General features: G+C 43.0%; 2 protein-coding genes across 8 annotated transcripts; one reads left to right on the top strand and one right to left on the bottom strand.

The window, feature by feature from the left end:
• Positions 1–254,575: 254,575 nt before the first annotated feature.
• On the top strand, positions 254,576–907,056 carry GRIK1 (glutamate ionotropic receptor kainate type subunit 1). 6 transcript variants are annotated; one of them, XM_073617100.1, is made up of 18 exons: positions 254,583–255,202; positions 515,097–515,270; positions 520,114–520,371; positions 605,713–605,894; positions 643,198–643,251; positions 661,856–662,029; positions 681,274–681,417; positions 690,154–690,261; positions 730,378–730,422; positions 775,463–775,576; positions 788,139–788,342; positions 795,195–795,418; positions 816,932–817,050; positions 836,198–836,415; positions 843,059–843,284; positions 852,170–852,420; positions 855,290–855,451; positions 906,611–906,750. In XM_073617100.1, exons 1-17 carry the CDS (start codon positions 255,079–255,081, stop codon positions 855,437–855,439), a joined length of 2,769 nt encoding a protein of 922 aa, XP_073473201.1. In that variant the 5' UTR covers positions 254,583–255,078; the 3' UTR covers positions 855,440–855,451; positions 906,611–906,750. The 6 variants fall into 6 exon arrangements, 5 of the variants coding, with proteins under 5 accessions (XP_073473204.1, XP_073473201.1, XP_073473200.1 ...); XM_073617099.1 differs by lacking the exon at positions 855,290–855,451 and having other exon boundaries at positions 906,611–907,056; XM_073617102.1 differs by lacking the exon at positions 730,378–730,422.
• A 154,337-nt stretch (positions 907,057–1,061,393) lies between these two features.
• Positions 1,061,394–1,146,932, bottom strand: BACH1 (BTB domain and CNC homolog 1). Of its 2 annotated transcripts, none has more exons than XM_073617098.1 (5): positions 1,146,781–1,146,932; positions 1,093,812–1,094,096; positions 1,089,119–1,090,447; positions 1,084,656–1,084,862; positions 1,061,394–1,074,586 (listed from the first exon to the last, which is right to left on the bottom strand). In XM_073617098.1, exons 2-5 carry the CDS (start codon positions 1,094,049–1,094,051, stop codon positions 1,074,161–1,074,163), a joined length of 2,202 nt encoding a protein of 733 aa, XP_073473199.1. In that variant the 5' UTR covers positions 1,094,052–1,094,096; positions 1,146,781–1,146,932; the 3' UTR covers positions 1,061,394–1,074,160. The 2 variants fall into 2 exon arrangements, with proteins under 2 accessions (XP_073473199.1, XP_073473197.1); XM_073617096.1 differs by lacking the exon at positions 1,146,781–1,146,932 and adding an exon at positions 1,125,532–1,125,658.
• Positions 1,146,933–1,153,433: the final 6,501 nt, after the last annotated feature.

Here is a 1,153,433-nt window from a genome sequence, read left to right as displayed (position 1 = left end):
TTGTCCGGGGGTGGTTGGACTCCTGCCCCCCGCTGTAAAAAAAACGGAGTAGAGGCCCATGGAGAGGACATAAGTTCCATCCACAAACTGATGTCCTTATGATCCCAGAGCAGCGAGGTGCTGTATTGCCTTACTTTGATGAAACCACAGCCAAGCCGAGCCCCCATAAACCCCCTGGGCCTCGCTAATGGAATCCAGATAGCAAAAGAGTGGTGGAATCAGCCGATAACGACGCTTCTTCTCATTTTCTTTCTTGGACTCTTCCGGTTTCACTCTATCCAAGTTAAACTTTTCCGGGGGGAGCAACGTAAAGATCTCCACATACTCCCCCCGCCAAATCTTTTCCACCACCTCAGATTTGAGGTGCGCTCCCAAAGGACCCTGAAAACAGACATACACTTCGCATTTGGCCGAATCGACCAGGTGACCCGAGTCCGTACTTTTACTAGCTTCCTTCACAGAGTCTGCAGGGGCAGAGACACTCGACCCTGGAACCACTGTATCCCCTGGTGACACTACCGCCACTGACCCCTGACCAGGCACAGGCACCGGAGTCACTGCAACCTGGGTCACTGAACGACCCACATCTGGAATCCAAGCCGACACCGGCATAGAGCTCGCTGATGTGCCCGTATCACAGTGTTGAACCAAAGAATGCAGCCCGATCAAGAGGTTGTGTACGGCCACGGAATCACCCGTCGCGGCCGGCCCTAGGCCCACCGTCCGAGGTGGGGGAGGGGAAGAGGCCTCACCTACTATAGCTGAAGGGATACCAGGACCATCCCCGGGGGCCTGCCCACCCCTAGAACCCGACACAGGGGACACAGAAAGCTGTAAAGAAGGGACAAGATTAGACAAGGACTTACCAGTCCGACCAGGACGAGATCCCACAGCCGCCATTCTGGAATCCACTGCTGACGACCTCCACGGATTGACATCCTCTTCAGCACTGGACAGCTCCCCCTTAAAGTGGGAGGAATCTTGGCGACCATCCGCAGTCTGGACTGGCGATGATACGCCACCCGCAGAAGGCTCCGGCTGCTCGCTGTCTCTCCTGCGCCTCTGTCCCCCAGGACTAGTGTGCCCCGCCGTTGCTGTGTAGCTCCTCTTCACCCTCCCACTGGTGGGAGGGGCCCTTCTGCTCCAACCAGTAGTGGAGGCCCTCAGATCCCGACTGGACCCGAGTGTGATGGGGTCTCCGGTTGCGCCACCCGACTGGCCGTGACCCGCAGCGTGACTCCTCCCCCGCTGAGCATCCATTCCCGGCGCTATTCCCGCCAGGGATGGGGCCGCACTCTCACAGGTCCTCCTCCTCTCTGGGGATTCCTCCCAGCACCCGTGCAAGAGCCAGCCAGAGGGGGCTTGGCCAGCTGGTCTGGAGGGTCTGAGTCCAGGCTCCCTGCATGGCGCTGAGCTCGTGGAGACTGTGAGGGGCTGAATCGCTCCGGGGGTGTGCCCACCGAGCGTGTCTCACCTGTGGACCGGTTGAATTGGAGGCAGTTGTCCCCAGCATGGCTGCGATCTGGCTCTGCAGCCAATCGGTCCCCATGGAATCAGCCATCGAGCGGAGCTGTGCTGCCAGGTCCTGGGAATTGGACATCACGGAGCCGCAGATGAAGGGCACTTGCTCGGAATGTTTCTCCTCCTCGTGTGCTAACCGGATGTCAGGTTCCCCCTTACCTCCATCACTCCGGACTTCTGCAATCCCTCCCCCATGCAGGCTGCCTAATCCACTGCAGCCCCATGTTTCCTGACAACATATATTAAATCCCACTTGCCTGGCTTCCCTGTGCTCCTGTTCATGCTAGCCCTATGCTATTTTTTTTTTTGCTTCGGGCTATACTGACCAGTAAGGCTGCCCCTGCTGATTTGTGTCCACAGCCAAAGGCGCCTACAATGAACACATGAGCCACAGTACTGGATTACAGAACAATGGAAAAAGGTGGCCTGGTCAGATGAATTTAAGAATGGTTTGAGCTGTTGACTTGGCCTCCAAAATTTCCAGATCTCAGTCCAATTAAGCATCTGTGAGATGTACTGGAAAAACAGGTCTAAACCATGGAGGCCCCACCTCACAACTTACAGGACTTAAAGGATCTGCTACTGACAACTTGGTGCCATGTACCACAGCATGCCTTCAGAGGTCTAGTGGAGTCCATGCCTCAATGAGTTATGGTGGGGGGTGTTTTGGAAATTTCATAGATAGGCAACTCCTACCCCAAGAAAAATGTAGCCGGAAACTCCAGAACCCCATGAAAATCTTTATTTGCTAACTCCTATGCTCGTATTGATTAGTGATTCCAAATTAATAATAACTACTGCAGTAGGGAACAGACACAAAAAAGATACTCAGCATCTTTCCAATAAAAATGTTTGATGCAATTGACATTTTTTATACACATGATTAGGTAGGTATCACATTAATATTACAATTGTACTTTTATGGTAACAAGGGGCGTAACATAGGCAGGCTAAATTCTAATCAGGACTCGAAAGAATGCAAACATGTAATCAAAACATTATAAGTGCCAGGTTCACAATGAGGGTAGTGTGCACAACATAGGAAAACCATACAAAACAGAGTACAATTTTATACAGAATTTACCATTTCCTTAACTCACCTCTAATGTTATGGCTGATCGGTGTATATCAGGAGTCACCTTTTACATCAGAGTCTCCCCTTACAACAGACATTGACGTACATTGAGGATATGCCACTGTCCAGCATCTGTCACTGTTTTCTTTTTAGCTCTGGGATGAGCTGAAACAGAACCTGCGCGGTTCAGAAAATTCTTTTTGACCAGGGACATTTTCAGAAAGTAGTGGGTCTGTTTGCTAAAACATAAGGTTTTATTTACCATTGCACCTTTAAGACCCTCCCACTATTAGAACAATCTGCCTACAGCCACAATTCGAAGTGCTGCTTTGTTACTCAAAATAGTTTTTTGGTATGGGGGGGTACATAATGGTGCCCAACTTATTTTCTTGTACACAATGCCCCTGGTTCCGGACAATAGAAAATGGACACATTTATCCTTATCTGCCATTCTCAGTGAGAAATCTGCCAATTTAAGGCACATGTAACTGTACAGCAGTTCCAATATGGAGATAAGATAAGCCTGTGTAACAAACAAAAATGGCTGCCCCCATCTATGTAGATAATTAAAATCTTCACATACAGCAAAATAAAAACCCACTTAACTTGCTTTTTCCATGCAGGGTAAAACAACAGGTTAATTTAAATGTTAGCTGCTGGATCAAAAAAACTCTGCGAAAACTCTTGTCTAGATTGTCAAATGTGGCATGTTTCCAGATGCATGTGGTTTAGGGGGCGTGCCTAGGTCAGGAGATTTAGATTATTTACTAGAATTTGTGATACTGTTACATGGAGTAGTAAAAACTGTTCTCCCTACAGGTACAAAGTCAGTGAAAAAAAGATAATGCTGGGATGCATTCTAGAGGGAAAGAGTGAGGTTTTCAGGAACATATTTGGGTAATGCCTGAACAAACCCTTTAAGTAAGTCATCACAAGCATATACTGTATGTTTTTTAAAAAAAAATGATTATTTTTAAAGAGGAATTCCAGGTATGGATTTTTTATACATAGCTACGTTTGTAGGCAGGTGCAGGTAGCCTTCCCACCTGTAGAAGGCCTAGTGCCATTATTGCAAGGGGAGAAGGGGAGTGTCATAAGTAACTTGGTCCTTAGAGATTCCATACAGTGCCTTGTGAGGAGAAGGTAGTCTGATTAGACACTGAACTCTCAAGAGACTTTTTCCTCCCAATACAAGGTGCCTAAATCAGGCCCCACTTACACATTGGTCCAGCTTGGACCAGTGTAACTATGTATATACCATACCTGTGGGATTCCACTAGAACAGGCTTTCTTAACCTTTTAAATACAGAGGAACCATTGAAAAATATTCCAGTCTCAGGGAACCCCTGCTAAAAATGACTATATCTACAACTAATGATACATGAGTGTGATTGTTAGTGGGAAGAATGCTCCTTACACTTGTGGTCATTGGGAAGAATTAATCCCTTACAGATAGCTAAAAAGACCAATGGTGTCAATGAGAACTTTCCATGGAACCCTGGTTGAGAAACCTTGGTCTACAAGATGGTAGGCACTGCTACCTTAGTGATCTCCACTAGCTTCTGGATCCCACACTGAGCAGCTGCCCTGCTGCATTCTGAACACAGGAGGTCAGCCACTTGGCACAGGACCAAGACCAGGACCAGAGAATGATCCAAATGAAACTTGCAGTACATCAGTGCACCATTCAGAGGTGTAAAAGCATTATCAAACAGAAGAAAGGGTGCTGCTCACCAACCCAGTGCATTAGTATGTAGATAAATGTGGCCTCAGCTGGCATCACTCCAGACACATTCCCCTAACATGTTTCACCCCGCTCACTGGGGCTTGGTCACAGAGATCAGGACCAGAGAATGCTTTGGATTGGATGAGGTGAATAGGAGGGAGATGGACATTATGGGTTCCACCTCGTCCAGAGAAAGCTTTGCATTCATTTAGAAAATGCAAAGCATGCTCCCAATAGTGTCTTTACCAGTTGGCTGACCTTCTGTGTTCAGAATACAGCAGGGCAGCCACTCAGCGCAGGACCCAGAAGGAAGCAGAGATCACTGGAGTAGTGATGTCTACTTCAGTGATTTCCAGTTTCCAGCGGCATCGGTCAGGTATGGTATATACATAGTTGCATTGGCCCAAGCTGGACCAATGCAACTATGTAGAAAATATCCATACCTGGAATTCCTCTTTAAGAGATTTACGTTCACCTGCACATTACTAAACTGGTTTGTGTCCCATCCTGTCATAAAACCATTTTCTTTCTACCCTTCATATTTCTGGTGCTGCTTTTCATAATGATGCTGCTTCCAATGATAAATGAAATACGTTTTTCCCAGACGAGAGCTGTGAAGGGATCCATCACAACGGTATAAATTATCTTCAGTTTACAGACCTGGGAGATATTGAGCTGTTTATGTTCACAAGATTATGGAGTTTACCGCTCCTGATGTTTGTTGTTAACTGGTGGGGAAAAAATTACTTTAATAAAAGTAAAACAATTTGGTAATTCAAATCCCAGAGGCGTAATGAGGTTAAGAAGCCTTGGTTGATGGATGGGACCCGGGGATCTGATCACTGAATGGTAACTAAACCAAGTCGTGTCTTATCAGTTAGATTAGGATTCATGGGCTTTTGACTGTTTTATTTAGTTGAGTGACCTTTGAGTCAAAGAATGAATTCCCTCACGATGGCATAATCATTATTACTTTTCGTTTGTCATGGCAGAAGCCACGTAACAAATGTTCCTTTTAATCCAGAAACAGAAATGAGGCCTGCACAGTGGTACACAAAATCAATAGCGGTTCAACTTCACTCCCATCTGTTATGAAACGAAACTGCTATTGATCGATACGATTTTTCAGGTTTTAATTAGTAACCTTCTGGGAGAGCAGCAGCTGTGACCTTCCACCTCTGGAGCGAGCAAGAAGCTCACAAGTCACCCGTTGGCAGTTTCGGGAGTGTTGCTTGCTAAAAAAAATGAGCCAAATAAAATAATATTTATTAAGAAAATTGTATTTATAAACAAAAATTGCATAGAGATGCACATATGTGCATAAGTTCAGCCTAGTGGCTTGAATAAATGAATATTCTAGCCACTAAAATTCATTTACACTGGGTTTTTGTCAGCATAAATGGGCGTACTTTAAAGAGTTTTTTTTGGGGGGGGGGGGGCAAATAAAGAAAAAATAATATACAATTGCAACACAAGTCATACTGTAATTGAATGTTATTAAAAATTACCTTTCCTTTTCAATCTGCAGCTCTGTAATTTTCTGAAAATGCAATATGGCTACCTACCGATGTACACAGAATGTGCTTCCGGCATTGCTGCAGAGGTTGAATGGGTGGGGGGTCAGCCTGTCAGTGCTCAGACCATACACCGCACACTGCATTAAATTGGTCTGCATGGCTGTTGTCCCAGAAGGAAGCCTCTTCTAAAGATGATGCACAAGAAAGCCCGCAGTTTGCTGAAGACAAGCCGACTAAGGACATGGATTACTGGAACTATGTCCTGTGGTCTGATGAGACCAAGAAAAACTTATTTGGTTCAGATGGTGTCAAGTGTGTGTGGTGGCAACCAGGTGAGGAGTACAAAGACAAGTGTGTCTTGCCTACAGTCAAGCATGGTGGTGGGAGTGTCATGGTCTGGGGCTGCATGAGTGCTACCGGCACTGGGGAGCTACAGTTCATTGAGGGGACCATGAATGCCAACATGTACTGTGACATACTGAAGCAGAGCATGATCCCCTCCCTTCAGAGACTGGGCCGCAGGGCAGTTTTCCAACATAACAACCCCAACACACACCTCCAAGACGACCACTGCCTTGCTAAAGAAGCTGAGGGTAAAGGTGATGGACTGGCCAAGTATGTCTCCAGACCTAAACTCTATTGAGCATCTGTGGGGCATCCTCAAATGGAAGGTGGAGGAGCGCAAGGTCTCTAACATCCACCAGCTCCGTGATGTCGTCATGGAGGAGTGGAAGAGGACTCCAGTGGCAACCTGTGAAGCTCTGGTGAGCTCCATGCCCAAGTGGGTTAAGGCAGTGCTGGAAAATAATGGTGGTCACACAAAAGATTGACACTTTGAGCCTAATTTGGACATTTTCACTTAGGGGTGTACTCAATTTTGTTGCCACCGATTTAGACATTAATGGCTGTGTGTTGAGTTATTTTGAGGGGACAGCAAATTTACACTGTTATACAAGCTGTACACTCACTACTTTACATTGTAGCAAAGTGTCATTTCTTCAGTGTTGACACATGAAAAGATAGAATAAAATATTTATATATTAGAGCTGCACAATTCTGGCCAAAATGAGAATCACAATTTTTTTGCTTAGAATAAAAAGATCGCGCTTCTCGCAACGTAAAATCTTTCACATTGTACAAAAAATTGGGCTACCTTTACTAGTTCGTTTTTTTTTTTTTAATTGATTAAATTAATTTTTTCCAAAAAAATTGCATTTGAAAGACGGCTGCGCAAACATGTATATAATGTTTGGGGGTTCTAAGTAATTTTCTAGCAAAAAAAAAAAAATGATTATAACTAGAAACCAACAAATGTAAGAAAAAGGTTTAGTGTTTAAGTGGTTAAACTTTTTCACTGGTGGAAGGCTTCATTCACACGAGGCGAATCCACTCAGCGGAGTCCGCCAGCTCAGCAGGAGAGCTCTCCGTTGATCTCCGCTGAGCTGGCGGATGAAAGGTCCCTCTCTGCTCACTGAGCAGGGAGGGGCCTGTCAGAGCGCCGCTGATTCCTATGGAGGGATCAGACGAAAATGGACAGCATGTCCGTTTTCATCAGATCTCATCCGATCCAATCCACCAGGACAGATGCGAACGTATCGACATACGTCTGATTTTAGCAGATCGGAGCGGATCGGATGTCAGCGGACATGGTCACCGCTGACATCCGTCGCTCTATAGACCTGCATGGAGAGTCCATTCAGGTCTGCCTAAAAAACTGACAGGTGGACCTGAATGTTCCGTCCATGTGAAAGGGGCCTTACACACGAAGTCTATTCTTTTGACAAATTGTTGCAATGTTTAGACTTAGTTCCACTGCTGAAGAATGTTGTGATTCTTGGCAGACTGCCCGTTTTTTTTTTTTTCTTCCTTTTTTTTGACAGCTGTGGCTTCAGAAGAGCAGAGAGAATTCTTTGCATAGCAAGAATCGTGAAACACTTTTTTCAAGATCGCAACGGGGAAAAAAATTGAGATAACGATTCTTGACGATTAATCGTGCATCTCTAATATATATATATATATATATATATATATATATATATATATATATATATATATATATATATATACACACACATACATACATATTCACACATACATTATAATTAGACATGTGCACACAATATTTTGTTTCGGAATTTCGTTTTTGTCCGAAAAATACATTTATTTAGTTACTCCCGAAATTCGTTTTTATTTATTTTGTTTCGCTAAAAAATGCATTTGTCCGAAAATCCAAAATAATCAAGGTCGAATCTGTCATTGAAGGCTTATGGTGTCTGTCGAATGTTCTAAGAAGATTCGACAGAGCAGCTAAACTGTATGACGCTGCAATCGTACATTTCCGGTCGAATGTTCCGCCTACAAGCTATAGTAGAATTCTAATGTTGTATGACACTAGTGATAATTATATTTATTAATTATTATTACTAGTTAACCAACATTAGAATTCTTCTATAGCCTATGGGCAGAGCATTTGACCATAAATGTCCGCTCGCGGTGACTGCTTCGTTAAATCTTCATGTCGAATCTTTTCTCTCTATGTCGAATAATCTTGGACTAATAGAGCTAAGGTTAGGCACATTCGACCACAAGTTCGATGGACACAGATCACTATTGTCAGCGTCATGTCAAATCTTCTATCTTTATCGAACTGTGGTCGCAACGAAAATAAAGCATTTGTTTATGTCGGATCTTTCGGTTTTCGGATTCTGCACGTTCCTTATCGTTTGTTGAAACGATAACGAAAATAACCGAAATTCGGAAGAAAATACATTCGGATGAAAATGAATGCACATGTCAAATTATAATTACCCTTTTTCCCCTTTTTTAAAGGTGATCTCATTCCCTCTGTTCTCAGCTGCATAAGGAGCTTAGCGAGCTAGGGGTGGAAAAACAGCAGAACACTGATCTTCCTAGTGAATGGGTGTGCAGGGGGTGTCAGGACAAGTCAGATCATTGGAGAAGAGCAGACTGAGTTCATAGCACAGCTAGAAAAATGTGCTGCCGTGCCTAGTGTGGTCAGCTTTTTAGTAGGAAAACAGAGTCTGGCAGCAGGGCCGATCCTAGGGTCACAGACGCGTGGGTGCAGAAATATTTCTGGCGCCCCCACGTGGGCGCGGTCATCTTACCAACTCCTCCCCTTTACAAATGTTACTATGGCAACGACTCAAACACATAGATGCTCCCCTAAGAAGTCTTTGTTACCCTAGGATCCTCCCATGATCTTTTAACAATAAAGAAAATACAGGAAGAGCATACACTAATGAGACCTGGAGGGGAGTCTCTCTGATGCACACAGAGAGGGCTTCTGTTAGAGAGTCTGTTAGAAAGAGCCCCCAGACATAGTACAGGAGATGGTCAGAGACTGTAGACATGATACAAGAGATGGTCAGAGACTGCAATCATAGTACAGGAGATGGTCAGAGACAGCAGACATACTACAGGAGATGGTCAGAGACTGCAGACATAATACAAGAGATGGTCAGAGACTGCAGACATGATACAGGAGATGGTCAGAGACTGCAGACATGTTACAAGAGATGGTCAGAGAATGCGGACATATTACAGGAGATGGTCAGAGACTGCAGACATACTACAGGAGACGGTCAGAGACTGGACATATGATACAGGAAATGGTCAGAGTGCAGACATACTACAGGAGATGGTCAGAGACGGCAGACATAATACAGGAGATGATCAGAGACACCAGATATAATACAAAAGATGGCCAGAGACTGCAGACATAATACAAGAGATGGTCAGAGACGGCAGACATAATAAAAGAGATGGTCAGAGCCTGCAGACATAATACAGGAGATCGTCAGAGACTGCAGACATGATACAAGAGATGGTCAGAGACTGCAGACATGTTACAAGAGATGGTCAGAGACTGCAGACATAGTACAGGAGATGGTCACAGAATGCAGACATATTACAGGAGATGGTCAGAGACTGCATACATACTACAGGAGATGGTCAGAGACGGCACACATAATACAGAAGATGGTCAGAGACTGCAGACATAATACAAGAGATGGTCAGAGACTGCAGACATGTTACAAGAGATGGTCAGAGACTGCAGACATAGCACAGAAGATGGTCAGAGAATGCAAACATACTATAGGAGACGGTCAGAGACTGGAGATATAATACAGGAGATGGTCAGAGATTGCAGATATAGTAAACAAGATGGTCAGAGACTGCAGACCTGATACAGGAGATGATCAGAGACTGCAGACATAGTACAGGGGACGGTCAGAGACTGCAGACATAATACAAGAGATGGTCAAAGACGGCAGACATAATACAGGAGATGGTCAGAGACTGCAGACATGTTACAAGAGATGGTCAGAGACTGCAGTTCCTATGGACGTTAGTAGATAATGGCCGATCGGCCCTCTCACCTGACCCAGCAACAACGGTTCCTCTGATCAGGAGTCAGCTCACTCTGAATTGCCTATGGCGACTCCGCTGGGTAGCACCCAGATCTGTATTCTGGCAATGACTCCATTTCTTTCTCCGCCAGGGATGGCGCTAGGCTATGTGGCTTTCCCTCTGGTGGTGCAGGGCAGCAGGGTTCTGTCTCTGTTGGTGTTCCCTCAGCACTGTCCTCTCCCTCTGGAGTCCTGGGTGTACTTCCTGAAAGCTTTCCCGGGCTCCTGGCTCTCTCACTCTCCCATTCAGCTGAGCATGCTGTGTGGGCTGCAGTTTCTGTGTTACAGTGGGGCTGCCAGACCTCGGGACTACATGTCCCACAATCCTCTTCTTTGCTCCTTTTTTTTCTTCCCTGGCTGATATGAAGGCAGAGGAATAAACATAGTGCGCCCCTCACTAGTACAGCAGCGTGTGCGAAGAGGAGAGGGAGAGGAGAGGAAAGGGAGAGGGGTGTCACCCAGTGCTGTAAAACATGGTATCACCCCCTCCACCAAGTATAGTCGCCCCTCAGTACAGACCCCTCTCCACTAAGTATAGACTCCCCTCCATCAGTGCAGACCCCCCCACTAAGTATAAACCCCTCCCTCAGTACAGACCCCCCATCAGTATAGACCCCCCCAGGGCAAAACACCCCCCCTCTATCAGTATAGACCCCCCTCAGGACAAACCAACCCCACTTCCATTAGTACAGACCCCCCTCAGGACAAACCACCCCCCTCCATTAGTACAGAACCACCCCCCTCCATTAGTACAGACCCCCCAGAACAAACCAACCCCCCTACATTAGCACAGAACCACCCCCTCTCCATTAGTACAGACCCCCTTGAACAAACCAACCCTCTCCATTAGTACAGACCCCCCCTCAGGACAAACCACCCCCCTCCATTAGTATAGAACCACCCCCCTCCATTAGTACAGACCCCCCCCAAAACAAACCACCCCCTCCATTAGTACAGACCCCCCCGGGACAAACCAACCCTCTCCATTAGTACAGACCCCCTCCTCCATTAGTACAGACCCCCCAGAACAAACCACCCCCCCTCCATTAGTACAGACCCCCCTCCATTAGTACAGACCCCCCAGAACAAACCACCCCCCCATTAGTACAGACCCCCCCTCCATTAGTACAGCCCCCCAGGACAAACCACCCCCCCTACATTAGTACAGACCCCCCCAGGACAAACCCCCCTCCATTTGTAAAGACCCCCCAGAACAACCCCCCCTTCCATTAGTATAGACCCCCGACAAATCACCCCCACCCCTCCATTAAGCTAATTAAAAAACACCCGGGCGGCAGCTGGAGAGGAGAGGACAGTGTGCAGCTGCACCACCCGGGTGGAGAACAGAGCATGTAAGGCTTGGGCAGCAGGCGGGAGTTACACACAGGAGGAGGAGGAGAACTGGAACACATCGGGCACGGACCGCCCCCCCCCCAGTGACGTAACTGCGCGGCTGGTCTCTCTGCACACAGAGACACAGCCACTCTGATCTCCAGCTGTTTCCGCTCCCCTCCTCTGACAGGAGGGAGGGAGGATGGGCTTCAGCAAGAAACACGGCGGCGGTGACTGGCGGAGAGAGCCGCCTACAGACAAGGAGAGGAGGAGGAGGAGGGAGGGGAGCACTCTGGTGCTTCAGCGCCCACACCTCCTGCGCGCCCGGGTGCAGTGCACCCCGTGCACCCCGTCCAGGATCGGCCCTGTCTGGCAGGATCACTAGGTGATCACTATACAAAGAGAACAGGATTACTTTTATGTTATACAAGCACATGGTACAGCAGGTACATAATGTATCAAGAATATGAAATGTTGGGTTTACATATTCTTTAATGTGTGTGTGCATGTAGCCTAGCGTTGGAAATAACTGCATTTGGCCACTAGATGGTGCTAGTATCATCATAATTTTCTGTGATACCTAGCACCATCTATTGGCCAAATGCAGTATTTTCTATTTTAAATCATTTTAAAACATTCTTCCAGCAGAGGAAATAGTCGTATAACATTTGGGGGTTTTTTTGCCCCATACGTACAGAGAAAGTGTACATGCACTTTCACTAAAAGAATAGCTATGCAAGTTTGTTTTTCTAAAATACACCCCAAGGCAGATGTTATATTATAATGTATCTGTAAGATGCTGGAACTGTACGCTTAACTTTCTATGCACCACAGTGAGTGTACAGATGAAAAAATAGTAACCAGGTAAGTAAAAAACAGTTTTGTCAGAACAGACTTATAATATATTTTTTTTAGCAAAATACCCCAAATGATGGCATTTTTTTTCGGTTTACTTCCTCTTTAATCAGATATTTATATTCTATTGGTAAGTCTGTTATGATAAAGTTGAAGTACCGTGTGAACTTACAATCTGTAAATACAACTTTTCTGCATCTCCCTGTTCTTTATTTTCTTGCTATTCACTTTTTTTTTTGTCTTTTACAACTTTTATTTTCATTAAAATGTTTCAAGTAAAAGGATCCTGGAATTACGCTGCTCTGGGAGGGACCGAGAAGTTGTCAATGAACTCGGTTGTAGTATTGATTTCTCCCTCTGCTCTTTCTCTCTCCTTCCACTTCATTGGATTCTGACAGATGAGCTCTTCAGCTAGGAAAGGCAGAAAACAGGTGGAGAAGATATCTCTGAGGGGGTTACGTGTACAGATGGTCTCAAGCTTGACAACTAATATAGCAGCAAACTTTTTATCTAAAAAGGCTTAGACCCAGCAAGTATAAACCACAGACATCCAGAGGAGCCTGAACATACAGTGGCTGTACTAGGTTAATTATTATGGCAGAATGTCTAAATGCTCCGATTTGGCAATTTTTCTGGTTCGCCCTTTCCCCCTCTTAGATATTTCTATTGGCCAATGAAGCAACCCATCTTAGTGATGGACCAGTAAAAATGTTAGGGGGGGGCAGAGGATTTTATACTTGGGTGTCTGCACTGTTCATTATCCTCCCCATGTTTCCCAATTCTCACGCATTCCTACTGGCCAAATGAACCAGACCATCTTAGGACTTTATGCTTAAGTACCTTCACTTTTCATTACTCCACCATGCCCGAGTACCTAAATGTTCTGACTGGACCAGTTTTCTGGCTTGCCCTTCCAACCTCTCATACAAGCTATTGTCCAATGGCCAATGAAGTAGTCCATTAGCAATGGAGCAATAGAAATGTGTGGGGGGCAAGCACTTTTTATCTGATAGTATCTGCTTTTTTAAAACTGTCCTTCACCTTAACTTTAACTTTGCCCAGTTTCCTCCCTCTTTTATATTTATATTTTTTTATTTTTACGGATTTTTCCCCCAGTGCATGCACAAAGACAGGCTGTTATGGAAATTCTGAAACTGCCATGTTTGCAAATGCGCAGAAAATTTACCACGCGTGTGCAGATGTGCCAAAGAGCTCTGCCAGGACCCAGTGACAGAGCCCTCCAGCACATCTGTGCACGTTACAGAAATGTCATAATGGTGGCAACAGAGGGGGGGCAGATCCAAGTGAAAGTGGACCGAAGTTATTACAGGTTAACCATCAGACCACATTGGTACGTATTTATATATACACATATATTTTTGCAGATATATCATGCATCCTCTCCTGAGGAAGTGGAGAGTCCACGAAACGTGTAGAGCTTATTTGATGCCATTATACCGTACAGATACGTATTATTCCATTTAGACTATACTATGTATTATTCAATTTCTGCTACTTTTTGTTATGATATGGAGTACATATTGGCTTACATAGGGGGTTATTTACTAAAGGCAAATCCACTTTGCCCCACTTGAAATTGCACTGAAAGTGCACTTGGAAGTGCAGTCGCTGTAAATCTGAGGGGTAGATCTGAAATGAGGGGAAGCTCTGCTGATTTTATCATCCAATCATGTGCAAGCTAAAATGCTGTTTTTTATTTTCCTTGCATGTCCCCCTCGGATCTACAGCGACTGCACTTCCAAGTGCACTTTCAGTGCAATTTCAAGTGCACTTTGCATTTGTAGTTTTCACTTGTAGTGCAAAGTGGATTTGCCTTTCGTAAATACCCGCCTTTGTCTTACTATGTCATGTGCTATCATGCTCTCTCTGTATTTGTATATTACAAGATGTCATTTGGTGTTTACATTTTACAAGTAATATAAACGTATGTACATATTGCCATGTGTCATGCTGTTTGCAAATAAATATGTTTTTTATTAAGGTTCATGTCATGCGCCTAGAGCTGCACAATTCTGGCTAAAATGAGAATCACAATTTTTTTGTTTGGAATAAAGATCACGATTCTCTCACAATTCTCGTGGCGTAACATTATCTTTCACATTATACAAAAAAACGGGGCTAACTTTACTGTTTAGGTTTTTTTTATGAATCAAAGTGTATTTTTAAAAAAAAAAAATGAAATACCGCTGCACAAATACAGTGTGACATCAAATATTGCAACAATCGCCATTTTATTCTCTAGGGTCTCTGCTAATATATATATATATATATATATAAAATGTAATTTTCTAGCAAAAATATTGATTTTAACTTGTAAGCAACAAGTATCAGAAAAAGGTTTAGTCTTTAAGTGGTTAAACTGCCCTCATTTACAGACCAAAGCTCATTCCTTTGATCTAAAAGAACTAAATATTGCAATGTTTCTCTTTATCTCTGCCTAATAGATCATACACACGATCCGAAAATCAGATGAAAAATACCACTTTAGAAGTGATCGTACGATAATCGGATCGTTAGTACAGAGTTTTCAAGAGCCGATCATGACAGTTCATCTGATATTATCCGATCGGACAAGCATGACATTTTTTTTTTTATTCTGTCATAAGAAAATTTTCGTAACTTTAGTAACCTCTCCATTTTTGATATGCGACTAGTATGCAAGAAATAAAAAAAACGGACGATCTGTCGTACGATTTTTGGACCATGTGTACGGGCCATAAGTGATGTTGTGATAAACTTGGCAGACTGCCTATTTTTTTTTTTTACAGCTGTCAGTTGTGAGCAGAGAACTCTGCACTGAATCAAGGAAATGCTGTTTTAAGATCGTGAGGGGGGAGAAATCGCGATCTTGTTTCTTTAAAGATTAATCGTGCAGCTCTACATATAAAGTCCCATATAAAGTCCCGAACTTCTCTCCCTTTTTTATGTCTAGATTAGGGATGGAGGCGTATACTTTATATACACTTAAAGTCCCCAACCCCCCCTCTTTGCTATTATAGAGATCCAGATTATTGCAGACACCACCTGCAAACCAATTCTCTTTAAGATGATTACTTTTATATTTATCTAAAAAAAAATACACAAAAGGGAAAATAATCCAGCTTCAGATTACATTGGCCATCCCAAATACAATTTTCACATTTATTTTAATGTACTACAGTTTTTTTTTTTTATTTGATTTTTGAGGTGACTGTAGAAAACCCATCCCCACTGGAAGCAACTGAATGGTGAAGTGGCTTTGCCTTAAAGGATAACTAAAGGTTCGTTTAAAAAAACAAAACAAAAAAAACACATGTCATACGTACCTCTTCAGTGCAGTTAGTTTTGCACAGAGTGGCCCCGGTTCTCCTCTTCTGGGATCCCTCAGTGGCGCTCCTAGCTCCTCCTCTCCTCGAGTGCCCTGTTGGAGAGCCGCTCTCCCTCTGGGCACTCATGTGGGCGCGCTCCCGTGTCCTGCTACTGCATCTATTGACACAGACAGCACGACTCGGCCCTGCCCCTCGACTCCCGCATCATTGGATTTTATTGACAACAGAGGGAGTCAATGGCTGCGCTGCTATCAATCTATCCAATCAGGACTCAAGAAACCGGCTGGAGCTGGTGTGCTCGTCCTCTTTCGCTGGAAAGACCGGGTTCTGGTAAGTAAAATGGGGGCTCTGGGGTGCTGCTGCATCACAGGAGGTGTTCTACCTTGATTCATAGAATGCATTAAGGTGAAAAACCTTGAGGGTTTACAACCCCTTTAAATTAAGGAATTATTGAATACAGGAGAAATGTTCATTAAAATAGAATTGGCTCTTTTGTGATTGAATTTCCTTTGTACAGTCATTATTTTGTAAAGGTCAACTAACTAAAATGTAGAAAACACCATCTAATGAAGCATTATTCACATCTACACTGGTACCTTTAAGCACTTCAGGTGAGGTCTACTTATTCAGTGTGGCCCCTTCCGATTTTCTTATACACTTTTTTTTTTTTACAGGTCGGCAGTAGTGGCGGGCATCGTGATTGACTGTGGATTTACACTGGGGGACATTTATTTTTATTTTTTTAAATAAAGCACTTGTCAAAAACTGTTGTGTTTTTATTGACTTTTTTTTACACCTTTTTGGTGAAAGAGTAGGGGCACTATCTACCCCATACTCATTCACATGAGGGGGTGGGATCTGATAAGTCACCCCCAGCACCACCACAACCACAGGGCTAGGATTGTGGGGAAGAGGCCCCTGTCCTCATCAACTTCACCCCCACCCCAAAGCACCCCCCATGTTGAGGGTATGTGGCCTGGTATGGTTCAGAGGGAGGGGCTCACTTGTCCCCCCTTTCCTGGTCTGCCAGGCTGCATGCTCCCATAAGGGACTGGTATGGATTTTTGGGGGGGCCCTCCGCCTTAAATTTTGGTGTGGGGTTCCCCTTAAAATGTGTACAAGACTTAAAGGGCCTGGTATGGATGGGGGGGTGGAGCTTGCTGTTTTTTCTCAAATAATTGCCAACAGTTTTTTAGGAAAAGGGTTAAAAATAAAAATGGCTCAAAGTCGCACTGATATGGACACAGGCGCAACTTCAGTGCGATTTACATTACGGTCTGTGAGAGATAGATCACACTGAAGTCGTGAAAAAGTAACACATCAAAACGCACCACTTCAAGTCACAGCCATTAACACAGAGACAGAGCCATAGAAATATGATAAAGTGATACAAAATTAAACTGTTGCTTATGGACCATCAAACCTCCACAAGCAATATGTATTGTAGACAAGACTCAAAACTTGAAGTGAGTGAAAAAGTAAATAAAGAAGACAAAAAATGTGTGATACTAATTATTATTATTATAAAGGATTTACTAATGTATCAACCTATAAATAACAAGTGTCCAAAAGAAATACATTAGGAGCAACTTTGGGTGCAATTTGGAAATTGCATGCTGCACCTCAAGTTGCATCAGTTTGAATGGGGGCTAAATCCACTTTTGTTGAAGAATAAATTATACGCACACGTCTTTTGTTTACATACGTTAGCCAAGTGATCACATTGTCCTTGTGGCCTAGTGATCATCAATTAGTTGATAAACTAAATTATTATTATTTTCTTACTGTGAAAACACGTAATAATGATATTGTAGTAATAATAACAAAATACCAAAAGTGTAAAAAAAAAAACACTTAGGAGGAGCATTTACAACACATAAGTGCTGGGTCACACCAAAATGCAAAATGTTCTGTGCTTGTTTCCCATAACACAGGTGAATGTGCTGTCCTTACAATCTGCATGCAGGTGCTAATGATTTTTTAACAGCATCCAAAACACATCTTGAAAATGCATCTCGTTTGTATGCACCAAATCGCATGGTACCTCAGTACGATGTGGTTTGATACAGTGCATTCTGAGCAAGTAATGCTTTTTCCATTTTCTGTCCATTTTGCAACTCATTCAAATGAATGGGCGGCAAAACTGGACTGCACGGGAATGCACACATTTCAGTGTGAACCGGCCTTAAAGCCTTATAAACCACATTGAAGCTAAACTCCAGACAAACAACTAAATACATACATGAAATACATATATGGGAGTTGTTTTACATTCCAGTCTGGCAGGGATGAAGAACTGATTTCTCTCTGGTGCATCTGGTGCAGTTAAGTAGCAGTTACATGTCTCCTTCCCACCCCGACCATGTGACTGGACAGTGAAAACAGATGTAGAGGTCTGAGCTCTGCTGTACAGGGAATTAAGAAGTTTGATACCAGGTCACACTCTGGTACTTACACTGCTTTCATCTTTCCATCTATTAAATCTTCTGCCCTTGTTGTTTTATCTTTGGATAGTAACATTTTTTTTTCTGCCAGTAAATACCTTATACAGCCCACTTCCTGTTTCCTGTCTGGTCATTATCCTAGGGTTATGACATCATGCACAGCTCTCTCTCTCTCTTTCTCGTGCGAGTTCGCCCAGAAGGGAGAGGGGGTGAGTCTTTAGAGGGCCAATGAGGGCTGCAGAGCTGGAGGTGTGCCTCTGTGTGTCTGTGTAAATCAAGGAAGTGAACAGGCAGCAGCTTCAGCTGCCCACAGTTAAAATGGATGCAGCCAGACTTATTGAAGGGAGATTTCTGCAGCATATTTGGCAAGTACAGAATCACAGTATATATAAAATAATATGCAAAGTGGTTAGAGGGAAGCTTCAGAATGGCAAAGATGTTTTTATTACAAAGTATGTGAGCAGACTTCAGTTCCTCTTTAAGGATTATTAATCCTTAGAGCTGCCTTTATTTGTGTCTTTTATAGCTACCTGATGGTCAACATTAAACCACCTTAAAGTGGTAGTAAATACCTTGTGTTTTGTTTTACCTACATACTGTAAATATCTCCTAAACATGCACCGTTTAGAAGATATTTACTTGTGAAGCCGCTAGTGATTCTTAAAGAATGATATGCCTGTGATGTTCCTTCAGAGCACTGTGCCGCAAACAGTGACTCCCATGCATATGGGTTTGGGTGACTTCCTTGCACCTTGTCCATTCAAAGGCCTGGAGCCTGCAAACTAGGAAGGAAGACCTGGTGAAGATGGAAGCCCTATCAGTCGTGACAGCACGCCTCTGGAGGGCTTTCTTTTATGGTAAGTTTCATATAATATGCTAGTATGTGATGCATATTAGCACATTATAACATTGCCTTGCAGGAGGCCGCTTTAATATTGTCCTCCCTGTTGAGTATGATGTATTGTATATCACCAAAATGGCAAAAGTTTGTGGAAATTTTGGCAAAGCAAAATCTGTCACTTTCATTCATCTTACTGCTTGCTTACCTTTGAAAATCCCTACTTCTTTGTTATATCTATTCATTTAAACAGACCTTTAGATAGCATATTCCAATAGCATATGCTTCAACCAGAGGTCGTCTCCAATCCAAATAGATAGATCGACAAATACATCCGGGTCATCTGATTGTTTCATGATTTCGATTTTGAGAAGCTCGTTGTTGGTCACCTTGATCTGTCTGTTCAAATAAGCTGTTCAATTTGTAACAGAATTTTCCCCAGAGCTTAGTGAATGATGTGAAGTTCAGCTAAATTCCATCATCCAATTATGTGCAAGCAAAAAGACAAATTTTTAAAAAATATTCCTGGCATATGAATAATATAAGAGTAACTGTGCTATTGGATCAAAATACAATTGTGCCACTACTTAAGCAGAGTAATCAAATTAAAAAAGGTGAAAAATATAACAAATATACGTTTCACAGTAGTGCACTAATTAAAATCATAAAAAAATCTATTAAACAAAAAAATAAGTGTCCATAAAAAAATGTCCAAAAGAATATGACAATATTGCAACTCAGTGCAAAACATAAAGTCCAACTAAATGTGATGAAGTAGATATAAAAAACATCCACTGAAACACCAAGGTGATAAGTGCCAATTCCACTCCCTTAAGAATGAAGTTCACCGGCGTGATGACATGGCAACTATACTCTTACTCCGAGATGGTGACCCTGGGCGTGCGAACGATGCGATGGTGAGATCGCAGCATTGTGGAACCCAGCATGGATTGAGATTGTTCAATAGAAAGGCGATTTTGATAGTTTTATGATGTAAGTGCAATTCTTCTAAATAAACGGTTACCTTAAGGTGTTTTACACTATTGGAGGCTCTGTTTAGGCTTTTATCTCTACATAAGGAGATTGGTGTTATCATCCGGAGGAAGTTTGATGGTCTATAGAGGCTCTTCAATATAACATAAAAAGCTATTTTTTCCCGACACGAGAGTGAATGGCAGCTACATCTGGTGACCTTTATTCTTAAGGGAGTGGAATTGGCACTTATCACCTTGGTGGAGGATATTTGGTGTTTCAGCGGATGTTTTTTAACCTCCCTGACGGTATTCCCGAGTCTGGCTCGGGGTGGATTTTCAGCACCAAAAGCGGTAACCCCGAGCCACACTCGGGATCGCATCGCAGAATCCAGGTACAGCTTACTTACCTTGTCCCCAGGATCCTGCGATGTCCTCCTCGCTCTGTGTGCATACCGTCCTCCGCTAAATCTATCACAGAGCTGAGCTCCGTTCCCTGCGAGCGTTGCAACACACGGGGACGGAGAACGGCGCCAAATTCAAAAAGTAAAAAACACAGTATAGATACAGTATACTGTAATACTTACAGATTACATTACTGTATCAATTTATTTCACATCCCTTTTATCCCTAGTGGTCTGTCCAGTGCCCTGCATGCAGTTTTATATTATATATACTGTTCTTTCTGCCTGGAAACTGGAGATTGTCCATAGCAACCAAAACCGTCCCTTTACATCAAAAGTGGCTTTAGACCAGCTAGAAAACAGTGATAATAAATTAGAATCACTTGCAGAATTGAGCGATAGTGATTTGTGGGGAAATCCGTCACCAAACACTGAAAGTAATGACAGAGACTATTCTGCAACTGAGCAAATTTCTGTGTTTTTGATTTGATTACATTATTGAATAATTTTTATTATTATTATATTATTATTTGTGATAATTATTTATAGTTATTTATTATATTATGATTTATGATTTAGTGTTTCAAACTTTATCATACCCGGGATGTCTACTAGACTCTTGTTTGGACAGATTTAAGTGCGTTATTCCTAAGAATTACAGGTCTACATTATAGAATGCCAAATTTCCATGCAAAATAATTGTACCGCTTTCAAAAATCTGAAATAATCATACCGCCAGGGAGGTTAAACCTACTTCCTCACATTTATTGGAGTTGTAATATTGTCATATTCTTTATGGACATTTTTTTTGTTTATTGGATTTTTTGACACATTTTTGGGACCATTGTCATTTATACATGGATCAGTGCGATTTAAAATGCACTGATTACTGTGTAAATGACACTGGCAGTGAAGGGGTTAACCACTAGGGGGAGGGGAGGGGTTAAGTGTGTCCTAGGGGAGTGATTCTAACTGTAGGGGGATGGGCTAGCAGTGTCACTACGCTGATCTCTGCTCCCGATGGCAGGGAGCTGTGATCAGTGACACTTGTCACTAGGCAGAACGGGGAGATGCTGTGAGGCGATCGCGGGTATCCCCGCGGCGATCGAGTCCGCGGGACCCGCGACCCGACTCATGGAGCTCCCGGAGCTCCCGGTCGGTGCGCAATGGCACGGCGGGGAATTCAAATGGACGTACCTGTAAGTCCATTTGCCCAGCCGTGCCATTCTGCCGACGTACATCGGCGTGCGCCGGTCGGGAAATGGTTAATCAGTGCGCTACTTTGAAACATATATTTCTTATTGCCTGTTATATTTTTCACCTATTTTGTTTTGATTCCTGGCATACGATAAGGTATTCTTTGCAAAGTTGAAATTTCACCATATTCACTAAGCTCCGGTGAAAATTTACTTGCAAACTGCAACTTCGCTTGCAAACTGAACAGCCTATTTGCCCCTAACAAATCAACCCTCATGCATTTATACATTGGAGATATCAGTATATTTCAGCTGCAGCCATACAGAGCTCAGCTCTATGTACATAATAACAGCTACACCATCATAATGACACACTTAAGATCTCTGTTATAGTACTGCTTATAAAAATGATTTACCAGCATACACAATGTGCATTTCATTGGTCATTAATGGTCCTCTTTTCACACTGTGATCTCACTTGAAATTGATTTGCCCTACTTGGCTTTGATGCTTTTTTCTGTTTTGTTATGACTGAAGTCACAGAGCAGGAAATAGCAGTTAAGGGGAAAAAAATGACATTTCAGAATATTAGTTTAGAGGCTGTTAACAAAACAAGAACAATAGGAAGACAGCACCAAAAAATAGCATTTCTGCACATATTTCTGCCCATATACTGTACAAATCTACAGTATGTTTGTAGTGCTTACCTCTGAAATAGGTGGCGCTTTCTCAGGTCCCCTGTTCCCAGTGACTGTGACTCTGTAAGCATTGCCATCCTCTCTGACACACCTGAAGAGGGCATATGTATTGCATATTTATTGGTGAATAGAATGGGTCCTTCTGTTCTAGGCCTTGAGCTCCTTGGATGTCTCAACCACTCTGACTCACCTTGTTGGGTGGAGACCTGTATAGCGCCAGAAAATCCACTGTGGTAGTGCCTGATGCCCAGCAATGATCTTCAATAGAAACAAGCACCAAATCAAATGGTCAGAGATAACTTTATGTATTGCGAAAAAGGTCAATAGATATCCGGGTGAACATAAAAAATTTCGGACACAGTCTTAACATGGAATGACATGGAGTACCATTAGCAGAATATAAAATAGGGCTCTGTACTTTACCTCCAGATCAGCATAAACCGTAACAGCGATTCCAGCAGTACGGCAGTGAGCAATGAAGATATCTGAACTACTAATGAGTGAGACTATTCTGCTAACATGAATTATTGGTAGCTATGCCAGGCCCAAAACTGACTGGTTGGGCTTAGACCATAGAAAAATGACTAAATGCTCAAGAAGACTAATCTGTGTGTAATGAGTAACGGGGGGGGGGGTCTCTCATCGGCTACTATTGGGGCCCTTTAGGAACGTTGGTGCACTTGCTGAAAGTCCCCTTTGAAAGCCATCAGGCAGTAAAGAGGCAGTAAATACCAGCTGTTTTTGGTAAAGTCCTCAGTAACTGCACGCAGTTCAATATCCATGCAGCACAAAATCTTTGGGAGAGTTATAGTTCAATATTAATAAAAGGGAAGCTGGATTAAGTTATTTGTGGAAGGGTTCTGCTGTCTGAATACCCTGCTTTCAGTGGCTCTTGTGTGTACAAATGGAAAGGAATGTGGACTCACAACACTCTTACCAACCCCTGGGCACAGTGTTTTGAACTTTCAAGATGGGGGGGCCTCAGTTCTACTAGGTAGTAAACAAAGTCCAGCAGTCTGTAGCAGTGAACCTGGGTACATTCGGCTCTCTCCGTGGCAATGAAAAACGAGCTACGTGCAGGCAGGGCTGCCAGAAGTCCTGCTCTCCCGCTGGTTATTGGTTCCAAACCAAACCGTTTCAGCTCCATGAAGGCACGGTCCCATGGATGCGTCTGCCAAAACTCCTGTGGTGACAAATGAGTGGCTTTTCTAGAGTGATTCTACTTAAGTCCCCATTCACCTTCTCCTCTGCCCCAAAGCATACATGAATCTGTAGTTCAGAAACCCAGCTGTTCTTTTACATGGCTGCTGCTTAGGACTGCACTTTCCAAAGTTCCCAACGTTCTGTAGGGAAGTCTATGAGTTTCTTTGGCTTTGGTTCCCAGACTACTGACCTGGGGGAGAGTGATGCAACACACCTTTAGCATCTCAGCAAAAGAGAAATAGAATGAAAGCAGTATCTTGATCTCCTATTGCAGTAGTCCAGAGCCTACACATACATATATATATATATATATATATATATATATATACACACACACACACACAGTTGTGCTCAAATGTTTGCATACCCTGGCATAAATTGTAAAATGGCATTAATAATGAAAATATGACTAATCATGCCAACAAAAATGTCTTTTATTTAAGGACAGCAATCACATGAAGCTGATTATTATCACATAGTTTTGGATCCACATTTTGGATCTTTTTAAATCTTAATAACAAAAATCACCCAAATGGCCCTGATAAGAAGTTTACATACCCTGGAATGTTTGGCCTGGGTACAGACACAGAAGGTGGCATACACTGGTTAAAATGGCAATTAAAGGTTAATTTCCCACATTTGTGGCTTTTTAAATCACAACTAGTGTCTGTGTATACATAGTCAATGAGTTTGCTAGCTCTCACATGGATGCACTAAGCAGGATAGACACTACTAAGAAGTGGAAAATTTGGGGATCTCTTGATACCAAGCCAGGGTCAGGTAGATCATGAGAGATCTGTTTGGCCTGCAATTCTTCCATGAAGACCACTTCTGGCCAGACTTCTCTGGACAGTAGATGGGTGTACCTGGGTCCCACTGGTTTCCCCCATTTCTTTGCTGATGGTACTGCTTGACATCTTCAAACATCTAAGGAAAGTAAGAATGGTGTGTCGTTCATCTGCTGCATTAAGTTTCCTTGACAGACCACTGAGTCTTTGGTCCTCAGCATTGCCCATTTCTTTGTGCTCCATCAAAAGAGCTTAAATAGCACATCTTGAAGCCCCAGTCTGCTTTTAAATCTTTGCCTGGGAGATACCTTGCTGATCCAATATACCTATCTTGTGTCTTGTTGCTGTGCTCAGTTTTGTCAAGGTGTATGGCCGCCTGTGATGTGAAACTGTAGTGAGGTAAAGGAAGGTTCAGAGGAGCTTGGACAGCACAGATAGTAATTAGGCACTCCCAGAAGAGGAGAGGGGTACAACATGCAAGATGGAAAGGGGCTGTGCTAGGGATTTGATTCTCCCCATAGTCAAATTAGCTAGAAAGTTCAAAGACACATTGCAAGTCATTAAAAATCTTTTATGGATAGGAAAAATCGCTACAGTGAAACACTTAAGATACTTGAATTTCCTGTGTTTTTAACCAGCATTGGTTGGCGACCCAGCGTGATTACATCATGCTCTCCATTATATTAATAAAGAATTTTTGTATGTAAAATCAGTTATGCTACTTTATATATTAACACAGGTATACTGTAGACTTAGTAAACTCACACGATCACATACCCCACTTTGATCTATTCAGTAACGCCTTCTAACACCTGTAATTAATAGACCTGTACAGATATTGAAATTAATACTCCCATGTTTTTCAGGATGATCTCCTGCAAACCATACATCAACCAGAAGAGCCAATCTATCATTAGAACAACGCCTTTCACTATTAACGTGACAGCAGCGCTTACAGCTATAGCATGCAGCCCATCGTCTTGTCACCTTGTTCACTTGTGCACTTAACTGCAATTGATTTTTATTTTTATTTATAGAATGTAATTTACAAAATTTTGTGTTTATTTTGTAAATTAGCACCTTAGTACAGAACTTGACAGATAGCAGATAAAATACTAAAGCAATAGCGGAATTGTGTACATAGCATAGTTGCCAAGAGCCCTGGTTCCCAAGTTTTGAAAGTTTTTCTCTATAAAAGGTTCATCATGTTTTATTCCTAGTTTTCCAAATGGTTTTTGCTTTTAACATAAAGTAAAGCCAAATCACTACCCGCTTCTATGGGTTTTAACATCAATTAGCCAGTAAACATGAGCATAACATTTACCCCTTCTAACCATCACTGCTCTTATTTAAAGTGTTAAAGTTCATATTCCAGATGAAATTAAAAGGGGAACACCCTACAGCCACTGCATTCCTCCAACCTACCCCCCCCCACTATCTGGTCCCAATTATATTTACGTCTGTAGGGAATGAGCTGTCAGTGCCCATGCAGTCATTACAGCAGTCCGGGAATTGGAAATCCCTGCTCTTTTTCCTCTTCTTTTTGCAGAGCTTCCAGGATGGATCAGAGCAATTCGAATTGGTCACTGCTGGCACAGCACAGAGAATCACTCTGATCCATCCCAAAAGCTCTGCAGAAAGAAGGTGGGAGAAGATTGGGGATTTGAGTTGCCATGACTGCTACACCGACTGTGTGGGCACTGACAGCTCATTACCCATAGAGCTATGTACAATAGGTACAGGGGGATGGGAGGGTGAAATAAAATGCTAAAATAAATATTATCCAATAGTAAAACAACGTCTTATTTATTTCCCAGAAAATAGGAAAATGTTAACATGAAAATTCTAAAGGAAAATATTATAGAACATATAACAAAAGGACATTAAAGGTACTTATCGCAAGGCTGCCCTCTAGATATTGTCTCGTCAGCTGGGCTCAAAATGGTAACAGAGAGCCATGAGGCTCAAAGAAACATCAGGCAAGAGCCATGAGCAAAAAGGGACGATTTTCCTTCTGTGTGCACTTTCATTCAGACCCACTCGTAACCACACCCCACTAGCCTCCTGTCCAATGAGAAATTGCCAAGAGGCAGCCCTTTTAATATATTATATTTCTGTCCGTCCTGCTGTATTAGCCTCTAGGAGCAGTATGCGTCCATGGATCATTAGTATGTGACCTGGGTCATCTTCAGTCTTAGCTGGCCTTTTGATCTTCTGTAGTAGGACATTCATCAATCATCTTGTCAGCCATGGTCCTTTTTGAAGCTTGCTTGCAGAGTGCTAATCAAGGAATTCCATCTTATCACACCAGTTGGACAGGAGCCAAACTTTTGTTCTACAAAGCTTTGATGTGCAACTTGTTACATTCCAACATAGGCTACCTAGTGGTATCAATCAGGAAGTGAAACTCCAGAAATATATTAAACCATGTTGCCTTCCAACAGAGGGTGTAGGGCAGGGGTCTCCAAACTGCAGCCCTGGGGCCAGATGCAGCCCTTTGCTTGCCTTAATCCGACCCTTGGGGCACTATTCCATCCACAGACACCAGCCATGGGGCATCATTCTTGTTGCTGACACCAACAATGGGGCAATACTCCTAAAAACTGCCACCATCAAAATGGCACAGTTCCTTCCATTGACACCAATGGTGGGGCACAATTCTTACCATTGATATGAATGGTGGGGCACTAGTCCTCCAATGACACCAAAGATATGGTATTGTTTACATCCACTGGACACCTGGATATTTTCTACTCCCAAATGGCCATAGTCAGGCCCCCCTAAAGTCTGAATGACAGTAAATTGGCCCTTTGTTTAGAAAGTTTGGAGACCCTTGGTATAGAGTGTTAGTTAGCCTTGTAATTTTTTCTGAAAAGATGAACAAAACCTTTAAAGGCTTGTTATCTGCTAAAGGAATGTGATTTTGATTAACCTTTAACCTCCCTGGCGGTAATACCGAGTGTGGCTCGGGGTGAATTTTCATTAGCAAAAGCGGTAACCCCGAGCCACACTCGAGATCGCATCACAGGATCCAGGCAAAGTTACGTACCTTGTCCCCAGGAACCTGCGATGTCCTCCCGCTGTGTGTGCGAGCCATGTCTCCGCTCGATCTATCACAGTACCGGGCTCCATTCCCTGCGAGCGTGCGACGCACGGGGAAGAAGCCCGGCGCCAAATTCAAAAATTGAAAAGCACATAACACATACAGTAATGTAATCTGTAAGTGTACTGTATCAAATGATTTCACATCCCTTTTGCCCCTAGTGCTTTGTCCAGTGCCCTGCATGAAGTTTTATATTATATGTTTGTTCCTGGGGGAGACACTGAACCTCATACTACTATGGCCTGTTTAAATATACCTATATATACTGACTGTGGGCAGGTATAGGAGAGTTCGATATATCCAGTTTGGAAGGAATATATATCTGTCCATATGGATTATTGTTGAAACCCCTGTACTGAGGACTGAAAACAGGTGAAAGGGTGTTGTTTGTTCTACTCTTCTCCTCTCTATTACTCTCCCCCTTTAATTATCTGGATACTTACAGTGTATCTCCTTTCTCCCCCAGTGAACCATATGAGTTTATATTCATATCTCTTATATCTTTACACCATCAGCCCTAAACATAGTCGCTGGTATTAGCAAGAAACTGCCTCCTGCTTTACACGGTGATTCCTGGGTGATCATCTGAGAGCTCTCCATGTGGAGATATTTCTATGCTGACAAGTGAGACCTGTTCCTTCCAACTACCCCCAAGTGTGTCCTGACGAAGCAAAACAGCGAAACACGTTGACGCACAGGGGATCACTGCCATTTATTTGGTGTCAAGTCTCTTGTTTACACTAGATACTCATTACTATCATATGCCTATCGTATGTTTTTAATTCTTTTTTATTGACCTGTTTGATATGACTTATTGTTAATAAAATATATTTTTGTACTATATCATTGTCCATCTTGCCTGTAAAGTCCGAATTAGGGCCCTGTTGCCCTTTACCCTTTCTCTCTTCCAATCAAGTTTACACGGATGTGGCTTTAGGAGTGCTATTTCAATTTTTGCGGTATATTATATATACTGTTCTTTCTGCCTGGAAACTTGAGATTGTCCATGGCAACCAAAAAACGTCCCTTTACGTCCAAAGCTGTTTTAGACCAGCTGGAAAACAGCGTTAATAAGGTAGAATTACTTGTGGGGAAATTCCTCATCAAACACTGAAAGTAATGACAGCGACAATTCTGCAACTGAGCAAATTTTAGTGTTTTTGACTTGATTACATTATTGAATACATTTTATTATTATTATTATTATTATATTATTATTTGTTATAATTAGTTATTTCTTATCTTATAATTTATGATTTAGTGTTTCAAACTTTATCACACCCGGGATGTCTACTAGACTCTTGTTTAAGTGAGTTATACCTAAGAATTACAGGCCTACAATATAAAACGCCAAATTTCCATGCAAAACAATTGTACCGCTTTGAGCATCAAAAATCTGACATAATCAAACCGCCAGGGAGGTTAAAGTACATCTAACTGCTCCTATTTGACAATCCAGACAAGCACCTAATCCAGTTACTATGTAATGCCTTACAAAATAAACTAAATATCTCCTTTACTTTACCTTCTTTGATGGAGTCAAATCCTCCTTCATTTGCTTCTCACCTGCTCCCCCTCCCAGACACTGCAGTGGGAGGGTGTCGGCAACAGAGGCAGAGCTGCCAATCTAGACAGCAGTGGGGGGGACTAGGTGTTGTCAGGTGCTGATTGACAAGTCATGTCCCCTGGAACATCTTCTCATCCAACTGTAGTGAAAGCAGGCACAGCCTACATGATAGTGGTAAATCTTCTCTGAATTCAGGAGCAGTGCAGCATTGTTTTCACACTATCACTGGAAGATGCATTAGGTGGATTTCACTAGCAGAACCAATAGGTACTTGTGGAACTTTGCAGGGGAATACAAGAAATGTATAATTGAAGTAACCCTAAAAATACTCTTGTTCCTTTAAAGCATGATAAAGGGCATAGTGCAGTGTAATTTGTCCCTCTCTATGCTGTAAAATACCTGGTTGATCCTGCCTGTTCCTGTGTCCCCCTATGTGAACTGACTGCAGAAATCATGTCTGCTGATCCATGATACCATGGTCAGTTTACATGCCTCTGTCATCCTGCAGTCTCTCCCTCTCTCCTCCTCCCTCCCTGCCTGTCAGGTTGGTAGTCTGTGTGTGTGAGCCATCTCCTCCCTGCCCCTCCCCTCCCCATCCCTCCTGCTGCTATTTCGTTGTGGCTGTAAAGTCACTAATCACAAATCCTAGAATCCACTATATTACAGCAAAGTATACAATGCAGTTTCTCAGTTTTTAAAAAAATATGCAGCTAAATACCTTATTTTACAGCACCGCTATACAGTCATGTGACCACCAGGCTGACGTCAAAGGGGAATCTTAGCCCCTCCCTCTGTAGTCCTTGGATTAGGAAATCAGAGCGATGGGAGGTCACGTGACTGTACATCAGCTCTGTAAAATAGGGTATTTAGCTGCATAATTTTTTTTAAACACAGACACTGCACTGTATATTTTGCTGTAACAAAAGAGATTCCAGGATATGTGATCAGTGACTTTACAACCACTTTAAGTGCTGTGGCTAATATTTTTTTTTAGTGAAAGGCCATAGTTCTACTGTAGGCACTGTTGCAAATTAAATCAGACAAAAACACCAGGTGTTTTTATTTTTAGAATAAATGTAACATTTATTTCAGAGGATGGGGTTGACTTTTTCCTCAAGTTCTCTTCGACTTACCGCCTCTTTCCAGACTTTGATCTGTTCTGCACCCGCAGGCTGGGTTCGCACTGATGCGGCTTTGGGTCACAGCAGGGGGTCCAGTGCGTCCCTGCAACATTTATTTCAGAGGATGGGGTTGACTTTTCCCTGAAGTTCTCTTCGCCTTACTGCCTCTTTCCAGACTTTGATCGGTTTTGCACCATCAGGCTGGATTCACACTGATGCGGCTGCGGGTCAGGGGGTCCGGTGCATCCCTGTTCACCGATTCAGGTGCAAAAACTGAGCCAAAGACGCACAGGACCCTTTTCCAATGCGGACCGCAGACACCTCAAAGCTTTGTGAACCGGCTCCATTGAGAGTCGGTCACACTCTCCTGTCATGCAAATTGGATGCAGGGAAATCCGCATTCAATTTGCATAAGTGTGAGCCCAGCCTTAGTCTTTCTTCAGCCTTTGTCAACCTTGTAGTTGGTCATGGTGCCTAAGCAGTAATTGTAGTCCACCAAACTGATGCTTGTTGAACAAATTAACCACTTGACCACTGGGCACTTAAACCCCCTTAATACTGTAACCAGACCAATTTTCAGCTTTCGGTGCTCTCACATTTTGAATGACAATTACTCAGTCATGCAACACTGTACCTATATGAAATTTTTGTCCTTTTTTTCACACAAATAGAGCTTTCTTTTGGTGGTATTTAATCACCGCTGTTTTTTTTATTTTTTGCGCTATAAAAGAAAAGAGACTGAAAATTCGGTAAAAAAAGAATTTTTTCTTTGTTTTGGTTATAAAATTTAGCAAATTTGTAATTTTTCTTCATAGATTTTGGCCAAAATTTTTACTGCTACATATCTTTGGTAAAAATAAGTACAAATTGGTGTATATTATTTGGTCTTTGTGAAAGTTATAGAGTCCAAAAGCTATGGTGCCAATATCTGAAAATTGATCACACCTGAAGTACTGACGGCCTTTCTAATTTCTTGAGACCCTAACATGCCAGAAAAGTACAAATACCCCCCAAATGACCCCTTTTTGGAAAGATGACATTCCAAGGTATTTAGAAAGATGCATGATGAGTTTTTTGAAGTTGTAATTTTTTCCCACAAGTCTTTGCAAAATCCCGATTTTTTTTTTTTCACAAAATTGTCATATTAGCAGGTTATTTCTCACACACCGCATATGCATACCTCAAATTACACCCCAAAACACATTCTGCTATTACTCCCGAGTATGGCGATACCACATGTGTGAGACTTTTACACAGCGTGGCCACATACAGAGGCCCAACATGCAGGGGATCACCTTTAGGCGTTCTGGAGCACCCAGGCCATTTCTGACATTTCTCTCCTACATGTAAAAATCATCATTTATTTGCTAGAAAATTACATAGAACCCCAAGAAATTATATATGTTTCTTAGCAAAGACCCTAGAGAATACAATGGCGGGCGTTGTAACTTTTTATCTCGCACGGTATTTGCGCAGCAATTTTTCGAACGTGTTTTTTTTTTGGAAAAAAAACTGTTTTGTGCTTTAAAAAAAAAACAAAACAGTAAAGTTATCCCGATGTTTTTGCATAATGTGAAAGATGAAGTTATGCCGAGTAAATAGATACCTAACATGTCACCCTTCAAAATTGCACACGCTCATGGAATGGCTCCAAACTTCGCTACTTAAAAATCCCCATAGGCGATGCTTTAAAATTTTTTACTGGTTACATGTTTTGAGTTACAGAGGAGGTCTAGGGCCAAAATTATTGCTCTCGCTCTACCGATGGCAGCGATATCTCACATTTGTGGTTTGAACACCATTTTCATATGTTGGTGGGACTTACGTATGCATTCGCTTCTGCAAAAAAAAAAATCCTGGCTTCGATCGTAGCTGTGAGTCGGTAGAAGCACCAGAGGGTGGTGGGAGGGGGGGGACGTCCCCTCTCGCCTCCCGTAAGAACGATCAAACAGTGGAACAGCCACTACAATCATTCTTATGGCGTAGGGAATCGCTGGCTGAAAAAGCTGATATCTGAATGATGCCTGTAGCTGCAGGCATCATTCAGATATCCCCGCACAAAGTCAAGAACGTCGTATGACGGCGGGCGGGAAGTGGTTAAAACGCATTTTTTTTTTAACACAAAGTTGTCCATTTATGCAATATTTCTAACACATAGCATGTATATACCAAAAATGACACCCCAAAATAGATTCTCCTATTCCTACTGAGTACGGCGATATCACATACAGAGGCCAAGTAAAGCCAAGTATGGCTGAGCATGGAAGAGCATGGCAGAGTATGGCTGAGCATGGCAGAGTATGGCCAAGCATGGCTGGTATTGCCGGGTATTGCTGGGTATTGCGGGGTATTGCGGGGTATTGCAGGGTATTGCAGAGTATTGCAGAGTATTGCAGGGTATTGCTGGGTATTGCGGGGTATTGCGGGGTATTGCAGAGTATTGCAAAGTATTTCAGGGTATTGTTGGGTATTGCAGAGTATTGCAGAGTATTGCAGGGTATTGCAGGGTATTGCAGTGTATTGCAGGGTATTGCGGGGTATTGCAGAGTATTGCTGGGTATTGTAGGGTATTGCAGGGTATTGCTTGGTATTGCTGGGTATTGCGGGGTATTGCAGAGTATTGCTGGGTATTGCAGAGTATTGCAGAGTATTGCAGGGTATTGCGGGGTATTGCAGGGTATTGCGAGGTATTGCAGGGTATTGCGGAGTATTGCACAGTATTGCAGAGTATTGCACATGGTATTGCACAGGGTATTGCAGAGTATTGCACAGAGTATTGCAGGGTATTGCAGAGTATTGCAGGGTATTGCAGGGTATTGCAGTGTATTGCAGGGTATTGCGGGGTATTGCAGAGTATTGCTGGGTATTGTAGGGTATTGCAGGGTATTGCAGGGTATTGCTGGGTATTGCGGGGTATTGCAGAGTATTGCTGGGTATTGCAGGGTATTGCAGAGTATTGCAGGGTATTGCGGGGTATTGCAGGGTATTGCGAGGTATTGCAGGGTATTGCGGAGTATTGCACAGTATTGCAGAGTATTGCACATGGTATTGCACAGGGTATTGCACAGGGTATTGCAGAGTATTGCACAGAGTATTGCAGGGTATTGCAGAGTATTGCAGAGTATTGCGGGGTATTGCAGGGTATTGCGAGGTATTGCAAGGGTATTGCAGAGTATTGCACAGTATTGCAGAGTATTGCGCATAGTATTGCACAGGGTATTGCACAGGGTATTGCAGAGTATTGCACAGAGTATTGCAGGCTATTGCAGAGTATTGCAGAGTATTGCACAGAGTATTGCAGGCTATTGCAGAGTATTGCACAGAGTATTGCAGGGTATTGCAGAGTATTGCACAGGGAAATGCAGAGTATTGCACAGGGAATTGCAGAGTATTGCAGAGTAGTACAGGGTATTGCTGAGCATGGAGGGATGGCTGAGCATGGATGGATGGATGGATGTGACTGCACATGTCACAGAGCAGCGCTGTGGGCACTACACATCCAGCCCACAGTGCTGCTGCCATCTGATCCCTCCCCCTCTGTACCGTTTGGTTTGTTTACATGTGATTACTCCATCATTTGATGGATTGATCACATGGTAAACGGCCGCGATCCATGATGCGCCGGGTCCTCTGTACACGGCAGTCACAGATGTTCTCGGGTGCGCGCCCCAAGGGGCGCGCGAGAGCGGAATTCTGGGAGGACGTCACTGTACGCCCTCCCAGAGTTAAGAAACCGCCCTGTAGCCGTCATTCGGCTATGGGCCGGTTGTTAAGTGGTTAAACACTCTTTTATCTGGAATATTTGTTCTCATTTTCATTCAGCGGAACCAACAGGAGCACATTCTGTTAAGGCTGCCCACTTTACATAGTGGACCATGAACTTTTCCTCCTTACCTCAACTCTCTTTGGGAGAAAAACATGAAAATCCTAGGGAGGGACATGGCCCTACTTGGGCTTAACATGGCCTAGGAAAGATGGACCCTAAACATCATCCCTGACATCTTCTCAGCCAGTTTTCTTTGGGAACTCGAAAACAACTTTACACTATTGATGAGTCTGCTAAAATGATATCCTCAGAGGAGTGTTCCTTGTCTTTGATCCGTATACAGTTTACTCAATAAAGCTATCTTGATTTACAACCCTTCCCTCAAATCGTTATTTTTAAAGTAAAGCAAAAGGAATGTTCATTTGCTTTGCATCTGCAAATGTATTCCTATGGTCCTGATTACCATAATAACTGAGACAGCTTAGAACATATCAAAATGTTGAAATAGCAGCCACAACTTTGTATTGCTATTCTGCAATCAACTGGTGTCAGATTTGAAGAAAACGGAAAAAAGGAAATTGAGCAACAAAAGAGACACACAAAAGGCACAGAACATGGAGAAGTGATTTGGTTACGTCTTTAAAATTCCACAATATTCAGTTTTGCTATCTTGAAAAAGAGACATAATGAAAGCATGCTTCTACAATGTAACAAATTTCTGTTACATCTTTGCAAGTGCTATTAATGGAAGCTGAGGACTGGTTGTTCCCTAGCAGAATTCTGTAACTTCTTTTAGATTGGATAGTACATGCATTTGTTTATTAAAATAACAAGTCATTTCCCAGCCAATTTTGTAAAACCGAAGTCATAGGAGTTATAAAGACTGCTCTGAAATAATGATCATGCACACTAACCCCTCAATTCCCTCCACTCACACCCCATGTAAATTGGAAATCATCTACGTCAACTGCCCTCCAAAAATGGCAAAGAACTACAAAAAGATAAGACCTATGAAGAATGGTAATCACTCTCACTGCCTCCAGACAGATGACCAATCACAGTCATTGAATAGTCTTATACACATAATATGGGCTATGATGTAACCTGTTATATTACTGGAACCTGGCTGGTCCCAGAAAGCAAGGGTAACTTGCCACACATTTGTGGCAGTATTGAATTGTAAATCTTGTTAACTTACTGCACATCTTCGCTGACAAGTTGTACACTTGACGAGCACTTGAAGCACAAGTTCTAGTTGACACTTTTCCAATTTGTAGCAAATTTGCATGGCAAGTCTCTAGCAAGAGCGAAGTTGCAGTGGTGAGTCTAAAGCAAGAGCTCTGTAAGTCTATGTTGTAATATGTTGGTAGATTTATGTGGGATTTTATATTATTATTATATATATGTACACATACAGTACAAGATTGACCAGGCCAGATTTCAGTTGAAAATGGTTGAGTTGTCCGAGCCAACTCCATTACACATATCAAAGGGGACTTGTTGATCAAAGGGGAAGTGGCCAAACAAGATTTACTCCACATATCAAAGGGGACAAATAGTGACTCTGGGCTATGTTAATGTTAATATGCAAGAATGCAAATTAGGGCAGTTTATGACTGCAGCTGTTTACGGCTAGGGGTCATTGCCTGTCACTCTGAAAGACAGAAGCAGATCAAAGGCCTAATGGGAATGGCCAATCAAATTGCTCAGCCATTAAGTGTATAGGGAATATAACCTGGTGTTCAGTCTTTTCACTCTTTGTGGTTATGAAGGCACAGGTCTAGGAAACATGGGACTCTGAAGGCTAGTATTCATTGTCATATTTAGGGCTCTTTCACACGGACGATCCGTATGTCCATTTTTCATCCTTCCGTTTTCGGATGAAAAACGGACATACATTCATCCCTATGGAGCGTCGGATGTCAGCGGAGACATGTCTGCTGACATCCGACCCGCTCCGATCCGAAAAGTGTAACGGAGGAAAAACCTACTTTTCCATCCGTTTTCGGATCGGATCGGGTGACGACGGACACTACGGTCCGTCATCATCCGATCCCCCCATAGGGGAGAGCGGCGCTCTGACAGGTCCGCCGCGGAGCGATCCCCGCTGAGCAAGCGGGTGTTCACGGGGCGGATCATGACTGATCTGCCCCGTGTGAAAGAGCCCTTACTCTGTTGTATTTTGTCATCTGTTGCAAGACTTTGTTCTGTGTTGATAGTCAATAAAGTGCATCTCTCTGGAAGAATTGGGTTGCTGCGGAAGATTACTTACATCATCATTATAATAACTACTAATTAATTATCTACCCACTATACTATATCACTACAGTCTATAGCAAGAGCTCTGCAAGTCTACAGCACAAGCCCTGCAAGTCTACAACAGAGCTCTGCAAGTCTACAGCACGAGCCCTGCAAGTCTACAGCAAGAGCTCTGCAAGTCTACAGCGCGAGCCCTGCAAGTCTACAGCAAGAGCTCTGCAAGTCTACAGCATGAGCCCTGCAAGTCTACAGCACGAGCCCTGCAAGTCTACAGCACGAGCCCTGCAAGTCTACAGCAAGAGCCCTGCAACTTTACAGCAAGAGCTCTGCAAGTCTACAGCAAGAGCCCCACAGTTCTACAGCAAGAGCTCTGCAAGTCTACAACAAGAGCTCTGCAAGTCTACAGCACGAGCCCTGCAAGTCTACAGCACAAGCCCTGCAAGTCTACAGCATGAGCCCTGCAAGTCTACAGCATGAGCCCTGCAAGTTTACAGCAAGAGCTCTGCAAGTCTACAGCATGAGCCCTGCAAGTCTACAGCAAGAGCCCTGCAAGTCTACAGCAAGAGCCCCACAGGTCTACAGCAAGAGCTCCGCAAGTCTACAGCCAGAGCCCCGCAAGTCTACAGCCAGTCCGAGTCCGGCTCGGTTCACATATGAGCATGCGGCTCACAGCAGGGGTCCAGTGTGTGCTGGTTCACCGTTTCAGGTCCATTTTCAGGCCAAATTTTGGGCTGAATTCGCACCTGAAACGGACCAAAAGACGCACAGTGTTTTTCTGCAAAACGCATTGGACCTGCTGCGGAGATATGTGAACCGGCTCCATAGAGAGCCAGTCAAAATCTCCTGCTATTACGAATTGAATCCAATCTGCAATTGTGTGAAGCCAGCCTTATGCAAGTCTACAGCCAGAGTTATGCAAGTCTCCGTTTTTGGCAAGAAAAAAGAAGCAATTAGCGCAAATCTATAATCCCACAATCTGGTGATAGTGAACCCACTGCTATTAACCTAATACCTTACTGTACACATGTGAAATACATTCAATCCAACAATCATATATAATGATAAACCCTGTGTTATTGCATAAAATAATTAATCTATCATGCAAAAATTATTTGTTTCTATGGAACAACCCAAATAGCAAGTAATTGTGCTGCAAGTTTGAAAATGACTTGCTAAGCTATTGTTAGACTTGCCAGGCTTCACAAGTTTGTTGCATAATTGCAGCAATTCCACATTGCATGACTCCAGAGCAGCGACATGCAGTCAGGGGAGGCAGGTGAGGCAGGGCCATGAACATTAAAAAAAAAATCGAGCTTCAAGGGTCTTGGCTTGGCAACCTGGGGTCATAGAGACCCCAAATTTGGGGGGGTATGTAGCCTAAGTGCTACCACCACTGGTAACAATTTGGGGCTCCTACGACCTATGGTTCCAGAGATATGGGGCTCCTTGTGCAGCCTGTCAGAAACGAAATACAGAATGGCGACTTTAAATACAAGCTGACACACACTGTTTGCAGCAGACTGAGAGGTTGAGCTCACAGTGCCTCTCACTTCTTGTCAGAGGCACGGAGCTCAATAAACAGCTTGGAGTCTTGGACCAATGGTAAAGTACCATTGTTCCCAGATGTCCAATAAAAATGCAAATCTATCTATCTATCTATCTATCTATCTATCTATCTATCTATCTATCTATCTATCTATCTATCTATCTATCTATCTATCTATCTATCTATCTATCTATCTATCTATCTATCTATCTATCTATCTATCTATCTATCTATGAATTGTCACTATTCATTTATTCATTGCACACAAGCACACAATGAATAAATGAAAATAAACTGTAATAAATAATATTTATTTATTACAGTTTAAATCATAAGTTCTTTGGAGCACTTTATATATTGCACTTTGCACCATATATATCCTGGGGCCCTTTACTACTATCCCACAACGGGCTCTTTCACATGTTCTGCAGTGAGCTCCCTTCCTACTGTAGTGGGCCCCCCCCCAGGGTGGCAGAAAACAAGAGATATATGTCATCAGCATACCAAGAAAATATAAGGGTCCAAAGCAGTGGGAGAACTATCAGGGTTTCAAAGGTTGTCTTGCCACCGGGCCCTGGTGTTCTGCCACTGTGGGGTTCAACAGCCTCCTCTTGCTGTCCTGCCCCTGCTATTGACAGCGCTGGTCTGGCATCTCTTGGAATTTACAGGCTGGTTCTCCTGTCCTAAGGACGGGAGAAATCAGTCTGTTTTTTCAGTAACTGAGAGTCCTGGAGGAGTCCTTCCTGCAACTCGCTCTTCTCCCTGCCAATGAGGATGCAGGGGAAGGAGCAGATTGGGCGGCCGTGGTTGTGTGAGCGCTCGCATTATGCAGTGTCAGCAAGCAGAGGGAGGGGGAGGAGCCACCCGCAGGAGCTGACTGGGGACGCTCTCCCTCTCAATAGAGACTGTGTTACCCCAGTGGCAGCCTGAGCAAGATGTGGCGCATCCGCTACGAAGACATTGCCTTTTTGTAAAAAAAAAATGTTTTTTTTTATTTGGGGTGCACATGGTTGGGCACAGCATAATGTTGGGGGGGTCAGGGTGCCCTCTGGCCCCCCCTAGGGACGCCATTGCCCACAATCCCATGTTTTTCCCACACAGTTAAGAGGGAGAATGAGAATCTGCTGCCTGCTGAAAAGGTAGTGTTATATTCAAGCTAAATCATATATTTATATGCTATATGTGATAACATAATAATTTATTATTTATCTATTTACTGTGAAATTACTGGTTGGAAGTTATAACTTCAAACTTCAGTAATTTGTCTGTTAAGCCACCTGCTTGAGTACAGATTTAGAAAATATAGTAAATTACCCTAAAAGCAATATATAATAATTATTTGTATATTACTTATGGTAATTAACCCCTTGCCACCCAGGCCAATTCTGACACTTCTCTCCTACATGTAAAAATCATCATTTTTTTGCATAAAATTACTCAGAACCCCCAAACATTATATATATTGTTTTAGCAGACACCCTATGGAATAAAATGGTGGTCATTGCAACATTTTATGTCACACGGTATTTGCGCAGCAATTTTTTAAATAGCTTTTTTTGTGTGAAAGATGATATTACGCCGAGTAAATAGATACCTAACATGACACACTTTAACCACTTACGGACCGCCCGCCGTCATTATACGGCGGCTCTTTGAAGTGGAATATCATTGTTATGGCAGCAACTAGCTGCCATAACCCCGGTATCCTCTTCTTCAGCGGGTGGTCCGCTTTCAGATAAAAGTGGTCCCAGCGGCAGATTCGAAGTGAGATCACTTTCACCGGCGGAGCGAAAGGCCCCCCCCCTCCCTCCGCATTGCGGTGCCCTCTGCCGCTTATGTTTACATTCCTTGTAATAGGAATACAAGTGACACCATTTTTTTTAAAGAACAGTGTAAAAATAAAAAAGGTAAAATAAATAAGAAAAAAATTAAAATTTTAATGCGCCCCGCCCCGATGAGCTCGCGTGCAGAAGCGAACGCATACGTGATTAATGCCTGCATATGAAAATGGTGTTCAAACCACACATGTGAGGTATCACCGTGATCATTAGAGCAATAACTCTAGCCCTAGACCTCCTCTGCAACTCAAAAACTGCAACCTGTAGAACTTTTTAAACGTCGCCTATGGAGATTTTTAAGGGTAAAAGTTTGTCTCTATGTATACATTCCCTTTAGCTGGTGGTATTCTGCATTGTTAGTGTATTGCTGGGATTTGTAGTCCTCTATACAGTGGTGGAACTACCATTTTTTTTTGAGGTCTCTATTTCGCATAGCTCCCAACTGTCCCTGATTTCGAGGGACTGTCCCTGATATGGAGCAATGTCCCTCTGTCCCTCATTCCACCTCATTTGTTCCTCATTTTGGTCTGATCTATATAGTTCTATATAAAATGCACTTTTTATCTTTCAAAAAGTGTTTCCCAGTGCTAAACCTTTTATCCAAATTCTAAATTGGTGCATTTGTAAATTTTAAAAGCCAATATAAAGGAATAGTAGTGGTAAAAGCTCTTGTGGATTTAATGAACCTTTTGTTTTGGTGTGGCAGGGGGCGTGTTCTATGCCTACATACGTTTGCTAGTAGGTGTCCCATTATTCCCATCTCAAAATGTTGGGTGGTATGATTTCCATCTCTTGTTAAATACACACATTTTCTGCTAAATCTCAGCATATAAACAAGGAAAAAAAAAAACATTCCAAACTGTGTCACACCAATGGGATATTAGGTTAGACACTCCTTGATTTCCACCTGAACTCCATATCAGATCTCAGGATTACCACTCACCTCTGCACATCACACCTAAAGTGATTCTATGGCTGCCCCATAAAGAAAAACCTTTAAAGAAAAACCTTACACACAGCAGGGAGCACTGATGAAAATTCAGTCACAGTGACCCCCTGTGGTGGGATGACTATTACACAACATAACTGAACCAGAACTTGCAGCAGACTTACAGAATGTTTGCAAAGAAGGTTAATCTGGAGTCATGTAATGCAGACTTGCTGCAATCGTGCAACAAACTTGTGAATCCTGGCAAGTCTAGCAAATGCTTAGCAAGTCGTTTTGAAACTTGCAGGATAATTGCTTGTTATCTGGGATATTAGTGAAATTAGACATTTAAAATAAACTGCTAAACAGGGGGTTAAGTGGACCCCTAAAAAAATGTCCTCAGGGAAGGTACAGGCACCTGTTTGTCTCCCATGGGGGGGCACGTAGGTGGCACATAATTTCACTGGTGGCACCCTTCCTTCTTGAGCATCAATGGGGGTGCCAAGAGCCTGGTGTTCATCAGGGTTGAGTACTGGTGCCTTGGCTGGGGTATCTCACTCTCAGAAACCCACCAATGCCCAGGGGCATGTGAGTTGGTATCAACATTGCTGGGAGTTGCATGCTCACTGCCCCTTGCCATGTAGATACTGGCAAGTATGCCTGGACTGCCCAGCTAGTTCTTTATGGATGAAGGGGTGGGGGGTCATCCTGTATTTTTCTTCTTATGTAAAATTACCAAAACAAAAAAAAAAAGAGAAATGGTGAACCTATGGTGAAAGAAGAGGTTTAGCACTCCCCACAGACAATCATGGAAGTTTATTTTTGAAATATGATGAGTTGACATGTCAACCCTGGTGAATTGTAATTATAAATATATTCAGTAAAAGTAAATTCTTATAATTATTATACACAATTTATATAGCGCCAACAGTTTACGCAGCGCTTTACAATATAGAGGGGGGACGGTACAATTACAGTACAATTCAATACAGAAGGGACAGGAGGACCCTGCTCGTAGAGCTTACATTCTAAAGGGAGGGGATGGTGGTACAAAAGGTAATAGATGCGGGGAATGATTTGATGGGGTTGTTGGGTGGGTGTGGGATAGGCTTCCCTGAATAAGTGAGTTTTCAGGGATCTCCTAAAGGTGGACAGGTTAGGGGCTGATCGGATATACCAGGGCAGGGAGTTCCAAAGGATGGGAGAGGCTCTGGAGAAGTCCTGAAGATGAGCATCAGAGGAGGTAACAAGGGAGCTAGAGAGCAGGAGGTCCTGGGAGGAGCGGAGGGGGCGATTTAGGCGATATCTGCACATGAGGTTGGTGATGTAGCTGGGGGCGATGTTGTGGATGAACAAAAAAAATAAAAAAGACTAAGAGAATAAAGTTCTCTTAGGAGGGCCACAACAGAACACTATGGTTAGTACAAAACTGGCTTTATTAGTACAAAAAATACCACAGCAAACTAAATAAACAAAACTAAAAGCACAGATAAGTGACTGACATTGACTATTTAAAAATTGGACAATGTTGTCAAATTAGTTAAAAACATAGGTAGCCGCAGCTGCACATCCCACACACACCCTAATACATGCTAACATTCACTAGTATAGAAAAAAATAAATAAATATTGTTGAGCTATTAAGGGTTGAAAAATTGAAAAGGAAATTCCTAGTCAGCACAATTATATGTACATGAGCTCCTAGTGAGTAAGTTCATCCAATATGAGTCATATAGGTTGTGTATTGGTTAGCGGGTGGGTGACTTGAGTGTCCTGATCCGCTTTACATGAACATAACCATACAGCGGGGTCTTCTTGAAGTAAGAACACAGACCATCAGCATAGATAGGTAATCAGGCAATGTAGCAGATGTAACAAGCAGCTTGACTACAAATGTTCATAAATAGCGGATAAGAAGAGCAGAGGCAAACATGGCAATATGAAATTCAAATAGATGTCAATAGGGGGAGTGCTGTAATGAGTTTAGAACGCATCCATGGAGTAAATACTGAATAGGATGTGGATACTCTCACCAACTGTGTGGGATCCGTCATCCTCCTGCAGCGTGACTCTACCCGTGGAGATTTATGGCTAAGAGCACTGCTCCGCATTAGCCAGCGACAGTATTCGACCGGGAAATTCGACCAGAGAGGGCGTTCCCTCATAGGATGTTCGTTGCCTCCGTGTGTTTCGACGTGAGTCCGGAAAAAACACAGGCCGTCAGCTGTTTGTTCGGTGCTGACACTCGAGTCAAAAAGCGTGCGGTTCCCAGTGACGTGCTGACGTCACACTGCTGACGCGTTTCACCAGCCAATAGACGCTGGTTTCTTCAGAGCAGGGAGGAGTCGGGAAAGTAGGTTTAAATAGGCAGTTATAAGTGTAGTTCATAACATATACCACTAGATGTCATCCGAATCACCTCTCACTTCAAACATTCAGCAAAAATACTCAGAAAGTGTTGTGGATGGCCTTGTATGTTGTGGTTAGCATTTAGAATTTTACACGGTGGGGTAGGGGAAGCCAGTGAAGGGGTTGGCAGAGAGCGGCAGCAGTCACGGATCGATTAGTGCGGTGTATTAGTCTAGCAGCAGCAATCATAATATAATGAAGGGGGGATAGCCTGCTTAAGGGTAGGCCATTAAGGAGAGAGTTGCAGTAGTCAAGGCGGGAAATAAAGGTCCTTCTCCAAATACATAAACTTTTTCCATGCAAGAACAGATATTGCCAAATGTAAGGCAATAATGAACATGGAACAGTGCTTTATGAATTCACTTTAAATTCATGTGTCTAGTCCAATTTTATAATCAGATTTATTTAAGATATACAACATAGTGTTTTCATCTTCTTAAAGTGCATCACCCACTGTTCAACTACACTTCGCCTTAATTGTACATGTATCATTTCTTTTGATCTTTTTCTCTGATAAAGGTGGAATTTTCTGACCTCTAAAATGCATTGGATAAACATATGGAATATATTGGACTGTTTTAATCGAATAAACTTCAGTTTGGATTACTTTGGGGTATAGCACTTTATTGATGACCTCATGGCTGCAGTGCTTTCTGTGTCAATGACCCTGGATAAGTATTCAATATTTTCCTAATCTGTAGACAGAGGGTCAACATCGGTCAGGTAACTACCATTTTCAGAAGGAGATCAGCAATCACAGGGTCTGCATTTCTCCCAGTACAACATTCTTTAAACCTGAACGCCAGGCAAACGCAATGAAATACAACTAAATGAAATACAACTCCAGGCAAATAAACTACTCTGCTGTACAGGGGATTGTAAATGGGGATGTTGAGTCAATTCAGGTACTTACACTGCTTGTATTTAATAAAATATATACAACTGCTGTTAATAACGACAGGGGCATAACTACACATTATAGGGCCACATAGCTAAATATTGATGAGGTCCCCAGTTGCAAGGTCCATAAAGACAGGGATGAACGAGTATGGGGTGGAGGAACGTGACTGGCCTGCACTCAACTCGATCGAACACCTTTGGGATGAATTAAAGCGAAGATTGTGAGCCAGGCCTTTTCATTCACATCAGTGCCTGACTTCACAAATGCGCTTCTGGAAGAATGGTCAAACATTCCCATAGACACACTCCTAAACTTTGTGGACACCCTACCCGGAAGAGTTGAAGCTGTTATAGCTGCAAAGGATGGGCCAACCCGTAGAACCCTACGGACCAAGATGCCATTAAAGTTCATGTGCGTGTAAGGGCAGGCGTCCCAATACTTTTGGCAATAGAGTGTATATGTTACGCAATGCTGAAATAGTATCAGATTCAGTAGCAGCTGGTACTTATTATTTTGGGAGGGGGGGGCAGCAATCTAACACCAACAACTCCCCCCCCCTCCGTGCGTGAGATGGCCGGGAATGCAGTGATCGCAACCCCCACCCCCACCCCCAAGATGGACGAGAATACGGCGATCAAACCCCCCCCAGTGGGGGACGGGACGTTGGGGCATTATCTTTGTAGTCAGGAAGAATGAAGAGCTGGGCCATTGGTTCTCCTCTCGGGCGAACAGGAAGTGTGTCCTGAGACATGATTGGCCAGGGAGTTCCCTGAAACTGCTTCTTGATCGGGAGAAGAATCAGGAAGACAATAGCGAATATTAATTCGCTATTCTCACACAAGTGGGTGGGCTCACCTTTTTTGAAGCCAATTAGAGCCTCAGGCTGTAATGTATGTAGATTAGGGGGGCGGTGCCCATGCGCCCTGCTTTAGTGGCCGCCACTGATCAGATAAACATATAAAGTTGCAATAGTATCAGTAGTAGGCTCTAACTAAGCAGACAGGGATTGATTTAAAGTGATTGTAAAGTCTGGTTTTTTTTTTCAATAAAAATAACAAACCTATTAGGCCCCTTTCACACGATTGACCTGCTCAGATCTGTCTGTCCGTTTTTCAGGTGGATCCGAGCGGGCCACCCATTGACATCTACGGGCAGGCGGATGTCAGCGGAGATGTGTCCACTGACACCCTGCCATCCGATCTGACAAGATCCACTCAAATCAGACAGATGGTGATACGTTCACCATCCGTCCAGCGGATCATATCGGATTAAAATGGACAAGCTGTCCGTTTTCATCCGATCTCCCCATAGAGAAAAGCGGGGCTCTGACAGGTCTATTCCTGCACAGTGAGCGGAGAGGGACCTGTCATTTGCCTGCCCTAGCGTCCAGCGGATCCGCCCAGGTGAAAGGGGCCTTATCAGTGACGGTACGTCCATAAGGGCGCACAGGCACCGCCCCCTCTCTCCTGCCACCCCCTATTCAGGTGCCCTGCCCCCTGAATTACAGCGGAGGGGGGTGTTTTTGAAGCACCTGATTAGAGCCATAGGCTCTAATAAGCATCAAAAAAGGTGACCTGCGATCTCCATGCTGGGCGCTCACAGATCACTCAGCTGTGTTAGAAAAGCGAATGAATATTCACTTTCCTAACACTAAACCGCCTCTCTGCCAATCAGGTGCTCGGATCTGTTACCCGTCACCTGATTGGCTGAAACGATAGGCGCTGTGATTGGATGCCAGGCGTCCAATCATAGCAGAGGACAGGAAGAGAGAACGGGAGAAGACATCGAGGAGCTGTCCCACCGAGACAGGTAGGTGCAGATGGCGGGCTAGCCCGGGGCACACTGGCAGCATTTGATATGGCACAGTGGCTGCATTTGATGGGGCACAGTGGGAGCAAGTAATGGGCACAGTGGCAGCAATTGATGGGCACACTGGGAGCAATTGATGGGCACAGTGGTGGCAATTGATGGGCACAGTGGCGACAATAGATTGGCACAGTGGCTGCGTTTGATGGCATAATGGCTGCGTTTGATGGCACAGTGGCGGCAATTGATGGGCACAGTGGCTCCATTTGATGGGCACAGTGGGGCACAATTGATGGGCCAGTGGCGTTTGATGGCACAGTGGCTGCATTTGATGGCACAGTGGTTGCGTTTGATGGCACAGTGGCTGCGAATTATTGCACAGTGGTGGCAATTGATGGGCACAGTGGCTGCGTTTGATGGGCACAATGGCTGCAATTGATGGGCCAGTGGCATTTGATGGCACAGTGGCTGCATTTGATGGCACAGTGGCTGTGTTTGATGGCACAGTGGTGGCAATTGATGGGCGCAGTGGCTGCATTTGATGGCACAGTGGCTGCGATTGATGGCACAGTGGCTGCGATTAATGGTACAGCGAGGTTGAAATTGATGGGGTTTTTTTCAGAATTTTTCAGTTTGTTTGCGCCCCCCCTAAAAAAAATTCTGAGCACCAGCCACCACTGGGCCTTATACTTACCTGCTCTGTGCAGTGGATTTGCACAGGGCAGCCCAGATTCTCCTTTCTCGGGTGCCTCTTCGCTGCTCCTGGCCCTTCCCTCCTGTTGAGTGCCCCCACAGCAAGCAGCTTGCTATGGGGGCACCCGAGCCGAGTCACAGCCCCCTATGTCTATTCAGACACAGAGCTGTGGCCCAACCCCACCCCCTCTCTGTTCTGATTGGATGGCTGACTTTGATTGACAGCAATGGGAGCCAATGGCGCCACTGCTGTGTCTCAGCCAATCAGGAGGGCGAGTCTCTGGCGGCCAAGACACTCATGGGGCTCCAGTTAGTATTAGAGGGGCTGAGGGGTGCTGCTGCACACAGAAGGCGTTTTATTTTAATGCATAAAATGCATTCATATAAAAAACCTTCTGCCTTTACAACTCCTTTAACAGCCAAAAAATGACTGTGTTAGGAATTCAGTGGCTGGGCTGTAGTAGAAGCTCTGAGAGAAATACATGTGCACTGCAATACACTGCTAGGACATCTAAACAAATTCTTCTATTTGCAGATATAAAACAAAGGGGGTCTGTAACTAATGAAGATCCTGATCATTTCTAGACTTTGTGCCTTACCAACCTCCCTAATGGGGCCCCCTCCCACCACCAGGCCCCAGAGCAACCACCTGGCCTGCCATATCTATAATTACACCACTGATTAATGAATACAGAGCTGCATTCATTTGTGTCTTATAACAGCCTGGAGTCCAGATTTTAAATATTCCAAAAAAATAACTGCTGAAATACTTTCCATCTCACTTCTCCCAAAATTATCCCTGAACCTATTCTGCAAAGAGTTTGTGTCTGTACTGTGTATCTGTTCATAACCTTGTGTGGGAGGCTGTATAATGTTCTCCGATAATATGGAAATGTTATCGTTTGTACACCATTTGTAGCTAATTACAATTCAGTGTGAGTCAATTGAATTAATGCAGAGGTTTTCACAACATATTCTTGGCCTTGAGTTTAATACCTGTTTTAAAATTGAACACTATAATCTGGTTTCCCAATGGTGACTGTAATTTCATTATGCAAAGTATGTTTACACATACTAATTTTACTATAATGAGTTCCCTCTTCATGTTTTCAGTATGCAAATCGTGTGATTTCCCTCTGGTCAAAGCATTCTGATTACCGGAGGTCACAATCATACAGGGAGCTTTAAAAGCAACAACTGCTATTGCTTGGCTCTTTGGTTTAAAAGAGGAAAAAAAAGCAATAAAATTCAAAATGAGAAACAATTAAAGGCCATAGGCTCACCGTCACAGTATTGGTGCCCAGGAAAGTGGGCAAATAACGTGTTTTCATTTCACTCTGACTTTTCTTTTGTGCTTTATAGTCATGAAACTTTATTGTCATGAAACAGGTCAAACAAAGCATGTTGTCAAATATTTAGCTTGTAAGAGAATTGTTTTCATAACATAATCAAAGTTATGTACATTAAAGTGGATGTAAACCCTCACATATGCCCAGTGAAGTGAATAGACATGTGCGATTAGTTTCGTACGAAACAAAAATTCGTACGAATTTCCGTAAATTTGTACATTCAGGAGGATCCGAAATACGAATTGCTATGCTACGAATTTTGTATGAAATACGAAATTTTGTTTGTGAATTTCGGATCAAAATTCCTAAAGAACGTTCGTAATTGTTACGAAAAGTTAACGAACCTAAAAGTTAAAAACCCAGGAAGTCAGCACAGGGATGGTGGGAGCCCCTCATAATGATAAATTCATCATAACGAACATTTGTAATTGTTACGAAAAAGTTAAAGAACGTACGAAATTTCGGACACGAATCACGAAATACGAAATAATTCTAATACGAAACAGAACGGAGCGAAACAAAACTAATTTATTGACGGCGCACATGTCTAGAAGTGAACAGCCTCAGATGATACACAGAGATGAAACAAATCCTCCTGCGTAGGTTTTACCTGTTTATCTGCAGTCTTCTCCTCTCTACACCCCTTCAAAAGTGCAGATTGTGTTAAAAATCTTTCTACATCTGTCAGCAGCACAGAGAGGAGGGGGCGGAGTAACTACAGTTACAGTGTTAGAGCTGATTGGAGGAAAGAAACACACCCCCTCCACACAGCAGAAGAACGGTGTTGTAAATGGACAAGTTATATTCTGAGCCACACCCCCCCTTCCCTCCCTCACTCCTGACACAAATTTGATCTCATGTGTCTGGAAAACTTCTCAGAAGTGACTCATACTGATAACAGAGGAACGAAGCACCAGAGAGGAACAACACTTAGAGCTTTGGAAAGAGATAAGTAAACATTACAGATATATGTGCTTTGGTGCTTTGGTCAAATTCCATCACTCAGGTTTACAACCACTTTAAGGGTAGCAAATGGTCCCAAAAGACATCAAGGTCTCAAAAACAAGAGTCCACCTACCTATAAATGGACTGTGAGACCAGTGGCGGTGTGTCCATATTGGCGCAGGAGCACCACCCTCTCTCCAGCCAGCCCTCTAGCACCAATAGATAGATTCATGCATTGCATAAATCTATCTATGGCTGCCGCTGCCACCCCCCTATTCAGGCACCCGGCCCCTTTTTGGGCACCGGGCGCCTGAATGACAGTGGCAGGTTCTTTTTTTTGAAGCACCTGATTAGAGCCATAGGCACAGTTTAGGAGATATTTAGAGTGCATGAAGCCGATGATGTCATTGGCGCATGCGCTCTGAAGGTCAGGCTTACCATGCCGGACCTTCAGAACCAGTGCCGTAAAGGGCCCCCATAAAAACATGGATGAGCAAGTTTGGGGTGGATGAACTTGACTGGCCTGCACAGAGTCCTGACCTGAATTGACCTGAATTAGAGCGGAGATTGCGAGCCAGGCCTTCTCATCCAACATCAGTGCCTGACCTCACAAATGCGCTTCTGGAAGAATGGTCAAACATTCCCATAGACACACTCCTAAACCTTTTGGACAGCCTTCCCAGAAGAGTTGAAGCTGTTATAGCTGCGAAGGGTGGGCCAACTCAATAGTGAACCCTACAGGCTAAGACTAGGATGCCATTAAAGATCATGTGCGTGTAAAGGCAGGCGTCCCAATACTTTTGGGAATATAGTGTATTTTGAGTTAGTTCACATTTTCATGAAAAATTACCCTTTAATAATCCACAAACGTTGGTGTCCTTAATGGTGGCCTTCTTTTCTGTTCAGTGTATGAAAATGTTTGGCTGCTCCATTTGAGGTCCTGGCCATCCAATCCTTTGCTCAGGGGACAGAGAACATCCTGCTCGGTTATAGGTAGTTACTGTTGTGTTCATTCATCAGAGTGTTGTACAAATGTAGAACCAGAAGAATAGTCAGGATTTCAGCCAGGGCTTAGAAAACAAAGCAATAAACCAGAAAGTAAAATCGAAAAGAGCAACCAGGGTCAGAGTTGGAGTACAGACAGGAGTCAGCATAGGAGGCAATGATCATTAACAAGCCAAGTCACCACCCTACAGAACTCAGAAGTCAATTAACAAGCAAACTATAAAGACAAAAGCTCATTTTTAACCACTTCCAGTCCAGGCCAGTTCTAACGGGGCGTACACATGGTCAGACTTTTCGGCTACAAAAGTCCGACAGACGCCGACGGACCAAATTCGACGGACAATCCGATCGTGTGTGGGCTTCCCCAGACTTTCAGCGGACTTTTCCAGTCGCAAATCTGACAGACTTTAGATTTGGAACATGCTTCAAATCTTTACTTCGTAACTCTGCCGGACCCAGAAATCCACTCGTCTGTATGCTAGTCCGACGGACAAAAACCAACGCTAGGGCAGCTATTGGCTACTGGCTATCAACTTCCTTATTTTAGTCCGGTGTACGTCATCACGTACAAATCCGTCGGACTTTTGTGTGATCGTAAGTAGTTAAGTCCATTCGTTAGAAAGTCCGCCGCAAGTCCGCCAAAAGTCCGTTGAAAGTTTGTCGGACGGGCTGTCGGACTTTTGTAGCCGAAAAGTCCGACGGTGTGTACGCCCCATAAGATACCTCTCCTACATGTAAAAACATCATTTTGTTGCTAGAAAACTGCTTAGAACCAGTGGCAGCTGGTGCTCAAAATTTTTTGGAGGGGCGCAAACAAACTGAAAAATCTGTTATTAATGTAGGACTGTAAATAGCCATTTATCAGGTGATTATGTATCTTTACTGCTAGATAAAACTGTGCCCATCATATGCAGCCTCCCTTTGCCCATCAATTTCAGCCTCACTGTGCCCATGAATTGCAGCCTCACTGTGCCTGTCACAGTAGGCCAATCACATCCACATTTCAAGTAAAAGAGAATAAAACCACTTAACATAAGGTGTCCTCATCAGAGCCCCCTTTTACATCAGATGTCCCAAAGAGTCCCCCTTTACAGCAGGTGCCCCCCTTTACTTCAGGAGTCCCAATCAGAGCCCCCTTTACAACAGGTGTCCCAATCAGCATCCCCCTATACATCAGGTGTCCCCCTTTACAGTAGGTGTCCCAATAAGGGTCACCTCTTACAACAAGTGTACCCATCAGCATCCCCCTATAAATCAGGTGTCCCCATCAGAGCTCCCCTTTACACTAGATGTCATCATCAGAGTCCTCCTTTACATTACATGTCCCCATCAGAGCCCCCCTTTACAGCAGATGTCACCATCAGAGCCCCCCTTTACATTAGATGTACCCATCAGAGTTCTCCTTTACATTATCTGTCACCATCAGAGCCCCCCTTTACATTAGATGTCACCATCAGAGTCCTCCTTTACATCACATGTGACTATCAGAGCCCCCCTTTACAGCAGATGTCACCATCAGAGCCCCCCTTTACAGCAGATGTCCCCCACACCTCATACTCACGGCTCTCACACAAGTTGACTGTTATCCACCTTTGGACTGGCTGAGAAACCGGAAGTGAAGGCACAGGACCCGCCAATCACACACCACAGCATGGAACAAGGCTATAGAGGGAGTGTTCAGGGTGCAGAGCTCAGCGTCCCGAGGACTTTCTGAAGGCAGCCAATAGAGCTTCTTGTTTGCAATCACGTCATGCTTCCCTTAGCAGCTGTGTGTCCGGCGCCTTGCACACACTTAAAGGGCCTTTTTTTTTTCAGTGATTGCAGCACATCATGCTTCCCATCATAGGGGTGCGCAGCCTTTTGTATTAGGGTGTGCACCCCAAAGCTCAATCACACATGCGTATATATATATATACATATATTTATATATATATATATTTACACTATATTACTAAAAGTTTTGGGACGCCTGCCTTTACACGCACATGAACTTTAACGGCACCCCAGTCTTAGTCTGTAGGGTTCAATATTGAGTTGGCCCACCCTTTGCAGCTATAACAGCTGCAACTCTTCTGGGAAGACTGTCCACAAGGTTTAGGAGTGTGTCTATGGGAATGTTTGATCATTCTTCCAGAAGCGCATTTGTGAGGTCAGACACTAATGTTGGATGAGAAGGCCTGGCTCACAGTCTCCACTCTAAAGTGAAGGCCAGTCAGGTTCCTCAACCCCAAACTCATCCATGTCTTTATGGACCTTGCTTTGTGCACTGGTCCAAATCATTTGGTGGAGGGGGGGATTTTGATGTGGGGTTGTTTTTCAGGGGTTGGGCTTGGCCCCTTAGTTCCAGTGAAGAGAACTCTTCTCTCTCTCGCTGTAAGATCGCAAAGTATCGGAGTCGGGGATACACAGCGTGAGCTCCAGCTGCGTTCCACTCAAACTCTCGTTACCGGAAGTGATGTAGATGGCACCGCCTCAGACGACGTCCATGACGAAACACGTAAGGCAGAGCTACGCACACGCCCACTATGTCACTTCCAGTAACGAGAGTTTGAGTGGAACGCAGCTGGAGCGCACGCTGTGTATCCCCGGCTCCGATACTTTGCGATCTTACAGCAAGTGTTTGTTGTTTTTTGTTAGGACATCACCTAGGCTGTATGGATTTGTTTTTAATTTTTTTAAACTTTTGATAAACAATAATTTTTGGTACTACACCATGGGAGCCTATATCTCTTTTTCATGAGGAGCATATTAAAGTGTACCTGCAACTGCCTGGATATCAAGGGAGATCTAAGAGCCTGCAGACGCTGCAATTTGGAGGACCAATCATCTAAAGCCGATAAGGATTTGGATCTATATGTGAGCTACCCCTGTAGGGGTTAAAGGAGCTGGTGAGTGGGAATCCAAAAGGGGGAGCACAAAAGTCACCTGCTGAAATCTGTAGCACCATTCACACTGGAACTGTTAGTTTTTTGCCTTTGTTTTTTTTTTTGTACACTTTTTTGCACAATTCTCTGTGCACTTTGTATGTAACCTGCTAGTATTTTTTTTGGACATTTATAGAGCATTAATGCATGGACTGAATATTGCTCAAACACTATATATATATATATATATATATATATATATATATATATATATATATATATATATATATATATATATATATATATATATATATATATATATATATATATAGAATTATTCACTTATGACATATGGTTGGTCTAAATGTATTCACTGTTATTATCTACTTTTAGGTCTATAGCACCTGTTAGGGGAGGAGATCTCCCAATCACAATGTTGTGGACATTGCCATTTACCTATCTTTAGGTTTATACGCACCCGTTAGAGGAGGACACCTCCCAATTATTACTTATTCACTGTTGTGTTTATATTTAGTGTTTAATTTATCTGGTATTACCTACATTTGTAGTGGGGATGAATGTGGATTTACCCTTCATATTCCTGTACTAGGAGGTCTGGTCTCACATTGGCGTGTTTACATACTGCTACCCTCACACGCAGTTCACAGTGAAGGTTTAGCAGGTAATCACGCCACTGTGAATTTCTTTATCACATCATCTGATTTGTTACAGCAATATAAATAGAGACCTGATAGATCACTCTTCAGGCTATAGGTAGCGCCACTGACCCCTACTTCGGTTCTTCTTTTCTTTATATATACAAAATTCCCCTGATGGGAATTTTTTAGGGGAGGCTGCAACCTTAAATAACATAAAAAATGTATGTCCTAAGCGCGGAACTTTATTATTTTGTTTCAGGCAGCACTGATTGGCAGCACTGGTGGGCACTGATTGGTGGCATTGGTTGGCACTGATAGGCGGCAGTGATAGGCACTGATAGGCAACACTGATTGGCTGCACTGATGTGCACTAATAGGCAGTGCTGATGGAAACTGATTGGCACTGATAGGTGGCACTGATTGGAAGCACTGATTGGCACTGATGGGCGGCACTGATAGATTGCATTGGTTGGCACTGATTGGCACTGACAGGGAGCACTGATTGGCACTGACAGGTTGCACTGATAGGTGGCATTGGTTGGCACTGATAGGCACTAATATGTGTCATTGGTTGGCACTGACAGGTGGCACTGATTGGGTGCATTGGTTGGCACTAATCGGCACTGACAGGTGGCACTGATAGGTGGCATTGGTTGGCACTGACAGGTGGCACTGATTGGAACTGATAGGTGGCATTGGTTGGCACTGATATGTGGCATTTGTTGGCACTGATTGGCACTGACGAGTGGCACTGTTAGGTGGAATTCGTTGGCACTGACAGATGGCACTGATTGGTACTGATAGGTGGCATTGATTGGCACTGACATGTGGCACTGATAGGTGGCATTGGTTGGCACTGACAGGTGGCACTGATTGGTGGAATTTGTTGGCGCTGATTGGCACTGACAGGTTGCACTCATAGTTGGCATTGGTTGGCATTGATTGGCACTGATAGAGGAGAGGGGGAGATTTACATTGAGCAGATCGCCAGGCTTGTAAGAGCCACTAAGTGCGTTAAACTGTCATGTAATGTCACTGCTTGCAGAGACCAGCTGTCAAAACTTGGCGGTGTGTGCGTGACCAAACAGCTATCATACACCAGCCAACGGGATAGGGGTTGGTCCGTGTATGTGGCTCTGCCCCTTTCTATCAGCTATCAAACACCAACCAATGATTGGGCTGCTTAAGAAAGAGGCGGAGCCACATACACAGAGTGGCCCACCCAGCCCCTATCCCCTTGGCTTGTGTTTGATAGGCTAGCTGTTTGGTCCCACCCACCCCCGACATCACCGCCGAGTTTTGACAGCTAGTCTCTGCAAGCAGGGACATTACATGACCGTTTAACCCACTCAGTGGCTCTTAGCCTGGCAATATGCTCAATGTGAAAGCGCTATACACTCTCTTGCCGCATTTCACAGGAGAGCTCGGGAGACAGCCAGCATGCAGCTACACTAACAGGGGGTGATTAGGGTGTGCACAGGCACATCCGGCACACCGTGTGTGCACGCCTATGCTTCCCATACACCTGTGTGTCCGGCATCCTGCACACACTTAAAGGGCAGTATTTTTTTTTTATGATGAGTAGCTTTGGGGGGGGGGGAGGCACCCCTGCACCCCCTATGGGCCGTCACTGCTTAGAACCCCCAGACATTATATATTTTTTAAGCAAAGGCCCTAAGGAATAAAATGGTGGGTGTTGCATGTTTTTATGTCACACAATTTTTTTTTGCGCAGCAGTTTTCCAAACACAAATATTTTGGAAAATTTAGACTTTAATAAATTTGAATGCACAACAACACATAATAATACCCAACTGTCTGCTAAAATATAAAAGATAATGTTATGTCGAGTAAAAAGATACCAAATATGTCACACTTTATAATTGCGTCCACCCGTGAAATGGCGCCAAACTACACTACTTAAATATATCCATGGGCAACACTTTAAAAGCTTTTGCAGATTACCAGTTAAGAGTTACAGGAGGTCTATTCCTAGAATTATTGCTCTCATTTTGACGTTCGCGGTGATATCTCACATGTGTGGTGCAATCACTGTTTACATACAGTATGTATGTAGCAATGATATCTTGATCATTGCTGCAGCGATGGCTGAGATATCACCCTTCCTATCCAGTGACGTTCCAGTACATCGCTGGACAAGGAGATGTTAAACAGGGAATGTGAGAACAAGAAAATGCCCTCCTGGTATTTCACAAATGTCCTTATTTTTTGTATGAGTCATCTAAATCTAGAAGGAAAGGAGTGGGGCAAGTAGGATTTTTCCAGGTACCATCATAAGACATTACAACATTATTCATTTAAATCTATAAAGTTTATTTTACATGTAATCAACATTACACTTTAAAATTGTTGAGCATTACATGGTAAACTCCTCTAAGTGGTCATGACACCTAAATTGGGGGATCACTTAGAGTTGAGGATACCTCCAATCACCATATGAAATGAAATGGTCAAACTCTCAACATATTTCGCGGTTCCCCGCTTCTTCAGAAGAGCAAACAGGAAAACAGGAGGGCTATACACTTGAGGGCTGCGCTAGCAAGCAGAGAAGGCAGTAAGGTAAAAACATCCCTGGGTGAGCATGGGAGCATATCCAAGGGATCCCTACAAGTGCAAACTCAGCTAATTCCAATGTATAAGAATTTCATTCAAAGAAATCACATATGATGAATAGGCGGTGGGAACGATGGAACACTTCTGAATCTAAGAATATTAGAGAGTTGGATCCAACGTATTCACTCCCAGGAGGGTTAACAGCAAAGGACCACCGTTGTAGTATCCATAATGAATCAACTGGGTTCAAGATCCAATAAATAAAAATAGTAGTTGTGCCAAAACAATCTTAATCATCCCAGGGTAAATCCTGAGTGGAGAGGTTCAGCCACGTGCATCCACCGGTGGATGCACGTGGCTGAACCTCTCCACTCAGGATTTACCCTATGATGAATAAGATTGTTTTGGCACAACTACTGAGCTGAGCTTGCACTTGTAGAGATCCCATGCTTGCCCAGGGATGTTTTGACCTTGATGCCTTCTCCGCTTGCTGGCGCAGCCTTCAGGTGTATAGCCCTCCTGGTCTTATGTTTGCCCTACTGAAGAAGCAGGGAACCCCAAAAGATGTTGAGAGTTTGACCATTTTATTTCATATGGTGATTGGAGGTATCTTTAACTCTAAGTGATCCCCCAATTGAGGTGTCATGACCACTTAGTGGAATCTACCATATAATACTCAATGATTTTAAAGTTTAATGTTGATTACATGTAAAATAAACTTTATTGATTATAATTAATAATGTTGCAATTTCTTATAACGGTACCTGGAAAATCCTACTTGCCCCACTCCTTTCCTTCTAGATTTAAATATATATTTGGGATGTTGGTACCTTTATTTTTTCATTTATAGACATACCTGAGCAGTTATTCTACAACTTGTATGAATCATCCATGAGCATGTCAATGACACCCCCCCCCCCCCCCCGTTTCACCCAATCAGGTATCAGAGATCAGAACCTTGTTCTGGTTAGTGAACATAGGTGGCTCAGTTTCTTTATCTAACACCTGGCATTTAATTGGCAGCAAGAGGAGGTAGAGGAAGCTACCTAGAGCCATAGGCGTGCGCACAGGGTGTGTCAGGTGTGCCTGGGCACACCCTAATGATGCCTTCCTACACAGATTCCCCCCGATGCTTGGCTGCAGAGAAAGGGACTGGGGAATTTCTGTTCTCAATTAGTAAACGATGGTAAGTGCAGCGCAATATATATAATACAATAAAGAAAAGAAATAAGTCCAGTCCATATGAAAGAGATCACCCAGCAGAAGGCTCAAAAGGAATTTTGAGCCTTCTGCTGGGTGATCTCTTTCATTTGGTTGGAGTAGGGTCCTTCACAGCAGTACCAGGAGATACCATCATCCCTGGTGGGATACATGCGTGTCTGACCTCCTGTAACTAAGAGATCCATCTCTTCTGGTAAGCGCAATTTGGTTCATATGGTGGAGGATATCGTCACCCATTTTCACTTGGAGGGATTGGTTCACTCTTTGTCAGGAGGAATCTTGGCTTCCATCCTTCTTGGATTTAGCATTGTTTTACTCATATGGACTGGACTTATTTCTTTTCTTTATTTTATTATATATATTGCGCTGCACTTACCATCGGCACTGATGGGCATTGGTACGCGGCACTGATTGGCACTCATAGGTGGCACTGATGGGCATTAAGGGGCGACACTGATGGGCACTGATAGGCGACACTGGGCACTTTTGGGTGGCACTGATGGGCACTTATAGGCAGCACTGATGGGCACTGATAGGTGACACTGATGGGCATTCTTTGTGGGCACTGTGTGGCATCCCTGGTGGCCATGGTTGGCATACCTGGTGGTCATCAGTGGTGGCAATCCCTGGTGGTCCTGGTGGCATCCCTGGTGGTCCTATGTGGGCATCCTCGGGGGGGGGGCACTGCGCTCAATCAGCGCAGCCCCCCCGTCAGGAGAGCAGCCGATCAGCTCTCCTCTACTCGCGTCTATCAGGTGCGAGTGAGGAAAAGCCAATAAACGGCTTTCCTGTTTACATCGTGATCAGCTGTGATTGGACACGGCTGATCACGTGGTAAAGAGTCTCCATCAGAGACTCTTTACCTAGATCGGAGTTGCGGTGTGTCATGCTTATTTCTATTACAAGGGATGTTTACATTCCTTGTAATAGGAATAAAACTGTTTAAAAAAAAAAGGGACAGTGTAAAAATAAAAAATAAAAAGTAAAATAAATGAAAAAAATTAATTAATTAAAGTGCCCTGTCCCTCCGTGCTGCGCACAGAAGCAAACACATACATAAGGTGCATCCGCATATGTAAACGGTGTTCAAACCGCACATGTGAGGTATCACTGCAATCATTAGAGCGAGAGCAATAATTCTAGTGCAGGACCTCCTCTGTAACTCTAAAGTGTTAACCAGTAAAATTGTTTACAGCGTCACCTATGGAGATTTTTAAGCACCATAGTTTTTCGCCAATGTACGGGCATGCGCAATTTCAAAGCATGACATTTTTGCTCAGTGTAATATCTTTCACATTATATAAAAAAATTGGGCTAACTTTACTGTTTTTTTTTTTTTTTTTTTATCAAGTAAAGTGTATTTTTTCCCTAAAAAAATTGTGTTTGAAAAGACCCCTTCGCAAAATCAGTGTGATCTAAAATATTGCAATTTTATTCTCTGGGGTCTTTGCTAAAAAATATATAATGTTTGGGAGTTCTAAGTAATTTTCTAGTAAAAAATGCAAATTTTTTCTTGTAAACCATAAATGTTAGAAAAAGGCCTGGGACTTTAAGTGGTTAAGATGAGCAAACATGATTGTAGAGGGCACACCTAGAACATACATGAAGGTAGAAGGGGCAGCAGGTAAGTTTCTCCTGGCATGCCCTTCTGTCCGGGACATTGGAAGTTATGCAAATACAAACCTCAAACCTTTGCCAAAGAAGGTCTCAGATTAGTTTTTCTTCTTTTATGGCCATTTAATATCTAAAGGGCATCTTTCAGCAGTTTGATAATTTAACAGCCTATTTTTTTTTTTTTGTAGGGCATCATTACATGTAAATGTATCTCTATCCAGCCCTGTCACATATATCATAACAAGTCTAATGAAGAGCCTCAAACTTTGTAATTTCTCTCTGTTGAAGTCATCGATTTGAAGTTAGTTTTCCTATTTCCTTCTCTATGGAACTCTTTCTTCCAATAAAAATAATAACAGAGATAATAATTGCCGCATTTATAGTAAACAGCAGAGAAGTAATCATTATAGATCAAGGGAAGGAAAACAAGATACGGTACTGTATTAGCACCTCAGTCTGGAAAACATTTCCCGATCAATAGACGATGAGCCCTGGAGGGGGGAGAGAACAATTACTCCACCAGCTCTGCAGCAATCAAGAAATAAATGTAGCACTTTATGACTAATTAGAATTCAGTGGTTGTCGGGCAATTAAAGTGTGGAGGTTTTATAAGTGTAATTTTTTTTGGCTGCAGGTTTAATATCTATTATAAAATGGATATTAACTCCAAGCCTGAGAAGTGTAATTCAGTTTCCTAATGGTAACCATTATAATATTAAGTGGGATTTGTTTACCTGGGTTGTGTACCAATATATTTCTTACACTACGTGACTTAGCTTTTCCATCAGCATTGATGACTATGACTAGTAAAATTTTAATGAATTATTTCCCCTATTTAAAAGGAACTGTTTTCAGTTTACTTATTCATGCTTAGGAAAAAACACAAATGTACTAAATACGCCATAACGGTATGCATAGGTGTGCCTGGGCACACCCTAATCACCCCGTGCGGTGCCGATTCCCCCTGCTTCCTGGAGCCCCCCCCTGTCTCCCCCCTGCAGTGCTGCCAGCTTCCCTCCTCTCCTCTCCCACCGGCTGCTGCAGGGGATGTTTAACTTGTTCAGATCCGCGCTATAGCCGAATGACGGCTACAACGTGGATCTGCTTTGCCGGGAGTACGTCTATTGACGTCCTCCCCTTTAAAAGGTGGCCACGCCCCCCCTGAAAGGGGCACGTGGCGCGCGCTGTGTTCATCCGAGTTAACGAGACTCGGGTGAGCACAGATCCGAGTAAAGGGCCGATCCTGGCCCCTAACCACGTGATCAGCTGTCAGCCAATGACAGCTGATCACGTGATGTAAACAAAAGCTTGGTAATTGTTTTTTTTTTCTTCTCACACTGACAGCGTGAGAAGAAAAAAAGCCGATCGCCGGCATCTGTTTGAAGGTACCGAAGAGGAAGAGGCGAAGCTGCCTCATATGTGCCCACAAGTACCGCCTGCCAGTGCCACCTGCCAGTGCCACGAATCAGTGCCCACCAGTGCCCCCAATCAGTGCCCACAGTAGCAAGTGCCAGTAATAAGGGCCACCGATCAGTACCCACAAGTGCCACCCATCAATGCCCACCAGTGGTGCCAATCAGTGCCTCATCAGTGCCACCTAGCAGTGCTGCCTATCAATGTCACCTACCAGTGGCGATCAGTGCCCATCAAGGCCATCCATCAGTGCCCATCACTGCCACCCATCACTGCCCATCAGTGCCAGCTATCAGTGCCAGCTATCAGTGCCACCTATTAGTGCCCGTCAGTGCCACCTATCAATGCCCTTCAGTGCCGTCCATCAGTGCCACCTATCAGTGTCCACAAATGCCACCTCATCAGTGTCCACCAGTGCCGCCTATCAGTGCCCATCAGTGTAGCCTCATCAGCGTACATCAATGAAGGAGAAAAATTACCTGTTTGCAAAATTTATTAACAAAATATAAAACGGTTTTGTATTTTTATTTTTTTAAATCGGTCTTTTTTAATTTTTTTAACAAAAAATAAAAAGCCAGAGGTGATCAAATACCACCAAAAGAAAGCTCTATTTGTGGGAAAAAAAGATAAAAAACGTAATTTGGGTAGAGTGTTGTATGACTGCACAATTGTAGTTCAAAGAGTGACAGCACTAAAAGCTGAAAATTGGTCTGGACAGGAGGGGGGTTTAGGTGCCCAGTAAGCAAGTGGTTAAAGATGTAAAGTGGGAGATGGGGTCGGTAAATATTTAATTAACTGGCACCTTCCTTTTCTGAATGCCAGTACTGATCACTTCTGTGTTCATTCTTAACTGAAGCTTAGTAAACTATGTTTACTGTGCTTCTGTTTGTGAATGAACAGGAAGCCGCTCAGCATGGAGCAATTCACATTCATTTACTCTCCAGTGCAGCTGAGGCTGCAGAAAAAGGGACTGGGGAATCTCTGTCCTCAGTTTCTTTCTTAAAGGTGAGACATCAGGGGTCTGTGTAGACCCTTGATATTTCACCAAAGCTCCTCAACGGAGCTCATAAAAACCTTGTAAAGGGTAATTTTGTAAAACATTATTTAAAAAATAATATTGAAAAAAAAATAATAAAAAAATAATAAAGATAAAAAACTACTGACACGGTCCACTGTCCTACTGAGGCTGGTCACTGCTCTGCTGATATACACTCATGTGTGTTTGTACTCTGGGGTACACAATCTAATGCAATAAGCGGCGCACACCAATTACAATATGTACCTATGCATTTTGTTTTCATTGGCAATACAGATAAAAATGGTTTGCCCTATATCATGAGATCATCATGACACCCCCTCCCAAATATATTGGGAAATAGCTAACCCAACATGTGAGGGGCTTTTTAAGGCATCAGCACTATAAATGTTGAAACATTAACATTAAAAACTAAAACATAACATTTAATTGACAATTTCATATAAAAACATGTATAAAATATATGAATTACTTTAATTGTGGTGTGGAAAATCACAAATACATATAGTGGTTGCTTTACTAAAACTGAAGTGTGCAAAATCTCATGCAGCTGTACATAGGAACCAATCAGCTTCCATGTTTTGTTGTCAAAGCCTAAAATGAGACTAAAGTCTTGTTTTATTTTCTTTAAAAAATAACAAACATGTTATACTTACCTACTTTGTGTAATGGTTTTGCACAGAGCAGCCCAGATCGTCCTCTTCTCGGGTCCCTCGCGGCACTCCTGGCTCCTCCCTCCTGCCCCCACAGCAAGCTGCTTGCTATGGGGACACCTGAACCGAGCCGCTGCTCTGTGAGTCCATTCAGACATGGAGTCGTGGCCCGTCCCCTCTCTCTCCCAATTGGCTCACTGACTTTGATTGACAGCAGTGGGACCCCGCTGCTGTGTCTCAGCCAATCAGGAGGGAGAGTCTCCGCACTTTGGGTAACATCGCTGGATTGAGAGGGAGCTCAGGTAAGTATTAGGGGGGCTGAGGGGAGCTGCTGCACACAGAAGATTTTTTATCCTAATGTAAAGAATACATTAAGATAAAAAACCTTCTGCCTTTACAAGCCCTTTAACTGAACAAGCTGAAGTTAGAAACTGGTTGGCTACCATGCAGAGCTCACCTGTTTTAGCAAATCAACCCCATACTGTACAGTAATATACATACTGTAAATGTCTAGTATTCCTATACAGTTGCCTTTACAGTGAGGGAAAAAAGTATTTGATCCCCTGCTGATTTTGTATGTTTGCCCACTGACAAAGAAATGATCCGTCTATAATTTTACTGGTAGGTTTATTTTAACAGTGAGAGACAGAATAACAACGAAAAAACAACCCAAAAAGTTATAAATTGATTTGCATTTTAATGAGTGAAATACGTTTTTGACTCCTTCGGAAAACATGACTTAGTACTTGGTGGCAAAACCCTTGTTGGAAATCACAGAGGTCAGACGTTTCTTGTAGTTGGCCACCAGGTTTGCACACATCTCAGGAGGGATTTTGTCCCACTCCTCTTTGTAGATTCTATCCAAGTCATAAAGGTTTCGAGGCTGACCTTAGGTAACTTGAACCTTCAGCTCCCTCCACATATTTTCTATGGGATTAAGGTCTGGAGACTGGCTAGGCCACTCCAGGACCTTAATGTGCTTCTTCTTGAGCCACTCCTTTTTTGCCTTGGCCATGTGTTTTGCATCGTTGTCATGCTGGAATACCCATCCATGACCCAATGTCCTGGCTTAGGGAAGGAGGTTCTCACCCAAGATTTGATGGTACATGGCCCAGTCCATCGTCCCTTTGATGCAGTAAAGTTGTCCTGTACCCTTAGCAATAAAACACCCCCAAAGCATAATGTTTCCACCTCCATGTTTAACAGTGGGGATGGTATTCTTGGGGTCATAGGCAGCATTCCTCCTCCCCCAAACACGGTGAGTAGAGTTGATTCCAAAGAGCTCGATTTTGGTCTCATCTGACCCCAACACTTTCACCCAGTTCTCCTCTGAATTATTCAGATTTTCATTAGCAAACTTCAGATGGGCCTATACCTGTGCTTTCTTGAGCAGGGGGACCTTGCGGGCACTGCAGGATTTCAGTCCTTGACGTTGTAGTGTATCAATTATTTTCCTGGTGACTATGGTCCCAGCTGCCTTGAGATCATTGACAAGATTCTCTAGTGTAGTTCTGGGCTGATTCCTCACCAATCTCATGATCATTGAAACTCCACGAGGTCAGATCTTGCATGGAGCCCCAGACCAAGGGAAATTGACAGTTATTTTGTGTTTCTTCCATTTGCGAATAATCGCACCAACTGTTGTCACCCTCTCACCAGGCTGCTTGGCGATGGTCTTGTAGCCCATTCCAGCCTTGTGTAGGTCTACAATCTTGTCCCTGACATCCTTGGACAGCTCTTTGGTCTTGGCCATGGTGGAGAGATTGGAATTTGATTGATTGCTTCTGTGGACAGGTGACTTTTATACAAGTAACAAGCTGAGATTAGGAGCACTCCCTTTATAAGAGTGCTTAATCTCAACTGGTTACCTGTACAGAAGACACCTGGGAGACGCAAATCTTGCTGATTGATAGGGGATCAAATACTTATTCCACTCATTAAATGCAAATCTATTCATAACTTTTTTGAAATGTGTTTTTCTGGATATTTTTGTTGTTATCCTGTCTCTCACTGTTAAAATAAACCTACCATTAAAATTATAGACTGATCATTTCTTTGTCAGTGGGCAAAGGTACAAAATCAGCAGGGGATCAATTACTTTTTTTCCCTCACTGTATCATCCACCAGCTGGTGTCTACACTCATAAAGTGACAAGAAAAATATGTGAACCCCTTGGAATTAAAACGTTTGTTACCCCAACACTTAATTTTCCTGATATGTGGCTGCTGTATCATGTACTTGTATGAGAAAGTAGCCTGTTCTCTTTGTATTGCTTCCTTTGTGTGAAATCCCCTGATGATCCTGCCAGTCCCCCTGCTTTCCTATTAAAAACTGACCACACTAAGCAGGAGAACACAGCGTGGTCAGTTCTCTAGCTATGTTTGGAACTTAGTGTACTCTCCTCCAATGATCAGACTTGTCCTGACACCCCCCCGCTGTACAGCCATTAACTGGCAAGCACGGTGTGCTGCTTTTCCTCCCCCCAGCTCTTATGCAGCTTAGAACAGAGGGAATGTGATCACTTATAAAAAAAGTGAAACAAGGTATTTCAAATATTTTTTTCTATATCTATACAAAAATGTTTTGCCTTTCATTTCTGTTTAAAACTGAATAAGTTGTTTTACAAGATGATCGGTTACAATCACTTTAACTGGCTTTCTGCAGTAATTTGCCATAAAATGTGATTTGATCCTCATCTAAGCCACAACAATAGACAAACCCAATGTGCTTAAAGTGATAACACACAAATATATTTAAATATATATATATATATATATATATATATATATATATATATATATATATATATATGTCTTTATTGGACAGTCACAGTGCTGGAGGAAAAAGTAAGTGGACCCTTGGAGTTAATAGCTGATGAAACCTCCATTGGCAGCAATGATTTCAAACTAAAATTTTCGATAGTTCTAGATCTGCCCAACATTCAGAAGTAATATTTGACGATTCCTCTTTACAAAACTGCCTCAACTCAGACAAATGTGTAGGATGTCTGGTGTGAACAGCTGTCTTGAGGTCATTCCACAACATCTCTATGGAGTTCACATACTTTTTCTTGCTACTGTATATCCCAACAGATTTTTCTTGCAGAATGTACTGTACTGATAATTGATGGTAAGATGGTGGCAATTTTTGTGACACACTTCTCAGAACTCTTTCTGCTTTGTCAGACTGTCAGACAGTATGGGAAAATATACCCAGATGATCCACTTGAGCAAGTATAACACTGTGCCTAAGCACAAGGTCCTACAAGAGGACTCCAGGATATACAATAGGTTGGGAATGCTCTATCTCCAAAGTTGGACTAAGTCAAAAACTCCTGTTGAAGGTAAGACAAGTGTTCCCAGCCACAAATTGGGGCACAAATCTAACATCCGGCATGTTTAGCTATCTCTTGTTTTCAGTGGCACCGTTTAGCAAAACAGGCAATCTTAATCAGATTTCATGCTAAATGCCAGACAAGCTGCTGTAAATGGGAGACTGAACAGTAAAAGAGGAAACAGCAGACTGATGAGGCTATCTCTCTGTGCTCTCCTATTATCAGATAGCTTTTTGTCACCACATTTTGCTCCTATTTCTGCCTCTCCTTTTCCCACTCTGCTGAATGGGAGATTTACTTATCTATGTGACCCATTGGGGCGATTCCCTGACTTGGGCCTTCCCTGACATACAAGATGTGAGGGGTGCAGAAATGGCCAAAACAGGACAGCATAGACAGCAATGGAAACATTCTCAGACATCACAACATTTCCTTGAAAAAGTATTCACACCCCTTGAAATTTTCCACATTTTGTCATGTTACAACCAAAAACGTAAATGTATTTATTTGGAATTTATGTGATAGACCAACACAAAGTGGCACATAAATGTGAAGTGGAAGGAAAATGATAAATGGTTTTCAAAATGTTTTACAAATAAATATGTGAAAAGGGGGGGCGTTCTTGCTACTGTATATCCCAACAGAATTTTCTTGCAGAATGTACATGTACTGATAATTGATGGTGAGATGGTTTTATTACACACTTCTCAGAACTCTTTCTGCTTTGTCAGACAGTATGGGACAATATACCCACATGATCCACTTGAACAAGTATAACACTGTGCCTAAGCACAAGGTCCTACAAGAGGACTCCAGGATATACAATAGGTTGGGAATGCGCTACCTCCAAAGGCCAACGCAAAAGCGTGCATTTGTATTCAGCCCCCCTGAGTCAATACTTTGTAGAAACACCTTTCACTGCAATTACATCTGCAAGTCTTTTTGGGGATGTCTCTACCAGCTTTGTACATCTAGAGAGTGACATTTTTGCTCATTCTTCTTTTCAAAATAGTTCAAGCTCTGTCAGATTAGAAGAAGAATGTGTGTAAACAGTTTTCAAGTCTTGCCACAGATTCTCAATTGAATTTAGGTCTGGACTTTGAGTGGGTCATTCTAACACATGAATATGCTTTGATCTAAACCAGTGGTTCTCAACCTTCTAGTGCTGTGGCCCCTTGATAAAATTTCCCAAGTTGTGGGGACCCCTAACAGTAAAATTATTTTCGTAGCGTGGGTTGTCAGCATGCAAGGCAAGACACCCCTAACCCACTGACATTTAGCGCTCCCTGAGTCCCTTCCACTCATACAGTATTAAAACCCCTTATGGTACATTTTAGGATGTACCACTGTTTCTCTTTGTTCTCCTTTCTTTCCCTTTTATCTCTCTCTATGCTAATGTCTTGTTTTTCCCCATCCCTCTCTCTAACCATGTTTCACTTTCTCTCCCTTTTTCTTTGTTCCTTCCCCTCTTTTCCTCCCCCTTCCATGTAGACTTTATTTTTATTCCTTCTCTTACTCCTTGGTGGGGGGAGTTGGGATGAGTGGCAGTGCTCGGGGGAGTTTTGATCAGCCAACTTAGGTGCTCTTGATCAAGGTCATCTGCTGATCTGAGAACTTTAGTGGGAACTTTTAATGGCATCTATAATCACAGGTATTGTTACTCACTGTGTCTCCGGCTTCACTGTATCTCTGACTTTGTGGTGTCTCGTAGCAGTGACACCTATGCTGAAATCAGGAGATAGGGTCTCCTCCAGCCCCTCCCACTTCACATTCCTCACCAGTCAGCTGACCTCTAGTCTCTGCCCCTCAGCCATGCCGTGAACTAAATGGGCAGCTGCAAAGAGGCTGAGTGGGCGCGAGCTCCAGGAGCAGACCAGCTGGGCGCCTGCGAAAAGGTTGGGAGAGCAGCATGGGCTACAGGAACAGCCCAAGATTTGGTGACCCCTAGCAAATCATCATTCAACCCCCGAGGGGGTCCCGACCCCCAGGTTGAGAACCACTGATCTAAACCATTCTATAGTCTTTTGCAAACTCTAATGCCGCGTACACACGGTCGGACTTTCCGGCATACTTGGTCCGGCGGACCAGAGTGTGCCGGACAATCCGCCCGTGTGTGGGCGGCGGCGGACTTTTCCGGCGGACTTCTTCCCAAAAGCCCGCCGGACCTAGATTTTAAACATGTTTGAAATCTTTCCGTCGGACTCAGTTTCGGGCGGAAAGTCCGCTCGTGTGTGTGCTGGTCCGACGGAAAGCCCGCTCGTGTGTAGGCTGGTCCGACGGACCAAATACGACACGAGGGGATGGTATTGCATCTCGCGCTCGCTGCAATAGGAAAAACAAATCTTCCTATTGCGGCGAGCGCGGGGCATACCAGGCCCTTAGGTCTGGTATGGATTATAAAGGGGAACCCCGCTACGCCGAAAAAACGGCGTGGGGTCCCCCTAAAATCCACACCAGACCCCGATCCGAGCACGCAGCCTGGCCGGTCAGGAAAGGGGGTGGGGACGAGCGAGCGGCCCCCCCCCTCCTGAACCGTACCAGGCCGCATGCCCTCAACATGGGGGGTGGGTGCTTTGGGGGAGGGGGGCGCCCTGCGCCCCCCCCCCCCAAAGCACCTTGTCCCCATGTTGATGAGGACAAGGGCCTCTTCCCGACAACCCTGGCCGTTGGTTGTCGGGGTCTGCGGGCGGGGGCTTATCGGAATCTGGGAGCCCCCTTTAATAAGGGGGCCCCCAGATCCCGGCCCCCCACCCTATGTAAATGAGTATGGGGTACATGGTACCCCTACCCATTTACCTAGGAAAAAAGTGTAAGTAATAAAACACACTACACAGGTTTTTAAAATATTTTATTAAACAGCTCCGGGGGGGGGATCTTCCTCCGGCTTCGGGGGTCTTCTTCCGGCTTCGGGGGTCCCTCCGCTTCATCTTCTCCCGGCGTCCGGTTGGTTCTTCTCCGCTCTCCGGCCTCTTCTCCCGGTGTCGCAGGTCTTCAGCCGGCCCCTCCGCTCTCTTCATGTAGCTCTATTGCGAGCGGAGGTCCGGACTTCTTGGCTTCTTGGCTTCTTGGCTTCTCTTCTCTTCTCTTCCCCCAGATGTTGACACGACGCTCTCTCCGGCTGGACTGGTCTCTGAGGGCTGCGTTGTGACTTATATAGGCGGAGACCCCGCCCCCATATGATGTCACAGTCCCTGGGCATGCTGGGACTGTGACGTTTTAGGGGGCGTGGTCGACCACGCCCCCTAAAACGTCACAGTCCCAGCATGCCCAGGGACTGTGACATCATATGGGGGCGGGGTCTCCGCCTATATAAGTCACAACGCAGCCCTCAGAGACCAGTCCAGCCGGAGAGAGCGTCGTGTCAACATCTGGGGGAAGAGAAGAGAAGAGAAGCCAAGAAGCCAAGAAGCCAAGAAGTCCGGACCTCCGCTCGCAATAGAGCTACATGAAGAGAGCGGAGGGGCCGGCCGAAGACCTGCGACACCGGGAGAAGAGGCCGGAGAGCGGAGAAGAACCAACCGGACGCCGGGAGAAGATGAAGCGGAGGGACCCCCGAAGCCGGAAGAAGACCCCCGAAGCCGGAGGAAGATCCCCCCCCCGGAGCTGTTTAATAAAATATTTTAAAAACCTGTGTAGTGTGTTTTATTACTTACACTTTTTTCCTAGGTAAATGGGTAGGGGTACCATGTACCCCATACTCATTTACATAGGGTGGGGGGCCGGGATCTGGGGGCCCCCTTATTAAAGGGGGCTCCCAGATTCCGATAAGCCCCCGCCCGCAGACCCCGACAACCAACGGCCAGGGTTGTCGGGAAGAGGCCCTTGTCCTCATCAACATGGGGACAAGGTGCTTTGGGGGGGGGGCTCCCCCAAAGCACCCACCCCCCATGTTGAGGGCATGCGGCCTGGTACGGTTCAGGAGGGGGGGGGCCGCTCGCTCGTCCCCACCCCCTTTCCTGACCGGCCAGGCTGCGTGCTCGGATCGGGGTCTGGTATGGATTTTAGGGGGACCCCACGCCGTTTTTTCGGCGTAGCGGGGTTCCCCTTTATAATCCATACCAGACCTAAGGGCCTGGTATGCCCCGCGACGGGGCTAGCAAGGTGTCAATCTCGCCGATAAAAGCGGCAAGATTGACATCCTTCTCTAGTCCCGTCGCACCTGAGTCACGTTCAAAATGAACGGACTTGTCCGTGTGTGGGCAAGTCCGTTCATTCTGAAAGTCCGCCGGAACTCCGGCGAAAGTCCGTCGGAAAGACGGGCGGACTTAGCCCGCCGGAAAATCCCGGCGTGTGTGGGCAAGTCCGTTCGTTTTAAAGTCCGGCGCACCTGGCGGACAAAGTCCGTCGGAAAGTGTGCCGGACCAAGTAGGATAGAAAGTCCGCTCGTGTGTACGCGGCATAACAGGTTTTCTTCTAATATTTCCCTGTATTTGGCTCCATCCATCTTCCCATCAACTCTGACCAGCTTCCCTGTCCCTGCTGAAGAAAAGCATCCCGACAACATGATGCTGCCACCACCATGTTTCATGGTGGGGATGGTGCATTCAGAGTGATGTGCAGTGTTAGTTTTCCATCACAAATAGCATTTTCCTTTTAGGCCAAAAAGTTACATTTTTGTCTCATCTGACCAGAGCATCTTCTTCCACATGTTTGCTGTGTCCACATGGCTTCTTGCAAACTGCAAATGGGACTTCTGGTGGCTTTCTTTCAACAATGGCTTTCTTCTTGTCACTCTTCCATTAAGGTCAGATTTGTGGAGAGCACGACTAATAGTTGTCCTGTGGACAGATTCTCCCACCTGAGCTGTGGATCTCTGCAGCTCCTCCAGAGTGACCATGGACCTCTTGGCTGCTTCTCTGATTAATGCTTTCTTTGCCCGGACTGTCAGTTTAGGTGGACGGCCATGTCTTGGTAGGTTTGCAGTTGTGCCATACTCTTTCCATTTTCGGATGATGGATTGAACAGTGCTCCGTGAGATGTTCAAAGCTTGGGATATTTTTTTTTTATAACCTAATCCTGCTTTAAACTTCTCCACAACTTTATCACTGACTTGTCTGGTGTGTTCCTTGGCCTTCATGATGCTGTTTGTTCACTAAGGTTCTCTAACAAACCTCTGAGGGCTTCACAGAACAGCTGTATGTATACTGAGATTAAATTACACACAGGTAGACTCTGTTTACTAATTAGGTGACTTCTGAATGCAGTTGGTTCCACTAGATTTTAGTTAGGGGTATCAGAGTAAAGGGGGCTGAATACAAATGCACGCCACACTTTTCACATATTTATTTGTAAAAACATTTGCTACTTTGTGTTGGTCTGTCACAGTGGTTCTCAACTCCCGTCGTCAGGACCCACTAACAGATTTTAAGTATTCACTTGGGAGATGCAGACTAGAATACTGAAACCACTGAGCAGCAAATGATGTTTGCTCACTAAGGTTCTCTAACAAACCTCTGAGGGCTTCATAAAACATCTGTATTTATACTGAGATTAAATTACACACAGGTGGACTCTATTTACTAATTAGGTGACTTCAGAAGGCAATTGGTTCCACTAGATTTTAGTTAGGGGTATCAGAGTAAATACAAATGCACACTTTTTAGATACATTTGGAAAACCATTTATCATTTTTCTTCCACATCACAATTATATGTCACTTGTGTTGGTCTATCACATAAAATCCCAATAAAATACATTTACATTTTTTGCTGTAACATGATAAAATGTGGAAATTTTCAAGGGATATGAATACTTTTTCATGGCACTGTATTTTTCCTGCTTTCCCTGTTGGAGAGTTTTCCTATCAAGTCCTGAAAGTTTTGAAAGGAAACGAGGGGACATCTCACCGACAAGGACACATATGGTAATAAAAAGCCGATACAGATTTTAATGCCGCATACAGACGATTGGACATTCCGACAACAAAATCCTGGATTTATTTCCGACGGATGTTGGCTAAAACTTGTCTTTGCATACACACGGTCGCACAAATGTTGTCGGAAATTCCGAACGTCAAGAACGCGGTGACCTACAACACGTATGACGAGCCGAGAAAAATGAAGTTCAATAGCCAGTGCGGCTCTTCTGCTTGATTCCGAGCATGCGTGGAATTTTGTGCGTTGGAATTGTGTACACACAATCGGAATTTACGACAACGGATATTGTTGTCGGAAATTTTGAGAACCAGCTCTCAAATTTTGTTTGCCGGAAATTCCGCCAAAAAATGTCCGATGGAGCCTACACACGGTCGGAATTTCTGACAACAAGCTCACATCGAACATTTGTTGTCGGAAATTCCGACCGTGTGTACGCGGCATAACTCTTTCTCAATCTAAACAGAAGATGTGCACTGCTCAGGTGAGTATATTTGCTGTGGTCCTATTCAGGTTCGCTCCTCGCCTCGCCACAGTGTGTACTTGAAGAAAAGAAGAGTTATGGCCGCAGACCACTGCAGGACTTGATCCACACAAAAAAATATTTTATTTCTCCAATGTCAAGTAGACGGCACAAAGGACCAAGAGCTTGTTAGTCCTTTGTGCCGTCTACTTGACATTGGTGAAATAAAAGATTTTTTTGTTTGGATCAAGTCTTGCGGCTGGTGTGCAAACTTAACTCTTCTTTCTTTTCTCTATCTATCCAAAATGAAGTAAAACATTTTGGTTGGCGTTGGGCTTTAACTGACTCAAAGAGCACTTGTTTATTTTCTAATTTACTGAACTGCAGTTTGTTTCCCTCTTTGGGGATTTGTAACTAGTTCCTCTTAATATGTGACAATGTGACGCCGTAAAGCTCGTTCCTCCCACAGGACGGTGTAAGTGCAGGTAGCCAAGCTTTATTCATTGATAACATAGTACTTGCCAGGTTTTATTTATTTATTTATTTCCATATGGTTTTATTAATCAATAATCATTTAAAAACAAAAAGTCAAAAAAAAAAAAAAATGGAAATGGATTTCTATTGGATGAAATAAAATCCAAAAAGAGTAAAGCCTCGTACACGCAATCGGATTTTCTGCAGACAAAACCTCTGACTTTTGTCTGAAGGCGTGTGCCTGGATTTTGTCTTGCATACAAACAGAAAGGAATTGTCGGCCAACAATCACGAACGTAGTGACGTACTATGTGGTTTTTCAGCTCTTTAGCGCCACCCTTTGGGCTCCTTCTGCTAATTTCATGTTAGTAGAAGTTTAGTGAGTGTTGATTCGCGCTTTTCATTTTGTGCTTTTCAGTTCGTTTCTGAACGGCCATTCGTCAACCAGACATGTTGCGGAATCGAAGGCGATAACTTGTTATTTATTATTGGCCTTGGAGTTACTGCTTTGACCCAAGGCCAGTCCAGGAACAAAAGGACCAAAAATTGGTTGCTTTATTATTCGTGACCAATTATGTCATATGCCTTTGCTGCGGGAGCTCCAGAAGAATAATCCAGACGAAGTTCGGAATTATCTCCAGATGACGGACCCCTGCTTTCACCAACTCTTGGCATTGTTGACCCCCTATATCAAGAAGCAGGACACATGCATGAGGCTTTTATTTTATTTTTTGGTTGAACAATGATTTGATTTGGTATATTTTCTATATTTTTGGAGGCATAGAATGCACTTTTTGGTTAAGTTCTATTGGCAGATAGCATGTCTAATTTTATTTGTTTTCTTTTGTTAATGCACAATAAAAAAATTGTGGAGAATAATACTTGGCTATGTGTTTTACTTCAAATGACAGTTTGGGAGTAGGCAGTTACATTTTAAAAAATACAATGTAAAATTGACAAGAGACACCAACATAGTTGTATCTTTGATCTTGAAAACTACAGGATAATGGTGTTGTGGTTTTCAAAAGCCTTTGAAAATTTGTTTGCAATAACTCCATCAGTATCACCACCAAAGCAGCTTAATTATTATCCCATTAAAGAAGAAGAGAATTGTGCGCTGCTTTTCGAGATCGCATAATTTGCTACATCACGAATGTTAATTCTCCATTACAAACGCTAGTTTACAAGACCGACCACTTCTGCTTCTGAGCATGCGTGTTTGTACTTTGGACTTTTGTCCGACGGACTTGTGTACACACAATCGGAAAATCCGACAACACACATTTGTCCGCGGAAAATTTGAAAACCTGGCATCCAACATTTGTTGGCCCGAAAGTCCGACAACAATTGTCCGATGGAGCGTACACGCGGTCGGATTTTCCGCCAACAGGCTGTCATCGAATATTTCCCGTCGGAAAGTCAGATCCTGTGTACGTGGCTTAAAGAGGAGTTCCACCCAGGGGATCGGGTAAAAAACGTACACTTACCTGTCCCTGGGTCCAGCGATGCAGGGGATCGAAGCCCCGCTCTTCTCCCCCTCCGTTCAGCGGCACCGGCATTGCAACTGTGGGCGCCGGGCGCCACGCGCCGTGATTGGCCGCTCAGTCACCTGGGACCTGTATTGGGTACCAGATGATTGACGGCGGCGAGGGAGCAGAGCGGAGCCCTTCCTGTGCCGAGGGGGAAGTGATGTCACCAGCCCAGGCACTGGAAGGGGCAGACTATGAGGGACCCCCTAGCAACAGGCATTTAGAGGTAAGTTAAAAAAATATATATTCAAATGTTTTTTTTTGTTTTTTTTTAGGATTTTTCAAGTATTTTTGTTTTTTTGGGTGGAACCCCACTTTAAGAATCAATTATAGATTAATGTTTAATAACATTAATGGATTCTCATTTCTTTGGCCTTTTCCTTAGCATACTAGATGTATTTATATGTTTACCTATTTTTTTTTCTTTATTTTCTCTTCCTCAATTAAACAATAACTTAGATATGCTTCTGTATTGGTCAAATAGAAGGCATAGTCCAGACTGGGGAGAAGCATTGGGTTCAGTCCTGATCCGTGCTGGGACTGTATTTTACTTGTTCAGAGATTTAAGGTGAACGGCTGCCATGGGGAAGTCAAATATTTAGTAGCAGTATTACAGCCACTGCTAAATATGACCACATCCTGCTCAGACAAGTTGCTAGGGAGCCGGCGACCGAGACCAGCGTCCTAACAACCAGTGATGTATCCACGCCCAGGGCATTCAGCTGTCAGCCAGGGATTACAGCTAACAGTTGTATGTAAACAAAGGGATGGAGATGGTGGCTGATGTTAACCACTTCAGCTCCGGAAGGATTTACCCCCTTCCTGACCAGAGCACTTTTTGCACTGTGACGTTTTAACTGACAATTGAGCGGTCGTGCGACGTTGCACCCAAACAAAATTGACGTCCTTTTTTTCCCACAAATAGAGCTTTCTTTTGGTGGTATTTGATCACCTCTGTGGTTTTTATTTTTTGCGCTATAAACAAAAAAATTTTGAAAAAAAAGCAATATTTTTTACTTTTTGCTATAATAAATATCCCCAAAAAATATATAAAAGAAAAAAAATTTCTTCCAAGGTTTAGGCCGATACGTATTCTTCTACATATTTTTGGTAAAAAAAATTGCAATAAGTGTATATTGATTGGTTTGCGCAAAAGTTATAGCGTCTACAAAATAGGGGATAGATTTATGGCATTTTTATTATTAATTTTTTTTTATTAGTAATGGCGGTGCTCTGCAATTTTTATCGTGACTGCGACATTATAGCGGACACATCGGACACTTTTGACACTATTTTGGGACCATTGTCATTTATACAGCGATCAGTGCTATAAAAATGCACTGATTACTGTATAAATGACACTGGCAGGAAAGGGATTAAACACTAGGGGTCGATCAAGGGGTTAAGTGTGTCCTAGGGAGTGATTGTAACTGTGGGGGGGATTGCCTCACTAGAACATGACAGAGATCACTGCTCCCGATCTCAGGGAGCAGTAGATCTCTGTAATGTAGCTAGGCAGAACAGGGAAATGCCTTGTTTACATAGGCATCTCCCTGTTCTGCCTCTCCGTGACACGATCGCGGGTCCCCGGCGGACATCGAGTCTGCGGGACCCGCGGGCACGGAGTACGCGACGGGTGCGTGCGCGTCCACGATGCCACGATTTAAAGGGGACGTACCTGTACGCCCGTTTGCCCAGCCGTGCCATTGCGCCGATGTACATCATCGTGCGCTGGTTGGCATGTGGTTAAAAAAAATGATTGGAGAAGGACCCCCCTAAAATGTTTACCAGTCCCTATGCCCACCCTCCTGAACCATACCAGACCACATGCCCTAAATATGAAGAAGGTGGGTATATTACCAGGTGGGACCTCCCTGCAAAGCAGTTTGTCCCCATGGTAATGAGAACTAGGGTCTCTTTCCCGCAACACTGTTTTGATATGTTCTCTTATTCTCCCTTCTGTTTAGTGCTAGTCAGTACAGTTCTAGCTAAATCATATCTGCATTCACCTGCCTTCTTAGTTGTTTTTTAAGGTAAAACTTTTATTTTTTATTCAGACAATAAAGAAAAAACTATTTCCACAATGAGTGTACATATACACTCACCGGCCACTTTATTAGGTACACCTGTTTACTGTTTATGGTTTACTGCTTGGTAACACAAATTGCTAATCAGCCAATCACATGGCAGCAACTCAATGCATTTAGGCATCTAGACCTGGTGAAGACGACTTGCTGAAGTTCAAACCGAGCAACAGAATGGGGAAGAAAGGGGATTTAAGTGACTTTGAACATTGCATGGTTGTTGGTGCCAGACAGGCTGGTCTGAGTATTTCAAAAACTGCTGATCTGCTAGAATTTTCACGCACAACAATCTCTCGGGTTTATAGAGAATGGTCTGAAAAAGAGAAAATATTCAGTTGTGTGGAGGAAAATGCCTTATTGATGTCAAAAAGTCAGAGGAGAATGGGCAGAAATGGGCAATGGTTTGAAATGATAGAAAGGCAACAGTAACTGAAATAACCGCTCGTTACAACCAAGGTATGCAGAATACCATCTCTGAACGCACAACACATTGTACCTTGAAGCAGATGGGCTACAGTAGCAGAAGAACACACTGGGTGCCACTCTATCAGCTAAGAACAGGAAACTGAGGCTACAATTGGCACAGGCTCACCAAAATTGGACAATAGAAGATTGGAAAAACATTGCCTGGTCTGATGAGTCTCAATTTCAGCTGCGACATTCAGATGGTCGGGTCAGAATTTGGATTAAACAACATGAAAGCTTGGATCTATCCTGCCTTGTATCAATGGTTAAGGCTGGTGGTGATGTAATGGTGGGGGGGGGATATTTTCTTGGCACACTTTGGGCCCTTCAGTACCAATTGAGCATTGTTTAAACATCACGGCCTACATGAGTATTGTTGCTGACCATGTCCATCCCCTTCTGATGGCCAATTCCACCAAGAAAGTGTCACAAAACTCATATAATCGCAAACTGGTTTCTTGAACATGACAATGAGGTCACTGTACTGCAATGGCCTCCACAGTCACCAGATCACAATCCAATAGAGCACCTTTGGAATGTGGTGGAACGGGAGATCATGGATGTGCAGCTGACAAATCTGCAGCCACTGCGTTATGCTATCATGTCAATATGGACCAAAGTCTCTGAGGACAAATCGTTGTTTCCAACACCTTATTGAATCTATGCCACAAAGAATTAAGGCAATTTTGAAGGCAAAAGGGGGTCCAACCCAGTACTATAAGGTGTACCTAATAAAGTGGCTGGCAAGGGTATACAGTATATGACTCTATCATTCAATGCTTCCTCAGTTGACAGAGGCAATGACTGGACAAGTCATTATAGGAGAAGTAGGGCCAAAGCTCTTTTGGCCCTATTTCTCGGGTAGCCCACAGGAGTGCACTTTCGATGCTGGTCCAGGCATCTGGTAGGATCCCGACTTTAACGTTGAGATCCACCAAGATGCCTGGACCAGCAGCCAGCTCAGCCTCTCAGCAAGCAACTGACAGTCTGAGCCAGCCGCCCCTGCCCCCTGCACAGCCCGGCATTCCAGTGTGCCCTTGAGGGGTAGGGAAGAGAGCTGGTGATTGACAGTCACTTGCTCTCTGCTCACTGAAGACCAAGAACTGAGCGATCAGCAGTGTTTGATCATTCAGTTCTTGGTGTAGAGGTCAACGGAGGACAGATACAGATAAGGATGCTGCATATACCTAGACATAGGTGTGCGCAGCCTATTGCATTAGGGTGTGCACCTCAAAGCTCCAACACATATGCGTTTGACATATTTACCGGCCTCTTCCCTGCTTTCCATCCTGAAACAATGGGAGGAAGGGGGAGGAAGGGGGAGGAAGGGAGCACATGGGAGACCTAAGCAACAGAAGGAGGAGGATCAGGTAAATGAGGGGTGGCGGGGTTGGCATATATTAGTACCAATCCCCTATATTTTCCTCCTGTGGCAGCTGAATGTTGACAAAAGGGAGAGGAGAAGCCTACTTTCAGCTGCTGCAGGAGGAAAATACAGATCGGTTCCACTAAATTCCACCCCTGCCACTTCTCCTGTCCAGGTTCTGAGGTTCAGCAAGGAAGGGTTGTGGTTTACCTGTCACCTGCTCACCATTGACAGGTTGCCAACCCCAGGATTAGGGTGTGCCCAGGCACACCTGGCACACCCCTTGCGCACGCCTATGTACCTAGAGTATGAATGTTGTTTTTTTTTTTTGTTTTTTTTTTTTATTCACACAGTTTTATTTTTTTACGCTTCAGTAGACTGAATAAAACATCCTTCTATCCATCTATTTGTACAGTACTTATCTGAAGTAAGCCATGCTGGTTTCAAGGACCAATAACATACCAATATTGCTGACAAATACTGATTCATATTGTGAGACGAAGATTTTACACATCTCTCAAAAGCCATATGTATTCTTGAAATATGTTTTCCTTATAATCTGGTATTATAGCGGAAACTTTTTCTGTGTTTCAGCCCATTACGAATACCATCTGGTCTCATAAATCTTTTGTATCTCCCAGCATTGCTTTTAAATCCACAGAATGCATAAGGTTTCTATCGTGTAACATCATATGTACATTGCAGTTCTGCTACAGGCACCAAATAATATACGGATACATACTTTAAATGTCTGAGAAGAGTAAATGGAAATCATTATATATACATTGATTCCCACCTCCTCCCATGTCTCCTCTTTTGATTTGTAGTCTCTGTTTTTAGACTAAAGCCTCGTACACACGATCGGAATTTCCGACGGGAATTGTGTGATGACAGGCTGTTGGCGGAAAACCTGACTGCTTGTACGCTCCATCGGACAATTGTTGTCGGATTTTCCGCGGACAAATGTTGGATGGCAGGCTTTAAAATTTTCCGCGGACAAATGTCCGTTGTCGGAATTTCCGAGCGTGCGTACACAAGTCCGTCGGACAAAAGTCCGAGATACAAACACGCATGCTCGGAAGCAAGGACGAGCCAGAAGTGGTCGGTCTTGTAAACTAGCGCTCGTAATGGAGAATTGACATTCGTGATGTGGCAAATTATGAAATCTCCAAATGCAGCGCACAATTCTCTTCTTTAATGGGATAATAATGAAGAAGCTTTGCTGGTGATGGAGTTTTTAAAAACGAATTTTCAAAGGCTTTTTTTTTCTAATGATATCAAGAATAATATTATTATGCTTTTTTTTTTTTTTTTTTTTTTTTTAGGGTATCATAACAGCTACACTACATTGTCAAAAGTATTGGGACACCTCCCTTTACACGCACATGAACTTTAATGGCATCCCAGTCATCCCATCCCAGGAAAGTTCCAGTGCTAGCTGTCCCGGTGGCTACCATTCCCAGCCCCACCACTCCTGGCTACAGCTGCCCCTTTCCGCTGCTCCTACTACCACCATCCTCCAGACTGGCTCTGCACCCATCCCAGACTGCTGCATCTAAGTCCTCTCAGGCATGCCTCCCAGTCCTCCTGACGGTGTAAACACTCACCAGCCCTCTTGGCTGCCTCTGTGGAACTCCTAGAGACTTGCCCAGCAGTGTTCTTCCGCTGTCCTCTCTTGCTCCTCCTGTGCCTCCTGGTCGGGACACCTCTGTGGGTTGTAAGAGGGTCCCGTCTTCACCAGAGCCTAGGCCCAAGATCACCCCCCCTCAACTCCTCCTCCAGCCGGGGCTTACCCTGGGTGTTTAAGGAGGCCTGCCCCCTGCCAATCCATATTGGGGATTGGTCAGGGCTCCTCAAACACCCCAGGTGGCTCCACCTCCCCTCTCCACCTCTCTTTCCAGAAAGTAGCAGAATATTCTTGAAAGAAGTGGGAGGTCCTGGTGACACCACCTGTGAGTCAGCCAGCACTACTTGAGGTCACTCCCAACCCAGATCACCAAATACATCTAAGCCTGGAAATTTACCTACTCTTTACACTACTCTTCTAGCACACTAGAGGGTGCTATATTTATCGTACATTTTATATGTAAAGAGAGCTTAAAGGTAGTTTTCTTTACGTGTAAACATATTTATGCAAATGGCAATAGGGAAAAGTGTTCATAATATGTTACATTTTTTATTTTTTTATCCAATCACTTTTTTTTTCCACAGTCATTCTTTCTATTTTAAGGAGCTTTAATGTCTGATTACTATCAATCCATCAACAACCAACAGCATGACTAATGGACAAATGTATTTAAATTGCCACTTGGATGATTTACAGCACATCGGCTTGAACCATTAGCTCATGATGCTGCAAAAAATAATTCAGATGTGTATGCAGCGGCTAATTACATATATACATTTGTTATTCATCAAACACTGAGGAGCCCCCACACACATATCTAACAATCTATCTTCAGTAATATACTTTGTGCTCCACAGATTTCCATTCATCATGCTTATGTATTCTAACTGACACCATGGCAGTGTGGGGCTGCTTTCAAGTTCACCTTAGGCCCAATATACCCGCCCTTTACCATTCCAAGGAGGAACAACAAAATCCATGATTTGTAATATTAATCAATATTAATAATTGATAGTAAACTCTAAAATTAGTTTCCAGCATTATTTTAGCAAACTATGCTCACTTTCAGATCCTTGTTAAAACGTGGACAGAGCCATCAAAGGAGTATTTGACTTTGCTGAAGACTAGGGAAGAGCTTGGGTTTGGCCCAAACTCATGTTCCTCCAAACATAGAATTAAGATAAGATGGGGAAAACCTCAGCTGCAGCTGACTGGCCCAGAACTGACAGCTTACTTACGAGTCTCAAACATGGGTTAGGAGTGAACCCAAGCCAAACCCAAGCTCACCCTAATGATGACATAGGGCACCATTTATAAAGCAGCAGTATGGCCTTGAAGTAAAGTCCACTTTTTAACTTGTACATATAGGTAAGCCTATAATATGGCTTAGGTACAGTGAATATCTCCTAAACTTGCTCTGTTTAGGAGATATTTACATAGGATGCAGCCGGTGACGTCAACAGCGCATGTACTCTGAAGGGACGGCATACCTGCGCCGTACCTTCAGAGCTCGGTGTCACAGCCAGGGCTTCCGCGCTCATGTTCGGGAGTATATAGCTGTAGTCTGTGAACCCAAAAGGAAGACTGGGTGAAGATGGAAGCTTTAGAGTTTACTACTATTGCTTTAAAGCAGGGGTGTCAAACTGGCGGCCCTCCAGCTGTTGCAGAACTACAAGTCCCATCATGCCTCTGGCTGTGGAAGTCATGCTTGTAACGGTCAGCGTTGCAATGCCTTGTGGGACTTGTAGTTCTGCTACAGCTGGAGGGCCACCAGTCTGACACCTGTGCTTTAAAAGATAGATACACTTTCTTTTTTGCCCTTTTGCCCCTGATTTAACCGATCCCACCTTTCCCCTCCACAGATGTATATTTACTGAGATTGGGCATTGTTTACATCCAGTGCTGCAAGTCCTCTCTGTCCTGGTCACACCTGCCCATTACAGCCCTACAGACTTCTACGGGGCTGTTTTCCTTCATACAATACTGGTAGTCTCCAAAGATCATGGATTGGTTCTTTTATCTAAAGATGTGGAGAGGGATTAGATTCCCTGTCAGTTTTATTGCTGTCTGTGCTCCTGTTAGAGAGATTCACTGTCTCTAGCTACCATATTTACCATTGTCATTGAACATTGATTAAATCAAAATCCCAAATCTTGTGTTGTCCCCAGAACATGCATAGAGGGGAAATCTTCCAATGGGGACACATCTGCTTTTTTTTGTTTCACCTTTTCCTCCTCATCGATGTGGAAATGCCATTTAAAGAAAAAAACATTTTCATTCCATACCTTATATAAGACCAAGTGACGTCATTGCCGCGTCTCTGTGCTTCTTTATGCAGTGAAAGCAGATCATGGCAGGAGGTAGGTCCCAGCAGGGTGCTATACATAGCTTCCTGAAAACATCACAGCACTCTGCATCTCAGTTGTAGTGGGATGACTCTTGGAAGGAGTTATGCAAATTTTAAAAAGCCTTGATGGGTGGATATCAGTCTGGAGGAGTGGACATTCAGGGCTATATTAACATGCAGACCTCCATATGAAAAGCCCACATGTGATGTTGAGCCTCCATGACTGAAATAGAGAATAAAAAGGGGCAGACAAGGGACTGTAAGGTTGGGGAGAAAATTGCTAGATGATGCTAGACATCCTCCAGCCTGGAAACAAAGATCAAGTGTCGTACCTATTCTTATCAGCGCCCAGTAGGGGCGCTACGCCATAATTCTGACATTTGGTAAGAATGGCTGGCTGTATAGTATCCCTGCTGGAATGATAGGGGCTCTGAAGGCTAATACTGGTTGGAACAGAAACTGGGCCGCCCCAGGCAGTTGGGGCACAGGAGTAATTTCCCCTGGAATACTGGATGGGCCTAGTTCCTCCTGGTTTGAATGGGTCTACCTTGTGTGGCCAGGGACTGGGGAGGCAGAGAGTTCACAGTGTCTTTGCCCCTGGCACTGGTTGCCCCAGGGGTGCTCTTAGTAACACTTGGGTGTGGGACCCCACTGTGTGAATGGGCACAAGGTCACAGCACTAAATACTGTTTCTGCACTGTGCCTCTATGGTCAAGGCCTTTTGGCTAAGTCTGGGGCAATTATTGCTACCAGGCCTCAGGGCCTAGCCAGTGCACATTGCATGGCCACTATTTATTTATTTATATTTCCTCACGTTTTATCACTTTTCACTGGATGCAGGGTGAGCTCCTTGGGCCTATTCCCAAGTCTACGGGGGGGGGATGTGTGGCCATTAGGTTCTTTCCTCCCATGAACTGGGGGGTGTCTCTTAAACTTGTATTCGTTGGTTGGCTTCGGTTGACCAAGAGGAGAGGGGTACGCCAGGCCTTTTGGCTAGGTGGACCAAGTTCCAAACCTTGTCCCTGTCAGGAGCCTTGCACCCCGGGGGGTTCAGGGTAAAGTCCTACCCCTTCGGGGGTGGATAAAAGCACACCCTTTCTTTTTAAGCAGACTTTGGCTCACAGTGAGCAGTGAAATTTAGAAAAAGCAGCTGCCATTCTGTAAGTGCAGAGTGTCATGGACCAACCTTCTGTGAGGACATCAGCACGTGCACTGCAGGGAGAGGTGCTGGCACTGTATTATTGAAGGCCACTCAACTCCAGAGAAGATCCAAAGAGGAAGAAGACCCTATATGCTACATTAAGTGTCTGAAAACATGTGGAAATGAGAAAAAAAAATACAGCTGGGTGGACCTCTAGAGGGTGAGGGGGGCAACTGGAAGAAAGCTCAGAGTTGGGCTTTAAGCTGTACCTTGTACAGTCCAACCAGAAAAGTAGTGTTGGGTTTAAGTTTATCCTCTACTAATTTAGATCTGTATCATTTGTCAAGCTTTTACTGTATATCGTGCTATCTCCCACCTTTACAGCACTGCAGGAAGGTTAAAAAAGACCATTAGATACCGTAAATAATTTAAGAGTGACACTCAAGAGAAGAGTCACACATCAGTAAATTTACTGCTCAATAAATTGCCATAATTAAGTCAGTAAATCAAACAGAAATGGGTGATAATATGTATTATTAATAGGTAAGAGAGCATATATTATGGATCCAGCATATTAATCAAAGCCCATATATCATACTTGACTCAAAAGCAAAAACTCTTTCTTTACCCTGCAGGAGAATCAATCACGGTGGGACAACGAAGAAAACTTCAAGAAGATATTGTGAACTTTTCAACAACACAGCCGAGAACCGTTAGTAATACTTTTGTTTTTTCTCTAACAGTTACATTTTCAAGCTTTCAAGGGGTCTACCACTTCTTGGTCCAAGCAATACAAAGAAGAAGGCAGTACACCACCAAAAACTAAAAATAAAACTGTTAGCGCAAAAAAAAAAAAAAAAGAAAAAAGTATTATGGGTGTAGCGCTGGTAGATTTATGATCTACCATCTGATAGGTAAATTTAGTGAATTGCTCATTAGAGGAAGTTAGATTTGCCTCTGTTCCAGCTTGGCTGACGTTGCGTGTGCTTCCACACTGAGACGGTGGGTGTCGTTGTTACCCTTAGCTGGTGTTGGAAAGGCATTGTGTCGAAGCGTATGAGTGCTCCTCTGTCCCGGACACAACTCGGTGGAGGTGGTCCTCCGAGTTGAATTCTGGGAGAGGGTATTTATGGGACAGACGCCATGTTTAGGGGTTCGTTTTCAGCCACCTGCTGGCCCTCCTGGCCGACAGGTATGTGTTAGAATACCACCTCGTGGTCCTCCGTTCCGGAGGCCCGCGCCGCTGAGGTACGTGGGTGGGCCCAGAAGTCTGTCTGGGGCCTACCACAGCAGCCGGGGAATGGTCCTGAGCTGTCTGTCCAGAGTGAAGAAGCTGGACAACCGAGGAGATCCCAGGGGAGGACCCGTCATGGAAGGATCACGCAGAGTGCTGGTCTGGAGAGGGGCCTGGTCACTCGGTTGGAGGACGTATCCTGAAGTGGTCTTATTACATAGTACTGCCGGGTTGGCTTAGAGGTCCAAGTACTGTGTCTGACAATCACTGCTAACCGGTGCATCCTGTGGCAGAGGATCGTACGGGTTTATTCCAAGCAAGTCTGTGGCAGAGACTTTTGTTCGTGCTATGTACTGGCTGCTAGGCAAGTGAGAGAGGCCTATCCAGGCGAGTAAAGATCGTGTCCCACAAGGGGATCGCATTCAATTATAGTATTCAACTTTAAAGGACGTTCTAAAGAATCCTAAAGAAAGGTATTTGAGCTTCCCTACAGTTTCCCTCCTGCCTCTTTTCTGCTACTTCCTTCGTTACTTGGTTCAATAAAGCAATGAAAACGTACTAAAGTGTTGGTGCTTATATCGTCCAGAGGTAAACTCAATGAAACCCTAGACCCGGTGCCGGTGGAACAGAGGTATCGGGAGTGAAGGTAACAAGCCCGCTTAAACCAGCAGCTCCACCAAGAGTTATTGCTACATGGGCAATACTCAACTGTGTTGTTGCAAAGGCACTAATACAGTTACAATTACCTTAAGGGCTCGTTTACACTTGTGGCAGCTCTTGTCGCCTCACTGTAAAGTGATCCACTTTTTATAGGGCAGTTTAAACCTTGAACAGCCCAAATACCCATGCCCCAACTGTATGCAATGCAGGGTGGTTGCTGTGCAGCCCCATCTACATGAATGGGTTGCGCTCTTCAGTGGCAGTGCCTGCTGAACACAACAGGGGGTATAATTTGGGCTGCACTAGCAAAACAAAGCTTTGCAACCACAAAATACGTACAACAGCATCCAGCCGTTGTGTTAACCACTTATTTTTACCACCCCAGCTCTCAGAGTGAGTTTTTCACATACACTGGCTGGGAATTACACATTTTTTTTTCCATAGACTTTTCTGAGTATCTCATGTCTTTTTTTTTTTTATTTTTTTAAGTTGACATTTCTTTAAAAATTGTCTTTAAAGAAGCTTTTGAAATTAAACTTTAAATGAAATTCCATTGTAGCTGCCAACATTTCAAAATCATTTCCAGGAATTCCTGGCTCCCAAACCATTTTGCTTAAGCTACACTGTCAAAGAGGACTGCTCCCAACTAAAATCTTATTAGTACACATAGGATCTAAAAAACTAGAACAACTAAATGGGACTTTAAATGAGGACGCAAGGCAACCATCGCCATGCACCTCCATCCCCGGCAATTTGATAAATAGGAAAGGAAAGGGGTGGGACTTTAAATGAAGTTTGCATCCCTGGAGGTGACACGATGCAAATGAAAGTGGGCGATACTCAGATTATTATAGCTATGAACACACATAACATTGTAGAATCGGTATTAGGCAATCACTGATTTATTGTACATAGTTTACGGTAATAATGGTATTCACAAAGTAAAATAGTGACATAATAAGTTGACAGTTTAAACCCTAAATAAATCAGGTACATTAAAACATATACAATGTATACCAGTGAAAATAAAAGCATAGTAAATTGATATCAAGGTTGGTTCATACTATACATATGGTAAAAAGCAATTCACTTTCGTTGAAGCGTGTCTCCTTGGTAGGCAATATAACTGTGGTTATTGATACAGTCCATTTGGTAAAAAGAACAGTTAGTAGTGTAGTAAAATAGGAATAATAAGGCATCTATTGGCTCTACACGTTTCGTGGCGACTACCACTCTTCAGGAGCAAATATGGGGAAAATGTCTAGGTATAGAAACACATAATTAGTTTGTATAAAGTATAAATCAAATGAGTTATGTAGGGAGAGGAGAAAGGAAAAGAGGGGTACATTGTCCCCATTTACCACGACCACTTACAATAATGCCTATGAGACTGGGCACGGGTATGGAGGGCCGGAGTCCGGCAAACATCAGCCCCAACCCCTCTCATGAGGTGATTGGCGCTAGACGGGGCCGAGCGGGTCCCGCCCTTTGGTTTCTGGCGCCAATTCCTCCTCCCTTTGAGGCTGTTTTAGCGTGTCGTTGGTGGACACCAACCACCCAAGTGGAGTACTTATACTCCCTCAGGGTCAGTTAGTCTCCCTCAGGGCTTGGACTCCATCACCACGAGCAGAATAGGCCCACCTATGCACAGCTGGGACCTCGATACGACAGGCAGAACCTTCAGCAGGATGATCAATAAGAGCAGAAGCTATTCTGGCTGGGAACTCTCCTCCTGGGGAAGAACCTTGCTCGCTGGGGCTCCAAACTGGGCTCCACCACCATCTGGGCACACCTCCCCAGGGATTGGCTGGAGCTGCATAAATATTCAGGCTGCTTATTTCACCCTCCCACCTCCTATATTCTGGAAGTCTCCAGAAAATGGAAAAAAGGGAACCAATCAAAATTTGCAAAGCATTTGTGTCTAGATATGTAACATTATACATATTCATTTTATATTTATATATATATATATATATATATATATATATATATATATATATATATTTATTTATTTATTTTAAAATTTGTAATCACATAAACACTGTTCTCAGCTGCATGAGAGGGGGGGGTGGTAACTGCAAGGGGTGGGGGTGTCAGCAGGAGGCAGAAAAATATAAATACATTGATCTTCCCAGTGAAAAGCTGTGCAGGGGGCTGTGTCAGCTTAAGTCTTAGCCATTGAAGGACAGGTACAGCCAGAAAACTAACCATGCTGGGAAGGATGTGCCTCCATGCACGTTCAGTTCGCAAAAGGAAAGCAGGTTGACTGGCAGGATCACCAGTTATTTCACACAAAGGAAGAAATATAAAGAGAACAGGATACTTTTTTTTTAATTACAAGCACATGGTACAACAGACACATATCAGGAATGTGAAAGGTTGGGGTAACAAACACTTTAAGTTTCTCATGACCTACCATTGTGTAGTCCAGCATTGTATTTGTATGTGTTAGAAAGAGGTGGGTGAAAGAGGGGAATTTAGTGAAAAAAAAAGACTAAAAAGGTGTGTAAAAAGAATTTTATTTAACTATGCCCCTTTAATTCCCTCCCACTATTAGCGCAAATTAGGCACACCTACAATCTGGTGCGGTGCTTGGATCCATTTATAGTGCACTGCCACAAGTTAGGCTAAATTTCCTTTTTGGCTCTACAGTACTCAGTGAAGTAATGATTTGTTTTTGGTTTGGTCAGGTTTCCCTAAGCTTAATTACTCCTGCCTGCTTTTGGAAGAAGCTTCCAGCATAAAGAGTAGGAGTAGTTATCAGGCCAATCCCAGGGGGCACCCAGAAGGTGGCTAAGGGAGGTGATAAATGTTTGGGTGGCCTGCTAAGAATGTTCTTGTCCTGGGGTTGCTGCCTTTTGGATGCCCGGATGCCCGTCCGGAGTTGCTGTTTGGGCCTCAGCAGGTGTTAGGATGAGGGCCTGGAAAAGATGCGCTAAGAGGATTTTTGCTAGAGGGCACCATCTTGGAGTCTGGTCTGGAGAAGGAGGTTTGTCTCCCTCACTGAAGATTATCTCATGGAAGCTGGATGGCAGATAGCTGTCCTAGGACATTGTAAGACCCAGTTTTGGACTCCCAAGTATGCCTGTGCTAGAGGGAACTGCAAGAGGTTATTGGATGGACTGGGTCTGCACTTACAGAGACTTAAAATTAGTGGCCATTTCCTATTACCTCCAGTCTGTTCAGGAATATCCTGAACCCTTAAATCCCTTCATGTTCAAGTTTCTGCAAAAAGACATCCTCTAGACCTAGCCTCTGTGCTTGGAACTGTAATGCCCTGTACACACGGTCGGACATTGATCGGACATTCGGACAACAAAATCCATTGATTTTTTTCCGACGGATGTTGGCTCAAACTTGTCTTGCATACACACGGTCGCACAAAGTTGTCGGAAAATCCGATCGTTCTGAACGCGGTGATGTACAACACGTACGTCAGGACTATAAACGGGGCAGTAGCCAATAGCTTTCGTCTCTTAATTTATTCTGAGCATGCGTGGCACTTTGTGCGTCGGATTTGTGTACACACGATCGGAATTTCCGACAACGGATTTTGTTGTCGGAAAATTTTATAGCAAGCTCTCAAACTTTGTGTGTCGGAAATTCCGATGGAAAATGTGTGATGGAGCCTACACACGGTCAGAATTTCCGACAACAAGGTCCTATCACACATTTTCCGTCGGAAAATCCGACCGTGTGTACAGGGCATAACTGTGAGAGGCAGCCTCTGTACTAGCGAGGGAGACCTGGCCATCTTCTTAGCGGCCCCTCCGGGGGGTGAGCGCTACACATTACACCTGTCTTTGGGATGCAGCTGACAACTATGATTTCAATTTCTAGCACAGCTTTGTGTTCTAGTCATTTCTACATTTTGATCATAGCACTAGTTTAAACTAAGATTTCTCAGTAGGTGATATACAGCTGGGCTTAGGGAGGCAGATTTATTTGCAGGGCAGCAGGTTGACTCCAAGAAGGCTAGGCAGTTTTTTCACGTATTTGATGGGTCAGCTGGGACCCGCAAAACATATCAATTGCAATTGACTTGTGGGGGTTCCTTTAATTTGCCTACTTCGGTTATTAAAGCGGTTCTTTAACCTGAAAGCAATACAATTAAAAGTCAGCAGCTACAAAAACTATAGCTGCTGACTTTTAATAATGGGACACTTACCAACCCAGCCGCGGTGCTCCCTCTAGCTGGCTCTTTGACTGTCATTGTGTCCAGGCTCCGGCATTTTTACTTTAGGAAGCCAGCTGTGACCCCTTGTGCAGGCCCGGATTTACTCCCTTTGCCGCCCCAAGGCCGGGTCCTTCAATGCCGCCCCCCCCCCCCCCCCCCCCACACACACACACACCATTCTCGTCCTTTATTGATGACTGCTACAATAGATCAATTAAAAACATATCTCCATACACGAGAACACTGAAAACAACTGGCTTTAATTGTACTTCAGGGTAAGCGCGCGGGGTAACAATTTTTCGCGGGCAATTTTTCAGGGCAATTGCTGGTGTTAGTGCCTCAATCATCCCCGGCACCATGGTTGGTATGGTGTCAGGATGATTGAAGCACATTATTTCTATCATTACATTGTAATGTAAAATGAAATAGTTCAACTCACCATAATGCAGAATCATTGGGAGTCCTGAGAGTGTCACTTGCCACCATCGCTTGTCACTTGACACTATGCCTGCCACCAGATGGAGATGTCACTTGCCATGCTGCCACCACATGGGGATGTCACTTGCCACACTGCCTGGCTGCCACCAGATGGAGATGTCACTTGCCACGCTGCCTGCCACCAGATGGGGATGTCACTTGCCACGCTGCCACCAGATGGAGATGTCACTTGCCACGCTGCCACCAGATGGAGATGTCACTTGCCACTCTGCCTGCCACCAGATGGGGATGTCACTTGCCATGCTGCCACCAGATGGAGATGTCACTTGCCACCCTGCCACCAGATGGAGATGTCACTTGCCACACTGCCTGGCTGCCACCAGATGGGGATGTCACTTGCCACGCTGCCACCAGATGGGGATGTCACTTGACACACTGCCTGGCTGCCACCAGATGGAGATGTCACTTGCCACGCTGCCACCAGATGGAGATGTCACTTGCCACACTGCCTGGCTGCCACCAGATGGGGATGTCACTTGCCATGCTGCCACCAGATGGGGATGTCACTTGCCACGCTGCCACCAGATGGGGATGTCACTTGCCACGCTGCCACCAGATGGAGACGTCACTTGCCACACTGCCACCAGATGGAGATGTCACTTGCCACGCTGCCACCAGATGAGGATGTCACTTGCCACGCTGCCACCAGATGGAGACATCACTTGCCACGCTGCCACCAGATGGAGACGTCACTTGCCACGCTGCCACCAGATGTTGATGTCACTTGCCACACTGCCACCAGATGTTGATGTCACTTGCCACGCTGCCACCAGATGGGGATGTCACTTGCCATGCTGCCACCAGATGGAGACGTCACTTGCCGCGCTGCCACCAGATGTTGATGTCACTTGCCACGCTGCCACCAGATGTTGATGTCACTTGCCACACTGCCACCAGATGTTGATGTCACTTGCCACGCTGCCACCAGATGTTGATGTCACTTGCCATGCTGCCTCACTGCCACCAGATGAAGGAGGGCGGAACAGCGGTGCTGGCAATGAGAGATGTCATCTCTCTCCCCCCGCTGCCGCACCGCTGACATTACTTCTTAATCTTTTTCAAAAAGGCGCCGGGCGGCGAAATCACGCTACTGCGCATGCGCCGCCCGGCCGAGCGCATACGAGTTTTCCCGAGCGCGGCCGCTTCAGAACTGCGCATGCGCAGTAGTGGGCGGCTCGCGGCCATCTTTTCTAAGGGCACCGGTGCCCTTAATCAACTTTAACGAGCAGCCCGAAAGGGGGGGGCGGCCGCGAAGTCGCCGCAGGAGCGGCGCCGCCCCTGCACCACTGCCGCCCCGAGGCCTGGCCTCGGTGGCCTTATGGCAAATCCGGCCCTGCCCTTGTGGCTTCACAGCCAGCTTCTCACTGCGCATGCTCAAGCCGCTTTGCACTTTGGGAATGGTCCCACAGCTTTCTGGGACCTGTGATATGTCCCAGAAGGCTGCGGGGGAAGGAGTGGGGCAAAACATCTGCTCTGATCGCTGTGACGATCCAATCGGAAGTAGAATTGGGTACCTGTCAAGACCAGGTACCTGCTCCGCCCTAAAAAAAATTAAGTGCCAAAACCTAAAGGAGGGGAGGGGACGGAGGAAGCAGAAAAGTAGAACTTCCCATTTTGGGTGAAGTTTCACTTTAAATTACAGTAAGTTTAAATTGCATATGGCTTTTGCGCATCCTCTTGGATCTGAGAAGATTTTTTCATGTATACCTCATAAATCTTATCACTACAGTATGGATTTGATAAACAGTAGGAAGATTTGCATTATTACCTTTACTGCTTAATAATTTTCTGTAATTACACCTGTAAATCAAATGGAAGTTGGAGATATTACGTGTTATTGATAGGTAAGACTGCATTTAGTATGAAACTGGAATACTAATCAAAGTCCATACATCCTACTTGACTCAGAAGCAAAAATGTTGCTATCCTCTAGGATCAATCATGGTTGGATTAAAATCTCAAAGACATTGGTGAACTTTCTACAAACAGTGGCTTGCTTGTTTTTAAGGGATACATAACAATTTATAAAGGGATACATTAAAGGTTATACAGTGCCTTGAAAAAGTATTCATATCCTTGGCATTTTCCACATTTTGCCATGTTACAACCAAAATTGTAAATGTATTTTATTGGGATTTTATGTGATAGACCAACACAAAGTGGCACATCTTCCCATCAACTCTGACCAGCTTCCCTGTCCCAAAATGTGAAAAACTTCAAGGGGTAGAAATACTTTTTCAAGGCACGGTATATGCAACAATGCATTCTGTTTTTAGTTTTGGATAGTGACATTTGAAAACTCCATCAATTTATTTTTTGCTGTCTGTGTTTCTTCCTATTGATGGAACAGAGAGTGAGTAATCTCCACACATTGAGGGGAAGTTCCCTCTTAGAGAGTTGTTCCCAGAACAAGGGTCTCCATTGGAAGATTTTCCCTCTATTCCTGTTCTGGGGACAACTGTAGAATTTTGGTTTTCCCATCATTTTCTATTTAGGTGACAATAGCCTACAGGACAAGTAGAAAGGTCGAATTTCCCCTATGGGCACACAGCAATAAAAATGTGACAGGGGTTCTTATTCTTTCCTAGTCTAACCAAAACTATAAATAAAGTTTTGGCTATGCAAACACTTCAAACAGCATATTTTTCCTGGCGTTTTTAACAGATTTTAATTGGCTTTTTATCAGATAAGTACACATATATATGTGGGAACTGTTATACCTGCCAAAAGATGTGTAACTCTGTGCCACCATTCTTGTAGTCCAGACACCCATGACAGACAGCTCAGCCAGGTCCTCAAAGTCCTAAGGAGCAGCTTAGTAAAAAAAAAAAACATTACAAATAACAGAAAAATTCCCTCCACATTTAGCAGTTAGCCTGCATAAAAACAAATTGACCCTGTCCAACAATTCACATTAAATACAGAGGTTTTAGTTGCATACATTTGCAAGTATATGTGAAAGTCACAGTGCCTCGCCAAGGCTCCTCTGTATAGTGTGGTCCTAACTCTATAATTTTCAGAGTCTCCAAGTTGGAGTACATACAGTGCCTTGAAAAAGTATTCATATCGCTTTAAATTTTCCACATTTTGTCATGTTACAACCAAAAACGTAAATATATTTTTATTGGTATTTTATGTGATAGACCAACACAAAGTGGCACATAATTATGAAGTAGAAGGAAAATGATAAATGGTTTTCAAAATGTTTTACAAATAAATATGTGAAAAGTGTGGGGTGCATTTGTATTCAGCCCCCCTGAGTCAATACTTTGTAGAACCTCCTTTCACTGCAATTACAGCTGCAAGTCTTTTTGGGGATGTCTCTACCAGCTTAGCACATCTAGAGAGTGACAGTTTTGCCCATTCTTCTTTGCAAAATAGCTCAAGCTCTATCAGATTGGATGGAGAGCATCTGTGAACAGCAATCTTCAAGTCTTGCCACAGATTCTCAATTGGATTTAGGTCTGGACTTTGACTGGGCCTTCTAACATAACACTGGGGCTTCTAAACTATTCCATTGTAGCTCTGGCTGTATCTTTAGGGTCGTTGTCCTGCTGGAAGGTGAACCTCTGCCCCAGTCTCAAGTCTTTTGCAGACTCTAATGCCGCATACACACGTTCGAACTTTTCCACAACAAAGGTCCCACTGTCTTTTCGACAGACTTTCATCGGACTTTCTAAAGACCAGACTTGCCTACACACAATCACATCAAAGTCCGACGGATTCGTACGTGATGACGTACGACCGGACTAAAATAAAGAAGTTGATAGCCAGTAGCCAATAGCTGCCCTAGCGTCGGTTTATGTCCGTCCACAGACGAATGGATTTTTCGACTAGACTCAAGTCCGTCGGAAAGATTTGAAGCATGTTCCAAATGTAAAGTCCGTCAGATTTTCGACCGGAAAAGTCCGCTGCAGGTCCGATGAAGCCGACACATGATCGAATTGTCCGCCGGACTCGGTCCGTCGGACCAGTCCGGTCAAAAACTCAGCTCGTTTGTACTCGGCATAACAGGTTTTCTTCTAAGATTGCCCTGTATTTGACTCCATCCATCTTCCCATCAACTCTGACCAGCTTCCCCGTCCCTACTGAAGAAAAGCATCCCCACAACATGATGCTGTCCCCACCATGTTTCATGGTAGGGATGGTGTGTTCTGGGTGATGTTCAATGCTAGTTTTCCACCACACATAGCGTTTTGCTTTTAGGCCAAAAAGTTCAATTTTGGTCTCATCTGACCAGAGCACCTTCTTCCACATGTTTGCTGTGTCCCCCCCATGGCTTCTCTCTGCAAACGGGACTTCTAATGGCTTTCTTTCAACAATGGCCTTCTTATTGCCACCCTTTCATAAAGGCCAGATTTGTGGAGTGCACGACTAATAGTTGTCCTGTGGACAGATTCTCCCACCTGAGCTGTGGATCTCTGCAGCTCCTCCAGAGTTACCATGGGCCTCTTGGCTGCTCCTCTGATTAATGCTCTCCTTGCCCGGCCTGTCAGTTTAGGTGGACGGCCATGTCTTGGTAGGTTTGCAGTTGTGCCATATTTTTCCATTTTCAGATGATGGATTAAACAGTGCTTTGTGAGGTGTTCAAAGCTTGGGATTTTTTTTATAACCTAACCCTGCTTTAAACTTCTCCACAGCTTTATCCCTGACCTGTCTGGTGTGTTCATTGGCCTTCATGATGCTGTTTGTTTACTAAAGTTCTCTAACAATCCTCTGAGGGCTTCACAGGACAGCTGTATTTATACTGAGATTAAATTACACACAGGTGGACTCTATTTACTAATTAGGTGACTTTTGAAGGCAATTGGTTCCACTAGATTTTAGTTAGGGGTATCAGAGTAAAGGGGGCTGAATACAAATGCACGCCACACTTTCAGATATTTATTTGTAAAATAAAATTGAAAACCATTTATCATTTTCCTTCCACTTCACAATTATGTGCCACTTTGTGTTGGTCTATCACATAAAATCCCAATAAAATACATTTACGTTTTTAGTTGTAACATGACAAAATGTGGAAAACTTCAAGGGGGAAGAAAACTTTTTCAAGGCAATGTATAGCAGTAAATAATTTAAGAGCAGGTTTGCCTGCAGGGAGCCCATTCCTCCCTAAAGTGATAATGAACACACACTATTTAATTCACATTATCCCTTCTATTTATGTATGTGGATGATGGCACTGTAATTAATTTAATAAAAACAAAATCTAGTTTCTCATTTTTCCTAATCGATATACAGCTGTCACATGATCCAGATCTTTCCCAGCTGTCTGTAGGGAGACAGTGGCAGGAGGTGCTTTGAGTCCTCTGCTGCTGACCACATGTTCCATAAAATAAAAAATAAAAAAACAGCCTTTGGGATACAGAGTAAAAATAAATCATTAATATCAGTAAACTGTTTTAAATTGGCATACAAATATATATTTGAAAGCAAATCTTTATTATTTTTGACAATCACATGATTGGAGCTTACGTCTTAGAATAACAGGAGGGAGAAGACTCCATCAATCAAGATGCAATATCCCACCACTATTGTGTTTAGCTGGTTAGTGGGCATGGAGGTGGTGGGAAGGAGGGGCGTGTCATATACCACCGTGTATACACCCACATGTGTGACTCTATAGTCACATGGGCTGCTCAGATGTAATAGGGAGGAAATGCACAGCATAGAAACTCACTGAAAACTGAGAATGTGCCCTAGCTGCCAAAACTGCTCTACAAAATCCCTGAATGTATTGGAGACATGGACAGCAGGGGGAAATAGAGAACAGCAGGATCAACCAGATTTTTTGCAGAATACAGAAAACAAATCCCATAGTGACTGAGTGAGTATGAACAGCATGTAATACACCATTTACTGATCATTTTTAATATGCAGGTCTAATGACACTTTAAAGGCACAAGGACACAATATGGGGTTGATTTACTAAAGGTAAACAGACTGTGCACTTTGCAAAGTAAAGTTGCATTTTGCAAACGCAGTTGCACCAGAGCTTAGTAAATGAGGGAGAGCTCTGCTGACTTCCATCATCAATCGTGTGCAAGCAAAATGTATTTATTTTATTTTTTCCTTGCATTTGATTGGGTATTATTTGAATAGTGAAGCTTTACCTCATTTATTAAGCTCTGGAGCAAATGCACTTGCCTTTACTAAATCAACCGCATTGGATGCCCAGCAAGCGCACAATGGTGGCTGGAAGCATCCAATGTGTATAACCCTTACTTGAGTGCCTTACTACAAAGCAGTGTTGCCAACCGCCCGTGAATTTCAGCCCATTTTCGGGCTGCCCGTGAATGCCCGTTAGGGGCACCTTTGCCAATAAAAATGATGGCTGCGGGCTGACAGTGCTACTGTGCATGCGCTGTCCCGAAGCCTGCCAGGCTTGGGAAATCTCGCCTATTTTCGGCCAGGTGGGCGCATGCGCAGTGATGCGGCCCCATTGTTTGAATGGAAGATTCATCACCGCCGCCATCAGTAGCTCTCTCCTTTGAGTCCTCTCTGCTTCCTGTCTGGTATTGTGCTAGAGAGTGGATGTGTGCATCGCCCACAGGTGTGCCTGGCTCTGCTCATTGATTGGAGCAGCGGGGGCGGGAGGCTCAGATATGGGAGCTGAGGGCTGGACCACCGGGGGCACTGACAGGGGACAGCCCGTCACTGACTGCAACTTGGGTGAGTGTCTGTGTGAGAGAGTGAGGGAGCATCTGTTGGAGAGGAGAAGCTCCCTCATTAATATGTCCGCCCCGTGACCATCCTTACCTCACCACACTGTGCAGTCTCTCTGATATCTCCTGTATCTTGTCCACATGACCATCTCCTGTCCGCATGACCATCTCCTGTCCACATGACCATCTCCTGTCCGCATGATCATCTCCTGTCCACATGACCATCTCCTGTCCACATGACCATCTCCTGTCCGCATGATCATCTCCTGTCCACATGACCATCTCCTGTCCACATGACCATCTCCTGTCCGCATGATCATCTCCTGTCCACATGACCATCTCCTGTCCACATGACAATCAAAAAGGAAAGAGTACCCGCGCAATGAAATACGTGTTATAGAGATTAGAAAATGTTTGTTGGAACTGCTACCACTACCAATTACTTCCACTAGGTGGAGTGTAATGTTAAGAAAGGAAAAAAAGAGTAGATATGGCGCCGTTCCAAACCTGATGGATTCAGGTGTGTACTGCTCCCTTGAATGGGAGGAAGGAATTAAGGTGGGGAAGAGAAGTGGTGTAGGTAGTTCTTATTGAATGAGTGTCTTCTAGTCAAAACAAATGCACAGTAAAACTGTGTACATTAAATGTGAAGCCATGTTATAAACTCCTAAGTGTGAATCAGTGTCAAGCTGTTTACCTGACACAATAAAGGTGCAATGTGTAAGACACCAACTTGCTTCATAAATAAATAAATATGTAAAAATAAAGTGCAATAATTCCTAATCGTTACTATGCATGTACAATAACCATATAAACAATATATACAAAGTAAAATCAATAGTGCAAAATAAAGTGCTGGTGTGAATAAACAGGTGAACATCTGATTAATATATGCAATGGAGTTATAATGTGTCTGGTATATATCATTTATTATGTATTATTGAGTGATTATATTTATGTCGGGATACTTGGTTTTATTTTATTATATATATTTAAATTTATTGTATTTCATGTCAAGTTGATACAGGGTGTTTTGCATGTAACGTATGGTGAATTAACAATGGATACTAGTCCTAAAGGACAGTATTTATTCAATCCACGCTAATTCAGATTCAGATTTAGCAGTACACTTATAATGTATAAGCAAATTAACATCTGAAGGACTTTGGTCTGTATTATCACATCCAAAATGGCCGCCGGGATGTTTCTATGTTTGGGCTTCGGTCTTTATAGTCATACACAAAATGGCCGCCGGGATGTTTTCCATGTTTGGTCTTCGGTCTCTGTAGTCATACACAAAATGGCCGCCTGGACTGCGGATGGTCCGCAGACATCGTGGCTGTTCTGACAGACATGTCAACACCTCCCAAAGGAGGTACTAAAGGGCCAAAATACATTATTTATATCATTCATTTACAAATATCACCACAGTTTGTTTAATTATATTAAGCCCGCGAGTCCTTCACACCATGTTGCCCACACAGAGGCTTCGGTCTTCAAATCACATCCAAAATGGCCGACGGGAATTCGGTCTGCAATATCACTTACAAAATGGCGGCCACAATTACCAATACGTTATGCAAAACACCAAATCATTATAAAAAGGAACTGTAGCAGGCACTATGCACGCTCCAGGTGACGTCAGAGTGACGAAACGCGTAGGGCGGAGTCAGCATACGTCCTTGCATCACTTCCAGTTTCGGAGGCTTGTGTCAGCAATATAGGCTTTTTTTATCCTTACTGAATGTGAGTACCTTTTTAAGCGTTTGCACCAATAAACGAGTTTTCATACAGTATTACGCTATGTGGGCTCCCTCTTTCTCTTTTCATAATGGATTCTCCTCATAGTCTACATTAAGAACAGAGTTATCCTGCATTGCTACACAGTGGCATATACTGTGGATGTGTGAGACCCCAAGAGGGGGTGAAGGATCTGGTGAGTTCAATTATAAGAGCACGAATAAGGCACGCACCAAGTGTTTATTCATTGAAAAGTCCACCAGAGTCTAAACGGATCCCTTCACTGCCACAATAGCACATTATAACTCCATTGCATATATTAATCAGATGTTCACCTGTTTATTCGCACCAGCACTTTATTTTGCACTATTGATTTTACTTTGTATATATTGTTTATATGGTTATTGTACATGCATAGTAACGATTAGGAATTATTGCACTTTATTTTTACATATTTATTTATTTATGAAACAAGTTGGTGTCTTACACATTGCACCTTTATTGTGTCAGGTAAACAGCTTGACACTGATTCACACTTAGGAGTTTATAACATGGCTTCACATTTAATGTACACAGTTTTACTGTGCATTTGTTTTGACTAGAAGACACCCATTCAATAAGAACTACCTACACCATTTCTCTTCCCCACCTTAATTCCTTCCTCCCATTCAAGGGAGCAGCACACACCACATGACAATTGCCAGTTCGCATGACCATCTCCTGTCTGTATCCTGTCCACATGACTGTATCCTGTCCGCAGCCTCTAACCATCTCCTGTATCCTGTTCATATTCTCTGACCACCTGTGCTATGTCTATATCCTCTGACCACCTGTGCCATGCCCATATTCTCTGACCATGTCCTGTGCCATGTCTGTATCCCCTGACCATCCCTTGTACCATGTCTGCAGTCTCTGACCATCTCCTGTACCATGTCTGCAGTCTCTGACCATCTCCTATATCATGTCTGCAGTCTCTGACCATCTCCTGTACCATATCTGCAGTCTCTGACCATCTCCTGTACCATGTCTGCAGTCTCTGACCATCTCCTGTACCATGTCTGCAATCTCTGACAATCTCTTGTCTTTTATCATGTCTGCAAACTTTGACCATCTCATCTTTTATCATGTCTGAAGTCTCTGAGGGGGGAGCCTGTAGAGGAGTCAAGAGTGGGAGCGCCGCCAGATTGGGGACACGAGAGAAGTCAGATGTGTGTGGACTGTTAGAGGAGACTATAGGATAAAACCAGAGCCGCCAAGCTGCAGTTGCCTGACTGAGCCTTGCACGGTGCACCTGAGAGGAGGTCAGTCTGAGGAGGGGTCACTGATGTAAGGGGGGGGAGTGAACACAATAATGTAAGGGGGCACTGAAATAACGGTTCCCCCTTATATCAGTAACCCCTCCTTACCTTAGTTTATTCACTCTGAGGAAGGTAATCTCTGGTCACCGGAGTCCCCCCTTATTAGTGTTCCCAATGTTCCCCTTTACATCAGAGTCTGCAGGATTTCCTCTTATAGTGCAAGGGAGAACTCTGTGCACCCTGATGTAAAGGACAATGCAGCAGACCCTCCCTTACATCAGAGTTCCCCCTTAGATCATGATCTGTGGCAATGTCCTTTACATCAGGGTGCGCAGAGTTCTCCCTTGCACTATAAGGGGGAACTCTGTGCTGGCTGGGTTATATTAACCTGACCTTCATGTAAATAGAGAAATTCAGTTTTTGACTTTTTTTTTAACTTAAAACACATTGATAATAGCACTAGCTACATACTAATAGTTGCACAGTTTAGCACCAAAAACAGCCATTTTAGGTACTTTTTTGCAGTGACAGTAAAAAATTGGTTGCCAGTAAATTTCACTTGGGGGGGGTGGGGGGGGGGGTGGCAACACTGCTGCAAAGGCTAGTTATAGATGGGCCAAAAAACGTCAGCCTGTTAACTGGACAATGAAAGATTAGCAGCATGATAGATAAAGTCAGCACTCTGGTCACTTTGCACTCTCCTCATGTCTGCAGATTCCCTGCCAGCACATGTTCACTGCAGCTTAGCCTGATTGGCTCCTAGTGCTGTCCCTCCCTCTCCCAGTGCTTTTTTGTTGTCCAGAATACATAACTTTATTTTTTTATATCTGCCAGTAGTCTAGTTTTAAATAAAATTCTTTTTATGTCCATCAAAACTATAACACAAACAATATTTTTGTGCAAGCGTCAATTCCTTTACAATACTCAATAGACGATGCAGAATATACTGTTTGAACTTCATTTTTTCCATGCTTCCCTTTGAGGACAATATTATAAGTATGTTTCTCTGACTTTACAAAATTGCTAGAAGCAAAACTTTAAGCAAACTTTTTTATTTCTTGTGGGAAAGCTGTGAACACGGAAAATGCCATGGTCTATGGCTCTAAACTTTCTTGGGAAAACACAGAAGCATGTCAGTGCCTCCATCCCATTCATACATAATCTTCTGCTATAAGCAATGAGCCACCTGGGAATTACTGTACAATAAGTGACAGCTTGGTTCTACACACGGATTAAAAAGTACCCCATTGGATAATTAATTTTAATAGAAACGGTTCCAGGGGGTAAAACAGCCAATGGCAGTGAAGGTCAAAATCATTACGGATGCATTTTATTAATGCAATCCCCTCTGCTACGGAAGGAGAAGAGGAGAATGGGATAAATACTAGAAAAATGAACCTGATTTACTCCGAACAGACTCAACCTTGACAAGGTCGTATTCTATAAACTACTTCCATCAGATAAGCCAAGACTGGGGGAATGAAATGAAAAACATCAACGCACAAGTCAACTATATTATTTATTACCGAAATCATAAAGTGTAAATAAGGGTGTATCATTCATGACAGTAGCGGTTTGGTTATCTGAAGATGTAACCAGACAGGCTCGATAATGAAAGTTTTGCCTCAAATGAGAGCTCTGAGAAGACCACGAAACCTTGTTCTTTAAAGAGAACCTGTCACAATTGGGATTGCAATTTTCACAATTAAATGATTATAATTGTCCAGGCTTACAAAGATTTATATTTGCTCATTAATTAGCCATGAGTACTTATTAAGGATAACTGTGGAGGGGAGGATCAGAGCTGGGTGCCACCTTCCCCTTCCGAAGTTTGACAGCTGCTGCCCTTGCAACTCCTTGACTTCAGGTTGATAATATAAACTGTATCCTAGCTTCAGAGTTTGCATAACAATATCAAATTACAGCACTATGTTTGTTTCTATTGCCCTTAACCCCGGCAACACTGTAGGTAGATTTTTACATTCGGTGGGGCAGGAAGGGCTTCAGGATCACCTGACCACTGTGGTTGGCTGTCACAGTGGTCACTTATTCTAGAGCCAGTCCTGCCGACTCCCGATCATTACTACCCTGTTTCCCCTAAAATAAGACCTAGCGTGATTGTCGCTGATGGCTGCAATAAAAACCCTACCCCCCAAATAAGCCCTAGTTAAAGTCCTTGTAGCTGTCACTTATTGTACAGTAATTCCCAGGTGGCTCATTGCTTATAGCAGAAGATTATGTATGAATGGGATGGAGGCACTGACATGCTTCTGTGTTTTCCCAAGAAAGTTTAGAGCCATAGACCATGGCATTTTCCGTGTTCACAGCTTTCCCACAATTTCCCACTTATTTTCAGGGTAGGGCTTATTTTCGGGGAGGGTAGGGCTTATTTGGGGGGTAGGGCTTATATTGCAGCCATCACCGACAATCACGCTAGGTCTTATTTTCGGGGAAACAGGGTAGCATACCTCCCATCTTTTTGAGACGGGAACAAAGGACACCTATTAGCAAAAGTATGTAGGCATAGGACACACACACATCCTGCCGTGCCCCTTTAAAGGGACATTATACAAAAAACAAATGATTAATTAAACCCACAAGTGCGTTTTTTATATCGCTATTATTCCATTATATTGGCTTTTGAAATTTACTTATGCAGCAATTTAGAAATTGGATGAAAGGCTTAGCACTGGGAAAAACTTTTTTAAAGATAAAAAGTGCATTTTATATACAACTATATAGATCAGACCAAAATGAGGGACAAATGAGGAGGAATGAGGGACAGAAGGACTTTATTCCAAATCAGGGACAGTTGGAAGCTATGATTACTTGAGAATGGAAGCTGTCTAAGACAGCTTGGTCATTGTGCCAGGAGCGCAAAGTGGGCGCATTTCTAGCACAGAAACCTTGGCCATACATGGAGGTGTATGTGCAGCATGTGGGCATTAAAGCCCACCCGCTTTGCCATATATGAGTTACATGGACATCAAGAGGTCAAAGTATAATTTAAGGCAAAACATTGTTTTTAGTTTTAGATCACCATCAACATCACAAGTGCCTCCAGGGAGCATTGGAACAGTTGACAGGGCAGGAAGTTTACCCCACTGACTTTAATATCCTCAAACAAGGCTTCAGAATCAACATTATTTAAAGTATAACAAAAGGCAAAACTTTTTTTAGACTAGACTAGACCACCTTTCAGGTTTTTATTGCTAGCTGTGTCCCCGTCAGTGAGATATATCCCTCTATTTGTCCTGGTGACCATCAGAACAGAAAGTGAAAAGAAAATCCTAAATTGTGAGTGGTCACCAGAACATAGAGAGGACTTTTTGGGTGACCACCAAAAATTTCCTTCACTTTGAAGGAATTTCCTCTCTCTTCTGTTTGGCTATGAAGCAGGAAGTGAAGGGAACTCATTGCGACACAAATAGCAAAAAAAAAAAAAAAAAAATTGACAGGGGTTATAACCCTCCCTTACTTTATCCAAAATGAAAAAAAAATGTTTTGCCTCAGTTTTGCTTTAACCACTTGACCTCCGGAAGATTTACACCCTTCATGACCAGGCCATTTTTTGCTAAACGGCACTGCGCTACATTAACTAACAATTGCACGGTCATGCAACTCTGTACCCAAAAAAAAAAATTTGGGTCTTTTTTTTTCCCCACAAATGTAGCTTTCTTTTGGTGGTATTTGATCGCCACAGCGTTTTTTATTTTTTTGTGCTATAAACAAAGAAAATTGACAATTTTGAAAAAAAAAAAAAAAAAAACTATATTTTTTACTTACTGTTATTAAACATATACAATAGAAAATTGTAAAAAAACAAATGTCTTGAAAAATAGGTCAATATATATTCTGCTACATGGTCAGTGCTAAAAATATGCACTGTCACTGTACAGTACTAATGGCACTGGCTGAGAAGAGGTGAAACATCTAGGGCAATCAAAGGTTTAAATGTATTCCTAGCCAGTGTTTTGGTGTACTGTAGGAGGTGCTTTAACTAGGGGAAGTAATAGATGTTGTTCCCTACTTTGGGGGAAAAGAAAATCTCCTAACCGGAAGTATCAGATCACTTACTAGGTATATGATCTGGCGCAGCCTCCGTATATCTAGGTTATATGGTCGGCAAGTGGTTAATTATGGGGCTCTGGTGATACATACAACAGTAATAATGACATTCATAATTAACCACTTGCCGCCCACCATATAACAAAATGACGTCGGCAAAGTGGTTGTAATATCCTGACCGGACGTCATATGACGTCTTTTAAGATATCAAGCCGCTGCGCTCCCCCGGGGGCGCGCATTGTGGCAATTATTGTTGCAGCTTGTCAGTCTGACACACCACAACTACGATCTAGGTATCACGGCTGATCACGATGTAAACAGCAAGAGCTGTTGACCGACTTTGTGAGTTATCTATGGCAAACAGTGAGTTATCTATGACTTTTCCTCACTCGTGTCTGATAGACGCGAGTAGAGGAGAGCGGCTGCTCTCCTGACAGAGATTGTTTATCAGAGCAGCCCCCCCTCAGATGCCCGCCCAGGACCACCAGGATGCCGCCAGCATCACCACGGATGGCCACCACACTGGACCACCAGGTATGCCACCCTAGACCACCAGGGAAATGCCAATCCGTGCCCAGGCAGCTGCGAATCAGTGCCAAAGTAAAATGCCTGCCAGTGCCACCAGTGATGCCTATCAGTTAAATCTGTCAGTGCCAGTCATCAGTGCAGCCTATCAATGCCCAGAAGTGCCGTCTATCAGTGCCACCCATAAGTACCCATCAGTGCAGCCTATCAATGCCCAGAAGTGCCGTCTATCAGTGCCACCCATAAGTACCCATCAGTGCAGCCTATCAATGCCCAGAAGTGCCGTCTATCAGTGCCACCCATAAGTACCCATCAGTGCAGCCTTTAAGTGCCCATCAGTGTCGCCTATCAGTGCCCACCAGTGCCACCTATCAATGCCCATCAGTGCTGCCAATAAGTGCCCATCAGTGCCTCCTATCAGGGCCCATTGTCAGTGCCACCTCTTCAGTGCCACCTAATCGGTGCCGCCTTATCGGTGCAGCTTATCAGTGCCCATCAGTGAAGGAGAAAACTTACTTATTTACAAAATTTACAACAAAGAAAAACTTTTTTTTTCAAAATTTTTGGTCTTTTTTTATTCGTTTAGCAAAAAATAAAAACCGCAGAGGTGATCAAATACCACCAAAAGAAAGCTCTATTTGTGGGAACAAAATGATAATGATTTGGGTACAGTGTAGCATGACTGCGCAATTGTCATTTAAAAAGTGACAGAACTGAAAGCTGAAAATTAGGCCGGGCATGAAGGTGCGAAAGTGCCTGGTATTGAAGTGGTTAAAAGTGTAATTTGTTTTTTACCTGAGCTATAGGCTTAATTGTAGATTCTGAACAGGTTTGCTTCAAAATAACAAATTCAAAGAAAATTAAAAAATCTGATTTCATGGTTTCTGACACCACCATAGCCAAGACCAAAGAGCTGTCCAAGGATGTCGGGGACAAGATTGTAGACCTACACAAGGCTGGAATAGGCTACAAGACCATCGCCAAGCAGCGATCAGCAGGGGATCAAATACTTTTTTCCCTCACTGTAAGGGGACTCAAAGTGGAGAGTGTGGGGGATATGGCTGAACTATTAATTTCAGGTTGATTGCACTATTGTAATCTGTGCTACTGATCTGGAATGTGCAGATGAAGAAGCTGTTTTACAAAAATACTGTCAGGTTTTCTTACAGTAAATTGTTACAAGGCTACTCATGTGGACAATCCTTTATTCATGAAGGTGGGCCTAAGGCCAGGGGGATGTGAGTACAGCATAGCTGAGTCTCTCTCTTTTCAGGTGCGTGCATAACCTATTCCAGGAAGAAGAGGGAAGGTGCCCATGGCCAGCTTGGTGAGACAAAGCATCTTACAAGATGTTGGAGTTTTATCCTCAAATCCTGTAGAGAATCCAATTGAGGGCATACTGTATATACTTCTGTGTTCTACTTCCCTTAGTGGAATCTACATTGTAATGGCGCGTACACACGAGTGGACTTGCCAACGGGCTAAACTCCGTCGGCATTTCCGACGGAAAGATTTAGAACATGTTCTATATCTGAGTCTGTCAGAAATGCCGACAGAAAAAGTCCGATAGGGCATACACATAGTCGGAATGTCCGACCAAAAGCTCCCATCGGACTTTTTCTGTCGGGAAGTCCGGCCATGTGTACGCGGCATTATACAAAGAAAAGACCGTCAACAACAGTAGCTGAGCTGAAAAGTCAAGGTCAGTTCAGTCTGTTTTAGCTGTGCTGAAAGTGAAGGGGGCAGACCACCAAAGCCGCAGTGATTCAGGATATGGAAACGTACCCGCTCTGCCTGAAAAACAAAATCTGTTTTTAGTAGCTATCAAATATAGCTCACACTAATTTGAGCAAAACAAACCAAAACCTATTCTAGGAAAGTGAAATCAGGGTGTGAAATTTAAGCTCTCATCGCTACAAGGGCAGATGTAAGAAAAAAAAAATTATACTTCTGTTAGCTGTGCAATTATCCATGCTGTATGCAGCAGATCAGATTAATTTGCACATCAGCAGAATCTCTCCACAAAGCTCTTGATATGCAGAGATAGATACAGCACTTCAAATCAATTGAAACCATTGAATTTTTATCATAATTTCTACAGCACAACCCCAGGCTGTTTGCTTGCACAATATTTGACGTTAACTGCCTGGTTCACAGTCAATGCACCGGATATATTAAAGTGAATATATTTTCTGTTTTTTAATGAATAAAAAGAATGGGAAAAATTAAAGGAGAATGGCAAGCAAGTCATGGAACTCAGTAAAAAAATATAACTCCTATGAATCTGACACCTGTCCTGGCTCCGTCCCCAACTAGTGTTACCTTCTGTTCCTTGCCAGTTCTCCTGATTCTGCTGCCCATACCTGCTTCCTGTGGACCTCATCCCCATCCTTTCAATCCTGCTGCCCATACCTGCTTCCTATGTACCTGATCCCATTCCAAAATGTAGATATTTGCCAGCACACCATGGACCTTCAGAATAATGCCCCGTACACACGATCGGACATTGATCGCACATTTTGACAACAAAATCCATGGATTTTTTCCGACGGATGTTGTCTCAAACTTGTCTTGCATACACACGGTCACACAAAGTTGGTCAGAAATTGCGAACGTCAAGAACGCGGTGAGGTACAACACGTACGAGAAGCCGAGAAAAATGAAGTTCAATAGCCAGTGCGGCTCTTCTTCTGCTTGATTCCGAGCATGCGTGGAACTTTGTGCATCAGAATTTCCGACAACGGATTTTGTTGTCAGAAAATTTGAGAACCAGGTCTCAAATTTTGTGTGACGGAAAATCAGATGGAAAATGTCCGATGGAGCAAAAGCTCCCATCGAACATTTTCTATCGGAAAATCCGACCGTGTGTGCGGGGCAGATGTCTAAACATTTTTTCATGGAAGAATGATCATATCAAGAACAAGAAAGTGCAATGTTTTGGAGCCACGCCAGACTCCTTCGTTGGGCATGTGATCATCACATGACTGACGAAGGGGTCCTGCGTGGCTCCAAAATGTTGCACTTTGTTCTTGATGTGATTATTCTCCAATAAAAAAAATTGGACTTAATCTGAAGATCCATGGTGCGGGTAAATATCTATGCTTGACTGTGCATGTTCTAATTCCCAGCTGGAGGTTGCTGCAGCACCCATCATCTTAGAGCTCATTCCAGGAATGGGAATATGGAAGATTGATCCCAATTCGTGACCTACCTGCTATTCCATTACCACCTGTCTTACCCTGCTTCACCTGATTCCTCCTGCTACTTATATATAGCCTAGGTAGGTAGCTTTTTTTTATACAGTAGTTTAGGTATTTTGCATTTATTTATAGCTTAGGTAGTTTGTTAGTCAGTTAGGTAGTTTTCTTTTGTTCACACAAAACATATTTTTTTTATAGGTTGCTGGGTTTATGTTTTTTGTCACCTGTGTTCTGTTCCTAATAAACTTCACTTCTTCTTTTAGAACTTGTTCACACGGGCAGCCAGTGGGTGGAAAATCAAGCAGATGACCCCCGGTTTTACTGCCCCTTGACCTCCCACCTAAAAACAAAGACACGCAACCTCTTAGGACGAAAATTAAGCCCCCTGTCACATTCGGCGGGCAATACCACCATCAAACACGACCCATTAAAGTTAATGGGGCCGCCCGCACCACATCCACCCTGCAACCGTGTGCAATATGGCACAGTGGTTTGGCTTTTTTTGGGGTTACAACAAGCTGTAAAGAGGCGACATATTGCATATACTGCATGCTAAGAACTTTTGATTTAGTAGTTAGCTTCATCATTTGTTTTTGGTTATATGTAGCTCTCTTCAGCCAACCATTGTGTCCAAGATGGTTTCACATGAATTATAAGAAGAGAAATCAAGGGATTTTTTTTCTCCAATGAATTTGATTTTAAAAGATGGCTCTCGTGCGATAGGTGGGATGTGAGACATGTTTTAGTGACACATCAAAAGGGATTCTGAGGATGGGATTGCTTGAGATGGGTAACAAGAAAATTAGCCAACAAAGAAAAATAAAATCAATGTGGGGGGATTATGGGGATGAAAATGGAAGAGGGTTTAGTAGGTCCATTTGGTGGAGGGTGTTGGATTATTCACTTTGCTGCCTGCAGGGAAGTAAACTTTTTTAGGTTGTGCATAGGCGCTATTAGCTTAAAATAAATGTTCAACCATACTTGATCTACAGTAGATCAGCATCAATGTACAGCTGCAAGCTGCCATATTAGGTCCCCACCACAAATAAGATTTCACAAGTCTCACTGATGTGAAGCCCACATCCTTCTAAGTCCACACCTTGTCGTGCAACCTGGTATCTGATTCACCACCACTGTATAAAATTGTAGAAAATATGTGAATTGTCATTTCCATCCATCAGAGACAACAACTGACACGAGTCAGTAAAAAATAAAACCAATTCAGAGAGGGACACGTAAATCTTTATTGGCAATAAAGGTAATTGCAGGCATCTTTGGGTATCTTCTCTAAGCACTTTTATGTCTAAAATGGAGTCAGGTTCATGTTAATGATCTTCTGTTTAACTAACATTCATATCCACTTTTCAATGCATGTCAGACTATCTGGTCCCCGGTAGGAGCCATTCATTGCTATTTGTCTCTGTATTTATTACCCATGTGGCATTAAGGATGGTGAATTAATAAGACAGTCAATTCTCAACCTTTCCTGAAATGCCAGTCATATGATAATTGATAGTAGCAATCTCCCTTCGCCCATTGTTTGTCCAATTGCAGTCTCATACTATTTCAGCAGTAGCAAGGGCAGTGAGTAATAAGTATGTAAGTATATGCTATGCACAGTGTCTATTTATATGGCAGCTCCAGAATACAATTTAATAAGGAAAAGCAAGGATATAAAATAAAAGGCACTCATGCTATTGCTAACATCTCTGATACAGAATCATATACCGGTAATTTAAATTGAATATTATGCAGAGGTAGTGCCTTCTTCTCTTGTAATATGATCATCAAAAGGAAACCTCTGGAGGCAGATAGGATTAAGCTCTGCTTTAGAAGGGAAATTAGAGATTTCGATATAAGTTCAACTGTTTATATTTTTGGATCTGCTGAGCTTTTGGTACTAGGTCTGCATAGAAGGTAACCTCTGCTTGTGCTTGTTTTTATCATAGGCTATATTGGAATCCCCAGATTTGTGCCGTATGCCTTCTTTTGGTTTTTGGATGCATTCAAAAAGTGTGCCATATATTTTTTGGGACATTGAAGGAAAAAATGGCCATTTCTATCAGGTCTATCAGATGCAGTGACTGTTTGGTATCGCCACTGCACTCAGGCTTCCATGTGTGCCGACAATAGCCACCGGTGAAGACTCCTCCATCCACGCTGTTAGCATGGATGGGGGAATTAATTGATTTTCCCTCCTTATGCCCTCAGGCTGAACTAGAGAAAATTGAGCTATATATAATGGCCTTAGGATGTTGACTTGTGACTGAATCTCTCACTCCAGCACCACCTGGAGTCTCTAAACCACATATGCAATTACCAAATTCCTTTACACACACACACAAGCAAATCTTTTATAGTGCTCTCCATATGACAACGTATGGGCCTGCTGATAGGTCCTTCAGGTATTGGGCTTTACACTGTCTGACAAGGGTGGTGGGCATGCCTAATCTCCATTATTAGAACAAGAAGTACCTGCTGGACTCTTTAAAGAGGGTTTTAAATCTAATAACAGTTACTTGTAACCTCTCTGTTTTAGCAGTATAAAGTGCAGTGTGTGTGTTTCTTTAAAATTTAAAATTCATAAATACCTTTTTGCACAGCTCCTCTGTGCAGTCACATGATCTCCCTTTGCTCTCCTTCCTCTATCTAAGAAGAGCAGTGGGAGGGGCTGAGATTCCCCACTGATGTCAGCCAGCCAGCAGAGGGAGGTCATGTGACAGCACAGAGGAGCTGTGCAAAAAGATATTTAGGATTGTAATCTTAACATACTGTACTGAATATCTTGTTAAAACAAAGAGCATACAAGTAATTGTGTTATGTATTACTTTGGAATAGCGGCAGGAGGAGATGAGAGGGGTGGGGAGGAGATCGTCTCTCACACACAGACTAGGAAATGACAGGCAGGAAGGGAGGGGGAGGGGGAGAGAGAGAGACTGAGTACACACAGTGGGACGAAGGAGGCACGTATACTGACCACGGTATCGTGGATCAGCAGACGTGATGACTGTGGTTCACACACACAGGAGGACACATGAACAGGCAAGATCAACCTGGTATTTTAGATCAAAGAAAAGAACAAATTACACTGCAACAGCACTATGCGACTGATCATGCTTTAACCAATTGCCGACCGGGCCATAGCCGAAAGACGGCTACAGCGCGGTCAGCTTATTCTGGGTGGGCGTCTGTGGGACGTCCTCCCAGAATGTTGCTCTCGCGTGCCCCCTGGGTTGCGCTCCTGCAAACATCCGTGACCGCCGGGTCCGGAAGAAAAATGGCCGCTTGTAGCGGCTGTTTACCAGGTGATCGCTCCGTCAAATGACGGAGCGATCACTCGTAAACAAACCGGCATCATGTCATGACAGCACTGCTCTGTGCCCATACTGTGCAATACTCTGCAATAATGTAAATACTCTGCAATAATGTGCAATACTCTGCAATAATGTGCAATACTCTGCCAATACTCTGCCAATACTCTACAATACCCTGCAATACTCTGCAATACCTACTCTGCCAATACTCTGCCAATACTCTGTCAATACTCGCCAATATTCTGCAATAAATTTTAACAAAAACAAAGATTTTTTTTTTACCGAATTTTCAGTTTTTTTTTTTTTTATAGCGCAAAAAATAAAGAACCCAGCGGTGATTAAATACAACCAAAAGAAAGCTCTATTTGTAGGAAAAAAAGGAGAAAAATTTCATATGGGTACAGTGTTACATGCAGTGTTGCATGAGTAATTGTCATTTAAAATGTGAGAGCACAGAAAGCTGAAAATTGGTCTGGTCAGGAAGGGGGTTTAAGTGCCCGGTGGTCAAGTGGTAAAGGAACATGAGCTTTTTTGTAATTTTTTTTTTTTTTTTTAGGGTTACAACCACTTTAAGTGGTACTGGAATAGAAGATTTAACCAACAGAGGTATGGTATGTGGTGTAAGGGACAACCCTTTAAATTGTGGGTGCTAATTCTCCTCCTGGTGCTAGGGGTAAGGACCTTGGAAAAAGAGTTCCAAATTAAGAAGTTCTGTACTGTCACTGGTACTGTTGTGCTGTGCACAGTTGAGACGTCATGTGATATGTCTAATGCCCCGTGCACTCGATCGGAAATTCAGCCAGCAAAAGATTGAGAGCAGGTTCTCTATTTCCGAGGGAAAAAGTTCCTTTCGGAAATGACGATCGTCTGTAGCATTTCCGATGCGCAAAAATCCTACGCATGCTCGGAAACAATTCGACGCATGCTCGGAAGCATTGAACTTCATTTTCTCGGCTTGTCGTAGTGATGTACGTCACCGCGTTCTTGACAGTCGAAGGTTCAGAGAACTTTTGTGTGACCGTGTGTATGCAAGTCAAGCTTGAGCGGAGTTCCATCGGAAAAACCATCCAAGGTTTTTCCGTCGGAAAATCCTATCGTGTGTACGGGGCATTAATGTGAAAAAGACTCTGTGAAAATGTTCCTGTTGAACAAATTTTTAGTAAATGTTATTTCTTGCAAGGACTGGTCTCCCATTCTTTCTAAGAAGTTAATATTACAGCCAATACCTCAGGGATAGTGAAATTTAGCAGCTGGTTTAGAGTATGATTGCATGATGGTTTAGTATCAAAGGGTTCATCAGTGGTGGCGTCAGTGGCTATCTGAATCCCGTGTCTCATGGGCCTCAGAAGTTGAATGGGATTCCATTATGGACTAAACCTGGAACTACAAAATAGTGAGGCCTGTGTTGCTATGGCTATTTTAGTGATTTTTTATAGCATTAAAATGAAGTAACATTTTTAAGACCATGTATTGTTTAGAGTAGGATTACACCAATAATGCTTTTCTAAGACTGAGTACGAGTACTGATACCTTTTTTTAAGTACTCGTCGATACCGATTACTGATACTTTTTTTTAATGTCATGTGACAGTGCCACTAATATGCAGCTTTAATGGGCACTGATAGGTGGCACTGATGGGCATTGATGAGGCGTGGACTGTGTCAGTAGTTTTTTATTTTTGTTTTATTTTTTTTTACAATTTTATATTTTACAATTTTATTTATCTTTAATTTTTTTTTACAATTTATATATTTTTGTTATTATTTTTTTTTTTTTTTACAATGCTTTCTTTTTTTTGGTGGGGGGGGGGCAACCCCGCAACGATCATCTGTGAGGCTGCCCCCGCTATACTGAGGATGTCGGGTGTACTGGCCTCCTGCCAGGTATCGGGTCAAGCATCGGAGCATTTGCACAAGTACAAGAACTCATGCAAAGGTATCGGCACCGATACTAGTATATCAATCAACTGCTTGGACTCCATTAGATCATACTAGTATCTCAATCCACTGCTTGGACTCCATTAGATGATATCACTGTCACACCACCTGGAGTCAGGTGTGTCCAGGCACCATCTTCCCTTCTCCCCCGATATTCAGCTCCCTCTCCAGCTGGTGGCAAACAGACAGTTGCACTCTGCAAGTGCAGTTGCTCCAGGGCTTAGCAAAGGAGGTAAAGCTTTATTTTACAAAGAATACCCAATCACATGCAAAGAAAATAACAAAACAGCATTTTTTGCTTGTATATGATTGGATAATGAAAGTCAGCAAAGCTTCTGCTCATTTACTAAGCTCTGGAGCAACTGCTCTTGCAGAGTGTAACTTCACTTTGCAAAGTGCACAGTCTATTTGCCTTTAGTAAATCAACCCCTAAGTGACACTTTTTTTTGGGACCAGTGACACCAATACAGTGATCAATGCTAAAAAATGCACTGCACTTTACTAACTACACTGACAGGGAATGGGTTAACATCAGGGGCGATCAAAGGGTTAAATGTGTACACTGGGAGTGCTTTCCATATCTGTCAAAGGTGCTTAACAGAAACACAAGATCACTGCCTTTCCCTGTCATAGAGCGGTGATCTGCCTTGTTTACATTACCCTTTGATTGGCTCCCACTGTGTCCAATCCGCCCAGACCCGGAAGAGCAGAATCACAAACAGGTACTATACACGATTCTGCCTGTAGGAGCCGCCGCCCTGCAGTACATGTACGTGGGGCAGTCAGCAACAGGTTTAGTAACTGTTTAGTGTATGCCCATCACATACATTGTACACGCTTGTTTGCAAGGAGGATAGATAGCTCGTTCATTTTGTAGGCATATTTTATGATACTTTGTATGCAGTGAATTGTTTTTAACACAGTTGTATGTGCAGCATTTCTGTTTAATAAAGCATATTAATACAATGAAGAGGTTTCTATGTTTAAGGTTATTGCACAGAACCTTAAAAGAACAAAGTGTTTTTGTGATTCATAAACAGGCCTAGGGCCGAAGTAACATGGAACCTGAGTGTGAGCAAAGAGTTGATGGGCTGTAGTTGGAGTCTCAGTTTGCCGCCCCTCAAAAACTGTACCGTGGATCCTTGTCTGGGAACTGGCGGGACAACCATGACACTAGGGCCCCGCTAACTGGAATTTAAAAAAATCACATTGTTACACGAACTTATTAAGCTGGTGTCAGAGAATTCCTGTAAGATGTCTGGCACATTTTACAGGAATGTGCACACGCGTAGCATCTTCCATAGAATGATGACAAGGCGCGCACATGCGTGCAGGTGCACTCACAGTGCCTGTTGGCACCAGACAGCCTATTTAAGGATGCTTCTGCCTTTGCTCAGCTGCTACTTGTGTCCTGTATTCATCCTGATTGTTCCCTTGTTGCTGACCTGCCTTGCTTCTGACCTGATCTTGGCTTCTGCTTCTGACTTGTCGCCAGTTCCTGACCCCGGCTCTGTTCCTCACTTCGGCTCTGCTTATGGTTCGGTACCTTGCTGCCCACCCGTTAACAACCCTGGCTATTTCTGTGACCCATGACCACGCTTCTTTCTCTGATCCTGGTTCCACATCCTGTTTGAGTGCCTGCCTGGCTGTCTAAACCAGCTCTGCCCACTGCAGTGTGCTCCTGCCACATGTCTGCTGAGAGCTCTGACAAGCCATACTTTCAGGACCTGTGTACATGGACAACTGGAATGGTGCCGGCAAGGTGCTGTTCTCTGCAGTAATTAGGAATTGCACACTCCTAAAGGGAATAGGGGAGGAGGACTCATGGCATCATGCCAAGGTGAAAAACACACCTGTGGTGGGACAGGTGCTCCCAAGGAGGGGTACAAAAGCAGAGAAGGTGGAGTGACCAACTTTTTCTTCTTGCATGGTTTTCTACCTAAAAAAGACTGAAGGCGCCATGGGGTCATTAAGCTATTACATGTTTCAGAGCTTAAACAAAGGCTGAGGTAATCAACCAGATCTGTTCCTTTTAACGCAGCGACAGAGGGAATGAACTAGGACAATTACACTGTAAGAAATCCACGTCTCTCACAGTTGGATTTTCCACCAGCCAACACTTACAAAAGCCTTCTTCTATTTACACCACTGTACATAAAAAAGAATTTCAGTTTCCACAATAAAACTCTTGTTTGCTTTGCGGTAACAAAAAAAAAAAAAAAAACATCTTTTTATTTGTCAGCTTCTCCTCCATCTCCTGGCAGGTTACAATACATTATTGTTCCAGATGACGTATGTAAATTAAATCTATTGTTACCGAATTGTTTGAGAACTCCCAGAACAACGGGGAAATATCCACTATCGCCGGCTTGCAGAGGCACGCTACAAGCTTCGGGCTTCCAGGGCTCAAATATTACTTCTATTTCCAGGAGTGAAAGGAAGTAATTGGAACATACATGCTGACAAGAGCTTTAGTGCTGACTGTCGAGATGGTACACTGTGACACTTGACAAATAACGACTTGAATTTTCATTTCGTTTGGCGTGCCGCAGGTGCTGGGTCCATCTGACTTGTGTTCTATTGCATTATTTATATATTTTATTCATTTATACTATGCTGACACTTTTCCACCAAACTTTAGCAAAGAACTGTATACTATGTGAAGCCATCATATTCAAGTTTTCAGCAGACATAGTCGTAGGACATCGGGAAGGGCCCGCAGGCCCATGACTAATGATTTAGGCACCTTAGGATTCCTGCAGGACAGAAGGTACCGTGAGTCAAGGGAAGTCTGGGAACTTTTGTGCCTAAAGGACAAACACAACCAACTGGTTCTTTTATAGTAGGACACCTTCCTTTTGGCTAACGAATGTGCCCCACACAAAGGGGTCCATGTATAAAAAAATGGGAACTGCAAATATGTTAAACATGTACACCATCATCACAAATGTTAACATTTATTTGCTTAAAGTTGTACTAAAGTCTTTAAAAGAAAAGAAAAAAGCCATCCCTCCTGCAGGTTAATGCCATAACGTGCTAGTATGCACCGCATACTAGCACATTATGACAGACTTACCTTTTAAACAGAGCCCTCCAGCAGCATGCTGTCACCACTACAGGCACTTCTATCTTTGCCAGGTCCTCCTAGCAGGTCTGCGCTCTGAGGTTATTTGAAATGCGAGCCCACGATGACCTCACTCCCATGCAAGCGCATGGAGTCAGGATCGTCGCACGGTGCCAGGATTGTCGCACGGTGCCAGGATCATCGCACGGTGCCCTCTGCAATAACTGCGCCCTCAGTGTGCCCTGAATGCAGAGCACACCGCCCATGGAACCGTGATGTCACCAACTGCTGCTGCTGCTGTGAATATCTCCTACATGGCACAAGTTTAGAAAACATTCACTGTGCCTACAGGTTAGCTTTATCATAAGCTAACCTGTAGGTACAAGTGACAAATTGGAGTTTACTACCATTTTAATTTATTGCTTATTGGGCACTTATACCCCCTCCATGCCCAGGCCAATTTTCAGCTTTCAGCGCTGTCGCACTTTGAATGACAATTGTGCGGTCATGCAACATTGTACCCAAATTAAATTTTTATACTTTTTTTCACACAAATAGAACTTTCTTTTGGTGGTATTTAATCACCACTGGGTTTTTTATTTTTTGCTAAAGAAACAAAAAAAAAACAAAAACAAAATCCCCCCAAAAAAAGCATTTTTCATAGTTTGTTATAGAATTTTGCAAACAGGTTATTTTTCTCAATCACTGATGTGCACTGGTGAGGCTGCACTGATGGGCACTGATGAGGCAACACTGATGGGCACTGCTAGGTGGCGCTGATGGGCACTCATGAAGCTGCACTGATAGTCACTGATGAGGTGGCACTGATTGGCTCTGATAGGCTGCATTGATAGGTGGCACTGATGGGCACTGATAGGTTGCAATGATGGGCGCTGGGAGGCGCTGGTAGTTAGCACTGATAGGTGACACTGATGATGAGGAACTGATTGGCAGCACTGATGGGCACTGATAGGTGGCACTGTTTGGCACTGACTAGCAGCACTGGCAGGCACAGATTGACAGATGTCCCTGTAACAGAATCCGGTTACTAGCTTTCTTCTATTCTCACGCTGATTGTCGGGAGAAAAACAGCTGATAACCAGCTTCTGTTTCTGTTGTCAATGGCTGACAGCTGATCACGTGTTAAAGGGCCGCTGTGATTGGCCCTTTACCCTGTTCTGTGATCAGCGGAGTCTGAAGAACTTTACGATCACAGAGTGCACCGGTCGCATGCCGCAGGGGGTACGCCAGCAGCACGATCTAGGGAGGACCTCTATTGACTCCCTCCCGACACTGGAAGCCAGCACTGCAGCCATCTTTCAGCTATAGCGTGGTTAATTTGTTTGTTTTTTCCTAGGATCATGAGTGCCACCTAGTGGCAATAATGTGGTATTTTCCTGAAATACCTCAATCAAGAAAAATACTTTATTGCCACTAGATAGTTCTTATGAGTATAAGAAATGAACGTATTAAAGCAGTACTAAACTCTCCTTCCCTGCTCTGCACCATGTAAAGCATTCTGAAATTACTTACAAGTAGGTGTCTTTCTAAGTATCACAATCCATGCCACTTAGGAGATTTAGGCCAATTTTTGTTAAAATGAAGTCACTGGTGCATGTGCTTTTTGCTCCCAATTGACAGCATGCTTGGTATGTAGTTTATCTCTTCACAGAGGTGTTGTGCCTCTGTCATTAGCAATCCACTGCATTACATCCTCCAAGAGTGCTGGCCCATTAGTTTCTGCAGCACCCCATATGACTAAACACGTCACGGGGGTGTGAACTTTTCCGCTCAGTATTAGCACAGGGAGCGAGGAGGTCAGCAGAAGGACTTAGTTACTGCGCATGCACGAGATTACATCCCACACAGGAGAAAGGGCGGAAGTACAACGCTGTATGGAACCAATAGACAAGCGCAAATATGGCACCGGTTTTGGCCAGAACATGATCTGCAGAAATCAAGTAGAAAAAAAGTAAAATACATGCTATATAAATATGGATGAATGAATGTACTATATGAAACAGCAATTAACCCATCAAAGCAGCGCTATTTTCAGTCCTCAATGCTGACTGATAAAACAAAGTCTTTGTGAATGCAAGCAAAACACATGCAGGCAGGTAAATTCCAACAAAGGCACAGCGGTTGGAGCTCGGTCTGGATTCCCTTATATGAATAATAGTAGAGCATCTTTGAAAAAGTCTTCCTGACGAAACTAGTCAGAGCACAATACCATGGCAACCGTTATAACGTGAGGACGCAGTGTGCTTTTAGCCTGAAGCTTCAGACAGGAGAGGGAAGAAGTGCGGATCAGCTGTGCCTGGTTGACACGCAGTGCACTCCAAGCTTGTAGTTGTATACTAGTGGAATGAAGGACTGATCAGCTGTGAGTGTGTATCATCCATCCAGTCTGCAACCAGTACTCTTGTGCTTTGAGAGAAGCAGTTTGAGTTATCCACTATTACCAACCAACTGAAAGCTAGAAGGCTATCCTTTGTAAGGAACTGCGCCCACTGATTTTTACAGTGTATTTACTTTATTAGTTTTTTATTCTCTTATTTGTGACTTACAATAAATTATCAAGACGGTACAGGACTATTCGGGGTCTCTTTTTTACATGTGGACATTGTTGCTGTTATCTGATTATCAACCCTGGAGGACTTCGGGAGTAAACAGAGAGAGGATTTGATCCAAGGCTTGTTAACCTCTTGGCTCCGGTGAGTTTGAACCCCTACGGGGTGTGTGCAGCACAAGGTGTCCCAATAGATGGTGAAAGGTGCACTCATCAGATCTACTATTCATATAAGGGAATCTAGACCGAGCTCCAACCGCTGTGTCTTTGTTGGAATTTACCTGCCTGCATGTGTTTTGCTTGCATTCACAAAGACTTTGTTTTATCAGTCAGCATTGAGGACTGAAAATAGCGCTGCTTTGATGGGTTAATTGCTGTTTCATATAGTACATTCATTCATCCATATTTATATTTATATTTTTTTTATTAGGTGGCTGCTGAGAGATATCTCACTCAGAATATGGTGATATCAGGTTAAATCACTGCGGTTTATTACCATTATTATCTCCCATCTGTATATACCAAATATCCTTTAGCGCTGAGATAGGAGGATTGGAGTAGGGCTTATTGTCTCCTTTTTGTTTGTATAAAATACATGCTATGGCGATAAATAGTATTGAAGTTTGTGGGGAAATGTTCTTCATACAATTTCTAAAGGTTTTGCGCAGCTGAGTTTACTACCACTTTAAGCAAATTACCGTGAGGGTTATTGATGTCTGGGCGAATTAAGCAAACCCCAAAGACCCTCAAGTGATTGGTGGATATGCTGAAAGATGGGTGCTGCTGAACTTCAGAAAAAACAGCTAAATATACAGGTGAAATAATATATGGTAGTAAACGGGGGGCAGGGCAACGCCCTTTCTGTGTATTTGAATTACTTTTTTTGGGGGGGCATGTTTGGGCATGTGTAGCATGTTCTGTGTCCTTACTAGTTAAGATGGTTTCCTCTCCAGAATTTAGCAAATGCTAAAATATCAATTGCAGGTGGACTGACCATTTAGGCCAATGTTGTTTTTAGCCGTTGGTTTCCAGGTGGGTCTACAAGATGGTTTTCCATTTTGTACAAATGTGACATTGTTTCTGCTTCTAGGTGCCCTGTTCTGTTAGGTTCCTTGCACTCGGGGGTGTCTAGTTGTTGGCATTTTAGTGCACCTAGGAGGCACAGGTGCAGCGTCAAGCCCCACTGCCTGCAGCCTGTAACAGGCTAAAATACACTCTCCTGTCATTTTATTAGGTACACCTGTTAAATTGCTTGGGAACACAAATTTAAAATTTCAGCCAATCACACGGCAGCAACTCAATGCATTTACGCATCTAGACATGGTGAAGATGATTTGCTGAAGTTCAAACCGAGTATCAGAACAGAGAAGAAAGGGGATTTAAGTGACTTTGGGCGTGGCACGATTGTTGGTGCCAGACAGGCTGGTCTGAGTCTTTCAAAAACTGTTGATCTACTGGGATTTTCACACACAACCATCTCCCGGGTTTACAGAGAATGGTCCGAAAAAGAGAAAATATCCAGTGAGCGGAAGTTGTGTGGAGGAAAGTGCCTTGTTGATGTCAGAGGTCAGCGAAGAATGGGCAGACTGGTTCGAGATGATAGAAAGGCAACAGTAACTCAAATAACCACTCGTTACAACTAAGGTATGCAGAATACCATCTCTGAATGCACAACACATCGAACCTTGAAGCAGATGGGCTACAGCAGCAGAAGGCCACACCGGGGGCCACTCCTTTTAGCTAGGAATAGGAAACTGAGGCTACAGTTCACACAGGCTCACCAAAATTGCACAATAGAAGATTGAAAAAAATGTTGCGGATGAGTCTCCATTTCAGCTTTGACATTCAGATGGTAGGGTCAGAATTTGGTGTAAACAACATGAAAGCATGGATCCATCCTGCCTTGTATCAATGGTTCAGGCTGGTGGTGGTGGTGTAATGGTGTGGGGGAGATTTTTTTGGCACACTTTGGGCCCCTTGGTACCAATTGAGCATCGTTTAAATGTCATGGCCTACCTGATTATTAATGCTGACCATGTCCATCCCTTTATGACTACAGTGTCCCCATCTTCTGATGGCTCCTTCCAGCAGGATAATGCACCATGTCACAAAGCTCAAATCATTTCACCACTGGTTTCTTGAACATGACAATGAGGTCTCTGTACTCCAATGTCCTCCACAGTCACCAGATCTCAATCCAATAGAGCACCTTTGGAATTTAGTGGAACGGGAGATTCGCATCATGGATGTGCAGCCAACAAATCTGCAGCAACTGCGTGATGCAATTATGTCAATATGGACCAAAATCTCTAAAGAATGTTTCCAACACCTTGTTGAATTTATGCCAGGAGGAATTAAGGCAGTTCTGAAGGCAAAAGGAGGCCAACCCAGTACTAGCAAGGTGTACCTAATAAAGTGGCCAGTGAGTGTATGGTTTAGCTGGATGCAGGTGAACGCTGTATTATTATTATTATTATTATATTATTATTATATTATTATTATACAGGATTTATTTAATGCCAACAGTTTGTGCAGCGCTTTACAACATGAGGGCAGACAGTACAGTTATAATACAATTCAATATAGGAGGAATCAGAGGGCCCTACTCGTTCGAGCTTCTAATCTAGGAGAGCGATTTGTACTCATGTTTAGGGACCTAGGCATTCAAGGACAGATGCCTGGACCACAGATCTTCTGCATTCCAAGCATTAATTCTTGAACGCCCCATCTAGCTGCAGCATATTCCAGTCATAGACTTTGATAGGTTGCAGGCACTGGGGATGTACCTTACATCTGTAAATTTTGGGCACAATAAAATTCCAGGGTGCACGCTCAGCAACTAGATGCCTCCATGTGCATGGGGCTTATTCAGCATGAAAACGGAGAAGGAATTTGTATGAGAATAATGTCTGTAGACGAGTCTATCTGTGTTGAACTTTATTTATGTACAAAGCCTTTTATAATAACAAAAAGTCAGCTCATGGAAGTGTTAGAACAGATCAATATCATTGACTTTTCCAAGCACTACACTTGTAGAGAAACACAGCTGTTTCGGACCAAACCTGTAAGCCACGAGCGAATGTAAACTGGTTATCGGTGGCTTTTTCTGGTTGCACTGCAGGCCTAGGTATATGTTAAAGGGTATGTCAATACAATTTTATTTAATATATTCCATAACAGCCACACAGAATAAACAATCCACCTAGTAAAAGTTGCAGTGACAGCCTCACTGTACTGTACATAGCCTGGGCCGAGAGCAGAGTCGTGGGAGGGGCCCAGCAGGCTCCACCTACTACAGGCTGCCTACAGAAAACTACAGAAGGGGGCGGAGACAAGACCAGCCACCCTGCAGAAGGAGAGAGAGCAGCAGTGACCGGTCTTTATTACAGGAAGCTCCTGCACAGGGGTCACGTTTCACACTGGATTATTGCACAGATCTGTAAGAAATACACAAAGCACATCAAGATTCAAGTAATGTACACATGACTCTTATATTTAGACAACAATTGCTTATCCTAAAGATGGAGTTTAAGTCCATGCCTGCCATGTAATGCATAGGTGGAAGACTTTTACTATTACCTCTTACAGACATCACAGTACCCTCCACTACCCCCCAAGAAGGCCTTCATTTGCTTTTTTCTCCTGGAACACATGGCCATCCCTGTTCAGGCACCGTACAAGGTCACCATCTACTTCCTAGCTAAGATGTGTTGGGCCATACCTATGTGCAATGGAGCCCTATAGTAAAACCATTAAGGGGCCTCCCTGGCTCTCTAATTTCCATCTCAAAGGCAGTTCATATAGTGTTGCAGAAAACATCATTGCTTTTGTAGCAGTCATTTAGAGGTTTTATATACAGTATATATATATTTATGGTCGTGGCCCTAAGACCAAGACAAATGTGGATCACATAAACACGCAACAAGACTTACAACATAAATAGACCTGAGATGTGGCTATGGTCATCTGGTAGGTATGCCAAGAAAAGGGGGCATATCCAAGGTAAGTAATGGATGATTGAGGAGGAGAATGTACTAAGAAGTGCTGTAAAAGGGGGAATGGGAGGGGTATCGCGTACTGGAACCAACAAAGAGCAAGGGCGAGTGGTCAGTTTAAATACCCCCCGGGCTCTTCCCATAAATTCAGGCCACCATACTGGCCTTCTAATTTATGGTTGTGGCCCTAAGACCGAGACAAATGTGGATCACATAAACATGCGACAAGACTTACAACATAAATAGACCTGAGGTGTGGCTTTGGTCATCTGATAGGTATGCCAAGAAAAGGGGGCAAAAATAACCAGGTATAGAAGCATATCTTTATCTTAATCCATTGTTAGTTGAGACCAAGGTGGGATAGGAGTGGATGATGGGTCGGCACCGGGTTCCTGCTGGAAGAATGAGACAAAATTGAAGCAAGACAGTGCATGTGCTGCAGCATTGCACTTGCCAGGGATATGCTCACAGTAAATGTTAAATTGGTGATGTAGTGATAATTGCACCAGCCTGAACAGGAAGGACATGACAGGGAGCGACTTGGATCTACCCTTGTTAATGATGTCGGCCGTAGCCTGGTTGTCTGTGATGAAGAGCACTGTCTGACCTGTCTACGTGTGGCCCCAGATTTGAGCCGCTGCCACGATGGGGTATAGCTCAAACAATGACGAAGATTGAGCGAAACCAGGAATCAAGCAGATTTCTGGGGACCAGGGTCCAGCAAACCAGTGATGTCCAAAAATTGCAGAGAAGACTGTGGAGGCTGCAGCATCTGTGACTACCTGTGGCGACTGAGCTGATACTGAGGGAATAAACATCGATATACTGTTCCAGTTAGCGAGGTGCTCGTCCCACACAGCTAAGTCCGCTATTGCTGCTGGGTTTAGTCTAAGGACTTGGTCGGAGTCCTGCACTCAGGCAAGAAAGACCAACATGAGATGAACGACCGCCCCTGAGGAATAATCCTCATAGCGAAATTGAGCATCCCTATCAAGGACTGCAGCTGTCTTTTAGTACAGCTGCAGTCTTCTGCGACCGGGTAAAATCGTGAATGACTGACCTAACAAGGGCTATTTTGTCAGAAGGCAGGCTAGCCTGCATAGCATGCGTATCCAGGACGATGCTTTCTGGCTTTCCACATTGCTTTTTTAACTGTGATCACAATTTTATGTCATTATACGCTGGTTTTATGTAAATAAATACCCGATTTGCTTTTGATCTGCACCATCTGGAGCATTTTTTTCTCTTTATTCCCTCACCATGAATATGCTTATTCCATCCATCCGGTCATCATTGGCCCAAGGGCTGATTCCCCTGTGGTGATTCTATTGGAGAAGAGCTGACTCTCAATGATACCTGTGCCTGTTCCAGTCTCCTTGCTGACCATCTCAGGATACTTCAAGCTGTTCCTGTCCATGCCTGTTTGATCTAGTGTCGCTGACATCCAGATCCATAGGTTCCGGTAAGAGTACCCAGTTATTATTTCTCTTCTGTGATACCTGCTGTTAACATCACACCTGGTGTTCCTGACTCCCTAACGAAGATGTCTCCAACTTGATGTACACCTCTCTTTATTTGTGGTGTATACACCACTCTTTTTTCATTGACTCATTTTCGAATTACCACTCATTGGGACTTGTTTGCTTGTCAATCACATTTTGCATATGTATATTTATATGCTTCCTCATATTTTACATTTTGGTCTACCTAGCTGTTTTACACAGTTTTTATTAGCGCTACATTTTTACTCACGTATCCATGACGATGCCTAAGAAGGTGATGGAATGTGTCGGACCTTCCACTTTATGTTTGGCTATAGGCACATTGAGATTGTTGAAGACCACTCTTAGCTTGTCTAGATCTACCAGGGGTATGTCCGGCCATTCGTTGAGCAGAAAATTGGCGAGATAATGGATAACCCTCTGACATTGGGCCTGGTGTGACAGGATCCAAGTGAGGGATTGGGCGAAAACTTCAAACAGCCACAGGCTGCTTTTAGACCCAAAGATCAGCTTGGTGGCAAAATAATAGGAATCTCTCCACTTCATGCCGTGCCACCGCCAGAGGGATGGCTCAATAGGCAAGAGTTTGAACCCATCTGCAATATCCGCTTTGGATAGCCAGGCACCGGTGCCTATCTTAATTATGGCCTGGATGGCCAGATTAACTGATGCGTACTTGAGAGAAAATTCCTCGGACGGGATCAGGGAATTCAGACTTGGAATATGAGACAAATGAGATGCAGACAAGTCATAAACTAAGCAGAGTTTATTTGTGAACTTTCCCTTGACAAGCCCAATAGGGCTGACTCTCCAAATCTGGAAAGGTGACTGTGAGAAGGGGCCGATGACGAACCCCTTATCTAACTCTGTCTGTAGCAGGGTGTCTATGGCCCAAGCATCGGTAGCAGCTGACTGCAGGTTCTTGCACATGTGAGTGGAGTGGGGTAAGGTGATGAGGCTGGTGTGGAATCCTGTCGCAAAGCCGTGTAGCAGGAGCCTGGCCAGTGAAGGGGTGGGGTGTGTGGAGAAGTAAAACCCCAACCAAAGGACATCCACCCAGCTTAGTCAGGACTTGTTTAGCTGCTTTAGACGACAAGTGGTCTTTAGGTGTGCTTTGTGGCAATTGTACAGTAGCCGGCACTGGCTGAGGAAGCACCCGCCTTGGTTAAAGTTGTTGCATATGGTCGCGCCTCCAACTGAAAAGACTGGCCATCCCATCTTGTCTACCTGCTGCTGTTGTGGTGGACCTGGCAGGCCCTGACCGAAGCCGGAGGTGGAAGGGAAATTAAAGGGGCAGCTTGTGGCTGCCTTAGAGCACCAATTTGATGTGTGGGCGGAAGATTGGCAAATTGCACAGAGTGGGGAACGACGACAGGCAAAGTGACGACAAAACAGTTCCATGTCTGTGACGCTCCAGTCAGTGTAGATCTGGAACTTGGCAAGTCTCGCTGCTGCTTTGGCTGAAAACGACAGATGGTAGTCGTAAAAGGCAAAACCTCCATATTTGTAAGCAAGATCTGTCACTGCATGAAGATATAAGTCCAGCTCCTCCCTCTAGCTGGGGGTGGCTGAACAAAGGACATCTCTGAACATCCCGAAGGCCAGGGCGAACTCAGTGGCTGACAGCTTACAACTGAGCCTAGGGTCTTTCGAATTGACAACCACTGAGACGTCCCCCCAGGCGTATGATTTGTTGTCAGCTAAATTGTGGGCTGAGATGAGCAGGGATGCCAAATTGACATCTGCGCCCTCCAATATATCCTTCCTGATGGTGGCCAGGACAAGATGAGTGTTGAGGACGACAGGTGTAGGGCCTGGTGTACCTGCAAAAGGAGAAGCTGTCATCGGGACCATGACCATGTCAGGGAGGGCCGTGTGACTCTGGTCTGGATGTCCGAAACTGTTGCGGCTAAGGAGGAGACCAAAGAGTGCAATTGGGAAATGGACCTCGGAGATGGATTGCAGGGATGCCTGCTGGGTGCTGGGTTCAGCTGCAGCTGGAAGCGGGAAGAGGAGCCTGAAAAGCTCTGTCTTCCTGGCCATACCAAGAAAAGGAATATCCCTGCGTCACAGGTCAGCAATGAGTTTGGGAATGGTTCATTCCCTGAGGGACTGCACGCTGCCACACTCTGAGCCCATGGAGGGTGACAGAGAGGCAGGTGTGGAGTCCTCGCTGCCGGCCTGCGACATGGCTCCAGCTAGAAGACAAAATGCGGTGTTGCTCATGTTAAAAGGAGTCATAGCCGTAGGATAGAGAGCGGAATGGTAAAGAGAAAACACAAAAAGAAGGAAAAGGAGGAAAAGGAATATTAGGCATAGACAGAAGCAGTGTTCTGTTGTGGAAGAACTATGTAGAGTGAAAATTTAGAAAATTCAGAAAAGTGCGAAGAGACTGAGGTGGGCCAGGAGGTGACTGGCCAGATAACCGATAGCTCGGGTGCCTGTTTGTGGCGAGCACAAACCTGTAGACCGAATACCCAGGGCATACTGGGGCGAGAAGTTGAAGTCTGGTACAGCCTACGTAGGAATGTTGCGGTCTGTAGTGGGTGACGTATGCTCGGCCTACAAACACTTGCACTGCCAGCAAACCTAACGTTTAAGCGACCTTGTCTGCGAGGTGAAGGGTCGCCCTTCGAAAACAGAGTGTCATGTATAAACATATGTGACAGTAACTAAAGCCTGGAGAGCACGTCCAATGATGTATGTGAAGTAACGGTATAGTGAAAGGGTGCTGCAGAATGATGTGAACTACGAACTACGAGAAACCCGTGAACTACGCACCTGACTGACGCTCTAGTAGCGAGGTCCTAGATAGGATCGAAACTCCACTGGAAACACCTGCAGTAGGGGTGACATAAGTGCAACAAGATTCTTTACTCTTTCTTTTTTTTTCTTTTTTTTTTTTACTATCCCCCTGTATGCCACTAACCCTGGGGAAGATGCAATCATTGCGTTTTTTTTTTTTTAACCTGGGAAATAACATCCAACCTGATACAGGATGGAACCTGAACTCGACTGACCTGAGGGAGAAATGACAGACAGAAAATGAGTGGCTTGTATGAATGCCACTGGAGACGAGTGGCCGATTAAGTGCCACTAAAAATGAAGTGTGGCTGAGTGAGTGCCACTGAGATGTGTACTTGCAGCGATTGCAAAGAGTTTACATATGAGATGTGTGTTTCTAGCAATTGCAAGGAGTAATGCTGTGATGTGAGTTTGCAGCGATTGCAAGGAGTTATGCTGAGCTGTGTGTTTTGCAGTGTTTGCAAGGAGATATGCTGAGATGCATGTTTGCAGCAATTGCAAATGGGTTAATGCTGAGATGCATGTTTTCCATCGATTGCAAGGAGTTTATACTGAAATGCATGTTTGTAGTGATTGCAAGGAGTTATGTTGAGATGCGTATTTTGCAGCAATTGCAAGAAAGGTAACCTACTGATAGGCGAAAAGAAAAGGATAGCAGAAATTGTATGTGAACAAACTAATTGGGCCCCCGACTGGTTGTAATTGTGTCTTGTGAGTGCAAGCGATGCCTCTGACATGAATCGTTGTGCCGCTGATGCGACTGGACCCAAACGGAGTGTAGTAAGTGTGCAATAAACAGAACCGGTGTGAACCGGTGTGAGCCACGACCGATGCGAACCGTTGTTCTGCTGATGTGACTAGATTCGAATCGGATTGTGATGTGAACATATGTAAGTGTGAGACGAATCGGATAGTAGAAATGACATAAGTAACGAATCGTAGATTTTTGCTAGGAACCGCTACATATTGGTGAGCAGGATACCCATGATGGGAATCGTTGTGCCGCCGGTGCGACTAGGTTCAGATTGGACTGTGATGCATGTAGCTGCCAATGCAATCCGAATCAGTCAGTAGAAATGACATGAATAATGAATCGTAGGGTATGGTAAGAACTGCTATATATCGGTGAGTGGGATACGACCGGTGCGAACCGTTGTGCCGCCGAGGCAACTAGGCTCGAATCTAAGTGATGCGTATGGCATGAAAGTGATATGAATCAGTGAGTAAAATGACATAACAACAAATCATTTGTAGGGTACGAGAGTGAGCGGTATGAATCGGCGCGGGTTGTATCCGATGCGAACCGTTGTGCCGCTGACGCAACTAGGTTCGAATCGGTCTGTGGTAAGTGTGCAATGAATCCGATGCGAATCGGAGAAGAAAACAGTGAACGGGCCTGTAACTGGCCATGGGGTGCAGCTCTGAGCGAGACGCATTTAAAACAAATAATTCTGTAATTGGTACGTTAGCAAACTAACAACTGTGTACTGCAGACCTACAAACGATTCATAAGCTCTGTAGCGGAAAACCGAACAAACGGAATGGGGAACATAACGAGAACTAAAGCTGGTTGAACATGAAATGACAAGGGGGGTTACGAATCCTACCTGTGACAGTGAGCGAGACTTGATCGACAAACCACGAATAAGCAACCGCGACATTCTGTATTCGGAACAACAGACTCACGAACACGCAGTGAGCTGAAGAGCCAGCCTGGTGACATAACGAAATGCTCACTGGAACCGACAAAGAACAAGGGAGAGTGGTCAGCTTGAATACCCCCCAGGCTGCTCCCATAAAATTCGGGCCAGCACACTGGCCTTCTAATATATATATATATATATATATATATATATATATATATATATATATATATATATATATATATACATACACACACACACACACACAGTTCTGCTCATAAGTTTACATACCCTGGGGGAGTTTATGATTTATTGGCTATTTTTCAGAGAATATGAATATAACACAAAAACTTTTATTTCACTCATGGTTACTGTTTGGCTAAAGCCATTTATTATCAATCAACTGTGTTTACTCTTTTCATAATGGCAACAGAAACTACCCAAATTACCATGCTCAAAAGTTTAAATACCCCAATTCTTAATACCGTGTATTGCCCCCTTTAACATCAATGACAGCTTGAAGTCTTTTGTGGTATTTGTGGATGAGGCTCTTTATCTTCTCAGATGGTAAAGCTGCCCATTCCTCTTGGCAAAAAGCCTCCAGTTCCAGTAAATTCTTGGGCTGTCTTGCATGAACTGCACGTTTGAGATCTCCCCAGAGTGGCTCAATGATATTGAGGTCAGGAGACTGAGATGGCCACTCCATCTTCACTTCATTCTAGCCAATGACAGGTCGACTTGTCCTTGTGTTTTGGATCATTGTTATGTTGGAATGTCCAAGTACGTCCCATGCGCAGCTTCCGGGCTGATGAATGCAAATGTTCCTCCAGTATTTTTTGATAACATACTGCATTCATTTTGCCATCAATTTTGACCAAATTTCCTGTGCCTTTTTAGCTCACATATCCCCAAAACATCAACGATCGACCTCCGTGTTTCACAGTAGGAATGGTGTACCTTTCATCATAGGCCTTGTTGACTCCTCTCCAAATGTAGCGTTTATGGTTGTGGCCAAAAAGCTAAATTTTGGTCTCATCATGCCAAATAACTTTGTGCCAGAAGGTTTGAGGCTTGTCTCTCTGTGCTGTTTGGCGTATTGTAAGCGGGATACTTTGTGGCAGCCCATCTTTCTTCAAGTGCCTCCTTATTGTGTATCTTAAAACACCACATGTGTTCAGAGAGTCCTGTATTTCATCTGAAGTTATTTGTGGGTTTTTCTTTGCATCCCAAACTATTTTTCTGGCAGTTGTGGCTGAAATTTTAGTTGGTCTACCTGACCATGGTATGGTTTCAACAGAACCCCTCATTTTCCACTTCTTGATTAGAGTTTGAACACTGCAGAGTGGCATTCTCAATTCCTTGGATATCTTTTTATATCCCTTTCCTGTTTTATACAGTTCAACTACCTTTTCCCACAGATCCTTTGACAATTATTTTGCTTTCCCCATTACTCAGAATCCAGAAACATCAGTGCAGCACTGGATAAAAGATGCAAGGGTCTGTCAGGAGTCCAGAAACTCATTGACCTTTTATACACAAACACTAATTACAAGCAAACAGATCACAGGTGAGAATGGTTACCTTTAATAGCCATTCAAACTCCTTTGTGTCAACTTGTGTGCTTTTTATCAGGCCAAAATCACCAGGGTATGTAAACTTTTGATCAGGGTAATTTCGGTAGTTTCTGTTGCCTTTATGATTCAGGACCGGCTCACGCTGATATACGTCGGCACTTTGAAGAGGGGAATCGTTGTTATGGCAGCAGCTAGCTACCATAACCCCTGTATCCTCTTCTTCAATGAGCGCTCCAGCTTCTGATAAAAGTGGTCTCTGCGGCGGATTCGCCGGGAGATAACTTTTATTGGCGGCGGGGGGGCTCCCCTCCTGCCACTCTGTGGTGCCCTCCGCCGCTTTCCCAAGCCGCCGGTATCGGTGGAGGCGATTGGAACTTTCTCTGTGTTAGGTATGGAGACGAGTGAGGAGAAGATGGCCCCCACCCGTCTCCATACCATTGCAGAGCGGAAGTGATGTCAAAACGTCATTTCTGCCCATAGCTCTTAACCACTTCAATACCGGGCCATAGTCGTATGATGTCCGCAGATGGGATCTCCCATCCTGGGTGGGCGTCATATGAGGTCCTCGGCTTCTCGCCGCTCCTGCGGGCCCCCGGGGGCCCCCGGGGGCCCGCAGCGTGGCGATCGGGGATGAGGCATGTCCCTTGGACACAGCCCATTCCAGATCCGTGTAAAGAGCCAATAAGAAAATGGATTTTTACCACGTTAGTGGCTGTGTCCAATCACAGCCGGCCACATGCACTGTCCACGTGCACGGTGCCTGTGCGCGCCCCTAGGGGGCACACAGAGCACCGATCCGGGACGAGGCTTGTCACCCTGACACAGCCCAACCCCGATCGCGGTAAAGAGTCAATGAAATTGGCTCTTTACCACGTGACCGGCTGTGTCCAATCACAGCTGGTCACAGAATGTCAATAAACCGTGGTAACGAGATTGTGTGTGAGAAGGAGATTGCGGTAACAGCTCATTACTGCTTACAGTGCACACCAACACACACTGATTGCCCCCCCCCTAATAAAGACCTGTCACCAGCCATCAAAATACCTGTCACCAGTCATCAAAGTACCTGAGTACCTGTCACAGCCCACCTGAGTACCTGTCACAGCCCATCTGAGTACCCAAGTACCTGTCACAGCCCATCTGAGTACCTGTCACAGCCCATCTGAGTACCCAAGTACCTGTCACAGCCCATCTGAGTACCTGAGTACCTGTCACAGTAAATCTGAGTACCCGAATACCTGAGTACCTGTCACAGTCCATCTGAATACCTGTCACAGTCCATCTGAGTACCTGAGTACCTGTCACAGCCCATCTGAGTACCTGTCACAGTCCATCTGAGTAGCCAAGTACCTGAGTACCTGTCACAGTTCATCTGAGTAACCAAGTACTTGTCACAGTCCATCTGAGTACCTGTCACAGTCCATCTGAGTACCCAAGTACCTGTTACAGTTCATCTGAGTACCCGAGTACCCGAGTACCTGTCACAGCCCATCTGAGTACCTGTCACAGTCCATCTGAGTACCTTTCACTGAGTACCTGAGTACCTGTCACAGCCCATTTGAGTACCCGAGTACCTGTCACAGTCCATCTGACTACCCGAGTACCTGAGTACCTGTCACAGTTCATCTAAGTACCTGAGTACCTGTCACAGCCCACCTGAGTACCTGTCACAGCCCATCTGAGTATCTGGATACCTGTCACTGCCCTTCAGAGTACCCGTCACCACCCATCAGAGTACCCGAGTACCAGTCACAAGCCCATCAGAGTACCCAAGGACCTATCTGCAGCCCATCAGAGTACCTGTCACCAGCCCATCAGAGTAACCGAGTACCTGTCACCAGCCCATCAGAGTACCCGAGTACCTGTCTCCAGCCCATCAGAGTACCCGAGTACCTGTCTCCAGCCCATCAGAGTACCTGTCACTAACCCGTCAGTGTACCAGAGTACCTATCTGCAGCTCATCAGGTTACCCAAATACATGTCTCCAGCCCATCTGAGTACCCGAATACATGTCTCCAGCCCATCTGAGTACTTGAGTACCTATCTGCAGCCCATGCCTCATAGAATATATGTTGGGGTGTTTTCTTTCCAAAATGAGGTCATTTTGTGATTAATTACACTGTCCTGGTGCTCCAGGACCTTCAAAAGTGTGATAGGAAGGAATGAAATGAGATGTATAATTTATGCTCCTAGAACGCCTGAAGGTACTACTTCAATGTTGGACCTCTCTATGTTGCCAGACTGTATAAAAGTCTCACACATGTGGTATCGCCATACTCAGGACGAGTAGCAGAATATATTTTGGGGTGTAGTTTTTGCTATATACATGCTATTTGTTAGAAATATCTTAAAAATTGACAACTTTGTGTAAAAAAAATAAGTTTTAATTTTCTTTTCACGTTTTCTGAAGACTGGAAAAAAATTAACAGTTCAAAAGACTCATAATGCCTCAAAGAGTATACGTTGGGGTGTTTGCTTTTCAAAATTGGGACATTTTGTGGGTAATTCCATTGTCCTGGTGCTCCAGGGCTTTCAAAAATGTAATAGGTCGTTAGGAAACTAGAGGTGTAATTTATGCTCCTAGAACCCATGATGGTTCTCCCTGCATGTTGGACCTCTCTGTGTGGCCAGGCTATTTAAAAGACACACACATGCGGTATCGCCATACTCGGGAGGAGTAGCAGAATGTATTTTGGGGTGTAATTGGAAGTATGCATATGCTGCGTGTGAGTATTAAATTGTTATTATGACAATTTTGTGAAACAAAAATAAATTTCATTTTCCCAAGAACTGTGGGAAAAAAATTACAACTTCAAAAAACTCACCATGCCTCTTACTAAATACCCTGGAATGCCTACTTTTCAAAAAGAGGTCATTTGGGGGGTATTTGTACTGTTCTGACATTTTAGAGCCTCAAGAAATGAGATAGGCCGTCAGTACATTAATTCAATTTTCAATGATTTGCACCATAGCTTGTAGACTCTATAACTTTCACACAGACCAAATAATATACACTGATTTGGGATATTTTTACCAAAGATATGTAGCAGTATAAATTTTGGCCCAAATTTATGAACAAAAATTACTTATTTGCAAAAATTTATCATAGAAACGAAAAAAAAAGTGTTTTTTTTTTCACAATTTTTGCTCTTTTCTTACTTATGTCGCAAAAAATAAAAAACCCAGTGGTGATTAAATACCACCAAAATAAAGCTCTATTTGTATGAAAAAAATTATAAAAATTTTGTTTGGGTATAGTCTTGCATGATTGAGTAATTGGCATTCAAAATGTGAGAGCACTGAAAGCTGAAAATTGATCTGGGCAGGAAGGGTGTATAAGTGCGCTGTATTGATGTGGTTAACCATTTGCCGACCGGTGCACGCCGATATACGTCGGCACAATGGCAGCGGTGGGCGAATGGGCGTACCTGTACATCCCCTTTAATTGGCGAGGCTAGCGGGCACGCAGCGTGACCATGCCCGCAGGACCCGCGGGAACCGCGGACTTGATGTCCGCTGGTCTCCCGGCGATCGTGTCACAGAGGTGCAGAACAGGGAAGTGCCTATGTAAACAAGGCATTTCCCCATTCTGCCTTGTGACATGACAGGGATCTACTGCTCCCTGTCATCGGGAGCAGTGATTGTTGTCATATGAGTGGAAGCCCATCCTCCCCACAGTTAGAATCACTCCCTAGGACACACTTAACCCCTTGATCGCCCCCTAGTGTTTAACCCCTTCCCTGCCAGTGTCATTTACACAGTAATCAGTGCATTTAGCACTGATTGCTGTATAAATGACAATGGTCCCAAAATAGTGTCAAAAGTGTCCGATGTGTCCGCCATAATGTCGCAGTCACGATAAAAATCGCAGATTTACTAATTTACTAATAAAAAAAATGAATAATAAAAATGCCATAAAACTATCCCCTATTTTGTAGGCGCTATAACTTTTGCGCAAACCAATCAATATACGCTTATTGTGATTTTTTTTACCAAAAAGAGTGAATACATATCAGCCTAAACGGAGGAAAAAAATAGTTTTTTTAATTTTTTTATATATTTTTGGGGGATATTTATTATAGCAAAATGTAAAAAATATTGTTGCTCTTTTTTTGTTTATAGCGCAAAAAATAAAAACCACAGTGGTGATCAAATACCACCAAAAGAAAACTTTATTTGTGGGGAAAAAAGGACGTCAATTTTGTTTGGGTGCAATGTCGCATGACCGCGCAATTGTCAGTTAAAGCAACTCAGTCCCGAATCGCAAAAGGTGCTCTGGTCAGGAAGGGGGTAAAATCTTCCGGGGCTGAATCGTTTAAAGGGACATTTTTTTCATTTTTTTTTTTTTTTTTACTGCATTTTAGTGTAAATATGAGATCTGAGGTCTTTTTGACCCCAGATCTCATATTTAAGAGGTCCTGTCATTTCTGTTTACATTGGATGTTTACATTCCTTGTAATAGGAATAAAAGTGACACATTTTTAAAAAAAAAAGAACAGTGTAAAAATAAAAAATAAAAAGTAAAATAAATAAGGAAAGAAATAAAAGATTTTAAAGTGCCCCGTCCCGCCGAACTTGCTTGCCGAAGCGAACGCATTCGTGAGTAGCGCCTGCATAAGAAAACAGTGTTCAAACCACATATGTAAGGTATCGCTGCGATCGGTAGAGCGAGAGCAATAATTCTAGCCCTAGACCTCCTCTGCAACTCAAAACATGCAACCTGTAGGAACTTTTTAAACGTTGCCTATAGAGATTTTTAAGGGTAAATGTTTGTCGCCATCCCACGAGCGGGCGCAATTTTGAAGCGTGACATGTTGGGTATCAATTTACTCGGCGTAACATTATCTTTCACAATATAAACAAAAAATTGGGCTAACTTTACTTTTGTCTTATTTTTTAATGCAAAAAAGTGTTTTTTTCCAAAAAAAGTGCGCTTGTAAGACCGCTGCGCAAATACGGTGTGTGACAGAAAGTATTGCAATGACCGCCATATTATTCTCTAGGTTGTTAGAAAAAAAATATATAATGTTTGGGGGTTCTAAGTAATTTTCTAGCAAAAAAAACAGTTTTTAACCACTTAAGGACCGCCTAACGCCGATTTACGTCGGCAAAGCGGCACGGGCAGGCAAAATCACGTACATGTACGTGATTTGCCTTCCGCGGGTGGGGGGTCCGATCGGACCCCCCCCCGGTGCCCGAGGCGGTCCCGTTCTGTTCCCCGGCGATCCGAGATGAGGGGGAGGCCATCCGTTCGTGGCCCCCCCCTCGCGATCGCCGCCGGCCAATGGGAACATTCCTTTGCTGCTGTATGCTAAACAGCAGCAAAGGAAATGATGTCATCTCTCCTCGGCTCGGTAGTTTCCGTTCCAGCGCCGAGGGGAGAAGACATCAATGTAAGTGCACAACACACTACACACACAGTAGAACATGCCAGGCACACAAAACACCCCGATCGCCCCCCGATCCCCCCCCGATCACCCCCCCCCTGTCACAAACTGACACCAGCAGGTTTTTTTTTTTTTTTTCTGATTACTGCATAGTGTCAGTTTGTGACAGTTACAGTGTTGGGACAGTTAGTATTACCCCCCTTTAGGTCTAGGATACCCCCCTAACCCCCCCTAATAAAGTTTTAACCCCTTGATCACCCCCTGTCACCAGTGTCACTAAGCGATCATTTTTCTGATCGCTGTATTAGTGTCACTGGTGACGCTAGTTAGGGACGTAAATATTTAGGTTCACCGTCAGCGTTTTATAGCGTCAGGGACCCCCATATACTATCTAATAAATGTTTTAACCCCTTGATTGCCCCCTAGTTAACCCTTTCACCACTGATCACCGTATAAACGTTACGGTTGACGCTGGTTAGTTTGTTTATTTTTTATAGTGTCAGGGCACCCGCCGTTTATTACCGAATAAAGGTTTAGCCCCCTGATCGCCCGGCGGTGATATGCGTCGCCCCAGGCAGCGTCAGATTAGCGCCAGTACCGCTAACACCCACGCACGCAGCATACGCCTCCCTTAGTGGTATAGTATCTGTACGGATCAATATCTGATCCGATCAGATCTATACTAGCATCCCCAGCAGTTTAGGGTTCCCAAAAACGCAGTGTTAGCGGGATCAGCCCAGATACCTGCTAGCACCTGCGTTTTGCCCCTCCGCCCGGCCCACCCAAGTGCAGTATCGATCGATCGCTGTCACTTACAAAACACTAAACGCATAACTGCAGCGTTCGCAGAGTCAGGCCTGATCCCTGCGATCGCTAACAGTTTTTTTGGTAGCATTTTGGTGAACTGGCAAGCAAGCACCAGGCAGCGTCAGGTTAGCGCCAGTAGCGCTAACACCCACGCACGCACCGTACACCTCCCTTAGTGGTAAAGTATCTGATCGGATCAATATCTGATCCGATCAGATCTATACTAGCGTCCCCAGCAGTTTAGGGTTCCCAAAAACGCAGTGTTAGCAGGATCAGCCCAGATACCTGCTAGCACCTGCGTTTTGCCCCTCCGCCCGGCCCGGCCCACCCAAGTGCAGTATCGATCGATCACTGTCCCTTACAAAACACTAAACGCATAACTGCAGCGTTCGCAGAGTCAGGCCTGATCCCTGCGATCGCTAACAGTTTTTTTGGTAGCGTTTTGGTGAACTGGCAAGCACCAGCCCCAGGCAGCGTCAGGTTAGCGCCAGTACCGCTAACACCCACTCACGCAGCATACACCTCCCTTAGTGGTATAGTATCTGAACGGATCAATATCTGATCCGATCAGATCTATACTAGCGTCCCCAGCAGTTTAGGGTTCCCAAAAACGCAGTGTTAGCGGGATCAGCCCAGATACCTGCTAGCACCTGCGTTTTGCCCCTCCGCCCGGCCCAGCCCAGCCCACCCAAGTGCAGTATCGATCGATCACTGACACTTACAAAACACTAAACGCATAACTGCAGCGTTCGCAGAGTCAGGCCTTGATCCCTGCGATCGCTAACAGTTTTTTTGGTAGCGTTTTGGTGAACTGGCAAGCACCAGCGGCCTAGTACACCCCGGTCGTAGTCAAACCAGCGCTGCAGTAACACTTGGTGACGTGGTGAGTCCCATAAGTGCAGTTCAAGCTGGTGAGGTGGCAAGCACAAGTAGTGTCCCGCTGCCACCAAGAAGACAAACACAGGCCCGTCGTGCCCATAGTGCCCTTCCTGCTGCATTCGCCAATCCTAATTGGGAACCCACCGCTTCTTCAGCGCCCGTACTTCCCCCATTCACATCCCCAACCAAATGCAGTCGGCTGCATGAGAGGCATTTTCTTTATGTCCTCCCGAGTACCCCTACCCAACGAACCCCCAAAAAAGATGTTGTGTCTGCAGGAAGCGCGGATATAGGCGTGACACCCGCTATTATTGTCCCTCCTGTCTGACAATCCTGGTCTTTGCATTGGTGAATGTTTTGAACGCTACCATTCACTAGTTGAGTATTAGCGTAGGGTACAGCATTGCACAGACTAGGCACACTTTCACAGGGTCTCCCAAGATGCCATCGCATTTTGAGAGACCCGAACCTGGAACCGGTTACCGTTATAAAAGTTAGTTACAAAAAAAGTGTCAAAAAAAAAAATATATATATAAAATAAAAAAAAATAGTTGTCGTTTTATTGTTCTCTCTCTCTCTATTCTCTCTCTATTGTTCTGCTCTTTTTTACTGTATTCTATTCTGCAATGTTTTATTGTTATTATGTTTTATCATGTTTGCTTTTTCAGGTATGCAATTTTTTATACTTTACCGTTTACTGTGCTTTATTGTTAACCATTTTTTTGTCTTCAGGTACGCCATTCACGACTTTGAGTGGTTATACCAGAATGATGCCTGCAGATTTAGGTATCATCTTGGTATCATTCTTTTCAGCCAGCGGTCGGCTTTCATGTAAAAGCAATCCTAGCGGCTAATTAGCCTCTAGACTGCTTTTACAAGCCGTGGGAGGGAATGCCCCCCCACCGTCTTCCGTGTTTTTCTCTGGCTCTCCTGTCTCAACAGGGAACCTGAGAATGCAGCCGGTGATTCAGCCAGCTGACCATAGAGCTGATCAGAGACCAGAGTGGCTCCAAACATCTCTATGGCCTAAGAAACCGGAAGCTACGAGCATTTTATGACTTAGATTTCGCCGGATGTAAATAGCGCCATTGGGAAATTGGGGAAGCATTTTATCACACCGATCTTGGTGTGGTCAGATGCTTTGAGGGCAGAGGAGAGATCTAGGGTCTAATAGACCCCAATTTTTTCAAAAAAGAGTACCTGTCACTACCTATTGCTATCATAGGGGATATTTACATTCCCCGAGATAACAATAAAAATGATTAAAAAAAAAAAATATGAAAGGAACAGTTTAAAAATAAGATAAAAAAAGCAGAAAAATAATAAAGAAAAAAAAAAAAAAAAAAAAAAAAGCACCCCTGTCGCCCCCTGCTCTCGCGCTAAGGCGAACGCAATCGGCGGTCTGTCGTCAAACGTAAACAGCAATTACACCATGCATGTGAGGTATCGCCGCGAAGGTCAGATCGAGGGCAGTAATTTTTCCAGTAGACCTCCTCTGTAGATCTAAAGTGGTAACCTGTAAAGGCTTTTAAAGGCTTTTAAAAATGTATTTATTTTGTTGCCACTGCACGTTTGTGCGCAATTTTAAAGCATGTCATGTTTGGTATCCATGTACTCGGCCTAAGATCATCTTTTTTATTTCATCAAACATTTGGGCAATATAGTGTGTTTTAGTGCATTAAAATTTAAAAAAGTGTGTTTTTTCCCCAAAAAATGCGTTTGAAAAATCGCTGCGCAAATACTGTGTGAAAAAAAAAAATGAAACACCCACCATTTTAATCTGTAGGGCATTTGCTTTAAAAAAATATATAATGTTTGGGGGTTCAAAGTAATTTTTTTGCAAAAAAAAAATAACTTTTTCATGTAAACAATAAGTGTCAGAAAGGGCTTTGTCTTCAAGTGGTTAGAAGAGTGGGTGATGTGTGACATAAGCTTCTAAATGTTGTGCATAAAATGCCAGGACAGTTCAAAACCCCCCCAAATGACCCCATTTTGGAAAGTAGACACCCCAAGCTATTTGCTGAGAGGCATGTCGAGTCCATGGAATATTTTATATTGCGACACAAGTTGCGGGAAAGAGACACATTTTTTTTTTTTTTTTTGCACAAAGTTGTCACTAAATGATATATTGCTCAAACATGCCATGGAAATATGTGAAATTACACCCCAAAATACATTCTGCTGCTTCTCCTGAGTACGGGGATACCACATGTGTGAGACTTTTTGGGAGCCTAGCCACGTACGGGACCCCGAAAACCAAGCACCGCCTTCAGGCTTTCTAAGGGTGTGAATTTTTGATTTCACTCTTCACTGCCTATCACAGTTTCGGAGGCCATGGAAAGCCCAGGTGGCACAAAACCCCCCCAAATGACCCCATTTTGGAAAGTAGACACCCCAAGCTATTTGCTGAGAGGTATAGTGAGTATTTTGCAGACCTCACTTTTTGTCACAAAGTTTTGAAAATTGAAAAAAGAAAAAAAAAAATGTTTTTTCTTGTCTTTCTTCATTTTCAAAAACAAATGAGAGCTGCAAAATACTCACCATGCCTCTCAGCAAATAGCTTGGGGTGTCTACTTTCCAAAATGGGGTCATTTGGGGGGGTTTTGTGCCATCTTGGCATTCCATGGCCTCCGAAACTGTGATAGGCAGTGAAGAGTGAAATCAAAAATTTTCACCCTTAGAAATCCTGAAGGCGGTGATTGGATTTTGGGGCCCCGTACGCGGCTAGGCTCCCAAAAAGTCCCACACATGTGGTATCCCCATACTCAGGAGAAGCAGCTAAATGTATTTTGGGGTGCAATTCCACATATGCCCATGGCCTGTGTGAGCAATATATCATTTAGTGACAACTTTATGCAAAAAAAAAAAGTGTCACTTTCCCACAACTTGTGTCAAAATATAAAATATTCCATGGACTCAATATGCCTCTCAGCAAATAGCTTGGGGTGTCTACTTTCCAAAATGGGGTCATTTTGGGGGGTTTTGTGCCACCTGGGCATTCCATGGCCTCCGAAACTGTGATAGGTAGTGAGGAGTAAAATCAAAAATTTACACCCTTAGAAATCCTGAAGGCGGTGCTTGGATTTCGGGGCCCCGTACGCGGCTAGGCTCCCAAAAAGTCCCACACATGTGGTATCCCCATACTCAGGAGAAGCAGCTGAATGTATTTTGGGGTGCAATTCCACATAGGCCCATGGCCTGTGTGAGCAATATATCATTTAGTGACAACTTTTTGTAAATATTTTTTTTTTTTTTTTGTCATTATTCAATCACTTGGGACAAAAAAAATAAATATTCAATGGGTTCAACATGCCTCTCAGCAATTTCCTTGGGGTGTCTACTTTCCAAAATGGGGTCATTTGTGGGGGTTTTGTACTGCCCTGCCATTTTAGCACCTCAAGAAATGACATAGGCAGTCATAAACTAAAAGCTGTGTAAATTACAGAAAATGTACCCTAGTTTGTAGACGCTATAACTTTTGCGTAAACCAATAAATATACGCTTATTGACATTTTTTTTACCAAAGACATGTGGCCGAATACATTTTGGCCTAAATGTATGACTAAAATTTAGTTTATTGGATTTTTTTTATAACAAAAAGTAGAAAATATCTTTTTTTTTCAAAATTTTCGGTCTTTTTCCGTTTATAGCGCAAAAAATAAAAACCGCAGAGGTGATCAAATACCATCAAAAGAAAGCTCTATTTGTGGGAAGAAAAGGACGCAAATTTCGTTTGGGTACAGCATTGCATGACCGCGCAATTAGCAGTTAAAGCGACGCAGTGCCAAATTGGAAAAAGACCTCTGGTCCTTAGGCAGCATAATGGTCCGGGGCTCAAGTGGTTAACTTGTAAACACCAAATTTCAGAAAGAGGCTCGGCCCTTAAGTGGTTAAAAAAATAAAAACAGTTGATTGATAATAAATGGCTTCAGCCAAACACTAACCATGAGTGAAAGAAAAGTTTTTGTGTTATCATTCATATTCTTTGAAAAATGACAAAGAAATAATAAATTCTGCCAGGGTATGTAAACTTATGAGCACCCCTGTATATATATAAAAAAAACATTTTATTCAAAATTACCTGCCTTAACCGCTTACCGACCGTATACCTTACATATACGCTGCCTAGTATGTGATCCTGTACTTCCGGGCCTGGTGCGCGCATGCACACTGCTGGTGGCCCACTCCCTGAATATACAGTGGGAGCTGATCTGCGGGTACCTTGGACTCGATGTCCACTGGCACCCACCAATTATTAGGCAGAGAGCCAAAACGGCGTTAAACAAGTGCCTGTGTGGGAGGTAAGGAAGCACCTCCCATGCAGTACACAAGCACTGGTTAGGCACACATTAGTATCACAGTGTCATTAGTACAGTGATAGTGCATATTTTTTTAGCACAGATCACTATATTAGTGTCACTGGTCCTCAAAAAGTGTCAGTGTCTGATTTGTCCGCCGCAATATCTTATAAGTAAATATAAGTTGCTGATCACCGCCATTATTAGCAAAAAAAAAAAAAAAAAAAATATATATATATATATAAATATAACTTTTGCGCAAACCAATCAATATATACGCTTATTGGGATTTTTTTTTTTTTTTTTAGCACAAATATGTAGCAGAATATATACCTGTACAGTGGGGAAAATAATAATTTGATCCCCTGCAGATTTTGTAAGTTTGCCCACTTACAAAGAAATGATGGGGTCTATAATTGTTATAATAGGTGTATTCTAAATGATTAAATGAGACAGAATATCAACCAAAAATCCAGAAAAAAAACACATGATACAATTGTGATAAACTGAGTTGCAGTTCAGTGAGTAAAATAAGTATTTGATTCCCAAGCAAAACATGACTTGGTACTTGGTGGAGAAACCCTTGATGGCTATCACAGAGGTAAGACATTTCTTGTAGTTGGTTACCAGGTTTGCACACATCTCAGGAGGGATCTTGGTCAACTCTTCTTTACAGATCTTCTCTAAATCCTTAAGGTTTCTTGACTGTCGCTTGGCAACTCAAAGTTTCAGCTCTCTCCATCAATTTTCTTGTCAAAAATATTTTATTTAGTACAATAAAATATACAATACAGACATATTATGTAATGTATAATGGCAGGTACAATGTTGTTCAGGATTAAGTCATTTGGTAAGAGTACAAAACAATAGATAGATAGTTATATAACATCTGATGTATTGTCATCAAACTGTTAGAAGGTGATCACTAAAACGTGAAAACTTCCTGAACAAACAAGAGTTGGTCGGGTGACTGTAGGGTATAATACTGTAATCTGTAATTTGAGGAGCTTCAAAATCATAAAAGAGATTGAAAGAAAGAATAGAAAGAAGGAAATTGAAGAGCATAGAGAGGTCCATCAGGTTGATCTAAGAGTCACAGCAAGGTATGGTATGGTCAATGAAATTTCAAATCAACTACCACGGCATTAGGACTGAGTCGTTAAAAGATGGCAGTAGGTAATGTTTAATCCAAGGCTGCCATATTTTATGAAATTTGGGAACATTTTAGCGTGAATCATGGCATTGTTCATTCTTTGTTTTGTCTCAGCCAATGCCAAAAATGGAGCTTTCCAAGCTTTTGCCACTGTTTGTTTGTTAATCTGGATATACTGGCGAACTTGTTGAGGATGGGAAAGAAGTTAGGGCCTGTACCTTGGGGGGATGATAGAAACAATAAAATATCATCTGCGAATAAGCAGAGATTATGTTGATAATTGCCTAATTCAATTCCGGTAATAGTTGGATCTAATCTAAGATATTGAGCTAGAGGTTCTATTAAAAGGGCAAATAATAAAGGGGAAAGTAGGCAGCCCCGACGTGTGCCTTTTTCTATATTGAAATTTATTGATTTATAACCCGCATATTTTACGTAAGCTTGAGGATTATTTTAGAGTGGTATAGTGCTGCTATCCAATTAGTGAAGTGGGGGCCAAATCCCCAATTCTGGAGGGTGTGTTGTAAATAAGGCCAAGCTACTGAATCAAAGGCCTTTCTGATATCAAGGGAGAGGAAGCAAGAGGGAATGCAGCGTGTTTTGGCTATATGTGCCAAAAGGACAGCTCGGCGCACATTATCACTTGCTTACCTTGATCGCTATGTATCAGTTTGCCGATAATCGAATTTTAATATCTTGATTTAGAATAGAAATGGGGTGATCATTTGTGCAGGATGTATTATCCGAATGAGGCTTATGGATCATACAGATAATTGACATTAATGATTCTCATCTGAAGGAGTAACCAACTAGTAGAGTATTAAATGCATCTTCTAGGATAGGAGAGAGGGTCTCCAACAATGTTCGGTAATATAAGGCTGAGTAGCCGTCTGGGTCTGGCCTTTTGTTTAATTTTAGTCCTTTAATAGTTTTAGAAACATCTTCTGTTGTTATATGTTCTTTAAGTAGGCTTCTTTGGGTGTGTGTTAATACAGGAAGGTTTAACCACTTCCCGCCCGGCCTATAGCAGATTGACGGCTGGGCGGTGGTTCCGTTATCCTGACTGGGTGTCATATGACGTCCAGCAGGATAACATGCCGCCGCGAGCCCGCGGTCTGACAGACGCAAGTAGAGGAGAGCTGATCGGCGGCTCTCCTGGCAGGGGGGGGTCTGCGCTGATTGTTTATCAGCGCAGCCCCTCCTCAGATGACCACACTGGACCACCAGGGATCGCCACTAGGACCACCAAGGAAGGGGGCAACATGTGGATGGCCAGGTATGTACCCCATGGCCATCCACATGTGCCCAATGTGCCCAATCTGTGCCAATCAGTGCCCACAAATGGGCACTGATTGGCACCATTATATTGCAGTGATGCCCAGCAATGCCATCCTTAGGGGCATAAGTGCCACCAATCAGTGTCATCAGTGCCACCCATCAGTGTCCATTGGTGCCACCTGTCAGTACACATCCATGCCCATCAGTGCCCATCAGTGCCCATCCATGCTACCTATCAGTGCCACCCATAAGTATCCATCAGTGCCACCCATAAGTACCCATCAATGCCACCTACGAGTGTCCATCAGTGCCACCTATGAGTGCCCATCAGTGCCACCTATGAGTGCCCATCAGTGCCGCATACCTGTGCCACCTATCAGTGCCCATCAGTGCCACCTATCATTGCCCATCATCAGTGCCCGTCAGTGCCACCTCATTGGTGCCACCTCATCGGTGCCCATAAGTGCCGCCGTATCAGTGCCCGTCAGTGCAGCCATATCAGTACCCATCTTGAAGAAGAAAACGTACTTATTTACAAACATTTTTAACAGAAACAAAGAAAAACTTGTTTTTTTTCTAAATTTTCGGTCTTTTTGTATTTGTTGCGCAAAGAATAAAAACCGCAGAAGTGATTAAATACCACCAAAAGAAAGCTCTATTTGTGGGAACAAAATGATAAAAAAATTGTTTGAGTACAGTGTAGCATGACCGCGCAATTGTCATTCAAATTGCGACAGTGCTGAAAGCTGAAAATTGGCCTGGGCGGGAAGGTGTCTAAGTGCCTGGTATTGAAGTGGTTAATCTAGAAAAGAAGATGTCAGCTTCAGTATGGTTAAATTCTTTTGACGTTGAATATAACAAAGCTAAATGGGTACGGAATTTTTGAACAATTTTGAGAGGATTGCTAGTGTAAGTGTTATTAGATGATTTGAGTCGAATAGGTTTGATTTGTTTGTCAATGGACTTTAGAGCACATGCCAGGAAGGTGTTTGGTTTGTTAGATTTCATGTAGAAAGCGTGCTTCAATCCGCGTAGGGATTTGTCAGCGGAAATCATATTCCAGTCGGGCTTTTTCTAAATGTATTTTTGCCATTGGGGTAGGATTATTTTGGAAGGTTGCAAAGGCTTTATTAAATTCAGATTCTAATTTAAGTGCTAGAACTTTACGTTCACGTTTAATCAATGCAGTTTTTTGTTGAATTTCTCTGTGCAGCACAGGCTTGTGTGCTTCCCAAAGGGTAAGTGGGGAAATGTCCGGGTTGGAATTGTATGCTAAGTAATCTTTTAAGGCTTGTTCAATTTTTAGGCAATGGGATGGGTTTTTGAGTATAATGTCGGGGAGGTACCACGTTGGGTCATGGGCTTTAGGGATAGTGGAGGTTATAGTGGTATAGACTGCATTGTGATCTGACCAAGGAATAGGGATTATGCTTGATGCGAGTACTTCAGGTATCATACATGTAGTTAGGAATATGTGATCGATATGGGTGGAGGTAAAGTATATGGCAAGTATAGCTTCTTTTCATCAGATTACATTCTCTCCAAGAATCTACTAAATTGTATCGGGAGAGTAGTTGAAAGATGGATTGATTATTTGAATTACGAGAAGGAATATAGGGTGACTTATCAAGAAGCGGGAGGAGGACCTGGTTAGAGTCACCACCTATGATAATTGTTCCCATCTTATGGGCATACGTTACTTGTAATAGATGTGATAAGAAGGGTATTCGTTGTTTGTTCGGAGAGTAATATGAGACTACTGTAACCGCTGTGTCCATGATGTGACCAGTGAGAATTAGGGTCCTTAATTTCTGACTGAAGGGTGAATAGGTAGAACGGTGAAAAGCTATGAGGGTTCCTCTTTGTTTGGCATTAGCTGAGGCTGTAAAAACTTGTGGGTAAAAAGGGCTCATGTATTTAGGAGTGGAGCTCACTGTAAAGTGAGTTTTCTGTAGGCATAATATGTGTGCTTTCCGAGCCTGAAAGGAACGGAACGCTTTAGTTAGTTTCTGTGGAATATTGATTTCCTGGACATTCAGGGAAAGAATGTTTAAAGGTGCTATGGTATTTGATTAAAAAAATAGTACTCACCAATACCTGCTAATGCCTGGCTGGATGGATCAACCCGTGTGAACCTGAAGAAGGAGGAAGAGGAAAAGGAACCAGTACAGTTTGAAGCGTAGGAAAGACAGGAAAAACTGAAAATATGAGAGATAAGATTAATTGATATACAAAATGTCTTGTTATGAGATCTAAAGATTTCCCATAATGGGGGAAATAATCCACCATCAGGGGAGGTGGAGCCATCGTCAATTACTCACATATTATGAGCGGGCAATTGAGGAGGGGAGATTGGGGCAGACTAAACGTCCATGTGCAGGAGAAAAGCCCTAATAAAACTGCTGTAAGATGAATAATTACTAGGGCTGGGAAAATTAAAGATTAATTCCTCAATTAATCGTAAATTTTTTTGATCAATCAAAATTCTTTTGATTGGTACTCACCTCTCCGCCGGCTTCCGGGTCTTCAGGGAGTTCCGTCAGAGATCCGGTGACGTCACAGACATCAACGTCACCGGACTCCTCCCCCCTTCCCCAAGTGCCTCCGTCTGCTAACGAAGGGAAGGGGGGAGGAGTCTGGTGACGTCGATGTCCGTGAAATCATAAATTGAGGAACACAGATCCTAATGATTTGATTGATCTCACTGGTCAAAGTATTCAGATAAACAGATGTAAATCCTGGATTTGGCTGTGAAAATCAACATATCTGAGGGCTTTCCTGGCTGTAAGTCAGTTTGACGATGAACTGATATTGATTGGTTATCCAGCAATCAAGAAGCATTTATGATGAGGGCACTCTTTTTCCAAAGAGCTCACACTTTGCTGGCTCAGCAGGTGATGGATGTCTCTGGCTCTCCATCGGTCCCCCTGATGCACAACGGTGCTATTTAAATAGACTGTAGGGTGACGCCGTAGCCCTGCCCCGCTGAAGAAGTTCTGAGGAAGTTCTAAATGAACGTAACGCGTACGGGGGAGGAGCTACGCATGACATCAGCTAAAAGTAGTTGGATCTGTATGTGTGTTATAATTAATCAAAATTAGTCGATTCATTGATTTAAAAAAATCGATGAATCGAACACGAAAATTTTAATCAGTAACAGCCCTAATAATTACTAATAATATTACTAGGTATTAGATAATGCTAATCCTAGAACACTTTTAAAAAAAATAAATAAAAAAATAATAGTATATAAAAATAATTTAAGGCTTGTGTGACACCATTTTTTCCCCCCTAGGTCCAGTCGGACTAAAGAGGACTGAGGGGGGGGACTGTAGCCAACTATATGAGGGAAGGAAAAGAGGAAGGGGGGAGGGGGTTAGGTAGGGGAAAGAACAGGGAAGTATTTGAGAGATTATTTGTCTAGAAATGCAATGACCTTCTCAAATTAGCAACCTTTCGCTGGTATATTAATAAGGGAGCAATAAGATATCATATATAATATCCAGTTATAATTAACAATGTGAAGTATTTCTACAATTTGCATAGTACAGAAATAGGGCTTTTAGCATCTATGTGTTGTTAGATCATGGCTTCTTCTTTATCTTCAGTCTATGGCGTCTTTTTTATCTAGGGGGGGAGTCAAAGCGGCTTCTTTTATGTGAGTGAAGATGTTTTCTATTATTCTTTGAGGATTTGGTAGGATTTTGTGGAGAGGATGATGCTGATCTTCTGCGTGAGGTATTGGTATTGGGAGTGGCTTCCACTAGATGTAGATCTTGCAGAGTTTGCTGTAATTCTTCAGATGATCTAGATGTATTTGAAGCCTTGGTATGCAAAGCGAATGGAGAACAGAAACCCCCACTGGTAGATGATGTGATGACTTTGTAGTGCCAAAAGCTGGGGGTTCATTGCACGACGTTTGACTTATTGTGAGTTGGGAAAGATCAGCAAATAGTTGATATTTATATCCCTGAAAAGATAAATCATTTTTTTCCCTAGCTGCTGCCGGTAATTGTTCTTTTGTAAGGTAAAAATGGAATTTTGCGATTATATCGCGTGGTGGGCCCATCGTAAGGGTGCAATGAATTCTATCCATTTCTAATCATTCTATTGGTAAAGCAGGCTGGAGTTCCTGAAATAAGGCTGTTGTAGTAGATTGTAAATCAACTACTGACTCTGGTATGCCTCTAATGCGAAGGTTTGGAGCGTCTTGCTCTATTTTCATAATCTTCCAATCTAGATTGTAAGGTTAAATTTTCCTCCTTAAGATTTTCCAATTCAGCCATGTATTCTTGTGCAGAATTCTCTATCTCATCCACTATGAGCTCTAGCACCTCTGTATGGTTACCCTGCTCCTTTATTTTTTTTGTGAGGCTGTTTGTAATATGTTCAGATGTTTACCTCAGAGCTTTATGAAGCATTTTTTCAAATTGCCTTAATAAAGCTGGAGGAGCAGGAGAGTCTTGTGGAGAACCCTGTGTGAAGCTTAATTCTGAGTCTGACTCTCTTGGGGAGTCTGGCGGTTTAAGCTTTTGTTTAGGTGAGCACACTGAGGCGTTTGAGGAGGAAGGGACCGGCGCCATTTTAGCCGCGGCCCGCGCTTGTGCTTCCTTAATGGAGGCGCTTTTATTTTTGGTGCGGGTGCCTTCCAGCACCATCATTTTCGGTCCAAAGGATGCCTCCGGGTCCCGGGAGTTAGCCAGTGTATATCGGTGTGCCTGGGTCCGGCGGGTTCAAAGTGTGTGACAGCTTTTCTCCTCACACAGAGCGGAGCTCTAACAGTGCATGACCATTCTGTCAGAGTCCGCGCATGCGCCCTCTCTCCATCAATTTTCAATAGGATTAAGGTCTTCAGACTAGCTAGGCCACTCCATGACCTTAATGTGCTTCTTCTTGCTGTTCAGGGCACAGGACTCTGAAGGAACGGCATGGTATGCCATTCTTTCAGAGCCCATGCACTGGTGATGTAAACAGGAGATATTTACTGTACCTATAGGTAAGCCTTACCTATAGGTAAAAGTCATGCCTTTACATGCACATGAACTTTAATGGCATCCCAGTCTTGGTCTGTAGGGTTCAATATTGAGTTGGCCCATCCTTTGCAGCTATAACAGTTTCAACTCTTCTAGAAAGGCTGTCCACAAGGTTTAGGAGTGTGTCTATGTGAATGTTTGACCATTCATCCAGAAGTGAATTTGTGAGGCCTGGTTCACAGTCTCCAATCTAATTCATCCCAAAGCTGTCCTATTGGGTTGAGGTCAGGACTCTGTGTAGACCAGTCAAGTTCCTTCACCCCAAACGTGCTCATCCATGTCTTTACGAACCTTGTTTGTGCACTGATGCTCAGTCATGTTGGAACAGGAAGGGGCCATCCCCAAACTGTTCCCACACAGTTGGGAGCATGAAATTGTCTAAAATGTCTTTGTATGCTGACGCCCTAAGCGTTCCCTTCACTGGAACTAAGAGGCCAAGCCCAACCCCTGAAAAACAACCCCACACCATACTCCCCCCTCCACCAAATGATTTGGACCAGTGTACAAAGCAAAGTCCATAAAGACATGGATGAGCGAGTTTGGGGTGGAGGAACTTGACTGGCCTGCAGGCCAGGCCTTCTCGTCCATCAGTGCCTGACCTCACAAATACGCTTCTGGATGAATGGTCAAACATTCCCATAGACACACTCCTAAACCTTGTGGACAGCCTTCCCAGAAGAGTTGAAGCTGTTATAGCTGCAAAGAGTGGGCCAACTCGATTTTGAACCCTACGGAATAAGAATGGGATGCCATTAACGTTAATGTGCATGTAAAGGCAGACGTCCCAATAATTTTGGTAATATAGTGTATTCCCATATAGACCATTCCTTGAGCTCAACCCCTTTCTCACTAAGCACCACCATCTTCAGAAACAATAATCTGCATTTTAATGCTCCTTTATGTAATCTTTATATTCTGTACTGCACACAGAAAAACAGTAGAATAAGTACAATGAATGTGAGGCAACTTTTTAAACTTTCCTTTACCCAACTGTGTCTTATGCAGTCTTATGTAAAGAAGATTATCTAGAAGTGAAAAAGGAAGAAGAGATCACTGATCTATCAAGTGTAACAATGCTCACTGATGGAGGCTATTCAAATGTATGGAGATGATAATTATATGACTCTGCAACAAAATCCTGAGTTGTATGTAAAATAATCAGCCTAAATTATACTTAACATCCTGAGGAGTGCACATCTACAGAATACCCCATTGTATGGCTCCATTGTAATATAGCATTATTAACTGATGTTAAAGGAAACCTCCGGTTTTGTTAAAGTGACATTAAAATCTGCAAACTGTTTCACAATGCATTGCATAAATTGATGGTAGCACTGCGAATTAACTTTGGTTATAGTACTATTCATTGTTTAAAGTCTCTATCAAAAACTCTGTGTTGGCAAAAGAGTAAAGGGTTCGATCTTTTTTTTTTTTCTTTTTTGCTGCCTGAATAGATTTACTAAAGAAGTCCCCTTGACTTCCTGTACACACACAGGAAGTTTGTGCAATTTCCCTTAGTGGGGTCACATGCGCCAAGGAAAACTTGACATAGAATCTAACCCTTCCCTACTTTTTACAAATCTAAAAACTAAAATCAAAGTTTCCCTGGACCTAAGCTTTATGTAGCATAATTATGAATGATAACTTGCAAATCCTGTCCCGTAATGTTCCACCCAATCAATGAAACATCCCTACCTACTAGCTTTGTGATGGGTGGTCGAAATGTGTAGGTGAAGCCCTACAATCCAAGAAGTGCTAAAATAAGTAGGAAGGGGTTCAGCAGGGCTATGTAAATTTCAGAACTGGATGAACAGATATCCAAAAACCTTTGGCAGATAAACCAGTTACTAGATAGATATTTAATCTGTGAACTTAATTGTTTTCCTAGAGCACAGTTATAAACAATATTAGGTCACTAAAGCTGATGTTTAGGTATAAATTTTATTGCATAGTTACATCAATTTAGCTTGGACCGATATAAGTATCCATATATCATACCTGAGTGATCCCTGTGGAAGCTGCAGATCACACCCTTGTTTGATGTATGTTGCATTTAGACTCCACCAGTCCAGCGTACCTCTGCCACCTCACTCCCAGTGACAGAATGGGATCCGAGCACCTAGTGTGGACCTGATGCGTGCTCTCACTTAACTCCTCTTCTCTCCTATATCAAATGGCTAGGTACATGGGGTCCTTATATTGTGGATTTTGTCCTAGATACTTTTGGGGAACTGATCGCTAGGGAGGGAGCCAGAACACTGACCCCCTCACTACCGGAGGACCTATCATCTTCGCCAGGTACCACGCTTCATGATCGGCTGCTATACACTCAGTTCTTGGTTACCTTTGGAAACTGCTCTCCACTCCAACTCTTCTGCCAAGTTAACCGTTTGTAGTGGCCTTGCTTCACACCCCTTGTGTGCTTTACAGGCCCTGTTCTTCTGATTCTGAACTATCTAATGGCATGCTGCTGCCCCATGAGACACTGGCAGTCATCTTGGGCCAGGCAGGGCCTATTTAAGGCCCTGGCTCCCAGGTTTGGCACTTATTTGCAAATGAGTAGCATAGGGACAGGTACCCCATCTGTTAGGTGACAGAACTAGCGGCAAGGAAAGGTTCCAGACAAAAAGGGAAAGCGTAGGGTTCACAACTTCTCTGTACATCTTCCCGCTTGGGCACTAGACGGCCAGGCCACATTCTGCCCCTCCAAACTAGCACTGTCAGTTCGTCTGGAACCTGCTCTACATGCTGTTAGGACCCATGATTGTTTTTGGTTGGGTTGTCTTCACACAGAGTTTATTGTGAACTGTCTTTACATGACTTTAATACTAGTTCTTTATATCGCACTTAGACTGTGTGAGTTATTGCTGCTGCACCTCACCTACAAGTTCCAACCTGAATTGACTAAGCTGAGACTGCCTAGGCATACCTAAGTAGGTGTAGTCCATAATTGGTGTCCTCCAAAGCTGGCAGAATCTTCTCATGTTTCAGTATTCAGAGAGACTACATGGCACAGCAGCCCTCGTGCTCTCTTGTCTCTTGACTTGAGATGACATCTTTAGGCTTGGCCTCTCTCTTCTTCCCTTGCAGGCCTGAGCAGAGAATTTCCCCTTTTTATTTACAGCACAGGGAGGAGGGCAGAGCCTAGAAAAGCTGGGAAACTGCAGAGATAGGTTTAACTCTTCCCTAACATGAGAAGACTAATCTGGCTTGTTTACGCACAAAATCCTCCCTGTAGGCACCTGCCTACAAGATTTAATAAGGTGGAGATGGTGACGTCACCACCCCACCTCTGCACCTTGTCCAAACCAAAATGCCTTGTATTTATTGCCAAGCAATTGACCTCCTTTGCAGGGGCACTGGCTACAGTGGTGGCGGACTGACCATTGAGCTACTCGGGCACTGCCTGAGGGCCCTGGGCCACTAGGGGGCCCCATCAGGGTTGCCAGCCTCAGTAAAACCAGGGACAGTATGTATAAATCTGTGTTTTTTTTACATCTGTCTGTGTATACTGTGTGTACATGTATGTGTATACTGTGTGATTGTATACTGTGTGTGTTTATACTGTGTGGCCCCATAATCTCTGATTGCCTGGGTGCCCCATAATCTCCTATTGCCCGGGGGCCCCATGAGTTATCAGTCCGCCCCTGCTCCTTTGGCTACTATGCAGAAGGGAAAACACTGAATCCTGGACCTTAAACACTGCTAGTATCACTGTAGTAGCAGGTATGAAATATACATACTTACATTGCTCCAGAATGGACCAATATAAATTTCCAATAAAATTCATACCTGAACTTCAGCTTTAATACAAAGTGAGTGAGTGGTGCTTTTTTTAGCCTGTATATTATTTTCAGTTCTCCATCTTGTTCTGGTCTTATTTATCCCAAAACTAACAAAAAACTGTACAGCTTGGTTCAAGATAGACAAAAACCTAATCTCCTAGTCATATAATCAGCCAGCCAATTATTTGTAATGCATTCACATCTCTATTAGACATATATTGTATGGTTAGGCTGCTAGATATTTTGCTGATGAGTTAGTTGTCTTCAAGCTTGATTGCAAATGTGATAGGTTTCAGGAGTCATCCTGGCCTGCCAGCGGTCATGGCTTGTAACTCCTTTTCATCAAATGCTCCTTCAATTTATTCAGAATATCAGACTACCTCGCAGAAGGACAATTTGTTGTGATTTCTCTATCAGGGGATACAACTGCCAACCAGATCATTATCATAGTTCCCATGCTGAGCTAATGTGCTTGGTTTAAGCATTGTAATTATGTACATCCACCACTCCGTGATGTACAGTACAAAAGGGAAGGCATAATGAAAAGATCAAACTTTAGAAAGAGCCCCATGCAGGGTAACTCTGGATGTTTGTGATATCAATTAGTCATAAAGATGAAGTGAAGAGTGTCAGAGATTGCAATGTTGTAATGTTCACACAGTTACTTTGGTAAAGCTGCTATATTCTTTCTTGTTTTGTCATTAACGTGCAAATGCAAGCTTAGAAGGGGTTACATAATGTCAGCCCCAAGCGGAGTTCCACTCGTTTTTAAGTTTATTAAAAGTCAGCAGCTGCAAAAAGTGTAGCTGCTGACTTTTAATAAACAGACACTCACCTGTCCCACGTACCAGCGATGCGGTGTCCCGAACCCTGGCACCTCTCCATCTCCTCTCCACAGCGTCATCATTGCAAGAGTGGGCACCCAGCTTGTGTCTTGTGTCTTGCTTGGCCTTCTCAGTGGCCAAGCAATCTTCTGGGACCTGTGACGTGTCCCAGGAGATTGGAGGGAGGGAGAGAGGAGGAGTCGCCTAGGCGGCCGAGTGGAAGTGGGAGCTGGGTACCTGTCAAAACTAGGTACCCAGCTCCCCCCTTCCAAAAAAAAAAAAAAATTACATGCCAAATGTGGCATGTAAGGGGGCGAGGAGTGCTTAAGGCGGAAGTTGCACTTTTGGGTGGAACTCCACTTTAAAGTGAATCTGTTACCTTTCACATTTTGGGCAAAGCGACAATGTCTGTTTACAGCCCACCTCATGGATACTTACTGTATACTGACCTCGTCAGCAGGGCCAGGATAAGGGGGGGGGTGGAAGGGACAGAAGCCCCGGGCGCAACAAATTTCTAGTGGGGGGGCGCAGGTGAAGCCAACTCACAGTGCTGCCGGGTGCTGCTAAATATTGTTTCAGCCTGGCTAGACCAGTGTGACCACTTTCGTTACTGTACACTGTTGCAGTTAGAGCTGACTGTGTGCCAAGTGTGCTCCTGCATCAGCACGCTAGACACATTCCCTTCCCTGTCAGGCAGAGTGATCTCTGCCCGACAGATGCTCTCTAGTCCTGGCCTGGCGTGATGTCATTCAGATGCCAAGATTCGGTAGGTGGGATGGAAGATAGAGTGGTGCTAGTGGCGCTGCATGGAAAGGAACGGTGTGCAACGTGGTTCAAGTAAGGCATTGGCATCCTCCTTCCTAAGGCACATTTAAAATTGAATTATGCGTGGCTTTTCCTGGAATTGTTTTAAGGGGGATTAAACTCTTAAAACTCTTTCAAGGGGGATTAATTAACAATGCTATTAGTAATATGCAGCATAAAAGGGTTGATGTGCTGCCACTGGTCACTGATGCATTAATGACCAGTGGCAGTTAATTAACCCCTTTGTGCTTTTAGCTGTAGCATGAAGGGGTGGGGGGTAGGCATTTCTGCCCTGAGCATCGGATGACATTGTCCTGGCACTGTTCATCAGTGCTCCCCGTCTCTTCTTTTTCTGTTGTAGCCACCAACAAAATACCCAATGTCATTTGGTGTTAGAGCCCACAGTGATCTCTGATGTCACTCCCTCCTTCAAGGGACAGTGCTTGGACCTAGCAATTGGCCACTAGGCCCAAGCACTACTTCATCCTGGGCAGAGGCCTGCTCTTACCCTATTTACCTTATTTTGCACTAACAGCCACAGAAGAATAAAAAGCAGATGAGCGTTGTTTTAGTTGGCCACCAGCAATGGCCACACTGGCCCAGGGCACCTCCCCTTGTTCTCCTGACACAAGAACGTGATGGGGTACCACACACATTTGTTATGGAGAAAATCTGCCATTTCGGCTGTGTGACGGACTGCCTGGCACCCCGCTAGGGTGCCCCAGCCAAGGTTCAGCTTTCTCCACTCTGGAACCATGAACTTGTATTATAGCTGTATTATAGCTTGTATTATAGCTGAGAATTGCACTCAAGAACTAGACGACACTAGCTTAGGTGCAAACTAGAACTGACTTTATTGTAAACTCACACAGAATATATACCACATAAAAAACAGGTAAGAGCTTGATCACATTATCCTAAACAATGCAAACTGTAAACAGTAACATCATCAGCACATCTAAGGAACAGCCAACAGCTAACAGTAATCTAATTAACAGTAAGCTAATTAACAACTAGTCACCTGACCAAGCCTTGATTAGTCAGGTAGTCCACCCCCAGACAATACGGCACCAGTATTCAAGAAGACCCAGGGATGTCCAAATCTCATTAACCTCCATGGCGGTATTCCCAAGTCTGGCTCGGGGTGGAATTTCAGAACCAAAAGCGGTAACCCCGAGCCAGACTCGGGATCGCATCGCAGGATCCATGTAGAGGTTACTTACCTTGTCCCCTGGATCCTGCGATGTCTCCCCGCTGTGATCGGCAAGCTGCTGTGTCTCACTCGATTCACAGTGCCGAGCTCCGTTCCCTGCGAGCGTTGCGACGCACGGGGACGGAGTTCGGCGCCAAATTCAAAAAGTAAAAAACACAGTATAGATACAGTATACTGTAATACTTACAGATTACAGTACTGTATCAAATAATTACACATCCCCTTTGTCCCTAGTGGTTTGTCCAGTGTCCTGCATGCAGTTTTATATTATAAATACTGTTCTTTTCTGCCAGGAAACTGGAGATTGTCCATAGCAACCAAAAAATGTCAGTTTACGTCAAAAGTGCTTTTAGACCAGCTAGAAAACAGCGATAATAAATTATAATTACTTGCAGAATTGAGCGATAGTGATTTGTGGGGAAACCCGTCATCAAACACTGAAAGTAATGACAGCGACAATTCTTTTCAAGTTTCAGTGTTTTTGATTTGATTACATTATTGAATATTTTTTATTATTATTATATTATTATTTGTTATAATTATTTATATTTATTTATTATATTATAATTTATGATTTCGTTTTTCAAACTTTATCATACCCGGGATGTCTACTAGACTCTTGTTTGGACAGATTTAAGTGAGTTATTCCTAAGAATTACAGGCCTCCTGTTTGGTTCGCACCAGAACTTGCAAACAGACAAAAAATTTGGAAGAACACGCGAACACCATTAAAGTCTATGACACAAGAAAATATGAAAGGTCAAAAGTGCTCATTTTAAATGCTTATATGCAAGTTATTGCCATAAAAAGTGTTTGGGGACCTGGGTCCTGCTCCGGGGGACATGTATCAATGCAAAAAAAGTTTCAAAAACTGACGTTTTTTCAGGAGCAGTGATTTTAATAATGCTTAAAGTGAAACAATAAAAATGAAATATTTCTTTAAATATCATGCCTGGGGGGTGTCTATAGTATGCCTGTAAAGTAGCGCATTTTTCCCGTGTTTAGAACAGTACCACAGCAAAATGACATTTCTAAAGGAAAAAATGTAATTTAAAACTGATCGCAGCTGTAATGAATTGTTGGGGTTCGGCAATATAGATGAAAATCATTGAAAAAAAAAAATGACTTGGGTTCCCCCCAAAATCCATACCAGGCCCTTCAGGTCTGGTATTTATATTAAGGGGAACCCTGCGCCAATTTTTTTTTTAAAATGACGTAGGGGTCACACTAGAATCCATACCAGACCCTTCAGGTCTGGTACCAGGTCTGGTATGGATTTTAAGGGGGACCCTTCAGCAAAATTTTTTTTAAAAATGGCGTAGGGGTCCCCCCCAAAATCCATACCATACCCTTATCCGAGCATGTAACCTGGCAGGCCGCAAGAAAAGAAGGGGGGACGAGAGAGCCACCCCCTCCTGAACCATACCAGGCCACATGCCCTCAACATGGGAAGGATGCTTTGTTGTACCCCCCCGAAAGCTCATTGTCCCCATGTTGATAGTTGGATAAAACTATCATAGTGGCAAGAGTAAATGTAAAACTGATTCAATTATTAAAAAACAGAATATCCCCCCTTATGGGATAGTGGGATCCAGAGGATGGAGCCAGCCGGCCTGTGTTCTCCTGGGCAGGGGCCATCGTGTCAGCCAGCCTGTGTAGGTCCCTGCCGGCCTGTGTGTTATTCAGTGGCGGCATGTGTGTCAGCCTGGAAAAAAATGGCTGGCTCCATCCTCTGGATCCACACACCTTTTCCAGGATCAGTTCAGAGCACTGGGACCACAATCAGGACGTATCCCCCGACAACAGAGTAACTGCATACCCCATATTGACATACACCCATGCTTGTTTCTCACTACTGTCATGCGAGTAGCCATTTGGCTGATTATACTATCAATAAACCGTCATTTTAAACATATTGCACTTAGTGGGCGCCCCTTTTTGTTCTTTTACCTTGCTTTCCAGAGTCTGCTTCACTCTCAAGGGAGCTGCCATCATTGCTACTGTTTTACTGTTTTATGGACTTTTTGTTTTATACGGGGACTTTGCTCTTTTTTAGGCTGATCTACTTTATGTTAGATTATATTATATTTTATACATAGCCCTTTGTTTAACACGTTTTCTTTCATGTATTGTTATTAGTTCCATAACGCAGTGCTTGTACCGTCTTGACTTGATTCTTTCCTTTTTATGCAATATAAAGTGAGGCTGCATGTGACTTTTAAGCCAGCAGGTGGCCTATTGGCAGAGGCTCATCCCTTAGGCTAGGTTCACATTGATGCTGTTTCATTTTAATGGGCTGCTGTGCCTCCTGAAATGCAAGAAAAAGGTCCCTGCACCATTTCTGCAATCACAGCCTGCACAGAACTGCATGTGCAGTGTGGTTCCCAGTGCAGGTGCGATTTCCAGTGCCTGTGGAGTGCCATTAGTATTAATGGTAACCGCACGCATCCAGCACGTTTTTTCGCGTGGGTGGGTGCGGCTGCAAAAACAGGTGTGGACCCGCAGCAGGAAACATCTGCACTGATGTGAGCCTAGCTTTAGTCTCTGAATACATTGTATATTAACACGTTCCTTCATCAGAAGTCAATAAAACAAATTACTTCTGTTGAGTGAGGACTGTCACATGCTGATCGAAATTTGGCCGATCCCCGCTGAACTGATCAAATTTCAATCAGCATATGGCCAGCTTTAATCCAACATTTTAATTAGATAAAATGAGACAAAATGGTACTGCTTTCTCCTTAGCTAACCAATACCACTCTGATGGTAAAGGTATATGAATAATGCAAGTAAATAGGAACACATAGAGGTTGATTTACTAAAACTAGAGAGTGCAAAATCTGGTGCAGCTGTGCATGGTAGCCAATCAGCTTGTAACTTCAGCTTGTTCAATTAAGATTGGGCAATAAAACCTGGAAGCTGATTGGTTTCTTTGCAGAGCTGCACCAAATTATGCACGCTCAGTTTTAGTAAATCGACCCCATAGAACAGTCTAAATACATAAAAGATGAGTAAATAAATAAGTAAATTTAACGGGGATCTGCCAGTGTAAACAAGGAGGATGCCCGTTCTGACAGGGGACATGTCAGAGATCTACTGTTCCCAGTGATCGGGAAGAGTGATCTGTCATGTCCCAGTGAGTCCATCCCCCCCTACAGTTAGAACACACCCAGGGAACAAACTTAACCCCTTGATCGCCCCCTAGTGTTAACCCCTTCCCTGTCAGTGTCATTTTTACATTGATCAGTGTGCATTTTTATAGCACTGATCAATGTAATAATGCCACTGGTCCTCAAAAAGTGTCATTTGGGGTTAGATTTGTCCCCCGCAATGTCGCAGTTCGCTAAAAATTGCAGATCGCCGCCATTACTTGTAAAAACAATAAAAATAAATAAAAGTCCTTAAATCTATCCCAAAGTTTGTAGACGCGATAACTTTTGCTCAAACCAATCAATACTTGACCGGTTTCACCAATGTCACTCAATGGAATGTACTGATTGGGATGCTCCAGCCCAGGATCAGCCTCCCTGGCACTTCCCCCTCTATCCTTCCTGACTGTCACCTATCTACTCTTTTCTGGTGCCTGCACCTCTTTGTCTCCACCCGCCTCTGTGCTGGCCCCTGCCGGCACCTGCAGGGTACATTCCCGCCTCTCCTTTAGTATGGAGGGTCTTCTCAGTGCTGACAATTGCTTCCCTAGACTCAGAACCTGGGCTTCCAGGGAAACAATGTGCTTACATTTTGCACAGCAGTATTCGTCCACTTCTATCAGATAATCAAGGAACGCATACATGCCACAAGATGTACATCGAATCGCACCTCTACACCGGTTGGGCATTGCACCTACCAATTTCATGAGGATTGGGATTATACCCTGTCCAAATGACCTAACAACTACCTTCCTGACACTACTACTCAACAATATAATACACAGGTACTCAGGGCTTTTTTTCCTCAAACAATAGGTGCTGGAACTTAATCACGGCCCCACAAAATCCCTCCCCCTACACACACCCTCCAAATCACATCAAATAGTGGGTGTGTTCAGGCAAATTTCACGAAAACAGTAGGAGGGTCTTAAAGGGGCATTAAATACCAGGATTGAATTACATACAGAGTTCATGGGGGTTACACACAGAGTGCAGAGCTATCACTTGTAAACACAGAAACCAGACTTCTGTGTTTACAAGTGATTGTGGTGAGCAGGCACCAAAGGGTCTGAGCCAGAGGTGGTGGAACTGAGTTCCACCAAGTTCCCCCTTAAAAAAAGCCCTGCAGGTACTCAACAAAACAATACACAGGTACTTGCAGACCCACGGGCTTTCGCAAACCCACGTGCACTTGTAGACCACCTGCACTCGCAGACCACTCGCACTCGCAGACCATGTGCACTCGCAGATGACGCTGTACTGCACTGGTGACAGTATGTAAAAAAAAAAAAATGGGAAAAAAAAAAATTTATTTAATGTCTTAATTTTCCAAAAAAAGTGACAAACAATTACAACTTCTAAAAAAATTCCATGCCTCTTTCTAAGTACCCCAGACTGTCTACTTTCCAAAAAGGGGTCATTTGGGGGGTATTTGTACTGTCTTGGCATTCAAGAAATTCAAGGGCTTCAAGAAAAGATGAGGTTTTTTTTTCAAAATTTTTGGTCTTTTTTTATTTATATAGAAAAAAAAAAAAAAAAAACAGTAATGATCAAGTGCCACCAAAATAAATCTTTACTTGTGTGAAAAAAAATAATATAAATTTAATTTGCATACAGTGTGAGCACGCAATTGCCAGTTAAATTAGCTCCCCGTGCCTCTTATGCCGCGTACACACGAGCGGACTATTCAATCAGACTGGTCTGACGGACCGAGTCCGGCGGACAAATTGACTGTGTGTGGGCTTCATCGGACCTGCAGCGGACTTTTTTTCGGTCGAAAATCTGACAGACTTTAGATTTGGAACATGTTTCAAATCTTTCCGACGGACTCGAGTCCGGTCGAAAAGTCCGCTCGTCTGTATGCTAGTCCGATGGACGAAAACCGACGCTAGGGCAGCTATTGGCTACTGGCTATCAACTTCCTTATGTTAGTCCGGTCGTACGTCATCACGTACGAATCCGTCAGACTTTGGTGTGATCGTGTGTAGGCAAGTCCGTTTTGTCCGTCGGAAGTCCGCTGAAAGTCCGTCGGATAGACCGTCGGACCAGTCCGGTCGAAAAGTCCGCTCGTGTGTACGCATCATTACTAAATGCCTCAGACTAAATGCCTCTGACTTCCCAAAAGGGGGTCATTGGGGGGATATTTATACTGTCCTGCCATTTTGGGGTCTTAAGAAATGAGAGGCTGTCAGTACATCAGGATTGGATCAGTTTTCAAATCTATATACCATAGTTTGTAGACTTTATAACTTTCACACAAACCAATTAATTAACACTTATTGGGATTTTTTTGTTTTTATCAGACATGTAACAGAATACATTTTGGCCTAAATTTATGATGAAATTAGATTTTATTGGATATGTTTTATAACAGAAAGTAGAAAATATTGTGTTTTCTTTTTAAAAAATTACTGTGTTTTTTTGTTTAAATAGCAAAAAATAAAAACCCAGTGGTGATCAAATACCACCAAAAAAGCTGAAAAAATGATAAAAATGTAATTTGTGTACAGTAATGCATGACAGCGCAACTACCAGTTAAAGTAGCACAGTGCTGAAAAGCAAAAAATGCCCTGGTCATGAAGTGGGTTAAACCTTCCGGAGGTCAAGTGGTTAAAATAATAAATGATTGAGGCTCTATTTACACCTACATGAGTGTTTTTGCACCTGCGTTAATGCGTTAATTTGTTTTTATGCATTGATGCACATTGCATTCAGGCAGTCCATTCAGTTTGAATGGCTCCTTAACCAGCCTCAATGAACAAAAATAAACTTCCCTGCACTATTTTTGGCCAATGCATCATACCACAGCATATATTGCATTCAAATCTGTTTTATCAGCAAGTGTGTTTCTTTACACTGTATATGTTCATTGGGGTGCTATTCAGAAAGAATGACAATGTATTTTTGTTAATTTATTTATTACAGGTACTTATATAGCACCATCAATTTTATGCAACACTTCACATATATAGATATTGTACATTCACATCAATCCCTGCCCTCAAGGACTTACAATCTAAGTTCCCTAAGGCTGGCCATACATTATAAAACATTTTTGTACCATTTTAGATTTACCTAAACCATATAATATGAGGTCAAACCTAAACACTTTCAATGTGAATGCAATCAGGCAGGCCTTTGCACTATATTGTTGAAGGTAAAGCTAAAGGAAATTGAATAAGAAAAAATGTATGGCCAGCTTAACTCACATTCGTAGAGTATCTCACAAAAGTGAGTACACCCCTCACATTTTTGTAAATATACTCGAATATAAGTCGACCCGAATATAAGCCGAGGCACCTAATTTTACCACAAAAAACTGGGAAAACATATTGACTCGAGTATAAGCCGAGGGTGGGAAAATGCAGCAGCTACCGGTAAACAATGCCCATCTGCAGCCTCACTGTGCCCATCTGCAGCCTCACTGTGCCCAGTTGCAGTCACACTGTGCCCAGTTTTTTTTTTTTATTATTAAAACAGCGTGTGTCTTCCGCTGTGTAATGCATTCTGTTCAGTCGTCCATTGAAACAAAGCCCGCCCCGCCTCCTCCTCGTCCATGATAGGTGGAACACTGATACAGTTTCCCAGCATCGTATCAGTGTTCCTCTATCACGGACGGACGGGGAGGAGGCGGGGCGGGCTTTGTTTCAATGGACGGCTGAACAGAATGCATTACACAGCGGGAGACACACGCTGTTTTAGTAATAAAAGGTGTCTCCTGCTGTGTAATGCATTCTGTTCAGCCGTTCATTGAAACAAAGCCCGCCCCGCCTCCTCGTCCGTCCGTGATAGAGGAACACTGATACAATGCTGGGAAACTGTATCAGTGTTCCGCCTATCACAGAGGAGGAGGAGGTGGGGCGGGCTTTGTTTCAATGGACGGCTGAACAGAATGCATTACACAGCGGGAGACACACGCTGTTTTAGTAATACAAAGTACAGCTCACTCGAGTATAAGCCAAGGGGGAGTTTTTCAGCCTAAAAAATGGGCTGAAAAACTCGGCTTTTACTCGAGTATATACAGTATATCTTTTCATGCGACAACACTGAAGAAATGACACTTTGCTACAATGTAAAGTAGTGAGTGTACAGCTTGTATAACAGTGTAAATTTGCTGTCCCTTCAAAATAACTCAACACACAGCCATTGATGTCTAAGTCACTGGCAAGAAAAGTGAGTACACCCCTAAGTGAAAATGTCCAAAAAAAAAATTCCATTACCAGGCCCTTCAGGTTTGGTATAGATATTAAGGGGAACTCCACTCCAAAATTTTTTTAAAAATGGCGTGGGGTTCCCCCCAAAAATCCATACCAGACCCGAAGGGGAACTCTGCGCCAAAATTTTGTTAAAAATGGCGTGGGTTTCCCCCAAAAATCCACACCAGACCCTTATCCGAGCATGCAACCTGGCAGGCTGCAGGAAAAGGGGGGGGACGAGAGAGCGCCCCCCCTCCTGAACCATACCAGGCCACATGCCCTCAACATGGGGAGGATGTCCCCATGTTGATGGGGACAAGGGCCTCATCCCCACAACCCTTGCCCGGTGGTTGTGGGGGTCTGCGGGTGGGGGGCTTATCGGAATCTGGAAGCCCCCTTTAACAAAGGGGACACCCAGATCCCGGCCCCCCCCCCCGTGAATTGGTAAGGGATTCATTGTACCCCTACCATTTCACAAAAAGAAAGTGTCAAAATGTTAAAAAACCACAGGAGACAGCTTGGGACAAGTCCTTTATTAAAAATTAAAAAAATAAATAAAAAAGAGATTCCAGCGATGTAATCCAATAAATCCATGCTCCTACTCCAGCGATGTAATCTAATTCTCGATCTCCAGCGATGGATGATCTCCAGCGACTCCAGCGAGGAACATGCACAGGATCCTGCCTCCACCGGAGGCACCCAGCCAATGACACGGCGCAAGCTTGACAGCTCTTATGTAGCTGAGGGCAGGGCCACCCGTCACATGACCCCATCCCCCTCTGACAAGGGGAAATGTTGGGGTTTCCCAGTGACGTGTATGGGTGACCCCGTCCCCCTCTGATGCAACAGGAATCCTGTGTTGCATATTGAGGCGGGCATTCTGACACAAACTGACACTTTTGAATCTTTTAGGAAACCAGTGTCAGTAATACAGTGATCAGTGCTAAAAATGCACTCTCACTGTACTAAAGGCACTGGCTGGGAAGGGGTTAACATCAGGGGTGATCAAAGGGTTAACTGTGTGCCTAACCAGTGTTTTTGTGAACTGTGTGAGGTGCTTTTACCAGGGGAGGAGATGGAATTTACTTCCTACTTTGCAGGGACACAAACTCTATCCCTTCCTCCCTCTCAGAAGTAGGGATGGGCCGAACGGACCCCTGTTCAGTCCAAACCAAAACTTTTGAACACCGCGAACGTTCGGACCCAAATAATGAACCCCATTAAAGTCAATGGGACCCGAATGTCAAAAATCAAAAGTGCCCATTTTGAAGGCTTATATACAAGTAATTGGGCATACAATGGTTATAGGGGTCCGGGTTCTGCCCTGGGGGATATGCATTAATAAAAAAAAGTTTGTGAAAAACGTCATTTTTAAATGAGCATTTTTTTATTTTTAAAGTGAAAGCATAAAAATGAAAATATCCTTCCAATATAGTGCCTGGGAGGTCCCCTTAGTCTACCTGTAAAGTGGCAGATCTGTACCATCTGTGTCTAGAATCTGCTCCAGCAATAATTGCATTTATAAAGTAAAAAAAAAAATGAAATTTTCCCTGCAAGCTGCCTTTATTTTGCTCAACAACAGCTGGGGAGCCAGTGTGTATGATGAGGCCACAATGTAGTGCACTGGGAACCAGATTAGAGATTTTTTGGATACATTCTGGTGTCACTTTGACTTTGGATAGAAGTAACGGGTGCGTAAAAATTGGTCTTTGGGTGTCGGTGGCGCCTTCCCACCGTAATCCTATAGAGGTACTCTTGATGAAAGCAAGAATTGGCCTTGCTGTAAAAAATTGCAATGATATGCACCTGTCAAACAGGTGCAGAAAAACTACTCTTTGGGTGTCGGGGGCGGCCTGAGCCTGTCGTCGTGACATACTCGCACAGGTACTCGTTGATGGCCCTCTGCTGCATGTATAGCTGCTGCAGCATTGCCAAAGTTGAGTTCCACCTGGTGGGCATGTCACAAATCAGGCGGTTTATGGGCAGGTGGAATTCCCGCTGAATTTCAGCCAACTGAGCACTGGCTGTGTATGACCGCCTGAAATGGCTACATACTCTTCTGGCCAGCTTTAGCACATCTTGCAACCCTGGGTACGTATTTAGGTAACACCGCACCATCAAATTGAGGACAAGTGCCAGGCATGGCACATGTGTCAACTTTCCCTGTCTAAGGGCGGACAGGAGGTTTGACCCATTATTGCACACCACCATTCCTGGCTCCAGCTGGTGTGGTGTGAACCACCTCTAGGCCTGTCCCTGCAGAGCTGCAAGAATCTCTGCTCCGGTGTGGTTCCTGTCCCCTAAACACACCAGCTGAAGCACTGCATGGCACCTTTTAGCCTGATTCATGGAATAGCCCTTTGAACGCTGATGTGTACCTGATGTTCACAGGACAATTCTTCAGAGGAGGGCAGGGAGGTGGTGAAGGAGGAGTGGGTAGAGCTCACAGGTCTGGCATCATCACCACCAGCTGTATGGAGATGTGGGGGCACAACAAGCTGTAGCACCGAGCCCTGTCCTGCATTCTTTCGAGTTGCAAGCAGTGTTACCCAGTGTGCTGTGAACGAAATATATCGTCCCTGCCCATGCTTGCTGGACAACGTGTCAGCAGTAAGGTGGATTTTATGGTCTTATGATCGCAGAACATTCCCTTCCACGTGATGGTAGAGAGATGGAACGGCCTTATGTGAAAAGTAGTAGTGACTGGGAACCTGCCATTGTGGTACAGCACATTGTGCAAATTCACGGAAGGGGGAAGAATCCCCCAGGCTGAAAGGCAGAAGTTGAAGAGCCAACAGCTTTGACAAGCTTGCATTTAGACGCTGGGCATGTGGGTGGCAGGGACTGTATTTTTTCTTCCGCTGCAGCAGATGGGGCATAGAAATTTTCCGGCTACTGTCTACAGCTGGTGGTGCGCTGCTGGCAGATGTGCTGCTAGGACCTGGGACACCCTGTGCTATACCATCATCCCTGTCATTGGAGGCTGCTGAGAGGTAATGACTCGGTATAGCAGGGGCAGACTGAAGTGGGTAAGGAGGAGGAGAAGGAGGAGGAGGGACAGATTTGTGCCCCTTTTGTGTGGCTTTTAGATGCTCTTGCCAACGGGCCGAGTGGTTGGACGTTAAATGCCTTGTTAAGAATGTGGTACCCAAATGGCTGGTGTTTTTGCCACATTTGATGTGCCTGAAATAGTTTACAGATAGCAACAGTGCGATCTGCTGCAGATGTGCTGAAAAAGGCCCAGACAGCTGAGCTTTGGGGAGTGGGCTGGGAGATAACAGTTACAGAATGTGATGGAATAGGGTGGCTGCTCTCTACTCTTTCTTGATGTCGGCCTCCTTGGGGTTGTGCCCCCTCACCTTCAATTTCCTCCTCTGCTCTATCTGGTACCCAAGTCGCATCAGTGACCTCATCATCATCATCTCCATCTCCTCCATCTTCATCATCATAGTTACCACTGGAGACAACTTAGAAATACGCTGCGGGTGGGGGAACATGAATGCCAATTTGTTTACCAGTGTTCTCCCCTCTCTCTAGGCTCATGTTCCTGTCATCCTCAACCTCAGAACCAACATCTGAATCCAGTAATGGCTGGGCATCGTCAAGGAGCATGTGGCTGACGCTGTGGTCAAATAAATCAGCTGACTCCTCCATGGCTGATGTTGGGGCTATGGCAGGAATAGATGTGGACAAGAAGGCAGGTTTATCCACTCTGGCAACTGCAGGGGACTGCAAACTTGTCTCTGCTTGCGTGACAGAGGATGAGGAAAGTTTAGTAAGTCAGTCCCCCACAGGCAAACTCACTAAACAGAGGAAATGATGCGCTGCCTGAGGACTGACCACCATGCCCACTTTTGCCTGTGGACACATTTGTTGCTGGCCCCCTTACAGTGCAAGGGAACATCTGCCTCTCCTTGTTGTCGTCCCAGACACTATTGGGAGGGAGGGGGTGGTACTTTTAAGCAAATGTAAAGAAGAAGTGGAAATCTGTATGTAGATGCACTTTAATCAATGTAAAGTGGTGTTTGGTGCACTTTAATTTGAGTACTCACACTACACAGACACACTCCATGGATACACTATAATACACTGCAATATAATGTGCCAAACGTACAGTGACGCACAGAACTATATGGCATTAAACTTGCAGTAACGCACACAGAAGTAAATGGTGTTAAACTTGCAGTAACACACACAGAACTATATGGCGTTAAACTGGCAGTAATGCACAAAAACTTTATGGCGTTAAACTGGTAGTAATTCACACAGAAGTAAATAGCATTAAACTAGCAGTAATGCACAAAACTATATGGCGTTAAACTGGCAGTAACGCACACAAAACTATATGGCGTTAAACTGGCAGTAACGCACACAGAACTATATGGCGTTAAACTGGCAGTAACGCACACAGAAGTAAATGGCATTAAACTTGCAGTAAAGTACAAAACTATATGGTGTTAAACTGACAGTAATGCACACAAAACTATATGGCGTTAAACTGGCAGTAACGCACACAAAACTACATGGCATTAAAATGGCAGTAACGCACACAGAAGTAAATGGCGGTAAACTTGCAGTAATGCACAAAACTATATGGCATTAAACTGGCAGTAGCGCACACAGAACTATATGGCGTTAAACTGGCAGTAGCGCACACAGAACTATATGGCGTTTAACTGACAGTAATGCACACAGAACTATATGGCGTTAAACTGGCAGTAACGCACACAAAACTATATGGCGTTAAACTGTCAGTAACGCACACAGAAGTAAATGGCATTAAACTGGCAGTAACGCGATCAAATAGACGGTGTTCAACCGTCACTACACTGACGCTATCTGAACTGTCCCTACTCTATCTATACACTAATGTAAACATTACTGACACGGTCTCACTACACTACACTGAAACTATATGAGCTGTCCCTACTCTACACTAATGTATATATGAATCACACAGTCTCACTACACTACATTGAAACTATCTTAGCTGTCCCTACTGTAGCTGCACACTATGCAAAGCTGAATGATGGTCCTCCTCACTACACTCACACTATCCCTAGACTGACGCTAAACTAATATTCTACACTGACAATTGAAGCAAAATAGCACAGTATACCACACTAACTAACAGCACTGAACGGAGCCCTGCTCTATCTCTCTCCACGCCAAAATCACACTGAAAATGGCTTCCATTGAAAATACTTTTATACTGTGGGGAGGGAATGAGCCATGATTGGATAAAGTCATGATGACAGTATCCAATCATGACTCTGACAGTGCTCTGTGCCCTGATTGGCTGAAGCTTTCACTGCTTCAGCCAATCAGGGCTTGCAATGCACTATTTAGCACCGCAATGCATTGTGGTCGGTTCGGGGGGCCGAAAAAAGGTCGTACGTTTGTTTGGATGTTCTCCGAATGTCCGAACAATGAAAGTTCAGCCCGACTTTATGCTTGGGCCGAACCGTTCGCCCATCCCTAGTCAGAACTGAGATCTGCCTTGTTTATGTAGACAGATCGCAGTTCCGTGTCTCTGCCTTACGATCGGCGGGTGCCAGCGGATACCAGGTAACCCGGGACCTGCCGATCGACTTCTGGTGTGTGTAATCATATATACGTGATCTGGCGCACAGCTGCCACCTTGTAGCAGTAAAGCTGCTATAGGGCAGACAGAAAGCGGTTAACAAGCATCATTGGTTTGAAGGGACCCAACTCTTTATTGCCTCCACAGCAACAGAAGCTACAGCTATTATTAGGACAATGGTTCTCAACCAAAGGCTGTAGCCCACAGCTGGGCCATGGCTTTCCATCTCCCAGGCCTCCAGTCATTTTTAGGTTCCTTAACCTCCCACAGTACCTCACAGCTTCCATAGTGCCGTCCAAACTCCTAGAGTGGCCCACAGTGCCTCTCAAGCTGCTGCAGAGCCTCCAGCCCTTCACAGTGCCCCCCCCCCACCTCCAACAGCATCCCACAGCGCCCCCCAACCTCCCTAAGTGTTTCCCAGCCACTTCATCCCCTACAGTGCCACCAAGTCTGCTGCAGAATTCCCTAACTCACTCTACAACCTTCTCCTCCACAGTGCCACCCAGCCCCATTCAGAACCTTTCAATACATGTTTTGTATCCCCATACTTTTATTGAGTGAGTATAAGTTTTATTCTTAACTGTTGGAACATGGGATGTTTTTAAAGAATGAACTGGGTCATGGTCAAAAATAAGGTTAAAACCACTGCTCTAGGAGATTCAGTCACCTTTGGTTTGTTCAGAATCTTTCCTGGCTCCCTGCTAACCATAACATTAGTAACCTGTTTCCACTTTAATCCTCTCCTCCCATTCTCCATAGGCATATACTCTTTTGGGTTATCCATAGCTCACAGCCCCATCCAGGGTCTCATCCACACTTCCCTGATTCTCCATTCTCTATTTTACTATGTACTCCAAAGAGTGAGAATCTCTTGTTGGCCTATAATATAATAGTCATTGATGGACAGCAAAGCTGGAGAACCCAAGAGATATAACAAAGTCATCGAGCGGATTTAACCTGGCAGCATCTACCAGAACTGAAATGTTGGGATTATCTTCTGATGTGACTGACCTACCTGGCAAAATCCTTAAAATTATATGCCCTACCTCTTGTTTCTACCTTTTATATTGTAAGATGCTTGGACAGATCCCTCTCTCACCCGGTTCTGCTGATTTCATTATACCTTATTGATGTGCAGTATATGTTTCAGCAATAATTAAACGTGCCTGCCACTGGAAACCTTTCATTGTCATGAGAGATTATGGAATTCCTTAACCATTAAAATGAATAACTATAATAAAACACACACACATATGATGTATATACTGTAGATATATATATATATTTATAGATAAGGCTCTCATACTAATTCATGTGGTATCATGTGAAAGCAATCAAGACATATTACTGAACAATGGTTAATGTGACAATGATGAGTAGCGCTATAAACTAAGGCAGCTCGGGCCCTCTTCACCTCCTCCATCGGTTTTTATCTCTGGATGATGTCTGTGTATTTATTATCCCCCAATGTACACAGCAGAACAGGCTGCAGCTTTATAAATAATCGATAGTCATCATTGTACTGTGGCTCTGAGTAATAGACACAGATGACGGCTGGAAGATGGATGGGTAGTTATAGTGAAAAAAATAAAGCCCTATCTCTTGACTATCGGGCTGTTTTATGTGATTTGATAACTTAATAGGCAGCTGCCATAATATACATACTTTTCAATGAAGGGGAGGACTGCTATGCATGTTTTCACCTGTAAATGGGGGCACTTAGCTTTTTACAAGGCAGAGATGTCAACTGCTTCTTTCATATGGAGAAGAGTCTGCTCAGTTTTTCCATTCGCACACAAATGCGATGCAGTAATGCACAGGACAACACGCATTTTACCACACTGTACCGCAACACATCGTAAAGAATGGGACGTTGTGTAGTGTGTTGCAATAGCATTTATTTAGAATGGCAACCTAATGTGCAACTACAGTAGCCTGCAAGACAACCATGTGGAAGCCCACCACAAAACACATGGTGTGTGTTAAAAAGAAAGTACCAACGCACTATTCCGGTTATATACCGACTGGAACCATGTCAAATCATAACTAAAGAATGTCCGCAGCACTTCAAGGATCTCCAAAGTGGGTCCTAAGCTGTAATCAGCGATCACATCGTTACAGCAGATTGCAATGTTTCGGAACCACGCAGGACCCCTTCATCAGGCATGTGATGTCACATCTTCGATTAAAATCTATGGGCACAAGTCGGATTGAAGTAGTACAGGAACCTTTTCTAAAGTAGGAGCAACTTCAGTAGTGCTAATTAAGGCTCCATTCACACTTGTACAAACAAGGCCTGGGGAATGCCCAGGAAAAAATTCCAAGCCTACTTACCACTAGCTCGCAGACAACCAAATTAACCTGTCTAACAGTATGCATTAAAAACAGGGGTTTAGTCCGCACGCATTTGCAAACGCATGCGTAAGCCACAGAGCCTCGTCACGGCACCCTGATATCTGTGGTCCTAACACTAAAATATGAGTGTCCCCACAGTGGAGACACATGCATTCTGATGGATAAATGAGAGCAGGTGGACTGAAGGGCAGCCCATCCCTTCTTAAAGGTAACTTTGTATGACTCCAAAGTTGCGTCAACTTTGGAGTGCAACTTTGGTGCAACTTTGACGCAACTTTAACGCAACTTTGGATGGGTGCAACTTGAATATGACTTTGGCTTTGACCAGTGATAATGGACAACTATTGCATTGTATAACATTCAGGTACGACTTTCATGCAACTTCTGAGGGTTAACATTGAAGTCTATGGCCCTCAAGTTGCATGAAAGTCGGATCAAAGTAGCGCATGAAATACTTTGAAGTTTCTGCGTACAGTACCTTAAAAAAATATTTATACGCCTTGAAATTTTCCACATTTTGTCATGTTACAACTGTAGCAAGGTCCCAGGCCTCCTTTAGTCTAATGAGAACCTTCCCACTGTAATGGAAATTTGTAAGTTCTGTATATAATTGTATTCTATTTTATATGTATTACACACTGCCCTCACTGTGCACTGGGCACTAATAATTTTTTCAGTACATGTTTGCATTCTTTCGAGTCCTGATTAGAATTAGCATGCCTATGTAACGCCCCTTGTTACCATAAACGTACAATTGTAATATTAATGTGATACCTATGTAATCATGTGTATAAAATCCTTCAATTGCGTCATAATAAAGCAGAACAGTTATTTGGAAAGATGCTGAGCGTATCTTTTGTGTCTGTTCCCTACTGCAGTAGTTATTATTAATTTGGAACCACTAATCAATATGAGGATAGGAGTTGCCTATCTATAAAATTCCTGGTCAAGTGGCGAGCCAGCTAGGAGGGGTTCTGCAGGTGACCTTGAGAATCTGAAACGAGGAGCTTGAGACGATCCAGGAATTTCTGATAATCAGCTGGCTGAGGTAAGCCTTTTGCTTACATTTGATTTATCAGCCTTCCTTGATCAGTAAGGCATTTTCGGGACAAAGGGTACCTATTTTACTCCCCTTAATCGAACTGTATTGATTGGTGGTTATATGTTATGTTGTCACTGTCTACTGTCCATTGGAGTGTTATAGATAAGAAAGGGAAGAATAGTGCTGTTCACAGGTATATGTAGTACATCTGCTAGATAACGTAGTTTAGAAGCAAGAGGGTATAGGCACAAGTAGAGAAGACTGGGCATTAAATTAAGTAAGGGAATGAAGGATAAGAAACCCTCAAAAATGCCCAGCGCAAGAGGAGCGCTATATATGAACCGAAGGTGCGGTTCCACCTATACTGAGCCCCTAGATTAATGGTTAAAGTGGACAGGGATCCACATTGGGTAACTGGGTTACCACCAAAGTCTACAGGGTCTAAGAATCATGCAGAGTAAACAGCTAGAGAAGCAGCTATCTATGTGAGCAGGATGGATCAAGGGTGACAAATAACACAAGAAAGAAAGGGACATATTTTCATGTTAAGTTGTGGGATGAATTTGGGGTCAGGCACTACAACTAGTAAAGTCAAGAAAGCAGAAGTTAAGCAGGGAAATAATAAAAGAGTTAAAAGTACTGTAAGTGAGAGAATGATATGCATGTGTTGTGTACAAATGGGAGAAATGTAAGCAATTTTAGAGAGATATTCGTGTATGGGTGTGAATGCTGGAACCTTTATTTCTATCTCGTGTGTGTCATGTATGCATATGTGACCCCCTCCTTTGCACTCTCCTGGGATGAGAGGTCAGTGATAAGCTGGAAGGACACCATGCCAATTTCAGTTTTTTAGACAAAATGTGCCGGGTTAACGAATCTAATGATAAACAATGTGATCACAATTATTTTTTAATCTGTTTTCCAAACATGGTGAAATGAAGGTTACATTTAACCGTGTATTACACAATTTGAATACCTTTTGATAGTGGAAACAGTGCATTTAACAAAGGTAAATTAAGTAAAATTAAGTAATATGTCCCCCTTTAAGGAAATTTATCTGTGGATATATATTAGTGTGTGATATTGAAATTATCATTTGAGTATTAATTTCTAATATGAGTTTAACAATTTTATTAATATAGATATATTGAAACTGGTTTAGACAACCTTTGGTTGGAAATGAAATCCAAGTTATTGGGGAAAGTTGTAAAAATGGGATTAGTTTAGATTAAGATAACAATTTTGTAATTTTACATTTATACAATAAGCCCTTATTGAGAGAAAAAAGATTAAGATGAGGTTGTTATTTGGAATACAGCTGCCATAATATTTAACAAAGCCAAGATGGATGGGATACATAAGAACTTTTTCTATAAAAATGAAATTTTAAGGTCTGATAATAACTTGATGTGCGGTCCATGATGTGAGGGTAATAATAAATAAAATTTAAATATAACAGACCCATCACATCAAGTCCACACACGCTGTTTTGAAATCCAAAGCAGAATGTGTGGCTTGTGAAATGATGTGCCCTTTTCCTTGTAAGTGCAGTGGTATAAGCAGAGGAATATTTTGGATTTATGGACATCTCTGCATGACCGCAGGGTATTGTTACCATTTATTATAATATTGCCAGGAAAAAGTTGTCTTTTTGAAACATGAAACTGGAGTTCTTACACAAACAGCATGATAGAAAACAAGCCATTGTAATATATTTATGCTAGCTGGACCCAGTAATGAAGGGTTCACCCCGATATATCAGAGCTGTAGCTTTTATGCAAAGGTGCTATTAGACAAAGTTACAAACATTATTTTGGTCAAATATTACATTTTTAATGGTCCCACATTCTGTGCAGCAAATATACAGCTAACTAAATGTTTGTCTAATGAAAGGTTCCAAATATGAATTTGTTTTGTTTGTTTATGTACAAATCTAACAATGAAAAATGTGTACATTTGAATCCAGCCACCTTATTGCCTCTATTGGAGGAGGCTGGAGACAAAGGAAAACCACATATGTTAAACTGAAGATGTAGGAATAAGCTGCTGTGAGCCCAGTGAAGGACACACTCCCTGAAGACCCAGATATTTAATTTTTTGTAGATTTGATCCTGGTTTTATACTGAGGATGGCAATACCCATACTGAGTATGCAGTTTGTCACCCAGAAGGGTACTCTGTATTTAGAGTCATTGGATCCTTTTTCCCCAGCTCCAGAAGCAGAGCTCCATGTTTTAGCAAAGCCTGTGAGCTATAAAAAGAGTGTATATTTATATAGATAGTCGAGATATCAAGAGCTTTTGGTTCCATTTGAGGGGCCAGAAGTTTGTTTTTACTTCGGCAGGTAAACCAATCAAGCATGCTAAGTTAATTTGATTGGCTGTTTTCAGCCTTCCAGGTTCTTGCTGAGGTAGCCATACTAACTTTAAAACTCACACATGGAAGCAGACCATGTGACTAAGGATGCTGTATTACAGCCCCGGATACTTGATGGGTCTGTGCAACTCACAGATTCCACCCTAGTTCTGGCCCAGTATACCTGGGGTTATTAATTCAACTTTAAGGACCCCAGAACGAGAAGAACAAGTGGTCCACAGGGGGCAACTTCTTAAGAAATAGGACTTTGGAAAAGGTGATCATTTATATCTGCCAGCAGAGGCGGACTGATAACTCATGGGGCCCCCGGGCAATAGGAGATTATGGGGCCACACAGTATACACACACACAGTATACACACACACAGTATACAATCACACAGTATACACAGACAGATGTAAAAAAAACACAGATTTATACATACTGTCCCTGGTTTTACTGAGGCTGGCAACCCTGATGGGGCCCCCTAGTGGCCCAGGGCCCTCGGGCAGTGCCCGAGTGGCTCAATGGTCAGTCCGCCCCTGTCTGCCAGCCACTCTTTTCCCTCCAGCTTGACACATGGACCGTGTCATCAGTCACAAGCAGTTATGGCTGCCTTAGAAAAATGAGCGTGGGATAGAGCCAGGGTTCTCCACAGTTGTTTTTATAACATACCACTTCTTGTTTTACCTGTTACCATCGGTGTTACCAAAAGCTGAACATCCCTTCCAGAGATTACAAAAAGATACTGTATATCCAGATGCCCAAGTCAGGATCTTAGGAGTATGCATTTTGTCTGTATGGACATGTTTTCTGGATGTCTAGTGGCAAATGCTACTGCAAAGGCCACAGTAAAAAGTGTTATCAGAAGTAGTTTGTAAGTACAGAGTGCCAGAATCTACAGAGAGTAACAGAGGAAATCATTTTTATAGGAGAGTCCTTACTAGAAGTTCTGAGGTTTTATTTTTACACTCCCTAATGTCTACAATGTAGCGGACAAAGTAGAGTAAGAAACTAGAAAACTTTTGCCTGAATGTTTTCTTATATTTTATCAAGCCACTAAGGGGATGTTGGACTCTCTCCCTATGGGATTTGGTTTGGGAGTATGTTACTCACTTGCTTATATTTTGTCTCAGCAGCTGAAGTCCTCCATTCGGATCTCACAGAGAACGTTGCTGAACTTTTAAGGTTTTTGACAAAATCATTTATGTGTTTTCTCCCCAATTCCAGATCCTAAAAGTTTGGAAGGATCTAAAACTAAAGCCAGGTGACTTGTGGATTGTTAACAGACATTTATATATAAGGAAATGTTTGGAGACTCAATACAGCATCTATTTCATGTACAAGTTGTGCAAAACTTGAAGGAAAGGTCACCTGGATCCACACCAGACACTGCAAAAATGACTAAATTAAAGAAATCTCTGTGTTTGATTTGTTTCCCTCTTGTGATCAGTCTAGGGTACTTTTTGATTCAATTACTTTAATTGAAAGGGATATATATACATATATATATATATATATATATAATATATTTGAAAAGTAGTTTAGCCATGTTGAAGTCATATTTGTCTTTTGTATGTCACCCATTTTATGTAGAATTGTCTGTCTTTACATATTATGATAAGTCAGCTTGCCAACAATTAAGCTAGAAGGCCATTCTGGCCACAGGAGTGTACAACCAGTACTCTGTAAATATGTCTTATCAATCATTTGTTTTTCACAATGAAAAGTCATTTTGTAATGAAAAAGCTGCTCAGCTATTATTTTCTCCACAATGGAGTTTTTACCTCTTTGGCCAGGACTACCTCCACCTAAGCGTGTGGAGGTTCCAGGTTAAAGGTGATAGCAGGTATGGTTAGTGATCAAAATATTGATCAAAAGAGAGGAGACTGTAATGGAAATTTGTAAGTTCTGTATATAATTGTATTCTATTTTATATGTATTGCACACTGCCCTCACTGTGCACACGGCACTAATAATGTTTTCAGTACATGTTTGCATTCTTTCGAGTCCTGATTAGAATAAGCCTGCCTATGTAACGCCCCTTGTTACCATAAACGTACAATTGTAATATTAATGTGATACCTATGTAATCATGTGTATAAAAACCTTCAATTGAGTCATAATAAAGCAGAACAGTTATTTGGAAAGATGCTGAGCGTATCTTTTGTGTCTGTTCCCTACTGCAGTAGTTATTATTAATTTGGAACCACTAATAAATATGAGGATAGGAGTTGCCTATCTAAAAAATGTTCTGGTCACCACGAAATCCCGATGGAGCTGTAGCCAGTTGCTGCTGCGAGGATAACGCCTTTGCCCCACGTTGGGTGCCAAATGTAGCAAGGTCCCAGGCCTCCTTTCGTCTAATGGGAACCTCCAGAGCCAAGAGCTGCTGACATCCTTCCATATAGAGTGGGCTGTAAGGCATAGTGGGTGTAGTGCAAGGTATATTCATGGGCGTCAGACACTTCTTGAATGCAGATTTTATTTCTCTTGAACAGAACTTTGGGAGATAGGGTTTAGGGCCAGGACACCCTTAAGATAGTTACAATGTTATTTGGCAGACTCTGAGACTTCTACAGGTAGATAGCCATGCAGAGAAAGGCATCCAGCAAGACACCACATCTGCATGTGTAGGTATGCACTCTCTGCTATGGCAACAGTCTTAGAACAGTTCCTAACACAAGTTGTAACGAACTCCTTCACTTTCTTTACAATCACTTCCTGTAGGTTCTCAACCCACTGAGCTCCCAGTCTCTCTCACTAGACTTGCTGATTCACTGCCACCGAATCCCTTGAGCTCTTCCAATCTTCACTTAAGTATCTTCCTCAAGCGTCACCCCCGCTTTTCTGCTGGGCCCCTAGCTTAGCACTCCAGATATTTCTTAAGCTTCACCCCACTGGCCTGCTCGGTCCCTGGCTGGACACACAAGGCTGCTCTGCAAGCGTCACCTCCGCTGGCTGAGTCCCTGGATTGACACCTGCTGAAGTTTCCCAATTCTTCACCATCCCCGGTTGGTGAGAATACTTCTCCGGTACTTGCTTCAGCTACTCACTGTGATCCCTGGTATAAAGGTGGCTGATCCCCTAGTGGCAACAGCTTCTCCTCTACCTCCGACCACGACAGGTTCCCCGGCCGGCAGAACCGTCACTTTTGATTGGACTGTAAGCCGCAATCCCAACCCTATGCTGCTCTTATGCTTCTGGATAGGCCCTCAGACAGCCTAGCAGCCAGATGTGGCCAGGATAGGCCCAAACTCCGGCCTAGCAGCCCGGGCAATACAAACACACATCCACCCAGAAAGCCATCCAGGTGGCACAGAACACTGATCACCTAACTCAACCCAAATATATCGGTTCTCCCAGCAGGCCAAGAGATTTAGGAAAACCCCTGCCCATTGGCTGAGATACCTCATATACTCCTAATCTGTTCTTGCTTTGCCCTTGTCTTATCTAATGTCACCAGGTACCAGGCCACCTAGTGGCAGAAGAGAGAAGTGCAGCAATTCTAGACAGGGTGGAATCAATTGATCCCTAACAATGAGCCAAGGTAACTACACCTGGCAGGTAAATTTAGGAGCAACCCTGCCTAAACATCAGGGTGCTACACAAATAAAAATTTAACTGTATTTTATTGGGATTTTATGTGATAGACCAACACAAAGTGGCACATAATTGTGAAGTGAAAGGAAAATGATAAATGGTTTTCAATTTTTTTTACAAATAAATATCTGAAAAGTGTGACGTGCATTTGTATGTTACCCCTAACTAAAATCGAGTGGTACCAATTGCCTTCAGAAGTTACCTAATTATTAAATAGAGTTCACATGTGTGTAATTTAGTTTCAGTATAAGTACAGCTGTTCTGTGAAGCCCTTAGAGGTTTGTTAGAGAACCTTAGTAAATAAACAGCATAATGAAGGGCAAGGAACACACCAGACAGGTCAGGGTTAAAGTTGTGGAGAAGTTTAAAGTAGGGTTAGGGTATAAAAAAATATCTCAAGCTTTGAACATCTAGGAGCACTGTTCAATCCATCATCCGAAAATGGAAAGAGTATGGCACAACCGCAAACCTACCAAGACATGGCTTTCCACCTAAACTGACAGGCCGGGCAAGGAGAGCATTAATCAGAGAAGCAGCCAAGAGGCCCATGGTAACTCTGGAGCAGCTACAGAGATCCACAGCTCAGGTAGGAGAATCTGTCCACAGGACAACTATTAGTCGTGCACTCCACAAATCTGGCCTTTATGGAAGAGTGGCAAGAAGAAAGCCATTGTTGAAAGAAAGCCATAAGAAGTCCCGTTTGCAGGCTGCGAGAAGCCATGTGGGGACACAGCAAACATGTGGAAGAAGGTGCTCTAGTCAGATGAGACCAAAATTTTACTTTTTGGCCTTAAAGTAAAACGCTACATGTAGCGGAAAACTAACACTGCACATCACCCTGAACACACCATCCCCACCGTGAAACTCTGTGTTTGTATCAGCATCATGTTGTGGGGATGCTTTTCTTCAGCAGGGACAGAGAAGCTGGTCAGAGTTGATGGAAAGATGGATGGAACCAAATACAGGACAATCTTAGAAGAAAACCTGACTGGAGTGGAGGTTCATCTTCCAGCAGGACAACGCCCCTAAACATACAGCCAGAGCTACAATGGAATGGTTTAGATCAAAGCATATTCATGTGTTAGAATGGCCCTGTCAAAGTTCAGACCTGAATTAAATTGAGAATCTGTGGCAAGAATTGAAAATTGCTGTTCACAGAAGCTCTCCATCCAATCTGACAGAGCTTGAACTATTTTGCAAAGAATAATGGGCAAAAATTTCTCTCTCTAGATGTGCAAACCTGAGACATCCCCAAAAAGACTTGCAGATGTAATTGCAACAACAGGTGGTTCTACAAAGTATTGACTCCGGGGGGCTGAATACAAATGCACACCACACTTTTCACATATTTATGTGTAAAAAATTTTGAAAATCATTTATAATTTTATTTCTACTTCACAATTATGTGCAATTTTGTATTGGTCTACCACATAAAATCCCAATAAAATTCATTTATGTTTTTGGTTGTAACATGACAAAATGTGGAAAGGGGTGTGAATACTTTTTCAAGGCACGATATATGAAAGGTTATCATTGGAAAGCATGGGGAACGACTTGTCATGCAACTTTGATGTCCAAAGTTGCATGGTAAGTCGCACAAGTGTGAATGGAGCCTAAAGCCTCGTACACACAATCGGATTTTCGGCAGACAATGCGCCAGACTTTTGTCCGAAGGGTATGTCCCAGGAACTTGTCTTGCATACAAACGGTACACAATTGTCGGCCAACAAACACGAACATAGTGACGTACTACGTGGAATTTCAGCTCTTGAGCGCTACCCTTTAGACAACTTCTGCTAATGTCGTGTTTGGTGAGCATTGATGCCAAGCATGCGTGTTTGTACTTTGGACTTTTGTGTGACGGACTTGTGTACACATGATAGGAAAATCTGACAACAGACCGTTGTCCGCCGAAAATTTAATAGCCTGCCATCCAACATTTGTTGGTGGAAAGTTGGACAACAATTGTCTGATGGAGCGTACTAATGGACGATTTTAGGCAAAAAGTCTGTCATCACACAATTCCCTGCCGAAAATCCCATCGTGTGTACAAGGCCTAAGACAGCTCTGATTGATTAAATGGGATTTCACATGTCTCACAAGTCAGATACCAAGTCGCGGCAGTCCTATACCGAAGATTTATAGATGATTGCGTAATAATATGGAAAGGGGATGAAAGTAGCCTGATTGTATTCTTCGATAGGTAAATAATAACCAAAATAATATCAAATTAACCTATGAGATCAGTGATAAAAAGATACACTTTTTAGATCTAACAATAAGATTAGAGGAAAACTCCATAATCACAAAAACCTTTTTTAAAACAGTGGAGAGAAACAGCTACATCCCTGTGGATAGCTGTCATTATGACCCGTGGTTAATGAATATACCAAAAGGTCAAATGATACGCCTCAGGAGAAATTGTTCAGAAGACAGCACTTATTTGGAACAGGCAAACATATTGGGGAAAAGATTTGTAATGAAAGGTTACAATGAAGATTTTATAGAGAAGAAAATCAAGGAAGTACTCCAAATCCCAAGAAATACATTGATACAGGATAAAGACAAAAAAATCTCAAAATCCGGTACTATCCCTCTTATATTTAATTATAATACCCAACATAAAGAAGTTGAACGGATTATTACCAAGCATTGGCCCCTACTCAAGGCAGATAAACATCTGAATACTATATTACCGGATAAGCCTTTCATAGTTTACAGAAAGGCACCTACATTAAGGGACAAGATAGCTAAAAACATCACGGACCCCCCAAAAAGATCTACAGAATTATCCTTCTTTCAGGGAAAGGGATTCTTTCCCTGTAAAAGATGTTTCGTGTGTCAAAACACCAAGCTAGGAGGGCAGAAATGCACTAGTTTCGTATCAACCAGCACAAGTAAGGAGTATAAAATTCAAGATTTTATTTCTTGTAGGACAGAGGGAGTAGTTTATATGTTGCAGTGTTCGTGTTCTCTCCAATATATTGGGAGAACCAAACGTCCCATGTGGAAGAGATTAAGGGAACATATACAGAACATTAAAAGCGGGTTCCCAAAACACAGTGTGCCACGTCATTTTACCTCCCACCATAATAAAGACCCCACGTCACTTAAATTTTGGGCTATAGAAAGATACAAACCCCATTGGAGAGGAAGCAATAAAGTAAAGGAACTTAGTAAAAGTGAATCCAGATGGATTTATGAGATAGACACTTTTACCCCCAATGGCTTGAACATTGATTTTGATCTTAATTGTTTTATTTCTGATTTTTAATAATAATTTAGATTTTAATATTTTAATAATTTTAACCTTTTAAAAAAATACATTAATATTTAGATTCAATTGTACTGTGTGTAAAGATTATGGAAAGTTTACATATTACTGTATGTGTATACCGAAGCACCCTATAAGGTCCATATGGTAAATATTGCCACGCTGGAGCGCCTTTTTGTAACAGCAACAAAGATATATACATCAACCAGAATTTGCAATTTGTAATTAGAAAGGGAATATGGCTGAAGAATTAATGCAATATGCGTATTATGTAGTCATTTATTTATTTTTTTACCGGCCGCTCTAATATGTATAAGGAATCTATTTATATGTACGGGTAATACATAAGTAGCAGTATTCATTTATATTCATAGGAAGTAAGATTTTATGTATATTTATGAAATGAATTGTAACCATATATCTGACCACTAGAGGGAGTAAAATGTAATGCTGCATTGTATGTGGAGCGCTGCAGTATTGCAATTGAGGTTTATTTTAATTTTAATTCTAAATGTACCAAATAGGGTCTCATTATTCCAATGATAGTTATTTACATGGGGAATGAGTTGGTTTTAAATCTTAAATAATAAAGGAAGAAGCGCAGAATCAGTATGATGTTCTATTCACCACCAAAGTCGCTATGGCAACCGACACGCTATAAGTACGGAGCCCGACTGTCACATGGCTACCCTTGATAAAGTCACGTGACATGTGACGCAACGCGTCGGGCGGAGCCAAGTGACGTCATCCCTAGTGCTCGAGTGATACTCGTAGCTCGTGCGAGGAGGAGATTGCGGTGGTTGGCTGGCTGACTGCTCTATGCGCTAGCAATTGATACTAATACAAGTGAGTGTGCTTGATTTGTCTTACCAAGAAGATATAAAGTGAAAGGTTCACTGCGCAATGAATGTTTTTTTCTGTTTGTGTTTACAAACGTTTTTATTGCAGAATGATTTAACATCTGGGTGTACAAGCATAGTGGAAACAAGAAGTACATTGGCCGCCAAGCCTGTAACAGCTTAAAATTATATCCCACACAATGCAATCAACATTTCTCAAAACAGTACATAATGAACCCATTAAATCAGAAAAAAAAGAATACAGAAAGTAACAAGAAACCAAAAGAAAATAAAAAGAAACTTACAATTGTGACGTATGTGCAACCCTAGCATATTAAAAGTGCCATCAATCAACAAGGATGCTATATTCAACAACTGCTTGAACATAAAAGTTATGGAACATTTGAGGCACTCGTCAGATAGATTCTATCAAGTAAGACTATAATCAGACTTATTGTGTTTCGGCCGCTGGGACCAAAGGATCCCCTAGTCTGTCACTAAGCAGGTGGGCCGTCCAGATATTCCATTTACGGTCAAAAATGTGCATGGAGTCCAAGAGAGTATGATGTATTCTTTCCATAGTCCTAATGGACTTTGTACGCGAAATCACCTGCGACCAAGATACATGGGAACGTTTCCAGTTCATTGCTATTGCCCAATGAATTGCACTAAAAAGAGTGTGAATTAATTTCTGTAGGGGGAGGGGAACAGCTAAGAGCTACGCAAACAGCAGACACATTTGACAGGTCAAGGTAATCGATACTCCAGAGAGAAGTGTTATAAGAGATGTAGTTTTATGCCAAATGGCGTCTAAGGCCTTACAACTCCAGAATGTGTGTAACAGCGTACCCCTGTCCTGGCATCCTCTAAAGCATGTGCCAGGAACCAGAGGATACATTCTGTGGAGATGGTCTGGAGTGTAATACCATCTTGTGTGAAGTTTGAGTACCGTTTCCTTTATGGATATAGAGCGTGTACATTTGTGAATGTTATCTATCATATCCTGCCAGTCCTCAGCAGAGAACTCTTGGGCCATCTCAGCCTCCCATGCCTCCATTGCCATAGATTTTCGGGGGGAGTTGAAATCGTTAAGGTATCTATAAAGTATGGAGATGGTCCCCTTATCTCTCGAAGCCTCCCCGCATAGAGATTCAAATGAAGTCTTCGACAGTTCCACTCCGCCCGCAATAAGCGCCGAGTAAAAGTGTCGTATTTGCAAGTATTGGTGAAACTCGGATCGACCCAGAGCGTGGGTTTGCTGCAAGTGAGCGAAAGAACAAAAGGAGGCATCCTGCAACGTTTTTTTCTGTTTAATTGCATGAATAGAGTTTTAGCATCGGAGATGGATACCCAGTGGATTACCAGAGGGGACAGTGAGCTGATTTAAGGTGCAATCACAACACAGGCTGAATTCAGGAAGATAATCATTTTATAAAAGACTTCTTTGGTTTGTTTTAATTTTTTCGACACCAGCCTCTTAAGCTTCTATGAAGGAAGTGGACTTGACATCTTCGGCTTAGAACCACATAAATTGTCTCTACGGAATATATCTGCTTATATGTTTACAACAGTTTATTTAAGCATGTAATAGCAGCGTATTTAGCGCACTAATATTTTTATATATATTTCTTTTGGTTTTAGTGGTATCAGAGCACTACTTAGAGGTGCGGCTTTATACACAATCACAATATAATTTATTTTGCTGATGCGGAAGCGCACTATAGTGTAACACCATTACACAAAAATTTTTTTTTTTGATGCCCTTATTTTGTTTCTAATGATGCAGAAGTGCACTATAGTGTAACACCATTATACAATTTTTGATCACTTTTATTTTTTAATTACCACATTTATTTTGTATTACCATACAATTGGGAATCATCACTCTTATGCCCCGTACACACGGTCGGATTTTCCGATGGAAAATGTGTGATAGGACCTTGTTGTCGGAAATTCCAACCGTGTGTAGGCTCCATCACACATTTTCCATCGGATTTTCCGACACACAAAGTTTGAGAGCAGGATATAAAATTTTCCGACAACAAAATCCGTTGTCGGAAATTTTGATCGTGTGTACACAAATCCGACGGACAAAGTGCCACGCATGATCAGAATAAATAAAGAGATGAATGCTATTGGCTACTGCCCCGTTTATAGTCCCGACGTACGTGTTTTACGTCACCGCGTTTAGAACGATCGGATTTTCCGACAACTTTGTGTGACCGTGTGTATGCAAGACAAGTTTGAGCCAACATCAGTCGGAAAAATCCTAGGATTTTGTTGTCGGAATGTCCGAACAAAGTCCGACTGTGTGTACGGGGCATTAGTATTTTATCCAATTAGCGCTTTAGTTTATCATTCAATTACAAACCTGATAGAGACATCCCCAAAAAGACTTGCAGATGTAATTGCAACAACAGGTGGTTCTACAAAGTATTGACTCAGGGGGGCTGAATACAAATGCACACCACACTTTTCACATATTTATTTGTAAAAAGATTTGAAAATCATTTATCATTTTATTTCTACTTCACAATTATGTGCAATTTTGTATTGGTCTACCTCATAAAATCCCAATAAAATACATTTATGTTTTTGGTTGTAACATGACAAAATGTGGAAAATGTCAAGGGGTGTGAATACTTTTTCAAGGCACTATATATGAAAGGTTATCATTGGAAAGCATGGGGAACGACTTGTCATGCAAGTTGCATGGTAAGTTGCACAAGTGTGAATGGAGCCTAAAGTCTCGTACACACAATCGGATTTTCGGCAGATAATGCACCAGACTTTTGTCCGAAGGGTATGTCCCAGGAACTTGTCTAGCATACAAACGGTACACAATTGTCGGCCAACAAACACGAACATAGTGACGTACTACGTGGAATTTCAGCTCTTGAGCGCCACCCTTTAGGCAACTTCTGCTAATGCCATGTTTGGTGAGCATTGATTGCGTGTTTGTACTTTGGACTTTTGTGTGACGGACTTCTGTACACATGATACGAAAATCTGACAACAGACCGTTGTCCGCCGAAAATTTAATAGCCTGCCATCCAACATTTGTTGGTGGAAAGTTGGACAACAATTGTCTGATGGCGCGTACTAATGGTCAATTTTAGGCAAAAAGTCTGTCATCACACAATTCCCTGCTGAAAATCCGATCGTGTGTACAAGGCCTAAGACAGCTCTGATTGATTAAATGGGATTTCACATGTCACACGACTTGAGGTCTCACAAGTCGGATCCCAAGTCGTGGCAGTGTGAACCGAGCCTAATAATAGTTTAACTGATAATTACTTTATCATTCAATGCTGGACCCACCTGAAATCTATATAATTTTTTTTAGAAGCCAATAGAACTTACTTTTGGTGGTATTTAATAACTACTGTATTTTTTACTATATAAAGGGGAAAAAGACCAAAATTTAGCCCCAGATCACAACAATGTGGTGCGGGAAACGCTGTGATTTCTGTGCGTCTCCCACACCGCATCTAAATCGCACCGCCCTTGCAATTCGCAGTGGGTGTCAGTGCAATCTTAACAACACCCCAAACGAATCACAAATGCAGTGTGTTTGCCTGCACCAGATCGCATGGTACAAAACGACCATACAATACGGTTGCAGTGCCTTCCCAAAAATGCTGCAGGCACATCTTTGGTGCAGATTTGGTGCGATTTGAGCTATTCAAATTGAATGGCTCAAATCGCACCGCACTGAATCGCATGTGAATTGCACAGAAGTGAGGTGTGGTTTCTGTGAACAGAGTGTGAATCGAGGCTTAAAAAAAAAAATGCTTCCCTACATGCTATTATAAAACATATCAAATAAAAATGCCAACAGAATAGCCAAGGTGATCTCATTTTTTGCCACAATGTTTTGAAAATAAAGAAACATGCTGGTATTGAGGAGGTAAACAATGGAGCTTGGTAGTTGGGCACTAGATACAGTATTGTACATGTCATACACAAAGGGAGAAGGAGGTGAAGGGGTTAATATATAGGTCACATACAGTGGCAGGATGAGGGGTTAATGTGCAGTTTAAGAGAGGTGAAAGGTTTTAATATATAATTTATATAAATATACAGGTCACATTAGGAGATAGGCAGGAGATCATATAGGATAGGAGAGGAGGGGGGCAAAAGCGTTAAAACCATATTTGATCTGCTGCCATTGATCTATGCTGTGGTGTGGAGCTAATGACTAGTTCCTCTTTAATAACAGAGGAAGGGGAGGCCTTTCCAATGTAAACACTACGCTGTTTACATTTGTGATCACACCGGTCAAATGGTACAGAGCCACTCAGGCCGGCTCTGTACACCATGTCTGGGCCATTAACGGGCACACTGCATGCCCAAGTTTTGATTTCTGCAGTGCCGTTTATAAACAACACAGCAGAAATAATAATCCACCTCTTTGCTGTTTTTAGATGTACAACAGTACAGCCATGGCCAAAAGTTTTGAGAATTACACAAATATTAATTTTCACAAAATTTGCTTCTTCAGTGTTTTTAGATCTTTGTGTCAGATGTTACTATGGTATACTGAAGTATAATTACAAACATTTCATAAGTGTCAAAGGCTTTTATTGACAATTACATTAAGTTTATGCAAAGAGTCAGTATTTGCAGTGTTGGCCCTTCTTTTTCAAGACCTCTGCAATTCTCTCTGGCATGCAATCAACTTCTGGGCCACATCCTGACTGATGGCAGCCCATTCTTGCATAATCAATGCTTGGAGTTTGTCAGAATTTGTGGGGTTTTTTGTTCACCCACCTCTTGAGGATTGACCACAAGTTCTCAATGGGATTAAGATCTGGGGAGTTTCCTGGCCATGGACCCAAAATTTCGATGTTTTGTTCCCCAAGCCACCTAGTTATCACTTTTGCCTTATGGCAAGGTGCTCCATCATGCTGGAAAAGCCATTGTTCTTCACCAAATTGTTCTTGGAAGGTTGGGAGAATTTGCTCTCGGAGGATGTTTTTGTACCATTCTTTATTCATGGCTGTGTTCTTAGGCAAAATTATGAATGAGCCCATACCCTTGGCTGAGAAGCAACCCCACACATGAATGGTCTCAGGATGCTTTACTGTTGGCATGACACAGGACTGATGGTACATAGAGCTCATCTTTTCTCCTCCAGACAAGGTTTTTTCCAGATGCCAATTGGAAGGGGAATCATCAGAGAAAATGACTTTACCCCAGTCCTCAGCAGTCCAATCCCTGTACCTTTTGAAGAATATCAGACTGTCCGTGATGTTTTTTCTGGAGATAATGGGATTCTTTGTTGCCCTTCTTGACACCAGGCCATCCTCCAAAAGTCTTCTCCACTGTGCATGCAGATGCGCTCACACGTGCCTACTGCCATTTCTAAGTAAGCTCTGCACTGGTGGTACCCCAATCCTGCAGCTGAATCAACTGTAGGAGACAGTCACGGCGCTTGCTGGACTTTCTTGGGCGCCCTGAAGCCTTCTTTACAAATGCAGTGGAAATGTTTTTTATGGGATCAAGTTAATTTTCATGGAAAAGGAGGGATTTTTGCAATTAATTGCAATTCATCTGAACACTCTTCATAACATTCTGGAGTATATGGAAATTGCCATCATAAAAATGGAAGCAGCAGATTTTGTGAAAATTTATATTTGTGCCGCTCTCAAAACTTTTGGCCATGACTGTACTTTATTCCTACTTACTTCACAGGGCATGGGAAAAGGAAAGGGTCACTTTAAGTGAACACACAAAAGTAGCGTATATATATTACAATACTTTTCTGACTTTTACAATTTTAGGGTGATACAACAATTGTCTCTGATCAATTGTGCTTTGAGCTAGTAGATATATTTTAGACTGCAATTGCTGGATGGTAAATTACAGCTTGTATTGGAAACAATTTTCAAAAACAACCATCTGCAGAGATAGAATTTCCAAAAAACGTTGAGAATATCTCCCACTATTTCTAGTAGTTAGTAATTGATTTTTTCTGTTTACTTAAAATGTTACCATTGTCCTTTGTGTTTGTCAAGTTGTATACAAGACCCTCAATTTTGGAGTTATCAACATCTATGTAGCATAAGGCCTGAGTATATTGGACAGTCAATGCAGTGCCCAGCGGAACCACTTGGAATGTCTAACGGGCATTCTAGGGGTGTAAAGGTTATTCAGTATAATGTGTTGCCAGCCAGGTGCTGAGCTACAAGCCTACAACAATATGAAGAAGGAGACATTGGGGGTTATTTACGAAAGGCAAATCCACTTTGTACTACAAGTGCAAACTACAAGTGCAAAGTGCACTTGAAATTGCACTGAACGTGCACTTGGAAGTGCAGTCGCTGTAGATCCGAGGGGGACATGCAAGAAAAATAAAAAACAGCATTTTAGCTTGCACATGATTGGATGATAAAATCAGCAGAGCTTCCCCTCATTTCAGATCTACCCCTCAGATTTACAGCGACTGCACTTCCAAGTGCACTTTCAGTGCAATTTCAAGTGCACTTTGCACTTGTAGTTTGCACTTGTAGTGCATAGTGGATTTGCCTTTCGTAAATAACCCCCATTGCCTTCTCTCCCTCTACTGAGATACTAATGTTATACTGCACCATTCTTCTCTGCCCCGCAGGGGGAGTGCTAAACCCAGAGACTTGTATGCAGAGCAATGAGAATCCTGGGAGTTGTTTGACCAATTGACTCACTACACTACAAATCCCAATAGGCACTGTGCAGTAGGAGAAATGAGAGATGATTTTTAATAAACAGCCTGTGAAAGTTCTCTCACTTGGTGCTGAGGCAGTTAGAGAGAGAACACCTGTGTCTCAATATTCGCCTGCCAGCGGGAGATCATACATACGATGATTCGAGCCTGAGACTGAGAATGAGGACACACTGAGGGGGAGTAGCACAGCCCACATCACAGCACCTACACCTCTGCCACAGGAAGACTGCAGTGTCCACTCACCCTTTGCTTCCCACCACTGATCACCAGAAGCCTTCAGGAAGAGACCTATAGGACCCCCCTTCTGCAGCAAGAAGTCACCGCAGCATCCTGGGGACTGGCAAGAGGTCTATTCACCCATTGCTGAAACTGCTAGCTAGAGTTGCACCGATATTAGTATTTGGTATTGGTGCAGATACTGAGCATTTGCTCAAGTACTTGTACTCGGGAACTCGGGAAAATGCTCCGATGCTTGATCCGATACCTGGGCAGTCAGGGGTGATCAGTGTGGCGGTGGGGGCAGTTACAAGCACCGATCTCCCTTTATAGATTTCAATAAAGCAGCTGACAGCCGCTTCTCCTCCTCTCCCTCTCGTGGCTTTCAGCTTTTTTATTGAAATCTATACAGGGGGATTGGTGCTTGTAACTCCCCCCCATCGCCGCACCGGTCCCCCTCTGTGCTCCTGTCCCCCTCTGTGCTCCACTCTTGTCCCCCTCCATACTCGTCTCCTGTCCTCCTCTGTGCTCCTGTCCCCCTCCATGCTCCTATCCCCCTCCGTGCTCCGATCCTGTCCCCCTCTTTCCCCCTGTCCCCCTCAATGCTCCTATCCCCCTCCATGCTCTGATTCTGTCCCCCTCTGTGCTCCTGTCCCCCTCCATGCTCCTGTCCCCCTCCATGCTCCTATCCCCCTCCATGCTCCGATCCTGTCCCCCTCCATGCTCCGCTTCATTCCCCCTCCGTGCTCCGTTCCAGTCCCCCTCAGCGCTCCGCTCCGGTCCTCCTCCATGCTCTGGTCCCCCTCCGTGCTCCTCCGCCCCCTTTCTCCTCGACCTGTCAGGATGGAGAGCAGAGGAAGGAGCCGGTAAATATCTAATTTACCAGCTCCTTCCTTTTCCGAATGAACAGAGTCAGTGATCACTGACTTTGTCCATTCATAACTGAGCATTGTAAACTGTGTTTACGATGCTTCAGTTTATGAATCCAGAGAATCCTCTGTCTCCTGTTCATTCATCTCCAGTGTAGCTGAGGCTGTAGAGAAAGTGACTGGGGAATCTCTGTCCTTAGTCCCTTTCCCTGTCTCAAAAGGGAGATGTCAGGGGTCTGTTAAGATATCTCACCAAAGATCCCCAACAGGACTGATAAAAAATAAATAAATAAATAAAGAATTGTAATAAATAAATATTTAAAAGGTTAAGTTGTAAAAATATCAAAAAATAAAATAAAAAACAGACTGACACCGTCCACCCCCCGGCCACCCCCCACATAAAAAGAAAGCATTATACATTTTTTTTTTTTAAATTGTAATAAAAAATAAAATAAAAAAGTTGTAAAAAACAAAATTGTAAAAAAAAAAAATAAAAAACTACTGACAGAGTCCACGTGTCATCAGTGCTGCATATTAGTGTCACTGTCACATGATATTAAAAAAAAGTATCGGTAATCGGTACCGTCGAGTACTTGAAAAAAGTATCGGTACTTGTACTTGTTCTTAAAAAAGTGGTATCGGTGCAACCCTACTGCTAGCAGGGTCTGAGCCACTGACAATAAATAATCACAATCAATTCCCTCACCCATTCACTAAATCCTGCTAAAGGTTTAGTAACGAATTAAAATAAATTAAGGACTGACGCATCTAATCACCTATTCGGGTAGGATGTGCAACCAACTACATAAAAAAATTCTCAAGTGCGCTTTCCAAAGAACAATGAATACATATCCAATTATAGATAATTCATTTCAAAGGCAGACCTACAGGGGTCACAGGGGTCGCAGTTGCGACCCGACCCCATGCTGTAGGGGGCTCATATGGCCCCCCTGTATGCCTGAAAAGTAGGAGCAGAGTTGGTTGCAGCTACATATGGGACCAAGCTCCCCAATCCTCAGCCAAACAATAAACAAAAAGTGCATTAACAGCATAAAATCAACTAATTTCATGTGAAAAATAATACAAATAAAAAACAAAAGTGCATAACACAGCGTATAAAGTGCAAAAGTCCATATACAGTATAAAGTGCAAAAGATGAAAATCTGATTAAAGTGCAAAAAATAGTGCAAGAAATAATGCTCCGTTCATAATCCTCCACAGTCTTCTTTCCTAATGTGGAAAATTTTAATGTACACCACTACAAAAAAGGTGTTCCCAAAGCCTCTTCAACACAAATAGTTAACAGAGCTCCTTATCAGATATTCGGATCTCACAAAGAGATCACAAAATGCCTTGCTGCTCTGCAGCCAAATATGCCGCGATCCAAAGTGTGAGAACTCTCCGGACCCCTAAGTCAAATACTGTACACTCCAAGGAGGGGATTTAAATACAAGAGGAGGTCCACATAGTGTAGTATTTTACCAAATAAATTTATTAAAACAATAAAAATGCACTTACAGGATACATAATCTTAAACAGAGTGTAGTTCAAAACAGCCAGCATGTCCGAGCTACCACCCAGCTTGCAGAATAATGTCACATGTGAGGCCCCTCCCAGTGCGTTTCTCCATAACAAGTGTCGTCTGGGGAACTGAGACACATGCGGGGAGCCAATACATCAACTTATATACAACCCGGAAGGGGACATCGAGGCTCGGACTACCTGCGCTTAATATCTAATCACTAAAGGGCACAAGAAATATTATGTCCCATAGGCTAACCCATTACTAAGTAATTTATGTAACCCACATTAAAACTAATACAAATTTGCAAGATGTTAAGTAATACATTAATATTGGAACACCATCCCAAACAGACCATAACCTCTGACCAGTATATACACTTAATTGCAACCTTATCAAACTTAGTATAAAATATGGAATACCAATAATAATACCTATATATAAATTATAAATATATGAAAGATATAATCCATTCAAAAATGTAAAATCTTATCAAAAAAAATGTTTTATATGTATACAGAAAAGGAAAAAAAAATGTATGTACAGTACTGTATATACATGACTATATTACAACGGAAAGGGAAATAAGCTTAAAGAAAACCCGGCTGTTATTGATGTAACAATTAAAATCCCAATCAACATTTAACCCCCACGGGGAATAAGATTTCAGCTGATAAATCCATTGCGTTTCCTTTTGCGAAATGTTTCTCTTGATATTACTCCCCTCCAATGGGGCAAACAGTTATCAATACCGATAATACCAATATCGAAACATGATGGATCCTTATTATGATGAAGGGAAAAATGACGAGATAAATGATGTCCTTTAAAGCCCTTCCTAATGTTTGCTATATGTTCTCCAACTCGCCCACCTAATGTTCACGTGGTCCGTCCAACGCACTGCAAGCCACACGGACAAGAAAGGAGATAGACAACGCATTTGGTCACACAACTATAGAGCTTTAACTTATAGGTTTGGCATATTTTGGTGCAGCGATAGACATTCAATTGGGTGATTACTCCAGTCTAGTGATGAGCTTCAAGTTCGAGTCGAACAGCGAACAATTTGGGGTGTTTGCGGCAAATTAGTAAGCCGCGGAACACCCTTTAAAAGTCTATGGGAGAAATCAAAAGTGCTAATTTTAAAGGCTTATATGCATGGTATTGTCATAAAAAGTGTTTGGGGACCTGGGTCCTGCCCCAGGGGACATGGATCAATGCAAAAAAAAGTTTTAAAAACGGCCATTTTTTCGGGAGCAGTGATTTTAATAATGCTTAAAGTGAAACAATAAAAGTGTAATATTCCTTTAAATTTCGTACCTGGGGGGTGTCTGTGGTATGCCTGTAAAGGGGCGCATGTTTCCAGTGTTTAGAACAGTCTGACAGCAAAATGACATTTCAAAGGAAAAAAAGTCATTTAAAACTACTCGCAGCTTGCCAGTCCGACAATACACATAAAAGTTCATTGATAAAAACGGCATGGGATTTCCCCACAGGGAAACCCCGAACCAAAGTTTTTTTTAAAAATGGCATGGGGGGGTCCCCCTAAATTCCATACCAGGCCCTTCAGGTCTGGTATGGATATTAAGGGGAACTCCGGGCAAAATAAAAAAAAAAAATGGCGTGGGGTCCCCCTCAAAATCTATACCAGACCCTTATCCGAGCACTCAACCTGGCAGGCCGCAGGAAAAGAGGGGGGACGAGAGAGCGCTCCCCCTCCTGAACTTTACCAGGCCACATGCCCTCAACATTGGGAGGGTGCTTTGGGGTAGCATGGGGACAAGGGCCTCATGCCCACAACCCTTGCCCATTGCTGGTGGGGGTCTGCGGGTGGGGGGCTTATCGGAATCTGGAATAAGCCCCCCAGATCCCGCCCCCCCCCGTGTGAAATGGTAAGGGGGTACAAATGTACCCCTACCATTTCACAAAAAAAGTGTCAAAAATGTTAAAAATGACAAGAGACAGTTTTTGAAAATTCCTTTATTTAAGTGCTTCTTCTTTCCGTCTTCTATCTTCTTTCTTCTATCTTCTATCTTCCTTCGGTTTCTTCCTCCATCTTCTTCTTCCTCCGATCCTCTGCTTCTTGCTCCGGTGTTCTCGTCTGGCATCTTTCTCCGATCCTCTGCTTCTTCCCTTCTTCGTGCTTGGGCCGCTCCGCATCCATGATGGGAGGCTCCCGCTGTGTGACGCTTCTCGTCTTCTGACGATTCTTAAATAACGGAGGGCGGGGCCACCCGGTGACCCCGCCCCATCTGACGCATGGGCACTTGACGGGGACTTCCCTGTGGCATTCCCCGTGATGTCAGAGTGGGCGGGATCACCCGTTACATAACCTCTCAGGAAGTTCCATAGGAAGTAGAGAGGAGACGTTGCTGGAAGTGGCAGCAGAGGAGCAATTATTGACTGATCTATGTGAAGTGATCCTGGGACTACATCTTGTAAAGGGCTCCAAGTTGTCGCTAACTAGTTGTCCATGAAGGAGGTTGGTGGTTTTCTCAGCAGTGTCTCCTGCAGTACAGCCTCAGTGGTGCATATCTTTCTACTAAGCCTGTTTTGACCCCCCTGCGGTCGCAGGCTTTCCAGTAAGCCTCCATTACTTTATCACCAGGTGGTGGGCAGCACTAGCGGTGGAATACTGACCCTGGGTCTTGCATTGAATACCATACATTTTGGACTTTATTTCACTTTCACTTTGCCCACATGAATTAATTTTTCAACAATTTTTTATCATGTCCTTTCAACATTTATGAGTACTTAATTGAAATATATCAGTCGATTTGTTATTATTGATTTTCATTGGAAGCTATTCACTGTTGTTTGTCATTTGATTTATTGATTTATCACTTTTCACGATTTTTATGTCATATGTCCAGCGCTGCACTTTCCATTTTATGTCTATCTTCTGTGCCCTCATATCGGGGTTATAGTGTTCAGCAGCAGGACTCCCTTCACATCTCTATATATAATTTTTGCATACGCACTTAGCGCAATTCTTTTCTTTATTTTGAATATAAAGGTGTGGCTTAAATAGGAAGTTCATAAGAGTAGCAAGGAGTTTAAGGTTGCAGGTTCAGCTTCAGGTCCTGACACTCCCTCTTTTTGGTCTCAAAAACTACAGTATATATCACCTTTGTCAATTAAAATATGTACACTTCCAGTCCCGATTATATGTCTTGGCTCATATAGAGAGGACAGCTGACATAAGCTTTACGGTTCTCAGGTCACACAGCTGCCAAAGCCAAGAGGAAGAAAGGAGAGAATATCAGGGAGTTAAGAGAAGACACTATCCTTGTAAATATAACACTTTTGTGTCTCCCTGGCAGCAGAATTTGTCCTGTCACCTCTCCTGCTTTTTGTTTCTCTCTCCCTAATCTGTGTTCCCTCCACACAGTTTAACCCACACATTTAACCCTTTGATCGCCCCTGATGTTAACCCCTTCCCAACCAGTGTCATTAGTAGTGACAGTGCATATTTTTTTAGCACTGATCACTGTATTAGTGATCGTCGCTATTACTAGTAAAAAAACCAAACCAAAAAACTATCTATCTATCTATCTATCTATCTATCTATCTATCTATCTATCTATCTATCTATCTATCTATCTATCTATCTATCTATCTATCTATCTATCTATCTATCTATCTATCTATCTATCTATCTATCTAATCTATCTATCTATATATCTATCTAATCTATCTATCTATATATCTATCTATAGATAGATATATATCTATTGTGGGAGTGAGAGCCCCGGTCTTAGTGAAAATGTGTGTAAAATGGACACCGGACTCTCAAAGAAGCAATTTGAGAAGTTCCAGCAAAATATCGGCGAGCAGAGAAAACTATGCTTTAAGTTTTCTCTGGATTTTGTAAGTCTGGATTGGGGCTGGAAACTTGAAGACTTCAAAGAGCATTGGGAGGGATGGAGTCTTCAGTCATGTGTCCAGGTTTTCCAGAAGCTCTGCAGGTTGTGTGTGTGTCCAGATGCACACACTCGTTATAAGGCAGAGCTGAGCATAGCTCAGTGTGTGTGTGGGAAAGGAGTTGGAGCAGTTGCTGCAGACAGGAAGGAGGTGTGCTACCGTTTAAGAACCCAGGCAACATCCTTGAGACGGTACTCCGTGTGGGAGAGGTTTCAGGTCAGTGGACTAAGATAGTTGGGCCAGCTAAGAGAATCGGGGAGACCATAGCTGAGACAACTGGAAGAGAGAGTCTTGGGGACCAGAGGGGACCGTGAGTCTTGGAGGAGTGTGGAAGCCTGGAGTGTCAGGAGAGCCCCTTCCTAGAGGCCAGGAGTGGGCCTGTGCAGCAAGGAACTGCGCCCAAGGCTGAGCGAGCCTTAAGAGCCAGGTGGATTGGCATTTTTCTGTTGTTTTTGGGAGAAAAACCCCTGTATGGGAAACCAAACGCGTGTGTGAACTTTCATCTTTTTGTTACTTTCAATAAAAGTGGGCTACCACACCCTTAAACCTTAGTTCCTGTTGGCTGTGACCTCACTTAAAATGCAACTATCACTGAGCTAGACATCTCCCAATGTCACACTATATATATATATCCCATAGTTTGTAGATGCTATAACCAATCAATATACGCTTATTGGGATTTTACCAAAAATATGTAGCAGAATACAATACATATTGGCCTAAACTGATGAAGAAATTAGATTTTTTCCATTTTTTTATTGGATATGTTTTATAGCAGAAAGTAAAAAATATAGCTTTTTTTATTTCAAAATTGTTACTCTTTTTTTATTTCTAGAGCAAAAAATAAAAACTGCAGAGGTGATCAAATACCACCAAAAAAAAGTTCTATTTGTGGGAAAAAAAGGACATAAATTTTGTTTGGGTACAGCATCACATGACCACGCAATTGTCAGTTAAAGTAATGCAGTGCCGCATCGCAGTAAATGGCCTGATCATGAAGGGGGGGGGGTAAAGCTTCCGACGGTCAAGCGGTAAACAGCTTTAATTACAATAAGTATAAGTCTTCCTGAGCGAAAACCCCATTTATTGTTAGAATTTATTTTTTGAGAAACGTTTTCCATTCTGCTTTGAATTTCCTCACCCCTGCAGTGAAAAACGAATGTTGATTTCACCCCACTAACCATTAAAATTAAACAAACGTTCCGAAAACAAAAATGCTAATAGTTTATGACCAGCCAAAGTGGAAGACTGCAGAGATATCTTACATATGACTATGAACAGCCTACCGACGTCCCATAATCATCAGATATGCACCCTGACAGCGATAATGACTCTGGAGAACCTGGCCCTCGGCCACCATGTGAGCCTTCCCTTGTCATTACAGAATCTGGAAAACAAATAAAGACAACCTGAATTTATTAGAAAATATGACTCTAATTATTTCTGCAGAGTTTATTTACAGAAAAGTGATTACGCCAGCTGCCATCGGTAAAAAATAAAAAAAAAAATCCCCACGCAATTAAAAATGATGTTGTATATTGTTTCATTTCCCCGCAGTGTATGAGTTGTGTCGCAGCGCCGTGACTTCTTTCACCTGCTGTATTTCTATCTGAAGATCTCAATATGATCTTTACGAGTCCAAATAAAGTGTAACACCTTATCTCGTTTGTTCTGCAGAGCCGACACTCTCTGTAAATCTCAGTGACTTTTATAACTCTACAGGAACATTTTCTAAACTTGTTAAGTGAGAGCTGCACTACTTTCCTCCTTGTTTAAGACATTATTAGAGTCATTACAGAACAGCGGCGTACACACGGTCATGTACAAATGTAGAAATTGCTGGAATTAGATGGAGCCGAGTGTCACCAGCTAAAATACCGTAAAGATGTTGTTAAAAGAAAATCTATAGTATTTTCGAAATTTATATGAATGTAAACAGTTTACTGTAATTAAAGCCCAATTGCACTTTCAGTTTAAATTAGATAAATGCATTGCAGGTGCATCAACACAGAAAGTGGTCAAATTCTTATGCCGCGTACAGACGATCGGAATTTCCGACAACCAAAACGTAGATTTTTTTTCCAAAGGATGTTGTCTCAAACTTGTCTTGTATACACACGGTCACACAAATGTTGTCGGAAATTCCGAACGTCAAGAACGCGGTGACGTACCACACATACGATGAGCCGAGAAAAATGAAGTTCAATAGCCAGTGCGGCTCTTCTGCTTGATTCTGAGCATGCGTGGAATTTTGTGCGTCGGAATTGTGTACACACACTCGGAATCTTGTTGTCGGAAAATTTGAAAACCTGCTCTCAAACAGTTGTTGTCGGAAATTCCGACAGCAAATGTCCGATGGAGCCTACACACGGTCGGAATTTCCGACAACAAGCTCACATCTGACATTTGTTGTCGGAAATTCCGATCGTCTGTACACGGCATTAGGCTTTATGTCAATGCCAGGACAAGGTCATACAGAGCCCAAAACATGCCAAACTGCCCCCCCCCGAAGAAGTATGAGCATTAGGTTTCAGCAAAAATCCCCCATAAAAAAATTGTGCAGCGATCTGCATGCTTACCCCCTAAGCATAAATCCCCTCTCCTCCCAGTACAAATCCCCCCTTCCAGAACAAATCTTTGCATCCTCATCCCCCAAATCCAGCAGAAGTGCCCCCCCCCAAAAAAAAAATCACTTCTCCCAGCACAGGTCCTCTACCCCTCAAATCCCCCCTCCCAACACAAATCCCCCCAATCATCCTTACTAGCATTACCCCCCTCCCCCCTCTATCATATGATCTCTTCTAGCACAAACCCTCCAATTCCCCCCTTCTAGCACAAATCCTCCTCTCCTGTTCCCCCTCCAAAAACAAATCCCCCTAAATCACCACTCCTAACACATCCCCTAAATTCCCCCTTCTAGAACAATTCTTATCCCCTGCTGCCCCCAAATTCTCCCTCCCAACACAAATCTCCTCCTCCCCAATCTCTGTGCTGCACCCCCCCCCACCTGACATGATACCACAGTGCCCAGGGCAGCCGCCCCTCCTGCCCACCCCTTGTCCCGGCCCTGCTACATGTACACCCTGCCTTCATTTACTGTGGCCATGGAAAAATGCAAAGCCTGGCAAAATCTCTGAAAAAATCTCAATTTTTTTGCCTCGTTTTGCGTTTTCCCACAGCCGGCAGTCAAAACGTTCCTATCCTGAACGTGATATTTCCACATTCAGGAGAGGGAGGTTGAAGCTCACCCAACGGCGGCAGCTCCTAAACTCTGTTAAAAGCCTATGTGTACAAAAAAATGCTAAAAGCTCCTAAACTCAAGTTTAGGAGCTGCTAGTGTACATGAAGGCTTCTGTAGAGAAGGACTCTTGCTCCCTGTGTTGAAGCAGTGGTCTCCCTGCAGAGCTCTAATATACCCCTAGCTGAGTCAGTGCCAAAGCACTGGGCATTACTGATTACAGAGCCATGTCACTTAAATAAAAGGCTTTACTCTACCATTGTTCAAAGAAATTCTTGCAGTCAGCCATGACACCTCCTCCTGTGAAACATCTAAAAGATAAAAAATATATTTTTTAAAAAGTAGGCATGCTGTGTGAATTAGAATGTGAATGAGAACACAAAACAAATACATAGGGGTAGATTTACTAAAGGTAAATAGACTGTGCACTTTGCAAGGCGCAGTTGCACTCTGCAGGGGCAGTTGCTCCAGAGCTTAGTAAATGAGGTAAAGCTTCACTTTGCAATCATGTGCAAGGAAAATAAAAAAAAAAAAAAAAAAACAGCTTTTTTGCTTGCACGTGATTGGATGATGAAAGTCAGCACTTCTGCTCATTTACTAAGCTCTGGAGCAACTGCACTTTGAAAAGTGCACAGTCTATTTGCCTAGTAAATCAACCCCATAGTGGGGTTTTCTTAAATTGGACTGCAAAAGTGGAAATATTCTTTAAGGGAGACTATAACACCTAAAAGATATAATGTTCAGAACCAAAATGATCTGGGATCTTTAATTTAAAACCCCTTGGCACCGACCATACGCACATATGCGGCCTCGGCTTTAAGGGGTTATACCGGTTATCACCCCGGTACCGTTTTTTAAATCGGGCGGTCGGCTCTTTAGGGATAACAACCAATGCGGTTGTTATCCCGACGGAGCAGGAGGGGACAACCCCCCCCCTCCCGCCGCTCTTCCCGGACCTCCTATCCCACCGGAAGACTCAAGCCACGATGTGACACTTCTGCCGGCTAGAGTGAGACTGGAAGGAAGCCGGAAACGGCTTTGATCGAGTCTCCTATGTGTAAACACGGAAGCGATGTCACAACTTCACTTCCAGTTTACTCGGCTGCCAATGGCCAATGTGACCGCCGTGACCAATCACAACAGGTCACATGACAGTTAAACACAATGAATGGCTTCCTTTCATGCCATCCCTTGTGTACAAATGTGTGGCTAGCTGTGATTGGTCAAAACGATCACATGGTACAGACAATCACAACTCATCTGTACCATGTGATTAGTTTTGACCAACTACAGCTAATCAGAACAAAAAAAACCTGAATTATTTAGTTTAATTCAGTAAAATGCTTGCTTATAACAATGTAATTCACTGCTATAAGTAAAGTAAAGTAAACAAAATTTGTAAAAAAAAAATAATCCTGATCACTTCCCCAGAGTAGTACAATGTTACTATGGTAATATTATATTGCTGGTGGTGACAGTATGTTAAAAAAAAAAATTACAAAGAATTGAAACTTCAAAAAACCCGCCATGCCTCTTACTAAATACATTGGACTGTCTACTTTCCAAAAACTCATTGGAGGGGGGTATTTTTACTGTCCTGGCATTTTAGGGCCTCAAGAAATGAGATAGGCCGTCAGTGCCTTAGGACTGATCAACATTTTCAGAAATATCCCATAACTTTCCTACAGACTAAATAATATACACTGATTCTGGTTATTTTCACCGAAGAAATGTAACAGAATACATTTTGGGCTAAATTTATGAAGAACAATTATATATTTGCAAATATAAACAAAGAAAAACAAGGGTTTTTTTGTCAAAAATTTTCAGTCTTTTTTTGTTTATTTAGCAAAAATGAAAAACCCATTGGTGATTAATAACCACCAAAAGAAAGCTCTAATTGTGTGGACAAAATTATAAAAATTCAGCTTGGGTACAGTGTTGCATTACCGCGCAATTTGTCATTCTAAATGCGACAGCACCCAAAGCTGAAAATTGGCCTGGACAGGAAGGGGGTAAACATGCCCGCTATTGAAAAAAAAAAAAATTTACTACCACCTTAACACGTTTTATGTTAGGTATTCATTGTTATTCGTGTCCAGACTGGGTTATAGGAATGGGCTCGGGCGTGTTCGGGATCCTAGTCCCAACCCACCTGCTTGATCCTGCCAGGAAGCCGACACCGCAGCTGCACAGATTACCGGTGTACAGTGTCAGCTTCCTGGCCGGATCGGGCAGGTAGGTTGGAACTAGGATCCCGAACGTGCCCAGGCCCATCTCTACTGGGGAGTAATGATGGGCTCAGGCGTGTTCGAACCTGCCAGGAATCCGGCACTGCATGCGGCCAATCATAGGCAGCCTGTGTATGGGCAGCTGCAGGTCGGGAAATGCTTTACTGCCTATGATTGGCGGTGTGCAGTGACGACTTCCTGGCTAGTTTGATCCGCCCATCATTACTGGGGAAGCTCGCCCTCCCTATTTATCACAGTGATCATTGTCAAAATTGTACAAATATTATTGGAACAAGAATAGAGGGGGAATCATCTATGCCGATGAGAGCAGTCCTTCACTTTCAGGAAATTTTCTCTCACTTTAAGTTATGTCTTTGCATTATACAAGAATAGAAATGCTTTATATTGGTGGAACTGTTAAAAAAAAAAAAAAATCTGTGCACATAATAAAAATAAAAACTAAAAACTAAAAATGTATTGGGGAAAAAAAATTCTATACTAGATGGAGCAGTTACAATTCCCAACCCTTGATATGATCAGACACTCATTCACTTGCTAATTAATACAAATCGTCTGTTGAAAATGCAAATTACGTGGAGCATGCTCTCTCCATTCTAATTATGTACACAAGGGACAATGACCCGAGTTTTTTATCCATCCGGCGCAGGTTCTCAGCCATGCTGGTTATCTCTCTGTGGAGTAATTAAACACCTAGCACAGCTGTTTCCTGCAAGAGGTCTGCTGACACCCGCTCTGTGTACGACGTGTCCTTCACTTTGCTTTTCACTCTTTCTTCTGTATTTTTAGGTTCTAGATTTAGGGCAACCTCATCACTGAACTAAGTTTAAACTAACTAAAGCCTCCATGTGAAATTTAGGAAAAATGGTTTATTCAAGAAAAGCTCTGACATGTGCAGGTGATGATGTGCAAAGGGACGTGACCTTCGGCAACAATTTGTCTCTTTGCTGACTTGACTATATAGAAAACTGAGATCAACCTTACAACTCATTACTTATATACAAGTAGGGGTGATCAAGTTCAACTCGAACATCGAGTGCTCATTTGCTTGGAAAAAACCGAACATATGGGGTGTTTGAGGCATTATGGGGCGCCGCGGAGCGCCCCATAATCCACTGTGAGATCTCAGTGCATTGACGCCTGCTGATTGGCCAACGCATGCACCTGACCTGCATGCTTTGGCCAATCACAGCGCGATCTGCTGTGAGAGCCACAATTGGCCAAAGGCAGGGTGCCTTTGGCCAATCATGGTTCAGGGCACTTAGTCCAAGCCCTACACTATATAAGGCTGCTTACACAGCGGCAGTGTATAGTGTGATAATAACGTGGAGAGGAGAACTTGAGCTAGATTAGGCGGGTTAGTTAGTGGCGTGCAGGCAGTTTAATATATATACAGTATCTCACAAAAGTGAGTACACTCCTCTCATTTTTGTACATATTTTATTATATCTTTTCATGTGACAACACAGAGAAAATTGAGTACTGTCCGTGATACTTTTTTTATTTGCACTAACATACAATTTTTCAGGACAAGCTTTTGGGGTATGTCCCCTTCTTCAAGGTCCAAGTAGTACTCAAACCTTGAAGAAGGGGACATACCACGAAAGCTTGTCCTGAAAAATTGTATGTTAGTGCAAATAAAAAAAGTATCACGGACAGTACTCAATTTTCTCTGTCACAATTGCACTAATACGGCTACAATCAAATCAAGCATGTGACAACACTAAAGAAATGACACTTTGCTACAATGTAAAGTAGTGAGTGTACAGCTTGTATAACAGTGTAAATTTGCTGTCCCCTCAAAATAACTCAACACACAGGCATTAATTCTGTGATGTTGCCTCTCCTCCTGCTGACCCCCCTACTAAACTAAACCCCCGACCCCCCAAGCATGACCAATACCCAAGCCGCACCTCCTAGCCCTGCCATTGCCCAGCACCTTCCACCCAACCTCTTGACCTGCCCATTTCTTAGGAACCAACTTGTGCAACATCCACAGCAACCCCAAGTCATGTGGGCCCTGCACCTAGGTTCCCTTTTGTTCCAGGCCTGTTCTAAATCGCTGGCAACAAAAACGAGTACACGTCTAAATGAAAATGTCCAAATTTGGCCCAAAGTGTAAATATTTTGTGTAACCACTATCAGTGGCGGCTGGTGCTCAAAATTTTTGGGGGAGCGCAAACAAACTGAAAAATTCTGAAAAAAAATTCCATCAAACGCAGCCACTGTGCCCATCAAACGCAGCCACTGTGCCCATCAAACGCAGCCACTGTGCCCATCAAACGCAGCCACTGTGCCCATCAAACGCTCCCACTGTGCCATCAAACGCTCCCACTGTGCCATCAAATGCTCCCACTGTGCCATCAAATGCTCCCACTGTTCCATCAAATGCTGCCACTGTGCCATCAAATGCTCCCACTGTGCCCCATCAAATACAGCCACTGTGCCCATCTTATGAAGCCACTGTGCTCCATGAAATGCGGCCTCACTGTCCCATGAAATGCAGCCTTACTGTCCCATGAAATGCAGCCTCACTGTGTCCCATGAAATGCAGCCTCACTGTGTCCCATGAAATGCAGCCTCACTGTGTCCCATGAAATGCAGCCTCACTGTGTCCCATGAAATGCAGCCTGTGTCCCATCAAATGCAGCCTCACTGTCCCATCAAATGCAGCCTCACTGTCCCATCAAATGCAGCCTCACTGTCCCATCAAATGCAGCCTCACTGTCCCATCAAATGCAGCCTGTGTCCCATCAAATGCAGCCTCACTGTCCCATCAAATGTAGGCTGTGTCCCAGCAAACCACACCCCCCCCCGTTCTCCGCGGGAGTTCCGGACCAGCACTTACCTTGCTCTGGTGTCCTCTCCTCCTGTTGTGTTTCCTTCAGTGAGTCCGCTCCTCATACTTCCGGTTTTCTCTCTCTCGGGCACAATGGGAGAGAGAAAACCAGAAGTGACATCTAACTCGAATGTTAATCAAACCACCCGGCTGTGGTAATAGATACTACGGGCGCCAGGCGGAAGCTGCTCGGCACTACGGAATGCGGCGCAAAGGTGGGACAAAATCCCGCAAATGAAGCGCCATGTCTGCAATCTTGTGATTGAATAGCCGTGGCGCTTCCCATAGTGTACTGTGTCCGGCGCCCGAACACAGTGCACTTAAGGACCTTTTTTTCTATATATTTTTTTTAAACAGCTAGTTTTGAAAAAAAATCTATTTTTTTTATTTTTTGTGACTACCTGGTGGTGGTGGTGGTGGGGGGGGCGGTGCCCGTGCGGCCTCTATAGATGGGCCGCCACTGGCCACCATTATTTTCCAGCACTGGAGTCCTCCTCCATGACAACATCACGGAGCTGGTGAATGTTAGAGATTTCCACCTTCCGTTTTAGGTCACTCATGCAGCCCCTGACCATGACACTCCCACTACCATGCTTGACTGTAGGCAAGACACACTTGTCTTTGTACTCCTCACCTGGTTGCCGCCACACACGCTTGACACCATCTGAACCAAATAAGTTTATCTTGGTCTCATCAGACCACAGGACATGGTTCCAGTAATCCACGTCCTTAGTCTGCTTGTCTTTAGTAAACTGTTTGTGGGCTTTCTTGTGCATCATCTTTAGAAGAGGCTTCCTTCTGGGATGACAGCCATGCAGACCAATTTGATGCAGTGTGCGGTGTATGGTCTGAGCACTGACAGGCTGACCCCCCACCCCTTCAACCTCTGCAGCAATGCTGGCAGCACTCATACGTCTATTCCCCAAAGAAAACCTCTGAATATGACGCACGTGCACTCAACTTCTTTGGTCGACCATGGCGAGGCCTGTTCTGAGTGGAACCTGTCCTGTTACACCGCTGTATGGTCTTGGCCACCGTGCTGCAGCTCATTTTCAGGGTCTTGGCAATCTTCTTAAAGCCTAGGCCATCTTTATGTAAAGCAATAATTGTTTTTTTCAGATCCTTAAAGAGTTTTTTCAAACGCTTCTAAACGCATCCGTGGCTAAACGCAGCTAGATGTGGCTAAACGTGGCATGTAAACGCGGAAAAACGGACTTTTTTAATGTGGGATACTATCTGTCAAGTTAAATCGTTCAGGAGAGGTTGTAAAAACGTCTTGTGTACATTAAGCCTTAAGGATGGTCTTTTTTATGATAACTGGGATACTTTATACATAGAACCAGTGTGAGTTCTATCCTTTTAGTCTAGGTTCACGTCTATGCGGGCTGCGCTTGATGCATTTTTCAGGCTCGTTTTGTGGTGCGTTTTTTAACATTATTCTTTATCTCATTTTTGTTGCGTTTTTTATGCGTTTTGCATTTTTTTTCACTTTAATACATTGTGTATAGCTGGTTGCTATGGAGCAGGCTGGAAAGTCGGCCGCCCCGATCTAACAACTAGTGAGTCATCAGCTGTCAGCGGGTTTACCCGCTGAATGTGAACAAAAGGCGTGGGGTGCCCCCCCTTAATGCATACCAGGCCCTTTGTGTCTGGTATGGATTTTAAGGGGAAACCCAATGACATTTTTTTTTTTTTTTTAATTTCGTGGGTTCCCCCCAAAATCCATACCAGACCCTTATCCCAGCATGCAGCCCGGCAGGTTAGGAAAGGGAGGGGACTAGTGACCACTCCCCCTCCACTAAACCATACCAGGCTACATGCCCTCAACATGGGGGGTGCTCTGCCCCCCCACCCCAAAGCACCCTGTCCTCATGTTGCTGGGGACAAGGGACTCCTCCCCACAACCCTGGGCTGTTTTTGTGGGGGTCTGCGACCAGGGGGCTTATCGGAATCTAGCAGCCCCCTGTAACAAGGGGGACCCCAGATGTGAATGAGTATGGGGTATATAGTACCCCTACCCATTTACCAAAAATGTATAAACCATAAATAAAGAAAGTACACAAGTTTCTGGCAATTCCTTTATTTAAAAATAAAAAACAATGTCTCCACTATAGATCCGACGCCCATTGCCACCACCGGACCTGAAAAAAGAAAAACAAAAAAGCTCCGCTCCTGATAAACGCTCCCGTGATCAGCCTGGCCCGCCGTGTGACATTTCTTAATCAGCTATGGAGCGGGGCCACCTGGAGAGGTCACTTGGTGGCACCTCCCCCCTCTGATGTCGGTAGCCAAGTATGCACTAGTCAATGACATCACAGGGGGCGGTGCCACCGGGTGACATTGCCGGGTGGCCCCGCTCTATAGCTATTTAGTAAATGTCCCACGGTGGGCCAGGATCTACACTGTCAGGAGAGGATCTTTTTTGTTTTTTTTCTTTTTTTGGGTCCGGCGGTGGCGGTGGGCATTGGATCTACACTGAGGGACATCGTTTTTTATTTATTCAAATGGGAATGACCATAAATAGCATCGGCGATAATGTGAATCATTGCCGTAATACTTTTGCTATATACATTTTTTTTTTTTTTTTTTATTCAACTATGGCTATGCATTTATGTATTACTGCCCAAGAGTTTTCTTATACTGGAAGAATATTTCTTTCCTTATCCAAAATCATAACACATTTTGCGCTATTTCCAGAAATAATCGTATTCTATTTAGATGATACAGAAGTACAAAATTTTCATGAACATTACAGTTACTGGTAACAGCAGAAATAATTGCCCTTCTTTAACAGAAGAAAAAATATACAATTTCAGGAAGTTGATGGTTTCTGAAAGATATGATGAAATACAATGACTTCAAATAATACATTCAATTCCTTTATTAATATTTGTTAGATTATTAGGTTTATTGTCCTGAGGTGCAATGATAAATGTCAGTTTGCATTACACACGAATGTCAAAATTCAAACAATTTTAACCCTGTTTAGTGAGTTTAACCACTTCAGCCCTGGAAGGATTTGCCCCCTTCCTGACCATACCAAAACATCAATTGCAGCCTCACTGTGCCCCATAAAATGCAGCCACTGTGCCCCATAAAATGCAGCCACTGTGCCCCATATAATGCTGCCACTGTGCCCCATCAATTTCAGCCACTGTGCCCCATCAAATGCAGCCCCTGTGCCCCATCATATGCAGCCCCTGTGCCCATCATATGCAGCCCCTGTGCCCATCATATGCAGCCCCTGTGCCCATCATATGCAGCCCCTGTGCCCATCATATGCAGCCCCTGTGCCCATCATTAGCAGCCTCTGTGCCCATCATTAGCAGCCTCTGTGCCCATCATATTCAGCCTATGCCCATCATATGCAGTCTCTGTGCCCATCATATGCCTCCTCTGTGCCCATCATATGCAGCCTGTGTCCATCATACAGCCTCTGTGCCAATCATACAGCCTCCATGCCCATCATATGCAGCCTCTGTTCCCATCATATGCAGCCCCTGTGCTCATCATATGCCTACTCTGTGCCCATCATATGCAGCCTGTGCCCATCATACAGCCTCTGTGACAATCATACAGCCACAGCCTACCATGCCGATCATATGCAGCCTCTGTGCCCATCATACAGCCTCGGTGCCCATCATTTGCAGCCTCGGTGCCCATCATTTGCAGCCTCGGTGCCCATCATATGCAGCCTCTGTGCTCATCATATGCAGCCTCTGTGCCAATCATACAGCCACTGTTCCCATAAAATTCAGCCTCTGTGCCAACCATACAGCCACTGTGCCCATCATATGCAGCCTCTGTGCCAATCATACAGCCAATGTGCCCATCATATGCAGCCTCTGTGCCAATTATACAGCCCCTGTGCCCATCATATGCAGCCTGTGCCCAAATGTGCTGGGGGCATTTGGGGGGGGGGTCAGATATGTGCTGGGGGGACGCTTTGTGAGAGAAGAGGTCCAGTGCAAGGGGGAGGGGTGGGGGGTAGGATATGTGCTGGAGGGGTGCTTTGGGAAGGAAGAGAGATAGTGCTAGGAGGGGTTGTCAGATTTCAAATCCAATCCACACTTCTAGCATATCTTCCTCCTGCCAAAGCCCCTCCAGCACATATCCTCCTAACCCCTCGATCACTCCACATATTTTCTACCTTGTCTTCCTTTCCAGCCGCTCTCTCCCTCTCCCACCTCCATCTACAGCGCATAATAAAAACTTTCTACAGACCTGATATCAGCACATCCCTGCTCCCCCTTCTTCCTGTGTGTGTACAGAACTGAGAAGGAGGAGGAGGGGAGGAGCTTTGATACACTGACACTCTGCTCTGCTCTGCTGAACCAAGCTGCTGTCAGGGAGAGGGGAGACTTGTCACTCTCGGTGCAGTCCATGTGAATGATGTGTCCGGGTCTGGGGAAGAAGTAAACCTGAACACATCATTCAAAAAACGGACTGTCCGGGAGAAAACCGTACAGGTGGCAACCCTAACTTTTACCCAGTTCTCCTCTAAATCATTCAGATGTTCATTAGCAAACTTCAGACAGGCCTGTACATGTGCTTCTTGAGCAGGGGGTTCTTGCGGGAACTGAAGCATTTCAGTCCTTCACAGTGTAGTGTATTACCAATTGTTTTCTTGGTGACTATGGTCCCAGCTGCCTTGAGATCTTTGACAAGATTCTCCTATGTAGTTCTGGGCTGATCCCTCACCGTTCTCATGATCATTAAAACTCCACGCGGTGAGATCTTGCATGGAGCCCCAGACGAAATGACAGTTATTTTGTGTTTCTTCCATTTGCGAATAATCGCACCAACTGTTGTCACCCTCTCACCAAGCTGCTTAGCAATAGTCTTGTAGCCCAATTCAGCCTTGTGTAGGTCTACAACCTTGTCCCTGACATCCTTGGACAGCTCTTTGGTCTTGATCATGGTGGAGAGATTGGAATCTGATTGATTGCTTCTGTGGACAGGTGTCTTTTATACAGATAACAAGCTGAGATTAGGAGCACTCCCTTCTGTATAGAAGACACCTGGGAGCCAGGAATCTTGCTGATTGATAGGGGATCAAATAAGTATTTCACTCATTAAAATACAAATACATTTATTACTTTTTGGAAATTAATTTTTCTGGATATTTTTGTTGTTTTTCTGTCTCTCACTGTTAAAAAAATACTACCATTAAAATTATAGACTGATCATTTCTTTTCATTGGGCAAATGTACAAAATCAGCAGGGGATCAAATACTTTTTTCCTTTACTGTATATCATGCCTGATAATGACACAGCAACTGTTTGTTGATATACCCAGGTGTTTAATTAAAATTAAAGCTTAATTTGTACACTTCTTTTTTATGATGATATATTATACATTGTATAATGGAGCTGGAAAAGTCGATACCTGGATCTAAATAGCATATATATATTTTGACTAATACCAGGAATCAATGTGGTTGTTAGCCCAGCTGTGGGCAGGAAAACAAGTCCACTGATTAATATAGAAGTCAACACGCTGCCATACAATATTTAAAATTGCTGTGAAATTTTATGATACACTATAACAAACAATCAAAAGTGTAATGCTTTACACATGTTTTTAATGTCGCAATGTGCATCAAAAAGTCTGTTGCTGACCAATATACAGAAAAAAAAAAAAATACTCTCAACATTAACATCTTCCTGCCATAACTACTGTTGCTGTTCCTATGTATTTGGATGTTTTTGGGTGTTTCCACTAACTTTTGTGTTTCAGTTCCTTCATTTGGATTGCCTGTAATAACTACTAAAAATTGAAAGAGGAGCGCCTTTCTAAGGGACCACAGCAGGTGGACCCAGGAGCTCAGAGTGGAGATCTCACCAAGAAGGACCACAGCAGGTAGACACAAGAACTCAGAGCAGAGATCTCACTAGACCAAGGAAGACCAAGGAACTCACAGTGGAGATCTCACCAAGAAGGACCAAAGCAGGTGGACCCAGGAACTTAGAACGGAGATCTCACCAAGAGATTCCCCGAGACACTGAATAAACTGCCAGGTGGCCTAACCATCCTACTTCGATCTAAACCTGAAATATTGGTTTTCAGTGCAATGACCCCTCAAAGAACAGAAAATTAAGGGTAGTCGTAAACAGGACATATTCTAAATAGAACAAGGTTTGCAGTTTTGTTCCACAAGGATTAATCTTTTTATAACTGATCTGATGGATGGAATAATAATTAATGTAACAGTTTTTTTGCTGATGACACAAAATTATGAAGAATTAAAACTGGGCAGGAGAATAACACATCGCAACAAAATGGCAACATGGGCGGTTAAGTAGCAGATGAGATTTAATGTTGATAAATTTGAGGCTCTGTAACTAGTCTACGTTAATGGCATTGACCTCTGTATGCTGAATAGAAGATGGCTGGGAAAGACAAACCTATAGAAGGACTTGGCAATAATGATTAACGGTAAGCTAAACCTTGCTTGCTATCAAGCAGAAAATGTAATGGCAAATAAAATCTTGATATGTATAATAGAAGAGATATACATTAGAAGGTGTAACAATGACCTTATAAATCACCTGTAAAATTTACATGAAGTTTCAGGTACTGCAATGTAAGAAAGATGTTTTGAAAGGCTACAAATGTGGATACATACGCTAAGGCTGGCCATAGACGGCCTGAACATCAGGCAATTCTTCAGGAATTGGCTAAAATCAAAGCCATGGGTGGCCCTCAGAGATGAAACAATCTCGTAGATCCTGGTGCCTGGTCAGTTCTTAGTTCACAAACATCTGACACACAGATCAAAAAATATATTGTTAAATATTCTCCATGTGTTGCAGCCATCATAGCATGCAGTTAATGTGTACAAATGTGTTTATCCCAAACTAAAAAGTCTAAATTAAAAAATAACAAGAAATGGTAATAAGGGAAAAATGTAAAATTGCAAAAAGTTTATTGCTGCACACAACACTAAAAACAGGATGAATACCCCCAGATCAAAATCAGCACAACAGTGTAGTTAAAATAATGACCACGCTGTCTACCCCCTTTAAATGTCACCCATGGATCCATATGCTATACTTGTATATGGATCCATGTGTCACATTTACAGGGATTTGAGGGTGTCCATCCTGTTTTTATTATTACATAGTTACATAGTAGGTGAGGTTGAAAAAAGACACAAGTCCATCAAGTCCAACCTATGTGTGTGATTATATGTCAGTATTACATTATATATCCCTGTATGTTGCGGTCATTCAGGTGCTTATCTAATAGTTTCTTGAAGCTATCAATGCTCCCCGCTGAGACCACCGCCTGTGGAAGGGAATTCCACATCCTTGCCGCTCTTACAGTAAAGAACCCTCTACGTAGTCTAAGGTTAAACCTCTTTTCTTCTAATTTTAATGAGTGGCCACGAGTCTTGTTAAACTCTCTTCTGCGAAAAAGTTTTATCCCTATTGTGGGGTCACCAGTACGGTATTTGTAAATTGAAATCATATCCCCCTCTCAAGCGTCTCTTCTCCAGAGAGAATAAGTTCAGTGCTCGCAACCTTTCCTTATAACTAATGTGCTCCAGACCCTTTATTAGCTTTGTTGCCTTTCTCTGTACTCGCCCCATTTCCAGTGCATCCATTTCCAGTACATCCTTCCTGAGGACTGGTGCCCAGAACTGGACAGCATACTCCAGGTGCGGCCGGATCAGAGTCTTGTAGAGTGGGAGAATTATCGTTTTATCTCTGGAGTTGATCCCTTTTTAATGCATGTCAATATTCTGTTTGCTTTGTTAGCAGCAGCTTGGCATTGCATGCCATTGCTGAGCCTATCATCTACTAGGACCCCCAGGTCCTTTTCCATCCTAGTGTGCTTCAATAAATCCTATTGTTTGCTTCAATAAATGTTTTGTAATTTTGTATTTATCCCTTATTACCATTTCTTGTTATTTTTCTTATCCGACTCAGATCAGCCCCCTGCTACAACCCTATCACTTTGTGACTGGCTATACAGTTACAATGTTATCGTCTGAAGGGGATAAGAGACTGAGGAAATGCTTCCTACTACTTGCAGCAGACTGAAAATATCATTCACCTAGGTTGCAGCTGTCAGTCTAGGCATAATCATTTAAAATTGTACTAAAGTTTCATTTTTCTTTTCTTTAAAAATAACAAACATGTTATACTTACCTGCCCTGTGCAGTGGTTTTACACAGAGCAGTCCCGATCCTCCTCTTCTTGGGTCAAGTGCTCCTGGCCCCTCCTGCCAAGTGCCCCTACAGCAAGCAGCTTGCTATGGGGGCACCTGAGCCGAGCCACAGCTCCGTGTGTCCATTCAGACATGGAGCCGTGGTTTGGCCCCGCCCCCTCTCTCTCCTGATTGACCAACTGATTTGTATTGACAGCAGCGGGAGCCAATGGCACCGCTGCTGTGTCTCAGCCAGTCAGGAGGGAGAGTCCCGGATGGCCGAGGCACTCGTGCACATCACTGGATAGAGATGGGGCTCAGGTAAGTATTAAGGGGGCTGCACACAGAAGGTTATTTTATCTTAATGGATAGAATCCATTAAGATAAAAAACCTTCTGCCTTTACAACCACTTCAGACACTTCTGTCACGTTTTCCTGACACAAAGAGAAAAATGGTGACGGGGGGGGAGGATCTCCAGCTGATTGACAACCTCCGTTCTGTTCCTGTGTCAGCTCTCAGAGCTCTCCTCATTGATGTAACTTCAGATCTCCGCCCCCTGCTTTTCAGAGCTGAGAGATCCTGTGTAAATTCTGTACTTTGAATTGCTGTAGGGGAAAGAAGACTTTAGATAAACAGGTACAACTTATGTAGGAGGATTTGTTTCATCTCTGTGTATCACCTGAGACCAGTCACTTCACTGGGTATATGTAAGGGTTTACAACCACTTTAACTAGAGCCCACAGTCTGCTTTTTAGGCCCCTTTCACACATGGGGACCTTTCAGGTCCGCCTGTCAGGTTTTTAAGGTGGACCTGAAAGGACGCTCCATGCAGGTCTATGGAGCGACGGATGTCAGCGGTGACCATGTCCGCTGACATCCGATCCGCTCCGCTAAATTCAGACGGATGGAAACCCTATTTTCCATCCGCCTGGTCGCATCCGATCAGATGAAAACAGATACGTTTTCATCCGATTTCCCCATAGAGGAGAGCGGAGATCTGACAGGTCCGTCTTTGCATAGTGAGCAGAGACGGACCTGTCATCCACCGGCTCAGCGGAATCAATGGATTGGTCCCCCGCTGAGCAAACGGAGTCCGTCAAAATGGACATTCACATGTGAAAGGGGCCTAAATGATAAAAGGCCCAGCCTTATAAAAAAAAACTGTACTGTTGCCGTACATATGGTAGGAATTTATTCCTGCGGGAAATTTAATGATAGGTCCGATTTAAAATGTAAAATACCCTAGCACGGGGGATAACAATGGCAAAATCAATAATGATATGATAAAAAGGTTTGGATGATTTTCTCACAACTAATGGCAGCCAAAATGGTAATCACTGTGGATAGTATGGAAATCTGATCACCCCGGGCATTAATCTGAGAGACTGACATCTATCGGTTCAGAGCCCTCTGTATTGAATGTGATGTATAAAAATGGAAAACCCACATTAGAAAGACATGTGCTTTATGATTTGATGAAACACACTCATCCGTGTTTGTTATTCTCTTCTGTACTGCAGGCTGGAACCCCACAGAATCACCCATTGCTAGGAATCTGTTCTAATGTATCACAACAAGAAAAATGAGATTATTATGCATTTTATGTCACTCTCCAAAGCAGTTCTTTTGGCATAACGCGTTTGTTGTTTTTTCTTTTTTTGTATAGAATGTTTTTTTTTTTTTTTACAGACAGTTTCTAGAATAATTTTACATTCACTGAGACAACTGAATGCTTTGAGATTGACTGTTGCATTCAGGACTGATTTTTTTTTTTTTAGATAGATGTAAGATTCTTCCATTAGGCTTCCTTCACATGGGTAAATGCGTATTTTCTGCCTGAAACGCAGGTTCCTGCTGGTGGAATTAGCAGAACATCCATGAAAACACATGAACTTTAATTGCATCCCAGTCTTAAGCTGGCCATACACCATACAATTTTCTTATTCAATTTCCTTTGGATTTACCTTCAACTATGTAGTGCAAGGGCCTGCCTGATTGCATTCACATTGAAAGTTTTTAGGTTTGACCTTATATTATATGGTTTTGGTAAATCTAAAGGAAAGTTGTACAAGAAAATTGTATAATGTATGGCAAGCTTTAGTCCATAGGGTTCAATATTGAGTTGGCCCACCCTTTGCAGCTATAACAGCTTCAACTCTTCTGGGAAGGATGTCCACAAGGTTTAGGAGTGTGTCTATGGGAATGTTTGACCATTCTTCCAGAAGTATATTTGTGAGGTCAGGCTGATGAGATGTTGGATGAGAACGCCTGACAGTCTACGCTCTAATTCATCCCAAAGGTTTTCTATCGGGTTGAGGTCAGGCCAGTGAAGTTCCTCCACCCCAATCCATGTCTTTATAGACCTTGCTTTGTACACTGGTCCAAATCATTTGGTGGAGGGGGGATTATGGTGTGGGGTTGTTCTTTTTTAGAGGTTGGGCTTGGCCCCTTAGTTCCAGTGAAGGGAACTCTTAAGGTGTCAGCATACCAAGACATTTTGGAAAATTTCATGCTCTCAACTTTGTGAGAACAGTTTGGTAATGGCCCCTTCCTGTTCCAACATGACTGCGCACCACCGTGACAAGTGGTTAAGCTCCATTTAAGCATTTTTACATGGGGGAGGGGGCCCTGGTTTTTCTTTTCTTCTTTTTTTTTTTTAAGCGTATGGTCCTCTTAAAGTGATAGTAAAGGAAATTATTTTTTTTTTTAACAACAAACATGTTATACTCACCTGCTCTGTGCAATGGTTTTGCTCAGAGCAGCTCCAATCCTCTTCTTGCCGGGTCCTCCACCAGCGCTCCTGGCCCCCCCTCCCATGAATACCCCTACAGCAAGCTGCTTGCTATGGGGGCACTCGTGCATGCTCACTCCTGAGCTGGCTCTGTGTGTCCATGAGACACACATAGTGCAGCTCAGCCCTGCCCTCTGCTCCCTCCTCACTGGCTGTGATTGAAAGCAGTGGGGGGCCAATGGCTCCCGCTGCTGTCTCTGAGCCAATGAGAAGGGAGAGAGAGCAGAGAGAGCCTCTTGTGCACATCGCTGGTTGGAGATAGGGTTTGGGGGGAGGGGGCACTGAATGCAGAAGGCTTTTTACCTTCATGCATAGTATGCATGAAGGTAAAAAGTCTTCTGCCATAATTCCTGGTTCACACCAATGTGATTTGTCATGCAATTTGACAGTTCAAAATTGTAACTGTTCAAATCATTGCGACTTAAGTTGCAGCGACTTTACACAAGGTTCCTGCACTGCTTTTCTGCGATTTCATTGCAACTTGCATTGAATTCTGTTAAATTAAGTTCAAGTCGCAATGAAATCACACATCAAAATCGCACTGATCGGCGGCAGTGAAATTGCACTGAAGTAGCGAAATTTCAAAGCCGCACTGGTGTGAAACAGGGCTTAGAACCACTTTACCTTTTTGGGATTTCTCTATGTATTTCCATACCTCCCAACTTTCTGAGATGGGAACGAGGGACACCTATTAGTAAAAGTGTGTAGGCATAGGACACACCCCCTTAAAGGGGAATTGTACAAAAATATGATTGATTAAGCCAACAAGTGCTTTTTTTAACCATTTTTATATTGGCTTTTGAAATTCGCAAATGCAGCAATTTAGGAATCGAATGAAAGGTTTAGCACTGGGAAACACTTTTTAAAAGATAAAAAGTGCATTTTATATACATCTATATAGATCAGACCAAAATGAGGGACAATTGCAGAGGCGGCTTGTCCATAAGGGGCGCACGGGCGCCGCCCACCTAGTTTCTATGCGCCGGCCCCTAATCTCCATGCAGGGCGCCGGACACATAGAGTTCTATGATATTTTTAATATTTTTGTGAAGCACATGATTAAAGCTGGAGGCTCTAATTGGCTTCAAAAAGTTTGGGCATGAGGCGCAGAGTACTGCCCCCTGAGCCCACCCACTTGTGACATTAGTGAATCAATATTCGCTATTGTCCTCCTGCCTCTCCCCCCAGCCAATCAGGACAGGAAACGGGTCCTAAGACCGGATTAGCCAGGAGGAGAAGCAACCGGATTAGCCAGGAGGAGAAGCCAGGAAAGCCGCCCTCGACCTTGATGGAGTAAGTGCAGGGCTGGCGGGCTTACAAGCAGTTTGGCGAACGAGCGGGCGAGCAGGGCTGGCGGGCGGGCAGGGGGTGCAGGTGGTTTGTTTGCCGCCCCCCACAAAATGGAGCACCAACCGCCACTGGACGAATGAGGAGGGAAGAGGGACAGAGGAAAATTGTTCCTCTGTCACTCAAAATCAGGGAAAGTTGGACATGTATTTCTTGTAATTATAGATGCCATGCACATACTTGCTCCTTACACAGCCAAGCTGCACTTCCTGCTAAATTATTTTGTGGCGGATTCAATGAAAACATTATAGTCTCTAGGCGCCCTATTTTCTCGCAGTGGGGTTGTTGATTGCACCATTCATAGACTGGACCTTCACAGTAGGAATCTACAATGCAATGAAATAGTAGAATGAAATCATATAAAAATACGGCGCAGCGAGCATATAAACAGTAACAATCAAGTCAATAATTACGCCCTAATAAACTTCACAATAATAACTCAGAAAATAAGCCGTCGTCTCTGGGCAGCACGGGCGACATTAAAGGTTTTTGAAAAACAACTTCTTTCCGCAGTGTTTTATTGATGAAGCCGATGCCGGAGCAGATCCAGCTTTGTAGCAGAGGCGCCAAAAAGCAGCCACACACTAATTAAACCCAATAAGACTGGAACAGCTGTCTGTGAGTAGGTTTCTGGCGCACGGTTCACCTGGGCTCAGAAGTAAAAAGCCGCAGTTAGAACAGCAGACATATGTCAGCAAAGCTCTGCGCTAACTGGAGAGAGCTGCCATTTTTAAGGATTTTATCTTTTTTTCTTTAGAGAGATTAAATCTAAATTAGAATTGGAGGATTCTATTAAATCTGTCAATCTGTATCGGATGTGCTACAGAGTCCTGTGTGTGCGGGAAAGGACGTTTATCAGATAAAACCAATTCAGCTTCCATCATTCATCTAATGTAGGGAGATATTTGATATTCTGATAGTCACATAAAATGTGGGGATAGGGGTGGGTTCAAGAAATTTAAAGCTGAACTCAATATCAGCAAATATTGTCTAAATACATGACTAAAGGATACGTCAACTTCGGTCCCCTCAACCCTTTTTCAATAACAACACAGACTGGGTGACATGGGTTTCAATGGCCACAGCAGCCATTTTATTAACAAATTAACCACTTAAGGACCAGAAGGATTTGCCCCCTTAATGACCAGGCCATTTTTTGCGATGCGGCACTACGTTGCTTTAACTGACAATTGCGCGGTCGTGTGACGCTGTACCCAAACAAAATGTATGTCCTTTTTTTTCCTACAAATAGAGCTTTCTTTTGGTGGTATTTGATCAACTTTGCGTTTTTTTTTCTTTACGCTATAAACAAAAAAAAGGCCGACAATTTTGAAAACAAAAATAACAATATTTTTACTATAATAAATATCTCCCAAAAATGTAAAAAAAAGCCAATTTCTTCATCAGTTTAGGCCGACGATCTTCTACATATTTTTGGCAAAAAAAAATTGCAATAAGCGTGTATATTGATTGGTTTGCGCAAAAGTTATGGCGTCTACAAAATAGGGGATAGATTTATGGCATTTTTATTATTTTATTTTTTTACTAGTAATGGCGGTAATCAGTGATTTTGCGGCAGACAGATAGGACACTTTTGACACTTTTTTGGGACCAGTGACATTTATACAGTGATCAGAGCTAAAAATAGCCACTGAATACTGTATAAATGACATTAGCAGGGAAGGGGTTAACACTAGGGGGCGATCGAGAGGTTAAGTGTTCCCTAGGGGGGTGTTTCTAACTGTGGGGGCAGTGTAGTGACTGAAGGAGGAGACAGATCACTGTTCCTAATCATAAGAAACAGCAGATCTGTGTATCCTCCCTGACAGAACGAGGATCTGTCTGTTTACATTGACAGATCCTCGTTCTATCTCGCCCAGGAGTACAACTGCGGCGGCTGGTCTTTAAGTGGTTAATAAATAACATCAACTACAACAATTTTAATAATGCAAATTTAACCACATCCTGCCCGGCCTATAGCACAATGAGGGCAAGCAGGATAAGCCGCTTGTGCGCACCGTGGCGATTGGTGGTACGGCGTGTCGCTCTGATACATCGCATCTCCGATCACATTAAAGAGCCTATGTCCAATTACAGCTGATCACAGCGGTAACCAGGAAGTGCCAGTAATCGCCTTTCCTCGTTTAGCGCTGACAAGGCGCATTGATTATCAGCACAGCCCCCACTAGCTCCTGGAAGAACCATCAATACCCATTGGAAGCGCCATACCCTAGATGGGTTCCAAATTTTTGTAATAGTGTAATGAAACACTGACCCTCCAAAAACTCTCCTCTGACCCTCCTCTGATTGGCTACCACAGTGATCAGTCACTGTGAAGCCCGCCCCTGTGTTTTTTTTCCTTTCTGTGAATGGAGACAATGGGTGTGATTTACAAAAGCCGTGCGCCATCAGTAGAGGCGCACGGCGAGGTGCAACGCACATTTCAATATTTACGAAATGGTGCGCCGGTAACAGAGCTCGAATCCTCCATTTACTATAGCGGTCTCGGCGCAAGGGAGAATGCAATCTGTGTGCCACTATGGACATGGCGCACGGGATCTCCAATTCAATATTGACAGAAAATGGAGATGCCAATATTATGGGGTGATGTGAGGAAGTTTAGTAACAACTGCCCAAGTAACAAATATGCCCAAAATAGAATAAGAAAGTAACTTTTTCAGAGAAAGCCTGCTGTGCCCGCAAGTACGTTTAAAACTGCGTGAGATCAATGTAAGCATTGCGCATGCGCAAACAGCTCTTGCGCTCATTCACATGAGTTTGTTCACTGCGCAGCCAAGATCTTAGTAAATGTTAAACAATGTACATGCAATTGCGTGGGTTTAAGGGGTGCACCTCTAAACTTGACAATTTTTTTTTTTTTTACACTGGGTCACCTTTGTGTATTTTTTTAAGGATATTTGCACACAGATCATGTTAGCATGTTACGTTGCCAACATGTGACATGCACCTTGTTAAAATTATGTAAAATGACTCTCACTCCTCCTAAAAGGGCATTTAACCTTTCCCCTCTAATGCATATGATTTCCTTGGGCTAACTTTTGCTTTTAAAGAGTAACTCAACACTCCATTCTACAATGCTCTTGTCTCCCTCCTCTAACCCCTTGGATTTCCATGGGCTAACTTTTGCTTTTAAAGGGGAACTCTACACTCCAATCCATTCTAAAAAGGCTGTGAGCTGCTTTCACCAATCCAAACCACATCCTGTTTCAGAGCATACAACAGGGAAAGCTAGGAAAGGGGCAAGAAGAGCGATTGCCCAACCCCCTCCTGAACCATACAAGGCCACATGCACTCAACATAGGTGGCTGCCTTTGGGGCATGTTGGGCTCAGCACAATACCAACCACAAAGCACCTGGTACCTACTAGTTTAACCACTTGACCACTGGCCACTTAAACCCCCTTAATAACCAGACCAATTTTCAGCTTTCAGTGCTCTCACATTTTGAATGACAATTACTCAGTCATGCAACACTGTACCTATATGAAATTTTTGTCCTTTTTTCACACAAATAGAGCTTTCTTTTGGTGGTATTTAATCACCGCTGGGTTTTTTATTTGTTGCGCTATAAAAGAAAAGTGACTGAAAATTCGCTAAAAAAATTAATTTTTCTTTGTTTCGGTTATAAAATGTAGCAAATCATAAATTTTGGCCAAAATTCATACTGCTACATATCTTTGGTAAAAATAAGTACAAATCGATGTATATTATTTGGTCTTTGTGAAAGTTATAGAGTCCAAAAACTATGGTGCCAATATCTAAATTCTTGAGACCCTAACATGCCAGAAAAGTACAAATACCCCCCAAATGACACCTTTTTGGAAAGAAGACATTTCAAGGTATTTAGAAAGATGCATGATGAATTTTTTGAAGTTGTCATTTTTTCCCACAATTCTTTGCAAAATCAAGATTTTTTTTTTTCTTTTTTTTTTCACAAAATTGTCATATTAGCAGGTTATTTCTCACACACCGCATATGCATACCACAAATTACATCCCAAAACACATTCTGCTATTACTCCCGAGTACGGCGATACCACATGTGTGGGACTTTTACACAGCGTGGCCACATACAGAGCCCAACATGCACGGAGCACCTTCAGGCGTTCTGGAGCACCCAGGCCAAAATGTAAAAATCATAATTTATTTGCTACAAAGAACCCCAAAACATTATATATGTTTTTTTAGCAAAGACCCTAGAGAATACAATGGCGGTCGTTGCAACTTTTTATCTCGCACGGTATTTGTGCAGCAATTTATCGAACGTGTTTTTTTTGGAAAAAAAACAGTTTTGTGCTTTAAAAAAAAAAAAAAACAGTAAAGTTAGCCCAATGTTTTGCATAATGTGAAAGATGAAGTTATGCCGAATAAGTAGATACCTAGCATGTCACCCTTCAAAATTGCACACTCTCGTGGAATGGCGCCAAACTTCGCTACTTAAAAATCCCTATAGGCAACACTTTAAACATTTTTACTGGTTACATGTTTTGAGTTACAGAGGAGGTCTAGGGCCAAAATTATTGCCCTCACTCTACCGATCGTAGCAATACCTCACATGTGTGGTTTGAACACCGTTTTCATATGTGGGCGGGATTTACGTATGCGTTTGCTTCCGCATGCGAGCTCACGGGGACAGGGGCGCTTTAAAAAAAAAAAAAATTTTTATTGTTAATTTACTTTATTTATTTTAGTTTGACACTTTTTTCCCAAAAAAATATTTTTTGATCACTTTTATTCCTATTACAAGGAATGTAAACATCCCTTGTAATAGGAATATGGCATGACAGGTCCTCTTTACAGTGAGATATGGAGTCAATAAGACCCCACATCTCACCTTTAGGCTGGGAAGCCTGAAATACTTAAAAAAAAAACAAAAAAAAAAAAACATCCTGGCTTCGATCGTAGTCGGTAGTGAGTCGGTAGAAGCACCGGAGGCTCGCCGAAGCACCGAAGCTCGCCTCCCGTAAGAACGATCAAGCAGCGGAACAGCTGCTTTGATTGTTCTTATGGTGCAGGGAATTGCCAGCTGAAAAAGCTGCTATCTGAATGATGCCTGTAGCTGCAGGCATCATTCAGATATCCCCACACAAAGTCAAGGACATCATATGACGGCGGGCGGAAGGTGGTTAAAAAACATTTAAAAAAAAAAAAAAAATGTTATCCATTTATACAATATTTCTAACACATAACATGTACATACCAAAAATGACACCCGAAATCGATTCTCCTACTCCTCCTGAGTACGGCGATATCACATGTGTGAGACTTCCACAGCCTGGCCACATACAGAGGTCGAGTACAGCCGAGTATGGCAGAGCATGGCCGAGCATGGCTGGGTATGGCAGAGTATGGCTGGGTATGGCATTGTATTGCAGGGCATTGCAGAGTATTGCAGGGTATTGCAGGGTATTGCGGGGTATTGCAGGGTATTGCAGGGTATTGCGGGGTATTGCGGGGTATTGCGGGGTATTACAGGGTATTGCAGGGTATTGTAGAATATTGCAGGGTATTGCGGGGTATTACAGGGTATTGCAGGGTATTGTGGGGTATTGCGGGGTATTGTGGGGTATTGCGGGGTATTGTGGGGTATTGTGGGGTATTGTGGGGTATTGCGGGGTATTACAGGGTATTGCGGGGTATTACACGGTATTACGGGGTATTGCAGGGTATTGCAGGGTATTACAGGGTATTGCGGGGTATTGTGGGGTATTGCGGGGTATTGTGGGGTATTGCGGGGTATTACAGGGTATTACAGGGTATTGCGGGGTATTGTAGAATATTGCAGGGTATTGCGGGGTATTGCGGGGTATTGTGGGGTATTGCGGGGTATTACAGGGTATTGCGGGGTATTGTAGAATATTGCAGGGTATTGCGGGGTATTGCGGGGTATTGCAGGGTATTACAGGGTATTGTGGGGTATTGTGGGTATTGTGGGGTATTGTGGGGTATTGCGGGGTATTGCGGGGTATTACAGGGTATTGCGGGGTATTACAGGGTATTGCAGGGTATTGCGGGGTATTGTGGGGTATTACAGGGTATTACAGGGTATTGCGGGGTATTACAGGGTATTGCAGGGTATTGCGGGGTATTGTGGGGTATTACAGGGTATTACAGGGTATTGCGGGGTATTACAGGGTATTGCGGGGTATTGTAGAATATTGCAGGGTATTGCAGAGTATTGCAGGGTATTTGGATATACACACATGAATTTTTGAGCTTCACCTTTTTTTTTCACTTTTTTCTTTCTTCTTTTTTTCATCACTCATTCTTTGCATAATTTTTTGAGTTGATATCATTCCACATCAAAGAATTTTTTACACTTCCTTTTTGCATTTTTTGAATCTTTTGCACATTTACCTTTTTTTTTATTTATTATTTTTATTCACTTATATTATTCAAAGGAATTTTTAGGCACTACTTTTTTCACAGTTTTAAGTTCCCACTTCCATTTCAGTCACAGCTTTTTTGAGTTTGTAGATTGATTACCACTAATCAACTTCCTGGACACATGTTTAATGAATATTGGTATATATAGGGGATTCATTCATGTGATATTTAACTATGATTAAGCACTGACTACAGTGTGAAACGCGTCAGCTTTCCTGCTTTGTGATGCTGTGGCATGTATTTTTATGATCATAATTAAATAAAGGTCGAAGATTACTTTTGAGTGCGGCTGTCCAGCATTTCTCGTTTACCTCTCTATTGCAGAGTATTGCACAGGGAATTGCAGAGTATTGCACAGGGTATTTCTGAGCATGGAGGGATGGCTGAGCATGGATGTGACTGCACATGTCACAGAGCAGCGATGTGGGCACTACACATCCAGCCCACAGCGCTGCTGCCATCCGATCCCTCCCCCTCTGTACCGATCGGTACACAGAGGGGAGAAAGGAACCGGCGTCATGTCATGATGGAGCGATCACATGGTAAACGGCCGCGATCAGCTGTACTCGGCGGTCATGGATGTTCTCGGGTGCGCGTCTGGGAGGATGTCACTGTAAGCCCTCCCAGAGTTAAGAAACCGCCCTGTAGCTGTCATTCGGCTATGGGCCGGTTGTTAAGTGGTTAAAGGGGTTTTCCACATTCCATAAAGCCCCCTGTCTGCAGCCCCCCACGACTCCAGCCTAGGGTTGTGTGGAAGAGGCCCTTGTCCTCCTGAATATGGGAACAAGGTGGTTGACTTTTGGGGTGTCTGAGCCCCTCTTGCCCCCAAGCATCCACCCCCCTTTCATGGGCTGGCTTGCTGTGTGTTTGGCTAGGGGTTTGTTAGTGTGTGGGAGGGGCACAATATTTTTTAAGTTTGGGGTGAGATTTTTCATGTGGGGTTCTCATTTTAAGCCTTAACAGACCCAAATGGCCTTGTATGTATTGGGGGGCAGGCTATTTTTTGTTTTGGGTTAAAATCTTGCAGCTGCAATGTAGATTTGTAAGTTTTCTCTAAAGCCATACATCTTTGAAGCAGCATTTTGGATGCATGCTACAGATGCACCACTTTACAGGCAGAGTTGAGAACCACTGATTTAGAGCACTGAGCTAAAATCTAGCTCAAGACAATCCTATTGAGTGTTAGAACCTCTGCTTGTCTTTTTTAGGTTGGGATTTGTGTCCCTTTTCTGAAAATTGGCTTCACTTCCTGTCACATAGCCAAACAGGAAGTGAGGGTAAAACCCTACAAATGTCTTTCCTTGGGGACACACAGGTCAATCTAACTAGTGTCCCCATTAGGCAATTTGCACTCTAGCACTTGTTGTGTACACCCCAAATTATTAGGTATTTTGGGGTTTATTAAAGGCAAATCCACTCTGCAATACAAGTGTACTCTCTGTAAATCTGAGGGGAAGTACTGGTGATTTTATCATCCAATCATGTAGAAGCAAAAATGCTGTTTTTTTTTTTTATTTTCCTTGCATGTCCCCCTCAAATCTCCAGCAACTGCACTTCAAAGTGCACTTGTAGTGAAAAGTGGATTTGCCATTACTAAACAAACCCCAAAGTCCAAGATACCTAGTAATTTGGGGTGTACAGAGCAAAATGCTAGAGTGCAATTTACCCAATGGGGATGCTATTTAGATTTGGGAGTTAACTTCACCCTATCCGGGGGGGGTGGGGGGGTGGGGGGGGTGCAGACATCCCCAAAAACTGACAAGACTTCTAATCCCCCAAGCAAAAATAAGAAAGGATTTCATTTAGTTTAACTTTGCAAGGACACAGTCCTAAGTTCAACTGTGATGCATGTCAATGGCCCATTTAGACCTTGTTTAATAGAAAACACCAGTTGCCTTTCACTAGAAACATTTGTTAGTCCGGTGCTGGAAATCTGCATCTGCTTTACTATTAATTTCCCTAAAAATTGGATTCCTGCATCTAGATGTGCGACCGCTGCATATGTGAGATGCGCAACTGCTGTGTGTGCAGAGGTATGTACCCGTGGCGCATATCTGGTTCCCGGAAGCGGTGGCCAGCACACAGGAATGACATCACGCCCCTACAGGAAGTTGCTTGTACTGCTGCTAATTTCTTCCCACCACCATGTCCCACTCACTGTTCTCTGAGGAAGAGATGATCCTTATTTGCAGATTAAGATCGTTTTTGATTTATTTTTACATGGGGTGGTGTTTGTGTGGGTCATGTGTGTATATCTAAATGATTTGGCTTTAAAACACACACCTACTTCCTGTGTACAGATTTACTTACGGGCCAATGTATATTGCTTCCTGCTTCAGTATGTGTGTGTATATATAGATATATCTATAGATGTAGGTTCTTGTGTTCTTGTGTCCACCAGCAGAGAGATGTTGGGTAGATGCCACACTCGCAATTCTGGAGGCATAACAATGGTCTAACACAGGGGTCTTCAAACTACGACCCTCCAGTTGTTCAAGAACTACAATTCCCATCATGCCTAGTCATGTTTGTGAATGTCAGTTTTACAATGCCTCATGGGATGTGTAGTTCTGCAGCAGCTGGAGAGCCGTAGTTTGAAGATTCCTGATCACTCTAGCATGTCCTGAAAAAAAGGTGGTTTTTCATGTGCATTGTATAATGCCCATTAAATATCGTTAGGAAAATACAAGTGGGTCATGGCACATCTACATTCCAAATTTGGCACTTAAGATGGTCATGCACTATGCAATCTGACTGGCCAATCTCTGTACAACTCGATATTAATGCCGCATACACACGACCGGTTTTCCCGTCGGAATAAACTCTGAAAGTTTTGCAATGGAGTTCCGACGGAATTCCTCTGAAACTGTCTTGCGTACACACGATCACACCGAAGTCCAATCGTTAAGAACACAGTGACGTACAACACGTACGACGGGACTAGAAAAAGGAAGTTCAATAGCCAGTAGCCAACAGTGGGTCAGGGGGGTCCGGGGCTGCTGCAACATTAACATGTTAACCCAACCACAGACATTTCTTAGAAGTGTGAATAGTTTGCAGCAGTTGGGGACATATCCAGAGGGGCATAAAATGCCCCTTTGCCTGCGTAGACAAAAATCCTTGCGCTCGCCCTAGGGTGTCTGGTCATGTCTCCGCCCCTTCCTGTAGTTTTCTGAAGGAAGCCTGTAGAGCAGGGATATGCAATTAGTGGACCTCCAGCTGTTGCAGAACTACAAGTCCCATGAGGCATAGCAAGACTCTTACAGCCACAAGGATGACACCCAGAGGCAGAGGCATGATGGGACTTGTAGTTTTGCAACAGCTGGAGGTCCGCTAATTGCATATCCCTGCTGTAGAGGGTAGACATGTGCACTGATAAAAATGTGTTCATTTTCGTTTTCGTTTCATTCTTTTTTTTTTGCTTTTTTCGGAAATTCTGAAATTCGAATATTCGAAAATTCAAGTCTGAAATTCTGAAATTTGAAAATTCGGAATGTGGAAATCTGAAAATTTGGATTTTCGAATTTCCGAATTTTCGAATTTCTGAATTTTCCGATTTTCGAATTTCGAATTTCCAAATTTTCAAATTTCCGAATTTCCAATTTTCAAATTCCGAATTTCAAATTTTCAAATTCCGAATTTCAAATTTTCAAATTCCGAATTTCAAATTTTCAAATTCCGAATTTCAAATTTTCAAATTCCAATTTTCGAATTCCGAATTTTCAAATTTCCGAATTTCTGAATTTAGAATTTCTGAATTTTCGAATTTCCGAACTTTCGAATTTCCGAACTTTCGAATTTTGAATTTCCAAATTTTCAAATTTCCGAATTTCAAATTTTCGAATTATTAATTTCCAATTTTCGAATTCCAAATTTTCAAATTTCTGAATTTTGAATTTTCAAATTTCTGAATTTTGAATTTTCAAATTTCTGAATTTCTAATTTTCAAATTTCGAATTTCCGAATTTTCAAATTTCCAAATTTCTGAATTTCAAATTTCCAAATCTCTGAATGTTCGAATTTCCGAATTTTCAAATTTCCAAATTTCAAACTTTCGAATTCCGAATTTCCGAAATTCCAAAACTTCGAATTTTTGAAAATTTTGAAATTCGGAATTTCAGAAATATAAAAATTCAGAAATTAACGCATTTGTCAAAATTAGTTAAAAAACGAATTTGGAACAAAAAAATTGCACATGTCTAGTAGAGGGTGGAGCCTGCTGGGCTCCTCCCACAGCTCTGCTCTCTGCACAGGCTATGTACAGCACAGTGATGATTTCACGGCTACGTTTACAATGCAGTATCAAGGTTTGCAGAGACATTTCAACTCTAAGCAGCAAAGCGTGTTGAAATTTGGTGTTGTATGGTTCAAAGCACTGCATAAAAAAAATCCAGTCCTACTATTTCAAGTGTATAGTTGTAAACTGAAACAATAGGATATAAAGAAAACTGCCTGGTCTATGTGTTGGGCAAGGATGCCCAATGTGTGAAGGAGCCCTTAAATGAATGGAGAAGGGAGGGGGGTGATGTCTGCTAACTCATAGGTGTACGCAGCCTATTGCATTAGACTGTGCTCAAACACACAAGCCTTTCTCTGCAGCCTCAGCTGCACTGAACAGTGAATGAATGTGAAGTGCTCTGTACTGAGAGGCTTCCTGTTCATTCACAAACCGAAGCATAGTAAACAGAGTTTGATATGCTTTAGTTACGACTGAACACAGTGAGCGAGTGTGATCATTTAGAAAAGGAAGGGACCAGTAAATGACATATTTATTAGCCTCTTCCCCCCATTCTCCATCCTGAAACATCCACCGCAGCAGCCGGGGGGAGAGGAGGGAAGCCAGCAGCTCTGCAGTGGGGGTTGGGGGGCGCAACTCGGGGGAGAACCCAAGGCAGTAGAGGAAATCAGCACAGCACAGAGTGGTTAGAGTGTGCACAGGCACACCTGGCACACCCCCTGCGCACGCCTATGTGCTAACTGCACTTATCTCAGAGATGAGGAGTGGCGAACGATCATCCTTTGATCCCCATTAGGATACTATCTGCATAGAGTTTGCATGTTCTTACCAGTGGCCAATCAAATCCTTAAACGCTCAAATGCTCGACCAGCCTACACACGTGTGCAAAACACGGAAGCATTTTTTAAGCACCTTTTCTCTTCCAAGGCGAAAAGACGTTCAGGAGATCTAAGCAACAGCTCAGTGTGCATGAGGCCATACATTACATTTATCAGTATATCCTTTATTGCTTCCGCTTTTTCTATGGCACCTGAATGACAGATCGAATTAAGTAAATATCAAGACGGTACAGCATATAGTAAGCCTGTCACAAACACAAGTAATTCAAAGTGAGCCGTGACGTAAATCTGCACAAGCTGATCTTACCCTCGTTGAAACAACCACACCAAAAACGATTAGTAGAGGCAGATATCTGGGCAAGAAACGTTATATACAAATGTGGATTTTTCCTTTAACCACTTGACCTCTGGAAGATTTACCCCCCCCCCCCCCTTTCATGACCAGGCCATTTTTTGCGATACGGAACTGCATTATTTTGACTGACAATTGCGTGGTCGTGCTACGATGTACCCAAATAAAATTTGTCTTTTTTTCCCACAAATAGACCTTTCTTTTGGTGGTATTTGATCACTTCTGTAGTTTTTATTTTTTGAGCATTAAACAAAAGAGGACTGACAATTTTGAAAAAAAAAAAATATATATATTTTTAACTTTCTGCTATAAAACATACCCAGTAAAAAAATGTAAAAAAACACATTTCTTTATCAGTTTAGTCCAATATGTATTCGGCTACATATTTTTGGTTAAAAACAATCCCAATAAGGGTATATTGATTGGTTTGCGCAAAAGGTATAGCGTCTACAAACTATCTGATATATTTATGGAATTTTTATTTATTTATTTTTTACTAGTAATGGCAGTGACTTAAAGCAGGACTGCAATATTGCGGTGGACAAATCGGACACTAACTGACACTTTTTTGGGACCAGTGACACTAATACAATGATCAGTGCTAAAAAAATAGGCACTGTCACTGGGAAGAGGTTAACATCAGGGGCATTCAACGGGTTAACTGTGTGCCTAGCCAGTGCTTGTATACTGTGTGGGAGGTGCTTTTACAAGGGGAAGGCATTGATCCATGTTTCTGCCTTGTTTACATACGCAGATTGCTGTTCTGGCTCTCTGCCTAATGATCGGCGGGTGCCGGCGGACATCGAGTACACGGTACTCGAAGATCAACCCCCGCTGTGTATAATCACAGTGGGAGCAGGTCACTGGCAGAGAACAGGAAGTGCAGGATCACGTACTAGGTACGTGATCCTGCGCAGGAGAGCCATCTTCCCCGCTGTATGTCTATGACTTTTAACCGGTGGACAATCGGTTAAAAGTCAAGTGTAGCGCCCTCCTAGTTAGGCTGCTAGGTACCATTTTTTAGTTTTTCTCTTCACTGTAGTGAGTGGAGCAGTGATTGATTGTCTGTTCAGGGTTTCCTTGTTCAAATACCGTATTTATCGGCGTATAACACGCGCCGGCGTATAACACGCACCCCAAGTTTAGGAGAGAATTTTAAGGAAAAAAACTTTTAGGAGGGAAGTTTAAGGAAAAGAAACTTACATTAAAATGCCCATCAATGCAGCCTCATCAGTGTTCATCTGCAGCCTTTTCAGTGTCATTGCAGCCTTTTCAGTGTCAGTGCAGCCTTGTCAGTGCAGCCTTGTCCCCAGTGCAGCCTTGTCAATGCAGCCTTGTCCCCAGTGCAGCCTTATTAATGCAGCCTTGTCCCCAGTGCAGCCTTATTAATGCAGCCTTGTCCCCAGTGCAGCCTTATCAATGCAGCCTTGTCCCCAGTGCAGCCTTATCAATGCAGCCTTGTCCCCAGTGCAGCCTTATCAATGCAGCCTTGTCCCCAGTGCAGCCTTGTCCCCAGTGCAGCCTAGTGTCCATGCCTCCTGCCGCTGCCGCCGCCGCCATACACATAGAAGTAGTTTTAAATATGGAGCCGCGGAGTTCGGAGAGACTCGACGCCGGCGGAAGTGAACGAACGCCGCCGAGATACACATAGCCGAGGGTTCTCGGCTTTTTCCGGCGCCACTCACAGTCCCGCCCAGTCCCGCCCTGTGATGGACATAACACAGGTCCAATGGCGGGACTGGGTGTGACAGTGAGCGGCGCCGGAAAGAGCCGAATACACCCGACTATGTGTATCTCGGCTCTGTGATTTCGGCGGCGCTCGTTCAGCACCGCCGAGTCCTTCCGAAGTCCGCGGCGCCATATTTGAAACTACTCGCTATGTAAATGTCGGCGGCGATCGCCGACATTCACATAGCGATAGCGGGGATCGGCGTATAACACGCACCCACGACTTTCCCCTGATTTTAAGGGGAAAAAAGTGCGTGTTATACGCCGATAAATACGGTATTTTATTTTATTGGGGAAAATTGAATACAATACAAGAATACAGGCCATAATATGGGAAGCACATGCTTTCAACAGGTTTAGTATAACAAAAATGAAGCATTGAAACGACCACGCAGAATCAAGTAACAAGTAAAATTTGGCATGGGAGTTCAGGAATTCTTAAGCTGGATGTTTACGTTCTCTCACCTGTTTCTGGAAGAAGTTTCCAAAATATAGGGCAGGGAGATACAGATGACCAGTTTGAATATTTATCATGCCCCAGCCAATCCCTGGAAGGAGGTGTCCAGAAGGTGGCTGGAGAGGTAATAAATGTCTGGGAAGCTCTGGTTGAGTTTCTTTCCTCTTCAGGGAGAGTTCCAAGTAAAATTTGGCTTGGGGGTCAGGGTTTCTTAAGCTGGATGTTTGACTTCTCCCACCTGTTTCTGAAGGAAGCTTTCAAAATATACGTCAGGGAGATGCAGATGACCAGTATGAATATTTATCATGCCCCAGCCAATCCCTGTAAGGAGGTGTCCAGAAGGTAGCTGGGGGGGTGATAAATATTTGGGAAGCTCTGGCTGAGTTTCTTTCCTCTTCAGGGAGAGTTTAAGTTTCCTGGGAGCTTCTGCTCGTAGGAGAACATTTCTGAAACAGGAGATTGCAGTCTGGGTCTCAGTAGCAGCTGGAATGAAGACTGCTAAAGGAGTATTTGCTGGATTGCAGGGTTCTGAAGTTCTGGTCTGGTGAAGGATCTGTTTATCTCCCTCATTGAGGATCTACCTGTGGAGGCTGGGTGGCAGACAGCTCCAAAAACAGGAACGAAAATGACTGAAAGGAGGGGTAGTGTAGGGCCGGGCATGACAGTGTGTCTAAGGGAGACACTGAAGGGGTTAATAGATGAAGTAAAAGGTGGTATGGGAAAAAGGGGAGGTAAGAAAGCAGTATTTTGGAGAAGGGAGAGTAGTTATATTTATAGGAGGGGAGGAGCAAGGGGTCAGTATGAGGAAGATTTCAACAGAGATGGCAGTTTTTTCACTCCTCCTCCCCCATGGCTGACATCGATCTTATTCTTGCGAGACTGAAGAAAAGGGCCCAGAATGGCTGCAGAGTCAAGTTGGGGATCTCATCGCGGAGGAAGCGGGTGGATCCACTTCAGGTGAGGTGTCCCATCACGCGCGGAGGTCACGACCTCCGGGGCGCTTCTCATCAGGGCCTGCACCTCGGCCCGTTAGGCTCCCCAGTCTAAGTTAGGCCGCCGGCCTAATTCGGGGGGCGGGCCACGGGCTGTAATGGCGCCGGTTCCCCGCCGGACGATCGTGGGACGTGGCAAGTGACAATCTGCAAATGGTGGCAAGTAATGTGGCAAGTGACAATCTGCAAATGGTGGCAAGTGACAATCTGCAAATGGTGGCAGGTGACGTGGCAAGTGACAATCTGCAAATGGTGGCAAGTGATGTGGTAAGTGACGTGGCAAGTGACAATCTGGAAATGGTGGCAAGTGATGTGGCATTTGACAATCTGCAAATGGTGGCAAGTGACAATCTGCAAATGGTGGCAGGTGACACGCCCAGGGCTCCCACTGATTCTGCATTATGGTGAGTTGAACCACTTCATTATATATTACAATGTATCAATAGAAACAATGCGCTTCGATCACCCTGACACCATATCAACCATGGTGCCATGATGATTGAAACGCCAACACCAGCCTTCCTTTGCCTGCGAAAAATTGCTTACCAACGGCGTGCCCCCCCTCCCTCAGGTTGGTGACCACTGCTATGGGCTCTAGCCCCAGATCTTTTCAGACCTAGCAGCGTCCCTGTCTATAGCTGATTTAAACTGAAAGTTTACTTGGGCTTTTAACCACTTTCCTACCGGGGCAATTTTTCAATTTTTTGAAACACATGTTAAAATCAGATTTTTTTTTCAAGAAATACTGTACACCCCCCCAAAAAAAATATTTTTTTCTGAAAGCAGAGACCCGGAGAATAAAATGGTGGTAGTTGCAATTTTTTATGTTGCGTGATATTTGCGCAGTTATTTATCAACCATATATTTTCAAGGAAAAAATACAACAAAATACATTTTAGTGCAAACAAACACAATATTATACCTATTTTTTTTTGTAAAATATAAAATATGGGCTTGTGTCGAGTAAATACATACAAAACATGTCATGTCCTAAAATTGTGAACGCCTGTGGAAAAAAACTATGATACCCAAAATTCTCCATAGTCGATACTTTAAAAAGCCTTTAACCTCTTAAGCACCGCCCCACATATACTGTGGCAGGGCGGCCCTTAAGCACAAAATCACGTGCCTATACGTGATTTTCTTCTTCGGGTCTGGGGTGCGACCCGCTTCCACTGTGATTGGACACAGCGGGAGCCAAGCAGCAGGTCCAGCGGACCTGATGTCTGCTGAGAACCCGGCGATCATTCCAAGAGAGCAGAACTGTGGTCTGCCTATGTAAACAAGGCAGATTGCCGTTCTGCTAGTAAGGAAGACAGAGATCTTGTGTTTCTGCTAAGCGGGAACACAGATCTCTGTTTTCCTACAGTTAAACCATCCCCTACACAGTAAGAAAGCACTCCCAGGTAACACATTTTTTTTTTTTTCAAATATATATTTTATTAGTTTCAATAGAAAAGAGAGGGGCAGAGCCCACAACATACCACAGTGGTATATAACAAAAGGGGGTCGCAGCCTCCCGACATTGCATTATAATAGTACATGTAATACATCAAGGCATGTAGCATTATCATATCTTTAAATATCTATATGGGTATTTTTGTTTCTCTGAATTAGAGTCCCAGTATGATATGAGAGTATAAATACCCTAGTCAGAAGGCAGCTACCAGAGAAGAGAAAAAAGAGATAGGAGAGAAAGTAATAGATGGGGGGGGGGGGGGGGGGAAGGGGGGGGGGGTATTAGGCGTTCAGATACGTGAATCCCTGTGTACAATGATTATTGTAGGTTGTTGATCAGTATGAAATGGTAGGGTTTTAGTTCTTAAGGAGGGATTTACCCTCTTCTGAATACCTGAATATATTCCAATGGGTCCATGTTTTCCGATAGGTTTCCTGTCTATCTTGAGCTGTCATAATCAAGTCTTCCATTTTATTTATGTCTTCTACTTTTCTCAACCACATTGCTGTGGTTGGTGGGGATTGCTGTTTCCACAACATGGGAATACAGGATTTGGCTGCATTTGTGTCTCAGTAGAGATCTTAAAAATCGCTGATCATTACTAATAATAATTAAAAAAAAAATTCCATAAATATATCCCAATGTTTGTAGATGCTATAACTTTTGCGCAGACCAAGCAATATACGCTTATTGGGATTTTTTTTTACCAAAAATACATATTGGCCTAAATTGATGAAGAAATTAGATTTTTTTACATTTTTTATTGGATGTGTTTTATATCGGAAAGTAAAAAATATTGTTTTTTTTTTTTTTAAATTGTCAGTCTTTTTTTTTTTGTTTAAAGAAAAAAAAAATAAAATAAAAACCGCAGTGGTGATAAAATACCACCAAAAGAAGCTCTATTTGTGGGAAAAAGGACATCAATTATATTTGGGTACAGCGGCGCACGACCGCCCAAATGTCAGTTAAAGCAACGCAGTGCCGTATTACAAAAAATGACCTGTTGGGGTTTTCCCAAATGATCAGTGCCTCCTGCTATCAGTGTTGGGACAAGATCATCCAGTGCCCAGGGCAAATAACCCAAATTGCTCCCCGACTTTCATCATGTGCGAGCTTATGTGGAGGAGGAGGAGAGAGAAAGCAGCACAGCCCACACCTCCTCCTGGCTCTCTCCTATTCTCCTTGCCACTTCCAGCACTGGGCTGACAGAGGTATTGATGCCGATGTCACTACTACTGTCAGCCTTATAGTAGAAGAAAGGTTGCAGATTATCAGTTTACAGTTACCTATGCATTATGGTACTCAAATTATTGCTCTCAGGGTGACAGGAGTGATTTTTATTTATTTTAATTAATAACTTTTTTTACATTGTTTTCATTTTTTTATTTTTTTTTATTTATTGCTATCACAAGAGGGCCAACAAGCCCCTTTTTTGATAGCATGGGCGTGTGACAGGTACTCTTTATGGAGACATTGGGGGTCTATTAGCTCCCAATGTCTCCCATGCCATTAATTGCAACTATTCAAACACAGATTGTATTTGAAAGCTGCATCCTTAGCTAGACTAGCGGAGGAATGACAACTGTGACCCTGGAAGCAAGATAATACAGGTTGCTTTCGGGGTCATTATTTGCAGGAGGCATTCGTTCCCAGAGTTCCTCCTGCTGTCACGATACATGCAGTTTCCTGCTGTCCTGGGCTCCCTGGAGTAACAAATGGTTAAAGAATAATGCTGTAATCAATCTGTTTCTTATGCAGGCCACAAGAGTGCAATTTTCATGATACCTAAATCGCATTGGTTTTTTAAAAGTTTTTTTTTTGTATGTGAGATCTGACAGGCAATGGTCAGACTTCAGGTGACGTCTGATTGCCCCAGCAATGGCAGCTCTTCTATTTATATCATGTTCCTTTTGAGTTTTGTTTTCAACATGAAACAGAGATGAATCCGCTCATTGGGGAATAGAGGTATTTCATCCAGAGAGATTAATATGGTCTCTTGAAGTCAGTGTTACAGCAAAGTGTGCGTCCCAAGTTTAGTTCAGCTTCTAGACGTGTTCATTTATCTGAAAGCACAACAGTCAATAATAAAGCTGGGAAGCGAATGGAAAAGCTTGGTGTACAGAGAGAATATGAAAAGATTTTTGGCTTCTTCTCAGGTCTCATAAAGCTTGGCAGCTGCTCCTTTCTGCCCCGTAGACTTGTATCTCAGGGTGCAAGACTTCTATACACTTTACAGAGCCTGAAAGATGGTGCATGTTCTCCTCAAGGAAACTGCCCTTGTGTTCTTCTCATGCCTAAATATTCCACAGAACATATGAATCATCTGGGACTATAAAGCCAACCCTTCAAAGCTAACCTAAGATGTTATTTTAGATAGTGAAGGCCTTCAGCTTTGAAAGATACTGCCGCCTCACCAATAAAGAATTACTCAAACTCCAGGAAATATGAAAATTCTCCCTTGAAGTGCAACCGCACTTACAAAGCAAGGGTTAACTGCTCATTTATTCTAGGAGAAAGTAAAATCACTTTTATTTACCTGGTCCTTCACTCCCCCAGCAGATGGTGCTCTCCCATACTCCGGCAGTGGACTGTCCCTTAGCATCACCATGTCCGTTGTAGCGCTATGGACCCTTCATCAGCCTTGATGATATCAAGATCTTAGATCACTGGAGCATGGGGAAGAAGAAGCTGTGGGCACTTGTCTTGCAGTGTAGAGTAGTGGAGGACTGGGTAAGTAAATATACTTTTCCGTGCTCTGTATGCCAAAATGAGCAATTAACCCTTGCACTGGAGAATTTCCAAGTTTCCTGACGTTCAGCTTAGAATCTAAACTCTAGGTCAGTGATCTCCAAACGCTGTAAATAAAGGGCCAGTTTACTGTCCTTCATGCTTTAGGGGAGCCATACTAAAGCTAGTGAAAGTACAAAATGCCCCGGAGTCAGTGGGAGTAAGCAATGACCAATCTTGGTTTTAGTGGAAGGAATAGTACCCCTTTGTTGATATCAGTGGGGGGAATACTGCCCCATCGTTGGTGTCTGTGGGAGGAATGGTTCCCCATCATTTGTGTCAGTGGATGGGGTGGTGCCCCAAGGGCTGGATAAAGACATGGAAAGGGCCACATCTGGCCCAAGGGCTGCAGTTTCGAGACCACTGTTTTAGCAGACAACTATTAAAATAAACCTCAGCGAGGTGGCACAAAAAGTCCCTGATCAATCAACACATAGGGTTCAGAAATTTAAAACTGACCTTCCATGGCAAGGGGAAGGTCTACTTCTCCCCTTGCCCCTCTGGCCCTCTAACCAACTCTAAAGATATTTAAAAACAAAGCAGTCAACCCCATGCCCCCCCCCCCCCCCCAAAAAAAACACAGGTGATGTCTCTATGAGCTCAAAGTCCTGCTACAGTGGGGGTTTGGAGGGGGGGTAGGGGACTCTACGGCAGGCTTGGTATCCTTGGAAGGGATGAGTATTCCAGAGTGAGCTGAGGGCACAACTGTGAGGGATGGGGACTCTTGAGGGGACACTCCAGAAGGCTGGATAATTTGCAGGAGAACTGTGGGAAAATGTTGGGGACTAGAGGGCACCTTGGGACACTGTTGGGGGTTGGAGGCACTATGGAAGGCTGGAGGTTCTGTGGGAAGCAAGAGGGCACTGAAGGGGCCAGGGCACGTTGGAAAGTTGGGTGGCACTCCTGGGGCTGAGGGCTCCCAAGGGGCCTGGGTGTCATGTGGGAGGTTGAGGAGCATTGCGGATCACTTTGGGAGTCAGAAGCAATGTGAGAGATTAGAGGAAGACAAGGCGACTTGAAGCCTGGGAGGAGGGAAGCCACGGCATAACAGTGGGCCACAACCCGATGACTCAGAACCACTGTAAGCATTGCTTTTCATTCTGTCTTCATGCCTCACCCTTAATTTGCTGCATATTTTCTCTCTGGAATAAATAAGCAGATCCACAAAACATTGTTGTTGAGATGTGAGGACCGTATGAGAATCTCTGTAGAACAGGTGTCTCAAACTGGCGGCGGTCGGCCCTCCAGCTGTTGCGAAACTACAAGTTCCATCATGCCTCTGCCTGTGGGAGTCATGCTTGTAACTGTCAGCCTTGCAATGCCCCATGGGACTTGTAGTTTCACAACAGCTGGAGGGCCGCCAGTTTGAGACCCCTGCTGTAGTAGGTGGATTAGCACACAGTAATGCCGAAGGTTTAATGGTTTGTACCACACATTGATAAGATCATTTACATCAAAATGATTCTTTTATTCAAAAACATAAATAAGATTACTCTTTATAATGCTTTTAAGAAAGAACACTGTATAAGTTGGGAATATGGTGCAAGACTACAGAAGTATTGAATTCTGTAAAGCAATTTAGAACAAAATGTCTTCATGTCAAGGACATTGTATTTTTCTCTTATTAGGAACAGACAGTGAAATGCAGCTTGAGACACGCCAAGTATATTTGTCTCTTATCTCTAATTGCTTTATTCAGAAATACACAGAAAATATACCTTCAGAAGTAGCTTTGGAGGAGTTTTTTTCAATTATTTATATTGTGCTGCAAAAATAGGACACAACCAGTACAGGACGGACAGTCTATGCACCTGGTGCCATGGAGTCAATGACATTATCCTGTTAGATGCTCTACAATAAATATTCACCAGGTTGGCAGGATACATTTTAAACCTCTTGCCAACCACTAACACATATATGCACCGGCAAGAAATGTGGGCTTTAACGCCACCACACATATGTGTGTATAAAGGCAGGCATCGCAAAACTTTTGGTAATATAGTTTATATCTGCATGGTGTTCAGCTTTAAGAAGTAGATCGAAAGCTTTACTTTTACTTTTTTTGGAACAGTTTGGAAGAGGTAGAACTCCTGTCAGGTTTTTATTGCTGTCTACGACCCCACTGGGAGGATTTACCCTATCCCTCAATAGGTGAAGGGAAATTCAGAATTTTGAATTGTCAGCAGAACTAATGTTTTTTTTTTAATCTTGTGCTTTTTTAACTGTAGCACTAACTCTCGGTGGAGCTGCTGGTTTAAAGAGGGCTGTTACCTTCACTCTTGATACCTCTGTTTCACCGGCACCGGGTCTAGGGTTCCGTTGAGTTTACCTCTGGGCGATGTAGACACTAACGCTTGAGTAGATTTTTCAATGCTTTAATGAACAAATAATAAAGGAAGTAGCAGGAAAGAGGCAGAAGGAAAGTTGCAGGGAAGCTCAAATACCTTTCCTTAGTATTCTTTAGATCATTCTCTTGAATTGAACACTTGCGCTTGAATGGTTGAATGCGCTCCCCCTTGTGGGACCCAATCTTTGCCCGCCTGGATAGGCCTCTCTCACTTGCCTAGCAGCCAGTACGTAGCACGAACAAAAGTCTCTGCCACAGACTTGTTTGGAATAAAACCCCTACGATCCTCTGCCACAGGATGTATTGGTTTGCAATGAATGTTAGACACAGTACTTGAAGCTTTAAGCCAACCAGTACTATGCAGTAAGATTACTTCAGGATACGTCCTCCAACCGAGTCACCAGGCCCCTCTCCAGACCAGCACTCTGCATGATCCTTCCATGACGGGTCCTCCCCTGGGATCTTCTCGGTTGTCCAGCTTCTTCACTCAGGATAGACAGCTCAGGACCATTCCTCGGCTGCTGTGGTAGGCCCCATACAGGCTTCTGGGCCCACCCACACGCCGTAGCGATGCGGGCCTCCGGAAGGGAGGACCACGAGGTGGTATTCTAACACATACCTGTCGGCCAGTAGGGCCAGCAGGTGGCTGAAAACGAACCCCTAAACATGGCGTCTGTCCCATAAATACCCTCTCCCAGAATGTAACTCGGAGGACCACCTCCACCGAGTTGTCCCCGGGACAGAGGAGCACTCATACGTTTCAACACGTTGCTTTTCCAACACCGACCCATGGCGACAACGACACCCACCGGCACAGTGTGGAACTAAGTGCAACTCAGCCAAGCTGGAACAGAGGCAAATCTAACTTCCTCTAACAAGTAACCCACAAGATTAACCTATCAGCGGTAGATAAAAAAATCTACCAGCTCTACATAACTTTTTTGAAGACCAAGCCTTTTCTGGCACCTTTTGTTTAAATCAACATTTTTTGCTAGAGAATTACTTTTAACCCCCAAACATTATCTATTAATTTTTTAGCAGAGACCCTAGGGAGAAAATGGCGATCGTTGGAATTTTTTATGTCACAAAGTATTTGCGCAGCATTTTTTTAAATGCAATGTTTTTGGGGAAAAAGACATTTAAATGAATATATATATAAAAAAAACACAACATATGCCCCAATTTTTTGTATAATATGAAATATAATGTTACGCCGAGTAAACAGATACCTAACGTGTCACGCTTTAAAATTGCGTGGAATGGCGAAAAACTATGGAGCTGAAAAATCTCCATAGGTGACGTTTTAAACAGGTTACATGTTAAGAATTATAGAGGAGTTCTAGCGCTAGAATTATTGCTCTTGCTCTAACATTCATAACGATACCTCACATGTGTGGTGCAAACACCGTTTACATATGCATGCGTGACTTACGTATGCGTTCGCTTCTGCGCACAAGCATAGAGGGATGGGGCGCTTTCATATTTTTTTTCTTTTTTATTTAATTTTTTATTTTTGCATTCTCCCTTTATTTATTTTTTTATCACTTTTATTCCTATTACAAGGAATGTAAACATCCCTTGTAATAGAAATAAGAATGATAGGTCCTCTTTATGGAAAAGATCTGAGGTCAAAAAGACCCCTTATCTCTCCTTTACCTTTAAAGGCAAACGATCAAAAAGAAAACAAAAATGTGGTCTTCTGCTTTAAAAAAAAAAAAAAAAAAAGGTTTACTTTCACCCTGGTCTGGTGGTGACGTCATGATGTTACTACGGTCCTCTAAGGCCATAGACTGTCTTTGATCGCCTCTATCAACTCTTTGACCAGCTGGCTGCACCATTGTATAGTTTCTCAGGCGAGCCAGAGGAAACGGTAAGCCCAAAAGACACTAGTGAGCGGCAGGAGGGGGGGGATGAGGGGGGGCTCATGAGCTGCTTGAAACACTTTCAAGAGAAAGCCAGCCACTGGCTTAAAAAAAAAAAAAAAATACCTGGGTTATGGCTGATATCTTCAGCCATAATCCTGGTAAACCACTTGCAAACTGCAATATATATATATATATATATATATATATATATATATATATATATATATTGCATTGTGATCGGCAAGTGGTCAAGGCTCGGTTCACACTGGGGCAGCTTCAAAGTCGCCCAACTCTGAAGCCGCCCCATACAGCGTGACTTCATCGCAGCTTGCAAGTAACTTCTTTAACCGCTTGCCGACCAGCGCACGCCGATGTATGTCGGCAGAATGGCGCTGGCAGGCAAAAGGGCGTACAGGTACGTCCCCTTTAAGAAGCGATGTCGTGAGCGCGTGCGCGCCCACCCCAGTCTCCGTGACCGCAGGTCCCGCAGCGTCGATGTCCGCCGGGTGCCCGCGATCGTGTCATGGAGAGGAAGAATGGGGAGATGCTTATGTAAACAAAGCATTCCCCATTCTGCCCAGCGACAGGACAGTTATCTACTGCTCTCTGTGATCGAGAGCAGTGATTGCTGTCCTGTGTGTTCAAGCCCAGCACCCTCACAGTTAGAATCACTCCCTAGGACACACTTAACCCTTTCACTGCCCCCTAGTGGTTAACCCCATTCACTGCCAGTGACATTTACGCAGTAATCAATGCATTTTTATAGCACTAAAATGCACGGTTTTGTTGTCGGAAAGTCTGATCGTGTGTACATGCATAATATTAGAATGGTTCTATTGCATTGAATGGAGAGCGAATTGTCAGGCGATTAAGTCACCTGACAAGTCACCCCAGTGTGAGCCTAAATTTTAAATGTGTAAATATGTTAAGTGTGTAAAAATATTAATAAGCAAACAAAAAGGTTTAAAACTTAATAGTTAATGAAATAGAAACAAAAAAATATCAGAAAAATAATAGTTGAAGAGAGAATGAGACTAAGGAGTTAATTAGGGCTGATTGGAGTAAACTAAGAATTAATAAGGGGTTAAACAGAGAAACTTTTTTTTTTTTACTTGTCAGGTTGCTTAACATGACAGCATTTGCAGATCTAAGTTTATCTCTTTGATCTGCAGATGAATGATACAAAAGTAATAATATATTACTTTGTATCTTTGTATAACCCCTTCCCGCCGAGCGTACGCAGATGTGCGTACTCGGCTTTCCGGGGTTATACCGAGATGATGCCCGCAGCTGCAGGCATCATCCCGGTACCGTTGTTTAGAGCCGGCAATCGGCTATCCAAGTATAACAACCAATGCGGCTAAAAGCCGCTCGGCTGTTATACTGGAGGAGCGGGAGGGGACGTCCCCCCTCCCGCCGCCTCCCACCGCTCTTACCGGGCCTCCCGTTTGATCGGGAGGCCCGGTGACCAATCGGCTGCCTCCGACAGCTGGGGGCGGGCTGGAACGAAGCTGTGGGCGGCTTTGTTCCAGCCTTCTAATTGTAAACGTGGAAGCGACATCAAGACGTCACTTCCCGTTTACACGGCTGCCAATGGCGCCGGTTTTAAAAAAAATACACAGTATTCAGAATCACCATTTTCGGCGATCTGAATACTTTGAAGTCCAAAGGAGGGATCGGGGGTCTTTTAGACCCTCGATCCCTCCATAAAGAGTACCTGTCACCACCTATTACTGTCACAAGGGATGTTTACATTCCTTGTGACAGCAATAAAAGTAATCGGCGTAACATCATCTTTCACATTATACAAAAAAATTGGGCTAACTTTACTGTTTGGATTTTTTAAAATTCATGAAAGTGTCCCTTTTCCCAAAAATTTGCGTTGAAAACACCGCTGCACAAATACTGTGTGATATAAAATATTGCAACAATCTCCTTTTTATTCTCTAGATTCTCTGCTAAAAAAATATATATATATAATGTTTGGGGGTTCTAAGTAATTTTCTAGCAAAAAATACGGATTTTAACTTGTAAACACCAAATTTCAAAAATAGGCTTAGTCATGAAAGGGATAATCATGTCTGGAGCGGTGTTGTTTATAAAAACTGCTTCAGACTGATGTTTTGACAGCTACAGCCTGGGTATACAGTATTGCTGGCTTTGATTAATCAAAGCTGACAATTACTGTATACTGGGAGGGGGGTCCCAGAAGTAGGGCAGAGAGACTAGATATGCTACAACCGTCCTGTGTACAGCGATGACATTTTTTGTGTGTGTGTAGCATGCCAAAGTCTGAAACTAGTTAAACAATCTCCCAGCAGGGCTTTTCTCCCCCATGACCCCTGCATAGATTGAAATGAAGATTCTTCCACTCAAGAAAAGGCCAGCTGGAAGATTTTGCAGTTGTGGGACTCCCATCGGTATGAAGAGTGAAGACATCCACGAAGCAAGGACAGTTGAGTAAAGGACTTGGGAGACTTGCAGGAAGGGGGGATTCAAAGCAACTTTCTAGAAAGTATAAAAGACAAAAAACGTGTGCGACATCAACAGCTGAAATTAAGAAGACCACAGATAGACCTTCACGCATCTAAAGAATGTTGACCCAGGAGATCCTGCCACTTGTCCTCCTGTGCAGATCCACAGATACAGGAATTGCTACTATATTCACCGAACCAGATATTGATGCGTTAGTTGATCAAAAACAGTGTCAAATATCGCACTCATTTTATGTTGCCCTCTTCTTTACAAGAAAATAAAGTTTTATTACTCAGGTAGGTACGTTATCTATATCAGCGATCGTTAACTTGTGATCTGCCTGACTTTTTTTGCTCATCAGCTCTCCTTATTGGTAATACATTTTATGTGTGGCCCAGGACAATTTCTTTTCTTCCAATGTGGCCCAGGAAGATCAAAAGGTTGGACACCCCTGTTTTAAATTTAAAATATAGACACAAATACCAGTACTCGGATTCCAAATATATTATTTAGCCACATACAGCAGCTAACAAGATATGCAGGCGATACATAGCATTCAAATGTACTAATAAAACATGCAGCGCTGTACATTTAAAAGGTGAAACCAAGTGCACACTGCCACCTAAAAGGTATAAGCAAAGTGTCTATATGATTTCAAAACAGTCAGTTCATAAGCTTGAATCCAATAAAGGTGTCACTGTGAGATGAAATCATAAATGAAGGAAATCTCCACCATCACCAACACTCCAAAAGTGCAGCCTCTTACCAGAGAGATTTGGCCACCATAATATGGGGCCAATTAGCGCAGACAGGACCTCCCAGAAGAAGTCCTTTTGGTAACGAAGCCGGTCAGGCTGAGGTGTCAATTCCTGTCATCGCGTTTGGAGGAGAGCATACTATCGTTACTATGTCCATTAGGAATTTACTATGTTGATTTTATCTTACTGGCATGTAAGTGCATTGTGTTTTTAATAAAGCCCTGTTGTAAAGGTTCTACACTATTTGACGTCTTATCTCTTTGTTGAGGTACGTCATCCGATATGATGGTTGGAGACCAGAGGAATGTCGGTTTACTTACTGGCTACTTATGCCCTGTACACACGGTCGGATTCTCTGACGGAAAATGTGCGATCGGAGCTTGTTGTTGGAAATTCCGACAACTTTGTGCGACTGTGTGTATGCAAGACAAGTTTGAGCCAACATCCGTCAGAAAAAAACAATGGATTTTGTTGTCGGAATGTGCGATCAATGTCCGACCGTGTGTACAGGGCATGAGAGTGATCTCCCTCTTCTTCCATGCACTAGATATAGACCGTTAATGGAGTACGAGATGCATGAGCCACTTTTGACCCACCATAATAGGTGGTCGACGTTCTCTGGTGAGAGCATCCATTAATTGGTGCTGGTGTATTCACAAGGTGGAGGAACCTGTTGGTGATTGTGGCATTTAAGACACCTGTACATGTGTATACTGTTTGTGAACTATTATTATAGTGTGGACTCTGGACTCACTGAACTGTATTATATATTTTTTAAGTGCAACACATTTATTTATAAATATATAAATAGCGCAGTTAGTCAATTCCAGGTAAGAATAATATGGCAATCTCCAGTGTGCACACCACTCCAGGATCCAGCTATGCAATAGCCAACAGATTCCTCTCCATTTTAGCAAATATCATATTAGAGAAAAAAAAGAAGGCATTCTCATGGTGTTGTATGATTTAAACAAGCAGTAGAATAATAAAAGATTGCACTTACATAGCAAGGAAGTATAGATCATATTTACAGTATTACTAAGAAAACAAAAAGCATCCAACCATCAAGATGACCGCGGTCCATGTTGGTGTGCGATGACGTCATGTCGTGACTCCACCCTGTGCTTTTTGTCACTAGCGGACGTCGTCAGGGGCCCCTATTGGCCCCTGTCAGGCGGACCCTCCATTCCCCCCTATGGACTGGCGGGTATAAATGGACTTGTGTCCGTTTACATCCATCTACCTTCAATCTGATCCGGTCAGCTAAAAGCAAACAGAAGATTATCCATCCCCCTCTGTCTAGGCAGATCGGATTAGAGGGCAGTCAGGTGTAAACAGACAGCGAGGTCTGTTTACACCCGATCGCCTATAGAGCAGAGCAGACTCGGTTGGTGTCAACTGTGCATAAACTGATTGGACATGGACCTGTCATCTGCCCGCTCTGCTCAGATCAGCAGGGGATCTTCTACTGATCTAATTGGAGTCCACCCCGTGTGAAAGGGGCCTAAAATGGTGAGAGTGCTCCTGAAATCGATTTCACTTGAATAACTGTCCTGAAAGTATGAGATGTCTGATCACCTGCTGCGTGTTGTGGTGCCTGTTGTGGGACCAGGCACCTGACAATTCCAAAAATGTATTGGATGCTGAAGTTTCTTTTACAAACGTGGCTCCTCTTGGATAGTGAACAGGTAAGTAATAAACTTTTTCTTTTTAGCAATGACTTTACAAAATGTGCAGTTATTCTGTACAAAATGTTGTCCAAACACAAGAGGGATGTGTATTCTTACTTGAATTTTTGGTGTGCTTTGTGTATTTCCTATGGACAATGCCAGGAATGGAAACCTAATTTTCCCTCGGATGGTCAAGTGTGACCCGGAGGAAAAAATTGGACGGAGGGTCGGCATGACTATGGGAGGAACAGGTCTGAAAGGGTTAAAGTGTTCACTGAGGTAGTTTTAGATGAAGGGGTAGTTTATCTTATTGGAGCAGCAGGTCAGGTGGTCTGGGTGGAGCCGAAAAGGGGGCTTGGGTGGTTGCACAGGCTGTTGGGTAATCATTCGGGAAGATTTCTTGATTGAAGAAGTTCTGCCGTTCCCCTGCGGAGAGAAGTCAAGACAAGATGAGCGATCTGGAGGCCTTATGGGACCAGGTCAGGGCCGCAGCTTCTGCACGGGGTCCACAGTGGCTCCAACAACAGCTGCTAGGCATGTTAGGGGGGTCGGGGGTTGATCCGTCTCCTCCTGGGTCCCCCCCTTCCTCTAAACGCGCTAGGAGGGTTCGCCCTCCTGAGCGCTTGAGTCCTTCACCTACCCCCCGGGTCCGGCGGCCGCATGGGAGCTCCATTCGGAACCCTTCAGTGTCTCCTGCTGTGTCATCAGCTTCTGGCTCCAGCGGAGGGCCTGGGAGGAATTCCCAGCATCGGCGGGACCTGCGGGAGGCGGGGACGCTGCGCTCTCTTTCCCCCTCATCCCCCTCTACTGTGGCTCGGGACATGGCGGCCGGCTCTCCTGCTGATGTGCCTAGCAGGAGGCCGGCTCGGCGAGGGACACGGTCGGATGCAGGAAGGGGCGGGAGCCCTGTCCCTTCTGGAGCTGTGGGGATAGAAGAGCGTGCTTGCCGGGAGGTCCGGTACCTGAGATCCTCGGTGGCATCGTCAGCTGGCTGGGAGGAAGGCTCAGCGTGGGAAGTCTGCAGATAACGGCAGCAGAAGGCAGTTAGCGCCCTCTGCTCCTTCTCCAATGACAGTACAGACTGCTTCACACAAGGACAGAGTGACAACTACACGGGGGAGTGGCCAGGCTCAATTAAAGGGTAGGCGACCCCCTTCCACAGTTGGGGGTGCACAGGGACCCCGCAGCTTTCCACTGGAGATGGATGAGGATGGATGGCCTGCAGAATCGAGGGGACGGACGCCTGTGGCACGTTCAATGCGTGAGTCGTCAGCAGAATCCGGCGAGGTATCCAGCGATGACGGCGATGGGCAATCACCGGCCGTGCGCCCTACTGTGCGGAGCCAGCTAGGATACGGAATTGAGGCTGCTCGGGATTCGGCACACAGGCAGCCTGGTGAGTCTAATTTTATTTCTGCTTCTTCTGTAGATCAGGGTGTCGGGTCTGTAGCGGGTGAGCCGGGGGGGTCACAGGGCAGGGTGCACTCAGATCAGACAGGAAGGGAACATGGTGTGTTGGGTTTGGCGGAATTTTTCGTGGGTTTTCGTGAATTATTGGAACGTTGTGCTCCGCCAGGGCATTCTGGACCCGTAGCGGGGCCAACGGGGGCGTGGGTCCCTGCCGTGACCACGTCGGATGGTTTGGCCCGTGATGCCTCCATCATGCGTAGTTCTGCCAGCAGTAGACACTGGGTCACAGCGGGATGGACAAATGGACGCGGCGGTGGGTGTAGAGGTTCCATTATCCTCGGTGGTAGTTGAGTCTGCTTCACAGAAGGTGAAGGTCAGTGGATCGGAGTCGCGTAAGGCCAAGGAGTCTGGGGATGATGGGGTTCGTTTGGGGGATAAGGCACATGGCGAGGTCTATGTCTGCTTCGAAGGTCCGTTGGGGGTGCATCTTAAGCCCGAAGTTAGGGAGAAGATTTGGCGTGGGGAATACGTGGAGATATTCTTCCTTTTGCCATTAGCGAAGTTTAATATAGAAAAAGGTAAAGCGGACGAGAGTAAGAAGGAGGAGGAGGAGAGGCATCGTTGGCAGCTTATCCCTAGGACTTTTTCCAATTGGCTGCAAGCCTTTGCGATACTGGCCAGCGTCATCGGTAAAAAGGAACCGGAGAATTGTTCTCCGCTTTTTTGCTATTTAGATGCTATCGGGGAAGCTTATAGAGTATATGGGGGATTGGCGTGGCTTCGCTACGATGAACAGTTTAGCGAAAAGCTGTTAGGCCTCAGATACGCTGGGACCATAAGGATATTGGACTTTGGATGAAGCTCATGGTGCAGGCTCGGTCTTCGGGTCAGCACTTTCCAGGGGGGGCGACGGTTCAGGAGCTGGACAGTCGGCCTCACAACGAAAAATCTATTGTTGGCAGTTCAACGAAGGAGCGTGCCGTTTTGGCGCGGCCTGTCATTTCCATCATGAGTGCTCCGTGGCGGGGGCTCTCACGGCTATGCCAAATGTTTCAAGAAAGGGAAGCTGCAATCCGGTGAGTCCACTTCAAAAAGGGAGGACGCCGGTAAACCTGTCCGCGATGCTGCCGTATCTAAACAGGTATCCCAGAAGGGAGGCGGCGGTTTTCCTTGCCGAGGGCTTTGCCAACGGTTTTCGTATTCCTTGTTCATTACCTTTGTCTGGGACTTCTGTGCCCAAGAATTTAAAATCTACCTATCAGTTTCCTCAGGTGGTGATGGAAAAATTGGTTAAGGAGGTGGAGCTGGACAGAATGTCTGGCCCCTTCGATCACCCACCCATACCTACGTTGCACGTGTCCCCTTTGGGGGTGGTTCCTAAGAAGGAACCACATAAATTTCAGCTGATACATCATTCGTCTTATCCAAAAGGATCTTCGGTGAATGATGCGATTGAGCCTGATTTAACTTCGGTGTCCTATACATGGTTCAATGCGGCCGTCAGTTGGGTTCAGCGGTATAGGCAGGGGGCATTGTTGGTGAAGACGGACATTGAGTCCGCTTTTCGTCTATTGCCGGTTCATCCGGATAGCCAGCCGTTGCTGGGTTGTTTTTGGGGTGGGCAGTTTTTTGTCGATCGTTGTCTTCCCATGGGTTGTTCTATTTCTTGTTCTTATTTTGAGACGTTTAGTACCTTTGTTGAATGGGTGGTTCGGGAAGAGTCACAAGTGCGCTCGGTTCTGCACTACCTTGACGATTTTCTTTGTATTGGCCCCCCGAAGTCCACGGTTTGTTCTGTCTTGTTACGGACGTTGGAAGGTGTGGCGCGGCGTTTCGGGATTCCTCTTGCTCCGGAAAAGACGGAGGGTCCCTCCACTGAGATTCAATTCTTGGGTATCATCATTGATACGCAGGCGATGGAGTGTCGCTTGCCGCCTGCAAAATTGGAGGACTTGCGATTGTTGGTGGGGGCGGCCCTGCAAGCGAGAAAAATTAGGCTGAAACAATTGCAGTCTTTGCTGGGGAAGCTTAATTTCGCCTGCCGCATCATGCCGATGGGGCGCATTTTTTGTCGCCGCCTGAGTGCCGCTACTTCTGGGGTGCGTTTGCCGCATCATTTTATTCGGCTTTCGGCCGAGCACAAGGCGGATTTACGGGTGTGGGAGGAGTTTCTGGCCTCTTATAACGGGAGGTCCTTATGGATGGCCCCGGTGGTGTCGGCTTTTGATTTTGACTTCTATACGGATGCGGCTGGCAGTTTGGGTTTCGGAGCGTATTGTCAAGGGGCATGGGGTGCGGAGGCGTGGCCGGAGGAATGGCGTGTCGCGGGCTTATTGAGTAACCTGGTGTTAGTGGAGCTTTTCCCGATTGTGGTGGCAGTGGACATTTGGGGGTCTCGATTTCAAAATCGACGAGTTTGCTTTCACTGCGATAACATGGGGGTGGTGGCAGCTGTGTCTAGTCTGTCTGCTTCGTCTCCGCCGGTGGTGCGCTTATTGCGTTTTTTGGTTCTTCGTTGTTTGAGCTTGAATTGTTTAGTAAAAGCTGTACATGTACCAGGTGTTGAGAATTCCGTTGCTGATGCCTTGTCTCGTTTTCAGTGGGACAGGTTCCGGAAGCTGGTACCGGCGGCGGAGCAGAGGTCGGTTCCTTGTCCTGCGCATCTGTGGAGGCTGGCATTGGAATAGCTGGTGTCTTGGTACAGCGTTCGGTGAGTGTGGGAACGTGGACGGCTTACTCATCGTTTTGGCGTGAATAGGACGGCTTGGTAAGTTCCATGGGGGGTTGTTTTTCGGATCAGGACAGGCTTTCCTTGTTGTTGTATATGATTGGGATGCAGTTTTCCAGGGGAGAGTCGGTATCTAAAATGAACCGGAGATTGGCTGCGATGGCTTTTCTTTATAAGCTACGAGGCCTGCGGGATGTTACGAAGGATTTTATGGTGCGTCAGGCTATGAAAGGTTTCCGGCGCGGACGCGTGGTAAGAGATACCAGGCGCCCGGTGTATTTTGGGCTGCTACAGGACCTGGTAGGAATCTTGCATAGGGTTTGTTCCTCGCCTTATGAGGTTCACCTGTTTACGGCAGCTTTTTCTTTGGCCTTCTTTGGAGCCTTGAGGATTGGGGAGTTGGTGAGTAAAAACAAACGCGGTGAAGGGGGTTTGTTGTTTTCGGAGGTGCAGATCGCTGCGGATAGTATTCAGCTCTGGATCAGCAGATCAAAAACTGATCAGCTGGGCAGAGGTGTTTATGTGACGTTGTTTAAAGTGCTTTCGGAGACGGAGTGTCCGGTGCTTGCGGTACAGTGCTTCGCACGGGTTCGGAAGGGTGTACAAGGGATGTTTTTGCAACATGAGGATGACTCATCCTTGTCGCGTTTCCAGTTTGTGGCAGTTTTTAAATGCTGTTTGCTGACGGTTGGCATGCCAGCCTCTCAATTCAATACTCATTCTTTCAGGGTAGGGGCAGCTACGGAGGCAGCTCGCTGGGGATTGAGTCCAGAGATAGTAAAGCGGATAGGGAGGTGGGAATCTGACCGCTTCAAAATTTATGTCCGTCCGCACATGCTATAATGTTGTTTCATGATGTTATTTTCTTTTGGCAGTGTTGTTTGTGGGCTCTAGGTTTTTTCTTTGATTGTCTGTTGCAGGTTTTCCTCAAGGCCTGGTGTGGATTCTGGGGGACTCTTATGTCTTCTGGGGGGCTATCAGAGCGGATGCACGACCTGAAGGGAGACAGCTCGGCGTTCCCCGGAGTGAAGCAGTCTGCAAATGGCTGGGAGTCAGAGGCATGATGTGGGGCCGGGTTCTTACGGAATTTCACTATTATTCTAGAGTGGATAGACCTCCTGATGTTTTGGTGCTCTCCGTGGGAGGGAATGACATGGGGGTCCAGGCTGCTAGGGATATTGTCCGGGATGTTAAATTCAACATTTTACGGTTGATGCGTGATTTCCCTGGTGTTATCATAGTGTGGTCGGACATAGTGGCCCGACACAATTGGTGTCATGCGCGTTCTGTTGATCGCTTGAATAAGGCCAGGATAAAAGCCAACAGGGAGATAGGACGTTTTGTGTCTCGTATTGGAGGTGTGGTGGTTCGCCATCGAGATCTGGAAGACTTGTCTATTCGCTATTGGAGGGATGATGGTGTACATTTAAATGCGGTTGGCACAGATTTTTGGTTTTTGGGATTGCAAGAAGGGGTTCAGAGGGCTCTTCAGGTGTGGAGGGACTCGCTTTAGTGAGGTGTCACTCAAGCTCGCATGGCGGGTCAGGGGGTCTTTGGGGGGTTAAGAATTAGAACAGATTATTGAAATTTTTGGGGGACCCATACAGGGTATGGGATCCCACCTTGGTTGGTTGTTGGTGTTTCTCCCAGGACTTAGGTCCCATGGGAAAGAAAAATTGGAAAGTCGCAATGTCTTTGAGCCGGCTGGGGCACAGCTGAAGACACAGTTGTTATTGATCAAAATGGGACCCCAAAGACCCCCTCCTGGTGTTAAAATTGTTCTGTTTGTTGTTATATAATTTGTTAATAAAAGGGCTGTTGTGGCCATTTAAACCCATGCCACGCAGCGTTGTGTGGTTATTATAGGTTTAAGATAAGTGTAAGACCATAGTTGATGAATCCTATAGTCATGAGGCAGACACTGACTTCCTCGGCCCTTGCTATTAGCAGACTCCACAAAGGTGCACACACCCTTAACAATGACTTCTAAAAAAGGTGGAAACAAGAAGTTTATAGCAAAGCTGCTTATAGCAAAACTGTTTAAGACAGAGTGCTTTGAAAAACAAAATGTCATTCTGTCAGAATCTACATCAACTTTAACCACTTCCTATTCAGTCAGTGGCCACATAGGAGCTTTCTCTATGCAGGAGGGAGTAAATATACATCCTCCCGTATCGGCCTCTTGTGTGCGGCTGCTACAGCGTGCAACGGCATGCTCTGTAGAAAAAAGTAAATGACACCGTGCTATGGAATCCACAAATAAAATGTGATGAGGGTATATCAGGGATTGGCACATGAATGGGCTGGTATTTAGAAGAGAAATCTGCTGCCGCTACAAATTACTACCACCTGGGTGGAGCACAAAATGGATTATGGGGGTGTAGACATGGCGCTGTTTCCCTTAAAATATATATAAAGGTAAAAATGTAAAAATAAAATAAAAGTGTTAGGGATAGTTGACTGGGTCCTGATGTAAAACCCTCCCATAAGTGTTAGGTCAAAACCAGCCAAAGGGGTGGGTGTGTTACACCCTCTGTCTCTCCCAATCTATAGAGATATAGAGATAGAGGGAAAATTAGTAATGTAAAATCACCATGTGAATAAATTGCACCTTATGTGCTGAAATAAACTGTGTTACACCCTCTGTCTGATAGTCTCAGGGTGTGTTTAAAAGGCAAATGCAAAACTATATATAAATGCCAAACATATAAACAAATACAGTGCTATATTAAACCTCTGGTGCAAAAAAACACTACTTAGTGTTACACCCCCTGGGGGCAAAAATAAAAAGTAGCCTATATAATGGTATTACACCCTCTGTTGGTGGGTAACAAAGTGTATGTATTTAAAGGTGCTGAACTTCAGATAGGGTGTCCCACTGTGTGCTACACCCTCTGGAGTCCGCAAACTAAAATCTATGGTCCATAAATGGAAATATAATATATATGGATAACTGCTGTATCAAAACTCTGGTATGTGAAAAAATCCAATGTACCAATAAATAAACAAATAAATAAACAAAACCAAAACGGAAAAAATAAATTAAAATTAATAATGATGAATGTGGTGAAAAAAATTAAAAATAAATGTACAATTCAGTATACGTCTATGTGTTACACCACAGTACAAAAACAATTAATGAAATTGTAGTAAACACTTAATCATTAATAAATTAGTCCATACGATAAATAAAGTGACTTGTGCTCAAAAAACAGTATCCAGTGCTTCATCAGAATTAGGTGCTAATTATCCTTTCAAGTAACAGTGGTGCCAGGTGACAGTGTCCGTGTTGATAATATGATTGCACTCACCAGATGACATTACCCCCCCAGGGGTGTTATGCCTTCACAGTGTGAGCCACTTTGCAGCTCTCTGGATTTCTGCTGGGCAATCTGAGAACTGTTTTGCTGGCTTTCCCACCAAGATGTCACATAGAGGAAAGAGCTCCAGATGACGTCTTGGATGACGAAACGCCTAGAGCGTCATTGCGTCACTTCCGGTCTGAGCGGCGATTGTTGTTACACAGCGCCAGCTCTTGTTTTACCTTCTTGCATGACAAAAACATGGTAAATGTGAGTATATCTCCTAAACTTTTTACCAAAGAAAGTCTTTTTTAAACAATATTACACTATGGGCATTACTCTTTTCTCTTACACTAATCCTCTCCACCCCTTTCCATTCCCCAGCACAAGTCCTCTCATTCCCTAAACCTTTCCCCCAGCACAAATCCTCTATTCCCCTAAATCCACCCCCCCAACTAATTCTCCCCCCAATCCCCGCTCCCTGAACAAATCGCCACAACCTCCCCATCCCCTCTCGTAGAACATATCCTCCCCCCGATTCTGCCTCCTAGCATAACCCTCCCCCAGTCCCCTTCCTAATCTTCTACCACCCCAACATGTTCCTCCCACTAATTATCTCCCCTCCATATCCTCCCTGCCAGCACAAATCCTCTCACTCCCCAACCCCCCCCCCCAATTCCTCTTCTTAGCACAAATCCTCGCGCCCCCAACACAAATCTTCTCCTCCCCTAAATATCCCAGAACTAGTCATTCCCCCCAAGACCCCCCTCCCAGCAGAAATCACCACCCAATCCCCCCTTAGCACATATCTCATTCTAAATTCACCTTACTAACACATATCATCTCCTTCACATGAATTCCTCCTTTCTAACACATATCATTCACCACCAGCTCACATCGTCCCCTCCCTCAAATCCCCCCAGCTTAAATCCTCCCACTACCTAAACTTTTCGCCCAGTAGAAATCCCCCCATCCCCCACCCCAGCACAAATCCATTCCTCTCCTAAATCCCCCAGCACCAATCTCCCCTCCAAATCCCCTCTCCCAGCACGAATCAGCCCCCCCCCCACCACCACCACAAATCCCCCTCAATCCTTTTCCTAATCCTTTCACCCACCCAGCACAAACCTTTCCAACACAAATACTCTCAACCGACGCCCCCCCCCCCCCAAAACCCCCCTCCAAGCACTAATTCTCTTGCCTCCAAATTCCTCCTCCCCGCACACACCACCTTTCCCTAATTCCCCAACCCCCCCCTTTGCACAAATCCTCCCCCCTTCCCAAAGTCACCCTGCTAGCAAAAATATCCCCCCTCCCAAATTCTACTGCCCTAACACAAATCCTCTCACTCTGCAAATCTCAACCCCCATCTCTCATTCTTAGCACAAATACCCCCCCCCCCAGCACTAATCCCCCCCAATCTCCCGCTTAGCACAAATTCCCCCCACCCCCAATTAACCTTCCTAGTACAAATTATCCCCCCCCCCCCCAATTCCATCTAATCCCCTAAACAAATCCTTCATCACCAGCACAAATTCTCCCACCCCAAATCCCACTCCCCATCACTAATCCCCACCCCCCAAATGCTCCCCGTTAGCAAAAATACCCACCTCAAACACCTTCCCAGCACAAATCCCACCCCCCTTCCCCAATTTACCCTCCCAGTCCTAATTATCCCCAGCACCAATCCTAGTTTTTAACTCTCCCCAGGTTATTTTGTCCCCCAGTAAAATTCCCCCTCCCTCCCTCAATTTACAGACCTCAGATACACCATGCCATGTCACACATCGTCCATCCCAGGCTTCTTCTTGTGTGTGTCATGTGACATGTCAGAGCCAAGGAGGAGCCTAGAGGAAGCTTCCCTGGGTTCTGACGTCTGTGGCAGTCAGCCCATGGAGAGAGCAATTCCAGCTGCAGGAGTGGCAAGGGATCATGGCGTCAGGGACCCAGGGCACCCCACAGGAGATGGGGTGTGTGCCTTGGGTGCCCAACACTAGTGACACCCCTGGTGCTATGTATGCTTTCCTATACTGGAGCACCTCTCCTCTGCACTGTCCAACCCCTGTACCTGTCATGTCTAAAGCTAGCCATACACTCATTTCTGTACAATCTCCTTTAGGTTTACCAAAATAATTTAATAGGAGGACACATCTAAACAATCTATTCAATTTGTATCAAATCAGGCAAGCCTTCATACTAAATATTTGAAAGCATATGAGGAAATTGTACAGTAAGATTGCATAGTGTATGGTCACCTTAAGGAGCTGTGCTATGTATGATCTCCTAATTGGCACAACTTCTCCACCCTGTCCATCCCATGCATGTACCTGTCATGTCTGATGACCTGTGCTATCATGTATGATCTCCTAAGTTGGCACCACTCTTCTACCCTGTCCATCATATGTACCTGTCATATCTAATGACCTGTGCTTTGTATGATTTCCTAAGCTCTCCTCTGCCCTATGTTTTCCTAGTGCCTGTCATGTCTGAAGACCTGTGCTATGTATGATCTCCTCAACTGGCACATCTCATTTGCACTGTCCATCCCTTGTACCTGTGATGTCTTGGGATATGTACTATTTATGATCTCTTCAATTGGCACATATTTACACTGCCAATTCCATGTACCTGTCATATCTGACGATCTGTGCTATGTATGATCTCTTAAGTTCTCCTCTGCACTGTCCATCACTTTTACCTGTCATGTCTGAGGACCCGTCCTTTGTATGATCTCCTAAACTCACCTTTGTCCTTTCCATCTGTATCTGTCATATCTGAGGACCTGTGCTATATCTGATCTCCTAACCTGGTACCTCTATTCTGCAATGTCCATACTCTTACCTGTCATGTCTGATGACCTGTGCTATATATGATCTCCTAAACTGGCACCTCTCCTCTGCAACGTCCATCCCATGTACCTGTCATATCTGAGGACCTGTGCTATATATGATCTCCTAAGATGAGCTCTCCTCTGCCATGTCCATCACCAGTACCTTTCATACCCGATGACCTGTGCTATAGCTGATCTCCTAAACTGGCACCTCTCCTCTGCAATGTCCATCCCATGTACCTGTCATATCTGAGGACCTGTGCTTTATCTGATCTCCTAAGCTGAGCTCTCCTCTGCCATGTCCATCACCAGTACCTTTCATACCCGATGACCTGTGCTATAGCTGATCTCCTAAACTGGCACCTCTCCTCTGCAATGTCCATCCCCTGTACCTGTTATATCTGAGGACCTGTGCTTTATCTGATCTCCTAAGCTCTCCTTTGCTGTGTCCAGCCCCTGTACCTGTCATATCTGAGGACCTGTGCTATGTTTGCTCTCCTAAGCTCTTCTCTGCCCTGTCCTTCCCATGTACCTATCATATCTGAGGACCTGTGCTATGTCTAATCTCCTAAGCTCTTCTCTGCCCTGTCCATCCCCTGTACCTGTCATATCTGAGGACTCTTCCTATATCTAATCTCCTAAACTGGCACCTCTATTCTGCAATGCCAATGCCCTGTGCCTGTCATGTCTGAGAACCTGTGCTATGCATGATCACCTAAACTGACACCTCTTCTCTGCCCTGTCCATCCCTTGTACCTGTCATAACTGATGACCTGTGCAATGTTTGATCTCCTAAACTGGCACCTTTTATCTGTCCTGTCCATACCCTATACCTGTTATATCTGATGACCTGTTCTATGTATCATCTCCTTAACTGTCAATTCTTCTGTGCCCTATCCATCCCTTGTACCTGTCATACCTGATGACCTGTGCAATGTCTGATCTCCTAAACTGGCACCTCTTCTCTGCCCTGTCCATCCCTTGTACCTGTCATAACTGATGACCTGTGCTGTTTGATCTCCTAAATTGGCACCTTTTATCTGCCCTATCCATACCCTATACCTGTTATATCTGATGACCTGTTCTATGTATCATCTCCTAAACTGGCAATTCTTCTGTGCCCTATCCATCCCTTGTACCTGTCATACCTGATGACCTGTGTAATGTCTGATCTCCTAAACTGGCACCTTTTCTCTGCCATGTCCATTCCCTATGCCTGTTATATCTGTTGACCTGTGCTATATATCATCTCCTAAACTGTCACCTCTTTCTACTCTGTCCATCCTCATGCACCTTTCATGTCTGATGACCTGTGCTAAATATCAGATCTCCTAAGCTCTTCTCTGCCCTTTCCATCTCTTATCATTGTAGCAGGTGAGAGTTTCCTCTTCTAGGAGGTGTGAAGCCATCTCCAGTGTGATGAGTGCTGGGGGTGGTCCCTGAAATGCTCATTTAATAAGAAGAATCCGTGCTGTAGAAGAATGGCAAGTGAACACAGCATCAGCATCAGCACCAGCACCGGCAGCATCAGGCAGAGATGTGACTCTCCAGCAGCATGCTGCCTGCCTTCCAGTGCAGACTTAATCATCCAGCATCCCTTCTCCTAGCCAGACATGGAGATTAGAATTGCTTTTATCATCAGCTTCCCAGCAAAGATTCAATCATCCCTGGCAGGGGCAGCTCTTTAAAGTAGTTGCAGTGGGAGTGATGGGAGGTTAATCTGCTGGAGATCACTGCATGCTGCTCCTGTCTCCCTCCTTCACTTTTCCTGGACTGTCAGGACTGGAGAGCCCAGCTGAGGACCTTTGCCTTGCCTTGGGGGAGCTGAGGAGGAGAAGAGGCTGCCCCGGCTTGTGGTTGCTTTGTGATGGGCTAGCGGAGAGCTGGGAGCATAGCATGAGGATGAAGCCTGGCTGGCAGCCCCTGCTCAGCTCATGATCGCTAGGAAATTGCAGCATGGGCACCGCTGACCAGTCCTTGCTGAGGATGCATCTCTCTGGCAGCTGTGGACTTTTCTTCCCCTTCTTCTACATTCTCATTGGCATGCTCCCGCAGATGTCCCAGCAAGTTCTAAGGATCGGTGAGTAGCAGCATGCCAATGCAAGTCAGCCCAGAGTGCAGGCAGACAGTCCCCCACTGAAAGCAATGGCATTGTCTGTAGCAGTGGCCGGTAATTGTGCCTAGCAAGCCAGGGCAGAATTAAGACAGCTGACTTTTTTTTTGCAGGTACAAGTACTAGCTCTCCTATGCATGACCTGGCATAAGCAGTGCATTTGATTGCTGGATTAGAAAAAAGGACACCTTCAAAAATAAGTTAGAAGTTAGCATTGATGGCTGACTTTGTTTGCAGGTGCAAGTTCCTGGGCTCCTATGCCTAAGCTTGGACAAGGAGGGCACTTGATGATTGCAAATTGCAATAGGCAAAGGAAAAAGGATGATGATGACAGACTATGCACCTACAAAATAAGTTAGCAATAACAGCTGTATTTCTGCCCTGGCAGGTTTCCTATAAGTACTTAAGAGGATTTATTGACAACCTGTAGCTCCCTAGAAGTAGAACTAAAAGCACCAGCTGAACTTTAGATGCCAGTTGCGTCTGTTTTCAAATCACTTGTGTGTTTTGTTTTTTTTTGGAGATTTTGATTCTATACCATTTTTGCTGGTTGGTTTTCTATATAGGTAAATGGGTTGTGTATATTGATCCCCAAAAGTGATTTTCTATATAGATATGAGGGAAGTATACTGATACCCAAAAGTGATTTCCTATATAAATAGGGGTTGTGTATACTGACCCCCAAGAGTGATTTTCTATATAGATATGGGTTGTGGATACTGATCCCAAAATTGATTTTTCATATAAGTAAATGGGTTCTGTATAATGATCCCCAAAAGTGATTTTTTTATATAGGTATGGGTTGTGTATACTAATCCCCAAATGAGATTTTTCTATATAAGAATATAGGTGGATTGTAATGATACCCAAAAGTGATTTTCTATATGAGTATATAAGTATATGAGTTGTGTATAATGATCACAAAAGTGGTTTCCTATATAGGAATGGGTTGTGTATACTGATTCCCAAGAGTGATATTCTACATAAGTATGGGTTGTGTACAATAATCCCCAAAAGTGATCTCCTATATAGGTATGGGTTGTATTTACTAATCCCCAAAGGTGATTTTCTATATAAGTTAATGAGTTGTGTATACTTATCCCCAGAAGTTGTTTTCTATATAGATATGGGTTGCATATTCTGAACCCCAAAACTGATTTTCTATGTAAGTATATGGGTTGTGTATAATGATCCCCAGAATTAATTTCCTGTATAGGTATGGGTTGTGTATACTGATCCCCTAAAGTGACTTTCTATATAAGTATATGAGTTGTGTATAATGATCTCCAATAGTGATTTTATATATAAGTATGGGTTGTGTATACTGATCTCCAATAGTAATTTTCTATATAAGTCTATATAAGTAAATGAGTTGTCTATAATGATCCCCAAAAGTGATTTCCTACATAGGTATGGGTTATGTATACTGATGCCCAAGAGTGATTTTCTATATATACAGTTTGTATATGTGTTGTGTCTACTGATCCACAAGAATCATTTTTATATAGGTATAAGGATTGTGTATACTGATCCCCAATAGTGATTTGTATATATAAGTATATGAGTTGTGTATATTGATCCACACAAGTGATTTCCTATATAAGTCTATATAAGTATATGAGTTGTCTATAATGATCACCAAAAGTGATTTCTTATAAAGGTATGGGTTATATATACTGATCCCCAAGAGTGATTTTCTATATACAGTATGTATATGTGTTGTGTCTACTGATCCCCAAGAATAATTTTATATAGGTATAAGGATTGTGTATAATTATTCCCAAGAGTGTTGTAACAAATCACTATATATGCACCTAGACTAAGGATGAATGAATCTAATGATTGCCTGTTGAATTTGCAAGGCTGCTGTTATAGTATAGTATAAATGTAAAAAGACAAAAGAACATTAAAAGATAAAAATTCCATTTACTATGTTGAAAGGGGTGGGTGGTTACTGTATGCTTGGTTAGTTCTGAAATCCAGGATTTTTTTTTTCTTGACAACCTGTCAGGGTCCCTGGAAGTAAGTGACAAGTGACAACTATACATTTTATACAGAGGAGTAAGCGGTGGCACCCAGTTAGTTCCTTGATTGAGGTGGGTGGCTTTGCTTACTGGAAGCTGTGCAGCAACTTTCTAATAGCAGCACGTGGTACACGCTTAACCCTTTGAGATATACAGGAACCAATAAGCCATTTATTTATAAGCATTTTAGGTATGCCAAGACTTATTGCAATCCCTTCAGATGTATGGATACCTATAAACTGTACTGGCATTGTATATATAGGACACTTGTATGTAGTAGAGTACGTTGGTTCCAGTAGTGTTGGCTTCTTCTCGGTATAGATCTGCCCATCATACAAGCCATCCCTGATACCCAGGCTCACACAATACTCCTCCACTACAGAGAGGATGCTGATGCTGTGTTTGGATGCCAACAGGAGAGGATGCAGATCCAACAGAGCGATGGAACTGCCTGAACTTCCCCAAAACTGCACACATCACACACACAATCAATGGACTCAACACATAGCAGAAGCTTCATCTTCACGCTTCCTTGGATCTGATTGTGTTCAGAGACATTCTGTTTCCCACTGCTGTACTAGCTGCTGATTACAACCACTTATCTTCACGCACACCATGCCTAATACTTTGTATTCATCAGAGTTGATACAGCAAATAGAAACTATGTTGTACAGAAAGGCTTCACACACACGTAAAGGCAAAGGATAGAAGATTGTTAGCAAAGTCTAGAACAGCCATTTTCAACCCTTTTAACACGAGGGAACTCTTGAATTGACTTTCTGGTCTCAAGGAACCTCTGCTAATAGTTTTAATATCTAAAGCTTATAGTACATTATTGTAATGGTCATTGGGAAGAATCCCCCTTACATAGAAGATCATTGTTGTTAGGGATTTTTTAGTTGTTGCTCAAGGAACCCCTAGCAACCTCTGGAGGAACCCCACAGTTCTACGGAACCCTTGTCGAGAAAAGTTGGTTTAGGAGCAACTGCAAGCAGGTAGCAGATTTGTTTTTCAGTTATCGATTTGAAGAGATACATAACAATGTAAATAATGAAAACACTAGTTGTTATGCGTCTGCAATTCAATAAACAAATGACGAAGTTCAAGAAGCTTAACAGACCATGAACACTTTGAAATGTCAGAATAGAGTTTCCACGCCATGTGTGCCTATTGTAGTAGAGTGTGCAATAGCGGGTCACTCCATCTGCAGCGGCACTGCTAACGATAGCTTAAAGGGAAACTGTTGTCTTTTTAATGTTTTTTTTTAATCTTGTTCAATATTTTTATTAAGGAAAAGTTTTATAAGAATTACGGTTATTGAGGGAGGTTAAAGCGAGTGATAACATATCTCTAATGGCAGCTGGGAGTAAACTTTATATCAATATAGAAGTGTGCACATAAATCATAGAAGAACATTTCCACAGCATGTCACCCAAGAGAGAGCAGTAATTCTGTAAAAGAGGAAAGGGCAATGGAGCAAAAAATGGTGTCAAGGAAGTGGAAGAGGGTCAGACGAGCACTCCTAGGGACATTGGTAGAACCAAACTTCAGATACTTGGATGCATCTAGAATGTTTTTTGTAATCCATTTATAAAATCCAAAAAGTAATAATGTAGTCATTCAAATGACAACTTTTGTCATTTCTTGGCATTACACGTAGGACTGAACCATTGACAATCTCTCCATGGCCACTCCTGTTTGGAATCACCTAGATCAGGGGTGTCCAACCTGGTCCACATGTGGCCCAAGACGGCTATGAATGTGGCCCAAGACGACTATAAATATGGCCCAACATAAAATTGTAAACTTACTTAAAAATTTTGATTTTTTTTGAGGAATTTTTTGTAAAAATGTGTTTACACCTAGTGAACACATGCAGCCAAAGAAAAATTTGACAGTGTCTCTTTACTGGACTTTTATAAGTGTTATCTCCTCAAAGAAGAAACTCCCTCTTTACAATCGCGCCTTATTCATGTCATCAGTTTTCAGCTGCACCTATGTTTGTGAGTAACTATTTTCAAAGATGAAGCACATGAAGGGCAAAATTAGAACCAAAATATCTAAGGAGTACCTTGAGAATTCATTGAGAATTGCTACTACATCCATCAAACCAGATATTGAGGTGTTAGTTTATAAAAAACTGTTTCAAATATCGCACTAGTTATCTGTTGTTCTCTTTTACTTTTATAATAAAAAATATTGCAAAAAATGAATAAAGTCTTATTTTATTAGATAGGTTAATTATCTATATCAGTGATCGTTAACTTGTGATCTGCCAGACTTTTTCTGCTCATAAGCTATCCTTATGCCCTGTACACACGATGGTGTGTTTGCCATCGGAATAAACGCCGAAGGTTTCTCCGACGGAATTCCGCTCAAGCGGTCTTGCCTACACACAGTCACACCGAAGTCCTACCGTACAGAACGCGGTGACGTACAACACGTACGACAGGGCTAGAAAAAGGAAGTTCAATAGCCAGTAGCCAATAGCTTCCGTCTCGTACTTGCTTCAGAGCATGCGTCGTTTTTGCTACGTCGGAACATCATACAGACGAGCGGTTTTCCCGATAGGAATTGGTTCCATCAGAAAAATTTAGAACATGTTCCATTTCTAGGTCTGTCAGAATTTTCGAAAAAAGAGTCCGATGAGGCATACCCACGATCGGAATAGATGATAAAAAGCTTCCGTCTGAATTTTTCTGTCGGACATTCCGCTCGTGTGTACGCGGCTTTATTGTTAATGTATTTTATGTGTGGTCCAAGACAATTGCTCTTCTTCCAATGTGGCCTGGGAAGGTCAAAAGGTTGGACAGCACTGACTTAAATGTTCTACTCCATTCACTGCCTTGGGGCAGAGATCACATGAGAGTTGGTGGACCTGGTTTATAGTGATGCCACAAGCTCTATCAATGATAACAAGGCACAGATATTAGATATCTATTAGATATCCTGATAATCAACAGATGACTGCACATTCTATTGAGTTGACCGGGAAGGTTAGGAGAGAGGATGGGTATGACCATGCAAGTCATAAAGTGTTTATATGTTTGTTATTATATTTGGGCAGTTCAGTATGTATGGGCCTCAAATTGTATGCCCCTTATGCAAATAATGAGTTTCAGAAAGTCACTATTTGTACAAGTACGCCAACCTCCAATGTGACAATGCTTGGGCCCATCGGTATGCTCATTTAGGCATCTGGTGATCCATTGTGGGATGACGTTGAGGGAGTACCATTTCATTACTACAGGAAAGTAGAGGAACTGCAGGCAATGCTGGGGAAATACAGCCTGTAAGAAACCTTTTTTGTTAACAACTTAGTTGCAAATAAAAAAAAGACAATACTTAGCATACAAGACATGATAGTAATACATTAAAAGAATTGGTGTTGCAATTCACAATGAAAGGTCAGAAAAATTAGGTCTGCAAAAGTCAACTGGCCAGTCAAGTGGTAAATCATTATATTATATTACGGTATATCAATATCATATTTATAATGGTAGCCAAGGTCAATACAAAACGTATTTTCTTTTGAACTTTTTACAGCAGGGGCTGCACGAAGGACAAGGAGACATTGGTTTGTTTTAGAATAATTCCCATTAGTGTGGGAAGGATTTCTGTTTGTAGATGTAGTTATGCAGTGAATTGTCCTGCCAAGTGAAGCACGGATAACAAAGCCAATAATGACATTTAGATTGGGTGATACACCTACAAATAATATCCAGTACATTGATATGATTACTTTTGTGGGTCAGGAAGGAATATTGTCTGTTGGAAGGCAAAATTTGCCACATATTCACAAGGGTATTTTCCTTCCTCTGGACCACAATGTCTAAAGTTTTTTTCAAGGGTTACACTTGATGTACATCAGTATGATATAGCTTTATGTCTTACTTTATGATGATAAATGTATTCAGGGAAACCAATTAACTCACCACTACGAGAATGCTTTTCTTGATTGGGTTGCCCCATTTTCAATAGGTCCTCCCTCCTTGGTCTCTGTATTTTATGTGGCCATTTTGTAAATTGATGTCATCGATGGTCGACTTCTTTTTCCTTGTTTTGTGCCAACCCGCCGATGACATCATACCAGATCTGGATCATGCACAGTACAAGATAAGGGGTGGCATGCTTTTGAGCGTACGGCACACGAGCCATAAAAGCTTTGGCATATTTGGCAGAGATGATCTTGGACGGCTTACTGTTCAGTAACATGTCACACCAGATCTTGCCCCAGATCAGACAAGATCCCCTGGAAATGTATTGGTAATGTGGTGACCTCAGGGTGCACGTGTGCAAGGCTGCATCGACCAGTGCCTCAGGGGAACCTAGAAATGTCTGGACAAAGGTAAGTATTTTAGGAAAAACTATTTAATCAAAACATTGACTTGATGTTTATGCATGTGCATGCAGAGATACATGCACCATGTATGTTTGTGTTTTTGGGGGGGGGGGGGCACTTTAACAGCTTCTGTGAACTGACAAAAATTAATACAGGGTCATAACTATGTGTTATAGAGCCCCATAGCAAAACCATTAAGAGACCCCCTGTCTCCCCAATCTTCAAAGTGTTACTTAAACCGGGAGCCTGCATTCACTATATCTGGTCTCCCACGGTACACAGAACAAGGAAATGCAATTATTTCTTTTTTTAGTGTTTGGCTGAAGCCATTTATTATCAATCAATTGTGTTTACTCTTTTTAAATCATAATGGCAACAGAAACTACCCAAATAATCCTGATCAAAAGTTTACATACCCCAGTTTTTAAAACAGTGTATTGCCCCCTTTAACATCAATAACAGATTGAAGTCTTTCGTGTTATTTGTGGATGAGGCTCTTTATCTTCTCAGATGGTAAAGCTGCCCATTCCTCTTGGCAAAAAGCCTCCAGTTCCTGTAAATTCTTGGGCTGTCTTGCATGAACTGCACGTTTGCGATCTCCCCAGAGTGGCTGAATGATATTGAGGTGAGGAGACTGAGATGGCTACTCCAAACCTTCACTTTATTCTGCTGTAGCCAGTGACAGGTCGACTTGACCTTGTGTTTTGGATCATTGTCATGTTGGAATGTCCAAGTACATCCCATGCTGATGAATGCAAATGTTCCTCCAGTATTTTTGATAACATACTGCATTCATCTTGCAATCAATTTTGACCAAATGTACTGTGCCTTTGTAGCTCACACATCCCCCAAACATCAGTGATCCACCTCTATGTTTCCCAGTAGGAATGGTGTACCTTTCATCATAGGCCTTGTTGACTCCAAATGTAGTGTTTATGGTTGTGGCCAAAAAGCTCAATTTTTGTCTCATCACTCCAAATGACTTTGTGCCAGAAATGCAATTATTTCAGTAACTATAAACTGATAAAAACTTATTTAAAAATTATTTAACAAGTTAATGACTTCTATGCGAGCGTTGTTAAAGCATGTAGGAGGAGTTTTTATCCTCCTCTGACTGTCCTATGAGGTTGCATAACCCCTGACCCTCTGCCTGGACAGTTCTGATTGGCCCTGTGCTGAACACATGCACCCTCCCAAGAAAAAGAAAACTCTCTAGCAATACACACCAAACTGAGCATGTGCAGCTTACCCCCAAGGCTTTCAATTATCAGGAGATGGTTTGGGGACTCTCAAAGAAGGTGAGGATCAGACAAGACAGGATTAAACAGCCTTTTTACACAATGCAGAGGATTAACCCCTTACGTTCCACAGTGAGTATAACAAGCATGGTTTACTGCATATACAGCCTGATTTTACTGTTGTGGGTTTAGTAAATTCCTCTAGTGATACACAATATGTATTGCTTTCATAACCATCACGCAGAGGTTGTGTTCATGTTTTGTCCAAAAGCATTTGCTAGTCCTACCTGCAAACAAACAGATATCTGCTTCTGGGCCTCATAACAGTTATACCAGTCATACTGTCTGTTAAAGCTAAAATGATATCCTTGAATTCATTTCAAACCACCAAAAGCAAACCTTTGTAAAGTAATAACTAGAAAATGAGTACAAAATATTTGCAGGCATACCTAGGGCAAACCTTTTTTTTGTGCTGGGATTTTTTTTTCCTGTTTTGATGTTCTCCTCTTTATGTTTTGTACTTTGTGTATACATTTTATAGCTTATGTAATAAAAATGGAGCAAAGGGTAAAGATGTGCTTCTTAAAAGCTGGACACATACACAGAATGCCCTTCTTCTGATATGGGGAGTTAAGATTTGATCTTTCAAGCATCTGTTTTTACATGGTAAATGAAGTTCTGCAGCAGATGACCGTTCGAAAGTCTGTTGGTTTGAACGTGATGATGTACGAAGGGACTAGAATAAGGAAGTTCATAGCCAGTAGCCAATAGCTGCCCTTGCGTCCTTTTTTGTCCGTCGGACTAGCATACAGACCAACGGATTTTTCGACCGGACTCAAGTCCGTCGGAAGGATTTGAAACATGTTCCAAATCTAAAGTCCATCTGATTTTTGACAGAAAAAGTCCGCTGAAGGTCCGATGAAGCCCACACACGGTCGGATTGTCTGACGGATTTGTTCCGTCGGACCAGTCCGTTCGAAAAGTCCGCCCTTGTGTACACGGCATAAGACACATGAATACAGATGAAAAGTGGGTAGTTTGGTCCATTGTTGGACATCATTGGTGGATAAAACTAACCAATTTTATTTATGATGGATGCATCAGTCTGAATTTTTTATCTCCCAACTGTCCCAGATTTAGAGGAACTGTTCCTGATTTGGAACAAAGTCCCCCTGTACCTCTTTCCTCCACATTTCTCCCTCCCTTGGTCAGATCTATATAGTTGTATATAAAATACACTTTTTATCCTTCAAAAAATGTTTCCCAGTGTTAAACCTTTCATCCAATTTCTAACTGCTGCATTTGTAAATTTCAAAAGCCACTATAAAGGAACAGTAGTGGTAAAAAAAGAAAAAAAAAAAAAAACTTGTAGGTTTAACTAATCATTTTTTGTATAATTCTCCTTTAAGGGGGTGTGGCAGGGGGTGTGTCCTATGGCTACATACTGTTGCTAATAGGTGTCCCTCGTTCCCATCTCAAAAAGTCGGGAGGTATCTTTTAGGTCTGGTGTAACAATTGTTGAAACCAGAGGCGTAACTAGAACCTTCAGGGTCCTGTTGCAAGTAACCATGAAGACCTTGGTCCCGGGGACCTTTCCAATGATTCAGCCATTGCGGGGCCCTTGATTATGGTCCTGCAGCAGGACCCATTTCTGACTTCTTGGGTAGGGGCAAATTTCTTTTAGTAGTATACACTATACATATATTTTGTGATGAAATAACAATTCTAATTGTATATACCATATTTATCGGCGTATAACACGCACTTTTTTCCCCTTAAAATCAGGGGAAAGTCGCAGGTGCGTGTTATACGCCGATCCCCGCCGATCCCGAGCTGTCACATTTTCAAAATCGCGGACCGCGATTTGAAAATGGCACCGCCGGCGCCGAAGTACACAGAGCCGGTCCTCGGCTCTTTCCGGCGGCTCTCGTTTACTTTCGGCTCCACTCGTAGTCCCGCGGACCGCGATTTTGAAGCCCTGGAAGCAGGGACAGGGGATCCCAGGCTGCACTGGGGCAAGGCTGCACTGGGGAAGGCTGCACTGGGGAAGGCTGCACTGACAAGGCTGCACTGGGGAAGGCTGCACTGACAAGGCTGCACTGGGGAAGGCTGCACTGACAAGGCTGCACTGACAAGGCTGCACTGGGGAAGGCTGCACTGACAAGGCTGCACTGACATGGCTGCACTGACAAGGCTGCACTGACATGGCTGCACTGGGGAAGGCTGCACTGACAAGGCTGCACTGACAAGGCTGCACTGGGGAAGGCTGCACTGACAAGGCTGCACTGACAAGGCTGCACTGACAAGGCTGCACTGACAAGGCTGCACTGACAAGGCTGCACTGACATGGCTGCACTGACATGGCTGCACTGACAAGGCTGCAATGAAGGGCATTTAAATGTAAGTTTTTTTCCCTTCAACTTCCCTCCTAAAAGTTTTTTTTCCTTAAAATTCCCTCCTAAATTGGGGTGCGTGTTATACGCCGATGCGTGTTATACGCCGATAAATACGGTATTTAAATCACAAGAGTCTCCTCTTACATCAGAGTCCACAGAGTTCTCCTTTACATCTGAATACTCAGTTTCCCATTTACATCTGAACTTGCAGAGTTCCCCTACACTGTAGGGGTCCCCCCTTACTGTGCAGACTCTGATATAAGGGAGAACTCTGGGGACTTTGATTTAAGGAAGAACAGTGAGAACTCTGATGTAAGGGGGAACACTGCAGAGTCTGATATAAGGGGGTCCTTGGTAACTGGAGCCCCCACTTACATCAATGTCCCCAGCATTCCCCTTTAATCAGTGTTCCCAGAGCCCCTGTTACTTAAGAGCCTGCAGAATTTCCATTTTCCACCCATTGTTCTGTATGGGGAGGCGTATGTAAACGGACATGTTTCCAATTACACCTGCCTGGATCTGATCCAATGAAAACAGATGGATGGAGATCCATTCACCATCTGTCTAGTGGATTGGATGGCAGTCAGACTGGCCCATAGAGAACAGTGAGCTGCGTCCTTGTCTGCTCTGTGCAAGTGGAGCAGACACGGACCTGTCATCCACCTGCTCAGTGGGGATTAGCGAAGAGATCCCCCGCTGAGCAGGCAGATCGCCTATGTGAAAGGGCCCTAAGGGGGAGCTCTGTGGATTGTAATGTAAAGAGGAACTCTGATGTAGGGGGTGCTCTGGGAACCCTAATGTAGGGGGATCTCTGCTCATCAAAGCTCCCACTTACATCAGATTCTCCCTTTACATTACAGTCCACAGAGCTCTCCCTTATATTGGTGTGTTCAGAGGCTGGCGAGATAAGAGAGAAAGGGAGGGACACTTCACTCAACATAGATGGAGGCTTGGGCCATGGAGTTCTGTGGTCAGCAAGCAAGGCCTACTAGCCTGTGCTATACATACACATAGGCTGGCAGAGCATGCTGCAGTTTGTAGAGCACCGTACCAGGGAAACCCCAGCAGGCTGCTGTGTTGGTAGAGGGGCTCTGGTGACAACACTCTCTCTATTCAGTCCCCTCATTGACTGACCCACCTGTGTGCTGCTTTGTTTTCAACCGTCCACTGAGATGTTTGATTAGGAAGGAAGGCTTTCCTGGAGAGCTGTGGATCCCCTGTGAAGGGTTGCAGCATCCATGGTAAAAGCTGGCCTTCCCCCCACGATCTAGTAGCTTGACCACTATTGAACTTTCCATTTGAAAGGCACGGGGCTGCCGGGGATTGGAATGTGGGCGGAGCTGCGGGTACACACACAGGAGGAGGAGGAGAAGACCCTGCTCACTCTATTGCCCTGTACACACCATCGGACATTGATCGGCCATTCTGACAACAAATCCATTTTTTCCGATGGATGTTGGCTCAAACTTGTTTTGCATACACACGGTCGCATAAAGTTGTCGGAAAATCAGATCGTTCTGAACGCGGTGACGTAAAACACGTACGTCGGGACTATAAACGGGGCAGTAGCCAATAGCTTTCGTCTCTTAATTTATTCTAAGCATGCGTGGCACTTTGTGCGTCGGATTTGTGTACACACGATCGGAGTTTAAACAATCGGATTTTGTTGTCGGAAAATTTTATATCCTGCTCTCAAACTTTGTGATTCAGACGGAAAAAGTCTGATGGAGCCCACACATGATTGGAATTTCCGAAACACAATCCGATCTCACTTTTTCCGTCAGAAAATCCGATCGTGTGTACAGGGCATTACTCTTTCCTCTCCTGTCCCTGCGAGGAGGGAGGGTGGTCTGTTGGTAAGTATGGGGTCTGTGCAGTGTGAGAGAGAACCCTGGAGCCGTATCCCGGGCTTTTGGGCCCCCCCACAGTGGCAGAACTACAGGGCCCAGTCACAAGGGCGATTGCTGCGACCCTGATAATTCCGCCACTGGTTAAAACTTTTTTTGGATTGAACATCATTATTCTCAGTGGCAGCCCGTCCATTAGGGGCACCCGGGTGCCGCCCCCTCTCTCCAGGCCACCCCCTATATGGTAATAAATAGATTCATGCATAGCATGAATCTATCCATGGCCTCCTATTCATGCGTCCGGCCCCTTTTGGGTCACCGGGCACATGAATTACAGTGGCAGGGGATTTTTTTGAAGCACTTGATTAGAGCCATAGGCTCTAATAGGCTTCAAAATCGGATTGGCTTGGGTCTCAGAGCATGCGACCTGGAGCCCACCCAGGTGTTTTACAAAAGCAAATTAATATTCTATGTTGAAAAACTGATCCTCAATCCGGCCAATCAGATGCCGGTGTAAGACCTGTTTGCCGCCCCCCCCCAAAAAAAATTTCCCACCAACCGCCACTGATTATTCCAGACCTTTGGCCACCTTAATCCATAGCTACCAATCCACTGTCACCTTGTCATCAATTTAGAGAAATTGAAACAATGGAAATTGTATTTGATTGCTATGGGTTAATGATCTTTGAACTTTGTTTTTGATTTTAAAAGATCAGTCCTCCCAAATGTGATATTTCAGTAGTATTGGTGGTTCTCTGACTTAACATGTCTTGGCTACCCCAACAACGAGAACTTTCTGTTCTAATTCCAAAATTCATTTGGCGTTTTTTTGCTCACCTTTGTGTTTTTCAGCTCCTGTTATATTCTCGATACCAGCATTTCTCCACCATGTTTCCATGGAACCTTAGGGGTTTTCTAATGGTTGCTAAAGGTTCCTTGAGCTGTGGCTGATTGACCTCCCATCTTGCAAGCCTTACTAATTCCAGATCCACTGCCACTTGGCAATACCAGTGACCTGAAACCAATGATCTTTTTAGCTGTTTGAAAAAGTGACATTATGACAACCACTGTAAAGGGAACATTATTAATTCTGACCAACATGACATAGACATTTTTGCCTTTGACCTTAAATTAATTGGTTTCAGTAAAGGTTCCCTGAGACCTGAACACAATTTCAGGGGTTCCCCTGAGGTAAAAGGTTCAGAAACGCTGCTATATACATAAAAAAAAAAAAAAAAAACATTGCGAAAGAGGGGACCACTTGTAATGGCCATGGAAGAGGTGAAGAACCAGAAACTCAAGGCATAGACCTCTGCAACAACTTATCCAAAAGGTATAAGAGATTGTCAGTTGTTTTTTTCCTCCGGGATCTAACAGAAACGATAAAATAGAACTTTGGGTGGACTGACCCTTTAATAGTGATGGAATATTATGTGTTCATAAAAGGTCACTGTGTAATGTTAGATGGAGTAATAGAATTTTGGTGTGACCTGTTAACTGCTCATTTTGTCAGTTACTTACTACTGATGATTAACTGATCTAATTTATACCAACTGGACTGCTTATTTTTTACTGGACTGACTGCTTGTAAAATGCATGTCCTTGCTCGTACAGGCATGTCAGACTGGAATCTATTACAATGTGTACAGACGGAGATGACATTGAGTGTGGACCTATTACTGTGTGACAAGTGATATTAATTAAATGCATTGGTAATGAGGTTGCTATGACCCGTCACTGAGGATGAGTTGAAGGTCATTTTGGGTGTGTTGTGTCTTTCTTGCTTGCGTAAAGTTTTTTTTTTTTATATTGCGTAAAGTTCATTGTGGGATAAATGAAGCCCGACACTATAGACAGAGAAAGGGGCACATTGTATGTTTTGACTGTGCTACTGCACAGGGGCCCTAAACTTTGACATGAGGGAGGAAGCTGAAAGGAAATGTATAATAGTTTGTACATACCTTTGTTACTTATTACGACCAGGACTAAAAAATAAAACAACTTTTAAAAACAGAATAATATGAAATATTATTATTTTTTATTCCCATATCAAACCAGCAGGTGAAGTTTTACTCCGGCGGGCTACATTTTGCTCAACAGGGGATTCCCTGCTGATCAGAGCAGAGCAACTGGAAGACAGCTCCGTGTCTGCTTAGTTTCTTCTGACATGGACGGAGCCGCTCTGCTCTATGGGCAGATGGGTGGAAACAGATTCCACTGTCCTCTGATCTGATCCATCTGTTTATTTTTAGCCCACTGGATAGGAGCTGTAAATGGACACAAGTCACCGACCAGTCCATAGAGATGAATGGACTGTCTGATCAGGTCCACCTGAAAGACTAACAGGTGGACCTGATTGGAATGGGGCCTTAGGCTGGTCATACATGTTCAATATTCTTGTACAATTTTCCTTTAGATTTACCTTAAACTATGTAGTGCAAGGGCCTGCCTAATTGGATACAATTGAAAGTTGTTGAGGTTTTGACCTCATATTATATGTTTTTTGGTAAATCTAAAGGAAAATTGTACAGGTGGATTGAACATGTATGGCCAACCTAAGGGCCCTTATGCCGTGTACACACGAGCGGACTTTGGACGGACTGAACACCGAAGGACATTTTGACGGACTTTTGACGGAGTTCCGACGGAGTTCCGACGGAGTTCCGATGCAGCGGACTTGCCTACACACGATCACACCAAAGTCCGACTGATTCGAACGTGATGACGTACGACCGGACTAGAATACGGAAGTTCATAGCCAGTAGCCAATAGCTGCCCTTGCGTCGTTGTTCGTCTGTCGGACTAGCATACAGACAAACGCATTTTTCGACTGGACTCGAGTCCGTCGGAAAGATTTGAAACATGTTCTATTTCTAAAGTCCGTCTGATTTTTCGACAGCAAAGGTCCGATGAAGCCCACACACGATCGAATTGTCCGGCGGATTCATTCCGTCGGACCTTTGCTGTCGAAAAGTTTGGTCGTGTGTACACGACATTAGTCTCCTTTCCAGGTTTTCCAGTTTCTCCCTTCCATGTGTTGAAAAAAAAAAAGCTTATTGCGTATAGAGCTCAGTAGCTCAAGGTAAAATGTACATATACAAGTAAATGAGTCATAAAAATCTTGTTGCATATACAGCTCAGTAGCTCAAGGTAAAATGTTCACATACAAGTAAATGAATCATAGCAGTGGCTACTACTCCTGTGTTGGAGAGACAGCTCCACCACAGGTTTCCATTAGGCTCCATTCACAGCTTGGCGTTCCATTTTACGGGTGGCATCACTGCAATTCTGAGGCGCAAATCGCCGGACGCCCTTGCAAACCCCTGCTATTTTAAATGGCACCAAATGGCGGCACGGTTTTGCCGCGATTGTCGCCCGACGAATTCGGCCCTGATTTGTCCCTGAAACGGGGAACAGGGACGCACAGCGCTCTTATGCAATCTACAGCTGGTTCCAGTGTGAACCGAGCCTTAAAGAGACATTGGAATCATTTGATGACATTTTTTTCTTTTGTTTGTTCACTTTGCCGTATTCGAATCGGAAAAAATATTAAATTTTTGATTCGACTGATTCGAAATTAATGTATTTGAAAGTTTCGAATCAAAAAAATCTGTAAATTCAAAGAAAATTCGAAAGAAGACATAAAACGAATTCCGAATACGAATCCCGAATATGAATTGAACGAATCAATCGAAGCTAACGAAACTGAATAACTAGATTAATGAATCAAAATGAAACTAAACACATGTCTAGTGCCAGTCCAGGAATTCCTGCGCCCACTTTTTGTTTCTGGTTCGGTTTGGGTTTTGGATATTTCCGTTAGACCCAGGGAGGTCTCCTGCGCACATACCCTGGTTCTGAGCGAGCAATCTTTTCTGTGAATGACCACTTCTCCCTCTGTTGAAATGTGTTATTTGAATTTTTTTTTTTTTTCCAGATCCACGAGTGATCCTCAGCCTGCTGGGTTGTAAAGTAGCTGTTTATATCTACTACTTTATTTTCCATTTATGTGCACTCTAAGCAAGGCGTAATTATATATCACAGCAGTGGAACAGATTGAAATGAAATGAGAAAGTGGCAAATTGGAAAGCGTAGGAAAGCAACAACTGGGAGAGAGATCAGAGGAAAAGATTGAATGTAAAATAAGGGAAGAGGACAAAGGAGAGCGCGATGATACACGCCACATACAAAAGACATGTAAATGTTTTTTGAATGCCTTAAACCACCATCTTCTTTTGTGTTGTCCAATAAAAGGAAATTCCAGCTTATGCCTCGTACACACGAGTGGACTTTCCGTCAGAAAAGGTCCGACGGAATCATTCCATTGGATATTCCGATCGTGTGTGGGCTTCATCGGACTTTTTCTTTCGAAAATTCTGACGGACTTAGAAATAGAGCATGTTTTAAATCTTTCTGACGGGATCAGTTCCTATCGGGAAAACCGTTATGCGCCGTACACACGGTCGGACATTGATCGGACATTCCGACAACAAAATCCTAGGATTTTTTCCGATGGATGTTGGCTCAAACTTGTCTTGCATACACACGGTCACACAAAGTTGTCGGAAAATCCGATCGTTCTAAACGCGGTGACGTAAAACACGTACGTCGGGACTATAAACGGGGCAGTGGCCAATAGCTTTCATCTCTTTATTTATTCTGAGAATGCGTGGCACTTTGTGCGTTGGATTTGTGTACACACGATCGGAAATTCCGACAAAAATTTTATATCCTGCTCTCAAACTTTGTGTGTCGGAAAATGGATGGAAAATGTGTGATGGAGCCCACACACGGTTGGAATTTCCGACAACAAGGTCCTATCACACATTTTCCATCGGAAAATCCGACCGTGTGTACGGGGCATTAGTCTGTATGCTATTCCGACGGACCAAAAACGACGCAAGGGCAGCTATTGGCTACTGGCTATTGAACTTCCTTTTTCTAGTCCCGTCGTGCGTCATCGCGTTCTAAACGATCGGACTTTGGCGTGATCGCGTGTAGGCAAGTCCGTTTCAGCGGAACTCAGTCGGAACACCGTCAAAAAAAACGCCAGAGTTCATTCCGACTGAAAAAACGGTTGTGTGTACTTGCTTGCTTGAACTGAAATAAATGCAAGTACAGTGACATACCTAGCATAGCAGGAACCCCCGGAGGAAGTCATTTTTTTAAAACCCACTCCAAAAATTGTTTGTAGCAATGAAGCGGTTTACGCAGCACGCCATACCAAATTGAACAGTGGGAGGGGCTTAATGGGGCATAGTTCAATAAAACCTGAGCCTACTCCCCCCCTATACACAGCACACATACGCTACAGTCCTATGACCCACAAAATATGCTTTAATTACTTAACACCCCCCCCCACCCAGGCCAATTCTGACATTTCTCTCTTACATGTAAAATTCTGCTTTTTTTCACAAAAAATAAATAAATAAAAATACTTAGAACCCCCAAACATTATTTATTGTTTAAGCAGAGACTGTGAAGAATAAAATGGTGGGTGTTGCAATTTTTTTTTTTGTCACATGCTATTTGTGCAGCGGTTTTTCAAACACAAATGTTTTGGAAAAATTACACTTTAAAGAGGAACTGCAGTCTGCTCACATAGTTTGTAATAAAAATATAAAGAGGAACTGCAGTCTGCTCACATAGTTTGTAATAAAAACATCTTTGCCATTCTGAAGCTTCCCTCTGACCACTTTGCATATTATTTTATATATACCGTGATTCTGTACTTGCCAAGTATGCTGCAGAAATCTCCCTCCACTGAGTCTGGCTGCATCCATTTTAACTGTGGGCAGCTGAAGCTGCTGCCTGTTCACTTCCTGGATTTACACCTCCAGCTCTGCAGCTCTCATTGGCCCTCTTATGACTCACCCCCCCCCCCCCCCCTTCCTGGCAAACTCTCAGGAGAGAGAGAGCTGTGCATGATGTCATAAGTCTAGGCTTATTACCCAACAAGAAACAGGAATTGGGCTGTATAAGGTATTTTTGCTGGCAAAAAAAAAAAAAATGTTTTACTATCCAAAGTTAAAACAACAAGGGCAGAAGATTTAATAGATGGAAAGATGAAAAAATTACTGAAGTTCCGCTTTAAATAGTTTTAGTGAACACAATATAATGCCCACTTTTTTGTAAAATATAAAAGATTATGTTAGGCCAAGTAAATAGATACCAAACAACTCTCAATTCAGAATTGTACACGCCCATGGAACGGCAGCAAACTACAGAACATTAAAGCAGAGTTCCGCTTAAAAAAAAACAAATGAAAAGTCAGCAGCAGTACAATCACTGCAGCTGCTGACTTTTAATAATCAGACACTTACCTGTCCCAGGGTCCAGTGATGTGGGGGAATGAAGCCCCGATCGTCTGCCCTTCCTCTCTGCGGCACCGGCATTGTAACCGTGTGTGCCCGGCTGTGGCTTCACAGCCGGGCACCCACTGCGCATGCGCGAGACGTGACGTGCGCCGCGACTGGCCGGGCAATCATCTGGGACCTGTGACGTCACAGGTCCCAGATGATTGCCGAGAGGGAGGGGGGGAGAGGTGATCTCCCTTCCGGTGCCGCGGTGCGCCAGGAGGAAGTGGGAGCTGGGACCCTCTGAAAAGAGGGTATCCGCTCCCCCCCCCCGAAAAAAAATGATATGCCAAATGTGGCATGTCAGGGGGTCACCTCCCTTAAAGCAGAAGTTCCATTTTTGGGTGGAACTCCACTTTAAATTATCCATAAGTAACGCTTTACAAGCCTTTACAGGTTACCAATTTAGAGTTACACAGAAGGTCTGTGACTTATTGCTCTCACTCTGACGTTCGATGAGATACCTCATGTGTGGAGTGATTGATGTTTACATATGCATGTGGGACCAATGTGCACATTCGCCTTTGAGCATGAAAACGGGGATGGGGGTACTTTAAACATTTATTTTAATTATCTATTTTATATAAATATATTTATTTTTACATTGTACCATTTTTTTAAATCAACTTTATTGCTCTTCCTTTATTAAGAGATCTCCCATCTTGCCTCATGGTTGTTGCCTCAACCATGATCCGGTATAACCACCTCAATAGTCTGTATATATACAGTGCATCTGGAAAGTATTTACAGCGCTTCACTTTTTTAACATTTTGTGTCATCAATTACAGCGCGTCACCTGCCGCCAGATGTTCGTACTGCGATCTGTGAACTAAACTGGGGGTGTCATTAACTTTGTTAATGACAACCAGAGCAGTTTGCACAAGGCAGTGTGAACTGCCTGCGGGAGAGGAGCGACTGCGGGAACCGGCGCTGGAATTGCGCTGGTTCCCGCATCGCACTAGTGTGAACTCAGGGTAAATCAGTTGCTGAAAGTATTAAAAAAATAAAAATAAGGGTTTAATATCACTTTAAGTTCCTATGAATGGACCGTTCTGAGTGCAGAGTCACCTTTTAATGTGCTCACATATACAAACACATATTCTGATTCATCATTTCAGGGAGACATCTGCTAGACCAGATTTCAGATCCGTAATGTAATAAGACATATGGACACTAGGGGGCTCTGCCTTTAAAGCTTCAGAATTGTATCTCTAGTAAAATCCTATTCTTCTACGGCATTTAAGAAAACCTGTCATGGGAGAACCATGGGGCGGTGTAGTGCTGCCAGTGCCTTTGATTTTAATTTGACTTTCAATCGAGAACAATTAATTCACTTGCAGTCTGTATGCTGGAGTACCACCGCTTACACACAGCACTTCTATAGTTCTACAATTAGGGGGGTGACAGTTCCATTACAAAGAGAAAAGTACAGTTACACTTAGAAAGTAGAAAAACACACTTGTTCTGGTCAACATGCATGTAGTGAATCATCATGTGATGCTGTTTTTACTCTCTCTCTCTTTCTCTATATATATATATACTGTAAATACAGTGCCTTGATAAAGTATTCATACCACTTGAAATTTTCCACATTTTGTCATGTTACAACCAAAAATGTAAATGTATTTTATTGGGATTTTATTGGGACAAAGTGGCACATAATTGTGAAGTGGAAGGAAAATGATAATGGTTTTCAAATTTTTTTACAAACAAATATCTGACAAGTGTGGCGTGCATTTGTATTCAGCCCCCTTTACTCTGATACCCTTAACTAAAGTTTCGTGGAACCAATTGCATTCAGAAGTCACCTAAGTAGTAAATAGAGTCCACCTGTGTGTAATTTAATCTCAGTAAAAATACAACTGTTCTGTGAAGCCCTCAGAGGTTTGTTAGAGAATCTAAGTGAACAAACATCATCATGAAGGCCAATGAACACACCAGGCCAGTCAGGGATAAAGTTGTGGAAAAGTTTAAAGTAGGGCTAGGTTATAAAAAAATATCCCAAGCTTTGAACATCTCACAGAGCACTGTTCAATCCATCATCCGAAAATGGAAAGAGTATGGCACAACTGCAAACCAACCAATACATGGCCGTCCACCTAAACTGACAGGCCGGGCAAGGAGAGCATTAATCAGAGAAGCAGCCAAGAGGCCCATGGTAACTCTAGAGGATCTGCAGAGATCCACAGTTTAGGTGGGAGAATCTGTCCACAGGACAACTATTAGTCATACACTCCACAAATCTGGCCTTTATGGAAGAGTGGCAAGAAGAAAGGCATAAGAAGTCCCGTTTGCAGTTTGCGAGAAGCCATGTGGGGGACATAGCAGAGATGTGGATGAAGGTGCTCTGTTCAAATGAGACCAAAATTGAACTTTTTCCCTAAAAGCAAAACTCTATGTGTGACGGAAAACTAACACTGCATATCTCCCTGAACACACCATCTCTGCTGTGAAACATGGTGGTGGCAGCATCATGTTGTGGGGATGCTTTTCTTCAGCAGGGAGAGGGAAGCTGGTCAGAGTTGATTGGAAGATGGATGGAACCAAATACAGAGCAATCTTAGAAGAAAACCTGTTAATGTCTGCAAAACATGACAAACATGACAAAATGTGGAAAATATCAAGGGGCATCACTACTTTTTTAAGGGACTGTAGTTACATAGTTAGGTTGAAAAGACATAAGTCTATTTAGTTCAACCAATAGAAAATAAATAACAAATAGAAAAGCTCCATATGCAGAATCCTATACCCACAGGTGATCAAGAGAAAGGCAACATAAAACCCAATAAAGCATGGTTCAGTTTGCTCCAGCGAGGGGAAAAAATTATTTTCTGATCCCCCAGGAGGCAATCCAGTATTGCCTGGATCAACTATCTTATAGATCAGTGATGGCGAACCTTGGCACCCCAGATGTTTTGTAACTACCCATTTCCCATGATGCTCATGCACTCTGCAGTGTAGTTTAGTATCATGGAAAATCTAGTTTCAAAACATCTGGGGTGCCAAGGTTCGCCATCACTGCTATAGATCTTAGTAGCCAGTTATATTTTGTGCATTTAGGAATGTCTTCAGCTTTTTTTAAAACAATCTACTGAGCTGGCCAGAATTAGATCTTGAGGGAGTTTATTCCACAGCTCTTACTGTGAAAAAGCCTTTCCATATGTGTAGGTTAAATCTCCTATCCTCCAGATGTACTGAGTGCCCCCTTTTCCTCTGCAGTGATCTGAAAGTGAATAACTCAACACCAAGTTCACTATATGGACCACTTATGTATTTGTCCTTGATGAACATATACCCCTAATTGTCTCTTCTCGAGAGAGAATTAATTCAGTTCCTCTAATCTTTCCTCATAGTTGAGCTCCTCCAAGCCATGCATCAGTTTGGTTGCCCTTCTCTGCACTTTCTCCAGTTCCCCAATATTTTTGTGAAAGGTCTCACATGTAATTCTGGCCTTCGGAGGAAGTGGTGGATATATGTGAGGGCACTCTTGTGCACCATCCCAGTTTGGGCATTTCCCCATGCAGTCTGAGACTCCTGAGGAAGCACTGAAGGCCACGATATGTGTAAGGCCAGTCCTATGTGCCATCCAAGTTTGAGTATCTCCCCATGCAATTTGAGGCTCCTGGGGAAGTGATGAAGACTGCAAAATATGTGAAACCAGTGCTATGTGCCTTCCCAGTTTGGGCATTTCCTCATGCAGTTTGAGTCTCCTAGGGTAGCGCTGAAGACCACAATACATATGAGGCCAGTCCTCTGTGCCATTCCAGTTTGGGAATTTCCCCATGCAATTTGAGGCTCCTGAGGAAGTGGCAAAGCCTGCGATATGTGTAAGATCAGTCCTCTTTGCCTGCCCAGTTTGGGCATTTCCCCAAGTGTTTGAGGATCCTGAGGAAGTGCCGAAGACCACAATACATGTGATACCAGTCCTCTATGCCATCCTAGCTTTGGCATCTCCCTATGCAATTTTAGGCTCCTGAAAAAGCGATGAAGACCCTGATACGTGTGAGGCCACTCCTTTGTGCCATCCCATTTCCCCATGCAATTTCAGTGTCCTGAGAAAGCGGCAAAGACCACAATACAGGTGAGGCCACTCCTCTGCACCATACCAGTGTGGGCTTCCAAGTATCTGATATGATTACCTCCTATCGTTTTTTATACCTTATGTGTTGCTGTGATCTGTTTCAGTACCTAATATTCTTCTTATCCCATTTTTCTGTAGTGTAAGAGAACATTTAGATCAGTGTATGAAATACACAGAAGAGGAATTGCATTTACTATTTTTGACAAAATATTATTTTTATAGTTCTATGAATGCTTGAAGGATTACTGCCGCTAATCTTATGATTCCATATGTATAGGGTATATTCTGTGCATATTTATCATGTGGTTTAACATTTATGTATAAGAGATCTATTGTATTTAACTCTAGGCAGGTATGAAAGATACAATTTAATGCAGCGCTAATCATTAAAGTGATACTAAAAGATACTTTTTTCGCTGGTTAAAATAAAAAACTTACCTATTGTGTGCAACAATATTGCACAGAGAGGTCCCTTACCTGCTCTTTTGGAAGTCACCTGCCGGCCTAGGCCTCCGTCCTCTGGGTGCCTTATTGATATCTCCCAACTATCCCTGATTTCGAGGGACTGTCCCTGATTTGGAACAAAAAAAAGAGAGGAAAGTGCACCAAAAATGAGCCACGTCCATAAATCATTGAGGATACAAAATAAGGTAGTACTGAGTATTACCAGGGAGGCGGACTTTTTAGGCAAAGAAACAGTGAAGAAGATATAGCAGTATAAAAAATATAAATTTATTGAAAAATACAAATATCTAAAAAACATTGACAATAGTAACATATAGCATCTATGATTATTGTGCAGTGATATCCCTTATTGATTATTGATATCTCCCAACTGTCCCTAATTTCGAGGGACTGTCCCTGGTTTGGAACAAAGTCCCTCATTCCTCCTCATCTGCCCCTCATTTTGGTCTGATCTATATAGTTGTATATAAAATGTACCATTTGTCCTTCAAATAATGTTTCGCATTGCTAAACCTGTCATCCAAATTCCAAATTGCTGCATCTGTAAATTTCAAAAGCAATATAAAGGAATAGTAGTGGTAAAAAAAAAAAAAAGTACTTGTGGGTTTAACCACTTGCTGACCAGCCACAGTACATATATGGCAGCAGGTCGCCTCTATTGCGCAAAACAACGTACCTGTACATCATTCCATGCAATAGATAATGTGGGCTCGTGCGCGCTGATGCGCACTGCGGGATGTCCGCTGGCCATCCACAATCGTGCCAGAGAGAGGCAAAACGGGGATCTGATATATAAACATAGTGGATCCCCGTTCTGACAGGGGACAACATGGAGATCTGCTGTTCCTAGTGATCAGGAACAGCGATCTTTGTGTTGTCTCAGTAAGCCCATCCCCCACACAGTTAGAACACACCCAGGGAACACAGTTAACCCCTTGATCGCGCCCTAGTGTTAACCCCTTTCCTGCCAGTGTCATTTATACATTGATCAGTGCATTTTTTTAGCACTTTTCAATGTAATAATGTTACTAGTCCCCAAAAAGTGTCACTTGTGGTCAGATTTGTGCGCCACGATGTCACAGTCCCACTAAAAATCGCAGATCGCCGCCATTACCAGTAAAAAGATAAAAAAATAAAAGTCCATAAATCTATCCCCTATTTTGTAGACTCTATAACTTTTGCGCAAACCAATCAATAAATGCGTATTGCGATTTTTTTTTTTTTTACCAAAAATATGTAGAAGAATACATATCGGAATAAACTGATGAATAAATTTGTGTTTTTAATATTTTTTTTTTGGATATGTGTAATAGAAAGTAAAAAATATTGTTTTTTTTTTTCAAAATTGTCGCTCTTTTTTTGTTTATAGCGCAAAAAATAAAAACTGCAGAGGTGATCAAATACCACCAAGAGAAAGCTCTATATGTGGGAAAAAAAAAACTTTTGACTTTAGGACCACTTTATCTTAGCAATATATTTATTTTTTTTAAATGCAGTCAGAGTGGGTAACTGAATGTGACCTGGTATCAGACTCTCTGTACAGCAGGGGGCTGGGTGTGAAGCATTATAAGGAGCCAATCATCTCATGTACTAACAAGGAGCATACTGATAGGAGGAGGGAGCGGAGTGACAGAGAGATGCGTTCATCACTGTGCTGTTTCTTTTTTCTTTTCAATATTTTTATTGAGATTTTCAGTACATAAATAACAAAAGCAATACAGTTACAGTATCCTCCTGTAGGCCAACATAGCCTACTCAGAGTATTGAACATAAAGAGGTTAAATACTTAGCAAATAGTATTTGGTATACATTTGTGTAAATATCTGAATATGTGATTCATTACCCAATATAAGTCGAGAATATAACGTTAATCTTCTCATTTTCAATACTTTCCCTTGTAAACAGATAAGACAATTAACATTAACAACACTGTGTCATATAGCTAGATGGGCTTATAGGCAGTAAGTAGACCCAACAATCATGTTGGCATGTAGTTGGTTTAGAGAATAAATGCGCATCCCCTGTTTATAGGGATTTTCAAAATCTAGGTGTTATGTATTCATCTAGACCTTTTATAACCACTAAATATGTATATGGGTCGATCGATCAAATCCATTGTGTGGAATAGTCCCTGTGTAAAAGGCTCAGTTAGGATTTCACCGCATCAGGGCCTTCGGGACCACCACCCCACCCCTATGGGTTTACACTGTGGGGTGACAGAGCCCGTGGCCCCAGCCCGATGATGTATCCCACCCGCGACCCTCTCTCCCAACCAGGGGATGCCCGTCCCGGGTGACATCCGGATCGTAACTTTCCCCCGAATGGGGTGAAAAGGGCTATACGAGTTGGGGTAGTTCAATCACAATCGAGAGCCTAGTTATCAGGGCAAACTATGAGTGGCAAATTGCTCTATGAAGATCGAGGTGTAAAGCCCACGATATGCCGGTAACAAATCTGATGTAATACACCATGAGAGATATGTAAGAGAGAAAGTGGGGGAGAGTAATAGGAAAGAAAAGAAGGAGGGAAGTGGGAGAGGGAAGTGGTCTTACTGGAAATTCCTTCATGTATGTAGGTGACCCGGGTAAAGCGGGATCTTGATATGGGAAGCCCATGGTTCCCAGACCCTTTTAAAGCGTTGGACCGTGTCCATCAGCTTCGCTACTATCTGTTCCTGTGTCATGATCCAGGATATTTTTCGTTTGGCAGCTATCAGCGAAACCGCTGTTTTTTTCCAGGCTTTAGCTAAGGTAATCTTAGCTCCCAAGCACATAAAGAATATAAGTTGTTGAGTGTTCTTAGAGGCATTGTGCACCCTGCAGTTCAAGAGAATGTACGCGGGGTCTTGAGGAACTTGGGTTTTTGTAACTTGTCGTAATACATGGAGGAATCTGTTCCAGAAGCTTCTTATACGGGGACAGGTCCACCATACATGGAGCATCGTGCCTACATGCCCGCATCCTCTAAAACAGAGGGGGGAGGCATCTGGGTAAATCTTGGAAAGCCGAGCTGGCACATAGTACCATTTAGTGAGTACTTTAATGTTAGCTTCAATCAGTGAGATATTTAAAATACCTTTACTTGATCTGCGGAAGGCCTGAAACCATTGGGCGGGGTCCAGCTGGATGTCGAGATCTTCTTCCCAGGATCGAGCGTATGTCGGGGAGTCCTCCCTATCTGCCAGAGAAGCGTATATGATGGAGATTCCGGCTCTTTGAGCTCCAATGTTGGAACACCATTGTTCATATATAGTTGCTTTGGGAGGGGTCGACTTGTCAAACCAAAGGCTATGCAGGAAGTGCCTGATCTGTGAAAGTCTGAACTTTTCAGATGTTGGCATATCCATTTTGCTCTGACAATGCCCTAGTGTTATGGGACCGTTTGATGTTAGGAAATGTCCTATCCTGAAAAGTCCCTTGTTCAACCACCAGCGAAAGGCGTATATATTCATACCTGGGGGAAAGTCTGGATTGTGGAAGAGATGAGCAAGTGGTCTCAGGGGAGATATCAGTTTTGTGTGTGTATGTATCTTATCACAGAGTGTCAGGGAGTGAGATAATGTTGGTGCTAGGATAACTGGTCTGTGTTTTGCCGGTCTCCAGATTAAATAGTCGAGCGTGTAACATGGGACTACCTACCTTGCTATGGAGACCCAGTCAGGTTTGTGGCCCATAGAGTATATGATGGAAAACTGAGCTAGTTGGGCTGCTTGATAGTAGAGCCATAGGTTGGGGAGTCCCAATCCGCCTTGGGTTTCAAGTCGGAGAAGAGTCTCCGTCGCAAACCGGTGACCTCGGTCCCCCCAGACGAAGCCGACAATCTTGGATTGCAGTTTGGTCACTGTGGATTTTTTAATAGGAATAGGGAGGGAGCGGAAGAGGTATAGTAAACGGGGCAGTAATGTCATTTTCACAGCATTTAGTCTGCCGAGCCAGGATAGTCCCCCCTTCGACCACCTTTTAAGGTCTGCTTCAAGAGAGCTGAACATAGGAGGATAGTTGGCATTATAGAGACTGCCTATACTGTTGGTTAGTTTGATTCCTAGATAGGGAATCGCGTCTTCTGCCCAAGCGAAGGAAAAGTGTTGTTTGAGTTGGTCTATTAATTGTGGTCGTACAGATATGTTTAGGGCTATCGATTTGGTTACATTTACTTGGAGACCAGAAATATTCCCAAACTCCCTAAGTAGTCGGAACACATTGGGGGTGGAGATTAGTGGTGACGTTAGGAACAATAGCATGTCGTCAGCAAAGAGGGCGCACTTATGTTCCTCTTGGCCGCATTTAACTCCTTTTATATCAGCGTTTGTTCTTATGGCTATGGCCAGTGTTTCTATCGCTATCGCGAAGATCAAGGGAGATAGAGGACATCCCTGCCTTGTTCCTCTGTTAATTTCAAAGGGCGCAGAGTAGTGCCCCATTAGACGCACTTGTGCCATCGGGTTAGAGTAAAGGGTGTGTATTAGTCTAAGGAATTTAGCACCAAACCCCCATCGTTCCAAAATATCAAATAGGTATGGCCAGGACACAGAGTCGAAGGCCTTCTGTAGATCTAACGATAACAGGAAGCCTTCCTGATGTGGCCCCCCGTCCCATTGGGATTGTAGAAGGGAGATCAGGTCAACTGCCCTACGAATTTGGTCCGGTCCCTGTCTCCCCGGGATGAAGCCCACCTGATCCCCCTGTATGTATCCGGCTATGAAGCCGGACAGTCTCGTTGCTAAGATTTTTGTCATAATCTTGAGGTCGTTATTTATCAACGAGATGGGCCGATAATTGCCCACCTCGCTCGTGTCTTTCCCTGGTTTGGGTATAATTGATATAAAAGCTGTATTTGAATCACTAGGTAGGGGGGCTCCATCCCGGAGAGAGTTAAAGAAGCGAGCCATGTAGGGAGCTAGGCGTACTCCAAATTTTTTATAGTAACAGACCGAGAAGCCATCAGGTCCTGGAGTAGAGGGTAATTTTAAAGATTTTATCACGTCTACTATTTCGTCTGAGGAGAAAGGTTTATCCAGTAGTTCTTGGTGGGTACGTTTTAGGTGGGGCAAGTTGAGTTCTTGGAGAAATGCCGTTCTTGTCTTGGGGTGTGATTGAGGTAGGGCCTTATAAAGGTGCGAGTAGAAGTCGTGGAAGGAGTTCATGACTCCCATTGAATTTTGGGTTAAATTCCCCGTCTTGGTGCAAATTTTTGGGTAGGCAAGGACGCGCGTCTTTGGGCTCAGTTTAGCTGCTAGTTTAGAGCCTATCCTGTCTTTTTGGTAATAAAAGCGAACCCCTGTCCATCTTAGATGTTTCTCTGCTGAGGTAGTGAGGGAGAGATTTAGTCTGATTCGGGCTGAGTCAAGTTTAGCCAAACTGTCCGGGGTGGGGTTGCTTTTATGGCGTTTACTGAGCGCACGAAAATCTTCCGTCAACTGTTGTATTTCTGCCCTCCTTTCCCGTCTAATTTGGGATGAAAGCTGGATGAGTCTACCTCTCATCACGCGCCTCCCACAATGTGCCTGGTGAGATCGAATCAGTGTCGTTATCCTGAAAGTATTCCGCTAGTGTGGTGTCTAGTAGTGTGCAATGTGCCGGATTGCTCAACAGAGCTGCATTGAGGCGCCATTTGAAGGGCCCCCTCTCTCCAACTCCACCCCTGAGGGTAAGGGTCATCATGGAATGGTCAGATAACGAAGTATCGTGTATTTTGGAGGCCTCCACCCTTGGGATTGTATGTGAGAGAACAAAGATGTGGTCTATCCTGGAGTGCGTGCGGTGTGGGATGGAGCAGTGTGTGTAGTCCCTGGTTCGGGGGTTCATTTCCCTCCATATATCAACCAAGCCATGAGATTGAATGGTCTGCGCTACCCAAAGGCTACATTTAGGAGGTCTCTTGGCTTTTGGGATCTGGGGGTTGGACTTGTCTGAGGAGAGATCAAAAGGTGTGTTAGAGTCCCCACCCAGAACTACTGTGCCAAGAAAGTGAGGTTGCAGGGTCTGAAGAACAGTTTCAAAAAATTTGTCTTGGTGTGTATTAGGGGCGTAATAGGACACAAATGTGTACGTCTCCCCGTTGATTGTACCAGTAATTAAGATGTACCGGCCATCCGGATCTTTAACTATTTTGGTGAGAGAGAATTGAACCCTGTTCGAGAAACAAACTGCAACCCCTCTTGTCTTGTTGGACGCGTTTGCTAGGTAGAATTGAGTGAAGTTTTTGTGGAGGAATGAGGGATTGTAGGTAGCTGGGAAGTGTGTCTCTTGAAGCAACGCTACATCCGTGTGCAGTGTGTGGAGCTGTTGCATAATTTTGCGTCTTTTTACTGGGGAGTTGAGTCCCTGCACATTATGGGAGAAGATCCTGATGATCGGGTTCATTGGTTGGGCGTCAGTCATGGTGTAGTGGTACGTTTGAAGCTGTGTGTAAGGTAAACTTACCCGTTGTTGACGCCTTCTCTGGCAGATGAGAGTGCAACCACTGCGATCCGATCTCAAGGTAGGAAGTCCAGCAAGACCCTGTAGCCGAGGAAGGATAGGAGGGGTGGGGAAGGAAGAAGGGGGAGGGAAGAGTGTAGCAAGAAATGGAATAAGAAAAAAAAGAAGAGAGAGAAGATGTATTAGAAAAAACATTATACAATACAAACCCAGTCCCACTAGGTCTGGGGAGGGACCCATCCCTGCCCCATCCTTTTCCCAGAGGAAATCCAAGACGTCCTAGAGTGGACGTGGAGATCTGACTCCGATAGGGGATTCAGAGGAAGTTCACCTATCGGCGTCAGACAGAGGTGCATGATGACCACTCCAGTCACCCCCACCTTAATAGGTAACGAGAACAGTGTTAGGAAATTAAAGTCTGAGCCCTGTGGGCGTAAAAATAGTGCGTATTCAGGTATAAATGGTCTATCCCCCACCCCCCACTCAGCATTACGCGTCACCCCTTAGCACGGTGGGTATGGATGGTAATAGTGTTGTGGTGACGCCCGTTACCAATCATGGGAGAGGACGAGATACCCACAATTGTTCGTATAGCCGATCATCTGGGGCAAAAAAAAAAAAGGGAAAATTTGATACATTTAAAATTTTTAAAACCCAGAAAGAAAGTCCTTAGTGAAGAACAAGAAAATTTGTTTGTAAAAGAAACCAGGAAACACGGTATCCAGGGGGTTGCAGGAAAAGCCAGTTGAATTGAACAATCTTCCCTTGTGGAACTTGGGGCCATTCCCGAAGTAAACTCAGTGGCATAATTGAACCATTTCGATGGCGGGAGGTTGACCGCGAACACAGTTCCAAAAGGGAAGCGGGAAATTGAAGAAATGTTGATAGTAGTCAAGCCAGCTCATGGTGGGAAGGACTCTCGTGAGCGTTTAGGTTGCTGTTTTAGCCACACTTGGGACAGCGGGCTAGCAGGCGGCGGTCGTTTAGAGGATTGCGCTCCTTTATGGATCTGGGGAGGCGGCAGTTCCTGGGTAATCAGGCCTAGATGTAGGAATAGTCGTTCACCTTCAGAAAAGGAAGAGAAGTTATAAGGTTTGTTGCGGTACGTGAAGTTCAGGCGAAGCGGGAAAGCCCATCTGTAAGTGATATCTCTGCTAGCTAGGACTTGCAGCAGTGGTTTCAGCGATCGTCGCTTTTGTACCGTGTATGGGGAGAGATCCGTAAAAATTTTGATCTGGTGACCCATCATCTCCAGTTTCTCCGCCGAGCGGGATAGCTTCATCACTTCTTCTTTGACCGCATAGAAGTGCGGTTTCACTATAACGTCCCTTGGTAGGCCGTCAGGACGGGGAGGTTGGAGTGCTCTGTGGGCTTTGTCCAGCTCCAGGCAGTGCACCGGGATATCAGGTATTAGGGTTTTGATGAATTCCTGAACCGCCGGACGAACTTCTTTAACGGATTCTGGGAGTCCTCGTATTCTGAAATTGTAGCGTCTCGACCTGTTCTCGAGGGCATTCATTTTAGAAGTCGCCACCTCTAGTTGGTCTTGGAGCTCCTGGATTCTGGCAGTATTCTGACTGATTCTCAGGGCTGCTTGGTCAGATTTCTGTTCAATCACCTCTATTCTTGAGCCTATTTGCTGCAGATCAGCATGGATGGAGGCTGTGATCTGTGCTGCATTATGGGACAGGCCTCTGGTCAGCATTTTAGAGAATGCTGCCATCATGGAGGGGAAGTCTGTGGGTGTGAGAGAGGAGTCCCATGTTTCCTGCTCCCAGGGGTCTGGGCTGAGCAGCATCTGCTGCAGCGGCATGTGGGTTAATCCTCCCAGTGTTCTCCTCAATAGGGATTCAGTGGATGCAGGTGAGGGGGCCTCTTGTGGTGGAGTACTCACTGTGTCTGTCAGTGGATGTGAGACAGGGAGATCGGCATGGTCCTGGTCTGCAATGGATTCTTCAGTGTGTGCTGTGCCTCGTGAGGTAGCGGCCGCCATCTTGGATTGGCCGGGCCGCGCCGCTGCCGATTCACGGGCCAAATTTCTTCTGGCAGTACCTGAGGACATCGGGCGGTGGTAGGGGGTGTCCCCGGTCGGCTGGTGTTGCCGAGCCGGAACGAGGGCTCAGACGGCTGCGGTGTGGGATGTTAGGCTGGAGTGGCGCGGAGCTCCCGGTCTAAGCGGCCATATTGGACGCTGCCGCGCATGCGCCTCCGCTGTTTCTTTTTTCACTGTTCAGTCACAGGCCGAGTCTGGTCCAGGATGACCTAGGCACAGCAGAAGTGGGTTGAATGATTCTGGTCATCAGAGTGAGGACATCTAGTGGCAGAAAATAAAAGTACTGCAGGGGATCTCTGAATTGAAGGTGAATATAACCCGATAGAACACCTTTGGGGTGAATTATAGTGGAGACTGTGAGCCGGGCCTTCTTGTCCACATTAGTGCCTGACCTCACAAATGCGTGTCTGGAAGAGTGGTCAAACATTCCCATAGACACACTCCTAAACCTTAATCTGTTTTTATTATTTTATGTTTACCTATAATCTGTTATTTTATGTTTATCTATAATCTGTTTTTATTATTTTATGCTTTACCGGGGATGGCAGGAGGGGCTCCTGATCATGCGCCATTGTGATTGGCTGCACAGTGGTGACGTTATCAGGACGTTATTCATCCTATTGGCTCCTGGTCATCAGTAGTGGACCATAATCTGTCAATGATAGCTCCGTCATAGTTTTGCGGGTGCCAATTGAGCATGCCTCAAGGACAACAAAGTGATGCATATACATGGCATGTGGGCTTTAAGCCCGCGACATCACCAACATGATGCTGCATATACACTATATTACCAAAAGTATTGGGACGCCTGTCTTTACACGCACATGAACTTCAATGGCATCCCAGTCTTAGTCCGTAGGGTTCAATATTAAGTTGGCTCACCCTTTGCAGCTATAACAGCTTCAACTCTTCTGGGAAGGCTGTCCACAAGGTTTAGGAGAGTGTCTATGGGTATGTTTGACCACTCTTCCAGACACGCATTTGTGAGGTCAGGCACTGATGTGGACTAGAAGGCCTGGCTCGCAGTCTCCGCTATAATTCACCCCAAAGGTGTTCTATCGGGTTGAGGTCAGGATTCTGTGCAGGCCAGTCAAGTTCCTCCACCCCAAACTCGCTCATCCATGTCTTTATGTACCTTGCTTTGTGCACTGGTCCAAATTATTTGGTGGAGGGGGGATTATGATGTGGGGTTGTTTTTCAGGGGTTGGGCTTGACCCCTTAGTTCCAGTGAAGGGAACTCTTAAGGTGTCAGCATACCAAGACATTTTGGACAATTTCATGCTCCCAGTTTGGGGATATCCCCTTCCTGTTCCAACATGACTGCGCACCAGTGTACAAAGCAAGGTCCAAAAAGACATGGATGAGCGAGTTTGGGGTAGAGGAACTTGACTGGCCTGCACAGAGTCCCGACCTCAACCCAACAGAACACCTTTGGGATGAATTAGAGCGGAGACTGCGAACCGGAATGCCTAACCTCACAAATGTGCTTCTGGAAGAATGGTCAAACATTCCCATAGACACACCTAAACCTTGAGGACAGCCTTCCCAGAAGAGTTGAAGCTGGTATAGCTGCAATGGATGGGCCAACTCAATATTGAACCCTACAGACTTATGCCGCGTACACACGATCAGATTTTCCAAAGGGAAATGTTGGATGTGAGCTTGTTGGCGGAAACTCCAACCGTGTGTACGCTCCATCTAACATTTGTTGTCGGACTTTCTGCCAACAAATGATGGCTAGCAGGTTCTCAAATTTTCCTCCAAAAAAATGTTGTTGTCGGACTTTCCGATCGCGTGTACACAAGTCGGTCGCACAAAATTCCATGCATGCTCGGAATCAAGTACGAACTCGGTCTTGTAAAACTAGCGTTCGTAATGGAAATATCACATGACTATCGAGCTTCCTTTTTATCGGCTCGTCGTACGTCTTGTACGTCACTGTGTTCCCACGTTCGTAATTGTTGCCCAACATTTGTGTGACCGTGTGTATGCAAGACAAGTTGGAGCCAACAACCTTCGAACAAAATTCCAGTTTTGTTGTCGGAAAGTCCGATCGTGTGTACGGGGCATAAGATTTGGAAGTTCATGTAAAGGCAGGTGTCCCAATACTTTTGGTAATAGAATGTATGAGTTGGGCTGTAGTAAAGGGGTTAAAGGACAAAACAGTTTCTGTACTAATCTTATATGTTCCATCCAAAAGTAGGAATGCGTACTTTTAACAATAATAGAGAAGAGACCATGGAGAGGGCACATCGATGATATATGAACACGCCGATCTTAGCCTTTCAGTGGCGTTTGACGCAAAGCACAAAAGTTTGACAGTTTAAACTTCAGAAAGCGTCTTTTTGCATTCTCCCCCGAGCTCCGCTCACATGTATGGTATGGGTCTTATTAATGCTTGTCAAAAGTGCTTAGTCTGAAGGGCATAATTAGAGTAGGAGTGTGGAGGGGGGAACAAAAACTACATGCGCTGACATTACCGTATGCTCCCAGCACACAGGAACCGCTGCTTAGCATTCTGGTTACATTAGCCTGCTATGTCCTGAGCATACCAAGTCCCCGTCTGTTCAATTCACTGAAATCCCTTCTGCAGGCACAATAGTTTCCTGCATATGGAGCATTGTAGAATATGACCGGGGGAGACAATGGAGCCGTGCCTATCACAGATATGAGCTAATCCAGACACACGCATGTGGGAAGTCAGCTCCATCCATTAATGACCAGATTGTTATGGATGTCGTGAATGCATATCTCATGTGTTAGTCTTAAAGGAAAATCTGTGTCAGGATAGAGCTCACTGTCTGGTACATATGTAAGAAGTCAGTTCATGTATGCTAAGAGGTCTGTTTATTAATTAAAAAAAAGTATCAGCATTTATGCAAAAGTCACAGATCTTACCCTTTCAAAAATAAATGTTTTAAACATACTGCATTCTGTATATATCAAACATTATTTTCTAAAATGTAAGCTGTCTTTATCAGGATGAATGCAACATTCCCCAAATCTCAAAGAATATTCAATCCAAAGACAAAATAGCAACAGCTTAGGAACATTCAATCAGAAGAGAAAAATAACTTAAAACAGTAGCGCAAACATAACTAATCAAAAATAGCCTAAAACAATAGCCTAAGAACACTCAAGCAGAAGAGAAAAATAACTTAAAAACAGTAGCCTTAATGCAATTGACCAAAAATAACCTAAAACAATAGCCTAAGAACATTCAACCAGAAGAGAAAATACTATTTAAATATACCTTAACAAGATTCAACAAGAAGGAAAAAAAAAAAACTCTTTTAACTCTAGCCTAAGAACATTCAGCCAGAAGATAAAATGCCTCTTAACAATTACCTAAGAACATGTGACCAGCAGAGAAAATATGTTTCAACCACAGACTAAGAGCAATTAGACCAGAAGAGAAAATACTATTTAACCATAGCCTAGGAACAATTAACCAGATTAGAAAATACCTTTTAACCCTACCCTAAGAACATTCAACCAGAAGAGAAAATTCCTTTAACAAAAGCCCAAGAACATTCATCCAGAAGAGAAAATATTATTTAACCATAGCATGAGAACACTCAATTCAGAGGAGAAGATTTGCTTTAACAATAGCCGAAGAACATACGACCAGAAGATAAAATACCTTTTTAACTAACCTAAGCAGGGACGGATCCAGGGGGGGGGGGGCAACGGGGCAATTGCTCCCCCTGAGAAAATATTACAGACTCCGAGGCCGAGCACGCCCTGGGTAGCCAAAGCCGCGGTCGGGACAACTCACAGCCATTCTAAGCATGAATTCCTGCTCAGAAACCTTGGGACTGCACTCTCCCCCTCCTGTACCTCCCCCAGCAGTTTTTCAGCCTCTCTCCTGCAGGCTGCAGCTTGAGTGGGTGGGATGGGGATGTGCCTTTTCCCCTGAGATCACATTCGTCTGGAAGAGGGAGGTGTGAGCAGCTGAGCAGAGGGAGCCGAGTAAATGTTCCTGGAGGTGAGCTCTGCTAGCACTACATTGTGCATCTTCTTTTCATGTAAACCAGTGAGAAATAGAACTTATTAAAGCATTATGACTGCCCCCTGGTGTATGCCCTCCCGATTCCCCCCCAGTGTATGCCCTCCTGATCCCCCCCAGTGTATGCCCTCCTGATCCCCCCAGTGTATACCTTCCCGATCCCCCCCAGTGTAGGCCCTCCTGATCCCCCCCAGTGTATGCCCTCAACCCCCCTCAGTATATGTCCTTCCGATCCTCCCCAGTGTATGCTCTCCCGATCCTCCCCAGTGTATACCTTCCCGATCCCCCCAGTGTATACCTTCCCGATCCCCCCAGTGTATGCCCTCTCGACCCCCCCCCCAGTGTATGCCCTCTCGACCCCCCCCCCAGTGTATGCCCTCTCGACCCCCCCCCAGTGTGTGCCGTTCTGACCCCCCTGGTGACACATAGTCCTTTGCTCTACTGATCCCTGTACACTGTCCTACAATCTAATGACCTATGTACACTGCTCTTCATCCTACTGACCCCTGTATATGGCCCTTTTGCCCCCTGTCTTCCACCCTACTTACCCCTTATCCTCTGTCCTTTCAACTCCTGTCCTCTACCCTGCGGACCCCCTGTTCTCTGCCCTACTGTTCCCTGTACACTGCCCTACATCCTACTGACCTCTGTACACTACCCTACCTACTACTGACCTCTGTACACTACCCTACCTACTACTGACCTCTGTACACTACCCTATATACTACTGACCTCTGTACACTGCCCTACATACTACTGAACTTTGTACACTGCCCTACATACTACTGACGTTTGGTCACTGCTCTACATACTACTGCCCTACATACTACTGACCTCTGTACACTGCCCTACATCCTATTGACCTCTGTACACTGCTCTACATCCTACTGTCCTCTGTACACTGCTCTACATCCTACTGACCTCTGCACACTACCCTACATGCTACTGACCTCTGTACACTGTCCTACATACTACTGACCGCTGTACACTGCCCTACATCCTATAGACATCTGTACACTACCCTCTCTACTACGGACTGCTGTACACTGCCCTGCCTACTACTGACCTCTGTACACTACCCTACATACTACTGACCTCTGTACACCACTCTACATACTACTGACCTCTGTACACTGCCCTACAAACCACTGACCACTGTACACTGCCCTACATACTACTGCCCTCTGTACACTGTACACTGTATTATACATTAAATTCAGGTCCGTAAGCAACACCTTATTTTCTGGCAGTGCCCCTCCTGAGACTAGAACTCTGGATCCGCCCCTGAACCTAAGATTATTCACCCAGCAGAGAAAATACCTTTTTAACTATAACCTAAGAACATTCACCAGGAGAGAAAACATTATTTAACCATAGCCCTACTCAATCAGAGGAGAAAATTACTTTTAACAATAGCCGAAGAACATATGACCAGAAGATAAAATACTTTTCATCCATAGCCTAAGAGCATTAGACCAGAAGAGAAAATACTATTTAACCATAGCCTAAGTACATTCAACCAGCAGAGTCAGGCTTTAACAGACCAAAAGGGAGGAAATAAAAGAAGTTCTTTTTTTGGGTTTACACACACTTTAAGCTCATATTCCATCTTCTTGTACCGTTCAATATCAAGGAATAGCCTAATGCCGCGTACACACGGTCGGACTTTCTATCCTACTTGGTCCGGCACACTTTCCGACGGACTTTGTCCGCCAGGTGCGCCGGACTTTAAAACGGACGGACTTGCCCACACACACCCGGACTTTCCGGCGGGCTAAGTCCGCCCGTCTTTCCGACGGACTTTCGCCGGAGTTCCGGCGGACTTTCAGAATGAACGGACTTGCCCACACACGGACAAGTCCGTTCATTTTGAACGTGACTCAGGTGCGACGGGACTAGAAAAGGATGTCAATCTTGCCGCTTTTATCGGCGAGATTGACACCTTGCGAGCCCCGTCGCGGGGCATACCAGGCCCTTAGGTCTGGTATGGATTATAAAGGGAACCCCCTACGCCGAAAAAACGGCGTGGGGTCCCCCCTAAAATCCATACCAGACCCCGATCCGAGCACGCAGCCTGGCCGGTCAGGAAAGGGGGTGGGGACGAGCGAGCGCCCCCCCCCCCCTCCTGAACCGTACCAGGCCGCATGCCCTCAACATGGGGGGTGGGTGCTTTGGGGGAGGGGGCGCCCTGCGGGGCCTCCCCACCCCAAAGCACCTTGTCCCCATGTTGATGAGGACAAGGGCCTCTTCCCGACAACCCTGGCCGTTGGTTGTCGGGGTCTGCGGGCGGGGGCTTATCGGAATCTGGGAGCCCCCTTTAATAAGGGGGCCCCCAGATCCCGGCCCCCCACCCTATGTGAATGAGTATGGGGTACATGGTACCCCTACCCATTCACCTAGGGAAAAAGTGTAAGTAATAAAACACACTACACAGGTTTTTAAAATATTTTATTAAACAGCTCCGGGGGGGGGATCTTCCTCCGGCTTCGGGGGTCTTCTTCTGGCTTCGGGGGTCCCTCCGCTTCATCTTCTCCCGGCGTCCGGTTGGTTCTTCTCCGCTCTCTTCTCCCGGTGTTCCTGTTCTTCGGCCGGCTCCTCTGCTGTCTTCAAGTAGCTCTCTTGCCCCCGATAAGCCCCCGCCCGCAGACCCCGACAACCAACGGCCAGGGTTGTCGGGAAGAGGCCCTTGTCCTCATCAACATGGGGACAAGGTGCTTTGGGGTGGGGAGGCCCCGCAGGGCGCCCCCTCCCCCAAAGCACCCACCCCCCATGTTGAGGGCATGCGGCCTGGTACGGTTCAGGAGGGGGGGGGGCGCTCGCTCGTCCCCACCCCCTTTCCTGACCGGCCAGGCTGCGTGCTCGGATCGGGGTCTGGTATGGATCTTAGGGGGGACCCCACGCCGTTTTTTCGGCGTAGGGGGTTCCCTTTATAATCCATACCAGACCTAAGGGCCTGGCATGCACCGCGCTCACCGCAATAGGAAACATTGTTTTTCCTATTGCAGAGAGCGCGAGATGCAATACCCTGCCCTCGCGTCGTATCTGGTCCGTCGGACCAGCCTACACATGAGCGGGCTTTCCGTCGGACCAGCACACACACGAGCGGACTTTCCGCCCGAAACTGAGTCCTACGGAAAGATTTAAAACTTGTTTCAAATCTAGGTCCGGCGGGCTTTTGGGAAGAAGTCCGCCGGAAAAGTCCGCCGCCGCCCACACACGGGCGGATTGTCCGGCACACTCTGGTCCGCCGGACCAAGTATGCCGGAAAGTCCGACCGTGTGTACGCGGCATTATAGACTTTACTTCATATCTAGATGATGTCACTTTTGGGTTCCAGTCTAGAACCAAGCTGGCTCTTGCTTCTCCCATGTACTGTATCCGTGCTTGGGTTCCCCTACATTTTGGCTCTTAGGCTATTTTATCTGCCTTTGATCATCCAATTTTTCTGGCCAGACCATTGGAGATGTGCCATCTGTTTCTTAGGGCAACATTCTGATTCTGTCTCTTTTATCTTGTTTTGCTTGTTCTAGATAGCTCCTCTATTGACAGAAATCTACTGTACTTCCTAGGCTGTGTCCATGATACACATTCTCTAGGTAAGCATAGGGTTGTATTAAATTATACATGAGCAAACAGGTCTGCATACCTATTTTCTTTCTTTTCTATAAAAACCTTATTTAAAGCTAAAATCCAGGCAAACAGCCAAATACAGAGCTGACATACATACATGTGGTCTGTTTTACCTGCCTAATGATTTGTATTTCTATCCACCCAGTCCTGAGAATTTCATCAAAAACACAGATGAGTGGACAGCATATGTACATATGTAGTTAAGGGATATCCATCAATCTGCTGACTTGACAGTAAAAGAGCAGCAGCTGACTGATGAGGCCATACTTATGCTCTCCTCATATTAGCATGTTTCTTGCCAACATATTGGCATATAGAACATCTGATTGGGCCTAAGCTCTACACCTTCCTCTTCTTGTCTTAAAGTTATATAGGAGATGGCAAGAGGCTGATACTACGTCAAACTTAGGTACATAATGCATTTAAAGTGTTACTAATGGATATTTTTTATTTTAAAAAAAAAATAGAAATGCAACAACGAAGATGTCCTGAATGCCATACACCAGTATGCCCGACAGCCACTTGAGTAAAAGCAGCCTTAGCCCAGCTCCATCCAGGCCATGTCCCTGACATGTTTTGCCCCACCCACAGGGCTTAGTTTTGGAGGACCACATGACTAAGCTCCATGGGTGGGGTGAAACGCATCAAGGGTATGACCTGGACGGAGCTGGGATGACGTTGCTTTTGCTCAAGTGACTGTTTGGCATGCTGGTGTGTGGCATTCGTAACATCTTCTTATTTGGATTTAGTGTACTGAGCCGGGATAGGCTCTCCCCAGCCAGCACCCATAGTGTGAGTCATCGGATTGGGATGAAGGAGCCTGGAATGACACCTCTAGTTTTCTAAAAAAAATAGAAAGCTATACGTACCTACTCTGTACGAGTTTCCTTACTTTCTCTTCTGGCAGTCCCCCACCAGTCCACTCCTCCATCCTCCAGGTGCCTCCTTAGCAAGTTGAGTGCTAAGGAGGCCCCCAGTGCGTACAAGCTTCTGAGCTGGGTTGTGTGTGTCCATAGACATCCCTCCAAGAGTTTGACTGACAGGAGAAGGAGCCCATGTCTCCGCTGCCCTCATTGTCTCCCATGAGACCAGGATGACGATGGAGCCAAGACAGCACTGGAGCAGTGATATGAGTCAGATTGGTGTTTAGCGAAGGGGGTGGATAGAAAAGGTAGTGGGGCATTTTTACCCTAATGCAGAGAATGTGTTATCTTAAAAAAAAAACAAAAAGACTTCAAACTTTAGAACCACTATAAAAATATACCTAGTACTTTAGCATTGAATCCAGAGCTGCATGTTTTAATCTTTTGGATCAGCCTGTAGTTTAGCTTCCAATCCGTACTATAGTTTTGATGTTTTAGCTACTCTGCTAATAATGTCTTCATCTTTCCATCCATCATGACTGATGGCAGCCCCCAGATACTTGAAAGTCCCCAACTCCATGACTAGATCAAATGCCTTGCCTTATTTTAGCTGTGATCTTTTGGCCTTTCCTCGTTTGGAGTTCCTCTTCCTATGTGGAGCATTCTCTGTAGATGCTTTGTGTTTCTAGCTGCCCAGCCTTTCCTTGCTAAGGCCATTAAAATCCCAAGAAAGGGTGTCTCAATTATCTTGCAGAGCATAATCTGTAATAGGAAGTCTGCATCATACATGTCTATTAAGACTACCGTGAGCCTAATATATCAGGAAGTCAGAAATTTAGGAAGCAAGGTGACATTTTCCAACTTTTTTTATTTCACTTTCTTCCCCTTGTTTTTTTTTATGTGAAAAAAGGTAAATATTGAGGCTAAACCACAGATTAGAAGTAAAATTTTAAAATATACATAGTTTACACCCCAGCTTCTGTCTGCGACACCTTAGGGTGAGGTTATGGGCATTCAAGATCCTGGGAAAGTTGAGAATCACAAATTGTATCAGGAGATGCTCCAGCTAAGGTTTGAGGCAGATATTTTTTTTTTTTAAACATTTTCTCCTAATGTGTGTTTTTTGGGACTTAACCACCTGCCCAGTAAATATACTGCAAGTGGGTGGCAGGTGCAGCCACAATCATGTGCAGTACCTGTACGTCAGCCCTTTCTTCCGGGTTCGGCAGCCCGCATGTGCGTAGCCTCTGCTAACCTTTGCTGTGATAGGACACAGCACGGGTTTGGCTGATGTTTCAACTATGTGTCCAATCACACTGAAAGGCAGGGAGAAAAAACAAACAGATAGTAAAGTAAACACACATTACACATTATTAGGCACATACGGTAGTTAAAGCGATTGTAACCCTAAAAGGAAAAAAAAGCTTCTGTTCCTTTAAGACAGGGGTCTCCAAACTACGGCCCTCCAGTTGTTCAGGAACTACAGTTCCCATAATGCCTAATATGTCTGTGAATATCAGAGTTTTGCAATGCCTCATGGGACGTGTAGTTCCGCAACAGCTGGAGGGCCGTATTTTGGAGATCCCTGCTTTAAGGAATGATATACAGCACAGTGCTTGTGCCATGTAGTTTGTCTCTTTCTATGTTGTAAAATACCTGGTTGATCCTGCCTGTTCCTGTGTCCTGTGTGTGCTGATCATGGCTGCTGATTGTTTGCCGCTGCCCCCCCAAAAATGGAGCACCAACCGCCACTGGTCACTAGCGACATCAGTGCCAGTTAGTGGTCCTCCCAGATAGTGTCTGTTAGTGCCAGATTGCCCGCCATCCTATCACAGTCCCACTATAGGGCGCTGATCACCACCATTACACTATAGCATCTATAGCTTTATAAATTCCAGCAGATTTACCATAGTTTGTAGACGCTACAACTTTCACACAAACTAATTATTATACACTTATTGGGATATTTTTTAACTAAAGGCCTGTAGCAGAGTACATTTTTACCTCAATTTATGAAGAAATTTGATTTTTTTAGATATATTTTATAACACAAATTAGAAAACATTGTTTTGGTTTTTCTTTTCTAAATTTCCGATCTTTCTTCCTTTATATAATAAAAAAATTAAAAAAAACCCAGTCATAATCAAATACCACCAAAAGAAAGCTCTATTTGTGTGGAAAAAAATGAGAAAATGTAATTTGTGTACAGTTTTGTATGACCAAACAACTGCCAGCTAAAGTAGCACAGTGCTGACTGGGCAAAAAAATGGTCTGGCCATGAAGGAGATAAAACCTGATTACATTTGACCAGTAAAAGTAAAGTTATTTACCTAGGGCCCCCACCCCCAGCAATCACTACTAAATATAAAAAAAAATCTGTGAGTTAAAAAGCAAGTTATATAATTGACCTACCTTCCATACAGGTGAGGTCATGGGCAATACTAAAATTCTGCGAGATGTTGCTCTAGCATAGTGGAGTAGCATATTCTATTGAGGTTTAGGTTGTTCAGTATTTCTTGGAATCCAGGGGCCCCTGATGACATCATATCTGACGAAACACGTAGGGCGGACATGCTACCACACATTCGTGATCGCTTGACGGCCATTTTGCTTTCTGGAGGCTTTCTGAATGTTGGCCTTTTACATGCATGTATATCATTTACTCATGTGAGTGCAATAGCTTTTATATATTAAAGTATTTTACAATTTTACGCTATGTGGAACATTCTTTTATTTCATGCCCTTTAATGCAGATTTAACTCTCTGTGGGATTCTGTATCAAAGTGAGTCTGTGTTAGTTGCTGAGGTTTCATTTTGCTATATACTTCATGGTACCTAGTTGCTTGAAGTCTGGAGAAGAGGGTTCCATAACTTGACATATTGGCTCTGCTATTGTAAAGGAAGTGCATTTGACTCTTAGCAAGTGGGTCACATGTTCTGGTAAGCATAGCATGAGTTTGGCTGCTGACACCTTACCTATCCTCTGATTTCCAGCTTCCATCACTCATATGGGCTTTTTTATCCTGATTAACCATTTCTACAATCTTTTCAATTTTGTGACTTTCTTATTGTTTTTTTCTGGAATCACATATTTATTCATTTGTTTATGTCACAACATTTTGTGATTTTGGTTGTTGTGCTATTTTATTTATTTTGTAGTGTGGTTGAGGTTGTCAGTTTTGCCTGTGATCTCCCTGCAGCTGATCTTCTCCCCATTAGTGACTTACCATCAGCGGCGGCCGGTCCATAAGGGGAGCAGGGGCGCCGCCCCCCCTAATCTCTATGGGCCGGCCCCTAATCTCCATGCGGAGCGCCAGATGCATAGAGTTCTACAAGGTTTTTGTTTTTATTAAGCACATTATTAGAGCTGGAGTACTGCACTCCGAGTCCACCCACTTGTGACATTAGCGAATGAACATTTGCTATTGTCTTCCTGCTTCTCCTCCCAGCCAATCAGGACAGGAAGCGGGTCCTAAGACCGGATTGGCCTGGGAGGAGAAGCGACCATATTAGCTGGGAGGAGAAGCAGGGGAAGCCGCTGAAGCCACCAGCGACCTGGATGGGGTAAGTACGGGGCTGGCGAGTGGGCGAGTAGGTGGGGATTTTGTTTACCCCCCATAAAATGTAACACCAGCCACCACTGCATGTCTTGTTCTACAGTATATTGTGTCTTTGTGTAGAGGAGGTCATTATGGTAAAAGGGGCAGGGCTTTGAATCCTCATGTCAGAGGTGCTCCCTAATAATATGTGATCTAGTAACTGGTGGGGTACTATTGAAGAAGTCATATTTTAGTCATCTAAATTATTTTAGTTTTAGTCGTATTTTGAGCGACTAAGATCTCCAGTACATTTTCGTTGACTAATATCTAATGGGTTTAGTTAAATTATTTAAGCATTTCTCTAGAATTGCCAAACTCATTCTATACTCCTGGAGTAAAAATCTAATAACATATTATTTTGGTATTAAGGTTTGAGCATGCACTACAGACACAGATTTAGCCGCTGTGATATATAATGTCATAAGTTTCATTAAATAAAATATTGCTTTTTTGACAAACAGAAGTGCAACTTTAAAATATAAAAAAAAAAACAACCAAAAACTGTAAACTATTGGCTGTAATGCCATTGTACATATTAACTGAACATATTACCAGCATATTAGGAAATAAAATAAGAAAGGCCTTTTTCTTCATTTATTTTTCATTCGGCAACTTAGTAGATGTCCCCTATTTATTCTTTTGTGGTAGCGCCAGGGCTTTTTTTCTGCCGGAACGCACTAGAACGCTGTTCTGGCACCTTTGGCAGCCCTCTCTGCACCGACATGTCATGTACCACAATAGCCGGTAGAGGAAGTTTTCTGCACAACTATACCTGTTTCTCTGTGCTTGCCCATGTGAGTCCTGCCCTCAATCGGGTCGGGTGCCAGCACTGCAGCTGCTTGTGGCCATCCAAGAGGCATCTTACATCCCTGCCAGCCGCCGCCACTACTCTGACAGTTCTGATGGGCGGAGCTCTCCAATCGTCACTTTACTGTGACAAGTTTAAAAGAAAAGAGCCTGCGCATACCATACAGCAGTGGCTGCTTTCCAGAAGAGGTAAGGGAGCTATGAAGGGGGGGGGGAGAGCTTTTGGGAGAGGGAACATGGACAGAGAGAACAGTGAAAGTGGGGTTTTGGGGAATTTGTACAGAGAAGAACTGGGAAGGGGGGTGGGGGGTGGGGACGAGCTTTGCAATAAAGAGAGCTGGGGGAAAATATCAGCAGAGAGGACATGTGGGGGATTTTAGTAGAGAGGAGAGGATGGGAGGATTTTAGCAGAGAGGAGAGCTGGGGGGGGGGGGGATATACAGCAGAGATGAAAGGTGGGGGGATTTTAGCAGAGAGGTGGGTTGGGGTAGGATTTTAGCAGAGAGGAGAGCTGGGGGTTAGTAGGGAGGAGAGCTGGGGGTGGGGAATTAAGCAGAGAGGGAAGCTGGGGGGGGGGATTTTGTAGAGGGGAGAACTGGGAAAGTGTGTGGGGAGGGGGGATTTATGCAGATAGGGGAGCTGGGGGCAAATTTAGCAGAGAGGAGAGCAGGATGGGGGAGATTTGTGCAGAGAGAACTGGGAAAGGGGGAGATTTGTGCAGAGAGGAGAGGTGGGAAAGGAGGAGATTTGTGCAGAAAAGAGAGATGGGAAAGGGGGAGATTTGTGCAAAGAGGAGACTGGGAAAGGGGGGGGGGATTTGTGCAGAGAGGAGAGGTAGGAAAGGGGGGGGGATTTGTGCAGAGAGGAGACTGGGAAAGGGGGGGATTTGTGCAGAGAGGAGAACTGGGAATGGGGGAGATTTGTGCAGAGAGGAGAGCAGGTAAAGGGGGAGATTTGTGCAGAGAGGAAAACTGGGAGAGGGAGATTTCTACTTATTACCATTATTTGGTGCCACTGTACTTCTCTACCTTAAGGAAGGAGTGGCTGGGGGGTGGAGTTTAGACATGGTTGGGGGCGGGTTTGGGTGTGGTTGGGGGCAGGAAGTTGGCCGGGGAGGGAGAGTTCCTGCACCTTTTCTCTGAGAAAAAAAGGCCTGGGTAGCGCAGTGTTAATTTTGACGTCAAATTTTGATTCAGTTTTAGTCATAATCTTTTGACTAAAATGCCAATGAGTACTGATACTTTTTTTTAAGTACCAATACCAATTACCAAAACCTATAGCCTAGGAAGAGTAGGTACAGGGGTGGTTTGTGAGGTGGGGGGGGGGCGTTAGAAAGTCGGGTGAGGCTGGGGTGAGGGCAGGGTGAGGGAGTGAGAAGGGGGGTAAGTGAGGACAGGGTGGAGGGTAAGTGAGGACAGGGTAGAGAGGAGTAGGAGGATAAGTGTGGGCAGGGTGTGGGGGTAGCTAGAATGAACTCTGTGAACACAAAGGTCAGAGAGAGCAGCACCACCCAAGTGCAGTATGACCGCAATTTAATGTATAAAAGGCAAGAAATACACTCACAAGGTTAAAAACAATTCCAGCATAAATGATGAATGTGGTGTTCATCTGCTCTACTCTCGGGTGATACCTGCTGGTATTTCGGTGGCCAGATGTCCAGGGGCATTGGTGGCTTCCAGTGCTTCCTGGTAAACTTGAAGACACTCGGGGGCACTGATGACGTACTCGGAAGTGACGTTATCAGTGCACCTGAGTGTCTCCAATTGTCTCCGAGTTTACCAGGAAACGCTGGGAGCCCCAGCACCCCCGGAACTCTGGCCACCAACACACCCGCCACTATCACCCAAGAGTAGAGTGGATGAACATAACATTCATCATTTATGCTAGAATTTTTTTTTACCTTGTGAGTGTATTTCTTACCTTTTATCCATTAAATTGCGGTCATACTGCACTTAGATGGTACTGCTCTCTCTGAGCTTTAGGACTGGAGGGTGACAGCTGGAGGGGAGGAGGCGACAGGGAGGGAAATCCCACAAACAGAAGAAATGTTGTTGGTTGATAAGGACGCGGCGGCCCCACTCCTTAACAACCAATAATTGTTGGCATTCTTTTCTTTACACTTCAGCTGTTAGCAGGGAAATCCCACTGACAGCTGAAAGAACCGAGCCAGAAGGTACCAGTTTCGGGTATCGCTGCATTTGTACCGATACCCGTGCAAATGCCTAGTATCGGCACGGTAACGGTGCAACCCTAGTTTTAATCGTATTTTAGTCGTCGGAATTGTTTTTGTATTAGTTTTAGTCGTATTTTAGTCAACTAAAATAGTGTTCATTTAGTCAATGAAAATAAGTCCTGATATGAAACCCGGAATCCGAAGACTTGGAGAAATCTTGGGTTGGAAAGAGTCTCCAACCCTGTCTATAAATACCTTGGACCTGAAAGGGTTAACCTACCTGCGAGAGGGCTGTAAAGGGCAGGACGCGGCCAGCAAGTGTCCATGAGATATTGTGTGGAACAGGAAATAATTGTGTGAGGACTGTGGGCTCTTGGCTACCGAGACGCTATTGGGCTTGTGTGACTTTTCTGGCCCCCGATGGGGATTTGGGGACTTTTGGGCTGGTCAGCTAGAGCTTTGTTTGGTACCAGAGTTATGGACTGTTTTGTTTATTGAATGCTGAAGATAAGCGCTTTTGTTGGTCTTTTTGAAAGAAAGAGATAAAACGGTTTCTTTTTTTCTAAATGGCTGGATTGTGATCCGGACCCTCAAAATTTCACAAGGTATAAACAAAACACAGAAGCAAGATGTTGTATTTAGAAAGTTGGTTGTTGTCTTTGAATTTAAGAAAATACAATTACATTTTTTTAATTTAATTCTTAATTGGATTAAAGTGTTACTAAACAGAAAAATCTGAATTGCCATAATTCAAATAAATCACATATACACTATATTGTCAAAAGTATTGGGACACCTGACTTTACATGCACATGAATTTTAATGACATCCCAGTCTTAATCTGTAGGGTTCAATATTGAGTTGGCCCACCCTTTGCAGCTATAACAGCTTTAACTCTTCTGGGAAGGCTGTCCACAAGGTTTAGGAGTGTGTCTATGGGAATGTTTGTGATGTTGGACCAGAAGGCCTGGCTCGCAGTTTCAGCTCTAATTCATCCCAAAGGTGTCCTATTGGGTTGAGGTGTAGGCCAGTCAAGTTCCTCCATCCCAAATTTGCTCATCCAAGACTGGGATGCCATTAAAGTTCATGTGCGTATAAAGGCAGGTGTCCCAATACTTTTGACAATATAGTGTATTTTCTGCCACTGTGTTTTTTTTTTTTTAAACAAATCCTCTAAGTTATTATTCCTGCAGCACTGTTGTGTGGTCACATGGTCTTTTCCTGTTCTTTTGTATCTTTAGGGAAAGATCCTTGGGAGGGGCTTCTATTACTACAGTATGAGTGTGTCTGCACAGACCTGATAGGTGCTGTGCCAGTCACATGACGAAAAAAACACAGTTTTAGAAGAGCAATTCAGATGAAATTATAAAGATCAAAAAACTGTTTTATAGCTCCCTATAAATATTTATTGAACATCAAATGGGTGTAGGCGGAGTCAGAAATGACTGACATTAGCTTTCACTTTGTTCAGATGGCATCTGCATCCAAGGTTCTTTTTTAACTTAACATTAGCAATTGCATTTGATATATTTAATACTGATTGTTATTAAACTAAGCTTTTTTTTGTGAGTCACTTAGTGAATGTAATCAATCAGCATACGATATCCCGCCCTGATAGTGTTTAGCAATAGGAGGTCATGGAGAATGTGGGAGGGAGGGGAGTGTCATTTACCACTGTGTATATGTCATCATGTGTGACTCTATAGTCACATGGGCTTCACAGAAAAAGGAGGAAATGAAGAGCCTAGAACTGAGCATGCTCAGTAGAGGACACCAGCTGGTCTACAAAATATGAGCCTGCAATGGGGACACAGAGAAGATGGGAGGGACAGCTGAAGGCAGGATCAACCAGCTACATTTCACTCTACACAAAACAAATGCTTTAGTGGCTTTGTGGGTATGCACTCTCTATTACATATCATGTAATGAGGGTTTTTTACAGTCTGGAATTAATGACACTTTAGCCGAGCGCTGCACGCTGATATAGGCCGGCACAATGGCAGCGGTGGGCAAGTGGGCGTACCTGTACGTCCCCTTTAAGAGGCGGGGATAGCAGGTGCATGCGCGCCGCCGTGTACAGCGTGACCGTGCCTGCGTGCCTCCCGGCGATCGTGTCACGGAGCCTCAGAACGGGGAAGTGCCTGTATAAACAAGGCATCTCCCCGTTCTGGCTTGTGTCATGACAGAGATCACTGCTCTCTGTCATCGGGAGCAGTGATCGCTGTCATGTGATTAGTAGTCCATCCCCCCCACAGTTAGAATCACTCCCTAGGACACACTTAACCCCTTCATCACCCCCTAGTGGTTAACCCCTTCCCTGCCAGTGCCATTTACACAGTAATCAGTGCATTTTTATAGCACTGATCAGTGTATAAATGACAATGGTCCCAAAATAGTGTCAAAAGCGTCTGATGTGTCCGCAATAATGTCGCAGTCCCGATAAAAATCACAGATCGCCGCTTATTACTAATAAAAAAAAAAAATAATAATAAAAATGCCATAAAATTAACCCCTATTTTGTAGACGCTATAACTTTTGCGCAAAACAATCAATATACGCTTATTGCGATTTTTTTTTTTTTTTTTTTTATCAAAAATATGTAGAAGAATACATATCTGCTTAAACTGAGGGGAAAAAAATGTTTTTTTATATATTTTTGGGGGATATTTATTACAGCAAAAAGTAAAAAATATTGCGTTTTTTTCAAAATTGACCCTCTTTTTTTGTTTATAGTGCAAAAAATAAAAACCGCAGAGGTGATCAAACACCACCAAAAGAAAGCTCTATTTCTGGTAAAAAAAGGATGTCAATTTTGTTTGGGTGCAACGTAGCATGACTGCACAATTGTCAGTTAAAGCGATGAAGTGCCGAATCGCAAAAAGTGCTCTGGTCAGGAAGGGGGTAAAATATTCCGGGGCTGAAGTAGTTAATTCAATAAAAATTTGAAATTTTTATTTGTAATTTTTTTACAATTGTACAGTTAACCTTTAATTTTTCATGCTCTGTTAGTTTTTTAGGCGCAGTCATATCTGATGTATAGCTATACCTTTTCCGGTGCTGGTACAATGCATGATCAAAAATAACTTCATTATTCTGAATAGAGCCCCTTCCTACCAGTTTGTTGGTTTGCAGTGCTGCCTTTTTATATGTCATTTTCATAAAAATGCAGCACAAGATTTATGAAACCCATGTTTCAAAAAAGCTTAAAGCATTTATTCTGCTGTGACCATTCCCTAAAATCAACACGTCGACGCAAAATAACATTTTGATAATTGAAAATGTAAGTAATTTTAAAATCCATGGAAGTGTCATTTTTAAATCATTTTCATTTCACTTGCTGCCCGCCTTTCGTTATTGATGCTGAAAAAACGTGTTTTATGAGCCCTGTGTGGCTTTGCTGTAGATTACAAGAAATTGGGTTACCAGCAATTAATCTGTCACAGAAGGTCTCCTTGTAATGCCAGTAATCTCTGAATTTCTCATTGATTTGAGCTATGGGAAGGATGTTCACCAAGGATCAGTGTCATAAGGAGAAGGATTCGCCAGTACTGGGAGGTTCAAGGATTTACATGAAAAATGTACAAGTATGGTCACTTACCAGTTTAGCAAAAGATTTGTTTGGGAGAGTATGTCATGGCAGTGGATGTAACGGGGTTTAAGGCTTTAAGGCACTTGATGGACATTGCATTTACTCTTGGAAAATCTCCACATTATATCCCTCTCTCCTGCTCTTCTTTCACACTTGTGATCCGGGGAGCATACACTGTGAAATAAATCAGATGCATTGGGACTGCATGTCACATTTTTCCTTCCATAGCTGCCACAACACTTTAAGCATAGAACCCCAGCCCAATGGAGTGGCACATAATGATAAAGACCTGGTCAGGAGTGGCTACGTTTGGCCTGCAGGGAGACACGGCAAGGCCGCGTAATCACCCATATAGGCAGAAATAAAAAATATAACATACTTGCAAAAGCGTAAAGCAGCACTCTAAACCACTAACCTCCACCACACCCAGGACCCTCCAACCGCCATGTTTTTCTTTTCATCTCTTACCTGTAGTGCTGCCTTGTCTTCAAAACACATACTAGCTCTCTTTTCCAAACTGGTTAGCCAAATTTGACATCCCCTCCAAAGACTTCTTCCTATTTTTGCGTATTTCACATTTTCTGAACACCACCCACAAAACCTCAATGTATCCTCAGGCCTGGTTATTCTACAACAATCCCAATCTTCAACCGAAGGGCATATCCCTTGTTAACTCCCTTCTCCAACATAAAGAAAAGTTCTCCAAAACTGCCCAGATGGTGCAATGGGAAAAAGACTTACAATCCTCCTTTTCGGAGGCCCAGTGGATGCAAGGAATAGGAAAAGAAAATGCCGCTCCAGGTGAGTGATAGAATCGGGTAGGCTGGTGAATGGACTCTTCCCAGGGGTGCTAGCCTCGGCTCACCGGCCGTGCAACATGGATAAAAGGAATGGATGGCTGCACATCGAGGTAGTGATGAATCTCTTTATTGTAAAATCCGTAACATGAATAACACCACAGGACAGGCAAACAGGTACTGGTAAGCAGTGGATGCAAGCCCTACAAAACTCATACATGATATCACATTGTATTAACCACTGGGAGCTAGCGCAAAAAATCACGACCAGGTGATAGCTTACCCCTTATAGGTTGGCCAAGTTTTATCCTGCTCAGTCCCCTTTCTGCTGGAGAGAATGTGGGCAAGTGGGTACCATTTTCCATATTCTATGGACATGTAAGAATAACTAATTTCAAGACTCACTGGGTTATTAACATCGTGTATGGGGGTGGAAAACCGCGCTCAAGAGCAAAAACTGAAGGAATGTACTACAGCTGCAACAAAAACCAACGAATATCAGTGTGGCAAACAACAATAATAAAAGAGTATAAGTGCGCTTGCAGTAAAAATGCAATAATTAGTGGCATAAAATGTGATCATAGGTAATACATATAAAAATGTAAAAAAAGTGACAAAAGAAAGTGACAAAATAAAAGTGACAAAATAAAAGTGACAAATAAAAATAAAAATAAGAGTGAATGAAGTTCATATATTCATCAAAAAAAAATACAATAAAAAAAGTCCATTCATAAATCAAAACAGGAGAAAACACTTGATGAGGGCAAGTAAATCCAATGGAGGAAGATCAAGCATCCACCCTCACCCAAAAACAAAAGAGAGGGGAAGAGGGAGGTGTAGAGAGGGTCCCCGAATTGGAGGTGAATCCAAAAACGATAAGACTATGCTCTTACCAGAAACAGTGGACCTCCTGAAGAGCAAGGTCTTACTCGTAAGCAGATAGAGCCCTCTGCAGGGACAAATGGAAGATGTCATTTATGACGAAACTTGTAGGGAGTGGCTATGCACTATACGCCATCACGCTATTACGCCCCATGTTCTCCTGGTACTCGAGTACCGCATGGTTTACTTTTTTTTCTACAATTAAAAAAGTTGTTCAAGCCCCCCTCGGCAGTGTTATAGCACGCCCCTACCTTTGTTCTTGTCACTCTTTCTGGACAGCCCACCTGCATGCAAATGTAAATTAAAATAAAGGTGTGAAACATAAAGGGGAATTTCACCTGTAAATGCTTTTCTTACATATTTTACCAACTTTATGACTACAGCAGTTCCCATAATTCAATATTTTTTCGCAGCAGTGCTTCTTTAAGTTTTTATTCCCCTTATCCTTATGGATAAAATATAACTCTTATAACAGATTTGCACTCATGTTTGCTTCTCAATGAGCTATCTCTACAAAAAGATTTATTTAGACTTAAAAAGAAAAGAAAATTGTTTCTATATTACAGATCGGGAAATATTAACTGTGGAAGTTTCTATGTCCAGTTGTATATTGGAAAATATTAATGGGGCTCAGGAACATATCTGATAAAACGAGGGGCTTGTTTTTAGTCTGATGTAACCTGGCGAAGATTTGATTTCAGTTCCCTGAGTGCGTCCCCTCTGTATTTTTGTAAGAAAGCCTGTGCTCCATGGTAACCACATTCAGTTCATGGGGAGCGTGTTTTCCAACACTGAGGTTCTTGTGTGAGCGAGGAGAACCGGCTAGTGAATACAAAGTGCGGGAGAATTTCAGCACAAAAAGATGAAGGATCTTAGGCGTTCTTCTGCTCTCTATATGTATACATACAATTCTGCCGTGCAGCCTTCTCTCATTAAAGAATAAAGAAAAAGTTATATTTTAAAAGGTCAATTTTTTTGTAATTTTTTTTTTACTTCAATTCTAGTTTGCAATTCCAATTTTTTTTTTTAACAGGTAGTCATTCACATTTAAAGTTGACATTTTTGCATAGTTAGGTATGCATATGCCATACCTATGGGGCCGTTGTGGAAGCAGATAATCACTGTTGTAGTCACCACTACTAAAGTGATTGTGGTGTTCTTCTGGGTCCTGTGCCCTTCTGCAGAGTAACCACAGGAAGTCGCTTAATTGACATTAATTATTGCCACCATTCAAAGATTGCCTTGTATTTTTCTTAATAAATGCAAGGCTCTCCCTGATTGGATGAGGTGGAGCGGGAGGGCAATGCCATTACAATCTCCACCTCCTCTAATCAGAGAACGCCTTGTATTAATTGAAAAAAATACAAGGCATTGTGTGAATGGCAGTCGTGCTGAATCGGTGAGTGTTCATTATGCAGAACTGCTGCTCAGCACAGGACCTGGAGGACCATGGTGATCACTGATAGCAGTGGCGACTACTACACAGATTCTCTGCTCCCTCAGTTGTCCCACAGGTATGGAATATGTATACTTAGAATAAACCTCAAAAAATTGGATTTTATGGGCAATTGAAAAAATATATGTAAAGAACTTCACATATAGAAATTATTCCCTGAAGAAGATTCATAACATTTTTGAAACGCGTTGGTTATCCCCCTCTGCAGTATTCCTTGTCACAATCATTGACTAAAGGGAACAGCAAGTAGATGGAGATTACCACTTCATGGCTAATAGCGAAATGTGCAATGTTGATAACATCATTTATACAATAGGCAATGTTGATAGCACTATTCTCACAATGTTTTGTAGTATTAATATGAGACTTTTTTATACTATTTGTCTACAATAAATTACATTTTTCTATATGTGAAGTTCTTTATATATATTTTTTCAATTGCCTATAAAATCCAATTTTTTGAGGTGTATTCTATGTATTACCAAGGGATGGTGGCAATTTACATGTGTGGTCCGGTGAATCATCTAATTCTAATGGAATATGTATACAGTGGAACCTCAGTTTGCGAGTAACGCGGTTAACAAGCGTTTCGCAAAACGAGCACTGTATTTCTAAAAATCCTAACGTCGGCGTTCAGAAATGCACGGAAAGGCCAGAGGACAGTTCGGCTGACCTTGGCAAACCTCGGAAAGGATCGTGAACGCAGTCTTTAAGAGGTTTGCCGCCGAGGTCAGCCGAAGTGTGCTCGGGCCTTTTTGGCCGTTTCTGAGGCTCTCCGGTGCCCCCCACCTCTGGCCGCATGCGGTATTGCATCCCATTGAAGTCAATGCGGAACAAATTATTTTTGTTTCCATTGACTTCAATGGGAAAACTCGCTTTGATATGCGAGTACTTTGGATTATGAGCATACTCATGGAAAGGATTATGCTTGTAATCCGAGGTTCCACTGTACTTAACTATGAAAATAAAATTATACCTGGAGTCCAGTTTAATGATAAATAATACAGTTTTGCTGCCTTCTCCCCACACACAGACTGCGAGCCGCCATGGGCTGGAACCTGTGTGTGCGGCTGGAACCAGTGGTGTATGTTCGAACCACGCTCTTATCCCCTTGCATTGGTATGACACAATGAAATGTAAGTGTAACTGCTTTATCTTTAATAAAAATATGTTTACAGTTTTACACTATGTGGGACTCTCCTTCCATTCCCCATGTTTACATTGGATTATTTGACATGATGAAGACGAGATGCACTAATGCCGAGTAAAGTGGAGAGATGAGAATTTACCCATTAAGGCTGGATGATTCCCGGACAGATGAGATTTTTTTTTTTTTTTTTATTAAACAGATCGTGCCAGCATTACAAGATCCATAACAAATGCACCACAATAAATCATAGTGTTTTGGAATCACAAATGCATCTCAGCAGTAAATGACAAAGTATAACAGTCAACTTGTAAAGTACAGAAAATACTAATAAAGAAATGGTACATGATAAATCATGTATATATACCCCATTGCCCATGAATACTATCATACCAGGAACAGTATCATCCCCTGCCAATTATCGGGCGATCCATAATAAGGTCAACAGGCACCACGCCTGGTGTGTCCAACCAGAGAGCCCATAGCTTATCAAATTTACCAAAGCTATCCCTATGTTAAAAGTTCTATTTTTCTAGTCGGAGGGTATCTTCCATTTGGGCTATCCAGTCCTTTAGAGTAAGGGGGTCAGTAGAGGTCCAGTGCCGAAGTATTAACTTGCGAGCCGGAAACAATGCCCTAGCTATGGCCTGTTTAAGAAGATCATCCATCGGGAGATCGCACAGAATCCTCAATAGGCATTGTTTTGGTTACTCAGGTACTCGTACCTGGAACACCTGGTAATGGTAGTGATAATCCCTTTCCAATATCAGTGCAGCTTTGGGCAGCACCACATAAGCCCCTGATGCATCTAGTACATGTGGGGGGACAGATGAGATTTGCCCGAATCAAGATATGTATTGAGCCACTTCCCAAGTAATACAGTTTTTTGGAAGGTGAGACTAAAAAACTTTCATTAGGTGGAGGACACTCTCTAATAATTTTTCTTGCACTTTATTGATTTTTGAGTGGTGACAGTTGGCACTTTGGATATTACCTTGGACTATTGTTTGATTTTATGGACTTCGTGAAATATTTGGAATTTTGATTTTATATTTTTTTGTAAATTTTGTTGCTACAGATTTTATCTTGTGCTGCCACTTTTTCTACACTTATCATGGACAATAATTTTATACTATGATAGATTTATTGATTTAGATTGACTTATTTATATGACACAGATATTTATCAATTCATGAGGGGTTTAAAGAAACCTCTGCACCCCTGTGATGAAGTTCCCCTTTAAGGGTTGACTCTGATGGGTTGAACTTGTTGACTTCTTGTTCTAGATCTGCAGTACAACGGATAATGTGTTCAATGTGTTCTTCTCAAGACCCCTTCCTTCATTTCTCTGAAAGGATTTTTGTATCGTTGCAGGTATGAGATTGGCTCCCAGCCGTACAGTTTTCCCTGGCAGGAAACGGAGATTTATGTGATATTTCTGCATATAATTACAGCAATCCTGAAGGCAGCATCTTACCATGTTTAAAATTGGAAGATATTATTGCAAATGATTACAAATGTGCGTTTCCATCATTGCAGCGCCATTAAGACCGCTGCAAAAAAATTTTAAAGCACATTTGAAAAGACCTATAAAAATTTATGCTCAACTCAAAATGAAAAAAATGAGTTAGATGATATTACTATTTTCCATTAAAGCAACCCTGTACTATAGGTAAGTAAAGAGGTGATGACGTTTTGGAGCAGGAAGCGTAAGGTGTTTGACTCTACCTGCACTTAAGATTGTTCCTTCCCCAATCCATTTCTATAACCTCTAAAATAAAAAATTCTCAAGATTGTTCCCTCCCCAATCCATTTCTATAACATATTTACATAGCATGTAAGGTTGAATAAAAACCATAGTACATCCAGTTCAACCTGTGGAGGTGTGTGTGTAGAAAATAATTTCCCATATCCCCGTATATTGTTTTCGCTTATGCCACGTACACACGACCGGTTTTGCTATCGGAATAAACTCCAAAGATTTCCCCGACGGAACTCCATTCAAGCGGTCTTGCCTACACACGGTCAAACCAAAGTCCGACCATCCAGAACGCTGCGACGTACAACACTTACGATGGGACTAGAAAGAGGAAGTTCAATAGCCAGTACCCAATAGCTTCCGTCTCGTACTTGCTTCAGAGCATGCATTGTTTTTGGTCTGTCGGAACAGCATACAGTCGAGCGATTTTCCCGATAGGAATTGGTTCCTTCGGAAATATTTAGAACATGTTCCATTTCTAGGTCCGTCAGAATTTTTGAAAAAAAAAAGAGTCAGATGAGGCCTACACACGATCGGAATAGACGATGAAAAGCTTCCATCTGACTTTTTCTGTTGGACACACCGCTCGTGTGTATGAGGCTTAAGATGCACGTCCAAGAGTCTTTTAAAACAATCCATCATACTTCCTGCTGACACCACCGATTGTGGAAGAGGGTTCCACATCCTAACCACCTTGACTGTGAAAAAACCCCTAAGTAGCTTAAGGTTAAACCACTTCTCTTTTAGTCTCATCGTGTGGCCCTGTGTCCTCTTGCACTCCCTGGGACTGAAAAGTGTCATACTTACGCTGGGATCGCCGTTGAGATATTTGTATATTGCTATTCTCTCCTCTCAAGCATCTCTTCTCCAGTGAGAATAAATTTAGCGTTGTAATCGTTCCTCATAATTGAGGAACGACTACATATTATTTCCAGTCCCCATATTAATTTAGTTGCCCTTCTCTGGACTCTCTCCAGCTCCAGCACATCCTTTCTGAGGCTTGGTGACCAGAACTGGACAGAATACTCCAGATGCGGCCAAACCAGAGTTTTATAAAATGGCAGGATTATCATTTTATCTCTAGAGTAAATTCCCTTTTTAATGCATGTTATTATTCTGCCATATTTGGTAGCTGCAGCTTGACACTGCATGCTACTGCTTGGTCTGTCTTCTACTAAGACCCCCAGATCCTTCTCCATCCTGGAATCCCCTAGAGGTCCCCCCCCCCAAATGAGTAACTTGCATTTATATTTTTACCCCCAAGTGCATTACCTTACATTTACCAATGTTAAACTTCATTTGTCATCTAGTAGCCCACTCCAATAATTTATTCAGGTCCTCTTGTAAAGTTTCTATATCCTGCTGTGATGTTATTGCCCTACATATTTTTGTGTCCTCAGCAAACATATATATATGTTTATAAATGATATATATATCATTTATAAATAAGTTAAACAGAATTGGTCCCAGGACAGAGCTTTGGGGCACCCAACTAACCACTCTAGACCATTCTGAGTAACCAATAAAAAAATAATTCTTAAAGCGGAGTTCCGCCAATTTTTTTTTGTTTAAAGTCAGCAGCTGCTGACTTTTAAAATATGGACACTTACCTGTCCAGGGCACCCGAAGCCGATCTGTCCCTCGGCTCTCGGGTGCTGCCGCTGCCATCTTCGTTAAGGGAATCAGGAAGTGAAGCCTTGTGGCTTCACTTCCTAGTTCCCTACTGCGCATGCGCGACTCGCGCTGCGCATTCATACTGGTCCCTGCTGTCTTCTGGGACCTGTGTCTCCCAGAAGACAGCGGGGGGGGGTGGCATAGATACCTGCGTGTGGCGTGGGTATCTATGCTCAGAAGTGGGAGCAAAATACCTCTATTAGACAGGTATCTTCTTCCCCCGCCCCGCCCCTCTGAAAGGTGCCAAATGTGACACCGGAGGGGGGGAGGATTCCAAAAGGGGGAAGGTCCATTTTTGTGTGGAACTCCGCTTTAAGTTTGTTCCCTCCCCAATTTATTTCTATAACCTTTAAAAAAAAATTAAAAAAAAAATTCCTAAGATTGTTCCCTCCCCAATCCATTTCTATAACCTTTAAAAAGAACTCCTAAGATTGTTCCCTCCCCAATCCATTTCTATAACTTCTAAAAGCAACTTCTATAAATTCTTAAAATTGGTAGTTGCATACGGTGCTACAAACAGTCCTTCTTGTGTACCATTGCTGGTGATTAGGCTACTCGTTGTTTGAGGGCAGAATTGTAGGAGAAAGGAAGAGGTGTACACATATGCCCCTTACCAAGGAATGCAGGATTGTTTTCAATCTCTGTGGATGGACTGGGGAAACCATCAGTACTATGCAGATAGGGACAGCCACCCTGCGGTTAGTCATATTCAACCAGACTTGTTCTGCAATATTTAAGAGCTTGTTAAAGTGACTAAAACTGAAGAAGTGGCTTGGATAAGCTTCAAAATGTCTTAAGCATTACAGAACAAGACCAGCTATATGTGACTAACTATGACTAGCTCTGTTGTCTGTGAAGGTTCTTATTAGACATGTGCGGTGGTTTGTTTTGTTCCGAATTAATATTCAGACAATTTTTCATTATTCGGAGATTCGGATATATCCAAATACCCGAATTACAGAATAAACTAAGTTTACCGAATGCTCCGAATTTCCTATATTCAAGATGAAATTCTAATAGAATTTTAAAGCAAATTCTATTCGAATTCGAACTGTAAACATATTTCTGAAATCAAAGACTGTGTGTGTTATTAGAGTACCATTTTGAAATAATGCTGTTTTTGTCAAGCCAAAGGTGATTTAAAGAGGCATTGTTATCATTTGATGAAGATCTTTCTTTTGTTTGTGCACTTTGCAGCATACTAATAGACAAAAAATATAACATTTTAGATTCAACCGATTTGAAATTTATCAGTTTGAACATTTCAAATATAAAGAAATCGGTGAATTCAAAGAAAATTTGAAAAGCGACAAAACAAATTCCAAATACGAATTATGAATACGAATCTCCAATACGAATTGAACGGAGCAACTGAATTTATTGAAAAAAAAAAAACTAGATTAACAAATCTAATGAAACTAAACAATTGTTTTCGTCATGCACATGTCTAGTTCTTATTTATCCTTGTCATATTATAGCTAGTAGTAGTTATCCACACTGGATTTGTTTTGCAATGTTGGAGACTAGGAATGAGCTTAAGGTTCGAACACCCGAACATTTACCCATTCGGCAGGATAGGATTATAAAAGACCTGGGACACATTTGGGTGCCCCAAGTAGAGCAGTAATGTGGCACGCTGAGCGCACCTGCCAGAAACCATGAAATCAGACCGAGACAGAAGTACAGTTAAATCACACTTGTTTAATAATAAAAGTAAAAAGAACAAACGTAGTCAAAACTTAGCCAAAGTTCAGTAACCGGAACGGATAGTCAGCCAAGCCAGAAGTCAGGGATCAACGTAGTGAAACAGCAAGCAGGATCTGGAACCAGAAGGTATGTCAGCAAGCAAGTCTTTAAACAGGAACACAGGCGATCATCTCTGTGATGTTGACCAAGGCGAAGGCAGAGATCCTCTGGACTGGATGGCCTAAGTAGGCAGGACTGACAAGCAGGATATCATCAACAGCTGAGTAACTGTGGAGAGAGATGGGAGCTGGCAATTAGCCGACAGCTCAGCGGCCAGCTCAGAGAAGGAAGGGCTGAGCCCAGCCCTGACAGCACCGCAGCAAACAGTGGGTGTGGTCAAACTGCTCTTGCTGACATCATCACCTCACCCTGCAGTGATGACAAACCTGCCCCAAAACAGCCGCCCGCAGCTCCCGGACAGCAACAGATTTGTGTACGACTAACTCGGTTATTTGGGGAGCCACAGCCTGGTCCGAAAATTTTGTCTGGGTTTCGGGCAGACTGAAACCAGGACACATGAATTAAATCCCGGGCTGTCTGGGTGAATCCTGGACAGGTGGCAACCCTAATGAGAGAGTCATGTGGGATATATTGTTTACAACTCGATGTGCTCTTCTAATTGTAGTTTAAACATCACAGTATGAAATATAAATAGCCCGAGGGTGCAAGAAGTGGCCTGTGCTCCTTAATCAACAACTGCATCCCTGGTCCCACCAGCGCTAGGATTAGTATGACATCCAGACAAGAGGCAGTCCTTGTATTTGACATCATGACAGGTTTCTTCAAAAATTATAAAAACAAGCTGAGGTAAGGGTTAATGTAGGTTGTAATTATTCATTAGCATGTACAATCGTTAGAGTGAGTTACTATGAGCTCCTGTTCCTGTAGGTTGCCTGAAGACTGAAGAGAACAAAACAAAACAGACCATAAATAAATTAAGAAATTATTCCCCGAGTGCTGAGGAACACTGGTGAGATATTGTCACTTTCACAGTAAAACACAACGTAAGCTACAACCCTGACTTCCAATTACTGACCTACCAATTTCTGAAAGTGGACCTGCCATTAGATATATTGATTCATGCTAAGTTCATGCATTCTAAGTAATGTCTATGTGTAGCAATTCCAGGTATTTATTACTTCCCACAGAGATCACAGTACCCCCTTCCCCGACAAAGCCTTCTAGAGTCTTGCAAGTCTTCATGAATAAATTCCTGATTTGTCACAATGTCACAACATATACAGTAGCAACAATATACATAGTTGCACATTATGGCAGGCTAACCTGGTGGTTTGCCTTCCTCCATTGCTGACAGAGCTCATAGCTGCATCTTCTCCCGGCCTTCTGGGTTCCCCTTCAACCTCTTTGGCCATTGGGTGGCCATACATTCTGTAACTCCTGCACCAACCTGGCCTAACACGCATGATCGGAATCAATGCTCGCCAAACACGACATTAGCAGAAGGTGCCCAAAGGGTGGCGCTCAAGAGCTGAAATAATACATCATTTTGTTCGTGTTTGTTGGCCGACAATTGTGTACCGTTTGTATGCAAGACAAAATCCAGGCACACGCCCTTCGGACAAAAGTCTGACACTTTGCGTAAATTCCAATCGTGTGTACGAGGCTTTAGAGTCTGGTAAGAGGCTTTGATATCGCTCTTGGTGGAGCACATTTTGGTGATCACTGGAAGCACAATCATTTTTGGATGATCTTTTGATGCACATGTAGCGCATGCTGATCCTTTTAGCACTCTTATGCCGATCGCACATTCCAACAACAAAATCCATGTTTTTTTTCCGACGGATGTTGGCTCAAACTTGTCTTGCATACACATGGTCACACAAATCTTGTCGGAACCTGGTGGTTTGCCTTCCTCCATTGCTGACAGAGCTCATAGCATCTTCTCCGGGCCTTCTGGGTTCCCAACCTCTTTGTCCATTGGGTGGCCATGCATTCTGTAACTCCTACACCAACCTGGCCTAATTCGTTGGTTAAAAGGTTACAACTGTACTGCACATGTGCCAGAGTAAAGTCGTAAAGTGTCTTCTGCCAAAAAAAGTAAATTTCCTTGCATTTATTTTGCTTAAATTCGGCTTATGAAATTTCAGCAGGTACTGCTGGCCCAATAAATGAAATGAATATTCCCGCGCTACCTGAATCAGAAAGCGTGAAACACTAGTTGCAGCAAACACCGGATTGGTCAATCCGCACCAAGGAGAAAGTATAAGAAATCATTAGATGGTGCTGCGCTCTAGTAGGTATCAAATCACTGAAAATATCTTTATATAAAGTGCTATATATTCGTGGTATACATCAAAATGTGCAAATAATAATAATAAGCAATTTAAAGTGCTAAGTGCTCAAAAATTATATGATCTCAAATATATTTTTCAGTGCAAAAGAGAAAATTATTAAATTATTCCAAAAGTATAACATCCAGGTAAATAATAAATGAAAGTTCTAGTGCTGACAAAGTACAAGGATAAAGTCCAAAAGTGAGCATAAGTGTCAAGGCTGGGCTTAGCCCTTCCTTCTCTGAGCTGGCCGCTCAGCTGTCGGCTAATTGCCAGCTCCCATCTCTCTCCATAGTTATCCAGCTGTTGTTGATTCTGCTCGTCAGTCCTGCCTACTTAAAGTCGTCCAGCTCACTTGATCTCTGCCTTCGCCTTTGTCAACATCACAGAGACTTTCTCCTGCGTTCCTGTTGAAGACTTGCTCGGCTGACGTTCCTTCTGGCTCCTGATCCTCCTTGCTGTACTACTATGTTTATCTCTGGCTCTCTGACATTTGCTTGGCTGACTACCCAATCTGGTTACTGAACTCTGGCTTGTTATGACTACGCTTACTCTGTTTACCTTATTATTATTATTATTATTATTATTATTAAACAAGTGTGATTTAACTTTACTTCTGTCTCGGTCTGATTCATGGTTCCTGATAATAAGTCTTCAAACGAATGCTGGAAAAAAAGAATAAAGTGCTGTGCTCTGCCTGATACTCTGTGCAAGTGTAGTTTTTGTGAATGAGTGATAGTGGTCCTCTTCGGTGTAAACACACCTCAGTGTGCAGTGGCTCCTTACCTTACTGCTGTAAGATCACAGCGTAATAGTGATCAGTGGTGATCGTGAATTCCGGGATCCTGCAGTGGATCATCCCCAGCGTTCCTTATGTATGGAAATATTCAGAGAGGCATCAATGTAGCTTGGTGTCCTGGTGGAGAGTTCTCATTTATGGTACTATATCGCCTCTGTGTTAGTCAGTAATGATGGAAATCCTCCCAGATAGGTGCATCAATAGCATGGAGAAAGAAAGAGCAGAGGGACCCAGACAGTGAAGTATATAAAAAGTCTAAAATCGAAAAACGGAGCAGGGAGCTTGTGGCCTGACGTAATTTCCGGTGCCCGTCTATTCCGACGCGTATTGTCGCGGTCACGTGACTTCATCAGGGAAGCAATTGTCAATGGTCGGATTCGATTGGATGTTCTCTCATTGTTAAAATCAAAAGAGCATTGATCAAACAGCCCATGTAGATCAATTGATTTTGGAAAGATACAGTTCTTTAATTATTGTTATAGCGAACTATGGTATTGCTACCTGTGTATGACTAGCATAATACTTACACTATCAATCAATCAATCTTTTGCACACAGCAATACAATTACAGTGGAACCTCGGACTACGAGCATAATCCGTTCCAGGAGTATGCTCGTAATCCAATGTACTCGGATATCAAAGCGAGTTTTCCCAGTGAAGTCAATGGAAATGAAAATAATTTCTTCCGCATTGAGTTCAATGGGATGCAATACCGCATGCGGCCAGAGGCGGGGGGCGCCGGAGAGCCTTGGAAACGGCCGAAAAGGCCCGAGGGACACTTCGGCTGACCTCGGCAAACCTCGGAAAGACTCCGTTCACGAGCCTTTCCGAGGTTTGCCGAGGTCAGCTGAACTGTCCTCGGGCCTTTCTGTGCATTTCCGAACAGCGCCGATCGGCGACTTTCAGCTCTGCTTGGCTCTGGCGCCCCCCACCTCAGGCCAAAAGCCATACTGCACACCGCTTTTAGCCTGAATCCTGCTCGTTTTGCGAGACAACACTCGCAAACCGAGTTAGGATTTTTAGAAATACAGTGCTCAGTTTGCTAAACGGCAAACCGAGGTCCCACTGTATTTGACATATACTCATCCATCCCAATCTAAAGTATTTCTTTCTTTCTTTCTGCAATCTACAAGACTTGATAAATGTAAAAAGAAAAAAGTACAACTCTTAAGTGAAAGACACAAAAAAAAGATGCTGACAAAGTAGAAAAGCCGCCGCAGTTTAACTGAATCAATGAAGACAGAATTGCAAATGTAATCCCTTCAGAGTTTTACAGAAACGACTTTTATAAAGTGTTCACGTTGCCCGTCACTTGGAGTAGCACTGCTTAATAAGGAAAGTTATAGCAGCAGTTGTCAGTACAGTCCATCCTTTGGGGCTCTGATCCTTCTTTGGTTTTCTTTCCTTGCCATGTCGTTGTGTCTTAAAGTGGACATGAACTAAAAATGTGAAGAGTTGCTATTTTTATTTGGAACATCTGGAAATGTTAGGACCAGGGCTTTTTTTCAGCAGGAACTTGGGGGAACTCAGTTCCACCACCTGTGGCTCAGGTCTTCTGCTCCCTACTCACCACTACCACTTGGTAACACTGAAGTCCAGCTTCTGCATTTAGAAGTGATAGCTTATCTCCCAGTAGCTCCCACAGGTCAGATCTCCTGCTCAGATCCCACTGAGTTCCGGACAGGGACAAGGGAGATACAGAACAGGTGCCCAGGGCTCAGTGCAGTCATGGGCAGGAGAGGGTGCGTGGTAGGTTGCACCCTCTGTGGTCTCCATTTTTTCCCTGGTGACCAGTTGTTGATGCTCCTACTGCATGATCTCCCTTGCATGCAACTGTAGTATAGTATAGTATGCTGGGAGGTACTGCAGCCGGATAGGTGTTTCAGCTTAATATTGCAACAAAGGTAAGATATATGACAGATGGTGGAGCTTTTAAGGAGGGGAGAGAAGATGAGGGCAGTGAAGGGAGGGGGTTGTATGCAGAGGGAAGAGCTACTATTTGATGCCATTTGGCAGGTATGTGTGTGTGGTGGGCATGGTTGGGACAAAATGCATTTTATACCAGGGATGAGAGGTCTTGGTACAAGCATCACCTCCCCAAGATATGGTTAAAAAGGTTAGGCAAGTGAAAATTTGAGTTTAAAGGTGCAAAATTAATAAACTTTGAAACAATATTTCATACTTTTATTAAAATTTAAAAATGATTTAAAAAAAAACAGCACATAAAAAACATGTGGTCGCAGGACAAATGTTTGTTTCCTCATAATGAAAAATGTACCTGTCTTCTTGAATTTCTTCTAAAAAATATCAGTTATGCATCATGATATGTAAGGGTGCCTATGAACTACTGTGCCTACAGCCTCATAGCTGTACATCTGCAGTGTGAGATTAACTAAGGCACTGTTGCTTGTTGTTGGTGATGTTGTGCTAACCACATCACTGCTACCTTTGTTGCCCCCAGTGATGACGTTCGTTTGGATGAAACGCGTTGGTCAGAGTTTCAGCGCTGACATCATCATGCCCCCTGGGGCAATCGATGCTGTATACATGTCATGCATTTGTTACTTCTCTTTTATATGAGTAGTACCTTTTTTTTAAATAAACTGGGTTTTAAATACTGCACAATGAGTAAACCAAACCCCTTCCTTTTTCATGTGGTAACCTGGATTAAATCGTTTTGCAAGTACATTGCCTCTCTTCTGGTGTATGATGGCTGCTTGAGAAGTACTTAGGGTCCTTTCACACTAGGGCGGGGGCGTTGTCGGCGGTAAAGCGCCGCTATTGTAAGCGGCGCTTTACCGTCGGTATGCGGCCACTAGCGGGGCGGTTTTACCCCCCTGCTAGCGGCCAAGAAAGGGTTAAAACCACCGCAAAGCGCCTCTGCAGAGCCGCTTTGCCGGCGGTATAGCCGCGCCGTCCCATTGATTTCAATGGGCAGGAGCGGTGAAGGAGCGGTATACACTCCGCTCCTTCACCGCTCCGAAGATGCTGCTGGCAGGACTTTTTTTTACCGTCCTGCCAGCGCATCGCTCCAGTGTGAAAGCCCTCGGGGCTTTCACACTGGAATGAAAGCAGCGGCACTTTCGGGTCGGTTTGCAGGCACTATTATTAGCGCAATAGCGCCTGCAAACCGCCCCACTGTGAAAGGGCCCTTAGTGGAAATATATGTGGCTACTTGATAACCTGTATCAAGGAAGGGCACTTATACACCTTCCTGCCCAGACCAATTTTCAGCTTTCAGCGCTGTCACACTTTGAATGACAATTGCGCAGTCATGCTACAGTGTACCCAAACTAAATTTTTATCATTTTGTTCCCACAAATAGAGCTTTTGAAAAAAAATGTTTTTGTTTCAGTTACAAAACTTTGTAAATAAGTACGTTTTCTCCTTCACTGATGGGCACTGATGGGGCTGCACTGACGGGCACTGATAAGGCGGCACTGATGGGCACTGATGAGGTGGCACCAATGAGGTGGCACTGATGAGGTGGCATTGATGGGCACTGATGATGGGCACTAATATGCGGCATTGATGGGGCACTGATAGGCGGCACTGATAGGTGGCACTGATATGCGGTACGGATGGGCACGGATGGGCACGGATAGGTGGCACTGATGGGCACGGATAGGCAGCACGGATAGGTGGCACGGATGGGCACTGTTAGGCGGCACGGATGGGCACTGATAGGTGGCACGGATGGGCACTGATAGGCGGCACAGATGGGCACTGATAGACGGCACGGATGGGCATAGATAGGCACTGATAGGTGGCACTGATGTACTGTTATGTATGGTACTGATGGATGCCAAACAGTGCCAAACAATAATGCTTGCCAATCAGTGATGGCCATTGTGGGCACTGATTGGCATCCATTGTGGGCACTGATTGGCATCCATTGTGGTCACTGATTGGCATCCCTGGTGGTCTAGGTTGGCATACCTTGTGGAGACATCCCTGGTGGTCCTAGTGGTGTCCCGGTGGTCCAGTGTGGGCATCCTCGGGGGGCTGTGCTGATAATCGATCAGCACAGACCCCCCCCCTGTCAGAGGAGCAGCCGATCGGCTCTCCTCTACTCGCGTCTGACAGACGTAAGTGAGGAAAACCCGATCACCGGCTCTTCCTGTTTACATAGTGATCAGCCGTGATTGGACACGGCTGATCACATGGTAAAGAGTCTCCGTCAGAGACTCTTTACCGAGATCGTAGTTGCCGTGTGTCAGACTGACACACCGCAACAACGATCGCCACGATGCGCACCCCCGGGGCGCGCAACGGCTTAATATCCTGAGGACGTCATATGACGCCCAGTCAGGCTATTGAAACCACTTTGCCGCCGTCATTTTGCTATATGGTGGGTGGCAAGTGGTTAATAAACATTTTTCCAAAAAATTTTTTTAGTTAAACTGAAATAATATTTCCTTTGATTTACTGCTTGAGTTTCTTTTAGCTGTCTCCTAGATTCTCCAATGGACTTTTTTTTTGGACATTTTCTTCAATAGTGCAAACGTAATTTAATTGACACATGAGGTGACAATCTCTTCTTCAGCGAACTATTATTATGTTGTGGGTTTGCTACACACACCTTGTTTTTGTTGTTAATGTATGTAATGCATTACTGATAAAAATATTCATCATTTTCAGCACCATGAATGAATTTTGGAGAGTCACGAAAATGGCCTGATTGTTGCAAATTATAAAGCACTGTGGGAGTTATTTACTAAAGGAAAATCCACTTTGCACTCCAAGTGCACTGCAAAAGTGCACATGAAACTGCACTTGAAACTGCACTGAAAGTGCACTTGTAGTGCAAAGTGGATTTGCCTTTAGTAAATAACCCCCATTTCAGTGTAAACACCAACTTAGTCCAAAAAATGATATTGAGCATTGAAAAAAGAAGAAACACATTGTTGAGTAGAAAACGTTTTATTCTGTGCACATTCACATGTGCGTTAGAAAAGGGTTTTTGAACAAACCAACATATTTTAGTAATAACATTTTTGTTTTTGACAGTACAAATAGTCTTTTTTCGTGTTAAAACAGGCATGTTTAAAACCATAAAACAATACACAACACAGGAACTTACAAAGTTCAACTTTGACAAAGTGAAGGCAATATCAGACATTAGTATGTTCAAACTGTGTTGATATTGCCTTCACCAGATGGGGTGATGTCACCCCTGTGAAAGTCAAATTTTGAAGATGCACACAAATTGAGAGTCAAAATAGGGATTTCCCTCCTGATCCCATGCCTAATGTCAACATGTGCTAGCTCCCATCATGGGGGATAAATGAATGTGTTTCGGGGGTGCAACCCCTTCCTGTCACCTACTTGAGTTGCGAGGAAGGGGTTGCACCCCCAAAACGCGTACATTGATATCCAGTGATGGCAGATAGCACATGTTGACACACTGTGTGCTTCTTCAAAATTTGGCTTTCAATATACTTCAAAAAATTTTCAAAAATGTATAAAATATCAACAAATTGAAGAATTTTGGTGTGTTTTAGATTCTTTCTAAACCATCAATGATGTTTTTAAGTCTTTTTTCCACATCATTGATGTCTTCCTTGATCTTCTGTAAATCCTGATTGCACACCATGATCTCCCTGATGAGGACGTGTGCACTTGTGAAATGAGATTCTTCTTTCACAACATCCACATCACCTAAAATAAAAAAAAACACCATATATTATAAATATGCAGGCATACATCTATTACCTGAATCTGTGGTCCCAGACACTCACCTGTTGTGGTCACTATTTTGCCCACTTCATAAACCTCTCCTTCCTCCACATCTTCTGGTTGTGGTGTGGGGATTTCCCCTTCATTAGGAGGTGGGGGGTCCCTGGTGTCCTCAGATGTCCTGAATCTTTTCTCCCCTATGTGAATCAAAAATAGGTATACTTAGCACACAGATATTTGAGGCAAGAAATAGTAATATGAAACATTGCTTGGAAGTGTTGTACAATTGTCTTTTTTGGCAGAGTTCCAAGCTGAAGACATTATTTTTTTCTCTTTATAAAGCTGGATTACTTACCTTTTTTGTACAATTTTCACACATGGAGACACCCCTAGAATCCACTGGAGCACCTGTGTGGGACACCCTAAAACGTTTGTTCTGGTGTCTCACACTAGTGCTCCTGCGTCCAGATATGTAAACAGCTGCTGAGTATCCTCTCCTTACACTGAATAAAGTTTGCATTTCATTCTAGTACAAACCCATCTAGACAACAATGTCATAAACTTCTTTTAATACAAATAGGCCTGAACAAATGTAGTTAACATGGATCTGCCAAAAACATCGTATTAGTGGGGGAACGAACGATGTTTACTACGAACGATTACTGTGCCCACGAACCTGAAACTTGCCATTTTAAACTGTACAACAGTAAAGAAAAGCACATAGAGAAGCACGAACGTAATAAGAATAATAGGAGCACACGACAAATACTTACTTTTTTGAAGAGCTCTCTTGATCTTTCTGTACTGATCCTGCTCCCTCAGTTTCAGGTCTGACAAGCATTTCTTCAGTTGATCCTTGGATCGCCGTACCCCAAAATTCCTGTGCAGACTTTTCACAACTTTAGTCATGATCTTGGCCTTTCTCACATTTGGGTAAGGTCCATGCTTCCCATCATAGTCGGCCCTCTTCAAGATGTCCACCCTCTCCACCATCTCTACAAAGGACATATTTGAGGCCTTAAATCTCCTCCGGATCGGGACGTTCATGACTCCGGCCTTTCATTGTTGCTGCTGCTATCTGCGTGCACTTGCTCTTTCTCCGCCATGTGCTCTCCTTCTGCGCAGAAAGACAAGGGGCGGGGAATAGACTAGAAGGAACGTCAGGGCGGGCGGAGTTTCACAAATGCACAGTGTATATAAAGCGTAACACGCGTGCATTGTACGTACGATTTGTGAGTGGAGGAAGGTGTAGCGGAAGCACAGATCGTTCTAACGAAGGTACAATTTTAACTTGGTGCATCAGTGGCCTATACTGCTTCTAGATTGAGGCCTATATTGCAACAAGATTAGGAGAGTTTAGCCTGACATTAGGGTTTGTCTTGTGTTGTGTCTTGCAGATAAAATGGATCTATTCAATGATGAGGACTTTATCCCCATATTCCTTGATACGTACAGGGAGCTGCCCTGTCTGTGGCAGGTAAACCACCCCTTTTATAACATTAAATCAAAGAGGAAGGCAGCGCTGGATCAATTGCTGGAATTTGCGAAGCCGGTGATCCCCATGGCAGACATCCCCTATTTGAAGTCCCTCATTGGTGGCATGAGGAGCACTTATAATAGGGAGCGCAAGAAGGTCCAGGATTCCCTGAGATCAGGAGCTGCAGTAGATACCATTTATGTACCCAGGCTGTGGTACTATGACAGACTGCATTTTCTGGCAGGCCAGACTGAACCCAGGCCAGCACTCTCCAATCTTCCTTCAAAGCTTCCTTCCACCTCAGCTGAGGCTTCCGACGTCCAGCCTGGGCCTTCCAGCCAGGAAGAAGTGGATAAGCCCTGCTTGAGCCAGGTATAGCATTGTTCAACATATTTCTAGTCAAATCATTAATGATGTTAACTAGATGTTATTATTGATCAGTAATTTCTGATTTTACAAAGTGTTTTACATATCAATAGACAGTAGTGGCCACAAATGATTGGGACAAGAATGAAAAATGCTGGAGTCTGAATGATAGTCTTTTCTATTTATTAACATTCAATTTGCAACAGTCATGAACTGAAAATTGTGTGTGATTGATGAACCAAAAACTAAAACTATGTCCCTTTTTCATACACAGGAAACTCTCAGCCAGGAGGAGGCCGTGGAAAGTGGCAGCCAGGAGGTGGCCGAGTCCAGTAGCCTGCCAGAATAACAGGTCCCTCCCCTCCGCCTTCCAAAAAAACTCCCAGGAAGAGGAGTAACCAGGAGGAGGCAGCACTTGGGCTATTTCGGAAGGCTTCTGCGGCCCTCAGAACCCCCCCCCCCCCAATATTCAAGAAGACTACTACATGGCAGCCTGCGAAATACACCTCTTATGTGAGGAAGTTATCTTACAAGTCCTAAATAAGGGGTTGAGGGGCGAACTCACTAGCCAAAGCCACGTTTGTGAGTTCAACCACGGTCCTCCTCCACCTCCTGCCACAGCTACAGCACCAGAGACACAGCCTGGAAGCAAGCGTGGAAGGAAGTGTGGAAGGAAGACAAGAAAGTGATGGCCTGGGTTCAGTCTGGTCTGACAAAAGATGCAGGCTGTTGTATGACCAGTTTCTCCAGCTTTGCCTTCCTCTTTATTTTGTTATGACCCAAAATAATCGGATATTTATTTTTCACAAATTCTTGCCTATGTGTTTTACTTCAAAAAGGACAGTTTGTTTGTGAGTAGGCAGGTACATTTCAAAAACACAATGTCAAATTAACAAGGGACACCAACACCAACCTCCTTGAGGTTAAAAAATACAAGATAATAATGGTGTTGTGGTAACTTGACACAAAAACAAAAGAAAAAATTATGGAGATCACTATAAAAAAAAAAAAATATTTATGGAATCACGAGAAATAATAAAGAACTCAGGTTGTCAGAACTCTGTGTGAATATGAGCAGCAAAACAACTTCATTCTTCTAGCATTATAAAGAAGAAGAGAGTGCGCTGCATTAAAAGATTTTAAAATTTGCAGCGTGACGAATGTGCTATCTCCATTCCGAACGCTAGTTTTACAAGACCGAGCGCTTCCGTCTCATAATTTATTCAGAGCATGCATGGAACTTTTTGCGTCGGAATTGTGTACACACGATCGGAATTTACGAGAACGGATTTTGTTGTTGGAAAATTTGAGATCCAGATCTCAAATTTTGTGTGTCGGAAATTCCGATGGAAAATGTCCGATGGAGCCTACACACTATCGGAATTTCCGACAACAACCTCCCATCGAACATTTTCCGTCAGAAAATCCGACCGTGTGTACGGGGCATTATTGTGATTGATCTTTCACTTTTTCTGAACTATAAATTTTGGGACTATTTTTTTAAATGTATTTATTAATGTACTGATTTATTTCACTTCAGTGTATTATTGATTTCATTTACATATGAATTATGGAGTGAATTGTTTATGTACTTTATTATACTAGATAGCGCAACACATTTTTTTGGGAATTCACTTTGTATTGCTATGTGAGATACAGTGAGTGCTGCTGTCTTTTGTTGATTATTTTTTCACATAAAATTTCCTTGATTGTTTGGATTTGTGATACATTTAACACCGGATATTTCTTTTGTTATAATACTGGTGACTAGTCATTTGAACTCTGCCTGACTTTTTTGGGCACAGCTTCCAGAGTTCTAGTCCTCATGCTTAAAGGGGTTGTAAAGGCAGAAGGTTTTTTTATCTTAACGCATTCTATGCATTAAGATAAAAAGCCTTCTATGTGCAGCAGCTCCCTTTCAGCCCCCTAATACTTACCTGAGGTCCCTCTCTGCACAGTGATGTCCACGAGTGTCTGATGTCCAGATTCTCCTTCCTGATTGGCTGAGACACAGCAGCGCGCCATTGACTCCGGCTGCTGTCAATCAAAGTCAGCTAGTCAATCAGGGGAAAGAGGGGGTGGGGCCGGTTGGGGCTCCGTGTCTGAATGGACACAGGGAGCTGTGACTTGCCTTCGGGTTCCCCCCCAGCAAGCTGCTTGCTGGGGAAGCACTGAACAAGAGGGAGGGGCCAGGATCATAAAAGAGGGACCCGAGAAGAGGAGAATCCAGGCTGCTCTGTGCAAATCCACTGCAACAAAGCAGTCAAGTATATTTTTATAGGAAAAAAAACAAGACTTTACAATCACTTTAATCATTAATGACCCTAAACATTCGGCCAGATTTACTAAAGCATATGCGGGTGAACTGGAGCATCAGACATCAATTTTGAAGTATACTGTATGTAAAGCCTTACCTTGTAAAACAACCCATTCAGTTTAAAATAGAAAAACATGTGTATATATTAAAAAAAAAAAAAAAAATATATATATATATATATATATATATATATATATATATATATATATATATATATATATATAAAAAAGTACCTTTTTGTTTTTCTTTTTTTTTTAATAAGTAATCTCATAATCTCATGGAGCTAGGAGAGCTAAGGGTGGAGAAGCAGCAGTACCCTGATCTTCCAAGTTATCTTCCAAGTGAAAGGCTGTGTGGTGGGGGAAGTGTCAGCACAAGTCTGACTATTGCAGGACAGGCAGGCTCTTCTCCCATCTCAGCCAGAAAATTGACCACGCTGAAAAGGATGTGCTTCTATGCCTAATGTGGTCATTTTGAAATAGGAAAGCGGAGGGACTGGCAGGAATACCAGGTATTTCACACAAAGGAAGCAATACAAAGAGAAAAATATTTTTTTTAAACAAGTACATGGTACAATAGGCATGAAATGTTGGGGTTATATACTCTTTAATGCTTACAGAATGTACCTTTCCCCTGTGATTTGCATGCACAGATTACAGCAAATATACTGTATGTGGAATTAACAAACAAGCGTGATTTGTTTTGGAATGTATGCTCCGGTATCTGATTGTACGTCAGCTAAGCCATGGTGTGCTTATACTGTAAATCGAAAAATAGTCATATATATAGACAGTACTTTATAGATGCCATGGTGTGTCTAAATAACATGTAATTTTTTTCTAATGTCTTAGGGTCTATCTAGCCATTGTTAGCATTTTCCATGTGCATACCATGTAAGGCCGGCCATACATGGTTTTGCTGAACCAGCCAAGATTCTACCATTAACGGGCAAGCTAAATGTAGCGATCGATCAACTTGATACAACCAAGCCTGCCGGATTCTCTTGCGATTATCGCTAGTGCCTGATATAGCCGCTAGTGGTAATCACTGTCTTCTTCCAGCAGGGGGCAGCTTCTCCTGCCCTCGCTGATGAGAGAACACAATGGCCCTGGAGGAGGGATTCCTGCATCAACACTGTCTGTATTGATGAGGAAATAGAGCAAATTTCTTTCCTGCAACCCATGGTTGAATTTACACCAGCTAAGCCTATACTGTAAATCCAAAAACAGTCATATAAACAGGACATTATAGACGACATGGTGTGTCTGAATAAAATGTCATTTTCTCCAATGTCTTGGGGTCTATCTAACCATTGTTAGCATTCTCCATGTGCATACTGTCACGGATTCACACGCCCACAGCTACTAACTAACCGCGACGTGCGTTCCGTGACCCGGGTATATGAGGAACTAAGGGAATAAGGGGGAACTTATACTGCGCAATGTAAGACTGGCTGTAGTATTTTCACAGCCTGCACTACCTTTGGCCACCACTAGAGGGAGACTCCACTCCAATCCAGCTAGCTGACCACACACAGGCAGATACAAATCTTACATACAATCTGGTGCACTCTAAGGGTTGGGGAGCAATCTAGCAATTACTACACACTTCTAGGATTCCTCCAGCTATCCTGCAAGCTTGAACCCCGGTGTTAATCACTCTTCCCACTGTCCCCACACCCACACACCAGACACACAATAAACGATAGCCTGCCACCACCCAACAGTTTGTCCGCAGACTGGTCTGCTGAGCCACCACACACACAGATCTCTGTCTGGCAGATCTGTTAGCTTACAATCTGCATGCAATCTGCCAACACACAGTGCAATTGCATACCGATTGGCATGTAAATTAAACCGAGTACTTAGGCACTAAAATACAACAACCTCTCCAGAGATATGAGTCCTAGCTTAGTACACAGAAGTCACTTATTAATTTTATCATTTAATATCCCGAAAGTGGGCAGTGCATATATGATATACAAAGAAAAAGGATTTACCAAAAAAGATACAAAAAATGCAGAAAGACACACAATTGGCAATTTGCTATGAAAATAAAAAGGATAAAAACAGAAATAAACTTTACCCAAGTCTATCTTGTAGAAGCATACTGGAACATGTGGGAACTCCCCAGTTTCGAACTGGCTTCGTGGAAGAACAATGTCCATATCTCAGGCTACCCAATTTATTGAAATATGGATGCGGGCTGGACTTTAGCCCTTGGCCAATCAACCCTGGGGGGTTGTTCCTGTCTCAGCCCACAAATGTTTTGTGTTCTGAAATGACCAGAGTCAAATTGGCCCAGAACGGCGCTGATTGCTGGGTCATGGATAGGATTTCCGATACCAGCGCATCAGTCCGATCGCAACAGTACCAATCACTGCCTGCCTGCCGCAATCGGGCGCCATATAACGGTTTTGTGTGGTTCTCCAGGATTCCACACCTGCTAAACATACAGAGTTACATGTACACGTAACCCATCAGGTGTACGATCAAAAGGCATTATTTTCATCTCTCTGCCGTTAATATTTTAGCTTTTATGAGAGATAAAATAGGTTCCTTAGATCTCTTGATATTAATCAAAGCCTACAGACTGTCCGGAGCCTTGTGAATGCCCCCTGCAGATCTGTGTAGCCAAGATGACTAGCAGTTTCTTTGAGCCTCAGGAAGGTGGCAATCTATGTTTACTCTAATGGGAACTTTTATTGGCATCTAGGTGTCACTTCAATCCTAAAAAAAGTGGCTCTGTCCTTTTCAAATGCTAATGAAAGAACATATGTGCATGACTGACATAGAATACTATATTTTTAATAACCCAGTATTAAACTACATCTACAATTACACTACTTCTACAGATCACACCACATCTTGTTAAGGCAAAACTATCCTACACTTATATTTTCATCACACATACCATGTAGGGCCGGCCATAAATGGTTCTGCTGAACCAGCTGAGATTCAAAACCGTTATTGGCAGGCTGAATGTACCAAGTTGATTGATAGATCAACTTTGGTACAACCAGCCTCCCGGATCCTCTTGCGATTATTGCTAGTGCCTAATATAGCCGCTAGTGATAATCACTGTCTTCTCCCAGCGGGGACAGCTTCCCCCTCCCTCCCCTGCCCCCCAACGAGAGAAGACAATGGCCCTGGAGGAGGGATTCCCGCATCTACACTGTCTGTGTTGATGGGGAAATCAAACAAATTTCTTTCCTGCACTCCGTGTATGGCTGACCTAATGCCGCGGCGTACACACGACTGGACTTTCGTGCAGAAAAGGTCCGACGGAATCATTTCATCGGATATTCCGATCGTGTGTGGGCTTCATCAGACTTTTTCTTTCTAAAATTCTGACAGACCTAGAAATAGAACATGTTTAAAATCTTTCAGACGTAATCAATTCCTATCGGGAAAACGGTGCGTCTGCATGCTATTCCGACAGACCAAAAATGACGCAAGGGCAGCTATTGGCTACTGGCTATTGAACTTCCTTTTTCTAGTCCCATCGTACGTCATCACGTTCTAAACGAACGGACTTTGGTGTGATCGTGTGTAGGCAAGTCCGTTTCAGCGGAACTCCGTCGGAACTCCATCGGAAAAACAGTCAGAGTTTATTCTGACGGAAAAATCGGTTGTGTGTACGTGGCAGCAGAGTAAAACCAAAATTGAATATCACTGTACAGAAACCTTCAAGATGGCGGTTATGAGCCGAAAGATGATACAAATTTAAATAGTAAATTTAGCAGTCGGAGCAATAAGCAGTGGCAGGGTGTATTTTCTTTCATTTCTTTCCATTGATTGGGAAAAGGGGGGAGGGCTATATAGTGAATGTAAATTTTATTTTTTATCTGAAACCCCCTGAAACCCATCAATGGACCCCAGGTTAAGAACCCCTTCAATATTTGAACTTCCAAAACTGCCAGGTATGATTTCATTCAGGGCTCATTCACATCAGCAATATTAACCTGTATTGCCCAACTCATCCCCAGCATAAACATAAAGACTAAGCCAACAGCCTTACAGTATGTCCTGTGGTTTTAGGTAACACCAATACAACCAATTTATTTGTCCTGGGTCCTTAAATGAGGCACAACACATACGATCAATAAATAACTAGTTGTTGTTTAATAAATGAATAAATATAAATTGCATACAAAAAGAGGATAAAATAGTAACAAGCTGATTTGTAATGAATTCATAGTAATGCATTTCATACATAATTAAATATAATGTTGACCATATACAATCCAACTGTCAATACATGATTAAAACAAAAGTTGCATCGAAAAACAACGCGTTTCATGACTCTTTGTTCACTTCTTCAGGAGTAGATGCATGTATAGTATCTGTAAGATAAAACATCAGGCATGTAGCATAACAAATGGTGACACTGATCTGCTCTGATGGTGAGCACTGAAAAAAATAAGAAATGCTGCATTTTTTCATTGCGGGCACCCAGTAAACATATAAAAGTGTAGTTTAGGAGACAACATTTTTACTTTACTTTACATAAAACCAAAAATGTAATATATTGCAGCTTGTCAATCATTAGATGTCGTAGCTGCATTTGTTTTCTTTCTTAGTAGGCTTTTTTCACCAGGTGATCTGGCCAGTAACAGACCCCCTGTATTAGAATGCCTCCACTCTGAATGAAAGAGCACAGGGGGGCACCTTTGGATAGCAACGCTGTCTGTCTGGGGGAAGAGGAGATGGTCTTGTAGAGATACATAATGTACATTAGCAAACTGAAGCCAAAGACAAGCTAATACTTATAAGAAATTACAGCAAGCAGGTTTGTTCCTTTTGGGATAAAGGATTATTGTAAGCACAACTGTTAGTGGTAAATTATTTGTCTCAACCTATAATTGTTCATCTGCAGGACAGCTTGTTCTTTTGAAAAACAAACTTACTGGCCAGATCACAAGGTGAAAATAAAAGAAAGTCAAAGAAATAAAAGTGTAGCGCTATATTCCACATCCACAAACGTGTGTATTGCAATAAATAAGTGCATATATAAATGGTAAATACTACCAAGACATGTATGACCATAATATGGATAATGCCAAATAATCAGTGTTGATCACATAAGAGGTTAAATAAATAATGATAGTACTTAGATATCAAATGTGCCAGTGATTGGTAAAAAAACCCGTGCTGGTTCCATGAACAAAGCGTCAAACAAACAAAAAAATCATAAAACATATCAGTCCATATTGAATATATAAAAAATGTGTAGAAAAATAGTGAGAAGAACATCAACAGAGTTCTATGGGGGTGATGAGTGGCCAAATGATGAAAAGAAACTCCCAAATTCACAGATGGATGGTTTCACCAGATCTGGCGAGTGGGTAGAAAGGAGACCACAAGTGTGCATAGAATGTACATCAGTGGCGGGGCCAACACCAGAAGTAGAGAAGGCTTACCGGAAGGAATTGACCTGAAATGGCGTACGCTCAAATATCATATAGCGGCGATCGTGAGGGGTCCACCCTCACGATCGCCGGGTGGACCCCTCACGATCGCCGCTATACGATATTTGAGCTTTGTTTCGTTCTTCCAAAATGTGAGTCTGTTTTTTATTATCTTAATAAATTAATGTTTTAAAACGTTATCACGCTATGTGAGTTTTTTTGCTCCTTGCATGGCATATGAATTACACGTTTGATTTATGCAGGATTGTCCATGGGTGAGGAAGCCGGGCTGATACTCCTTTCTCCACCATTTGTTGATGACATCTGACAAGACGTACTTCTCAGAACCAGTGGTTACTAAGCCTTTCCGACTTGTCTGGCGTACGCCATTTCAGGTCAATTCCTTCCGGTAAGCCTTCTCTACTTCTGGTGTTGGCCCCGGCACTAATGTACAATCTATCCACACTTGTGGTCTCCTTTCTACCCACTGGCCACTCATCACCCCCATAGAACTCTGTTGATGTTCTTCTCACTATTTTTCTACACATTTTTTATATATTCAATATGGACTGATATGTTTTATGATTTTTTTGTTTGTTTGACGCTTTGTTCATGAAACCAGCACGGGTTTTTTACCAATCACTGGCACATTTGATAACTAAGTACTATCATTATTTATTTATGTGATCAACACTGATTAATTATTTGGCATTATCCATATTATGGTCATACATGTCTTGGTAGTATTTACCATTTATATATGCACTTATTTATTGCAATACACACATTTGTGGATGTAGAATATAGCGCTACACTTTTATTTCTTTGATGTTATTTTTTGCCTTGAGTCTATAGGTGTGTTGGCTGCTATCTTACCTTTTTTTTGGCCTAAATGCAGCGCTGTACTTAATTTTTTATTTTTTGAAAATAAAAGAAAGAAAGCCTAAAAAATGAAAATTAATGCAGCCATCACATCTAAGAATCGGTAAGCTGCAATATTATAAATGTTCACTTTTGGATTTAAAGGGGGGTTCCGGATGGGTTTTTTTTTTTTAAAGTCAGCAGCTACAAACACTGTAGCTGCTGACTTTTAACAAGGACAGAGGAGGAAGCGCCATGCAATAGGAAGAGGCAGATTAGGAAGACTGCCTAGCAACAGGGGTTTCAGGTAAGTTAATTTTTTTTTTTTCAAATGTTTTTGTAAATGTAAAATGTAAATGTAAATGTAAAAAGAAAAAAGAAAGAAACTGCGCTAGGGTGAAAATAAATAGTGTACCTAAACACAAACCGTGCTAATAAATATTGAATAAATATTGAATATTAAATATGAAATAGAGTGATGAAAGCAGCAATTCTTCTGCACAACAAAATACAGTGTCTGAAAATGAAGAAATAATAGAATCGCACTAAACATTAGCAATGTTCATTCCATTGACAATAGTGATGTACCATGTGCGTGTACCATATGATGTGAACAGATTATCAAACAGTAACGTAACACCAAAACAAAAAACAAAAGTGAAATAATAATAAATCAATATGTGGTGATATAAATAAATATCGTATTATAAAGTGTCCAAAAGCTTGGTATGACCAAATGCCTGTGAGCTAAATAATAATTAGTGAAATGAAAAAAGTCCACCCAAGAAATAAAAGGTCTTCAATAATGTGAAGAAAAACTGGTGCTTAGTCCGCCACCAATGATAGAGGGTTGCCGCTTACCAGACACCCATGATCCCCCACTACAGAGGATCAGGGGAAGCCTGAATAGAAAATGCCCTCCGGAGCATAGCAAATGAAACCAGAATCTGGAGTTGTTGGTGGTAATATGATATCCACAAACACCAAACGTGGCTAATTGACCTCAGATCCCATCATGACATTCCCAGCTCGTGGATAAACGAGTATGGCATGTAAAGATAAGAAAAGCTCCAATAGTGTAAAACCTTCAAATGTATTAGGATTAAAAAGAAACAAATAATGCACTCACATATAGATGGCAGAAAATAGCGCCTGAAAAGTCTGGTGCTCTGGCCGGTAAGCACACAGACAGAACCCGCCCTACTGAAACAGCAACAACGATGCGAGGTGACTCAAGCACGTGGCTCCTCCCTACGCGTTTCGTAATAGAATTACGTTGTCCAGGGGCCTAGGGGATTTATTATTATTTCACTTTTGTTTTTTGTTTTGGTGTTACGTTACTGTTTGATAATCCGTTCACATCATATGGTACACGCACATGGTACATCACTATTGTCAATGGATTAGTGTATGTATATATTATTTATGCTAATGTTTAGCGTGATTCTATTAATTCTTCACCTCCACTTTAATACTGCTTTAACCACTTGCTGACCACTCGCCGCAGATGTACTGCGGCAAGGTGACTTGGCTGCGCAAAACGCCGTACCGGTACGGTGATTCGTGCACTAGCTTTCGTTGGGCCAATCAGCGGGTCTGGCATACTCGATGTCCAGCGGCCACCCGCGATCATTCCCCGCAGAGACAGAATGGGGATCTGCCGAAAGTAAACAAGGCAAATCTCTATTCTGTAAGAGGATGACACTGAAATCTGTCTTCCTGCTAAGCAGAAAGACGGATCTGTGTGTTTCCCCAGTCACACAGGATCGCATACAGTTAGGAAACACAAACAGGGAACACATTGAACCCCTTGATCACCCCTGATATTAACCCCTTCCCTGCCAGTGTCATTAGTACAATGTTAGTGCATATTTTTAGCATTGATTACTGTAATAATGTCACTGCTTCCCAAAAAAGTGTCAAAATTGTCAGTTAGGTGTCCAATCTGTCCGCCGCAATGTCGCACTCCCGCTAAAAATCGCTGATCACTGCCATTACTAGTAAAAAAATAAATAAAAAATAAATAAAAATGCCATAAATCTATTCCCTATTTTGTAGACGCTATAACTTTTGTACAAACCAATCAATATACGCTTATTGGGATTTTTTTTTTTTACCAAAAATATGTAGAAGAATACATATTGGCCTAAACTGATGAATAAATTAGTTTTTATATATATATATATATATATATATATATATATATATATATATATATATATATACATTGGATATGTATTATAGCAGTAAAAATCATTGTTTTATTTTTGAAAATTGGCGGTCTTTTTTTGTTTCTAGCTCAAAAAATAAATACCGCAGAGGGGATCAAATACCACCAAAAGAAAGCTCTATTTGTGGGGAAAAAAAAGGACGTCAAATTTGTTTGGGTACAACGTCGCACCACCGCGCAATTGTCAGGTAAATTAAAGCAGTGCTGTATCGCAAAAAAATGGCCTGGTCATTAAGGGGGTAAATCCTCCCGGGGCTGAAGTGGTTAAGTCAGTTTTTTGCCATCTCTCATAACTGACCGGTAAATGACCGGTTCATTAAGGTTCATCAAGGTATAATCCACAATTGCCTACTCCCACCATTACTTTATTCTGTAGTCTGAACTGAAAGAATCACAGCAAAGTCTGTGCGGAATCAACGGAAATGCATATATCAATGCACATCAAGGACGCAAAAGATCTAATGGCTGTCAGTAGTCCTTATGCATATGTATAATCACTGGATTAAAGAATTACCTTCAAAGCCAAGCCTACTGACTGCTGGGAGAGACAAATTAGTACTACTGTGTGCAGGAGTCTCTGGCAGCTCTGAAACTTCCTTTGTCTGTATTGTAATGCATACATCTAGAAGTGATAAGCTTTTCTGTAATGTATCTGCCTAATGCATCTGCTTTAGCGAGTATATATATATATATATATATATATATATATATATATATATATATATATACATAGATAGATAGATATATATAGATATATAGATAGATAAATATAGATATAAATAACAGGGCTTCCTTTTTTTCAACAGGAACTAGGGGGAACTCAGTTCCACCACCTCTGGCTCAGGTCTTCTGCTCACCACTATCACTTGGTAACACTGAAGTCCAGCTTCTGCATTTAGAAGTGACAGCTTATCTCCCAGTAGCTCCCACAGGTCAGATCTCCTGCGCAGATCCCACTGAGTGCTGGACAGGGACAAGGGAGATACAGAACAGGTGCCCAGGGTTCAGTGCAGTCATAGGCCGGAGAGGGTGCGTGGTAGGCTGCACCCTCTGTGGTCTCCATTTTTTTCCCTGGTGACCAGTTGTTGATGCTCCTACTGCATGATCTCCCTTGCAAGTGACTGTAGTATAGTATAGTATGCTGGGAGGTACTGCAGCTGGATAGGTGTTTTAACAGCTTAATATTGCAACAAAGGTAAGATATATGACAGATGGTGGAGCTCAGGCATGTACTGGCCATTGGGACTACAGGGAGTTTCCCGGTGGGCCGATGGCTCAGTGGGCCGATTTCAGTGACAGTGGACCGCTGCCTCCCTCCGGTCCCCCCCCCCCACAGTGCTCACCTCCTCTCCCTGGCTAGTTATGCAGCGCGCCTGAATACAGACATGATGCTCAGGAGTCAACACTGAGAAGCTCATCATACGATCTGGAAGGAGGGCGGCCTCACTTTCCTGCCTAATCTTGTCCCATTGGGGGGGGGGGGGGGCGCCAAACTGATTCTTTGCCCCGGGTGAAATAATGTCTAGCTTCCCCACTGGTACTGCCTATAAGAGAAATAATGTAGAACGGCTAATGGCTAGTGGGGGGGGGGGGGCTTGGGTGGCAAGCCGGCATGGGAGAGACCTGTCAAAGTGGGCCAGTCTGGATGAAGTCCAGGGCCAAATTTTTGTCCCAGTCCAGCCCTGGTGGAGCTTTTAAGGAGGGGGGGGAAGATGAGGGCAGTGGAGGGAGGGGTTGTATGCAGAGGGAAGAGCTACTATTTGATGCCATTTGGCAGGTATGTGTGTGTGGCGGGCATGGGTTCCTGCACCTATTCTATGAGAAAAAAAGCCCTGTAGATCTATCTATCGATCGATCAATCGATCGATAGATAGATAGATAGATAGATAGATAGATAGATAGATAGATAGATAGATAGATAGATAGATAGATAGATAGATACACACACACACACACCTTGCATGGGCAAGATTTGGTTGGATCTGAGCTTTAAACTGTTAAGACCACATATGGGATTTTATAAATTAAATCTGGGATTTGGTGCATTTCATACTGAGATCTTCTGCATATTCAGTATTAATTATGTAAGCTATTAAAGTTCTTTATTGAATTTTCCCTGAGTAGCAAATTGTGGCTTTGAATTAAAAAGGAATTTACAAATGCAGACAAAGAAATGAGTATACAGTTGTAATGCATGTACAGTGTGTCAACTTATGCCAATGGATTTGCAATTCTGTTCACCCAATCCTGTGTCTGCGAGGGTCCTCATTTATCTGGATCGTGATATATCTAGTAGTAATAGTCAAATTCAATCGGACTTGTTCTGTAGCATTTCTCCACTCCTCTAAGCCACTTTTTTTCAGTTCTAATGAGCGCCAGGAACAGTTGTATTGCAATTGCCATGGATGTTGATTGTCCAATACGTGACAGTACATGTCAGGGTCCATTTACACTGTTTGCAACAAGCTAAAATCCATGTGTCCAATGTACCCCATAATACTGTAACTACTGTCTGTTCCCATCTCTTTTACACTGTGCACAGCAAAAATTCGACACATCAGGTTTTTTTTTTGCATTTAGTGCTTTGGGAGGCCCATAGAAGTCAAGGGGAATGCATTAAAATGCATATAACATAAGCTATGATGTGTTGGTAATGGTTAGTAACAGGTCTTTGTCAATGGCTATTAACTCTATTCACTCCAAATCCAAGCTTTAAAATCGCATTGGATGCATGCATCAATGTGCATGTAATAAGGACTACTTACAGACATTAGATCTTTTGTGTCCTTGATGTGCATTGATATATGTACAAAGGAAAGGCAAAGTGACGTATGACGATGTACCAGCCTAATGCCCCGTACACACGGTCAGACATTGATCGGACATTCCGACAACAAAATCCATGGATTTTTTCCGACGGATGTTGGCTCAAACTTGTCTTGCATACACACGGTCACACAAAGTTGTCGGAAAATCCGATCATTCTGAACGCGGTGACGTAAAACACGTACGTCGGGACTATAAACGGGGCAGTAGCCAATAGCTTTCATCTCTTTATTTATTCTGAGCATGCGTGGCACTTTGTGCTTCGGATTTGTGTACACATGATCGGAAATTCCGACAACGGATTTTGTTGTCAGAAAATTTTATAGCCTGCTTTCAAACTTTGTGTGTCGGAAAATCCGATGGAAAATGTGTGATGGATCCCACACACGGTCGGAATTTCCGACAACAAGGTCCTATCACACATTTTCCGTTGGAAAATCCGACCGTGTGTACAGGGCATAACACTACAAAAAACACTATACAGTATCTATAAACTGCGCCAACAGTAATAAAAATATAATAATTTACATTTATAAATTATACCAATTTACCCGTGATTAAGCAGCTGCACTCACATATACACTATTTTGTCAAAAGTATTGGGACACCTGCCTTTACACGCACATGAACTTTAATGGCATCCCAGTCTTAGTCTGTAGAAAAAAGACCTCATTCAAAGGAGGTCCAATAAAAATGTATCGGATCCAACACAGGATGACCGGCTCTACCTTTTAGTGGTAATGGCAACCATACCAAACTTCCATAAGCAGGTTCCAAGTAAGATGAGTGCCTCTCTTGCCAATACACTGCAATGCTCATAACAGGCCACAAAACAAAATCTTGGATGTAAAGAGGAACAGTAGAAACCACATAGTGTAGTACTTACTGTTTCGATGTCTATTAAAATTAAAAATGTAGTCACAAACATAATGGAAAGCATACAATACCACCACCACTCGTCCCAGCCGGCCTGATTATGTCGACTGTCTGGCTGCAACCCAATGTGCAACCTAACGTGTTTTGTCTCACAAGACATCTTCCGAGGGAGATTGGAGAAACACACCTTTATGTGCATGCATGGATCTAAATGGGCCCTAAAAGTTTGTGAAAAAAAACACTCTTCTGTAATTATGGAATCCAATCACCTAGGAGCCATGGAGTCTGTTACAGGTGTTGACTGTTTGAGTAACTTAACTGACAATGTAAATAGTATTATGCAAATTAGAACAGAGTGTTTTCGAAAACATTCATAGAACCGTTCTTGTCTTCAACAATCTGCCTCAACACATTTTATTACACCATGGAGATTAAATTAAAGTAGCTGAGTGGCCTTTGAGGGTGTAATTGCTATTCCTATCTGGTAAGAACAGGCTGTCCACCAAAGGTAAGTGATCATCTGAGAAGCAATCTAAAGAGGGAGGCCACCAAGGAACCTTGGACAACTCTAAAGGAGTTCACAAACTTAGCCAGCAAGTTGCCATTACCATATCCTGATAGAGGATATTTGCACTAAAGTGTCACAAATGAATAGATTTAAATATCTCAGTGGCAGCTGCACTCACTGGATGAGCGATGGATGAGCAAGTTTGGGGTGAAGGAACTTGACTGTCCTGCGCAGAGTTCTGACCTCAACCCGATAGAACACCTTTTGGATGAATTAGAGCAGAGACTGCGAGCCCAACCTTCTTGTCTGCATCAGTGCCTGAACTCACAAATGCACTTCTGAAAGAATGGTCAAACATTCCCATAGATACACTCCTAAAACTTGTGGACAGCCTTCCCAGAAGAGTTGAAGCTGTTAGGACTCTATGCAGGCTAGTCAAGTTCCTCCACCCCAAACTCCCCCATCCATGCCTTTATGGACCTTACTTTGTGCACTGGTCCAAATCATTTGGTGGAGGGGGGATTATGATGTGGGGTTGTTTTTCAGGGGTTGGGCTTGGCCCCTTAGTTCCAGTGAAGGAAACTCTTAAGGTGTCAGCATACCAAGACATTCTGGACAATTTCATGCTCCCAACTTTGTGGGAACAGTTTGGGGATGGCCCCTAGACATGTGCATTTGTTTTCGTCCGAATGCATTTTCGTCCGAATTTCAGGTATTTTCGTTATCGTTTTAACAAACGATAACGAAAGTGCAGAATCCGAAAAACGAAAGATCCGACATAAACAAATGCTTTATTTTCGTTTTCGTTGCTACAACAGTTCGATATAGATAGGAGATTCGACATGGTGATGACAATAATAATCTGTGTCCATCAAACCTGTGGTCGAATGTGCCTAACCTTAACTCTATTAGTCCAAGATTATTCTACATAGAGAGAAAAGATTCGAGGTAGGGGAGAAAGATTTGACGTAGGGGAGAGAAGATTCGACGTAGGGGAGAAAAGATTTGACATAGGGGAGAAAAGATTTGACGTAGGGGAGAACAGATTCGACGTAGGGGAGAAAAGATTTGACGGAGAACAGATTCGACGTAGGGGAGAAAAGATTCGACGTAGGGGAGAAAAGATTTGACGTAGGGGAGAACAGATTCGACGTAGGGGAGAAAAGATAAATAGAAATAATGATAATGATGAATGTTATTGGCTGATTGTAACCAAAGAGGAGGAGCAGTAAAATAGCTAGAACTAAGTACACACGTACTTTGGCTTATGGTGTCTGTTGAAAGTTCTAAGAAGATTCGACGGAGCAGGTAAACTATACGGCGTTGTACAGTTTAGCTGCTCTGTCGAATCTTCTTTGAACATTCGACAGACACCATAAGCCTTCAATGACGGATTCGACCTTAATTTGGATTTTCGGACGAATGCAATTTTTAACGAAAAACGAAATAAATAAAAACGAATTTCGGGAGTAACTAAATAAATTTATTTTTCGGACGAAAACGAAATTCCGAAAAGAAATATTTCAGTGTGCACATGTCTAATGGCCCCTTCCTGTTCCAACATGACTGTGCGGAGACTGCGAGCCAGGCCTTCTCTTCCAACATCAGTGCCTGATCTCACAAATGTGCTTCTGAAAGAATGGTCAAACATTCCCATAGATACACTCCTAAACCTTGTGGACCACCTTCCCAGAAGAGTTGAAGCTGTTATAGCTTCCAAGGGTGGGCCGACTCAATATTGAACCCTACGGGCTAAAACTAGGATGCCATTAAAGTTCATGTGTGTGTAAAGACAGGTGTTCCAACACTTTTGGTAATATAGTGTTGTTTATCAGCTGTAGACTTAGCTGGTTGCCCGCAATTTCTTTTGTTTTACACCAAAATCCTACGTACAAGTCGTGGCCCAAAAACAAATAATGTACATTTTACAATTACAAAAAAAGCACTTTAGCACTTTATAATGTCAAAATGTACTTGCGTGCTATTAATAAAACAATTCCATCATTTGTCATGGCTGCGCTAATGCAATAGGTCTTTCGGAACATCTGTTTAAATTGGTGCAATTATTCGAGGTCATTGGAGAAGGAGCAACAATGCTTAGGAGTAAACAAATACGCTTCAGTTAGCGAGCAGAAGACGATGTCCTTGATGTACCTCATCCTCGTAATCTGATGTTCTTAAATCAGCAAATTTGCACATAGAAAAAAAAAAATGCGCGTTTCCTAACTTAATGGCTTCTGTGATCATTCGCCTCATCAGCGGATGCTGAAAACGCTAAGCCACCCCATATGTCCTCTTTCCCAATTAACATGTTTCATTTATTCGGTGGTTACAAGGTCTCTGCTGGTTTTTCATTACGGACGTCAGTGTATATCGTGGTAAGTAATACAGCTTAAGTTTTATTTTTTTCCCCAGTGACATGTATTCTAAACAGCCGACAATAAGCTCCTTTTCTCAGAATTGCTTGATTTAACTAACCAGACCAAAGATTGTAAGACTTGGAGCATCCTGTACAGCCTGTGATTAGTTTTACTCTCCGGGTTTCGAACTGTGACCCTCCAGCTTATTGTGACCTACTTAGCTCAGTTGTTAGGATTAGGGATAACGCCTTCATTGCTGGAATCCTGGAAGTCATTATGAAACAGTATTGCCCAACCATGCTCAATATTGCCCAGCTGTGCCACCAAATTGTATGTATCAGTATTGCCAAGCCACGCCAAGTTGGACCTTTCCATATCAAAATCTACCTGTCTGAGATGGTTTCACAGATAAGGGTCTATAGCAGCTTTTCTCAACCCTTTTGTACCCGAGGAACTCTTGAGGTATTTTTCAGGTCTTGGGAAGCCCCGATAAATATAATTATACCTACAGTTCACGATAAATTAGAGTGACCACTAATTTGTACAGCGCCTTATGAATAAAAATCAAAAATATGGCATACCCAGCATATATGGTTCCCTAGGACGATATTTTTTTCAAATCCTCCTGCTCTGTACAACAATTTTTTTTAACATAACTGAAGGCAAAACTTTTTTGTTGTTGTTTTGGATGGAGTGGAGAGGGATTAGAACACCTCTCAGGCTTTTATTGCTACATCTGCTCCCGTTAGGGAAATTCACCCGCACTTTTTGTCTAATGTTTAATGTTACTTACCATCAAAAGAATATCCCAAATTTTGGGTTGTCCCCAGAACAGTAATAGAGGGAACATTTTCCAATGGGGACACTAGTTTTGGTGACCTGATGGGCCCCAAGGGACACCCCTAATTTACAAGGATTTCCTCTCACTTCCTGTTTTGGCAATGGGACAGAAAATGAAGATAAATCTCCCCAAAGGGACACAGATGGCAAAAAAAAAAAAGAAAAACTGACAGTGGTTATAACCCTCCCCTACGCTATCCAAAATGAAAAAAAAGTTTTGCCTATAGTTATACTTTAATAATAATTTTGCTATTACATGAATAATAATAACATAAAAGAAACACAGACTGTACAAATTGTGATATCCATTAAAGTTAGCTGTCAGTCTAGAGTGCCCCCTACATTGGCGGTCGGTGTATGTAGGAGATCAATTTGCCATTGCTCACAGCCTAAGGAACCCCTAGCAAGCTCAGAAGGAACCCTGGTTCAGAAAGGTTGGTCAATACCAGGGGTCTCCAAACTTTCTAACCAAAGGACCAGTTTACTGTCCTTCAGTCTTTGGGGGGGGGGGGGGGTTGAGTGTGACCAGTGGAAGTAGAAAATGCCCCAATATTAGTGCCCCATCATTGGTATTAATGGGAGAAATAGTGCCCCATTGTTGGTATCAATGGGAAGACTAGTGCCCCATTGATGGTGTCAGTAGGGAGAATAGTGCCCCAAGGGCCAGTTAAAGGCAAAGGGCCACATTTGGCCCTTGGGTCGCAGTTTGGAGACCATTGGCCTATACATTAAACTGGCTGCATAGCCAAAACATTATTTTTAATTATGGATACAGTAAGGAAATACATGTATAGATATATACTTTTTCTTTAAATTTTTGATAGAGTAGGCAAAGGTACCTTCCACTAGGTAAATTCACCTTTTTAATCCTGAAATGCAAAAGCCAAAACGTTACACTTATCACCTGTACTAGAGAGGAGGTAAAGCTGGCCATACAGGGTTGGATTTTTATTAGAATGTTCATATAGTATATTGGCAGAGTAATTCTTCCTAGTAATTCTTCCTCCTTTTTTCATTGCAGGTAAATAATGGATTCCAAACAGAAGAAATGTGCCATCATTGAGTTGATGAAGGAGGGGCTCAAGCTGTCCGACATTCACAAAAGGCTACTGAATGTTTACAGGGATGACACTATTGGCAAGAGCAATGTCGTGTCATTGGTGACTCTTGTGAATAGTGACATCTCTGTAAACATTCTGTAAGCTCTCTCTGGATGTTGGACAGCCTGAGCCCCTCCTACAACAACTCAATGATGGCACGTTGCTTATGCTTGGAATCCATTATTTACCCTCAATGAAAAAGAAGAATAGGGCAGGCCATACACAGTTCGAATCTTGGCTGGTTTCTGTTGATTTGAACCATTTATGGGTAGGCTAAATGTACCAAGTTGATTGATCAATCAACTTTGGTACAACCAGCATGCCGGGTTTTACCTGCTATTATCGCTAGCTACTTCAATAGCCACTAGCAATAATCAATGGCTTCTCCCGGCAGAAATGGCTTCCCCCACTCTGACCTGAACCCTCCACGGCCAGGAAAAGAAAATGGCTCGACAGAAGGGATTCCTGCATCAACCCTGCCTGTGTTGATTGGGGAATCAAGCTAATCTTTTGTTAGCATTTTCCATGTGCATACCATGTAAGTCCGGTCATACACTGTTCTGCTGAACCAGCTGAGATTTGAAACCGCTATTGGCAGGCTGAATGTACCAAGTTGATCAGCCGATCAGCTTGGGTCGTAGGAAAGAAATTTGTTCCCGTGTATGGCCAGCCTAATGCCCTGTACACATGATCGGACATTGATCGGTCATTCCGACAACAAAATCCATGAATTTTTTCCGACGGATGTTGGCTCAAACTTGTCTTGCATACACACGTTCGCACAAAACGGAAAATCCGATCATTCTGAATGCTGTGACGGGACTATACGTACTATATGTACGTCGGGACTATAAACGGGGCAGTAGCCAATAAATTTAGTCTCTTAATTTATTCTGAGCATGCGTAGCACTTTGTGCGTCGGATTTGTGTACACACGATTGGAATCTAACCGATCGGATTTTGTTGTCGGAAAATTTTATAGCCTTCTCTCAAACTTTGTGTGTCGGAAATTCCGATGGAAAAAGTCCAATGGAGCCCACACACGGTCGGAATTTCCGACAACACAATCCGATCGCACTTTTTCCGTCAGAAAATCTGACCGTGTGTACAGGGCATTAGAGTAAATATAGATGAAGAGTTCCTCTACTATTGTAAAATGTGAATGACCTACTGTATATGAGTTAATAAACACTCACTGCGCACTTTTGCGTTACTTTTGGTGCACCCCTCACATAGTATTCTATTTACTTTTCGATTAGTTGGACTAGTGTCATTTTTCAACCCATGTAAATATATATATATATATATATATATATATATATATATATATATATATATATATATATATATATATACACTGTATATGTTTCAGCTGTTCATCTCATCTGTGTATTTGGCTGTCAGCTTTAAACTCCTTCTGCTGTTAGTTCCATGCTTGGATATATTCCTTTATTTTATCTTTAAATCTGCTGTGCCATTTGTAACATATGGATAATAAGATGAAAATGTTGAGATTCCAAGTTTAGTAAAGATTAAAATGAGGATCAGGACTATACTGCTGTGTGTTTTCCCCTCTATAGTTTATTAGAAAACTGAGCACTGAGTAGTTCAGAATAGCTGATTTTGTTAGTAAAATACCCTATAAAGCAATGAATATTTTGTTGTTACTATAAATACAGCAAATATACGTAGCTAGTATTAGATAGGCATTCAAGTTGACTTTGTTCTGTGATGTTGAAGACATTTCACCCCTCATCCAAATAGCAGTTGGTAGCATAGCCCAGCATTTAGAGCCACATGGGTAACCCAGTTACTATAATTCATTCACCATGGAATGTGTCAAGGCAGATGTTGATTGCTCACGTACATGATGGGAAATGTAAGAATTTGTGAAACCACCTTTTTCCAGTTACATGATCCAGTAACCATGGTACCAGCAAGTCTGGGGTGTGTGTTCATTGTTACATGGCCAAAGTAGGGTGACCTCATTTCCAAACTGCCATTGGGGACACCCCACCCTTCCCAAAAAAAGGGACACTGTATTGTCCTGGAAAGAAGGTGCCTGGGACCTGGAACAGACCTGCAAAATGCAAAATGCAGGACTGTCCTGAACAATCTGGGAAATGTGGTCACCCTATGTCAAAGTTGTGGATTATTTTCAAATTGCTGGAGGCAGAGATGTTAAAATGGTATTACATGTAGGTGAGAGATGGGGTTGAAGCCCCCCACCCCTGTTTAGAGATGGTTGTTCCAGTATTATTCCTTAAATCTTAGTGTGCTTTGTGTATTTCTTACAGATCTGTGCAGTAACCCAGTGTGAAGCTTGCTCTGTGCAGGAGCTTATGTAATAAGGACCGGTCAGTGCTGCTCTTTCTTCTTGTGCAGGGTGACTGGTCTTGTCTCCGCCCCTTCCTGTAGTTTTCTGCAAGCAGCATAAAGTGGGTGGAGCCTGTTGAGCCCCTCCTACAGCTCTGCTAACTGAAGAATATATTTAAAGGAACATTTTACTGTCTGCAGTTCAGTTTTAAGATGTAGGAAAATTGTGGAGTCCTGACGGAGGAGGACATAGAATGGAGAAGATGGGACTGGAGGAGGAGGACATGGGATGGAGCAGATGGGACTGGAGGAGGAGGAGGACATGGGATGGAGGAGATGGGACTGGAGGAGGAGTACATGGGATGGAGGAGATGGTACAGGTGGAGGAGTACATAGGATGGAGGAGATGGGACTAGAGGAGGAGGTGGACATGGGATGGAGGAGATGGGTCTGGAGGAGGATGAGGATATTGGATAGAGAAGATGGGACTGGAGGAGGAGGAGGACATGGGATGGAGGGGATGGCACTGGAGGAAGAAGAGGACATGCGATGGAAGAGGAGGAGGTCATGGGATGGGGGAGATGAGACTGGAAGAGGAGGACATGGGATGGGGGAGATGGGACTGGAGGAGGAAATGTACATGGGTTGGAGGAGATGGGACTGGAGGAGGAAGAGGACATGGGTTGGAGGAGTAGGAGGACATGGGATGGAGCAGATGGGACTGGAGGAGGACATGGGATAGAGGAGGTGGGACTGGAGGAGGAGGAGGACATAGGATGGAGGAGATGGGACAGGAGGAGGAGGACATGGGATGGAGGAGATAGGACTGGAGGAGGAGGTGAACATGAGATGGAGGAGATGGGACTGGAGAAGGAAGATGATATGGGATGGAGAAGATGGGACTGGAGGAGGAGGAGGACATGGGATGGAGGAGATGGAACTGGAGGAGGAAGAGGGCATGTGATGGAGGAGGAGGAGGACATGGGATAGGGGAGATGAGACAGGAAGAGGAGGACATGGAATGGGGAAGATGTGACTGGAGGAGGAAGAGGACATAGAATGGAGAAGATGGGACTGAAGGATGAGGAAGACATGGGATGGAGGAGGAGGAGGACATAGGATGGGGGAGATGAGACTGGAAGAGGAGTACATGGAATGGGGGAGATGGGACTGGAGGAGGAAGTGGACATGGGTTGGAGGAGATGGGACTGGAGGAGGAAGAGGACATAGGTTGGAGGAGATGGGACTGGAGGAGGAAGAGGGCATGGGTTGGAGGAGGAGGAGGACATGGGATGGGGAAGATGAAACTAAAAGAGGAGGACATGGGATGGAGGAGATAGGACTGGAGGAGGACATGGGATGGAGGAGATGTGATTGGAGGAGATGGGACTGGAGGAAAAGGAGATGGGACTGGAGGAGGAGGACATGGGATGGAGGATATATTAAGATTTAAGAGTGTCAAAATAAAGCGGTGAACGGAAAGACCCGATGAAATGGCCAGTGGGCAGGTTTAGTGGGATGGCCAGTCCGTGGGCCCTCAAGAATGTTGGTGTGTAAGGGGTCCCAACATTTCTGATGGCTGCCCTGTCCTGACCTGTAAAGTTATCCCTCCTATGTTGAGCTATCCAAAAAAGATCCTTTGTTATATATCCCAGAGTGGGGTTTTATGGAAGTACACTGAAATATCTCTGAAGTTTCTACAGAGCAGAAGCAGATAAGGATCTACAACAGAATTTGGTAAAGTACTTGCAATGTATATAGTTTGCATTCTGAAGAGGATTTTTTATCACAACAAAACATAAGTTTTACTTTAAAAACAAGATAGCTATAGTGTTTTTTTTTTCACCTATAGTGTTTTTTTATAAAGTGGTTTGTAGGTTGTAATGGCAGATTTACATCCTCCTGACTCCCAAGATGCCTGTTCCATATCACTGACATTAGTCGATGGCTGTTACAACTGTCTTTATTGCTTCTTTGTACTCACAGATCTGATGTTAACTTAGTGCTGCGCAAGGCTGCAGTCAATAAGTGGAATTAGCAGCGTGATGCATTTGTTGACTTACGAGGATTCATTTGGAGAGCGCTCTCTGTTCTATAGATTTTGGGTGACAGCAGACCGATCTGGAGAGCGGCTGATAGATGCAGATCAAGCGGCGTTCATAAATATTTAAAAGTGGTTATGAAGAGCAAATTAGCGTTTAGGAAATACGTGATGAACTGTAAATCTCTCCTAAGAAGTGTTCAAAGTTGAGGATTTTCACATTCGTTTCCGGGAAAGTTGTGCCAAAGGCATGCCATGATTAAGGAAATGCAAGCAATCTGCCAACACACAGGCTAAGCACTGATGCCTGCTCCATACCAAAGACTCTGTTAGGCTTTTTCACATGGGGCAGTAAAAACAGGCAGGTGAGCCACAGCTTTACCACACTTGGGCCATCCACCTGAATTCCCAAATTTATTGTTAACGGTGTGAATGTAGCCCATGTATGAGCTGTGTGGTGGGGGTTGGAATGGGCACTTTAGGGGGGCACAATTGAAATCTGGCGGGTTGCAGCCCATCCCAGCACCCCCCCCCCCCCCCCCCCAGATCCTGCAGTGAAGCATTTACTTACCTGGCGCACCTGCATTCCCTGCTGATGGTGCCATTGCAAACATGGCAGCCCTGGCTTGTCAATGTAGGCTGCTGCTAATTGCACAGCATCCCCAGCGTTCCTACAGATATGCATGGGCTGGGCCTGTCTGTGTCGGCTGCCATGGCTGCTGTCCCTCACACTAACCTCTGTGGGGCTGCATGTGGCCCACGGGCTGCAGATTGGAGACCCCTGGCCTATATGTGATGCTGAACCTCTGTGATTGCAAGAACTAAAAACTGGCAAATGAAGGGTGGGGGGCAGGGACAGTTAGGTCAAGGCGGAAAGAACTAAATGATGCTGGATGTCCTCCAACCAGGAAATGAGATTGGTTCCATCTGACTTGCAGCAGCTTCTACTGCACACTGTGAAAAGCTCACAGTGTGCAGTGAAATCAGAAAAAGCTATTTCAGTCCACGAGAGGAACCGTGCAAGAGTGAAGGGAAGGTCGGGGTTCAGATGTAAACTAGTTTTAGAGTTAAGTATTAAAAGTATTTTATATAATTATAACATTATAATAATAATACAATTGCCCAATAGACTACTCACATGCACTTACTGTATGTATTATATATCCTAATCAGAAATAAATATTTAGTGTTGACAAGTGGTAGTATTTATCTACATGTTCTTCTAAATTGCGGAGGTGTGAGGTGCACCAATGTGATATTCAGCTGTAATTAGCACTTTCCGTACACGTCGGGATTAATTCTTTCCATCGACACACAGTGCAATCTGAAAAGTCATAATTATGATCATCAAAACCTCTCATCGCAAATGTATTTATCCTCGCACTAAACTTCTATACTCAGGCAGAACGGAGCACAGTGATTGGAAATGTCTTCCCATAAATCTGCCCTTTAATTCTAGGAAACTCATCATTTAAAGGGCCTAATGTTCCAGACACCATCCATGCATTCAAACTGACATTGAACCAGGGGTCTCCAAACTACGGCCTGTAGGACATATCCATCCCACAATAAGATTGTGTCCAGCTCGCAGCTAGAGTCAGTGGCATGTTCACAGATTGAGGATTGAGGTCAACAAAAGCTGTCTATGGTCTCCGCTTCAACCCCTCCAACCCGCACCTGGACTATGTAAGTGGGTAAATTGATGGAGGCTCCAATGTAAGGGGAACTATAATGGTGGACCATGAAAAAGGGAGGAACACTACAACCCCTGGCAAAAATTATGGAATCACCAGTCCCTGAGGATGTTCCTTCAGTTGTTTATTGTTGTAGAAAAAAAGCAGATCACAGACATGGCCAAAAACTAAAGGCATTTCAAATGGCAACTTTCTGGCTTTAAGAGACACTAAAAGAAATTGAGAAAAATAATTGTGGTGGTAGAACAAGCACAGGGAATAAATTATGGAATCACTCAATTCTGAGGAAAAAATTATGGAATCACCCTGTAAATTTTCATTACAAACACTAACACCTGCATCAGATTAAATCTGCTTGTTAGTATGTAGGTAAAGAGGGTAAATCATCACGCAGTGTTGCACAAGATGTTGGTTGTTCACAGTCGGCTGTGTCTAAAACATGGACCAAATACAAACAACATGGGAAGGTGGTTAAAGGCAAGCATACTGGTAGACCAAGGAAGACATCAAAGAGTCAAGACAGAAAACTTAAAGCAATATGCCTTGAAAACAGAAAATGTACAACAAAACAAATGAGGAACAAATGGGAGGAAACTGGAGTCAACATCTGTGACCGAACTGTAGGAAACCGCCTAAAGGAAATGGGATTTACATACAGAAAAGCTAAAAGAAAGCCATCTCTAACACCTAAACACAAAAAAACAAGTTTACAACGGGCTAAGGAAAGGCAATCGTGATCTGTGGATGATTGGATGAAAGTCATATTCAGTGATGAATCTCGAATCTGCATTGGGCAAGGTGATGATGCTGGAACTTTTGTTTGGTGCCGTTCCAATGAGATTTATGCAGACGACTGTCTGAAGAAAACATGCAAATTTCCACAGTCAATTATGACATGGGGCTGCATGTCAGGTAAAGGCACTGGGGAGATGGCTGTCATTAAATCTTCAATAAATGCACAGGTTTACTTTGAAATTTTGGACACTTTTCTTATCCCATCTATTGAAAGGATGTTTGGGGATGATGAAATCATTTATCAAGATGATAATGCATCTTGCCATAGAGCAAAAACTGTGAAAAAATTCCTTGAAGAAAGACACATAAGGTCAATGTCATGGCCTGAAAACAGTCCGGATCTCAATCCAATTGAAAATCTGTGGTGGAAGTTAAAGAGAATGGTCCATGACAAGGCTCCAACCTGCAAAGATGATTTGGAAACAGCAATCAGAGAAGGCTGGAGCCAGATTGATGAAGAGTACTGTTTATCACTCATTAAGTCAATGCCTCGGAGACTGCAAGCAGTTATAAAAGCCAGAGGTGGTGCAACAACAAAGTACTAGTGATGTGTTGGAGTGTTATTTTGTTTGTTTGTTTTTCATGATTCCATAATTTTTTCCTCAGAGTTGAGTGATTCCATAATTTATTCCCTGTGCTTGTTCTATAAATCTAACTGTTACTGGCCACCACAATTACTTTTCTTGATTTCTTTTAGTGTTTCTTAAAGCCTGAAAGTTGCCATTTGAAATGCCTTTAGTTTTTGGCCATGTCTGTGATCTGCTTTTTTTCTACAACAATAAACAACTGAAGGAACATCCTCAGAGACTGGTGATTCCATAATTTTTGCCAGGGGTTGTAATGTAAGGGGGACTATGATAGGAACCCTGATATAAGGAGGCACACTGATGTAAGGGGAACTATGATGGGAACCCTGATAAAGGGAGGAAGACTGATGTAATGCCCCATACACATGATCGGAATTTCCGTCAGAAAAAACTTGGATGGTTTTTCCGACGGAATTCCGCTCAAGCTTGCCTTGCATACACACGGTCACACAAAAGTTCTCTGAACTTTCGACTGCCCAGAATGCGGTGAAGTACAACACTACGACAAGCCGAGAAAATGAAGTTCAATGCTTCCGAGCATGCGTCAAATTGTTTCTGAGCAAGAGCATGCGTGATTTACTGAATGGGACAAAGTGAGCAAGCTCGCTCCTGTGTCCTGCGAAAACTGAGCAGAGTAACCTGTGTGTACTCTGCTAAGTTAAGAATGGAGAGGAGAATCTATCTCCTCTCCATTCATCTTCAGTGCTGAAGGGTACTGGGGAATTTCTGTCCTCGGTCCCTTTCTCTGTCTCAAAGGAGAAATGTCAGGGGTCTTTGAGACACCTGATATCTCACCAAAGCCCCCAAACAGATAAAAAAAAAAAATGCAACAAATATTAAATTGTAAAAAAAATTATAAAATAAAAAAATACTGACACCACTCCACCCTGCCCTACCAACGCTGTCCATTGCCCCAACCCCCTCCCCCCAAAAAGCATTGTGAAAAAAAAATTAAAACAAATTAAATTGTAAAAAAAACAATATGTAAAAATAAGAAAACGACTGACACCATCCACTGCTCTACTGACACCGTCCACTACCCCCCACCCCCAATCATCCCCAAAAATAAAATTGTAAAAAAAATATTTAAAAAATAAGATTGTAAAAAAATAATAAAAAGAAATAAAATTCTGACACTGTCCAGTGCCCTACTGGCAACATCCACTGGCCCCTAAAAAGCTTTTGGAAAAAATGAAAAAAAAAAAAAAAAAATTAAATTGTAAAAAAATAATAAGAAGAAAATAATAATAAAAATAAAGAACTACTAACACTTTCCACTGCCCTACTGACACCATCCCGCACATACTACTCACCGCTGTACACGGCGTACTCCTCACCTACACATTATACCCACCTACATACACTCCGCACTCCTTTCCTGCACATACTACCCACTGCCGTACACTCCGCACTCCTCTCCTGCTCATACTATCCACTACCATACACTCCGCACTCCTCTCCTGCTCATACTACCCACTGCCGTACACTTCGCACTCCTCTCCTGCTCATACTACCCACTGCCATACACTCCGCACTCCTTTCCTGCACGTACTACCCACTGCCGTACACTCCGCACTTCTCTCCTGCACATACTACCCACTGCCGTACACTCCGCACTCCTCTCCTGCTCATACTACCCACTGCCATACACTCCGCACTCCTCTCCTGCTCATACTATCCACTACCGTACACTCCGCACTCCTCTCCTGCTCATACTACCCACCGCCTTATACTCCGCACTCCTCTCCTGCTCATACTACCCACTGCCATACACTCCGCACTCCTCTCCTGCTCATACTACCCACTGCCGTACACTCCGCACTCCTCTCCTGCTCATACTACCCACTGCCATACACTCCGCACTCCTCTCCTGCTCATACTACCCACTGCCATATACTCCACACTCCTCTCCTGCTCATACTACCCACTGCCGTACACTCCGCACTCCTCTCCTGCTCATACTATCCACTACCGTACACTCCGCACTCCTCTCCTGCTCATACTACCCACCGCCTTATACTCCGCACTCCTCTCCTGCTCATACTACCCACTGCCATACACTCCGCACTTCTCTCCTGCTCATACTACCCACTGCCATACACTCCGCACTCCTCTCCTGCTCATACTACCCACTGCCGTACACTCCGCACTCCTCTCCTGCTCATACTACCCACTGCCATACACTCCGCACTCCTCTCCTGCTCATACTACCCACTGCCGTACACTCCGCACTCCTCTCCTGCTCATATTACCCACTGCCATACACTCCGCACTCCTCTCCTGCTCATACTACCCACTGCCATACACTCCGCACTCCTCTCCTGCTCATACTACCCACTGCTGTAAACTCCACACTCCTCTCCTGCTCATACTACATACTGTCATACACTCCGCACTCCTCTCCTGCTTATACTACCCACTGCCATACACTCCGCACTCCTTTCCTGCACATACAACCCACTGCTGTACACTCCGCACTCCTCTCCTGCTCATATTACCCACTGCTGTACACTCCACACTCCTCTCCTGCTCATACTACCCACTGTCGTACACTCCGCACTCCTCTCCTGCTCATACTACCCACTGCCATACACTCCGCACTCCTTTCCTGCACATACTACCCACTGCCGTACACTCCGCACTCCTCTCCTGCTCATACTATCCACTACCGTACACTCCGCACTCCTCTCCTGCTCATACTACCCACCGCCTTATACTCCGCACTCCTCTCCTGCTCATACTACCCACTGCCATACACTCCGCACTTCTCTCCTGCTCATACTACCCACTGCCATACACTCCGCACTCCTCTCCTGCTCATACTACCCACTGCCGTACACTCCGCACTCCTCTCCTGCTCATACTACCCACTGCCATACACTCCGCACTCCTCTCCTGCTCATACTACCCACTGCCGTACACTCCGCACTCCTCTCCTGCTCATATTACCCACTGCCATACACTCCGCACTCCTCTCCTGCTCATACTACCCACTGCCATACACTCCGCACTCCTCTCCTGCTCATACTACCCACTGCTGTAAACTCCACACTCCTCTCCTGCTCATACTACCCACTGTCATACACTCCGCACTCCTCTCCTGCTTATACTACCCACTGCCATACACTCCGCACTCCTTTCCTGCACATACAACCCACTGCTGTACACTCCGCACTCCTCTCCTGCTCATATTACCCACTGCTGTACACTCCACACTCCTCTCCTGCTCATACTACCCACTGTCGTACACTCCGCACTCCTCTCCTGCTCATACTACCCACTGCCATACACTCCGCACTCCTTTCCTGCACATACTACCCACTGCCGTACACTCCGCACTCCTCTCCTGCTCATGTTACCCACTGCTGTACACACCGCACTCCTCTCCTGCTCATACTACCCACTGCTGTACACTCCACACTCCTCTCCTGCTCATACTACTCACTGTCGTACACTCCGCACTCCTCTCCTGCACATACTACCCACTGCCATACACTCCGCACTCCTCTCCTGCTCATACTACCCACTGCCATACACTCCACACTGTACATTCCCTATTTAACATTACTGCATTCTGTACTATGTAAGTCATCTCAGACTATTAAACCACATCCCCTTTAAGCCACACCCAATATGTAGCGCAATTTAAGCCATGTCCACATTTTGCTCCGGGGGGGGGGGGTTCAGGGCGCAGATCGCCAACCTCCCTGAAATGAGTTTGCCACAGAAATGCCTCACTGCCTATGATTGACGGTGTGCAGTGTCGGCTTCTTGGTGGGATTGTTCAGGTAGGTTGGGACTACGATCCCGAACACGCCCGAGCCCACCACTATTCATAATCCATCTCGGGAGTGGGGTGGCTACATATAGAGGGACCCTGGAGAATGAATGTAGCCACCCTCGAACAGAGAGTCAGATCACAGCAGCAAAAGGATAGTGACAACGGCAGAACATGCCTGTGCAAAGAGCATCAACACATCCGCTTATAGCATCCACTGGAAGTACATATGACAGGGTGACAACGCAGGAGAGACAGGGACAGAGCGTTGTCACCATAGTGCAGGAGGTACCTAAACAAGGACCATCATGGCAGAATTATCAATTGTTATTTAAAGATACTGAAACTTTTAAAACAACAGACATTTCAGAAATGCTGCGGTTGTAATCATCACCTTTACATAAACTTTAAAACATTTTTAAGAGTCATTTCCACTTTTCTAAATTCTCTTTACAGCTGAAAAAAAAAATCAGTAGACAGTAGAAGAAGTACACATTAGGATGTTATCTATACGTTATGTGATACTTCGGAGTGTGAAGAAGGGAACTGAACGCATGCGGCGCCATCGCCTGAGGTCGAAGCATTAAGACTAATTAGCAGGGAGAATACAGAATTTGATGCTAATATATACAACTTCATGGAAAGGTAAAAGACTGGACTACCTGGGGCTGTTTTTAAATGAAATTGCCATCATGCGCAATGTTCATGAGAGATTCTCTTTGGAACTTGATTGCTTTTCATATCATCTCTGTTCTGAGCCAGGCCAGAACACTGCTGGCAATCACTGCCGTGTTTTTTTTCCTCCTGACTCTGAATACTCTATTTATACGGCTTCTTTCGGCTACCTGGGGATTCTTTAAAGTGTATGTCAGGGCAAAATGCCAAAGTGCAAAAACATACTTCTTACATCTCAGCATTACATGCATATTTCTCCTATTTTATCCATTTAAAAACCACTGCAGAAAAATACTTGCCAGAAATCCAGTGTGCTCCAAACTTCATTTTTAGGCCGACAACACAATGCTTTCACTCAGGGCAGCCCCTAGAAATCATGGGGGGGCCTGTACAGCCTACTGACAGGGATCCCCCCTCCTTGGGTACCCAGAGGAGAACAAAAACTTGGTAGCATGCTGCTGCGAACTGTGAGTGTGCAAAATGAATACAACAGTGGAATTGGTTAAAATGTGAGCTTGTAAGTAGGTACAGTTAGCCAGTCTGTCACTAGGTGGCAGAATAGTGTGTGGTGACAGAAAATAGTGTAATCAGGTGCTAGGTCCCTTTTAATTAGAGCCCTCCTGTAGTGCTGTCAGAGGTGAGTCAGTACCCATATATACACTATATTGCCAAAAGTATTGGGACACCTGCCTTTACACGCACATGAACTTTAATTGCATCCCAGTCTTATGCCCCGTACACACGGTCGGACATTGATCGGACATTCCGACAACAAAATCCTAGGATTTTTTCCGACGGATGTTGGCTCAAACTTGTCTTGCATACACACGGTCACACAAAGTTGTCGGAAAATCCGATCGTTCTGAACGCGGTGACGTAAAACACGTACGTCGGGACTATAAACGGGGCAGTAGCCAATAGCTTTCATCTCTTTATTTATTCTGAGCATGCGTGGCACTTTGTGCGTCGGATTTGCGTACACACAATCAGAATTTCGGACAATGGATTTTGTTGTCGGAAAATTTTATAGCCTGCTCTCAAACTTTGTGTGTCGGAAAATCTGATGGAAAAAGTCTGATGGAGCCCACACACGGTCGGAATTTCCAACAACAAGATCCTATCACACATTTTCCATCGGAAAATCCGACCGTGTGTACGGGGCATTAGTCTGCAGGGTTCAGTATTGAGTTGGCCCACCCTTTGCAGCTATAACAACTTCAGCTCTTCTAGCAATGCTGTCCACAAGGTTTAGGAGTGTGTCTATGGGAATGTTTGACCATTCTTCCAGAAGCGCTTGATCTAAGACAAAACCTTTGTGCCGGAGTGGAGTTTTAATCTGGATTGAATCACCTGGCAGTTTTGTTTGATTCTTTCTGCAGTGAAGCTCTTTGCAAGGACAACAATCCCTCTCTGCAGTAGATAACGCATCGCCACCTGCACTGCAGACCGTCCAACCTTCTTTGTCACTTCTATGAGAACGGGATCTTTCAGCACTTGGGCTTGACTATATGAGAAAAACTCTGCTCATCTTGCTGGTTACATCTGTGAAATGTCTATCTTAGCCATCCATTGGATGGAGGAATCATCTTCCACTTTGGTGAGAAGTACAGGCACGGACGTCCCATGTACTGGTGTTTACACCATAAGCCTTATTGACTCATTGAGCGTATGCCCATTTAAGTCCAATCACTCCGGTAAGCCTTTTCACAACCGATGGTGGTCGTATTGTATACTCACTCAACACTGATGTCACGAGGAACACGTTTTTTCTTCTCTTGATCCAGTTAATTTCTTTTGACCATTATTCTTCTACGGACTTACTAATAATTATAGGACACGATATGGACTCATTCAGAGTTTAATATACAATTTTGTGTTCATTCACATTGATTTGTATTGCTTTTTACATACACATGATTTTGTAGCTGTACAGAATTTTTAAGCGCTGCACATATTTATTTCAATATTGAGTTGGCCCACCCTTTGCAGCTATAACAGCTTAAACTCTTCTGGGAAGTCTGTCCAGAAGGTTTAGGAGTGTGTCTATGGGAACCTTTGATCATGCTTCCAGAAGCGCATTTGTGAGGTCAGGCACTGATGTTGGACGAGAAGGCCTGACTCACAGTCTCCGCTCTAATTCATCCCAAAGATGTTCTATCGGGTTGAGGTCAGGACTCTGTGCAGGCCAGTCAAGTTCCTCCACCCCAGACTTTCTCATCCATGTCTCAAGAACACTGCCGCTGCACCTCTAAGTCCAGTACACTTTTCTCAGGTTCTCCAGCGGGATAGACTCACCTCACAGTACACTTGGCCTTATCCTGAAAGTCAAGTTCCTCCACCCCAATCTTGCTCATCCATGTCTTTATGGACCTTGCTCTGTGCACTGGTCCAAATTATTTGGAGGAGGGGTGTGAGAACTTTGTGGGAACAGTTTGTGGATGGCCCCTTCCTGTTACAACATGACTGGGCACCAGTGCACAAAGCAAGGTCCATAAAGACATGGATGAGCGAGTTTAGGGTGAAGGAACTTGACTTTCAGGATAAGGCCAAGTGTACTGTGAGGTGAGTCTATCCCCCTGGAGGACCTGGGAAAAGTGTACTGGAGCTAGAGGTGCAGCGGCAGTGTTCTTGTCCCTGGCACAACAAGCAGGGAGTCATGAGCTGGACACAGATAGCCTAAGGCAATCTAGAACCCTCTGAATGAGTAGTAATGACCCTGGGAAGGAGAGAGATTGTTAAAGAAAAGATGGCTGAAGGAGGAAGTGTATATACTGCTTTCACATGTGACTTCTGCGGTCCATCCACTGTATGTGATTGACAAAGTCAGGTGACCCCAGATAGCATGTCTATGTGAGATGTTGTGACTGTAATTGCCAACTTCTGAAGTGACATCAGTAAAGTGCAGCAACTAAACTTCTTTTGTGTGGTCATTCCTTTCTTCTGAATATAAAGATATAAAGACTATTGGCAGGGGATGTCATCATGGGAAGGCCTCTGGTAAGAAGTGGACACAAGATGGTGAAGGTTTAGGGCCTTAAGTAGGTTGAGCCACATACACACATAGACAGCACACACACCATACACGCAATAACTTACCCCTCTGGTGACATTTCGGCTGTTCCTCTAGCCCTTTCAGACACTTCTATTGGCATGAAAACGTGGGGGTGGCACGTGCAGTCATGCTGAGGATGAGCGGCATGACAGGCTGTTGGTTGTACTGCAGAAAGCTGGGCCGAGAGTATGGGGCAGGATAAGAAGAAGGAAAGTCAGAGTTAAAGCAGTGCTGAGAGCGTGGAGATGTGGGATTACTCGGCCTGCACCCAAAAATAATGAAAGAGGAACCACACCCCCCACCTATGTTTTCCCAATTACCTTTTTTTTGGGGTGGTATTCACAAAAACACACATATCCAGCAAATCCATCTGTGTTCTGTGGTGATCCACCATACCAGTGCTGCACATCCAGTCCTCTGACTTTATCGGCAGTAGGATTTGTCTTTCATGTCTTTGCAGGCAGCCCCCTGATGACACACATGCTTCATAGCACATCATCTGGGGGCCAGCTGCAAAAACCAGGAAAAGACAACCAGCTCTCTGATCACATGCAACAGAACTTGCTCTGTAGAGTACCTCGAGGCCTCCTGAGATGTTTGGTGTTAGTATGCCAACAGGCTGTGGGTGACTTGGGCTGTTGTACAGGAGCCTTTAGTTGTACTTTAAATTTAATTTCCCTTCAAAATGAAGAATGCATGGTTCTCTGCATCTGCTGTTAAAAATGTTGGCGTTTTGGTCTTACAATATTGTGCCGAGCTCCTGTATTTGCATAATGTCTTTAAACAGAAGGTTAGAACATTTTTTTTTTCTTGAATGCTCATGTGCTGTACTGGGTTTGCGGAATGAACAGTCTGTAATCAGAAGTCACATCTGCATTGGTTTAATGAACATGAAAAAACATTTCTACAAGAAAATAAGAAATTGGATTCCCTGCTTGGTTGCTCAGTTAGGGATCAGAGGCAAAAATCTCCAATCTCAATTCATCTAACTGTCAGGATTTATATATAAGCCGCGTCTCTGCCTGCATGGGAGAAAAAAGGAGGTCTGATTCATTAAACACAAGGAAGTTTTTTTGGCAATGTTAATTTTGATCGCCCTAGACAACTTCTATCAACCTTATACTTTTCATCTGCATTTTGTTGGCACTGGTATATATAAAAAAAAAAAAAAATCTATAAAAGCAGACAAAGTAACAGAAAAAATAAGGAGCTGCCTGAGGCCCCAAAGCCAGCAAGACACATTACTGTATGTCTACACCAAGGAATTATAATTGGTAGCAAAGCTGCCATCGGTATGTCTAACAGCATCACTTTCTTGGCAATCTTAAAGGTACACGCCAGTCAAAGTAGAAAATTAAACGTTGAGACATTGAGTAGTTCAGTTTTTCAATTAGTGTTTATAGTCCAGTGATCCTGGAACCCATCTGCTGATGATGCTGGAATTTGCAACATATCACGGAAGGCCTAATGTAAATTATAATGAGAGTAATGCCGCGTACACACAAGCGGACTTTCCGGCATACTTGGCCCGGCGGACCAGAGTCTGCCGGACAATCCGACCGTGTGTAGGCTCCGGCGGACTTTTTCCCAAAAGCACGCCGGACCTAGATTTGAAACATGTTTTAAATCTTTCCGTCGGACTCAGTTTCTGGCGGAAAGTCCGCTCGTCTGTGTGTTGGTCCGACGGAAAGCCCGCTCGTCTGTATGCTGGTCCAACGGACGAGATACGACGCAAGGGCAGGGTATTGCATTTCGCACTGGCTGCAATAGGAAAAACAAATTTTCCTATTGCGGCGAGCGCGGGGCATACCAGGCCCTTAGGTCTGGTATGGATTTTAAAGGGAAGCCCCTACGCCGAAAAAACGGCATGGGGTCCCCCCTAAAAACCATACCAGACCCCAATCCGAGCACGCAGCCCGGCCGGTCAGGAAAGGGGGTAGGGACAAGCGAGCGCCCCCCCCCCCCCCTCCTGAACCGTACCAGGCCGCATGCCCTCAACATGGGGGGTGGGTGCTTTGGGGGAGGGGGGCCCTGCGGGGCCCCCCCCAAAGCACCTTGTCCCCATGTTGATGAGGACAAGGGCCACTTTCCAACAACCCTGGCCGTTGGTTGTCGGGGTCTGCGGAGAGAGCGTCGTGTCAACATCTGGAGAAGAGAAGAGGGAAGAAGACAAGAAGCCCAGAAGTCCGGACCTCCACTGGCAAAAGAGCGGCCTGAAGACAGCGGAGGAGCCGGCCGAAGAACTGGAACACCGGGAGAAGAGGCCGGAGAGAGCGGAGAAGAACCAACCAGACGCTGGGAGAAGGGGAACCGGAGGGACCCCCCGAAGCCAGAAGAAGACCCCCGAAGCCGGAAGAAGACCCCCGAAGCCGGAGGAAGACCCCCCCCGGAGCTGTTTAATAAATTATTTTAAAAACCTGTGTAGTGTGTTTTATTATTGACACTTTTTCCCTAAGTGAATGGGTAGGGGTACCATGTACCCCATACTCATTCACATAGGGTGGGGGGCCGGGATCTAGGGGTCCTCTTATTATAGGGGGCTCCCAGATTCCGATAAGCCCCCCCGCCCGCAGACCCCGACAACCAACGGCCAGGGTTGTCGGGAAGAGGCCCTTGTCCTTATCAACATGGGGACAAGGTGCTTTGGGGGGGCCCCGCAGGGCCCCCCTCCCCCCATGTTGAGGGCATGTGGCCTGGTACGGTTCAGGAGGGGGGGGCGCTCGCTCGTCCCCCACCCCCTATCCTGACCGGCCGGGCTGCATGCTCGGATCAGGGTCTTGTATGGATTTTAGGGGGGACCCCATGCCGTTTTTTCGGCGTAGGGGCTTCCCTTTAAAATCCATACCAGACCTAAGGGTCTGGTATGACCCACGACGGGGCTCGCAAGGTGTCAATCTCGCCGATAAAAGCGGCAAGATTGACTTCCTTTTCTAGTCCCGTCGCATCTGAGTCACGTTCAAAATGAACGGACTTGTCCATGTGTGGGCAAGTCCGTTCATTCTGAAAGTCCGCCGTAACTCCAGCGAAAGTCCGTCGGAAAGACAGGCGGATTTAGCCCGCCGGAAAGTCTGGTCGTGTGTGGGCAAGTCCGTCCGTTTTAAAGTCCGGCGCACCTGGCGGACAAAGTCTGTCGGAAAGTCCGATCGTGTGTACGCGGCAATAGAGAGCTGTACACATGGGCCGCAACCAGCTGTTTGGTGGTCAGTGGGAATCAGTGGGTAATTGTACAACTGAGGAGAGCCCATGGGGAGTTTCTACATATTCCTTTACTCAGAACCTTATAGACTTATTGATAAACCTTGATTAGACTATTTCGTAACACCACAGAGTGGTACTGTGGATACTATTAAAGTACTCTGTGCCACGTCCTATAATTTGAGACAAAAAATTGGAATGGAAGGCTTGGACTTTTTAGGCACGACCACAAAGGGTATATATTATATCAAAAAATTGTGAAACTCTGTTATTTTTACTTGCTTTTTTGATGATATGTGTTTTTATATGTATTTTCTATTTCCAATAAACAATTTTTTTTTATATACTATATACCCTTTGTGGTCGTGCCTAAAAAGTCCAAGCCTTCCATTCCAATTTTTTGTCTCAAATGATAAACCATAATACAAAATATTTTAATCTAAAGGCAATCCCACCAGATATGTTTGTGAGTTCCTAGTTCCAAAAACCTCCAAAGCAGTGGTCTCCAAACTGCGGACGTTTGCTTGCCTTGGAGTACTGTTCCTTCCTCTGATATGAGGCAGTATTCCTCACAGTGCAGTGTTCCTTGCACTGACACCAACAATGGAACGTTATTCCTTTCACTGACACCATTGTTGGGGCATAATTCCTCACACCAGCGATGAGGCATCTTTCCATCCACTAATACCAAGAGTGGGGCAGTATTCCTCTCACTGATACCAACAATGAGGAACCATTCCTACCACTGACTTCAACAGTGGAGCAGTATTCCTCCCACTGACACCAACAATGGTGCCTTTTTTCCTTCCACTGGCACCAATGATGGAGCATCATTCCTTTCACTGGCACCGACAATTGAGCTCTATTTCTTACCCTATCACCAACGATGGTGTGGAATAACTCCTCCAACTGATATAAACGGTGGGGCACTATTCCTTCCACTGATGCTCTAAAGCATTGATTCGAAGTTCCAAGTCAAAACTTTACCAGTCTATTCTGAACCATATACCATCTTAGTAATAGTTTTATAAATAGCTTCTACAAAGGCTGAGTTCATTGAGCCATGGGCTGTTACATCCCATATCTGGAGCAAATTGTTTGGCTGGAGTTAGGAGCCCAAATATTTTCCCCATTTTTGAATATATTCAAGTTGATGATAATAGTAGGCCTCATTGGCTGCCAGATTATTATATAAAGGGAGGCAGGGAAAATGGGATTATTTCGGTGCCAAAGACAAGTTAGAACACACTTATTGTAAAAAATATATTTTTATTGATGTACAATTCTAAAAAAGTATACATAATTAATACATATACATTGTAACCAAATAAACTAAACAGAAAGGGCTTAAGCAATTGTAGATATTAACCGACACCAGAGATGTTGAAAGGTAGTCGATAGTTAATTGATCCTTACTAGTTTCGCCAATACATTGGCTTCATCAGGGGAGTAAGCAAATAATACAAAAAGGTAAAAGCACTGAAAAAAGGGGAAAAGAAAATACATTAGTCATAAGACCCAAATATCATAAAATAATTCAAGTGAGCGATCATGCTACAGAGAAATCACAGTTTTGTCTGACCTAGACCACCAGCCCCCCCGGTCCCCACATCAAAGATATACCAAACTACCGGGACATAGAGCAGGCACCACCAAGCAGCCGGGGACAGTAGTTGATCCCAACCCTGGCTGCCAGATTATGTTTTTGAAACCTGCCAGGCAGGAGCATCATATAGCTCCAAACTGTCCTTCATTTTGGAACCTGTTATGAAACCAGATCTTCTTGTCTTTCTTTCCTCCTCAGTTGTCATTCTATTTGGTGTAATGCAGGGGTCTCCAAAGTTTCTAAGCAAAGGGACAGCTTACTGTCTTTCAGACCTTAGGGGGGCTGGACCATGGCCATCGGAAGTAGAAAATGTCCCAGCATCAATGGGAGTAAACAATGCCCTATCTTTGGTGAAATATGCCCCATCGTTGGTGTCAGTGGATGAAATAGTGCCCCAAGGACAGGTGAAATCAAGCAAGCCGCACTTTGAAGACCACTGGTCTAATGTACCAGACCTCTATAGACCTCTATTAAAAAAAGTACTATTTAATCAGTAAAAGTGTATTATAGCACTAAATCTTTCATCCAATGTCTAAATTGTTGAAATTATTACTCAGAAAAGCCAATAAAATCGGAAAAGTAGAAATGAAAAAAAAAAACAATTTGGTATAACTAATAATTTTTGTGCATTGATTCTTCATGGTTGCCATAATCGGATTCATGACAGGGGTGTCTGCCCTGTATCTACATACTTTGTCCTAAAAGGTTTCTATCTCTTTTGAAAAAGTTTGGAGGTATGACTCAAAAACTTTTCCCTATCATGTGCCTTGTGTGAGTTTGTGTGAGTTTGGCACACCCAGTTTTCCCTTCCATTACACCTCCATGCTCCAGGTTCTGCCCTCCAGCACATTCTTACAGGTTAAAGATTCCCACATCCTCAGGAAGCCCTCACAGACCCAGGCACTGCCATCTCTTTACACCTGCGTGCTCCACGCCGTTGCTGTTGTCGCTAGCTTTTACCATGGACAATAGTGATGCAGGTCACAAAAAGTGCTATTAAACTACAAAAAAAAACATCAAAGGATGATGGATCCTTTGAAATATGTTATGCTCTTTCCTTTACGCTACAGTATATCATGAATCACATCCTCACGCATCTAGCACCTGCCCAAACTGTATTGATTAGAACTCTAAAAACACAGCTGGACTCCAGCCATCATCTAATTCCATGGAGTAAAAATATGCAAAAGTACGCCATAGAAAGATTCCTTTTTTTTTTATTTTTTGGCAATCGCACTGTGAATGAACAATTTATTATGGCTGTACCTTTCATTAAGAGCTTGTGTGATAAGCTTATTACGCTTTTTGCCGAAGGCATATTTTCTGTCTCACGCTTTTAAATTGGCTCAATTAATTTTGATACTTTTACTATAAATTTTAAGTGTCCTGGCTGGTGCTCATAATTGCGACATTTCTCTTTTTTGTGTGCCTTCTGGTAGATCTGTTCCTATTACAGGCGTATGAGTAATACCACTGAGTTTTTTTTTTTTCTTTAAAAGCAGTATTAGAAGTGAGAATGGGACTGTAGTCGTAATAGCCAATTTAACTTCTATGTGTTAGATAACAAGAAAAAAAACTTACCCGATGGGCCCTCTGATTGCTTAAAGTGTTACTAAACCCACAACAGTAAAATCAGTCTGTATATATGCAGCAAAGCATGCTTTTTACACTCACAGTGGAACATAAGGGGTTAATCCCCTGCATTGTGTAAAAAGGCAGCTTGATCCTGTCTTCTCTGTTCCTCCCCTCCTTCCACAGTCCCCTAATAATTTCATGATAACCTCCCCCTTTGTCCCATAGGCGCCCGCGCCCACGGTATCTATTGCACGAAATCACGCACAGGTACGTGATTTCGCGCAATAGAGCCGCCCTGCCGTAGTATATCTGTGGTAGGTGGTCTTTAAGTGGTTAAACAAATCCTCCTGTATAAGTTGTACATGTTTATCTGCAGTCTTCTCTTCTCTACATCTGTTCAAAGTGCAGAATTTATAAAGCTTGTCTAAGCTGTCAGAAGAAAAAGGGGGTAGAGAGTTGAAGTCACTCTGCAGAGCTCAGTGAGGAGAGCTCTGAGAGCTGATTGGAAGGGAAGGGACACACCCCCCTTCCACACATCAGACAGGAACAGAGCTGAGGCTGACAATCACTGGCTGTGTGCTTGAGCCCCCCCCGTCACCTTTTTTCTCTTGGTGTCAGGAAAACTTATCATAAATGATCCATGCTGATAGCAGAGGAACAAAGCAGCAGACAGAAATGACACCTAAGGTTCTTAATTGAGACAAGTACACACTATAGAGGGATATGCTTTGTTCATATTTCATGTCTGAGGTTTACAACCACTTGAAAGTTGGAATTTAACTGTTTTCTAGCAGCTTGGAAACACCTACCAATTGTTTGCATTAGGGGGCTGGCAGGCTGCCATGTGTCTGCTCTCCACAGAAAGTAAAATAGACAGGAACTATGGTTTCTGTGCTTTTGTTGTAAATTTTGAGGATTAATTTCTCCACAATACTTATAGCTACAAAGGTAAGTGTGGGTTTGTTTTAACATTGTTTTAACATTTTAATGCCGCACTTTAATCAGGGTCCTTACCATCAGCTTACACTGACCTACCCTTTGCATCTCTGGGGTTTTGTTCAGCTGGCAGAAATAAAGAAAAATATCCGGCTGTGCGGAAGCCTTTCATTTGCTCCCCATCCTCCCAAGTGATAGCATTGCTGCTTTGTGATTGGCCACTCAGGCGCCCAGCACTGTCACATGGGGGTGATTAGAGAGTCCACCACCCAGTGTAGTCTCCAAGTCATGGCAGAGAGGGGCAGAGGAATAAAGATAATTATATACAGTATATTCTGCTGGTTGGGCTGTTGTTTATAGTGAATCTATTGTTTTTTCCTACATTGGAAAAGCAAAAGTTCACTCTTCTAGCTGCAGAAAATAAATCATGATAAGATACCCCCGTCTCAGGGATTGCAGAGGATTTAGCAAAAAAAAATAATATTATGTGCTGCTAACCTACCTATACGTATAAAATGTAAATATAAATCCTTTTCTCAGTTGTGAACTTTAACACGAACCTGAAAATGATCGGATTCTGCGTTGGAAACATTTTCTGCAATGTGTTTATGTTTCTATATATAAAACAGCCAGAGGAATATTACCTTGGATCGCTTCAGCTGAAAATGTGTTCTGAAAATGATGATATTACTGAGACCGTAGATAAGAGGAAGGTCATGGTGGGGAAGGGAGCTGTATATGAGCAAAATTGAAAGGGGCAGAGCATGAGAACATTAACCGCTTCAGCCCCGGAAGATTTTACCCCCTTCCTGATCAGAGCACTTTTTGCGATTCGGCACTGCGTCGCTTTAACTGACAATTGCGCGGTCGTACGACGTTACACCAAAACAAAATTGACGGGTTTTTTTTCCCCACAAATAGAGCTTTCTTTTGGTGGTATTTGATCACCTCTGCGGTTTTTATTTTTTGCGCTATAAACAAAAAAAGAGTGACAATTTAAAAAAAAAAGCAATATATTTTCACTTTTTGCTGTAATAAATATCCCCCAACAATATATAAAAAAACACATTTTTTCTTCAGTTTAGGCCGATATGAATTCTACTACATATTGTTGGTAAAAAAAATTGCAATAAGCGTATATTGATTGGTTTGAACAAAAGTTATAGCATCTACAAAATAGGGGATAGTTTTATGGCATTTTTATTATTCATTTTTTTTTATTAGTAATGGCAGCGATCTGTGATTTTTATCGTGACTGCGACATTATGGCGGACACATTGGACACTTTTGACACTATTTTGGGACCATTGTCATTTATACAGCGATCAGTGCTATAAAATTGTACTGATTACTGTGTAAATGACACTGGCAGGGAAGGGGTTAAACACTAGGGGGCGATCAAGGGGTTAAGTGTGTCTTAGGGAGTGATTCTAACTGTGGGGGGGGGTGGGCTACCACTAACATGACAGCGATCACTGCTCCGGATGACAGGGAGCAGTAGATCCCTGTCATGTCACTAGGCAGAACAGGGAAATGTCTTGTTTACATCTCCCCGTTCTGCTGCTCCGTGATACGATCACGGACATCAAGCCCGCGTGCGCAGTCACGATGTACGTGGCACGCCCGCTAGCCCCGCCAATTAAAGGCGACATACAGGTACGCCCATTTGCCCACCGCTGCCATTGTGCCGACGTATATATCAGCGTGCAGCGGTTGGCAAGTGCTTAAAGATGAAGTGTCACCTACATTATGTTCTGTTTACTGGCTAATTCTTACTCCTTTAGCATATTTTTTTGCATGTAAATTGGGCCTTCAGTTCTAATATAAAACTGTTAATGGTCTTCCTGGGCTGGATAAGTAAAGAGTAATGGAAGTACTTACCTATCTTACCTACCTGGAGAAAATGCTGTCATGGGCTCTCTTCAGTGCTGCTCAACAAACCAAAAGGCCCAGGAATGTGTGATCTCGGTTGGAAGGAAGAATATAAACTTAAATTAGCTGATCTTCCCTTAGAGATCATGTGGCCAAAGGCCCGGGCTTTAGGTCATGTAACCAGCACTGGAGGGAGCCTGATGAAGCATTATGTCTATAAAAGGTACACTATATTGACAAAAGTATTGGGACTCCTGCCTTTACACACACATGAATTTTAATGGCTTCCTAGTCTTAGTCCGTAGCGTTATATATATTGAGTTGGCCCACCCTTTGCAGCTATAACAGCTTCAAATCTTCTGGGAGGGCTGTCCACAAAGTTTAGGAGTGTGTCTATGGGAAAGTTTGACCATTCTTCCAGAAGAGCATTTGTGAGGTCAGGCACTGATGTGGACAAGAAGGCCTGGCTCACAGTCTCCGCTCTAATTCATCCCAGAGGTGCTCTATCAGGTTGAGGTCAGGACTCTGTGCAAGCCAGTCAAGTTTCCCACCCCAAACTCGCTCATCTATGTCTTTATGGACCTTGTTTTGTGCACTGGTGCAAATCATTTGGTGGAGGGGGGATATTGGTGTGGGGTTATTTTTGAGGGTTTGGGCTTGGCCCCTTAGTTCCAGTGAAGGGAACTCTTAAGGTGTCAGCATACCAAGACATTTTGGACAATTTCATGCTCCCAACTTTGTGGGAACAGTTTGGGGATGGCCCCTTCCTGTTCCAACATAACTGTACACCAGTGCACAAAGCAAGGTCCATAAAGACATGGATGAGCAAGTTTGGGGTGGAGGAACTTGACTGGCCTGCAACCTGATAGAACACCATTGGGATGAATTAGAGCGGAGACTGTGAGCCAGGCCTTCTTGTCCACATCAGTGCCTGACCTCACAAATGCACTTCTGGAAGAATGGTCAAACATTCCTATAGACACCCTCCTAAACCTTGTGGACAGCCTTCCTAGAAGAGTTGAAGCTGTTATAGCTGCAAAGGGTGGGCCAACTCAATATTGAACCCTACAGACTAAGACTGGGATGTCATTAAAGTTCATGTGCGTGTAAAGGCAGGCGTCCCAACACTTTTGTTAATATAGTGTATGTTTATCAGCTGTAGACCTAGCTGATTGCCCGGAATTTTGAAAATATATTGTATTTTAATGAGGCTGTTAGACTTTGTTATCCCATGAAAGACTGTTAACATTTGATTTTAGGTTTCTGATAGGACAAAGGATGAAGGTGGGTATACAATTGTGCTTTTGAAAAGAAATATTGTTTAACTTCCTTTTTCTGTGCACATATTAATATGTCATTGCCTGGAAATGGGCGTAAAAGAGAGTTAGGTGTCTTTTTTTTTTTATTCTTTCTTTCAATAAAGCATATAAGTACAGTTTCAGTAACACATGAGAAAATTACCCAAATGCAGTAAAGAGAATTAGAATTAAGTGCAATAGTTTACTACACCTCGTGTTATCATTGGTCTTTGCATTGCTGTACAATAAGAGGCTTTCAATTTATGTCTAGCTTTTGTCTTTTCCTTTAGTTTTCTCTCCATCTATCAGCCTTGACTTGCTAGCCTTACCAGGAGAGATATATTTGATGTCTGTAGATGACATATCAGACTGGTTATCTCTGCTTGCAGTTGGCAGGAGCTGCTGTCACAGGAATCGCTAAAAGCAATAAAAAAAATTCAGGTAGTTGAAATGAACAGACCAGTAGACTCAATGGTAGTCTGGTACTTATTGTTCGTTCCTTTTGTGGTTTGATGGATTGAAGAGTATTTTGGTGCGTTGATGGCAAGATCATTGCATTAATGCAGTGGTTCTCAACCTCAGTCCTCAAGTTCCCCCAACAGGCCATGTTTTGGGAATTTCTCTTATGCCGCGTACACACGAGTGGACTTTTCAGCATCAAAGGTCCGACGGTCTTTCCAACGGACTTTCGACGGAGTTACAACGGACTTTTGAACGACCGGACTTGCCCACACACGAAAGTCTGTTGGTTTGAACGTGATGACGTACGAAGGGACTAGAATAAGGAAGTTTATAGCCAGTAGCCAATAGCTGCCCTAGCGTCCTTTTTTGTCCGTCGGACTAGCATACAGACAAACGGATTTTTAGACCGGACTCGAATCCATTGGAAAGATTTGAAACATGTTCCAAATCTAAAGTCCATCTGATTTTCGACAGAAAAAGTCAGCTGAAGGTCCAATGTTGGCCACATTTGTTCCGGATTTGTTCCAGTAGACCAGTCCGATCGAAAATTCCGGTCGTGTGTACACGGCTTTAGATAAAATAGCTGTCCAAAATACCAAGTCATTGACTCTGATTTAAAGTACCCGTGCAAGATAAAGGAAAACCTGCAAACATGGCCTGTTGAGCGTACATGAGGACTGAGGTTGAGAACCACTGCATTAATGTGTTGAAAGGTGAGTGAGGACTTGAATTACTAACCTTACCTCCTCCAGGAACTGCTGTTTTTTTATAGTGTGCTGTAATATAACAAAAAGTCTAGACCTTCTTAGTGGGATTGATAGAATTCACTGGATAGTACTCTAAGAAAACTTCTCGTATGTCCGGCCCCCCTACTCTCCTGATGCTTTTCTGAGACAAGTAACGGCAAGCAGAATGTAGTAGAGACTGACCCCCCCACCACCCCCACCACCACCACCGCCACCACCACCACCATCTGCATTCTTCTTGCCTTTTCTTTTCTCTGGATAGTGTTCACAACAAAGATACCTTATGTGTAAGCTGCAGTGGCCACGTCAAGGCACCCCAGTTTACTTCAGTCCTAACTCTATAATTTTGAGAGTCTCCCAAATTGGAGAACATATATATAGCAGTTGGATACACCAGACACCCTAGCAAGGGCACAATGGCAGCTGAAGTTATCCCCTACATGTCTGCACCAAATCCCAACCTGCGCAACCACCCAACTTATAGCTGGCTTTTCCAGTAAGGAGCAAATGGAAGGGCAGCGCACATCAAAAACAACCAAGAATTCACAGCTCACTTACCAGCTAGCCTGCAACAAAACCGAACTGACCCTGTCTAACAGTTCACATTACAAACAAGGGAGTTTAGTTGCACATATTTGCAAACATATGTGTAAGCCGCAGTCTCCATGTCGAGGCACCTCAGTTTACTATGGTCCAAATTCTATAATTCTGAGTTTCCCAAAATGGAGCACATGCAGTATATAGCAGTTGGATAGATTTGGACTGGGTTCACACTAGCACGGGCTGTGGGGCCCACATTTGCTTGGGCATAGCGGCCAACTCATTTGAATGGGCTGCTGTGCTGCGTGAACTGCAGAGAAAAAGGTGCATGCACCTTTCTAAAAATGTGGCCACAGGGAAACCGCATGGCCTTTTTGACCATGCGGTTTCCCTGCGGTTCCTGCACCCCCCGTGATCGTGCTTCGGGCTGAGATGCATGGGAGAGCTATTCAGAATGAACGGCAGCCCTGCGCATCTCACAAGAGCAGTGCAATACACCTGTGGGTGATTGCGGGTGTGGGAATCAATGCAATTTCCACAGCTGGAACGGACGGCCCACACTAGTGTGAACCAAGCCTAAGGGCAGGTCTACCTGGAGAAAGTCCACGTCTCCTTAACGTGACGACACCCAACTCTACCTTCGCATCAACGGACAAAAAACCTTCATCAGCAATTACAGAAATGCCTCACTTTAATAGATGACTGGATGACCATTAGCTCCCTTAAACTCAACGGATCAAGAACAGAACTTCTTCTCCTACAAGCTAACAAAAATTCCAAAATAAAAACTCCGTGGACACCTCCCACCATCCTCGGACAGACCATCTCTCCAAGCACCAAAGCCAAGAGTCTCGGAGTCATCTTTGACTCAGGAATGACAATGGATGCACAAATAGGGTCAGTAGTTAGCGGATTCCACCATCTTCTTCGCCTGCTACGCAGACTCATCCCCTTCATCCCAGGAGAGGGAACAATCATCAATTCCCGACTCGACTACGCAAATTCGCTCTACGTAGGATTACCCCAATATCAGCTTGCGCGCTTGCAACTCATCCAAAACACGGCAGCAAGACTGTTAACAGGAAAAAAACCCTGAGAATCCATTTCCCCATCCCTAAAGAGCCTACACTGGCTAACCGTGAAGAATCGGATCATATTCAAGACCCTCTGCCTCACCCACAAATGCGTACAAAGAATCGCTCCGCTATATCTCAAGGAGAAAATAAACATTACACACTAAACGCTACCGATTTGCAGTCTTCGATCAGCTAACCAAAACCTCCTCATCATTCCCAAATACCGCTACAAAGCAAAGGGAGAACGAAGATTCGCAGTTCAAGGACCTCGACTATGGAATGCTCTTCCAACCAACATCTGCATGGAAGCAAACCACCAGGCCTTCAGGAAAAAACTAAAGACCTTCCTTTTCTAAGAAGCTGACAACAGAGAACGCATCAAGCGCCTTGAGGCGATTCAGTTCGCATTTGCAGCGCTCTACAAATTATTCATTTATTCTTTCATTCCTTAAAAGGTATAGGGAAGCACATATGTGTAAGCTGCAGTGGCTCCAAAACTGGGGTGCCTTGACGTGGCCACTGCAGCTTACACATATATTTGCAAATGTGTGCGACTGAATCCCCTTGTTTTTAACGTGAACTGCTAGACAGGATCAATTCGGTTTTGTTGCAGACTAGCTGGTGAGTGAACTGGAAACTCTTGTTTGTTTTTGATGTGTGTTGCCCTTTCATGTGCTCCTTGCTGCAAAGGCTAGCAAAAGGTTGGGGTGGTTCACAGGTTGCACAGGTTGCGATTTGGTATGGTTTTTGATGTGCGTTGCCCTTCCATGTGCTCCTTGCTGTAAAGGCTAATTATAGGTTGGGGTGGTTGCCATTTGTTTGCACAGGTCAGACCTCATAACTAGTTTTTGAAAGCACTTAGAGACTTGGGACAAGGTATTAAATGTCCATACCTCCCAACATTTTGAGATGGGAATGAGGGACACCTACTAGCAAATTTATGTAGGCATAGGACACGCCCCCCTGCCACACCCTCTTAAAGGAGAATTAACCAAAAAAAAGGTTAATTAAATCCACAAGAGCTTTTTTTGTTTACTACTACTATTCCTTTATATTGGCTTTTAAAGTTTACAAATGCAGCAATTTAGAATTTGGATGAAAGGTTTAGCACTGGGAAACAGTTTTTGAAGGATAAAAAGTGCATTTTATATACAACTATATAGATCAGACCAAAAAGAGGGACAAATGAGGAGGAAAGAAGGACAGAGGGATATTGCTCCAAATCAGGGACAGTCCCTCCAAATCAGGGACAGTTGGGAGCTATGCATGTGCTTTACCCCTTAGAGGGCAGAACTGTAAAACAATATGTTGTATAAAGATAGATTTTCTTTATAGTGATTGTAAACCCTTACATATACAAACTGAAGTGACAAGCCCCAGGTGATACACAGAGATGAAAAATATCTTACTACGTGATTTGTACCTGTTTTGCTGCAGCCTTAGCTGCTCTATAGCCTCTTAAAGCACACCATTGACACAGCTTTTCTGAGCTTCCAGAGACAGGGGGTGGGGATCTGATGTCACACACTGCACAGCTAAACCAGGGAGCTGAGTGTAATATGATACCTAAGTGGAAGGAAGACACACCCCCCTCTACACATTCTCATAAGGAAACATGCACAGCTGAGGATATTATCACCTGCTGTGTGCTGGAAGGGGCATTCCCCAAAATGACTTGTTGTCCGCATTTACTTTTAGAAGTGAGTCATTCAGATAGCAGAGGAATGACAAAGCAGACAGAAATCCCACTCAGTGTTTTGGGTAGAGGCAAGTACACACTATAACAATATATGCTTTGTTCATTTTTTTCATCTCAGCACAACCACCTTAAGGGGATTAGAACACTAAATAGCAAGGGATTTGTATTCTCATGGAAAAGCTTGTTCTGTTGCGGTAATGTTGGGTCTATGTCAGTGATATGCAATTAGCAGACCTCCAGCTGTTGCAAAACTACAAGTCCCATCATGCCTCTGCCTCTGGGTGTCATGCTTGTGGCTGTCAGAGTTTTGCTATGCCTCATGGGACTTGTAGTTCTGCAACAGCTGGAGGTCCACTAATTGCATATCCCTGATCTATGTTATGGCTTTAGTTGCAATTGGTTTGCAGCAGAGTTCACCTTTAAATGTCTTTTACTGTCTAAAATTGTGATGTTTGTTTTTATCACTTTCATCTCTTTAATCCTTTTTTCTGGTCAGTAAATCTACATGTGTCCATCTGCAGAACCTTTGATTTGCAAAGGTTATCCACTGTCGGCAAATTGATGGCATCTGGGTGTGTTTGTTTGCATTTTCAGTAACATGTCGCTTGTTTTATTGACTGCCTAACACGCCAGCGATTCAAGGTTTTAGGAAGGGAAAATGAATGCGCTCGGCTTTTTATCAGATTCATAACTCGTAAGGATGGCATTTTCTTCATCGGTTTGTTGAAATGAAATACATCAAAGTTCTAGGCTATAAAAGAGAGAAACCGCCTGCTGGAGATAAAATGACTGTGCTGGTCACATATTAAGCTGTTATAACTGTAAATTGGGCAGCACGTTGCAAAGGGAAAAAGCAAAAAAGTTCTGCCACGTATTTAAAATGAGTCGCAACCATATTTAAGGAGGTTTACGCAATGCATTCCGCACAGCAGAAGATGTCTTTATCTGATATAGTCTTCCTGAATTGGTGCAGTTCACAATGTAAAATCAGAAGCCAGATTTTTGTGATATGCCACTCCAGTTCTTTTTTTCTCCACAAATAGAGCTTTCTTTTGGTGGTATTTGATCACCTCTGCATTTTAAATTTTTTGCGCTATAAACAAAAAAGGGCGTAAATTTTGAAAAAAAAAGCAATATTTTTTACTTTTTGCTCTAATTAATACCCCCAAAATATATATATAAAAAAACAAATTTCTTCCTCAGTTTAGGCCGATACGTATTCTTCTAGATATTTTTGGTAAAAAAAATCACAATAAGCGTATATTGATTGGTTTGCGCAAAAGTTATAGCGTCTACAAAATAGGGGATAGATTTATGGCATTTTAATTTTTTTTTTGTAGTAATGGCGGCGATCTGCAATTTTTATCATGACTTCAACATTGCGGTGGACAGATCGGACACTTTTGACACTATTTTGGGACCATTTATACAGCGATCAGTGCTATAACAATGCACTGATTACTGTGTAAATGTCACTGGAAAGGAATGAGTTAAACACTAGAGGCGATCAAGGGGTTAATTGTGTTCCCTCAGTGTGTTCTAACTGTAGGGGGGCTGGGATCACTAGAACATGACAGAGATCACTGCTTCCTGTCACTGGGAGCAGTAGACCCCTGTCATGTTGCTAGGCAGAACAGAGAAAAGCCTTGTTTATCTCCCCGTTCTGCCTCTCCGTGCCACGATCGCGGGCCACCGGTGGACATTGAGTCAGCGGGACCTGCTGGCATGTGCCCGCTAGCCGCCGATTATGGAATGACATACAAGTACGTTGTTTTGCGCACCGGTGCCATTCTGCCAAAATATATCGGCGTGAGTTGGTGGTTAAGTGGTTAAGTGGTTAACCTCTTGCCATCCAGCCGCCATCATTATACTGCGGCAGGTCAGCACGATCCCACGAATCGCTGTAACTGTACGTCGGCTTGCGGGATCGGGATAGCAGGCACGTGCGCCGCCGGAGGCGCATGCACACGCCCGCTGCACTGCGGGGGTGCCGATGCTCATGGCCAACGGTCGCGATGACTGCCGGCCACGGGCGATCGCGGGCACGAGAGGCAGAACAGGGACATGTGTGTGTAAATATACAAATCCCTGTTCTGTTCTGTGAAAAATTACAGATCGTGAATTCCTATTAGTTAGGAACCACAATCTGTCATCCCCTCTAGTCAGTCCCCTCCCCCCACAGTTAGAAATACATGCAGGGAACACAGTTAACCCCTTGATCGCCCCCTAGTGTTAACCCCTTCCCTGCCAGTGACATTTATACAGTAATCAGTGCATTTTTATAGCACTGATCGCTGTATAGATGCCAATGGTCCCAAAAATGTGTCAGAAGTGTCTGATGTGTCCGCCATAATGTCACAGTCCTGATAAAATTCGCAGATCGCTGCCATTACTAGTAAAAAAAATAATAATAATAAAAATGCTATAAATCTATCTCCTATTTTGTAGACGCTATAACTTTTGCGCAAACCAATATACGCTTATTGTGATTTTTTTTTTACCAAAAATATGTAGAAGAATACATATCGACCTAAACTGAGAAAAAAAATAGCTTTTTTTAAAAAAAAAATGGGGATATTTATTATAGCAAAAAGTACAAAATATTGGGGGTTATTTACTAAAGGAAATTCCCCTTTGCACTGCAAGTGCACTTGAAAGTGTACTGAAAGGGCACTTGGAATTAAAGTCGCTGTAGATCTGAGGGGGACATGCAAGGAAAATAAAAAACAATATTTTAGCTTGCACATGACTGGATGATAAAATCATCAGAGCTTCCCCTCATTTCAGATCTACCCCTTAGATTTAGAGCGACTGTACTTCCAAGTGCACTTGTAGTGCAAAGTGGATTTGCCTTTCGTAAATAACCCCCATTGTGTTTTTTTCAAAATTGTCGCATTTTTTTGTTTATAGCGCAAAAAATAAAAACCGCAAAGGCGATCAAATACCACCAAAAGAAAGCTCTATTTGTGGGAAAAAAAAGACGTCAATTTTGTTTGGGCGCAGCGTCGCACGACAGCGCAATTGTCAGTTGAAATGACGCAGTGCCGAATCGCAAAAAATGGCCCGGTCATTCAGCAGCCAAATCTTCCGGGGCTGAAGTGGCTAAAATGTATCCAATCCTCAAACTTTTTTTATTTTAGACAATAAATAGGGAAGGTTAGAACCAATTTGTATTGCTACCCCAGCTGCTTGACAGTTTCTCCACTGGAGAGACCCATTCTACTATTGCCACTGAAGACCCATTCTACTATTGTCACTGGAGACCCATTCTACTATTGCCACTGAAGACCCATTCTACTATTGTCTACTATTGACACTGGAGTGTAAAGTGATAGAAATTAACAGAGAAGCATTTTGTTTAGTTTTTTTTGTAGCGCACCCCCTAAGGACTAGTAAGTATAAGGGGATCCCCCACCTTGCACAGCCAGGCACACCATATCTTTGCAGCACACTTGAGTCAAAGAGCAGTCCAGTGCTTTGTTTTATGTTTTATCGATTGGAATAAACTTGGATAGGGATTAGGGTATTATGGGATGCCCACTTGACTTTCACCAAAGATCATTTGTGTGGCACAACCTGATAAAGTAGAAATTATCTACATTATCAGGTTGCACCACCTTTTTAATGATCGCTAGTATAATACGGTAATGTGGAAATGCTGGTAATAAAACAACTTCACAGTAACTTTCCTGATAAGAAATGATTTCATAAGTGGGGAAATCTAGGCAACTGTGGCACGTCAAATGACTGTGATAGACAGTGTGGAGACTACATCACTTAATGGTGTTACATATATTTAAAATGGAAGAAATATAACAGGGTAAAGGACAGTAAGTAGAAAGGATGAAAAGAAAGGAAGGGGGTGTGGGTTAATATTGTGGCAGGGTAATAATATTTTACCCGTAGTTATGGTGTAATCTACAGGAGGAGGAGGATCTTGAGGAATTTCCTCTCACTTCCTTTTGTGTCTATTGCACAGGAAGTGAAGGGAAATGTTCCCAATGAGACATAGAAAGCTATAAAATCCTGAAAGGGGTTTTACTCTTTTACCTACTCTATCCAAAATTAAGATATGTTTTGGCTTTAGAGACAATTTTAAACATGACCCTTATCACTAAAGGTCATTCGTGTGGCACAACCTGATAAGATAGAAACAAGTGTATTCTACGTATAATAAAATGTTAATTTTCCAATAATTACCTTTAAATGCAAACAATCCAAAAACTAAAAAAGAAACTTTTGTCTGTTATCCAATTTTTGTTGAATAAAGTGAAGAAGGGTTAGTGCCGGTTCACACTGGGATGACTTGCCAGGCAACTTAGCCGCATGACAAGTAGCGTCCCGTTCTGTACAATGGAACCGTTCTAATCAGAGTGACGCAAGTTGCTCCGATTAAGAAAAAGGTTCCTGTGCAACTTTGGGGGCGACTTGAGGCGCCTTGAATTGACTTCTATACAGAAGTCGTTTTGCAAGTCGCCGCTCCTGTCGTGTCCAGGTCGCCTGAGGCAGTCGCGCTGCAAGTCGTGCTGCCTCAGTGTGAACCGACACTTTAGAGTTTCTATGAACTTGTATTGCCCCCTTCATCCAATGCCAACCATATGGAGATTACTCTTAATTTAGTTGACCACAAATGAAGTAAGGGGAATTTCACCAAAGACAAAAATAAAAATCCTGACAGAATCTCTAAAAAAATTCCCTCTACATCCTGTCCCTGTGACCATACAAGATATGAGGAGAAATCTTCCCAACTGATGGGAACATATATGGTGATAGCCTTGACGATAGCCCTTCTGCAGTCAATGTCTGTGAACAAAACTCTTTGTTTATTAAGGGTCCTTTGTGCCTCTAAAATATGTAGAGCCAGGTTTATACTCCCTGTCCCCCTAGGCCAAATATCTTGTGTTGTCCACTTTCTACCATAGTATACTGGCTAGCCATAGTATCACACTAACAAGATGCAACATTAACGCTAGAGCAGGCATCACAATGCTTGTTAAAAAAAAAAAAGCTAGAGCAGGCACATTGGAACTGCGAGCAGAGTGGTTGCAATAGACAGCTTACACTTAATACATCACTACACCTAGCACTGATGAATAGCAGTGTAGCTAAACTGGAACCATACTCTGGCTGGGTGGATGAACTTTGGCTACTACCAGTGTTTTTTGCTTGCTGCGTTGATAGGGCCATACTTGCTGTCGTCACTCCGTCTCCACCATCTTTGCTGCTTCTGCCAGGTTGGCCATCCCTTGTCTCTGTCCACTGGGGGGCCATTGGTTATGTAACTCTTGCACATGACAAGGTATTTTAGAGAGAGCCAGCTAATAGGACCGCTAGGCCATGTCCACCCTTACGACTAAGTATCTCCTTAACAAACTTAGACCACACCAAAATGGAAGCAATGACCTGAGCCACCTTTTTTCTTACAAAATCCTGTTGCAACCAATGAAACACTAATAATAATTATCATGAGTTGATAGTATTTGAAGGAACAAAAAGTAAACATCCAACCAGACCATTGTATCTGCGGCCTAAATTCTGTTACGTCATAGGCCCCCAGCCACACTACACTGCCTTGGGGGAGATAACAGAAACCTACTGCAGAATACACAACTGTACTTCAATTCCAGGTCCCAACAACTGGACCACACTTAAAGCGGAGCTCCACTCAAAAAAGGAAGCTCTGCTTATTTGCCTCCTTCCTCCTTCTGCCACATTTGGTACTTTTTGGGGGGGGCAAGAGTGAGCAGGTAACTAGTTTTGACAGGTACCTGCTCCTACTTCCAGGGGACTTTGCTGTGCGAAGTTATCCAGAAGTTCGGCCCCCCTCCTCCTTCCCCCCGCCACCAGGCCATTCACAAAGCCCAACGCGCTTCATGCATGCGCAGTAGGGAACCAGTTGTGAAGCCGCAAGGCTTCACTGCCAGTTTCTATTACCTGAAATAGCGGCAGCAAGACCTGATAGCCGATTAAAAAATTGGCTCAGGTGAAGACACTGCTAGATTCGCGGACAGGTGTGTCCTAATATTAAAAGCCAGTAGCTACAATTTTTGTAGCTGCTGACCTTTATTTTTTCTGACGGAGCCTGGCGCTCCTCTTTAAGGGGGATGTCAGACCCTAAAAGTGGCAATTTGCTGCCATGACAGGCAAAATAAAGACATAATAAAACATAACAAATAGGACAGGAACATTGGACGCTCGGCAAGCGCATATGGCACTCCCCTACTGCTTAGCTTAAAGAGCCCTTCACTAACCAGGAAAGAAAACACTGTCTCTGTTCACCTATACACTTGGCTCTCCAACTTTCTGACACCCCTTCTCCCGTCATGTGACCCCCTTGGCATATGTCTTTGCCTTATTTTTCTCCAGGCCCTGCTTGAGCACTGGAGGTACATGGTGCTGGGTCCATCCTTGTATCTTTGTCATCTTGCAGGAAATGATTTAGAAGTGTACAAAGCACTGTGCATAACAAATTTCTATGCTCAAGGGCAAGACATTTTTGGGCAAAAGAAACTTTGCATGTCTCTTCTACAGGAAACTCTACCTCCTAGCAGTTTTTTACTTCCAGACCTTAGTTATACATTAGCATATTTTTTTACACTACTTTGTAAAGGTTCGAACTATGCAAATCCAACATTAAACATTTTTCAACATGTGTGATTTAACAAGCCTTGAATATTTCTGTATACGATTTCATGTTTTAACTTGAAAGTGTCAAAAAAGAGAGGGGGACTTTAAATGAGGTAGGTCTAGCATGGCTAAAAGATGAGTCAATATAAAAAGACATGTTTTATTCAATACATTAAAAAAACCTGACATGGCAAAATGAGTACATGCATGGCAAACAAGCATATCAATCACATATTATTAACCAGATATTAAAATTGATTATCACTACTGATTTAAGAATGAGTATAAAGTACTGTACCTTCGTCCTAACAGTTCAAAAGAAAGGCAGAGGATTAGAGGCAACCTTGGACTTTCATCATGCGGTAAAGACTCACAAGAGGGTTTACAAATATATATATAAATTTATTAAGAAAAATCAATATTAAAAAAGCCCATCAAGGGCAAAGACATAACATATTAAGACAGTTACATAACTCTGAAAAGAACTGGAAAGAAATACACGCATCAATCCACAATGGGGGACCAGATATTTCGTCCCTTCCCAGTTTGACCTATACATGTTTTGTGGCGGACCGCTTCTTCAGGAGTATCATTCAGAGTTTTTTATTCTATAAAAGACCAAATGTGTATATAAACAATCTTCATATAACGAAAACAAAATAAATGCATTGAAGTTACAGAATAGGGAGCAGGCCACTCAAAAACTGCAATAAAAATAAAACACCCCATATCTGCAATGCAACCCAGTATACATGATAAATATACAGATTAATTCCCCTCTGTAATGTGTCACCAAAAGGGAGAATGGGCATGGAAACTCACCAACAGCACTGACCCCGACGAACAGGGCACCTCAAGGCCACGAAGGCAGTCTCCCGGGCGAGTGTGGGAGTCAAGTTAAGGTAGAAAAAAACTGTTAAAATGAAAAAAGACATACACAAATATAAAGGCACAGCAATCTGGGTGATAGCTAATGCAGCACATTCCAGGGTGCAGAGATTTAATAAAGTCTCCCCAGACCCCATTTATGCAATGAAACCAAATCAAAATACCACCATATGCCTGTCAGGGCAATTCCCTCAACCCCCACCTTGCATGTGCTTTAGCTTCCTATATATGTTTGTGTTATCATTCATAGTCAGTGTGCTATCACTCACCAATGATCTACTGTTTTCACACCTGGAATATATGCCAAACACGTCCATAATACAATTTAGGTCCCATCCCATAGTTTAAGAAACACTGCTTTTGAAGAAATTGGGGGAGCTGGGCAGCACAGTGTTGCAGTGGTTAGCATTTCTGCTGGGGAGCACTGGGGTTATCAATTTGAATCCCAACCATGACACTATCTGCCTGGGGTTTGCATGTTCTCCCTGTGCTTGCAGGGATTTGCTCCAGGTACATTTCTTTCCTCTCACACACCAAAGACATGCTGGTAGGTCATTTAGTATGTATGTATGAATGTGAGTTAGGGACCTTGGATTGTAAGCTTCTTCAGGGTAGGGACTGATGTCAATGCACATGATGATATAAAGTGCTGCAAGAATTGTTGGTGCTATATAAATACAAATAGTAAAAATACTATTAAAGCGGAGTTCCGCTCAGAAATTTTTTTTTTTTACATTATTCGATTCCATTCAATACCTAGAACAACCTTTGGAAAAAAACATTTTTTACTCACCTCTTCAGGTCTGTTGCTAGGGGGTCCCTCGTAATCTGCCTCTTCCTCTCCAAGGCGCCTGACGTCATTTCCCTCGGCTCCGTGCTCACTAGTGCTCCTGGGAGATGTCTGTCATCATTTCCTAGGAGTCACTGGGCGAGCGCCGAGGGCTTCATTCCATCACAACGGGTGGCTTTGTCAGAATTGCCCGCCCCCGTGGCAACATCAGAAGTGCAAGGCACTGCACCATACATACGGCACTGCGCCGTACATACGGCGCATGCGCAAGAACAGGCGGTGCATGCTGGTAGCTCAGCTTCACATGCCCACAAGCACTATGGAAACCTTTACAAAATCGGAATATAAGATGTATTCCTCTTTAAAATTGGCAATCGAGCGCTGATTTTTAACGCAATCGTGAGTGCCTTAAATATCCATTATCAACAAAAGATATGGATATTAAAAAAAAGAACAGTGGGAACTCCGCTTTAAGTATCACTTGACCAAAGGCAGTCAAATTAAAGACAATGCCAAAATGCAGAGACCTTGTGGTGTTTGCAAAAGCATTTATTAATAGCTAGTTGTAGTCACTGGACTGAAGATGCTTTGACTCTTATCCAAGTAGCTTCTTCACCTCTAGTGAACCAGTTGTTTTCTAAAAGGCATTAAAGAGGGCCATCTATATCACACTGGAATAGTCATCCCAAAACAGGGGTGGGGGCCTCTAAACTATCTTTTATCCACATATAACAATGTTTTAACATTTCTACCCCAGTGATTTGACAATTCATACCTTTTAAACTGTCCCAGACTTCATGCCACCATGGTGATTGGATTGTGTATTTAGAACCGTGTGGTTTCACCAAATCTCACACCTACCATCAGTGGGGGCCGCTCCATTAGGGGCACAGGGACGTCTCCCCCCTAATCTCCATGTGCCCGGCCCCTAATCTACATGCTGGACACATGGATTTCAATGGAGTTTTTTTTTTCTTTTTTTTTTTAAAAGTAAATGACTAGAGCTGAAGGTTCTAATTGGCTTCAAAAAGGGTGCGCTTGGGGCGCAAAGCACTCCCCCCACGAGCCCACCCACTTGTGCGACAATAGCGAATCAATATTAACTATTGTCCTCCTGCTTCTCCCCCCGGCCAATCAGGAAACGGGTCTTAAGACTGAATTGGCGGAGAGGAGAAGCGAACAGATTGGCCAGGAGGAGAAGCAGGGGAAGCCGCCAATGCCACCCGCGACCTGGATGGGGTAAGTGCGGGTCTGGCGGACGGGCTGGCTGACGGGTGAGCGGACGGACGGGAGGGTGGACAGGCGAACGGGTGACCTGGGGGGGTGAGGTTTGTTTGCTGCCCCCCCCCCCAAAAAAATGGAGCACCAGCCACCACTGCCTACCATCATGTTCTTAAACAATCAACATCTACCTTGACCCATTCATTCCATGGTGGTTTGATTAGGGTGACTAAGTCATCATTGCTGCTCTAAATGCTGGGATGCTGTTTGAGAGTGAGGTATACTGAGGGTTTTTAGATTGCACTCCAGGAAGCCTTCTGGTTTGAATTACCGCTGGAATGTCAAATTTACATCTTGTGTGTGTTATGATTTGAAATCATGTAACATTGTCTTTGTATCTTAATTGTATCAATTTGTTGCATTTTATGTTATCATTTTGTATAGAAATGTTTTTAAGATGTTTCAGTTGATGGTTGCTACCCCACCCACCTATGTTTGGTGAGAGGTATTTTAATCACTGTGGATTATCAGCAGTTAGCTATGACTAAGGTCTCTTTGTAGGCTGAAATGCATTTGCCGTTCTGCTACGATTTTGCATTCTTTTAAAAAAGTTATGCTAATTTTTTCCTTTAGCATGTACTTTATATGAGCTGAAAGGAGCCTTCCCAATCACGAGTGAATCCCTGTTGCCCAGAAAAAAAGCTAAGAGCTCAAGTATTTATCTTGGCTCTACCCAAATCTAACTTTTTCAAGTGGCCCAACCTGTAAAACATCAAATTGGCAATGTAAATATATTTAAATTTTGCTTGAATAGGTTCTATTTTTGTACAATATTTATAATGACATGCTCCCATTTCTATTTTTCATTTCATAACGCCTAACCCCTCGGGCACCCAAAGGAGTGAGGAGGCCGATGAACAATTTACTGTTAATAAGCAATGTAACTGCAGTTATTTTGTTGAGGGGAAATGGAACTTTTGTATTCACAGGTCTTTTGAACAGAAGGCTGTGAAGGTGAATTATTCTCAACAAACAAAATATATGACACAGAACAGCGAGCTATAATTAGCAGAGAACCCGGGGATTTTGTGTTGGAAGTAATGAGAGTGAGTGTATTGTATATGGAGGACTTCAAATTTAAAGACTCTGCTTGTTTGTGTTCAAAGCATCTTGTTGAATGAAGTCAATTATTTTTGAAGTAATTAAAGTGAATGTCTGCATTGCTCAAGCTGGAAAAAAAACAACTGCTTTGATAGCTGCCTCAAGCCCCTTACTTATACTCACCTTCCCTTCACTCCCTGCCCTTCCATTCTCCCACCATGAAATACCCAATACTTCCAAGTATGGAGGAAAATGTTATTCTCTTCTCTTCCTCCCCCAAGTGCCAGAGTTGCGAATCCCAAGGGCCTGGGAGAAAGCCATTTGCCCTGCGTAAGCTACCACTAGATTGCATTGAAGCCTAAACTGGTAGGTTGGAAGACGGGGGCAATGCAGTGCCCTGCATGGTCAGAACACAGGTCGATTTTAACCACTTTAATACCGGGCACTTATATACCTTCCTGCCCAGACCAATTTTCAGTTTTCAGCGCTGTAGCACTTTGAATGACAATTGCGCAGTCATGCTACACTGTACCCAAACTACATTTTTATTATTTTGTTCCCACAAATAGAGCTTTCTTTTGGTGGTATTTGACCACCTCTGGGATTTTTATTTTCTGTTAAACAAATAAAAAAAGACCGAAAATTTTGAAAAAAACGTTTTTTTTTTTTTTTCTGTTACAAAACTTTGTAAATAATTAAGTTTTCTCCTTCACTAATGGGCACTGATGGGGCTGCACTAATAGGCACCAATGAGGTGGCACTGATGGGGGGCACTAATATGCGGCACTGATAGGGCACTGATAGGCGGCACTGAAGGGCACTGATAGGTGGCACTGATATGCAGCACTGATGGGTACACATAGGTGGCACTGATAGGCAGCACGGATGGGCACTGATAGGTGGCACAGATGGGCACTAATAGGTGGCACGGATCGGCATGGATGGGCACTGATAGGTGGCACTGATGTACACTAATAGATGGTACTGATGGATGCCAATCAGTGCCAAACAAAAATGCCTGCCAATCAGTGATGCCCGTTGTGGGCACTAAATGGCATCCATTATGGGCACTGATTGGCACCCCTGGTGGCCATGGGTGGCATACCTGGTGGTGTCTAGTGGTGGGCATCCCTGGTGGAGTCCCTGGCGGTCCAGTGTGGGCATCCTCAGGGGGGTCTGTGCTGATTATCAGCACAGACCCCCCTGTCAGAAGAGCAGCCAATTGGTTCCCCTCTACTCACGTCTGACAGATCAACGGCTCTTCCTGTTTACATTGTGATTGGACACGGCTGATCACGTGGTAAAGAGTCTCTGTCAAAGACTCTTTGCCTAGATCAGAGTTGCAGTGTGTCAGACTGACACACCGTAACAACGATCGCCACGATGTGCGCCCTGGGGGGAGTACAGTGGCTTGATATCCTGGCAACGTCATATGACATCCGGTCAGGATATCGCAACCACTTTGCCGACGTCATATTGCTATATGGTGGGCGGCAAGTGGTTAAAGTGCATGTGTGTCATGAGCGTGTAACTCTGATAGTGTTGACAACACATGCTTTAAAGCGATATTAAAGCCTAGTTTTGATTTTTTTTAATAACAAACATGTTATACTTACCTGCTCTGTACAGTGATTTTGGACAGAGCAGCCCCGATCCTCCTCTTTTTGGGTCCCACACTGGTGCTCCTGGCTCCTCCCTCCTGCCCGGTGCTTGCTGTGGGAGCACCCAAGCAGGTACACTCCTGAGCCGTGGCCCTGTGTGTCCTTTCACACACAGAGCCGCGGCTTGGCCCTGCCCCCTCCGTCTCCTGATTGGCTCACTGTCTGTGATTCGCAACTTCTGCCAATCAGGATTGCGAGTCCCTGGAGAGCCAAGGCTCTCATGGACATCGCTGGATCGAGAGGGGGCTCAGGTAAATCTTAGGCGGGGCTGCTGCCCACAGAAGGTTTTTCACCTTCATGCATAGAATGCATGAAGGTAAAAAATAACTTGTGCCTTTACAACTACTTTATTCCCCCTTTCTCCTTGGAATTTGATGTCTTTGGACTCTCTCATCTTGTTGTTGTGGACTCTTTAACTCAGGGCTTTTTTTCAAGGGGAACTTGGTGGAACTCAGTTCCACCACCTCTGGTTCAGACCCTTGGGGGGGGGCTGCTCACCACAATAACTTGTAAACACAAATGGCAGCTCTGCACTCTGTGTGTAACCCCCCCTGAACTTTGCACTCTGTATGTAATGCAATCCTGGTATTTAATACCCCTTTAGGACCCTCCTACTGTTTGTGCAATTTGACTGACCACACCCACTATTTGATATGATTTGAAGGGGGTGTGTGGGTGGAGGGGTTTTGGGGGGTCGTGGTTGAGTTCCAGCACCTATTGTTTGAGAAAAAAAGCCCTGCTTTCACTGACTTTTTTTGTATATATACATATACATACATATATGAATTGTCACTACTGAATGATAATAAACTGTAATAAATAATATTTATTTATTACAGTTTAAATCATAAGTTCTTTGGAGCACTTTATAGATTGCATTTTGCACCATACAGTATATTGCTAGTCACACACATTTAACATATAGCATTATTTCTGATATAGCACTACACTGTTTAATTTGAAATAGGAAAACATTATCCAGTAATATTTTATTCCAGAAGCTCTTGCTTTGTATCTATAGGGTAGTCTTTTTCTACTTTTTTTTTTATACATGTCATCATCATATCGCCTTCAGATTATCACACTTTGGTTTCATAAACCCTTATATATATGATTGATGATACTAGCTTTGTCTATTATATTATGGTAGGCAATGACATGTGACAAGCACTGAAAGGAGTCTGGGGCAGCATTTCTTCATAAAGAAACAGTCCTTTTTATTTTTTTGGTTGTCCTATCCAGCAAGACATTTCAGTATAGATCCACTTTAAAGCTGAATACAATCAGCTATATATACATATTAGTAAACTATTTAAAGCAAACATTTAGTATATTGCAGCTTACAATTCTTATGCCCCGTACACACGATCGGACATTGATCGGGCATTCCGACAACAAAATCCTAGGATTTTTTTCCGACGGATGTTGGCTCAAACTTGTCTTGCATACACACGGTCACACAAAGTTGTCGGAAAATCCGATCGTTCTGAACGCGGTGACGTAAAACACGTACGTCGGGACTATAAACGGGGCAGTGGCCAATAGCTTTCATCTCTTTATTTATTCTGAGCATGCGTGGCACTTTGTGCGTCGGATTTGTGTACACACGATCAGAAATTCCGACAACGGATTTGGTTGTTGGAAAATTTTATATCCTGCTCTCCAACTTTGTGTGTCGGAAATTCCTATGGAAATTGTGTGATGGAGCCTACACACGGTCGGAATTTCCGACAACAAGGTCCTAACACACATTTTCCGTCTGAAAATCCGACCGTGTGTACGGGGCATTAGATGTGATGGCTGCATTAGTTTTCTTTTTTAGGCTTTCCTTTCTTTCTATTTACATCTGGTGAACCAACCAGTACGTCTGTTGTTTTTCAAAAGAACAAATTCTCCAGCAGAATGTATCAGTTGCAGGGATGAGACAAACCATTCAACACTGGCAGGGGTGATTACAATAATCAGCTTTTATTTATCTAAAACCTTTATCCCAAAAGGAAAACTGTTTTCTGTAACTTTTGTAACATGTTAGCTGGAGTTTGGCTTCAATTTTGTTAGTGTATTTAAATCTGCTAGTCCATCTAACACTCCCCTCCCCCCCCAGACTGACAATACTGCTGTTCAAAGGTGCCCCCTGTGTTCCTTCATCCAGAGTGGAGGCACTCTAATATAGGAGGTGTGTTACTGGCCAGATCACTAGGTGGAAACAGAGGGGAAAAAAGCCTAAAAAAGAAAATAATGCAACCAGCACATCAAGCGCGAAAAACGTATACCGTTTACATACATTTAGACATGTTTAGATGCGTTTCAAAGCTATTTTTCTGCTCGAAAGCTCCTCTCCTGAACTTGATGGTGATGGAGCCTACAAATGCTCCTTCACTAATATGCCTGTAAGTGCCTATATGCACACGGTCACATAGGTTAACACAGAGGTGCTTTTACAGGCTGGAAAAAAACACCAAACACCTGTAAAAGAAGTGTTATTAACTGTATGTGCATAAAGCCTAATGGTCCATACACACGATCCGAAAATCAGACGAAAAATACCGCTTTCGACACGATCGTACGATAATTGGATCGTTAGTACAGATCTTTCGAGAGCCGATCATGACAATTCATCCGATTATTATTCGATCGGACAAGCGCGAAAATTTTCCTCGTACGATTCCAGATCGTACGATTTTCGTTCAGTCAGTACAGTTGTCGTCCGAAAATACAATACAAATACATTACAACACATGACATCCCTTTTTTTTTTCTGTCATACGAGAATTTTCATGACTTTAGTAACCTATTCAATTTCTACTTGCGACTATTAAGGGGAAAAAGTCGTACGATCTGTTGTAGGATATTCGGATCGTGTGTATGGGCCATAAGTGTAATGCACCGTGATCCTGGACCTGCCCCAGCCTGTGATTGAAAAGTGAAGGAACAGCAGTCTAGGGGTCACTGTCATACCTGTGCCTCTCCCATCCTATCCTAAAAAAAATATCTTTGCATTATATGTATGACCTATAGCTCTATCCTGTCCTTTACCAATCCATTTGTACAGGGGATGACAAAAGCCTGATATAAAGGCAGCTTGAGGTACTAACTGAAAATGTATTTAAGGATTTTTTAGTTTTATGGTAACATAAATGTAATAAATGTGGGTGCTTTAAACACAGTTCTGCTTTAAAAATGATGTTTAGGCAAATATAAAAGACATATAAAAGACATAAATTAATTCATGTGAAAAATGTGGAAAATGGCCACGCTGAACCACTAAAAAGAATGAATGAAATATAAAAAGCTGCTAACACTAAAACAAAGACCAAATGAATTATATATACAAAAGTGTAGCGCTAAATGTACCAAGAATGGAACACCATGGGTGTGGTGGGCCAAGGTGAATGGTAAATGAGAGTGCTATAACACAAAATAATAATATGCAAACCTTGTGAGGATATGAAAAACAACACAAAACAATAATAGTGTATAGTGACTAAAACATAATAAAGCCCAAACACTGAAAAAAGGAATGTAAATGAACTTCATAGAAATTATGTCCAATCAGATGGCTGTAATACAATCCTCTGTGAAAAATGATGATGGAATGATGTGGGCAAAGAGGTGGCTGTGTGACACATGCAAAATGGGATGGACAATCATCTAATGAAAGGTTGTAGATAAATACTTCTTATCAGACAAGGTGGACCCACCTGTCATACGACAATGGGTCAATTGGGCTTATGTTGGCCGAAAGCCAGATGCTCATCGGTAGTACCAACTCAGAGATAAACGGAGCCTGTAGAGAGATCACTCCAGAAGTAGACGTTGGTTCGATCAGCAAGTGTGGATCCAGGTATGGCAACCAAATATCCAGAACTCAGGCAGGTCCTCCAAGCAGGTAAAAATTGGACCTCGATAGAGGGTCCAAGTAGAGGAGCAGTGACAAAATGAAACGTTGTCACATTAAAACCATGTTTCCAAAAGTAAAAAGAAAAAAAGCTTCATATGTTGCAGATCATAAAAAGTAAAAGATTTTTAAACTTATAAAAAGTACAAAACATCAATGACAGATGATTGCATAAAAAGTGATCACAAAAATGGTAATAAAAGCAATGTATAGCAATCCCTACGCGTTTTGACCTAAAGGCCTTCAACTGGGGCAGGTTCCATCCATAACTCTGTGTTTTTTTTTTCCTGAGAAAACACACCCCAGCGTTTATAGCTGTGGCCAGAGCAGATGATTCATGTAGCATTTACTTCCTGGAATCCATCTTCCCTTAGCTCAGGCATGCAGGCATGAGGGTGTGCTTAGCTGAGAAAACCCCTCCTGAAGGTTTCTGGGATGTATTACATAATTTGCCTAGGCCTGGAAATTCAATCACGGCTGATCATGATGTAAACAGGAAGAGCCGTTGATCGTTTTTTCCTCACTCGCGTCTGTCAGACGCGAGTAGAGGAGAGCCGATTGGCTGCTCCTCTGACAGGGGGGTCTGTGCTGCTTGATTATCAGTGCAGCCCCCCGAGGATGCCCACACTGGACCACCAGGGACGCCACCAGGACCACCAGGGATGCCACCCCACCAGGGATGCCAATCAGTGCCCACAATGGATGCCAGTCAGTGCCCAAAATGGATGCCAATCAGTGCCCACAATGGGCATCAATGATTGGCAGGCATTATTGTTTGGCACTGATTGGCATCCATCAGTACCATCCATTAGTGTACATCAGTGCCACCTATCAGTGCCCATCCATGCCACCTATCAGTGCCAATCCGTGCCGCCTATCCATGCCCATCCATGCTGCCTTTAAGTGCCCATCAGTTCCTCCTATGTGTACCCATCAGTGCTGCATATCAGTGCCACCTATCAGTGCCCCATCAGTGCCGCATATTAGTGCCTATCATCAGTGCCCATCAGTGCCACTTCATTGGTGCCAGCTCATGGGTGCCCATCAGTGCCGCCTTATCAGTGCCCATCAGTGCCGCCTTATCAGTGCCCATCAGTGCAGCCCCATCAGTGCCCATCAGTGAAGGAGAAAACCTACTTATTTACAAAGTTTTGTAACAAACAAAAAAAAAACATTTTTTTTCCAAGATTTTCTGACTTTTTTTTTATTTGGTTAGCAGAAAATAAAAATCCCCAAGGTGATCAAATACCACCAAAAGAAAGCTCTATTTGTGGGAACAAAATGATAAAAATTTAGTTTTTAGTACAGTGTAGCATGCATTAAAAAAAGCGCTGAAAGCTGAAAATTGGTCTGGGAAGGTGTATAAGTGCCCGGTATTGAAGTGGTTAAAAGGCAGTGACGCTACTTTACTTAATACATAGCATATACAAAACGGGCAAACATAGCCCTAAATGATAAAAACATAGCATACATGTACGTGAAATATATTGCACAGTAAGATTTTGCAATCAAACCCAGTTGGTACAGGTATTCCCATAAGCTGCCAGAGTCATGCTGTGGTCAGTGCAGAGGGTATCCTGTGGCACTCAACATGTTTCGGAAACATTACTGTATGTTCCTTCTTCAGGGGAATTTAATTTCTGGTGATTGCTGAAATGCAGATAAAATTACTAATAGTCACATTCCAACACATCATGTGAGCAGGACCATTGAGAATAAGGTAATTGAAAATGTAATTAAAGCTACTGGTATACTTACATAAAGGACAAAAAACAACAACATATAGTTGCAGAGCAAACCATGGATTGGAAAGGTTCTCAAAATGGCTGAGCGGACCAGTGCAAGCCCACCATGTGAACGGACATGCAGCCACTGCGAAAACATACGAATATGCATCCACAAGAAACGCCCCATGGACTACACCAGCGGGGATTATATACATAGAGTTGTGCTCATAAGTTTACATACCCTGACAGAATTTATGATTTCTTGGCCATTTTTCAGAGAATATGAATGATAACACAAAAACTTTTCTTTCACTCATGGTTAGTGTTTGGCTGAAGCCATTTATTATCAATCAACTGTGTTTACTTCTTTTTAAATCATAATGACAACAGAAACTACCCATGTCCCTGATCAAAAGTTTACGTACCCCAGTTCTTAATACCGTGTATTGCCCCCTTTAACATCAATGAGAGCTTGAAGTCTTTTGTGGTATTTGTGGATGAGGCTCTTTATCTTCTCAGATGGTAAAGCTGCCCATTCCTCTTGGCAAAAAGCCTCCAGTTCCTGTAAATTCTTGGGCTGTCTTGCATGAACTGCACGTTTGAGATCTCCCCAGAGTGGATCAATGATATTGTGTTATCATTCATATTCTGTAAAAAATGGCCAAGAAATCATAAATTCTGCCAGGGTATGTAAACTTATGAGCACAACTGTATATGTATGGCCATCTGCAATCAAAGAAGAGTAAATAAAGTGGTTTGTAATTGAAAGGTAAGCTAGATAGGCATAAAGCAAGAGCAGGAAGTCCAAATAGACAAAATCCTGCCTTCAAAAGAAAGGGGTGAAATGTTTTTTTACCTTTTAAACAGCCTAGCATCCACAGGTGTCCACAGTGCGGGCAAGGTATAAGAGGAGCTCCTCCCCAAAAAAGGGCCGTACACGCCGACGCATCCTGTCGGGTGTTCCTGTGGTCCCCTTTTGGGGAGGAGCTCCTCTTGTACCTTGCCCGACTGCTTATGCTGTTGAATCTCTTGCCGGCGATGCGTGACATCATCACGCCCCTCCGTTGCTTCAGAGAAGCGTTCTAGGCTTGGGATCAGCTGCATCATTATCAGCTGTTGGTTTCAGGTTTCCAGCACTCCTCCCACTGGGGCTTGGCTCCCCCAGTGAGATTACTATAAAGACAGCTTTCACACACTTCATGTCAGTCTCATTCTGAGCGCTGCTGGTGTGGACACCTGTGGACGCTAGGCTGTTTAAAAGGTAAAAACCATTCACCACTTTCTTTTGACTTTATTATTGCAGGTGAACAACAGTCAAAAAAGCCAAAGCGTTTGGCCATCAGGCCTTAATCAGGGCTCATGGCTTTTTTGCACGGATTGTACTTGGAGGTTTGCAGAGACTTCCCAGGCTGAGTGCCATCTTCTTGAGGCTGACCCAGGAGGTAGCAGCTTGGATGCACCTGTTCCACACACAAAATGCACACCAAGCCCAGGGTCTTAAATAGACTCTGCCAGACCCAAGATGGCCACAACAGTCACATGGGCCACCAGTACCCAATCAGGTAGCTGCCCCAGTGACCCTGGAAACCATAGAGGAATCATGTTCCTCTCGACTATCTCACCCTCTGTAATGCCACCTTAAGTGGAGAAAGCAGACTGCACCTGCTTACCCCACTGTAGAAAGTCACGTTTATCCTTACAGATTATATCCTGGACACCCCCCCCCAGTCATTAGTCAAACATGTTAGCCACCCCACTATTTAGATTCCTGATTGACAGGGCACCCTGTTCTACATGGTGGGGGAAGGGCATTAATCAAAATCACCAGGATGTGATGTACCAAGTCTTTGTTGCGTTGGTTAGACTGCCTTAAGGTGCCCGTAGACAGCAAACATAATTTGGATGTTTTCAGGCAGAACCCCCTTGAGACTTGAGCATACCTTTGTGTCTATGGAAAGGGAAGCTGAATGATAGAGTAGACTGCTCCCACCTGGGATTAGCCATGTTGGAAAGATAGTGATTGGATGTGAATGTGGTTTTCAGAAAGGTCAGATGGGGGTTCTTTGCAGCTGTCACGGAAATTAGACGTTCGCTTAAATCAGCCAGAAAAGGCCAGGTGAAAAGATAGTCATCTCATATCTATGACCAACTCGAAAATATAACCCTGTTGGAAGAACTCTCCATTATAAGACCACCTCTGTGAGCAGCAAATGTATTTCTGGTGGATGAATATTGTGCACGGCTCACTTATCGCTTATTACTGTGTAGGCACACTCTTCCCTAGGTGTGCTTTTATTACTAGGTTTTCTTTTTTTCTTAAAAGTATTATCTCTGAAAGATGACACAGAAGATGCCATGTTTGCTATTTATTTTTCCAGCCATTATCAGCTTATGATGATCTGCAAATATCCATGTATAGGAACTCTCACCTTTCATAATCTGCCATTATATCAGGCAGTCCAAGGATGCCAGGTGACCTCAGAAGACCAAGCCAGCTTCATAAGAGATGAGCAATATTCAGACTGCAGGGGAAGGAGGTAAAAAAAAGATGATGAGACAGTGACAGGCATTAGATAACAGCATATTGAGTATTACATGAATATATTCAGCTGTCAAAGTCTTGTTCTTGTCATTATTATTAAGTTATTAAAATGTATTGAAACCCTGACAAAAAATGTCTAATGTTCCTTGTATTCATTTATTGGAGCTCTTTTCTGTCTCCAGGTCTGCAGCATCTAAAAAAAAAAAAATGTTGCTGTATCCACTTGCCGACCACTCTATAGCAGTTTTCCTGCGGTTCCGGGTATCGGGCGCAAGTGCGTGCCGCCGGAGGCTCACTGCCGCCTGTGATTCTACACTGCAGGAGCCAATCAGCGGGGGCCCACAGACTCGATGTCCGCTGGCACCCGCTGATTGTTCGGTACACAGGCAGAACTGCAGTTTGCCTATATAAACAAGGCCGTTTACATTGTCAGTAAGGAAGGCATGGATCCTGTGTTCCTGCAAAGCAGGGACACAGATCCATGCCTTCCCCTAGTAAAAGCACCTCCCACACTAAGCTAAAACACTAGCTAGGCACACCGTTAACCCTCTGATCGCCCCTTCCCAGACAGTGTCCTTAGTGAGAGTGAATATTTTTAGCACTGATCACTATATTAGTGTCACTGGTCCCCAAAAATGTGTCAGTTAGTGTCCGATTTGTCCTCCGCAATATCACAGTCCCGCTATAAGTCGCTGATCGCTGCCATTGCTAGTAAAAATAAATAAATAAAAATTCCAGAAAAATATCTCATTGTTTGTAGACACGGTAACTTTTACGCAAACCAATCAATATACACATATTGGGATTTTTTTTTACCAAAAATATGTTGCAGAATACATATCGGCCTAAACTGATGAAGACATTTTATTTTTTTTTTTTTTTACTGGAAATATTTATAGCAGAAAGTAAAAAATATTTTTTCTTTTTCAAATTTGTCGGTCGTTTTTTTGTTTATAGAGCAAAAAATAAAATATGCAGAGGTGATCAAATACCACCAAAAGAAAGCTCTGTTTGTGAAAAAAAAAAGGACAGAAATTTTATTTGGTGCAGCATCGCATGAGCGCGCAATTGTCAGTTAAATTAACGCAGTGCCGTATCGTACAAAGTGGCGTGGTCATGAAGGGGGGTAAATCTTCCAGAGCTGAATTGGATAAGGGTGATAATCCCTCCTTTCTATGTCTCACATGCTGCAGCAGTGTTATTATACCATGACTTGCCGCCACTTTCTATCGCCTGCTTCAGTTTCTGTACCGCCCACCTCCTCTGTAATTGGCTATTGAGGAAACATGCACCTACTGCAGGGATAAGGCACACAAAGAGGAACAGGAGGTCCGTTGAGCTCCGCAGGGTGCGTAGAACAAAAAAAAAATGTTCGCCCTTTGTAACGATTGACCCTTTGTTGGGGGGCAGCCACACATGGAATGAAATCCATCCGGCCCCTGCTGACCCAGCCGCATTTTAATCCATCCATGGTCAGCTTAACACTACAGATTAAGAACATTCAACCAGAAGAGGAAATAATATGAGGAAACCTCTGCTAAGTGTATGGAGATTCCTGTTGTTACAGACCCACAGGGGCTTTTGGAAGGGACTGCAGGGTAGCCTCTTGCCTACTAACTATGGGCCCTGGCTTTTGAGGGAGCTGTATTCTTTGGAAGGGGTGTGCCTGGGGGACTTTTTGGAGTGGTTTTGCTTCTGATTTGGGTCCATTTGGGTCCCTGAAACACAAAGACTCTGAGAACTAGAGGACTCAGAAAAAGATTTGGGGCCTCTATGCCCAAACCAGCATTGACTGCTTCAACCCCCCCCCCCCCCCTTAGACTCAGAGCAGATGTTAACATATTCAGCTCAAAAAAACCTGATGCTAGGGTCTCCTGCTCTAATCTGTTTACTAAGGTGTCTTTCTCTCATGGTATAATTTTCCCATTGTGTGCCTCCTAGGTGTGAATTCCCATTGTTATTTAAGTCACCTATTGTTTCTGTCTGCCTGATGATCCTCTTGGAGATGTGACTAGCATCGTGTCCACTTTACCTTGATACAAAACCGTTGGGGGATGTTTATGTGTTTATGCTTATGTTAACTGTTTATTAGACGTACTGTTAGATGTACTGACAATATTACTGTTTACAATTTTCATTGTTTAGGATAATGTGATCAAGCTCTTACCTGATTTTTTGTGGTATATATTCTGTGAATTTACAATAACGTCAGTTTCAGTTTGCTCCTAAGCTAGTGTTGTCTAGTTCTTTGGGGCAACGCTCAAATATAATACCTGGTTCCTGGTTCCAGATTGGATGAAGCGGTATATTAGCAGAAGCACCCAGGCAGAGGGGGAGGGGGGGAGCGGTCCGTCACACCTGTGCTCACTGATAGTGTAATGAATCAGTGGTGGCAGGTGAGACTTGTAGTTCTGTAATATTCTGTAAGTGGAGGAGGAGGGAGTTTGGGTTTGAAGGTGTTACAAATTGTGATCATGTTACATGTTACATGGGTATAGCTTGAAATAGGGTCAAAAAGATGGACTTCTCTTTTTAACCCCCATTGCCATTATTTCACCTGGGGAAATTTCAACCTTGCACTGTGAAACATTCTACAGAGAGAGACTGAGACTCCTCCACTCTCATTATAGCTGCAGCAGGTGGGCGGAGCTGGGAATCATGGATCAAAGCTCTCTAATGACATTAGTTAGAATTACATCTGGCAGCAACTGCTGAAATATCTTTTCAAGTAGCCTTGCCTATTATTCGGACTTATTGGTATTCTGATAAAATGTAAATGCATTTAATTCTGTTTGTACGGGTTCTATTTTTGTACATTGTTTATAATGACACGCTCCCATTTCCCGTTCTCATTTCATAAAACATAAGCCCCGGCACCCAAAGGAGTGAGGAGGCAGACAAACAATTTACTATTAATGGCCAACGGGGCTGCTGCTATTTTGTTGAGGGAAAATTGAACTTTTGTATTCGCAGGTCTTTTGAAAAGAAGGCTGAGAAAGTGAATTATTGGTAACAAACAAAATATATGACATAGAACAGCGAGCTATAATTAGCAGAGAACTCGGGAGATTGTGAGCTCCATAATGAGCTTGAGTGCGTTGTTTATGAAGGGCTTCCAGAATAAATAGTGGTTGTCTGTGTTCAAGGCACGTTGAATACAGTTATATAATGTGCACCTGTACTTCCTTTCTATTCCCCATCAGATGTTTTAAATGCATTTAATTATAAGTGAGATTTTGTGTTAACAATTGTGAGTCCATTTTAATAAAGTTTTATAGATGTTTTTACATAAATAGAGAGCACTATGTTTTTTTATTCTTTTCTTTTTTGAGCTATATTTGTGAATTACCTGGAGTAAAATTGGCATTCTTGGTTCCCTGAAGAAGTCAACCTAACATGTAGGACGGAGCGCTGAGAACTGTTAGTTGCCTACAAGGGGAGCAAGAGCAGAAGCAGCTGCTGGTCCACTGACACCATATCTTGAGCAGTGTCTACAGAGTACTGTTAAATTTCTGAATTAGATGCGATGAATGATTAAATGGAGTAAAATTGCCATTTTTGGATAGAATTTGTCCCGGCCTTAAAGGGGATTAGGCTTACCTGACCTTATTATGTGTACCTGACCTTTTATGATTTAAAGGTCCATCTATTAAGGTGAGCGTAGATCCACAAGAGCGGTGGTGGTGGTTTTTCACAATAATTTGTCGATAAGGACCTTTAAATTAGAAAATTGTGGCCGAACAATTTGTTTGATTTGGACTTACGGACATTATTTCATTAGCCATAATGTGTTTATCATTTTTTAGACACTGGCGTAAGGTTGGGCAAATGGTTCGGCCTGAGCATGAGTTCGGGCCGAACATTGGCTGTTCGCTCCGTTCAGGGAACCCGGAACGCACGCGCTGCACAGTGCATTCTGTGCCCTGACTGGGCAAGGCTTTGCCCAATCAGGGCGCAGTAAAAGCTGGTTGTTAAGGAGCGGGGCCGGGAAGCCGGCCCTGGCGTCCTTAACAACTGATAAGTCATCAGCTGTCAATGGGCTGAATAAAAATAAAACATTTCCCGGTAAAAAAATTGTAAAAAAAGAAGAATGGCATGGGCCCCCCTCCCAATCCATAGAGTCTGGTATGGATTTTAACCACTTCAGTTCTGGAAGGATTTGCCCACTTCCTCACCAGAGCACGTTTTGCGATTTGGCACCGCGTCGCTTTAACTGACAGTTGCACAGTCGTGCGACATTGTAACCAAACAAAATTGATGTCCTTTTTTCCCCACAAATAGAACTTTCTTTTGGTGCTATTTGATCACCATCAGCGGTTTTTATTTTTTAATTTTGGAAAAAAAGCAATATTTTTTACTTTTTGCTATAATAAATATCCCCCAAAAATATATAAAAAACTATTTTTTCCTTAGTTTAGGCCGATACGTATTCTTCTACATATTTTTGGTAAAATAAAAAATCGCAATAAGCGTATGTTGATTGGTTTGTGCAAAATTTATAGCATCTACAAAATAGGGGATAGATTTATGGCATTTTTATTATTCATTTTTTTTTTGTATTAGTAATGGCGGTGATCTGCGATTTTTATTGGGACTGCGACATTATGGAGGACACATCGGACACTTTTGACACTATTTTGGGACTACTGCCATTTATACAGCGATCAGTGCTATAAAAATGCATTGATTACATTGTAAATGACACTGGCAGTGAAGGGGTTAACCACTAGGGGGCGATGTGTGTCCCAGGGAGTGATTCTAACTGTGGGGGGGATGGGCTTCAACACACATGACAGCGATTACTGCTCTCGATGACGCACACGCCTACAGTGCAACTTCTTAAAGGGGGCGTACCTGTATGCCCTTTTGCCCACCAGTGCCATTCTGCCGACGTATATCAGCGTGCGCTGGTTGGGAAGGGTTTAAGATGAACCCCTCACCATTTTTTTTACAAAAAACGGCGTGGGGTCCCCCCCAAGAGACCATACCAGACCCTTATCTAAGCATGCAGCTTGGCAGGTCAGGGGGAGGGGGGTCGAGCGAGCCCCCCCATCGTGAACCATGCCAGGCCATATGCCCTAAACATGGGGGTGGGTACTTTGGGGCAGGGGGGCTCTGCCCCACAACCCTGGGCTGTGGTCGTGGTGGTCTGCGGGCAGGGGGCTTATCAGAATCTGGAAGCCCCCTTTAAGAAGGGAGCCCCCAGATCCCACCCCCCAATGTGAATGAGTATGGGCTACACATTCACCAAAAAAGTGTCAAAAAGTACTAAAAACACAGAGACGGTTTTGACCAGGGTCTGGTACGGATTTTTTGGGGGGGACCCCACACTGTATTTTTCTTTTTTTTTTTAAATAGCCAGGTGATGGCAATTGCAACCGCCAGTCAATTTAAATGTGATTTGACTTATTTTTTTTTTTTTTTAATGTAATTTTTGCTGCAGCATGTTCTATACATGCTACAGATGCACCACTTTATAGGCAGACTAAGGGGACCCCCAGGCACTATAATTAAAGGAGTTTTTCATTTTTATTGTTGCACTTTACGCATCATTAAAATCACTGCTCCTTTAAAATGATTGTTTATAAAAAATGCTTTTGCATTGATACATGTCCCCTGGAGCAGTACAAGGACCACCAATTACTTGCATATAAGCCTTCAAAATGGGCACTTTTGATTTCTCATGTTCGACTCCCATAGACTTCAATGGAGTTTGCGGTTCGGGGCAAAACTTTTCCCCTGTTTGGGAGTTCTGCTGCAAACCGAACAGGGGGGTGTTCTGCCCATCTCTACCCTGGGGTAGTTTGAATTTATATGTTGTAGTAAGTACATGTGAGCACGGTATCCCCATATAGCTTATTTATTTAACTTTAGTAAATTAACCCTAATGCCTTTTAATATTCAGTTTTTCCAACTAAAAGAGGTTTGAATTCTTTCTGCCTCCAGGGGCTCGCTAGTGTCATTATACCTTTGAAGCTGTTTTCTACTTGCAGTGGGTATATTGTGGTAATAATGGTCTGAGTTGCTCAGGCTGGGTGTACTTTATTAGATATCCTTTGTCAATACCTTTTTACCAGTATGTTCTGTGGCCTTTCTCATATCTGAGTGCTTTATGTTCGGATGTGAGATTGATCGTACACAGCTTCCTAGCTCAGGATATGGGGATCTTGGGAATAGGAGCTCTTTCCTGCAAGCTTTGTTCCAACTTGTTATTTTTCATATGTCACCAGTCACAGATACTGAAGGGAATGAAATTGAAACAATGGGATCCCAGTGGGAGGGACGCCCTCCCTGGCATTATGCACAGCCAGCAAGCCACAGCATGTAAGATAGTTCTGAGCAAGCGCTAGGCTCATTCATGACCGGCCATTAATTTTTCTTTTCCGTGTTTTATTTCTGCTGTCCTTCCCATGAGATTCATTATTGTTGGTAACATGGTTACCTACCCATGATACTCTCTGTACATACACTATATTGTCAAAAGTATTGGGAAACCTGCCTTTACACGCACATAAACTTTAATGGCAGCCCCGTCTTAGTCTGTAATGTTCAATATTGAGTTGGCCCACCCTTTGCAGCTATAACAACTTCAACTCTTCTGGGAAAGCTGTCCACAAGGTTTAGGAGTCTGTTTATGGGAATGTTTGACCATTCTTCCAGAAGTCTGTGCAGGCCAGTCAAGTTCCTCCACCCAAAACTCGCTCATCCCTGTTTTTATGGACTTTGCTTTGTGCACTGGTCCAAATTATTTGGTGTGGAGGGATTATGTGTGGGGTTATTTTTTAGGGGTGGGGCTTGGCCCCTTAGTTCCAGTGAAGGGAACTCTTAAGGCGTCAGCATACCAAGAGATTTTGGACAATTTCATGCTCCCAACTTTGTGGGAACAGTTTGGGGATGGCCCATTTCTGTTCCAACATGACTGCGCACCAGCGCACAAAGCAAGGTCCATAAAGACATGGATGAGCGAGTTTGGGGTGGAGGAACTTGACTGGCCTACACAGAGTCCTGACCTCAACCTGATAGAACACCTTTGGGATGAATTAGAGTGGAGACTGCAAGCCAGATCTTCTCATCTAAAATCAGTGCCTGACCTCACAAATGCGATTCTGGAAGAATGGTCAAACATTCCCATAGACACAGACCTGAACATTGTGTACAGCCTTCCCAGAAGAGTTGAAGCTGTTATAGCTGCAAAGGGTGGGCCAACTCAATATTGAACCCTATGGACTAAGACTGGGATGCCATTAAAGTTCATGTGCGTGTAAAAGCACGCGTCCCAATACTTTTGGCAATATTGTGTATACAAAGGTGTAGGTGAAAGTCAAAGAATAAAGCTGGTCATACACTGCTCAAGCTTTGGCTTAGTCCAGCCGATACTTCCAAATTTTGAGCTGTGACTGTCCCTGTAGGCACCATCTGGCTCTGCAAAACTAAATAGAAAAACAGGAGCTGGTGGAAAATTATTGGACGAACAGTGACTGCAGAAAATCAGGTGCACAACCCAACAAATAAATTGGTTGGGAATGCGGAAATGAAACTTAAAGCGATGTTCCAGCCACAAACACTGTAGCTGCTGATGTTTAATAAGGACATTTACCTGTCCAGGGAGCCAGCGATGTCGCCCCCCCCGAGGCGGAGCCATTCATCGGCTCGGGTGCAGGCGCCGCCATTGTAACTAAGGGAAACAGGCATGCGCGAGTCCCGCGACACTTGGCGAATGGCCCGTCCTCTTCTGGGACACACACAGGTCCCAGAAGGCAGCAGGGTGAAGGAGGAAATGACGCCATGGGTCGCGGCCGAGGTAGGACGGAAGTACACTCATTACTTCACATAATGTAAGTAAAAAGAAAAAACATTATCCAAAAACAAGTGGTGGAGGGGTGGTCATTCCTTTAAGAATAAGTTGTAAAATATTGTGGAACTCTGCTTTAATAACATAATGAATATGTATTAATTCTGATTAATTTGTTTTATTCAGATAAGAGCGGCGCGGTAGTCTTTGACTCTTGGATGATCATCAGATTCTTTTTTGCATTAACATTTTTCATTATTATAAAAAATGCACTACATGTGAAATGGAAACATATTGCAACAAATACAGTAAGGTATAAAACTCAAATAAGATGATTCCTAGTTGGGTTGGATGGAGGTGGATCCATCAGAATCTCTGAAACATAAAATAACAAATGAATCCAAAAGTAATTTAGTTCCATTCGTTACTTTCGGATGCATGCGACTCCAGTCAATATCGTCCAATCAGCTCCTTCCATTTCTCTTTGTGAGTTGGACTAGCAGGAATATAGCCATCCTTCAGAAATAACAAAAGAATAACCAAACTTCCGAAAATATGAATTGATTCGGAACAAATATGCAAAATAAATCAGAATATACAAAATGAATTCCGAAAACAAATTATCCTAATATAATAATTATGATGAAACAAAATGATTTATGTAAAAAATGAATCCAAAACAAAACAAATGTTTCTGTCGTTAACATCTCTACTCATTTCCCCAGAGATTAAAGTGATACTTAATTGACATTGTCCCTTCTATTTCTGTATATGAATGATGGTACTGTAATTATGGTATTTTAATTAAAAAAAAAATCTAAGTACCTTTTTCCTAATTAATATACAGCTGTCATATGACAGAAATCTTTCCCAGCCTGTCTGCAGGGAAACCATGGAAGTAGGAGCCTCTAGTCCTCTACTGCTGGTCACGTGTAAAAAAAAAAAAAAAAAAAAAAAACAGCCTTTTGAATACAGAGTAAAAATAAATACATAATTTCAATAAACTTTTTTTTTAAATTGGCATACATATAAATATTTGAAATTAAATCTTTATTATGTTTTGCCAATAACATGGTGTGGGCAGATTTCTGCCATTCCCAGGCTGTGTCACACCCCTCCAGCCTGTGGTTTAGAATAAGAGGGAGATGAAGCCTCCATTATTCTACATTTAATGTTCCACCCCCTTTGTGTTTAGCTGGTTAGCGAGCATGGAGGAGGAGGGAGTGAGCTGTCATTTACCACTGTGTGATACCCCCACATGTGTAACTCTATGGTCACATGGGCTGCTCGGATGTGATAGGAAATGCTCAGCATAGAAACTCACTGAAAACTGAGCATGTGCAAAGTTGCCACCACAGCTGCAAAATCCTGAGCTGAATTGGGGAGTTGGACAGAAGGTGGAGATAGAGAGCAGCAGGATCAACCAGGTTTTTTGCAGAATAGAGAAAAACAATTTCATAGTGACTGAGTGAGAATGAACAGCACGTAATAAACCATTTATTGATAGTTTTTTTTATGATGTGGATTTAGTGACACTTAGTAAGCAAGCCGTAGATTATGCACTTTTCTTTCCTTCAACCAAGGGTCAGTGTTGATGAGGGAATCCCTCCCGCTGTGTTCTGACTTGCTTCCATTGTATTCTGACAAAGGGAGATTTCCCCGCTGTGAAAATACAGTGACCATTGCCGGCGGATATAGCCATCAGGCTAGCTGTACTGAAGTTGATCGATAGATCAACTTCAGTACAACCAGCCTGCCCATATGGATCGAAATGTGCCACCTATCATTGCTGCCTGTCAGTGCCCATTATTGCCGCCTATAAGTGCTTATCTGTCCCGCTTATCAGTGTCCATCATTGCCACCTATCAGTGCTTATCAGTGCCGCCTATCAGTGCCCATCAGTGCCACATATCAGTGGAGCCTCATCAGTGCCCATCAGTGCCACATATCAGTGGAGCATCATCAGTGCCCATCAGTGCCACATATCAGTGGAGCCTCATCAGTGCCCATCAGTGCCACATATCAGTGGAGCCTCATCAGTGCCCATCAGTGCCACATATCAGTGGAGCATCATCAGTGCCCATCAGTGCCACATATCAGTGGAGCCTCATCAGTGCCCATCAGTGCCACATATCAGTGGAGCATCATCAGTGCTCATCAGTGCAGCCTATCAGTGCACACAAGTGTAGCCTATCAGTGCCGCCTCTTCAGCGCACATCAGTGAAGGAGAAAAATTACTTTTTTTTTTACAAAATTTTATAACAGAATCCAAAAAAAAAAGTTTTCAAAATTTTCGGTCTTTCTTCATTTGTTTAGCAAAAAACAGAAAACCCAGAGGTGATTAAATATCATCAAAAGAAAGCTCTGTCTGTCTCCAAAAAAAAAAAAAAGATAAAAATTTCATATGGGTACAATGTTGCATGACCGTACAATTCTCATTCAAGGTGCAACAGCACTGAAAGGTGAAAATTGGCCTGGGCAGGGAGGGGGTGAAAGTGCCCAGTAGGCAAGGGGTTACGTTATTTTGCATGTGCAAAGCACCGGTACAATTTCAGAATACAATTTGCAATAATGCATGCTATGTATAACATTTCTCTGGAGGAGAGTGTTTATTGATAGTCTCAGTAAATCTATTACATAAAATAGCAGTGAATTTAATATGCAAAATGTAAGTATCACACAGGTAAGTGTTGCTAGGCCGATATGTCAACAAGGTTACAGAAATGCGGGCGCATGGACGTCCAGAATGTTCTGCAGGCTCTGTTATTATAATACAGGGTGACAAAGTAATTTTCACATAAGATTTAAAAAATGGAAAAATGTAATTGCAGAGACACTATGAAAACACAGACAAGCTGCAGGTCAATTACATATAACAACCTTGTTCCAAAGACAAATCTCACTACAACACGAACAGATTATACTGCTTGCTTGTTAAATTACTAGATCTGGAGCTGGCTTAATAATTGTAAAACTTTATTTTTTTCTCTTTTTTAAGGCAATTACTGAATGTGGACAATTCAGACTTGGCTTATGTATTCTGTTATTTCTCCCTCTCTTGTCTTCATCTCTTATCTAGAAATAGTTGAGTTTTTCTCATTCAAATACAAAAAATGGCACGAATGCCCAATGTGATATATAGAGAGACACCTAGGAATCTAGTGTTCTGATAATGATGCACAGCAATTCTCAGAAGTGTTTATTGTCTGCCAAGATGGAATGAGTGTAGCCATGAAGGTGAATAGAAAGGTGAGAGCTCAAGTCTAAAGAAAAAAAATATTTCTGTAGCTTTTAGTAAAAGAGCTGCTTGGATCTCTAAACATCCCCTCTTGACAAGTTTAGAAATTTGACCAGTAGGCATAGGTGAGAGTGGTCAAAGAGTGCCCTTGTTCTGCCAAAATGGTGTATTTATATTATTGTATTTGGTATTTTCCCCTGCTTCCCCCTCCTCTTTGTTGTCAGCTCAGCCGCTAGTCACTCCATTTGGTTAGCTCACAAGGGTCCCATCCCATCCCATTAAGGTTGGGTAAGCTGACCTGTGGGTCTCTGATTTCTTGACATATGAAGGACATATACCTCCAGTTTTCTTTTCCAACCTGTTATCCAATAATCTCCAAACCCCCCACTTACCCAAAAAATGACATGACAAGGTTTTTGGAGTAAAATGGCCTTATGGCCTGTTATTTAACAATTAACGTAATTTAAATAAATAACATTTAAAATAACCCTCAACTAAAACTTCTCTATACCTTGGTGGTCTTTGAGGGCAACGACACACAACTTGGTCACTGCAACCAACTTCTTTTAAAACTTAGGCCTCCTGTCGCAAGCCACTGACTCGGAGACGTTACTCAACATTCGCAGTGACCTACATTTTTACCCCTTCCTGGTTAAACCCCTCATTAACCGGAAGGTACCCGAGAACCCCATACCACAGATGGGTCCCAACCATGTTATATATACCAGCCTTCTTCTCTTTCTCCAAAGACCCATCACTGCCGGGCCGTCCTGATAGCCTCACTGTAATACTGACCAAACATTGGAAGGGTGGGTGGGAATCTTCTCCCTCTCCGCTCTCGACTGACGTCATTTCCTTCTTCTTTTTTTAACTAACTTCCCCAGAATGCCTCCCAGCTCTAAACCACCCTCCTTTCCTTAAAGGGGCCACCTTCCTACATTACCCCCTGCCTGTCCTCTGTCCACCCATGTCATGCCGCCCATTCTCTTCATTCCCTTTACTCCGGGACTCCCTTTTATGGCTTAATGATATGTGCCCTTTCACTATCCTTGATGGTAAAGTGCCACAGCCAAACACTAGCTGTCCTTATGGTCAAACACAGCAACACTGAGAACTGTGTTCTATACACCTGAGGGGCTGTCATCAAACTTTTCCATCCAGTGTTTGCCTTACTTATCTGATTCCATCCAGTATTATTTCAGACCATGGATATTACCATTAGTAACCTTGCTTTTTTTTTGCTCTGTCATTGACACACTGTATGTACTGGACTTCTCCCCCTTCATGTGTTTCTTGGATCCATACACACACAAGAACCCAGATCAATAAGTGAACTGACAACCCATCTATAACTGTATAGGGAAGTCATCCCTGTGCCCTGTCTTCCCTTGGACATAGGCTGGGCGTCACCACTGGGCCGCATTGTAAGTTATAGACCTTGCCTTGAGAGATGGTTCTACGTTTAAAGGGTATCCTATATTTATAGATATGACTGATTTAATTTCAGAGCATTTTATTGCTGATGATTGGCATGAGCCACGAAACGTGCGTCGAGTATACATCAAACTGATGCCCAGAAAAGTTTGGCTCATCATGAGCAATTACTTATGTTTATTGAACCATTATGAATGGATGAGTGTTTCTATGTAACTGTATTGCCAATCATGTTGTATTTTATTTTGTATAATAACTGTATATTCATACAAGTGTAATATAGTATATCACAGATTGACACTTTTTTAATGTGATTTGTAATTAATAAACAATTCAATGAATAATATGAATAAGGTATCCATTCAGTGACATGCCTCACACAAAGTCCCATTCCTTTTTTCCTTTCTGTCGTTCAGCATATATCAGGGATGGAGGCTTGCCACTGCTATAACCAGGTTGTGTCAGGTCGTAATACTATATATATAGGGAAGTCCCTTGTTGAACCCCCCGAAATTTCATAACAGCACCTTTCAGGCCACTTCACCAGATAACGGGCTTATATGTGAATGATGTATTAGTGAGCAGTATGAATGAAGCAGCTGTAGACGACCTTGTCTGTTTTTTAATTCTTTTGCTTGGGTGTTGGTGGTGGAATTTTTAAATCCAGTTTTTTGTACCAATATGAATTTTGCAATATAGATCCCTTTCTAAGCTGCTTAGTCCATGATAATACTTTAGGTGGGGTTCTTCCTCACCTGTTTATTTCAGTATCTTGTTTATGATTACCTGGATTACACCTTAACTGGTGAGTCAGTAAATAGAGGATCGCTGTGTCTATTTCTATACAAAGAATCACAGCTCATATACAGAACGATAGTGAGATATTGGCAATTAAGGTATTGATGTTGGTGTATATAATCTGGTTCCTGGGCTGGTGGCTTCTACACCCCAGAGGATCTCCAAAGTCTCCTTGGCTTGTAATGTAACAAGAACTGAAATTGAAGCGCCACACCATTGCTAAGAGATCCAGATACAACTTTATTCCATTCAAAGTCAAAGGTACAATCCAAAAAAATAGTTTGGGGGTCCAAGCACCCCCTTTAATAGCCAAACAAGCTACTGATAAGGAAAAAACATAAGAAAAAACTGTGCTAAAACCATATAAATACAAAAAACATCAGAGCAGCAACTCTTCTGTGAGTTATGGCACAGTCCCAAAGCAAATGTTCAAATAAGGAGTTGCGTTGTAGTTAAACAAGAAAACTGAATGCTCCAAACACCAGTGATCAAATAAATTCAAATGTGAGGCATGTATTCCTTAGTGATAGCCACACCATCCGCCACTAAATAGTATGTGATACTTCAAATGACACTTCCACCATAGATAAAATGCTTGCTTATCCACTTGCACAGACCTCCAATCACAGGTGGTCAGTGATGCTTGTGGCTTTAAACCCCGCCACGGCCTTTACATCCTCTGGAGATCTCCCTTGCGGTCTTAAGGACCACCCATCCCTCAAGAGATAAGGTTCCCAAAATATAAAAGGCTCACCATGGCATAAAATCCTTAACTTTTAATAACTTATACACATTTTTTCACTTGCATCAAACGTATTGTATATACGCCTTAGCACAAGATAAGCCGGCCGGCCATATTAGCAGCACACGTAGGCCCCATTCACACCTGAGCGTAGGATTTTCAGGCAGAAAGTCGCGTGACTTTACCGTGATTTTGCCGCGATTTCAACGTGTTTTGCTGCGATTTTGTACAGGTCAAAAGGTCACCATGTTAAAAAGCAGAATAACGCCCAAATCTGCCTAAAAAAAAGGTTCCAGAACTTGTCTGAGCTTCAGGCGTTTTGGAGCTTCTGGCTTCAGGCGTTTTGGAGTGGAGATGCGAACTATCTCCATAGAGAATAATTGATTTTTTTCCCCTCCAGCATTTTGTAGCTTCAGGCTTCAAGCTACAAAACGCTCAGGTGTGAATGGGGCCTAAGGTTCGGTGACGTCAGCACGGGCGGAGCGACATGCTGGTGTTTGGAGCATTTCGTTTTCTTTTTTAACTACAGCGCAACTCCTTACTTGAACATAAGCTGCTGATAAGGCCTGTGCTTGTAATCCACACTGGAAAAAATACAATTGTAGGTCCAGTTCACTTAGTTTACATTGTTGCCAGTCAAGCCCTGATGAAGGAGCACTTGGACCTCTGAAACGCATTTTGGATTGCACTCCTGACTTTTAATGGAATAAAGTTGTATCTGGACCTCTTAGCAGTAGTGAGGCTCTTCCATTTAAATTCTTGTTACAATACGCTACAAGCCAAGGAGACTTTGGAGATCCTCTGGAGTATAGAAGCCACCTGCTCAGGAACAGATCATTTACATCAATACAACATCAATACCTTAAGGCAGTCTTCAAACTATGGGCTTCCAGTTGTTCAAGAACTACAATTCCCATCATGCCTAGCCATGTCTGTGAATGTCAGAGTTTTACAATGCCTCATGGGATGTGTAGTTCCGCAACAGCTGGAGGGCCGTAGTTTGAGGATCCCTGCCTTAAGGTAACAATACTAGTAAAATAACCTTATGGGTCCAGCACTATCTTCCCATTTTCCTCATCTGCATAGAATGGGACCCTTGTGAGCCAACCACATGGAGTGACAACTAGTGGCTGAGCTGACAACAAACAGACTGTGGAGATCCTCTGGGGTGTAGAAGCCGCCTGCCAACTAGCACTTCAATTTTAATTCCCATCCCATCCCATGCAGAGTCAGCAAGCTTTGGAGAAAGAAATGTCTTTTCTGGGTGTTGGTTGGCAATATCAGGTTTAAATGTGCTACACTGCATCCTACTTTGAGTATTCTTGGTGAGTTGACACTGTCTATGGATCTTATTAAGTCAGCAAGTTGCCAAATTGCCCATACAGATTGGGTCTCAGGAAGTATGTCTTTTGCATAAAGTGTTATAAGTGGTAAAGTCGATAAGTTGGAACTAAACCCTCTGATTTAACTGTTTCCCAAACCATTTATATTCAAGGCAGCTGAAGATCAGAGACTAATGCCGTGTACACACGGTCGGACTTTTTGGCTACAAAAGTCCGACAGCCTGTCCGACAGACTTTCGACGGACTTTTGGCGGACTTTCTTACGAACGGACTTGCCTACATACGATCACACAAAAGTCCGACGGATTCGTACGTGATGACGCACACCGGACTAAAATAAGGAAGTTCATAGCCAGTAGCCAATAGCTGCCCTAGCGTGGGTTTTTGTCCGTCGGACTAGCATACAGACGAGCGGATTTCTGGGTCCGGCGGAGTTACGACGTAAAGATTTGAAGCATGTTCCAAATCTAAAGTCCGTCAGATTTTCGGCTGGAAAAGTCCGCTGAAAGTCCGGGGAAGCCCACACACGATCGGATTGTCAGCCAGCTTTAGTCCGTCGGCGTCCGTCGGACTTTTGTAGACGAAAAGTCCGACCGTGTGTACGCGGCATTAGATGGCAGCTTCCTTGGCTGTAAAGGGTTTGAGGGTTTAGTTCAGCTATAAGGCCTGGTTCATACTGTTCAAGCTTCGTTTTGCAAGGGCAAGGCAGTTCTTTCATTTGAATGCAAGGAATGCAAGGAAAAGGTCTTTGGAATTGCAACCTGCACAGGAACCGCGAGTGCAGTGCGCTTCCTAGTGCGGGAACAATTTCTAGCATGTGCGGTGTGCTAATTGGGATTAATGGTACCAGCACACATCCAAAATTTTTGATTTCCTATAGGTATCGTTCACATCTGTGCGTCTTCAACCGCTGAGTTTTCGGAAAGGGTCAGGGACTATTTTACCTGCAGCAATTTGCATTTTTGCTTCCATAGACTTCAATAGAATTGCATTAAAAACTGCATTAACCACTTCAATACCAGGCACTTATACACCTTCCTGCCCAGACCAATTTTCAGCTTTCAGCACTGTCGCACTTTGAATGATAATTGCGCGGTCATCCATCACTGTACCCAAACTAAATTTTTACCATTTTGTTCCCACAAATAGAGCTTTCTTTTGGTGGTATTTGATCACCTCTGGGTTTTTTATTTTCTGCTAAACAAATAAAAAAAAGACCGAAAATTAAAAAAAAAATTTATTTTTGTTTCTGTTACAAAACTTTGTAAATAAGTAAGTTTTCTCCTTCACTGATGGGCACTGATGGGGCTGCACTGACGGGCACTGATAAGGCGGCACTGATGGGCACCAATGAGGTGGAACTGATGATGGGCACTGATAGGTGGCACTGATGGGCACTGATAGGTGGCACTGATATGCAGCACTGATGGGTACACATAGGTGGCGCTGTTGGGCACTGAAAGGCAGCACGGATGGACACTGATAGGTGGCATGGATGAGCATGGATGGGCACTGATGGGTGGCACTGATGTACACTAAATGATGGTACGGATGGATGACAATCAGCGCCAAACAATAATGCCTGCCAATCAGTGATGCCCATTGTGGGCACTGGTTGGCATCCATTGTGGGCACTGATTGGCATCCATTGTGGGCACTGATTGGCATCCCTGGTGGTCTAGGGTGGCATATCTGGTGGTGACATTCTTGGTGGTCCTAGTGGCGTCCCTGGTGTTCCAGTGTGAGCATCCTCGGGGGGGGCTGCGCCGATAATCAATCAGCGCAGACCCCTTGTCAGAGGAGCAGCCGATCAGCTCTCCTCTACTCGCGTCTGACAGACGCGATTGAGGAAAAGCCGATCAACGGCTCTTCCTGTTTACACTGTGATCAGCCTTGATTGGACACGGCTGATCACATGGTAAAGAGTCTCCGTCAGAGATCAGAGACTCTTTACCTAGATCGGTGTTGCTCTGAGTCAGACTGACACACCACAACAGCGATCACCGCAATGCACACCCCCGGGGGGCGCACAGTGGCTTGATATCCTGGCGACGTCCGGTCAAGCTATTGAAACCACTTTGGCAGGCGGCAAGTGGTTAAAAACGCAAGTGTTGTGTTTTTGACACGTTTCTGCAACATTTTGCATTTTTAACCTGCATGACAACAAACACCTCCCCCTAACAACAAACTTCCCCCAAAACACATAAAAAATGCAATAAAAATACAATAAAAATGTATGAATCTTGACAAGTATGTGTCTCCTTGGACTGTACACATGTCTGGACACTGTAGAAAGTAGAGACGGTATGTTCAGTGAATCGACTGATACTTCTACAAGTAGTTGGGGGCATGCTTCCGCCTATCACTAGCACTCCCCAAACTCCTGACACAACACCTACTTTTGGCCCTTCCTCTGAAGACCAGGTCACAGCAGAGATCCCACAATCTAGAGACCAGTGATAGAGTCATGGTGGAGAGCAGGTGAGTAACAATTTGTTGAGCACAAGACTACATTGTTTGGAGTGAGGGAGAGAGCAACACCATATAGGAGCAGGTTTGTGGTCTTTTAGGAGCCAATTGATAAATACAGGCTGTGGCGTGGAACCTTACTGGTCCCAGACCTGGAGGAATGTATGGTCACATGACTGGGCTTTCCTCCTCCTGACACTCTGATGCTGCTTTTCATTTAGTCCATTATAATAAGTAATTATCAATCTATAGCTACTGTAATCCAGCCCAAATCGCATATTACTTAATGTTTAACCACTTCAATACAGGGCATTTTTCCCCCATTCCTGCCCAAACCAATTTTCAGCTTTCAGCGCTGTCGCACTTTGAATAACAATTGCGCGGTCATACAACAATGTACCCAAATGAAATGTTTATCATTTTTTCCCCACAAATAGAGATTTCTTTTGGTGGTATTTGATCACCTCTGCGGTTTTTATTTTTTGCGCTATAAACAAAACAAAAGTGACAAGTTTGAAAAAAACACCATATTTTTTACTTTAAAAATCTTGTTTCCAGGGGTTAGGCAGCGCCATCTTAAGTATTGTTTTTCACAGTAGAGTGTATTTCCGCCCTTACATTGAGCACTTCCTGTACTGTTAACCAAGCCTCCTTCTCAATCCAATGTTTCTATGACAACCCTGCTTCCCTGCTCATAGCTAAATTGTTTTATCTCATAGTATTTACTTGTGCTGATTAACTAGTGTTTGCCTGTCTGCAGTAATGCTGTCCGTTGTCCAAGTTTACACTGCATGTGATGTCACATGGTCACATGGGGTGTAGTAGGAAGCTCTGAGTGATTATGCAGTCTCCTGGGATTTCAGTGTTGTGCCCTAGGAAGTACTGATAATTAGGGTTGCCACCTGTCCGGGATTCACCCGGACAGTTCGGGTTTTGAATCATGTGTCCGGGTTTCAGACCTCCTGAAACCCGGACACAATATTCATAATGGAAACATGAACACAGTATTCATAATAGACTCTGGCTCCCCAAGTAACCGAGTACCACAACCGCTGAGTGCATAGGGCTGTGCACAGGACCCATTCCCACACATAGACAGGAGAGGAGAGAGGGCTTGATCTGCTCCTCCTCCTCCCAACCCTACAACTCTGTCTGCCCACCCACACTCCAATCTCCGGTGTTCCGGTCCTCTGGAAAGGGATGTGTGGGCTGGAAATCTGAAGTTCAGCAACCGGCAGATACATCGTGGATGAAAGGTGTCGATACCTGAGCCTCCATCCTTGGGTGAGTGAGCTCACCATCCAATGTCTGTGACAGAAGTCTCCCCCCACCCTCCCTTCTCCCTCTTGCTTCCGAGCAAGTGAATATACTGAGGTAAGAGGGACTCAGATATAAGGGATGCCCTGTGGACTCTGATTTAAGGGGGTATTTGGGAAATGCTGGGAATTCTGATGTAAGTGGGAGGTTTGGTGAGCAGAAACCCCCTTACATCAGAGTTCCCCTTTACGCCAGAGTCCACAGCATTCCCCCTTAAAAAAAAAATAGCTGTGAGTCGCTAAAATGTTCGGGTTTGGCTTGAGGAAAAGGTGGCAACCCTACTGATAATAGACAGACAAGTACACAGAGTGTGCCGTAAATCAGGGGAGATCTGGGCATGCTCAGTGAAGTCATTCTAAAGAACAAAAAGGATTACAACAATACTAAGCAAGTAAGGAGATATCTACAAGCAGTGTTCATTAGGGTTTTTTTATGCTGATTTACATGGGACAAAGTTGTCGGGGAGAGTTTACAACCACTTTAATTTGTGTCTCACACACTCCCCCCTCCATGACACTGCAGCTCACGATGGGAGGGTTTCAGAAACAAAGACAGTGCCGCTAATCCAGAAAGGAGTGGGCGGGGCTAGGTGTGGTCAGGTGCTGATTGACAAGCTCCAGTCTTTTTATAATGCTGACCCACCCCCACAAAAGTTTCTTATCCCACTGCACAGAAAGGCACAGCCTACATGAGGGTGACAACTCTGCTGTGAATTCAGTAGCAGTGCAGCATTGTTGCCACACCATCACAGGAGGCTGCATTTATAATAAAGTGCTGCAGAACATATTTTTAGAGGAAAACATAGTTCTTTTTTAATACATTTGGGCTTTTGTTAATTATTCAGCCATACTTAGTGGCGGCCCGCCCATTAGGGCCCCCCTAATCCATGCTGGACGCATGGATTTCAATTTTTTTTTAAGCATATGATAAGAGCCCAAGGCTCTAATTGGCTTCAAAAATGGTGGGCTCTGGGAGCTGTATTTACTCAACTTATAACAGCCAAGTGAAAGATACAACACCAACATGTCAGAAAGTTTTTTCTTTTAATTCAAAAACAGAATTACTGAGTTGGAAAAAGGATCGCCCCACCCTCCTAAAAATGTCTCAGTCAGGTGTAGCTAATCACCTTCTCAATGGCACACAAAGCCATTTGACTTTCAACTGTGATCAGCTGTGGTCATTTTGATTGGCTCAGCATGAAAAGAGCTTTCCTGGAGCCTTTCAGTCCCTGGTAGTGCAACTGAAGCAAACAACTATGGGTGGCAAGGCACTGTCACCAGGATCTCTGGGATATCCACTTGCTGTCAAATCACATATCTGTACGTCATTTGGTACGTCAAGTGGCTGTACCAGAGGGATGTATGCAGCTGTAGGCATCACCCCGGTAATGTTTTTTAGAGCTGGCGGTCGTCCTTCTTGTAATATCAACCGATGCGGCTAAGAAGCCGCTCGGCTGTTATTACAAGCAGCGAAAGGGGATGCCTCCCGCCATCTTCCGCTGCTTGCCCAGGCTCTCCTGTTCCACCAGGAGACCCGAGCGACCAGCTGGCACATCCGCCAGCTGGCCAGAGACCAGAACAAAGCTGGAATCAGCTTAATCGGGTCTCGGATATGGTAACCCAGAAGCATGTCATGACATCACTTCCGGTTTACTCGTGAGCCAACGGAGCCCGTTTTCAAAAATCAAAAGTATTCAAAAATGCAGATCTTGGCGTTTTGAATACTTTCAAGTGCAGAGGAGGAGTTTTATAGACCTCGGATCCCTCCATAAAGAGTACCTGTCACATGCCTTTTACTGCCACAAGGGATGTTTACATTTCTTGTGACAGAAATAAAAGGGATAAAAAAATAAATTAAAAAAATTTAAAGGGACAGTGTAAAAATATAAGAAAAGTAAGAAAATATTTTTTTAAAGCACCCCATCCGTCCATGCTCATGTGCAGAAGCGAACGCCTACGTAAATCGCACCCGCAAATGTAAACGGTGTTAAAACTACACGTGAGGTGTCGCCACGATCGCTAGAGCGAGAGCAATAATCCTCCTCTGTATCTCTAAAGAGGTAACCGTTAACTTTTTTTAAAGCGTCACCTATGGAGATTTTTAAGTACCGTAGTTTGTCGCCATTCCACAAGTGTGAGCAATTTTGAAGTGTGACACGTTAGGCATCTATTTACTCGGCATAACATCATCTTTCACATTATACAAAAAAATTTGTTAAAGTATATTTTTTCCAAAAAAAATGCGTTTGAAAGACCGCTGCGCAAATACAATGTGACATAAAATATTGCAACGACCGCCATTATATTCTCTAGGGTCTCTGCTAAAAATATATCTATAGTGTTTGGGGGTTCTAAGTAGTTTTCTAGCAAAAAATATAGATTTTTACAGAGGTTCACGCATTTCAGTGCGCGTTCCGGGGGGGGCGATTTTAAAGACATATGTGCGAGTTCATGCACAGATGTCTATTGAAATCGCCCCCCGAAGTCGCCAAAAGTAGCGCAGGAACTACTTTTGGAAATCAGTGTGGCGCCGTAACGATTGGGACAGTGCCATTGCTCCCAATAGGCTGCGATTTTTCGTGTGATTTGATATGTCAGATCGTGCCGATGTGAACAAGGGGCTAAAGCTTGTAAGCAGCACATGTCAGAAAAAGGCCTGGCGCTCAAGTGAATAAAGTTGTGGACGGTCACAAGTCGCGAGTTGGATACAAAAGCAACAAAATGTGATTATTTTAAAGAGGGGGGGGATTCTTTTCTATACCCCCTGTACGTAGTGAAAGAGTGTTTTCTGATTTGATACTAATAAAATGGATTGTTTAGGATTGTCCTCATATTATAAAGGTCTGGTAAGTCTACAGAGATTGTACAATCAGATTGTAAAGTGTATAGCCATCTTAGAGACTGGTTCACACATGAAGTTGGGGGGGGGCATTAAAACCTTGTGGTTGAGCCACACTTTTCCTGCCCCTCAACCGCTTCCACCTTTAGCTGCAGAGACCTTCTGACCGCCTGTCAATTGCTCTCTGAAGAGCGATCTGAATGCGGATCGCTCTTCCAAGACACCGCACATTTGAACTGGATGCCACTACCCTGCGTCGGTGACAAGTTAAGGCTAACTATACTACTCTCGGGTGTTAAGGCGCGCCATTAGTAACAGACGTCAACTCCAGTTTCTCTTTCTTTTCTTTCTGCGAGACGATATCTTCTCTTCCGTGTTATTAATGCCTCAGCATGTGATGGGAAAATCAATGCTATCTGTGCAGGCAAAGCAGAATAAAAGGTAAATGATGTGGGAGTGATAGGAAGATGAATAATTCATCGCCAGCAATGTACCGTTATTGAGGTCCATCAACCAGGACTCCGCCGATCATACTCGTCAGCCATTAAAGAAAAAAAAAAAAGACAGACCTTCTTAAATTCCTCGGCATCAGCTCGTTGCATTCCTGCTGGGGTGGCAGAATCGATCATTTGCAAATGAATAAAATGTCATTCGGTGATGCTTCTGAAAGAGTTACACCGGCTGGCGTAACGCAAGCAGGAAGCCAAGAATTCATTCAGGCGCCAGACCGAGAGGACGGCATGGGGAGGAAATTTCCGCAGACGACGCCATTAAAGTGTTACCTGTCAGCCGCCCGCGCACGAGAAGCCGCGATTTTCTTACCCAACATATTTAGACAGTCAATTCACTGATGACACCGCTGAGCTAAACTCCGACAAACAGCTATATACAGAGATAAAATATATAGAAAGGGGTTTTACCTGCCAAGGGATTTGTATTTCAGTCCATCCAGTACTGAGATTTACACAGCTCTGCCACACAGCAGAGGCAAGGGAGGAGATCTTTTTCACGGCTGCAGTGAATATGTTACCCAAACATTTCCTATCCCTGATATGTGTCTTCTGTACCATGTACTTGTATGAGAAAGTATCCTGTACTCTTTGTATTGTTCTCTTTGTGTGAAATCCTTGGTGTTCTTGCCAGTCCCTCTGCTTTCCTATTAAAGTGTTACTAAACCCACAACAGTAAAATCAGTGTGTATATGCAGCATAGCATGCTTGTTATACCCACCGTGGAACCTAAGGGGTTAATATTCTGCATTGTGTCAAAATGCTGTGCCATCTTGTATGCACAGATCCTCCCCCTCCTGCACTGTCCCCCTGTGCCAAGTCTGGATAACACAGAGCCTTTGGAGTCAGGCTGCACATGCTCAGTTTGGTGTTTATTGCTAGAGAGTTTTTTTTCTTCTTTTCTTGGGAGGGTACATTTGATCAGCACAGGGCCGATCGGCACTATCCAGACAGAGGGTCAGGGGTCATGCAGCCTCATAGGACAGCTTAGTGTAGAATGAAAATGTCTCCTACAAGCTTCACCAGGAACTGCTAGAAATTACAAGACTGCTATAGACTGCTGATGAGAAAAAGGTATTTAGCAGTTTATATTTACTAAAAGAATTGCCTTTCCATGTTCTGTGTACTGTGGGAGACCAGATATAACGAATGCAGGGTCCTGGGTTTGGTAACACTTTAAGTACTGACCACACTAGGCATGGGAGCACAGCCTGGTCAGTTTTTTGGCTGTGCTGGGAACTCAACCTGCTCTCTTCCCAATGATCAAACTTCTGCTGACACCCCCCCCACCCCTCCTGCACAGCCATTCACTAGGAAGATGAGTGTGCTGCTGTTTCTCCTACACCAGCTCTCTGAGCAAATTATGCAGTTGAGAACAGAGGGTAAATGATCAGATTATAAAAACACAAAGTATTTACTTTTTTTTAATATACTGTATATACACAAATGTTTTTCCTTTCATTTCTATTTTATGAATCTGTTGTTCTCAGCCTCCTCCAAATCTCCAATTCTTTCTTTTTTTTTTTTTCTTTTTAATGCTGTTACAATCTGACTTCCTGTAAGAGGGTGGCTACGTTCATTCTCCATGATCCCACTGTACTGTATATAGCAGCTTAGCCACTCTCTCTTGCTCCTAAGATAGACTATGAAAGGTGTAATGTACATAGGTCACATGACCACAGCTAACATGCACTGCTCTTTACAAACAAATGGAAGTCAGGGGAGGAAAAGAAGAGGATCAGGAGCTCACAGAGGACATTACAAAGAGGCAGAAAAACATAGTAAGAAAGTATTTAAAAACAAGTTACAGGGCCTTTAGGTAGTGGATGCGTATGAATTATTTGTGAAGAAAAAGGATATTGTTTAGTGTCAATTTCAGTGACACTTGCAGGTCTTGTCCTTCCCCCAGCCATTGACTGGATGGTGAAAGGAGAAGCAGAAGACTGATGAGCTCATCTCTCTGTCACTCTGCTCTCTACTCCTATCAGGAAAATCATTGTTGGCACGATTACTGGAGCACACCTAATAGGCTCTCTGAGCTGCATCAGTCTTAAATCTGATATATCTGTATATATGGCCAACATATAGATATATACACTATATTACCAAAAGTATTGGGACGCCTGCCTTTACACGCAAGTGAACTTTAATTGCACCCAGTCTTAGTCTGTAGGGTTCAATATTGAGTTGGCCCGCCCTTTGCAGCTATAACAACTTCAGCTCTTCTGGGAAGGCTGTCCACAAGGTTTAGGAGTGTGTCTATGGGAATGTTTGACCATTCTTCCTGAAGTGCATTTGTGAGGTCAGGCACTGATGTTGGATGAGAAGGCCTGGCTCGCAGTCTTCGTTCTAATTCATTCCAAAGGTGTTCTACCGGGTTGAGGTCAGGAGTAATGAAGTGTACACACGAGAGGAATGTCCGACAGAAAAAGTCAGACGGGAGCTTTTCATTGTATATTCCGACCGTGTGTATGCCTCATCGGACTTTTTACGTCGAAAATTCTGACGGACCTAGAAAGAGAACATGTTCAAAATTTTTCCGACGGAACTAATTATTATCGGGAAAACCGATCGTCTGTATGCTGTTCCGACATACCAAAAACGACGCATGCTGTGAAGCAAGTACGAGACGGAAGCTATTGGCTACTGGCTATTGAACTTATTTTTTCTAGTCCCATCGTACGTGTTGTACGTCACCGCGTTCTGGACGGACGGACTTTGGTGTGACCGTGTGTAGGCAAGACAGCTTGAGCGGAATTTCGTCGGAACTCCATCGGAAAAACCTTCAGAGTTTATTCTGACGGGAAAACCGGTCGTGTGTACAGGGCATCAGTGTAGGCCAGTCAGGTTCCTCAACCCCAAACTCGCTCATCCATGTCTTTATGGACCTTGCTTTGTCCACTGGTACAAATCATTTGGTGGAGGAGGGATTTTGGTGTCGGGTTGCCTTTCAGGGGTTGGGCTTGGCCCCTTAGTTCCAGTGAAGGGAAATCTTAAGGCGTCAGCATACCAAGACATTTTGGACAATTTCATGCTCCCAACTTTGTGGGAAGAGTTTGGGGATGGCCCCTTCCTGTTCCAACATGACTGCACACCAGTGCACAAAGCAGTGGCGGCTGGTGGCGCAGCACTACCATCTCCCCAGCCCGGGCGGCACTTACCCGATCTAGGTGGCGGGCTGTGATGTCCTCCAGCACAGTCCGCCCGCCGCACGTGTGGAGGTGTGTGGGCAGAGGCTCCGGTGTCCGCTCCTCCAGCAGCTTCCTTCACTGTGTGTCACCTCTCTCTTCCTCCACATGCTAGGCATCCAATAGGATCACCTGACGCTTTGGCCATTCAAGAAACAGGCCTCATGACCTGCCTCCTGATTGGCGGGGATGAACTTTAGTGTGAAAATAGCGAAAATGTATTTTCTATCGTCACACAACTGGGTGGGCTGCACCCCCGAGCCCACCCTTTTTTTGAAGCCTATTAGAGCCAATCACGTACTTCAAACCCCCCCCCCCCGTATTGGAATCCATAGTCCGACGGTCTGATATGTAGATCAGGGGGCCGACGCATGAAAAGGTAGGGGGGGGAATGGGCCACCACTGGCACAAAGCAAGGTCCCTTAAGACATGGATGAGCGAGTTTTGGGTGGAGTAACTTGACTGGCCTACACAGAGTCCAGCTCACAGTGTGCGGTGAAATCAGATGAAGTCATTTCAGTACAGGAGAGGAGCAACTGTGCAACACTGGAAGTAAGACCAGAGTTCAGATTTAACTTACAGCCACACAGCTCCCAGTAGTTCCAAACAAATTTAGAAAATCAATCGGCTTTCTCCAGACTCTGCTAAGGGCGGCCAGTTCCTGGTACACAGAGGACGCATTTCAAGCTTCTGAAATCACTCATTGTTTTCACGCTGCTTAAAAGTTTACCTCTTTCTAACTGCTTCAATAATTCATTGTTAGCTCTGTAGTGATATTAATTAAACTCTCACTTCTCTAGTCCTTGGGAGGAATGAAAATAGTGTACTGCAGATATCCGCAGGGCTGTGCTTCTGTGCTGTGATTGTGCTGAATACACCCGAGTATACCCGACCTCTCCACTACTGTCATCCCTCTGTGTGCAGGGAATGGAGAACACTACACACTATGGCATTCACATCATCCAGCTTTATTTCCTTCTCTCTCCTTCTCTCTCTCATCTTATCTCATTCTCTCTCACACCTTCTCCCTTTCACACCTTCTCTATCTTTTCTTCCTTCCTCTCTTTCTTTCTTTTTTTTCTCCACCTTTTCTTCCTTCCTTCCACCCTTTCTTTCTTTCTCCTTCTCTCACTCTTTTTCTATCTTTGCTTTCTTTCTTTCTTTCTTTCTTTCTTTCTTTCTTTCTTTCTTTCTTTCTTTCTTTCTTTCTTTCTTTCTTTCTCCTTCTCTCTCTCTCTCTTTCTTTCTTCATCTTTTCTTCCTTCCTTCCTTCCTTCCTTCCTTCCTTCCTTCCTTCCTTCCTTCCTTCCTTCCTTCCTTCCTTCCTTCCTTCCTTCCTTCCTTCCTTCCTTCCTTCCTTCCTTCCTTCCTTCCTTTCTCTCTCTCTCTCTTTCTTTCTTTCTTTCTTTCTTTCTTTCTTTCTTTCTTTCTTTCTTTCTTTCTTTCTTTCTTTCTTTCTTTCTTTCTTTCTTTCTTTCTCCTTCTCTCTCTCTCTCTTTCTTTCTTCACCTTTTCTTCCTTCCTTCCTTCCTTCCTTCCTTCCTTCCTTCCTTCCTTCCTTCCTTCCTTCCTTCCTTCCTTCCTTCCTTCCTTCCTTCCTTCCTTCCTTCCTTTCTCTCTCTCTCTCTTTCACTCTTCCTCTATATTTTCTTTCTTTCTTTCTTTCTTTCTTTCTTTCTTTCTTTCTTTCTTTCTTTCTTTCTTTCTTTCTTTCTTTCTTTCTTTCTTTCTTTCTTTCTTTCTTTCTTTCTTTCTTTCTTTCTTTCTTTCCTTCCTTGCACTTTTTCACTCTGCAGTGCATTCCAATGTGCTAGAAGGCATTGGGGGTTATTTACTAAAGGCAAATCCACTTTGCACTACAAGTGCAAACTACTTGAAATTGCACTGAAAGTGCACTTGTATGTGCAGTCGCTTCCCCTCATTTCAGATCTACCCCTCAGATTTACAGCGACTGCACTTTCAGTGCAATTTCAAGTGCACTTGTAGTTTGCACTTGTAGTGCAAAGTGGATTTTCCTTTCGTAAATAACCCCCATTGTGTTAGGGTTCATGCACACTGCATCTCAAAGAAGCGGCTTCTACAGGCTTTTGAGCTTTTTTGAGCTCTCATTTTTTACTGCCTGTAAACTCCATTCCATGTTAGCCAATGTGTCCTTGCACACTATGGCTTTTTCAGGAGTTTACAGGCATATGCTCCTACAGGCAGAAAGAACCCCAGCAAACTCGCGTTTTTGAGAAGAGCTTTTTCGAGCAGAAAAGATGCCTAATGCCGTGTACACACGGTCGGACTTTTCGACAACAATGGTCCGATGGTCTTTCCGACGGACTTTCGACGGAGTTACAACGGACTTTCAACTGACTTTCTAACGACCGGACTTGCCTACACACGATCACACCAAAATCCGACGGATTCGTACGTGATGACGTACACCGGACTAAAATAAGGAAGTTCATAGCCAGTCGCCAATAGCTGCCCTAGTGTTGGTTTTTGTCCGTCAGACTAGCATACACACGAGTGGATTTTTCGACCGGACTTGAGTCCGTCAGAAAGATTTGAAGCATGTTCCAGATCTCAAGTCCTTCAGATTTTCGACCGAAAAAGTCCGCTGCAGGTCCGATGAAGCCCACACACAGTCGAATTGTCTGCCTGACTCAGTCCGTCGGACCAGTCCGATCGAAAAGTCCGCTCGTGTGTACGCAGCATAAGTGTAAAAAAAAACCACGAAAAAGCATGAAAAGGTGTGAAAAAGCTCAAAGAAGCACGAAAACACACCAAAAAAAAGAAAGAAAAATGAGCTGAGGGGAGGGTTTGTGAAAAAAAAAAAAACGCTTATGCTTACAAAAGCTCCTAAAAATTCAAAAAAGCTCAAAGAAGCTCAATAAAAACAACCAAAGGGTACAAAAAAGCTTCTTCAAGCTGAATAAACAGTATGCATTGGCCCTTGTAAATGATCACCTTGTAAAACAACCCATTCAGCTCAAAATAGAAATTAAAGGCAAAACATTTGTTTATAGATATGAAAAAACATTATACAGTAAATACCTTTTTTTCAGTATATGGCACTTTTCACACTGACGGACTAATCGGGTCTGCCTGCCAGTTTTTCAGATGGACCTGATTGGACCATCCGTTGCTCACAGTGGCAGCAGACCTGCAGATAAAAACGGATGGGGATCCATTCCCCATCCCTTCACCAGACTGGATGAAAGTCAGATTGAAACAGACAGGCGGTCCGTTTCCATCTGACCACCCCATAGAGGCGAGTGGGCTGTGTCTGTGATAGCTCTGCATAGCGGAGCGGACACGGACCTATCATCCGCCTGCTCATCGGGGATTAGCGGAGATGAAGTCCGCCCCGTCTGAAAGGGGCCTAAGTGATCACATTCCCTCTGTTCTCAGCTGTCTTCAGGAGGCCCCTGAAAACAAGCATTGGCTGGAAACACATTGGGGCGGTGCTACTCGCGTGACATCACGCCGCCACAATTGACGATTTGCATGCGAGTGTCAATTGCTGATTTAGCACATAATATACTTTTGTTTTAACTGGACATTTTAATAAACATTACTAAACTATGATTACCTTGTTTCATTTGTCAGGTATCATGCTGCGGTGAGAACGACTGAGTGTCCCCCCACCATAGGTGTATGCAGACTATTGCGGACCCCAAAGCTCAAACACACATGCATCTGTGTGTATATATATATATATATATATATATATATATATATATATATATATATATATATATATATATATATATATATATATATATATATATAGATAGATATACATACATATACATATATACATACATATATATATATAGGGCACCAGGGCAATGGACAGTGTCGGTATAGCAGTGGACGGTATCAGAAGGGCAGAGATTGATATCAGTTTATTTTTTATATTTTTTTATTATTACCTTTTTTTTACATTTGTATAATTGTTTGTTTTTTTGTTTTTTTAAGAGCCCCATTTGGGTGCTTTGGTGAAATATTGGGGGTGAAATATTGGGGGTCCCCTGACCCCTGATGTCTCACTTTTGAGACAGAGAAAGGGACTGAGAACATAGATTACCCAGTCCCTTTCTCTGCAGCCAAGCAGCAGGGGGAATATGCTCAGCACAGGGTCATCAGGGTGTGCTCAGGCAAACCTGGCACACCCTGTGCACACGCCTATGCCCTCTACCGTTGATTGAGATGCTGTGTACCGGTGGGTATTGGTGACAGTGCTCATCTGTATACTCCTTGCTGGATACAGTAAACTGCTATTTGGTATGTCATTGCATTCTGTTTGGTGAGTTTGCACTGCATGTGGGGAAGTTGGATTGTTTCACTGATTTTTTTGTTTTTTTACCATCACAGGTGTCCTTTCCCTATTCACCACAAATTATTATTTTCTTTGACTACTACACTATGAGCTTTTTCTTTTGAAATCTACTTTATAGAGGAAGTGTAACGCAATCACTCATTAAAGAACAGTGTGCTTCCTTTGAAGATCCATATAGGTGTCTTTGGTGTGACTTACAGTATATGCAAGCTGTTTTCTTTTATCTGGTGAGTGGCCATTTCAACCATACTTCCACATAAGGATGACTTTTAGCACCTATTATTTTATGATTTATTCCATGGTTACAGCAATTTATGATTGACTTTATAAGGGTACTGTGACTCTAAAGAGGACTTTTTTTTTTTGCACTACACTGTATGAATTATTAGTTGTTTTGTGTGTTGTTTATTAGCAATTACATTTTTGTTGTATTTTTTCACTAGAGGGTGTTGTGTTTTTCCTCAATTGCTTGCAGCTCCAATTAGAACTAGCGCTGATCTTTTATTCTTTATGTTGTACAGAGGGAATGATCTCTCTGTTTCTTAACTCTGTAAAGCAGGGATACGAAACAAAGAGATCTTTAATAAAAAGCAGCACACACACATTACACATTGTTAGGCACGCATTCAACCCCTTGATTGCCCTAGATGTTAACCCCTAAACACACACTGTTTAAGAGCTATTTCCCAGCTTGTCTGCAGGGTAACGTAAACAGGAGGAGCTTCTAATCCTCTGCTGCTGGTCACATATTAAAAAAAAAAAAAAACTGCCTTTGGAAGAGCAAAAATAAATAAATATCATTAAACTCTTTTAAATTGTCATACAAATATACAGTATATTTGAAATCAAATCTTTATTATTTTTTTGGCTATAACATGGTGTGGGAGGATTTCTGCCAGTCACAGGCTGTGTCACACCCCTCCTGCCTGTGACTTAGAATAAGAGGGAGGTGAAGCCACCATTAATCTACATGTAATATCCTGCCCCCATTGTGTTTAGCTGATTAGTGGGCATGTAGGAGGAGGGAGAGAGTGGGCTGTCATTTACCACTGTGTATACACCCACATGTGTGACTCTATAGTCACATGGGCTGCTCAGATGTGATAGGGGGGGAAATGCTCAGCATAGAAACTCACTGAAAACTGGGCATGTGCAGAGTTGCCACCACAGCTGCAAAATCCCGAGCTGAATTGGGGACATAGACAAAAGGTGGAGATAGAGAGCAGCAGGATCAAGCAGTTTTTTTGCAGAAAACGAATCTCATAGTGACGAGTATGAATAACATGTAATACACCATTTATTGATAATTTTTAATGATGTGGCTTTAGTGACACCTCGAGTAAAAAAAAATTAAAAAAAAGAAAAAGAAAATGGCAAGCATTGTGCTGCATTTTAATGGTGCATTACATTGCATGTGCACAACACACACTAGTGGGCACGCCTGTATAAAAATAATAATAATAATAATATTGGCTGATGTGAATGAGCCCTAAAAAGAGGAAAAGAAAAACCTGATATGTTCAGAGCTGTCAGGCATGATAACAGAAGAAATTTGTGTGAAATTCCAGTGGGGTGGATCTCTAATTATTCGCTCTCTTCTACTTCTCACCGCTACGGCAGAAGAAAAAAAAATTGCATTACTCTTAGCATGCAGATCCAGGGATACACTTTCCTGGAAGGTTCAAAGAGACAGAGAACACAAACAGTGTTCAGGGAAAGAAGTCCCAGGTCTGTAATCACAGGACTAAGTGCGCAATTACTGCGCAGAGTGATAGCGGCTCGCCTTTTATCTGGAATATCTGACAAACATCATCTGTATCAGAACATTCACTGAGGTTTCATCAATCCATAGGAAGCATCATATCAGCGTTTTACCATAAAGGCCAGTAATATACAACAGCTAGAATTATAATAATACATTTTACATATTTTGATGTATGACCATCATGTATACACACATATTTATATATATATATATATATATATATATATATATATATATATATATACAGGGATGGAAAGTATTCAGACCCCCTTACATTTTTCACTCTTTGTTATATTGCAGCCATTTGCTAAAATCATTAAAGTTCATTTTTTCCTCATTAATGTACACACAGCACCCCATATTGACAGAAAAACACAGAATTGTTGACATTTGTGCAGATTTATTAAAAAAGAAAAACTGAAATATCACATGGTCCTAAGTATTCAGACCGTTTGCTGTGACACTCATATATTTAACTCAGGTGCTGTCCATTTCTTCTGATCATCCTTGAGATGGTTCTACACCTTCATTTGAGTCCAGCTGTGTTTGATAATACTGATTGGACTTGATTAGGAAAGCCACACTACTGTCTATATAAGACCTTACAGATCACAGTGCATGTCAGAGCAAATAAGACTCATGAGGTCTAAGGAACTGCCTGAAGAGCTCAGAGACAGAATTGTGGCAAGGCACAGATCTGGCCAAGGTTACAAAAAAATTTCTGCTGCACCTAAGGTTCCTAAGAGCACAGTGGCCTCCATAATCCTTAAATGGAAGACGTTTGGGACGACCAGAACCCTTCCTAGAGCTGGCTGTCTGGCCAAACTGAGATATCGGGGAAGAAGAGCCTTGGTGAGAGAGGTAAAGAAGAACCCAAAGATCACTGTGGCTGAGCTCCAGAGATGCAGTCAGAAGATGGGAGAAAGTTGTAGAAAGTCAACCATGACTGCAGCCCTCCACCAGTCGGAGCTTTATGGCAGAGTGGCCCAACGGAAGCCTCTCCTCAGTACAAGACACGTGAAAGCCTGCATGGAGTTTGCTAAAAAAAACACCTGAAGGACTCCAAGATGGTGAGAAATAAGATTCTCGTGTCTGATGAGACCAAGATAGAACTTTTTGGCCTTAATTCTAAGCAGTATGTGTGGAGAAAATCAGGCACTGCTCATCACCTGTCCAATACAGTCCCAACAGTGAAGCATGGTGGTGGCAGCATCATGCTGTGGGGGTGTTTTTCAGCTGCAGGGACAGGACAACTGGTTGCAATCGAGGGAAAGATGAATGTGGCCAAGTACAGGGATATCCTGGACGAAAACCTTCTCCAGAGTGCTCAGGACCTCAGACTGGGCCGAAGGTTTACCTTCCAACAAGACAATGACCCTAAGCACACAGCTAAAATAACGGAGGAGTGGCTTCACAACAACTCCATGACTGTTCTTGAATGGCCCAGCCGGAGCCCTGACTTAAACCCAATTAAGCATCTCTGGAGAGTCCTAAAAATGTCTGTTCACCAACGTTTACCATCCAACCTGACAGAACTGGAGAGGATCTGCAAGGAGGAATGACAGAGGATCCCCAAATCCAGGTGTGAAAAACTTGTTGCATCTTTTCCAAAAAGACTCATGGCTGTATTAGATCAAAAGGCTGCTTCTACTAAATACTGAGCAAAGGGTCTGAATACTTAGGACCATGTGATATTTCAGATTTTCTTTTTTAATAAATCTGCAAAAATGTCAACAATTCTGTGTTTTTCTGTCAATATGGGGTGCTGTGTGTACATTAATGAGGAAAAAAATGAACTTAAATGATTTTAGCAAATGGCTGCAATATAACAAAGAGTGAAAAATTTAAGGGGGTCTGAATACTTTCCGTCCCCACTGTATATATATATATATATATATATATATATATATATATATATATATATACATATATATATATATATATATATATATATATATATATACACTGTATATATATTTAAACATAAATATATTTGCTTACTGGGCACTTATACCCCCTTCCTGCCCAGGCCAATTTCCAGCTTTCAGCGCTGTCACACTTTGAATGGCAATTACGCAGTCATGCAACACCGAAATGACATTTTTATCTTTTTCTTTTCTTTTCACTCACCATCTTTCTTTTGGTGGTATTTAATCACCACTGGAGTTTTTATTTTTTGCTAAACAAACAAAAAAAGACCAACATTTTTGAAAAAAAAAGAAAACTTTTTTCATATTTTATTATAAAACTTTGCAAATAGGTAATTTTTCTCCTTCGCTGATGGGCACTGATAGGCTGCACTGATGGGCACTGATGAGGTGGCACTGATGGGCACTGATGAGGTGGCACTGATGGGCACTGATAGGCGGCACTGATGGGCACTTATTGGCTGCACCGATGAGGCAGCACTGGTGGGCACTGATCAGGAGACACTGATGAGGCTGCACTGATAGGCGGCACTGATGGGTACTGATAGGCTACACTGATGGGCACTGATAGGTGGCACTGAGGGGCACTGATGAGGCAGCACTGGTGGGCACTGATTAGGAGGCACTGATGGGGCTGCACTGATAGGCAGCACTGATGGACACTGATAGGTGGCACTGAGGGGCACTGATAGATGGCACTGAGGGGCACTGATAGATGGCACTGGTGGGCACAGATTTGCAGCACTGGAGGGCACTGATTTGCAGCACTGGTGGGCACTTAGGAGACCGATGTCCCTCTAACAAAAGCCGGTTTCCAGCTTTATTCTTATCTTCACGCTGACAGTGTGCAGTTTTGAGTTACAGAAGAGGTCTAGAGCTAGAATTATTGCTCTCACACTACCGATGTGTGGTTTTAACACCGGTTTCTTATGCGTTCGCTTCTGCAGGTGAGCTCGGCGGGACGGGGCGCATTTAAAAAAAAGGTTTTTCTCCTTATTTATTTTACCTTTTATTTTTTATTTTTACACTGTTCTTTTTAAAAAAAAAAATTGCGTCACTGTTATTTCTATTACAAGGAATGTGGCACCCGGGGCGGCTCGCCCCCCCCCCCATAGGTACGCCACTGTTCATACCCCTTGACAGCGTGAGAGTGATGCGAGCGCCCGCAATGGCTACCCAGAACAGAGAGAGAAAGGAACATTGTTCCTCTCTCTCTGTCACTCCGGAAACAGGAAGCGTCTGTGTCCGAGCGGCTGCATTGGAGGTCAGAGGAGAGATTTGGAGTCTAATAGACCCCAGATCTCTCCATAAAGAGGACCTGTCACGGCCCATGCTGTCACAAGGGATGTTGTTCATCCCTTGTGATAACAATAAAGTTAAAAACCCCTTCCAGACCGCCGCACACGTCCTAACTTTGAAGAGGGATATCTTTGTTATGGCAGCAGCTAGCTGCCATAACCCCGGTATCCTCTTCTTCAGCGGTTTCCGATAATAGTGGTCTCTGCGGCGGAACACTTTTATCGGTGGTGGGAGAGGCTGTCAGCAGCGGCAGAGGCGTTCGGATCCTTGTCCTTCCTGGCTATGGAGACGAGTGAGGGGAAGATGGCCCCCACCCATCTCCATACCATTGCAGGGCGTAAGAGACGTCAAAATGTCACTTCCGCCGATAGCTCTTAAAGGGCCTTTTTTTTTCAAATGTTTTTTCAAATGTTTAGTGTAAATATGAGATCTGAGGTCTTTTTGACTCAAGATCTCATATTTAAGAGGTCCTGTCATGCTTTTTTAAAAAAAAATTTTGTAATAGGAAAAAAAGTGACACTATTTTTTTTTAAAAGAACAGTGTAAAAATAAAAAAATAAATGGTAAAATAAATAAGGAGAAAAAACAATTAACGCGCCCTGTCCTGCCGAGCTCGCATGCAGAAGCGAACGCATACATAAGTAGCGCCCGCAGATGAAAACGGTGTTCAAACCACACATGTGAGGTATCGCCGAGATTGTTAGAGCGAGTGCAATAATTCTAGCCCTAGACCTCCTCTATAACTCAAAACATGCAACCTGTAGAATTTTTTAAATGTCGCCTATTTTTAAGGGTAAATTTTGTCGCCATTCCACGAGCGGGAGCAATTTTGAAGCGTGACATGTTGGGTATCAATTTACTCGGCGTAACATTATCTTTCACAATATAAAAAAAAAAAACTGGGCTAACTTTACTGTTGTCTTATTTTTTAATTCAAAAAGTGTATTTTTTCCAAAAAAAAGTGTGCTTGTAAGACCGCTGCGCAAATATGGTGTGACAGAAAGTAGTGCAACGACCGCCATTTTATTCTCTAGTGTGTTAGAAAAAAAATGTATAATGTTTGGGGGTTCTAAGTAATTTTCTAGCAAAATAATCTGTTTTCAACTTGTAAACAACAAATCTCAGAAAGAGGCTCGGTCCTTAAGTGGTTAATCCAAAAAAAGTGTAAAAAAAAAAAGTTTAGTATAAAATAAATAATAATAAAAAAAAGTAAAGCGCCGCGTCTCCTCGTACTAACGTGAAAATGCAAATGCATATATTACTCCTGCATGCATATGTAAACAGTGATTGAACCACACATGTGAGGTATTGAGGCGAACGTCAGAGTGAGAGCAATAATTATAGCCCTAGACCTCTTGTGTATCTCTAAATTGGCAAACTGTAAAGGCATTAAAAGCATCACCTATGGAGAATTTGAAGCACCATAGTTTGCTGCCATTCCACAGGCGGGCGCAATTTTAAAGCGTGACTTGTTAGGTATCTACTTACTTGGCGTAATATCATCTTTTACATTTTACAAAAAAAAAAAAAAGGTATTATATAGTGTTTGTGTGCAATAAAATTAACTGAAGTGTATTTTTCCCCAAAAATTGCTGCGCAAATACCCTGTGACATAAAAATGACAACACCCATAATTTTATTCTATAGGACCCGTGCTAAAAAAAATATATATAATGTTTAGGGGCTCTAAGTAATCTTCTAGCAAAAAAAAGGTACATTTTTACATATAGGAGTGAAGTGTCAGAATTGGCCCGGATGGCAAGTGGGTAAAGATTGGTACATGTGTGTGAATGAGGCCTAATGCCGCGTACACCCACGACCGGACTTTTCGACCGAACTGATCCAACGGAACAAATCCGTTGGACAATTCGATCGTTTGTGGGCTTCATCGGACCTTTTCTGTCGAAAAATCTGTCGGACTTTAGAAATAGAACATGTTTCAAATCTTTCCAACGGACTCGAGTCCGATCGAAAAATCAGTTTGTCTGTATGCTAGTCCGACGGACAAAAAAGGACGCAAGGGCAGCTATTGGCTACTGGCTATGAACTTCCTTATTTTAGTCCGGTCGTACGTCATCACGTACGAAACGATCGGACTTTGGTGTGATCGTGTGTAGGCAAGTCCGTTTCGTTGGAACTCCGTCGGAACTCCGTTGAAAAGTCCGACGAAAAGTCCGGTCGTGTGTACGCGGCATAAGACTGCACAATGATGTTATTTTAATGCCCCGTACACACGATCGGAAATTCCGCCAGCAAAATTCCGATGTGAGCTTTTGGTCGGAAATTCTGACCGTGTGTATGCTGCAGCGGACTTTTGCTGGCGGAATTTCCGTCAGCAAAAGATTGAGAGCAGGTTCTCTATTTTTCTGACGGAAAAAGTTCCTATCGGTTATTCCGATCGTCTGTAGCAATTCTGACGTGCAAAATTCGTACGCATGCCTAAAAGCAATTCGACGCATGCTCGGAAGCATTGAACTTCATTTTCTCGGCTCGTCGTAGTGTTGTACGTCACAGCGTTCTTGACCGTCAAAAGTTGAGTGAACTTTTGTGTGACCGTGTGTATGCAAGGCAAGCTTGAGCAGAATTCCGTCGGAAAAACCATCCAAGGTTTTTCTGACGGAAATTCCGATCGTGTGTACGGGGCATAAGACTAAATATTCCTATTTTTGCTTGATCTGAGTAGTGACTATCATTCTATATAGCACACACACACAGCTCATCTCTGGAAATATTCGGCTGTTTAGGAAGTGGCACATCTCCTGTTTTTCAGGATGATGGAAATGCCAAATGAAAGTTTAAGCTCTCCCACTGACTGCGGCAGCAAAATCTGCTGCTCTGAAATCTCAGCCACGGGGAGCCAGAAGCAGCTTTTCACAACTTGTCTGAGAATTCGATACGGTCGTTTTTTTTAGATTTATGTTAAGTCTGGCACACTTGCTTCTGACAAAATAGCTCAAAATCTGAAAATAACCGAAAGGAACCTGCAATGAGGGAGATGTGAGAGTTTATTTAAAAAGCAGCCCGAGTATCGCTTCTAATCAGTGAACTGCCAATGTTCTGCACAAAAAAATGTGCAGAGTCAGAAAGAACACTCAGATTATTTCAGGGTTTATAGCAATCCAGTGCCGCCAGACTTAGCAGCTGCAAAGGATTCTGGGAAGGACAGCAGCCTCTGGTCACCAAACTGTGCAACCTATCCCCCCCCCCCCCCCCAACACTGGTGGCAATGAATGTTGGTAAGACTTGGGATTTGCCATCTATATATAGTCTAGATGAAATCCATACCTCCCAACTTTTTAAAATGGGGATGAGGGACACCTATCAGCAAAAGTATGTGGGCATAGGACACACCCCTTGCCATGCCCCCTTAAAGGAGAATTGTACAAAAAATCATGATTGGTTAAATCCACAAAGTGCTTTTTTTACCATTACTATTCCTTTATATTGGCTTTTGGAATTTACAAATGCAGGAATTTAGAAATCAGATGAAAGGTTTAGCGCTGGAAAACACTTTTTGATAGATAAAAAGGGCATTTTATATACATCTATATAGATCAGACCAAAATGAGGGACAAATGAGCAGGAATGAGGGACAGAGGGACATTGCTTCAAATCAGGGACAGTCCCTCGAAATCAGGAACAGTTGGGAGCTATGTAAATCCTATGTAAAAAATGTACGTGGCATAACACGAAGAACCATATGGATTAGATGTTTTTGGGACTTGATTTAATACACTATTTTTTGCACATTTATATTACATTATTGTTTGTGATAATTTATTACTGTGCGAAATCACTTGTTTATTAACCCTCCTTCACTGATCCTGCCTGTACGCACTCAGCCCCTCTCACATTTGTACGCACTTAGCCGCCCCCCACCCCCACCCCCACACACACACACACACCTGTACACACAGAGCAGCGGCTACTGACTCACACACCCAGCGCAGCTACATGGCACCCGCCCTGCCTTGTCCTGTCCCTGATAGCTGGCATGACATCCCCCCAATGTGTGGCACCGGGGGCGCCCCCTCTGTAGGTACGCCACTGTTCATACCCCTTGACATTGTCCACATTTTGTCATGTTACAACCAAAAATGTTTATTTATTTTATTGGGATTTTATATGATAGACCAACACAAAGTGGCACATAATTGTGAAGTGGAAGGAAAATGATAAATGGTTTTCAACATTTTTTACAAATAAATATGTGAAAAGTGTGGTGTGCATTTGTATTCAGCCCCCCTGAGTCAATACTTTGTAGAACCAACTTTTGCTGCAATTACATCTGCAAGTCTTTTGGGGGATGTCTCTACCAGCTTTGCACATCTACAGGGTGAAATTTTTGCCAATTTTCTTCTTGGCAAAATATCTCAAGCTCTGTCAGCTTGGATGGAGAGCGTCTGAACAGCAATTTTCATGTCTTGCCACAGATTCTCAATTGGATTTAGATCTGGACTTTCACTGGGTCATTCTAACACATGAATAGGCTTTGATCTAAACCATTCCATTGTAGCTCTTGCTGTATGTTTAGGGTCGTTGTCCGGCTGGAAGGTGAACCTCCACCCCAGTCTCAAGTCTTTTGCAGACTCTAACAGACTCTTCTAAGATTGTCCTGTATTTGGCTCCATCCATCTTCCCATCAACTCTGACCAGCTTCCCTATCCCTGCTGAAGAAAAGCATCCCCACAACATGATGCTGCCACCACCATGTTTCAAGATGGGGATGGTGTGTTCAGGGTGATGTGCAGTGTTAGTTTTCCTCCACACATAGCATTTTGCTTTTAGGCCAAAAAGTTTAATTTTGGTCTCATCTGACCAGAGCACCTTCTTCCACATGTTTGCTGTGTCCTCCACATGGCTTCTTGCAAACTGCAAACGGGAATTCTTATGGCTTTCTTCTTGCCATTCTTCCATAAAGGACAGATTTGTGGAGTACACGACTAATAGTTGTCCTGTGGACAGATTCTTCCACCTGAGCTGTGGATCTCTGCAGCTCCTTCAGAGTTACCATGGGCCTCTTGGCTGCATCTCTGATTAATGCTCTCCTTGCCCGGCCTGTCAGTTTAGGTGGACGGCCATGTCCTGGTAGGTTTCCAGTTGTACCATACTCTTAACATTTTCAGATGATGGATTGAACAGTGCTCCATGAGATGTTCAAAGCTTGGGATATTTTTTTACAACCTAACCCTACTTTATACTTCTCCACAACTTTATCCCCAACCTGTCTGGTGTGTTCCTTGGCCTTCATGATGCTGTTGGTTCACTAAGGTTCTCTAAGAAACCTCTGCGGGCTTCACAGAACAGCTTATTTATACTGAGATAAAAGTACACACAGGTGGACTCTGTTTACTAATTTGGTGATTTTTTAAGGCAATTGGTTCCACTAGATTTTAGTTAGGGGTATCAGAGTAAAGGGGGCTGAATACAAATGCACGCCACACTTTTCAGATATTTATTTGTAAAACATTTTGAAAATCATTTTCTTTCCACTTCACAATTATGTGCCACTTTGTGTTGGTCTACCAATAAAATAAATGTACGTTTTTGGTTGTAACATGACAAAATGTGGAAAATTTCAAGGGGTGTGAATACTTTTTCAAGGCACTATATTCATTGTCTTTTTTGAATTTACAGTAAAAATCGATTGAAAGAATATTGGTAAGACTTAAAGATCTATGCTCACATCATACACTTTTATTATTTATTTATTTGATTTATTATTATATTATTTTATAACAGCAGCATTACTATTAAACAAATTGCCTGCTGTAATGTATAAACTCTCTAAAAGTAATTGTACTGAAAGAACTAGAAACAGCGGTGTGCATGCCGATACACCAATGGCCAATGAGAGAGACAAAAAAATAAATTTTTGTTGATTGAAAAAATAAATATATCAAAAGAGAAAGAAAAAGCAAAAGAGTGTATGTGTATACTTATAGGACGAAGAGCATATTAATTCTGTAGGTGAACAGAAGATCGTAAGATGAACCAGTAGTGCAAATCTGCTAATCTTTTTTATCATGTCCCTATGAATATAGGAGTATCAGATAGATGGTCACTATCTTCTAGGAAGCCTCCCTCTAACAAACAATTTGACTGGACAATTATGGTGGTATGGTGTCATGCATCCAAGCCACTCGTTGGTCTCAGTAAAAAAAAAGGGTCATTTCCATATCCCCATTTATGACCTACTCTTCAATTTGACTGGCCAGTTACCGTGGGATGGTGTCTAGCATCCAAACCACTCGGTCTCAGTCAAAAAACTCTCTGGACTAGATAGAAAACTACTTATAAAAGAAAGAGCAAATAGGTGTATATATATATACTTTAAAGATGGAAAGCGTGTAAATTCTATAGAAGAGCAGACCGTAAAAAGATGTGCCAATAGTACTAACCTGCTAATGTTTTTCAGCCAGTCCCTGGGGTATCAGATATATGGCCTCTATCTATAAAGAGACCTCTTTCTCTCAAACAGTTTGACTGGCCAATTACCGTGATAAGGTGTCATGCATCCAAGCCTCTTGTTAGTCTCAGTCAAAAAGGGGTCATTTTGCTATTAGAACTCTTCTTACCCTATTGTTGTTCTATGCCAAAAAGAGGATTATTCTCTCCTGGAAGAGTTCCTCAGCCCCAACCCTAGAGTCCTGGAAGGCATTGGTTAACAAGGCAATACCATTTTATAAAGCCACTTATTTGAGTAGGGGAGCACTGAGCAAATTTGACAAGGTGTGGGGTGGTTGGATGGCATCGGTGGATACGGTGTCAGACTAATTACAGATAACCCATAGCTATTGATATTGGTGTATGAGGCCACAAAGGAGGATGTATATGACTGACATACAGGAGAAATATTGATAATTCTGCACTAAGATAACTGGTCACTTGTAGGGGGGAGAGTTATTTTTATTCATATGAGATCCTTGGTGCTGGGGGGTGAGTCGGGTCACGTTTTTGATGGTATCAAGCATCACGACCCAAGTTGTAAGACAGCGAGGGTGCGGTGTCTCCTAGTGCCTTCCTCCAGTCTGGAGGCCAACTTGGACAGTGTGTATCTGGGCAAAAGCTTTGTTGTTTGGGGGGGAGGGAGGGGGGAGTTCTCAATTTATGTCTGTGTTTTTGTATGTAAATGTCCACCGGCAACTGTGTTATAGTCGGTGGTTGTCGGCCGCAAATGTGGCCTGTTGTTATTTGTATGCCTAAAAAATTATTAAAAAAGAATTTTCAAAAAAAGGGGTCATTTTCATATCTCCATTGTGACCTACTAGGCAATTTGACTGGCCAGTTACTGTGGGATGGTGTCTAGCATCCAAGCTACTCGTTGGTGTCAGTCAAGAAGAGCTCTCTGGACTACATAGAAAACTGATTAGAGAGGAAACAGCAAATAAATGTATATGTATACTTGAAAGATGGAAAGCATGATAGTATGAGTCCTGTAGGAGAGCAGAAGGTAAAACGATGTGCCAATAGTACGCATCTGCTAATCTTTTGTAGCCAGTTCCTATAATATAGGGGTATAAGATAGATGGTCCCTATCTATGTAAAGACCTCCCTCTCTCAAGCAATTTGACTGGCCAATTACCGTGGTATGGTGTCAGGCATTCAAGCCACTCGTTGGTCTCAGTCAAAAGAAGCTCTCATAACTATATAGAAATGCTGATTCACCATCCTAATAAACGATGTGCCCCATGTGACACCCCAAAATAAGATGCAAAAAAGGTGCAAAAATTAACTTAAGTCTACAAGTTTCGCTCACCTTTTGAGCTTCCCCAGGAGTATCAAATAGTGAACCAAATCAAAATAATGGGACACACAAACATATAAGGTCCATGGTGGTGAAAGGAAAATGGCATTCAATTGTTTGCTCATCCTGTATTTATAACATCATGGGAAAAATGGCCGCCATGCGTCCACGTGCAGCGACATGACGTCATTGCGTAATTGTGTCTTAAGGCAATCGTGCATTGGCATTTGCAGATTTAGCAGCTGCAAAGGATTCTGGGAAGGACTGCAGCCTCTGGTCACTAAATTGTGCAACCCCCCCCTCCACCATCACTGGGGGCAATAAATGTTGTTAACACTTAAAGGAGATCCATGCTCACATCATACACTTTTCATTTTATAACATCACCACACAGAATTGCATGTGATTTGCACAGGGATGCAGTACAATTCCTGTGCAATTCACAGGCAGTGTTCTGAGATCTGCTGTGGGTGTCAATAGAAAGTTAAAGTGATTGTAAAGTCTCCAGGTTTTTCACCTTAATCCATTAAGGTGGAAAAACCTTCTGTGCTGCAGCTGCCCCCTGAACCCCCCCCCCCATTTTCTTAGCTGAGCCCGATTCAATCCATTGAGGAGTACAAGCCCAGCGGCTCTAGCTGCTATCTCTCTCCTTATTGGACAGATTGAAAGCAGCAGGAGCCATTGGCTTCCACTGCTGTCAATCAAATCCAGTGACATGGGAGCGGGGGGCGGGGCCGAGACCAGCTGTCTGTGTCAATGGAAGCAGCAGCCGGACTCGGGAGTGCGCTCGCAAGGGTGCCCCCATGGAAAGCGACTTTCCTTGGGGGCACCCGATGAAGGGGAGGATCCAGGAGTGCTGGTGGGTCACCCCAGAAGAGGAGGATCTGGGCTGTTCTGTGCAAAACCCTTGCACAAAGCAGGTAGGTATAACAGGTTTGTTATTTTTATTAGAAAAAAAACAAACCTTTACAACCCCTTTAATGACACCCCAAAAGCAGACTGCAAATGCAGTGCATTTGCTTGAACTGAATCACATGGATGTACAGACCCATGCGATCCCATTCTAGTGCGAATAAAAAAAGCTGTCTGCACCTTTTTGATGCAGATGCGATGCAATTTGAGCCATCCAAAATGAATGGGCTCACATCATACTGCACGGAATCACATGTGATTTGCACAGGGATGCGATGCGATGCCCGCGCGATTCACATGCTGTTCACAGTGTGAATTTAGGCTCAATTATAGAGTTACTTAGTCACTGTCACTTTGGAAAAACAAATTCACATCTATGCTTTGCCTTTTTAAAATCTCTGTAGCAGAAGACAGAAGTCTCAGGAGGCAGGACCTTTTGCCAATGCGGATTTTTGTAATGCTCGGTACTCATACAGTCAGTGGTGGCCGCTCCATTAGGGGCGCCATCCCCCTAATCCATACGCCTGGCTCTTAATCTACATGCAGGGTGCCGCACGCATGGATTTCAATGTTTTTTTTTAAGCACATGATTAGAGTTTGAGGCTCTAATTGGTTTCAAAAAGGGTGGGCTCGGGGCGCAGAGCACTGCGCCCCGAGCCCACCCAGTTGTGTGACAATAGCGAATTAATATTTGCTATTGTCTTCCTGCTTCTCCTCCCGGCCAAACAGGAAGGGGGTCTTAGACCCGATTGGACGAGAGAAGAATCGACTGTGTTAGCCGGGAGCAGAAGCAGGGGGGAAGCCGCTGAGGAGGAGACGCAGGGGGAAGCCGCCGAAGCGGACCACTACCTGGATGGGGTAAGTGCGGGGCTGGTGGGCAGTTGGGCGACCAACGGAGATGGGGGGGTTGGGATTGCCACCCCCCAAAAAAAGTGGAGCACCAGCCGCCACTGCATACAGTTACTTATACTGTTATAATGTATGTTCTTCTGCCTTTCTATTGTATGTGATTCATACTGTGGAGGTTGCGTACAGTTCAAAGCCAATGCTGGAACCTCTTTATTTTTACTATTTATAGTTTGTGGAAAACCTTTAGGCTCTGTTCACATCTGAGCATTCCGAATGGCCGGTGGAATTGGCGCGATTCGAAATAGCAGCAAATTGCGGGATGTCCGTGCGATCCCTGTCACTTCCAATGGCACCTGTCGGCCAAAAGAAGTTCTTGTACTTTTGTTCAGGCGACAGGCGTCTCGCGATTCTATTTGCATGATTTTACCGCGATTCGGGCGACAATCACGGCAAAATTGCAGCACAATGGGGTTGCCGTTGGAAGTGATGGGGTTTTGCTCGGCCGTTTCCGTGATTTGCTACTATTTTCGAATCGCGGGGCAGAATCGCGGAGATTTCGCCCAGGATCCGGATCGCTCAGATGTGAACGGAGCCTTAAGAAAAGAAATCTCTGTAGCAAAAAAAAGCTTCATCTATGCCCTTTCAACTACAGAGACGGAGATGTACAGTAATTGTTATTAAGTGATAGTCAAAGATCTAAAAACAATATATAAAAATATATAAAAAAAAAGAACCATTTTTTTTTCTGTTTTGACCAGAGTTCTTCCTTAAAAGGATGCTACATTACCCATTCACACATGACTATGAATGAAGGAGTCACTGTATGGAGGGGTAAAGGGATGTCATGCCGTATTTGAGTGTTTGAGTTATTTTCTACGTAAGTGCGGCTGAAAACACCATTATGGCCGGATTTGAGGCTGACAGCTGGGAACGATCGGGGACTGCTGGGAATTTTCTCCTAAAAGCAAAGCCTATTGTTCTCTTAAAAGTGTTTTGAGCACTTGGAGATTTCAGCTATTGTGTCACAAAACTGCTGCGCAGATAAAATGCTTTAACAAACTGGTAATTTCACTGCAGTCGCGAGTGTGTGCATAGCGGGACTTAAATAGCCAGCTAAGTATTGTTACATTATTTATGTCCATATAGAGTATTGCGGGATATTGCGTCCTGGGAATTCAGACTCACAATGCTCATAGCTGTACATCAGAAAAATCTGAAAAGCTTTCACATAAAGTGTTACTAAACCCTGGACCCTGCATTCACTATATCTGGTCTCCCACCGTACAGAGAACATGGAAATGCAATTATTTTAGTAAATATAAACTGCTAAATACCTTTTCTTATCAGCAGTATATAGGAGTCTTCTATCAGTTCCTGATAAAGCTTGTAGGAGGAGTTTTCATTCTTCCCTGACCCTCTGTCTGGGCGGTGCTGATTGGCCCTGTGCTGATCACATCACCCTCCCAAGAAAATAAAAAAACTGTCTAGCAATACACCCCAAACTGAGCATGTGCAGCCCGTCCCCTGGCTCTGTAAAGACCAGGTTATTTTTTGGTGAAAGAGGAGGATCAGAGAAGACAGGATCAAACAGCCTTTATACACAATGAAGAGGATTAACCCCTTAGGTTCCACAGTGAGTATAACAAGCATGCTTTACTGTATATACAGAGTGATTTTACTGTTGTGGGTTTAGTAACACTTTAAAGTGGCTGTAAACTCTTACATACCACTTTTACCTACAGGTAAGCCTATAATAAGCCTTACCTTACCTGTATGTACTGGAAATATCGCTGCGCAGTTAAGGAGATGATTACCATATACGCTTGTGCCAACGTCAACGGCGCATGAGCACTGAAGACAGGGCACGATCGTGCTGTTTCTACAGGGCCCATGCCGTGACTGTCAGCTCCCACGCACATGCGCGGAAGTGACGTCACGCAACTTCGGCCAGTCACAGAGCCAGGGTCACCGATGCCGAAGCATCTGCTTCGGCATCGGTGCCCATTCATTTCAATGGGCAGGGGCGGTGGAGGAGCGGTGTATACAGCGCTCCTAAACCGCTCCAAAGATGCTGCTTGCAGGAGTTTTTTTAACGTCCTGCCTAAACTGGTAACCTGTGCAAAATATTTAAAGCGTCACTTACTGAGATTTTTAAGTACCGTAGTTTGGCGCCATTCCACGAGTGTGCGCAATTTTAAAACATGATGTGTTAGGTATCTATTTACTTGGTGTAACATCCTCTTTCATGGTTTACAAAAATATTGTGGTATATATTATGTTTTGTATTTTGTCCAAAATAGAAAATGAATTTGAAAAACTGCAATGCAAAAACCATGTGACATTAAAAATTTCAATTGCCATTTTATTCTCTAGGGTCTCTGCTAAACAAATATATAATGTTTGGGGATTCTAAGTAATTTTCTAGCAAATAATACAGATTTTTACCTGTAAACAGATTGTCAGAAAAAGGCCTGGTCCTTAAGTGGTTAATTTGTGAATATCCATCTATATCTGCTAGTCAAACTGGCGGCCCTCTAGCTGTTGCGGAACTACAAGTCCCATGAGGCATTGCAAGGGTGACAGTTACAAGCATGACTCCTCAGGCAGAGGCATGATGGGACTTGTAGTTCTGCAACAACTGGAGGGCCGCCAGTTTGACAACGCTACATGCTGTGCATCTAACACTACTAGACATGTGCACTGCCAAAAAATGTGTTTGTTTTCGTTAAACGTTACTTTGGGGGTTTTTTTGTTTGTTTTTTGGGTCATTCGTTATGATCGAAATTCGTAAATTCGAAAAGTAGTAAATTCGAAAATTCGTTCATTCGAAATCCCGAAAATTCAAAAATCCGAAAATCTTGAAATTCAGAAATTCGAAAATTGGTAAACTCAAAAATTCATAAATTCATCAATTCGAAAATTCAGAAATGTTAAAATCTGAAAATTCGAAAATCCGAAAATAAGAAAGAGATTCTGAAAATTCAAAGGACAAAAATCCAAAAATTTGAAATAATAACTAACTAATAATAGCTACCGTATTTTTCGCTCCATAAGACTCACCTGACCATAAGACGCACCTAGGTTTTAGAGGAGGATATGGGGGAAAAAAGTGCGCCTTATGGTCCGAAAAATACGGTAACTATTAAATTATAGGTATTGGAATTGAAATTTTAAATTTGGCTGTTAGTGAATTTAACGAATACGAATTTATCTGAAGTTATGAATTATCCAAAATAAATAATGATGGCCGCATCTAAACAAATGGAACAGAATGAATTATTAATAATAATAATAATATGTTTTTCTTATTATTGTTATTTATTATTAATTTGTTACATTCCATTCATTTAGATACGGCATTCGTTATTTTGGATAATTCGTAACTTCGGATAAATTCGTATTCGTTACACTCACTAACAGCCAAATTTGAAAGGAAATTCCAATACCTATAATTTATTAGTTAGTAATAGTTAAGTTATTATTAGTTAGTTATTATTTCAGATTTTCAAATTTTCAGGTTTTTGAATTTTTGGATTTTCGTTCTTTTGAATTTTCGTTCTTATTTTCGGATTTCTGAATTTCCGAAATTTTGGATTTTTAAATTTTCGAATTTCCAAATGTCCATATTTCCAAATTTTCGAATTTCCGATTTTCAGAATTTATGAATATTCAAATTTACGAATTTTCGAATATTCGGAAAAATTCGTTAAACAGGTTTTTGTTGATTCGGATATTTCCGAATTAACGAATTTGTCAAAATTAGTTAAAAAACAAATTCGGAACGAAATGAAGGGCACATGTCCTAAACGCTACCCTCTCCCCAGACTGAGAATGCTGCTGTCCAAAGGGGTCTCTGTTGCTCCTCCATGCAGAGTGGAACCATCCTAATTATAGAGGTGTGCTACTGGATGGGTCACCAGGTGATGGGTCACTAGATGTGTAGGACCAACTGTCCTAATGAAGGGATAAAGATCTCAAGACCTTTTGTTAATGCTCTCTCTCAATATTATCCATCCACTCTGTCCCTTACCTCCACATTGGAAATAGAAGCTGCCTATAGAGTCCTATGTATAATAGTGCACAGAAACAAGTAAGTCCTCATGCACATTGTGCTTAACCGGCCTATAGCAGACTTCATATGACGTCTTTCAGGAGAACAGATCGGTGGTGTGGTGTCTCAGTCTTACACACCGCACCACCGATGTCAGTAAAGAACCTCTGACGGAGGCTCTTTACCACGTGATTAGCCATGTCCAATCACAGCTGATCACAATGTAAACAAGAAAAGCCTGTATCTCCTCTTGCAAGTAGAGAAGAACCGATCGGCTGCTCTCCTGACAAGGGGGTCTGTGCTGATTGATTATCAGAGGAACCCCCCAAGGATGCCCACTTCAGACCACCAGGGATGCCACCAGGGCCACCAGGGATTACCACCACTGATGATCACCAGGTATGCCACCCATGGCCACCAGGGATGCCAATCTGTGCCCAAAATCGATGCCAATCAGTGCCAAAAAATGGTGCCAGTCAGTGCCCAGTAATAATGCCTGCCAGTGCCTCCTTATCAGTGATTCCCATCAGTGCCATCAATCAGTGTCCATCAGTGCCACCCATCAGTGTCCATCAGCGCCACCTATCAGTGTCCATCAGTGCCACCTATCAGTGCCACCCATAAGTACCCATCAGTGCCGCCTATCAGTGTCAATCAGTGCCGCCTATGAGTGCCCATCAGTGCCACCTATAAATGCCCATCATTGCTGCATATTAGTGTCCATCATCAGTGCCCATCAGTGCCACCTCATTGTTGCCACCTCATCAGTGTCCGTCAGTGCCGCCTTATCAGTGCCCGTCAGTGCCGCCTTATCAGTGCCTATCAGTTAAAGCGAAAGCGTACTTATTTACAAAATTTTATTACAGAAACAAAAGAAAAACTTTTTTTTTTTTCAAAATTTTGGGTCTTTTTTTATTTGTTTAGGAAAAAATAAAAACCCCAGAGGTGATCAAATACCACCAAAAGAAAGCTCTATTTGTGGAAACAAAATGATAAAAATTCTGTTTGGGTACAGTGTAGCATGACCGCGCAATTGTCATTTAAACAGCAACAGCCCTGAAAGCTGAAAATTGGCCTGGGTAGGAAGGAGGGGGTTGCCTGGTATTGAAGTGGTTAAAACACCTCTTTTACAGGTGATTGTTTTTTTTTTTTTTTTTCAACCTATAAAATCACCCCTGCGTTAGTCTATGGGGGTTATTTACTAAAGGAAAATCCATTTTGCACTGCAAGTGCACTTGAAAGTAAAGTCGCTGTAGATCTGAGGGGGACATGCGAGGAAAATAAAAAAACAGCATTTTAGCTTGCACATGATTGGATGATAAAATCAGCAGAGCTTCCCCTCATTTCAGATCTACCCCTTAGATTTAGAGCGACTGCACTTCCAAGTGCACTTGCAGTGCAAAGTGGATTTGCCTTTCGTAAATAACCCCCTGAGTGTCCTTAACCAAGCATTGTTCAACTGTACTGTACTGTGTATGGAGGTCCAAGACCTGGTTATGCACTCTGGCAGGGGTGCCTGGAATACAAAACTGGCTGAACAGTCTTAAAATTCCTTTACCAAGAAAATCCGTGTATTTTAGCTGTGTATAGATTTGTTTGCCAGGAGTTTACTGTTATCTCTGATAAAAGAATGTATAGCAAATATTACAGGAAGATCCATGTAATAGGACTTTCAGTATCCAAAATGAAATCATGTAAGATTTACCCTCTCTTTCCCCATTTTGCTTGGTGTTAATGCTTCTAGATCAATAGCAAAAGAACATCTTGTTTGAACAGTTATACTATAAAATTCCGCCTGCCTTGAAGTTCAACCCTTTAAGCACATCTAAGAGGACATAAAGGAATCATAAGAAATTGCCTGTCAGCCCCATATTAAAAAAAGGGGGTTTTATTAAACACAGCCTGGTATAGTAATAAGTATTATTACTTTTTCCCAGAGATAACAGTCTCAGGGGGAATAAAATGCAACCTCGTGCCAACACTTCAGCGAATATTGATCCTTTTTTTTTTTTTTTTGCTATTTTGGATTTGCTTGAATTAAGCCTAGTGGAGTGGGACTGGAATCTAAAAATGACAGTTATTACACCGATAGCAAATCTGCATGCTGCTGTGCTCTTGTTTGTACATCTCCAATCTTATATTGAAGACTTAGCAATGATGACAAGCAGTCTAGGAGATTATGGAAATTAAAGGAGAATGGCAGAAATAGATGGATGGATAGATAGAGAGATAGATAGATAGATAGATAGATAGATAGATAGATAGATAGATAGATAGATAGATAGATAGATAGATAGATAGATAGATAGATAGATAGATAGATAGATAGATAGATAGATAGATAGATAGAGTGAGGAAAAAAAGTATTTGATCCCCTGCTGATTTTGTTCGTTTGCCCACTGACAAAGAAATGATCAGTCTATAATTTTATTGGTAGGTTTATTTTAACAGTGAGAGACAGAATAACAAAAAAATAAATCCCGAAAAACTGAAAAAAGTTATAAATCGATTTGCATTTTAATGAGTGAAATAAGTTTTTGACCCCTTCGCAAAACATGACTTAGTGGCAAAACCTTTGTTGGCAATCACCGAGGTCAGACATTTCTTCTAGTTCACCACCGGGTTTGCACATGACTCAGGATGGATTTTGTCCCACTTCTCTTTGCAGATCCTCTCCAAGTCATTAAGGTTTTGAGACTGACATTTGGTAACTCGAACCTTCAGCTGCCCTAACATATTTTCTATGAGATTAAGGTCTGGAGACTGGCTAGGCCACTCCAGGGCCTTAATGTGCTTCTTATTGAGCCACTCCTTTGTTGCCTTGGCCGTTTGTTTTGGGTCATTATCATGCTAGAATGCCCATCTACGACCCATTTTCAATGCCCTGGCTGAGGGAAAGAGGTTCTCACCCAAGATTTGAAGGTACATGGCCCCGTCCATCGTCCCTATCCTGTCCACTTAGCAGAAAAAACCCCCCAAAGCATTATGTTTCCACCTCCATGTCTGAAGATAGGGATGATGTTGTTGGGGTCATAAGCAGCATTCCTCCTCCTCCAAACACGGCAAGCTGAATTGATACCAAAGAACTTGATTGTGGTCTCATCTGACCACAACACTTTCACCCAGTTCTCCTGTGAATCATTCAGATGTTCATTAGCAAACTTCATACGGACCTGTACATGTGCTTTCTTGAGCGGGGGACCTTGCGGGCACTGCAGGATTTCAGTCCTTCACATTGTAGTGTGTTACCAATTGTTTTCTTGGTGACTATGGTCCCAGCTGCCTTGAAACCATTGACAAGATTCTTCTGTGTAGTTCTGGGCTGATTCCTCACCATTCTCATGATCATTTAAACTCCATGAGGCGAGATCTTGCAAGGAGCCCCAGACCAAGGGAGATTGACAGGTATTTTGTGTTTCTTCCATTTGTGAATAATCGGACCAACTGTTGTTACCCTCTCACCAAGCTTCTTAGCAATGGTCTTGTAGCCCATTCAAGCCTTATGTAGGTCTACAATCTTGTCCCTGACATCCTTAGACAGCTCTTTGGTCTTAGCCATGGTGGAGAGATTGGAATCTGATTTAAGATTGAAATGAAAGATAAAACATTTTGTGTTTAGATGTAAAAACATTATATATATACACTTTTCCCCCTTTTTCTAAGTGATCACATACTCTATGTTCTCAGCTGCATAGAGAGGTGAGAATGGACAAACAGCAGCACATTGGTCTTCCCGGTAAATGGCTATGAAAAGAGGGGGGCGTGTCAGCATGTGTCAAGTCTGATCATTGGTGGAGAGCAGTCTGAGTTCCCAGCACAGCTCAAGAACTGACCACACTGTGCTCTCATACCCCTAGTGTACTTAGTTTTTATTAATAAAGCAGAGCGACTGGCAGGATCACTAGGTATTTTACACAAAGGAAGCAATACAAAGAGAACAGGATACTTCTTCATACAAGTACATGGTACAGCAGTCACATATCAAGGATATGAAATGTTGGGTTTACATACTGGACTTGGACTTCTGTCAGGAACTGGATATGTCAAGGCAGGTGTTGATTGTCCAATAACTGGGATGGGAGTTGTTTAATTACATCGACCAGGGTGGAAGCCCTCATGGTGCTAGGCATTATACATGTGTTAATTGTTTAAAGGTATTAAAACAGCATTATACATGGGTGATAGATGGTTTCTAAGACCCCACCACTGTTTAGGACTGTTTGTTCCAGTTTGATGAGCTCTTACATGACTCTTGCAAACTGGTTTTCTTCTTTTTCCAAAACGTGATCCTCACCGTCCTCGAAAGAATGTCCCTTTTTCTTTAAGTAGAACTATAGGAAAACCTTTTTTTTTTTTTTTTATAAAGTAAGGGAGGGTTATAACCCATGTTAGTTTATTTTTTGCCATCAGTGTCCCATTGGGGAAATTTACCTTCACCTCCTGTTCCGTAGCCTAAACAGGAAGTGAGAGGAAATCCCTGCAAATTAAGGAAACCCCTTCCCTTGGGGACCCCTAGGCCACCGGAACTTCATTGTCTTCAGTGTCTTCATTGAAAAATGTCCCCCGATTACTTTTCTGGGAACAACCCAACATTTGGGATTTACTTTTACTTTGGTTTTCAATGATAGTGGTAAACAGGACAAATAAAGGGTGAATCTCCCTAACGGGGACACAGACAGCTATAAAAACTGACAGGTGTTCCAATACCTCTCCACTGTATCCAAAACTAAAGAAAAAGTTTGCCTTTAGTCCTAAGACTCCCTGGCCAATCGGGTCTCAGGAGCTGCTTCCTGATTGGCCATGAGGAGAATCAGGAAGACAATAGTAAATATTAATATTATATTAATATTAATTCGCTATTGTCACACAACTGGGCGGGCTCAAGCCACAGTGCTCTGTGCCCCGAGCCCACCCTTTTTTTAAGAAAATTAGAGCCTCAGACTCTAATCATGTGCTTCAAAAAAAAAAAAACCCATTGAAATCCATGAGTCCGGTGCCCTGAATGGAGATTAGGGGCTGGGCGCATTGATTAGGGGGCTGCGCCCTGTATGGACTGCCTTTAGTTATACTTTAGTGTGTAGGAGATGGACAATCAACATCTGCCTTGACACATGCGTTGCAGCTTCTCCTCTGCTGTTAACTTTCCATTTCTAAAGGACTACATATCCCATGGTACCTTGCATGCCTGCAGGCAGTGATTCCTATACTGACTCCGCCCCCTGAAACTCCTCCTCTCAGCACCTCTGTAGCTCAAAAGGCCGCCTCTGTGAAATGTGTGACACAGCAGTGCCTGCTCACAGGGCATAGTGACTACGGGTCACAGAATCCAAGGAAGGAAATATGTTTGCAAACTTCAAGATGGTTCAGAATAATAAGAATAGGCTAGAAATGTTGACCATAGATACACTTTAAAGCCAAAACTTTGTTTGCTTTTTTTTAAATAGAATTAAAAAGGGTTAAAAGTAACACCTATCAGATTTTTTTTTTGGCCATCTATCTCCAACTGGGGGATACATTTTTGGCTTTAGATCCATATTAACCAAACAGAGAACTGTATGATTAATTGGTAAGAGGGGAGGGTAGGGAGACTCGAGGTCACTGGCATCTCTGCAGACTTGAAGAAGAGTCATTGTACATTGCTAGAAAGCTTCTGATCCCATGAAATGTACCCCAAGGTGATTAATACGCTTTGCATCTATTGTAGCAGGCATCCTCCCCATCTCTGCTCCATGAATACCTGGAATTGATTGAAGAGGGTGATCTATCCTTCAGATGAAGTCCTGTCAGTATAAAGTCTTATGACACTCCTGAGTATTCCTGTGTATATGGAGAAGTGCAGGCGAGATTGATGTGCTTTTCAAACACAAGACTCCATTGTCTGATTGCTTTGATGGATCATCACATATCTTTGTTCTTGGAAATGGAAGCTAAAAAGAATACTTTGTTTCCTCTGAAACATATACTTTATAAAGTGCTCCTGTAATTTACTAGCAAGCATACTGTGAAGGAGGAGGGATGGGAGATAGACACCTGATAGAATTTGGGAATAGATTCCAGGTCTCCAAATGAATATTTCAGAGAAGTTCTGCACGCAGAAACATTCTTCTCTGATATTCATCTTACCTAATGTGTACCTGTGCCTAGAATATCGGCATTGAAACATTTACATATTCTTAAAGTGGTATTAAACCCACTTAAAAAAAAAAAATGCTGACAGGTATTGTTTTTATGACAGAAGAGACCATATCAGAGGTCTGATAAAATTTACAGAGGTGCAGTCAGTAAAATGTTCTTCCAAATCTCATGTTTAGATAACACCACATCATCGCCCCCCTTTACATCAGAGTCCCCCCTGTACATTAATGTCTTCAGCCTACCCATCACACCATAGCCCCTTTTACATTACAGTCCCTGCTTTATCAGTGTCCTTAGCCCCCCCCCCCTTCACATCATAGTCCCCTCTTTACATTAGTGTCATCAGTTACCCCTTCACAACACAACCTCTCTTGACATCACAGCCCCCCCTCCTTTAAACCAGTGTCCACAGCCCCTCTTTACATCACTGTCCCCCCTTTACATTGCAGTACCCTTCAAATCACAGTGCTCCTGTACATTGCAGTTCCCCTTTACATTGATGTTCCCCTTCACATCACAGTGCCCCTTTACATTGCAGTCAACCTTACATTACAGCGCCCCTTCACATCTCAGTGCACCTTCACATTTCAGTCTCCCTAACATTACAGTCCTCTTTTACATGGCAGTGCCCCTATACATTGCAGTGCACCTTTACATCATAGTGCCCCTTTACATCACAATGCCTCTTTACTTTGCAGTCCCCTACACATTACAGTGCTCCTTTACATTGCAATCCCCTCCACATCACAGCCCCTTTACATCACAGTGCTCCTTTACATCACAGTGCTCCTTTACATTGCAGTGCCCCTTTACATTGCAGTGCCCCTTAACATTGCAGTCCCCTACGCATTACCATGCCCCTTTACATTGCAGTCCCCTCCACATCACAGCCCCTTTACATCACAGTGCTCCTGTACATTGCAGTGCCCCTTTACATTGCAGTGCCCCTTAACATTGCAGTCCCCTACACATTACCATGCCCCTTTACATTGCAATCCCCTCCACATCACAGCCCCTTTACATCACAGTGCCCCTTTACATTGCAGTACCCCTTAACATTGCAGTCCCCTTCACATTACAGTGCCCCTTACATCACAGTGCCCTACACAGTACACTGCCCCTTACATCACAGTGCCCTACACAGTACAGTGCCCCTTTACATTGCTGTGCCCCATTCACATCACAATTCACTTGACATCACAGTGCCCCTTCCAATGGAAGTATCCCCTGCTTAGTCCTATTTTTGGCAGGGCAGAGGCATTTATAAGCCTGGGGTGTCCTCTCCTGGGTCTCCCACCCAGCCACCGCTATCATCCTCACAGCAGGGCGGGGGGGCAGGAGATGCTGCAGATCTGGACAGAGGGCTGGAGCCGCTCAACCTATTTTGTTAAACATACGGATGATTACCTGCATGTTAATTTAAAATGACTCTTGCTCTCTGTGCAGATCTGCAGCACCTTCGGCCCCCTGCCCTGGTGGGAGGATGACAGCGGCAGCCGGACGGGAGACTTGGGAGAGGACAGGGCTGTCACTCAGTCCGTGTCTGGACCGTGGTCCTCCATTTAGTGATCCCTGACTTATCAGCCTCTTTTGTCATAAATGGTTTCCCTGCCTGTCAGCTGTCATGTACAATGAGCCACCCATGTGCAGCTCAGTGTACATTTACGGCAACTGCTGTGCGCTGCGATGATGTGACTCCCATGCACATGCAGGGGAGTGATGTCAAGGCGCCCCAGCCATTTAAGCAGTCAAATAGATGGAACACAGAAGGAGGGCTTTGCAAAGATGGAAGTGCCCAGGACCCGTGGGATCGGTGACAGTATAGCACTGGAGGACACATTATGACAGGTAAGTTTGTCATAATGTGCTAATATGTGGTGCATACTAGCACATTATGGTGTAAACCTTTGAGCCCTCTTTAATTTAAAAACAATAAAAGAGTTTAATACCACTTTAATAAGCAGTAAATTTGCTTCAAAAGAAGACCTCTGTAGCTACAGCCACTGTGGAGAAATTCATCTTGAAAGTTAAAACAAAAAAACAAACAAAAAAAACAACTAAATAGTAAATAAACATGTAAGCATAAAGTAAGGGATATAAAGTATATACAATTATCCTTTTGGCCAACCCCCTCCCTTCCCCCAACACACCTCCAAAAAAAGTTGTAGACACTCTGATAACCTTTTTTTAATATGCTGGCTATCTTTCAGTTGGAAATTCCCAGCCCCGGTGTATGCCTTTCCCTTCACTGGAGGACAGTGCCATTTTATTTGGTAGTGGGGTGTGGATAGCTTGTACCCTGAACAATGACAATGACCTTTCAAAGTCTTGCCAACCATTTCTTCCCCGGAGCTTTTACAGCTGCTAGAGCGAAGACGTGTGATTTTTTTATTGCTGTTTTGGGTTGTCACAAAATGCTTATAAATCATTTTATCCAGGTAAGGGTTTACATTCTATCTTCAGAACCACTCATCATGCTGCCAGACAGAGGAGGTCACGTAGGATAGATCTGATGCTAACTCTGTAGCTAACAATACTAATTGCTCTCTGGTGTGTAAGTGATTTAAATCCCTTTGTAGTTAACAATGCGTACAGTACAATATGGCGGCTTTCAATTCTTTTATGTATTTATACAAGGTGATTACACCCCTTTAATTGCCTCTTCTGATGGCTGAATACATTCTGTTCAGTTAATTTATCCTTATATCTCTGTCCTTCCATCCCTTTTATTAGTTGGGTCATCCTTCCCTTTTTCGGCACTCTCTCCAGTTATGTAACATCCTTTTTATGAACTGGTACCCAAAACGACACTGATGAGGCTTTGTAGTCAACGGCTCTGTATGCACCGAGGCTGGACCCACATCATGCATTTTTGCTTGAAATCAATGGACACACATCTTAGCACATGCATTAGGATAAACGTTGATGTGCATAAACCCATCATGGGTCACATCAGTGCCCCCTGATTTGCATTATGACAGCTGTCAGAGGCTGGTGGAGCATGGTGTTGGGATACATCAGGTGTGTATCATGAGACCCTTTATCAGATGCATAACAGATAGACAACAAATGCAACGCTCTGAACAGGGGAACCTCTAAATGAAGTTCATGGATGGAGTCCACAGATGGGTGCTCTGAGCAAACAAATCCAGTAAGTGAGCCAGCAACTCCAAATCCGTATAGAAGATTTATTTGTTACAAGAAAAATGTATACAAGAAGGCTAACATGTTTCGGCAAACCGCTTTGATCACAGCAAATGATTAAGGTGGTTTGACGAAACATCTTACATCCACCAACCTTTGCTACCAGCGGGGAAAAGCACAGATTTCTTTATGCCACTGGACCAGTTGAATGACTGCAGTATTTATGGTATGTATAATTGAGATTTTTAATTGGATAGTGGTTGGAGAAGACATCAGGGAGGGGAAGAAAGCAAAAAATTGCTGGGGTTGGGCTTTAAGGCAAACCTATTGCTTTGCCCTACATCAGGGGTCTACAAACTTTCTAAACAAAGGACCAGTTTACTATTCTTCTGTTTTAAGGGGGGCCAGACCGTGGCCAGTGGGAATAGAAATTTCCTGGCGTCAGTGGGAGTAAAAAATTCATCTTTGATATTAGTGGGAGGAATAGTACCCTATCGTTGGTGTTAGTGAGAGGAACAGTGCCCTATCATTGGTGTCATTGGGAGGAATAGTGTCCCATCGTTGGTGTCTGTGAAAGGAATAGTGCCACATAGTGTTGGTGTCAGTGGAAGAAATAATGCCCCATTGTTGATGTCAGTTTGAGGAACATGACCCCATCTTTGGTGTCAATGGGAGAAATAATACCCCATTGCTGATGTCAGTAGCAGGAACTATGGAGGGGCTTATGTGCTGACGTCACGCTGCCACTTCTGGTTCTCAGAATGGTGGCCATCTTTGTAAGTCTGGCCAACATATTGTTTGTTTTATATATGGTTTGATATATACTGCAGCATTTTAACAATTATTACGCTGGAAATAAAATACTACACTATATAGTACTTTCTGGGCTCCATGTGGTGAGCTTTTTTTTTTTTTGCAGCCTCTAATGCTCCGTACACACGGTCAGACACTGATCGGACATTCCGACAACAAAATCCATCGTTTTTTCCCGACGGATGTTGGCTCAAACTTGTCTTGCATACACACGGTCGCACAAAGTTGTCGGAAAATCTGGTCGTTCTGAACGCGGAGACGTAAAATTTGTACGTCGGGACTATAAACTGGAAATAGCCAATAGCTTTCGTCTCTTAATCTATTCTGAGCATGCGTGGCACTTTGTGTGTCGCAAATTCCAATGGAAAAAGTCCGATGGAGCCCACACACGGTCAGAATTTCCGACAACAAGCTCCGAACGCACATATTCCATCGGAAAGTCTGACCGTGTGTTCAGGGCATAAAGAGTTTAAAGGAAGACCACAAATCAGAGGAAACCGAGTGGATTGTTTGTATTGGAGATTATATGGAGGCGTTTTCACCATATAGTGTATGTTTACTAAGTGCATAATTGGTGGAGGTTTCACATTACTGGAGTCTTTGGCACTCGGTGGAACTTAAATGTCTTCTCAAGATTATTATTGTTGATATGTGTGTGGAATAGCTTATTCTGGTGAGTGCATAGCAAGACAGGAGTTTAAGCACATGTTGACATCTCTGCACGTGGTGGACATTTTCTCAAATGCAACTTACCCTACTCTTGCATTATTGTTTGGACTTACAGTATTACATTTTTTTTCATTTATGTTCATATGTTATGAAATAAGCGCTTCACTTGTGTTTAACAGTTATATGTACAAGGCTTTGTATGGTCACCTTGTGTGCTAGCAGCTTTATGGTTTTAGGAGCTTACTATTACATTTTTTGTGTAGTAGCAGAAATTATGCCCCATTGTTGGTGTTAGTGAGAGCAATAGTGCCTCAAGGGCTGGATAAAGGCAAGCAAAGGGCTGCATCTGGCCTCCAGGCCACAGTTTGGAGACCACTGCCCTATATGGACAAGACACAGGTTTGTAGACATGTGCAGAACTGAAAAATTAGTTTTGTTTGGCATAGATTAGTTATGTTACTAATTTTGTTTTGTTAATTTTTTGTTTTGGAATTTGTTTTGTTTAGTTTCATTTAATTTAATTTAGTTTTGTTTATTAATTTTCTAACAAATTCTACATTTTTGGAACAATTTGAATTTGAATCGAAAAATGATCAACTGATTCGAATTCTGTTTGAAGAATAGTTGGTTGTTAAGGAGCAGGATGGGAAGCCGGTTGCCGCATTCTTAACAACCGATGACTCATCAGCTGTCAGCATGCTTCCCTGCTAAGCGCTAAAATGTAAACAAGAGATTGGCAGCATAAGAAAATTGTGGAAAAAAAACAGCGTGGGGTCCCCCCTAATCCATGCCAGGCCCTTTGGGTCTGGTATTGATTTTAAGGGGAATCCCATGCCAAAAGTACAAAAAAAATGGTGTGGGTCCCCCCTAAATCCATACCAGACTCTTATCTGAGCATTCAGCCTGGCAGGTCAGGAAAGGGGAGGGACAAGCGAGAACCCCCCCTCCTGAACCATACCAGGCAACATACCCTCAACATGGGGGGGGCTTTGGGGCAAGGGGGGCTCTGCCTCCCCCACCCCAAAGCACCTTGTCCCCATGTTGATGGGGACAAGGGCCTCTTCCCCACATCCCTGGGTGGTGGTTATGTGGTTTAACCATCGGGGCTTATCGGAATCTGGAAGCCCCCTTTAACAAGGGGCCTCCCAGACACAACATGCATTTTTGACAATTTAATTATTAAAAAATAAAAAACCATGACCCTCGATGTAGATTCATTGGCAATCATGGCACCTGCTGCACCGACAGGACCTGAATAAAAAAACAAAAAACGAAACCTCCAGCCTCGTCGAGCGCTCCTGCCAACTGCCTGCTCTGCTGTCTCACATTTCTTAAATATCTACGGGGTGGACTCACCCGATGACGTCAGCAGGTGACCCTACCCCCTTGTGACATCATCGACCCAGCATGCCCCAATCAAAACAAAACAAAAATGAATAAAACGAATTAACAAAACGAAATTAAATTAATTTAGATAAAATGAGTTACTTTTTAATTCGGAGATTCTGATACATCCAAATCTCCAAATAACCAAAAAGTTGCCTGAATTTACATCCGGACCAAAACTAGTTGCACATGTCTACAGGTTTAAGCCAAATGTATTTCATTTATATTTATACCTGCCTTTGCACTGAAGTTTCTTGTTAGAGATGGATCAGAAGTTAGAGATACGTGAATGTATTCTGAAATATCTGCTTAGTGCAGAATAGGCTGCACCCCGTATAACCTCATACCCAGAAAATAATATTTATTATCTAGAGCTGGTGGGTGATTACCTCCGGGGCATTCCAAGCTATTGGAGACATTTATCTTCTCTTCTAGAGCCCCACTAGGTCATTGCACTGGTACCATAGATACTGGAGGATGGCAGGAAGATCTATTATCCAGGAAGACACACAGATTACAGATCTAATATACTCATATTATAACAGATATATTGAAGAAGCTCCACATTTTCCACCTTTGCCTGGTACAGTTATAAATATATGAAAGAATATAAAGCACCCGGCATTGAAAAATGCATTAACAGTCACTGCCAGTTCTCCTTTTCTGTTGTCTAACATGGAAAATATAACAATTGCTGGGAAATGATGTTTGACTATACATAAAAATTCCAACCACTTTACTTATAGTAGCAAGGGCACATTCACATTGTCAGGCTTATGTAAAAAGAAACATTAGTATAAGTAAGTACAAATTTACAAAGTTAATGTTGTAACTTTTACCAGAGAGTCATTTTTGCTGTGAAGTTCACATTTAACATGATGTTTCATATTTTATTATTATATTTCTTAAAGCGGAGTTCCACACAATTTCCCAAATTAAGCTTTTTACCAAGCTGGCATAATAGACATAGTCAAATGGCAAGATTTTTTTTTTTCTAAGGGTTACCTTTTTATGCAGTATTAATGTGGCATTTCCTGTGTCAACCACCCACAGGTATCGCCGTCATATCCAGCGGCACATTGTCTCTTGGGGTGGCGTACTGTCTCCTGGGAGCTATGAATCAATCTTCCCAGGAGTCAGTGTGGCTAGCCGCCAATATAGCGGGATGTTTTTCTTCATTGCCATCACAACGGGGCGGGCAATTCGACGACGCCGCCCATTGTGGAAATGTTTGAAGCTTATGGCGCTGTGACGTAGACATAATGCGCATGCGCGGGAACGGGCGGTGCATGCTGGTAGCTCAGCATCACCGTATCCCGGAACTGGCTGCTTGTGGCAAGATGACAACTGCCAGTAGCACAGCATATAAGGTCTTTTTACATTCGAAAACAGACATAAAGGGGGTCATTTTGAAAAAACAAGCGAGTGGGACATTAACATTATATGAACTTAGGAATTTTGGAAAAAAATAAAATTTGATTGGACGTTGGAACTCCGCTTTAAACAGAGGACATTAGACTTTATTGTATTAGGTATATACTTAAACCTGCTCCCATCCCTATTCTAAGCCTATTCTAACTACCCTGTTTAGGAAAGATGTGTATACTTATCTATTCTGAGGGCACTCTGGTCCGGTCACATGTGCAGGTCCCAGCGCCAGTGTTCTGTCAAAAAAGCCAACTCGTCAAAATCTCCAATTACATAACTTCCACTTTCTCTTCAGCAGTAATAATTGCAGATTTTGACGACTTGCTTCTTTTCAAAGAACAGTGGCAGCGTATACAGTACAGTAAACAATATAATAAGTGGGCATTGATACTCCGCCCGCTACTAACCATAAACATGGCTGCCCCCAGGGTGGCGACGACTTTTTTACTGCTTAATCGATGTTCTATCAAAACAGGAAACTCTCCCTATACCGTAATGTATACGCTGCCGGTGTTCATTGAAAGGAGGCAAGTCGTCAAAATCTACAATTACTACTGCTGGAGAGGAAGCGGAAGTGATGTAATTGGAAATTTTGACAAGTTGGCTCTTTTGACTGAACACCGGCTTCAGTGTAGAGGAGGGAGAGTCAAAAAACACATGCCCCATAGTAAGCCTATGTGTGCTGTCACCACATAGGCATTGCACCCATTGTCAGCAATCTTTCCTCTTCACTGAAGCTGGCTGCTGGAGAGATCATGTGACCGGACCGGAGCGCCCTCAGCATAGACATCTTTCCTTTACAGAGTAGTTAGAATAGACTTAGAATGGGGGCGGGGGCAGATTTAATTATAGCTAGGATTTGACTGAACTTCTACTTTGGGAGATTAAAGCTGAATAAAGGGCTCAGTAAATACTGTAAATGCAATTATAAAGTTGGTGGACACCTAACCATCACACCTTTATGAGCTTGCTGGAGCCCCTATTCCAAGAATCCCTACGTTGCTTCTATGACAGCCTCCATGCTCCAACCTTCTGGAGATACCTTTGGAGTGCGCCTGTGGGAATGTGTGCATATCCAGCCCTAAAAAATCTTTGTGAGGTTTGGTACTGATGTTGGATTAGTATACCTGGCTCACAATCTGCTCCAATTCATCCCAAGGGTGCTCAAGAGGTTTGGGGTCAGGGCTTAAGTTCCTTAACACAAGACTTACCAAGCAATGTATGTATGGAGCTGGCTTTGTTGTCAAAAGCTGGGATTTGTTCACAATTTTAGTAGATGTCTAATGTGGTGTTACTAAAAATGGAGGGGACACTAGAGAGAAGAAAAGGGAATTGCTGCTCACCCCTTATAACTTGAAACAAAAAAGGAAAGATTTCCCCACAGCGGGGTTTTTTGGCAGCACAATAAAGGATATGGTCAATGTTGTATGAAAAAATATAAGGAAAAGGGAAGGGAAAGAAATTGCGCTCAGTGTTCAAAAAATTAAGAACAATTGAAAAAAACGTGAAGTGAGTCCTGCAGCTAAAACACAATAACCCCAATACAAGGGCACACAAACCAAACAATATATAAACAGTGTAGCGCTGGACTAATAAGAATACGCATATATGGGTGTATGCGAAATAGACAAGACACATAGGTGGTGAATAAAGTGAATATTATAAACACGTGTGTTGTAACACTGAAAATTAATCAAATAAACCTGCATATATTTAAAAGCGAAAAGTGATATGAAGGTATAAGTAAAAGTGGTGAACTTTAAGTGAGTTATATAAACCAATGTGACAACAAAAAATGACTTCAATGTATGATGAAAAAACTCTATTCACTAATAGTGTCAATTGATCCTTGTAATTAGTGATCACAAAAAAGGGAAATTGAAATAAATATATAAATAAATTAGGACAGTCCCAAAAAAAACGTAGTGACACTCCAACACAGATTCTGATTCAATATTCCACCGCAGCTGTTGCCCACCACCGAAGGATATAAAGTTGGAGGCTTACCGGACAGCCTGCGACCACCCTTATTCAGGGGGGTCAAAACAGGCTCAGTAGAAATGTATGGATCCAGAAGATGTCCTCGCCAATAATCTCCAGGTGTTCCCCAGATAACCTTATGGCAAGCCACGGGGGCTTCCAAACAGGGTGCAGTTAGGACTTGGCCACAGGATACAGCATTAGCCCCAGATGCCCCAAAAAAGAAAAAATACTCCAATAGTGCAGAGTGATCTGGCCAATTTATTTAAAAATGTAAAAAGAACAAATAAATCTATAAAAAGCAATGCTTCTGACGGGGAGGTCAGAAGCATTGCTTTTTATAGATTTATTTGTTCTTTTTACATTTTTCAGTGGGAATTAATTAAAAATTGTTGGCTGAACATACATAGGCAGACATTTGTTCATAACAATAATTTAAATCATGAACATTAAACCTGACGCGTTTCAACCCCTATCAATGGGGTCTTCTTCAGAGGATCAGTCTGCTGGGGAGAACACGAGGATAGAGTTGATATACACATATAGGTTCCATTGGTATAAATATAATGTTAACTATATTAACTATGTAATACATCAATGCAGTATAGTTACCAAATAAATGTATGTCCAACGAGAAACACAGATTCCCACATGGAGATCCCTTTAAAAAGATGTGTTGCTTTACCCTTTTCCCAAAGGGGAGGATTCCAAACACCTCCACCGCCACCGCCAACCCAGACCAGGATAGTGAGAAGCAGCGTGACTTACGAGAGGTCACACTTTAAAGCGCCGCCCGCCAGAACAAATAATCGGCCGGAGAGCATCAGACCACCTGTGATGGAAGATTTGCAAAGCAAATTAAGTAAAAACCCATAATAGGGTAGTCAGGTTTGTTCTGTAGGCTAAAGAAAGCCACTGAGGAAACAAGATCATCTGAGTTTATAACTGTAGTATACATGGCTAATGCCGATAAGGTTACGAACCATATTTGTCTGGTGTGTATTCTAAAGTAAATACCGTGGATGGTACATGACTGTAAGAATATTGGTAAATATTCTCTTTGTGCTCAAGAAATTGGTGGTGAAGGGGTGAGGTGGTGAAGGGGTGAGGGGAAGGTGAGAGAGGGCTGAGGTAAAATGAAAAGTGAAATAAAACATGCCACTTGGGTGTGATGAATTAGAATGAGCGACTAAAATAGTGCAGACAAGTGCAAGGTGAGTGGAGAGGGAAAAAGGGAATTATTGAGGACAAAATTGTTACCTCAGAGAGTGCTAGATAGCACATGTGGATGCATCAAAATGTCCCATATGGTTAGACTATTATTTATTAGCCAACCCGGAATTGATCACAAGCTGTACAAGACTCAGGAAGTTGGTATACAAAACCTGAGTCAGCCAGTCTAAAAACAAACAAAGTGTATAATTGTAAAAAGTATGACCAAACATGTTTGTTAATAGTCAAAAAAATAATAATAATAATAGGGGTCAATGAACCCTAATTGTATGGGGCAAAACGATGCTATAAAACCACATGGCTAAAGGTTATACTTACTAAGGTGATCAAAAGTGGCAGCGGGAATGATGACAGGCAGCAAGGGGTGTTTGCAGTTCACCAGATAAGAAGAGATTGAAAACATGATACAAGTGCCAGTTTTTATACCTGTAATTAGGGGAGTGTATATACCCTGTAGCAATCCATCCAGGTGTGTGCAATCCGCCGATAATTCCCTGGCGGGCGGCATGGCGGCCATCATGGCAGCCAAGTGTGGTCTCCCCGGCGTTCCGGAAGAGCTGTGGCTCCGAGTTCTCGTCATTCTCGCCGAAATCTCGCGATGTCTATGACGTCACGTCGCTTGCGCGGGGCCCCGCGCATGCGCAGTGACGAAAGACGTCCAAGAATGTTCCGGAATGCCGCCGGCAAGGAGGGAGAGATCCCCAACGCGGCGCCCAGTGGCCAGCCAAGCGCCCAATGGGGAAACATGGAGCTGGCTTTGTTGTCAAAAGCTGGGATTTGTTCACAATTTTAGTAGATGTCTAATGTGGTGTTACTATAACTTTGGTTTGATGCAGCAGGTTTTTAGGACTCATATTGTATACATCTAGAAGGGCGCCTCTTTTAGTTTCTGCACTGGGTGCCCCTGTTTGCCCTGATTTTACCCTTTTGCAATCATGTCGAGGTTTCTTTTAAAGAAATTTCTCACCTAGAGGTTGCTAGACAGCCTTTATATCTTTGAACCATACCCCCCAGGAAGAAATAGACCTGATGGGAGAAATCAAGGGGTTCTTGGGTAGAGACAAAAAGACAAAATCACGGTGTTTTAACATGGTTTCCAATAGGATGGTATAGGATGGAAACAGCAGTGGTGTGACTTGGATCACCTACATCTTATGCTACTCATGGAAAATGGCCAATACCTGGGGAAATACAGATGTTAAAACCAGGTCTGGTCATGAACAAGTGGTAGCCTTGTGGAGGGTGGCCTACTTGCTTTTTGGTGGTAGGAACCTTGGCCCCCCTACCAACTGGATCTGGAACAACGGTAGACAGAGAGGCCTCTCATAAGTATGTGAAGGCGTGTTTCTCAACATGGCCCTAGGGCTGAGATGAGTGATGATTTCTCAATAAACATCATTATTAACTACACCATTTAGCAGCCAACAATAGATTTGGGAAAAACCCAACGTTTTGAGTTTAAGAAGCCCCTATCTCAAGAACCTTAATAGAGGGTTCTTGATAAAGGGGGTTTTTATATCCCTGAAAGATTACATTTTTTTCTCCTCATTTCTCTTTTCACCAGGGTCTGGCTCAGCTAGCTTCATTACTGTATTCTGAGTACTGAATTCCTGTATGTATTTCTGAGCAATAGCTGCTTCATGATGTAGTGGTGCTCATTGTACCTATATACATGCATGTCATTATCTTGGTTGGATTTTCCAGTGAAGCAAATTCCTATGCTGTACTATGCTTGATATGATATGACATACTTGGATATTTTTATCTATTATATAAGTGTATGTGTTTGCCTGAGATGAGTGAGGAACCTGAAAAGTGGTGAATCAGAGGGGTCTTGTGCCCGCCATTACAGAAAATTAGACTGTAGGCAATAGCGTAGGAACTAGCTTAAAGTGATATTAAAGGCTTGTTTTTTTTTAAATAAACATGTTATACTCATCTGCTCTTTTCAGTGGTTTTGCACAGAGCAGTTTACTCAGGTCCCCCGCCGGTGCTCCTGGCCCCTCCCTCCTGCCTAGTACACCCAAGCAGGCTCACTCCCGAGCCACTGCTCTGCATGTCCAGTCACACACAGAGCCGTGGCTCGGCCCCACACCCTCTCTCATCTCATTGGCTTACTGGCTGTGATTGACAGCAGCGGGAGCCAATGGTGAGAGTCCCTGGAGAGCCAAGGCTCTCGTGCACATCACTGGATCGCGATGGGGCTCATGGGGTGCTGGGTGGGCTGCTGCACAGGGAAGCTTTTTTTTTTTACCTTCATGCATAGAGTGCATGAAGGTAAAAAAACCTTGAGCCTTTAGAACCACTTTAAAAACTTGCTGTGCGGGAGCATTACATGGAGATGTACTTGAATGTTGTGAAATTTTTTCACTGCTGTTATTTCTGTTAAACTTGAGGAAAAAAAAAAAAAAAGAAGTCCTAGTTCTCAAGAATTGACGTTTTCTATTGAACTCAGATGCGCCCTCGTAAAGTTGTACTTTTTTGCCAATGCAGTGAAATTGAGTCTAATTAATGTTGTGTCTGAATACAGCAGATTGTGTTTTCATGAAAGGAAAATCTACCTTTGACACAAGATAAAAGCAAATATTTTTGCAGTCTCCTGCACTGATCACAGCGATTGCAATTAATCCACTACACAACGCCTACAAATGCTCAGAAGGACAATATAAAAATAAAAGATATTAAGACAGGAGGAAATGTTATGCAGCAATTAAGCTGTTTCCAAAACTATTTTTTTAATTAGTTTTTCGCCATCACAGCGTGCCTGCTGTTCATTTTTAAAGGTAAGTTCAGGTAAAATTTCATAATCCAACAGCAGATGGGGGAAGGTGGGGCAACATTGTATAAACTGGCTACCTATAAATCATTTTTTTGATACAACTCATAATTTATACAGTAAAGGGACAGCATATGTCGTGCACAAGACTGCGTCCTAAAGAGGAAGTCCAATTACACAGCTACTGCATAGAAACAGCTGAAATACATACAGTATATGCTTATACTTTTATAACATGTTTTGAAAGAGGAACTTCGCTCCTATATTTTTTTTTTTCCATTCTTATCTTTTACCCTGCATTATTTACAAAAATCATGCACACCTTCCCAGGGAATCCTGGGGTGTTCTGTAGGGATCTACTCCTTACACGGTCCTAAGCTGCCATGTTCTCCTCTGACATCCTCAAGAATGGGCTGTCCCCTCTTGGTTCTTGCAGCTGGTCCCCTAAAGACATACAGTCAGGTCCATAAATATTGGGACATCAATATACACCACCACAATGGATTTGAAAATGAAATGAACAAGATGTGCTTTAACTGCAGACTTTCAGCTTTAATTTGAGGGTATTTACATCCAAATCAGGTGAACGGTGTAGGAATTACAACAGTTTGTATATGTGCCTCCCACTTTTGAAGGGACCATATGTAATGGGACAATTGGCTGCTCAGCTGTTCCATGGCCAGGTGTGTGTTATTCCCTCATTATCCCATTTACAAGGAGCAGATAAAAGGTCCAGAGTTCATTTCAAGTGTGCTATTTGCATTTGGAATCTGTTGCTGTCAACTCTCAATATGAGATCCAAAGAGCTGTCACTATCAGTGAAGCAAACCATTAGGCTGAAAAAACAAAGCAAACCCATCAGAGAGATGGCAAAAACATTAGGTGTGGCCAAATCAACTGTTTGGAACATCCTTAAAAAGAAAGAACGCACCGGTGAGCTCAGCAACACCAAAAGACCCGGAAGACCATGGAGAACAACTGTGGTGGATGACCGAAGAATTCTTTCCCTGGTGAAGAAAACACCCTTCACAACAGTTGGCCAGATCAAGAACAAGAGAAGACTTCACCAGAGTGAATACAGAGGGTTCACCACAAGATGTAAACCATTGGTGAGCCTCAAAAACAGGAAGGCCAGATTAGAGTTTGCCAAACAACATCTAAAAAAGCCTTCACAGTTCTGGAACAACATCCTATGGACAGATGAGACCAAGATCAACTTGTACCAGAGTGATGGGAAGAGAAGAGTATGGAGAAGGAAAGGAACTACTCAATATCCAAAGCATACCACCTCATTGGTGAAGCATGGCGGTGGTAGTGTCATGGCGTGGGCATGTATGGCTGCCAATGGAACTGGTTTTCTTGTATTTATTGATGATGTGACTGCTGACTAAAGCAGCAGGATGAATTCTGAAGTGTTTCGGGCAATATTATCTGCTCATATTCAGCAAAATGCTTCAGAACTCATTGGATGGCGCTTCACAGTGCAGATGGACAATGACTCGAAGCATACTGCAAAAGCAATCAAAGAGTTTTTTAAGGGAAATAAGTAGAATGTTATGCAATGGCCAAGTCAATCACCTGACCTGAATCCGATTGAGCATGCATTTCACTTGCTGAAGACGAAACTGAAGGGAAAATGCCCCAAGAACAAGCAGGAACTGAAGACAGTTGCAGTAGAGGCCTGGAAGAGCATCACCAGGGATGAAACCCAGCGTCTGGTGATGTCTATGCATTCCAGACTTCAGGCTCTAATTGACTGCAAAGGATTTGCAACCAAGTATTAAAAAGTGAAAGTTTGATGGATGATTGTTAATCTGTCCCATTACTTTTGGTCCCTTAAAAAGTGGGAGGCACATATACAAACTGTTGTAATTCCTACACCGTTCACCTGATTTGGATGTAAATACCCTCAAATTTAAGCTGAAAGTCTGCAGTTAAAGCACATCTTGTTTGTTTCATTTCAAATCAATTGAGGTGGTGTATATAGCCAAAAAGATTAGAATTTTGTCGATGTCCCAATATTTATGGACCTGTCTGTACATCTGCTGACATCAGGTAGCCATCTGGAAGAACCAGGAAGAGGCAGCAGGCCCCTTGAAGATGTGTCACAGTGCATGCTGTAGAGTAGTGGTTCTCAACCTCAGTCCTCAAGTACCCCCAACGGGCCATGTTTTGGGAACTTCCCTTAGATAAAAAGCCCTTATCAATACCATGTCATTGATATTGATTTAAAGCAGCTGTGCAAAGTAAAGGAACACCTGAAAACATGGCCAGTTGGGGATAGGTTGAGAACCACTGCTGTACACCAGGGCCTGCTTGGATGCATATGCTGAGTATCCCAGGAGGCTTCAGGCAACTAGATACACGATATTACCAAAAGTGTTGTGACGCCTGCCTTTACATGCACATGAACTTTAATGGCATCCCAGTCTTAGTCCGTAGGGTTCAATATTGATGTTGCCCACCCTTTGCAGCTATTACAGCTTCAACTCTTCTGGGAAGGCTGTCCACAAGGTTTAGGAGTGTGTCTATGGGAATGCTTTACCATTCTTCCAGAAGTACATTTGTGTGGTCAAGCACTAATGTGGATGAGAAGGCTCTAATTCATCCCAAAGGTGTTCTATCGGGTTGAGGTCAGGGCTCTGTGCAGGCCAGTCAAGTTCCTCCACCCCAAACTCGCTCATCCAGGTCTTTATGGACCTTGCTTTGCACACTGGTCCAAATCATTTGGTGGAGGGGGGATTATGGTGTGGAGTTGTTTTCCAGGGGTTGGGCTTGGCCCCTTAGTTCCAGTGAAGGGAACTCTTAGACCCCTTTAACACCGAAGGCACTTTTCAGGCACTTTAGCGCTAAAAATAGCACCTGAAAAGTGCCTCTCAAGCCCGAGTGCTTTCAAACTGGGGCGGTGCGCTTGCTGGACCGAAAAAAAAGTCCTGCAAGCAGCGTCTTTGGGGCGGTGTGGGAGCGGTGTATACACCACTCCTAAACCGCTCCTTACATTGAAATCAATGGGCAGCGCTGCCGAAGCACCTGCAAAGCGATTCGGCAGCGGCGCTTTGCGGGCGCTTTTCACCCATTGTTAACCACAAGATCTTCCGGATCCAGTTTTATGGTTGGAAAAATAGGATGTGATAATATCTGAAGGCTGGCTTTATATTGATGGTTGGTGATGAGTGTCCACTTTACACACATGTTTGGTGGAGCACTATAAGAAGGAGATTATGAGCAGTGCACATTTTTCATCTCGGTGATTGGAGTCTTTCAAGAGTTTTTGAATTACGCTGATGGGACTCATATAACACTTTGTATTTGTTGTATTTTTTTGTATATGGACTAATGGGATATAGTAGCACATTACTTTTGTTATGTTACTATTCTGAAAGTGGGATCACCACTTAAAGGGGCAGCTACACTTTTTTATTTTTTGTTTCTTTAATTTAATTTTCTAACAAGGATTTTGTTGGCACCACACTTCTTACTTTTTTATATATGTTTTTTTCCCTCTGTTGTCATCTGGTGATGTGGCCGGTCACACACCTCCTGTATACAATTTTCTTATTTAATTCCCTTTAGATTTACCTTCAACTAAGTAGTGGAAGGGCCTGCCTGATTGCATACATATTGAAAGGTGTTTAGGTTTGACATTTATTTTACATAAATTAATAAAAGCTGACTATTGTAAGCACCCCTGTCAGCGGTAAACCATTTGTCTCAACACTGTAATGCTGCGTACACACGATCGCACATTCCGACAACAAATTCCATGATTTTTTACTGACGGACGTTGGCTCAAACCTGTCTTGCATATACACGGTCACACAAATCTTGACGGAAATTCCGATCGTTAAGAACGCGGTGACGTACAACACGTACGACGAGCTAAGAAAAATGAAGTCCAATAGCCAGTGCGGCTCTTCTGTTTGATTCTGAGCATGCGTGGAATTTTGTGCGCCGGAATTGTGTACACACGATCGGAATTTCCGACAGCGGATTTTGTTGTCGGAAAATTTGAGATCCAGATCTCAAATTTTGTTTGTCAGAAATTCCGAAGAAAAATGTCCAATGGAGCCTACACACGGTCGGAATTTCCGACAACAAGCTCCCATCGAACATTTCCCGTTGGAAAATCCGACCGTGTGTACCCCGCATAAGGCTAGGTTCACACGTTTTGTTGTGCGTTTTCAGGTTTGCACAAATGCACTACAGTCCTTTTATCATGAAGGAAAAATAGGTGTGGGTGCGGCGCTGTTCTGGTATTATGGCAAAGTGTTATAACACTGTGATAACATACTATTATCACCTCTAATAAGTGGGTGAAAGTGTAAAAGTATTAGATGGCTGAAATATCTAAAAAACTTTATCCCAAAAAGAATTTTTTTTTTTTTTTAAAAACAAAAAGTGGTTTTACATGGAATGGGAAATAATGTGTATGTAATTTTCTTCAGATAGTGGCTATCTACCATGTGATACTATTATACAGAATATGCCCATACATTCATAACGTGCATTAGTTTAAAAGTGCTAAAGTGAATGGAAAGGGAAAGGGGGGGGGGGAATTAGGGGGAAAGGGGATTGGGGAAGAGGGGGGAATGTGAAACAATCCAATCAATGGTAAAGTGACTTGTGCTCAAAATAACAAGTGTTATTCAGAAAAAACAATATTGTTTTAAATAGTCTTAATTAAAAAGCACAGATAATACTGTGCTTAAAAGCTTGTTCCTCTTGGTAAAACAATATTGTTCGATACAATCTTCTTGTTCAAGTGTTCCTTAGTGACAGTGCTTTTAATCGTGCTCCTACTGTGCAAACACTCACCGGATACTGTCACCCCTGCAGGGGTATTGCGCGATCACAGTTTGTGCCACTGTGCAGCAGTTCCTGGCAATTCCGGATCATGTTATGTTAACATCAAAGAGAAGGGGTGCCCATAGCGTAAAAACGTTTAAAACTTTATTCCAAAGGTAAACAGAATGGTACTCACATTGTAAAAAATAAAATCAAGCATGATTTGAATTTGAACCGTCAAAAGATCCTTTACTCATTTTGTTAGGAGATGACGCAAGACGTTGGTCAGGCCACACCCTACGCGTTTCGTCATTGGACGTCTACGGGAGCGCGTAGACGTCCAAGGATGAAACATTACCATTGATTGGATTGTTTCGCATTCCCCCCTCTTCCCCAATCCCCTTTCCTCCCAATTCCCCCCCCCCCTTTCCCTTTCCATTCACTTTAGCACTTTAAAATAATGCACGTTATGAATGTATGGGCATATTCTGTATAATAGTATCACATGGTAGATAGCCACTATCTGAAGAAAATTACATACACATTATTTCCCATTCCATGTAAAACCACTTTTTGTTTTTAAAAAACAAAAAACAAAAAAAAACAAACTTCTTTTTGGGATAACGTTTTTTAGATATCTCAGCCATCTAATACTTTTACACTTTCACCCACTTATTAGAGGTGATAATAGTATGTTATCACAATGTTATAACACTTTGCCATAATACCAGAATAGCGCCGCATCCACACCTATTTTTCCTTCATTTCAGCTTTTTTCACTTTGGTGGTAATTGCATTTGTGGAGGCAGCAGTTCCGAATCGATTCTGCACCTATCCCCATTGCGCGGATCCATTATCATTTTCCTAGTCTTTTTAACATGATTTCCTATTAGTCATATTTACATCTGTGCGTTTTCAAATGGTGCATTTTTGGAAAGAATTAGAGACTTTTTTGCCCACAGCAGGTTTGTATTTTTGGTTCCATAGACTTCATTAGAAATACAGCAGAGACGCATCAAAAATGCATCAAAAACTCAGTGCTTATTTGTTTTAATACATTTCTGTTGCATTTTTGCTTGTTTTTCCCTCATGACAGCAGACACCTCCCAAAAAATGCATCAAAAACGCATTAAAAATATGTCAACAATACATAATGCACCGGGAAAACGCATCAATCACAACCTGCATGGTTACGAACCTAGCCTAACTGCTACATCTGGAGAACAGTTTGTTCTGTTGAAAAACAACAGACTTACTGGCAGGATCACCAGGAGAAAATAAAAAGTAAGAAAGCCTAAAAGAAAAGAAAACTAATTGAGCCTTCACATCTAAGAATTGGTAAGTTGCAGTATAATAAATGTTTGCTTTTGGGTTTATTTCTGCTTTAGGCGTAATGTTTAGTGTCACTTTAACATCTCTTTGGAAGGACGCCATGATTTGTAGTTCAGAGGTGGCCACTGACACTGTCTTCTAAAGTAGGAATTGTCATCACGTCGCTCTTATTAATTGCCATTTTTTGCACAGGGGAGAATAATAAAAAAAAATGTCTAGCAATATGTGTTTTTTTACGATGGAATAGCTTTAATAATGGTAAAATATTGCCACTTAGTGTAGTTTTTAGGCCAGTTTTACCATTTTTGACACGGCACATCAGCTTCACAAATTTCCATTAACGAAAAGGAAAAACATTTATTTCTCTGTCTTTATAAATAAAGCGAAACGTCCTGCAATAAATTACTCTACTCTGCTCAGTCTGTGAAACTCAGGCTGTCCTTGGAACCTAGAGGAGCAATATGTGACAGGAACCTCAGCAGGAGAAACGGATAGAATGCAATTTAGAAATGGAATTACACAAATATATTACTTTGGAAGGTCACAGCTGTATTCCTTGGAATTTTTATAGTTGTAAACAGAGAAATTAGATCTCACCCAGTCTTTCCTGAATGGTGTGATTTAGGTTTGGTTCAGTCACTCACCATGGCATGTTCATTTGTGGTGCTTTAAGGACATTTCTGCATGTTATCGCCACCACTCAGACAAGTCCTTTCAGAAAATAATGTGTAAATGTAAAGTTCACCAACTGTAGTCAATTTGGTTAGGCTGCCCATAGATTTGATTAGAGGAACGTTGGATATATAGGGATGATCCAACTACCCTCAGGGCAGAAAGCTTACTAGACCCTGAAGGCTGCTCCATGAGAGGAAAGATAGACACAACTGGCTCCACTTGGCCACCACCATCCCCACTGAGAGCTCCAGATTGACTTACAACTCTACTCACCCACGTGATTGTTGCCTGCTCCAATTAAAAACGGCCCAGCCATCCAATAACAACTCCCCCCAGCTAAAGCTATCGTAACCTCTTATTGGTGCTGCAAAAACTGGTACTTACCTATGCTGGTTCTGCCCAGCCAAGCACTCAGTAGTCCTAGCAGTTGTATTCAAGCAGGTACAGTGCCTTGAAAAAGTATCCATACCCCTTGAAATTTTCCACATTTTGTGATGTTACATCCAAAAACATAAACGATTTTTATTGGGATTTTATGTGATAGACCAACACAAAGTGGCAAATAATTGTGAGTTGGAAGGAAAATGATAAATGGTTTTCCAAATTTTTTACATATAAATATGTGAAAAGTGTGGCGTGCATTTGTATTCAGCCCCCCTGAGTCAATACTTTGTAGAACCACCTTTCACTGCAATTACAGCTGCAAGTCTTTTTGGGGATGTCTCTACCAGCTTTGCACATCTAGAGAGTGAAATTTTTGCCCAATTGTCTTTGCAAAATAGCTCAAGCTCTGTCAGATTGGATGGAGAGTGTCTGTGAACAGCAATTTTCAAGTCTTGCCACATATTCTCAATTGGATTTAGGTCTGGACTTTGACTGGGTCATTCTAACACATGAATATGCTTTGATCTAAACCATTCCATTGTAGTTCTGTCGGTATGTTTAGGGTCGTTGTCCTGCTGGAAGAAGAAACTCCACCCCAGTCTCAAGTCTTTTGCAGACTCTAACATATTTTCTTCTAAGATTGCCCTGTATTTGGCTTCATCCATCTTCCCATCAACTTTGACCAGCTTCTCTGTCCCTGCTAAAGAAAAGCATCCCCACAACATAATGCTGCCACCACCATGTTTTACAGTGGGGATGGTGTGTTCAGGGTGATGTGCAGTGTTAGTTTTCTGCTAAATACACAGCGTTTTGCTTTTAGGCCAAAATGTTAAATTTTGGTCTCATCTGACCAGAGCACCTTTTTCCACATGTATGCTGTGTCCCCCACATGGCTTCTGCAAATGGGACTTCTTATGGCTTTCATTCACCAATGATTTTCTTCTTGCCACTCTTCCGGCAAGATTTGTGGAGTGAACGACTAATTGTTGTCCTGTGGACAGATTCTCCCACCTGAGCTGTGGATCTCTGCAGCTCCTCCAGAGTTACCATGGGCCTCTTGGCTGCATCTCTTTTTAATGCTCTCCTTGCCCTGGCCCGTCAGTTTAGGTGGACGGCCATGTCTTGGTAAGTTTCCAGTTGTACCATACGCTTTCCATTTTTGGATGTTGGATTGAACATTGCTCCATGAGATGTTCAAAGCTTGGAATATTTTTTTATAACCTAACTCTGCTTTAAACTTCTCCACAACTTTATCTCTGACCTGTCTGGTGTGTTCCTTGGCCATTATGATGCTGTTGGCTCACCAAGGTTCTCTAACAAACCTCTGAGGGCTTCACAGAACAGATCTGTATGTATACTGAAATTAAATTCCACACAGGAACTCTATTTACTAATTAGGTGACTTCTGAAGGGGGCTGAATACAAATGCACACCACACTTTTCAGATATTTATTTGTAAAAAAAGGTTGAAAACCATTTATCATTTTCCTTCCCCTTCACAATTATGTGCCACTTTGTGTTGGTCTATCATATAAAGGAAGGGGGCAAAACTGATGCCTAAACATATTTTACCTTAATGCAAGGAATGCATTAAAGGGGTTGTAAACCCTTTTTTAAAAAAATAACTAACATGTCATACTTACCTCCACTGTGCAGTTCCTTTTGCACAGAGTGGCCCCGATCCTCGACTTCTGGTTTCCCCCGACGGCGCTGGTAGCTCCTCCCTGCATCGAGTGTCCATGTTGGAGAAGGCTCTCCTAAGGTGGACACCCCTGCAGGCGCGCTCCCGAGTCCTGCATCTGTGTACATTCACACAGAATGCAGGACTCGGCCCCGACCCCCGGTGCCCGCATCTTTGGATTTGATTGACAGCACCAGGAGCCAATGGCTGCACTGCTATCAATCTATCCAATCAAGAGCCAAGACAACAGGCAATAAGGAGTAGCGCGTCTCCCTCGAGGGAACGAACGGGCTCAGGTGAGTAAAACAAGGGGGCTGGGGAGCCGGTCAGGGCCAGAAGTTTTTTTCACCTTAATGCAAAGGATGCATTAAGGTGAAGAAACATGAGAGTTTACAACCCCTTTAAGGTATAAATTGTTTACGCTTTAGAACCACTTTCAGCTCATTCGTTTTTATGGGAGACCCAAAAGCCGTAAAAAGTCCAGATCTGGCTTAGCAATGATCAGTTTCCCAATGTTTGACTTTTATGGAGGATCTGCCATAGATATTATTAGAACTAAATAATTACCTGCTCAAGGAGCTTCCCTGACCTCCCGTCCATGTCAGCTAAGATTTCAGAGCTCAGTCCAGACTTTACAAGGCCATCAGTTTAACCTGGGAGATAAAGTAGCTTTATACACAATCAATAAAATAACATACAAGCTTTAATACATTAATATTTTATCAATTGTTGTTTTTATTCTTTTTAACCGCTTCAGCCCCGGGCCATTTGACCAGAGCACTTTTTGCGATTCGGCACTGCGTCGCTTTAACTGACAATTGCGCGGTCGTGCGACGTGGCTCCCAAACAAATCAACCTCCTTTTTTTTCCCCACAAATAGAGCTTTCTTTTAGTGGTATTTGATCACCTCTGCGGTTTTAATTTTTTGCGCTATAAACAAAAAAATGGGCGACCATTTTGAAAAAAACTCATTATTTTTTACTTTTTACTATAATAAATACCCCCAAAAAATATATAAAAAAACATTTTTTTTCCTCAGTTTAGGCCGATACATATTCTTCCACATATTTTTGGTAAAAAAAATCACAATAAGCGTATATTGATTGGTTTGCGCAAAAGTTATAGCGTCTACAAAATAGGGGATAGTTTTATGGCATTTTTATTAATGATTTTTTTTTTACTAATAATGGCGGAGATCAGCGATTTTTATCATGACTGCAACATTATGGCGGACACGTCGGACAATTTTGACACATTTTTGGGACCATTGGCATTAAAACAGCGATCAGTGCGATTAAAAATGCATTGATTACAGTAAAAATGTCACTGGCAATGAAGGGGTTAAAACTAGGGGGCAGTGAAGGGGTTAATGTGTGTCCTAGTGTGTGTTCTTATTGAAGGGGGGGAGGGGACTGTGCAGGGAAGCTAACAGATCGCTGTTCATACTCTGTATGAACAGAGGATCTGTCAGTTCTCCCCTCAGAGACCCGGAAACTGTGTGTTTATATGAGCGATCGCGGGAGCCCGTTGGTGATCGAGACTGCCGGGCACTCACATCGGCTCGGGGGGCGAGCGGGGGGAAGCTAGTGGCTAGTGGCCACAGGGCGAAGCGACGTTACATCACGTTGTTTCGCCCAGCCGTGCCATTCTGCCGCAGTGCAACTGCAGCGGCTGGTCGGCAAGTGGTTAAATCTGCAGCTTTTATTAACAAAATACCTGGTGGCCCTGCCATGAAGGTTAAGGTTTGGCCACTTCATATTATAGGGTGACAACTGTCACCCAATTGTACTTCTGTGTTGTCATAGCTGGATCGGTTTAAAACGAGCAGCTGAGAAGTGGATTACTGTTTAAATGCAGCTACTTTTTAAGGGCCTGGGAGGGATCGGGGGGACCCCACGCAGTTTTTTTTTTTGCTGGCAATCCTTTTTTTTTACATTCAGCTGTCAGCGTGGAACCCTGACTCATCAGTTATTAAAGAAGACGTGGCGGCAGGCTTCCCGGCCCGTTCCTTAACAACCAGATATTCACAGAGAAAAAAAAAAACACAAAGCGCATGAAAACTTAATGCAAAAATGCATCAAAAACGTGGGTTTGAAAACGCAAATCAGGTAAAAAAAAAAATGCAGTAACCGCAGCCACATAGATGTGAACCTAGGGTCAAAGGATCACACTGAACACTCTGCTTTAAGCATCATAGTACATAAGAGTACTCGGTATGTCCCTTAGATAAGTCATGCTTTCTTATCCTAATATATGTCTTCAGGGAGATTGGAAGTGGATATTGCAAGAATCTTCCTTGGGATTCTGAAGTGATGATGGGAGAGGAAGTGTGTCCATATGTTATTACTATCTATGATAACTGTGGCCAACTGGATAAATTGTGTTAAAAGTCTTATAAAGATGAACAGTTGTTTGGTGAGATCTCTCTCCAGTGCCCCGTAATTCAGTTTTATTGTGATCGAGGCTTCGGGGGGAGCGCAGTCAATCAAGGCATGGGCTGCACTGTGGAAGGTCACATGCGGGTTACCTCCGCAAGAATTCCAATCTTTTATTAGAAAAGAGGATCCTCCTCTCCAATAGATGTGTTCTCTTCTTTACAATGACACAGTCGTATCAACGTTACCTTGACATCCAGGCAAGCCGTGCCCCTTTCCTTTGATTGTAACGTACTTTAATTATAGTAATGAAAGGGATGGATGAAAGCAGGCATCACTAATACATTTTAATAGGTGCAGTCAATCAGAAATTAGCTTGAATCAGTTCTTTGGAGCATTTGTAGTATTTCTTTCAATCTGTTTTATGTGACTGCAAATGCGTATGTTTGCTTTTTAGATGCAATTTTGAATTTAATGGCATGCAATTAAAATAGTTCTGTTAGCGTTATGTATTATTTGTAACATTATACAGTTCTAAAGTATTTCTATCTCCATGTAAAACTCGCTTATGAAAATTCCATTTTCTTAGCAATCAATGTTACCTTTCAGGGCAAAAATTGCAGCTTTATATGGGGGTGGCTATCAAATTGCCACTCATGTTATTGGGTACATGTAACCTCAAACCGGCCATGAGTGGCAATTTGATAGCGCAATCCAACTTTTCATTCCATTGTTTGACAAAATCGCAAGGCAATCGGAGACCTAAAATGGTGGTTTCGATAGACTGAGGAAAATGGGAATGAAATTACTATGAATGAACAGCCAGAAAAAAAAAAAAACTTTTATAGATATTGTTATCTTTGATCCAACCCTCCAATAAACTGCACTGAAGCTGTCAATTTATTTACCCAGTTTTGACTTCACAATTCTGGTGGTCAATCAAACTCATGGATTTTTTTTTTGGGCATCAAACAAACAATGCACCCACAGCCACCCAAGCCCCCCCCCCCCCCCCGGGTTGGTCAATCACACCCCCCCATTCGGTCAGTTGGCCCCTCACTTACCCCATCTATGGCCCGGCACGACGGGCGGTGGCCTCTCCTGCGTCTCCTCCTCGGCATCATGGAGGCCATGCGTCTCCTCCCTCCTCCACGGCCAATAGGATTGCTTCTCCTTTCGGCCAATCAGGAAGCGGGTCTCAAGACCCGAGGAGAATCAATGTGACAATAGAGAACATTCATTTGCTATTGTCACAAAATTGGGTAGCCCAAAGCCCACCCTTTTTTGAAGCCTATTAGAGCCTCTGGCTCTAATCACGTGCTTTAAAAAAAAAAAAAATCCCCATTGGAATCCATGCGTCCGGTAATGTATATTAGGGGGCCGAAAAACATATGGATAGGGTGACAGTGCCCCTGCGCTCTGCATTACGGGCTGCCACTGATTGCCTCATTTCTGGTGATAATTTGCACTTACATATGTGATTTCTATTAGATGGAACATAATTGAAATTGTCTATAACTTTCCACATATATGGCCAATTAACGAGCCGCCCAGCTGTTGTGCTAGAGATACAAAGGCGGTTGTAGGTAGCTTGGTCTCACCGCTAAAATCAATAACAATCAATCACTAATAGTAACAAGGGATCACATAAAGGAGATCTATGGTCATAGCATACAGTTTTACCATATAACTAGGGATTAAGGATGAGCTCCGGCGTGTTCGCAACTCCATGTGCCCGCGCCCGCCAGGAAGCTGACACTCTGCAGCACTAATCACAAGCAGTGAGACATTTCCCTGTCCGCGGCTGCACAGATCGGGAAATGTCTCACTACCTGTGATTAGCACTGCGGAGTGTCAGCTTCCTGGCGGGCGCGGGCACATGGAGTTGCGAACACGTCGGAGCTCATCCTTACTGGGCGTGCACCGATACGTTTTTATTCGAGTACAAGTACCTTTTTTTTTTTTTTTTTTTTTTTTTAAGTACTCACCGATACAAAGTACCGATACCTACCGCAACTGTTTTGTTGACATTTTGTGCTTTTTTTTCAACGTGAAACGTGTAAATATATGTTAAAAGTATAAAAATATTAACAAATAAAGCAAACAATTTTTTTTTAATTATTAATAGTTTATAAAATAGAAGTGAACAAAACAAAATCAGCAGGAAAATAATAATTAAATGGAGGAGAATAAGGAGTTAATTAAGGTGGATTAGAATGAATTAGGGGTTAATAAGGGGTTAAACAGAGGAACACATAAATAAAAAAAACAGGGTGCTTTAAACTGACTTCATCTGCAGATCAAACTTCATCCCTTTGATCTGTAGATGAAGAAACAGAAAGATACAAAAAGAAAAAATGTTTCTTTTTGGCTGAGCAATATAAACATTGCCCAACTGCTTTTTTTTTTGACAGCTCCAATTGCCAACAGGGGAACCCCACTGACAGCTGAATGAGTCAATGGTTGTTAAGGACACGGCAGCCCCGCTCCTTAACAACCAATCATTTCTGGCTTTTTTTTTGTTGTTGTTTACATTTCAGCTGTCAGTGGGGGCATCCCGTAGGCAGCTGAAAAAAAACGAGCCTGAAAGTATCAGTTTCAGGTATCGGTGCATTTGCACAAGTACTGATACTTGTACAAATGCTTAGTATCAGCACTAATACCGATACCAGTATCAGTTTCAGGTATCGGTGCAACCCTACTTATAGCATCATCATTGTAATAGCAATACATACAATATATACAATATATATATCGATAGATAGATAGATAGATAGATAGATAGATAGATAGATAGATAGATAGATAGATAGATAGATAGATAGAGATATTGGCAATCCAATATAAGCTTACCTGAAAAATCTCCTTTCATATTGTGAGTTCTGTCTGCTGGCCGTCTCTTCCCACAACTCCCTGTATTCCCTGCATGCTTTGCAGCTTCTCCTCTGCTGTTTACTTTCCATTTCTAAGAACTACATATCCCATGGTACCTTGCTACCTGCAAGCAGTGATTCCTATACTGACTCCGCCTCCTGAAACTCCTCCTCTCAGCCCCTCTGTATTTCAGAAGGCAGGCTCTATGAAATGTTTGACACAGCAGTGTCTACTGACAGGGCATAGTGACTACATATCACAGAATTCAAGGAAGTATATGTGTAGGGATCTTCATAAAGTACATTTACAAACCATAAGACTGGTCAGATTATTAGAAGTAGGCTAGAAATCACTGAAATACAATATGGAACTAAATATACGATTTTCCATTTCCACTATAGATACACTTTAACCACTTAGTGACCGCCCACTGTAGATTTACTGCGGCAGGGCGGCCGCACTGTGCCATATCATGTACCTAGTACGTGATCTGACACTTTCGGGTTTGGGGCGCACGCCACCGATGACCCACTCCCGCTGTGATTGGACAAAAAGAAAGCCAATCAGCGGTTCCGGCAGACGCGATGTCTGCCGGGACACACCGAGCGGTCAGGAGAAAGGCAGACTGCCGTTCTGCCTATGTAAACAAGATAGATCGCCATTCTGTGAGAGGGGAATATGCTAATCCTGTGTTCCTGCTAAGCAGAAACACAGATCTTTACATTCCCCAAGTCAAAGCACCTCCCCCACAGTTAGCAATCAATACTAGGGAAGACATTTAACCCTTTGATCGCCCCTGATGTTAACCCCTTTCCAGCCAGTGTCATTAGTGCAGTGACAGTGTATATTTTTAAGCACTGATCACTCTATTAGTGTCACTGGTCCTCAAAAAGCGTCAAAAGTGTCAGTTAGGTGTCCGATTTGTCCGCTGCAATATCGCAGTCCCACTATAAGTCACTGATCGCCGTCATTACTAGTAAAAAAAAAAAAAAAAAAAATCCCATAGTTTGTAGATGCTGTAACTTTTGTGCAAAAAATATACACGTATTTTGATTTTTATTACCAAAAATATGTCGCAGAATACATATTGGTCTAAATTGATGAAGAAATTTGATTTTTTACATCTTTTTATTGGGAATGTTTTACAGCAGAAAGTAAAAAATATTGTGTTTTTTTTTCAAAATTGTTGGTCTTTTTTTGGATATAGCGCAAAAAAGAAAGCTCTATTTGTGGGAAAAAGGGAAAAAAAGGACATACATTTTTTTTGGGCACAGCATCACATGACTGCGCAACTGTCAGTTGAAGTAGCACAGTGCTGTATCGCAAAAAAGGGCCTGGTCATGAAGGGGGTAAACCTTCCGGAGCTGAAGTGAATAAGCAACAAGCCATCCTGCCTAAAGAAAATGAATAGTATTTACCAGTCCAGGGGGGCTGTGGCTTCTACTTTTAGGGTCCTATCACACTGGGGCGGTTTGCAGGCGCTATTGCGCTAATAATAGCGCCTGCAAACCGACCCGAAAGTGCCGCTGCTTTCATTCCAGTGTGAAAGCCCCGAGGGCTTTCACACTGGAGTGATGCGCTGGCAGGACGGTAAAAAAAGTCAGCTAGCAGCATCTTCGGAGCGGTGAAGGAGCGGAGTGTATACCGCTCCTTCACCGCTCCTGCCCATTGAAATCAATGGGACGGCGCGGCTATACCGCCGGCAAAGCGCCTCCGCAGAGGCGCTTTGCTGTGGTTTTTCACCATTTCTCGGCCGCTAGTGGGGGTAAAACCGCCCCGCTAGCGGCCGCATACCGACGGTAAAGTGGCGCATACAATAGCGGCGCTTTACCGCCGACGCCCGCCCCAGTGTGAAAGGACCCTTACTCTCTGGCTGAGCAACAATGGCTAAACAACTTTTACCAACAGGTGACCTGAAACTTTTCGGTCTCAGGTCACTTAAAGGGGTTGTAAAGTCAGAAGGTTTTTTATCTTAATGCATTCTGTGTATTAAGATAAAACGCCTTCTGTGTGCAGCAGCTCCCCTCATCCCACCTAATACTTACCTGAGCCCCATCTCTGTCCAGCGATGTCCACGAGTCCCTCGGCCATCCGGGACTCTCCCCCTGATTGGCTGAGACACAGCAGTGGCACCATTGGCTCCCGCGGCTGTCAATCAAAGTCAGTTAGCCAATCTGTTTGTTTGTTTTTTTGTTTTGTTTTTTTAAAACAAGACTTTACAATCACTTTAAGAAAACACTAGGCCACTCAGTGAAGTTCAATGAGAAGAGGTTTAACCTTAATCTACAAGGGAGGTTCTTTACTGTTAAGCCTCGTACACACGATTGGATTGTTGACCAACAAAACCGTGGAATTTTGTCCGAAACAAGCCCAAACTTGTCTTGCATACACACGGCCACACAAATGTTGGCCAACAACTACGAACGTAGTGACGTACTACGTGTTTTTTTTAGCTCTTTAGCGCCACCTTTTGGGCTCCTTCTGCTAATTTTGTGTCAGTAGAAGTTTGGTGAGTGTTGATTTGTGCTTTTCATTTTGCACTTTTCAGTTCGTTTCTGAACGGCCGTTCGTCAACCAGCCATGTTGCGGAATCAGAGGAGATAACGTGTTATTTATTATTGGCCTTGGAGTTATTGCTTTGACATTATTTTTTTGGTTGAATAATGGTTTGATTTGGTATATTTTCTATATTTTTGGATGCATAGAATGCACTTTTTGGTTAAGTTCTATTGGCAGATAGCATGTCTAATTTTATTTGTTTTCTTTTTTTAATGCACAATAAAAAAATTGTGTAGAATAATACTTGGCTATGTGTTTTACTTCAAATGACAGTTTGGGAGTAGGCAGTTACATTTTGAAACATACAATGTAAAATTGACAAGGGACACCAACATAGTTGTATCTTTGATCTTAAAAACTACGGGATAACGGTGTTGTGGTAACTTGCCTAAATAAAAAAAAAAAAAAAAAAAAAAGCATAATAATATTATTCTTGATATCACTAGAAAAAAAAATCCTTTGAAAATTTGTCTGCAATAACTCCATCAGTATCACCAACAAAGCAGCTTCATTATTATCTCATTAAAGAAGAAGAGAATTGTGTGCTGCATTTGGAGATTTCATAATTTGCCACATCACGAATGTTAATTCTCCATTACGAATGCTAGTTTACAAGACCGACCGCTTCTGGCTCATCCTTGCTTCCGAGTATGCGTGTTTGTACTTTGGACTTTTGTCCGACTGACTTGTGTAGACACGCTCGGAAAATCCGACAACACACATTTGTCCGTGGAAAATTTTAAAACCTGCTAGCCAACATTTGTCCGAGGAAAATCCAACAACAATTGTCCGATGGAGCGCACACGGTCGGATTTACAGCCAACAGCCTCTCATAACACATTTCCCGTCGGAAAGTCTGATCGTGTGTACGAGGCTTTAGAGCGGTAATGCCGCGTACACACGAGCGGACTTTACAGCAGACTTGGTCCGACGATCTTTCTGACAGACTTTGTAGCGTAGGTGCGCCGGACTTACAAACGGACGGACTTGGACACACACGATCACACCAAAGTCCAACGGATTCGTACGTGATGACTTATGACCGGACTAAAATAAGGAAGTTGATAGCCAGTAGCCAATAGCTGCCCTAGCTTCAGTTTTAGTCCGTCGGACTAGCATACAGACGAGCGGATTTTTCGTCTGGACTTGAGTCCGTCGGAAAGATTTAAAACATGTTTCATTTCTAGGTCCGTCAAACTTTTGGGAAAAAGCAGTCCGCTGGAGCCCACACACGATCGAATTATCCGATGGAGTCCGGTCCGCTGAACCAAGTCTGCTGTAAAGTCCACTTGTGTGTACGCGGCATAAGGATGTGGAACTCCCTTCCACAATTGGTGGTGTCAACGGAGGGTGTCAATAATTAAAAAAAAAACTATTAGATGGGCATCTCAGCGAGCGTCATATACAGGGATATGGGAAATTGTATTCACCTAAACACACACACACATATCCACCCAACTGAACTGGTTGAACTGGTTAGACTGGTTGAACTGGATAGGCTTTATTAAACCTTAACAACTATGTAACAGATTTCTGCATGTGTCAGATGCCGGCTCTTCTGTGTGCTGTGATTCTCCCCCGTGGCTGCCATGTAAAATGTGTCAGATTCCTGGTCCCTCATGGCCACAAATCTGTAGGCTCATAAGAAGTGATATTGATATTGTGTTTCTGGCAGGATCAACAGATATTTTATGTATTTGCTGAAAATGTTCTTAAAAAAAAACCAAACAAACAAATGCAGCCAACGCATATAAGAACTGTAACATAATGCTGCAACATATTGCATTTTTTGTTCTTGGGTTTAGTTATCCTTTAAGTTTTAGATGTGTTGGGCTCTCATTATAATACATTACGGAGGCCGTTTGGCTGTTTTCTTTTGCAGATGTATTGGCACCTGTAGTGTATAGTTATTTTGTGTATTTACAAATGACAGACGTTGGAATACAAAGTTACAGCTAATTAATATCTGTACACAGAGGTTTCTCCACCAGCACCTGCTGTGTAATCTCTTTCACATTTTCTTCCTGCTGCAATAAATAATAGCAAACTCCAGCTAATTAAGAAGTCACCATCTGTGAAGTGTTACTTGTGTTGTATTTCCTCAGCACATGGCTGTCAGCGACGAATGTCCACCAATGCCTTACAGGCAGCAATTTGAATTATTACCAACTCTGGAAGATCTGGGTGCACTGTTGCCACTTGAGTTGAAATACTAAAGGCAAATAGACTGTGCACTCTACATATGAAGTTTCTCCAGAGCTTAGTAAATGAGGTGAAGCTCTGCTGACTTATACCATCCAATCATGTGCAAACACAAATGCAGTTTTTTTTTCTTGCGCATGATTGGATGATGGAAGTCAGCAGAGTTTCCCCTCATTTACTAAGCTCTGGAGAAACTGCACTTGTAGAGTGCACAGTCTATTTGACTTTAGTAAATCTTAGTCTATGTCATAGGGAGCTGTTTGTTTCATCTGTTTGGGCAGCACAGTAGCTAAGTGGTTGGCACTTCTGTCTGGCAGCACTAGGGTCATTACAATCCCAACCATGACATTATCTGCATTGGTTTTCTCCGGGTTCTCCAGTTTCCTCCCACACTCCAAAGACATGCTCGTTGGGCAATTGGCTTCAGTCTAAAATTGACTTTTTTGTATAGCTTGTTCTGTATCCTTTCTATACCCAATAAAATAAGATAAATAAATAACTAAATTGGTCTTAGTATGTGTATGCTTTGTGCACTGGTCCAAACCATTTGGTGGAGGGGGATTTTGGTGGGTGGCCCAATACTTTTGGCAATATAGTGTGGATGAGCGATTTTGAGGTGGAGGAATTTGACTGTCCTGACCTCAACCCGATAGAACATCTTTGGGATCAATTAGATCAGAGACTGCGAACCAGGCCTTCTCGTCCACATCAATGGCTAACCTCCCAAATGTTCTTCTGGAGGAATGGTCAAACATTCCCATAGACACACTCCTAAACCTTGTGGACAGTCTTCCCAGAAGAGTTGAAGCTGTTATAGCTGCAAAGGGTGGGCCAACTCAATATTGAACTCTACGGACCAAGACTGGGATGCCATTAAATTCCATGCGCAAGTAAAGGCAGGTGTCCCAATACTTTTGGTAATATAGTGTGTGTGTATATAAATATATATATATATACACACACGCATACACATACACACACACACACTATGGGGGTTATTTACGAAAGGCAAATGCAGTTTGCACTGCAAGTGCACTTGGAAGTGCAGTCGCTCTAAATCTGAGGGGTAGATCTGAAATGAGGGGAAGCTCTGCTGATTTTATTATCGAATCATGTACAAGCTAAAAAGCTGTTTTTTATTTTCCTTGCATGTCCCCCTCAGATCTACAGCGACTTTACTTCCAAGGGCACTTTCAGTGCAATTTGAAGTGCACTTTGCACTTGCAGTTTGCACTTGTAGTGCAAAGTGGATTTGCCTTTAGTAAATAATCCCCTATATTACCAAAAGTATTGGGACACCTGCCTTTCCTTGTGCATGGACTGTAGCCTCCCTGACGGTTTTCCCGAGTGTGGCTCGGGGTTAAATCTCAGTCCCATTAGCGGTAACCCCCGAGCCACACTCGGGATTACATTGCTGGATCCTGCAGGATCCGGCGTTACTTACCTTGTCCCCAGGATCCTGCGATGTCCACCGCTGTGTCTGCGGGCTCTGTCTCCTCGGAAGCCTCTCCGTGCCAGGCTCCGTTCCCTGCGAGCGTCACGACACACGGGGGGGGGGGGGGGAGCCTGGCGGCAAATTTAAAAAAATGTAAAAACCATAACACATACAGTACTGTAATCTTACAGATTACAGTACTGTATGAAATGATTTCACATCTCTTTTGTCCCCAGTGCTTTGGCCCATGCCCTGCATGCAGTTTTATGTTATATATACTGTTCTTTCTGCCTGGAAACTGGAGATTGTCCATAGCAACCAAAAAAGTGTCCCTTTACATCAAAAGTGGCTTTAGACCAGCTAGAAAACAGCAATAGTAAATTAGAACACTTGCAGAATTGAGCGATAGTGAATCGTGGGGAAATTCATTTTATTATTGTTATATTATTATTTTTTGTAATTATTTATATTTATTTATTATATTATAATTTATGTTTCTGTGTTTCAAACTTCATCATACCCGGGATATCTACTAGACTCTTGTTTGGACAGATTTAAGTGTGTTATTGCTAAGAATTACAGGCCTACAATATAAAACGCCAAATTTCCATGCAAAATAATTGTACCGATTTCAGCACCTAAAATCCGAAATAATCATACCGCCAGGGAGGTTAATGGCATCCCAGTCTTAGTCCGTAGGGTTCAATATTGAATTGGCCCACCCTTTGCAGCTATAACATCTTCAACTCTTCTGGGAAGGCACATGGAGGGGCCTCTAGAGTCAGAACAAAAATACCCCTTTTATGGCCAATTACTTGTATATAAGTCTTCAAAATAGGCACTTTTGGTTTTTCCTGTTCAGCTCCCATAGACTTCAATGCCATTCGGGTAAGAACTTTTCCCCTGTTGGGGAGTTCTGCTGCGAACCAAACAGGGATATTCGGCTCATCTCTAGTGCCAAATGACATGTCAAATTCATAAAGAAAAAGTCTGTAGAAGGCACAACAAGATTGCTGTTGTTAACCTTGTAAGCTGGAAAGTCACTTTGATGTGCCTAAAATCAGGGAGGTCAGGTCTAATACTGTGAAACACAGCATAATAAGGCTTTATGCACACTGGGCTTAAAAAAAAATGCCAGTTCCCTTAGCAAAAAAAAAATTTCTCATGTACTGTGGAGTGTTTTTATACATAGTTTAGGCGACAAGTTTAGAAGTGTTTAGCATTTTGTCTGCCAGAAAGCTCCAATCAGAAATGCAAACCAGAAGGATTTTTCTTCTGCCTCTAATCGCTGAGCTCAAAATATGCCTCTAATCGTCCTAATGTGCATGGACTCATAGGAGAACATTGAGCTGCTTCTACAGGCAGAACACAAAACTCTTGTAGAAGCAACAATTTTTGGGAATCTCTTCAATACCTAATTTACAGAGGCCCATGTGCCCCACACTTATTAACTCCGTCTATGCTTACTACTTTACGGGCCTGGAAAATGGGCTTGGCTATTGAAAAACACAGCCAGATGGGAATTTCCCCTAATACACCCCTATGGCTAAACCCCAATTTACCACATTTTTACAAATCTATTGACCCCCAGATATGGACTAGATATGGTATAAAATTAATCTCACAAGTGGTGTCTTGCACCTCACTGCTTTCTTTTTGTCAGCTTTCCTCCCAGTATAATCTTCCGCAGCACTATCAGTTCCGTTATCTTCAACTTTCGCATGCTTTCGAAGCCCAATTCCCACGTTCGTCCTGTATATTAATACAGTCTAAACTGGAGACTACTCTTAGATCCGGTTGTACAAAAAAACCTATATCTCACATATATCAGCATTTAATCTATGAGTCCTTGCCTCCGTTGGACGGCCTTTTGTCCCGTTGGCAGCGTGACATTCCAGCTTTGAGTGGCGAAGATTGGGATGGTGTTTGGGACTTCCCTTTTAGTTCGCTAGTCTCTATACGTGACAAGTTAGTCCAATTTAAAATAGTCCACCGGGCGTATTTCACTCCCCACAGACTTCATTTGATAAATCCTGCCCACTCCCCTAAGTGTTGGAGATGTAGCTACACCCCCGGAGATTTTTCCCATATCTTTTGGCATTGTCCAAAGATACAACAATTCTGGGGGGAGGTACTAGGCCTAATCAATAAAATTGCATCCACTAATCTACCACTGTCTATGGAGATTTGTATGTTGGGCCTTATAAAAAAATTAGTTCCTGCTGTAGCTAAACGCACGATGATTGGTTTGCTTCTATTTTACGCTAGGAAAACCATAACATTTCAATGGAAGAAGCCCTATCCCCCCACAAATGTTCAGTGGAAACGTTTGGTTAACGATAATCTTCCACTATATAAAGATACCTATCTTAATAGAGGCTGCCAATTGAAATTTAATAAGGTTTGGAGTGGGTGGCTGGAGGAAATGAACATTGCTTACTAATGTTGGACTAGCTTCAGTTACGATACCAAGAATCGACGATTAAATGTAATTTCTAGTTAATAGGTATAGGCCTTTATGGGCAGTGGGGGGGCGGCCCAAAAATTCCAAAAATCCCCTTTTCACTTACATGTTAAAATTGTATTGCATGGATGTATTCCTCTCTTTTTCTTTCCCTTTCATTTTTTTTTTTTTTTTTTTTTTACCTGATGTACTTGCGATATTACCTGTACAAGCTAGACAACCAATTTGTATATGTCTTTATGTCTTTGTGTCTTATAAGGAAAATTTGAATAAAAATAAGTAAAAAAAAAAAAGAAGCAACAATTTTTAAGCCAGTGTGCATGAAAGAATTGTTTAGGTAGCAAATTTAATAGATGGTACCCTATGCTGTCTGCTCATAGGAGGATCCTTTTAAATTTCCTTATAATGAGTCTGTAATTTTAATGTAAAATCCCATAGAGATTAGCTTAGCAATGTGTGTGTATGTGTATGTATGTATGTGTGTGTATATATATAGATATATATATATATATATATCTATATATATATAGATATATATATATATATATATATATAGATGTAGCAATTACTCACGGTGGAGCTGCTCTTTTAAGCGGGCTGTTACTGTCACCTTCGTTACCTCTATTTCACCAGAACCGGGTCTAGGGTCCCGTTGAGTTTAACACCAGTCAATGTAGGCACCGGACACTTGTGTATCTTTTCCAATGCTTTAATAAACATGAATTGAAGGAAGTAACAGGTAGAAGGAAAGTTGCAGGGAAGTTCAAATACCTTGTCTTAGTGTAGTATTAGGAATTGAAAGCTTGTAGATGGATATACTCTCTCTGTAGAGTTGAATCTTTGCCCGCCTGGATAGGTTTCTCTCACTAACCTAGCAGCCAGTACGCAGCACGAACAAAATTCTCTGCCACAGACTTGATTGGATTGAAACCCGTACGATCCTCTGCCACAGGATGTAATGGTTTAAGATGAATAGCAAACACAGCACTAGAACCATTAAGCTGACCCGGCAGTACTATGCGGTAGGATTACTTTAGGATGCGTCCTCCAACTGAGTCACCAGGCCCCTCTCTAGACCAGCACTCTGCATGATCCTTCCATGATGGGTCCTCCCCTGGGATCTTCTCGGTTGTCCAGCTTCTTCCCGTAGGACAGACAGCTCAGGACCATTCCTCTGCCGCTGTGGTAGGCCCCAGACAGGCTTCTGGGCCACCCACATGCTGCAGCAATGTGGGCCTCCCGATCGGAGGACAACGCGGTAGTACTCCTAGCACATACCTGTCAGCCAGGAGGGCCAGCAGGTGGAACGAAACGAACCCCCAAACATGGCGTCTGTCCCATAAATACTCTCTCCCAGAATGCAACTCGGAAGACCACCTCCACCGAGTTATCTCTGTGACAGAGGAGCACTCATACGCTTCAGCGTGTTGCCTTTCCAACACTGACCCATGGCGACAACGACACCTACAGGCACAGTGTGAAACTACATGCAACTCAGCCAGGCTGGAACAGAGGCGAATCTGACTATGTATGAACAGGTAACCCACTAAATTTACCTATCAACAGTAGATTGAAAAATCTACCAGCGCTACATATATATGCAGAAATAGGGTAGGTTACTTCCTTCTCTTTTCTATGCGGTTTCTTTCTGGAGTGTAGTATCAAGGTGGACTCCCAATTTTCCACCAATAATCAATAGAAAAATGATGGGACACGTTCTCCAATGCAAGATTTTCCTTTTATCTTTGAATAATCTTCATATCAAGACAATAAAGTGCAATGGTATGCTCGTAACTATACAGTAGCGCATTGCACTTTATTGTCTTGATATGAAGATTATTCAAAGATAAAAAGAAAATTTTGCATTGGAGAACGTGTCCCATCGTATATATATATATATATATATATATATATATATATATATATATATATATATATAATATTTATTATATAAAATTGAAAGTGGAGTTCTAAAAGCAAGAGATTGTTGCCTAATGTTTCCAGCACCATGGACAGTAACAAAGAGGAAAACTTGTGAATATATAGAGCAGTAGTCTCCAAACTGCAGCGTGGGCCGAATGTGGCTCTTTGCCTGCCCTTATCCAGCCCTTGGGGATTCCTCCCACAGATCTGAAATCCTATTACTCCCACTGATATAAATGTTGAAACATTATTCCTTTCACTGATAATGATGGACACTATTAATTTCAGTGATAGCAATGATGGGGCACCACTTCTCCCACTGACACAGACTATGGGGCTCTATTCCTCCCACTGACACCAACAATGGGTCGCTATTCTCCAACTGACATCAATGATGGGGCATTAATACTTCCACTGACCTCAACGATGGGGCATTGTTCCTTTCATTAATACGTGTCATGGGGCGCAATTCCTCCTCCTACTGACCACAGGCACTCTGTAATGTTTTTATTCCCACTGGCCACAGTCTGACCCCCCTAAAGTAAACTGACCCTTTGTTTAAAAAGTGTGGAGTCCCCTGATATAGAGCAAGATTGTCCAGGACCAGAAACAAATTTGACAAAGAAAATCTGGTAGAAGCTGCTATTCTCTAACATGTTTGCTGCTCCTTTAGTCAATTAGGGTCCAAAAGGTACCATCAGATGACCAGCATTCAACTATCAGTTTGTTAATTTTAGCTTTCTGAAAACTCCCTTGATTATTTTTTGCCATGGAAGCTTTGGCACCAGAAGTCGGGGCACACAAATTTTTTTGGGCAAATAGATTTTGCTCTGTGTATTATATATAATATTGAACACAGCAGGAGCTAATCAGCGGGTTCAGCGGATCACCACCATTACTAGTAAAATTAATTATATAAATAAAAATTCCATAAATATATCCAATAGTTTGTAGACGCAATAACTTTTGCACAAACTAATCAATATACGCTTATTGGTATTTTTTTACCAAAAATATGTAAGGGAATACATATTGGCTTAAATTGATGAATAAATTAGATTTTTTTTATTGGGTATGTTTTATAGCATAAAGTAAAAAAAAAAAAATATACAGTATATATATATATATATATATATATATATATATATATATATATATTTATTTAATTGTCGGTCTTCTTTTATTTCTAGCGCAAAAAATAAAAACCGCAGAGGTGATCAAATACCACCAAAAGAAATCTCTATTTGTGGGGCAAAAAAGGATGTCAATTTTATTTGGGTATAGCGTTGCACGACTGCACAATTGACAGTTAAATTAACACAGTGCCGTATCGCAAAAAATGGCCTGGTTTTTTTTCACCCAAAATGCTGCTGCTCCTGGATGCGCTGGCAAGGTTTTTTTTTTTTTTTTCAGACTCTAAATGCCCCTGCCTGTAAACGCCCTTAAATGCCTATGTGTGCATGGACACATAAGCTAACATGGAGGGGCCTCTAGAGCCAAAACAAAAAAAGTTCCAAATGCCCCTAAAAGCAGTATTTGCTCAGTGTACAGGCCTTATTGTTAAAACTTTAATAAAACTACTATTATTAAACTAACAGTCACTAACTGACCCCCTACTGTTATTGTATTAAAGCCCTAACCCACTTTATTACACTCCCCTAGTCCTCCTCCTCGTATACATCCATTTAAAAGAAAAATATCTTCATGCATTCAATCCAGCAGTCATATGATGAGTATTGTCCTTCCTCATCTGCTCTGGCATCTAGCGGTCCTCGGTCAGAGCAGCATGCAGAGTTTATTATAAGTAATGGTATCCCATTACTTATAATAAACTCTGCATGCTGCTCTGACTAGCGTGCATGCATAATGGCATCAGCGCCAACCCCCCTGCATGTTTTGTCCACATAGGCGTCTGCAGGAGACTAGGAGGTCCCATTCCCTTGAAGATGTTGTCTACGTGGAAGAAAAAGTGGACACAGTAGTCATCTATTTCCTCAAATGCTGTTGACCTCCTGTAACCACCTATATTTTCATATATTTTTGTTGATCATCCTTTATCCAATGTAAAGGTTCTTGCAGAAGGCAACTGCATGTTTGCCTCTGTATGTATGTATGTATGTATGTATCAATTCACTTGTACCCGACTCTCTGCAATTCTAGGAGCCAGCTCTCTCAGCACCATATTCGATTCACTTGAAAGCCTTTTCCATAGAATTTTCTTGGCAATTTTTAAAGAGGTAGGTTGCCAGGTTTGTCTTCACCCCTCCCCAGTTGCTTGGCTTGGTTGCAGTGGCTTGGCTTGGATAACATATTCACATTGCCAATTTGTACAAACATACCAGAGCTAATTTAACCAGTTAACCTACCATCACATCTTTGGAGTGTGTTAGGAAACTCATAAAAACAAAGAAAGAACATGCAAACGCCATGCAGACAGTATCTGTGTTGAGGCTTCAACCAAGGACACCAGTGCTACAAGGCAAAAGTGCCAACCACTAAGCTTCTTTGTCACCTACATAGGCTTCTAATTGCACTATATTTGAAGCCCAACTCCAGCCACACAAAAACTAACTCCAAATGATTGTATAGGTCTATGCTGTACAAACAGCATAGTACTCCTAACTAAATATCCCGACCCTCTATATAAAAACGTTTACTTTTTTCCATAGAAAACATTGGGTGATGCACCACTTACTGTTTCCCAGACCTCCCATGCTTCTTTATCCTGACATTAAGCTCCCTGGCTGTCTTGGACACACCCACCATTAACAGTGTATGTTGTAATGATGTTATACCCTGTTGGAGAGGGAGAGATTGGAAGGGGGAGGGCACAGTGCCTGCAAAGCACCACCCCAATTGAATTTGGGGAGTTTCTACTCCTTGGTTGCAGGGCTACTGGGGGCTGCCTGCATCCTAGCAACTAAAGATGCTGTGCAGGTTTACCACCTGTATTCTAGTAACCAGTGAAGCCATTGGTTGCTAGGGCTCCAGCGGCCACACAGTTGTTGGGTGTTATGGTGCATCATAACAACCAGTGATGCTCTGCAAGAGAAAAATGGTGAGTCCCTATTCGGTTCTGGTATAGATTTTAAGGGGATACCCCATGCAAAAGACAAAATAAAAGCAAGGGGGCCACCATAAAATCCATACCGGACTCCTATTGTTTAGGCAAGAAGGACAGGGAGGGGCTGTGAACAATGCAGGCCCCCTCCTCTTAATTATACCAGGCTAACTGCCCCCTACATGGGAAAAGTTCTTTACCAGGGCCCTCCCTTGCAAAGTGCCTTGCCCCCGTGTTAATGAAGACCAGGGCATATTTATTCCCCACATATCTGACTGAGTAGATGCATGGGTCTATGAGGGAGACTTTTTGGAATCTGTGACCCCTTTAAAATAGGGGGCCTCCAGATATCTATTTACCCCTTTCCTTCCACATGAATGAGTAAGGGGTACAAAATACCCTTGATTATTCAGTCACACAAAAAAAAGATACAATTAAATGAACACAAAACACCATGACAAAGTCTTTATTAAAAAATAATGTAAATCCATCGCCAATCATATCATCCAACAATGTGGATTCCATTCAAATTACACCAACCACCAAGATGATCCACTCCTGGCAGACTATCACCGCAACTAGCATTTTCTGGCTGGCAGCCAGGGCTGTCTTTAACACAGGGCAAAAGGGGCAGCTGCTTTGGGCCCCACAACAATGACTGGGCCAATGGCTTGAGCCTGCACTGCCTGCAAATATTTGATAAGTGAATATGGGAGGGCCCAAGAAAATGTTTGCCCAGGGTTCAATCATTATTAAAGACGGCCCTGCTGGCAGCTGACAGCTTACGAAGGGAAAGGGAATACTGACTAACGTCATCATTACCCAAACATGGTCATGACCACTGCTGTTGGGCTTTACCAACTTAGAAACCAGGCATTCACAGTAAATATTGACTTTGTCCTTCACTCACCCACCATACTCTATTCAGTTGCTGAAAGCAAATTAAGGAAGCCCTTAATAGTTATAAGCACTGTCACATAGAAGGTAAGGGAGGGAGTCACATGGTCCTCCATACCAGCATTACCAGGTATTTGTCCTCCTCGTAGTGACCCCTGTTTGATGTACTCACCTTGTCCATCGGGTTCCTTGTACAGCGGCACAGGATTCACCGCCATTATGTCCTCCATTACCCTTCTCAGTTCTCCTACATTAAACCTTTCTACTCACACAATGTCACAAAGGCTGGATATGATAACAGTCAGGTCTTTAATCCACAAATTCCTAGAAGACCCGATTGTTTATTCTGCGCAAGTACCGTCTGTGTCTATTTATCGAAAAGGTCATGTTTCATCACTTGATTGTGAAATGTTGAGTGCAATTATACTCAGTGTGTTAGAGCAGATGTGACCAGCACTTTCAAGGCAAATGTTCCATTTACGTTCTATTATTTATCTTTACATATCCGAGGGAAAGAATATCATGTCGTGGTGGTAAAGGAGCTCAGCGAGAGAGGGCAAGTGGAGCAAAAGAGTCAGGTTTATGAGTGAAAATAAAAAAAGAAGCAATAAATGAGGCAACAAATCAAAGTAAACCTTGTGTTATTAGCTTAACGTGTGTAGAGCTACCCCTGAAGGAGCCATTGAGTAGATTCCCAGGGTTCTTTTCCAGATAACTGCCCACAGCCAGGCATACAATTCCAATAATTCTTCAGACTCATTAACCAGCCTAGGGGTATACTTTTTTTGATGCTTTAATGCTTGAATTTGGATAGGTAGTGGGTAATTGTAGGATACTCCATAACCTTTAGTAGCAATTTGAGGACATTAAGGGGTTGATTTACTAAAGCTCCAAAGCTTCGTAACTGAGCTAAAGCTTCATTTGCAATGAATACCCAATCACGTGCAAGGAAAATAAAAAAAACAGCATTTTGATTACACATGATTGGATGATGGAAGCCAGCAGAGCTTCTGCTCATTTATTAAGCTCTGGAGCAACTGCACTTTGCAAAGTGCACAGTCTAGTTGCCTTTAGTAAAGTCCTTGCACATATAAATGATGGACTGAGCTTTGTAGTAGAAACCTGAGGAAATTAATCTTCCTTTTCGAAATCCAAGCAGGGGGGTTGATTTGATAAAGACAAATAGACTGTGCACTCTGCAAGTACAGTTTCCCCAGGGATAGGTAAATGAGATAAAGTTTCACTTTACAAAGAATATCCAATCACATGCAAGGAAAAAAAAAAAAATCATTTTTACATGCAAATAATTGAATGATGGAAGTCAGCAGAGCTCCCCCTCATTTACTAAGCTTTAGAGCAGGGGTGTCCAACCTGCAGCCCAAAGGCCACACGCAGTCCATTAATACAGCCCAACAAAAAATCATAAATTTGCATAAAATTTGGATTTTTTGTAAAAATATGTTTACACTTAGATTACACATGAGGCCGAAGAAAAAAATTACAGTATCTCTTTACTGGATTGTACATTTTATCTTCATAAAGAAAAATAATCAGATTCTTCACAATCGCACCTTATTCATGTCATCAGTTTTCGGCAGCACCTATATTTGTGAGCAACTATTTTCAAGGATGAAGAACACAAAGGGCAAAATTAGAACCTAAATATCTGATGAGTACCTTGAGAGTTCATTGAGAATTGCTACTACAACCAACCAACCAACTAGATATTGATGCATTAGTTTATCAAAAACATTGTCAAATATTGCACTAGTTTTATGTTGCCCCCTTTTACTGTTATAATAAAAAAAATTACAAAAAATGAAGTTTTATTACTCGGGTACATTATCTACACTATACTACCAAAAGTATTGTGACGCCTGCCTTTACACGCACATGAAGTTTAATGGAATCCCAGTCTTCATCCATATGGTTCAATATTGCGTTGGCTCACCCTTTCCAGCTATAACAGCTTCAACTCTTCTGGGAAGGCTGTCCACAAGGTTTAGGAGTGTGTCTATGGGAATGTTTGATCATCCTTCCATAAGCGCATTTGTGAGGTCAGGCACTGATGTTGTACGAGAAGGCCTGGCTCGCAGTCTCCGCTCTAATTCATCCCAAAGTTGTTCTATGGTGTTGAGATCAGGACTCTGTGCAGGCCAGTCAAGTTCCTCCACCCCAAACTCCCTCATCCATGTCTTTATGGACCTTGTTTTACGGCTACAATCACCTCAAGTATATTGTAGGCCTGTAATTCTTAGGAATAACTCACTTAAATCTGCCCAAACAAGAGTCTAGTAGACATCCCGGGTATGATAAAGTTTGAAACACGAAATCATAAATTATAATATAATAAATAACTATAAATAATTATAACAAATAATAATATAATAATAATAAAATGTATTCAATAATGTAATCAAATCAAAAACACTGAAATTTGCTCAGTTGCAGAATTGTCGCTGTCATTACTTTTCTGTGTTTGATGACGGATCTCCCCACAAATCACTATCGCTCAATTCTGCAAGTGATTCTAATTTATTATCGCTGTTTTCTAGCTGGTCTAAAACCACGTTTGACGTAAAGGAACGCTTTTTGGTTGCTATGGACAATCTCCAGTTTCCAGGCAGAAAGAACAGTATATATAATATAAAACTGCATGCAGGGCACTGGACAGACCACTAGGGATAAAAGGGATGTGAAATAATTTGATACAGTACTGTAATCTGTAAAATTACAGTGTACTGTATGTACTGTGTTTTTAACTTTTTGAATTTGGCGCCGTGCTCCGTCACCGTGCGTCGCAATGCTCGCAGGGAACGGAGATCGGCACTGTGATAGATCGAGCGGAGGGCGAGCCGCTCACACAGCGGGGAGACATCGCAGGATCCTGGGGACAAGGTAAGTAACTTTGCCTGGATCCTGCAATGCGATCCCGAGTCTGGCTCGGGGTTACCGCTTTTGGTACTGAAAATTCACCCCGAGCCAGACTCAGCAATACCGCTAAGGAGGGTAAGTAAAAACAAAAAAACACAGGGTTTATCTACTAAAGGCAAATGTGAGGAAAAAAAAAAGCATTTTTGCTTGCACATGATTGGATGAAATCAACAGAACTTCCACTCATTTCAGATCTTCCCCTCAGATCTACAGTGACTGCACTTCCAAGTGCACTTGTAATGCAGAGTGGATTTGCCTTTAGTAAATCAACCCCATGTGTGTGAGGAGTGACACCTCTCTAGCAACTGTGTACTTTGAAAGTGCAGTTGCTCCCGAGATTAGTAAATGAGGGGAAGTTCTCCTGACTGCCATCATCCAATCATGTGAAAGCAAAAATACAGTGTTTTTTTCTATTTTCCTTGCATGTGCTTAGGTTTTTTTTTTGAAGTGAAGCTTCATCTCGTTTACTAAACTGTGGAGCAACTGCACTTGCAAAGTGCACAGTCTATTTGCCTTTAGTAAATGAACCCCAGATGGTTTAACATACTCCGTGACAGTCACTTGATTACAATTCTTTGACTATAGCTGGGACTCACAACATATTGCAGATCTTTCCACCAACTAAAATATACGTTATATGAAAGAAGTAGAGAGCTGTATCCACATGCACATGAAAAAAAAACAAGTAAATCCACAGTGAGTAGAAAAATATACTCTTTAGGGTGCAACAAATTCTTACACTGAAACACATGTGGTGATAGCTCAGTATCTATTTATAGAAGAGGCTATTTGCGTTCTCATGAGCCAGGTGTAAGTAAATAGGTGACAATGAGCCATAATGAGTACAGAAATGGATTGTAGAGAACCTGTATTAATAGTCTAGGATATGTTTACAGCCGCAGGTGTTGGGATTGGTAGGAGCGCAGCCCCTCCTGAGTAGCTGGGATCCCTTTGGTATTTACTTTGGTATTTACTTTTGTCCAGAGCAGTGGTTCTCAGTCATTTTGAGACAAAGCCCAGGTACATTCTGTCAAAATAATAAAGTTTATGCTCACAATAAAAGTATGGAAATGCATGTATTGAAATGCTGGAAGGCTGGCTCTAGATGGAGTTGGGTGTCACTGGGGGGCTTGTGGAGGATGATAGAGGACTCTGCAGCAGACAGACATGGTGGCCCTGTAGAGGATTCAGTTCTGGAGAGGGCTGGTGAACACTGGGGGAGCTTGTGAGGGAACTGAGGGACACTGTAGGTGGTTGGGGGCACTATGGAAAGTTGGAAGCTCTGCAACAGGCTGGGGGGGGTTGCAGTAGGCTCTGGAGACTTCCAGGGTTACAGCACTGTTTTAGGTTATACTCACAATAAAAGTATGGAAATGCTTGTATTGAAATGCTGGAAGACTCTAGATTGAGTTGAGTGTCACTGTGGGGGGCGGGGGGAAATGGATGAGGGTTGTGGAGAGGGTTAGGCAACTCTGCAGCAGACTTGGCGGCCCTGTAGAGGATAAGATTCTGGAGGGGGCTGGTGAGCACAAGGGGAGGTTGTGGGGCACTGTTGGAGGCTGGGGGCATCATGCAGGGCTGGAGGCTCTGCAGCAGACTGGGTGGCACTGTCGGATTTGGGGGAGCACTGTGGAGGTTAAGAGCTCTTAGTGGGCCTGGGACACTATGGGACACTATGGGAGGCTGGTTGTGCACTATGGGAGTTGGGAGGCACTGTAGAAGGTTAAGGGGAGGTTGTGTCCTGGCAGTGGGCCACGGCCTGGTGGTTGGGAACCACTGGTCTAGAGGCAATGAGAACTTCCAGGGTTACAACACTGTTCCAAGTGAAACATGGATATCGCCATTGCTGACCTCTCATTTGGAAATGTTAATTGCCTGGTTGGCACATTGTGGTTGATTTACTAAACATGGAGGGTGCAAAATCTGGTGCAGCTCTTCACAGAAACCAATCAGCTTCAAGGTTTTTGTCAAAGCTTAAGTGAACAAGCTGAAGTTAGAAGCTGATTGGCTGCCATGCAGAGCTGCACCAGATTTTGAACTCTCCAGTTTTAGTAAATCAACCCCCATTGTTCATCCCCTTTTTAGGAAATGTTCCCCCGTTCCTTTTCTTTTTCTGCAACAGCAGTGGGCAATCCTGAACAATGCAGAGAATGACATTAAATAGTAACATGGGTGGTGTTCTCTGCATCATTTTCCGGTGAGCCCAGATCTGCTAGATGACACCCTCCATGGGGCATGTCCTTCATCACTTGGGTTCAGAGAAAGTAAGTTGCTGGCATCATTCAACCTAAAATAGGATAACAGAATATAGTCTCTGTATCCTAGTAACCCCTGAGGAAGAAGTATCTCTTGTTGACTCCGAAACGCGTCGGGTGAAGGATCAATTTTACTATCATCTACTTCCACTACTTGCAGTATCAGTTATGGTTGACTCCATGATTCATGTTTTTACCCATGTATTTTCAATACATTTGCAATAAATTTTGATCTTTTTCTATTACACTATTTTGTGACTTTGTATAAGTGCCGTTAAAGTCCTACCCCAAGGGGAACCCTCTTTTTCTCTATATTCTGATATTTGGATGTTGGCACTGTGAAACAGTCATTGCTATTTCTTTATTGAAATAGGATAACAGAGACATGAATCTGCAGGGGACAGCTCTGAAGATAAAAAAAAAGTGCTGCAATACTTACGCTAATTATAAAAAGTGCAGAGGAATGAATAGAAGCAAAGTTGGAATTCTGTTTTTAGTGCATTCATTCATTCATTCATATGTAATGACCACCTGTGGCATGTATTACCCCTGAGAAAGCTTTCCTCTGTTTTTTCTCCCCTGAAGGGTCACCTACTTCCTACACAGAGATGCTGACTCAGAGGTGACACAGTCATGTGAATCCTGGTTCCGGATTTGTTTTGGGCCGTGTTCACAAAGGTCTGACACAGATCAGCCCCTGCTGCTGCCTCTCATCTTATGACTAGCAAAAAGTTACAGTATTGCAGTGTGATCCCTGGAGGAGAAGAACCTGAGGGAAGCAGATCCTTCTTTCTTCTTGAACAATTACTGTTGCTGTGTTTGTCATATGTCAGGAGTTGATTAATGTGGACTAGTAAAGTGAATAACGGGTGTGTTGTCCGGCTTTCTGTGGGTGACGCCAATGGTGAGATCTCAGCTGTACTCATCATAAAGTCTTGTTCCATGGGTGGCTCAGCCAATAAACGTACATTTTTTCCCCTAAAAAATAAATGATCAATTCAGGATGAAAATCTGATAGAATTTAAAGTGTTGACATGTTTTATTTTTCAGTCTCGAGCAATGGTTCCTGATAGAATATTATTTGAAAAATCAACATTTTTTATTGATCAATTGACTATAATTGTGTGTATGGCTTGCGTAAGTATACAGAAAGTAAACCAATCTGCTAATATGTAGCTAGGACTATATCAGCTGTGGGTGAGCTGGAAATGCCTTTATATTACTGGAGTGCACTGGATGCTGTCCATGGTGCTGAAGCCATCTCTGACTCCCCATAGCTGTACACAGCAGCCAATGTTACTTTTCTAAGTTCCATACTGGAAGGGTGAACAAGACTCAACTGTTATATCTCACACAGGCCTATGTAGTAAGGCTTCATGTACACGGGACGTTTTTACAACCTCTCCTGAATAATTTAACTTGACAGATAGTAACCGACGTTTAAAACGTCCATTTTGCCGCATGTACATGCCGCGTTTAGCGGCGCTTTGCCGCGTTTGTGTTTATTATTATTATTATAATACAGGATTTTATATAGCGCCAACAGTTTACGTAGCACTTTACAACTTGAGGATAGACAGTACAAATACAATACACTTTAATACACTAGGAATCAGAGGGCCCTGCTCCTTAGAGCTTACAATCTAAGAGGGAAGGGCAAGAGATACAAGAGGTAATAACTGTGGGGGATGTGCTGATTTGAGAAGATAAATGAACAGTTAGGTGGGGGCCAGATAGGCTTCTCTGAAGAGATGAGTTTTCAGGGATCGTCTGAAAGTGGATAAAGTAGGAGAAAATCGGACGGATTGGGGTAGAGCATTCCAGAGGATGGGAGAGGCTCTGGAGAAGTCCTGAAGGCGAGCATGGGATGAGGTGACATGGGAGTTTGAGAGCATTTTTAGAAGCGTTTAAAAAAAAAATTACATTTTTTTTCAAAATAGCCAAAAATTAAAAACGCCTGTAAACGAAACGCGGCTAAACGTGAGTTACCGCGTTTAGCCATGTTTAGAAGCGTTTGGAGCTTGAAATGCCTCTAAACTCAGCGTCTGAACTCATTTTTTTACATTCCAAAAAAAGCCTCTAAATTCAACTGCCTAGAAATGACTATAAATGACCCTGTGTACATGTACTGATAAGAAAATATAGAGGAGAGTTCAGGGGCAGCTGAAAAAAATTCCCAACTTCTCCTAAATGTCCGTTTACCAGCAGCAGTGTACATGAGGCCTAGGGCAGTGAAAGGTAACGTATCAGTTAAACTGATCGATCAGAATTCAGTTTACCATCATCAGAACAGTAAAAAGTATAAAGTGAGTTGCAGATTTGATGTTAGTTTGAGGAAAAATAATGCTGCACTGGGTTCCTGTCTCCAAATCCTAGCTATGGATGGCATTTGGGTTTCCTGCAGGTGTGCTGATTACCTGCAAACATACACCGATCAGACAGGTTTCCCCCCCTTCATGACCAGGCCCTTTTTTTGCAATACAGCACTGCGTTACCTTAACTGACAATGGTGCGGTCGTGCGACACTTAACACAAATAAACTTGATGTCTTTTTTCCCCCACAAATAGAGCTTTCTTTTGGTGGTATTTGATCACCTCTGCAGTTTTTAGTTTTTTGCGCTATAAACAAAAAAAGGGGGACAATTTAAAAAAAAACAAAAAAAAAACAATATTTTTTACTTTCTGTTATAAAACATACCCAATAAAAAAATGTAAAAAAATCAAATTTCTTCATCAGCCAATATGTATTCTGCTACATATCTTTGGTAAAAAAAAAAACCTAATAAGCATATATTGATTGACTTCAAAAGTTATAGCGTCTACAAACTATGGGATATTTTTATGGAATTTTTATTTTATTTAGTTTTTTTACTAGTAATGGCGATGATCAGTGACTTAAAGCGGGACTGCAACATTGCGGCCAGTGTTAATTTCGTCGACTAAAAGATTTTCGTCAACTAAATTAATACTATTTTAGTTGACTAAAATACAACTAAAACTAAAACAATTGAGATGACTAAAAGAAGACTAAAACTAAAATGGCATTTTAGTCAAACGTGTATGACTAAAACTAAACTGAAATTTGACGTTAAAATTAACACTGGTCTGTAGTGCATGTTCAAACCTTAATACCATAAATAATAACATATTCGATTTTTCACTCCAGCAGTATATAATGAGTTTGGAAATTGTAGAGAAAGGCTTAAATAATGCATTATAATTTAACTACACCCATTAGATTTTAGACGACTAAAATGAGTTTTAGTTGAATAAAATGTTTTTAGTTGATTAAAATGTACTGGAGATTTAGTCGACTAAATACGACTAAAACTAAAAATAATTGCAGAAAACTAAAATGGGAATAAAACTAAAAAGCCATTTTAGTCAAAGACTAAAAAGGGATCAAAGTCTTTACCAAGTAACTATAGACCTGTTAGTTTAACTTCTATAGTCGGGAAGATACTGGAGCGTTTAATAAAAGACCACATAGACGAGTTCTTGCTGGAAAAAAACATTTTAAGCAACAGACAGCATGGATTCATAAAAGACAGAAGTTGTCAGACAAACCTGATTTCTTTTTATGAAGAGGTAAGTAAAACCTTGGACAGAGGGGTGGCTGTGGACGTGGTTTACTTGGATTTTGCAAAAGCGTTCGATACAGTTCCGCACACACGGCTCATGTGTAAGCTAAAGTCTACAGGGTTGGAAATATCAGTTTGTAAATGGATAGAAAACTGGCTAAAAGACAGAATTCAGAGAGTAGTGGTTAATGATTCTTACTCTGAATGGTCTAAGGTTATCAGTGGTGTACCCCAAGGTTCAGTGCTGGGACCCTTACTCTTTAATATCTTTATAAATGATATTGGGTCTGGGATCAAAAGTAACATTTCTGTCTTTGCAGATGACACCAAGCTATGCAGTGGAATAACGTCCTTACAGGATGTCTCCAATTTACAAGCCGACCTCAATGCTCTGTCTAATTGGGCGACTATGTGGCAGATGAGGTTTAATGTTGAGAAATGTAAAGTTATGCACTTGGGGGCTAAGAATATGCATGCATCATACATTCTAGGGGGAGTACAACTGGGGGAATCCGTAGTGGAGAAGGATCTGGGGGTTTTGGTAGATCATAAGCTCAATAATAGCATGCAATGCCAAGCTGCTGTTTCCAAAGCGAGCAAAGTTCTTTCTTGTATTAAGAGAGGTATGGACTCCAGAGAGAGAGATATCATTTTGCCCCTGTTCAAATCATTAGTAAGACCTCATCTGGAATATGCCGTTCAGTTTTGGGCACCAGTTCTCAAAAAGGATATCGGGGAACTGGAGAAAGTGCAGAGAAGGGCAACCAAACTGATAAGAGGCATGGGGGAGCTCAGCTATGAGGAAAGATTAGAGGAACTGAATTTGTTCACTCTTGAGAAGAGGAGAATAAGGGGGGATATGATCAACATGTTTAAATATATAAGGGGTCCATATAGTGAACTTGGTGTTGAGTTATTCACTTTACGGTCAACACAGAGGACAAGGGGGCACTCTTTACGACTGGAGGAAAAGAGATTTCATCTCCAAATACGGAAAGGTTTCTTCACAGTAAGAGCTGTGAAAATGTGGAATAGACTCCCTCCAGAGGTGGTTCTGGCCAGCTCAGTAGATTGCTTTAAGAAAGGCCTGGATACTTTCCTAAATGTACATAATATAACTGGGTACTGACATTTATAGGTAAAGTTGATCCAGGGATAATCCGATTGCCTCTCTGGGATCAGGAAGGAATTTTTTCCCCTGCTGTAGCAAATTGGAGCATGCTCTGCTGGGGTTTTTTGCCTTCCTCTGGATCAACTGTGGGTATAGTATTGGGTATATTGTTTTTTTGTTATTTTTGTTTTTTTATGGTTGGACTGGATGGACTTGTGTCTTTTTTCAAACTGACTAACTATGTACTATGTACTAAGACCAAAACTAAATAGAACTTTGATGCCAAAATTGATTGTGGCGGACAAATCAGACACTAAGTGACACTTTCGTCACTTTTTTGGGGATCAGTGACACCAATACAGTGATTAGTGCTAAATAATATGCACTGTAACTGTACTAAGGACACTGGCAGGGAAGGAGTTAACATCAGGGGCAATCAAAGGGTTAAATGTATCCCTAGGGGGTGCTTTCTAACTGTGGGGGTGGGGGGTGTGCTTGTACTGTAAGAAGACAGAGATTCCTGTTCCTGCTTAGCAGAAACACCAGATCTCTGTCTTCTCCTGTAACAGAACAGTGATCTGCCTTGTTTACACCGTTCTGTCTGCCTCAGGAAAGATCGGCGGGTTCCAGCGGACATCGGGTTCGCCAGACCTGCTGATTGGTTCCCGCTATGTCCAATCACAGCGGAAGCTGGTTGCCGACAGCACGTGTGCATGCCCCAGACCGGGAAGGTCGAAATCATGTACAGGCATGTGATTTCGCCCAGAAAGGCCACCAGGCTCTAAGCAGTTAAGTGAACAACATGAATTGATCTCATTACAACAACATCTGAAAGTGGGTGGGATATATTAGGCAGCAAGTAAACATGTTGTCCTTGAAGTTGATGTGTTCAAAGCAGAAAAAAATGTTTGTTGCATATGGGGCTGCGTAACTGCAGACCGGTCAGGGTGTCCATGCTAACCCGTGTCCACAGCCAAAATTCCCTACAATGTGCATGTAAGCATTAGACCTGGACCCCAGAGAAATGGAAGAAGGAGGCCTGGTCTGATGAGTCACATTTTCTTTTACATCATGTGGATGGCCGGGTGCATGTACGTCACTTACCTGGGAAAGAGATGGCACCAGAATGCAGTATGGAAAGAAGGCAAGCTGGTGGAGGTAGTTTGTTGCTTTGGGCAATGTTCTGCTGGGAAACCTTGGATCCTGCCATTCATGTCAGTTACTTTGACATGTACCACCTACCTAAACATTGTTGCTGACAAAGTACACCCCTTCATGGAAACAGTATGTCCAGATGGCAGTGGCCTCTTTCAACAGGATAATGCCCTCTGCCACACTGCAAAAATGGTTCAAGAATAGTGTGAGGAACACAACAATGAGTTTGAGATGTTGACTTGACCTCCAAACTGTCCAGATCTCGGTCCATCAAGCATCTGTGGTATGTGCTGGAAAAACAAGTCCGATCCATGGAGGCCCCACCTTGCAACCTACAGGACTTAAAGGATCTACTACTGACAGTTTGGTGCCAGATACCAAAGTATACCTTCAGAGGTCTAGTGGCATCCATGCTTTTATGGATCAGGCCTGTTTTGGTGGCAAAAGGGGGGCATACTCAATATTAGGTGGTTAGTCAGAAAGTTATGGCTGATTGTGTATACTGGTTGATTAGTTGGCTTCTGACCAAATTAACCAGAAACTGCACTACCATAGATGGTGATTGCCACCATAGGACCTCCCTGTGTCTAATAAAGTGACACTGAATTCTGCTTTAAAATATATATATATAATGAAGTTTGTATTAACTTAAAAAAGTACCTTCTATTATTCTCAGCCTCCTCCAAATCTCCAAATTAAATTTTGTTGGTTGCTGCTGTTTTACATCTTCCTATTAGAAGGTGGATATGTTCGTTCTCCCTGGTTCCCCTGTATGTAAGAATGTAGCCACCCTCTCTTGCTTGCTGCCAAGTTGAACTATGGGATTTGTCCATGCAGTACATCCGGAAAGTATTCACGGCGCTTCACTTTTTCCACATTTTATGTTACAGCCTTATTCCAAAATTGACTAAATTCATTATTAAATATGAACAAAAAAAATCACATGTACACAAGTATTCAAAGCCTTTGCAATGACACTCAAAATTGAGCTCAGGTGCATCCTGTTTCCACTGATCAACCTTGAGATGTTTCTACAACTTAATTGGAGTCCACCTGTGGTAAATTCAGTTGATTGGACATGATTTGGAAAGGCACACACCTGTCTATAAAAGGTCCTACAGTTAACAGTGCATGTCATTGCACAAACCAATCCATTAAGTACAAGGAATTATCTGTAGACCTCCGAGACAGGATTGTATGGAAGCACAGATCCGGGGAAGGGTACAGGAAATGAGCACAGTGGCCTCAATCATCCGTAAACTCCTCAGTAATAGACACATGACAGCCCGCCTGGAGTTTGCCAAAAGGCACCTGAAGGACACAAAATTCTCTGGTCTGATGAAACAAAGATTGAACTCTTTGGCCTGAATGGCAAGCATCATGTCTGGAGGAAACCAGGCACCACTCATCACCTGGCCAATACCATCCCTACAGTGAAACATGGTGGTGGCAGCATCATGCTGTGGGGATGTTTTTTAGTGGCAGGAACTGGGAGACTAGTCAGGGTCGAGGGAAAGATGCAGGGAGATGCAACAATGTACAGAGACATCCTTGATGAAAACCTGCTTCAGAGCACTCTGGACCTCAGACTGGGGCGAGGGTTCATCTTCCAACAGGGCAATGACCCTAAACACACAGCCAAGATAACAAAGGAGTGGCTATGGGACAACTCTGTGAATGTCCTTGAGTGGCCCAGCCAGAGCCCAGACTTGAACCCGATTGAACATCTCTGGAGAGATCTGAAAATGACTGTGCTCCGACGCTCCCCATCCAACCTGATGGAGCTTGAGAGGTCCTGCAAAGAAGAATGGGAGAAACTGCCCGAAAATAGGTGTGCCAAGCTTGTAGCATCATACTCAAAAAGACTTGAGGCTGTAATTGGTGCCAAAGATCCTTCAACAAAGTATTGAGCAAAGGCTGTGAATACTTATGTACATGGGATTTTTTTTTTCGTTTTTAATTTTTTATAAATTTGCAAAGATTTTAAACAAACTTTTTTCACGCTGTCATTATGGGGTATTGTTTGTAGAATTTTGAGGAAAACTAATTTAATCCATTTTGGAATAAGGCTGTAACATAACAAAATGTGGAAAAAGTGAAACGCTGTGAATACTTTCTGAATGCACTGTATGACTGCAACTAAAGATGTACTGCTCGTTCCAAAACAAATGGAAGTGAGGGGTTCAGGTACTTACAGAGAACATTACAAGGAGGCAGAAAAACACAGGAGGCATGAAAAATAGATTACAGGGCCATTAGGTAGTGGATGTGTATGGATTATTTTGGGGGAATAAGGATATGGATTAGTGTCCCTTTAAATGTTTGGCATAGAAAATGTCCTCCTATTTGCATATTACTTCATCACATTGCCTGCCTCTCTTCAAATGCCTCATCTTTTGAAAAAGAAAAAAAACATATGTAGCCACTACTAGCCAGCATACCATGGATCCAAATAATAGAATTCATTGGAGTCATCACATCACAGTAAGTACTTGTGCAATGTTAAAGAACCTTGTAGGACCCACAGTTGTCCTGCAAGACTGCGAAATTATGCACTTGCATTTCTGTCATGATTGCTTTAACCAGTTGTCGTCCACCGCACACCGATATATGTCAGCACAATGGCAGTGGTGGGCAAATGGGTGTACCTGTACTTCCCTTTTAAGAGCCGGGGATAGCAGGCGCGCTCGATGTCCACCGGTCTCCCATATGTAAACAAGGCATTTCCCCATTCTGACTTGTGTCATGACAGAGATCGCTGCTCCCTGTCACCTGGAGCAGTGATCGCTGTCATGGGAGGTGTAGCCCATACCCCCCACAGTTAGAATCACTCCCTAGGACACACTTAACCCCTTCATCACCCCCTAGTGGGTAACCCTTTCCCTGCTTTTTTTTATAGCACTGATCGCTGTATAAATGACAATGGTCCCAAAATAGTGTCAAAAGTGTCCGATGTGTCCGCCATAATGTCACAGTCCCGATAAAAATCACAGATTGCTGCCATTACTAATAAAAAAAAAATAATAATAAAATGCCATAAAGCTATCCTCTGTTTTGTAGACACTATAACTTTTGCGCAAACCTTAACCAATCAATATACACTTATTGCGATTTAAAATATGTAGAAGAATACATATCGGCCTAAACTGAGGAAAAAAAATGTTTTATATATTTTTGGGGGATATTTATTATAGCAAAAAGTAAAAAATAATGCGTTTTTTTTTTCAAAATTGTCGCTCTTTTTTGTTTATAGCGCAAAAAATAAAAACTCCGGAGGTGATCAAATACCACCAAAAGAAAGTTCTGTTTGTGGGAAAAAAAGGACGTCAATTTTGTTTGGGTGCACGACCGCGCAATTGTCAGTTAAAGCGACGCAGTGCCGTTTTGTAAAAAGTGCTCTGGTCAGGAAGGGGGTAAAATCTTCCGGGGCTGAAGTGGTTAAAGAGTAACTCCATTTTTGTTGAAAAAAAACATTCCCCTCTGGGTGATCTATGTACAGTACAAGGATCTTAACAAACTTTCTTGAAGATTCCTACCTTTTGTTATTCTGAAGAAATATCTGTTTGTTTGCCTGTGTCCATGTGTAGAGTGAATCTAATGGGAGTGATTTTATAATTATCAATCAGCTGCTGTATCTGCAGGGCTCTAATGAGGAAAGTGTCAGGGTCTGCATCTTTTTAGACATCATTTCCCTTTGGGAGTATCTGTGTAGACAAATGTACTGTTCAAGCGAAAGGTAATTTTTGTTAACGTTCAATTACAAAATGACTTGTATTGTATATGCTATATTATTTTTGTTACTTGCTAATTTTTTTCTCCATGATAGTGGAGTTACCCTTTAACCGGTTCAATACAGAGCATTTTCACCCCCTTCCTTCCCAGGCCAATTTTTAGTTTTCAGCGCTGTCGCAATTTAAACGACAATTGCACGGTCGTGCAACGTTGTACCCAAAAAAAATTGACGTCCTTTTTTCCCCACAAATAGAGCTTTCTTTTGGTGGTATTTGATCGCCTCTGCGTTTTTTATTTTTTTGCGCTATAAACAAAAGAAGACCGCCAATTTGGAAAAAAACACAATATTTTTTACTTTTTGCTTTAATAAATATCCCAATTTTTTTTTTTAAAAACAAATTTTTTCCTCAGTTTCGGCCGATACGTATTCTTCTACATATTTTTGGTAAAAAAAAAAAATCGCAATAAGTGTATATTGATTGGTTTGCGCAAAAGTTATAGCGTCTACAAAATACGAGATAGATTTATGGCATTTTAAAAAAATATATATTTTTTTTTTTTTTTAGCGGCGATCGCGATTTTTTTTCGTGACTGTGACATTATGGCGGACACATCGGACACTTTTGACACATTTTTGGGACCATTCACATTTATACAGCGATCAATGCTATAAAATTGCATTGATTACTGTATAAATGTGACAGGCAGTGAAGGGGTTAACCACTAGGGGGCGGGGAGGGGTTAATATGTTTCCTAGGGAATGATTCTAACTGTAGGGGGAGGGGACGCACAAGGGGAGGAGACCGATCAGTGTTCCTCCGTTCTGGGAACGCAGATCGCTCTCCTCACAACTAACAGGACGTGGATCTGTGTGTTTACACACACAGATCCACGGTCCGGCCCGGGTAACGGGCAATAGCGGGTGCCCCGCGGACATTGCGGCCGCCGGGCACACGCACCGGGTCCCGAGCAGCGCGGCGGGCGCGCGCGCGCCCCCTAGACGGCCCGGGAATCCCAGGACGTCATATGACCTCCACCCAGGATGGGAGATCCCATCTGTGGACGTCATATGTCTATGGCTGGGTAGGGAAGTGGTTAAAGTGGTTGTAAACCTCTTACATGAAATTTGAACAAAACATATCCCTCTATAGTATGTACTTGTCTCAACCCAGAGCACTAATGTCATAGCTGTCTGCTACCTCATTCTTCTGCTATTTGTATGAGTCACTTCTGACAAGTTTTCATGACCCTAATGCCGCGTACACACGAGGGGACTTTACGGCACACTTTGTCCTGCGGACTTTTCGATGGACTTTACGACGGACTTTCCGAATGAACGGACTTGCCTACACATGATCAACCAAAGTCCGACGGATTCGTACGTGATGACGTACGACCGGACTAAAACAAGGAAGTTCATAGCCAGTAGCCAATAGCTGCTCTAGCGTCGGTTTTTGTCCGTCGGACTAGCATACAGACGAGCGGACTTTTCAGCCAGACTCGAGTCCGTCGAAAAGATTTGAAACATGTTTCATTTCTAGGTCCGTCGAACTTTTGGGGAAAAAAAGTCAGCTGGAGCCCACACACGATCGAATTGTCCAACGGACTCCGGTCCGCCGAACCAAGTATGCTGTAAAGTCCGCTCGTGTGTACGCGGCATAAGAGATAAAAAGGCGGCAGGGGAGGGCAGGTGTCCCAATACTTTTGACAATATAGTGTATGCTTTCTGCTACATTGATACTCGTTAAGCAGCTAACCATTGCTACACAACCCCATGTTCCAGGCTTTACGCAAGAAGTACGATGGGAACATATACTATAGTACCAAAAGCATTGTGACGCCTGCCTTTACACGCACATGAACTTTAATGGCATCCCAGTCTTAGTCCGTAGGGTTCAATATTGAGTTGGCCCACCCAGCTTCAACTCTTCTGGGAAGGCTGTCCACAAGGTTTAGGAGGGTGTCTATGGGAATGTTTGACCATTCTTCCAGAAGCGCATATATCTCAGAACCTTTGTAATACGGCGTAGGACAGCCATAATATGTAACCTGGTTTTATAGGATGATTTTATGGTTGTTTTACAAATATATTTTTTATGAAAAGATTTTTAACGCATGTAGCTAGGACTTCTCTATGAAAGCATATTTTTATTGCACTGACATCTTTTTAACAATGTGCTGAAATATGTATCTCTAAACAAGTTTGGCTGTATTCCAAAGAGATGTTGATTGCTTGATACCCCCAATAATACTACCTTCTAATCCTACAATTTATGTACTTTTGAAAAATTATTAGCCATATTGAGCTGACAATTTGACTCCAGAGAATATTTGTAAACTGCCATAGTCTCCATACCCAATTAAATTTCATATTTCTGCTATAAAGCCTTCACCTCATTTTTCCTCTTGGGTTGTAGCCAGGCTCGAAACCTATTTCCTAAAATTAGTCGGAATTCTGAGACAGTAAAGAAACAAGATCTGGGTTTCCCCGGTGGGATATTGCAGCTTCTTGTCCTATGTAAAGATATACCACGTCAGCAAAAAATAGAGTTCTATTAAGCTTAGTTTTGCTAAGACACTTCATGCGTGGGCTCTATTCAGATTTATATTCTAAGCCAGCGCTGATTGATACACTAGAGAGATGGAGTAAGAAAATGCTTTAACAATTTAGAGAAAAAGAGCCTCAAGGGGACGGTCGGTATGAAATCCTGTCTGGCTGTCGACATGGAGGATTCTGACAAGTCTGCCCTGGACAGAAGAGGCCAGTCTATTAGGACGTGCTTGTTTTAATAAAAAAAAAAAAATGCTGCATATTGAAACAGTGACAGTCGAGGTATAAGTGTAATATGTCAGTTGTATTTAGTCACAGGCCAAGGGCACTGGTGGGACAACACAGAGCAGAATTCCAATTCAATTCCAGTCTATCTACTTGAAGCTGAATTATAGGCAGATATATACAGTAGGACATAAATTAACGCAGTTCTGTAATCATGGACACATTATTAAATATTTTTTATAATTTTTTTTTTTTCCCACAAAAAATTTTTTATTGAAAAGTTTCATAGGAAATACAGAAAGTACAATAAAGAACATATGGAAGCAGGTGTATTTGGTATTAAGGAGGCATTATAATTCAAACATTTGTAAACAAACAAACCACTATTTAGTGCCCTTTACTCTCACTCCATAGTGGGTCTGGTAGGGAACAAGCCTCGTGTTTCCTAGAACTTTTGTCAGGGCCTATTCCATAGCTCCCAACTGTCCCTGACTTCGAGGGACTGTCCCTGATTTGGAGCAATGTCCCTCTGTCCCTCTTCCCCCCTCATATCTCCTTAATTTTGGTCTGATCCATATGGTTGTATATAAAATGCACTTTTTATCTTACAGAAAGTGTTTCCCAGTGCTAAACCTTTCATCTGAATTCTAAATTGCTACATTTGTAAATTTTTAAAGCCAATATAAAGGAATAGTGGTAAAAAAAAAAAAGCTCTTGTGGATTTAATTAACCTTTTTTTTGGTTAATTCTCCTTTTAAGGGGCTGTGGCAGGGGGCGTGTCCTATTCCTACATAGTTTGCTAGTAGGTGTCCCTCATTCCCATCTCAAAATGTTGGGAGGTATGCTATTCAAGTAGGGAGGTATTGCTGCAGTGCCCTATAACTTATTAGCGTTATTGTGTGCGGAGGGCGAGTAAAATGGAGCATAAGGTAGTTTATGGTTGTAGCGTCCTACTCTAGGCCATCTCGGTACATCAACTCTTTCCTAGGAGTAAATCAGTGTAGAGGGGAGATAGGAGAAGAAAGGAAAAAAGAGAGAACAGAGTAGAGAGGTGGGGGGGGGGCTGGGGGAATGAAGGAGGTGGACCTCCAGGGGGGGGTTGCGGACCACCAGGGGGCTGTGTGGGGAAGGGGTGGGAAAGCCACCAACTACCCTCTCCAGTTACCCCTGGGTGCTGTATGTGATGTACATGTTCTATCGTTGTTTTGGGTCCATTTCTCTGAAGGGACATAAACTAGACATGTGCAATATGTTTCGTAACAAATCGAAATTCGGCCGAATTTTGCATCTTTCGGTAATTCGGATGCATCTGAATGTCCAAATAAAAAAAATAACGAATTTCAACTAATACGAAAGAAATTATAGCGAATATAACGAATGAATTCGACATGATTCAGTAATTTGTTAAAGATCTAATGAAAGGTCAACTCAAAGTAAATCTTACAGTCCAATCAGCTGATTAATTTTGTGCTGGAGGTTGGATTACTGGCAAAGTGCATTCCTGAGAACTGAGTGAGAAGGGTGTTGTATTGTATTTGAGCAGAGGAGAAGAGATATTGTCATTGTGTGTGTTAAAAGATTCAATAAACAAACGACTTTCCAAACTACGAATCATTATCACGAATCAATATACATACATAAATATCGAATTTCAACTACTACGAAAGAAATTATAGCGGATATAACAAATTAATTCAACATGATTCGAGATTCAGTATAACGAATATCGACACTCTACAGAAATAACTAATTATCCGAAAACGAATTAACGTAACATAACGAATATAACAGAACGAAATTATGTATTTTACGAATGACAATGAACCGAAACTAAACGAAATTTTTAAGTTGTGCACAAGTCTAACATAAACCTGTAAAACAGAAGTCAAGCGCTCTCCTGTGTCAGATCTTGATATCGTTGTGACTTCTGATATTCAAGCCAGGAAGCCCATGTAGTCGAAAAGTGCAATGTTCTATCCTGTGTGGTGTGAATCAGCTCCTCTATCGCTTTGTGGTTGATTCGGAATGTCCATTCCTTCATGGAAGGGGGTAATTTGGACTACCAATGGACCGGCAAGCATAGCCTAGAGGCATTAATCATATGTATAGCTACTGACTTGTAGTATCTTTTGTGGGGAAATTTGGAGAGCTGCAAGAGGTATTGCGCTGGTGAGAACTCCAGGGGAAGTTCTCAGTCATTACTGCATGGACTTCTCTCCAATATGGTTGGATCATTGGACATGTGGATATATGGATATATGGAGAAGGGTACCTAGACCTTGTTCGCATCTCCAACATCGATCTGAAACTGTGGGGATGAATTTGTGGAGTATTTCCGGCATTCTATACCATTTCATTTTAATCTTATACCGGTTTTCCTGTGTGTGTACGTTGAGGGAGCCTTTGTGACTATAGAGGTAAATTTGGTCCCAACTGGTGTCCTCTATCACCATGTCTAGCTGTTTCCCAATAGGCGGGGAAGCATAGGGTTTTCCGCACGTTGAGGCATAGAGCACTGAAATCAAGTGACTCTGGGGAGAGGGGCGAGTACACAGTGATTCCAAGACTGTTGGGGTTTTCCTAAAGCTTTCTCTGTTTGCGGGGCTATCAAGATAGTGTTTTAATTGGATATAGGCCCAGAAAGGGAATGACTTTGAGATTGCTGCGAGTTCTATCTGTCGTCGAACAGGTCCATAAAGACATGGGTGAACGAGTTTGGGGTGGAGGAACTTGACTGGCCTGCACAGAGTCCTGACCTCAACCTGATAGACCTGACCTCACAAATGCGCTTCAGGAAGAATGGTCAAACATTTCCATAGACAGACTCCTAAACCTTGTGGACAGCCTTCCCAGAAGAGTTGAAGCTGTTATAACTGGAAAGAGGTGGTCAACTCAATATTGAACCCTACAGACTAAGATTGGGATGCCATTAAAGGCAGGTGTCCCAATACTTTTGGTAATATAGTGTATATTGGGTCCCTGGGCAAGAATCAGATTAGGCCCTCTTGGCTAAAATATTGCAGTCCCTGCCAAAATCCACTTCATGGGGTACCGGATACTTTGCTCCTTTGGGTCTTTCTACCTTTCATTAAAAGATACCATCAACATGGGGACAAGGTGCTTTGGGGTGGGGAGCAAAGCACCCCTGTCCTAAAGCAACCCCCCATGTCATCTCTCGCTTCCATACAGTAGTCACTATTTCTTCCAGCTAGTACCAACTCTATGCAATACTTACACATACCATTTTCATATAGTGTATATCTAATTTTGTCGTTCATTTATATCAAGTTAAATGGGATTTGCTCCACTTCCTCAAGATTTTATAATATTTTTTCCCATTTCCCCTATGTTCATAGATTATTCTTCTATAGGGTAGGACATGGTTTACAGCTTTCTCCCATTGACTACGTGTCGGGGGTGCTGGTTGGATCCATTTTTCCACTATTTGTTTTCGCACTAGAAACAACACTTCTTGCAAAAATATCTTGGTGTAATTTGGTTTATTTTATCTTCTAGTAGTCCTAAAAAAAATACCTCCACTGTATCTGGGACTGGCCTATTTATATGTTTTATCAATTTACTAATAACTTGTCGTCAATATCCTGTTATGCTACTACAATACCACATTAGTGATGAAGGAATAGGGGATGTCAGGAGCTACTCAAAAAAATGCCCCACGACAAAAAGGAATTATTTATGGACTATCTCGGTACCCAGAGAATGGACAATTGAGTATAAAAATATTATTTTATTATAAAGAACAAAAATTGAAACACATTAATACAAGCAATATATAAAAAATTGGTTGCATGCTATAACGGGATAATACAGACTAGACATTAGGAACCCCACAATGTAGTGGAGCCTCAAAAGATGTAGGTCCAAAGTGTGATCCTCAACATGTTTTGCGAAATTATTCACTTCTTCAGGAGGAGTTGACCTTAAACATCTATAAAGAGATACAATCTTACAGTTAAACAGTCACACATTGATTGTATTTCTTTATAGATGTTTAAGGTTAACTCCTCCTGAAAAAGTGAATAATTTTGCGAAACATGTTGAGGATCATGCTTTGGACCTACATCTTTTGAGGCTCCACTATATTGTAGGGTTCCTACTGTCTAGTCTGTATTAACCTGTTATAGCATGCAACCGATTTTTTTATATATTGCTCTTTATAATAAATAATATATAAACAATTGAGTATAAAATAATATTTTTATACTCAATTGTCCATTCTCTGGGTACCGAGATAGTCCATAAATAATTCCTTTTTGTCGTGGGGCATTTTTTGGAGTAGCTCCTGACATCCCCTATTCCTTCATCACTTTAAGCTCAGGGATGGTGGTGCCCACCCATATTTCTATATACCGTTTCAGCTTGAGGAATTATTCAACACAATAACACATTAGATGGCCGCATCTCACACAGTTTGGCACCTATATTCTCCCCATTTTATACAGCCTGTTTGGGCTGAGGTAGGTCTGATGTACTACTTGAATATTTAACTGAACTCTCCATGTCTTACAGCATGGGTGACCAACCTGCGGCCCTCCAGCTGTTGTGGAACTAAAGGACACATGAGGCATTGCAAGGCTGACAGTTGAAAGCATGACTCCCAAAGGCAGAGGCATGATGGGACTGGCCGCAGGTTGGACACCAATATGTTACAGCTTCTAGTCTCTGTCTTCCTGTGTGTTCTGATCCTTCACTGGATCAAAAGCTCCAGAATGCAGGGGAGGCTTTGGGAGGTAGGAGGCAGCTAATGATAACCCTTAAAGTGGATGTAAACCCAAAATTTTTTTTTGATGTCATAATGTAGAGTTTAAGATTTCCTATCATTTGAGCCCAGTCTTGCCACAACGAGTTAATCCAGCTCTGAGCAATCCTCTTTTATTGCTCAGTGAGATAAAACTTGACAAACAGAGAAAAACTTTGTCAAATCCTCCCCTTGCTGTGAGTGACAGGTGATTTACATATCTCGTGCACTAGCCTAAGACGTGCATTATTTTTTAATTCCCACCCCCACTCCTTTCTTCAGCAGCTCTGCAAGGATTGGCTGTTCCACACCTCAACATGATTTGGCATGCTGAAGTCATGTGGTTACTTTCCTGTCTTTTCACTGGATGTTAGAGATCATAGCAGAGGTTCAGTGTAAGAAATACACAGGAGAAAATGCATATTGACAAGGGGAGTGTAGAGGTGGGCGGGGAGTCTACTGACATCACGACTCCACCCACCGAGCTCCAGACAACAGACCCACCCACAGAATCTGCTGTTTTTCGGGTCTCATAACAGACAGAGGGGAGACATTTGACAGGTAAAGATACATGCAGGAGGCGTGTATATCCTTATAGATAACCCCTATGGCAGTAGTTTAGAAAGGATGACATTGGGTTTACATCCACTTTAAGTATGTGGGGGTCTTGTGCAATTGCAAGGTTTGCCCATCACAAATGCTGACTCTGCTAACATTGTTATATGAAGGTGGAGAAAGAGTTATAAGCAGTGTGCAAGCTCAAATTCATGGTTAAATAGAGCAGCAGGGGAGCGAAAGTAAGAAAGGTCACCACATTTAGCCAGTTGGGCCACCAATGTGCCTGTATGGGCAAACTGCAGGCTCACCCACGGGAAAAGCACAGGATCTTTTAAGGTCAAATTGGACATGCTGTCTTGGCTTTTCATTTCTCTGGATCAGCTGGAAATGCTGAGGATTTTTTAAGGGGATCTTAGTAGCCACGTGTTCATTTTTCTAGCTGACTAAATACTGTATATAGCTATCACATTACATGCCTACTTTGGCTATTTTGAACACAGCTCAAATATATCAGTAACCACTCTGCTGCTTTATCTCTGGTTTACAGGAGGTATTTTCGAGACACAGGAAAATGAGCCAGTGAATATGGAAGAACTAGCTTTCAAGTTTGCAGTCACCAATATCAACAGAAACCGAACACTGGTGCCCAACACTACATCTACACTAACCTACGATATCCAGAGAATCAACTTGTTTGACAGCTTTGAAGCTTCCCGGAGAGGTATTCTGAACTTAAATAAAATGTGCAATTTCAATAAACTTCACTTCATATAGCTAGAATAACCAGCACCATATATCCAGACTCATCTGTTTTTTAAATATCATTGTTCATGCCTATTCAGACCTATCAAGGCCATTGTTGTGCATTAACGCATGGCCTTAACTTGTGTTATGTGCATTGTGTAAATATCTGATCCAGTCTAGATGTTATAATAGTGCTACATCCTTAATAGAGTACAGTATACCCAAATATACAGAAAGTTGGTTAAAACATGTTACATAGTTTATTGATCCATATTAAAAAAACAGCAAAGTAATACTAAGAATTATCAGACTGATGATGTCTACACTTAGGTTAACCACCATAATTGATCACATATGGACAGTTGTAGATGCCTTTATATAGTGAATTAGTTCCGATGCATTTCGATTACAATTACAAAAGAAATATAATATATATAATTAGCGTATATAGTATACCTAACTATATATATTATATTTATTTTGGTTTGCAGTCTAGCTGGGACAGCCATATTGGCGTCCTTTGTAGTCTCTTTGAGTTTACACTGTGAGATCTGCATGGGACAACACATTGATTTTTGCCATTTTCTTTGATGATTGTAAGTGTCTTCTTATTCTATACAACTGATATTTCTTACTGTTGTTTTTCAACGATTGTGATATATGTATAAATATATATATTTTAGAATAAACCACCTTATTACGACCCCCTGATGAAGATTTATGCAATTGTAATAAAAAAAACACCCCCCTGTTCGGTTCGCACCAGAACTCCCAAACAGGGAAAAGTCCTGGCCCGAACGGCAAACCAGATTAAAGTCTATGGGAGTCGAACTTGAAAAATCAAAAGTTCCCATTTTGAAGGCTTACCCCCATACATCCATAAAAAGATGTATGGGGTCTGGGTACTGCCCTGGGGGACATGTATCAATGCAAACATTAAAAAGTGATTTTAATGATGTGTAAAGTGCAACAATAACAATTAAAAATTCCTTTAAATATAGTGCCCGGGGGGGGGGGGGGGGGGTCCCCTTAGTCTGCCTGTAAAGCAGTGCATCAGAACCTGCTGCAGAGAAAATGAAATTTATAAAGGAAAGTTTAATTTGACTTGTGATTTGTGGTTGCAATTGCCGGCACCCAGCTATTAAAAAAAAATAAAGAATAAAACGGCATGGGGTCCCACACCTTTGGGTCTGGTATGGATTTTAAGGGGAACCCCACACCAAAATGAAAGAATAAAAAGTGAATGGGTCCCCCCCCCAAAATCTACGCTCGCCCCCCCCAAACCATACCTGGCCACATGCCGTCCTCATGGGGGGACTTTGGGATGGGGCGCCGCCCCCTTGCGATGTTATGGACAAGTGCATGATGGGTCGGTGACATCACAAGGGGGTGGTGACACCAAGTGATCTCATCAGGTGGCCACACCCTTACCTATATAAGAACTGTCAAACAGCGGAAGAGGCTTTCGTTGGTCAGCTGTCAATGAGTGTGGAGCGTTTTTTTTTTTCTTTTTCGGGTGCGGCGAGCATCGTGATTGAAGATGGATTTACATCGAGGGACTTTTTAATAAAGGAATTGTCAAAAACTGTTTTTATCACTTTTTGTCACTTTTTTGGTGAATGGGTAAGGGGCACTATGTACTCCATACTTATTCACAGGGTGGGGCCAGGATCTGGGGCCCCCTTCTTAAAAGGGGCTTCCAGATTCCGATAAGCCCCCCACCCACAGACCCCCACAACCACAGCCCAGGGTTGAGGGGAAGAGACACTTGTCCTCATCAACATGTCCCCTGCCCCAAAGCACCCCCCCAATATCGAGGGCATATGTCCTGGTATGGCTCAGGAGGGGTGCTCGCTCGTGCCACCCTTTCCCAACCTGCCAGGCTGCATGCCTGGATAAGGGTTTGGTATAGCTAATGACTCATCGGTTGTTGAGGACGCCGTGACCGGCTTGCCAGTCTCGCTCCTTAATGACCAGCTTTTACTGCGCCCTGATTGGGCAAAGCTTTGCAAGGCTTATTTGCCATATATAGGCATCTATAACTGCCCATATGTGATCAATTACAGTGGTTAAATGTCGTGGAGACATCATTAATCTGATTGTTCTTATTATAACTTTCCCTGGTTTTTTAATATGAATCAATAAATGAAGTAAAATGTTTTTACCACGTTTCTGTATATTTGGGTATATATTGAGTGCTGTAATGTAATGTAATATGGTGCAAATGGGACTCCCCCCCCCCCCCGACCACGACAGACGGATTTGTGGTTGTCAATGGAACTCGAGTGCGGTGATGACCATGGACACTTCCTCTAGTTCTTCAACTAAAAGTCCTTACCTTGGTACAGACAGACAACTGGAGGAAGAGCCTGCAGGAACCTGGAATTAAACTTATTACAGTTGCAATGCTTTGCAGGCTCATTTGCAAAAAAATATTAAATACACATACACTAATTAACCAAAAGTATTAGGACGGCTGTCCCCAAGGTTTAGGAGTGTGTCTATGGGAATGTTTGACCATTCTTCCAGAAGCATATTTTGTGAGGTCAGCCACTGATGTGAACGAGAAGGCCTGGCTCGCAGTCTCCACTCTAATTCATCCCAAAGATGTTTGATCGGGTTAAGGTCAGGATTCCGTGCAGGCAGTCAAGTTCCTCCACCCCAAACTCGCTCATCCATGTCTTTATGGACCTTGCTTTGTGCACTGGTCCAAATCATTTAGTGGAGGATGAATATGGTGTGGGGTTGATTTTAAGGAGGTTGGGCTTGGCCCCTTAGTTCCAGTGAAGGGAACTCTTAAGATGTCAGCATACTAAGACATTTTAGAGGATTTGGGGGTGACCCCTTCCTGTTGTGCACCAGTGCACAAAACAAGGTCCATAAAGACATGGATGAGGGAGTTTCAGGTGGAGGTACTCAACTGGCCTGACCTCAACCAGACCTTTGGGATGAATTGGAGCAGAGACTGCCCCAGTGGTTTAGTCCCATTGACATGGGGCATTTTCTAACTCTACTGTCAACACTCTGGCCCCGTCTAAAGCCTAAAGGACAGTAAATCTGCTGTTTTCTTTAAAATTTGGAGACCCCTGGTCTTGATGATGGGAGGACCTTAGACCACTGGAGCATTTTAAGTTTTGATAGATGCTGGAGATCTAAACCTTCCGACAATTTATTACATCTCTTGGGTACTATCCTGGGGAGATCTCGATGCTAAGTTCCCAGGTCTGCACGCATGCTTTGGCCATTGTGATGAATCACACTCTCCCTGGTAGATGTTTTGTTTATGAAATGTTTTTAGAACTTTGCAGCAGAAGATAAAACATGCAAAAGTGGATAGCGACATCCAAACCCATCACCAGCCCAACATATCTTATTAGTACTGGCCCAAGGGGCAAAAGCCCACACCCAGCCCTCTGGGGACCCTGGCCATCCCATTGGTAAGCCCTGCCCAAAATAAAAAGCAGACATTACATCTGCTTCAGACATAAGAGACATGAATGTAGAGCTTGTATGCTCTGTAGTAGCAGGAGCAGAATACTTTCAATTTAACCTGATGGACACAGAGCCGATCCGCCCTATACGCTCACTACGCAAGCTGCATAGGGCCCTGCAAATTACTTGAGGCCCCGCCTCCCCCTCGTGTCATAGCGCATCAATTAATGTTAACAACATCCAGTGGTGGAACTTTAGGGGTCGCTGCAGTCGCATTTGCGACTGGGCCCTTCCGCTATACTGCTGTGGGGGGGCCCCCAAGACCCAGCATCCCCCCTGCACCTCTGGCTGGCCGTTTAGAGTGCAGTGGGAAGAGGTGGGAGGAGGTGGAAGGCGGTGATCGGCAGCTCTAAGGTGCCTGTGTAGGCTGCGGGATCTCCCTGGAGCTTGTAGTACTCTCTTGAGTGTCAGTGTATACAGTGGAGAGGAGAAGATAGGGGCCTCTGACCCGGGCAGGTATCAGTTTCACTTTCACTCTGCTTGAAGACTGTTGCTGATGCCCGAGTCAGAGGCCCCTCCCCTATCCGCTGTATACATTCAGAGATAGAACTACTAGCCCCAGGGAGATCCCCCTGCCTGTGGACACCATAAAGCTGCTGATCGCCGCCTCCCACCTCCACCAGCCAGGTACAGGGGAACCTCTGCAAGGGGGGGAGTCAGCTGTTTAGGGACCCTGAAGTAAGAGGGGGGGCTTTCTGAGGACACTAATGTAAGGAAGGGGCCCTCTGGGGACACTGATGTAAGAGGGGGGCCTCTGGGGACACTAATGTAAGGACGGGGCCCTCTGGGGACACTGATGTAAGAAGGGGGGCCTCTGGAGACATTAATGTAAGAGGGGGGCTCTCTGGGGACACTAATGTAAGGACGGGGCCCTCTGGGGACACTGATACAAGAAGGGGCCATCTGGGGACCTGTGTAAGAAGGGGCTCTCTGGGGACCCTGTGTAAGGAGGGGCTCTCTGGGGACACTAATGTAATAGAGAAGGCTCTCTGGGGACACTTATGTAAGAGGGAAGGCTCTCTGGGGACACTTATGTAAGAGGGAATGCTCTCTGGGGACACTAATGTAAGGACGGGGCCCTCTGAGGACCCTGAAGGAGGGAGGATTGTATTGGGAGCACTGAAGTGTCAGGTGTGACTGTGTGGCAGTGGCAAACAGTTTACATAGCTCACAGCAACACGGGTCAGGTAGAGGGCCCCATAGCAGAATTTTGCTTAGGGCCCCAGGGAGGTCAGGATCGGCACTGGATGGACATGTTACCAAATATGTAACATTAATCTTAGAAGCATAAACAGATGTAGTTAACCATAATTGTCTTTCATCCCCAGCATGCGACCAGTTGGCTCTTGGTGTGGCTGCATTGTTTGGACCATCACACAGTTCCTCCGTCAGTGCGGTCCAGTCTATCTGCAACGCTTTAGAAGTTCCCCACATCCAAACGCGATGGAAACACCCGTCAGTGGACAACAAAGACACATATTTTATTAACCTTCACCCTGACTATGCTGCCATCAGCCGAGCTGTGCTGGATCTGGTCTTACACTACAGCTGGAAGACTGTGACTGTTGTGTATGAAGACAGCACAGGTATGTTGGAAGCTTAACATTTTTTTTTTTTTAAATATAAGCTGACTATGGGATTGTATATCATATTCACAGGCTATACAGATAAATTGGCATTTGGCACTGCTTACCACAATGACCTCTGGAGAACCTGCTTTCCGGCATGTCTTTGATTAAAATCAGCCTTATACCTTTGTCACTCTATGAAAGATCAGTCTTTTCTGATTACAATCTCTATGGGCCTCTATAACAAGGCAGTGCATTGAACAATGATGTACTGTAACTATAGCAACCAGTCAATTCAAAGCAATATAGACAGTTTGATTGGCTGCTGTGGGTAATTGCACATTTCTTTATTAAAGCCCAATTCCAGGAAGCTTGAAAATGATCCCTTGTGGTGGGGCTGCGTCCGCACTGTCAGGGTTGCTAGCTTGTTTAATCTACACGAGGGAAGAAGTGCTTTTACTTTCCTGATCCTCTGCTTTCCTAGATGGCACTTCTCAATGCTCTGGCATTGGACTATCCCTCAGTGTCAGCCTGCATTGGTCTTGATGACATTAGAATCTTAGACTGCTGGTGCATAGGAAAGAAGTTGCTAAAAAATATATAGATAAATAAATTCCCTAGACCTAAACAAGCAATTAAAGGGATTCTAACGGAAAAAAAAAAAAAAACAATATGTCATACTTACCTGCTTTGTGCAATGGTTTTGCACAGAACAGTCCCCATTCTCCTTGGGTCCCCCACCAGTGCTACTCCCTTCTCCGCCCTGCTGAGTGCCCCCATACCAATCGGTTTGCTATGGGGGCACTTGTGCGTGTTCGCTATCGAGACGGCTCTCTGTGTCCATTGACAAAACAGAGCACAGCTCGGCCCAGCCCCCTTTCCTTCTCACTGACTGCGTTTGACAGCAGTGGTAGCCAATGGCTACCACTGCTGCTTCTATGTCCAGTGAGGAGAGAGAGAGCCTCTACTCTTGTGCACATCGCTGGATTGAGATCAGGCTCAGGTAAGTATAAGGGTGTTGGGGGGGATGCTTACAGAAGGTTTTCCACCTTAGTGCATAGAATGCATTAAGGTAAAAAACCTTGTACCTTTAGAACCACTTTAACTATTGGAGTGCACACACAGCCCCATTGCATGGAATATTTTTTCAAGTTTCCTAAACGTGGGGTTTAAAGGGAGTGAAACCCTGTTCACATATGAACCCAATACCCAATCACATTGGGGGGGGGCAGGATCTGGGGGTCCCCTTGTTAATGCAGGTTGCCGCGATTACAGCACTTTTTATAGTGCGACAATCACGGCAGACCCGCATCGCGATTTGAGGCGTCATTGAAACAAATGGCATCTCAAATGCGAGTCCCGCAACTTGTCATTCACACATCTGCACTTTCAAATCGTGGGCAGATTTGTGACAAATCTGCCCGTGATTCAAAACGCTGAAGTATGAATGCAGCCCAACATGGAAGGGAGTTTACAGGCAGAGGAAAAAAAAGCTCAAAGTCTTGTAAAAGAATTGTTCTTTAGGCCAAGTGTGCATTAGGCCTTACAGGATAGCAATCTACTGTATACATTTTACATAATTAGTACATAACTTTAATCATGTGTATTCCAGTGGCGGCCTGTCAATTAGGGGCACCCTGCGCCATCCCCTCTCTCCACTTCACCCCTATATGCATAATGGATAGATCTATCCATGCCCGCCGTAGCCACCCCCTATTCATGCGTCTGGCCCCTTTCGGGGCACCGGGCACATGAATTATAGCTGAGCAGCTTTTTTTCATTACAAAGTAACTTTTCATTGTGAAAAACAAATGATTGAAAAGACATATTTACAGAGTACTGGCTGTACACTGCTGTGGCCAGAATGGCCTTCTAGCTGAATTGTGGGCATGCTGACTTATCAGCACATGTAAACACAGACAATTCTACATAAAGTAGAAGATGTACAAAAGACAAATATGACTTCAACATGGCTGAACTACTTTTCAAATATATATATCCCTTACAATTAAAGTAATTGAATCAAAAAATACCCTAGACTGTGATAGCAAGAGGGTAACAAATCAAACACAGAGATTTCTTTAATTTTGTCATTTTTGCAGTGTCTGGGGTGGATCCAGGTGACTTTTCCTTTAAGTTTTGCAAAAACTGTACATGAAATAGATGCTGTATTGAGTCTCCACACATTTCTTTATGTATAAATGTCTCTTAACAATCCACAAGTCACCCGGCTTTAGTTTTAGATCCTTCCAAACTTTTAGGATCCGGAATTGGGGAGAAAACACATACCGTATTTATCGGCGTATAACACGCACTTTTTTCCCCTTAAAATCAGGGGAAAATCGTGGGTGCGTGTTATACGCCGATCCCCGCTATTTTGTGATCTATCGGAGCGATCGCCACGATCGCCGCCGACATTCACATAGCGTGTAGTTTTAAATATGGCGCCGCGGAGTTCGGAGGGACTCAGCGGAGCTGAACGAGCGCCGCAGAGAACACAGTGACTGGGCGGAGCCGAGATACACATAGCCGAGGGTTCTCGGCTCTTCTCTACGTCGTTCACAGTCATGGCCAGTCCCGCCATTGGACCTGTGCTATGTCCATCATAGGGACTGGGCATGACTGTGAACGGCGCCGAGAAGAGCCGAGAACCCTCGGCTATGTGTATCTCGGCTCTACCCAGTCACTGTGTTCGAACTGAACGAGCGCTGCCGAGTCCCTCCGAACTCCATATATAAAACTACACGCTTTGTGTATGTCGACGGCGATCTGTCCAAGCCTGTAATGGACACTGGGGGCAAGGCTGCACTGACCACTGGGGGCAAGGCTGCACTGACCACTGGGGGCAAGGCTGCACTGGAGCAATGCTGCACTGACAAGGCTGCACTGGGGCAAAGCTGCACTGACAAGGCTGCACTGGGGCAAAGCTGCACTGACAATTCTGCACTGGGGCAAACCTGCACTGACAAGGCTGCACTGACAAGGCTGCAATGGACACTGGGGCAAGGCTGCACTGACACTGAAAAGGCTGCAATGACACTGACAAGGCTGCAGATGGACACGATAAGGCTGCATTGATGGGCATTTAAATGTAAGTTTTTTTTCCTTAAACTTCCCTCCTAAAAGTTTTTTTCCTTAAAATTCCCTCCTAAACTTAGGGCGCATGTTATACGCCAATAAATACGGTAAAAGAGTTTGTCAAAAACCTTAAAAGATCAGCAACGTTCTCTGTGAGATCCAAATGGAGGACTTCAGTTGCTGAGACAAAATATAAGCAAGTGAGTAACACACTCCCAAACCAAATTCTATAGGGAGAGAGTCCAACATCCCCTTAGGGGCTTGATAAAATATAAGAAAACATTCAGGCAAAAGTTTTCTAGTTTCTTACTCTACTTTGTCCGCTACATTGTAGACAGTAGGGAGTGTAAAAATAAAACATCAAAACTTCTAGTAAGGACTCTCCTATAAAAATGATTTCCTCTGTTACTCTCTGTAGATTCTGCACGCTATATTTACAAACTACTTCTGATAACACTTTTTACTGTGGCCTTTGCAGTAGCATTTACTACTGGACATCCAGAAAAAATGTCCATACAGACAAAATGCATACTCGTAAGATCCTGACTTGGGCATCTGGATATATCTTCTTGTAATCTCTGGAAGGGATGTTCAGCTTTTGGTAACACCTATGGTAACAGGTAAAACAAGAAGTGGTTTGTTATAAAAACAACTGTGGAGAACCCTGGCTCTATCCCATGCTCATTTACTAAGGCAGCCATAACTGTTTGTGACTGATGACATGGTCCATGTGTCAAACTGGAGGGAAAAGAGTGGCTGGCAGACATAAATAATCACCTTTTCCAAAGTCCTGTTTCATAAGAAGTTTCCCCCTGTGGACCACTTGTTCTTCTCGTTCTGGGGTCCTTAAATTGAATTAATAACCCCAGGTATACTGGGCCAGAACTAGGGTGGAATCTGTGAGTTGCACAGACCCAGCAAGTATCCGGGGCTGTAATGCAGCATCCTTAGTCACATGGTCTGCTTCCATGTTCAGGGTTTTAAAGTTAATACGGCTACCTCAGCAAGAACCTGGAAGGCTGAAAACAGCCGATCAAATTAACTTGGCATGCTTTATTGGTTTACCTGTTGAAGTAAAAACAAACTTCTGGCTCTTCAAATGGAACCAAAAGCTCTTGATATCTCCACTATCTATATAAATATACACTCTATTTTTAGCTCACAGGCTTTGCTAAAACATGGAGCTCTGCTTCTTGAGCTGGGGAAAAAGGATCCAATGACTTTGAATACCTAGTATCCTTCTGGGTGATAAACTGTATCCTCTGTATAAAACCGGGAATAACTCTACAAAAAATTAAATATCTGGGTCTTCAGGGAGTGTGTCCTGCACTGGGCTCACAGCAGCTCATTCCTACGTCATCAATTTAACACACATGTGTCTTCCTTTGTCTCCAGCCTCCTCCAATAGAGGTAATAAGGTGGCTGGATTCAAATGTACGCATTTTTCATTGTTAGATTTGTACATAAACAAACTCATATTTTAAACCTTTCATTAGACAAACATTTAGTTAGCTGTATATTTGCTGCGCAGAATGTCGGACCATTAAAAATTAAATATTTGACCAAAATAATGTCTGTAACTTTGTCTAATAGCACCTTTGTAAAAAGCTACAGCTCTGATATATCAGGATGAACCCTTCATTACTGGGCCCAGCTACATAAATATATTACAATGGCTTGTTTTCTATCATGCTGTTTGTGTAAGAACTCCAGTTTCATGTTTCAAAAGACAACTTTTTCCTGGCAATATTATAATAAATGATAACAATACCCTGCGGTCATGGAGAGATGTCCATAAATCCAAAATATTCTTCTGCTTATACCACTGTACTTACAAGGAAAAGGGGTACAATCCATACATTCTGCTTTGGATTTCAAAAATAAAAATAAATAAAAACAAAAGGACCAACAATCTGTATGATGGACCAGAAATCATCAAAAACTAAAAAACAACTGGCTGCAGGTGGCATCTATCCTAAAAGGGTGTGTGGACTTGATGTGATGGGTCTGTTATATTTACATTTTATTTATTATTACTCTTACATCATGGACCGCACATCAAGTTATTACTAAAAACCTTAACATTTCATTTTTGTAGAAAAACTTCTTATGTATCCCACCAAAAAAATTCCACCAGCCGCCACTGGTTTATACCATACCTAACAGTTACCAATAGATATATACCCACTAACAATATGAAACCAAAGAGGTCTCTTAAAGTTGCTCCACTGTGAGCTGCTTGACATCATGGACATCTTCCAGCTTCAAAATGTACACAGGATAAAATAACAGAGCATCCTATTTTAAAATCACTGTTAAAACTGGAACTTTGTTACAGTATATTATAAAAGTGAGTACACCCCTCACATTTTTAAAAATAATTTATTATATCTTTTCATGTGATAACACTGAAGAGATGACACTTTGCTACAATGTAAAGTAGTGAGTGTACAGCTTGTATAACAGTGTAAATTTGCTGTCCCCTCAAAATAACTCAACACACAGCCATTAATGTCTAAACTGCTGGCAACAAAAGTGAAAATGTCCAACTTGGGCCCAATTAGCCATTTTCCTTCCCCGGTGTCTTGTGACTCGTTAGTGTTACAAGGTCTCAGGTGTGAATGGGGAGCAGGTGTGTTAACTTTGGTGTTATCTTTCTCACTCTCTCATACTGGTCACTGGAAGTTCAACATAGCACCTCATAGCAAAGAACTCTCTGAGGATCTGAAAAAAAGAATTGTTGCTCTGTATAAATATGGCCTAGGCTATAAGATGATTGCCAAGATCCTGAAACTGAGCTGCAGCATGGTGGCCAAGACCATACAGCGGTTTAACAGGACAGGATCAACTCAGAACAAGTCTTATCCAGAGGTTGTATTTGGGAAATAGAAGTATGAGTGCTGCCAGCATTGCTGCAGAGGTTGAAGGGGTAGGGTGTCAGCCTGTCAATGCTCAGACCATATGCCACACACTGCATCAAATTGGTCTGCATGGCTGTCGTCCCAGAAGGAAGCCTCTTCTAAAGATGATGCACAAGAAAGAATGCAAACAGTTTGCTGAAGACAAGCAGACTAAGAACATGGATTACTGGAACCATGTGCTGTGGTCTGATGAGACCAAGATAAACCTACTTGGTTCAGATGGTGTCAAGCGTGTGTGGTGGCAACCAGGTGAGAAGTAAAAAGACAAGTGTGTGGGAGTGTCATTGTCTGGGGCTGCATGAGTGCTGCCGGAACTGGGGAGCTACAGTTCATTGAGGGAACCATGAATACTAACATGTACCGTGACATACTGAAACAGAGCATGATCCCCTCCCTTCGGAGACTGGGCCGCAAGGCAGTATTTCAACATGATAACGACCCCAAACACGCCTCCAAGATGACCACTGCCTTGCTAAAGAAGCTGAGGGTAAAGGTGATGGACTGGCCAAGCTTGTCTCCAGACCTAAACCCTGTTGAGCATCTGTGGGGCATCCTCAAACGGAAGGTGGAGGAGTGCAAAGTCTCTAACATCCACCAGCTTTGTGATGTCATCATGGAGGAGTGGAAGAGGACTCCAGTGGCAAACTGTGAAGCTCTGGTGAACTCCATGCCCAAGGGGGTTAAGGCAGTGCTAGAAAATAATGGTGGCCACACAAAATATTGACACTTTGGGCCCAATTTGGACATTTTCACTTAGGGGTGTACTCACTTTTGTTGCCAGAGGTTTAGACATTATTGGCCATGTGTTGAGCTATTTTGAGGGGACAGCAAATTTACACTGTTATACAAGCTGCACACTTACTACTTTACATTGTAGCAAAGTGTCATTTCTTCAGTGTTGTCACACGAAAAGATATAATAAAATATTTTCAAAAATGTGAGGGGTGTACTCACTTTTGTGAGATACTGTATATCACACTGTTAGGCACACTCAGAAGCTAAGGACATAAGGCAACGGACAACAACTATCTGAGTCAAGATGTCCTCTCACCCCTAAACTCAAGCTAAAAAAGTAAAGCTAAATGGGAGGCAAATATAAATCTTCTATAAGTAAGCCTTCACAATCATAATTTTGGACTAAATGTTGGGGTTCTTGCTTAACCTAGGTGTGACTGTTTCTCTTCAAGCCAGGAATGCACAGCAAGGAACACAGTTATCTGAGGAGCTTGGCATCTTTATATTCAGTTTGCCCTCTCTTCAGTTTCCCTGCCTGCATCACTGTAATTGCTTCTGTTTTATAGGCACCATCTACACTGACTTTATCGTTGTAGATTACCAAACATTTCATGCTGCATCTCCTTTTTTAATATGATGTCCCCTATAGAGTGTTGAAGCCTCTTGAGGTTGTTAAAGCTCAAAAGTGCCTGCGGCTTCCTTAGTATGAAGGATTGGTTACCTTGATCCAATCACTGGGAGACCAAAGTCTTATTGAGTCTATTGATTGACATCTTGTTAATGCTGAAGATGGTTCATCAAAATCTGCCATTTCCTGTTCTTCTTCATATTACAAAGAGCTCTTGAAGGCACTCACAGAGTTATTAAAGTGCGGGAATCTTGTTTTCCCCTGTACGGTGTTGTGTAACACTGCAAGTTATTAATGTTTGCCTTTACACCCTAAAGAAACATGTCATAGATGCATCCTATATGTACAGTATATATAATTAATTTAAATGTATAGTTGTTAATATTGCTGATCTTTTCATACCTTTGCATGGCAAATATAATATTCCTTGGTCGGTTTCTAACTATGGATAGGGGTGATTACATACTTTATACTGTCTATGCAAATGCTGTAAAATTTTATGAACAACACATGGGCAAAAAAGGTCAATCTTGACAATTTATGGGCTATAAATGAGCAATTTTGATAATACTCAGGAAGCAAAAATTCAATACGGACAATACGTGGTCAACAAATGGTCAGTTGTTAAGAATTATGAGGGGGTGCTTGTTCATATATTCTAATGGTCAGTCTTTGTTCTGTACACAGGTAACAGGAATTAAAAAATTATTGTTTTACGCATCACAATGCTGGGTGGTTTGGGTGGGGGTTAAGGCCCACACAAACCATGCAGGTCAGATATGAGGATTATCTGTCCCTTTGGTCTCCTGAGATGTAAATCTAGTACTGGATACTGGTATTTAGAAAGAAGGTGCATATAACCTTTCAGAAACCCAACTTACCTTAGTGTCTACGATGTTTGTTGGTCAATCCTACCATAAAAGTCAAGGTGAAAGTCATCCCATCTATATGGGTACCTTATATTCTTAGCTTTCTTGTATTGCAGTACTGGATTACTGAGTCAGTAACTGATTAGAATCTGCTAGGAGGATGTTTTTCAAACTGATTTCTCAACAAATAAAGCATGGAGACATGGATGAATGGGTGGGTTTGCTTTGAATGTCTAAATAATTGAATAAATAGCGTTTTCAGTTTGTGGTGCTAAGATAGTTTAGTTCCACTTTAAGGCTGCATTTAAACCTGAGCGTTTTGTAGCTCGAAGCCCCAAAACGGCGTAGGAGAAAAAAAATCTATTGTTCTCTATGGAGTTGGTTCACATCTGCACTCCAAATTGCCAGAAGCCAAACACCTGGAGCTCAAAAAAGTTCTGGAGCTGATTGGGCAGATTGGTGCATTTTCTAAGTTTTTTTTTTTACTACAGAAATGCATGAAAACGTGCAAAGGGTGCATTCTTGAGTATTTTAGCATGTTTTGCTGCACATTTTTGAATGTTTTTATGCTCAAATGCAATAATTAAATAAAAATAAATAATAATAATAACAATAATTGTAAATAATAAATAAAACACATAAATAAATAACAATAACCATAAATAAATAAATAAAATAAAATAAAAATAATAATATTAAAAATAATAATAATAAATACAAATTAATTAATCAACCGTAATGCCTAACCTTAATACTAACCCCTAATCCTAATATTAACTCCTAACCCTAACCCCAAACCTAACAAAAATAAATACATACATAAATAATAAGGAAATAAATAAATAAAATAAATAAATAAATTAACCGCTAACCTCTAACCCCCAACAAAAAAATATACAATAGATAAATATATCAAAACAAATAAATAATAAATAAAAGTGGATGAAAAAGCTGAAAAGCAGAGCAGCAAATGATGAAACAGATTATATTTTTCTCTATTGGCCAAAAAAACACCAAAACGCTTTTCAAAAATGCGCATACAAACGCCAGTTCAGCAACGCAATGCTCATGTGTGAATGCAGCCTAGGGGGCATAGACTATGGTATTTGGAATCTCAGCATTGCATCACGTAGGAGAAAGGCTCTCAGGAAGATGTTAGCTTTCATTCTCTTATATGCCGTGGGAAAATGGAATCTGGTTTCTACAGGCGAAAAACTTAAATCTCCTTTCTTTTAGACTCCCTAGTGCTGCTCCATTGCTCTGTAATGTGCTTTATCAGTGTGCTCCATATTAAAAGCACAGAGTTAACAGTTCATAGCTGTGCTCAGGAAAACACTGATAACCCCAGTGTCTTCAGCCAGGAATAACTATAATAAAGTTAAATTGCCCCCAAGGATCATTTTTAATGCTCTCCTATTATGTGCAATTTTCCTGAAGAAATGCGGCCTTCTTCTCAGCCATCACATTCATGTCTTCATGTCCTTATCATTTAAGAGCTGGGTCATTAGAAGACTCATTATTGTTTATCTAATAAAGAAGACTGAGATTAATCCCGATTTACTGTCACTCACAAAGTGGAGAAACTCTTCAGCTTTTGAGCTATGTTCTACATTAGGACTGTGAGGATCATACAATAGGAATGCTGTACACACTTTAAAGGGAACGAGTGGGGTGTCATCAGTGAGCGCATATTTGTGCTATTTTTGCAGCAATAGCCTTTAATGACTTTTTAAAGTGACATTCACATTGTAAATGCCCATATTTCCAATAATTTGGGGTCAATAATATTTTAAAACTGAACTTTACTCACCCTCCATCCAGCAATCAACTGCCTCGTGTGTGCCAGCAACTTCACCTGGTTTTCTTCTGGGTTTTGGGATCGTCGGTCATCTCGATTGGTCACGCTGGGATGACATAACTCGAACCCATCTGCGGAAGTTCATTCACCATGCAGATGCCACAATTGCACATGGAGCTGCGCATGCTATTAATGATATCACAATGCACTAATGTGCCAATAGTGTGGTAACCTTTACAATTCCACAACATTATAGTGTGATCCTAGCCTATGGGACTCTGGATTAGCTAGGCAGCAGAGGAGTAGCAGCCTGCCTTGTGGCTTGTTTAGTTTAACTGAAAATTTGGATTGCAGCACCTGATAATGGATGAGTCACTGGGATGATTCATTAGATTCTGTTTGTATATTGCAGCATGAGCTACAGAGCTCTGTAAGCAACTGGACTTTTACAGCAGACTGTTAGGCTCAAACAAAGCTTAAACCCACTCCCACCCCCCTTTTAAATCCTATTGTGCGCTGTCATCTCCCTACAGGTCTTGTTTAACAACCAGGTTGAGCAGGTATGCTTTTTTAAAGGCATAAGAACCAGCACATGGCGTTCCTATTCAAAACGCTTTATTGAAGATCAGGCAGATACCAACATATGTTGACCATAAAATAAATTATGGCCCTAGAATTGTTCCTCATTTCGGCATGTGGGGCAATACATATTATGTGTTGTGCAATCGTCATTTTCTTGCACATGCATGACCTGTGCATGCTTTTGCATTGGTATGTGCATGTACATGGGTGTGGCAAGACTTCTAAAAATACCGTATTTATTGGCGTATAACACGCACATTCATTTTAAGAGGGAAGTGTCAGGAAAAAAACTTTTAAATAAGGAACTTTGAAGCAAAATAAGGGTCAGTGTCCATCTGCAGCCTCACCATTGCCATCAATGCAGCCTAATCAATGCCCATCTGCAGCCTCACAAGTGCCATCAATGAAGCCTCATCAGTCCACATCAATGCAGCCTCACCATTGCCATCAATGCAGCAGCCTCACCATTGCCATCAATGCAGCAGCCTCACCATTGCCATCAGTGCAGCCTGATCGATGTCAATCTGCAACCTAGAGGAGACAGCGAGGGGGCAGGATGAGCGCCGACAGATTACCTACAGTGAGAATCTCCTATCAAAGATAGAACAGTGGTCCAATGGTGGCCCAGGTGACGGGACTTCCTATTACAGAGGCCGCCAAGTAAACAGGAGATTCTCACTGTATGTAGTAATCTGACGGCGCTCGTCCCGCCTCTCTCCCTGTCCCCTCTGAGGCAGCTAACATTGAAGTATTGGCGTATAACACACATGCGCTATTTGCACCCGATTTTCATGGTGAAAAAGTGAGTGTTATACGCAAATAAATGCAGTATTTCAAATTTTTTACATTTATTTTATAAACTTTTTTTTTGCCTATCTTCATTGATATCAAAAGGGTGCTAGAAATCACACTTTAAGGAAACACAGGGGTCTATTAGACCCCTAAAGTCTACCTAAGTCTACCTAAGCACATTGAGAAAAAGCTGAGTGCCTCTGGGTTCATACTGCACAGGGGGAATAATCTATGAAAGTTCCCTGATCTCCTGCGGTTCTGAGCAGGAGGGACAGTTAAGCCCAGGACACATGGGGAAAGCAGAGTGGCACCATCTACCCAGCAGTGTAAACATGGTTGGATGAGCTGTCACTTCTACTCGAAAGTCGGCAGGTGGGAGAAAAAATGTAAACAAATTCTCGGCTGCTATAGCGGCCAGAGGATTGTTTACATGTCAGTGCTGCTGCCATTGTAGCCGTTATGGTGGTGGCAGCTAAAGGGTTAAAACCCGACCTTGGGCTTGCCTCCACCCCCCCCCCCCATCACCATCTTTCTCCTCCCTTTCCCATTGGAGCACCCTTTAAAAAACAATATACTTTACAGGATGCCAGGGATAGGTCCTGGACAGGTAATATACAGTATTTCCCAACTATATGAGTTATGGTCCCTTTAAGGAAGAGTTCAAGGGACATGTTTCAGTACACAGGGGTACAAGAACATATTTGGGGGGCACACCATACAATGCGTTTAAATTCAAGATGGTGCTGCTATAAGACCTACAAACAGTACAAAATATTTTACGGAGCACACATACAAGAATGACATTTCCTGCAGGGCTAGTTAAAAACACCTGAACATATTCAAAAAATACGGGGGTTGGTCACACTATATGGTCATATAGTGCTAAGCCCACTTACTGCAACAAAGTACCCCAAATTAGTGGGTCCTACTCTAGTAATAGAATGGAAGATCCTTTGTCTCAACCATGGGAGCTGAACTCCTCTATGTGGGAGAACTGAAGGGGATACATCCTAACAATGGTGGCCACTAATTAAGAGGTAATGAGGAGGGGGAGGGGTGCTCCAGCCCAAAAGACCTGGTCAGGGGGTTCTCCCCCCCATGCAAGGTGAGGGGTTCTGGGATAGACCAGTCAGAGAAGACAGAACTGACTTCAATACTCTCTAGAATGGTAAGTCCTCATTTGGGACCTGGCATTTGGTGACTTGGAGAGCCTGTGGGTGAGAAACAGCCTCCAAACTCTGATTACAGGGACTTTGGTCCCAAGAGGGTTAACCCACAAAGGGAGGCTTGAAAAGCAGCACGAAGAGTCAGCAGGTGTCTATGAGGTGAAGTGGATTAGTCCACAGCTGTAAGATGGTGTGGGCTGTCTGGTTACTGAGACTTGGTTTGGTGAGCTCCTGTGGGTTGTCTTGCAACCCAAAACAGACGGGAACCCTAACCCCAAGTGTGGGACCGGGCAGCAAGCCATTTTTGTGGCCTTTATTATACTAGGACTGTTTACCTTTATTTTACTGAGGAAAGCTGTTTGTGTTTGCTTGTTGTGTCAGACTGATAAAGACTGTTTACTTTTACAAGCAGCTGACAGGTGATTTAAGGCTTTCCAGATTACAATACTCACTTTTTTTCTAGGTGCCAGTGGTCTGATCTGGTCATTTCATGGGTCCTATTTGCCCTTTGTAGCACTCTCCTGTGGGTCTGGATTGGGGCAGTGTCTTGATGCCCTGACTTCACAGGAAGTGGGTTAAATGATGCTGGGTGGCACTGGATCAGTGGGTGAGCAGATGACAGCACTGGAGATAGGGCGAGTATGCCAACTGGAGCTGCTTTTTTTTTTAACCAATCCCGAATACTTTGAGGTTTCGTAGATTTTTCACAAGTTAAAGTTGGAGTTTAAAGATCCTCATCCAATTAATGGAATTATAAAAAAATAAAAAAATAAAAGATCACATAATAACATTTACAATGCAATACAAATCCTCCTTGTAATTCACATGAATACAATAAAATGCTCATACAGTTAGGTTGATATATCCTGATGTGGTTGGTAATGTCCTCTCCAGGGTAAACACAGCACTTTGCTAATTTGCAAATAATCATCATATGCACATTATTTGATAAATAATTCCCAAATATAATACAGAATAAACAATAAAGATAATGAAAAGTTAAAAATGAATGTCAGGCAAATTAGTTAATGTAAATTCCACATACTCAGTAATAATTCCCCCAGAGATTGTTGATCATCCATACCAAAAATACATATGTTTATCATGTGCTATCACAGACCATTAGATTCATCCCCCCAAATAAATCACCAAATAAATAACCTTTAAATTCGTTCTAAAAGGGGATAATATTCTCTGCAGCAGCTTTACTGAATGACCCCCAGCCCATATACCATGTATTAGAGGGGGGGCTTTTTCAATTTAAAAAAAAAATAAAAAAAATAAAAACAACAGGTTTGTTGGATCGAATAATACCATATATCTACTAATTTGTTCAAACTGGGGCTCATTCCAGGTTTTGCCGATTGGTTCACCCATCTTTAGTTATACTACATAAGCAGGATTATCTGCATTAAAGTGGTTGTAAACCTCAGACATGAACTATGAACAAAGTATATCCCTCTATAGTGTGTACTTGTCTCAATCCAGAGCACTAAGTGTAATTTCTGTCTGCTGCTTCATTCCTCTGCTATCTACCTAAATTACTTCTGACAAATTTTCCTGACACCAAGACAAAAAAGGTGACAGGGGAGGGACCTCCATCAGATTGACAGCCTCAGCTCTGTTCCCGTGTAATGTGTGAAGAGGGAGCTATGGTGTCTCTTCGCCTCCAATCAGCTCTCAGAGCACTCCTCACTCCTGCCTTTTTGCTTGCACAATATTGTATGATGGAAGTCTACAGAGCTTCCCCTCCTTCACTAAGCTCTGGGGAAAATTCCCTTGAAAAGTATAACTTCCCTTGCAAAGTGAACAGTCCATTTGCCTTTAGTAAATACACCCCACAGTGCAGAAAAAAGGCAAATGAGAAAAACATCACACCTTTTTTTTTGCTATAAGTACATGTAGAAGTTTTGCTTTTCAAAGCAGACACATGGTAGAAGCAATGACAGCAGAAGACAGCACGTTCCCTTGGATTTTGCAAATGCGGGAACTCATAAAACTTAATAATTATATCCAAAAAGGGATATCAAATGAGAAAGTTTATTCTTTTTCAATTTAAATCAGACAAAAAAGAAAATCTATAAAAATATCAAAAATAAATCATTCTGGTTCATTAATCCCATTGCTTCTCATCGTCACTCAACCATATTATTTCTATTTAAAATAATTACAGCATGAAATATATAATTATATTAAGTCATCAAAGTTCAATCCATATACAGAATTAGTTGTGCAATTACTAGCAAATGTGCGCTATAAATACGACTGCAAGGCAGACACAGTCAGCGAAAGGTTTAGTCCTATTCAAAATAGGAACTTTCAATAATAGCTTTAAGGGAAACAAAATCATTTACAGTGCGTTGTTTTACTAAGCGAACAGTCAGCGGTTTTACAAGCCAAATAAATATTTCTTTATGTATCCGAAAAACTGGTATTTACAACGAGGCCAAATGTTAGTGGACTCAAAAGCTTGCCGTAATTGCCAAAATTAAAAACATGCTGTAAAAGCATAAAATAGTGTAAAATAAACTTTAAAGTGGAATGACCTAATAGATTCAGCTTGAAGTGATTGTACAGGGATAAGAGGAAAATGTTTATCATTGTTAGTAAGAGGAAATAATGTAGTGTTGTATATTCCTAACAAGCTTCTAATGCATGCCAAACTGGCGGTGTGCAGGCACAGAGCCGGATAGGAAATCTCACTATTTTAACTGATTACAGGCATACCCCACTTTTAAGTACACAATGGGGTTTATTTACTAAAGCTGGAAAGTGCAAAATCAGTCTCACTTCTGCATAGAAACCAAAAGATTGGTTTGCGCAAAAGTTATAGCGTTTACAAAATAGGGGATAGTTTTATGGCATTTTTATTAATAATTTTTTTTTTTACTAGTAATGGCGGTGATCAGCGATTTTTATTGCGACTGCGATGTTATGGCGGACATGTCAGACATTTTTGACACATTTTTGGGACCATTGTCATTTATACAACAATCAGTGCTATAAAAATGCACTGATTCCTGTGTAAATGACACTGGTAGTGAAGCGGTTAACCACTAGGGGGTGGGGAGGGGTTAAGTGTGTCCTAGGGGAGTGATTCTAACTGTAGGGGGGATGGGCTGTGTATGTGACGTCACTGATCTCTGCTCCAATGACAGGGAGCAGAGATCCAGTGACACTGTCACTAGGCAGAATGGGGAGATTGCTGTTTACAACGGCATCTCCCCGTTCGTCCTCTCTGTAAGGCGATCGCGGGTATGCCCGCGGCGATCAAGTCCGCGGGACCCGCGACCCAACTCACGGAGATCGCGGCAGGCACGCGTGCGCGCACACGGCGGCAAATTCAAAGTAACGTACAGGTACGTTACTTTGCGCAGCCGTGCCATTCTGCCAACGTATATATCTACAGGATGCGGTCGGGAACCGGTTAAAGGCTAATACCCCGCACGGTCGGACATTGATCGGATATTCCGACAACAAAATCCATGGATTTTTTCAGACGGATGTTGGCTCAAACTTGTCTTGCATACAAACGGTCACATAAAGTTGTCGGAAAATCCCATCGTTCTAAAGGTGGTGACGTAAAACACGTATGTCGGGACTATAAACGGGGCAGTAGCCAATAGCTTTCGTCTCTTAATTTATTCTGAGCATGCGTGGCACTTTGTGCGTCGGATTTGTGTACACACGATCGGAGATTCCAAAAACAGATTTTGTTGTTGGAAAATTTTATATCCTACTCTCAAACTTTGTGTGTCAGAAATTCCGATGGAAAATGTGTGATGGAGCCTACACACGGTCGGAATTTCCGACAACAAGGTCTTATCACACATATGTGTGTACAGGGCATAAGCCTTTTTCTGACATTTGTTGCTAACTAGTTAAAATTAGTACTTTTTTGCTAGAAAATTACCTAGAACCCCCAAACATTATATATATATATATATATATATATATATATATATATATATATATATATATATATATAAATATATATATACATTTTTTTTTTTTTTTTAGCAGAGACCCTAGAGCAGGGGTCCTCAAACTACGGCCCGCGGGCCACATGCGGCCCACCGAGGACATTTATCCGGCCCAATCCACCCAGGGCCGGATTCCCGACAATCCAGGCTCGGGCCGGGGCCAGGTCGGCTCGGCTTCGGCAGGGAGCATATCCGCTCCGCTCCGCTCAAGCCGCCTCCCCCACACCAGTAATGGAGGGCTCCGTGTGCCGCGCTGCATGCTGGGAAGTGTAGTTCCCAGCACAGTCCCGCACGGAGACAGGAGGCGAAAGAGCGGAGGCTTCCACCAACAGCCTACGAACAAGTGAGGACCCCACTGTCCCCCTGTTCACCCCACTGTCCCCCTGTCCACCCCTCTGTCCCCCTGTTCACCCCACTGTCCCCCTGTCCACCCCTCTGTCCACCCCTCTGTCCCCCTGTCCCCCCTCTGTCCACCCCTCTGTCCCCCTGTCCACCCCTCTGTCCCCCTGTCCACCCCTCTGTCCACCCCTCTGTCCCCCTGTCCACCCCTCTGTCCACCCCACTGTCCCCCTGTCCACCCCACTGTCCCCCTGTCCCCCCTCTGTCCACCCCTCTGTCCACCCCACTGTCCCCCCTCTGTCCCCCTGTCCCCCCTCTGTCCACCTCTCTGTCCCCCTGTCCACCCCACTGTCCCCCTGTCCCCCCTCTGTCCCCCTGTCCCCCCTCTGTCCACCCCTCTGTCCACCCCACTGTCCCCCCTCTGTCCCCCTGTCCCCCCTCTGTCCACCCCTCTGTCCCCCTGTCCACCCCTCTGTCCCCCTGTCCCCTCCTCTGTCCACCCCTCTGTCCCCCTGTCCACCCCACTGTCCCCCTGTCCACCCCTCTGTCCCCCTGTCCCCCTCTGTCCCCCTGTCCCCCCTCTGTCCACCCCTCTGTCCCCCTGTCCACCCCTCTGTCCCCCTGTCCACCCCACTGTCCCCCTGTCCCCCCTCTGTTCCCCTGTCCCCCCTCTGTCCACCCCTCTGTCCCCCTGTCCACCCCTCTGTCCCCCTGTCCACCCCTCTGTCCCCCTGTCCACCCCACTGTCCACCTGTCCCCCCTCTATCCCCCTGTCCCCCCCTCTGTCCACCCCTCTGTCCACCCCAATGTCCCCCCTCTGTCCCCCTGTCCCCCCTCTGTCCACCCCTCTGTCCCCCTGTCCACCCCTCTGTCCCCCTGTCCCCCCCTCTGTCCACCCCTCTGTCCCCCTGTCCACCCCACTGTCCCCCTGTCCACCCCACTGTCCCCCTGTCCCCCTCTGTCCCCCTGTCCCCCCTCTGTCCACCTGTCCACCCCGCTGTCCCCCTGTCCCCCCTCTGTCCACCCCTCTGTCCCCCTGTCCACCCCTCTGTCCCCCTGTCCACCCCACTGTCCCCCTGTCCCCCCTCTGTCCCCCTGTCCCCCCTCTGTCCACCCCTCTGTCCCCCTGTCCACCCCTCTGTCCCCCTGTCCACCCCTCTGTCCCCCTGTCCCCCTGTCCACCCCACTGTCCCCCTGTCCACCCCTCTGTCCCCCCCTCTGTCCCCCTGTCCCCCCCTCTGTCCCCCTGTCCACCCCTCTGTCCCCCTGTCCACCCCTCTGTCCTCCTGTCCACCCCTCTGTCCCCCTGTCCACCCCTCTGTCCCCCTGTCCACCCCACCCCTCTGTCCCCCTGTCCCCCCTCTGTCCACCCCACTGTCCCCCTGTCCACCCCTCTGTCCCCCTGTCCACCCCTCTGTCCCCCTGTCCACCCCACTGTCCCACTGTCCCCCTGTCCACCCCACTGTCCCCCTGTCCCCCCCCCTCTGTCCCCCTGTCCCCCCCTCTGTCCCCCTGTCCACCCCTCTGTCCCCCTGTCCACCCCTCTGTCCCCCTGTCCACCCCTCTGTCCTCCTGTCCACCCCACTGTCCCCCTGTCCACCCCTCTCTCCACCCCTCTGTCCCCCTGTCCCCCCCTCTGTCCACCCCTCTGTCCCCCTGTCCACCCCACTGTCCCCCTTTCCCCCCTCTGTCCACCCCTCTGTCCCCCTGTCCACCCCTCTGTCCCCCTGTCCCCCCCTCTGTCCACCCCTCTGTCCCCCTGTCCACCCCACTGTCCCCCTGTCCACCCCACTGTCCCCCTGTCCCCCCTCTGTCCCCCTGTCCCCCCTCTGTCCACCCCTCTGTCCCCCTGTCCCCCCCTCTGTCCACCCCTCTGTCCCCCTGTCCACCCCTCTGTCCCCTGTCCACCCCACTGTCCCCCTGTCCACCCCACTGTCCCCCTGTCCCCCTCTGTCCCCCCTGTCCCCCCCGTCCCCCTCTGTCCCCCTGTCCCCCCTCTGTCCACCCCTCTGTCCCCCTGTCCACCCCTCTGTCCCCCTGTCCCCCCCTCTGTCCACCCCTCTGTCCCCCTGTCCACCCCACTGTCCCCCTGTCCACCCCACTGTCCCCCTGTCCCCCCTCTGTCCCCCTGTCCCCCCTCTGTCCACCCCTCTGTCCCCCTGTCCACCCCACTGTCCCCCTGTCCACCCCTCTGTCCCCCTGTCCACCCCTCTGTCCCCCTGTCCACCCCACTGTCCCACTGTCCCCCTGTCCACCCCACTGTCCCCCTGTCCACCCCTCTGTCCCCCCCTCTGTCCCCCTGTCCACCCCTCTGTCCCCCTGTCCACCCCTCTGTCCTCCTGTCCACCCCACTGTCCCCCTGTCCCCCCCTCTGTCCACCCCTCTGTCCCCCTGTCCCCCCCTCTGTCCACCCCACTGTCCCCCTGTCCACCCCACTGTCCCCCTGTCCCCCCTCTGTCCACCCCTCTGTCCCCCTGTCCACCCCTCTGTCCCCCTGTCCCCCCCTCTGTCCACCCCTCTGTCCCTCTGTCCACCCCACTGTCCCCCTGTCCACCCCACTGTCCCCCTGTCCCCCCTCTGTCCACCCCTCTGTCCCCCTGTCCACCCCACTGTCCCCCTGTCCACCCCTCTGTCCCCCTGTCCACCCCTCTGTCCCCCTGTCCACCCCACTGTCCCCCTGTCCACCCCTCTGTCCCCCTGTCCACCCCTCTGTCCTCCTGTCCCCCCCTCTGTCCCCCTGTCCACCCCTCTGTCCCCCTGTCCACCCCTTTGTCCCCCTGTCCACCTCACTGTCCCCCTGTCCACCCCTCTGTCCCCCTGTCCACCCCTCTGTCCCCCTGTCCACCCCACTGTCCCCCTGTCCACCCCACTGTCCCCCCCTCTGTCCCCCTGTCCACCCCACTGTCCCCCTGTCCACCCCTCTGTCCCCCTGTCCATCCCACTGCCCCCCTGTCCATCCCACTGTCCCCCTGTCCATCCCTCTGTCCCCCTGTCCATCCCTCTGTCCCCCTGTCCATCCCACTGTCCCCCTGTCCACCCCACTGTCCCCCCCTCTGTCCCCCTGTCCCCCCCTCTGTCCCCCTGTCCACCCCACTGTCCCCCTGTCCACCCCACTGTCCCCCTGTCCACCCCTCTGTCCCCCTGTCCACCCCTCTGTCCCCCTGTCCACCCCTCTGTCCCCCTGTCCATCCCACTGTCCCCCTGTCCATCCCACTGTCCCCCTGTCCATCCCTCTGTCCCCCTGTCCATCCCTCTGTCCCCCTGTCCACCCCTCTGTCCACCCCTCTGTCCCCCTGTCCACCCCTCTGTCCCCCTGTCCACCCCTCTGTCGCCCTGTCCATCCCTCTGTCGCCCTGTCCATCCCTCTGTCGCCCTGTCCATCCCTCTGTCCCCGTGTCCATCCCTCTGTCCCCCTGTCCATCCCTCTGTCCATCCCTCTGTCCCACTGTCCACCCCTCTGTCCATCCCACTGTCCACCCCACTGTCCCCCTGTCCACCCCACTGTCCACCCCACTGTCCCCCTGTCCACCCCCTGTCCACCCCTCTGTCCCCCTGTCCCCCCCTCTGTCCCCCTGTCCATCCCTCTGTCCCCCTGTCCATCCCTCTGTCCACCCCACTGTCCCCCTGTCCACCCCTCTGTCCCCCTGTCCCCCTGTCCACCCCTCTGTCCATCCCACTGTCCCCCTGTCCATCCCTCTGTCCCCCTGTCCATCCCCTATATATATTATTATTTATTATTCATTCTTTTATTCTTTTGCACTACAAAAAAGATGTGTGCATAGGAATTTAGGAATTAGTTCATATTTTTTTTAAACTATAGTGCGGCCCCCCAACAGTCTGAGGGACCGTGAACTGGCCCCCTGTCTAAAAAGTTTGAGGACCCCTGCCCTAGAGAATAAAATGGCGGTCGATACAATATTTTATGTCACACTGCACTTGTGCAGTGGTCTTTCAACTGCAATTTCTTTGTGAAAAAATACACTTCAATGAATACAAAAAAAAAACTAAACAGTAAAGTTAGTCCAATTTTTTTGTATAATGTGAAAATTATGTTACGCCAAGAATCGTGGGGGAATCTTGATCTTTATTCTACGCAAAAAAATTGTGACTCTCATTTTATCCAGAATTGTGCAGCTGTATAAGACACATAGAGCAACAGCATCACCAAACAGCGGGGGAGAGGTGGCCGCCGTCCACTCGGGGGGGTGGGTGGGTGGTTGTTTGCCGCTCCCCCCCCAAAAAAACAGCTGCCACTGGTGCCCATGGAAAACATGGCTGGCAGAGCTGCATAGGTGTGAACCTGGGCTAAGTTAGTGCAGGGTTTCTCAACCAGGGTTCCTCCAGAGGTTGCTAGAGGTTCCCTGAGCAATGAGCAATTTCTGCCTCTCAGATAAGTTCCCACTGACACCATTGATCTTTGTGGCTATCTGTAAGAAGGTAATTCTTCCCAATAACCACAAGTGTAAGGAGCATTCTTTCCACTGATCATCACAATATTGTATCATGAGTTGTAGATATAGTAATTTTTAGCTGGGGTTCTCCTGAGACTATAAACAGAAAAGTCAGTGCTACTACCCATACACCACATAGATAGCAGAGCTCCCAGGTGCTCGATCCACAGTCGCTGAATGAGTAGAGTAATGCAGAAAAAATTATCTGCACTCCGGTTGTTGTTTTAAAATTTCTTCATTTTATTGAATAGCCACAGTGAACAAACGCAGATTAAGTCAGTTGACGCGTTTCAACCTATAAGGCCTTAGTCATAACTAAGGCCTTATAGGCTGAAACACGTCAACTGACTTAATCTGCGTTTGTTCACTGTGGCTATTCAATAAAATGAAGAAATTATAAGAGCAACAACCAGAGTGCGGATCATTTTTTCTACGTTCTTCGGAGACTGTAAAGTTATTTCAAGGGTCTCTCTCTGTTGAAAAGGTTGAGAAAGGCCAAGTTAGTGAAACAACATAGGAAACAAATGTAGATGCAATTGCATAGCCAATATTACAGCTGGAGGTAGCAGAGTGAGCAGCTAGGTGTGTGTGCAATTTTGCACACATAACAGGTGCACTTGACTCTTGAGATCTAAAGCAAATTAATAGACAGATGGAACCATAGACCAGGGATCTTCAAACTATGGCCCTCCAGTTGTTGCAGAACTACACATCCCATGAGGCATTGTAAATCTCTGACATTCACAGACATGGCTAGGCATGATGGGAATTGTAGTTCCTGAACAACTGGAGGGCCATAGTTTGAGGACCCCTGCCATAGACTATAAATTTGGCTCTTCTAATGGATTGGAATATTTTTACTAGAAAATGTATGTGTTTCCTTTTTGTTAATATAAAGCATCCCTGAAATATGACTAATTTTCTCCAAGTATTCTTCTTGAACATGTGACCTCGTTAGAGGAGAATGCTTCCCTGCTCCCTGAGAAACTCATCTGGAAGGTTACCAAGGAGCTCCAATGAATGGAATCACATGTAACAGACAAACACAAATAGACTTGGCATTTATCTAACAGGCCATTTATATAAATTTATCCACACGGCAAGAGAAAAGGGCTTCATTAGAAGTAGGCCACTTTAATTGATTTAAATGCCTTAGAAGAGAGGAAAATGCACCATTAACTCCATTAGGCCCATTTATTTTCTGCAAGAGCAAAGCACCAACAATATATTTAGTTGCTATTTGGAATAAAAATATCTAATATAACTAAGAACATTCTTATAATCTGACTCTAGTATTCTCACTATATGACCGTGGCTCCAAAGGCTACATGAGCAGGATATAATTAGATGGGGCCTTCAAGTCAATTAGATGGGGCCTTCAAGTCATTGTAGTAAAAGTTTAAAAGAAAAACTTATTTTCTACCTCTGGTGATAGTCACATTTTACTAAGTGATAAAACGTGGTATGTTTACCACCATATTCTTTTGAATATATATATATCTATCTATATATATATATATATATATATATATAGATAGATATATATATATATATTTTTTTTTTTTTTTTAAATGATCTCTAGTTTCATATAAAATACAGAATTTAATGTAGCTCTGTAAACATTAATAGATCATTAAATGTATTTTTAAAGTACAAGCTACCTGAATTTTACCTGGTATAGGCCTCTTGCGGTTCCTGTTGCAGTCTGATGGTGATTTCAACCATATTAATGCACTTGCAACGACACAGTACTGCCTGTGATACTTTTTGTTAATTATTTAAATCTTCAGGACAATCTTTTGGGGTGTATCTACTTTTTCTCGGTTTGAAAGCAGATATCATCACACACAGGATAAGTTATAAGAATGGCTTTAGGGGAATAGTCTGATATTAGCTGTTCTGTCAAGGAATATTAGGAGGAGTAGTTGCTGTGCCGGGTCCTGAATCAGGGGTTACGTTTTCCCCATTGACCAGGTTTGGCTAGCAATTTGGAAAGTGGAATTTAGATGAAGATATTTCCTTTTTTTGATATTCCCCCAGATTTAATTTCATGGTTAAGCGATATTGAAATTGATGATATGTTGTTGGTTGCTTATATACAGGTGATGTATGTTAATTATGGAAGAGGCTGTTCATTTTCCTTTGTTAAAATAAAAATAAAGAAATTATAAAAAAAAAAAAAGAATGGCTTTAGGCATCCCTAGAAACCCTTTAGGCATATGTGCTCCCAACCATCAATATACTGCAGAGATGAGCAGAGACCAAGCACATAACAAAGCTTTCTGTAGATGTTCTCCTTTACACAAAAGAAATATACTCTGCATGTCTGCTTATCCCCCCGCCCATAATTCTTCTGATTCTTAATGCATAGCTGCAAACAATTGAATTATATTGCTAAAACAAAAGTGGTTCAGCCATTGTACAAGGAAGTATGTAAATTATTTTTATTGTATTCAGGTAGGTTTTTCTTTAAAAAAAAAAAAGTGTTTTAGATCTCCTCTAACGTTCCTTGTTTTTTACAGGAAGCATGAGAAGTTTGTAAAATTCTTTGGTTAAAGAACGAACTCTGTTTCCTTTCAGCTAGCAGTGTGGCTTATTGCTGTACCTTCTCAATCTCTTGAATGTTCTTGTACTGTGTATCGGAGTTGAAGACTGTACATTGTTCTCTAGATATAACCTAGACCCTGAGATTATGAGATGTACATCAAGAAAAAAAGCATACACATTGCACAATTTAAGTATCTTTATGGCAGCCAATGATTTTCTGTTCCTAGTGTAACACCCTCTAGTGTGCTACTAGAGTGAGACAGTACTCTGACTTCTGCCTAGTCTGTAAGTCTGTAATTAGGTCAGGGTTATTAGAGGTTAGACCAGCATGACTCATACAGACAGCTCTCTGGCTTGTCCCCGGATTTAGAAAGTTAGTGAACATTCTAGATCAGGCATGTCCAAAGTCCGGCCCGCGGGCCATTTGCGGCCCGCGTTCCGGTTTGATGTGGCCCCCACTTGGAATTTACATATGCATCCATCTGTGGCCCCCCAAGCTCGAGCGTGTTATGTTTTATTTGCTGTGAATATATCTTCTTTAGCTGAACAAATCCCTGAGCGTTGGGCTAATTGTTGATGAGCCGGGGGGGGGTGTGGCTGGGCGTGTTCAGAAGTCAACGTGCCCGAGCCGCTATGAAGCTGACAGCGCGCAGGGCGAATCACAAGCACTGTGACTATTCCCGATCTCTGCATCTGCAGTCCGCAGATCGGGGAAATGTCACAGTGCCTGTGATTGGCGGTGGCGCTGTGCGCTGTCAGCTTTCTTCCTTGCAGGCTCGGGCACATCGACTTTTAACAATGAGCACGGCGCTCGGGGATTTGTTCAGCTAAAGAAGATAGGTATATTCACAGCAAAAAAAATAACATGCTTGAGCTTGGGGGCCACAGATGGATATACTTGGGGGGGCCACAGATGGATATACTTGGGGGGGCCACAGATGGATATACTTGGGGGGCACAGATGGATATACTTGGGGGGGCACAGATGGATATACTTGGGGGGCACAGATGGATATACTTAGGGGGGCACAGATGGATATACTTGGGGGGCACAGATGGATATACTTGGGGGGGGCACAGATGGATATACTTGGGGGGGCACAGATGGATATATATGTAAATTCCAAGTGGGGGCCACATCCTTTCAGTCAGTGAGAGGCACTGGTGGATTAGGCTGGCTAAAGAAAAGATTATTATTTAAAAAAATAATAAACGCTCAAGCTCATCCTTTACCCCAAGAGGTGCTTGGGGATTGGTCAGAGACTAAAGAAGAGATATATATAATTTTTTTTTTTAAACATGACACGCCTGAGCTCATTGTTACCCTGAGAAGAGAAGATATATATATTATATATCATCATATATTGTCATCAATGTTACGACATGAATAGTATTCCATTGGCAATAAACTTTGCATAAAATATTTCATTTGCATTTAATTTTAAAAGTCAGGCAAAATGGTCGGCCCTCACGCATGTTCACTTCATGAAATCTGGCCCTCTTTGAAAAAAGTTTGGACACCCCTGTTCTAGATACTAGTGAGTGGAGGTAAGGAGGGGCTGCTCTGCATTATTAGGGACCCTTAGCCAATCCCCAGGAGTGGGCCTGGCAGGGGACTAAGGAGCCCTTAAATAGGAAAATGGAGATTCAGTGCTGGGGTAGTCTGTCAGTAGCCCATGAGGGATTCCGTACTGGGGAGGGGCTTTACCTCAGACCAGAGCTCAGGTGGCTGGCCTGGAAGGGCCCTACCACAAGAGGCGGTTGGAGGAGAGCATTCCGGAGAGGCAGCAGTGAGCAAAGAGAGACAGAGTGAGTAGATCAGGGACGGACAAGGGGAGAGACTGCCATCTGTACCAGGCTTCCAGTAATTCTCAATAGATAGAGGGAGAAGGGTGTACACCTTGGATATAAACAGAGTGTCCCCCCGGTGGCGTCCATTGTGACGAAACATGTAGGGAAGAGCCTACATACAAGCCGTTGCCCTACTGTTTTCTGTGTTTACAGACTCATCTACTTCCATACATGGATTGTTTTTACACTTGTTACTTCTTATTCAATGTGAGTACCTTTAATCCCTTTTTGCAACATTATAAAACTTTTTTTACAAATTCAAAAAATGTGGCTATTTTTTTCTGTTTATATCCACAATGTACACCCTTCTCCCTCTATCCATTGGGATTAATGGAAGCACTAGACACTTTTATGTTCCGGAAAGGATATGTAACCCTGGATTGACATATTATACTGAGCGCATTTGACTCTGTAATAGAGTCCTGCAACTCTGGTAAGAGTCCATCTCACATTGGGTGGAGGATCACTGGTAGATTTTGCCTACTCATTTTTTAAAGTACTTGATTCTGCACAACTTTATGAACTATGTTAGATGTTTTTTTTTGTCTGATTTTTGATTGACACATGATTCACACAATATGAACTTGATTTATTAATTTATTAGCGCTGCAATATTTATTCAGTATTTCATTACTGTTGCATCTCTGTTGGGGAAATTCCCCCTAGTTCCTTTCCTGTTGGCAGTGCTGCCATACTGATACAAGAAGTATCTATGGATATCCATGGTTGTCACCCAGGCTAGACTTCAAACATGACTGCCTATGTTCATCTTAATTACACAGGTAGTAGGGAGATTACTAGCTTATAAAAGAAAGATACTGCAATTTTTTTGTTCATTTTTAGGTCACAGAAAGTGACAAGGACATGGTATTTATTGAAAAATCAGGTAAGCTTAAGGTAGCAGGTTGAGATTAAGGGATATGTGTTCATGGAAACATAGGGTTAAAGCGGTTGTAAACAATATATATATATTTTTAAAATACTAAACATGTTTTACCTACCTATGGTATTGCACAGATGGGCCCCAAACATCCTCTTCTGGAGTTTCAGACGGTGCTCTCCACTTCCCCTCTTTTTGGTGCACCCCAATCAAAACCCGCTTCCTATGGGGGCACACCTGCGGGCTAACTACTGAACTGGGCTGTGTGCATTCATTGACACACACAGCTCAGCCCAGCCCCGCCCCACTTCCTCCTCACAAGATTTGATTGACAGCAGCAGAAGTCAATGGCTGTCACTGCTGTCCCCATGTCCTGTGAGAAGATAGAGAGAGGAGAGGGCCACTGCAGACCAGCACAGTGCTGGATGGAAATAGAATTAATATAACTATAGAGGGAGGTGACTCTCATTAACTGAGACACTGCAGGGGAGGGGGGTCCAATCACAGTCAATGAGGAGGGAGCTGGGCGGGGGCCAAGCCGCACTCTGTGTGTGTCTCATAGACACAAAAAGGAAGCTTGGGAGCGAGCACACATGAGTGCCCTCAAAGCAAACAGCTTGCTCTAGGGCAGGCATGTCCAAAGTCCGGCCCGCGGGCCATTTGCGGCCCGCGTTCCGGTTTGATGTGGCCCCCACTTGGAATTTACATATGCATCCATCTGTGGCCCCCCAAGCTCGAGCGTGTTATGTTTTATTTGCTGTGAATATATCTTCTTTAGCTGAACAAATCCCTGAGCGTTGGGCTAATTGTTGATGAGCCGGGGGGGGGTGTGGCTGGGCGTGTTCAGAAGTCAACGTGCCCGAGCCGCTATGAAGCTGACAGCGCGCAGGGCGAATCACAAGCACTGTGACTATTCCCGATCTCTGCATCTGCAGTCCGCAGATCGGGGAAATGTCACAGTGCCTGTGATTGGCGGTGGCGCTGTGCGCTGTCAGCTTTCTTCCTTGCAGGCTCGGGCACATCGACTTTTAACAATGAGCACGGCGCTCGGGGATTTGTTCAGCTAAAGAAGATAGGTATATTCACAGCAAAAAAAATAACATGCTTGAGCTTGGGGGCCACAGATGGATATACTTGGGGGGGGCCACAGATGGATATACTTGGGGGGGCCACAGATGGATATACTTGGGGGGCACAGATGGATATACTTGGGGGGGCACAGATGGATATACTTGGGGGGCACAGATGGATATACTTAGGGGGGCACAGATGGATATACTTGGGGGGCACAGATGGATATACTTGGGGGGGGCACAGATGGATATACTTGGGGGGGCACAGATGGATATATATGTAAATTCCAAGTGGGGGCCACATCCTTTCAGTCAGTGAGAGGCACTGGTGGATTAGGCTGGCTAAAGAAAAGATTATTATTTAAAAAAATAATAAACGCTCAAGCTCATCCTTTACCCCAAGAGGTGCTTGGGGATTGGTCAGAGACTAAAGAAGAGATATATATAATTTTTTTTTTAAACATGACACGCCTGAGCTCATTGTTACCCTGAGAAGAGAAGATATATATATTATATATCATCATATATTGTCATCAATGTTACGACATGAATAGTATTCCATTGGCAATAAACTTTGCATAAAATATTTCATTTGCATTTAATTTTAAAAGTCAGGCAAAATGGTCGGCCCTCACGCATGTTCACTTCATGAAATCTGGCCCTCTTTGAAAAAAGTTTGGACACCCCTGCTCTAGGGGCACTCAGCAGGAGGGAGGAGCCAGGGGGACCTAAAAAGAAGAGGATCGGGGCTGCTCTGTGCAAAAGGTTGGAGGTAAGAGTGACTTTTTTGGGTAGACTAGAAGTTAAAATCAATTTTTTGGGTAAGGTTTACGGTTAGGTTTCAGTGTTAAGAAGCACTGTTGGTTAAGCGTTATGTACATTTGAAGGTGTAGGTCAAGATTAAGATGGGGGAATAACTTTAAGGTCAAAATCCGGAAGGATTTTCCCCCTTAATGACCAGGCCATTTTTTGCGATACGGCACGGCGTCATTTTAACTGACAATTGTGCGGTCGTGCAACACTGTGCCCAAAGAAAATTGACGTCCTTTTTTTTCCACAAATAGAGCTTTATTTTGGTGGTATTTGATCACCTCTGTGGTTTTTATTTTCTGAGCTATATACAAAGAGCGACAATTTAAAAAAAAAAAAAAATGTATTTATCAGTTTAGGCCGATATATATTCTTCTACATATTTTTGGTAAAAAAAAAAAAATCGCAATAAGCGTACATTGATTGGTTTGCGCAAAACGTATCGCATCTACAAACTATGGGATAGATTTATGGACTTTTATTTGTCTTTATTGTTTTTACTGGTAATGGCGGCAATCTGCGATTTTTAGCGAGACTGCAACATTGCGGCGGACAAATCTGACCCCAAATGACACTTTTTGGGGACCAGTGACATTATTACATTGATCAGTGCTATAAAAATGCAGGGATTAATGTAAAAATAACACTGGCAGGGAAGGAGTGAACTGTGTTCCCTGGGTGTGTTCTAACTGTAGGGGGGATGGGCTGGCAGGGACATGACAGAGATCACTGTTCCTGATCACTGGGAACAGTAGATCTCTGTCATGTCCCCTGTCAGAATGGGGATCAGCCTTGTTTACAAAGGCAGATCCCCATTCTGCCTCTGTACTAGGCGTTCACATAGAGTCCACCCAACCCACGGGCACGCTCCCGCACCGTGCAGCGGGAGCGAGATCGCGCTGGCGGTGGCGCGCACCTGCCCACGCCGATGTACAACTACAGCGATTTGTGTAGGAGAGCCAACTTGCCGGCATATAACAACGGCTGCTGGTCGGCTAGTGGTTAAAGGATAAGTTCACCTTTTTTTTTTCTAATTTCCAGCTCCTATGTACCAATATAGCATTAATGTACTTCTTTTGCAAAAATAAAACAGCTTTCCAAAAAATAAAACAGCTTTCCATTTATTCTACACCGGATTACCTAACTCTCTTCATGGATGTTTAAACACACTGCTCGATTACTTCTGCCTTACTTCCTGGTCAGACTTTAGGTCATGACACAGGAAGGAGCTGACCAGTTGATCTCATTAGCACACACCCTTATTATCATCTACCTTCAGCTGGTCAACTCCTTCCTGTGTCATGACCTAAAGTCTGTCCAGGAAGTAAGGCAGAAGTAATCGAGCAGTGTGTTTAAACATCCATGAAAAGAGTTAGGTAATCCGGTGTAGAATAAATGGAAAGCTGTTTTATTTTTGCAAAAGAAATACATTAACCTCTTAACGACCGCCAACCGCAGTTGCACTGTGGCAAGTTGGTTCTCCTGCGCGAACCGCCGTCATCGTACGTTGGCTCACACAAGCGCAGTTGCGGGCAGGTGCGCTCCAGCAGCAGTGCACTCTAGCACCAGCTGCATGCTGCGGGAGCTTGCCCGTGGGTCGGGCGGACTCAATGTCCACCGGTGGCTCACAATCACCTAATACTGAGGATGAATGGGGATCTGCCTTTGTAAACAAGGCTGATCCCCATTCTGACAGGGGAAATGACAGAGATCTACTGTTCCCTGTGATCGGGAACAGTGATCTCTGTCATGTCCCAGGTACTCCCCCTACAATTAGAGCACGCTGAGGGAACACACTTGACCCCTTGATCACCCCCCCCCCCAGTGTTAACCCCTTCCCTGCCAGTGTCATTGATCAGTACATTTTTATAGCACTCATCAATGTAATAATGTCACTGGTCCCCAAAAAGTGTAATTTGGGGTCAGATTTGTCCACCGCAATGTTGCAGTCCCGCTAAAAATCGTAGATCGCCGCCATAACCAGTAGAAACAATAAAAAAAAGTCCCTAAATCTATCCCATAGTTTTGACGTGATAACTTTTGCGCAGACCAATCAATATACACCTATTGCGATTTTTTTAACCAAAAAGCAAACCAAAATCGGCCTAAACTGATGAATAAATTCGTTTTTTTTAATATTTTCTTTGGATATGTATTGTAGCAAAAAGTAACATTTTCAAAATTGTCGCTCTTTATATAGCGCAAAAAATAAAAAACGCAGAGGTGATCAAATACCACCAAAAGAAAACTCTATTTGTGGGGAAAAAAAGACGTCAATTTTGTTTGGGTACAGCGTTGCACACCCGCGCAACTGTCAGTTAAAGCGACGCAGTGCCGTATCGCAAAAAATGGCCTGGTTATTAAGGGGGCAAATCCCTCCAGTCCTTAAGTAGTTAATGCTATATTGGTACATAAGGGAGCTGGAATTTGGAAAAAAAATGTGTTAGGAGTAGGCAATAGAGGAGAAATGTAAAGGATAACTAAATCCAAGAAAAAAAAGTAATATACAGTGTTGCAGCTTACACTCCTTAGACGTGGTGGCTGCATTCATTTTCGATTTTGGGTTCAAGCTAAGAGCATTTTCAACAAGTACAGACAATATTGTTTATCTTACCAGAAATGTATTGTCCTTGTCACTGCTTGTGAGCTTCACCAAAGAATATCTTTCCTGCTGGCTATCTTTAAACGAATTGGTCAATGGGGAGGGTGGGAGGAGGAAGAGACATCCTGCTCATGCCCACGGTCAGTCATTTTGGTACCATTAGAGTGTGCCGGGAATACACTGAGCTGCTCATGCAGACTGCAAGTAAGTAGGTATCATCAAGAAATAGAGCTATACTCCTTTGCCACATCCGCAAATACAGTTAGATCAAAAAGAAAGAAAATAGGACTGGACTTTAATGGCAAAATGGAACGCATAATTTTAATAAAATCCATATTTTCAGTAGTATACAAATTTGTAAAAAACACATACAAATGTGATAAATGGCTAATACAAGCACAATTGTTAACAAAAATATTGTTACATGCTACCAGGTGAGTGAGCCCCAGTACAACAACGCGTTTCGATGATCCGCTTCCTCAGGACACACAAAGAGGGGTAGAAACACTGATATCACTACATAGATGAGAAAATACGTGTAAATCAGTTGTACTTTATATACATGGATCAAACAAATAATGTAACACATCACATTTTATATCATTGCATTTATATAAACAGCTCATTCACCTTGCCTGGATGATAGGATGCATATGACGCAGTCTCCCTGGGCAGGCACTGGAGCAGAAAGAAAACAGGCTAGACCTGTCCCATGGTGTCAAACAACGTAAATTTTACTATCCATAGGCAACGCTTTAAAAGGCTTTACATGTTACTACTTTAGATTTACAGGTCTAGTGCTAGAATTGCTGCCCATGGTCTGACATTCGCTGTAATACCTCACATGTGTGGGACGATCGCCTTTGTGTGCGAGCATGGTAGGACGGGGGCACTTTAATTTTTAATTTAAATTATTTTTACACTTTTGCTTTCATTTATTTATTTATTTTTTATGACTTTTATTGCTGTCACAAAGAATTTAAACATCCTTGTGACGGCAATAGGCAGTGACAGGTACTTTTTATGGAGGGATCTGGGGTCTATAAGACCCTAAATCCCTGCTCTGCACTTAAAAGTATTCAAAACACTAAGATTGGTGCTTTTGAATGTTTGAGATTTTTAAAATTGGTGCCGATTGTTTCAGAGTAAACTGGAAGTGAACTGGAAGTAAACTGGCAGTCGCTTGGGTCTCCCGGTGGGACAGGAGAGCCGCAGAAGGTGGCGGAAGGGGAGATGTCCCCTCCCGCTGCTTGGAACAGCAACCAAGCAGCTAGTAAGCCACTCCGATTTCAATTACAAGAGAGCCAACTGCTGGCATTATCCCGGTTCAGACACTGCCCCCTTGAAAAATGCCGCCCCAGGCAAATGCCTTGTTTGCCTTGTGGTAGATAAGTCCCTGACTGTGTGTATATATATATATATATATATATATATATATATATATATATATATATATATCAGCAAAACATGTTGCCACACAGGGGCTCACTCACCTAATAGCATATAACAATATTTTTGTTAACAATTGGGCTTGTATTAGTCATTTATTGCATTTATATGTGATTATTTTTATCAACACTTGCTCTTTATGTGTTTTTTTTTATAAATTTGTTGCAATAGAGGGGGCTTTTGGGACTTTAAATGAGACATATGGTAACATGCATCTCCATCCCTATTCAAGTGCATAAAGAAAGACTTTAAATGAGGTGTGTATATTGTAGCCAATCAAAGGAGTCAAAGTAAGACAGACATGAACAAGTATTTGTTTAATAAATTTGTATACTAATAAATATATGGATTTTATTATTTTTGTGCGTTCCATTTTGCTTTTAAAGTCCGGTCCAGTTTTTTTCTTTTTGATCAAGCGAGTAAGTAAGTTTTTTTTTACTACTTAAAGAGGGGCTCCAGTCTCCCCACAAAAAATTCAAAGCCAGCAGCTACAAATACTGTAGCTGCTGACTTTTAGTTCAGTCTGATTTTATTGAAAAGATTCAAAGAGAAGTTAACACAAACTGAAAATAGAAGCAAAAGTCCGTTTTGACAATAAAAGTGAAAAAATTACAAGAAAAAATTACAATCATTGACATCCAAATTCAAGATCAAGCAATCAGAAAAAAACCTGAAAAATTTACATAGCTAATGCTAGAATTATGGATACAGCTTAACAATACAGGTGAGATACACCAAGAATAACATTGCAAGACACTCAATTGAGGAGGAAAGGGCATCAGGAAATACAAAAAGAACATTATTGTTTTTGAGAGAGGATTATGCTGAGGGGATCAATCTGTCTTATATACCAATGTCAATTGACACAAAGGATGGACACACAGGCCTTGAACTATATGAGACTAGGAGGGAAATAAAGAGCCAGATGGAAAAGAGAAAGGACATTAAGAAGCAGAGAGAGAATAAAAGAAAGGATACACTCCAACAAGGCTATAAGGGGGTGATGACTGAACCACCGTCCGCCCAATCAAGAAACTCTGAAAAGTAGTGGAATACAGACCATGTGGTCCATGTGAGAGAAAACTGCTCTTCCCATCCAAATTCCTGAGCCAGCAGACGTTCCAGATCTTGTATATGGTCCAGTCCCCAAGGGAAGGCACAGTCATCAGTCTCCAGTGGCAAAGGATGTCTTTCTTTACAGATTTGAAGGATCCAGGAATCATAGACAAGAGAGCAACCTCAGGTGAGGGTTGAATAGAAGTCGCCATCAGCTTACCGTACAGGTCAAAGTTTGATGCCAAAATCTCCTAACAGGGGGTCATTCCCACCAAATGTGGAGCATGGTGCCTCTGGATACAAGGCAATGCCAACAAGTTCGGTGTAGAAGGGTTGAAGCGGTGGATGGTCGACGGCATCTGTACCATCTAGTCTCTAGTTTAAACCCCTTTTCTTGAGTTGTAGTGGCAAGGGAAAGTTTGAGTCAAAACAAAACATTTTTGCCAATCCGCCAGGGAAATAGAGTGTCGTAGCTCTGCCTCCCATATCTTTGTGTAGGGAGGAAGGCCAAGGGACAAAGCATTACGTAGTAGTGAATAAAGTTGGGAGACAACATGAGCCAGAGGATTTTCCTGAAGGAACATATCTTCAAGACCTGACCGGCCGGCAAGAACGTCTGATAAGGTAGGAACAGTATGGATGTAGGACATTACTTGTTGTCTCTGGAACCACTGTGTCAGATAGCTTGGGAACGAAGTGGAAGGAGTAGCTGTCGTTAGTGATGATCTGCTTGAAGAACTTGAGCAAGTCTCCTGTGACTGTCCTTATTCCAAGGCCCGTATTCTGTCACACGCATTGGAAGGGCCGGGGTCCCAAAGAAAGGTGTGATGGGTCCAAAAGGTTTAGATAGGTTACAAGTAGTATTCAAGTGATCCCACATGTGAATTGTCTGACAAGTAAGGTCTCGTAGGAGAGAAGGGCCCTTGCGAAGAGTGGATGGGGTCCAGGGAAGGGCACAAAGATCAATAGGGTTTATGTGGTTTTCCGATTGGACCAAAAGCTTAGAGGAGGAATGATGGAACCAGTCTGACACTCGAGTAAGGATCGCTGCCTTATGGTATATGGAGGCATCCGGAGCTCCGGCTCCACCTCTGGATTTTGGGAGTGATAGTGTTTCATAACATATTCTAGGACGTACCGCGTTCCATATGAACTTGGAGAACATCTGAGTTTCCGGAAATACAAAAGTGGGTATTCGGATAGGTATTGTCTGAAATAGGTACAGAAAACGAGGATAAACATCTATTTTCAGGGCATTCACCCTGCCTAGCCATGAGAGCCGTCTGGAGGCGTACAACGACAAGTCCGCCTGCGTTTTGAGAAGCAGGGGGGTCAAATTCCGGGAGAAGAACTGGGATGCATCCACTGGTATTTGAATCCCAAGATTTCGGATAGCGGCAGGACCGGTCTTAAAAGAGAAAGTAGGCGAGAGGTGTTGAAAAGTCCTCTCCGACAGGGATATATTAAGGAGTTCTGATTTGTTATAATTTACTTTGAATATACTAACTACCCCAAATTTCTGGAACTCTAGCTTCATGGAGGGTAGGGCCGTCTGAGGTTGTGTCACAAATATAAGCAGATCATCTGCAAATAGGGTGAGTTTCGTGTGTTTAGGGCCCGTAACACCCTGAACAGTGGGGTTGTTTCGCAGGGCAATAGCCAGGTGTTCCATAGTAAGAACATATAGCTGCTGACTTTTAATATGAGGACACTTACCTGTCCAAGGATCCAGCACTGCTCTCACCCGAGCCTATTCTTTTTCTTTTCCATGCGCCGGCATCATAACTAAGGGAAACCGGCAGCCTTTCGGCTTTACAGCAGGCTTCCCACTGCGCATGCATGAGCCGTGCTGTGTTTTGTGAATGGTCCCACAATCTTCCTGGACCTGTGATGTGTCCCAGAAGGCTGTAGGGGAAGGAGGGGGAGCCGAACTTGCGCTCAGATCGTCGTGGCAATCTGACCAGAAGTGGGAGCAAGTACCTGTCAAAGCCAGGTACCCCCCAAAAAAGTGCTGATTGTTAAAGTAGAAGGGGGAGGATGCAAACAAGCAGAACTTTCCCTTTTGGATAAAGTTCGGCTTTATGTTTAGTTCCGCTTTAACATTTCTGTTGCCTAATATAACAAAGCCATTTGCTATATTGCTTAGTTTAATGTTTTGCAAGAACGTTTCTTTTTTTGCACAAGATACTTGCATTTTCTAACTCCCAAAAGCCTTTACTATCTTGTAGTCAGATCGTGAGCTTTTCCAGGTATAAACATGACTTGATGAAAGCTTTACAGTAAAATCGTGACTCCTTTCCCTGGCAAGTCGTATGCTAATCTCATACATCTCTGTGCTTGATCTCCCCTGGTACTGGATTAAGTGTACATACTGGTGGTTTCAGGATACAGTACAAATGCAGAGAAAACTCTAGACCCAGCTGTCATGCTTAGAGACAGAGGAATTAGGAGAACTTGGAATACCATGTATAGAAATGAAAAAAATTGAGCGTTGTGCAAAATATCTATAAGATTATGGAGAAGCTTGAGTGGTGTGACCAAATGTATGACATATAATCAGAAGCACTCTCGTTACATATTGAAAAAAACTTCCTGCTGTGGGTAGGAGAAGTGTGCTGTGGAAGGGAAAATGTACTAGTGGGAGGGGGGAGATCTGTATTGATGATGGGGGTAGGTGATGGGGGGAGGCTTTATTTTGACGTGGGGAAGGAGGTAATTCTTTGTTGTACTCTGTACACTGACCTGTGCTTTTTGCTCTCCTGACCCCTGCACTCTGTATGTTACGCACTCCTGACCCCTGTGCTCTGTATGTTACACACTCCTGACCCCTGTGCTCTGTATGTTATGCACTCCTGACCCCTGAACTCTGTGCTTTATGCGCTCTTGACCCCAGTACTCTGTATGCTATGCACTCCTGACCCCTGCTTTCTGTGTCTTTTGGATTCCTTACCCCTGAACTCTGTGCTTTACTTAATCCTGACCCCTGCACTCTGTGTGTTATGCACTCCTGACTCCTGTACTCCGTGCATGTACTGATGGGTGCATTAGGTTCTGTGCATGTACAGATAGGGCTTTTGGCTTGGGGATAGAAGTATTTTTTTGTTGTACTCTGTAAACTGACCTGTGCATTTTGCTCTCCTGACCCATGTACTTTGTATGTTTTGCACTCCTGACCCCTGAACTCTGTGCTTTAATTTCTCTTGACCTCTGCTTTCTGTGTTTTCTGCAGTCTTGACCCCTGCTCTCTGTGTTTTGCACACTCCTGACCCCTGAACTCTGTGTGTTACTTACTCCTGGCCCCTGCACTCTATGTAGTACACACTTCTGACCCCTAAACTCTGTGTGTTTTGCACTCATGACCCCTGTGCTCTGTACATCACAAATTCCTGACTCCTGCTGTCCATATCCTACGCACTCCTGATCACTGTAGTCTGTGTGCATTACACACTATTGACCCCTGTGCTCTGTGTCTTAAGCACGTATGTATACACCTTTATCTTGTAGTACTGTATTATTTACAACACTCTTGTCTTTAATTCATAGCTGGTTTTAGGTGTATGTTAATGCTACTGTTCCTGTCCTAACTGTATACTGTATGTGGCTTTTCACAATAAGATTTGTTATGGAAAAAAATGGTAAAATCTAAGGTGTTGGTGCAAAATTTACAGATTTTTTTTATGCTGTATTCCAGACTTAAGAAAAATTGTCTAAATACTGTACAAGAGTCATACATGTATATACACTATATTACCAAAAGTATTGGGACATCTGCCTTTACACGCACATGAACTTTTTTGGCATCCCAGTCTTACGCCCCGTACACACGGTCGGATTTTCCAATGGAAAATGTGTGATAGGACCTTGTTGTCGGAAATTCTGACCGTGTGTAGGCTCCATCACACATTTTCCATCGGATTTTCCGACACACAAAGTTTGAGAGCAGGCTATAAAATTTTCCCAACAAAATCCGTTGTCGGAATTTCCAATCGTGTGTACACAAATCCGATGCACAAAGTGCCACGCATGCTCAGAATAAATAAAGAGATGAACGCTATTGGCTACTGCCCCGTTTATAGTCCCGACGTACGTGTTTTACGTCACCGCGTTCAGAATGATCGGATTTTCTGACAACTTTGTGTGACCGTGTGTATGCACGACAAGTTTGAGCCAACATCCGTCGGAAAAAATCCTAGGATATTGTTGTCGCAATGTCTGATCAATGTCCGACCGTGTGTACGGGGCATTAGTCCGTAGGGTTCAATATTGAGTTGGCCCACCCTTTGCAGCTATAACAGTTTCAACTCTTCTGGGAAGGCTGTCCACAAGGTTTAGGAGTGTGTCTATGGGAATGTTTGACCATTCTTCCAGAAGCGCATTTGTGAGGTCAGGCACTGAGGTTGGACGAGAAGGGATGGCTCGCAGTCTCCGCTCTAATTCATCCCAAAGGTGATCTATTGGGTTTAGGTCAGGACCCTGTGCAGGCCAGTCAAGTTCCTCCACCCCAAACCCGCTCACCCTTGTCTTTATGTATTTTGCTTTGTGCACAATCATGTTGGAACAGGAAGGGGCCACCCCCAAACTGTTTCCACAAAGTTGGGAGCATGAAATTGTCCAAAATGTCTAGTTAGGCTGATGCCTTAAGAGTTCCTTTCACTGGAACTAAGGGCCAAGCCCAACCCCTGAAAAAAAATCCCACACCATAATCCCCCCTCCACCAAATGGTTTGGACCAGTGCACAAAGGAAGGTCCATAAAGACAAAGATGAGCAAGTTTGGGGTGGAGGAACTTGACTGGGCTACACGAAGTCCTGACCTCAACATGATAGAACACCTTTGGGATGAATTAGAGCGGAGACTGCTATCCAGGTCTTCTCAACCAACATCAGTGCCTGACCTCACAAATGCGCTTCTGGAAAAATGGTCAAACATTCCTATAGAAACACTCCTAAACCTTGTGGACAGCCTTCCCAGAAGGGTTGAAGCTGTTATAGATGCAAAGGGTGGGCCAACTCAATATTGAACCCTACGGACGAAGACTGGGATGCCATTAAAGTTCATGTGCGTGTAAAGGCAGGTGTCCCAATACTTTTGGTAATAAAGTGTATTTTCTTGGATCTTGGTGTGCGTTGTGTATTTCTTCCTGTGTGCAAATCCAGTGGGAAACACATACTTTCCAGGAACTGCCTGTAACAAAGACCAGTCGCTGTTGCACTCTCTTCTTCTGCAGGGTGACTGGTCTTGTCTCCGCCCCCTCCTGTAGCTCTGCCCTCTGCACAGTCTATGTCCAGCACAGTAGTGATGTCACCACTACTTTTAGCAAGCAATATCTGGATTTCCAAAGGCAATTGGTGCACACAAAGTGGATTGATATTTTTTGTGACTATTAAGAAATACATTTAAAAGAAAGTTTTTGTGCCTGAGGTACAGCTTTAAGCTGATGTTTTTTCTATGTATATTTTATCATGGTTTATATTCCTTTGCCCCACTACAAGACAATTCCCAGTACTTTATGGATTTTTAAAGATGGTCTCTTGGAATCTATTTAAGCCATGAAATATGCAATCATCACAGTCAAGTGCACACAGTAATTTATTACATATTAAAGCAAATCTTGATTCCTCTTAGGCTGATTGAATTTAATCTCTGTATGAAAGAAGTCCCAGTTCTGTTTCTAATCTGTAAGATATTTGCATGTGTAATTGACAATGTAGTGTGCTCTAGAATCAGTTACAATTGGCAGATCCTCACAGGACATCATTTAAATAATGAGACATAAGATAAAAAACACTCAGTTGTGTCAATCAGAGTAGTCCAATGTAATGAGCTCTGTAGCCTATGTTTTTATTTACACCACACGGCCAAGAGTTTGAAGACATCTCACCATCACACCATATGAACTTGTTGGATATTCCATTCTAAAACCATAGCTTTTATTATGGAGTTGATGCCTTCTCTTCTTTAAAGTTAGAGGCCTTCGCTCTACTGGGAAGGCTTTCCACGAGATTTTGAAGTATGCCTTTGGAAATTTGTGCCAATTCACCCAAAAGGACATTTGAGAGGTCACATGCAGATGCTGGCCAAGAAGACTTGGCTCATCATCAGCGTTTGTAATCATTCCAAAGGTGCTCAGTAGGGTTGAGGTCTGAGCTCTGTGCAGGTCACTTGAGTTACTCCACACCAAGCTCATCAACCCATGTCTTTATGGAGCTGGCTTGGTGCACAGGATCACAGTCATGCTTGGTCCCAAAATGTTGGAAGTGTCCAACTGTCTAAAATGTCTTTGTTTGCTGTAGCATTAAATACTTTACAACCACTTTTAACTACAGGTAAGCTTACCTGTAGGAGCTTGAAATATCTCCCAGACCTGCATGATCTAGGAGATATCTGCAAATCGCCATAGGGCGATTTCTTCTGCGCATGCGCCGGAGTTAGAAAGGGCACACTGTGCCATTTCTAGCTCAGGTCATGCCGTTAAAGGCGGCTCCCTCGCGCATGCGCGGGAGTGACGTCACGCGACATAACGCGACTCCAGCCAGTCATAGAGCCAGAGTTTGCGGCCCTGGAAGGAAGAGGGGTGAAGAATGGACGCTCGCTACTAGCGAGGAAGACGGGGACATCGTGGGCTTCTCCTGCAGGTAAGTGTCACATAATGGGCTGCTATGCGATGCATAGTAGCCCATTATGCTTTACCTTTGCAGGGAAACAAAGAGGAAGTAACACCCATCAGGGTTTACTTCCACTTCAACAGTACCCTTCACCAGACCTGTGGGTCATAGGAATGCACTTACTTTTGCTTTCCTGTGACCCAGAATCAGCCGATATTGGGCTATTGCCTGCTATCAGCTGATGTGGCAGATCTGCATCAGGCTCTGGAAGTATCTTGACAATATTGTCGGGAACCACCTAGCTGCCTGATTGAGAGTTGGCTTCACCTCTCAGCTCTCCTCTCACTGCACTCACCCACTCCTCTGCTCGGTGCTCCAGTGAGCGTTGGAGGAGCAGAGAAGGGAACAGTGAACAACAGCCACTGCTCTCTGCTCTCTGCTCTGAGCAGATCAAGAACTAAGCAATTAGCAGTCATATAATTGCTCAGTTCTCAGTCTTAGAGCCGATGTGGGACAGCTGCAGCATAGAGGTGGGTATGAATGATTATTTTTGTAAAGCCCGCCAACTTCTCCTTTAAAGCTGGAGTCTACCAAAAAAAAAAAAAAAAGTTTCTCAAAAGGTATAGTGACATATCTTACCTGTAATGAAGTATGTCCCATGTTGTGCAGGCAGCTAGATCCTGTAGAAACATCCTGTGCAGAGATGCCTGTCCTCTTCCTGGTGGTGAACTGCAGAAGAACTGCATTGAAGATGGTCAGACAGGGACACCCCCTCCTCCATTGAGAAAAGTTCTTTCTTTGCTTACAGTGCTTGTAACACAATCTGTGAATAGAGAATGGATCAGGTCATTCATCAGACTTTCCCCCATTCAGAGTTTGTGTTATATGCAAAAAAGCACATACAATAAACATTTTATTATTTTATTATTTTGCAATATTTTTATTATATTGAACATAGGCCTGAACAGCTGGGCATCGCCATCTTGAAACAGTGTTATGCCCCGTACACACGGTCGGACTTTGTTCGGACATTCCGACAACAAAATCCATGGATTTTTTCCGACGGATGTTGGCTCAAACTTGTCTTGCATACACACGGTCACACAAAGTTGTCGGAAAATCCGATCGTTTTAAACGCGGTGACGTAAAACACGTACGTCGGGACTATAAATGGGGCAGTGGCCAATAGCTTTCATCTCTTTATTTATTCTGAGCATGCGTGGCACTTTGTCCGTCGGATTTGTGTACACACGATCGGAATTTCCGACAACGGATTTTGTTGTCGGAAAATTTTATCTCCTGCTCTCCAACTTTGTGTGTCGGAAAATCCGATGGAAAATGTCCGATGGAGCCCACACACGGTTGGAATTTCCGACTACACGCTCCGATCGGACATTTTCCATCGGAAAATCCGACCGTGTGTACGGGGCATTAGAACGAAGTCTATTATCTGGCCAGTAGTTTGGCTGAGGTGGATCCTTGTGTTCTAAGTACTGTAGGTCATAGTTATGAATATGACCCTGTTGTCTACCTATTTAATTCATTAGATGTCTTAGCCTTATTTTATTTTATTTATTTATTTCAGGTACTTGTATAGCGCCGTCAATTTACGCAGCGCTTTACATATACATTTTACATTCACATCAGTCCCTACACCCTCAAGGAGCTTACAATCTAAGGTCCCTAACTCACATTCATACATACTAGGGAAAATTTAGACAGGATCCAATTAACCTACCAGCATGTCTTTGGAGTGTGGGAGGAAACCGGAGTACCCGGAGGAAACCAACGCAGGCACAGGGAGAACATGCAAACTCCAGGCAGCTAGTGTCGTGGTTGGGATAAAGCCTTCCCAGAGACATGGGATGATCATTACCTTGTCTGTGTCTTCCTGTCCTGAGAAAAAAAATAGGGTAAATGTCACCAGTGGGGAAACAGACAGCAATAAAAGCTGACAGAGGTTCTAATCCTTCCCTAAATTAAACATTTTGTGTAAAATTTGGCTTTAAAGTGATTACATGAAAATGAAATGAAACATGAGCAAAGCATATCATTCTATAGTGTGTACTTGCCTCTTTTCAAGTGCCAAGCGTGATTTTTGTCTCCTCTCTAATTCCACTGCTAACTACATAAGTTACTACTGACACTCAATGCAGACATGAGACAATCCTGAGGGGTGGCCCCACTCCCTCCACAGCACACAGCAAGTGATTGACAGACTCAGCTGTGCAAGTTTCCCTAAAACACTGTGTAAAGGGGATGTGCAGTTTCCCTCCACTCAGGTCCCAGATTACACTCAGCTCTTCGCTCTTCGCACTTTGCTATGCAGTGTCTAACATCAAATCCCCACTCTCTGCCTTCTGAAGTTCATAAATGATATCAGCAATTCTGGACTTTAAACAGATGTAGACGAGAAAGGACTGTGGATAATTAGGTACAACATCCCAGATAGCAAGGATAACTTCCCACAGATTTCTGGCAGTGTTGAAGTGTAAGTCTTGTAAACTTGCTGCACATTTTCACTGGCAAGTTGCAGAGCACTTGAAGCACAAGTTCTAGATGACACTTTTCCAATTTGTAGCACATTTGCAGTGGTGGGCCTACAGCGAGAGCTCTGCAAGTCTACAGCAAGAACATTCAGTCACAGTGCCCCCTGTGGTGGGATGACTATTGCACACCATAAATGAACCAGAACTTACAGCCGACATGCAGAATGCTTGTAAAAAAAGTTGATCTGGAGTCATGTGATGTGGAATTGCTGCAGTTATGCAACAAACTTGTGAAGCCTGGCAAGTCTAGCAATAGCTTAGTAAGTCATTTTCAAACTTGAAGAACAATTGCTTGCTATCTGGGATATGTAGGGGGATTTGTTTCATCTCTGTGTATCACTTGAGGCTAGTGATTTCACTGGGTATATTTAAGGGTTTACAACCACTTTAACCACTTTAACCACCAACCGCCACAGTTTTACTGCGGCAGAATAGCACGGCTGGGCGAAACGATGTTATGTTACGTTGCTTTGCCCTGTGGCCACTAGGGGCGCGTGCTGCTCACCCCCTTAGTATGAACAGCGATCTGTCATCTCCCCTACACAGTCCCCTCCCCCCTTCAGTTAGAACACACACTAGGGAACACAATTAACCCCTTGATCACCCCCTAGTGTTAACCCCTTCCCTGCCAGTGACATTTTTACAGTAATCAGTGCATTTTTATAGCACTGATCGCTGTATAAATGCCAATGGTCCCAAAAATGTGTCAAAAGTGTCCGATGTGTCCGCCATAATGTTGCAGTCTCGATAAAAATCGCAGATCGCCGCCATTACTAGTAAAAAAAAAAAAATTTGTAATAAAAATTTAATAAAACTATTCCCTATTTTGCAGACGCTATAACTTTTGCGCAAACCAATCAATATACGCTTATTGCGATTTTTTTACCAAAAATATGTAGAAGAATACGTATCCGCCTAAACTGAGGAAAAAAAATTGTTTTTTTTTATATATTTTTGGGGGATATTTATTATAGCAAAAAGTAAAAAATATTGCGTTTTTTTCAAAATCGTCACTCCTTTTTTGTTTATAGCACAAAAAATAAGAAACCGCAGAGGTGATCAAATACCACCAAAAGAAAGCTCTATTTGTGGGAAAAAAAGGACGTCAATTTTGTTTGGGTACAACGTCACACTACCGCACAATTGTCAGTTAAAGCGACACAGTGCCGAATCGCAAAAAGTGCTCTGGTCAGGAAGGGGGTAAAATCTTCCAGACCTGAAGCGGTTAAGTAAAATGGTGGTGGTGGTGGTGGGGGGGGGGGGTCTGAAAAAATATTTTTTGCAATGAACTATAGTATTTCTATGGAAAGCCCATGAGCTCCTAACTATGCAGGGACGTGGTGTTCCAAATTGCTTTTATTTTTTTAAATCTTTTTAATTCAGATTGGGGTGTTATTTATGCTGCGGTTGCAATGTATAATGCTCAAACCAGTAATACTGGCATGACTTTTTTGTTAGAATCAGTTCTAGCTTTTACTGATAATGTATAAAATAGTGAACCTTGATGGAAAAGTTTGAGAACCGCTGACCTCAAACTCATATATTCTGATGCAAAGTGTGTAAACAGAATGTAATGCTTATCCACAAGTGTTATTCCAATAAAACCCATTGTAATCCATCACTGTATTTCTTTATCACAAGGGGAATCTTCTTACCTTCCATATATGTGCTGTTTGTTGGGTGTATTGATTAATTCTATCTCGCTTGATGGTCTACAACCATGTAGTAAAAGGCCCTATTAATTTCACTGGTGTAGGATATATATTCATCGATCAAGGCTGACAAGGGAGCTCATTTACAATATGTTGTGTTCACCTCGTTACACGGGGTTCCCCATAAAAAATAGACTGCCCAGAGGTTTCTAAGCTATTAATACTGAGACCTATATATAAGTCTAGTTTTAATAAAGCAACATAAACAAGTAACAGATTTAAAGTAGTGTGACAGATATAACTCAAAAAGAGTTAGCTTCTTCCTGCAATGTGATTGGTGGGGCTGAGCAGGCGTTGTCACTAGCTTGATTTTACTTCCGAAACAGTGATTTTTTTTTTTTCTTTCAACAAAATTTGACAACAGTTTGTCAACAGACAATCCCCTGCCAACAATCGTACCGTGTGTACGAGGCTTAAGAGCTGTCTATGGCAGATAGCTGTCTTGCTCGGCTGTTGAAAGACTGAGCAGTGTCACTGACGTCACTTTCGCCTAACGGCCTTAAAGGGACAGTTTTTTTTTTTTTGTTAATTTTTTTTATTTGCTAATAAGTGTAAATGTGAGATCTGAGGTCTTTTTGACCCCAGATCGCACAATAAAGAGGGCCTGTCATGCTTATTTCTATTACAAGAGATGTTTACATTAGGAATGTAATAGGAACAGGAAATTGATCACTCTTATAGGAATAAGAGTGATCAATATTTTTTTTAAAGGGACAGTGTAAAATAAAATTAAAAAAAAACGTAACAAAAAAATTTAAGGTGCCCTGTCCCTTCAAGTGTGCATGCAGAGGAGAACGCATACGAAAATCGCGGGCACATATGTAAACGGTGTTCATACCACACATGTGAGGTGTCATCACGATCGTTAGAGTGAGAGCAATAATTCTAGCACTAGACCTCCTCTAACTCTAAACAGGTAACCTGTAAAAACATTCAAACTTCGCCTATGGAAATATTTAAAGTGGTTGTAAACCCTTTACAACCACTTTAACCTACAGGTAAGCCTAGATTAAGGCTTACCTGTAGGCGCTTGAAATATCTCCCAGACTGACACAGTCTAGGAGATATTTGCAAATCGCCATTGGCCGATTTCTTCTGCGCATGCGCCGGAGTTAGAAAGGGCACGCTGTTCCGTTCCTAGCTCGGGTCATACCGTTAAAGGCGGCTCCTGCGTGCATGCGCGGGAGTGACGTCACGCGCCGTCACGCGACTCCGGCCAGTCACAGAGCCAGAGTTTGCGGCCCCGGAAGGAAGGAGGGTGAAGATTGGGCGCTCACTACTAGCGAGGAAGACGGGGACATCGCGGGCTTCTCCTGCAGGTAAGTGTCACATAATGGGCTACTATGCAATGCATAGTAGCCCATTATATGCTTTACCTTTGCAGGGAAACAAAGAGGAAGTAACACCCACCAGAGTTTACTTCCTCTTTAAGTACTGTAGTTTGTCACCATTCCACAAGCGTGCGCAATTTTGAAGCACGCCACACGACAAGGTAAAATTAATTATACATTAAAATAGGAGCATACAGCTGTCAAAAATCAGTGCTGCGTGTTACTGGCATGGCTTTGTCTATCAACAAAGCAATGTGATAAGTGCTTACTAGAGTTGGGCGAACAGTTTAAAGGATGAGTTCACCTTTGTTCACTTTTTTTTCTAAATTCAGCAAAATGTCCCAAGGAAAGGTGAATACATGTTGCTGTGAGGAAAGGAGTTAAAGCCCAACTTAACTTTTAGTTTAACTTCTTGCTGCCCACGTAATGCACATGTGCTGCGGCAAAGAGGGTCGGCTTTAACACCCAAACAGCACACAAATGCATCCATGTAAATGTACAGCCAAGCAAGACAGCTATCTGCCATAGACAGCTCTTAAGCCTCGTACACCTGATGTGATTGTTGGCAGGGGATTGTCTGTTGACAGACTGTTGTCCTAAAATCTTACCATTAGTACGCTCCTTTTGACAATTGTCGTCCAACTTTCGGCCAATAAATGTTGGATGGCAGGCTAGTAAATTTTTGGCGGATAACGGCTTGATTTTCATATGGTCAGTACACAAATCTGTCACACAAAGGTCGAAAGTACAAACACGCATGCTAGGAATCAATGCTCACCAAACACGAAATTAAAAGAAGGGGCCCAAAGGGTGGCGCTCAAGAGCTGAAATTCCTTGTAGTACTTCACTACGTTCTTGTTTGTGGCACGACAATTGTGTACCGTTTGTATGCAAGACAAGATCCTGGCACACGCCCTTTTGACAAAAAATAGGACACTCGGTTGGCCAACAATCGTACCGTGTACGAGGCTTTAGTCTCTTTTTATGATCAGGAGCCAGTGGTAATATGATCGCGAAGGGGGGTCCGTCCCACCCCTCTGTACATATAGATTCACTTAAAGGACATATATATAATGTCATTCGAACTTCTAAGTAATTTTCTAGCAAAAAATGCTAATTTAAACTTTTTAAGCAACAAATGTCAGAAAAATGCTTGGTCTTCAAGTGGTTAATGAATACATCATTTTGATGTTTTCTAGCTATATGGAACCCAGCTTAAAGTGGTTATAAAGCCTAAAGGCTTTTTTCTTTTACCTTAATGCATTCTATGCATTAAAGTAAAAAGTTTTCTGTGCTGCAGTATCCCCCTCTCATCCCCCTTATACTTGCCTGAGCCTGATTTCGATCCAGCGCTGTGCTTGAGAACAGCGGCTCTCTCCTTCCTCATTGGGCAGATTGATAACAGTGGAAGCCATTGGCTGTGATGAGGGAGCAGGGGGTGGGGCAGAATCATGGTATATGTGTCAATAGATGCAGACAGGGCGGCTCAAGAGTGAGTGCCCCCATATAAAGCAGATTTTATGGGGGCACTCAGTGGGAGGGGGGGGTAGGAGCCAGGGGTTGCCAACGGGAGACCCTAGAAGAGGAGAATCAGGGCTGCTCTGTACAAAACCATTGCAGAGAGCAAGTAAGTATGGCACGTTTGTTATATCATTAAAAAAAAAGGTAAAGCTTTACAATCACTTTAACTGTGCATATTTTAGCACGTTGTATTAACATTCCAGGGCAATGGAGATATCCCAGTATTCTGAGCAGACTGTGGATTCAATAGCAGTAAATTAGTCTTCCTCAATTTGGAAATATTGGTATGTCTTCCTATACAATCTCTCTACTGCATACCTGATGTATGATCAAATTAAAGATGATAAACAACAGCAATAATACAGCTGAGTCTGTAACCTCAATCGCCCTTTATTCAGGAATCTGATATCTGACCTAATAAATGATCTGATGTTTATTTCAAATCCTTGCTCAAGAAAGGTTGCAGTGATTATTTACCAGGTGCGATGCTAAATTGGTACCAATTAATGCAAGACATGAATCAATTTTAATTACTTGTAGAGATGAAAACCAGAGAACTGAGGCTTGGCACTGCAGAAATAGGAGGGTGAATCCATTACAAAATGTTCTGACTGTAGGAAAAAAATGGATTAAATTGATTGGTTTTAGATCAAATTCTGCATTTTGTTTCTCAGCTGGGCCTAAAAAATGATGCAGTGGGCTTTATTTATTGAAAACAAGAGGATGGATGCCTTGTGATGTTCCCTGTACCACAGTGTAAGAACTCCCTCACATTGGTGGTGCCTTCTGAAAATTGGGGGTGTGTGACAGGTGGCGAGGAGGTGTTATGTCACCTTCTCATTGCGTGTTTTCACCCCTAAAACCACGCCCCACCGCACAGTTGCAGCATGGTGCCAGCACTTAAATGGTCTGGAAAAAGCAGCATGCAATAAGTGTCAATATACAAACACCAAAATGACATAAAAAGGAAATAAAGCAGTGCTATATAAATAATAATAGTAATAATACTCTTTAACAAGTATAAAAAAGTGCATAAAGAAAAAATATTTTAGTATTGAATCAAATAAGTGCAATCACAATTTGTGAATTAAAGTCCTTATGTGCAAATGAAACAGTTCCAGTGTGATTTATCTGCGATTTCAACAAATCACCATCTGTGTGTTGCCTCCACCAAATATACGAAGTACAAACTCACCAGAACCAGTTGCTGTCTGTTATAAGACAGCAGAAGCACATTCAGTGGTCATTAGTCTTCCTTGTGAGGCTAGGTTCACACTATTGCGAATTGGATGCGGTTCCAATTAGCAATAGCAGGAAATTTTGACCGGCTCTCTATGGAGCTGGCTCACATACCTCCACTGTGGCTCTGGTGCGAATTTGCACAGGAGCCATGTGCGTCTTTTGGTCCGTTTCAGGTCCGAATTGAGCCAAAAATTTGGGGCTGAAATCGGACCTGAAACAGTGAACGGGGACTCACCGGACCCCTGCTGTGAGCCGCATGCAAAGATAGTGTGGACCCAACCTCAAGGTACATCTGGTAATCTATAGGTGAGGCGGATCTTCCAAACTCACAGGTAAAGCCATCAGGGAAACTACTTACTCTCATCAAGCCAGACAGAAGGCTCACCAACGCTAGAAAAAAATGCTCATAGTGTTGTATTTATTAAGAATTATATATATAAAAGCAAATTAAAAACACCACCAAACCACAACAGGGAATGGTGTTTGGACTTTACACTAATCGGTAGGAGCAGTCCATATAAAGTGCATACAGAGACATAAGGCAAATAGTCTTACATAGTATGCGGCCAAACTGGGCTCAGAATGGCGGCCGGACCTCTGGCATATAAGTCAAGCTCTACGGCCATTTGACGCCACGCGCATCATCAAGCGGTCATTCTCCTGATGATGGTGAACTTGAATTATCAGTTTTTAGTGGATGGATTCTTCAATCACTGCCTAAAATGCCTATTAAGATGTAACAGTAAGTATAGTGAGCGCACCAATCAATATAGCAGCTGGCATGCAAGGTGACTGTAATACAAATCAAAATGATAAATGTGCAGTGCTTAATACAAAGACAAAATAAATATACGCAACAATGAATTCAATACAGCAATCCAAATGATGGTGAGATAGATGCAATTTTTAAAAAAAAGTCAATAAATGTGAAAAGTCCATCCAGTGTATAGTCTATAGGTGTACTATGAGCTTACCAAAGGTCAAGAAGTATCAAGCAGAGAATGATATCCTCCAGATAACACTTAAGAACGTGATGAATGTCTGCACTTGTCAACCTTCATCCAAGCTATGCACTCACCAGAGATGAGACATATACAGGCCTCAATGAATGATCATTAGTCAGTCACCTTCAGTTTATCACAAAAAAAAAAGAAGCAGTGAACTAGGAATAAAAAAGCTCTCCAGCCAGGAGCCCGAAGCTTACATAGTGTAATATTTATTGTAGAAAGGTTAAAATACATATATGTACAGCAGCACAATAAAAACAAGCCCTGGTCCAGATGGATTTTCAGGGCTTTTCTACAAAACCCTGCAAGATCAATTGTCCCCAGTTTTATTACAAACATATAATGCAGTCTCAGATGCAAGTCCATTTACTAGACAACCCCAGGAGGTTCTTATAATGATAATACCCAAAGAAGGAAGAGATCCTCTCTCTGTTCCAGCTACTGTCCAATCTCACTTAAAAATTGAGATATAAAGATTTACTCTAAAATTATTGATGGGCATTTCAAATCCCCTATACCATCTCTTTTAGACTTAGACCAGGCAGGATTTTTTTCCCACAGAGAGGCAAAAGCCCTAACTCTAATGGACTATGCTAGGAAAAACAAAATACCCCTCTGCCTTTTAGCAGTAGACGCAGAGAAAGTGTTTAACCACTTAGGTTGGCCCATTATGTCGGAGACTTTGATCAAGATTGGGGTACCATCAACCCTCTTAGTAAAACTACTGGCTTTATATCAGTCTCCAACAGCAAGAGTTAAGCCCTGTACACACGATAGGATTTTCCGACAACAAATGTTGGATGTGAGCTTGTTGTCGACCGTGTGTATGCTCCATAGAACATATGATGTCATAATTTCCGCCAACAAATGTTTGAGAGCAGGTTCTCAAATTTTCCGACAACAAAACTTGTTGTCGGAAATTCCGATCGTGTGTACACAATTCCGACACACAAAAGTCCACGCATGCTCGGAATCAATCAGAAGAGCTGCACTGGCTATTAAACTTCATTTTTCTCGGCTCGGCGTACATGTTGTATGTCACCACGTTCTTGACGTTCGGAATTTCCGACAACATTTGTGTAACCGTGTGTATTCAAGACAAGTTTGAGCCAGCATCCTTCAGAAAAAAAAATCCACGGTTTTGTTGTCGGAAAATCCTATCGTGTGTACAGGGCATAAGAGTCCATGGAATCCTATGAGATCAAATAGTCATAGGAAATGGTACGAGAGAGAGATGGCTTCTTTCGCCTATCATATATATCCTAGCAATAGAACATTTGGTCATTGCCATTAGAAACAATCCCTCAATACAGGGAATTGGGATAGGCGACATGGAATGTAAAATGTGACTTTTTGCTGAAGATTTATTGTTATTCATTTCAAACTCTAAAATAGCCTTTATAGCACTGATAGTTTAATTAAATTTTCTGCGGTTAGTAATTTTGAAGTTAATATAAATAAAACAGGGGTGTTGAGGGTATCCCTACCTGAGGAGGAGGCAAATGTCTTTAAGAAGGATTTCTTATTTGACTGTCAAGAGAAAGCTCTGAAATATTTGGTTACAAGAGAGGAGGACTTATATACGCTATAAACTATAAGCCGCTAATCAACCGAACACAACAGAAACTAAAACATTGGACACGTTTATGTAATTCAACAGTACGCTCTGCACTCTTAAAAAATATTTGGGGCAGCTAAACCAAGATTAAAATATGATGTCCCTACAAGGAAGAAACACCAAGGAGGATTGAGATTACCCAACCTAGCACTTTATCATAAAGCAGTCCTTATGGCTAGACTCATAGATAGTATATATCATTTAAAGCACAAACAATGGGTGCAGTCCCTGCCTTGGATACCCATTAGAATACATCCAATAAAGACTGATCTACCCCTGTTATTATCACCACTTTTAAAAACTGTGGATTACTTAATAAAGACTACAGCCATGTGAACATATTTAGGCCCAATGACACCAATTTTGGGTCATCTGGATTTCCCACCATGACTACTCAGGCAGGGACTACTTAAGTGTTCCCCCTGTCTTTCTCTCCACTATCTAATGCTCTCTCAGGGAATAACTTAAGACCCTTAAGGTAATTGATCGCAGGAACCGATCAGGTGTAGGGAAACTGGCTGGTGTACTTCTAGCATAGGAATTGTGTATACAAACCTTTTAGAGAAGAGTCCCATACTTCGACCCTTTACAGATTTTGAAAAACTATACTGAGGGACACATGCCCCAATTCCTCCAATTTCAACCATCTATGCTATGTTGTTGTCTTCTATAACCCCTACAGTGCCATATTATATAGCTGCGTGGGAAAAAGAATTGGAGAGTATTAGACATGTGCATTCGTTTTCGTCCGAATGCATTTTCGTCCGAATTTCAGGTATTTTCGTTATCGTTTTAACAAACAATAACGAAAGTGCAGAATCCGAAAAACGAAAAAGCCGACATAAACAAATGCTTTATTTTAGTTTTTGTTGCTACAACAGTTCGATATAGATAGGAGATTCGACATGACGCTGACAATAACAATCTGTGTCCATCAAACCTGTGGTCGAATGTGCCTAACCTTAACTCTATTAGTCCAAGATTATTCTACATAGAGAGAAAAGATTCGACATAGAGAGAAAAGATTCGACATAGAGAGAAAAGATTTGACGTAGAGGAGAAAAGATTCGATGTAGGGGAGAAAAGATTCGACGTAGGGGAGAAAAGATTCGACGTAGGGGAGAGAAGATTCGACGTAGGGGAGAGAAGATCCGACGTAGGGGAGAAAAGATTCGACGTAGGGGAGAAAAGATTCGACGTAGGGGAGAAAAGATAAATAAAAATAATGATGATGAATGTTATTGGCTGATTGTAACCAAGGAGGAGGAGCAGTAAAATAGCTAGAACTAAGTACACACGTACTTTGGCTTATGGTGTCTGTTGAAACTTCTAAGAAGATTCGACGGAGCAGGTAAACTATACGGCGTTGTACAGTTTAGCTGTTCCGTCGAATCTTCTTTGAACATTTGACAGACACCATAAGCCTTCAATGACAGATTCGACCTTAATTTGGATTTTCGGACGAATGCAATTTTTAACAAAAAACGAAATATATAAAAACAAATTTCGGGAGTAACTAAACAAATTTATTTTTTGGACGAAAAAGAAATTCCGAAACGAAATATTTCAGTGTGCACATGTCTAAAGAGTATAATATCACAAGAAGATGTTACCATTTATGTGGACTCATAAAATGTCTACAGCCATTAGACAAGAAAACAGTTTTAAATTACTAGCAAGATGGTACCAATACCCAGGAAGGCTGCACAAAATATTTCCCTGAAAGTCAAATAAATGTTGGAAATGTAAGACACACCTGGGTACACTACGCCACCTTTGGTGGTCGTGTCCCAGGATTGTACCTTTTTTGGTCAGCTGTACTTGACGCATACGAAACTATAACGGATAGATAAATTGCTAGAACTCCACAGATACCATTGATGTCCATTTTTCCAGGCTCTGTTAGGGAGATCAAGGAGGGTCTCTTACATTTTTTTTTTTTTTTTTTTATGGCCCCAAAGTCTGTCATACCAAAATATTGAAAATGTTCTGACTGGCCAAAAATAGAATGGGTAGAGGAAATGCAACACCTGTGGTGGATTGAAGAATTGACTCCAATGTTAAGGGATAATTATGAGAAATTCCTTGCAGTGTGGTCTCCGTGGATATCTTTTTGTGCATCCTTGGAGATGAGAGCGTTGATTGAAGTGGAATATGTTGTAAAAAAGTAAATCGGATTAGGGAACAGGGAGGGGTATGTGCCCCTGGGTTGGGGGGGGGGGGAGAATTATATCCCTCTATTTTTTTTTTCTTTTTCTCTTTTTCCTTTGTTCTTCTCTTTTCTGTGTTTAATTTTTAGGTGAGTGTTTTAAGACTCTTTAATATATGAGGATTATAAGTATTATTAAGATGGTCCCTGCATGATATTAAGGCCTGTTCGAACTATAGACTGTAAAATAAATTTGAGGGACTTGCTCTTGCTCTTATAAGATTATGTGAATGATGTGTTCATTCATATGTAAAATGTAATAAAAATTATATTTTTGAAGGAGAAAGAGGGGAAAAAAAAAAAAACCAAGCCAGGAACATTTACAATGACGTCCGCCGCTCTGAGCACATGGGCTCAGGACATCAGTGATTGATCCATCCAAGGGGATGGATAACGCGTCAGGAGGGGACTATGTGCTGACGTATCTGGTGAATATCATTCTCTGCTTGATACTTCTTGACCTTTGGTGAGCTTATAGTACACCTATAGATTATACACTGGATGGACTTTTCACATTCGTATTATTTTACAATTGCATATAATCCTATTTCACCATGACTTGGATCGCTGTATTGAATTCAGTGTTGCGTACATTTATTTTTGTCACTGTATTAAGCGCTGCACATTTATTATTTTGCCTATTCAGATGTGTCCATAATTCTCATATGAGATACCAGATTATGAATTTCCCACTCGAATACAGGCTGCCGAGATGCATGTTTCTGTGCTCAGTAAAAGTTTTTAACGCAGTATTAAATCCCCCAATTTTTTTTTTCAGCTTACTAATCCTTAGATGTGATGACTGCATATTCTTTCTTTCTTTTATTTCACCTGGAGTACCACTTCCTCTCCTACGGTGTTTGCATTCCATATGAGGTAGTAAAGCAGACATCTTTAGACAGCAGCATTGTCAGTCTGGGTAGGGGTTGGTGTTAGATGCACTAGCAGATTTAGATGGACTCAGGGCCGTCTTTAATATCGATTGGACCCTGGGCAAACGTTTTCTTGCCCCTCCCCCCCCCCCATACAGTTCCGCTCTCCACCTGCTCTGAGACATACAATAAATAGCAGCTAGACTTAAAATTAGTTTAATACTGTATCAGATCAGGAAGCGATTGCGATTGGTTACCAGAGGTTACAGTGTATCATTACTCTTACAGATTGGTTGCTAGAGGTTACATCACACAATACAGCTCACTGATTTGTTGCTAGATGTTACAGCACATGATTTCTGCTTGTTGATTGGTTGCTAGAGATTACTGTACAGTAAAACTCCTCACTGATTGGTTGCTAGAGGTTACAGCACATCATCTCCTCACTGCAGGGGGCATGATGTACATATGAATGCCGCCTTTATTTACATATCACCGGATGCAGCTATTTACATATGAATGCCAGTATATACATGTAAACACAGGGCCCTGCAGGTGAGTTATCTGTACACAACAATAGGGCAGAGCTGGGCAGCATTAGTAGCAGCACTTCACACTGAGATATCAGGACACAGCAAGGGACTAAAACTTCAAGGGACAAGGGAATTTAAACTGGGATAGTTGGCAAGTATGAGGCAGCTGCTTTGGGCCCCACAACAATGACAGGGCCCAGGACAGCTGCCCCTTTTGCCCTTTATAAGCAATTACAGCAACAGTTATCTTTTACTTCTGTGATAAAGGTTTTACATAAATAAAGGCTGATCATTGTAAGCACCCCTGTCTATGTTAAATGGTTTGTCTCATTCCTCTAACTACCACTTTTGCTGGACAGCTTGGTCTGTTAAAGGAAGTTGAAAAATAAGACTTACTGGCTGGATCACCAGGTGAAAAAAAAATGAAAACTAGTAAAGCAACCACATCTAAGAATTTAATACTGCTCTAAAGGAGTTGTAAAGGCAAAGGGTTTTTTATCTTAATGCATTCTATGCATTAAGATAAAAAAACCTTCTGTGTTCAGCAGCCTCCCTCAGCCCCCTCTAATACTTACCTGAGCCCCATCTCTATTCAGCGATGTGCATGATTGTCTCAGCCATCCAGGACTCTCCCTCCTGATTGGCTGAGACACAGCAGTGGCACCATTGACTCCTGCTGCTGTCAATCAAAGTCAGTTAGCCAATCAGGAGAGAGAGGTGCGGGGCCAAACCATGGCTCTGTGAATGGATACACAGAGCAACAGCTCAGCTTGGGTGCCCCCATAGAAAGCCGCTTGCTGTGGGGGCACTCGACAGGAGGGAGAGACCAGAGAGGATCGGGGCTGCTCTGTGCAAAACCACTGCACAGAGCAGGTAAGTATAACATGTTTGTTATTTTTTAAAGCAAAAAAAACAAGACTTTAGTATCACTTAAGAGTTTTCTTTCTTTTTTCTTGGTTTTCTTTTCTTCTTTTTTTTTCTCTGTTGGTTAAACTGGAAGGACTTTTTCAAACAGATTCACTATGTAAAGATGTCATGCTTATTGGAAAAAATTACATAAAACTGAGCGCCTTACAGCCAGGAAATGAGCAGGCTCTTTCTGACTTGCTGCAGAAAAGCTCACAGTGTGCAGTGAAATCAGAGCTCGGAGCAATTTCAGTAGAGGAGAGGAGCCTGTACAAATGTGCAAGACTGAGGCTGGGTTCACACCAAATATGGATGTGGCTTGCAGCAGGGGTCCAGTGTGTCCCTGTTCTCTGTTTCAGGGATGAATCGGGCCCGAATTATTGCCTTAATTCGAACCTGAAACCAGTACAGGTTGGTGCTCCATTTTTGGGGGGGGCAGCAAGCAAACAACCCCCCCCACTCTCCCCCGCTCGGTCGATCGGCAAACCACCCTTCCCCCCCCCGTTGCTCGCCTGTCCGCCCACCAGCCCCGCACTTACCCCATCTAGGTCACGGGCAGCTTCGACAGCTTCCCCCTACTTCCTGATTGGCCGGGAGGAGAAGCAGGAAAACAATAGCGAATATTAATTTGCTATTGTCACACAACTGGGTGCTCTGCATCCCGAGCCCACCCTTTTTTGAAGCCAATCAGAGCCTCGGGCTCCAATCACGTACTTAAAAAAAAACATTGAAATCCATGCATCTGGCATCCTGCATGTAGACTAGGGGCAGAGCGCATGGATTAGGGGGGCGGCGCCCCTGCGCCCCTAATGTAGCGGCCGCCACTATTTGAAACGGAGCCAAGGACGCACCCATGTGTGATGTGCTCCATGGCCGCCCCAGAGATGTGCGAACCGGCTTCATTGAGAGCTATTCACAATCTTCTGTCATGCGAATTGAATGCGCATAAGTGTGAACCCAGCCTAAAGAGTTCAGCTTTAAAGTATGATTATTATTCATGTTTTATTTTAGATGGGACCACATGAGATTATAGAAGGTTTGAATATTCACACAGCGAAACCTCTGAACCAGTTAGAAATATGTTATCTTTTTTTATCCTTTGAAATCTTGAAGCGTGAAATTCTTAAAATATCTTGGCCAGGTGCTCAGTAAGTCTATTTCTAGTGCCGCCATTCATGGAGATGTTAATTTGGTGTAGGTTTAACCTAGTTGTAGCTTTTTTTGCTGTATTTTTGTTAACTCTTACGCTGACCACACACGCATAGATTTCTTTTGTACAGCCTTTTCCTCCATCTACACTAAGCAGTGGGCAAATCTACCCTTTTGGCTATTGTATTCTAAAGGAGGCCATACATTGAGCGAAATTCAGCTGGTTCAGCAGGCAGCTGATGAATTTTGAATCATCTATGAGCAATCTACTGCTCAACTTCTATACAACTGACCTTTTGGGTTTTTCCTGAACATTCAGAGCCACCGGCTATAGCCTGCAGCGCCGATCAGTGTGTCCTGACAGCAGGGAAGCCTGCTGTCAGAACACAATAGCACAGTTGGAAGGATTTGAAAAATTAAAAACAATGGCCCAATTTCCCGATCCTCACACTGGGTGGGAATCAAGTTTTTTTTTCACATTCAGAGGCCTGTTTAGTTATCCTTTAACCTCTTCAGATCTGCGCTATAGCCGAATGACGGTTACAGCATGGAACTGTTCTGCCAGGAGGCCGTCAATAGATGTCCTCCCCTTTACACGCTCATCACTGAATGGCGCGTGCGGCGTGCGCTGTGATCACCCGAGTCAATGAGATTGGAGTAAGGGGTCGATCTCGGCCCCTTACCACGTGATCAGCTGTCAACCAATGACAGCTGATCACATGATGTAAACAGAAGATCAGTAATTGTTTTTTTTTTCTTCTCACGCTGACAGCGCGAGGAGAAAAAAAAGCCGATCACCGGCTTCTGTTGAAGGGACATCGGTCCCGAAGAGGAAGAGGCGAAGCCGCCTCATATGTGCCCACCAGTACCGCCTGCCAGTGCCACCTGCCAGTGCCATGAATCAGTGCCCACAGTGCCATGAATCAGTGCCCACCAGTACATAAGTGGCAGCAATCAGTGCCACCTATCAATGCCCATGAGTGCCACCTATCAATACCCACCATTGGTGCCAATAAGTGCCTCATCAGTGCCACCTAGCAGTGCTGCCTATCAGTGTCACCTACCAGTGCTGACCAGTGCCCATCTCTGCCACCCATTAGTGCCCATCACTGCCACCCATCAGTGCCACCTATCAGTGCCACCTATTAGTGCCCTCCAGTGCCACCTATCAGTGCCACCCATCAGTGCCACCCATCCATGCCACCTCTCAGTACCCACCAATGCCACCTATCAGTGCACACCGGTGCCTCATCAGTGCCGCCTTATCAGTGCCCATCGATGCAGCCTATCAGTGCCCATCAGTGTAGCCTCATCAACGTAAATCAATGAAGGAGAAAAATTACCTGTTTGCAAAATTTATTGACAAAATTAAAAACGGTTTTGTATTTTTTTTTTTTTAAGTTTGGTATTTTTTATTTTTTTTAACAAAAAATAAAAAACCCAGAGGTGATCAAATACCACCAAAAAAAGCCCTATTTGTGGGGAAAAAATGATAAAAATGTCATTTGGGTACAGTGTTGTATGCCCGCGCAATTGTCATTCAAAGAGTGTCAGCGCTAAAAGCTGAAAATTGGTCTGGGCAGGAGGGGGGTTTAGGTGCCCAGTAAGCAAGTGGTTAAAGCCAGCCATGCACAGATAAAAATTCTGCTGAATCTGCCAAAGTTCGATCAGTGGGTGGCCCTGCTGGCACCATCTGGCACAGCAAATTTTGTTCTGAAGATTGAAGTATTTGGGTGGAAAATTGTCAATCAGACAGCCACTGCAGCCAATCATAAGCAGTCGATGTTAAATTCTGACAGCAAGTGCAGGACAAGTGTAATAAATGCAGTCCTTCTACCCTGCAGCCACTCTTCCCTATGTACATGTCAGCAATTCCCAGCTGGTAGCCCCGGTTCACACTGATACGATTTCTGATGCATTCTAGAACGCATGGAATCACATGACAAGTGAAATAACATGAGTTTCTATGGAGGTTGTTCACATATATGCAGTACAATTACGATGCAATTTTAAAAAGGGTCCTGTGTAAGTTTAGTGCAGTGAGGTGCGATTTGTAGCTACATAGCAGAAAGGAAAAAATACTGTTTTTTTTTTTCAAACCCATCAGTCTTTTTTCATTAATAATGCAAAAAAATTGTCAGATAAAGTAACACAGTGCCAATAAGCAAAAATGGCCTAGTCATAAAGGGGGGTAAATTGTAAAACCTTCCAGAGCTGAAGTGGTTAAAGGGGAATGGGGGACTGGAAAAGGATACAAAGCGTGCTTATAGACCCCCGATCCCTCCATAAAGAGTACCTGTCGCTGCCTATTACTGTCACAAGTGATGTTTACATTTCTTGTGACAGTAATAAAATTGATTAAAAAAAATTAAAAAAATTGAAAGGGACAGTGAAAAAGAAAAAAAAAAAAAAAACTATTTAAAGCGCCCCATCCCTTCGTGCTTGCGTGCAGAAGAGAACGCATATGTAAGTTGTGCCCGCAAATGTAAACAGTGTTCAAACCACACATGTGAGGTATCGTCATGATCGTTAGAGAGAGTGCAATAATTCTAGTGCAAGACCTCCTCTGTATCTTTAGAAAGGTAACCTGTAGAAATTTTTAAAGCGTCGCCTATGGAGATTTTTAAGTACCGTAGTTTGTCATCATTCCACAAGTGTGCGCAATTTTAAAGCATGACATGTTAGGTATCTATATACTTTTGCAAAACTTTACTGTTTTGTGTTTTTTTAATTCATGAAAGTGTATTTCTTCACAAAAAATTGGATTTGGAAGACCACTGCGCAAATACAACATGACATAAAATATTGCAACGATCGCCATTTTATTCTCTAGGGTCTCTGCTAATATATATATATATATATATATATATATATATATATATATATATATATATATATATAATGTTTGATGGTTCTAAGTAATTTTCAAGCAGAAAATATTGATTTTAACTTGTAAGCGACAAGTGTCACAAAAGGCTAATGCCGCGTACACACGAGCGGAATGTCCGTCAGAAAAAGTCCGATGGGAGCTTTTCATCGTATATTCCGATGTGTACGCCCCATCGGACTTTTTATGTTGAAAATTCAGACGGACTTAGATAGAGAACCAGGGGCGGACTGACAACTCATGGGGCCCCCGGGCAGTAGGAGATTATGGGGCCCCCGGGCAATAGGAGAAGATTATGGGGCCCCTGGGCAATAGGAGATTATGGGGCCACACAGTATACACACACACATACAGTATACAGACACAATATACACACACAGAATACACATACACACACTGAAAAGGTACTGGAGAGGCGGGGCAGCTATAATCTTGGGATTTAAAAAAAAACACAGATTTTTACATACTGTCCCTGGGTTTTATTGAGGCTGGCAACCCTGATGGGGCCCCTTAGTGGCATGGGGCCCTCGGGCAGTGCCCAAGTGCCCGAATGGTCAGTCTGCCCCTGTAGAGAACATGTTCTAAATTTTCCAGACGGAACTAATTACTATTGGAAAAACCGCTCGTCTGTATGCTGTTCCGATGCACCAAAAACGACGCATGCTCTGAAGCAAATACGAGACGGAAGCTATTGGCTACTGGCTATTGAACTTCCTTTTTCTAGTCCCATCGTACGTGTTGTATGTCACCGCCTTCTGGACGGTCGGAATTTGGTGTGACCGTGTGTATGCAAGACAGAATGAGCAGAATTCCGTCTGAACTCCGTCAGAAAAACTTTCAGAGTTTATTCCCGACGGCAAAACCGGTCGTGTACAGGGCATTAGGCATGAAGTGGTTAAAGTGGGAGTAAACACCCATGTATGAATTTTACCTTTAGGTAAGCCTATAATAAGGCTTACTTGTAGGTACTGTAAATATCTCCTAAATGTGCACTGTTTAGGAGATCTTTACTTTAGATGAAACTGGTGACGTCACCGATGCATGTGCTCTGAAGGATTGGCATACCCGTGTCGATCCTTCAGATGCGTGCCGTAAACAGCAGAGTGACTTCATTGCCGGCTCGACCAATCAGATAGTCGAAACCCAGAAAAAAGACCGGGTGAAGATGGACGCACCTTCAGTGGTGACAGTGTGAGGCTGGAGGGCTTAATGTTCAGGTAGGTCCATCATAATGTGCTAGTATGCAATGCATACTAGCACATTATGACTTAAACTGCCCGATCTTTTTTTTTTTCTTACTACTGCTTTAAGAATTGTTTTACCTTCAGGCATTAATTGGTTAAGTTTTGTCAGAGTTGCAGCTAAATGAACAGGCCCATAGCAAAAATGTAAAAATTGTTCTGATCCATATGGGGTGTACAGGTGTATGAGCTGAAAGGGTTAAGAAGTGATTTTTTTTTAATCATTTGCACAATATGTCCACATTAGATAAGCCTGTTTGAGGTTCTATCTTGAATATAAATCCTCTCTTGTTCACATTTCCCTGTGGCCCTCCTTCTATTCCTTGCTTTGGCACTTTCATTCTTTTACCTTTCCTGTAAGAATGAAGAATGCCAGACGGGGAGTCCCACGGTCTCACTTAGGGGAGCCATTCATTATGCTTTGTTTATTGTGTTGTCCGAGCCGTTCAGGAGTTTCTGGGCCCCAATCAGATTAAATCATCAGAGCAAGTCCTGAATTGCAGAACTTTATTTGTTAGCTTTGGGGAGAAATCAATAAATAGTTGTGCTGTTTAGATCCTGAGGCCAAATAGATTAGATTGCCTATTCTGGTCTAATAATAAAAAAAAAAAAGTCTATTATTTTAAAATGGGAAACTGCTAAATTTCAGCATTCAATTCACTTTTTAACTCCCTGTAATGGTATAGCAGCTAATGTTTTAGTTTATCGCTTTCCCAGTTCAGATGTTCTTAAAGTGGTTGTACACCTTGTACAACCACTTTTTACCTACAGGTAAGCCTATATTAAGGCTTACCTGTAGGTGCTGGAAATATATCTCCTAAACCTACACGGTTTAGGAGATATTTACAATAAAGCTGTGTGCGCGCATGCACACTTTAGAAAGGGTAGATCGTGCCGTTTCTAAAGGGGGTCATGCCGTGACTGACGGCTCCCGCGCGCATCCACCGGAGTGACGTCACACGACTCCGGCCAGTCACAGAGCCAGAGTTTGCGGCCCTGGAAGGAAGAGGGGCTAAAGATGGACGCTTGCTGCTAGTGGGGACAGCGGTGACATCGCAGGCTTCAGTTTCAGGTAAGTGACACATTCTGGGCTACTATGCGATGCATAGTAGCCCATTATACTTTACCTTTGCAGGGAAAAAAAATATTAAAATGAATAACTTAAAAATCATACAATGTGATTTTCTGGATTTTTGTTTTAGATTCCGTCTCTCACAGTTGAAGCGTACTTATGATAAAAGTTACAGACCTCTACATGATTTATAAGTAGGAAAACCTGCAGGAAAATCTGCAAAATCAGCAGTGTATCAAATACTTGTTCTCCCCACTGTATGTCTGAGACAACCCTCTATACTACATTGTGGTCATTGATGGCACCGTTTGTGCAGGAGCAGAGCAGATGAACCCTCCACTGGAATACATGAGATTTTTTTGGCCTGGTCCAGCAAAAAAACAAATTATGGGAGGCTGAGGTTAATGCATGTACAGAGGACCTGAGATTTTTCTTTTGTAGCTTTGAATAGAGTAAGGAAGGATTAAACCCCTCACTTTTTCCCATAAGTTAGAGTTATCTTTACTTCCTGTCTTGGAGATGTAACAGGAAATAAGAAGAAATCTCTACTAATGCCCCGTACACACGAGCGGAAATTCCGCCAGCAAAAGTCTGATGTTTTGGTCGGAAATTCCGACCGTGTGTATGCTCCATTGGACTTTTGCTGGCAGAATTCCCGCCAGCAAAAGATTGAGAGCAGGTTCTCTATTTTTCGGTAGGAAAAAGTTCCGATTGGAAATTCCGATCGTCTGTACCAATTCCGACACGCAAAATTCCTACGCATGCTCGGAAACAATTTGACGCATGCTCAGAAGCATTTAACTTCATTTTCTCGGCTCGTCGTAGTGTTGTAGGTCACCGTGTTCTTGATGGTCGAAAGTTCAGAGAACTTTTGTGTGACCGTGTGTATGCAAGCCAAGCTTGAGTGGAATTCCGTCGGAAAAACCATCCAAGATTTTTCCAACGGAAATTCCGCTCGTGTGTTTGGGGCATAAGTAAGGGAAATTGCCCTCTTAGACAGTTGTCAATAGAAAATGCTGTTCGCTCTGAAAAATCTCATCTTGTGTTGTGGTGACCACTGTGGAATTTTAGATTTCCCAATACTTTCTGTCTTGCTGACAGTGGTCACCTGAACCGAATTGTATTCCTTCTCCATTCTATCACAAACTAAAAGTTTTGGCAATTCATAAAGTTTTACACTGTCCACCCTAGAAGCTGGAGGCATAACATGGGCTTCCAGGTGGGTCATGTGACTGTGTTGACTGGCTGTCACAATGATCATGTGATCAGAGGCCCACTCCACCAATTTCCAAAGTTAATATATGATACAGTATCTGTCTTCGAAGATAAATGATCAGATTGAATTAGAAACAGTTTATGTAAGAGCTGTTAAAGTATATTTTAGATACGCCATACATATACCCCTAATACCCCTGAAGAAGGACTTTCCGAAACGCATTCGGTCTGTTTTTGCCTAGGGGATTAACCACTTGCCGACATATATGTTTGTTACGGTTTGCAAGTGGCTTTCCAGGATTATGGCTGAAGATATCAGCCATAACCCTGGTAATGTTTTTTTCAGGCTGGCTTTCTTTTGAGAGTGTTCCGATCAGCTCATGAGCCGCTGGAACACTTAAAGAACCCCCCCCCCTCCTGCCGCTCTCCAGTGTCTCTCTGGCTTACTGTTTCCGCTGGCTCACCTGAGAAACGATCCGATGATACCTCCGGCTGGTCACAGAAGTGATCAAAGACTAGATCAGCTTTTATCACCTATATGGCTTTGGAGGACCAGAGCGACGCCATGAAGTCTTTTTGGTTCTTTTGCTTTTAAAGGTAAAAAGAAGATTTGGGGTCTTTTTGACCCCAGACCTCTTCATAAAGAGGACCTGTCACCATATTTCTGTTGCAAGGGATGTTTAACATCCTTGTAATAATAATAAAAGTGATAAAAAAATTAAAGAGACACTGTAAAAAAAAATAAGCATCCTTCCGTGCTCGCACGCAGAAGCGAGCGCATGCATAAGTCACATACGCATGTGTAAACGATGTTAGCACCACACATCTGAGGTATCGCTGGGAATGTTAGAGTGAGAGCAATAATTCTAGTGCTAGACCTTCTCTGTAACTCTAAACAGGTAACCTGTAAAAGCGTTTAAAACGTCGCCTATGTAGACTTTTAGGTACTGTAGTTTGTCGCCATTCCACGAGCGTGCATTAATTTTAAAGAGTGACATGTTAGGTATCTATTTACTTGGCATAAAATCATCATTTATATTATACAAAAGAATTGGGGTATATATTGTGTTTTTTTTTTAATTCATTAAAAAAAATTTCCCCCGAAAAATTGGTTTAAAAAACAGCTGCGAAAATACTGTGTGATATAAAAAATTACATTGATCGCCATCTTATTCCCTAGGGTCTCTACTTAAAAAAAATTGATATAATGTTTGGGGGGTTATAAGTAATTTTCTAGCAAAAAATACTGCTTTAAACTTGTAAACAAAATGTGAATATGAAATGATATAAATAAATTCAGCGCTGACTGATCAGCGGACACAAAAGAGTAAATGCAAGCAGACACTAAGGCTAATTCAATAATACCTCAAAGACATAAATACTAAAAAATAGTGCTGCGCAAATAAAAGTCCTTAAATCAACATAGGTAAGATGTGACGAGAAGATTGGAAGACAAGAACCACCAGTGGACAATTCAAGCTGACAAAAATATCTGAATGGTGACTAAGATCCCTCCACCGGACATGGATGGCCCCTCACCTTAGATACTCGACCTGAAACAGGTCATATAGCATAGACAGCATATCCTGGATGGATCAAACCTAGTAGTGGTGGTATCTCCTTCACATTTCAGCATTCAGCATATAAAAACGGATGTTGCATATGTAATAGAAAGGCAAAAAAACATAGTGCTCTCCGTAGCCAGTTTATTAAATAAAGTAAAAATGATAAAATGTTACACTCACAGAGACCGGCACTCAGATCCGAGTGCCGGCTAGAAAGCTTGTGATCGTATCTGCCAATGGCCGCAGGTGACGTCATGCGCTCCTGACCCCCGTACGCGTTACGTCCTATGGGCGGGCCTGGTCTTCAAGTGGTTAATTTGAACGAGCTAAGCACCATTGATAGTTGGTGTTGACTCCCCGACCATAGACAAGGGGGTATCCCGTAGTCCGTCACAGTTTGTACATATCTGTATAACATATCTGCCAGCCTATTATGTAATTTTTAAAGTTTATTATATACAACATGAAAAAAGTAACATAAAGAAAAAAAAAGAAATTAACTTTATCTTTTTTAAACAATTTAGTATATGTTTCATATATTGCCCTTAAAATCCCATGGGAAATATACCTGTCCATTTTGCATTTGACTAGGGATGTTGGCAATTTGTCGAATTGGGCTACTTTCATCTTTCTTTATATTGTATAAACTCCTGAATAAATGGCGCCCGGCCCCCCCCCCCCGCACCTCTTCCACACCGCCATCTTAAAAACTTCGACCTGTGCACATATGTGCTGCCAAAGTTTTACAGGTATCTAGGACCTGGCAGAAAGGGGCAGCATATGCGGCAGGATTATATGGCAAAATTAAAGATCACCCCTAAGGTGGCATTGATATGCATACGGCTAGTGTTAAGGGGTTAAAGTGGAAGTTCCGAGCAGAGAGATTTTCGTTATTTATGGTGTGTAAAAGATATTATCTTGGGTGTGTGCCATGTCTGGATCACTGCTTTGTCCTTTAAAATAAGTACTGGATAGTACAACCAATGTGAGCAGCTGCAGATATGAGGTTCCTTGCTCTCAGACATTGAAGCACATGTGTTGACTATCCGCCCCCCTGTCCTCTTGGCCATTCACAGAACGCCATGTATTCTGTAACAAAATATCGTACTGAGGCACCATAAAAAGTAAATTTATTTTTAAAAAGTGTATTTTTTTAAATAAGTATACAAATTTTTCTTTGAGATTTCTAAAATGATTGTTAGTCTAGATGGAGGTATGTTGGATGAAGTCCATCAGCGCTTTTTTGAACCTTGACTCACAGCAGTCTTCAATTTAGACCAGACCTAATGGCTTGCATTAGGATTTGCCTTGACTTCCAGATGCACTCAGCAAAGTATAAGGAAGGACTAACTCATTTTCGAGTTACTTTCAGTTAAATCATTCCGATTCAGGAATTTGTTTTGGATTAGCAGAGACTTATAAGCTGTTATTAAAAAATCAGCTGCAGGAAGGTAAACTATTATAAAAGCAGATTTTTTAATTGAGTTAAAAATGTATCTTTTGGATAAAGCATAAGGAATTATTGGCATCATTAGAAAGGTTGTTTTCTTTAATACTGTATCTTCAGCTTCCCTTTGCAGTGAGAAGAGGGTCCAAATGTTTATTTCTAGTTGTACTGTGGCAGATAGGAAAGACCTGCAGTGAGAAGATACAACCTGTTAGTGACCTGAATTAGCTGTCAGTTCCCACCAAGCTGGGCAGGGACTCCACTTCTGTCACAGTACCCACCTTCCCAAATAAAGAATGTCCATGCTCGATGCTTTCTCAACGGTTTACTGAAGAACATCATAGACAAGAACTTGGCCTAAAAGCTTCCCTACTTCACCTTCTCTCGTTTACAGTGCAGAACATCAGTGCCAACCAACTCAAATCCCTAAAGTCCAGCCATCTTCCCAAATGCTCTTTTACGAGTCCCCCAGCAGTGGGTCCTCACATGGAGTCTCTCCCTGGGCTTAGGCCCAGTACGTCTACTACTCTTCTAGGCTACAGTGCCTTGAAAAAGTATTTACACCCCTTGAAATGTTCCACATTTTGTCATGTTACAACCAAAAACGTAAATGTATTTTTTTGGGATTTTATGTGATCGACCAACACAAAGTGGCACATAATTGTGAAGTGAAAGGAAAATGATAAATGAATTTCCAAATTTTTTTACAAATAAATATCTGAAAAGTGTGGCGTGCATTTGTATTCAGCCCCCTTTACTCTGATACCCCTAACTAAAATCTAGTGGAACCAATTGCCTTCTGAAGTCACCTAATTAGTAAACAGAGTCCACCTGTGTGTAATTTAATCTCAGTATAAATACAGCTGTTCTGTGAAGCCAGGCCCGGACTGGGACAAAAAATAGGCCCGGGCATTTTAAACTGGACAGCCCAATTCCTGGGGGAAGTAGGGCGGAGATGTGGGGTGGTTGGTGACCAGATATTCATTCTGAGAGACATCCCAATACAGCAAAGAGACATCCCCATATAGCAAAGAGACATCCCCAGACCAGCAAAGAGACGGCCCCAGACCAGTACACAGACAGCCCCAGACCAGTATACAGACAGCCCCAGACCAGTAATAGACAGCCCCAGACCAGTAATAGACAGCCCCATATCAGTAATAGACAGCCCCATACCAGTATATAGACAGCCCCATACCAGTAATAGACAGCCCCATATCAGTAATAGACAGCCCCATACCAGTAATAGACAGCCCCATACCAGTATATAGACAGCCCCATACCTGTAATAGACAGCCCCATATCAGTAATAGACAGCCCCATACCAGTAATAGACAGCCCCATACCAGTATATAGACAGCCCCATACCAGTAATAGACAGTCCCATACCAGTAATAGACAGCCCCATACCAGTAATAATAGACAGCCCCAAACCAGTAATAATAGACAGCCCTATACCAGTAATAATAGCCCCATACCAGTAATAGAAAGCCCCATACCAGTATATAGACAGCCCCATACCAGTAATAATAGACAGCCCCATACCAGTAATAATAGACAGCCCTATACCAGTAATAATAGATAGACCCATACCAGTAATAGAAAGCCCCATACGAGTATATAGACAGCCCCATACCAGTAATAGACAGCCCCATACCAGTATATAGACAGCCCCATGCCAGTATATAGACAGCCCCATACCAGTATATAAACAGCCCCATATCAGTAATAGACAGCCCCATACCAGTATATAGACAGCCCCATACCAGTAATAGACAGCCCCATATCAGTAATAGACAGCCCCATACCAGTATATAGACAGCCCCATACCAGTAATAGACAGCCCCATACCAGTATATAGACAGCCCCATACCAGTAATAGACAGCCCCATACCAGTATATAGACAGCCCCATACCAGTAATAGACAGCCCCATACCAGTATATAGACAGCCCCATACCAGTAATAGACAGCCCCATACCAGTATATAGACAGCCCCATACCAGTAATAGACAGCCCCATACCAGTAATAGACAGCCCCATACCAGTATATAGACATCCCCATATAGCAAAGAGACATCCCCAGACCAGCAAAGAGACGGCCCCAGACCAGTACACAGACAGCCCCAGACCAGTATACAGACAGCCCCAGACCAGTAATAGACAGTAATAATAGCCCCATACCAGTAATAATAGACAGCCCCAAACCAGTAATAATAGACAGCCCTATACCAGTAATAATAGCCCCATACCAGTAATAGAAAGCCCCATACCAGTATATAGACAGCCCCATACCAGTAATAATAGACAGCCCCATACCAGTAATAATAGACAGCCCTATACCAGTAATAATAGATAGACCCATACCAGTAATAGAAAGCCCCATTTGAGTATATAGACAGCCCCATACCAGTAATAGACAGCCCCATACCAGTATATAGACAGCCCCATGCCAGTATATAGACAGCCCCATACCAGTATATAAACAGCCCCATACCAGTAATAGACAGCCCCATACCAGTAATAATAGACAGCCCCATACCAGTATATAAACAGCCCCATACCAGTAATAGACAGCCCCATACCAGTAATAATAGACAGCCCCATACCAGTAATAGACAGCCCCATACCAGTATATAGACAGCCCCATACCAGTAATAGACAGCCCCATACCAGTAATAGACAGCCCCATACCAGTATATAGACAGCCCCATACCAGTAATAGACAGCCCCATACCAGTAATAATAGACAGCCCCATACCAGTAATAGACAGCCCCATACCAGTAATAGACAGCCCCATACCAGTAATAGACAGCCCCATACCAGTATATAGACAGCCCCATACCAGTATATAGACAGCCCCTTACCAGTATATAAACAGCCCCATACCAGTAATAGGCAGCCCCATACCAGTAATAGACAGCCCCTTACCAGTATATAAACAGCCCCATACCAGTAATAGACAGCCCCATACCAGTAATAATAGACAGCCCCAATCCACTCCCTTTCCGCACCACTACAGTGCGGGATGTAACGCACTGGAACGTGTTTTTTTTTTTTTTCAGTGTGCTCACCTTCCTCCCTGTGTAGCCATCACAGTGTCCCGGCCGGTGTTAGGAGAGAGGCCGCCGCCGTCTCCTTCAGTGTAGCTATACCTCCAGTGCGGCCGGCCCACAAGGTGTCTGTCCAGTGCAGGCGCTTCCTGCATGTCACAGGGGCCTTCTCTCCCGCCTCCTTCTGCACTTTGTAAATGTGCTGGCGCCGGCCTGTATACTGGGAGGTGAGCAGCAGCTGCGGTCTGTGCTAAACCTGTCTGGACTGCTCTTCCAAAAAATTGCAGCCCAGGGGCCGCAGCCCACCGGTGTGCCCTATGTCCAGTTCGGGCCTGTGTGAAGCCCTCAGAGGTTTGTTAGAGAACCTTAGTGAACAAATTGCATCACGAAGGCCAAGGAACACACCAGACAGGTCAGGGATAATGTTGTGGAGAAGTTTATAGCAGGGTTAGGTTATAAAAAACAATCCCAAGCTTTGAACGTCTCACAGAGCACTGTTCAATCCATCATCCAAAAATGGAAAGAGTATGGCACAACTGCAAACCTACCAAGACATGGCCGTCCACCTAAACTGACTTTCTTCTTGTATACAATAAATTAGGATGTGGATGTGATTTGCTGTCCCTAGAACTGGCTTAAAACTTTATTTTCACTTAAAGTGTTACTAAACCCAGAGCAGTAAAATCAGTCTGTATATGCAGTAACCAGATATAGTGACTACAGGGTCCTGGGTTTAGTAACACTTTAGGTAATATTTGCATGCCTTCATTCTCCAGCCTGTGACTGGATATTTCGAAAGGAGAAGCAGCAAACGGATGAGTTAATCTCTGATCTCTTTGTGCTCACTGACCACCATCAGCCTATGAGCCCTGTGGCACAGCTAAATGGCTCCTTGTGCTGCATCCCCCTCAGCCGGTCTGAGCTCTGCTGCACAAGAACTGAAAGAGATACCTGGTCATACTCAGGTACTTCTACAGTATTTTAAAATGACATTGAATTATTTAATAATTTAGAGCTTCATTAATTCGTGAATTTTATATTTGCGTGGAGTTCAGCTTTAATTGAAATAAAAGTAACTTTGAGAGGATGCATTCAAAAGGTTTTCTTCATTAGAATGATCTACTGGATAGAAATGATAACCTTGGAGACATGAAAGTGATGCCAGGGAGCCCACATTCCTTACAATATTAGCTTATCTGCCTGACTCTGAGCTCTGATGTCAAGGTAGAATCAGTGGGCAATAAATAAAAAAATACATTATTTTGGTTTATTAATTTATGAGATTTGTAATTTGACTTGTATTTCCCTGTAAAATCATTATTATATTTGTAAATGTTAATGGTAAGATTTAAAGGACATGTGAAGAATGAGCTAAGACCTTCTCTAGACCCAAACTCAATTAAATATTTTTTGTAAGCTGATTATGCAGAATCATTGCAGATTTTTGAATGCTTATCAAAATCCAGTCATTTCATTGGATGGATGCCATGGAAAGCCATCTTGTACTATTGTTACTGACATTCATAGGGTATCGGTGGCCACTTAGGGCTCATTTACACTTTAATTCACATTAAAGCTCCTACTACTTCAACAAGCTTTTATGATGTGTTTTTGATGCTTTGGTGGTGCTTGGATGAGGCTTCGGTGATGCTCTTTTGAAGCTTTGTTGAAGCTTGGTAGATGCCCTGTTTATGTGTTGATATCTCACACCTGCAATTTCTCCAGAACAAAGCAAAGCCAAAGCTGAATTAAAGCCTCTCAAAAGCCAGAGGTGCTTCAAGCGAACTTCAAACGAACTTTGCCATAGACTTCTATGGAGGCTTTAAAGATGCTTTGAAGCACCACCAAGGGCTCATTTACACTTGCTTCAGCTTCAACACACATTATCGGCTAGTTTACACTTGCATCAAAACAAGGCTTCGGACAAGCTTTGTTAAAGCTCTCTGAACTCCAGTCAAAGCTCCTGTCACTAAATAAAATAGTTAGCTTACAGTCCTGTTAACACCTTGCTTTTGCTTTGCTTAGGCTTCACTTCAAAAATGATACCCCATGTAGCTTCAGCGGTGCTTCAAAGCGTCTTCAAAGCCTCCATAGAAGTCTATGGCAAAGCTCGTTTGAAGCCCCACTGAAGCCTCACCGAAGCCCCACCAAAGCCCCATCGAAGCTCCACCAAAGCCCCATCGAAGCTCCACCAAAGCCCCATCAAAGCTCCACCAAAGCCCCATCAAAGCTCCACCAAAGCCTCATCGAAGCTCCACCAACGCCTTACCGAAGCACCAAGCAAAAGCAAGGTATAAACAGGACTGTAAGCTAACCATTTTATTTAGTGACAGGAGCTTTGACTGGCATTAAGAGAGCTTTAACAAAGCGTGTCCGAAGCCTTGTTTTGAAGCAAGTGTAAACTAGCCCTTAAAGTGTTACTAAACCCACAAAAGTAAAATCAGTCTGTAAATGCAGTAGAGGATGCTTGTTTTACTCACTGTGGAACCTAAGAGGTTAATCCTCCGCATTGCGTAAAAAGGCTGTTTGATCCTGTCTTCTCTGACCCTCCCCCTCTTCCACTGTCCTCTAACCATCTCCTGATGACAGAACCTTTGGAGTCAATCTGCAGTAATCAGTTTGATGTGTATTGCTTGAGTTTTTTTTTTTTCTTGAGAGAGTGCATGTGATCAGCACTGTCCAGACAGAGGGTCAGGGGTCCTGCAGCCTCATAGGACAGTCAGAGTAGAATGAAAACTCTTCCTACAAGCTTTAACCAAGCACTGATAGAAGTCACAAAACTGCTATATACTGCTGAGGAGAAAAGGTATTTAGCAGTTTATATTTACTAAAATAATTGCATTTCCATGTTCTGTGTACTGTGGGAGATCAGATCTAGTGAATGCAGAGTCCTGGGTCTAGTAACACTTTAAAGCTCAACACTGGGGAAAAAATAAAATGATCCCTTGCAGTGGGGCTGAACCTATACTGCAAGGGCTAATACCTTGTTTTGTCTAGAGTAGAGGAGAAAGAATTTTACTTACCCGATCCTCTACTCCCCCAGCAAATGGCACTCCCCCACACTTGTAGGCTGTCCCTTGGCGTTATCACATCCTATACAGGGCTATTGACCCTGATTTGGTCTTGAAGACCTCAGGATCCTAGACTGCTGAAATGTGGAACATGGAGTAGAAGAAGCTGCAGAGACCAGCCTCGCTGCAGGAGGAGCGGAGGATCAGGTAAGTAAATCTTCTGTTTTTGTTTCCCAAATCAAAACACTCAGTTAACCCTTGCAGTGTAGGCACAACCCCCACTGCAAGGAAGGGATCATTTTGTAGTTGCCTGGAGTTGGGCTTTAAAGTGTATCTCATCAAAAACACATGTTGCGTCTAATTCCAATACATCAAATAGAAATAAAAAATGTGACTTAATTAGAATAACCAATTCAAACAAAATCCATCTTTCAAAGATTCAGATATTGCTTATAAAATATGTAAACATTAAACTCCAAATGAGAAGAAAAGGAATTTTGGGACTTTAAATGAGGCAGGAACCAAAGGGGTAACTGCCTCCATCCCTATCATTGATTAAAATTGAGAGCAAGTGGTGGGACTTTATAAAGTTCCACCACTTGCTCTCAATATTAAACTCCAAATGTGAAAAAAATATATGTGTCTAAAATAGAACAGTGCAGAAATTGTGACCACATCCATCAAAGTAAGATCCTTATGCCGCGTACACACAATCGGATTTTCCGATGGGAAATGTTGGATGTGAGCTTGTTGGCGGCAAGTCCGACCGTGTGTACGCTCCATCGGACATTTGTTGTCGGACTTTCCGCCAACAAATGTTGGCTAGCAGGTTCTCAGATTTTCCTCCAACAAATGTTTATTGTCAGACTTTCCGATTGTGTGTACACAAGTCTGTCGCACAAAAGTCCACGCATGTTCGGAATCAAGTACGAGCCGGAAACGCTTGGTCTAGCGTTTGTAATGGAGATATCACGTACATCTAGTACGTCACTACGTTCGTAATTGTTGGCCAACATTTGTGTGACCGTGTATATGCAAGACAAGTTGGAGTCAACACCCTTCAAACAAAAATCTGCGGTTTTGTTGTCGGAAAGTCCCATCGTGTGTGCGGTTCATTAGAGTACAGGATAGCTGGGAAAAGCCTTCACCAGAGAACACAATGCAGGCCTACTAGATAGCTGTGACCTTCTAACTAAACAAAAGTCAAGGTGAAACATCAATATAAAGGTTCCACAATAGTCTCCTCTTGTATAAGCCTCAGAATTGTAGTTATACTCCGATCACCTTCAAAACTCCGGAACCTGGATCTTTTTTATTAACTCTCCATCAATATAATTCATACAGGGAATTTAATTAAACAGCCCAACATAGTGTAAAACCAATAAGACATCCTTTATTTTAAAATAGTAACAAATTCACATTAATAATGTTGTAATTGCGCTTTAAAAACCTACTTTCTGGCCGGTAAGGAAATGGCTTCCTGCAGACTTCTGGTTACGCAGTGACGTCACAGAAGCCTCCGCCCTACACGCTTCGTCACACCGTATGACTTAGGACATGGGAGTGTATCTAAAGGTAAAATTTGTTTTCCAATTTTGGATAGTGTGGTTAACCACTTAAGGACCAGCCACTGCAGTTGTACTGAGGCAGGTTGGCTCCACTGTGCAAGTCATTGTACATCGGCCGCTTTTAGAGCTCTAGGGGGCTCGATGACGGAGCTGATGTGTGTGCCCAGCGGCCGCGATGTCTGCCAGGCACCCACGATCGCTCCTCAGAGAGACAGAATGAAGATCTGTCAATGTAAACAAACAGATATCCGTTCTGTCAGGAGAGAGGAGACAGATCTACTGATTATGAACAGCGATCGGTCTCCTCTTCCAGGCAGTCCCATCCCCCCACAGTTAGCCAGTTAGAAACACTCCCTAGGACACACATTTAACCCCTTGATCGCCCTCTAGTCTTAACCCCTTTCCTGCCAATGACATTTACACAGTAATCAGTGGCTGTTTTTAGCTCTGATCGCTGTATAAATGTCAATGGTCCCAAAAAAGTGTAAAAAGTGTCCAATTTGTCTGCCGCAATGTTGCAGTCCTGCTAAAAATCGCAGATCACCGCCATTACTAGAAAAAAAAATAATAATAAAAACAGCATTAAAAAAATCTCCAATTTTGTAGACGCTATAACTTTTGCGCAAACCAATTAAGATATGCTTATTGCAATTTTTTTTTTCACTGACAAAAATTTATTTTTTTGGGATATTTATTATAGCAAAAAGTAAAAAATATTGTTTTTTTTTTCAAAATTGTCGGTCTTTTTTTGTTTGTAGCGCAAAAAATAAAAAGCGCAGAGGTGATCAAATACCACCAAAAGAAAGCTCTATTTGTGGGAAAAAAAGGACATAAATTTTGTTTGGATACAACGTCGCACGACCGTACAATTGTCAGTTAAAGCGACGCAGTGCCGAATCGCAAAAAATGGCCTGGTCATTAAGGGGCGAATCCTTTCGGCCCTTAAGTGGTTAAGGATAAAAACCTCTGTTGGTCATCATTTATGTCTGTAACCCCAACCAATTCCCCCTCTTTCCCTCTCCCGATCACTGAGATACACTCTTTCTAATTGTCCTGGTGACCATTGGGCAAATAGTGATAGAAAATCCACAATTTTGAGTTTCCACCAGAGAGGAATAGAGGAGAAAAAATCCATTGGGGCAGCTTCTTCTGGTGACAACTAAGAGGATATTTATCTCGCTTTTGAGAGATTTGGGGGTTTGATTTACTAAAGGAAAATAGGCTGTTCAAGGGAATTTACACTTTACAAAGGGAATTTTCCCTTTTCATAGTGAATGCGGTTAAAAATCACTTTGCTAAGAATGTCCAATCACATGCAAGAAAAACAAAAACAGACAGCATGGCTTCCCCACATTCACTAAGCTAAGGAAAAAATCCAATGGAAAGTGAACAGCTTATTTTGTCTTTAGTGAGTCAACCCCTTTGCCTAATGCCGTGTACACACTGTCGGACTTTTCAGCAGCAAAAGTCCTACGGCCTGTCCGACAGACTTTCGAGGGACTTTTGGCGGACTTCAGACGGACTTTCTAACGAACAGACTTGCCTACAAATGATCACACAAAAGTCCAACGTATTCCTACGTGATGACGTACACCGGACTAAAATAAGGAAGTTGATAGCCAGTAGCCAATAGCTGCCCTAGCCTCGTTTTTTGTCTGTCGGACTAGCATACAGACGAGCGGATTTCTGGGTCCGGCGGAGTTACGACGTAAAGATTTGAAGCATGTTCCAAATCTAAAGTTCGTCAGATTTGCGACTGGAAAAGTCCGCTGAAGGTCTAGTGAAGCCCACACACGATCGGATTGTCCGCCGGATTTGGTCCGTCGGCGTCCGTCGGACCAGTCCAGTCGAAAAGTCCGACCGTGTGTACGCTGCATTACTTGTTGTTCTGCCAATAGCCCTGCTTTGGCAGGGCAGTGTGTTGCCCACTACTGCAATAGTGCATTTGTGTTCCGCACCATGGCGTTGGGGTAATATACGGTAACATTTGCTTTCTACTGCATATTACTGGAGCAAGAACATGCAATTGAGTCCTATGGACCTCTAGAATAGTGTTTATCTTGCCTAAAGTTGGCCATACACCCATCGTCTTTAGATCTTCCTCCTCCTTGGATCACCTTTATATAACTATCCCCTCTTCAGTCCATCATGAATGCAGATGCCAGACTCATACACCTTACCAACTGCTCAGAGTCTGCTACTCCTCTCTGTCAATCCCTCCACTGGCTTCTGCTCACCAAACAAATTAAATTCAAAATACTAAAAATAACTTAAAATGCCATCCACAACTCGGGCCCCAGCTACATCACTTACCTAGTCTCAAAATACCAACCAAATTGTTCTCTTTGTTCCTCCCAAGACTTTGTGCTCTCTAGCTCCCTTGTCACCTCCTCCAATGCTCGCTTCCAGGACTTCACACGAGCCTCTCTCATCCTCTGGAACTCCCTACCCAAATCTGTCCGACAATCTCCTACTCTGTCCACTTTTACGTGATCCCTGAAAACCCATCTTTTTATAGAAACCTATCCCACCTCCACCTAACATCTATACTTTTATTTTCTCCATCAGCTCATCCCCCACAGTTATTACCTTTTGTATCACTTGACCACCCCCTTTTAGATTGTAAGCTCCAACGACCAGGGCTCTCTGATTCCTACTGTATTAAATTGTATTGTACCTGTACTGTCTGCCTTCACGTTGTAAAGCTCTGCGCAAACTGTTGTCGCTATATAAATCCTGTATGATAATAATAATCTTCCAAAAATGATGTATTATGAAAACCTACCTTCCTAGATGCTGATAGAGTGGATTGTTTGGGTTGAGCTTCCACTGAAAAAAAATTGAATATTGAGATTGAACATTCAGATTACAAGGTCAGCTTTAAGCTTGCCATGTGTTGGCTACAAGCCTAAATAATTTTCATACATTTTTCATAGAATTATTTTATTTTTGCATATTAAAACAATAAAAAGCTTTTTGTTCTGGATATAATAGGTGAATATACAGAATATGTACAAATACAATTTGCGAATAAAAGCGAGGTGTGCTATTTAGGAAAGCAGAAAAAACAAGCAAATAAGCCCAAAGTAACCAATCAGATTTCTGAATCCTTGGAAGCATAAAAAGAATTTTGATTAGTCGGCTTGAACTCCTCCACCTTCCATCATTAGATAACCCTATGTGTGTATCATGCACTGGAAGAGGTTTTTTTTCTTTTTAATTATTCTTTTCTAGATAAAGAAAAAAAACAACAGAACATAATCAGGAAACATCTTTCTCCCATTCTCTTTTATGAAATGCCGAATCTGAGGAACAAACATTTCAGGGAAGATCCTTCAGACTCACAATTACAGAGATAAAGTCGACTGATTTGCATATAACACATATTTCCCCTAATTTGCATAAGACATTATGTAAACACCTGCTGAATAGTTTTTTTTTTTTCTTCTTTTTCCTTTCGTTGGTAGATTAGCCCAATCTTCCATTCCATCAAAGCGTGAAAAAGTACTTTTTGACAAAGTGCATCATTTCATGCTCGCTGCAGTAACAGAACCCCAGCTAATGGATTTCATGCAGATTCTCACAGCTTTATGCCAGTGGAAACAGATGCTGGCGACCGGAGAAAAAGCTATTAGGATTTCATGCACATCAATATCCAATAAGTTGATTAGTTGCCCGCCATTCTCTGCTCTTTGGGTTGTGTGGTGTGTAAAAGGGTAACAGGTCCTCTTTTCTCGCACATTTATTTTTTGTTTTTATTTTATTTATTGTTTTTTTTCAGTTTACGGAGCACTTATATTGTACATTCACATCAGTCCCTGTCGTTAAGGAGCTTACAATCTAAGGTCCCTAACTCACATTCATACATACACATACTTAGGGCCAGTTTAGACAGGAGCCAATTAAAGCAATAGTAAACTACTACCGTTTAACCCCTTGCTTACTGAGCACTTTCACCCCCTTCCTGCCCAGGCCAATTTTCAGCTTTCAGCGCTGTCACACTTTGAATGACAATTGCGCGGTCATACAACACTGCACCCAAATTACATTTTTATCATTTTTTCCACACAAATGGTGGTATTTAATCACCACTGGGTTTTTTATTTTTTGCTAAACAAACAAAAAAGACTGAAAATTTTGAAAAGAAAAAAAAAGTTTTCATATTTTGTTATAAAATTTTGCAAACAGGTAATTTTTCTCCTCTGATGGGCACTGATGGGCACTGATAGGCGGCACTGGTAGGCACTAATCAGGAGGCACTGATGATGAGGCATTGATTGGCAGCACTGATGAGCACTAATAGGTGGCACTGGTGGGCACTGATAGGTGGCACTGATTAGCAATACTGATGGGCACTGATAGGTGGCACTGGTGGGCACTGATTAGCAATACTGATGGGCACTAATAGGTGGCACTGGTGGGCACTGATTTGCAGCACTGGAAGGCACTGATTTGCAGCATTGGAGGGCACTGATTTGCGGCACTGGTGTTTACTAAGGGAACCGATGTCCCTCTAACAGAAGCTGGTTAATGGCTTGCTTCTTTTCTTCACACTGACAGCGTGAAGAGAGAAAAAAGCCAGAAACCGGCTTCTGTTTACCTCCGTGATCAGCTGTCATTGGCTGACAGCTGATCACATGGTAAAGGGCCCACTGTAATTGGCCCTTTAAGCTGCTCTGTGATCAGCCGAGTCCCAAGGACTCACCAAGCACAGATCGCGCCACTTGGGGTGCGCTGTCGGCGCGAGAATGTATGGACGTACATGCACGCCCTCCTGGCAAAGAAAGCCCCTGCTGTAGCCGTCTTTCGGCTAAAGCACGGGCGCAAAGTGGTTAAAAAATAAAACACCTGTAAGGCAATTGCATAATGTGCTAGTATGCATCACATACTAGCACATTATGAAATGTTTACCTTAGAGCGAAACCCTCCAGTGACGCCCAGTCACCGCTGACAGGGCTTCCATCTTGCCTTTCTTTCGGATTCGTGGGCTCCAGCTGTATGAGTGGCTGGAGCTGCAATGACATCACTCCCGCGCATGCATGCGGGAGCCCTCCGCCCCGGCATGAAACTCTGAAGGTCCAGCACGATATGCCGGAACTTCATAGCGCATGCGCCGGTGACGTCACTGGCTGCATCCAGGGGGGAAATCTAAATAATGCACTTACAGGTAAGCCTTATTATACTGTAGGACAGGGATATGCAATTAGCGGACCTCCAGCTGTTGCAGAACTACAAGTCCCATGAGGCATAGCAAGACTCTGACAGCCACAAGCATGACACCCAGAGGCAGAGGCATGATGGGAGTTGTAGTTTTGCAACAGCTGGAGGTCTGCTAATTGCATATCCCTGCTGTAGGATTACCTGTAGGTAAAAATCACAAAGCGGACTTTACTACCACTTTAACCTACCAACATGTTTTTAAAGTGGATGTAAACCCGAAAAAAATTTTTTTTTTGGTTGTCATAATGTAGAGTATAAGATTTCCTATCATTTGAGCCCAGTCTTGCCACAAAGAGTTAATCCATCTCTGAGCAATCCTCTTTTATTGTTCAGTGAGATAAATCTTGACAAACTGAGAAAAATTTTGTCAAATCCTCCCCCTTGCTTTGAGTGACAGGTGATTTACATATCTCGTGCACTAGCCTAAGACATGCATTATTTTTTAATTCCCTCCCCCACTCCTTTCTTCAGCAGCTCTGCAAGGATTGGCTGTTCCACACCTCAGCATGATTGGGCATGCTGAAGTCATGTGGTTACTTTCCTGTCTTTTTACTGGATGTTAGAGATCATAGCAGAAGTTCAATGTAAGAAATACACAGGAGAAAATGCATATTGACAAGGGGAGTGTAGAGGTGGGCGGGGAGTCTACTGACATCACGACTCCACCCACCGAGCTCCAGACAACAGACCCACCCACAGAATCTGCAGTTTTTCGAGTCTCATAACAGACAGAGGGGAGACATTTGACAGGTAAAGATACATGCAGGAGGAATGTATATCCTTATAGATAACCCCTATGGCAATAGTTTAGAAAGGATGACATTGGGTTTACATCCACTTTAATGACTGGGTCTGCTAGAGCCTCATGCTGTTTATTTATTATATTATTATTATACGAGATTTATATAGCGCCAACAGTTTACGCAGCGCTTTACAATGTATAAGGGGGACAACACAATTACAGTACAGTTCAATACAAAAGGTACAGGAGGGCCCTGCTTGTAGAGCTTACATTCTAAAGGGAGGGGGTGGTGGTACAAAAGGTAATAGCTGCAAAGAATGATTTGATGGGGGTGGCGGCTGGTGCTCAAAATTTTTGGGGGGGGCGCAGAATTTAAAAAAAAATCATCAGTTGCAGCCACTGTGCCATCAATTGCAGCCACTGTGCCAAACGCTGCCACTGTGCCCATTAAAAGCTGCCACTGTGCCATCAAATGCAGCCACTGTGCCAAACGCTGCCACAGTGCCATCAAATGCTGCCAGTGTGCCCTCAAATGCTGCCAGTGTGCCCATTAAATGCTGCCAGTGTTCCCTTGAATGCCCCCAGTGTGACCCCCGCCTGCTTGCCATCTGCCCGACATTTACCCTGTCTTGGTGGGGCAGCAGCTGATGGCAACGAGCGGGGTCCTCCATGCGTCTCCTGCCATCCTCATCTCCTGTCCTCTCCTCCTGATAGGTGTCCAATAGCGGCGCCTGTTGTTTTAGCCTATCAGGTGCCAGGTAACAGACCCGAGCACCTGATTGGCGGAGAGGCGGTTTAGTGTTAGGAAAGCAAATAGTCATTCGCTTTTCTAACACAGCTGGCGCTCGCAGGTCACTTTTTTTGTAGCCTATTAGAGCCTATGGCTCTAATCAGGTGCTTCAAAAACACCCCCCCGCCCTGCGCCCGAAACTGAATAGGGGGTGGCAGCGGCAGCCATAGATAGATTTATGCAATGAATCTAGCTATTGGTGATAGAGGGGGTGGCTGGAGAGAGGGGGCGGCGGCCGTGCGCCCTTAATGCACGGGCTGCCACTGTTCGATACAGGTATAGCTTGCAATCTAAGGTCCCTATCTCACATGCATACTAGAACCAACTTAGACAGGAGCCAATTAATCAACCAGCATGTCTTTGGAATGTGGGAGGAAATACATAAAAGCACAGGAAGAGAACGCAAACCCCATGTAGGTTGTGTTATTGCTGCCATTTCAATCTTTGATATTAGAAATGCTTAGAAGCCACCATCTTGTCCTGGTAAAGGCTCCAAGGTGGAAGGGAGGGCTGGTTATATAGGACGCCAGGGGGCAGAAGGGCAAAAGAAAGTCCAGAAGGAAGTGTACTGTAGTCTGTTGAAAGGTTGAAAGACAGGGCATCCTGTTGACGGGGACTTGGGTCAATTTTATCATAATTTATAAGCATATTTAATATTATTTTTATATATCTTTAAATTCTTGACAGTATAAAAAAATGTCTACAAATAATAATTTAATACCGGCTGCACCCATAAGACCCCTTCCACACGGGGAGGACTCCTGCTCAACGGAGAATCTGTCCACAGATCCTTGCTGATCAGGCCAATGCAGAGAGGACACAGACAGCCCGCTCTCCTCTATAGGCGCTCCGATCACCTGTCCGTTTACACTCGACTGCCATCCGATCCACTAGACGTTTGGGGAATAGATCCCCGTGCGTCTGTTTTTAGCAGATCAGATTGGATGTTGGCAAACGGACACATTTATTTCCACCGCTCCATAGAGGGCAATGGAGGGCCCGATTAGGTCCGCCTGAAAAACTGCGGGCGGACCCAATCGGTCAGCCTTTGTGAAAGGGGCCTAATATAGTTTTTTTCAGAGCATTTAAAGTTTGAAGAGAGAGTGAACAGTATGCTTTTCCTCTGCAAGTCTCTCTTTATTTGAAACACAATACAGAGACACACTTTGGGGTCTATTTATGAAACCTGTTCTGGGTGAATGTGTCAGCATTCATACAGCTATTGCAAATAATACCCATAATTTGTCTAATATGTTTATTTCCAATGATGGTCAGCTCCATCTAGTGGTCATAATGTAGTACTTATGTTTGTAGTATTTCAGGAAAATTTCACAATATGGTCATTAGATGGAGCTGATTATCGCAAGAAATAAACAAATTAGGCATATTATGGGGATGAATTTTGATGCCTGTGCGAATGTTGACACATTCATATAGCATTTAAAAAAAAAAATAGAACTCTTAAAGTAGTTGCAAACCTCAGACATGAAATATGAACAAAGCATATCCCTCTATAGTGTGTATGTTTCTCAATTAAGAGCACTAAATGTCATGTCTGTCTTCTGCTTCCTTCCTCTGCTATCAGAGTCACTTCTGACAAGTTTTCCTGACACCAAGAGAAAATGGTGACAGGGGAGGGACCTCCAGCCCACTGACAGCCTCAGCTGTCAATTCCTGTGTACTGTGTGAAGGGGGGGGGGTGGTGCTCAGACAAGCTTTATAAATTCTGCACTTTGAAGGGTTGTAGACAAGAGAAGACCTCAGATAAACAGGTACAACTTATGTAGGAGGATTTGTTTCACCTCTGTGTGTCACCTGAGGTCATTTCACTGGGTATTGGGTACAACCACTTTAAAGTCTTTTTCTATATATTAGGCTGCTTTGAGATCTCTATCGTACACAATGTGTTTTCTTCTGTATCTAATCATTTTTGAGATACAGAAATTTTAAAATGTTACAAGCCAGCGCTGTTGGATATGACCATAGACCATATTATAGACTATTTTATGAGGAAAACACTCTATTTGGGCTGTCAGCCTTTAGGTAGCATTGCATGATGCTATTCTGTAGTAATTGTTCTATATAACTCAAAGGATTACAAACACTGTTATGTGTATTACATGTTGAAATACTTCTCTGAGTACTAAACAATGTGCTCTTATTTATGCAAAAATCCATCCCATTGTAGGATTGTTTCCTAAAGAGATTTTTGCAATACTAATGCCACGTACACACGAGCGGATTTTCCGTCTGAAAAATCTTGGATGGTTTTTCCGACGGAATTCCGCTCAAGCCTGGCTTGCATACACACTTCTCTGAACTTTCCACCGTCAAGAACGCGGTGACGTACAACACTACGACGAGCTGAGAAAATGAAGTTCAATGCTTCCGAGCATGCGTCGAATTGTTTCTGAGCATGCGTGATTTTTTGCGCGTCCGAATTGCATACAGACGAACGCATTTTCGGATTGGAACTTTTTCCGACCGAAAAATAGAGAACGTGCTCTCAATCTTTTTCTGGAATTCTGCCAGCAAAAGTCCGATGGAGCATACACACGGTCGGAATTTCTGACCAAAAGCTGACATCCGACTTTTGCTGGCGGAATTTCTGATCGTGTGTACAGGGCATAAGGATTACAAATGCTCCTGTGTAGGTCATATATTGGGGCATTTCCTAAAACACAGAGCAATGTGCTCTTATAAGATGTTAAGGAAACACATTTCATCTGCATTTTTGGTGGGATCTGATCCATGGAACATTACGTAGTTTTATACAAAACAGTGGTGGCTGGTGTTTTTTTGTTTGCGGGGGGGGGTGGCAAACAACCACCCCCCCAGGGCACCTCAAACACCCCCCCACCTTGCTGTCTGGCGGTCCACCGGCACTTACCCCATCTAGGCGGCAGGCACATCGGACAGCAGCGGGCACATTGTGGATCGGGCATCGGTGGGCACATCGGGCAGTGGCGGGGACATCGGGCTGCGGCGGACATCGGGCAGTGGCTCCTGTGTCTTCTCCTCCTCGCTTCAACTGTGCATCTCCTCCCCTCCTCCTAGGTGTCCAATAGGATCGCCTGTCCTTTCAGCCAACCGGGGGACGGGTATCAGACCCGCTTCCCGATGGGCCGGGAGGAGGATCAGTGTTGCAAAAGCAAATATTAATTCGCCATTGCAACACACCTGAGTGAACTCCAGACACAACGTTCTCCACCCCGAGCCCACCCTATTTTGAAGCCCATTAGATCCTCTGGCTCTTAACCGGTGCTTAAAAAACATACACCCGCCATAGGAATTCATGCACCCGGTGTCCTGAAAGGGCCTGGGCGCATGGATAGGGAGGACGGCGGCGGTGGATATGGGAGGCAGCGCCCCTACGCCCAATATAGAGGGGCCACCCCTGATACAAAAGAATAAAAAGACCTACATATGAGTGAGTTAACCCCTCTTTTTTATTAGACGTGCTTATTTTTATTTTATTATAAGTAATTATATAGTGCTGACATATTCCATACTGTGCATTTACATCAGTCCCTGCCCCTAGGAGCTTACAATCTGAGGTCCCTATCTCACATGCATACATACACATAGGTCCAGGACAAGGGGTTGGCAGGAGGGACAGCTGCCCTGGGCACAGCGGGACAAGTGGGCAGAGAATGGACACAGGAGAGTAAACTCTTTCTACGGCATGCATTAACAGTGGAGGAGGGAGTGCAGTTGTAAATCCTTGCCCTGGGCACTAGATGAGCTTGCCATGGTAATGCATATACATATTAGGGCCAATTTAGGCAGGACAGGAGCCAATTATCCTACTGGAAACTGGAGCATCCAGAGGAAACCTATGCATGCACAGGGAAAATATGCAAACTCCATGCAGATAGTGTCCGGGTTGGGACACTAGTGCTGCGCTCGTGTTCCCCAAAGATTTTAGAGCTGCAAGGCAGACATGCTAAAGTGCAAAGGGCATACACAACACCCATTGGCTTATATCAATATACACTTGTTAGAAGTCTGTATTTTATGTATATAGTTTATTAAAGTGGTTGTAAAGCCTAAACATTTTTTACCTTAATGCATTCCTTGAATAATGCACCAGCTTAGTCCAACCAAACTATTTGAAGTCACAAGAAACCAGGAGTTAGGCTTTATGGTAAACTGTGGGAAAGTTTGCCAGATAGTGATGGAAGTTTATTGAATGACTGCATTGGTCACCTGAAATTACTATTCCCTGAAGTGTATTTTTTAATGAATTCAATCCCGTCCTAGATCAAATTTAAAGATGACCCTATGGTAATCATATATTTTTTTTTTTTTTTTTGCACTGGTCATTTTTTTTTTCTTGATTTTAAAATAACTTTTCTTTAGACATTTCCCTTTAAACATTCCTCTTTGTTCTTTGAGACTAAGTGCAAAACCTCAGCAATATGGCAGGAGCTGCACTTATTTTTGTTTCAGCACACAGACACGGAGCATAAAACACCCTTATAAAAGAACATAAAGTACTTTGAGATGCAAATGACTTGACTTGTTCTACAAGACCACATTAAAACTTGCATATAAACATCCTAACTTTACTTTTCTAACAAAGGCAGCTAATTAGTTTGTATGGAGCTATCTGGAGCATCTTTACTATCTGGTTATAAGAATTTTACCGTCCAACTAATTTCATTTATTATTTTCTCCCTTAGGTTTAATCCGTCTGCAGGAACTCATCAAAGCTCCATCAAGATACAACATCAAAATAAAAATTCGCCAATTACCCTCAGGAAACAAGGACGCTCGTCCTTTGCTCAAAGAGATGAAGAAAGCCAAGGAATTCTATGTGATATTTGATTGCTCGCATGAAACCGCGGCTGAGATTCTCAAACAGGTAAGTGCACAACTTTTTTATTTTTGAGCCTTCAAAGTTGTAGCTCTGCTTACACATAGCACATCAAGTGGAAACATAACAAAATGTTTTTCGGACTCTTATCACTTTTGTACTGAAAAGTTCTTTAAAATTCCTTCGTTCTAGATGAGCAGGCCAATTTGCGTAGTTGGATAGGGCATATGCAGCATACTTTCAGGTACATTCTTGCATTTGAATCCAGTTTGAGATCCCTATGAGTTTCTTGGCAGGTGCTTTTGACCAACACTTTGCGGTAGTGTTGTAGCTTGTCCTGCACCCACACATTCCTGCTTTACTAGGTCTCCCTCTCCCCTTTATCTTATGAAGTGAGATAGACTCACCTAATTCCTCCATCCATGTCTCACACTGCTGATGTTTATGGCTGGGGTTGTGGCTGATCCAATGCAGTGATGCCCTCCCTAAGATTGCTGGTCCCTTGCCATCCCCCTCCAATGATATCATCTTCCCTCTTTTGAGAGGACCTATCAAATAGGAATCCCAAATAAGAAGCCAAACTACGAAGTACACAGAATAGGAGAAGACTCGGGGCTGGATTCCACAAGATCTTGGCTACAGCTTTTTAAAAATAGTTTTTCTATTCCAATAGTTTTTATTTGGTTATTACAAGAAGATAATATGCAAAATTTCAGACTGCCCAGGGGCTAGCTTTGACAATTGTAACAAGGGTTAGTTTGCAAAAGAAGGCAAAGAAGACAAGATATTAAAAAAAAAATAAAAATAAAAACCTCCTGAGAACAGATATAACAGCAACTGATAGACATGGTCCAGAGGCTGTAATGGCCAGGGGGTCATAGGGAGCTTCCCAACATTAACGGGCATACCCTGGGCCCTGCAATATTCATATAGTGGAAAAGTATACATCCTGTATAAGTTCAAAAAGGAAGGACCAAGCAGAAACCAAGGAGTAGTTTGGTACAAGTTTGACGCAAAAGCGAAAGGGGCCGTGCACCCAGCAGGTGGAGAAGTAAAGAAAAGCCATAGGAGACTTGGGGGTAAATGGGCTCAGGAGGTTAAGAGGAGGGGTGGAGGGGAGGGAATAAGAACTCAGGAGCATCAAGGCTGCCCGTCATATATGACCTAGACTAGCTGGGGAGAGAGTGGGGAAGGCATTTGACAGCCACAGTTCCCAGATCTTGAGAAACTTAGCATGGGAGACAGTTGTTCAACGCGGTCATGTGATCTCTCACCCCTTTAAAAGGAATGGATGGTTTCTTCCAGGCTTGGGAAATAGTTTTTTTGGCTGAGAGAAACAAAAAGAAAGCGAGCTTCCACTGGTGAGTGAACAAACCAAGGATAGGAAAATGTAAACTTGGCTTCTTTCAGTATGGGCGGATGTTTTAAATTGTTTTTAATATAGCAATCAGGTTTTAATCTGGCGTGGGATTTTAATTCTTTTATATAGGGGCAGCGTCACTTTCAGAAAGCTTCTTGATGCTGGCTGAAAGCATTTCACATATTTTGTTCAGACTAGCCTTGACAAGTTGAACAAGGCTTACAGAAGAGAATGCACAATGCGGAAGGCTTGAGTAGCACAGACCAATCCCAGAAAACAAGAACACTGATGAGTACTATCCAGCAAAATACTGAGTCATTCCAATCCCCCATGCTTTATTTCACAGCAAACACATTATCAAGTGCCAGGGAGAACTTAGAGACCCCAAGGCCTCCCTCAAGAACACTGAGTACTATCCAGCAAAATACTGAGTCACCCTAATGCAGCGTACACATGATCGGACTTTACTGCATACTTGGTCCGGCGATCTTTTTGACGGACTTTGTACGCTAGGTGCGCCGGACTTAAAAACGGACGGACTTGGACACACACGATCACTCCAAAAGTCTGATGGTTTTGAACGCGGTGACGTACAGCACGTACGACGGGACTAGAAAAAGGAAGTTCAAGCCCCACTACGCCACCCTTTGGGCTCCTTCTGCTAATCTCATGTTTATCTCGTGTTAGTAGAAGTTTGGTTAGAGACGATTCGCGCTTTTCACACTTCAGCTTATTTCGATCGTTTTCTGCGGTTCAGTTTGTGCTTGTGAGGTTTGTATCTGCTTTTCAGTGCGTGTTGGTCAGTTCGTAACCCGTTCTGGTCTGCTCGTTACTGATTTTCAAGTTTGTTTGTTTGACCAGCCGACCGTTTTGAAGCCATGTTGCGTGGATGTACTCATTCTCGAGTTCGTGCTGCGTGGGGACTTGGTGTTGGGGTTAATACTTTGACCCGAGTCGAGTCCATGAACAGGGCGAGGAGGAGTTCATGGATGAAGAATTGGTTGCGCCAGCATGACCAATTCTCGCACATGCCTTTGCTCCGTGAGATCCGTGAGAATAATCCTGAGGATTTTGAACCCCGTTTTTGAACGTCTGCTGGCTATGCTGACCCCCTATATCAGCAGGCAGGATACCTGCATGAGGCAAGCCATCACTGCGGAGCAGAGGCTAGTTGCCACTTTACGTCGACTGGGAGAAGTCTTCAGGACTTGAAGTCCTCGACAGGCATCCCCCCAGGCTCTGGGGATCATAATCCCAGAGACCTGTTCTGCCATCATTTAGGTCCTGCAGAAGGACTATATGAAGGTAAGTTTTATCCTTTAACATTACATGATATGTATTTAATGTTTGCTAATGTATTGTCTAAATGTCCTCGTTACCTAATTACCATGCTTTGAGTATGCTTTATCCTTTATCTTCATGCATGCCTGTTTTTTTACCCTAATCATTTTTTGGCCTACATGCATATTTCCCTTCAATAACCTCCCCACCATGCAATCCTGGGTCCACTTATACCTCTAGCCTATAGCCCCTTGAACAATGTATATTGTCAGCTCCATTGTACTGTTTTACCCTCCTCCACCCCCTCAAATGTTTGCAACTGTCAGGTGTGTTCTTGGCCCCAATTAGTACCCCTCCCCCACCCCCTCAAATGTTTGCAACTGTCAGGTGTGTTCTTGGCCCCAATTAGTACCCCTCCCCCACCCCCTCAAATGTTTGCAACTGTCAGGTGTGTTCTTGGCCCCAAATAATACCCCTCCCTCCACATACAAATTGATCAATGGTCCATCAGAGGGGGTGAATAATCTTATAAGTGGGCCTTATTTATTTATTTTTTCTAAAAATAACACATATTAATAATGTTCAACTGCTGCTGTTCAAGAATGTTTTTGTGTAATCTGATATCCAAGTTATGTTTAAAAGTACTTATATTTTTTTTTTCTTGTTTGACTCCACAGTTTCCTTCGAACACACAGAAATGGCAGACTGTGGCCTCCCGGTTCGCTGACCGTTGGGACTTTCCCAACTGTGTTGGGGCGATCAATGGGAAGCATGTCCGCATTGTGCCACCACCCCATTCGGGGTCTTATTTCTACAACTATAAGGGGTTCCATAGTGTAGTTTTGATGGTGGTGGTCTCGGCACAATTGGAATTTATGTTCGTGGACGTGGGGAAAAACGGCCGGATGTCTGAGGGAGGAGTCTTTGCACAGACCGTGCTGTGCCAGCGTCTCCAGACTGGTGGCCTGGGATTGCCACCTGATGACCAGAATGTGGATGGACTCCCCTCAGTTTTCATCGCTGATGAAGCGTTTGCTCTCAGCGAGCACTTGATGAGGCCGTTCCCCCAAAGGACACTCACAGGCCTGGAAAGTGGCCGTATTGGCTTGGCCCCCCAAACCGCCCATGAAGTGCGTGACAGATATGTCAATTATTTTAACAATTATTTTTACAATTTGTTGGTAAAAAATTATTGTAAAATATTTACGCCTAAATAGATGAACTTAAGCTGGGGTGTCAGTCACTCACTTGGTGGGGTGGAAATATTGCACACTTCCTCCACCTCTCCTTCCTCCAGCTCATTGGGTGGGCGTGGTCTTGGGCTGGGGCTTGGGGTAATTTCAGCTTCAGGCTGGTGACTTGGGGGGGTCCTGGGATCCTTGGACTGTTGTCTGAGTCTTTTCTCCCCTATGATAATTAAACAAAAGGTATAGTTAAAACACAGTGATATTTCAGTCTTGAAAAAGGAATATGAAACGTTGGTTAGAAGTTGTGGACAATTGTCATTTTTTTACATCAAAAATTTTGAAGACAGGATTAAAATTCACTCTGCCCAAAAATGCCAAACAATACACATTTTCATGCAAGTTTCACAGATGCAGAGACCTCAAGTATCCCCTGGAGCCCCTATGTGTATTACCCCCAAAAATTTTCTCTGGTGTCACATAGTACACTAGTGCTCGTGAGTCCAGATGTGGAAACAGCTGCTGTGTCCTGTCCTTATATTACACTGAATCATTTTTGAAGAAGCATTATAGTTTCAAACACATCTACACAACATCGCCACATTTTTGGAATACGACAAATTATCAAGACCTAAATGTATGTCCAAACCCTGTACCATCGTATTTGGTGAAAAAAAACGTCATTTTCTTAGTATCATATGTGTTTTCATAAGAACGGTCTTTGCGAACGATGCTGGATAAACGAAAAGCATATGGATCAGCATGCAAGTTAAGTATCTCATTCGGAACACACAACAAGTACTTACTTTTTTTAAGCAGCTTCTTTATTCGCCAGTATTGTTCAGGCTCCCTACTTTTGAGGTCAGACCACCGCTTCCTCAATTGTTCTTTAGCCCGTTTAGTGCCAAATTTTTGTTCAAGAGCGGTGACAACTGAGGACATTATTTTGTCCTTCCGCATATTGGGTCAGGTGTACGGTCCTTTTTTGCCATCATAGTCCTCCCTTCTCCAAATGGACACCATCTCCACCATCTCTTCAAAGGCCATGTTGGTGGCCTTATATCTCCTCCTGGATCTGGATGGTTGTGGCTCCGGGCTTTCCTCCGTGCTACTTGCAGATAATCTCTCTGCCATCTTTCTCTATATCCTGCCACTGCACAACGAAGAGTGAAGGAGCGGGGACAAATCGTACTAAAGAACGTCAGGGGCGGGCGACGCAGGCGTAGCATGACACATGTGCAATGTATATAAAGCTATTACGCTGGCCTACGTATGTCCGAGTGGAAGTAGCGAGAGTCAGAAACGAAGGTAAGATTAAACGTGGGTGTGTGTTTGGTGAATGTGTTTGGTGTGTGTGTACCCTAGATTGAGCCAAAAATAATACTGGGAGTTTGGCTGACATTACAGTTTTTATCTTGTGTCTTGTCTTCCAGCAAAAATGAATCCCTTTAAGGAGGAAGAATTTTTGACACGTTTTCTTGATTTGTATCAAGAAAACAGAAACCTGTGGGAGGTCAAGCACCCATTGTATTTTAATAGAGATGTAAGGAAGGCAACACTGGGCACACTTTTGGAATTTGTGAAGACTCGAGTCCCCCAGGCAGATCTTAAGTTTCTGGACACTAAAATTGGTATCTTGCGCAATATGTACAGGCGGGAACACAAGAAGATCCAGGAGTCACGCAGATCCGGAGCAGCAGCAGACCAGGTTTATGTCCCCAAGCTGTGGTACTACCAAAAAATGCGATTTCTGGATGACCAGACAGAAGCAAGGCAATCACTTTTGAGCCTTCCCTCCACCCTTCCCTCCAGCCTTCCCTCCACCTCCACTCCAGCTGAGGAGTCCCAAGAAGAACTGGGCCCTTTCATCCTTGATGAAGTGGATGCGCCCAGTTTCAGCCAGGTATACTTTTTTGGTGAATTAGGGATTGTGTAAATATTAATGATGTAAACCTAAAAATTTTTGAAGTGCTTCACCAAAAATGACTTCATCACAATTATTAATATGCAGACATATCACTAGACAATAGTGGCCAAAAATATACTTCAAATATTGGTGAGCAGCTAGAATAATGGTGGGGTCAAAAAGATAGCCTTTACTATTTGTTTAGAATTATATTTGCAAGTCATGAGCTGAAAATTGTGTGTGATTGCGTAACCAAAAATTACAACTACTGGTATGTCCCTTTTTTTTACCCAGGATGAGCTCAGCCAGGAGGAGTCCGTGCCCAGAGGTATAGAGGAGGAGGCCTTGCCCAGTGGGAGAGAGGAGGAGGCCATGGCTGGGCCCAGTAGAAGCCTCATGGAGTGTCAGGTGCCTCCCCTCCGCATTACCACCAAAAGGCCCAGAAAGATGACCCGAACTGAGGAGGAATCACTATGCCTCATTCGCGAAGCCAGCCAAATCCTTAGCACACCACCCAATGCGGAAGAGGCGTATGGAACATATATGGTCACCAGATTGCTGGAACTAGAAAAGGGGCAACCCCTCCTCTGTAAGGGTCTGATTTTTCAAGCGTATCAGAAGGGCATGAGAGGGGAGCTTACTGCAAAACCATATATAGCAGATGAAGCCACTCCTCCTGCTACTCCTCCTCCTCCTGCCCCAAGTACACCACCAGAGGCACAGCCTCCAAGGAAGGCTGCAGAGAAGCGTGGAGGGAAGGCTGCAGGGCAGCGTGCAGGGAAGGCTCCATGGGAGAGTCGAAAGTGATTGCCTGGCTTCTGTCTGGTCTGACTTCTGACTGTGCTCCCTGTGCTCCCTAGTCGCAAGATACCAATTTTAGTGTCCTAAAACTTGATGTGTGTCCTGGGGGACAAAAGGCTTCACATACTCCAAAAGTGTCTCCAGTGTTGCCTTCCTCATTTCTGTTTTGACCAAAATAAATGGATATTTTCGTTACCTTACATTATTGACTATGTGTTTTGATTCAAAAAGGACATTTGGTTTGTGAGTAGGCAGGTACAGGTCAAAAAGACTATATGTGGGTTATTTACAAAAGGCTAAATCATTTTGCAATTCAAGTGCAAAGTGCTATTGCAAAGTGCACTTGATAAATTGCACTGCAAGTGCACTTGTTGGAGGTGGAGTCGCTGTAAATCTGAGGGGAAGATCTGAAATGAGGGGAAGCTCTGCTGATTTTATCATACAATCATGTGCAAGAGAAATCTGTTTTTTTTGGGGGGTTCCTTGCATGTGCCCCTCGGATCTACAGCGAATGCACTTCCAAATGCTCTTTCAGGGCAATTCCAAGTACAATTTGCACGTGTAGTGAAAAATGATTTTGCCTTTTTAAAATAACCCCCCTATGTCTAATTAACAAGGGACACCAACCTCATTAAGGTTAATTAAAACAATAAAAATTATTAAGGTTATTGTGGTAACTTGAAACTCAAAATAAAAAAAAAAAAAATTATTTTTTGTATAATTTAGCACACATTGTAAAATCGATATTGTTTAAATCTGTAACAAATAAAGATGAGTCCAAAAAAAATTTGCTACTTTAGTTCTGGAGATCTGGCTTTTAAAAAATATCATATTAGTCATGGCATGAGGATAAATCATGAAGAAAGTAGTTTGTGAGAACTCTGTGTGAATATAAGCAGCAAAACCACTTCCTTCTTCATTATAAAGAAAAAAGAATGCACTGTATAAAAAGACCACAGAAGAGGAATGTGCTAGCTTCAATATGAAGGCTAATTTTACCAGACTGAGCGCTTCCGTCTTGTACTTGCTTCAGAGCATGCGTCAGTTTGGGTCCGTCGGACTAGCACACAGACGAACAGTTTGTACGCTAGAAAGCAGAGTCCGTCGGAAAGATTTGAAACATGTTTCAAATCTAAGTCCGTCAAACTTTTGAGAAAACAAAGTCCGCTGGAGCCCACACACGATCGAACTGTCCGGTACGCCGGACCAAGTATGCCGTAAAGTCCGATCGTGTGTACGCGGCATTAGACCCCTATACTTTATTTCACAGAAAATACATTATTCAGTGCCAGTGAAAAACTTAGAGACCCCAAGGCTTCGCAACTTCCTTTCTTCTGCCTATCATCCTGCCACCAGATCACCCAATACAAAAGAATTCTATTTCATCACTCACTTCAAGGGTTACCTGTCTGCACCAGTTGTGTGGGGTTTGAAATCTCTAACATCATTATAAATCCCCATTATCCTTTACCTTTCCAGGATCCCATTTATCACATCTGTTAAGTAACTCCCCTATACAGGAGACTAAGCAAGGCTGATAAACGTTTTTGTCTTCAGCTTCTACAATGGAGTCTTGATGGCAGAATTTTTTTTCGAAAAGGAAAGTTAAATGTTGCGGTGCTTCCTTTCATGCCTTGCTGAGTAGTTTTACATTTATAGAAATACTTAAAATAATTGCCCAAATGATGAGGTTTGAAAAGCCTGATTGAGCTTAAGTGTCCATAGTGGAAGCTTCATACGGCAAGGCAGAATCCTGAATACTTTCCTGACTCAAATAGAAAGGAGCAAGTATTCTATGTTCCTCATCTTACACAAGGGGTATTATGAACAGCTGAGCAAAATATGAAAAAAACCCACTTATTTCAAGTATCATTTAATCATCCCAGTAATAGGTCTGTGTTCTTGGTTACCTCTATCTATCTATCTATCTATCTATCTATCTATCTATCTATCTATCTATCTATCTATCTATCTATCTATCTATCTATCTATCTATCTATCTATCTATCTATCTATCTATCTATCTATCTATCTATCTATCTATCAGATAGATAATAAAGATTGACAGTAGATAGATAGATACAGTATCTCACAAAAGTGAGTACACCCCTCACATTTTTGTAAATATTTTATTATATCTTTTCATGTGACAACACTGAAGAAATGACACTTTGCTACAATGTAAAGTAGTGAGTGTACAGCTTGTATAACAGTGTAAATTTACTGTCCCCTCAAAATAACTCAACAGACAGCAATTTATGTCTAAATTGCTGGCAACAAACGTGAGTACACCACTAAGTAAAAATGTCAAAATTGGGCCCAAAGTGTCAATATTTTGTGTGCCCACCATTATTTTCCAGCACTGCCTTAACCATCCTGGGCATGGAGTCCACCAGAGCTTCACAGGTTGCCACTGGAGTCCTCTTCCACTCATCCATGACAACATCACGGAGCTGGTGGATGTTAGTGACCTTGCACTCCTCCACTTTCCATTTGAGGATGCCCCACAGATGCTCAATAGGGTTTAGGTCTGGAGACATGCTTGGCCAGTCCATCACCCTTACCCCCAGCTTTTTTAGCAAGGCAGGGGTCATCTTGAAGGTGTGTTTGGGGTCGTTATCATGTTGGAATACTGCCCTGTGGCCCAGTCTCTGAAGGGAGGGGGTCATGCTCTGCTTCAATATGTCACAGTACATGTTGGCATTCATGGTTCCCTCAATGAACTGTAGCTCCCCAGTGCTGGCAGCACTCATGCAGCCCCAGACCATGACACTCCCATCACCATGCTTGACTGTAGGCAAGACACAATTGTCTTTGTACTCCTCACCTGGTTTGCGCCACACATGCTTGACACCATCTGAGCCAAATAAGTTTATCTTGGTCTCATCAGACCACAGGACATGGTTCCAGTAATCCATGTCCTTAGTCTGCTTGTCTTTCTTGTGCATCATCTTTAGAAGAGACTTCCTTCTGAGACGACAGCCATGCAGACCAATTTAATGCAGTGCACAGTGTATGGTCTGAGCACCGACAGGATGACTCCCCCCCAGCCCTTCAACCTCTGCAGCAATGCTGGCAGCACTCATACGTCTATTTCCCAAAGACAACCTCTCGATATGACGCTGAGCACGTGCACTCAACTTCTTTGGTCGACCATGGCGAGGCCTGTTCTGAGTATAACCTGTCCTGTTAAATTGCTGTATGGTCTTGTCCACCATGCTGCAGCTCAGTTTCAGGGTCTTGGCAATCTTCTTATAGCCTAGGCCAACTTTATGTAGAGCAACAATTCTTTTTTTCAGATCCTCAGCGAGTTCTTTGCCATAAGGTGCCATGTTGAACTTCCAGTGACCTGTATGAGAGAGTGAGAACGATAACACCACATTTAACACACCTGCTCCCCATTCACACCTTATAACACTAACGAGTCACGTAACACTAACGAGTCACATAACACCGGGGAGGGAAAATGGCTAATTGGCCCAATTTGGGCATTTTCACTTAGGGGTGTACTCACTTTTGTTGCCAGTGGTTTAGACATTAATGGCTGTTTGTTGAGTTATTTGGACAGCAAATTTACACTGTTATACAAGCTGTACACTCACTACTTTACATTGTAGCAAAGTGTCATTTCTTCAGTGTTGGCTATGAAATGATATAATAAAATAAAGGAGTGTACTCACTTTTGTGAGATACTGTAGATAGAAAATATGTATATTAACAGATAGATGGATGTCTATTGCTCTATACATTATCTGCCTAGCAGAGTGGGAAAAGATTCTAACATTTGTTAATTATATTATTACTATGTGTGTCCTCGTTGGGGAAATTTTCTTCACTTCCTGTTTGGTCCCCATGACTGGATGAAGAAAAAAGACTCTCCAGTGGGGACACAGCAGGAAATTACTGAAAGAGAAAAAAAACTCTAGAAAAGTCATGGAAACTTTATATGCTTACTAAATCCTATTCTTAAAAGAGGAACTTACGTTTTTTGGGTGGATAAATACTTAAAACCTAAATACTTAAAAATCAGGTAGTTCCCAGTGGCTGGAGTCTTCCCACAGCCAAGTCTTCTTACCACTGCAGGTCCCCAATGCTGCCATCTTGGGTATGAAAGCCATCTGTGACTTCCTGAGGAATCACAACCAGTTCCCTGCATATGTGTGTGTGTTCGTGCGGTGCTCTGTGAATAATCCTGCAGCCTCCTTGAACATGTGATTTCCCACCACCTCAGTGCTAACAGCTCATACCCCCATGCCCATATTTCGGGGGGTGACGAGGAGACACTTACACTAGGTTCCCTCGCTAGCTTTCATTTATACATTTTCCAGCTGAATTGGGGTTGGACTGCTTCTTCAAATTGGCACAGTGGTGGTACTGGCAGCCAAGCAGCAACAAGCACAACCAGAGTGCCTCTATCTCTGGATCTGACAAGAAGCTGCTCCAAGGCACATACCAACCTCCCTGGCTCCCCCTGCTTATTATCACCAGCATCCATATCTAGCCATGATTTCTAGTGTAGTCTGTAGGACTTTCATTAAGACAGCCCAGTCCTGATCTTCATTATGACTAAATCACAGTGGTTAACCAATGTCACAGCACCTGATCCCATGCTGTTTGGATATTCTTGGGCTAAAAGGTGTCAAATTTCGGACCACCTGTCTTTTCTGTACCCTGCACTGGACCACACACTGTAGTTGATGATATTCAAACTCCATCCTTTTCAATTTGGGTGAAATGGGGTGCAATTTGACATCTTTGCCTTGTTTACCAGAAGACCCTATCCCAGCATTGCATTGAAGTAACCCTTTTGCTTTGCCCTGCAAAGTACATGTTGCTTTCCAGGGGCTAATGTATGACCTATTTTACCTCCTCCTGTTCTAAGTTCGTACACTTCCTATAGTTGGTAAATGTCATCAGGATGGGACGTGGACGTTGCTAGAGGTACCTGCCCACATTCCACTGTTGGAGATCACATGACTGGGACACTAGCTGTTATGAGGTGAGCATTTCTGGGTGTTACATAAATTATATTTAAAAAAACACCCATCAGTTGCTTAGTATGGGGGCACTATTTTTTTTTTTAAATGGCCATAATTCAGCTTTAACCAAAAGTCCAGGCTTGCAAACTCTGCCTAGGAGGATAATAGGCCAGTGTGACCTCTAATCCTTCCCTAGACAGCATCATACCAAAACATTTGATTATGTGAGCGGCACTGGAACAGCATGTTCTCCAGGGAAGGTAAGTATTGTAGCATTTTGGTTGTTTATTATTCATCCATCGCAACCAGTCGGTTTACAGAGCTTTAAGTTGTTATTTTAGCAGTTTTAGTTTGCTTTAACATAACATACATAACATAAGGTATGCAAATATCAAACACAAACACAGCTTCCACGATTGAGCAATGGTCCACACCCTCCCATCCCTGCACCTTCCTATTGACCACTGAAGCCCAACACACTTGGTGGCCAGTAGTAAGCCATAGCTTAGATGTGGAATAGAGCTCAGTAACTATTTACATATTACCCTGGGATCACTTTACAAGGTAAGATGAGCTCAACTGTTCTCTTTAATAATGGAATAATGGCTGAACCAATACATAGTTGAAGTTGGATATACAGTAGCTAAAAGAATACTTTTTTTTTCATTCCCCTGAATGATTTAGGTCTTGCACTTAGTTGGGTCATTTTCTCACCTACAAGCTTTATGAGTTCTGCCCCGAAAGACAGCAATACTTTTATGATGTAATTGGTGTCTTGGCACCAGAGTAACACTCACTTCTATTGTGGTAATCACTTTGTAAAAGTTATTTTTCAGCAGCAGCAGGAGCATGGAGACCTCTGTGTCCTTTTGGCGTGAAAGTCTTTAATCACATTTGAAGTTATCCACACGTACAATTTCTCTCATTTTGCAATCATGTCAGGTCTTGTGGTTGTGCTCTTTTTTTCTCTTAATCTTAAAGTTTATCTGAAACCAAAACTTTTTTTTTCTTTTTTGCCTGTTAGTGAGTTCTGCTGTGAACCAATCTCTTTTGGAAAGAGTGAGACTGGTGACTGGTTGGAACTCCTTTGAGATCATTTTTGTTGTTTAATGTTTTTATATTAAAGAAGATAATAGAACATAAAAAGTCAAAATAGTGCAAAAGTACAAAAAAGTAGGTTATCCATACATATCAATTATGCTGTAAGTCACAAAAGTACAGAAACATTAGGATCCATCTATCAACTATAAAGGGTACAAGGTAGAAGGGGTAGGCCCCCAAAAAGCGTTTGTAGTATGAATGTGAAGATAATACAATACAGTGCAACCATGCTAACATTTCAGTAAAGCTGTGGAGAACCATAATCGTTAACCGTTAGGATAAGGGTAGAGAAAAGAGAAAGGTTAAAGGAAGAAAAGAAGAGAAAGGAAAAGTGGGGAAAGAAGAGAGAAGTGAGGCCGTTGGCCCCCCAATGGGCCCAAGACTCATCTGTCCAGTTATGCTGGAACCGAGGAAATTAGGGAGGAGGAGAGAGGAGTAAGGCTCTGTTTCCACTATTGCGTCCCCAAAGTCATGCGATTTACACTGCGACTTTACAATACGATTTATGTTGCGATTTGATGCGACTTTAAAAACGACTTTGTGCAACTTTGATGTTCTGCAATTTAGCCAGAGTGATGTAATTCCTTATCCTGCTTAGTTATTTCCCCTTCCTATCTTCCATACTCACGTACATCAAGATAGGAAGTGATGTATGTGGGAGGAGCAGAGATCATTTGCTTCCGTAGACTTCCGTGGAAGTCGCAACAAAGTCACGGTGTCAGACTTGTACATGCGACTGCATTGCGACTTAATACCTTTCTATGGAGACCAAGTCGCACCGAAGACGGAACAAAGTAGTGCAGGAACCTTTTTTGGAGACGCTGCAACTTGAGTCGCACTAATTAGAACTGGGACCATTGAAATACATGGGTTTTGACTTGTCATGCGACTTGACATGTGTCAAGTCGCAAAACAAGTTGCAGTAGTGGAAACAGAGCCTAAAAGCCTGGTGGGAGAAACCCAAGATAATTCTTGCTTTCTCTGTCCCCACTGCATAGATTCACCCTCTATAATTATCCCGGTGACCAATGTCGGACTGGGAGTGAGGGAGAATCCAAACTTTTGGGTAGTTACTAGAAAAAGAAAAGAAAGGACGTCTTCTTAAAGGGGAGACTTGTTCTGGTAAAGCCTGTCTAGAAGAGGATTCTCCTCACTTTGGAAAGATATCATCTTACTCCCTTAAATACTTCTGGCATAATGCACATATGTATCAGTACAGCAGGGGGACCTTAATGCTGACTGTATGCACAAATGTTTTAGTTTGCTCCACTGTGCTGGGAACGTGCTCACTGTGTGCTGTTTGCACATTGACCGAGCTGTCACTGACAGTTCCCAGTCAAAATTTATGGTACTGGTGGACAGGGCACCTGATCATGTGACCCCTACAACAGCCAATCACAGCAATCCACCATGTAAATAATGGGCTGCACACTGAAGACATTCAACTCCAGCTAAGTCAAAAAATATATACTAAAGCGCTGAAATGGATTTAAGTGAAACTAAAAAAGGCCCTCTGCTGGTGACTAGCTTGTATGCAGTATGTTCAGGAAAAGCTTGGTGTAAAAACAAAATGATGATCCAATGATACACCGCTGTCTCTATAGTAACGCTGACGCTAGCAACAATATATAAATGGAGACTTAGGCGTCACATGACTTACCTTGAAAAAGTCACGTGGCGGGTGACGCAACACGTAGGAGGAGTCAGTGACGTGAAGTATTGAGGCTGGTCAGCAGCTCGTTACGAGCGGTGTGAGGACTCAAGTGGCTGATTGTTTTTCTCCTTCTGGCACTGATTATCCAGGCTTATGTGAGTGTACCTAGTGAAGTGCTGCTATTCTAAAGCAATCGTTTATTGCGCAATGATGTCTCTTCTTTTTATTTCATATATTCGCGATATCTGAGAACATCCATCTGGAAGCCCCTCATAACATACAGAAATATTGGGGAATTTTGTGAACAGATCTATCTTTGGCACATATGGGATTCTGCTTAACAATATACATTAGTATAATGCATACTCTCTATAATTAAGAACGGCTATCAACACACAGTTTCAAGTTGGGATTTTTAATCATATGAGAGAATTCTTTGTATTTCTATCAATATTGGATGATATCTATAGCAATTATATTTATATTTATCCGATATCACAGGCGGTTGCCTGTGATTTATTTACTCTGTGGAGCATAAGATTATAGCTCAGTGGTTTTTAGTGTTTTTGACCTGACCAGACCCATATTTATTTTAATTATTTAATTATCTTATCATCACTTGGAGGGATTGATTTATTTATAAACGGTGCACGGATTGACTGGAAGGTTAATATCAGCGCAACAAAATATTTTATTTGCAACTCCAGCTAAGGTTTATTGCAATGACAGTACGCAGCTTACACCCACCCAAAGCCACCCCAACATGTTTCACCCACTGAAGGGTTTATCATAGGGATCATAGCAGTGGAAAAAGAGTGGACTCCAGGGCTTTTGGTGCAGGGAATCGAGGAGGATACAGGCTGGCATATGAGCAGTGAAAGTACCTGAGTCTTCCAGCCAATCACAGCGGTCACATGATCAGGAACTCAACCTCCCATTTTTCAGAACCCCTTAAAGGGCTGAGCTGGCATCTAGCAGTTAAGGAATACCCCCCCCCCCCCAGTGAGATACAGATGACAAAAGAAAAAACATTACAACAGCCTACATGTTTCCTTCATGATCAGATTTTGTCTGAATTTACACTGTTCTTGCGCATTCAGCATGCATGGTAACACACAAATGTAGGTGTTTATGTGTCCATGTTTATGTGTCCTTATTATGCTAAACTGCAGCACATAGGTGTGAACCAACCACATTTTCACTTTTACTTACCTAATCCTCCGATCCTTCCAGCACAAGATCGGTGTAGCACCCCCATGTTCCGGTGGTCTTGAGTCCACCACTGGGACTGGATTGGGTGCATATAAGCATTATTCTCACCTCTAAATAAAACAAGCAGTTGACCTGTGCAGTGCGGGCACAGCTCCACTGCATGGGAAAACTTTTTTTTGCCCGGAGATGGGCAAAAAGTTATTAAAGATTTTGGGATTTCTTACCAGGCTTGGTATAAACCTTCTGCATGCAGGAAAGGGCAAGTTTTCTTGCATCTAAATGGACAAGTGTGAGCAGGCTGTTAAGCTAACATTTGAGTGTAGGTCAACTTTAAAGCAGCTTTCTTTGCAAATACTGTACCCCCCCCCCCCCATGGAATCTATTCTATTCCATTCTTACACTACATACTAGAATCAGCCAAATGGGTCCTGACTGGTCATTAAGTATAACATGGATTAGATATGTCATCAAAACACAGAAAAGCTTGTTTACAACTGCAAAGTAATTTTTTTATTGCACACAAAAAAAAAAGCTATTTGTTTATTTAAATCTGAAATATGGCATCAGGTGTCCCTTTATGAGTTTAGGCCAGTTATCCAATGCTGTAGTCTTGTGGTGACATCATCCTGCCACTGCAGTCTTCAGAAAGGGGTCCTGGCCATTGGGCAGCCTATGGAAAATCTTCATGTTACCCTGGCAGTGACATGGTCACTTAAAGAGGGATTCTCCTCCTTTGCAGTTCAGTAGAAAGAAGACATGGGATCGGCACATCCATCGGTTTAGCTAGGTAAAAGGAGCTCTTAAGTATCTTTTTTACTTTTTAAACCCAATGATTAGTTATGGCGATGGAGGGAAAAATAGGGAGCGCTCATATTCATAGAGATCAACTTGTATAAATGCTCTAGAAAATATTCTCTACTATTCAATTTTACTTTTCAAGATACACTTTGTGTTTTAAAGTCTGACATTTTTGTTCATTTTGTGAGAAGTTTCAAGTAAATTAATTGAAGAACAAATTAGCAGCGCTGGGAACAAAAGCCCAATGTCACCCTTAATGTCTGTTCCTGCAGGCAATGGAAGGTGGTATTTCCTTTTCTTTTCACCGTGAGCCATTTAAAGCAATAATCACTTCCAACGAATAAACAGAGGCGAAGCATTTCTTATTTTTAGCTTTCATTGGCTTGCATCTTTTTTTTTTTCTTTAAGCATTGAAGCCAGCTCACAGGACTTCTTTTATCAAATGAGGAGATTGAATTGGATGTGTATTCTTCCCTCTCACTGATTTCAAAGCGAATCCCTTCCCTTTATGGAATTATTGTGACATGCGGCAACTTACCATCGCTGTGGCTTTAATTAACAGAACAAAACCGCTGATTGAATTTACAAAGCTGAATAGATTTCCTCTGTAATTCTCTTGTTAAAGAATTATTTCATGGACTGTCTTTTAGCTTGGCGTTAGGTAGTCAGGAGTTCAGCCTACTGCTAAACAGAGGCTGATTATATAATGGGTGTTAGATTGTTTATTTTTTTTAAACATATACATAGTTAAATGTATGTTGTAGCAAAAACTATAGGGTAAATCCAGACACAGTGACATTAAGCTAATGATCGGGCTGATAAGCATCCCCCATGGTAAAAGGCAGAGTGGTAGTATTGACCACATCTAATTTGATTTTCAAATTCATTGAAAAACCCCCATGCCAAAGGTTTAAATCCTACTGTCTTCTCCAAGAAAAGGGAAGAGAGGTATTGACAATTAAAGATGGGCTGAACACCCCCTGTTCGGTTCACAGCAGAACTCACCAACAGGGAAAAAGTAAAAAGTTCTAACCCAAACAGCGAACCCCATTGAAGTCTATGGGAGCCGGACAGGAAACATCTAAAGTGCCCATTTTGCAGGCTTATACTGTATGCAAGTAATTGGCTATAAAAGGGGTATGGGTACTGCACTGGCGTACATGTATCAATGTAAAAACTGTTTTTAAAAAACAATCATTTTTTTCAGATGCAATGATTTTATTGATGCTTAAGGTGCAACAATAAAAATGAAAAATTCCTTTAAATATAGTGCCTTGGGGGTCCCCTTTAGTCTGCCTTTAAAGTGGCACATCTGTAGCATGCATAGAACATGTTGCAGCAAAAATTACATTTCTAAAAAAAAAAAAAATATATCACATTTAAATTGACTTGCAGTTGCCCTTACCCCACCCCCAAATCCATACCAGACCCTTATTCGAGCAAGCAGCCTGGTAGGTCAGGATGGGGGGGGGGACGAGCAACCGCCCATCCCCTCCTGGACCATACCAGGCCACATGCCCTCAACCAACCCGAAGCACCTTGTCCCCATGTTGACTAGCCTCTCTTCCCCTCAACCCTGGGCTGTGGTTGTGGGGATATGCAGGCAGGGGGCTTATCGGAATCTGAAAGCCCTCAGATCCTGCCCCTCCACATGTGAATGACCCATTCACCAAAAAAGTGTCAAAAAGTAATAAAAACAAAGAGACAGTTTTTGACAAATCCTTTATTAAAAAGTAAAAAAACAGTGCCCCCTGATGTAAATCTATCATCATTCATGCTGCTCGCTGCACCTTCAAAAAATAAATAAATGCTCCTGCCATCCATGAAGACTGACTGCAAGCTCCGCCAATTGACAGTTCTTATATCGGTAAGGGCGGGGCTATCTGGTGATGGCACGACTGGTGCATTTTTATAAAATGGACAATCTAAGACCCAAAATTCTTTTTTTTTAATTTAGCTGTTAGCAGGGAAGCCCATTGACAGCTGATGACTCATCGGTTGTTAAGGACACTACTTCCCAGCCTCGCTCCTTAATAACCAGCTTTTACTGCACCCTGATTGGGCAAAGCTTTCCCAATCAGGGCGCAGAATGCACTGTGCAGCGCACAGTGCATTGCAGGGCGTTCGACGGGGCGAACATCTGCCGAACACCCTGCAAATTTGAGTGTTCCCCAAACTGGGCAAACAGCCAATGTTTGACCCGAACTGATGCTCGGGCCGAAACGTTCTCCCAACTCTTTTTTTTTGTAATCTCTTTCTTTTCAAAAAGTTGCGGTTGACAGCCAGGTAAATAAAAGTGGAAAATGCATTACTTATCGAATGACAACCAAGAGGGTCACACCAATTAGATCCATAAGCCAACAGGCTAGGTAACAGATAGTATATAGGAGTACAAATAATAACTGATAAAAAAAATAATAGTGCGCTATAAATGAATTTCCTAATATCTGCACAAACCTCCGCCTCGGGAGGAGCCAGTGACGACATCTGATGTGCTTGTACGAAGCACAGTGGATGTGGTAGGAGGAGAGGAAATCGCTCTGACTGTTCCATAGCACTGTTTACCAAAGAAGTACATGTGAGTGGATCCACCTGTGCTTTTCATGCTGTTGATTTGTTCTATGCTGATCATTGCGCAATGATAAATTTCTCTTATTTTATGAATGAAACACCATAATCAGAGGAGTTAAGTGGCGCAGCGGAAGTCGGCAGCAGTGTGTGATCCAGGCTGTGTAGCCCGCTGATAGTGATTTTACTACACCCAGGAACTGGTTTGGTTTTCTATATATATGGTACACTTTGGGACCTATATTGATCCTGGCTATATCCATTATGGTGTAGGTGACTCTACTATGCCCTATCACTGGTGATTGAACAAGAGCATTTATTGATGTTTTTTTTTTTTTTTGATGTGCTTACTGCTGCTTTTACATTATTTGCTTCTATCACTCAGCACTTTTATTTATCACTTATTTTCCACTGCTTACTTTGGAGTTTGTGGAGATATTAGGAAATTAATTTATAGCGCACTATTATTTTTTTAATCATCTACTATAGAGTTGTCAGATCACTTTGAGAATGGTTGCGGCTTTATTATTTGGGTTTTTCCTAATATTGTTTCATTATACACATATCAGCGCTTTAGTACACCATTGCACATATAATAATACCTTCATTAACCTGATCATCAATGAACAGAGAATATAAGGCATACGAGGTGGTGGCGGCATGGAAGACCCAGAACAAATACTCGTACACTTAAAACTGTGCAACTATATAAATCATAACAATATATCGGGAAGCCGGGCATCCCGATGGCCATCCGGGCCCAGATGAACAGTGAGCAGTGAGCTACGGAAAATGCATTAAAGAATATTTAAATATCTGAAAAAATAACACGCTCACAGCTGAGCCAGGTATACAAGGGGAGGGGGAAGAAAAAAGTACAGATGCAGAACAATAGATATATAGACAGATGGACAGATAGAGCCTCTCACCCAGGAAGTTCAGACCACGTCCAGGAGATCAGCCAAGCTGCGAGACCTCCTGAAGATAAGCTTCAGTGTATACGAAATGCCGCCAAGGTCTCCAGGTGTAACAAAAGATCTCCTCCCGGTTGTTCAAGGTAGCTGTGAGATCCTCCATATGCCTGAGTTCATTGACTTTGTAAAACCACAGGAACTTCGATGGCGGGTTCTCAAGGGATGCATGCCTTAGCCGCATTCAGTAGCTAAATTGTAAGAGAAGCCTTATATTTCTTAATAGGTCGGTTTGATAGATGTAACAAGCATGCCGCAGGGTTCCCCTCCAACTCAACGTTAGTCAGGAGCTTGACAGTACAGATCATCTCCTGCCAGAAAGGCCTGAGTTTGGGACAATCCCAGAAAATATGTAGCATTGTTCCCTCTGCATTGCCACATCTCCAGCACGTACTAGGGACCTAAGGGAAAAAGCTGTGCAAAGTAGTGGGTACCCTGTACCCACGGGTCAAGGTCTTGCAAAAAGTCTCTTGTACTCTAGTGGCTATGGAAGATTTATGGGCAAAATGAAGGATTTTCTACTTCTGTGAGTCAGTGAATCATGTTCCAAGGTCTGATTCCCACTTAGTAAGGAACATAGGGACATAACCTGAATCAGGGAGAAGTAAATCATTGAAAGACAATGGCGGATCGGCTCCCTCCTATGGCAGATGTGCTCCAGTTCTGTAAGTTGGTGAAGTATACCCGGAGAGCGCGAACACTGGCAGAGAAAATTGCATAACTAGCGATTGCTCCAGAAGTCTAGTGGAGGGTCAGTCGAGGTCTCTCCAGCAGAAGAAGAGAACTGACTGCCAGGTGCTATAAAGTTACAAAAATAAAGGCGGCCACTTGAGGCCAGACGCTAGAAATGAGGGTTCTGGAGGCCTGGTTCAAATTCTGGATTACCCAGTATAGGTACCATGGGTGAAGGTAATGGTGACACTGAAGAGTGTCGAAAAGCATCCCTAGCCTCCCACAATGTGATGCCCAGGGTGGGATGGTCACCGAGAGCCTTCAGTAACGGAGAGGTTATCCACGGCCAACTCTTTGCCATGTCATTGAAGTCTTCTAGTTCCATGGCCACCCAATATTTTGCCTCACCATGACAGTGCCAATCCACAAACCTGGTAAGGTGTACTGCTCTGTAGTAGGCCCATATGTCTGTAAGGCCAACCCCTCCCTGAGGCTTCAGGAGATGAAGTAGTTGAAGCTTAAGGCGAGGTCTTTGGTGGGACCATATAAAATCTCTGAACATAGAGTTCACCCGTTTAAAAAATACCAGAGGGAGTCGAATCGGAAGCGTCTGTAGCAGATACACCTTAGGTAGCATGGTCATCTTGAGCACACTACAGAGGCCGAACAAGGTTAAGGTAAGAGAGTGCCAGTGGAGTAGGTCAGATTTGAAACAAAGAAGCAAGGAGGCAAAGTTGGCTGAGTAAAGCGCAGAGGGGTCGGGAGTGATGTCCACTCCCAAATAGTGGATAGCGTTATTCGCCCAGTGGAAAGGGAACAAAGAATGCAGAGAGCGGACCGTATCACTACCGACCGTAATGTTTAGGACAGAGGACTTGGATAAGTTGATTCAGAAAAAACGAAAGAGTTCCATAATCCTGTATGGACTTAAGTAGTTTCGGAAGGCAAGTGAACGGATCCATCAGAAAAATGATCAAATCATCTGCAAACGCAGCCACTTTGTGTAACCCCAATGATTTTTGGTAGCCAGCAATGCCCTGGTCTGCCCTTACTGTACACAAGAGGGGTTCCAGGGAAAGTATGTAAATCAGGGGGGATAAAGGACAACCCTGCCGCGTGCCATTAGTGATGGTAAAAAAGTCAGATCTTGTCTCATTGACCTTGACTGCGGCTGAGGGATTAGAATAAAGGGATAGGATCCAACTCAACATGGATGACTCGAGTCCGATATACTCCAGAGTGGCCCTGATAAATGCCCAGTTCACCCAGTCGAAAGCTTTCTCTGCATCCGTGGACAGCAAGAGAAGAGGACGTTTTGAGGACTTAGCTGCATGGATCAGATTAATCACCCGAATTGTGTTGTCTCGAGGCTCACGAAGGGGCACAAATCCCACCTGATCTCTATGGATAAGACTTGGAACAGGAGGAAGCAGCTTATTGGCCAAGACCTTTGCAAATAGTTTCAAATTGGTGTTCAGGAGCGCAATAGGGCGATAATTCCCGGATCGCAGAGGATCCTTCCCCTCTTTCGGAATAAGAGAAATGTAGGCTCTCAGGGTGTCCATGGGGAAGGACTTTCTTTCCATGATGGAGTTCAGAGCAGAGATGAAGAGTGAGGACAACGTCTTGTAGAAGGCTTTGTAGTAAGCCGGAGTAAGTCCATCTGGGTCAGGGGCCTTATTCGGCTTAGAGTGGGTCAAGGCCACCCCCAGCTCCTCAGCTGTAATGGGTTCCTCTAACTCCTCCTGGACCGCCCTGGAAAGTGAAGGCATACCCGAAGAAGCAAGATACGACTGCATGGTTTTTCCCACATCTGTAGAGGGATCCAAGGGGTGAGGGTGGCCTAAGTTGTAAAGACCCTCATAGAAAGATCTGAACTCCCCCACCATTGCAGTAGAAGTAGTTAGCTTCTGTCCAGAGGATCCAATAAGCTATGAAATATAGGTTTTAGTACACGGACCACGCAGTGCCCATGCTAACAATGTGCCCGGCTTGTTGGAGAATTCATGCATTGTATGAGGAGCCCACGCCAGTTTTTGCTTTGTTTTGTGATACAGGAGAGAGCGGAGCTCCTTACGAACTTTAAGGAAATCCTGAAAGGTGGATGGTGCAAGGCTAGCCTTATGCGAGCATTCCAAGTTCCGCATCTTGTCAAAAAGTTTGTCTGTGTGATGGGATCTCTCCCTCTTAAGGCGAGCCCTTTTAATCAATGTACCCCGGACAGCCACCTTATGAGCCTCCCAGACAACCAATGGATTGTCAAACGAATCTCTATTAATGGAAAACTATTCCCGCAAAACAGTGAGCAACTCAGAGCGGGTCTCTGTTGACTGCAGTAAGGCCTCATTCAGTCTCCAAGATGGCGGATTCTGAGTCACTGGGCCAAAATGAAGAGTCAGATGAACCGACGCATGGTCTGAAAGAGATATGAAGTCAATACAAATAGACACCACTCTGGAGAGATCTTTGTGTGTGATCAAGAGGTAGTCAAAAAGTGAGTAGGTGTGGTGGACTTGTGAAAAGAATGAATAGTCACGTTCTTGCCCAATAAGAGCCGCCAGGGGCCCACCAAGTGTAGGAGGTGCAAATCTGCCTTCACGCACTTAAGGCGTGAATAGGGAAGGTGTGATGAGCCACGCGATACATCTAGTAAAGGGTCCATAGCAAAGTTGAGGTCGCCCCCAAAAACAAGCAGCCCTTCTGCGAATTCTAAAGGCTCAGGAAGGAGCTTACGTAAAAAATGCGGGTGGTCTACATTCGAAAAGTAGACATTAGCAAAGGTAACCTGCATGTCAAACACCTCCCCCTATAGTAGAATAAAACGGCCCTGGGCATCCGTTCGCTACGCCTCGAAGGTCCAAGGAACCGATTTGGCCATCAGGATGCTTACCCCCTTGGACTTGGAGATGGGTGAGGGGCTATGGTAGGCGATTGGGAAGGCCCTATTTGTCAATTTAGGGATCCGATCACTATGAAAGTGTTTCCCAGAGGAAGGCAACTTGGGTGTTTCATTTCCTCAAGTCAGCCAAAAGCTGAGGGCGCTTCACTGGTGTATTGAGACCACTCACATTGAGGGAGGTGACCCATGGGGACCTCTCACCGGTGTGAGATTACACAGGTGCATGGGGTAATATCCTCACCCACCTTCCCTGGATGAGAGGCAAGGAACAAAATAGAAGGGGAAAGAGAGAAATAAAGGGATGATAGAGGGGATGATAGAGGAAAGGAAGGAGGTGATCAGTCTACCATATACTGCAACTGAGGACCTTGGCCGAGCAAAAGTCCACCCTAACTGGGGGGTGGTTGCAGTGCTAGAAGCAACCCAGAGCAAGCAGCTGAATTGAATAAAAACAACACATATCGAGATGCACGGAGTGGTAGCAATGAGAAGCATAATAGAACGGATGACAAAACCAACAATGCTAAAATAGAGGACACATGACGGTAACAGTACTGGGATGGTGAACCGGGGGGGTGTGGAAACCGATAAGGCTCGAAGTATTTACCATAAAAATGAGGGAAAGATTATATAGGTAGAGCCTCCGCATCCGAGCCCCTGATCACCATAACAAGAGAGCAAAATGCAGACATGTATTTGCCAACAAATAACTGAAAATACAGACCACACAGTCACGAGTTGTGGAATATCCGCAGGAGTGCTGCGTCCGACAGACAGGCCCCGTAACCCCACCGTCAATGGTTAACAGCCTCAGGTATATGGGAAGAGAGACTATAGGTGTAACTTATACTCAGAATGTGGAGTCTCTGCTGGGAGGAACCACAAGAAAATGGAAGACTAATAGCCAAAGCCAGCTTCTGTGGGTCGGTGAGCTGGGGCATGGAGCCTGTCTGCGGACTCTAACTGTCTGAGCAGGAGTGCTCGCCCCACTGGCCACACAGAGGGTCCATCCAAAGGGGGATGAGACCCTTGACAGAGCATGACAGAACAAGGCCAAAAGGCCACTTTCTACTGAGATATGTCACTGAAGTCTCTAACCTTTACCAAGGACCTATAAGGAGAAACATTTGAGCCCTCCATGAATAATGGGTACACAAACCCATACCTGCCCAAAAAGTCGATGAATGCTGGAACTATAGAGAACTTTGCTGGAGGGGTGGGTAAGAGACACAAGAGGACTGAAAGTATCAGCAACTGAAGGGTCCCTCAGGAAAGTTCCACAACATTGAGGTCTGCGTGGGCAAACCCCTCTGGAGAGCAAAACAGTCAGGCCTCAGGGGTTTTCGATGATGATCCGGGAGCCTCATGACTAGGGGCACAAGATTGAGGTCATCTGAACCGTCTCAGAGCAGGTGGACCATAAGTCTCTTGAGCAAGTAAGTTGTCAAACCAGTTGGGAACGGTGATAGCTGGCCTATCCAGGAACCGGAACAGTTCAGAGAGCTGGTCAGTGGAACGAAGAGAGAATTCAGTCCCCTGTTTCCTCACAATTATGTGGATAGGGTGCTCCCAACGATAAGTAGCCTCTGCCTCACAGATTTCATCAAGGAGAGGGCGCATAAGCCCCCGTATGGCCCGCATTTGCCTAGAGACATCAGGATAAATCCGAATGAGCTCACCATCAAAGTCAATAGGGCCCTTTGACCAAGTCAGACGTATGATCTCCTCTTTAATGGTGAAGAAGTGGACCCTGCAGACATCACTAGGCATAGCTAGAGGAGCAGGGCCCTGCAGAGATGGAGGGGGCGCCCTGGGGCCCGTCACCTGATAAACTCGATCAAGTTCCAACTGGGCCGTAGGAGGCTTATCCAAGACCTGGTTCAGGATTGCCACCACCGTGGTATGGAGGTCTGGACCCATGGTGGCTTCAGGTATGCCACGAAGGCGAAGATTGTTCCGCCTGCTGTGGTTCTCCCCATCGTCGAGACGCAGGTGGACATCAATAAGATGGTGGAGAAAAGCCTAGTGTTTAGTCTCCAGGGTAGTGAGGTGGGCATCTGTAGAGGTAGAGGAGGTCTCTAGTACCGCTACCCGCTCCTCCACGGTGTCCACCTGTTGGCGGAGATCATGCAGCTCCCTTGTGAGGGCATTAACAATGGAGGTAGCCTTAGCCTGAAGGTCCTGTTTAGTGCGCAGAGCAGCCACTATCTCCTGGAGAGCACCCTTTGGGTGGCCAGCTGTCCCCCCCCCCCGTGAGCTCCAGATCAGCCTGTGAGTCAGAGCGCGGGAGGTCCGGGAATATGATTGGAGAGAAGGGGGTGGTCCCCCTGCATGTCTGTGTCCCCTGCAGCCCCAGTCTGTGGCACTCTCTTACTTGAGGTTGTAGCAGCGCTGGCTGGGTTAACACGCGGCGGCGCCATCTTGGATCCATCTGCCTAAGAAGAAATAGCGTGTTGCCAGAGGAAGTAATGGGTGATTTCGGGTCCCCTCGTTTCCCCTGCAGACTGCAGGTATTTGTGGATCCCAGGCATGAGAAGCGGGACTTGTCTGTGCTATCCGATGGGCAATTCTCTGCTCCAGTCCATGCAGACCATAAGCCAGATCCCCCACCCAATTCTTTTGACAATACCTTCACAGCTTGCCAACCAGCTGCCTGTCAGAAACCATAAAATCAGACCGAGACAGAAGTACAGTTAAATCACACTTGTTTAATAATAAAAGTAAAAAGAACAAAGTCAAAACATAGCCAAAGTTCAGTAACCGGAACGCATAGTCAGACAAGCCAGAAGTCAGGGATCAATGTAGTGGAACAGCAAGCAGGATCTGGAGCCAGAAGGGATGTCAGTAAAGCAAGTCTTTAAACAGGAACGCAGGAGAATGTCTCTGTGATATTGACCAAGACTAAGGCAGAGATCCTCTGGCCTGAACGGCTTAAGTAGGCAGGACTGCTGAGCAGGAAATCATCAACAGCTGAGTAACTGTTGAGAGATAGGAGCTGGCAATTAGCTGACAGCTGAGTGACCAACTCTGAGAAGGAAGGGCTGAGCCCAGCCCAGACACCGCCGTCATTATACTGCAGCAAGTTGGCATGACTGCTTGAATCGTCGTAGGTGTACGTCGGCCGCTTTAAGAGCATTAGGGGGCGCACGCGCGTGGCGCAACGCCGGAGCCGATGCCCGCCAGCCACCCACAATCGCTTCACAGAGAGCCAGAACAGGGATCTGTGTATGTAAACAAACAGATGCCCGTTCTGACAGGGGAGGAGAGACAGATCTCCTGTTCCCAGTGATCAGGAACAGCGATCTCTCTCCTTCTCCAGTCAGTACACTCCCCAAACACCTCCCTAAGCAACAGGTAACCCCTTTATCACCCCCTAGTGTTAACCCCTTCCCTGCTAGTGACATTTATAAGTAATCAGTGGCTATTTTTAGCTCTGATCGCTGTATAAATGTCACTGGTCCCAAAAAAGTGTCAAAGGCGTCTGATTTATCCACCGCAATGTCGTAGATCATCGCCATTACTAGTAAAAAAATAAATACATAATAAAAATGCCATAAATCTATTCCCTATTTTGTAGAGGTTATAATGTTTGCGCAAACCAATCCATATACACTTATAGGGATTATTTTTACAAAAAATATGTAGAAGAATACATATTGGCCTAAACTGATGAAGAAATTAGTTTAAAAAAAATGGGATATTTATTATAGCAAAAAGTAAAAAATATTGTTTTTTTTTTCAAAATTGTTGCTCTTTTTTTGTTTATAGCGCATAAAAAACAAAAACGCAGAGGTGATCAAATACCATCAAAAGAAAGCTCTATTTGTGGGGGAAAAAAATAAGGAAAACATTTTGTCTTGATTTACACTTGATGTGATGGGGTATTGTTTAATATTTATCTAATTCAGTTGTCTCCAAACGTTCTAAACAAAGGGCCAGTTTATAGTCCTTCAGTTTTTAGGGGAGGCCACATTGTGGCCAGTGGAAAAAAATGTCCCAACATCAGGGGGAGTGGACAATGTCTCAGACTTGGTGGTCAGTGGGAGTAAAAAGATTACATAGTGCCTGGGGTCAGTATGAGCAGGAATAAAGCCCTATTATTGCTATTAATTGGAGGAATAGTGCCTCATCATTGGAGCTAGTGGAAGGAACAGTGCCCCAACATTGGTGTCAGTGGAAGGAAAAGTGCCCCTTCGTTGGTATCAGTAGAATGATTAGTGCTCCATTGTTAGTGTCAGTAGAATGATTAGTGCTCCATCGTTGGTGTCATTGGCAAAAACAATAAATCATCATTGGTGTCAGTGGAAGGATTAGTGCCCCATTGTTGCTGTCATTGGGACAAACTATGCCCCATCCTTGGTGTTAATAGAAGGAATAGCGTCTCACAGTTGGTGTCAGTAAAGAAAGTATGCCTCATCATTGTTGCTAGTGGGATGGATAGTACATCATATCAGTGGGAGGAACAGTGCCCTGAGGGTTGGATAAAGTCAAGCAAGGGGCCACATACAGCTTGCAGTACGCAGTTTGGAGACCAGTGATCTAAACCCAAGAACAAAAATGTAGTATATTGCAACTTACAAGTCCTCTGGTGTGGTAGCACTATTTACCTGGTGATCCTGGCAGTAACACACTCCCTGTCCTACGGTAACAATGCAGACTGTACTGCAGCCCTCAAACATTTCCACTAACCTGCTTGCATTAGGCAAGTGGAAATACGCTGAGGGCTAGTGCAGAGCCGCATCGGAGGGGGGCGGGCGCCACTGGCAAGTGGGGTTAGACGGGAACCAATTCTCCCCCCATTCTCCACCCCCTGTCATTCTCTTAGCAGAGCCTGGCACACAATAGGAGTCGGCAGATGAGGTGGGGGTGGGGCGGGAACTGCCAAAGTTTACTTTTTCTATTAACAAGCTGGTGATTGGTGGCTTGGACTGCCTAGCTACCAATCACCAGCTTGTTAATAGGAAAAGTTAACTTTGGCAGCTCCCACTCCCCTGGCCAATGCTGTGCACCACTGTAAGTCTCTCTGCATCCTAAATCAGTGGAAGTGTCATTCATTGGTTTTAATTTTATTAATGCTATATTTAATATAACATTAAAATGTTTACTTAACAAGGCAGTAATGATGTGTTAGAAACACTGAATGTGTTGAATGTTAGAAACACTGAGGGGCTGGGAACTTTTTTTTTTATTTTACTTGTTTTTGGCATCAAAAGGCCAACACAAAGAAGCACGGTCCTGGAAACTAACATTCCTGAGTATCTCATGTTTACAATAGGCGTTATTGCATGCATTTCAAATACATTTCTGAGCATTTTTAATGTGCATTGACATGCGTTTTGCATTGGGGTGAAGTTTGCTAATTTAACAAACATTTTAAAAAATGAGTTTCCAAAGTATGGACTGGTAATGGCATTCTTTGGTGTGTCTCCCCACTAACTGCCTGGTCTAGATCTCCTTCTCTGTACAGCCATACCTTTATACTATAATTTTTCAATAGATATGATGTTGCTTACCCACATTTTGAACAGGTAAAAGGGTCCCAGAAGTTTATTGCAGAGTCCCATGGGGTAATGAAAATGACTCGGTTCTGGGGAGAGGCGGTTGAACTTATTAACTTTCGCCTTCAGCTGACCGTTCAGGCCTCTGCAGAACTGGCATTGTTGGGAATTCAGGATCATGATGTTGCCTTATAGATAGACTTTCAACTACTCACCAATAAATGTGGTTATTGTGTTAAAGCTTTCACTCCTGGTCAAAGAACTCTCATTTAACCCACATCATATCTTTGAGATATTAAATCTTAATATAATAAATGGGTAACAATGAGCAGAGACACTAAATTATTGATCTCTTATTTGTTTCATTATGCTAAAAGAGAAATTATACTCAAGTGGAATGCTTGTTGCCCTCCCTCTGTTGGTTCCTGTGAAAAATCTATTAATGCTGCTCTTCCTTTGTACAAATAGACTTATATTGGCAGAAACTGACCTAGAAAGTTTGTCGGGGTATGGCAGATATGGACAGCTTAGGCGGGGAGGTTACTCCCCTCATGCATTTTTGGTCAGCTGCTGGCAGAGGCGTATCTAGTGAAAATGGCGCCTATGGCAAGCACTGAAACTGCGCCCCTGTCAAAACATTTGAAACCCATCTTTCAGGTAACCAGGGAGAGGGAGGGACACTGGGGACAGAGAGGTACGCAGTGTGATGAGGACAGAGAGGGACACTGATAACAGAGATGGAAGCCAGGGATAGGGAGGGACACAGTGTGACAAGGACAGAGAGGAACGCTGGGCACAGACAGTGGGACGCAGTGTTATGAGGACAGAGAGGGATGCAGTGCGAACAGGGGATACAGAGGGATGCAAGTGTGGGGACACTGCGTGGGAGTGGGGACACCGTTGGGGGGACCAGGAGAGTATCATGGGGCCTCCTGCGGTCCTGTTGGAGCCCAAGCCCCCTAGATCTGTATTGGCTGCGGATGGTGGTGGCCCAGGTGTCTCTAGACTCCTGTAAAAAATTACAAAGTGCACAGCCTTACCTAATGCCTGTAATAATAAGACCTCTCATGGCACGCTGCTCCCCGCCGGCCCCTCCTCTCTTCTTGTCTGTCCCAGGTGATGTAATGTACACTACAAGCACCTGGGAGGGAAGGAGGGGCCAGCGGGGAGCAGCGTGCCTCGAGAGGTCCTATTACAGCTGCTGCCGTGCTAGACTCTATGTGTTGCAGTCTTGCAGAGCCTCTTATGGGCCCCCCCTAATGGCCCCAGGCCCTTGGGCAGTCCCGAGTGCTTGATGAGTCCGCCCCTGCTCATTGAACAGTCCGCATTCAGTGAAAGTTCATGCACTGCAAAGTTTGCAGTACATGAACTTTCACTGAATGTGGACTGTTCAATGAGCTTGTTGCACAAATCACTTTATTACATTTTATTAATGATATCTATGTCTATGCATATTTATAATTTATTTAATCCATATTGCGCACTATATTTGATGCCTGACACACACGCACAATTGCACATGATAATGATTTAAGCCATCATCACGTGCGATTGTGCGTGTGTGCCAGGCCCAAGCAGCCAATATAGTGCACAATATGGATTAAATAAATTATAAATATGCATAGATATCATTAATAAAGTGTAATAAAGTGATTTGTGCAACAACTGTTCACAAATCCCTTTATTACAGTTTATTTATGACATCTATGGCTATGCATATCTATTTAATCCACTGAGCACTATATTTTGCTGCTTGCTTCTGGTTGGCAGTTGGCCCACACACATGAATATGATCACGATCAAGAAGTAGTACCTGGCTGCTATCATTGGTGCTGCTGCTGGGGGTTTCCCGTCGGGCCCTCAACCATTCCTTCTCCTCCTCACCTCATGTCACATTCCCCGCTCCTCCATGGAGAAGATGATGCCGCGCAGAGGAGGGTGGGTGGAGCATTAGGCTCCGCCTCCGACACTGTTACCCTACCCTACGTGGATCCGGTCTGGCCAGTCATCGGCCGCAATCCATAATGGAGGCGCCTGTCACTCCCCTCCCCAGGCCAAGAAGCAATTGCTGTGCCGGCGCCGTGCTCCTGCAGGCCAGCCGTGGCGCCAGGAGCTACATGGGTGCGGGAGGCGGACGTGGGAGGACAGGTGAAGGTTTTTTCATGCGGGGATGGCTTTTTGCCGCCCCCCCCCATGGCGCCCATGGCACTTGCCATGGCTGCCATACCCCAGATACGCCACTGGATGCTGGTGTGGGTGCGATACCTCTTTATGTGTTCTTATATGAAGCAAAGGTTGGGCACTGATATCCTTGCAAGTTTTATATGTAGCTCTGTATGTTTTTGTTTTATGTCATGAGGACATTGCTTCTCTTGCCACTGTCCCTGTGTGATGTATTACTTTGACCTCTTTCCATACTATTCATTGTGTACCATGCCTTTATTTCAATAAAGGGACATTCTGTTCTGTTTGAAGCAGGTTACAGAAGTGCATTAAAAAATGAAAAATACCCAACCCAAAATATGGCCTACTTATGTTTTCAGTTTTATCACAGAAATTAAAACAGATCTAAAATCGGATATATAGTGCCTTGAAAAAGTATTCGCACCCCTTGAAATTTTCCACATTTTTTTCATGTTACAACCAAAAACATGAATGTATTTTATTGGGATTTTATGTTATAGACCAACACAAAGTGGCACGTAATTGTGAAGTGGAAGGAAAATTATAAATGGTTTTCAAATTTTTTTATAAATAAATATGTGAAAAGTGTGGCGTGCATTTGTATTCAGCTCCCCCTTGAGTCAATACTTTGTAGAACCACCTTTCACTACAATTACAGCTGCAAGTCTTTTTGGGGATGTCTCTATCAGCTTTGCACATCTAGAGAGTGACATTTTTGCCCATTCTTCTATGCAAAATAGTTCAAGCTCTGTCAGATTGGATGGAGAGTGTCTGTGAACAGAAATTTTCAAGTCTTGCCACAGATTCTTAATTGGATTCAGGTCTGGACTTTGATTGAGCCATTCTAACACATGAATATACTTTGATCTAAGCCATTCCATTGTAGCTCTGGCTGTATGTTTAGGGCCGTTTTCCTACTGGAAGGTGAACCTCCACTCCAGTCTCAAATCTTTTGCAGACTAATGCCCCGTACACACGGTCGGATTTTCCGATGGAAAATGTCCGATCGGAGCGTGTTGTCGGAAATTCCGACCGTGTGTGGGCTCCATCGGACATTTTCCATCGGATTTTCCGACACACAAAGTTAGAGAGCAGGAGATAAAATTTTCCGACAACAAAATCCGTTGTCGGAAATTCCGATCGTGTGTACACAAATCCGACGGACAAAGTGCCACGCATGCTCAGAATAAATAAAGAGATGAAAGCTATTGGCCACTGCCCCGTTTATAGTCCCGACGTACATGTTTTACGTCACCGCGTTTAGAACGATCGGATTTTCCGACAACTTTGTGTGACCGTGTGTATGCAAGACAAGTTTGAGCCAACATCCGTCGGAAAAAATCCTAGGATTTTGTTGTCGGAATGTCCGAACAAAGTCCGACCGTGTGTACGGGGCATAACAGGTTTTCTTCTAAGATTGTCCTGTATTTGGCTCCATCCATCTTCCCGTCAACTCTGACCAGCTTCCCTGTCCCTGCTGAAAAAAAAGCATTTCCACAACATGATGCTGTCACCACCATGTTTCACGGTGGGGATGGTGTGTTCAGGGTGGTGTGCAGTGTTAGTTTTCTCCCAGACTTATGCCCCGTACACACGGTCGGATTTTCCGATGGAAAATGTCCGATCGGAGCGTGTTGTCGGAAATTCCGACCGTGTGTGGGCTCCATCGGACATTTTCCATCGGAAAATCCGACACACAAAGTTGGAGAGCAGGATATAAAATTTTCCGACAACAAAATCCGTTGTCGGAAATTCCGATCGTGTGTACACAAATCCGACGGACAAAGTGCCACGCATGCTCAGAATAAATAAAGAGATGAAAGCTATTGGCCACTGCCCTGTTTATAGTCCCGACGTACGTGTTTTACGTCACCGCATTCAGAACGATCGGATTTTCCGACAACTTTGTGTGACCTTGTGTATGCAAGACAAGTTTGAGCCAACATCCGTCGGAAAAAATCCTAGGATTTTGTTGTCGGAATGTCCGAACAAAGTCCGACCGTGTGTACGCCCTAAAAGTGTTTTGCTTTTAGGCCAAAAAGCCAGAACACCTTCCATTTGTTTGCTGTGTCCCCCATATGGCTTCTCGCAAACTGCAAACGGCACTTCTTATGGCTTTCGTTCAACAATGGCTTTCTTCTTGCCACTCTTCCATAAAGGCAAGATTTGTGGAGTGCACGACTAATAGTTGTCCTGTGGACAGATTCTCCCACCTGAGCTGGGATCTGCAGCTCCTCCAGAATTATCATGGGCCTCTTGACTGCTTCTCTGATTAATGCTCTCTTTGCCCGGCCTGTCAGTTTAGGTGGACGGCCATGTCTTGGTAGGTTTGCAATTGTACTATACTCTTTCCATTTTCAGATGATGGATTGAACAGTGCTCAGTGAGATGTTCAAAGCTTGGTATATTTTTTCATAACCTAACCCTGCTTTAAACTTCTCCACAACTTTATCCCTGACCTGTCTGGTGTGTTCCATGGCCTTCATGATGCTGTTTGTTCACTAAGGTTCTCTAACCTCTGAGGGCTTCACAGAACAACTGTATTTATACTGAGATTAAATTACACACAGGTGGAGACTATTTACTAATTAGGTGTCTTCTGAAGGCGATGGGCTCCACTAGATTTCAGTTAGGGGGTATCAGAGTAAAGGGGGCTGAATACAAATGCACGCCACACTTTTCAGTATTTATTTGTAAAAAAATTTGAAAACCATTTATCATTTTTCTTCCACTTCACAATTATCTGCCGCTTTGTGTTGGTCTATCACATAAAATCCCAATAAAATACATTTACGTTTTTGGTTGTAACATGACAAAATGTGTAAAATTTTAAGGGGTATGAATACTTTTTCAAGGCACTGTATTCAGCAACTTTAGCATCAGAAATGCTTCATCATGCCTGCTGCAGATTGATGACCTCATCTCAGCCTAAGCAAAGTTGGCTAGAGCTTAACCACTTCCGACCAGCTGCTGCAGTTATACTGCAGCAAGTTGGCTCGGCTGCGCAAATTGCCGTAGCTGTACTTTGGCTCATACACGGCGATCTGTGGGCGCACGGGTGAGCCAATCAGTGGGTCCAGCGGACTTGATGTCCGCTGGCCGCCTGTGATCGTTTCCCGCAGTGACAGAACGGGGATCTGCCATAGTAAACAAGGCAGATCTCCGTTCTGACAGGGGATCACACAGAGATCCTGTCTTTCTGCTATGCAGGAAGATGAATCTGTGTGTTGTCCAAGACAGCCCATTCCCCCACACAGAAACACACAGGGAACACAGTTGACCCCTTGATTACCCCAGATGTTAACCCCTTCCCTTCCAGTGCCATTAGTACAATGTCAGAGCATATTTTTAGCACTGATCACAGTATTATTGTCACTGGGTCCCAAAAAAGCATCAAAAATGTCGGTTAGGTGTCCGATCTGTCCGCTGCAATGTTGCAGTCCTGCTAAAAATCGCAGATCACCACCATTAATAGTAAAAAAAAAATAAATGCCATAAATCTATCCCCTATTTTGTAGACGCTATAACTATTTGCACAAACCAATCAATAAACACTTTTTGGGATTTCTGTTACCAAAAATATGTAGCAGAATACATATTGGCCTAAATTGATAAAGAAATTAGATTTTTTTAAAATTCTTTTATTGGGTGTGTTTTATAGCAGAAAATAAACAATATATTTTTTTTTTTCAAAATTTCCGTCTTTTTTTGTTTATAGCGTAAAAAATAGAAACCGCAGAGGTGATCAAATACCACCAAAAGAAAGCTCTATTTGTGGGAAAAAAAGGACATCAATTTTATTTGGGTACAGCATCGCACGAGCGCGCAATTGTCAGCTAAAATAACGCAGTGCTGTATCGCAAAAAATCACCTGGTCATTAAGGGGGCAAATCCTTCCAGGGCGGAAGTGGTTAAAAGGGGCTTGAACTCAAAAAAATGAAGATTTGCTATGTTAGGGAACATTTAGAAATGTTAATTCTGCATAAGCGGCATTCTGAAGAATTAACCTTTGCCTTGAATTCCTCCTGAAAAATAGCAGTGATCTTCCTTGTATGTGAGGTTGTATAGGCACACTTATTCTGTATAGTTGTAAATCTGGAAGAAATGGAAAAGTTGCGTTCAATGATCACTGATAAACAAAAAGTCCAAATAACGATCAAATTAGTCCAAAAGATCAAGTGTGAAAACACAGCAAAGAATACTGGATTAAAGTGCTTAATGCAAGGTGTATCCAACGATATCCTCCACTATGTGACGTCACCATAAAGTCAGGATGTGCTCTTACCCCACAAGATGGACCCTCTATTATGGAAGGTTAAAAAAGCATTTGGATATATCAGCTGTTAGGTGTCCACGTCTTTCCAGCTATTCCTCCAGCAATAGATTTAGATCATCATGGCAACCCAGCAATACCCAAAAAACAAACAAGGGGCTTCCGATAGAGTAAAACCTTCTTAAGGAACTTATTGTAAAAGACAATGCACATAAACAAATGGTGCACCAGATAAAAGCTGCAGCAAAAGGTTTAAAAATTGCAGTGACTGGTCAGTGTATCCTCGCCCGACCGGTTTCGTCATGATTGGACTTCTTCTGGGGCATAGTTGTGAATCTGCAGTGTGGGTAATATAAGGCACTGCTGCCTCTGACTGCTGGTCTCATGAGATCTGAAAAGAGGGCTGGTTTACACCTGAATCGCACAGGAACACAATCCGCATTCCTATGTGATTCCTTTGCGACTCAGTGCAGTGTGATTTTCAAGCCATTCGTTTAATGAATAAATGGATTGTCTTGATGCTATGTACAATAATGTATGTGTTAATGACCCCCTTTTACCAATACAGCACACCACACAATGCACATTATGTGCTTTGAGGTGTGGAGCAGTTAATTGCTGTACAAAACATTGGGGTTCCATTCACAATGAGTGGTATTGCAAAGCACTACACAGAGTAAAAGTAATATGTGTTGTGTTAAAGGGACCATCCAAAATGAAGGGGTTGCCTTAACAAAACTCATATTATTGTGTATAAAAGGAATGGGTGGCTGCACACCGAGGTAGTGATGAATCTCTTTATTGTAAAATCTGTAACATGAATAGCACCACAGGACAGGCAAACAGGTACAGGTAGACGCATTTCACACAGCGACGCTGCGCTTATTTATTGGTAATGAATAGGCGCAGCGTCGCTGTGTGAAACGCGTCGACCTGTACCTGTTTGCCTGTCCTGTGGTGTTATTCATGTTACGGATTTTACGATAAAGAGATTCTTCACTATCTCAGTGTGCAGACATCCATTCTTTTTATCCATATTGCACGGCCGGCGAGCCGAGGCTAGCACCCCTGGGAGGAGTCCACTCCCCAGCCTACCTGGTTCCATCACTCACCATTTTATTTTCCTATTGCTCATATTAATGTGTGCATTAGGGAACAGCAACAGACAAAAAAAATGCACATGACCTTTTTTTTTTAGCAACGCAGCACAATGCACAGTATTGCACTGCGGTGCATTGATTTCTACTGCACTGTGTTGGGGTGCCATTTACAAAAAATGTGCACAATAGAAAAATTTGTTTCGTTAAGTTAATAATTTTATTTCATCATATTTGTTTAGTTAGAATGATTCATTTTCATAATTTGTTTTGTTTATTCGGATTTGTTTTGTATATCCAGATTCCTTTAGTATATTCATTGTTTCAAATTGATTTGTATTTCGGAAGCTATATCAGAAGATTGGCTATTTTTGTTTTAAAGTGGTATGTGTTATTTCGGAAGATTACTTATGCACTCTGGGTTGGATGAAGGTGGATCCATCAGAATTTCTGAATCATAACATAACAAATTGAACAAAATGAATTTTGTATTCATTCATTATGTTATGATTTGGAGATTCTGAAGGATTTACCTCCATCCAACCCAAACTAGGAATCATTATCTTATTTCACTTTTATACCTTACTATATTTATATGTTTCCATTTTATATGTAGTGAATTTTTTTATAATAATGAAAAATGTTAATGCAACATAAAAGCTAAATGGATCTGAATCAATTTGGATAATTTGATATGTCGTTAAGTTTTTCAGATTCTTTAAACATTAACATAAAGTCAGCATGAAACTGAATGAATACAAGTACATTTCGTGGTTTCGTGATAAATTATTTTGAATTTGTTGAAATGTATTACTACTGTGACAATAAAGTTTTCATTTTCCATAAAGTAAAATAAAGTTTCCATCTCTTTCAACAAATGTCTAACTTTTTTAATCATTTTGGTTGTTTTTAGATTCTCTCCATGGGGATGATGACTGAATATTATCACTACTTCTTTACAACAATGGTAAGAGTCAAAGTTGAATAATACTGCCGTAACATTATGTTTTTATAAAAATCCTTTTATTTTTGGATTTAAAGAGAGGCAGTGGAGTCAAGCAGGCTTATACAGCATGGAGCTGCAGGTTGCATAAGTACACAGGAGTTCACATTTTATGCTCCTGTTAAGTTGAATTGTGTTCAGCGTATCTTGTACAGACTTCAAGCGGAACCCTCTACGATAAGTTCTCTTTCAAAAAAGAATACTTATCATTTTTGTCCTCCAACTTAAATAACCTCTCTCACCCTTTCCTCCGTTACCTCGATACTTACCTTTATTTCTCATCTGAGGCCTTTAGTATTGGTTTACATCTCCAGCAAAAATGTGCTGAGGACACCCCGTGCAGTAGATTCCCATAGGCTTTTAGGGGACTGTCTCTAAATCTTTGGGGCACAGCCTTGTAAAAGTCTATAGGAAGCTACTGCTCTAAAACAGAGAATGCGCAGAAGATGTTACTCAAAGGATATATACAAATTCTGCAAGATACAGCTAAGTATGCCTTTGGAGAGGGGAGGTTGTGTACTTTAGGTTGTAGGGGGAGATAATTACTCTTTGTGTGAAAGTGTATTTATCCTTTAAAGTGACACTTATGCCCTGTACACACGGTCGGATTTTCCTACGGAAAAAAGTGCGATCGGATTGTCTTGTCGGAAATTCCGATCGTGTGTGGGCTCCATCGGACTTTTTCCGTCAGAATTCCCGATACACAAAGTTTGAGAGCAGGCTATAAAATTTTCTGACAACAAAATTTGATCGGTTAAATTCTGATCGTGTGTACACAAATCTGATGCACAAAGTGCCACGCATGTTCAGAATAAATTAAGAGACGAAAGCTATTGGCTACTGCCCCGTTTATAGTCCCGACGTACGTGTTTTACGTCACCGCGTTCAGAACAATCGGATTTTCCAACAACTTTGTGCGACCGTGTGTATGCAAGACAAGTCTGAGCCAACATCCATCGGAAAAAATCCATATATTTTGTTGCCGGAATGTCCGATCAATGTCCGATCGTGTATACAGGACATTAGAGGATATGAGTGTTCACAATGAACGTTGAGGGGTTCAAATTTTGTTTGCCATAGTTAAACAGCACCATCATCTTGGACACTGCTTTAGAGAGTACATAGAGCCATCAGTCCTGCTTCTCGTAGCAGGTTACAATCAAATGTCTTCGCTATAACCAGGAAATTACAGATGGCACTTGGCTTACTATGCAACGGCTTTCAGTGTCAAGGATACAAGGTTTTATACTTCCAGCAAAAACACATGATATGTTAGGGCCTGGGGGAATTGGAGCATTGAGGGTGACCAGGAGGTCCTACCATCCAACACGCCTGGAAGCTGAATTGCAGAGCTAACATCTTTGCATGAGAATTTAGCAGCACTTCTGTATGAACATCTTCTACAGTTTTCCATTGTGTGTTTGCTTGTAAAGGTAAATGTGTAGGCATGGTCTCTGTAGAACACAAGTTTAGTGTTAAATTCCCCCTAAAACTAATCTAAGCTAAAACTTCCCCAACCCAGGTGCTCACTTAGTTCTTCCTTCCAGCATCAGCCTCCTTTGTTGTTTACATCTTCTCTTTAGAAACCTTCTCCATGCTGCCCACACCTGCACAGAAACTTCCCATTAAACTGAATGAGGTCTTATTGTAATGATATGGGAATTGAGGATTTAAACACTGTGAAAGGCTCTATTACATAAAGTAGGTGGACTAGGGTTTGAGAGCTGGGGAGTTTTTATCTCAACCTGAACTTTTCCTTTAAGGGCTTCACTGTATATACAGGTATCAGCCTTCCTTGATGTGTTTTAACACAAAGGAACCCTTTAAATAATGTTTAGATCTCACGGAACCCTTTATAAAAATGATTATATCTACAACCAATGAGACATTAGCATGAACAGTATGTTGTGAATATAGGCGTAAATAAAATAATTAAAATGTGGTGTTCTTAGGTCTTTTGACACCTGGGTTTTTTATATACAATAATATTATTTTTAGTAATAAAAATTAATGTAGTGATTACCCCCGGAGGGGCTGCTGGAAAAAATACAAATCTCCCTTACCTGTTAAGTGGCTGCCAGCCCAGGTACCAGTTCCAGAGCACACCAACAAAAATAAGGCTAAATTTAATGGTGTATTTCTGAAGCTTTATTGCAGTAGTTGAACACAGGCGGGTAGTATGATAAGGGAAGAAATCACAAAATACCTGCGCCCGTTAAAGGACTGACAGATAAATAATTCACTTAAAAGCAGCTAGCAAAAAAGTTTCCTGGAATAACATAGCATAAATAACAATAAAAATGCAGTGCTTATACTAGTAGAGGCAAAATCCACCAGGTGAATAGTGTATTCATTAAAGAGGAGGTCCAGCCTGGGTGAAAAAAATTTAAAGTCAGCAGCTACAAATACTGTAGCTGCTGACTTTTCATATTAGGGCACTTACCTGTCCAGGGAGCCCACAATGTTGGCACCCCAGCCGATCTTTGGATCGACTCCCGGGTGCTGCCACCGCCATTCCCGCCGCGGCCCGTCTCCGGAAGTGGGAAAGGGGGCCTGTCAAAAACAGGTCCCCCGTTCCCTCCTCCTCCCTGAAAGGTGCCAAATGTGGCACCAGAAGGAGGGAGGAAGCAACGCTTTAAATACAAAGTTTAAAAATATAAATATAGCCCATGATGTCATAAGACAATAATTCCATAGAGATCCAGTCAGTGTTGCCAACCGTCAGTATTTTTACTGGCAGCCAGTAAAAAACAGACAATTTTCTCCTGCCAGTAAATGCCACGCAGGATCGTGCCCTGGGGTCCCGCAAACTCGATGTTCGCCGGCGGCCCACGATTGCGGCGAGCAGAGGCAGGACAGGGAGATGCCTATGTAAACAAGGCATTTCCCTGTTCTGCCTAGCAACATGACAGGGAGCTACTGCTCCCTGTCATTGGGAGCAGTGATCTCTGTCATGTGCTAGGTAGCCCATCCCCCCACAGTTAGAATCACTCCCTAGGACACACTTAACCCCTTGATTGATTTTTTTCAAAATTGTCGCTCTTTTTTTTGTTTATAGTGCAAAAAAATAAAAACCGCAGAGGTGATCAAATGTCACCAAAAGAAAGCTCTATTTGTGGGAAAAAAGTTTGTCAATTTTGTTTGGGTACAACGTCGCACGACCGCACAATTGTCAGTTAAAATGACGCAGTACAGAATCACAAAAAATGCTCTGGTCAGCAGGACGGGAGTAAACCCTTCCGGGGCTGAAGTGGTTACAATGAAATAGTGTTTTTGGTTTGCGGAGCTCAGAAGCAGAGTAGTTTCGCTTTAAGTCCCGATCCCTTCAAAGCTCTCAGCCAGGTACATGCTGAGGCCTTGCAGCAATAGCTCTTCTGTAACACAGGCCGCCTCCCAAGTGAGAGAGCTTTGATCAGACCCTCCCAAACATGTATTTTCTCCCTAGCCACACCTTCTGGGCAGCCTTCCCAGGGATTGGCTGAGGCCAAATAAATATTCATAACACAGTGGCTAACCCTCCTCCAGAAACAGGCAGAAGCAATCAACCCCCAGGCTTAGGGAGACCTGACCAGACCTGAAAAATAAATTGCTGCTCAGTTGAATACAGCAGAGCCAAAAACTAAATTTACCCAGCACAGGGCAGAGCACTACATTAAATTAAAGAAATTATAATATCCAGAGAAGAAATTTAGACAGTAAAAAATATCCCTCACATTTAGTGAGGTTAGTGAAAAAGTAACCCCTTTAGGTTAGTGTAGAAGTCCACTCCTACACCGATGGTCAGTGAAGGACCCTATTACGCTGGAGGTGAGTGAGTGAGTGAGTGAGTGAGTGAGTGAGTGAGTGAGGGCCCCCCCCCCTACTCCCCCTTCACTCCCCCTTCACTCCCTTCACTGATACCTGAAGAGATAATTGCGCCCAGTGGTAGCATATTGTAGGGGCAGACGTTCCTCATTGCTTAATGGACCCCTTGCCACCTCTGAAGGAACTTTGGTTGAGAAAAGGCTAGTGTAGATCCTTTATTCAGCAACATCTTTGCAATGTTTTTGTTCCTGGACTTTGCCCAGAGGTACAAGTTTTGCCAAAAACATTTATATGCACTCACCAACCATCTGCTGTACCATTAATTGATTATTTAACATCCAAAAATACCCACATCTATAGAACAATATCTGCATACTTTTGGTGCAGCTCTTTAAATCTCAAATAAACTCTTGCAATATACCATTTTCATCTGCTAACTGGGAAATAACTATTCATTATTATTGTGACATTTCATTATATTAGGCGTGAAATTTTCGGTTTGGGTGCACCGAGTTCTTAATCACGATTTAATGACTCCAATTCCTTATGACTCACTCTAATTATTGGACTCCTTATGTCCCCCTTGTAATTCTATTACAGTTTTCACTGCTTAGTTTCCATACAGTAAAGAGTAAGGGAGCCAAAGCATATAACGAGCTCCCTTCTGGGATTAAAGCGCTGAGCCTTAATTCAATTCATTTTCTCATTCTCGGCTTTAGTGGAATAACTTTGAGCTATGACGCTGCGTTAATAGCCTTCACCTCCTCCGTCTGAAGCAAAATCCTTCTATGTGCTCTTAGAAATGACTAACTTAAAAGTATCTAAACATCATAAAAATACGTGTCTGAAATCTGTGAAAGTGACAGGTCTGCCGGTCAGACTCACAGCTGAAATACATTAAGCTTCAAACCATTTGCAGTTTTTTTTTTTTTTTTTTTAGGAAACCTGTACTGAGAATATGGAGACCACCAATGGTGACTTTTTGAAAATGTTTTTTTTTTCTCTGGCTGTCATATTGGGTCCAGTGCCTGCAATATATTCCACAGATCTTGGAACAAGCATGCAATTCCAAATTTACTTTGACATTTTGCTCTTGGTGTTGACTTTCTACAAAGTTACAGTCAACAGCCAGATTCCAGTCTGATCACTTGGTAAGAGAAGACTGAGGAAGACTGAGGAAATGCTCTTTCCAGTCTGCAGCAGGCTGATGAAATCATCTTAGCCTAGTCAAAGTTTGTGACTAGAGTTCAAGGATTGCTTTTTACTGATAAAAGGGGGAGCTTCTTTGAGTAATCGTGTTGTTGCTGTATATTGAGACATGTCAGAAATGCAATCATGCAAACTTGTAAAGTTACTGAAATGTCTAATTTTAAAGAAAATATATTTGGATGACAAATATTATATTATATTTATTATATTATGAGGATGACAGGAACATGAGCCTAGAGAGAGGGAGGAACACTGGTAGACAAATTGGCATTCATGTTCCCCAAGCCGCAGCATATTGCCAAGTTGTCTCCAGTGGTAATGATGAAGATGGAGGAGATGAAGATGATAACGATGATGAGGTCACTGATGCCACTTGGGTGCCATATAGAGCAGAGGATGAAACTGAAGGTGAGGCGGCACAACCTCAAGGAGGCCGATATCAAAAAAGAGTAGAGAGCAGCCACCCTATTCCATTAAATTCTGCAGCTGTTATCTCCCACCCACTCCCCAAAGCTCAGCTGTCTGGGCCTTTTTCAGCACATCTGCAGCAGATCACACTGTTGCTATCTGCAAACTGTGTCTCAGGCACATCAAATGTGGCAAAAACACCAACCATTTGGATACCACATGTTTAACAAGGCATTTAACTTCCAACCACTCAGGCCGTTGGCAAGAGCACCTAAAATCCACACGTAATGGGGCAAAAATCTGTCCCTTCTCCTCCTCCTTACCCTCTTCAGTCTGCCCCGTGATACCGAGTCATTACCTCTCAGCAGCCTCCACTGGCAGGGATGATGGTATAGCACAGGGTGTCCCAGGTCCTAGTAGCACATCTGCCAGCAGCATGCCAGTAGCACACCACCAGCTGTAGACTATAAGCGGCGATATATTTCCTTGGAGCCTCCCTTCCCTTGTTGACAGTGGCTATAGTGAAGAGGGTGAGATCGATAACCATCCAATTGTTTAATCGTTTATACCCGCAGAGGTGCTTCGTTCATTTGATGTATAACCACCGACAAGTCTGAATGAGTTATGGGGCGTAGGTCCTATTGAATCCATACACTCCCCAGTATTATCGGTGGTGGTGTCCTGTTCTCACTCTTTTATGCACTTTTAGAGACGGTCCGAATTATCAATGTTGTGACCGACAAAATTTACATATGCACTTTAAGAAACATTGTTCTATCAACACTTTATCACCAAATGGACTCTTTGATTTTTTTTTTTTCAATACATTTTTATTGATTTTATAGTTTATAACATGGTAATAGACAATACAAAAATTAAATGAACAAAGGTCAATGCACACATTGTACATATCTATATATTCAGAATTTGGTAATGTGGTGGATACAACTCATACGTTACAAAAGTTCTCTATCCATATTGACCAGTTCTTATCAAACGTCGTACAGTGCATAGAATTGATAGCAATGAGGCGTTCAAACGTATAGTTACGGTGGACATGTTTTATAATGTCTGAGGAATTTATGCACGAATTATCTTTCCATTTGTGGAGTATAAGGTTACGTGTTTCGAGGAGTATGTGAGAGACAACAGATCTATATTGGGGGGGAAATGTTTCTATTCCTATATGGAGGATTGCAAGTGAGGGATTGTTGGCAGTAATGATGCCTGTAATAGAGGATATGATTTTAAAAATTTGGTTCCATAAGCTTTTTATGCTTGGGCATTCCCAGAATGTATGTAGCAGATTTCCTATGTGACTGCAGTTCCGCCAGCATAGTGGTGTAATGGAAATTTGTAAGTTCTGTATATAATTGTATTGTATTTTGTATGTATTGCACTCTGCCATCACTGTGCACACGGCACTAATAATGTTTTCAGTACATGTTTACATTCTTTCGAGTCCTGATTAGAATTAGCCTGCCTATGTAACGCCCCTTGTTACCATAAATGTACAATTGTAATATTAATGTGATACCTACCTAATCATGTGCATAAAAACCTTCAATTGCGTCATAACAAAGCAGAACAGTAATTTAGAAAGATGCTGAGCGTATCTTTTGTGTCTGTTCCCTACTGCAGTAGTTATTATTAATTTGGAACCACTAATCAATATGAGGATAAGAGTTGCCTATCATCAATTTAACTAAGTCAGTGGCGACCTGTCCGGATAGTATTTGGCTAATCTAAATGGTGTATAGTGCCATCTATTTAATATTTTGATCGTCAATTCCCAGTGTTTGACGCAGTGAGAGGCTTTATGGATTTCTTTAAGAGCAGTTTGCCATTGGGTATCTGAGAAGGTGGTACCTAGTTCCGTTTCCCATTTCCGAATAGTGGTGGATTTTTTAAATGTGTTTATCCTGGGACAAGTTGTAGAATACGGTTATTCCCTTTGTATTGGTCTTATGGTTTGTGTAAAAGTGCCATGCAGTGGTCGGTACTGTTATAGGAGGTATCGGGTGGGCCTTCAGGAAATGTATTATTCGTATACAAGTAAAAGTCGTGTTGCTTGGCAGTTTGAATTCTGACAAGATTTGTTCCAAAGATTTAAGTTTTGTGTCAATGAGGAGGTCTTGTATGTGTAGAATCCCATGTTTTATGAGTGGTTTTACTGATAGTGAAGGGATTTTAGCTTCCAGTAGTTCAGTGGTAAGTTTGTATTCTATTATACAAGTGTTAGCGTGGGTTTGTTTTAAAATGCGTTTCCATGCTTGTATTATCACCTGTATTGGGGGAGGAAGATTTTTAAGATTCCATGGGGTCCAGGTGTCTCCCAAGAGAAATGTTTTTAGGTCATTATATGGGGTTCTTGATTTTTCAATGTCTACCCATAGTGGTATGTCTTCTTCACAGAACCAGAATTTGAGGTGGTCTAGTCTGACTGCCCACAGGTAGTCTTCCAGGTCCACTAGGCCTGCTCCTCCGACTTTTTTGTGTGGGGTAAGAGTGTGTCTAGAGCATCTAGCTTTTTTCCCCTGCCAAGTGAATTTCCAGATGAGGTTAGATAGTGTTGTTATGTAATATTGGGGTATGTGGATTGGTAACTTACGGAATATGTATAATATTTGCGGTAAGATTGACATTTTGAAGGCCGCTATCCTACCTAGCCAGGATAATTCTTTTTTTGAGTAATCTTGCAGTTGTGTTTCTATTTTGGTTATTAGCGGTTTGAGATTGACACCGACGAGTGAGGTGGTTTTGTTAGTTAGTGTAATTCCTAGGTATGTAATGCCTTTTGTGCTCCATGTATACGGAAGGTTATTTTGTAAGGCGGTTTGGGTGTTTGGTGGCACTCCCATGTTAAGAATTAGAGATTTTGTATAGTTCACTTGTAGTATGAAACCTCTCCAAATGTCTTTAGGATATTGTGGGCCTGCTGTAGTGACGTGAGTGGGTTTGTTAAAAGAAGGATAACATCATCCGCAAATAAGTTTATGGTGTGTGCCTGGGAGCCTATTTGGAAGCCTGTGATTGAGGCATGAGTTCTAATGGATTCTGCTAATGGCTCTATCATTAAGTTGAATATACTTGGCGATAAGGGACACCCTTGGCGGGTCCCATTTGTTATGTTAAAGGATGTGGACAGAAGGCCAGAGGTGTACACTTGTGCTGACGGGCACGAGTATAGTGCTAGGATTGCTGACAATATAGGTCCTTTAAATCCGAACTTTGACAGAACCATTTCCATATACGTCCAGTGAACTCTGTCGAACGCCTTCTCCGCATCTATAGATAGCAGCAGAGAAGGCGTCCGACTCTGCTCGGCATAATGCATAACATTTATTATTCTTCTTGTAGCATCGGAGGTTTCTCTCCCCTTCACAAATCCCATCTGGTCGCGCTGAATAATGGAGGGAATAATATTCGTCAGTCTTTCAGCTAATAGTTTGGCATAGATTTTGATATCCGTATTGAGAAGGGATATTCGTCTAAAATTGGCTGGTGTGGTGGGTTCTTTTCCCGGTTTGGGTAAGGTTACAATGTGTGCTCTCAGCATCTCTTGGGGGAAAGATGAAGTTTCCATCGCTGTCGTAAATAGTTTTTGCAAATATGGGGATAATACGTGTTTGAATGTTTTGAAATATTCATTTGAGAACCCGTTTGGGCCTGGTGATTTTCCATTTGACAATGTGGTGATAACAGTTTCTATTTCTTGATTTGTGAGTGGTGCATTTAGTTCTTCTATTTGGGTATGTGTGAGAGATGGAAGGTGTATTGTTTGTAAGAATTGTTGTATCGTCTCCGTGGTCGGTTGTGGTGTTGACGTGTCCTTATTTAAGTTGTGTAGCACACTGTAATAGTCAGCGAATTGATTCGCTATGTCTTGTGGGTTGGTAATTTTGTGTTGTAAGGTGGGGTGTATCGAGTGTATTGTATTGTTGGGAAAGATGTTCTCTTAGACTTTCTCTAAGTTGTGAGAGTTTGTTTGTTAAAATATCGGTGAGTGATTGTTTGTTTAGGGTTTCTACCGTGTGGATTTCAGATAGGAGGGTATTTATTTTGAATAGATGTAATTTTTTCTCTCTTGCCCCTATTTGTATGAATATGCCCCGCATAACCACTTTATGTGCATTCCACAGTGTATATGGGTCTTGTACAGAAGCGTTATTGTGGAGGAAAAATTCCTGAAGATGCTGAGAGATTATTTTTTGGGTTTGATGTTCTTGTAACAGCCTAACGTTGCAGCGCCAGATGGGGGAGCAAGGGGAGACACCCTTTTCATTTATAGTCAAGGATATCACAGCGTGGTCCGACCACGTGATGTCATAGATTTTAGCCTCTGATATTTGTTCCAGTAGCCATTTGTCAATTATATACATTTCTATGCGTGAGTATGAGCAGTGCCTATGGGAGAAGAAGGTGTAGTCTCTCTCATTTGCGTGGAGACATCTCCAAGCGTCAAACAGATCTTCTGTGTGTAGCAATTTGCGTAGGGATGTCGTGCCGCTGGGTTTATTTGAGGTGCTATCCATTTTTGGATCAGATGTGAGGTTAAAGTCACCGCATATCAGAAGTTTCCCATATCTCATCGATTTGGCTTTACTGATGACTTTATTTATAAAGTGAAGTTGGCGTGTGTTCGGTGCATAGAGTGTTACCAGTGTGTATGGTTGAGAGTTTAGCACCCCTGTGACAATGAGGTATCTGCCACTGTTGTCAGCATACGTCTCCTTGTGTTGAAAAGAAAGGGAGCTCTTGAGGGCTAACATTACTCCTCCCTTTTTGTGGTCGGGAGTGCACGCCATAAACACATGTGGGTAGTCTTTATGCGAGCATTGTGGTGTCTTATCCACTTGAAAGTGGGTTTCCTGTACGGAAAGTATATCAGCTTTCTGTTTACAGGCTTCTTTCCACAGTGAGAATCTTTTGGTGGGATGGTTTAATCCTCTAGCATTGATCGATATGCAGGTAATCGTCATGGTTATTTAAGTGTACTTGCTGGGTGAATATATTGTATGGATACTCACTGTGATCCTCGGTTTTTAGCGTGGAACATTGCTGTATGGAAAGTTGCGACTTGTCTTCTCCAATGGAGGACTGGTCATAGCTGCGGTCTATACTGTGTGCATTAAACAAGGAACAAAAGGAATAAAAAATAAGTAAAGTTAAGGAAAAGAGCGTAAGAAATGGATCTTGTAACGGATCCTGGTGATGACGTAACTGCTATCTGCGTCAGGAGGGTAAGAGGAGAGAAACTTGTTGTTTACTCCTGTGACCGGAGAGTCTAGTGGTTTCCTGTATGTGGTTGTGAGCTACCACCGGTGTTTTTCTTGTTAGCACGTTTGTGAGATACCACTTGCCATTCGTTGGGGACCTGGTGTGGTCTTGACGTAGATGGCTGGTGCGGGGCCTGGTCTGGGAGGATACCCCAATTCCGGAGGGCTAAGATTCCCTCTTCCAGTGTGTTGATGGATATGGTGGTTCCATTAGGCGTTATGGAGAGAGTTGCAGGGTATTTCCATTTGTGGAGAATTTTGTGGTTCCGTAGAGCCTTGGTGATTGTCGCTAGATTACGGCGACGTTGCAGAGTGTGTCTGGAAAGATCACGGAGGAGACGTATAGTGGCATATTGTGTAGGAATGGTGTCTGGGTTTTCTCGACGCTTGTAGGATCTGTTCCTTCACGTGGTAGTAGTGTACCCTTAATATAACGTCCCTCGGTATTTCATCAGGGAGGAAGGAAGGTTTGGGGACCCTGTGGATTCTGTCCACTATGAGGTCTGATGGCGCTAGTGTTGGGACCAAAGTCGAGAATAGGGTCTGGGAGTTGATTGGGTGGGACAGATTCTGGGATACCTCTGATTTTGAGGTTGTTCCTCCTGGATCTGTCTTCCAAATCTGCGACTTTGTCCTTCAGCCATGCAATTTCTTCTCCCTGAGCAGTATGTGCTTCAGCTAGAACATTGTAGGAAGATGTATATTCATCCATTTTATTCTCCACTCTGTCCACACAGCCTGAACTTCCCTCTGACACTTGTTAATCCCTGTGATCAGGTCTGCCTGTAGGGATGATCGTAGGGACAGCAACATCTCTTTCAGCATAGTGTCTGAGATGGGTTTGTCTGAGGTGGGGAATGCAGCTATGGGATCATTGGGGAGAGCACCTGGTGAGGTATCATCCTGCTGAGGCCCGCTTACCTCCATGCCAGTTGCAGATTGCGGCCGTGCTGGGGAGTGTTTCCTCTGCTTTGCCTTTGCCAGACTTCTGGTGGATGGGCTGGATGCTCCAGAGGAGGATTCGTAGTATGTGTGTGCTGTGGAGGGTGTAGAAGACTGTCCTCCGTGGCCGGCATTAATCGCGGTCTTGCGATCCTGTCATTGGTCCTGGGCGCCGGCGCCATTTTGTTGGAGCCCGCGCGTCATGAAGAAATCCAGCTTTGTGGGCTGCTGCGGCAGATTTTTTCGGCGCCTCGTCATGTCGGGCAGTGTTGGCAGGCACAGCGGAGGTAGGATAGCTGTGGATGGAGCCGGTGGGCTTGGATGCGATCGGATTTTCTCTGGACGGACAGAGCTTCTGTTTCAGGCGTCCATCTTAGAGCCCAATCGCCACGCCCCCGATTTATTTATTTTTTTTTAATCAGATAAAAGTATATTGAAAAACCAATCAACAAAACATTTAGACACAGTGTCTTTTCAGCGAATAAATTCCAATACAGTAGTTATATTAGGCATCATATATTATGTAGCATATGGATTTACTTATCGGATCAGCTGGCTGTATATATACAATATCAATTAGCTCCACAACATTGTATAATTTTCCAATTCCAATCAACAGTAATCTGGACTGTGTGTCTTGAATCATAAGGAATACTATAAAACTTGTATATATAACATTAACCATATATGTATGGAATTTAATAACATCAATCCACACTTAGATAGAGAGCAAGACAATGTAACATTACTCTTTCCTATGCATTTGTGATTGTTCACCATGGATCCTCTATAAGCGATTATTTCGAGAACTATGATTTATACAATCATCCTGGCAATTCCTCCCCCTACTAATCGTTTACATCTGCAATAGTCTGTCTTTAACCAAATGGGTTGGACCTAACCCCGGTGCATCCAGCTAAGGTTTCCACATTGAATAGAATTTCTTAAGGACATTTCTATGTTGGTAGGTAATTTTTTCCCGTATCAACATATTATTTACTAGTTCTATCCATCGTTCTCCCATCGGTACCCTCTGGGTTATTCAAAGCCTCACAATTGCTTTGCGTGCTAGGTATAGTAAACACAATACTGCTGTGTGGCCATTTGGTGAGAGTGAGGGTATCTCCAAGGCACCGAGGAGGCAAACAACTGGGTCAGTCAGGATTGGAAATTGAAATACCTGTGAGACAGTGGACAGAACATATTGCCAGTATCGGAATCGTTTTGGACATTTCCACATCATGTGTAGTAAGTCTCCTTCCTGTCTGATACATTTTGGACATATTGGGGAGTCCCGTAGCCCCCATTTGTGCAGTTTAGTAGGTGTCCTATAAACTCTGTGCAATAGGAATAGATGTGACAATGTATGTGATGTTGAGACTGATACCAGTGGGGCAGAAGCCAAACACATCTCCCATGTTTCTCCGTCAATAGGGTCTAGGTCTTTTTCCCACCCTTTTCTACAGGGCAACTTAGAAGCATCATGCGATGAATGTATTAGTCTGGTATATACTCTTGAAATCATACCTTTGCTATCCTCTGTCAGCATAACATCTGCTATCAGAGGATGTGTCACTGATGCAAGGGAAGATATTCTAGTTTCACTTTGTATGGCATGCCTAAGTTGTAGGTATTGATAAAACTGTGTTCTAGGTATGGCAAATTTGTCTTGTATGGCCTTGAAAGATTTAAATATAGTACCACTGAACAGCTGAGGGACATACTGCACACCCATCATTTCCCACAGATGAAAATTTTTAAGTTTATTCAGTTCTTTGTGATATTTGTTTTTCCATATGGGTGTGAAAGAACAGGGACCTCTGATTTTCAGAACCGATCTGACGTACCCCCACAGGGTGTTCAATAGTACTATCGTGGGTAAAGTTTGTGCGATATGTGTGAGCCCTGCCTCTCTCTTTGATTTATTTCATTTGATAACAATATTGTTTTTTTTGGATTATGTACAGTTTATTTTAAGTTGTTTCATTGCACCTGTATTTTCCAATTACTATATTTCCATAGTTTCATATTTGGAATTTTGGAACCTTTTGCACTTATATATTTATGTAATACTATCACTGTGATATAATAATTACCATCCTTATGGGTTCCATTTTAGTTTAAAATATACTTATGCATTTTCATTTGATTCATTTTAAATGATATTAGCGCTGCACCATTATATTTTTAGATACCTATTTCCAACCCCAGGAGTAGTACGTGGCTTTCAGGGCACAGTTAACACCCAAAGACCAATTTTTGTGCACCTGTTTGACAGGTGCATATCATTGCAATTTTTTACAGCAAGGCCAATTCTTGCTTTCACCAAAATTACCTCTATAGGGTTACGATGGGAAGGTGCCACAGACACCCAGACCAATTTTTCTGCACCTGTTTGACAGGTGAATATCATTGCAATTTTTTTACAGCAAGGCCAATTCTTGCTTTTATCAAGATTACCTCTATAGGGTTACGGTGGGAAGACGCCTCCGACACCCAAAGACCTATTTTTACGCACCCGTTACTTCTATCCAAAGTCAAATTGACACCAGAATGTATCCAAAAAATCTCTAATCTTGTTCCCAGTGCACTACATTGTGGCCTCTTCATACACACTGGCTCCACAGCTGTTGCTGAGAAAAATAAAGGCAGCTTGCAGGGAAAATGTCTTTTTTTTGGCTTTATAAATGCAATTATTGCTGCAGCAGATTCTAGACATGGTACAGATCTGCCACTTTACATGTAGACAAGGAGACCCCCCTGGCACTATAAGGAATTTTTCATTTGTATGCTTTTTAAAAATCAAAAAATCACTGCTCATTTAAAAATTACGTTTTTCACAAACTTTTTTTTTATTGATATATGTCCCCCAGGGCAGGATCTGAACCCTAATAACCATTGTATGCCCAATTACTTGCATGTAAGCCTTCAAAATGGGCACTTTTGATTTTTGACTTTAATGGGGTTCGTTAATCGGGTCTGAACTTTTGCGGTGTTCGAAAGTTCTGGTGCGAACCGAACAGGTGTTCGTTCGGCCCATCCCTACTCACTATCAGCTCAGTTTCAAATTATATTTTCATTATGATGCCAAATACGCAGAAATCAGGGCACATTAAGATCTTTGCATGTTGCCCTGTTAATGTGCAGGCAAGAGGAGGTTACTGTATGTCAATGTGGAAATGTGATGAGATTCATGTTTGTAAAGGTTGAGTAACAGAAAGCTGAGTGAATTTGCAATCCAGTGTCTGAAGATGTACAGGGAAGAAGAGTAGAGTATATAATTTTTGAAGGTAGCCAGAGTCTTGTAGGGAGATGAAGAGAAAGAAGAGTTGAGCTACTCGATCTCCCTCCTGTCTCCCTTTCGACCCTTGCTACCTATTACCAACAACCCCTTGTTTCCCACTGGTCCTGACCCACCCCAAGTGTTCGCTTGGTGGATTTCCTGTGGCCTTGCTTATGTGCAACATTTTGTGACTGCTCGGTCCCCACCAACATGGACCACCTTTCGTGAGTCACGTGACGTTCCCCAGTCTGAGTTTTTTTGCTTCATCCAGCTTCAGCACTGGATAGCATCTCTCCGGCATACCTCTTTCTATCCATTTCATAAAAACGTTTTTGAGCATATCTGTCAGCACTCCCCGGGTTCCCCAGGGCTCATCTCCACTCTCTACGCATCCTTGAATAGCCGATCATCACATACTTAACTTTCTTATGTGTATCAGTGGGAACGAGATTTGGGTACTGAGATTGCTCTGGCAGATTGGAGCAAGGCCTGGTCTTCAGTTGCTAAATGTTCATTAAATACTGTCACCTTAGAGGCGGTGTATAATATGTTTTTGCTGTGTTATTGGTAAGGATCAGCAGGGCTGTAGATCATTTTTTGTTCTGGGGGGGGGGGTTCAGCAGCAGGTACTAAGTAAAAGTCTTTTTAAATAAAATATATTGCGCCAAAATTATACTGGAAAAAGGAAAAACGATATGTGTTGCCCCTAGTAAGCAATCACATCCTTATTGTATTTTATCAGGTCCTTTAGAAAATCAAACCCGATTTCAGTTTTTTCCTTCTTCCAGTTTTTATGAACAATGTTGGCTATTGTCCAGTATTCGTGTCCAGACTGAATAGGTGCAAAGTGAGTGTGCTGCTTACCTACAAGAAGATGGTGCCCTTTGCAACTCCTCAGTAAGGTTGGCTATTATGGTGCAATGTGCATCATGTTGTGTCAGAGCACTTACTGACTTTTTTAACTTTTACAGATAAAAAAAAAGGGGGAATGCACTGCCTACCACAGGATGGTGCACTGTAATAGACAATCTTACTTGGCAGGTACAAAGGGGGCCTCTCATTTTGTGGAAGGCAGCAGACTCCCTGTGTTCACATTAGCTTAATTTTCAAATAATCACAGAATAAAACAAAACAAAACAAAACAATCAACTGAAAGATGACCAGCCTTGAATACACTGACTTTTCTTTAGGCTAGGTTCACATCTAAGCGGGTGCTTAGATGTGAACCTTAATATTCATACCAGGCCCTTTGGGTTTGGTATGAATATTAAGGGGAACCCTGAACGAAAAATAAAAAAAAAAGTTTCCCCGTGGCTTCCCTGTGGCGTCACAGGGGGGCGGGACATTCGTTTACGTCACTGGGTGGCCCTGCTCTCAGGTATATAACAGCTGTCACCCAGAAGAAGCTTCACTTGGCGGGAGCCTCCCATGGAGGTGGAACTGTTGTGTTTTATTTATTTTTTCGGTCTGTCGGGCGGAGTGAATTTACATCGCTGGACATTTTTGTTTTTTTATTTTTTAATAAAGGACTTGTCCCAAGCTGCCTCTTGTCTTTTTTACCATTTTTGACACTTTTTTGTGAAATGGTAGGGGTACAATGTACCCCGTTACCAATTCACATAGGGGGGCTGGGATCTGGGGGTCTCCTTGTTAAAGGGGGCTTCCAGATACCGATAAGCCCCCTGCCCGCATACCCCCACAACCACTGGGCAAGGGTTGTGGGGATGAGGCCCTTGTCCCCATCAACATGGGGACAAGTTGCTTTGTCAACATAGTCCAAAGCACCCTCCTCATGTTGAAGGCATGTGGCCTGGTACAGTTCAGGAGGGGGCTGCTCTCTCGTCCCCCCTCTTTTCCTGCAGCCTGCAAGGTTGTCTGCTCGGATAAGGGTCTGGTATGGATTTTGGGGGGAACCCTAAGCCATTTTTTTTATTTTGGTGCAGGGTCCCCCCTAAAAATCCATACCAGAGCTGAAGGGCCTGGTATGGATTTTGGGGTGAACCCCAGGCAATTTTTTTTTATTTTTGGTTATTTTTACCCCAGGTAAGATAGGAATATTTAATTTTTATTGTTTCACTTTACACATTAGAAAAATCAGTGCTCCCAAAAATACGTCTATTTTAAAAAAAAAAATGCATTGATACATGTCCCCTGGGGCAGGACCCAGGCCCCCAAACACTTTTTATGACAATAACTTGCATATAAGCCGTTAAAATGAGCACTTTTATTTTTTCATGTTAGTGTCCCATAGACATTAACGGTGTTCTGGCGGCTTTCGAATTTGCCCCGAACACAGCATATTGTACGGTGTTCGCCGAACATCCGAACAACCAAAGTTCAGCCCAAACTTATGCTCAGGCCGAACCGTTCACCCATCCCTAGTTATTGGGTCCTGGCCCGTATCGCCCTGGCTAACCCGACCTCTGGTGATTGCTGGTTCCGGGGGTATGGCCATCGTGGGGATGTTTTGCATACCTGGCGAACCTGCCCTAGGCTGGTGGGCTTTTGGTCCTGAGTGTTTGGTCTGCTGTATTCCCTGTTTCACCTAAATATCCGAAAGGAGGCTAAATTTGCTTTGCTGCATTTCCCCATCCCGGCTTATTTGCTCATGAGCAAAAACTGGCATCTTATTTGTTCATAGCATCCAAAAGGACGATTTCTCAGACAGTCCTCTTCCAGGGAGAGAGAGACCTTTTGATGGCCATGATGCTTAATGAACAAATGTCCAGTATTCTTAACGACTCGCACGTTAAGTTCCTAAAAATTTGGGAACCATGGTTGACATATGCCTTCCCTAATCTCCCTCTGACAAGCTTGGGTCGACTTTAACAGGTGTCTCAGGCGATCATGGGTCCCTACCTTCCCTTTCTGCCCTTCCTTTTGCTCTTATCTTTCTTTCCTGTCTTTGCTCTTGTTTCCTCTCTTTTGATGGGTTTGTTAACCCTCTTTATTTGTCTATTGATGTCCAGGATTACCCACAGGGGGTCTTTGGCACATATGTCCTGGATACTTTGGCAAAATGTGGGGGCTTCCCCCAAAATACATGTAGGTAATGCTTAAGTTTAATGTGATTATTTGAGAAGGAGGCCCTCCCTCCTTCGTTTATACTGTGAGTGTGAATTTATGTTTTAATGTTGCCAGTCATAGCTCCTGCGTGGGTAGACTAAGTGCTTCTTTTTTGTATCACTGTACATTTTTTATAGATTTGCAATAAAAATTATTGAACGGGAAAAGTTGAGAGAGGAATGATATAGGACAGGATCTAGGTATAGATCTGGAAGAAGGGAAAGATGGGGCAGACATAGGGGGAGAAGGAAAGAAGAGAGAAGATAAACATAAAACAAAATGAGGGAACGAGAACTAGGGAGCATACGGAAAGGGTAGGGCAAGTGAGTTTTTTACTGTTTATATTCTTGTGGCTTTCATAATGAATGGCATTGCACCGCAACACACATATACCTATGCATTCCAGTAATGCATGTTATAACATTGCTACAATCCAGAATTGTAAAACTGTGCCCTAGTTTCGCGTTTCTCTTCGTAGAAATAAGTATGTTCATTTTGTAATAAATAACAGACACTAAAATATGACTAAGTCTCACTTTTGCAGCATTGACATGTGATGTATGTTCTTTTCTACCAGGACCTGTTTGCCCTGGACCTTGAGCCATACAGATACAGCGGTGTGAATATGACAGGATTCCGCCTTCTGAACATTGACAATCCTCAGGTGTCATCAGTGGTTGATAAATGGTCGATGGAACGTCTGCAAGCACCACCCAAACCGGAGACTGGCCTTCTAGATGGAATGATGACTGTGAGTAGAAATTAAAGTGACTATAAAAGCATTCCACTTACTGTATTTATTTGTGTGCTATAGTGTCAGAGCAGTAATAACTGATTTGTGTGTTTTGCTGAGTTGGGAACCCTATACCTATAAATGTTTTACCTATTTTGAATTATTACCTTACCCTACAGTGGTTTGGGGTGAATTTTTTTTATGTCTAAAAAAATGTAACTTATGTTTTATATCTGTTTCTTTTACTATTTGAAAAACCTTTCTTTACAAATAAACATTTAAAACAGGATGCATCCATTACCAATCATTACCTGAGCAATATGCTTTTTTTCTTTTTTTTCTTTTTTGAGAGAGCACAGCAGAAGCTTCAGAGTTTCTCTATGATACTGAAACTTCACATGACCTATGTGAGCAGGGAGTCACAACCTCTGACTCATTCCATTCTGTATATACATTTTGGTTTGAGCTATCGTGCTCTGTAAACATCAGGCTTTTGTGTTAACAGAGCAAATAAGAAAAGACAGGTAAACATGTGAAAACAATCCTACTGCTCCAACTGTTGGCTGAAAATGTAAATGCAAAATAAGTACTGTATATGCAATATTACATTTTTATCATTATTCTTATTATACATTTCAGTCATTGACCTATTTATTCAGCAATCATTTTGTCATTAGGATAACAAATACATTTATTGTTTTATTCAGGGAAAACAAGGTTTTCCTTTGATGATATTGTCTTGCAAAACTTTCCTCATTTTCTCTGCAATGTGAAGACAAAAATATGTAACAAAAATTAAAAAGTACCTTTTTCTTCAACTTTGATCAGTTTTAGCTTTTAAAACTACTGTTACTATAGTGTTACTGTTGATATAAAGTATACATTTTATTTTACAATTGGTCATGTTTATGACATTAAAGGTATGTTGTGGTACAAAGTGTTGCAAAGTTAATTACAAATATAATACATGCATAAAGACGTTTTTTTTTCCAATTTTGCAGTTTGTTAAAGTGGAGCTCCACCCAAAAAGGGAAGCTCCTTTTGTCTGCCTCCCCCTCCCCCCCTCCACTGACACATTTGGCACCTTATGGGGGAAGGAGGAAACGGGTACCTGGTTTTGACAGGTACCTGCTCCCACTTCCGGCTCAGTCCCCCCCCCCCCCCTTCCTCCACAGCTGGCCCATTCATAAATGACAGCTTAATACATATTCTGTAAAAATGTTTCTTTGCTGACCAAACTGCTTCAGAATTTTGAGGGAGCACCTAAGGAGTGACATGTTCCAAGTTTAGTCATTGAGTATGTGATGTCATAGGAGAGAGTGAGTTCACTTTTAATTTTATCCTTGATGGCGAAAATCGCTAATATAGCATAAACCTTAAAGTAATTTTCAATATTTTTAGATCTGAATATTTATTAATATGGTGATCCTGCCATAGAAGTCTTCAGGTTTTCAAGCACTTCCTGTTATGGGGTGACAATGTCCCATTTTGTCTCCCAGTTGTGCTCCTGTGATGTCACCCTTCCATGTAGGCTTCCAATGGGGAACGCAAATTGGCTATGCTGACATTCGTTGTGCAAGAACGGTCTGCTATTATCACCAATAAAAAATGCCCTGGAGCAACAGTCACTTATGATACACAAAGACACAAATCATCCAGTGGGGGTTTACATCTGCTCAAATATATGCCCCTAGCCAGTGACTTTACCCCTAATCTGCTGTTTTATGCTGATTAACCCTTATTGAGTCCACTATTTATCAGTTTAGCAGTCTCTAGCATTCTTCCCAGTTGTTGTACAAGAATGTTTATCATTCTTTATGGCTTGTTTTTAGCCCTCTGTTTTATAGAGCCATCTGTATTTCTAAGTTGATAAAAGAAAAACAGTCCTAACAATGCACGGGCCAGAGCTTAATATAGAAATCGCCATGACATTTAAAAATTATTGCTGAACCAGCATTATTTCCAGTTTACCAACTGATTAATAGTCTGAAGCATCTGGTGGTGCACAGTGATAATGAGGACTTAGATTTACACCACTGTCCATCGGCCAGCGCTTTTAATAAATACTGCTCTTTTATACAATTACAGATAAGAATTATTATCCACTGCTATAAAACTCTGCTTGTTGTTTTCATAGTTTATGCAACAGGAAAAATAAAAGAGCATTTTCAATAAAAAAAAAAAAATGAAACACTCTGCTCGATTGGGGCCATATAGAACCCTATTGCCAGGGCTGGGACAAGGGGTGGGCAGGAGGGGTGGCTGCCCTGGGTGCAATGGTTTATTGCAGGGATGGGGCGCCCTGTCTCAGTTGCTTCTGCTACAAGGCTGACAGGTATGGTATCAGTGACATCACTGCTATCCCTAACCCTAAGTGAAGGGGGGGTGCAGTTTGGCATCTTTGCCCTGGGCACTGGATTACCTTGTCACAGCACTGCCTATAGCAAGATACTCAGTAGACTGCTCTAGAGAATTTTATGAGAAGCTACACAGGAGAAATACCTATATAATGCTATGTGAAGCTACACAGGAGACAGATCTACATAACCCTACGGAAAGATACTTGAGACAGCTCTATAGAAGTCTATGGGAAGAATCTTGGCAAACAGCCCTAAAGAAACCCTAAAGGAAGCTATTCAGGAGAGACAACTATGAAACCCAATGGGAAGCTACTAGAGATGGGCCGAATGCCCCCCCCCCCCCCCGTTTGATTTGAGCAGAACTCCCAAACAGTGGAAAGTTCTGACCCGAACGGTGGACCCCATTGAAGTCTATGGGAGCCGAACAGGAGAAATGAAAAGTGCCCATTTTGAAAGCTTTTATGCAAGTACTTGGCCATAAAAGGGTATGGGGGTCTGGGTACTGCCCTGAGGGATATGTATCAATGCAAAACTATTTTTTAAAAACAATCATTTTTTTTAGGACCAGTGATTTTAATGGTGCTTAAAATGCAACAATAAAAATGAAAAATTCCTTTAAATATAGTGCCTGGGGGGGTCCCCTTAGTCTGCTTGTAAAGTGGCACATCTGTAGCATGCATAGAACATGCTGTAGGAAAAAAATGAAATCTCTAAAGAAAAAAAAATGAGTTAAGTCACATTTAAATTAACTCGCAGTTGCAATTTCCGGCACCTGGCTATTGAAAAAAAATGGCATTCGGGTCTGGTATGCATTTGAAGGGGAACCTCACACCAAAATGAAAAAAAAAAACGACGTGGCCCCTTAAAATCTATTACAGACCCTTATTGGAGCACGCAGCCTGGCAGGTGAAGAAAGGGGGGATGAGCAAGCTCCCCCCCCCTGAATCATACCAGGCCACATGCCCTCAACATGGGGGGTGCTTTGGGGCAGGGGGGGCAAAGGTCTCTTCCCCAGATTCCGATGAATGCTGGGTCGGTGATGTCACAAGGGGGCGTGCCACTAGGTGACATTGCCTGATGGCCCATCCCTTACCTATATAAGGACTGTCAAACAGCGGAGAAGGCATTCGGCGGTTGGCCATCAATGAAGGCAGAGCGGGGTTTTTTTTCATTCTGTTTCAGGTGCGGCGGGTGGCGTGATCGATGGATTTACATCTGGGGGGCGCTGTTTTTTTTGTTTTGTTTTTTTTAAATAGGACTTGTCAAAAACTCTCTGTGTTTTTATTACTTTTTGACACATTTTTGGTGAATGGGTAGGGGTACATAGTACCCCATACTCATCCAGATGGGGGGACTGGGATATGGGTCCCCCCTTGTTAAAGGAGGCTTCCAGATTATGATAAGCCCCATGCCCGCAGACCCCCACAACTGGAGCCCAGGGTTGTGGGGAAGAGAATCTTGTCCCCATAAACATGAGGGTAAGGTGCTTTGGAGTGGGGGAGCAGAGCACCCCCTGCCCCGAAGCACCCCCCATGTCGAGGGCATGTGGCCTGGTATGGTTCAGGAGGGAGGTTGCGCTCGCTGACCCCCCCTTGCCTGACCTGCCAGGCTGCATGCTCAGATAAGGATCTGGTATGAATTTTGGGAGGGGACCCGACGCTGTTTTTGTTTTTACTATTTTTTTAAAGGCAAATTTTTTTTTTTTTATTAGCTGTCAGTGGGGAAGCCCATTGACAGATAATGACTCATCAGTTATTAGTTATTATCCCAGCCCCGCTCCTTAACAACTAGCTTTTCTTGTGCCCTGATTGAGTAAAGCTTTGCCCAATCAGGGCGCAGAATTCACTGTGCAGCGCGCAGTGCATTTCAGGGTGTTCTGCGGTGCAAACACTCGCCGAACACCCTGCAAATCCAGGTGTTCCCTGAACAAACAGCCAATGTCCGGCCCGAATTCATGCTTGGGTCAAAACCGTTTGCCAAACATTAGAAGCTACACAGAAGACTGTCCTAGAAAATCTAATGGGAAGCTACATGCAGAACAGCTTTAATAAACTTAATGGGAAGGTGGCTAGGGGGAGGCTAGATCAGCTCAGTGTGGGAATCGTAGGAAAGAATAAATTCAATTATCCTTAAATGTTTAAAATGCTGCATGCAGAATTTGTTATAGGAAGCCTCTTCTAAGATAATCATGGTGGTTGTTATGCTGACTTCTAAATCTGAACAATATACCGGTACTTAGTCGTTGTTCGGGAACATGCATAAAGATGAAAAGCTCAGACTTTATTCCTTTTTTTTTGTATAATCTCTTTTTATTAGACATTTTAAAGTACAAAAAAAAATAACAACAAAAAACAATAATAAAGGTTACAAAGAATATAAAGCAAACTCCAGGTGGGTTGTCATGTGCCTTTTACTGAGGAGTGGCTTCTGTCTGGCCACTGATTGGTGGAATGCAGCAGAGATGGTTGTTCTTCTGGAAGGTTCTCCTCTCTCCACAGAGAAATACTGGAGCTCGGTCAGAGTGGCCATCAGGTTCTTGGTCACCTTCCTGACTAAGGCCCTTCTCTCCCGATCACTCAGTTTGGCCGAACGGCCCACTCTAGGAAGAGTCCTGGTGGTTCCAAACTTCTTCCATTTACTGATGATGGAGGCCACTGTGCTCAATGCTACAAAAAAAATTCTGTACCCTTCCACAGATCTGTGCCTCAATATAATCCTGTCTGGGAGGTCTAAAGGCAATGCCTTGTACCTCATGGCTTGGTGTAAGCTCTGACATGCACTGTGGGACCTTTTATCGACAGGTGTGTGCCTTTCCAAATCAATTGAATTTACCACAGGTGGACTCCAAGTTATAGAAACATCTTAAAGATGATCAGTGGAAACAGGATGCACCTGAGCTCAATTTTGAGTGTCACGGCAAAGGCTGTGAATACTTATGTACATGTGATTTTTTTATTTTTTTATTTTTAATACATTTGCAAAGATTTCAAACAAACTTCTTTCACATTGTCATTATGGGGTATTGTGGCTGTGAATACTTATGTACATATGATTTTTCATTTTTTTATTTTTAATACATTTGCAAAGATTTCAAACAAACTTTTTTCACATTGTCATTATGGGGTATTGTTTGTAGAATTTTGAGGAAAATAATGAATTGAATCTATTTTGGAATAAGGCTGTAACATAACAAAACATGGAAAAAGTGAAGTTCTGTGAATACTTTCTGGATGCATTGTAAATGGGATACAGCATTGGTGCTATAATCCTCCTAACACAGCACCATAGCAAATTGCAAGAGGACTGCAAAGGTAGATCCCCATAATCAGTACACATTATAGTAGGAAATAAGAATTATCGACCTCTGAATAGAAAGAAATGTTTAGGAAGGAAAACATACATAAGATATTAGATGGTCAACTGGGTGTGCAAGAATCAGAATGTTTTAGTGTAGATAAAACAGCCTAGTATCTGCCAGTGGATGGTGCTCATCCAAGGGGAGGTCTCGAGTTATGCAGAGGCAATGATATCTGAAGGATCCTCCCGATAAGCAGTAATTAGATCACTGCTCGGGTTGATTTTGGTCTATTATGTCTATTTCAAATGAATAAAACTTCCAGCCAGACCAGATGTCATGAAATTGTTTCTGTTTATCCTTGGAGGCAAGAACCCATTTCTCTTCTTCCTTTGACTCCCTCTACCTCTCTCTTCCAATCCTGCAGTGTGGGGCATTGGGATCGCTTCCAAATTTTGGGTATAAGGCTTTTTGCTGCTTTCAAAAGATATGGAGTGACGCTATTTTCATACGACTTAAGGAAGGAAGGGGTAGCATGACATAGACAGTGGAGGGGAGAGAATTGTATGAGCTTAAGTTTGATTTTCTGAATCCAAGGAAAAATGTTTTTCCAAATTTTTTGGATTTTGGGGCAGTGCCATCAGAGGTGCATGAATGTGACCTCCTGGACACAGCCTTGCCAACAATTAGGTTCTGAACCCAGAAAGATCTTGGCGTTCAGACTTTATTGTGATTTCACTTGCCACATATTGGCTCCAAATCTGTGATTGGGATGTCCTGATGTCAGGGGATAGCATGACAGCTAGGTAGTGTTGTGTGAAGGAAATCAACAATGACAATCTATGGGTTTCTTGAAAATGAGGTGCTCTACAGTGATATGATGTGATAATGTTTTTCTGAAATGAATGTTTCTTTCCTGTGGCAAAACACATGCATTTTACTGAAGAAATATGTAAATCATGAACAGGCTCTTAATCTCAGTGTGTATAGCCCACTGTAAGGAAAATCATATTCTCATGTTAACCAAATAGCGAACAAAAGATGAATATTTTTAGTCTCCCATCTCTGATAAGCTAAATTCCTTGTAAACTTTGGATCTAATGAGGCCACATTTCATATCTAGAGATCTCTTTTGCACAAATGTATCACTGCAGAGAATTATTTGAATAAATAGCCAACATATTACAGTTATTATTATGACTGTTATAAATGAAAAAGGGATAAATGTTGTTTGCCCTAGAGATCATCAGCATATATTGTATGTAGTATTTGGCCTATGCAGATGCCCTCTGTGCATCAAAAAGTGAGATAGGAACTTAATGACGCATTATATGGCAAATTCACCTTTTTTCAGGGAAATTGTATAGCCTTCTATGGCTCTTATTTCCATATAAAGCATTATCTGTGATGTTTTCATTAAAAGCTATTGAATGATAGTGTCACGTTTTCTAGACACAGAGCAGCATGAACAAAGGGAATGGTTAATGAAGGATGGAGTGATATTCTACATTAAGCTCTTAAAGGAAAGCTCCGGGCAAAACATAGAATTGGGAAATAAACCATAAGATAGCTAATCATACATGCCTGCATGCTGTTTTTTGTATGCGCTGTTTGGTGATAAAGATATATATCCAAAGCTTTTGAAATAAATTAAAATAAGGTGCATTCCATTGTAAACCAATCTCCACTACCAGTTTCACCATATTTGCTGGCTGCCATCCAATCCAAAGGGCTTCATTATGGCTATGCAGTGTCCAAATATAAGAGGAAGCCCACAGAGACCCATACATTGAATGTATGTGTTAAAATGTGTAAAAACCTAAACATTGGTAACTTTCAAAGTGTATGAAAGTGTATGGGGGGGGGAACCCCTACACTTTCCAAGTGTAGGGGTTTCCCCCCATTCAGACCACTTGAGAGTTTTGGCTAAGTACTGTGATACCACTTGTATATGATACCCCTACTTCACAGCTCACACGCTGCAATGACCCACTGGGATCAAGCCTGACTGGTGGAGATAGCCTTGCTACAGCCAAGTAGGAAGCCTAAATATGTAGTTAAATATTGACTGCCTTGTATGTATATTTCTAAAACTGGACTTTGGGCACAATCATTAAAATAGCATTTGAGGGGTTAGTAGCTGGTTACCTATCGCATGTAACAAGTCCAGTGGGAGCTGTACTATCTGGCAAATTTAAAACGCATTTTTCTAAAATGGTTGTGAACTATGGAAGCTATGCTCACAAAAGTAGGCAGAGGACAAAGGGCTAGTCACCATGAATACTTGTGGTCTCCCTGCAGTTGATGTTTGGTCTATGACTGACTTACCACTTCTTGTTCTACACCAGCCTTTCTTAAGAAGGGAAGGTTTCCACCAGAGGTTGCTAGTGGTTCTTTGAGCAATGAGTAATTTCCGCTCTTAGATAAGTAACCACTGACTGGACTATGAGGGGGTGTGGCCTAACGCAGCATGTGAGCGGACGTCTTTCTTAGCAGCTCCGTGATCACCTCTGCTTAATCCCGTGCAATCCTGTGTACCTGCCTCTGTATCTCGGCTGATTTCCTACCTGGCTGCTTGGTGAAGGCCCCATGCTCCCTTCTGTGCATTTAGTGGATGGGAAATCGCAAGAAGAAGCAGCCCCCCCAGCCAAAATGAACATCACCACGTGCTTCCGGACAAGATGGCCACTGATCCAGTGCTCCACATGCATCCCTTGCATCCACGCCAGAATTTTTTGGAGAAGAGCCGGACCCCTCTCCACCATCCTCCCTTGGGGCCCCCATTCCACCAGCGCTGCTATCCCAGACCTCCCCCAGCGAGGATGGCATGGAAGTAGACCCGGAGCCTACTCTGCTGGATGTTCTCAAAATTACCAAGGTAAATCATTCAGATCTTATGGGCAAGGTGGAGGAACTTAAACTAGACATAACAATAATGCTCCAGGTCATGCACAAGATCTGGGATCAGGTCTCTGACACGGAGCGGCACATTAGTGATCTGGAGGACACTGTTCACCCTGTCATGCCTGCTCTTAAAACCTGTGGCACCAAAATCAGATCACTGGAAGATAAGGTGGACGATTTGGAAAACCGTCTGCGCAGAAACAATCTGCGACTGGTGGGCCTCCCTGAGCGGGTCGAGGGGTCTGACACGGATGCTGGGATGCTGGTTTACCCAGGAATTTGGGAAAGACTGCCTGTCCCCCTGATTTGTCCTGGAAAGAGCCCATAGAGTTCCTGGCAGACCGCTCCCTGAAGGTAACCCTCCCCGCACTATGGTTATCCATCTACTCAACTACCAAGACAGGGACGGCATCCTACGCGCTGCTCGCCTGAAAGGGAGCCTCAAGATCAACAACGCGACGTTGTCCCTCTTGCCTGATTACTCCCCTACCGTTTGTGCATCAAGGGACAAATACCAACATGTCAAGCAGCTCCTGCGGGGAAAAGCCATTCAATACTCCATGTTATTTCCTGCCACGTTGTGGGTCGTTTACCAAGGTCAGGTGCATTTCTTTCAAACCCCAATGAATGCTCTCTCCTGGTTTGAATCCCTGCGACAACCTGGTCATTTGTCTGACCAGGCATCTTGCACCTGAACTGGGCTCTCCTTTTGGTAGTGAAACCTACCCCTACTTTTTTTCATACAGCTTCAAGAATCGTTACAGAGACAGGTACTCAAAATTATTTGCTCTGACAAGAGGATATAGATCTCCACGAGGGAGACTATGCTGCTAAGGTTACTTTCATTTTTGATCACTGACTGATCTAACATTTGTTCGTTGACTTCGGCTGTATAGGCCAGGTTCCCTTCCTTTATTAGCTGTTTGGGGTTTAGGCCTGCTCCTTGTTCTTTTTTTTTTTTCTTTTTTTTTTTGGAGACGGGTCGGGGTCAAACTCGCGTAGAGGTGTCTATTTCAAATCTCCTTCTCTCAAATTGCTTGAGTGTTTGCTGATATGTTTGCTGGTATGTGTGTTGTATGTTTGTGTGTGATTCCCTTTTGCCTTGCCTTCTCCTCCCTGTGTGAGGAGCCGTGCGGGGGCCTACGGTCAGTCCAAGGGGCTGCTAGCCCTTAATATTCTAAGGTTTAATATAATTTTTCTTATTCCACCATGTCTAAGGTCACGTGCATCTCCTGGAATGTGCAGGGGTTAAATTCCAAGTTTAAAAGGGCCTCATTGATTGATTTCCTCAAGGTACATAAACCGCATATCCTGTGCCTGCAGGAGACACATTTAATAGGGTTCAAGGTCCTTGCTCTCAAAAAACATTGGGTACTGTGCGGATACCATGCCACCTATTCTAACTATGCCCGGGGTGTGTCAATTTTAACATGCAAAGGACTACCCTTCACCTGTGAGAGGGTTGTTTCGGATCCAAAGGGTCGATATAGTTTTCTCCTCTGTACAGTATATGAGGTGCCTTTACTACTAGTGTTGGTAAATGTCACCCCCCCCCCTCGTTAAGGCTGAGGTCTTCACAGAATTGAGTGTTCGCTTGTCAACCTTACCAAAAATTGCAACCCTCATAGTCAGAGACTTTAACTCCGTGCTTAACTCCGTGCTTGACCCAAGTCTGGACCGCTTGAAGCCTCTTCACTAACGAAAGTTATTTGGTCAGTGGTGTGCTTCCTTTGGGTATGTTGACCTATGGCGACAGAGGAATCCCCTGGCTAGGGTATGCTCGTGTCAATCCCAGACCTACCGTGCTCTTTCCAGGCTAGATTATACCCTGGTGACATTGGATTTAGTCTCCTCTATTTACGCAGTTTCATATATTGCACAAATGATATCAGACCACTCTGCCCTTTCAATAGAGCTGCTATTGGGGCATAGGCTGTGGAAGCTCAGTCCACTCTGGATAACCACTCCTGATCTGCAGGACCCCATACACCAGGATATGTCCCATTACTGGTGGGACAATGCAGGGTCCTCCCCCATGGGCTCCACCTGGGATGCCTTTAAGGCGACTGTGCGGGGCTCTTACATCTCCAAAATCGCCAAACATAGGAAATAAACCCAGGCTACCCTCCGTACTTTGGAGTCCTCCTTAGAAGCAGCTAGAGCCCAATACAGTATACCACACTCCCCACTCCATATTCCCATGGGGTATTGGTGGGGGCACATAAAGCCCTTGCACTCCAAAGGGTGGATACCATTTAAAAAAATAACAACTCTATTTGTCAGCTAGGTTACATGAACACAGTGGAAAGAATGGAAAAATTGCTGGCATACCTTTCTCACACAGCATACACTGATAGGTCTATATCACAAATTAGACTCCATGATGGATCAGTCTCATCAGATCCTTCGACCATTAACCAGATGTTTAGGTCTTTTTATGAACACTTATACTCGGTTCTGGCGCCCCCTGCCGAGTTTGAGTTGGCGGGCTTCTTTGAATCCATCCAATTTCCCAAATTGGAGGACTCCAACAGACTTATTATGGATAAATCCCTAACGATTGAAGAAATTACAGAGGCCATATATTCTCCCTCCAAACAAGACTCCGGGGTTAGATGGTCTACCAGCAGAGTGGTACAAGCACTATGTGGAGGACCTTGCAAAAAAACTACATTCACTGTCTGAAGCTGCATTGGAGGAAGGGAAGCTTCCTGCCTCTGTGTGCGAAGCTTTGATCGTTGTACTCCCCAAACATGACAAAGACAAATTATTATGCGGGTCCTATCGTCCAATCTCACTATTGAATAGTGATTTTGAAGCGCTGGACAAACTCCTAGCTATAAGACTACAGAAGGTTATTCTTCGCCTTGTCCATCAGAACCGAACAGGGTTCATGCCTGGTAAGAGCACATACGATAACATTCGGCGTCTTTATTTACATGTTCATAGGGTGGCCACTGACCAAAAAAGTGAACTGGTGTTATCCTTGGATGTGCTGAAGGCTTTTGACACCATTAACCACTTGCCCACTGGGCACTTAAACCCCCTTCCTAACCAGACCAATTTTCAGCTTTCGGTGCTCTAACACTTTGAATGACAATAACTCAGTCATGCAACACTCTACCCATATGAATTTTTTGTCCTTTTTTCCCCACAAATAGAGCTTTCTTTTTTATTTTTTGCGTTAGAAATCAAAAAAGACTGAAAATTTGGTAAAAAAAATTCTTTGTTTCTGTTAAAATTTATTGCAGAGTATTGGCAAGTATTGGCAGAGTATTGGCAGAGTATTGGCAGAGTGTTGCAGAGTATTGCAGTGTTGCAGAGTATTTCACATTGTTGCAGAGTATTTGCAGAGTATTGCAGTGTTGCAGAGTATTTGCAGAGTATTGCACAGTGTTGCAAAGTATTTGCAGAGTATTGCACAGTGTTGCAGAGTATTGCCCAGTGTTGCAGAGTATTGCAATTATTGGCACTGATTGCAGCGCTGTGGGCTGGATGTTTAGTGGCCACAGCGCTGCTGCAATCTCTCCCCCTCTCCCCTCACACTGTACCGATCTGTACAGAGAGGGGAGGGAGGAACCGGCGTCATGACGTGACACCGGTTTGTTTACAAGTGATCGCTCCGTCATTTGACGCAACGGCCGCGATCAGGGGGACCCGGCGGTCATGGATGTTCCCAAGTGCACGCCCCAGGGGGCACGCGGGAGCAACTCTCTGGGAGGATGTCCATGGATGCCCACCCGGATAAACACGACCGCGCTGTAGCCGTCTTTCGGCTATGGCCCGGTCGGCAAGTGATTAATTGGTCTTTCCTTTGGGAAACCATGCATCCGGATGGGTTTTAGCCTTAACTACATCAATTGGGTTTGCCTGCTCTACATTAACCCTAGGGCCAGGGTATGCACCAACAAGGACATATCTGATGTTTTTTCTTTACAGAGGGATACGAGACGGGGCTGCCCGCTCTCGCCGATTATGTTTGCACTGGCTATAGAGCCTCTTGCTCTGGCAGTGCAACAGTCGGTGACGGTGAGAGGCATATGTTATGGTGAGCAAATGAAAAAGATTTCTCTCTATGCTGATGACGCATTCATTTACCTAGATGGCTTGGAGCAGTCATTTGTGGCAATAATGAGGGTCATGGAGGAATTCGGGAAGGTCTCTGGGCTAGGGGTCGGTTGGGAAAAATCTGTTGCATTTCCCATTGGCCCTAACCTCGATTACACATATCTAACTCTCTCCAAACTGGTCATTCAGCCCTCATTTAAGTATCTCGGGATCCAAATAAATGCAGATCTGTCCACTTATGAAACCCTTAACATAACACACATGGAGACTAGGCTCCGCACCTGGACTTCCTTGCCTCTCAATCTGATTGGTCGTGTTAACATTTTTAAAATGATATACCTACCCAAATTTTTATGTTTTTCGTGCATCCCCATTTTTTTTGTTACAAAAACTTTAAAAAAAATTAGACTCGATTTTGTCCACCTTCCTCTGGCAGGGGGCACGTCCACGTTTTGAAAAAGCATATCTCCAAGCTGCTAAAGCAGATGGCAGATTGGCTTGTCCAAATCTAAGGCACTATTTTTTGGCATCACAACTTACCTACGTCTATGAATTGTTCCTGGAGACCTCCTCATCTCCCTCCACCACTCTGCTGACTGCACTCTATGGTTCTAGGGCCTTAGTTTTAGACTCACTACACAGGTCGATACCTAAACGCTGCTCTCGCTGCTCTCCGATAAAGGTTAGAAGTGTTGCCTGGCATAAGAGTCAACTTTGGGAGGGGTATCTCCTAACGCTTCCCTATGGCAAAATCCCAATTTCTCAGAGCTCCTGGGCCACCCGGACTCCCTGTGGTGGACACGACTAGGGGTCACCCATATCTCTCACATTTTTGTTCATAACATTTTTGCTTCCTTTGATGAGTTGAAGGTCAGGTGTGCGGATGGTGTTCTTTGGGTGATGTGATGTGTTGGGTTTGCACCAGACATAGCGTTGTCTTTGATGGCCAAAAAGTTCTATTTTAGTCTCATCAGATCAGAGCACCTTCCTCCATACATTTTGGGAGTCTCCCACATGCCTTTTCGCAAACCCAAAACGTGATTTTGTTATTTGCTGAAGGCAATGGCTTTCTTCTGGCCACTCTGCCATAAAGCCCAACTCTATGGAGCGTATGGCTTATTGTCGTCCTATGTACAGATACTTCAGTCTCTGCAGCTTCTCCAGGGTTACCTTAGGTCTCTGTGCTGCCTCTCTGATTGATGCCCTCCTTGCCCGGTCCATGAGTTTTCGTGTGTGGCCGTCTCTTGGCAGGTTTGCTGTTGTGCCATGTTCTTTCCATTTGGTTATGATAGATTTGATGGTGCTCCTAGGGACCATCAAAGATTTGGATATTTTTTTATAACCTAACCCTGACTTGTACTTCTCAACGATATTTTCCCTTACTTGTTTGGAGAGTTCCTTGGTCTTCATGGCAGTGTTCGGTTAGTGGTGCCTCTTACTTAGGTGTTGCAGCCTCTGGGGCCTTTCAAAAAGGTGTGTATATATAATGACAGATCATGTGACACTTATATTGCACACAGTTGGACATCATTTAACTAATTATGTGACTTCTGAAGGTAATTGGTTGCACCGGAGCCTTTTATGGGCTTCATAACAAAGGGGGTGAATACATACGCACATGCCAATTATCAGTTTTTTATTTCTGAAAAATAGTTTTATGTATATATTTTTCCAATTTTACTTCACCGACTTAGACTATTGTGTTCTGATCCATCATATATAATTCAGATTTAAAAAAAACATTGAACTAAAGGCTGTAATGTAACAAAATAGGTAAAAAGCCAAGTGGGGTGAATACTTTTGCAAGGTACTGTGTATATATATATATATATATATATATATATATATATATATATATATATATACGTACTGAGGTCGGCAAGTGGCTAAATAGCAACCCGTGTTCAGGTCGCTCTTCAGAGAGCATTTGACAGGTGGTGAGGAGGATTTCTTTCACCACCTGTTTTGAACCCCCTAAATATCAGATAGCTGCACAGTTGCAGGGCGATTGCAGCGCGGGCCCATTCACCTAAGTGCCACCAGGGTATACAGCCCCAGCAGCTGCCTCTGCAGCAAAAGAGGGAGCAACTGGGGAGCAGTAGAAACCGCAGGGTTTTCCCTTCACTTCCTGTTTTGACTATGGGGCAGGAAATAAATGGAAATCTCGTCAATTGGACACGGATAGCAAAAAAGAAAAAAGACTGACAGGGATTATAATTCTCCCTTACTCTATCCAAAATAAAAAGTTTGACTTTAGTTCTACTTTAATGAATTACAACCACATACGGTGTATCTAAAAAACATGAAAATGACTCCAGATTTCCTTTCAGTCATAAGATGTAATTCAGCTGCCAGCTGGGGCCTCCTTGATGTGACTAATAGTTTTTGTTTTATTTTCACCTCCCAGTCTCCAGCTGAAGGTGCGATTTGATGGCGCTGTATCTAACCTTGATCACCAAGCCCTGTAGCGACTCTTTTTCATTCACCTGTGTCTTGCTGGTAGAAACTATTTTAATTTAATGTCTGTTTTGTTGACAAGCTGAAGTCCAGTTGTATATTTATCAGACTGCTGTGACTTCCAGTCTTATATTTATAGCCTGCTGATGTAATATACAACCTTGACAACAAGACCAGCGCAATAACATAACCAGCTGACTTTCTGAATTACTGTCACTGATAGAAGGACAGAATGCCTCTGTGATCTGTTTATACTCTGTGCTTTGTACAATGTGACTTTTTATCGTCGCATTCTTACATGCTGCCTTCTTAAAGGCCAACTCAACCCAACTCTGATATCTCAGTTTTGTTCAGTTGCTGGCAAATTGAATTACCTTATATCTGTCTTAAACTCCAATTTGAAACATCTCCTGCAGAATTCTCCATTCCATCCAAGTGAAAACGATTTCAAAATTTGTTGTTTTTATTAATTTTTTTTTTTTTTTTTTTTTAAGAGAGAGGTATAGCCGTTGAAAGGCCTTACCAGAGCTTCCAACTGTCCCTCATTTTGAGGGACTGTCCCTCATTTTAAACAAAATCCCTCTGTCCCTCTTTCCTCCTCATTTGTCCCTATTTTTTGGTCCAGAGGTATTGACCTTGTTAAACAAAGCATTATTCAATTACCAAAACTATTATACAATTCTTAAGTAGGATACACACTATAAGCAAATCAAAAGAAAAATTTTGTACAAGGAATGATCATTCGGTTTTCATATAGAGTGTACACAACTTTCGTCATCTGATCCGGACTTTCCAAACAAAAACTTCCAAACATTTTCTCATGAACAGAACTAACGATTTTCGTTTAATGTGTACTGTTTTCATACGTGAAAAATGAAATGTGAAAGACTGCGCATGATCAGAAAAAATAAACAAAACAAAAAAAAAAGCCTTTGTCGTACGAGAATTTTCGTACATTAGTTCCATCCCCAGTTTCAACTTGTTGTGAAACAATGAGGAAAACCAGGCGATCATTTGCCCCATTTTCTTATAGTGTGTACCTACCTTAGACCTTTTATGCATCCTCTGAATTTCTGCATTTGCTGTTTTGGACAGCCAGTATGAAGAATAATCATTGGTAAAAAGGACCTCTGGGTCCCTCTTTCCCATCTTAGAAAGTTGCTTTTTGAATGATACTAAATAATACTGTCATGCTCCCTATTTGCAAAAAGTGTAGCGCAGTACTTTTATAATGGGCTTTTAGGGGATAAAGGAGACACAAACCAAATCAAAGAAGTCATTGAGGTATGTTAGAAACATATCTCCTCTAGCAGGCAAAGTGCTGAAAGATCCACCTGGCTATTGACGATTGAGAGAAGAGGTTCTGTGGTCAACGCCAGTTGGTCCATCATCAGGCCTGAGTGAGACCCAGCCTCTGGCTAACCTAGAGTACATTATATGGCCAAAGGTTTGTGGTACACCTGTCCATCACACCTATATGAGCTTGTTGGACATCTTAGTCCAGGACCATGGGCAATAACATTTCAGAGCTCAGTTCAGGCCACTGTAGTGTCTCCACACCAGACTCTTTAAACCATGTCTTTATGGAGCTGGCATTCCCCAAACTGTTGCTACAAGACTGGAAGCACACGAATTTCTATACTGGTAGTGGTCAATTCTCATAGTATAGGGCTCTCAAGTGTGGCCCCTAACATAGCTAAAGGGCCATACATAATATTCAGTAAAGGCAATGCTGCAAAAAACTGTCAGAGACTTGTAGATTTAACATGAAAGCAGGTGTCTCCTTCCTGACTTTGCCATGTCTTTTATGCGGAGCGTGCTCATCAGTGCCCGGGACCAGGCGGAGACTGCGGTCATGTGAAGAAATTGACATTAAGGCAGTTTCTGACTTAGAGATGAACCTTCAACGTGTGCAGCAATAAAGTGCAGAGTTCCTCTGGAAAGCGACTAGTCCCTTGTCAATTCACAATGTAACTTTATGTTGCATTAGGAGAGACGTGCTGAGCCCGTGACCACTGGACCAGTCCAGCGTACCTCTGTTTCCACACTCCCAGTAACAGAATGCGGTCCCACCGAGCACATAGCACAGACCTCATGCGCGCTCTCACTTAACTCTTTCCTTCCCGTACCTTGCGACTAACCCATAGATCTATGTAACGTGGGTTCGAAACCAGTTGCTATTGGATATTGACCACTAAGGAGTGAGCCAGAACATCAACCCCCTCGCTACCGGGGGATCTGTCATCTTACCAGGTACCACTCTTAAAAACTGGTTGCTTGCAGCTTGTTCTTTAACTTGGTTACCCATAGCAACTATACTACTCTTCTTGACTTGCCGAGTCAACCTTTTGTAGTGGTGTTACTTCATACCTCATATGTGCTCTACAGACCCTGGTTCTTTGGAATACGCCAGAACCAACATATATTCCTTTGAATAACCTCAGATAATGTTTTGGCCCAGGCATACTTCCATGAGGTGAGAGTCCATAATGGCATTGTCCATGACTTGAATGCTGTCCAAGATCCCCATTTTTTTTCAGCGTCACATTTGCTACCCCCCCCCCCGTGAGTTTATGTTCCACCTCTACCCATGTTCCTGTTCCTCGGAGCCCTCGGATCTCAGCTGTACCCCTTTTTATAGCACAGTTAGGCCAACCAGAAATAAAGCCCGGTAAATGAGCCCAAAATGTTTAACCCTTTCCCCAGCCAGGGCTGGCTGCTGGATAACTTGCTGCACACACATTTTCAACCTGCCTACATGCAGACACGTTGTAGGAATTTTTGGAGATTGGGTAATTCTTTGGAAGACATACATGGACTGGAGAAAAGTTTCAGGATGCTGTCATAGACCAGAGATACATTTCATAAGACTGCTTGAGATCCCAGCTGTTACAGCCTCTTAGAAAATCAATACCTCCATATTTGTGCTCCCTACAACCCACATTTGATATTTCTCTCAGAAATCTCCATTATATAGGATTGAGATAAAAAAATAGGAAAAGGAAAAAACAAAAAAAAATTATAAAAGGGACAGACTGATAGAATAGAGAAAAAAAAAGTTAGTGTGAAAAAGTTAAACAAAACCATTAACTAGTAGATGCCAGTCTAAAGAGCATTTTTCCTTCACTATGATGAGTAAGTACTAGGCGTGGAAAAAAACAAACTACTGTTTGAATGGGTCTCAAGGGCCACACGATATATGTCTAAGAGCCACATGTGGCCCCTGTGCCACATGTTGGGCACCACGGGTCTGAAATGTTTTTGTATGTTGTAGATTTAACAGCACTCCACACTGGAAACTACTGAGCTCAATTTGGAGGGCTGTCCACATGCTTTTTGTTCAGTAGTTGTGAAGATGAGTTGTCCATCAAACTGTTGACCATATGGTGTACATGGAACCTTAGTTTCTGCTGTGAATGTCCTGTTCTAGGCTTTTCTTGCTGTGCTACAGAAAGGGGGACGTTCTAATTGTTTGCTATAGACAAGCCACAAGAAATGAAGTAACCATAAACTTAAATGTAAATTTTGTCCATGCATGGTAAAGAAAAAAGTTGACTTTAATGCCAGCTACAGCAGCTGCCTTTACTTGTACCTTCCCATTGCTTCCTGGCGCTCCATTTGTCTTCAGTAGCAAAGTGAAGTGGCTTGACCTTGAGCCTGGATGGGGTTGAGGGTACTTTCCCTGCCAGAGTGATGAATAGCCAAGTATTAGTTCTGTCACATCAGTAAAGGAAGTAAGTCACATGCTCAGCCCATAGTATTGGATATGGTATTTTGCCTTATCCAGGGGGAGCAGAATGGCGGGTATACAACAAACTTTGGGGACTAGCATTAAAAGGATATGTTGCTTGACCCTGCATAGGAATAAGAGGTTCACTTTAATACAAGGAATGCAAGGTGAAGGTAAGATTTCTATGTAAATAGAAGTAGTGTTTTTTATATCGAAGATCTCAGTACTACACATTTAAAATGTAAAAAAAAATGTCTTGTGTCTAGATTTTTATATTCTCACTTGTAGATACGTATAAATAATTTTTGTACAGAAAAGTTTTTTTTATAAAATATTTATCAGCATGGATGTGTTTTTTACTAATTGTGAGTAGCATGACAGACAGGGACAGCTTTGTTCAGTCATGAGTATTATAGTAAAATGTAGTCTGTCTATGTCTCCAACACAGACAGATGCAGCGTTGATGTATGATGCTGTCTACATGGTTGCAGTTGCCACCCAGCGAGCGTCACAGATGACTGTCAGCTCTCTTCAGTGCCACAGACACAAACCCTGGAGATTTGGACCCCGCTTCATGAATCTCATCAAAGAGGTATGTCAGCCATGTTTTCCTTGGTTTAAAGGGCTAGAAAAACCTAAATTACAACTTGACTTATGTTTAAGAGAAATCTGTCAGTTTTTTAAATACTGTATTCCTTAGTTTGACATAGATTAATTTTTCTAATAAACTTTATTTTTCAAAGAAATGTTTGGTATGGCTCCCAGCTGATATATCTCTTAGATATCTATATTCTGTGCTCTATATACACTATATTACCAAAAGTATTGAGACGCCTACCTTTACACTCACATGAACTTTAATGACATTCCAGTCTTATGCCCCGTACACACGGTCGGATTTTCCAATGGAAAATGTGTGATAGGACCTTGTTGTCGGAAATTCCGACCGTGTGTAGGCTCCATCACACATTTTCCATCGGATTTTCCGACACACAAAGTTTGAGAGCAGGCTATAAAATTTTCCGACAACAAAATCCGTTGTCGGAAATTCCGATCGTGTGTACACAAATCCGACGCACAAAGTGCCACGCATGCTCAGAATAAATAAAGAGATGAAAGCTATTGGCCACTGCCCCGTTTATAGTCCCGACGTACGTGTTTTACGTCACCGCGTTTAGAACGATCGGATTTTCCGACAACTTTGTGTGACCGTGTGTATGCAAGACAAGTTTGAGCCAACATCTGTCGGAAAAAATCCTAGGATTTTGTTGTCGGAATGTCCGGACAAAGTCCGACCGTGTGTACGGGGCATTAGTCCGTCAGGTTCAATATTGAGTTGGCCCACCCTTTGCAGCTATAACAGCTTCAGCTCTTCTGGGAGGGCTGTCCACAAGGTTTAGGAGTGTGTATATGGGAATTTTTAACCATTCTTCCAGAAGTGCATTTGTGAGGTCAGGCACTGATGATGGACAAGAAGTCCTGACTCGCATTGTCCACTCTAATTCATCCCAAAGGTGTTCTATCAGGTTGAGGCCAGGACAAGTTCCTTCCCCCCAAACTCACTCATCCATGTCCTTATGGACCTTGCTTTGTGCACTGGTCCAAATCATTTGGTGGAGGGGGGATTATGGTGTGGGGTTGTTTTTTAGGGCCCCTTATTTCCAGTGAAGAGAACTCTTAAGGCGTTAGCATACCAAGACATTTTGGACAATTTCATGTTCCCAACTTTGTGTAAACAGTTTGAGGATGGCCCCTTCATGTTCCAACATGACTGCGCATAAGTGCACAAAGCAAGGTCCATAAAGACATGGATGAGCGGGTTTGGGGTGGAGTAACCTGACTGGCTTGCACAGAGTCCTGACATCCCAAAGGTTGCCAGGGCTTCTCGTCCACAACAGTGTCTGGCCTCACAAATGCGCTTCTGGAAGAATGGTCAAACATTCCCATAGACACACTCCTAAACCTTGTGGACAGCCTTCCCAGAAGAGTCGAAGCTGTTTTAGATGCATTGGGTGGGCCAACTCAATATTGAACTCTACGGACTAAGACCAGGATGCCATTAAAGTTCATGTGCGTGTAAAGGCAGATGTCCCAATACTTTTGGTAATATAGTGTATGCTGTTATGCTGTCCAAAGGAAACCTATAATAGAGAAGAATGGATTAGGCCATTGTAGGAGATTGGGGGGATTAATATGGAAGTGTATGTAAAACCAAAATCTATGTTTCAGTATGTCCAGCATGTTTCACTATGTACAGATTTCCTATGAAAAAAATTTTTGGGAATCTGTTGCAACTTTTTTACCTGCAAATCCTTCTTGTTTAAAGCTGACAATGCAAAGCCACTGGCTTGCAACTAGCAGTAGTGTTGTCATCGTGCCATGTTCACTCCTTTATTTGGCTATTGGGCTGCAGATCAGGTGGATTGGATAGAGTTTTTGTTGAGCAAATACAATACCCTCAATTCATAAAGCATTAGCACTAGCATTGTGGCTTTTGTAGCACCCTCCTAGTGTAGAGTAGGCTGCTAGGTCAGTGTTTCACAGGATGCTGCTCTGTTACTTCCCCCCTGTCTTCTAGAGGATTCTAGAATTGTAGGTGGAGGAAGGGCAGGGCATGAAGCCTGAATATTTATGGGACTCTAGCCAATCTCTGTAGAGCTGTGCCCAGTAGGTGGCGAGAGAGCCCATAAATAGTCTGAGGCCTGGGCAGCAGGGTGCAGTGTTCAAGGATCCAGTCCCATAGAAGGGGACCCCTGTGCAGGTCTCTGCCCCTGGTGCAAGACCTTAGAGGAAGCTTTCAGAAAGACACATGGGTCCCAGCTAGGGTTAGCTAGGGGGGCCTATTCACAAGTTCAAGTCCAGGGATCAAGTTGGGTCTAGAGAAGCTCACTAGCGAGAGCCAGGAGGAAGTTGGTGGGCTACATCTCCCCAACTAAGAAGAGCCTTGTGGATATCGACAGGAGGCAACTAATGATCCTGTGAGCAAATGACTCCAGTGCTGAAGAGTAGTGACTGTGTGTAGCTTTTAACTCTGGAAGGAGCACAGGTCACCATCAGCATAGAAATCTGGTGGGACATGTTCCTTGTTTTGTGCAGTGCAGCCAGAAGTGAGAAGCTCTCAAGTTTGTTTTTTTCTACAGCTTACCAGGGTATCCCATGCTCCCTATCACTATCCAAGATCACGGTTCCTAAAAAAAACCCAACCAGAAACCCCTAGACTGTTCTTTGGAACCAGTGGAAGAGTGCAGGAAATGCTTTGTGCCTGGCTGTGTGTTCTCTAAGGGGAAAATAGGACCAAAATTCATCAGTGGCTCTTTAGGGGGTGTGCTACACTTAAAAAAAAAATAAAGTATCCTTATCCATGGTTTGTTAGCTTTGTGAATTGAAGCTAATGACATTTCAGTTGATTGAGATCCAGCATTTGCCTGATGTGCAAGTGCAGACTAACAGGCTGAAGCAAAAACTGGACCAAACTAACCTTCTGTAGACTTTAAACGTTTAATCATGTACAGTATGAATAAAAATAAATAAATAAAACAACAGCATTTCTTGCAATTCAGTGACAGTGCACAAAGTTTCACTAAAAGTAGAACTATGGCCTGCCATTGAAAAGAAAAGTATGTGCTGCAGCATTTAATTATAAGCATGATTAGATTTATGAGTACAGTTTTTTGTTAGTCTCTCTGCAAAGCTCTACAAATAACCTTTGGTCCAGTGAAGTACATCTAATGCAGCTTCCTGTGATGGGGTGGCAACGATGCTGCACTGCACCTGAGCTGTTTAAAACTCAAATTTTGGAAGATAGTTATATTCTTTCTATTCCATTTTATTATGTTGTTTTTTCTATTCTATTTGTTTATTTTCTATTCTATTCTTTTCTGGTATTTTCTTTTCTATTCTATTAGAATTTGAATTTATTCTATTCAAAATTCTAATTCTGGAAGAACTTTATATTCATTCTAGTCTATTTTTTTCCTATTCTATTCTATTATTTTTTTCGTCTTTTCTTTTCTATTCTATTCTTTTCTATTTTCAAATTCAAATTTATTCTGTTTGAAATTAGAATTTCAGAAACTGGCTATATTCTTTCTATTTTATTCCTTTCTATTTTTTATTCTATTCTATTCCTTTATTTTCTATTCTTTTCTATTCAGTTATTTTCTTATTTTTGATTTTATTTGGTTCTGTTTTACTTTATTCTTTTCTTTTCTATTCTTACTATTCTACCCCTTTATTTTCTATTCTATTTTTTCTATTCTTTTATTTTCTATTCTGTTCTGTTTTACTCTATTCTTTTATTTTCTATTCTTTTATTTTCTATTCTATTCTTTCTATTCTATTCTATTATTTTCTGTTCTATTGTATTCTATTCAAATTTGAAAACAATTTGAATTTGATTAGAAAATTATTCAAACTCGACTCAAAAACTATTCAAATAGAATCTGAAATTTTGTTTCAGTATTCTGGATTCAGTTTACGTTAAAAACAGAGGGTTTTGGGTGCTTGCCACTTTTTTGTACTAATGTAGGCCGTGCTTGCTTGCACTGCAGTGAGCTGAGAAAATGTTGCAGTGGTGTGACAATCAGCATTGTCACTGCTGAATATTCACCAGCCTGTAGCTTGTCAGTCAGCAGTTGGCCACACCTAGACCTGCCCCCTGATTTCTGGATTGACAGCTGTGCCTCTGTTACTGAAACACTCCCTTTGTGAGCTGCAGTGTCTTGGAGGGGCAGCGAGTGAGACACAAATGAAGAAGGATTTGGCTTTGTCGGGGAAGGTGAAGGAGGCTTTTTTTGTTTTGTTTACTTTATAAGGTATGTGGATTACATAATAAGGGGAACTTGTTTAGACTGTCATACAGGATCTTTTAGTTGTACTTTAACCTCATATACCCCTACGATCAGACCCTTCACCTCTCTTCACTGCACTGCACATTTCAGTAAATCAGGTCTATGACTTTTTTTTGTGTTTTTTTTTTTTCACACCACCAGATTCATAATTTGTAACCCACGTAATGGGAGATTATTCCAGCTTTGTGACGGTTCGGCGAAATCCCTGTCCACTTCTCATTGTTATACAGGACCAGACACATTTGCATGTGCTGCAAAGCATAAAAATGTATTCCATAGTTCTGTAATAAAAAGTTACTGCCTGGTCTTTAATTTTATGGCGCAACAAATATATATTTCTGCGCATAATTTCATGAGGAAGAAAGTAATGGAACTGAATTTGTAATTCTCTTGATAATTAGCCTTGTTTTAATGTTTGGTACCATCAAACATCATTAAATGGGTTTATGTTGTTCACCTTGACTGGTATATCTGTAACATGGAGCAGAGGCAGAGATAAAATATTTGTTCATAATTAGCTGTAGATCCCCTGAACCAAATAGCATCAGCAAGGCAGGACTGGTAACATGGCATCACTAAAAGGCCACATTAAGTTCTAGAGGCAAGAGGGATCACATGGCATCCCTGATATAAGAGGGGTAACATGGCATCATTGAAGTAGGATAGGTCACATGACATCACTAAGGCAGGAGGGGGTCACATGGCATCTCTGATGCAAGAGGAGTCACATGGCATCACTAATGTAAGAGGGGTAACATGGCATCCCTTGTCAATGAGTGGCCAGTTGGCATCACTGAGGCGGGGGGGGGGGGCACATGGCATGCCTGATGCAAGAGGGGTCACATGGCTTCCCTGATATAAGAGGAGTAACATGGCATCATTAAAGTAAGATAGGTCACATGACATCGCTAAGGCAGGAGGGGTCACATGGCATCTCTGATGCAAATGGGGTCACATGGCCTGATTAATGTAAGAGGGGTAACATGGCATCCTTGGTGAATAAGTGACCAGTTGGCTTCACTGAGGCGGGGGGGCACATGGTATACCTGATGCAAGAGGGGTCACATGGCTTCCCTGATATTAGAGGGGTAACGTAAATATATTTGATTGGGATTTTATCTGATAGACCAACATAAAATGGTACATAATTGTGAAGTGAAAGGAAAATGATAAATGGTTTTCTAAATTTTTTACAAATAAATATCTGAAAATTGTCATGTGCATTTATATTCAGCCCCCTGTACTCTGATACCCCTGACTCTAGTGGAACCAATTGCCTTCAGAAGTCACCTAATCAGTAAATAGAGTCCACCTGTGTGCAATTTAATCTCAATATAAAAACAGCTGTTCGATGAAGCCTGCAGAGGTTTGTTAGAGAACCCTAGTGAACAAACAGCATCCTAAGGACCAAGGAACACACCAGACAGGTCAGGTATAAAGTTGTGGAGAAGTTTAAAGCAGGATTAGGTTAAAAAATGATCCCAAGCTTTGAACATCTCATGGAGCACTGTTTAATTCATCATCCGAAAATGGAAAGAGTTTGGAAGTGCAATCCTACCAAGACATGGCCGTCCACCTAAACTGACAGGCCGGGCAAGGAGAGCATTAATCAGAGAAGCAGTCAAGAGGCCCATGGTAACTCCGGAGGAGCTGCAGAGATCCACAGCTCAGGTGGGAGAATCTGTCCACAGGACAACTATTAGTTGTGCACTCCACAAATCTGGCCTTTATGGAAGAGTGGCATGAAGAAAGCCATTGTTGAAAGAAAGCCATAAGAAGTCCCGTTTGCAGTTTGCGAGAAGCCATGTGGGGGACACGGCAAACATGTGGAAGAAGATGCTCTGGTCAGATAAGACCAAAATTGTGCTTTTTGGCCTAAAAGCAAAACACTATGTGTGGCAGAAAACTAAGACTGCACATCAATCTGAATACATCATCCCCACCGTGAAACATGGTGGTGGCAGCATCATTTTGTATGGATGCTTTTCTTCAGCAGGGACAGGGAAGCTGGTCAGAGTTGATGGTAAGATGGATGGAACCAAATACAGGGCAATCTTAGAAGAAAACCTGTTAGAGTTTAAAAAAGGTTTGAGACTGGAGCAGAGGTTCACCTTCCAGCAGGACAACGACCCTAAACATACAGCCAGAGCTACAATGGAATGGTTTACATCAAAGCATATTCATGTGGTAGAATGACCCAGTGAAAGTCGAGACCTGAATCCAATTGTGAATTTGTGGCAAGACTTGAAAATTGCTGTTCTCCATCCAATCTGACAGAGCTTGAGCTATTGTGCAAAGGAGAATCTGCAAAAATGTCACTCTCTAGATGTGCAAAGCTGTTAGAGACATCCCCAAAAAGACTTGCGGCTGTAATTGCAGCGGAAGGTGGTTCTACAAAGTATTGACTCAGGGGGGCTGAATATAAATGCACGCCACACTTTTCACATATTTATTTGTAAAAAAAGTTTGAAAACCATTTATCATTTTTCTTTCACTTCACAATTATGTGGCACTTTGTGTTGGTCGATCACATAAAATCCCAATAAAATACATTTATATTTTTGGTTGTAATATTACAAAATGTGGAAAATTTCAAGGGGTATGAATACGTTTTCAAGGCACTGTACATTTCCCATTATTAAATGTATAAATCTACTTTTTTACAAACAGCTCTCAAGCAAGTGACATATTTATATATACAGTACATACACATATAAATTGTGTATACATTATATTATATATATATATATATATATATATATATATATATATATATATATATAGTACCTTGAAAAAATATTCATACCCCTTGAAATTTTCCACATTTTGTCATGTTACATCCAAAAATGTAAATGTATTTTATTGGGATTTTATATGATAGACCAACACAAAATTGCACATAATTGTGAAGTGGAAAGAAAATTATAAGTGGTTTTCGAAAGTTTTTGCAAATAAATACGGGAAGTGTGGCGTGCATTTTTATTCAGCCCCAGTCAATACTTTGTAGAACCACCTTTCACTGCAATTACAGCTGCAAGTCTTTTTGGGGATGTCTCTACCAGCTTTCCACATCTAGAGAGTGACATTTTTGCCTATTCTCTTTTACCAAATAGCTCAAGCTCTGTCAGATTGGATGGGCAATGGGCAGCAATTTTCAAGTCTTGCCACAGATTCTCAATTGGATTTAGGTCTGGACTTTGACTGGGCCATTCTAAGACATGAATATGCTTTGATCTAAACCATTCCATTGTAGCTCTGGCTGTATGTTTAGGGTCGTTGTCCTGCTTGAAGGTGTACCTCCACCCCGGTCTCAAGTCTTTTGAAGACTCTAACATGTTTTTTTCTAATAGTGCCCTGTATATGGCTCCATTCATCTTCTCATCAACTCTGACCAGCTTTCCTGTCCTTGCTGAAGAAAAGCATCCCAGCAACATGATGCTGCCACCATCATGTTTCACGGTGGGGATGTGTAGTGTTACTTTTCCGCCACACATAGCGTTTTGCTTTTAGGCCGAAAAGTTAAATTTTGTTCTCATCTGACCAGAGCACCTTCTTCCACATGTTTGCTGTGTCCTCCACATGGCATCTTGCAAACTGTAAATGAGACTTCTTATGACTTTCTTTCAACAATGGCTTTCTTCTTTCCACTCTTCCATAAAGGCCAGATTTGTGGAGTGCACGACTAATAGTTGTCCTGTGGACAGATTCTCCCACCTGAGCTGTTGATCTCTGCAGATCCTCCAGAGTTACCATGGGCCTCTTGGCTGCTTCTCTGATTAATGCTCTCCTTGCCCGGCCTGTCAGTTTAGGTGGACGGCCATGTCTTGGTAGGTTTGCAGTTGCAGTTGTGCCATACTCTTTCCATTTTCAGATGATGGATTGAACAGTGCTCCCAGAGATGTTCAAAACTTGGGATATTTTTTTAACCTAACCTTGCTTTAAACTTCTCTACAACTTTATCCCTGCACTATTTGGTGTGCTCCTTGGCCTTCAAGATGCTGTTTGTTCAGTAAGGTTCTCTAACAAACCTCTGAGGGCTTCACAGAACAACTATCTATACCTGATCTATACTGAGATTAAATTACACACAGGTGGACTCTATTTACGAATTAGGTTACTTTTGAAGGCAATTGGTTCCACTAGATTTTTGTTAGGGGGCTGAATACAAATACAAGCCACACTTTTCAGATTTTTTTTGTAAAAAAAATGTTGAAAACCATTTATCATTATCCTTCCACTTCACAACCGTGTGCCACTTTGTGTTGGCCTACACATAAAAATACATTCAAGTTTTTGGTTGTAATATGACAAAATGTGGAAAAATTTCAAGGGTTAAGAATACTTTTTCAAGGCACTGTATATACTGTATATATATCTCAAAGTAGGCAGATGGCTCTGCTCAGCTGTTTGTGTGTACCAGTAAAGTGATGGATAGTACGCTGTGCTTTAAATATCTCTTCTTGTCTATGTGTCCCTAGGCACGCTGGGATGGTTTGACAGGTCGGATCACCTTCAATAGAACGGACGGCTTGAGAAGAGATTTTGATTTGGATATTATTAGCCTGAAGGAAGATGGCATGGAAAAGGTACCAAGTGCTTTTTTTTTTTAATATATAATCTCAATGCTTCTTTCACAGAGAAGGCCACACATTAGGAGGATTTCACTTAGGAAATAAGAGTTTTTAAAGCCTCAGGATTTATATAAATATTCGGGCTTCCTTCCACTAGACAGCAATGTCAGGGTGTCCTATTGTATGTGTTAAGTATAATAATCAAAGGCTTAAAATTGAATGTGTTTGCTGAAAATATCATTATATTGCAGACGTGGATGAGTGTTAGCTGTGCGGTTGGTCTCTGTTGGTGTCATGTGTCTGTATATGTGCATATAAAGGCTCGTGAATCCAATGGAAATTTCAAGAGAAATCTTGTTTTCATATATCGCACAAGTACTAAAATATAGGTCTTAAAGCACAGCACCTTCTAATATAGGTCTTAAAGCACAGCACCTTCTCGTCCATTTGCCCCCTTTTTCCCCCCTTGGAGCACCCCAAGACCATTTTGATAAAAGAAAAAAACTGTATAGTTATCCTTTTTCCAGGTATCCTACATCTACTCACGTGATGTCACGGGTCCTCTTCATCTTCTTATTTCTCTGCCTGTGAATGCTTCATGTTTTTTGCAGTTTTGTTCTATGAGTCCAGGGAAGAGGGCAGACCCCTGATTTCGTGGGATCCCAGGAAATAGGTTGAATGACTTTGGGTGTCATTAAACCTGAAAAAGGAGAGGTGCTGTATTAATGAGTGTTTGAGCCTGTAGAGGGCAGTGCCAGAAATCAGGTGAGTATAGCAGCCAAAAAGCCTTTTTTTATATTTTAAATCAGTCAGGGGTTGACCTTATTTATTTTTTCCCTAGCTACACTTGGAATTTAGGAAGCACTTGCTATGAGAGAAATATAGGACTTTGCACTGCTGACCATTTCCTCTGGCTGTCATACTGATCCAGTGTCTTCAATATGTTGACCTGGAACTAGTAGGCAGGCCAAAGGCTCTGTCTGGGAGACAACCAAACAACTAGGATTCTGAGGTCTCTGGCAATGGTAGTGTACATATTTCTCTCCATACAGGTTTCCTTTAAAGCCAAACTGAACTTTAAATTTAAAGGGTAACTTTCGTGGGGAAAAAACAGATCTCATAAAGAAAAAATAATATGGCGTATACAATTGCGACATAAGTCATATTGTAACTAAATGTTATTAAAAATTACCTTTGCTTTTCAATCTGCAGCCGCTGCAGTTTTCTGAAAATGCAATTCAATACGTCTACCTGGAGGTGTTCTGCACACAGAATGTGTACAGTACGCCCTCCAGAAGCATCATTTAGTGCTTGTGTGATTGGCTCACTGATTTTCCCAGAAGTCTGCCTAAGATACAAGTCAGAGTCAGGCATCCCAAGCAACAAAATTATAATTTTTAGTGAGATAATCCCAATAGGAAATCACATCTAAAGGGATGCAGACCCAGCAGCTTTCCTCATTAGTGCCCTGCAGGTGCAGCAGCTGATTGATAATTATGAAACCACTCCCATTAGATTCACTTTCCCACATGGACACAGACAAACACACAGGGATTTCTTCAGCCTAACAAAAGGTAGGAATCTGGAACAAAGTTTGTTAAAATCCTTGCAATGTACATAGATCACCCAGAGGGGAATGTTTTCTTTTCTCAACAAAATTGGAGTTACTCTTTAAATTAGGATGAATATAGGTACATCAAAACAGAAGGCATGCAAAATCTGGTAAGAACAAAGGAAGTGTGAGCTATAGAGAAGGATCCTTAAAAAATAAATGTCCAGGGCAGGCACACAGAAAAAAATCCAAGCAAACAACCAAAAAAATAAATGGAGCTGTGGCTGCTGCTGTGCAAAACTCATAGACCAATGAGATGACAATAAACAGTCAGAAAACAACACAGCGCTGACTAACAATCATAAACAAACTCCTCAGGTATGAAGCAGAGACTGTTTATTTTATAAAAAGTGAAGGTAATCCCCAAGGTTTACAGCAGTCTATGTATGGTCATACAGAGACTTGGATGAGAAGCTGACAATACCTGGAGGCTGGAGCCACATGGATGTCACAGGGGCTTAGGGGAGAATACACAGAGAATGCAGGAGCACCTCTGGCAAGGGGCCCGACCAGAACCGTAGGGCCAGGGGTCCGGTGGATGGGGGGGGTGCAAATGTAGCCACGAGAACTGTAGGGTCCAGTGTCCAACGGCCACTCGGACTGTGTCCGGTGCCCGGAAGTGACGTCGCTGCTGAGGCCAATCAGACGCTATTGATACCAGAGGAACAAGAGGGAGCACACCCTACGACTGAAGATACTACATGTTTTGGGGACACGACACTACTTCAGGTTTCTGTTAGTTAGCAAGGTGTGAAAATGTAAATAGAGCAAAGACGGGAAATGAGGAAGCAGGCAGGGGAGGGGCGGAATGCCCCTCTCATCCATAGGGCTCCACCCACCCGAGTAAATAACAACATTACCCAGTACATAATTACATGCAGATATGTGTGAAAAGTTATATGTGTTAAATGTTAAATAATAAATAAAAATATAATAATATAATTAAATACAAATAATAAATATAATAACATGTATAAAAAAGTATATATAAAGAAAATAATAATTAAAAATAATAAGAAATAATAAGTCACAACTAATATACATATAAAAAGTTATAAAATATGTGTATAGAAAAACACACACAGCACCGTGTCAAAGAGAGACACATAAAAAAAATATTAAGTTCTCAGCCATTGAAGGCCATTTTAGAAATGGCCTTCAATGGCAATTATAAGGTCAATTCTAAAATTATCCGTAAGCATTGGCCTATTCTCTGTTCAGACCCTAGGTTGGGTCCACACTTACCGAATGTTCCGACATCTTGGCCCCTACCCTAACACAGCTCATAAATCAATCATTCAAAGAAGGGACTGTGCCAAACTCCCTCAAGCAAGGCATCGTCAAACCCCTGCTAAAGAAAGCCAATCTCGACCCTAAGGACCCTAACTGCCGCAGACCAATAACTAGCCTCAACGCCATCTCCAAGATTATGGAGAAAGCAGTAGTACAGCAGCTACAACACCACCTGGACACACACCACCTCCTAGACCCTCTGCAATCAGGCTTCCACCCAGGCCATGGCACAGAAACAGCACTTCTCAAAATATGGGACGACGCCCTTGAAGCAGCAGACGACGGAGAACAGAGTCTCCTGGTACTGTTAGACCTCAGCGCAGCATTCGATACAGTGGACCACAATACTTTACTTGTCCGCCTCGCTGAAGTTGCAGGAGCTACAGGTTCTGCTCTAAAATGGTTTACATCCTTCTTAGAGAATTGCTCCCAGACAGTGAAACTAGGAACATTCACCTCGGAAACCCGGGCAGTCTCCTGTGGAGTCCCTCAAAGCTCACCCTTGTCACCAGTACTATTCAACATATACATCCGCCCACTTCTCAATATCATCAGGAAAACCGATCTTTGCTTCCACTCATACGCTGACGACACCCAACTCTACCTTCGCATCAACGGATAAAAAGACCTTCATCAGCAATTACAGAAATGCCTCACTTTAATAGATGACTGGATGACCACTAGCTCCCTCAATCTCAACGGATCAAAAACAGAACTTCTTCTCCTACAAGCTAACAAAAATTCCAAAATAAAGACTCCATGGACACCTCCCACCATCCTTGGACAGACTATCTCTCCAAGCACCAAAGCCAAGAGTCTCGGAGTCATTTTTGACTCAGGAATGACAATGGATGCACAAATAGGATCAGTGGTGAGCGGATCCCACCATCTCCTCCGCCAGCTACGTAGACTCATCCCATTCATCCCAGAAGAGGACAAAGCGGCAGTTGTGGGTACAATCATAAATTCCCGACTCGACTACGCAAATTCGCTCTACGTAGGACTACCCCAATATCGGCTTGCGCGCTTACAACTCATCCAAAACACGGCGGCAAGACTGTTAACAGGAAAAAAACCCTGGGAATCCATCTCCCCCTCCCTAAAGAGCCTACACTGGCTAACCGTGAAGAATCGGATCACATTCAAGACCCTCTGCCTCACCCACAAATGCATACAAGGAAACGCCCCACTATATCTCCGTGAGAAAATAAAACACTACACACCGAATCGCAGTCTTCGATCAGCTAACCAAAACCTCCTTATCATTCCCAAATACCGCTACAAAGCAAAGGGAGAATGAAGATTCGCAGTCCAAGGACCTCGACTATGGAATGCTCTTCCAACCAACATCCGCATGGAAGCAAACCACCAGGCCTTCAGTAAAAAACTAAAGACCTTCTTTTTCTAAGAAGCTGTCAACAGAAAATGCATCCAGCGCCTTGAGGCGATTCAGTTCGCATTTGCAGCGCTTTACAAATCATTCATTCATTCATTCATTCACTTACCACCAGCCCCCCAGGTTGTTTTCAGGAGAGCTCGTACCCTGAGAAATTGTATTGCCCCCAGTAAACCCAAAAAAGACTAATTCCGTCAGAACCATGCACATCAGGTGCTATTTTGATAACCGGGTTGGAATATTCCAATGTAAGAAACGAGGTTGCCTGACCCGTCAATTTATAACACATGGTCAGGCTTCCTTCCTGGATAGTTCCGGCAACACATATTCCATCAGACAATTCATTACATGTTCCACTCAATTTGTTGTCTATGCCCTGTGGTGTCCATGTAACCTTTTATATGTGGGTCGCACCATCCAGACCCTGCACACCAGGATTGGTAAACACCACAGGTTCATTAAAAAAGGTTTTAGAGAGCACAGCATTCCCTGTCATTTTGCCACTCATCATGGTAAGAATTTCAAGGACCTGAATCTATACCCTTGGGTCACATGACGGAGAACAATAGAATTCTGCGTTTATGTCAACGTGAAACCATGTGGATATATAAGCTCAATACTCTTTCACCCAATGAGTTGAATGAGGAACTTGAAGTCCGTACAGTCATCTAAATCACTTCAGTTGTTTCCTCCCCTGTTTGGTTCTGTTATGCATATATAGACATATATAGATTTCTTTTGCGTATATATGCTTTTCATTATTTCTGAGAACTTAATATTTTCTTTATATGTCTCTCTTTGACATGGTGCTGTGTGTGCTTTTCTATACACATATTTTATCATTTTTTATATGTATATTAGTCGAGACTTATTATTTCTTATTATTTGTAAATTATTATTTTCTTTATATATCCCTTTTTTTTTTTTTTAACTGAAATATTACCTCTGCCTGACACATGCTGAAGAAACACCTGGTTGGGCGCTAGAACCTTCCCTATTCTACTCTACCTAATACCAGTTTGGATGGGGGGGTGCTCTTTTTTTAAATCCAAAGGTTTTATTGAACCAAAAAGAACATTGACAGTCTGGTGTCCATACAAGAAAGCAACAGTCATCAACAGCCAGTCAAAGAGAAATTTGCACTATTACACAGTCTACTCATGAAACAAATGCAGGATATGTATGACGTCAATAAAAGTTTAAACAACGCTGTACATGCAATCAAGTAGTAACAGTATGAGAAATACACTGCAGAAGCCTCATTTTCACCAATTCCATAGGGCTCAAACCCGGAGTATCGAGCCAGGGGGCCCATAGCCTTTCAGATTTTTTTTTGTATAATCTTTATTTTAGAGATATTTCCATGAAAAACATATAGAAAGACATAGCATAACAGTTAATACACATGAAGTATGTACGATTTACATAGGAGGGTGTTATGTGTCAAATGAATGTAGATATTACCTAGGATCTTACACACATCAGGGGCAATATTGTAGGGGGATATTTATTGTCATCTAATCAACACTTATAAATTCACACATCTATGAATCACCCCTATTGCACCCAGTGGGTGGATCCCTGAACAAGACCGTAACCATCAGTCAACTGTATGGGTTCAACTGGGACCCATAGTACCTAGGACCAGGCCGAACGCCAAGTCATAATTCTTGATGTAAACCATAACATACTGTTATTATTCTTTTAATAAAGAAGGAATATATAGAAAAAAAAAAAAAAAAAACAAAAGGACAAAGGAAAAAAGAAAAAGAGAAGAAAATGTTACACCTCATATCGTTATTCAACCATATTGAACTGTTCTAGGCTTACTAAAGCTCGTCTGTGCTTCAGCTACCTGCTGATAGTTATTTCAATGTCTGTCAAAATCAACCTCATGACGCAAGGATCAATGGGGACTCTGTATCTGGGAAGATCCTGTGGCTGGCATCTTCCCTTGACCTGTGTAGTGCATCCATGTGGCCCATATTGAATAAAATTTTTCTTATTTGTCTTTACACTTCGCCATCCATTCCTCTGCGGCCATAATACTATCAACCAACCCTATCTATTCGGTACGTGTGGGTATTTGAGGCTTTTTCCAATGTATAGGGATTAGCCTTCGGGCTGCATTAAGTAAATGTGGCAAGATTGACTTTCGATACTGGCCGAGAGGGATGGTAGGGAAGTGCTAGCCTTTCAGATTTAACCACACAACCTCTATGTTGATATATATATATCTTTCAAAAATAAGAGTATTGCCCATATGAGTCACCCATTGTTTAACTGAGGAGGGGGGTCAGAGGACTTTCAAAGCATTAGAAGTGTTTTGTGGGCCTGAAAAAGAGCCACTCTAGTCAACTCTTCCGGCACACAATCGCTTAAAATACCAAGAAGACAGTGCTTTGGGTCAAGAGGAACTGAGGTTTGAAAGACTTTGTTAAGGGTTGTTAAGACAGCTAGCCAGTAGCGGTGTAGTTTCAAGCAGCACACACCAAAGGAGATGTATGAGGTCTCCCCTTGCATGCTTACACTTACAGCAAAGCGGATCAGGCATCAGACCCATGAAGCCCGTGGTGCATGTGCCCCTGGAGTGGCTGTCCAGGGGTCAGGGGTGCCATAACGTCACTGTGAGTGAGGGTCTTTTTGTGTTGCGGCACCAAGGTCACTGCACTACCACACACTTTTTTCACATCTCCCTCTTGGGCCGGGCCCTTTGGCTGGGACCAGAGGAATTTTTTAGTCCTGGCTTGCACAGTATTGCACAATGGTCACTTTTCACTTCCTCTCTCCACCCCCCCCCCACTTTATTTTATTTATTGCCCTTGTTTGTCATTTTTTGTCTTTTTTTGTTGTACACGATTTTGCATGTGTGACTGGTAGGGTGTAGGTCCTGAGGCCTGCCCTCAAAGTCTTGGGAGAGGGTGGACATGGCTTTCTGGCTTAGTTCGCCCTCTCTCATGCGGTCTCCCTTCTGGGGAGCCCCACCTAGTACTTGGGTGGGTCAGACCCTCCAAGGAATGGGATCCGTCTGGTTTTGGCCAGATGGACCAAGTGTAAGTACCTCAGTCCCGGTCTGGAGCCTAAGGCCCCGAGGGATCAGGATTAAGGTCCTTCACCTTTGGAGGACTATGTGTACACCCGTTGCACGTTTTGTGTATCACTCTTTATGTGTGTTCACTTTTTTTGGCACCAATGGAGTTCTTGGAGTAAGTTCACACACCACGGGCTTTAAAAGAAAAAAGAAAAAAAATCAGATGCATTTAATGTAACTTATGAGGTGTGTGATGGGTTCTCAACAGAAGATATAATTGGGACAGTCTCTTTAAAATAATCATGGAGCTAGTGGGCACTGATTGTAGGGCTTCCTCCCATTGAACCCCGGTAAGTAGACCCAAATCTGCCTCCCACTTCTGAAGTGCTTTAATAGGGTAATCATCAAGAAAGGGGGACAGCAGCATACTGTAGCATTGAAAGATAAGACCTTTAGCGGTCTCAGCAGTCAAGAGCATGTTGAAAATCGGAGTTGTTGACAGGCCCCAATTCTCTTTAGCTCCCTGGGCTTTAATAGCATGCTGCAGTTGGAGGTAGCAGAAGTGCATGTAATGCCGCGTACACGCGATCTGACTTTCCGGCATACTTGGTCCGGCGTACCGGAGTCCGTCGGACAATTCGATCGTGTGTGGGCTCCAGCGGACTTTGTTTTCTCAAAAGTTTGACGGACTTAGATTTGAAACATGTTTCAAATCTGTCCGACGGACTTGAGTCCGGTCGAAAAGTCCTCTCGTCTGTATGCTAGTCCGACGGACAAAAACCAACGCTAGGGCAGCTATTGGCTACTGGCTATGAACTACCTTGTTTTAGTCCGGTCGTACGTCATCACGTACGAATCCGTCGGACTTTGGTTGATCGTGTGTAGGCAAGTCCGTTCATTTGGAAAGTCCGTTGTAAAGTCCGTCGAAAAGTCCGCCGGACAAAGTCTGCCGTAAAGTCCGGTCGTGTGTACGCGACATATGGGGGAAGGGAGAATCTCGTTTGAAGTTCCGTGAAGGGGAGCAGAGTGCCGTTCTGAAAAATATGAAATGGATGGGTTACCCCAAAGGCGTTCCACCTAGCTCCCTGCTGAAACTTGGCCAATTCCTTGCAGGAGGAGTCACGCCAGGATGGGGGTGCTCTTAATAACAGTGTCTATTAATTATTTGAAATTAAATACTCTGTTACAGAAGGTAGCTGTTGGTTTTACATCAACTGTGTACCTCCAGGAGGGGCAGAGGTGTATATCCATTTTCAAAGTTTATTTTTGAACTTTGTAACATTTGTAATATGCAGGCAAGATGTATGTGAGAATAATCTGATATCTCTGTGGGTTAACTGAGCAAAAAACAATAGATTTAAATAACTGATTTATCTGACCATACAGACAAAGTGTGTACTTTTAGGATCGCTACAATTTAAGAGAAACTGACGGTTTTGCTAGGCAACTAGTTATAAGCTTTGGTTTACGCTTGGGTTCAAGCCAAACCCAGAAGTTATTTGTCATTGGTGGGTCAATGAGCTTTGGGCAGGAGATTCCCTACCCCACAGTTGATGTACACAAAGGGGCAGGGATGCCTGTAATATCATTGACCTAATATGGGCACCTAGCCATGCCAAGTCAATGTCATTGAGCTTATATGGCCTTGTGGAAATATTAGGTAGATGATGTCACAAGCATCCCCACCTTCAGCAATAACAGTTCATTTCTGTGTTCTTTCTGAACCTGGTTTGAACTGAACCCAAGCTCATGCCTACTAGGTACATAACAAAGCCCTATTAGGCCTGTCATAAGCCTATTCTAATTTTGTCTGATTACCGCTGTTTCTAGTTATATTTCCTGTCAACACCACACAGCTCAACAAATGCTGATTTTTCAATTGACATTTGTTGAAGGAGGTGAGTGGAAATTTATTGGGCAATTAGCAACTGCATTCAGTCAGATGTAGTCACTGTTTGGGTATTCAGACAGTCGCAGGTACATCAGAATACAATAGCTGGCAGGGGAGATTCCTCCATCTAGGCTGTTTAGCGTGCATGGAGGAATCTATTTGATTTTTCTTGTTAAAGTAGTTTAAACCCTTACATATACCCAGTGAAGTGACTAGACTGTCTAGTGATATACAGAGATGAAACAAGCTAGATAAAACAAGTCCTAGAAGTTGTACCTTTTTATCTGAAGCCCTCTATCCTCTACATCAGTTCAAAGTCTATATACACAGGATTTCTGAGCTTTAGAGGCAGGGGGAGAGGAACTGATGCCGCACACTGCACAGTATAGAGCAGAGAGCTGAGTGTAATTTAAGAGCTGAGTGTAATTTAAGAGCTGAGTGTACTCTGAGACCCGAGTTACATACCCCTTATACTCAGTTTCATAGTTAAACATGCACAGCTAAAGCTGCCAGTCACCTGCTGTGATGGCCGGGCAGGGTCTTCTTCCAAGACTGTCTGGTGTCATGGACTGTCAGAAGTGACTCAAGCAGATAGCAGAGGAATAAACGAGGAGACATAAATTACACTCGGTGCTTTGAATAGAGGCAAGTACACAATATAGAGGGATGTTCTTTGTTCATTTTTCATTTCAGAGGTTTACAACCATGTTAAGCCCCCAAGGTGAACAATTGTACACAGCATTTCTGAGCTTCAGATAGCAGGTTGTGGGGATCTGATGTCACACACTGCACAATATAGAGCAGAGAGTTGAGTGCAATCTGAGACCCGAGCAGAGGGAATGAACATACATCTTATACGCAGTCTCATAGGTAAACATGCACAGCTGAAGCTGTCAATCACCTGCTGTGATGGCAGGGCCTTCTACCAAGATTGTCTGGTGGCAATAGACTGTCAGAAGCAACTCACCCAGATAGCAGAGGAATGAAAGAGAGGACAGAAATCACACTAGGTGCTTTGGATAGAGGCAAGTACACAATATAGAGGGCTGTGCTTTGTTCATTTTTCATTTCAGTGGCTTGCAACCACTTTAAAAGAGAATTCTGGGATATATTATATTTTTTTAATCATACTTACCTATGTGGATGCTGCATCTGTCTCCCATCGGCTCTAACACTGAGAACCGAGCAAACTAACACCGCCAATTTCTCAGTTCTAAGAACTCCCTGATCAGAGAGCTGCTAGCTGTCAGTCATCGGCTCTTTGCTCTGTTCCCTCCTCGCTCACTGGAATGCTGAGCTGTGGACGGGACGAGAGCGGCCGGCTCAGGCTCTCAGCGGTTCGGTGATGTCAGCTGACAGTGACTTCATCCCGCTGTCTGCTGAGACTGGGTAACAGGAGTGCAGAACGATCTGCACGATCTGCACTCCTGTGATCCATAGGAGAAGTACTGCCAAACGAGCTTTGCCTGTACTTCTCCTTTAAGCTCGCAAGGTGAACAAGAGAAATCTATATGCGATAGTGTGAGCCTTAGTAAGTAGGACTGTAAAATATAATGGGGCCAAGCTTAATACTGTTATGCATACTCTGGAGCTGGGAGAATTTAGAATGACATCATGGCAGTACCTCTCAGTCTCAAGCAAAAAAAGCACAGGTTTCACAAATGTTCACACAAAATAAAATACCTCTATTTAATATGACTCTATAAGCCAACCAAAGTATAGACAAAATAGACAAAATACAATGTTAAAAAATTCATCCTTTATTAAATTATTTGTTTAATATATTGTTTACGAGCCATGAAATGTACAATACAGTATGTGGAACTATATGAATTTATTTCCTTTTTAAAACAATGTATTTTACAAATAATTTAATAAAGGATGAATTTTGTTGCCTTATAAAGTCCCATTAAATAGAGGTATTTTATTTTGTGTGAATTTAACAATGGATGATGGCAACCACACCACCAGTCATATGAAAAAATGTTTTTTCTTTTCCAATAATTTTTATTGAAGAAGTTTAGACAAACAATAAGGTACAAATGTGTACAGTAGATATGTTTTTGTGCCTAATCAGTACCCTGAAAAGCTTAACTTTTGTCTGAAATTCCTCCTGAAAAAAAATCAGAGCACTTCCTGATATGTAAGTGTGCCTAGGCACTCCCATGCTTAAAGCCTCCTAGCTGTATATCTGCAACGTGTGATCCACTAGCACCTCTATCTGCTAGTCTCATGATATTTATTGTGTCACTATTGTGCTGCTCACTTTCCTCCTTGCTGGAGGTTCTGACATGAGGAAGCAAAACCCTACCTTTACTAACATGGCCGCTTCCACACAAAGACGCAGTGCAGAATAAGGTATGGTAAGGCCCCTTTCACACTTATACGACTTCTCCCACGATTTTGTACTGCAAAATCACATGACAAGTCATTCTCCATGATTTTCAATGACTACCATTCATATTGGCACGACTTTAACTCATGCTGACTTCAAAGTAAATCCTGCACTACTTTGGTCCAACTTCCAGGCGAATTGATGTCCGTAGACCTCAATGTTAAACCCTCAAGTAGCATGCAAATCGTACCTGATTAATATAGACACGATTTCAGTACGACTTTGTAAGCATAAGCTGTAAGCATAAGCAGCTTTTGTAAACCCGAACCCTGTAAAGTCATGCAAAGTAGTACTGATCCCAAATCGCGGTAAAATCGCGGTAAAATCGTGCCAATATCGCAGCCGCGAAATCGCGCGACTTTGAAGTCGCACAAGTGTGATAGGGGCCTAAGTCAATAATGGGGAAAGATCAGCTGCAGGGAAACCACAGGCAATCCTGGTGACCAGTCCTTTGCCCCTGGTTACCTTTCTTTGGGAACAGAGTTCAGTTCTTCTTTAACCACTTGCCGACCGTATACTATATATTTATAAATATACAGTGGCAAGTTGGCTCCCCCGCGCAGGATCATGTACCTATTACATGATCCTGCACTTCCGGGTCTGGGGCGTGCATGCGTGCCACCGTCGACCCACTCCCACTGTGATTAGACACAACGGGAGCTGAATCTGCAGTTACCATGGACTCGATGTCCACCGGCATCCGTCGATCATTTGTTACAGAGCCAGAAGGACGATCTGCCTATGTAAACAAGGCAGATTACCGTTCTTCCAATAGCAAAGCAGGGATATGGATCAATGCCTTCCCATAGTTCAAGCACCTCCCACACAGTGAAAGAACACCGGCTAGGCACACATTTAACCCCCTTGATCGCCCATGATGTTAACCCCATTTCAGCCAGTGTCATTAGTACAGTGACAGTGCATATTTTTTTAGGTACTTTTTTTTAGCACTGATCACTGTATTCATTTCACTGGTCCCCAAAGAGTGTCAGTTAGTGTCAGATTTATCTGCTGAAATATCGCAGTCCCGCTATAAGTCGTTGATCGCCGCCATTACTAGTAAAAAAATAGATAAAAACTCCATAAATATATCCCATAGTTTGTAGGCGCTAAAACTTTTGCGCAAAGCAATCTATATACGCTTATGCAGCTTACACATGAGCAGACTTTCCGGCAGACTTGGTCCGGCGGACCGGACTCCGTCGGACAATTCGATCGTGTGTGGGCTCCAGCGGACTTTTTCTCCCAAAAGTCCGACGGACCTAGAAATAAAACATGTTTCAAATCTTTCCGACGGACTCGAGTCCGGTAGAAAAATCCGCTCGTCTGCGTGCTAGTCCAACGGAATAAAACCGACGCTAAGGCAGCTATTGGGTACTGGCTATGAACTTCCTTATTTTAGTCCAGTCGTACGTCATCACCTACGAATCCGTCGGACTTTGGTGTGATCGTGTGTGTCCAAGTCCGTTCGTTTGAAAGTCCGGCGGACCTACGCTGCAAAGTCCGTCGGAAAGACTGTCGGACCTAGTCTGTCGAAAAGTCCGCTCGTGTGTACGCGGCATTATTGGCATTTTTTTTTTTTAACCAAAAAGCAGAATACGTATTGACCTAAATTGATGAAGAAATTAAATTTTTTACTTTTTATTGGATATGTTTTATAGCAGAAAGTAAAAAATGTTTTGTTTGTTTTTTTTCAAAATTGCCAGCCTTTTTTTATTTATAGTGCAAAAAATAAAAACAGCAGTGGTAATTAAACACCACCAAAAGAAAGCTCTAATTGTGGGAAAGAAAAGGACATACATTTTTTTTTATTTTTGGGCACAGTGTCACATGACCCCGAAACCGTCAGTTAAAGAGGAGTTCCACCCAGGGGCTCCATTAAAAAAAAAAAAAAATAAAAGTCAGCAGCTACAAATACTGCAGCTGCTGACTTTTCATTGGACACTTACCTCTCCCAGGGTCCAGCGATGCGGGGGATCGAAGCCCCGCTCGTCCCCCCCCTCCGCTCGTCGGCGCCAGCATTTCAACTGTGGGTGCCGGGCTGTGGCTTCACAGCCTGGCACCCACTGCGCATGCGCGAGCGGCGCCGTGCGCCGTGATTGGCCGCTCAATCACCTGGGACCTGTAATGGGTCCCAGATGATTGACAGGAGGGAGGGAGCAGAGCCGAGCCCTTCCTGTGCCTGGGGGGAAGTGATGTCACCAGCCCAGGCACTGGAAGGGGCAGACTACGAGGGACCACCTAGCAACAGACATTTAGAGGTAAGTAAAAAAAAAAAAAATATTCAAATGTTTTTTTGTTTTTTTTTTTACAATTTTTCAGGTATTTTTGTTTTTTTGGGTGGAACCCCACTTTAAAATAACGCAGTGCTGTATTGCAAAAAATGGCCTGGTCATGAAGTGGGGTAAATCTTCCGGAGCTGAAGTGGTTAACAATGAAAATTCATAGGCATCCATTAGTCCATTCGTTACTGGTCCAGTTTAAACTCATATACGGCTTATAAAAATCCTATCATAAAAATAAGGTTGCAAGAAAAAAGTTATTTAACTGTGACATTTTTCCTTGGGATTTCATAATGTCCTTTGATCCGAGCCGTAAATTGTATTCGGGGTGGTCTGGCGGTCCTTATTTCTGCGCTTAAGAATTCTTTTATTGAATGTCATAAACAATTGAATCTTTCTAGACCAACACAGACCCCATTAATGCAGCGCGCAGTGTTTGCACAGCGAGATAGGAGTGCATTTAAATAAGAAAATCTTTTAGCCAATTCTCGGCTGTGTTAACTTTTCCATTATGAAAATTGTTCAGATCCACTTTTATGAATATATATCCCCATGGCTAGGTAGGATGTGAGCAGGCTGTATTATGACATATTTCCAAGGCTGTATTTCTCCCAGCTCCCTCTGTATTTCAAGAGGAAACACAGCACTTTAACTGTCATTGTTAGATGCAGCAAAACGCTTTGCCTATAATTTGCCTATGCCTTATTATACATTGGTTCTTAACCAGAAATGTTTAGGCGGTGAATTAACAAGCTGAATGCAAATTTCTACCGGGATAAAACAAGGTTTACAATAAACACATGAATAAATAATAGTACAGCAAATTCTGCGTGTGAGTTACGACTTGTAAAGACGACAAGGCGATTTATTAAAGAAAAATGGCTTTTCTGAATGTAGAGGAAAGGAAATTTAAAGCTGAACTCCTGGCTAATAGAAAATACATGAATTAATGCAACTCTATATTCATTAATACATCTTCAAAGTGGTATTTAACCCAAAAGAAAACAAAATACTCCCCCCCCACTGCTGCCACATTTAGCACATTTCAGGGAGGAGCGGATACCTGTCAAAACCAGATACCCGCTCCCACTTCTGGGTAAGAGCGCTGCAATCGCTGTTCGGTGATCTACGTCATTTCCAGCCCCTCCTCCTTCGCCCTCATTGCCTTCTGGGAGACACACAGGTCCCAGAAGACAGCAAGACCATTCAGAAAGCTCAGCGCAACTCGCACATATGCAGTAGGAATCAGGCTGTAAAGCCGCGAGGCTTCACTTCCTGTTTCCCTTAGTGAAGATACCAGTGCCTGCACCTGGAGCCGATGAACGGATCAGCTTGGGGTACTGACATCCCTGGACAGGTAAGTGGCCTTTTATTAAAGTCAGCAGCAACAGTACAGTCATTTCCAGGGGAAATTTTTTCTCTCCCGGCTGGAACTCCTCTTTAAATCTGCTAGTACATATAAAACTCTCCCTCCTTCCCCCCAGACTGACATTGCTTCTGGCCAAAGGTGCCCCCTGTGCTCCTTCATCTAGAGCAGTGGTCTCCAAACTGTGGCCCGAGGGCCAGATGCGGCCCTTTGCTTGCCTTTATCTGGCCCTTGAGGGGAGATTATTCCTCCCACTGACACCAACAATGGGGCATAATTCCTCCCACTGACACTAATAATGGGGCATAATTCCTCCAACTGGCACCAACAATGGGGCATGATTCCTCCCACTGACACTAATAACGGGGCATAATTCCTCCAACTGGCACCAACAATGGGGCATAATTACTCCAACTGGCACCAACAATGGGGCATAATTCCTCCCACTGACACTAATAACGGGGCATAATTCCTCCAACTGGCACCAACAATAGGGCATAATTCCTCCAACTGGCACCAACAATGGGGCATAATTCCTCCCACTGACACTAATGAAGGGGCATAATTCTTCCCACTAATACCAACAATGGGGCATATTTCCTCCCACTGACACTAATGATGGGGCATAATTCCTCCATTTGACACCAACAATGGGGTATACTTCCTCCCACTGACACTAATAATAGGGCATAATTCCTCCAACTGACACCAACAATGAGGCACTCCTTCCACTAATACCAACAAGGTGGCATAATTCCTCCTACTGATATCACAGATGGGGCTTAATGTACTCCCACTGATCACAGTCAAGCCTTCCTAAAGTCTGAAGGACATTAAACTGGCTCTTTTTTTAGAAACTTTGTAGACCCCTGATCTAGAGTGGGAGCACTAATAAAGCAGGTGTGTTACTGGCCAGATCACCAGGAGAAAACAGAGGAAAAAAAAGCCTAAAAAAAGAAAACAAATGCAACCACATCTAATGATAGGTAAACTGCATATACATTATAGTTTTTGCTTTGGGTTTAATGCCACTTTAATGTATAATTAAAGGTAAACCTTTTTATTTTTAGTGTTGGATAGAGTGGAGAGGGATTAAAACACCTGTCAGGTTTTATTGCTGTCTGTGCCCCCATTAGGGAGAGTCAACCTATTTGTCCTATTCCCTTATTTGGAACAAAGTCCCTCTGTCCCTCTTTTCTCCTCCTTTGTCCCTCATTTTGGTCTGATCTATATAGTTTTATATAAAATGCACTACTTATATATCAAAAAAATGTTTCCCAGTGCTAAATCTTTCATTCAATTTCTAAATTGCTGCATTTGTAAATTCAAAAAGGTAAAAAAAAAGCACTTGCACTTATGGGTTTAACCAATCATTCTTTTTTTATAGAATTCTCCTTTAAGGGGGTGTGACAGGGGGTGTGTACTATGCCTACATAATTTTGCTAATAGGTGTTCCTCGTTCCAAAGGTGTGCCACAGTTAGGAGGTATGTATTCACCATTATCACTGAAAGTGAAAGTAAATCCCAAATTTTGGGTTGTCACCAGAACGGTAATAGAGGGGGTATCTTCCAATGGAAAGGCATTCTATGAATAGAGGTGGTAGACCGTTATAGTAATGCTAGAGGTCATACATACCTGCTCTGTGCAATGGTTTTGCACAGAGCAGCGCCAATCCTCCTCTTTTCGGGTCCCCCACTGGCATTCCTGGCTCCTATCTCCTGCTGAGTGCCCCCACAGCTATATTTACTAAAAACGTAAATGCATTTTATTGGGATTTTATGTGATAGACCAACACAAAGTGGCACATAATTGTGAAGTGGAAGGAAAATAATTGTTTTTCAAAGTGTGGTGTACATTTGTATTCAGCCCCCCTGAGTCAATACTTTGTAGAACCACCTTTTGCTGCAATTACAGCTGCAAGTCTTTTTGGAGATGTCTCTACCAGCTTTGCACATCTAGAGAGGGACATTTTTGCCCTTTCTACTTTGCAAAATAGCCCAAGCTCAGTCAGATTGGATGGAGAGCGTCTGTGAACAGCAATTTTCAAGTCTTGCCACAGATTCTCAGTTGGATTTAGGTCTGGACTTTGACTGGGCCATTCGAACGCATAAATATGCTTTGATCTAAACCATTCCATTGTAGCTCTGGCTGTATGTTTAGGGTCGTTGTCCTGCTGGATGGTGAACCTCTGCCCCAGTCTCAAGTCTTTTGCAGACTCTAACATGTTTCCTTCTAATGTCGCGTACACACGATCGCACATTGCGACATCAAAATCCATGTTTTTTTTCCAACGGATGTTGGCTCAAACTTGTCTTGCATACACACGGTCATACAAATCTTGTCGGAAATTCCGAACGTCAAGAACGCGGTGACGTACAACACGTACGACGAGCCAAGAAAAATGAAGTTTAATAGCCAGTGCGGCTCTTCTGCTTGATTCCGAGCATGCGTGGAACTTTGTGTGTCGGAATTGTGTACACACGATCGGAATTTACGAGAACGGATTTTGTTGTCAGAAAATTTGAGATCCAATCTTTGGCCTAGCAGCCTGGGGCGAACGACACACGTCCACCCAGACAGTAGTCTGGGTGGCACACAAGAACCCGGATCACCTGTCCTCACCCGAATATATAGGCTCTCCCAGCAGGCCAAGGGATTCAACAAAATCCCTGCCCATTGGCTGAGATACCCCATATACCCATAACCTGACCTTGAGCTGTCTTCCTCAATCTAATACCTCCAAGTGCCTGGCCACCTAATGGTAGAAGAGGAAAGTACAACCAGGCCAAACTTAGAGAGAAGTCAATGGATCCCAAGTAATTAACTACAGTAGCTACTCCTGACAAGGAATTTGGCAAAAAGCTCCCTGACTAAACCCCAGGGCGCTACATAGTTGTTAAAAAATGTTAAAACCATTTATTATTTTCCTTCCACTTCACAATTATGTGCCACTTTGTGTTGGTCTATCAGAAAAAAATCCCAATAAAATACATTTACATATTTGGTTGTGACATGACAAAATGTGGAAAATGTCAAGGGGTATGAATACTTTTTCAAGGTACTGTATGTTTGCCTGGAATTCAGCTTTATATTTTCCACCATTATCTGAAATTCCTCATTCCCTATACGCATACGTTCTTACACAATAATTTCCTACTTACAGTATAATTAAATCAATTGGGACCCCATAACCAGCCCTCCTACTTCACATCCACGTTTCAATGGGCTTACTATTCCCATTTAAGGCCTCCCTACCAGGCAACAGGTATACTAGATTAGAAGTGCTTGGAAGGAGAGGAATTCTATAAGAGAGCTACTCCAAGGAAATATAAACCTAATATTCAATTAATCTAAGAGCGACCTCACCTGTATAAATTAGTGTCAGTAGCAAAATGCCAAGTGACAGAAGTTCCAGGGCTGAGCCTCGCCAGCCGCTCCCTTTGAACATGATTAATGACCAAAGCCGGGAAAATGACACAGCCGCACAGTCAGAATTTTTCTTTAAATGTGGGCTAAAATCTCTGTATAATTATTCCCATGAATTCTAAACCGGAGGCGAGTAAAATCTGGAGACCTCAGTTCTCCGGGGATGGTGGAAGCAAATGAATTTATTAACGTTCAGTTTTCTGAAACCTACTGAGCCATTTAGCACGTGTGTTGGTGTAACCGGGACTAATATTGCAGTAGACACATCAGAAGATCAGTCACCAACACTGCAGATATAACAAGCAATTACATTAATGGCTGCTCAGTCTTACAATTAAAGTGTGGATTCATACCTGTTGGGGGGTCAACTTCCAGTGTAAAATGTATTTATACAAAAGGATCGTCCTTGCCACATCTTTGGTAATGTAGACCATGAAGAATGATCACAACACACAACACAAGAGTGCCGACTATGCCCACTCTTTCCACTCTCCTCCTCTATTCAGGTGTGTGTGTGTGTGTATGTGTTTATTTCAATAGTAAATCATATATCTCTGTATGTTGTAATCGTTATGATGCCCTTCTAATAGTTTTTCCAAACTATCGACGCTCCATGCTGACACTACTGCTTGTGGAAGAGAATTTCACATCCTTACTGCTCTGACAGTAAAGAACCCTCTGCGCTGATTACGGTTAAAACCCCTGTCTTTTAAACTCCCTTTCACTGAAAAGTTTTTTTGTATAAGTGTATTTGTATATCGCTATCATATCCCCTCTCGGGCATCTCTTCTCCAGAGAGAATAAGTTCAATGCTTGTAGTCTTTCCCCATAGCTGAGGTCCTTCAATCCCTTTATTAGCTTTGTTGCCCTTACTCTTTCCAGTTCCAGCATCTCCCTCCTGAGGACTGGTGCCCAGAACTGGACAACATACTCCAGGTGCAGCCAGACCAGAGTCTTGTAGAGCGGGAGAATTATTGTTTTATCTCTGGTGTAAATCCCCTTTTTAATACATGCATTGCTGAGCCTGTCATCTACTAGGATCTTCCTCCATCCTGGATTCCCCCAGAGGTTCTCCCCCTAACAAGTACCTTGCAGTCATATTTTTGGCACCGAAATGCATTACCTTACATTTTTCAATATTAAACCTCATTTTCTATGTAGTTGCCCAGCCCATTATTTTAGGTGCGGAAAAGTTATGCGGAAGTTATTGCCTTGTTAAGCATTGTATCATCTGCAAATATACTGAGATTAAGCTATTTATCCCATTCTCTATATCATTAATGAATACATTAAACAGAATTGGCCCCAGGACAGATCCCTGGAGGTCCCCATTTACCACATCGAACCATTCCGAGTAGTTGCCATTTGGACTCGCTCCTGTAACCAGTGTTCAGTCCAGGCACTCACCCTATGGTCCATGTCAAAAGACCTCAGTTTGTAAATTAAACATTTGTGGGGGACTGTATCAAATGCCTTTGCAATATCCAGATACACCACATCCACAGGCCTTGCTTTATCTGGATGTCAGCTCACTTCTTTATAGAATATTAATAGACTGATCTGGCAAGAATGACCCTTCATGACTCCATGCTGATTACTACTAATGATACTGTTTTCATTAGCAAATTCTTGGCTATAGTCCCTTATCATCCCCTTCAGTAGCTTACAGACTATTGATGTTAGGCTGACTGGCCTATATTATCCAGGGATATATCTCTGCCCTTTTTTAACTATTGGTACCATGTTGGCTTTTCTATTCAGTCAATTACTTTTTACTGGCTAAGCCACATGGGTGCTCAACCTGCAGCTGTTGTGGTACTCCAAGTCCCATCATGCCTCTGTCTTTGGGAACCATGCTTGTAACTGTCAGCCTTGCAATGGCAGTGTCAGTGTCTATTTAAAGTAGAATTCTAGCCCAAAGTTTTTTCTACTTTTGAGTATGATGCAGAAGTGTTAGAACCTCTTTCAGGTTTTATTGCTGTGTCCCTATTGTAGAAATTCTATTCTGTCTGGTGACAAGAGTTAAGAAAAAAATAAAAATATAGAATTGTCGGAACAGGATTACAAGGGAACGTTACCAAAGGGGGTGCCTGTGTCAGTGACAGCTGTCAATGTTGGGATTCTCATTTGCTTTGTGTTGTGTCTTTGGGACAGTAGTAAAGACCAGACAGAAGTTCTAACCTATTCCTATCTTGTCAAAAACAAGAGAACAAAAAAATACCCGGAATTCCACTTTACTAAGATGTTTTACCATAACTTTTATATCTACTTATGCGGAGGTGATAGACACACTATTAATAATAATGATTTTGTATCATACTCCAATCAGCCATAACATTACGACCACTGACAGATAACGTAAATAACATTGATTATCTTGTGACACTTTCATGTAAAAGTGGGTGAAATATTTTAGGCAGCAAGTGAACATGTTGTCCCTGGATTTAATGTGTTGAAAGCAGAAAAAAATGGGCAAACATAAGAATTTGAAAAACTTTGGCAAAGGCCAAACTATAATGACTAGACGGGCGGAACAACTCTTATGGAATGTTCCCGGTCTGCAATGGTCAGAACCTACCAAAAGTGGTCCAAGAAAAGAAAACCGGCAACAGGGTCATAGGTGGCCGAAGCTCATTGATGAATGATGGGAGCCAAGGCTGGCCTGTTTAATCCGATCCAATAGAAGAGCTATTGTAATGAGCTACTGTAAGGATTTGAGCAACTCTGACAGGGTCTAAATTGTAATGACTGGACGACAGGATCAGAGCATTTCCAAAACTGCAGCTCTTGTGGGATGTTCCTGGTTTGCAGTGGTCAGGACCGACCAAAAGTGGTCCAAGGAAAGAAAACTGGTTTTAGGGTCATGGGTGGCCAAAGCTCATTGATGCACATGGGGAACAAAGGCTGGCCTGTTTAGTTTGATCCAATAGAAGAGCTACTGGAGCACAAAAGCACCTACAATGGGGACATCAGAACTGGATCATGGAGCAATGGAAGAAGGTGGCCTGATCCGATAAATCACGCTTTCTTTTACATCATGTGGATGGCCGGGTGTTTGTGCCTCGCTTACCTGGGGAAGAGATGATGCTAAGATGCAGTATGGGAAGAAGACAAGGCAGCAGAGGCATTCCGATGACTTGTCTAGTGGTGTCCATGCCTCGATGGGTCAGGGCTGTTTTGGTGGTAATAGGGGGACCTACTCTTTATTAGGTGGGTGGTCATAATTGTTATGGTTGATCAGTGTATACTGTATGTAGAATTCAGCTTCCTTCCTGCTGAATCCGCTTCTTCCTCATTTGTATTACTTCCATTTTGCCTGTCCGTGCTACATCTGACAATGCTGGAAATACATTAGCGTAACTGCTGAAAATCTGGCACAGGAAAGACAAAGAACATCAAACATTTAGTCAAATGTATTTCATCGACTGTCAGAAGCAAAAAGGTTCACCAGAGATTCTCTAGTGGAATGTCAATACTATAGCAGCCAATGATCATTCTTCCTGGATAAATGGGAAGAGCATTGTTAGCAAACACGCTGGAAGTGGGATGACATTTAATCTTTAGGAAGATAATAATATGGACAGTTTGAAACTTTAAGATCTAATATATAACAAGCACTTTCAAAAGGAAAATACAAAGCGCAGGGCTGGATTTCCATCACCAATGGCTTTGGCTGCCAAAGCAACCTCTCGTCTGCTAGGATGACCTTTATTTTAGTTAACAGAATTATTTACTGCAGCTAATCCAGGTTAGAATATTGTGACAATGGTCCTAATTCTTAAAAATTTAAGTGTTCTAACTTTCATATTGTCATCCTTTTAATTACCATTTCCCCAGCCCCCCTTAAAGTCGTATACACATCTGTCTATGTATGCTCCAGTCAGATCCACAGTAGGGTGACATTTCTAAACTGCCATTCAGGGACATCCCCCCCCCCCCCCCCCCCCACCCTCCACTTCAAAAAAATCAGCTTGTGCTGTAATGAACCACATCACAGTGATTAGACACAAGAGGCGGGATTCATAATTTCTCCAATCACAAGCAGGGGGCGGGGATTGTGCTCCTCCAGACATTTCCGGCCAGGACAACTACTGTCAGTGAGTACAGCGGTCATGTGGCGGCCTTTTTTGGGGGGCATCAGATTGGCCCGGGGGGTGGCTGTGTCAGTTTCATTCCGGGACACTGTATTGTCCTGGAATGAAGGTACCTGGGACAGACCTGCAAAACTCTGGACTGTCCCGGGAAATCCGGGACACGTGGTCACCCTCATCCACAGTGTGCAGGACATGGGAAGTCACACACTCAAAACTGCAAACGCTCCCTACTTGCCTCTTCATAGAAATGTTTGGAATAATGAGTATTGAGCTGGCCATAGAGGGTTCAAAATGTAACTGGTTTACCAGGAAAGTCAAATTTCGATCCTGATCAACAGAAGTTAATCTAACAATCGCTGTCTGTCAATGGGATTTGTTGGAAAGGATTTCTCGATCAGTGGCTGCAGCTGCTGATCATATACAGTATATTCTGACAGAGTCCCCGCCGTCAGAATGCAATGTCTCAGCAGGGGATATTCATTCCTCTACCCACCTCAATTTTGTGGAAGGAGAAATCAGTTTTTTTGTTTTTTTTATCTGTGGCCAGTTTAAGACTCTGGAAGAATGCTGGGGGAGTAGAAGGATAATTATACCAAAGTATCGTTTTCCTCTTAACCACTTGTCGACCAGCGTATAACTGCGGCGGGTTGGCTTGGCTGCGCAAATTGCCGTAGGTGTACATCGGGCTCGTACACTGTGATCTGTGGGCTTGCACATGTGCTTCCATTGGCCATCAGGGGGAGCCAATCAGCAGGTCCGGTGGACTCGATGTCCGCCGGCCACCCGCAAACATGCCCCGCAGTGACAGAACGGGGATCTGCCTGTGCTATGCAGGAAGACGGATCTGTGTGTTGTCCCAGTGAGCCCTTCTCCCATACCGTTAGAACACACAGTGAGGGAACACAGTTAACCCTTTGATCGTCCCTGAGGTTAACCCCTTCCCTGCCAGTGTCATTAATACAATAACAGTGAATTTTTCCGCACTGATTACTGTTGTAATGTCACTGGTTCCCAAAAAAAGTGTAAAAAATGTCCGTTAGGTGTTCGATCTGTTCGCCGCAGTGTCTCAGTCCCACTAAAAATCACTGATCACCACCATTTCTAGTAAAAAAATAAATAAATAATAAAAATGGCATAAATCCATCCCCTATTACATAGTTAGTAAGGTTGAATAAAGACACCAGTTCAACCTGAGTGAGTGTGGGTGCGTGTCTACAATTATCCCTATTTATTTAAGGTACCCACATAGCACCGTCAGTTTACGCAGCGCTCCACACATACATCGCACCCTATCCTCAAGGAGCCCACAATCCAAGGTCCCAAACTCACATTCATATACTAGGGCCAATTTACCTACCAGTATGTCTTTGGAGTGTGGGAGGAAACCGGAGTACCTGGAGAAAACCCACGCAGGCACAGGGAGAACATGCAAACTCTAGGCAAGGTAGTGTCGTGGTTGCAATTTCGAACTAGCGACCCTTTTTACTGCTAGGCGAGAGTGCTACCCACTACACCACTGTGCCGCCCAAATGGCCATCTATTTTCTGGACACAGTGACTTTTGCGCAAACCAATCAATATACGCTTATTGGGATTTTTTTTTAGCAAAAATATGTAGCAGAATACAAATTGGCCTAAACTGATAAATAAATTCATTTTTTTTTTCAAAATGTTTTATAGCAGAAAGCAAAAAAAATGTAGTTTTTTTTTTCAAAGTTGATGCTTTTTTTGTTTATAGCGTAAAAAATAAAAACCGCAGAGGTGATCAAATACCACCAAAAGAAAGCTCTATTTGTGTGAAAAAAAGGACATCAATTTTGTTTGAGTACAGCGTCGCACGACCACGCAATCGTCAGTTAAAGCAATGCAGTGCCGTATCGCAAAAAATGGCCTGGTCATTAAGAGGGTAAATCCTTCCGGGGCTGAAATGGTTAAGGCATGCTAAAATGGCATACTGTACAATAACATTGACTGAAAGGCCTCTACGGCATATCTAAAGGTGGGTACACATACTCAGTTTTTTTCCCTTAAACTCATTGACTGCAAGTGCTGATCGGATGCTGGTTTTCCACCATGCTCATTCGACAGAAGCCAGTTGTGAGACCAACTTCTGCAAAAGAAACAGCTGTACACACTAGCCAAAAGTCAGCCAGTTCCTGCTGAACCGACCGTTTTCGTCCAATTTTTGCCCCATGTGTGCAAGGTTTTAAAGAGGACCTGAACTCGGGAAGCTGTGTGCAAAAAAAGACAGGCAGAGGGCGAAGGTCTAGTCACCAGTATTGTCTGTGGTCTAGCTGCAGCTGATCTTCTCACCATTATGGACTTACCATGACTTGTTCTCCACTGTTTCACTGTATGGAGGTGGCAATCTTGGTAGAGGCAAGACTTTGCTTACTTATTGCAGAGCCACCAGGAAGTAGAACAGTGAGCAGCACATTATTGACATCAGTATGACATGCTGAAGGAAAACATCTACGTGTGTATGATCAGCATAAGACCATACTTCTGCTTTATAAATGCCTACTATTCATGGGCATACAGTATCTCTATCTGGCAATGGAGAGGACTCCATCTTCACTGTATTCAGTAATACAACCTGTTATTAGCCATTCCATTAGGGCTTGCAGATTCTACTGTCCTCCAGCACAACCTCCTAACCACAAGAGGTGCATTATCTGGAGCTGGTCCACTTCAGTTCATAAACCAAGTTGTACAGTGGTATCAAAAGATCTCTGTACACCAAGGATTGATAGATCTGTCAGCACCTAACATTTTATTATTAATTCAAGTATAACTAAAGCAAAACTTTTTTAGTTTAGGATAGAGTGGAGAGGGATTAGAACTCCTTTCTGGTTTGCTATTGCTGTCTGTGTCCCCATTGGGGAGATTCACTCTATTTGCCCTTGTTATCACCAAAAATGAGGGACAATCCCAAATTTTGGGTTGTCCCCAGAGCGATAATAGAGGGGAAATCTTCCAATTGGAACACTAATGCCCTGTACACACGGTCGGACATTGATCGGACATTGCGACAACAAAATCCTAGGATTTTTTCCAATGGATGTTGGCTCAAACTTGTCTTGCATACACACAGCCACACAAAGTTGTCAGAAAATCCGATCATTCTGAACGCGGTGAAGCAAAACACGTACGTCGGGACTATAAACGGGGCAGTAGCCAATAGCTTTCATCTCTTTATTTATTCTGAGCATGCGTGGCACTTTGTCCGTCGGATTGGTGTACACACGATCGGAAATTCCAACAACAGATTTTGTTGTCGGAAAATTTTATAGCCTGCTCTCAAACTTTGTGTGTTGGAAAATCCGATGGAAAATGTGGGATGGAGCCTACACACAGTCGGAATTTCGGACAACAAGGTCCTATCACACATTTTCCGTTGGAAAATCCGGCCGTGTGTACGGGGCATAATTCTGGTGACCCTGGTGACAACAAGGGATTCCCTCACTTTGGAGGGATTTCTTCTCACTTTCTGTTTTGTCTATGGGACAGGAAGTTAAGGGAAAGCCCCGCAATAGGACACAAATGGCAAATGACACAAATAAATATACTGTATAGGGGGCTCTCCAGCACTGGATCACGTATCTAGTACGTGATCCAGCACTTCCAGGTTGGGGGTGCACAGGCGTGCTCCCGCTGGCCCGCTCCCGCTGTGATTATTTACAGCAGGAGCCGATCAGCAGGTCATGTCTCTGTGCTGCTCCTTACCCTGTCCTTTCATCTGCTTCTTGCTAATATTATCCCTGGGCTTGTCCATCATTCGCGGCGTGCGCTGTGCTTTGGCTGCTGCAGCGGCGGCGCCATCTTGCGATTCCGGTCCCGCCATCTCCAACGGGCCTCGGCGGGTCTTTGCTCTCGTGCAGAGAGCCGGTGGTGGGTCCGGATGGTAAGGGGTCTCGGTAGCCAGCTGGGGAGCCGAAAAAATCAGGATCAGGGGTGCCGGGAAAGGATCAATCTGAGGATCAGGCAGGAGCTGTGAGAAGTGCGTCCTCTCACATGCCGGTCTTGGCCATGCCCCAGCCGATCAGCAGGTACCGTGGACTTGATGCCCACCGGCACTGATTGTTCGTTACACTGGCAGAATTCCAGTCTGCCCGTGTAAACAATGCAGATTGCCGTTCTGTCAGCGGAAAAGGCATTGATCCTGTGTACCTGCAAAGCAGGTACATGGATCTATGCCTTCCACTAGTGCAAGCTCCTGCTAGGAACACATTGAATCCTTTGATCGCCCCTGGTGTTAACCCCTTCCCAGCCAGTGTCATTAGTACAGTGACAGTGTACATTTTTTAGCACTGATCACTGTAATGCCCCGTACACACGGTCGGACTTTGTTCGGACATTCCGACAACAAAATCCTAGGATTTTTTCCGACGGATGTTGGCTCGAACTTGTCTTGCATACACACGATCACACAAAGTTGTCGGAAAATCTGATCGTTCTAAATGCGGTGACGTAAAGCACGTACGTCGGGACTATAAACGGGGCAGTGGCCAAGAGCTTTTATCTCTTTATTTATTCTGAGCATGCGTGGCACTTTGTCCGTTGGATTTGTGTACACACGATCGGAATTTCCAACAACGGATTTTGTTGTCGGAAAATTTTATATCCTGCTCTCAAACTTTGTGTGTCGGAAAATCCGATGGAAAATGTGTGATGGAGCCCACACACGGTCGGAATTTCCGACAACAAGGTCCTATCACACATTTTCCGTCGGAAAATCCGACCGTGTGTACGGGGCATAATAGTGTCACTGGTTCCCAAGAAGTGTCAGTGTCCTGACTGTCCGCCGCAAATATCGCAGTCACATTAAAAGTCGCTGATTGCCACCATTACGAGTAAAAAATAAATAAATATTCCATAAAAATAGCTCATAGTTTGTAGACGCTATAACTTTTGCGCAAACCAATCAATATATGCTTATTGGAATTTTTTTACTGAAAATATGAATCAGAATACATATTGGCCTAAATTGATGAAGAAATTCAGTTTTTTACATTGTTTTATTGGATGTGTTTTATAGCAGAAAGTACAAAAACATTTTCAAAATTGTTGGTCAAATACCAACAAAAGAAAGTTCTATTTGTGGGTGGAAAAAAAGGACATGAATTTTGTACAGCATTGCAAGACTGCGCAATTGTCAGTTAAAATAATGCAGTGCTGTATCGCAAAAAAATGGCCTGGTCATGAAGGGGGGTAAATCTTCCAGAGCTGAAGTGGTTAAATACGCTTGTTAGGGCTTTCATTTTGGCAAGATTGTTTGTAACAAACATTATTTCCAATATTGGCACTTTGAGCTGTCATGAATGTCTGAGAGAACCTCTAGTTCTTGTTTTTTGGGTTATTTATTGGTAATATTATTCTGATGTACTCGTTTTATACATGTTGTTAAAATGTAATTTGATAACATTCCGTGGCCTTATCAGTACAGTCAAAGCTGCCTTGTGGTTATATTCAAATACAATAGTTTATTCCAGCTCAAGACTTCATAACCTCTGCCATACACAGCAGGAAATTCAGTTCTCAAAGTAAAGTAACAATGATTTTTTTTTTAATATGCTTCAGATATTTCCATTGTTTTAGCTTCTATGGTGCTTATCTACCGCTCACATAGCAGTCAGCCTTGTAAATGTGAATGCAAATGAAATCCATCAGCCGGCGGAATATGCGGAAGGAGCCGTATCGCTTTTTTTTGGAAAGTGTCCAAATCCATTTTTACTTTATTCCCATTTATTCTCGTTGCTGTTACCCAACCAAAACGAATTTGTTTTGTGCCAGCTGCAAAATGATTTTCTTTCCTGTGACAAAATTTACCAAGATTCACTTGACACCAGTCTAGAGCAATGAACACAAGTCATTAGGCTTCATTTATCAAACCGTCTGAAAGAAGGAGCGTCAGTGTGACTTCCGTAAACCAATCGGATTGTTCCATATAAAAACCTGCACTACAAAAAAAAAAAAAAAAAAAAACAGAAGGGAAAAACATCAAAGAGGAGGAAAGACAGATTCCTTGGTTCGGGAACTTGAGTAGGACTCAAACTAATATCTTTGGTTTAATATAGAATGGGGAAAGGTAGGCTTTTATTGTTACCTGTGTCCCCATTGGGAAGATATTCCCTCACTATTTCTTGGGGTAACCATTTGTCACCTGTATAAAAAGTTAGGAGGACTTCCAAATTGTTGTGGTTGTCTTTGGAACAGAAGTAAAGGTGATATCTTGTAGTAGGTAAGTTGCTGAGAAGGTCTCCTCAATACCTCTATCAGGTTTTAATGCAGTCTGCTTTTCCAACAGGGATATTTCCCCTTACTTCCTGTTCTAGAAATTTGACAGGAAATGAGGAGAATCTCTTCAACATACATTATATTACCAAAAGTATTGGGACTGCCTTTACAAGCACATGAAATGGCACTTAAATGGCATCACAGTCTTAGTCCGTAGGGTTCAATATTGAGTTGGCCCACCCTTTGGAGCTATACCAGCTTCAACTCTTCTGGGAAGGCTGTCCACAAGGTTTAGGAGTGTGTCTATGGGAATGTTTGACCATTCTTCCAGAAGCGCATTTGTGAGGTCAGCCACTGACGTTGGATGAGAAGGCCTGGCTCGCAGTCTCCGCTCTAATTCATTCAGGTGTTCTGTCGGGTTGAGGTCTGGACTCTATGCAGGCCAGTCAAGTTCCTCCACCCCAAATTCGCTCATCCATGTCTTTATGGATCTTGCTTTGTGCATACCTCCCAACATTTTGAGGTAGGAATGAGGGACACCTGCTAGCAAATGTATGTAGGCATAGGACACGCCCCCTGCCACAAGCCCTTAACCACTTCCGGACCGCCACACGCCGATGTACGCCCCTATTTTGGGGACGGATATCGTTGTTATGCCAGCTGCTAGCTGCCTTAACCCCGGTATCCCCGTGTTCGGCCGGTGGTCCAGTACAGGATAAAACTGGTCTCTGCGGCGGATTCACCGCGAGATCACCTTTATCGGAGGCGGGAGAGGGGCCTCCCACTGCGATCCGGGGCCCTCTGCTGCTTACCAAGGCCGTCGGCAGCAGCGGAGGTGATCACGTCTGTCCCCTGGGCTGACATGGAGATGAATGAGGGGAAGATGACCCATCTCCATGACACTGCAGGGCGGAAGCGACATGAAAACATCACTTCCGCCCATAGCTCTTAAAGGGCTCATTTATTTTGTTTATTTATTTAAATGACAATTTTTTTTTTATTTATTGCATTTTAGTGTAAATATGAGATCTGAGGTCTTTTTGACCCCAGAGCTCATATTTAAGAGGTCCTGTCATGCTTTTTTTCTATTACAAGGGATGTTTACACAATTTAAAAAAAAAAAAAAAAAAGCAGTGTAAAAATAAAAAGTAAAAGGTAAAATAAATAAGAAAAAAAAAAAATTTAAAACGCAGAGCTTGCGTGCAGAAGCGAACGCATACGTGAGTAGCGCCCTCATATGAAAAGGATATTCAAACCACACATGTGAGGTATCGCTGCGATCGGTAGAGCGAGAGCAATAATTCTAGCCCTAGACCTCCTCTGTAACGCAAAACATGCAACCGGTAGAATTTTTTAAATGTCGCCTAGGGAGATTTTTAAGAGTAAAAGTTTGTCGCCATGCCACGAGCGGGCGCAATTTTGAAGCGTGACATGTTGGGTATCAATTTACTCGGCGTAACATTATCTTTCACAATATAAAAAAAAATGGGCTAACTTTACTGTTGTCTTATTGCTTAATTAAAAAAAGTGTATTTCTTTTTTTTAAAAGTGCGCTTGTAAGATCGCTGCGCAAATACGGTGTGACAGAAAGTATTGCAACGACCGCCATTTTGTTCTCTAGGATGTTAGAAAAAAAAAGTATAATGTTTGGGGGTTCTAAGTAATTTTCTAGCAAAAAAAAAATGTTTTAAACACCAAATCTAAAAAAGAGGCCCGGTCTTAAAGTGGTTAAAGGAGAATTAACCAAAAAAAAAGTTAATTAAATCCACAAGGGACTTTTTTTTACAACTACTATTCCTTTATATTGGCTTTTAAAATTTACAAATGCAGCCATTTATAATTTGGATGAAAGGTTTAGCACTGGGAAACACTTTTTGAAAGATAAAAAGTGCATTTTATATACAACTATATAGATCAGACCAAAATGAGGGACAAATGAGGGAGAAAGAGGGACATTGCTCCAAATCAGGGACAGTCCCTCAAAATCAGGGACAGTTGGGAGCTATGTTTGTGCACTGGCGCAAATCATTTGGTGGAGGGGGGATTATGGTGTGAGGTTTTTTTTAGGGGTTGGGCTTGGCCTCTTAGTTCCATTGAAGGGAACTCTTAAGGCATCAGCATACCAAGACATTTTGGACAATTTCATGCTCCCAACTTTGTGGGAACAGTTTGGGGATGGCCTCTTCCTGTTGTTCCAACGTGACTACACACCAGTGCCAAAGCAAGGTCCATAAAGACATGGATGAGCGAGTTTGGGGTGGAGGAACTTGACTGGCCTGCAGAGAGTCCTGACCTCAACCTGATAGAACACCTTTGGGATGAATTAAAGCGGAGACTGTGAGCCAGGCCTTCTTGTCCACATCAGTGCCTGACCTCACAAATGCACTTCTGGAAGAATGGTTAAACATTCCCATAGACACACTCCTAAACCTTGTGGACAGCCTTCCCAGAAGAGTTGAAGCTGTTATAGCTAAAAAAGATGGACCAACTCAATAAAGAACCCTACAGACCAAGACTGGGATGCCATTAAAATTCTTGTGCGTGGATAGGCAGATGCCTCAATACCTTTGGTAATATAGTGTATGTTGAAGAGATGCTCCTCGCTTCCTGTCACATTTCTAAAACAGGAAGTGAGGGGAAATCTCCCTGTTGGAAAATCAGACAGCATTAAAACCTAACAGATGTTTTCGAGACTTTCCCTGCAACTTAAAAAACACAGGAAAAAGCACAAAAAAAATAAAATGGTTTAAATGTTCAAGGCGTTTCACAAAGGCAGTTTACAATGGGACCAATGCACTGCAACTTTGAGCTAAGCCATTGCATGTTGCAGCTCAGCCCCATTGACATGAATTCCTGACATTGACAAGCAGTGCTGCCTAGCAACTCGATATGCCACATTAAATTTGCTTTGGCACAAAGCATCACAATCGTGGTATAGGGACAGCCCCCTTCGGCTGTATTGTGAACCTTAGGTGGGTGGTCAGGGGGCTTTTAAAACAGCAGCTTAACACCCTGCTTTTACTGCCCCCTGGTTCCCCATGTGAATGAGGCCTAGATTTGCACCAGATTTTGCACTCTCCAATTTTAGTAAGTCAACCCCAATGTATCCTGTATAACCGAAAGCTCTTCTCCAGCCTTGTAGATGGCTGTACTGAAAATGTGCACATAGCTCTCCATTCAAAGCCGAACTCGAGTCACCTGTAAAAATTCACAAGTAGGTCCCCCCCCCCCCCATCTTATATACACACACACTACAAGGAATAATTTCTCGTTTGGTCTACTGGATAGGGAATAAGCAGCGATACTTACCTTATACCTCGCTTCCGCAGGCTTTCTCCCAGCTAAATGGTCATTCACACAAAGCAGCTCCTCTACGCCGCTCGAGCGGTCACGGTCTTTCTGACTTACATACTGGATGCAGTGAAGACTGGAGGAGAGTACCAGGTGCTAGGGGTACAAAGACAGAAGTAAGTATTGATGGTTATGCTCCCCCCCCCCCCACCCCTGCAGTGCCTTGTGAATTTTTACAGCTGACTGGAGTTCAGCTTTAAAGAGACCCTGTCCCTAGACCATTCATTTCAACAACTGACTTCTGATGTAATCATATGTTCGTTTAACATCAATTAAGCCTGTAAAAGCCTTTCTTGTGTTGACATCCAAAGTTTCGAGACTGTTGCTGGGCACAACCGTTTGGATGGAATGTCAACAGCCCCTTCAGACTTTTAAGTGTCACTTTGTCGTATTCCCCTTTGCTTCCCTCTGGCATCTGCATAACAGGATATCTGGGGGGGGGGGGGGGGGGGTGGGACAGAGAAGCTGGGCCAGCACAGAAAGCAATTAGACACCCCTAGAAGAGGAGAGAAAGAACTCTGACATGGCAGGATGGAGGAGTTACTGTTGCTGTGCTAGGGAGTCAACCTTTCCCGAAGTCGTCAAGTTCCCCAGTGGGCTTAAAGGCATGTTGCAAGTAGACATTTAGGGGTTGATTTACTAAAACTGGAGAGTGGAAAATGTGGTGCCAACCAATCAGCTTTCGGGTTTTTTTTTTTTTGTCAAAGCTTAAAGCGGTCCTTCCCCCCCCCTCCCCCCAAGGACAATCCCACCTCTCCACCCCTTCTCCTTGCCTGCTGGAATGTTAAGACTGCCCCTCCTCCCCATGTACGTCACTCGCCTTGGGCCCGCTGTGCCTCCTAGGATATGTACATCACATATCCCAGGGGCATAACCTTTTATTCAAGAACAGGAGGAGTGGGTGGGCCTATTGGCACATCTTTGACAGGCTGCCCACTCTCAATGACATCAATGACATCAGAGATAACATGGTGGCACGGGACAGAGCTGTGGCAAGAGATGATCTGAGAGGGTTAACGTTGGATCTACTTGATGGGTGAGTATCTGATATGCCCAGATACCACCATCAGGTTAGCTGGGGAAAAAAAAATGGGGAGGTTCCTCTTTAATTGAACAAGCTGATGTTAGAGGCTGATTGGCTACCATGTATAGCTGCCCTAGATTTTACACTCCCTAGTTATAGTAAAAATGTGTTTTTACCTACATTTTTTTTAAGCTGTTGGCAGGAACTTTTCAAACACAATTTATCATCTTTACTCCAGCCACCAGACTAAAGGCCTGGACATCACTTTCACCTACAATTGTACAAGGGCAAACAAAAAACAACATAGTACTTATAAACAAGATATTGTAGCCTGTTCTCTAGGTTGTAATGCACAAATCCAGAACAATTTGGCCACAATGGTTCAACCATTGTTTGCCAACCAACTCTGACCATGCTATCTAAAGAAAGGCTGAACCACTAATAAGCCATGACCAAGTCCACTCTGTACTCTCTCTATAACTCCCCTACCCATTTTTGCCTTGCATTCTGTTTCTTTTATGTTTGCTCTTATTCTTTCTTTAATGCAAAAAGTTACAGTGCTTTGAAAAAGTATTCACACCCCTTGAAATTTTCCACATTTTATGATATGTTTCAACCAAAAACGTAAATGTATTTTATTGGGATTTTATGTTATAGACCAACACAAAGTGGCACATAATTGTGAAGTTGAAGGAAAATTATAAATTGTTTTCAAATTTTTTACAAATAAATATCTGAAAAGTGTGGCATGCATTTGTATTCACCCCCCTTTACTCTGATACCCCTAACTAAAATCTAGTGGAACCAATTACCTTCAGAAGTCACCTAATTAGTAAATGGAGTCCACCTGTGTGTAATTTAATCTCAGTATAAACACAGCTGTTCTGTGAAACCCTCAGAGGTTTGTTAGAAAACCTTAGTGAACAAACAGCATCATGAAGGCCAAGGAACACACCAGACAGGTCAGGGATAACGTTGTGGAGGGTTTAAAGCAGGGTTAGGTTATAAAAAAATATCCCAAGCTTTGAACATCTCACTGGGGACTGTTTAATCCATCACATGAAAATGGAAAGAGTATGGCACAACTGCAAACTTACCAAGACATGGCCGTCCACCTAAACTGACAGGCCAGGCAAGGAGAGCATTCATCAGAGAAGCAGCCAAGAGGGCCATGGTAACTTTGAGTGAGATGCAGAGATCCACAGTTCAGGTGGAAGAATTTGTACGCAGGACAACTATCAGTCGTGCTCTTTACAAATTCGGCTTTTATGGAAGATTGGCAAAAAGAAAGCCATTGTTGAAAGAAAGCCATAAAAAGTTCTGTTTGCAGTTTGCAAGAAGCCATGTGGGGAACACAGCAAACATGTGGAAGAAGCTGCTCTGGTCAGATGAGACCAAAATGTAACTTTTTGGCCTAAAAGAAAAATGCTATGTGTGGTGGAAAACTAACACTGCACATGACCCTGAACACACCATCCCCACCGTGAAACATGGTGGTAGCAGCATCATGTTCTGGGGATGCTTTTCTTTAGCAGGAACAGGGAAGCTGGTCAGAGTTGATGGGAAGATGGATGGAGCCAAATACAGGGCAATCTTAGAAGAAAACCTGTTATGCTGCATACACGCGATCGGACTTGCGAACGGGCTAAACTCTATATCTGAGTCCGTCGGAAATGCCGACAGAAAAAGTCCGACGGGGCATACACATGGTCGGAATGTCTGACCAAAAACTCCCATCTGACTTTTTCTGTCGGAAAGTCCGGCCGTGTGTACGGGACATTAGAGTCTGCAAATGACTTGAGACTGGGGTGGAGGTTCACCTTCCAGCAAGACCACGACCCTAAACATACAGCCAGAGCTACAATGGAATAGTTTAGCTCAAAGCATATCCATGTATTAGAATGGCTCAGTGAAAGTCCAGACCAAAATCCAATTGAGAATCTGTGACAAGGCTTGAAAATTGCTGTTCACAGACGTTCTCCATCCAATCTGACAGAACTTGAGCTATTGTGCAAAGAAGAATGGGGAAAAATGTCACTCTCTAGATGTGCAAAGCTGGTAGAGACATCCCCAAAAAGACTTGCAGCTGTAATTGCAGTGAAAGGTGGTTCTACAAAGAACTGATTCAGAGGTAGCTGAATACAAATGCACAGCACAGTTTTCAGTTATTTATTTATAAGAATACCATATATACTCGAGTATAAGCCAACTTTTTCAGCACAATTTTTATGCGGAAAAAGCCCCCCCCCTCGGCTTATACTCGAGTGAGGGCCTTGAGTGAGGGTGCAGCCTCACTGTGCCCATCTGCAGCTGTACCTTTGATAACCAAAACAGCGGGTGTCTCCTGCTGTGTCATGCAGTCTGTTCAGCGGTCGTCCACTGTAACAAAGCCCCGCCTCCTCCTCGTCCGTGATAGATGGAACACTGATACAATGCTGGGAAACTGAATCAGTGTTCCGTCTATCATGGACGAGGAGGAGGCGGGGCTTTGTTACAGTGGACGACCGCCGTACAGATTGCATGACACAGCAGGAGACACCCGCTGTTTTGGTTATCAAAGGTACAGCTGCAGATGGGCACAGTGAGCCTGCAGATGGGCACTGATGATACAGGTGGGCGCAGTGAGGCTGCAGATGGGTAAAAGGAGGCTGCAGATGGGCACAGTGAGGCTGCAGATGGGCATTGTTTACCCAGTAGATGCTGCATTTCCCACCCTAGGCTTATACTCGAGTCAATAAGTTTTCCCAGTTTTTTGTGGTAAAATTAGGCTTATATTCGGGTTGGCTTATACTTGAGTATATACAGTAACTGAAAACCATTTATCATTTTCCTTCCACTTCACAATTATGTGCCACTTTGTGTTGGTCTATCACATAAAATCCCAATAAAATACATTTACGTTTTTGGTTGTAACATGACAACATGTGGGAAATGTCAAGGATGTATGAATACTTTTTCAAGGCACTGTATTCTCAAACTTTTCCATAACTTTTAAAATTGCTTTAATGACCTCACTTGATTTCTACAAACAATACGTGTCTAGGGTAAATAGAAGTTTAGCTGCACTTATGATTTCTCTCAGGAGGCCTGAGATGCACTTTCTGATTGATTTAACTGTTCACAAAAATTTAATGCCACTTTCTGTAATGGAGTCATTACAGCAATATTTTTATGTATCTTATATTTTCAATAAGTATGCTGAAACAGAAATAAGTATATTTTATAAAACAGAAAAAATTATCTTAATTTTCAGTTTGTACTTTTCCATTCAATTTTATATTGATGTGGAACTTCAGCCAAAATGTATTAAAAGATTGAGGTCAGGTTTACAGGTCATTATACAAGAAAGACAGGAGAAATCTCCCGAATGGGGACACAGAGAGTTTATTCAAAGTCACTCCACATCACTTTCTATAAACTTCAGTAAACGGTATTGCACAGGCAGCTTCGAGAGGCACTCCACCCATCTTCTGTTGGGTTTGGATTCCTGCTAGAGCAGGTCTTAGAGCCAGCAGAGGACTAAGTTTGTTAGAGAATAGTGAAGTGTCTCTGGAAGCTGATTGTACAATAAGATTTATTGAAGTTTATAGAAAGTGGTGTGTTGAATGACCTTCACTGAACTGACCTAAGGAGGGTGGTGATGGTGCTCAGGGCATTGCCTATACCTATGGCGGCTTAAAACTTGGAGTGGTGCCTGGGAACTCTAATGCCCCGTACACACGGTCGGATTTTCCGATGGAAAATGTCCGATCGGAGCGTGTTGTCGGAAATTCCGACCGTGTGTAGGCTCCATCGGACATTTTCCATCGGATTTTCCGACACACAAAGTTGGACAGCAGGAGATAAAATTTTCCGACAACAAAATCCGTTGTCGGAAATTCCGATCGTGTGTACACAAATCCGACGGACAAAGTGCCACGCATGCTCAGAATAAATAAAGAGATGAAAGCTATTGGCCACTGCCCCGTTTATAGTCCCGACATACGTGTTTTACGTCACCGCGTTCAGAACGATCGGATTTTCCGACAACTTTGTGTGACCGTGTGTATGCAAAACAAGTTTGAGCCAACATCCGTCGGAAAAAATCCTAGGATTTTGTTGTCGGAATGTCCGAACAAAGTCCGACCGTGTGTACGCCCTATAAGTGTATTGAGGACTCAGATAGGAGTATCCAACTGTATCCAATGCAAAGAAAATGTCCTGGCTGGAGTTCCATTTTCAGTTATAATGTGTATCCCTATTATTCAAAAAATGCTAACCCATTTTTTAATACTTTTGAATATGGGATTAAATTCAATTTAGCAATGTCAAAACCAGTATGTTTTTCTTATGGTAAAGTCTCTTGACTTGTGGAATTTGTTGACTAAAAATATATTTATTATATTGCCAAAGGAAATCTTTATCTGTCTTGAAAAAAAAACAGAAATGCTGCACTGGCTGATGTCTCCGCCAAATGTAGATTAAAAGAATAGGATAAGAAGTTGTGTTCCACATGCTTAGTTCAGGTTCCCGCACTTCCAGAATTTGCATTCCCCATTGCCTGTTTGTGGTCTCAGACATTTACGGGAATTTTGAATTTGGGTCTCGGAAGAACAACTAAGCACCTGAACGACCACAACATACAGGGATATACAATGTAATACTGACATATAATCACACACATAGGTTGGACTTGATGTACTTGTGTCTTCTTTCAACCTCACCTACTATGTAACTATGTAACTTACTATAGGTAATGACAGCTTTAAAGGGTCAGTCTACCCAAGACTAACATTTTATCTTTGAAAGATGCTTGGGGTTAAACCCACCAAAAATTCCTTTTGTCTGTTGGTGAGGTCTCCGCACCAGTGGCGGGACAAGGTAATCTAGAGCTCAGGGCGAACATGCCAAATTAGCCCCCCCCCCCCCCAAGATGTATGAGCATAAATTCCCCCTCCTCCCTATAAAAATCTGCACCCTGCTGAAATTCCCTTCACAGCATGAATCTTTGCCACCCCCAACCCCCCCAGCTCAAATCTTCTCATTCCCCATATGCCCCAAGCATACATCCACCCCCCCCCCCCCCGAATAAAATTCCCCCTTCCTAGTACAAATACTCTACCCCTCAAATTTCCCCATTGAGCACAAATTCACTCCCCCCACTCCAGATCCCCCTCCCAGCACAAATTCTCCCCAATCCCCCATCCTTGCATAAATCCCCCCCCCCAAATTTCCCCTCCTAGTGCAAATCCCCTCTCCCCTACCATATTACCTTTACTAGCACAACCTAACCCCCCCAAAAAGAATTTCCCCTCTTAGCACAAATCTTCTTCCCCATCCCTCTTCGCAATGCAAATCCCCTCAAATCACTACTCCTGGCACACCTCCCCAAATTTACCCTCCTTGAACAATTCTTATCCCCTACCGCCCCCCAAATTCCCCCTTCCAACACAAATCCTCTGCCCCCAACATTCTTGTGGTGCCCCCCCACCTCACATGATACCACAATGCCCAGGTCATCTGCCCCTCCTCTTAGCACAAATCTTCTTCCCCATCCCCCTTCACAATGCAAATCCCCTCAAATCACTACTCCTGGCACACCTCCCCAAATTTCCCCTCCTTGAACAATTCTTATCCCCTACCGCTCCCCCAAATTCCCCCTTCCAACACAAATCCCCTGCCCCCTAACATTCTTGTGGTGCCCCCCACCGCACATGATACCACAATGCCCAGGTCATCTGCCCCTCCTGCCCACCCCTTGTTCCAGTCCTGCTTAGCGCTTAAGTTACTTGGTCTACACACCTGCTGTGGTCCTTATGAGAGGTTTCCACTCTCCATGGTGGTTTATTTCCTTATTTTCTATTATGGAGAATGTAACAGGAGAAGCTGGAATGCACAACGATGGGAAGAGCACCCAAAACTCCCAGCAAAACGGAAACAGAACTAAGAATTAGAGCTGGAATGTCTTGCTGTTGGAGTATCCAAGACATAAACAATGCCAGGGACTGCAAAGTAAGAAGGGATAGGGAACAGGGATTATAATGGTGCCTAAGAACGTATATATTACACTAATAGCTAAAAATATAAAGAATTTTATTGTTACAAAAATCAAAACATTGGAATACATACACAGGTGTGTTGACAGTCATAAAACAGTTTGTACATACAAAGGTGGCCAAGAGTGTTAGAAGGCCACTGAGTAGAACAGGCAGTTACTCCACACATGTTTTGCCAAAGCATTGACTTCTTCAGGGGAATGATATTAAAAACCTGAGCATGTATGTAGACTCTATGAAAAACACAAAATGTACATTTTAGAAAATTATTACAACAAATAATCAGACAAATTTGGTCATATTGAACAACATTGAATTAATTGGAATGATGTGAGCATGGCATGGCTTTAAAAGGTTCCCCACAGCGGATAACCCCCCATATGTAAATCCATCCCCCAATACCTAACTAGAATTCCCCAAACACAGTGTGGCACCAAGTCCCCCCTGAGGATGGTCAGCAACCAGTTGCTGCACCAAAATATGGCTGCAGAGGGCTAATAGAGACCTAGCATATGTAAAACAAAAAGAAAAAAAGAAAAAATGCCAGGGACTGACTCAGCCTACTAGGCATCACCTGTAACATATATATCACTTTCGGGTGGACTGACGCCTTATAGTATGCTATCTACCATATTTGCTGAACTGAGAAAATTTATAGTATTTGCTTTCATCTTTTATTATTTCTTCTTTTTCATAAGGCTGCTGGAGAAACTTCTAGCCATTTAAATAAAGTATGGAAGAAGGTTTGTACTGTACATCAATGTGGTGTCATCATCCTATATGAGTGTGTATTAAGCAGTTGGTTCTTGTCTATATCATCAATAATTGCAGTTTATTGAGAATATTATTCCTTGATGATTAAACCTAGACCATATATATAGCAACCTAGGTGAGCTAGTTAAAATATAATCACATTGCCAACATTTCCCTATAGCTTTGTGTTTTACAGGCATTATTAAGATAATATATTAAATGTGTTTTCAATAACTAGAGGTATTAGTGGTCGACAATTGGTGCTCTCAAATATCGTTGCCAAAGGCACAATGCAATTATTTTTTTTTGTGTTCATTACATCCTCTTATGCTCCACTGGCTCTCTTCATCTAAAGTGCCCCAAGCCTTGTTTAAATCAGCTTTAACTTGTTCATTTTTATTTTATCATCCTTAGTGGAATAGGTTCATTTGTGAGAGGCAAGGCTCTGGCTCGTTTCATGACCAGCTATGGTCTGCCGAGCAATGATCTAGAATCTGGAGATAGCCTGGGGTCATTCTATCACCTGTGTTCTGAGTGTTTGGCTGGGGACACAAAGGTGGAAATGCAGAAATCTTGTTACTGAAGTCACTTCTGAAGCTCTTTTGTTTCACCCTCATGTGACTGTACTAGGTTATTATATGGCACCTGATTTATAAAAAGTGGCTTTGTTGCTTGTAGTAGCCCTTCATATTCCAGATGTCATTTTGCTAGTGTAGACTTTGGCAGTTTTTCAGTCATTCTGGAAGAAAAAAGCTGGCCTATCATGGGATGATTGTATAGCAAGGGTCTCCATTCTCTATCCAATGATCCAACATCGGAAAAATTATTGAAGCATCACTTATATTATTGAGACAGTTATGACCATCCAGAATGGAAAATCTGCTAGGAAAGGGGGCATTAAACTGCAATTATAGATTTATTGTCCTATTCTCTGTTTAGAAGTTATTATGGTGTCCTAATGTTTCAGTGGCATTAATGTATCCCGTTCACATTACCGTATTAGACCCCCTGTTTTTGATGTTCATGTTTAATGTTAAATAAGAAACATTAACATTTCTTATTTGGACCTTAGATCTCCTTTGTATAATGTTCTGTTAAGGTGACTAGTGATTATAAACCACTTTGCCCCAAGCAGCCCCTCACCATCTTCACTATCTGGAAATGCATCATAACAGACATCAGGTCTGAACTTACCCCATTTCCCGGTGTCCTGTTTTTCTGCAGCCAAATAATAGCTACAGAATCTGAGCTAATTGCTGCCTAGACTATAATAGGCTGCCCTTGATCCATCAGTCTGCTGATCTACAGTAGACATTTGGGGTGAAGCTGTTTGTAATTAAAGTTCCACTTTAAATATATTCCATATTTTTACAATGTATTGTAGTATATGTTGGTTGCAATGGGTACATAGTAGAGGGTTGTGGTCTGTGAACCATCATTCAGTGCAGAAGGTTGGAGTTTAAATGAAATCCCTTGTTGGCTAATTTAAAGTGTAATTCCAACCTAGACCTCTCAGAGATCACACCATCCACTTTCTGGTAGGCCCCACTCTAATGGGGTGCTGGGGTGGGGCATATTTAATTGCACTACCCCCAGTCTCTGAGAGTGCATCCACCAATCATTAAGCCTGATGGGGATAACATAAGGGGGCATTCTGATGGGGACATTTGATGTAAGGTGGTACTTTGATGTGAACCGGTAATGTAAGGAGACACTCTGATGGGCACAGTTGATGTAAAAGGATGCTCTGATGGGGACTGTTGATGTAAAGCAGCACTCTAATGGGAACATTTGATGTAAGAGGGGCATTTTGATGCCGACAGTTGATGTAAGGTGCACGCTGATGAAGATAGTTGATGTAAGTAGCCACTCTGCTAGGGTAATTGATGTAAGGGGGCACACTGATGAGAACATCTGATGGAAGGGGGCACTCTGATGGGGGCAATTGATGTAAGGGGCACTCTGATGGGGACATCTGATGGAAGGGGGCACTCTGATGGGGACAATTGATGCAAGGGGGCACTCTGATGAGGGCATCTGTTAGAAGGGGGTACTTTGATGGAGACAATTGATGTAAAGTGGCATTCTGATGGGGACCCTGATGTAAAGGGGGGATGCTGATGGAGACGGTGGGGTAAAGTGGGACTCTGATGTAAAAAGTACTCTGATAGGGACACCTGACATTGAGGGGACTGGTTTTATCCAATCATCTAATCTAATTACCTAATTCATACAGGTATTCCCTGATCATTCCTGCACCACCTTTGCACTACCTATCAGACGTTACTTCCAGGTTGTGACTCATGGAATACTAGAGTACCAAGAGCACCGAATAGGGATTACATTTTTTACTGCACTCACAGATCAGACATTCTAGATCCAGCCCTGCTTCCTGGAATGAGATGCTGGCTTAGCAGGAACCAAGAGCTCAGAGCCAAGGACTACACAGGCACCAGAATTTACATGACTGTGTCATTTTTTTGCCAGCATATCAGTCCAGAAAGTAGACGGTGACCTTGGGTGACACCTCAACAAGTCTGGTGCCATCATTCTGGAGAGAAAAGCAGCTGATGGCATTGTCAAGGGGGGGTACCGTCTGTGATCTTTGTTATCTGGAAATATTACACTGACACATTACTTAGCATGCATGCACTTATAATGAAGCAATATATCTGATGCTAGGTAAGCTTTACACTAGCTTTCTGCGGTGATGTGTCACAAAGACACAGAAGGGGCCTTATGCACTGAATCTGTACAGAAAAGAGAGCTGATAGCTGTCATTTCACAAAGATTATGCAAAGGGAAAAAAATCAAATTCAACATCAGTTATCAAACAGATGTTTACTAAATGTCAGTAATAAGTGCAGGTACAGATAGATATCACCCAGATGGATTGGGTCAGGTTGACATCTCTGCTTATGTTTCATTAGGGTCTCTCTAGACAATTCCCCTAGCAAATGCTGAACAGCCTAATGTTTTTTCTTGCAGATGATTGCTTGTTCAGTAATTTTGCTTTTCGGCCAGTTCCTAAACCATATTAACAGATTGTTTTTTTCTTAGTTGCAGAAGCCATGTTATTACATTTTGCAGGTGGTATCTCATGCCCATATCTGCAAAAGTAGTTATTTGTCAATGTTGATTTTTCCTCTTTATATGTTTTTTTGTTTTTTCCTGGTAAAATATATAGGACCATATGGGTATACATAATGTAAAAAATATGTCTTTTCATTTTCCTGTTATTTCAGCAAATTATAGGAAATCTTTTATCGTTTTAGGACAATTTTATCATTACTTGTTTTTAACATTTTGAACTAAAGGTTTATGTCTGTTATATTTGTTTCTGCTACTTCTGCAAAATACTGTATCAGTCATGCAGATGAATATTTAATACACTGTGAACCCACAACACGATTCCCATAGTATTAGGGGTTATAGGAGAGAGCACAGCAAAGGCGGTTTACTTTTGGACTCTCTGTCTCTGCACAGACCTGCGTTAACTGGCCTTTGAGTCAGCCCTCTGATTTTTTCATTCCAATGTGTTAATTTCACCTTCAGTAGTGGATCTATATTCACATCGGGCGGGTCTGCTTTTAATACACTGGGCTCATATGATACTCTATTCATGTCTGCCTATGCAATGCACCTCTGCAGTAATGCTGGGCTGTCACACTGAAATTATTCTTCTGGGCTTGGGAAATAGCAGCAGTATTCATGTGTGTGCCAGGCATACAGTGCTGCAAGCTCCACGTTCTTTTTAACTAAGGCAGTGGTTGCAGAAAACTGTGCAGCAGAGAGACCTCTCGGGAATGTGTAAATTTCCATTCCTGTTTACAGAAAGGGGAAACATTTCATGCATGTAAACCAACTTTGCAGAGGCAGCTTGTCTATCTCTTTTTTGACCTTCAACTTTATCCATGTAGGGAGGCTAGCTTCAGACCTCAAAGTCCTGCAACTTTACACATTAGGCTTTATTAACTATCCTTTAACAGTTAATTTTTATTTTGCTTGCTATTGTCAGCAATTAGAGCCAATGATTACAGAAAACCATAGCAATGATTGTAAATTGCACATGTGTTATAGCTTAGTAAATTCAGCCTAATGTCTTGGGAGGCTTCTGTAAACCAGAATATCACACAAAGAGATTTTTAACTTATGTTTGAGGACTGTGTAATGTGGTTTCCTTTTGGAAATGTTATTTTATTGTCATAGTGGATAATCAACTTTAATTATTGTGTGCTTCCTGCTTTGTGAAGTTTCACAAAAGTTCAGGTAAACATACAGTATGTGCTTTAGTCTTGACTGTGTAGGTGAGCGATTGCCAACTATGTAATAACCTGGCCAACAGACCATGATTTGTATTGTTACTAGATTTATACTATTTGGCATTCTGTGTAAGAAAGATGTATATATACTTACCTATTTTCAGGCCACTCTGGTCTGGTCATGTGATCTGATTCCCCTTTGTCAGGCAGCCCAGCTGCGGGGAAGTGGAGGAAGCACCATTGAAGCCTATGTGTGATGTCACCTCTCCAGGCTTTACCAGGCTCTCTCCTCTCCCTCGCAGGCACCACTGGCCGACACAGGAGAGGTCACGTGACCGGACCAGAGCAGTCTGAACATAGGTAAGTACAGTGAGGGAAAACAGTATTTGATCCTCTGATGATTTTGTACGTTTGCCCACTGACAAGGAAGTCTATAATTTTAATGGTAGGTTTATTTTAACAGTGAGAGACACAATTACAAAATTATCCAGTTATAAACTGATTTGCATTTTAATGAGTGAAATACAGTGCCTTAAATAAGAATTCATACCCCTTGAAATTTTCCACATTATGTCATGTTACAACCAAAAATGTAAATGTATTTTATTGGTATTTTATGTGATAGACCAACACAAAGTGGCACATAATTGTGAAGTGAAGGAAAATGATAGGGATGCATCGATACCATTTTTTTTACAATGAGTACAATTACCAATACTTTTTTTTTAGTACTCACCGATACCAGTTACCGATGCCTACCGCAACTGTTTTGTTTTAACTTCAGCTCTCAGCAATAGTACAAAGCATTGAAAAGTTATTTGCAAATTGAATAAATTGATTTATTTTTTTAAATTAGCGCTTTTTCAATGTGAAATGTGTAAATATATGTGTAAAAACATTCACTAATAAAGCAAAAAAAAAAAAAAGTTTTAATTGTTTATCATTTATTAAATAGACGTGAACAAAAGAAAAAAAGCAGGAAAATAATAATTAAATGGAGGAGAATAGAGAGTTAATTAAGGCTGATTAGAGTAATTTAAGGGTTATTAAGGGGTTAAACAGAGGAACATTTGTTCATCCCTTTGATCTACAGATGAAGAAACAGAAATATACAAAAAAAAACAATGTTTCTTTTTATTTTAGTGTTTCAGGGCTGAGCAATGTTGTTAATAAACATTGCCGTCTGCTTTTTTTTTTTTGACAGCTCCAATTACCGGACTTCTTTAACACTGGGGTGTCCCATTGACTGCTCAAAGAACTGAGCCTGAAAGTATTGGTTTCAGGTGTCGGTGCATTTACACGAGTACCGATCCTTGATACTAGTATTGGTGCAACCCTGGAAAATGATAAATGGTTTTCAAAATGTTTTACAAATAAATATGTGAAAAGTGTGGCGTGCGTTTGTATTCAGCCCCCCTGAGTCAATACTTTGTAGAACCTCCTTTCGCTGCAATTACAGCTGCAAGTCTTTTTGGGGATGTCTCTACCAGTTTTGCACATCTAGAGAGAGAAATTTGTGCCCATTCTTCTTTGCAAAATAGCTCAAGCTCTGTCTGATTGGATGGAGAGTGTCTGTGAACAGAAGTTTTCAAGTCTTGCCAAAGATTCTTAATTAGATTTAGGTCTGGAAGTGGGCTGGCCATTCTAACACATGAATATGCTTTGATCTAAACCAATCCATTCGTTGTTCTGTTGGAAGGTGAACCTCCGCCCCAGTCTCAAGTCTTTGCAGACTCTAATGCCCCGTACACACGGTCGGACTTTGTTCGGACATTCCGACAACAAAATCCTAGGATTTTTTCCGACGGATGTTGGCTCAAACTTGTCTTGCATACACACGGTCACACAAAGTTGTCGGAAAATCTGATCGTTCTAAACGCGGTGACGTAAAACACGTACGTCAGGACTATAAACAGGGCAGTGGCCAATAGCTTTCATCTCTTTATTTATTCTGAGCATGCGTGGCACTTTGTCCGTCGGATTTGTGTACACACGATCGGAATTTCCGACAACGGATTTTGTTGTCGGAAAATTTTATCTCCTGCTCTCCAACTTTGTGTGTCGGAAAATCCGATGGAAAATGTCCGATGGAGCCCACACACGGTTGGAATTTCCGACAACACGCTCCGATCGGACATTTTCCATCGGAAAATCCGACCGTGTGTACGGGGCATAACAGGTTTTCTTCCAAGATTGCCCTGTAATTGCTCCATCCTTCTTCCCATCAACTCTGACCAGCTCCCCTGTCCCTGCAGAAGAAAATGGTGTGTTCAGGGTGATGTGGAGTGTTAGTTTTTCACCACATATACATACTTTTAGGCCAAAAAGTTAAATTTTGGTCTCATCTGACCAGAGCACCTTCTTCCACATGTGTGCTGTGTCCTCCACATGGCTTCTCGCAAACTGCAAAGGGGGCTTCTTATGGCTTTCTTTTAACAATGGCTTTCTTCTTGCCACTCTTCCATGAAGGCCAGATTAGCGGAGTGCACGACTAATACATAGTTAGTCAGGTGGAAAAAAGACCAAAGTCCATCCAGTTCAACCATAAAAATAGTTGTCCTGTGGACAGATTCTCCCACCTGAGCTGTCTGCAGCTCCTCCAGAGTTACCATGGGCCTCTTGGCTGCTTCTCTGATTCATGCTCTCCTTGCCCGGCCTGTCAGTTTAGGTGGACGGCCATGTGTTCGTAGGTTTGCATGTGTGCCATACTCTTTCCATTTTCAGATGTTGGATTGAACAGTGCTCTGTGAGATGTTTAAAGCTTGGGATATTTTTTAACCTAGCCCTGCTTTAAACTTCTCCACAACTTTATCCCTGACCTGTCTGGTGTGTTCCTTGGCCTTCATGATCCTGTTTGTTCACTAAGGTTCTCTAACAAACCTCTGAGGGCTTCACAGAACAGCTGTATTTATACTGAGATTAAATTACACACAGCTGGACTCTATTTTCTAATTAAGTGACTTCTGAAGACAATTGGTTCCACTAGATTTTAGTTAGGGGTATCAGAGTAAGGGGGCTGAAAACAAATGCACGCCACACTTTTCAGATATTTATTTGTAAAAAATTTGGAAAACCATCTATAATTTTCCACTTCACAATTATGCGCCACTTTGTGTTGGTCTATCACATAAAATCCCAATACAATTAATTTATGTTTTTGGTTGTAACATGACAAAATGTAGAAAATTTCAAGGGGTGTGAATACTTTTTCAATGCACTGTAAGTATTTGATCCCCTATCAATCAGCAAGATTTCTAGCTCCCAGGTGTCTTCTATACAGGTAATGAGCTGAGATTAGGAGCACTCTCTTAAAGGGAGTTCTCCTAATCTCAGCTTGTTACCTGTATAAAAGATACTTGTCCACAGAAGAAATCAATCAGACTCCAATCTCTCCACCATGGCCAAGACCAAAGAGCTTTCCAAGGATGTCAGGGCCAAGATTGTAGACCTACACAAGGCTGGAATGGGCTACAAGACCATCGCCAAGCAGCTCGGTGAGAGAGTTACAACTGTGGGTGTGGTAATTCGCAAATGGAAGAAATACAAAATAACTGTCAATCTCCCTCAGTCTGGGGCTCCAAGCAAGATCTCACCTCGTGGAGTATCAGTGATCATGAGAATGGTGAGCAATTAGCCCAGAACTACGATGGAGAATCTTGTCAATGATCTCAAGGCAGCTGGGACCATAGTCACCAAGAAAACAATTAGTAACACACTACGCCATGAAGGACTTAAATTCTGCAGTGCCCGTGAGGTCCCCCTGCTCAAGAAGGCACATGTACAGGCCTGTCTGATGTTTGCTAATAAACATCTGAATGTTTCAGAGGAGAACTGGGTGAAAGTGTTGTGGTCAAATGAGACCCATATCAAGCTCTTTGGCATCAACTCAACACTATTTGGAAGAGGAGGAATGCTGCCTATGACCCCAAGAACACCATCCCCTCCATCAAACATGGAGGTGGAAACATTATGCTTTGGTCAGGGGGGGGGGGTTCTGCTAAGGGGACAGGACAACTTTATCGCATCAAAGAGATGATGGACGGGGCCATGTACCATCAAATGTTAAAAATGAGTCGTGGATAGGTATTCCAGCATGAAAATCACCCAAAACACACGACCAAGGCAACAAAGGAGTGGCTCAAGAAGAAGCACATTAAGGTCCTGGAGTCGCCTAGCAAGTCTCCAGACCTTAATCCCATATAAAATATGTGGAGGGAGCTGAAGGTTCGAGTTACCAAACGTCAGCCTCGAAAACCTTAATGACTTGGAGAGGATGTGCAAAGAGGAGTGGGACAAATTCTCTCCTAAGACATGTGCAAACCTGGTGGCCAACTACAAGAAACGTCTGACCTCTGTGATTGCCAACAAGGGTTTTGCCACCAAGTACAAAATCATGTTTTGTGAAGGGGTCAAATACTTATTTCACTCATTAAAATGAAAATCAATTTGTAACTTTTTTGAAATGTGTTTTTTCTGGATTTTTTTGTTGTTATTCTGTCTCTCACTGTTAAAATAAACCTACCATTAAAATTATAGACTGATCATTTCTTTGTCAGTGGCCAAACGTACAAAATCAGCAGGGGATCAAATACTTTTTTCCCTCACTGTATGTTAGGGTTTCCACCTCATCCCTTTAAAAGCGAACACATATTTTTAATTACACAGGTTCTGAGGCTAATTAAGGTGGTAATTAAAGCGGAGTTCCACCTATTTAAAAGTCAGCAGCTACAAAAAGTGTAGCTGCTGACTTTTAATAATCGGACACTCACCTGTCCCACGGTCCAGTGATGAGGGGGAATGAAGACCCGCTCCTCTCCCCCTCCTCTCTGCGGCGCCAGCATTGTAACTCTGGGCGCCCGACTGTGGCTTCACTGTGCATGCGCGAGCCACGCTGTGTCCTCTGGTACCTGTGATGTGTCCCAGAAGATTGCAGGGAGGGAGGGGGAAGAGGTAAATTTCCTTCTGGCGCGCGGAGGCCCGGGAGGAAGCAGAGCTGGATGCCTCTAAAAAAAATGGTATCTGCCCCCCTGTGGCAAGTCAGGGGATCACATCACTTAAAGTGGAAGTTCCATTTTTTCGTGGAACTCCGCTTTAAACTCACTTGGTGCCTTATCTGCCTTATCTGCATTGAATTAGCCTCAGAACCTGTGTAATTCATATGTGTTCGGGTTTAAAGGGATGAGGTGGCATCCCTACTGTAAGTAGATGTATAAGATGTACATACTTATCTATTTTCAGGCTACTATGGTCTGGTTATGTGATTTAGTACCCCTTTGTCAGTCAGCCCAGCTGCAGGGGAGAGGAAGGAGTGCTGACAATGAATGGGCCATTGAAGCCCAAGGGGGATGTCACCACTCCAGGCTTTACCAACCGCTGTCTGAGCACCCTCTCCTCTCCTCTGCGGCCACCACTAACGGACACAGAAAAGGTCAGGTGACCAGACTGGAGCAGGCTGAAAATAGGTAAGTATATGCATGTTTCTTACACAGGCTAGTTATATGGCTATGATGCTCATGCACTCTGCAGTGTAGTTCAGCATCATGGGAAATGTAGTTCCAAAACATCTGGAGTGCCAAGGTTTGCCATCACTGGCATAGATGTTAGGAGGGGGAGGAGACAGTTTTAAGGCTAGTTAGGGTTTGTCTGGAATTCCACTTTAACCAATTCCGGACTGCCGCACACCTATATACGTCCTAACTTTGAAGAGGGATATCTTTGTTATGGCAGCAGCTAGCTGCCATAACCCTGATATCCTCTTCTTCGGCCGGCGGTCCGATTTCCGTTAATAGTGGTCTCTGAGGCGGATTTGCCGCAAGATCACTTTTATCAGCGGTGGGAGAGGGCCGGGGGGGGGGTCGTCGTCAGTGGCGGAGGCGATCGGATCCTCTTCTGTGTGTGGTATGGAGACGAGTGAGGAGAAGATGCCCCCACCCGTCTCCATACCATGGCAAGGCGGAAGCAACGTCAAAACGTCACTTCCGCCCATAGCTCTTAAAGGGCCTTTTTTTTTTTTTTTTTTTCAAATGACAACATTTTTTATTTTTTTATTGCATTTTAGTGTAAATATGAGCTTTGAGGTCTTTTTGACCCCAGATCTCATATTTAGGAGGTCCTGTCATGCTTTTTTTCCTATTACAAGGGATGTTTACATTCCTTGAAATAGGAATAAAAGTGACACCATTTATTTTGTTTAAAGAACAGTTTAAAAAAATAAAATAAAAAGGTAAAATAAATAAGAAAAAAACATTTTTTTAAACGCCGTCCCGCCGAGCTCGCATGCAGAAGCGAACGCATACGTGAGTAACGCCCGCATATGTGAGGTATCGGTGCGATCGGTAGAGAGAGAGAGCGCAATAACTCTAGCCCTAGACCTCCTCTATAACTCAAAACATGCAACCTGTAGAATTTTTTAAACCGCCTATGGAGATTTTTAAGGGTAAAAGTTTGTCGCCATTCCACGAGCGGGCGCAATTTTGAAGCGTGACATGTTGAGTATCAATTTACTCGGCTTAACATTATTTTTCACAATATAAAAAAAAAAATGGGATAACTTTACTGCTGTTTTATTTTTTAATTCAAAAAATGTATTTTTTCCAAAAAAAGTGTGCTTGTAAGACCGCTGCGCAAATGCGGTGTGACAGAAAGTATTGCAACGACCGCCAATTTATTCTCCAGGGTGTTAGAAAAAAAATGTATAATGTGTGGGGATTCTAAGTAATTTTCTAGAAAAAAAACCCAGTTTTTAACTTGTAAACAACAAATCTCAGAAAGTGGCTTGGTCCTTAAGTGGTTAAAAATACATTTAATTTTTTTTTTTTTTAGTTTCTATCTGCCTGGTTTTCTTTCTAAAGTAGGATTGTTGAACACAATGCAAAGAAATTAGGCCAGCCTGAAAAAATAAAAAATAAAGATCTATTGATTGTTATGGGGACTTAAGCCAAACACTCAGTGGACCCTGAAATCAGAGTGTTCTATTTGTGTACTGTATAGAGCTTTGCTGCAGTACAGGGACTATGACAAAGCATTGTGATCAATAGAGCAACACAGCAGTGCTAATCAAACCTCTCTCCAGTGGTTAAATTAGCTTTGATAAAGCTCAGAGCTCTTCCTGTTTAATGATACTTTTACCTTCCTATGTATACATTTTGGATGAGTATTAACCAGCTATTAGCAAGAACATTTCAGACATTGAAAAATGATTGAAATGTTAAATATTCATCCTCCAAATGATGTAAGCCTGGAAACTAGAGCTTCCATTATGGCTCAGCACCAGGGACATGGCTAGGACTGTTAAAGACCCAGGGTAACTCTGGGCACCCCATGAGGATCATAGCACACTGGGGCAGACATTGGCTTTGGCCAAATTGATAGACTTAAAGTGGTGTTCCGGCCAAAATTATACTTTTTAAATAAAAATACCAATATAATGCACAAGCCTAATGTATTCTAGTAAAGTTAGTCTGTAAACTAAGGTCTGTTTTGTTCGTTTATAGCAGTAGTTTGTTATTTTATAAACTTACAGCAGGCCGTATCCATCTTAAGTGTGGGCATCTGAAGCCAGACTGTATTTCTTCCTGGATCTCATCCTTGCAGATCTCGCACATGCTCAGTGCAGCACAAGCAGTGTAATAGGTTTCAGGTCAGGTTTCCATAGCAATGGCAGTGTCAGAGGAAGTTGCCACCCCTTCCCAGAAGGCATTGCAAACAGGAAATGATGCGATGAGCCACGGCTAGGGAGGAGGAAGTGAAAAATGAATACAGCAGATATACAGTAGGTGCTGAGAAAAAAAAATTAAAAATATCCAATTCGTTTGCAGTGCACAGTTTAGTGAGGGATGCTGAAGAGTTTTAAAAATGGGTGGAACTCCACTTTAAAGGAGCATGATTAACAACTTGAAGACTGGCATGCCCTTCCTGCTCAGGCTATTTTTTAGCACTGTGATGCCTTGGCTGACAATTACTCGGTCGTGCAACTCTCTACCCAAATTGATTTTAACCGCTTCACCCCCGGAAGATTTGGCTGCTGAATGACTGGGCCATTTTTTGCATTTCGGCACTGCGTCACTTTAACTGACAATTGCGTGGTCGTGCGACGCTGCACCCAAACAAAATTGACGTTCTTTTTTTCTCACAAATAGAGCTTTCTTTTGCTAGCATTTGATCGCCTCTGTGGTTTTAATTATCCCCATTTTTTTTTTTTAAAAGCTAATTTTTTCTCAGCCGATATGTATTCTTCTATGTATTTTTGGTGAAAAAAAATCGCAATAAGCGTATATTGATTGGTTTGCACAAAAGTCATAGCGTCTACAAAATAGGGGATAGATTTATAGCATTTTTATTCTTTTTTTTTTTTACTAGTAATGGCGGCGATCTGCCATTTTTATTGTGACTGCGACATTATAGCGGACACATCGGACAATTTTGACACATTTTTGGGACCATTGGCATTTTTACAGCGATCAATGCTATAAAAATGCTATAAAAATAGGGGATAGATTTATAGCATTTTTATTATTATTTTTTTTTTTTTTACTAGTAATGGTGGCGATCTGCCATTTTTATCGTGACTGCGACATTATGGCGGACACATCGGACAATTTTGACACATTTTTGGGACCACTGGCATTTATAAAGCGATCAATGCTATAAAAATGCATTGATTACTGTAAAAATGTCACTGTCAGTGAAGGGGTTAACACTAGGGTGGCGATCAAGGGGTTAACTGTGTTCCCTGGGAATTGATTCTAACTGAAGGGGGAGGACTGACTAGAGGAAGTGACAGATCGTGGTTCCTAGTTAATAGGAACACACAATCTGTCACTCCTCTCAGAGCAGAACACGGATTTGTGTGTTTGTACACACACTTCCGTGTTCTGTCTCTTGTGCTTGCGATCGCTCATGGCCGATTGCTCGTGGTCATTGCGACCGTTGGCCACAAGTATCGGCACCCCCGCTGTGCAGTGGGCGCACGCACCTGCTATCCCGACCCCGCAAGCTGTTGTATAGCTATGATGGTTCGCCGGATCGTGCCGACCTGCCGCAGTATAATGACGGCGGCTGGTCAGCAAGCGGTTAAGGGTACAGCTCAAAAGCCTTTTCTTTTTAGGGTAATTAAAGGGGCTGTAAGCCCTTGCTTTTTAAAAAAAATAAAAATACCAAACATGTTATACTTACCTGCTCTGTGCAGTCATTTTGCACAGAGCAGCCCCCTATTCTCTTCTTCTGGGGTGCCCCGCCCATGCACCAGGCCCCTCCTCTTCATCCGATTTCCCTGGGGGCATCCGTGCGGGCTCGCTCCTGAGTCTCACTGTTGCATCTATTGACACAGACAGCAGGACTTGGACCCGTCCCCCCCGCTCCCGTGTCACTGGATTTGATTGACAGCAGCGGGAGTCAATGGCTACTGCTGCTATCAATCTGTCCAATGGGGAGAGAGATAGCGGCTGGAGTGTCTGCGCTTGTATACATCGCTGGATCGGATTGGGCTTTGGTAAGAAAAGGGGGGGTCTGGGGGGAGCTGAATTAAATATTTACGGGCCCCTTCCCCTGCTCTCCAGTCTGAAACATCCCCGCAGCAGCCGGCAGGAGAGGAAGGAAGCTAGCACTTTAGGGCGGAGAGGGGAGGGCAGAAAGCAGGGGGAATCAGCATTAGGGTGTGCCCAGGCACAACCGGCACACCCTGTGTGCACGCCTATGAGTGTACCTTCCTATCTATTTACTAAGACTAGTAGCAGCATAAGGATTAAAAAGAGTTAATGTTGACTGGGAGATTTTAGTTTCCTTTAAAATGTGGAGAACAGCGGCGCTCATCTGAGTGCAGTATATTAAAATGATTAATGATGAATTTATTAAGATAAAAAATTAAAATAAGAATTAACTCACAGGGTAAAGGTTAAGATGGCTAGTCACAAAGGGAGGCTCGCTGTGTAGTCCTGATCCATATAGCCGGCAATGTGGGGTGCTGCTGCTGTCTCGCTAGCTGCAGGGGTTTCCAAGGCTCCGAGTCAAGCTGGCAGTCGTCTCCCCATCGGCTACCTTCACTGGATGGGAGCACTTTAAGCACCTGGAAGATTGATGACTGGATGGCCCTTAGAGAGAAAAGATACCTGGGTCACTGCTGACTAGGGATGAGCCGAACACCCCCGGTTCGGTTCGCACCAGAATATACTGAACAGGCAAAAAATTCGGAATCACACACAAACACCGTTAAAGTCTATGGAACATGAACATGAGAAATCAAAAGTGCTCATTTTAAAGGCTTATATGCAAGTTATTGTCATAAAAAGCGTTTGGGGTCCTGCCCCAGGGGACATGTATCAATGCAAATTTTTTTTTTTAAACGGACGTTTTTTCGGAAGCAGTGATTATTTTAATGCTTAAAGTGAAACAATAAAAATGAAATATTCCTTTAAATATCATGCCTGGGAGTGTCTATAGTATGCCTGCAAAGTGGTGCATTTCTCCCGTGTTTAGAACAGTAGCACAGCAAAATTACATTTCTAAAGGAAAAATTGTCATTTAAAACTGATGGCGGCTGTAAGGAATTGTCGGGTCTCAGCAATATAGATAAAACTCATTGAAAAAAAGAGCATGGGTCCCCCCCCCCCAGTCCATTACCAGGCCCTTTGAAGGGGAACCCCGAACCAAAAACGAAAAAAAAAATTGCGTGGGGGTCCCCCTAAAATCCATACCAGGCCTTTTAGGGCTGACATGGAAATTAAGGGGAACCCTGCACCAATTTTTTTTAAAAATGGCGTAGGGGTCCCCCAAAATCCATACCAGACTCTTATCTGAGCACGCAACCTGGCAGGCCGCAGGAAAAGAGGGGGGGACGAGAGAGCGCCCCCCCTCCTGAACCGTACCACACCATATGCCCTCAACATGGGGAGGGTGCTTAGAAGTAGCCCCCCACAGCACCTTGTCCCCATGTTGATGGGGACAAGGGCCTCATCCCCACAACCCTTGCCCGGTGGTTGTGGGGGTAAGCGGGCGGGGAGCTTATCGGAATCTGGAAGCCCCCTTTAACAAGGGGTCCCCCAGATCCCGGCCCCCCCTATGTGAATTGGTAACGGAGTACATTATACCCCTACCATTTCACAAAAAAAAGTGTCAAAAATGGTAAAAAAGACAAGAGACAGCTTAGGACAAGTCCTTTATTAAAAAATAAAAAAATAAAAATGTCCAGCGATGTAAATTCACGCCGCCCCACAGACCGAAAAAAAAAAACCCTCAACCATTCTGCCTCCATGGAAGGCTCCCGCCGAATGACGCTTCTTCTGGGTGTCAGTTCTTATATAGCTGAGGGCGGGTCCACCCGGTGACGTAAACGGGTGACCCCATCAAAATTTAAAATAAATTGCGTAGGGGTCCCCCCAAAATCTATACCAGACCCTTATCCGCAACCTGGCAGGCCACCGTGGTGTCAGAGGGGGGCGGGGTCACTCGTTTATGTCGCCAGGTGGCCCTGCCCTCAGCTATATAAAAACTGTCACCCAGAAGAAGTGTCGTTCAGTGGGAGCCTCCCATAGAGGCGGAAATTTTTTTTTTTTTGTTTTTTTTTCTGGTCCGTCGGGCGGCGTGAATTGGAAAATGTCGCTGGACATTTTTATTTTTTTAAAAAGGACTTGTCCCAAGCTGTCTCTTGTCTTTTTTACCATTTTTGACACTTTTTTTGTGAAATGGTAGGGGTACAAAGTACCCGTTACCAATTCACATGGGGGGGCGGGATCTGGGCATCCCCCCACAACCACCGGGCAAGGGTTGTGGGGATGAGGCCCTTGTCCCCATCAACATGGGGACAAGGTGTTTTGGGGGGCTACTCCAAAGCACCCTCCCCATGTTGAGGGCATGTGGCCTGGTACGGTTCGGGGGGGGCGCTCTCTCATCCCCCCTCTTTTCCTGAGGCCTGCCAGGTGGCGTGCTTGGATAAGGGTCTGGTATGGATTTTGGGGGGACCCCTATGCAATTTTTATTACATTTTGGAGCAGGGTTCCCCTTAAAACCCATACCAGACCTGAAGGGTCTGGTATGGATTTTGGGGGGGACCCCTATGCCATTTTTTTAAAATTTGGCACAGGGTTCCCCTTAATTTCCATAGCAGACCTGAAGGGTCTAGTAAGGATTTTGGGGGGACCTCCACGCAATTTTATTTTATTTTTGGTTCGGGGTTCCCCTTAATATTCATACCAGACCCAATGAACTGGGGGGGGACCCATATCATTTTTTTCAATGAGTTTTATCTATATTGCCGAGACCCGACAATTCATTACAACCGCGATCAGTTTTAAATTACAATTTTTCCTTTAGAAATATCATTTTGCTGCGGTACTCTTGTAAACACAGGAAAAATGCGCCACCTTACAGGCATACTATAGACACCTCCAAGGCGCGATATTTAAAGGAACATTTCATTTTTATTGTTTCTCTTTAAGTATTAAAAAAATCACTGCTCCCGAAAAAACGGCCATTTAAAAAAATAAAAATTTCATTGATACATGTCCCCTGGGGCAGGACCCAGGTCCTCAAACACTTTTTGACAATAACTTGCATATAAGCCTTTAAAATGAGCACTAGTGTCCCATAGACTTTAACGGTGTTCCGGTGGCTTTCAAATTTGCCCTGAACACCGCATATTGTTCAGTGTTCGCAGAACATCCGAACAACCAAAGTTCAGCCCGAACTTATGCTCGGGCCGAACCGTTCGCCCATCCCTACTGCTGACTGGAAGCTTGGAGATCACCATCCTGTAGATTATAATGTATAAATATCAAGGTCCAAGTTTATTGTAAGGTTCTAGGGGGTACAACAACGTCCATCAATAGTGACACTTTGATCCAGATGATCTGGGTTGTTATTTCTGCTCTTTACTATTGGGCATGTACAAGCTGCCTGGTCTGTCAGCAGTGTTCTGTTATGCCCTGTACACACGATAGGATTTTCCGATGGAAAATGTGTGATAGGATCTTGTTGTCGGAAATTCCGCCCGTGTGTAAGCTCCATCACACATTTTCCATCGGAATTTCCGACACACAAAGTTTGAGAGCTTGCTATAAAATTTTCCGACAACAAAATCCGTTGTCGGAATTTCCGATCGTGTATACACAAATCTGACGCACAAAGTGCCACGCATGCTCAGAAAAAATAAAGAGATGAAAGCTATTGGCTACTGCCCCGTTTATAGTCCCGACGTACGTGTTTCACGTCACCACGTTCAGAGCGATCAGATTTTCCGAACACCTTTGTGTGACCGTGTGTATGCAAGACAAGTGTAGCGCTGGTAGATTTACAATCTACCACAGATTAGGTAAATTTAGTAAATTGTGTGTTAGGAAGGTTTAAAGTTCGCCTCTGTTCCAGCTTGGCTGACGTTGTGTGTGCTTCCATGCTGACCGGTGGGTGTCACTGTTACCATTAGTCAGTGTTGGAAGGGCAACGTGTCAAAGTGTATAGATGCTCCTCTGTCTCGGAGACAAGCTCGGTGGAGGTGGTCCTCCGAATTGCATTCTGGGAAGGGGTTATTTATGGGACAGACGCCATGTTCTAAGGTCGTTTTGCAGCCACCTGCTGGCCCTCCTAGCTGACAGGTATGCATTAAGGAGCTACCTCGTGGTCCTCCGATCGGCCACGATGCTACGGCACAGGGGTGGGTCCAGAGGCTTGTCTGGGGCCTACCACCACGGCCGAGGAATGGTCCTGAGCTGTCGGTCCTGTGTGACGAAGCTGGACAGCCGAGGAGATGCCAGGAGAGGACCCGTCTTGGAGAGATCACGCAGCGTGCTGGTCTATAGAGGGGCCTGGTGACTCGGCTGGAGGACGTATCCAAAAGAAGTAACCATACGGCATAGTGTTGCCGGTTTGGCTTAAAGGTTCAGGCACTGTGACTGACTGTTCACTGCAGAAGATCTGATACATCCTGTGGCAGAGGATTGTGCAGATTTACCCCCCAAATAAGTCTGTGGCAGAGACTTTAGATTCGTGCTGCGTACTGGCTGCTAGACCGGTGAGGGAGGCCTATCCAGGCGAGCAAAGAGTGCATCCCATGAGGGGAATGCATTCCACATATTTATCTGAATCCTACCGGGACATTGTCGCTAAGATTTTGCAAGAAGATATTTGAGTTTCTCCTGAAGGTTTCCTTTTCCATCTCTTTCCTGCTACTTCCTAAAGTTTGACTGTTCAATAAAGCATTGAAAACGTACTCCAGTTTTGGTGCGTGTGTCGTCCAGCAGTAAACTCAACGGAACCCCTAGACCCGGTGCCGGTGAAACAGAGGAAAGCAGAGTGAAGGTAACAGACCCGCTTAAACCAGCAGCTCCACCGTGAGTTCGTGCTACACAAGTTTGAGCCAACATCTGTCAGGAAAAATCCATGGATTTTGTTGTCGGAATGTCCAATCAATGTCCGACCGTGTGTACAGGGCATTAGACGTAGCCCAGAAGTCCATTACTTTTGTTTAGAATGTCTGGTCTTACCTAATTATTGTATTGTAACACTGAAAATTTATGTCTGAAGTATCGTTGTTGGTACCTTGTAATTGCACAATGTACTAAATAAAAAAAATTTATATCAAGAATGGACTCTTTCAAACGACTAAGATTTACAAGGAAAAGACCTTCAGACTCCGAAAAGGAAGCCTAATTCTAGATTTCAGTTTGCGCATGGTGCTGAATTTTCTAATGAAATGTGGTCACATGATGCTGACACTGCTACTACAGTGATCATCGCTAGCTTCCAGGTCCCATGGCAAGTGGCTGCTCTGCTGGCTAGTGAACTCAGAAGGTTGCTTGCTGAGCATGGGCACCATTCAGAGAACATTTTACATTTTCTCAATGAATGCAAAGTCCTCTCTGATTGAACAAGGTTTAGATTATAAAGTCACTGACCCATTCTAAACCTCGTCTAATCAGAAAATGATTTGCACTCATTGAGAAAAAGCAAAGTGTTCCCTGAAATGTGCCCATACCTAGCAAGCGACCTCCTGTGTTTTCTAAGCAGCAGGGCAGCTCTGGAGCTAGTGGAGATCACTGTAGTAGCGGTGTCTACTACAGAGGTTTCCACCATCCATGGGGATCGGCAGTGGCGGCCCGTGCATTGTGGGCACACAGGCCCCCTAACACCGCCACCGCCCTCCCTATCCATGTGCCTGGCCCCTTTCAAGACACCGGACACATGAGTTACAATTGCAGGGATAGATAGGGGGTGTGTATTTTGATGCACCTGATTAGAACCAGAAGCTCTAATAGGCTTCAAAATAGGGTGGGCGCAGAGAGTGTGCCCTGATCCCACCCAGTTGTGTGACACTAGCGAACGAATATTCGCTATTCTGCCACATTCTCCTCCCGGCCACCTATTGTGTCTTAGGACACACTTCTGCGTTCCAATCAGCCAGAAAGGAGAATGCCTGTGTCCTCGCTGGAGCGGCCCGGCTCCTCCTTCTCCCTGCCTCCGTGTCTCCTCCATGCCTCCACTAGCAGGTAAGGTGATCGCTGCTGGCTGTGACTCCTGCTGGGGGGGGGGGGGTGCTGCAGGGTGATCGCTGCTGCCTGCTGGATGTGTCAGTGTCTGGGGGGGGAATGCTGCGGGGTGACCTCTGCAACTGGGGTAGTTGTGTTGGTTGTGCCGCCCCCCAAAAATAGTAGACACCAGCCGCCACTGGGGATCAGTCAGGTAAAGAACATATACTTACATTGGTCCATGCTTGACCAATGTAACTGTGCAAAAATATCCACACCAGGAATTTATCTTTAAGCTATATAATGAAAGGACAAGCTTATTGCGTTAATAATGTGGGCATCATTGCTTTGCAGCAACTTCCTGTCTCATTACATAGCCAGCTCTGAGTATTACTGACAGCCTAGACCTTGATATTAAACTTTATTCAGTGTGTTATGATGGGCATGAAGCATACACAGGAGAAGAGATGGAATTCATTATGTAGAAATGGCCTCGGTGAATGTGAAGGCAGACATATGTGCTAGCATAAAACAGGCACATTAATTATTATGATGTGGATATTACACCTGAAGCGAGCACTTTCCTTGGTCTGGGATGAGTGCTGTAATAAACGGAGTGCCATTTCAGTACAGGCAGTTGCTGATAAGAAACCATAGAATGATCATGCATGAATGCCAATTAATGAGAAATGACGAGTGAAGCGAAGAACAATTTTTAGGGTTCAGCTATGAGGATTGTGAGCAAATGAAAGTTGGCTCCTGAGTCCTCAGGGATTTTGCACTGGACAAAAGTAAAAGATACAGTGCCTTGAAAAAGTATTCATACCCCTTGACATTTTCCACATTTTGTCATGTTACAACCGAAAACGTAAATGTATTTTATTGGGATTTTATGTGATAGACCAACACAAAGTGGCACATAATTGTGTAGTGGAAAGAAAATGATAAATGTTTTTTAAAATTTTTTACAAATATGTGAAAAGTGTGGCGTGCATTTGTATCCCCCCCCCCCCCCCCCCCCCGAGTCAATACTTGTAGAACCACCTTTCACTGCAATTATAGCTGCAAGTCTTTTGGGGGATGTCTCTACCAGCTTTGCACATTTAGAGAGTGAAATCTTTGCCCATTCTTCTTTGCAAAATAGCTCAAGCCCTGTCAGATTGGATGGAGGGTGTCTGCAAACAGCAATTTTCAAGTCTTGCCACATATTCTTATTTAGATTTAGGTCTGGCCCTTCTAATACAATATGCTTGATCTAAACCATGCCATTGTTCCATTGTAGCTCTGGCTGCATGTTTAGGGTCATTGTCCTGCTGAAAGGTAACCCTCCACTCCAGACTCAAGTCTTTTGGAGACTTTAACAGGTTTTATTTTAAGATTGTCCTGTATTTGGCTCCATCCATCTTCCCATCAACTATGACCAGCTTCCCTGTCCCAGCTGAAGAATAGCTTCCCCATAAAATGATGCTGCAACCACCATGTTTCACGGTGGGGATGATGTGTTCAGGGTGATGTGCAGTGTTAGTTTTCCGCCACATGTAGCATATTTCTTTTAGGCCAAAATGTTCAATTTTGGTCTCATTTGACCAGAACACCTTCTTCCACATGTTTGCTGTGTCCCCCACATGGCTTCTCGCAAACTGCAAACGGGACTTCTTATGGCTTTCTTTCAACAATGGCTTTCTTCATGCCACTCCTCCATAAAGGCCAGATATGTGGAGAGCACGACTAATAGTTGTCCTGTGGACAGATTCTCCCACCTGAGCTGTGGATCTCTGCAGCTCCTTCAGCGTTACCATGGGCCTCTTGGCTGCTTCTCTGATTAATGCTGTCTTTGCCTGGCATGTCAGTTTAGGTGGACGCAGGGGCGGATCCAGGGGGGGGGCAACGGGGCACCCCCCCCCCGAGAAATGCGGGTGACTGTGACAGAGCCCGCCGGAGGGCGGCTCCGTAAGTGAGAGAGCCGCCGGGCGGCTCCGTGAGTCAGAGAGAGCCGCTGAGTGGCTCCGTGAGTGAAAGAGCCGCTGGGCGGCTCCGTGAGTGAGAGAGCCGCCGGGCGGCTCCATAGGTGAGAGAGAGAGAGCTGCCGCTGACATGTGCCGCTCAATGTGTTTGTGGGCGGGCTGCTGGCCAATCAGGGAGTCGGCGGGCGGGGGAGCAGAGAGATGACATCATCTCTCACCGCCCGGCGCCCGCCCTGCATCCCTGCAGTTCCCCCCCACCATGCAGGCAGCTGCGGCAGCAGAGAGATTACATCATCTCTCTGCTGCCTGTCTCTGGGACACAAGAGACCACCTTAGCAGGTGGCAAGTGACAATCTTCATCTGGTGACAGGCGACGTGGCAAGTGACAATCCGCAACATGTGGCAGGCGACGTGGCAAGTGACAATCTTCATCAGGTGACAGGCGACGTGGAAAGTGACAATTCGAAACATGTGGCAGGCGACGTGGCAAGTAACAATCTTCATCTGGTGACAGGCGACGTGGCAAGTGACAATCTGCATCTGGTGACAGGCGGCGTGGCAAGTGACAATCCGCAACATGTGGCAGGCGATGTGGCAAGTGACAATCTTCATCTGGTGACAGGCGATGTAGCAAGTGACAACCTGCATTGGGTGACAGGCGACGTGGCAAGTGACAATCCGCAACATGTGGCAGGCGACGTGGCAAGTGACAATCTGCATCTGGTGACAGGTGACGTGGCAAGTGACAATCCACAACATGTGGCAGGCGACGTGGCAAGTGACATGGCAAGTGACAATCCGCAATGTGGCAGGCGATGTGGCAAGTGACAATCTTCATCTGGTGACAGGCGATGTGGCAAGTGACAATCTGCATCTGGTGACAGGTGACGTGGCAAGTGACAATCTGCAACATGTGGCAGGCGACGTGGCAAGTGACAATCTGCATCTGGTGACAGGTGACGTGGCAAGTGACAATCCGCAACATGTGTCAGGCGACGTGGCAAGTGACATGGCAAGTGACAATCCGCAATGTGGCAGGCGATGTGGCAAGTGACAATCTTCATCTGGTGACAGGCGACGTGGCAAGTGACAATCCGCAACATGTGGCAGGCGACGTGGCAAGTGACAATCTTCATCAGGTGACAGGCGACGTGGAAAGTGACAATTCGAAACATGTGGCAGGCGACGTGGCAAGTAACAATCTTCATCTGGTGACAGGCAACGTGGCAAGTGACAATCTGCATCTGGTGACAGGCGGCGTGGCAAGTGACAATCCGCAACATGTGGCAGGTGATGTGGCAAGTGACAATCTTCATCTGGTGACAGGCGACGTGGCAAGTGACAATCCGCAACTTTGGCAGGCGACGTGGCAAGTGACATGGCAAGTGACAATCTGCAACGTGGCAGGCGACGTGGCAAGTGACAATCTGCATCTGGTGACAGGCGACGTGGCAAGTGACAATCCGCAACATGTGGCAGGCGACGTGGCAAGTGACAATCTGCATCTGGTGACAGGTGACGTGGAAAGTGACACACTCGGGGCTCCCACTGATTCTGCATTATGGTGAGTTTAACTATTTAATTTTTTATAACAATGTAATAATAGTAATAATGCGCTTCAATCATCCTGACACCATAACAACCATGGTGCCATGATGATTGAAGCACCAACACCAGCCATTTCCCCCCGATAGATGTACCCCAAAAAAATATATTTTCTGGCAGTGCCCCTCCCGAGACTAGACTCTGGATCCACCCCTGGGTGGACGGCCATGTCTTCGTAGGTTTGCAGTTGTGCCATACTCTTTTCCTTTTTGGATGATGGATTGAACAGTGCTCTGTGAGATGTTCAAAGCTTGGGATATTTTTTTTATAACCCAACCCTGCTTTATACTTCTCCACAACTTTATCCTTGACCAGTCTGGTCTGTTCCTTGGCCTTTCATGAGCTGTTTGTTTACTAAGGTTCTCTAACAAACCTCTGAGGGCTTCACAGAACAGCTGTATTTATACTGAGATTAAATTACACACAGGTGGACTCTATTTACTAATTTGGTGACTTCTGAAGGCAATTGGTTCCACTAGATTTTAGTTAGGGGTATCAGAGTAAAGGGGGCTGAATACAAATGCATGCCACACTTTTCAGATATTTATTTGTAAAAAATTTGGAAAACCATTTATCATTTTCCTTCTACTTCACAATTATGTGCCACTTTGTGTTGGTCTATCACATAAAATCCCGCTAAAAAAATTCACGTTTTTGGTTGTAACATGACAAAATGTGGAAAATGTCAAGGGGTGTGAATACTTTATCAAGGCACTATAGTCAGAACCACATTTAGGATTTTTTATTTTATTTTACTGTCTTTATCCAATGTGACAGTGCTGGGCCCGGGCAGGTAAATGGCACGAAAGGTTCTCAAAGATGCAGATTGAAAATCCAAATTAAAATGAAATTGAAAACTGAAGAAAGTTACATTTTTGGTTTTCTCTGGGTTTTTTAATTTCCTAATTGGGTTCTGGAGTCCAGAGACTTTAAAGAGCCTCTAACCTTGTGTCCAGGTTTTACCAAGGACCAGCAGGCAGTGACTTCACCCTGGAGACAGGAGGTCCCCTGCCCAGGCCAGGGCATAGGCCAATGCAGCAGAGAGCTGCAAGTGTGCAGAGAGAGTGGTACAGAGTGGTATGTGAGCCCAGTGGTGCTGTGAAGCTATCTGAGGGACCATTCCAAAGGCCTGAGCTTGAGGCCTGAGCATCAGCGCTGCAAGAGGAAGCCAGGAGGCTTAATGCCATGTTTATTTTGTGTTTAAAGTGATGGTGGAAACCCCATGTGAGGGCAACGGTTGTTTTGTGGAACTTTTACTTTCTTTTCAAAAAAAGTGGGCCAACAAGCCCTAAAACCTGGCTGGACTGAAGAATGGGAAAGATGGGGTATAAACAGGCTATCGCAGTTATGTAAAGGGAATGTTTTAAAGTCCTTTGAGGAACTTCAAAAGGAAAATGGGATCCCAAGACAAACTTTTTTTAGATACCTACAAATGAGATACGCTCTGAGTGCTCAGTTTAGGACACGCCCACTAGTATGGAACAGTGTGCCACTACTTCAGAAAGTGGTTAAACCACAAAACACAAAGGGCTTTATTTCAGAAATATATGCGTAATTGTGTAGTAAAAGTACGATAAGGCCAGAACTTCTAGGATGCAGGGAAGGGTGGGAGGAGGATATTGGGAAATTAACAGATGCACAGTGGAGGAAAATTTTGGAGATGGGTCAGGTAGTCTCGGTCTCCCCCTAACAGAGAGTTTCCCACTTAATGTTAATACATAGAGCATATTACACCCCCAAAAAACTATTTAGATTTGGTTTAAGGCAGGATGCTAACTGTCCACGATGCGGTGAGGAGGGGGATCTGATACATATGGTCTGGAGATGTCCCAAGTTAGTCCGGTATTGGACGGGGGTAGTAGAAGCTATTGATGGCACATTTGGGACATCTTTGGAAATAGACGCTAGACTATGCATCCTCGGATATAGAGCATGGAAAGTGGAGGAGGCAACGTTTAAAACAGTGGTTTTGAGGTGTTTATACCAAGCCCGGAAGCTGATTATGCAGAGATGGCAATCAGTTTCCCCCCCCGAAGGTAGAGGAGTGGTCAAAAACTATAAATGAGATAATATGGAAGGAAAGAGCCCTATACATCAGAAGAGGGAACCTCAGGGAATTTGAAAGGATGTGGAATCCCTGGTTGATAAGAGTAGGATGCAGAGAATAGTTGATACTGTGTGTGTTCCCGACTACTGGGGGGGAGGGAGGGGAGGGGGGGCAGGATAAAGGATATATTCTAGTTAAATTAACAGGTTAAGCAAAGTCAGTGTGTGGAATGGGTAGGGTGGAGGCTGTGAAATCTTATTGTTTTATTGTTGGTTGCTTTACCCTGCTTGCTTCTACTCAATCTCCCTGCATTTAATGATGCCAAAACAGGTTTTGTGAAGGTATGTAAAAGTTGTTTTTAAGAAATGATAATAAAGAATATTTAAGACAAAAAAAGTGATGGTGGAAACCCCATGTGAGGGCAACGGTTGTTTTGTGGAACTTTTACTTTCTTTTCAAAAAAAGTGGGCCAACGAGCCCTAAAACCTGGCTGGACTGAACTCACTGGTTAGCAATATACCTTGAATGATATCCCCAAACATCTAACCCATTAGAGGAATCTTCCTTGACTTCCTGCACTTGAGACAACATACACCAGAAAGTGACAGCAAAGCCTGGTACACACCACTATTTTTTTTTTTTTCGTTCAGCCCAGGAGGTTCTTTTGTGTTCTGACAGGGGGATGCCCCCCGCCACAACACTCCAGTCACTGTGCTCTCAACCATTGGTTGAAAGTGCTGATCGGGAGCCAGTTGGCTGCTGGTTTTACAGCATGCTCGTCTGACAGAGCCGGCCAAATGGCCAGCTTTTGGCGCTTGTAAGACCGCTGCGCAAATACGGTGTAACAGAAAGTATTGCAACAACGCCATTTTATTCTCTAGGGTGTTAGAAAAAAATATATATAATGTTTGGGGGGTCTAAGTAATTTTCTAGCAAAAAAAAATGATTTTAACTTGTAAACACCAAATCTCAGAAAGAGGCTCGGTCCTAAAGTGGTTAAAAGGATTCTCACAGGGTCCTGAAGACCCTTCAGGAAGCAGCGATGGAAAGACACATAGTGGGCTTGGATGCGGCTTTGGATCAATCTCTACTAGCAGAAGGAGTCCCTTAGAGGACCACAGGACAGCAGATTTGGGTAAGTAAATAAGTATATGTATATGTTTTTTTTTTTTTTAAACTTTAAAAGGGTTAAGAACAAGTGGGGCGGGAACAATTGTTGGGGGGGTGCCCGGAAATGGGCTTTGATTTTCAAATCTAATGAACATAACTGGTTACTAGGTGATAGACATTCCGTATTCATACCCATTTGTACAAGATGTTCTTAGTGTATGACTATAAGCGATGTTTGCTTTTCTACCATGGTTGCTTCTATTCAGGGTTTCAAAGCATGCTCTGGTCATGTGACCTGTCATAGAGCTCTCCACTATAATATATGTTTGGTTACAGATTGTCCATGTGAACGAAAATCTAATTTCCTGTCTAATAGAACCTAGTGATAATTACAAAGAGGAGGAGAGATACTAACTCAGCAGCCAAGGTAAAGAGCTTTGATGTCAAAAGCAATTTACACATCATTGATAACGTCCCTATCTTGTTCTAGCAGCGAGCAAACAAATTATTCTGATATGGCCATTAAAGCACACTGGGTGCAATTACTGGTTTTGTACATTGCGTCCTTGTGGACTCGTTGGTACTGGACGTTCTTAACTGTGAACCAGATATCCTGCATAATTTCTGGAACCAAATTCCCATAAAAGAATGTTTTGCCTTAAAACACTCTCTTTCTGTATTCTGTTGAAAACAAATGTACCAAGGACAAAGCAAATATGATAACTGCTAAAAAAATTCAAACCTGTATAAAGTGAAATAAAACAATATGACAATAAAGCAGCTTCAAAAGCACCTGTGCTCGGAAAACGTGCAGTAAAGCATTTACAGGTTATTAAAGATTAATTCCAGCTTGGACCAATGTAACTATGTATATACCATACCTGGTCAATGCCCCTGGAAGCCGAAAACCAACATAATAGGCACCGCTACTCCAGTGATCTCTGCTTGCTTCTGGTTCCCATGCCAAGCAGCTGCCCTACTTTATTCTTAACACAGGAGGTCAGCTACTGGACCCGGGCACCATTCAGAAAATGCTTTCCGTTTTCTGAATGTTGATTGGATGAGATGGAGAGGTGGAGCAGTGACATCACATATATAGAGTATTGCATCATACATATTGCACATAGTGCCCATCAAAGTGAGCAATAATTCTAGGGCCTTAAAGCGGAGTTCCACCCAAAAATGGAACTTCCGCTTTTCGGAATCCTCCCCCCCTCCGGTGTCACATTTGCCACCTTACAGAGGGGAGGGGGGAGCAGATATCTGTATAATCAAGGTATTTGCACCCACTTCCGGGCATAGATAGCCGCAGGATCTGCGGATATCTATGCTATATCCGGCACCTCCTCCGCCCCCCCCCCCTGCTGTCTTCTGGGAGACACACAGGTCCCAGAAGACAGCAGGGGCCAGTGGAATTGTGCAGCGTGACTCGCGCATGCGCAGTAGGGAACCAGGCTGTGAAGCCGCCAGGCTTCACTTCCTGATTCCCTTACCGAAGATGGCGGTGCCTCCACCCGAGAGCCGAGGGACAGAACGGCTTCGGGTGCCGACATCGCGGGCGCCCTGGACAGGTAAGTGTCCATATTTTAAAAGTCAGCAGCTGCAGTATTTGTAGCTGCTGACTTTAAAAAAAAAAAAAAAAATTGACGGGAACTCCACTTTAATTCACTATTATCTATATAAAATTGATGTTATCTATAATAAATTGATGAGCTTTTAAAACATTGTCAGTGGAAAAGTTTGGTTAATGTAGTTTTCCGCTGTTTCACCAGTGTGCGCAATTTTGAGTCTTGGTATATTTACTTGATGCAACCTCATCTTTTTTATTTTACCAAAAAATTGAGTATTATATTGTGTTTGTGTGCATTAAAAAGAATGCCTGTATTTTTTTACTGAACAGATAAAATAAACAGTAGTGTTAATATTGTGTGGCAAAAAAAAATCATGCTGCCGGCATTTTATTCTACATAGTCTTTGCTTTCATAAAATATATATTGTTTTAAAGGTTTTAGGTTGTCTTAGTGACCTAAAACATGAATTTTACAAGTGTGCAAACAAATTTTAAAAAAGTGACTTAGACAGTGAAAGGGTTAAAGGACATTGATTATAGTAATTGATTTGGGGTTAAAGTGGATTGCTCATTTCCTATGTCTCCATTGATAAGAATTGCCTAAAGCAGTTGATGTGCCTGCCTCCTCCCACAAGGAAACCTAGTTCTCACCACTGGATTCCATGTTTATATGTTTTTTTTTACATTATGGAGATGCCAGCAGATTAGCATGACATCATAATTACGGTTGTAAAGGCTGCTGCAGTTGATTTTAAGTTTTAGTATTTTACCTCTGGTTGCCAGGAGAGACGTAATTACATTTACATAAATGTTGTCTTAAAGGATAAGTTCACCTTTTTTTCCCCCTATGTACCAATACAGCATTAATGTACTTTTTTTGAAAAAAATATCAACGCTTTCCATTAAATCTACAGACACTTACTTCACTTGTCCTCATCCATGTTTCCAAACGTATCCATTAGTTTTGCCTTACTTCCTGGTCAGACTAAGGGTCATGACACAGGAAGGAGTTTACCAGCTGACCTCATTAGCACACACCCTGCATCATCCACCCTCCTACCTACCCACCCATTCCCAGCTGCACATTTTTTAAATGAAATGCAATCAATCAGTGATTGCACTTACTTCACTGTCCTCATGGATGTTTGTACAATCAGATTGTATAGTGAGTGTATGGCCATCTTTATACACCTAAAATTACTAGTTGCCCTTTCAGTGCCATTAATAGTTAACGGCACACCAAACACAGAAGCAAACACACATTTTGCCACGTGAAAAAATGAGTGGCAAATGCTGCAAAAAATCACGCAACCTACAAAAAGCCAAAATGTCCCATAAGCCACATGTAGTGCAGCCAATTGAAATCAACAGGCTGCCCTATGCGTGTCACACGAAAAACAAGGAACAACATGTGCACTCCCACTATGCTAGATGTGAATGGGGCCTGAAAGTGAAATTGATGTAATAACACAAGAACAATGAGGCTCCATTCACATCTGTGCATTTCCTTGCAATTCAGAAATGCGCTGCACCAAGAATTGCTGTAAAAAACGCACCAAGCTCTGTTTTAAGAAAAAAAAAAGTCCCAAAGCTTCTATGGGGCAATTTTTGCATGTAGGGCAGCCCATTCAGGTGGATGGGCTTCCCTAGTGTGATGAGTTAAAATGCTCCAGAACATCTAAACCCCCTCGCAAAAAAAAAACGCTTGTGGGAATGCAAATTCCCGCTGTGTAGAGATGTGAATGATGACAGCTGAGTGTTTCTGTCCACTCCCTCCTATGTACTTGTATAAAGATGGCCATACACTATGCTGTCTGATTGTATATTGTGTATTTAGTGAGAAGGGTGATCACTGATTGATTGCATTTCATTTAACCACTAGAGGACCAGCCACCGCAGTTATACTGCGGCAGGTTGGCTCCCTTGGGTGAGCATCATAGCTGTACGTCGCCGTTTTAAGACCACTAGGGGTGCGACGAGGGAGCCAATGCGTGTGCCAGGCAGGCACGATGTTCGCCGGGCACCCGCGATTGCTCTTGAGAGAGACAGAATATAAATCTGTCAATGTAAACAGACAGATCTCCTGTTCATACTAAGTAGTCCCAAGCAGTCCCATCCCCCCAAATCCCCCCCCCCCACAGTTAGGATCACTCCCTAGGACACACATTTAACCCCTTGATCGCCCCCTAGTGTTAACCCCTTCCATGCCAATTACATTTATACAGTAATCAGTGGCTATTTTTATCTCTGATCCCTGTATAAATGTCAGTGGTCCCAAAAAAGTGTCAAAAATGTCCGATCTGTCCGCCGCACTGTCGCAGTCCCGCTAAAAATCGCAGATCGGTGCCATTACTAGTAAAAAATAAATAAATAAATAATGAAAATGCCATAAATATATCTCCTATTTTGTAGACACTATAACCTTTAAGAAAACCAATCAATATATGCTTATTGCAATTTTTTTACCAAAAATATGTAGAAGAATACATATCGGCCTAAACTGAGGAAGAAATTTGTTTTTTTATATTTTTTGGGGGCATATTTATTATAGCAAAAAGTTAAAAATATTGCTTTTTTTTCAAAATTGTCGGTCTTTTTTTGTTTATAGCGCAAAAAATAAAAACCGCAGAGGTGATCAAATACCACCAAAAGAAAGCTCTATTTGTGGGGGAAAAAAAGGACATCAATTTTGTTTGTGTACAACATTGCATGACCGTGCAATTGTCAGTTAAAGTGACGCAGTGCTGTATTGCAAAAGATGGCCTGGTCATTAAGGGGGCAAATCCTTCTGGGGCTTAAGTGGTTAAAAAACGTGCAGCTGGGAATGGGAGGGTAGGTAGGAGGGTGGATGATGCAGGGTGTGTGCTAATGAGGTCAGCTGGTCAACTCCTTCCTGTTTCATGACCAATAGTCTGACAAGGAAGTAAGGCAAAACTAATGGATACGTTTGGAATCATGGATGAGGACAAGTGAAGTAAGTGTCTGTAGATTTAATGGAAAGCTTTTGATATTTTTTCAAAAAAAAGTACATTAATGCTATATTGGTACATAGGGGAGCTGGAATTTAGAAAAAAAAAGTGAACAAAAGTGAACTTATCCTTTAACGCAACATTTGGTCTATCAGCCTTAGTTACTCATGACATTACCCTTATTATTTTAGTGGAATATTCTGCTTTACTTGAAAAGATAAATAATAGATGTGGTTTCCTTGGAGAATATGTCTGGTAAGAAAGATATTGATGGTGTTTGGTACAGGCATGGCTTCAAAGCCCAAATTCCAGTTCAGCGCACTTCTAGTCCCCACATTCACTTCACCCCCGCCGTTCGCCAATGTTTGTGACATCCCCCACTCTAGGCACACTCATATACTGTACTGTGTTATCACATGCAGTAGCCACATTGTTTCTAGAAAACAATATTTTTACCTTAGTTCTTCATTAATATGCTGGATATTGCAGTATGCCTTAAACCACAAGCTAAAAAAAAAAAAGCATCCCCAATGTGTCTCTGTAGTATTCAAAGAAATGTGACTCTAAACACATCTCCCAGGGCCTGTTTGCCATTTATCTGTGGGTGTGAAGCTTACTCATTACTCCGTGGCCCCCCACTATACACAGAAGTCACGAGTACTGCTGGGTTCTCAGGGTCCGTGTACCAGTCTTATGAGGTGGAACACATGCAGCTTTGACGCCTTGAGCTAACTAGACGCCGTGTTAAAACCCTTTTTTATTTACAAGTACCATGTCACGTTTCATGCCCATTATCATGTGGTTTCAATGATCCTATATATCACTATCATATCAAGACCTTTATTTAATTATCATTGATGTGGATTAGTGAGTTTGGAGGCCCTATAATTACAACCATGTGTAACTGTACTGTGATATTATTTAACATGCGTATGTGTCTATTATGAATTCTATGGGATATCAATTACTATCATGAATTACTGTTTTTTACCTTGTTACATACAGAGTTCTATGAATTATTAAATTTGATTTGATATATCATATATAATGATTGTTGTATTCCCTGCAGCTGCATGCTTCATATAAAGCCCCATTCCCCCTCCTCTCCCCTTTTTTACTTAAACCACAAGCTAAAAAAAAAACATCCCCAATGTGTCTCTGTAGTATTCAAAGAAATGTGACAGTAAACACATGTCCCAGGGCCAGCTCCTGCAGCTCTAGTGTGCAGTGTTTGCCATTTATCTGTGGGTGAGAAGCTTACTCGTTACTCCTTGGTCCCCCCTCTATACACAGAAGTCACGAGTACTGCCGGGTTCTCAGGGGCCGTGTACCAGTCTTATGAGGTGGCATACATGGCAGCTAGGGTTGCCACCTGTCCAGGATTCACCCGGACAGTCCGGGTTTTTAATCATGTGTCCGGGTTTAAGTCCGCCTGAAACCCAGACACAATATTCAGTATTCAGGCAGGAATGTGGCTCAAATCAGGGCCTGACAGGAGGGTGAGGGGGCACAATGCATGCTGCATTACTATTCTCTTTGGAGTGCCCAAAGGTGTCCAAGTTCTGTTACAATCCTGTAGCGTATACAAAAGATAAGAAAATTGCTGTGCGCCACTAACGTGTTGGGGTTTGACTTGAAGAAAAAGTGGGAACCCTACATGCAGCTCAGTAACTTTCTGTCCTCCATCTGTATGTGATGGGCTTAGAAGGGGTTTCATAAATCTAACAGACCTCTGATGTCCCCATAAAATGTACATGGCAGCAAAAAAAAAAAATTAAAAAATAACAACGAATTAAAAAAAAATGCCAAATCATGTCATAACTTCCACACTCCTCTCCTGTACATACTATCCTCTGTCTCCTCTGAATTCCTCTTCTGTGCATACTGCCTGCAGTCATACCATGCACACCACTCTTCTGCACATACTGCTCCATGTCTTAGCCTAAGCACTCCTCTCCTGGACATACAGTGCCTTGAAAAATTATTTATACCCCTTGAAATCTATTTTTTTGTATTTTATTAGGATTTTATGTGATAGGCCAAAACAAAGTGGCACATAATTGAGAAGTAGAAGGAAAATAATTTTCAATTTTTTTTACAAATAAATATCTGAAAAGTGTGGCGTGCATTTGTATTCAGTCCCCTTTACCCTGATACCCCTAACTAAAATCTAGTGGAGCCAATTGCCTTCAGAAGTCATCTAATTAGTAAATAGAGTCCACCTGTGTGTAATTTAATCTCAGTATAAATACAGCTGTTCTGTGAAGCCCTCAGAGGTTTGTAATGCCATGAAAACACACGAGCGGTTTTGCCATCGTAATAAACTCCATCGGTTTCTACGACGGAACTCCGAAGGAATTCCATTCAAGCGGTCTTGTCTACACACGGTCAAACAAAAGTGCAACCGTCTACAACGAGGTGATGTACAACACTTACGACGGGACTAGAAAAAGGAAGTTCAATAGCCAGTAGCCAATAGCTTCCGTCTCGTACTTGCTTCAGAGCATGTGTCTTTTTTGGTCCGTCAGACCAGCATACAGACGATCGGTTTTCCCGATAGGAATTGGGTTCGTCGGAAATATTTAGAACATGTTCCATTTCTAGGTCCATCAGAATTAAAAAAAAAAGTCAGATGAGGCCTACACACGATTGGTATATACGATGAAAAGCTTCCATCTGACTTTTTCTGTCGGACATTCCGCTCGTGTGTACACGGCTTTAGAGAACCTAAGTGAACAAGAAGCATCATGAAGGCCAAGGAACACACCAGACAGGTCAGGGATAAAGTTGTGGAGAAGTTTAAAGCAGGCTTAGGTTATAAAAATTATCCCAAGCTTTGAACATCTCACGGAAGCACTGTCCAATCCATCATTCGAAAATGGAAAGAGTATGGCACAACAGCAAACCTACCAAGACATGGCCGTCCACCTAAACTGACAGGCCAGAAAAGGAGACCATTAATCAAAGAAGCAGCCAAGAGGCCCATGGTAACTCTGGAGAAGCTGCGGAGATCCACAGCTCAGTCTGGGGAATCTGTCCGCAGGACAACTATTAGTCGTGTACTCCACAAATCTGGTCTTTATGGAAGAGTGGCAAGAAGAAAGCCATTGTTGAAAGAAAGCCATAAAAAGTCCCATTTTCAGTTTGTGAGAAGCCATGTGGGGGACACAGCAAACGTGGAAGAAGGTGCTCTGGTCAGATGAGACCAAAATGTAACTTTTTGGCCTAAAAGCAAAACGCTATTGTGGTGGAAAACTAACACTGCACATCACCCTGAACACACCATCCCCACCGTAAAATATGGTGGTGGTAGCATCATGTTGTGGGGATGCTTTTCTTCAGCTGGGACAGGGAAGCTGGTCAGAGTTGATGGGAAGATGGATGGAGCCAAATACAAGGCATTCTTATGTCGCGTACACAGGATCGGACTTTCTGGCATACTTGGTCCGGCGTACCGGAGTCCGTCGGACAATTCGATCGTGTGTGGGCTCCAGCGGACTTTGTTTTCTCAAAAGTTTGACGGACTTAGATTTGAAACATGTTTCAAATCTGTCCGACAGACTCGAGTCCGGTCGAAAAGTCCGCTCGTCTGTATGCTAGTCCGACGGACAAAAACCGATGCTAGGGCAGCTATTGGCTACTGGCTATGAACTTCCTTGTTTTAGTCCGGTCGTATGTGATCACGTACGAATCCGTCGGACTTTGGTTGATCGTAGGCAAGTCCGTTCATTTGGAAAGTCCGTCGAAAAGTCCGCCGGACAAAGTCTGCCGTAAAGTCCGGTCGTGTGTATGCGGCATTAGAAGAAAACCTATTATGCCGCGTACACACGATCGTAATTCCGGCCCGCAAAAGACCGATGAGAGTTTTTCATCGGAAAATGCGACCATGTGTATGCTCCATCAGTCTTTTGCTGGTGGAATTCCAGACAGCAAAAGATTGAGAGCATGCTCTCAATTTTTCGGTCAGGAAAAGTTCCTATCCGAAAATGCCATCGTGGCAATTCCGACGCATGTTCGAAAACAATTCGACGCATGCTCGGAAGCATTTTCTCGGCTCGTTGTAGTGTTGTACATCACCGCATTCTTGACGGTCGTAATTACAGCGAATTTTTGCGTGACCGTGTGTATGCAAGGCAAACTTGAGCGGAATCCCGTCGGAAAAGCCAGAGCTACAATGGAATGGTTTAGATCAAAGCATATTCATGTGTTAGAATGGACCAGTAAAACTCCAGACCTAAATCCATTTGTGCATCTGCGGCAAGACTTGAAAATTGCTGTTTACAGACGCTGTCCATCCAATCTGATAGAGCTTGAGCTATTTTGCAAAGAAGTATGGGCAAAAATTTCACTCTCTAGATGTGCAAAGCTGGTAGAGACATCCCCAAAAAGACTTGTAGCTGTAATTATAGTGAAAGGAGGTTCTATAAAGTATTGACTCAGGGGGGCTGAATACAAATGCACACCACGCTTTTCACATATTTATTTTTTTTTAAATTTGAAAACCATTTATCATTTTCCATCCACGTCACAATTATGTGCCACTTTGTGTTGGTCTATCACATGAAATCCCTATAAATACATTTACATTTTTGGTAGTAGCATGACAAAATGTGGAAAATTTCAAGGGGGTATGAACACTTTTTCAAGGCACTGTATTGACTGATTTTATACCCTCCACACTCCTCTTCTGCACATACTTCCCCATGACATTTTCTCCGTACGCCTGTCTTGCACATACTGCCTGCTGATGTACCCCTTACATTCCTCTCCTGCACATTCTGTCCCATGTTATATCCACCGTACTCCTTTCTTTCACATATTGCCTGATGAGTACCCTTCACACTCCTCTCCTGCACATACTCTCCTATTTCATATCCTCCATACTCCTCTCCTGCACATACCGTCTTATGTCATATCCTCCATACTCCTCTCCTGCACCTATGTCATATCCTCCATACTCCTCTTCTGCACATACTGTCCTGTGTCATGTCCTCCATACTCCTCTCCTGCACATACTGTCCTATGTCATATACTCTGTACACCTCTTTTGCCTTTTGCTATACTCTTCACCAGGGCTTTTTTTTCTCAGCGAATACGTGCAGGTACTAACCCCTTCCAAGTCACCCCTTATCTCTATCCTCTACCCACCTCTGAACACCATCAATTGGTTCCACCCCCTACCCATCTCCCAGTACCCCCCTTTTAGAGAATACAGAACCAAGTATAATTTTTGGTGCTAAGTAGATTGTATGGAATTTGTTAATGAAATGCAGTAAAATAGGTCCTTGGCAGCCAGCAACCCAGCAACAATAGATCCCTCCAGCAAAAATAGATCTCTCATAGCAACAATAGATCTCTCTAGCAACATAAGATCCCTCCCAGGAACTATGGACCCCTGCCAACAAAATACCCTACAGCAACAATAAATGCCCCTGTAGCCAGCATCAATAGACTCTCCAGTAAACTCCAGCACCCCTTGGTATTATATACATTCAGTTCAGGAGGTGCCGGAACTGCATTCCCCCACGTTCCTGCTGAAAAAAAGTACTAATCTTCACACTCCTCTGTGGCACATACTGCCCATACTTCTCTTCTACACATACTGCCTGCTAAGACATTTCTGTAGCTTTGTTTGTGATATCCCCAACTTTACCTGTTCTGGAGTGGGCAAACGTTTGCTATTATATATAAAGGCATTTGAAATTAAAAAAAATTAACAGAATATTCTTATTTGGAGAAACCACATACAGTTACAAGAATACAACATTTTGATAAAAGTTATCTTTCAAAATGCTAAATGCTGCAGTACATCTTAGTTCACAAGCTAAGAGAGGCATCCCCAGTGTGTCTTCACTCGGGATTGCAATAATCTGAAGGTTTCCAGACCCCATGTTCCACATTTTTTTAAGGCCACCAGTTTTTGGAGACAGTCCTGATAAAGAAATGTGTTTAGATTTCAAACCTTTCTGCTATTTCAAAAATTAAATTTCAAATCTTTTCGCCCTGCTGGACCTCCCTGGCAGACTTCTGCTTTTGCATCTGTGTGCAGTTGGCAAGGCTCAAGCCTTCAAGCTGTTATTTTTGCAACACTGAACACTGATTACCTTGTAAACTGCCTTTCTGAGCCATCACCAACTGGTTGGTCTGCGGCATTTGGCCCAAACATTCTCTGCTGTGTCTTACTTGCCAAATGACAGTCGGTAAGAAAAGAATCTCATTCTGATTGCAGTGCATATGCTTCTCAAATTTTGTAAACTGTTTTTTGTGTTTTCTTTTCCACTAAAAGAGAGCTCCATACTGCCATAAAATTAATTATTGCATGCTTCCACTATATGACCAAAATCTTGTGAACAGCTTACCATGACACATACCTATAAGCCAGTGGTCTCCAAACTGCACCCCAGGGGCCGGATGTGGCCCTTTGATTGCTTTTATCTGGCCCTTGGGGCAATATTTTATTCTCTGACACCAACAATGGAGCCTGATTCTCCCCACTGACACTAACAGAAGGGCACAATTCATCCCAATGACACCAATGATGGGGCACAGTTCCTCCCAATGACACCAACGATGGGACATGATTCTTCTCACCCAATGACACCAAACTGGGGCACAATACTTCTCACTGACACCAAAGATGGGCAATTGTTTACTCCCACTGATGCTAGGACATTTTCGACTTTCAGTGGCCCCAGTCTGGCCCACCTAAAGTCTGGAGGACAGTAAACTGGCCCTTTGCTTATATGGAGAAATTGTGTGCTTTCAATCTTGTGAGAAGAGTTTTGGGAAGGCTTTCTTCTGTTCCAACATGACTGTGCTCCTATGCAAAAAGCCAGCTCCATAATAGGCAAGGTTTGACCACTTTGGTGTGGAGGAACTCATGTGTCCTGCACAAAGCACCGATCTCAGCCCTAAAGTGATGACTTGGATTGCTGTTTGGAAGCATCAGTATCGGACCTACCAAATGCTTTTTTTGGCTACATGGGCTCAAATCCCCATGGGCGCACTCTAAAATTTTGTAGGGACCCTTCCAAGATAAGGGTAAAGGGAAAAGGGGGGGGGGGGGGGGGGGCAACTCCAAAATAATGCCTATGGTTTTGGAATGGGATATCCAACATGTTCATATGGGTGTGATGGTCAGGTGTCCGAAAACCTTTAGCCTTAGTTGTTTTCCTTTTGCTTACTATCTCCTGCTAAATCATATGCAGTTTAGGGAATGCAAGACGTCTAATCTGTGGGCCGTAAACAGCACTTCCTAGGAACTTTGACTTATAGCAGGCATTTGTAGAAAGGTGGTCCGGACTCAGCATGAGTTTAATTTCAAATCAAGATTCAGATGGACGACGTAGCCAGTTAGCAGGAGGAATTCGATTGCACAGCCTCTTGCTGGATGCTAAGGTTGATAGACTCAGCATGAGCATTTCCATAGCAGTGGCATGCTGAGAGAAGCATCTGCTTACACGGTGAAGGTCTAAGTTCTCAGACAGAAGATGACTATTTAAACATTCCCTATGCATTGGCCTGAAGGGCAATAATTCCACAGGGTGCTGCCCATCATAGAAACAAATGGCTCTTTCTTCAGTCTGGTAAAGCTTATTATTTTTTTTCTACAGCGTGCACCTTTACATTCAATAAATCAAATGTGTGTTATGAAATAGCAGTGTTTGATTATTCAGATCAGCACTGCAAGTAATAAAGGGACACGGCACTGCAGAGATGGAAAATGAAATTAAAACTCCCTCTTGTTAGCCAGATGGGTTTATAAATGCACGGCTGGTTGTTATGCATCTAAAACTTATTATTAAATCTCCACAGTCAATTTCTTATGGAACAAATTGTCTTCTTGGGTTTTTTTAGGGCTGACAACCTCTCTGTACACAGTGATTTACTTGGCATTCCGAAATAAAGTGGAAGGAAAAAATATACATAAAGGGTTTTTTTTTGGGGGGGGGGGGGGTGTTTGAGCTGTACAGAGAGGGCTAAGCTGCTCCTGATTTTAGCTAGACTGTTTGCTAAATAATAAATGCTTAGTCAAAAAAGGTCAGCTTTGTTGGTTTTAGCTAGACTATGTGATCTAATGCATCTGCTCAGCTGATCAGCAAACATGCTCATGCATTACAACAGAATAAAATAAAAATTTTGTTAGTTGAAAAGTGTCAAGGTAAGTAGCAGAAACTACTTGCGAGTAACTTGGTCTCCGAGTGTTTTAAAAGACAGGCTACATTTTTTAATACATTTTAACTTGATAAACGAGCGATGTCTTGCAATACGAGTAGCAACTGAGTAGAAGCCTGCAGTCAAAGTGGGTACGATTTAAAGTAGTGCGATTTAAAACCCAACTTCAACCACTACTTCAACCACTACTGCAGTGAGATTTGTAATGATTTGATACAACTTCAGTGCTACTTCAGTTAAAGGGGCTGTCCATGTCACAGGGAGGAACAGTGATGTCACAGTGATGTCACAGTAAAGTTATGAACAAAAGTTTAACTAGCAAAGGGTTAATATGCATCTTCTTTCAGGCTCAAGTAAGAGAGGTGCCTCTGAGTGTAGCAATATGCCGCCGCCGGATGACGAGCATAGAGATGACCGGTGACCAGATGATCACCGGTCATCTCTATGACCGTCGGAGGCCCAGGCTCGACGTTATGACGTCACGTCCGGCCCGCGGATGTAAACAAAGCTGCGATCGCGGCTGGTAAGTAGGGATGAGCTTCGAGTTCGAGTCGAACTCATGTTCGACTCGAACATTGGCTGTTCGCAAGTTCGATGAACAGCGAACAATTTGGGGTGTTCGTGGCAAATTCGAATGCCGCGGAACACCCTTTAAAAGTCTATGGGAGAAATCAAAAGTGCTAATTTTAAAGGCTTATATGCAAGTTATTGTCATAAAAAGTGTTTGGGGACCCGGGTCCTGCCCCAGGGGACATGGATCAATGCAAAAAAAGTTTCAAAAACGGCCGTTTTTTCAGGAGCAGTGATTTTAATAATGCTTAAAGTCAAACAATAAAAGTGTAATATCCCTTTAAATTTCGTAGCTGGGGGGTGTCTATAGTATGCCTGTAAAGGGGAGCATGTTTCCTGTGTTTAGAACAGTCTGACAGCAAAATGACATTTCGAAGGAAAAAACCCATTTAAAATTACTCGCGGCTATTGCATTGCCGGTCCGACAATACACATAGAAGTTCATTGATAAAAACGGCAGGGGAACCCCGAACCAAAATTAAAAAAAAAAAAAATTACGTGGGGGTCCCCCTAAATTCCATACCAGACCCTTCACGCCGTTTTTTTTTTTTTGGCGCGGGGTTCCCCCTAAAAATCCGTACCAGACCTGAAGGGTCTGGTATGGAATTTAGGGGGACTCCCACGTCATTTTTAAAAAATTTTTGGCCGGGGTTCCCCTTAATATCCATACCAGACCTGAAGGGCCTGTTATGGAATTTAGGGGGACCCCCACGTCATTTTTTTTTAAATTTTGGTTCAGGGTTCCCCTGTGCGGAATTTCCATGCCGTTTTTATCAAAGAACTTTTATGTGTATTGTCGGACCGGCAATGCAATAGCCGCGAGTAGTTTTAAATGGGTTTTTTCCTTCGAAATGTCATTTTGCTGTCAGACTGTTCTAAACACAGGAAACATGCGCCCCTTTACAGGCATACTATAGACACCCCCCAGCTACAAAATTTAAAGGGATATTACACTTTTATTGTTTGACTTTAAGCATTATTAAAATCACTGCTCCTGAAAAAAACGGCCGTTTTTGAAACTTTTTTTTGCATTGATCCATGTCCCCTGGGGCAGGACCCAGGTCCCCAAACACTTTTTATGACAATAACTTGCATATTAGCCTTTAAAATTAGCACTTTTGATTATTCATGTTCGTGTCCTATAGACTTTAACGGTGTTCGCGTGTTCGAACAAACTTTTTTCCTGTTCGCATGTTCTGGTGCGAACCGAACAGGGGGGTGTTCGGCTCATCCCTACTGGTAAGCATGAGATCGTGGATTTTTTTTCCAGATCTTATGCTTTCCAGCCTGGAGGAGAGATGTGGGGTCTTATTGACAAAATAAAAAGGTGCAATGACTGCCATTTTATTCCCTAGGGTGTCTGTTAAAAATATATATTTATAATGTTTGGGGGTTCTGAGTAATTTTCTAGCAAAAAAATTATGATTTTTACATGTAGAAGAGGAGTGCCAGAATAGGCCCAGTATGGAAGTGGTTTTTAAAGTGGTTGTAAACCCGAAAAAAAAAAAAAACCTGTAAGACAAAGGAAAAATGAGCTAGTATAAATCGCGCATAATGTCGGCGCAATCATACATGGTAAATATCTCCTAAACCATGGTAAAACTGTCAAAATAGACCGTCCTCTGCACTGCCGGCTCTCACCACTGTCAGTCTGCTATCATGACCAGGAAGACTGCCCTGCAGTAGAGCGATCTGAAAGTGAGGCTTGAAGAGCTTGTGGAGCGCAGTATGGAAGGGATGACGTTGATGGCGGTGGGGAGGATGGTCTATTTGGACAGCTTTAGATGCCTGCATACTTAGATGTGCCTGTTTTAATCATCAACCATGTGAGTTGCTAAATGTTGTACCTTCATTAAATGTAACCATATTGCTTCACTTAGAGGCGCCTATCTTCCCTAATATACTATGTAGCTCCTGCTGGATCTCTGCTTTTTTTTTCTTTTTTTGTGGTTGTGGAACGAAGCATCTGAGTTTCCATTATTTCATTGGGAAAATTCGCTTTGATATACAAGTGCTTTGGATTACAAGCACGTTTCCAGAACAAATTATGCTTGCAATCCAAGGTTTTACTGTGTGTGTGTGTGTGTGTGTGTATATATATATATGTATATATATATATATATATATATATATATATATATATATTTATATATTTTGCTGTCCCCTCAAAATAACTCAACACACAGCCATTAATGTCTAAACCGCTGGCAACAAAAGTGAGTACACCCTAAGTGAAAATGTTTAAATTGGGCCAAAAGTGTCAATATTTTGTGTGGCCACCATTATTTTCCAGCACTGCCTTAACCCTCTTGGGTATGGAGTTCACCAGAGCTTTACAGGTTCCCACTGGAGTCCTCTTCCACTCCTCCATGACAACATCACGGAGATGGTGGATGTTAGAGACCTTGCGCTCCTCCACCTTCCATTTGAGGATGCCCCCACAGATGCTCAATAGGGTTTATGTCTGGAGACATGATTGGCCAGTCCATCACCCTTACCCCCAGCTTCTTTAGCAAGGCAGGGGTCATCTTGGAGGTGTGTTTGGGGTCCTTATCATGTTGGAATACTGCCATGCGTCCCAGTCCCCGAAGGGATTATGCTCTGCTTCAGTATGTCACAGTACATGTTGGCATTCATGGTTCCCTCAATGAACTGTAGCTCCCCAGTGCTGGCAGCACTCAAGCAGCCCCAGACCATGACACTCCCACCACCATGCTTGACTGTAGGCAAGACACACTTGTCTTTGTACTCCTCACCTGGTTTCCGCCACACACGCTTGACACCATCTGAACCAAATAAGTTTATCTTGGTCTCATGAGACCACAGGACATGGTTCCAGTAATCATATCCTAGTCTGCTTGTCTTTAGCAAACTGTAGGCTTTCTTGTGCATCATCTTTAGAAGAGGCTTCCTTCTGGGACAATAGCCATGCAGACCAATTTGATGCAGCGTGCGGCATATGGTCTGGGCACTGATGGGCTGACCCCCCCACCCCTTCAACCTCTGCAGCAATGCTGGCAGCACTCATACATCTATTTCCCAAAGACAACCCCTGGACAGTGTTGCCAACTTACCAGATTGAAATTTACTGACATGACACCCACAATTTACTGGCACAGTTAAGTTTTTACTGGCATATCCAAAAGTTACAAAATGACAGTTTTAAGTGCAAATTTCAGTATTTAGGTTACAAACAAGTACAATATGCAATTAGCAAAGTTATTTAAGGTAGATATTAAGGCAAAAACATATTATTTTATTTTCAATATAGTAATTAAGTAGCTCAGGGACAGGAATCAAGAGGGCAAGAAATTAGAATGGGCAGCGCACACATGAAATTGACTCTCAAAGTGACACTGACAGCAGTGTTCAGCAGCATAGATGATGATGAGACCTCACCTCCCCTCCGAAGTCATAGTGACACTCTCTCTCTCCATGCCAGGTGGTCCCTTCCATCCACTCCCAGCTTGCCTTCCTCCTGTCCTGCAGACCTGCACATGAGGCTCCGGCTGCTCCGTTTCCTTGCACCAAGACTTCATGTGACACACTGCCGGCACAGTCCGAACACAATGTAGCAGGCACTGGGATGGTCTCGGCCAAGTGTCAGAGTCATATTTTTTTACTGGCAACCTTTTTCTTTCACTGGCAGGAGAAAAGTGCCCATTTTTTTACTGGCTGCCAGTAAAAATACTGGCGGTTGGCAACACTGCCTCTGGATATGACGCTGAGCACGTGCGCTCAACTTCTTTGGTCAACCATGGTGAGGCCTGTTCTGAGTGGAACCTGTCCTGTTAAACTGGTGTATGGTCTTGGCCACCGTGTTGCAGCTCAGTTTCAGGGTCTTGGCAATCTTCTTATAGCCTATCCCATCTTTATGTAAAGCAACAATTCCTTTTTTCAGATCCTCAGAAAGTTCTTTGCCATGAGGTGCCATGTTGAACTTCCAGTGTCCAGTATGAGAGAGTGAGACCTTGTAACACTAACGAGTCACATAACCCCCCGGGGAGGGAAAATGGCTAATTGGGCCCAATTTGAACATTTTCATTTAGGGGTGTACTCACTTTTGTTGCCAGTGGTTTAGAAAGTAATGGCTATGTGTTGAATTATTTGGAGGGGACAGCAAATTTACACTGTTATACAAGCTGTACACTCACTACTTTACATTGTAGCAAAGTGTCATTTCTTCAGTGTTGTCACATGAAAAGATGTAATAAAATATTTACACATTCTCCAATATATTGCTTACCACTGTTGTATGCTAGTGTCGATACAATGTACACTATATTACCAAAAGTATTGGGACGCCTGCCTTTTTACACGCACATAAACTTTTATGGCATCCCAGTCTTAGTCCTTAGGGTTCAATATTGAGTTAGCCCACCCTTTGCAGCTATAACAGCTTCAACTCTTCTGGGACGGCTGTCCACAAGGTTTAGGAGTGTGTCTATGGGAACTCTGTGCAGGCCAGTCAAGTTCCTCCACCCCAAACTTGCTGCTCATCCATGTCTTTAGAGACCTTGTTGGTGCACTGGTGCGCAGTCATGTTGGAACAGGAAGGGGCCATGCCCAAACTGTTTCCACAAAGTTGGGAACATAAAATTGTCCAAAATGTCTTGGTATGCTGAAGCCTTAAGAGTTGTCTTCACTGGAACTAAGGGGCCAAGCCCAACCCCTGAAAAACAACCCCACACCATAATCCCCCTATCCACCAAATGATTTGGACCAGCGCACAAAGCAAGGTCCATAAAGACATGGATGAGCGAGTTTGAGGTGGAGGAACTTGACTGGCATGCACTGCCCTGACCTCAACCCGATAGAACACCTTTGGGATGAATTAGAGCAGAGACTGTGAGCCAGACCTTCTCATCCACATCAGTGCCTGACCTCACAAATGCTCTTCTGGAAGAATAGTCAAACATTCCCATAGACACACTCCTAAACCTTGTGGACAGCCTTCCCAGAAGAGTTGAAGCTGGTATAGCTGCAAAGGGTGGGCCAACTCAATATTGAACCCTACGGAATAAGACTGGAATGGGATGCCATTAAAGTTCGTGAGTGTGTAAAGGCAGGGGTCCCAATACTTTTGGTAATATAGTATATATATATATATATATATATATATATATATATATATATATATATATATATATATATATATATATATATATATATATGTTTATGTATATGTATATGTAAATGTATGTGTGTATGTATATGTGTGTGTGATTTTCCTTGACTACGTGTATACCTATATAAGCCCGTGGATTACAATATTAATCTAAGTTATATTCGTTTCTCTCCTTAAGGTTGGAGTTTGGAATTCAAATATTGGCCTTAACATGACAGACAATACAAAGGACAAGTCAACTAACATTACAGATTCTTTGGCCAACCGGACGCTTATTGTGACCACCATTCTGGTAAGCATTGAAAGATTACCAAATAAAACATGTAAATTGTCAATTGAAAACATCTTATATACAACAAACCTTCTGTTCTAGGAAAGAACAATATCTGCTAGCTGGCCTCAAATATTGGGAAAGGCTTAACGTTCACCTTGTCCAGAAAATAGCCTATGCAGTCAAGGGACCCCAGTAAACATTAAAGACTGTGCATCTTTGTAAAATGTTTATTAATTTTATTGTCATACTCCCCCCCGAAGCCTCCCAGCTAGCAATCCCCTAGTCCTGTGCTGTTGCTAGGACATGAAAACCAATGGACACTTACTTCTATCGAAAAGCCAGTGGCGTGCAAAACACACCTCAAAAACTTCCACCCGGTGCCAAAAAAAAGTGCCCACACATAGAGAGTGAAACACAAAAACGTGCAACGGGTGTACAGAGTCCTCCACTAGGGAAGGACCTTACCCTGATCCCCCGGGGCGTTAGGCTCCAGACAGGGACTGAGGTACTCAGACAAATGGTCCATCCGGCCGAAACCAGGCGGACCCCCACAACTGGAAGGACTGCCGAAGCAGACCAACCCAAGTACAGTGGGGCTCTCCCGAAGAGAGACCCCTCAAAGGAGAGGGCGAACCAAGCCAAAAGGCCTATATCCACCCCCTCCCAAGACTTTCAGAGTAGGCCCGAGGACCCACACCCTACTCGCCACACAGTGACAAAACGTGTATACAAAGACAACTAAAAAAAAAAGACAAAAAGGTGACAAACAGGGGTAAAAGAAAGAGTGGGGAAGATAGTGAGATGGGAGAGTGAAAGTGGCCATTGTGCTATACAATGGCCGGCCCTCCGGCCAGGCATAAAAATTTCCCCTGGTCCTGGCCAAAAGGCCCGGCCCAAGAGGCAGGTGCGAAAAACATGGACACTTACTACCAACATTACAGTAGAGAGTGTCCAACTGTACTGATGATGACCATCAAGCCTGAAAAGGTTTTATTACCCAGTATTCTGCTTTTGCTTTGAGTTAGAAAAAGGTGTGCAGGCTTTAGATAGACCAAAAGATTCCTGCTGTCATCTAGTGGAGGGTCAATGTGTGAAAGTGTTGGTTATAGATTTGCATATTCCTGTCTTGGAAAATCCATTGAAAATCCAATTAAAGGCTGATTGAACTAATTATACAGGAAGTATTTCCAATGAGAATGACTAAATAACTGGCTTTACAGAATGCACAGAATAATTATCCTGAATGTAAGAGTGCCCATACATAGCTGAATACAAACAATGTGATAGACTTGACCATCGATTGAGACAATCAGGCCATCTAGGGCTAATGACGTGTGACAAGGATCTCCAGAGGGTTGAACACTTTTTTTCCACTTGCAGAGACTTTTCAACTTCAAGGAAAATATTCCATTTCTCTCTTTGCCATAAATAAGGAATCAAAACGTTTTATAAATGTATTCATAGGCCTACACATACCACCTACACATGCCATGCTTCGCATATTTTATATCATAAGCTCTCACGAGCAGGGCCCTCCTAACCCTCCTGTCTCAGATTGTATTGTAAGTCTATAGTCTCCATTTATATTGTAAAGCACTGTGCAAACTGTTGACACTATGGGGGTTATTTACGAAAAGCAAATCCACTTTGCACTACAAGTACACTTGGAAGTGCAGTCACTGTAGATCTGAGGGGGACATGCAAGGAAAATAAAAAACAGCATTTTAACTGCCACATGATTGGATGATAAAATCAGCAGAGCTTCCCTTCATTTCAGATCTACCTCTCAGATTTACAGCGACTGCACTTCCAAGTGCACTTGTAGTGCAAAGTGGATTTGCCTTTCGTAAATGACCCCCTATATCATTTCTGAAGAATAATAATATAATAGTGTCCCATGTTATACTCTCTATATTTAGAATTATTTTAGAATTTATATTTAGAAGTGACAGCGCTCCTCTCTTAACGGCTACACCAAACCCTCACCGCTGTTCCCGGGTACAGCTGATGCAATGTACAGGAAGGCGGATGCAATGCAAATTATTAGTTCTGGGCATCCAGGTATTGCCAGCATCCACAGCATTTCTCCCCACTAACTCTTCCTCAGCTCTAACCTGTCTTATGACATACCACAAGGAAGAGCCCGGGAGGAAGAGCATCTTCCACCACTGTGTTGGGAGGGGAAATTGGGGGGGCAGAGGTAAATAAAATGATGGTGATGGCAGGGGAAGAGGATTTACACTGGATGTGCTAGAATTGGGATGTCAGTCTAAGAAGGAGGGGGATTTGGGGGTGGGAGGAGAACTCTGTACTGGGGAGATTTTGGGGGGAAAAGATGGAGTAGTTTTTTGGTTTAAAGTGGCCAGTGAGATATGCGGTCATGAACCCTGCCTTCTGTACATTGCACACTCTTGAACTCTGCATTCTATATGTAGCACACTTCTGAACTCTGCACTCTGTACACAGCACACTCCTGAACACTGCACTCTGTACACCGCACACTCCTAAACCCTGCACTCTGTACACAGCGCACTCTTGAACTCTGTACACAGCACACTCCTGAACTCTGCACTCTGTACACAGTGCACTCCTGAACCCTGTACTCTGTACACAGCACACTCCTGGACTCTGCATTCTGTATGTAGCACACTCCTGCACTCTGCACTCTGTACACCGCACACTCCTGAACCCTGCACTCTGTACACCGCCCACTCCTAAACCCTGCACTCTGTACACAGCGCACTCTTGAACTCTGTACACAGCACACTCCTGAACTCTGCACTCTGTACACCACCCACTCCTGAACCCTGCACTCTGTACACCACCCACTCCTGAACCCTGCACTCTGTACACCACCCACTCCTGAACCCTGCACTCTGTACACATTGCACTCCTGAACCCTGCATTCTGTACACAGCGCACTCTAGCACTCTGCACTCTGTACACAGCACACTCCTGAACTCTGCGCTCTGTAAACAGCGCACTCCTGAACCCTGCGCTCTGTAGACAGCGCACTCCTGAACCCTGCACTCTGTACACAGCGCACTCCTGAACTCTGCATTCTGTACACAGTGCACTCCAGAACTCTGTTCTCTGTACATAGTGCACTCCTGAACTTTGTATTCTGTATACTGTGCACTCCTGAACCCTGTACGTAGCACATTCCTGAAATCTGCACTCTGTATGAAGCGCACTCCTGAACCCTGCACTCTATACAAAGCGCACTCCTGAACCCTGTTCATAGTGCACTACTGAACTTTGCACTCTGTACAAAGTTCATTCCTGCCTTGCACTCTGCCACACCAACCATTTGCTGCAACATGCTCCACACCCCCCACACCCCCACCCCTGCTTTCCTGGGAAAAGAGAGGGGTGTGGTTGAGGTCCTGCATCTATTCTGTGAGAAGAAAAGACATAAACTGTGTGTGTGTGTGTGTATATATATATATATATATATATATATATATATATATGTGTATAGTGGGGACGGAAAGTATTCAGACCCCCTTAAATTTTTCACTCTTTGTTATGTTGCAGCTATTTGCTAAAATCATTTAAGTTAATTGTTTTCCTCATTAATGTACACACAGCACCCCATATTGACAGAGCAACACAGAATTTTTGACATTTTTGCAGATTTATTAAAAAAGAAAAACTGAAATATCAAATGGTCCTAAGTATTCAGACCCTTTGCTCAGTATTTAGTAGAAGCACCCTTTTAATCTAATACAGCCATGAGTCTTTTTTGGAAAGATGCAACAAGTTTTTCACACCTGGATTTGGGGATCCTCTGCCATTCCTCCTTGTAGATCCTCTCCAGTTCTGTCAGGTTGTTATGGTAAACGTTGGTGGACAGCCATTTTCAGGTCTCTCTTTCAGGTCTCTCCAGAGATGCTCAATTGGGTTTAAGTCAGGGCTCTGGCTGGGCCATTCAAGAACAGTCACGGAGTTGTGAAACCACTCCTTCGTTATTTTAGCTGTGTGCTTAGGGTCATTGTCTTGTTGGAAGGTAAACCTTCGGCCCAGTCTGAGGTCCTGAGTACTCTGGAGAAGGTTTTCGTCCAGGATATCCCTGTACTTGGCCGCATTCATCTTTCCCTCGATTGCAACCAGTCGCCCTGTCCCTGCAGCTGAAAAACAACCCCACAACATGATGCTGCCACCACCATGCTTCACTGTTGGGACTGTATTGGACAGGTTATGAGCAGTACCTGGTTTTCTCCACACATACCGCTTAGAATTAAGGCCAAAAAGTTCTATCTTGGTCTCATGAGACCAGAGAATCTTATTTCTCACCATCTTGGAGTCCTTCAGGTGTTTTTTAGTAAACTCCATGCAAACTTTCATGTGTCTTGCACTGAGGAGAGGCTTCCGTCGGGCCACTCTGCCATAAGGCCCGACTGGTGGAGGGCTGCAGTGATGGTTGACTTTCTACAACTTTCTCCCATCTCCCGACTGCAATTCTGGAGCTCAGCCACAGTGATCTTTGGGCTCTTCTTTACCTCTCTCACCAAGGCCTTTCTCCCCCCGGTAGCTCAGTTTGGCCGGACAGCCATCTCTAGGAAGGGTTCTGGTCGTCCCAAATGTCTTCCATTCAAGGATTATGGAGGCCACTGTGCTTTTAGGAACCTTAAGTGCAGCAGAATTTTTTTTAGTAACCTTGGCCAGATCTGTGCCTTGCCAAAATTCTCTGAGCTCTTCAGGCAGTTCCTTTGACCTCATAATTCTCATTTGCTCTGACATGCACTGTGAGCTGTAAGGTCTTATATAGACAGGTGTGTGGCTTTCCTAATCAAGTCCAATTAGTATAATCAAACACAGCTGGACTCAAATGAAGGTGTAGAACCATCTCAAGGATGATCAGAAGAAATGGACAGCACCTGAGTTAAATATATGAGTGTCACAGCAAAGGGTCTGAATACTTAGGACCATGTGATATTTCAGTTTTTTTTTTAATAAATCTGCAAAAAGTATAACAAAGCGTGAAAAATTTAAGGGGGTCTGAATACTTTCTGTCCCCACTGTATATATATATATATATATATATATATATATATATACACACACAATTACCAATCAACGGTGTTTACTCTTTTTAAATCATAATGGCAACAGAAACTACCCAAATGACCCTGATCAAAAGTTTACATACCCCAGTTTACCGTGTTTTGCCCCCTTTAACATCAATGACAGCTTGAAGTCGTTTGTGGTATTTGTGGATGAGGCTCTTTATCTTCTCAAATGGTAAAGCTGCCCATTCCTCTTGGCAAAAAGCCTCCAGTTCCTGTAAATTCTTGGACTGTCTTGCATGAACTGCACATTTGAGATGTCCCCAGAGTGGCTCAATGATATTGAGGTCAGGAGACTGAGATGGCCACTCCAGAACCTTCACTTCATTCTGCTGTAGACAATGACAGGTCAACTTGGCCTTGTGTTTTGGATCATTGTCATGTTGGAATGTCCAAGTACGTCCCATGCGCAGCTTCCTGGCTGATGAATGCAAATGTTCCTCCAGTATTTTTTGATAACAGACTGCATTCATCCTGCCATCAATTTTGACCAAATTTCCCGTGCCTTTGTAGCTCACACATCCACAAAACATCAGCGATCCACCTCCGTGTTTCACAGTAGGAATGGTGTACCTTTCATCATAGGCCTTGTTGACTCCCCTCCAAATTTAGCGTTTATGGTTGTGGCCAGAAAGCTCAATTTTGGTCTCACCACTCCAACTGACTTTGTGCCAGAAGGTTTGAGGCTTGTCTCTGTGCTGTTTGGCGTATTATAAGTAGGATACTTTGTGGCATTTGCGTTGGTTTCAACAGAACCCCTCATTTTCCACTTCTTGATTAGAGTTTGAACACTGCTGATTGGCATTCTCAATTCCTTGGATATATTTTTATATCCCTTTCCTGTTTTATACAGTTCAACTACCTTTTCCCACAGATCCTTTGACAATTATTTTGCTTTCCCCATGACTCAGAATCCAGAAACATCAGTGCAGCACTGGATGAAAGATGCAAGGGTCTGTCAGGAGTCCAGAAACTCATTGACCTTTTATACACACACACTAATTACAAGCAAACAGATCACAGGTGAGGATGGTTAACTTTAATAGCCATTCAAACCCCTTTATGTTAACTTGTGTGCATGCTATCAAACCAAAATCACCAGGGTATGTAAACTTTTGATCAGGGACATTTGGGTAGTTTCTGTTGTCATTATGATTTAAAAAGTGTAAACACAGTTTATTAATAATAAATGGCTTAAGCCAAACACTAACCATGAGTGAAAGAAAAGTTTTTGTGTTATATTTCATATTCTCTGAAAAATGGCCAAGAAATCATAAATTCTGCCAGGGTGTGTAAACTTATGAGCACAACTGTTTATACAGTGAGGGGAAAAAGTATTTGACCCCCTGCTGATTTTGTACGTTTGCCCACTGACAAAGAAATGATCCGTCTATAATTTTAATAGTAGGTTTATTTTAACAGTGAGAGACAGAATAACAACAAAAATATCCAGAAAAATGCATTTCAAAAAAGTTATAAATTGATTTTCATTTTAATGAGTGAAATAAGTATTTGACCCCTTCGCAAAACATGACTTAGTACTTGGTGGCAAAACCCTTGTTGGCAATCACAGAGATCAGATGTTTCTTGTAGACATGTGAAGTTCGTTTCGAATTGAAATGCGGACAAATTTTTATACAAATTCGTACAATAGTACCAAATTTAAACAGATCCAAAATAACGCAAAATTTTTTTTGGATTAAATTCTAATTCAAATCTATTTGAATAGTTTTACAAATTACAAAGAAAAAATATGATAGAATAGAAAGAATATAACAGAATAAAAAGAATAGAATATAATAGAGTAAAACAGAACAAAATAGAATATAAAATAAAAGAACAATAGAAACAAATAAAATAAAAAAGAATAGAGAAAATAGAATATAACCATCTTCTGAAATTCTATTTTCAAATAGAATAAATGTGAATACATAAGAAAAGAAAAAAATAATAGAATAGATTATAATAGAATAGAAAAGAATATAATTGAAAAAATAATAGAATAGAATGAATATAACCGTGTCCCAAAATTCAAATAGAATCAATTCAAATTTGAATAAAGTAGAAAACAATAAATTAGAATAGAATATAATAAAAATAAAAAACAGCAGAATTGAATAGAATTGAATAGAATAGAATATAACCATCTGAAACCTTCCAAAATTCGAATAGAATAAATTTGAGTTTGAATAGAAAAGAATAGAAAATAATAGAAAAGAATAGGATAGAATGAAAAGAAAAGAATAGAATAAAATAGAATTAACAAATAGAAAAATAATAAAATAAAAAAAAAAAAAACAATAGACTAGGCTAGAATAGAATAGAAAGAATATAACCATTTCCCAAGATTCAAATAGAATCAATTCAAATTTGAATATAATAGAAAATAATAGATTAGAATAGGAAGATGGTTACATTCTTTCTATTCTATTCTATTCTTTTTTTTTCTCTAGGAGTCTATACTAGTCTGTTATTTTCTATTCTATTCTAATCTATTCTTTTCTATTCTATTCAAATTCACATTGATTCTATTTGAATTTGGGGAAATGGTTATATTCTTTCTATTCTATTCTATTCTGTTCTTTTTTTTTAGTCTATTCTTTTCTGTTTTATTCTTTTCTTTTTGAATGTCACAAGATGGTTATATTATTTTTATTTTATTCTATTCTTTTTTTATTCTATTCTATTCATTTCTATTCTATTCCATTTGTTTATATTCTTTTCAATTCTATTCCTTTATTTTCTATTCTATTTTATTCTCTTTGGAAATGGGAAAACTATTTGAATTCGAAAACTTTTCGAATTTAAAAAACATTTTAATTTGAAAACTAGCAGGGTTAGGTTATAAAAAATAACTCAAGCTTTGAACATCTCACAGAGCACTGTTCAATCCATCATCGGAAAATGGAAAGAGTATGGCACAACTGCAAACCTACCAAGACATGGCCGTCCACCTAAACTGACAGGCCGGGCAAGGAGAGCATTAATCAGAGAAGCAGCCAAGAGGCCCATGGTAACTCTGGAGGAGCTGCAGAGATCCACAGCTCAGGTGGGAGAATCTGTCCACAGGACAACTATTAGTCGTGTACTCCACAAATCTGGCCTTTATGGAAGAGTGGCAAGAAGAAAGCCATTGTTGAAACAAAGCCATAAGAAGTCCTGTTTGCAGTTTGAGAGAAGCCATGTGGAGGACACAGCAAACATGTGGAAGAAGGTGCTCTGGTCAGATGAGACCAAAATTGAACTTTTTGGCCTAAAAGCAAAATGCTTTGTGTGGCGGAAAACTAACACTGCACATCTCCCTGAACATACCATCCCCACCGTGAAACATGGTGGCAGCAGCATCATGTTGTCGGGATGCTTTTCTTAAGCAGGGACAGGGAAGCTGGTCAGAGTTGATGGGAAGATGGATGGAGCCAAATACAGGGCAATTTTAGAAGAAAACCTGTTAAGCCACGTACACACGGGTTGACTTTTCGACCGGACTGGTCTGACGGACTTTCAACGGACTTCCGACTGACTTTTTAATGAACGAACTTGCCTACACACGATCACACCAAAGTCTGACGGATTCGTACGTGATGACGTACATCGGACTAAAATAAGGAAGTTGATAGCCAATAGCTGCCCTAGCATCAGTTTTTGTCCGTCGGACTAGCATACAGACGAGCGGATTTCTGGGTCCGGCGGAGTTACGTCGTAAAGATTTGAAGCATGTTCCAAATCTAAAGTCCGTCAGATTTTCGACTGGAAAAGTCCGCTGAAGGTCCAATGAAGCCCACACATGATCGGATTGTCCGCCAGACTCGGTCCGTCGGACCAGTCCGGTCGAAAAGTCTAACCATGTATACACTGCATTAGAGTCTGCAAAAGACTTGAGACTGGGGCGGAGGTTCACCTTCCAGCAGGACAACGACCCTAAAGATACAGCCAGAGCTACAATGGAATGGTTTAGATCAAAGCATATTCATGTGTTAGAATGACCCAGTGAAAGTCCAGACCTAAATCCAATTAAGAATCTGTGGCAAGACTTGAAAATTGCTGTTCACAGATGCTCTCCATCCAATCTGACAGAGCTTGAGCTATTTTGCAAAGAAGAATGGGCAAAAATTTCACTCTGTATACGACATTTACATTTTTGGTTGTAACATGTGTAATATTGGGAGTTGTTTAGCTTAGTGTAGAGCTTACAAGTGAACTGAGTCCACACCAGATATGCCGTCTAAGAGCTTGTTGGCCCACATTTATTAAAGAAAAAGAAAACAAGTCCGATAACAGAAGAGTTGTCGGCACAGGGGTTTCAGCCCCCACAGCAACAATATAAGATAAACAGAAACTACCAAGCCACCTGGCTCTCTTTAGCAGCACTGCTGCTCAGAATAATGCTTCAGCCCTCTTGGCTCTATAACAGAGGTCCTGTACCTTGGCACTCTTTTCCAGCTTCCTTGCTGTTCCAGCCCACAGACTTGGCCCCTCTGTCTGCTCTAACAGACAGAACTGTGCAGAGATGCACACTTCTCCCTTGCTTGCCTGGACTCCTCGGGAAGGTGGAGCCCAGAACCATGGTCAGGTGTCTACAAATAGCCCAGCACACACCTGACCAGTCAGTATGATGGTGGATCTCAAAACCTGGACTCAGGACTGGGGATTTCATCCCACCCGGATCGATATGAAATCCCCGGGCTCCAGGTCCCAAAGTGGACTTTAGTAAACAATGAGGAAACTGAAAGGCCAGTTTCCTCCCAAATAAGCAAAATAAAATGGAGTGCCTCAACCTGCCTGGTTGAGAATCCTGCATCCAAACACTGGTGGGGTACCACACCACCACACATGACAAAATGTGGAAAATTTCAAGGGGTATCAATACTTTTTCAAGGCACTGTATTATGTTCTTAGCAGTTTTAAGTGCTGTTAACTTTAGAATGATGAGATGTCACCAGCACTCATATACACTTGTTATTTGTGCAATGTAACATCAGTCAAATAAGTCAAGGTTTCAGGCCACGCAGGGTCCCTTCCTCAAGGAAACATAGTGACATTAATATTTAACTACGGCCCCTTGAGAAATGGACCATGAGTGGCCTTGAAATGTTGGCTTACTTGACTGATGTGACAGTGCAATAATAAAAAGTGTATATGTCTACAACAGAGTGCTGGTGATGTATCATCATTCCACAGTGGTTTATGTGGTCCTTCCACAGTTGTCACAGCGAGCACCCATTTGTCACGAAGGTTGAACACTGTAAGGAGTTAAGTCCTCATCGTCTGATTTTATCTGTTTCTCTAACTGACTAACAATGAATTTAGAGGTAAGATACCCCCTTTTCCGAGGGAAAAAGGCCCCTTTTGTGATTTGCACACCAAGCATATGCCTTGCAAAGCTAACTTAAAGTGTATTAAAGTGTATGTGAACCCTAACAATGATCTTCTTCTTTTTGCTCCCTTGTGTTCTGTTCAATAAACAATTAAAAGTTTGGTTATATCAGTTTGATAAGTGCTCAAAATATTTGTTGATCCTCCTTGAACTCCAGTGCTATGTGCCCTGCATTTTTACCTATTGCAGCCTTAGCAGCCATATCTTCCTGCCCATGCTACTTCTGTAAACTAATACGGGGTGATGAAAGAGCACCACTCAGTACAGCCATGGCCAAAAGTTTTGAGAATGACACAAATATTACTTTTCACAAAGTCTGCTGCTTCAGTGTTTTTAGATTTTTTTTTGTCAGATGTTACTATGGTATACTGAAGTATAATTACAAACATTTCATAAGTGTCAAATGCTTTTATTGACAATTACATTAATATTTGCAGTGTTGATCCTTGTTTTTCAAGACCTCTGCAATTCGCCCTGGCATGCTGTCAATCAACTTCTGGGCCACATCCTGGCTGATGGCAGCCCATTCTTGTATAATCAACGCTTGGAGTTTGTCAGAATTTATGGGGGGTTTTTTTTGTTTACCCACCTCTTGAGGATTGACAACAATGAGATTAAGGTTTGGGGAGTTTCTTGGCTGTGGACCCAAAATGTTGATGTTTTGTTCCACAAGCCACTTAATTATCACTTTTGTCTTATGCCAAGGTGTTCCATCATGCTGGAAAAGGCATAGTTCATCACCAAACGGTTCTTGGATGGTTGGGAGAAGTTGCTCTCAGAGGATATTATAGTACCATTCCTTATTCATGGATGTGTTCTTAGGCAAAATTGTGAGTGAGCCCACTCCCTTGGCTGAGAAGCAACCCCACACATGAATGGTCTCAGATACTTTACTGTTGGCATGACACAGGACTGATGGTAGCGCTCGCCTTTTCTTCTCCAGACAAGGTTTTTTCCAGATGACCCAAACAATGGGAAAGGGGATTCTTCAGAGAAAAAAATACTTTACCCCAGTCCTTAGCTGTCCAATCCCTGTACCTTTTGCAGAATATCAGTCTGTCCCTGATGTTTTTCATGGAGAGAAGTGGCTTCTTTTCTGCCCTTCTTGGCACCAGGCCATCCTCCAAAAGTCTTTGCCACACTGTGCATGAAGATTCACTCACACCTGCCTGCTGGCATTCCTGAGCAAGCTCTGCACTGGTGGTGCCCCGATCCCGCAGCTGAATCAGCTGTAGGAGATGATCCTGGCGCTTGCTGGACTTTCTTGGGCGCCCTGAAGCCTTCTTCACAAATGCAGTGGAAATGTTTTCTTTGGGAGTTCATTTTCAGGGCAAAGAATTGCAATTAATTGCAATTCATCTGATCACTCTTCATATTATTCTAGAGTATATGCAAATTGCCATAATAAAAACTGAGGCAGCAGACTTTGTGAAAATTTATATTTGTGTCATTCTCAAAACTTTTAGCCAGGGCTGTATGTTATAAAGAAGAGCGCAGGGTGTTCTGTAGTCCTGACAAACTTCCTGTCCTAGTGTAGCAATGTTTCATCTCCGTAGATACAGTACAGTGAGCTTTGTCATGACATTAACTGGCAGGATCACCAGGTAAAAAAAAAAAAAAGAAGGGAAAAAAACGCAAACTAATACAGCTACAATATCTAAATATTGGTAAGTTGGAATATATTACATTTTTGTTATTGGGTTTGTAATAATATGCCCAAATCATTGTGACTCTATTTTGTTATGCTTCGCCATTTTAGGATTATAAGTTCCATATATTGCTGACTCGTATAACCATATATTTTATACAAGTATATCATTTACTAACCATTCCCCCCTCCCCTCTTTCGATTGGTAAGCTGAACCTATATATAAGCTGTATACGAACCTAATTAAGGCAGACATCTTTTGAACTCATTTCTTGTTTCACGTGTTCATTGAGGTGTCTCACGGTACCGGGGGTTTCGGTGGTCTGCTGTTTTTAACCCAACAGGTGATCCGTCACGTACCTGAAGTACCTGTATACCTTTCAGGGTATAGATGCTCTTTAACCAATAAGCCACTTCTTCCACTGTAGGATTGTACACTGTGATTTAATGTCTTTGATGATGCAAATTATTACTTTTTCTTTGTTTTAGGAGGACCCATACGTAATGTATAGGAAGTCAGACAAGCCACTGTATGGAAATGACAGATTTGAGGGCTACTGCCTGGATTTGCTGAAAGAACTCTCCACCATTTTGGGCTTTATATATGAAGTCAGGCTGGTAGTAGATGGGAAATATGGGGCACAGAATGACAAAGGAGAGTGGAATGGAATGGTCAGAGAACTCATCGATCACGTAAGCAGCATCAGCAATCATTATGTATTTGTTGTGTGACTGACACTATTCCTGTACTACTAGTGCTACAATAGCTGATTTAATCTTGATGTGTTCGATTTTGGCTCTGGTGGTTTTTGGCATGTGATTTTGGGTGCTAAAAAGAGTATAAAAAACAAAACCTCTCTCTACATGACCTAACCCCTAATCTTAAAGTGAACCTATATTATGCGACTTCATAAAATTTGATGTATGACCAGTTTATTTGCCAATGTCCATACCAATATTGTATTTTTGGAGGCTGTGGAGGAAAATTTGGGGAATAATTCATGATTTTGTTTGCCATATTTGACCTCTCCTCTGTATGGAATTACTCCATTTAATGGCATCTCAATGTCACTTTGGAGATGAGATAACTATGGTGAGATTTGTGGTCGACTATCCTTAATTTTTACTCAGTTCAGCAGTTGGAACTGTAATGATTTGGCACGTGTGTCAGCAGCTGAGGTCCGGACATGTGTTTTGGCATTTATGACAACGTTGTCATCTTGTAACTGGTGAAGGGTAAAAGGGTTTATATTTTTTGTAACAATTTTGTATTAGGTGCATTTACTGCACTAGTACATGCTTTTCATATAAAATATTTTTCTTCTAGTCATTTAATTTACAAGTTACACTGCTTGGATCTCTAAATAAATACATTTTTCGGTGGGTTCCTGCCGACCATATAACTTACATATATGGTGGCAAGGTGGTACTGCTGCGCCGGATCACGTACCTAGTACGTGATCCGACATTTTTGGGTAGGGGGCGCGCATGTGCTCCACATCTGGCCCACTCCCGCTGTGATTGTACACAGTGGGAGCTGATCTGCTGGTATCATGGACTCGATGTCTGCAGGCACCCGCCGACCGGCAGTCTGCCTATGTAAACAGGGCACATTGCCGTTCTCTCAGTAGGGAAGGCATGGATCCTGTGTTGCAAATCAGGAACATGGATCCATACCTTCCTCTAGTAAAAGCACCTCCCACACTGTACAAAAACGCAGGCTAGGCACACGGTGAACCCTTTGATCACCCCTGATGTTAACCGCTTCCCAGCCAGTGCCGTTAGAAAAGTGACAGTGCATATTTTTAGCACTGATCGCAGTATTAGTGTCACTGGTTCCCAAAAAAGTGTCAAAAGTGTCACTTAGTGTCCACCGCTTTCATCCACCGCAATATCACTGTCCCGCTATAAGTCGCTGATCGCCGCCATTACTAGTAAAAATAATAAATTAAATGTAATAAAATTGAATAAAATACATTTTTATTGTGACTGCGACATTATAGCGGACACACTGGACAATTTTGACACATTTTTGGGATTTTGCTATACAAATGCATAGTTTACTGTAAAAATGTCACTGGCAGTGAAGGGGTTAACACTAGGGGGCGATCGATGGGGTTAACTGTGTTCCCTGGGAGGTGATTCTAACTGAAGGGGGACTGACTAGAGCAAGTGACGGATCGTGGTTCCTAGCTAATAGGAACACATGATCTGTCACTCCTCTCTGAACAGAACAGGGAAGTGTGTGTTTACATACACTTGTCCCTGTTCTGTGTCTCCTGCTCACGATCACTGGTGGCTAGCGGTCATCGCGACCATCGGCCACGAGCATCGGCACCCCCGCTGTGCAGCAGGTGCGCGTGCTATCCCGACTAACTGAGGCGGCTGGTCGGGAAGCAGTGTTTTTGAGCTTTGGCGTTTTCTAATTAGTCAATAGAGAAAACATAATCTGTTTAATTTGCTGCTGTTTTTGAGCTTTTTCATTTTATTTATTATTATTATTCTTTATTAATGTTTTTACTTTTTTTTGTAAGGAGTTAGTTTAGGGTTAGGGTTTTTTGATTATTATTATTATTATTCAGCTATGTATTTATTTACTTTTTGTTTATTTATTTATTTGTTTGTTTTGTTAGGTTATGGTTATGGCTAGGAGTTAATATTAGGGTTTAGGATTAGGGTTATGTGTTAATATTAGGGTTAGGGGTTAGATTAGGGGTTGTGTGTTAGGATTAGGGTTTAATATTAGGGTTAAGGATCAGGGTTAAGGTTTTTTATTAATTCTTTATTTATTTTATTGTTATTATTTTATCTTTATTTGTTTTATTATTTATTTATTTATTATTATTTATTTTAATTTATTTATTAAAGATTTCAGTAGAAAAATTATCAAAACCACAAGACAAAATGCACTAAAATACCCAAAACCGCTCAAATCAAGCGTTTCCATGCATGTCTATGGAACATAAAAAACACTTAAAATGCACTAATCTGCCCAATTCGAGCTACAAAAAAAGCTTCAGTCGACTTGCAGTGGAGATATGAACCAACTCCATAGTGAATGATAGATTTTTTTCTCCTCCAGAATTTTGGAGCTTCGAGCTACAAAATGCTGGGGTGTGAATGGGGCCTAAAATGTAAAATTCATTCCAATGTTACAGTTGTGGGTGAACTTCTCCCATAAGGTGTAGCTAAACCTTACAATAAAAATGTAGTTTAGTGCAGCTTACCAGTGCTTAGATGTGGTGGCTGCATTCATTTTTTTTTAAGCTTCTTTTTCCTTTATTTTCACCTGATGATGCTGCAAAAGTTACACTTTTCTAAAGTGATGATGCTAACTCAATCCACTGAATCTATAGAGGAACTGTCACCCTAAGACACTTTTATAACTTGGACTACAAACCCTCTCCTTATTTCCATTATATGAAGGGATGTTGCTTTATAGCTCACAAAAAGTACTATAGCTGGGAAAGTTAATAACATATTGTTAGACTTTAGTTCAGTCCACAGGAAGTAACAAGGACATAAGATTTTTAACAAGATCAGCAGGTATTTTTCTGTATTTGCAGAAGCCTTTTACTAAGCGTTTAAAAAAAAAAGAAAACTAATGCTGCCATCATATCTATAGACTTGTATGCTATAATATATTCTCTTTTTGTTGTTTAGATATACTTTATGTACAGCTGGCTTGACATAAAACATACTAAAGTAACCTTATCTATTGATGGTAGCCTTATTCAGCACCTGTAGGTCCAATTTACTAACTATAATGTTCCTCCAACACATCTTAGGACCTTGACAAGTCTTATGCAAAAGTTGAATTCCAGTTTTGGATATTTTTACATAATTACATTGGTCTAGTTTATTCCATACCTGACTGATCCTTGTGGATGCAAAGAATCATCAGTATCGTGTTTCCCCGAAAAACCCACCCTGAAAATAAGACCTACTGTGATTTTTGGGAAAGGCTGCAATATAAGCCCTACCCCGAAAATAAGCCCTAGTTTAAAGTGGCTGTAAAATCCTAGAATCCACTTTTACAGTATTATATAGTATAAACGGTGTATGTTTCTATAATCTAATTGTGCCAAATACCTTTGATACAGCGTCGATCGGCGCTCAGCTGACCTCCCGCTGCTCTCCTCCTCTTCTGCCAGCTGTCAGCGGGGGATCTCGGCACCCCCTCTGCAGTGCTCAGAGTAGGGAAGAGAGCTCCGGTGGGTCACGGAAGCGCGGAGTGGCGCTATAAGAAGGTATTTGGCGCAATTAGATTACATTATATAATACTGTAATACAGTGGATTCTAGGATTTTACAATCACTTTTACTCTGTTTCCTTGGGGATTCCTGACAGGCAGGGAGGGAGAGGGGGAGAGAAGACAGCACATTACATGATAAGACCTACCCTGCAAATAAGCCCTACTGTGTTTTTTGTTGCCAAAATGTATATAAAACCCAGGCTTATTTTCGGGGAAACACGATATTAGACGCTGCTGCTACAATGATCCTCGCTGTCTACCAGGTCCTGTACCCGTGACATAGAGGGTAGTTTGCTCATCACAGGTGCCATTCAGAGATTACCTTGAAGTTTTCTTAATGAATATAAGGTGTTCTCTGATTGGACGAAATAGAGATTGTGACATTACTGCCCAGCCTCTCCCCCTCGCCCAATCATAGAATGCTGTACAATCATTGAGAAAATAGAAAGTGTTCTCAGAATGGTGCCCATGCCGGGCAAGTGACTCCCCATGGTTACTATACAGCAGGGCAGCTGCTTGGCACCAGATCCAGAGGACAGTGAGGATCACTGCATGACACATGCATACTTACATTGGTCCAAGCTAGTAACTATGAAAAAATATCCATACCTAGAATTCAGCTTTACCATTCAGATAGTTGGATACAGAAATTCCACCATTGATTGCTTGCATTGTGGGATTCAAAATCTCTCTAAGGGCTTGTGTATAGTGGCATTAATTTAATTCAGAACTGCTTTGCTCCCTGCACAAGCTAATTGGAATGTAGTTTAGAAGCATGTCAGAAGAAGGCCAGGGCAACTCAGGATCATCACATGCAGGGCTTTTTTTTTTGTGGAACATGCCGGACGCTGTGCCGGCACCTCCGCCAGAGCACTCCCTGTGTCCTTTACTGTGTAGCTTGCTGCCTGTAACAAAGCAGTGCGGCCGCGGAGGGTCAAACAGCTGCAGCCCGAGAGAGCAGAAGGCAGAGTGATCTGCACTCCACTCCGCCTCTTGATGCAGACCAACTGGAAGCTTGTTTTGGTGCCAGTCAACTTGCTGTGTGAGAGCTAAGTCTGGTGTGGCCATGTATGATGATCATTGGATTTTCTGGGTAGGTAGCTTGTCCTCCTCCTCAGCCTCTTGTAACTGTTGTGTGCTGTGGAGACAATTTTTTATACTCTTGCGACAATGCTGCTTAATGGGTCTTTGCTATGCCTGCTGAGACTGTCTCTTTGATGCACTGGGCTGTCTCTTTGATGCACTGGGCTGTGTCTTTGCTGGACTGGGCTGTCTCTTTGCTGGACTGGGCTGTCCCTTTGTTGGATTGGGCTGTCTCCTTGATGCACTGGGCTGTCTTTTTGATGCACTGGGCTGTCTTTTTGATGCATTGGGCTGTCTCTTTGCTGGAATGGGCTGTCTTTGCTGGACTAGGCTGTCTCTTTGCTGGACGGGGATGTCTCTTTGATGCACTGGGCTGTCTCTTTGCTGGATTGGGTTGTCTTTGCTGGGTTGGGCTGTCTTTGATGCACTGGGCTGTCTCTTTGCTGGACTGGGCTGTCTCTTTGCTGGACTGGGCTGTCTCTTTGCTGAACTCGGTTGTCTCTTTGTTGGACTGGGATATGTCTTTGATGCACTGGGCTGTCTCTTTGATGGACTGGGCTATCTTTTTGATGGACTGGGCTATCTTTTTGATGGATTGGGCTGTCTCTTTGCTGGACTGGGCTGTCCTTGCTGGACAGGGATGTCTCTTTGCTAAATGGGGATGTCTCTTTGTTGGACTGGGCTGTCTCTTTGATGCACTGGGCTGTCTCTTTGCTGGACTGGGCTGTCTTTGCTGGACGGGGATGTCCCTTTGCTGGATACAGGCCTATCTCTTTGCTGGATATGAGGCATGTCTCTTGCTGGATATGGGCCTGTCTCTTTGCTCAAAATGGGGATGTCTCTTGCTGGATATGGGCCTGTCTGCTGGATATGGAGATGTCTCTTCCTGTATATGGGGATGTCTATTCCTGGATATGGGGATGTCTCTTTGCTGAATATGGGCCTGTTGAAATCGTCTGGAACTGCCTCTGAGCTTACTTTTGTAAGTGCTGGATATTTCAAATGTTCTGTGCATTTTACTACATTGCTTTTTATTAACAAATCCCATACAAATTACTTGTATAGCACCCGAAATTATATTTGGTTACCTGTTCTCTAAAGGGGGCAGTGCTAGGAGGTGTGTGGCGGAGACAGGCGTAACCTAGGGGAGGAGGTGAGTTCCTGCACCTTTTCACTGAGAAAAAAAAATCCTGATTACATGTACCTGAAAGCTCAATACTTGTCCATCTACACTTAGGTATTAAACATTATGTTGGTTACAGTGGAACTTAAGTGTAAGCACCAAAAACTGAAAACGCATTTCTTTTTTTTTCTTCATTATCTTTGTTGGGAAATCAGTTTGAAGACCCCCCCCCCCCCCCCCCCTAGCATTTCTAGCTGTGGCCATCTTGACTAAAGGTAGATGATTCATGTAGCATTTACCTCCTGGAATCTATCTACCCTTAGCTTAAAGGGGTTGTAAAGGTAAAATTTTTTTTTTTTAAAAATAACAAACATGTTATACTTACCTTCACTGTGCAGCTCGTTCTGCACAGAGTGGCCCCGAACCTGGTCTTCTGGGGTCCCTCGGCGGCTGTTTCAGCTCCTCCCCGCAAGCATTAACCACCTTAATGCGAGCTATAGCCGCTCACTGTATCACTCGGCCCCGCCCCCCAGCGCGCCGCGTCATTGGATGTGATTGACAGCAGCGCGAGCCAATGGCTGCGCTGCTTCCAATCCATCCACTGTAGCCAATCAGCGGCCAGGGTGAGCGGAGGAATAGATGTCGGGAACAAGAAGCTGACTTTCGAGGCGTCAGGTAAGTAAAACGGGGGGGGCTGGGGGCGGCGGTATTGTCAAAAGTTTTTTCACCTTAATGCATAGAATGCATTAAGGTGAAAAAATGTTTACCTTTACAACCCCTTTAAGCATGCAGGCAGGAGGGTGTGTTTAGCTGAGAAAACCCCTCCCTCCCATTCTGAAGACTCCTGGGATGTATGACATAATTTTAGCCTAGGACAGAAACCAGGAAGTAACTGAAGAAAAGTAAAAAAAAAAAAAGAAAGAAAAAAGAAGTTTAAAACAAGTAAATAAAATATACCTTCCTATGTATTTACTAATGCTAGCAGCATTATAATAATTATAATATTAAAATATTTGATTGAGAGAGTTTATTTTCATTTTAAATACTGCTAATCAATAAGAAAACCAACTCTCTCTATTTGCAGAAAGCAGATTTGGCTGTCGCCCCCCTGACCATCACCTACGTTAGAGAAAAAGTCATAGATTTCTCCAAACCCTTCATGACTCTGGGTATCAGCATTCTATACCGGAAACCAAACGGTACCAATCCTGGAGTTTTCTCCTTCCTCAACCCCCTCTCCCCTGATATCTGGATGTACGTGCTCCTCGCCTGCCTGGGAGTCAGTTGTGTCTTGTTTGTCATCGCAAGGTAAGGCACTTTCCTATTAACATTCATGGTAATCGACGTTCTCTCAGCTCTCGCTACACTTTACAGGCCGTGCTAATGAAACTTTGAATATTCTCATTTATAATAGTTACAATTCAAGCCGTGATTTGATTTTCTACCTCCAAAGTTTCTTTGCTATTGCTTACTGTCCTCAGCACATGCTTATTGTATTAAAGAAAATATGGAGGCAAAAAATTGATACAGAGTTCCATGTATTCCATATATACAATCGTTAAAATAATATTAAACTTGAAAAATGAGTTGTGCGTAATTACCAGTAATCTTTCTTTTTAATAATTTCCTGCTATCCCCGGTTAACTAGCTGAAATGTTTATTCAGATTGAATGTGGAAGTGTTTGCACTGTTTTTTTTTTTTTTTTTTTTTTCATAAAAATAACAAACATGTTATACTATCCTCCTCTATACAATGGATTTGCACAGAGCAGCCTGGATCCTCCTCTTTCGGGTCCCTCTTCGGCTCTCCTGGCCCCTCGCTCCTGTTGCGTGCCCCCACAACAAGCAGCTTGCTAGGGGGGCACACGAGCCGAGTCACAGCTCCCTGTGTCCATTCAGACACGGAGCCTCAGTTCGGCCACGCCCTCTCCATCTCCCGATTGGCTATCTGACTTTGATTGACAGCAGCGGGAGCCAATGGCACCTCTGCTGTGTCTCAGCCGAGTCACTCGTGGATATTGCTGGACAGAGATGGGGCTCAGGTAAGTATTAGGGAGTGCTGGGGCAACTGCTGCACACAGAAGGCTTTTCATTTTAATGCATTGAACGCATTAAGATAAAAAAAAACTTCTGACTTTACAACCCCTTTAAGGGCTTCAGATTCATACGCCAATATGGGAACGCTCACTTTTGTGCTAAGTGATACACATCAATAGTGCTCCAATCATGCATGAAATAATAGGTGGTGTGAATCTTCGTGCTCCTCCACACCCCTGTACACACTATCACTCACCAGATATACGGACCCAATGTTTTGTGGGTCAGCTTGTGCTTAAATGTAAAAAAAGTTTTCCCATGCAGTGGGTCTGTGCCTGCACAGGTTAACTGCCCATTTTTGTCTAGGGAAGAGGAGAAAGGAGATTTACTTACCTAAACCTCCAAACCTCCCAGAACAAGATCGGTTCGGCCACCCCCCCACCCCAGCTTGAACTGTGGATTGTTCCTGGTGTCATCAAGCACAACAGGCTCCATAGACCAGGAACAGACCACATGCTGGAACATGGGGGAGCACTGTTTTCCGGTGGAATGAAGGATTAGGTGAGTATAAGCTTTCTCCTCACCCCTAGACAAAATGAGCAGCTGACCCGTGCAGTGCGAGCACAGCCCGACTGCATGGAAAACTTTTTTTTTTGCCCGAAGTTGGGCTTCAAAGGAAGTTGAAAAATAACAGCAGGATCAACAAGTATGTTACAGGGGGGACTCAGAAAATCAAAGACTGCTTTGTTAAAGTGGGAGTAAACTCCCATCTCTGACTTGTACCCACAGGTAAGCCTATAATAAGTGAACCATTTAGGAGATATTTACTGTATATGCAGCCGATGACATCATTGGCGCATGCGCTCTGAAGAAACGGTCGTCCAGGTCTTTCCTACAGACTCCTGTGCCGTAACCGGCAGCTCCCCCGTGCATGCACGGGAGTGACGTCATCGTGGTTGCGGCCAGTCACACAGCCGGAGTCCGCGGACCTGGAAGGAAGGCGAGTGAAGATGGAAGCTGCCTCCTCCAGTGACAGTGCATCGCTAGAAGGATTAGTTTTCTGGTAAGTTTCACATATCACATACTAGTACATCATGGCTTTACCTTGCATGTCAGAAAAAAAAAAGTCACCCAGCAGTTTACTACCGCTTTAATGCTACTGACAGTCTGTTTCATATACAGTATGTCATTTTTATTTTGCCTTTAATACGACTATAATAGCTTAGCTGAATAAAGTGTGGAGTTTACAGAGCTCAGTAGCTGAATCTCAGATTATACACAGCTAAATGACTTTAGCTGTGTCTTACTGGCCAGATCACCAAGTGAACGTAAAGGGAAAAAAAAGCCTAAAAAATGCAGCCACCACATCTAAGGATTGGTAAGCTGCAATATAATATTTTTTGGTTTGGGGTTTAATATCACTTTAACTGCTACACACAATACCAAGAGCAGAATGGATTAAAAATGTCCTCAAAATGCTTAGCAAATCCCCAGCACAGTGTTCCATAACTGGAAGCCCAACCTGTGAATGTTGTAAGATTCAGCAACCAGTTTTGCAGCACTGCCAGCTTTAAGTATTCAAGGGAAACTGTCAGGATCATAATATGAGAGCTTTTATTACCGTGGTTCTGAATGTCATACTTAACTGCCCTGTGCACTGGTTTTGCACAGAGCAGCCCAGATCCCCCTCTTCTGGGGTCCCTCGCTGGCGCTCCAGGCCCCATCCTCGTGTTGAGTGCTATGGGGGCACAGCTCAGCATATCCATTCAGACATGGAGCCGCGGCTAGGCCCTGTCCCCTTCTCTCCTCATTGGTTTACTGACTTTGATTGACAGCAGCGGGAGCCAATGGTGCCTGCTGCTGTGTCTCAGCCAACCAGGAGGGAGAGCCCCCGCAACCGAGGTTCTCGTGTAACATCACTGGATCGAAAAAGGGTCTCAGGTAACTATTAGGGGGGCTGAGGGAGGCTGCTGCACACTGAAGGTTTTTTATCCTAAAGCATAGAATGCATTAAAATAGGAAAAAAAAATAGGAAAAAAAAACTTCTGACTTTAGAACCACTTTAAAACTCAATTGGAGTCCCAGAATTGATTATGCTCTCAGATAGACATTATAGTAACAACCTCTATTTGATCGTAGCTTCAATTTCCTGTTATAGCAGTTGTGCAGAGTGTCTAAAATAATGAATTAAATATGAGTAGCTTGATAGGTTTTAAGCTGGCCATGGACCATTTGAATCCTGGACGGCTCAGCAGAAACTGGCAGAGATTTGAACCATGTATAGGCAGACTGAATGTACCCAAGTTGATCGATCAATTACATGTGATTTTCGCTAGCAGCTGGTATAGCTGCTGGCATTAATCACTGTCAGTGAATTTCTTTCCTGCGACCACTTTCAGTGTTGACAGGGGAATCTCTCCCGCCAAACCATTGTGTTCTCCCAACGGGGATTCAGGGGAAGCCATCCCTGCTGGGAGAACACAATGGCTTAGTGGGGGGGATTCACCTGTCAACACTGAAAGACGTTGCAGGAAAAAAATTTGCTCCATCTATGGCTAGCCTTAGAGTTTGCCCAAGTCTGGCCAGATCATTTGTCATCCAATTAACCTGGCCAGACACATCCACTCCCTTCCCCATCGCTACAGGTTTATATAAGGTCACTTGTGATGACGGTTGTGGCCATCACTCCTCTATGCCTTGATAGAGGACTGCGCTTGGTGACCGGGGCACAAATGTTTTCTACTAAGACTAGCCACATATAGGTGTGAGATTTTTCTTGTTCAGTCTCACAACCTAAACAAGAATAATCAACAGATTCTCCCACCATGCTAAACAAAATGGATGAATCAACCCTTCCAGCTATTGTATTCTAATTCTATTCTCAGAATACCCCAAAAGTGGCTGCAGTGACTGTTCGGCCAAGAATTTTCCACCCGGCTGTTTTGATTTTCAGATCGTTTGTTGGGTTGTTTCAGCAGGAATACACTGTATTGTGTACTGTGCCGCGTTGTGCCAGCTTTAGACTGGCCATTCCCAAGCTAAAATCAGGGCAATAAATATGGCGATAAAGGAATATAAAAAGAAAGAAAAGGCGTGAGACCTTAATTGGCCTTTAATGACCTGACTCAGAGCAAATTGCAACTTTATTGTCAGGATGGCCGTTCCAGAGCCTGCAGCTTCAAAAAACAAGTCCGCAAACTCTACTCCTATACCTGTATTCAGAAAGGTTCCCTTGAACCCCGTGATCAGAGGACTCATTCCAGTTGTTGCTCTTGTGCATCCCACAACCACACAGATTGTTTTTTGATGGCAGTGGGTAAACACAGGCAGCAGAGATAATAACTTTTCCCACCACACTGAGAATATATATAAATTATGTATATGATGCTCTTGTTACTCCCTAACCACAAACTGATATGAATAATAAATGAATATATTCTCTTAATTAAAGCAAACCACCATTTTTGCCTATTATCCCCATGCAACATATAAATATTATATGTTATATTGATGTGACATGGGGATATACATAAAATAGGTAGTGGTAGGCTTTAATTGGAACCATGTATTAATATAATATTAATATATGTTTGGAATTGGGAGTAGCAGTATAGTCATTTACATAATTTATATTCTTAGTAGGACCCAAAGTGATTGTAATTGGTTTTAATTGTGTTTTGTTTATTTTATGTAATTAAAACTATCTATAAACTTCAACCTGTTATTATGCGCGTTAAAGGAAACTTTTCCCAGCTCTCAGTGCTGACTTCTCATTCCGCAAATGCTAGTTCCTTGGTTGTCATACTGACCCTTTTACGTAAAGGTTTAGTTTATCAAAAATTTAAAAAAATACTAAATCAGCACAAGGACCACTTATCTTCAGTGAGATGTGTCCCTTGTGCTGCTGTGTTTTCCTTTTGGCAAAATATTCCTCCTCTAATGCCCACCCACCCTTTGGAATCTTCCAAAAGGTGGGTGGGGTGGGGTTAAAAGAACTAGGGGGATATGACGGGCACTCATCAAGAATGCCCAACTATGTCCATCCTTTGAACCCCCTCCTCCAATTATTGAATCTGTTACTACAGCTTCTATGAATGTAACAGGGTCTGTAAATAGAGGGGTGAACCTATCAATCATCTGCCCTTCCTCTATTCATAAGTACCGTTTAATTCATGGAAGCTGTAGTGATGGCATCTATGAATGGAGCACAAGGGGGTGGCATAGTTGGGCACTCTTGATGAGTGCTTTTCATTTCCCCTTTGTTCTATTACCTTGTGGTGGTGGTGGGGACATCAAAGTTGGAAGATTTTGGCAAAAGGGGGACATAACAGCACAAGGGACACATCTCACTGAGGGTAATTGAGGTCCATTGTGCTGATTTATTTTTATTTTGTTTTAGGTAAAACGGCTTTCAATATATGAAGTCACTAACACAAAAGTATGCAGATAAAGAGGTCTGACTTTTCTTTGATTCCCCTGTGTTTTTAAAGTGGAGTTCCAGGCAAAAATAGAACTAATTCTCAAACAAAAGCCTTAAGGCTTCACTGCCGGTTTCCCTTACTTGCATTGCCGGCGCCTGCATCCGAAGCTGATGTATGGATCAGCTTAGGGTGCCGACATTACAGGCTCCCTGGACAGGTAAGTGTTCTTAAAATAAAACAGTATTTGTAGCTGCTGACTTTTTTTTTTTTTCCCCAGGCTGGAACTCCGCTGTAAGTCAGAAAGTTAGTATGCCAGCCAGGCAACTAGCATTTTGAGCGTGAGATTGTCAGGGATAGCCAATATATGTATCTCTAAAGAAATGCATTTTAAAGTGTATCTAAACCCAAAACTTTTGTTTTTAGTTTTGGATCGTTTAGGGAAGGGTTAGAACCCATATCAAGTTTTTTTTTTTGCTGTGTGTCCCCTTACTAAGGAAGATTCATTCTCTCTCATTCTTTCCTGGTGAGCCTTGTCACTGAGATTGAGTTTGATCAAAAAAGTAAAATCTTTAGTTGTCATCACAACAGGAATAGAGGGGAAATCATCCACTGGGGATACTTGTTCTGTTGAAAACTAAGAGTCAGGAGATGGACAAGACCCTTAGAAGTCTTTGGGGCTGTAACATGACTGTTGATATAAATATATGTATAGGAGACTGTGGCAGTCAGATCTCAGTAAGTATTCATTGCACAGGACTCTGGGAATGTGTCTTGAACAGCAGGTATATGTCTCCAACATTTGAGTTGTGGTCCCTTTAAGGGGAGCAGTTTGAAGTTTGAGTACTCAGGGGTTCTCACCCATGCAGGTTGGGGGTTCTGGGGTAGTCCAGTTAGAAAGAGAGGACTAATTGTCAGTACTCTCTGAATTGATAAGTGTTTATTAGGGACCTCAAACTTCTGAGGTTCAAAGAGTTTTGGGAGGGAAGAACCTCTGATCTCTGACTACAAGGACTCTGATCTGGAAGGGGTTAAGCTACAGCAGAGGGAGTCTTGAACGGCAGCAGTAAGAGATCAGCACTGGAGAGGTTCACGAACTGTGAGCATGATGAACCCTCTAGCAACTGAGAGGCTGGTTGCTGAACCCCATGGCCTGTCCAGCACCCTGATACAAGGAAGAACCCTGACCCCCAGTGTGGGACCAAGAGACTGGCGGTGAGCCTGTGGGGTGATCTCTTTTATACTAAAACTACAAACTGTTTTTGCTTTACTTTTGGCTGAAGAAAGCTCTTTGTGATTACTTGTTTTGAAGATACAAATAAAGGGACTGTTTGCTCTTACCAAACTTGAATGGCTGACATTCAGAGCTACCTCATATCACAACATCTATGAAGGGGGAGGGTGAGATTGATTAGCTCAGGGCTCAGGGGCAAAAAGAGCAATTGAATTTGTTTTAGAGAGCGCCTATCCTTTAAGCAAATGTCAAACTGTTGCAAAGTTCCCTACCTAGAGATTGTGCAAGCAACATCACTTCCTACTTCGGACTGGCAGCACTAAGCCACTGCCCCATAATAAGAAGCAGCAATGTTAGCCTGTTGCAAAAGCTCCTTCAATTGGTCATTAGGATGCCTATAAAGTGCTTTCTGCAGACTTGATAGGCGGTCAAACTGCCAACCAAAGAGGTGCACATGGCAGCCTGATAATACCTCTACTAATCGAGAGGCACTGGCCTAGCGTTGTCAGACTGCAACAGAAAGTGCTGTTAATGGAAAAATCTCCAGGTTACAAATTGTGCAACAGTTATGGGGCGTACACACGGGTGGACTTTTCGACCGGACTGGTCTGACGGACTTTCTGACGAACTTTCAACAGACTTTTGACGGACTTCTGATGGACTTTTTAACGAACGGACTTGCCTACACACAATCACACCAAAGTCCGACGGATTCGTACGTGATGACGTAAACCGGACTAAAATAAGGAAGTTGATAGCCAGTAGCCAATAGCTGCCCTAGCGTCGGTTTTGTCCGTCGGACTAGCATACAGACAAGCGGATTTCTGGGTCCGGCGGAGTTACGACGTAAAGATTTGAAGCATGTTCCAAATCTAAAGTCCGTCAGATTTTCGACTGGAAAAGTCCGCTGAAGGTCCGATGAAGCCCACACACAATCGGATTGTCCGCCGGACTGACCGTGTGTACGCCGATTTAGACAAAAAAAAATTTAGCTTAGGAAAAGTATACAATGTGAGACATGATGTCAAACATACTGAAAAATAGATTTTAGGTTAACATACAATAGACAATTGACAATAAATACACACGTGGAGTTAATACCTACAAATTTACCTGCGACAAACGTTTTTAATTACTAATTAATAATTAATGACTGTTCCTGTATTTTATATAGAGAGTTTTAAATACTCATTGTAGTAGTTACATAAATAATATCTCCACTTAAAGGCTGCTGATGAGCGCAGTTATCTCTTTGTTTAGATAAGTCGTGCCTGAACCATGCAGGACTATGATAAAGGAGACATTTACAGGTGCATCTAAAAAATTAGAGTATCATCAAAAAGTTGATTTATTTCAGTAATTCAAAAAGTGAAACTCATATATTATACAGATTCATTACACCCAGAGCGATATATTTCAAGCATTTCTTTCTTTTAATTTTAATGTTTATGGCTTACAGCTAGTGAAAAGCCAAAATTCAGTATCTCAGAAAATTAGAATATTACATAAGACCAATAAAAAAAAAAAAAAATAAAATAAAATAAAATAAAAAGGATTTTTAATACAGAAATGTTGGCTTACTGAAAAGTATGTCAATGTACAGTATGATATGCACTCAATACTTGCTCAGGGCTCCTTTTGCATTAATTACTGCATCAATGTGGCCTGGAACGGTAGCAAACAGTCTGTGGCACTGCTGAGGTGTTGTGGAAGCCCAAGTTGCTTTGATAGCGGCCTTCAGCTCGTCTGCATTGTTGGGTCTGATGTCTCTCATATTCCTCTTGACAATACCCCACAGATTCTCTATGGGGTTTAGGTCAGGCGAGTTTGCCGGCCAATCAAGCACAATGATACCACGATCATTAAACCAGGTATTGGTATTCACATTTTTTGAGATGCACCTGTATATTATTGTTTATATTATTATTATATTAAAGCTACACATGCATGCATACAATATATGTGTAAATATCTGTATTCTACCAGTAATATTATTGTTTTTCAGCCAGCTCTTTGATAGCTAGTGGTGGATCATAAAGATAAACTCATTTAATATGCACATACAACCTGGTTGCAGAACAAACCTGATGCATTATTTTGCATTCAAAATAAAAAGAAAATGCTTAAAATCTGCTTCTTTTTGGCTAAGTACATTCAAAGTCAGCTTTGAATATTTACTTGTTAATTAGTGGGTTTATTACAATCTGGTTTCATTACTCCAGCTCAGCTAAGCCCCCTGAGTTATAAGAGTTAATAAATTCACAGATTAATCATAGTGTTGAAACAGTAATTAAAATGTATTTGGTGTGACATTGGCAATTAAAAGAGTTTTGCAATTATAAATGCTATAGACATTCTCTGAAAGTACAGTGGGGAAGAAAAAGAGTCTTCTCCTGGCTGGCTCGCCAATTATCACATAGGCTCAGAGGGTTCATATTTATTATTTTGGAAGTTTTTTTTTTTTTTTTTTCCACTAACAGACTGGGGCATTAAATAGATATGTTACCTTTCATTTGTAAAGAGACATTCTCTTTAAGTGTAGCTTGAGGACACATTAGTAAAGTACCCCAGGAGATTTATTCTTTAATACCACTTGGTATAACAGCTACCTATCTCTCATTTACTGCACACAGCTGCATCTGGAGTAACTCTGTTAATTGCGGCAATGAGTAGCATAGTGTTCCTTGGGTGGTGTTAATCATTCATTATTACCCAAACTGTTACATCAAAGTATTCCTGTAGTAGCCGGCCTAATTAAAAAATCAGGATATTGTTTTAAAAGAAAGAACCTTTGAAATCACTATAAAGAAGCAAATAACTTTGCCTGCCTCTGTTATAGTAATAAAGCACGTCATAGTTTCCTCTACGTCCAACTCCCTCACCTTTGTGCCTGCTGATACTACACAATTTTTTTGTATTAGCAGAGTAGGAAACATTTGAATAACGGGCACTGTGCTGTTTTATGTTTTGGACTAGCGAAACAGTAACAAAAAGGTGTGGCATACACAGGAACAAATATGGTTTCCCTGTCTACAGGTTTACTTTAAGGCCAAAACAATCCCCGCTAGATAAATTACACTGCAAGCAATGTAACCAGATTTCTTGCAGATTCTTTCTTGATCTTTTGCTAAATAAATTGACAAAAACCTTATGTCCAACTTTAAACTAACTGCTTAGTGGAAGGGTCCACCTTGGCACCCCAGATGTTTTAGAACTACATTTCCCATGATGCTCATGCACTCTACAGTGTAGTTGAACATCATGGAAAATGTAGTTCCAAAACATCTAGGGTGCCAAGGTTCACCATCACTGACCTAAGCAACCTCAGTGCTGCCTTAGAAAACATTTAATTCTCCCAGCATCCCTTTAGAAGTGCATCCCTCTTTCCCAATGTCCCACCAAAACATTTAGTTGCTGCATTTTTCAGTTAAAGTATTTTGGAGGCTTCCCAGAAGAATAGTGAGATGGTTACATGGGCAGAAAATGTGATTTCCGGGTGCACTGTATTCACAAAGAGCATACATAACACCTCTAGGTTGCCATGGTTCCAAAAAAGTGGCATTTGAATTTTTAATCTCAGTTTTGGAAAAACAATAGAGATTGATGAAGAGAAAAATAAAAAACAAAATGCCCTGTTTAATATGTCTTTTATAATTTTTTACAATACCGGAGATGTCCAAAATGACAAGCTCATTGGTAGAAAATTGTTTTTGGACATTTGAGTGGACTTTACCGGTACCAGAAAGAAACACTACAAGCTCATCGGTAAATAAATGGATGTCTTGCAACAATTTACTAAACAAAATCTAACCAGCAAAACGAAGTTACATACATAGTAGGTGAGGTTGAAAAAACTATCGATGCTCCCCGCTGAAACCACAGCTTGTGGAAGGGAATTCCACACCCTTGCCGCTCTTATGCGACATTAATCGGACATTCCGACAACAAAATCCATGGATTTTTTCCGACGGATGTTGGCTCAAACTTGTCTTGCATACACACAGTCACACAAAGTTGTCGGAATTTCCGAACGTCAACAACGCGGTAACGTACAACACGTACGACGAGCCGAGAAAAATGAAGTTCAATAGCCAGTGTGGCTCTTCTGCTTAATTCCGAGCATGCCTGGCACTTTGTACATCGGAATTGTGTACACACGATCGGAATTTGCGCGAACGGATTTTGTTGTCGGAAAATTTGAGAACCAGATCTCAAATTTTGTGCAACGGAAATTCCGATGGAATTTCCCACAACAAGCTCCGATCGCACATTTTACGTTGGAAAGTCCGACCATGTGTACGGGGCATTACAGTAAAGAACCCTCTATGCACTTTAAGGTTAAACCCCTTTTCTTCTAATTTTAATGAGTGGCCACGAGTCTTGTTAAACTCCCTTCCGTGAAAAAGTTTTATCCTTATTGTGGGGTCACCAGTACGGTATTTGTATATTGAAATCATATCACCTCTCAAGCGTCTCTTCTCCAGGGAGAGAATAAGTTCAGTGCTCGCAACCTTTCTTCATAACTAATATCCTCCAGACCCTTTATTAGCTTTGTTGCCCTCCTTCTTTGTACTCGCTCCATTTCCAGTACATTCTTCCTGAGGACTGGTGCCCAGAATTGGGCGGCATACTCTAGGTGAGCCCGGACCAGAGTCTTGTAGAGCGGGAGAATTATCGTTTTATCCCTGGAGTTAATGAACTATTAAAAACACTTTTTGTTTCATTTTTGTATCTTAAAGTGATTCTAAAGGTTTAAGGTTTTTTACCTTCATGCATTCTATACATGAAAGTAAAAAAATCTTCACTGTGCAGCAGCCCCCCCCTAATACTTACCTGAGCCCCATCGCAATCCAGGAATGTGCATAGCATCTCAGCTCTCTGGGCACTCATACTCCTCATTGACTGAGGCAGCAGTGGGAGCCATTGGCTTCTGCTGCTGTCAGTCACAGGCAGTGAGTCAATGAGGAGAGAGAGAGGGTGGGGCCGAGCCACGGCTCTGTGTGTGCTGGTTGCTCTGGGGGCAGGAGGGAGGGGTCAAGAGCGCTGGTGGGGGACCCGAGAAGAGGAGGATCTGGGCTGCTCTGTGGAAAACCACTGCACAGAGCAGATAATTATGACATTTTTTTAAAAACAACAAGCCTTTAGGCTCCATTCACACTTGTGTGACTTGTCATGCAACTTTGGACATCACAGTTGCATGACAAATGGTTCCCGATGTTTTCCAATTTATTTATGCATGACTTATAGTTGCAGAGACTTCAGAGTAGTTCATGCACTCCTTTGGTCTGACATTCATGCAACTTGAGGGCCATAGACTTCAATGTTAATCTTCAGAAGTTGCATGAAAGTCATACCTGAATGTTATACAATGCAACAGTTGTCCATTATCCCTGGTCAAAGCCAAAGTCGTATCCAAGTTGCACCCATCCAAAGTTGTGTCAAAGTTGGGTCAAACTTCATCAAAGTTGCACCAAAGTTGCACTCCAAAGTCGGTGCAACTTTATAGTTGTACAAGCGTGAATGGAACCTAAATATCACTTTAAGATGAAGCTTCTTCACAGTACACGGCCTTGCATAGTACACTAGGATGCATTGTAGCCTACCCATTCCAGAGTGATCTCCAAAGCTGCCTTTTCCAGCAACTGTCCAAATTCTCCAACAACAGTGTTCTGAAATATCATTCTGTCAGGAAGGCTGACTGACAACTGACCACTAAAATGTTGATCTTGGACGGTTCAACCCTTAAAGTGATGGGTGGTCTCACTGACCAACAGTGAAGTGAGGATGGGAAGAGTGAAGAGTGGCATTCTGTCTTCCTTGTATGATATAGGCAGCTAATAAAAGAAGAAGTGAGGCCAAAGCTATTTTGGCCCTACCTATGCTGTGGGTCACAGGAGTGCACTTAGTTCAGCATTTCTGTGACCTGTATTTAGCCGAGGGTGGGCTAAAATCCCCTGTGGGCTGACGTCAATGAGTCGGTCCAGGCTCTGGAGAGATCCCTTTAATGTCAGGAGAGAAATTTAATGTCAGTTCCACCCAGATCCCTGAACAGCAGCTGGCTCAGCTCCGCCAGCCGCTCCCACCCCATTTAGTCCAGTGCTCCAGTGAGCACTGGAGGGGCAGAGCAGAGAGTCGGTGACTGACAGTCCCTGGCTCTCTTCTCACTGAAGACCACGAACAAAGTAATCAGCAGTCTTTGATCACTCAGTTCTTGGTGTGAAGGCCGCGGGGGACAGATGCAGCTTGGATCAATGCTGCATCCACCTGGGTGAGTAGGATTTTTTGGGGTTTTTTTCATCTGAAACTTCTAATTTAATGCTTTTGACATCCACCTGTAGCAGCCTGCTTTCATTTCATGATAACATTTTTTTAAGCTTAAAGCTGTGACAAGTTTACGGTAAGAGTATAGTTTACCTTTAGAGAAAAAAAACTGGCTATGCAGATAAGGGGTGTCTGTAGATGAAAACAAACTGTGCAGATTTGACTAACATTGAATAAAACAATTTCTATAGGTGTAGGCCATATATGTGCCTCCTATATCTTGGCTGAAAAACTCCCAGTGATTGCATCCACCAGCCACACCAACTGCTTGCTCATTGCTTGTGTGGGCCAGAGAACTTGTGTGAATGAGCCCTTTTTTATATCATGTTTTACATTTTATATTATTTTTTCACAATTGTTTAATCTTTTTATTAAAAACAGACCCCTGATTTCTCACTTTTGAGACAGAGAAAAGAATATGAATTCCTCAGTCCCTTTCTTTGCAGCCTCAGCTGCAACAGAGCTTAGACCGTGAGAAGGAGAAACAGTATAAAAAGCCAGTAAGTTTAGTTACATAGTAGGTGAGGTTGAAAAAAGACACATCAAGTCCAACCTATGTGTGTGATTATATGTCAGTATTACATTGTATATCCCTGTATGTTGTGGTCGTTCAGGTGCTTATCTAATAGTTTCTTGAAACTATCGATGCTCCCTGCTGAGACCACCGCCTGTGGAAGGGAATTCCACATCCTTGCCGCTCCTATGCCGTGTACACATGGGCGGACTTTTCGACAGGACTGGTCCGACGGGACGAATCCATCGGACAATCCGACCGTTTGTGGGCTTCATCGGACCTTCAGCTGACTTTTTCGGTCGAAAATCAGACTAGCTTTAGATTTGGAACATGTTTCAAATCTTTCTGACGGACTCGAGTCCAGTCGAAAAGTCCGCTCGTCTGTATGCTAATCCGATGGACAAAACCGGCGCTAGGGCAGCTATTGGCTACTGGCTATCAACTTCCTTATTTTAGTCTGGTCGTACGTCATAATGTACGAATCTGTTGGACTTTGGTGTGTAGGCAAGTCCGTTCGTTCAAAAAGTACGTCGGAAGTCCATCGAAAGTCCGTCGGAAAGACCATCGGACCTTTGATGCCGAAAAGTCCGCCCGTGTGTACACGGCATTACAGTAAAGAACCCTCTACGTAGTTTAAGGTTAAACTTCTTTTCTTCTAATTTTAATGAGTGGCCACGAGTCTTGTTAAACACCCTTCCGCGAAAAAGTTTTATCCCTATTGTTGCAGTGCCTATGTGCTGACAAGAGACATGCTGATCGGAGGAGATATCAAAGTGACAGAGAGACCAGTACATCAGTCTGCTGCTTCTTTTTTTTAATTGTTCAGTCACAGGGTAGGGGTATGGAGGAGCTACCTAACTGCAGCATAAAAAAAAAAAAAAAAAAAAACACGTCCCCGGTCCTACTAGACAGGAATGTGCTGTATTGCAGAGCTGCGTAAAGCGCAGAACTGGATAAACAGAATACAAATCTTTTGGCAAGTAAAATAACTGCCTTATATTTGTGTATTTAGCTGTTTGCCTGGAGTTCAGCTCATTTTGTTAAATCAGACGGTATTTTAAAGTAAACTAAAACCTGAAACTTTCTTAAGTCACAGCTTACCAAGAGAAGTGTAAAAGAGAAAGCATATAAAACAGGAACCTTATCAGAATTCAAGAGAGTCTTTAGTCTTTAAAAAAAGGCGTATTCTCTTTTTAGCACTCAATTTTTCTGTGTTCCGAAATGATCGGCATTCCCCAATAAGTGCCTATTAGATGTCTTCTTTGTCGCTGTCCAAATTCATAATACAAGTCTTAGGTAATCTGACAGCCGTAGTTTTTCCCAGAAAGTAAATCGCACATACTGATTACCTCTTAAGTAGTTTCACTGTGCAGTTTCCTTCCTCGGTAAGCAGCGGCTTGCGAGCAACTAAAGTATTTGAAGTCATTATCGGATTGCAGGTTGTGATAATGCATCAGCCACATTTCTTACCGTTGTCCTCAAAAAGCTTCTAGAGCTCAGCGGAGAATCATTAGTCCCTGATGAAAAGGAATTGTAGTCATGCTTGAAACAAGAATATATTTCTGCCTGGATTTATCATGCAGGGTAAAGTTGTATATTACTTTCTCATCGATACCTAGAAGCCTAGCTCAATATATTCATTATACTGTGAATGTGTGTTTTTTTTTTTTTTCATTGAGAAGTTAAAAATAAAAAAAAATAGTTGGCTTAAAGTGCAAATGGTAGAAAAAAAAATTGTATTTCTATTATTATTATTATTATTTTATATTATTATTATTATTATTATTATTATTATTAATCACTTCAGCCCCAGAAGGTTTTGCCCCCTTAACCACTTGCCTATCAGGCCAATTCTGACACTTCTCTCCTACATGTAAAAATCATCATTTTGTTGCTAGAATATTACACAGAACCCCCCAAACATTATATATGTTTTTTTAGCAGAGACCCTAGAGAATAAAATGGCGGTCGTTGCAACTTTTTTTGAAAAAAAAAAAACAGTTTAATGCATTTAAAAAAAAAAAGTTACAGTAAACAGTAAAGTTAGCCCGATTTTTTGCATAAGGTGAAAGATGATGTTACACTGAGTAAATAGATCTTACATGTCCTGCTTCAAAATTGCACACGCTCGTGGAATGGCGCCAAACTTTGATACTTAAAAATCCCCATAGGCGACGCTTTAAAATTTTTTACAGGTTACATGTTTTGAGTTGCAGAGGAGGTCTAGTACTAGAATTATTGCTCTCGCTTGAATGTTTGCGGCGATACCTCACATGTGTGGTTTGAACATCGTTTACATATGTGGGCGCGACTTACGTATGCGGTTGCTTCTGCGAGTGAGCATGCGGGGAGAGGGGCGCTTTAATTTTTACTTTATTTTTTTTATTGTTAATTTTACTCTTATTTTTCTGGTTTGGTGCTTTCTTTTTACATTTTTTTATTACTTTTATTCCTATAACAAGGAATGTAAACATCCCTTGTAATAGGAATAGTGCATGACAGGTCCTCTTTACAGTGATATCTGGGGTCAACAAGTCCCCAGATCTCACATCTAGGCTGGGAAGCCTGAAATTTAAAAAAAAAATCCACTTTGCACTACAAGAGCACTTGAAAGTGCAGTCGCTGTAGATCTGAGGGGGACATGCAAGGAAAATAAAAAACAGCATTTTTGCTTGTACATGATTGGATGATAGAAATCTGCAGAGCTTCCCCTTATTTCAGATCTTCCCCTCAGATCTACAGCGACTGCAATTCCAAGTGCACTTGCAGTGCAAAGTGGATTTGCCTTTAGTAAATCAACCCCTTAATGTCATGCCCAGGTGAAGTTCCCTCCTTGCACAGACTTTCTTTGGTCTTTGGTTCCCTTCCTTCTCTGTTCTTCCTAGCGATATGTAGTCCTCTTCCTTCTATGCAGGACCTCTTCCAAACTCCTCTTTGCTTCCCAAAGTCCTTAAAACTAGTTCTTCCTTTGTGTTCAGCATATGACTGTGTTCAAGTCCTTTCTTCCCTCCCCTCATTTCCTGCCAACTTTATTTCCTGTTTTACTAGTTTTCATGAACCAGTCATACAAGTTAATTAGCTGTTGAATAGAGAAAGCCCCAGCTTCTGATAGATGGTAGATAAAATGTATTACTACATATATTTATGATATAAAAATTACAAAAAAAAAACATAGCAACACACCGTTCAGACTGCAGCCTGAATAAAAAAAAAAAAATCTAATGCCCTGTACACACGATCGGACATTGATCGGACATTCCGACGACAAAATCCGTCGGATTTGTTCCGACGGATTTTGGGCCAAACTTGTCTTGCATACACACAGTCGCACAAAGTTGTTGGAAAATCTGATTGTTCTGAACGCGGTGACATAAAACACGTACGTCGGGACTATAAACGGGGCAGTGGCCAATAGCTTTAGTCTCTTCAGTTATTCTGAGCATGCGTGGCACTTTGTGCGTCGGATTTTTATACACACGATCGGAATTTAAATGATCAAATTTTGTTGACAAAAAATTTTATATCCTGCTCTCAAACTTTGTGTGTCGGAAATTCCGACTGAAAAAGTCCGATGGAGCCCACACACGGTCGGAATTTCAAACAACACAATCCGATCGCACTTTTTCCGTCGGAAAATCCGACCGCGTGTACAGGGCATATGAGTGTGTGACCAGCTTTGATCTACTCCACAGGTAAATTAGATAGTTGTTTCAGAAGCTGAAGGTGGTTACTGCAGGTGGAAAATGCTGTTGGTGATAATGATGATTATGGTAATGGTGCTTTGTCACTATATACACTGGGGTTTTGGGGTTTCCTGCCTTTTCTAGGGATACCAAAGAGGAGGCTTTCACAGTCAGCAACTGTGGCTCAAACCCAAGCTTAGGTCACCCTGCTCATTCAGGTGTGTTCAGTTCACTCTCTCACTGCCAGGTGCTGACCAATTCCTCTTCCTTTATGAACTCGTACACAGACTGGGTAACCCCTTCAGGACCAAAGTGCCTGTATTCAGGGTTTGGAGATTTTTCCCACCTAAGAACCTCTGAAAATACAGGTCCCTAATAAGGACTTAGCAATCCAGAGAGTACTGAAGTTATGTCAAAAACATGATCTGCACTACGGTTGTTGTTCTTAAAATGTCTTCATTTTTTTCAATAGCCACAGTGAACAAACGCAGATTAAGTCAGTTGACGCGTTTCAGCCTATAAGGCCTTAGTCATAACCACATTACAGACATAAAACTTTGAAATAAATAATAGCTCTAAAGATCACATGCTCCACCCATTGATTGTCCTAATTGACCGCAGGCAATTATCCAAAAAAGAGAATCAGCTGCAATACATATAGGGTGATCCATGTGTATGCCACTAATTTTCACACACCTTGTAGTGACAATATGCACATGTATGTACACACACGCATGTACACACACGTGCATACATTTATACACGTATAGACATATGCATATGGAAACACACCATAAAATTAAAAAAACATTAAATTAAAAAAGAGATGAAAATAATAATCCAGGTATGTGAAAAAAAAAACAGAAGAGAGAAAGGAAGAGAGAGAGAGGGGGGAGGCTCTGGGGAGAGGCATTCTTAATGTAAGTGCAAGTCTAGATCCCACCTCAGATTTAAGACCTGAGGCGATCTAGTATTTAATCTAAAAATCCACCATGCTTCTCTCCCCAGTAGCCTTCTCTCCCTATCACCTCCTGAGGAAATGAGGAAAGATCGCCCTCATGACATTCTCTAAAGTGACGTGTTGCATTCAAAATATTTCTAGCATTTGGGTTGTTTGTGTCACAGTAATGTTCCCCTATATGGGCTCTCAAAGGACATGTGGTACAACCAACATATTGGAGGCTGCATGAAATACAGGTGATCAGGTAAATTACATAGTTTGTGCCACAGTTGATGTATTGCTGTATAATGAACTCTTCATCTGTGGCTGTGGCAACAAACGTTTTACCAAAAAGACACAAATTATAGTACCAACAGGTTTTTGTATTACAAGGGTAACTTCCAGGATAGGAGAGCCAGGTGGGTTGGCATTGTTTAGATGAGAAAAGACTAGGTGATAGTTCAGTCCCTAATGTGGGTGCATGTCAGCTAGAAAAATGGCAACCTGCTTGCAAAATCCCATTTAAATCTTTATCTATATACAGTATTGGCAGATTCTTTTTTATTATTCTGACTATTTGATGATATTTTTCGGAAAATGTAGTTACAAACGTATTAGGTTTGCCCATTCTTCTATTTCTGGAGTTGTAAGTTTTATAAGATGCATTCTTATTCTTATACTCTCTCTTGGTTTTAGGTTTATCTGACAGTAATTCCTCTCTGTCCATTATCAAAACCCTTTCCAGTCCTTGGTGTATAACAGATTCGTTATAACCTCGGTCCAATAAGCGCTGATGAAAGACCTTGCATTCCAGCTCAAAGGCTGAATCTGTTGAACAGTTTCGCTTGGTGCGAATAGACTCCCCATAGGGGCTGGCATTGATGGTGTGGGATGGATGACAACTGGCTGCAAAAAGTGTAGTATTACCAGAGCATGGTTTCCAATAAGTGCATGTTGAAACATCACCTGTAGTTGGATCGTTCATTATGCCCAGTACACAAGATAGAAATTTCCGACAACAAAATCCATGTTTTTTTCCGACGGATGTTGGCTCAAACTTGTCTTGCATACACACGGTCACACAAATCTTGTCGGAAATTCAGAACGTCAAGAACGCGGTGACGTACAACACTTAAGACCAGCTGAGAAAAATGAAGTTCAATAGCTCTTCTGCTTGATTCCGAGCATGCGTGGAACTTTGTGCGTTGGAATTGTGTACACACGATCGGAATTTCCGACAACGGATTTTGTTGTCGGAAAATTTGAGTTCCAGATCTCAAATTTTGTGTGTCGGAAATTCCGATGGAAAATGTCCGATGGAGCCTACACACGGTCGGAATTTCTGACAAAAAGCTCCCATCGAACATTTTCCGTCGGAAAATCCGACCGTGTGTACAGGGCATTAGAGTGATGTCTAAAAAGTTGATACTGAAAGCATCATGCTCAATTTAAAAATGCAAATTTAACTGATTGTCATTAAGGCATTTCCAAAATTCATGCAATCCTAAAGTGTCACCATCCCACACCATCACGAGGTCATCGATATAGCGACCATGCCATACAATCTGCCTGGCAAAAAGGTTGCTGGGTGAGAACAAAAATTGTTCCTCCCACCAACCCATTTAGAGATTCGCCATGGACGGTGAGAATCTAGCACCCATTGACGCACCACAGTGTTGGACATAATATATGCCATCAAATAAAAAATAATTGTGCTTTAATAAGAGCTCAATGCTTAACAGAATAAACTCCTGTAGCTCCTGAGAATAGGAGCTATAGCATTGAAGATGATATTGGATTGCCAGGGGATCAACGAATAAAGTGCCCTCATATCCAGTTTAACCCATACATAGGTGGATGTCCATTTGACAGATGTAATATGGGATAGGACTGTGCTCGTATCATATCGTATCGTAGCCAGGCAATCTATGTACTAAAGGCTGTAGGTGCGGGTCTATCCATTCTCCCAAATGCTCCAATAAGGAACCAATTCCGATCACGATTGGTCGTCCCTGTAAAGGACAATCGATTTTGTGAATTTTGGGGAGATGATGGAATACCGGCACCACAGGTTTATCCACATAGAGATACTCAGCAGTTTTGGATGACAAAACTCTAATACTAATGCCCAACTGTAAATGTTTTAAAAGAGTTGATTGAAAAGGTATAGTGGGTATAGTACTGAAGTCAGTCCTGTCCTTTCTAGCCAGACAACCCCAGAACTCCTCACCCTGCATGGGTGAGAACTCCTGAGTACTCAACATACCTTCAAATCTTCCCCCTTAAAGGGACCACAACACAAATAATAGGAATATATACCTGCTATTCAGGACCCAACCCTTGCATCCTGTACAAATAGCTGGAATGTATTTAACTGATTTCAATTTCAATTGGACTTTAAAATTCTGCCCTACAGATACCAAGTCAGTAATTTTCTTGTAGGCTTTTTCAGTAAGGCAAAGACAGATTGCAGTTGGGGTTATTCTAAAGCAGCCAATCAGAATTCCCCTTTCATTGTTCTTACTTTAGTAAACTCAAATCCATTGGTTTTCAGGTGATCAATGCTACTTGCAAGTAAATCTCTAATTTTTTTTTTTTTTCTGATTAGATACGGAAAGCCGACTACACTATATGTGTTTTTGTTACTGTCCCTATTAATTATAATATCTACTACAATAAGGGTTTCTTATTAAAAAGGTGCAGAAGTGTGCTGTACATATGTAGTGAATTGCATGGAAAATTTTAATCAAATGCCTGTCACCTTTCCACTTATCCCCAAATTGCTGGATAGTTCCAGTTTTGAACAGGTTGGGAATTTTATGAAGTCATCATGGTTTTATCCAAATGTTCTCCTCAATTGTATTTTGTGGGCACATATGAGAAAGAGCTTGGGCAGATTCGGATTGGAGTGGAACTTAAGCTAAACCATTTTTTATTAGCCCTACAAATGGCCAAAATCGAAAAGGATGTGCTCCACTTTGACTTCAATAGATTCACCATGAACTTTGCAAACCTCTAGGCTGATTCATGAATCTGTTGGTGAACCAAGCCCAAAAAGATTTGTTCAGCTCTACTCTCCAGTTAGGACACAGAGCAATAAAACTTGACATAGGTTCTACTTTTTCCGTCCTCTTCCAGAGCTAAAATCTAGTTTTATTCAGGCATCCGCTGTCAATGGATTAACGTTGTATATATAATTTTGGAAGATATTGCCATTGAGATTAATCACAGGTGGCTTTTTTTTTTTATGATTACATTTTTTATGTTTATTTTATGATTATTTTATAATAAAAAAAACAGGTGGCTTTTACATATACAGAACTGCTATCTTATGCTTGTGATTGATTGAATTGTTTTGCACCATATTTTTGTTTGTAACCGCATACTCACAATGAATAACCATTATGTTTTTGTTATGTGCCAACATACATGCCAACAGACCTAGTTTCCTCTAAACTTTCCTGACTTCCAAAAGCTGGAAGAGGCATTGCTAAAAGAGGATATGTTCTTTGTACATTCAAATACCCAACAGGTATTGTTGGCAAGTATGTACATAAAATAAACTGTTTCTTAATGTATTTTAAGTGTTCTCATGCCTTCTTTTCTCTCCCAGGTTTACTGATGCTCTTTGTGTTTATCTGATGTTTACAGACTGTCTCTGTTAAAAATCACAGGTTCACCCCTTACGAGTGGTATAACCCACACCCGTGCAACCCTGACTCAGATGTCGTGGAAAACAATTTTACTTTGCTAAATAGTTTCTGGTTTGGAGTTGGAGCTCTCATGCAACAAGGTACAAAGGTCACAACTTTACTGTTACACACATCCCACAGTCTGCTTGGGGTCTTCAGTGCTGGTAAACTCCACCCTATACGCCTCCTTTGTGTACTGTAAACCCTTATGTTAGCTAGCTGAAGAAGGGCACCATGTGTTACAGGTAAGAAGGAATAGACAACAGGAAACAAGAGATATCTGCATGCACAGTAAATCACCAAAATATGATTATAGGGCAGTAGAAACAAGCCTCTTTGTTGACCAGGTCCAAGAGAAATGTCCTACAATTACTCAGTTTTGAATTAGGGTCTTTCTATGTTGTACATGGCCATGGCTGCCCCTTGGCTCTCTACCTTGGTTGCAAGGCTACTTCAGTTCAAGCCTCAACCAGTCTGAATAATAATAGGCATAGCTGTACCCCCTGGACCATTGGTAAATCTGCCAGTCAACTCATTTTTTTTTTAAATGGAAGGGAATATAAATTATAATTTACTCAGGGTATGGATTTGATAGTACATTATACAGCCCCACTTACCTCATTAACTTTTTCACCATTATACAGTAGTAGTAGTAGTAGTGTCACACTAATTTGAAACATTCAGAATGAATTCAGTTCTTACACAACATTTAGCATGTTGCAGAAGAGTTCTTCTATTTAGAGCTCAAGTATGCAAAATGCCAGCATCTTCCAAATCTCACCACATCAAACATTAAGCCACAAAGGAAATACAAGATGTCTCAAACCCCTTATAAAGCATTAACTGAAATTGCTAGTTTAGGCTAGACTCCTTCATATTGGTCCAGGTTTCCAAACTACCCCCCACACATTGCAATGGTTAAGTCCAGGGGTTATAAATATAACCAGTCAGTAGGATTTAACCCTCCTCTTCCTTCTTGAGCTTATTGCCTAGACCAGTGGTCTCCAAACTGAGGCCCAGGGGCCGGATTTGGCCTTTTGCACGCTTTTATCTGGCTCTTGGGGCATTATTCCTTCCACTGACATTAACAATGGGGCATAATTCCTGCCACTGACACCAACAATGGAGCATAATTCCTGCCAATGACACCAGCAATGCAGCACTACTTCTCCCGCTGACACCAATGACGAGGCACTATGTCTTCCACTGACACCAGTAACTGGGTACTATTCCTCTCACGAATACCAATGATGAGGCATTGTTACCAATGCCAGGACATTTTCTACCTCTACTGGCCACAGTCTGGTTCCTCTAAAGTCTGAAGGATAGTAAACTAGCCCTTTGTTTAGAAGGTTTGGACACCGCTGGCCTCGACAAGAAACACCAGAGAAGTATGTAGGCCATGAGAATCAGGGTGTAGGGGCAGGAAATTACCGAACACTAATTAATTCAGGGGCCAAAAAAGTGGGACAACCATGGGCTGGTATGGCAAACAAAAAAACCCTGAATTTTACTCTATTTGTATGGCTATCCATGTTTTTCAAAAAAATAAAAAACATGAGCCATGTTTTTAGCATATGTAAAGTTTGTTTACTGGCCTCATTTTGTAGACCTTTAGCTAATGTTCTTGGGATATGAAAAATCTGTTCACTTTTCTTCTTTCTCTTTGGAACCCAAATTCTAGCAAGCTTCTTTGTGGGACACTGAATAGCTGTCTAGACAGGTTCTTAGTCATGCCACAGTGATATACTGAAAAGTTTGCGTATTGCATTTTTAGTATGTATCTCTGAATTGTTTCAATTTGTCACATAAGCCCAAAGTACACCTTACCTGCTTGATTAGTTATAGAAAAACATAATCATTTTCAAATGTCTATAACTGTTGTGCACACTTGAAAATTGTCTTCAATTAAATTTTATCCAGCAGTTTTTAAAGTACCCTCATACAGTCATGAAGATAAAGCTTCTTTGTAATCTTTGTTATATAAATAGAGGTTCTGAGGTTCATGTTAGGCTATTGGTGTAGCCTTGACTATATATAACGAGTGCTGAGTTTTTATGAATAGACACATCTTTGAGAAGAAGGTGGAGGCAAGGAACTGGGAGAGCAGTCATCCCCCAATGCCCAACCTCCAATGCCAGAGGCTCTAATTGGCTTCAAAAAAGGGTAGGCTCGGGCACAGAGCCCACCCAGTTCTTCCTGCTTCTCCCCCTGGCCAATCAGGAAGCGGGTCCACCCGATTGGCCAAGAGGAGAAGTATTTGTATTGGCCGGGCAGGGGGGAGGATGTACGGGAAGATCCGGAGACACCAGCCGCCACTGCTTAGTTTGACTATATAGTAACGATTTTTCAGCCTTGAACAAAAGGTTGTTAGCAAAAGCAAGCATTGTTTTTCTTAAAATAAAATGATGGCCAAGTTAGACAGCAGTGTGATTAAGTGAAGATTTTAAAGTTGTCCCAATTTTTTTTCATTTTTTTTTTTATTTTTTAGAAAAAAAAATTCTATATGCAAGCAGGAATACCCTCATTCTTGGTGTATACTTTTTAAATGGCCAGGACCATTATATATGGTTTACTAGGACAACCATCAAAAGGCTACAGAAGAGGGTTCTGTACATCCCTTAGATGGCTTTTGATATGAAGAATCCAAAATGCCAAATGATGGGGACTATATCACAAGGACAAAATACTATACAGTACATTCCATTTCTTAAATCCTGCATTAAAGAAAAGCTAATTTCCACCAACCCAAAGATGATTAAACGTGATTCTTCTAACAACCCAGCATGGATGACATCCTGTTTTTTTTAATTGTTCCGAAGGTGAAAAGCATCTATGAAATACATTATAAATGATTTAATCCCAGTAAGAGAATTTAATAAAGAATGACCTAATCAGTCATCAATCACACATATCTGCTAACTCCTGTAAATCATAGAAACAGTCTATGCAAACCTTTCACTTAGTGGATTCCTCAATTTCAGCTGCTAAATCTATGTCTGTAAATCGCAATAAACTGCACTTGGATGAAGGCCGTGCAAATGCTTCTTTTATTCCATTATGGCTCTCCTGATTTATTAAACTACCTTCAACCCATGAAGAATAAAAACAAGCTTGTAGAACTCATATATGCATTATACCCTTGTTTAATTAAATTAAACTCTTCCCTCCCTCCCTGAAAGGCCCCTCAGTTTAGCAATGCACAGATTGCCCCAATTTTACAAGATCAGATGCTACAGTTTCATATTTTACTGGTAGTTCCACTTTCAGGTAATTCTATTTCATAACTAGTCTCAGGGCATGTCCTTTGATGTTCTCACAGTGTCAGCTAGATTAAGCCCATAAAACGCATTGAAAAAGTTATTTTGTTTTAAATAAATTTGTTCTCAATCTCAACAAATCCTTTTCTAATCCTCAGTTATTTGAATTAGTTCATATTAACTCCTCATTCCCCCTTTACCTTAGCTATTTTTTTTGGAATTTCCTTTCATTCATTCATTAGCAGCATCGATCGTTCGATCAATAGTTTTAAAACACCTTTATTTCATTAGTAAATAACTTTCCTTGCTTCTTTCCAGAAACATACTTTGTAAGGCTCAATAATCCTTGCTTGTTTTTAGTAACATGTGCTCTACTGTTGCGTGTGGCAACCCACATTACATGCACTGCGGTGCCATTAATTTTGAATGGCACCCCAACACTCTAAGGCAGGGGACTCAAAACTTTCTAAACAAAGGGCCAGTTTATTGTCCTTCAGACCTTGGGGGGTGGGGGGGAGTAAAATGTGGCAAATAGGAGTAGAAAAAGTCCTGGCATCGGTGGGAGTAAACAATGTTCATCTTTGGTATTGGGGGGAGAGAGTGGCCCATCATTGGTGTCAGTGAGAGCAATTGTGCCCCGCCATTGCTATTAGGGGCAAAAGCAGTGACCCATTGTTGTTGTCAGTGGGAGGAATTGTGCCCCATCAGTGTTATGCCCCGTACACACGGTCTGATTTTCTGATGGAAAATGTCCGATCGGAGCGTGTTGTCGGAAATTCCGACCGTGTGTGGGCTCCATCGGACATTTTCCATCGGATTTTCCGACACACAAAGTTGGAGAGCAGGAGATAAAATTTTCCGACAACAAAATTCGTTGTCGGAAATTCTGATCATGTGTACACAAATCCGACGGACAAAGTGCCACGCATGCTCAGAATAAATAAAGAGATGAAAGCTATTGGCCACTGCCCCGTTTATAGTCCCGACGTACGTGTTTTACGTCACCACGTTTAGAAGGATCGGATTTTCCGACAACTTTGTGTGACCGTGTGTATGCAAGACAAGTTTGAGCCAACATCCGTCGGAAAAAATCCTAGGATTTTGTTGTCGGAATGTCCGAACAAAGTCCGACCGTGTCAGTGTCAGTGGGAGGAATGTTGCCCCGTCATTGGTGTCAGTGGGAGGAATGGTGCCCCATCAGTGTCAGTGGGAGGAATAGTGCCCCATTGTTGGTGTCAGTGGGAGGAATTGTGCCCCATCAGTGTCAGTGGGAGGAATAGTGCCCCATTGTTGGTGTCAGAGGGAGGAATATTGCCCCCTTAGTGTAATTGAGAGGAAATGTGCCCCATCGGTGTCAGTGGGAGGAATAGTGCCCCATTGTTGGTGTCAGAGGGAGGAATATTGCCCCCTTAGAGTAATTGAGAGGAAATGTGCCCCATCAGTGTCAGTGGGAGGAATAGTGCCCCATTGTTGGTGTCAGAGGGAGGAATATTGCCCCCTTAGTGTAATTGAGAGGAAATGTGCCCCATCAATGTCAGCGGGAGGAATCGTGCCCGATTGTTGGTGTCAGTTGCAGGAATTATGACTCATTGTTAGAATCAGTGGATGGAATAGTGCCACAAGGGCCAGATAAAGCCAAGCAAAGAGTCGCATCTGGCCCCTGGGCAACAGTTTGGAGACCATTGCTAAGACAACATATATATGCTATTGTTCGTTACACGTGACATGTCCAATTTTTGGGACGTTTTGGTGCATTGCCACCTCGTCTATTTCAAAAGGGCTGCCTTAACGCAACACGCATTATGTGTGTGTTAAGGCACTGCAAAAATGTAAATTGACCCCTAAGGTTATGAACAGACAAGTCACTTTTTTTTTTAATTCTAAAGTAACATACAATGAGCTATGTTGCGTTGCAATATAAAAATTGTGGCACATCCAATTTTTGGAATGTTTTGGTGCATTAGCACCCCAATTATTTCAGCTAATTCGTTATGTGCATGTTAAGGCACTGCAAAAATGTAAATCAACCCCTAATGTTGTTATGAACAGACAAGTCAAATTTTTTGACTTTTATCTAAATCAACAAAAGTTGTTTTGAAGCTATCTCTGGGCTAACTGGAAAAAAGACTCTTTTTAATATATTTTCTGAAAATGGTTTTAGAAGACCACCAAGAAGAAACCCTTGTTTGTCCTTAAACAATTTGATATGATTACTGATGAGATGACCAAATTATTGTAAATACAATAGTCCCATAGCGCAAATGTAAACAATTCACTGGTCTATAGGGGTTATACAGAGGCGAGAGCTCAGGTGGTTAATACATCTTTACATCTACACAGTATCGTTCACACTAGCCTAGATGGGTTCAAACTTCATGCACTACACAGTGACATGGCATTACTATGTAAAAATACTTTTTATTTGAGCTAAGCAGACTAAGGTTTTACAGTATTAGGTCTGTGTACTTGGCTGTGATCCCCTATGTGTTTTAGAACCCTGTTTTTCTATGTATAACTCCCTGCCTCTGGAGTTTACCAGTATCCATAGCACACTGTGGGATGCAGTGTCCGCTAGTCACCATTACCTTGGGTACATGACAGTCAGCCCCAACCAGACTCTGCTTGTCCTTCAAGAAAAAAGAAATACACATTTCTATTCACAGTCCTCAGAACCTTTGATGGCAAGCGGGTCACTAAGAGCTCCTTCATTATTGGAACGGCATACACAGTTTAGTAATGGCGGTCTGTTCCATGGATGAAGGAGCTCCAGCCAAACAAGTCAAGGATCGCGTGTACCCTCTGCACTTTGTGACATCCTCTTTTCGTTGTGAACACTTGGTGTTGTGCTTGACTGGAAGCCAGTTTGTTTCAAATTCCTAAGTGTGATGATCAGACTTTCTCTTTTCTACAGAGCGTGAGCAAAGTCTGGATCAGGATTGGCTGTCATGTCTGCCATAAAAAAAGGCACAAAAGAGACTTCAGCAAGTATTGTCTCTGACCCAGACTCCTGATAAAAAACGTGCTGCATGCTTATGTCATTTATGTCCACTGCTACACATGGTTTTATAACACGCTGGGATTCTAGAAGCTTCTAAAACCATGGACCTTATGTACTAAAATATCCAAAATGAGAAATTGCTGTATTGCCTACTTGCAACCAATTAGTACAAACTTTCACTCTTCAGGTTTTTTTTCCTTGTTCCATTGATTAGTTGCCTTAGGTAACACAGACTTCTCCTCACTCACCAATAACTGTGGCACTAGTGCAAAGTGCAGTGATATTGAGTGCAGTCGCCTATGACAGCCAATCAGTTTTCACTTTACTGTTGACACATGAGTTAAAATATGATTTCTGATTGGTTGTTGTGGGTTGGTGCATCGTGTGCAATAACAATGCTCGTTGCCTATTTCAATGACATTTGTAGAGTAGAGAATCTTCTCTTAATGTAGTGTTCTCTTTAAATACCCAATTATCTGAAGGGGATTATAGAAATGGGATCTTTGATTACACATGACTGGATGATTGAAGTGAAGGTAGCTTCACCATATTCACTTAGCTAAGTGAACATTGTCCACTCCTTTAGTAAATGAACCCCACTGGCTAAGCCAATTCATGTTGTGGCTGGATAAAAAATGTCTGTGTTGCTCATTCAACCTTGTTCATGTTCCAACCTAATAATTGGCTAATAAAGAAAATTATTTCCTCTCATATGCTTGTTAAACATAATATATGGTATCACCCTTAACCCAAACTTCTACTTGTTGAACATAAAACCCTTTTTTGCACCACTTAAAGAACAACGGGTTGAAAACCCTAGATGAGCTGAGCTCAGCAAATCCTTTCATCCACACATCCTTAGTTTTAATATGACAAAGTATGTAAATATTAATTTAATAAAACAGAGAAAAAAAATCTAAGTTTACTATAAGATCAGGTTACTGCTGGGCATTACATATCCAAGTTAGATGTAGTCAGAATTTAGAAAGCAACATACTGTATAATGTAACTATCCTAAATTTCCATGAGATTCACAAAACTGAATTTTAATAATTATTTGTCTTGTATTTTGGAGTTAAAATTTAATGGATTTCCCCATTTTTTAAAAATTTTTGTTCAAGCAGCATCTCCTACATATTCATATATTTGTGGCAAAAAATTCTTTAGCAGTTGAGATAATTTGAAATAAATTTATATAATTATTATATATTTTATAATAATTGATATAATAATAATAATAATACAAAAATAATACTGCGCTTGTGAAAGATTATTCAGTTTGAAGAAAAGCAGCACCACAAATGTGGGATATTACCACAAAAACAAGAAACAAAATAAAAGTGTGTTGCTCTATAGTGTATGATATTAAAAAATACTGAAAAAATTAAAAATTAATAGTCCAAAAAAAGTATCAGTCTCTTACATGGAGCATAATGGTCAAATGGCAAACTCCATGAATAAATCGTGGATAAGATGCATCCAATCCCTTCACCAAGTGAACACGCCACCACCACAATAAATTGAACTCTTACCAGAGAGACTGGATCCTTTATTATGAAGGGTCAAACAGGCTTGATGTATATATGCTGGTAGAGGTCATCAGTAGGGGGTGTATAAAGGAACCACGTCAGGATCAGTTCCAGAGTATCCAGAGGACTCCAGCCAAACAACTATTGTGCAGCCAGATCCAAATAAAACATAAAAAACGCTAAAGAGTTCAAAACTTAAAGCGGATCTTCACCCATTTTTTTAAACTTCATCTCTGTGGCTTCTATAGACAGCACCGAGTGCTATATGGACCTTTTTTTTTTTTCCCTACCTTACGTTATTTTTCTTTGCCTTTGTTCTGTCCCTGCGGGTGTGGGCGGGGACTTTGCGGGTATTTTCTTCATTTCCTCTCTTCGTCTCCTGGGATCTCGTGTCATTCATCCCTGGAGTCAGTGCGGAGAGCCGCCGTGAAATCTCGCGTGATTTCAACAGGACTGACGTCATTACGCCCGCCATGTTTGGAGGGCGTTTTTAAGGGTTGCATGTAATATAAAGTATTGCACTTATATGTATCCATAGTAAAAACAGCATTGCATGGTAAAAAGGCTGTCACCACAGAGCATCCAAACATGTAAAAATGCATGATAGTAGGAACAAACAGCTCAACCCGACCTGTTTCGTCAACAAAAAGACTTGCCATGGTAGCGTATTCACTTGGTGAAGAGATTGGATGCATCTTATCCACGACTGAATCACGGCGTTTCTCATTTGACCATTATGGTCCATCTGAGAGACTGATACCTTTTTTGGACTATTCATTTGTTCATTTTTTTCTGTATTTTTTAATATCATACACTGTAGCGCAACACACTTTTATATTGTTTTTTATATAATAATAATAATATGCTGTATTTTGAAATATATTTATATATAAAAACATGCTTATCCTCAAATAAAAAAGTGTATATATATATATATATATATATATATATATATATATATATATACTACATCATGCTTCTTAGGCAGCTCTAAATTGATTAGGTATCTTTGGCTTTCACATATTTATTGCTTCTTCCTTTTTATCCCGAAGATGTTTTTTTTTATTCACATACAAATACATAAATGCACACACATACCTACACAGCATTCATAATATATTCGTACACACGCACACACGAGCAATCAGAGTAAGCACAGAGGAAAATATTCCTGTAATCTCTGCTGCCCGTGTACCTTTGCTGTGCTGGAAGTGCCTGTGACAATACCCCTCTATATTAGAACAGTAGTAATAGAATAGTGCAGTTCTTATGACTCCAATTTCTATGCCTCTGATAAATGGAAATCCACTGTTTAGTTTTATAGTTCTAAAACTGTGTAAACCATTCTTGTTGCTTTAGTCTACTTTCACACTTCTCTGTTGCGAAAACACTGTAAAAATGCATTTCTGGTGCGTTTTGCAGCTATAGAAAAGAACACAGGTGCATTTTTTGCTGCATTTTTTTACTGCACCAAACATGCACCAATAATGCAGCATGGACTTTTACAAATGCAACTGACTGGTATGAAGAGCTTCATAGGATTTAATTTTCATACATTTTTCTTCTGCTTTTGGTAAGGTAAAAACTGAAGAAAAGCTGACCAATCTGAAAGGGCCCTTAGTTGTGAATCACATCTTTTCAGAGTCTCATGAAAATAAATGCTGATAATAGTTTTCCTAAAGAAAAATGGCCCTTGACTGCTCACTCAAGTTGTGCTCCTTGAATCTAGATAATAAATTGTAGAACATTTTTTTTTAAATTTAGGGCAATGTGGAAAAGAAGTTGAACCTTTGTTGGGTTTTATTGCTGTCCATGTCTCCCTTTGGAGAAACGTTCTCACTTCCTGTCTTGTTGATGGGTTTGAGGCAGTGGTATTGTAGAACGCCTATAAGGAAAAAAGTGTTGAATTCTTTAGATAATTCATTACAGTCTCGTTAACGGGACAAGAATAAGTAACTGACACTGGAAGTGAAGTGAAATCTCCCCAGTGGGTTAGGAATATGTTGCCAGAACACCTCTATCCTCTAACATTATTTTTATTTATGTTTGTTTAACAAAAAGTGCAAAGTTTCATAGCCATCATGAGTCCCTTTATCAGAGACATCAGAGTCATCATAGCCATATAAGACAGAAAAAAAGAAAATGCTCTATGGAAGGGCTGGGATTTTTTAGGTGGCAAATAACTTGAGTCACAACATTTAATGAAAATCATGTTTTTTATATGTATTAAAAGACACAGAAAGAGAATAGAAAAATGTTTAAAAAAATGGATCATTTCATGTTTGATATCCACATTACAAATTGGTTACACTTGCTTGTTATGGTGCAGCAATCCTGACATGTTTCGCCATTTAAGTGGCTTCTTCAGTAGATATGCTCTACCACACCAATATTCAGAATTCGGTATACAGACACTGATCCAAAAACTATTCCTCAGATGGAGTGGTTGAAATCCAAGCTAAGCAGAAGGAGGGGAGGAAAATATTTTCCATCCATATAATCCATAGAGGAAGGAGCTGTGATAGGCCGCAGGAGGAGCAAACAGGGCAAACAACAAGCTTTAAATTTGCCCAAAGGGAATACGACACGAAAGCCAAAAATTTAAACCCAATCCATAGCCCAGAAAAAAAGGACCAAAGAAACTGCACAAAAAAAGGTATTCAAGCAGCAGTGTTTCATATATTTGCTTTACAGGAACTCCATCCATCACCTTCATGCTTGTCACAGTCCGACAGGGGGATTTCAAGCCCTACGTCTGAAGAATAGTTTTTGAATCAGTGTTTGTATAACGAATTTTAAATATTGGTGCGGTAGTGCATCTCTCCTGAAGAAGCCATTTAAATGGCGAAACATGTCAGGATTGCTGCACCATGACAAGCAATTGTAACCAATTTGTGATGTGGATATCAAACATGAAATGATCCAGTGTTTTTTTAACATTTTTCTAATGTCTTTTAATACATATTAATAAGTTGATTGATTTTTATTATATGTCGTGACTCAAGTTATTTGGCAAATAAAAAAATGCCATCTCTTTCATAGAGCATTTTTTTGTATCCTGTCTTATATTGATTGGGATGTGGTGCACATGAGATCTCGTCTGATCAAATCCTGTATTTTATGTAACCCATCATAGCCATTTCACTTTACCAGACGAAGGGAAGTGGTAGTTCCGAAACGTTGCACTCTTTGTACGACATATCAATTAGTCAATTTGATTGTAGATGATTGAGGATTCCTGGCAACAAATTCATTTTCTGTTTTTTGTGGCACCATCCACCATTTTTCTCAGCGCCCTGCACAAAGGTTAATATTGCTTTGGTTGGCAATGGATATAGCTCTTTGATTTACCCAGTGGAGGCATAGACTGCAATTAAAACCTCCCAGAAGTTCTAACACTCACTCTACTAAAGAAGTAGTTTTATTGTTTCTTGTTGCATAGATATTTACAGTGAAAAATGTATAAATAAGGAAAAAATATGTCTTATGTAAACACAAATTTAATAAACATGAAATCAGTTCATTATAAATATATAACGTGTAAATTATATCAAATGGATGAATTAGCTCAGCTGCTACCTCTTAGCTTATGTCAACATTCATTAGTTCTAATGGGCTTTGCTTAGCATTTTAATTGCTGCAGGGATCTTTAGTGTGGCTAATTTTTAAAGTGGGCTAATCCCGAAACAATAAATAAAATATATGTTGGGCACTTAAAAAATTTACATCTTTCCCAGATTGATGTTATTGAAGATTGTAGGACATCTCATGTGTTGATATAATAATCCTTCCTTGGTGCTCCTGTCTTACCTCTTATAAAGGTCCATGTGAAGTTTTACATATTGCACTTAGAGATAACTTTGCCACGCTGCCAAATTACATGTATAAAGCATTTCATTAGCAAATACTAAGTCTAGAGGTGGAATTATTCGTAAATAAACAAAATCGCTATACAATGTCTACAACTCATCACTAATGGTCAACCAGGGCACTTAAAGAAATCTGAAAATGTAGCTAAAAAAAAAAATAAAAACTTAAAATATAACTAAAGGCAAAACATTTTTGTGTTTGGAGATGGTTTAGAACACCTAAACCAGGCCTAGAACCAGGTTTTTTTTGCTGTCTGTGCCCCTGTTAGGGAGATCCACCCTCCCTATTTGTCCTGTTTGCCATTATTTTTGAAAGTGAAAGTAATTTCTCAAATGTTGGAGTTGTCCATAGAAAAGCGATAATGAGAAAGGCTTCCAGTGGAGACACTAGTTCTGGTGATTTCTGGGGGCCCAAGGAATTTCCTTAATTTGCATCTTCTTTTGACTACAGGACAGGAAGTGAAGGTAAATCTCCGCAATCAGACCAAGATGGCAGGAAAAAAAACTGACAGGGGTTATAACCCCCACTTTTTCTATCCCAAATGAAAAAATAATCTTCTGATGGAATCGCCTAGGAGATTCCAGCAGAAGTGGGGTGCTAGTACCTGCTAGAAAAAGGGACTGTCAATAATGTTAGAGGAGGAGGGAGGATTATTTAAACAAAACTTCCCATTTAGGATGAAGTTCCACTTTAAGCTAGGGTGTTTACTAGGTGTATAAACTTTTTTGGAACCTGGAATCTGGAACCACCATGCAGTTTTAGGGAAAGATTTTTTTAGTGGTCAGATCTTTTGACCACCATCTCATGTCTATTAGACATGTGCATTCGTTTTCGTCCGAATGCATTTTCGTCCGAATTTCAGGTATTTTCGTTATCGTTTTAACAAACGATAACGAAAGTGCAGAATCCGAAAAATGAAAGATCCGACATAAACAAATGCTTTATTTTCGTTTTCGTTGCTACAACAGTTCCATATAGATAGGAGATTCGACATGATGATGACAATAACAATCAGTGTCCATCAAATCTGTGGTCGAATGTGCCTAACCTTAACTCTATTAGTCCAAGATTATTCTACATAGAGAGAAAAGATTCGACATAGAGAGAAAAGATTTGACGTATTTGAGAAAAGATTCGACGTAGGGGAGAAAAGATTCGACGTAGGGGAGAAAAGATAAATAAAAATAATGATAATGATGAATGTTATTGGCTGATTGTAACCAAAGAGGAGGAGCAGTAAAATAGCTAGAACTAAGTACACACGTACTTTGGCTTATGGTGTCTGTTGAAAGTTCTAAGAAGATTAGACGGAGCAGGTAAACTATACGGCGTCATACAGTTTAGCTGCTCCGTCGAATCTTCTTTGAACATTCGACAGACACCATAAGCCTTCAATGACAGATCTGACCTTAATTTGGATTTTCGGACGAATGCAATTTTTAACGAAAAATGAAATAAATAAAAACGAATTTCGGGAGTAACTAAATAAATTTATTTTTCGGACGAAAACGAAATTCCGAAACGAAATATTTCAGTGTGCACATGTCTAATTTTGATGCCACAATAAAAATGCCTCAACGTTTTTATGCTAGTATCTTAATTTATATGTCATTTTATAATATATTTACAGTATATATTATGTTGAAGACAAATTTTACGTTTTTATACTTACTAAATATTTTTCACCAATTGTCTGTCCCTGGAGTGCTTATCAATATAAATCCCTTTGTTGCACTCTTAAAAAAATCTAGTTTACTCACAAAACTTCAGGCTGACCTAACGTCAGGAAGGGGTCAATTTTCAATTTGGAGAAAAAGAAGAAGAACCCAGTGGGCCCTGTAAGATGTAGTGTAAGTACCTCTTATGTACTTGTCTGTTCCAGATAAGGAGGGACCAACAAATCAAATTTGTTGGCAGTTAATGAGGCAGTGAGACAATCTGAGCATATATCACATCAGGGAACGTGGCAGATAATTGAAAAGTGCAGCTGGAATCGAGTGTAAACATGTTCAGTGTCGTAGCTGGGATACCAGCAAGAGCTCGATTATGCCTAAGAGGGTAGAACAAATCATTCTAACAAAGTGCTTCACCAGGAAATCAGGATAAAATGCCAACAATGTGTGCTAAAAAATGTTTATTTTCAGTTGAAGCATATTTAAGCAAGATGTGTGCTCTAATGGCTAATAACTACTGTAACTTGGGGAACTTTTGAAAAATAGTTAAGAAGTTCAGCCCTCCCTTCAGTGTAATATTGGCATGAGGCCTATTTATGAAAGATTAAGGTTCTCAGGGCGCCTTTGTGCTCCGTATGCATGTAGACAGACATCTGTAAGTTCTATATGTTTGAAGGAAGGAAGACTTTCTACAGTTCCTTGAAAAAGTATTCATACCCCTTGAAATTTTACACATTTTCTCATGTTACACCCAAAAACGTAAATGTATTTTATTGGGATTTTATGTGATAGACCAACACAAAATGGCACATAATTGTGAAGTGAAAGGAAAATGATAAATGTTTTTTCCAAAGTTTTTTACAAATTTTCCTGTGAAAAAAAAAAGTTTTTTACAAATAAATATGTGAAAAGTGTGGGGTGCGTTTGTATTCAGCCCCCCCTGAGTCAATACTGTGTAGAACCACCTTTCACTGCAATTACAGCTGCAAGTCTTTTTGGGGATGTCTCTACCAGCTTTGCACATCTAGAGAGTGACATTTTTGCCCATTCTTCTTTGCAAAATAGCTCAAGCTCTGTCAGATTGGATGGAGAGCGTCTGTGAACAGCAATTTTCAAGTCTTGCCATCGATTCTCAATAGGAATTTAGGTCTAGACTTTGACTGGGCCATTCTAACACATGAATATGCTTTGATCTATTCTAAACCATTCCATTATAGCTCTGGCCGTATGTGTGGGGTCGTTGTCTTGCTGGAAGGTGAACCTTCTCCCCAGTTTAATGTCTTTTGCACACCCCAACAGGTTTTCTTCTACGATTTCCCTGTATTTGGCTCCATCCATCTTCCCATCAAATCTGACCAGCTTCCCTGTCCCTGCTGAAGAAAAGCATCCCCACAACTTGATGCTGCCACCACCATGTTTCACGGTAGAGATGGTGTGTTCAGGGTGATGTGCAGTGTAGGTTTTCCGCCACACATAGCGTTTTGCTTTTAGGCCAAGAAGTTCAATTCTGGTCTCATCTGACCAGAGCACCTTCTTCCACATATTTGCTTTGTCCCCCACATGGCTTCTCTCAAACTGCAAACGAGACTTTTTACAACTTTCTTTCAACAATGGCTTTCTTCTTGCCACTCTTCCATAAAGGCCAGATTTGTGGAGAGCACGACTAATAGTTGTCCTGTGGACAGATTCTCCCACCTGAGCTGTGGATCTCTGCAGCTCCTCCAGAGTTTCCATGGGCCTCTTGGCTGCTTCTCTGATTAATGCTGTCCTTGCTCGACCTGTCAGTTTAGGTGAACGGCCATGTCTTGGTAGATTTGCAGTTGTGCCATACTTTCTATTTCCGGATGATGGATTAAACGGTGCTCCGGGAGATGTTCAAAGCTTGGGATATTTTTTTATAACCTAAGTCTGCTTTCAACTTCTCCACAAGTTTATCCCTGACCTGTGTTCCTTGGCCTTCATGATGCTGTTTGTTCGCTAAGATTCTCTAACAAACCTCAGAGGGCTTCACAGAATAGCTGTATTTGGTTCCACTAGATTTAAGTCAGGGGTATCAGAGTAAAGGAGGCTGTATAGAAATGCACGCCACACTTTTCAGATATTTATTTGTAAAAAAGTTTGAAAACCATTTATCATTTTCCGTCCACTTCATAATTATGTGCCACTTTGTGTTGGTCTATCACATAAAATCCCAATAAAATACATTTACATTTTTGGTGATAACATGACAAAATGTGGAAAATTTCAAAGGGTATGAATACTTTTTCAAGGCACTGTATATCAATGAAGGCCTACAACACGGTCTAAATAGGCCAATGATGCTTTGAGAATGCTGGTATCCCAGCACAAACCCCATAGTTATTACTGCTACACTTTGGCTAATAATGGCTAATAATACCATAAATTCCAAATCCTGACACTCTTTTCTCATTTTTGAGTTAAAAAGGCTTAAAACATTTGATAGTTGATTTATCTTTTTGGACATGCTTGAGAGATTTCCCTTTAAAGGTAAACTCCAGGCACCATTTTTTTACCTGACTTATTTTACATGATTTTTGCTTCTATAGTTAAGTCCCGAAAAGGGCAAAACGCATCTGAAGAGTTCCCTACAGGTGAAGAACAATACTTGAAGCCATCTTTTACTCATTTTATTCACTTCCGTGCAATCAGGAGTCGATGTCTGTGTGCAGACAGCTACCATTTCGCTGAAACCATGATTTTACAGATGTAGATGTGTTATAAGTTTGTTACCTCTACCATGAAGGATTTGTTTTTTCTTTCCTATTTTTTTCATCAGCATAAAAAAATGAGCTTTCAGCTATGTCTTTTGGTACAGCTTCTGATGTCCTTCTGAACCCCGCCAACACCAGCACTGGCTGGCTATATAAGTTTTAAACACAGCTTGTGTTGGGGCCGCGGGGTCATCACAGGCTGTGTTTTGTGAAAGGGCAAACCGTACACAAAGGCAAAGACACGACACGCTGGTGCCAATCATAGCTGCAGCGCTGATGTCAGCAAAGAGCACAAGTTAAAATGAAGCAGTACCAAAGGGCACAACTAAAAGCACGTTTTTATACTGATGGAAAAAGGAATAAAAAATATCCTACAATGCAGAGGTAAAGAACACATCTACACATCGTAAAATCATGGTGTCTAAAATCTCTCAAATGTGCAACTAAATAAAGCTAAAAACCTAATGTTCTAAGCATATCTTAATTTATCAAGAAAGGCAGGATTTGAGACTTTAACTATTGTTAGCCAAAGTGTAATGGCTAGCCTTCTAATTGCAAGAGGTATAAACAAACAGTAAGGTACCTTGTGCTGGGGTACCAGAATTCCCAGCTTTTATTAAATAAGTACTTATATGCTTTAGATCAGTGGTGTTCTGCTTTGACCCACTAATGGAGCCTTGGCACAGATGTCCTTTACGGCGATACATTAGTCCATGTGCCTTGAGGCTGCTCAAGTTTGGCTCCCGGCACTGAGGGTGTAAAGAATGATTCCCTGCTTCAGGGACGCAGTAATAGAAACCTCTGCATAAATTCTCAACCCAAATATTACTCTAGACTTAAATAAACCCCTTCCAGAGAACTAAATTTACTCTTATGCCGTGTACACATGGGTGGACTTTTCAGCATCAAACAACCCACGGTCTTTCCGACGGTCTTTCGATGGAGTTGCGACGGACTTGCGAACAGCCGGACTTGCGCACACACGAACGGACTAAAGTCCGTTCGAAAGTCCGTTCGAAAGTCTGGTCGTTTGAACATGATGACGTACGACCGGACTAGAATAAAGAAGGTCATAGCCAGTATCCAATAGCTGCCCTAGCGTCCTTTTTTGTCCATCGGACTAGCATACAGAAGAACAGATTTTGAAACATGTTCTAAATCTAAAGTCCGTCTGATTTTCGACAGAAAAAGTCCGCTGGAGGTCCGATGAAGCCCACACACGATCGGATTGTCTGACGGATTTGTTCCGTCGGACCAGTTGGGTCGACAAGTCTGCCCGTGTATACACGGCATTAGCTGCGCATATTTACCTCCTGTGCCAGGATCCTGTTTGTGCCTTTGCACAGCTCCTACAATGAAATCATACAGGTGGAGATTTACTAAGACTGGTGCATGCCGAATATGGTGCAGCTGTGCATGGTAGCCAATCAGCTTCTAATTTCAGTTTGTTCAGTTAAACTTTGGCAATAAATTCTTGAAGCTGATTGGTTTCTATGCAGAGCTGCACCAGAGATTGCACCCTACAGTTTTAGCAAATCAACCCAATAGTGAAATCTTAGAACTAGAACAAACTGACCTGTATTTTAGGAGACAACACTAATTATCTCACTGTTAGATCCATGAAAAGAAATGGACTTGCTCTGTTAGGCTCACGTCTCTAGATTCTAAGAGCACAACATGGATTGCTCCACTATTATTTTTTGTGGTACTGAGATTATTATGCCGGCCACACACTGATTAATTTTGCTTCTTTTTTTTTTTTCCACATTAGATTGGAATTTTCCATCACATTTTCCAGTATTTTGTTTCAGTGTCATCACATGCTGTTTTTGTTCATTTCATCCCAAATTAAGTTTACAATTTAATTCACAGTATTTTTTCAGTTTTATTTATTTTCTTCTAAACACTTAAAAAAAATGAATTATACCACACAAGCTGCAACTATATTCAAAACAAACTACATCTTACTGACCTGACGTTTGCTCTTCAATTTGAAAAAAAACTATTGGAATATTGCCCAGACATGCCAAGATTTTTCATAGATAATGAAACACATGGATCATTCACATGATCAAACCATTGGGTTGAAACTTGTGCACGTTGGTAAGGTTCTGTTGAAAATAACTTGAAGTCCTAAAACAATGGCAGACAGACATTTGCTATCCCTGAAAACAGCAAAGCTTCAGTTCATGCCACAACATGAAAAATGTACGATAGATGACTTTAGGACGAAACTATATGAGATGTTTTCGGTTCTTTGAGCCAGACGACTTGAAAAATCACCCATGACTGTCTACTGATTGCCCCAATTAATTCCATGTTCATTTAGTGGTTGATAGACAACTGTGTGTGGGCTCCGTCAGTCTAGTGATTCCGTCAGTCTATAATCATTTCTATGGTAATATTTAGTCACGCGGCTTTGAAAAACATAAAAAACTATCCATGTAGTTTAGGCCTAAGGTTTATTCAAAACATACACAAGGCAAGAGAACATCCCTATAGCTACAGAAGGCCAAAATTACCTGAAATTAATATATTGTTTTTTTTTAATGGTTGCCGGTTATAGGTAAATGACATGTTAGTTTCTTTTAGCTCACAGGGGGTTGATTTACAGAAACAAAGAAGTCTGAAGCAAAAGTGGAGCAGCTGCAAGCAACCAATTACATTTTATCTCAAAGAAAAGAATTTAGTTGTCATGGGAAGCAGCTTCAGTCGTTCTCCAATTTTCTTGGATTCCATTGGCAAGATACTGAATCTCAAGCTTATTCCCCTATAATGTGCCATTGCAAAGACCAAGAGATGGTAGCATTTTCCCACATTAGACTCTCTGAAAGAAGGGGACACTCTGAAAGAAAGGGGGGAGCATAAAGAGGGGGCACATAAGGAACTGGGAAGGAAATCTGTGAGGACAAGAAAGAGCAGGTGACCAAACCCTTTAGTGTCCAGCTGTAACTAAAACATCCATTGTAGGAGGTACTGGCCTTCGTTAAAACGTAAACTTTCCTTTACTTAAATAATACATTATAAAACACAGCTCAGTCAAATCACCACCTATATTTTATGGTGATCTTCAAGAAATTAGCCCCACTTTTTTTTTTTTTAATATCTTAATGCCTACATCCTAATAAACAGCCATAGTACTTCCTCTGTCAATTTGAATTATAACACTGCTGTGTCTTGCAACAGGATCAGAGCTAATGCCCAAAGCCCTTTCTACCAGGATAGTGGGAGGTATATGGTGGTTTTTCACCCTGATCATCATCTCTTCTTACACGGCAAACCTGGCTGCCTTCCTGACAGTGGAAAGGATGGAATCTCCAATCGATTCAGCAGATGACTTGGCCAAACAAACAAAAATAGAATATGGGGCTGTCCGAGATGGCTCAACCATGACCTTCTTTAAGGTAAGGTGGTCATTGAACTTCTTTCATTTTCTTTTTAAAATTGTGATCTACAAAAAAGGAATACCTCTATTATTCTGTGTTTAAAGCTGAACTCTAGGCAAATTAAGAAAAATTAAGCAATGTAGTCATGTATTCATTCAAAAACACACCCACAGCAAGAAAACAAACCCAAGGAAATCTAATGACAAGGCAGAAAGCTTGAAAAACAGTCTTTCTTTATTGTGGAAGGGTTTTGCCCTGTACACACGACCGGTTTTGCCGTCGGAATAAACTCTGAAGGTTTTTCCGACGGAATTCTGCTCAAGCTGTTTTGCATACACAAGCTCACACCAAATTCCGACCATCAAGAACGCGGTGACGTACAACACGTACGACGGGACAACGCGTACAACATCTCATACTTGCTTCAGAGCATGCATAATTTTTGGTATGTCGGAACAGCATATAGACGAGCGGTTTTCCCGATAGGAATTTGTTCAGTCGGAAAAATATAGAACATTTTCTCTATCTAAGTCCATCTGAGTTTTCGACGTAGTCCGATGGGGCATACACACGGTCAGAAAATACGATGAAAAGCTCCCGTCAGACTATCTCTGTTGGAAATTCCGACCGTGTGTACAGGGCATAAGTCACTTAAAGCAGAAGCAGCATGTCGGTCAGTCACTGTAGGTAGATAACTAGCTTCATATATCCAGTTTAGGAAACATTGTTATGCAGTCCTTGCACCCCAGCCTCCCCCCTCCCCCCCCCCCAACACACACACAAAATGTATTATGAATGCAGGGCTGCATTCATTACTTTTTATGTATGTGCAATTTTTCTATTGTTATAATTAATATCATCAGTATTATTATTTTAATTATATGGCCATTGCTATTTGTTTTTGTATGGCTTTTCTGACATTTTGGTAAAAAATTACAGTATCGTAAGTGTTTTCTTATTTGGGTCCTCAGATTAAAAAGATTAAGAACCTCCAGGCTAGAGGGGCTTCCCGGTTAGGACCTTCTAATTTTATTCCTCCCTACTTCTATGTAGTAACATGGCAGATACTACATAGAAGATGGGTATCTTTCCTGGCTTCCTTCACAACAAAACCAACTTTGATTCTTTTTGCACTCAACTCAAGGCAATGGAGCTTTCAGTGATGTATTGCCCTCTGCCCATTCCTTTTTCTATGTGAAAGCCCTCAGTTTGCTGAAACCAGAGCCTTTATTTAACATTAGCTGTACTAAGTCAAACTTGAGGTCCTGCAGTAGGTTAACAAATGAATGCATATAGTCTGCTTCGATATATAGCTGCCTCTCACTAAGACCATCCCTCATTTTCAATTGAATCACATCCTTTGCTCAACCGCAACCTTTGTGGAGTAACAATTAAAAAAAATGTAATGTATTTTTAAACGCCTTTGAGTAAGTTTCTGAATTAGATGGATGGAATAGATGGAAAGATGGAAAAATGACTGAAGTTCCACTTTAATCTATGTATTTATCTGTTTGCCTGGAGTTCAACTCTTAAAGAGATTAATAAAGTTTATGGGATCTACCCTTTTATAATGTGAAGTGAAGGTGTCTGTACTCTCATTTGGAGAAGCTATCACTGTGGCCCTCCTGATCTGTAATTCTGCTTATAGTTAGGTTATGATATCTGCCTCAAATTGTTTACTCCTGGCTTGTATTTGGCTTGTCTGATAAGCTGTGCTTCTGATTGGTTACCTGTGAAAAACTTGGGATTTTGGTTCTTATGTGCCACCTGTCCTGACCTTTATAATAATTTTCTGACTATGCTCTTCTGCTGACTGCCCTGGCCCTCATCCCTGATTTTATTCTCAAGTTATGTTTGTCTGTGGACTGCCCTAACCCTTATCCTTAACGTTTTGTCTATGTTTGTCTGCTGACTGCCTTCATCCTTGGTTCCATGACTATGCTTGTTTGTTTGTTGCCATCATCCATAATTCCTTTACTATGCTTTCCTGCTAACTGCTGACTGTCCTCATCCCTGATTCCTTGACTATGCTTGTTTACTAACTGCTGACCATCCTCATTCCCAATTTCTTAACTGTGCTTGCCTGGCATCAGCCTTGATCCTGATTCCTTGACTATGTTTGTCTACTAACTGCTGACTGTCCTCATCCCTGATTCCTTAACTGCGCTTGTCTGTTGACATCCCCCATTGCTGATGCCTTGAAAATGCGCTTCTGCAAACTTCGCTGACCTCAGTCCTGACCTGCCCGCATTTCAGCGGCACCACTTGGTACTTTGCTTTCCAACTATCAGCTGTTGCCAGCCTGCCAATCTCATTGACTGTACCCCAGGAATTGTTATGTAGTAAATTCCACCTGACCTTCATAGACTCTGGTGGGGTCCTGGCATTTCTAGAGCCTGTACACTAAGCCAGCAGGGATATTAGATTGTTGCCTCCTTCAGGGACAGGGATTAATGTGAATGGATCTATGTATGCTATGAAGTGCTGCATAACGTTACTGCTATTATAAATAATAATACATCTTACAGAAGAAATGCCCTGAAAATGTCTTTTTATTCATAAAGGCCACTATAGACCTTAGAGGTTGTCGGTGGTGGGAAAACATCATGCAGCAAGGTTTTCCAATCTGCCCATCTACTCCGCTCCCTGACAAGCCTTAAGTGGGGATGTCTGCTGGTGCTTTCTGCTTTAGAAGCTGTGAATGTCGCTCCTTCTAAAATAACCTTCCTAAGTCAGGTTTTCTGATCCTCTTTTCTTACACAGTGCAGTAAGTCCTGAATTCATCATTAAAGTAGCAGCTGTCAGCTGTGCATTGTGCATCTGCAAACCAAATAAAAAAAAGTAGATGCATAATGAGGAAATTTATGAGACATAGATGAAAAAGCTCAAAATAATATAGCTGAGATGTTCATTGTATTTATACAGTGCTGATATAAAACATTGCTCTAAGAATTTTTACATTGTGTTGATGAATAATGGCCAGTACCATTTTCTCCCACTTTTCAAGGACATTTTAGGTTTATTTGTAATTTTCACTGTAAGCAAAAAAGGCACATTTTCATCATTTCTGCTTAAATCATACATACACCTGTATTAAACTACATCAACACATATCCAGGTTAAAAAAAATGTCATTGTTCTGCAAATCTGGTTTTCAGGAAACCATTGAACTCGAATGACTATTCCAGTTTGCTTTAAATTTTGTTTAACTATAGCATCCTCAGCCATATAATTAAGGGATGTCAGGATGAAAATGAAAGCACACGTGCACATAGCAAGCTCCAAGTCCCCTTCGCACCTGGAAGCTTAAACAATGGTATGCTTGATTTGTCTAATATTAGGAATTGCCTTCTTTACTTTGCTAGCTACCATTATAAGGAGCAGAGTACCCAGTAAAAAAGTCCTTAGCATTTAGGAAAGACATGGATGTTGATCTGAAAAATAACTTTTCAAACACAACTAAGCTTCATCCCAGCAGCATAAAATGCAAGATTATATTTAGGGTTACTATACCGATCATTTAAAGGATCAAAACAGTCAAAGAGAAAAATATGGTCTACCCACCTCCAGTGCTAAGACATAATGGATGGAGGCTGAGGGACTATGCTGGCTGTACATGTATTGGTGCTGTTTTTTTACCATCTTTCAACCTATTAATTGGAACAAATTGAAGATAAAAGAGCGCCCCCTGCTTCCCTTTCTCTTCTAATCTGTCTACAATTTTACCTGCTACATGTTCCACTTTCTTTCTTTATTAGTCTCTCTTTCTTTTTTTCACTACTTGCCATCCCATCTCTTCTCCTTATTCCTCCACACTGTCTCATCTCTGATTATCCCTCATCCCCACTCTCTCTTTTATCTTTCACTCTCACCCATTCTTTCTTTGTCATACTTCTGTCCTCTTTCTCCCCTCTCCCCTCTCATTTTTCTTCCCCTCCTTTATTTTCTTCTCGCCTTGCCTCTGCTCTCCTCTCTTTTCCCCTCTTCTCTCCTCCCCTCCTGTACTTTCCCCTACTTCCATTGCTGTCCTTCACTTTTTGCCTCTGCTGTTTTGTTTTCTCGTCCACTACTCTCCTTTTCCCTCCTCTCTTCTTTCCCCTGCTCCCCTTCTTTTCTTCTCCCTACTATCTTCTCAATTCCTTTCTCCCCCTCTTTCTCTCATCTCCCCTTCTTTACCCTCCTCCCCCTTCTTTTTTTATCTCCCCTTCTTTTTTTTCTTCTTTATTCCCCTTAGCCTACTCTCTACTCTGTTGGACTCCTTTTCCTTCTCCTTTTGCCTCCAGTTTACTCTTCTCTCCTCCCCTCCTCCCACTCTCTCTTCGTCCCTCCATTTGTGAGCAGGCTGCAGCCTGGTATGTCTGTGAACAGAGATAACACAGGGGCCAAAGTAAATGACAACAGTGTATTTAAAGGAAGTCCCAACAAGGTACAACCAAGCCACAGCCATCCGAAGCCACTTACAGAATCTGCAGAGAATATGAATAGCTTTCACTATGGAGAATGCCGACAGCTTCTGCAACAAGGAGCGGGAATGCAGCCTGGCCATCCAATTGGGAGGTTACTCCAAGCACAAGATAGGCATAGTCCCTAAGCTGTCCCTACTCCTCTAGAACTTCTCCCTAGCTCTAAGCACTTTCCTGAACAGACAGGGAACCTGTTCCTACACTCAACGATCGTAAAAATTCTCGCCAAACTCGAGAGCCAGTGTCTTAAAAAGGCCCTGACCGAAGATGGCCATAGGGTCAGTCAGGGCACCGGCTTCCAATCGAAGACTGCACCCCTGACGACAGCAGGAGGTCATTGAGGAATAAAGTTCCTCACCCCTTCCTTCCCCTTCTGCACCACCATTAGAGCCTAGCGCCACCTAAAGAATAGAGTACAGTCTGCACCTGCCTATACCCTTCTCCCCTCTCCTCTTTCTCCTGTCTTCTACCATATTGTCCTATTGTATCCTCTTGTCCACCCTCTTCTCCTTTACCTATCCTCTTTTCTCAATTCCCCCCTCCCTGCTTATCTTTCCCCAACCCTCTTCTCCTCTAATTACTCCTCTCCCCTTTGTTTCCCTCCCTCTACTTTCCTCATCTTTGCCCTCCCCTACTCCCCTACCACGTACCTGGGAGCCTGATATAATGGGGAAGGCCTCTCTTACACCTTTGACTCTGGACCCCTGATTGTGTCAACAGGAGGCGCAGGAGTACAGAGTGGCACGAGTATGTCTTGCTAACAGCAGGACAGGTTCCTTGCTGGGCAGGAGAAGTCATCAGATGGCTCCAGCAAGCAGGCGGCAGCTGGTACTGGTGACAGCAGGCAGAGTAGCAGAGTCAGGCAAGCCAGGTCATACACAGACAGGATGGATTAGCTACAGGGCACAGGCAGGAGCGTGGTCAGGAAACAAGCCAGGTCTTGAACCGATCAGTAAGGAGCAGACAGAAGTGGAGGTCAGGGGACAAGCCAAGGTCGATGCAGGTGGAGTTCAGAGAATGGTCAAGACAGGCCGGCAACTGGAAACAGGATACAGATTCACAGGGTTTACATGTTACACAGGAGGCTGAAGACAAAGCAGCACTGATCCTGAGCACTGGCTGAGTTTAAATAGCCCATTTGGCGCCATCATCCATCACAGGTACACGCAATGTCAGCCTGCATGAGAATGCGCGACAGCTCGTATGTGCACGCAAGTACGCGCATGGGCATATTCATTAGCCAGTGCCCAATTCTTGCGAGCACGAAAGGGAACGTGTTTTAGTCTATGTACAGTAGGCCTTTCCTTTCATCCCTTTTCCTTTCCTCTTGCCTATTTTCCCCTCCTCTTCCCTCACCTCTGCCGACCCCCCATACTCTTACTCTTTCCCCTATCTTCTATTCTTCTACTCTTCTTAATTCCTCTCTTCTCTTCTCCGCTCCCCTCCATTTCCTATCAGATACCATCCTCTTCCCTCCACTTTCCTATGTGTTCTTCCTTTCCCTTCCCAACCTAAACCTTGATATCCCATTACCTAATATTGATCCCTTTGCTGATTCTATTTCCTTTTCTTTCACAATACAACTATCGTCCTTTTGCTCCCACTACATGCTTCCCTTTTCTTGCCCTGCCATTGATTTTTGTCGTCTTATCTCACTCCCTGCCATCTTCTGTATATCACCTCCCCCCTGCCCGAACACACCTTAACACTCTATTATGTTTATTTTATCCTCTTGTGCTTTTCTTTTTTTTTTTCCTTTACCTCTCTCTCTCTTTTACACTCGCTTCCCTCTCTTAGACACCTCTCCCTTTCTCCATTTCTTTCTTTCTCACTATCCTCCACTACTTCTTATTTTTTCTCTTTCTTTTTACTCCATGTGTAGCTTTGACTTCTTTTAATAAAACATTGACATTTTCTGGTGAGAGCGCAGCTATAGATACGCAAGAATGACAATCCAGTTTGTTTTTATTGGTGAGTTCATATGGAGCAGTCATGATAGAAGGTTTAATACTGAGATTTTATAGTATAGTGAGACAGATGGACTGGCTAGCTTTCCTCAAACACCTCTAAATCAAAAAGTAAAACTGAATATTCCAAAACTATTTATTAGTTGTCTTTTGAAAAACAAAGCAATTTTTCCATGTAATAGATGTTTTGCACCCAGACAGATCTGTGATAGCTGGTTGTACTCTTTTCAGAAATCCAAGATTTCTACCTATGAAAAGATGTGGGCGTTTATGAGCAGCCGGCAGCAGACAGCGCTAGTGAAGAACAATGATGAAGGCATACAGCGGGTACTCACCACAGATTATGCGTTGCTCATGGAGTCCACCAGCATTGAATATGTCACACAACGAAACTGTAACTTGACCCAAATTGGGGGCCTCATTGACTCAAAAGGATATGGCGTTGGTACGCCTATTGGTAAGTCTTCGTCAAATGTTACCTTGATTCACAGGAATGCCACAGTGGCCCAAGCCTTGGGAAATATATTTTTAGGGCAGCTAAAGATTTTTTTTACTGCTTTCAATCATAAAGGGGTGCAGATAAGCAAGAGACTTGTGATTTTCTGTTTTAAAAAAAATACTTGACACAGGAGGAGATATCAACCTGATGCTGCGTTTTGTTTGAACGTTTAATTAAATTATGAAGGACAATTTTTCTGACACTTATCTTTGAAGGATCTTTCTTCCAGCAATCTCTCTTAAATGAACAAACAGACTTGAAATTGCTTGGTGTTTAAGACTTTATCCTATTTGTATGAGTAAATTGATGTTGAAAAATAACAGTACAAAAAAAGGTCACTCCAGTAAATATGGCCTTACAATGAATACGGAGACCCCCATGGTCTCTCCAAAAATGGCTGCACTCTTTGGGCATTAACCAAGACAGGCACAAGGTAAATCTGGCTTTACTATCAAGGTATTTACAGTACATTTTATTGCGTATTTTAGAACATCTTTGCACATGAAAACCCAACCTCAATATTTTTTAAAGCAAATTTTTATAATAATGACTATGTGTTTTTATTACACTAGATTTAGGCACTCAACCTGGCCATATTTTAGACAATTGCAGCACTAGAGTTGGCCACTGGAGAGGAAAGCACAAGAACCTGAAACCTAGTAAATCTTTCCTAGTTTATTCAATTTGGCTTTTAAATGGTTATTTTTTGGTAATTAGAGTAAAGAAAACAGGAGCAAGAGTGAATGTCTCATCCACTCAGGGTACATCTTTTAATAAAGGATGGCAAATACCCAAATAATAGTGTAATGTGAAGAGACCTGGGGCTGGTTGAAAAGATCTACTACTAAAATAGAATAAAACTAAGATTGCATTTTTCTAGGCTCTACTAAAGCTTACAGAAATGGAGAAGAGCGAATAGAATGTGTTCTATGTGGGGAAGTTCTTAGCAATGAAAGCCTTATATTTAACAAGAAAAAAATGCATTTTTTTAACAAAACTCCCACAGCATGAAAACAATCCCAAGGAAATCTTTAATGGCAAGGCAGAAAGCTTGAAACACAGATTTTTCTTTATTGTGGATAAGACATTAAAAGCAGAAGCAGCACGTAGGACAGTTGCTGTATGTAGCTAGCTAGCTTCATACCGTCAGCTTAGGAAACATTGTTCTGCAATCCTTGCCCCCCAAACACACAATTTATTATGAATGCAAAGATGCATTCATTCCATTTTTATATGTGTGTTTTTTTTATTATTATTATCAGTATTATTATTATCAGTATTAGAATTATTATTTTAATTTTATGGCCATTGTTATTTGTTTTTGTATGGCTTTTCAGAAGTTTTGGTAGAAATGTGCAGTATGGTAACAGTTTTCTTATTTGGGTCCTAAAAAGCTTAAAGAGGAACTGCAGTCTACTCACATAATTTGTAATAAAAACATCTTTGCCATTCTGAAGCTTCCCTCCAACCACTTTGCGTATTATTTTATATATAATGTGATCCTGTACTTGCCAATTATGCTACAGAAATCTCCCTCCACTGATTCTGGCTGCAACCATTTTTATTGTGGGCAGCTGAAGCTGCTGCCTGTTCACTTCCTAGATTTACACAGAGGCAGACCTTTAGCTTTGCAGCCATGCAGCTCTCATTGGCCCTCTTATGACTCCCCCCCCCCCCCCTTCCTGGCAAATTTTCAGGAGAGTGAGAGAGAGACCTGTGCATGATGTCATAAGCCTAGGCTTTTTACCAGACAAGAAACAGGAAGTGGGCTGTATAAGGTATTTACTGGCAGAAAAAAAATGTTTTTACTATCCAAAGTTAAAACAACAAGGGCAGAAAATTTAATAGATGGAAAGTTGAAAAATGATTGAAGGTCCGCTTTAAGAACCTTTTAGGTAGAGGGGTTTCCCAGTTAAGACCTTTTCATTTTATTCATCCCTACTTCTATGTAGTAACATGGCAGTGCACCCATTTTTTATGGCTTCCCTCACAACAAAACCAATAACAATACTACTTGCACTCAACTCAAAGCAGTGGAACTTTTCAGTGATTTATTGCCCTCTGCCTATTCATTTTTATGTGAAAGCCCTCAGTTTGCTAAACCAGAGCCTTTATTTAACATTAGCTGTACCAAGTCAAACTTGAGGTCCTGCAGTAGGTTAACAAATTAATGCATATACAGTGAGGGGAAAAAAGTATTTGATCCCCTGCTGATTTTTTACGTTTGCCCACTGACAAAGAAATGATCAGTCTATAATTTTAGTGGTAGGCTTATTTTAACAGTGAGAGACAGAATAACAACAAAAATATCCAGAAAAACGCATTTCAAAAAAGTTATAAATTGATTTGCATTTTAATGAGTGAAATAAGTATTTGATCCCCTATCAATCAACAAGATTTCTGGCTCCCAGGTGTCTTCTATATAGGTAACGAGCTGAGATTAGAAGCACTCTCTTACAAGGAGTGCTCCTAATCTCAGCTTGTTACCTGTATAAAAGATACCTGTCCACAGAAGCAATCAATCAGATTCCAATCTCTCCACCATGATCAAGACCAAAGAGCTGTCCAAGGATGTCAGGGACAAGATTGTAGACCTACACAAGGCTGGAATGGGCTACGAGACCATCGCCAAGAAGCTTTGTGAGGGTGACAACAGTTGGTGCGATTATTTGCAAATGGACGAAACACAAAATAATTATCAATCTCCTTCCGTCTGGAGCTCCATGCAAGATCTCACCTCGTGGAGTTTCAATGATCATGAGAATGGTGAGGAATCAGCCCAGACCTACACAGGAGAAACTTGTCAATGATCTCAAGGCAGATGGGACCATAGTCACCAAGAAAACAATTGGTACCACACTATGCCTTGAAGGACTGAAATTCTGCTGTGTCCGCAAGGTCCCCCTGCTCAAGCACATGTATAGGCCTGTATGAAGTTTGCTAATGTACATCTAAATGATTCAAAGGAGAACTGGGTGAAAGTGTTATGGTCAGATGAGACCAAAATCGAGCTCTTTGGCATCAACTCAACTCGTTTGGAGGAGGAGGAAGAGAAATGCTGCCTATGACCCCAAGAAAACCATCCCCACCGTCAAACATGGAGGTGGAAACATTATTCTTTGGGGGTGTGTTTCTGCTAAGGGGACAGGACAACTTCACTGCATCAAAAGGGTCGATGGGCGGGGCCATGTACCATCAAATCTTGGGTAAGAACTCCTTTTTTACCTCAGCCAGGGCATTGAAAATTAGTCGTGGATAGGTATTCCAGCATGACAATGATCCAAAACACATGGCCAAGGCAACAAAGGAGTGGCTCAAGAAAAAGCACATTATGGTCCTAGAGTGGCATAGCCAGTCTCCAGACCTTGATCTCATAGAAAATATGTGGAGGGAGCTGAAGGTTCGAACATCAGCCTCGAAACCTTAATGACTTGGAGAGGATCTGCAAAGAGGAGTGGGACAAAATCCCTCCAGAGATGTGTGCAAACCTGGTGGCCAACTACAAGAAATGTCTGACCTCTGTGATTGCCAGTAAGGGTATTGCCACCAAGTACTAAGTCATGTTTTGTGAAGGGGTCAAATACCTATTTCACTCATTTAAATGCAAATCAATTTATAACTTTTTTAAATGCGTTTTACTGGATTTTTTTTGTTATTCTGTCTCTCACTGTTAAACTAAACAGTCCAAAAACACCAAATCAATGATATGATTAAGCACCATTAATGAAACGCGTCAGATATCATCTGGACCTGTGTCTCTGATTGATGTATGGATTAAGCTTCATTCAATAAAGGCATTATTTTGGAGTGCGGCCGTCCTTTCTCTATATTCTGTCACTTTTAAAATAAACCTACCATTAAAATTATAGACTGATCATTTCTTTGTCAGTGGGCAAACATACAAAATCAGCAGGGGATCAAATACTTTTTTTCCCTCACTGTAGTCTACTTCCTCAATGTGCCATATATAGCTGCCTCTCTAGGACCATCACTCGTTTTCAATTTAATCACATCCTTTCCTCAACCGCAATCCTTGTGGAGTAATAAGTAGACTGCCATCATTTGACTTTTTATGTGAACAATACACAGACAATAGAAAATCAGTTGTTTTCATTAGACGTTTTCCCATCAGTGCATATTTATGCATTGGAGAAAAGACCAGCATGCTGCATTTGGCTGGCATTCAAGTCAACTCAAATGGAGCCTTTCAAAAATGCAACACATGTTACTGCCTGGCAGGCCATGTCAACTCAATGCACATTAAAACATACATTCTGATGTAAATGAGGTCTTAGTACATACAAAGTGTAGCTTTATTGGCATATACAGTAATTGCGCTTGCAGGGCTATAACTAGAAATTACAGGACTTCATAGAAACATGTTTTTGAGATGCACTGCTTGTTTACACCATTCCTTTTCAAGTTAAACCTCTGATATTTTTTCACCTCTATTAACAAACCCCTCTAGCACTGGTAGCCAGTGGCCTATATGGTACACCTCCTCATACCTCCTACTAACTGCTCTCTGCACTGGCATACCTCCCCACCTCCACCACCACCAACACTACCCCCATACAGGGCCGTCTTAATAGCATCATGGGCCCCTGGGCAAAGTAATGCTCTGGGGCCCCTACAATGGAGGCAACGCAGGTAAACAGACATCAAGTAGGTAGGAGGCAGACAAGCAGAGCAACCCCTTTTGGGTGGAGCTCCGCATTAACTACATGAACAATCATTCTGTACAGCAAAGAATCCGTGGGAACATACTACATACATAAAGTAACAATGCTGTCCTGTGCATTTATTATATCTACTAGATTGATGCCTCCCCAGCACTCTGACCCCTCTACACCCCAGATATCCCCCCCAGCACTCTGACCCCTCTACACCCCATATATCCCCCGAACACTCTAACCTCTCTACACCCCAGATATCCCCAGCACTCTGACCCCTCTACACCCTAGATATCCCCCCCAGTACTCTGACCCCTCTACATCCCAGATATCCCCCCAGTACTCTGACCCCTCTACATCCCAGATATTCCCCCATCACCATTATTCCATCCACGTAGTACCCCCTTTTCTAGTGGAGATACTGTGCATGTAAACTTTTGGCTATGTGCCCACCTCCAGCACTGGACTCACCTATACCAATCAAGCAGGCAGAAGGAGGGGCGGAGGAGGGAGCATAACTCTGGGCATTCCAAGCCCTTTGGTGCAAACAGTGCTGGACAGCTGGGCTCACCATGACACCATCCACACAGCTACTTCCGCAGGTGGGCTCTCAGTGCTGCCGACTCAGCAGCTCCAGCTCCTAACCCGCAGCCTCTGAGTCCTGAGCACCCCTGCATGGGGTGGGGTCAGAACATCACTGGCGCTCCGGCCCTGCCCCTCCTTGCTGGCTGTGAAATAATAGGTATCATTGTGCACAGCACGGCGCACCGCTGCCAGCCTGCCTCCTCTCTGTATCCATCACTCTCAGTGCCATCAATGGGCCCCCAATTTCGGGGCAGCGTGGGCTCAAGGACCAGCTGCTTTTGGGAAAGTGCAGGGGCCCCCCATGAAACTGGGGCCCCTGGGCAGTGCCCAGGTGTGCCCACTCATTAAGACAGCCCTGCCCCCATATCCACCCCTTTTGCATTGCTGGTCATCGGATAGCCTTACTATTAAAAGCTGTTAGTGACCAATGGTAAAAACAAGATCCCTCATAACAGACTCTTTACATTGGCTGTCACTGGGAGGAAGAATTCCCTCTTTTATTGGTGGTCAGTGGTGAAGTGCCAATTACATTGTTTATAAGTGGAAAAATGGCCTGTTACTGTACATTGGTGGTCAGCGAGTGAAAGAATGCCCCCTTACATTGGTTCTCAGTAAATTGGAAAATTCCCATTTATTTTGGTGGTCAGTAGGAGGAAAAATGCCTTCTTACATTGGTGGTCAGTGGAAGGAGGGATGTTCCCCTGCTTTGGTGTTCAGTACGAGCAGGAATGACACTTTACATTTGTGGTCAATCTGGAATTGCCCCCTTACAATGACGGTCAGTGTAGTGTCACCTTACATTGGTCGTCAGTGAGAGGACAAATTTTTTGCTTACTTTGTTGGGCAATGGCAGTCCAAATACCTGCCTTTGGTGGTCACTGGAAAGAAGAATGCCCTTTTACTGGTGGTCGGTGGGGGGAAAATTCAACTAATGCAAGCTAACTGGTGTCAGTGGATAGTTACCTGAGAGGAGACACTCTTCTGGTCCCTTACCACTGATTCTGCCCAATAATGTCATCACCAGAACTTTGCAGGCACTGTCAGGTGGGGATTAGTCTGTGTAAGAACTGTCTGCAGTATGTATGCCAGAGATAGATGGGTTCTCTGATTCTGACAGATATGTTCTTGTATGTGCCTTCTCTGTCATTGTATCCGATGTAAATGTAATTCCATTTCAACTGGTGTGCTGCCGCTTGTGACAAAAATGTTATGTTTCCAGCCATACGCTTTGCTTTGGGAATAAATGATGTCCAGCCCTCACTAGAAATGTAATTTTCCAAATGTATAAATTACGTTCATCTTTTTAATACACTGTTTCTGGGAACTGTTTTTGAAAAATGCTAATACAAGTGACAAGAGTACAAAGACAAATATATTTGTCCCAGAGAAATAGGATTAATGATCAAATACAGTTAACCCTGCTATTTCCATAGCCTTCGATTGTATATTTATCTTACTGATTAATGTTTGTCACATCTTCATGATACATCAATACTGCAAGTCTAAAAAAAGGTGGAGGGACTAAATTAAAGCAACTCTGTCATTAAAATCAAAGTGTGGCTAAAGCTCTTCACCGTAAAGAAGATAGTAAGTACTTAAAGCGGTCAGGATTTACCCCCTTCCTGATCAGAGCACTTTTTGCGATAAGGCACTGCGTCGCTTTAACTGACAATTGCGCAGTCGTGCGACGCTGTACCCAAACAAAATTGACATCCTTTTTTTCCCACAAATAGAGATTTCTTTTGGTGGTATTTGATCACCTCTGTGATTTTATTTTTTTGCGAAATAAACAAAAAAAAAGAGCGACATTTTTGAAAAAAACACAATATTTTGTACTTTTTGCTATAATAAATAGCCCCAATTTTTTAAAAAAAAAGCTAATTCTTTTCTCAGTTTAGGCCGATATGTATTCTTCTACATATTTTTGGTAATAAAAATCGCAAAAAGTGTATAGTGATTGGTTTGCGCAAAAGTTATAGCGTCTATAAAATAGGGGATAGATTTATGGCATTTTTATTATTATTATTTTTTTTACTAGTAATGGAGGCGATCTGCGATTTTTATCGTGACTGCGACATTATGGTGGACACATCAGACACTTTTGACACATTTTTGGGACAATTGACAATTATACAGCGATCGGTGCTATAAAAATGGCTGATTACTGTATAAATGTCACTGGCAAGGAAGGGGTTAACACTAGGGTACAATAAAGGGGTTAACTGTGTTCCCTCAGTGTGTTCTAACTGTAGGGGGGAGGGGACTGACTAGAGGGGATGACATCCCTGTTCTGCCTCTCGTGCCTGCGATCGCTCGTGGCCGGCGGTCAACGCGACCGTCAGCCACGAGCATCGGCACCCCCGCTGTGCAGCTATCCCGCTTAAAGGAGCCGACGTATAGCTACAACACCTCGCGGGATCGTGCTGACCTGCCGCAGTATAATGACGACGGCTGGTCGGCAAGCGGTTAAAAAAAAAGCAATGTCATAATGTGTTATTATACATCGCACATTATGAGAGACTTTCCTTAAAACGAAGCCCTCCAGTGGTGTGCTGTCACTGCTGACAGGGCTTCCATCTTCACCCAGTCTTCCTTCCGGGTTCACAGACTCCTGTTGTCTGACTGGCTGAGCCACGATGATGTCACTCCCGCACATGCGCACGGGAATCACTGCTTACAGCACAGACCTCTGAAGGAATGGCATGGTATGATGTCCCTGAAGAGTGCATGCGCAGGTGGCATCACCAGCTGCTGCTTTTTGGAATATCTCCTAAACGGTTCACGTTTAGGAGATAATAATTTTACCTACGGGTAAGCTTTATTTTAAGCTTACCTGTAGGTAAAAATCGCAGACACAAGTTTACGCCCACTTTAAAATGATACTAAAGGATACATTTTTTTATACTTAGACACTCTGTGCAACAATATTACACAAAGGGTCCCTAACCTCCTTTTCTGACTCCTGCTGATGCTGTCTGCTCCTCCCTCCTCCAGGTGTCTCCTTAGCAAGCCAGGTGCTAAGGAGGCACCCATGCATACACGCTCCCGAGGGTTGTGTGCATCCATAGACATGCACAGGGCAGTTAAGCCACACCCCCAGCTCCCTCCTCACAGGAGTTTGACTGACAGCAGCAGGAGCTTATGGCTTTGCTGTCCTCAGTTTTTCCTGTCTGTGAGACAAAGTGAAGGGAGCAATGCTGGGGCTGGGACAGTGCTGGGGCGGTGACAGGAGCCAGGTAAGTGTTTAGGTATGGGGTTATGTAGGATAGGTAATGGGGCATTTTTAACCTTAATGCAGAGGATGCATTAAAGTGGTTCTAAAGCCTCCATGTTTTTTTTTACCGTAACCCCCCCCCACATATTCTTACCTGAGCCCAATCCGATCCAGCAATCAATCATCCATTTTGCTGACCCAAATTTATTAAGTTGGTCTAAAAAAAATCCAGCTTTGTGTGCTACTCCAGCTTTGTGTGCTGCCCCAACTTCATTAACTAAGCAAACATTAAATGATGGTACTGCAGTTTTCTGTTATAATGAATACTATGAATATTACACACTCCTTTTTTTCCATCGATCTTCTCACAGGCTCACCATACAGAGATAAAATTACCATTGCCATCTTACAGCTCCAGGAAGAGGGGAAATTACACATGATGAAGGAGAAATGGTGGAGAGGGAATGGTTGTCCAGAAGAGGACAGTAAAGAAGCCAGCGCTTTAGGAGTGGAGAACATTGGAGGGATTTTCATTGTACTGGCTGCAGGACTCGTCTTATCAGTCTTTGTAGCAATAGGAGAGTTCATCTACAAATCCCGGAAGAACAGTGATATAGAACAGGTGAGTGTTCGATGCCTCTGTGAATTACAGGTGCGGATGGGGCTGCTCCTACAATAAGACAAGGTAAGACTTCAGCGATGGTTGGTGTCCTAAGTGCTTGGAAAGACAGGTGCTCACATTACCTCCTGACTGTGAAATGGCATTTTTTCTCCTGTAGAGAAAGGAAAATTGTACAGCTGGAAAGGGGACATATACAGGAATATTACCTAGGACACAGGGCTTGTGACGGGTTTACACATATTAAAGTACACCAATCATGAGACAATTATGTCTCGTTGCTGACCTCTTCTTCTAAGAATGTTATTTGAACAATATACCGGTGTAGAGATAAGGGTTTCTTTATTCTTCTTTCTGCTTTTCACTTGTTGTGTACTTGTTCATGGTTCATCCCTCAAAAGCACTGAAGCCAGGCACAGCCAGGCAACTATGGTTTTCTAAAACTTTACAGTAATGGCAGCTACCATGTTTCTCCCGAGGATGCTGACAGGCCCACCAAATTGTGTGTAACAATAGGTGCCTTTTTTCAACATGGCTAATTATGTACAGTAACTTACTGGAGGAGAATTATTGGTACCAAATGTTTCATCATATGAAGTTTTGTCATCAATTGTTTACATTTTCTTTGCCTATTCCTATCTGGCACTGATGTATATTCAGTACCCAAAAAAATTTTGGCATACATTTTTCACCCCCAATAAAATAATACCAATTAAGTAATTTACCCAAAGTGTAAAAAAACACATTTGCATGGTGTTGCCATCAGGAAATATCATTACTAGTAGACCCCGAAATATAGAATGCTGAAGTTATTTGCAAATCTTGACCCCAACCCCTCCCACCTTCCCGGTCTCCTTTTTTGGCTCTACAATTTGATGGGCAGTCCCATTCACCAACAAAAGGGCCAAGCTTGAATTTTAAAGGAAAAATCAAGATTGGCATTAAGACCCCTTTCACACCGAGGGTGTTTTGCAGGCGCTATAGCGTTAAAAATAGCGCCTGCAATCCACCCTCAAACAGCTGCAGCATTGTCTCCAGTGTGAAAGCCAGAGGGCTTTCACACCGGAGCGCTGCACTGGCAGGACATCAGGAAAAGTCCTGCCAGCAGTTCCTTTGGAGCAGTGAAGGAGCGGTGTGTTTACCGCTCCTCCACCGCTGCTCCCCATTGAAATCAATGGGGCAGCGCTGGGATACTGCCGGCAAAACGCCGCTATTGCGGCGCATTGCGGGCGGTTTAAACCCTTTCTCGGCCGCTAGTGGGGGGTAAAAGCGCCGCTAATCCGATGGTAAAACGCCGCTAAAAATAGCGGCGTTTTACTGCCGACGCTATGGGCGGCCCGGTGTGAAAGGGCTCTAAATGTCATATTTTGCAAAAAGATTCAACTGGCTTTGTTTCACAATCTCCTGAAAATATGGATCTCCTGATCAATATGACATGAGGTTTTCTATATACTTTACCTCTGCATATGCATTTGTTTCTCCATATGCTCACACTGAATTGCCCAAGTTTGTCAAAGACTTATGCCCTGTACACACGAGCGGACTTTTCAACCGGACTGGTCCGATGGACCGAATCCGGCGGACAATCCGACCGTGTGTGGGCTTCATCGAACCTTCAGCGGACTGTTTCTGACGAAAATCTGACGGACTTTAGATTTGGAACATGTTTCAAATCTTTATGTCGGAACTCCGCCGGACCCAGTTCCTATCGAAAAATCCGCTCGTCTGTATGCTAGTCCGACGAATGAAAACCAACGCTAGGGCAACTATTGGCTACTGGCTATGAACTTCCTTATTTTAGTCTGGTCGTACGTCATCACGTACGAATCCGTCGGACTTTGGTGTAATCGTGTGTACAGGGCATTACTTTACTCCAAGTCTAATGCCCTGTACACACGGGCAGACTTTTCGGCAACAAAGGACAGACTTTCCAACGGACTTTCAACGGACTTTTGACGGACTTCCGACAGACTTTCAAATGAACGGACTTGCCTGCTCACGATCACACCAAAGTCCGACGGATTCATGATGACGTACACCGGACTAAAATAAGGAAGTTCATAGCCAGTAGCCAATAGTTGCCCTAGCGTCAGTTTTCGTCCGTCGGACTAGCATATAGACGAGCGGATTTTTCAATAGGAACAGGTTCCGACGTAAAGATTTGAAACATGTTCCAAATCTAAAGTCTGTCAGATTTTCGACAGAAACAGTCCACTGAAGGTTCAATGAAGCCCACACACGGTCGGATTGTCCGCCGGATTCAGTCCATCGGACCAGTCCGGTCAAAAAGTCCGCTGGTGTGTACAGGGCATTAGCCTCCAACCCCTAAGCCTAACCTTGAACATTGTTTTAAATATTTAGTGTAGTCTTTAACAAACCCAATTTAACCCTAAATTTCCAGTTTGGCCACCAAAGTACATTAGAACAAATATTATGTTAGGACCAGTGCTAATAATATTCTTAAGACAAAATCAAGAAGCGTGCAGAGACAGTAAAGATGGATGCTTTTGGTGTGAGCTCTTTTGGGTCTCCTTTACAGATTCTCCATTTCCCTTCCTTGGTTCAGCCTCAAAATTTAGTCAAGGGTAGTCAGAATATGCCAGAACAAGCAGTGTTTGGCAAATTCCTTCATGCTCAGCCCTAAAGTTCTGGTTACTAAATTCAGCATCAGCATACTTTGCTGCACATTTTTACTTTTTATTTGCATGTATTATTTTTTTTTTTATTGCTTTCCCATTGTTTCAGTTGAATTTTCCTTACTGTTATTTTCATTGTGCTGACATTGACTGTTATTTTCATTGTTCTTATGTTGTCATTGCCATATTATTATTAATTTATGCATGTTTCTTTTCATCCTTTTTTGCATGCCAAGGCCTTTTGTTTCTTTTACGGTCTGCAATGTAAACCGACCCACCCGTCCAACTCCACTTCGGGGACCACCCTGTCTACGGAATTAGACTGTGGCAAATTACTCCGGGAGGAGCGAGGAATAAGAACACAACCCTCTATTCACACCGTATAATATACGTAAAAGGTGTGTCCATGTCACAGAACAGCATGCAGGGATAGTGTTCAATCTTAGGTTCTGTTTCCTAGAAAATGACAGAGGAAAAAAAAATCACAGCTGGCCAGATTTGAAGGAAGCTAGGAATGTAACACTTTGGTGCTCCAGACTGATTTAGGTTGTATGTATGGCTTGGGTTGCTTCACATGAGCTAAAAAGTACAAGGCATCCACTGGGGGGACAGGGGAGGACTCACAAATGTCAGGTTATCCAGAAAGATGAAGGTTCTCCCTTATCTAGGATCACTTGTAAAAAAATTAGACCCTGATAAAGATGCATGAAACCAAAAATAATCTCAAGATCTCAGTTGTATGCCCCACATACTGTATATGTCCTATCTTACTCTTATAGCTGCAAGTATCCTGCATGCACACAGCTCAACACCCCTTTGCTCAATAATCTACAGGAATGATACTCACCCATCTGATAGATAACTAGAGAAAAAAAAGCTGTTGAGGGTCTGCATACTCAGTTACCTCTCCTTTACCCAGCCTGGTGATAGGAGAATCAAGGAGCAGCAGCTCATTGATGACATCACCCATGTGCTCTCTTCTCATCTAAGCACATTCACAACATCAGACAGACAACACTGTGTAAAGCAGTGGAGCTGCTCAGGGAACTACAAGAAGCTGATATAAATACAGGTTTCGTTGTAGTTATACTGTCTGTATTCAAAAATACATTCCATATTCGTTAACCAATACATACCTGGATGCAGCAAAATATTTGCTTAGATTGCTGCTGCGTCTGGTTAGAGGCTCATTCCTTTCAAAACTGATATGTCAGGTTTATATGGTTTCTGGCAAGTTGAATGATATGATGACTTCTTTTATCTCACTGGCTCTCCAGTGCCAAGGGTTATTATTCAAGTGATTGTTAAGGCTCATTTTTTTTTTTAATTTAAAATAACAAACATATCATACTTACCTGCACTGTGCAGCTAGTTTTGCACAGAGTGGCCCCGATCCTCGACTTCTGGGGTCCCTTGGCGGCTCTCGCGGATCCTCCCCACATCTGATAACCCCCTAGGAGAAGCGCACTCCTGGGGTTTTCCTTGCGGGCTCGCTCCCGAGTCGGGCATTTGGCGTCCATAGACACGAATGCCAAAATCAGCCCCGCCCCCAGCGCCTGCGTTATTGGATTTGATTGACAGCAATGGAAGCCAATGGCTGTGCTGCTATCAATCTATCCAATCAAGAGTCGAGAACCCTGTGCAGAGATGGACAGCACATCTCTGCCAAGGGAAATACGGGGCTCGGGTAAGTAAAACGGGGGGCTGGGGGCTGGTGACTGACAGAAGTTTTTTCAGGTGAAAAAACACGAGGGTTTACATACAACCCCTCTAAGCTATGTTAAGGTGTCATGCCTTAATTAAGTATTCATAATCCAGTCTAAAGATATAATTGTGGAATCCAGCTGCAAAAGAGTTAATTGTTAATTATTGCTTTGGGGATGGAGACCAAGACTACTGAAGGGAAATATTGCCAGTTAGGACTCTAAGAAACCCACAGGGCAACTCAACCCACCCCAAACCAACATTTTAGGGCTATGCTAGGATAACTGTATACCCTGATATTGGTAATGAAATCGTTAGCACTAGTGTAAAAGTGAGGGCACTGCTAGTGTAATTTCAGTAGTGAACAGCAAGGTACACAGTAATAGAAAATGGGCAGAAAAAATAGGCCACAACAGGTCAGGTGCAGGCTGAATGAGGTTAAAACTAAAAGATGGTGGTAGATATTTCTGACCATTTCTGATAATGCAAACTGGTTGCCTTTCATGTTGACCTACTTAGCTTCCATGTGTTCTAAATCGCATACATGGAACAATTATAAAAATTAGGAAAGTCAGAGAAAAGTCTTTATATGAATGCCAACATAATAACTAAAGCAACAGTAATGTACTCATAATAAAATGACCAGTTGTTAATAAACAAGATGCAGTCCCTTTAAACAATAGTGTCAGGACCTGGGTCTGAACCTGCAACCTCTGCTGTCTCTGGTGGTATCTCTTCTTGCTGAACCACCTGGGATGCTGGACAGCAGCCTGGACAATTCCTTGAACAACCTTGCCTTGAGCTTGTTTTTCTTGTACCTTGAACCCTTTGCTCCTCCCATGAACTTCCTATTTTAGCCATGCCTTTGCACTTCCTATTCCTGCCAGATTATTGTGCTCTCCCCAGCCAATATCTCACTCTTGTCACTCCTGCTGCCGTTCGTATTTTCGCTACCACTCATTACCAACCTTTCGACCTGTTCCTCAACTTCTTCTACTTGATCCCAACATGCAACCATTCATTACCACCCTTTGGCTTGTTATTGACTATGCTTCTGCTTGATCCCTTCCTGCTTTATCTGATACTGGACCCCAGCTTTCTCACCTTCTGGTGGGGTGATCCTGAGGACTGTGAGCTGGTACTGACACACAGCAAAACTCATCTCCGCCATCAGGAGCTCTGGTGAATGGCACCTAATACTTTGCGTCTCAGGTGAGCCCGTGTCATTCACTAGGGTGACCTGCTTCTGTACTTACCCAGCTGGTCAGTGGGAGCCCTGCTACTGCTATAGCTACTGGTCTTCGAGCCTGACTGTGACAAATGGTGACTGCTCTAACAGCCTATCCACAACCATATTACACCATCTTCAGTGCACCTGAATAGGCTCCCTTTTTTAGCAATCAGTAAGTTAGTAGCTCTCCTTCAAAGGCCCCCTAAGCACCATGCTGGAGTATATCAATGGGGTTGATTTACTAAAACTGGAGTACACAACATCTGGTGCAGCTGTGCATGGTAGCCAATCAGCTTCTAACTTCAGCTTGTTCAGTTAAGTTTTGACAATAAAAACTGCAAGCTGATTGGTTTTTATGCAGAGCTGCACTCTCCAGTTTTAGCAAATCAACCCCAATGTCTTTTTTAGGCTAAAAGAAGTAGGCCATTTGGAAGTATAGAAAAAGAAGAGTACAATTAACCGGTTCCTGACCGACCGCTGCAGTTATACTGCGGCAGAATGCCTCCCCTAGTGTTTTTTAGCGTTTATTAGCGTTTTTTAGCGTTTTTCCGCATTAGCATTTTTTAGCGTTTTTTTTTTGAAGAAAAAAAAATATATATATATTTTTTTCAATAGATCAAAAATGTTAAACGCTGGTGAGTGACGTTTTTGAGCGTTTATCAACGTTTATCAGCGTTAGAGCATTTTTACAGCTGAAAAACGTCTCTCAGAACCCACTAGTTTTGGGGTTTTTTTACTGCTCAAAAACGCCACGGCCCAAAACTGCTGATAATAGCCTATGTGTGCATGAACACATAGGATAACATGATGGGCCCTCCCTTCTAGATTGTAAGCTCTAACGAGCAGGGCCCTCTGATCCCTCCTGTATTGTAAGTGTACTGTCTGCCCCATGTTGTAAAGCGCTGCGCAAACTGTTGGCGCCATATAAATCCTGTATAATAATAATAATAATAATAATGGAGAGTTAAATGACTGTAGAAAAAAACGTCTACTGCCAAAAACAGCTGCTGCCAAAAACGTCCAGTGTGCATAAGGCCTAAGCACTGATCTCGCTCCTCCCCTAGTCACTCCCATCCTTCCCACAGTTAGAACACACCCAGGGAACACAGTTAACCCCTTGATTGCCCCCTAGTGTTAACCCCTTCCCTGCTAGTGACATTTATACATTAATCAGTGCATTTTTATAGCACTGATCACTATATAATTTTCAATGGTCCCAAAAATGTGTCAAAAGTGTAAAAATTTGTCCGCTGCAATATCGCAGTCCCAATAAAAATCGCAGATCACCGCCATTGCTAGTAAAAAAAAAAAAAATAATAATAAAAATGCCATAAATCTATCCCTTATTTTGTAGATGCTATAACTTTTACGTAAACCAATCAATATACACTTATTGCGATTTGTTTTACCAAAACTATGTAGAAGAATACATATCGGCCTAAGCTGAGGAAATTTTTTTTTTTTTTTTAAATTGGGATATTTATTATAGCAAAAAGTAAAAGGTATTGGAGGAGATTTACTAAAACTGGAGCACTCACAATCTGGTGCAGCTGTACATGGTAGCCAATCAGCTTCTAACCTCAGTTTGTTCAATGAAGCTTTGGCAATATAACCTGGAAGCTAATTGGTTTCTCTGCAGAAGTGAGCCTAATTTTGCACTCTCCAGTAAATAAACCCCATTGTGTTTTTTTCAAAATTGTCATTGTTCTTTTGTTTATATTGCAAAAACTAAAAACCGCAGAGATGAACAAATACCACCAAAAGAAAGCTCTATTTGTGGGGAAAAAAAAGGATGTCAATTTTGTTTGGGTACAGCGTCGCACGACGGCGCAGTTGTCAGTTAAAGCCACGCAGTGCCGAAAAATGGCCTGGTCATTGAGCAGCCAAATCTTCCGGGGCTGAAATGGTTAAAAAGGAAATAGGAGTAGGCTAACCTTTTAACCATGATTTGTTCTTACAAATTCTTCCCTTCTCCCAAGAAACAGGAAAGAAGCTTAATTCTTCTAGAAGGTCTTCACTCAGAATAGATTTCCTCCACTTATTAAGCACTCTGAGGCTTGCCTGGTCTAAGTGACTACTGAAAGGGCAGGGGTCATCCATTCTCATATCAGTGCTCTTCTCAGAATAAACAGCCTTAATGTAGATCAATTTTAAAAAACAAATGGAAAGGTTGTGTTGACCTGTGAAAGGTCACATGTAATTGTTGGATTTGGTATAATGGACTATTCAATCCTAAGAGCTAGGGGCCTGTATCAAGAATACAATGCATCCATCATAAATCTGTGCTTATAACCTTAGTGGATATAGAAAAAACGAAACTACAGAGTAAATCACTAAATGGTTTTTCACACAAGACCATGAGATCATTTCCATTCCATTCTAGATGGCACATTTAGCCAGGGCTATGCTATACAGAAGCTACCCATAATCCTACCCCATAATACCGCTTGTCTTGACAGTACTCAGAAAAAGACGTGCAGAACGAAAAAAAATCATTTCATTTGGATTCATTATTTAAATTGTATTATTTTTTAAATTTTTTGTGATAAATTTTTAATAATTTTGTAATTAAATTTGTTTAATTTTTTCGGAATTCATTTGGTTTTTGTTTTATTCGTTTTTGAATTTCGGACAAATTTTGTTTTGTTATTTCAGATTTGTTTAAATTCATTGCTATTGTAATTCGGAAATTTGGATACATCTGAATTCACGAATAACAAAAAATTTGTACGAATTTTGATTCGGAACTAAACAAACCGCACATGTCTACTCAGAAAATGAAGGATACATTCATAGGTTGCATACCTGAAGCCTCATGCCCTGAGTACACTGGTACAGTCTTGCTTCATGCTGGCCAGGAATGTGATGTACCAACCTCAGTTCAAGGGTTGTGAAACTGAATGCATGTAGCTCTACTGCAGCCATTGTGACTATCCTTGGAACTACATGAGACCATATCTCAATGAATTCTGTGTCAGACTGAATTGTATACATGGGACCAGCACTATATAGCCATGCTGTAGTACAGAAGATTGCACAGAGTTCGGTATCCCTGAGTCATATAACCTGACTAGCCCACATTGAAGGCCCACTTATAGTATTGCGCTGCATTAGTGCAATCACGTTAAGATGCCTTGCATTAAGGCAGCCCATTTAGTTGAATGGGCTACCTAATGCACCCAAATCTAACATCTCTGGCAGTGCACTGCAGGGTGCATTACATATGATAGTGCATACGGCACACTTGAAACACTAAAGATGGCCATAGATGGAATAAATATTGACTGAGATTCCATCCATGTACTGTATGGGCAAGCGGATTGTACCCAAGTTGATCCATCAATTGACTTGGGTACAACCAGCATGTTGGATTTTTAGCATTTGCTTATTGCCAACAGCTATAACCGCTAGCAGTAATCACTGTGTTCTCCCAGCAGGGTCGGCTCCCCCCACACACCACCCCTCAAAGGGAGAACACAATAGCTCCATGGGAGGGATTCCCCTTGATGGGGGAATCAAGTGATTTTCTTTCCTGCAACTAGCGGTTGCAGGAAATAAAACCTCATAATTTATGGCCTGCTTTAGGCAATGCAACATTTTTTTGATCCATTCTTGTGCGTGCAAAGCACTTTAACGCCACAACGCTCATTGTGTGTACATTATATAACAAACAAGAAAACACAGGTTTGGTATAAATGTTTTTCATACATATTAGCTTTGATAATATATCCCAAGAGGATGCATTCAAAGGAGCCTCATATAAGGTGATAAGTATAGCTTGCATAAGGCTTCTGACAGTTTACTATAGACTGTTAGAGATCACTGATATGTTACTATACAGTCTCTGAGACAGTTGATATGAGGACACCACATATCACTTTGCCTTGGCACAGAAGATTGTTTCCCTTTAAGGCTCTAAAATGGATGTAACACTGAGGGTCAATAAAGGGAAATAATCTTCCATGCCAAGGCTGTGATATGTGATGTCCTCGTCGTTACTCTGTATCACATAATCTGTAATGTCACAGCAGGCAATTTTTTTTGCCTATGGGGGTTTAGCCCTGGGCAGCCACAGAAAAAATAGGCAGTGTCGGTAGAGGGCTGCAGTTAATGCTGTGACAAAATTGCGTTAACAATGGGACTACTACCTGTATACATGGTAATATTTGCAACAGTCCTAATATCCAAAAAATACTCTTAAATTGCAAGCAGAAATCTAAAAGACAAATATGAAGCTCAGCGCAATCATTTGTAAAAAATTATCCTTTTGCTGATTACTGAGCAACTAGCAGTTGTTGTACAATATAACGTAAGACTGCAGTGGTCAGGAGTATGAACTACACAGCATAGTGTGTAAGGGTCAGTGGTGTGCAACTCACAGAGCACAGGGGTTAGGAGTACATAAGGCACAGAGAACAGGGGTCAGGACAGACAGCAGGAGTGCAAATTGCACAGAGTACAGGGGTCAGGAGTGCATACCACACAGAGTGTGGGGTTAGGAGTGGCTAATAAACAGAGTTCATGGGTCAGGAGCGCAGAACCAGTACAGAATCCACCCCCCAGTACAGATCTTCCCCCCAATAAAGCTCCCCTCAGTACCATTCTTAGTACAGCTACCCCCCAGTACAGCTCCCCCCTTAGTTTAGCTTCCCCCAGTACAGATCTTCCCACTAGTACAGCTTATCCCCAGTACAGATTTACCCATCTTAGAACTGCTCCCCCCCAGTACAGATCCCCAACTCTTTAATGCAGCTCCCCCCCCCCCAGTACAGCCCCTCCCCACCCTTCCTTAGTCCTCCCCATCCCCCATTTGTACAGCTCTCCCCAGTACAGATCTCCCCCCTCCATGAAACATACTCACCAGTTAAACCAGGCAGTCTTTTTCGTGGCTGTGTCATGCCACCACAGATGAGGAGAAGATAAAAAGAGCTTATCTCACTCTGAATTGCAGCTTCCTTACTGACAGGACCTGACAGGCAGCAGGAGCAGCAGCCACAACACTTTGGGTGAGCAACGGTCAGCACTGTCTGCTGCACCACTGATGTTTTGGGGGTTTGGACTCCCTTATCCCGCCCCTTATCTATGTTGTACAACCCTACCAACAGGAGACTCTGGGAACTGATTTTACTGGTCCAAGAAACTTAATTAAGTGGACCGGTTGGTTGACCATAAAAATGTACTTGGAAACTGGCTGTCAGGGTAAACTGACACTCCTACATGACAGGTTTAATTTGTAAAGTGAACCTATGGGAACTGAATAACATAAAGTCAAAGCTGTAGCTGGTTTCAGGTCGTACATTTTTTCATCGCTGTGTAGAGCCCTCAGAAATCACCTAGTGTATGCACATTCTAACTTCCTCGGAGTTGGCCATAGGCATGACCTTTACCCACACATCAGCAGTGACTAAGCCTGCTGATAGATTGCTGGGGCTCACCGCATTGCATTGTGGGATGGAGGTATGCATATTCTCTTCAAGGAGGAAGGAAAGACAGTTTGGAGAGGTGCTCAAGCAGTCTTAGAGTCTTATCCCCTGTACACACGGTCGGACATTGATTAGACATTCCGACAACAAAATCCATGAATTTTTTCCGACAGATGTTGGCTCAAACTTGTCTTGCATACACACCATCGCACAAAGTTGTCGGAAAATCCGATCGTTCTGAACGCGGTGACGTAAAACACGTACGTCAGGAGTATAAACAGGGCATAATTTATTCTGAGCATGCGTGGCACTTTGTGCGTCGGATTTGTGTACACACGATCAGAATTTCCAACAATGGATTTTGATGTCGGAAAATTTTATAGCAAGCTCTCAAACTTTGTGTGTCGGAAATTCCTATGGAAAATGTGTGATGGAGCCTACACACGGTCGGAATTTCTGACAACAAGGTCCTATCACACATTTTCCATCGGAAAATCCTATCGTGTGTACAGGGCATAAGAGGAGCAAATTGTAAAGAAAAGTGTTTATGCTGACACCATGTATGAGCCTATTGGACATGTTCTGTTTAGGTTAGGGATACGTTGAAACCAGGTGAGGACTAGGTTGAGTAGCAGAGGGGCATGTGCACCCACTGGCCAATACAAACAGCTGGTACAAGTTGTATAGGAAGTCTTCCAGCATCAACTTCCTTTCCAGTTTGGAGATGGTATGCAAATGAAGGCAGAGATCAGCAAAGGAACTCAATGCTGGAAGAATGCAAAACTAGAAAATGTGTTATGCTCGTTTGATAATAGCAGTTAAATGATGAGGATTATTTGTGAGAATGGTGTGGTATTTTGGACAGCAGAGGGACAGCAATGGGATTCTTGGATCAAATCCCAACCAGGACACTACCTGCATGGAGTGTACATATTTTCCCTGTGCTTGCGTGGGTTTCCTCAAGCCAGTACTCCCCTAATCCAAAGGCAAATCTAGTAGGTTATTTGGCTATTGGCATAATTGGCTCTAGTATGTGTGTGCGTGTCTAAATGTCCCAACTGCAGCCTCCTAAGCAGCCTTGTGTTGCTAAACCACTGCTCTGGTTCACATTTCAGGCATAACACCGCAGATAAAGTAAGGCTTTATGTACAGATAGCCTATGATGACAGCAGGTGGTCAAAACATTCCTATCCTGAACCTCCTTCTCGTCCAACATCAGTGCCTGACCTCATAAATGCGCTTCTGGAAGAATGGTCAAACATTCCCATAGACACACTCCTAAACCTTGTGGACAGCCTTCCCAGAAGAGTTTATGTTGTTATAGCTGCAAAGGGTGGGCCAACTCAGTATTGAACACTACAAACTCATGCCCCGTACACACGGTCGGATTTTCCGATGGAAAATATGTGATAGGACCTTGTTGTCGGAAATTCCGACCGTGTGTAGGCTCCATCACACATTTTCCATCGGATTTTCCGACACACAAAGTTTGAGAGCAGGATATAAAATTTTCCGACAACAAAATCCGTTGTCGGAAATTCCGATCGTGTGTACACAAATCCGACACACAAAGTGCCACGCATGCTCAGAATAAATAAAGAGATGAAAGCTATTGGCCACTGCCCCGTTTATAGTCCTGACGTACGTGTTTTACGTCACCGCGTTTAAAACGCTCAGATTTTCCGACAACTTTGTGTGACTGTGTGTATGCAAGACAAGTTTGAGCCAACATCCGTCAGAAAAAATCCATGGAATTTGTTGTCGGAATGTCCGAACAAAGTCCGACCGTGTATACGGGGCATTCGACTGGGATGCCATTAAAGTTCATGTGCGTGTAAAGGCAGGTGTCGCAATACTTTTTGACAATATAGTGTAGTTTGAAGAGTTTGGTGTGAAGGAACTTGAATAGCCCGCATAAGAGCTCTGACCTCCATCCAACTGAGATAAATCAGGATGCCGATTTTGAGCCTTGTCTTCCTATCCAACAGAATGGTGGAGGCTGTTATAGATACAAGAAAAGAGGAGGGGACACTCCATATTAATGTCCATGGCTTTGGAATGGGATGTAGAATGACCTCATGTATGTATGATGGTCAGGTGTCTACAAACCTTTGGCCATATAATTTAGATGAAATATGCTGAGGCTGAGAATACAGAGGGACTGATATTTATGAAGTGTCATCTGACATTTCATATATTTTCAGGTGGTAAAAGTGCAGGGAAATGTTAATATTAGATGCATGACTTTCATATATCTGCCCCGTTATGCTAAGAAAACCATCCCCTGTATGAAATGAGCTTCACACATCCCGATTACTCAGTTTAATATATCAAACATGCTATGTGATTGCAATTTTTACTGGCAGGGAAGACTGTGCACCCTTCACTGATCTTTCCCCTCACTTTCAGCTCCATTCCAGTAACCTTTCACTTTTTATTTCTCCCTTTCCCGTCTCTTTAATAAGTATTGTTACTTTCCAATCTCACCTCGTGTCGTACTGGCTGACCTAAGCTACATTTACAGTGGAATTAAAGGATGAAATGTTCCTTACCCATAAGCCTCTGGATAGAAAAGAGGGCCTACAGCTGCACTGAACCAAAAGCTCTTCTTTCTGCAGTAATCTCAAAGAACTTTCAGAGCATTTAAAAACAGACTTTCTTTTCGGGGTGGTAGAAAAACTGAGATCCATGTTCCAATAAAACACACCAGGATCCACGTAGGACAAAGTCATTTATTGACAAAATGTGATTAAATCATCATTACCATAAATCATACCAAAAAACTGCCTATGCAGGCAAGGGGCGTCTGTAGCCACTTGTTGACCAGGCCTTTTTCTGGAACTTTTTGTTTACAACTCTAAATTTGTATTTTTTTGCTAGAAAATTATTTAGATCCCCCAAACATTATATATATATATATTTTTTAGCAGAGACCCTAGAGGCTAAAATGGCAATTGTTCCAATATTTTATATCACACTGTATTTGTGCAGCGGCCTTTCAAACGCAACTTTTTTGGAAAAAATACACTTAAATACACTTAAAATAAAAAAACAGTAAAGTTAGCCCAATTTGTTTGTATAATGTGAAAGATGATGTTACACCAAATAAATAGATGCCTAACATGTCATGCTTTAAAATTGCATATTCTTGTGGAATGGCAAGAAACTACAGTACCTAAAAATCTCCATAGGCGATGCTCTAAAAATGTTTACATGTTACCTGTTTAGACTCTAGAGTAAAGCCTCGTACACATGATCAGATTTTCCGACGGGAAATGTGTGATGACAGGCTGTTGGCGGAAAATCCGACCGTTTGTACGCTCCATTGAACAATTGTTGTATTTTTCGCGACAAATGTTGGATGGCAGGCTTTAAAATTTTCTGCGGACAAATGTCTGTTGTCGGATTTTCCAATCGTGTGCACACAAGTCCATCGGACAAAAGTCCAAAGTACAAACACGCATGCTGGGAAGTAAGGACGAGCCAGAATCAGTCGGTCTTGTAAACTAGCGCTCGTAATGGAGAATTAACATTCGTGACGCGGCAAATTATGAACTCTCAAAATGCAGCGCACAATTCTCTTCTTCTTTAATGGGATAATAATGAAGCTGCTTTGCTGGTGATACTGATGGAATTATTGCAAACACATTTTCAAAGGCTTTTTTTTCTAGTGATATCAAGAATATTATTATTATGCTTGTTTTTTTTTTTTTTCTTTTTGGTGCAAGTTACCACAACACCATTATCTCGTAGTTTTTAAGATCAAAGATACAACTATGTTGGTGTCTCTTGTTAATTTTACATTGTATTTTTTTAAATGTAACTGCCTACTCCCAAACTGTCATTTGAAGTAAAACACATAGCCAAGTATTATTCTCCACATTTTTTTTATTGTGCATTAAAAAAGAAAACAAATAAAATTAGACATGCTATCTGCCAATAGAACTTAATCAAAAAGTGCATTCTATGCATCCAAAAATATAGAAAATATACCAGATCAAATCATTATTCAACCAAAAAATAAAATAAAAGCCTCATGCATGTGTCCTGCTTCTTAATATAGGGGGTCAACAATGCCAAGAGTTGGTGAATGCAGGGGTCCGTCATCCAGAGATAATTCCAAAAATCATCTGGATTATTCTCCTGGAGCTCCCTCAGCAAAGGCATATGACATAATTGGTCACAATTAATAAAGCAACCAATTTTTGGTCCAAGAAATCCTCCTCCTCCTGAACTAAAAAGCATGAAATGAAAAGCACAAAATGAAAAGCGCAAATCAACACTCACCAAACTTCTACTAACACGAAATTAGCAGAAGGAGCCCAAAGGGTGGCGCTAAAGAGCTGAAAAACCACGTAGTACGCACTTCGGACAAAAGTCCAAGGTTTTGCCTGCGGAAAATCTGATCATGTGTACAAGGCTTTACAGAGAAAGTCTATTGCTAGAATTATTGCTCTCACTCTAACGATCACAGCGATACCTCAACATGTGTGGTTTAAACACCGTTTACATATGCGGGTGCGACTTATGTATGCTTTCGCTTCTGCCAGCGTGCATGCTATTTCCTTTTCTTTTTACTTTTTGCACTGTCCCTTTATTTCTTTATTTTATAAATCACTTTTATTCCTATTACAAGGCATGTAAACACCCCTTGTAATAGAAATAAGCATGACAGGTCATCTTTATGAAGAGATCTGGGGTCAAAAAGACCCCAGATCTCTCATTTACCTTTAAAAGCAAAAAAAATTGACTTTAAAAAGAAAAAAAAAATCATCTCTTTAAGGCCGAGACCCGGAAGTGATGTTGGAGGTCGCTCCGGTCCTCCAAGGGCATAGAGTCAAGTGAGGGCCATCTTTCCATCACTCGGCTCCCTGCTTATCCATCCAACAGAACAAATCGCTTCCAGATTTACCAACAGCTCGGAACGCGGAAATGACTGGAAAGCGGTGGGAGGGGGGCACCTCTCCCGCCGCCTCTAAAATTGGTCCCGTGGCAAATCTGCCACCAGGATCACTATTAGCAGATGCCCAATCACCCACAGAACAAAATGATACCAGGGTTATGGCAGCTAGCTGCTGCCATAACCTTGGTGTTAAATGTCAAAGTAATAACGTAAATGTACTGTTGGCGGTGGGCAAGTGGGTAGATAAAAACAAACTGTGCAGCGTTGACTAAAGTTGGAAAATGTCCTTGCTATAAGTGTTGACCATTTATGTACCTCCCAAAGCCTGGCTGAAAAACTCCCAAAGATGGCATTGTCTCATCCTTAATGATTGTGGAGATAAGCAGTAGGAGTGTCTTAGCAATGTCCTGGCAACAAGGAAGGATGGGACGATGCCATCTTTGGGAGTTTTTCGGCCAGGCTTTGGGAGGTACACAAATGGTCTACACCTATAGCAAGGGTATTATTCAAGCTGCTCAGTTTGTTTTTACCTGCTGCCCCCCTTATCTGTACAGATCTTTTTTTGATAAGGGTGAACTAACACTTTAAAATGTATTCTGTTATGCATGGATGGTCATAGGTATTTTATAACTGTCTGTGTCTCCAGTTAGGAATTCACCTCTCTATTTGTCCTGGTGAATACATCACATCACCAGAACTAGAGTTGAGGGTGGATATTCCAATCTAGACACGTCTTCCTGTGTCAGCTGTATAACAAGGAAGTTCCTCCCACTTCTGGTAGATTTCCTTTCATTTCCTGTTGCATCTCTTAGGCAGGAAGTAAAGGGAAATTTCCCCAGTGGGACACAGATAAATAACCTAATGGAGTTTTTAAAGTGTAACTAAAGGCACACTGGGGTTTGTTTATCAAAGCCAAATAGACTGTACACTTTGCAAAGTGCGGTTGCTCCAGAGCTTAGTAAATGACTCAAAGCTTCACTTTACAAAGAATACCCAATCACATGCAAAGGGAAAAAAAATGCATTTTTGCTTACACATGATGGGAAGATGGGAATCAACAGAGTTTCTGCTCATTTACTAAGCTCTGGAGCAACTGCTCTTGCAGAGTGCAACTGCACTTTGCAAAGTACAGTTTATTTGCCTTTAGTAAATCAACCCCATGGGAATTCCCTCACTTTGGGTGGGTTTCCTCTCACTTCCAGATTTGGCTTTGGAACAGGAAGTGAAGGGAAATCTTCCTTATGGGGCACAGATGGCAAAAAAAAAAAATTGACAGGGGTCATACTTTAACTAACTAAAAAAGTTTTGGATGTGGCCTTCACCAAGTTTTGGATGTGGCCTTCACCACTGATGCTGGGACTGAACATTAGATAAGATGCCCAGACATTAGACATTTGTTTAGTTGCACACTCCCTGTAGCAGCTGCTGATGTCCAAATCCAGGTATTATTTCTATCATGAAAACCAATTACCATTAACTGTTCCATTAATCCATTAAAACGCGGACTATACTACGCAGTGCTATATATCATTAATCCCCCACTGAATTTACATTCCCTGCAATGACTCAATTTTCTCTCTAATTACACCGCAAGAGCCAGCCTATTCATTCATAAATTATCTCCGCGTTTGATGAATAGCGCACTATAGAAGCAATTAATGGTCATCTTACTGGTGCATGTATACCATGCTTTGTTAAACACTCTTCTCTAAAGCCAAGCAATCAGGAATAAGATATAACATTTCCATAGTAAAAAACAACTGAAATTCTAATTTTGCTGACACTATGAACAAAGCTCCAGCATTGTATAAACGCATTTTAAATAAGTTATAAGGATTCACTTTTTTTTCTACATCACTTTTGTTACATTTACCCCTATGTTTAATTTTCTTAAAGGGTTAGTTCACCTTTACGAAAAAAATAGCCTTTGCAGGTGGGGGGTGCCTGTAGATAAAAATAAACCGTGCAGCTTTGACTAAAGTTGAATAATGCCTTTGTTATAGGTATAGGCCATTTATGTACTGTAACTCATGAGGCCTGGCTGAAAAACTCATTCCTTCATGCCCTGTTCCTAGGATGTTGGTCAGACATTTCCATCCGTTACTGCTCACCCCCCTCCCCACCATCACGGGAGCAAGCTCTCAAACCCCCCCCCCCCCCACATGTGTGGTCCACTATCTCCTCTGTCGCAGCATCACTGAAATCAGAGCGACAGCAACAGGGGAGAGAGAGCACATTTGAGGGGGTTTGAATCGTCTGGGAGTGTCTTAGCTACTTTCTAGCAACAAGGTAGTATAGGATAATGCTATCTCTGGGGGGGGAGGCTTGGCCAGCTTCAGGATGTATGTGAATAGCCTACACCTAATCTACTTATATTTGGTCTTACCTGGCTGCTCCCCCACTCATCAACATGCTAGTTAGGGATGAGCCCGCGGTTCGAGTCAAACATAAGTTTGACTCGAACATCGGGTGTGCGTTTGTTCTAAAATGAAGCAAACATATGGGGCGTTCTTGGGAGATTCAAGCGCCGCAGAACACCCTATAAAGCACTGTGAGATCACAGTGCATTGCTGTATGATGATTGGCCAAAGCATGCACCTGACCTGCATGCTTTGGCCAATCACAACACGCTCTGATGAGAGAGCTATAACTGGCCAAAGGCAGGGCACCTTTGGCCAATCATGGCTCAGGGGGACTAAGTTCATGCTCCACACTATATAAGGCTGCTTACATAGCGGCCGCGTGTAGTGTTGATGGCGTGGACGGAGAGATAGCTTGAGTTAGATAAAGCAGGCAGGTTATTTAGTTAGTGGCAGTGTATTTGATATACAGTATATATATATTTACAGTAAGTCCAATATATATATATATATATATATATATATATATATATATATATATATATACTCTGCATTTAGCATAGACTTTATATTCAGTGTTTACTTTATATTCAGTCAGTGCAGGCAGTGTATTAATATATATATTCTATATATAGTCTAGTACATATATATATGTGTGTGTATATATATATATATATATATATATATATATATATATATATATATATATATATATGTATATATATATATATATATATATATATATATATATATATATATATATAGGCATCCAGTTTAGCCTATATCAACAGTGGTGTACTGTTTCTAATACACTTCAGGCGGTGTACACAGTATATAATACAGTGTAGTGTGGTGTTGCAAAACAAAAAATACACCATGTTCCAGAAGGCCACCAAGGAGAGGCAGACGTTCACAGGCCACTAAAAGAGGGCATGTAGCCTCTGTGTCTACAGTCAACAGTGATGGTCGTGGACATGGTGCATTCTCTGCAGGTGGCCATGGGGCACAATTGTCCTTTTTTTCTGCTGCTGGCCTTGTTATTGAGCCACAACATGCAGAAGAGTTGGTGGAGTGGATAACAAAGCTACCCTCATCCTCCTCATCCTCTGTCACCCAGGCTCAGAGTAGTTTGAGGTCACTGACTGTACTTGGGTGCCTGAGAGAAGAGAGGGGGAGGAGGAGGAGGCACAACTCCAATGAGGCAGGATGTCCTCTAGGGGGCAGCTTAAGGGCAGCCACCCTAATGCATCACACTGAAGAGCTCCGCAGGTGCAGGGTGCTTCTGACTTCCCACTGACTTTTAAACATTTCTTGGTGTGGGCCTTTTTCAACATGTGTGCAGCAGACCGCACCGTTGCTCTTTGCAACTTATGTCTGAAGCTGATCAGGCATTGCCATAACAGCAGCCGCTTGGGCACCACATGCTTGACCAGACATAGTAATTACATAGTAACATACATATGACGACCTGCCATGCAGTCCATTGGCAACAGCACTTGAAAGACCCACATCATAGAAAAAGGTGGACTTCTCCTTGCTCCTCATCTGGGATCTCCAACCTTACTATAGCTCCAGTCCTCTCAAAAACCTGCACTGAGAGGAATGAAGGTATAGCAATAGGTGTCCCAAATTCTTGCAGCCAATCTGCTAGCAGTACACCACCAATTGATTTTAGTAGGCAAATTTCCCTACTCCAGTTGCTGAACTATAAAAATAAATTTGGTCCTAGCCATCCACATGCTCAGCGTCTAAATGCTAGCTTGGCCAAATTGCTAGCCCTGCAGCTGCTGCCTTTTCAGCTGGTAGACTCTGCCCCCTTTCGTGAATTTGTGGATTGTGCTGTACCTCAGTGGCAGGTTCCAAAATGCCATTACTTTTCATGGAAGACCATTCCGTCTCTCTACCGGCACGTGGAAGGCAATGTTTTGGCCTCATTGGACTGGTCAACAGTAAAGTTCATATTACCGCTGACTCATGGTCCAGCAGGCACGGGCAGGGGCGTTACCTTTCCTTCACGGCGCACTGGGCAACTTTGCTGGCAGCTGGGAAGGATGCAGGACAGGGTTCAGTGTTGTTGGAGCTTGTTCTGCCACCACGCCTCCAAAATGCTAGTGGTGATTTTGCCACAGCTCTCTCCTCCACCCTCTCCTCTTCTGCTTCCTCTAAGGCCTCTTCTGCAGATTTGTCCTCTGAACCAGCAGTGCTCAGTAAGCATTAAAGGGGCTACACAAACAGTCAGGCTAAAAGATGCCATGCGGTGCTTGAGTTGGTCTGCCTATGGGACAGGAGCCACACTGGGGCACAGATTCTGTCAGCTCTGCAGGAGCAGGCTCAGAGGTAGTTGAGGCCATGCCAGCTTCAGCCAGGAATGGTTGTATGCGGCAATAGAACCAACCTTCTCTTGGCCCTCCAATAGGGACACTTGACCCCTGTTCCATGTTTGGCAGACGTCCTGAATTTGGTGGTGCAGCGTTTCTTGACCAGGTACCCAGGCTTACAAGATCTTCTGAGGCAGGCTAGAAAAGTCTGTGGTCATTTCTGCCAGTCATACAATGCCAGTGCTCGGCTGGCTGATATTCAAAGGGAATGCAACCTGCCCACCAACCGCCTCATTTGTGACATGCCCACCAGGTGGAACTCAATGTTGACAATGTTGCAGCAGCTGCACATACAGCAGAGGGCCATTAATGAGTACCTGTGCAAGTATGGCACCAGGACAGATTCAGGGGAGCTTGGCTTCTTTTCGTCATGCCAGTGGCTACTGATCAAGGATGCATGCACTGTCCTGTCACCATTTGAGGAGGCCACAAGGATGGTGAGCATTGACAATGCATGCATCAGTGACACCGTCTCTCTAGTCTTCCTGCTGGACTGAGCACACGCTTTGTGGAATCATGTACATGGCACTTGAGGCAGAACAGCGGGAGGAAGAGCAGGTCTTCCTTTCCCCTCAAGGCCCCCTTTAGCCAGATAGAATTCCTGCGGGCCTGCCAAACCCACAGGAAGAAGAGGAGGAGGAGGAGGATTGTGTCAGCATGGATGAAGAGGATAACACTCAGCAGCAGTCTTCAAGGGATTGTTTTCAGTCCCCAGAAAACCAAGGAGTTGTACGTGGCTGGCAGGAGGTAGTTACGGATAATGTGATCCTTAGTGACCCAGAGGACTCAGAATTGAATGCCTCTGCAAACTTACCCTGCATGGCCTTCCTGATTCTGCAAATCCTGCGAAAGGACCCTAGGATTCATGGTATCAAGGAGAGGGATCATTACTGGCTGGCAAACCTTCTTGATCCACGTTACAAGGGTAAAGTTGCAGAACTCATCCTGCCTTTGCAGAGGGAGCAGAGGATGAAACATCTTCAGGAGGCCTTGAAGAAAGGTTTGTGTAAGGCATTTCCAGACTCTGGGAGGTTACGATTTTGATTACCATTTTCTGGTGTTGGACAACGTGTTGCTGAGGCTTTGTTCAGTCAGAGGAAGAGCAGTGGAGAAGGTGGCCGGCTGACCAATGGCTTTAAACAACTTTTCAGTCCTCAGCGCCAAAGTCTGATCGGTTCAAGCAACCATTATCAGCGTCTGCATTATATGGTGCAGGAATATCTAGGGGAAAGAGCAGACTTGGAGACCTTTCCAACAGAGCATCCACTGGGTTACTGGGTCTTGAGGATGGACTAGTGGCCAGAACTTGTTCAATATGCAATCGAGCTACTGGCCTGTCCTGCATCCAGCATGCTTTCTGAACGCACATTCAGTGCTGCTGGAGGGTTTGTAATGGATCAAAGAGTGCGCCTATCCACAGACTCCGTTGATAGGCTCACAATCACAATCTTAAAAATGAATCAGTCTTGGATCAGCAGCTATCAAGCACCTGATGCTGATGTAACTGATTGAATTTGCTATGGATCTGGGATGCCTTGAAGACTACCTATGCTGACTATCTTATTCCTCCTCAATCTTGATAGCTTGCTAGCTTCCAACAATATTTTTCGTTTAGGGCACCACCACCCAAGACCCAATTTTTCTGCCCCTGTTTAACAGGGCATGTAATTACAATTTTTGATATAATATTTCACAGCAGGGCCCGTTCCTGCATCCAACAAGAGTAACTGTGAAGGGTTACAGTGTTCTGGCGCCACCAAAATCAAAGGCCCAATTTTTCTGCCCCTGTTTAACAGGGGCCATGTAATTACAATTTTTGATATAATATTTAACAGCAGAGCTCGTTCCTGTGCCCAACAAGGGTGACTGTGAGGGGTTACAGTGTTGTGGCACCACCACCCAAGGCCCAATTTTTCTGACCCTGTTTAACAGGGGCATGTAATTACAATTTTTGATATAATATTTAACAGCAGGGCCCGTTCCTGCGCACAAAAAGAGTAACTGTGAGAGGTTACAGTGTTCTGGCGCCACCACAATCAAAGGCCCAATTTTTCTCCCCCTGTTTGACAAGGACATGTAATTACAATTTGTTTTATAATATTTCCCAGCAGGGCCCGTTCCTGTGCCCAACAAGAGTAACTGTGAGGGGTTACGGTGTTCTGGCACCACCAACACAATTTTTCTGCAGAGTATATAGGGCAGGCCATATAGTATATAGTGCCTGGGGGCCTGGAGGGACCCCACACCATTTTTTTTTTACATTTTGGCGCGGGGTTCCCCTTAATATCTATACCAGACCCGAAGGGCCTGGTAATGGACTGGGGGCGGGGAACCCATGCCTTTTTTTCTAAGATTTTTATCTACATTGCAGGGATCTGACAATACATTACAGCCGCAAGCGGTTTTAAATTAAAATTTTTCCTTTAGAAATGTCACTTTGCTGTGGTACTGTTATAAACATGGGAAAGATGCTCTACTTTACGGGCAGACTAAGGAGATTCCCCAGGCCCGATATTTAAAGGAATATTTAATTTTTATTGTTTCGCTTTAAGCATTATTAAAATCACTGCTCCCGAAAAAACGGCCATTTTTAAAACTTTTTTTTGCATTGATACATGTCCCCTGGGGCAGGACCCGGGTCCCCAAACCCTTTTCATGGCAATAACTTGCATATAAGCCTTTAAAATGTACACTTTTGATTTTTCACGATCGCATCCCATAGACGGCGTTCGCCGGAATTTTTTTACCTGTTCACATGTTCTGCTGCAAACCGAACCGGGGGTTGTTCGGCTCCTCCTAATGCGAATTAAATATGTTCATAAAACCTTTCTATTTTAATTACATTCCTTCTTTAAACCCAGTGATGTCAGCACTAGGTCTCTAGGTCACCTATAGCAATACTAGCATTGTGTCTCACCACTGACCAACGGTGTTGAGCAGCATGTCAGAAATGCAGGAAGAGTCGCTACGCTGCCGGTGTTCTGCTAAGAACTCCAACTCGCCAAAATCTCGCCAAAAACCACGTCACTTCTGGTGACTCTCCAGCAGCAATAATTGGAGACTTGTTTTCACAGAACATCGGGTAAGGAGGAAAAAAGTTGGCGGCAGCCATGTTGTTGGTTAGTATCGGGCGGACTAACGATGTCCACTCATTATATTGTGTACCATACTCTGTACGTTCATGGTGTTCTGTGAAAACAGGCAACTCGTCAAAATCTCCAATTATTGCTGCTTGAGAGTCACCGGAAGTCATGTGGTTGAAGATTTTGGCAAGTTGGAGTTTTTGGTAGAACACCGCTGGTGGAAGTGATGTCAAGGGGTGCTTGTGTTCCACGCTGGCTCGGTCTCTTACAGCATTCCCGACATGCCGCTCTACACCACTGGTCAGTGGTGAGACACAAAGCTAGGATTGCTATAGGAGACCTTCTTGCTGGACGTCCTCTTTGCATACTGATCAGCTTGTTTAACTTCTCACCTCCTGTAAGTGTTTTTAACCATTCTTTGGCATAATAAAATCTTGATTTACTGCACTTAGTAGTGCCTTCTTTTGTGTTTTTTTTCATATCTCTATCAAGGTCTGCTTCTCTCCCATGGAGTGCTGCTGAAGAGCATCTCAAGATACCTGCCTATTTGACTCCTTGCCCATATCCTGAGTAATATTTTGATCATGATTATTAGAGGGTTCACCTGCCAAGAGTGCCCTATATATAACTATTTAAAATTTCCCAATCTACCATTTTGGACCTACATATGTATGGATAGACAATAAAAAATGTGGTTTAATAATTACATTTCTTAATTTGATTAGTCTAAAAGATGAATACATAAATAAATGAAGGATCATGTATAAAGTAATCAATAAATCACTTCAGAGCTATTAAAAAGACACTTTATGATCATATATGGGTAATCTTTGAATAACTTGAAACTATTACTGAGATACTGTATTTCAAAGATGATTTATAGTCCCAAAGTGATTCAGAAATTACCTATACATAATCATGAAGTGTCTTTTTAATAGCTCAGAAGGGATTTGATGATCACTTTATATATAATCATTTATTATTTATATAACATACAAAGAAATGTAATTAATGTAGCACTTTTTATAGAGTATATATACTGTACATGATTTAGCCATAAAAATTATATATATATATCTATAGATAAATATCTATATATCTATAGATATATAGATATATATATATATATATATGCATAATGCTGTATATATATATATATATATATATATATATATATATATATATATATATATATAATTTTTATGGCTAAATCATTTTTAGATTCATTATTTTTGTCCATATTTATTTTCTTTTTTCCTGATGAAGGGTGACTGTTTTGGCCCGAAACGCATTGGCTATTATGTGTGTGAACCATTTTAGCAATTTGGACTTTTATTTGGCTCTCCTGTGGTTTTTCCATGCCATGCTATAGCAGCATGGAATGTATCTTTTTTTTGGGGGGGGGGGGTTCTTGATGGTGATGACATTGGACTATGCCTGCACAATGTGTGCTGAAATGACCGCTTGTATTCTTCATCAGAAGCTCATGTGCCGGGGTGACAATGCAGAAGAACAATTGGGAGACAAGGACAGAGCATTGTCACAATTTAAAAGGAAGTGCCTGAACAAGGACTTCCATGGCAGGATCACCACATGTTATTTTAAAACGGAACTTAAAGAATATGTAAACCCAACATTTCATATTTCTGATATGTGGCTTCTGTACCATGTACTTGTATGAAGAAGTATCCTGTTCTCTTTGTATTGCTTCCTTTGTGTGAAATCCCTGGTGTTCCTGCCAGTCCCTCTGCTTTCCTATTAAAAACTGATCAGACTAAGCAGGAGAACACAGTGTGGTCAGTTTTCTAGCTGTTCTGTGAATTCAGCTTGCTTTCCTCCAATGATCAGACTTGTGCTGAATGGTTAGACTTGTCCTGACATCTCCTCCTCCCCCCCACACAGCCATTCACTTGGAAGACCGGTGTCCTGCTGTTTCTCCTCCCCCAGCTCTAATGCAGCTGTGAGCAGAGGGAATGTGATCACTTATAAAAACAGGAAAAGAAGGAATGTATAATTTTTGTTTACATCTATAGTAAATATAATATACCTCCCTACCTATTTACTAATGCTAGCAGAATAAGGATTAAAAATATGTAATGTTGATTGAGAGATTGAGAGAGTTGAGTTCCTCTTTAATGAAAGCTGTAGATATTTAACATTTTGAAAATGACATTACCATGTTAAAGCTTATATGAGATTTTTAGAGATTTTATTTATTGGGTTTACATCTACTTTAATTACAAGTCTCTATTTGGGTATTTTTTATTTTTCATTTTGATAGCATTCCTAAAAGTCATATTGCACATTCCCCTAAATCATAATTGCAGCAGTTATAAAAGCGCTGACACTCTCTAGTGAAATCAGGGCATTCTGAATCATTTTCTTGGAATTTAAACTTCTTGTGAACGGTTCTGAACTGAAAAGAGCCAGAATTACTGTAATTCAGCGTGTGAGTTTCCCAGGCATAAGTGATTTGTGCGAAATCAGCATCTGGAAACAAATATTCATTTGCTGAGAGTGTTTCAGCTGCCAGTAACATTAAAATGTATGACGGATCCTGGGAGTCCTGGCATGGCGGGTAGCAACTGCTTGAATTAGGACAGATTGAAGGCTGATTCATGGAACTGTGACAAAAGTGGACCTGTTGCACATAACAACCAATCAGATGTGTATTTATTTTTGCTAGAGAATAAAGATCAGACCTGATTGGCTGCTGTGGACATCAGCACCACTTTTACCAGTTGTTCTCTGGGCTCACTGAGATTTTGCTTAGTGCTAGACCTAAAACATGGCAGGCAACATGGTCGGAGCTTAAAGTGTGTTTCCACTTTTGCAACCAAATTGGGGTAACACCTACAGTGCTTTATAATTGTCACAAGTTTCCATTCACATAAGATCACTTTAACCACTTGCTTACTGGGCACTTTTACCCCCTTCCTGCCCAGGCCGATTTTCAGTTTTCAGCGCTGTCGCACTTTGAATGACAATTGCGCAGCCACTGTACCCAAACACATTTTTATGATTTTTTTCACACAAATAGAGCTTCCACGATAAAAGACAAAAAGGTCAAAAAGGACTTGTTGAGGATGTGGTCACCCATCAAGGGGGGAACATGTGTCCTTCCTAGTGCACAAGTGGAGAAAACCTGTCTCCATGCGGGGTCAGTGTGGTTGTTCGCTATGCCTCAGGCATTCCCATCCTGGGTGCTCTGTGGGGTTCTCAGGTGGGTGAACAAATTGGTAAGAAAAGTCAGTGGTAGTTTCATAGTTCGATTGTCAGAGGTGCCCAATGTGGTTATTCAAAGAATAGGCACAAGTCGTCTGCTGTAAGAAAACATCCAGTTACTTTAATTCACAAAATAAAATGGGTTTTGTGACTTTAAATTGCCACTTCCTCAGTTCGAGGTGATAAAATTGGCATCTAGTATCAGCTGGTGGTGTGCTCCACTTGGGAAATATTCTTTATCAGCTACTAGAGGAAGTGTAGAGTTTGTGGCAATGATAACATCTAGGTGGATCACATGAAGCAGTCACCTGGTGATCCACCTAGATGACATCATTGCCACCAACTCTAAACTCCACCTAGTGGCTGATAAAGAACATTTCCCAAGTGGAGCACACCACCAGCTGATACTAGACGCCAATTTTATCACCTTGAGCTGAGGAAGTGGCAATTTAAAGCCACAAAACGCATTTTTTTCACTTAATGAAAGTAATTAGATATTTTACTAAAGCAGTCAACTCGTGCCTATCCTTTGAATAACCACATCAGATGCCTCTGCCAATCGATATACAAAATGAATAAATTGTAGTGCTACCACCCATTTGATGGAAAGTTGGAAAGCAACCCCCTTGGGCTCGGTTCAAGGCAGGTTCACAGAACATAAGTAAAGTTTGGGTGTCTGAATCCGAACTCCAGATGTATTGAGGAGGCCACGGGGGGATGTGGGAAAAAGCATTGTGTAACAAAGCAGAACTTGTAAACCCTAAAAAATATAGTTTTCATGATGGTCTTTGTTGGGGTCTTTTCTGTTATAAAGTGACAATGCTTGTCTTTCATTTTGGGTTACATCTAGTTTAAAAGAGAAGTATGGTCAAAGATTTTTGCCATATTTCTCTGGTGGGCCACAGGAGTGCATTTACTTTTGCACTCCTGTTACCCAGAGTCAAGTGACAGCAGGCTATTGTTGGGATCCACCCAGCTGCTTGATTGACAGCTGCCTCTGCCTCTTAGCGTGCAGCAGTGAGCCCAAGCCAAATGCGCCCGCCCCCTCCCCCTGCTCAGAGCACCAACAAGTGCTGGAGGAGCAGAGTGCAGAGCGGTGACTAAAGGGCCGTACACACGATCGGACTTTTTGACAACAAACATGCAAATGAGCTGTTTTGGAGCAACATCCAACCGTGTGTACGCTCCATCGGACAAACTTTTTTAGTTTCCATCGGACTTTTGTTGGCTGTGCGAACGGACAAACTTTCCGGCAACAAAGGTCCGATGGAGCAAAGTCCGATCGTGTGTAAACAAGGCCATCGGACTTTTGTACAAACTACAGTACGCAGCCGCGAGAATGTTTCCAGCGCGATCGGATCGCGCTGGTTCTCGGCGGCAGGGTACTGTACATGTCGCGCTAGCTGCAATAGGAAAAACAAATTTTCCTACTGCGGTGAGCGCGAGGGGGAATTCCCCTCTGGGGAATACCAGGCCCTTCGGTCTGGTATGGATTGTAAGGGGAACCCCTACGCCGAAAAACGGCGTGGGGGTCCCCCCCCCAAATCCATACCAGACCCTTATCCGAGCACGCAGCCTGGCCGGTCAGGAAAGGGAGTGGGGACAAGCGAGCGCCCCCCCTCCTGAGCCGTACCAGGCTGCATGCCCTCAACATGGGGGGTGGGTGCTTTGGGGGAGGGGGCGCCCTGCGGGCCCCCCACCCCAAAGCACCTTGTCCCCATGTTGATGAGGACAAGGGCCTCTTCCCGACAACCCTGGCCGTTGGTTGTCGGGGTCTGCGGGCGGGGGGCTTATCGGAATCCGGGAGCCCCCTTTAATAAGGGGGCCCCCAGATCCCGGCCCCCCACCCTATGTAAATGAGTATGGGGTACATCGTACCCATACCCATTCGCCTAGGGAAAAAAAGTGTCAATAAAAAACACAGTAGACAGGTTTTTAAAGTAATTTATTAGGCAGTGCTGTGGTCCTCTTCCGACTTCGGGGGTCCTCTTCCGACTTCGGGGGTCTTCTTCCGACTTCGGGGGTTCTCCCCCAACTTCGGGGGTCCTCTTCCGACTTCGGGGGTCTCTCCGGCGTCTTCTCCCGGTGTCCGTATCTTCTGCCGGCTCCACCGCTATCTTCTGGCGCTCTTTTGCCAGCGGTGGTCCGGACCTCTGGACCGTCTTCTTCCCTCTTCTCTTCAAGAGATGTTGACACGACACTCTCTCCAGCCAGAAGAGGACCACAGCGCTGCCTAATAAATTACTTTAAAAACCTGTCTACTGTGTTTTTTATTGACCCTTTTTTTCCCTAGGTGAATGGGTAGGGGTACGATGTACCCCATACTCATTCACATAGGGTGGGGGGGCCAGGATCTGGGGGCCCCCTTATTAAAGGGGGCTCCTGGATTCCGATAAGCCCCCCGCCCACAGACCCCGACAACCAAAGGTCAGGGTTGTCGGGAAGAAGACCTTGTCCTCATCAACATGGGGACAAGGTGCTTTGGGGTGGGGGGGCCGCAGGGCGCCCCTTTCCCCCAAAGCACCCACCCCCATGTTGAGGGCATGCGGCCTTTTACGGCTCAGGAGGGGGGGCGCTCGCTCGTCCCCACCCCCCTTCCTGACCGTCCGGGCTGCGTGCTCGGATAAGGGTCTGGTATGGATTGGGGGGAACCCATGCCGGTTTTTTATTTAAAATTTGGCGTGGAGTTCCACCTCAAGATTCATACCAAACACAGTGCCTGGCATTGGCGCGGATCCAAGTTGGATCCCCGCACCAGTGTCAACCCCGCTCGCAAGGTGTCAATCTCGCCAATAAATGTGGCGAGATTGACACAATATCAGACAACAATACACAAGTTGACCAAAGGGTGATGGTACAGAGCTGAAAAACCACGTAATTTGGTGAAAGTTGGCTGGAAAAGTCCTGCCGTCTGTATGCAAGACAAACTTCTGGCCAGCTCCCTTTGTACAAAAATCCAAGGGAAAGTTTGTACAAAGTCCTATCGTGTGTATGGGGCTTAAGAGTCACTGTTCTCAGTTCCAAACAGACCAAGAGCTGAGCGATCGTCAGTCATTTGATCACTCAGTTCTCAGTCTCAGAGACAATGTAGGACAGCTGCAGCCTCACACTGACGCTGCAGCATAGAGGTAAGTATGTATATTTGTTTTTTCAAACTCCATCCTTCTTGGAAGCTGTGCAATGAGGAAGTTACATTTTGATTACATTAATTTATTTGGTTTATTGGGCTAAGTGCATAAATAATAGAAGCATCATAGATGTATTTAGCAGTCAGAAAAATGTCAACGAATCTTAGAATTTGCTGTGGTCGCTATTGTATGAACCCTACCGTTAAGTGTCAGTTGACTGTCATAACTTGGTGTGAATGACAGGTGCTCTTTAAATGTCATCCAGTAAAGCAGCTAACATGGCTGGTTTCATTCATGTAAACATTAACCATTTCAGAACAATTAAGTAATGACATTTAATGAAGTTTTCCAAAAAAGTAAAAGATATTGATAAGCAAATATGACAGTTTTAGCTTAAATTCCATGAAAAAGTCTAAATATTTTCTCAGAATTTGGCATTTTGACAAAATGCAACCCGTTAGTTCCAGCGCCCAGCACGAGCCCAGCAGCTCCAGCCACTGTCTCAGGTCCTCATTGAGTGACACGGGAGCGGGGGGCGGGACTGAGTCCTGCTGTCTGTTTCAATGGACGCAGCAGCAGGACTCGGCAGCACGCCCGCATGCGTGCCCCCATGGAAAGCGTCTCTCCCTGGGGGCACCTGATGAAGGGGGGTCAGGAGAGCCGCCGGGACACCCCAGAAAAGGAGGATCAGGGCCGCTCTGTGCAAAACCCTTGCACAGAGCAGGTAATTATAACAAGTTTATTATTTTACAAAAAAAAAAACAACTTTACAATCACTTTAACTCTGAGGGATAGCTGGAGGCCATGATAAGTATGGCTTATCCATAGGAATAAAATCGTGGAACACATTTGTAGTATGAAGAGGAGATGAGCAGGACCTTGTCGGGGGAAAGATCATTGGATTGGAGAGCAAGCTAAGTATTATCTGAGGTGGGATGGGTGATTTATTAAAGGAGAAGTATTAAGAGAGAAGCTATTTTTGCCCTACTTGGCATGTGGGTCATAGGAGTGCACTTCATTCTACACACCTGTGATCTGTTTTCAGCCAACAGCAGGCTAAAGTCTGTTATTGAGGAAAAACAGAAAAACACTGCGCTAAAACTAATACATAAAGCAGCTACATACGATGTGACAAACAACAATAAATAATGTAGATAAAAATGTAGGGCATAAACGTGGTAAATGTTCTGCACAAGACACCTCAATGGTGAAAATCATGTGTGATAAATACCAAAAGCAAACAAAGTGTAAGTGAAGATAAAGTCCATATGAATGAACTTGGAACACATAAATGTCTCTACAGACATGTATAAAAAGAATTACTGGCTGTGAAAATGTTCGTGATATAAATGAAAGCTGGGTGGGTCAACACATGGATGCGACTTCCCTCTAGGATTCCAACAAAGCGAAACAATGATAAGCTGGACTCTTACCAGATCTTGTGGACTCCCCTGTCGTATGACATGGAGTCATGTAAGCATTTCGCCACTCCAGGCCTGTAGATCGATATCCGGATCAACAAGGGTCATAAGTGTCGATTCTTCAGGTTCTCACGGGATCATCAAACGAATCCTTGTGGTGGATATGAGCGAAGTTCTGGCGACTGAAGTATATGATGTATAGCAAGGATGGGCTATATTAATCCTCTCCCAATCATATGTGGAAAGAAAAAAAGAGCTTCTCCATAGTGCAAATAAAACGATGGTATCTTTTTATTGTAATAAAACAAGATACATAAAAACAAAATAAAAAGATACCATCGTTTTATTTGTACTATGGAGAAGCTCTTTATTTCTTTCCACATATGATTGGGAGAGGATTAATATAGCCCATCCTTGCTATACATCATATACTTCAGTCGCCAGAACTTCGCTCATATCCACCACAAGGATTCGTTTGATGATCCCGTGAGAACCTGAAGAATCGACACTTATGACTTTCATTTATATCACGAACATTTTCACAGCCAGTAATTCTTTTTATACATGTCTGTAGAGACATTTATGTGTTCCAAGTTCATTCATATGGACTTTATCTTCACTTACACTTTGTTTGCTTTTGGTATTTATCACACATGATTTTCACCATTGAGGTGTCGTGTGGAGAACATTTACCACGTTTATGCGCTAAAGTCTGTTATTGGCTGGCGTCACTCAGCCAGTCCAGGCTCTGGAGGGCTCCCACCTCCTTCACAGCCCAGCAATCCAATGTGAGCTAAAGGGGTAGAGCAGAAAGCAGTCACGGCTCTCTGCTCACTAAAAACCAAGAACTGAGCGATCAGCGGTCTTTGAACGCTCAGTTCTCTGTGTACATGGAACAGCTGCAGCTGGGATCGGTGCTGCAGCCATCTAAGTGAATATGCTCGTTATTTTTGATTCCCAAACTTTTCTTTTAACGGTGACGTCTATTAGGGTAAATATTGTAAGAAATCACCAAAGAGACGCCAAGGGGTATATGTATAAAAAAATTGCTTTACAAACCGAAAAGTCATGAATATTAGCCATAACATTGTAATATGTATGTAATGTCAGTTTACATGTTTTTCATTTTGGTGGGTGAATGTAACTTTCCTAAACATTTGATCCTAAGAGAAAAATAGCCTTAAGAACATTTGACCAGAAGAATTAAAAAAACGTTTGACCAATAGAGAAAATATTCTAACATCATAAGCTAAGATCACTTGACTAGAAGATGAAATAAGGGAGACTTCTCCATTGAGTACCTTGTACAAATTGGATGGGTGTTTGGTCAAGCAAACCTCCAGTTGCAGCGGGAAGTGAAACAATTAACAGCAGTATTGTGGCGGCTTCCTGCTCAGAGTTCCTGACTGTTAAGGAACTGGCACCCACCAGCTTCTTAACAACCAGTGACTCACCCCCACCGGCTAACTGGTGACTATAAACAAATTGGAAGAGGAGGGGGGATAAAAAAGAAAATGGTGTGGGGTCTCCAACAAAATTCATATTAGACCCTTCAGGTCTGGTATGGATTTTAACAGGGAACCCTATGCAAAAAAACAAGAAAAAAGTATAAGGTCCTCCCCAAGAAATGGGCAGCGCAGTAACTTAGTAGTTAGCATGTGGGTACGTACAGCGTGGTGTGGCGGCAGAAAACACTCAGAGTCCAGTTGCAGAGAAACAGGAATACAGTGTAATTGAAGTTCAGTGATACACAAGCCCGGCGGGAAGGCAACCTGACCGGGGACACTCACAGGACAACAGCGATGTGTCAGTAGCAGAAGGTCTCAGGTGTGCCGACAGCATCTGTCTCAAGAAGTGGAATGCAGCCTGGCCGGTCAGTACCCAAATGGAGAGGTTTCCAGAAAGGATGGCGTGTGTCTCTGCATTTTCCCCCAGGAATCTCTCCCTGACACTAAGCTCTGTCCCTGACAGATGGTTGGCCTGTCCCTACTCTAGCCACATGCGAAATGCATGCCAAGCCCAGGAGCCAAGGTCCTAAAAAGCCTCTGCTTGACCAAAGATGGCTGCCAGAGTGACATGGGGCGCCAGCATCCAATCGGATACTTACCCCTGTGACCCAGTTAACCATAGAGGAACTGGGTTCCTCTTGATCTCTCTCTCTCTGCAATGCTACTGTGGTTGAGCACCACCTGAAGTGGGGAAAGTAGACTGCACCTGTCTACAAGCACTTATGCCTTTGGACCTTGGTTCAGATCTTGGGCAAAACACTGTCATGGAATTTGGATGTTCTCTTGTTCTTGCGTGGGTTTACCCCTCCACAATGGAAAGACATACTGGTAGGTGAATTGGCTCCTGTCTAAACTGGCCCTGGTATGCGTGTAGAAATTGGTTATGCACATGTGTTATTAAGTCATCCAACCCAAGCAAATGGGTTGTGGAAAAACCTGGAAACCTATCTTGTATAAAGAAAAATAGAAATTGTATAGTAAAAGGAGTTTGGTGTATTTTGTGGACAATACAAGTTTAGCAATGCTTATAGCACCAACATCCCATGATATTTAAGAACTGAAAATATGGATGAAAAATGTGGGACTTTTTAGGTGCATAGACCTATAGTTACACAGAAAGTACTTAAAAATAACAAATTGTATTAAATTACAAAACATTTTAAAAGTTTTTTAAAACATTAGTACAACCATGTGTTGTCAGCCATCATGTATAGACAGCATATTCTTTCTTCATGCTTATATTTCAACATGTTTCACCATTCCAGCTTCTTCAGGAAAAAGCGTGGTGAAAATACTAGTCAAACAGACAAAAAGCAACAATCAGGATAATATCAAACAGTTTACATTATGTACATGTTTGTCAGGGCTGGGCTCATCCCTTTCTTCTCTGATCTGGCCACTCAGCTGTCGGCTAATTGCCAGCTCCTATCTCTTCACAGTGATTCACCTGTTGATGCTCGTCAGTCCTGTCTATTTAAGCCGAGATGATCTCTGCCTTCGCCTTGGTCAACATCACAGAGACTTTCTCCTGCTTTCCTATTAAAGACTTGCTTGGCTGACATTCTTTCTGGCTCCAGATCCTGCTTGCTGTTCCACTACGGTGATCCCTGACTTCCTGACTTTCTGGCTTGTCTGACTATACGTTCCAGTTACCAAACTTTGGCTATATTTTGACTACGTTTGTTCTGTTTTCTTTTATTATTAAACAAGTGTGATTTAACTGAACTTCTGTCTCGGTCTGATTCATGGTTTCTGACAATGTTCCCACGTGGTATATTGACATACAATTAAAAACTGTGATTGCAACTTGGTTTTTACTTGAATGTCAACATACCATGTGGGAACATGTACACAATGTAAACTCTCTGATATTATCTTGATTCTTGCTTGTTGTCTGTTCACCAGTATTTTTACCATGCTTTTTCCTGAAGAAGCCAAAATGGCGAAACATGTTGAAATATAAGCATGATGAAGGAATATGCTGTCTATGCATGATGGTTGACAACACATGGTTGAACTAATATTTTTAAAACCGTTTTTTGTAATTTAATAAAATGTGTTATTTTTAAGTACTTTCTGTGTAACTATATGTCTATTCACCTAAGTAGCCCCGCACTTTTCATCCATATTTTTCATTTCTTGTATAGAAAAAGGCTTTCAGGTGTATCAGATATGTTGCCTGTAGATATATACGTACACTATGGTCCCTACAGAGCCATCTAAAATAGAGGCAGCTCAGCATTCCCATAGATGTGTTTTGTAATTGCAATTCTAATAGTTGGGATACAACTGGCTAACAGGGGTCATGGCAATGTTCACAGCATGGGTGACTCAGTGCATGCCTTGTCTGGCTCCTCTGCTCTGCTTTCATATACGTCTTTCATCAGAGCACAAAATATTTCTGTATCGAAATAATCATTTTATAGCAGCTAGCGCTAAAGCCATGGAATAAACCAGGTATTGGAAGCAGAATAATATGTATTTTTTTTTTTTTTCTCAGAGAGATACACTCATCCTTTAATGAGGACGTAGAAGCTTGACTCTTGTGTAACTGAGAGCATTAAAATCAACACCTCCTAAAGACCAGTTAATTGGAGTTAACACTAACAAAGTCCTTCTCCTCACCCCCCGCTGTGATCACAGGAACAAATGACTGTGTTAAAAGAAAGAGCTTGCTTAACTTTTTTAAAAATATTTTTAGAACAAGAAAATTATTCTCTTTATATAAAGCATATAACTGGGACCTTTGAAGACCATTTGCTTGGAACTCTTACTTTACATCATAATTATATAACTAAAGGCAATTTTTTTCTTCTCTTTTTAGTTTTGGATAGAGTGAATGGAAATTAGAACAACTGCCAAGTTTTTATCACTGTTTGTGCCCCCCAACCCCCCCCCCCCCCCACGTTAAGAAGATTAACTGTCTCTATTTGCCCTGAGGATCATTATCACCAAGAGTGCAAGTGAAAGAAGGTCTTGGCTTGTCACCAGAACAGGAATAGAGAGGAAAACTTCCAATGGGGATGCTGGTGACAACCAGGGATTTCCTTTCACTTCCTGTTTTGGCTTTCGGACAGGAAGTTAAGGGAAATCTCCCCAATGGGACATAGATGGCCCAAAGAACACTGGTAGGGTTTATAATCCTCCCTTACTCTATCCAATATGAAACAAAACATTTGCTTTTACTTCTACTTTTAAGAAGGAACTTGGCATGCATTGTTTTAAAGCCAAATTCTGGGCACAATAACCTTATCAGGGTTAAAACAGTAAAAAAAAAAGCCCTGTCATGCAGGCTTTCTTCTACATCCTGAAAATCTTCTTGTTTTCATGTCGAAAATAGTGTTCCTCTGGTTGTCCTTTCATCCTGCTCAGCTGTAAGCACTGCAGCTCTGAGGTTGTGTCTCCATTTCCTTCTGCTCTTGGCCATTCACAAAATGAAGCGAGGTGCTATGTGTTCTGTGACTGGCCTGGAATTAAGGTTGGCAACCTAGGGATTCACAGAAAATCCCTATTCAGCATAGTGATCACATGGCTTTGTTTATCAGCAAAGCAACTGATCACCTTGTATGCATTGACATGGTAGTCAAATGGATCACTATTAGACAATTGATTGTAACCTCTTCCCATACAGCCCCAGTATTCTTTCCTCTGTGCACCTGGGGGGTGGGAAGGATCGGCCCCAATGTGGTGATCACTGTCATTAGCTGTCACATTGGTCATATGATCGGGAGCTGGTCCGGCCAACTCCTTATCATCAGTAAAGAATAAGAGCTGTCTATGACAGCTTGGAAGCTGTCCTGGGTGGAAGCATGCAGTGAGTACACTCTCAGCACAGAAATGTGCAGCCTGTGGGCATTAAAGCCCACCCTTTTTGCCACCGCACATATGCATTACGTGGGTAGCAAGAGGTCCAGATGGTCATACATGGCTCAAATTCTGTCCGATTCCTGCTGAATTGGCTGAAATTCAAGCCATGGGCAGCTCTTTGAGCACCACTTGGTTTGAGCCAGATGGAAAATTGTTGGCTGAACAGTGGCTGAATCAATTATTATTTGGCTGCGTGGATACACTAGCTGGCAATGTTTACCCTGCGGGGAGCAACAGGAATCTATGTATGGCCAGCCTTAGTCTTCATCCCAGAAGACTGAGAACATGCTGTAAGTGCAGGGCTACATAAATGTCATGCCTTCAGGGGTTGTCACCATGACACCCTGCACTCACAGTCTAAGGATGCTAAGAGTGTTGCCGACATCATCATGTAAGCACCGCTGTCTGTATTGAGGCTCACCTGCCCCTGGGTTTGGTTTTAAAGGGGAAGAGCATCATGTTGCCAGTATTTAAAAAAGTATAAAATACAGGCTGGGGGCATCGGGGGCACAGTGTAGATCCTGTAGATGGGCTTTAAAGCTGGCCATAGATGGTTCAAATCTCGGCCGGTTTAGCAGGGACCAGCCGAGATTTGATCCTTCTATAGGCAGGTTGATTGTACCCAAGCCGATCCATTAATTGACTTGGTACAACCAGCATGTTAGATTTCTAGCATGCAATTATTGCCAGCAGCTATAGCCTGCTAGCCATAATCATTGTGTTCTCCCAGCATGGACAGCTCCCAGTGCCCCCCTTCCTGCAGAACACATTATAGCCCTGCCGGAGGCATTCTCCCATCAACACTGACTGTGTTGATGAGGGAATAAAGTGGTTGCAGGAAAGAAAATCACATAATCTGTAACCTACCTAAGTGCTGCAGAAAAATGGTGTTGCCCAACTGACAATATGTCAGAGGTTTGTGAATCACAAGCTAGGCTGCTTTCTCACTGTTTAGTTTATCTTCTTCTGTTTTTTGCGATACAAAAAGCAGAACAAAAATGCATGACCGTTCAATCCTACGGAACTCTTCACACCGGTCATTTGCGGGTCCGTTGCGTTTTTAGGTCCAGCATGCTGCATTTTTTGCATGTTTGGTGCGTGTTTAAAACCGCACCTTCCCATTCAAGTGCATTGAAAACACATTAAAAAAATGCACCTGTGGTTGTGAATTTGATGCATTTTTGAGTCCTTTTGTTTGCAACAGGTGCAGGGTGATGACAGGAAACGCAGCATAAACGCATATGCATTGTTACCGCATTTTTACCACGTTTTTGCTACGGAGCAGTGTGAAAACAGCCTAATGCTGAACAGTATCACAAATACATGTCCGCCTTAAGCCTCGTACACACGATCGGATTGTCGGCAGGGAATTGTGTGATGACAGACTGTTTGCCTAAAATCCGACCATTAGTACGCTCCATCAGACAATTGTTGTCCAACTTTCTGCCAACAAATGTTGGATGGCAGGTTAGTATTAGATTTTCCTATTGTGTGTACACGAGTCCGTCACACAAAAGTCCAAAAGTACAAACACGCATGCTCGGAATCAATGCTCACCAAACACAACATTAGCAGAAGGGGCCCAAAGGGTGGCGCTCAAGAGCTGAAATTCCACGTAGTACTTCACTACGTTCGTGTTTGTTGGCTGACAATTGAGTACCGTTTGTATGCAAGACAGGTTCCTGGCCCACGCCCTTCGGAAAAAAGTCTGGCGATTTGTTGGCCAACAATCCGAAGCATTTGAGTGGGTGATAGGACCAGCAGACACATTTTTTTGCCCCAGGGTCCCCTTACTTCTAGTTATTCCTTTGTCACCACTCACGTAGAAACGGCGGTACATGAACAGAAATAGTCACACTATAATAATCTTAAAAAGCAAATAAGCTGCAGGGTCACATTTCTGTTTCCCTTCCAACATCATATTCGGGCTCATTGCTTTGTTGTTGTGAAATTGATTTATTTGGCGTGTTAACTTCTCCTGTGTCTATTTCGATTTTTGCACCTGAATAAAAAAAAAGGATTTCGCCAGCTCAGCTACCAAGTGACCCATTTACCAGGAGCTGCGAGTGGTCAGAGATGGTGCTCTGCGGCTGGCACAAATTAATTATTCCACACTTCATCTGGCCCCATTAATTTGCATCCTCGGTGACATCTAGACTGACACGGTTCTATATTGATGTGATTAACCTCGCTTCTTCCCACTCCGTGCAAAGCTACAGCTCATCATCATTGTGCTACAAGACGCAGTTCACATCTTCTCTCCCTACGCTGGTGTAAGGAACGGGTTAATGCAAACTAAAGCAAAACCCGTGATGTGCGATTTATGCAGACGCAGTTTAAAGTGAAGCAAAAATGGCAACCGCCCCAATTTATAAGTAGCTTTTAAAGTAAGGTGCATGTGGAAGGGCTTTGCACAGCACAAATAAAATATATGTATTGCCAGCACACTTACCAGCTAGCCAGCAAAAAAATTATATAGATATAGATCTATATATAGATATAGATATAGATGTGTATATCTATATATAGATATATATCTATATATATCTATATATAGATATATATAGATATATATCTATATATAGATATATATCTATATATACTGTATATACTCTATATATATATATATATATATATATATATATATATATATATATATATATATATATATATATATAAAATTACACCATCTAACAATTTGTATTAAAAACAGAAGTTTTAGTTACACAACATTTACACATACACTATATTGTCAAAAGTATTGGGACGCCTGCCTTTACACACACATGAATTTTAATGGCATCCCAGTCAAATGCCCCGTACACACGGTCGGACTTTGTTCGGACATTCCGACAACAAAATCCATGGATTTTTTCAGACGGATGTTGGCTCAAACTTGTCTTGCATACACACAGTCAGACAAAGTTGTCGGAAAATCCGATCATTCTGAACGCGGTGACGTAAAACACGTACGTCGGGACTATAAACGGGGCAGTAGCCAATAGCTTTCATCTCTTTATTTATTCTGAGCATGCGTGGCACTTTGTCTGTCGGATTTGTGTACACACGATCGGAAATTCCGACAACGGATTTTGTTGTCGGAAAATTTTATCTCCTGCTCTCAAACTTTGTGTGTCAGAAAATCCGATGGAAAATGTGTGATGGAGCCCACACACGGTCGGAATTTCCGACAACAAGGTCCTATCACACATTTTCCGTCGGAAAATCCGACCGTGTGTACAGGGCATTAGTCTGTAGGGTTCAATACTGAGTTGGCCCACCCTTTGCAGCTATAACAGCTTCAACTCTTCTGGGAAGGCTGTCCACAAGGTTTAGGAGTGTGTCTATGGGAATGTTTGACCATTCTTGCAAAAGCGCATTTGTGAGGTCAGGCACTGATGTTGGACGAGAAGGCCTGGCTTGCAGTCTCCACTCTGATTCATCCCAAAGGTGTTCTATCAGGTTGAGGTCAGGACTCTGTGCAGGCTAGTCAAGTACCTCCACCCTAAACTTGCTCATGCATGTCATTATGGACTTTGCTTTGTGCACTGGTCAAAATCATTTGGTGGAGGGGGGATTATGGTGTGGAGTTGCCTTTCAGGGGTTGGGCTTGGCCCCTTAGTTCCAGTGAAGGGAACTCTTAAAGGGGTTGTAAACCTTCGTGTTTTTTCACCTTAATGTATCCTATGCATTAAGGTGAAAAAACACCTGGCAGTGACCAGACCCCCAGCCCCCTCGTTTCACTTACCTGAGCCCTGGAATTTCACCCGCCGGAGGGCGGGGCCGAGTCATACATTATGGAAGCCGAATGATGGACTAGGGAGCGCACCGCAAGGTAACCCCCCCCCCCCCCGGGAAAGCGCTTCTCCTAGGGGGTTATCTGATGCAGGCAGGAGCTGCGAGAGCCGCCGAGGGACCCCAGAAGACGGTGTTCAGGGCCACTCTGTGTAAAACGAGCTGCACAGTGGAGGTAAGTATGACATGTTTGTTTTTTTTTTTTTTTGTTTTTAAATAATCAAAGCTTTACAATCACTTTAAGGCGTCAGCATACCAAGACCTTTTGGACAATTTCATGCTCCCAACTTTGTGGGAACAGTTTGGGGATGGCCCCTTCCGGTTCCTACATGACTGCACACCAGTGCACAAAGCAAGGTCCATAAAGACATGGATGAGTGAGTTTGGAGTGGAGGAACTTAATTGGCCTGCACAGAGTCCTGACCTCAACCCGATAGATCACCTTTGGGATGAATTAGTGCGGAGTTTGCGAGCCAGGCCTTCTTGTCCACATCAGTGCCTGACCTCACAAACGCGCTTCTGGAAGAATGGTCAAACATTCCCATAGATACACTCCTTAACCTTGTGGACAGCCTTCCCAGAAGAGTTGAAGCTGTTATCCATATAATGCATTGAGGTTAAAATCCATAAGGCTTTAGAGCCACTGGTTAAGTCTTCCTAATTGTATTTTTATAAGAGGACCTGTACTGTAGAAATTGTGCTAAAAAAAGTAAAGGACTGACCACCAGTCTTACCCGGAGGCCCCCTAAAAATGATCTTTGTCCATTATTGACTTTCCTTCCACCGCACTGAGGTTCTGGGTTTGTAGAGTCATGGCTTCATTTCTTAATATATACTGTATGTTTTATCTGGTTCAGTGTGAACTTCTCTTGAGGACAAAAACTCACAAGACATGTCAACCACACCAGTTAGATTGACACTCATCAAACCTTTTTACTGTTTATGGTTATTTTCCATTATGGCTTGGAGTGCGCTGCATGACAGTCCATTTATTAAATTAATAACCGCATATACTATTTGGAACACACATCAGTTATCTGTCCAGCACCAAGTGCAAAGCATTAGGTAATTACATATCCAGCTTTCATGTGATTACTCCTCATTTTACAAGATATGTATTTTTCAATCACTTTCACAAATAACGTAAAAACAAAAAAAAAGACAAGAGAGTGTTTGTCACAGATGATGTATGCTTCTTCGTTGCTGTTGTGAACCCTCCATATGTTTATTGAAACCGATAGTTTAATCACTTCAGCCCCGGAAGAATTTCCCCCCTTCCTGACCAGAGCACTTTTTGCGATACGGCACTGCGTCGCTTTAACTGATAATTGCACGCTGTGCCCAAACAAAATTGACGTCCTTTTTTTCCCCACAAATAGAGCTTTCTTTTGGTGGTATTTGATCACCTCTGCGTTTTTTTTTTTTTTGCGCTATAAACAAACTATGAGCGTCAATTTTGAACAAAAAAAAACAATATTTTTTTACTTTTTGCTAGAATAAATATCCCCAAAAAATGTATAAAAAAAACAATTTTTTCCTCAGTTTAGGCCGATATGTATTCTTCTACATATTTTTGGTAAAAAAAATTGCAATAAGCGTATATTGATTGGTTTTGCGCAAAAGTTTTAGCGTCTACAAAATAGGGGATAGATTTATGGCATTTTTATTATTATTATTTTTTTTTTATTAGTAATGGCGGCGATCTGCGATTTTTATTGTGACTGCAACATTATGGCGGACACATCGGACACTTTTGACACTATTTTGGGACCATTGTCATTTATACAGCGATCAGTGCTATAAAAATGCACTGATTACTGTGTAAATGACTCTGGCAGGGAAGGGGTTAAACACTAGGGGCCGATCGAGGGGTTAAGTGTGTCCTATGGAGTGATTCTAACTGTGGGGGGATGGGCTACCTAGGACATCACAGTGATCACTGCTGCCGATGACAGGGAGCAGTAGATCTGTCAGGTTACTAGGCAGAACGGGGAAATGCCTTTTTAACATAGGCATCTTCCCGTTCTGGCTCACCGTGACACGATCGCAGGACACCGGCGGACATCGAATCCGCGGGTCCCGCGGGCACGGTCACGGAGCTCGCGGCGGGCGCGCACGCGCCCACAATGCCGCGTCTTAAAGGGGATGTACCTGTACGCCCATTTGCGCAGCCGTGCCATTGTGCCGACGTATAAGAGGTTAATGGGTTAGTCCAAAAAAAATAATTTCAATTTTGGGTAGCTGCAGACAGGTTGAATCATCCATTGTTTAGTGACGTAGATGTTTCCATGTGCACCTTCTCTGTCCATTAGCAGGGGTCTAAATCTCACTGCTAGAGTTTAAAGGCCAAGTTCACCTTTTGTAAAAAAAAATAAGTGCACATCTTTTTACAGGTAAAAAAAAATGTGCTTTATTATTTTTTTTTTTTTTACCCTGCAGTCTGTAAAGCATTCCATCTGCAATCAGTAAATACAGACAGACAGTTACTGCACTGCAGGAAGAATCAATGAACTATGGGAGCGCCCATCGGTCCCTTAACAGTTCATTGAGAACTAAAAGCCTTTGTGCCGCAATGGAAGAATGTATTTGTAGTTCATTCATTCACAGGAAACTGTGAATGAATGACAGGGCGCGTTTTTGAATTGTGACATCGGGTGGGGGGGGGGATCCCTCACTCATTGTCACAATGAGGGTTTGGGGGGGTGCAGGTGCTCTTTGGTATAAAGGTTACATATTATACCCTAATTACAGGTGTAACACATTACCAAATGTGAACCTATCCTTTAAAAAAGGAAGTAGCCCCAGGGATTCTATGGGCATGGGAGGTAAAACCAGACCATACAAAACTCTAAAAAAAATACAAAATTTATTAAAAAGACATATAAAGAGACATAAAATATACAGAAATGTGCAAATATTTAGACAAAAATAGAAGAAGGAAATTAATACCATATTCTTCCGAAACATGTTGGGCATACTGTCAACACATTTGGGTCGACTACAGGTCTAGACCTTATGTGTATATCAGTTAATCGTTGCTGTTCATTATTCGTGTCTTTTTTCTATTTTTGTCTAAATATTTGCACATTTCTGTATATTTTATTTCTCTTTATATGTCTTTTCAATAAATGTTGTACTTTTTTATACTTTTGCATGGTCTGGTTTTACCTCCCATGCCCATAGAATCCTTGGGGCTACTTCCTTTTGCAAATTTTCGTATGTGACATGTGGCATGGGTTCCCCAGACCTTATTTCCATCTGAGGTTTCTCTTAAATAATTTTCAAACTATCCTTTAAATGCCCATCTAAACTCTTATTTTTCCCTTTTCGTTTACCTGAATAGAATATTTACATTTTTGCATATGCGCAGAGGTGCATTTTATTGTAGCATTAGGCAGGGACATTGTCACGTGTCTATGTGCATTTCCTTGTGTGTTTGGGTGATTTTTACACCCGTTTTCAGTGTGTTTTTAAGTTTAGGATTTGGAGCGATTGAGTTAACAGCCATTGACCAAGTGATACAAGAGATAATGTTCCACTGCAGGCACTCATCACCACAAATCATCCGACTCAGAGAGCTGTCTCCTGGCGGTCACTGGCTGATACAAAGAATCCATCCGACATATATACTTTTCCACCTCCAACACGGTCACCCCAATGCATTTTACTGTAATTAGCGCATACTCATAGGGTGTGACCCTATGAGTAAGCTTTAAAACAAGCCACTCCTGAGCTCTCTAGCTGATTTTAATGTGTTGTTAGTAATTCTCAAACTGTGGCTTTTGTACTCTGAAGTGTTTTAGTCACAATTCTGCTCTCATAGAAAAATGCCTCGGTTGTGAACTTTGAAAATAATTTCTCTCCAGTGCTTATTGTCAGAAACCATGAATCAGACCGAGACAGAAGTACAGTTAAATCACACTTGTTTAATAATAATAAAAAAAAGGTAAACAGAGTAAACATAGTCAAAACATAGCCAGAGTTCAGGAACCAGAACGGATAGTCAGACAAGCCAAAACGTCAGGGAGCCAGAGATGACCGTAGTAGAACAGCAAGCAGGATCTGGAGCCAGATGGAATGTCAGCCAAGCAAGTCTTTAACAGGAACACAGGAGAGCATCTCTAGAGGTGTGACCAAGGCGAAGGCAGAGATCATCTGGACTGGACGGCTTAAGTAGGCAGGGCTGACGAGCAGGATATCATCAACAGGTGAGTCACTGTGGAGAGATAGAAGCTGGCAATTAGCCGACAGCTGAGTGGCCAGCTTTGAGAAGGAAGGGCTGAGCCCAGCCCTGACACTTATACTGTAGACATTAAGTTAAATGACATATTGTTTTAAAGTGCTCACCCCCTTTCACAGCATAGCCTGCACATATCATAGTTCCCCCTCAAATCACGGCCTTCCTCCATATTAAACCTCCCTCTAAAGACAGTCCTCCCCTACAAACACAACCCCCCCCCTATAAGACCCCTTTCACACTGTAAATGCCTGAAGACTGCTTCCCATTCATTTCAGTGTGACTTTTCACACTTGGGCGGTGCACTTGCGGGACGTTAGGAAAAGTCCTGTAAGCAGCATCATTGGGGTGGTTTGGAAGTGCTGTATTCAGCGCTCCCAAAACGTCCTGTCCATTGAAATGAATGGGCAGCGCTTCGGAAAGCGCAGCAACACGGGCGCTTTTAACCCCATCAGCGGCCAAAAAGCACAGCTTAAACAATGCTAAAGTGCTGCTAAAATGAGCAGCGCTTTAGCGCGAATGCGGCCACTGCCCCAGTGTGAAAGGGTTCTTAATCATAGTCTCCACTGTAGTTACAGCTCTTCCCTCTTCACAGTCCCATCTTAGCATGTAGGAGGGCACTTAGCAGCCTAAACTCTTCTTCTGCCGTCGCCACTGCTGCTGTTAAAATGCACATCGGAGGGCGAGAGACATATGAGGGTGGATTCCTCTTTTGTATATGTATTTGCCTACCTCCAGCCACCGCTGGTAAACTCAGAGCAGGGAAGAGGGCAGGAGATACAGAAGGTCTACACTGAGGGTGGGAGCTGACCAACACTTCTTAACAAGCAAAAGGTAGGGCAGCTCCCACTCCCCGTGTAGAACAACCATATCTCCCGCCTTCTCCCCTGCTGCAAGTTTAACAGCTGTGGTGGCGGCAGGCAGGCAAATACATATACACAAGAGGAATCCACCCTGCTGTGTCTCCAGCCATCCGCTGTGAGTGTTACCAGCAGTAGCAGCGGCAGGAGAAGAGATCAGGCTGCCAAGTGCTGTGGCCGCGGTCTGGACAGGACCGTATCCAGATTGTGGTCTTCCATTTAGTGAAACCAGCTATAGAGGAACCCTGTTCCTCATGACTTCCTCTCCCCCCTTCATTCCTGCGGTTAAGCGCCACCAGCAAGGAAGACCTTCCTACAGGCTCCCATTTTTTACCTTTTTTTATATCCTTCCCCCAGCATTTTCTCCTTCTTAGGCCCTAGGACATCATGCTTAGAGCTGAAAAATTCCTTTAGCTGTGGTGGGTCATGAGATATGCAAAATATTATCAGCGGGACATAGGTGTGCAATGTGAATGTGCAATGTGAAGCCATATTTTGTATGAACTGCACTAGTGCCTACCCCTAATCTCTGCTGATAATGTCACCGGTCCCTCGTTAGAACTGCAGAGGGGGTGGGAAGGAGACCTGTCACCTTGCTCACAGACAGCAGAAAGTGTTGACTGGTGCATAGCATACCACCAGATATGGGAATTAGAAGAGTGCACCCTTTTATCAGTGCAATGTAGCACAGGAGCAGCATTTGATGGAATAAAGTGTATTTTTGTGGCAGGTATTTAAATAACCACAGTTATTTTACTGTTTCTGGATGTCAGATTTAAGAAGAAAGCAGAGGAACACATTATGGTTTTGTATTGAGGATGGGGAAGAGATGAGAACACTAGTGGGGAGATATAACGGAAAATTTATATCAAATACTTACCGTAATTTTCCTTTCCTGATAGGCTCCATGGCAGCATACGTGTGGGTAGGCTCCGCCTCCATAACTACCCAATAGGACCCCCTCTCCCATAAATCTTTGCTCTAGGCTGCTATCCATGTTCCGTAACTAGCCTACTCCAGACATTTTGGGAGGGACTCCTGCTGCCATGGAGCCTATCAGGAAAGGAAAATTACGGTAAGTATTTGATATAAATTTTCTGTTTTCCTGACAGGCTCCATGGCAGCATACGTGTGGGAAATAACTCGCCCAAAAATACACACGGGCGGGCAAAAATGTTTGAGCAAAGAAACCAAATTTATTTTACATTGTCAGCCGACAATACTTGTAAACCAAAATTAATAGATGACAGAGCCGCAGGCTCAACACAATAATGAGAAACAAATGTGTTTATAGAAGACCAGGAAGCCGCTCTACAAATGATTTCAGGCGCGACATGCCTTGAAGCTGCCCACGAGGTCGAGATACTTCTGGTCGAATGAGCCGTCACTGCCTCTGGAGGAGCCAAGCCCTTTGCCTTGTATGCCCTCTGAATGGTCTGCACAATCCAAGAAGAGATTGATCTGACCGAAGCTCGCTTTCCTTTGTTTTTGCCATGAAGAAGAACGAAGAGGAATTCCGTTTGTCTGAATGGACTTGTGACCTCCAGATATTGCTTTAGAGTGTAGCCTACGTCAAGTGGATGAACATCCTGACCGTCCGATGATCTGAAAGTAGGAAGTACAATCTCTTGATTTTCATGAAAGACTGAGGTCACTTTAGGGTTTGACCCAAGCATGGGAATCAACACTACCCTATCTGGAAAAAAGGTTAGGAAAGGTTCTTCTGAGCCTAAATTTCTAATCTCTGATACTCTTTTAGCCGACGTCACGGCTACTAAGAAGGTGGTCTTGAGCGTGAGATCTCTCATGGAAAGAGGTTTGTCAGGATCTGATCCGAGATTGGAGAGAAAATCCAAGACAATAGGAAGGTCCCATTTGGGGAACCTAGGTCTTCTCTGAGGTTTAAGCCTGATAGCTCCTTTAAAAAATTGACGGACTAATGTATGATTAGCCCACGATACTCCTGTGAAGGCCGAGATGGCTGAAACTTGCACTCTTAGTGAGCTGACTGCTAAAGATAGGTCCAGCCCTGATTGGAGAAAACTTAGAATGTCTTCTACTGCTGGAGACTTACACGGATTTGACCGGGAAGACATGTGATCAGAGAATTTAGACCATATCCGTTCATATACTCTGTTCGTACTTCCCCTCCGGGCACTAAGAAGAGTTGGAATAGCTTCTTCCGGACAGCCTAGGGATTCAAGCCTTTCCCTCTCAAGAACCACACCCTGAGGTGTAGGCAAGATGGGCATGGGTGTAACCTCGAGCCTTGCGACAGTAGATCCGGCCTGAGAGGAAGGGGAACTGGGTCTTGATAACTCAGGAGTGATAACAGAGGAAACAAAGGCCTGTTGGGCCAGAAAGGAATCACTGCAATGATCTCCACCTTCTCTGTTCTGAGCCTCCGGAGGAATTGCAGAATCACCGGTACCGGAGGGAAGGCATAAGCCTTCTGAAACTTCCAACGCTCTGAGAGAGCATCTATCCCGTAAGCCTGAGGGTCTCTGAACCTCGAATAATATCTGGGCATCTTGTGATTGCATGGAGAAGCAAATAGATCGACCTCTGGAAGTACTCCCAGGGTCAGAAGCCACTCGAACACCTCTCTGTGGAGAGACCACTCGTTGTTGTCCATTTGTACTCTCGAGAGGAAGTCTGCCTGTACATTCTGGACCCCCGGGATGTAAACTGCCGAGATGTTGGACAAATATTTCTGAGCCCAGCTCATTATTGGCTCTACTTCCTGTAGCAGCGACCAGCTGCGGGTTCCACCTTGCTTCTTTATGTAAGCCACCGCGGTTGTATTGTCCAACCTTAGCATCACAGATGAACCTTCTATTAGGTGACGAAATGACAGGAGTGCCTGAAAGGCGGCCTTCAGCTCCAGGATGTTGGAGACAATCCCCCGAGCGGAAAAACCCCATCGGCCTTGCGCCACTTCTGAAAGGCAGTGAGCGCCCCAACCTCGACTGCTGGCATCCGAGGTTAACGTGACCCATGAGATGGGCATGATTAAATGGTGATTGCGCAGATTCTTCCCTTGAAGCCACCAAAGAAGAGACGTCCTCATGGATGACGTAAGGTGTATGCGCTGGACTTGGCTGGAAGAATCCCATTGCTGAAGGAACCCTTTTTGGAAGGGTCGTGTATGCCATTGGGCCCACTTCACCATAGGAATGGTAGCTGTCATTGTGCCAATTACTTTCAGGCATTGGAGAGCTGAGAGGTGAGACGACGCTAGGGCTGCGTGTATTCTGTCCCGAATCACTCCAATCTTCTCCTCTGGAAGGGAGATGGTGCCTTCCAATGTGTTGAAGTGAGCCCCTAGAAACACCAGAGATTGTGTTGGCTCTAAATGGCTCTTCTCTAGATTCAGAAGCCACCCGAATTCCTGCAAGGTGGAGATGACTAAGCTCCTGTGCTCTAACAGTTGATCTTCGTTCTGAGCTAGGAGAAGTAGGTCGTCTAAATAGTGGTGGAGACGAACCCCTTTGATACGGATTAGAGCCACAACTGACAACAGGACCTTTGAGAAGACCCGAGGTGACGTTGTTAGGCCGAAGGGTAGACATGTAAACTGCAGATGTTGATTGCCTACCGCAAAGCGGAGGTACTGCTGAAATTCTGTTGCAACTGGCACATGAAAGTATGCATCTTTCAGATCGATTGAAATCATCCAATCTCCCAGATGTATTGAGTGTTGGATCGTAATTAAAGATTCCATTTTGAATTTTTCTTTTCGGATAAAAGAATTGAGATGTGTCAAATCTATTACTGGCCTCCATGTACCGTTTTTCTTCTGTATCATGAACAGAGGAGAATACATGCCTTTGCCTTGTTCGTCTTCTGGAACAGGGACGGCTGCGCCTTGATCCAATAAACAGCTCACGTAGGTTAATAGGACCTGCTTTTTCTCTTCTGAACCTGGAAGAGCTGTGGGAACAAATCTGAGTCTTGGGGTATTGCTGAAAACCCACTTGTGACCGGAGGAGACCGTCTTGACGGTCCAGTAATCTCGAATTGAGGCCGCCCAGACATGCCCGAAGTGGCGAAGACGAGCCCCCACCTGGCATGCCTGAGCGGGCCCAATCTCAAAAGGACTTTGTGGCGTCCTGGTTACCAGAGGAACCCCCTTTTACGGGTTTCTTGAAAGAAGACTGCCTGGCTTTCCAGGATCTAGAGAACTCCCGACCAGGTCTGTAGCTGCGCGCATCCCTAGCGCGATCAGAGTTTTGTCTTCTAGGAAAATTGCGTTTCTGATTTTGTAGGCGTCTGTCTTGAGGGAGGAAACCAGACTTCCCACCTGTGGCCCGGGTTATGGCACTATCGAGTTTATTGCCGAACAGTGAAGAACCTTCAAACGGAATTCGGCACCAAGCTTGCTTGGAAGCTGGGTCTGCCAACCACGGACGGAGCCATAGGGCACGACGAGCTGAAACAGCTGCCAACATAACCCGGGACATCAGGCGGATGACATCAATAGATGCCTCCCCAAGAAAAGCTGATGCCAGCCTGATCTCTTGGATAGGAGAATCTTTAGCTGTTTCAGTAGAGATACCTCTTAAGAACTCATCCACATTATCAGACCAAGATTCCAAAGCTTTGGAAACTGCAGCTATTGCAAGTACTGGCTTACATGCCATTCCTGACGTCAGGTAGATCTTCTTTAAATCTGCATCAATTCGCCTTTCCAAAGGATCTTTAAAAGATACAGTGTCTTCCAAGGGAAGCGTTACATATCTTGCTAGTCTCATTAAAGCCGCATCCACTAATGGGGCTGATTCAAGGTGCTTTACTTCCTCTTCCTTGAAAGGATATAGTTTCGAGACCTTTGACTGCATGGAACTTTTCTTGTCCATTTTGCTCCATTCTTCAGAAATGACCTCACCTAGCTCAGAGAGAAAAGGAAAATATTGTCGCTCCTTATTGAGCTGCTTAAAAAACTTCCTCTGTTTTGGGGGGAAGTAACTGGATCTTCCCACTTCAGGGCCTCCTTTACTGCCTTTACCAAAGAAGGAACTAAAGCGTACTCAAACCCCACGCCAGGATCTTCCAGATCCGATTCGCTGTCTGAAACAGGAGCAGAAGGGTGACTTGGTTGGGAGGAATCCCATGTCTCATGCACAGAACCTTCGCCCACTGGAGGGGATAATGGGTCTGATGGGGAATCACGGGGCTGCTGGGCTTCTCTCTCCTGTAGAGATTCTTTCACAACCCGCCTAACCATAGATTCCAAACGCTGGTCTGCACCATCCCTCTCATCTGCGGCTTTAGAAAAGCAGTGATCACAGAGAGATTTGTCTGTTGGAACAGGCATCCTACATCCCCAGCATGATTTCCCTGAACTCTCTTTAGAGTGAGATGAAGGGGGGTGAGAAGGATTCTTATTGCGCTGTTCAGATCTGGAAGATTTATGATGGCTAGACCTGGAGGAAGATTGCCGGTGGTGTGATTTTGATGATCCACTTCCTTTATGAGAACTACGGTGTGGATCAGACCTAGTAGGGCTGTGAGGAAAGAAACACAGAGAAGATAGAAAAGAAAATCAGCTGGTGTCCTACTCTCAATCCTTGTACAGGCAGAAAGGCAAAACTGCAAACATACCTGCTACAAGCGGGCTGGCCACTAGGGGGCAGTGAGGAGTCCATAATGTCAATACAATAGGAAGCTGCAGAGACAGATTCACAGGATCAGCTGACTGACAACAGACCTCCAACCCCAGACAATAGAGATTGTCTTACCTTGAACCGCCAAGATAGTAGCCCCGGGAAGTCGCTGTATCCCCCACGATCATTCCCAGGGCTCTGAAAGCTTCTCACAGCTTTAAAAGTGGCGCCCGTGACGTCATCGCCGACGTCAGACGCGAGACGCTCGCGCGCATGCGCGAACCAAGCCTCGACTTCGTATTGGGTCCGCGCATGCGCAGAACGCACGCCGGTACCCGGAAGTCACAGAGAGAGCGGCTGCTGGAACGCAGAGAGCGTCAGCGCCAATCTAGGACACCAGGAAGCAGGAAGAAAACACACAGAGGTATGATACACATAAACACTGCTGCCATATGTGAATGAAATAAAAAAAAACTTTACCACTCCACCTACGATCACCTGGGCCGAGGAACGCCTTCCATACACATACACACCGGACTTGGCAGCAGATAATGGTCGCCTGAAACATTAGGCAATAGACCGTGCGCACATAGACGAACCGATCCAATCTTCAGCGCTACTCTGCTTTACACTCCATACCCTGCTTAACAGTCAGGGCCTATCGGAGGAATCTTAGGCACTCGGCATCATCGATCGTAGGGAGGATTTATCTTCAGGTAGGAGAACCAACACCTGGTCCTACGGAGGAGGACAAAAAAGGAACATGGATAGCAGCCTAGAGCAAAGATTTATGGGAGAGGGGGTCCTATTGGGTAGTTATGGAGGCGGAGCCTACCCACACGTATGCTGCCATGGAGCCTGTCAGGAAATACAAATTTATTAGACCGGTTCTACGGACAATAAGTCACATCCACATCCTTAAATAGAGTACAGATACATTGAAATGGGAGAGAAATATTCTCTCATAGGTGCAGGAAGACTTTAATAGATGAGACATTGTCACCAAGGTAAGCCCAACAAAACAGAATTGTTTAAAATGTCGTTTATCACTCCATGCACCAGAACTCTTCAAGCCTTTATTGGTTATAGGTATCATCATTAGTAATATGCCATAAGTTCACAGACTTATCTTTTAATCTGTTACAATGTTTTTTATGAATTTTGTATAAATAAAACGACATTTTAAACAATTCGGTTTTGTTGTGCTTACCTGAGTGACAACGTCATACCTATTAAAGTCCTCCTGTACCTATGAGAGAATATTTTTCTCCCATTTTTATGTATCTATACCAGAGGGGAGATGTCATCACCAAGGTTCCCAAAGCCCATTGTTGATTCAACTCACAAGATCTTGTAGTGTATTACTGTTTCTGGCTTACATCCAAGAGTCCTCAGAGAACTCAGTCAGGTTATGGCCAGACCATTGTTCCTGATCTTTGTGGACAAATCCCTGGAAACTACAAGCCAGTCAGCCTAACATCAATCATTGGTAAATTATTGGAGGGGATGATAAGGGACTATATCCAAAAATTTACTGAGGAACAAAATATCATAAGTAGTTATCAGCATGGGTTTACAAAAGGTCGTTCTTGCCAGACCAATCTGTTAACATTCTACGAGGAAGTGAGCTGCCATCTAGACAGGGGAAGGCCCGTGGACTTAGTGTACCTGGATTTTGCAAAGGCATTCAATACAGTCCACCATAAGTGCTTAATCTTCAAGCTGAGGTCTGCAGGCGTGGACCATAAGGTTTGTTCTGGGGTAAAAAAACGGTTACAGGGGCGTGTCCAAAAGGTAGTGATAAATAACATGTAATCAGACTGGTCTGGAGTGGTAAGTGGGGTGCCCCAGGGTTCTGCCTTGGGCCCAATTCTATTCAATGTATCCATAAATGATATAGAGGATGGGAAAAATTAGCTCAATCTCAGTTTTTGCGAACGATACAAAATTAAGCAGGGCAATAACTTCACATCAGGATATAGAAATTTTACAGAAAGACCTGAACAAAATAATGGAGTGGGCAAATACATTGCAAATGAGATTTCATGTGGAAAAATGTAAGGTAATGCATTTGGGGGTAAAAAACATAAATGCAAACTACTCACTAGGGGGAGAACCACTGGGGGAATCAAGGATGGAGAAAGATCTGGAGGTCCTAGTAGATGACAGATTGAGTATTAGCATGCAATGTCAAGCTGCAGCTACCAAAGCCAGCAGAATATTAGCATGCATAAAAAAGGGATATACTCCAGAGATAGAACGATAATCCTGCCACTTTATAAAACTCTGGTTAGACCACATCTGGAGTATTCTGTTCTGGTCACCAGTCCTCAGAAGGGATGTGCTGGAACTTGAGAGAATACAAAGAAGGGCAACAAAACTAAACTAATAGGCGGACTGGAGGACCTTGATTACGGGCAATGACTGCAAACACTAAATCTATTCTTACTGGAGAAACAACGCTTGAGAGGAGATATGATAGCAATTTACAAATGCGTCAATGGCGAACCCAGCATAGGGATTCAGCCCCGAGGAGAAGCGGTTTAACCTTAAACTGTGCAGGGGGTTTTTCACTGTCAGGGCAATAAGGATGTGGAACTCTCTTCCACAATTGGTGGTGGCAGCTGGGAGTATGGATATTTTTAAGAGACTCTTGCATGTGCATCTTAAAGAACACAACATACAGGGATATGGGAAATAATTATAGACACTGACACATGTGCACCTTCACGGGTTGAACTGGATGGACTATTGTCTTTATTCAACCTTACCTATTATGTAACTATGTAAGGAAACACTGTTGAACATGTTTTTTTTTCTATCCACAGTGTCTTTCTTTCAATGCCATAATGGAGGAGCTTGGAATATCACTAAAACATCCGAAAAGACTAAAAAAGAAGTCAAAGGTCAAGGCGCGATCGACTTTCACGAGTATGCTGACCTGTCACCAGAGGCGAATAATCAGGAAAGAGACAATGGCATAGAAACGATGTCACTTAATATTGGCCGGGACTGTATAGAGGGTTTTTTTTTAAAGGATTGTGTCTCCTTTTTTTAAATTCTTCTACATGATTTTTATAACAACACGTGAGATCTACATCACATGGAGAATGTGTAAGCCACAGAAAGGCTGCTGACTGGCGCACTGGATCCATTGAAAGTAATGTGTGAATCTTTTCACTACATCACCTGCAGCATTCCATCACCACCATGTACAAATGATCTGTGTGCTATGGGAATAAAACACACTTTGTTTTTCAGTATAATGCTAAATAAAACACATTCTGTTTTTCAGTATGATGTGTGCTATGGGTTCTGTTTTTCAGTTACATTGGTTGGAAAAAGACATCTGTCCATCATGTTTGATTTGTTCCCACTGAGCCCTGGCATCCCTTTAAGTGGGTCCTTACAGCCAGGGGGTGGGACAGTCTTCCCAATCACATGACCACTGTGATTAGCTGTAACAAAGGGGACACATGATCAAGAGCCCGTCCTGCCAGCTGCCAAACATGGCTAGAGTCTGAGAGCTCTCTATGATAGCTCGGTCACCATGCTGGGAGTGTGCAGTCAAGCATGCTAGCAGCACAGAAACCTTGGCTGTCCATTGACACATACGCTATATTACCAAAAAAATTGGCCTTTACACGCACATGAACTTTAATGACATCCCAGTCTTAGTCCGTAGGGTTCAATATTGAGTTGGCCCACCCTTTATAGCTATAACAGCTTCAACACTTCTGAAAAGGCTGTCCACAAGGTTTAGGAGTGTGTCTATGGGAATGTTTGACCATTCTTCCAGAAGTGCATTTGTGAGGTCAGGCACTGATATTGAAGGCCTGGCTCGCAGTCTCCACTCTAATTCATCCCAAAGTTGTTCTATCGGGTTGAGGTGCAGGCCAGTCAAGTTCCTCCACCCCAAACTCTCTCATCCACGTCTTTATGGACCTTGCTTTGTGCACTGCTGCGCAGTCATGTTGGAATAGGAAAGTGCCATCCCCAAACTGTTCCCACAGAGTTGGGAGCATGAAATTGTCCAAAATGTCTTGGTATGCTGACGCCTTAAGAGTTCTTAAGCCCAACCCCTGAAAGGCAACCTGACACCAAAATTCCTCCTCCACCAAATGATTTGGACCAGTGTACAAAGCAAGGTCCATAAAGACATGGATGAGTGAGTTTGGGGTGGAAAGACTTGACTGGGCTGCAGAGTCCTGACTGTAGCCTCCCTGGCGGTATTCCCGAGTGTGGCTCGGGGTTAAAATTCATTACCATTAGCGGTAACCCCGAGCCACACTCGGGATCGCATTGCAGGATCCTGGGGCGGTGTTACTTACCTTGTCCCCGGGATCCTGCGATGTCCCCCGCAGTGTCCGTGGGCTCCATCCTCCTCCGAAGCCTCTCCATGCCAGGCTCCGTTCCCTGCGAGCGGCGCGACGCACGGGGGCGGAGCCTGGCGGCAAATTCAAAAAAATGTCAAAATCATAACACATACAGTACTGTAATCTTACAGATTACAGTACTGTATGAAATTATTTCACATCCCTTTTGTCCCCAGTGCTCTGGCCCATGCCCTGCATGCAGTTTTACATGATATACACTGTTCTTTCTGCCTGGAAACTGGAGATTGTCCATAGCAACCAAAAAGTGTCCCTTTACGTCAAAAGTGGCTTTAGACCAGCTAGAAAACAGCGATAGTAAATTAGAATCACTTGCAGAATTGAGCGATAGTGAATTGTGGGGAAATTTATTTTATTACTATTTTTTTAATTTTTTTTAATTATTTATTTTTATTTATTATATTATAATTTATGTTTTTGTGTTTCAAACTTTATCATACCCGGGATATCTACTAGACTCTGGTTTGGACAGATTTAAGTGTGTTATTGTTAAGATTTACAGACCTACAATATAAAACGCCAAATTTCCATGCAAAATAATTGTACCGCTTTCAGCACCTAAAATCCGAAATAATCATACCGCCAGGGAGGTTAACCAAATAGAACACCTTTGGGATGAATTAGAGCAGAGACTGTAAGCCAGGCCTTCTCATCAGACACACTCCTAAACCTTGTGGACAACCTTCCCAGAAGAGTTTAAGCTGTTATAGTGGCAAAGGGTGGGCCATCTCAATACTGAAACTTACAGACTAAAGCTGGATACACACTATACAATTTTCTGTAGATGTTTTCCTTCAGATTTACCAAAATAATATAATATGAGGTGAAACCTTTAGGCTGGGTTCACACCTCTGCGAATTGGTTTCCCCGCATCCAGTTCCCATAGCAGGAGATTGTGACCGGCTCTCTATAGAGCCGATTCACATATCTCCCGGGCAGCTGCGTCTTTGGCTCTGTTTCAGGTCCGAATTCAGGCAAAGGTTCAGCCCCGTTCCGTCCCTGAAACAGAGAATAGGGACGCACAGCGTTCCTGTGAGATCCGCAGCCTGTTCCAGTGTGAACCGAGCCTAATACACACGATCGGATTTTCCGACAACAAAACCGTGGATTTTTTTCCAAAGGATGTTGGCTCAAACTTGTCTTATATTCACATGGTCACACAAATGTTGGCCCAAAATTCTGAATTCCGAATACAACACGTACAACGAGCCGAGAAAAAGGAAATTTAATAGCCAGTGCGGCTCCTTCTGCTTGATTCAGAGCATGCATTGACTTTTGTGCGACGGACTTGTGTACACACGATCGGTCTTTCCGACAACAAGTTTTGTTGTTGGAAAATTTGAGAACCTGCTATCAAACATTTGTGTGCGGAAATTCCGACAGCAAATGTTCGATGGAGCCTACACACAGTCAGACTTTCCGACAACAAGCTCACATCCAACATTTCCCATCGGAAAATCCGACCGTGTGTACGCGGCATTAGAGTTTCAATTTGTATGCAATCAGGCAGGCCCTTGCACTACATGGTTTTGGTAAATCTAAAGTAAATCAGAAAACAAAAGTTGTATAGTGTGTATGGGGTCTATGACTGGGATGCATTTAAAGACCATGTGCGTGTAAAGGCAGGCATCCCAATACTTTTGGTAATATAGTGTATGTACAGCATGTAGATGTTAAAGCCCACCCTCTTTGCCGTCACATATATGCATTACATAGGCAATATGAGGTTAAACAAAAAGCAAAAATACATTCAAATTAAAAGACTTGTATCCTCAAAACTCCAAATGTACAGTTAATCCGAAGAAAAACAAAAAATCTTATGAGGTGTGATTCAATTTAATCTAGCAGGGAAAAAATGATTTCCCAATCCTGAAAAGCATTCAGATACTCCTTGGATCAACAATACCATTTCTTTTATTTATAGCCAGCTAGATGTCTTATTTTGAAACACTTATGCCCCGTACACACGGTCGGATTTTCCGATGGAAAATGTCCGATCGGAGCGTGTTGTCGGAAATTCCGACCGTGTGTAGGCTCCATCGGACATTTTCCATCGGATTTTCCGACACACAAAGTTGGAGAGCAGGAGATAAAATTTTCCGACAACAAAATCCGTTGTCGGAAATTCCGATCGTGTGTACACAAATCCGACGGACAAAGTGCCACGCATGCTCAGAATAAATAAAGAGATGAAAGCTATTGGCCACTGCCCCGTTTATAGTCCCGACGTACATGTTTTACGTCACCGCGTTTAAAACGATCGGATTTTCCGACAACTTTGTGTGACCGTGTGTATGCAAGACAAGTTTGAGCTAACATCCGTCTGAAAAAATCCTAGGATTTTGTTGTCGGAATGTCCGAACAAAGTCCGACCGTGTGTACGGGGCATTAGAATTTTTAGGCCATCTACAGGGTTAGCTAGCACTATCCCCTTTGGAAGACTATTCCACAGTTTAACAACTTTTACTGTAGAGGCCCCTTTCACTATTTATATTATTTAAAATATATTTACAGTGAATACTATTTATTCTGCCTATATGCAGGCAGGTGTGGACTTGCTGAAAATGTGTACAGTCCTCTGCCTAAAGAAGACCTTCTGCCCCCCCACCTTCCCCTTTAGAAAATAGCAGTAATCTGTGAAACATTGGGGTTGATTTACTAAAACTGGGGAGTGCCAAATCTGGTGCAGCTGTGCATAGAAACCAATCAGCTTCCAAGTTTTCTTGTCAAAGCTTAAAGTGATTGTAAAGGGTCATTTTTTTAAATTTTTTTTAAGCAACAAACATATCATACTTACCTCCACTATGCAGCTCGTTTTACACAGAGTGGCCCCGAACCTCATCTTCTGGGGTCCCCCGGCGGCTCTCGCGGCTCCCCGCATCAGATAACCCCCTAGGAAAAGTGCTCTCCCGAGGGGGTTACCTTGTTGGTGCGCTCCTGAGTCCAGCATTTGCATCCACAGGCACGAATCCCACACTCGGCCCCGCCCCCAGAGTCCCGGACTCGGCCCCGGCGTCATTGGATTTGATTGACAGCAGTGGGAGCCAATGGCTGCGCTGCTATCAATCTATCCAATCAAGAGCCGGGACCCCATGGAGAGAGGGACAGCGAAGAGATGAAGGGGCTCAGCATATCTCCAAACTTTTTGAGATGGGAATGAGGGACACCTATCAGCAAAAGTATGCAGGCACTGGACACACCCCTTGTCACGCCCCCTTAAAGGAGAATTGTACAAAAAAAAGATTGGTTAAACCCACAAGTGCTTTTTTTTACCACTACTACTATTCCTTTATATTGGCTTTTGGAATTTACAAATGCAGCAACTTAGAAATTGGATGAACGGTTTAGCGCTGAAAAACACTTTTTGATAGATAAAAAGTGCATTTTATATATATCTATATGGATCAGATCAAAATGAGGGACAAATGAGGAGGAAAGAGGGACAAGGGACTTTGTTTCAAATCAGGGACAGTCCCTCGAAATCAGGGACAGTTGGGAGCTATGGGCTCAGGTAGGTAAAACGGGGGGCTGGGGGGGGGGGGGGGGGCGGTGACTGCTAGGTGTTTTTTCACCGTAATGCATAGGATAGGAATATCCACCATAACCCAGGGTCTGCAGGGGCCCTGTTACTGCCTTGCTGCCTTATGTATTGTACTGATCATTAAATAGTTTAAAATTCCAATATCCTGATCATTTATGTAGCAAGGTGTACATTATCCCACAGGCTGCGTCTCTGCTGTCACGTATTTTAGTTTTGGTGGCGCTGCGATCAATACTCTTGGGACAAGAGAGTACACAGTTAAGTCTGCATGGCAAAGTACACCCAGCATGAACCTGTCACCGCTCCAGCCTGGAGACGTTATTAACCTTCTTGTAAGCTGTGGGAGTCTGATTTCCACCACTAACATTCGGGCATTTTTATTACCGAAATGTGCTGCTTCTCCCTCCATCCTTAAATCCCTCATAGGCAGACAGACGCTACCTGACTTCAATATCTGCTACACGGCTATGGCTCTGCAGATCGCAATACAGCATATCCACTTCATTATACAAGGGAGTGTTACTATACATAAACACTGGAGAATACATTCTCAAAGTGTGTTTCCACTTTTGCAGCCAGATTTAGATAACACCTACTTTGTATGTGTTACATGTTCCTATTTACATAGCACAACTTACATTTTTGTTTTGTTTTGTTTTTTAAATGCCGCTTACCTTTGTACATGTTTAACAACTTAACCGCTTCAGCCCTTCCTGACCAAAGCACTTTTGGCGATTCGCCACTGCGCCGCTACAACTGACAATTGCGCGGTCGTGCGACGTTGCACCCAAACAAAATTGACGTCCTTTTTTTCCCACAAATAGAGCTTTCTTTTGGTGGTATTTGATCACCTCTGCGGTTTTTATTTTTTGCGCTATAAACAAAAATAAAGAGCGACCATTTTGAAAAAAACGCATTATTTTTTACTTTTTGCTACAATAAATATCCCCCAAAAATATATGAAAAAAACAATTTTTTTCCTCAGTTTAGGCCGATATGTATTCTTCTACATATTTTTGGTAAATAATAAGCATATAATGATTGGTCTGCACAAAAGTTATAGCGTCTACAAAATAAGGGACAGTTTTATGGCATTTTTATTATTTTTTTTTTTTTTTTACTAGCAATGGTAGCGATCTGCGATTTTTATCGGGACTGCGACATTATGGCGGATACATCGGACACTTTTGACACATTTTTGGGACCGTTGGCATTTATACAGCGATCAGTGCTATAAAAATGCATTGATTACTGTAAAAATGTCACTGGCAGGGAAGGGGTAAACACTAGGGGGCGATCAAGGGGTAATGTGTTCCCTAGTGTGTGTTCTAACTGAAGGTGGAAGGGGACTTTGTAGGGGAGATGACAGATTGCTGTTCATACTCTGTATGAACAGACGATCAGTCTCTTCTCCCCTCAGCGGACCGGAAACTGTGTGTTTACACACACAGATCCTGGTTCTCCGTGTGGCAGAAGCGATCGCGGGAGCTCGGCGGTGATCGTGACCGCCGGGCACTCGCATCGGCGCCGGGGGGCAAGCAGGGGCGGCCACAGGGCGCAGCGACGTAACATAACGTCGTTTCGCCCAGCCGTGCCATTCTGCCGCAATACAACTGCGGCGGCTGGTCGGCAAGTGGTTAAGGACCGGAAGGATTTGCCCCCTTAATGACCAGGCCATTTTTTGCGATACAGCACTGCGTCGCTTTAACTAACAATCGTGCGATGTTGTACCTAAACAGAATGTATGTCCTTTTTTCCCACAGAGCTCCCTAGCAACGAACTCCCTAAAATTGCTGAGTGGCTTAAACGCGTAGAGAAAACAGCGGAAATTGAGAACCTAATCCACCAAGCTAAAGAGAACCCAACCACATTTTGGAAAACTTGGGCTTGCTGGCTACACTTTAGAGACTCCACTGACTTTCACGACCTCCTAAACACCTCACAACCATAGAACACGGGGAAAACAACAAGACGATACTCGCGTACATATTCAATACAAACACAGAGTCCCCGCAGCCTTCTTCCCACCCTCTTTCCTCCTCCTCTTCCAAAACAAGTTCCGACACCTCATCGGCCAACTTAAAACCTGAAAATCTACAAACCTCCCATGATAGGGACACAATAGATAACATATCTTGATGAACACTCCTGAAGGGCTGCCCACTGACAGGGACTGGCCGGCGGCCGCACATAAAAGCCTACAGACAAGGAGGGGCTCATCCAAACCTATTAGTAAACCAATACCGAGGAGATAACCTCTGTAGATAACCAATGCCCCCACCCATTCACAGTGTGATCCCGATTGGGGTGTTTGGGTCCCGGGATGGCACGTTCTGGTTTACTTGATTGCCCTATATGGAGCCCCCCAAGTGCAGCCTTCCCAACAGTATAGACACCTACGATTTCATTTGTCTATACTCAATACTGCCAGTATACTGTTTATTTTATCTGTCTATTTTATTTTGAAATGTGATATATTCTGATCTCATTTAGGCAAAGGTTTATGATCTCATTCTTTGTATCTTCGTATCTTCTCTGTAACCTTGAAAATGTATTGAAAATTGAATAAACACTTTTGAAAAAATAAATAAATAAAAGACCGACAATTTTGAAAAAAACAAAACAATATTTTTTACTTTTTGCTATAATAAATGTAAAAAAAAAAAGTAAAAAAACAAATTTCTTCATCACTTTAGGCTGATATGTATTCTTCTACATATTTTTGGTAAAAAAAAAAATTGCAATAATCGTATATTGATTGTTTTTGCGTAAAAGTTATCGCGTCTACAAAGTAGGGAATAGATTCATGGCATTTTTATTATTCTTTTTTTTTTTTTACTAGTAATGGTGGTGATCAGCGATTTTGTGACATTGCGGCGGACAGATCGGACACTCTTGACACTTTTTGGAACTATAAAAAATGCACTGATTACTGTATATAAATGACACTGGCAGGGAAGGGGTTAACCCGAGGGCGGCGCTCAAGGGGTTAAGTGTGTTCCTTGGGAGGTGTTTCTAACTGTGGGGGGAGGGGACTGACAGGGAGTACACAGAGATCGCTGTTCCTAATCACTAGGAACCGACGATCGTTCTCTACTGCCCTGTTTACATTGAAAGATCCCCGTTCTGGCTCTCTGTGGAGCGATCGCGGGTGGGCGGTGGTGCCGTGCGCATGCCCACTGTATCTATATAGCAACCCACACCTACGCCGATTTACGCAATAGAGCCGACCTGCTGCAGTATAATGACGGCGGCTGGTCAGCAAATGGTTAAAAATCCTGCCTATCTTTCACCTCCTTTTTAAAGTTAAAGTATAATTAACGGCTTGCCGTCCACCCTATAGCATTTTTACTGCTACAGGCGCCAGCTGTGCGCTGGATCACGTACATATATACTTGATCCCACACTTCCAGGTGGGGGCTGCGCTTGCACGCTGCCGCCGGCTCGCCTCCGCTGTGATTATACACAGTGGAAGCCAATCGGTGGGTGCCGGGTACTCGATGTCCGCCGGCACCCGCCGATCATATCAGGCAGAGACACAGACCTGCGATCTGCCTATGTAAACAAGGCAGATCTCAGTTCTGACAGGGGGGGAGGGATGGATTTTGTGTCCCTGAAAAGCAGGGATTAAATTCCATCTCTTCCCCTAGTAAAAGCACAGTTCACATAAACACTGGCTAGGCACACAGTTAACCCTTTGATCGCCCCTGTTGTTTAACCCTTCCCAGCCAGTATCATTAGTACAGTGACAGTGCATATTTTAAGCACTGACCAGTGTATTAGTTTCACTGGTTCCCAAAAAATGTCAGAAGTGTCAGTTAGTGTCAGAATGGCTGCCACAATATCACAATCCCGCTATAAATCACTGGTCGCCGCCTTTACTCGTAAAAAAATAAATAAAAATATCCCATTGTTTGCAGACGCTATAACTTTTGTGCAAACCAATCAATATACTGTAAGCTTATTGGGATTTCTTTTTTTACCAAAAATATATAGCATAATACATATTAACCTAAGTTTATGAAGAAATTCGATTTTTTAAATTTTTTTATTGGATATGTTTCATAGCAGGAAGTAAAAAATACTGATTTTTTTTTTTCAAAATTGTCGCCCTTTTTTTGTTTATAGCGAGAATAAAAAAAAAACGCAGAGGTGTTAAAATACCACCAAAAGAAAGCTCTATTTGTGGGAAATAAATTATTTTCATTTTATTTGGGTACAGCGTTGCATGACCGGCAATTGTCAGTTAAAATAACGCAGTGCCGTATCGCAATAAATGGCCAGGTCATGAAGGGAGGTAAATCTTCCGGAGGTCAAGTGGTTAAAGGCAAAATCTGGATAGGGTGGAGAGGACTTAGAGCTAGGGTTTCCACCTGTCCTGGATTCACCCGAACAGTTTGGGTTTGGAATCGTGTGTCTGGGTTTCAGACCGCCTGAAACCCGGACACATGATTCAGACCGGACTATGGCTTCCCAGCAGGGTTGCTGGCTGTAGCTGTTACACTTTCTTTCACACTGCCCAAAGCCAGCATTAACAATCCCCACCCCAAACACACACACAGATGAGAGAGGAGAGAGGGCTCGATCTGCTCCTCTTCTTTCCGCCCCTACACCTTTGTGTCTGCTCACACTCCAATCCCGGTGCTGTGCCTCAGAAAAGGAAAGTGGGGGTCGGAGATTATAAATCTGGATGAGCGGTGCTGACTTCCAAGGGGTGAGTGAGCTCACCATCCATCCCTGTCTGTGAATGAAGCCTCCCCCTTCTCTCTCCTGCCTCTGAGTGAGTATACTAAGGTAAATCAGGGTTCTCAGAGCACCCCTTACACCAGAGGCCACAGTTTTCCCCCTTACATCAGAGTCCTCTCCATACATCAGAGTTCTCAGTGTTCCCCCTTAAATCATGGTTCCCAGAGCCTCCCTTATGTTAGAGTCCCCAGAGTTCTCCCTTACATCAGAGTCTGCAGAGTCCCTCCTTACAGTGAAGGGGAACACTGCAAGTTCAGATGTAAAAGGGGACTCTGTGGACTCTGGTGTAAAGGGGGACTCTTGTGATTAGCTTCATATGATTAGAAATGTTATTTAATAGCAAAATATATGTATAGTTTATACTATAAAACAAAGTTGTTGTGCTCCGTGAAAGTGTTGGGGTTTGACTTGAAGAAAAGGTGGCAACCCTACTTAGAGCACCTGGGAGGTTTTTACTGCTGTCTGTGTCTCCATTAGGGAGAATCACCATCTCTTTATGTTTAAAAACTCTTATTCCAAGAGTGAAAGTAAAAGAAAACCCCACATTTTGAGTTGTTTCCAGAATAGGAGTACAGGAATGGAAGGGAAATCGTCCAATGGAACACTAATTCTGGTAATATTGGTGATAAACAGGGATTTCCTCTCACTTTCTGTTTTGGCTATGGGACAGGAATTAAAGGGGAAATGGCACAGTGGCAACATTTAATGGGCACAGTGGGAGTATTTGATGGCACAGTGGGAACATTTGAGGGCGCTGTAGCAGCATTTGATGGGCATAGTGGCTGCATTTTATGTGCACAGTGTTGCCAATTGATGGGCACAGTGGCAGCATTTGATGGGCATAGTGGCTGCATTTGATGGCACAGTGGCAGCAATCGATGGGCACAGTGGCTGCGTTTGATGGTACAGTGGCTGCGTTTGATGGGCACAGTGGCTGCGTTTGATGGGCACAGTGGCAGCAATTGATGGGCACAGTGGCTGCGTTTGATGGTACAGTGGCTGCGTTTGATGGTACAATGGCTGCGTTTGATGGGCACAGTGGCAGCAATTGATGGGCACAGTGGCTGCGTTTGATGGTACAATGGCTGCGTTTGATGGGCACAGTGAGACTGTAATTGATGGGGTTTTTTTCAGAATTTTTCAGTTTGTTTGCGGCCCCCCAAAATTTTTGAGTGCCAGCCGCCACTGTATTGTCCTCTTCCACTCCTCCATGACGATATCACAGAGCTGGTGGATATTAGAGACCTGTGCTCTAAGTTGAGGCAGTACTGTAAGCATGCCCCACAGATGCTCGATAGGGTTTAGGTCTGGAGACATGCTTGGCCAGTCCATCACCTTTTACCCTCAGCTTCTTTAGCAGGGGAGTTGTCATCTTGGAGGTGTTTGGGGTCGTTATCATGCTAGAATACTGCCCTGCGGCCCAGTCTCCGAAGGGAGGGGATCATGCTCTGCTTCAGTATGTCACAGTACATGTTTCCATCCTTGGTTCCCTCAATAAACTGTAGCTCCCAAGTGCTGGCAGCACTCATGCAGCCCCAGACTATGACACTCCCACCACCATGCTTGACTGTAGGCAAGACACACTTGTCTTTGTACACCTCACACACACTTGACACCATCTGAACCAAATAAGTTTATCTTGGTCTCATCAGACCACAGGACATGGTTCCAGTAATTCATGTCCTTAGTCTGCTTGTCTTCAGCAAACTGTTTGCGGGCTTTCTTGTGCATCATCTTTAGAAGAGGCTTCCTTCTGGGACGACAGCCATGCAGACTAAGTTGATGCAGTGTGCGGTGTATGGTCTGAGCACTGACAGGCTGACCCCCCACCCCTTCGACCTCTGCAGCAATGCTGGCAGCACTCATATGTCTATTTTCCCAAAAAAAACTCTGGATATGACGCTGAGCACGTGCACTCAACTTCTTTGGTCAACCATGGCGAGGCCTGTTCTGAGTGGAACTTGTCCTGTTAAACCGTTGTATGATCTTGGCCACCATGCTGCAGCTCAGTTTCAGGGTCTTGGCAATCTTCTTATAGCCTAGGCCATCTTTATGTAGAGCAACAATTCTTTTTTTCAGATCCTCAGAGAGTTCTTTGCCATGAAGTGCCATTTTGAACTTCCAGTGACCAGTATGAGAGAGTGAGAGCGATAACGCCAAATTTAAAAATTGAACACACCTGCTCCCCATTCACACCTGAGACCTTGTAACACTAACTAGTCACATGACACCTGGGAGGGAAAATGGCTAATTGGGCCCAATTTGGACATTTTCACTTAGGGGTGTACTCACTTTTGTTGCCAGTGGTTTAGACATTAATGGCTGTGTGTTAAGTTATTTTGAGGGGACAGCAAATGTACACTGTTATACAAGCTGTACACTCACTACTTTACATTGTAGCTGTCAGGGCTGGGCTCAGCCCTTCCTTCTCTGAGCTGGCCGCTCAGCTGTCGGTTAATTGCCAGCTCCTATCTCTCCACAGTGACTCACCTATTGATGATATCCTGCTCATCGGTCCTGCCTACTTAAGATGATTTCTGCCTTCGACTTGGTCACATCTCTAGAGACGCTCTCCTGTGGTCCTGGTAAAGAGTTGCTTGGCTGATATTCCTTCTGGCTCTAGATCCTGCTTGCTGCTACTACACTCATCTTTGGCTCCCTGATGTTTTGGCTTATCTGACTATCAGTTCTGGTTCCTGAACTCTGTTTTAAATACGTTTACTCTGTTTACCTTTTTTTATTATTTTTAAACAAGTGAGATTTAACTGTACTTCTGTCTCAGTCTGATTCATGGTTTCTGACAGTAGCAAAGTGTCATTTCTTCAGTGTTGTCACATGAAAAGATATAATAAAATATTTACAAAAATGTGAGGGGTGTACTCACTTTTGTGAGATACTGTATGTTGTTATATTCTGAAAAAGTTTGGTACATAAGGCCCTGCAGTCCCCTAGGATGTGTAGGCAGAGATTTCCCAAAGCAACAGTATTGTGAAAGACATAGCAATAGATCTTCATCTGCGCATGTGCGTATAGCGCTCACCCCTGAAGGGGCTGCTGGACATAAACAGGTTCTCCCTAAATAGTGTAGAGGCCACCAGTCACCAAAGAACCGCGACAATTAAAGTTCAGTTTAGGATGTGTTTTTAAGATTTATTGCTCAAAAAATTTTTCATCAGGAGAGGGGTTTGGGGTCACAGGATACTCCAAAATGACCAGCAGCACCAGCAAACGAACTGGCTGTATTTCAATATCAGTTTCTCTGGAGATAACTGGGTATTTCAATTGCTAGAAACTAGTTCTGTTACATCTCTAAGCAACTGTCAGTCCCCAGTAAGATCCTTACTCACAGTGTCCTAGGAGGAGCTATCTGCCACCCAGTCTCCTCAGGCTGATCCTCCAGACCTGGACTCTGAAACAGAATCCTTCAGTAGGTGTCCCCTTTTTAGCTGTCCTCCTTGGCCCATTAGCGCAGCAAATGCTGAGGCCTTGATGATGATTTCTTGTCTTAGTGATCCTTCTTCTAGGGGAAGCAGCTCCAGGAGTACTGGAACACTCCATAATGTGGAAACAATGCTCTTTCCAGGGCTCCTACGCGTTTATCACCTCCTCAGCCACCTTTTGGAAGCCCCTTTCCAGGGACTGGCCAGGGTATGATAAAGCTGATCAGCTGATCATTTGCATCTCTCTCTATGCTCTGGAACAATGGTCTCCAAATTATGGCCCAGGGGCCAGCTTCAAGAATAAGGAAGAGACATCAGGTTCTAGATAGCAAAGATGGCAGCATGGGATGTGCAGCAGGAGAGTGGCGGGGGAGAAAAGAAAATGCATGATTTCCTGGGCTTATGACAAACAAGCATCAATAGAAAGTGGTGTAGCAGTACCCCCGTAGGGGCTGCTGTGTGTAGTGGTCCCAAAAACACGATTCTGAAGGATTTTTTTTCTGTCTCCAAACATTCCTCTGAAAACATGCATGTAAAGTCTCTACTGTGCTTGGACACATTGGCTAACATAGAGCAGTTTCTACAGTATGAAGAAAAAAAGAAAAAAAAAACACCTGTATAAGCAGCGTTTTTTATTCCCAGTGTGCATGGATCAATCCTAGAGGATTGTGACTGGCTAAGACTAGACAGGAAGAAGAAGTTGCAAAGGGGAGAGAAAAGCAAGCAGAGGCATGGGAAAAAATTGTCTACCGGCTGACAGAAGCCGGCCATAACTGACCACAATTAGGTGAGATCTAAGAGAAGCAAGGAGACTGTTCATCGTGCAGGACCTTGCCTGAGAGACCCGGAACCTTCTCCCTAGGAGGGTGCGAGGTGTGATTTTGATGTCTGGTGTAATCAAACTGTAGTAGAGAGCACTGTCACTGCATGCAAGGAAGAAGAAGAGGGACTTCCTTCAAGGGCCCCAACTTTGCCGGCCAATTTTTTTTTCATCAATCACCACTGGCCAGTGGGATAAAAAGGCCTATATACTGTTGCTAGGTAAATGTAATTTGGTTCTGTTAATTACTTTTAGTCAAAATATGCAAAGTGTGTCACCATATCTCTCAGAAAAGCGTTACTGTCTTATTGATTGGTTTTATACACTGGCCAATTCTTTCTTCTTCCAGGGTATACTTGAACTAATAAATCCTTTGAAATACCTCAAGGTGTGTTGGTAAGTGCTGGGTGAATGAGGTGTGTCATCTTTAGGTGTGAAGAGAAATCACAAAACAATTCAGTGGCTCCTTTGGGGGTAGAGCAACAAATGTGGTCTCATCCGAGATTCAAATTTGGGACCGAGAAAAAGTGAAAGTGATGTCAGCCTCCACCAGCCAAGCCACCATGATGGACACTGTCACTGCTGCCCAGTGGTGTGAAGAGCAAAAAGACAGGTTTGGGCTGTGTGCAATTATGGGTCTTGCTGGTATCACCTAGACAAATTAACAGATCCAGTGGGTTATATCGACATTGCTACCTGACCAAAAAACATTCATGATGGACAGGAAAGTTGACTAGACAGCCACTTGCACTTATGCTTCATTAGAATGGAGGAGGGGGATAGCGTACAGCTAATAGGGAATCTTAAAGTTAATTTTAAAAAGCAAACATTTATTTTATTGCCTGCTGTTGCAAGTTCCCTCCCTGAGGCCTGCTCATCTGCTACACGAGGAACCAGACCATACAGCTCTGCATAGTGATCTTGTCCCCCTGCCGCCCTGGTCTGCTTCAGGGACACTGAAGGATTGAAGGATTGCTTCTGCTCTAGTGGGACCACTACTCACATGACCGGAAGGAAGTTGCCTTGAATCCTCATCACACTAAAGGGGGGCCCTCCATCAGCAAAGCATGCAGCAGCATATCCAAGGCAGCTGGTGAGCGGGTCATTGAACCATTAGAGGACTGTACATAGTTCACCTACTGTTGATTGCAGTTACAATTATGTTGCAATTTTTTCTTTTACAAGAGGCCTAGGTTTAGCTCCCTAAAAGCAAATGCCCATTGGCAACTTAGCCTCTAGCTGTGTTGATATCTATCTTGGTTGCCTTTTTGCTGCTCATGTAGTGAGGAGGGATACCGTTTTTGCTGGTTTTAGTTCACTTTAGTACCTCAAATATCTGAAGAAACCCTTATGCCGCGTACACACGGTCGGACTTTTCGTCTACAAAAGTCCAACGGACGCTGACGGACTAAAGCTGGCTGGTAATCCGATCGTGTGTGGGCTTCTCCGGACTTTCAACGGACTTTTTCAGCCTCAAATCTGACGGACTTTAGATTTGAAACATGCTTCAAATCTTTCCGACGGACTCGAGTCCGGTCGAAAAATCCGCTCGTCTGTATGCTAGTCTGACGGACAAAAACCCACGCTAGGGCAGCTATTGGCTACTGGATATCAACTTCCTTATTTTAGTCCGGTGTACGTCATCACGTAAGAATTCGACGGACTTTTGTGTGATCGTGTGTAGGCAAGTCTGTTCGTTAGAAAGTCCGCCGCAAGTCCGTCGAAAGTCCGTCGAAAGTCTGTCGGACAGGCTGTCGGACTTTTGTAGCTGAAAAGTCCGACCGTGTGTACGCCCCATGAGGGTATTGTGTATGCTGTTATATTGTTTTTTACTGTTATATTCTGTCTTATCTAACAATTACCTCACAATATACTGTTATTTGCTACAAAGTCTGAAGTCTAACTTCAACGTGCACCCTGAGGTGTCATTGGGGTTGAGGCCTTTATCAGAGTCAAAGTAAGAACAGAGGACCTGACATTACCAATGGCTCCTGTGGAGGTAGTGCTGCAATGGCTTAGTATGATCTTGAGCTCTAAGAGGGTACAGTATGAAATATCAACAACCTACACAGACAGAGATATTTTTCTTTAAAATTACTTTTCAGTCATTGGGCCATTACTGCTGCTGATGTGGTAGATAGTAGATAATCTTATAAAAGGCTCATGTCATACAGCCTTTAAGAGGTGATTTTTATAATGAAATTTTAACTCTGAGATGTCTACAGTGCCATTAGCATCTAGCAAGGTAATGTTTCTGCTGATGTCTTCTAATGTAGTTCTGCCATAACTCTTCCATTGAGCTATTTCATTTGTTTCTTGCTAAGACATTTTGTTAAATAGGTAAATTGTATATGAAGACAAGCTAAATGTGGAGTGATACATATTCAGGGCCTGCACATTGAACAGCTATGATTTGCTTCTTTTGCATAAACTTTATGGAAAGTAGAGCAATGAATTGGGAACACGGAGGTGTTCATCAGCTGGATAATATGCTATGCAAAACATTGCTAATTGGTATTTTTCTAGTTCAGTTTAACAGAATGTTAAAGTAATACCAACAGAGAAAACAACAATTTAAAGGCAACCATTAAAGTATAACTAAAGGCAAAACTTTCTTTTTACTTTTGGATAGAGGGAGGATGGATTAGAACACCTGACAGATTCTATTGTTGCTTTTATCCCTGTTAGGGTTATTCGTCTTCTCTATTTGTCCTGTTTACCATTATCATTGAAAGAGAAATTAAAAGAAAATCCCAAATTTGTGGTTGTCCCCAGAACAGTAATAAAAGGGAAATCTTCCAGTGGGGACACTGGTTCTGGTGACCTGGGTCGCCCCAAGGGATTCCCTTAATTTGACCTGGGGGCCCAAGAGATTCCCTTAGGGATTTCCGCTCACATCCTGTTTTTTCCATGGGACAGGAAGAGAAGGTAAATCTCCGCAATGGGGCAAAGATGGCAAAATTAAAACTTACAGGGGTTATAACCTTCCCTTACTCTATCCAAAATGAAAAAAACCTCAGAAAATTGTATCACACTGACTGTAATTTTCCATTCCTGGTGCCTATCCATGGCAGCATACATGTGGTAGTAGCCCCGCCTACTTTCGCCCACAGGACCAGTGCATAGCTAAAAAGCTCACACTCACACAACGAAAGGAACGAACTGGGTGGGTTCAGTATGCTGCCTTGGATTGGCACCAGGAAAGGAAAATTATGGTAAGTACGATACTATTTTCTGTTTTCCTGGTGTCCCATGGCAGCATACATGTGGTAGATCAATAACTAGCTACCAGGGTGGGACGCTTCAGCAAATCCTATCACATAGGAAAGTGAGTAAGTTACTGGCTTCCCACCAAAGACAGGTGTAGTGAGGCCCATCAGTAGTGCTCAAAGAATGCACCGTAATAGAACCTGATAGACTCTCCTGCCTGTCATGTTGGCTGACATCTCTTGCCTAAGGTGCCCATGATGTCCAGATGCTGCCCGAGGAACGTACAGCAATTACTTTTGGTGGCTGCAGCCCATACATGTAGTGGGCCCTTAGAATTAACTTTAGGAACTGCAAGGCAATTGTGCGCCAGAGCCTTCTACCATTGTTGGTTTCTAAGGAACCAGGTATAGCTGTTATGGCTAGCTAATGACTGAATGACTGTTTACAAGTATGCTATCAATGACCTCAGTGTATTGAAGAAGTACTTCACCGAAAGTCGTCAAAGCAATCCCACTATGGGATAGGCAAACAGAATAACAACAGCAAAGCTCTGAACTGCCTGCAGCTGGAAGAGCCTACCCAAGAATTCTTATACCAGAAGCTGGCTTCAGATAAGGGCGAAGGTTTACCTGGTAGAAAAACAATTGAGCAGCACCATCCACGATACCCTCCCCACCTGCACCAACATCCAAATCTCCGGGACAGGCCACCTGAGCGCACCACCCTGAAGCCCTGAATGCCTGCCCAAAAAATGCCAGTGCAGATGGAAAAGGACAATGGACAGCACCCAAATGCTCCCGTAGCAAGTGCAGTAATCCTGCTACAATCACCTCAAGCCCCTGTTAGAACACAAAAAAGTGAGGATAGAAGCTTAGGTGGCAGCCTTAAAGATCTGAGAAACAGTAGTCTGCAGCCAAAAGCTCAGGACGCACTCATAGATTTTGTAGAGTGCATCTTGTCAGGACAGGGTGGAACCTGAATTCTAGACCATGGAGTTGGTTGATGGTCTGCTGAGTCGACTTGACATGATGGAGCTAGAAATTGGAGCATCAGTACAGGGTCCATCTTAAAAAACAAGAGGAAAGTAAGGCTGAGAGATACATTTTCCATCCCAACCACATCCAAACGAGAGACTTAAACTTTCTTTGGGTGAGCTGCAGACCAAAGAACTGAATAAGGATGTCCTGTTTGAGGAGCCAGACAGAAAATACCCCAAGCAAGATGGAGAACTGGATTCTAACAACCTTGTGTAGCAGTACCCCTGTAATGGTTGCTGAGTATTGTGATCCATCTGTCACCCTGCCCAGTCAGGCACACAGTTCTCATTCACCCTCAGGCAGAAAACCAGTCCTTTGTATTTTATTGAGGGGTATTAAAGTTGGATGGGGAAAGGGAGTATGGGATGCCCACTTGATTGAAGAAAGTATACGGGACACAACTACAGTATATACACTTCCTGTATATACTCCTCTACATTTCAGCTCCAGCACAGCACTTGCTTGCAGACTATTTCCTCAACACCACCAGCACATCACTTTCATGTTCTTGTTCAGGACCAGCTAGTACTATATTTTAGGCCTGACACTGGCTCAGCCAGGCCTTAGCAAATGCCCTTTGCAGGCAGGGACTGTTGGTCCCTCTGATGTAGCAGAAAATAGTGGTAGTCCTAGTGCTAGCTGTCCACATGGCTACTAATCCAAGCACCACTTCTTCAGGCCCTGCCAGCCCTCCTGGCTGCAGCAGCCTCTATCCACTGCTCATGCCACCAAAGTCCACTCCACTGGCGCTGCACCCATCCCAGACTGCTATCTCCCAGTCCTCTCAGGTGTGCCTCCCCAGTCCTCTCTTGACTGTGTGTCACTCACCAGCCCTCCTGGCTGCGACCAGTTGGTCCTCCCTGGAGACTTTGCCTTGCAGTGCTCTCCTACTGTCATCTCCTTGCTCCCGTGCCTCCTGTCCAGGACACCTCCACGTGTTCTTAGAAGGTCCCGTCCGCACCCAAGCCTAGGCCCAAGGTCAGCCCTCCCAGACTGGGGAGCTCCCTCAAAGGCCACGACAGCCTAGCATTCCATCTCCAGCTTCCACACCAAACAACTCCTTCACAGCTTGGCTTACCCTGGATATTTAAGGAGGCCTGCCCCCTGCCAATCCAAGTTGGGGATTGGTCAGGGCTCTTCAGAATATCCCAGGCAGCTCCACCTTTCCTCTCCTCCTTCCTTTCCAGAAGATGCTAGAATATTCTGGAAATAAGTGGGAGGTCTTGGAGATGCTGCCTGTGAGTCACCAGCTCTGCCTGAGTCACTCAACCCTGACCCAGAAAAAAACACACAGACTTGGCTGCCAGCCAAGACTCAAAATTTACCTATCCTGTGCAAAAAATCCTACTCACTATCTAGCAATCTAGATGGTGCTACACTTGGCTTATGTTAAACTCATGAAAGGTTCCAAGCCATACTAGGCCACTAGTCTTGAACAGTCACCTCCCCAAGTGAAGGCTACGGGTGAAATTCTTAAGATCCCACAAAGTCACAATGGCAGCAACATTAAGAGCTAAATGCTGACCTAGGCCCAGCTGCAGGAGGGGACTTGTTAGGCAAAGAAACTCCTGAGGAGAAAGTTACTGGAATATCTGGAGGACCACGTCAGACTGCTTGATATAGCTTGCACCAGTTGTTCCGCATCTAAGATCTCTCTATGAGAATATTTCAGCAAGGCAATAAGGCTAGTACTGGATCCAGCATCCTAATACACAAGGTGTTGACCAATGGACAAGGGGCAGGATCGAAGAAGACTGGAAGTGTATGGGTGCAAGGCACAGAAATTGCTGAAGGGATGGGAACATTATCCTTGATGCCCACCAAGCCAGACAGTGTCCCAGGCGAAGGGAGACAATGCAAATTCTGAAAACCTGCATCTGAACCCAGTACTTTAAAGATTTAAGATGCATACAAGGTAATACAACCATGGGCTTTTGGATAGTGAACTGTTTGCCACCACAATTGGGGCAGAAACTCTTTAACCCAGAAACCTTCAGAGGATATGCAGAGGCCACAAGTGGAAAAAAGACACTTCTTAACAAGTAGAAAGAGAAAAAGGCCTTGCAATATTTATTTTACTCATCTTCTGAAGTAAAGAAAATGACAGGTGTCCAACTTCAGCCGCATCTTTAATGCCACTCACCTGGGCTGTCTCAAAGAGAACCTGTCCCTGGAAGGCCATGCAGGCTACTTCTTCTGACTGAGGAAATGCTATAGAAAGTTTCTTACCTAGAGCCTCCTTTGGTTTCTTACCTGGCTCCTCTGGTTCTTCTCCACTCATGGCAAACTTACCTATCTTAAAGAAAAATGGCCAACAGGGGCAAAGCCTCAGGCTGAACATTAAGTACCAGCATATCCAGCAGTTGGCCTTCTCTCTGCTAAGAGAGGCTTTATGCAGTTGGTAGCAATAGTATTGAAATGCAGCTTAAGTTATTTAGCAATAACTTGGATATGGAAACTTCACCCAGGGCTTACAGCAATCCTTTGGGGCTATGAATAGTGGGCAGAAGAGCTTCTGTCACCCTCTTTAAGGCAATCTTGACACATTATTTACTTTATAAATGTGGCGTAATGCAGGATTCACAGCAATTCCTTGCGGCTAAGCATAATGGGCCAGAGAGCTTCTGTCTGGCTCTTTAAGGGGGTCCTAATACACTCTTCAGACCATAGTGTTGGCGTTTGCAGTATGGAAGAGGATTTTCTATACTTTGGACTGGATTTCTGGTGCTCCTCTCATGCATATTCCTGTCAGTTGGACAGGCTGGGCTCCCTAGCTGAGGGAGAGGCCAGTTAGCACCTGAATGCACTTTTTTAGCAGCAAAATACCTACCTGGTCTGATGACCCTTAGTTATAGGAACCATGTGGATCTTTGTTATACAGTGATCCTGTAGTTCAGGACAACCGGAACACTGACATTTAGTCAGGTATAATAATAATGCCACACAGAGACATGAGCAAGGGCATATTTATCTGCTAGGTAGCAGGAAATGGCCCTTGATGCAGGGTTTTCGGGTATGGGCATGCTGGCATGGAGTCCTATCCTGTGAACATCCTCTATCTGTAAGCCACTGTGTCTTTAAACCCATGTTTCTCAAATCTTGTACACTTCCAACATGGCTTTCAGGCCGTCTTGCCCAGCTCCAATTGGCCACTGGGGGAGTACTTGTCCAAACCAAAGATGGCCCCCATGTGAGCTCTATCCACTTCACAGGCTCAGCATAATGCATAATGCATCACTTAGATTTTCCTTCCACAAATGCATAAAGGAACATGGCACAGCTGCAGCCCATCAGTGGGGAAATATAACACACAACTTATGAGGCCATGTTCAGATAAATTCCAAAAAAAAATAGAACACATTTTTGTAAATATTTTATTATATATTTTCATGTGACAACACTGAAGAAATGACACTTTGCTACAATGTAAAAAAGTAGTGAGTGTACAGCTTGTTTAACGGTGTAAGTTTGCTGTCCCCTCAAAATAACTCAACACACAGCTATTTATGTCTAAATCGCTGGCAATAAAAGTGAGTACAACCCTAAGTGAAAATGTCCAACTTTTGCCCAATTAGCCATTTTCCCTCCCCCGGTGTCATGTGACGCATTAGTGTGTGTGTTAAATTTGGTGTTATCGCTCTCAGTCTCTCATACTGGTCACTGGAAGTTCAACGTGGCACCTCATGGCAAAGAACTCTCTGAGGATCTGAAAAAAAGAATTGTTGCTCTACATAAAGATGGCCTAGACCAGGGATGTGCGATTAGTGGACCTCCAGCTCTTGCAGAACTACAAGTCCCATGAGGCATAGCAAGACTCTGACAGCCACAAGCATGACACCCAGAGGCAGAGGCATGATGGGACTTGTAGTTTTGCAAAATCTGGAGGTCCGCTAACTGCATATCCCAGGCCTAGACTATAAGAAGATTGCCAAGACTCTGAAACTGAGCTGCAGCAAGGTGGCCAAGACCATACAGCGATTTAACAGAACAGGTTCACCATGGTCGACCAAAGAAGTTGAGTGCACATGCTTAGCGTCATATCCAGAGGTTGTCTTTGGGAAATAGATGTATGAGTGCTATCAGCATTGCTGCAGAGGTTGAAGGGGTGGGGGGTCAGACTGTCAGTGCTCAGACCATACGCTGCACACTGCATCAAATTGGTCTGCATGGCTGTCCAAAAATGTCCAAATTGGGCCCAATTAGCCATTTTCTCTCCCCGGTGTCATGTGACTATTTAGTGTTACAAGGTCTCAGGTGTGAATTGGGAGCGGGTGTGTTAAGTTTGGAGTTATCGCTCTCACTCTCTCATACTGATCACTGGAAGTTCAAAATGGCACCTCATGGCAAAGAACTCTCTGAGGATCTGAAAAAAAGAATTGTTGCTCTACATAAAGATGGCCTAAGTTATAAGAAGATTGCCAAGACCCTGAAACTGCGCTGCAGCATGGGGGCCAAGACCATACAGTGGTTTACCAGGAAAAGTTCCGCTAAGAACAGGCCTTGCCATTTTTTTTTGGGAAATAGACAGACGAGTGCTGCCAGCATTGCTGCAAAGGTTGAAGGGGTGGGGGGTCAGCCTGTCAGTGCTCAGACCATACACCGCACACTGCATCAAATTGGTCTACATGGCAGTCGTCCCAGAAGGAAGCCTCTTCTAAAGATGATGCACAAGAAAGCCCGCAAACAGTTTACTGAAGACAAGCAGACTAAGGACATGAATTACTGGAACCATGTCCTGTGGTCTGATGAGACCAAAATAAACTTATTTGGTTCAGATGGTGTCAAGCACGTGTGGCGGCAACCAGGTGAGGAGTACAAAGACAACTGTGTCTTGCCTACAGTCTAGCATGGTGGTGGGAGTGTCATGGTCTGGGGTTGCATGAGTGCTGCCGGCACTGGGGAGCTACAGATCATTGAGGGAACCATGAATGGAAACATGTACTGTGACATACTGAAACAGTGCATGAACCTCTCCCTTCGGAGACTGGGCCGCAGGGCAGTATTCTAGCATGATAACGACCCCAAACACACCTCCAAGATGGCCACTCCCTTGCTAAAGAATCTGAGGGTAAAGGTGATGGACTGGCCAAGCATGTCTCCAGACCTATACCCTATTGAGCATCTATGGGGCATCCTCAAATGGAGGTTGGAGGCGCTCAAGGTCTCTAACATCCACTATACACTATATTGTCAAAAGTATTGGTATGCCTGTCTTTACACGCACATGAACTTTAATGGCATCTCAGTCTTAGTCCATAGGGTTCAATATTGAGTTGGTCCACCCTTTGCAGCTATAACAGCTTCAACTCTTCTGGGAAGGCTGTCCACAAGGTTTAGGAGTGTGTCTATGGGAATGTTTGACCATTCTTCCAGAAGTGCATTTGTGAGGTCAGGCACTGATGTTGGACGAGAAGGCCTGGTTCGCATTCTCTGCTCTAATTCATCCCAAAGATGTTCTATTGGGTTGAGGTCAGGACAATCAAGTTCCTTCACCCCAAACTCACTTATCCATGTCTTTATGGACCTTGCTTTGTGCACTGGTGTGCAGTTATTTTGGAACAGGAAGATTCCATCCCCAAACTGTTCCCACAAAGTCGGGAGCATGAAATTGTCCAAAATGGACCTTGCTTTCTTTATGGACCTTGCTTTGTGCACTGGTCTAAATCATTTGGAGGAGGGGGATTATGGTGTAGGGTTGTTATTCGGTTGGGCTTGGCCTGTTAGTTCCAGTGAAGGGAACACTTAAGGCGTCAGCATACCAAGACATCCATGTAAATGGCTAATTATACAGATGAATATATAAACTATGCTTCTAAAAGTATTGGGACACCTGCCTTTACACGCACATGAACTTTAATGGCATCCCAGTCTTAGTCTGTAGGCTTAAATATTGAGTTGGCCCACTCTTTGCAGTTATAACAGCCTCAACTCTTCTGGGAAGGCTGTCCACAAGGTTTAGGAGTGTGTCTATGCAGATGTTAGACCATTCTTCCAGAAGCGCATTTTCAAGATCAGGCACTGATGTTGGACAAAGAGGCCTGGCTTGCAGTCTCCACTTTATTCATCCCACAGATGTTCTATCAGGTTGAGGTCAGGACTCTGTGCAGGCCAGTCAAGTTCCTCCACCCCAAACTCACTCATCCATGTCTTTATGGACCTTGCTTTGTGCACTGGTGGGCAGTTATGTTGGAACAGGAAGGGGCCATCCCCAAACTGTCCCCACAAAGTTGGGAGCATGAAATTGTCCAAAATTGACCTTGCTTTTTTCATGGACCTTACTTTGTGCACTGGTCCAAATCATTTGGTGGAGGGGAGATTATGATGTGGGGTTGTTTTTCAGGGGTTGGGCTTGGCCCCTTAGTTCCAGTGAAGGGAACACTTATGGCGTCAGCCAAGACATTTTGGACAATTTCATTCTCTAATCATGCTATAATCAATAAATCAATTTTAATGTTACAAGTGTTCAGACTGGAAGAAAAAGGGGCAGCACTAGTAGTAGCCAATCAGGCTCAGTTGCAGATCACATTTGGTAAAAAGGAACATGCTTACAAGAAATGAAAACAGAGTAATGATGGCTCATCACTGTACTGCTGCTATTTAATTGTCCAATCAGCTGGCTGGGGGTGTTACAATTTCTTTGCCAAGTAAAACAGTTCCCGTAATTTTTTTCCAACTTTTTTTTTTATGTAGCTGCTTGTCTTGAACTTTAGAATGATTCTAAAAACGAATAAAAAAAAAAAAAAAAAATTTGGTGGAGTAGATGCTAAAAATATTTTTTTTCTTGGAAACCTTGAACACAATACACCTCATGCCAGCCTCTTCCTCATTGTGCTGGAATACATGGCTCAGAATTGATTCTGCTCTGTGGGAGACATGTTAACTGGGGCTGGCTGACCTGCTTTTCTCTTATACCTCAGCTTAGCTTTCTTCTCCGTATAAAAGTAAAGAAAATGGAGAAAGGGATCTTCTAGAACAAAGCTGCACAGGGAAGGATGCAGGAGCGCACCGAGGGTCTTCCAGGCATCAATGCACACAGTTTTCTTTTTTTCTATTATTAAACAACTGTAACATTGTTTAAAAAAATGTCTGCTTTATACCAACTAAAAAATAAAACAAATTGATGAAAGACATCTAAAATCTAACATCTACGCAAATGGCTAATTATACAGATGAATCCATATACTATATTACCATAATATTGGTCCAAATTATTTGGTGGAGGTTGGATTATGGTGTGGGGTGGTTTTTCAGGGTTTGGGCTTGGCCCCTTAGTTCCAGCGAAGGGAACGCTTAAGGCATCAGCATACCAAGACAGCCACGTAAATGGCTAATTATACAGATGAATACATAAACTATATTACCAAAAGTATTGGGACGCCTGCCTTTACACACGCACGCATGAACTTTAATGGCATCCCTGTCTTAGTCCATAGGGTTCAATATTGAGTTGGCCCACCCTTTGCAGCTATAACAGCTTCAACTCTTCTGGGAAGGCTGTCCACAAGGTTTAGGAGTGTGTATATGAGAATGTTTGACCATTCTTCCAGAAGAGCATTTGTGAGGTCAGGCACTGATGTGAACGAGAAGGCCTGGCTCGCAGTCTCTGCTCTAATTTATCCCAAAGGTGTTTGGAAGGTCTAGCTAGAACTGAACTACCTACCCTGTTTCCCCAAAAATAAGACCTAGCGTGATTGTCAGTGATGGCTGCAATATAAGCACTACCCCCCAAATAAGCCCAAGCCTGTTTCCCCGAAAATAAGCCCTACCCTGAAAATAAGACCTACAAGGACTTTAACTAGGGCTTATTTGGGGGGTAGGGCTTATATTGCAGCCATCACCGACAATCACACTAGGTCTTATTTTCGGGGAAACAGGGTAGCACTAAACAGGAGTGGAGAATGAAAGCAGAAACCAAAATCACATAGTAAATGAGTTGCAGTGGCCCAAAACATCCACTTGATGTACGCATACTACCAAACAACAATAACCTGAATACTTGAGACTTAGGAGAAACTGCAGTGAGAATGCCCAGTTTGAACTTGAGGACAAAGCCTTACAAGATCGCTTAAAATCACGTGGCTATAGCAACAAATGCCTTAAGAAGGCCTATGTTAGAGCCAAAAAACAGGATCGATCCAACTTAATTCATGGTCGGACAATTCCAAAATCCGATCCTGGATTGAGGATGATCACTAGGTTCTCGGGACAGCATCAGCAGGTATGTGACCTATTTCAGAAACACTGGTACCTCCTTATGGGGGATCCCACTGTTTCTAAACATTTGAAGAACTACCCAGAGAAAACGTACAGAAGATCGCGATCGATTAGGGACCAAATTGTGCATAGCCACTATGCTCCTTCCTTCTGGACCACTCAATGAACCTTTTTCCAGAACTGCTACTTAATTAATCAATTAATTTTATTTCTTATAAGCTCGTAATGATTATTATCATTCATCTATGTATGCAGTTTAAATCGCGCCACTGTTTAGATTATATGTGCATTTTACTTTCGCCTTTTTGCTTGATTCCACTTTTACTCGGGTTGCACGGACACCCAGGGCACTTTTGAATTGGTTTTTAATCAATATCCCGATTCACCTGTGCCCTCTCTGAGTTAGCCTGTTCTCATTGCCCCACGGCTCTTTATTTGCCAGTTCTTGTTTTTCCTTCTAGTTCTGGTTAGTATATGCCGGTTCTTCCTGCTTATCCTTCGGTCCTTATGCGGCTTGGCTCCGCACTCCACCTGTGTAGGCATAGGATTTTTCAAAATGGCCGCCATGGATTGTACCTAATTAGCGTCATCCATTGCGCCGCCATCCCAGCCTTGGCGCATGCGCAACGGCACTCTTTTCTATGTCCGTGACACAGCGATGACGTCAGACGTCGCTGCATCGCTGAAGTAGATAAAACGGGGGATCTCCCCTGCCACTTTCTGTCGGCTACCTCGAGGGTCAGGGAGAGAGTAACATCTCGACTGATACACCCTCGAAACTTCCTGTCTTATCCGCCATTGGTAAGCATTTCTTTTCAGATAATAATTTATTACTCAGCAACGTTAGCGTTCTGGGTTGGACACCTATTTTAACTCCTATCTCTTACCCTAGTTTTGATGTTTTGTTGCTCATTATTTCCTTGGTTCTTCTATCTGGAGAGCATTGCGCTTGTTCACTCCTGACCCCGATCCATAGCATTTGGGGTCCTTGTGACCCTGCGCTGGATCTTTTGCTCCTCTCCCAATCTTGTAACATCCCCATAAATCAGGTGAACATTTTAATCATCAGTATGGATGTGATTTAAGCACACGATTGATTCAACCACACTGACTCATTGAAGGTATTTTACTCCCCTTCCCCATTATTGTTAATCAAGGCTGGTTGCCTTTATTTTTGCTGATTTAAATATATATTTTCCCTATTCTATCATGCTTCGTTATTTTTTCTAACAGAAAAACTCCATAATTGAACTTTTGTCCTTCTCTGCAAATCCTGATGGGATTCAAGGTGAAGAGGCATTCTGTATTTGCACAATAGAAGTCCAAAAACTTTTTACCTTCTATTAAAAGCTACATATAGATTTGAAGCAGTGTTGGTAAGGTTTATTGATTGATTTTTTCTTTTTCTTTTTTGTTTTTGTTTCTCCCTATAGCCATTGATGTCCATGTTGTTTTTATGCCCCTAATTTGTTATATTTTTAATATATTTTGATACCACCCGCATAATCAATTTTGTTAGACAATTGGTAGTTGATAGATACACATTATAATTTAACGTGAGCATTTATCTAATTTTTTGTTATCCATAGCTTAATAGATGCCACACCCAAAGTCTCCTGAGGAAGCTCTGCCAAGCGAAACGTGTTGAGAAAGCTGTATTATCTATGCATCATATCCTAGTGGAATAACTATATTTGTGATATGAATTTGTCTCATGTTTTTTAATGATTTGTTAATAAAACCTATATATTTTATCATATGCTATTGGTAAATAATTAATACTTCAACACTATTATAAACATATTCAACATCTTAAAAGTCCCGAGGCTTGTGACCTCTAGTCCCGTATCTAAATAACCTGAAGCAGTTCAATACAACACATACAAAATATATGCAAGTGGGACAGAACACTGACGATCCACACATAAGAGATATACAGCTCTATAAGCACAGACCTGTCTGGTAGGGCAGGAGACCCGATTTTTCTCTACAGCAGTTAAGTAACATTTAGATCTTGTCCCTCTCCCAGTCTGTAATTGGACAGTAAAAGTAGAAGTGGCAGACCAATGAGTTATTCTTTATGTCACTCTGCTTTCTCCTCCTAACAATATGTTAGCAATTGAGCACTGCAGCACAACTGATTTGCTCCTCGAGCTGCTTCTCTTACTTTCGGTCTGAGCTTTGCTGTACAGGGACTGCAAGGGGCTGATGCCAAAACAAATTCAGTAATATATATTTCGTGTATTAAAAAATACAATAAAAATGCATTTAATGTTGTATTAATGAACGCAGAGCTGCAACAATTTATATCTGTTATATCTGCCTGAAGTTTAGCTTTAAATCCTAACCTGACAATCTCCAGGAGGACAATTTGTTCAAGCTAAAATAATAAATACAATGCCATTCTCTGTTCTTTGTAGCAATGGCAGTTACGGGCAGGATTTACTAACCCTGATAATCAATGAACGACTCTCAATTCAGCAGGCATTTACCATCTTTTTCTGGCAACAAAGAGCCTTTTTATAAAGAGGTGACATTGAAATTCCTCAGTTTCTTCCTTTTTTCCCATATCTACTTTATCAATCTGTTTATGAACAGAACAAAGGGGGTTCATAGCAAATAGATGCTCACGCCACCCTGTCAGTGCATTTGTATTGCTTTTTGGTGTATTTTTCCCCTTTTTATAAATATGAATCTTCAGTTTTATTCAGAAGAAAACTTGATCAGTTTGACCTTTCCACTTTTTTTTCCCCAAGTCTATAAATCTGCAAAATTGCAATTGTATATAGTGTATAGGGAATGTATAGGGAGTGTATAGAGTTTACACGTATGTTATATATTTACCACGGTAAGAGCTATAAAACAAAATCTGAAATATTGCTTATGTGTTCCCATTTTATTTCATCAGGTGGAGCTCTGTACTGCTTTGCACACATTGAGCTGTCTATACTACTGCTTTGTTTTTAAAGACCCATAATTCTCTATGATATATCAGGTGTGCATGGAGCAATAAACATTTGTATCATATTTTATACAAATGGCAAAAATTAGATATAGTATTTTACCAAAAGTATTAGGACACCTGCCTTTACACGCACCTCAACTTTGATGGCACCCCAGTCTTAGTCCATAGGGTTCAATATTAAATTGGTCCACCCTTTGGAGCTATAACAGCTTCAACTCTTCTGGGAAGGCTGTCCACAAGGTTTAGGAGTGTCTATGGGAATGTGTGACCATTCTTCTAGAAGCGCATTTGTGAGGTCAGGCACTGATGTTGGAATAGAAGGCCTGTCTCGCCGTCTCTGCTCGAATTTATCCCAAAAGTGTTCTATCGGGTTGAGGTCAGGACTCTGTGCAGGCCAGTCAAGTTCCTCCACCCCAAACTGTTCCCACAAAGTTGGGAGCATGAAATTGTCCAAAATGTCTTGGAATGCTGACACCTTAAGAGTTATCTTCACTGGAACTAAGGGGCCAAGCCCAACTCCTAAAAACTAACTCCACACCATAATCCCCCCTCCACCAAATGGGATAAATTAGAGCGGAGACTGTGAGCCAGGCCTTCTAGTTCACATCCGTGACTGACCTCACAAATGCGCTTCTGGAAGAATGGTCAAACATTCTCATAGACACTCCCAGTCTTAGTGCATAGGGTTCAATATTGAGTTGGCCCACCCTTTGCAGCTATAACAGCCTCTAAGTCATCCCAAAGGTGTTCTATCAGGTTGAGGTCAGGACTCTGTGAAGGCCAACCAAGTTCCTCCACCCCAAACTCGCTCATCCATGTCTTTATGGACCTTGCTTTGTGCACTGGTGCGCACTCATATTGGAACAGGAAGGGGCCATCCCCAAACTGTTCCCACAAAGTTGGGAACATAAAATTGTCCAAAATGTCTTGGTATGCTGACGCCTTAATCGTTCCCTTCACTGGAACTAAGGGGCCAAGCCCAACCCTTGAAAAACAACCCCACACCATAATCCCCCCTCCACCAAATGATTTGGACCAGTGCACAAAGCACGCTCCATAAAGACAGGGATGAGTGAGTTTGGGGTGGAGGAACTTGACTGACCTGAACAGAGTCCTGACCTCAACCTGATAGAACACCTTTTGGATGAATTAGAGCAGAGACTACAAGCCAGGCCTTCTAGTCCACATCGGTGCCTGACCTCACAAATGCGCTTCTGGAAGAATGGTCAAACATTCCCATAGACACACTCCTAAACCTTGTGGACAGCCTTCCCAGAAGAGTTGAAGCTGTTATAGCTGCAAAGGGTGGGCCAACTCAATATTGAACCCTACGGACGAAGACTGGGATGCCATTAAAGTTCATGTGCGTGTAAAGGCAGGCTTCCCATTACTTTTGGTAATATAGTGTATTAGAAAAAAAAAAAACATGAAAATGACCCAAAACCAAGATAATTTTCTTTTCTTTTTGCTTTAGATAGAGTGGTGAGAGGGATAAAACCCCTGTCAGGTTTTCGTGTTTTTTTCTGTTTTCCTTCTAGGGAGCTACACCTTCTTCATTAGTCTAGCTGGACATTGTCAGCAGAATTGGAATAGAGGGTGAATCTTCCATTGGTGCACTTGTTCCATGGATAACTACCTAAGGCCCCATTCACACTATAATGTGTGATGCCAGACATTGTGCATATGTGCGTTGTTTTGCGCAATGATGCGCTACACTCTAGGGGCAGCCCATTTACTTCACATGAAAATACCTAGATCCAATAATATGCAATAAACGCATGTGCTGAATAAATATTCAATCCAATAGTAAATGTATAAAAAAGTTGATTGAAACTAAAAATCTTCTTATATAGAATGTGTTTCAAATTACACTGTGAGAAAAAAGTGCTTCTCAAGTAAAAAATGTAAATAAATCCAATATTATTGTGCAATAAACACATGTGCTGAAAAAATGAAAAGTCCAATATTAAATATACAGTATCTCACAAAAGTGAGTACATCCCTCACATTTTAGCAAATATTTTATTATATCTTTTCATGTGACAACACTGAAGAAATGACACTTTGGTACAATGTAAAGTAGTGAGTGTACAGCTTGTATAACAGTGTAAATTTGCTGTCCCCTCAAAATAACTCAACACACAGCCATTAATGTCTAAACCACTGGCAACAAAAGTGAGTACACCCCTAAATGAAAATGTCCAAATTGGGCCCAATTAGCCATTTTTTCTCCCCAGTGTCATGTGCCTCGTTAGTGTCTCAGGTGTGAATGGGGAGCAGGTGTGTTAAATTTGGTGTTATCGCTCTCACTCTTTCATACTTGTCACTGGAAGTTCAACATGGCACCTCATGGCAAAGAACTCTCTGAGGATCTGAAAAAAAGAATTGTTGCTCTACATAAAGATCTACAAAGCTCTACATAAAGATAAAGAGCCTAGGCTATAAGAAGATTGCCAAGACCCTGAAACTGAGCTGCAGCACGGTGGCCAAGACCATACAGCAGTGCACACGCTCAGCGTCAAATCCAGAGGTTGTCTTTGGGAAATAGACGTATGAGTGCTGCCAGCATTGCTGCAGAGGTTGAAGGGGTGGGGGGTCAGCCTGTCAGTGCTCAAACCATACGCCACACACTGCATCAAATTGGTCTGCATTGTTGTCGTCCTCTTCTAAAGATGATGCACAAGAAAGCCTCAAACAGTTTTCTGAAGACAAGCAGGCTAAAGGCATGGATTACTGGAACCATGTCCTGTGATCTGATGAGACCAAGATAAATTATTTGGTTCAGATGGTGTCAAGCGTGTGTGGCGGCAACCAGGTGAGGAGTACAAAGACAAGTGTGTCTTGCCTACAGTCAAGCATGGTGGTGGGAGTGTCATGGTCTGGGGCTGCATGAGTGCTGCCAGCACTGGGAGCTACAGTTCATTGAGGGAACCATGAATGCCAACATGTACTGTGACATACTGAAGCAGAGAATGATCCCCTCCCTTCGGATACTGGGCCGCAGGGCAGTATTCCAACATGATAACTACTCCAAACACACCTCTAAGACGACCACTGCCTTGCTAATGAAGCTGAGGGTAAAGGTGATGGACTGGCCAAGCATGTCTCCAGACCTAAACCCTATTGAACATCTGCGGGGCATCCTCAAATGGAAGGTGGAGGACCGCAAGGTCTCTAACATCCACCAGCTCCATGATGTTGTGATGGAGGAGTGGCAGAGGACTCGAGTGGCAACTTGTGAAGCTCTGGTGAACTTCATGCCCAAGAGGGTTAAGGCAGTGCTGGAAAATAATGGTGGCCACACAAAATATTGACACTTTGGGCCCAATTTGGACATATTCACTTAGGGGTGTACTCACTTTTGTTGCCGGCGGTTTAGACATTAATGGCTGTGTTGAGTTATTTTGAGGGGACAGCAAATTTACACTGTTAGCCCCCTTTCACACGAGGCGGACTCCGTTTCTATGGAGCCCGCCTCGGTCCGCTGGCTCAGTGGAAGATCAGTCCGTTGATCTCCACTGAGCCGGCGGATGACAGGTCCCTCTCTGCTCACTGAGCGGGGAGGGGCTCGTCAGGCACCGCTGCCGCCTATGGAGGGATCGGATGAAAACGGACAGCATGTCCGTTTTCATCCGATCTCACCCGATCCGATCTGCCAGCGACGGACCTGGACGTAGAGCCATCCGTCTGCTTTTAGCGGATCGGACCGGGTCAGATGTCAGCGGACATGTCTCCGCTGACATTCGACGCTCCATAGACTATCATGGAGCGCCTGTTCAGGTCCGCCGTCAAAACTGACAGGCGGACCTGAACGGTCCGATCGTGTGAAAGGGGGCTTATACAAGCTGTACACTCACTACTTTACATTGCAACAAAGTGTCATTTCTTCAGTGTTGTCACATGAAAAGATATAATAAAATATTTACAAAAATGTGAGGGGTGTACTCACTTTTGTGAGATACTGTATATGAAATTTAATTGGAACACAAAATCTTCTTATATAGAGTGTGCTTCAAATTGCACTGTGAGAAAAAAGTGCTTCTCAGTTAAACCAGCAATCTGTGACTAGTGCTCCCTTCACCGGGTGAAATGACTGCTCACCTCCTTCTTAGACCCTGAAAGGGTCAAACTCTCTCACAACTAATGGTAATTCCCATCAGGAAAAAAGACTCCACGCTGATCTTTAATGGTTCCCACCAAGGTCCTGCAGGGATCAAGCACGCTTTGCACCTCTTATACTTCTCTTTTAAAGGTTGCCTCCGTGATGATTGCCAGCAATTTCAGACCGACATGTGAAAATATAAGGTGCCTCCAATAGTGCAGTACCAGGTGTTAAATGGAATAAACATAAAAATAAAATCAAAATATGGTTGCGCTCTAACCACCCCCCCCCCACCCATCATTCTGAAAAAAAAATACAAAAATAAATTGTAAAAAATAATAAAAACAAAAAAATTCTGGCACTGTCCATTGCTCTACTAACACAGTCCACTGCCCTACTAACACAGTCCACTGCCCTACTGGCACAGTCCACTGGCCCCCAAAAAGCATTTGGAGAAAAAAAATAATAAAAAATTAAATTGTAAAAGAATAAAAATAAAGAACTACTGACACCATCCTGCACATACTACCCACCTCCATACACTCCGCACTCCTCTCCTACACATACTGCTCACCTTCATACACTCCATACTCCTCTCCTGCACATACTACCCACCTCTATACACTACACACTCCTCTCCTACACATACTGCTCACCTTCATACACTCCATACTCCTCTCCTACACATAATACCCATCACCATACACTCCATACTCCTCTCCTGCACATACTACCCACCTCCATACACTCCGCACTCCTCTCCTATATATACTGCTCACCTTCATACACTCCGCACTCCTTTCCTACACATAATACCCATCACCATACACTCCATACTCCTCTCCTGCACATACTACCCACCTCTATACACTACACACTCCTCTCCTGCACATAATACCAATCACCATACACTCAGGACTCCTCTGCAGCACAAAATACCCACCAACATACACTCCATACTCCTCTTCTGCACATACTACCCACCACCATACACTCCATACTCCTCTTCTGCACATACTACCCACTTGCATACACTCTGCACTCCTCACCTGCATATACACCCACCACCATACACTTTGCACTCCTTTGTAGCACATACCACCTACCTCTATACACTCTACACTCTTCTCCTGCATATACTACCTACCGCCATACACACCACACCTCTCTCCTGCACATACCACCCACCTCCATACACTCCAAACCCCTCTCTTGCACATACTACCCACCGCCATACACTCCACACTCCTCTCCTGCACATACTACCCACCACCATACACTCTGCACTGTACATTCCAAATTTTACATTACCACATTCTGCACTATGTAAGTGACCACAGACCCTATTAAACCACACCCCTTTAAGCCACACCCAAAATTAAGAGCAATTTAAGCCACACCCACAATTCATCCTTCCTTTTTTTTATCATTGCCTAGGGCCCACTTTTTAGCTTGCACACGGGTCCACTGATTTCATGATACGCCCCTGGTAGGTGGGGTGCAGCGTGGTGTAGCGGCAATGATTCATGGTGCAATATAAAACTCGTATTGAAGTAATACAACAACAATTTGCCGCAAATCCGGTGGGACAGCTACCCAGCCAGGTAGACTCCCAGTTTCCAATAACATGAAGAAGTAGGTTCCAGCCAAACCGACAGCATGTTGAGAGAGGACAGAATGCGGCCTTGTCCTCTTGTACCCAGGAAGGTATCTAGAGATGCGACCCTTCGCTTTTTCTCCTCATCAGGAGCCTTTCTGTATTGCTAGTCCTGTCCCTAACAGACAGGGTACCTTTCCCTAACCCTACAAAGTTGAAGAGAGCGCTCCAAACCCAGAGTCACATGCATCCAATTGGATCGGTGCCCCAGTGACTCAAGAAACCATGGAGGAACCCTGCTCCTCATGACTTCCTCTCCCTCTGCATTGCTGCTGCGGTTGAGCGCCACCTGCAGTGGAGATAGCAAACTGCACCTGCCTACAGGAGTGACGTCATCGTGTCTCGGACGACCAGAGAGCTCGAATCTAGAAGGAAGACTGAACAAACACAGAAGTGGTAGCAGCATAGCACTGGAGGGCTCTGTTTTTTAAGGTAAGTCTGCCAAAATGTACTAGCTTGCACTGCATGGAATAACACTGCAGGGGGGCCATATAAAAAAAGTGTATAGTGTTTACTACCACTTTAAGAAAAAAAAAAAAAATCACATGATTAGTTCTGCGCAAAACATGAATATTTTCAATTCCAGGCACTCTGTTACAATAATTTGTTTTTTTATATCTGCCTAGATTCAGCTTAATTTGTTTTCAGCAGAATTCTCACCTCTATAGGATTCATTTAACAAATAACTCTGCTAAGCATGGTTTATGTAAAATGGTCATATGAGGACATTCCAAACCAGCTCCACAGGAAAAAATAAATATTCGGTAACAGGAACACTCTACACGTTCGTATGAATTTCAAACATTAGGACCTGTGTATAAGTCACTTCTCCTGCTTATCATATCAATGCTAAACTATTCTGAAAAAAAATCTCCCATGATGCTCCAACTCTGTTGAGTTGCTGGGTTTATTGGCAAAAGGAAAAGCAAAGGTCTGATATACATTTTTATGTTGCAGGAATCCATGTTTTAACATGCACATTGCCAGGGCTTTTTTTAAGTGGGAACGCGGAGGAACGCAGTTCCAGCACCTTCAGCACTGAATGTATGTAATGGCAAGGGGTACTGGGGTGTGCTGGATGGTATATTGATGCTGGCAAGACTTTATTTTTGTGTGGGAGTTTATTGTTGCTGGGGGGGGGGTCAATTATTGATGGAAAGGCTTATTGTTGCTTGCTGTTGGAGGGTCTGTTGTTGCTGGGGGTCTACTGTTGTAGGGGTGAATGTATTGTTGCTGGGGTGGTATTTGTAATGGTCTATTGTTGCTGGGGGTGTAATGTTGTGTAAGGGATCTATTGTTGCTGGGGTGGGTCTATTACTGGGGTGGTCTATTGTTGTTGGGTGGGGTCTAATGTTGCTAGGGGGGAATCTATTGTTATTGGGGGGGGTCTACTGTTGCTGGGGAGTATCTATTACTGGGGGGGTCTACTGTTGCTGGGGGGTATCTATTACTGGGGGATCTATTGTTGCTAGCTGCAGAGGATTAATGTTAGTGCTTTTCTTATCATTAACAAATCCCATACAAATTATTTAGCACCACAAAATGATGCTTGGTTCTGTATTCTCTAAAAAGGCTGGTACTGGGAGGTGGATAGGGGGTGGAACCAAGGGACGGTGCTCAGGGGTGGGTAGGGGGTGGAGACAAGGAGTGACTCAGCTGAGGGGAGTTCCTGGCACCTATTCTCTGAGAAAAAAAGGCCTGCACATTACCATAATGGGTGAAATTGCATGATAAATGCGTTCATGCATTGTGCAGCCATTCATTTTATAGCATTCCAAAAAACTAAGGCAGCATGCTGCAACACATGGCAAGACAACATAGTGTACTGCAGCAAAAAATGATTACTATTATTATTTCTTTACAGGATTTATATAGTTTGTGCAGTGCTTTAGAAAACAAAAGGAGACAGCACAGTTACAATACAATACAAGAGGGTTAGGAGGGCCCTGTTCATGAGAGCTTACAATCTAAAAAAATGTAATGTCCAATTTTTGGGATGTTTGGTGCATCGGACGCCCATTGATTTCAATAGGATGCCTCAATGCAACACATGTTAATGCATTAATGCACTGCACATAGGAAAATGAGCCCTTGGGTTGTCATACTGCACATTACCTTTTTTCCCTTTTAGAGAATAGGGGCTTTTAGTGAATTGGTTGTATTTAGTTATTTTAGCAGCTCTTATTTTTAAAATAATAACCTGATTTTTATTAGACACAATTTTTTCTTTTATATAATAAAATTATTTTATAATATTCTAAGTAATACTCTAATAATGAAAAAGGAAATTATAGCAATAAGAACACAACAGCTGCATCTGCAGCTCCCCCTACTGACCATTACTGACATTGCATTATTATCTCCGCTCCGTCCGTGCATGTACCATATTTTGTCATCCAAGACAGAATCTGATTGTCTCACAGCCAAACAATACATTTACAATTTCCTGCTAATGCAAAATGTAACAATGAAATAGCAATTCACAAACTGTAATGTCTTCAGCGTGGAAAAAAAAAAAAAAGCAATTTTATTACACGGGCAATTCACCGGTGAAAAGTAGAAGGGAAAGGATTCAAATCTAGTCTGCTTATTTTAATCACAAAATAGGATCAAACTAATCTGAGGCGTTATGTGTCAGAAAAAAATATAAGCTGGGTTTCATTGATGATTCCGTTTCCGACCTACATTTCTCTGAAATGTCGTTATGTTGAGCTCTCAGCGGCGTGTTGTTGTTTTCAGCGGTAGCTGCCGGCAAACTGGGTCATGATTCATGAATGGAATGTTTAATGGGCAAGTCAAATCAAACGGTAAATAGACAGTTCAGATTTAAATTACTAAGAAATTTGTAAAGTCTTGCACATACTCTGCACCCATTGACCCCTGTTATGCTACGACTGCTTAGAATAAGTCGGATGACCACACTTCCCAGAGTGTGCGACTCTGCAGGTTTGGTGCCACTTCCCCGCCTCCTCCCCTGTTTATTGGATTACTGGTTAGAGCTCAACTCCAATTAGACTTATTGTTTAAAAAATGTACTGCCAAGCAAAGTGCAAACCATAAAAAAGCAGTTTTTCCCGTAATACCACCATTTTTTTATTTTGCATATGTAGCGCTACCCCTGCCGTTGGATTTTCCAGCCGTCCGTTACACACACAGCCAGGCAACAGGAATTTTGCAACCCCCACACAGGCACAGTGACCAGTCCAGGGTATTTTGTTTTCCTTTTTTTTAGGGGATGAACTTGGATAGGGAATAGGAAGGCGTGGGATGGCCAAAACTGTAAAACTTGAATTAAATCATAAGGACTGGCTGATGTCTCTTGTTGCTAGGTATTATCATCAACAATGCTGTTCACCCATAGGGTTGATAGCACAACTAAACGGATAACAAAAAGTTTCAACAGATGAATGCAGGTGCTACTCCTTAGAGAACTACTGATGCACCTGGCTGCTCTGAACCAGAGCTAGAGGTGTAGGATGGCTTTGCTGGCTATGAACCAGCGTTATTCGGTCCCTTGGCTATGGGCATGCAAAGTGTTGCACCTTGCTGCCCCCCTCTAACCAGGCTTTGGGTAGGATAAAAATAGCTCCTCTTTGGTGAATCCTGAGGTCCAAGAGACTGCTGCTTCCTGCTATACAGGCCCGAATCTTGATTGTCAGGGTGGCTTCAACTAATCCTAGCTGAGGCTGGACAGGGTGTGAGACTTCAGTGTGCTCCTTCTCTCCTCCACTAGCTCTCTCCTGTCCTGCCTTTTGCCCAGGGGCAGAGCCCACCCAGCACAGGGGTCCCTTCCAGGCAATTGGACCCTGGACTCTGCTCCCCCACTGCCAGACACCTGAACATTTATGGGCTATTCCCCCCCCCTTCTGGGCCTGACCTCACCAGGGATTGTTGGAAACTCCATAAATATTCAGGCTTTAGCCTCTGTTAGTCCATCCTCTAAGTTCCAGAACTACCCGGCAAATTCTGGAAGCCAAGAGGAGGTAACATAGACCCAGCTCTTGGAGCTCTGCACAGCTAAACACAAACAAATGAACCCCAGCTGCTCTGCCTATAAAGAAGCCAAATAAATCTACCTACTCTGTACACTGAGGGTGCTACACATAAAATAAAGGAGGGTTATAACCTATCATGTTACTCGTGCATTGCCGTTTGCCTTAAATATTTTTGGCCCTACATCCACCCTGTAGCTAGGGGATGCTCTTTGTAGCTAGCCCCCCCCTTCTTCATCACGCTTTAGCCTCTAATCACCAGATGTGCTGTAATCTGTTAAAGCTATGCCGCGTACACATGAGCGGACTTTACGGCAGACTTGGTCCGGAGGACCAGAGTCCGTCGGACAATTCGATCGTGTGTGGGCTCCAGCAGACTTTTTTTCCCCAAAAGTTCGACGGACCTAGAAATGAAACATCTTTCAAATCTTTCCGACAGACTCGAGTCCGGTCGAAAAGTCCGCTCGTCTGTATGCTAGTCCGACGGACAAAAACCGAGGCTAGGGCAGCTATTGGCTACTGGCTATGAACTTCCTTGTTTTAGTCCGGTCGTACGTCATCACGTACGAATCCGTCGGACTTTGGTTGATCATGTGTAGGCAAGTCCGTTCATTCGGAAAGTCCGTTGGAAAGTCCGTCGGATAAAGTCTGCCGTAAAGTCCGCTCGTGTGTACGCGGCATTAGACACACTATGGTTTTTTGACCTGTCTCATGTTCCTATGTTATGATCTGCACAAGTTTTTGGATTAAAGCTTTATAAGATCTGCAAGATGTCATTTGGATCAAGTCACTGTCTGCCAAGCTACTGAGACTATAAGTTAAGCTATTTAACCACAAATGGATCAGTTATAGAGATCACACTTTCAGTGCTTAGATTTCTCAAGTAGAACATAACCAGAGATTTTTTATTTCTTTTTGCCTACTTTGTCCCATTGTGGAAATTTCCCTTTACTTACCGTCCCATAGCAAAACAGGACATAGACACTGTGCAGCAACTTGCCCAATTCCATACACTTTGGTAATGGCTACCCCCCCCCCCCCCACCCACAGCTCATGCACCCTGGGCTCCGGCACCCATTCGCGGATCGGGACGAGCATGGCGGATGCCACCGGGTAAAGGGGAGGGAAGCCAGCGAACATCTTTTAGCTGCCCTACCCTTCTTCTTACTGACTCATTCTAGGCCCATTGTTCACTGTTACCACTAAACTGATGACCTGTTGGGGCTTTTAAAGTGCTGCCTAAGAAAAATCTACAGTAGGGTATTGAAGTTTGTCGCCCTTTAATGGTTGCACACAATTTTAATCTTTTCATCTTTTATATTTTACAAAAAAAATGGGGTAATTTATTGAGTTTTTGTGCCCTAAAATTAACCTAACTGTATTTTTTACTGAAATGTTGTGTTTCCTAAACCATTGTGATAATATCATGTGACATAAAAAACTACCACTATTTTATTTTTATAGAAAATAAATGTTTGGGGTTTTTATGTCATCTTCAGGCCTAAAATTATTTTTTAAATGTGTGCAAAAAACACAAAAATGGCTCTGGTAGCAAAAGTCATTGGCTCCTGCTGTTGTCAATCAAATCCTGTGAGAAGGGAGCCTGGGGCTGGGTCGAGCTGGGTTGTGTGTGTCTATGGATTCAAACGGCCCAGCTCAGGAGCAAGCCCACAGAAGCAGCCTCCTATGGTGGCGCACCGAGAAGGAAAGATGCTTAGAGCTCCGGTGGGGGACCTTAACCACTTCAATGCAGTGCACTTACACCCCCTTCCTGCCCAGACCAATTTTCAGCTTTCAGCGCTCTCACACTTTGAATGACAATTACTCAGTCATGCAACACTGTACCTATATGAAATTTGTGTCCCTTTTTTCACACAAATAGAGCTTTCTTTTGGTGGTATTTAATCACTAGTGGGTTTTTTATTTTGTGCTATAAATAAAAAAAGACCGTAAATTTTGTGAAAAAAATCCCTATTTCTTTGTTTCTGTCATAAAATTTAGCAAATTAGTAATTTTTCTTCACAAATTTTGGCCAAAATTTATACTGCTACATATCTTTGGTAAAAATAATCCAAATTAGTGTAAATTATTTGGTCTTTGTGAAAGTTGTAGAGTCTACAAACTATGGTGCCAATCACTGAAAATTGATCACATCTGATCATACCTGATGTACTGATGGCCTAATCTAATTTCTTGGGACACTAACAAGTCAGGAAAGTACAAATACCCCCCAAATGACCCCTTTTTAGAAAGTAGACATTCCAAGGTATTAAGTAAGTAGCAGGGTGAATTTTTTAAGTTGTAATTTCTTCCCACAATTCTTTGCAAAATGAAGATTTTTTTAATTTAATTTTTTTTTTTTTACAAAATTGTTATATTAACAGGTTATTTCTCTCTCAGAGCATATGCATACAACAAATTACACCCCAAAATACATTCTGCTACTCTTCCCAAGTATGGCGATACCACATGTGTGAGACTTTTACACAGCCTGGCCACATACAAAGGTCCAACATTGAAGTAGCATCTTCAGGTCGTTTTACGAGCATAAATGACACATCTCATTTCTCAACCACCTATTAGATTTTGAAGGCCCTGGAGCACCAGGACAATGGAATTGCTCCCAAAATTACCCCATTTTGGAAAGTAAACACCCCAACGTATAATCTATGAGGCATAATGAGTCTTTTGAACGGTTAATTTTTTTCCAGAAGTTTTTGGCAAATGTGGAAAAAAATGAAAACGCAATTTTTTTTTACACAAAGTTATCTATGTATCAGATATTTACAACACATAGCATGTACATAGCAAAGATGAGACCCCAAAATACATTCTGCTACTCCTCCTGAGTATGGCGATACCACATGTGTGAGACTTTTACACAGCCTGGCCACATACAAAGGCCCAACATTGAAGTAGCATCTTCAGGCGTTCTACGAGCATAAATGACACATCTTATTTCTCAACCACCTATTACATTTTGAAGGCCCTGGAGCACCAGGACAATGGAATTGCTCCCAAAATTACCCCATTTTGGAAAGCAAACACCCCAACGTATAATCTATGAGGCACAATAAGTCTTTTGAACGGTTCGTTTTTTTCCAGAAGTTTTTGGAAAATGTGGAAAAAAATGAAAACGCATTTTTTTTTTTTTTTTTTACACAAAGTTGTCCATTTATCAGATATTTCCAACACATAGCATGTACATACCCAAGATGACACCCAAAATACATTCTGCTACTCCTCCTGAGTATGGCGATACCACATGTGTGAGACTTTTACACAGCCTAGCCACATACAAAGGCCCAACATTGAAGTAGCATCTTCAGGCGTTCTACGAGCATGAATGACACATCTCATTTCTCAACCACGTATTACACTTTTGAAGGCCCTGGAGCACTAGAACAATGGAATTTCCCCCCAAATGACCCCATTTTGGAAAGCAAACACCCCAACATGTAATCTATGAGGCATAATGAGTCTTCTGAACTGTTCATTTTTTTCCAGAAGTTTTTGAAAAATGTGGAAAAAAATGAAAATGCATTTTTTTTTACACAAAGTTGTCCATTTATCAGATATTTCCAACACATAGTATGTACTATAGCAAAGATGACACCCCAAAATACATTCTGCTACTCCTCCTGATTATGGCGATGCCACATGTGTGAGACTTTTACACAGCCTGGCCACATACAGAGGCCCAACATCCAAGTAGCACCATCAGGCGTTCTAGGAGCATAAATGGTGACGGGTGACAGGTGCACCACTGACAGTCACTGATGGGTGACAGGTGACAGGTGCACCGCTGACGGTCACTGATGGCAGTCCCTTATGTGACAGATGACAATTGGGGGGGGCGATGGGACAGGTGTGGTGTTGGTGCAGACACTACAGAACACAGATCAGTAACTCACTGCTTCTGGCTCTTCTCTCCTCACACTGGAAACGGTGTGTGAGGAGAGAAGAGCTGGTAACAGCTAGTTACCACTCTTTGTTTACATTTATGATTGGCTGTGAAAGGATCACAGCCGATCACGTGGGTAAAGAGCCGGCAAATGTCTGTTTACCGGCGTCGGTGACGAGCAGTGTTCCCGGGAACACCCCGCCACCTATGTGCACGCGCAGCATGCTCGCGATCCCGCGCATGTGCCGTGCACATTGGGGTGGACCTATCTGTGATCAGCCGTGACTTTTTCACAGCCGGTTACGTGGTAAACAGCCATGTCCAATGGCTGTTCACCCCCCTCGGTTGCGAGCGGTGTCTCCATGACACGCCGCCACCGAAGGAACGGGGATGCGCGCACACAATCGCACGCATTCCCTGTTTAAATGGGAGGCCGTCATATGACACCCTCCCGCAACGAGAGCCGCGCCGCCTGGCCGTCCATTGACAGCCGGCGGTCGGCAAGCAGTTAAAGAAGAACTTTGGGACATTCTGTGCAGCCATTGCAGAGAGCAGGTAAGTATAATAGGTTTATTATTTATTTTTTATTTTTTTTTATGTAAGCTTTAGGCTAGGTTCACACATGTCCGGCTGCAGGAGTCTGGTGTGGTTTTATTCACCCGTTCAGGTGCGATTTAGGTGCAAATTTTGTGCTCATTTTCACCTGAACTGGATCTAAAATCTCACAAAACTCTTTTTAAAAATGGACTTCAGTTGTCCCGGACATCTGTAAACAGGCTCCATTGAAAGCCGGTCACATATTATGCGAATCGGATGCTGTTCAAAACGCATCCAATTCTCATATTTGTGAACCGAGCCTTTCAAAGACTCCACTCCATCTGTACAGTGGCACAGTGCCACCTAATGGATGGAGGAAAACCTGCATATGATTTTTTTTCCATTTTTACTGTTCTGTTACCTTTCTATTTGCCGTGATTGGGCATCTTCATGGCCAATGGGAAGGCAAGGTTAGCAGGAAGGAGAACACAGCAGAAACTAATGAGAAGAAGAAAGTATTGGCGAAATGAAATGAAATAAAGAAATGTATTTTATTCAGGCCTTGCATGTAGTTCAAACAACAAGAATAAACCAGAAGGTTCACAAGGGTGGGGTAGTAAGACTGAATGTGGTCCACAATTCTTCTACTTGGGCATCACTGTTGTAGACAATGGCCAAGGAATTCCCATACCCCACCACTATATGGTCACATGACTACCGCTAAATTCTCATATCACCAAAACTATACACATCATTTAATTGTGCAATAGAAAACAAAGGAAGCCAATATCTCCTAAGTACTCCATTAGGGAAAGCAATTTAAAGATCCATCTATTATGCAAATTCAACAATTTACTCGTAAATTGAAACCTAATGAAATCTTTGTTTCATTCTTGAAATGAGCCTCCATTTCTGGGAAAAGCCTTGTAGAAGGAAATGCGCTCTAGGAAAGTGTGTTTCATCTACAGGCCATTGCATACCCTGATTCATGTGCCATGGATAATATACGATCAAAGGGAATAGAATAATGAATAGGAAATTGGACCCCTGTTGTGTATGATGAGAAACTAATCCATAAACAGAAAACATATAAAATGGCACTTAATGCATTTTTTTCCTTATTACGATCAGAAACAAAACAGATATAAATATAGGTAGAATATTATCGCATGGATTTAGGTGCAGGCTTTAGCATCAGCAATATTATGTCGAAATATATCATTTTTTTTCTAGATAAAATACGGCATTCATTTATTTTGATGCAGGAAATGTTTGGCTTGATTTTATCGATACCTTGACTGCCATGATTATATTCATCATGTGTATACGTTTCACCTTAGGTTTAGGCTGCATTTGGGCATGCGACATAACACGCATTAACAATAATATAATATTCCCATCGTACATGTTCCTAGAAATGGAAAGAAGTAAGCTGGTGCTGTAGCAACTACCAGCTGGAGACATTATAAGTCAAAGCATATATCACCAGCACATCATGGATCTTCAACATATAATCCCAATGTTTAAAGTGATCACATCACAGCGGCAAAGGTGCAACATTTTTAGGGTCAAGCAAAAGCCCTTTGTAGGCAGGTTCATTCTACTTTCTCCAATGTAGATGATACTCTTTGGCAGCGGCATTGCAGTTGGAGAAGAATTCAAGAGGAACATGATTACTCTATGGTTTCCTGGGTCACTCACGAAGCTATCCAATTGGATGCTGTCACCCCATGTGACCCTAGCATCCATCTTGGGTCAGGTAGAGCCTATTTAAGGCCCTGGCTCCCAGGTTTGGTGTGCATTTTGTGAGTGAGTAGAGTAGGGACAGGTACCCTGTCTGATAGGGACAGAACTAGCAGCTGGAAAGTGTAAGGCTTGCAACTTTTCTGAACTTCTTCCCGCTTAGGCACGAGGCGGTCAAGCCGCATTCTGCCCTTATTAATGTAGCGCTGTAAGATTTTTAATCTACCGCTGATAGGTAAATCTTGTGGGTTATTTGTTAGGTGAAGTTAGATTTGCCTCTGTTCCAGCTTGGCTGAGTTGCGTGTAGTTCCACACTGCGCCGATGGGGGTCGTTGTCACCATGGGCTGGTGTTGGAAAGGCAACATGTTGAAGCGTATGAGTGCTCCTCTGTCCCGGAGACAACTGGGTGGAGGTGGTCCTCCAAGTTGCATTCTGGGAGAGGGTATTTATGGGACAGACGCCATGTTTAGGGGTTCGTTTTCAGCCACCTGCTGGCCCTCCTGGCCGACAGGTATGCGTTAAGAGTACCATCTCGTGGTCCTCCGGTCCAGAGGCCCACGTCGCTGCGGCGTGTGGGTGGGCCCAGAAGCCTGTCAGGGGGCCTACCACAACAGCAGAGGAATGGTCCTGAGCTGTCTATCCTGAGTGAAGAAGCTGGACAACCGAGGAGATCCCAGGGGAGGACCCGTCATGGAAGGATCATGCAGAGTGCTGGTCTGGAGAGGGGCCTGGTGACTCGGTTGGAGGACGTATCCTGAAGTAATCTTACTGCATAGTACTGCCGGGTTGGCTTAAAGGTTCAAACAGTGTGTCTGACATTCACCGCAAACCAATACATCCTGTGGCAGAGGATTGTACGGGTTTCATTCCAAACAAGTCTGTGGCAGAGACTTTTGTTTGTGCTATGTGCTGGCTGCTAGGCAAGTGAGAGAGGCCTATCCAGGCGGGCAAAGATTGAATCCCACAAGGGGAGTGCATTCAACTACAAGTGTTCAATTCCAAAGAATGTTCTAAAGAATACTAAGGAAAGGTATTTGAGCTTCCCTGCAACTTTTCTTCTGCCTCTTTCCTGCTACTTCCTTTATTACTTGTGCATTAAAGCATTGGACGTACTCAAGTGTTTGGTGCTTATATTGTCCAGAGGTAAACTCAACGGGACCCTAGACCCGGTGCTGGTGAAACAGAGGTATCGAGAGTGAAGGTAACAGCCCGCTTTAAACCAGCAGCTCCACCGAGAGTTAGTGCTACATTAACATGCACTGTCAGTTCGCTCAAAACCTGCACCACCACACCATCCAAACCTTGTCACTTCTTCTCTACCCTTAATTCTTTACTTCACCTCCTACTGCCTCCACCAATCTTGGGCCATGAGCAGGGCCCTCCTATTCCTTCTGTATTGAAAAGTATTGTAATTGTACTGACTAGGGTTGCACTGATACTGGTATCGGTGCTAATACTAAGCATTTGCACGAGTATTAGTACTCGTGCAAATGCTCCAATACCTGTAACTGATACTTTTAGGCTCAGTTCTTTCATCTGTCAGCGGGATTCCCCCACGGACAGCTGAAATGTAAAGATAAAAACCCAGCAATTATCAGTTGTTAAGGAGCGGGTTGCTGCGTCCTTAACAACCGATGACTCATTAAGCTGTCAGTGGGGTTCCCTTGTTGACAGCTGAAGTGTAAACTAAGTCCTGGCAAATGGAGCTGTCAAAAAAAAAAAAAAAAAGAGGCAGGAAATGTTTATCAACAACATTGCTCAGCTGCTGAAACAGATAAAAAGAAACATTGTTTCTTTTTGTTTATACATTAAACTTTTTGTTTATCCATCTACATCAAAGGGATGAACTTCAGTCTGTCAATTTAAAGCAACCTATCAAGTAAAAAAAAAATAAAAAATGTTAATTAAATGTTTCCTCCGTTTAACCCCTTATTAACTCCTCAATCTCTTTCTCCATTTACTTATTATTTTCCTGCTGATTTTTTTTTGTTCACTTCTAATTATTAAACTATTAATAATTAAAAAAAATTTTTTTTGCTTTGTTTGTTAATATTTTTACACATTTAACATATATGTATATGTTTCACATTGAAAAAAGCAAAAGTTTAAAAAAATTGTATTTATTTTATTCGTAAAAGCATTGTACCATTGCTGAAACACAAAACAGTTGCGGTAGCAGTGGCAGCCCATCCATAGGGGGCGCATGGGCACCGCCCACCCCCCTCCCCCCTCCAGGCACTCAAAAAAAAAATGCCAAAAAAAAAATTAATACTGGCCCTTTAAAAAAAAAATACAAAAAAAGGGCCTTAAGTGCACTGTGTTCGGACGCCGGACACAGTGCAACGCCAGACACAGTGCACTTATGGGAAGCACCACGTCTATGCAATCACAAGATTGCAGACGCGGCCCTTCATTTGCGGGCATTTAGCCCGCCTTGCAACGCTTTCCGAAGCGCCAAGTAGCTTCCGCCCGGTGCTTGTAATATATATTACTACGGCCGGGCGGTTTGATTGACATCTCAGATTGATGTCACTTCCTGTTTTCATTCTCCCAATGCGCCCGGGAGAGCGGAAACAGGAAGTATGAGAGGAACGGATGGACCCCTCCATCTTCGTTGTGGAAGAGGACACCGCAGGACAGGAGAGGACAACACACAGCAAGGTAAGTAGTACCGCTGTGCTCCTGCGAAAAACGGTGGGGGTTCGATGTGACACAGGAGGCTGCATTTGGGGGACACAGGAGGCTGCATTTGGGGAACATAGGAGGCTGCATTTAGGGGACACATGCTGCATTTGGGGGACACAGGAGGCTGCATTTGGGGGACACAGGAGGCTGCATTTGGGGGACACAGGAGGCTGCTTTTGGGGGACGCAGGAGGCTGCATTTGGGGGACACAGGCTGCTGCATTTGGGGGACACATGAGGCTGCATTTGGGGAACACATGCTGCATTTGGGGGACACAGGAGGCTGCATTTGGGGGACACATGCTGTGTTTGGGGGACACAGAAGGCTGCATTTGGTGGACACATGCTGCATTTGGGGGACACAGGAGGCTGCATTTGGGGGACACAGGAGGCTGCATTTTGGGGACACAGGCTGCTGCATTTGGGGGACACAGGAGGCTGCATTTGGGGAACACATGCTGCATTTGGGGGACACAGGAGGCTGCATTTGGGGGACACATGCTGCATTTGGGGGACACAGGTGGCTGCATTTGGGGGACACAGGAGGCTGCATTTGGGGAACATAGGAGGCTGCATTTGGGGGACACATGCTGCATTTGGGGGACACAGGAGGCTGCATTTGGGGGACACAGGAGGCTGCATTTGGGGAACACATGCTGCGTTTGGGGGACACAGGAGGCTGCTTTTGGGGGACACAGGAGGCTGCTTTTGGGGGACACAGGAGGCTGCATTTGAGGGACACAGGAGGCTGTGTTTGGGGGACACAGGAGGCTGCATTTGGGGGACACAGGAGGCTGCATTTGGGGGACACAGGAGGTTGCATTTTGGGGACACAGGAGGCTGAATTTGGGGGACACATGCTGCATTTGGGGGACACAGGTGGCTGCATTTGGGGGACACAGGAGGCTGCATTTGGAGGACACAGGCTGCTGCATTTGGGGGACACAGGAGGCTGCATTTGAGGAATACATGCTGCATTTGGGGGACACAGGAGGCTGCATTTGGGGGACACAGGAGGCTGCATTGGGGCACACAGGAGGCTGCATTTGGGGGACACAGGCTGTATTTGGGGACACAGGAGGCTGCATTTGGGGGACACATGCTGCATTTGGGGGACACAGGCTGCATTTGGTGTTACACAGGCTGCATATAAGGACAGAATCCGCTGGGGACACCTGATGGCATCTGGTGGCAGGCGATGTGGCAGGTGACACACTCGGGGCTCCCACTGATTCTGCATTATGGTGAGTTGAATTATTTCATTTTATATTACAATGTAATAATAGAAATAATGCGCTTCAATCATCCTGACACCCTAACAACCATGGTGCCGGGATGATTGAAGTGCTAACACCAAGTGTTTGGAATATTTTTATCTGCTAATTGTTAAACTTTCTAGAATACACCTTTCTATTGTTGTGTAGGATCTGGGCCTGTTGTCCCTCCATCCCTCTCTCCCTCTCCCTCCATCCCTCGTTCATCACAGACGCTAACCACACCACCTTAGAGCCACACCCACTATTTTGCTGAAACCCATTTTCACCAAGTGGGAGGGGTAAAAAGGAAGGGCGGGGTCTGGCGCCCCCCCATCCTAAAACTTCACCAGTCGCCACTGTGCGGTAAGTATCGATAATTGGTATCAGCGAGTACTAAACAAAAAGTATCGGTACTTGTACTCATTGTAAAAAAAGATGATATTGGTGCATCCCTAGTATTAACCCCTGTTGGCTCCTGTATAATAATAATAATAACACCAGTGCATCGCAAGTTCAATGCCCAGGTGCTTGCATTGTTTATATCCCAGCCCTAGGTGCAGGGGAGGCTCTCATATGTAAGTGGTGCCTCTGATGTGAAAGGGGGGACTCTGATGTGAAGTGGGGACATTGATGTAATGGGGAGGCTCTGATGTGTAAAGCGTGCTTCAAATGTAAAAGGGAGTAATCTGATCTGGAGCGAGGGCTCTGATGTGAAGGGGGGGGGGTCTGATTTGTAAAGGGTGCTTCTGATGTGAAAGGGAGGACTCTGGTTTGTAAGGGGTGCTTCTGATGTGAAATGAGAGACTCCGATGAGAAGGAGGGGCTCTGTTCTGAGACAGGGATCTAATGTGAAGGGGGGACTCTGATGTGAACGGGGGACTTCTGATGAGATGTGGGCTTCTTATGTGAAGTTATTCCTTGGAGCGTGTTTATTTGTTACTTTTAATTTCATTCATTTATATAAGTGATATTTTTCAGCCCACGGATATTTGTAAATAAATGTATTGAAAAATTTGGAAACCACTGCTTTAAGCTATCGGCACTGATGCGCTCCCGGTTCTCTCTCTTTCTTTCATTCTGTCTTTATTTCTTTGTTCTGTTCCTTCTTTTATACCTAATTTTTATTCAAAAAATCAACAGGCTGCTCTGAAATGTGTATATTTGAAGCTTCTTGGACTTTCTTAACCCAAAAAGATTTTTTTTTTCTTTTCTGCTTCACACATTTTTTTTTTTTTAACGAAGTAAATCTTTTAATTCCTGATCCAAGTGGAATGAAATCCCCATCTGGGTGGTTGATAGGAGATTAATGACATCATACCCCAGTGCACAAATGATAAACAAACCTTAGGGACACAGCTAATGAGCACATTATGAGCTTCTTAAAACGAGACTAATGTCTTCTAATTGTCAATGAGTTCTGCTGGATTAAGCCTTTTCCTCTACACAAGTGCTTATGCAAAATGAATCACAGGCTGACCCACTTCTGAGCCCCGAAAAATATGGGTATCTCAAATAATTTATTAGGTCTTCTTTACTTTTTACTAAAAGGAACTCTGTCCTGAAGTATGGTGTCAGCACCCCTCCATTAGTTGTCAGGCCAGAAGACTATATTGAACCACTGGCTATCAAAGCATTCTCTTCTCAATGCCCACCATGATTCCTTTTAGTGTGTGTTTGAACCGTGGATGGAATTCATTTCTGCATACATGTTGTGTGTATGCTTGTTTTTTCTATTAGAGAAATGACCAAAAATCAAACGCCATTTTTAGAAATCTAAAATAAGTACCCACCTATACACTGAGCAGCCATAACATCAAGTCTTGTCACAAATTCTCAATTGGATTTAGGTTTAGAATTTGACTGGGCTGTTCTAACACATTGATAGTGTAAAGGTGTGCTGATTCTATGTAAAGGGTGGGAAAACCCACAGTGATATAAAATATAATGCACAATAATATTGTCCAATGTGAACACAATAGGTAAATTGGAAACAAGTGTGTGGTCTAGATTGACCTGTAATACACGTGGATAAGCAAAATTTCTTAAAACTGTATGTGCATAATCAAAAAAATATAAACAATGCAATTCAAACACAACGTGTATAGAATCTAAAAAGGAGAAAAAAAAACTGACAAGAGAGTAAATATATATCAGCAGCCTCTCTCAGGTTCCAAATAGTCTATGTGAAAGTAAATCAAATTCAGCAGAGTGAATGGGCTGAATCGAAAACACATCCAATTATTTTGTGAGTCCCAAATAGAAACAGATGCCAATCCCAAGGTGTTGACTCTTTAGCATGAAGACACCACCATGCTCAAAAGTCCATTAAGGCCTTTGAGAGTCTCAAGGCTGCCTTTGTTTCTGCTCCTGTGTTGGCACATCCTGATCCTACGTTACATTTTATCCTTGAGGTTGATGCTTCTGAGACTAGTGTTGGTGCCCTTCTGTCTCAACGTCCTACCTCTGAGAGCGCTATGCATCCTTGTGGCTACTTTTCCAAGAAATTGTCACCTGTGGAGTGCAATTACGAGATTGGTGACAGAGAGCTGTTAGCGATCATTTTAGCCTGAAATAATGGAGCCATCTCGTCGAAGGTACCACTGTGCGGGTTGACCATAAGAAACTCACATTCTTGTCTGAGGCTAAACGCCTCTCTCCCAAAAGGGCATGATGGCCTCTTTTCTTATCAAGTTGCAATTACATTGTCTCATTCTTACCCGGTTCCCCGTACTTTGTCACGTCAGTTTTCCTCCACTTCCAAGATGGAGTCGGTTCCGGTTCCTGTGATTCCTCCTGATCGTATTCTGGCTACGGTTCGCCCCAGTCTTACTTCTCCTTTGGGTGACAAAAATTCTTGCTGCTCAGGTCCATGCTCCACCTGAGAAACCTTGTGACCGTTGCTTTGTCCCAGAGAGTCTCCGTACTGCCGTGCTCCAGACTTACCATTTTCCCAATGCTGCTGGCCACCCTGGGAAGAATCAACTCTTTTGGGCCATTTCCCAACAATTCTGGTGGCCAAGTTTATGTGCTGATGTAACCACCTTCGTAGGTGTCTGTTCCATGTGTGCTCAGAGCAAGACTCCACGACACCTTCCAGTGGGCCTCCTACAACCCATACTCAATGGAGAGAGGCCCTGGACCCACCTGTTTATGGATTTCATTGTGGAATTACCCAACTCCCAGGGCAACACAGTTATCCTTATGGTGGTTGACTGGTTCTCGAAAACGTCACATTGCATTCCACTTAAGAAGTTGCCCACTTCTAAGGAACTGGCTTCCATTTTTGCTTGGGAGATCTTTCGCTTACATGGGCTACCCAAGGTGATGGTCCTGGCCAGGGGTAGTCAGTTTGTGTCCCGGTTCTGGTGAGCCTTTTGTGCACAGTTGGGAATTCAGCTTGTAAAACCAGCTTTGTAAAACCATTGATTTGTAAAACCATTGAGGTTATAGATAGAGGAGGGGTACTTCCCTAGATACAGAGCAAGTGGGACTCATTTCTACTAAGGCTATACAAGCCTTAGTAGAAACCATTGAGTAAAACCATTTGTAAAACCATTGAGGGTATAGATAGAGGAGGGGTACTTCCCTAGATACAGAGCAAGTGGGACTCATTTCTACTAAGGCTATACAAGCTGTGTAACAGGATTGGCATGCACTGGTGAGTGTATTTCTTAAGTTTGGTAAAGTGTGGTAGAGAGAACATTGCTGATAAGTTTTTAAAGATTCATGTGGTGTTGTTTGTGATTTTGGACATTATTTCTGATAATTTACTGCATTTTATTGGACTTGCTGGAATATTTTAGCAATATATAAGGGGCCATGATTGTCACTCCTTACACTTTGTATACTAAAATTGAGGGATCTGTTTCACATTTTAGTGCATTTTCTATTTCATTATAATATTTATGAATGCATGCACATTTTTTTGCTGAACATTGGCGCTGTACAGTACTGTACAAAAGTTTTAGGCATGTGTGAAAAAATGCAGTAAATTAGGAATGCTTTCAGAAATAGAAGTGTTAATAGTTTATTTGTATTAATTAACAAAATTAAAAATAAATGAACAAAAGAAAAATTTAAAATCATATCAATATTTGGTATGACCACCCTTTGCCTTCAAAACAGCATTAATGCACAGAAATACAGGCAGATACTTATCCATCATCCCATACCATCAGGGAGGCGTGTGAATGGCCCCCAAATTCATTCTGCAGCAGGTCAACGACCCCAAACATACAGCCAATGTATTTAAGAACTACACTATATTACCAAAAGTATAGGGACGTCTGCCTTTACACGCACATGAACTTTAATAGCATCACCAAAGGTGTTCTATCGGGTTGAGGTCAGGACTCTGTGCAGGCCAGTCAAGTTCCTCCACCCCAAACTCACTCACCCATGTCTTTGTGGACCTTTCTTTGTGCACTGGCCCAAATCATTTGGTGGAGGGGGGATTATGGTGTGGGGTTGTTTTTCAGGGGCTGGGCTTAGCCCCTTAGTTCCAGTGAAGGGAACTTTTAAAGAGCATACAAAGACATTTTGGACAATTTCATGCTCCCAACTTTGTGGGAACAGTTTGGGGATGGCCCCTTCCTGTTCCAACATGACTGTGCACCAGTGCATAAAGACCATAAAGACATGGATGAGTGACTTCGGGGTGGAGGAACTTGACTGGCCTGCACAGAGTCCTGATCTCAACCCGATAGAACACCTTTGGGATGAATTAGAGTGGAGACTGTGAGCCAGGCCTTCTCGTCCAACATCAGTGCCTGACCTCACAAAATGCGCTTCTGGAAGAATGGACAAACATTCCCATAAACACACTCCTTAACCTTGTGGACAGATTTCCCAGAAGAGCTGAAGCTGTTATAGCTGCAAAGGGTGGGCCAACTCAATATTGAGCCCTACGGACTAAGACTGGGATGCCATTAAAGTTCATGTGTGTGTAAAGGCAGGCGTCACAATACTTTTGACAATATAGTGTATCTTCACAGTTACACAGTTGGCGAGGTTGAAAAAAGACACAAGTCCATCAAGTCCAACCTATGTGTGTGATTTTATGTCAGTATTACATTGCATAACCCTGTATGTTGTGGTCGTTCAGGTCTTATCTAATAGTTTTTTGAAATTATCGATGCTCCCTGCTGAGACCACCGCCTGTGAAAGAGAATTACACATCCTAACTACTCTTACAGTAAAGAACCCTCTACGTAGTTTAAGGTTAAACCTCTTTTCTTCTAGTTTTAGTGAATGGCCGCGTATCTTATTAAATTCACTTTCGCGGAAAAGTTTTATCCCTATTGTGGGATCACCAGTACGATATTTGTAAATTGTGTATTGAAATCATATCCCCTCTCAACCATCTCTTCTCCAGAGAGAACAAGTTCAGTGCTCGAACTTATCCTCATAACTAAGGTCCTCCAGTCCCTTTATTAGTTTTATTGGCCTTCTCTGGACTCTCTCCAGTTCCAGCACATCCTTCCTGAGGACTGGTGCCCAGAACTGGACAACATACTCTAGGTGCGGCCAGACCAGAGTCTTGTAGAGCAGGAGAATTATTGTTTTATCTCTGGAGTTGATCCCTTTTTTAATGCATGCCAATATTCTGTTTGCTTTGCTTGCAGCAGCTTGGCATTGAATGTCATTGCTAAGCCTGTCATCTACTAGGACCCCCAGGTCCTTTTCCATCCTAGATTCCCCCAGAGGTTCTCCCCCTAGTGTATAGATTGCATTTATATTTTTACCATCCAAATGCTTTATTTTACATTTTTCTACATTAAACCTCATTTGCCATGTAGTTGCCCACCCCATTAATTTTGTTCAGATCTTCTTGCAAGGTTTCCACATCCTGGGGAGAAGTTATTGCCCTGCTTAGCTTGGTATGGTCCAAAAATACAGAGATTGAGCTGTTTATCCCATCCTCCAGGTCATTTATGAATAAATCAAATAGGATTGGTCCGAGCACAGAACCCTGGGGGACCCCACTTTCCACCTCGGACCATTCCGAGTACTCCCCATTTATCACCACCCTCTGAACTCGCCCCTGTAGCCAGTTTTCAATCCATGTACTCAGCCTATGGTCCATGCCAACGGACCTTACTTTGTACAGTAAACGTTTATGGGAAACTGTGTCGAATTCTTTTGCAAAATCCAGATATACCACGTCTACGGGCCTTCCTTTATCTAGATGGCAACTCACCTCCCCATAGAAGGTTAATAGATTGGTTTGGCAAGAACGATTCTTCATGAATCCACACTGATTACTGCTAATGATACCGTTGTCATTACTAATACCTTGTATATAGTCCCTTATCATCCCCTCTAAGAGCTTGCATACAATTGATGTTAGGCTAACTCGTCTGTAATTCCCAGGGATGTATTTTGGCCCTTTTTTAAATATTGGTGCTACATTGGCTTTTCTACAATCAGCTGGTACCATTCCAGTCAGTAGATTGTTTGTAAAAATTAGGAACAATGGTCTGGCAATTACTTAACTGAGTTCCTTAAGGACCCTCGGGTGCAAGCCATCTGGTCCCGGTGATTTATTAATGTTACGTTTTTCAAGTCTAATTTTAATTCTATCCTCTGTTAGCCATGAGGGTGCTTCCTGTGATGTGTCATGAGGATAAACACTGCAGTTTTGGTTACTGAAGCCCCTTGATTCACTCGTGAAGACTGAGGAGAAGAATAAATTCAATACCTTTGCCATCTCGCCATCCTTTGTAACCAGATTCCCTTCATCATTCTTTGGGACCAATATGGTCTGTCCTCCCTTTCTTACTATTTATGTACTTAAAGAATTTATTGGGATCTTTCTTACTCTCCTCCACTATGTGCCTTTCGTGTTCAGTGTAAAGAAGAACAAGGAGTCCTGGAAGTGATGGTTTGTCTGTGATTACATTAACACTATTGCAGTTGGCTAAAATACGACTAAAACTAAAACAATTCAGATCACTATAATACAACTGAAACTAAAATGGCATTTTAGTCAAAAGACTATGAATAAAACTAAATCAAATTTGACGTCAGAATTAACACTGCAGGTCAGCAATCTCTCTACTAAATCATATGTTCAGCTGTATGGAAATGGGCGTTTGCACATGAACAAATAAATGATCAATAAAAAAACAAAAAAAAAAAAACAAAACACAACATCTCAAATGTGTGAAACCTCATCCATAGAAAAGCATGATCATATGAAATTAAATATAATCCTTATACAAAATGAATGGTTAATAATTCATGTGCTACAAACAAATGTTAAATTATTATAAGAATAAATGAGAATAAACCTCTAATCATCAAGTCCATAGATATATGTGTTGTCAGATCATGGTGTCCATAGAACATTGAAAGAAGTACAGGTAACTAATGTGTTCTTCAACACCCCAAGAAGTGCTCCATCACATGCCAACAGACACTATAGCACACTCAATATAATAATAATATATAATAATTTATTACAGGTGGTCACACTTCTTTATGACCTCCACCTTGAATAAATAAGACAATATACAATATGCTCCTAAGATCTGAGCACAGAGATTTATCTTTAAAGGCAGTAAAGTCTAATAGCACTTCCATTCAGCACACTGAAGAAAAGGAATCCTGCGAGGCTTTAACTCACGTCACACTTGGTATAGACACATAAAGCCAAATTATTGGCTCTCAAGGGGAAAACTGTCAAACCTTTTATTTTAATTTTTTTTTTACTGGCACATAAAAGGAAATTCAAAAAGAAAAATGTAAGCAGCTTTTGCAATAAAAGTGGACCACAGAGATATACATAGCCCCTGAGAAACTGCATACTGCTTCTTACCTGATGTGATATAATGAGCTGTTTAGTTCAATTTTGGCCTGGCAGTGATGGTTTTTAGTGCTGTTGTTCTGTGCTTCTACTTACGGTTGTTTTTTAATTTATTTTTAAATGGAAGATTTTTAAACACAAACATTGGTTGTGGTTTTTGCTAATAGTATTATGCCCTGTACACACGATAGGATTTTTGGACAACAAAACCGTGGATTTTTTTTCTGATGGATATTGGCTCAAACTTGTCTTGCATACACACGGTCACACAAATCTTGTCGGAAATTCCGAACGTCAAGAACGCGGTAACGTACAACACCGTACGACGAGCCGAGAAAAATGAAGTTCAATAGCGGCTCTTATGCTTGATTCCGAGCATGCGTGGACTTTTGTGCGTCGGAATTGTGTACACACGCTCGGAATTTCCGACAACAAGTTTTGTTGTTGGAAAATTTGAGAACCTGCTCTCAAACATTTGTTGGCGGAAATTCCGACAACAAATGTTCTATGGACTTGACTTTCCGACAACAAGCTCACATCGAACATTTGTTGTTAGAAAATCCTAACATGTGTACAGGGCATAAATGTGTTTTGATATTTTTGCATGCATATTAAAATGATAATATACCCAACTTTTTGTTTCTATTTTAGATGGCGAGAGTAGGATAAACATTGTCTTCAGCTCTTTCTGCATTATATTTTTCTCCCTCTCCTTTTTACATTGTCCCCTGGCTGCTGGTTCAGATATCCATTGTAAGGTTTGCTCCTTGGACCCTATGAGGCCCCGTCGGAGCCACTCTTAAAGTAGTTGTAAAGTCACATTAATAAATTACTTGTATCCCTTCTGTTTTAGGAAGATGTAAAGTACAGTGTGTCATTTAAGAAATATATATAATGCTAAATACCTACTTGCACAGCGCTTCTGTGCTGTCACGTGTCCTCCCTTTGCCCTCCTTCCCGATCTAAGGAGTACAGCGGGAGGGGCTGAGATTTCCCTTTGACGTATGCAGGCTAGCAGAGAGAGGACACATGACCACACAGCAGCGCTGTGCAAGAAGGTATTTAGCGTTATCAACTTCAATACTGGACACTTTTACCCCCTCCCTGCCAGGCCAATTTTCAGCTTTCAGCGCTGTCACACTTTGAATGACAATTGTGTGGTCATGCAACATTGTACCCAAAGGAAATTTTAATATATTTTTTTTTTCTTTTCACATAAATAGAGTTTTCTTCTGGTGGTATTTAATCACTGCTGGGATTTTTATTTTTTGCCCAAAAAAAAGTTTTTCTTACAGTAGTTTCTGTCAGAAAATTTGGAAAATAAGTAAAGTTTCTCCTTCAATGATGTGCGCTGATAGGCTGCACTGATGAGCACTGATGAGACGGCACTGAAGGGCACTGGTGAGGAGAAACTAATATGCAGCACTAATGGGCCCTGATAGGTGGCACCGATAGGCAGCATGGATAGGTGGAAATGATGGGCAGCACTGATGAGCAGGTACTGATGGGCACCGAAAGGCAGCACTGACTAGCATTACTGATGGGCACAGATTGACATCATTGATGGGCACTGATTGGCATCACTGCTGGGCACTGTTGGGGCTGCACTGATCATCAGGGCACTGATTAACAGTGCCCTGATTATCTGTACAGGTCTCCCCTGTGAGGAAATGCCGCTGATTGGCTCCCCTCTCCTCACACGCTGTCAGTGTGAGGTGAGGAAAGCCAATAACCGGCATTTCCTTGTTTACACGTGATCTGCTGAGAGTGGACACAACTGATCACATGGGTAAAGAGCCTTGTCATCAGCTCTTTACCGAGATCAGGGTTGCGCCATGTCCCAGGAAATATAACGTCGTCCCAGAACCAGAAAGCCACCCTGCCGCCGCCATTAGTCTATACAGCAGGAGGTGGTTAAAAAAAACAGACACATTGTACTTTATATTGTCCTAAAACAGAGAGGATACAAGTAATTTATATATATTACTTTACAGCCACATGGGGAATAGAGGCAGGAGGGGAGAGGAGGAGATCGGCTCACAACATTGACTACAGAAATGACAGGGAGGAAGGGGGGAGAGTGGAAGATGCAGAGACTCAGAAAACACAGAGGGATGACGGAGGCAGATAAACTGACTACGCTATCATGGATCAGCAGCCATGATTAGTGTGGCCAGTACACATAGGGGAACACAGGAACAGGCAGGATCAACCAGGTATTTTGGAACTTGTATTCGGACAAATAACACTGTGCTACCTATGATGGTTTAAACTTTAAAGGAACCGGAGCATTTTTTTTTAGGGGTACAACCACTTTAGGTGCACACTCATAAAATACATGCTGCGTTGAACACGCACAAGCAGCCAAATTAAACAGAAAAATTTACAAAATTTACAAAAGCACTATGAATGATGGGACATGTAGTCCTGAAGAGATCAATCAGAAGTATCTTATTTAGATTCAGCATGTGTGCTCCCCAACCCCGACCAGAAGTTTAGGGAAGCCACATGAAGGCAAGTGAAGGCTGCACCAGGAAAAATGAATATACAGTATATGAGTGATTAGTGCAATGTTTTAATTATCATTACTTGTGCAATGAATAGTTTGACAGGAGGGATGTAAAAAGTGAAGGCTTTAGTACTACTTATAAAAAAAAAATATTGCCAGAGTTCCAAAAACCTTTGTTAAATCGCCCAGATTTAATGCACATAGAACTTGGTCCCATTTAAATCTGTGGTGTGGGTGCTGAGTAGCACGGTTAGTCAGCTGCCATAACCCCCTCCCACTACTCCGAGGGAGCCGGACTTCTGCCTGACAGTGGACAGAGGAGAAGAGGTGTTACAGACATGTAGGCAGGTAAAGGTTTTCCTCCATCCAGTAGGTGGCAATGTGTAGCTGTACAGATGGAGTATTTAAAGGTAATTGTTCCCTCAGGGGCTCCGTAGCTGTCACAGAGGTTGCAACAATCTGATTAGGCACTGCAAATCTTGTGACCTCTGGGAGCCATTTTGGTGTGGGAGTATAAATGATGGTTTCCACGCCATTTAGGCATGCCTGGAGTGGGTGGTAGGTAAGGGACAGAGACCCCGCTTGATAGGTAAAGTGAATACTGCAGGGAGAGGTTCCTGATTGAGTAGGGTCAGTTTAAGGACACAGCCTGTGTACAGTGGATATTCTGGTATTGGGGGCAATGAAGTGGGCTCCCGCACAGCATAGAGTGCCATGTCAGTCTTCTGAAAAGTGCCTCTTGCAGAAGCTATCCTCCAGTAAAGCAGGCCCAAGCCTTGTAATACTATACAACTACCAACTGCTATCTTGCAATATTGTATAAAAACCCACTGCTCTATTGATTGAATATTGTCGCCTCATTGCTATACATCATTGCTAGCCTAAATACAAGATAAAATACATCAAGGGCTGTGTGTGTGTGTAATCTCTCTCAGACTGGGAACCCGAGCCCTAGGCCCCACCTATAGACAGATCACACAGAGTCCACATAACCTCTGCTCTTCCTCCTCTGAAAATCAGAACATCTGCAGCCCACTGATAATTGTGAAGCCCTGTGCCTCCACAAAGTTAGTGAGCAGAGACCTGTCCCCTTGCCAGCAGCAGTAGCAGCCTGATATTTCAAGAGAGAGAGAGAGTACAGATGTAACTGTTGGCTTGTGTTGTAAACTACCACACTGTTATTCACAATAACACAAGCCCACAAAACACATGCTGTCAACTACTACACTAGTCTCTCTTGGCCAAGTGAAATAGCTGCCTGTGTGAGTCTTGGGAGTTTTGGTTTTGGTTTTTGTAATTACCAGTGTGGTCAACACAAGTCAACAGTCACAACTCTACTTTCTCCTCGGATCCAAAATAGCAGGTTGCTACTAGCAGCTGCTCCTGGCTGGCAGGTTTGGGCTCACTAGATTTCTTTACAGTAAAAATTAAGACTGCAGAGGCTGTACAGGGCTTCAACATTACAAGGCAAAGCTGAAGAATGAAGAGGAGGTTGGCTTCTGTGCTTGTTGTACCTTCCCTATTGGGACATACATAAATTGGGCTTCAGCCTGGGGTGGAGCTACAACCAGAACTGACAGAGTTAAAAATGTAAATTTAATTTGAAAACACTGCACACGTTTTAACAGGAACAAAAACGAGTTGGGCTGAGCGATGTTCAGCTATTCACAGGAAGCCTGAATGAATACAAGGTTTCCTCTGATTGGCAAAGGTGGAGATTCTGACATTATCTGCTCGCCTCTCCACCTTAGCCAATCAGAGGAAGCTTTGTATTCATTGATAAAAATACAAGGCTTCCTGTGAATGGATTTTGTTCTGACAGCAGATGGGAAGTCCCTGTACCACTGCCCGGACACATACAGTGCGTTGCTTACTGTATGTGTCTCATAATACATACAGTTTATATAGCACTGACAGCAGCTGTATCGGTTAGTAAGGAAAGTAGTTAATTTGGAAGAAACAAACAGAGGAGCAGCCTAGAGCATTATCCCACGATATTTAATAAAAAAAAAAATCATCAAAAACTATACTCACAAACATATGGAATTAAATTGCTCATCTAGCAGCTCAACGGTAGCTCTCTAGTCTTAGGTACAACAAACTCCACAGTACAGGGGGACCGCATCGGGGTCTTTATTGGCTAACGCGTTTTGAAGGCTACACCTTCTTCCTCTACAGAGAGCTACAGAGAATGTGTAGCCTTCAAAATGAGTTAGCCTATAAGGACTCCAGTGAGGTCCCCCTGTACTGTGGAGTCTCTTGTACCTAAGACTATAGAGCTACAGATGAGTAGCTCAATTAGAGATCGAATTCCATATGTTTGTAAGTATATTTTATTAAGATTAATTTTTATTAAATATTGTGGGATAATGCACCAGGCTTGTGCGCCCTCTTTTGTTTGTTTCTTTGTAGTGGCTGCGGGATTTCCCCAGTCTGAGAAGGGAGCAAGGCTTGAAGCTACAGTATATCCCTAAGTTGTGGAGTCATTCTCAATACCTTACACCGGGACAGGGCCATTGATAAGGCAGTACAACCAGTCCTGTTGTACTGGGCCCAAGCCCCATCAGTTAAACAGGGGGGCCCAAGGCAGCTTTATTGTTCATTTCTGCCTAAATGATTAAAAGTATTTTACTAGATCACATACCCGCAAATACTTACTTAACAGGGCTTATATTACATTTACCTTTACCCTATCAGGTCAACATTGGGGCCCAGTAGGTGGGAGCAGATGAGGGACTGTATTTTTCTCTTTTGGGGCGTAAGTGGATAAAGTCAGTGCCACTGTTCCTCGGCACCCCTTTGTAGGTGGGGTTGGGGGGGGACTCATCAGGAAGGCTACATGGGGCCCCGTGATTTCTAACAGCGGTCTTGCACCGGGATATAACACTTTTGGAGGCTGTTTTGCTGTTTCACAGTAGTTAATTTGGGTCAGCTTGGCCCAAACAAACTATTTAACGTAAAATTAAACTTGAAGTTAGGCTTTAAGATATTGGTTCAATGGATGGACCCTTTAGCCTGGGTTCACACTAGCGCGATCTCAGAGATCGCATGTGATTTGCACCCGCACCGCAGGTGCCGAACACATGCGATCTCTGAACAATGCGAGTTCAGTCATACAATTGTATGGCTGAACTCACATTGGTTTCGCACAGAAAATCCGCACAGGGACTTGTTTTTCCCCACACTAGAATCGGATCGCATGGGTGTTCTCACCTATGCGATCTGATTCCTGTGCGAGTTCACAGTTCACACTGCAATCTGTGAACTAAACTGGGGGTGTCATTAACTTTGTGAATGACACCTGCAGCAGTTCCCACAAGGCAGTGTGAACTACCTGCAGGAGAGGAACGATACAGGAACCAGCGCTGGAACTGCGCTGGTTCCCGCATCGCACTAGTGTGAACCCAGGGTCAAACAAGTGCCATTAATTGAAGACACATACACAATAAAAATCTAAGTAACTGTACAAAACATAATTGAAGAAGTGCAATGGCATAAAGTGAACTCTAGAAGCAGCCATATAAATAATTTATTGAAAAGAATAATGATGTTCAGTCAGTTCCAGACTTTGGTCCAGATGTAATCAGCGTTTTTCTCAGTCAATCCAATTAATGAACTGTTAGCCCTAATGTCGGATAATCAGTAATGGTCTATAATAAAGTGAGAAAAAAGTACATTTTTATGTTAAATTACATCATTAGCTATTTCTTTATCAAGTTATTGATTGCTGAGTTAAATTTCATACGTGTTGACCTTGTATACACTCTGCTTGCAAAACAATGTCCAAATGGGATTGTGCGGGGATAAAAAATGACATCCCTTCAAGACATATTATTCATTTTACTTTAAGAGTAAGAGAGCAAAGCCAACTGAAGGAACTCATATCTGTTAGGATTCTATAATTTAATAGATTATGAGTTTTCTGACCTCTGTAGACCATATTAGAGATGAGGTATAAAGTGAAAAAAGAATGCATAACATTTTGGCCTTTAACACTGTTTTCCATGCCATCCCCAAAATCACTTTACTGATTTCCAGAACCGTAGGCATGAACGAAAATTGATCTTAAAGTGATACTAAATGAATTCTATTCTAGCTTTAACTAAAAAAAAACTCCCTTCCATTGCTCTCAGCTTCCTCCAAATCTCCAAATTCCTTTTTTTTTCTCACTGCTGTAATCAGACTTCCTGTTAGAAGGTGGATACATTCGTCCTCCATGGTCCCTCTGTATGTAGGAGCATAGTCACCCTGTTTTGTTCGCTCCCCAGATGAACTATGGACTATGGGTGTGCATAGATTATTGTAAATGACCACAACTAAGGTGCACTGCTCATATCAAACAAAGGGAAGCGAGGGGAAAAGGAAAAGTGAATTATCTAAGTACACTAATTACCAAAAGTATTGGGACACCTGCATTTACACACACACATGAACCTTAATGGCATCCCAGTCTTAGTCTATAGAGTTCAATATTGAGTTGGCTCACCCTTTGCAGCTATAACAGCTTCAACTCTTCTGGGAAGGGGCTGTCCACAAGGTTTAGGAGTGTGTCTATGGGAATGTTTCACCATTCTTCCAGAAGTGCATTTGTGAGGTCAGGCACTGATGTTGAACGAGAAGGCCTGCCTCACAATCTCCGCTCTAATTCATCCCAAAGGTGTTCTATCAGGTTGAGATCAGAAACTCTGTACAGGCCAGTCAAGTTCCTTCACCCCAAACTCGCTCATCCATGTCTTTATGGACCTTGCTATAAATGCTATATATATATATATATCTGCTATAAATGCTATAAATCTAGCCCCTATGTAGACGCGATAACTTTTGCGCAAACAAATCAATATACGCTTATTGCGATTTTTTTTTTTTACCAAAAATATGTAGAAGAATACATATCGGCCTAAACTGAGGAAAAAAATAGTTTTTTATATATTTTGGGGGGATATTTATTATAGCAAAAAGTAAAAAAATAATGCGTTTTTTTTTTTTTTTAAATTGAAGCTCTTTTTTTGTTTATAGCGCAAAAAATAAAAACCACAGCGATCAAATACCACCAAAAGAAAGCTCTATTTGTGTGAAAAAAAGGACGTCAATTTTGTTTGGGTACAGTGCCGCAGGACCGCGCAATTGTTAGTTAAAGCGACGCAGTGCCGAATCGCAAAAAGTGCTCTGGTCAGGAAGGGGGTAATTTCTTCCGGGGCTGAAGTGGTTAAGAAAAACTCAAAGCATTCACGGAATGTCATTTGTGCCGAGCTCCTGTGTTCACATTGCAGCAGGGCAGAAGCTCAACACAGGACCCAGAAGCAAGTGCAGATCACTGGAATAGTGGTGCCTAATACAGTGATTTCCAGCACCAAGTGGGATCCCACTGGTATGGTATATACATAGTTATATTGGTCCAAGCCGGACCAATGCAACAATGTAAAAAAAAATGTCATAACTTGAATTCTACTTTTACTATTTCACACCTTTTTTTTTTTCTTTTTAATCTTCATAACTAAAGAATAAAAACATTGAGCTGTGGCCCATCTTTTTAACAAGACAGAGAAGAACAATATCAGATGATGTAGGTGTGACTCAGGTGAGATATATGTACAGAGCATACTCATGGGGATTGCAGAGGCAGAATCTATTCATGCCGCGGCGGCAGCAAAGCACTGCGGTAATCCAGTGTTGTAATGACAGTTTAGACATTTACTACACTGATGAATTCTGAGATTGGATTTAAACCTCTTTAATTTCCCTGCAATGTATTTATCTTTTAACGTTCCATTCTTAATCATGACTCCCTACCAGATCTTTAATCTTGCGGGCATAAGACAGAAGATTAGATACTGCTGAGTTGTTTCTAGAACACAGCTGCTTCTTAAGTCCCTTTCCTTTTCATTCTGTTCAATGGGGGGTTTTATAAATTTCAAAATTAATATTATAAGTTGCCCAAAGTTGCTGGAGGCAAATAAGCAAGAGCAGATGTACAACACCCTACTGTTTAGTGGACATGCAGAATAGAAAAAATGAAATAAAACAACGATTTATATGGGATGTAACAGGCTGAATACATTGTTTTATTATATGAAAATGAGACTTAGCATTAAATTCCCCTACAGACACGGAAATGTTCTTTTTCCTGGCTTTTCTGTACAGTATACACTCACTGGCCACTTTATTAGGTACACCTTGCTAGTACTGGGTTGGACCCCCTTTTGCCTTCAGAACTGCCTTCATTCTTCATGGCATAGATTCAACAAGGTGTTGGAAACATTCCTCAGAGATTTTGGGCCATATTGACATGATAGCATCACACAGTTTCTGCAAATTTGTTGGCTGCACATCCATGATGCAAATCTCCCCACGTTCCACCACATTCCAAAGGTGCTCTATTGGATTGTGATCTGGTGAGTGTGAAGGCCATTGAAGTACAGTGATCTCATTGTCATGTTCAAGAAACCAGTGGTGAGATGATTTGACATATGTGACATGGTGCATTATCCTGCTGGAAGGAGCCATCAGAAGATGGGTATAAATGGATGGACATGGTCAGAAACAATACTCAGGTAGGCCGTGGTGTTTAAACGATGCTCAATTGGTACTAAGGGGCCCAAAGAGTGCAAAGAAAATATCCCCCGTACCATAACACCACCACCAGCCAGCACCGTTTATACAAAGCAGGATGGATATGCTTTCATGTTGTTTACACCAAATTCTGACCCTACCATCTGAATGTCGCAGCTGAAATTGACACATCAGATCAGGCAATGTTTTTCCAATCTTCTATTGTCCAGTTTTCAGTTCTTAATTGACAGGAGTGGCACCCGGTGTGGTCTTCTGCTTCTGTAGACAATCTGCTTCAAGGTTCGAGTGGTTATTTGAGTTACTGTTGCCTTTCTATCATTTAGAACCAGTCTGCATATTCTCCTCTGACCTCTGACATCAACAAGACATTTTCATCCGCAAAACTGCCGCTCACTGGATATTTTCTCTTTTTTGGACCATTCTCTGTAAACCCCAGAGATGGTTGTGCGTGAAAATCCCAGCAAATCAGCAGTTTTTTTAAATACTCAGAACAGCCCGTCTGGCACCAACAACCATGCCACATTTAAAGTCACTTAAATCCCCTTTCCTCCCTATTCTGATGCTCGGTTTGAACTTCAGCAAGTCATCTTCACCACATCTAGATGCGTAAATGCATTGAGTTGCTGCCAAGTGATTGGCTGATTAGCAATTTGTGTTACCAAGCAATTGAACAGGTGTACCTAAAAGTGTCCGGTGAGTGTATACTGCAGCTTGCTGAAAGTGAGACAAATTAAAACAAAAAAAAAGAACAGAATGAAAATGCTGCATGTAATCTGATCCTGAAGCAAGTGACTGCAGATCACACTATTTCTCTCTACTGACTGCAATGGCTCTCTGCAGCCTCTTCCTTCCTTCCCCTGGGCCACTAAGGTATAATTGAGGACAGCAAACCTAGCAAGATGTGGACCAAGTAATAGGCAAGGACAGCTGTGCAAACAGTTCAAAATGGGAACCAATAAGAGAAATACACATCTCTGGCCATAATGCTAACTTTATTTTACAATGATTATTTTTTTTAACCACTTCGGCCCCGGAAGGATTTTCCCTCTTCCTGACCAGAGCATTTTTTGCGATTCTGTACTGCATCGCTTTAGCTGACAATTGTGCGGACATGCGAAGTTGCACCCAAACAAAATTGACATCCTTTGTTTCCCCACAAATAGAGCATTCTTTTGGTGGTATTTGATCACCTTTGCGGTTTTTATTTTTTGCGCTATAAACAATTTACATAAACAACATTTACATAAAAAATATATATATATATATCCCCAAAAAATATATAAAAAAAACAAATTTCTTCCACAGTTTAGGCTGATATGTATTCTTCTACATATTTGTGGTAAAAAAAAAAACAATAAGTGTATATTGATTGATTTGCGCAAAAGTTATAGCATCTACAAAATAGGGGATAGATTTATGGCATTTTTATTATTAATTTTTTTTACTAGTAATGGCGGCGATCTGCAATTTTTATCGGGACTGCAACATTATGGCAGACACATCAGACACTGTTGACACTATTTTGGGACCATTGTCATTTATACAGTGATCAAAGCTACAAATACTGTATTACTGTATAAATTACACTGGCAGGGAAGGGGTTAAACACTAGGGGGCGATCAAGGGGTTACGTGTATCCTAGGGAGTGATTCTAACTGTGGGGGGGATGGGCTACCTAGGACATAACAGAGATCACTGCTCCCGATGACACGGAACAGTAGATCCCTGTGATGTTGCTAGGCAGAACAGGGAAATGCCTTGTTTACATCTCCCTGTTCTGCCTCTCCTCACCACAATTGCGGGCCGCCGGCGAATATCGAGTTTGCGGGACCCGCGGGCACGCTCCCGCAGCACTCGGTGGGCTTGTGTGCCCGATAGGTGGCAAATTCAAAGGCACGTACAGGTACGCCCATTAGCCTGCCTGTGCCATTCTGCCGATGTATATGTTTTTTAAATAATTTTTTGTGTTTGGGAATACCCAGTTTTTAAAGTGTACCTATGGTCAAAATTCAACATCATATATCAATTTCCACTTTGTATTTCAGTTATTTCTAGCCCCCTCCTATTAATTTCAATGATCTTCAAGTTTGTAGACTTACTTTGTGAAGACCCCCACACATTTACTTCTGTGAATTCTGTGACGCGTAGTCACTATACCCTGTGGGTGGACACTGCTATGTCACACATTTCATAGAGCCCGCCTTCTGAACTACAGAGGTGCTAGGAGGAGGAGTTTCAGGAAGCAGATTTAGTACAGAAATCACTGCTTGCAGGCAGCAAGGTACCATGGGATATATAGTCCTTAGAAATGGAGAGTAAACATCAGAGGAGACGCTGCAATGCATGCAGGTGTAGCGCTGGTAGATTTGCAATCTACCGCATGTTAGGTAAATTTAGTAACTTGTTCGTTAGGAAGGTTAAGTTTGCCTCTGTTCCAGCTTGGCTGACGTTGTGTGTGTTTCCATGCTGACCGGTGGGTGTCGCTGTTATCACTGGTCAGTGTTGGAAAGGCAACGTGTTGAAGCGTATGGATGCTCTTCTGTCCCGGAGACAACTCGGTGGAGGTGGTCCTCCGAGTTGCATTCTGGGAAGGGTATTTATGGGACAGACGCCATATTTTGGGGTTCGTTTTACAGCCACCTGCTGGCCCTCCTGGCCGACAGGTATGCATTAAGGAGCTACCTCGTGGTCCTCCGTTCCGGAGGCCCATCACATTACAGCGCAGGGGTGGGTCCAGAGGCTTGTCTGGGGCCTACCACCGCGGCCGAGGAATGGTCCTGAGCTGTCGGTCCTGTGTGACGAAGCTGGACAACCGAGGAGATCCCAGGGGAGGACCCGTCTTGGAGGGATCACGCAGAGTGCTGGTCTATAGAGGGGCGTGGTGACTCGGTTGGAGGACGTATCCAAAAGTAACTATACAGCATAGTGTTGCCGGCTCGGCTTAAAGGTTCAGGCATTGTGACTGACGTTCATTGCAGAAAGACCAATACATCCTGTGGCAGAGGATTGTACGGATTTTGTTCCCAAGCAAGTCTGTGGCAGAGACTTTGATTCGTGCTGCGTACTGGCTGCTAGGCTGGTGAGAAAGGCCTATCCAGACGAGCAAGGAGTGTGTCCCAAGAGGGGAGCGCATTCCATACAATATCTGAATTCTACCCGAACACTTGTTAAAAGAACCCTACAAGAAAATGTTTGAGTTTCTTCTGCAGTTTCCTTTCCGCCTCTTTCCTGCTATTACCTAAGTCAAGTAGGACTGTAAGAGCGGCAAGGATGTGGAATTCCCTTCCACAGGCGGTGGTCTCAGCGGGGAGCATTAATAGCTTCAAGAAACTATTAGATAATCACCTGAATGACTGCAACATACAGGGATATACAATGTAATACTGACACATAATCACACACATAGGTTGGACTTGATGGACTTGTGTCTTTTTTCAACCTCACCTACTATGTAACTATGTAAGTATTTAATAAAGCATTAAAAACGTACTCCAGTGTTGGTGCGTGTGTCGTCCAGAGGTAAACTCAACGGAACCCTAGACCCGGTGCCGGTGAAACAGAGGGAAGCAGAGTGAAGGTAACAGACCTGCTTAAACCAGCAGCTCCACCGAGAGTTATTGCTACACAGGGAATCCAGGAAATTTTTGGAAAGAGATGACCAGCAGACAGACAGCATTCACAACATGAAAGGAGATTTTTCTTTCAATTTGTTTTATCAGGAAAAGTTAAAACAGTACACATACTATACATAGTATGTCTCAAGTTCATAGTTGTCAACAGTCCCTAATTGCCTGGGACATTCTCGGAAAACCGACTGATGTCCCGGTCAGACCTTGCCCTGGGCAGAATCACAAAAACTAAGCTCTGTCACGGACAGTCAGCAGCCTAGTTCACTTAGTATTGCAAAACACTGAGGTTAATAATACAGATCCCCACCACCACCGCATTAATGAAGTCAGCATGCGGAGAGGTCAGGTGGAGCTTGCCTCTCAGTTATTGGAAGGGACTCGGAGAGGGGGCCTGGCAAGCCTCAGAGGGGTGAAGATGAATATGCCAGTCCACCTTGAGCCTTGAACTGCAATACGTGTGAGGCTGGAGTGCACTCGAGCAGAGGTACATTCACTGCTGCAATTTGGGCTCTCCGTCTCTGCATCTCTATCTCTGAGGGAACATCAGGGTGGCTGGGCTCTCTCCCTCTCTGTTTTTTTTTTTTTTGTGAGAGGGGAGATAAAGACCCAAAATGGCTGCTGCTATCTGGTGGGGATGGCTGTCAGTCATCTCCATCTTGCACACACACACCTCCATCCTACACACAGTAATCTCCATCCTACACACACATACCTCCATCATACACAGTCATCTCAGACTCTATTTTACTACACCCACATTTAGCCCACGCCCAATATTTAACTTATTTTAAACCACAACATTTTTTGGATTCGCAAACCGCATTATTACTTGTCTTGTATTTTTTTCAACCACGCCCATATTATATGAATGTCCCACCCAGAGCCGCTGATAGGGGGGGACCACCGGTCCTCCTGTAGTGGGCCCGGGCACACAGGGGTCTGGAGAGCAGGAGGGTTGGTGGAGTAGAGAACGGATGACAGCGTCTCTCACCCAGCAACTGAAAGCCAGTGTCTTCCCCTCTCCCTCCCGACAGCTTTCAGCTGCTGGGTGAGAGAACCGCAGGGACGTATTTAGGGGTGCTGGGGTAGGTTGTGCTGTGCCCACCCAGATTACAGTTTTGCCCCTCTGAGCTCCTTCCCCCACCCTCGATCCCGCTCGCACTCACAGCTAGCACGAGGAGACAGCAGCCTGGAGGCTGGAGCGGTGGGAGAGTGAGAGAAGAGCCAGCAGGAGGTGCGCTGTGTTGTGCTCTCCCCTCCTGCCAGAAGAGCGCTGGCCTACAGACGATGAGACCGGATCGATCTTACTGTAGATCTCATTGCACTGTATACACACTCTGCCCCCTATTTACAGTTGCTGCTGCCGCGAGGTGAGCAGCCCATGGAGGAGATAGGGGTCAGCGTGTGTATACAGTGCAATGAGATCTACAGTAAGAGCGATCCGGTCTTATGTACTGTATATAATATGAACACTCCTCTGACAGAAGGGGAGAGCAAAACACAGCGCACCTCCTCCTGGTTATCCGTGATGGCAAATGTAACGGGGATGTGGGGAGGGGGGATATGTGCAAGGTGGAAGAATGGGGGGGTATATGTGCAAGTTGAAAGAATGGGGGCGGGGGATATATGCAAGTTGGAAGAATGGGGGCGGGGATATGTGCAAGTTGGAAGAATGGGGGCGGGGGATATGTGCAAGGAGGAAGAATGGGGGGGTATGTGCTATGAGAAGGAATGGGGGGATATGTGTAAGGAGGAAGAATGGGGGGGGATATGTGCAAGGTGGAAGAATGGGGGGGATATGTGCAAGGAGGAAGAATGGAGGGGTGTGTGCTAGGAGGAAGAATGGGGGGATATGTACTAGCAGGAAGAATGGGGGGGGATATGTGCTAAGAGGAAGAATGCGGGGGGATATATGTAAGGAGGAAGAATGGGGGAATGGGGGGGGTATGTGCAAGGTGGAAGAATGGGGGGGATATGTGCAAGGAGGAAGAATGGGGGGGATATGTGCTAGGAGGAAGAATGGGGGGGGGGGATATGTGCTAGGAGGAAGAATGGGGGAGATATGTGCTAGGAGGAGAGCTTGGGGGGGCAGAGGGGTTGAACCAGGAGAGGGGATGTTTGTGCTAGGAAAGGGGTGGGGATTAGTACTGGGGGGCGAGGGGAGTTGGGTAGGGAGAAAGAATTTGTGCTGGGAAGGGTAATGTAGAGGGGGTTGTGCTGGGAGGAGGGATTTGTGGGAATTTTTCTTAGGAGGGGGATTGAAGAAAGAAGATTTGTGCTGGGAGGAGAGATGGGGGGATTTTGTGGCAGAAGGAAGTGGGGGAATTTGGGTTAATTGAAGGGTTTGGGGGGGATTTGTGCTGGCAGGGGGGATTTGGTGAAGAAGATTTCTGCTAGGATATAAAGTTTAAGAAGAAAGAGGATATGTGCTAGGCAGGTGGGTTTTTTTGGGGTGAAGGAGATTTGTGCTAGGAGGGGGGTTTTTGGTTTGAAATTTTTGCATGTTGGGGGGGGGGGGGGGGGGCAGGTAGGCTGTACAGGGCCAGTGATTTCTAACAGCGGCCCTGGTCCCACCCCTAATTAAAGGTATGCCCTGTGACGGGAGTCACATTGGGTGGGGGGGCTTGTGGAACCCAGCTTACCTTGGGGAGCTCTGGAAACTCCTTTTCCAGCTCCCCCACCCCCTCCTATGTGTAAGTTATCCTGTGTCCATTAGGGGCACAGGGTGACCGAGAACCCCAGTCTGATCTGCACTAATCAGACTCATCGTACAACCACACCAAACTCAGCATTTCCTTTTGCCCCTTTTATCCAGGGTTCTATATGTGTGGTTTGTGTTGAAAGAATGAAGGGGAACCTACCCTTGAGGACCTGCAAGAATACAGAGAGGCTATGCTGTCTTGTAGGGGTCTCAGAGTGTAAACCTGATCTGGAATATTTGCTAAGCAAAGAACAGCATCTGGAAAGGGCACACAGGGAACTGCTAGAACACGCCCCAGAATCGGCAGCGGAAACTCCGGAGATGGCTGTCCCCAAAGCTGAAGTGCTGACAACAAGCTCTGCTAACCTCTGTCCAGCACCTGTAATATCTTCTTCGTTTTAAGGACAGGAGATGGTGAACCTCTATCCCCAGACACAAGTTCCAGAGACTGGGGATTTTACAGATATTTCCGCTGAGGAAGAACAACCTGGTGAGTCTTTAGCAGAAGAGCTTGCATCAGGGCCAAACATCACTAAGCTCTGCCCAGCACCAACAGCGGCTTTGGCTTTCCTGAGAGAAGAGGCAGTCAGCCTTTCACTCACACCACTGACAGAGACATGGGATTTCCTGCCAGCAGCATCTGTAGAGTTACAAGAGATGTCTACAGCTGAAGCACTGACAACTGGACAAAGGGTCCAAGGCCTCTGCCCCAGACCTGCGGCAGTTCCCGGAGGCCCAGTGTGAGAAGGTGGCAGTCACTCCCCAGCAGCAGTTTGGGATCCAGGGGGAGAAGGCAGAGGAGGTGTTCATCCTCCCGCCACAACAGCAGTGTAGTAAATTAGTAGCGAATTAAGTCGTCCTTGCTCCACAGCAGGTGTCTGTCTCCCTACCGCTGGGGAGAAGTGTGGACTGGTCCTTCCCCCTGGAGTCCTTTCAGCCACTGGAGAGAAGACTGGTCCTTCCCCCTGGAGTCCTTTCAGCCGCTGGAGAGAAGACTTCTCCCCAGCGGTGGGTATGTTCTATGTGAGAAGCAGAAGTTGGCTGGGTGAGTAATGCTCTGTTTGGGACAATGTGTTTAGGGTACTGTATGGGTATGGGCATTGGGGGACTGGAACTAAGTCTAACTTCAAAGTCAACCCGTTTGGGGTCTCCTTCTGTGTTAGTCTTCTGCTGAAAGGGGAGGTGTGTGACGGTAGTCGCTTTAGGCGGGGGGCTTGTGGAACCCAGCTTACCTTGGAGAGCTCTGGAAACTCCTTGTCCAGCTCCCCCACCCCCTCCTATGTGTAAGTCACCAGGTGTCTATTAGGGGTACAGCATGACCGAGAACCCCAGTCTGATCTGCACTAATCAGACTCACCGTACAACCACACCGGACTCAGCATTTCCTTCTGCCCCTGTTATCTAGGGTTCTATATGTGTGTGGTTTTTGTTGAAGGAATGAAGGGGCTCTTTCACTTGGGACAGTAATATTTCTGAACAATATCCCTCAAGAATATATGAAGATAAAGTCCACCTTTCGTCAGAGACCATTGCTAGATGGTTTGAGGTGGGGTGGGGGTTACTATGTGTTTGTTAAGTGCCTGTATCCCATTGTTCTATTGTTTGTGTCTGCCTTGGGAGCAACCTATTATGGTATGTATATGTCTATGTGGATTAGCTGGGGGGGGGGGGGTTCTCCAGCAGCCCCTTCCAAAGACAGTCTATTATTGGAAAGTTGAATACACCTCTGTCATGCTATTGGTGGAGGTAAAGTTTACCCCGCCTGTGCCATTATGCAAAGAAGGGGGATTGTCCATTGAGTGTATATCTCTGTGTGCCTTTGTTCAAATAAACAGTTATTATTCTGGTGTACTCCAAAACTGGTGTTGCCTGGTTCTTGGGGTAACTATAGCCAGACTTGCAGGTTTCGTGTTCCAGAATTTGGGAAGTAGCTTCTTGGTGGAGATACCCAACAGGGTATCCCAAGTCCTTTACATGCCCCACCTACAGAGGCTTTCTCGGCCCACACAGAAAAAAAGGGTCCCTAAAAACTGTTGGCAAATGTTGGCAACTATGGAAGTGTAGGCATTATATCCAGTTTGTTCAGAATTGGAAGGTGAGAAACACTACCGGTGCATAACTCTCTCACCTGCTCAGAAGGCTAATGACACAGTAATCAGACTACCCGGAGTGAATATATGGAGAACACAAAAAAAATCAACCTTCATTAATTAATAGGAGAACGATAAGATAATGAAAATGCCACGTAATATCACGAGACGAACTGGGGAGATAAACTACAGAAGAACTTGACCTATCATTGGATAAGATAAAGCTTATTATCAAATATAACTATTGTTTGAATTGTTATTACCATGTTAATGTTATACAATTAAAGTGTATGATGTGACCATAGAGTTCCTTTGTACATATGTTTCATATGAATTGTACATACAATATTTAATGCATGCAATCATTACTTTACAAATGAACTTAAATATTTATTGCCCACCATGACAAAGGATCCCAGAGTAATATGGGTTAAAGTAAAAGCGAAGCATCGCCCTTAAAACGCATAAGCTACACCCATTCTGGTGGACACTCGTCTGGTGGTGTGATTTACATTGTTACACACATGTGACATCCTTTTTTTTGTGAGTATATTGGAATATTCTTTTTCTTCAATAAAGACTTACACAGTAATGCACTAGGCTGGTGCGCCTTCTTATGCTTTATTTGTATCTTAGTGGGAACACGCCCGAGCTCATCACAATTTACAAGGCAGGATGTGCTGACACCAATTGGCCATAACTAATTAACCACTGACAGGTCTGGACCAGCGACGTGCCCGTCCGTCACTGGATTTCAAGTGCTTATAGCGGGATCATCCCGGTTTACAGTTTTTTACCCGGATGTCAACAGAGCCATTTTTAGAAAAATCAAAAGAATTTTAAAACACTGATCTTGGTGTTCTGAATGCTTTTAAGGGCATAGGAGGGCTTTGGGGTCTTATAGACCCCGGATCTCTCCATAAAGAGTACCTGTCACATGCCTATTGCTGTCACAAGAATGTTTACATTCCTTGTGACAGAAATAAAAGTGATAAAAAAAATTAAAAATTAAAGCAACAGTGTAAAAATAAATAAAATTAAATAAATAATTTAAAAAAGAATGTAAAATGCCCCCCATACTCACATGCAAGATGAACTTGTGCATCCGTCCAGCACGCACACAAACAGCGATTGTCCCACACATGTGAGGTATCAAAGCGAATGTCAGATCAAGGGTAGTAATTCTAGCACTAGACATCATGTTTTATATTTTACGAAACATTTGGTTATGTATTTTTTTTTTTTGCTTTCAAATTCAAAAAAGTGAGATTTTTCCAAAAAAACTGTGTTTGAAAAACCTCTGCGCAAATACCGTGTGACATAAATAATTGCAAAACCCACCAATTTATTCTCTAGGGCCTCTGCTTTAAAAAAAATTAAAATGTGGGGGGTTCCAAGTAATTTTCTAGCAAAAAATACTGATTAATACATGTAAACAAAAAGCGCAAGTGGTTACGACCACTAACAGGTTAGGTGAATAACATTAATGTTACCATGTCATCTGAAACTTGGTGGGATATATTTGCCAGCAAGTGAACATGTGAACAAACTGATATGTTGAAAGCAGAAAATATGGGCATCGCAATTTGTTGTGTATGGAGCTGTGTAAGCACAGACCCGTCGGGGTGTCCATGCTGACACGTGTCCACAGCCAAAAGCTCCTACAATGAACACGTGAGCATCAGAACTGGACCATGGGGAAATGGAAGAAGGTGACCTGGTCTGATGAAGTTCCTTTTTTTTTTACATCATGTGTGTCACTTACCTGGGGAAGAGATGGCACCAAGATGCAGTATGGGCGGTGTGATGCTTTGGACAATGTTCTGCTGGGAAACCTTGGGTCCTGCCATTCACAACATTGCTTTCTGACCAAGTACACCTCTTCATGGAAATGGTATTCCCTGATGGCAGTGGCCTCATTCAGTAGGATAATGTGCCCTGCCACATTGCCAAAATGGTTCAAGAATGGTTTGAAACACACGAGTTCAAGGTGTTGGCTTCTCCAAATTTTTCAAAACTCAATCCATTGAGCATCCATGGAGGCCCTACCTCGCAACTTAAAGTACTTAAAGGATCTGATGCTGACAGCTTGGTGCCAGATACCACAGCATACCTTCAGAGGTCTAGTGGCATCCATGCTTCGATGGGTCACGGCTATTTTGGTGGCAAAATGGGGACCTACACACTATTAGGTTGGTGGTCATAAAGTTACAGCTGATCAGTGTATATGTATATCATAGTAAAGCCAATGGACATTGCAGTATGTACCTATTGAAATCTATTTCAAAGTTGATTGAAAGAATGGAGGCATCAAAGCTGCTATTTCACTTAGGGCCCCATTCTCTGCCTGTGGATTAGATACTTTAACGCCATAGTCAAAGACCAGATCCAATTATTTGAAGCATTTCTCTTATCAAATTACTTATTTTTTGGGGAAATATGGACACTTATTCTTATGTAGGCGAGTCACCAAATCCATTTCTTCTCCAGGCAGCTAAAACAAGAAGAAACAAGACAGTTTGTTTTGTATGAAAATATTGCATTGTTATTTTGCAAAGTATCCCATTGTTGATTTGCATGTTTATTATTTTACATGTCTATTTATTTATTTAGAGTGTTTGCTGATGGCAAGTCCACAATCGCAGAATTTTTCTGCCAACAGGACCTTTTGCTGGCATACATATGAAGGTAGCATGCCTATAACTCATTACAAATGTCCTATGTTTCATCCAAGTTACCATCGGCTGATACTGTATTGTTACACCAATTTGGCTAATTTGCCTGCATGAATAATGCACTTCCTTTGTTTTAATTGCTCATTAGCAAATGTTAGCATATTCATGTACGGCAATGGCAATTCATCAAACATATTTCTATTGCAGCCTGGGCTCTGAACTGTCTCCAGCTTTAATCTGGAGCAAAATCAAATGTTTTGATTAGAAGGCAATAGGAGCTGGGAGCAGGCTAGGGCTCTTAATTAGTGCTAGGTTGGCTATTAGCAATCCTGAACAGGCAGCATGAGCTGGAGACGAAGGAAGAGAATTGCAGAGAAGGGGCCAAAGCTCAGCTGTGAATGTGCAGTAATCCCATCTGACTGGCTGAGAACTGCACCTTAGAGAGACCACGCTAGTATGGATTTAGCCAACACACCGTGAGCCAGCATACAAAGTAATACTAACTGAACTTTTCGAGCACACAGTATAAAAAAAAGAGAGACAGATACAATTATCAGCCAAATAATAAACATATAAATAAATGTAGATGCAATAAGAAGGTATGGAAACTGTTGGAACATACATTGTGGACAGGGGTGAGCAATACTGAGAGTTTTCATTTCCAAGAGATGGCAAAACATTGGATTACATGGGGAAGGTGAAATTAAAGAGGAACTTTACCCCCCTTCCTTTTTTTTCTACCCTTCTACCTGTAGAGTTCTACAACAAAACATACTCACCGAACAAATGCACCATTGTCTGATGTAAGCTGCCACTGTGTCTCAGCACTCTGGGTCCCGCACCACCATCTTCTCAAGTGAGACACAAAACACACACTATTGTCTCTAAACACCCCCCCCCCCCCAAAAAAAAAATGTATCATGAAAAGTAAAAAGGGGGATAGGAGCTCCCGGTAATCACCAGTTAACGTCCAACTTCAAAATAACCTGATCAGACCTCAACAAACCAACTCAATCACTCTCAAAATATGTAGATATAGTAACAAAAACAATTAACCAACATAACTTTTAGATTGTAAGCTCTAATGAGCAGGGCCCTCTGATTCCTCCTGTATTGAATTGCATTGTAACTGTACTGTCTTGCCCTTATGTTGTAAAGTGCTGTGCAAACTGTTGGTGCTATATAAATCCTGTATAATAATAACACAAAAAGGGGGTGAGACTACTATGACCATTCCAACAAATAAGAAATGTAAGCTTTATTACTGCACTAACTTTCAAAAAAATACTACAGTGAATTAAAAAAAAAAACCCAGCCGAAGACGTCAATACCTCAAAGGTCACAAACTTAAATGGACGCAACGCATGCAACTTTCATCAATAATGTATGCTTAACAATGTTTTCAATGCTGCCACTATATAGATATCAAAGCATTTCACACAATATGCGTATCCCTGGTAGTGCTCACAAATGCTGATTAGGCCCACAGGGCAACAAGAAGCTTGAATCAAGTATGTTCATCATGAGAATTACTGATTATATTTAGCACGTGCCTAAATGCATTGAATCCTCAATCCACAGGGGCCTCTAAAAGAGTGTTAAATAATAAGTTTGCACATGACCATATACTGTATATGGCAGGGGTTGCACAAGCAGGGATTGCATTGGTAATTTATGCTGCCTTCAATTTCCACCTTTAACTGCATCTGCTTCATTGTTTTAAACATGCTTAAATGGTAATCTATGCTGCCTTCAAATTCTTTACCTCTGTCCATACCGCTGTGATGTTTGTTTTTGTTTTCTTATTGTCCATACCTAAATTATGAGCTGTTTTTATTTTTATAGCCATGATCCCCTGCTCTCTTGCTGTATCTTGTAGTCTGTCTTTGGTGTGAGAAGTTCGTTCTGTCAGCCATGTGTTCCTCCTATGCAATCCAGGCTGATTAATTGGCAATAATACCCCCACCCAACTCAGTATAAATTTAGGCCTTCTCTAGGGGATGCCCAGGCAGGGGTTGCACAGGCAACTTTCATTTTGGATTAAGTATTACACTTCATCTCAGCATTTCAGTGAATGCACAAAGCGAAAACCTACAACAGACTATTGCAACACACTAAACAGACTACAGGTGTCCTGATTCCCCATAGAACATCTCTCATCCAGTCTGCTTCTCAATCTCACCACTCTGTATCATGCACTCCCTACTTTTCCTTCTCACAGTTGCATCCTCTCTCCTTAAACTTTCTTTCCTTCACCCCTCTTCTCCACCCCACAGCTTATATATATCACCCTCACTCCTGTCTTCACCGTATTACTGCACTCATCAGCTCCTGCTAATTTTGAACCCACATAGCAATAAAACCACGAGAACACTGATAAGTGTCCCCCCACATAAGTCACACTCCCATATCACCTCTCTCACCCTTCTGTTTCTCCTAATGTCTGGAGATATTTCTCCAAATCCTGGACCGCCACCATTTACCTTTAGTCAATATACCCAGCACCCCCTATCCTCTTCCAGCAGCCACAATCTACACTATCTAATTTCTATTCCTCTTCTGCCTAGAACTAGCCTCCCCTTTTCCTGTGTCCTTTGGAATGCCCGCTCGGTTTGCAACAAACTTACCACCATTCATGACATATTTATCACAAACTCCTTCAACCTACTTGCAATTACAGAGACATGGCTTCAAGAATCTGACTTTCCTTCTCCTGCTGCCCTCTCCCATGGTGGTAAACAAAAGACGCCACTTGCCCCCAATTATAGCTGGCTATCGCAGTAAGCAGCATTGGAAGGCTACATAGGGTATAAACAAGGCCAAGGACAAATCCAAGGGAAAAAACCAAGCTAAACTTACCGACTAAGTTTAGCTTGGCTTTTTCCCTTGGATTTATACCCTATGTGGCCTTCCAATGCTGCTTACTGCGATAGCTAGCTATAGTTGGGGGCAAGTGGTGTCTTTTGTTTACCGCTGTGTTTGGTCAGGCAACGCACTGACACCTTTGCAGCCATTGTGCTATTTGCTGGGTGTTCAGTGTGACCATGTACCTTTAAGAAGGGGTGGGCTCCCCTTCGGTTCACCTGCCCTCACCTATCCATTAGAACGCGTATGCCTCCACTGTGGGGACACTCAAAAGTTAGTGTTAGGTACCACAGATACCAGGGTGCCTTGACGAGGCTCTGTGGCTTACGCATGCATTTGCAAATGCCTGCAGACTAAACCCCTGTTTTCAACGCATGCTGTTGGCCAGGTTGAATCGGTTGTCTGCGAGCTGGTCGGTAAGTTTAGCTTGGTTTTTTCCTTTGGATTTATCCTTGGCCTTGTTTATACCCTCTCCCATGGTGGCCTCCTGTGGACTCACTCTCCCAGGTCTAGTGGACGGAAAGGAGATGGTGTTTGAATCCTCCTGTCTCCTCAAAGCACTTTTTAGGTTCTCCATCCACCCCCCTCTCTGTCCCTCTCCTCATTTGAAGCTCACTGTATTCGTCTAGTTTCTCCAGTTTCATTGAGAATTGCTGTGATCTATCGGCCTCCTGGATCGGTATAAAGCTTCCTTGAAGACTTCTCTGCCTGGCTACCCTACTTTCTCTCTTCTGAAATCCCTACAATCATTCTTGGTGATTTCAACATCCCTGTTAATCATAACACTCCCGCTACTTCTAAATTTCTGAACCTAACCTCCTCTTTGACCTGAAACAATGGGCAAACGCTTCTACTCACTCTGTTGGCAACTGCCTTGACCTCATATTCTCCTACCTATGCACTCCACGCAAACTCTCCAACATTCCTTTTCCTCTCTCCAACTACCAATTACCTGTAGAAACCTTCGCCATCTTAACCCCTCTCTTCTTTTTTCTGCTACAGATTGTCTCTATTCCAAAATCTCATCCTTGTCCTGCCACAACCAGGAAACTTCTATCTACAACAGTTCACTGTCATCCACCCTGGATACCTTGGCCCCCCTCACTACACACAGAATCAAGCCCTGACCGCTACAACCCTGGCAGACAGACAATACCAAAAGTCTCAAAAAACAGAGCTGTGCTCTTGAGCATCTGTGGCATAAGACAAAGTCACAGCAAGATTTCAGCCAATATAAATCTGCCCTTGAAAAATACCATTCCTGTCTCCACGCTGCCAAACAGACTTACTTTATCACTCTCATTAACACCCTCTCACACAGTCCCCATCAACTCTTTTTTACCTTTAATGCTCTACTTCATTCACCATTACCTCCACCCACTAACTTACTCAATGCCCAGGAGATTGCTAATCACTTCAAAAATAGGATTGAGGCAATTTGCCTCAAGATCTCCTCCACTCTACAGATATCTCCCTCACTTTACACTATTTGTCCTCCTGTACAATCAAAACTCTTGTTTAACCCAACTACTACAGAGGAAGTCAATAAACTTTTTTCTAACGCCCACCTAACTTCCTGCCCCCTGGACCCCGGTCCTTCTCAAATACTACGGTCACCCTCTGACTCGATCCCACACTCTTTAACTCAAATCTTCAACCTCTCCCCCTCTACTGGCATCTTCCCCAACCCTATGAAACATGCACAAGTCACTTCCATACCAAAAAAGGCCTCACTGGACCCCACCAATCTCCAAACTCCTTGAACATTTAGTCTACAACTGACTGAGCGACCATCTCATTAAGAATAACCTTCTTGATCCCCTTCAGTCTGGATTTCGTCCACAGCACTCCACAGAAACTGCTCTCCTAAAACACAAACAACTTGCTAACAGCTAAAACCAACGGTCATTATTCCGTACTCTTACTCTCGGACCTCTCCGCTGCCTTTAATACAGTTGATCACCCTCTCCTCCTCAAAAAACTCAATTTGCTTGGTATCCATGGCTGTGCTCTCCGTTGGTTCGAATCTTACCTATCTCACTGCACCTTCAGTGTCACTTAAAACTCTACTTCCTCCTCTCCAACACCTCTTACCGTTGGGATTGCCCAAGGTTCTGTCCTTGAACCTCTACTATTCTCGATCTACACATCCTCCCTGGGTCAGATGATGTCAGTCTCCCATGGGTTCCACTACCATCTATTTCTCTACCCCTCAGCTCACCCCATCAGTCTCCTCACACATCACTGATTTACCAGCAGACATATCAGCCTGGATGTCACACCACTTCCTCAAACTGAATCTATCCAAAACAGATCTCATAATATTTCCTCCCCCACGTGCCCCTTCCCCTGACTTCTCTGTCAAGATCAATGGTACAACTATCAGTCCGCCCCCACATGCCAGGGTGCTAGCCTTAACCCTAGACTCTGAAGTGTCCGTTCAGACCCACATCCAATCCCTGTCCAAATCATGCCGCCTTAGCCTCCGCAACATCTCTAGAACATCTCCCTTTTTAACCAATGACACCACCAAGCTTCTAATTCACTCCTTGGTCATCTCTTGCCTCGACTACTGCAACTCACTCCTCATTGGACTAACTTTACATACACTAGCCCCCTTTCAATCCATAATGAATGGTGCTGCAAGACTTATCCACCTTATCAACCGTTCAGTGTCCTCCACCCCCTCTGCCAATCCCTGCACTGGCTCACCCAACAAATAAAATTCAAAGTACTAACAATAATTTACAAAGCCATCCACAACTCTTCCCCCATCTACATCACCAACCTAGTCCCAAAATACCAACCAAGCTGCTCTCTTCGATCCTCCCAAGACTTCCTGCTCTCTAGATCCCTTGTCACCTCCTCCCATGCTCGCCTACAGGATTTCTCTAGAGCTTATCCCATCCTTTGGAACTCCCTACCCCAATCTGTCCATCTTTAGACAATCCCTGAAAACCCTTCTCTTTAAAAAAAGTTTATCTTGCTTCTAACTAATACACGGTTTTACTTTCTCCATCAGCTCATCCCCCACAGCTATTACCTTTTGTATCAACTGACCCTCCCTTCTAGATTGTAAGCTCTAGCGAGCAGGGCCCTCTGATTCCTCTTGTACCAAATTGTAATGTAAATGTAATGTCCGCCTTCATTTTGTTAAGCGCTGAGAAAACTGTTGGCACTATATACATCCTGTATAATAATAATAATGTATAATAATAATATATACCATGGGAGCAATGAAAGACACCCAATATGTAATAGGAAATCCTAAATCAGAACTATTATTGGATAAGCATACCAAGCAAAAACATTTTTATAGCAGATACTCATTTAAGAAATATACATATGATAATAGTTTGCTTAGGTATAAAGGATTGAGGTGCTTAGTTGAGCTCTAATCCTTTTTTTTTTTTGGACTGCCATCTTCTCAAATGACGTCATCAGGAGGCCAGTTTTCCCCTTTGGGTTCTTTAAGGTTTAGATTCCCCCACAAATAAAAACAAAATATTAAATGTCCAATTGCGTAATTGTGGCTAGAGAAGGAGAGGATGACGGTCCACTTTAAGGTGGTTTTGGTGATTTTAATATTAATAAAATACACAAAAAGGCAAAAAAAAAGACCCCAAAGCACCCTTCCCATGTTGAGGGCATGGGGCCTGGTACGGTTAAGGAGGGGGGGATGCTCTCTCGATCCCCCTTTTTCTGCGGCCTGCCAGGTTGCGTGCTCGGATAAGGGTCTGGTATGGATTTTGGGACCCCAACTCCATTTTCTTTTTATTGTGGCACTGGGTTCCCCTTAATATCCAAACCAGACCCGAAGGGCCTTGTAATGGACAGGGGGAGGGGGAACACACGCCATTTTTCTCAATGATTGTTTATGTGTATTGCCAGGATCTGGCAATACATTACAGCCGCGGGCAATTTTAAATGACATTTTTTCTTTTAGAAATGTCATTTTGCTGCGGGACTGTTATGAACATGGGAAAATGCTCTACTTTACAGGCAGACTAAGGGGACCCCCAGGCAAGATATTTAAAGGAATATTTCATTTTTATTGTTTCACTTTAAGGATTGTTAAAATCACTGCTCCTGAAAAAACTTTTTTTTGCATTGATACATGTCCCCTGGGGCAGTACCCGGGTCCCCATACACTTTTTATGGCATAACTTGCATATAAGCCTTTAAAATGAGCACTTTTGATTTTTTATAACAGTGTTCACACAAATTTTTTGGCTGTTCGCATGTTCTAATGCGAACTGAACCAGAGGGTGTTCATCCCTAGTTACCATTTACCACCAAAAGAAAGCCCAATTTGTCCTGAAAAAAACAAGGTATAATCTCCCTGGATATACTAAGTAGTTGTGACGATATGTAGGGTTTTACTAACACATGTCAAACTTGCAAAATTGTGCTTACACATTTAGATTTGTTTTACCCTTAGGCCTGAAGAGGTTAATCCTTATTTTTTTTTTACATGTCTTTAGTTGCTGTCTGGTTTCTGGCTAGGCCAAAATGATGTCATACATCCCAGGAGTCTTCATGGAGATTCTCTTTTTCATTCATCTGGAGGAGGGGAGGAGAGGCTTTCTCAGCTAAGTACACCCTCCTGCTGGCATGCCTGAGCTAAGAGCAGATGGATTCCAGGAAGTAAATGCTACATGAATTATCTGCCCTTACTCAAAATGGCCTCAGCTAATGCTAGTGGGGTGTTTTCAAATTGATTTCTCAAAATGAAAGAAATAGCGTTTTCAGTTTGTGGCGTTTAGATACAGTTTAACTGCACTTTAAGCACTAGTCAAAATCAAGGTAAAATTCCTGATTTTTCTAGAAACATATCTTTTAACTGTCACTTAATATACAGAATGTTATGTGATTTTAAAAGAATGCTTTGAGAATACAAGAAATGATCATTCTCTTTAATTCTCATTTATTATAATCCTAATAAAAGCTTTCTTTGAAGTCCACTTGCTCTCTATTTGTGCCTTTGGTCTCCATGGGTCATACTGCCTACAGTCCCCGGAATAGACGTCCCCGGGAGCCTCTAATCCCCATTACCATCATGTTCAAATTTGAGGTGATTCGTAAGTAGTAAGGTAGGATATACTATTGACCATTTTAAATGTCTTTTTTTTTTTTAGTAACACTTGCAAACTATTCTGTTACTATGTATCCTCTGCAGACGCGTACTCTGTATTTACTCCTGAGGAAGTGGACGCTGTTCCACGCAACGCGTCGAGTTTCTGGATGCAGCTTTATTACAATCATGCGTTTCATACTTGGACAGCACATTTTAATTAATTTATTTATACCATTATGAATTTACACCATGAATTAATTTACTGTAATCTATCTATGTAGATATTGTACATTTACTACTTATCAGCTCTATAACATTACATTTTTAACTATATTTCACTGTTATCAGATTTGTATATACATGGATTCAAAAATTAGTAATCATGTGCATTGATAATTTTACCACTCTGATGTCATGGGTTTCATTTAAAGTGGGAGTAAACTCCCATGCATGATTTTTACCTATGGGTAAGCCTATAGTAATGCCGCGTACACACGAGCTGACTTTTCGACCGGACTGGTCCAACGGACCGAGTCCGACGGACAATTCGACCGTGTGTGGGCTTCATCGGATCTGTAGCGGACTTTTACGGTCAAAAATGTGACAGACTTTAGATTTGGAACATGTTTTAAATCTTTACGTCGGAACTCTGCCGGACCCAGCTCCTATCCAAAAAGTCCGCTCGTCTGTATGCTAGTCCGACGGACGAAAACCAACGCTAGGGCAGCTATTGGCTACCGGCTATCAACCTCCTTATTTTAGTCTGGTCATACGTCATCGCGTACGAATCCGTCGGACTTTGGTGTGATCGTGTGTAGGCAAGTCCGTTCCTTGGGAAAGTCCGTTGGAAGTCCACCGAAAGTCCATCAGACAGTCCGTCAGACCAGTTCGGTCGAAAAGTCTGCCCGTGTGTACGCGGCATTAGGCTTACCTATAGGTACCATAAATATCTCCTAAACTTGCACCGTTTAGGAGTTATTTACTTTTGATGCAGCTGGTGATGTCACAGGCACATGCGCTCTAAAGGAGTGACATACTATGCCATTCCTTCAGAGTCCTGTGCCATAAACGGCGGCTCCTGCCCGCATGCGTGGGTGTGACGTCATCGCAGCTTCGGCCAGTCACAGGGCTGGAGTCTGCGAACCCGGAAGGAAAAACGGGTGAAGATGGAAGCACCTTCAGCGGTGACAGCGCGTCGCTGGAGGGCTTTGTTGTTGTTAAGTATGCATACATACTAGCACATTATGGCATTGCCTTGAAGGATTAAAAAGAAAAAAGAAAAAAAGAAAACAGAAATTTACTACCGCTTTAAAGTCCCAGGGTAATGTAAATTTGTATGTAGAGAATTTAGGGACGGAGACACATGACCACAGATGATGCTCCAGACCACAATTCTCTAATAGGTATTATAATCCAGAATAATAAATTAATGTTATCCTGTTTAATAAGTATACCTCGATGAGATTACAGTGATCTTGATCCTTGGATAGAGTATTGGGATAGGCCACTTTAGGTCCCCAGCGGAGCAACAAAGCATCCCTAGATTATTGTCTCAGAATGTGGATAACAATGGCCATCTCTATTACTGAACATCACGGTACTTATTGCTGAAAATGTGTTCGGAAAGCTTGGCATTTTGCTAACGCACTCTTCAAGTCTCTGCGGCTCCTCCATCCTCGAATCAATAAGATGACAGCGAGACTCTTCTTCCATGTCACACTGCATCAGCAACATCACAGCTCACTGAACAAGCCTGCAATGTCAATGCTGCCAATGTGACCAAGGCATGAACCCTACAGATTAATTGATCTAAACTGCAACTTGACTTTTCTTTGCCATCTTTTTCAAAATCATGTTGAACTTGAACTAGAGGAATATTAATGATAATGGAGATAAGCGTTCTTGGGAACTCTCAGAGTGTGCAGATACTGCTTGCCGTCAGCTAGGCAGACATCGGCTCGAATACAAATCATAATGTCAGGAACTGACTATTTACCAGTTGTGTACTTTGGACTCACTGGGTATATCCATGAAAAGTTCATCAAAGTACACAGAGCATGTGTAGCACTGCTTCTCCTCATAGCTGCTCTTAACGCCAATTTCTGGCTGTCAAAGTGACAGCCGGGACTGGCTGAGTTTTACAGTAGCATCTGTAACTACTGCTATCAAAAGTGAACAGCGTTACATCTCATATCAGATATCTACAGATTCTCAACACTTTCCATATTGACCCATTTCCGAAACACATACACATTCTCAAATGGGAAAATTCCTTAGGCCGTACTCTAGACCTTGAGGAATCATAGGATATATGGAATAACGCTAATAAGACATCAATATGCACCCTATACACTCACCGACCACTTTATTAGGTACACCCGTTCAATTGCTTGTTAACACAAATTGCTAATCAGCCAATCACATGGCAGCAACTCAATGCATTTAGGCGTCTAGACGTGGCGAAGATGACTTGCTGAAGTTCAAACCGAGCAACAGAATGAGGAAGAAAATTGATTTAAGTGACTTTAAAGGTGGCATGGTTGTTGGTGCCAGATGGGCTGGTCTCAGTATTTCAAAAATTGCTGATCTACTGGGCTTTTCACACACAGCCATCTCTCTGGTTTATAGAGAATGGTCTGAAAAAGAGAAAACATCCAGTGAGTTGAAGTGGTGTGGAGGAAAAATGCTTTGTTGATGTCAGAGGAGAATGGGCAGACTGGTTTGAGATGATATAAAGGCAACAGTAACTCAAATAACCACTTGTTATAACTAAGGTATGCAGAATACAATCTCTGAACGCATCAAACATTGAAGCAGATGGGCTACAGCAGCATGAGGGCCACACCAGGTGCCACTCCTGTCATCTAAGAACAGGAAACTGAGGCTACAATTCGCACAGGCTCACCAAAATTGGACAATAAAAGCTTGGAAAAACGTTGCCTGGTCTGATGAGTCTCGATTTCAGCTGCAGCATTCAGATGGTAGGATCAGAATTTGGTATAAACAACATGAAAGCATGGATCCATCCTGCCTTGTATCAACGGTTCAGGCTGGTGGTGGGGGTGTAATGGGGGGGGGGGGGGTATTTTCTTGGCACACTTTGGGCCCCTTAGTACCAATCGAGCATCGTTTAAACTCCATGGCCTACCTGAGTGTTATTGCTGACCATGTCCATCCCTTTATGACTACAGTGTCCCCATCTTCTGATGGCTCCTTCCAGCAGGATAATGCACCATGTCACAAAGCATTGTCACTGCACTGCAATGGCCTCCACAGTCACCAGATCTCAATCCAATAGAGCACCTTTGGAAAGTGGCGGAACGGGAGATTTGCATCGTGGATATGCAGCCGACAAATCTGCAGCAACTGCGTGATGCAATCATGTCAATATAGACCAATACCTCTGAGGAATGTTTCCAATACCTTGGAATGTGCCACAAAGAATTAAGGCAGTTCTGAAGGCAAAAGGGGGTCCAACCGGGTACTAGCAAGGTGTACCTAATAAAGTGGCCAGTGAGTGTATATCAGAGGTCTCCAAACAGTGATCCGGGGGCTAGTGCTTCCCTTGGAGCACTTTTCTTCCCACTGATACAAGACACTATTCCTCCCATTGACACCAACAATGGGGCATAATTCCTGATAGTGACACCAACAATGGAGCACTATTTCTCTCACTGACACCACTGATGGGGCACTATACCACCAACTAATACCAATGATGGGGCACTATTTCTCTCACTGACACCACTGATGGGGCACTATTCCTCCCACGGGCTCCAAAGATGCATTGTTTACTCCCACTGATGTCAGGACAATTTCCACTCCCAAAGGCCACAATCCGGCCCCCCTAATGTCTAAAGGACAGTAAACTGGCCCTTCATTTAGAAAGTTTGGAGACCCCTGCTATATATGGAAAATGTATACAAAATTCTCTATCACTGGTACAACACACCCCCACACAATCAATCAATGTGGTTATCCCCCTCTACCTTCTGGAGATGCAACAACTCAGTAGGAAACCTATACAACATTTACTGGGAATATTCTAATATATTACTTTTTTGGGAAAATACCAAATCTCTCCTCAAATCATTACTCAACCAAACAATCCCTCTAGAGCAGGGGTCTCCAAACTATGGCCATCCAGTTGTTCAGGAACTTCAATTCCCATCATGCCTAGTCATGTCTGTGAATGTCAGAGTTTCACAATGCCTCATGGGATGTGTAGTTCCGCAACACCTGGAGAGCCGTAGTTTGGAGATTCCTGCTCTAGACCATGCATTCTCAACCAGGGTTTCTCCAGAGGTTGCGAGGGACTCCTTGAGCTGTCCAATCACGGCTGATCATGATGTAAACAGGAAGAGCCGTTGATCGGCTTTTCCTCACTCGCGTCTGACAGACGCAAATAGAGGAGAGCCGATTGGCTGCTCTCCTGACAGGGGGGGGGGTCTGTGCTGATTGTTTATCAGCGCAGCCCCCCTCGGATGCCCGCCCAGGACCACCAGGATGCCGCCAGGTCCACCAGGGATTGCCACCATACTGGACCACCAGGTATGCCACCCTAGACAACCAGGGAAATGCCAATCAGTGCCCATCCCCAATGCCTGCCAGTGCCAGTGCCATCAGTGATGCCTATCAGTGCCATCTATCAGTGCCGCATATCAGTGCCCATCAGTGCCATGTATAAGTGCCCATCAGTGCCGCCTATCAGTGCCCATCGATGCCCAGCAGTTCCGCCTATCAGTGCCACCCATAAGTACCCATCAGTGCAGCCTTTCAGTGCCCATCAGTGTCGCCTATCAGTACCCATTAGTGCCACCCACGAGTGTCCATCAGTGCGGCCTATCAATGCCCATCAGTGCTGCATATCAGTGCCACCCATCAGTGCCGCCTATCAATGCCCATCAGTGCCGCCTATCAGTGCCCATCGTCAATGGCCATCAGTGCCACCTCATTGGTGCCACCTCATCAGTGCCTGTCAGTGCCCATCAGTGAAGGAGAAAACTTACTAATCTACAAAATTTTATAACAGTAACAAAAGAAAAACTTTTTGTTTTCAAAATTTTCGGTCTTTTTTTATTTGTTTAGCAAAAAATAAGAAACGCAGAGGTGATCAAATACCACCAAAATAAAGCTCTATTTGTGGGAACAAAATTATAAAAATTCTGTTCGGGTACAGTGTGGCATGACTGCGCAATTGTCATTTAAACAGCGATAGCGCTGAAAGCTGAAAATTGGCTTGGGCAGGAAGGGGGTGTAAGTGCCTGGTATTGAAGTGGTTCAAAAAATAAAATAGAGAGACAGTGTAAATATTTTAAATTTTAAATTAAAAAAATAATAAAATAAAAAAAACTTATAGCGCCTGCCTGCAGCACCCCCCGGTGCTCGCAAGCAAAGGCGAATGCATACGTAAATCCCACACTCATATGTAAATGGTTTTTCGCACCACACATGTCAGGAATCACCACAAAGTGTGGTCAGAGTGAGAACAATAATAATCTAGCACCAGACCTCCTGTATAACTCTGGTAATCTGTAAAGGCTTTTAAAGCGTCGCCTACGAAGATTTTTAGGTGCCGTAGTTTGTCGCTGTTCCACCGGCGTACGCAATTTTAAAGCATGACATGTTAGGTATCTGTTTACTTGGCGTGACATCATATTTTATATCTTATCAAACAATTGGTGTTATATTGCGTCTGTGTGCACTAAAATTGATTAAAGTGTATTTTTTATAAAACAAATTGGCATTTAAAAAAACGCTGTGCAAATACTGAGTCACATAAAAAATAGCAAAACCCATCATTTTATTCTCTAAGGCAGGGGTTTTGAATTAAAATTTACCGAGGTCCAGTCAGTAAAATTTTCTTTCAGCGGAGGTCCGAATCGCATGTTTGTGCAATGAGTCAGATCCTTCACATCATAGCCCCCCTCTCTTCTTAGGTTCACATCTCTGTGGGCTGGGGAACATGTGTGAAATCGCATGCATTCCCAACCCACAGAGAAATGCACTGCACTTTGGCAGAAGCGTGGGGGTGCCATTAATTCTTAATAGTACTCCTATACATCGGCACCTACAGCACATTTTCGCGTGCACCAAACCACATGGTGCTGCAGCACCATGCAGCTTGATGCAGTGCGATTAAAAAAAAGGGTTGGGACTTCTTTCTCTGTGTTTCTCACAGGTAGGGCAAATGATTAAAATGATTAAAATGATTGGGCTGCCCTACCCACGACATGTGTGTACAAACGTGCATGCACAGGTCAGAATCGAGCCTCATATCACAATCCTGTTCTTACATCAGCATCCTCAGTCCCCCTTCATCACAGTCACTCCCTTTCACATCAAAATCCCCCCTTCACATTACTGTCCTCAGCCCCTTCTTACTTTACTGTCCTCAGCCCCTTCTTATATTACTGTCCTCAGGCCCCCCCCCTTACATTACTGTCCTCAAGCCCCCCCCCTTACATTACTGTCCTCAGCCCCTTCTTACTTTACTGTCCTCAGCCCCTTCTTATATTACTGTCCTCAGGCCCCCCCCCTTACATTACTGTCCTCAAGCCCCCCCCCTTACATTACTGTCCTCAGCCCCTTCTTACATTACTGCCCTCAGGCCCCCCCTAACATAATGGTCCTCAGCCCCCCCCCCCCTAACATTACTGTCCTTAGCCCTCCATTACTGTCCCGAGCCCCCCTCACATTACAATCCTCAGTCCCCCTATTACAGTCCTCAGCGACCCCATTAATGTCCTCAGCCCTCACTACTGTCCTCAATGACCCCATTAATGTCCTCAGCCCTCACTACTGTCCTCAATGACCCCATTAATGTCCTCAGCCCTCACTACTGTCCTCAATGACCCCATTAATGTCCTCAGCCCTCACTACTGTCCTCAATGACCCCATTAATGTCCTCAGCCCTCACTACTGTCCTCAATGACCCCATTAATGTCCTCAGCCCTCACTACTGTCCTAAGTCCCGCCATTACTGTCCTGAGCCCCCAATTACTGTCCTGAGCCCCCATTACTGTCCTCGGTGACCCCATTAATGTCCTCAGCCCCTCACTACTGTCCTGAGCCCCCCCATTACTGTCCTGAGCCCCCCCCAATTACTATCCTGAGCTCCCCTCCTCAACTGTTCTGAGCCCCCCCTTAACTGTCCTGTGCCCCTCCATTACTGTCCTAAGCTCCCCCTTAACTGTCAAGAGCCCCCCTTAACTGTCCTGAGCTCCCCCTTAACTTTCCTGGGCCCCTCCATTACAGTTTTCAGTGACCCCATTAATGTCCTCAGCTCCCCTTCACATCACCCCCCCCCCCCTTCCTGTCCTACCTTACACAGACAGGAAGGAGGACTGGAGCAACAGCAGGTTTGGCCGGAGGTCAGGAGCTGCAAGCTGATAAATGGCTGCTAGGAACACCCTGCATGCTAGCAACCGATCACCTGCTTGTTAACTCGGGCAACCTCTCCCTCCATCCAGAGCTGTCCCGCCTCCCACTGTCGGCTCTGCAAGAATGAGAATGACAGCGGCGCCGGTGACAGTTCTGGGCAGAACAGTTCCTAAATGGCGGTCCGGGTAGGACCTTCAGTGATGCCTGCTCTAGGGACATTGCTAAAAAATATATACAGTACAATGTTTGGGAGTTCTAAGTAATTTTCCAGCAAAAAAGATGATTTTTACATGTAGGAGAAAAGCTTCAGAATTGGACTGATAGGGAAGTAGTTAAACTAACAAACCATGTCTTCAACGCAGCTAGATGTTTAAAATGTCACCATCACCAGCTAAGATAGATTTCTACAAACATGAGGTTTCTACATGAGGTTCATAACATGGAATTAGATACATTCAGTAAATTCTGGATTCCGTGGACTCTCATGACTATTTGCTATATCCCACTTCCTGCTGTTAGATTCTCAACTCCACCCCCTGTCAATGGTTCGGAAAACTATCAAGATGGGTGAGGGAGTGGGTAACCCCCGTTGCCTTCTCCTCTTACCTGTCCCTCTACCCAAGCTCTCCTCCCTCCCTTGTCCCCTTCTACTTCTTGATCTTTAAATGCTGTTCAAGTTACTGTCATATTTTTCATTTTGAACTACATCATTGAAATAACATTATGCTTTCATTCCTCACTTCATACCAGACAGCTTTAGTTATTAAATTTTCTCCATTTGTACATGGACATAAAGAGAATAATAGAATGTCCTTCATATAATGAAAATTTCACCTGATGTAATATGCAATGTTCTATGTTATTTTTCATTTGTGGTATACCTCTCGCTCTCTTTACTGCATAGCTATCTGGCAAAATGCAAAACCTTAATAAACAGAAAATTAAAAAATGAGCAGTGTTTGTAAACCCTTTGCAGGAGCATAATTCAAAGATAAATAGTAACATTACTGGTTCGTTTATATGAAGATCAAAGTAGTGACCTTACAAGTAAAAGCCTTTTTTTTTTTTTTTTGTTATTTATTACTTTAAGAACTCAAACAACTGTTTTCCCTTCTTATCCTCCTCCTTTCTTCAGATTGTTAACATTTTTATTTTAATCCATTAATAGTTTACCTTTTTGGCTTTTATCTGTTTTATTTGTTAATTTTTTTGAGTCAGATTAAAAAAAAATTTGCAGAATAAAAAAAATACTTATTGTGTTTTTAAATAACTTTGAAAAGCCTGTACCAGAATCCAAATTTTAGAGGCATTGTAAATGGGACAAATTACAGAAAAAAAAATGTATACTTTTATCTACAGTAATATTTTTTTTTTTAAACTAATACTGGTCAGCATAGAAAAAAGTGTGTTTTTATAGTTTTATATCTAAAGATTACTTAGAAAAACATTTTTTTGCAAGAGAATATAATCAAAATAAAGTCCTCAACCTAAAAAAACATAATGTAATATATGTATCGCTTCATCCTAATGAATGACAAAGTTATCGCCGAATAAACAGGTGTATAGTGTATAGGTGTCAGAGGTGAAGCAATTAAAGAGGACTAGTCAGCGATGGGCATGTGTATTCATTTGAATCTCCACTATTATTAACAGTGCAGTCTTACCTCTCAGGAATAGCTGTGTGTGAAGTTATTCACTTGTATTATTTTCCTATTAGAGCAGAAATGTCAGCTTAGTGTCAGAACCCCATGGATCTTGACCTGTCTCCCAGATAGAAAGCAATTGCGCTGCAAGTTTGAAAATGACTTGCTAAGCTATTGCTAGACTTGCCAGGCTTCACAAGTTTGTTGCACAATTGCAGCAATTCCACATCGCATGACTCCAGAGCAACTTTCTTTGCAAACATTCTGCAAGTCTGCTGCAAGATCCGGTTCAGTTATGTTGTGCAATTGTCATCCCACCACAGGGGTCACTGTGACTGAATTTTCATGCTGTAGACTTGCAGACAGTGTTCATTTTGACTTCAAATTTCACTTTAGTTTTAGTTATAGTCTTTGGAATAAAATGCCATTTTAGTTCTAGTTCTATTTTAGTCTTTTGACTAAAATGCCATTTTAGTTTTAGTCCTATTTTAGTTATCTGAATTGTTTTAGTTTTAGTAGTATTTTAGTCGACTAAAATCTCCAGTACATTTTAGTCGACTAAAATCTAATGGGTTTAGTTAAATTTGAATGCATTATTTAAGCATTTCTTTAGAATTGCCAAACTCATGATATACTCCTGGAGTAAAAATCTAATAACATATTATTATTTATGGGATTATGGTTTGAACATGCACTACAGACACAGATGTAGCCATTGCGATATATAACATCTTTATAAATAAAACCAAATTTCATAAACAAACAAATATATATATATATTGACAAGCAGAAGTACAACTTGAAAATATAAAAAAAACAAAAATCTTTAGACTCTATTGGCTGTAATGCCATTGCACATATTACCTGAATATATTACCATCATTAAATATTAAGAAAAAAAATAAGAAAAGCCTTTTTCTTATTTTTTTTTGTGTGCCCGGGTCCACCTGGGTTGCTGCCCGTGATGTGTGCCGCCACTGGATGTGCCTCCTCAGCTCCCGACCCTGGTGCTTTTTGGGTGGCCAGTGAATCTCTGACATCATGCCTACGCATCCTCTTGTAAGTGATTTATAGGTGGGTTTCCCTAATCTTCTTAGCCCTCTATTGATACAAGTTATTTAATTAGATATTATTCCCTACTTTCAGATAAGCCACGCGCTTGCTCCTGATAAGCGGCACCAAGCCGTGAAACGCGTCGCGATACCAGATGTCGTGTATCCCAGTATATCAGTCCTAATACTATATGCCATTGTCCTACACCACTATACCTTCTGACAGGATCAGGAAGGTCATAGGCCATGCACTCGTTACCTTGTATTATATGTGTACCCCATTATGACCATTGGTGGACTCTGTAATTTTATTATGGTATTCATTTATAACCATGTTATTATTAGTTGCCACTGTTGTAGAAATCAACACTGTGAATAGTATGTGTTTCTAAATATATGTAATAAATGTATGTAATCGTGTATTTACAGATTATTAAATGTTTTAATATCCACCATTGTATTCTATTCAACCCCGTGCTTCACTCAAAGTCCCACCCTGTTGCTCTTAACTTCTCAGTTTTTGTAAATAGTTGGGAGATAAGCCACCTAACAGTATCTTAAATCTATCAGGGGGACTATTGGTGAGATATCTGCATTTCGGCTCTGGACACATGTGGTGACCATTATGAGGGGTTCCCACTGCTCGATTTTTCTTTATTTTTAATTATGAAGAATGTAGCAGCAATAGCTGAATCTCATAAAGTTGGTTTGGAATACAATCTTCCTAAATGATGAGGAACAAAGTCAGGAATGAGAGGTCTAACTTTTGGAGCATCTATGACATGTGAAAGACCAGGGGCTTGGTCAGCCAAGCAGGGTCCACTTAATTAAAATTTCACTTTTGGGTAGGTTGTCCTCTTAAATTTGTAAATAATGTTATAATTAATTATGGTTGTAGCGGTACCCCGTAGGAGCTGCTTGAATATTTGTACCCGGGTCTCCCACTGATTAATCCACAGCCATTTACACAATATTTTCACATAGTCAGGTGCACACACTCTTCCGTTCGTTGTCTTCAATGACCAGCCTAGGGGATTTGTTTTTATGTTTTATTTGGAAAACTTGGATAGAAGAAGGTATTTAGTAGGATACTCCAAATTAACTATGCACAAGTGAGGACAAGTCTCTCTGTAGAACTGTGAAGCTGATTATTTGCAGAACCATACAGCATCTGTATGGAATGAACAAGTCCCTTTGTAGCAGAAGGAACTCAGTGGACTTTGTTTCTTCAAGACACTAGCCAGTGTCCCCATTAACTCACACACCCAGTATGCTGACTTCTAGGACCCGGGGGGGTATTTTGGCAACACACGTACCATCCCAGGCATCCCTTTAGGGGGTCTGTACTCACAAAATGTACAGGGACAGCTGGTAACCTCCTTACAACTTCAAAGCGACACTCTATGCCAGTGATACTAGACCAGATCCGTGGACACCCTCCCTCAGTCAGCTTGCAAAAGAACCATGGGTTGTAGCTTCAAGGATTCAGGCCCTCAGGTTGACCACCTGAGGTCGCATGGCAGCCTGTGCTGGGGAGAGGCAGCAGTCTCCTCCCCACCTGGACCTCTCTCAGAAGAAGACTGGATCATGAGCCCATGTGCTCTTCAGACTTAAATACAGGCACCCAGCATTCCTTGGGGCACATCCCCTTCTAATTGGTCAGGGCTGTATCTGCATCCATGCTCTCACCTGCTATGTTTCCAGCCACTGTCCAATATGTCTGATTACTATTGGATCAATGTGAAATCCCCAAGACAGGATGAGCAGCACCATCGCACACTGAGCAGACCTCACTAAACGATCACAGCTCTCTGTTAAAGTGATTGTAATGGTTCTTTTTTTTTTTAAATAACAAACATATCATACTTACCTCCACTGTGCAGCTCATTTTGCACAGAGTGGCCCCAAACCTCATTTTCTGGGGTCCCCTGGCGGCTCTTGTGGCTCCTCCCTACATCAGATAACCCCCTAGGAGAAGCGCTCTCCCGAGGGGGTTACCTTGCGGGCACGCTCCCGAGTCCAGCATTCAGCATCCATAGCCGCCGAATGTATGACTCGGCCCCGCCCCCCTGGCGCCATTGGATTTGATTGACAGCAGCGGGAGCCAATGGCTGCTATCCAATATATCCAATCAAGAGCAGAGAGCCCCAGGCAGAGAGACAGCGCGTCCCCGCTGGGTCAAGTTCCAGGGCTCAGGTAAGTAAAACGGGGGGGGGGGGCTGGCGGGCCGGTCATTGCCAGGTGTTTTTTCACTTTAATGCATAGGATGCATTAAGGTGAAAAAACACGAAGGTTTACAACCCCTTTAAGCAGACAGCATTTCATTTGCCTAGCTGTCTCCCTGTTAAACAGAGAAACCCAAAAATGATATACATTTATTAGCACCTACCTAGAAGGGCGCTAGATGGTAAAAAAAATAAGGCAAGCATGCTTAGTTGGTTTTAAATATATTGGAATGTGCAGCTATACTTTTTTAAGAAGTTACAAGAAATGTATGCATTCATGTAGAGGGGTACTTCAAAAACACTAAACCATATCAGTGGGTACATGATAAATATGCTGCTATTATAAAAAAAAGGGGGGGGGGTCCCTAGCTCAGCGTAGCTGGAAAGCCCCACGGTACATCAACAAGCTTACAATTTTGGGACTCTTGCACAGGAAGGGTGGCATTGGCATATTTAATATGGTAAAGATATAGGGGATGATATGCAACAGGCAAAATAGGCTATTCACTTGTACAAGAATTTTCACTTTTCTTGAGAATTTCCCTTAGCTTAGAGAATGAGGTAAATCACTGCTGACTACCATCATCCAGTCACGTGCAAGCAAAAATAATGTTCTTTTTTTTTTTTTCACATGATAGGGCATTCACAGCAAAGTGAATTTGACCACATTTGTTAAACTAAGTGAAAATTCCCTTGCAAAGTGAACAACCTGTTTACGTTCAGTAAATCAACTCCATATACTGAATAGACAGGGAACACTACTTTAGGAACAGCCTTAGAATTGGCATTGCTGTGCCCAATTTTCTCCCCAGCTTCTGCTGCATTTCATATATTTCCCTGGTAGAATTTAGGAGTGTCATAGAATTTACAAAGTGCACATAAATGTCATAGCAAAAGCTTGGTGACTCAGAGCGGCAATAAAGCAGGAGAATAAAATGTTGTTTCCTCTGAGGTTTGTTGACTAATCCACAAATCAGTCTGCCTCTGGGTGAGTGAAGACAAACTGCAGCTCCATCATTACAGGAGGCACGGAGCTTAATTCTAAGAGAGTTATGGGGAGAAGCCGGCTAGTCTCATACATGTTCAGTCATCTTCCCGAAGTTCAAGAGAAGATACTCAGACCCAGAGGACAATTATCTAAAAAAAATACTCTATTCTGATAATACAGAATGTGGTTTATGTGGTTAATAAATATAGTTAGGACCTGTGTTGACAGGCTTTCGGCTTATGTGTATGGCCTTTTTTTACATCAGTTTTTAGAATTAATTGAAAGGTGCATTTGACCTGCAATTGACCACCTTCTGACCTGCATGTGATCTGCTTCAAGTGGGGTTTTCACTACTTCAGACTTGTAAAGTCTGATGTGGAAGTCCTGCTTTTAACCTATTTATAGAGTGAGATGAGCCACCTTAGGAAGTCCTGGGATAGAGAAAGGAAGATGGAGTAGTGGGAGCTACAAAGACAGCATCCCTCATCTGGGAGGGATGGGCCTTTTTTTCCCATGAAGTTAGGGAATACAAAGAGAAAGCAAGTAATGCATTGCACTGTGAGCACTGCAGCACCCAGTACTTTGCACCCAAAAGTGGGACAGTTAAGGATGTTCTGGACTGTTACCAAATCATTTGTAGTTATAAATACCATATTATTGGGGGCAGGGCTGGCCCAAGACATTGTGCTGCCTCGATCCAAGAATGAAATGCTGCCCTCCCCCCCCCCAAAAAAAAATCACGCCCACCAAAAGGCCCCCACGTCCACATTTCTATATCATGATAAATAAAACTAAAATTAAATTCATCAGGAAGTCAGATTTTGCACTAAACACATAAGTGTAAACCTAGGTTAAGGGCTAGGGTAGTATATAGACAGGCTAGAGTAGTATAGAGACAGGCTAGGGTATATAGACAGGCTAGTGTAGTATATAGACAGGCTAGGGTATATAGACAGGCTAGTGTAGTATATAGACAGGCTAGGGTATATAGACAGGCTAGTGTAGTATATAGACAGGCTAGGGTAGTATATAGACAGGCTAGTCTATATAGAAAGGCTAGGCTAGTCTATATAGACAGGCTAGTGTAGTATATAAACAGGCTAGGGTAGTATATAGACGGGCTAAGGTAGTATATAGACAGGCTAATGTATATAGACAGGCTAGTGTAGTATATAGACAGGCTAGGGTAGTATATAGACAGGCTAGTGTAGTATATAGACAGGCTAGTGTATCTAGACAGGCTATGGTAGTATATAGACAGGCTAGGGTAGTATATAGACAGGCTAGTCTATATAGACAGGCTAGGGTAGTATATAGACAGGCTAGTGTAGTATATAGACAGGCTAGAGTATACAGACAGGCTAGGGTAGTACCGTATTTCCCCGAAAATAAGACATATCCATAAAATAAGCCGTAGTAGGATTTCTAAGAATTTGCGCAATATAAGCCATACCCCGAAAATAAGACAAAGTGAGAGGCGTGGCTATGTGCTGCAAGCTGAGGCATAGAGGGAGACATAGAAAGTAAAAGTCTCCTCAGCTTTAGGTATTGTGTGTCCTCAGGGGAAGAAGTAAAGCTGTGGCTGCCGTTTTACTCAGCACTGTGGGTCTCTCTCCCCCAGCACCAACCAGCAACAGTTTGTGGGTCTCTCTCACCCCCATAAACACCAGTAAAGCTGCTGCTTAATAAAAATAAGACATCCCCTGAAAATAAGCCATAGTGTTTCTTCTTGAGGAAAAATAAATTTAAGACGGTGTCTTATTTTCGGGGAAACATGGTATATAGACAGGCTAGTGTATATAAATAGGCTAGTGTCGTATATAGACAGGCTAGTTTATATAGACAGGCTAGGGTAGTATATAGACAGGCTAGGGTAGTATATAGAGAGGCTAGTGTATATAGACAGGCTAGGGTAGTATATAGACAGGTGAGTGTATACAGACAGGCTAGAGTAGTATATAGACAGGCTAATGTATATAGACAGACTAATGTATATAGACAGGCTACTGTAGTATATAGACAGGCTAGGGTAGTATATAGACAGGCTAGTGTATACAGACAGGCTAGGGTAGTATATAGACAGGTTTGGGTATTATATGGACAGTCTAGTGTAGTGTATAGACAGGCTAGGGTAGTATATAGACAGGCTTGTGTAGTATATAGACAGGCTAGTGTATACAGACAGACTAGGGTATAGAAACAGGCTTGTGTAGTATATAGACAGGCTAGTGTATACAGACAGACTAGGGTATAGAGACAGGCTTGTGTAGTATATAGACAGGCTAGTGTATACAGACAGACTAGGGTAAATAGACAGGCTAGTGTATACAGACAGGCTAGTGTAGTATATAGACAGGCTAGGGTATACAGACAGGCTAGTGTAGTATATAGACAGGCTAGGGTATACAGACAGGCTAGTGTAGTATTTAGACAGGCTAGGGTATACAGACAGGCTAGGGTAAATAGACAGGCTATGGTATACAGACAAGGTAGGGTATACAGACAGGCGAGTGTAGTACATGCAGCACTTCCTTGTGCTGTGTACGGTCCCTCCCTCTCCTCCTCTCTCGTCCAGTCCAGGCTGTCCTTGTCAGTCATCCCTCCGGATCACTCTGTTCAGTAATAGGGTGTCAGTGGAAGATCGAGGGATCTCGGTGTTGGATCAGGGGGGTGGGAACTCCGTGATCTGCCGATCAGTATAGTGACTTTCCATACTTCTCCCTGACCCCCCCCCCCCTTCCATGACCTGCACTCACCTGACCCCCCCCCCCTTCCATGACCTGCACTCACCTGACGCCTCCCCTGCTCAGGAGCTTGTGTGAGAAAATTCCTCCTGGCTCTTTCATATGGATGGAGCAAGGAGACTCGCTCTCACACTCATATCTGGCTTCTGGCTGTCACTGACGTATCGGATGCAGCCCGCAACACTCTCACTGAGTCTGCACCCATTGCGGATTGTGTAGGTAGCGGCGGCCCTGCTCTGCCGCCCCTCTCAAGTTGTCGCCTGGGTCCATGGACCCACTAGGACCCATGGTAGGGCCGGCCCAAAAAGGAGGTATTTTTTACCACGTATGTGCAACTTTATCTTTCTAGATCTGTTTAAGTTAATGTGCTGGATGTTTATATCTAAAGTTATTTTCAAAATACAAAATAAGTTATTTTCAAAATACAAAATGTCATACGCCTCCAATTTATGTATGATGAAGAAAGTAGCATGCCAAGATTGCCTTACAATATGTTGTCTGACTTGGGTCTCATAAAGACACAGTGCACAGCCAACAGCTTTGGAACCCCCAAAAAGCAGTCGCTTCAGGGTAGGAATGTGGTGGTTTGGTGATGGTGGATCAATTGTTAGAAGTGACTACTAAGGTTCCTCTGGTTCACCGGCCATGCTACCTGGGAACCTGTGCAGCAAGGGGTGAGATGTGACCACTCAGGTAATTAACTGGCTTTGATGTTTGCTTGGGTGAGACGTATTGCACTGCCAATACCTTGAAAATCCCCTGATAGCAGCCGCTTTGGGATAGGAGTGGAGGTGGTTTGTTAATGGTGGGTCAATCAATAGTGGTGCCTGGTAAGGTTTCTCTGATGCACCGGCTTTGCTGCCTAGTCACCTGCGTAGCATGGGCTCCAGGGATGGAATGCGACTTAACCAGCAACCACAGGTACGGCGCAGGCCTCTGAAGTAAAGTGTGATAAGTACTCCCATTTAAGGTAAGGGCCTAAGAAATTGAACCAGTGTTGTATAGGTGTCATGGCACCAGATAAAGTTGAGTTTTGGCTCACTGCCCCAGAAAAGCTGTACCCAGGGATTCTTCCACATTTGGAAACTGGCTTATCGACCCAAATACTAAAGGGTCCTCTAACAAACTTGTATGGATTTGCCATACCCGTTTCAAGCAAACAAAAGGCCTTCAGCACAGGCCCTTATATTATTCAATATATGAATTTCCTATTTCGTTTTGCATGCCTTTGTGTTCCTCTCGACAGTTGTCCAGCAAATGTGACAGAGTTTTAGCACTACGTTCAGCCAGTCCGTGGTGGGTTGGGGTTTTTGGTTGATGGGCCAGAGTTCTGGTAGTTATACTGATTAACCAGAGACTCCAGCCACTAGTCGTCAATTTCTCAGAACTGCTAATATAAAATCTCAAATACCCAACATCCTTACTATTTATGAGTCTCTGACCTTCCTCCAGAAGGGCATCAAACCTTAAGTAGCTGAATATGGAGAACAGTCTTTACTGGAGGTTTGGCCACAAACAGAAGCCAAAGATTAAATCTGAGCACATGTACCTGGCTGGTACAGACATGCAAAGGCTATGAATAGCATTTCTCAGGAATTGTTGAAGTTTTTCTATAATTATAATAAGGTTATGTTATGTGGCCATTTTAATTATACATGTTTCTTACAAGAATTCATCAATGTTCGAGATTTCCAGACAGCTGTCAGCTCCAATTATAGATACGAAAGAATGCATTCACTTGAATCATTCACTCACCCAGAGGAATACCAGGGCTTCTCTGTCTGTCAATGCTCAGACTGGTCCGCTTTTCACAGATCTAATGTTGTGCAAAAAGCTTTTCTAATTTCAGTAGCCCGCCTGCTTCAACACACATTGATAAATGACCTGCAGGTTCCATGTCCCCTAGGGACCCTGTCACTTCCTTAAATAACTCTTTGTTATTCCATTTAGAGGAATTAACATGTATCACTTCACGAGAAGAGGACCTGTCAGTTTGACACACATTGCCAGTGACCTCAGGGCACAAAGGCAGAAACACAATTTTGCAGTAATAACACTATTTGTGACTTTCTATGGCTGTAAATGAGATTCTGCATTAACATAAATAAGACATTATTCCAAGCTGGACGACAGCTGTATAAAGGCAACTAAATACTGAATGTCTGGCTACGCAGTCGATTAGCAGAAATGTAGACTAGTGGTTTATGCTTAACTAGATTAACGAATTGGTATGATGCGTTGGTTCCTTTAATTATATTACCCTGCACATTGGTATGATGCGTTGGTTCCATTAATTATATTACCCTGCGCACTACCAACATCTTTGATGTGCATTTTGATAAAAGTACATCAAAGATGCAGCATGCAGGATATTTTTTAAAACACCACAGGGCCTACTGTTTACATAGTCCAATAGCTTAAATGAGAAGTACAGCCAAAGCTCGTTTGGCCGTACTTCTTCTGTGGATCACAAGAGTACAGTTCATTCTGCACTCCTGTGACCTGTTTTCAGCCAACAGTGGGCTGAAACCTGCTGTCAGTTGACGTCACAGAGCCGGTCAAGGCTGGGGAAAGCGTGCAACCATATGGTTGGGATCAGGGACGTGCAGAGAGGTCAGTGGCTGGTGAGGCACTGGCTAGTATCAGAGCAGGCATGCCTCTCTCTGGGATGGAGGAGTGTCCCAATTTCCATTGGGAGCGCTCTCCCCTCCTACTAAGGGTGATGTCAATTCAGGCCGCCTCCCTATTTGGTCACACGCGTTCGGGGAATCGCGCATGTGTAGTGTGGAGAGACGGACCCGGTGATGTCACACGCCGGCCTCAGCCGGTGTCTTGCCGAGAAAGTTCCCCCGGCGGATAAGGACCCCCCTGTACTGCGCAGGTGCAGCGCTTGAACGACTAGGAGACGCCGAAAATAGCCGAAGATGAAAAACTTCAATCAGCTGTACACGGCGCCTGCGCCCTGGGTCCAGGTTGAAGCCCCACCATCCAAGTGGACCTAGAGGGAGAATAAAAAAGTGCAGAGCGAAGCGAGGCCGTGCCTGAAGCGTGGCGAACGAAGCAAGCCCGCGAGGGGCCCTCTTACAGGCACCATGTACAGCTGATTTCTATTGTATTCAGCTTTGGCTATTTCCGCCGGCTCCTACTGCGCAAGCGCTGCGCCTGTGCAGTAGAGGGGGGTCCTTATCCGCCGAGGGGAACTTTCTCGGCAGAACACCGGCCTGATGGCGTGGGCCGGGGTGGAGCTACTTAAGGGTGCCTAAAGCTGTCTCTAACTAGACGGCCGTAACCCGGGGGAAACGAGGTATCAAGGCTATTCATGGTAAGGCTTACGTCATCACCTTAATTATTTATTGCGATGGGAACATTGCATGTCTATCAGCAGCACCTCCCAAGTGGAGAGGTTTGCTGCTGCAGACTCAAACCCCACACACCCTGATCTGTGCTCCTGGATGAATTGCTAAGGTTGGTGCACGCGCCTTGCTTCATGCATACATATGGTTATTGTTGTTCCAGGGGCTCTGATTTGCTTATGATTAGATCCATCTGTAATATTGAATACAGCCTTTATCCAAGTGAATGTTTAGCCTTGCACTGATGGAATGACATTGTCATCAGTCCTTTGCCTGTGACCCCCGGGTCTTCATACACTATATTGATATATTAGGTGGGTTTAGACCATTTATTCATCCCCTTTTCTCCTTTATTCTGGTGATTCGTTTGTTGTTTTCCTCCCACTCCTTTTCTTTTCTTCCCCTCTTTTCTCCTCCTCTCTTTTCTCCTCCTCTCCTTTCCCTTAGTTTTTTTTTCCATCTTTTCTTTCCTCCTCCCTTGTTTTTCTTTTTCTCCCTTCCCTCCCACTTCCCCTTTCCCCCCTTCCCTTTTCCCCCCTTCCCTTCCTCTCCCCCCTCCCCTCTCCTCTTCTTTTTCTCCTTCCCCCTCCTTCTCATTTTTGCCCCTTTTTCTCTTCTTTTTTTCCTTTCTTTTGACTCTCCCCCCCCCTTTCTTTTTTAATCCTCCATTTTCATTATTCAATATTTTTTACTTTTGGTTCCTTACCCTGTTCCTAATGGAATATTACTTTGTTGAAGTTTCTTATAGGTGACTACCTCTAGCCATCACTACTTCATTATACCCCTCTTCTTTAAAATCAGAATATCCACACCCTCAAGTTTCTCCTGTGTCCACCGTGGGGGGATTACCTTCGGGTGCCCCAACAGGTGCTGCTTTGTGTTCCTCTGGTCCCCATTGGTAAGCAATGCACGAACAAATAGGAACTTCAATATTCATACTATGTGTGCTCTATTGTATATAGTTTTGATTTTCTTTCTGTTATTTAATATTAAAAATGATTTGTGAATATGTAACTATGAGAATGTACTTACTTTATAGATGGGAATGATTGACACCTCCTGAAGAAGCGACTACAGTCGCAAAACATGTAGAGGATCACGTCTAAACATACATCTCAGCTCCCCATACTACCAGTGGGGTTTATTTGTTCCTTTGGAACCATCTGTATTTACCATGTACAGTTGTTATTAACTGTTTATTAATTTATGTACAATTGTTTTTAATCATGTCCTTTTCTTAAATAAATTGTTAATTTTATTATAATCCCTGCCTTATCCATGGGTACTGTGATAGTCCTATCTTTCTCTAAGCCAGGGGTATGCTTGGAGCAGCCCCAGGTATTTCTTTTCAATAGTATCAGAGCCAGATATACACAGGTTACATATGCCGCAATCATTAGAGTGAGAGCAATAATTCTACCTCCTCTGTAACCAAATATGTAATCTATAAAAAAATTTAAAGCGTCGCCTATGGAGATTTTTGAGTATTGAAGTTTGGCGCCATTCCATGAGTGTGCAAAATTTTAAAGCGTGACATGTTAGGTATCTATTTACTTGACGTAACATCATCTTTTACATTATACAAAAAAATCAGGTTATATTTAGTGGGTTTTTTTTATATTCATGAAACAGTTTTTTCCAAACTTTCGTCGTTTGAAAAATTTCTGCGCAAATGTAACATAAAAAGTTGCAACAACCACCATTTTATTCTGTAGGGTATCTGCTAAAACTATATATATAATATTTGGGAGTTCTGAGTAATTTTCCAGCAAAATAATGATGATTATTATATGCAGGAGAAAAGTGCCAGAATTGGCCTGGGTGGCAAGGGGTTAATTACCATAAGTAATATACAAATAATTATTATATATTGTTTTTAAGGTAATTTACTATATTTTCAAAAACAGTACTCAAGCAGGTGGCTTAACAGACAAATTACTGAAGTTTGAAGTTATAAACGTCCCGTCGACTGCAGCCTTTTCGCGGTGACAGCTGTTATATAGCCAAGGGCGGGGCCACCCGGTGACGTAACTGGATGACCCCGCCCCTTCTGACGTTATGTGACATCAACCGTTTTTCTCTGGACCGTCGGCGCCATGACTGAAGATGGATGGACATCGCGGGACACTTTTTATATAATAAAGGAATTGTCAAAAACTGTCTGCTGTCATTTTTACTTTTTTGGTGAATGGGTAGGGGTACAATGTACCCCTACCCATTAACATGGGGGGGCGGGATCTGGGGGCCCCCTTGTTAAAGGGGGATTCCAGATTCTGATAAGTCCCCCGCATGCAGACCCCCACAACCACCGGACAAGGGTTGTGGGGATGAGGCCCCTGTCCCCATGCTGAGGGCACGTGGCCTGGTATGGTTCAGGAGGGGGGGCCTTTCACATTAACATTTTTGATTTTTCACATTCATTTCCCATAGACTTTAACGATGTTCGCATGTTCTGGTGTGAACCAAACCGAGGGGGGATTCGGCTCATCCCTACTCACATGGCATAATGACTATGTGTCACAGAATTCAAGAAAATAAATGTGTGGAATCTTTACAAAGTAAGTTGACAAACTTCAAGATGGTTCAGAATCATAGGAGTAGAAATCATTGAAATACAATGGGAAATGTAATATTGTTTTTTTAATTTTGACCAAAATACATTTTTTCCTCACCCAGGAGTATCCCAGACAGCTAGTTGTGTCCTTGGTGTCAGCAGCTTCTAGTGCTCCTGCTCCTCATTCCGGCATCCTGGTTTTGGCTATGGCATTCTCCCCGTTCCTCAGTCCACCAGCAAGGTGATTGTTGTGGTCAGTCTCTGGGTGGAAACCAAACCTAAGCCAGCCAAACATTCAGTCTCATGCTTGTGATAGAGTGTGTTAGAGTGTGTAATACTTGATTAAGCTCCCTGTTTGTCTGCCCTGCTCTGATAGATTGGATTTCCCTGTGTAGGACCTTGGATCTGATAATGACTATTCTCTGAACTCTGCCTGCCTTTTACCTGGACTCTCATTGAACCACTCTGCCTGTCTGCCAAATGCAGGTACCAGTTTGCTTTGCTCAGTTCACGCCTGCCATGGTAACCAGGCACTATAGCATTGTGTATAAGTCCTGGGGCAACCGAGTACTGGTAGGCCTGCTTGCCTTATGGGAAAGGGAGATGCTATAGGTGAAGAACATAGTAGCCAGCTTTAGTGCCTGACCACCTGCGCACCACCTGGGGTAAGTGTGACACTTGGTAAAATGAGCTCCCTGCAGTCCTAAACTGCGATGAATGCAGGAGGTAATCATGGATCTTTTTAGAGGGCTATGCACTCCTCTTACGTTCCAAGAAATTATAGGGACTTCAGGCATGCTGTAAGGTAGGGATATGGTATGAACTGATGTCCTGGAGCTCTCGTCCCTAAATATGGTTAGAGCATGTTTACCTTCACATGGAGCCTTGGTCGTCAGAATCCTATTGTTATAGGGTCTGGCAGAAGAAGAGGTGGCTGCAACAAAGTCTGCATGGTCACTCACCTAAAGTGGAACTTCACTCTCCCAATCAACATTGACTATTTTTAATCCTCATGCTGCTAGCATTAGTAAATAGATAGAAAAGTACATGATATTTACTTGTTTTAATTTTTTTTATTTTTATATTACTTCAGTTACTTCCTGGTTTCTTGCCTAGGCAAATGATGTCATACATCCCAGGAGTCTTCAGGAGGGGAGGAGAGGAGGAGGGTTTTCTCAGCTAAGCACACTCTCCTGCATGCATGCCTGAGCTAACAACAGATTTATTCCAGAAAGTAAATTCTACATTAATTCAATCATTTGCCCATACACAAGATGGCCATGACCATAAATGCTAAGGGGTTGTTTTTTAAAGTGATTTCTTAACAAAATAAAGCATAGAGACATGGATGGATGGGGGAGTTTGCTTTCAATATTAAAAATGAATTCAATAGTGTTTTTTGTTTGTGGTGCTTAGACACAGTGAACATCCACTTTAAGGCTGTACAAGCAGCAACTGGCGTGTCTGTTCAACTAATGAGAAACAATGGGGAAAAGAAATGCTGCTCCAGGTGAGTGATGGAAACAGGTGAGCAGGGGAATGGACTCCTCCCGCGGGTGCTAGCCTCGCTTTGCCGACTGTGCAGTGGATACAGGAAGGAATGCATGGCTGCACACAGAGGTAGACGTGTTTCACACAGCAACGCTGTGCTTATTCATGAATAAGCACAGCGTCGCTGTGTAAAACGTGTCTACCTGTACCTTCTTGTCCTGTGGTGCCATTCATGTTTATGGATTTTACGAGGCGAATTTTTATCACCTTGGTGTGCAGCCATCCATTCCTTCCTGTAATAGGAAACAATGATGTATCCCTTCAGGTTAACACTTGACTGTGATATTTGTTTGAGAAGGAGAGGTTGTGTATCCTGTGGTAGTGTCTCTCACAAAATAGAAAGAATAGGAATGGTCCCCGGCCTGAGTATTATGTGAGGGTCTTACCTTGGTAAACATGAGAGTGTGCCAAAACAGAACAAAAAGTAGGAAATATATCAATCTTCCACGGCATCTGGTTGATGGCGGCAGATGACCTCTTTGTTGGCATCAATACAGTTGGAGGTGTTGGACACTACCTCAAAGAAATGTGATTGCCCACCTGTTTTAATGTGGACCCTAGTTGAGTATATCATCACACAGGAGACTTGTAGGCGCTGGAGACGCTTCTTAATCTCTGTAAACCTAGCTACTGTTTCGCTGGATTTCAGAGAATGAGTCTTTAGCACCTTTGTATTAAATTGTTTGAAATTCGCAAGTCAAATGGAGCACTATTTCCCTGTCCCTGTAACTGAGCAGGCAGGCTAACATAGGCCTAGGAGAGTGGCCAGGGGGAAGGGGCCTGGAGGGCGTTCCGTGGGTTTGCTCGACAGATAAAAGGGGTGTAAATGCATCCAAAGATTTCAAGGAGCCAATGCACCACAAAGTCCATTGGATCCCTCCCCTCCACCTTTTCTGGAAGACCCTTAATGCGGACAAAATTTCATCTCAGTCTTTTTCGAGATCCTTTGCTTGTGTGCTATTTGCTCTGGCTAATTGTGCAGTAGGGTGGGATTCTCTGTTAAGGGGGGTAGTTTATCCTCCAAATCACTGATGCGGCTCTCAGTTGCCATGGTGCGAGGTCCTTTTGCAACAGGGATATCTCCTCTTTCAGCCCCCAGGTCTTTTAGGGTGTTCACTGATGCTGTACATTTATTAACTGCCCTTGGTATTTCCCCAAGAGTGGGCTGATCATTTTCAGAACCTCATCTAATAGCAGCTCTTCCTGATCTGTGGGAATAGCTGCTGGTTCTATTGCTAGTGTCCCCTCTGAGTGTTCTAGCGTGTCCTTGGAGGCTTCTATATCAGGGTAAGAGGGAATGTGGCAACTTTTGTGTGTAGTAGAGCACGTCTCTGGTGGGTTCTTTCACTGCTGGTCTGGCAGCCTTGCCCTTCTTGCTCATTCCGTTTCCTGGACACCTTGTTCTCTGGGGCAATGCTGATGCAACCCTATTTTGAAGATCCAGCGCCGTTCCTTCTTCCTTGTTCTTTTGGGCCATCATTGGCAGGCTGGAGGAGAATGCGCTGGAGGGTACAGCCTAATAAACTGATTTATATACGGGATCACGCTATGTGCACTCACTTCCAACACTCCACATATATTCATCCTATTGTGACGAGCACTGAGGAAACGGGGACGGTTTGAAGACACCCTTTTGAGGTATACGAACTCGGCGCTCGTTGGATTGACGCCCACACTCATTTTACAAAAAATGAGTGCATCCCCCTTCTGTGTCCTGTCCCTTTTTCCACCCTGACCGCCACGGAGTTATACTATATACTGTCTGCTTATGTTTTTTATATACCATCCTGCACACCCACCACCCGAATCACCTGAACTACTGGATGGGACCATTGCCTGCTGGTGATTTGTTATTGGATTACAAGCTGTTGTCTTGCAGCAGTAAGGTGAGCTGCTTGCGAGCACAGAGGTGTCCCCACTGAAGACTTTTTTTCCCTTCCCTGTGGCTTGTGGACTTGCCTTTTTGGAACTGATGACTCATTGTTTGAGCACTTTGTACTACAAGGTGGTGGGACTGTTCACCATTTATTTATTTACTTGGAGTCACTAATAAGTATTTGCTGAGTTTAGTTTTTTGTTTTTTTTTCAGTATTTACAATATTTTCTATGTGCTAGTATGATACTAGCCCTCATGCACATGGACTTTTTTTGATTTATATATTTTTATTTGGTTCAATTTTTTTTGTACCCACACTGTATTTGTCACTCATTTTATAGCTTTTTATACATTTTAGGCAATTTTGTTTCTTCAGTTTATTCGTATTTAGTGCCCATGAGACCGCACTTTATTACATTTCATTATACTTTTATATTTTGTATAATTTTTTCATTTTGCCTTTTTTTGGAACTGATGACTCATTGTTTGAGCACTTTGTACTACAAGGTGGTGGGACTGTTCACCATTTATTTATTTACTTGGAGTCACCAATAAGTATTTGCTGAGTTACCACATATGTGCTAGTATGATACTAGCCCTTTTGCACTGAGAATTTCTTTTCTGTTGTTTCAGTATTTACAATATTTTTTTATGTGCTAGTATGATACTAGCCCTCATGTTCATTATACCTTTTGTTTAATTTTTTCATTTTTCATTCACCTCTCTATACATTTGAGTTAGCCCCTTCCTATTCCTCATCCCCCCTTCCCCTTTTTATCACAGCGCAATCACCACTCACTTTATTCTTGCCCTTCTTGCTCATTCTGTTTCCTGGACACCTTGTTCTCTGGGGCAATGCTGATGCAACCCTATTTTGAAGATCCAGCGCCGTTCCGTCTTCCTTTTGGGTCATCATTGGCAGGCTGGAGGAGAATGCGCTGGAGGGTACAGCAGGCTTGCCTTAGGGTATGTGTAGCTGCGGAAGCCAATTCGAGCTGTAGATCGGCCGGGGAGAGGATCAATAACGGATCAGCAGTGGGAGCTCAGAGTCTCACATGCTGCTCTCGGCCTTGCCCCCATAGATACATTTTAAAGTGGAACTTAACTCTATCTGAGCTCTATAAACTGAAAACACTATTTAGGCTTTATGCACACTATACTCTTCTGAACACTTTTTCACCTAAACACCTCTGCCTCTAAATGCCTGTGAATGCCTATGTGTGCATATATATTTTGGAGTTGATTTGCTAAAGACAAATAGACAGTTGCTCCAGAGTAGAGATGAGCTTTGAGTTTGAGTCAAACTCATGTTCGACTTGAACATCGGCTGTTCACCAGTTTGCCGAACAGCAAACAATTTGGGGTGTTCGCGGCGAATTCGAAAGCCTCGGAACACCCTTTATAAGTCTATGGGAGAAATCAAAAGTGCTAATTTTAAAGGCTTATATGCATGGTATTGTCATAAAAAGTGTTTGGGGACCCGGGTACTGCCCCAGGGGACATGGATCAATGCAAAAAAAAGTTTTAAAAATGGTCGTTTTTTCGGGAGCAGTGATTTTAATAATGCTTAGAGTGAAACAATAAAAGTGTAATATTCCTTTAAATTTTGTAGCTGGGGGGGTGTCTATAGTATGACTGTAAAGGGGCACATGTTTCATGTGTTTAGAACAGTCTGACAGCAAAATGACATTTCAAAGGAAAAAAATAATTTAAAACTACTCGCGGCTATTAATGAATTGTCGGTCCGACAATACACATAAAAGTTCATTGATAAAAACGGCATGGGATTTCCCCACAGAGGAACCCCGAACCAAAATTTTTTAAAAAAATGGCGTGGGGGTCCCCCTAAATTCCATACCAGGCCCTTCAGGTCTGGTATGAATATTAAGGGGAGCCCCGTGCCAAATTTTTTTTAAAAAATGGCGTGGGGGTCCCCCTCAAAATCCATACCAGACCCTTATCAGAGCACACAACCTGGCAGACCGCAGGAAAAGAGGGGGGATGAGAGAGTGCCCCCCCCGAACCGTACCAGGCCACATGCCCTCAACATTGGGAAGGTGCTTTGGGGTAGTGGCCCCCGAAAGCACCTTGTCCCCATGTTGATGAGGACAAGGGCCTCACCCCCACAACCCTTGGCCGGTGGTTGTGGGGGTCTGTGGGCGGGGGGCTTATCGGAATCTGGAAGCCACCTTTAACACGGGGACCCCCAGATCCCCCCCCGTGTGAAATGGTAATGGGGTACAAAAGTACCCCTACCATTTCACAAAAAAAGTGTCAAAAATGCTAAAAATGACAAGAGACAGTTTTTGACAATTCCTTTATTTAAAGTCTTCTTCTTTCCATCTTCTTCGGGTCTTCTTTCTTCTATCTTCCTATGGTTTCTTCCTCCATCTTCGTCTTCCTCTGGTTCTTCCTCCGATCCTCTGCTTCTTGCTCCGGTGTTCCCGTCCGGCATCTTCCTCTGCGGCGTCTTCTTCCCCACTTCGTTCTTGGGCCGCTCCGCATCCATTGGAGGCTCCCGCTGTGTGACGCTTCTCTTCTTCTGACACTTCTTAAATAATGGAGGGCGGGGCCACCCGGTGACCCCCGCCCCCCTCTGAGGCACGGGGACTTGACGGGGACTTCCCTATGGTTTCCCCGTGATGTCAGAGGGGGGCGGGGTCACCCGTTACGTTATTCATTTTTAATATTTAAAGCAAACTCCCCCATCCATGTCCCCATGCTTTATTTTGTTGAGAAATCCCTTTGAAAAACACCTCCTAGCATTACTAGCCACATCCATCTTAAAGTGATTATGAAATCCTTTTTTTTTTAAATAACAAACATGTTGTACTTACCTGCTCTCTATAATGGTATTTTACATGGTGGCCCTGATCCTCCTCTCCTGGGGTCCGCCGCCAGAGCTCTTGGCTTCTCCTCTTCTGTACATGCCCCCATACCAAGCTGCTTGCTATGGGGTCACACCTGCAGGCCTGCTTCCGAGCTGGGCTGTGTGCATCCATAGACACAGCCCCACCCCCAACTCCCTCGTGACAGAATTTGACTGACAGCAGCGGAGGGCTCCTACTGCCCCAGCAAAGCCTGTGAGAGCGTAGAGAGAGGAGAGAGCTGCTACAGACTGCACTGGATCGAGTAAGGACTCAGGTAAGTATAAGAGGGGTGCGATACTGCTACTGGAACATTATTTATCTTAATGCAGAGAATTCATTAAGGTAAAAAAAAATGTAGGCTTTAGAACCTCTTTGAGTAAAGACAGATGATTAATGTAGCATTTACTTCCTGGAATGCAGGCAGGAGGGTGTGCTTAGGTGAGAAAGCCCCTCCTCCCCTCCTCCAGATGAAAGAAAAAAAATGCCCATTAAGACTTGGGATGTATAACATAACAATTTTGCCTAGGCTAGAAACCAGGAAGCAACTAAAAAAATGGTAAAAATAAAAGTTTAAAACAAATTAACTACTTGCTGCTCACCCACAGTACATTTACTGTGGGTGGGTGTCAGGTGTAGGCTAAGCAATGGGTGGGTACGTCGCGGCTGCTTACTTCCAGGTTTGGGGGCATGCTGCTCATGCCACCTGCTGCTCTGTGCTGTGATTAGCCACAGCATGAGTCTGTCAACCAGTGGCGGCCTGTCCATAGGGGGCGCATGGGCGCCGCCCCCCTCTCCCCAAAAAAAAAAAAAAAAAAAAAAATGTCCCTTTAAAAAAAAAATCAACTTCCTTTAAATGCACTGTGTTCCGGGCGGGCGCCGGACACGGTGCACTATGGAAGCGTCATGCCAATGCAATCCCATGATTGCAGGCAAGACGCTTCATTTGCGGGGTTTTTTGATGCCCTGTGGCGCTATGCAGTGCGCCTCTACACGCTGATTGGGCCATTCTCCTTTGTGTCTTCCTGTCTGGGCGGTGCTGTCTCCCGGCGGCGTGTCACTTCCTGTTTTGGGCCGCTCTGTTTGAATGGAGAAGGGAGAAGACAAGGTACTGTGTCACTGACAGCCTATTCCTCTCAGTCTGTGATCGGAGGGTGGAGGGAGCCGTGCTTCACCTCTGCCCTGCCAGGCATCAATCTCTGCTCCAGCCCTTCACCCGACAAATGTGCTGGAGCCTTCATTACACATCTGCTGTATGTGTAAATCACGGGGGCTCCCAGCATTGCGTCCTACAGTCATGCTGTGCATTCTCTCTCTCTCTCTCCATCTCCATCTCTGTATATCTCTATCTAACTGCATGTCTATCTATCTGTATATCTATATAACTGTATATATCTGTCTATCTATCTATCTATCTATCTATCTATCTATCTATCTATCTATCTATCTATCTATCTATCTATCTATCTATCTATCTATCTGTATCTATCTATCTGTATCTATCTATCTATCTATCCATCTCTGTATATCTCTATCTAGATAGATAGATAGATAGATAGATAGATAGATAGATAGATAGATAGATAGATAGATAGATAGATAGATAGATAGAAAGATAGATATCTATATATATATATATATATCCATCTCTCTCTATCTGTATATCTCTATCTAACTGCATGTCTATCTATCTGTATATCTATATAACTGCATATATCTATCTATCTATCTATCTGTCTGTCTGTCTGTCTATCTATCTATCTATCTAACTGCATATATCTATCTATCTATCTATCTATCTATCTATCTATCTATCTATCTATCTATCTATCTATCTATCTATTTATCTATCTATCTATCTATCTACATATATCTGTCTGTCTGTCTGTCTGTCTATCTATCTGTATATCTATATAACTGCATACATCTAATCAATCTATCTATCTATCTATCTATCTATCTATCTATCTATCTATCTATCTATCTATCTATCTATCTATCTATCTATCTATCTTATCCATTCTATCCCTCTGTGTGTCTATAGGCCCATCACGGGCGAGTGACATCAAGGGGGGGGGGGGGGGGGTTGGTTGGGATTTTGTTTGCGCCCCCCTAAAAAAATGGAGCACCAGCCGCCACTGCTGTCAGCAGGTTACAGCCAATGATTTTGGCTGTATATCGGCTGATCGAATGTGGCCAATCACAGCACAGACCTCTGTGTGTTTATAAACAGAACACCCAGGATTTGCCCAGTTTCTTCGCGTTCAGGGAGAGAAGACCCCCAGATTCTGTGTGAGTACAAGCAGCACCTTGCATACACTTGTTAAGCGCATTTAACTATTTAACTCCATGATTTCCCTCCACAGTTAACCCTTAGATTGCCCTGTCACCCAGCCAGTGTCATTAGTACAGTGGCAGTATACAGTATTATCACTGATCTCTGTATTAGTGTCACTAGCAACGTCAGTATCAGTTAGTCAGTTAGCGTCCCTCCCAGCCAGTGTCAGTTAGCATCAGATTTCCCGCCACAATATTACTGTCACACTATAAGTCACTGATTACCAGCATTACTAGTATAGTGTTTGTATGGATCAGTATCTTGATCATGATGAGAACTATACTATTGTCCCCAATAGTATAGAGTTCCAAAAACTCAGTTTTTTTTTTTACCAAATACATGCAGCAGAATGCATTTTGGCCTAAGTTTATGAAGAAATGTGATTTTATTGGATGTTTTATGACAGAAAGTAGAAAATACTGTTTTTATTTTCAAAATGTTTGTTCTTTCTTTATTTATATAATACAAAATAAACAGAGGTGATCAAATACCACCAAAAGAAAGCTCTATTTGTGTGAAAAAAAGTATATAAAATTTATTTGAGAACAACGTTGCATGACCGAGCAATTGCCAGTTAAAGTAGCGCAGTGCTGAATAGCAAAAAATGCCCTGGTCATGAAGGGGGTAAAATTTTCCAGAGGTCAAGTGGTTAATATAATATACCGTCCTGTCTATTTACTAATGCTAGCAGTATAAGGATTAAAATTAGTTAATGTTGATTGAGAGAATTTGCTAGTACGTCACTCCTTCTTTCTGGGTTTAGGGCATGCGCACGGCCCCCCCATTCCACACACACACCCCCCCCCACGCCGGCACCCGCTGTGATTGTATACAGCCCGAGTCTGTCAGCAGGTCCAGGCCAATGATTTATGACCGAGACCTGCTGATTGGCTGTCTCCAATCACAGCCCATAGCCTTGTGTTGAGACTCAACAAAGGGCTCTGTACAGAGGGAACGATCTCTCTGTTTCTTATCTCTGCAAAGCAGGGATAAGAAACAAAGAGATCTTTAGTAAAAAAAGCAGCACACATTACACATAGTTAGGCACACATTTAATCCCTTGATCGTTCTGATGTAAACCCCTTCCCAGCCAGTGTCATTAGTACAGTAACAATGTATAGTATTATCACTTATCACTGTATTAGTGTGTGACTGGTGATGTCAGTGGCAGTTAGTCAGTTCCTCCCCAGTGTCAGTGTCAGATTGGCCCGCTGAACTACAACAGTCCCATTATAAGTCACTGATCACCACTATTTGTAGTATAAAAAATAAATAATGATTCCAATATATTTTACATAGTTTGCAGGCGCTATAATTTTTACACAAATCAATCAATATACACTTATTGGGATTTTTTTTTTTACCAAAGACATGTAGCAGAATATATTTTGGCCAATATTAGATTTTTTTTAATTTTTGTATTAGATATGTTTGAAAGCAGAAATGAAAATTTTTTTTTTTTTTTTTTTGTTTAATTTTAATTTTTGTGGTCTTTTTCCATTTATATAATAAAAAATAAAAAACCCAGTGGTGATCAAATACCTCCAAAAGAAAGTTCTATTTGTGTGAAAAAATATATATAAAATTTGTTCGGGTACAGTATTGCATGACCGAGCAATTACCAGTTAAAGCGTTTGTTACCCCAAAAAAAAAAATTCATATCCTGGTCTCTTAAAGCAAATTAAACAGCACAACGCTTGTGCTGTGTAATCTGCCCCCCCCCCCCCCCCCAGCTAAACTGTAAAAAACCTCCCTGAACCTGCCACTTCCTGTATGCCTTCTCTATACTGACCACGAAAACCATGGCTGCTGAGCCACCGTTGTCAGAGTACGTCCCTCCATTGTACGCTGTCTGCTCTCAGCTCTCCTCTCTCCCTCTCACCCCCTCCTTACTGCCTCTCAGCTTCCTCTCTCTGTCTGTCTCTGCTCAGCCCCGCCCCCCCCGCCGCTATTATTGGGGGAAAAAAAATCCTACAATTGTCACTGCCAGTCCCTCTAATAGAGGCTGGCATACCACACTGTGTAAAGCATTTAAAAAAAACAAGCAGTGTAAATACTGATTTTCAGCAGTCTTCAGGCCGGTCACGTGACTCGCGCATGTTTTACAGCTACTAGACAGGGCTTCTGCAGGTGGAGCTGAGCGGCCACGTGATCTCCCCAGCTGATGTCAGAGGGAGATCACGTCCTCACCCACAGAAGCAATCCATCAGAGCTCAAAAATGCGGCCGTGAATCACGTGACCTGCCTGAAGACAGCTGAAAATCAGTATTTACACTGAACATTTTTAAAAATGCTTTACACAGTGTGCTATGCCAGCCCCTAATAGAGAGTCTGGCATAGACTTAGACGAATGGGTTCACAAACCCTTTAAAATCGCACAGTAATAAATAGCAAAAAATGGCTATTATCACTGATCACTGCATTAGTGTGATTGGTGATGTCATTGGCAGTTAGTTAGTCGTCCCCCCCCCCCCCCCCCGTGGTGTCAGTTAATGTTGGATTTCCCACCGCACTATAGGAGTCCCATTATAAGTCACTAATCTCCACCATTGGTAGTATTAAAAAAAAAATTCCAATATATTTTCCATAGTTTGTAGATGTTATAACTTTCATGCAAACCAATCATTATACACTTAGTGGTATTTTTTTGTTTTTATTTTTTTACCAAAGACATGTAGCAGAATATGTTTTGGCCAAAACTAGATTTCTTTAAAAAAAATATATTGGATATGTTTTATAGCAGAAAGTAAAAAGTATTGTTTTTTAAGTTTTTTTTCAAAATGTGTGGCCTTTTTTTATTTATATAATACAACATGAAAAACATAGCGGTGATCAAATACCACCAAAAGAAACCTCTATTTGTGTGAAAAAAAATAAATGCAGGGCCTTTTTTTCCAGCGGGATCGTGGGGGAACGCAGTTCTGGCACCTCTAGCACTGAGTATATGTAATGGCAAGAGGTGCTGGGGTGTGTGTCTATTGATGCTGGCTGTTGAGTAATCTATTGTTGCAAGGGGATCTATTGTTGATGAGGGCATCTATTGTCACTGGAGTGAATCTATTGTTACTGTGGGGGTATTTTGTTGCCCGGGGTCTATTGTTGCAGCAAGCGACTATTGTTTCTGATGGATCTCTTGTTGCTAGGGGTATCTAATGTTGCTGGGGGATCTATTGTTGCTGATAGGGATCTGTTGTTGCTGGGGGTGGGTCTATTGTTACTGGCTGTAGGGGATCTATTTTACTCCTTTCCTATTATCATTAACAAATTCCATAAAAGTCCATCCATGTCTTTATGGACCTTGCTTTGAGCACTGGTGAGCAGTCATGTTGGAACAAGAAGGAGTAATCTCCAAACTGTTCCCACCAAGTTTGAAATTGTCAAAAATGTCTTGGTACGCTGGCGCCTTAGGAGTTCCCTTCACTGGAACTAAGGGGCTAAGCCCAACCCCTGAAAAACAACCCCCCACCATAATCCCCCATCCACCAAAGGATTTGGACCAGTGCACAAAGCAAGGTCCATAAAGACATGGATGAGCGAGTTTGGGGTGGAGGAACTTGACTGGTCCTGACCTCAGCCTGATAGAACACCTTTGGGATGAATTAGAGCAGAGACTGTGAGCCAGACCTTCTCATGCAACATCAGTGCCTGACCTCACAAATGCTCTTCTGGAAGAATGGTCAAACATTCCCATAGACACACTCCTAAACCTTGTGGACAGCCTTCCCAGAAGAGTTGAAGCTGTTATAGCTGCAAAGTGTGGGCCAACTCAATATTGAACCCTACAGACTAAGACTGGATGCTGTTTTAGCACCACAAAATGTTACTTGGTTCTGTATTCTCTAAAAGGGGCAGTACTGGGAGGTGGGTAGGGGTGGAACCAAGGGACGGTGCACGGAGGTAGGTAGGGGACAGAGACAAGGGGTGACTTGAAAAGGAGGAGTACCTGCATCTATTTTCTGAGGGGAAAAAAAGCCCCCAAAAATGATACAGTATTGCATGACCGTGCAGTTACCAGTTAAAATAGCACAGTACAAAATAGCAAAAAATGGCCTGGTCATGAAGAGGGTAAAAGCTTCCGCAACTGAGGTGGTTAATGAAATTAACTAAACTACCTGAAATTGTATAATAACACTTATTGAAATTTGAATATTTGCAAAATAAACATGTGGCCCTCATACTGAAAAGTTTGGAGACCCCTGGTCTAGTTTATGAGTCTATCAGCAATTCCAGCTATAATCTTGAAGGCAGGGAAGACTCAACAATAAATAAAACCATTGATTTTCATTGTATCAGCTTGTTCATCCATGTAGCATTCCTTTGAGTAGATACATCTTCATTCTTTACATCATATGAGTGAGTATAATAATCATCTTTGTAATAATGTTGACATCGAAGAGCACACATGACCATGCATCAGATAACCTAAAACGGTGTCAACCAAAGCCAGAGAAAAGTGTGTGGTCTCTTCAAACATTAACGAGATCTAGCAATTTGTCAGCAAAATCGAGAGACATCATCATAGTAGGAATTGGGGTCACACTGGCCACCGCGACCGAGCACAGAGCGAGCAAATCCATATTCTAATACTACATCAATAGCCATTAACAGGATCCCATCCCCCATCCATCCCGCTTCTGCTTACCCAGCTCAGCAATAAAGCTCCTCTTTCCCAACTGTCATTCATAAACTAAAGGGATATTTAAGCAAAGGAGATGGATTAATGAAATATTATCCAAAAATATGATAAATGCATATATAAAAAAAAGGAAATCTGTACAATATTCAGGTAAAAAAAAATCATAACTATCAGCACAAAGAATAACCAGAAAATACACTATATTTCCAAAAGGATTGGGACACCTGCCTTTACACGCACATGAACTTTAATGACTTAAATTGGCCCACCCTTTGCAGCTAAAACAGCTTTAACTCTTCTGGGAAGGCTGTCTCCAAGGTTTAGCAGTGTGTCTATGGGAATATTTGACCATTCTTCGAGAGGTGCATTTCTAAAGTCAGGCACTTATGTGGATGAGAAGGCCCGGCATGCAGTCTCTGCTCTAATTCATCCCAAAGGTGTTCTATCTGGTTGAGGTCAAGACTCTGTGCATGCCAGTCAATTTCCTCCACCCCAAACTCGCTCATCCATGTCTTTATGGACCTTGCTTTGTGCACTTGTGCGCACTCATGTTGGAACAGGAAGGGGCCATCCCCAAACTGTTCCCACAAAGTTGGGAGCATGAAATTGTCCAAAATGTCTTGGTATGCTGCCACCTTCACTGGCACTAAAGGGCCAAGCCCAACCCCTGGAAAACAATCCCACATCATAATCCCCCTCTCCACCAAATGATTTGGACCAGTGCACAAAGCAAGGTCCATAAAGACATGGATGAGCGAGTATGGGGTGCAGGAAGTTGACTGGCCTGCACAGAGTCCTGACTTCAACCCGATAGAATACCATTGAGATGAATTAGAGTGGAGACTGTGAGCCAGGCCTTCTCATCCAACATCAATGCCTGACCTCACAAATGCACTTCTGGAAGAATGGACAGCCTTCCCAGAAGAGTTGAAGCTGTTATAGCTCCAAAGGGTGGACCAACGCAATATTGAACCCTACGGACTAATGCCTCGTACACACGGTCGGACTTTGTTCGGACATTCCGACAACAAAATCCTAGGATTTTTTCCGACGGATGTTGGCTCAAACTTGTCTTGCATACACACGGTCACACAAAGTTGTCGGAAAATCCGATTGTTCTGAACGCGGTGACGTAAAACTCGTACGTCGGGAATATAAACGGGGCAGTAGCCAATAGCTTTCATCTCTTTATTTATTCTGAGCATGCGTGGCACTTTGTCCGTTGGATTTGTGTACACACGGATGTAAACGGATTTTGTTGTCGGAAAATTTTATATCCTGCTCTTAAACTTTGTGTGTCGGAAAATCTGATGGAAAATGTGTGATGGAGCCCACACACGGTCGGAATTTCCGACAACAAGGTCCTATCACACATTTTCCGTCGGAAAATCCGACCGTGTGTATGGGGTATAAGACTGGGATGCCATTAAAGTTCATGTGCGTGTAAAGGCAGGTGTCCCAATACTTTTGGTAATAAAGGGTACATATTGGCTGGGCTCCTGGCAGATATAAAAGACACAGATGAAAGCAGCTATACACTTCCAGTGAAACGTTTACAAAACCTATATTTTTCCAGTCTTTATTGAAATTTAAACAGTTCATGTCCAATGAATAACCTGAAGTGGTACAAAGGTAAATGGTAAACTGCCAGAGGCAAAAAAAAAAGGTTTAGGTTAACAAAAACAGAAAAATAATGTACAAAAGGCCTTTTTTTCTGGGAAAAAGTAATGGGTTAATAACTCACAGTGTCTCTGCAGCAATGTAAAGTTACACATTGTCACATTTCTTGTCCCTTTAACCACGTCAGCCCCCGAAGATTTTCCTGCTTAATGACCAGGCCATTTATTGTGATACGGCACTGCGTCGCTTTAACTGACAATTGCGCGGTCCTGTGAAGTTGTACCCAAACAAAATTGACGTCCTTTTTTTCCCACAAATAGAGATTTCTTTTGTTGGTATTTGATCACCTCTGTGGTTTTTATTTTTTGCGCTATAAACAAAAATTTTAAAAAAATATATATATATATATATTTTTTAGTTTTTGCTATAACAATTATCCCCAAAAATCTTTTTAAAAAACAAATTCCTTCATCGTTTTAGGCCAATATATATTCTTCTACATATTTCTGGTAAAAAAAAAAAATCACAATAAGTGTATATTGATTGATTTGCGCAAAAGTTATAGCTTCTACAAAATAGGGGATATATTTATGGCATTTTTTTTTTTTTTTACTAGTAATGGTGATGATCTGTGATTTTTAGCGGTACTGCGACATTGCGGCGGACATATCGGACACTTTTGACACCTTTTTGGGACCATTGACATTTATACAGCGATCAATGGTTTAAAAATGCACTGATTACTGTGTAATTGTCACTAGCAGGGAAGGGGTTAACACTAGGGGGCGATCAAGGGGTTAAATGTGTTCACTCTTGAGTGTTTCTTACTGTGGGGGGATGGGACTGATTGGGGGAGGAGACATATCGCTGTTTGTAACTACTACAAACAGCAGATCTGTCTCTTCTCTCCTGTCAGAACGAGGGTTTGTGTGTTTACACTAAGGACAAGCTCAGGCGTGTTCGCAACCTGCACGTGTAGAGCCCGCCAGGAAATCGGCACTGCACAGCGCTAATCACAGGCAGTGAGACATTTCTCGATCTCTGCAGCTATGGATCGGGTAAATGTCACACTGCCTGTGATTAGCGCTGTGCAGTGCTGACTTCCTGGTGGGCTCTGCATGATGTGCGGGTTGCAAACACACCTGAGCTCATTCTTAGTTTATACACACAAATCCCCGTTCTGGTCCTCGTGCCCATGATCGCACCTGCCGGCCACAAACATCGGGTCCCCTGCCGCGCAGCGGGCGCACGCATCTGATATGGCTCTTAAAGAAGCCGACGTACCCATACGGCGATTTGTGGGAACGTGCAACTTTGCCGACGTATAAGATATTTTAAATGCCAACTGTGAATAAACAACTCAAAGGGCCCTTTGAGCTATTGTAAGCGGCACTTTACCGTCGGTATGCGGCCGCTAGCGGCCGAGAAAGGGTTTTAAAAGCACCGGTAAGCGCCTCTGCAGAGGCGCATTGCCGGTGGTAAAGCCGCGCTGTCCCATTGATTTCAATGGGCAGGAGCGGTGAAGGAGTGGTATACACTCCGCTCCTTCACCGCTCCGAAGATGCTGCTAGCAGGACTTATTTTCCCGTCCTGCCAGCGCACCGCTCCGGTCTGCAAGCCCACTGTTCTTTCTTTTTTGAAAAATTAAGTGCCAGCACACCAAGTGAGGCCGTCCTTCACTTTTCTTCCCTTCCGGGCTTATGATGATGTAATTTTTGACGAAACGTACATAGGGTGGAACCGAATGTTTTCACATCACCCTGCAGGAGAGGTCTCGCATTGCATTGTGAGAACCATAGCATGCTTTTAATAAAGTATTACCAAGGGTTTTACACTAGGCGAGCATGGTGCTCTGTTTTTCTTCATTTTTGGGGACCCTAAACAGTGGAGAACCTGCCTGTGGAGGCCCGCTGGAGGACCCTGGATCATGCAGCGAGGTTTCACTCACATAAGCATATTTTGAATTCTCTGCATGGAGAGCCACACAAGCTCTGGTAAGCATATAGTATATGCATGTTGGGTGAAAGGACATGTGGTGTTTCCTCTGCTTGGAAATCCAATTTGGGACTCACAGAGTCTTTGTGCTGCTCATATCTCGAAATCATTTTGGATTCACTATATTTGGTGTGGGACTTTTTTCAGCTTTATTCATGAACATTATATTTATTTATTTATGGATCATGGGCTTTTCACTTTTATGTTATTTATGTATTTTTACACCATTTATATATTCATATTTTTAGCAATTTTGAGTTTACCTGGTATTTTATTTATAACTTATTTGCATCTTTGTTAGCGCGCCATCCTACAGAGAATATCCCTCACCATCTCCAACAGAAAACTGAGTTCCTTACTAAATCATTAGAACTCTAATAATATGGAGGTCTAATGCACTTTGATCCACATTCATGGATATCCGAATAACCAGCTCAAAATGGATGTTCCCAAAGGTGTTCTCCACACTCTAATCAAAATGCCACGAATCAGAGAGAAAGCAAACCGCACATTTTGTGATACTGTATAAAAATCCTGGTTGATATAGCAGCAGTTACACTCATATAAAGGCAAAATACTCACACATACAGTGGGGAAAAAAAGTATTTAGTCAGCCACCAATTGTGCAAGTTCTCCCACTTAAAAAATGAGAGGCCTGTAATTGTCATCATAGGTATACCTCAACTATGAGAGACAAAATGTGGAAACAAATCCAGACAATCACATTGTCTGATTTTTGAAAGAATTTATTTGGAAATTATGGTGGAAAATAAGTATTTGGTCACCTACAAACAAGCAAGATTTCTGGCTCTCACAGACCTGTATCGTCTTCTTTAAGAGGCTCCTCTGTCCTCCACCCACTCGTCATGTTTGGAGGAGAGAAAATGCTGAGTTGCAACCAAAGAACACCATACCTACTGTGAAGCATGGGGGTGACAACATCATGCTTTGGGGCTGTTTCTCTGCAAAGGGAACAGGACGACTGATCTGTGTACATGAAAGAATGAATGGGGCCATGTATCGTGAGATTTTGAGTGCAAACCTCCTCCCATCACCAAGGGCATTGAAGATGAAACGTGGCTGGGTCTTTCAGCATGACAATGATCCCAAACACACCGCCCGGGCAATCCGCCTGGGCAATGAAGGAGTGGCTTCGTAAGAAGCATTTCAAGGTCCTGGAGTGGCCTAGCCAGTCTCCAGATCTATACCTATGATGACAATTACAGGCCTCTCTCATCTTTTTAAGTGGGAGAACTTGCACAATTGGTGGCTGACTAAATACTTTTTTTGCCCCACTGTATAGGACATTCAGCTGTAAAAATTGGATGCCAAGATTAGGAACATAGTCACACGACAAACACAATTTGAGAAATGAATGATAATGTTTGAAAGGAACGCCCCTTGAAGCCCCAGAACATTAAGCATTCATTAGAACTGAATTTAGAATTAAAAAAGGACAACATGGTGCAGTTGCTAGGATTGTCCCTGGAAATCAGTCACAGTTTGCAACATCACCACTGTGCTTTCTGGTGGATCTCCTAGCATATAACAGGAAAGGAAAATCCTTGTTTATCTAGGAGATAAGTCTGAATACAGCCAGTGACGTTAACAGAAAAAGGCATTTCTCTACTCCATTCAATAAGTATATCATTCACTGCTGGTAAGGCAATCTGGGAATGTAATGCAGCTGAGCCAAAGCTAGAAAATGAACTCAATTCACCATTAAGAGGACCTGTCACCCAGGTAAACACTAGGGATCAATGAATCAATCTGCTAAATTAATCTGGATTTTTCTAATTCGCACCCAACATCGAGATCTATATATTTGCATTTATTATTACGGTTATTATTATTAGTAATAGTATTATTATTTGACCTTTTATGTTGCAGTAAAGTGCACATAAATGTGCGCATTTCCATAATGCACATTAATGTGAGTGCAATGCAGTGGTATTCATTTTAAATGGCACCCCAATGCGCTAAGACAGGGGTCTCTAAACTTTCTAAACAAAGGGTCGGTTTACTGACCTTTAGAGGGACCAGACTGTGGCTAGTGGGAGTAGAAAATGCCCCAGCATCAGTGGGAGCTGACAATGTAACAAGCTTGGTGGTTATTTTGGAGTAAAAAGGTTACATAGCACCTGGGCTCAGTAGGAGGCATAGTGCCCCATCATTGGTATTAGTTGGAGGAATAGTTCCCTATTGTTGGTGTCAGTGGAAGGAATAGTGCCCCATCTATGGTGTCAGTGGAAGAAACAGATACCTATCGTTGGTATCATTGGGTGGAATAATGCCCCACTGTTGGTGTTGGGGAAAATAATAGTCCCCCATCGTTGGTGTCAGTGGAAGGAATGGTTCCCCATCATTGGTGTCAGTGGAAGAAATGGTGCCTCATCGATGGTGTCAGTGGAAGGAATGGTGCCCCATTGATGGTGTCAGTGGAAGGAATGGAGCCTCATTGCTGGTGTTAGCAGAAGGAATTGTGCCTCATTGTTGGTGTCAGTGGAAAAAATGGTGCCTCATCGATGATGTCAATGGAATGAATGGTGCCTCAACATTGGTGCCAGTGGAAGGAATGGTTCCTCATCATTGGTATCAATAGAAGGAATGGTGCCTTATCGTTGGTGTCAGTGGAAGGAATGGGGCCTCATCATTGGTGTCAGTGGGAGGAATGGTGTCTTGTATTAGTAGGAGGAGCAGAGCCCAAGGGCTTAACAAAAGCAAGCAAAGGGCCGCAGTTTGGAGATCACTGCACTAAGGCAATGCAGTTCTGACACATCGTAACTCACTACTGTAAATTGTGGTGCACTGCATTGGACACACAGCTACACTGATCTCGGTAGAGAGCCTCCGGCCGTGGCTGATGTAAACAGGAAGAGCCGGTGATCGGCTTTTCCTCACTCGCGTCTGACAGCCGCCGATCGGCGGCTCTCCTGACAGGGGGGCCTGTGCTGATTGTTTATCAGCGAAGCCCCCCCTCAGATGCCCACACTAGACCACCAGGGAAGCCCCCAGCATGTGGATGGCCAGGTACCACCTCCATGGCCATCCACATGTGAAAACCAATGCCCAACATATGCCAATCAGTGCCCACAAATGGGCACTGACTGGCACAATAAAAATTAGTGATGCCCAGCAATGCCACCCATCAGTGTCATCAGTGCCACCTATCAGTGCCCACCTATGCCAATCCGTGCCACCCATAAGTACCCATCAGTGCCGCATACCAGTGCCACCTATCAGTGCCACCTCATTGGTGCCACCTCATTGGTGCCCATCGGTGCAGCCATATCAGTGCCCGTCACTGAAGAAGAAAACGTACTTATTTGCAAAAAATGTTAACAGAAACAAAGAAAAACTTTTTTTTTTCAAAATTTTCGGTCTTTTTTTAAATTTGTTGCGCAAAAAAATAAAATCGCAGAGGTGATCAAATACCACCAAAAGAAAGCTCTGTTTGTGGGAACAAAATGATAAAAAATTTGTTTGGGTACAGTGTAGCATGACCACGCAATTGTCATTCAATTTGCGACAGCGCTGAAAATTGGCCTGGGCAGGAAGGTGTATAAGTGCCCGGTATTGAAGTGGTTAAACATTTAATATGTTTTATATTGGGTTTATGGGATTTGTAAATCAATGAACTATATTTTTATGTAGATTTTAGACAGCGTTCCAACTTTTTTGGAAATAGGGTTGTACTTTTGTTTGGTCTGTTTTTGTGATTTCAGTATTAATAATATTCAAAATTAATGGGCTGCTCTAACACAAATTGTTGATGTATATTAATGCACAAGAATGGCAAAGTGTGAATGAGCCCTTAATATTTTGTTCATTTTGTCTTTTTGTCAGGTGGGGAGGCTTGGTGTTAAGTGGCCCTTATACAGTATTTTCATGCAAGGTCCACTTTAAGTTTTGGTTGAGAAGAGTCCCGCCATTGTTCATCCAGATGATACGTTTGAATAGTGCAGATAAAAACTCAACAGCAAGAATATTTCTCCTCCAGACAGTGGGCAGCGGGTGGCTGCAGATGTACAAAGTGCTATTAAGCAAGCAAGAGGTAGATAAAGAGAAAAAGCAGAAAATGATTGCAATCTAATAATGAAAAACGGTCCCTGAGCTGACACAGGGGAGATCCGGGTGCAAGAACTGGAAAGAAAAGCAATTAAATATAAACACCTCAAAGCTACACAAACCAGTTAGGTATTCATGTGAAATACTAAAGGGATGGGGAATAACCAATAATAAAAGAGAGGAGAAAAATGCAGTGATCTTCAAAAGTTTTATCAAATTATTTAAATAAAATACACTTTCAATTTTAGAGCAAGGAACAGTTGTAATTTACTTATTGGTTATGTAAGTCTGTATGTCTCCCCTATATTCACTTGCCATTGCTAATGTTACTGCAATACAATGCAGTGTAATGATCAACTTTGTAAATGGTATTTGTATGCTTGTTTAGTCCCACGAGAGTTCAGCTACACACAGTATTATCAATCTTGCTACTGCATGGAGAAAAATAACATGACAAAAATTGCACATAATGGATCACTTACTTTACAACAAAATCAACTACAGTTTTCTTAAGCTGAAATAAATATGATAGATAGAGATAGATAGATAGATAGATAGATAGATAGATAGATAGATAGATAGATAGATAGATAGATAGATAGATAGATAGATAGATAGATAGATAGATAGATAGATAGATAGATAGATAGATAGATAGATAGATAGATAGATAGATAGATAGATAGATAGATAGATTTACCATAAGTATTGGGACGCCTGCCTTTACACACACATGAACTTTAAAGGCATCCCAGTCTTAGTCTGTAGGGTTCAATATTGAGTTGGCCCACCCTTTGCAGCTATAACAGCTTCAACTCTTCTTGTAAGAAGGTCCACAAGGTGTGTCTATGGGAATGTTTGACCATTCTTCTAGAAGCTTTGTGAGGTCAGGCATTGATGTGGAGGAGAAGGCCTGGCTCGCAGTCTTCACTCTAATTAATCCCAAAGGTGTTCTATCGGGTTGAGGTCAGGACTCTGTGCAGGCCAGTCACGTTCCTCCAACCCAAACTCACTCATCCATATCTTTATGGACCTTGCTTTGTGCTTTGGTGCGCAGTCGTGCGCATCCCCAAACTGTTCCCACAAAGTTGAGAGCATGAAATTGTCGAAAATGTCTTGGTATGCTGATGCCTTAAGGAGTTCCCTTCGCTGGAACAAAGGGGCCAAGCCCAACCCCTGAAAAACAACCCCACACCATAATCCCCCCTCCACCAAATGATTTGATCCAGTGCACAAAGCAAGTTCCATACAGACACGAATGAGCGAGTTTGGGGTGGAGGAAATTGACTGACTGCGAGCCAGGCCTTCTCTCCAACATCAGTGCCTGACCTCACAAATGCGCTTCTGGAAGAATGGTCAAACATTCCCATAGACACACTCCTAAACCTTGTGGACAGCCTTCCCAGAAGAGTTGAAGCTGGTATAGCTCCAAAGGGTGAGCCAACTCTATAATGATCCCTATGGACTAAGACTGGGATGCCATTAAAGTTCATGTGTGTGTGTAAAGGCAGATAGATAGATAGATAGATAGATAGATAGATAGATAGATAGATAGATAGATAGATAGATAGATAGATAGATAGATAGATAGATAGATAGATAGATAGATAGATAGATAGTATAAGGGCCCTTTCACACTGGGGCGGGGGCGGCGTCGGCGGTAAAGCACCGTTATTGTTAGCGGCGCTTTACCGTCGGTATGTGACCGCTAGCGGGGCGGTTTTACCCCCTGTTAGCGGCCGAGAAAGATTTAAAACCACCGCAAAGCACCTCTGTAGAGGCGCTTTGCCGGCGGTATAGCCGCGCCGTCCCATTGATTTCAATGGGCAGGAGCGGTGAAGGAGCGGTTTACACTCCGCTCCTTCACCGCTCCGAAGATGCTGCTAGCAGGGCTTTTTTTCTCGTCCTGCTAGCGCACCGCTCCAGTGTGAAAGCCCTCGGTGCTTTCACGCTGGAATTAAAGCAGCGGCACTTTCGGGTCGGTTTGCAGGCACTATTATTAGCGTAATAGCGCCTGCAAACCGCCCCAGTGTGAAAGGACCCTTATACTTTCAGGAGCAAACAGAGTAGAATTAAGTGACTTGGCTTCAGACAATTAAATGATAATTCCGGTGCATGCATAGCGCTATCCCCATCGGAGTGAAATAATTACAGTGGAGTAAAGAAGTTAGTAGTCGCTGGAAGGACAGCTAGCTCAGAGCCATGTCACCAGAGGGGTAAGTGTGCACAGTATGTGTGTGTACAGTGTGCACGGGGCCTAAAAAACAGCCTCTTTTGGTAAACTGAAGGATTATTATTATTATTGTTATTATAACATGCAAAAATCCAGGATAAGCTGTAAAAAGATGTACTTTAGCTAATGATCGCTGTTATCTGATGTAATTGATTTGCTGTTTTCAAGGATATCTTCCAAAATTATGAAAGTTTAGGTAGGTCCTTTTGAGGCAAACACTACTTGAGCAACAATATTTATGTCTGAATTAAGTGATTTTTGTACTCTGGATATTTTTTTTTTTTAAATTGTTTATTTTTCAAAGGATTTAACAATTATGAAACATCGTATCATAAGGTACAAAGATCAAGTCAAGTTAGCATCAAAGAAGAAGTTATATATATATCAAAACAATAGACAAAATAAAAATAATATAATATAATACATCATGGTGGGGATACCAGTATAGTCAAGTGACAGCGGCTTCCATCAATGGATCATCTCAACAAAAAGTGTCTATACCGTATCTAGATTTAGGTCAAGAATAAAATAAAATAAATTGTGTCAACCGCACATTCGGGTGTAAGGGATGGTCAGAGGGTATTTCTAGCAGACTTCAAAAAGGTGTGACAACTACAGGTTCAGAAGAGAATATTGAATTATCCCAAGCCTTCCATATTCTGTCGAATAGGAGGGTGTTACCTTCAATCTTAGCCGTCATTTGCTCCATCCTGCGTATATCTGCTACTATGGAGAGAGTATGATGCAAAGTGGGGGTGGAGGTAGAGAGCCAGAGCCTGGGAATGGCTCTTTTTGCTGCTAATAATATGAATGATGCAAGTTTCTGTGATGATTTGGGGATATCCGGGAAAGGAAGACCCAGAAGAAAGTGTATGGGATTCAATGGAATGATTGCAGAAAGGAGTGTTTGTAATAATCTTTGGATCTCGCTCCAGTATGGGCCTAGAATGTGACATTCCCAAAAGATGTGGAGGAGGGTTCCAACAGACTGACCGCATCTCCAGCACAGATTAGAAAGGGTGGAATTCTGGGCATGTAGCAAATCAGGGGTTCTGTACCAAAAAAATATTAACTTGATAGTGGTTTCCTTATGTGCTACACATCGTGAGACTTTTGAAGATGATTCCCAAATCTTCCCCCAGTCTAACAGTGAAATTGGACGATTTAACATCTTAGACCATTTAACCATGTAGTTATGTGAGATGTCAGTTAGAGGAGGTACTGTGTGGAGCATTTTATATATAGCTGAAATTAGTTTAGTTTCATATGGGCCGTTTGCACATAGTAATTCGAAATCTGTAGGTTTTTCTAGGGACAATGAAGGTGAAACAGTATGGAAAAAATGTTTAATTTGTATATAAAAGTATTCCATAGAGGCGGGGAGATCGTGTTTTTTTTGGAGGTCTGGGAATGATAGTAGTATGCGTGTAACCGGATGTACCAAATGTCGCAATTGAAATATACCCGCTTGAGTCCATGGGGATGTTCGTATAAAAGACAGTCCATCTGGGATGTCTGGATTAAAAAGTACGTTCTGGAGCGGGGAACACGGTGAGGAAAGAGAGAACTTATCTGCACATCTCTTCCAGATAGATAAAGTAAAAAGCATCGGGGATAAACAAAGAGATCTCAATTGGGTCATGAATTTATTTGAGAAAGGCCATAACAGGTAACAGGGATGTACTGGAGCCGTAATCCCCATTTCAATCTCAGCCCACCTACTTGGAGCTTTCCTTGAGGTCCAGGTAGTCAATACCCTAAGGTGGGAAGCGTAGTAGTACTTGATAAGGTCAGGGGCGGCCAACCCCCCTTTAATTTTGGGGGAAAAGACTACTGATTGGGCAATTCTATGAGAGGCATTATTCCAAATGAAATTAAGGCATTTTCTCTGGAGATTTTTCAGCTGCGAGATTGGGACTGGGATTGGTAATGTTTCAAATAGGTACAGCAGTTTGGGCAGTATCGACATTTTAAGGACGTTGACTCTGCCCAGGAGAGAGAGTGGGATGGGGGTCCAGAGATTTAGAAGTCTTGCGATTTCTGCAAACATAGGAGGGAAGTTGGCCTGGTAGAGTGAATTATATGAGGGGGTAAGGTGAATTCCTAAGTATTTCAATGAGGTCTGACACCACCTGTATTTAAACCTATGTTGCAGGAAGCTAAGCATGTCTGGAGGAATATTGATGGGAAGGGCTTCTGTTTTAGTCTGGTTAATCTTAAAACCGGACAAGGCTCCAAAGGAGGATAGTATATCATGTAAAATGGGTAGGGAGGTGTCGGGACGGGTGATGGTCAGTAAGATGTCGTCTGCAAAAAGGGATAATTTGTAGTCTTGTTGGCGTAAAGAAATTCCCCGGACTTCAGGGTTGGATCTGATGGCTGCTGCTAGTGGTTCAAGACTTAATATAAACAGTAAGGGTGATAAAGGGCACCCTTGTCTAGTGCCATTGCTAAGGGCAAATCTCTGTGATGTGTGGGAGGACAATTGGACTTGAGATGTGGGGTGAGAATAGAGGGTTCGTAAGGCTTGTATAAAGGGGCCTGAAATTCCAAATTTGGTCAAGACTGCAAACATAAATGGCCAGCTCAGACGATCAAATGCTTTTTGTGCATCTAAGCTTAGTACTATAGTGGGACGTTTAGTTTTAGTTATTAAATCAATCAAATCAATGGTTCTTCTCGTATTATCTCCAGCGTGTCTTGTGGGTACAAATCCCACCTGGTCCTTATGAATCAGGGCCGGCAATAGAGGGGATAGTCTGTTAGCTAATATTTTAGTAAAAATTTTATAGTCCGAATTTAATAAAGCAATGGGGCGATAGTTATCTGGTAATGCAGGGTCTTTACCCGGTTTGGGAATGACCGTTATGTTAGCATGTAGGAACTGTGAATGTGGGATGGTACCCTTAAGCAGAGAGGAGTATAAAGATTGGAGATAAGGTATCAAGGTCTGTGAAAATGTCTTAAAGTAAGTGTACGGAAGGCCGTCAGGTCCCTGGGATTTGTGTGTAGGCAAATTTTTAATCACTTCTCCTATCTCTTCTACAGTAATCGGGGAGTTGAGAGATGTGATATGTTCAGCGGAGAGTTTGGGTGATTTTAGAGAAGACATGAAATCGTCAAAATGAGATTGTGAGAATTGAGGATGTGAGTCAGGGCCTAAGCAGTTATACAATCTAGTATAAAAATCCCCAAAGACTTTCGACATAGTTTTGGGACAATATGTGGGAGTACCATCAGGCTGCGTCAAATGATCGGGGATTGCTAGAAAGGGCCGTGGTTTCAATTTGTTAACTAGCATTTTATGTGGCTTGTTTGCAAAATCATAGAATTTCTGTTTGGCCCATAGCATAGATTTAGAGATTTTGTGCAGATCAAACGACTTGATTCGGTCCCGGGTAGCAGTAACAATTCTTAGTTTTTCCACCGTGGGGGACGCCAACAGGCGTTTTTCTGCATTCCGCAACTGAGTAAGTAAGTCAATTTTAAGTTTTGCAGAGTCTCTCTTTAAGCGGGAGCTCGCAGATATACATTCACCTCTAAAGAAAGCCTTGTGGGCCTCCCACAAGGTGGAAATTTCCGAGACCGATCCATCGTTAATTTGAAAGAATTCAGTTAGTTTCTGTTGTAGTTGGTTTTGGGATATTGGGTCTTTGAGCAATAATTCATTAAGACGCCAGTGGCAAGTTTTAGTATATGTTGATGTCAGCAAGATATTGAGTTCAATGGGTGCATGATCCGACCAGGTAATAGGATTGATCTCAGAAGAGACTACAAAGGGAAGTAGAGGGCCTGTAACCAGAAAATGATCTAGTCTGGAGTACGACTTGTGAGAGTGGGAGTAGAATGTGTAACTCTTTTGGGTAGGATGTTTTACTCTCCAAGTGTCGAATAGATTGTGAGATCTGGTCAGTTTACGAAAAGAGGCAGATAATTTCTGGGAAGCTGGTTGTGGAGCAGTTCGGAATAGGGATCTCCTATCTCTGGTCGGGGACATGCACACATTGAAGTCGCCTCCTAGTATCATAAAAGGCTGAGAGAGAGATTGTAACTTTTCAAAAACGGTTGTGAGAAAACCTATTTGTCCCACATTTGGTGCATAGATGTTAGCTAAAGAAAATTGAGTGTTGAGGTGACTACAATTCAGGAGTATAAACCTGCCATGAGGGTCTAGGTAGGAGGAGAGTATCCGAACCGGGCAAGATCGTCCAATAAGAATAGCTACCCCTGCTTTTCCAGAAGGATCGGATGCCATATAGGCTCTAGGGAAGTATCTGGAGGCAAATTTAAAGGAGCCTCCAGCTTTAAAATGAGTCTCCTGAATCATAATCACCTCCGCTCCAGAGGACCTAAATTCCTTTAATGCTTGCCATCGTTTCCCGATGGAGTTTAGACCTTTAACATTGCATGAGTAAATCTTAAGAGCCATGCCTAATCAGAAGACGGAAAGCCACCGTTATATAAAATGCATGCAGGTAAATGAACATCTTTAGGTTATAACATACAAAGTTGTACATAAATCGGGGTTGACACGTAATTGTGAATATATCATTGAGTACCATATAAAGGTCATACACAGAAAGAAATGGAGACCTGTAAATTGAAAAATCAAGAAAAAACATAAAAAAAAAAAAATGAATAGAAAAAAAAATGTAACAGATCAAAAAAAGAAAATACTTTTTTTTTTGCAAGGCCTGAAAATAAAAAAAAAATTTCAGGCTACCCAGGCAGAAGCCATGGGTAATGGTGGGGGGCATGATAGCCTACAGGTGTTGACGAGGGGGGAGGGGGGGGGTTCTCCGTCTCTGCTCAAAAAAAAGGAAAACAGAAATTGGCTCACGAGAAGCTGAAGATAAAATGTAGGAACGTAGGAACGTAATATGATAAGGGGGAAGAAACGTCTTCCAAGAGCTTAACCAGAGAAGAAAAAAAAAACAACAATGAGGGGCAAATCTCATTAAGTCCTGAGAGAAAGCAACCTATCTTCAGGGAGATCACCGGTATGGCCATGACACAAGTCATCCAGTCATGGAGTAACAATCAAGAAGAATGGTGATGAGAAGGAGACCTTCAGGTCGGAAATCTGTTAGGGTTGGATCTTTGCGGTGTGGAAAAGGCCTTCTGGGATTTTCGTCGTACTGGGGTCCAGATCTGGACTGGAGCGGTGAGTGGCTTGGGATTCGGAGCTTGAGGTGGGAGATCTTCTTCAGGTAATGGTGGGAGGCCCAAGTTGCGGATGAAAGTTTCACTTTCGAAAAGATCTCTCAATGAATATTGGACACCATCTTTAGAGGCGGATAAGCGGAAGGGGAACCCCCAGCGGTAAGGGACCTGATAGTTCTGAAGGTGTGTAGTGACAGATCGAAGGCTGCGCCTTTTGGCCAGAGTTATCGGGGATAGATCGTTGAATATCTGGATCTTATTTTGCTTAAAGTCAATACGTGACTTGTTGCGTGTTGCGGCTGTGAGAGCTTCTTTACTTTCGTAATAGTGGAAACGAACGATAACGTCTCTGGGGTTAGCATTAGGAGGGGGTTTTGGGGCAAGGGATCTATGTGCCCTGTCCAGGCGCCAGTCTATGTCCGGTATATGGGGCGCTAGAGTAACAAACAGGCCCAAAAGGTATGGACGTAGCTCCTTGTCATTTACTGCCTCAGGGATTCCTCTAATTCTCAGATTTTGGCGTCTTTCACGATTCTCCAAATCTTCCTGTTGTAACTGGAGTTGGGAGACTGTATGTTTCATGGAGGCATTGTCCTCTTCGAGAACATGTACATATTGAGTCAGTTCGTCAAACTTATTCTCCAAAGTATTGGTACGTTCTCCTAACTGGTCAATTTCCCCTCGTAACTCGTGTGCTATTTTACCGACCTCTCTGGCAATGCTGTGAGTCAGGTCATGTAGTAAAGAATTCAGTTTCACATCGAGGACGGCCACCGTCACGACATCTGTGGGGTATTCGGGAGGGTGGGGGTGCTGGGTTTGCTGGGATCTGTTGTCCTCCATGGATGTGTTTCCCAATGCGGTGCGGGGGACATCTGTATCCGGCTGACTGGGCTGTTCATTCGAGGCCGGGGATTGCGGCTTGAGTAGGAAGCGCTCCATATTGTGAGAGGGCCGTGACGGTGGAGGTGGGATAAAGCCACTATAGATCGTTTTCTGGAAGCCAATTTTACCCATGCAATGCCAGGGAGTATCTGGTAGGTTGTTGTGTCGTTCCTGGGGTTAAAGAAGGTCAATTAGCTTTTGCAGGAGCCGCTAATAAAGAGACGGGGATCGGAGCTATCCTTTTACGCGTTTGCCATCTTGCTTACTGCCCCCCCTCGAGATTTTGGGTTTATTTAGGCATTATTCATCTTATAGGTAAGGTAATGTCTTATTTGGATTGACAGAAACAGCAGTTTGCAACTCAACCTTCCCTCACTATCAGCAGGGCAGGAGGAAAACAGTCTCTGCAAGTCCAGATGTCTTATGGGGGGTCGTGTAGCTGGAGGAGAAGGGGGGTAGCTGTAAGGTGTATTATGGAGTCCCAAGATGGCCGCCGGCTTCCAGGAGTAGGCCGAAGCCGCGGTGTATCCTAGTGGACGGCCGCCAGGCAGTGGGATTCGGCCGCCTTTGAGCCCTGGGATTTCTCCAGGACAAGCTGTAGTGGGGAACCGGGTGATCTAACACCCTCCAGGGACCCGACCACAGGCGGATGGATGTTATAAGTTACTCACTGTGTCCCTGGGGAACGCCTGTAATCAAGCCCGCAGGCCGCGACTGTGTAGAAGGCCGCAGGATGCCGGGGGCGGCTGTCGGAAGAACTCCCACGTCTTCTCCGTGCTGCTGGGCTATCCCGGGTGTTCTTCAGAGGTGGATCGGCCGTCCGGTAGGTACAGATGGGCCGTCCACCTTCCGGGTCGTGAGTTCAGGCTGCGGGATCACCCGTCCGTCTGTAGGCCCCAAGATGGTGGCGGGCCTCGACGGTCTGGAGGGAGTCTCAGGGAATCCGGCCGTGTAAGACCCAAATAAGCTCCGGGATTAGAGCAGCAGGGGTCTGGGGTCAGAAAAAATAGTTTTTTGGCTGTGATATTGCAGTTTAATGCAGCGGATGGCTCTGGATTAGAGCAGTGTGTGAGGAGCTGAGCCTCTGCACGTCTTTGCAGCTACTCTGGATATTTTTATAAATGACTCTTTTCTTTAGCTAGCCACACAAATTACATACTGACTGGTCAACATATGAAATCAAAGCTGAAATGAACAAAACTTAAAAATGTAATTCAATCAAAATTTAGGAAGTATTGAATGTAGAGATACAATCTCCAATTCATTCAGTCACTTTTTTTATAATGCTTTCTCCATTTTTGTGAATATACTGGACCATAGGTGAGCACAAACTTCTGGTCAAGAAACGTAATAAATTTAAAAAATTTACTTTTAACATATGTACCAACTGACTATTCCTTTGTAGAATAAACATAAAGAAATGTATTTTACAATTTCTAACACCGAGATATTACTAGGATTAATAAATATTGAAAATGATTTCGTGCAAACACATAAATAAATCAAGCATAAATATTTGCTGTGTCACGTGATCTGTGTTCAGCAATAAAAGCAAAATATTCAAATAATAATAGTGAAAGCAAACAAAAAGGTTAAGGCCCCTATCCTAGGGCCAAATGATGAGTAGTGAGTCCAATAGTAGTACAATAAATCAGCTGTGTAAGGTGGCTGCAGTGTTGATGGTATTGAAGTCAGATACAGCAAAGTGACTCGTTCCCCCTGTATGTGTGCTCCCAATGCCCTTACCTCAAGGGGCTTAGAATTAAGCCCAATTGTAGATGTAGAGTGATGGTCTGGGGGTGCCTGGTCTTCAGGTTGTCAGGGGATGTCCGCTGGTTGAAGATGACTGGATACCCCAGCTACTCCTGGATGGGGGTGATTCTGTGTGCTGAAGTCCAATCAGTATAATCAAACACAGCTGGACTCAAATGAAGGTGTAGAACCATCTCAAGGATTGCAATGGCGGTTGGCTCACAATCGGTTGAGGTATATCAAAAATGAAAATACCTGCCCAATTAAGGTTATATAGTGGAACAAGCCTACAGTGCCTTGAAAAGTATTCATACCCCTTGAAATGTTCCACATTTTGTCATGTTACAACCAAAAACGTAAATGTATTTTATGTGATAGACCAACACAAAGTGCCACATAATTGTGAAGTGGAAGGAAAATAATTAATTTTTTTTTTTAATTTTTTACAAATAAATATGTGAAAAGTGTGGCGTGCATTTGTATTCAGCCCCCTTTACTCTGATATCCCAATCTAAAATCTAGTGAAACCAATTGCCTTCAGAAGTCACCTAATTAGTAAAAAGAGTCCACCAGTGTGTTATTTAATCTCAGTATAAAGGCAGCTGTTCTGTGAAGCCCTCAGAGGTTTGTTAGAGAACCTTAGTGAACAAACATCATGAAGGCCAAGGAAACACACCAGACAGGTCAGGGTTAAAGTTGTGGCGACATTTAAAGCAGGATTAGGTTATACAAAAATATCCCAAGCTTTGAACATTGAGCACTGTTCAATCCATCATCCAAAAATGCAAAGAGTATGGAACAACTGCAAGCCTACCAGGATATGGCCGTCCACCTAAACTGACAGTCCAGGCAAGGACAGCATTAATCAGAGAAGCAGCGAAGAGACCCATGGCAACTCTGGAGTAGCTTCAGAGATCCACAGCTCAGGTGGGAGAATCTGTCCACAGGACAACTATTAGTCGTGCTCTCCACAAATCTGGTCTTTTTGGAAGACTGTCAAGAAGAAAGCCATTGTTGAAAGAAAGCCATACTTACAGTTTTCAAGAAGCTATGTGGGGGACACAACAAACATGTGGAAGAAGGTGCTCTGGTCAGATGAGACCAAAATGTAACTTTTTGGCCTTAAAGCAAAATGCTATGTGTGGTGGAAAACTAACACTGCACATCACCCTGAACACACCATCCCCACCTTGAAACATGGTGGTGGTAGCATCATGTTGTGGGGATGCTTTTTTTCAGCAGGGACAGGGAAGCTGGTCAGAGTTGATTGGAAGATGGATGGAGCCAAATACAGGGCAATCTTAGAAGAAAACCTGTTAGAGTCTGCAAAAGACTTGAGACTAGGGTGGAGGTTCACCTTCTAGCAGGACAACGACCCTAAACATACAGTCAGAGCTACAATGGAATGGTTTAGATCAAAGCATATTCATGTGTTAGAATGACCCAGTCAAGGTCCAGACCTAAAACCAATTGAGAATTTGTGGCAAGACTTGAAAATTGCTGTTCACAGATGCTCTCCATCCAATCTGACAGAGCTTGAGCTATTTTGCAAAGAAGAATGGGCAAAAAATTTCTCTTTCTAGATGTGCAAAGCTGATAAAGACATCCCCAAAAAGACTTTCAGCTGTAATTGCAGCGAAAGGTGGTTCTACAAAGTATTGACTCAGGGGGGCTGAATACAAATGCACGCCACACTTTTCACATATTTATTTGTAAAACATTTTGAAAACCATTTATCATTTTCCTTCCACTTCACAATTATGTACCACTTTGTGTTGGTCGATCACATAAATCCCAAATAAATACATTTACATTTTTGGTTGTAACAAGACAAAAACTTTAAGGAGTATGAGCAACGCTGTATCTTGGCCCAGGCCTAGGGCAGCACTTTGCAGGGGGAAGCAAAAAAGCCACCCCCTGCACAAAAAAACAGCCTCCTCCTAGCTTCCACATGAAAAGAGGCCCCGCCAGCTTACGCTACACTTTTAGTGTAGCACCAGTCTTATGAGGCGGACTGGGCCGGGAGGCTGATTATTTCACTTATTTGTACAATGATTAGGGACTTTCTAGTCATTATACAAATTAAGTGAAATAATCCTATGATTGCAATCAGTGGCAGCAAACACAAGTCCAAATATTTTACAAGATAGGAGTAATCTTACTAATCCAGCGACATATTGCAATAGCACATATAGGCGAGCAGTTCCTAGTTTAACTAAAACAAAGACCCAATAATATCTTACGTATTAGCTAAGATCAGTAGTATAAATATATATATATATATGCTATAAAAATATGTATTTGCTGACAGGGCGTGTCTTAAACAGTAAGGAGTGTGGTCTTGACACGAAAGGGTGGGTCATATTTAAATTAGGGGGCGCACATGTTTAGTCAGGCCTAGGGCAGCACAAAACCTAAATACACCACTGGGTATGAGTACTTTTTCAATGCATTTCATGTACCAACTGACTGTTCTCTTGTGTAATACAAATAAAGAAATGCATTTTTAAATTTTGTAACAATGAGATATTACTAGGATCGCAATGGTGTTTGGGTTCCCAATGGGTTGAGGTATGTCAAAAGTAAAAATACCTGTCCAGATAAGATCAGATAGTGGTTAGTTAGATACTTAATAGCTTAAAAAGATCAAGGATCAGGGATATTTCAAATTAAAAGGTGCAATCTTGATTTGTAAATCTAAAGTATATATTATTTCTTTGGACCTCCAGTGCTGAGATCTCTCTCTGTAGTAGTTATAGAGTCCCACTCTAATGCCGTGTATACACGGGTGGACTTTTCGACCGGACTGGTCAGACGGGACGAATCCGTCGGACAATTCAACCATGTGTGGGCTCCATCGGACCTGCAGAGGACTTTTTCGGTCAAAAATCAGACGGACTTAAGATTTGGAACATGTTTCAAATCTTTCCCGCGGACTCAAGCCCGGTCGAAAAATCCGCTCGTCTGTTTGCTAGTCCGATGGACAAAAACCGACGCTAGGGCAGCTATTGGCTACTGGCTATCAGCTTCCTAATTTTAGTCCGGTGTACGTCATCACGTACGAATCCATTGGACTTTGGTGTGATTGTGTGTAGGCAAGTCCGTTCGTTCGAAAGTCCGTCGGAAGTCTGTCGAAAGTCCATCGGAAGGACCGTCGGACCTTTGATGCCGAAAAGTCCGCCCGTGTGTACACTGCCTAACTCTTTTTTTCAAAAATACAAACCAAGTAACACGTCCAACCGATATAGAACTATCACCACCTATTATGGCCATCATCACCTTTTACCATCACCCCCTATGATCAAAATGGCCATCACCATCCTCATTGCAGCCATCATCATCATGGAAGTCGAAAGACTAGTAAACGAAATTGTAATAATATTAAAATAATAAGGAAAAATAATTCTGCACATATACGGATAAAATTATTATCCAGCATGTTTGTCTGTAATGTGTACTGTAGGAGGTGTCCTGGGCCAATTTGGAAAATTACATTTATTGACATAAAGACAGAACCCAAGATGTGAACCCAACAACAGTAATATAAAGTCAGCAAAGAAAATCTAAGACTTGCTGTTACAATATATACAGGAAAACATAACATGTAATTTTCTATATTTTTATTAGTATTATTATTATTCAGCAGAGAGAAAAAGGAAAATGCTACACTGGCATTGTGGAAAATTAGCACCAGCAGTGCTCAGTGGTGCCAGATATCACTCAGCAGGTAACTCCTATATTACCCAACTGTTTCCATCAATCTTCTACCCATTCCCAACTGTGTATGACCATTAACTGATAACACGCACTCATGACCAGATAAAGAAGGCATGCTGGGACCCTATGAAGATGTAGAGCAGTGGTCTCCAAACTGCGGCTCAGGGGCATGCCTTTATCAGGCCCTTGAGACAATATTCCTTCTACACCAACAATGGGGCACTATTCTTCCCACTGACACCAATGATGAGGCATTTTGTACTCTTTGCATGCTTTTTTTTTTTCTTTTGTGACAATTAAAATCTAATTAAAAAAATTACAAAAAAGATAAAAAACCATGCGCCAACCAACTTCTCTGAATCTAGAGGTACATATGTATTATCCGGAGATATAATACTTTGAAGCTCCATAGCCCAAAGCTTTTATTTGGTTGCACTGTATGAAGGAAATTTTCATATTATCTTAAAACAACACTATCGAAAATGTAATGCCCATGTAAAAAGTTCACCCAAAAAGTGACATTGTATTTCTAAGTGGAGCTGTGAGACACTTCACACATCTGTGTTGGTGTGAGTTTTGCAAAATATACACAATATTTTTGGTCTAGGCCAGGGGTCTTAAATCTTTTCAGTATTAGGGCCACATTGTAAATTTTACAAACATTTGTGGTTCTGAAAAAAATTAATAAACTACACTATATTACTAAAAGTATTGGGACGCCTGCCTTTACACGCACATGAACTTTAATGGCATCCCAGTCTTAGTCTGTAGGGTTCAATATTGAGTTGGTCCACCCTTTGCAGCTATAACAGCTTCAACTCTTCTGGCAAGGCTGTCCACAAGGTTTAGGAGTGTGTCTATGAGAATGTTTGACCATTCTTCCAGAAGTACATTTGTGAGGTCAGGCACTGATGTTAGGCGAGAAGGCCTGGCTCGCAGTCTCTGCTCCAATTCATCCTCTGATGAATGGCCATTCATTTACTGATGGCCTTTACGACAAAATCGCACCCCTGTCCTGCCTAGACCTAACCACTTCCATCTACAACAACACGCTGTCATCCTCCCTAGACGTACTTGCTCCTCTTTCTACACGCAGAACCAGGGCCCGTCTGCCACAACCCTGGCAAACAGACGACACCAGAAGTCTCAAGAAACGCACCCGTGCTTTTGAGCGAGCATGGCGTAAATCTAAGTCTCTGCAAGACTTTACCCTCTACAAATCTGCCCTTCTCAAATACAACTCCTGCCTCCACACTGCTAAACAAACCTACTACAACACTCTCATCAAAACCCTCTCATCCAAACCTTGTCAACTCTTTTCTACCCTTAATTTCTTATTTCACCCAGCACCGCCCCCACCCACCAACTTGCTTACCGCTCAACAAATTGCCAACCATTTCAAAAGCAAAATCGACACCATTCACAAGGAGATATCCAGCATTCAACTTCCTCCCCTACCCAACACATCAGGTCCAACACCACACTCAATACTCTCCTCCTTCTGCCCAGTTACCACCGATGAAGTTGATAAACTCCTCTCCATGGCCCACCTCACCACCTGTCCCCTGGACCCCCTGTCCCCTCACAATTACTACGACCACCTTCCCACTCTATCCTAAACTCCCTAACCCACATCTTCAACCTCTCCCTCTCCTCGGGCACCTTTCCTTCCCTGCTCAAACATACACTGGTTACCCCCATACTTAAAAAACCCTCACAAGACCCCACCTGTTTGAATAACTTAAGACCCATCTCCCTGATCCCATTTGCATCCAAGCTCATCGAATGCCTTGTCCATGACCGAATGAGTCGCTACCTCACGGACAACAACCTTCTCGACCCCCTACAGTCTGGCTCCTGCCCACAACATTCTACTGAAACTGCCCTACTAAAACTCACCAGTGACCTACTAACTGCTAAAACCAATGGCCATTACTCCATACTCTTAGACCTCTCTGCTGCCTTTGACACAGTTGACCACCTGCTCCTCCTCAGCAAACTACACTCCTTTGGCCTCTGATTCTGCTTTAACCTGGTTCTCCTCCTACCTATCTTAGCGCACTTTCAGTGTCACTTACAACTCCATCTCCTCTACTCCTCTTTCTCTCTCTGTTGGGGTACCCCAAGGCTCCGTCCCTGGGCCTCTCCTATTCTCGCTCTATACCTCTTCCCTGGGCCAGTTGATAACCTCCCATGGCTTCCAATACCACCTCTACGCTGATGACACCCAGATCTTCTCTCCACTTCTCAACACACCCCCTCGATCTCCTCACGGATCTCAAACTTACTGAATGACATCTCGGTATAGATGTAACACCACTTTCTCAAACTCAATCTTTCTAAAACTGAGCTTGTAATATTTCCTCCTTCCCGGTCCCCCCCCATGACTTTACCATTAAGATCAACAGCACAGCCATTGGTCCCTCCACACATGCCAGGGTGCTGGGTGTAATCTATGACTCTGACCTCTCCTTCAGCCCCCACATCCAATCACTGGCTAAATCCTGCCGCCTTAACCTCCACAGCATCTCCAAAATTCGACCCTTCCTGACTGACACCACAAAGCAACTTATTCAATCTTTGATTATTTCCCACCTTGACTACTGCAACTCTCTCCTTAATGGCCTACCCTTACCCAGGCTATCCCCCCTTCAGTCTATTATGAACGCTGCTGCTAGACTAATACACCTCACTAACCGATCAGTGACTGCTACTCCTCTCTGCCAGTCCCTTCACTGGCTTCCCCTACACCACCGTATAAAACTCAGAATTCTAACCACAACATATACAAGGCCATCCACAACATCGCCCCCAGCTATATCACCAACCTCATCTGTAGATATCGCCCAAATCGTGCCCTCCGCTCCTCCCAGGACTTCCTGTTTTCTAGCTCCTTTGTTACCTCCTCTCATGCTCATCTTCAGGACTTCTCCTGAGCCTCTCCCATCCCCTGGAATTCCCTGCCCCGGTATATCCGATCAGCCCCTAACTTGTCCACCTTTAGGAGACCCCTGAAAACTCACTTATTCAGGGAAGCCTATCCCACACCCACCTAACTGTGCCCGAGCCACCCCCATCAAATAATTCCCCTCATCTATTACCTTTTGTACCACCACCCCCTCCATTTAGAATGTTAGCTCTGCGAGCAGGGCCCTCCTGTCCCTTCTGTATTGAACTGTACTGTAATTCTGCTCTCCCCCCTCTACATTGTAAAGTGCCGCGTAAACTGTTGGCGCTATATAAATCGTTAATAATAATAATATTGTAAAGATTCATTACACACAGAGTGATATATTTCAAGAATTTCTTTTTTTTAATGTTGATGATTATGGCTTACAGCTAGTGAAAACCCAAAATTCAGTAGCTCAGAAAATTAGAATATTGTGAAAAAGTTCAATACTGTAGACTCATGGTGTCACACTTTAATCAGCTAATTAACTCAAAACACCTGTAAAGGTTTCCTGAGCCTTTAATCGGTCTCTCAGTCTAGTTCATGAATGAATGAATGAATGATTTGTAAAGCACTGCAAATGCGAACTGAATCACCTCAAGGCGCTAAATGCGTTAGTGTTGTCAGCTTCTAGAAGAGGAAGGTCTTGAGTTTTTTCCTGAAGGCCTGATGTTTTTCTTCCATGCGGATGTGGGTCGGAAGAGCGTTCCATAGCCGAGGTCCTTGGACTGCGAATCTTCATTCTCCCTTTGCTTAATAGCGGTATTTGGGAATGAGGAGGAGGTTTTGGTTAGATGATCGAAGATTGCGATTGGGTGTGTAGTGTTTTATTTAGGTTACAAAATCATGGGGAAGACTTCTGACTTGACAGTTGTCCAGAAGACAGTCATTGACACCCTCCATAAGGAGGGTAACTCACAAAAGGGCATTGCTAAAAAAAAAGCTGGCTGTTCACAGAGTGCTCTATCCAAGCATATTAATGGAGAGTTGAGTGTAAGGAAAAAGTGTGGTGGAAAAAGGTGCACAAGCAACATGGAAAACCGCAGCCTTTAGGAGGATTGTGAAGCAAAGGCCATTCAAGAATTTGGGGGAGATTCACAAGGAGTGGACTACGGCTGGTGTCAGTATTTCAAGAGCCACCACACACAGACGTATACAAGACATGGGCTACAACTGTCACATTCCTTGTGTAAAGCCAATTCTGAACCAGAGACAATGACAGATATGTCTTACCTGGGCTAAGGAGAAAAAGGACTGGACTGTTGCTCAGTGTTCCAAAGTCCTCTTTTTGGATGAAAGTAAGTTTTGCACTTCATTTGAGAATCAAGGTCCCAGAGTCTGGAGGAAGAGTGGAGAGGCACAGAATCCACAATGCATAAGGTCCAATGTGAAGTTTCCACAGTCAGTGATGATTTGGGGAGCCATGTCATCTGCTGGTGTTGTTTCACTGTGTTTTATCAAGTCCAAAGTCATCGCAACCCTCTACCAGGAAAGTCTAGAGCACTTCATGCTTTCCTCTGCTGACCAGCTTTATGGAGATGCTGATTTCATTTTCCAGCAGGACTTGGCACCTGTCTACACTGCCAAAAGTACCAATACCTGGTTTAATGACCATGGTATCATTGTGCTTGATAGGCCAGCAAACTCGCCTGACCTAAACCCCATAGGGAATCTGTGGGGTATTGTCAAAAGGAAGATGAGAGACACCAGACCCAACACAGGAGACGAGCTGAAAGCAACTGTCAAACAACCTGGGCTTCCATAACACCTCAGCAGTGCCAAAGGCCGATCGCCTCCATGCCACGCCACATTGATGCAGTAATTAATGCAAAAGGAGCTCCGACCAAGTATTGAGTGCATACTATACTGTACATGGACATACTTTTCAGTAAGCCAACATTTCTGTATTAAAAATTATTTTCTTATTGGTCTTATGTAATATTCTAATTTTCGAAGATACTGAATTTTGGGTTTTGTCTAGCTGTAAGCCATAATAAATCAAAATTAAAAGAAAGAAATGCTTGCAATATATCACTCTGTGTGTAATGAATCTGTATAATATATGAGTTTCACTTTTTGAATTGAATTACTGAGATAAATTAACTTTTTGATGATATTCTAATTTTTTTAAATGCACCTGTGTATAGACCTGTCAATTTACACAGCGCTTCACATATGTATTGTACATTCACATCAGCCCCTGCTCTCAAGGAACTTCCAATGCAAACTACAGGCAGGTAGTGCTGTGGTTGGCATTTGAACCAGCAAGCCTAGTGCTGCCAGGCAGAAGTGCTAACCACTTTGCCACCATGCTTTTTTGCTGTTGTGATTTGACTTGCCATTAGAGGGTGACTATGTTGTTCTCCATGGTCCCACTGTAGGAACGTAGCCACCCTCTCTTGCTCACTCCTAAGATGGACTTTGGGATTTGTAGTGTGCATGAGAGCAGTGCACATGTCTGAATCTAACGTGCACTGCTTGTACCAAACACATGAAAGCGAAACTTTGGTGCAACTTTGGATGGGCGCAACTTGGAAATAACTTTGGCTTTGACCAGTGATAATGGACAACTGTTGCACACAAGTTGCATTGTATAACATTCAGGTACGACTTTCAATAAAGCTTCTGAGGGTTAACATTGAAGTCGATGGCCCTCAAGTTGCAGCAAAGTCAGACCAAAGTAGTGCATGAACTTCTTTGAAGTTACTGCAACTTTAAGTTGCACATATATGAATGGGTATCATTGGAAACATGGGGAATGACTTGTCATGCAACTTTGGTGTCCACGTTGCACAAGTGTGAATGGAGCCTAAAAGGAGCAGAAAAACACAATAAGAAACAATTAACCGCTTCCGTCCCGGAAGATTTGGCTGCTGAATGACCAGGCCATTTTTTGCGACTCGGCACTGCGTTGCTTTAACTTACAATTACGCGGTCGTGCGATGTTGTACCCAAACAAAATTGACGTCCTTTTTTCCCCATAAATAGAGCTTTCTTTTGGTGATATTTGATCATCTCTGTGGTTTTTATTTTTTTGCGCTATAAACAAAAAAAGAGCGACAATTTTGAAAAAAAAAAAAACACAATATTTTGTACTTTTTGCTATAATAAATATCCCTATTTTTAAAAAAACAAAACAAATTTTTTCTCAGTTTAGGCCGATATGTATTCTTCTACATATTTTTGGTAATATAAATCGCAATAAGGGTATATTGATTGGTTTGCGCAAAACTTATAGTGTCTACAAAATAGGGGATAGATTTATCATTTTTATTATTATTATTATTTTTTTTACTAGTAATGGAGGCGATCTGCGATTTTTATCATGACTGCAACATTATGGTGGACACATCGGACAATTTTAGGACCATTGGCATTTATACAGCGATCAGTGCTATAAAAATGCATGACATTACTGTAAAAATGTCACTGGCAGTGAAGGGGTTAACATTAGGGGGCGATCAAGGGGTTGTGTTCCCTGCTACGTATTCTAACTGAAAGGGGGATGGGACTTGCTAGGGGAAGAGATAGATCTGTGTTTGTACTTTGTATAAACACACAATCTATCTCTTCTCCCTTCAGAGAACTGGGACCTGTGTGTTTGCACACAGAGATCTCGGTTCTCGCCGTGTCACGAGCGATCGCGGGAGCCCGGCGCATTCGCATCTGCTCCGGGGGCGAGCAGCCCCTAGTGGCCACAAAAAGAAGCGGCGTAACATGACGACGATTCGCACAGCCAAGCCATGTTGCTGCAGTACAACTGCGGCAGCTGGTCGGCAAGCGGTTAAACAGATTACAGGGTCATTACGTAGTGGATATGTATGGATTAATTTTGAAGAACGAGGATATTGTTTATTGTCAGAATGGAACCCTAGACAAGGTAGCAGCAAATACGGTGATATGATCAGGAAAAGTGGTGCAAGACTTCCGCAGACTTAACTTCTTTTTTTTTTTTTTTTTTACTGCGTGCCGCTTAACCACCAGATGAAAAATCCTTTGTGAAAACAATCGCTGACAGCGGTAACGTACTGCCCTCTATAGCATGTCACAATCACAACAGATGTTCCACCAAACGAGAACCAATTACACGGCCAAACAAATGTCCTGCCGGCTCCAAAAACAGCTGCATTATGCGCTGGCGATTTGAACGTAATTAGATTGCTGGGTGGCCGCCAAATGCAGCATTATGAGGAGATTGTGGCTGAATGAAGCCAGTGTGCGTTAATTATTACTGTGGAACGATCATTGTGTTTCAGCAGTTGGACCGCGCGTCCGCAGAAAAGATGAGAAAATGGCTTTGGGAGTTTACTTTATGTGTAGCTGGTCATATCCATGTGCTTGTTTGACGTTACAGGAATCTGAAAGTCTCTTTAATCGGTGTGTTGATGAACAACTAGGGGAAACGTTTGTGCAAAAAAATGTTCTGCATATGGAGATTTGGAACGGAAAAATGGTATGCAGGTTTTTATTACCAATATGTATTAAATATCGACGCTCTGTGGTGTGTAGGAGCAAGATTGCACAAAGGCATGGCTCCCAATTCCTTCACTTTCACTCTTCAACAAATACTTGTAAATGCAATAAGAAGACAGTGATGGGTGTATTTATATAAAAAAAAAATTGTAAAAAATGCAGAGCTATTGATTCTTATGTATCTATAAGTACTTTTGCCTGTCCGAATGAGGACAAAAAATGTTATTAGATTATTTTCTCTCCAGGTTGAAAGTGTAAATAAGGAAAATATTACATTATGGCCACTAGATGGAGCTGATCACAGCAAAAAAAGAATACTTATTTACTTATGATCGTTAGCGTTATCTAGTGCAGTGTTTCTCAGCTCCAGTCCTCAACGGGTCATGTTTTCAGGGTTTTCATTATTTTGCACATGTGATATGATCAGCTTCACTGCCTTAGTAATTACCACAGCTGTTTCATCTGAGGGAAATCCTGAAAACATGACCTGTTAGGGCGCCTTGAGGACTGGAGTTGAGACATTGATCTAGGGCAGTGGTTCTCAACCTCAGTCCTTAAGTACCCTCAACAGGCAATGTTTGCAGGTTTTCCTTTATCTTGCACAGGTACTTTAAATCAGAGTCAATGGCTTTGTGTTTTGGACAGCTATTTTATCTAAGAGAAATTCACAAAACATGGCCTGTTGGGGGAACTTGAGAACAGGGTTGAGAACCACTGATCTAGTGGACACGCAATATCTTCCAGATTTACACATTAGTCCTGGAGAGAAAATAGCCTGAAAACATTTTTACCACATTAACGCAGAACAAATGTTCATGCACATCTTACAGGATGAATAGCCCTGCAAAGTTCTTGTAAGTACACTCCTCAAAGTACAGTATATTGCCAAAAGTATTGGTCCCAGTCTTAGTCTGTAGGGTTCAATATTGAGTTGGCCCACCCTGTGCAGCTATAACAGCTTCAACTCTTCTGGGAAGGCTGTCCACAATGTTCAGGAGTGTGCCTATGGGAATGTTTGACCATTCTTCCAGAAGCGCATTTGTGAGGTCAGGCACTGATGTTGGATGAGAAGGCCTGGCTTGCAATCTCTGCTTTAATTCATCCCAAAGGTGTTCTATCGGGTTGAGGTTAGGACTCCGTGCAGACAAGTCAAGTCCCTCCACCCCAAACTCGCTCATCCAGGTCTTTATGGACCTTGCTTTATGCACTGGTCCAAATCATTTGGTGGAGGGGGGATTATGGTGTGGGGTTGTTTTTAGGGGTTGGGGTTGGGCTTGGCCCCTTAGTTCCAGTGAAGGGAACTCTTAAGGCGTCAGCATAGCAAGACATTTTGGACAATTTCATGCTCCCAACTTTGTGGGAACAGTTTGGGGATGACACCTTCCTGTTCCAACATGACTGCACACCAGTGCACAAAGTAAGGTCCATAAAGACATGGATGAGAGAGTTTGGGGTGGAGGAACTTGACTGGCCTGCACAGAGTCCTGACTTCAACCCGATAGAACACCTTTGGGATGAATTAGAGCGGAGACTGTGAGCCGGGCCTTCTCATCCAACATCAGTACCTGACCTCACAAATGCGCTTCTGGAAGAATAATCAAACATTCCCATAGACACACTCCTAAACCTTGTGGACAGCCTTGCCAGAAGAGTTGAAGCTGTTATAGCTGCAAAGGGTGGGCCAACTCAATATTGAACACTACAGACTAATAGGGCGTACACACGGTCGGACTTTGTTTGGACATTCCGACAACAAAATCCATGGATTTTTTCCGACGGATGTTGGCTCAAACTTGTCTTGCATACACACGGTCACAAAGTTGTCGGAAAATCCGATCGTTCTGAACGCGGTGACGTAAAACACGTACGTCGGGACTATAAACGGGGCAGTAGCCAATAGCTTTCATCTCTTTATTTATTCTGAGCATGTGTGGCACTTTGTCCGTCGGATTTGTGTACACACGATCGAAATTTCCGACAACGGATTTTGTTGTCGGAAAATTTTATATCCTGCTCTCAAACTTTGTGTGTCGGAAAATCCGATGGAAAATGTCCGATGGAGCCCACACACGGTCGGAATTTCCGACAACACGCTCCGATCGGACATTTTCCATCGGAAAATCCGGCCGTGTGTACTGGGCATAAGACTGGGATGTCATTAAAGTTCATGTAAAGGCAGGTGTCCCAATACTTTTGGTAATATATTGTATGTGAACAGAAACAATAGAAAACAATGTTCTTTCATATGTCATGCGAATTGGATGTGGTTCAAAACGCATCCAACTCACATGTGTGTAAACGAAGTCTAAAATGAAGAAATTTAACCAATGAATGCATTCTTTGTGGCCCTCAGGCCGTGACAGGTGTCAGCGCAAAATGAGATCAGTCCCTCCGCCATGGAGGAAAAGTAGGAAGCTTTCATATACGGGAGGCACTTCCACCATCATTGGAATCCGGGAGATGATTGAGGAGAGGGAGAAAGCTGAGGACACGTAGATGTCTCGGTGCCTGTCCCTTTTGTAGGCACATAGAAAACCAACAGGCAAACAGAGAAAGCTAAACAGTACCCTCATTGATACATTGTATATGGTTTACGTAGTATACAAATTGTCATCTGTGATCAAAGCTGAACTTCAGGCAAACAAGGTTGGTGACCTTCTTTTCCACCACATAGTTAATAAGTAATATAGCTTGGTCACCAAACTTCCTCAAGCCTGCTGATGGTGTCATCAGCCTTCCGGTGCTTGACAGCACCGTGCAGGGTTTAGAGCGAGCTTGACAAACACGTATAGGTAGATGGCCTACTGTATGTGTGGTTAGAACCCGACTGCCCAAGTCATGGGGAAGGGGTTCATTTTATTTGTTATTTGTTTTTTAGCTTAGTTTTTGCAGCCTTTCCCCAGTATGTTCACTGGGGTACAGCAGAAGTAAATTAAAAAAGGAAGATATCCCCATCTTGGGTTGATTGTACCCAAGTCGATCCATCCAATTGTTGTATTTTTCATGCGCTAGCAATAATTACTGTGTTCTCCCGGCAGGGACAGCTCCCCGTACCCCTCAGCAGGAGAACACAATGGCTCCATAGAAGGGATTTCCCCATCAACACTGACTGTGTTGATGGGGAAATTGAGTAATTTTTCACATCATCTATGGCCGGCTTTAGATTACTGTGTCCAGTTCTGGAGACCTCACTTACAAAAAACACTGATAAGATAGAACAAGTCTAAAGGCGGGCAACAAAAAAGGTGAAAGGTCTTTTTTCTGCTGTTGTTTATCTGGGTTTCTATGTTTTTGGTAGAATCTATTTCCTACTATGTGCTAAGGAGTTGCAATGATCACTAATTTTATTCATAAAAAGAGCATAGTCACGCATCTAAACCCAATGTTTTAATTTAGCTGGCTGCTGAAGGCATACAGTGAATATAAAAAGTCTACACACCCCTGTTAAAATGTCAGGTTTCTGTGATGTAAAAAAAAAAAAGACAAAGCTAAATCATTTCAGAACTTTTTCCACCCCTTTAATGTGACCTATAAACTGTACAACTCAGTTGAACTAAATGAAATCATTTAGGTGAAGGGAAATAAAAATTATAAAATAAAATAATATGTTTGCATAAGTGTGCACACCCTTAAACAAATATTTTGTTGAAGCACCTTTTGATTTTATTACAGGACTCAGTCTTTTTGGGTATGAGTCTATTATCAGCATGGCACATCTGGACTTGGCAATATTTGCCCAATCTTCTTTGCAAAAACACTTCAAATCTATCAGATTGCGAGGGCATCTCCTGTGCACAGCCCTCTTCAGATCACCCCACCGATTTTCAATGGGATTCAGGTCTGGACTCTGGCTGGGCCATTCCAAAACTTTATTCTTCTGGTGAAGCCATTCCTTTGTTGATTTGGGTGTATGCTTCGGGTCATTGGCATGCTGAAAGATGAAGTTTCTCTTCATATTCAGCTTTCTAGCAGAAGCCTGAAGTTTTTGTGCCAATATTGACTGGTATTTGGAACTGTTCATAAATCCCTCTACCTTGACTAAGGCCTCTGTTCCAGTGGAAGAAAAAACAGCTCGAAAGCATGATGCTGCCACCACCATGCTTCACATTGGGTATGGTGTTATTTTGGTGATGTGCAGTGTTGTTTTTGCTCCAAACATATCTTTTGGAATAATGGACAAAAAGTTCAACCTTGGTTTTAGCAGACCATAACACATTTGCCCACATGCTTTTGGGAGACTTCAGATGTGTTTTTGCAAAACTTAGCCAGGCTTGGATGTTTTGCTTCATAAGAAAAGGCTTCAGTCTTGCCACTCTACCCCATAGCCCAGACATACAGTATAAAGAATACGGAAGATTGTTGTCACATGTACCAACCACACACCTAGTACTTTCCAGATATTCCTGCAGCTCTTTTAATGTTGCTGTAGGCCTCTTGGCAGTCTCCCTGACCAGTTTTCTTCTTGTTTTTTTCAGCAATTTTGGAGGGACGTCCAGTTCTTGGTAGTGTCACTGTTGTGCCATATTTTCTCCACTTGATGATGACTGTCTTCACTGTGTTCCATGGTATATCTAATGCCTTGGAAATTCTTTTGTACCCTTCTCCTGACTGATACCTATTAACAATGAGATCCCTCTGATGCTTTGGAAGCTCTCTGCGGACCATGGCTTTTGCTGTAGGATGGGACTAAGAAAATGTCAGGAAAGACCTACTAGAACAGTTGAACTTTATTTGGGGTTAATAAGAGAAACTTTAAATGATGGCAGCTGTGTACTGACTCCTATTTAACATGAGTTTCAATGTGATTGCTTAATTCTGAACACAGATACATCCCTAATTATAAGAGGGTGTGCACACTTATGCAACCACATTATTTTAGTTTTTTTATTTTTACTTTCCCCCTTCTCTAAAAGATTTCAGTTTGTTTTTCAATTGAGTTGTACAGTTTATAGGTCACATTAAAGGTGGAAAAAGTTCTGAAATGATTTATCTTTGGCTCTTTTTTTTTTTTTTACATCACAAAAACCTGACATTTCAAACAGGGGTGTGTAGACTTTTTGTATCCACTGTAAGTAAACAATCAACTAGCAAATTTATATAATGTGATGACCAACTTATGTCCCATCAATTTATTCGGGCAGACCCTGGCACTACACAGTTGTTGGTAGATCTAATAGAAATCGTGTAATCAGATGGTAACATTTGTGGAGAGCTAAAACCCCTCTGCCTCACAAATAGGACAGAAGTATATGAACGGGTAATCCTGTCTGGAGAAACAAAAATCAACAACCGGCCTATTGCTGGGTGCAGAACTGGCACTTTCCTGTCTCTGCCTACTTACAGTAAAGTTTAAAAAAAAAAAAAAAAAGAGACAAAAGATTTGGCATTATTCATTACAATACTGAAACTTTATTGTCTTCACATAAGTATTAAAATTACATAGCATTGCTTTATCTTGCAGTGTCGTTTGATTATCAAAAGACAGAATTATTGAAACCACAAACACATGACATTACAAATGGTTATTAAACATCAGCTTAGATATGTACTATGGAGCAGGACACAAGGCTTGTCCTTTGTTAAAAAGAAAATAAGTTACAACACTGAGGATTAATTCAATGGAATTGCTGTTGGAATCCATGGTTTGCATAATGGAAAGTCCATGAAGCGCTCTTTACTGGCTTACCACCCAGCTCCCTTATAAAATAAAAAGGGACAGAAGCTTTAAAATATTGCTGTAGAACTGCCCCAGAGTCCTATGGTGGTAGGTGCCTCTGGCTTGTTCCCCCTCTTGTTCTGCTGTTAGTGAAGCTGTCCATCACAGTATTGGGCCAATAGTGGGATGAAAGAGGGGGCGGGCCAGAGGAAAGTCCCCCGGTATCTCAGGAGCAGAAAGACCTGGGAGGAGCCTACATCATGCATCTGCAGGGCTCCATGTGCAGTGCGGTACCAATGGCACCTCAACACAGTAGCTTTCAATGACCCACAATGCTATGCTGTCTTAACAAAAAGGTGCGTGTCCATTGAGGTGCTTGGCAGCCCATTCATAATGCATTAACGCACTGTAGTGGGTCATACAGGAGTACCTGGGCCCTACGACAGACAAGTAGGCATGATAGCTGAGGGAATCTTTTATTGACTAGAGTTCTGCTTTAAAAAAAAAAAATAATCCAAGAGTCATGTGCAAAAACCATTGCAACCACGTACAATTTATATCCCCAAATTACGTCATCATGTGGCCAGTTTTCAAAGATCATATCTATATTCCATCACCATCTGCAATTCCACCAAGCTGATCCATCAAGGTGCAACCCTGAGCCCTATGTCATTGTCAGGATACTATAAGATACATTTAGGTTATTAATATAAAAAAAATAAAATAAAAGTAATTCGTAGGTTATTAAATACATCACACCATAAGCCTATTGTGTACCATTATCCCTGAAAATAGCCATAATTTACAGCTATGGCAGGCGTATAATATTCAGTATGATCAACAATAAACATGGATTACTTGCTAGATAAGACTGTAGTTCAGAGTGGCTTTGTGCCCAAAGAAATACAATGGATTGTCATGGATGTCATAATAAGGAGCATAGAGGCGAAGGAACCGGATGAATTGCCCCAGGCAGAACTTCTGACTGCTCTTTCATTTTAAGGATGAATACATCAATCTTAATAAGCCAGCTATAAACATTGCTAAAAGTACAGGTTATTTTATTGTACAGAACTTGTATTTGAAAATGTGTTTACACCCGCTTTCAAAGTAAAGTGCAACCCAGTGTTTTAGGCTAAAGATACACCCGTAAATAAAAGATGGAAGCTGAATGATCTGACCCGTTCTAGATTTAACTGGAAGACTGATATACAGCCTCTGGGCAACTGATCTCCAGAGGAGAATCCACTGGCCTGGCCTGACATTAGGTCTGCATGGTGCATTCGTTTTATTTTTTATTTTTTTTTACCAGAAGTCAGGTCTTTGGGTGTTCTTTATCTGTAAGCACCTTTATCCTTTAGCAAAGACTTCCTGCTGGGCTTTTACCATTCTCAGGAAGAGGTTTGTGGGAAATCTTCCCAAAAAGGAAGCTTGATTTATATTGCAATTTAGAACTCTGCTATACTGGCAAATGTTTGGTTTTAACTACTTGCAACAACTGACGCACCGCACATTAAAAAGGAAAGGCAAAAATAAAATGCCGCCCTTTCGTTTTGTATTCATGAAATAAGGTCAATACATTAATTTTAATACAGCTAGCATAATTATTTAAAATTAGAATTTAAATTGCCCCCCCCCACAATCCTCTGCAAAGCAAGGGTGAAAGTGGGAAGGCCAGCACAGCGAGTCAACTGGGGCTTCACTGCTTTTCTCAGTGCTATCCAATTTAAAGCGGAACTTCAGTCATTTTTTTTTTCATCTTTCGATCTATTAAATCTTCTGTCCTTGTCGTTTTAACTTTGGATAGTAAAACATTTTTTTCTGCCAGTAAATACCATCTACAGCCCACTTCCTGTTTGTCTGGTCATTAGCCTAGGCTTATGACATCATGCACAACTCTCTCGCTTTCACTCTCGAGTTTGCCAGGAAGGGAGGGGGGATGAGTCATAAGAGGGCCAATTAGAGCTGCAGAGCTGGAGGTGTGTGTTTGTGTAAATCCAAGAAGTGAACAGGCAGCAGCTTCCGCCGCCCACAGTTAAAATGGTTGCAGCCAGACTCAGTGGAGGGAGGTTTCTGCAGCATATTTGGAAAGTAGAGAATCACAGTATATATTAAATAATACGCAAAGTGGTTGGAGGGAAGCTTCAGAATGGCAAAGATGTTTTTATTACAAATTATGTGAGCAGACTGCAGTTCCTCTTTAAGCTGGCCATACACTGAGTGAATTTCATCAGGTTCTTCATGAACTGGTCAAAATTCGCTTTGAGGGTGGCCCTTCAAATGAAAAATGTAAGGAGCCAGGTGGAAATTTGTCAGACGAGCACCAGCTTCATCAAATCAGATACAGCTGTTGTTGGGGTATTCTGCCATCCTCGGGTCCTGGCAGTCAGAATACAATAGCCACAGTGGGAGATTCATCCATTTGCACCATAAAACATGGATGGCGGAATCCGTTTGTTTCCTCCATCTGTTTCTATGCCCAGATTTACATTGACTGGGAACTCGGACTAGGAAGAAATAGAACACGGCCAACCACATCAGTGTGCTCTCCAAGAAGCAGAAAAAGATGTGCATATATGGTGGAAGGAGCGCACCAGACCACGTCTGGCACTCTTTCCATCTATGCACGTTATCTTCTGGTAACTTGCTGGAGTACCCATGGGAGGGTAGACTTTTCTGTTATGAGAAGCCTAACCTGAGCCAGTGGGATCTTCAAATGTTTTGTTTGCCCTCTCACTACCTTGTTTAAACTCACATCAACGTCCTAGCACTTATTGGTTTCCCCTTTTTCCTTTGGACTCTCCAAGTAAGCAGACTGGGGTTGGGAAACTATCTAAGCAATACTATGTAGTCACATTAAGAAATAGTAAGGTCAACCACCCAGCTATGCCATGTCTGAAGAGAATGTCAGATATATATTCAAATTAGAAAGCAATTATTTTTTGGCAGAGCAGCACCATCAAGAACTGACCGTATAGCGAAGTCCTTACATTTACTGACCCTTTAACTGAATTCTGAAAACAAGGTGTGCATTAGTATATTGATCCGACATTGTAAGCGACTGATGTTGATTTATGAGGAATGAACTTCAACCCAGAGTCTGAAGGTTTTTCCAGTGTTTCGGTTACATCACCAAGGTTATCTACCAGTCTGGGTAAACCCAGCCAGTTCATTTGCCTCTACTACTGACTACACCACGACAACCAGTTAAAAAAAAAAAAAGTTTAAAATGTATACAAACATAAATGAATAAGAACAAAAATAAGTCTCCCAAATGTTGCACTTATAATGACTCCGCATACATATTAAAATTACAAAAGTTGCATAATATCGGCTGCTGAACAAGCACCTACCTTAAACTATACAAATAAATTTAATAAAATCAGATACTGTTTTCATCAGAAGAACAAATGTTGCACCCTGAAATCATCTGGAAAAGAGGTAGTGTATGTATACGAGTTTTTTTTTTTTCCCATTCTCTTTTTTTTTTTTTTAAATTGAGAATGTCTGAATCCAAGTTTCTCATACCAAAGACTCAAAAATTAAAATACACAAAATAGTGACATTAAAGAAATAAGCATAACTGATAAGGCAAAGCGCAACATGCAAAGTGACATGACCCAGAGCAACCAATCAGAATGTATGTTAAACTGAGCAGCAGAAAAGTGATATCTGATTGTCTGCTCTTGGCTATGGCACTTTAGTACATATGAATGCTCTTTGCTCTGGATTAATAAAGACAGTCAGAAAATGGTAATCTCGGTATACTGTACTTGGTAGTGTAGATGTTTAAAGGGTTCCTGTTACCTGGGCAAGACAGAAGCAGCCATTTAGTGGGTTAGACTGTATGTGGCTGTGTACCATAGGTGTATTAAAATGCCTTTGTTCTTAAATGGTACTGAAAGCCCAACACAGACTATCCACAGGAGAATATTGGCTCCCATGACTGGGGCCAGTAAAAGCTCTTCCTGGTATATCATGTTTAAAAGGTCCTCTCACTAGACCGAAAGTTAGAGCGTCTTCACAGCACAACCTAGTCTAGAGTCACACACACACACTACTTGTACCAGCACAAGTGTAGACAGTCCACCCCATTTCCATTCTATGATGCTTTTTGCTGCTTGCTGGCACTTAGTCATAGAATCGTAGTTGGTTTAGTCATAGTTGGCTCCGCAACTAAGCCCCACGAGGTGCGAAACACATCAGGGGGCAGCTAGGCGAGTGTCTGTATATGTGCTTGAACCAGTGTGTGGCTCCAGAATACGTAATCGCAATGTATGGAAGCAAGGAACTAGATTGTTTTAAGAAGCCACATAATGAGCTTCAGTTAATAGTATAAACTACAAAGATAACTTGTTTCACACAGCAACAGGAGCCCTTTAAAGTCTACAGTTCGCTTTTCTGTACTGTGATTGAGAAGCTGCATTACCCACTATCAAAACTACTACTACTACTACTACAAAAGTTAAAGGCCTCGCCCAACCAACAGTCATCCATTAAGCCTGCATAACGCAACAACAAGCCAAGAGGGAGAGTGGACCCCCTTGTTTAGACCACAGCATGCATGCAGTCCTTGGAACCTAAGCACAGACATCTTGCCACCAGAATCCCTAAGGCCTTGTACATACGGCTTTAGCTCTTGCAGCTTTGTTGAAGCCTCTAGTATGAGGATTTTAAACTTCAGGCCTCAGCTTGCTTTCAACAAGCGTCAAGTAGTGCTGAAGCCTACTGAAACATGCTAAATAGTACAGCCAGCATTCCTATTAAGATCTATGTTTAACCTTCCTAAACCAGAGCTGAAGAGTGCTTTGAGGACTTCAAAACAAAGGTGCATAAAGCAGGTTGAATGCTTTGCAAATGATTTTTGTAAAGTGCTGTAGACACTGGCCTTATACAAGCTGAAGTCCATATGTACAAGGTATTGGAGACATAGGAAACTGGTCAGAAGGTTAACTTGACCCAAGAACAAAAAATAAAATATTGCAGCTTACCAGTCCTTAAAATGTGGTGGCTACATTAGCTTTCCTTATGGGGCTAAGAACATTTTTAGCAAATAGAGAAAATAACTTGAATTTGCCAGAAATGCTGCACCTGTCACTTCCTGTAAGCGGAACAGAAAGTACAAACAGCCTTGCTTATGTAAACTACAATCCCATCAGCCCCAATGTAATAGACACACACACAAAAGGCAGACATGTTTGAAGTTGAGCCTGTGGGGTTTATTTACTAAAGCTGGAGAGTGCAAAATCAGGCTAATTTCTGCATAGAATCCAATCAGCTTCTAACCTCAGCTTGTCAATTAAGCGTTGGCAAAAAAAAAAACTGAAAGCTGATTGGTTTCAATGCAGAAGTAAGCCTGATTTTGCACTCTCCAGATTTACTAAATAAACCCCTGGGTGACAATTATAGCTCACTCCACTAGAAATGCCAATTCTTTAATGAAGTATCAAAAGTTCAAAATAAGAGACATCACAGTGGAAGAGCACTTACAGGTAGGAGGGTTGACAGGTTTCAAGCACAGCAGTGCTTATGATTAAGTGCTGCTGTGTGTGAAACCCGTCATAACTCCTACCCATATGTGCTCTTGCTCTGTGATTTTTTTTTTACTTTGAACTTTCGATACTCCAATAAAGAATTGGCATTTTGCCATCCTAATGTAGCCTCCACAAGCTGCAAAATATAAAAATTTTTGTTTTTGGGGGTAGATGCACTTTATTTTTCTAGCATCTACAAAACACTGAAATAACATATTTAGATATGACTGACCCTTTAAATTACATTGGGGATTACTAAAAATAAAAACCATGGAGTGATACATGGATCACAATTTGTTACAGTAACATATATACTACCTCCTCATCCCAGTTATTTATTTAGGCATATGATAGCAAGATGGTCAAAATGCGACAAACAGAATTTACATAAGCGTGCATTCAGTGGAGTCGTCAATTTTACATTTATCATTTTTAATCTAGCTATAACCCCATAAAGATTGTTCCCCGATATCCAAGGCAAGTGAAAAATGTATTATATACAGCGTCAAGGAAAGGGTTACATCTTCTGTAGAGACATATGTCCAGTTTTGAGGTAGGAAGTTTTTAAATTTCCCTAAATTAAATGTTAATCACATTTTTTTAATATACATACACATGCTGTTATTTTTTTATGGGTTGTTGTTTTTTTTCAGGGATTTTGCTTTTATAATAAAAAAAAACCTTTACATTTAACATGTTCAACTTAAATCAATACATATATATTATATATTTTCCACTATAATTTTTTGTTTGTGTATAAGCTGAACAAGAGGTATATAAAAACAAGCACATTAGATCATGCCCACATTGAATAAGCAGAAAAAAATTTTTTTTTGATTTTAGCCAATATCTAAATAAAAAAATCGCCATTTAGAAAAGCTGAATGCTTATCTCCAGCTAAAGTGATATTTACACAATAAAATAGGCAGGGATATATATATATCTATATATAGATATATATATGTATATATATATATATAATTTTTTAATAATTCGAATTATCTATTTATGACATGCAAGAAAAAAAAAAACTATTGTGCTTTGCAGTGTGTAAAAAAATAAAAATAAAATAAAAAACATAACATAAGAGGGAAGTATACTTTAGAGTCAAAGGACATATCCACTATACAGGAGTGAGGAGTATATGCTGTACAAATATTTTACTTGCGTATAATACGACCAATTCACCCAGGTTTTAAATAAAATTCTGGGTGTTGCTAAGTGCTTATAAAGTTGCCTTTAAATATACACCCCACCCCTCACTATTGGCCAGTTAGCCTGCTAGGCAAAGGGATAGGCCAAGGGAAAGGGATAGGTTGTAATCGGTGAAGGTATTTTACCTTAATGAATTCCATGCGTGAAGATAAAAAAAACCTTCAGTGTGCAGCTCCCTCTATGCAGGCCCCCCTAATACCTTCCCGAGCTTGATCGCAATCCAGAGATGTGCACGAGAGCAGCTGAACAAGAAAAATGTAAGAAGTTGTCAAGGATTAAGGAAACTCCCAAAACAAAAGTGAACAGTCACTGTACGGCCAACAATTCTCCACGAGATCCCTTCGATTTTTCAGTCAATTTTTACTATGTCAGGTGGTACCAACAGGGCATTCCATGGCTTGAAACTTGGCCAATTCGGGTGCTGACCATAGGAGATTGTCGGCGGACCAGATGGTCCCTGGAGTCTCTATGATCAGTCGAAGACCGGGCGCGATGTTATGTTGTCACGCCCGGCCTCTGCATTCGAAAAAATGGCGCCGCCTCGGCTGGGAAGCTGAGATAATTTTATTTTTTTTATTTCAGGCTTCCCAGCTTAGAGGTGAGATGTGGGGACTTACTGACCGCAGATTTCGCTGTGAAGTGGACCTGTCATGCTTATTCCTATTACAAGGGATGTTTACATTCCTTGTAATAGGAATAAAAGTGATTAAAAAAAAATGTAAAAAAAAGTGTCAACTAGAATAATAAAAGTAAAACTAACAATAATAATAAAAAAAAAGTAAAGTGCCCCTGTCCCCATGTGCTTACACACAGAAGCGAACGCATATGCAAGTCGGGCCCACATATGTAAATGGTGTTTAAATCACACATGTGAGGTATTGCTGCGAACGTTAGAGCAAGAGCAATAATTCTAGCACAAGACCTCCTCTGTAACTCAAAACACGTAACCAGTAAAAAAAAAAATTAAAGCGTCGCCTATGGGGATTTTTAAGTACCGAAGTTTGGCGCCATTCCACGCGCGTGTGCAATTTTGAAGCGTGACATGTTAGGTATCTATTTACTTGGTGTAACATCATTTTTCACATTATGCAATATTTGATGTTTTTTTTTTTTTTTTTTTAAACCTGTTTGGAAAATTGCTGCTCAAAAACCGTGCGAGATAAAAAGTTGCAAAGACTGCCATTTTATTCTCTAGGGTCTCTTCTTAAAAAACAGATGTTTTGGGGTTCCATGTAATTTTCTAGCAAAAAAATTATGTTTTTACATGTAGGAGAGAAATGTCAGAATTGGCCTGGCAGGCAAGTGGTTAAAAACTGCTTCCTACAATTCCAGCAACTGCTGTCTGAAAGCTCCTTCATATATTGTCAGCCCACAGGACATCAGCAACCCGAAGGGTAAAGCCGCTGAAGTGCAAGTCAAACTTCCTAGGATTCCAAGAGCATAAAGGAGGCGTGAAGGTCAGCAATAAGTGCACACATCATTCACCCCACTTATATCTGTTTAAAGAACATCTCCTTTACAAAATGTAAATATATAAACTAGGAGTATTTTTTAATGGCTGTAGTGCAGATAAAACTAAATGGACAAGTGACGCCGACGTCAGCTTATGCCTAGATATTGCATTTTTTTTTTCTAATCTTGTGTTTTAATTGGAAGCACCAAAATATCCCCAAATGACAGAAGATACAAGAATCACCACCACTTGGTATGGTTTAAGACACACAGTGTAAAACAATTCAAGGTAACTTGATGATCAATGTGTCCGATATTGAGCATGAGAAATAACATTCATTATGAGAAAAAAAAAAAAAAACTATAACAGGATAAATCCCTATTTTCTACAAGCTGTTGTGTAACTTTTTCCAGCACATTTATACTTGCTGGGATAGTCCTGTTTATGTAGGGAGTTCTAAATAATAAAAAGAAAAAAAAAAAAAGGTGGGCACAGAGTACTTTGTGTTGGATCTCAGGACGAGGAAATCAAGTATCTGTATTCACAATAAAAGATATGAAAACAAATCCAAATAAAAAGGATATAAACTCCCCAGTATATTAATTGCCAATGGTACTCGAAGCAAATAAGTACATAGGCATGGGTCAGCTGAACAAGACACATGATATGATATGATATGCTATAAATTACAAATCCTAAGATTAACTCATTGAAGATAGTGTATCTGCCCCCTATGTGGTCATAACAAAGGTAATATTGTCCCTTTCAATTATCAGTTTATTCTACTATTGGGGAGGGGGGGGACACCATCCATTGGCTTTGTAAATGTTGGCGGCAGTTTGATGGCCAGTTAAACTGGCCATACATGGATCAAATTGTAGCTGGTTCAGCAGGGATTGGCCGAATGTCAATCCATGTATGGGCAAGCCGATTGTACCAGGTTGATCAAATTGATCAACTTGGGTACAATCAGCATGTCGGATTTTTCTATATAGGATTACGGGCAGCAGCTATAGCTGCTAGCAGTAACCATTGCATTCGGCCATCCAGGAATACTCCCTGCGCCCCCTGCTGGCAGAATACAATAGCGCAGCAGGAGGCATCCCCCCCCATCAACACTGTGTCGATGAGGGAATCAAACGATTTTCTTTCCTTCCACCCATGATGGAAGGAAAGAAAATCGTATCATCTATGGCCACCTTTAGAAACAATCTCTGAAAGCAATAAGAAACCAAAATGGGATTCAAGTTATCAGGCAGTGTGGAAAAAAAATACCCACTTTGGGTATTGAAATGAAAGCAGAAATAAACTGTAAAAAAAAAAAAAAATTGCAAATGCAAATTTCTTTGTTGCAAAAGTGACATGATATGAGACACGTGGTATATCTTCTGCAATACAACAAACGTATTTGCCTGTTCGCAATCTTCTTTTAAATGTACAAAAAGCTGGGCATGCACAGCTAAGTATACGTTCACAGCACACCTTGGTGCTGGAATAAATGAACTCCCGTGCACACGAGTGGGGCATTGCATCAAGATAGCTGAAGATCCCAAATTTGAAATAAAACCAGACGATGATGACAGCACTGCCGAGGGACAGCTGAATGGAGTATCACTTTAATTTGAAAACAAACCCCACCAATCCTAGAGCACATTATTTTAGGATATAGGTTTTCTTGCCGGTCAGCATAGACTGTGACCCTGCTGAATTAATGCTATTAGCGATTTTTATCAGTGGGTTTCAGATAATACAGTTTAGTTCTAAACTATAAAAGTACTTACAACACTACCCATCAAGCGTTTGTAGTGAATCGCAATGGTTTTTAAGAGTGAAAAAAAATAAAAAGTATAGTAAGCAAACCAATCAGAAGGCAGCCCCACATGGGTTACTGCTCACCGCTGCTCTTTGTGTACTGTAATTAAAGGATACCTGTCAGAACACAGTCATAGAATCATTCCTATATTTGTTTTTAAAAGTGCATGCTCCGGGACTGTCATCTTTGCTTTCCAACTTAATGAGTCACAGACCAATAACAAGTATACAGGCTGGGAGAATCAACTACAGAGAGTGAATACGTATTACCGGATCGCTGATTCACTAAGCAGTAAATCAAGGATGAGGATGACAGGCTTAGTCAATGTCAGTTCCCACGTTTTTATCCTGGCAGGATCCGGATGGGTTAGTATAAGAGAAGCAAAGCATTGTTTAATGCTCCAATACCTAATACAGGTTGTACAAGCTGCTTAGATATGTCGGTCTGGCAATGCAAAATTAGCCAGCGTAGAATTGTTGAACTTCCACACTGATTATCGCTGGTGAAAGATTGCAGCTTAAACCTATTGCTGGTTTGGGCCGCAAGCACACCATCTATAGGGTAAAGTAAGTTTTCACCGGCAAAAAAAATCCCCCCATCTAGCATGACCCTTAAATGGTTAGTCCACCCAAAAATGATATTTTGGTCTTAAGTGGGGTATGGTGGGCAGATCCACCTCTTAGTGTTTCTTATCTCTTGAGAACTCTAAAATGAAAGGCTACCTTCTGTCATTCCGCCTGCTGCCGAGACCTAAGAACTAATGCACACAGAGTTCCCTAGAGACATAAGAGCCCATAAAGTGTCAGCAACAAAAAACAACATCAAATATCAGCGCTGAGTGGACTGCGCCTTTTATGAATCACCCTAGTTCAAATGTAAGCCAAGTACATGAGTCATCGTGTAATACTAAATATTTCCAGGAAATACAAGTTGCAATATATAGCCTTATATTGTAGACCGAATAAAAAAGACAAAAAAAAAAAAAAGAAAACCTTCATCCTAAGTTATTCATTTAGTTACAGGGGAAAGATAATGCGCATATCTTGTGTGTAAAAAAATCAGCGTACCGTAGAACCCCTATAAGGTGTGAAGATCCAACATACCAGGTGTTTCCAGGTATTTGCTGCAAACACTTTCCACTCGTCAGAAACCTTTGTGAACCCCATTTAATATAGAAGTATAAACTATTGTTTTAGTTTTGTAGCAAACTACCTTTGGTACTTTATATGAGCAAATGTTTGAAGACAATCTGAGTTCAGGGGTTTGGAGTGAAGGCAAACAACAGATAAGCAACGCTTGTCCGGATTACCAGAGGAGGTAAGATCTCAGTGTGCAATCTGTGGGTGTCTGCCATACACTCCAAACAATAGAAACAGCAAAAGGTAGGCAGTCGGCAACCTGAGACATCCATATACAAAAACTCCTTTATTTGCTACAGGGTGACTACATAGAGAAAAAACTAACATGTTTCGGCCCGAAGCCTTAGTCATAGCTATGACTAAGGCTTTGGGTCAAAATGTGTAAGCTTTTCTCTAATCACCCTGTAGAAAAAAAAGGAATTTTACTATATGGATGCCTCGAGTTGCCGGCTGCCTACCTTTGCCGTTTCCAGTGAAGGGTATGGTTAATGCTGCAGCATACAAAGACATTTTAGATAACAGTGAGCTTCTGTCCTTGTGACTGCCCTCATCTGTTCCAGCATAACTATGCACCTGAGCATAAAGCCAGCTCCAAAAAGACATGGTTTGATGAGTTTGGTGTGGAGGAACTCAAGTGGCCTGCACAGAGCTCTGACCTCAACCCTTGTAAACATTGGAGTTATTCTGGAACAACTGCGAGACATATCGTCTCATCCAACACAGACGCACTCTGAAATCTTGTGATTAAGCCTTCTCAGAGAGGCGAGACTGTTAAAGCTAAAAATGGATTGGGGGGGGGACCCCATATTAATGCCCATGATTCTGGAAATGGGGATCCAACATGCTCACATAAGTGTGAAGCTCAGGTGTCCACAAACTTTGGGCCATATAATGCATTAAGGTTAAAACCTCTGTTTTTATCTCTTTCCCATTACTATCCCAAGTGACAACAGAACAAAGAGTAAAAGTAAATCTACCAAACATAAAGCAGTAAAAATATGCCAGAGGGTCTAAGCCTTCACGCTGAAAAACCTAAACATTTGGCTGGAGGTCGACTTTAACATCTGGGCAGTAAGAGAAGCAGAAATGGGCAGGGGGAGGATCAACATTCTGAATCTGCACAATGGTGTGGCAAAGGCAAGCAACATTTTACACACCGCCTGTCCCATCGCACTCCTCTAATTATAATGCTTTAAGGATCATCTGTTACCTCAAAAATTTTGAATTTTTAAATGCTACTTAAAAAAAAAAAAAAAAAAACTCTTGTTAAAGAAGATACAAAAATAAAATATTGCTTTTTTTTTTTTAATAAACAGCTGTCCCCTCAGGGTCAGGGCTAGTTTTGTTCATCAGTAGTGCATTTAGCAGTCATCTGTTGGCAAAAATCAGCAATGCCCCCTGCTGTGGCAGACTGCCTTGGTAAAGCGGTTGCAGGTGGTTTGATTGCCATGGGAGCGGCATTTTGCAGAACACTGTTACCCTCCTCTGCTGTGTGCCGGGAAGCCTCTCCAGTATTTAGTAACCCTCCAGCGAACTCCTGCAACATGGCTTCACACTGAAGCAACATCTTGCCCTTTTCTGGCACCAGGAAGGACAGTGGGCACTCGGAGCTGGAATATTTTGCCAGGATGTGGATCTGCTCGCGGCTCAGGGCAGCCTCGTGGCACACTTGCTGGCAGAGTCCGGTGAGGTTTTGTTTGGTTTCTCCCAACGTGGATAAAATTTGGTCCCTCTCCTTGAGCAAATGTTCCTTTTCATTTTGCTGTTAAAGGAAAAACAAAAAACATGAATTTTAAATTAGCTCTTATGCAAATGTTTAGGCAAGCTTGCTAAAATTTCAGGTTTTGTTTCTCTTCTATAAAAAAGCTACCACAAACTGAGCAGGGAACTTTATGTAATCTTGTGACTTCTTAATGCCTCATTATTAGTTTGTGTAAATATAAAGTCCAATCATGAAATGATTAATCATAGAATACGCTTGCCCTCCGGGACTTCTTCCAATTCTATACAAGATAAAAAGTCTTCTGTGTGTAGCAGCCTCCCCAGCACCCCAATATTACTTAACTGAGCTCCATCTGTCTCCAGTGATGTCAATGAGTGTCTTAGCCTTCTGGGACGCTCATCCTGATTGGCTGAGACAGCAGCGGCGCCATTGGCTCCTGCGGCTGTCAATCAAAGTCAGTTAGCCAATCAGGGGAGAGAGGGGGCGAGGTTGGGTCGGGGCTCCGTGTCTGAATGGACACAGGGGGCTGTGACTTGGCTCGGGTGCCCCCATAGCAAGCTGCTTGCTGTGGGGGCACCCAACAGGAGGGAGGGGCCAGGATCACAGAAGTGGAACCCAGGAAGAGGAGGATCCGGGCTGCTCTGTGCAAAACCAATTGCACACAGCAGGTAAGTATAACATGCTTGCTAATTGTTTTTTTTTTAAAACAAGATTTTTGAATTTTAAAGCAAAAAAAACACAATACATAACCCAATTTTTTTACTAAAATATAAATGATGTTGCGCCAAGTAAATAGATATCAAACATGTCACGCTTTAAAATTGCCCACGTGCAACGGCAACAAATGACGATAAATTTTACTATCCAAAGGCTTTAAAGGTTACCACTTTAGATTTACAGAGGAGATCTAGTGCTAAAATTACTGCCCATGGTCTGACATTTGCGGTGATCCCTCGCATGGGATGATCGCTGTTTGAGTGCATAAGGGATCGTGTGGTCCCCTGTGTGCAAGTACAGGGGCGCGTGGGCACTTTTCTTTTTCTTTTTATTTATTTTTACACTGTTGCTTCACATTTTTATTTTTCAGCACTTATTGCTGTCACAAGGAATGTAAATATCTTTGTGACAGAAATAGGCATGCTTTATAGAGAGATCTCCATAATACAACCCCAAATCCTTCCTCTGCACTTAAAAGCATTAAAGATCAGTGTACTGAATGCTTTAAAATTTTTAAAAATGGCGCCATTGACATCCAGGTAAATTGGCAGTGATGTCATGTCATTGCTTCCGAGTTACTATAGTGAACAGCTGATCAAAGCTGACTTTGTTTGGCTGTTTGGTAGGCCAGCCAGCGGACGTGTCGGCTGGTCACTTGGGTTTCCCGGGTATGACCATCGAAAGTACAGCGACGTACGGGTACGTTGCTGGATGGAAAGTGGTTAACAACTGTACTTTTATTTTTCTCTATCAGCTCATCCCCCTAGTTATTACCTTTTGTAGCTCTTGACCCTCCCTCTTAGATTGTAAGCTATAATGAGCAGGGCCCTCTGATTTCTTTTGTAATAAATTGTATTGTAAAGTCTCTCCTTATGTAGCAAAGTGTAAACTGTGGGTGCTATGTAAATCCTGTATAATAATAAATCACGAGAATTAAAAAACAAAATAAAAAAACACCTCATGGAAAGGGCAATGGCTACATTTAAAAAAAAAGGGGGGGGGGGGCGGCAAGGTGATAGGGGGTGGCCCACAGCGTGATCACACCGCCCTTGCATAATAGCACGCCATAGATTATGGGAATTTCAATCCCTCGGTCATCTGTGGGTGGATGTCTGGAAACTCACTCCAAGGACCTATGGCTTTGTATTAGAAAAAAAATATATAGGCTGCCATTGCAGAATCTTTGGAAAATGCCATTTGCATGACTATAATGATGATCTAAAGGATATGAATGCTATTTGATCTAAAAAAAAAAATAAAAAAATAAAAGCTTGCCTATCAGGGTTTCTGACTTTACTCGCTGCATATCTGTGCTGGGTTAGAGATTCAAAAATGTATTAAGGCCTCAAAACAGATTTTAACGTCATGCCTTTTAGCTAGTCTAGATTTTAAAGCCCAACTCCAGTAGAGGAAACTCTTCTCCTCCTCCTCTGCTGCAAAAATTCAATGCTTGTTTACGTCTAGGGTATCAGAAAATGCAGTTATTCTAACCTGACCTTCCGCTACCCCAGGAGCCAGCACTCTCCTCCTCAACCCTACACTCTAGCAGTGGACTGTTGCTCGGCATCCTCATGACCAATGCAGGGGCTATGGGAGCATCCAACCAGAGGGAGTACAGGGCAGAAGAGGGACCTCCAGGACCCAGAGGAGCCTGCACGAGTCAAGGGTCAGGAAAGTAAAACTGCTCTTCCACGTCCATTATTTATTTTTTCTTATCACATTCAAGTGCAAACTACAAGTGCAAAGTGCACTTGAAATTACACTGAAAGTGCACTTGGAAGTGAAGTCGATGTAGATCCGAGGGGGACATGCAAGGAAAATAAAAAACAGCATTTTAGCTTGCACATGATTGGATAATAAAATAAAAATAAATTAAGAGCTCCCCCTCATTTCAGATCTACCCCTCAGATTTACAGCGACTGCACTTCCAAGTGCACTTTCAGTGCAATTTCAAGTGCACTTTGCACTTGTAGTTTGTACTTGTAGTGCAAAGTGAATTTGCCTTTCGTAAATAACCCCCAATGTATCTTTCGCTCCATTCAAAAGGAGAATAAAAACACAGGGGCGGGCTGCACAGTGACAGATCACTGCGATAGCCAATCAGAGGCTATCACAGCAATCAGGTGATCCAGAACTGGGCTTCCTGGTTCCCAATCATTAGTATGGGACCCGCGGCTCTCAGTGTCACTCTGGTCCCTGGGCAGGGAGAGCGGTGCGCAGTGTGCTCCCAGCAAAAACATCTGCAAGCATAAATGCGACCCCATGGCAGAACCTGCTTCTGTGAGGATGCGGTGGGAAGAGGGTTAAAAATGTTCACTTCTCCTAGCTATCCTGCCTAATCTGTATAAAAAAATATCTGTATACTTGTATATTCTTCATCTGCTCCTGCCTGGTCACGTGATCCTACAGCTCTGGCTCCACCAGCTTGGTGCTCCACCCTCTGCCCTGCAGCAGCCGCTCACTGACACAGGGAAGCAGGAGCTACAGGATCACGTGACCAGACAGTATTAAAAATAGTACACACTTTTTTATACAGTGACTTGAAAAAAAGTATTCATACCCCTTGAAATTCTCCACATTTTTGTCATGTTATAACCTAAAACGTAATGTATTTTATTAGGATTTTGTGTGATAGACCAACACAAAGTGGCACATAATTATGAATTGAAAGGAAGACGATAGATGGTTTTTACAAATAAATATGTGAAAAGTGTGGCGTGCATTTGTATTCAGCCCCCCTGAGTCAATACTTTGTAGAACCTCCTTTTGCTGCAATTACAGCTGCAAGTCTTTTGGGGATGTCTCTACCAGCTTTGCACATCTAGAGAGTGAAATTTTTGCCCATTCTTCTTTGCAAAATATTTCAAGCTCTATCAGATTGGATGGAGAGCATCTGAACAGCAATTTTCAAGTCTTGCTACAGATTCTCAATTGGATTTAGGTCTGGACTTTGACTGGGCCATTCCAACACATGAATATGCTTTGATCTAAACCATTCCATTGTAGCTCTGGCTGTATGTTTAGGGTCGTTGTCCTGCTGGAACGTGAACCTCCACCCCAGTTTCAAGTCTTTGGCAAACTAACAGGTTTTCATCTAAGATTGCCCTGTATTTGGCTCCATTCATCTTCCCATCAACTCTGACCAACTCTGACCAGCTTTCCTGTTCCTGCTTAAGAAAAGCATCTCCACAACAAGATGCTGCCACCACCATGTTTCACGGTGGGGATGGTGTGTTCAGGGTGATGTGAAGTGTTAGTTTTCCGCCACACATAGCGTTTTGCTTTTATGCCAAAAAATTCAATTTTGATCTCATTTGACCAGAGCACCTTCTTCCACATGTTTGCTGTGTCCCCCACATGGCTTTTTGCAAACTGCAAACAGGACTTCTTATGGCTTTCTTGCCACTCTTCCATAAAGGCCAGATTTGTGGAGGGCACGACTAATAGTTGTCCTGTGGACAGATTCTCCCACCTGAGCTGTGGATCTCTGCAGCTCCTCCAGAGTTACCATGGGCCTATTGGCTGCTTCTCTGATTAATTCTCTCCTTGCCCGGCCTGTCAGTTTAGGTGGACGGCCGTGTCTTGGTAGGTTTGCAGTTGTGCCATACTCTTTCCATTTTCTGATAACCTAATCCTGCTTTAATCTTCTCCACAACTTTATCCCTGACCTGTCTGGTGTGTTCCTTGGCCTTCTTGATGCTGTTTGTTTACTAAGGTTTTCCAACAAACTCTGAGGGCTTCACAGAACAGCTGTATTTATTTTATTACTTTTGAAGGCAATTGGTTCCACTAGATTTTAGTCAGGGGTATCAGAGTAAAGGGGGCTGAATACAAATGCACCCCACACTTTTCACATATTTATTTGTAAAAAATGTTGAAAACCATTTATCATTTTCCTTCCACTTCACAATTATATACCACTTTGTGTTGGTCCATCACCTAAAATCCCAATAAAATACATTTGAATTTTTGGTTGTAACATGACAAAATGTGGAAAATTTCAAGGGGTATGAATACTTTTTCCAAGCACCGTACATACAAGTAGGCCCAGATCACACTAGTGCGATGCCAGACATCGCATGTGATTCGCACCACATTGCTGTTCAGATCACATGCGAAGTCTGTGCGATGCGATTTCTGCCATACAAACTGTATGGCTGAAATCACATTACATTCGCACCAAAATGGTTCAGGACCCTTTTTTTGGTCCGCACTGGAATCGGATCGCATGGGCGTTCACACTTATGCAATCTGATTCCTGCACCATTTCACACTGCGATCTGCTGACCAATCTGGGGGTGTCATTAACTTTACATTGACACCCGCAACGGCTCGCAGATCTCAGTGTGAACCACTGTGCAATTCAAGTGCGATTTAGGTGCGATGTGGGAACCCGAACTGGATTCGCAGGGTTCTCGCATCGCACTAGTGTGAAACGGCACTTGGTCAGGATAGGTGGGGGGGACTAAATACTCATTGTGCAAAATAAACCAACAAGAAAGTTTTCACTCTCAGAGATTTCAGTCCTCGCCTCAACTATCCTGCCAGTCATGCCACGTCATGCAGCATTGTTATCTGCTGTAAACACTGACACACACAGCCTTAGTCAATGCATCACATCTGCTCACAACACACGCATTCCAACTTTAACTCTCTGCTTTCCTGAGCGGCCCACAGCCAAGTTATATAAACTTATCAGACTAGCGGATTTTTTTTTTTGGGGGGGGGGGCTGAAATCACCAAGGGGCCGCACAAAATATTTCAAGTGGTACCAAAGCCTTCTCGATTTACCTAAAACAACTTGCTAGGATCAAAGTAGTGAAGGACAATCTACTATTCCCTGCCAATTACTGCAGGAAGACTCGCATTATTTGCAATTCGCAGGCACAGCATTTAACGTCTTCCTTGCCGCTTATATGAATTCTGGGCGGGGAGTGTTGCCTCTAATCCTATCCTCAACTTCAAGTGTTTGTAACCTTACAAATAAAATGTAAAAAATCTGCCTCCTTAAGGCTTTTAACTGTGTTTTTTTTTTCATATCAGTATGTAATCTTGTATTGTACTCCATATGTAGTCAATATATAGGAAAAGTAATAAGCAGCACCAATAGAAACTTCAGTTCCAAAAATATATAACATTTAAGTGGCCCTCGTTTTCATCCGATGCTGGCTTCCCATGTTGTATCACATGCGCATATGACCATTATAATCTATGGTTCATCACATTTGCTAAGCGGTGTATGCTCATGGTGGAGAATCTCATCATTCAACCTCATTTTCACTTTGTGGACATTTTATTCTGCTTTCACATATTGTAAGGACTTTTTTTTTTTTTAAACAAACCAATTATGTTTTTTGGTTGCGTTTTCACCTTTGGCACTTTGAAATATGTGTAAATATATGAATTTGTATATTTAACATTTTCTCTATATGAATTTTCTATTTTTGCACTTTATATATTTTTTTGATCTGAAGTTTATATTAGCGCTGCTTATGACTTTGCATATATAATGTTTACAGCTGGTATCATAGTTGATCAAGTGGCTGCTTGATATATATCAATTTATGAACTAGTGCAGATTTCCTGGTATTTACTCCTTATGTAGTACCTGGTTGATCCAGCCAGTTCCCCGTTTCCCAGTTGTAAACTGACCATGCCAAGCATGGAAGCCGATCCATGCTAGTGTGGTCAGTTTGTCCCTTCTCATCCCATTTGGAGTTACGGGCACGCTCCAGGCAAACCTGCACTTAATCTATCCATTGCTATATCTGCTCCAGTTTTGAGACTCCCAAAACTATAGAGTTAGGACCGCAGTATACAGAGAAGCCTTAACGTGGGCACTGTGGCTTCCACATTTAATTTGCTAATGTGTGTAAAAACCCCGTCTTTAACATGAATTGTTAGATAGGGTTTTTTTGCAGGCTAGCTGGTAAATGTGCTGGGAAACATCTTTGGGATGAATTAGAGTGGAGACTGTGAGCCAGGCTTTCTCATCCAACATCAGTGCCTGACCTCACAAATGCTCTTCTGGAAGAATGATCAAACATTCCCATAGACACACTCCTAAACCTTGTGGACAGCCTTCCCAGAAGAGTTGAAGCTGTTATAGCTGCAAAGGGTGGACCAGCTCAATATTGAACCCTACAGACTAATGCCCCGTACACACGATCGGACATTCCGACAACAAAATCCATGGATTTTTTTCTGACGGATGTTGGCTCAAACTTGTCTTGTATACACACAGGCACACAAATCTTGACGGAAATTCCGACCGTCAAGAACGCGACGACGTACAACATGTACGACGAGCCGAGAAAAAGGAAGTTCAATAGCCAGTGCGGCTCGATTCAGAACATGCATGGAACTTTGTGCGTCAGAATTGTGTACACACGATCGGAATTTACGACAACGGATTTTGTTGTCAGAAAAATTGAGACCCAGATCTCAAATTTTGAGTAACGGAAATTGCGATGGAAAATGTCCGATGGAGCCTACACATGGTCAGAATTTCCGACAACAAGCTCCCATCGGAAAATCTGACCGTGTGTATGGGGCATAATACTGGGATGTCATTAAAGTACATGTGCGTGTAAAGGCAGGCGTCCCAATACTTTTGGTAATATATTGCATATGCTGCATATCTATGAATAAGGTTATACTATTCCATAAGACTCTTGCATTATTGGTTGACATTATGGGGTTGATTTACCAAAACCGTAGAGTGCAAAATCTGGTACAGCTCTGCATAGAAACCAGTCAGCTTCCAGGTTTTTTTTTGTCAATCTTAAAGAGGAGTTCCACCCAAAAGTGGAACTTCCGCTTACCCGATTCCTCCCCCCTCCAGTGCCACATTTGGCACCTTTCGGGTGAGAGAGGGGAGCGGGTACCTGTTTTTTACAGGTACCCTGTCCCCACTCCCAGGTGACCAGGCCGCGGCGAAGTACGTCAGCAGCTCGGCCCCACTCCTCCTCCCTTCCCTTCTGCCGGGCCAGTGAGAGAGCAGCGAGCTTTGTGCATGCGCAGTAGGGACCTGGTTGTGAAGCTGAAAGGCTTCCTTACCAACAATGGTGGTGGCAGCACCTGACCAGCCGATGTAAACATCAGCTGGCGGTGCCGACATCGCTGGACTCCAGGACAGGTAAGTGTCCTATTGTTAAAAGCCAGCAGGTGCAGTATGTGTAGCTGCTGACTTAATTTTTTAAGGGGATGAACTCCTCTTTAACTGAACAAGCTATACATGGGTCGAATTCCGAACAAATTTTCTTTTTGAAAATCGTAATTAGGAATTTTTTTTTTTTTTAATTTTGCACCATTAGTAGGCCACAATGGCCAATCGTCGTGCAGCCAACCAATTTGGGTGATTGGGCATGTTGGAAATTTTTTGAAAAACACACAAATTTCTAATCAATGATGGGAGAATCATGCGAGAAATATCAAAAAAGAAATGTGCATGAGCTGTGACCTGGAAAGAAAAGAAGATTCCCTGCCACAAAATTTCTTTTCTATAGCAACATGGAGGTGAAATTGAATGCTTGGTTGTTCGAATCTCAAAATCAATGGTGGCACCATCGGATAACAAAAAAAACAAAAAACAAAAAATTTCTGATTTTCGAAAGAAAATTTGTTCCTAATACAACCCATGTATGGCCTTGTATTAGAAGCCGACTGGCTACCATGCACAGCTGCACCACATTTTGCACTCTCTAGTTTTAGTAAATCAACCCCTACAGGTCTTGCATTCCATAAAACCACTAAAAACTTTTCTAAAAGAGAAATAAAACAATGAACAGAAAGTTGAAAGGCGTGGCAAGGCAACAAAGCCGCATAAACTAAGTGAACCTACAATATAAGTTGTTCTGTCAAACATTTTAAAAGATTCCAGCTTTTTCTTTCACAATTGCATACTTTGAAGTGTGTTGGCGTATAAATGCAGCTTCCATGCGTCTCCTCCCACTGGAATGTCTACAGACACTGAGTCATCGGCAGAGACTGTACATATAGTGACTCCGGGACGGGTTACTCATACAACACTCAGTCACATGGCAGGACAAGGAAGTTAGAATGCGGAAATAATGATTCTGCTTTAATTCGGATTAGAAATATCAGCTTACTCTCTTAATTGACACTTGATAAAACATTCCAGATCTGATCTCTGGGGTGTCTGGTATCTAGACAGACAGGAAGGAAAATGCTTGCACTACCCAAAACATCCACCTAAGTTTGACTTGGTACCAGTCCCTCTAATCCTCTGTGCTGCACTACTTTGACTGAGAGGGAGAGAAAGCACTAGGTACCAATCAGGTGTGCTGTATGAACATGTAGTTACAAGGATCATACTAAAAGAAGGAGAGAGTGAGAAAAAGGGAGGAAAGCTGCTACTCCATCACTGTCCAATCAGAGACTGGAAGTGGGGAAATAGCCAAGCTTTACTGCTTAAAGTGGAGTTCCACCCAAAAGTAGAACTTCCGCTCATTTGCCCCTCCCCCCTCCGGTGCCACATTTGGCACCTTTCGGGGGGAGGGAATACCTGCCTTTGACAAATATCCTGTCCCCACTTTCGGGAGCCACTACCGTAGCCGCTGAAGTCACCGCTCGGCTCCATCCTCCTTCCCCTGCCACTGGGCCTGTAGTAGAAAGGAGTGAAGCATCGCACATGTGCAGTAGAGTTCCTGGCATGCAGCCGTAAGGCTACACTGCTGGGTTCCCTTACGTGCAATGGCGGCGGCGGCAGCAGCACCCGACAGCTGATGAAAACACCAGCTGCGGTGCCGACATTGCTGGACTCCAGGACAGGCAAGTGTCCTATTATTAATAGCCAGTAGCTGCAGTATGTATACTTGTTGGCTTTTAATTTTAGTAGCAGTGGGCGGACCTCCGCTTTAAAGAGGAGCTCCAGGCTCCTTCAGAAAAAATTTTAAAAAGTCAGCAGCTACAAATACTGCAGCTGCTGACTTTCAATTTAAGGAGACTTACCTGTCCAGGGATCTCACGATGTCCTCACCCAAGCCGATTCTTCAATCGGCTTTGGGTGCAGGCGCCGGCACTCCCCACCCCTGCCAGGACACTGGACCGGCATGGCTCGTACCACTGTAAGAGGTAAGGGAGCCAAGTAGACTTGGGGGTCTTCTAGAGCCCTGGTGTCTCAGTAATTAGAGCCTGGTAGGGGCACGCCAAGAGCAGGAGGAGGAGCCAGGAGTTCCGGCAGGGGACCCAAGACAAGGAGGAACAGGGCTGCTCTGTGCAAAACCATTGCATAGAGCAGGTAAGTATAACATGTTTGGGTTTTAAAAAAAAAAAAAAATTAGGCTTTACAATCACTTTAAGGTTCATGACCATACCCATGAAAATCCACAAATGTAATAAATGTTACCACAAACCAGCAGCAACCTACCAGCTTCATGATCTCAGTCTCCAGGTTCTGGATACAGTCCAGTTTTCTCTTTCGGCAGCGCTGAGCGGCAATCCTGTTCTTGCTTCGTCGACGTATATCGTGGATACAGTCCAACTGCTCAGTTGAAAGGGTGTGCGTTTTCACCAAGGACTGGAAATCATAGCGTGAGAGGGAAATGATCTTCTGTGCATTGAATGGCAGTGTTTTCTGTAAGTCAAGAATAAATCCAGTAGGTAGAATGAAACAATGTATGCTGGGATAGCAAATACAAGCCTTCAGGTGACAATAAGGCCCATTTCACACAAGTGGACCGATCGGGTCCCCTTGCGAGTTCTTCAGGCAGACACAAATCGGACCCTCTATATTCTCTATGGAGCAGTGGATGTAAGCAGATAAGTGTCCATTTACACCCGCTGATCCGCTAGAAAACAGGCAGATGGGGGATCAGTCCCCCATCTCTCAACAGGGTTGAGATCTGTACCCCATCCGTCAAGTGGATCAGATTGGATGGCAGTTGGGTGTAAACGGAGAGGTGGTACATTTACATCCAACAGCCCATAGAGCAAAGCAGGCTGTGTCTGCGTTTGCTCTGCATAAGCAGAGCAGACACGGAGCAGCCATCCGCCTGCTCAGCAGGGAACAGGAACAGATTACCAGCTTAGCTGGTGGCGTCTGCCCTGCGTGGATCACCCATTCTATGGATAGCGTAGGACCCACTAATTCAGTGTACTTTGTCGCAGTAAGTGGGCTTAGCACTATATGACCATATAATTTGACCAAACCCCCGTATTTTCTGAATATGTTCAGGTGTTTTTAAATAGCCCTGCAGGAGTTGAATGTCATTTTTGTGAGTGTGCGCTGTAATGTTTTTATCTGTCTGTATGGTCTTATGGCTGCACCATCTTTCATGCATTTTTTAGGGTGTGCCCACCAAATCTTTGTTTACCCTAATAGCCAAGGCACCTGCCTCTCACAAATGGGTACAAATGGTCAGTGCGGTGTGGTGTGATGTATTACATGTTTTACTAAAGTCAAAGGCTGCGTTGGAGAGATTCTCGCGCCTCCTGTCTGGTTATAAGGTTGTCCCCAGGACAGGAAGTACCGTATATACTCGAGTACAAGTCAAGTCCCTAATTGACCCGAGTATAAGACGAGGGTGAGAAATGCACAGCTACTGTAAGTGGAAAAGAGGGTCAACAATGCCCATTTGCAGCCTCACTGTGCCCATTTGCATGCCTCCCTGTGCCCATTTGCAGCCATAGGTCCCCCGAACTTCAAACTTGGTAGTCAAGGGTTCCTAGATGCCCCCTAGCTGCAGCCAAAATTTGGGGTCTCTAAACCCAAAGGGTCCCGAAATTACATTGCTGCAGATGGACAGTTAACCGACTTTGGGGCCCTGTATCTCGGGGCCACTTAATGCTAGGAACCCCAAATTTGGTGTGCAAACCCAGTGGAACTAGCACCATAAAATATCCAAAGCTCGAGTTTCTAGCACCAAGTGGCCCCGAGATACAGGGCCCCAGAAATCGGTTCAGAAAATGTCAAGCACTTTTCTGCAACAGAGAATGACATTTTCCGAACCTACTTTGGGGCCCCGTATCTCGGGGCCACTTGGTGCTAGGAACTCCAGCTTTGGATATGTTGTGGTACCAGTGCTACTGGGTTTGCACACCACATTTGGGGTTCCTAGCACCAAGTGGCCCTGAGATACGGGGCCCCAAATTCGGTTCAGAAAATGTCAAGCACTTTTCTGCAGCAGAGAATGACATTTTCCGAACCGATTTTGGGGCCCTGTATCTCTGGGCCATTTGGTGCTAGGAACTTCAGCTTTGGATATGTTGTGGTGCTGGGTGTGCACACAAAATTTGGGGTTTCTAGCACCAAGTGGTCCTGAGATACGGGGCCCCAAAGTCGGTTCGGAAAAAGGAAATTTTTTGCTGCAGAAAAGTGCTTGACTCGAGTATAGGTCGAGGGGGGCACTTTCAGCACAAAAAAATGTGCTAAAAAAAACTCGACTTATACTCGAGTATATACGGTAATAAGAAGTATCTAAAAGTAGCATGGACAAAATGAAAAAGCTATTTGTAAACAGTCACTGTGTGTTTTATTGTTCCTCTCTTTCGTTTTTTTTAAAAGGTTGTCCCGGGACAGAAAGTGAGGGGAGATCTCCCTAACGGAGCCCCAGATAGCACAAATAAACGACAGAGGTTCTGACAATTCCCAGGTCTATCAAAAATGCACAGGTAATGCAATGTGAGAACTTAAGCTACCTGAAAATATGCATAAATACCCAGTAACCTGACAACCCTGGACAGTGACCAGCCCCTTTGGCTTCTTACAGTCTTTCCAACTTTCTGCAAGTTCAGGAGGTTTTCTGCTTTCAAACAGACTGAAGGCATTGTCCATATCTGAAACTCCCACCAAGATGCTCCAAGGCTGGCATTGCTCGGGGCCGATTGCTAGAACTGCAAACCCCAGCCTTTGTACACATTTACTGTGAAAGGTTTCCATGGCTGGGCTACTTTATTCTGGGATAAGACAAGTAACTCTGAACAGTGGTAACTTCAGTGCTACTCAAAAAGGAATTAGTGGGGGTTTACCCTGTGCTGACCTGCAGTATTCCATTTCAGTAAGCTGTATGAAGGGACACCTTCAAATGTGCACAAGGTTGAGTCTCTTCATTCTTCTCTATGCATGGAGCTGTAATTCCCACATTGAGCTCCAAGGTATTTTGCTAATCCAACAATGTCCAATCCCGTGTACACCAATTTACACTAATGATGGACTACGTTAATGAAAGCTCAATTTTTAATGGAGGTGAATGGTGGGCAGTCAAAACATGAAAATGCAAATTAATGCGCCAACTACAGTATATTACCAAAAGTATTGTGATGCCTGATAGATTTATACTCACACACACACAAATTTTAATGGCATCCCAGTCTTATAGGGCGTACACACGGTCGGACTTTGTTCGGACATTCTGATAACAAAATCCTAGGATTTTTTCCGACGGATGTTGGCTCAAACTTGTCTTGCATACACACGGTCACACAAAGTTGTCGGAAAATTCGATCATTCTGAACGCGGTGACGTAAAACACGTACGTCGGGACTATAAACGGGGCAGTGGCCAATAGCTTTCATCTCTTTATTTATTCTGAGCATGCGTGGCACTTTGTGCGTCGGATTTGTGTACACACTATCGGAAATTCCGACAACGGATTTTGTTGTCGGAAAATTTTATAGCCTGCTCTCAAACTTTGTGTGTCGGAAAATCCGATGGAAAATGTGTGATGGAGCCCACACACGGTCGGAATTTCCGACAACAAGGTCCTATCACACATTTTCCATTGGAAAATCTGACCGTGTGTACGGGGCATTAGTCTGTAGGGTTCAATACTGAGTTGGCCCATCCTTTGCAGCTATAACAGCTTTAACTCTTCTGGGAAGGCTGTCCACAAGGTTTAGGAGTGTGTCTATGGGAATGTTTGACCATTCTTCCAGAAGTGCATTTGTGAGGTCAGGCACTGATGTTGGACGAGAAAGCCTGGCTCGTAGACTCCACTCTAATTCATCCCAAAGGTGTTCTACTCGCTCATGCATGTCTTTATGGACCTTGCTTTGTGCACTGGTCCAAATATTTTGGTGGGGGGGAAATATGGTGTGCGGTTGTTCTTCAGGGATTGGGCTTAGTTTCAGTGAAGGGAACTCTTAAAGGTGTCATACCATGACATTTTGGACAATTTCATGCTCCCAACTTTGTAGGAACAGTTTGGGGATGACCCCTTCCTGTTCCAACATGACTGCGCACCAGAGCACAAAGCAAGGTCCATAAAGACATGGATGAGCAAGTTTGGGGTTGAGGAACTTGTCATTTTTTGGCCCCTTCCTTTTCTGAATAGACACAGTGAGCAATCTGTACCAATCCCTTGTGTCCATTTATAACCAAATTATAGTTGTGTGCTTCGGTTTGTGAATTAACAGGAAGCTCTGTACAGAGCTATTTCTGTTCATTCATTCTGTGCAGCTAAGGCTGCAGACATGAAGACTGAGGGCTGTGTCCTCAATCTACTTTCTCAGTCTCAAAGGTGAGGACATCATAGGTCTGTTTAGACCCCTGATATTTCACCAAAACCCCCAATGGGGCTCCTAAAAAAATTGTTAAACAAAATGGTAAAAAATAAAACAAAAATAAACTACCGACACAAGTAGCGAAACTACCAGGGTCACAAAGGTCACACCGCGTGGGGTCCCCAAGACGGCCGGAAGAAGCTCCGCTACATAGCATGTGAAAGGGTCCCACTGCGGGATCGTAATAAAGGGCCCCGGGGGTTCAGCTGGGGGTTTGGTGGGCCCTTCATGGTTTCTTGCATTGGTACCCTGAAGGTTCTAGTTACGCCTCTGTTGCTTACTATTCAAAGCTTAATTTCAAGCTAAGAAAAGAGTGGAATCAGATTTTACCTCACATTCTTGCTCTCTGGCAGATGACGACTCAATGCTATCCACCTCGCTATCACTATCCGAGTCTTCATCCAAGTTGATGGAACAAGCATACGGGCAGTCTTCTTGGGACTTACTTGGAGCACTATCCTCACTGCTTAGCTGTGGACTGTTGGCACACGCATCATTAGTGAGATTGTTGATGAAGGGGCACGATACTGGGTTGAGTGTTGTAAAAGTCCGTTCAGGGATGTCGTTGGATATGGAGATACCCAGCCATGGACATTCAGTCCTTTTCTCCATGTTGTTTTCCAACTGTGGTTCCTTGCTGGGCACAATCTCCAACTCTTCTTGGCATGGATATTCAGCAGGGTACACATCAGGCCAAAAACATTTGGCAAGATGTTCAGCAACTTCTCTTTCCACATTACTGCGCTCCCTTAATAATGGAGGTTTTCCAGAAGCACAAAGTTGAGGTTCTGCTACTAGCTCGGAGGTCAGAATTTCAGCTGCCTGTAGGTTGCTCCGACGACTGTTGCTCCCTTCCGGCAAACCTGCTGTGCTGGAGTCATTGGGGGTGTCTGAGTAGTTTAGGCTTCGGTATGGTTGATATGCACTGAAAGGCACTGAGCTGAAGTCTTGAGGTCCCAAAGGAAAACAAGGTGAGTATGCAGCAGTCATGACTACTACTTTGTCATCAACACAGGTAAGGTTTTGATAAGAACTGTCAGGGCCCTGTGAAGGTACTAGATTTACTTCCATGTCAGACTTGGCTGCATGAATATCCTCCACGTGAGGTTTGGGCTGGCTGACTGGTTCAGAAGCATCACTTGATGGTGCTGGGGATGGAGTCTGAGCATCCTGATTGCTGGAACACGTGCTGACAGATCGCACCCGGCCACTTTTACAAGCTTTCTGAAACTTTCTGTACTTTGGACAAAGAGAGGAAAATCCGGAAGCACTGTCTCTGCCGAGGCAAAATGATTCACAGGGCTGCTTGGGGCTTTCAGGAGACGGGGAAATATTTTCAATCTCAGCCGGACACTTCAGGTTCTGGGTAAAATCCTCCCTCCACAGTTCTTCCACCTCATGCACCGGTGGTCTTCCCGACTCGCTCTGTGGCCCAGCTGCCTTCGGGCAGAAAGACTTGCAGCATTTCTTTCTTGGGTCTGCCGACTTGGCTTTGTTATCCTGGAATTTTAACTTCAGGAATTCAAAACAGGTTTCTTCAACATCATGGATTTCGAGCAACTTAGCACACTTTCTGATTTCTGATAAGCTATCTCTGGTGATGAGAAGCTTCGAGGTATATGCAAACTGAAGAAGAGGTAAAAATCCTTTCACAGTTACCTGCAAAGTAATAAAAAAAAAAAAAAAACTTTTCAACAAATTTGCATATGGACTTCAATAAAACTTATGTCACTAAAAGATTTAAAAAGCTCCATTCAGTCACTTTCTAAAATGTGCTGGATTACTATGGGTTAAAGGCTAACTCCACCTTCAGTAACATGTTACACCTGTATTAAGGGTTCACAGCTCTGTAGACTCCTGTAAAAAAAAATATAAATGCACTTTTTTTTACTGCAAAAAATTGTACATTTATTTATTTTTTTTAGACCCGAGCGTAAAGGAAATATGGGCATGAGCATTTCTGCCTGCGTTTATACAAATATGTGAAAAACCCTGCATTATTTCTTAATGGCACCACAACACATGTAGCAGTTGTGTGCCTTGTTGCGTGCTTTCCGCATCACCAAACACACTTGGCTCAGTACCAAAATTTGGGACGCAAGCCTCTTTGGCGTTTTTTTCATGCAACAGTAAGCTTATTCATGTCAATGGGCTGTCGTGCCAAAACGCGACGCTACACTCAGATGTGAACATACCCTTAAAGGTGAATGTCGCCTTTAAAAAGGCAACGTTCACCTTTAAAAAAATAAAAATAAAAAAATCAAAGCACATTTTTTTGCAGGTAAAAAAATTGTGCGTTTTTTTTTTTTTTTTTTTTTTAGGAGCCTGTAAAGCATTGCACCCATTAATCAGCAGATCGTGCGTGCAATGTAGACTGTCAGTAGAGCTTTCTGGCTGTACCTCCAATACGGGCAGGCAGTTACTGAGTTTCATGAAGATCAATCAACTACGACAATCCTCACCAGCTTGTAATTCATTGAGAACTACAAGCTGTCAACAGCAATGGCTGATTTTAGTTGTAGTTCATTCATTCATTCAGATAAATCTGTTTGTGAATTGTGAAAGCTGGTGCAGGGAAAAGATCACCCACCCGCTCGGGTTGGGGTGGCAGCAGGCGATTTAGTAATATGTTACATCATAAATACGACTAGCATGTTACTGAAAGTTAACTTACCTTTTAAGTCCACTGAGGTGCATGACACTTCCTGAATTTATCTCTTTAACCACTTCAGCCCCAGAAGGTTTTATCCCCTTAATGACCAGGTCATTTTTTGCGAAACAGCATTGCGTTATTTTAACTGACAATTGCGCGGTGATGCGATGCAGTACCCAAATAAAATTTAAGTCCTTTTTTTTTTATAACAAATAGAGCTTTCTAAGGGGTGCTTGCAAAATGTGTGGGGGATGGTCTGACAGGAGGAAGACAGAGATCGGTGTTCCTGCTTAGCAGGAACACAAGATCTCCATCTTCTTCCCTGTCAGAACGGCAATCTGCATTGTTTACACAGGCAGATGGCTATTCTGGCTCTCCCAGGAACGATCACGGGCCCCTGGCGGACATCAGGTCTGCCTGACCCGCTGATTGGCATCCCCTGTATCCAATCACCGCGCGATCGCGCCCCCCAGTGCTATTGCACAAAATCACATACAGGTACGTGATTTTTGCGCAATAGAGCCGACCTGCCGCAGTAAATATGCGGTAGGCGGTCGGCAAGTGGTTAATTTACATGTTATAAAAAACAAAAACAAATATACCGGCCTGTCTCCTTTAAATTTGTTCGGTAGCAGCCAGCACAGCATGGGATCAATATGTGGAAAATAAGTGCAGCGCTAATGAGTGCTTTCAGCATAAAAGGGAGACTGAAAAATGTGCCAAGTTTACATTGTGATAAGCAGCGCAAACAGTGGAGAAACAAAATCAACACATGTAGTTACAAACACATTAATTGTAGTGAACTAGTGTGAAAAAATGAAAACTTAAAAGGACACTTTGTACTCAAATAGAGTGGTTATAGAACATAACACCAATGAGTGAAACAGTCTATTGCAGCCAACTAAGCAAATAGGCAATATAACAGTGAAATAAAATGTCCAAAAGTGAATCAAAATCCAATTGGAGAATAAACTACACATCATGCAACTTGAAGTGAAGAAAAATTGCTGACAGATGATCCACCACCAATAAGTAGAAGGTTTGCCAAAACGATTGAACTCAAACAGGCATACGCCTAATGAGTCAATCAAACCAGGAAAAACCAGCCACAGCAAACACGACCTCTGGTTTGGGGATATGCTCCAATGGTCCCTCTCAGTGACTCTCCAGATGGGTAGCCCACAATATAGTTTATTTTATTTTTTTTGAGGAGGGAACCAGAAGAGTGGTTGCCCCCACTGCAATCCACAGGTGGCCTGGAGTGGACCAAAAAAAAAAAAAAGAACGTTTTTTTGTTTTTTTTTTTGGTCTGCTCCAGGCCACCTGTGGATTGCAGTGGGGGCAACCACTCTTCTGGTTCCCTCCTCAAAAAAAAAAAAAAAAAAACCCTATTGTGGGCTACCCATCTGGAGAGTCACTGAGAGGGACCATTGGAGCATATCCCCAAACCGGAGGTCGTGTTTGCTGTGGCTGGTTTTTCCCGGTTTGATTGACTCATTAGGCATATGCCTGTTTAAGTTCAATCCTTTTGGTAAGCACTTCTACTTATTGATGGTGGATCATCGATCAGCAATTTATTCTCCAATTGGATTTTGATTCACTTTTGGACATTTTATTTCACTGTTATATTGCCTATTTGCTTTGCTGGCTGCAATAGACTGTTTCACTCATTGGCGTTATGTTATGTACCCACTCTATTTGAGTACAAAGCGTCCTTTTACGTTTCATTTTTTCACACTAGTTCACTACAATGAATGGGTTTGTAACTACATGTGTTAATTTACATGTTTACTGAGCACCAGGGAGCATAGCTAGCTGTCTCCATACTTGCTGGACCTTCTGGTCTGGGGATCCTTGCAGCTTCAGTTGTATGCAGCCACTCTGCACACTCCTCCCCTCCCCCTGCCCAACCACAGTGGAATGTATTCTGTGAACACATTCACAAAATACAAAGCCTTCTGAAAATGGACAGGGAGGGGCGGGCAGAGCTGTTGCTGTATGAAAAAGCAACAGCTCTCCTTTCAAAGTTTCATAGCAGTGTGATACTGTGAGCTGTGCTCCTGGGCTCAATAAAACTGTCAGTTGTAAATAATAAAGATGAGTCCACAAGGTGGCATGTATCTCGTTTGACCTAATCCATAGTACGCCAGCACATTTTAGAAAGTGGCTGAATTCCTGGAGTTTAGCTTTTAAGTTAGCGCTGCAATGTGATTAGTACTGTAGCTTGGGCATGCTACTAGAAGAATTATTGGTTACCTGTAGTAGTACTTCAGGACAGAGATACCTTTAGTGAATTATATGCTAACTGTAGTATCATTAGGTCAGCCTTACTGTTAGTTGTGTTACAAGATAGATGTCATCTCCTCTCACCTCTTCAGGAAGGGCGATCGTGAAGTCCCCATCATAGGCCTGGACAACACGGGACAGGAAATAATCACTGGAAGCTGCGAGCACAGTGCGATGGGCCCGGAACCTCTGATCTTCCACTACAACAGTCACATCGCACAGCAGACCCTGTTCCCGATGACTGTTCAGACGAAGGAGGACATTAGCGCTGTGGACCGAAGACTCATAGGCAAAAGGAGCGTCCTTCTTCTCATTATAAGACATCCTGTACAAGGTGCTCAGCAAGCATGCTTCCCTGTACGTCCACCACTGCAACACAACAAGAAAAGCGTTAAATCATGGACCATCAATTTGGTATCTTGTACAGTAAAGGCTCAGGTTCACACTGGTGCGATGCAAGATCCCAGCAAATCCAGTGCAGGTTCCCGCCCCGCACCTGATTTGCACACTGGTTCACACTGCCCTATACGAACCGCTGGGGAGTGTCAATAGTATACAAACTTAATGACACCCCCAGAATGGTTTGCATATCGCAGTGCGAACTGTCAGTTCGGACATGAATCGGATGGGCATGGGTGTGAACACCTGTGCCATCCGATTCTGGTGTGGACCAAAAAAAGAGTCCTGCACGACTTTGGTCCGAATGCGATGTGAATTCAGCCATACTATCTGTATATCTGAACTCGCATCGCACAGACATCGCATGTGATTTGCACTGCGGTGTGAATCACATGCGATATGAAACCAGTGTGAACCAGGACTTATTGAGAAAGGAGTACACACACCTGAGATTTAACTGAATACAACTTAAAGCTGAGCTCTGGGCAGATTAAAAAAAAAAAACACAATAATTCATGCTGTTATGTGCTCATTATGCATTTTCCTAGGCAACTTACAACCCCCTGTACAGCAGCACTCAGACTAGGAGAGTGAATATCAGCACAAGGAGCCAGGTGTGCTGCAAGGAGCAAGCTGATAGGAGGAGAGGGAAGAGAGATGAGCTTATCAGTCACTACAGCTTCTTCTTCACTGTCCAATCACAGGCTGGGGAGAGACACAACCTAGTTTGCTTATCGGTTAAAAGTTTTACCAAACCCAGGACCCTGCATTCACTATATCTGGTCTTTCACGGCACACAGAACATGAAAATACAATTTTAGTAAATATAAACTGCTAAATACAATTTCTCATCAGCAGTATATAGCAGTGTCTGGCTGACTGGTTAAAGCTTGTAGGAGGAGTTTTCATTCTCCTCCGACTGTCCTATGAGCCGGAATGACCCCTGACCCTCTGTCTGGACAGTGCTGATTAGCCCTGTGCTGATCACATGCACCCTCTCAAGAAAAAAAAAAAAAAAGAAAAAAAAACTCTCTAGTATTACACACCAAACTGAGCATGTGCAGAGTCCCTCCAAGGCTCTTTTCTATCAGGAGATTGATTGGGGACAGTAAAAGGAGAGGATCAGAGAAGACAGGATCAAACAGCCTTTTTTACATAATGCAGAGGTTTAACCCCTTAGGTTCCACAGTGAGTATAACAAGCATGCTTTACTGCATATAAAAACTGAATTTATTGTGGGTTTAGTAAGACTTTAGATCGCAAAGTAGCTGAAGCGATTCAGCGCACTGTACGGGTCCCCCCTTTTTTTTTTTTTTTTTTTTTTTTTTTAGTACAAGCTTTATTTGAAGTGTACAAAATTCATACTTCATTCACTGCAGTGTTGGGCAGTGTGATGTGCTGCACTGCCTGACTTCAGTGCAATTCAGCCCCATGCACTCCGATAAAACGTAGCAGGTCTGCACTTTAGGGCAGCGCTAGGCTGTGTTGGAGTTACGAATGGGATACATAGGAAACGATCATAGGTAAAAAGTCTGTCACTGCATATTGTGTGAATTGGCCCTTAAAGTGGTTGTAAAAGCAGAAGGTTTCTATTTTAATGCATTCTATGTATTAGGATAAAAAACCTTCTGTGTGCAGCAGCTCCCCTCAGCCCCCATAATACTTACCTGAGCCCCATCTCGATCCAGCGATGTGCACGAGTGCCTCAGCCGTCCTGGACTCTCCCTCCTGATTGGCTGAGACACCATTGGCTCCCGCTGCTGTCAAAGTCGGTTAGCCAATGAGAAGAGAGAGTGGGCGAGGCCCGAACCATGGCTCCGTGTCTGAATGGAAACACAGAGCTGTGGCTCGGTTTGGGTGCCCCCATAGCAAACTGCTTGCTGTGGGGGTCACTCGGCAGGAGCCAGATGCGCCAGCGAGGGACCCGAGAAGAGGAGGATTGGGGCTGTTCTGTTCACAACTACTACACAGAGCAGGTAAGCATGACATTTTTTTTTTCCTCTAAAACCCCCCCCAGAGACTTTAGTATCACTGTCTAATCTAGACAGGGCGTAGCTTTTGCTATGTGTGAATGCCCAAACACTCGTTTGAGAAATTCCCTTTACATATTCCCTGTAAACTGGAAAATAGTTGATCACCACATCAGAAAACGGCTTGCTATGATGAAGACAATAATGTACTGAGCCAAGCAGAAAATGTTACTTTGGATTAAGTGATTCAGACATTAAATGACACATACAGAGAATGGGTCATGCAAGGACAGAAGATAATGGATTGTCATTGACTAATGTTCTAAATTCACATCGGAAATACAAAGAGCCAAACAGTAGTGATTCTGCAGACCGTTACATTTTTGTTCTTAATAAACGTACACAACTAAGCATAATTGTATATTATGTCTGCATAATGCCTTCATATTTCCCAGGTGTCCCGAGACACCCGAGGTAAGTACACATACCTAGCCCCAGAATGTGCACAGGGTTTCTGTTATAGCTGAACTCCAGGAACACAATTCTGCAGGTACCCCACTCCAAACTCACCTAGGTGGGTCAAGAGAGCGAATAAGTTTGCTGCCCCCCCCCCGCCTTCTAGGTCACATCACAAGCCGCAGGTTCATTCAGAAAAGTGCAGGGCGACTGCACGGTGGGGAGACGCCTATGAAGTTGCAGGAAGTCACAGCTGGCTTCCCACAAGCAAGATGGCAGAACCAGGTACCCAAGGACCAATGAAAAAGCAGCCTGGATGATGACAGTGCTGGATCCCTGGAGTGTGTGGTTATTAAAAGTCAGCAGCTACAGTATTTGTAGCCAATGGCTTTACTTTATTTAACAATGACTGGAGCTCCCCTTTAAAAGAGGAGTTCCGCCCCAGCCACCCCCCCCCCCCAAATACTGTAGCTGCTGACTTTAAATACAAAAGACACTTACCTGTCCAGGGATCCCACGATGTCGGCACCCTAGCTGATTTTCGGATCGGCTCTCGGGTGCTGCCCCCACCATTCCTGGTAAAGGAAACCGATAGTGAAGCCTTTTGGCTTTTACAGCCGTTTTCCTACTGCGCATATGCGAAGCGCGCTTTCTAACTGGCCCGGCGGCGGAGGAGGGAGGACCAACTTCCAAGGGACATCGTTGTCTCCGGAAGTGGGGAAAGGGTACCTGTCAAAAACAGGTACCCCACCCCTTCAACCCTGAAAGTTGCCAAATGCGGCACCGGAGGGGGGAGGTGACAGATAACTGGAAGTTCCACTTTTGGGTGGAACTCCACTTTGAGAGCATAAACGTGCTAGTTTGCATCGCATACTAGCACATAATGAAAGACTTACCTTAAAACGAAGAGCTCCAGCAGTGCGCCAGGGCTTCCATCTTCACCTGGTCGTCCTTCCAAGTTCGCGAGCTCCGGCCCATTGAATGGCTGAGCAGCGATGACGTCACTTCCGCGCATGCCCACGTGTGAGTCACAGCCATGGCACAGCTCTCTCAATTGACGTCACCAACTGCTACTAAAGTAAATATCTACTAAATAGTGCACATTTAGGAAATATTTACTGTACCTACAGGTAAGCCTTACCTGTAGGTATAAACAAGTGGACATTGCTACCACTTTGAGCTCATGTGCATGACATCCCACCACTGCCTGTCCACACTCCCATACCATATTTGATCCTCCAAGTCAATGTTTCTCAATTCCAGCCCTCAAGTACCCCCAGCAGGTCATGTTTTCAGGATTTTCCTCAAATGAAATGGCTGTGGTAATTACTAAAGCAGTGAAACTGATCAAATCACCTGTGCAAAATAATGGAGAGCCTGAAAACATGACCTGTTGGGAGTACTTGAGGACTGGAGTTGAGAAACATTGCTTTAAGTGACGCAAAAGGATAGTCTGACTCGAACATCCAAGAGTACCATGAGGGCCCTAGAAGATTGGCAGAAGAAGCCAGTGAACATGACTGAGCAACAAGGACTAAGGGTGGAGGTAACATTGCTGGAGGGTGACTCACTATATGGAATGCACGGTATACATGCACATCAAGGCAAAAGTCCACCAACCCCAAAAGCAGTGAGGTTCATCTTTAGCTGCTTATGTTGTATTTCTTAAAAATATATCTTAAAAACGCACACAATGCTGGTTTTGCAGACTAACACTCCATACAGGGTGCACACAAGAGTCCCATACCTTTATGGGTTTTCTAAAGAGCAGCACAAGCGATTTCATTTTAGACACAATGGGGTTGATTTACTAAAGGCAAATCCACTTTGCACTGCAAGTGCACTTGGAATTGCAGTCGCTGTAGATCTGAGGGGGACATGCAAGGAAAATAAAAACCAACATTTTTGCTTGTACATGATTGGATGATAAAACCAGCAGAGCTTCCCCTCATTTCAGATCTTTCCCTCATATCTACAGCGACTGCACTTCCAAGGGTATTTGGATTGCACTTGTAGTGCAAAGTGGATTTGCCTTTAGTAAATCAACCCCAATGTCTTTGATTGAAACCTTATACAAAACTAAATGAAGGTGAAAAGTGAGAGATGGAGGACTCACGGCTCGGACTCATTCATGTGTGTAAATTTCATTTTGGGCTTATGAGCTCTGTAAACAGCAGCCTTCCTTTCAATGGAAGGAGAACCTGAAAATTGCATCTATACCTCCACCTGGTGGCTGAATTTGAGTATTGCAATATACAATATTTTCTACTTTAAAAAGGGGTTGTTTGTTAATTTTTTAATAAAAATTAACAAACATGTTATACTTACCTGCTCTGTGCAAGGGTTTCGCAAAGATCGGCCCCGATCCTCCTTTTCTGGGGTTCCCCCGGAAGTGCTCCTGGCCCCTCCTTTTTATCGGGTGCCTCCAAGGAGAGCCTCTTTCCATGGGGGCACCTATGTGGGCATGCTCGCGAGTCCTGCTGCAGATTACATTGACAGACAGCAGGACTCAGCACCCCCCTGCGCTCTTGTGACACCGAATTTGATTGACAGCAGCAGGAGCCTAATAACTCCTGCTGCTATCAATATATCCAATGAGGATAGAGACAGCAGCTGGAGCCGTTGGGTTTGGGCTCGTCACTGGAACGTATGGGTTCACGTAAAAAAAAAGGGGGGGGGGACTTTGGGGGGCAGCTGCAGCAAAGAAGGTTTTTCACATTAATGCATGGAATGCATTAAGGTGAACAGCCATGTGACTTTACAACCCCTTTAAGTGATCACAGAGATCAACACAATAGTACACAATGAATTAATTGTGTACAATGGTCATGCGATCTGCTGTCAGCAGGCTGGTACACTGATCTGTCATTTGCTGTGACATCATAGGATGTCCACACATAAAGCTCCATAGGCAAACAGAAAAAGTACAATCTCATTGTGCAATTCCTTTAAAGAATATAAACAACTCCAGGGCTCTGGTATTTGATAACATTATGCCTTCTCAGAAGCGTGAGACAGCATATGTTATCAGCATCACGCCTGCCATAACTGCAGCTGTCAGAGCGATCGACTCCCTGCTCCATATTGCTGTCAAACAATGATAACTAAGGGGTAAAATAAAAATATTTTACAACCAGTTCTCTTTAATGTAAGCCTGGCAAACCCTGGGCAGTTCCAACTAAGCAGTCGATCATAAAATGTGTATGCAGAGATTGCCTGGTTCAAGTCAAAGCAATCACTTGATCCCGAGATCAGGGCATCTGAAACTAAATGCAAACTTTGACTTTGTCCACCTTTTCTTTTAAATTGACTCTGTAGAAAATTAGGAAATTTCCATTACAGTGTCATAGCACCAATCATTACATGCCAGCTAGCCAAGTAAGATACATTTTATAACTCAGCAGTTTTATGCTTTCGCAGAAAAACACTGTGAAACCTGCATGGCAGTCCAAAGTCCACTTCCATGCAGACATCCATAAATACAACGGGTCTATGAAAAGAGAACCTCACTAGTTCTAATGGAAAAAAACAGGTCCTGCAGATCTGATGTGCCAACATTTATGGTAAATGCCAACAACACATAGGACAGCCAACGCAAAAAGTTTTTTATAACTACCCAAAACAAACATGGAGGACTCAAAAACATATTGATTTATTAATAAAAAAAGGATAAACACACACACACATGTAAAGGGACCTATGCTGCTCACTCTGCAATCTTATCTGTAGCACGAGAGTAACAAGACATAACTTCTGTCTAAGCCTTAGAGAGCTCTTTTGATCTTGGCATGATGGCACCATCACATCAACAGTAAAGAACATACCAGACTGTGAATAACTAAGGTTCTAAAAAGACATATTTTACCTGCATTCTCCCTGAGCAGCTTCTAATCATTGACAAAATGTAGAGCAGTTCTAAGTGAAAAACGAACCAGCTGCCAACAACTATACCCAGATACAAGAATTGGGAATCTCCGTCCTAGGATACTGATCCAGAGTCCATCCACCATAATACAAGCCTGTTTGGCATGCAGAACATATGCTCTGGCGTGTCCAAACAATCTGGTAATCTCTCTCTCTCTCTCTCTCTCTCTCTCTCTCTCTCTCTCTCTCTCTCTCTCTCTCTCTCTCTCTCTCTCTCTCTCTCGAGAGAGAGAGAGAGAGAGAGAGAGAGAGAGAGAGAGAGAGAGACGTTTTTTTTTTTTGCACCATTATCTATATGGACTTCAATTGATCTGTTTGCTTAATTACTTTAATTTTTATTTGTCTTTGAATTCTCTGTGCCATCTGGGCTCACTGTCCATATTGTCTTTGGCACATCACTCTTTAGCGCTACACTTTTTTTTTTTACGTTTGCCATTTATCTAATTTGGAGTGTCAGCTACTAATTTTGTGAGCAGCGTGAAATTATTTGTTTACATTTGCAATCTTATCTGTGCATAGAGGCTGTTTTAAAAGTGTTACTAAACCCAGGACCCGGCATTCACCATTTCTGGTCTCGCACAATACACAGAACATGGAAATGCAATTATTTTAGTAAATATAAACTGCTAAATACCTTTTCTCATTAGTAGTATATAGCAATCTTGTGACTTCTATCAGTGTCCAGCTGAGCACTGGTTAAACTTGTAGGAGGAGTTTCCATTCTCCTCTGACTGTCCTTAGTGCCGGTTCACACAGGGGCGAATTGTCAGGCGACCTAGCCGCCTGACAAGTCGCCTCCCGTTCTGTACTACGGAACCGTTCTAATAGGAGCGACGCAAGTCGCTCCGACTTAGAAAAAGGTTCCTGTAGCATTTCTGGGGCGACTTCAGGTGACTTGCATAGACTTCTATACAGAAGTCGTTTTGCAAGTCGCCGTGGAAGTCGTGTGCAGCTCGCCTCTGTGAGGCGACCTGCAAGTCGTGCCGCCCCTGTGTGAACCAGGGCTAAGGGGCTGCTGCATGGTCCCTGACCCAGTGCTGATTAGCCCTGTGCTGATTGCATGCACTCCCTCCCAAAAGAAAAAAAAAAAAAAAAACAACACTTTTTAGCAATACACACCAAACTGAGCATGTGCAGAGTGCTTTCAAAGCTCTGTAGTATTAGGAGATGGATTGGGGACAGTGGAAGAAGGGGAGGATCATAGACAGGATCAAACAGCCTTTTTACACAAAGCGGAGGATTAACCCCTTAGGTTCCACAGTGAGTATAACAAGCATGCTTTACTGCATATACAGACTGATTTTACGGTTGTGGGTTTAGTAACACTTTAATCCTTTCATTCCTCCTACTCCCCTACACATATTATCTCCATGCTTTCTCTGTGTGACCAGAATATCAACCCTTTCACCTACCAACAAAAGAGCTCTGTCTACAAAAATTATATAAAACTAATTTGGGTACAGTGTTGCATAATGGGGTAATTGTCTGTCAAACTATCACAGCACTGAAAACAGGCTGATGCTTAAAGTGGTTGTTAGGGCAATGCACACAGCCACTGCCAGCCCCTCTGCTAGGATTACATGATGTATATATTATATGCCATTTTCTAAGATTCTTCTTATAAATTGCGTTTTTTTTTTAATCCCTGATCATGTGACTGCATGAGTTTTTTTAGAGTTTTTTTTTTTTTCTTGGGGGGGGGGGGGGGGGTGCATGTGATCAGCACATGACCAATCAGCACTGTCCAGACAAGAGGGTCAGGGGTACTGCAGCCTCATAGGGCAGTCAGAGGAGAATGAAAAACTCCTCATCTCCTACTTTAACCAGACACTGATAGAAGTCACAAGACTGCTATATACTGCTGATGAGAAAAAGCTATTTACTAAAATAGTTGCATTTTCATATTCTGTATGCTGTGGGAGACCAGATATAGTGAATGCAGGGCCCTGGGTTTAATAACACTTTAAAGCGGAGTTGCACCCAAAAGTGGAACTACCACTTATACCCCCCCCCCCCCCCCCCCTCCGGTTTCAGGGGGCCAAGGGGGAACGAGGACCCGTTTTTGACAGGTCCCCTTCCCCATTTCCGGAGATGGGGCAGCGGCCCGATCTCCCGGAAGTTTGGCCCCCCCCTTCTCCTTCCCCCGCCGCCGGGCCAATTAGAAACTGCAATGCTTCGCACATGCACAGTAGGGAACCAGCTGTGAAGCTAAAAGGCTTCACTGCTGGGTTCCATTACCAGGGATGGTGGCAGCAGCACCTAGAAGTCAATCCGAATTTCGGCTGGAGTGCCGACATCACAGGCTCCCTGGACAGGTAAGTGCCCTAATATTAAAAGGCAGCAGCTACAGTATTTGTAGCTGCTGACTTTAATTTTTTTTCACCCGGGCTGGACCTCCTCTTTGATGTTGATTGAAAGAATAAAAAACCCACCGGAAACCCTTCGCAGTTACCTTCCTCCCCTCCCCCACACATGTAAACCCTATTTTCTGCTTTTTATTTTCTAATTCTAGTGATCAGTATAGTCTCTGACACTGATAAGTCTTTGCTGAAAAGTAGGAGACTAGAGAGTGCCTAGGCTTACCAACCCTAAGGGAAATTCCTGAAGGATTATGTCAGGAGGGATTCCTAAAGAGACAATCACGTTACAGGCGGCTGTCACATACCAGGGTGCTAAAGTAGGCCTTGGTCGGAAGTTTTCTACCATCTTTAATAAAGGCATGCTTAATGTTACATTATAGGTATTACTTCTTACAGAGACCAAAGAGCTTCCGCTAAAGATGCCTTCATCTTCCTCCCTGTCCCCAATGCTGGTCTTTATTCAAGCATTATTCAGGTCCAGAATCTACTTCCTCGTCTAACAAGAGGGTCCAGATGCGTTTTTTTTTTTTTTTTTTAAATCCTGATACATGTTCTTAGCCATCTAAAATTTTCACACAGCTCAGCCCGCCCCTCTGCTTCAGCCTTTACCTCATTACAATGCATGGTCTAAGCAGTGGCGGCCGCTCCATTAGGGGCGCTGCCCCCCTAATCCATGTGCCCTGCCCCTAATCTACATGCAGGGTGCCAGACGCATGGATTTCAATGGGTTTTTTTTTTTTTTTTTTTTGAAGCATATGATTAAGCTCCAATTGGCTTCAAAAAAAGGCTGGGCTCGGGGCGCAATGAGCCCACCCAGTTGTGTGACATTAATATTCGCTAATGTCTTCCTGCTTCTCCTCCCGGCCAATCAGGAAGCGGGTCCCGAGATCCAACTGGCCAGGGAGTCTTAGGACTTCCTGTTTGGCCGGGAGGAGAAGCAACAGCCCCTCGGCAAGCTGGAACAAGGAGGGAGGAGACAGAGCAGACAGATGCAGCGATTGCCCTGGTTGCAGATGGAAGGATGAGCGGGGGTCGGTGCGGAGAGTAGGGGGCAGTGCGAGTACCGAGGCCGGCCTGTGCACGGGAGGGGGGGGGGGGGGGGGGGGGGTTGGCGCTATGTGCAAGTGAGTGGGGCAGGTTTGTAAAATATTGAGCACCAGCCGCCACTGGGTCTAAGTAATGAGTGGTCAGTGGGGGAAATAGGGGGAAGGAAATGCTTTCTCCTGCCTGCGGCAGACTGATGATGTCCTTCACCTAGGCAGCGCCTCTCAGGCCTAGATACAAGTCCTATGACTGGAGATGAGATAAGGACAAACAAAGGTACTGCTTTTTGAGAAATTTTACTGCTGCTGTATATTATGTCAAATCAGAGATGTAATGAACATAGACTTGTAAAATTACTGATAGGCCTGCTTTAGCCAGGGTTTGTCTGTCTATCAACAGCAGGTCGACAGCCCTTTGTTTACCCATTGCCGTTTATGGCACTGGATAAAGAGCTGTCAGGCAGGTGCTCCGCCTGGTAATCACTGTGAGCTGAGATGTCATTATTCAGCTTTGTACACAGAGAAAATGTACCAAGCTGATCCAAGGGACTGGGTAGGATGTGATCGCTGTGATTGATCATCACAGCGATCACATGGTATTGTTTACAGCGATGATCCCTCCCCTTCCCCTACAAAAGCAGAAGGAGAGAGATCAAGTATTTGTGAATTGGACAGAATAAATGGATCAGCGGCTGCAGATTCATTCTGTTTCAGTGACACAGGAATCTTTTTTTTTTTTTAATTAAAAGTGTTACTAAACCTAGGACCCTGTATTCACTATATCTGGTCTCCCACAGTACACAGAACATGGAAATGCAATTATTTTAGTAAATATAAACTGCTAAATACCTTTTCTCATCAGCAGTATATAGCACTCTCATGCTTTGATGAAGGCTTCATAGCCGAAACGCGTCAGCATATAGCCTGTACCCGTGTATCCATGTAACAAAGTACTTTTATTTAAGAGCATCCGATTTCCATCAATGTCTAGTTAAAGCTTTTAAGATGAGTTTTCACTCTGCTCCGACTGTCCTATAAGGCTGCAGGACACCTGACCCTTTGTCTGGACAGTTCTGATTGGCCCTGTGCCGATCACACGCACCCTCCCAAGAAAAGAAAAGAAAAAAACTCTCTAGCAAAATACACCAAACTGAGCATGTGCAGAGTGACTCCAGGACTCTGTCCAATCAGGAGATTTATTGGGGACAGTGGAAGAAGGGGAGGATCATAGTAGACAGGATCAAACAGCCTTTTTACACAATGCTGAGGATTAACCCCTTAGGTCCCACAGTGAGTATAACAAGCACACTTTACTGCATATACAGACTGATTTTACTGGTGTAACACTTTAATCCTTTCATTCCTTTCATTCCTCCTACTCCCCTACACATATTATCTCCATGCTTTCTCTGTGTGACCAGAATATCAACCATTTCACCTCCCTTTTATTTTCATAGTAAAAATAAGCAAAACCCAGAGGTTATTAAATACCAACAAAAGGAGCTCTGTCTACAAAAATGATATAAAACTAATTTGGGTACAGTGTTGCATAATGGGGTAATTGTCTGTCAAACTATCACAGCACTGAAAACAGGCTGGTGCTTAAAGGGGTTGTTAAGGCAATGCACACAGCCACTGCCAGCCCCTCTGCTAGGATTACATGATGTATATACTATATGCCATTTTCTAAGATTCTTCTTATAAATAGTGCTTTTTTTTTTTTTGTTTAGCCCCGATCATCAGTCATGTGACCGCCCGACACTGGCTTTCTTCGCTGTATGTATTCCAGAGGGATAGGCTGAGCTCTCCCTCCGATGTCTGCCGGGAAGTCACATGAACTCCCTCTGGAATACAAACAACGGAGGAAGACAGCGCCGGGCGGTCACGTGACTTCCCTCTGGAATACAAACATCGGAGGAAGACAGCGCCGGGCGGTCACGTGACTTCCCTCTGGAATGAAACATTGGAGGAAGACAGCGCCGGGCGGTCACGTGACTTCCCTCTGGAATGAAACATTGGAGGAAGACAGCGCCGGGCGGTGACGTGACTTCCCTCTGGAATGAAACATTGGAGGAAGACAGCGCCGGGCGGTGACGTGACTTCCCTCTGGAATGAAACATTGGAGGAAGACAGCGCCGGGCGGTGACGTGACTTCCCTCTGGAATGAAACATTGGAGGAAGACAGCGCCGGGCGGTGACGTGACTTCCCTCTGGAATGAAACATTGGAGGAAGACAGCGCCGGGCGGTGACGTGACTTCCCTCTGGAATGAAACATTGGAGGAAGACAGCGCCGGGCGGTGACGTGACTTCCCTCTGGAATGAAACATTGGAGGAAGACAGCGCCGGGCGGTGACGTGACTTCCCTCTGGAATGAAACATTGGAGGAAGACAGCGCCGGGCGGTGACGTGACTTCCCTCTGGAATGAAACATTGGAGGAAGACAGCGCCGGGCGGTCACGTGACTTCCCTCTGGAATGAAACATTGGAGGAAGACAGCGCCGGGCGGTGACGTGACTTCCCTCTGGAATGAAACATTGGAGGAAGACAGCGCCGGGCGGTGACGTGACTTCCCTCTGGAATGAAACATTGGAGGAAGACAGCGCCGGGCGGTGACGTGACTTCCCTCTGGAATGAAACATTGGAGGAAGACAGCGCCGGGCGGTGACGTGACTTCCCTCTGGAATGAAACATTGGAGGAAGACAGCGCCGGGCGGTCACGTGACTTCCCTCTGGAATGAAACATTGGAGGAAGACAGCGCCGGGCGGTCACGTGACTTCCCTCTGGAATGAAACATTGGAGGAAGACAGCGCCGGGCGGTCACGTGACCGCCCCGCAGTCAGAGGGAGAGCTCAGCCCCTCCCTCTGTAATACATACAGCGGAGAAAGACAGCGGTCACGTGACCGATGATCGGGGATAAGAAAAACTGAATTTATAAGAAGAATTTTAGAAAATGACATATAGTATATACATCATGTAGCAGAGGGGCTGGCAGTCATTGGGAGCAGTAATGTGCGAGCTGCTCAGAATGGTGATAGAAAGGGAGGGGCGGCTCACACCCAGAGATGACAGGCAGGGAGGGGGACACAGGCTTCCCATGGGGGCACTGGACAGAGGGGAGAGGCCGGGAGCACCGGTGGAGGACCTGAAAAGAGGAGGTTAGCGGTTGCTATGTACAATTCTGTTGCATAGAGCAGGTAAGTATAGACAGGTTTGTTTTTTTTGTTTTTTTATCTTTACAAATCACTTGAAAGCAAAGCATTTTCTGACTAGACAAGGTGGAGAGATGGTGTGGTGACATCACAATCTCCACCTCATCCAAATCAGAAAAAGCTTTCCATTCACTTAGAAAATGGAAAAAACTCTCTGAATGGCGCTTGTGCTGAGCAAGTGACCTGTGTTCACTATGCAGCAGGGCAGCCACTTGGCACGGGACATGGATGTTAGCAGCAATCACTGTATTAACAGCACAATTTCCAGCTTCCACTGGGATCCCATAGGTATGGCACATACATACCTACTAGAGGTTGACCGATATATATACCCAGCTATCCAACACCAGCCAATAGGATAGGATCTGGGCGGGCCGCTACGTGTATGTGGCCCCGCCCTCTCTTGAACAGCCCAATCATTGGCTGGATAGCTGCTGGTTCCCGCCCACCCCAGGACCCAGCCCACCTCCAACATCACGCTGAACTTGACAGTTCACTTGACTATCGGCTGTGAAACCTGCCAATGCCAACCAGTGCCACCTGCCAGTGCCAATTAGTGCCATCTGCGAGTGCCAATCAGTGCCACCTGCCAGTGCCAATTAGTGCCATTCAGTGACACCTATTAGTGCCACCTGCCAGTGCCAATTAGTGCCACCTGCCAATCAGTGCCACCTGCCAGCTAGTGCCACCTGCCAGTGCCAATTAGTGCCACCTGCCAAAAAAAAAAAAAAAATCGGCCTAAAATTAATCGGCATCATATATCGGCCACCCTGATTTCTAAATATCGGCATCGGCCAGAGAAAAACCCATATCGATCGACCTCTAATACCTACACTAAATCAGGCTGGACCAACCCTGGAAATCCGCTTATATTGATCATCCAAAATGATGGCGTTATTGGTAGTACACAGCTGCTAGAGGGCAGTTGGATAGTGCCTGCATGGCTGCCCACTTTTCTTTGCCCAATAATACAGAATAACTTGGGACCTGGAGGTATTTGGTATGTAAAAACTGCCATACCTTTAGTTCAGCTTTAAAGTCAACGAGAATAGTCAGCTGGAGTTGTAAGGCAGGTTCTGCCAGTGCAACTAATCTCAAGAGACAGGGACAGATATTCTAACCAGTCCCATCAATGTTTTAAGCAATCAGCCGTCTATAAAACACACACAAAAAAAAAAGTCACAAAAGTGGCCAGATCTCATGACTGCCATCTCCTATCTGCGGTTTGCCAATAAGAAGGTATCCTGTGTGGACACTTGCTCTGATATCCCTGCACTTTCTAAAAAAAAAAAAAAAAAAAAAAAACAAACCAGAGCAATGGCCAGAGCAAAAAGTCCAGGGCTTCCACAGTCAATGCAAAATAAACTTCTGCAAAGGTTACATTTGCCCAACAGCCTTGTCCTTCACTTGTTAGATGCATCTTTGCTGCGTGTTAACAACATATGGAAATTCTAAGCTGGTACTACCGGTTTATTTGCTTTTGGCTTTAACTCTTTATGTCCTTTGAATGATGTACAATACTAGAGCACTGCATAGCCCTGGATCCTTATGGGCAGAACTATTAAAACACACTACAGGTTTATATAATTTAAACTGTACTCTAGGCAGATAAAATCAAATTGAGCAAATGATAGATAAAAAAAAAACAAAACAAAAAATAAATAAATAAACAAATGAACAGCCCCTCTCAACCATGGCTCCATGGAACCAACCTTAGGTTTTCTCCAGAGGTTGCTTGAGCAATGAGCAGTTCTTGTGTCTCCACTTGTAACCACTAAATATTTTTAGCCATCCGTAAGGTGGATATTCTTCCCAATGGCCACCAATCTAAGAAGGCCCTTCTTCCCTGATCACCAATATAAGGGAGCATTTCACTGATCACCAGCTAGAGAAGTCCCTCCTCTTCTGACCACTAAAGGGGCACTTTTCTACTGACCGCCACTGTAAGGGGGAAGGTCACTGACCGTCAATGTAAGGGGGGGGGGGATGTCACTGACCGTCAATGTAAGGGGGGGGGGGGATGTCACTCACCGTCAATGTAAGGGGGGGGGGGGATGTCACTGACCGTCAATGTAAGGGGGGGGGGATGTCACTGACCGCCAATGTAAGGGGGGGGGGGATGTCACTGACCGCCAATGTAAGGGGGAAGGTCACTGACCGTCAATGTAAGGGGGAAGGTCACTGACCGCCAATGTAAGGGGGAAGGTCACTGACCGCCAATGTAAGGGGGAAGGTCACTGACCGTCAATGTAAGGGGGAAGGTCACTGACCGTCAATGTAAGGGGGAAGGTCACTGACCGTCAATGTAAGGGGGGGGGGATGTCACTGACCGCCAATGTAAGGGGGAAGGTCACTGACCGTCAATGTAAGGGGGAAGGTCACTGACCGTCAATGTAAGGGGGAAGGTCACTGACCGTCAATGTAAGGGGGAAGGTCACTGACCGTCAATGTAAGGGGGAAGGTCACTGACCATCAAATGTAAGGGTGTAAATTTCCACTGACCGTCAATGTATGATACCATTTCTTCACCGAATTCTATATAAGGGAATACTACAAACTTAATTGTCTGCAATTATCTTCTGACCATTATTTTGTTATTATTTGTTGAATTTAATTATTATTGTTGAAAATAATTTGTGATATAGGAGTAGCTTGTGCATCACATTTCTTTTCATTTTATTTATTCCTAATTTAGGACACAGGGAGGTTGATTTACTAAAGGCAAAAGCAGTTTGCTCTAGTAAAGTTTGCTCAGTTTGCTCATGCCGTGACCATCAGCTCCTGCGCAGATGCGCGGGAGTGACGTCATGCAACTCCGGCCAATCAGAGACCCGGAGTCCACGGCCACAGAAGGAAGAGGAGTGAAGATGCATACTAGCCCATTATGCTTTTACTTTGCAGGGGAAAAAGAGGAAGTAAAACCCATCAGTGTTTTTCTCTGGGAGCAGGATGGACCAATTCATTTAGACTGATTTTCTACACAACTCTCCAAAAGATGTGTTCACTGAAAATACACAAGCCTTTCTTATAGAGGAAGTAAACCCTGAACAAGACTTTCTTGATATCTCAAACACTTGTCAACATTCCATTGTACACAAGTCGTGCTGTGTCAGCTGAAGTGTGGCGAAAGAATGACACGCTGATATGACCAGAAAAGAACATATGAATGTCGCTGTCCAACCTGCTCCACTGGAATACCTTCATCAAGGTTCTTTGTGTACAGTTAGTATATTGAAAACAAAGCAAACACAAGGATTTGATTTAAATGAGGGGAAAGTCATGAACGTGTGGAAATATTGACATCGTGCTGCTTACACCGTAGGTAAATTCCAGAGATTTACTTAACAATACAACTCTGACGCAGGATACGGGGCTTTCCCAAAGTGAAACTTTGCTCTTCTCTCCAGAGATGAGACATCTGCGACCTCCCTCACCTTGTCTTCTTCCAGGTTTAGGATCTTCGGCTATCAAGACTGGCCATGCCAGAATAACATACTGGCACAGAGATTTTTCTCTTTTTATACAGAGAAACAGCAAGCAGCAAGTAGGCTACACTCCATGTATGCAGACCCCAAGGCTTTGGCTGGCTGTACCTTACACTTTTCCATTCACACTTCTCTGCATTTGCATTGCATGTTAACATGCACCGTGTTCAAGAGGAAGTATGGCCAAAGCATATTTTGATCATACTTCTCTTCTGGGTCACTTGCTTTTTCACTCCCATGAGCCAGAATCCCATTACAAAGAGCCTTCAGTCTCTGGACGGACCCCGATCATATTGTTTGGATTCACCCAGGTGCCTTTTCAGCAGCTGGCTCCACCTCTCAGTACGCAACAGAGCCTGAGCCAGCCACTCCCACACCCATCCCAGCCCTGTGCTCCAGAGAGCACTGGAGAGGCAGAGCAAAGAGAGACAGTGACTGATAGTTACTGTTCTGGGAAGATCAAGAACTGAACGATCAGTGGTTATGTGATTGCTCAGTTCATAGGCTTAGAGCCAGCAGGGGACAGCTGCAGCATGGAGTTGGGTATAGATGTTTGTTATGTGGATTCCTAGATTTGTCCTTTAACCACTTTCTGCCGGTGCAATAGCCAAAAGACGGCTACACCAGTGCGCTCAAGTCCTTCAGACTCAGCTGATCACAGATTGGGGTAAGGGGCCAATCACAGCAGCCCTTTACCACATGATCAGCTGTCAGCCAAGAATGTAAACACAAGCCGGTCACCTGCTTTTCTTTCCTCACGTTGACAGTGTAAGGAGAGATGAAGAGAGCCGATAACCGGCTCGTGTTAAAGGGACAACGGCACTGATAATCAGGGCACCGATTATCAGTGCAGTCCCAACAGTGCCCACCAGTGCGGTTAATCAGCACCCACAAGTGCCACCTCATCAGTGTCATCTATCAGCGCCCATCAGTGAAGGAGAATAATTACTTGTTTGCAAAAGTTTATAATGAAAAAGGGTTTTTGTTTTTTTTCAAAAGTTTTCGTTTGTAGTAGTTTTTTTCGTTTGTTTTACAAAAAGTAAAAAACCCCAGAGGTGATTAAAAGAAGGCTCTATTTGTGTGAAAAAAAAAAATGCAAAAAAGATGTAATTTGGGTACAGTGTTGCATGACTGCGCAATTGTCATTCAAAGTGCGACAGCGCTGAAAGCTGAAAATTGGCCTCAACAGGAAGGGGGTAAAAGTGCCCGGTAGGCAAGTGGTTAAGGCCGCCCAATCATTTTGGTGAGCGGTCAACATACAGGAACAGACCATAAAATAGATATGCAACAACGCACCTAAACGCCCGGTTGTAGGTTACGTGGGAATTGTGGTGTGCTGTAATGCATTTGCATCAGAGCTCCATTGCCTTAGTAAGTGGAGGTGCCATTCAAAATACTGAAACCACAGCATACTAATATACGTAACATGAGGTGTGTGCTGTGGTAACATGCATTACCGCAATACATAATATCGTAAAGGTGTGTTTCACCCTGAAAAGAACTGCCAAAAAACAAAGGAATTGGGGAAGGTGGGACTTTAAATTAAGCACTTAGTAGGTTGGTGGTCACTTTCGCTGGCATCCCCTGGGCTGCCAGTACCTCACCTTCTTTTTGAGTTTTCTTTGCACGACCCCTCCTTCTTCCCTCTATCACCTGTCTACTTCCCCATTTATGTCCACCTCACTATCCTTCATTTTCCTTCTGTATTTCCCCTTAGAGATGCCTTGGGGTCCCGTGCCCGCCCTGATCGCTGCCTGCTTGGTTGCCCCCGCTGGGCTGCCCACCACGGCCCCTGGTAGGGAATCCCGCCTGTTGTTCCTGGTGCCCTGTCAGAGTATCGGCAACCGATGGACCTAAATTGGTAGGTAAGCACTTCAATGTTGGTTGGGGCCTTACCCCACCCCACCATTACTTACGGACTGTTTTCTTTATCATACCCACTATAGATCATCATACACATGCTCCTGACGAGTGGCGGATTAGCCACGAAACGCGTAGAGCTAATTGATGCGTTGTTTTTTTTTTTAATTAATTACATCCAGATCTCAAACTCTTTATGCAAATTGTACCTCTACAGGCTAAAGTGAGGCCTCAGGTCCTGCAGGCAGTACCTCGCAACTACTATCACACCCAACCCAATTATAACAGGTTGAACTCTGGGAATTTTGTTATGGTTTTATTCATGATTTTGTACCATCATATATACCATTCTATTCCTATCTTGTCTGAACTTGTACCAATGATCGCATTTTGAGACATGTGTATTACCAGTTTATGGTTAACTGTATGTACTCTAATACCTACCCATTTCTTTGATATTAATACTATATGTATAGTTACCAACATTGTACACAAAAATAAAGTTCCCTCGTTCAGCTCAACCATCTTTGTGCTACTAAGTGCTTCATTTAAAGTCCCACCTTCCCCAATTCCTTTGTTTTTTGGCTTGTCAGGGATGGAAATATATGACCTTACCAGGTCATGATTTCAATTACAGTCCCGTAGAGATGGAAATACGTGACCTCACCAGGTCTTGGCTTCCCCAAAGTCCCTAGAATTCTTCTTCTCCCTCCCCTTTTTTTTTTGTATAACTGAAAAGAACTGCAAAAAAAAATAAACAGTTTGCTTTCTTAGGAAGTGTAATGCCGCGTACACACGGTCGGACTTTACGGCAGACTTTGCCCGGCGGACTTTTCGACGTACTTTACGACGGACTTTCTGAATGAACGGTCTGTCGAATTCGTACGTGATGACGTACGACCGGACTAAAACAAGGAAGTTCATAGTCAGTAGCCAATAGCTGCCCTAGCGTGGCTTTTTGTCCGTCGAACTAGCATATGGACGAGCGGACTTTTCGACCGGACTCGATTTCGACGGATTAATTTAAAACATGTTTCAAATCTAAGTTCGTCCAACTTTTGAGAAAACAAAGTCCGCTGGAGCCCACACACGATCGAATTGTCTGACGAAATCCAGTCCGCCGGGCAAAGTCTGCCGTAAAGTCCGCTCGTGTGTACGCGGCATAAGGAGTTAAAAAAATAAATAAATTTAAAAAATGGAGGACGACCCGAGTGCTCTCATGACACAATCAAAGTATCCCCTGGTATACAGCCTAATGATTTACTCCCAGAGTAGGACATCCAAGGTAATTTCTTCCAATAGTCACACCCTCACTGGCACAGCATGGCTGGGATCTCGCGGCCTCCCTGTCGGGCACAGACCACGCTGCAAGGGGCTTTAGGCACAATGTATACAGAAGTTGTAGTCAGAGTCTTCACTTGGAAATGCGATACCCTAACAACCAAAGCCTGAGATGTGCCTTGGCCTAGCTGGTCAGTATGCCTGAAAGAGGGCAAAAAGACACGAAAGCAGGTGTGATAAGAAAGTTTGATGAAGGATGGGTAACAATCCGTCTAGTAAAGTAGTGCGCGCCGGATGGCTTCAGTATACAGATCCGTATGTATCCACTATAGCTGGAGGAAAACCAACGTCCCATGAATTGGTGGTAAGAAGGGACCCCCCTATTGAAACCTGCAAAAGTGCCTAAAACCTAAATAAATGTCCCGTAAATGATTTGGACTGAGCCAAGAAAACCCAGACATGAGAACAAACTGCTTGTAGTGAGAGGATATGTGGGGAGGGAAGGGAGCAAGGACTGACCCAAGGAGCCCCTGCGAAACAATGGCCGAGAAGATCGAACACTTCAAAAAACGGACACCCGTTAAGTAGTTCTGCGAAATTCCCACGAACCCCTGGCCTGTCTATACTTGCTATGGGGAAGTTTGAGAGGGTGAGCCGCAAAAAAGGACGAACTGGCAAGAGTTTGCAGGGGTCTAAAATGCTGGATACCTGATGGATGTGTTCGATAGAGTTGGCGGATAAGGCCAATACGCTATGGCGATATACATCGTTAAACATGGAGAAACCATACCAGACACACAGAAAACTGGTCCCACATGATTTGATTGGGTTGTGCTTCTTCTTGTAACCTGACAACCAAGTCGGAGTCCTGAACAAGGGAAGGAGGGCCAGACTCCATCCTGGGGAAGAAGTCTCACGGCATGATTCAGCATACCCAAAGTGACTGTAAACCCCCCTTTATGGAACAGGTTGGGGATCGGACAAAAAATGAATGGTCTGACGTACCTGAGCAGTTCCCCAGGCAACCTCGCAATCAAGAGATTACAGCCAAGAGTGGAACCCAGAATAATGATGATATTTCGGCCCGGACCTACCACTTTGTGCGCCATCAAGTGGACGTTGACTCAGCCCATTATGGATCATTCCACCACCTATACACTTTAAAGGTTTTTTGTTTTTTTTTATTAAAAAACATAAATCTACGAAGTACTGGTCTGTGAACTTTTACCTGACAATATCCAAGTAGAGCAAAGGCTTGACTTTTTTTTGTGAGTTACAATGAAGATGTTTTCTGGCTAATCTGTAATGTGTTAGTAGATTGTCCGGGACACTGCAGAAACAGGTACAGTTCTGATGACTGGCTGTAGTCTGCCTCTCTACTATTAGGCTGTGGTCAGCATGTAGGTGAACAAGCCCTGTCTTGTTGGGGCAGTGCTCCATCTTTGTTCTGAATGTTCACCTAGCAGGACCCTGCAATGCACTCTAAATCAATGGCCAAAACATTTCATATAACCTTCAGAGAGGCAGAAATCCAAACTCGCTAAATGCACACATATGTACTTTTACTGCTACAGGGCGGCAGCTCTGTGCCGCATCACGTATAGATACTTCCAGATAGGGGGCGCACATGTGCTTTGCCAGCGGCCTGTTTCAGCTATGATTACACACAGCAGAAGCCGATCGGCAGGCGCCGGAGGTCTGCCGGCACCCACCGATCTTCAGGTGGAGACACAGAACTGAGATCTGCCTATGTAAACAAGGCAGATCTCAGTTCTGACGGTCGGGAAGGGATGGATTTTGTGTCCCTGTAAGGCAGGGAATAAATTCCATCTCTTCCCCTGGTAAAAGCACCTCACACAGTTCACATAAACACCGGTTAGTCACACAGTTAACCCTTTGATCGCTCCTGTTTAACCCCTTCCCAGACAGTGTCATTAGTGCACATTTTTAGCACTGATCATTGTATTAGTGTCACTGGTTCCAAAAATGTGTCAAAAATGTCAATTAGTGCCAGAATATCCGCCGCTATATCGCATATAAGTCGCTGATCACCGCAATTACTAATAAAATAAATAAATAAATGAATAAAAATATCCCATAAAATTGCAGAAGCTATAACTTTTGCGCAAACCAATCAATATAAGCTTATTGGGATTTGTTTTACCAGAAATATTTAGCAGAATACATATTGGCCTAAATTTGTAAAGAAATTAGATTTTTATTTTTTTATTGGACATGTTTTATAGCAGAAAGTGAAAAAAAAAATTTTTTTTTTTTCAAAATGGTTCACCTTTTTTTGTGTATTGCGCAAAAACTAAGACCCCTTTCACACTGGGGCGGTTTGCAGGCGTTATTGCGCTAAAAATAGCGCCTGCAAACCGCCCCTAAACAGCCTCCGCTGTTTGTTCAGTGTGAAAGCCCGAGGGCTTTCACACTGAAGCGGTGCGCTGGCAGGAGAAGAAAAAATCTCCTGTCAGCCGCTTCTTTGGAGCGGTGAAGGAGCGGTGTATTCACCGCTCCTGCCCATTGAAATCAAAGGGACACCGCAGCTATAGCCGCGCTATACGAGGGGTTTTAACCCTTTTTCAGCCGCCAGCGGGGGGTTAAAACCGCACTGCTAGCGGCTGAATACCGCGGTAAAACAGCGCTAAATATATCGCTGTTTTACCGCCGACGCCCCCTACCGCCCCAGTGTGAAAGGGGCCTAAAAGCAGAGGTGATCAAATAACACCAAAGGAAAACTCTATTTGTGGGAAAAAAATGATATAAATTTTATTTGGGTACAGTGTTGCATGGCTGCGCAATATCAGTTAATTTAACACAGTGCTGAAGGGAGGTAACTCTAATGGAAAGTTCGCCAAAATCTTGTGCGGTGATCTACGCAATGTCCAGCACTCCTCCCCCCCCCTCCACCTTCTGGGAGACACACAGGTCCCAGAAGACAGCAGGGACCATTCAGAAAGTGCAGCGCTACTCGCGCATGCGCAGTAGGAAAGGCTTCACTTCCCCTTTCCCTTAGTAAGGATGCCGACGCCTGCACCCAGAGCCAATTGACGGGTCGGCTTCAGGTGCCAACATCGTGGGCACCCTGTATAGGTAAGTGTCCTATATTAACCACTTAAGGACAGAGCCTGTTTCTGAGATTTGTTGTTTAAGTTAAAAACAAGTTTTTATTGCTAGAAAGTTACTTAGAACCCCCAAACATTATATATATTTTTTTAACACCGTAGAGAATAAAATGGCGATACATTGCAATACTTTCTATCACACCATATTTGCGCAGCAGTCTTACAAGCACACTTTTTTTGGAAAAAATACACTTTTTTGAATTAAAAAATAAGACAACAGTAAAGTTAGCCCAAAGATGTGAAAGATAAATGTTACACAGAGAAAACTGATACCCAACATGTCACGCTTCAAAATTGCGCCCGCTCGTGGAATGGCGACAAACTTTTACCCTTAAAAATCTCCATAGGCGATATTTAAAAAAATTCTACAGGTTGCATATTTTAAGTTACAGAGGAGATCTAGAGCTAGAATTATTGCTCTCGCTCTACCGATCACGGCGATAACTCACATGTGTGGTTTGAATACTGTTTCCATATGCGGGCGCTACTCACGTATGCGTTTGCTTCTGCACGCGAGCTCGGCGGGACGGGGTGCATTTTTTTTTTCTTATTCATTTTACCTTTTATTTTTACACTGTTTAAAAAAAAAAAAAATTGTCACTTTTATTCCTATTACAAGGAATATAAACATCCCTTGTAATAGAAAAAAAGCATGACAGGACCTCTTAAATATGAGCTCTGGGGTCAAAAAGACCTCACATCTCATATTTACACTAAAATGCAATTTTAAAAAAAATTGTCGTAAAAAAAAAAAAAAAAATGGCCATTCAAGAGCTGTAGGCAGAAGTGACGTTTTGAAAACATCCGATCGCCTCCGCCGCTGCCGACGGCTCCGGTAAGCGGCAGGAGGGCACCGGAGCGTGGCGGGAGGGGGGCCCCTATCCCGCTGCCGGTAAACATGACCTCATGGAGAATCCGCCACAGAGACCACTATTATCAGAAAATCGGGCTGCTCACTGAAGAAGAGGATACCGGGGCTATGGTAGCTAGCTGCCGAAGTATAACGACAGTGGGCAGTGCGGAAGTGGTTAAAAGTCAGCAGCTACAGTATTTGTAGCTGCTGACTTTTCATTTTTTTTCACCAGGGCGGAACTCCGCTTTAAAACACTTGCCTTATTCTCTGCTCTTACAGGCTTCCTTCTCTTCACATGACCAGCCCCCAAAGCGTTTTTATTTTGCTGCCTGGCCTGTCACAGCTCTCGGACATCATCATGTAAAATGTGGTGAGGGTGGTGAAGGCCCATCCACATCCTGAAAGACTAGAACAGTGTAGGAGAACAACGGCTGCCAGGAAGAGTGAGGAATAAGGGAAGTATTCCCACTTATATTTTTCTTCCCTTAGCCAAACAAGCATTTAATTCATGCAGTGCTAGGGAGGACCACACAGCCTGGAGTTGGGCTTTAAACATTTAAGCGTGAGATACAGCATTACCTTCTTATAACAGATGGGATTTACAGCACAAAACCCAAAGACATGGATCTCTGCCTAGGGGTAAGTGGGGGAAGACATGCAAATCATTCCTTTTTGCCATCTGTGCATCCAGAAACACTGGTGTAAATCCATACACTGGTCAACCATACCATTATGACCACGCACCTACCATACTGAGTAGGTACCCCTTCTGCCACCAAAACAGCCCAGACCCTTCAAGGCATGGACTCCACTAGACCTCTGAAGGTATGCTGTGCTATCTGGTACCAGGCAGTCAGTAGCAGATCCTGTAAGTTGTGAGATGGGTTCTCCATGGATCGGACTTGTTTTTTTCCAGCACATCCCATAGATTGAGATGTAGAGAATTTGGAGGACAAGTCAACATCTCAAACTCATTGTGTTCCTCAAGCCATTTTTGCAGTGTGGCAGAGCACATTATCCTGCTGAAAGAAGCCAATGCCGTCAAGGGAATACAACCAACCACCACCAAGATCAAATAAATCAAGATTTAGGCACACAGTTAACCCTTTGATCGCCCGATGAACCCCTTCCCTTCGTTTTTAGGCAGTTGCGTTTAACCTCGTTTTTCCAGAAACCAAAAAAATGGGTTCAGACGCAAACGTTTTCCACGTTTCAGACGCTAAACGCCGGTACTGCGTTTAGCCGTGTTTGCGTTTTATAAGTGTTTTTAAAGGAACCCTATTTTTTGGACCAGAAAAAGAATTATGATGGTAAACTGCAGCAGATAATGGCATTTTGCAACCCGACTTTGGGGTCCCATATCTCGGGGCCACTTGATGCTAGGAACCCCAAATTTGGTTTGCTAACACAGTGGAACTAACACTACAACACAACACTAAGCACTAAGTGGCCCTGAGATATGGGGCCCCAAAGTCAGGTCGGAAAATGTCATTCTCTGCTGCAGAAGTGCTTGACATTTTGCGACCCGACTTTGGGGCCCCGTATCTCAGGCCACTTAGTGCTAGGAACCCCAATATGGATATGGATATGGTGAAGTGCTAGTTCCACTGTGTTAGCACACTAAATTTGGGGTTCCTAGCATCAAGTGGCTCCGAGATACGGGGCCCCAAAGTTGGGTCACAAAATGTCACTCTCTGCTCTGCAGACGCTTCTAGACGCAAATGCGGTAAAACGCGGCATGCAAACGCGGCAAAACGGGCGTTTCTAAACGCCGGTTTCAGCTTTTAAAAACATGTGTTCAGCAGAGTTTGCGCTGGCGTCTCATGTGCATGAAGCCTAATTTATGGATCACTGCAATTATTAATAAAATATAAATAAATGAATAAAAATATCCCATAAATTGCAGAAGCTATAACTTCTGCGCAAACCAATCAATATACGACAATTGGGATTTGTTTTACCAGAAATATGTAGCAGAATACATATTGGCCTAAATCTGTGAAGAAATTAAATTTTTTGTTATTGGACATGTTTTATAGCAGAAAAGTAAAAAAAATAAAGATCGGCACAGTGGTGTAGTGGGTAGCACTCTCGCCTAGCAGTAAAAATGGTCACTGGTTCGAATCCCAACCACGACACTACCTGCCTGGAGTTTGTATGTTCTCCCTGTCCCTGCGTGGGTTTCCTCCGTGTACTCCGGTTTCCTCCCACACTCCAAAGATATGTTGGTAGGTTAATTGGATCCTGTCTAAATTGTCCCTAGTATATGAATGTGAGTTAGGGACCTTAGATTGTAAGCTCCTTGAGGGTAGAGACTGATGTGAATGTACAATGTATGTACAAAAGTGCTGCGTTAATTGATGGCGCTATATAAGTACCTGAAATAAATAAAAATAAATAAGATTGTGATGTACTGAGTTTTCTGACACTTTTCTATTGAGTTACAGTAGGTCTTCTACTGGATTGGACTACACGGCCCAACCTTCATTCCCCATGTGCATCAATAAGCCTGTCACTGGTTTTCCTTCCTTGGAACATATTTGGTAGGTCCCGACGACTGCAGACCGGGAACATCCCACAAGAGCTACAGTTTTGGAGATGCTGTGACCCAGTAGTCATCTGGCCATTACAAATACTCTGATTGGCTGAGTTGGAGAAGCAGGCTAATCACATCATGATCTCCAACATAGCCAGAGGAAGCTTTGTATTCATTGATAGAATACACAGCTACCTATGAACAGCTGAGCACCGCTCAGCCGTATGCTATTTTGTTTCGGGTGTGAGAAAGGGAGGTCTCATCTCACACCCAGAAGAACACACTGCTGTATACTGTACATAGATGGGGTTACCTAAAGTTGGTACAGCGTGCCCAACTGGTGCATGTTAGTGTCGAAAATAGTTTGTTTAGGCTAGCTTGGCCCAAGCAAGCTATTTAAAGTAAAAGTAAAGCTGGATATCATATCATAGCATATGTGTGAAAAAAACAAACATATGCAGCACATCTTCACAATACATGCACAGTTTGCCATGTTCTGTCTCTTTAAAATGCTGCATGTATGGAGGAAAAATTCATCACAAGGAGCCTCCAAGTTCCTGTAATGGGCCGACCAGAAATAGAGGATCAAGTAAGGCTGCTTGCATGGCGTTTCATTGTGTTCACGTGCCCGATTGCAGTATGTATCCAAGTCCTGCCTATATGTCAGGGAAAAGATAAACTAAAACCATATGTAGCTCTCCTCTACAATGCATGTACTCTCCCCCATGTTCTCTCTCCTTACAAATGCTGCAGGAACAGAGAACTACCTGTTGATCTGCCAGACATCTGGCGTGCTCCTAATATCCCAATTGGGTTGACCAAGTCCTTTACTGCACTGCCCTAGTAACATTATCAGCCCTGCCTGGGATCTCCCACGCTGGACTACAGAACACCTCCCCCATTATGTTATAGAGATTAAGATCCTAGGAGCATCTGCAGACACCCAATACAATCAGAATCTACAAATAAAATCAAAATGCAACTCACACAAACGCGTCGTAAAAACAAAAATAAAAACCACACACACAAAACACAGCACTTATATGTGGAAAATAAAGTTTATATTTCTTATTTATGATTTAAAGCCTAACTCAGAGCAGAAACAACTTAAGCTGTGTATACATGTAGAGGTTTTATTTTTATTTCAACTGGAAAGTTGAACGTAAAAAAACAAAGCAGAGATCTCTCCTGCTGTTCTACTGTATTCTGCCTCCTTGCCAAAATACACAGATCAGCGCTGCAGTCATTGGCTGCAAGTTCAGAGCGAATGCTGGTTTTCCATCAAGACCGTTTGACAGAAGCCAGTCGTTGTTGAACAGACATTGGTACACACACACACTATATATATATATATATATATATATATATATACACATATACACACACACACATATATACACACACACACACACACACACAGTCAACCAGTTCTTGCTAAACAGGACAACCTTCAATAGGCGTGTGCTTAACATTGTCTCATCATCCCCAGCAGTAGATGAAGAATATGGTGCTAATGCTTCTAGGGGAGATCCAACACAGAGAAATAGTTACCTCAATCCGCGGAGTCTGTCTGTAAGCAAAGTGCAAACATGAGAAACTATTTATTTGTTAAATCTGCACCCGAGGCTGGGAAAGTCTGCTGTGGTATCAGACACATGGAGGACACGTACACCATGTATATGACCAGTCCTCTCCCTGTATACAGAACACAGACATGTATATGACCCGTCCTCTCCCTGTATACAGAACACAGACATGTATATGACCCGTCCTCTCTGTATACAGAACACAGACATGTATATGACCCGTCCTCTCTCTGTATACAAACACAGACATGTATATGATCCGTCCTCTCCCCGTATACAGAACACAGACATGTATATGACCCGTCCTCTCCCTGTATACAGAACACAGACATGTATATGACCCGTCCTCTCTGTATACAGAACACAGACATGTATATGATCCGTCCTCTCCCCGTATACAGAACACAGACATGTATATGACCCGTCCTCTCTGTATACAGAACACAGACATGTATATGACCCGTCCTCTCTGTATACAGAACACAGACATGTATATGACCCGTCCTCTCTGTATACAGAACACAGACATGTATATGACCCGTCCTCTCTGTATACAGAACACAGACATGTATATGACCCGTCCTCTCTGTATACAAAACACAGACATGTATATGACCCGTCCTCTCTGTATACAAAACACAGACATGTATATGACCCGTCCTCTCTGTATACAGAACACAGACATGTATATGACCCGTCCTCTCTGTATACAGAACACAGACATGTATATGACCCGTCCTCTCTGTATACAGAACACAGACATGTATATGACCCGTCCTCTCTGTATACAGAACACAGACATGTATATGACCCGTCCTCTCTGTATACAAAACACAGACATGTATATGACCCGTCCTCTCTGTATACAGAACACAGACATGTATATGACCCGTCCTCTCTCTGTATACAGAACACAGACATGTATATGACCCGTCCTCTCTGTATACAGAACACAGACATGTATATGACCCGTCCTCTCCCTGTATACAGAACACAGACATGTATATGACCCGTCCTCTCTCTGTATACAGAACACAGACATGTATATGACCCGTCCTCTCTGTATACAGAACACAGACATGTATATGACCCGTCCTCTCTGTATACAGAACACAGACATGTATATGACCCGTCCTCTCCCTGTATACAGAACACAGACATGTATATGACCCGTCCTCTCTGTATACAAAACACAGACATGTATATGACCCGTCCTCTCTGTATACAGAACACAGACATGTATATGACCCGTCCTCTCTGTATACAGAACACAGACATGTATATGACCCGTCCTCTCTCTGTATACAGAACACAGACATGTATATGACCCGTCCTCTCTCTGTATACAGAACACAGACATGTATATGACCCGTCCTCTCTGTATACAGAACACAGACATGTATATGACCCGTCCTCTCTGTATACAGAACACAGACATGTATATGACCCGTCCTCTCTGTACACAGAACACAGACATGTATATGACCCGTCCTCCTCTCTGTATACAGAACACAGACATGTATATGACCCGTCCTCTCTGTATACAGAACACAGACATGTATATGACCCGTCCTCTCCCTGTATACAGAACACAGACATGTATATGACCCGTCCTCTCCCCGTATACAGAACACAGACATGTATATGACCCGTCCTCTCCCCGTATACAGAACACAGACATGTATATGACCTGTCCTCTCTGTATACAGAACACAGACATGTATATGACCCGTCCTCTCCCTGTATACAGAACACAAACATGTATATGACCCGTCCTCTCCCTGTATACAGAACACAGACATGTATATGACCCGTCCTCTCTCTGTATACAGAACACAGACATGTATATGACCCGTCCTCTCTCTGTATACAGAACACAGACATGTATATGACCCGTCCTCTCCCCGTATACAGAACACAGACATGTATATGACCCGTCCTCTCTGTATACAGAACACAGACATGTATATGACCCGTCCTCTCTGTATACAGAACACAGACATGTATATGACCCGTCCTCCTCTCTGTATACAGAACACAGACATGTATATGACCCGTCCTCCTCTCTGTATACAGAACACAGACATGTATATGACCCGTCCTCTCTGTATACAGAACACAGACATGTATATGACCCGTCCTCTCTGTATACAGAACACAGACATGTATATGACCCGTCCTCTCTGTATACAGAACACAGACATGTATATGACCCGTCCTCCTCTCTGTATACAGAACACAGACATGTATATGACCCGTCCTCTCTGTATACAGAACACAGACATGTATATGACCCGTCCTCTCCCCGTATACAGAACACAGACATGTATATGACCCGTCCTCTCCCCGTATACAGAACACAGACATGTATATGATCCGTCCTCTCCCTGTATACAGAACACAGACATGTATATGACCCGTCCTCCTCTCTGTATACAGAACACAGACATGTATATGACCCGTCCTCCTCTCTGTATACAGAACACAGACATGTATATGACCCGTCCTCCTCTCTGTATACAGAACACAGACATGTATATGACCCGTCCTCCTCTCTGTATACAGAACACAGACATGTATATGACCCGTCCTCCTCTCTGTATACAGAACACAGACATGTATATGACCCGTCCTCTCTCTGTATACAGAACACAGACATGTATATGACCCGTCCTCTCTGTATACAGAACACAGACATGTATATGACCCGTCCTCTCCCTGTATACAGAACACAGACATGTATATGACCCGTCCTCTCCCCGTATACAGAACACAGACATGTATATGACCCGTCCTCTCCCCGTATACAGAACACAGACATGTATATGACCCGTCCTCTCCCCGTATACAGAACACAGACATGTATATGACCCGTCCTCTCCCCGTATACAGAACACAGACATGTATATGACCCGTCCTCCTCTCTGTATACAGAACACAGACATGTATATGATCCGTCCTCCTCTCTGTATACAGAACACAGACATGTATATGACCCGTCCTCTCTGTATACAGAACACAGACATGTATATGACCCGTCCTCCTCTCTGTATACAGAACACAGACATGTATATGACCCGTCCTCTCTGTATACAGAACACAGACATGTATATGACCCGTCCTCTCCCCGTATACAGAACACAGACATGTATATGACCCGTCCTCTCCCCGTATACAGAACACAGACATGTATATGACCCGTCCTCTCTCTGTATACAGAACACAGACATGTATATGACCCGTCCTCTCTGTATACAGAACACAGACATGTATATGACCCGTCCTCTCTCTGTATACAGAACACAGACATGTATATGACCCGTCCTCTCTCTGTATACAGAACACAGACATGTATATGACCCGTCCTCTCTGTATACAGAACACAGACATGTATATGACCCGTCCTCTCTCTGTATACAGAACACAGACATGTATATGACCCGTCCTCTCTGTATACAGAACACAGACATGTATATGACCCGTCCTCTCTCTGTATACAGAACACAGACATGTATATGACCCGTCCTCTCCCTGTATACAGAACACAGACATGTATATGACCCGTCCTCTCCCTGTATACAGAACACAGACATGTATATGACCCGTCCTCTCCCTGTATACAGAACACAGACATGTATATGACCCGTCCTCTCCCTGTATACAGAACACAGACATGAATATAATGTGTACATAGATCGGTCACACACTTACAACACTCGGATCTCATCGGTCCCGATCCCAACCTGCACCGTCCGGATCGTACTCTGGAGTTCCCAGCCAGCCGAAGGACCCGGAAGTGATGTCAGTGATGGAGGGGAGGGGGCGGGGATTGCGGTACTCACACACTCAGCACACAAGTTCCGGGAAAGAAAGTTACCTGGTTGAGTTGTGTCTGTGTACACAGAGATATGTGTATGGAGGGGGGAGGAATTAGTGAGTGGTGTGATCTCTGTATTGTAGTCAGTATGGTGGGGGCTGTATATAATGGGGTGCAGTGTGATCTCTGTATTGGGGTCAGTATGGTGGGGGCTGTATATAATGGGGTGCAGTGTGATCTCTGTATTGGAGTCAGTATGGTGGGGGCTGTATATAATGGGGTGCAGTGTGATCTCTGTATTGGGGTGCAGTATGGTGGGGGCTGTATATAATGGGGTGCAGTGTGATCTCTGTATTGGGGTGCAGTATGGTGGGGGCTGTATATAATGGGGTGCAGTGTGATCTCTGTATTGGAGTCAGTATGGTGGGGGCTGTATATAATGGGGTGCAGTGTGATCTCTGTATTGGGGTGCAGTATGGTGGGGGCTGTATATAATGGGGTGCAGTGTGATCTCTGTATTGGAGTCAGTATGGTGGGGGCTGTATATAATGGGGTGCAGTGTGATCTCTGTATTGGAGTCCGTATGGTGGGTGCTGTATATAATGGGGTGCAGTGTGATCTCTGTATTGGGGTCAGTATGGTGGGGGCTGTATATAATGGGGTGCAGTGTGATCTCTGTATTGGAGTCCGTATGGTGGGTGCTGTATATAATGGGGTGCAGTGTGATCTCTGTGTTGGGGTCAGTATGGTGGGGGCTGTATATAATGGGGTGCAGTGTGATCTCTGTATTGGAGTCAGTATGGTGGGGGCTGTATATAATGGGGTGCAGTGTGATCTCTGTATTGGAGTCCGTATGGCGGGGGCTGTATATAATGGGGTGCAGTGTGATCTCTGTATTGGGGTGCAGTATGGTGGGGGCTGTATATAATGGGGTGCAGTGTGATCTCTGTGTTGGAGTCAGTATGGTGGATGCTGTATATAATGGGGTGCAGTGTGATCTCTGTATTGTAGTCAGTATGGTGGGGGCTGTATATAATGGGGTGCAGTGTGATCTCTGTATTGGGGTGCAGTATGGTGGGGGCTGTATATAATGGGGTGCAGTGTGATCTCTGTGTTGGGGACTGGGGAGCAGTATAGAATGCACTTTTTGGTTAAGTTCTTTTGGCAGATAGCATGTCTAATTTTATTTATTTTTTTTTTTTTTGTAATGCACAATAAAAAAATTGTGAAGAATAATACTTGGCTATGTGTTTTGCTTCAAATGAAAGTTTGGGAGTAGGCAGTTATATTTTGAAACATACAATGTAAAATTAAAAAGGGACACCAACATATCTTGTATCTTTGATCTTATAAACTACGGGATAATGGTGTTGTCGTAACTTGCACAAAAAAAAAAAAAAATAATAATAATATTTTTGATATCACTAGAAAAAAAGCCTTTGAAAATGTGTTTGCAATAACTCCATCAGTATCACCAGCAAAGCAACTTCATTATTATCCCATTAAAGAAGAAGAGAATTGTGCGCTGAATTTGGAGATTTCATAATTTGCCGCGTCACAAATGTTATTTCTCCATTACGAACGCTAGTTTACAAGACCGACCGCTTCTGCTTCTGAACATGCGTGTTTGTACTTTGGACTTTTGTCCGACAGACTTGTGTACACATGATCAGAAGGTCCGACAACAGACATTTGTTAGCGGAAAATTTGAGAACATGCTAGCCAACATTTGTTGGCAGAAAGTCCGACAACAAATGTCCGATGGAGCATACACATGGTCGGACTTACTGCCAACAAGCTCACATCCAACATTTTCGCGGCATTACAGAGGAGGTCTAGGGTTAGAATTATTGTTCTCGCTCTACCAATCGCGGCGATACCTCACGTGTGGTTTGAACACCGTTTTCATATGCGGGCGCTACTCACGTATTCGCTTCTGCACATGAGCTCGGCGGGACGGGGCGCAATTTCAAAAAAATAAATTTCTTATTTATTTTACCTTTTTTATTTTTTATTTTTACGCTGTTCTTTAAAAAAAAAAAATGTTTCACTTTTATTCCTATTACAAGGAATGTAAACATCCCTTGTAATAGAAAAAAAGCATGACAGGACCTCTTAAATATGAGATCTGGGGTCAAAAAGACCTTAGATCTCATATTTACACTAAAATGCAATAAAAAAAAAAAAGGTCATTTAAAAAAAAAATGTCCCTTTTAAGAGCTATGGACGGAAGTGACCTTTTGACGTCGCGTCCGCCCTGCAATGTTGAGGAGACGTGTGGGGGCCATCTTCCCCTCACCTCATCTCCATACCTAGCAAAGGAGAAGATCTGATCGCCTCGCTGCTGCTGACAGCTCCGGTAAGATAATTTTTTTTTTTTTTCTCCAAATAGCCAAAAAATGAAAAACGCCTGTAAACGAAACGTGGCTAAACATGAGTTACCGCATTTACAAGCTGTTACAGGCATTTGGTTTTCACATGCCTCTGAACATCCGTCCTGAACGCATTTTTTTGCGTTCCAAAAAATGCTTCTAAACTAAACTGCCTGGAAATGACTATAAATGACCCTGTGTACATGTACTGATAAGATAACATAGAGGAGAGTTCAGGGGCAGCTGAAAAACAATGCCCAACTTCTCCTAAACGTCCGTTTACCAGCAGCAGTGTACATGAAGCCAAAGTAGAAAGTACTGTGTTTTTTTTCAAAATTTTTGGTATTTTTTTGTTTATATAATAAAAAATATAAAACCCAGTGGTGATCAAATGCCATCAAAAGAAAGCTCTATTTGTGTGAATAAAATTTATACAAATTTCATTTGCGTACAGAGTTGTATGACCGCGCAATTGCCAGTTAAAGTCGCACAGTGCAAAAAATGGCCTGGTCATGAAGGGGGTAAAGCCTTCCGGTGGTCAAGTGGTTGAATAGCTTGCTGGCCAGTAGTCCTACTAAGTAATCCTCTTGTGACTTCACTATCCAGTCTTTTAAAAACTCCATGCACACCTTGTCTTAAAAAAACTTTGCTGCTGCATGTGATGATTGGCAACACAGGTAAAACATGGGTAAAGCATATCTAAATTGCACCATATCTCTCACAAAGGGGAGTGGATGAAGTCTGAGACTTGTGTCTGCTGATCCCAGCCCTTATAAAATCATTCCAGGTATGGACATTTTATACATAGTTACATTGGCCCAATGTACAGTAATGCCCCGTACACACGAGCGGAATTTCTGTCAAAAAAAGTGTGATGAGAGCTTTTGGTCGGATATTCCGACCGTGTGTGTGTATGCTCCATCCAACTTTTTCTGTCTGAATTTCCGCCAACAAAAGATTGAGAGCTGGTTCTCTATTTTTCCGACGGAAAAATTTCTTCATGGAAATTCCGTTCGTCTGTATGAAATGCCGACGCACAAAAAAACACGCACGCTCGTAAACAATTCGACGCATGCTCAGAAGCGTTGAACTTCATTTTCTCGGCTCGTCGTAGTGTTGTACGTCACCGCGCTCTGGACGGTCGAAAGTTCAAAGAACTTTTGTGTGACCGTGTGTATGCAAGCCAAGCTTGAGCGGAATTCCGTTGGAAAAACCATCCAAGATTTTTCCAACGGAAATTCCGCTCGTGTGTACACGGCACTACTATATATATATATATATATATATATATATATATATATATATATATATATATATATATATATATACACCATACCTGACCGACACCTCAATTGCTTCCAAGTCCTGAACTGAGCAGGTGGCCTGCTGAATTCTGAACACAGGAGGTTGGCCGCTCAGCATGGGCGCCATTCAGAGAAGGCTTTGCATTTTATTTGAGCCCTTTCACACTGGGGCGGGGGGCGGCGTTGGCGGTAAAACGCCGCTATTATTAGCAGCGTTTTACCGTCGGGGTAAAACCGCCCCGCTAGCGGCCGAGAAAGGGTTAAATACCACAGCAAAGCGCCTCTACAGAGGCGCTTTGCCGGCGGTATAGCCGCGCCGTCCCATTGATTTCAATGGGCAGGAGTGGTGAAGGAGCGGTATACACACCGCTCCGAAGATGCTGCTAGCAGGACTTTTTTTACCGTCCTGCCAGCGCATCGCTCCAGTGTGAAAGCCCTCGGGGCTTTCACACTGGAATGCAAGCAGCGGCACTTTCAGGTCGGTTTGCAAGCGCTATTATTAGTGCAATAGCGCCTGCAAACCGCCCCAGTGTGAAAGGGCTCTTAATGAGGGCAAAGCGTTCTCTGATTGGATAGGGTGGAGAGCATGACATCACTGCCCTGCCTCTCTACCTTGTCCAATCCGAGAATGTTTTGTATTAATTTGGAAAATGCAAAGCATTCACCGAATGGCGCCTGTGCTGCGAGGCTGACCTTCAAGTGGAGATCACTGGAGTAGTGGTGTCTACTTCAGTGATTTCCAGGGAGATCGGCCAGGTATAAAATATGTATAGTTACATTTGTCCAAGCTGGACCAGTGTAACTATGTATAAAATATCTATACCTGGTACTCTTCTATAATTGACCTGCCCAATGCCAATGAACCAGCATCAGTGTAAACCTAGCCATACATGGTAGTGGTGCACCAAAATTAAAATTCTGGACTGAAACCGAAAAATCAGGATGCGCTTTGCCAAAAACCGAAACCGAAATGGACAGTTTTTTGTTTTTTTTTTAAATGTAAATTTAATTATTGTGGCTGGCGTTTTTGCATTGAAGTCAATGGGACGCGATTTTGCATTGAAGTCAATAGGATGCACTTTTGCATTGAAGTCAATAGGATGCAATTTTGCATTGAAGTCAATAGGATGCGATTTTGCATTGAAGTCAATAGGACGCGATTTTGCATTGAAGTCAATAGGACGCGATTTTGCATTGAAGTCAATGGGACGCTATTTTGCATTGAAGTCAATGGGACGCAATTTTCCATTGAAGTCAATGGGACGCAGCATGCCATCATCGGAACATTTTTTTTTTTGGCGGCTGATATATCGGTGCATCCCTAATACATGGCATGATTTTCTCTTGTTCAGCCCACAGACAGAACAAGAGAAAGGCAGTCAATTCCCCCCCTAAACAGTGTGGATGGAAGAATCCCTGCTGGTTATTGTATTTAGCAGCCGCAGCACTTATGGCTGTCTGAATACAATCGTCTTGCTGAAAAGTGACTGCATCTAATAGGATGCAGTCGCTGTTCAGCCAACAGTTTTCCACCTCACCCAGTCATTTTTAAATCAAATGTCTTTTTGTCTTTTTGTTTTTTTTTTTTGTTTTTAGAGCCAGGTGATGCTTACAGGGTCACCCTTAGATGGAATTTCAGTAGTATTTAGACAAAATTAGAATTGTCCATGACCAGCCTAAGGCTGGGTTCAGACTTGTGCGATCACAAACATTATATGTGATTCGCACTGCACTGCTGTGCAGATCACATGCGATGTCTGTGCGATGCAAATTTAGATATACAAACTGTATGGCTGAAATTGAATTCGCACCAAAATGGTGCAGGACCCTTATTTTGGTCCGCACTGGAATCGGACCACCGGTGATTCAGGTGTGATGGAGGAACCCGCACAGGATTCCCCGCATCGTGCATGTGTGAACCCAGCCGAAAGCCTAGTACACACGATGAGAAAATCATATGAAAAATACCGCTTTTGGAGCGATCGTCCAATAATCTCATCATTAGTACGCAGCTTTCTAAAGCTGATCACCACAGTTCATGTGAATATTTTCTAAGGGACAAGCATGAAAAATGTTCTCGTTCGATAACAGAGCAAACGTTTCTCATGTAATTAGTATAGTGCTTGTATGAAAAAAATCGTATGACCAAGACTACGCATGCTTGGAAACCAAAGAATACATTAAAATGCAACACATTACATCAAATCCAAAGTTGTGTTCTGTCGTTCAAGAACTTTTGTAACTTTAGTAGCCAATTGGTTTTCCATATGAGTCTAGCATGCAAAAAAAAATGGGTGATCATTCGTCCGATATTCTCATCATGTGTACTAAACATAACACAATCTGATCTCAGAAGCCGACCCCATTTCTCTGGGTCATTGTAGGACACATGCAACCATAAGGACCCATTTACATCTTTTCATTGTGGTCATACAGTATGTGTTCAGTTGTAATCCATTTCATTCATTGGGGCTTATCCCCAATACAGTGCAATCTTATTCTATCTGCTATCAGGCCTATTGCAGAGCTAAATTATATGTATAACAATTGTAATGAATTCTAGTACTCTAGAGAGCAGGGGTCTCCAAACCAGTGTTCATTTTGGCAGCAAATTTAGATAGTCTAATGCCGCGTACACACGGTCGGACTTTCCGACGTAAAATGTGCGATCGGAGCTTGTTGTCGGAAATTCCGATCGTGTGTGGGCTCCATCGGACATTTTCCATCGGAATTTCTGTTGCACAAAATTTGAGATCTGGTTCTCAAATTTTCCGACAACAAAATCCATTCGCGTAAATTCCAATCATGTGTACACAATTCCGACGCACAAAGTGCCATGCATGCTCAGAATCAAGCGGAAGAGCCACACTGGCTATTGAACTTCATTCTTCTCGGCTCCTCGTACGTCACCACGTTCTTGACGTTCGGAATTTCCGACCAACTTTGTGCGAGCGTGTGTGTGCAAGACAAGTTTGAGCCAACATCCATCAGAAAAAAAACATGGATTTTGTTGTCGGAATGTCCGATCAATGTCTGATCGTGTGTACGCGGCATTAGTCTTAGGACTAAAATGACCCATTTTAGTCTTCTGCAATTGTTTTAGCTTTAGTCGTATTTAGTAGACTAAATCTTCAGTACATTTTAGTCGACTAAAACTCATTTTAGTCATCTAAAATTGAATGGGTGTAACTAAATTTTAAGGCATTAGTTAACATTTCTCTACAATTTCCAAACTCATTATATACTGCTAGAGTGAAAAATCTAATATTTTGTTATTGGTGGTATTGAGGTATGAACATGCACTACAGACCAGTGTTACTTTGACGTCAAATTTCAATTTAGTTTTAGTCTTAAGCTCCGTACACACGATCGTATCTTCCGACGGGAAATGTGTGATGACAGGCTGTTGGCGGAAAATCCGACCGTGTGTATGCTCCGTCGGACAATTGTTGTCTGACTTTCCGCCAACAAATGTTGGCTAGCATGTCTTCAGATTTTCCGCCAACAAATGTGTATTGTCGGATTTTCCGATTGTGTGTAAAAAAGTACAAACACGCATGCTCGGAATCAAGGACAAGCCAGAAGCGGTCGGTCTTGTAAACTAGCGTTCGTAATGGAGAATTAACATTCGTGATGTGGCAAATTATGAAATCTCCAAATGCAGCGCACAATTCTCTTCTTCTTTAATGGGATAATAATGAAGCTGCTTTGCTGGTGATACTGATGGAGTTGTTGCAAACACATTTTCAAAGGCTTTTTTTTTCCAGTGATATCAAGAATAATATTATTATGCTTTTTTTTTTATTATTATTATTCGGGCAATTTACCATAACACCATTATCTCGTAGTTTTTAAGATCAAAGATACAACTATGTTGGTGTCCCTTGTTAATTTTACATTGTATTTTTTAAAATGTAACTGCCTACTCCCAAACTGTTATTTGAAGTAAAACACATAGCCAAGTATTATTCTCCACAATATTTTTATTGTGCATTAAAAAAAATAAAATTAGACATGCTATCTGCCAATAGAACTTAACCAAAATGTGCATTCTATGCATCCAAAAATATAGAAAATATACCAAATCAAATCATTATTATTCAACCAAAAAAATAATGTCAAAGGAATAACTCCAAGGCCAATAATAAATAACACGTTATCTCCTCCGATTCAGCAACATGTCTGGTTGATGAACGGCCATTCAGAAACGAACTGCAAAGCGCTAAATGAAAAGCGCTATAAGAAAAGCGCAAAAAGAAAAGCGCAAATCAACACTCACCAAACTTCTACTAACACGAAATTAGCTGAAGGAGCCCAAAGGGTGGCGCTAAAGAGTTGCAAAAACACGTACGTCACTACGTTCGTAATTGTTGGCCAACATTTGTGTGACCGCGTGTATGCAAGACAAGTTTGGGCCAATGCCCTTCGGACAAAATTCCACGGTTTTATTGGCAGAAAGTCTGATCGCGTGTACGAGGCTTTAATCTTTTGACTAAAATGCCATTTTAGTTGTATTTTAGTTATCTCAGTTGTTTTAGTTTTAGTCGTATTTTAGTTGACTAAAATAGTATTCATTTAGTCGACTAAAATGTTTTAGTCGCCGAAATTAACGCTGCTCCAAACTATGGCCCTCCAGTTGTTCAGGAACTACAATTCCCATCATGCCTAGTCATGTCTGTGAATGTCAGAGTTTTGCAATGCCTCATGGAACGTGTAGTTCCGCAACAGCTGGAGGGCCGTAGTTTGGAGATCCCTGCGGTAGAGGAACAGACGGCGTTTGTATTGTCACCTGACTCAGATCCATGCTGAGTTCAGCCTAGGCTGCTGATTCATTGTGGATTGCTGATGAGGGATGATTCAGCATTTCCTTCTTGCTCCATGACTGAGCTGGTTGTGTAATTCTGAATATTTCATCACAGTGCACAGCTCTGTTACCAGAAATTCGAATGTCTCAAAGATCCCTCTTCTGAGGAATAAAAATGACAATGTAATTGCAGAAAAATGCATGCCGGAGAGATAATGCCGTTTCCTAGTAAAATAAAATGTGTGCAATCCAGCAGCAAATGTTACAATAAAAGGAAGCATGGAATGTGTATTGTAACAATTATGGAAAGTGAGGTTTGCCCAGGAATATTTTCACTATAACTGTTCTGTATTTAAGTGGTTTTGGGAAATCCTTCCCACATACACCCACCAATAAGGAAGGGTAGCCAGACACCGTGACAGTACAGTGCTCAGAGGCTGGCACAGCACAATACCACTCTGGGTTGGACCACCCTTGCCCACACAAACACTGGGTGCAGGTCCAGTGCCTTACTAAAAATGTATCCTAAAAAAACACTGATTGGTGGCTCTCCAGATAAAAGTTACCACTTAAAGGAGATGTCCAGCCTGAGCTTTTTAGGCTGGGCTTCTCCTATGGGTCCCAGGAGTGCAATTCGTTTTGCACTCCTGTGACTTGTTTTTAGCAGAGAGCGGTCTGTATTCCGCTCTCCTCTGACGTCACCAGGATCAGTCGAGGCACCGCGTCATCCCAACTTCCAGGTCTGGATCCGCCAGCTGCCTTGAATGATGGCAGTCTCAGCCTCTCCACGAGCCGTCCCCCTCACAGCTCAGCGCTCCAATCAGTGTGGAGGAGCAGAGAGGAGAGCTGCTGATTGATAGTCAGCAGCTCTCTGCTCAGGGAGCTGTGAGAACCAAGCCATCTGCGATGTTCAGTGGCTTGGTTCTCAGTATAGGGACGTCAGGGGACAGATGCAGCATTGGTCCCATGCTGCATCCACCTGAATATCCCAAAAAAAAAAAAAAAACATACTTCTCTTTTAAAGTGGGGTTCCACCCAAAAAAACAAAAATACCTAAAAAATTCTAAAAAAACAAAAAACAAAAAAACATTTGGATATTTTTTTTTTTTCACTTCTAAATGCCTGTTGCTAGGTGGTCCCTCGTAGTCTGCCTCTTCCTTTGCCTGGGCTGGTGACATCACTTCCCCCTCGGCACAGGAAGGGCTCCGCTCTGCTCCTCCCTCCTGTCAATCATCTGGGACCCATAACAGGTCCCAGGTGATTGAGCAGCCAATCACGGCGCGCTGCGCCACTCGCACATGCGAAGTGGGTGCCAGGCTGTGAAGCCACAGCCCGGCGCACACAGTTGAAATGCCGGCGCCGACGAGCGGAGGGGGGGGACGAGCGGGGCTTCGATCCCCCGCATCGCTGGACCCTGGGAGAGGTAAGTGTCCAATTAAAAGTCAGCAGCTGCAGTATTTGTAGCTGCTGACTTTTAATTTTTTTTTTTTTTTTAATGGACCCCTTGGGTGGAACCCCACTTTAAGCACCAGGCCTATTTTTCAAGTTTGTTTACAAGTTAAAATCAGTTTTGTTTTTTTTTGCTAGAAAATTACTTAGAACCCCCAAACTATATATTTGTTTTCCAGACACCCTAGAGAATAAAATGGCGGTCCTTGCAATACTTTAGGTCACACCGTATTTGCGCAGCAGCCTTACAAACACAATTTTTTTGGGGAAAAAAATGTTTTGTTTAGAATTAAAAAATAAGAAAACAGTAAAGTTAGCCCAATTTTTTTTTATATTGTGAAAGATAATGTTACGCCAAGTAAAATGATACCCAACATGTCACGCTTCAAAATTGCGCCCGCTCGTGGAATGGTGACAAACTTTGACCCTGAAAAATCTTGTTTAACCAGCCTCGTTTTGGATTTTAGGTGTTTACATGTTTAAAACATTTTTTTTTGCTAGAAAATTACTTAGAACCCCCAAACATTATATATGGTTTTTCTTCTAACATCCTAGAGAATAAAATGGCGGTCGTTGCAATACTTTTTTTTGCACCGTATTTGCGCAGCGGTCTTAAAAGTGCACTTTTTTTGGAAAAAAATCGCTTTTTAGAATAAAAAAATAAGACAACAGTAAGGTTAGCCCAATTTTTTTATATCGTGAAATATAATGTTACGCCGAGTAAATTGATACCCAACATGTCACGCTTGAAAATTGCGCCCGCTCGTTGAATGGCGTCAAACTTTTACCCTCAAAAATCTCCATAGGCGACGTTTAAATAATTCTACAGGTTGCATATTTTGTGGTACAGAGGAGGTCTAAGGCTAGAATTATTGCTCTCATTCTACCGGTCGCGACGATACCTCACATGTGTGGTTTGACCACCGTTTTCATATTCGGGCGCTACTCGGGTATGCGTTCGCTTCTGCGCGCGAGCTCATCGGGACGGGGGGGTTTTAAATAATTTTTTTATTTTTATTATTTATTTTACATTATTTTATTTATTTTTACACTGTTTAAAAAAAAAAAAAATGGTGTCACTTTTATTCCTATTACAAGGAATGTAAACATCCCTTGTAATAGAAAAAAGCATGATAGGACCTCTTAAATATGAGATCTGGGGTCAAAAAGACCTCAGATCTCATATTTACACTAAAATGCAATTAAAAAAAAAAAAAAAAAAGTCATTTAAAAAAAATGACATTTGAAAAAATGTGCCTTTAAGAGGCGTGGACGGAAGTGACGTTTTGACGTCGATTCCGCCCAGCAGTGTCATAGAGACGAGTGGGCGCCATCTTAGCCTCACTCATCTCCAGACACAGGACGGAGACAGACGCGATCGCCGCCGCTACCGACGGCTCCGGTAAGCGGCGGAGGGCACCGGATCGCGGCGGGGGCCCTCTCCCGCCACCGATAAAAGTGAATCCGCCGCAGGGACCACTTTTATCTGAAAGCCAGCCGCCTCACGAAAACGGGGATACTGGGGTTATGGCAGCTAGCTGCTGCCATAACAACGATATCCCCATTCAAAGTTTGGACGTACATCGTTGTGCGGCGGTCAGTAAGTGGTTAAAAATGTCTACAGTTTACCAGTTTAGAGTTACAGAGGAAGTATAGTGCTAGAATTATTGCTCTCACTCTAATGATCGCGGCGATGCCTCACATGTGTGGTTTGAACACCGTTTACATATGTGGGCGCGACTTACGTATGCATTCGTTTCTGCGTGTGAGCATGGCGGGACGGGGCACTTTAAAAAAAAAAAAAAAATCTTATTTATTTGACTTTTGATTTTTGATTTTTACACTGTCCCTTTAAGAAAAAAAAAATTGGATCACTTTTATGGGTGGCACTGCTGGGCACTGATAGGCGGCACTGCTGGGCACTGATAGGCGGCACTGCTGGGCACTGATACGTGGCACTGATGGGCACTGATATGAGGCACTGATAGCCATCCCTGGTGGCACTGGCAGTGGTAGGCATTGTGAGTGGGCACTGATTGGCAGCTGCCTGGGCATTGATTGGCAGCTGCCTGGGCACATATTAGTATTTCCCTGGGGGTCTAGGGGGCATACCTGGTGATCCAGTGTGGTGGCCATTCCGGTGGTCCTGGGCGGCTTCCCTGGTGGTCCTGGGTGGGACCTGAGGGGGGGCTGTGCTGAAAAACAATCAGCACAGACCCCCCTGTCAGGAGAGCAGCCGATCGGCTCTACTCTACTCGTGTCTGTCAGACCCGAGTGAGAAAAAGACGATCACCAGCTGTTCCTATTTACATCGTGATCAGCCATGATTGGATACGGCTGATCAAGTGGTAAAGAGTCTCCGTAAGAGACTCTTTACCTAGATCGGTGTTGCGGGGTGTTAGACTGACACCCCGCAACAACGATCGCCGCGATGCGTACCCCTGGGGGCGCGCAGCGGCTCAATATCCTGAGGACGTCATATGAAGCCCAGTCAGGTTATTGAAACCACTTTGCCGCTGTCATTCTGCTATATGGCGGGCGGCAAGTGGTTAAGCATTATTAAAATGACTGCTCCCGACAAACGGCCATTTTTAAAACTTTTTTTTGCATTGATACATGTCCCCTGGGGCAGGACCCAGGTCCCCAAACACTTTTTATGACAATAACTTGCATATAAGCCTTTAAAATTTGCACTTTTGATTATTAATGTTCGTGTCCCATAGACTTTAACGGTGTTCACACATATTTTTTGCCTGTTCCCATGTTCTGCTGCGATCCGAACTGGGGGGGGGGGGGTTTGGCTCATCCCTAATAGACACTGATAGGCTGCACTGGTGGGCACTGATGGACACTGATAGGCTGCACTGGTGGGCACTGATGGACACTGATAGGCTGCACTGGTGGGCACTGATGGACACTGATGGGCTGCACTGGTGGGCACTGATGAGGTGGCACTGATGGACACTGATAGCCTACACTGGTGGGCACTGGTGAGGTGGCACTGATGGACACTGATAGGCTACACTGGTGGGCACTGATGAGGTGGCTCTGATGGACACTGATAGGCTGAACTGGTGGGCACTGATGAGGCTGCACTGATGAACACTGATAAGGCTGCACTGATGAATACTGATGATGCTGCACTGATGAGGCTGCACTGATGAGACTTCACTGATGAAACTGCACTAATGGGCACTGATGAGACTGCATTTAATTGGCACTGGTGAGGCTGCATTTAATTGGCACTGGTAAGGCTGCATTTAATTGGGGGGGCATCGGCGGGAAGCATCACCTCCCAAAAATGAGTTTTTGCAGGTCTGCAAATACTTTTTTTTTTAATGGAGAGTGCAGCCTAGAAATGCACGATTAATCGTCAAGAATCGTTATCGTGATTTTTTCCCCATTGCGATCTTGACAAAAGTGTTTCACGATTCTTTCTATGCAGATAATTCTCTCTGCTCTTCTGAAGCCACAGCTCAAAAGAAAGGAAGAAAAAACGGGCAGTCTGCCAAGAATCACAACATTCTTTAGCAGTGAAACTTAAGTATAAACATTGTAACAATTAGTCAATGGAATAGACTTTGTGTGTAAATAAGGAAAGTTAAAATGATTTTTTTTTTTTTGCTAGAAAATTACTTAGAACCCCAAACATTATATATATATTTTTAGTAGAGACCCTATGGATTACAATGGTGGTTGTTGCAACATTTTATGTCACACTGTATTTGTGCAGCGGTCTTTCAAATGCCATACAGAATTGAAAGCATTCTGTTATATCTGTTCAGTTAGTGCCAAAAATGCCCTGTCCATTTCTCTCTGAGAACTACAGAATACCTCCCATGCTGTGAAGAGAAAAGAGGAGGGTTGTGTTCTGTTGTCCTAACACACTTCCTGTCCTATGATAACATCCCCTCTCCTCCACAGATACAGTACAGTGGGGGAGCATTGATACTTCAGGACCAAATGTCTGTAATGCCGCGTACTTTCTGGCACACTTGCCGGGCAATCCGATCATGTGTAGGCTTTGGCGGACTTTTTTTCCCCAAAAGTTCGCCGGACCTAGATTTAAAACATGTTTTAAATCTTTCCTTCGGACTCAGTTTCTGACGGAAAGTCCGTTCGTCTGTATGCTGGTCCGACAGAAAGCCCGCTTGTCTGTATGCTGGTCCGACGGACCAGATACGACGCAAGGGCAGGGTATTGCATCTCGCGCTCGCTACAATAGGAAAAACAAATTTTCCTATTGCGGCGAGCACGGGGCATACCAGGCCCTTAGGTCTGGTATGGATTTTAAAGGGAAGCCCCTACGCCGAAAAAACGGCGTGGGGTCCCCCCTAAAATCCATACCAGACCCCGATCCGAGCACGCAGCCCGGCCGGTCAGGAAAGGGGGTGGGGACGAGCGAGCGCCCCCCCCCCCCTCCTGAGCCCTACCAGGCCGCATGCCCTCAACATGGGGGTGTGTGCTTTGGGGGAGGAGGTGCCCTGCGGGCCCCCCCACCCCAAAGCACCTTGTCCCCATGTTGATGAGGACAAGGGCCGACAACCCTGGCCGTTGGTTGTCGGGGTCTGTGGGCGGGGTGCTTATCGGAATCCGGGAGCCCCCTATAATAAGAGGGACCCCCAGATCCCGGCCCCCCACCCTATGTGAATGAATATGGGGTACATGGTACTCCTACCCATTTACCTAGGGAAAAAGTGTCAATAATAAAACACACTACACAGGTTTTTAAAATAATTTATTAAACAGCTCCGGGGGGTCTTCCTCCGGCTTCGGGGGTCTTCTTCCGGCTTCGGGGGTCCCCCTGGTTCCTCTTCTCCCGGCGTCCGGTTGGTTCTTCTCCGTTCTCTCTGGCCTCTTCTCCCGGTGTTCCCTGGGCATGCTGGGAGCGTGGTCACCGGGTGATGTTGACCACGCTCCCTAAAACGTCACAGTTCCAGCATGCCCAGGGACTCTGACGGCATAAGGGGGCGGGGTCTCCGCCTATATAAGTCACATCGGAGCGCTCAGAGAGCAGTCCAGCCGGAGAGACCGTCGTGTCAACATCTGGAGAAGAGAAGAGGGTAGAAGACAAGAAGACAAGAAGCCCAGAAGTCCGGACCTCCGCTGGCAAAAGAGCGGCATGAAGACAGCGGAGGAGCCGGCAGAAGAACTTGAACACCGGGAGAAGAGGCCAGAGAGAGCGGAGAAGAACCAACCGGACGCCGGGAGAAGAGGAACCGGAGGGACCCCCGAAGCCGGAGGAAGACCCCCCCCCCCCCCGGAGCTGTTTAATAAATTTATTTTAAAAAGTGTAGTGTGTTTTATTATTGACACTTTTCCCCTAGGTAAATGGGTAGGTACAATGTACCCCATACTCATTCACATAGGGTGGGGGGGCCGGGATCTGGGGGCCCTCTTATTATAGGGGGTTCCCGGATTCCGATAAGCCCCCCGCCCGCAGACCCCGACAACCAATGGCCAGGGTTGTCAGGAAGAGGCCCTTGTCCTCATCAACATGGGGACAAGGTGCTTTGGGGTGGGGGGGCCCCGCAGGGCGCCCCTTCCCCCAAAGCACCAACCCCCCCATGTTGAGGGCATGCGGCCTGGTACGGTTCAGGAGGGGGGGGGGGCGCTCGCTCGTCCCCACCCCCTTTCCTGACCGGCTGGGCTGCGTGCTCGGATCGGGGTCTGGTATGGATTTTAGGGGGGACCCCACGCGTTTTTTTTGGCGTAGGGGGTTCCCTTTAAAATCCATACCAGACCTAAGGGCCTGGTATGCCCCGCGCTCGCCGCAATAGGAAAATTTGTTTTTCCTATTGTAGCGAGCGCGAGATGCAATACCCTGCCCTTGCGTCGTATCTGGTCCATCGGACCAGCATACAGACGAGCGGGCTTTCCGTCGGATCAGCATACAGACGAACGGACTTTCCGTCAGAAACTGAGTCCGACGGAAAGATTTAAAACATGTTTTAAATCTAGGTCCGGCGGACTTTTGGGGAAAAAAAGTCCGCCGAAGCCTACACACGATCGGATTGCCCGGCAGACTCTGGTTCGCCGGACCAAGTATGCCGGAAAGTCCGCTTGTGTGTACGCGGCATAATACTTACCTGAGCCCATCTAGATCCAGAGATGGTGCAGTACTGTCTGGGCTGCGTGGTACTCTCCCTCCTCATGGCGCTATTGGCTACCACTGCTGTCAATCATAGTTAGCCAATGAGGAGAGAAAGTGGGCGGGGCCGGGCCACAGCTCAGTGTCTGAATGGACACAGGGAGCTGTGACTCGGCTCAGGTGCCCCCATAGCAAGCTGCTTGGTGTTGGGGCACATGACAGGGGGGAGGGGCCAAGAGTGCCAGTGAGGGACCCGAGAAGAGGAGGGTCCGGGCTGCTCTGTGCAAAACCACTACACGGAGCAGGTAAGTATAACTTGTTTGTTATTTTTAACTAAAAAATAGTTCCCACAACTCCTGTTGGATTCTCCATAGTATTAAAGTGGTTGTAAACATATACCTAGTGAAGTGACTGGCCTCAGCTGATACACAGAGATGAAGTAAATCACCCTACTACATAAGTTGTACCTGTTTATCCACAGCACTCTCTTCTCTACATCTGTTGAAAGTGCAGAATTTATAAAGCTTGTCTGAGCTTTGAGAAAGTAGAGGGCAGGGAGCTGGAATTACACACTGCAGAGCACAGCCTGGAGAGCTCTGAGAGCTCATTGGGTGGAAGGGAAACACCCCGCTTCACACAGGAACATAGCTCAGGATGTCAATCACAAGCTGTGTGCTAAAGATCTCTCCCCTGTCACTTTTTTTCTCTTATAGTTAGGAAAACATGTCAAAAATGGAAGCAACAGACAGAAATAATTGAGACAAGTACACACTATAGAGTGATATGCTTTGTTCATGTTTCATGTCCGGGGTTTACAACCAATGGCGGTTGGTCGGTGGCATCTCAGCACCCCCACCCCCCCGCACTTATCTCAGCACGCCCCGGCGGGCAGGTTGTGGGCTTCGGTGTGCTCCGGAGGGCAGCAGCGGGTTGCAGGCTTCGGTGGGTTGCAGGCAGCGGCGGGCTTTGGTGGGTTGCAGGCTCCAGCTGCAGCGGGATTCTATCGATGGCGTGCAAGCTCCTGTGTCTTCTGTGCGGCTCCTCCCTTTTTCTCCTAGGCGTCCAATAGCTGTCCTTTCACCCAATTGGTTAACGGGTATCATACACGCTTCGTGACTGGCCGGGAGGAGGATCAGTGTTGCATCAGCGAATTTTCATTCGCTGTTGCAACACACCTGAGTGGGCTCCGGATGCAATGCTCTGTCCCCCGAGCCCACCCTATTTTGAAGCCTATTAGAGCCTCCGGCTCTAATCAGTGCTTCAAAGAACACACAGCCCACCCACCCCCGCCAAAGGAATTCATGCACCCAGCGTCCTGAAAGGGGCCGGGCGCATGGATATGGAGGGTGGCAGCATTGATAGGGGGGGGCGGCACCAGTGCGCCCACAATGGACGGACCGCCCCTGTTTACAAGCACTTCAAGTTCATTTGGATCCAAAAAGGGGTACTCCCCTTGTAATTGCATAATTGCAGTGAGAGGTGAATGGACCTGGGACAACAAGCACAGTGATCGGATCTCACTATTCCTGAGAGATTTAGAAATCTTTGGGTGATTTATCACCCCTTCTAGGAACGCACTGATACCATTTTTTTTTACAATGGGTACGAGTATCGATACTTTTTTTTTAGTACTTGCCGATACCAATTACCGATACCTACCACAACTGTTTTCTTTATACAGCTGTCAGCAATGGTACAAAGCATTGAAAAGTTATTTACAAATGAAATACATTTATTTTTTTTTTTTACAATTTTGCGCTTTTTTTCAACGTGAAACAAATAAATATATGTTAAAGGTGTAAAAATAGAACAAAGCAAGCAAAAAAAAGTTTTAATTATTAACCACTTCCAGACTGCCGCACGCCGATATGCGTCCTAACTTTGAAGAAGAATATCGTTGTTATGGCAGCAGATAGCTGCCATAACCACGGTATCCTCTTTTTCGGTCTAGTTTCAGATAATAGTGGTCTCTGTGGCGGATTTGCCGCAAGATCACTTTTATTGGCGGTGGGAGAGGGCCCCCCCTCCCTCTGCGATCCAGTGCCCTCCGCCAATTACCGGCGCCGTCGGTGGAGGCGATCGGATCTTCTCACGTCAGTGACATGGAGATGAGTGAGGGGAAGATGGCCCCCAACCATCTTCATACCATTGCAGGGTGGAAGCAACGTCAAAACATCACTTCTGCCCATAGCTCTTTTTTTTTTTTTTTTTTTTTTTTTAAATTACGCTTTTTAATTGTTTTTATTGGATTTCAGTGTAAATATGCGATCTGAGGTATTTTTTACCTCAGATCTCATATTTAAGAGGTCCTGTCATGCTTTTTTTTATATTACAAGGGATGTTTACATTCCTTGTAATAGGAACAAAAGTGACACAATTTTTTTTTTAAACAGTGTAAAAGTAAAAGGTAAAATAAATAAGAAAAAAAAAACAAACATTTCTTAAACTCGCCCCGTCCTGCCGAGCTCGCATGCAGAAGCGAACGCACACGTGAGTAGCGCCTGCATACGAAAACAGTGTTCAAAGCAACACATGTGAGGTATCGCTGCGATTGTTAGAGCAAGAGCAATAATTCTAGACTTCCTCTGCAACTTGTAGAATTTTTTAAACGTCGCCTGTGGAGATTTTTAAGGGTAAATGTTTGTCGCCATTCCACGAGCGGGCGCAATTTTAAAGCGTGTCATGTTGGGTATCAATTTACTGGGCATAACATTATCTTTCACAATATAAGAAAATTGGGCTAACTTTACTGTTGTCTTATTTTTTAATTCAAAATGTGTATTTTTTTTTAAAAAAAAGTGCCCTTGTGAGACCACTGTGCAAATACGGTGTGACAGAAAGTATTCCAATGACTGCCATTTCATTCTCTAGGGTGTTAGAAAAAAAAATGTATAATGCTTTGGGGTTCTAAGTTATTTTCTAGCAATAAAAACGTTTTTTAACTTGTAAACAACAAATCTCAAAAAGAGGCTAGTCCTTAAGTGGTTAATAATTTAGAAAATAGACGGTTGGTGGCCAATGCCCAGGGGCTGGTGCAGAATACAGATACCCCTAAGAAACTTTGTAAAGATTACCTTGAAATGGCCATCCACCTTGATAGGGTGCACAGTGGTTGGGTTCAAATACCCCTTCCCCCAGGTTGATTTACACGACTACCTGGCTGTTATTTATAGATACGTGTTTGTGGTTGTCCGCCATGGGGGAGTACCCTCGGGTTCCCCTACTGCTACTGCTATTTGGCTTCTTCTCATTGTATCGTAGTAATAAATTCCTCCTGAAGAAGCGGTTGTCACCGCGAAACAAGTAGAGGATCTGCTGTACATCAAGAATTAATTACATCCTGTGTCCTTAGCATTTAACTGGGGATGCCATATCACCAGCAATATCAACGTAACACAAATATTACTGCAAGCATTGTGTGTTTTATATGTTTGGACATGATTCCCTTTTTAATCATCTTTTGTATACATAAAATGTAAATTTTTTAAATTAAATTTGTGCTATTTTTAGGGTACAGAGATAGTCCATTTTCCCATGCTGTGGGTTTAGTGGGGGGAACCCCTGGCTAAACCAATAACACTGGAGATCAGGTGAGTATAGAAGCAGGAACTGCTGAGAGAATCCATAAGCACTCTGCAGTATTCACCTGGGAGCCCAGAGCAGGGGGTGGAGCCTTGACCCCCTGAGCTCACAAAAAGTTGGTTCAATGATGCTGGACGTCATTCAGTCTGAAAAAGGAGCGGCAATGGATTGATAAGTCTGTGGGGGACAACACTGGAGATCGGGTGAGTATAGGAGAGTATAAGAGCAGAAACTGCTGTGGGAATCCATAAATACTCTGCAGTATTCACTTGTGAGCCCAGAGCAGGGGGTGGAACCTTGACCCCCTGAGCTCACAAAAAAGTTGGTTCAATGATGCTGGACATCATTCAATCTGGAAAAAGGAGCGGCAATGGATCGATAAGTCTGTGGGGGACAACACTGGAGATCAGATGAGTATAGAAGCAGGAACTGCTGTGGGAATCCATAAATACTCTGCAGTATTCACCTGTGAGCCCAGAGCAGGGGGTGGAGCCTTGATGCCCTGAACTCACAGAAAGTTGGTTGAATGATGCTGGACATCATTCAATCTGGAAAAGGAGCGGCAATGGATCGATAAGTCTATGGGGGACAACACTGGAGATCAGGTAAATATAGGAGAGTATAGGAGCAGGAAGTGCTGTGGGAATCCATAAATACTCTGCAGTATTCACTTGTGAGCCCAGAGCAGGGGGTGGAGCCTTGACCCCCTGAGCTCACAAAAAGTTGGTTCAATGATGCTGGACGTCATTCAGTCTGGAAAAAGGAGCGGCAATGGATCGATAAGTCTGTGGGGGACAACACTGGAGATCAGGTGAGTATAGAAGCAGGAACTGCTGTGGGAATCCATAAATACTCTGCAGTATTCACCTGTGAGCCCAGAGCAGTGGATGGAGCCTTGATGCCCTGAGCTCACAGAAAGTTGGTTGAATGATGCTGGACGTCATTCAATCTGGAAAAGGAGCGGCAATGGATCGATAAGTCTATGGGGGACAACACTGGAGATCAGGTAAATATAGGAGAGTATAGGAACAGGAAGTGCTGTGGGAATCCATAAATACTCTACAGTATTCACCTGTGAGCCCAGAGCAGGGGGTGGAGCCTTGATCCCCTGAGCTCACAAAAAGTTGGTTCAATGATGCTGGACGTCATTCAATCTGGAAAAAGGAGCGGCAATCATTTAATCCGGGCATCATTTAATCCGGAAGAGGAGATGCACTGGATTGATATTTTTATGGGGAGGTGGGGGGGGGGGACAACACTAGCAATCAGGTGAGTATAGAAGCAGGAACTGCTGGGGAAATCCATATTTAAGGTTTTTCTCCAAACTAGAATTTGGTTTTACATTGGATCCAATCCAACTGAACAGGAAACAACTGATAAAAAGAAAATACCCATAAATCAAAAAAGAAAACTGATACTTGAATTGATGTGTCTCCGGCATATCAAAGTGTAGAGGACCACATACTACCCCAGCCACAAATAAGACCAAGACAATGTACTTACACAGTGCCATTCAGTATATACTTCATGTCAGTCCTTACCTTACAAAAACAGCCTTCTGTATCGGGAACCCTTTGCTAAACAGAAATGGTCTCGGCGTGGCCTTTCCTGGAAATGTGGTGATTGTATATTAGGGGTGTAGAAGTTCTGGTGAAATGATAAGTGGAATAAGAGTGAGAGCCGTGCTATGTTCTAATCTCCCCAGCCCAGCAATGTGAAAGTCAGCTGATGACAGTTCCGCCTCTTTCATCATGTATCATACTGTATGGAATGCACCCAAATTCCTCTTTTCTCTTTCTGCAGAAGGATCACAAATAAATAATATCATCGTAGATATGTCAGTAATCATAGTTCCCAGCACACCATTAAACATTTTTTTTTTTAGAAGAGCTTGTTTGGGAAAATAGGAAAAACAGAGAGGTGGAAAAACCAAAGTGGGGATTGTTGATTTTTGTTTGGTTTGGTAGAATTCTCTACACCTTGCTGACAATCACACGATTCACAGTCTCTGCTCGAATTCATTCCAAAAGTGTTCTATCGGGGTTGAGGTCAGCAGTCTGTGCAGGCCATTCAAGTTCCTCCACCCCAAACGCGCTCATCCATGTCTTTATGGACCTTGCTTTGTGCACTGGTGTGCAGTCATGTTGGAACAGGAAGGGGCCATCCCCAAAATGTTCCCACAAAGTTGGGAGCATGAAATTGTCCAAAATGTCTTGGTATGCTGATGCCTTAAGTGTTCCCTTCACTGGAGCTAAGGGACCAAACCCAACCCCTGAAAAACAACCCCACACCATAATCCCCCCTCCACCAAATCATTTGGACCAGTACACAAAGCAAGGTCCATAAAGACATGGATGAGCGAGTCCTGACCTCAACCCAATAGAACACATTTGGGATGAATTTGAGCGGAGACGGAGAGCCAGGCCTTCTCGTCCAACGTCAGTGCCTGGGACCTCACAAATGCGTTTCTGGAAGAACGATCAAACTTTCCCATAGACACACTCCTAAACCTTGTGTACAGCCTTCCCAGTAGAGTTGAAGCTGTTATAGCTGCAAAGGGTGGACCAACTCAATATTGAACCCTACGGGCTGAGACTGGGATGCCATTAAAGTTCTTGTGTTTGTAAAGGCAGATGTCCCAATACTTTTGACAATATAGTATATCTGCCATATGGGACTTAAGTGGCTAGAGTTACAGATCAGCTTTCAATAGTAAGTGGATTGAAGCATGCTTGGGACAAACATATACTGAGATAAAAAATAATAATAATACAAAAACAACATGTATAAATAAAAAATAAAAAATAAAAAAAGGAGCAGACGATGGACCACCTGGTCTTTTTTCTGCTGTCACTTTTCTTTATTTTTATGTATCTAATAGTCCAGTTTTATTTGATTGCTAAAAGGTGACTTCCAATTGGTCACTATGAGCCAGATTAGCTGAACTGAACTTCAAACATCTAAATATGTGCACTAGCATTCTAATTTTTTTTTTTTTGACATGCACAAATGATGTTTACCTTCTGTCACATTTCAGTAACTCAGATCCCATGAGTTTTCCCTTGCTATGTTCCTCTTTATTGCATAGGACTAATACTGTCTCCTAGTGGCCTCTTTGAATACTACAATTCATATATCCATTAGCTCAGGGGAGATTTTTGCATATTTTTATTTATTTATTACAGGTACTTATATAGCTTACAATTTAAGGTCCCTAGCTCAGATTCAAAAATACTTATACTAAGGCCAATTTAGACAGGAACCAATTAACCAATTAGTCCCTCCCCTCACACCAGGGTACCAGGTGTAATCCTAGACTCTGACTTTTCATTTCAGCCTCAAGTCCAATTGTTGTCAAAAGTTTGTAGACTTCACCTCCGTAACATCTCTAAAATTTGCCCCTTTTTAACAAATGAAACCACCAAGCTCTTCATTCACTCCTTGTTATCTCTCGCCTTGACTATTGCAACTCCCTTCTCATTGACCCACCTCTCCATAGGCTATCCCCTCTTCAGTCTATCATGAATGCTGCTGCCAGACTTATCCACCTTACCAACCGCTCAGTGTCTGCCAACCCTCTCCTCCAATCCTTACACTGGCTCCCAATCACCCAGCGAATTAAATTCAAAATACTAACCACAACAAACAAAGCCATTCACAACTCTGCCCCGAGCTACATCACCAATCTTGTCTCCAAATATAACCCAAATCGTCCTCTCCGCTCTTCTCAAGACCTCTTGAGAAACTCTCTCGTCTCCTCCTCCCATGCTCGTCTCTAGGATTTCTCCAGAGCCTCTCCCATCCTCTGGAACTCGCTACCTCCACCTGTCCGGCTATCCCCTACTCTTGCTACCTTCAGGCAATCCCTAAAAACTCATCTCTTCAGGGAAGCCTATCTCGTCTCCAACTAATCTTCTACCACTTCCATCAGCTCATTCCCCACAGTTACAACCTTTTGTACCACCTGCCCCACCCTATTAGATTGTAAGCTCTTCTGAGCAGGGTCCTCTTAATCCTCTTTTATTTTAGTATTTTATTGTATTGTAACTGTATTGTCTCCTTTTATATTGTAAAGCGCTGCGTAAACTGTTGGCGCTATATAAATCCTGTATAATAATAATAATTAACCTACCAGCCTGTATTTGGAGTGTGGGAGGAAACTGGGGTACCTGGAGGCAACCCACGCAGGCACAGCCATACCTCCCATCTTTTTGAGATGGGAACGAGGGACATCTATTAGCAAAGGTATGTAGGCATAGGACACGCCCCCTGCCACCCCCCTTAAAGGAGAATTATACAAAAAAAAATTATTAGCTAAACCCACAAGTGCTTTTTTTTTTTTTTTTTTTTTTTTTTTACCATTACTATTCCTTTATTTTGGCTTTTGATTTACAAATGCATTAATTGAGAAATTGGATGAAAGGTTTAGCACTGGGAAACACTTATAAAACATGCATTTTATTCACAACTATATGGATCCGACCAAAACGAGGGACAAATGAGGAGGGAAGAGGGACTTTGTTCCAAATAAGGGACAGTTGAGAGCTATGGTAGGGTCCCCACCCTTTCTTTAAGTCAAACCCGAACACTTTAGTGGCGCGCAGCAATTTTATTTTATAATATAAACTATACATATATTTTGCAATGAAATAACATTTCTAATCATATGAAGCTAATCGCAAGAGTTCCCTTTTTAAATCCAAATCCGCAGAGTTCCCCTTTTATATCTGAATCCGCAGACTTCCCTTACACTGTAAGGAGGGACTCTGCAGACTCTGATGTAAGGGAGAACTCTGGGGACTCTAACATAAGGGATGCTCTGGGAACCCTGATTTCAGGGGGGAACACTGAGAACTCTGATGTATGGAGAGGACTCTGCTGTAAGGGGGAACACTGTGGCCTCTGGTGTAAAGGGGAACTCTGATGTAAGGGGTGCTCTGAGAACTCTGATTTACCTTAGTATACTTACTTACTTAGAGGCAGAAGAGAGAAGGGGGAGACTTCAGTCACAGTCAGTCGGCACCGCTCATCCAGATATATCTGAGGCTGCTGGACTTCAAATTTCCGGCCCCCACTTTCCTTTTCTGGGGATTGGAGTGTGGGACGACACAGAGGGGTAGGGGCGGGAGGAAGAGGAGCAGATCGAGCCCTCTCTCCTCTCCCGTCTGTGTGTGTTTGGGGGAGGGGTTGTTAGTGTTGGCTTTGGGCAGTGTGAAAGAGGATGTAACAGACACTCTCAGCTTACACTACTGCAGCCAGCAACCTTGCTGGGAAGCTATAGTCTGGTTTGAATGATGTTTCTGGTTTTCAGGCAGCCTGAATCCCGGACACATGATTCCAAACCCGAATTGTCCGGGAGAATCCTGGACAGGTGGCAACCCTAAGCTATGGGCACAGGGAGAACATGCCAACTCCAGGCAGGTAGTGTCATGGGTGGGATTTTCGAACCAATGACCCTAATGCTGCCAGGCGTAAGTGCTAACCACTTAGCCACTGTGCTGCCCATATGTGCATGCTCATTGACAATCAAATTGACAAGATCCATTGGCGACCAGTGGCAGCCTGTCCATTGGGGATGCAAGGGCACCGCCCCACTAAACCATGTGCCTGGTCCCTAATCTACATGCCTGGACGCATGGATTCCAATGGGTTTTTTATTTATTTTTTATTTTAGAAACACGTGATTAGAGACAGAGACTCTAATTGGCTGCAAAAAAAGGTGGGCTCGGGGCGCAGAGCCCACCCAGTTGTGTGACAATAGCGAATTAATATTCGCTATTGTCTTCCTGATTCTTCTCCCGGCCAATCAGGAAGCTGGTGAGACCTGACAGGCCGAGAGGAAAAGTGATCGTATTGGCTGCCACGCCAAGGGAAGCCGCTGAGGAGGAAGCCACCGGGAAGCCCGGGACACAGAGGAGGAGGAGACGCAGGAAGGAGCTGAAGCTGCCCATGACCTAGATGGGGTAAGTGCGTCTTGTTTGGTGCCCAAGGTGGAGCAGGGTCACCCGGTTCTCCTCTCTCTAACTGATCACTTAGATTCTTTTGGCAAAGCTTAGGGCTCACACACACGGGAGCTTTTTGGCATACCATATAAACTGCAGGCATATGCCCACTATACTCTGCACCCAGGGCTGTATGCCAGTACATATGGATGGGTTTATGCAAGTAGCAGCATATACTGGCATATTACTGCAAATACCCATCACTATGGGTCACTGGAGTCTGCAGTTGTGTATCCTGGGCCCGGAAATATGTCTACACTGTGTATTGTATGGCAAAAAAAGCAGTTGTGCACCTGAGCTTTAGATATTAAAAGTATTCTTGTAATGAGAGAGATATGGGCTTCTGAAAATGTTAGTCACCTGGCTGTCCGTGGCTTCAATTCTTTGAGTCACTGACTAAGGACTGAGCCTGATCTCTCGATTTTACATGTTCTGGATCAGAAACACAAAAACTGTTGAAGCTACTGGATACCAGAGGAAGACAAATCACATTTCTGAAAGGTAAAACTGTTCCAAGTTGGCAGTCCGGTGCAATTTTCAGCCAAAATGTTAAAATTATTATTATTATTATTATTATTATTATTATTATTTAAGTGATGCCTGAGTGGTAAAGATACACTATATTGTCAAAAGTATTGGGACGCCTGCCTTTACACACACATGAACTTTAATGGCATCCCAGTCTTAGTCCGTAGGGTTCAATATTGAGTTGGCCCACCCTTTGCAGCTATAACAGCTTCAACTCTTCTGGAGAGGCTGTCCACAAGGTTTAGGAGTGTGTCTATGCTCTATTTTGGGAGGGGGGGGCGGCAGACAAATCAGGCAAACCCCCCCGGGCAGTCAGTCCGGTCCATCAGTCAAACCCCTCCCCCATCGCTCGGTGAACCAAACACCGCCCCCCAGGGCAGAACTTAGGGTGGTGGGGGCCCCTGGGCTTGAGTCACTTTCGGGCCCTACCTTCTATACATTACTTTAAATAGAACACAATGTTGACTGGTACCGTAGACAGTGTTACATGTTAAAAAAACATAATTATTTATATGACCACTGATTAAAGCTTGAAAAACGTGACACTGATGACAGATGACACTAATATGACACTAATATGTGGCACTGATGACAGATGGCACTAATACGTGGCACTGATGACAGATGGCACTAATACGTGGCACTGATGACAGATGGCACTAATACGTGGCACTGATGACAGATGGCACTAATACGTGGCACTGATGACACGTGCCACTGATGACAGATGGCACTAATATGTGGCACTGATGACAGATGGCACTAATACGTGGAACTGATGACACGTGACACTGATGACAGGTGGCACTGATGACAGATGGTACTGATATGTGGCACTGATGACAGATGGCACTAATACGTGGCACTGATGACACGAGGCACTGATGACAGATGGCACTAATATGTAGCACTGATGACAGATGGCACTAATACGTGGCACTGATGACACGTGACACTGATGACATGTGGCACTGATGACAGATGGTACTGATATGTGGCACTGATGACAGATGGCACTAATACGTGGCACTGATGACACGTGACACTGATAACAGATGACACGTGACTCCGACAGGTGGCACTGGGGATAGGTGGCACTGGGGGCAGGTGGCACTGGAGGCAGGTGGCACTGATAGGTGGCACTGGGGACAGATGGCACTTGAGACAGATGGCGCTGAGGACATTTGGCACTGATAGGTGGCACTGGGGACAGATGGCGATGGGGACATTTGGCACTGATAGGTGGCACTGGGGACAGATGGCGATGGTGACATTTGGCACTGATAGGTGGCACTGGGGACAGATGGCACTATGTTGTGTAGTGTAACTGTAACTAGTGTGAGTGTTCACTCACCGCTGCAGCACGGAAGCTCTCCCTCCTCACACGCTGTCTCTGTGTGAGGAGGGAGAGCCAGCGATGAGAGATGATCTCATATGAGATCACCTCACGCTGTGATTAGCACGATCTGTGATTGGCTGTGTCCAAGGGACATGGCCAACACAGAACTTCCCTGATGCGCGCCCGCGGCGCGCAGAGGGATAGTAAACAGGAGGACGTCCAGGGACGCCATCCCGGCAATTGGCGTCTGCGCTGTAGCCGTCTTTCGGCTATAGCGCGAGCGCCGTGGGGCCCCCTATTGGGCGGGGGCCCATGGGCTTGAGCC

Source organism: Aquarana catesbeiana, linkage group LG02, assembly GCF_042186555.1.
Source record: "Aquarana catesbeiana isolate 2022-GZ linkage group LG02, ASM4218655v1, whole genome shotgun sequence".
Taxonomy (NCBI): Eukaryota; Metazoa; Chordata; class Amphibia; order Anura; family Ranidae; genus Aquarana; species Aquarana catesbeiana.
This window is presented reverse-complemented; position numbering and strand designations above follow the sequence as displayed.

Excerpts from the sequence above, each read along its gene's own strand:
- GRIK1 (XM_073617099.1), top strand. The coding sequence starts at position 255,079 with ATGGGCACCGCTGACCAGTCCTTGCTGAGGATGCATCTCTCTGGCAGC. Across the intron at positions 643,252-661,855 it reads ACTACTTCTTTACAACAATG|GACCTGTTTGCCCTGGACCT; the intron begins GTAAGAGTCAAA and ends CTTTTCTACCAG. Across the intron at positions 681,418-690,153 it reads TCATGAATCTCATCAAAGAG|GCACGCTGGGATGGTTTGAC; the intron begins GTATGTCAGCCA and ends ATGTGTCCCTAG.
- BACH1 (XM_073617098.1), bottom strand. The coding sequence starts at position 1,094,051 with ATGTCTTATAATGAGAAGAAGGACGCTCCTTTTGCCTATGAGTCTTCG. Across the intron at positions 1,084,863-1,089,118 it reads CCAGAGAGCAAGAATGTGAG|AAAACACTGCCATTCAATGC; the intron begins GTAAAATCTGAT and ends CTTGACTTACAG. Across the intron at positions 1,074,587-1,084,655 it reads AGACTGAGATCATGAAGCTG|CAAAATGAAAAGGAACATTT; the intron begins GTAGGTTGCTGC and ends TTCCTTTAACAG.